The 1,057,187-nt window shown below is 46.2% G+C and overlaps 34 protein-coding genes, 7 non-coding genes and 4 pseudogenes across 67 annotated transcripts; 25 read left to right on the forward strand and 20 right to left on the reverse strand.

The window, feature by feature from the left end:
* Positions 1 to 3,628: 3,628 nt before the first annotated feature.
* Positions 3,629 to 4,823, forward strand: LOC144482914 (uncharacterized). Its single transcript, XM_078201773.1, has one exon. The coding sequence runs from the start codon at positions 3,726 to 3,728 to the stop codon at positions 4,482 to 4,484; it is 759 nt and encodes a 252-aa protein (XP_078057899.1). The 5' UTR covers positions 3,629 to 3,725; the 3' UTR covers positions 4,485 to 4,823.
* A 4,002-nt stretch (positions 4,824 to 8,825) lies between these two features.
* Positions 8,826 to 26,345, forward strand: LOC144482863 (uncharacterized). Its single transcript, XM_078201703.1, has 5 exons — positions 8,826 to 8,884; positions 12,806 to 13,756; positions 16,707 to 16,878; positions 19,169 to 19,948; positions 25,281 to 26,345. Exons 2-5 carry the CDS (start codon positions 12,915 to 12,917, stop codon positions 26,343 to 26,345), a joined length of 2,859 nt encoding a protein of 952 aa, XP_078057829.1. The 5' UTR covers positions 8,826 to 8,884; positions 12,806 to 12,914.
* A 95,850-nt stretch (positions 26,346 to 122,195) lies between these two features.
* trnae-uuc (transfer RNA glutamic acid (anticodon UUC)) lies at positions 122,196 to 122,267 on the forward strand. Its single transcript has one exon. It is a non-coding gene; the product is annotated as a tRNA-Glu (tRNA).
* A 13,272-nt stretch (positions 122,268 to 135,539) lies between these two features.
* LOC144482896 (uncharacterized) lies at positions 135,540 to 138,021 on the forward strand. Of its 2 annotated transcripts, none has more exons than XM_078201732.1 (2): positions 135,540 to 135,642; positions 136,375 to 138,021. In XM_078201732.1, the coding sequence occupies exon 2, from the start codon at positions 136,476 to 136,478 to the stop codon at positions 137,736 to 137,738; it is 1,263 nt and encodes a 420-aa protein (XP_078057858.1). In that variant the 5' UTR covers positions 135,540 to 135,642; positions 136,375 to 136,475; the 3' UTR covers positions 137,739 to 138,021. The 2 variants fall into 2 exon arrangements, with proteins under 2 accessions (XP_078057858.1, XP_078057859.1); XM_078201733.1 differs by having other exon boundaries at positions 135,540 to 135,594.
* Positions 138,022 to 146,320: 8,299 nt separating this feature from the next.
* Positions 146,321 to 152,503, forward strand: LOC144482903 (uncharacterized). Of its 2 annotated transcripts, XM_078201758.1 has the most exons (4): positions 146,321 to 146,523; positions 147,135 to 147,246; positions 150,356 to 150,532; positions 151,235 to 152,503. In XM_078201758.1, exon 4 carries the CDS (start codon positions 151,352 to 151,354, stop codon positions 152,195 to 152,197), a length of 846 nt encoding a protein of 281 aa, XP_078057884.1. In that variant the 5' UTR covers positions 146,321 to 146,523; positions 147,135 to 147,246; positions 150,356 to 150,532; positions 151,235 to 151,351; the 3' UTR covers positions 152,198 to 152,503. The 2 variants fall into 2 exon arrangements, with proteins under 2 accessions (XP_078057884.1, XP_078057883.1); XM_078201757.1 differs by lacking the exons at positions 146,321 to 146,523; positions 147,135 to 147,246 and having other exon boundaries at positions 150,224 to 150,532; positions 151,235 to 152,058; positions 152,142 to 152,473.
* A 12,004-nt stretch (positions 152,504 to 164,507) lies between these two features.
* LOC144482864 (uncharacterized) lies at positions 164,508 to 193,988 on the forward strand. The gene is made up of 5 exons (XM_078201704.1): positions 164,508 to 165,224; positions 173,343 to 173,361; positions 181,417 to 181,595; positions 181,927 to 182,400; positions 192,364 to 193,988. Exons 1-5 carry the CDS (start codon positions 164,508 to 164,510, stop codon positions 193,498 to 193,500), a joined length of 2,526 nt encoding a protein of 841 aa, XP_078057830.1. The 3' UTR covers positions 193,501 to 193,988.
* Positions 173,836 to 180,140, reverse strand: LOC144482915 (uncharacterized). 3 transcript variants are annotated; one of them, XM_078201775.1, is made up of 2 exons: positions 180,004 to 180,140; positions 173,836 to 176,624 (listed from the first exon to the last, which is right to left on the reverse strand). In XM_078201775.1, exon 2 carries the CDS (start codon positions 176,271 to 176,273, stop codon positions 175,599 to 175,601), a length of 675 nt encoding a protein of 224 aa, XP_078057901.1. In that variant the 5' UTR covers positions 176,274 to 176,624; positions 180,004 to 180,140; the 3' UTR covers positions 173,836 to 175,598. The 3 variants fall into 3 exon arrangements, with proteins under 3 accessions (XP_078057901.1, XP_078057902.1, XP_078057900.1); XM_078201776.1 differs by lacking the exon at positions 180,004 to 180,140 and adding an exon at positions 179,358 to 179,605; XM_078201774.1 differs by lacking the exon at positions 180,004 to 180,140 and adding an exon at positions 179,269 to 179,605.
* A 23,673-nt stretch (positions 193,989 to 217,661) lies between the features above and the next one.
* Positions 217,662 to 565,705, reverse strand: LOC144482895 (uncharacterized; annotated as a pseudogene).
* LOC144482923 (ER membrane protein complex subunit 4-like) lies at positions 224,055 to 225,309 on the reverse strand. The gene is made up of 3 exons (XM_078201784.1): positions 225,147 to 225,309; positions 224,396 to 224,507; positions 224,055 to 224,189 (listed from the first exon to the last, which is right to left on the reverse strand). Exons 1-3 carry the CDS (start codon positions 225,227 to 225,229, stop codon positions 224,079 to 224,081), a joined length of 306 nt encoding a protein of 101 aa, XP_078057910.1. The 5' UTR covers positions 225,230 to 225,309; the 3' UTR covers positions 224,055 to 224,078.
* trnav-aac (transfer RNA valine (anticodon AAC)) lies at positions 227,746 to 227,818 on the reverse strand. Its single transcript has one exon. It is a non-coding gene; the product is annotated as a tRNA-Val (tRNA).
* On the forward strand, positions 228,995 to 237,631 carry LOC144482924 (uncharacterized). The gene is made up of 2 exons (XM_078201785.1): positions 228,995 to 229,027; positions 236,523 to 237,631. Exons 1-2 carry the CDS (start codon positions 228,995 to 228,997, stop codon positions 237,234 to 237,236), a joined length of 747 nt encoding a protein of 248 aa, XP_078057911.1. The 3' UTR covers positions 237,237 to 237,631.
* On the forward strand, positions 249,113 to 249,185 carry trnat-ugu (transfer RNA threonine (anticodon UGU)). The gene has a single exon. It is a non-coding gene; the product is annotated as a tRNA-Thr (tRNA).
* trnal-uag (transfer RNA leucine (anticodon UAG)) lies at positions 253,075 to 253,156 on the forward strand. Its single transcript has one exon. It is a non-coding gene; the product is annotated as a tRNA-Leu (tRNA).
* LOC144482912 (uncharacterized) lies at positions 395,565 to 412,056 on the forward strand. The gene is made up of 3 exons (XM_078201769.1): positions 395,565 to 395,615; positions 399,430 to 399,535; positions 407,570 to 412,056. The coding sequence occupies exon 3, from the start codon at positions 407,902 to 407,904 to the stop codon at positions 408,739 to 408,741; it is 840 nt and encodes a 279-aa protein (XP_078057895.1). The 5' UTR covers positions 395,565 to 395,615; positions 399,430 to 399,535; positions 407,570 to 407,901; the 3' UTR covers positions 408,742 to 412,056.
* trnan-auu (transfer RNA asparagine (anticodon AUU)) lies at positions 507,725 to 507,798 on the forward strand. Its single transcript has one exon. It is a non-coding gene; the product is annotated as a tRNA-Asn (tRNA).
* On the forward strand, positions 509,154 to 509,225 carry trnae-uuc (transfer RNA glutamic acid (anticodon UUC)). The gene has a single exon. It is a non-coding gene; the product is annotated as a tRNA-Glu (tRNA).
* LOC144482853 (uncharacterized) lies at positions 556,143 to 558,298 on the reverse strand. The gene is made up of 2 exons (XM_078201696.1): positions 558,236 to 558,298; positions 556,143 to 557,037 (listed from the first exon to the last, which is right to left on the reverse strand). The coding sequence occupies exons 1-2, from the start codon at positions 558,296 to 558,298 to the stop codon at positions 556,144 to 556,146; spliced, it is 957 nt and encodes a 318-aa protein (XP_078057822.1). The 3' UTR covers position 556,143.
* On the forward strand, positions 558,918 to 561,090 carry LOC144482908 (uncharacterized). Its single transcript, XM_078201766.1, has 2 exons — positions 558,918 to 558,999; positions 559,436 to 561,090. Exon 2 carries the CDS (start codon positions 560,110 to 560,112, stop codon positions 561,001 to 561,003), a length of 894 nt encoding a protein of 297 aa, XP_078057892.1. The 5' UTR covers positions 558,918 to 558,999; positions 559,436 to 560,109; the 3' UTR covers positions 561,004 to 561,090.
* Positions 565,706 to 582,132: 16,427 nt separating the features above from the next.
* LOC144482922 (uncharacterized) lies at positions 582,133 to 584,548 on the reverse strand. The gene is made up of 2 exons (XM_078201783.1): positions 584,471 to 584,548; positions 582,133 to 582,953 (listed from the first exon to the last, which is right to left on the reverse strand). The coding sequence occupies exon 2, from the start codon at positions 582,612 to 582,614 to the stop codon at positions 582,276 to 582,278; it is 339 nt and encodes a 112-aa protein (XP_078057909.1). The 5' UTR covers positions 582,615 to 582,953; positions 584,471 to 584,548; the 3' UTR covers positions 582,133 to 582,275.
* Positions 584,549 to 590,030: 5,482 nt separating this feature from the next.
* Positions 590,031 to 598,093, forward strand: LOC144482865 (ER membrane protein complex subunit 4-like; annotated as a pseudogene).
* Positions 598,094 to 598,158: 65 nt separating this feature from the next.
* On the reverse strand, positions 598,159 to 712,635 carry LOC144482866 (uncharacterized). The gene is made up of 6 exons (XM_078201706.1): positions 712,557 to 712,635; positions 707,889 to 709,179; positions 694,682 to 695,524; positions 621,616 to 621,981; positions 601,467 to 602,126; positions 598,159 to 598,380 (listed from the first exon to the last, which is right to left on the reverse strand). Exons 1-6 carry the CDS (start codon positions 712,631 to 712,633, stop codon positions 598,159 to 598,161), a joined length of 3,459 nt encoding a protein of 1,152 aa, XP_078057832.1. The 5' UTR covers positions 712,634 to 712,635.
* LOC144482913 (uncharacterized) lies at positions 649,343 to 770,253 on the reverse strand. Of its 3 annotated transcripts, none has more exons than XM_078201770.1 (2): positions 770,204 to 770,244; positions 649,343 to 651,536 (listed from the first exon to the last, which is right to left on the reverse strand). In XM_078201770.1, exon 2 carries the CDS (start codon positions 651,176 to 651,178, stop codon positions 650,417 to 650,419), a length of 762 nt encoding a protein of 253 aa, XP_078057896.1. In that variant the 5' UTR covers positions 651,179 to 651,536; positions 770,204 to 770,244; the 3' UTR covers positions 649,343 to 650,416. The 3 variants fall into 3 exon arrangements, 2 of the variants coding, with proteins under 2 accessions (XP_078057896.1, XP_078057898.1); XM_078201772.1 differs by lacking the exon at positions 770,204 to 770,244 and adding an exon at positions 652,623 to 652,634; XR_013495964.1 differs by lacking the exon at positions 649,343 to 651,536 and adding an exon at positions 769,210 to 769,450 and having other exon boundaries at positions 770,204 to 770,253.
* Positions 655,598 to 662,468, reverse strand: LOC144482897 (uncharacterized). 2 transcript variants are annotated; one of them, XM_078201735.1, is made up of 2 exons: positions 662,404 to 662,468; positions 655,598 to 657,668 (listed from the first exon to the last, which is right to left on the reverse strand). In XM_078201735.1, exon 2 carries the CDS (start codon positions 657,483 to 657,485, stop codon positions 656,280 to 656,282), a length of 1,206 nt encoding a protein of 401 aa, XP_078057861.1. In that variant the 5' UTR covers positions 657,486 to 657,668; positions 662,404 to 662,468; the 3' UTR covers positions 655,598 to 656,279. The 2 variants fall into 2 exon arrangements, with proteins under 2 accessions (XP_078057861.1, XP_078057860.1); XM_078201734.1 differs by having other exon boundaries at positions 662,305 to 662,460.
* On the forward strand, positions 671,272 to 677,364 carry LOC144482918 (uncharacterized). 2 transcript variants are annotated; one of them, XM_078201779.1, is made up of 3 exons: positions 671,272 to 671,392; positions 673,036 to 674,170; positions 675,659 to 677,364. In XM_078201779.1, the coding sequence occupies exon 2, from the start codon at positions 673,475 to 673,477 to the stop codon at positions 673,949 to 673,951; it is 477 nt and encodes a 158-aa protein (XP_078057905.1). In that variant the 5' UTR covers positions 671,272 to 671,392; positions 673,036 to 673,474; the 3' UTR covers positions 673,952 to 674,170; positions 675,659 to 677,364. The 2 variants fall into 2 exon arrangements, 1 of the variants encoding a protein (XP_078057905.1); XR_013495965.1 differs by lacking the exon at positions 671,272 to 671,392 and having other exon boundaries at positions 673,034 to 673,116; positions 675,659 to 675,771.
* On the forward strand, positions 679,388 to 684,271 carry LOC144482906 (uncharacterized). The gene is made up of 2 exons (XM_078201764.1): positions 679,388 to 679,645; positions 682,299 to 684,271. The coding sequence occupies exon 2, from the start codon at positions 682,607 to 682,609 to the stop codon at positions 683,531 to 683,533; it is 927 nt and encodes a 308-aa protein (XP_078057890.1). The 5' UTR covers positions 679,388 to 679,645; positions 682,299 to 682,606; the 3' UTR covers positions 683,534 to 684,271.
* Positions 718,736 to 723,907, reverse strand: LOC144482867 (uncharacterized). The gene is made up of 3 exons (XM_078201707.1): positions 723,673 to 723,907; positions 719,060 to 719,623; positions 718,736 to 718,746 (listed from the first exon to the last, which is right to left on the reverse strand). Exons 1-3 carry the CDS (start codon positions 723,905 to 723,907, stop codon positions 718,736 to 718,738), a joined length of 810 nt encoding a protein of 269 aa, XP_078057833.1.
* On the reverse strand, positions 746,231 to 770,287 carry LOC144482868 (uncharacterized). Its single transcript, XM_078201708.1, is given in 6 exon segments — positions 746,231 to 746,855; positions 746,915 to 747,045; positions 758,393 to 759,301; positions 762,390 to 762,567; positions 768,338 to 768,975; positions 770,264 to 770,287. Coding segments are annotated over 6 exon segments (2,211 nt in total). The 3' UTR covers positions 746,231 to 746,524.
* Positions 770,288 to 770,334: 47 nt separating this feature from the next.
* LOC144482902 (uncharacterized) lies at positions 770,335 to 798,037 on the forward strand. 2 transcript variants are annotated; one of them, XM_078201756.1, is made up of 3 exons: positions 770,335 to 770,382; positions 771,168 to 771,265; positions 796,605 to 798,037. In XM_078201756.1, exon 3 carries the CDS (start codon positions 796,956 to 796,958, stop codon positions 797,964 to 797,966), a length of 1,011 nt encoding a protein of 336 aa, XP_078057882.1. In that variant the 5' UTR covers positions 770,335 to 770,382; positions 771,168 to 771,265; positions 796,605 to 796,955; the 3' UTR covers positions 797,967 to 798,037. The 2 variants fall into 2 exon arrangements, with proteins under 2 accessions (XP_078057882.1, XP_078057881.1); XM_078201755.1 differs by lacking the exons at positions 770,335 to 770,382; positions 771,168 to 771,265 and adding an exon at positions 791,749 to 791,832.
* On the forward strand, positions 770,338 to 774,276 carry LOC144482869 (uncharacterized). Its single transcript, XM_078201709.1, has 3 exons — positions 770,338 to 770,382; positions 771,203 to 771,265; positions 773,776 to 774,276. The coding sequence occupies exons 1-3, from the start codon at positions 770,338 to 770,340 to the stop codon at positions 774,274 to 774,276; spliced, it is 609 nt and encodes a 202-aa protein (XP_078057835.1).
* Positions 781,440 to 786,968, reverse strand: LOC144482871 (uncharacterized). Its single transcript, XM_078201710.1, has 3 exons — positions 786,912 to 786,968; positions 783,728 to 783,816; positions 781,440 to 782,428 (listed from the first exon to the last, which is right to left on the reverse strand). Exon 3 carries the CDS (start codon positions 782,322 to 782,324, stop codon positions 781,455 to 781,457), a length of 870 nt encoding a protein of 289 aa, XP_078057836.1. The 5' UTR covers positions 782,325 to 782,428; positions 783,728 to 783,816; positions 786,912 to 786,968; the 3' UTR covers positions 781,440 to 781,454.
* Positions 798,038 to 816,620: 18,583 nt separating the features above from the next.
* On the reverse strand, positions 816,621 to 818,877 carry LOC144482893 (uncharacterized). The gene has a single exon (XM_078201729.1). The coding sequence runs from the start codon at positions 818,796 to 818,798 to the stop codon at positions 816,693 to 816,695; it is 2,106 nt and encodes a 701-aa protein (XP_078057855.1). The 5' UTR covers positions 818,799 to 818,877; the 3' UTR covers positions 816,621 to 816,692.
* A 2,862-nt stretch (positions 818,878 to 821,739) lies between these two features.
* Positions 821,740 to 823,666, forward strand: LOC144482909 (uncharacterized). Its single transcript, XM_078201767.1, has one exon. The coding sequence runs from the start codon at positions 821,797 to 821,799 to the stop codon at positions 822,688 to 822,690; it is 894 nt and encodes a 297-aa protein (XP_078057893.1). The 5' UTR covers positions 821,740 to 821,796; the 3' UTR covers positions 822,691 to 823,666.
* Positions 823,667 to 827,862: 4,196 nt separating this feature from the next.
* Positions 827,863 to 837,131, reverse strand: LOC144482872 (uncharacterized). The gene is made up of 4 exons (XM_078201711.1): positions 836,772 to 837,131; positions 834,210 to 834,481; positions 828,514 to 828,901; positions 827,863 to 828,441 (listed from the first exon to the last, which is right to left on the reverse strand). Exons 1-4 carry the CDS (start codon positions 837,129 to 837,131, stop codon positions 827,863 to 827,865), a joined length of 1,599 nt encoding a protein of 532 aa, XP_078057837.1.
* Positions 833,190 to 834,107, reverse strand: LOC144482854 (uncharacterized). The gene is made up of 2 exons (XM_078201697.1): positions 834,099 to 834,107; positions 833,190 to 834,012 (listed from the first exon to the last, which is right to left on the reverse strand). The coding sequence occupies exons 1-2, from the start codon at positions 834,105 to 834,107 to the stop codon at positions 833,290 to 833,292; spliced, it is 732 nt and encodes a 243-aa protein (XP_078057823.1). The 3' UTR covers positions 833,190 to 833,289.
* Positions 837,132 to 838,945: 1,814 nt separating the features above from the next.
* LOC144482873 (uncharacterized) lies at positions 838,946 to 839,818 on the forward strand (annotated as a pseudogene).
* Positions 839,819 to 843,650: 3,832 nt separating this feature from the next.
* Positions 843,651 to 932,015, reverse strand: LOC144482904 (uncharacterized). Of its 2 annotated transcripts, XM_078201761.1 has the most exons (3): positions 931,841 to 932,015; positions 848,351 to 849,325; positions 843,651 to 844,584 (listed from the first exon to the last, which is right to left on the reverse strand). In XM_078201761.1, the coding sequence occupies exons 2-3, from the start codon at positions 849,214 to 849,216 to the stop codon at positions 843,654 to 843,656; spliced, it is 1,797 nt and encodes a 598-aa protein (XP_078057887.1). In that variant the 5' UTR covers positions 849,217 to 849,325; positions 931,841 to 932,015; the 3' UTR covers positions 843,651 to 843,653. The 2 variants fall into 2 exon arrangements, with proteins under 2 accessions (XP_078057887.1, XP_078057886.1); XM_078201760.1 differs by lacking the exons at positions 848,351 to 849,325; positions 931,841 to 932,015 and adding an exon at positions 847,670 to 847,818 and having other exon boundaries at positions 843,651 to 844,931.
* Positions 852,572 to 867,592, reverse strand: LOC144482898 (uncharacterized). 13 transcript variants are annotated; one of them, XM_078201737.1, is made up of 3 exons: positions 867,530 to 867,592; positions 859,151 to 859,267; positions 852,572 to 854,239 (listed from the first exon to the last, which is right to left on the reverse strand). In XM_078201737.1, the coding sequence occupies exons 2-3, from the start codon at positions 859,157 to 859,159 to the stop codon at positions 853,175 to 853,177; spliced, it is 1,074 nt and encodes a 357-aa protein (XP_078057863.1). In that variant the 5' UTR covers positions 859,160 to 859,267; positions 867,530 to 867,592; the 3' UTR covers positions 852,572 to 853,174. The 13 variants fall into 13 exon arrangements, with proteins under 13 accessions (XP_078057863.1, XP_078057868.1, XP_078057875.1 ...); XM_078201742.1 differs by having other exon boundaries at positions 852,572 to 854,322; positions 867,530 to 867,586; XM_078201749.1 differs by having other exon boundaries at positions 852,572 to 854,322; positions 859,144 to 859,267; positions 867,530 to 867,586.
* Positions 862,307 to 914,204, forward strand: LOC144482874 (uncharacterized). Its single transcript, XM_078201713.1, has 7 exons — positions 862,307 to 862,396; positions 868,423 to 869,245; positions 875,228 to 875,905; positions 899,565 to 899,908; positions 912,935 to 912,993; positions 913,246 to 913,522; positions 914,190 to 914,204. The coding sequence occupies exons 2-7, from the start codon at positions 868,765 to 868,767 to the stop codon at positions 914,202 to 914,204; spliced, it is 1,854 nt and encodes a 617-aa protein (XP_078057839.1). The 5' UTR covers positions 862,307 to 862,396; positions 868,423 to 868,764.
* LOC144482921 (small ribosomal subunit protein eS12) lies at positions 879,853 to 880,352 on the forward strand. The gene has a single exon (XM_078201781.1). It carries the CDS (start codon positions 879,916 to 879,918, stop codon positions 880,309 to 880,311), a length of 396 nt encoding a protein of 131 aa, XP_078057907.1. The 5' UTR covers positions 879,853 to 879,915; the 3' UTR covers positions 880,312 to 880,352.
* trnar-acg (transfer RNA arginine (anticodon ACG)) lies at positions 907,526 to 907,598 on the forward strand. The gene has a single exon. It is a non-coding gene; the product is annotated as a tRNA-Arg (tRNA).
* On the reverse strand, positions 925,235 to 957,076 carry LOC144482875 (uncharacterized). The gene is made up of 3 exons (XM_078201714.1): positions 955,980 to 957,076; positions 941,847 to 942,573; positions 925,235 to 925,997 (listed from the first exon to the last, which is right to left on the reverse strand). Exons 1-3 carry the CDS (start codon positions 957,070 to 957,072, stop codon positions 925,235 to 925,237), a joined length of 2,583 nt encoding a protein of 860 aa, XP_078057840.1. The 5' UTR covers positions 957,073 to 957,076.
* LOC144482855 (uncharacterized) lies at positions 943,031 to 949,320 on the forward strand. Its single transcript, XM_078201699.1, has 4 exons — positions 943,031 to 943,056; positions 946,027 to 946,491; positions 947,499 to 947,899; positions 949,247 to 949,320. Exons 1-4 carry the CDS (start codon positions 943,031 to 943,033, stop codon positions 949,318 to 949,320), a joined length of 966 nt encoding a protein of 321 aa, XP_078057825.1.
* A 20,748-nt stretch (positions 957,077 to 977,824) lies between the features above and the next one.
* LOC144482876 (uncharacterized) lies at positions 977,825 to 983,554 on the reverse strand. The gene is made up of 2 exons (XM_078201715.1): positions 983,546 to 983,554; positions 977,825 to 978,592 (listed from the first exon to the last, which is right to left on the reverse strand). The coding sequence occupies exons 1-2, from the start codon at positions 983,552 to 983,554 to the stop codon at positions 977,825 to 977,827; spliced, it is 777 nt and encodes a 258-aa protein (XP_078057841.1).
* Positions 983,555 to 986,521: 2,967 nt separating this feature from the next.
* On the reverse strand, positions 986,522 to 992,781 carry LOC144482900 (uncharacterized). 5 transcript variants are annotated; one of them, XM_078201751.1, is made up of 4 exons: positions 992,546 to 992,781; positions 991,823 to 991,934; positions 988,523 to 988,700; positions 986,522 to 987,820 (listed from the first exon to the last, which is right to left on the reverse strand). In XM_078201751.1, the coding sequence occupies exon 4, from the start codon at positions 987,701 to 987,703 to the stop codon at positions 986,657 to 986,659; it is 1,047 nt and encodes a 348-aa protein (XP_078057877.1). In that variant the 5' UTR covers positions 987,704 to 987,820; positions 988,523 to 988,700; positions 991,823 to 991,934; positions 992,546 to 992,781; the 3' UTR covers positions 986,522 to 986,656. The 5 variants fall into 5 exon arrangements, with proteins under 5 accessions (XP_078057877.1, XP_078057878.1, XP_078057879.1 ...); XM_078201752.1 differs by having other exon boundaries at positions 992,058 to 992,555; XM_078201753.1 differs by lacking the exon at positions 988,523 to 988,700 and having other exon boundaries at positions 992,546 to 992,748.
* Positions 992,782 to 1,042,051: 49,270 nt separating this feature from the next.
* On the forward strand, positions 1,042,052 to 1,052,161 carry LOC144482877 (uncharacterized; annotated as a pseudogene).
* Positions 1,052,162 to 1,057,187: the final 5,026 nt, after the last annotated feature.

Consider the following 1,057,187-nt stretch of genomic DNA (forward strand, 5'->3'; position numbering starts at 1 on the left):
TTATCGAACGCTTTGCTGAAGTCCATATAGACCACATCCACCGCCCTTCCTTCGTCAATGTGCTTGGTCACATTTTCAAAGAACTCAACCAGGCTCGTAAGGCACGACCTGCCCCTGACAAAGCCGTGCTGACTACTTTTGATCATACTAAACTTCTCTAGATGATCATAAATCCTGTCTCTCAGGATCCTCTCCATCAACTTACCAACCACTGAGGTTAGACTCACCGGTCGGTAATTTCCCGGGCTGTCCCTGTTCCCTTTCTTGAATATAGGGACCACATCCGCAATCCTCCAATCCTCCGGAACCTCTCCCGTCTCCATCGACGATGCAAAGATCATCGCCAAAGGCTCCGCAATCTCCTCCCTCGCCTCCCACAGTAACCTGGGGTACATCCCATCCGGTCCCGGCGACTTACCAACCTTGATGCCATTCAATAGTTCCAACACATCCTCTTTCTTTATGTCCACATGCTCGATCCTTTCTGTCCTCCGCAATCCAGCAGTACAACCACCCAGATCCCTTTCCACCGTGAATACCGAGGTAAAGTATTCATTAAGCAGCTCCGCCATTTCTAACGGTTCCGCACAAACTTTTCCCCCTTCACCTTTTAAGGGTCCTATGCCTTCACATCTCATCCTTTTACTCTTGACATATTTGTAGAAAGCCTTGGGATTCTCCTTAATCTTACCCGCCAAGGTCTTCTCATGACCCCTTCTCGCTCTCCTAATTTCCTTCTTAAGCTCCTTCCTACATCGCGTATACTCCTCTAAATCCTTAACACCTCCTAGCTCTCTGAACCTTCTGTACGCCTCTCTTTTCTTATTCACCAGGTTCATCACAACCTTCGTGCACCACGGTTCCCGTACCCTACCAACACCCCCCTGTCTCATCGGAACGTTGTCATGCAGAGCTCCAGACAAACATTCCTTGAAAATCCTCCACTTTCCTTCGGTACTTTTCCCCAAGAATGCCTCCTTCCAATTTACCCGTCTAATTTCCTCCCTGATGACACTGTATTTCCCTTTACTCCAGAGAAACACTTTCCTAGCCTGCCTGACCCTATCTCTTTCCAATGCTATCGTGAAGGAGATAGAATTATGATCGCTATCCCCAAGATGTTCACCCACCGAGAGATCCTCCACCTGTCCAGGTTCATTAGCCAGCACCAGATCAAGAACAGCCTCTCCTCTAGTAGGCTTATCCACATACTGTGTCAGGAAACTCTCCTGGACACACCTAACAAACTCCTCTCCATCCAAACCCCTAGCCCTAGGGATATTCCAATCTATGTTTGGGAAATTAAAATCTCCCATCACGACAACTCTGTTATTCCTACATCTCTCCAGGATCTGTTTCCCCATCTGCTCCTCAACATCTCTGTTACTATTGGGCGGCCTATAGAAAACACCCAGCAAAGTTACCGACCCCTTCCTATTCCTAACCTCCACCCACAGAGATTCCGTAGTCAGTCCCTCCACGGCGTCCACCTTCTCTACAGCCGTGACACTATCCCTGATCAACAGTGCCACTCCCCCCCCTCTCTTGCCTCCCTCCCTGTCCTTCCTGAAACATCTAAAACCTGGCACCTGAAGCACCCAGTCCTGTCCCTGAGACATCCAAGTCTCCGTAATGGCCACCACATCACAATTCGAAGCAGCAATCCACGCTCCAAGCTCATCCACTTTATTCACTACACTCCTGGCATTAAAATAGACACATCTCAGACCTTCAGCCTGAGCACTTCCCTTCTCCCTCACTCGTCTAACCTCCCTCTTACCCTGTCTACATTCCTTATCTATTTGCGAGCTAACCTCCTCGCTCTCAGTCCCCTCATTTCGATTCCCTCCCCCCAACCTTTCTAGTTTAAAGTCTCACCAGTAGCCTTAGCCAACCTTCCCGCCAGGATATTGGTCCCCCTGGGATTCAAGTGCCACCCGTCTTTTTTAAACAGGTCACACCTGCCCCTAAAGAGGTCCCAATGATCCAAGTACCCAAATCCTTGTCCCTTGCTCCAGTCCCTCAGCCACGCATTAATTCTCCACCGATTCCTGTTCTCACTCTCCCGCGGCACAGGCAGCAATCCCGAGATTACTACCTTTGCATTCCTCTTTCTCAGCTGTCTACCCAACTCCCTATATTCTCTTTTCATGACCCCTTCCCTCTTCCTACCGATGTCAGCAGTACCTATATGCATCACGACCTTGGGCTCCTCTCCTTCCCCCTTCAGGATTTCTGGGACTCGACCAGAGACTCGACCAGAGACATCCCGGACCCCTGCACTATCCCTATAAAGGTTAATGTTCTCTCAAAGCAAAACATGCGAAGACGTTAGAGACTGGTGCTTGGGCGGGGAGGTAGTGGAGGGAAGGAGGAGCTTGAAAAAGTATATATCAAAATGGATTTCCGCTAGGACAAGAGGTATGGCCTTCCTTGGGTAAGGAGACCAAAATTGCACACACTACTCTAGGTGAGGATTTACCATTGCACTGTAAAATTGTAGTAAGACTTTTTTACTTAATTCCGTATGCACTTAGGAAATATGAGTATGATCAAACAAGTAGCATGGTATTACAAAAGCAAAATTGTGCTTGATAAGGTTCTTTGGGTTTTTTGAGGCTGTGACTCATCGGGTAGATGAAGGGCGACCAGTGGGTGTTGTGTACTTGGATTTCAAAAAGACATGAGACAAAAGGCATGCTGAAGGTCCACCGTCAATAACTCCAGGAGCCTAGTGCACCAAACTGGGATGGCACTGTGCTCTGAGCACGCTCAGTGAGGTTGGTGGAGGTGGACTGAGGAGGAACAGGTGGCTCAGATAGTAGGAGGAGATTTTGGTGCAGGGGAGGAATTGGAGCTGTGGGTCGGCTGGGAAGCTTCAGAAACACGTGATGTATGGAACTTGCAATAAGAATATCAAATTCCTGAGTTTACAGCGCTGGGGCTTTATGGGGACAGGCCCAGGTTAACAGTTACCATCCTAGTTTGATGAGTGGCAGAGCGCATGCACAACTTTCTTGGTGTGGGAGTAGAGAGTGGGTGGGACTTCATGGTCCCAGTGATCGGAGAGATAATTATTCACTCATTGATTTTATTCTCATTCTTCACTCAGCAGCTGGAGAATTGAACCCAGGCAGAATAAAGGAAAGGAGAAAACTGGGAGGAGAAAGGAAATGATGGAGATTGCACTGAAATCCAGTGAATCACATTGGGAGGAGGGACAGTTTGTGGAATGTGATTTACTTTGTGAGTTGTGTCAGCAACTTGGAGAACAAGAGAGGAAAAAATATTCCAAAGAAACTAGAGTTGTCAGTTTTGGATTTATGCCTGTACTTACAGTGAATCATTTGTGTAATGTCCTTTTACAGGGCATTCACACTGGAGAATTTTCAGACAGGAAATCCAAACCAAACATCACATTGAGATCTGACAGAGTCACTCGATTCATCAGGACCTGAATATCTTCGGCCTTTGAATATGGATGGAGAAATGTTTTTCTGTTCTATCTGTGGGAAAAGATTTCAAACATCAGTGTGACTGGAAAAGCACCGACACAGACACACCCGAGTGAGAGTGTTCCAGTGAACTGACTGTGGAAAGAGTTTAACCAGTTACACAGCCTGAAAAAAAATCACACCATTCACAGCGAGGAGAAACGATACATGTGTTCTGTGTGTGGATGAGGCCTCAGCTGATCATCCAACCTGGAGAGACACCAGGGCACCATGGAGAAACCGTGGAAATGTGGGGACTGTGGGAAGGGGTTTAGTTGTCCATCCCACCTAGAAACTCATCGACGCAGTCACACTGGGGAGAGGCCGTTCATCTGCTCCAACTGTGGGAAGGGATTCACTCAGCCATCCAGCCTTGTGTCACACCAACGAATTCACACTGAGGAGAAACCTTTCAAATGCTTTGACTGTGGGAAAAGCTTTAGGAGCTCTGGGTGTTTAATTCAACATCAGGGACTTCACACAGGAGAGAGACCGTTCATCTGCTCCATGTGTGGGAAGAGATTTGCGTCTTCATCGCAACATTCAAAACACCTCCGAGTGCACACGGGGGAAAGACCGTTCACCTGTTCTGAATGTGGGAAGAGATTCAGGTGTTCATCCAACTTCACTGAACATCTCCGTGTGCACACAGGAGAGAGACCATTCACATGCTCTGAGTGTGGGAAGGGATTCACTTGTTCATCCCACCTTGCTGAACACAATCGTGTTCACAGTGGAGAGAAACCATTTGTCTGTTCCACGTGTGGGAAAGGATTCACTACGTCATCCCAGCATCTGACACACCAGCAGGTTCACACTGGGGAGAGACCGTTCAGCTGCTCCACGTGTGGGAAGAAATTTAGTCGTTCATCCACCCTGCAGAGACACCAGCGGGTTCACACTGGGGAGAGACCGTTCTCCTGCTCCGAGTGTGGGAAGGGACTCACTCAGTCATCCCACCTGCTGAGACATCAGCAAATTCACAAGTGACTACAGGGGTTGGATTCTGCTGTTAGTCACCAATAAGAGACACTCTAACTACCGGCCCTTGACATTCAATGGTGTTACCATCACTGATTTCCTCACTGTCAACATCCTTGGGGTTACCATTGACCAGAAACTCGCCACATAAACACAATGACTACAAGAGCAGGTCAGAAGCGAGTAACTCACCTCCTGACTCCCCAAAGTCTGTCCACCATCTACAAGGCACAAGTCAGGAGCGCGATGGAATACTCCCCACTTGCCTGGATGGGTGCAGCTCCAACAACACTCAAGAAGCTCAACACCATCCAGGACAAAGCAGCCCGCTTGATTGGCACCACATCTACCAACATCCACTCTCTCCACCACTGATGCTCAGTAGCAGCAGTGTTTACTATCTACAAGATGCACTGCAGCAATTCACCAAAGATCCTTCGACAGCACCTTCAAAACCCACGACTACTTCCATCTAGAAGGACAAGGGCAGCAGATACATGGGAACACCACCACCTGCAAGTTCCCCTCCCAGTCACTCACCATTCTGACTTGGAAATATAATCGCCATTCCTTCGCAGTCACTGGGTCAAAACCCTGGAATTCCCTCCCGAACGGCATTGTGGGTCAACCCACAATAGGTGGATTGGCTATGCTAAATTACCCCTTAGTGTCAAGGGGATTAGCAGGGTTATGGGAATAGGGCCTGGGTGGGATTGCTGTCGGAACAGACACGATGGGCCGAATGGCCGCCTTCTGTATTGTAGGAATTCTATGATTCTATGAATCCATAGCATGTGGACTGCAGTGATTCAAGAAGGCAGCGCAGCTCCACCTTCTCAAGGCAAATACGAATTGGGCAATAAATGCTGCCCAGCCAGCGACGTCCATGTGCCACGAATGAATTTTAAAAATCAGACCCAGGACTGAACTATGTTCAATCTGACTGAATTCTGAGTTTCTGAACATTGGGTTTGGTGTCCAATGAATCACTTTTGTTTCCATCATTTTATCCCAACTCCTTGATTTCTCCAAGATGAGAGGAGACTAATTCATCTCCTGTTACTGGGATAGAAAGCTGACAAATCCCCTGGATCATACGGTCTGCATTCCAGGATCTGGGAAGAGGTGACTGCACTGATACTCGAAGCACTGCCAGTGATTTTCCAAAATTCTCTAGATTCTGCAGTGGTACCAATGGATTGGAAAGTGGAAAATGTAATCCCAATAATAAGAAAAGCCGGAGAAAGGAAACAGGGAATGACAGGCTATTTAGCCTGACATCAGTCATCAGGAAAATATTGGCATCTATCATGAAGGAAGTGGTAAAAATGCAATTAGAAAAGTAGAACATGATTGGACAAAGTCAACATTGGTTTATGAAAGAACTTGACAAATCTAGTAGAATTTGTTGAGGATGTAACTAAAAGGTTAGATAAAGGGGAACCAGGGAATGTTGTATGATTGAATTTCTAAAAGCCATTTCATAAGATGCCATACACAAGATTGTTGCACAGGATAAGGGCTCATGTCATTGGGGGTGAAATATTAGCATTGGTAAAGGAGTTGTTAAAGGACAAAGAGAAGGGATTGATGTGTCATTTTCAGGTCGGCAGGCTCTTATTATGGGGACAGCACAAGAAGCAGGATAGGAGTTTATTAACAATCCATATTCATGACTTATTTCAAGAGACCAAGTCCAATGTATTCAAGTTTCCCGATGGGGGACTGTCTCAGGGCAAACAACATCAAAGTGGTCAGTACAAATGACACACAAAATATATCCTTACAAACTTCTGCACTGCGGACCACCTCTCTGGAGAAAACACTGTGGCGACCGGCACAGGTGGAGGCAGCACTGAAATTTGGTTCAGTTTCAAGGACCATCATCACCAAACTCTGAACATCTGAGGTGTCCAGAGGAGGATCAGAAGTGGAGTGTGGCAGAGCAAGACCAGAGGTGGAACAGCAGCAGAGGAAGACCAAAGGTAGTTTGGCTGCAGAGTTCACCCCCCGCCCCCACCCCGCGCCCCGAGCACTATAAAACAACATCATAAACTGCCAGTTCTACGGATATCCATGTTGATCCCACATCTGACTCCCCGTCAGTAGAGGATCCACAGAAAACAATAAAATCATTGACAGTTTCGACACACTCGAACCAGGAGGAGTCTACCCCAACATTCTCCCTGTTCTCTGAATGGGGTAACTATACACTGTAGTTAATACAGTCAGTAAAAGACAATCTATTGTTGGGAGCTTGATTATCTGGTGTCTGAAACCACAAGATTCAATATTTAGAGTCAACAAGATGAACAAGGAAACAGATCAGGGCCCAATACTCCAGCTGGATATTCACAAGAGAAAGTCTGTTATCTAACACCTCGAGTGGACAGAACAGAGAAAGATCCCAACTGTAAGAAATCCTCCAACTATTTGTGAATATCTTTCAAATGCTGACAGGTTTCAATTCCCAGCTTCCATTATGCTGAATCAATGGGAGGTGAGAGAGCGGTTATCCTGGAACTATTAAAAAAACTAACTAGATCACAGCTAGAGTACTCAGCATCTCAAAGGGACTGCAGAGTATTTCAAACTGTGTAATCATGCTGTAGTTCACGACCTTGATTTGCGGAGATAGAATTCGGACTGGATATTTTGGAATGTTGTAGAGACATTGATCTAACAATCGTGAAATAACAGCTCATGAGGAGACACATCATGTCAATGCCAGCTTATTTTCAAAGAATTATGCAATTAGTCCCAATATTGTTCCCCTTCATAAAAACACGCATATTTCTCCTTTCAATTCTCTTTTTGAAAAATCTGAGTTAACAAAAAACAATATCGGAAGAGTTGCAGAAGCCTCTGCAGTATTCATGGACATTTTTAAAATTAACAAGTTTCTTGACCCAATAACATGAACAGTCAGGTGGGAATTTTCTCCCAAAAATTTTGGAAGAAAAACTATTCAATTATGCAGTTGATTTCATAGCATTTCAAGGATCATAGAACCCTACAGAGCAGAAGAAGCCCATTCAGCCCATCGAGTCTGCACTGACCACAATCCCACCCAGACCCTATCCCCGTAACCCCATGCATTTACCCTAGCTAGTTCCCCTGGCAATTTTTAGCATAGCCAATCCACCTAACCCGCACATCTTTGGATTGTGGGAGGAAACCCATGCAGATACGGGGAGAATGTACAGACTCCACACAGATCGTGACCCAAGCTGGGAATCGAACCCGGGTCCCTGGCGCTGTGAGACAGCAGTGCTAGCCACCCTGCCGCCCCTCAATGTTGGTCTTGGAAACAGGGCAGTGCTGACCCAGCAGAATGTCAGTTCTGGAATGTAAGTGGTCAGTTACCCTATTGACAGCAGCACAGTCACACCAGAAAGAGACCATTCAGGTACATTATGTGTGCAAATGGATTTATTCAGTTTCCCCTCCTATTAACATACAAGCTTTAAAAGTTCGAAGGAATTGATCAACCATGAGTTCATTCTTCTTGTCAAGTCCGTGTGTGTGTGTGTGTGTGTGGAGAGGGGGTGGATGGTAAATCAATCAGTTCGTTACACCAGCTGACATTCCAAGGAGTTCATCTTCAGGTGTGGACGTTTGTTCCGCTATTAATTAAACTCAGGACAGAACTGTGGTGCCTGTTGACATTAGCTGCTGTATTAGTTATTTTCATTTTATACCTTGGTGCTTTGGCTTCAGTTGTAATTGAATCACAAAACATAATTTTTTTAATGCAATAACATACTTCAATGGTGGCTATCTTACCCAGCATTCACAGTGAATCAGAATATGATCTATCCTTACAACAGACTTTGCGCATGCGTACTGTAGATCCAAAGTGCATGCGCAATGTATGTTGCTCCCGCAGTAGCAGGAGGGCGGTTATATCGGCTCCGGGTTACCAGGGAAACGGCTTATTCTGGAGGGTAATGCAGGCGGCGGGGTGGATGGAGAGGCTTCATAAGCACCCAGTGGAGACAGGAGAACCCGAATAATAACTGCTCAGTGCCGCGTTCCAACCATTCGGGGCCGCGACCACAGATGCCGAGTTGGAGGCCCCGAGTTGACGGAGGCCATCTTTCTCGGGGCGATGGGCAATAGTGCGCATGCGCGCTGCTCCCTGTCAGCAGGAGGAGAGAAAGTTGTGAATTTCTCTCCTGGACTGACAGTGATGGACTTTGGAAACTCCTTTTACAGGGAGTTAGAAGGGGAGGATTTACACACAGAAAACTCAACCCAAGAGAAATGTTTCTCGCTTAATTTCTATTCTTGACTGACAGTGATGATCTATTTTTTACAGGAAATTTGATGACAAAATTTGAAGTGAAACTCAAACCAGACATCAGACCAAAACCTGCCAGAGTCACTCCATTCATCAGAACCTGATTGTAAGTGTGTCTGTAGAAAAAGATTCAAACATCTGTGTGGCTGGAAATACGGAACAATAATGTCATGGAAGGATTTGCAAACAAAGATGCAATGTTTTAAATTGAGTTGTTTAACCGGGAGCCTGTGTGGGTCAGTGTTTTAAAGTTTATTTATTACTGTCACAAGTAGGCTTAGCCTACATTAACACTGCAAGTTGCTGTAAAATTCCCCTAGTTGTCACACTCCGGAACTTGTTCGGGTCAATGCACCTAACCAGCAAGCCTTTCTGACTGTGGGAGGAAACCCATGCAGACATGGGGAGAATGTGCAGACTCCACACACACAGTCACCCAAGCCATGAATTGAACCCAGGTCCCTGGCACTGTGAGGCAGCAGTGCTAACCACTGCAGCCCCATGGTGAGGACATGGTGATGGGTGAGTGTGTGGGACTTGATGCAGAGGACAGGGGTTTATATACACCAAAGTTTTTCATGGGTTAAATGAGGGACGCTGACAGTCAAGTCTAAAGAAAATAAAGGAATGAATGAAAGTTCTCGAAACATCAGCTGAGACAGGGATTTAGCGAAACTCATGTTGGTAATGAATAGATGAGGCTGTCCGGTCAAGTCAGGAGGGAATGCATGAAATTTTCAGAAACAATACTAAGACAGGGCCAGGGTGAGCCATGTTAGTGGGATATGTTATATACAGGAGGGGTGGAAGGTAACTTATTCCACATTGATTTCTCATCTCACATCTGTCTGTGACCAGAAAGATGTTTTTGATTTGATTCGTCCTTTATAAGCAGTGGCATACTACCCAATACTTCAAGGCTTACTCCTGCTCGTAATTCATACATCCGTATGTATGTTCACTAATGTCCTTTAGGGAAGGAAATGGGTAAGATGGCTATAGAGGGATATGGGCCAAATGCGGGCAATTGGGACTAGCTTAGGGGTTTTAAAAAAGGGGTGGCATGGACAAGTTGGGCCGAAGGGCCTGTTTCCATGCTGTTAACCTCTATGACTCTAAGTGAGAATTAACTTTAGTTTACTCACAGACACTCCAAATGTGGTAACTCAATGTTGCACCATTTGATTTGATTTATTATTGTCTCACAAAGTTTATTTATTAGTCACAAGTAGACTTACATTCATACTGCGATGAAGGTGCTGTGAAAATCCCCTCGTCGCCAAGCTCTGGCACCTGTTCAGAGGGAGAATTTTAGCATGGCCAATTAACCTCACCTGCACATCTTTGGAGTGTGGGAGGAAACCAGAGCATCCGGAAGAAACCCACGCAGACACAGGGAGAACATGCAAACTCCACACAGACAGTGAGCCAAGCCGGGAATCGAATCTGGGTCCCCAGTGCTGTGAGGCAGCAGTGCTAACCACTGTGTCACCATGTAATAGTATGAAGTGAAAAGTATTGTTTCTTGCATACCATAGATAGAGGAAGAAAGGAGAGAGTGCAGAATGTTGTGTTACAGTCAGAGCTAGGGTGTAGAGAAAGATCAACTTAATGAAAGTAGGCCCATTCAAAAGTTTGATGGCAGCAGGGAAGAAGCTGTTCTTGAATCGATTGGTACGGGACCTCAGACTTTTGTATCTTTTTCCCGACGGAAGAAGTTGGAAGAGAGAATGTCTGGGATGTGTGGGGTCATTGATTATACTGGCTGCTTTTCCGAGGTCGCGGTAAGTGTAGACAGAGTCAATGGTTGGGAGGCTGGTTTGCGTGATGGACGAGGCTTCGGTTATGACCCATTGTAGTTTCTTGCGTTCTTGGATAGAGCAGGAGCCTCGCCAAGCTGTGATACAACCAGAAAGAATGCTTTCTGTGGTGTATCTATAAAAGTTGGTGAAAATCATAACGGACATGCCAAATTTCCTTAGCTTCCTGAGAAAGCAGAGACATTGGTGGGCTTTCTTAGTTGTAGCATTGGCATGGAGGGACCAGGACAGGTTGTTGGTATCTGGTCGCCGAGAAACTCGAAGCTCTCGACCATTTCTACCTCATCCCTGTTGATGTAGACAGGGGCATGTTCCCCACTACGCTTCCTGAAGTCGATGACAATCTCCTTCATTTTGTTGACATTGAGGGAGAGATTATTGTTGCTGCACCAGTTCACCAGATTCTCTATCTCATTCCTGTTCTCTGTCTCATCACTGTTTGAGAAATGACCCACTGCGGTGGTGTCATCAGCAATCATGAAAATCAAGTTGGGGGGGGAATTTGGCCACACAGTCATAGGTGTATAAGGAGTATAGTAGGGGGCTGAGGACACAGCCTTGTGGGGTACCGGTTTTGAGGATGATCGTGGAGGAGGTGTTGTTGCCTATTCTTACTGATCTGAGTGTTAGGAAGTCTTGGACCCAGTCGTAGAGAGAGGAGCTAAGGCCAGGCCATGGAATTTGGGGATGTGTTTCGTAGGAATAATGGTGTTGAAGGCTGAGCTGTAGTCAATAAATAGGAGTCTGAAATAGGTGCTTTGTTATTCAGGCGGTTCCCGGGTTGAGTGCAGGGCCAGGGAGATGGTGTCTGCTGTGGACCTGTTGCGGTGGTTGTGAACTGTAGTGGATCCAGGCAGTCTGGGAGGCCGGACTGATTTGTGCCATGACTAACCTTTCGAAGCACTTCATAATGATGGATGCATTCATATATAGAAGATGGACAGAGAAAGGAAAGATTTACAGTGCAGAGATCACAGAGAACAATTGTGTTTCACATGATCCAGAATCAAAATGTCGCTCTGGGAGAATGAGGTGTGAGTTTCTTTGTGTCTCCCAGATTGCTCCATTTGTTCAGGGGTCAGAAACACACACAGATTCAGCTATTTCTCCCATTTTAATAATTTTAGAAATAGCTATGAGGATATCAATACATGTTTTCAAAGAAGTATGCAGTGTGAGGTCCCAGCCCCCTCACCGATGGAAACCCATTCTTGGAGATGGAACAGGTGTGTGGTTGGAAGGGCATCGGGGGTGGGGGGTGAGACCCAGAGTAATGTTCTGGGAACTGAGGTTCAAATCCTGCCATGGCAGGTGGTGGAATTTACATTGAATACAAGTTTGAATTTGAAAGGCTAATGATGAGCAAAAAAATCATTATTGATTATCATAAAAACCCATTGGGTTCACTGGTGCTGTTTAGGGAAAAACAAATCTGCCATCTTCACCTGGTCTGGCCTACATGTATCTCCAGATCTGCAATGTGGTTGAATCTTAAATTCCCTCTGATATGGCACAGCAAGCCACTCAGTTGTACCCAACTAGTACAAAGTTACTAAAAAGGTATGGAAATGGGCAGACCAGGCATAGGCCTTGGCACGGGAAACGGCCTTGTCGACCCTGCAAAGTCAGATTTAGAAAATAAATATTTGAAGCTGGTTGTAAACAGCCTGCTTCAGCACCAGAGTGGGATGGTGTCAGTGTCCACGGGGTGGAGTTTGTAGCACGGACTGAAGACAATCGTTTCATGTTTCTCACTCTTTAAATGGAGGAAACTTCTCCGAATCCAGGACAGGATCTCAGTCCAGTCGCGATGCTGTGTGACTTTGAGGTGATGATGTTCACATTCACCTGTGAACCTGGTCTTTCTAAATGGTGGAGGTTGAGGGTTTGGGAGTTTCTATCTGGTTGTAGATGTATCCACTCCTTCACCTCTTCTCCTCCCACATCTCTTAATCCCGCCCATCCGCTGCCTCTTCACATTGAAGCTCTGGTCTTGTATAGGTTCAGACTGGCTCAAAGGTTCCCTTCCCTGAAGGACATTAGTGAACCAGTTGGGTTTTTATGACAATCCATCAGTTTTCTTGGTCTCTTTTTCCCAGTGCCGGCCCCACAAATTACCAGATTCATTCAGCTCCATTTCACAACCTGCCTTGGTGATTTTGTGGGTTTTCTCTCACTCTCTTTTCTTTTTTAAATCAATTTCACAGCATATTCAAAGGTGAGGATTTGCAGTCAGAAAACTGAAACCAAACATCACATCAGGATCAGACAGAGTCGCCCAATTTATCGTAATATGCGTATCATTGGATTTTGAACATGGAAGGAAAAAGCACCGCTCACAGTGGGGAGAAACTGTACACGTGTTCCGTGTGTGGACGAGGATTCAGCCGTTTATCTGGCCTGTCAAAACATAAATGCAGTCACGGTGGGGAGAAATTGTGGAAATGTGAGTGTTGTGGCAAGGGATTCAGTTCCCCATCAGAGCTGGAAATTCATCGACGGTGTCACACTGGGGAGAGACCGTTCACCTGCTCCGAGTGTGGGAAAGGATTCACTCAGTTGTCCCACCTGGTGAGACACCAGCGAATTCACACTGGGGAGAGACCTTTCACCTGCTCTGTGTGCAAGGTGGGATTCACTCAGTCAGCCCACCTGGTGTCACACCAGCGAGTTCACACGGGAGAGAGACCATTCACCTGCTCCGAGTGCAAAATGGGATTCACTCAGTCAACCCACCTGGTGACACACCAGCGAGTTCACACTGGGGAGAGACCATTCACCTGCTCCGAGTGTGGGAAGAAATTCAGCCGGTCGTTTCACCTTCTGATTCACCAGCGAATTCACTCTGGAGAGAGACCATTCACCTGCTCTGAGTGTGAGAAGGCATTCATTACATCAACAGAACTGTTGACACACCAGCGGATTCACACTGAGGATAACCCGTTCACCTGCTCCAAATGTGGGAAGGAATTCGCTAACTCTTCGAACCTGATCTGCCATCAACGGATTCACACTGACGAGAGACCTTTTAAATGCCCAGACTGTGGAAAGTGCTTTAAAAGTTTTGGGAACTTGATGACCCATCAACGGGTTCACACTCGAGTCCGTTCAGATGCTTTCACTGTGGGACTGAGTTCAGACAATCATCTCCTCTCACTGTAAACCAGCGAGTTCACACTGGGGAGAAACCATTCATCTGCTTCAAGTGTGGGAAAGGATTCAATCAGTCATCCAACGTGCTGACACACCAGCCAGATTGGAGTTTGCTGTTAATCACATCCAGAACTGAACTATATTTATTGGGGTCTGATGTTAACAATATCCAGTGCAGATTTAGATATTAGTATTCTGGGTTAAAAATAAAAAAACATCAACTTTGTTTTAATTTTTGAATGACTGCATCTTCATTTGGGAGGCTGGGATTATCCCCGTTTCGAGGGAACTAAGGAATAGACCATAAGCCGTAGGAGCAGCATTCGGCCATTCAGCCTTCATTATAACAATGATCCCATTGTGATTCCTGCTGATTGGGAAATGTGCGATATTGATGCCAGTCTGTCTTTCTTTAATTATCTTCAATCCCAGTCCTCTGGTTACTGACCCGCATCAGTGGAACAGTTTCTCCCGATCTGCTCTATCAAACCACCCGTCCCCACCCCGATCATCTTGAACAGATCCATGAAATCTCCATTTCAGCTTCTTTGTTCTAAAGGGAACACATTTGGGGGAGGCGATGTCTAATGGTATTATCGATAGACTATTAATCCAGAAACCCAGCTAATGTTCTGGGGACCTGGATTCGAATCCACATGTTGAAAAAGATGAACAGTGTCTGTGGTACCTGCTGGATGTGGTGCAGCACATTTCCCAGGACATTGGAGCAGTAATGAATGAGGCCAGGATGACAGATTCGAAACAACATTATATTCTTTATGCTTGAAACCTGTCTTAGAATTCTCTTCATTAACTGGACCATCAATGTGAGGGGAATTAGCATCTTCTGTAATTCCAGAACCCAGAGACACTGATTACCCAAGGATGTTGTTCTGTAATTTACACTATCCCCCAGCAGGGCTCTTCACCCAGGCTGACAAGAGGCAGCTCAGTGTTAGTGATTTGTCACTGCTGCTGTCCCAGATGTTGTTCAATATAGATTCAAGTTTAGAGAAAGGAGTGGAAATGGGTAATCAGAACTGCTCACTGTCCCTGACGGGTAATGGTTACTTGAATTTCTCAAACATCGTAGTTTGTAAAGCCACTGTTATTTCATCTCCAGTATTAGTCAGAATGGGCTATATTCTCCACATGATAGGGCTGGAATTATCTGTGTGGGTGTGTGTCTATGAATGAAGATGTCTGTTTGGTTGTGGGTATGTCTCTATGTTTGCCCATGTCTGTGTAAGAGACAGGGAGAGAGAGTGTGTTTGGATCTCTGTGTTTGGATATCTTTATGTGCTGCTTCTTCTTAGGTGCTTCCTCTCAAAGGTTCCTCTCCGGGTGATTTGAATAGAATCATTCAGAGATTCTGCATCCTGGGTGAATCCACAGGCTGACCATATGCTGTGTAAAACCTGACATCCACACCACCAGACCCCACTTTTCCTGGAACAACATCAAGTGTTTGCTGCTTTCCTGATCCTTCCTTTTCCCTCCCTTTTCAATTATATCACTTCTCATTATTCTGAATTTCAGAGAGGACAGACTCATCCCACTGAATGTCCTCCAAGGACAACCACCTCATCTCAGGAATCAATCCAGTGAAATTTAGTTGCACAAAGACAGTGAGCAAATAGAACAAAGACCAAAAGAGTGAAATAGAGACACAGACAGAGACTGTTAGAGTGAAAGAGACTGAGTGAGATTTACAGTCAGAGTCATACAGTGCAGAAAACACCCTTCGACCCATCGAGTCTGCACCAACAATAGCTACCACTAAACCCCATGCTAATCCCATTTTCCAGCACCTGTCCCAGATCCTTATCTGAATGCTATAATATTTCAAGTGCTCATCCAAATACTTTTTAAAGGTTGTTAAGTTTCCAGCCTCCACTACCTTCCCAGGCAGTTTATTACAGATTCCCACCACCCTCTGATTTTTTTTTTCTCAACTTCCCTCTGAATCTCTTGTCAGGCACCCTAAAACTATGTCCCCTCATGATTGACCCCCTCAACCAAGGGTTCTACTCACCCGATCCATATCCTTCATAATCTTATTCACCACAGTCATGTCCCCCTCAGCTTTCTCTGCTCTGCTCTAAACACTCCAAACCTATCCAGTCTCCTTATAGCTCAAATGTTCCATCCCAGGCAACATCCTGGTGAATCTCCTCTGTACCCCCTCCAGTGCAATCACATCCTTCCTGGAGTGAGGTGACTCGAACTGCACACGGTACTCCAGCTGTGGCCTAACCAACATTCTGTACAGCTCCAACATTATCTCTTTGTTCTTATACTGTATGCCACGACTGATAAAAGCAAGTGTCTCATATGCCTTCTTATCTATTCTATTCAGCTGCTCTGTTACCTTAAGTGAATAAGTACCCCAAGATCCCCATCTGCTCCTCTGATTTTACCTCGTGTCCTTCCATTCATTAATTATTTCTTTGTCTTGTTACTTCTTCCAAAGTGCATCACTTCGCACTTATCAAGATTAAATACCATATTTTTTTTATTCATTTGTGGGACATGGGCGTCGCTAGTTGGCCATCCCGAGTTGCCCTTAAGAAGGTGGTGGTGAGCTACCTTCTTGAATCACTGCAGCTCGTGTGCTGTGGGTTTACCTACAATGTGGTTAGGGAGGGAATTCCAGGATTTTGTCCCAGCGACTGTGACGGAATGGTGATATATTTTGAAGTCGACCACTGTTCTGCCCATGTGACCAACCCAACTATATTGTGCTGCAACCTACGACAGAGTGGGGAAGACTCTAAAAGGACCCTGGGTCTCTGGAATGCTCATCCAGTAACAATTCCACCATGCACATTGGTAGATGTATCAATTGGTTGAATAATTTTATATATTAACCCTGTAGTTCTGATCGTAATTGGATGACAAAGCACAATTTTGTGTTGAACATTATCTCCTTCCTATGGCGGTCCTCTTACCCAGCATTCGCAGCGAGAGAGAATGTGCCGTATTGTCACAAGAGCAGCCGCTTGCGCAGGCGCAGTACCTGATTCTGAGTGGAGCATGCGCTGTGCGGATTCGGACTGGCCCATGCGCAGTGTGGGTGCTGGAGCTGCAGGGAGGCGGGGAAGTGGGTGCAGAGGCTTCAGAAACAGTTAGTGGAGGAGGCCTCAAAACCCAGAATAAGGAACCCCCGGGCCCAAGTTTGCACCGACCCGGGGGGTAATTGCAGCAGCTCTAAAATCGGGGAGGTGGTGGTAATATCAGTGACACAGCCTCATGTTCTGGGGATGGGTTCAAGTCCCATCATGGAGCTGGGGGGGTTTAAATAGAATTCACAAAACGCTGGAAAATCTGGAATATAATTTCACTTGAGTAACCATTACAGCTGTGAACAATTTTAAAAACCCATCCTGTTTATTCATGGGAATCTGCTGTCTCTCCATAGACTTGTCAACATGCGATTCAGTCTCTAACTGCCCTCCTCAGGGGCAGGAAATAAATGCTGGTCTTGGCAATAAAACCACATCACATGAAATAGTGAAGGAGAAACACTGATAGACTTGGGTTAATGGATGTCATCTTTCTCGGGAGCAGGACACAGGCACGGTTATCACTGTCCCTGTGAGAAAATGTGAATTTCTATCCTGGACTGACATTGATAGATTTTGGAGTCTCCTTTTCCAGAGGGTGAGAAGGGGAGGATTTACACACAGTAAACTCAAACCAAGTTTGCTTCAATTTTTAACTTTGGACTTTTTCTTACAGGATATTAGAAGCGCAGGAGTGGAAGGGAGAAAACTCAAACCAAACATCGCATCAGGATCCGACGCTATCGCCTAAATTAGTGTAATCTGAATATCATTGGGTTTTGAACATGGAGGGGGAAAGCACGGTTAACAGTGGAGAGAAACTGTACACGTGTTCTGTGTGTGGACGAACATTCAGCCGATCATCTGGCCTGTTGAAACATAAATGCAGTCACAACAGGGAGAAACAATGGAAATGTGGAGACTGTGGGAAGAGATTCAGATTTCCATCTGAACTGAAAACTCATCGACACAATCACACTGGAGAGAGACGACACAAAACTGGCAGGACTTGCAGATAGTGAGGAACATTGTCAGAGGCTACAGAAGGATATAGATAGGCTGGAAATTTGGGCAAGGAAATGGCAGATGGAGTTCAATCCTGATAAATGAGAAGTGATGCATTTTGGTGGGAATAATGTAGGGAGGAGCTACACGATAAATGGAAGAACCATAAAGGGTGTAGAGTCGCAGAGGGACCTGGGTGTGCAAGTCCACAGATCTTTGAAGGTGACGTCACAGGTGGAGAAGGTGGTGAAGAAGGCATATGGCATGCTTGCCTTTATAGGAGGGGGCATAGAGTATAAGAGTTGGGGTCTGATGTTGCAGATGTATAGAACGTTGGTTCGGCCGCATTTGGAATACTGCGTCCAGTTCTGGTCGCCACACTACCAGAAGGACGTGGAGGCTTTGGAGAGAGTACAGAGGAGGTTTACCAGGATGTTGCCTGGTATGGAGGGGCTTGGTTATGAGGAGAGATTGGGGAAACTGGGGTTGTTCTCCTTGGAAAGACGGAGGATGAGGGGAGACTTAATAGAGGTGTATAAAATTATGAAAGGCATAGATAGGGTGAACGGTGGGAAGCTTTTCCCCGGGTCGGTGGTGACGTTCACGAGGGGTCATAGGTTCAAGGTGAAGGGGGGGAGGTTTAACACAGATATCAGAAGGACATATTTCACACAGAGGGTCGTGGGGGCCTGGAATGTGTTGCCGGGCAAGGTGGTGAAGGCGGACACACTGGGAACGTTTAAGACTTATCTAGACAGCTATATGAACGGAGTGGGAATGGAGGGATACAAAAGAGTGGTCTAGTTTGGACCAGGGAGCGGCGCGGGCTAATTGTTCCTTGTTTCTCGTTTCAAGGCTTCATTCTATGATCATCTTGCTGGTGCCAGTACAGAGCGAGACTGCGGATAGTTGGGAACCTGTCTCGGGGGCAGGGAATTCATATGGTGTTTGTGGAAGTGGAAATGACTAGGGTTGGGAAGCATTTTCCGATCAGGGCCATTGTGATCTCCTGGACTCGTTTCGATCGCCTCAGGGGGTCGGAGAGGAATTTCCCAGATTCTTTTTCCCCATATTGGCCCTGGGGTTTTCACTCTGGGTTTTCGCCTCTCCCTGGAGATCACATGGTCTGGAATGGGGGGGTGGGGGTGAGTTAATAGGTTGTGATGAACAAAGCATCGTAGCTGTGAGGGACAGCTCGGTGGATAGGATATTGGTATGTAGATAGGCTGGAAAATTGGGCGGGGATCCTGGATTCAGGATTCAATCCTGGACCGGGGAGCGGCGCGGGCTTGGAGGGCCGAAGGGCCTGTTCCTGTGCTGTATTGTTCTTTGTTCTTGAGACCATTCACCTGCTCTGAGTGTGGGAAGGGATTCACTACCTCATCCATCTTGCTGACACACCGGCGAGTTCACACTGGGGAGAGACCGTTCACCTGCTCCAAGTGTGGGATGGGATTCATTTGTTCATCGCATCTGCTGAAACACTGGTGGGTTCACACTGGGGAGAGGCCATTCAACTGTCATGAGTGTGGGAAGGGATTCGCTACCTCATCAATCCTGCTGACACACCAGAGAGTTCACACTAGAGAGAGACCATTCAGATGCTCTGATTGTGGGAAGGGATTCCCTACCTCTTCTATCCTGCTGAAACACCAGCGAGTTCACACTGGAGAGAGCCCGTTCACCTGCTCTGAGTGTGGAAAGGGATTCACTGATTCATCCGACCTGCTGAAACACCAGAGAATTCATAATGGGGAGAGGCCATTTATCTGCTCCGAATGTGGAAAGGGATTTACCCAGTCATTCAACCTCCTAAAACACCAGCGAGGTCACACCGGAGAGAAGCCGTTCACCTGCTCTGAGTGTGGGAAGGGCTTCAGTCAGTCATTCATCTTGTTGAAACACCAGCGAGTTCACACTGGGGAGAGGCCATTCACTTGCTCCAGTTGTGGGAAGGGATTTATTGATTCATCCACCCTGCAGAGACACCAGCGAGTTCACACCGGGGAGAGACCATTCACCTGCTCTGATTGTGGTAAGAGATTCAGTCAATCATCCAACCTGGTAAAGCACCAGCGAATTCACACTGGGGACAAGCCATTCACCTGCTCCGTGTGTGGGAAGGGATTCACTCAGTCACCTCACTTGCTGAAACACCAGCGTGTTCACGAGTGACTGCAAGGACTGGATTTTGCTCTTAATCACATCAAGGTCCTGACTATTTTCATTGGTGTCTGTTTCTGCTGATAAATCCTAGCCCAGCTGGAAGGTTTATATTTTGGGTGGAACTCAAATACACAAGCTTTATGTTCAACACAGTGTGATGAATGCTTTTAATACCTCAAACATGTTAGTTCCATTTGAAGGGCTTCCCCCTCTCCCGTCTCCTCCATCCTCACCTCCAACAAGTGTGAGGAGCTCATGGAGCTTCTTTGTCACCAAGATTGAGACAATCTGATCAGCTGTCTCTGCTCCTTCCCTCTCTTCCATTCGCCCACCGGGCCAAACTGTCTTTAAATTTCCTTCTGGCCTGACTCTTGAACTCATAAATACAAACAGGAAGTGCTGTAAAAACACGCGGGTCTGACAGCACCTCTGGCGAGAGAAACAGATTTAATGTTTTGGGAGGCACGGTAGCACAGTGGTTAGCACTGCTGCTTCACAGCGCCAGGGACCCAGATTTGATTGCCGGCTTGGGTCACTGTCTGTGTGGAGTTTGCACATTCTCCCCGTGTCTGCGTGGGTTTCCTCCAGGTGCTCCGGTTTCCTCCCACATTCTGAAAGACGTGCTGGTTAGACGCATTGACCCGAACAGCTTGTCTGGACTTGCAGAATCTCACTGGCTGTCCTGTCTGGAGACAATACACATCTCTTTAACGTGTGCTTAATGCTCCCTCCATTCACATTGTTTGTACCTTTAAGACTTGAATATCTGTAAAGACTGCATTCCAATCATTATTCTGTAAATTGAGTTTGTGTCTCTGTATACCCTATTAGTGAGCATTTCTCCACTCCACCTGACGAAGGGGCAGCGCTCCAAAAGCTAGTGGCATTTGCGACCAAATAAACCTGTTGGACTTTAACCTGGTGTTGTTAAACTTCTTATTGTCTTTACCCCAGTCAACGCCGGCATCTCCACATCATGGATTCAGTTCTCCAGCTCCTGTCTGCAGACTGAATAAAACCAATGGGTCTTATTGGGGGTGTTGGGGCCTCCAGCGGGTGTTTGTGAATCCTCCCCGCCCACCTCCCAGGGTTTCCTTCCTTCCCAGAGATCAGAGTCCTCATTGATTTGAGGCCAAAGTGTAACCTCTTATTTATTGTCCCCCTCCCCCATCCTCTGATGTGAACCATCCTCCAGTGGCTGAGCCAGGATGGGGCCGTTAACCTGGGCCTGTTCCCGGGAGGGAGGGAGGGAGGGAGAAGCCCCGCAGCTGCAAACCAGGGAGCTGACAATGATTCGGAAGGGTTTGCGGATCCACAAAGTGTTTCCAAATCCTCCCAGCCACCGCCTAACGCTGACTCCGCTTCTCCGGGACAAACAACCGCCAAGGACAGCAATGACACTGCGCATGCTCCACATCACAATGCCCGGCACTGATTGACGGCAGCTCCGGACCAATAGGAAGAGGGGGCGGGGCTGGAGGACTGAGCGGGAGCGGCTGGTCCTCCGACCAATCAGAGTGAATGAGGGGCGGGACCTGAAGCATGCGCAGTGCGGGTAATGGCGACGGACAGACGGATGGTTTTAACTTGGAAGCGAGAGCAATACGAGGTAGAGGGCGGCGCGCGGGGAATGATAAATGTGGCGGGTGGGTGGAGAGGCTTTGTAAACATGTTGTTCAAACCCAAAACCAAACCCCAACCCCGGAAATGAACTTCCCGGTCCCCCCCTTTGTACCAAATGGAGCGGCAGCTTGTCGTGTTAGACCCGGGCTGACTGCCGCCATTGAGGCTGCATGTGGGAGGCCGGCAGGGATTGTGATCGGAGAGTGAAGCCCTGACGTCACAATGGAATGGGTGACAGTGTGACGTCACAATGGAATGGGTGAGGGTGTGATGTCACAATGGAATGGGTGAGGGTTCCAGATGAGCTGAGACTGGGCTGGAGTCGGGCGATGGCACTGACATGTGGCCCGGTGGCACAGTGGTTAGTGCAGCTGCCTAACAGCGCCAGGGACCCGGGTTCAATTCCAGCCTCGGGTCGCTGTCTGTGCAGAGTTTCTACATTCTCCCCGTGTCTGTGTGGGTTTCCTCCAGGTGTTCCGGTTTCCTTCCACAGTCCAAAGATGTGCCGGTTAGACGGATTGGCCATGATAAATTGCCACTTGGTATCGGGGAATTAACAGGTAAATATGTGGATAGGGCCTGGATGGGATTGTTGTCGGTGCAGGCTCGATGGGCTGAATGGCCTCCTTCTACACTGTATTTTATTATTCATTATTGTTAATTAATTACTATTAATGCTTCTATGAATGACGGTGGTCTCTGATGATGATGTGGACATGTGGCTGGAAGCTCATCTTGGGATGAACTATTTCACCCTGGTTGTGAACAGCCGGGTTCAGCCTCAAGACAGTTGCCAGGAGGAGAGATAAAGTTGTTGGCGAGGGAGTGGAGTTTGTAGTGGGGACTGAACACAATGGGTTCAGTCTTCCCAGAATTTATATGAAATAAATTTCTGATCTTTCAGTACTGGATGTCAGACAAGTCAGGATGGTGTGTGGGTTGGAGAGGAACTTGGAGCTGATGGTGTTCACAGGGTTTGGAAATTCTGTCAAAGTTCCTGTTGAGTTGTAGATGTATAAAATCTCTCCTCACCTCCGGCCTCTCCTACTTCTCTCTGTTTCCACTCAGAGTGTGGAGATGCCGGCGTTGGACTGGGGTAAGCACAGTAGGAAGTCTCACAACACCACGTTAAAGTCCAGCTGCCAAATAAACCACAGCAGGAGGTTTATTTGGTAGCACAAGCCACAAGCTTTTGGAGCGCAGCCCCTTCATCAGGTGAGTGGGAGTCGTGATCCCAAACAGGGCATATAAAGACACAAACTCAATTTACAAGATAATGGTTGGAATGTGAGTCTTTACAGGTAATCAAGTCTTAAAGGTACAGACAATGTGAGTGGAGAGAGGATTAAGCACAGATTAAAGAGGTGTGTATTGTCTGCATGTGGAGATGCAGGCGTTGGACTGGGGTAAACACAGTAAGGAGTCTAACAACACCAGGTTAAAGTCCAACAGGTTTATTTGGTAGCAAATGCCACTAGCTTTCGGAGCGCTGCTCCTTCATCAGATGAAGGACAGTTAGCGAGATTTTGCAAGCCCAGGCAAGTTGTGGGGGGTTATAGATAGTGTGACATGAACCCAAGATCCCGGTTGAGGCCGTCCTCATGTGTGATTGACAGATCCATGCTCACTGCTTCCTGCCCTGGATGCAGAGTGCTGAAAATACTGCGGGTGCTGGAATCTGAAACAGAAACAGAAAATGCTGGAAATCTCAGCATCTGTGGAGAGAGAATAGAGTTAATACTTCCCGTCTGGATGATCACAGATGCTGCCAGACCTGCTGAGGTTTTCCAGCACTTCCTGTTTTTGATTAACTGAAGGTTCAGCAGGGAACGAAGCAGCGAACTGAACACACTGAACCCAGGAGGAAGGGGTGACGCAGGATAAGGGACAAGCGCAGCTCAGTGAGGCTCTGCAAAGTCCAGCAACTCATCCACATTGAGAGCTGAGAGCGCCAAGGGGGAGGGGAAGGAGAAACTATTTGGGGCACAGCAGGAGGTCACCCCTCCCCCCACTCTGGTTCCACATCCCTCCCACACCTGGGCAAGGTTGGCTCAAGGTGCAGGAAGCTGCAAGCTGAGAGGCTGAGCTGTGAACTGGGCCGGGTTGGGGGTTGAGTGACAGTCCTGGGGCTATTTCAGGACAGGAACAGCCACAGATTCCCCCTTTTTCCTGGGACGTTTCACTGGAGCTGTGTTGGTGAGTGTTTGTGATCTGTGTCTCACTGTCTCGGTAATGGGGGTGGGTTGTAGATTGCTGTGAGTGTTAGACTAAATAACCTCTCCTCATGCTGCCAGTTCCAGTCTGCAGACTCCATTTCTCAGTCCAGTTTGCTGCTCTGTCTCTGTCTCTCTGTACTTTGCTGCAGTGCTCCACATTCTGAGCAACATCCAGCCCATTGTTATCACCCGAAATTTGCGGCAAACTCCCTTCACTGTGGCACAGTGGTTCGCACTGCTGCCTCACAGTGCCAGGGTTCGACTCCAGCCGTGGGTGTGTGACTGTCAGTGTGGAGTTTGCACAGTAAGAAGTCTCACAATATCAGGTTAAAGTCCACTAAGTTATTTGGAATCAATGCAAATTACTGCGGATTCTGGAATCTGAAACCAAAAGAGAAAATGCTGGAAAACCTCAGCAGGTCTGGCAGCATCTGTAAGGAGAGAAAAGAACTGACATTTTGAGTCCAGATGACCGTTTGTCAAAGCTGCTCCTTCATCAGCTCTCCAAAAGCTCGTAGTTCCAAATAACCTGGTGTTGTGAGACTTCTTACTGTGCCCACCCCAGTCCAACATCTCCACCTCAGGTGTGGAGTTTGCACAATCTCCCCCAGTCTGTGTGCATTTCCTCTGGGTGCTCTGGTTTCCTCTCACTGATGTGGAGATGCCGGCGTTGGACTGGGGTAAACACAGTAAGAAGTTTAACAACACCAGGTTAAAGTCCAACAGGTTTATTTGGTAGCCACACAGAAGAAAAAGGTCAGGATGGGGATTCGCAGGGTCAGTGCGTGGGGTTACTGGGATAGGAGGTGAGCCTGGGAAAGATGCTCTCAGAGTCAGTACAGACTCAATGGGTAAAATGGCCTCTTCCTGCACTGTCAGGATTCTATGATTAGTGAATTACGGTGAGCAACTTTTGAATAGAGGGGTTTCTGGGGCGCAGAGCATTGTGGGAAATGTGACTGCCATTAGTCAGTGCCTGACTCCAGATGTTTCATTATAGACTGAGGGCAAGTCAGCAACCTGAGTCCTCAATAATGTTTGTAACTCTCACAGGCTGCCCAGTCTGCTGAATATCTCGATGATCCTCAGTTCCTGGCCTCCTGCGTGTTTTATTTTTATTGTTGCTTCGGTCTGGACTCTATTCATCACCTGTCTCTATGGGTTTTCTCTCAATCCCCTTTTTTGTGTTTTGAATCAGCTTCAAAGGGACTAGAAGGGGACGATTTGCAGTCAGGAAACTGAAAGTAAATATCATATCAGGAACTGCCAGAGTCGTCTAATTTATCATAACTGAATATCAGTGGATTTTGAACATGGAAGGAAAAAGCACTATTCACAGTGGGGAGAATCCGTACACGGGTTCTGTGTGTAGACGAGGCTTCAGCCGATCCTCTGGCCTGTCAAAACGTAAGTGCAGTCACTCCATGGAAAAACTGTGGAAATGTGTGGACTGTGGGAAGGAATTTAATTCCCCATCCCAGCTGGAAACTCATCGGCGCAGTCACACTGGGGAGAGGCCGTTCACCTGCCCTGAGTGTGGGAAGGGATTCACTCAGTCATCCCACCTACTTACTCATCAGCGAGTTCACACTGATGAGAGACCTTTCCAATGCTCAGACTGTGGGAAGTGCTTCAAAAGTTCTTGGGAACTGATGTCCCATCAACGTGTTCACACTGATGAGAGACCATTCAGGTGCTCCCACTGTGGGATTGGGTTCCAGCATTCACATAACCTCACTGTACACCAGCGAGTTCACACTGGGGAGAGACCATTCACCTGCTCCGCGTGTGGAAAGGGATTCACTCGGTCATCCCAACTATTGACACACCAGCGAGTTCACACTGGGGAGAGACCTTTTAAATGCTCTGACTGTGAGAAGTGCTATAAAAGTTCTGATGAACTGATGTCCCATCAACGTGTTCACACTGATGAGAGACCATTCAGGTGCTCTCACTGCGGGGCTGGGTTCAAGCGATCATATGACCTCATTCCACACCAGCGCATCCACACTGGGGAAAGGCCATTCACCTGCTCCGAGTGTGGAAAGGGATTCACTCGGTCATCCCGCCTGCTGCAACACCAGCGAGTTCACACTGGGGAGAGGCCATTCACGTGCTCCTACTGTGGGAAGGGATTCACTCGGTCATCCCACCTATTGACACACCAGCGAGTTCACACCGGGGAGAGACCTTTTAAATGCTCTGACTGTGAGAAGTGCTATAAAAGTTCTGATGAACTGATGTCCCATCAACGTGTTCACACTGATGAGAGACCGTTCAGGTGCTCTCACTGTGGGACTGGGTTCAGGCGATCATATGATCTCATTCTACACCAGCGCACCCACACTGGGGAAAAGCCATTCACCTGCTCTGAATGTGGGAAGGGATTCATTCAGTCCTCCACCCTGCTGAGACACAAGCGAGCTCACACTGGGGAGAGGCCATTCAGCTGCTCTGAGAGTGGGAAGAGATTCACTCGGTCATCCCACCTACTTAGACACCAAAGAATTCACGAGTAACCACAGTGATTGGAATCTGCTGCTAATCCTATCCAGGACTGTAATATGTTCATTGCGTTTGTTTTTGTTGATGTTAATGAACTCCAGCCAGTTATACTGTTTAATATTCTGAATAAAAGTCAAATAAATTATCTTTGTGTTCAGTACTGTGAATCTTTTTAATATCATCAGCACAACTGAATTCCTTTTGAGTTGCTCTCCCATTGTCCCTCATCCAGCTTCACCTCCCCACAAGTGCTCATTGGGAATAAAACTCACAATCTTCTTTGTCACTAAGTTTGAGACAATCCAATCAGCTGTCTCTACTGCTTCCCTCCTTCCCCTAACCCACTGGAACAAACCTCCTCTAACGCTCCCCTTTGTCTGAGCTCTGAACTCTCATCTTGCTGCAGTTTCTCTCCTGCCTCCCCTCATGTCCTCTTAGAGCTCATCTTGCCCATGAGACCCATCTCTTGATCCCTCAATCCTATTCCCACTGTCCTACTGACAGCACAACTTCTCCATATCAGCTGATATTGTCAATATCTTCCTCTCCTTCAAATCCGATATCATCACCCACTTCTCAATAAAATATCTTTGACACATGCCCTTGTAAACTACCATCCCATCTCCCTTTCCTCTCTAAAGTCCTTGAATGTTTTACCTTCCACATATTGTAACTTGTTTTCCCTTTATCATTGTGTATAGTAAAGTTTATTTTGTTTGTGCAGAATCTGTGGAATCTTTTGCCTTTATTCACTTGTTAAGTGTCTTGAATCTCCACCGCTGTCAATTTTATACAAACTCACCCAAATCTAAAAACTATTTTGTGGGAATTGGGGGAATAGAACAGAAGATGGGTTTCTGCTGCTAAGTTACAATCCCAGCTGATGTTACTTCTGGACTTCTGGACAGGAAGGTCCCAGAATAAAATCCTGGCTCAATTGACCATAACTTTTACCTTTTTGTTTTAGAAATGTTTAATGATGGATTCCAGCATTTTCCCAACTACGGATGTTAAGCTAACCGGGCTGTAGTTACCCGCCTTTTGTCTACCTCCTTTTTTAAACAGTGGCATCACATTAGCTGTTTTCCAATCAGCTGGCACATCCCCAGAGTCCAGTGAATTTTGATAAATTACAACCAACGCATCTGCTATTACTTCTGCCATTTCTATCAGGACCCTGGGATGCATTCCATCCGGGCCCGGGGACTTGTCTACCTTTAGTCCCATTAGCCAACCAAGCACTACCTCTTTAGTAATAGTAATCGTTTTAAGGACCTCACCCCCTATAGTCCCACAACCGTCAATTTTCGGTAAGCTATTTGTGTCCTCTACCGTGAAGACCGACACAAAAAACTTGTTTAAGGCCTTGGCCATTTCCTCGTTTCCCATTATTCAATCCTCCTTCTCGTCTTCTAAGGGTCCAACATTTACTTTAGCTACTCTTTTCCTTTTTATACATTTGTAAAAACTTTTGCTATCAGTTTTTATATTTTGTGCTAGTTTAGTTTCATAATCTATCTTTCCTTTCTTTCTCGCTTTCTTAGTCGTTCTTTGTTGTTTTTTAAAGCTTTCCCAACCTTCTAATCCCCCACTAGTTTTGGCCACTCTGTACGCATCGGTTTTTAATTTAATACTCTCCTTTATTTCCTTAGTTATCCACGGCTGGTTATCCCTTTTCTTACATTCCTTCTTTAACATAGAAACATAGAAAACTGCAGCACAAAACAGGCCCTTCGGCCCCACAAGTTGTGCCGAACATATCCCGACCTTTTAGGCCTACCTATAACCCTCCATCCTATTAAGTCCCATGTACTCATCCAGGAGTCTCTTAAAAGACCCTACTGACTTTGCCTCCACCACCACTGACGGCAGCCAATTCCATTCGCCCACCACCCTCCATGTGATAAACTTCCCCCGAACATCTCCCCTGCACCTACACCCCAGCACCTTAAACCTGTGTCCTCTCGTAGCAGCCATTTCCACCCTGGGAAAAAGCCTCTGAGAGTCCACCCGATCTATGCCCCTCAACATCTTATATACCTCTATTAGGTCTCCCCTCATCCTACGTCTCTCCAAGGAGAAAAGACCGAGCTCCCTCAGCCTATCCTCATAAGGCATGCCACTCAATCCAGGCAACATCCCTGTAAATCGCCTCTGCACCCTTTCAATCTTTTCCACATCCTTCCTGTAATGAGGCGACCAGAACTGAGCACAGTACTCCAAGTGGGGTCTGACGAGGGTCTTATATGGCTGCATCATTATCCCCGGACTCCGAAACTCAATCCCTCGATTGATAAAGGTCAGCACACCATACGCCTTCTTAACCACCTCCTCTACTTGTGGGGCCGATTTTAGAGCCCTATGGACCCGGACCCCAAGGTCCTTCTGATCCTCTACAGTACTAAGAGTCTTTCCCTTTATATTGTACTCCTTCATCCCATTTGACCTGCCAAAATGGACCACTACGCATTTATCTGGGTTGAAGTCCATCTGCCACTTCTCTGCCCAGACTTGCATCCTATCTATGTCCCTCTGTAACTTCTGACATCCCTCCAGACTATCCACAACCCCACCAACCTTCGTGTCGTCGGCAAACTTACCAACCCATCCCTCCAATTCCTCATCCAGGTCATTTATGAAAATGACAAACAGCAAGGGTCCGAGAACAGATCCCTGGGGCACACCACTGGTGACCAACCTCCATTTAGAAAAAGACCCATCTATACCTTCATCTTGCCTCCTTTGGGCAAGCCAGTTCTGGATCCACAGGGCAGCAGCCCCTTGGATCCCATGCCCTCTCACTTTTTCGAGAAGCCTTGCATGGGGGACCTTATCAAACGCCTTGCTAAAATCCATATAAACCACATCTACCGCTTTCCCTTCGTCAATGTGTTTAGTCACATTTTCGAAGAACTCCACCAGGCTCGTAAGGCACGATCTGCCTGTGACAAAGCCATGCTGAGTATTCTTGAGCATACTAAACCTCTCTAAATGCTCATAAATCTTGTCCCTCAGGATCTTCTCCATCAGCTTACCAACCACTGAGGTTAGACTCACCGGTTGGTAATTTCCTGGGCTATCCCTATTCCCCTTCTTGAAAATAGGAACCACATCCGCAATCCTCCAATCCTCCGGCACCTCTCCCGTCTCCATCGACGACGCAAAGATCATTGCCAGAGGCTCTGCAATCTCTTCCCTCACCTCCCACAGTAACCTGGGGTACATCTCATGCGGACCCGGCGACTGATCTATCTTGATGCCATTCAAAGATTCCAGCACAACCTCTTTATTAAAGTCCACATACTCAATCTTTTCAGTCCACCGCAAGCCCACAGTACATCCATCCATGTCCTTCTCCTCTGTGAAAACCGAGGCAAAATACTCATTAAGCACCTCTGCCATTTCTACTGGTTCCGTACTGATTTTCCCGCCTTCACCTTTTATAGGCCCTATTCCTTCACGTCTCATCCTTTTACTCTTCACATATTTATAGAACGCCTTAGGGTTTTCCTTAATTCTACTTGCCAAGGCTTTCTCGTGACCCCTACTGGCTCTCCAAACTTCCTTCTTTAGTCCCTTCCTACAAGCCGTATACTCTTCTAAATCCCTATCTTCGCCAAGCTCTCTGAGCCTTTTGTACGCTTCCTTTCTTCTCGACTTGGTCCCGCACAGCTTTCGTGCACCATGGTTCCTTTAACCTACCAACTCCTCCCTGTCTGCTCGGAACATTGTCCTGTAGAACCCTAGACAGACATTCCTTGAAAAACTGCCACCTCTCTTCAGTAGATTTCCCCGAGAATCCCTCCTTCCAATTTACTCCTCTAATTTGCTGCCTTATGTCTTCATATTTCCCCTTTATCACAGGAATATATTTTTGCTGACTACTGAGAAAAATCTCCTTAAATATCCGCCACTGTTGCTCAGCTGTCCGACCAACTAGTCTGCGCTCCCAGTCTACATTAGCCAATTCTGCCCTCATCCTATTGTACTCCCCTCTGTTCAAGCAGAGGACACTGGTTTGGGACCCTATTTTCTCTCCCTCCATTTGTATTAGAAATTCAACCATATTGTGATCACTCATTCCAAGAGGATTCCTCACAAGAAGATCATTAATTTTACCTGTCTCATGACACAGGACCAAATCCAAGATAGCTTGCTCCCTCGTAGGTTCTGTAACATACTGTCCGAGGAGACTATCCCGACAGCATTCTAAGAACTCTTCCTCAAGTCCACCGTGTCCGACTTGAGTCAACCAATCAATATGCAGGTTAAAATCCCCCATGATTATTGCTGTTCCGTTTTTGCACGCATCCATTATTTGCTTTTTTGTAGCCCGACCCACCTCAAAGTTATTATTTGGGGGCCTATAGACCACACCCACCGGTGACTTTCTCCCCTTACTATTCCTTATCTCCACCCACAACGATTCCACATTCTGCTCCTGAGAGCCTATATCGTCTCTCACTACCGCCCTGATGTTATCTTTAATTAACAGAGCTATCCCACCTCCTTTTCCTTCCTGTCTATCCTTCTGAAATGTCTGATACCCCTGGATATTCAGTTCCCAGTCCTGGTCACCCTGCAACCACGTTTCTGTAATGGCCACTAGATCATACCCATTTGTACTGATTTGTGCCATCAACACATTCACTTTGTTTCAAATGCTACGTGCATTCAGATAAAGTGTCTTTATGCTGGCCTTTATATGGACCTGATTTGTTAGTGCATTCTTTTGATTGCACGCTCTGTCCCTACCTGTCGCAAACTGGTTATCCTTCCCCAGACCATCTCCTTGCAGTGCGTTAACCACCTCCCTTCTTGTGTTTGTCACCTTTTTCACTCTGCCTGAGCCCTTGACTCCTTTAACTCGGTGAATGTCCTCATCATTAACCCTCACTCGTACCCTCTCCTTTACCTTTGATTTTGTAATTCCCCATACCCCTGAACCCTCCCTCCCTCACACCCCCCCCTCCCCACCTCACTATTCAGTTTAAAGCCCTATTTACAGCCCTGGTTATACGATTCGCCAGGACTCTGGTCCCAGCATGATTCAGACGAAGACCATCCCATCTGAACAGGTCCCATCTTCCCCAATACTGGTGCCAATGTCCCATGAATTCAAACCCATTCCTCCCACACCAATCTTTGAGCCACACATTTACCTCCTTAATCTTATTGACCCTACGCCAATTTGCTTGTGGCTCAGGTAGTAATCCAGAGATTACCACCTTGTTGGTTCTGCTTTTTAATTTGGCTCCTAGCTTTTCATACTCCCTCTGCAGAACCTTTGTTCCTGTTCTGCCTATGTCGTTGGCACCTACGTGGACCACTACAACTGGATTCTTACTCTCCCAATCCAAGTTCCTCTGCAGCCCAGATGAGATATCCTGGACCCGAGCACCAGGCAGGCAACACAACCTTTGGTATTCTCAATCTTGGTCACAAAGAACAGTGTCAATGCCCCGAACTACACTATCCCCAATTACCACTACATTTCTTTTTTCTTCCTCCACCTGAACGGCTCCCTGTACCACGGTGCCGTGGGCAGTTTGCTCATCCTCCTTGCAGCCCCCGTTCCCGTCCACACTGGGAGCAAGAATCTCAAACTTGTTGCACAGATTCAGGGACTGAGGCTCTTGCAACTCTACCTTCTGGATCCCACTTCCTGCCTTGCTCGCAGCCACACCCTCTTGTCCCTGACCCCCGGCTGAATTAGTTAGTCTAAGGGGTGTGACTGCCTCCTGAAACACAGCGTCCAGGTAACTCTTCCCCTCCCTGATATGTCGCAGTGTCTGAAGCTCAGACTCCAGCTCATCAACCCTGAGCCGGAGTACCTCAAGCAACCAACACTTACTGCAGACATGCTCACTGGGAACCACAGTGGGGTCCACCAGCTCCCACATAATGCAGAAACAACACATTATTTCCCAAGAGGAAGTAAAGTTTTGCCCCCTCTCCTCGGGAATGAGAAATTCCTCCTGAATACACTCAACAAATTTTGCTCCATCCAACCGTCTAATACGATGGCTGTCCCAGTCAACCTCTAATGCCCAAAGCGAAAATCATGCCCCTAGACCAACGAGCCTACGCAACCGGCGCTTTCACCGAAATATAACTGGTTTGCTTGTATCCAAAGCAGCTCAGAAATCCTTGGCAAAAGCCTGAAATTGTTGAACAAACGCAGCACGTTAGTATTTTGCTAACTCGACTGTTTGGAACTGGGTGCTGTCGTGTATAAAATACAGATGTTACCCGCTACACTACACAAAGAATGTCGAGTGCCAAACTGAATGAACGTGAATATTTTCTTATGAGTCCACCTCCTCCAAAGACAACCTTTTTCCAGATATGGGTCACTGAGATTCTGTCACTCAGCCACTGTCCTCAGCAGTAAAGACAGAAGGAGAAGCGGTGACTTTCCAATATTAAATTATACAATTATATAAATCGCGGCATATATTAAATTTATAATGTTAAATTTTACTCTCTGAAAAGAGGAAAATTCTAAACATATCAACTGAGTCGCCTTTGTACCTTCTTGTTTGTAAGCAAAATAAACCAAATTAGTCTGTTGATCCCTGGCACTATTCTGATTTATAACCATAAGCCTTTAAGACGATAAGATATAGGAGTAGCATTAGACCATTCGACCCATCAAGTCTGCTCCGCCATTCAATTGTGGCTGCTAAGTTTCTCATCCCCATTCTCCCGCCTTTTCCCGGAAACTTTGATCCCCTTACAAATCAAAAACATATCTACTCAATGACCTGACCTCCACATCCTTCTGTGGCAATGAATTCCATCGATTCACCACCCACTGGCTGAAGAAATTCCTCCTCATCTCTACTTTAAAGGATCGTCCCTTTACTCTGAGGCTGTGCCCTTGGATCCTCGTCTCTCTGACTTACACGGATATATCTCCCCCAGCACCGCACTTTTCCCAAAGTCTTGGTATGCTCTGGACTTCGGTGTACCCGGGATTTGAACAGAGAATTCCAGGAATGATGCCCGCAGGTTTAGCATCATTCTACGATGTAAGTAGGAAACGTAACAAGGACTTTCTACAGAGCACCAATTCGGATTCCTGGGCAGCATTTGCGCCTTGGTATGTGTTGGAGTAAACCCTGAATCGACTCAACAGCCAAATGCGAACTTGCATTAAACAACATTTGTCAGCAGAGGGCGCCAATCTCGAGCCCGGTTTTGGAGTGGGGAGGGATGCTGGGGGGGGGGGGGGGGGGGGGGAGGGGCGGCGCTACAATCTCACGTGACATTATCACTGGAGCCTGTATGGATGGTAGGCTGCTGAGGTCACAATAGACTCCACTTCCCCTCCCCACAATCACACCCACACAGACAAACTGACTCACACTCACTCACACTGCAATCAACGGAGCAGAGTCTGGGTTCCCGCTCTCTTTCTCACTCTCTGACTCCTCCATTCTCATTCACTGAAATAAATCCACTCGGACATGTTTCTGATCATTCTGGCGGCGCTCTTGCACAGTAAGTACCGGATAACGTTCATCAAACCACGGAAACATATTTATACACAAAGATGCCAATTTAATTAACCATCAAAAATATCCATGTGAGGTGTAGATGGGAGGTTCCACAAACTATAAATTTACATGAACTCTTGATATTTAATTCCTCTACCTTTACAGGTGGACTGTGCGCAGATCCAGTAACTCAGTCACCGGTGACAATAACAGCATCAGAAGGGGATTCGGTGCAGTTGGATTGTAACTATACAGACAAGGATATGAGCTACATGCAATGGTATCAGCAGAAACCGGCACAGCCACCGAGACGGGTTATGACCAATGCATTAGTAGTGGAGGAAAATGAAGTTTCAGGACGATATCTGGCGGCTACTGACAAGTCCACACAGAGCGGCTCCCTCAATATAAGCGCCCTCAGTTCGGAGGACGGAGCGGTCTATTACTGTGCAGTGAGGCACAGCGTTAGATTACAGCTGAAACCCCGTACAAAAACCTCAGCGCGTATTTACAACTCCATGAAGATGTTTTGATCACGTGTTCACGAAGGCGGCGATTCTATTTACCGGACAATTTGACCTTGTTCAAATCATCATAGAAGCACTTTGGTAAATCTCGAGACTAAACTCCATGCCGCGATTTATATAGTAAGCAGATACCAGGAGTATCGAGCTATCAGCTGAAGGATGCGGTCAGAAGTGGAGGTAATATAGCAGAAAATTACCGGCTGTTCATCCAGAATTGTTAACTCAGATGAGCCCACGGACACAGACTCCTCGGCATTCGTCCGATAACTCAATGCAGAATGGATCAAAGTCTGCTGAAGTTCATAACAAATGAGATGTAGAATAACCGCCACATAGACTCACTTAGCAACACGACTATTATTATACATCCGGGACAGAGACTCACCTCGCAGCACGAAGATAGTCTATTCCCGCAGCTGACATTGGTGTATTGTGTGGTGGTGAACTGCCTTCTTGTGGTCCCTGATGTGCAGGTACACACACTGTGCTGTTACTGAGGGAGTTCCAGTGATTTGACCCAGTGACCGTGAAGGAACAACGATATATTTCCATGTAGGGATGTAGAATAACTTGGAAGGGAACCTCGAGGTTGTGGTGTTCCCATGTGCCCGCTGCCCTTCTTCTCCTAGATGGCAGTGCTCGTGTGTTTGGATTGTGCTGCCCAAAAAAAAAACCTTGGTGAGTTGCTGCAGTGTATCCTGCAGATGGTGCACACGGCTGTCACTGTTCGTCTGTGGTGGCAGGAATGAATGTTCATGCAATGGGTAGCAATCAAGCGGGCTGATTTGTCCTGCATTCTGTTGAGCCTCTTGAGTGTGGTTGCAGCTACACTCATCCAAGCAAGTAGAGGGTATTCCATCTCACTCCTGACTTGTACCTTGTAGATGGTGGACAGGCTTTGGGGAGTCAGGAGGTGAGTTACTCGCCGCAGGATTCCTAACCTTTGATCAGCTCTGGTAGCCACTGTATTTATATTCCTGGGTCCAGTTCAGTTTTCTGTCAACTCCCAGGATGTTGATGGGGTGGGGGTTTAATGTCTATTAAGTCCCATCTTATGTGTACCCATATACAGATGGGTACACATAAGATGGTTGCCTGGCACACAAACAGTCACCCGGGAAAGAGACATTAAAGTCAAATCGGTTCTATAGTGTCGTCCCTCTATTCTGGGGTTGTGTGCCGTGTAAACCCTTTCAGTATTCCTGATGGCAGGTGATGGGAACGGAACAGATGCCTGGTCAACAATACTGCAGAGGTCAATGGCAATCCGCTGGAATAATTTGAAATAAACAGTCACAGAATGATAAGGACATTCATGGTCACCAATGCCCTCTTAGGGCATGGTAACTGGAAGAGCAGGAGGTGGATGGCACAAGAGGCCTAGAGAGTGGACTCTATAAATCATTGCATTCCAATGCCTCTGGGCAGACTGGGCAACAATGTTTGCACAACGTTTCTCATCAATAAACAAATCTACTTAAAAATAACGGCGTCCACAGTTCCTTATTTGTTAACCAACAAAACCACAATCCTACACTAGAAGTTGATGCATGTACTTTACATTGTGATTATATTAATCCGTCAAGCCTGCTTCGACAGCACCTTGCGAACCCGGAATCTCTTCCATCTAGAAGGATAAGTGGAACAGCTGCATGAGAACACCCCTTCAAGCCGCACACCATCCTCATTTTGAACCATATCATAGAATCATAGAAACGCTACAGTGCAGAAAGAGGCCAGTTGGCCCATCGAGTCTGCACCGACCACAATCGCACCAAAGCCCAACCCCATTTCCCTGCTAATTTTACCCACTAATCCCTCTAACCTACGTATCTCAGGACACTAAGGGGCAATTTTTAGCATGGCCAATCAACCTAACCCGCACATCTTTGGACTGTGGGAGGAAACCGGAGCACCCGGAGGAAACCCACGCAGACACGAGGAGAATGTGCAAACTCCACACAGACAGTGACCCGAGCTGGGAATCGAACCCAGGTCCCTGGAGCTGTGAAGCAGCAGTGCTAACCACTGTGCTCTACGTAACGCGGCTCCCTTGCGTCAAAATCCTGGAATTGGTTTTCGGTTTAAGATTACGGGCAGAGGACAACAAATCAGAAAAGTATGAAAGGAGAATTGAAGGAAAGTGAGACATTACGAGTGCGAAATACAAAGTCAAAAGCTGTGAGAAAGACAGAAAGGAAGAGATTCAGAAATGACCCTGAATGCATTGTGCTTTCAAATTACTCATATTTCACTCACGTCTATTTATATAGTTGCATTGTTTGAAAACACGTCTCTCAGTCAAAGCCCGCTGGAGACGGCCCATCGACAACCTTGCACTTGCGGACAGCGTCACGTAACCTGAGTCACCGCCAGAGGGCGCAGTCGTCACATATTTCTCCCAACTTGAAATGATGGCGACAAAACCTCTGGCACCATTCGCATATCGCTGCTATTGGCAGTAACCACACAGTCCCATTTTTCTGCTCTCACCTCATGTATCCTGTATTAGTAAATGGGCGACACGGTGGCACAATGGCTGGCATTCCTGCCTCATAGCAAAGGGGGCCCAGGTTCAATTCCAGCCTTGGGTAACTGCCTGTGTGGGGTTTTCACCTTCTCCCCGACTCTACGTGCGTTTCCTCCCACAGTCCAAAAATGTGCAGGTTAGGTGGAATAGCCATGTCCCTTAGTGTTAGGGGGATTAGGAGATTAACACGCGGGGTTACGGGGATAGGGCCTTGGTGTGACTGTTGTCGGTGCAAGCTTAATGGGCTGAATGGCCTCCTTCGGCACTGTAGGGATTCTATGAAGATACTTCTGTCGATTTACTTGTTTGGCACTGGTTGTATCAGAAATGCGGGTGGATCTATGAGCGTTGTGGGGGCGTGAATCTGTGTTTCCACTCCAGGAGAATATTTCCTGAGCTGCAACGTTACTGATTCGGGAGAAGGACCTCTGCTCGTCAATATATCACTTTTTCACTTAGCGTTTCCTTCCCAATTAAAAGTAAAGAATATGCTGTTCTCCTGACTGCTGTAATTTAGGTATTACTATTAATCAAATGATGACTACTCTTTTTAAAGAAAAATATTGATTGGGTGTCGGTCACAAGTCCACGATTTTGTCGATCACTAATTGTCCTCGAAACGGGCTGGGCTATTTGAGAGTTAGTTATGTGACTACAGTTGTTCTGTAGTCACACACAGACCAGGCTAGGCTAGGAAGGCAGATTTCCTTCCACAAAGTGCATTAGTGAACCAGGTGGATTTGCAGTGATCGCGTTCGGAACGATCATTGCGAGTAGCTTTCAATATCAATTAATCACATTTAAATTTAACCAGCTGCTGGGGTAGAATTTTGACTACTTTTCTCGTAAATCGAATTTAAATGTAACCAGTTGATATGATGGGATTGAACTACTTTTCCCAAAGCATCATTCTGGGTCCGTGAATTGCTTTTCCAGTGGCCCCATGTTGACAATGATTAAAAAGAAAAAGCGGAAGTTCTTGAAGTTGACACTTCCCAGTATATTATATGAGATGGGGCCACAACTACCAAGTGCAACTTGTTGTCCCTGATGGACCTTTGAAGAAAAGGCAATGTCATAATTAGCTGCACTATAATTTGATATCCTAATCCTACTGATTTCAGGCATGGTCAAGTTTCAGTACAACATCCACAGTACACTTTTTACATTATCTCAGGAACAATAAACATAGAACATAGAACATTACAGCGCAGAACAGGCCCTTCGGCCCACGATGTTGCACCGACCAGTTAAAAAAAAAACTGTGACCCTCCAACCTAAACCAATTTCTTTTCGTCCATGAACCTATCTACGGATCTCTTAAACGCCCCCAAACTAGGCGCATTTACTACTGATGCTGGCAGGGCATTCCAATCCCTCACCACCCTCTGGGTAAAGAACCTACCCCTGACATCGGTTCTATAACTACCCCCCCTCAATTTAAAGCCATGCCCCCTCGTGCTGGATTTCTCCATCAGAGGAAAAAGGCTATCACTATCCACCCTATCTAAACCTCTAATCATCTTATATGTTTCAATAAGATCCCCTCTTAGCCGCCGCCTTTCCAGCGAAAACAATCCCAAATCCCTCAGCCTCTCCTCATAGGATCTCCCCTCCATACCAGGCAACATCCTGGTAAACCTCCTCTGCACCCTCTCCAAAGCCTCCACATCCTTCCTGTAATGTGGGGACCAGAACTGCACACAGTACTCCAAGTGCGGCCGCACCAGAGTTGTGTACAGTTGCAACATAACGCTACGACTCCTAAATTCAATCCCCCTACCAATAAACGCCAAGACACCATATGCCTTCTTAACAACCTTATCTACTTGATTCCCAACTTTCAGGGATCTATGCACACATACACCTAGATCCCTCTGCTCCTCCACACTATTCAAAGTCCTCCCGTTAGCCCTATACTCAACACATCTGTTATTCCTACCAAAGTGAATTACCTCACACTTCTCCGCATTAAACTCCATCCGCCACCTCTCGGCCCAACTTTGCAACCTGTCTAAGTCTTCCTGCAAACTACGACACCCTTCCTCACTGTCTACCACACCACCGACTTTGGTGTCATCAGCAAATTTGCTAATCCACCCAACTATACCCTCATCCAGATCATTAATAAATATTACAAACAGCAGTGGCCCCAAAACAGATCCCTGAGGTACACCACTTGTAACCGCACTCCATGATGAATATTTACTATCAACCACCACCCTCTGTTTCCTATCCGCTAGCCAATTCCTGATCCAATTTCCTAGATCACCCCCAATCCCATACATCTGCATTTTCTGCAGAAGCCTACCATGGTGAACCTTATCAAACGCCTTACTAAAATCCATATATACCACGTCCACTGCCTTGCCCCCATCCACCTCCTTGGTCACTTTCTCAAAAAACTCAATAAGGTTAGTAAGGCACGACCTACCTGCCACAAAACCATGCTGACTATCACCTATCAATTCATTACTCTCCAAATAACTATAAATCCTATCCCTTATAATTTTTTCCAACATCTTGCCGACAACAGAAGTGAGACTCACCGGTCTATAATTCCCGGGGAAGTCTCTGTTCCCCTTCTTAAACAATGGGACAACATTCGCTAACCTCCAATCTTCTGGTACTATACCAGAGGCCAACGACGACCCGAAGATCAGAGCCAGAGGCTCTGCAATCACTTCTCTTGCCTCCCAGAGAATCCTTGGATAAATCCCATCCGGACCAGGGGATTTATCTATTTTCAGACCCTCCAGAATATCCTGCACATCCTCCTTATCAACTGTAATACTGTCTATTCTACTCCCTTGCAACCCAGTGTCCTCCTCAGCTCACTGATCGACTTCCCTGTTCCTTTAGTAAAACAACGAAGATTGCAAAGTATCTCACAGCCCATCCGCTGATATCTGAACATTCGAACACAAAAATTAGGCTGCCTGCAATCTGCTCTACCATTCAGTCAGATTACAGTTCATCTGATCTTCCGTTTAAATCCACTTTGCTGCCTTGATCTTCTTGAACCGTGGCATAAATTTTAGTTAAAATGTTGGTTTCACTCAGCTTTAAAATTATTCTGTGGCCCTCAGCCTCCACCGTTCTCTGGACTCTCACTGGAGTCTCAGGCACTAATGCTCGGATGCGAAAGCTAAGAGAATGTGCACAGAACATTGATTGGAAATCCACCAAATCAATCAACACTCCTTGCTCCTCCGTTCCAATAACAAAATGAAGTTTCTTTTTTCTTGACATCCCGTTTCCAAAGCGGAACAATTCGCCCAACAGGGACACCGAATGGAGGACAAGTTGGAGAGCTTCCATTCACTAACAGTCATCTGAGCAATTATCAATCTCACGGAGCCACTGGCGAGACACGGAACTGACGCGTGAGCATTCTGAGACACGTCATCAGATTATTAAGGGTGGGGATTAGAATGGGTGTCTTCAAATATCCGATTCCTCCTTTACAGAGCGGACAGAGACAATGAAGATACTCGTCATTTGGATTGTGTGGGGGGCATTTCTAACAGGTATATCTGGACATTACGTTTGTTTTCTCATTTCCAAAACTTGGGTTGAATCTTACTGTTGAGTACTCGTCACTCTATTCTTTATCTATTTGAACATATTTTCCAGATCTGACCCATGGAGATTCTGTCACTCAGTCGCTGTCCTCAGATGTTAAGACAGAAGGAGACGCGGTGACATTAAACTGCAACTATGATACTGCAGAAACCAGCTATATTTTATACTGGTACCGACAGCATCCAGACTCCCAGCCCGAGTACATACTGTGGAAGCTCTCAGGGGGTAATGAAGATAAAGCAGATTTTGCTAAAATCCGTTTCTCGACTGACCTCCAAACCTCGAAGAAATCCATCAGTTTGACTATCTCGGATCTGCAGTTGTCTGACGCGGCCGTGTATTACTGCGCTTTCAGCCTCACAGTGATGGAAAGCAGTTTGACTCCTGTACAAAAACTGTCTCAGCAAGATAAGTCAGAGCTCCTCGCTGCTGTATAGAACTTCTGGCAGATGCAGCCACAATGAGCAGCGGCGCTGTCAGCCGCTCAAACACAAACCGACAGGAAACCACATTCACCTCGGATCAACTGTCACCCAACTGTTTCCAGGAGAGGCCGAGAAAACAAACTGCAGAACCGTTTTAGGCCGACAAGTCCATCACATAATGAATGTGTCAATTGAATCGTCCCTTCTGCTGCTAATCAACTCTGTATTCCTCTAAAATCAGACCTGGGTGATAAAATCCCAAACATCCGTCAAACCTGGCCGTGAAGCGCCACACACACAGCAGACGGACAGTTCTCCATGTCTGTGTGACGTCCTCTGATCCCGAAGTCCCTATTTGTCCTTTTCCTTCTTTTTCCATGCTGCTTACCATATTGAACACCCGTCGCTCGATCTCCCTTTTCAGTTTCTGGGGGCCTTTGAGGGTGAGCTGTTCATAGCGTTTATTTGATCACTATTGCTACATTCCAGACAGCTTGCACACCCTGAACACATTTCATAAAGTTGCGACTTTGATTTCTCAAATAAATCCGAAGTTCAGAGCAGCCAGTTTCCACATCTCCCTGACTGTCTCCACCGAAGACCAGGGTAGCATTAAACTTCTTATCATATCCGCATTGTTCATCTGTTTCTCGCTGCTCCTCGTTTCTGTAAATCAGATGAGTATTCGAATACTGTTCGGGAAAGATTGTGAAATTCAATTGAATGATCAAAGTCAATGAGTTCTGAAATCTGTTCATTTTTCATAAACTGTTTCTGACCCAACAACACACTCTGATCAAATAAAACCAGAGGACTGGTCTCGGGCCAAAGGCTCCAGAAATCTAAAAGGGGAGATGAACAAGAGTTGTTTAGTGTTACAGACAGGCGTGGAAACAGCTTCAAAACACTAATTAAACGAAATAGATCAAATAGATTTCTAAAGGCGAGTTTTATTATGAATGCGCGTTAAAATCAACGAATACAATTCCGCAAGTGTCCCTCACCTCTTCTCATGGGGGGTTATATTTTGTTCTTTTCTGTGACTCTCACTGGGTTTAATTCTTGTCCCGATTGATCAGTGTGACAGCGCCATCTTCTGGCCACCAACTGGAACTCCCATTCTGGGGGGTTTCGGACTGGATCCGCTCTATCTCTGTATCAGTGTGTGCTCCATCGCACGGAAATACACGGCAGTATCCGACAGAAGAGCCCCCGCGAGATATACAGGAACTGTTTCATTTCCTTTCTGCAAATCTGCAGAAAACCTCCGTTTGGGGACCTTTCGTAACCCCCTAAGCTATATTTCTTCAGGAAATATCTCGGAGCTTCCCCGGAATACTGCATGTACCAGAGTAGAGTTGGGGTAGTGTAGGTTATCAAGTAACGGCAGTCCAGTCCACACTGTCCTTCCCGAATTGTCAATTCGAAATGAACCTGGAACACTGAAATTTTGCCACTCATTCATGTCACACAAATACAGACTGGCTCAAAAGTCAGGGTTTAAAAATAACCACTGGATGACATGGTTACCGTTTAATAATGGACTCGCCGGGCAGCAAGATCATTATAATCAGTAAGGAGCATGGAGAACACATGGTTTCCGTGTATACACTTCGATACGAAGTAACAAAATGCTCTAATTCTGCCGGTGATTCCAATCCAGTGTAAAGGGTAGCCCCTGTTATAATCTGGGTTTATTTTTTGAGAAACTGAGGGGCATTTCCCAGAGACAGGATTGGCTACTCTGCCGGAACTGATGGATATTCCCCGCCAATAAATGAGAGCTGTAAAGAATCGCATTTTCTGGTTCCTTCTGTGTCTCATGTGACTTTCATCATAACTCTGTCTCATTGCTTCCGTCTCTCTGTTATACCAACCTCTCATTTTTTGTAAACCTTCTTATCGCTATCAAATGACTGAAAATTAATTCAAATAATTCAAGGGGTGACAACCGATTTTGACAAACTCGACAAACAAAGCTACCCGAAACCACCAGCAGGTGGCGTGACTTACCGTCGTTGCGGAGTTTTCACATTGCTACCTGACAATCAATGTGTCCTTTCTATTTGTCTCATTTAATGAATCCGTCATTACCAGAGACCATGAGAATGGCGGTGTAAATAAGAAACAGCTAAAGTTAACGACATAAACTTAAGATCACGTGTGTTCTCCGCTCTTGGATTGTTTGGAAATGGATAATGTTCACCAGATTTAAGCAGTGATCCTTCCTTGTTGATCAGCCCCACTACTCGCCATCAGCAATTGCTGAAACGATTCATTCCGCTGCTGTCTGCACCCGGGCAAAGTCAGTGAAGGCAAAAGTAGCGGAGCAGACCATGGCTGTATTTTGCGTTTCATTGACAGTCATCCAATGGAGCAGCACCACCTTATCCTCACTGCTCACATCCGCACAGCGAAGTGTGTAAACCACCAAAGAAATTCTGTAAATTCAGAACATTTGCAGATCGTGCGATGGGCCCTTCACCCCATCGTGCGTGCTTGGCTGTCATTAATTGGTACAGTGGTGTCACAGTGGTTAGCACTGCTGCCTCATAATTCCAGGAATCCGGGTTCAGTTCCAGGCTACGTGGAGTTTGCAGATGCTCCCAGTGTCTGTGTGGGGTGCCCCTTTTCCTCCGCCAGTTCAATGATGTGCAGGTTAGATGCGTTCAGCATGCCAACTTGTCAGAAATTTGTGGGTTAGAATAAATCGCCACGAAAAGTCTGTGGGGTTACGGTGATGGAGCAGGGGAGAGGACCAGGAAAATATACCCTGTCGGAGAGTCACTGCAGACTCGAAGAGCTTGATGGCCTCCTTTTGCACTGTATGGATTCGAAGACAATTGTTGATCTTTTCATCAACTGCATTCCCTAAACTCCATATTCCTTATGCAAACGTAATTGGAGCAGCGCTGGGAAGCTTACTTCCAGCAATGTAACTCAAACATACGTGAGAGTTTCTTTATTGAATTTTCAGTCATCTACCTGAATCACTCAAACATTCTGGGTTCATGCCTACCATTAAGGATACCTGTGGCCACGGAGGGGCATCATGGTGATTGAATAAGCAGTGATCCTTAATTGAGTTACAATTAATGAATCAGTCGTTATAGTAAAAGACTGAGTTTTTATTTGCTGTTAAAATGTAAAATCTTAATTGCTGTGTATGTAACGAATGTGCAATGAAGATAAATTTTTAAAGTTTATTTATTTGTGTCACAAGTAGGTTCACATTAACACTGCAATGAAGTGACTGTGAAAATCCTCCAGTCGCCACATCCGGCGCCTGTTCGGGTTACACTGAGGGAGAATTTAGCATGACCAATGCACCAAACCAGCACGTCTTTCAGACTGGGGAAGGAAACAGGAGCGGCTGGAGGAAACCCACGCAGACACGGGGAGAACGTGCAGACACCACATGGACAGTGACCCAAAACGAGAATCGAAACCAGATCCCTGGCGCTGTGAGGCAGCAATGCCAACCACTGTGCCACCGTGCCGCAGCTGGCGTAGTGTACTGGCGAGAGAGATCTTCAAACTCTGATTAGCCTCAACATTTGAAACTGTGTGAATAAGGGGATTGTATAGAATCAGTTAAAGGGACAGCATGAACCAGTTCTCTTGTATTCCTGTCTAAGATAATGAGCGAAAGTGGTGTCAGTAATTGAGGATCCAATTCAATTAATCTGGTGACCAAATTGACCAATTGTCATGTTCCAACAGGCCCAACTCTGACGTGAGGTAACGGTCACTTTGGGGATAAAAGTAGAGGTTCTGAAGGTCTTCCTTGTGAACCAAATTCTGAAAACTCCCGAGGCTGAGTTCCAAGGAAATTCCTGTGAAAGAAGGAGCCAGAGAGGGTTACTCTTCTACGGACCGATCACCCGCATGAAGTTGTGAAAGTCAATGTCTTAAAGTTTATTTATTAGTCACAAGTAGGCTTACATTCACGCTGCAATGAAATTACTGTGAAATTCCCCTAGTTGCCACATTCTGGCGCCTGTTCAGGTACACTGAATGAGAATTTAGCATGGCCAATCCACCTAACCTGCACATCATTGGGCTGTGGGAGGAAACCGGAGGACTTGGAGGAAACCCATGCAGACATGGGGAGAATGTGCAGACTCCGCACAGACAGGGACCCAAGCCGGGACGCTGTAAGGCAGCAGTAACCACTGTGCCACCGTGCTCAGTTGTTCAGTAAACCTTTTTCATTCAATAAACTTCTTTTTAAATTTACTATCCAGAGAATTCTGCCTTTACCACAAAGAGGTCAGGGAACAGATAAAGAGAAACCATTTGTGTCCAGAACATTGTGAACATCCTTTTACTCTGTTGTCTTTGGTGGACGCTAAGTCCGAAGGATACACCGGACCTGGGGGGTGTCCAAGCGTCTGGGGCGGAGGGGGCGACTGGGCCGCCGTCGCACGGGGGCCCGCAATCCGGGAAAGGTGAGCCCGGGGGGAACCCCTCCTCCACCGATCCTGGGGGTGGGATCGGGGAGGGGCTAGGGCTAGTTGGTGGCTCCGTGCCGCCCGCCGTAAAAGTGGGGGGTTGGAGGTTTAGGGGGGATTTGAGGAAAAACTTTACCCAGAGGGTGGTGATAGTCTGGAATGCACTGCCTGAGAGGGTGGTGGAGGCGGGATGCCTCACATCCTTCAAAAAGTATCTGGATGAGTACCTGGCCATAACATGGGCCAAGTGCTGGCAAGTGGGATTAGGTGGGCAGGTCAGGGCCTTTCATGCATCAGTGCAGACTCGATGGGCCAAAGGGCCTCTTCTGCACTGTAGTAATCTGTGATTCTGTTACCATTACCTTACATTGGTAGATTCACAAATGTTACACTAACATTTTGAAACTTAAACCTGCCATTTCACTCAGTCAGGAACAGATCCGTTTTACACCAATCTCTGATTTGACAGCCCGTTTCCATTATTCACTGTTGTTCTTCCTGACTCTAAAACACATTGTAAAGGAGTTTCTGTTCCGTGTCCAGGAGCTCAGAGTCATGGAAGAAAGCGGCTGGACACATTTCTCACGCACCTCAGGATTAACCCACATGGAGATTTTGCTGTCAGTGAAGAGAGATGAGATAAAGATAAAGTGGGGGGTGAGCCCACTTGTGCTTCAGCCGGGCGGGGGGGGGGGGGGGGTGGGGGCGGTGTGGAGGGGTGGAATGAACAAATGAATCACTTCCCACAGTCCCCACATTTCCATGGTTTCCCCCCAGCTTGACTGTGCTTTTATCTTGTGTCCCCTCATAACTGACTCTTCAACTAAGAGGAACAGCTGCTCCCTCTGCACCCTGTCCATGCCCTTCTTTCTTCACCCAGAGAGTGGTGAATGTGGGGAAATCAGTACCTCAGAAAATAATTAAGGCCAAAGTGTTTTGTGATTTGAAGAAGGAATTACAAACAGCTCTTGGGCCTAAAGGGATATGGGGAGAGAACCGGGATCACGTATTGAATTTGATGATCAGCCATGATCATAATAAATGGCAGAGTAGCTCAAAGGAGTGAATGACCGACCCCTGCTTCTAGTTTCTATGTATGTTTCAATGTTACAAGGCCTCTAACTCAAATATAACTGTTAATTGTCAATGGCTGGGGAGTTAACAGTTCCAGACCTTAGCTCATCCAGACTTGATGGGATTCACAGTCCGTACTCTGTAATTAAACCATAAAAAGTTTAACTCTGCACCATCCACGGGCCATGTGATGTATTTCGCTTGTCAAATAAGGATGCAGCTACAGACAAAGAGCCAGTCACATGATACTAATGTCTTACACCGATTACAACTGAGCAGAATATCACATCAGGTTAAATGATGAATATAATTCAATTACTTGATCATTACACATAGCAAGTATAAACTAACTTCAACATGAGTTTTCCTCCAGTCTCTCAGTTGAGTCAAGCAACAGGTGGACACGGAGACAGGTAGGAAAGCAAGTTGTGAGGAATCTGCTAAGGGACAAATATAATTTAGTGAATGGGCAAAAATCTCAGCAGATGGAGTTTGATGTGGGAAAATATGAGAATGTCCACTTTAGCAGGAAGAATGGAAAAAAAACTGAATATAATTTAAATAAGAGTGTAGAATGCTGCAGGACAGAGGGATCTGGGTGAACTTCTAAAAGAATCACAGAAAAGGAACATGCAGGAACAGCAAGTAATTAGGAAGGTTTTCTGTAATGGGGATGGGAAGTAAAAGTAAAGAAGTCTTACTGCAACTGTACATGGAATTGGTGTGACTGCACCGAGACATGTACAGATTTGGTCTCCTGACTTAACCAGGGATATCGGTAAATTGGAGACTGTTCAGGAAAGGTTCACGAAACTCAGTACTGGGATGAAGGAGTTTGTCTTATGGGGAAAATTGAGCAAGTTGGGTCTGTACTCAGTGACAATTAGAAGAATAAGAGGTGATCTTTTTGAAACATGAGATTCAGAGGGATCTTGTTGGGGTGGATGCTGAGAGAATGTTTGCTTTTGTGGGGGAATCTAGAAGCAGGAGACACGGTTTAAAGATAAGGGCTCTCCCATTTCAGACAGAGATCAGGAGAAATTTCTTCACCGAGGGTCATTAGTTTGTGGAATTCACTTCCCCAGAGAGCTATGGGTCATTGAACATATTCAAGGCTGAGTGAGACAGAGTTTTAATTAACAAGGAGTCAAGAATTATGGAGCAGCAGGAAAGTGGAGTGAAGGCCACAGTCAGATCAGCCATGATTCTTACTGAATTGTGGAGCAGGCTTGAGGGCTGAATGGCCTGCACCTGCTCCTAATTATTGTGATCATATGAGACAAAGTCCCATCTTCACACTGAGAATACCCTCCATCATCTTGTGTGGCACTATCACCATGCTAAACGGGATAGATTCAGAATAGACATAGATCAAAACTGCACATCCATGAGGTGCTGTGGGTCATCAGCAGCTCAATATTCAACCACTATCTGTAAACTCATGGCCCGGCACATCCCTCACTCGACCATTACCATCAAGCCAAGGGACCAACTCTGGTTCAACATGGAGTGTAGGACGACATGTCAGGAGCAGCACCAGGCACCCTAAAACAGATTCCAATATGGTGACTATAACACGGGACTTTAAGGGGCGGGTGGGACAGGGACGAAAGGAAGGTCTGTGAGAGGGTGGAAGACAGGAGAGATTGAATGAGAGAAAAGTGAATCCCCCCCCAGAGCCAAACTCCCTCAGAGGCTCCCACACTGCATTCCAACAAACTGAACTGGATTGGACTGAATGGGAAGTCATGGCAATGTAACCCTCACTGACTTCATGGATCAAGTACATTTCTGGATGGAAATTAGCTGCATAGACTCCAGCCTGGTTGTTGGTGTGAAACAGGAGCTGATGTCTATCTGTGTGTGTGTGAGTCCCTGCCTGCAGCTCCCAGAGAGTTTAAAATCCTGCATCTGTCTCTCTGCAGAGCTGCTGGTTAAAGACACATTTACAGCATTGATCAGACAGAAACTTCACTCTCATTCTCTCCCTCCCCTCCCCCAGCCAGTGCTTCTGTTAAAAGAAGTTGAAACGCTTTATTTTGCAGCTCTGATCTCTGGTGAATCATTAACCACTAAGCACAGGGCACACACACACATTCACACACCCGGACAGACAACAGACAGATTGTAAATCAGAAGTGGGATTTGTAAACGCAGCAACAAAGAACTTTGCAAGATATTGTTTCAGTTCAGGCAACTTAAGGAAAAGTGAACTTTGCAAGAATCAGCAAAGGGTGCAAACCTGTAGCCGATGGAGTCCTGGATGAACAAGTTGTACAATCCACATTCAGACCTGGCCTCTCTCTCTCTCTGGCAGTGCAGGGCTGCGAGTTAATTGAAACCCATCTTCTCTCAGCTCCCAGTGCTGGTGATGTGAAGCTGGGAGTGGGGGGGAGGGAGAGCCTTGGGATAAACCATTTGCCTGGTGCTCAGTAACCCACACACACACCACCCCCACACATTCAGAGACAGGTTGGTGTTGGACTGGGCCAGGTAGGAGGAGGTGTGTTCAGGTGAGGTGGAGGAGCTGTGGTTGGATGAGGATTGATTGGGGAGGTGTGGGACTCAGTGAGGTTATAAAAAGGCTGGCGATGCATTGTTCTGTCTCTCTCTCCACGTGGGTTGGTAAGTATCAGGTAAGCTGTGTCTTTGTGAGTGAGTGAGTCAGTGTGTGCTTGCATGGAGTTCCAGCTCTGATATTTTAACCCCCCCTTTCCCAGCACAAAGCCCCTGTTCCTGGATCTCTCTCCCCCACCATGGGAGAGGGGATGGAAGGAGTTGGAGAGATCACCGAGGGAAAACATGTGCGATGGTGAGTATGAACCTCTTCACTTTCTGTCCGCACCTTTCCCGCCTCAGCCCTGCTTTTCTCTCTGTTTGCAGCCTCCTCTCAATCTCCCGCTCCATCTTTCTCTCTCTCAACCTTTCTCTCTCTCAATCTCTCTCTCAATCTCTCTGTCTTTCTCTCTCTAAATCTTTCTCTCTCTAAATCTTTCTCTCTCTAAATCTTTCTCTCTCAATCTCTCTCTGTCTTTCTATGTCTCAATCTTTCTCTCTCTCAATCTTTCTGTCTCTCAATCTTTCTGTCTCTCAATCTTTCTCTCTCTCAATCTTTCTGTCTCTCAATCTTTCTGTCTCTCAATCTTTCTCTCTCTCAATCTTTCTCTCTCTCAATCTTTCTCTCAATCTTTCTGTCTCTCAATCTTTCTGTCTCTCAATCTTTCTGTCTCTCAATCTTTCTGTCTCTCAATCTTTCTCTCTCTCAATCTTTCTCTCAATCTTTCGCTCTGTCTTTCTCAATCTTTCTCTCTCAATAGTTCTCTCTCTCTCAATCTTACTTTCTGTCTCTGTCTTTCTCTCTCTCTGTCTTTCTCTATCTCTCTCTGTCTCTCTCTGTCTTTCTCTCTCTCTGTCTTTCTCTCTCTCTGTCTCTCTCTCTGTCTTTCTCTCTCTCTGTCTTTCTCTCTCTCTGTCTTTCTCTCTCTGTCTCTCTCTCTGTCTTTCTCTCTGTCTCTCTCTGTCTTTCTCTCTGTGTGTCTCTCTCTCTCTCTTTCTATCTCTCTGTCTCTCTTTCTCTCTCTCTGTCTTTCTCTCTCTCTGTCTTTCTCTCGCTCTCTCTGTCTTTCTCTCTCTCTCTGTCTTTCTCTCTCTCTCTGTCTTTCTCTCTCTCTGTCTTTCTCTCTCTCTCTGTCTTTCTCTCTCTCTCTGTCTTTCTCTCTCTCTCTGTCTTTCTCGCTCTCTCTGTCTTTCTCTCTCTCTCTGTCTTTCTCTCTCTCTGTCTTTCTCTCTCTCTCTGTCTTTCTCTCTCTCTCTGTCTTTCTCTCTCTCTCTGTCTCTCTCTCTCTCTGTCTCTCTCTCTCCCTTTGTCTGTCTCTCTCTGTCTGTCTTTCTCTCTGTCTGTCTTTCTCTCTGTCTGTCTTTCTCTCTGTCTGTCTTTCTCTCTCTCTGTCTTTCTCTCTCTCTCTCTGTCTTTCTCTCTCTCTGTCTTTCTCTCTCTCTGTCTTTCTCTCTCTCTGTCTTTCTCTCTGTCTTTCTCTCTCTCTCTCTGTCTTTCTCTCTCTCTGTCTTTCTCTCTCTCTGTCTTTCTCTCTCTCTGTCTTTCTCTCTCTCTCTCTGTCTCTCTCTCTCTCTGTCTCTCTCTGTCTTTCTCTCTCTCTCTGTCTCTCTCTCTCTTTGTCTCTCTCTATGTCTGTCTCTCTCTGTCTGTCTTTCTCTCTGTCTCAATCTTTCCCCCCCCCCGGGCTTTGCCCCCCCCCCCGGGCTTTGCCCCCCCCCGGGCTTTGGCCCCCCCCGGGCTTTGCCCCCCCCGGGCTTTGCCCCCCCCCCCGGGCTTTGCCCCCCCCGACTTGCCCCCCCCGGGCTTTGCCCCCCCCGACTTGCCCCCCCCCCGACTTGCCCCCCCCCCGGGCTTTGCCCCCCCCGACTTCCCCCCCCCGACTTGCCCCCCCCGACTTGCCCCCCCCGACTTGCCCCCCCCCCGACTTGCCCCCCCCGACTTGCCCCCCCCGACTTGCCCCCCCCCGACTTGCGCCCCCCCGACTTGCCCCCCCCGACTTGCACCCCCCCCGACTTGCCCCCCCCCCCCGACTTGCCCCCTCCCCGACTTGCACCCCCCCCGACTTGCACCCCCCCGACTTGCCCCCCAACTCCTTTTCCCGCCCCACCAACAGACCCAAAACCCGCTGCTGAATCTCCTCCCCCCCCTCCCCTTCCTGCCAATGCCCTATAGATTCCTCTCTCAGCTCAATCCCCCCCGAACCCCTCTCCTGAACCCACTCCTGAACCCAAGACAGGCTAAAAAGATGTGTATTGTCTCCAGACAATGCCTGGACAGTTGCCTAGACCTGCAGAGTTTCACTGGCTGTCTTGTCTGGAGACAATACACATCCTTTTAGCCTGTCTGGATGCTCTCTCCACTCCCATTGTTTTGTTTCTTAAAGACTTGATTAGTTGTAAGTATTCGCATTCCAACCATTATTCATGTAAATTGAGTTTGTGTCTTTATATGCTCTGTTTGTGAACAGAATTCCCACTCACCTGAAGAAGGGGCTTAGAGCTCCGAAAGCTTGTGTGGCTTTTACTACCAAATAAACCTGTTGGACTTTAACCTGGTGTTGTTAAACTTCTTACTGTGTTTACCCCAGTCCAACGCCGGCATCTCCACATCATGTGAAAGAAAGATACAGGGGGGCGATCTTACCGGCTCGACTCGCCGCTCGATTAGACCGGTGAGCCAGGAAGATAGCGTGCGAGACTGGCTGGGAGTTTTGCTAGTGCAGTTCGGGTGGGTTTAAACTAATATGGCAGGGGGGTGGGGATCAAAAAATTAGTTCTACAAGTGTAGAGGCTGGGGACGAGCTTGGGGCCAGGACAAGGCTGGCAAAGAAGAAGAACACTCTGGGGGAGGATGACCTCACTGGGCCTGGAGGTCTGGAGTGCATCTACTTCACTGCAAGGAGCGTCGCATGTAAGACAGACGAACTTAGGGCCTTAATGCTTACGAGGAATGTGGATGTGGTTGCGGTGACAGAGACTTGGTTGAAAGAGGGACAGGACTGGCAGCTGAATATTCCGGGGTACAAGTGTTTTAGGCGAGACAGAGGAGGGGCCATAAGAGGTGGGGGAGTAGCAGTATTAGTTGGAGAGCATATTACAGCGGTGCAGAGGGAGGACAACTCAGAGGGGTCGTGTAACGAGTCACTGTGGATGGAGCTCAGAAACAGGAAGGGCACAGTCACTATGTTGGGGGTATACTACAGGCCCGCCAACAGCCTAAGGGAAGTGGAAGAATGGATATGTCAGGAGATAATGGATAGGTGCAGGAAAAATAGGGTTGTTGCAGTGGGAGACTTTAATTTCCCTGGTACAGACTGGAAATCGCCAAGGGCTGGGAGTCTGAATGGGGAGGAATTTGTAAAATGCGTACAGGAGGGTTCTTTGGAACAATATGTAGATAGCCCGACAAGAGAGGGGGCTATACTGGACCGAGTACTGAGGAATGAGCTCGGTCAGGTCTTCAAAGTTTCGGTAGGGGAACATGTGGCAAATAGTGACCACAATTCTGTTAGCTTTAGGATAGTGATGGAAAAGGATGAGTGGTGTCCCAAGGGTAAGGTGTTGGATTGGGGGAACGCTAAATTTAATGGGATTAGGCAGAAATTGGCAGCTGTTGATTGGGAGAGGCTGTTTGAGGGTAAATCCACATCTGGCATGTGGGAGTCTTTTAAGGAACAGTTGTTAGGGCTGCAGGATAGGCATGTGCCCGTAAAAAAGAAGGATAGGAAGGGTAGGATTCGAGAACCGTGGATAACCAGGGAAATTGAGGGATTGGTCAAAAAGAAAAGAGTGGTGTACGTTAGGTCCAGGCAGCTAAAAACGGAGGGAGCTCTGGAGGAATACAAAGAAAGTAGGCAAGAACTCAAACGAGGAATTAGAAGGGCAAAAACGGGTCACGAAATGTCCTTGGCAGACAGGATTAAGGAGAATCCCAAGGCATTTTATTCATACGTTAGGAACAAAAGGGTTGTCAGGGAAAATATCGGACCTCTCAGGGACAAAAGTGGGGAATTATGCTCAGAGCCCAAAGAAGTCGGGGAGATTCTAAATGAATACTTTGCGTCGGTATTCACAAAGAAGAGGGATGTTTTGACTGGGAGTGTCTCGGAGGGGAGTGTTGACCCGTTAGAGAAAATCTCCATTACAAGGGAGGAAGTGTGAGGTTCTTTAGGGAATATAAAGACTGACAAATCCCCAGGGCCTGATGGAATCTATCCCAGGTTGCTCAGGGAGAGGAGAGATGAAATCGCTGGGCCTCTGACGCAAGTCTTTGTACTCGTCACTGGACACAGGTGACGTCCCAGAGGATTGGAGGATAGCTAATGTGGTCCCGTTATTTAAGAAGGGTAGGAAGGATAACCCGGGTAATTATAGGCCGGTGAGCTTGACGTCCGTGGTGGGGAAGTTGTTGGAGAAGATTCTTAGAGATAGGATGTATGCGCATTTAGAAAGGAATAAACTCATTAACGATAGTCAGCATGGTTTTGTGAAAAGGAGGTCATGCCTCACTAACCTGGTGGAGTTTTTTGAAGAAGTGACCAAAATGGTTGACGAGGGAAGGGCCGTGGATGTCGTCTATATGGACTTTAGTAAAGCGTTTGACAAAGTCCCTCATGGTAGGCTGGTGAAAAAGGTTGGATCTCATGGGATAAAGGGGGAGGTGGCTAGATGGGTGGAGAACTGGCTTGGTCACAGAAGACAGAGGGTGGTAGTGGAAGGGTCTTTTTCTGGCTGGAGTCCTGTGACTAGTAGTGTTCCGCAGGGCTCTGTATTGGGACCTCTGCTGTTTGTGATTTATATAAACGATCTGGAAGAAGGTGTAACTGGGGTGATCAGTAAGTTTGCGGACGACACAAAATTGGCAGGACTTGCAGATAGTGAGGAGCATTGTCAGAGGCTACAGAAGGATATAGATAGGCTGGAAATTTGGGCAACGAAATGGCAGATGGAACTCAATCCTGATAAATGCGAAGTGATGCATTTTGGTAGAAATAATGTCGGGAGGAGCTATCCGATAAATTGCAGAACCATAAAGGGTGTAGATACGCAGAGGGACCTGGGTGTGCAAGTCCACAGATCCTTGAAGGTGACGTCACAGGTGGAGAAGGTAGTGAAGAAGGCATATGGCATGCTTGCCTTTATAGGATGGGGCATAGAGTATAAAAGTTGTGGTCTGATGTTGCAGTTGTATAGAACGTTGGTTCGGCCGCATTTGGAATACTGCGTCCAGTTCTGGTCGCCACACTACCAGAAGGACATGGAGGCTTTGGAGAGAGTACAGAGGAGGTGTACCAGGATGTTGCCTGGTATGGAAGGGCTTAGTTATGAGGAGAGATTGGGTAAACTGGGGTTGTTCTCACTGGAAAAACGGAGGATGGGGGGGGTGACCTAATAGACGTGTATAAAATTATGAAAGACATAGATAGGGTGAACGGTGGGAAGCTTTTTCCCAGGTCGGTGGTGACGTTCACGAGGGGTCATAGGTTCAAGGTGAGGCGGGGGGCGGGGGGGGGGGGTGAGGATTAACACGGATATCAGAAGGACGTATTTTACACAGAGGGTGGTGGGGGCCTGGAATGCGCTGCCAGGCAAGGTGGTGGAGGCGGATACACTGGGAATGTTTAAGACTTACCTAGATAGCCACATGAATGGAGTGGAAATGGAGGGATACAAAAGCATGGACTAGTTTGGACCAGGGAGCGCCACGGGCTTGGAGGGCCAAATGGCCTGTTCCTGTGCTGTATTGTTCTTTAAAATCAGATGCACAAAGGAATTTGGGAGTCCCTGTTGAAGATTCTCTGAAAGTTAACGTGCAGGTTCAGTCGGCAGTTAGGAAGGCAAATGGAAGGCTAGCATTCATGTCGAGAGGGCTAGAATATAAGAGCAGGGATGTATTTCTGAGGCTATATAAGGCTCTGGTCAGACCCCATTTGGAGTATTGTGAACAGTTTTGGGCCCCAGTTTAGAAAGATGAGGGGGGATCTTATTGAAACTTATAGGATACTGCGAGGTCTGGATCGAGTGGACGTGCAGAGGATGTTTCCACCAGTAGGAAAAACTAGAACCAGAGGGCAAAAATCAGTTAAGTGCCAGTGGTGTTGAGGGTAAGATCCTGGCATGGATAGAGGGTTGGCTGACTGGCAGGAGTCAGAGTTGGCATGAAGTGTCTTTTTTCAGGACAGCAGCCAGTGACCAGTCGTGTGCCTCAGGGGTCGTTGCTGGGACCACAACTTTTCTCAATATACATTCATGATTTGGAAGAACGAAATGAAGGCACTGTTGCTCAGTTTGCAGATGATACAAAGATATGTAGATGGACAGGGAGTATTGAGGAAGGGAAGTGAAGGGAGGGGAGGGTGCGGTTGGCAGCAGAAGGACTTCGGACAGGTTAGGAGAGTGGGTAAAGAGCTCAGACTAAAAGGACGATCTTTTAAAACAGATAAGGAGGAATTTCTTCAGCCAGAGAATGGTGAATCTGTGGAACGTTTTGCTGCAGAAGGCTGAGGAGGCCAGATCATTTACTGTCTTTAAGACAGAGACAGATAGGTTCTTGGTTAATAAGGGGATCAGGGGTTATGGGAAAAGGCAGGACAATGGGGATGAGAAAAACATCAGCCATTGAATGGCAGAGTAGACTCGATGGGCCGAGTGGCCCAGTTCTGCTTATGTCTTAAGGTCTCTTATGGTCTGGGGAATGAGGGATACATATGGACAGAAGGAGCATTTGGAATATGTTCCGAGTGCAGGGATTTGGGGTGGTGTTTTGAGGGCAGTTTGGGGTGGTGAGGAATGGGGTTGATGCTGTTTGTTTGTGTGAGGGAGGGGGGAGCGAACTCCCCTGTTTCAAATCCACCCTGGGTTTGCACCATACCTGTCCTCAAGGTATCATTAGGTGCGCAGCCTCATCTGGTTCAGAACATCAGGTTCATTTCCGCACCAACGTCGCTCAATCAATATGTCCAAACACTTCCAGAGGTTCAGGCCCACGCCAGGTTCACACTCACCCCAGTTTCACAATCATAGAAACATTGAAATATAAGAACAGCAGGAGCAGGCCATTCGGCCCTTGGAGCCTGCTCCGCCATTCAGTTTGATCATGGCTGATCATCAACTTCAATATCCTGATCATCCCTTGCTCCCACATCCCGTGATCACTTTAGCCCCAAGAGCTATGTTTAATTTCTTCCTGAAATCACGAAAGGTTTTGGCCTCAGCTACTTTCTGTGGTAATGAAGTCCATAGATCATCAGAGTGGAGAAATTTCTCCTCACCTCTGTTCTAAAAGGTTGATGCTTATCCTCAAACCATGAACCCTAGTCCTCAACTCCCTGAGCATCGGGAACATTCTTTCTGAATCTACCCTGTCTAAACCTGTTCCAATATTATATGTTTCATTCTAATGAACTCCAATGAATAAAGCCCTAACCGACTTAGTCTCTCTTCATATCACAGACTTGCCATCCCAGGAATCAGCCTGGTAAACATTCGCTGTACTCCCTCGATAGCGAGGATATCCTTCCTCAGATAAGGACACCAAAACTGCACACAATACTCGAAGTGTGGCCTCAGCAATGCCCTGTACAGCTGCAGTAACACATCTCTCTTCCTGTACTCAAATCTTATCCCAATGAAGGCCAGCATTACAGTTGTCTTCTTCACTGCCTGTTGTACATGCGCGCTGACTTTCAGTTACTGATGCATACGGACACCAAAGTCGCTGAGTATCCACCTCTCTCAATTTACACCCATTCAAGTAATAATCTGTCTTCCTATTATTGCTGCTAAATTGGATAACCTCACATTTACCCACATTTTACTGCAACTGCTTTGCACGTGCCCACACATTGAGCCTGTTCAAATCACACTGAAGCATGTCTGTATGTTTCTCATAGCTCACCCTCATCCACCTTTTATCATCTGAAAATTTGGAGATGATACATTTCGTTCCATTTTCAGAATAATTAATATATAATGTGAGCAGTTGGGGTCCGTGCACAGATTCCTGCAGAACCCCACGAGACACTGACTGCTAATCAGAAAAAGGCCCATTTATTGCCAACTCTTTGCTTTCTATCAGCGAACCAGCTTTCTATCCATCTCAAAACATTGCCTGCAATCCCATGTGCTTTCACTTTACATGGCAGTCTGTTGTGTGAGACCTTGTCCAAAGCCTTCTGAAAGTCTAAATAAACCACATCCACTGGTTCTCCTCAGTGAACTCTACGAGTTGCATCCTCAAAAAATTCCAATAGATTCTTCAAACAATATTTCCCCTCTGTAAATCCATGCTGACTTTGTCTGATTTTCCCACTGCCTTCCAAATGCTGAGTTATGAAATCATTGATAAATCCTCCAGCTCCAACTTCCCCTGTGCTGACGATTGGATCACTGGGATCAGTATATCTTATCACTGATCATGTGTCTGTAAAATGCTGACATGTAGATCAGTCACAGAGTAGCAGCATAGAGCAGCTCACACACACATTTAGACAAAAACAATGGTAATAGTCACTTACCAGGAACACCAATAACTCCATGGATCAGGTGGTATATTTTCTTCACCATGTTTTTGAGGAAGAGAAGGTGTTACAAGCTAATAGGCAGGAGGAAGTAGATGTTCGGAGGGAGGATGTACTAGCAGTTTTGAATAGACTGAAGGTTGATAAGTCCCCTGGGCCTGATGAAATATATCCAAGGACTCTTTGGAGGCAAGGGTTGAGATTGCAGAGCCTTTGGCTATGATCTTTGGGTGCTCACTGTCCATGGCGATGGTGCCAGAGGACTGGAGAGTGGCGAATGTTGTTCCTCTGTTTAAGAAAGGGAATAGAAATGACCCTGGTAATTATAGGCTGGTTAATCTTACTTCGGTGGTTCCCATCCATGGGATGGGATTTACGACCATTTAGAAAGATGCGGATTAATCCGGGCTAGTCAGCACGGATTTGTGAAGGGCAAGTCGTGCCTCACAAATTTGACAGAATTTTTGAGGAGGTAACTCAGTGTGTTGATGAAGGTAGGGCAGTTGATGTCATGTACATGGATTTTAGTACGGCGTTTGATAAGGTCCCCCATGGTCGGCTTATGATGAAAGTAAGAAGGTGTGGGATAGAGGGAAAGTTGGACGATTGGATAGGTAACTGTCTTCGATCAGATAGCCAGAGGGTGGTGGTGGATGGAAAATTTTCGGACTGGAGGCAGGTTGCTATCGGAGTGCCACAGGGATCAGTGCTTGGTCCTCCGCTATTTTGTGATTTTTATTAATGACATAGAGGAAGGGGCTGAAGGGTGGATCAGTAAATGTACTGATGTCACCAAGATTGGTGGAGTAGTGGATGAGGTGGAGGGCTGTTGTAGGCTGCAGAGAGACATTGATAGGATGCAGAGCTGGGCCGAAAAATGGCAGATGGAGTTTAACCCTGATAAATGTGAGGTGATTCATTTTGGTAGGACTAATTTAAATGTGGATTACAGGGTCAAAGGTAGGGTTCTGTGCAGGAACAGAGATCTTGGTGTCCATATCCACAGATCGCTGAAGGTTGCCACTCAAGTGGATAGAGCTGTGAAGAAGGCCTATAGTGTGTTAGCTTTTATTAACAGGGGGTTGGAGTTTAAGAGCCGTGGGGTTATGCTGCAACTATACAGGACCTTGGTGAGACCACATTTGGAATATTGTGTGCAGTTCTGGTCACCTCATTATAAGAAGGATGTGGAAGCGCTGGAAAGAGTGCAGAGGAGATTTACCAGGATGCTGCCTGGTTTGGAGGGTAGGTCTTTTGAGGAAAGGTTGAGGGAGCTCGGGCTGTTCTCTCTGGAGTGGAGGAGGTTGAGGGAAGACTTAATAGAGGTTTATAAAATGATGAAGGGGATAGATAGAGTGAACGTACAAAGACTATTTCCTCGGGTGTTGGGGGGGCTGTGGGGGGGTGTGTGGGGGGGGGATGTGGGGGGGGTGTGTGTGGGGGTGTGTGTGGGGGTGTGTGTGTGGGGGTGTGTGTGGGGGTGTGTGTGTGGGGGAGTGTGGGGGGGGGTGGTGTGGGGGGGGGTGTGGTGGGGGGGTGTCGTCCTGTAATTGAAGTTGAATCTGGATGGTTTGGTGTCCAAGGAGGCTGTGGGATGTTTTTTTGAACCTGCTTTTACTATTTGGGTCGTTGCAGGCCGTTGGATGATGAGTAATATGACACTGTCCGAACGTGTTAATTTCTGTTCAACTTCATCTAATGCACAAATTCCTGACTGATGCAGGGTGGTCCATTTTCCACCATCTGCCGTGACGGGATTCGAACCCGAGTGCCCAGAACATTAGCTGAGTTTCTGTATTAATAGTCCAATGATAAAACCACCAGTCCATCGCATCCACACCCTGAGTGTACCCACCCTGAGTTCTGGTAACCTAGACACACCATATTATATACGTCTGCAGGGTTCCCGGATTGGGCAGCATTAACTGTCTCAATCAGGGAGCTCATATTCCAATAACTCCACCTGATGGGTATCGTTAAAATCATTAAGTATGTCTCTCTCTCTCACCGTCTCTTTCTGTCTTTCTGAGCATCCCTCTCTGTATCTCTCTCTCTCTCTCTCTCTGTGTGTCTCTGTCTCTGCCTGTTTCTCTGTTTCTCTTACTGGCTCTCTGCACCTCCCTCATTCACCTTCTCTCTACACTCTTCCTCTGTGTCTCCTCCCCCCTCTCAGTCTCACTCTCCTTCTCCCTCTCCTTCTCTGTCCCCCTTTTCTTATTTCTCTGTCTTTCTCTCTCTCCACCTCGCTCTGTCTTTTGCTCTTGCTGTGTCCATTGTACTCATTCAGTCTCACTGTTTCAAATTCGCTGACGCTCTCTGTCTCTGTATCTGTTTCCCTCTGCCTCCCTTTCTGTCTCCCTTTCCATCTTAGTCTCCCTCTCTCATTAATTCCTCCCATCAGTCTCCCTCTGTCTCCCTTTCTCATTCCCTGTCCATCTCCCTCCCCATTTCCCCCAATCTCTATCCCTGCTTTTCTCGCTCTGTGAGACTCCCTATCTGTCTCTGTCCTTTCTCTCTGTCTCTCTCTCTCTCTCTTTGTCTCTTTCCCTGTATCTGTTAGAAACTCTTTCAAACTCTGTCACACTCCATGTATTTGTGCCCTTCCCTCTCTCTGTCAATCGCTGTCTCTCTATCACTCTCACTGTTGCTCTCACTGCGCTGTCTCTCTCTCTATCTGTCACTGTTTCTGACTCTGTGAGGCTGTTTGTTATTTACAGTTTGAATGTCCAATAGGAAGAGTCAGGGGTCTTGTGGTTGTAGTTTCCTCTCAGGGTCTAATGAGTTGAAGAATTGCAGTAAGGGGAGCTTTCAGCAGATTTTTCAGCTGCTGTCTGAACTGAGTCTGTGTCACAGCATAAATGGCAGTGTTTGTACAGCAACTTGTGAGTTGGAGCATGAAACCCAATTCCATAACAAAATAATGTAACCATACTGGGCTATAGCTCACATTTAACATCCGACTCCATATAGAATAAACCATGAATGTCGACCATAAGACGATGAAATTGGCTGAGATAACAAACAGTAAAATGATGGATTTCCTTCGACTCTCCATCTCTGGGTCTCTGGGATTCTCTCCACTGCTGTGAGCCCGGAGTCTCCTGCGGGCTCTGCTGCTCATTAAAATGTGTCTGACGGTGAAAGCATTGAGCAGCAGAATCAGGACGAATGGGACACATGGGGTTAGAATGTAGTGGAGGAACTCGATTGTTCCCCAGACCGGAGAGTACATAACATGCCATGTGACCAAACAAAACCAGGGGTCGTTCTCCAGCCGATATCTATTTAATAACACAAAATACCAGAAAATGTTCTTTAAGCAGCTCAGCACCGTCACTGTTCCCAGAACCACAGCCGCCGATTTCTCGCTGCAATATTTACTTTTCAGCTTGGGGCAGCAAATGGCCACAAATCGATCAAAGGTGAAAGTGACGGTGAACCAGACAGAACAGTCAGTGGCTGCATAAAGCAGGACGGCGTGGATGTTACACACGGGGACTGAGCTCAGGAAAGTAAACAGTTCCTGATAAACAATAGGAATTTGTCTCAATATCAGGTCGAGGATAACGACCAGCAGATCCCCCACTGACATGGCCACCAGGTAACGGGTGACACAGTTGGACAGACCACAGTTTCTGCTCGTCAGTGTCACAATTGTGATTATGTTCACTGTCAGGAAGGGAAATAAAGAATAAAATTAGACAGGATTCAGGGAAAGAAGTTACCATTTGGACTGAGGATGGGTTGAAATAAAAAAGAATGGACACACATAAAATCACTGAAATCTGTTTTTAAAAATCCAGCACGTCTTTTGCAGTGTGAGAGGAAAGTGGAGAACCGGAGGAAACCCACGCAGACACGGGGAGAAGGCCCAAACTCCACACAGACAGTGACCCAAGCCTGGAATTGAACCCATGTCCCTGACGCTGTGAGTGAGCAGTGCTAACCACTGTGTCACCGTGCTGCAGTATGGTCGCGACACAGTGGTATACATTTGGGAAGAGATTTCCGCTGAGTACACAACATTGACCCTCACTCAGCTGCAGGTAAATAGCCCCTCTACCTTGTGGGGGATTTGGAGGGTAAGAAGGATGAGTGAGTAAACACTGACAGAAAATCCAGACTGGAGTCCTGGAGCTGGTAATCTGTTGTCACTCAGACAACTCACTGACAACCCCTGCAGCAGAGCTGGTAACAAACAGTGCTGGTTTCACCCTTTCCTCTGGACAATAGTAACAGTTGGAAGAGGGAGATCCCGATGCCTCAACAGTTCCGACTCTATTATACTTCCACAGGACTGGAGAGGAGACCACAGCATTGTGACCACCGTTAGCACAACACAGGAAGAAACAGTAATCTCACACTCGATTGGCACAAAGCACAAGTACCAGGGTTTCCTTTCAACAGTGGGAGAAAGGTTCAGGGTTCAGTGAATAGCTACCGTCCTTAGTGCCCAGTGCGTTTGCTGCTCTCCCCCTATGGCCTGCTGGACCACTGAAGCTTAGTGAGTCCTCTCTCAGTAGAAAATTTGCTAATCTATGCACCAGGTAAGAAGAACTCAAACCAAGGCCGGTACCAAAGAAAGGCCAAGCAGGCTGCCTTAATAACTATTGTCCGGTGACTCTGACATTCAATATTATGAAATGCATCAAAAGGTTAGTCATGGCATGAATCAATTCCTGCCTCCCAGATTGCCTGGATACACTACAGTTCACCTACTTCCGCAACAGGTCCACAGACGCCATCTCCCTGGCCCGACAGTCAACCCTGGAACACAGACTCGTGTTTATCGACTACAGCTCAGCGTTTAACACCATTATTCTTACGAAACTCATGTCCAAAGTCTGTATCCTGGGGTTCGGCTCCTGCCTCTGCAATTGGATCCTGAACTTCCTGACGCGCAGACAGCAATAAATAAGGACAGTCAACAAAACCTCCTCCACAATCATCCTCAACAACAGTGCCCCACAAGGGTGTGTCCTCAGACCCTTACTATACTCCTTATACGCCAATGACTGAGTGGCCTAATTCCCGTCCAACTCTATTTCCCAGTTTCCTGATGACACCACGGAGTGGGTCGGATCTCAAACAACGATGACACCAAGAACAGGGAAGAGACAGAGAATCTGGTGAAGTGGTGGGACCACAATTATCTCTTCCTCAATGTCAACAATGCAAAGGAGATCGTCATCGACTTCAGGAAGCAGAGTGGAGTACATGCCCTGTCTAAACAATGGGATGAAGTTGAAATGGTTGAGAGCATCAAGTTTGTATGGGTCCAGATCACCAGCAACCTGTCCTGGCCCCTCCACGACGATCCCATAATTAAGAAAGCCGATCAACGCCCCTACCTTCTCAGAGGTCTAAGGACAATTGGCATGTCAGCTACGATTCTCTCCAACTTTTAGAGATGCACCATAGAGAACTGTCTTTCTGGTTGTGTCACAGTTTGGTATGGCTCCTGCTCTGTCCAAAACTACACAAAACTTCAAAGCTTTATGAATGGAACTCAGTCCATCACTCAAACCACCAATTGACACTGTCTCCACTTCCCGCTGCCTGGGAAAAGCAGCCAGGCTAATTAAGGACCCCGCTCACCATGGAGATAAACTCTTCCAACTTGTTCCGTCGGAAACTAAGATGAAAAAGTCTGAGGACATGTACCAGCTGACTCATAGAATCATAGAAACATTACAGTGCAGAGGAAGGCCATTCGGCCCATTGAGTCTGCACCGACAACTATCCCACCTATGTCCTATCCCCTAAGTCCCATATGTACCCTGGTAATGTCTCTAACATACATATCCCGGGACCCTAATGGGCAATTTTGCATGGCCCATCAACCTAAGCTGCATATCTTTGGACTGTGGGTGGAAACCAGAGCATCCGGAGGAAACCCACGCAGACCTATGAAGAATGTACAAATTCCACACAGTGCTCCAAGCTGCGAATCGAACTCAGGTCCCTGTGAGACAGCAGTGCTAACCATTGTGCCATCATGCTGCCGACTCAAGAACAGCTTCTTCTCTGCTGCCATCAGACATTTGAATGGACCACCATCGCATCATGATGATCTTTTTCTACACCTTAGCTATGATTGCAACATTACATTCTGCACTCTCTCCTTCTCTATGTATGGTATGCTTTACCTGCATATCACTGAAGGAACAATACTTTTCACTGTATACTAATACATGTTACAGTAATCAATCAAATCAATTCAAATCAAATCAAATCAGTCTTTCACATCTCAAGCTGGAACAATGCACAATGAACAGCAGAGTGTGAGGAAGTGCAGAGGGCCAGAATGAATGTGGGGCGCATATATAAGGATCCCTGAAGGCAGTAAGACAGGTAGATCAGGTGGTTAAAACAACATATAGGATACTTGTCTTTAGCAGCTGCAGCATAGAATATAAGAGGTGGGAGATTTTGATGGAAGTGTATAAAATGCTGGTTTGAGCAGAGCAAGAGAACTGTGTGCAGCGCTGGTCATCACACGACAGGAAGGATGTAATTTTACCTTAGAGCAGAGACGGCTGGAGGGAGAGTGGGTGTAGTGGGTGGTGGTGGGGAACACTTTCAGGTCGGGAGACGTGAGTGATCTGTACAAAACTATGTGGCACCAAGATAGGAAGAAAACTTCTCCTTTAGTAGAGGTGTCAATAACAAGTGGGGCGTGGATTTAAGGCAAAGGGCAGATTTTTGTGAGTATTTGAGGGAAAATGTTCCCATCCACAGGGTGCTGGGGTCTGCAGTTCATGGTCTGAAAGGATGGTAGAAGCGGGAACAACCACAAGAGGCATTTAGATCAGCAATTCAAATGCCAGAGCACACATGGCTGTGGATCGAGTGCTGGAAAATGGAATTCGATTGGATAGGTGTTTGATGACCAGTTCAGACATAATGGGCCGAAGGGCCTCATTTTGTGCGGTTAAAACTCTATGGCTGTTAGACCACCCACAGCAGTGGCCACATCACTTGCAGCTCTTACAGCGCTGGCTGGGATACCGACCACGTACCAAACCGATGTGGTTGCAAATGCGCAATTGCAGCGAGCAGTGAGCTGCCTGGTCTGAGAGAGAAATCTGTCAGCTCTCTGCTGCTGCAGCGAGCTTCAACACAGCAGCTGCTCCCAGATAGTCCGGGGGTCCGCAGCACTTCGTGAGCAACCTCCGACCGGATATAGCCCCACCCCCACTACCTGGACCAATCACCCACCTTCCTTCACACCAATTGCATGCAGAGAGGCTGCGTGACCCCACTCCCTACCCCACTGTGCAGGCAGAGAGGCAGCGAGAGCCCCTCCCTCCCTCACTGTGCACGCAGAGATACAGCGAGACCCCCTCCCTACCACAGTGTGCATGCAGAGAGGCAGCGACACACCCTCCCTAACCCACTGAGCATGCAGAGAGGCAGCGAGACCCCCTTCCTACCCCATTGTGCATGCAGAGAGGCAGCGAGACCCCCTCCCTAATCCACTGTCCAGGCAGAGAGGCAGCGAGACCCCCTTCCTACCCCACTGTGCATGCAGAGAGGCAGCGAGACCCCCCTCCGTTCCCCAGTGTGCATGCAGAGAGGCAGTGAGACCCCCTCCCTACCCAACTGTGCACGCAGACAGGCAGCGAGACCCCGTCCCTACCTAACTGTGCACGCAGACAGGCAGCGAGACCCCCTCCCTACCCGACTGTGCATGCAGAGAGGCAGCGAGACCCCATCCATAACCCACTGTGCGTGCAAAGAGGCAGCGAGACCCCTCTCCCTACCCCACTGTGCATGCAGAGAGGCAGCGAAACCCCCCTCCCTACCGCACCAATCACTTGCAGAGTGTCAGTGGGACCCTCTGCCCTTCACTACGTTGAGAGTGGCGGCAAGACCAAACTACCTCAACAATCTCGAACAAAGTGGCAGCGGGGCCGCACTCCCTACTCCACCAATGACATGCAGCGTGGTATTGGGCCACCCTCCAAACCCGATCGGCCTGTTCCCCAAGTGCCAAGCTGCCTTCAGGCCCCGCCCCTGCAGGCCCCGCCCCTTCTGCTCCAGCCCCTGCAGGTCCCGCCCCTGCAGGCCCACTCCCTGGTACTGCCCGGTGAGCATTGCCCAAGGGGCACCTACCTTTGCCCTCGACCTTGCCCAGCGTCCTCAATGGTCTTTGGTTCTACTGGCGAAGTCATCATGACTGGTCCACGTACGTGGGGTCCAGCTGTTTTCCTCACGACACACAACCTCTCCCAGTGAGGCAAGCGTGCAAAAGCAAAGGCAAGCGTGCCGCACAATTCCATCCCAGGCTCGCTAATTTTATTTAAAATTGTTTTAAAATAAATTTAAATAATCTATTCAGCCTCTCGTCAGAAATGGGCAGGAGGCTGAATCCGCTGCATATCCATTCCTGGTGAGGTTGCAAGAGGTGAGAAATCGGGCGTGGACCTGAGTTCTAGGCTGTTACACAGTTTTACTGCTCACCCTGTCATCAATAGACAGGAAGTAGCTGTAAACCCGCCCACCTCCCTTGTGTGTGTGTTTGTGTGTTTGTGTGTAAATCTGATTGCCTTTATCAGCAAATGTGTGCATTTGTGTATGTGCGTCTAGGTGTGTCTGTGTTTGTGTTTCTGTGAATGTAGGAGGGTTTGTGGTGGTACAGCATTGTTGCCTCACAGCACCAGGGGCCCTGGATCAATTCCAGGCTTGGCTACTGTCTGTACAGAGTTTGCACGGTCTCCCTGTGTCTGCGTGGTTCTCCTCTGTGTGCTCCGATCTCCTCCCAAAATCTGAAAATTACTCTGTTTAGGTGCATTGGCCAAGATAAGTTCTCCCTCAGCGTACCCGAACAGGGGCTGAAATGTTCACAGTAACTTCAGGGGATTTTTAAACTAACTTCACTCTAATGTTAATGTTTCCATACTTGTGACACTGATGAGTAATTTCAAACTTTAGAAAACATGTTCTCTCTCTGTGAGATCTTGCTGTGCACATATGACTAATAAAATGATTCTGTGATCTGCTGACTGGGTGGGTGATTAGCAGTGAACTGGTGTTACGTGCAGAGGGTAAAAATGATTCTGCCTCAATCTCTTATTCACGAACGAATAGTGTTTGAGATCACATGTCTATGGAAAGTCACAACACACAGAAGACATTTCAGCCCATAGGCCCTGAGCCAATTGTCAGTCGCTGAAAGAATTAATAACTGGATACAGAGATTCAACAGAAACAACAAGAGCAGCAAACCGTGTACAGTAAATTATAAGAAAATCAATACAGTTAAACAGCCTTTGTAGAATTAGGAACTGTACACAGGGGACAGGACCTTACAGCCTCACTCTTCCCCAAGCTGCCAAATCCCACCCGTGTTCAACAGACCTTCCCATGCTCCGCCCCTCGTCTGCACCGATTCCCGTGGCGGTCGGGCCGGTACAATTCCAGCCAGGGACTTACCCGGAACACCAACAATCGCTAGGAGGGGATAGTAAAAGTGTTGAATCGCCTTCAGCAGATATCGAATCCGATCAGCTGATGTTATCCACCAACCATCTGCAGTAAACCAAGAAATCCAATGGAATAAACTTCTGTCCTTAACTGGAACATTCCAATCCATTGTTCCCAGATTCTGATCTATTGTTGAAACATTCCGGTTCATTGTTCCCAGATTCGGATCCATTGTTGGAAGATTCCAATCCATTGTTCCCCGGATTCTGATCTCTCCTCTCCCTCCCTCTCTCTCCATAGCCGCTGATCTCTGTTAGTGTCGGAGTTTCGGTCCCGCTGACTCAATGGGACAACACATTGAACGGAATCCCTTATTAATAGAAGAGGGAAATCCCTCCAGACACATTAATCGGATCCATGGAGACTCACATCAATTCCAGTCACTAAACAAACAGCTTCACTTAACCCCCTTCAATCCGACACGTTTTATACCCAAAGTAGAACAGTTACAGCCTCGATGGGGTTTTGAGGGTCAGGGAGGTATGGAAAGTTGGAAATAATGGAGGATCAATATTAATTCGATACAGCAGAGATCACTCTGGTAGCGTTAATTTCGAGACAACGAGAATGCAAAAGAAGGGGTGTACTGCTGAGGGTTTATAAGACACTGGTCTGACCGCATTCAGAATATTGTCAGCAATTTTGGTCCCCGTATCTAAGGAAGGATGTGCTGGCCTTGGAGAGGGTCCAGAGCAGGTTCACAAGAATGATCCGGGGAATGAAAGACTTGACGCAAGAGGAGCGTCTGAGGACTGTGGGTCCATACTCGATGCAGTTTGGAAGTATGCGAAAGGGGATCACATTGAAACTTACAGAATAATGAAAGGCCTGGATCGAGTGCACTTGGGGAAGATGTTTCCATTATTAGGGGAGACTTGGACCCGAGGGCACAGACTCAGAGGAAAGGGATGGCCCTTTAGAAATGTGATGTGGAGATGTCGGCGTTGGACTGGGGTGTGCGCAGTAGGAAGTCTCACAGCACCAGTTGCCCACTCACCTGATGAAGAAGCAGTGTTCCGAAAGCTGGTGATTCCAAATAAACCGGTGAGACTTCTTACTTTAGAACTGAGACGAGGAGGAATTTTTTCAGCTCGAGGGTGGTGAATCTGTGGAATTCATTGCCAGACAGGGCTGTGGAGGCCAGGTCATTGAATGTACTTAAGAAAGAGATAGATAGGTTCTTGACTGGTACAGCGATCAAAGGTTACAGGGAAAAAGCAGGAGAATGGGTTTGAGAAACTTATCAGCCAGAATTGAATGGTGCAGCCGGCTCGATGGGCCTAATGGCCAAATTCTGCTCCGATATCTTATTGTCTTATGGGTATCATGGTTGTGGGTTTTGGATGAAGGTAACGTCAATCAGGGTTGCTATAGTCTGCTTAATCCAGGCTGTAGCAGATCGTATGTATAGCTCATGGACAGAACAATCTTAGTATGGGACTTCACACGGATCGATCTCTCAGCATTACGTATAGTACAGTCTTAGCTCGGGTCACCAGAAAGAACTATCTCTCAGTGTTACGTACAGTGCAATCTGAGGTTTCAGATAGACCTATCTCTGTGTTATGTACAGTACAATCTGAGCAAGAGGTTTCAGATAGAACTATCTCTCAGTGTTACATACAGTACAATCTGAGGCTTCAGATAGAACTATCTCTGTCCTATGTACAGTGCAATCTGAGGCTTAAAATAAAACTATCTCTCAGTGTTATGTCCAGTATAATCTTTGGCTTAGGATAGAACTATTTCTCAGTGTTATGTACAGTTCAATCTGAGGCATCAGATAGAATGATCTCTCAGTGTTATGTACAGTACAATCTGAGGCTACAGATAGAACTATCTCTCAGTGTAACGTCCAGTACAATTTGAGGCTTCAGATAGAACTATCTCTCAGTGTTACGTACAGTACAATCTGAGGCTTCAGTTAGAACTATCTCTCAGTGTTACGTACAGTACAAACTAAGGCTTCAGATAGAACGATCTCTCAGTGTTATGTACAGAAGAACCTGATCAAGAAGCTTCACATCAATCTTTCTCAGCATTTTCTATTGTGAGGTTGTAATGAGGCAAGGGTGACTTGAAGAGAGTGTGGGAGAAGGACACCGGGACACCTGAACAGAGTCAGCAGAACCTTGAGGAGAGTGTGAGAGGAGGACTCTGGGACACCAGGACAAACAAGCAGTACCGCGAGGAGAGTGTGAGAGGGGTTACTGTGTCACCGGGACAGACAGTCAGCACCTTGAGGAGAGTGTGAGAGGGGACACTGGGTCACCGGGACAGACAGTCAACACCTTGAGGAAAGTTTGAGAGGGGACACTGGGTTACCGGGACAGGCAAGCAGCACCTTGAGGTGAGTGTAAGAGGGGTACAGGGAGACACTGGGACAGACAGTCAGTACTTTGAGGAGAGTGTGAGAGGGGGACTCCAGAACAGACAAGCAGCACCTTGAAGAGAGTGTGAGAGGGGGACACTGAGACACCGGGACAGACAGTCAGCACCTTGAGGAGGGTGTGAGATGGGCACACTGGACAATGGGACAGACAAGCAGCACCTGGAGGAGAGTGTGAGAGGGGAGCGCAGGGACAGACAGTCAGCACCGTGAGGAGAGTGTGAGCGGGGGACACTGGACAACAAGACAGACAAGCAGCACCTTGAGGAGAGTGGGAGAGGGGGACACCAGGACAGACAAGCAGCACCTCGAGGAGAGTGCGAGAGGGGGGCACTGGGACAGACAAGGAGCACCTTGAGGAGTGTGTGAGAGGGGGACACTGGGACACTGGGACAGACAAGCAGCACCTTGAAGAGACTGTGAGAGGGGGACACTGGGACAGACAGTCGACACCTAGAGGAGAGTGTGAGATGAGGACATAGAGGATTCAAGCTATTGGTAGAGTTGTGCAGCACTGGGACCGAGACCATTTGTTTATGGCCTGTGGTGCTGAGGATTCTCTTCAATATCGACTCCACAGTCAGGCGTCAGGGACACAACTCTTTGTTCCATCTGTTCACACAATGGTCCAAATATTGACTGCCCACTCTGGGAGAATCCCAACAACTCACCCCACACCTGAGATCACATGGCCCGTTCACTTAAAGAATGCCCCAACATATATAACTCTCCTCCCGTGTAAATAATAACCCCCTCCTCACCATCCCCCCGCCCCCCACCCCCTGCCCCCCCACTCCCCCTTTACAGCAACAGCATTTGAAACCGTTTACGAACAATTGTACATTTTTCCCTATTTACCTCATACAGGCTTGGTGCAGAATCCACAGCATATTTACAATATAACACAACCCATAGTTCATCCCTCACCCTTACGTCCATCTCACATAGACCTGATCAGGGGGAAGACAATCTCTGGGGGTTGATGCCTGTGGACTGGAGCCAGTTTTAAGATCCTCTCTGCTGAGTATGGCCTTGATGAACCCACCAACGTTTGATCGTCTTCCCACCCGTCATCAGTAACCAATGTCGAGTTCCCTGTCCCCTCCATGAGTGGAGGAGCTGTTGATTCCAGGCCTCCCTGGCCTCCCACATAATAGAACAGAGAGTATAGAAGGTGGCAGGAATCTAACCTCAGGCAGAGCAAAAAAGGTGACAAAAATGGGAAGGGGGTGGTCAATGCAGGACTGCGGGTGTTGTACCTAAATGTGCACAGAATATGGATCAAGGTAAATGAGCTTGTTGCGCACATTAAAATTGGCCGGTACGATGTTGTGGGCATCACAGAGACATGGCTGCAAGGGGATCAGGGCTGGGATCTAAATATCCAAGGATAGGTGTCCTATTGGAAGAACAGGCAGATGGGCAAAGGAGGTGGGGTTGCATTGTTATTAAGGAATGGCGTTAAATCAATAGCAAGAAGCGACATAGGATCAGAAGGCACAGAATGTGGGTAGAGTTGAGGAAAAACAATGGTAAAAAATACCCTGATGGGAGTTATGTACAGGCCTCCAAGCAGTAGTCAGGATGAGGGGCAGAAAATAAATCTGGAGATAGAGAAGGCATATAAAAAGGCAATAGTTACAATAATTAATGGGGACTTCAATATCCAGGTGGTCTGGGAAAATCCGTTAGGTCGTGGATCCCAAGAAAAGGAATTTGTGGAATGTCTGAGAGATGGTTCTTTGGACCACCTTGTGACAGAGCCTACTGGGGAACTGGGAATTCTGGATTTGGTGATGTGTAATGAGGCAGATTTGATTAGGGAACTTAAAGTGAAGTAACGCTGAGAGAGCAGTGACCACAATATGATAGAATTTACCCTGCAGTTTGAGAGGGAGAAGCTAGAATCAGATGCAAGGATATTACAATTAAATAGTGGTAACTACAAAGACATGAGGGAGGAGCTGGTTGGAGTTGATTGGAAAGGGAGCCTAGCAGGGGAGACAGTGGAACAGCAATGGCAGGAGTTTTGGGGGCTTATTCCCGAGGCACAACAGAAATTCATCCCAAGGAGGAGGAAACCTGCCAAAGAGAGGATGAAGCGTCCATGGCTTACGAGGAAAGTCAAGGACAGCATAAAAGCAATATAATCAGTGGAGGCAGGGAGTGTCCCAGAGGACTGGAAAGTTGCTAATGTAACACCGCTGTTTAAGAAGGGAGGGAGGCTGCAGACGGGAAATTATAGGCCGGTTTGACTGACTTCGTTCATTGGCAACATTTTAGAGTCCATTATTAAATATGAGATTACGGAGTACTTGGAAGTGCATGATGAAATAGGACTGAGTCAGCACGGCATTGTCAAGGGGAGCTCATGTCTGACAAATCTGTGAGAGTTCTTTAGGAGGTAACAAGGAAGTTAGATAAAGGAGAACCAGTGGACCTGATTTATTTGGATTTCCAAAAGGCCTTTGACAAGGTGCCACGTCGGAGGCTGTTAAAAAAATTAAGAGCCCATGGTGATAAGGGTAAGATCCTGGCATGGATAGAGGGTTGGTCGACTGGCAGAAGGCAGAGAGTGGGGATAAATGGGTATTTTTCAGGATCGCAGCTGGTGACTAGTGGTGTGCCTTAGGGGTCGGTGCTGGGAACACAACTTTTCACAATACACATTAACGATTTGGAAGAACGAAATGAAGCCACTGTTGCCAATTTTGCAGATGATGGAAAGATATGTAGAGGGAGAGATAGTATTGAGGAAGCAGGGGGACTGCACAAGGACTTGGACAGGTTAGGAGAGTGGGCAAAGAAGTGGCAGATGGAATATAACGTGGAAAAGTGTGAGATTATGAACATTGGAAGGAGAAATGGAGGCATAGACTATTTTCTAATTGGGGAAATGCTTAGGCAATCAGAAGCACAAACGGACTAGGGAGTCCTTGTTCAAGATTCTCTGAAGGTTAACGTGTAGGTTCAGTTCGCAGTCAGGAAGACAAATACAATGTTCGCATTCATGTCGAGAGGGCTGGAATACAAGAGCAGGGATGGACTTCTGAGGCTACATAAGGCTAGATTTGGAGCATTGTGAGCGGTTTTGGGCCCAGTATCTGAGGAAGGATGTGCTGGCCTTGGAAAGGGTCCAGAGGAGTTTCACAAGAATGATCCCTGGAATGAAGAGCTTGTCGTATGAGGAACGGTTGAAGACTCTGGGTCTGTACTCGATGGAGTTTCGATGGATGAGGGTGATCTTATTGAAGCTTACAGGATACTGCGAGGCCTGGATAGAGTGGACGTGGAGAGGATGTTTCCACTAATAGGAAAAACTAGAACCAGAGGGCATAACCTCAGGCTAAAGGGACGGTCCTGCAAAACGGAGATAAGGAGGAATTTCTTCAGCCAGAGAGTGGTGAATCTGTAGAATTCGTTGCCACAGAGGGCTTTGGAGGCCAGGTCATTGAGCATCTTTAAGACAGAGATAGATGGGTTCTTGATCAATAAAGGAATCAAGGGTCATGGGGAGAAGGCAGGAGAATGGGGATGAGAATCATATCAGCCATGATTGAATGATGGAGCAGACTCGGTGGGCCGAATGGCCTAAATCTGTTCCTCTGTCTCAAGGTTTTATGACGAGAGATTGTATCGGCTTGGGCAGTTTTCCTTGGAGCAGAGAAGACTGAGGGGCGACCTGATCGAGGTGTACAAGATTATGAGGGACATGGACAGAGTGGATAAGGAGCAGTTGATTCCCTCAGTTGAAGGGTCAGTTAAGAGAGGACATAGGTTCAAGGTGAGGGTCAGGAGGTTTGGGGGGATGTGAGGAAAAGCCCTTTACCCAGAGGGTGGTGATGGTCTGGAATGCGCTGCCTGGGAGGGTGGTCGAGGCGGGATGCCTCACATCCTTCAAAAAGTGCCTGGCTGAGCACTTGGCACATCATAACACTCAGGGCTACGGACCAGGTGCTGGTAAATGGGATTACGTGGGCAGGTCAGGGCATTTCATGCGTCAGTGCAGACTCGATGGGCCGAAGGGCCTCTTCTGCGCCATGTGATTCTATGATTCTCTGAGTGTTGCTGAGGTCATGGAGTAGCGGGGAAGTGATGGGTTCATGCTGGTTGGGTTGGTGGGGATCAGGTGGTGGGAGAGGCAGGTGTGAGTGGAATGTTAGAATGGAATCAATGTAACAACCAACAGAACCACATTGGATCTGATGTAGTGACCAATGGGAACAAGCCATAAGGGTCAGCTGACCTAGGAAACTATGTAACCAATGAGAAAATGACGTGGCGATCAGCTGACCAGCTGACTCAGTATAAGTAAGAAGCTGCTGTGGTTTGTGGGAGCTTGGAATGGCCCAGGGTGAGGTCTCGAGTGTTGGAATAATTAAGTTTCATTATTAAACCTTTCTGTTTGATTTACAAGTTGGAGTAAGTTTTGTTTCATTTTATTGCCAGGGGTTAGAAATAGGAAAGGAGCGGTGACGTTGTTAGGAGTTTACTATCGGCCCCCAAATAGTAATAGAGATGTGGAGGAAGAAATTGCCAAGCAGATTATGGATATGTGTGGGGGTCACAGGGTAGTTGTCATGGGGGACTTTAACTTTCCAAATATTGATTGGAACCTTTATAGGTCGAATAGTTCGGATGGGGTAGTTTTTGTGCAGTGTGTGCAGGAGGGTTTCCTGACACAATATGTGGATAGGCCGACAGGAGGTGAGGCCACATTGGATTTGGTACTGGGAAATGAACCGGGCCAAGTGTTAGATTTGGTTGTGGGAGAGCACTTTGGAGATAGTGACCACAATTCGGTGTCTTTTGTTATTGCAATGGAGAGGGATAGGGCCATACGGCAGGGCAAGGTTTACAATTGGGGGAGAGGTAATTATGATGAAATCAGGCGGGAATTAGGAAGAATAAGTTGGGAACAGAAACTGTCAGGGAAAGGCACGATTGAAAAGTGGAACTTTTTCAAGGAACAAATACTGCATGTCATTCATAGGTATGTCCCTGCCAGGCAGAGAGGAAATGGCTGGTGAGGGATCCATGGTTCACAAAACAGGTGGAATGTCTTATCAAGAGGAAGAAGGAAGCGTATGTTAGGTTGAGGAAACAAGGTTCAGTTGGCTCGATGGAAGGTTACAAGTTAGCAAGAAATGAGCTGAAAAGGGGGCTTAGGAGAGCTAGGAGGGGACATGAGAAGTCATTGGTGGGTCGGATCAAGGAAAACCCCAAGGCTTTTTACTCTTATGTGAGGAGTAAAAGAATGACCAGGGTGTGGCTGGGGCCAGTCAAGGACGGCAGGGGGAATTTGTGCATGGAGTCAGAAGAGATAGGAGAGGTGATGAATGAATACTTTTCTTCGGTGTTCACCAAGGAGAGGGGCCATGTTTTTGAGGCAGAGAGGGTGTCACAGGCTGATAGGCTGGATGAAGTAGATGTTCGGAGGGAAGATGTACTATCAATTTTGAATAAACTGAAAGTTGATAAGTCCCCTGGGCCTGATGAAATATATCGTGGGATTCTTTGGGAGGCAAGGGATGAGATAGCAGAGCCTTTGGCTTTGATCTTTGCGTCCTCACTGTCCACGGGGGTGGTGCCAGAGGACTGGAGAGTGGCAAATGTTGTTCCTCTGTTTGAGAAAGGGAATAGAAATGACCCTGGTAATTATAGGCCGGTTAGTCTTACTTCGGTGATTGGTAAGTTGATGGAAAAGGTCCTTAGGAATGGGATTTAAGACGATTTGGAAATAAGCGGCTTAATCCGGGATAGTCAGCACGGATTTGTGAAGGGCAAGTCTTGCCTCACAAATTTGATAGAATTTTTTGAGGAGGTAACTATGTGTGTAGATGAAGATAGTGCAGTTGATGTCAGATACATGGATTTTAGTAAGGCGTTTGATAAAGACCCCATGGTCGGCTTATGAAGAAAGTAAGGATGTGTGGGATAGAGGGAAAGTTGGCCGATTGGATAGGTAACTGGCTATCTAACAGAAGACAGAGGGTGGTGGTGGATGGAAAATGTTCGTACTGGAAACCGGTTACCAGCGGAGTGACACAGGGATCAGTGCTTGGTCCTCTGCTATTTGTAATTTTTATAAATGACTTGGAGGAGGGGGCTGCAGGGTGGATCAGTAAATTTGCTGATGACACCAAGATTGGTGGAGTAGTGGATGAGGGGGAGGTCTGTTGTAGGCTGCCAAGAGACATAGATAGGATGCAAAGCTGGGCTGAAAAATGGCAAATGGAGTTTAACCCTGATGAATGTGAGGTGATTCATTTTGGTAGGACTAATTTAAATGTGGATTACAGGGTCAAAGGTAGGGTTCTGAGGACTGTGGAGGAACAGAGAGATCTTGGGGTCCATATCCACAGATCTCTAAAGGTTGCCACTCAAGTGGATAGAGCTGTGAAGAAGGCCTATAATGTGTTAGCTTTTATTAACAGGGGGTTGGAGTTTAAGAGCCGTGGGGTTATGCTGCAACTGTACAGGACCTTGGTGAGACCACATTTGGAATATTGTGTGCAGTTCTGGTCAACTCACTATAAGAAGGATGTGGAAGCGCTGGAAAGAGTGCAGAGGAGATTTACCAGGATGCTGCCTGGTTTGGAGGGTAGGTCTTGTGAGGAAAGGTTGAGGGAGCTAGGGTGTTCTCTCTGGAGCGGAGGAGGCTGAGGGGAGACTTAATAGAGGTTTATAAAATGATGAAGGGGATAGATAGAGTGAACGTTCAAAGACTATTTCCTCGGGTGGATGGAGCTATTACAAGGGGGCATAACTATAGGGTTCATGTTGGGAGATATAGGAAGGATGTCAGAGGTAAATTCTTTACGCAGAGAGTGGTTGGGGTGTGGAATGGACTGCCTGCAGTGATAGTGGAGTCAGACACATTAGGAACATTTAAGCGATTATTGGATCGGCACATGGAGCACACCAGGATGATAGGGAGTGGGATAGCTTGATCTTGGTTTCAGATAAAGCTCGGCACAACATCGTGGGCTGAAGGGCCTGTTCTGTGCTGTACTGTTCTATGTTCTAACTGAAGAGTCCCTTCTGTTGGATGAACATGGAATACCGAGGGGGGTGGGGTGTTTATTTGGGGTGGGGGTGGGGTAGGGCATGTGGGGCTGTCCCATAAGGGACACCATCTGCACCTTTAAAATAAAATCCAAAGTTACAAGAGAGTTTCCCCCTCCTAATGTTTTCAGTGTGGCTATGATCTGATGTCAGTGATTGAAATCAGTTTGTCAGATGGTAGCAGGCACAGCACAACTCTCCAGTAGAATAGGCCCTATGGACAATCGTCGGGTAAACCCTTAACTATCTGAGGGGCAACAAGTACAATATTACCCAGCCCCCCTTCCCGTTATCAGACAGATCCCCCCCCCACCCCCCCACCAACCAGCCCATGCTTCAACCCATTATTAATTAAAACTCTGTCTGTCTCCTCAAATTTGCCATGTACCAGTGAAGACGAGAATGGGTTAATGAACTTTGTAACACTTAAGCGTTGAGACCCGAACGCTGTAATAATTAAGAGATTTGTGAGAGGCAATGCAGAGCTCATTGTTTTCGTGTCCGTAAAGCTTGTTTTCATGTATCAAACCAGATAAGAGAGACAGCTGTCCTTGCTGCGGTTTTCAACCATATGATTTTCCCAGCTAATATAAGCTAAGCAGAGTCAGCGAAGGAGAATCCATTTTAACATGGTGGAACTTACATGTATACCTTCTGTGATTGTATAATCATAAATTCACATTTATTAATTATATACTATTCTTCCTCACCGATATAAAGTGTTATATAGACCCCTGTACGTCAGTTAACCTGTGTGTACAAACTTATAATCTGAACAACCCACAGGAGTCCACATAGAGGCGACAAACAGGCAGCCTTGAGATGGCCACGATTACATGGACTACGTGAAGGATGGAATCACTGAGGCAGCAATAATCGTGGGAAGATACAGACGTGACCAGGGGCGAAAATATAGGTATAAATGTTTGCTCATGATCTGTATTCGGTGAGAAGTCTGGAGACCGCGTTAGGGATCGGACTTCTCCCACAATTGTGAAAATAAACCACTGTACTTTGACTCACGACTGGTCTCAGAGTTATTATTTTACCTACAACACCAGCATCCACGGCACTCCGAGGTTATGAATTCCACAGAGTCACCACCCATTGAGAGAAGTAATTTCTCCTCATATCTGTTTTAAATCTGCTACCCTTTTCCCGTAAGATGCCCTACCTTGTCCTACACTGTGATTCCTGTTAGGCTGCTTTATACCACTCCCACTCCGGTGGCACAGTGATTAGCACTGCTGCCTCACAGCGACAGGGACCTGGGTTTGATTGCCGTCTTGCGTCACTGTCTGTACGCAGTCTGCACATTCTCCTCATGTCTGAGTGGGTGTCCTCCGGGTGCTCCAGTTTCCTCCCACAGTGCAAAGACGTGCTGGTTACGGTGCATTGACCGTGCTAAATTCTCCCTCAGTGTAACCCGAACAGGCGCCGGAATGTGGCGACTCGGGGATTTTCACAGTAACGTCATTGCAGTGTTGATGTAAGCCTACTTGTGACACTAATAAATAAACTTTATACTTATTCACTGGTGCTTGAGTATTAAACATCCCGATACAATCAGCACTTCTTTACAGAGCAAAAGCATTCACATTCCAAGAGATACATGGGAGAGTGTACATTGGAGGGCCGAAGGGCCTGTTCACGTGCAGCACTTTTCTTTTTTCTTAAGGCATAAATATCTTTAAGCATGTTGATTTTGAAATAATTTTATCCAAGATTTAACATAAATTTGCCTTCTTTATATCAGGCTATGGATCTGACTCTTATGGTAAGAACAACACCCTTCAGTTCAGTACCTGTTATTCAACTCCTCCAAGACAGTCACGGGGGCGATGGATTATTCACTCAAACATTTCCCTAAGATGCTTTTAGGATGATAAGCTTTGGAAATTTCAGCAGATAGTGAAAAATCATGATGGTTCAAATAATCCGATCACATTGCAGAATACCAAGACAAATATAACCTGGTGCCTGGTTTATTGGTTTAGCTGTGTTACCTCACAGCACCAGGGAACTGGGTTTGATTCCAGGCTTGCGTCACTGTTTTTGTGGAGCCTGCATGTTCTCCCCGTATCTGCGTGGTTCTCCTCTGTGTGCTCCAGTTTCACCCCACAGTCCAAAGATGTGCAGATTAGGTGGATTGGCCATGCTAAATTGCCCCTTGTTGTCCAGAGATGACAAGGTTAGGTGAATTAACCATGCAAAATTGCCCCTTTGTGTCCAATGATGTGCAGGTTAGGGGGATTGGCTGTACAGATTATCCTTTAGTGTCCAAAGATGTACTGGTTAGGGGGATTGGCCATGATAAATTACCCCTTATTGTCCAGAGATGACAAGGTTAGGTGAATTGACCATGCAAAATTGCTCCTTAATGTCCAATGATGGGCAAGTTAGGGGGATTGGCCATCCTAAATTGCTCCTTCGAGTCCAAATGTGCTCGTTAGGTGGATTGGCCATGCGAAATTCTCCCTCAGTGTACCTGAACAGGCACTGGAGTGTGGCGACTAGGGGATTTTCACAGTAACTTAATTGCAGTGTTAATGTAAACTGACCGATGACACTAAAAATGACATTTTAAGAAAGCTAATTTTATTGTTACGGTTCATATGCAGATTTAAAACACACGTGATTATTGCCCTCTCTTTAACAAGGGCACACAGAGTTTATTCTTGTACAAAAGCAAGGTACTGCAGAAACTGGAATCGGAAAGAATTCTAACGAAGGGTCATCCAGAGTTGAAACATTGGCTCTATTCTCTCTCCACAGATGCTGTCAGACCTGCTGATTTAACGGCATTTTCTGTATTTGTTTCTTCTGGTATACTTTACCACTCTTACTGGTGGATTCTTTCCCCAAGAACTCCTCATCTCCAGACATACAACTTCCACTTTCCAGCATCCTCAGCCCAATGAATCTCTAACACGACACGGTGGCACAGTGGTTAGCACTGCTGCCTCACAGCAGCATGGTGGCACAGTGGTTAGCACTGCTACCTCACAGCGACACGGTGGCACAGTGGTTAGCACTGCTGCCTCACAGCGACATGGTGGCACAGTGGTTATCACTGCTGCCTCGCAGCGACACGGTGGCACAGTGGTTAGCACTGCTGCCTCACAGCGACATGGTGGCACAGTGGTTATCACTGCTGCCTCGCAGCGACACGGTGGCACAGTGGTTAGCACTGCTGCCTCACAGCGACATGGTGGCACAGTGGTTAGCACTGCTGCCTCACAGCGACATGGTGGCACAGTGGTTATCACTGCTGCCTCACAGCGACATGGTGGCACAGTGGTTATCACTGCTGCCTCACAGCGACACAGTGGCACAGTGGTTAACACTGCTGCCTCAGAGCAGCACGGTTGCACAGTGGGTAGCACTGCTGCCTCACAGTGACACGGTGGCACAGGGGTTAGGCACTGCTGCCTCGCAGGAGCACGGTGGCACAGTGGTTAGCACTGCTGCCTTTCAACGGCAGAGACCCGTGTTCAATTCCCAGCTTGGGTCATTGTCTGTGTTCAATCTGCATGTTTCCCCGTGTCTGTGTGTGTATCGTCCGGGTGCTCCTGTTTCCACTCACAGTCTGAAAGACGTGCTGGTTAGGTGCATTGGCCATGCCAAATTCTCCCTCAGTGAACCCGAACAGGCGCCGGAGTGTGGCGACCAGGGGATTTTCACAGTAGATTCATAGAGGTTTACAACATGGAAACAGGCCCGTTGGCCCAACTTGTCCACACCTGCAGTTTTTACCAATAAGCGAGTTCAAATTGCCCACATTTGGCCCATATTCAGGACAGGGAGGGAGGCAAGAGAAGGGGTGGAGTGGCACTGCTGATCAGGGATAGTGTCACAGCTGTAGAGAAGGTGTATGCTGTGGAGGCATTATCGACAGAGTCTCTCTGGGTGGAAGTTCGGAGTGGGAAGGGGTCGATCACTTTGCTGGGAGTTTTCGATAGGCCACCCAATAGTAAAAGGGAGGTGGAGGAGCAGATAGGGAAACAGATCCTGGAGAGTTGCAATAATAGCAGAGTTGTTGTGATGGGAGACTTTAATTTCCCAAACATAGAATGGAATATCCCGAGGGTAAGTGGCTTGGATGGGGAGGAGTTCGTTAGGTGTGTTCAGGAGCGTTTCCTGACACAGCATGTGGACAAGCCGACAAGAGGAGAGGCTGTGCTTGAGCGGATACTGACCAATGACCCTGGACAGGTGTCAAATCTTTCAGTGGGAGAGCATCTTGAGGATAGCGATCATAACTTTATCTCCTTTATGTTTCCATTGGAAAAAGAGAGGATCAGGCAAGCAAGGAAAGCGTTTATATGGAGTAAGGGGAAATATGAAGACAAAAGGCAGCAAATAGAACATAGAACATAGAACAGTACAGCACAGAACAGGCCCTTCAGCCCACGATGTTGTGCCGAGCTTTATCTGAAACCACGATCAAGTTATCCCACTCCCTATCATCCTGGTGTGCTCCATGTGCCTATCCAATAATCGCTTAAATGTTCCTAAAGTGTCTGACTCCACTATCACTGCAGGCTGTCCATTCCACACCCCAACGACTCTCTGCGTAAAGAACCTACCTCTGATATCCTTCCTATGTCTCCCACCATGCACCCTATAGTTATCCCCCCTTGCAATAGCTCCATCCACCCGAGGAAATAGTCTTTGAACGTTCACTCTATCTATCCCCTTCATCATTTTATAAACCTCTATTAAGTCTCCCCTCAGCCTCCTCCGCTCCAGAGTGAACAGCCCTAACTCCCTCAACCTTTCCACATAAGACCTGCCCTCCAAACCAGGCAGCATCCTGATAAATCTCCTCTGCACTCTTTCCAGCGCTTCCACATCCTTCTTATAGTGAGTTGACCAGAACTGCACACAGTATTCCAAATGTGGTCTCACCAAGGTCCCGTATAGTTGCAGCATAACCCCACGGCTCTTAAACTCCAACCCCCTGTTAATAAAAGCTAACACACTATAGGCCTTCTTCACACCTCTATCCACTTGAGTGGCAACCTTTAGAGATCTGTGGATATGGACCCCAAGATCTCTCTGTTCCTCCACAGTCTTCAGAACCCTACCTTTGACCCTGTAATCCACATTTAAATTAGTCCTACCAAAATGAATCACCTCACATTTATCAGGGTTAAACTCCATTTGCCATTTTTCAGCCCAGCTTTGCATCCTATCTATGTGTCTTTGCAGCCTACAACAGCCCTCCACCTCATCCACTACTCCACCAATCTTGGTGTCATCAGCAAATTTACTGATCCACCCGTCAGCCCCCTCCTCTAAGTCATTAATAAAAATCACAAAGAGCAGAGGACCAAGCACTGATCCCTGTGGCACTCCGCTAGCAACCTGCCTCCAGTCCGAAAATTTTCCATCCACCACCACCCTCTGTCTTCGATCAGATAGCCAGTTACCTATCCAATCGGCCAACTTTCCCTCTATCCCACACCTCCTTACTTTCATCATAAGCCGACCATGGGGGACCATATCAAACGCCTTACTAAAATCCATGTATATGACATCAACTGCCCGACCTTCATCAACACACTTAGTTACCTCCTCAAAAAATTCAATCAAATTTGTGAGGCACGACTTGCCCTTCACGAATCCGTGCTGACTATCCTGGATTAATCCGCATCTTTCTAAATGGTCGTAAATCCCATCCCTAAGGACCTTTTCCATCAATTTACCAACCACTGAAGTAAGACTAACCGGTCTATAATTACCATGGTCATTTCTATTCCCTTTCTTAAACAGAGGAACAACATCCGCCACTTTCCAGTCCTCTGGCACCATCCCCGTGGACAGTGAGGACCCAAAGATCAAAGCCAAAGGCTCTGCAATCTCATCCCTTGCCTCCCAAAGAATCCTAGGATACCTTTCATCAGGCCCAGGGGACTTATCGACCTTCAGTTTATTCCAAACTGCCAGGACATCCTCCCTCCGAACAACTATTTCCTCCAGCCTATTAGCCTGTAACATCTTCTCTTCCTCAAAAACATGGCCCCTCTCCTTGGTGAACACTGAAGAAAAGTATTCATTCATCACCTCGCCTATCTCTACTGACTCCATACACAAGTTCCCACGACTGTCCTTGACCGGCCCTAACCTCACCCTGGTCATTCTGTTATTCCTCACATAAGAGTAAAAAGCCTTGGGGTTTTCCTTGATCCGACCCGCCAAGGACTTCTCATGTCCCCTCCTAGCTCTCCTAAGCCCCTTTTTCAGCTCATTCCTTGCTATCTTGTAACCCTCAATCGAGCCATCTGAACCTTGTTTCCTCATCCCTACATAAGCTTCCCTCTTCCTTTTCACAAGACATTTCACCTCTTTTGTGAACCATGGTTCCCTCACTCGGCCATTTCCTCCCTGTCTGACAGGGACATGCCTATCAAGGACACCCAGTATTTGTTCCTTGAAAAAGTTCCACTTTTCATTAGTGCCTTTCCCTGACAGTTTCTGTTCCCATCTTATGCCCCCTAATTCTTGCCTAATCGCATCATAATTACCTCTCCCCCAATTGTAAACCTTGCCCTGCCGTATGACCCTATCCCTCTCCATTGCAATAACAAAAGACACCGAATTGTGGTTACTATCTCCACAGTGCTCTCACACAACCAAATCTAACACTTGACCCGGTTCATTTCCCAGTACCAAATCCAATGTGGCCTCACCTCTTGTCGGCCTATCCACACATTGTGTCAGGAAACCCTCCTGCACACACTGCACAAAAACTGCCAAATCCGAACTATTTGACCTATAAAGTTTCCAATCAATATTTGGAAAGTTAAAGTCCCCCATGGCAACTACCCTGTGACCCCCACACATATCCATAATCTGCTCAGCAATTTCTTCCTCCACATCTCCATTACTATTTGGTGACCTATACTAAACTCCTAACAACGTGACCGCCTCTTTCCTATTTCTAATTTCAGCCCATATTACCTCCGTGTGCAGATCCCCCTCGAAGTGCCTTTCCGCAGCCGTTAGACTATCCTTGATTAACAATGCCACTCCTCCACCTCTTTTCCCAGCTTCCCTACTCTTACTGAAACATCTATATCCCGGAACGTCCAACAACCATTCCTGTCCTTGTTCTACCCACGTCTCCGTAATGGCCACAACATCGTAGTCCCAAGTACCAATCCACGCCCCAAGTTCATCTACTTTGTTCCAGATGCTCCTTGCATTGAAGTAGGCACATTTCAACCCACCTTCCTGTCTACCAGTACCCACCCTTGACCTTGATACCTTCCCCAGTACCCCACCACCCTCAACACTGACTTCTGGACTACAACTCCTTTTCCCACTCCCCTGACAAATTAGTTTAAACTCCCCTGAAGAGTCGTAGCAAATTTCCCTCCCAGGATATTGGTGCTCCTCTGGTTCAGGTGCACCCCATCCTGTTTGTACAGGTCCCACCTTCCCCAGAATGTGTTCCAATTATCCATGTATCTGAAACCCTCCCTCCTACACCATCCCTGCAACCACATGTTTAACTGCACTCTCTCCCTGTTCCTCAACTCGCTATCACGTGGCACCGGTAACATACCAGAGATGACCACATGTTCTGTCTTGGCTCTCAGCTTCCAGCCCAGCTCCCGAAATTCCTGTTTTAAATCCCCGTCTCTTCTCTAACCTATGTCGTTGCCACCAATGTGTTCCACGACTTGTGACTGTTTCCACTCCCCCTTAAGAATCCGGAAGACACAGTCCGAGACGTCACGGACCCTGGCATCCGGCAGGCAACATACCATCCTCGAGTCTCTTTTCCTGCCACAGAACCTCCTATCAATCCCTCTAACTAACGAGTCCCCAATAACTATTGCCCTTCCGCTCTCCCCCTTACCCTCCCGAGCCACAGAGACGGACACAGTGCTGGAGATCCTCTCACTGCGGCTCACCACTGGTCCGTCGTCCCCCTCAACCATACCCAAAGCGGAATACTTGTTGCTAAGGGGAACGACCACAGGGGATCCCTGCACTGACTGCTTCCTCCCAGCCCCTCTCACCGTCACCCATCTATTTTCATTCCTCGGAGTAACTGTATCCCTAAAGCTTCTGTCTATGGCCACCTCCGCATCCCTAATGATCCTAAGTTCATCCAACTCCAGCTCCAGTTCCCTAACACGGTTTTGGAGGAGCTGCAGATGAGTGCACTTCCCACAGGTGTAATCATCAGGGACACTGACGTCGTCCCTCACCTCAAACATAGTGCAAGAGGAACATAGCACTGCCTGCACACCCATCCCCTCTAGATACCTTGCCAGTACCAGGTCGCGTGATGCTTGGGGATTAATCATTATTTAGAGTGATCATTGGGATTGTGTCTTTTTACAGTGATCTGTGGGCATTGTGTCATTATTGAGAGTGTTCCTTGGTGATTGCGATGTTATTCAGAGTGACACTTGGGGATGGTGTCACTATTGAGAGTGATCCTGGGGATTATGTGACTATTTCGTGTGAACCTTGGGGATTGTTTCACTATTTAGAGTGATACTTGGGGATTGTGTCACTGATTAGAGTGATCCTTGAGGATTGTGTCATTATTTAGAAAGCTCCTTGGGGTTCTGTCAGTATTTACAATGATCCATGGGAATTGAGTCATTAATAACAATAATCTATGGGGATTGTATCACGCTACAGGGTGATCCTTGTGGATTGTGTCACTATTAAAAGTAATCCTTGAGGATTGTGTCGCTTTTCAGCGTGATCGTTGGGGAATGTGTCACTATTTAGAGTGTTCTTTGGGGTTCGTGTAACTATGTGCAATGATCCTTGGGCATTGTGTCTTTATTTAGAGTGATCCTTGGGGATTGTGTCTCTATTTAGAGTGATCCTTGTGGATTGTGTCACTATTTAGAGTGATCTTTTGGGATTGTGTCACTATTTAGAGTGATTCTTGAGGATTGTATTACTATTTAGAGTGATCCTTGGGGATTGTGTCACTATCTAGAGTGATCCTTGAGGATTGTGTCACTATTTAGATTGATCCTTGGGGATTCTGTCACCAGTTATAGTGATCCTTGGGGACTGTGTCACTATTTAGAGTGATCCTTGGGGATTGTGTCAGTATTCGGAGTGATCCTTTGGGATTGTGACACTATTTACAGTGATCCTTGGGGAGTGTGGCGCTATTTACAATGATCCTTGGGTATTGTGTAACTATTTGGAGTGACTCTTGTGGATTGTGTCACTAATTAGTGCTTACCTTGCAGATTGTGTCACTATAGAACATAGAAAACCTACAGCACAAACAGGTCCTTCGGTCGACAAGTTGCGCCGAACAATTTCCTTCCCTTCTCGGCGCATCTATAACCCTCTATCTTACCAACCTCCATGAACCTATGCAAAAGTCTCTTAAAAGACTCTATCCAATCCGCTTCCACCACCACTACCGGCAGCCGATTCTACGCACCCACCACCCTCTGAGTGAAAAAGTTACCCCTAACATCTCCTCTATACCTACTCCCCAGCAGCCTAAACCTGTGGCCTCTCGTGACAACCATTTCAGCCCTGGGTAAAAGCCTCTGAGAATCCACTCTATCAATACGTCTCAACATCTTATACACATCTAACAGGTCACCTCTCATCCTTCACCTCTCCAAGGAGAATAGACCTAGCTCTCTCAACCTATCCTGATAAGGCATACCACTTCATCCTGGCAACATCCTCGTAATTCTCCTCTGCTCCCGTTCTATGGCTTCCACATCCTTTCTGTAATGAGGCGACCAGAACTGGGCACAGTACTCCAGGTGAGGTCTGACCAGGGTCCTATACCGCTGCAGCATTATCTCCCGATTTCTAAACTCAATTCCTCTATTGATGAATGCCAGTATGTCATACCTTCTTAACCACAGCCTTTACCTGCTACGCCGCTTTGAGCGTCCTATGAACCCGGACCCCAAGATCCCTCTGTTCTTCCACACTGCCAAGCGTCTTACCCTTAATATCCTATTCTTCCATCCTAGTCGACCTGCCAAAATGAACCACCACACACTTATCTGTGTTGAAGTCCATCTGCCACTTCTCCGCCCAGTCATGCATCTTATCAATGTCTCATTGCAACTGCTGACATCCCTCTACACTATCCACAACACGTCCAACCTTTGTGTCATCAGCAAACTTGCCAACCCATCCTTCCACTTCCTCATCCCGGTCATTTATAAAAATCACAAAGAGCAAGGCTCCCACTGGTGACCGACCTCCACTCTGAAAAAGACCCATCTACAACCACTCTTTGCCTTCTGTGGGCAAGCCAGTTCTGAATCCACAAAGCAACGTCCCCTTGTATCCCATGCCCCTTCACTTTCTCCATAAGCCTTGCATGGGGCACCTTATCAAACACCTTACTGAAATCCATATGAACCACATCTACCGCTCTCCCCTCGTCTACGTGTCTAGTCACACCTTCAAAAAACTCAATCAGGCTCGTAAGGCATGATCTGCCTCGGACAAAGCCGTGCTGGCTACTTCTGATCATACTATTCCTTTCCAAATGTTCACAAATCCTGCCTCTCAGGATCTTCTCCATCAACTTACCTACCACTGAGGTTAGACTCACTGGTCTATAATTTCCTGGGCTATTCTTCTCCCTGTCTTGAATAAGGGAACTACATCCGCCATCCTCCAATCCTCTGGAACCTCTCCCGTCTCCATTGACAACGCAAAGATTATCGCCAGAGGATCAGCAATCTCTTCCCTCGCCTCCCACAGTAACCTGGGATACATCCCATCCGGTCCCGGCGATTTATCTAACGTGATGCTTTTCAACAGCTCCAACACATCTTCTTTCCTAATGCCCACATGCTCAATCTCCTCAGTCCACTGCAAGTCTGCACTGCAACTACCAAGATCCTTTTCCACTGTGAATACTGAAACAAAGTATTCATTGAGTACCTCTGCTATTTCAACCGGTTCAATGCAGACTTTCCCACCGTCACATTAGATAGGTCCTACTCCTTCACATCTTATCCTCTTGCTGTTCACATACTTGTAGAATGCCTTGGGGTTTTCCTTTATCCTGTCTGCCAAGGCCTTCTCATGTCCCCTCCTGGCTCTTCTAATTTCCCTCTTTAGTTCCTTCTTACTAGTCGTATACTCTTCTAGATTTCTAACATTACCCAGCTCCCTCAACGTTTTGTCGGCTTTTCTTTTCTTCCTGACTAAATCCGTTACAGCTTCCGTGCACCACGGTTCCTGTAACCTACCATAACTCCCCTGTTGCACCGGAACATTGCTGTGCAGAGCTCCAGACAAATTTTCCTTGAACATTTGCCACATTTCGCCAGAGGATCAGCAATCTCTTCCCTCGCCTCCCACAGTAACCTGGGATACATCCCATCCGGTCCCGGCGATTTATCTAACGTGATGCTTTTCAACAGCTCCAACACGGAGAAAACCTCCTTCCAATTTATGCCTCTAATTTCCCGCCTAATAGCATCATAGTTGTCCTTACTCCAGATAAACACTTTCCTAGCTCCGTTGATCCTATCGCTCTCCAATGGTAGTGTAAAGGAGATAGAGTTTTGATCACTATCTCCAAAATGCTCTCCCACTGATAGATCTGACAACTGCCCAGGTTCATTCCCTAATATCAAATCAAGCACAGCCTCTCCTCTTGTAGGGTTATCCACATATTGCGTCAGGAAGCTCTCCTGAGCACACTGAACAAACTCCTTTCCATCTAAACCCCTTACCCTAGGGATATTCCAATCGATATTTGGGAAATTAAAATCTCCCATCACGACCACTCTGTTATTATCACATCTCTCCAGAATCTGCTTCCCAATCTGCTCGTGCACATCTCTGCTACTATTGGGCGGCCTATAGAAAACACCCAGTAAAGTTACCGACCCCTTCCTGTTCCTAACCTCCACCCACAGAGATTCCGTAGACATTCCTTCCGTGGCATCCATCTTTTCTACAGCTGTGACACTATCCCTGATCAACAGTGCCACTCCCCCACCTCTTTTGCCTCCTTCTCTGTCCCTCCTGAAACATCTGAAACCCGGCACCTGAAGTACCCAGTCCTGACCCTGAGATAACCAAGTCTCTGTAATGGCCACCACATCACAGTTCCAAGCAGCGATCCACGCCCTAAGCTCATCCATTTTGTTCACTATGCTCCTTGCGTTAAAGTAAACACACCTCAACCCTTCGGCCTGAGAGCTCCCCTTCCCCTTCACATGCCGATCCTCCCTCTCACAATGCTGACCAGCCCCTCTTACTTTTACTCTAACCTCCTCTCTCCGAGTCACCACATTTTGATTCCCACCCCCCAACCATTTGAGTTTAAACCGTCCCCAGTAACCTTAACAAACCTTCCCTTTTTAACCAGAGGGTGGTGGGAATCGGGAACCCACTGGCTGAAAGTATGGCAGGGGAAAGAACCCTCACATTTAAGAAGCATTTAGCACTTGAACCGTCATATCATGAAAGGAAGCGAACCAACTGTTGCAAAATGGGATTTGATTCGATAGGTGTTTTATAGCCGAAGGGCCTCTTTCAATGCTGGAAATCTCCAACACTACATTATCTCTTCCAGGAAGTTAGCAAATGTGATAACTCAGCATTCATTCAGAGCAACAACCGGGGCTGTGAGCACTGTATTATGAGCCTTACATCTCTCAAGTCCTGTATCTGAAGCCCAATAGTGTCTGATTCCAGAGAGACGGAGTACACATTGATCTAAGTTGATGAAAGCCAAGCACGTGCTGATGTGTATTTTAGCCAGTGAGCGTGGTGAAGGGGCATAGCAGAACCTTCTTCAGGTCCTCTCGGAACTTGGTCTGGGCGACTGCATAGATGAAGACGTTGTTGCAGGAACTGACTAGCTGGAGCATGTTTGCTGCTTCCTGAAAGACGTACCGTGGGTCTTTGAAATCCAGGCTGGTGCGGTAGCCCTCACCTGTAATCCGCACATAGAGGAAGTGTGCGATATAGGTGACCCAGAGGAGGAGGAAGCTGAGGGCGATGGCGAAGAGTAGGATGATGGACCTCTTGCGGTTTGCCATCTCTGGGTCCCTGTGACTCTCAGTGCCCCGGAGTCTCCTGCGGGCTCTGCTGGCCGCTAAGATGTGTTTTACGGTTAGAGCGTTAAGAAGCAGGATGAGGAGGAACGGGAGAAACGGAGTTAAGATGTAGTCCAGCCAGTCATAGGCCTGCCAGGCGGGCAGCGTGTAATAGCTGGACTTAAAAGCACAGAACCAGGGCACCCCGTCCAGGGTGTACAAGGGCTGGTAAGTGAAGTAGAAAGGGACATTCCTGACACAGCTCAAGGCACAGACTATTCCTATAACCAGCAATGCTGCTTTCTCGGTGCAGTATCTGGTCTTCAGGCTCTGGCAGCAGATGGCCACAAAACGGTCGATGGTGAAAGCCACTGTCAACCAGACGGACATATCCCGCGCAAAATAGACCAGCAGATTGCTGAGTGTGCATGCGGGGGTGGTAGACAGGACGCTGTTCTGAAAGTAGATCCGCCCAATCCGGTTGAGGATTATGGTGGTGATGATGACAAGGAAATCAGTCAGTGCTATCGCGATCAGGTAGTAGGTGATGCAGCGTGACAGTCCGCACCGTCCTCGGGATAAGATTACGATCGTCACCAAGTTGGCTGTGAGATAGAAAGAGACAGAGAGAGGTGTTACAGAGAGGGCTCTAAACACCATCTGCTGCGCCATCCAATCGGTTACTGAAAACATCCTCATCCTTCACTTTGCCAACTCCAGACTCCAGTGATTGCAAAGTCTTTGGCAATGGTCCGACATTCAAAACTGGATTAAAGTTATTTTAAATCAGGAGACATTGCAATCAGTCCAAATTGTTACTCTGCCCTCTGGTCACTGAGTTGATCCCCTCAGATAACTATCAAATTTCAGATTCTCCGTAAATGTGCTGTCGTTGTTCTTATTCGTACCAATCCCATCCATCCATCAGCCCTATCGGCTGCCATTCAGGCAGCGTCTCTGTTTTTATAATCTCGTCCTTCGAATTATAAATCCCTCCATAATCTTGCCTTTCCAGATTTTGATAACATGCTACAACTATCTGAGATCACACCATATCTCCGAGTGTGGACTTCCATGACCCTGATTTGATCTTTTCAGTTTGCCTTTATGTGCCGAGACCCTAATCTCTGGAACTCCTTCTTTCAAAGACTAATCTTTCCCTTTGTGCTTCAGGACGATCCTTAGAAAATAAATTATTTGAACAATTCTAAGTCATTTTGTCGGTCAGTATAAAGTTGATTTGTTAAAGTCTTGTGAAGCATCCCCATTCTACTTATCCGAGCGTCTGAAGAAACAAACGCTACATCGCCTTCTCAAATGAAAGCTAGATATGGACAAGACATATTCGCCTTGCCATATCTACATGCATACAGCTAGTGATTAAAAATATAATTATCCGAAATTTACCACACTGACTAACACAAGACAAAATGCATAATGCATAACCCCCACACCTTTTTCAAACGTTTCAATAATTCAATCTTAAAACCTCAGTAACGATGTGGGCAGCCCAGTGCCGCCTCACTACAAATCAACCATTACTAACTGCTGGAGGTCACAGCTTAGGTTCATGTAAGCACTGAATGAATGTTCTATGTCAATGCATCTAATTGAATTATTAGATTGCGATAGCTCATTTTCTGAGACTGTGCATACCAGTGGATGAAATATAGGTCACTTTATAGACTTTATCGTGCAAAACACTGAAAACACGAGATCGCATTTTACTACATTCGAATAAAACCGAATTTTCAACAATAAAAGGTTAATGATAATGCAACGCCATACATTTCAAGTCATGAGAATTATTTGGGATCTTTCACCTACCAGGAACACCAATGGCAGCGAGAATGGGATAAAAAATGGCGAAGAAGAGACCTTTCGCTGGTCCATGCATCCTGTCCCAGAAAGTGAAATGAAGCTTAAACCTGAGCTCTGCGGTGGTTTCATAGCGTCTCACATTTATTCTGAGTGAGCGTCTCCAGAGGAATAATTAAGTTAGAGCCTGCACCTTAGTTACAGAACGGTGAACAAACAGATTCGCTCACTGTTGGGTACCTCCACATTGCACCATTGGCAAGGGGGATGATTCCATTATATACTGAGCCAAACTCTGCTTGCTCATTCCATGGTTACATCCACCTCCCGCAAACCATGCCTTTGTGTCTACATCAAGAACAGCAGGTGAGGGGAGATATTGATCTGGGCTCTAATCTCAAATTCAAAGACCGTCTCTTCCGATTTCTGCCAGGCGCCCAATTACTTCTTGCTCACAGATATCAGATTAGTTCGGCACGTATTTCCTTCTGAGAGTTTTGGAAACAGAAAATAGAAGCATGAGTAAGCCATTCAGCATTTTGAGTCTACTCCGCCCTTCATTTTGATCATGAGTGATCATCAAAATACTTTCCTACTCCCTAATTCTTTTTATTAGATGTACATCTGAAATATCTGAAGTCACTATGACCGTTTTGCTCTCACACTCACCGAACACAGGATGGATTTCACAGAAATGACAAATGATAACTGAGGTTAATATGCTATAACAAGTGATACAATGAACCCGTTTTCCCATCTACAAACAGCAAGCGAAACAATTTTCACGCACGGAATTCATCGTTTTATTGTTTTGGGTGAAATAATTGCCATCCTGCATTGTATTTATTTGATTTTCCCACAGAAAACTCGGTCATCTGAAGTTTTGTTATAGAGAAGATTTGTAAATCATATTTGGAGGAGTAAGCTTGATGAAAGTTAATTAAGCTAACTCATTTTAACGGTAAGTGGTCACAGCTTGCAGCAACTTTATGAATTGGATCTGTTTTTGATTATAACTTGAACATCAATTCCAGCATGCTTGACTCTGACTGTCACAATTGCTGTTGAAGCTAATATTGCCGTTATTGTTGCTGAAATCATTGTTGTCGGCGCCTCTCTGGCCACAACTCGCACAACAAATTCCAACAACAACAATCTATCTGATATTTTCAGTGATGCTGCTTGAGAGCTAATGACAGGCCCAGGACAGATGGAAGGAATAAGTTGAGAAGGAAATATTTAATTAATGGCATGACACCAGGAAGTTCAGTGGAACAAAGGGACCTTGGCGTGGTTCTGCACAGATCTCTGACGACGAAAGGACATGTTAGTAGGGTGCTGAAAGAGGCAAATGGGACAATTGCCTTTATCAATCGAGGCATAGATTAAAAAAGGAGAGATGTCATGTGGAAGTTGTGTCGAGTTGGTTAGTGCCGAAGCTAGAGTATTGTGTGCAGTTCTGGGTGCCACATTATCGGAAGGATATGATTGCACTGGACGGGATGCAGAGGAGTTTCACCAGGATGCTGCCTGGGATGGAACATTGAAGTTATGAAGAGTTTCCGTCGGCTTGTGTTGTTTTCATTGGAGCATGGAAGACTGAGGGGCGACCTGATCGAGGTGTACAAGGTTATAAGGGCCATGAACAGAGTGGATAGGGAGCAGCTGTTCCTCGTATTTGAAGGGTCAGTCAAGAGGCAACACAGATTCCATAAGACCATAAGACCATAAGACATAGGAGCGGAAGTAAGGCCATTCGGCCCATCGAGTCCACTCCACCATTCAATCATGGTTGATTTCAACTCCATTTACCCGCTCTCTCCCCATAGCCCTTAATTCCTCGAGAAATCAAGAATTTATCAATTTCTGTCTTGAAGACGCTCAACGTCTCGGCCTCCACAGCCCTCTGTGGCAATGAATTCCACAGACCCACCACTCTCTGGCTGAAGAAATTTCTCCTCATCTCTGTTCTAAAGTGACTCCCTTTTATTCTAAGGCTGTGCCCCCGCGTCCTAGTCTCCCCTGTTAATGGAAACAACTTCCCTACGTCCATCCTATCTAAGCCGTTCATTATCTTGTAAGTTTCTATCAGATCTCCCCTCAACCTCCTAAACTCCAATGAATATAATCCCACGATCCTCAGACGTTCATCGTATGTCAGGCCTACCATTCCTGGGATCATCCGTGTGAATCTCCGCTGGACCCGCTCCAGTGCCAGTATGTCCTTCCTGAGGTGTGGGGCCCAAAATTGCTCACAGTACTCCAAATGGGGCCTAACCAGTGCTTTATAAAGCCTCAGAAGTACATCCCTGCTTTTGTATTCCAAGCCTCTTGAGATAAATGACAACATTACATTTGCTTTCTTAATTACGGACTCAACCTGCAAGTTTACCTTTAGAGAATCCTGGACTAGGACTCCCAAGTCCCTTTGCACTTTAGCATTATGAATTTTGTCACCGTTTAGAAAATAGTCCATGCCTCTATTCTTTTTTCCAAAGTGTACGACCTCGCACTTGCCCACGTTGAATTTCATCAGCCACTTCTTGGACCACTCTCCTAAACTGTCTAAATCTTTCTGCAGCCTCCCCACCTCCTCAATACTACCTGCCCCTCCACCTATCTTTGTATCATCGGCAAACTTGGCCAGAATGCTCCCAGTCCCGTCATCTAGATCGTTAATATATAAAGAGAACAGCTGTGGCCCCAACACTGAACCCTGCGGGACACCACTTGTCACCGGTTGCCATTCTGAGAAAGAACCTTTTATCCCAACTCTCTGCCTTCTGTCTGACAGCCAATCGTCAATCCATGTTAGTACCTTGCCTCGAATACCATGGGCCCTTATTTTACTCAGCAGTCTCCCGTGAGGCACCTTGTCAAAGGCCTTTTGGAAGTCAAGATAGATAACATCCATTGGCTCTCCTTGGTCTAACCTATTTGTTATCTCTTCAAAGAACTCTAACAGGTTTGTCAGGCACGACCTCCCCTTACTAAATCCATGCTGACTTGTCTTAATCCGACCCTGCACTTCCAAGAATTTAGAAATCTCATCCTTAACGATGGATTCTAGAATTTTGCCAACAACTGAGGTTAGGCTAATTGGCCTATAATTTTCCATCTTTTTTCTTGTTCCCTTCTTGAACAGTGGGGTTACAACAGCGATTTTCCAATCCTCTGGGACTTTCCCTGACTCCAGTGACTTTTGAAAGATCATAACTAACGCCTCCACTATTTCTTCAGCTATCTCCTTTAGAACTCTAGGATGTAGCCCATCTGGGCCCGGAGATTTATCAATTTTCAGACCTTTTAGTTTCTCTAGCACTTTCTCCTTTGTGATGGCAACCATATTCAAGCTGAGGGGGCGAAGGTTTAGGAGGGATGTGAGAATTTCTTTTTGAACTGGAGGGAGTTGGCAGTCTGGAATGCGTTGCCTGGGAGGGTGGTGGAGGCGAGTTGCCTCACATCCTTTAAAAATTACCTGGATGAACATTTCGCACATCATAACATTCAAACTTATGGGCCAATTGCTGGTAAGGGGAACGTCAAGTGTTTCTAGCGTGTCAGTACAGACTCGATGGACCGAAGGGCCTTTCCTGCACTGTATGGTTCTATGATTCTATGAAATCCGCAATGATTTTCTAAAATAGTAGTCAAGGATATTTTACATAAATGAAGTGTGTGTCCCTAAGATTAATGTCCGATGCGAAATATGACAACCATTGCTGTCCAGCACGCCCTCGGTGCTGCCACTCGGCAACAGCCTGGATTACAGGCTGAAGTCTCAGGAGTGAGCCTTGACCCTGAAACTTTGCAACTCAGAAGCAGGACTAACAGATTCTGAACAGGACAGTCACTTACAGAGCAACGAAGGTTCCTGTGATCTTGAGAGAACGCCTGTTCGTCAGCCCTGAGGTTTTTGTTCAGAGACAGATAAGTTTTGAACCACTGCGATCTTCAACCCACCGAAATAGAAGGCCATGTCCTGGATTCCTGTTCGAATGATCTTTAAGGGAAATCTCTTTTCTGTCTTAGTCTGACCAGCCTCGAATCTTCCTCTGGTAAAAACTGTGATTGTTCTTCGACTGTTATCCCGAAGTAAACTAAAACTCAGAAAGTAGTTTGTGTGCTGTCTGTGCCAATACAGATCAGGATTAAAGAGATTTGTTTTATAAGTACAATCTGTAATCACACTGTCTCCTTCAGTCACGTAGAGTTCTGTCTTGGATTGTGATACCGAATCTGCGCGAATCCTCCCTGAAATAAAAATGAACAGTGGGTTGTGATGGAAGTATGTCATAAGTACATACGGCCATACGTACCGAGTTCAAACCACAATATAATGAGATGACGGGACGACATGGGATCTATTATGACTCTCCCTAAAAAAAACCTCTGGAATAGCAGTTCTATTTACTGTTGTAATCTGTTGCAGTAAAGTGAGAAGCGGGTTGACATAGAGATTACAGCGGAGAAGAGCTCGTGCCTAGTGCAATTCTGCTGCTATCATAATGTTGCGATTGAGGAAACTGGGTTTTCACAGGAGATTGTGTTTTCGGATGTATTTTCCATTTCCTCCTGCGCCACCTGGCCGCATCACACAGAGCATCATTCAGTGAACGGAGGAGGAGAGACAGACTCTGTTAGAGCACTGGGATGGTCTGGGTTTGTGTTGGGTAATTCACCCCTCCCTCCCTGTCTCAGCACTCTTGCTTAAGGAAATTGTGCTGAACACGTTAAAACCGTTTCAAATTAGAAAAAATAGAAAGAGAATTAAACTATGAAAAAGTTCGGAAGATGAAAAAGGAAATGGAGAAAGAATAAGAACGAATGAGAAGAATTTTAAATTGTGTGCAAATATTAATAGTGGATGAAAGAACAAGTAAAAAAAAAACACAAGAAAGATAACGGTTGGTGTTTGCGGTTCCGAGCCGTTGTTTCTTGCATTGTTTCACATCTATTCCCTAAAACGGCGAGTGCTCAGTGCAAGCTCTTGGTTCATACTGAGAAGGTGGTGATGAGCAGCCTTCTTCAACAACAGCAGCCCAGGTACTGAAGGTTCATCGGCAGAGTTAGCTCGGGTGTTACAACATTAGACCCCTGGGATACTAAAGGGCCGGCAATGGATGTACAGACCGGAATGTCTTGGATAAGAAAGTGGATGTTGCCCATACACCCGCTGCCCGTCTGAGTGATTCAGAGCATGGTAATGGAAGGTAAATTCAAAGAGGGCCTGGCGTTTTGCTACAGTTCATCTAATGGGTTTCACACAACACAGCCAGCATTAGAGATCACCACAGAATATTCAGCCTCTGACGTGCTTCTACAACTACGGGGCTCAGTTCAGCATATTGACGACGGAGAATACATTGTGCATAGTGTCTTAGAATCCCTACAGTACAGAAAGAGGCCATTCGGCCCATCGAGTCTGCACCGACCACAATCCCACCCAGGCCCTACCCCCATATCCTACCCACTAATCCCTCTAACCTACGCATCTCAGGACACTAAGGGGCAATTTTAGCGTGGGCAATCAACCTAACCCACACATCTTTGGACTGTGGGAGGAAACCGGAGCACCCAGAGGAAACCCACGCAGACACGAGGAGAATGTGCAAACTCCACACAGACAGTGACCCAAGCTGGGAATCGAACCCAGGTCCCTGGAGCTGTGAAGCAGCAGTGCTAACCACTGTGCTACCGTGCCGCCCGTGTCATTGAACATCAAGGGAAGGTGGCTGTGCTGTTTCGAAATGAGAATAATCAATGTCTTCATCGATACATTTTAGTGAATTGTTGATTAATGGAATGAGTCGATGGGTCAGGCAAACTAATATTTTATCCAGGACAACAGTTCTGCACATTAATACTGAGTTCCAGTATGTGCAGCCGATTTTCTCTGATAAATTCGCACTAGAATTATGTTATTTATTGGTCTGGATCATCTCTTTGACATTATTACTTTGAACCATGATCATATTTTAAAAGACTACTTATTACTGCATTTGACCACTTGAACCCATTAAACGTTATTTCATGTTGCAGTCATCACTGTGTTTGAATATCCGACGATGTTTCTAAGACTAGACTCTTTTTCCATCCAAATAATATCTGCAGCCTCTCTCTGTTTCACTTTTCTTTCCAATAATCCCATAACTGGTGTACAATTTACAGTTTTGGTCTTCCCCATGGAAGGGAGCCGATAGAGGATTCAATGAAGACTGAATAAATGTGTCGTGGATAAGTGTGTAGTGATTGTAATCCAGCTTGTGGTTTTTCTATTTATTAATAGCTGGCACACCATTTGCCAATCTCACGGCAAATGGTGTGCCAGCTATTAATAAATAGAAAAACCACAAGCTGGATTACAATCACTACACACCACGTGTGACACCAGGTAGTGAGTTAAGAGCTGGATTTAGATCGGGTGTTTTCAAATATCAAACTGCACTTTTAAAGAGCGGACAGTGGCAATGTGGTTACTCAGCTTCCGGGTTATGTGGGGAGCATTTCTGGCAGGTAACTGTTCGAAGGAACAATTTCATATTTTCTTTAGCTTTGTTGTTTACATATTTGCACACTTTTAGTCTCATCTGTTGCTGTGTGATTTTCTTTAGACCTGACACATGGAAATTCTGTCGCGCAGCGGCTCTCCACAGAAATGGGGACAGAAGGAGAAGCAGTGACATTCACCTTTACATCTGATTCTACAGAGAGCAGCTATTATTTGTACTGTTACCGACAGCACCCAGCTACACAACCTGAGTTTATACGGTGGAAAGAATCCTGGGGTTCTGAAGATAAAACAAATGTTGCAAAAATGCGTTTCTCTACAGAGCTCGAGGGAATAACGTCAGCAGATTAACTATATCGAGTCTGCAGCTGACTGACGCTACCGTCAATTTCTGCGCTTTTAGTCTCACAATGATAAGAACATAAGAACATAAGAAATAGGAGCAGGAGTAGGCCATCTAGCCCCTCGAGCCTGCCCCGCCATTCAATAAGATCATGGCTGATCTGACGTGGATCAGTACCACTTACCCGCCTGATCCCCATAACCCTTAATTCCCTTATCGCTCAGGAATCCATCCATCCGCGCTTTAAACATATTCAGCGAGGTAGCCTCCACCACCTCAGTGGGCAGAGAATTCCAGAGATTCACCACCCTCTGGGAGAAGAAGTTCCTCCTCAACTCTGTCTTAAACCGACCCCCCTTTATTTTGAGGCTGTGTCCTCTAGTTTTAACTTCCTTACTAAGTGGAAAGAATCTCTCCGCCTCCACCCTATCCAGCCCCCGTATTATCTTATAAGTCTCCATAAGATCCCCCCTCATCCTTCTAAACTCCAACGAGTACAAACCCAATCTCCTCAGCCTCTCCTCATAATCCAAACCCCTCATCTCCGGTATCAACCTGGTGAACCTTCTCTGCACTCCCTCCAATGCCAATATATCCTTCCTCATATAAGGGGACCAATACTGCACACAGTATTCCAGCTGCGGCCTCACCAATGCCCTGTACAGGTGCATCAAGACATCCCTGCTTTTATATTCTATCCCCCTCGCAATATAGGCCAACATCCCATTTGCCTTCTTGATCACCTGTTGTACCTGCAGACTGGGCTTTTGCGTCTCATGCACAAGGACCCCCAGGTCCCTTTGCACGGTAGCATGTTTTAATTTGTTTCCATTGAGATAGTAATCCCATTTGTTATTATTTCCTCCAAAGTGTATAACCTCGCATTTATCAACGTTATACTCCATTTGCCATATCCTCGCCCACTCACTCAGCCTGTCCAAATCTCTCTGCAGATCTTCTCCGTCCTCCACACGATTCACTTTTCCACTTATCTTTGTGTCGTCTGCAAACTTCGTTACCCTACACTCCGTCCCCTCCTCCAGATCATCTATATAGAAAGCATTGTTACCGCCATACAGAAACTCTATATAGGAGCTCCTGTCTGTGCGTGCCTGTGTATACTCGCTGGAGAATGCAACAATGAACAGTGCGGAGTCAGACACTCAAATACACATCAAGAAATCAAATTAACCTCGGACCAAACCGCCACTCAAACGCGACCAGGAGCGACAGCGAAAATAAGTTGCTCTTTTATTAGAGACAGGAGCTCCGGATGAAAATCCGGTCTGTTAATTACCACTAGCAATCTGATATTCTGGAAAAATTAAACATTCAAGCATTGGGAAGACGTGCTGAAGCACAGTACACATGTGGAGAGGGGCACTTTTTCTGTTTGCTTCAGTGATCATTTCTTTTGAAATCTGTCGATTATCTTTGAACTGCCTCTTACCCAGCAGCACACTCTGGCCAAACACATATTCTGTAAACATAGATCGGGAAGGTGACGGGGGAGATGGCTAAAGGACAGGTCATTACTGCAGCCAAGCTTAATTGCAAAATATCCCTCACTCTCTCTTTAAAAAAGACCAGAAAGACTCCAAGATAAGGAGTAAACATTTTACACCTGTGGTGTGGAGAAATTCCTTCACCCAGAGAGTGAAGAATGTGTGGAATTCACGACCACAGAAAGTAGTTGAAACCAAAACGTTGTATTATTTCAAGAAGAAATTATATGTAGCTCTTGGGGCTAAAGGGATCAAGGCATATGGGAGGTGGGAGGGGGAGGCAGCATCAAGATATTGAATTCGATTTTCAGCCATGATCATAATAAACGGCAGATCAGGCTTGAAGGGCCAAATGGCCTACTTCTGTTTCTTTGTTTCTGTGATAATTGTGCTACATACTTGAATTTATGAGGTTCAGTATTATCAATGCACTGAAATCCGGAGTTGATTCTCATTTTCTTTTATTTTTATTTTTCTTTTTAAGGATATTTTTGGAATGTCGCTTTGACGCTCGAGGTGTCATTTCAACTATCGCTGCCGTTTAGCACTCTTAGCACACTTTAGCGCCCTCTGGTGAGAACTAACTGGGTATCTCTATCTAGGATTTTCTATGGATTTTCTTTTTTCCCTATATTTGTGGCAGCGAAATACGCAGCGGTGTCGGACAGAAGCACAAAAGTGACGTTTAAATGAATAATTTCCTTTAATCGTTTACTCAATTACTAAAGCTGTGTACTGTTCTCCAGCTGAGATATCGCCAACAATCAGTGCAATTGCAACAGTATTTAACTTAATTTCTCTTGAACATCGTCAGCTTTGGAAAAAAGGGCAACATCCAAATCACCCTTCCCAATTGATGGCTCCATCTTTAGATTAAATGTCTGTGTTTTGCGTGCAAGAACATACAAATCGCTCTGCACACCAGAAAGAAATAATTTCTCACTAATTACAATGTTTTATATTTCCTTTCTCTTCCCTGCAAATTGAATAGCATATTTTTCTATTCATGTCCCCAGTTGACGCGTCACATAAACTCCACATAACCCTTGGCAGGACTTTCTATCTCTCTCTACAGCTGACTATGTAACGTCACTTTGTATTATCCGAAAACTTCGATAAATTACACCTGCCCTCTCTGCATGTTAATAAAGTCCAGGTGAATAGCAGTGCTTCAGGGAGGCGGCTCACCAACACCTTTCCCGAGGATATCAAAGATGAAGAAATAAGCACTGGTCTTACCAGTGACGCTGGAATTAAGTGAAAAAATTAAATGCTTAACTGAACGTAATTCAATTGGATTCACGGTTATCACTGTTCCAATGGTAAAGCTATCAGAATTATTGAGAAAATGTGGAAAAACTCATTAATTTGTGCTAGTTTCCGCTCATCATAAGGCAACACCGGCAAATTACTGGGGGCGGGGTTTAGAATAGATTCTGTCAAATACCCAACTCTTTTCACAGCGCGGAAAGAGGCAGCACGGCTGCTCAGCATCTGGGTAGTGTGGGGAGCATTCTTGGCTGGTAAATGGGAATAAATACATTTCATCTTTTCTCTGACTTATCAAGCATGGCTCAAATATTTCCATATTTCTGGCCTGGCCAGTTTTTATTTGATTATGTTTCTTTGTTTTTTCAGATGTGACTAATGGAGATTCTGTCACTCAGCGGTTCCCCTCAGATTATAAAACAGAAGGAGAAGCGGTGACATTGACCTGTACCTATGATGCCACAGCCACCAATTATTACTTACACTGGTATCGACAGCGCCCAGAGAAACAACCGGAATTTATAGTGATGAAAAGCTCTTTGGACACTGAGGATACAGCAAGTTTTACTCCAATCCGTTTCTCTGCTGAGCTCCAGATCGAGAATAAAGTCACCAGTTTAACCATCTCGGGCCTGCAGGTGACTGACGCTGGCGGCTATTACTGAGCTTTCAGTCACTCAGTGATAGAAAACATTATCACCGCCGTACAAAAGCTCTAGATAGGAGCTGCTGTCTGCTGCGGATTGTTTACAATCGCGGGCAGATTCAGTCACAATGAACATCGGCGCTGCCAGCTGCTCAAACACAGCGAAGCGAAACCAGAATAACCTCGGATTAAACATTCACCCAACAGTTTCCAGGACCAACAGAGAGCCGACAGTTCAGTTCAACCCGTTCCCTTTCCCGAAACCGCACTCGCTCAGGGTGGGAACTCTGATCCTCACACTGAACGGCTGTGAACACAAATGTCAATTAACCAAAGCACATGATTAATAAATTACTAAAACGTGGCATTTGATTAGAAAAATACAATCACACAGTATCAGCAGGATCAGAGCTTCAGCTGCAAACGGGGTGTGGGGGGGGGGGGTGTGGGGGGGGGGGGCTGGTGGATGGACAGTGGAGCCTCCCTTTCTCCTCATTCTGTGGGACACTGGTGGATGACATTCTGACTAATCAGATTATTCTTGGATGTTGTCAGTAGCCGTCATTCAGAGTCCCATTTGGGGATACGCTCTGTTTAAACAAATAAGTTCAGGACACTCATTAGGATTTTGTGCGTGTGTGCAACGATTGATTAAATGTTTCAGGAATATTTGATTTCTTTATTACTTTTAGCTCCAATAGTCACCTTCGGTTTAGAATCATGCAATGATGATAGGGGCAGCACGGTGGCGCAGTGGTTAGCGCTGCTACTTCACAGCGCCAGGGACCTGGGTTCAATTGCCGGCTTGGGTCATTGTTTGCGTGGAGTCTGCACGATCTCCCCGTGTCTGCGTGGCTTTCCTTCTGGTGCTCCGGTTTCTTCCCACAGTCCAAAGACGTGCTGCGTCGGTTCACTGCCCGTGCTAAATTCTCCCTCAGTGTATCCGAACAGGCGCCAAAGTGTGGCGACAAGGGGATTTTCACATTAAATTCATTGCAGTGTTAATGTAAGCCTATTTGTGACTAATAAAGTAACTTTACTTTTACTTACTGGTCAGGGTAATGTGTTTATTCCTCATTCTCTGTACTGCAACCTACAAATCCTCTTGCTCCTTCACCTTTAAACGCTTATTCAGTTCCTATTTCTAATACCTTACTCGTCAATTTATATGTGCCGTGCCACCTTCATGGTCTCCGGTCACCATGGTTTTATTGAATGAAACAGAAAGGATATTTACTGATTGTCGGGCGTCAATGTCAAAACACCGCAATAATGGTCACGTCGCCTGGTGGCGGTTTCGAGTGACGGCATGTTTTTTTGAATTGGTAAAAATGTATTCACTGCCTTGAACTATTTGTATTCACTTCGAGCCATTTTAAAGCGGTGAGGAAATTTCCTAAATGAATGGATGTCTGGTCATAGAGACAGAGTACGTGACTAAGAGAACGAGAGATCAGAAAAGTGACCAAGAGAAAGATAACTAATCAGAAAAAAATGTCTGTAGCTCTCATTTATTGGTGGGTAATAATCAGCAGTTCTGGCAGAGAAGCCAATCCTGTTCCTGGAAAAACGACAGTTTCTCAATAAGTGAAGCCAGATTCCAAAGTGGGTCGGACTTTATGTCAGGCTGCAACATTCAACATAATTGGAGCATTTTGTTACTTTCTGTCGAATTCTAAAGCAGACAGCATTGTCTCTCTGCGAGGTCAGTATATTTTTAAATGGTCAGCGTGACATCCAGGTGTTACATTTAGTCCCTGAAGCATTCCGTATTTGTGTTACAGGAATGAATGACTATGAATCAGTGTCCAATAGAAACATAGAAAATAGGAGCATGAGAAGGCCTTTCAGCCCTTCGAGCCGACTCCATCCTCCTTATGTTCATGGTTGATCATCGAGCTCAGTAATCTATTCCTTCTTTTCACCATTTAGCCACGAGAACTGCATTTATCTACTTCTTGATAATATGCAATATTCTGCCCAGATTTGCTTTCTATAGTAGTGAATTCTATCGGCTTTTCACTCTGTGAGTATATAAATGTCCCTCTAAAAGGGAAATAAAGAGATGTTCAGTGCTTATGTAGTGTTTTGAATATCTATAACGAATCAGTTGGACGAAATATCTCGTGTAAATGTTTCTTTCGGGGCCTCGTCAGTGGATACCCTAGTCTGAGTGACAACAGAGTGTTGTTCATCATTACAGGCAGACCCGCAGAAGGCAGCAAAGGACAAATGGGGACTTCAGTTTGAGTAACGTCACGCAAACATGGTGGATGCCGATCTGCTGTCTGTGCGATTCTTGCCGGTCATTATTGTGTAATATTTGGTTTATAACATGCCGCATGTTAAAAGAATGCACAATTCACCAGTAGCAGAAAGGACTGTTTTGCTGAAATATTGATTTTATAATGGATCTGTCGGCTTAATTCGATTCTGTTGTTTTTCCGTTCTTGGCCCCTCCTGGGAACATCTGCGTGACAGTTTGATCCGAGGTTAATGCGGTTTCCTATCAGTTTGTGTTTGAGTGCCTGACGGCGACGCTGCTCATTGCGGCTGCATCTGTCCACGATTCAACACAGCAGAGAGGAGATCTCACTTACATTGCTGAGACAGTTTTTGTGCAGGAGGCAGATTGCTTTCTATCACTGTGCGTCCCAGAAAGCGCAGTAATACACGGCAGCGTCAGCAGCTGCAGATCCGAGATAGTCAAACTGGTGTTAATTCGAGTTCTGGAATACAGTCGAGAAACGGATTTTAGCAAAATCTGCTTTAACTCCACCACCTCCTGCGTAGACCCTCAGTATATACTCGGGATGGGAGTCTGGATGTTTTCGGTACCAGAGTAAATAATAGTCACTCCATGCAGTATCTCAAAAACAGTACAAAATCACCGCTTCACCTTCCGTCTCAACATCTGAGGACAGCGGCTGTGACAGAATCTTCATGACTCAGATCTGGAAAAGATGTTCAAACAGATAAATATTGGACTGACGTGTGCTCAAATTTCAGATTCAACATAAGTTTTTCTTTAATGAGAAAACAAACGAGATGTCCACAAATACCTGTCAGAAATGTTTCCCACACAACCCAGATGTTGAGTATCCGCATTGTCTCTGTCCCCTCTGTAAAAGGGGGATCGGATATTTGAAGACACCCGTTCTGGTCCCCACATTCAATACTCTGATGACTTGCCTCCGAATGCTCACACCGTCAGTTCCGTGTCTCGCCAGTGATACCGTGAAATTGGTTATTGCTTAGCTGACTGTCACTGAATGGAAGCTCCAAAATCTGTACTCCAGTCGGTGTCTTTATAGGACACATTTTTCTGCCATAGAAATGGGATGTGACTGAAACTTTCATTTGGTTATTATTCAGTGTGGCTTCTCGTTCTTAGTCGCAGTTTTCATGCAGCGATGATTTCAGAAGGAAGTTAAGGATTAAACATATTGCTGTGGGTCTGGAGCGAGGCTGGATAAGGATGGCAGATTCCCTTCTTTCCACAACATTGTTAATTCAATTGGGAATTTATCCTAATACCACGGTGCCAATGTCACCACTTATTCCAGCTTTAATTTCAGATGTTGATTTGATTGATTAAATTCAATTGCCCCTGCGACAGTGAACGAAGTCCAAATCATGTAGGCGGATTATTAATCATTGTCTCCTGGATTCCAGTACCGTAAAATGTCACTGTGTAATCCAGCAATTAATCCAGTTTTTTCTAGATTACTGCTCTGTAACACATCACTGTGTAATCCAACAAATAATCCAGTTCTCCTGGATTCCTGACCTGGAACATTTCACTGTGTAATCCAACAATTAATCCAGTTCCCCTGGATTTCTGCTCTGTAACATATCACTGTATAATTCAACACTGAATCCAGTTCTCCTGGATTTCTGCCCTGTAACATTTCACTTTGTAATCCAACAATTAATGCAGTTCTCCTCGAATTCTGCTCTGTAACATTTCACTGTGAAATGGAACCCGCTCCTGCTTCAGTGAACACACAAACACAGCGAGGGAGCTCCCTCTTGCGGCGCAGTGAGGTAAATGACCTCTGCCTGGGAGACCATTATTTTCTCAGATTATTGAAGAGTATATTTGCCGGATTAGGCTGCTGCATTTTTCTTGTTGCTATTATTCTTAAGAAATATAATTTCATGCGGATGAACCTATGCACAGAACTGATAACAATTTCTGTGTGAATCTTCGTCTATTCATTTATTTGATTTTACGATCATAGAACAGCCCGTTAAATAATGCCTGTGTTACACAATGTGGCACTCGAAGAATACTTACAGAATGAGGAGTCTTAAATGTTCACGCAAAGAAAGGATGCAAATATAACTCTATTTTCACGTTGATCTGATATACTGCGGGGTTCAATGTACGTGCTCCATTTTTAAAAAAATCTCAGATTTGTGTCTGTGTATATTGTGCGCGATAACTGCTCCCAATTGTTTGGGGAGCTTGTTGAAATGTTCCATATCCTGCACTTTCCTGGAACGCAGCTGAAGGAGGGACAGGTTCAGAGACACACAGAGAGGTGGCTGACACAGAGGGAGAGAGAGAGACCAAACGATCGAAGGAGACAAACAGACACAGAGAAGGTCAGAAGATCCGTGGATGCAGAAAAAGACAGACAGAGGGAGATAGAGAAACAGTCAGGTAAAGTAAGTGGGCTACAGCCAATACTGATTGGTGCCCAATTGCTGACAGCACTGAGAGACCAGCCAATTCTGTCCTTGGTGAGCGCCCATCAATTTCTCAATAAATGAAACTTATCTATGATATGAAATTACTTCTTCATGTCAGATTGGAAGTGTTGACATACTTTAAAAATTCTGCTCTTTTGTACAATTCTATAGTAGCAAGCAAGTTGTCCCGATGTTTCTTTACTAATCGTGTTGTCCAGTGATTCTGTGTTCAAATCGTCACTGTCTGTTCCCAACGTTCACTACCAGATATTTAATCAATCCTATATTTTGTTGCAGGAAACAATGGCAAAGATAAACTGTCCCAGGATCTTTCTGAATTTAGGGTTCAGCAAGGACACACAATAAGACTGGATTGCAATTACTCGACAGCTGGTCGAATTCTGTTATGGTACATCCAGTCTGCCGGGGAAGGCTCAAAGTATCTGTTGACGTTATACAGCACGGAAACGTACTTTTCAAGTTTTCTATAGAGATTTCCTGCTGGTGTGAGCAAGAAAAACAAAATAGTTTCTTTAACTATCGCTGGGATGACCTCTGCCCACTTACTTTACCTGACTGTTTCTCTATCTCCCTCTGTCTGTCTTTTTCTGCATCCACGGATCTTCTGACCTTCTCTGTGTCTGTTTGTCTCCTTCGATCGTTTGGTCTCTCTCTCTCCCTCTGTGTCAGCCACCTCTCTGTGTGTCTCTGAACCTGTCCCTCCTTCAGCTGTGTTCCGGGAAAGTGCAGGATATGGAACATTTCAACAAGCTCTGGCTGGCTGTGGAGATTTGCATTCTAATTAGTATTCTGTAGCTTGATTTCTGTGTCTCTGTGCACTGTTGGAGAACAGATTTTCACTCCATCTGACGAAGGGGCAGCGCTCCGAAAGCTTATGGTATTTGCTACCAAATAAGCCTGTTGGACTTTAACCTGGTGTTGTGAGACTTCTTACTATGCTCTTCTCCGACAGCACAGTGTACTTATGTGCCGTGCAGCCCACACTGCTGCAGAGATCGAGCGGATTCCGGACAATAACTGCAGACTGGAAGTTCCAGTTATTGATCAGCGGAGGGCGCGCTTCCTGAGGGTGGTCACAGAGCCATTAATAAAATATCAACACAAAACACAACACCCAACAAGAGGAGGAACAACAACTGAGGAATTATGTTAGTTGCTTCTAACTAACCTAACTAACACGTGAGTGGCATGTTGGCACAGCTGCCTCACAGTGCCGGGAACGCTGTTTCGATTCCCGGCTTGGGTCACTGTCTGAACATGGAACATAGAACATAGAACATAGAACATTACAGCGCAGTGCAGGCCCTTCGGCCCTCGATGATGTGCCGACCAGTGAAACCAATCTAAAGCCCATCTCCCTACACCATTCCAACATCATCCATATGTTTATCCAATGACCATTTAAATGCCTTAATGTTGGCGAGTCCATTACTGCTGCAGGCAGGGCATTCCAAACCCTTCCCACTCTCTGAGTGAAGAACCTACCTCTGACATCTGTCCTATATCTATCACACCTCAATTTAAAGCTATGTCGCCTCGTGCTAGCTATCACCATCCGAGGAAAAATGTTCTCACTATCCACTCTACCTAATCCTCTGATCACCTTGTATGCCTGTATTAAGTCACCACTTAACATTCTTCTCTCTACCGAAAAAACTTCAAGTCCCTCAGCCTTTCCTCATAAGACCTTCCCACCATACCAGGCAACATCCTAGTAAATCTCCTCTGCACCCTTTCCAATGGATCCACATCATTCCTATAATGCGGTGACCAGAACTGGACGCAATACTCCAATGCGGCCGCACTAGAGTTTTGTACAGCTGCAACATGACCTCCTGGCTCTGAAACTCAATCCCTCTCCCAATAAAAGCTAACACTCCGTACGCCTTCTTAACAACCCTATCAACATGGGTGACAACTTTCAGGGATCTGCGCAGATGGACACCGAGATCTCTCTGTTCATCCATACAACCAAGTATCTTACCATTAGCGCAGTACTCTGTAATCATGTTACTACTTCCAAAGTGAATCACCGCACACTTTTCCGCATTGAACTCCATTTGCCATCTCTCAGCCCAGCACTACAGCTTATCTATGTCCCTCTGTAACCTGCAACAAACTTTCGCACTGTCCACAACTCCACCGACTTTAGTGTCATCCACAAATTTACTAACCCATCCTTCTACGCCCTCATCCAGGTCATTTATAAAAATGACAAACAGCAGTAGCCCCAAAACAGATCATTGCCGTACACCACTAGTAACTCAACTCCATGATGAACATTTCCCATGAACCACCACCCTCTGTCTTCTTACAGCTAGCCAATCCTGGTCGAAACCACTAAATCACCCTCAATCCCATGCCTCCGTATCTTCTGCAATAGCTTACCGTGGGGAACCTTATCAAACGCTTTACTGAAGTCCATGGACACCACATCAACTGCTTTACCCTGATCCACCTCTTTGGTCTCCGTCTCAAAGAACTCAATAAGGTTTGTGAGGCACGACCTACCCCTCACAAAACCGTGTTGACTATCCCTAATCAAATTATTCCTCTCTAGATGATTATAAATCCTATCTCTTATAATCCTTTCCAAAACTTTGCCCACAACAGAAGTAAGACTCACTGGTCTATAATTACCAGGGTTGTCTCTGCTTCCCTTCTTGATCAACGGGACAACATTTGCTATCCTCCAGTCTTCTGGCACTATTACTGTAGAAAATGATGACCTAAAGATCAAAGCCAAAGGCTCTGCAATCTCCTCCCTAGCCTCCCAGAGAATCCTGGGATAAATCCCATCCGGACCAGGGGACTTATCTATTTTCACACTTTCCAGAACTGCTAACACCTCCTCCTTATTAATGTCAATCCCGTCTAGTCCAATAGCCTTTATCTCAGTATTCTGCTCGACAACATTGTCTTTTTCCTGCATGAATACTGTCGAAAAATATTCATTTAGCGCCTCTCCTACCTCTTCAGGCTCCGCGCATAAGGTCCCACTACTGTCCTTGACTGGCCCTAACCTTACCCTAGTCATTCTTTTATTCCTGACATACCTATAGAAAGCTTTAGGGTTTTCCTTGACCCTGCCTGCCAAAGACTTCTCATGTCCCCTCCTGGCTCTTCTTAACTCTCTCTTTAGATCCTTCCTGGCTAACTTGTCACTCTCAAGCGCCCTAACTGAGCCTCCACGTCTCATCTTTGCAGACGTCTCCTTCTTCCTCTTCACAAGAGGGATGTGTGGAGTTTACACATTCTTCCCGTGTCTGCGTCTGTTTCTTCATTTGCTCGGTTTCCTCCTGCATTCTGAAAGACGTGCTGGATAGGTGCATTGACACAAGGAGGCGCAGGAATGTGGCGATGAAGGGAATTTCACAGTAACTTCATTGCAGTGCTAATATAAGCCTTACTTGTGACTGATAAATAATAATAAAAAATGACATCTGTACTCAAAACTAATTTCACAAATCAATGTGTGATGGTCTCACTCCCATTTTATCTTTTCATGATATATCCACGTCTGTATTAATTAGAAGTTCAAGTTCAAGTTTATTTATAAGTTTCACAAGTAGGTTTACATTAACACTGCAATGATGTAACTGTGATAAACCTGAATTAATGTATAATCCTCCTTTCAACTCCACTCTCCGTTTTTGGGCATCAGTTGATATGGTCACAGTATGTTACTGGTTTAGGCATAGTTTGCAGAAAATGAGCACATTTCCCAAGTAGCAGGGAAGGACATTCCAGCATCGAGAAATTTTAAATAATTTTGCAGCATCAGAACATTGGAAAAATTGTTAATTTTTCAATGCGGCAATATCCAACAGCCAGTTATCAGGAAACTGTATCAGAAAATTTAACTGTCTAACTATAAACAAAGTACGAATTTTGATAAAGCAATTAAATGCAACTTTTTTGGGGATTATTTTCATTTATAACGTGACCTATTTTTTAACCTCTGTGTCTGACGCTGGTTATTTTAGACTTTATTCCATTTATTTTTCCATAGTTCACGAATGTTTTGTCCTTTGCTCGTTATGATTACTGCATTTTTCCGCTGTTCCTTTTTCTGTTTGCTTTTTTATTTCTCTGTGTTTATGTTTCCAAAGTTCTTCATTTTTGATCCGCTTTAGTTCTTTCTCTGTTAGATGCACTTGCTTTCTTGCACAATCCTCCAGTCCTTATTATTACCACGCCACTTGCAACGCCGATCCCCGAAACACAGTAGAGCTCAGTTGCCACTCGGTGTCGGTTTCTGTACGAGCTCTCCATATGTTTGTTACACTGTGCCTCACGGCGCAGAGATAGGCGGCAGTGTCTGTTAGCTGGGTGTCTCTCACAGTCAGGACACTGAGTTTGTTGTCTCCCTCGACTGTGGCAGTGATCCTCCTGTGTTGATCGGTTTCTCTTGTGGCCATCACCAGATGTTGAGGTGGTTGATTTGGGAACTGTCTGTACCAATGCACCATGTTCATCACCCTGGCGCTGGTACAATTCATGGTTACGATTCCCTCTTCACTAACTTCCGTCCACTGAGGGAGCTGCAGCAACTCATGTCCAACAGTCACCGCGGTGCAGATCAGAGTGAAAAACAGCAAAAAGAATTTATAAACCCAAAGGACTATCATATCACTTGATTAAATTTTAATTAATCGTCAGGGATCCTGCTTCAGTCTTTGTTGCAACAACCGGCTCATGAGAGATAGAAACTGCACCACTCATACCTGCAAAAATAGAAATAAGAGCTTTAGCTTTGTCATTTTCACTTTACTAGAAACAATGTGATCAGGGTAATTAAATAATTGCAAATAAAGGAAACAATGTTAAAGGGAAGATCGCTGTATCAGTATGGCCCGCGAACTGCGCAACTTGGGGACTTACCAGTTGAGAGACCTGCAGCTGTAAGAATAAGTAAAGAACCAAAGCCACAATGTTCACAGAGCTGGTGTTGGATCTGAACTCAGCGAGTTAAAGCTCAATTGTTTTAGTTCAGACTTCAGAAGATTTTGTGTATTATTCGTCCTCACTGGCGATTGGTTCATTCCTGACAGATCCAGCAGGAGACACCCAATCAGCTCACAGCTCCATTGTCCTATATTTAATCCAATCAGCTCGGAGTGACTTTGTTCTCCAATCCATGACGTCAAAGAGAGGAGCAGGAACCATTTAAATCTTTTTTTCAGAACAATGAACTGGGCAGAAGAACTTCAGAGAATAGGGAACCGGAGCTGGAATGGACCGTTTGATCCTCCATTAGTGCCCGCTACCGCCGTTTAGTAAGATCATTGTTGATTTAGCTCACAACCAGCTTCCTGCACAATCTCATATCCCTTATTTCCCTGAATATCCATGCATCTATCAACTGCCCCGAATAAATTAAACGACCGAATAACTATCGTTCTCCATGGCGCAGAGAGTGCGTTAAAACGAACGTTGGTGCTCTTAAGGAGTTAATCTTTGAGATAGAACAATGATGGATATTGGTCAAAACTTTGATACCAAACCCAGAGTTTTCCATTGAGGGAGTCGTGTGTAAATGGCGCGGCGTAGTGGCATAGTAGTTAGCACTGATACAAAACAGCGCCAGGGGCTAGACAGTGAGGAAGGGTGTCGTAGTTTGCAGGAAGACTTAGACAGGTTGCAAAGTTGGGCCGAGAGGTGGCGGATGGAGTTTAATGCGGAGAAGTGTGAGGTAATTCACTTTGGTAGGAATAACAGATGTGTTGAGTATAGGGCTAACGGGAGGACTTTGAATAGTGTGGAGGAGCAGAGGGATCTAGGTGTATGTGTGCATAGATCCCTGAAAGTTGGGAATCAAGTAGATAAGGTTGTTAAGAAGGCATATGGTGTCTTGGCGTTTATTGGTAGGGGGATTGAATTTAGGAGTCGTAGCGTTATGTTGCAACTGTACACAACTCTGGTGCGGCCGCACTTGGAGTACTGTGTGCAGTTCTGGTCCCCACATTACAGGAAGGATGTGGAGGCTTTGGAGAGGGTGCAGAGGAGGTTTACCAGGATGTTGCCTGGTATGGAGGGGAGATCCTATGAGGAGAGGCTGAGGGATTTGGGATTGTTTTCGCTGGAAAGGCGGCGGCTAAGAGGGGATCTTATTGAAACATATAAGATGATTAGAGGTTTAGATAGGGTGGATAGTGATAGCCTTTTTCCTCTGATGGAGAAATCCAGCACGAGGGGGCATGGCTTTAAATTGAGGGGGGGTAGTTATAGAACCGATGTCAGGGGTAGGTTCTTTACCCAGAGGGTGGTGAGGGATTGGAATGCCCTGCCAGCATCAGTAGTAAATGCGCCTAGTTTGGGGGCGTTTAAGAGATCCGTAGATAGGTTCATGGACGAAAAGAAATTGGTTTAGGTTGGAGGGTCACAGTTTTTTTTTTAACTGGTCGGTGCAACATCGTGGGCCGAAGGGCCTGTTCTGCGCTGTAATGTTCTATGTTCTATGTTCTAGGGGCAAGGGTTTGATTCCCGGCTTGGGTCACTGTCTGTGCGGAGTTTGCACATATTTTCCATGTCTTCATGGGTTTACTCCGGGTGCTCCCGTTTCCTCCCACAGTCCAAAGATGTGCGGGTTAGGTGGATTGGCCATGATAAATTGCCTCTTATTGTCAGGTGGTGGGGTAAATGCATGCAAATATGGGGATAGGGCCTGGATGTGGTTGTGGTTTGTGCAAACTCGATGGGCCGAATGGTCTCTTTCTGCACTGTGAAAACTTATATGAAGAGGAATTTCCCATCAATTAACACACGCTCAGCACCACAGAAAGAGAGCGTTCGCCACAACTGTTCCTTATAATGTTGCTTTGTTTATATTAAGAGTTCACAATCCAGGTCACAGACCTGATTCAATGATAGGAGGTGAGAGTGCCTTTGCTGATTTTTGTAGGGCTGACTGTGCCTCTGTAACAGTGTGGGGTTCAGCGCACAGTGATATCCGGCACAATCAGAGACAGGGACACCGGTGATTTAAAGGAAATGCTTTCTTGCCTTGGTCTAAATCAGCAGAGAACCTGTCAGGGAAACCTGCAGACTTCTCTCGCTGCCACGTGCTGTATTTCTTCAGTAAATATCTCGGAGCTCCCCTGGATATTGAATGTACCAGAAGAGAGTCCCGCCAGTGTATCTTGTCGTGTAATTGCAATTCAATATTACTGTATTTCCTTCCTGGACCGTTAATTCGGGCATTTCCTTCCTGGAAAACTGAATCTTGGCCATTGGTTCCTGTAACAACATATATAACGTGTGAGAAATCTGTGCGTGAATATAACCCATGAAGCACACACTTGAGATTTGAGCTCAGACACACCGGGCAGCATGACCATTATTATCAGTAAAGCACACAGGGAACACATGGTTCCTGATTGGACAGTAAACAGCGACACTGTTTAAACTATGTTGTTGTTTCCAGTCTTATGTCACAGAGTCAACTCAGATCAGAGGCAAAGGCAACTGCAATTGTTGGAAACTGGCGGGCGTTTCTCAGTTTTGTGATTGGCTAACCTCCCTGAGATGACGTTAGCTTTGGACCAATCACTGTTTGCTGACGACGAAGGGCAGTTGGCTTTCTCCAATCAAATTGTAGACCAGGCTGTGTGCGTCTTTCTCACCCTCTTGCTCTCAGTCATTCTGTCTCTTTCTCTGTTTAACTCGCTTTCTTTCGAACTCAATGTCGGTATATTTCTTGAGGTAAATCTTTTCAATCAAGGTGAAAAATGAAACAGATAATTTGAAATCTGTCTGATGCACAGTTATTTAGTGCCCAGTGTATGAGGATAATTAATAGATACCGTTCTCAGTACACCGGGATAAAGTAATCACCCAACTCCGCATTGAGATGCGTTCCACTGGGGAAGCATTGATTTCAGTCAGTCATTATTTTTAACCCAGCAACTTCAACATGTGACAACTCTAAGTCTGCCTTTGGATATTTGATCGCTTTTGAAAGGTGTGGTCTGCCTGACAGTTAACTGATCTGGAACATTTAAAGTATAGATTGATGACGTTGTTCACCTGAAAGATCTGCAGACTTGTGTGAATGGGATCGGGCAACGATTGGAATTGATCTGGTATAATGTAAGTAAATATATGTCAAATTTCCCAACAGTGACAATCATTTACCTCAGTGAGCGAAAACATTCAGATGGGGCTGTATTGTCAGGTACTATGGGCACATTTTCTCTGATTTTTAATCCTATGTGTTCTCCTGACAATGAACCATTGATTTTCGACCTGCGCCAGTTTTTGCATGAGGCCCGCGGGAACCTCATTCACTCTAGGTCTCAGTGCGCAGTAATACACGGCGCTGTCTGTCATCTTCAAATCTTCCATTGACAAGTGAAAAGTGTTTTGTTTCAGATTGAGATTCCCGCTGAACTGTTCAAATCGAGGAGCCGTCTCGATAAATACATAACTAGCAGCTCTGAGCAGATACTGAGGAGTTCGGAGTGTATATTGGCGATACCAGAACAGGTAATGTTGTGCAGCTGAACTCGGTACCGAGTAACTGCAGGGTATTGCTGAATCTTCACCCGCTTCTGCTTCAACTCCTGGTTCTGACTGGGACAATGAGTCTCCGTTACTCATGTCTGAAAAAAGGCAACAGAAACGCAGCGGGTTAGAAGGAGTAACAACAACGGAATAAGCGCCTCGAGGTGGAAATGGGGAATGAATATGGTGATTGAGGATTTCACGCAGAAGTTCAAAATGACAGACCTGCAATCAGGACAACAATCGGAGTCAGAGTTCCATCCCATGCTTCGAGTCTGAACACCAGAAAAAGAGAGAGTGACCGCTGTCTGCATCAGACCTGCAATTGGAGGAGTTAAAACAGTCAAGGGGATGTGAGGAGGTCGAAGGTGACTCCATCTCTCCGTCCATTTTTGCATCTTCAAACAGACGCTTCCTTGAGAAGAGGATCGTGATCTTTTATAAGTGATCAGAGAGCGCCCTCCCGTGGACAGCACAGCCGCATATCGGAAGCAGGTTCACACAAGGCCAACTGCAAAGACACATATAGAGATCAGAGAATCATAGAACCGCTACAGAAGGAAGCCATTCGGCCCAGCGAGTCTGTACCGGCTACAATTCCACCGAGGCCCTATTCCCGTAACCGCACAAATTTACCCTGCTAATCTCCGACGCTCGGGGTCAATTTAGCATGGCCAATCCACCTAATCCGCACATCTTTGGACAGTCGGAGGAAAGCACAGCACCCGAGGAAACACAGCAGACATGGGCAGAACAAATACACACACGGCCACGTGCAAAGACAAACACGAATAAAGACATATAACCATATAGATATATGCCCAGTGACATCAATTCTAACGTCCCTCATTATAAATCCAGAATTATTCTGCAGATTTCTGACACCTATTAGTTTGCGTTGCTTACCATGTAATTCATAAATAACTCCTCCTCTGTGTTCACTGGAAGCCTCGTATACTACACAGAATCAACACCAGCATAAACACATAGGCAAGTAAATGCAGTGATAGATTCCCAAACCAATCGACTCAAACATAGGCGCACGGAGAATCACGAAGGAAGGTAAAGAATCATTAGCACAGCCATTGACACACAAAAGAGGAATGAACCCATTGACAACCTCAAAAACCCACTGGCTCCAGAGTAAAATTCCTGAGCTGGAATTCCCTGGTGTCGTGTCAGTGAGGCAATATTGTTTCAGATATTCTTTGCGATGGAACAGAACATTTTAACAACAGGAACAGCCGGAAATCTATTTCTCATCAATGGTGATTATTGATTGACGACTCGATAGATTTTTCTCTCTGCTGTTGAAACTGGCACCAGTATCACTCATGTTTTTGATCAGGAAGTAATTCCATCTCCATCTAAACCATGTGCTACAAGAAGGCAATAAATCTTCATCCCCTGAGCCGGAATCGAACCGCTGCGATAAAAGCACCAAATCCTAACCACGACAACATCAGGGAGATTGCCTGCAAGGATTTTAATCTAACCTCCCCATGATAATTTGGCGCTTTGTTTCTATTTCAGCATTTTTTTTGTATATCAGGGACAAGTCTGTCTGACAAGTGCCTCTTCAAATATACAAATTTACTGCTGGAATGCGAACAAGAATCATAGAAACCCTACAGTGCAGAAGGAGGTCATTCGGCCCATCGAGTCTGCACCGACCACAATCCCACCCAGGCCCTACCCCCACATATTTACCCGCTAATCCCTCTAACCTACGCATTTTAGGATTCTAAGGGGCAATTTTTAACCTGGCCAATCAACCTAACCCGCACATCTTTGGGAGGAAACCCACGCAGACACGAGAAGAACGTGCAAACTCCACACAGACAGTGACCCGAGCCGAGAATCGAACCCGGCACCCTGGAGCTGTGAAGCAGCAGTGCTAACCACTGCGCTACCGTGCCGCAGAACAGAAAACGCTGGAAAATCTCAACAGGTCTGAAAGCACCTGTGAAGAGAGAATAGAGCGAATGCTCAAAGTCTGGATGACCCTTCGTCAGAGCTGAAGACAAATAAGTTTGGACGAGGTTTATCCTGAAATGGCGAGGGATATGGTTGTGGTATGGGTGACAGTGGTGTCACATATAAAAAACAAACAAACAAAGGGAATGTAATTGGTTGTGATCATGGCTAAGAAGGCTGCCCATTAAGAGATCAGAATGTGTAAATGGCAGGAAAAAGGAAATGTAAGAGACGGCCCGAGTGGGGTGGAGGGAGAGGGGGCAACAAAATGGAAAGTGAGATTTTAAATAAAAAATGCAAAACATGGAAATTAAACAATAAGTATATATATAAAAGAAGATATAAAATAATAAAAATAATTAAATAAGATAAAATGAAATAAAACAAAATAAATGGAAATGGGGTGAAGATGGAGGAGAGGAGGTGCTCACAAGTTGTTGAACTCAATGTTAAGTCTGGTTTGCACTAAGCGCCGAATCGGGAGATAGGGCAATGTTCCTCCAGTTTGCATTGGAATGCCTCCTTATACCATCGTTTATTGCTACTTCCATCACATTACTGATGATCAAGAATAGATTGGTGGTAATTGGAGGTGTTGGATTTGACCTGATTTTTGTTAGCGGGACAATCTTGGACAAATTGTCGCATTGGCGGTTGATGCCAGTGTCGTAGTTTAGGAACAGCTTAGCTAAGGCTATGGCAAATTCTGAAGATCAATTCTTCAGCACCATTACCAGAATATTTTTCAGGGACAGAGCATTTTCTCTTTCCAATGTCTTCAAGTTTTTGTTTCTTGAAATCACATGGAACAGTGAAGTGCATCTGTTCCGTTCAGCGTCTACCCCCACTCTGGCTCTTTCTTTTCTCTCTCTGTAGATTGCCTCAGTCCCTCCCTCTCTCAGTCCGACTATCCATTCCCCTCTTTTGATTTTGTTCCTTCTATTCTCTCCCTGTCTGGGTGGTACCAAATTTAATTGAATTGATTCCTGAAATGAGGCAGTTGTTGACCTGGGGTTTGATTGAAAGTGGGGGAGGAGACTCAATGGGACATGTGATCTAATCCAACTCCATTGTGTGTCTCTCTCTTTGCGTGTGTGTGTGTCTCTCTCTGTGTGTGTGTCTTTCTCGCTCTCTCTCTGTGCTTCTGTCTCTCTCTCGCTCTGTGCGTGTGTGTCTCTCTCTGTGTACGTCTCTCTCTCTCTGTGTGTGCGTATGTGTCTCTCTCGCTGTGCGTGTGTCTCTCTCTCTCTCTGTGCGTGTGTGTGTCTCTCTCTCTCTGTGCGTCTCTCTCTCTGTGCGTGTGTGTGACTCTCTGTGTGCGTGTGTGTGTGTCTCTCTCTGCGCGTGTGTGTATCGCTCTCTCTGTGCGTCTGTGTTACTCTCTCTATGCGTTTGTGTGTCTCTCTGTGCGTGTGTCTCTCTCTCTGTCTGTGTGCGTGTGTGTCTGTGTGTGTGTGTGTGTCGCTCTCTCTCTCTCTCTGTTCGTGGGTGTCTCTCTCTCTCTGTGCGTGTGTGTCACTCTCTCTCTCTCTCTCTGTCTCTCTCTCTCTGTGTGGTTCTCTCTGTGTGTGTATGTGTGTGTCTCTCTCTGTGCGTGTGTCTGTGTGTCTCTCTCTGTGCGTGTGTCTCTCTCTCTCTCTGTGTGCGTGTGTGTCTCTCTGTGCCTGTCTCTCTCTCTCTCTGTGCGTGTGTCTCTGTGTGTGTGTGTGTCTCTGTGCGTGTGTGTGTCTGTCTCTCTCTGTCTCTGTCTCACTTTCTCTGTCTCTCTCTCTCTGTGCGTGTGTGTCTGTGTGTGTGTCGCTCTCTCTCTCTCTCTGTTCGTCGGTCTCTCTCTCTCTCTGTGCGTGTGTGTCGCTCTCTCTCTCTGTCTCTCTGTGGTTCTCTCTGTGTGTGTATGTGTGTGTCTCTCTCTCTGTGCGTGTGTGTGTGTCTCTCTCTGTGCGTGTGTGTGTGTCTCTCTCTGTGCGTGTGTGTGTGTCTCTCTCTGTGCGTGTGTGTGTCTCTCTCTCTGCGTGTGTATCTGTGTGTGTGTGTCTGTGCGTGTGTGTGTCTGTCTCTCTCTGTGTCTCACTCTCACTTTCTCTGTCTCTCCCTCTGTGTGTGTGTGTGTCTCTCTCTCTCTGCGTCTCTCTCTCTGTGCGTATGTGTGTCTCTCTGTGCGTGTGTGTCTCTCTCTGTGTATGTGTGTATGTGTCTCTCTGTGCGTGTGTGTGTGTGTCTCTCTCTGTGCGTGTATCTCTCTCTCTCTCTCTCTCTCTCTCTCTGTCTGGGTGTGTGTGTCTCTCTCTCTCTCTGTTGGTTCATTGCCAATACCAGCTCTCACAGCAATGACTTCTGCTGGTGTCGTTGATGGGAAGTCTCAGACACTAAATTTAGGATAAACATGTTTATGAAGGAGAGGGATCAAATTCTCCCACTGTCCGATTTTCACTTAAACTACTATAAACGTTATGATCAGCTTTGGTCAAACATGTGATTACTAAAATTGAATACAGTGGTATGTATCATCATTCATTTTGATTCGAGGGACCAGCAGCGAGAATGTAAAGTGAGCAACTGGATAAAAGCAAATTACAGCGGATGCTGGAATCTGAAACCAAATGTGTCACACAAAACTTTGACAAAGAGTCATCTGGACCCGAAACGTCAGCCCTTTTCTCTCCGACGGATGCTGCCAGACCCAATGTGATTTTCCAGCATTTTCTCTTTTCTGTAAAGTGAGCAACTGACGGGCTTGTCGGACGAGATTAGTTGCTCAACCAGTAAATCGCAACTGCTTCAAATGCGCACGTTTCTGTACTGTAGTGGTTATTACGCTTGCCTTGCACGCGGAAAGTCCACGTTTTGAAACCAGGCAGAAACATTTCAAAATGGCTTTATTTCAAAATGATTCAAATTTCAGAATTATTCACGTTTATCATGAAACATTCATTGAACTATTGAGTTGTTTGCGGCATTTAAGGCGGGAATAATTCAATGTCGGAATATAGAAAGTCTGTGATTGTGACTCAGGCAGGATGGATTCACTGACACAAGGAATAAGGCCAAGGGCAACATTTGTTCCCGTTATTTGAAAACTTTGCTGCTTTTCTGGGCGAACTCCAGCTCTCCATTCCTCCATTTCACCGCTCAAACTTAGACTTTCTCCATTCCGCTTTGTTAATCTCACAGTTACTGATTTCTGAATGAAAACTGCTTGCAATCAGTCGAAGTCAAAGAGTTTAGTGTTCCATTCATGGAGACGTTTTCTTGCCATTTAGCCCGAGAACGTTATCCAGAAATGAGTGATATTTCTGTCAATGCAAATGGTTAAATCTGACCCATTAACACCCAGATCTTACCTTGTATCTCTATCGGCAGCGTTTTGCATCATGTCACTGTCTTTCACTCTCTGTGTTTGTTCTTGACCTGTTGCACATGTGACATTTCCAAAACGAAGCAAAAGTGCAAATCTCACACCACCGATTCTGGCAGTGCTGCTTTGGACCAGGACGTATTGCTGGTTTGTTTCTTTAAAAAATCATTAAATCTTAATATATCGAAGGCAGCCTGCGACCCTGAAAGTGCCGAATCCTTACCACGAAACCACCAACATTCCATCTGCCTGATTCTCCCAGAGACTGATTACAGAAATGTGCACAGTGCCAATTGTCCACAGTCATAGACTCCTTACAGTCTCTTAAGATTTGAAATTGTTTATATTTTCACATGAGCTTCCAGTGTGATGAAAGCAGAGCTGTGATAAGCTGATGTTGTTCAGTAGATTTACCGCAGTAAGGTTTATATCAGTTCGATTATAACATTGCTCTTTGAATGTGGTGAGCTACAGTGAAATTTAATGTAGTTGAAGATAGCCTTCTGACTTTTTTAAGGAGGAACAGCAAGGGCAATGTAAATATGAATTGGTGTGGGTAATTGACGGGATTGTGCAATGAGACTGATATTTCTCCCTGCTGTTCAAATTGGCGCAAGTATTGAGCGAGGATTTTCAAACGGTTGCCATGTGTTGGGTTTCGTGGTGTAATGGTGAGCATTCTGGACTCTGAATCCATCAATCCGAGTTCAAATCTCGGCGGAGCCTTGCTTTAATTTCCAAATGCAGATGGTTGATTTGCTGAAGGGCGTTTCTTTTAAATTTCTCACAAAGTACTAATCAAGAGGACAATTTGTCAGCACGTTCCACTGCTATTACAATGCACATTGCTGAGCTTCTGGTGCCAGGTGCCTGCAACATCAGTGTTTTTCATCTTTTCGCTGCTCTTTAACTCCTCTGTTGAAAAAAATGAAGCAGCTGGTGTCACACAATAACAATTCCTGTAATGTATGCTTCCCATCATTCTGACCAGATATTTACAGAATTAACCTGGCTCATGTGATAACCACCGCACTATAGAAACACGGAGATGGCCTGAGGGCAAGAAGATCCGGTTTGCTGGAGAGCAACGAGACTGGCTCCAGAAGCCCATCTTTTGCCCACAGCAATTGATATTACATTGCCTCTGCGTGTTCCTCCTGTCATAATGAATAATGATACTTCCCACTGTAGTAAAGTTTCGTAATAAAATGTTCGAGAAACAGTATTCATGACGTTTAAAACAGATCAACTGAACACCTGAAATTTGTGGCATTTGATCACTTTCCCCCACAAATGCTATTGCCTCGGATTCAATGCCTCAGAGCACTCACCAACGGTTCTGGCGGAAGTGATCGCTGTCAGATCTGGTGCTGCAGGGAACAGAATTAATGGAGTGGGATAGGCTCACATGTCCCATGGAGTCTCCTCCACAATTTAAGGAGATTATGACGAATCCCAGGACTCAACACCAATTTCCAACCCTATCATGATGGCCCTTCATTCCCTTAGGTTCCAAAAATATCTCCATCTGGAACTTCAATATCCTCATTAACTGAGGATCCACAGACCTCTGGCGAAGCGCCATCCAGACTCGAAACGTTGGCTTTTTTCTCTCTCCATTGATGCTGAGATGTTCCAGCATTTTCTGTTTTTGTTCCAGATTCCAGCATCCGCAGTATTTTGCTTTTCCCGCCGACAATTTACATTCCGTTTGGTTTTTTTCTATCACAACTTTGTCAACTCTTACCAACGGCTCCCACCCTCACCCCCCGCATCTCCCACACTTAAAGTATAAATCTCGCCATCTTTTCCTGTCTTCAGCTTTGATGACTGACCATACAGATTTGAAATGTTGGCTCTATTCTCTCTCCAGAGATGCCGTCATGCCTGTTGAGATTTTCGAGCATTTAAGTTTTTCTTTTAAGTTCCAGAATCTGCAGTAATTTGCTGTTGACTGAAGCAGTCATTCGTGTTCGACATGAGGTTTTTTTCCCCCCAAACCTTTCTCGAGTATTTGAAAAACGCTGAAATGTATCGGTCAGATTAAAATGTTTGCTTGCAATTTCCCTGGTGGTCTAGTGGTTAGGATTTGGCGCTTTCACCGCCGCGGCCCGGGTTCGATTCCCGGTCAGGGAATGTTTATTTTATTGCTGCCGACCAGCACATGACTGAGGAGGGGCTGAAATTACCTCCAGATCGAAAACAGGATTGATCATTGTGCCAGTTTAAACTACCTGAAGAAACAAAATAAACCCACTTGCACAATCCGGTCAATTGTCCCCGGCAACTTTTCATTACATTCCCCTTGCTGCTTCCTCCTGTCAAAATGAATAATAATGCATTCTACCCCACTAAATTTCACTGGAGCTCACCACATTGACAGATCATTCGTAACCTCTGCCTCTTCTATAGCTTCTTGTGGGAATTCTGCTGAACAACACTAGCTGATCACAGCTCTGCCGTGATTTCAGAGATTTGTATCTCGTTGATCATCATTACTGTCTCCATTGCTTCATTCCAGGTCACTGTCGCTACAGACATCGTCACACAGTCATTCTACCTTCTGCAGTAAATGATGTACTCTTCCTTTGCTTTCAGATACTTTCACCTCCAGAAACTGATTACACGCTCAGTAAAATGTTCTGTTTAGTTGACAGTTTATCATCAATCCCGGGCCTTGGCGGTGAAAGCATTGACTCTGAACGACTTGACCACCTGGCCTCCACCATCGCCAGCTAAATGTTGCCTTATCCATCACTCCTTGTTTCATTTAATCATCCTCCCTTGCTTTATATCACAGAACATCCGTTTTGTTCTTTTCACAGGCTGATTCATGGCGTTACCATCAGAAAATGTTGGAAATACTCGGCAGTTAATGATTCGTGGCAAATGCGTGATTATTTCTGAAAGCTGAGTTACTCTGAAATTGAAAACATTTGGGTTTGTTTCTGTAAAGGTGAAATACTGCTCATGCTGGAACCTGAAACACAAAAAAAAAACTTGAAAATCTCAGCAGGTCTGACAGCATCTGTGAAGAGAGAACAGAGCCAATCAGGAAATCTGATGAAGGGTCATCCAGATTTGAAACGTTTGTTTCCTCACAGAGGCTGTCAATCCTGCTGAGATTTTCCAACATTTTCTATTCCCGTTTAATAAGTTTCTGCTCAGGATTGAACCAGGAAACTTGCATGTGTACGGCGACCGTGATAAGTACCACACTACAGAAACGCTGCGATGCAATGATGTAAGGAAACTGGCTCCACAAAAACGTCAATTACCTACAGCAATTTATATTTGCATTGTGTCTGCTGGTAACTCCTGTTAAAATGTTTAATGATACATCCTACTACGTAGAATTCCGGTGCAGTCACCACCCCGGGTCTTATCTTTGAGAATAGACTCGGTCGAGGGGACATCGAATGTGAATTGCCAAAGTGGCTTGGCGATCAACGCTGAAACTGGAAATTACAATGAACATTTTGCTGTCTCTCTCTCTCTCTCTCTCTCCCCCACTCTCTCATTTACAGCATTAGATTGAGTCAAAAGCGTCGTGACTTTCGATGTTGACAGTGGAGAAATTGTCAGAAGGGAATGAATAAACGAGAAGGAGTTATGAGAGCCGAGAGACAGGTTGAATGTTTGGTGGATGTGCTGGGAAGTGTGTGCGCGATATGAGTAGTGTGGAGGAGGTGAATAGGTTCGCGCTCTCTTGTGGCCGTGGCTGACATGATTGTGCAAGTTGAAGATTTTAAAAGTGCAGTTCCTGCCGTGAGCAGCAGGGGGCGGTAGAAGTGAGGTGGATATTGAGGAGGCAAAGAATGGGGAGAGTGAGGAAAGTGGGAATTGCAGGATGGTGCGTGTGAGCGTGCAGGGCAGGTGGAGAGTTGGTTGGTCAAAAGTGTGTGTACCCTTGGTTTTGCTGTCCTTGCGTAGTTTGCTGTGGTGATGGCATTGGATGTGAGAGTGAATGAAAGGGGCAGCAGAGGGAGTGAGTGTGGAGGCAGGCAGAGAGGCATCCGGTTTCTCTGCATTGATGGGAACGGCAAAACAGTTTGTTTGCTGCGATTGAAGGTGTGGAGAAAAGGAAGCGTCTCGCTGTATTGGTCAGGCTGCACTGCTGTTCCTATTCACAGGTGCTATCCCACTACTGAAGAGCACAGGGGATTTGACCTGCTCCGTTTCCGACCTGGGCCGGTTCACCCCTCCTTAGCACACCTGGTGCTCCCAGAGTCCTCTTGGAACACCATGCGGATACTGATCTTAGTGTGGACACCCGATCGGCACAGAGAACAACAGCCCAGAACTCCCGACCTCAAGCAATCCAGCAGCCTCAGCCTCCCAGCAGCGGGATTACAGGTGCGCGCCACAACACCCGGCAAACGGAATCCTTGATTCAGCCGCCTTCAGTTCAAACAGCAGCAAGAGCTCGAATGCAGACATCACTGCAAATATAATAGGCTGCTTCACTGACTCAACTGACCATAATTTGAGGAAGCTTCAACTTTGTGTGCTCAAGTTAGTCTAATTGACATCTTAAAATTCATTTGTGCGAATTTTTGTTTGTATTCATGGAACCTGTGTGAATATGTTCACTCAGTCCCGCCCTCAGCCCAGGTATCAGTGCCGTTGAAAATAAGGAGCCGTTTTCTCTGTTGGAATGGCACGCAGCAGCTCGGCTGTCTGCCCCTGAAATACACGCGTTTACTGCGCGCATCACAGCAGAGTGGAACAGAGACCTTTCCTTTTCCAGATCTCTGAATGTGACGCAGTGTTTTGCCAAGTGGAAGCTATGATACCAGAAGACCATGAGACATAGAACATAGATAAACTACAGCACAAACAAGCCCTTCGGCCCACAAGTTGCGCCGGTCATGTCCCTACCTACCTCGGCCGATATATAGGCTTACCTGTAACCCTCAATCCTATTAAGTCCCATGTACTCATCCAGGAGTCTCTTAAAAGACCCTATCGAGTTTGCCTCCACCACCATTGACGGCAGCCGATTCCACTCACCCACCACCCTCTGAGTGAAAAACTTACCTCTAACATCTCCCCTGTACCTACTACCCAGCACCTTAAACCTGTGTCCTCTTGTAGCAGCCATTTCAGCCCTGGGAAAAAGCCTCTGAGAATCCACCCGATCCATACCTCTCAACATCTTGTACACCTCTATCACGTCACCTCTCATCCTTCGTCTCTCCAAGGAGAAAAGATCGAGCTCCCTCAACCTATCCTGATAAGGCATGCCACCCAATCCAGGCAACATCCTTGTAAATCTTCTCTGCACTCTTTCAATAATTTTTACATCCTTCCTGTAATGAGGCGACCAGAACGGAGCACAATACTCTACGTGGCGTCTGACGAGGGTCTTATAAAGCTGCATCATTATCTCCCGACTCCTAAACTCAATCCCTCGATTGATGAAGACCAGCACACCATACGCCTTCTTAACCACCTCCTCTACCTGTGAGGCCGATTTAAGAGTCCTAGGCACCTGGACCCCAAGGTCCTTCTGATCCTCTGCACTGCTTACCCTTGATATTATACTCCTTCATCCCATTTGACCTGCCAAAATGTCCCACTACACATTTATCCGGGTTCCAAAATGTACCACTACACATTTATCCGGGTTGTACCACTACACATTTATCCGGGTTGTACCACTACACATTTATCCGGGTTATCTGTGTTGTTTAAGTTTTTATGTAAACTTTTATCGTGCCTGTATAATATTTCACTCCTTTGTTTAGGTTCCTTCACAATTGAATTTCATAATGGACACCTCACTGTGAAGAGGTCAGTCAGAATTATCAGCAAGGATTAATCAGCACTTTCTCATTGGAGATGTTAATCAGTGGAACCCCTCACACACAGATTTGCAGAAAAGATTAATTAATTTAGGACTGAAGTAAAGTTCGTAATTTTATTGTTAAGAACATAAGAACATAAGAAATAGGAGCAGGAGTAGGCCTCGAGCCTGCCCCGCCATTCAATAAGATCATGGCTGATCTGACGTGGATCAGTACCACTTACCCGCCTGATCCCCATAACCCTTAATTCCCTTACCGATCAGGAATCCATCCATCCGCGCTTTAAACATATTCAGCGAGGTAGCCTCCACCACCTCAGTGGGCAGAGAATTCCAGAGATTCACCACCCTCTGGGAGAAGAAGTTCCTCCTCAACTCTGTCTTAAACCGACCCCCCTTTATTTTGAGGCTGTGTCCTCTAGTTTTAACTTCCTTACTAAGTGGAAAGAATCTCTCCGCCTCCACCCTATCCAGCCCCCGCATTATCTTATAAGTCTCCATAAGATCCCCCCTCATCCTTCTAAACTCCAACGAGTACAAACCCAATCTCCTCAGCCTCTCCTCATAATCCAAACCCCTCATCTCCGGTATCAACCTGGTGAACCTTCTCTGCACTCCCTCCAATGCCAATATATCCTTCCTCATATAAGGGGACCAATACTGCACACAGTATTCCAGCTGCGGCCTCACCAATGCCCTGTACAGGTGCATCAAGACATCCCTGCTTTTATATTCTATCCCCCTCGCAATATAGGCCAACATCCCATTTGCCTTCTTGATCACCTGTTGTACCTGCAGACTGGGCTTTTGCGTCTCATGCACAAGGACCCCCAGGTCCCTTTGCACGGTAGCATGTTTTAATTTGTTTCCATTGAGATAGTAATCCCATTTGTTATTATTTCCTCCAAAGTGTATAACCTCGCATTTCTCAACGTTATACTCCATTTGCCATATCCTCGCCCACTCACTCAGCCTGTCCAAATCTCTCTGCAGATCTTCTCCGTCCTCCACACGATTCACTTTTCCACTTATCTTTGTGTCGTCTGCAAACTTCGTTACCCTACACTCCGTCCCCTCCTCCAGATCATCTATATAAATGGTAAACAGTTGCGGCCCGAGTACCGATCCCTGCGGCACGCCACTAGTTACCTTCCTCCAACCGGAAAAACACCCATTTATTCCGACTCTTTGCTTCCTGTCGGATAGCCAGTCCCCAATCCACTTTAACACACTACCCCCAACTCCGTGTGCCCTAATCTTCTTCAGCAGCCTTTTATGGGGCACCTTATCAAACGCCTTTTGGAAATCCAAAAACACCGCATCCACCGGTTCTCCTCCATCAACCGCCCTCGTCACATCTTCATAAAAATCCAACATGTTCGTCAAGCACGACTTTCCCCTCATGAATCCATGCTGCGTCTGATTGATCGAACCATTTCTATCCAGATGCCCTGCTATCTCCTCTTTAATAATGGATTCCAGCATTTTCCCTACTACAGACGTTAAGCTGACCGGCCTATAGTTACCCGCCTTTTGTCTCCTTCCTTTTTTAAACAGCGGCGTAACATTAGCCGTTTTCCAATCAACCGGCACTACCCCAGAATGCAACGAGTTTTGATAAATAATCACTAACGCATCCACTATTACCTCTGACATTTCTTTCAATACCCTGGGATGCATTCCATCCGGACCCGGGGACTTGTCCACCTTCAGTCCCATTAGTCTACCCAGCACTGCCTCTCTGGTAACATTAATCGTATTAAGTGTTTCTCCTGCTGCCAACCCTCTATCGTTAATATTTGGCAAACTATTTGTGTCCTCCACCGTGAAGACCGACACAAAAAACGTATTTAAAGACTCAGCCATATCCTCATTTCCCACTATTAACTCCCCCCTCTCGTCCTCCAAGGGTCCAACATTCACTCTAGCCACTCTATTCCTTTTTATATATTTATAAAAACTTTTACTATCATTTTTTATATTAATTGCTAGCCTAGCTTCATAGTCTATCCTTCCTTTCTTTATCGCTTTCTTAGTCTCTCTTTGTTGTTTCTTAAATTTTTCCCAATCACTTGTTTCTCCACTATTTTTGGCCACTCTGTACGCAGCTGTTTTTATTTTAATACTCTCCTTTATTTCCTTCGTTATCATATTAACTTTATGAACAGGTTCTTGTTGAGGATTCTTGAATTAAGGAGAAAGATCACAGAAGGTGCTTTTAAAAAGGAACATTGCAGCTCTGAAAATCAGTGACATCTCCAGAATATTAAACTCCAACCACGGTGGCACAGTGGTTAGCACTGCTACCTCTTATTACCAGCGACCCGGGTTCGATTCCGCGCTTGGGTCATTGTGTGGAGTTTGCATGTTCTCCCCGTGCTTTGTAGATTTCTTCCAGGTGCCCCTGTTCCCTCCCACAGTCTGAAAGATGTGCTAGTTAGGTGCATTAACCCGAACAGGCACCGGAGTTTCGTGATTAGGGGCATTTCTCAGTAAGTTCATTGCAGTGTTAATGAAGCCTTGCTTGTGACTAATAATTTTTTTAAAAAAAACTTTAAAGTTATAGGGATGATAACATCAGCAGAAACAAACCAGATATTGTCAGACTATCAATCCAGGCTGTGATTAAAAGCAGAATCCAATCCTTGCAGTCTATTATGAATTTGCTGGTGTCTCAGCTTGTGAATGCTTTTCCACACAAGGAGCAGGGTGAAAGGCCTCTCCCCAGAGGAGTGCGTCGGTGAGTCAGAAGGTTGGATGACTGCTTGAAACTCTTTCCACAGGTACTGCAGCTGAATGGATTCTCCTGAGTGTGAGTGCGGTGGTGGGACTGGAGGGTGAATAACCGACCGAATCCCTTCCCACACACCGAGCAGGTGAATGGTCTCTCCCCGGTGTGAAGTTAGTTGCTGATGTCTCACCAGATCAAATGACTGGGAGAATTTCTTCCCACAAATGGAGCAGCTGAATGGTCTCTCCCCGGTGTGAGTGCGTTGGTGAGCAGTCAGGGTGGATGACTGTCCAAAACTCTTTCCACAGGAGGTGCAGCTGAATGGTTTCTCCTCAATGTGAATTTGCTTGTGTGTCCAAAGGCCAGATAAGACCATAAGACATAGGAGCGGAAGTAAGGCCATTCGGCCCATCGAGTCCACTCCACCATTCAATCATGGTTGATTTCAACTCCATTTACCCGCTCTCTCCCCATAGCCCTTAATTCCTCGAGAAATCAAGAATTTATCAATTTCTGTCTTGAAGACGCTCAACGTCTCGGCCTCCACAGCCCTCTGTGGCAATGAATTCCACAGACCCACCACTCTCTGGCTGAAGAAATTTCTCCTCATCTCTGTTCTAAAGTGACTCCCTTTTATTCTAAGGATGTGCCCCCGCGTCCTAGTCTCCCCTGTTAATGGAAACAACTTCCCTACGTCCATCCTATCTAAGCCGTTCATTATCTTGTAAGTTTCTATCAGATCTCCCCTCAACCTCCTAAACTCCAATGAATATAATCCCACGATCCTCAGACGTTCATCGTATGTCAGGCCTACCATTCCTGGGATCATCCGTGTGAATCTCCGCTGGACCCGCTCCAGTGCCAGTATGTCCTTCCTGAGGTGTGGGGCCCAAAATTGCTCACAGTACTCCAAATGGGGCCTAACCAGTGCTTTATAAAGCCTCAGAAGTACATCCCTGCTTTTGTATTCCAAGCCTCTTGAGATAAATGACAACATTACAGATGACCGAGTGAATCTCTCACTGCACACAGAGCAGGTGAATGGCTTCTTCCCAGTGTGAATCCGCTGGTGTGTAGCGAGGCTGGATGTGCTGTTGAACCTCTTCCCACAGTGAGTGCAACTGAAGGGCCTCTCCTCAGTGTGAATTCTCTGGTGTAACATCAGGTAGGTTGTCTTGGTAAATCCCTTCCCACACACACAACAGAGGAATGGTTTCTCCCCAGTGTGAATGTGTCGATGGATTTCCAGCTGGAATGAAGAGTTGAATCCTTTACCACAGGCCCCACATTTCCAAAGTTTCTCCATGGTGCCAGTGTCCTTGTGTCTCTCTAGGTTAGAGGATCAGTTGAAGTCTCGTCCACACATAGAACAGGAGATGCAGCTGAATGGCCTCTCCCCAGTGTGAACTCGCTGATGACTCACTAGACTGGATGACTGAGTGAATCCCTGTCCACAGACTGAACAGGTGAAAGGCTTCTCCCCAGTGTGAAGTCGAGGCTGTGTGAAGACCTGAACCTCTTTCCACAGGACGTGCAGCTGAACGGCTTCTCCTCAGAATGAATTCGCTGGTGTGTCACCAGGTTGGAGGACTTTGTGAATCCCTTCCCACACATGGAGCAGGTGAATGGCCTCTCCCCAGTGTGAACTCACTGATGTTGACTGAGATCGGATGAAGACCTGAAACTTTTTCCACTGTGAGTGCAGCTGAACAACTACTCCTCAGTGTGAATGCGCTGGTGTAGCATGAGGCCGGTTGGCTGAGTAAATCCCTTTCCACACACGGAACAGGTGAATGGCCGCTCGCCAGTGTGAATGCGTCGGTGATTGTCCAACAGGGATGGGTAATTGAATCCTTTCCCACAATCCTCACATTTCCAAGGTTTCTCCATGGTGCCGGTGTCCTTGTGTCTCTCCAGGTTGGATGATTAGTTGAAGCCTTGTCCACACACAGAAAACGTGTATGGTTTCTCCTCGCTGTGAATGCTGCAATGTTTTATTAGGCTGTGCAACTGATTGAAGCTCTTTCTGCAGTCCGTTCACTGGAACACTCTCGGGGGTGTGTGTGTGTGTCGGTGCTTTTCCAGTCACACTGAAGTTTAAAATCTTTCCCTCAGACGGAACAAACGAACAATTCTCATTTAATCCTCAAAGGTGATGATATTCAGGTCCTGGTGAACCAGCTGACTGTCAGATGAAATTTGGCATGAATTTTGGTTTCCCATCTGTAATCCTCTTAATATTCTGTAAAAGGAGTTCACAAATGTCATCACTGACAGTCCATTTTGAACAGACAATTCCAGTTTCTCCTGAACATTTTTTCCTCTCTCGTTCCCCCAAATCTGTGAATCTCGTCCCACACACTCTCCCTCCTCCCCGGGCTGAAATCCAAAGTAAGAGTTTTAACAACACCAGGAAATTTCCACTCCATCTTACGAAGGAGCAGCGCTCCGAAAGCTAATGGCATTTGCCACCAAATAAACCTGTTGGATTTTAACGTGGTGTTGTTAAAACTCTTACTGTGTTTACCCCAGTCCAACGCCGGCATCTCCACATCCTGAAATCCAAACCCATCTCCCCATTTCTTTCCTCCACTCCCAGTTTTCTCCCTCCCTCTCCTCTGTTTGGGTTCAGTTCTCCAGCTCCTGTCTGCAGACTGACAATAAAACCAATGGGTCTTATTGGGGGTGTTGGGGCCTCCAGCGGGTGTTTGTGAATCCTCCCCGCCCACCTCACAATGCCCCGGGGTGATTGACGGCAGGTCCGGACCAATAAAACATGGAGCGGTTGGTCCTCCAACCAATCGGAGGGGGGGGGGGGAGGGGGCGGGGTGGCGGCGGGAGGCCCGAGGCTTTCTCAGTGCGCATGCTCCGGGATGCACAGGATCCCGATGGAGGGAATCTGGGCCTGTTCTGGGGAAAAGCCCGAGCTGATTTCCCCGGTTCACAACCCGCTCCCGAGCTTTGTATTCGGGGCTTGGGGCCTGACATCCACTGGCCGGCTCCATCCCCCCCTCATTCCCCACCTGCCGGCTCCATCCCCCCTTCATTCCCCACCCGCCGGCTCCATCCCCCCCTCATTCCCCACCCGCCGGCTCCGTCCCCCCCTCATTCCCCACCCGCCGGCTCCGTCCCTCCCTCATTCCCCACCCGCCGGCTCCGTCCCCCCCTCATTCCCCACCCGCCGGCTCCGTCCCTCCCTCATTCCCCACCCGCCGGCTCCATCCCCCCCTCATTCCCCACCCGCCGGCTCCATCCCCCCCCTCATTCCCCACCCGCCGGCTCCATCCCCTCCCTCATTCCCCACCCGCCGGCTCCATCCCCCCCTCATTCCCCACCCGCCGGCTCCATCCCCCTTCATTCCCCACCCGCCGGCTCCATCCCTCCCTCATCCCCCACCCGCCGGCTCCATCCCTCCCTCATTCCCCACCCGCTGGCTCCATCCCCCCCATTCCCCACCTGCCGGCTCCATCCCCCCCTCATTCCCCACCCGCCGGCTCCATCCCCCCCTCATTCCCCACCCGCCGGCTCCATCCCCCCCTCATTCCCCACCCGCCGGCTCCATCCCCCCCTCATTCCCCACTCACCGGCTCCATCCCCCCCTCATTCCCCACCCGCCGGCTCCATCCCCCCCTCTTCCCCCACCGCCGGCTCCATCCCCCCCTCTTCCCCCACCGCCGGCTCCATCCCCCCCTCTTCCCCCACCGCCGGCTCCATCCCACCCTCATTCCCCACCCACCGGATCCATCCAAAGAACAAAGAACAATACAGCACAGGAACAGGCCCTTTGGCCCCCCAAGCCCATGCCGCTCCCTGGTCCAAACTAGACCATTCTTTTGTATCCCTCCATTCCCACCCACCGGCTCCGTCCCTCCCTCATTCCCCACCCGCCGGCTCCATCCCCCCCTCATTCCCCACCCGCCGGTTTCTGATGCGATGAGAATTTCCACCGCCTCAATCCTGAGCTCCCAGCAGCACTGCGCATGCTCCACATCACAATGCCCGGGCAGTGATTGACGGTAACTCTGGACCAATAGGATGAGGGGGCGGAGCTGGAGGACCGAGCGGGAGCAGCTGGTCCTCCGAACAGTGGTTACCGCTGCTGCCTCATGGCGCCAGGGACCCGGGTTCAATTCTGGCCTCGGCTGTGGAGTTTGCATGTTCTCCCCGAATTTAACGTGGGTTTCCTCCGGTTTCCTCCCACAGCTCAAACATGTACGGATTTCATGGATTGACCATGATGAATATGTGGGGTTGCGGAGATAGGACAGAGGAAACGGCCTGGGTGAATGCTGGTTCGGCGAGTCGGTGCAGACCAGATGGGCTGAAGGGCCTCTTTCTCCACTGTCGGGATTCTATGGTTCAATCGGAGTGAATGAGGGAAATATCGGAGCCCAGATTGGCGGAGACTCTGCATCATTTTGAAAGCTGCTTTCTTTCAAACTCCACGAGAAAAATGGACCTTTTTGTTTGTGGCTTTAAGCAGATGATGGGAAAGGAAGGGATCTGGGAAGTAGCAGACACTTTATGTTGCTTTGGGAGAGTGGGACCTGTGTAGATGTCATGTTTCACACAACACACAGTCAGCTTGTGGTTTCAGCCTGAAGACAAATCTCCTAATTGTATAATTGAAATCAGTCAATGGAATTTTCAGGAAATTGTCTGCTTGGAGAGGAAGATTTATGTTACAGTAAATGAAAAGCAGAACAGACTGACACCTAAACACAGAGATCCACAAACACTCTCTCCCTCTGTCTCACATAGAAGCATCCTTTCCTCACATACAGATACAGGCACATGCGCGCAGCTATATTCCTCAATACTCACACACGCTCACGTATACACCAACTCCCACACATAAACACACAGGGGATACTTCATGTCCTTTTGGGCAGACAACACCTGCCAACCTGACTAATTTTGGAGTTAAAGTGTTCATGTAAGGGCCAAAAATTGCAAGGGAATCAAGGAAAAAATGATGCTCCAAAGATGATGTTGTTTTGACCATTCAATTCCACCTCTTTATTTGAACCTTAAATCTATACTGAACCACGCTTGGTACAGATACAACAGCAAAACATTAACATTGAGTGATCATTGCCACCTATGCAGTGTATAGACTGAGGTGATCAATCATATATTTGCTGTCAGGCATGGAAATGTTTGTCTGAAAAATGTAATGCCAGTGTGGTGGAAATCTGAGAAGTGATACATATCTCGATATATTTGGATACATGTTTGGATTTTGTTCTCTGGAAATTGGGGAGTATTTGTGCAGAATTGTCCCTCATGAAATTAAATGAGTGTGGTAGAGTCCATGATGAGATGGACATGCAGAAGAGCAGAAGAAATGGACTTGAAGTCAAATGATCATTTCTCACAACTACAAGATTTATTGCAGTGATTAGTCAAGGCTCCTCCAATTGCACTTTCCAATCTTGTGAACTCTGAACCTAAAAGATCATGGGCAGCAGGTGTGTATGAACTCCACCGCCTTCATGTTCCCCTCCAAATTGCACACCATCCTGACTTGGAATTATATTGCTATTATATTGCATTGCATCATTGTCACTGCATTGAAATCGTGGATCACCTCCCAAAGAGAAGTGGGGTGTGTACTGACACCATATGGACTGCAGCTGATCAAGAAGTTGGCTCACCACCATTTTGGAGTGTGGCTTTTGCCAGCCACACCCACATATCATGAAGTAAAAATCCATGTGTGCTAATCTTAACACCTTGTGAAGTAAACCTCAAAATTTCAAAATACCCCACTCATTGAGGGAAATATGCAAAGCTAATGTGTAAAAAGTAGCTGCATCTTGCTTGTTTCTGTACAGGATTTAGATATTACTATTTCCACAGCCTTCAGTAAAATCAATGGCATAAAATCAATTTCCGAAATAATTGAGATTCTAAGGGCAGCACAGTGGTTAGCACTACTGCCTCACAGCGCCAGTGACCCAGGTTTGATTCCTGGCTTGGGGCACTGTCTTTGCAGAATATGCCTGTTCTGCCAGTGTCTGTGTGTGTTTTCCTTCTTGGTGCTCTGGTTTCCTGCCACAGTCCAAAGACGTGCTGGTTGGGTGCATTGGCCATGCTAAATTCTCCCTCAGCGTACCTGAACAGATGCTGGAGTGTGGCGATGAGGGGATTTTCACAGGAATTTCATTGCAGTGTTAATGTAAGCCCAGTTGTGACACTAATAAATAAAATAAATTGTGTTATGAGCCCCATTTGGAGATAGTATGCAATATATAATTTAATTCTGGGATAATTGCAGTCACTAACTTTCCTCTTGTAATTTTGGCAGATCATAGATGCTAAATCCTGTCACACTAATGGCCTAGTTATTGAAGGAAATTCTGAGACAGGCTACAAGGAGACAGAGCATAATGTTGTTGTGGCACTGTGATCCAATATTCCCCTCGCATTGACCATAGCTGCTCCAATGTGTTAGAACATTGCACTTTATCTAACAGTCACCGTTCACATTGTACATCTTCATAATTAATTGCAGTATTCCTGATATTCATGTGCTACTGAGATACCAGTGAATTCACATATGACTGTAGGAGAGGGTTTCTGTTCTTATTTCTACCTTCAGGTGACTTTCGATTTCTGAACAATTCCAATTTCCTTCTCTGAATTGAGATAATGGTCTGTGCAATCAGGTCTCTATATGATATGTATCCTAGTTTTATTATTGGCCCTTCAGCCCCAGCTTGCACGCGATAACAACAAAGAAATCACGACAAACCATTTGTTCTATTCAATGGCAGGGCGTTTACCCAGCGTCCCAAGCGACGAGGAATGCCTCCGATCCAGGCAATCACGACCGCGCAGGCGCAGTAGTGACCGTGTTCTGAGCATGCGCAGAGGGAGTGTTGTGGAGTTGAAGTTGTTGTTTCTTGTCTCCGTGGCGGGTAAGGAAGCGGCGTGTCTGAGGGAGCGATGGGCGCAAAGGGAGGGCGGTAAGGTTTCATGAACACTTCGTGAATTCAAACCTCAAACACGAAGGTCCTGGGCCAGTCCCGGGTTTGTCCAGAGCCATTCGACTTCTGCAGAGACAAGCATGGATAAACGGCCGCCATCTTTCCTGGGGCGATGCGCAGTAATGCGCATGCGCGGTGCTCCCTGTCAGCAGGAGGAGAGAATGTTGTGATTTTCACAGAATCCCAACAGCGCAGAAAGAGGCCATTCGGCCCATCGAGTCTGCACCGACCACAATCCCACCCAGGCCCCATCCCCTTAACCCCATGCAGTTACCCTAGCTAGTCCCCCTGACACGAAGGGGCAATTTAACATGGTCAATCCACCTAACCTGTGGGAGGAAACAGGAGCACCCGGAGGAAACCCATACAGATGTCTAGGAGGAAAATGTACAAACTCCACGCTGACAGTGACCCACGCCGGGAATCGAATCCATGTCCCTGCTGCTGTGAGGCAGCAGTGCCACCGTGCCACTCCCTCATTTAAAGGTCAGTGTTTTGTGCAGACCCAGACTGAGTGGCAGGTTCCTTTCCCTGAAGGACATTAATGTACCGGTTGCGTTTTTACAAAAATCCAGCAGCTTTCATGGTCACTTTTTCCTTCATGCTGTCCCCATAAATTACCAGATTTATTCAGCTCAATTTCACAACCTGCCTTTGTGTTTTTGTGGTTATCTCTCACTCCCTTGTTTCTGTTTTAAATCAATTTCACAGGTTTTAGGAGGACTTGCAGTCAGGAAATTCAAACCATACATCACACCCGGATCTGACAGTCGCACAACTTATCACAACGTGAATATCATCGGATTTTGAACATGGAAGGAAAAAGCACCATTCACAGTGGAGAGAAACCGTACGTGTGTTCTGTGTGTGGACGAGGCTTCAACCAATCATCTGACCTGTTGAGACACAAGCGCAGTCACACCAGGAAGAAACCGTGGAAATGTGAGGATTGTGGGAAGGGATTCAGATCCCCATCTCACCTTGAAAAGCATTGCCGCTGTCACACTGGGGAGAAGCCATTCACCTGCTCTGACTGTGGGAAGGGATTCACTCAGTCAACCAACTTGCTGAGACACCAGCGAGTTCACAGTGGGGAGAGGCCAATGACCTCCTCTGAGTGTGCAAAGAAACGCCAACGAGTTCACACCGGGGAGAAGCCATTCATCTGCTCCGAGTGTGGGAAGAGATTCTCAAGGTCATCTAACCTGCTGATGCACCAGCGAGTTCACACTGAAGAGAAACCTTTTAAATGCTCAGACTGTGGGAAGTGCTATAAAAGTTCTGGGGAACTTTTGTCCCATCAACGTGTTCACACTGATGCGAGACCATTCAGGTGCTCTGACTGTGGGAGTGGGTTCAAGACATCCTCTGCCCTAACTAAACACCAGCGCACTCACACTAATGTGAGACCTTTCAGATGCTCTCAGTGTGGCACTGCATTCAGGCAATTGAGTAACCTGTCTGTACACCAGCGCACTCACACTGGGGAGAGGCCATTCACCTGCTCTCAGTGTGGGAAGGGATTCGCTCATTCATGTACTCTGCAGAGACACCAGCGAGTTCACACTCACGAGAAACCTTACATCTGCTCCAAGTGTGGAAGACGATTCACTCAGTTATCGACCCTGCTGAAACACCAGCAAGTTCACACGACTGAGAGACCATTTAAATGTCCAGACTGTGGGAAGAGCTATAAAAGTTCTGGGGAACTGATGCGCCATCAACGTGTTCACACTGATGAGAGACCGTTCAGGTGTTCTCACTGTGAGACTGGGTTCAAGACATCATCTGCCCTCACTTCACACCAGCGCACTCACACTGAGGAGCGACCGTTTAAATGCCCAGACTGTGGGAAATGCTATAAAAGTTCAGGAGAACTGGTACGTCATCAACGTGTTCACACTGGGGAGAGACCGTTCAGGTGCTCTGACTGTGGGACTAGGTTCAGAGAATTATCTCATCTCACTGTGCACCGGCGCACTCACACTGGGGAGAGGCCATTCACCTGCTCTGTCTGTGGGAAGGGATTTGCTTCTTCATCCAATCTGCTGACACACCAGCGAGTTCATAAATGACGACCGTGATTGGATTTTGCCATTATTTACATCCAGAAATGAAGCATGTTGATTGGGCTCTGTTTCTGCTGATGTTCATAAACTCCATCTCAGCTGAGTTAATATTCCAGATAAATGTTAAATCAATCAGATTTGTGTTGAATCTTTTTAATATCTCGAACATAGATCAATTCCTACTGAAGGTCTCTCCCTCACCCTTGTCTCCTCCATCCTCACCTCCAGCAACAAGCGAGGAGTTCATGGAGCTTCTTTGTCATTAAGCTTGAGACAATCTGATCAGCTGTTTCTGCTGCTTCGCTCCCTTCCACAAGCCCACCGGGACAAACTGTCTTTACCATGGTCAATCCACCCGACCTACTCATCTTTGGACTGTGGGAAACCGGAGCACCCGAAGGAAACCCACGCAAACATGGGAGAATGGACAAATTCGACAAAGACAGTCCCCTGAGGTCGGAATTGAACCCGGGTCGCCGGTGCTGTGAGGCAGCAGTGCTAACCACTGTGCCACCGTGCTGCCTACCTCATCTACTGACACCTCAATGAGTTCATGTGTCTTCAGGAGCTGCATTCTGCAGTTATTGCTGCTGTTAATCACATTCAAGACAAAATGTGTGGGATATTCCTGAGGTGTGTAAGAAAAGCATCCCAACCACTCTCTTCCATGGTTCAGAGCTCCTCAACACGGGCGGCACTGTGGCACAGTGGTTGGAATGCTGCCTCACAGCGCCAGGAACCCGGGTTCAATTTCCAGCTTGGGTCACTGTCTGTGTGGAGTTTGCACATTTTCCCCGTGTCTACGTGGGTTTCCTCCGGGTGCTCCGGTTTCCTCCCACAGTCCAAAGATGTGAGGGTTAGGTGAATTGGCCATGATAAAATTCCCCTTAGTGTCGGGGCACTAGCTAAGATAAATTCATGGCGTTATGGGGATAGGGCCTGGGTGGGATTGTGGTTAGTGCAGATTCGATGGACCGAATGGCTTTCTGCATTGTAGGATTCTAAGACACGGAACAAAGATTCCTTTACAACTGTGTTTCGAGTTGGGAAGAACAGCGGTGAATGCTGGCAGTGTGCTGTTAAATCAAAGATTGGTTTAAATCTGGGATCTGTTCCTGAAACAGCAGGTTTAAATTTCCAGACTGAAAATGACTGGTCAACATTTTGTGAAGATTATTTTTAATTCATTGCTTGTGGTCTATCCCTAACTGCCCTTGGACTGAGTGGCTTGCTTGCTGGACCATTCCAGAGTCAACCACATCGTGTGGACCTGGAGTCACATGAAAGACTTACAGATGCTGCCAGACCTGCTGAGATTTTCCAGCATCCTCTGGCCTTATTCTGGAGTCGTATAAATTACTTCCCTAAAGGGCATCAGTGAATATCGCTGAACCAAATGGGTTTGAACAGCAATGGTTTCATGGTCATCGCTAGACCTTTAATTACAGATTTTTATTGACTTCAGATTTCACCATTTGCTGTGGTGTGATTGGAAGCTGGCTCCCCAGAGCATTACCCTCGGACTCTGGGTTACTAGCCCAGTGACAATACCACCACACCATCAGATTGAGAGCATTTGTGTGACAGTCCTGAGTCTACAACTTTCAGACCGGTGTTAATATGTTTAAAATAAACTGTTTTAAAATAAATCAATTCAAGTCTACATTACATACTCGTTGAAGGAATTCACAGGAGCCTGGGACAATTATACAACAGACATGAGGAGCTGCAGTGTGTTTGCAGGAATGCCCTGTTTTATTGATGTGTGTGTGTTCTGACACCAGGATAACTAAAAATACACAAACCTGGAACATCCCCTGACTCCATTCCCAACAGTTACTCTGGGATTACTCCTTCTGTTCAGTGAGTTCAGGGGAATGCTCACAGAGGGAATGGAGCAGGGAGAGAGGATCCCTGGGGTGATGTTCAGTGAGTTCAGGGGGATGGAGTCAGAGGGAATGGAGCAGGGAGGGAGGATCTCTGGGGTGATGCTCAGTGAGTTCAGGAGGATGGAGTCAGAGGGAATGGGGTAGGGAGGGAGGATCCCTGGGGTGATGCTCAGTGAGTTCAGGGGGATGGAGTCAGAGGGAATGGAGCAGGGAGGGAGGATCCCTGGGGTGATGCTCAGTGAGTTCAGGGGGATGGAGTCAGAGGGAATGGAGCAGGGAGGAAGGATCCCTGGGGTGATGCTCAGTGAGTTCAGGGGGATGGAGTCAGAGGGAATGGAGCAGGGAGGGAGGATCCCTGGGGGGATGGAGTCAGGGGGATGGAGCAGGGAGAGAGGGTCCCTGGGATGATGTTCAGGGGGATGGAGCAGGGGGGAAGGATCCCTGGGGTGATGCTCAGTGAGTTCAGGGGGATGGAGTCAGAGGGAATGGAGCAGGGAGGGAGGATCCCTGGGGTGATGCTCTGAGTTCAGGGGGATGGAGTCAGAGGGAATGGAGCAGGGAGAGAGGATCCCTGGGGTGATGTTCAGTGAGTTCAGGGGGATGGAGTCAGAGGGAATGGAGCAGGGAGGGAGGATCCCTGGGGTGAAGGTTCAGGGGGATGGAGCAGGGGGGAAGGATCCCTGGGGTGATGCTCAGTGAGTTCAGGGGGATGGAGTCAGAGGGAATGGAGCAGGGGGGAAGGATCCCTGGGGTGATGCTCAGTGAGTTCAGGGGGATGGAGTCAGAGGGAATGGAGCAGGGAGAGAGGGTCCATGGGGTGATGCTCAGTGAGTTCAAGGGGATGGAGTCAGAGGGATTGGAGCAGGGGGGAAGGATCCCTGGGGTGATGCTCAGTGAGTTCAGGGGGATGGAGTCAGAGGGAATGGAGCAGGGAGAGAGGATCCATGGGGTGATGCTCAGTGAGTTCAGGGGGATGGAGTCAGAGGGAATGGAGCAGGGGGGAAGGATCCCTGGGGTGATGCTCAGTGAGTTCAGGGGGATGGAGTCAGAGGGAATGGAGCAGGGAGAGAGGGTCCATGGGGTGATGTTCAGTGAGTTCAGGGGGATGGAGTCAGAGGGAATGGAGCAGGGAGAGAGGGTCCATGGGGTGATGTTCAGTGAGTTCAGGGGGATGGAGTCAGAGGGAATGGAGCAGGGAGACAGGAGCCCTGGGGTGATGCTCAGTGAGTTCAGGGGGATGGAGTCAGAGGGAATGGAGCAGGGAGGGAGGATCCCTGGGGTGATGCTCAGTGAGTTCAGGGGGATGGAGTCAGAGGGAATGGAGCAGGGAGGGAGGATCCCTGGGGTGATGCTCTGAGTTCAGGGGGATGGAGTCAGAGGGAATGGAGCAGGGGGACAGGAGCCCTGGGGGGATGCTCAGTGAGTTCAGGGGGATGGAGTCAGAGGGAATGGAGCAGGGAGAGAGGATCCCTGGGGTGATGCTCAGTGAGTTCAGGGGGATGGAGTCAGAGGGAATGGAGCAGGGAGAGAGGATCCCTGGGGTGATGCTCAGTGAGTTCAGGGGGATGGAGTCAGAGGGAATGGAGCAGGGAGAGAGGGTCCCTGGGGTGATGCTCAGTGAGTTCAGGGGGATGGAGTCAGAGGGAATGGAGCAGGGAGAGAGGATCCCTGGGGTGATGCTCAGTGAGTTCAGGGGGATGGAGTCAGAGGGAATGGAGCAGGGAGAGAGGATCCCTGGGGTGATGCTCAGTGAGTTCAGGGGGATGGAGTCAGAGGGAATGGAGCAGGGAGGGAGGATCCCTGGGGTGATGCTCTGAGTTCAGGGGGATGGAGTCAGAGGGAATGGAGCAGGGGGACAGGAGCCCTGGGGGGATGCTCAGTGAGTTCAGGGGGATGGAGTCAGAGGGAATGGAGCCTATTGGGAACAATGAGTAATTGTAAAAGGAGTCAGAGTGTGAATTGGTACAAAGAGTAAAGCTTGAAGCAGAGAGTCAGTGTGTGTTCACCAGAAAGTGGAGCGTGCGCATGTCTAACAGACAGGGGGGAGAGAGGATGAATGAGGATGAAGAAGGCTACATTGCCAGCTTTGACAAAGGGTCATCTGGACTCGAAACGTCAGCTCTTTTCTCCCCTCACAGATGCTGCCAGACCTGCTGAGATTTATTTTCTAGCATTTTCTCTTTTGGTTTCAGATTCCAGCATCTGCAATAATTTGCTTTTATGTATGAAGAGAGCTGAGAGAGGTGTTAAAAGTGTCCATGAAGTGATCAGAATATGTGAATGGCAGAACAGTGGTACAGATGTTTAAGGCAGTTGTCCTGAATGTGGGTGGGTGGGGGGAGGGGGAGTGGTTAGGGGGTGGACAAGGCAGAAACAGTTGCCCTGAATGGGGGGTGGGGGTGGACAAGGCAGAAAGCAAGAATGGAGAACTGGAAACATGGAAGTGAGAAAGAAGGATGATAAAATGGATGAATAAGACAAAAAGAAGAATCAGAATTAAATGAAATAAATGGAAATGGAGTGTAGGTGAAGGGGAGAGTTCACGCTGTGAATGTTGAATTCAATGTTCAGTCCTGTAAATGTTCAGGCTGTAAAGTGTCCAATTGGAAGATGAGGTGCTGTTCCACCAGTTTGCATCGGGGTTCACTAGAACATTGCAAGGACCGACATGTGGACAGGAGAGTAGGGTGGTGTGTTGAACTGACAGGAAGGTCTGGGTTTTGCTTGTGGATGGTGTTCAGCAAAACAGACAACCAGTCTGCATTTGGTCTCTCCAGTGTGGAGTCGACCACATTGGGAGCAGCGAATGCAATAGACCAGATTGAAGGAGATGTCTGTGAAACGCTGCATCACCTGAAATGGTGTTTGGGACCTGGGACAGTGAGCAGGGAGGAGGTAAAAGGGTAGGTGTTGCACCTTCAACGATTGCATGGGAAGATGGGAAGGCTCCATGGACAGGGGGTGAGATGGTGGGTGTAATGGAGGAATGGACCAGGGTGTCCCAGAGAGAACGGTCCTTGTGAGTTCTTGCTGAGGAGGGTGGAGGTGGCGGGGGGGGGGGGGGGGGGGGGGGAGAAGGGGAAGGTGTGATGAGTAGTGGCATCATGCTGGAGTTGGCAGAAATGGCAGAGGATGATCCTTTGAATGCGGAGGCTGGTGGGGTGAAAAGTGAGGACACAGGGAAGCCTATTCTGGTTCTGGGAGGGAGAGGAGGGGGTGACAGCAGTGGCCTGGGGAATGGGTTGGTCATGGTCAAGTGTCCTGTCAACCACAGTAGGTGAAAAACCACAATTGGCAAAAGAAAGACATGGGCAACACTATTTTGGAAAATGGCATTATCAGGACAGATGTGGCGGAGGTGAAGGAACTGAGAGAATGAGATGGAGTCCTTTCAGGATATGGGGTGTGAAGAACTGTAGTCAAGGTAGTTGTAGGTGTCGGTGTGCTTGTAATAGATACCAGTGATATTATCACCAGAAATTGACACAGTAAAGAGTCTCAGAACACCAGGTTAAAGTCCAACAGGTTTATTTGGTATCACGAGCTTTCGGGGCACTGCTCCTTCATCAGGTGAGTCACTCAGACCTTAACCTGGTGTTGTGAGACTTCTTACTGTACCTACGCCAGTCCAACGCCGGCATCTCCACATCATGACTACCAGAAATGGAGTCAGAAATGTCAAGGAGGGGGAAGAGAAGTCTCAGAGATGGACCATGTGAAGGTCCATCTCTGACAATTCACGAGCATGAACTCTCCCCTTCACCTTCACCCATTTCACCAATTTCCATTTATTTTAAAAGCAAAATATTGTTGATGCTGTAATCTGAAACAAAAACAGAAAATGCTGGAAAATCTCAGCAGATCTGACAGCCCTGTGGGGAGAGAATAGAGCCAATGTTTCAAGTCGAGATGACCCTTCGTCAGAGCTCTGTCACATCTGAAGTGACATGGGCTCTTAGTCTCGCCATGAAAACCAGCAGCAACACAGCAAAGCTGAACATTGCAGACAGGTCGATTGTAGGCCTGGCGCTGTTGGCAGTTTTTGTAATGTTGTGATTATCCCATTTGCCTAACACACGAAGGTTCAAAACCGGGCAGAAACATTAATGAAACTTTACCCGTTAGGGTGAGGGAAGTCTGCATGATTTCAGTTATTTGCTGAACATTATCCAAATCTCGATGTTACAGACATTGACCAGTATTTTACAGCATCGCTCTCGCGAGGCTCATAAAATCCCACCCGAGGCCAACGGTAAAATTCCAGCTATTATCTTTGCTCTGATCTCAGTACAAATGCTTTCAGGAAAATCAGGAATGCGATATTTTAAAACGCAACAAGGAAATAAATGTTTGCATTTTGACACCGTGCACATATTAGCAATTTGTTCAGTCCACAACAGAATTTGTAGGTGCAGACTAACATAGTTAATTACCACCTGAAACATGTCTAATAGTATTGTGTGCTCATAAAGACAGACTCAAAGGTGATACTGTAACTGAACTAGAGGAAATGACGCACATTGCGCAGAACAATCTTTTTTTAAAAATCGGTCTTCACAATAGAGAAATAGAAAAAAACACTTGGCAGATGAGGAAATCGAGAATCAGTGCGGATCTGCTGGACTCTTCTATAGATAAATTCATAGAATTCATAGAAACCCTACAGTGCAGAAGGAGGCCATTCGGCCCATCGAGTCTGCACCGACCACAATCCCACCCAGGCCCTACCCCCACATATTTACCCGCTAATCCCTCTAACCTACGCATCCCAGGACTCTAAGGGGCAATTTTTAACCTGGCCAATCAACCTAACCCACACATCTTTGGACTGTGGGAGGAAACCGGAGCACCCGGAGGAAACCCACGCAGACACGAGGAGAATGTGCAAACTCCACACAGACAGTGACCCGAGCCGGGAATTGAACCCGGGACCCTGGAGCTGTGAAGCAGCAGTGCTCACCACTGTGCTACCGTGCCGCCCGTGGGATTTAAGTGCCAGAATGTTTCACACCCAGAATAAAGAAGGATCAAGTATAACTAACTGATCATTTCTAAATCTCTTCCCATTAAAGATATTTGATTTTGTTTAAAGACTGACTCAATCTCAAATAAGCACCATGGGATGTGTGTTACCCAGTGACTCGATCTGTATTGTTGGTCAGTCACATTTGCAATTCAATGTGATATAGTTCAGAGATATGCAATTCAGAATGATGACATCTATGTTAAATAAATGTATTGATATTAAATGTTGAATAACGAAACAAATACCGAGTAATATAGACTGAGAATGATGAATTTGGCAGAGTGGTTAGCACTGCTGCTTCATGGTGTCAGGGACCCAGGTTCGATTCCAGCCTTGGGAAGGAAATCTGTGTGGCATCTGCATATTGTCCCCGTCTCTGTGTACATTTCCTCAAATGTGCAGGTTAGGTGGATTGGCCATGCTGAATTGCCCCTTGGTGTCATGGGATTAGCAGTGCAAATATATAGGGTTATGCGGATAGGATCTGGTTGGGATTGTTGTCGGTGCAGACTCGATGGACTGACTGGCCTCTTTCTGCACTTTAGGGATTCTATAATTGAGCAGAAATAATTGCTCCTTTAGACATTTGCCAGACGGACACTTTTAAATTTTGAAGTTCAATATAAGTTGAGACATCAGGTTGAAAGTAAAAGTTGTCTTCTTGTATTAAGTGGCATGGGCTCTCAGTCTAACTATTGGAACCTGCAGTAACATAGCAGAGTTGAACATTGCCGACAGGCCGATTGGCTGCCCTGTGCTGTCAACAGCTTCTGCAGTGTAGTGGTTATCACGTTTACCTAGCATGTGAAAGGTCCCCGTTCCGAAACCAGGCTAAAACTTGAATGGCAATGTTTCCTGTTCAGTTTGAAGGACGTTTGCAGAATTTCTTGCTGAATTCTATGTGAATCTGGTACCTGATAGGGTTATTTATTCGCTGGCTCTCTTGGCTCTATTCTCTCTCCACAGATGCTGTCACACCTGCTGGGATTTTCCAGCATTTCCTGTTTTTGTTTCAGATTCCAGCATCCACAGTTTTTTGCTTTTACTTATTCGCTCTGACTTGGGCCTCAAAATTCATTCAGGACAAAATACTGGATTCTCATGTGAAGAAAAGGATGGCGTATGGGAGGAAACTGGAGCACCCAGAAGAAACCCACATAGAACGTGCAAACTCTACACAGACAATGATCCAAGGATGGGAATCAAACCCAGGTTCTTGACGCTGTGAGGCAGCAATGCTAACGACTGTGCCACACTGAAGGATCAGCCTGGTGGCAGCTTTACTCATGATATCCAGTTACATTAGAGGCAGAATAGAAAGGAAATAAAATTAAAATACTGCGGATGTTGGAATTGTGAAATTTAAACTGAAAATGCTGGACTGGCAGCATCTGTGGAGAAACCCATTACAATAGATATTTATGATTTTGATTGCTGATTGAGGAGGCAAGGTCCTTTAGGTTTTATTGACGTTTTATACTGTGTTACACGTTTTTTGAGGCGAAAAAAGCGATGTAAATACCTCTGAGGTTAAGTGACGTCCATCTTTGTGCGGGGCAGACGTGCTCCGTTTGACAAGGTGAAGTGTCGGAGCCGATGTGCCCCTAACAAAGATGGCTGCGATGTGGGGGCGGGGCAATGGGCTGAGGAGGTTGGGACCGCACATGCGCATTGCTGCGGTTGTGGTTTGTTGACGGAAGCGCGCGGCTTCTTCTTCGGATCGGAATCAGATTTGAAAGCGGTTAATTGTCGCCGGCGTTGCCATGGCTGCAGGGGCGGGGCTTGTCAACCGCGCGCGCTGGCACAAGTGGACCCTCGAGTTTAACCTGAGCGGCAGCAGCAGCTGCGGAGGCCGCGCGGGGAGCCGGGGGCTCAAGTAAGCGGCAAGCCGGGTCAGCCCGCCTCTCCCGAGGGGACGCCACCGCACACTGACCCGGGGATGTGGAACCAACCCAAAACTTCCCAACCCCGGGTTTTTCACGCGTCTTTTACCCCTCACCGAGCTCCTCAGCACAAAGCAGCCCCTCAAATCCCCCAGAAATCACTCAGACCCCACTTGGCATCTTTTCCCAGGTCATGACCCTGAGATGCCCTTTTGGTTTCAGCCCCTCCACCTGATCAGGTGCCAACTGCGGTGGTGGTTGGAGGAACGATTGCTCGTTTCCAGGGCCGGGTGCTGCACTGGATCTCTCTCAATGTCCCACAATGTTTGTTTTCAAGATACAATTTGGTACATGTGGTGATTTGTCGCTTTGTCCCTCAATGGAGGGCAAGTGGATTGGCACCCTGATTGACACTAATCCACTTCTGCAGCCCTCCATTCCCCTGGCAGTTTGGTACATGCAACGGCAGTGTGTGTCTGAGGTTTGCCCAAGCTTTAGTTCATGCTGGCACTATTGTCACCACGTTGGGGTCCTCAACAGAGAGACTCCCTCTTTAAACAAGGTCTTGAAAGGGTGACCAATTTGTGTTTTCTGTTTCTCACAGGAGCCGTGATCAACAGTGTGGCCAGAGAGACTCCATGTGCCCAGTCGCATATTCGGACAAACAGCTACCGGACATCCGCGTCCAAGAAACAGACCGGATCCGAGTTGAGAAGGTAAGTTAGATTTGAATGTGTCTTTAGTGTGTGGCTGACAACGCCCCTGGTTTGTCCACAGTGGTGAAGTGCCTTGGTGAACCACAGCAGCCTGTTTGATAAAGGGACTTATTGAGTTAATTGTTACTTCCAGACCTGTGTATAAGATCAGCATATGGCCTCCCCAAACCGGCCCCCTTTACTGATACCCTGCTCACTTTCTGTTTTCATCACCTTGGGCCCATTGAAACAGCTGCCCATGAATCTGTTCATCATGTACATGGCTGGCAACACCATCTCCATCCTCCCTATCATGATGGTGTGCATGATGGCCTGGAGACCCATACAGGCCTTGATGTCCATGTCTGCAAGTGAGTATTGTATTGAATCTGCAGCTCAGAAACAGCTCTGAACTGGCATCACTTGAATGCAGCTTAGAACAGTGTGCTAAGAGTTGGGTGATTAAGGGACTTAGGGAAGGAAGGGAACGAGGTACCCTTTTGCTTTCTAATATTCTCAGCCTTTGGGAAGTGATCTTCCTCTTCTACAGGAGAAAGAGCGGCGAGCTATTTGCTGAGTATCTGCAAAGTGACTAAAGTTTATTCGATGTCTAAGGATCAAAATCGTATAGCAACTGCTGGTAAGGTTAATAAAATATATAAAATCAAAAGTAAAATACATCATTGGATAAAATAATTAAATACTTTTTTCGCACACATTAAAGATGGGAGGACAGGTGATGTGTCACAGCTGCAGCGTGTGGGAGCTCCTGGGTGTCAGTTTGATCGAGGGCAAACACATCTGCAGTAAGTGTTTGAAGTTCAAGCAGCTCCGGTTAGAGTTTATGAGCTGGAGGCTGAACTACAGACACTGCGATGCATCAAGGAGGGGGAACATTACCTGGATTCTTTACACCAGGAAGCAGTCACACCTCTTAGGACAGGACCTGCTGATTTGGTCAGTGATCAGGGACAGGAGGATGACTGTGAGTGAGGCAGGTAAGGGGATTCAGGTGGCAGGAGCCTCAGCCTTCACAATTGTCCAACCGGATTGCAGTTTTTTCAGCTTGTTTATGCTGCAGGGTGGATGAGCAAACTGACCTTGGCACCGTGGTACAGGAAGCCATTCAAGTTGGAGGAGAAAAAGGGAATGTAGGGGTAGTATGGGATGGTGTAATCAGAGGGATTCACACTGTTCTCTGCAGCAAAGAGCATGAGTCCAGATGGCTGTGTTGCCTTGTGCCAGGGTTCAGGACATCTGTTCAGGTCTGAAGAGGAACTTACAGTATTGTGTCGGATCTGCAGCTCAAAAACAGCTGCACGGGGGAGGACCCAGTCATTGTGGTCCATGTAGGTACCAATGACACAGGCAGGACAAAGAAGGAGGTTTTACATGGCTAGTATGAGGACCTAGGTACCAAATTAAGAAGCAGGATCTCAAAGTTCATAATCTGGATAATTACCTTAACTACTTACTAATTGTCTTAGGACAAATCAGATCAGAGAGATGAATGAGTGACTCAAAGATTGGTGTGGGAGGTGGGTTCTGGTTCATGGGGCACTGACACCAGTACTGGGGAAAGCATTTTAAAACTAAATAGTAGACAGGGAAACAAATTTGGGGCAAGGAATCAAAGATTTATAGAAATGACTGGATGAAGGGCTGGTTGGCAAATTTGCCGATGACACAAAGGTGCGAAAGTAAGTTGTGACGAGGACATACGGAGGGTTCAAAAAGACAGAAAGGTGAAGTGAGTGGGAAAATATCTGGTAAATGGAGTAGAATGTGGGCAAATGTGAAATTGTCCATTTCGGCAGGAAGAATGAAAAAGAAGCATTTTGTCTAAACGGTGAGAGATTGCAGAGCTCAGAGATTCAGAGGGATCTGGGTGTTCTAGTACATAAATCACAAAAGGCTAATATGCAAGTAAATCAGTAATTAGGAACACTAATAGAATGTTATCATTCATTGTGAAGGGAATTAAATACAGAACTAGGGAGGTTATGCTTCAGTTGTACAGGTCACTAGTGAGACCGTCTGGAGTACTATGTACAGTATTGGTCACCTTGTTTAAGGAAGGGTGTAAGTGTGCTGGAGACAGTTCAGAGAAGTTTACCAGACCAATACCTGAAATAATGCGGTGATGCCGGCGTTGGACTGGGGTGGGCACAGTAAGAAGTCTCACAACACCAGGTTAAAGACCAACAGGTTTATTTGGAATCCTTCCGCACCTGACGAAGGAGCAGCGCTCCGAAAGCTCGTGATTCCAAATAAACCAATTGGACTTTAACCTGGTGTTGTGAGACTTCTCACAATGCCTGAAATTGATGGGTTGTGTTACGAGGCAAGGTTGGACAGGCTAGGAGTGTATCCGCTGGAGTTCAGAAGAGTAAATGGCGACTTGTTCCTGCAAGGCCTTGACAGGATGGAGGTAGAGAGGATGTTTCCTCTTGTGGGATAATCCAGAACTAGGGGTCACCGTTTTAAAAAATAAAGCGTCACCCATTTAAAGTAGAGATGAGGAGAATTTTTCTCCAAGTGTCGTGAGTCTTTGGAACTCTCTCCCTGAAAAGGTGGTGGAAGAAGAGTGTTTGAATATTTTAAGCAAAGGTGGATAGATTCTTGGTAAGAAAGGAGGTGAAAGGTTATTGGAGGTCAGCAGGATGAAGATTTGAGGTTACGATCAGGTCAGAGAGTAAAGACCAGTTCTGCTCAATCGCTCCTCATTGCACAGTCCTGTCATCCCAGGAAGCAGTCTGGTGAACGTTTGTTACTCGTCCTCTGGGGCAATTCTCTGGGTAAGGAGACCCAAACTCTGCAGTGTTCCACATGTGGTTTCACCAAAACTGGATACAATTTCAGAAAGCTTTCCTCACTCGGAAACTGCATCCCTGGGGAATAAAGGCTAACAGACCATCTGCATCTCTCCTTAGGGATGCTGCCAGACCTGCTGAGATTTTCCAGCATTTTCTCTTTTGGTTCCTCATTCAAGCATCTGCAGTAATTTGCTTTTATTTGGTTAGAAGTGGGGGATTTACACACAGAAAATTCAAATCAAGGAATGGTTTGTCTCTTCTGAATTTATGTCCTGGTTTAACAGTGATGATCTTTTTGGAAACTCTATTTACAGGATACAGCAATTGGAAATTGGACATGGAAAACGTTTTGGGGCTGCACAGTGGTTAGCACTGCTGCCACAGAGCGCCAAAGACCAGGGTTCGATTCCAGCCGCGGGCGATTGTCTGTGTGGAGTTTGCACGTTCTCCGTGTCTGCATGGATTTCTTCCCGTGGTCCAAAGATGTGCAGGTTAGGTGGATTAGTCAATAACTGCTCAAAAGATAATCCCAGAAACTACAGGTCAGTCAGTTCAATGCTAGTGATAGGGAAGATTCCTGAAACAATAATTCAGGACATATTTACTAATCACCTGAGTAAATGTGGGTTAAGAACGACAGTGTTCAGAGGAAATGGTGTTTATCGAACCTGGTTAAATATTTTGATGAGGTCACAGATCCCGTTGTTGAGGATAATGCTGTTAATGTGGTGAACATGGACTTCCAAAAAGCATCAGATAAATTGCTGCACAGCAGACATCGGAGCACAGGTATGACTCGTGGAATAAAAGGGACAGCAGCAGCATTGACACAAAATTGTCTGGGGGACAGGAAACACACAAAATACTGGTTAATGGATGTTTGGGAGTTCCTCAGGAGCTGGTGTTAACACCCAGCTCTTCCTAATGTATACAAATGACCCAGACCTTGGTGTTCAGGGACAGTTTAGAAATTTGTGGACAGAATCTGTGTCGACCCAGACTGGGTGGCAGGTTTCCTTCCCGAAGGACATTAGTGAACCAGTTGGGTTTTTATGAGAATCCACCAGTTTTAATGGTCACTTTTCCCGGGAGCCGGCCCCGCAAATGACCAGATTCATTCAGCTCAATTTCACAAACTGCCTTTGTGTTTTTGTGGGTTCTCTCTCACTCCATTTTTTTCTGTTTTGAAACAGTTACACAGCATTTTAGAAGAGGAGGATTTGCAGTCGGGAAACTGAAACGAAACATCACATCACAATCTGGTGGAGTTTTCCAATTTATCGTAACTTGAATATCATTTGATTTTGAACATGGAAGGAACAAGCACCATTTACAATGGGGAGAAACCATACACGTGCTCTCTGTGTGGACGAGGCTTCAGCCAATCATCTGACCTGTTGAAACACAAATGCAGTCAATCCAGGAAGAAACCGTGGAAATGCAGGGATTGTGGGAAGGGATTCAAATCCCCGTCTGGCCTGGAAAGTCATTGGCTCAGTCACACTGGGGAGAAACCGTTCACCTGCTTCGAATGTGGGAAGGGATTCACTCGTCAATCCTACCTTCTGATACATCAGCGACTTCACACTGGGGAAAGGCCGTTCACCTGTTCTGTGTGTGGGAAGGGATTCATTCAGTCATCCACCCTGTTGAATCACCAGCGAGTTCACACTGAGGAGAGACCATTTAAATGCTCAGACTGTGGGAAGTGTTACAAATGTTCTGGGGAACTGATGCGCCATCAACGTGTTCACAGCAATGAGAGGCCATTCACCTGTTCCATGTGTGGGAAAGGATTTACTCAGCAATACAAACTGCAGACACACCAGCGAGTTCACACTGATGAGAGACCTTTTACATGTACAGACTGTGGAAAGCGCTTTAAAAGTTCCCAGGACTTGATGCAGCATCAACCTGTTCACACTGATGAGAGACCGTTCAGATGCTCTCACTGTGGGTCTGCATTCAAGCGATCGTCTCACCTGACTGTGCACCAGCAAATTCACACTGGGGAGAGGCTGTTCACCTGCCCTGAGTGTGGAAAGGGATTTACTCAGTCATCCGTCCTTCTGACACCCAGTGTGTTCAAACTGGGGGGAGACCATTCATCTGCTCTGAGTGTGGGAAGGGATTCCCTTCCTCATCCAAACTTCTGATGCACCAGCACGTTCACACTGGGGAGAGACCGTTCACCTGCTCTGTGTGTGGGAAGGGTTTCACTCAGTCATCGAACCTACTGACACACCAGCGAGTTCACACTGGGGAGAGGCCATTCACATGTGCTGAATGTGGGAAGGGATTTGCTTATTTTTCTGTACTGATGAGACACCAACAAGCTCACAAACAATTACAATGATTGGATTTTGCTGTCAGTGACATCCAGGATTATGTTCGTTGGGGTCTGTTGGATGATGTCAATAAATTCCAGCCAGTTGTTTGGGCTAATATTGTGAATAAAAGTCAAATAAATTAGTTTTATATTACTATTTTTATATTGAACACACTGTGTTGCATCTATTTAATGTCTCTAACTCCATTTGGATCCTTTTGAAGGGCCCTCCCTCTCCCCAGTCTTCTCCATCCTCACCTCCAACAACAAGTGTGAGGAGCGCATGGAGCTTCTTTGTCACTAAGATTGAGGGGAGGTGATGGCCTAGTGGTATTAACACTAGACAGTTAATCCAGAAACTCAGCTAATGTTCTGGGTACCAGGTTTCAATCCCGCCACAGCAGATGGTGAAATCTGAATTCAATAAAAAAAATCTGGAATTAAGAATTTACTGATGACCGTGAAACAATTGTCGTAAAAACCCATCTGGTTTAATGATGTCCTTTTGGGAAGGAAATCTGTCGTCCTTGCCTGGTCTGGCCTACATGGGACTCCAGAGCCACAGCAGTGTGGTTGTCTCTAAAATGGCCGAGCAAGCCACTCATAAGGCAGCTCACCACCACCTTCTCAAGGGCAACTTGCAATAAATGCTGGCCATGCAACAACATCCATGTCTCACAAATGAAATTTAAAAAGCTGCCTCTGTTGCTTCCCTTCCTCCCACGAGCCCACCCTTGACCCCGGTGTCTTTGTTCCCCTCCTGCCCATCTCTCATTACAACTTCCAAAATCCCTGTCGTCTCCCAAATCTCTGCCCATATGTCCTGAAATTCCCTGTGTGAATCCCTCTGATTACATTTGTCTTTCACACAGTATCAAACAGCTCTTACCAAAGTCTCAAATTACTGTGTGAATATGACTCGGGTAAGTTATCTGTCACTGTCCTTTTTAGTCAGTCTGCAGTTATTGACACCATTGACCAAAGCATCTTCCTCCAGTGCCTCTCCATTGTTGTCCAGCTGGGTGGGACTGCACACTTCGGATTAATTTCTTTTCTGATTATAGTCAGAGAATCACCGGCAGTCATTGTGATTATTACAGACAGAGAACAAGTGAATAGAGGGAGCAAAGTAAATGGGGAAAGAGACAGTGAGAGTGAATGGGATGGAAGTTCGTAAACTGAGACAAAGAGAATCAGATTGAGACAGAAAATGGGGTCAACATTGTTCCAAAGAGAAGAGATTAATACTTTTCAAACCTTCCTGATCATTATAACTTATCAATTTCTGTAAAATATTTTGAGTGAATGGAACAAGGCCTGGATATGAGATTCTGAAACTCCCTCCCTAACTGTCCAGATTAAAGGTGTTTGTTAAGGTCTGTCTCTCCAAACAAGGTTTTGGCCATCCATCCTAATATTGTGCTCTGTGACCCAGTAATTCTAGTTGCTGATCTATCAGTAATGGACTTGCTGCCGTCTGGAACAAAACTGTTTTCACCACTAAGTCTCCGCTGTGATGTAATAGTCTCTATGACATCATCGCAGCAGGACTGGATGACATCATCAGAGTCCATTGTTTCTGAATGATCCACATCAATAACAACAGGAAATACTCATCAAGCTGAGCACATTATCTAGGCTGACACTGCAGTCTGACACTGAGGGACTGCTGCACTCTGACATAAACTGTCCTTCACATGGAGCTTGTGGAGGCTCTGGCCACAATCTTCCAATCCTTCTCATAGAGTTGTGGTGCCAAAAGGCTGAGAGATTGGAAATGTTACATCCCTGTTCAAAAAATTACAGAACAATCATCTTAACATCAGCGGTGGAGAAAAATGAAACCAATAATCTGGGGCACAATCAACTGGTACTTGGAAAAGTGTGGATTCTTATTGTCAGCATTTTCTGTTTTAATGCTGAAAACTTCCCTGGATCTCAAGGCTGGGAAAGACATTCTGGAAGGTCATCCCCCCCCATTCCTCTCTCTATCCCTCCTCCCATCCCTCCCTACAACAAGAACCATTCACTCTGCACCGCAGTTTCACCCTCATTCCCCCAGTTTGTATTCCAGCCTTTACCACACCCACTCTGCTCCCAGATACTTCACACCATTAGATATTACAATTCAAACTTTATAATCTCTACAATTTAATATTTGTTCAGACAGCAGACAAATCATCAATTCCACTCCCACCCTGAGCTATGGGGATATCTTTATACATTATCTCATTTCACAATAAAACTCACACACTGAATTTCAGATTTGCTTCTGTTGTTTTAATTTGCCCAGCAGATTATTTGGAGTGAGACTGACATCAACCCTTCATGGTCTCAGTCTGTCTCTGTGTTTGTGAGAGTGTCTGAGATAGTGTGTGTGTCTGAGCGTGTGTATGTATGAGTGTGTATCTGTGCGTGCTGTGTGTGTGTTTGTGTGAGATTATAGAAAGATAGAAACTAGAAGCAGGAGGAAGCCATTCGGCCCTTCGAGCCTGCTCCGCCATTCATTTTGATCATGGCTGATCATCGAATTCAATATTCTGATCCCCCTTCTTCCCACACCTTTAGCCCCAAGAGCTATATCTAATTTATTCTTGGAATCATATGTATGTGTCTGCATTTTTCTGAGTATTTGTGTGTCTATGAGTTTGTCTGTATTTGTTTCCGAGATTGATATCAGTTATGAGAATAGATTCGTCTGCATTAAAATATATTAAAATAAGAATAGTAGGAATAAGAAAAATACAGCAGCACAATCCTCCAACAGGATCCTTCAGTAATCTGAGAATTCAGTGACTTCCCAGGCAGAGGCCATTTACCTCACATCGCCACAAGAGGGAGCTCCCTCGCTGTGTTTGTGTGTTCACTGCAGCAGGAGCGGGTTCCATTACACAGTGAAATGTAACAGAGCAGAAATCCAGGGGAACTGGATTAATTGTTGGATTACACAGTGAAATGTAACAGAGCAGAAATCCAGGGGAACTGGATTAATTGTTGGATTACACAGTGAAATGTAACAGAGCAGAAATCCAGGGGAACTGGATTAATTGTTGGATTACACAGTGATATGTTACAGAGCAGAAATCCAGGAGAACTGGATTAATTGTTGGATTACACAGTGAAATGTAACAGAGCAGAAATCCAGGGGAACTGGATTAATTGTTGGATTACACAGTGAAATGTAACAGAGCAGAAATCCAGGGGAACTGGATTAATTGTTGGATTACACAGTGAAATGTAACAGAGCAGAAATCCAGGGGAACTGGATTAATTGTTGGATTACACAGTGATATGTAACAGAGCAGTAATCCAGGGGAACTGGATTAATTGTTGGATTACACAGTGACGTATTAAAGAGCAGTAATCCAGGAGAACTGGATTAATTGTTAGATTACACAGTGATATTTTACAGAGCAGAAATCCAGGGGAACTGGATTAATTGTTAGATTACACAGTGATATGTTACAGAGCAGTAATCCAGGAGAACTGGATTAATTGTTGGATTTCACAGTGATATGTTACAGAGCAGTAATCCAGGGGAACTGGATTAATTGTTAGATTACACAGTGATATGTAACAGAGCAGAAATCCAGGGGAACTGGATTAATTGTTAGATTACACAGTGATATGTTACAGAGCAGTAATCCAGGAGAACTGGATTAATTGTTGGATTTCACAGTGATATGTTACAGAGCAGTAATCCAGGGAACTGGATTAATTGTTAGATTACACAGTGATATGTTACAGAGCAGTAATCCAGGGAACTGGATTAATTGTTAGATTACACAGTGATATGTTACAGAGCAGTAATCCAGGGAACTGGATTAATTGTTAGATTACACAGTGATATGTTACAGAGCAGTAATCCAGGGAACTGGATTAATTGTTAGATTACACAGTGATATGTTACAGAGCAGAAATCCAGGGGAACTGGATTAATTGTTGGATTACACAGTGATATGTTACAGAGCAGTAATCCAGGGAACTGGATTAATTGTTAGATTACACAGTGATATGTTACAGAGCAGTAATCCAGGGAACTGGATTAATTGTTGGATTACACAGTGATATGTTACAGAGCAGTAATCCAGGGAACTGGATTAATTGTTAGATTACACAGTGATATGTTACAGAGCAGAAATCCAGGGGAACTGGATTAATTGTTGGATTACACAGTGATATATTACAGAGCAGAAATCCAGGAGAACTGGATTAATTGTTGGATTACACAGTGATATGTAACAGAGCAGAAATCCAGGAGAACTGGATTAATTGTTAGATTACACAGTGATATGTTACAGAGCAGAAATCCAGGGGAACTGGATTAATTGTTGGATTACACAGTGATATGTTACAGAGCAGTAATCCAGGAGAACTGGAGTAATTGTTGGATTACACAGTGAAATGTAACAGAGCAGAAATCCAAGAGAACTGGATTAATTGTTGGATTACACAGTGATATGTTACAGAGCAGAAATCCAGGAGAACTGGATTAATTGTTGGATTACACAGTGATATGTTACAGAGCAGTAATCCAGGAGAACTGGATTCATTGTTGGATTACACAGTGATATGTTACAGAGCAGTAATCCAGGAGAACTGGATTCATTGTTGGATTACACAGTGATATGTTACAGAGCAGTAATCCAGGGGAACTGGATTAATTGTTGGATTACACAGTGATATGTAACAGAGCAGAAATCCAGGAGAACTGGATTAATTGTTGGATTACACAGTGATATGTAACAGAGCAGAAATCCAGGGGAACTGGATTAATTGTTGGATTACACAGTGATATGTAACAGAGCAGAAATCCAGGGGAACTGGATTAATTGTTAGATTACACAGTGATATGTCACAGAGCAGCAATCCAGGAGAACTGGATTAATTGTTAGATTACACAGTGACATATTACAGAGCAGCAATCCAGGGGAACTGGATTAATTGTTAGATTACACAGTGATATGTTACAGAGCAGCAATCCAGGAGAACTGGATTAATTGTTAGATTACACAGTGACATATTACAGAGCAGTAATCCAGGGGAACTGGAGTAATTGTTAGATTACACAGTGATATGTTACAGAGCAGAAATCCCGGAGAACTGGATTAATTGTGTGTGTGTGTGTGTGTGTGTGTCCCTGGGCACAGTTCCCAGAGAGTTTAAAATCTTCTTACAGCTAGCCAATTCCTGATCCAAACCGCTAAATCACCCTCAATCCCATGCCTCCGTATCTTCTGCAATAGCTTAACCGTGAGGTTAGAGTGTTAAAATCTGAAATAAAACAGTCAACGCCACAAAGAGTCAACAGGCCCGGCAGTTTGTGTGGAGGCAGAAACAGAGTGAAACACACAGTTAAACATCCATATGAATCAAGAGCAGCAGTAGACCTTTGGGCTGCTCTGCTCCAGATAAGATCCCAGCTGATCTGACTGTGACCAAAACTCCACTTTCCTCTCAAGAATTCAATGAATCAGCCTTAAAAATATTCAATGACTCTCTCTCCACTGCTCTCTGGGGAAGAGAATTCCACAGACCAAAGACCCTCTGAGAGAAAAAAAAATCTCATTCTCTCTCTTTCAGACGTCTTAAATCCGCTCGTTCTCCGGAGCCACACAGGGAAAGCCAGACCCGTGAAGAAGGGAGAGAGGGAGGTGGAGAAGAACAAAATGAAAAATCTGCAAACTGATAACATGATTCACAGCCCAAGACCAAAACGAGTGTTAATGGGACAAGTAAAGACACAAAAGATGATCTGGATGAGGTGTAAATAGTCCGAATGCAAAGTAAAGAAAACAAGAGGGAAATGAGGTGAAAAAAGCAACAACGAAACACAGAACACAATGGGGGCAGAGATTGTGGTGTAAAATTGTTGAGCTCAGTTTTGTTCTGAAGGCTGTAAAGTGTCTCTTTTAGTTGCGGGAAATATTATATTTCCCAGTTCCGATGACAGGTCACATTCAGTCTGTTTCTCTCTCCACAGAGGCTGCCTGACTTGTTGAGTATTTCCAGCGTTTCCTGTTTTATGTCACAGAGAATGTCGAAGAATTGTTACACCCGGAACAGATGTCTCTTCCTCGGGACACTCCAGCTCGGGTCAGGGTGGGGGGATAATGTTCACTGTTTTAGATTTGTGTCTGGTGCGAGTAATACCTTAAATTAAATGGAGAAGTTTTTTAAACTGAAGAGAGTAACTGAAACTGACTTTAAACAACATTAACAAGCCAGGGCTGCTGGAGAAACATTTAGGGATTTGTGAGCAGTCAGTTCCGGCTGGTTTGAAGTGAAATCCTGTCGGTGCTGCGGCAAATCTGAACTCAAACCAGACAAACTGGAACCGCTGGGTTAGAGATTCCGGGTGTTGGGATGTGGAGGCTGGGGGAGGGGGAGATGGCGGCAAAACTCTGAGCCTGACTTCAGACAGGGTGAGCGGGGTAAAGGGGAGGAATGACAGAGTTAATGTGGGAGTCAGGGACAATAGCAGAAGGTGGGAAGCTCTGGAAAGGAGCAATGGGGGTAAAGGCCATCACAGAATGCTTGTTTAAATGAAGATAAAAGCAAAATACTGCGGGTGCTGGAATCTGAAACAGGAAATGCTGGAAATCTCAGCGGATCTGACTGCATCTGTGGAGAGAGAACAGAATTAATGTTTCCAGTCTGGATGGTCATAGGTGCTGCCAGAAATGCTGAGGTTCTCCAGCATTTTCTGTTTGTGTTTAACTGAAGGTTCAGCAGGGAAACAAGCAGCGATTTCACACACACTAAACCCAGGGGGAGGGGGTGACCCAGGATAAGGGACAGGCGCAGCTCAGTGAGGCTCTGCAAAGTCCAGCAATCTGTCCACATTGAGAGCTTAGAGCGCCAAGGGGGAGGGGAAGGACAAACTATTTGGGACACAGCAGGAGGTCACCCCTCCCCCCACTCTGTGGTTCCACAACCCCTCCCACACCTGGGCAAGGTTGGCTCAAGGTGCAGGAAGCTGCAAGCTGAGAGGCTGAGCTGTGAACTGGGCCGGGTTAGGGGTTTGAGTGACAGTCCTGGGGCTATTTCAGGACAGGAACTGCCACAGATTCCCTCTTTTTCCTGGGACGTTTCACTGGAGCTGTGTTGGTGAGTGTTTGTAATCTCTGTCTCACTGTCTCGGTAATGGGGGTGGGTTGTAGATTGCTGTGAGTGTTAGACTAAAATAACCTCGCCTCATGCTGCCAGTTCCAGTCTGCAGACTCCATTTCTCAGTCCAGTCTGCTGCTCTGTCTCTGTCTGTCTGTACTTTGCTGCAGTGCTCCACATTCTGAGCAACATCCAGCCCATTGTTGTCACCCGAAATTTGCGGCAAACTACCTTCACTGTGACACAGCGGTTAGCACTGCTGCCTCACTGAGTCTGGGTTCGATTCCAGCGGTGGGTGACTGTCTGTGTGGAGGTTGCTCAGGAAGAAGTCTCATAACACCAAGTTAAAGTCCAATAAGTTTATTTGGAATCAAAGCAAATTACTGCGGATGCTGAAATTTGAAACCAAAAGAGAAATTGCTGGAAAATCTCAGCCGATATGGCAGGATCTGTAAGGAGAGAAAAGAACTGATGCTTCGAGTCCACATGACTCTTTATCAAAGCTTTGACAAAGAGTCATCTGGACTCGAAATGTCAGCTCTTTTCTGTCCTTACAGATGTTGCCAAACCTGCTGAGATTTTCCAGCATTCTCTCTTTTGGTTATTTGGAATCACGAGCTTTCAGAGCACTGCTCCTTCATCAGCGCTCTGAAAGCTTGTGGTTCCAAATAAACCTGTTGGTCTTTAACCTTGTGTTGTGAGGCTTCTTACTGTGCTCACCCCAGTTCAGCACTGGCATCTCCACCTCATGTGTGGAGTTTGCACAATCTCCCTCTGTCTGTGTGCATTTCCTCTGGGTGCTCCGGTTTTTTCTCATAGCCCAAAGATGTGCAGGGTTGGTAAATTTGTCCCTTGGTGTCCAAGATATGTAGTGTCTAATTTGATTTTTATTGTCGCATGTTCTGGGATACAGTGAAAAGTATTATTTCTTGCGTGCTATTCAGAAAAAAAATAAATTGAAAGAGTACAGAGGGGGAAAGGAAAAGAGTAGGGTGCAGAATATATTGTTGCCGTTGCAGTACAGACTCGATGGATCGAATGGCCTCTTTCTGCACTGTATGGATTCGATGATTCGTGAATTCCGGCGAACAACTTTTGAATGGAGGGGTTTCTGAGGCGCCGAGCATTGTAGGAATTGTGACCACCATTAGTCAGTGACTGACTATAAATATTTAATTGCAGACTGAGGGCAGGTCAGCAACCTGAATCCTCAATTCTGTTTGTGACTCTCACAGGCTGCCTGGCCTGATGAATATCTCCAGTATTTATTTTCTTTGTCCCAGAAACAGTCTCTACAGAGTTTTGTTTCTGTGTTATTGTTTTATAGTTTCGAGCTTAGAAACACAGTTAGGAGCTGGCATGATTCAGGCTGTCTGTTGGATGCAGAACTCAGTTCCTGGCCCCCCGTGTGCGTTTTTTTATTGTTGCTTCAGTCTGAACTCTATTCATAACTTGCCTCTGTGGGTTCTCTCTCAATCCTGCTGCGTTTTATCAGCATCTTTTCTTTTAATTTTAAATGGAACCTTAATATCTGCTTAGTACACAGGCCAATTCATCACAAATTCAGAGGAATGTATTTTTAAAAATTAATTAATCTCAATTGCACAAGATAGTTTTCTATTATGTCTTTGATTGACAATGGCGCCGTTAATTCCCAGGTGCCCCTGCAGGTGTCAAAGTGTCCTGTTCATTCCACAGCAGCCTATTGCGCAGGTGCAGTGCTGTATCTGGAGCATGCGTACTGCCACTTTGCTCGGAGCCCTGCGAGGGCGGCGGACGTTTTTTTCAGCGGGTGAGAGTCAGTGTGGCGGGGGGAGGAATGGAGTCGGGGTGGGGAGGGAGCGGAGGCTTCACAAATACCCGCTCCAGGTCGCAAGGCCCGAATAAGACCATGCGGGTTCCTGGTTTGCAGCTCCCCGGTTTTCGGCCGCCATCTTGTTCCAGCGGGGAAGGAGAGCGCATGCTCTCGGGCTGGTCATAATGGGCGTGGTTTCAGGGGGCTGGTTCAGAACCACGATCTTCAGAGGGACAATATGTTGCAGGGCGCATGCGCAACTATCCAAGACCATCGGAACAAGAACAGAAGAATTCGGAACGGGAGCCAGTCATTCGGCCCATCGAGCCTGCTGCATCATTCAATAAGATCATGTCTACTTTGGAGAGGCTGGATAGACTGGGACTTTTTTTCTCTGGAGCGTAGGAGACTGAGGGGTGACCTTATAGAGGTCTATAAAATACTGAGGGGCACAGATCAGCTCGATAGTAAATATATTTTCCCAAAGGTAGGTTTAAGGTGAGAGGGGAGAGATACAAAAGTGTCCAGAGGTGCAATTTGTTCACACAGAGGGTCATAGAGTCAGAGAGGTTTACAGCATGGAAACAGGCCCTTCGGCCCAACTTGTCCATGCCGCACATTTGTAAAAATCCCAATTGCCCGCATTTGGCCCATATCCCTCTCTACCCATCATACCCATGTAACTATCGAAATGCTTTTAAAAGACAAAATTGAACACGCCTCGACTCCTACCTCTGGCAGCTTGTTCCAGACACTCACCACCCTCTGTGTGAAAACATTGCCCCTCTGGACACTTTGTATCTCTCCCCTCTCAATTTAAACCTATGCCCTCTAATTTTAGACTCCCCTACCTTTGGGAAAAGATATTGACTATCCAGCTGATCTATGCCCCTCATTATTTTATAGACCTCTCCAAGATCACCCCTCAGCTTCCTACGCTCCAGAGAAAAAAGTCCCAGTCTATCCAACCTCTCCTTATAACTCAATCCATCAAGTCTCAGTAGCATCCTAGTAAATCTTTGCTGCACTCGTTTTAGTTTAATAATATCCTTTCTATAATAGGGTGACCAGAATTGCACACAGTATTCCAAGTGTGGTTTTCCCAATGTTTTGTACAACTTCAACAAGACATTCCAACACCTGTATTCAATGTTCTGACCGATGAAACCAAGTATGCCGAATGCTTTCTTCACCACTCTGTCCACCTGTGGCTCCACTTTCAAGGAGCTATGAACATGTACCCCTAGATCTCTTTGTTCTGTAACTCTCCCCAACACCCTACCATTAACTAAATAAGTCCTGCCCTGGTTCAATCTACCAAAATGCATCACCTCGCATTTGTCTAAATTAAACTCCATCTGCCATTCGTCAGCCCACTGGCCCAATTGATCAAGATCCCGTTGCAATTAGATAGGGTGGTGAGTATTTGGAACAAGCTGCCAGAGGTAGTAGTAGAGGCGGGTACAATTTAGTCTTTTAAATAGCATTTAGATAGTTACATGGGTATAGAGGGATATGGACCAAATGTGGGCAATTGGGATGAGCTTAAGGGTTTAAAAAAAAAGGGCAGCATGGACAAGTTAGGCCGAAGGGTCGTTTTCCATGCTGCAAATCTCTATGAATCTATGACGTTGCTACCCCCACCCCGTCCATACCCATGACTTTCTTGTGGATCAGAATCATAGAATAGAATCCCTACAGTGCAGAAGGAGGCCATTCAGCCCATCGAGTCTGCACCGACCACAATCCCACCCAGGCCCTACCCCCACATATTTTACCCGCTAATCCCTCTAACCTACGCATCCCAGGACTCTAAGGGGCAATTTTTTTAACCTGGCCAATCAACCTAACCCGCACATCTTTGGACTGTGGGAGGAAACCGGAGCACCCGGAGGAAACCCACGCAGACACGAGGAGAATGTGCAAATTCCACACAGACAGTGACCCGAGCCGGGAATCGAACCCAGGACCCTGGAGCTGTGAAGCAGCAGTGCTAACCACTGTGCTACCGTGCCGCCCAGAACCTCAGCTTTGAATATATTCAATGACCTGCCTCCAATCCTCACTGGTGAAGACAGAGTTCCAAAGATCAATAGCCCATTGAGAGAAAAGATCTCTCTTCATCTTAATCTTAAATCCTTTATTTTTACTTGATTCCCACACCAAAGGAAACATCCTCAGCATCTACATTGTCAAGCACCTTATATCATATGAATCATAGAATCCCAACAGTGCAGAAGGAGGCCATTCGGCCCATCAAGTTTGTACCAACCACAATCCCACCCAGCCCCATCCCCACAACCCCCTGCATTTACCCTGCTAACCCCCCTGACACTTGGGTCAATTTAGCATGGTTCATCCACCTAATCCATACATCTTTGGACTGTGGGAGGAAACTGGAGCACCCTGAGGAAACTCACAGACAAGGGGAAAATGTGCAAACTCCACACAGACAGTGACCCAACGCTGGAATTGAACTTGGGATCCTGGTGCTGTGAGGCAGCAGTGCGAACCATTATGCCACCCTGAAATTCCCAGATGCTTCAATAAGTTTACTTCTCAGTCTTCTTAACTCCAAAGAGTACAGGCCCCAGCTGCTCAACCTGGAAGATAAAACTCCTCATTTCAGGAATCAACCAACTGGATCTTCTCTGAACTGCCTCCACTGCAATTTTGTCCCACTAAAGTAATTCTGTGCAAGCAATAGGAGAGAATGTTTTGAATTTCTGTTCTGGACAAATGCTGATGGACTTTGGAAACTCCTTTTACAGGGGATTAGAAGGGGAGGATTTACTCACAGCAAACTCCGACCAAAAGAAATGTTTGTCTGTCCTGAATTTCTAACCTTGAATTACACCGATAACTTTCCTCATTTACAGGGACAAGATTTGAAGATTGCAACATTTTCCCCAGACACCAATCTCTCTCAGATCTTTGCAGACGTAGACTCCAGCGGATTTAAAACGTTGAAAACAGTGAAATTGTTTTGGGGTGAGTGTGAGTGAGCATTAATTTAAATTTAGAGCATGCTCTGATTCCATGGATCTCAGGCTATTGTGACTCGTTTACCATGGATGGGGAGGCAATGGTGCAGTGACAGTGTCATTGGATTAGTAATACAGGGATCCAGGGCAATGCACTGTGAACCCTGGGTTTGAATCTGACAGTGGCAAATGTTGAAATTTGAATTCAACTGATTGTCCACCAAAGAGAGAGGCAAGGACACTGCACCATGGAGAAACCATGGAAATGTGGGGCCTGTGGGAAGAGATACAGATACCCATCAGAACTGGAAGTTCATTGGCGCAGTCACACTGGAGAGAGGCCATTCACCTGCTCTCAATGTGGGAAGGGATTCAGTCAGTTATCCGAGCTACGGACACACCAGCGAGTTCACACTGGGGAGAGGCCGTTCACCTGCTCTCAGTGTGGGAAGGGATTCACTCATTCATCCAACCTGCGGGCACACCAGCGAGTTCACACTGGGGAGAGACCATTCACCTGCTCTCAGTGTGGGAAGGGATTCACTCATTCATCCAACCTGCGGGCACACCAGCGAGTTCACACTGGGGAGAGGCCGTTCACCTGCTCTCAGTGTGGGAAGGGATTCAGTGAATCTTCCCGCATGAGGAGACACCAGCGAGTTCACACTGGGGAGAGACCATTCACCTGCTCTCAGTGTGGGAAGGGATTCACTCAATTATCCCACCTGCGGACACACCAGCGAGTTCACACTGGGGAGAAGCCTTTAACATGCTCTCAGTGTGGGAAGGGATTCAGTCAGTTGTCCACCCTGCAGACACACCAGCGAGTTCACACTGGGGAGAGACCATTCACCTGCTCTCAGTGTGGGAAGGGATTCAGTCAGTTGTCCAACCTGCGGAAGCACCAGCGAGTTCACACTGGGGAGAGGCCGTTCCCCTGCTCTCAGTGTGGGAAGGGATTCATAGTTTCATCCCAGCTGCTGAAACACCAACAAGTTCATGAGTGATTCGAGGGGTTGGATTCTGCTGTTATTGTTTCTGCTCTCAATTACATCCAGGACTGCATTTTGTTCATTCTCACAGTTGGTCAATGGGGAGGGTCGGAGGGTTTCTTTCTGCTGGACTGGCCGGTCTCATGACTTTGTCTCCAGTGGGCTGATGCTCTTTGAGTCTTGTTGCAAATACATGGTTTCAAATTTCACAAGGATCACCGAGTGACAGGGTGTTAGGAAGTTCAGAGATAATTAGTAAGGATTTCTGTTTGGAACCCCCCCAGATGCCCATCCAATTTCCTTTGAAATTGTTTATTATCTCTACTTCCACCACCCTCGTCGGCAGCGAGTTCCAGGTCATCACCATTCGCTGCATCAAATTATTCTTCCTCACATCCCCCCCTGTATCTCTGACTCAAAACTTTAAATCTGTGTCCCCCTCGTCCTTGTCCCATCAGCCAATGGGAACAGCTTTTCTTTGTCCACCTTATCTAAACCTATCAGAATCTTGTCAGGAATGTGTAGCTGGAAATCCCTCCCTAACAGCACTGTGGGTGTACTTACACCTCAGGCATTGTAGCAGTTCAGGAAGGCACCCTTGGGGTTGATCGTGGCCGAGGCAGCTACATACAGCCACATATTCTGTTATAATTGAAGGACTGCAGATTGAATGTGAGGCATTATGGGACTGGACTATCTTAACCACATTCCTGTGACTGCTCAATTTCTGCAATCACGGACCATTAAAGCTGCTTAGCAAAACTCCGAAAGAGGACCTTGTGAGAATATTTACACAGAATGAGTGAGGATTAAACTTATTCCATAAGTTTGGGCAGCATGGTCGCACAGTGGTTAGCACTGCTGCCTCACAGCGCCAGGGACCCGGGTTCGATTCCTGGCTTGGGTCACTGTCTGTGTGGAGTTTGCACATTCTCCCCGTGTCCCCGTTTCCTCCGAGTGCCCCGGTTTCCTCCCAAAGCCCAAAGATGTGCGGGTTAGGTGGATTGGCCTCGGGAGTCAGGGGGACTAGCTAGGACAAATGCATGGGCGATAGGGCCTGTGTGTGAATGTGGTCGGTGCAGACTCGATGGGCCAAATGGCCTCCTTCTGCACAATAGGATTCTATGAATCTATGAATAACCAGCTGATATTCAGTGGCTGAGATATCCGAATCTGTAAAAAGGGGGTCTGACCAATCAACAAACGGTGGTAAGTAGATTAAGAAGCATTCTCAGGCATTGCTTAAATTATTTTATCATACATTTGTGATAAGAACTGTGAAGGTCTTGTGACCCGTAGTCGGTGAAGTGACGGTACACTCCAAGTAGCACTGGACTGAAAAGTGGATCTCTAAGAGTGGATTCTAATGGTTATAATCCAACCCAAGCATGGCCAGTGAAAAATCCAGAGCTCGAGTGAGCACCAGACAGATTTCTTACCTGTCTTTTGGAAACTAAGAACAAGAAACTTATCGATAAAATGATTTGAGAATAGAGCCAACATTTTTAGTCTGGATGACACTTCATAGGAGCTCTCATGAAGGGTCATCCAGACTTGAAACGTTGGCTCTATTCTCTCCCTACAGATGCTGTCAGATCTGCTGGGATTTTCCAGCATTTTCTGTTTTTGTTTTACTTTTATAATCAATGATTTGGTCTGATTGGAATCCCCACGATCCTCCCGCAAAACAGAGAGAAAGTGGTGACAAAAGGAGAAAAAGGATAAGGATGATAAAGTCTGGGTTCTCATTCTCCGAGCCCATGTAGAATTAACAAAATGAGTGATCCAGTTTATAAAGAATAGAAATTACCCATCCCTAACAAAAAACTGATCAAATTAAAATAGGTTGAGAACATGACAAAAAAATTAATAGATGACGTTTAAAATCAAGTTTCTTTTGTTGTTAGAGAGGGGATTTTTCACAGTAACTTCATTGCAGTGTCAATGTAAGCTTACTTGAGATTAATTATAAACTTTAAGTTTTTTAAAGTTATTTTGTTTGAGGGGTTCAGAATAGGCTATTGAAACAGGATGGACTGACTTAGACTAACGTAGAATAAGGATCACAATGTGCCTTATTTATATTATACAAAGGTACTGTCTGCATGGAGACACATATAACCACTGGTAGAGAATTTAAACATGTATTTCAGATATAAATATGTACTTTTTGTACTAAAATGTATACCTTGGCCAAACTGCAGACTGCCCTAAAGCATAATGGGATAAAAGCTGAGTGAGACAGGCCACATTCTGTCAGAAGAGTGAAGCCACAGAGCACAGTTTTTATCAGTATGAGTTATAAAAGTAAACGCTTCCCAGACACTAGAATGAATGGAATTATTCATTTTTTAGTGATAAGGGATGGCTCAGCAGACAGTGGAAAGGAACTTTTGAACCCTATAACCTATGTAATAGAAGTTGCTGAGAGTCAGTTAGAAAGCACCCTATGGACCTATGTAAGTGAAAGTTGCAAAGTAACAGTGGGCAGGAACTTTCAGATTCTACAGACCAATGAATTTCCATTCTTCCAGAAGATAGGATGTTATTGGCCAAGGTAAATATTGTACACGAACACGATTGGAGCATCCAGTTAGGATGACAGAGTGGGCGGGTGAAATGAACTTTCAAAATAGTATAACTAAAGGGCCAATGTATTGTAACTTTAGAAAGGAGTTGGACTGCCCAGCTGCCTTTCTCAATAAGTAATGCCTTTAACCAGTATACTGTCTTTTGCAAATCTTTGTATTAACTGGGTTCAGCTCAATACTTAGCCTCCGAGAAAAACCCCCATCATATGTAAAGTGAAGTAATTGTGGGCCAAGTTTTTTCTGCTCACTCCCGACCCCTTTAGGTTCTGTAGAAAAGTTAACCCTTTCAGCAGACAGTTCATTTCTTTGTAAATCACCTGGAAACTCATGTGTCTATTTTAGTTTTTGATTGAGGATTTATGGGAACCAGTTAAATGTGGAAATTTTAAGCGGAGCCTGGAGGAATTTGGAAGAACTGTGAGGATTTTATCGTGTTGTCACCTCAACCCCAGATAAAGAACAAAGATTTTGCAGCTGGCAACATGTTTGGGATTTTAAATCAACAAAGACTTGATGTTTCCTATAAAATCAGGCCTTGGAAGTTGGCTAAAAAAAAGTTTAAGTTGTAATGAAGGGGAATGAAGGATCTTGTATCTTATTTTAATCAAGGAGTTGTGAGCTTAGACCATAAGACATTGGAGCAGAAATAGGCCACTCAGCCCATCGAGTCTTCTCCGCTATTCAATCATGGCTGATATTTTTCTCATCCCCATTCTCCTGCCTTTTCCCCATAACCCCTGATCCCCTTATTAATCAAGAACCTATCGATCTCTGTCTTATAGACACTCAATGAACTGACCTTCACAGCCTTCTGCGGCAAAGAGTTCCAAAGATTCACCACTCTCTGACTGAAGAAATTCCTCCTCATCTCTGTTTTAAAGGATCATCCCTTTAGCCTCAGGTTGTGCCCTCTGGTTCTAGTTTTTCCTACTAAGTTTCAATAAGATCCCAACTCATCCTTCTAAACTCCAATGAGTACAGACCCAGAGTCCTCAACCATTCTTCATACGACAAGCTCTTCATTCCAGAGATCATTCTTGTGAAGCTCCTCCAGACCCTTTCCAAGAGCAGCATATCCTTCCTTAGATGTGGGGCTCAAAACTGCTCACAACACTCCAAGTGGGGTCTGACCAGAGCCTTATACAGTCTAAGAAGTACATTGTTGCTCTTGTATTCTAACCCTCTTGACATGAATGCTAACATTGCATCTGCCTTCCGAACTGCCAACTAAACCTGCACGTTAACTTTAAGAGAATCTTGAACAATGACTCCCAAGTCCCTTTGTGCTTCTGATTGCCGAAGCATTTCCCCATTTAGAAAATAGTCTATGCCTCCATTCCTCCTCCCCAAGTGCTTAATCTCACACTTTTCCACATTGTATTCCATCTGCCACTTCTTTGCCACTTCATGTTGTTTTGTTTCTTAAAGACTTGATTAGTTGTAAGTATTCGCATTCCAACCATTATTCATGTAAATTGAGTTTGTGTCTTTATATGCTCTGTTTGTGAACAGAATTCCCACTCACCTGAAGAAGGGGCTTGCAGCTCCGAAAGCTTGTGTGGCTTTTGCTACCAAATAAACCTGTTGGACTTTAACCTGGTGTTGTTAAACTTCTTACTGTGTTAACCTATCTAACCCACACAGCTTGGGAGACAAAGAGGGAATTCAACATTGCAAATCCACTGAACCTGGGCATCTTTGGTCTGTGGGTGGAAACTGGAGCACCCGGAGGAAGCCCACGCAGACACAGGGAGAACATGCGAACTCCACACAGACATTCACCCAAGGCTGGAATTAAATGGGTCCCTGGCGCTGTGAGGCAGCAGTGCTAACCACTGTGCCACCATGTCACCCTATAGTTGAGGCCAAAACATTGTCTGATTTCAAGAAGATATGAGATATACTCTTGGGGCTAACGGGATCAAGGGATATGGGAGGCAGGCGGGTGGGGGTGGTGGGGGGGGGGGGGGGGGGGCGGCTGGAATCAGGAAATTGAATTTGATGATCAGCCATGATCAAGGTGAATGGTGGAACTGGCTCAAAGGGCCGAATGGCCTACTCCTGCTTCTAGTTTCTATGTATCTCTCCACTGGGCCAGCATTCCATCCAGTGGCACAGTGGTTCGCACTGCTGCCTCAAAAAAGCAAATACAACAATGGCTTTGGCATCTGCTACAATGTGACTGACAGATTGACAACGGAGTCAAGGGCATCAGGAGTAAAAGATACCCTGGGAGGTGGAGAAGAATGTGACGGAGATTACGAGCGGGTCCTTGATAGGTTTTCTAAAGAGATTCAGAAAGGAAATAGTGAGTTGGAAAAAGTCCAGAATAAATTAATTTCCAGTTACATTGGAAACCTGTTGCCTCACAGCTGAGTACAAAATATAAAGAGTTGAGGGAACTGGTGGATAAGCTGCAGAATGGAGCTGATTGCTGGCAGGAGAGCACGTCTGACCTGGACAATCAGTTACATTGGGAACAGGGGGCAGATGATAGGGTGAGTGGAGCTCAGAAAAATCGACTGCTGTTCGGCCAAACTCTGGAACAAGATATTGATTTACAGTCAGAAAATATCAGATCAAGTGAAGAGTTAGAAAATGCCATGGGGACTTTGAGGATGTTAATTCAGCCACAAAGTGACACCTCCCTGAAGCAGACCACTCCCCGTGTTTAGCTAAAATCAAACAACCTGAGACACAAATCAGTCACCAGCGAGCAGATGTAGTTGTTTTCTCCAAAAGAAAATCACTGAAAGCACTCCCCCCTCTCCTCTGCCTCTCCTGTGTGATAAGGGAATGCAGGTGTGTGAGGTTAGCCATGACCTTTGCACCGTCATGATCCACAACGCTTACTCCAAGTTGGTTTGCCCAGTTGAAGGAATACCGTACATTTGAGTCATAATTGTTGAGGCAGGGCGTTGTTTGAAAGCATCATCGATTCGAAGAATTAGTTTGGAAAGGGAATAAAAATTAATTTAATTTGAACAGCCGTGAGTTTCTGTTTGAAATAAATTCAGACTGTGCTAAAATGTGAAAGGAATGTATTTGGGTTTGAAATTAACTTGTTCAAGGTTAGAATTGTGAAGGACAATTTGCTCCCAAAACACAAAGATAAGGCTGCAGTTTGGCAGCAAACCAGTTCCAACTTTCCAAAACATCCGAGTTAAAATTGTTGAGATTCAGTTAACAACACATTTCACAAAGTATTTCTTTCAACTTTGATTAAGTAGCAAATATTGAAAATTGAAATTGGTGTTCAAAAAAGGAGAGATAAAAGAGATGAAATTTGAACAAAATTGAAGAAAATAACATGAGAGAAGTTTTTTAAATTATGTAAGTTGATGGAATTGCCAAGTTTCCTCTGCCCACTCCCCGCCTCTCTCGGTTCCACAGAGAAGTTAACCCTTTCAGCAGACAGCTGATTTTTATAAATCTCCACACAGCCTTTGTTTTTTAATGTAACCTGTGATTGGACACATTAACTCACTGGGATCTTGGCCAGAGCCAGATGGATTGTTTATGGGGTTTTTTTAAACAGGTGATGACGGTTTCACTCACAAACAATCCGAGTGAAGGCAGCAGTTTTGAGAATTAAAGCAGAGAATAAAAGACTTTACTTTTCAGAAAGCCAACAAGCCTGCTTTTGAGATTGGAATTGATAAATATCTGATGTGAGTTGCTATTTCAAGCATTTAAAATGGAAATTACCTGGTGTTTAAGGGAAAGAACAAAGTTGATAATGCCTGGAATCAAACAGAAATGTTTGGTTTCTGTTAAAAGATATTCTGAGAATATTTAATGATTTATTTAACTCTAAAGATTCTCGAGAACTCCTGAAAGTGTAGTTTAAAGGAATCCACACATTTGGGTGTTTATGAAGATTTGAGTGAAAGGGAAGTCGAGATGAGATGAATGAGGTGACAGTTTTCTCTTGGAGATACTTGTTTCTTTGTCTATGAATTATTTGAGAGAACTGAATTTGATAATCTGGCCACCATCTGAGACATTATTCCCAGAAATCCTCAATTTTAAACTAAAATAGACACATGAGTTTCCGGGCAGTCACAGGAATATGGTCAAGATAGTCCAGTCCCACAATGCCTCACATTCAATCTGCAGTTCTTCAATTATAACACAATATGTGGCTGTATGTAGCTGCCTCGGCCATGGTCAACCCCAAGGGTGCCTTCTTGAACTGCTGCAATGCCTGAGGTGTACGTACACCCACAGTGCTGTTAGGGAGGGACTTCCAGTTACTGAGAGAGACAAGAGATGAAATTGCTGGGCCTCTAACAGAAATCTTTGTTTCTTCATTGGACACAGGTGAGGTCCCAGAGGATGGGAGAATAGCAAATGTGGTCCCGTTATTTAAGAAGGGTAGCAAGGATAACCCGGGTAATCATAGGCCAGTGAGCTTGACGTCCGTGGTAGGGAAATTGTTGGAGAAGATTCTTAGAGATAGGATCTGTACACATTTAGAACTGAATAATCTCATTAGCAATAGACAACATGGTTTTGTGCGAGGGAGGTCATGCCTCACAAATTTGGTTGAGTTTTTTGAGGCGGTGACAAAAATGACTGACGAGGGAAGGGCCGTGGATGTCGTCTACATGGATTTTAGTAAAGCATTTGACAAGGTCCCTCATGGCAGGCTGGTGCAAAAGGTTAAATCTCACGGGATCAAAGGTGAGCTCGCTAGATGGGTACAGAACTGGTTTGGCCATAGAAGACAGAGGGTAGCAGCGGAGGGGTCTTTTTCTGATTGGAGGTCTGTGACTAGTGGTGTTCCGCAGGGCTCTGTATTGGGACCTCTGCTGTTTGTGATATATATAAATGATTTGGAAGAAGATGTAGCAAGTCTGATTAGTAAGTTTGCGGACGACACAATGATTGCTGGAGTTGTGGATTGTGATGAACATTGTCAGAGAATACAGCAGGACATAGATAGGCTGGAAAATTGGGCGGAGAAATGGCAGATGGAACTTAATCCAGATAAATGCGAAGTGATGCATTTTGGTAGATCTAATGCAGGGGGGAGCTATACAATAAATGGCAGAACCATCAGGAGTATAGACACGCAGAAGGATCTGGATGTGCAAGTCCACAGAACCTTAAAGGTGGCAACACAGGTGGAAAGGGTGGTGAAGAAGGCATATGGCATGCTTGCTTTTATTGGACGGGGCATAGAGTATAAAAGTTGGGGTCTGATGGTGCAGATGTATAGAACGTTGGTTCGGCCGCATTTGGAATACTGCGTCCAGTTCTGGTCGCCACACTACCAGAAGGACGTGGAGGCTTTGGAGAGAGTGCAGAAAAGGTTTACCAGGATGTTGCCTGGTATGGAGGGTATTAGCTATGAGGAGAGATTGAGTAAACTAGGGTTGTTCTCCCTGGAAAAACAGAGGTGGAGGGGCGGCCTAAAAGAAGTTTATAAAATTATGAAGGGCATAGATAGGGTGAACAGTTGGAAGCTTTTTCCCAGGTCAGAAACGACAAACAGAAGGGGTCACAAGTTCAAGGTAAGGGGGGGCAAGGTTTAATACAGATATGCAGGGGACGTACTTTAATGATAACCATATGAACAGACTGGGAATAGAGGGATACAAACGGATGGTCTCGTTAGGAACACATGATCGGTGCAGGCTTGGAGGGCCGAAGGGCCTGTTCCTGTGCTGTATTGTTCTTTGTTCTTTAAAATAGACACGTGTTTCCGGGCAGTCACAGGAATATGGTCAAGATAGTCCAGTCCCACAATGCCTCACATTCAATCTGCAGTCCTTCAATTATAACAGAATATGTGGCTGTATGTAGCTGCCTTGGCCATGGTCAACCCCAACCCCAAGGGTGCCTTCTTGAACTGCTGCAATGCCTGAGGTGTACGTACACCCACAGTGCTGTTAGGAAGGGAGTTCCAGCTACATATTCCAGACTTTCACTAGACTGTAGGTGGATATCAGATTGATATATTCCATTCAACCACACCCAAGGTGAGTTATTCCAATTCCTTTATTGTCCAGGACAATATATTCACAATATCTTTAAAACAGAAATTAAACATTCCCATTTGATTTCAGACAGTAACATATTCTGTTAGTTTGTTCTTTATTGTCAATGTCAGGCTGGTGTTGTTTTCCTTGGAGCAAAGGAGGTTGAGGGGAGATTTGATAGAGGTGGACAAGGTTCTGACAGGTTTAGATAAGGTGGACAAAGAAAAGCTGTTCCCATTAGCTGATGGGACAAGGACGAGGGGGGACACAGATTTCTTGTTTTGGGTCAGAGATGCAAGGGAGGGGGAGTGGGGGGCGGCGGGGGGGGGGGCGGTGGAGATGTGAGGAAGAATATTCTGATGCAGTGAATGGTGATGACCTGGAACTCGCTGCCTACGAGGGTGGAGGAAGTAGCGACAATAAACAATTAAAAAGGAAATTGGATGGGCATTTGGGATGTTCCAAACAGAATGAAGAACAAAGAAAATTACAGCACAGGAACAAGCCCTTTGGCCCTCCAAGCCTGGAGCAACCATGCTGCCCGTCTGAACTAAAACCCCCTACCTTTCCGGGGACCATATCCCTCTGTTCCTATGCTATTCATATATTTGTCAAGACACATCTTAAAAGTCACTGCCGTATCTGCTTCCACTACCTTCCCCGGCAACGGGTTCCAGGCACCCACCACGCTCTGTGTAAAAAACCTGCCTTGTACATCTCCTTTAAACCTTGCCCCTCGCACCTTAAACCTATGCCTCTAGTAATTGACTCTTCCACCCTGGGAAAAAGCGTCTGATTATCCACTCTGTCCATGACCCTCATAATCTTGTAGACTTCTATCAGGTCGCCCCCCTCAACCTCCGTTGTTCCAGTGAGAACAAACCAAGTTTCTCCAACCTCTCCTCATAGCTAATGCTACCAGGCAACATCCTGGTAAATATTTTCCATACCCTCTCCAAAGCCCCCACTTCCTTCTGGTAGTGTGGTGACCAGAAATGAACACTAGATTCCAAGTGCGGTCTAACTAAGGTTCTATAAAGCTGCAACATGACTTACCAATTTTTAAACTCAATGCCCCGGCCGAAGAAGGCAAGCATGCCGTATGCCTTCTTGATTATCTTCTCCACCTCATTGCCACTTTCAATAACCTGTGCACCTGTACACCCAGATCCCTCTGCCTATGAATACTCTGAAGGGTTCTCCATTGACTGTATATTTCCCATCTGTATTAGACCTTCCAAAATGCATTACCTCACATTTGTCCGGATTAAACTTCATCTGCCATCTCTCTGCCCAAGTCTCCAACTGCCCTATATCCTGCTGTATCCTCTGCCGGTCCCCATCGCTATCCGCAATTCCACCAACCTTTGTGTCGTCCACAAACTTACCAATCAAACCAGTTACATTTTCCTCCAAATCATTTATATATATTACAAACAGCAAAAGTCCCAGCACTGATCCCTGAGGAATGTCACTTGTCACAGCCCTCCATTCAGAAATGTACCTTTGCACTGCCAACCTCTGTTTTCTTCTGACTAAATATCTCTAAATTTCCTAACACCCTGTCACTCTGTGATCCTTGTGACATTTGAAACCAGGTATTCACAAAAAGGTTCAAAGAGCATCAGCCCACTGGAGGCTGAGACCGGCCAGTCCAGCACAAAGAAACCCTCTGATCCTTCCCATTGACCAACTGTGAGAATGAACAAAATGCAGTCCTGGATGCAACTGAGAGCAGAAACAATAACAGCAGAATCCAACCCCTGTCATCACTCGTGAACTCGCTGGTGTCTCAGCAGCCGGGATGAAACGCTGAAACCCTTCCCACACTGAGAGCAGGTGAATGGCCTCTCCCCAGTGTGAACTGGCTGATGTGTCCGCAGGGTGGATGACCGAGTGAAGCCCTTCCCACACTGAGAGCAGGTGAATGGTTTCTCCCCTGTGTGAACTCGCTGGTGTGTCCGCAGGTCGGGTAACCGAGTGAATCCCTTCCCACACTGAGAACAGGTGAACGGCCTCTCCCCAGTGTGAACTCGCTGGTGTGTCTGCAGGCTGGATAACTGAGTGAATCCCTTCCCACACTGAGAGCAGGTGAATGGCCTCTCCCCAGTGTGAACTCGCTGGTGTGTCTGCAGGCTGGATAACTGAGTGAATCCCTTCCCACACTGAGAGCAGGTGAATGGCCTCTCCCCAGTGTGAACTCGCTGGTGTGTCCGCAGGTGGGATGACTGAATGAATCCCTTCCCACATTGAGAGCAGGTGAATGGTCTCTCCCCAGTGTGAACTCGTTGGTGTGTCCGTAAGCTGGAGAACTGATTAAATCCCTTCTCACACTGAGGGCAGATGAACAGCCTCTCCCCAGTGTGGCTGCGCCGATGAGCTTCCAGCAGACATGGGGCTCTGTATCCCTTCCCACAGTCCCCACATTTCCATGGTTTCTCCATGGTGCAGGTTTCCTTGCCTCACTCTTGGGTAGACAATCAGTTGAAACTTCGTCCACACACAGGACAAGATTACAGTCTCTACCCGCTGTGAATGGTGTGATATTTATTCAGACTGTGTAACTGGTTAAAGCTCTTTAGTCAGTGCATTGGAACACTCTCACTCGAGTGTGGCAGTGTGTTGATGCTTTTTCACTCACACTGACATTTCAAATCTTTTCAAATCGACAGACTGGACAATCATTTCTCCTTCTGGATTCAAAGTCCGATGATATTGAGGTCCCAAGGAACACGATTCTGTCACGCCGAGACATGACGTTTGAGATTTCGGCCTGTGATTCCTCTTTCAATATCCTGAAAATGAGTTTCCAAAAGTCATCAGTGTCAGTACAGGATAGAAATTCAGAACAATTTCTATGGAACATTCTTTCCTCTCTCATTCCCCAAAAGCTGTAAATCTCCATCCCACACACTCTCTCCCCATTCTCAGCAGGTCTGGCAGCACCTGGATGGAGAGAAAAGAACTGATGTTTCAGAGCTTTGACAAAGGGTCATTTCGTCAAGAAACATCAGCTCTTTTCTCTCCTTACAGATGCTGCTAGACCTGCTGAGATTTTCCAGCATTTTCTCCCTTGGCTTCAGACGCCAGCATCCGCAGTAATTTGCTTTTATAAGGCTACAGATACCTCCTCCCAAGTAACGAGCGTGTGCCCAAGACATCACCACTTGTTTCCCTTATTTCTTTAGCCCCCATGGTGCTCTCCGCAGTAAACACAGAGGAGAAGTATTCATTAAAAATCTCACCCATCTCCTGTAGCTCCACACACAGATGGCCATACTGATTTTTAAGGGGATCTATTCTCTCTCTAGCCACCGTCTTACTCTTAATATAGCTATAGAACCTCTTGGAATTTTCTTTAATCTTACCTGCCAGATCCATATCATACCCTCTTTTTGTCCTCCTGATTTCCCTCCTCAGTATTTTCTTACACTTTTTATAGTCAGAGTGATTCACTTGTCCCCGATTGCCTAAACCCAATGTATGCTTCCTTCTTTTACCTGACCAGAGCCTCAATGTCCCTTGTCTGCCAGAGATCCTTAAATTTACCATTCTTTCCCTTCATCTTAACAGGAATATACTGCCCCTGGATTCTTGATATCACACTTTTAAAACCTCCCATTTGCCAGTCATTCCTTTCCCTTCAAACAAACTCACCTAATCGACATCTGCTCGATCCTGCCTAATGCCCACAAAAGTGGCCCTGCTCCAGTTTAGGGCCTTGACCTGTGGACCTGTCCTATCTTTTTCCTGAACTATTTTGAAACTATTGGTGCTCCCAATAGTGCTCCCTGACTGACACTTCAGTCACTTGCTCCACCTCATTTCTTAACTGTCTAATAGAAAGTGAGTCCAGGAATTGATAATGAAAAATAAGGAGCTGGGAGATGAATTGAACAAGTATTTTGCCTCGGTGTTCACAATAGAGGTTACAGTTAAAACTCAGAAACAGCTGGAAATCAGAAAACAGAAGTGTGGGATGAACTCTGAAAAAGCACAATTCCCAGGGAAGTGGTCCTCAGCAAACTGTTGGAGCTGTGGGCTGATGAGTCCTCGGGTCCTGCTGGGCTTCATTCTCGGGTCTTAACAGAGTGAGATCGTTGATGTGTTGTTCAATTTTCTAAAATTCCCCATCGGGCATTGGATAAAGGGAAACCGGTGGATGCGCTGTACTCAGATTTCCAGAAGACATTTGATGAGGTGCCACATCAAAGGTTATTGCAGCAAATAAAAGTTCATGCTGTGGGGATAACATATTGGCGTGGATAGAAGATTGGCTAACAGCAAACAGTGGGCAGAAATGGATCATTTTCTGGTTCGAGAGAGCGAGAAACCTGGACCAACCTTTCCAGAGTCTGCACCCTCACTGGATTCACTTCCTTTCTCTTCAGTTGCTGCAAGTCCCCAATTTCCCCCAGAATGAGAAAAGAAATGGAAAGGGGGTTGAAGAGAAAGTGTTTTACTCACAGATGTTTGAGACAGGAGGAAGTTTGAGTCTGTCTGAAGATCAATCTTCATTCACACAAAGCCCACACTCTGATTGGCTGGAAGACCAGAGTCCTTCCGGTCCTCCAACTCTTCCCATTGGTCAACACCTCAGCATGAAGATCAGAGGGTGGGTTCTCCCCCGCACATGCGCAGCTTCCCCTCTCCCTCGCACATGTGTAGTCCTGGGCCGGGGGGAGGGAGAGTTCACTGAGCGGCTTCTCGCTCTTGCTGGAGCCATCAGCCGGTTGCCTGGAAACCTTGGTTCAAGGAGGTGTAGGGGGAGGGGAACAATGGGTGGGGGCGGGGCTCCTGGGTCCGCGCGCCCGGGCCTGAGCACTGGAACCCGGAGACGTCACCGCGAAGCAGAGTGATTCCTATTGGCTGATTCAGGCAGGACACTATTGTGACGTCACAATGCGGAAGTTGTCCAATGAGCTTCAGAGTGAAACTCCCTCCTCTGTTCAACATCTGGGAGGAAATCAATGTTTCCCCCTTTCCATTTCTTTTCTCATTCTGGGGGAAGTTGGGGACTTGCAGCAACTGAAGGAAATGAAGTGAATTCGGTCTGTATATTCCACACATTTTTACTCCAGTAATGTAGACATTTATCTGTCTGGCATCCTGCATGGAAATTTTCAGCTCTCTGCATCCAGGGCAAGAAGCAGTGAGCATGGATCTGTCAATCACACATGAGGACGGCCTCAACCGGGATCTTGGGTTCATGTCACACTATCTGTAACCCCCACGACTTGCCTGGGCTTGCAAAATCTCACTAACTGTCCTGGCTGGATACAATACACATCTCTTTAACCTGTGCTTAACCCTCTCTCCACTCACATTGTCTGTACCTTTAAGACTTGATTACGTTTAAAGACTCGTATTCCAACCATTATCTTGTAAATTGAGTTTGTGTCTTTATATGCCCTGTTTGTGAACAGAACTCCCACTCACCTGATGAAGGGGCAGTGCTCTGAAAGCTTGTGGCTTGTGCTACCAAATAAACCTGTTGGATTTTAACCTGGTGTTGTGAGATTACTTACTGTGCTTACCCCAGTCCAACGCCGGCACATCTTTGGACTGTGGAAGGAAAACCGGAACATCCGGAAGAAACCCACACAGACACGGGGAGAATGTAGAAACTCTGCACAGACAGCGACCTGAGGCTGGAATTGAACCCGGGTCCCTGGCGCTGTTAGGCAGCTGCACTAACCACTGTGCCACCGGGCCACATGTCAGTGCCATCGCCCGACTCCAGCCCAGTCTCAGCTCATCTGGAACCCTCACCCATTCCATTGTGACGTCACACCCTCACCCATTCCATTGTGATGTCACACCCTCACCCATTCCATGGTGACGTCACACCCTCACCCATTCCATTGTGACGTCACACCCTCACCCATTCCATTGTGACGTCACACCCTCACCCATTCCATTGTGACGTCACACCCTCAGCCATTCCATTGTGACGTCGGGGCTTCACTCTCCGATCACAATCCCTGCCGGCCTCCCACATGCAGCCTCAATGGCGGCAGTCAGCCCGGGTCTAACACTACAAGCTGCCGCTCCATTTGGTACAAAGGGGGGGAACCGGGAAGTTCATTTCCGGGGTTTGGGTTTGAACAACATGTTTACAAAGCCTCTCCACCCACCCGCCACATTTATCATTCCCCGCGCGCCGCCCTCTACCTCGTATTGATCTCGCTTCCAAACTAAAACCGTCCGTCCGTCGCCATTACCCGCAGTGATGTGGAGATGCCGGCGTTGGACTGGGGTAAACACAGCAACAAGTCAAACAACACCAGGTGAAAGTCCAACAGTTTATCTGGTTCACCCGCACTGCGCATGCTTCAGGTCCCGCCCCTCATTCATTCCGATTGGTTGGAGGACCAGCCGCTCCCATTCGGTCCTCCAGTCCCGCCCCTCATTCACTCCGATTGGTTGGAGAACCAGCCGCTCCCGTTCGGTCCCCCAGCCCCGACCCCTCTTCCTATTGGTCCGGAGCTGCCGTCAATCAGTCCCCGGGCATTGTGATGTGGAGCATGCGCAGTGTCATTGCTGTCCTTGGCGCTTGTTTGTCCCGGAGAAGCGGAGTCAGCGTTAGGCGGTGGCTGGGAGGATTTGGAAACACTTTGTGGATCCGCAAACCCTTCAGAATCATTGTCAGCTCCCTGGTTTGCAGCTGCGGGGCTTCTCCCTCCCTCCCTCCCGGGAACAGGCCCAGGTTAACGGCCCCATCCTGGCTCAGCCACTGGAGGATGGTTCACATCAGAGGATGGGGGAGGGGGACAATAAATAAGAGGTTACACTTTGGCCTCAAATCAATGAGGACTCTGATCTCTGGGAAGGAAGGAAACCCTGGGAGGTGGGCGGGGAGGATTCACAAACACCCGCTGGAGGCCCCAACACCCCCAGTAAGACCCATTGGTTTTATTGTCAGTCTGCAGACAGGAGCTGGAGAACTGAATCCAGATAGAGGAGAGGGAGGGAGAAAACTGGGAGTGGAGGAAAGAAATGGTGAGATGGGTTTGGATTTCAGCCCAGGGAGGAGGGAGAGTGTGTGGGACGGGGATTTACTGATTTGGGGGAACAAGAAAGGAAAAAATGTTCCAGAGAAACTAGAATTGTCTGTTCAGAGTTTGTATCGTGTTCTGACAGTGATGACTTTTCTAAACTGTTTTTACAGGATATTGGAAGTGAAAGATTGGCAGACAGAAAACTCAAACCGGACATCACATCTGACAAAGTCATTCAGTTCCTTCGGAGCTGAATATCATCGGTCTTTGAATATAGAAAGAGAAATATTTGTCTGTTCTGCCTGTGGGCAAATAAATTAAACATCAGTATGACCGGAAAAGCATCAAGACAAACACACACCCGAGTGAGAGTGTTCCAGTGAACTGAATGTGGAAAGAGCTTTAACCAGTTACACAGCCTGAAAAAACATCACAGTTCACAGCAGGGTGAAACTACGTGTATGTTGTGTGTGTGGATGTGGCTTGAACTGATCATCCAACCTGGAGAAACACAAGGGCACCATGGAGAAACCGTGGAAATGTGTGGAGTGCGGGAAAGGATTCGGTTTCCCATCACAACTGGAAGTTCATCGGCGCAGTCACACTGGGGAGAGACCGTTCACCTGCTCTGTTTGTGGGAAGGGATTCACCCATTCATACAACCTTCTGACTCACCGACGGGTTCACACTGGGGAGAGGCCGTTCACCTGCCCTGTGTGTGGGAAGGGATTCACTCGCTCATCCCACATTGTGACACACCAACTTGTTCACACAGATGAGAGAATGTTTACATGTTCTGACTGTGAGAAGAGTTTTAAATGCAAAAAAGATCTGCTGACGCACCAACGTATTCACACTGGGGAGAGACCATTCACCTGCTCTGTGTGGGAAAGGATTCATTCAGTCATCCCACCTGCAGACACATCAACTTGTTCACTCTGATAACAAACTTTTTAATTGTTCCCACTGTGCGAAGAGCTTTAAAAACAAAAAGGATCTGCTGACGCACCAATATACTCACACTGGGGAGAGGCCATTCACCTGCTGTGTGTGTGGGAAGGGATTCAGCCGTCCACCTGCCCTATTGAACCACCAGAGAATTCACACTGGGGAGAGGCCCTTCACCTGCTCAGACTGTGGGAAGGGATTCATTAATTCATCCAACCTTCTGATACACCAGCAGCTCCATACAGGGGATCGACCGTTCACCTGCTCTGAATGTGGGAAGAGATTCACCCGTTCATACAACCTTCTGACACACCAGCAGGTTCACAGTGAGGAGAGGCCATTCACTTGCTCCGTGTGTGGGAAGGGATTCACTCGTTCATCCAACCTATTGAATCACCAGCGAGTTCACACTGGGGAGAGGCCGTTCACCTGCTCCATGTGTGGGAAGGGATTCAGTCAGTCATCCAACCTGCTGACACATCAGAGAGTTCACAGTGGGGAGAGGCCATTTACCTGCTCTGTCTGTGGGAAGGGATTTTCTCATTTATCTTATCTTCTGAAACACCAGCGAGTTCACACTGGGGAGAGGCCATTCACCTGTAATGTCTGTGGAAAGGGATTTATTCAGTCATCCCACCTGCTAACACACCGGCGAGTTCACAAGGGACTGCCAGGTTTGGATTCTACACTTATTGATGCTGTTAATCATATCCAGGTCTGAATCATCTTCACTCTGACTTTTTTCTTCTGTTGAGGTTTGATATTCTGAATAAATGTGAAATAGACATTTGATTGAACCATTGTTGTAGATTTTTGTCTTTTCCATTTGAGTGTTTAACGTCACCAGGCTGGAGCTCAGAAAGGGCAATCTGAGGGAGGGTCATACAGTAGGAACAGAACTTCATTCTTGACCCAGTCCTTCAGGGTCACGCTGAGAGGGATAAACAGCACTTTGGTCTTTTTCGTCACTTTTCACTGACAGCAAAGTCCCCGTGTGGGTGAATCCTGAGGTGTGTGAGAAATGTGTCCCAGTCGTTCTTTTCCATGGTTCCGAGCTCCCAGACACAGAACAGAAGCTCCTTTACAACTGTGTTTAGAGTCAGGAAGAACAATGGTGAATGCGGGAAACGTGCTGTCAAAGATTGGTGTAAAACTGGGATCTATTCCTGACTGAGAGTGAAACGGCAGGTTTAGGTTTCCAGACTTAGAATGAAGAAAAGTGTAAAACATTTTAATGTGTGTGTGTCAGTCCTGGTTTATTGAACAGAAACTGGCTTCAAATAAATTGGTGGAAGTCTGCATTAAAGTAGCAGCTGGAGAAGTTCAAAGGAGCCTGTTAACTGCTGGGACAATTAGACAACAATTTGATTCCCAGATAGAGAAGGAGCTGCAGTGTGTGTCCAAGAATTCTCAGTTTTGTTGATGTGTGCTTCCCATACACTATCCTTTTAAATAAACCTCACTCCTATCAGCCTTTAACCATTATAAACAGAACAGAGAGAAGCTGAGCAGCAACAGAGCCCTGACTGACCATTTAAGAATGAGTGATGTGTTCAGCTGAAGTTTCCTGTTGGTAGTTTTCTGGGTGATCTCCTTATTTTGATCATTCTCAGTGACCCCTGGGTGTGAACCTGCTCTCCTCTCTTTCAGACATTCACTCACTCAACATCTCCTCTCTCTCAGAAACTCAATCACTTAACCTCTCTCATCTCTCTAACACTCACTGAACATCTCTCTCTCTCTCTCTCTCTCCAGGCATTCACTCACACGTTACCTTCCATCTCTCTTACATTCTAACCTCGCTCCTCTCTCATTCACTTAACCTCTTCCCTCTCAGATACTGTGTTCATCACTTAATGTCTCTCTATCTTTCTTTCAAACACTCACTCATTTAACCTTCCTATTTCAGATCTGCTTAAACTTATTCATTGTTTTCTCTCTCTCGTTACCTCTCTCTGAAAAGGCACAAACAAACTTCATCTCTCTTCGCTGTCTGAGAAAACATCTAATTGATGGAGATTCAATCCTCTCTGTTTCTCTCTCCCACTTCCTCTGACAGGCCCTGACTCACTTTAAATCTCCTCTTTTCTAATAACCCTCTTTGGGAAAACTCATTTGTTCTCTAATTCCTCCTCATTTCTCCCAGTGATGACCCTCAGTCCATCTCCCAATTCAGTGAATGTGTTAAAAATCCAAATAATCTCCTTTCTTTATTGTTTAAAATGGGAATGGAGCTGAATGTAATGCTGAGAGCGGCAGCAATCTGTGTGGTTGTTCTTGATGCTGTCAGAGTGAGTTCACCCTCACAGGCAGGAAGACTGTTCACGGTGATAACATCAAACTGACACCGGCTGTTTCATTCTCAGGTAACACAACTTCCTGTTTCTCTGCTGCCGGTTCCAAACCTCACATCTCATTTCTGAGCAGAAAATAAATCCAGGGACCACAATCTGGTGAGAACATCTGTCAATGCGGCCTTTATCTGTCCACAGAGTCAGGGCAGAGTCACACAGGTCACATTGTGGTGACATTTACAAATGAGCCAGTTATTTCTGTTCAGAGTTTCCATTCGCAGATATAACCAGCTGTGTCTGTGGATCAGTTACTGAGTTCCCTCTGCTCCCCATAGCTGGGAACTGATAGCCTGCTCCCTTACATACAGAGCATTCTCCCTGTATTGCTTGTTTCCTCTGTTTCTCAGCTTTTATCTTTGACCACCTCATCTTTCTGCTTTTTAAAATCTCTCAATTTTTCTTTCTGTCTCTCCCTCTGTATCTTTCTCAGGGTCTGATTGTTCCTATTTGATCAAGATGTTCAAAATCATGAAGAGTTTCTGATTGATTATGGAAGGAATGACAGGGAGAAAAGCAGAAAAACCCGGCAGGTCCAGCGGCATCTGTTCAGAGTTAACATTTTGAGTCCATATAATTCTTCAGGGCAGGAGAAACATGGGTTATCCATCTTAGGTTGGGGAATGTGCTGGGAGATTTAATAGAGGTGTTTAAAATGACAAATAATTTATGATAGTGTCAATGGAGAGAAATTATCTCCCAGGAGCACGAGGGTTTGTCGATGGAGAGAATCGATTTCCTCCGTGCAGGAAGGTCTGTAAGCAGAGGACACAGAGATTTAATTTAATTGACAACAGAACTGGAGGGGGTGATAAGGAGAATTTGTTACACAATAACTTCATATGATCTGGAATGCACTAACTGACAGGTGCTAGAAGCAAGTTTGATAGTAGCTTTCAAAGGGAATTGGATAAATACTTGCAGAGGATAAATTGGCAAAGTTATGGTGAATGGGATTAATTAGACAGTTCACTCATCCTTGTGACATTCTGAATGTTTCTCTCCTCAGGTTTTAATATTTGATCTTTTCGATTATAATGTGTCTCAAACAGAAGATTAAAATATTGGGTTTGATGAGCTGTCAGATCTCTTTCCTGTGTGTCTGTGTAACTTGAGAACTGGAGATAACCATGAGGAAGAACTGATTATTTTCAGTTCCTCTAACAGATACACCTCAGATATCAGAAATCCCTGGAGTTCCCCATGTCCTCATTATTCTCGCCTCGAGTATAACAGCTCTCAGTCAGGCCGAGTCAGTCACATGTCTCTGTCATGATGTTTCCACTTGTATTTTATCACTCACCTCCCAGTGACACTCACCACAACACAGACACCTTAAAATATCATTGTTCCCTTACACTTTGTCCTCCTATTATAATCAAATGTTTGTTGGGCCTCTTGTCTCCATTAATGTCAGATTACCTGCAGTTAAAATGACCTCAGAGACACTGAAACTGCAGTTGTAGAATACAGCAGAATTGGAATAACAGACAGGCTATTGTCTGATAATGACAGTGGCAGAGGAACACACACCGGAATCTAAATACATTATATCAATAGACCATGACTCACTCACACTATCAAATGAAACCGAAACTTTGGTTATGGTGCACGAGATACTGACTGTATTACCATTACATTGGATCCAATGCTGTGTTCGCTAACATACTGCAACGTGACTCTTATTATTTGAACAAACATTGTATTTGTTACACTCAGAGTAAGTCAGTGCTTTGCTGTGTTGTCTCTGTGCCCCATCTCCACTCTGATTGTATTGGAGCCTGTGTGTGTCATTGTTACACTGAGACTCTGTTATTGCTAATGTGGAGATGCCGGCGTTGGACTGGGGTAAACACAGTAAGAAGTTTAACAACACCAGGTTAAAGTCCAACAGGTTTATTTGGTAGAAAAAGCCACAAGCTTTCGGAGCCTTAAGCTCCTTCTTCAGGTGAGTGGGAATTCTGTTCACAAACAGGGCATATAAAGACACAAACTCAATTTACAGAATAGTGGTTGGAATGCGAATACTTACAGCTAATCAAGTCTTAAAGGTACAAACAATGCGGTGGAGAGAGCATCAAGACAGGCTAAAGAGATGTGTATTGTCTCCAGACAGGACAGCCAGTGAGACTCTGCAAGTCCAGGCAAGCTGTGGGGAGTACAGATAGTGTGTCATGAACCCAATATCCCGGTTGAGGCCGTCCTCGTGTGCGGAACTTGGCTATCAGTTTCTGCTCAGCGACTCTGCGCTGTCATGTGTCGTGAAGGCAGCCTTGGAGAACGCTTACCCGAAGATCAGAGGCTGAATGCCCGTGACCGCTCAAGTGCTCCCCAACAGGAAGAGAACAGTCTTGCCTGGTGATTGTCGAGCGATGTTCATTCATCCGTTGTCGCAGTGTCTGCATGGTTTCCCCAATGTACCATGCCTCGGGACATACTTTCCTGCAGCGTATCAGGTAGACAACGTTGGCCGAGTTGCAAGAGTATGTACCGTGTACCTGGTGGATGGTGTTCTCACGTGAGATGATGGCATCTGTGTCGATGATCCGGCACGTGTTGCAGAGGTTGCTGTGGCAGGGTTGTGTGGTGTCGTGGTCACTGTTCTCCTGAAGGCTGGGTAGTTTGCTGCGGACAATGGTCTGTTTGAGGTTGTGCGGTTGTTTGAAGGCAAGAAGTGGGGGTGTGGGGATGGCCTTGGCGAGATGTTCGTCTTCATCAATGACATGTTGAAGGCTCCAGAGGAGATGCCGTAGCTTCTCCGCTCCGATGAAGTACTGGACGACGAAGGGTACTCTGTCCACCGTGTCCCGTGTTTGTCTTCTGAGGAGGTCGGTGCGGTTTTTCGCTGTGGCGCGTCGGAACTGTCGATCGATGAGTTGAGCGCTATATCCTGTTCTTATGAGGGCATCTTTCAGCGTCTGGAGGTGTCTGTTGCGATCCTCCTCATCCGAGCAGATCCTGTGTATACGGAGGGCTTGTCCGTAGGGGATGGCTTCTTTAACGTGTTTAGAGTGGAAGCTCTCCACTCACATTGTTTGTACCTTTAAGACTTGATTAGCTGCAAGGATTCGCATTCCAACCATTATTCATGTAAATTGAGTCTGTGTCTTTATAAGCTCTGTTTGTGAACAGAATTCCCACTCACCTGAAGAAGGAGCTTGAGGCTCCGAAAGCTTGTGTGACGTTTGCTACCAAATAAACCTGTTGGACTTTAACCTGGTGTTGTTAAACTTCTTACTGTTATTATTGGACAAGCAGCAAATCACCGTCACAATGCCCGGCTGATTGACGGCAGCGCGGACCAATGGGAAGAGGGGACAGTGCTGGAGGACCGACATGGAGCGGTCGGTCCTCCAACCAATCGGAGCGAACGAGGGGCGGGGCCAACTTTGACTCGAGCATGCGCAGTATGAGTAATGGCGATGGGAAACGGCTTTTGCTGTGGGCTCGGAAATCTGTTAGAGGTGACTGGAGGTACGGAGAGAGCAATGGATCGTCCAGGTGGGTGGAAACGCTGCATAAGCATGTTGTGTAAGCCGCAAACCGCGGAAGAGAACTTCCCGGACCCAGTTTGTACCGAGCAAGGCTGCAGCTCCTCGTGTTCGTCCAAGGTTAACGTTCGCCATCTTTATTGGGGGCAATAGGCAGCAGTGCGCACGTGCGGCCGCCATGTTTGTAGAGGGCAATGTTGTCAATCAGTGGGAGGGGCTTGTTCCCCAGTGCTCAGAATGGAGACAACCTGTCCATCAAACTGCATCAACCCTGAGTCCCAATGTCTTATTGATGAAGCAGAGCGGTGGTAGAGAAGGAAAAAGAAAGGAAAATAAAAACAATAAATGCTGGAAAATCTCAGCAGATCTGACAGCATCTGTGGAGAGAGAATAGAACCAACGTTTCGAGACTGGATGACCCATAGTCAGAGCTTGTACACGTGTAAACAGAGCATGTAAACTTTGACACCTCCATGTACCCTTGTACACCTCAATCAATCTACTTTGCTCCAAGGAGAACAACCCCAAGTTATCCAGCCTAACATTGTAACTATAATTCCTCATCCCTGGAACCATTTTGATAAATCTCCTCTGCACCCTGTCAAGGAGCCTCACATCCTCCATAATGTGTGGTGTTCACTGGTTTGCACAGACCCAGGTATTCTGTGTGCCTGTCTGTGATCTCATCACATACTTACAATTGCACAGTGACATCACCCCCGCTCCCCAGGGATTTCCTCAACTGGGAGATGTTTCTCTGATGCCAATGCTTCTGATATCTTTCCAGCTGCAGGCTCCAGCAGGAGATTTTAATATTAAAATCAGTTAAATTGTTTCAGAGGTGAGTGTTTGTGACCATTCACGGGCGCGGGTTCTCGTCATAAACCAGCTGCTCGCCTCCATGCTGTGGTACCGGCTGGTCCCTTTGACCCCTCCCCCTGGCTTTGTCGCCAATATCCAGAGAACCCTCCTGCGGTTCTTCTGGGGCAATCGACTGCACTGGGTCCCTGCTGCGGTTCTGTATCTCCCGCTTGAGGAGGGCAGACAAGGTCTGGTGTGCCTCCGCACTCAGATAGCGACCTTCCGCTAAAGGTACCTTTACGTTGAGCCCCCTCCACAATGGTGTGCCATATTTCTTCTGCCACTGGCACGGCCTCAATTATGACGTGCAGCTCCTGCATATCGAACTGGGGCGTGCTTCGACCGCCCTGCAGGAGTTGCCCATCTTTTACCAGGACCTCCTCACCGTCTGGAACACGGTCGCCTCGCGACACAGCTCTCCCCCGTCAGGAGTAGCAGCTCTCGTGTGAGAGCCGCTGCTCAGGAATCCGCTCCTCCAGCCGTATGACTTCAGGTGGCTGGCGGAGAGGAGGGCTGTGGATGCCGGGGTGACCAGAATCGGGGACGTGCTCGATGGCGGAGGAGCGGGCTGGATGGGCCCCCGCGTGCTGGCTGAGCGCATGGGGACGACCGTCCGGCACGCGGCCAAAGCCATCCTAGACCTTAGGACGGTCGTGCTCGGCCCCGAAAGTGCACGCAAACTCGAGGCGGCGCAGGCGTGCGGTGGGATCCCGCCCGAGCGTTCCCCTGTTCGGACAGAATTCCACATTGGCCCAAAACTTCAACCCTCCTCCTCGGGTCAGGTGCCCCACAGCCTGAGCCGCCTCGTGGAAATGTCCTCCGTGCCTTTTCCTACCGCGCGGAGGCGTTTCCTGTGCGGGCTGCTGCTGCACACCTTCCACTACCGCCTCCTTGCCTGTCGCCCGGATACACCTTGGCGGGCCTTGTTTCCGTAGAGGTCCCTCTACGGAGGGATTGCCCCAATTACATCGGGGACCTGGGGTGAAGGGTGATGCATGCAGCAGTTCCGCACAACCGTAGGATTCACTGGTTCACGGGCTATGAAGCTTGCCCCTTCTGTGGCCTTGTGAAGTCTGTGGACCATGTCTATGTTTTGTGTCTTAGGTTGCACTTTCTTTTTGTTGGGGTCGGGATGGCGACCTCCTCGTGAACCTGCTCCTGGGCCTGGCGAAACGCGCCATTTACCGGTCCAGGCTGCGGGCGATCGAGGGGGCCGTCCATCCTGACTGTCTTCCCCTCTACCGCGGCTACGTTCACGGCCGGGTGTCCCTGGAGAGGGAGCATGCGGTGTCCACGGGCGCGGTTGACGCCTTCCGCGCCCGCTGGGCACCGCAGGGGTTGGGGTGCGTTATCAACCCTAATAATCACATTTTAATTTGATGTTTTTAAGTTTCCTTTGTACTTTGATTTCTGTTCGGACTGTTCTCCCTCCTTTTGGGGAGCTGCCCCTTTTACTTTGTCCTGACTTAATCTGAGTTTGTTTATTTGTTTTGACCTAAAAGAGGCCAACATCTGTGAGTAACACACTTTCTTTTCTCCCCCTTTCCATTTCTTTTCTCATTCTGGGGGAAATTGGGGACTTGCAGCAACTGAAGGGAAAGGAAGTGAATCCAGGGAGGGTGCAGACTCTGGGAAGGTTGGCCCAGGTCTCCCTCTCTCTCTCTCTCTCTCTTAAAGACATTGATATAGAAACAGAGATGATAGGAGCAGGAGGAGGCCATTTGGCCCTTCGAGCCTGCTCCGCCATTCATTATGATCATGGCTGATCATCCAACTGAGTAGCCTAATCCTGCTTTTTCCCATAACCTGTGATCCCATTCACCCCAAGTGCTTTATCCAGCCGCCTCTTGAATACATTCAATGTTTTGTGCACCAACTACTTCCTGTGGTAATGAATTCCACAGGGTGACTACTCTTTGGGTGAAGAAATGTCTCCTCACCTCCCTCCTACATGGTCTGCCCTGAATCCTCAGACTGTGACCCTTGGTTCTGGACTCCATCGGGAACATCCTCCCTGCATCTATCCTGTCTCGACTTCTTAGAATTTTATAAGTCTCTATGAGATACCCCCTCATTCATCTGAACTCCAATGAAAACAATCCTAACCTGGTCAATCTCTCCTCATACATCAGTCCCGCGATTCCCTGAATCAGCCTGGTGAACATCCTTTGCTCCCTCAGCTTGACACATTTATTTGTCTGTCGAAAAGGATGGTCTTTTTCCTCATGTTCACATTAAAGGGCAGCTTTCCCCAGGAGATGGCTGACATTTAAGGGGACAGAACGTTAATATAGGACAGAGATATGTCTGGTGTTATTATATGGTACCCAGATTAGATATATTATTTATGTTTCTGTAATAAAATACTTTTATTATTAGTTCTTGCATTGTAATATAATGCTGTAGCGATGTTGTACATTTCCAGTCATAAAGTCATTTCAGCACAGAAGGAATCCATTCGGTAACTCGAGTCCATGCTGACTCTCTGTATAACATTCCAGTCCCATTCCCACTCGATATCCTCACTCTCCTGAAAGTTTATTTCCTTCAAATGCCCAACCACTTTCATTTTTAAATAGAATCCATAGATATGGATGGAGAGTTACAACATTTTGGGAATGAAATAGGAAAGAATGTTCCATAGAAACTAGAATTGTCTGCTCTGAATTTCTATCCCATACTGACTGTGATGACTTTTGCAAACTCATTTCATAGGATATTGAATGAGGAATCAAAGGCAAAAATCTCAACCGTCACATCCAAACAGAGTCATATTCCTTGGGATCTGAATATCTTGTAATATGGAACTGTAGCTCCGTTATATATTTCAAGACATCTCTTCCCTCAGAGGGTTGTTCGTCTTTTGGATTTCTCTTCCACAGGGACCAGTGGAGGCTGAGGATCATTGAATATATTCCAGTTAGACAGATCTTTGACTGACAAGGGTGTCAAGAGTTATGGGGAACAGACAAGAAGATGGAGCAAAAGCTAATATGTGAGGGGATTTCTTCACTCAAGGATGTGCTAAAGCTTTGGAATTCTCAACCCCTGAGGACAGTGAAGCCTCAGTCATCAACTATTTTCAAGAGAGAGATTGATTGGTTTCTAGATATTGAAGATATCAAGGGATATGGGTTTAGTGTGGGGAGAATGATGCTGAGGTAGATGAACGAATTATCTCATTGAATAGTTTAAAAGGCTCGATGGACCAAATGGCCGACTGCAGCTCCTATTTGTTATGGTCTCTGTGTCCAGGACAGGAAGCAGTGAGCATGGATCTGTCAATCAGCCTCAATCAGCACCTTCAGGAGAATTGGGAGGGTGAACATTAGATACAGCAGAGTGAGAATGGAGGGAGAGTGTGTGGGATGGAGATTTACAGCTTTTTGGGACTGAAATAGGAAAGAATGTTCCATAGAAACTAGAATTGTCTGTTCTGAATTTCTATCCTGCACTGACACTGATGACTTTTGTAAACTCATTTTACAGGATATTGAAAGAGGAATCACAGGCCGAAATCTCAAACGTCACGTCTAGATCTGACAGAGTCATATTCCTTGGGAGCTGAATATCATCGGACTTTGAATCTGGAAGGAGAAATGATTGTCCAGTCTGTTGATTTGAAAAGATTTGAAATGTCAGTGTGACTAGAAAAGCAGCAACACACTGCCACACTCGAGTGAGAGTGTTCCAATGCACTGACTAAAGAGCTTTAACCAGTTACACAGCCTGAATAAATATCACACCATTCACAGCGGGGAGAGACTGTACTCGTGTTGTGAGTGTGGACGAGACTTCAACTGATTGTCCACCCAAGAGAGAGGTAAGGACACCTGCACCATGGAGAAACCGTGGAAATGTGGGGACTGTGGGAAGAGATACAGAGCCCCATCAGAGCTGGAAGCTCATCGGCGCAACCACACTGGGGAGAGACCATTCACCTGCTCTCAGTGTGGGGAGGGATTCACTCAGTCATTCAGCCTGCAGTCACACCAGCGAGTTCACACTGGGGAGAGACCGTTCACGTGTTCTCAGTGCGGGGAGGGATTCAGTCATTTATCCAGCCTGCGGACACACCAGCGAGTTCACACTGGGGAGAGGCCGTTCACCTGCCCTCAGTGTGGGAAGGGATTCACTTGTTCATCCAGCCTGCAGTCACACCGGCGAGTTCACACTGGGGAAAGGCCATTCACCTGCCCTCAGTGTGGGAAGGGTTTCACTCAGTCATTCAACCTGCGGGCACACCAGCGAGTTCACACTGGAGAGAGGCCATTCACCTGCTCTCAGTGTGGGAAGGGATTCACTCAGTCATCCCACCTGCGGATACACCACCGAGTTCACACTGGGGAGAGGCCATTCACCTGCTCTCAGTGTGGGAATGGATTCACTCAGTCATCCCACCTGCAGACACACCAGCGGGTTCACACTGGGGAGAGACCATTCACCTGCTCTCAATGTGGGGAGGGATTCAGTCGGTCATCCCACCTGCAGACACACCAGCGAGTTCACAATGGGGAGAGGCCATTCACCTGCTCTCAATGTGGGAAGGGATTTACTCAGTCATCCCAGCTGCAGATACACCAGCGAATTCACACTGGGGAGAGGCCATTCACCTGCTCTCAGTGTGGGAAGGGATTCACTCAGTCATCCAGCCTGCTGACACACCAGCGAGTTCACACTGGGGAGAAGCCATTCACCTGCCCTCAATGTGGGAAGGGATTTACTCGATTATCCAGCCTGCGGATACACCAGCGAGTTCACACTGGGGAGAGACCATTCACCTGCTCTCAGTGTGGGAAGGGATTCTGTGATTCGTCCAGCCTGCTGACACACCAGCGAGTTCACACTGGGGAGAGGCCGTTCACCTGCTCTCAATGTGGGAAGGGATTCACTCGGTCCTCCCACCTCCAGATACACCAGCGAGTTCACACTGGGGAGAGACCGTTCAGCTGCTCTGTGTGTGAGAAGAGATTCAGTCTTTCATCCGCCCTGCTGAGACACCAACAAGTTCACGAGTGATTCCAGGGGTTGGATTCTGCTGTTATTGTTTCTGCTCTCAATTACATCCAGGACTGCATTTTGTTCATTCTCACAGTTGGTCAATGGGGAGGGTCGGAGGGTTTCTTTCTGCTGGACTGGCCGGTCTCATGACTTTGCCTCCAGTGGGCTGATGCTCTTTGAGTCGTGTTACCAAATTTCACACGGATCACAGAGTGACAGGGTGTTAGGAAGTTAAGAGTCACTATTTTTGTTTGAAATCCCCTCAAATGCCCATCCAATTTCCTTTGTAATTGTTTATTGTCTCCACTTCCTCCACCCTCGTAGGCAGCGAGTTCCAGCTCATTACCATTCGCTGCATCAAAATATTCTTCGTCACATCCCACCCCCACGCATCTCTGATCCAAAACCTTAAATCTGTGTCCCCCTCATCCTTGTCCCATCAACTAATGGGAACAGCTTTTCTTTGTCCACCTTATCTAAACCTGTCAGAATCTTGTCCACCTCTATCAAATCTCCCCTCAACCTCCTTTGCTCCAAGGGAAACAACCCCAGCCTGACATCGACAATAAAGAACAAACTAACAGAATATGTTAATGCCTGAAATCAAATGGGAATGTTTAATTTCTGTTTTAAAGATATTGTGAATATATTGTCCTGGACAATAACAGAATTGGAATAACTCACCTTGGGTGTGGTTGAATGGAATACCTCAATCTGATATCCACCTACAGTCTAGTGAAAGTCTGGAATGTGTAGCTGGAAATCCCTCCCTAACAGCAATGTGGGTGTACTAACACCTCAGGCATTGTAGCAGTTCAGGAAGGCAGTGTTGGGGTTGACCACGGCCGAGGCAGCTACATACAGCCACATATTCTGTTATAATTGAAGGACTGCAGATTGAATGTGAGGCATTATGGGACTGGACTATCTTAACCACATTCCTGTGACTGCTCAGTTTCTGCAATCACGGACCATTAAAGCTGCTTAGCAGGGCCCCAACAGAGGACCTGGTGAGAATATTTACTCAGAATGAGCTAAAATTAGCTAAAACAAAGATTTTGCAGCTGGCAACATGTTTGGGATTTTAAATCAACAAAGACTTGATGTTTCCGATAAAATCAGGCCTTGGAAGTTAGCTAAAAAAAGTTTAAGTTATAATGAAGGGGAATGAAGGATCTTGTGTCTTATTTTAATCAAGGAGTTGTGAGCTTAGACCATAAGACATCGGAGCAGAAATGGGCTACCAGACCCATCGAGTCTTCTCCGCTATTCGATCATGGCTGATATTTTTCTCATCCCCATTCTCCTGCCTTTTCCCCATAACCCCTGATCCCCTTATTAATCAAGAACCTATCTATCTCTGTCTTACAGACACTCAATGAACTGACCTTCACAGCCTTCTGTGGCAAAGAGTTCCACAGATTCACCACTCTCTGGCTGAAGAAATTCCTCCTCATCTCTGTTTTAAAGGATCATCCCTTTAGGCTGAGGTTGTGCCCTCTAGTTTTTTCCCACTAAGTTTCAATAAGATCTCCCTTCATCCTTCTAAACTCCAATGAGTACAGACCCAGAGTCCTCAACCATTCTTCATACGACGACAAGCTCTTCATTCCAGAGATCATTCTTGTGAAGCTCCTCCAGACCCTTTCCAAGACCAGCATGTCGTTCCTTAGATGTGGGGCTCAAAACTGCTCACAATACTCCAAATGGGGTCTGACCAGAGCCTTATACAGTCTCAGAAGTACATCGCTGCTCTTGTATTCTAGCCCTCTTGACATGAATGCTAACATTGCATCTGCCTTTCGAACTGCCAACTAAACCTGCACGTTAACTTTAAGAGAATCTTGAACAATGACTCCCAAGTCCCTTTGTGCTTCTGATTTCTGAAACATTTCCCCATTTAGGAAATAGTCGATGTCTCCATTCCTCCTCCCCAGGTACATAATCTCACACTTTTCACATTGTATTCCATCTGCCACTTCTTTGCCCACTCTCCTAGCCCATCAAAGTCCTTCTGCAGCCCCTCTGCTTCCTCAATACTGCCTGCCCCTCTACATATCTTTGTATCATCTGCAAACTTAGCAACAATGCCTTCAGTTCCATCTTCCAAATCATTAATGTATATTGCGAAACGTTTGTGGTGCTCTGTCACTTTAAGAAGCTATAGCTGCGAGAGAGAATGCTGAGGATTCATTGTTTGAAATTTACGAGCTGTGAGAATCTGTGTGTTTCATTTGTTTTATGTGGATGTTTGTAGATGTGTTTTATTATTGTTTTGGGCTACATTTGTTTAGGTTTATCTTTCTGGGGAATTAACCTTCTCTTGAGTCTTTAATTAAAGGCATTTCTGGAAGTTTAGAAACAGAACCACAAGAACGCTGAAGGAATTAATTTTGTTTATTGTTGTAAAGCACATGCTATGTTTCTCTGTTTGTGTGTGGATGATATTTGTTGAATGCTTCAAGCTTTCAGGTTTTCTGTCTGTGATTTAAATCAAACAGATTTAAATAAAGGACGTGTAATTAATAAAGCTTTTTTTCATAAAAGTTGTGAACCTGGAGCCACGTTTACTGGCCAGAGACATGATTCCAGGAAACTTTGCTAAACTTGTGGGAATTTTAATCCAGATTCAAACTCTAGAATCCATCGTTAAGGATGAGATTTCTAAATTCTTGGAAGTGCAGGGTCGGATTAAGACAAGTCAGCATGGATTTAGTAAGGGGAGGTCGTGCCTGACAAACCTGTTAGAGTTCTTTGAAGAGATAACAAATAGGTTAGACCAAGGAGAGCCAATGGATGTTATCTATCTTGACTTCCAAAAGGCCTTTGACAAGGTGCCTCACGGGAGACTGCTGAGTAAAATAAGGGCCCATGGTATTCGAGGCAAGGTACTAACATGGATTGACGATTGGCTGTCAGACAGAAGGCAGAGAGTTGGGATAAAAGGTTCTTTCTCAGAATGGCAACCGGTGACAAGTGGTGTCCCGCAGGGTTCAGTGTTGGGGCCACAGCTGTTCTCTTTATATATTAACGATCTAGATGACGGGACTGGGAGCATTCTGGCCAAGTTTGCCGATGATACAAAGATAGGTGGAGGGGCAGGTAGTATTGAGGAGGTGGGGAGGCTGCAGAAAGATTTAGACAGTTTAGGAGAGTGGTCCAAGAAGTGGCTGATGAAATTCAACGTGGGCAAGTGCGAGGTTGTACACTTTGGAAAAAAGAATAGAGGCATGGACTATTTTCTAAACGGTGACAAAATTCATAATGCTAAAGTGCAAAGGGACTTGGGAGTCCTAGTCCAGGATTCTCTAAAGGTAAACTTGCAGGTTGAGTCCGTAATTAAGAAAGCAAATGTAATGTTGTCATTTATCTCAAGAGGCTTGGAATACAAAAGCAGGGATGTACTTCTGAGGCTTTATAAAGCACTGGTTAGGCCCCATTTGGAGTACTGTGAGCAATTTTGGGCCCCACACCTCAGGAAGGACATACTGGCACTGGAGCGGGTCCAGCGGAGATTCACACGGATGATCCCAGGAATGGTAGGCCTGACATACGATGAACGTCTGAGGATCGTGGGATTATATTCATTGGAGTTTAGGAGGTTGAGGGGAGATCTGATAGAAACTTACAAGATAATGAACGGCTTAGATAGGATGGACGTAGGGAAGTTGTTTCCATTAACAGGGGAGACTAGGACGCGGGGGCACAGCCTTAGAATAAGAGGGAGTCACTTTAGAACAGAGATGAGGAGAAATTTCTTCAGCCAGAGAGTGGTGGGTCTGTGGAATTCATTGCCACAGAGGGCTGTGGAGGCCGAGACGTTGAGCGTCTTCAAGACAGAAATTGATAAATTCTTGATTTCTCGAGGAATTAAGGGCTATGGGGAGAGAGCGGGTAAATGGAGTTGAAATCAACCATGATTGAATGGTGGAGTGGACTCGATGGGCCGAATGGCCTTACTTCCGCTCCTATGTCTTATGGTCTTATGGTCTTAGTATGAGAGAGTTTTAATTGTAATGGTTATTTAAAATTTGGGACATGTGAAATAATTCTGACCATTCCTGTGTTCATTGAATCATAGAATCCCTCCAGTGCAGAAGGGACCATTCGGACCATCGAGTCTGCACCATCTCTCCAACAGAGCACCTTACCCAGGCCCTCTCCCCTGCCCTATCCCTGTAATCTCACACATTTACCATGGCTAACCTATCTAACCCACACAGCTTGGGAGACGAAGAGGGAATTCAACATTGCAAATCCACCGAACCTGGGCATCTTTGGTCTGTGGGTGGAAACTGGAGCACCCGGAGGAAGCCCACGCAGACACAGGGAGAACATGCGAACTCCACACAGACACTCACCCAAGGCTGGAATTAAATGGGTCCCTGGCTAACCACTGTGCCACCATGTCACCCTATATTTTACACCAAAACATTGTCTGATATCAAGAAGATATGAGATATAGCTCTTGGGGCTACAGGGATCAAGGGATCTGGAAGGAAGGGGGGAATCAGGAAATTGAATTCGATGATCAGCCATGACCAAGATGAATGGTGGAGTAGGCTCAAAGGGCCGAATGGCCTACTCCTGCTTCTAGTTTCTGTATTTCTCTCCACTGTGCCAGCATTCCATCCAGTGACACAGTGGTTAGCACTGCTGCCTCAAAAAAGCAAATACAACAATGGCTTTGGCATCTGCTACAATGTGACTGACAGTTTGACAACGGAATCAAGGGCATGAGGAGCAAAAGATACCCTGGGAGGTGGAGAAGAATGTGACGGAGATTACGAGCGGGTCCTTGATAGGTTTTCTAAAGAGATTCAGAAAGGAAATAGTGAATTGGAAATAGTCCAGAATAAATTAATTTCCAGTTACATTGGAAACCTGTTGCCTCACAGCTGAGTACAAAATATAAAGAGTTGAGGGAACTGGTGGATAAGCTGCAGAATGGAGCTGATTGCTGGCAGGAGAGCACGTCTGACCTGGACAATCAGTTACATTGGGAACAGGGGGCAGATGATAGGGTGAGTGGAGCTCAGAAAAATCTCAGAGTTTGGCGAAACTCTGGAACAAGATATTGATTTACAGTCAGAAAATATCAGATCAAGTGAAGAGTTAGAAGATGCCATGGGAACTTTGAGGAAGTGAATTCAGCCACAAAGTGACACCTCCCTGAAGCAGACCACTCCCTGTGTTTAGCTAAAATCAAACAACCTGAGACACAAATCAGTCACCAGTGAGAAGATGTAGTTGTTTTCTCCAAAACCAGGGCCATTGAAAGCGTTCCCACCTCTCCTCTGCCTCTCCTGTGTGATAAGGGAATGCAGGTGTGTGAGGTTAGCCATGACTTCTGCACCATCATGATCCACAACGCTTACTCCAAGTTGGTTTGCCCAGTTGAAGGAATTCTTAAAGCGTGTTTTTTGCAAGTATCATAGATTCGAAGACTTAGTTTGGAAAGGGAATAGCAATTAATATAATTTGAACTGCTGTGTGTTTCTGTTTGAAATAAACTCAGACTGCACTAAAATGTGAAAGGAATGTATTTGGGTTTGAAATTAAGTTGTTCAAGGTTAGAATTGTGAAAGCCAATTTGCTCCCAAAACACAAAGATAAGGCTGCAGTTTGGCAGCAAACCAGTTCCAACTTTCCAAAACATCTGAGTTAAAATTTTTGAGATTCGGTTAACAGCACATTTCACAAAGTATTTCTTTCAACTTTGATTAAGTAGCAAATATTGGAAATTGGCATTTACAAAAAAGACAGACAAAAGAGATGAAATTTGAGCAAAATTGAAGAAAATAACACAAGAGAAGTTTTTAAAATTATATAAATTGACACAATTGCCAAGTTTCCTCTGCCCACTCCCCCCCTCTCTCGGTTCCACAGAGAAGTTAACCCTTTCAGCAGACAGTTGATTTTTATAAATCTCCAAACAGCCTTTGTTTTTTAATGTAACCTGTGATTGGACACATTAACTCACTGGGATCTTGGCCAGAGACAGATGGATTGTTTGTGGGGGTTTTTTAAACAGGTGATGATGTTTTCCAGCTCTGAGTGAAGTTTTGAGAATTAAAGCAGAGAATAAAAGACTTTACCTTTCAGAAAGCCAACAAGCCTGCTTTTGAGATTGGAATTGATAAATATCTGACATGAGTTGCTATTTCAAGCATTTAAAATGGAAATTACCTGGTGTTTAAGGGAAAGAACAAAATTGATAATGCCTGGAATCAAACAGAAATGTTCGGTTTCTGTTAAAATATGTTATGAGAATACTTAATGATTTATTTGACTCCAAAGATTCTCCAGAACTCCTGAAAGTGTAGTTTAAAGCAATCCATACATTTGGGTGTTTATGAAGATTTGAGTGAAAGGGAAGTCCAGATGAGATGAATGAGGTGACAGTTTTCTCTTGGAGATATTTGTTTCTTTGTCTATGAACTATTTGAGAGAACTGAATTTGATAATCTGGCCACCATCTGACACATTGAGATTGTACAGGGGGAAATAAGCAAAGACATTGAGATGAAGAACCCCTTTGACTCTGACTTTTGACTTTCTTCTGAAGATTCTGACAGAATTATTTAATGGTGCTTCTTTTGTAAGAAAGTGGAATCCAGGATGATGAAACTGATTGGTAAAAAACACAGCACAATCCCAAAAGACCTGATAAACCTTCCACAAATGTAAAACAATGATTTGTTGGAGAGGGAAAAGAGATGCCAACAAGCATGACAAAAGTACACTGTCTGGTTAAAAATAAAATGAGAGGCAACGTTTAACAGGGAGGGACATGTGTGAAGATGGCTTATGAGAATGAGACTCCAACAGAGGGTTAAAGAAGGAGTTGGAACACCGATGTGAGATTGCAGAGGTGGTTTGTAAATTGTGAAGGAACTGACATCCGACAGTACACGGTGGAACTGCACTGAAGAATAAAGGGTGGCACAGTGGTTAGCACTGCTGCCTCACAGCGCCAAGGACTCGGGTTCAATTCTGGCCTTGGGTGACTGTCTGTGTGGAGTTTGCACATTTTCCCCATGTCTGTGTGGGTTTCCTCCAGTTTCTTCCCTCAGTCCAAGATTGGCAGGTTAGGTTGATTGGCCATAGTAAATTGTCCCTTCATGTCAGCGGAACGAGCAGGGTAAATAAGTGGTGTTATGGGGATAGGGCCTGATGGGATTGTGGTCTGGGGAAATGCTTAGGAAATCAGAAGCACAAAGGGACTTGTAAGTTCTGGTTCAGGACTCTCTGAAGGTTAACATGTAGGTTCAGTTGACAGTTTGGAAGGCAAATGCAATGTTAGCATTCATGTCGAGAGGGCGAGAATACAAGAGCAGGGATGTACTTCTGAGGCTGTCTAAGGCTCTGGTCAGACTCCATTTGGAGTATTGTGAGCAGTTTTGGGCCCCTTATCGAAGGAAGGATGTGCTGGCCTTGGAAGGGGTCCAGAGGAGGTTCACAAGAATGATCCCTGGAATGAAGAGCTTGTCGTATGAGGAACGGTTGAGGACTCTGGGTCTGTACTCATTGGAGTTTGGAAGGATGAGGGGGGGGGGGGGGGGTGGGGGGGGGGGGATCTAATTGAAACTTACAGAATACTGAGAGACCTGGAGAGAGTGGACGTGGAGAGGATGTTTCCACTAGTGGGAGAGTGTAGAACTCGAGGGCACAACCTCAGAGTGAAGGGATGATCCTTTAAAACAGATGAGGAGGAATTTCTTCAGCCAGAGTGGTGAATCTTTGGAAGGAAACCAGGTCATTGAGTGTCTTTAAGACAGAGATAGGCAGGTTCTTGATTAATAGCTGGATCAAGGGTTACGGGGAGAAGACAGGAGAATGGGGACAAGAATCAGATCAGCCATGATTGAATGGCAGAGCAGATTCGACGGGCCAAATGGCCTAATTCTGCTCCTATATCTTATGATCTTATGATTACATTAGAACGGTCTGGGTATTCTGTATCTGAGACCATCAATATAATTTCTCCCATTGATCACTGGTTTTTAATGAAGTTTTACCTTTATACTGTGACATTGGTTTCCGGAGTATAATTGCCACCTTGTCGGAGAAACCCACTAACAAATGGTGTGGAAGGGGTTCTGGGTTAATTAGCAGAATGACAGGCAGAGTCTGAGGTTTAGCAACAGCTGGGGAGGAAAGAGTTACAGGGATTCCCTGTACTGCCAGGGGTGGTGGTGGAGGCAGATACAATAGGGGCTTTTAGATAAGCACATGAATTTGTAAGGAATAGAGGAATATGGACCAAGGGCAGGCAGAAGGGATTAGTTTAATTTGGCATCATGTTTAACGCAACATCGTGGGCTGAAGGGTCTGTTCCTGTGCTGTACTGTTCTACGTTCTATTTGTGATCTCCATTTAGAAAAAGGAAACAGAGGCACTGGAGAAGGAGCAAGAAAGATTCACAAGAATAATCCCAGAACTGTAATCACTTGTGAACTCACTGGTGTTTCACCAAGTTTGCTGACTGAGTGAATCACAGTCAGAGCAGGTGACCAGCCTCTGCCCAGTGTGAACTCACTGAAGTACCCATGGGTTGGATGACTTAGTGAATCCCTTCCCACACTGAGAGCAGCTCCCCAGTGTGAACTCGCTGGTGTTTCGGCAGTGCTGAAGATATTCTAAATCTCTTTGAGCAGTGAGAGCAGCTGAACGGCCTCTCCTCAGTGTGAATGCACTGGTGGGACATCAGCTCTGAGAGCTTTTGAAGCCACTTCCACAGTCAGAGCATTTGAAAGGCCTCAGATTGGTGTGAGTGACTTTATGTCTGAGCAGGCTGGATGACTGAGTGAATCCCTTCCAACACAAAGAGCAGGTAAATGGTCTCTCCCCAGTGTGAACTTGCTGGTGGGACACCAGTTCTCCAGAGCTTTTGAATCTGCTCCCACAGTCAGAGCATTTAAAGGATCTCTCATTGGTGTGAGTGAGATTATGACTCAGCAGGTGGGATAACTGAGTGAATCCCTTCCCACAGTCAGAACAGGTGAATGGTCACTCCCCAGTGTGAACTCGCTGGTGTCTCTGCAGATTGGATGAGCTTTTAAACCTCTTTCTGCAGTGAGAGCATCTGAACGGTCTCTCCTCAGTGTGACACCTGGTGGGACACTGGTTCTCCAGAGGTTTTGAAGCCAATGCTACAGTCAGAGCATTTAAACGTTCCCTCATTGGTGTGAGTGAGATTGTGTTTCTGCAGGCTGGATAACTGAGTGAATCCCTTCCCGCACACAGAGCAGGTGAATGGCCGCTCCCCAGTGTGACTGCATCGATGAGATTCCAGCTGTGATGGGACCCTGAATCGCCTCCCACAGTCCCCACATTTCCACGGTTTCCCCCTGGTGCGGGTGTTCTTGTGACTCTCCAGGTTCAACAATCACTTAAATCTCACACAGAACACGGGTACAGTCTCTCCCCGCTGTGAACGCTGCGGTGTATTTTCTGGCTGTGTAACTGGTTGAATCTCTTCCCACACAGTACACTGGAACACACTCACTCGTGTGTATCTGTGTCTCAGTGATTTTTCAGTTACATTTATGTTAAAAAAAATTCTGAAGCAGACAGAACAGAAAAAGATTTCTCCTTTTAGATTCAAAGGCCAATGATATTCAGGTCCTGATCAAATGAATAAATCTGTCAGGTCTTGATGTGTTGTTTGATTTGAGATTTCTGCCTGTAAATCCTCACCTTCTGCAAATCTATCCTGCAAAAGGAGTTTATAAGATTCATCAGTGTTAGTACAGGATAGAAATTCAGAACAGACAATTCTAGTTTCTATGGAACATTCTTTCCTCTCTCATTCCCCAAAAGCTGTAAATCTCCATCCCACACACTCTCCCTCCATTCTCACTCTGCTGTATCTAATATTCACCCTACCAATTCTTCAAAAGGTGCTGATTCAGGCTGATTGACAGATCTATGCTCACTGCTTCCTGTCCTGGGTGTGGAGATGTCGGCGTTGGACTGGGGTAGACACAGTAAGAAGTTTCACAACACCAGGTTAAAGTCCAACAGCTTTATTAGTAGCAGGAGCTTTCGGAGCACTGCTCCTTCATCAGCTGTGTGCAGGATTTGGTTCGCAAACAGGGCACATATAGACACAAACTCCATTATAAGATAATGGTTGGAATGCGAGTCTTAACAGGTAATCAAGTCTTTCCAGGTACAATGTGAGTGGAGAGAGGGTTAAGCACAGGTTAAAGAGGTGTGAATTGTCTCAATGTTGTCTCAATTGTCTCACGTTGTTTCTATCTTAAAGACTTGATTAGCTGTAAGTATTCGCATTCCAACCATTATTCATGTAAATTGAGTCTGTGTCTTTATCTGCCCTGTTTGTGAACAGAATTCCCACTCACCTGAAGAAGGGGCTTGGAGCTCCGAAAGCTTGTGTGGCTTTTGCGACCAAATAAACCTGTTGGACTTTAACCTGGTGTTGTTAAACTTCTTACTGAATTGTCTCAAGCCAGGACAGTTAGTGAGATTTTGCAAGCCCAGCAAGTTGTGGTGGTTACAGATAGTGTGACATGAACCCAAGATCCTGGTTGAGACCGTCCTCGTGTGTGCGGAACTTGGCTATCAGTTTCTGCTCAGCGATTCTGCGCTGTCGTGAGTCTTGAAGGCCGCCTTGGAGAACACTTACCCGAAGATCAAGGGCATTCAGCCTCTGATCTTCGGGTAAGTGTTCGCCAAGGCGGTTTATAGTTTAGTTTTGATTGTTTATTAATTAGTGTCACAAGGAGGCTTACATTAACACTGCAATTAAGTCACTTGAAAATCATGAAAAAAGTGCAAAAAATCTATGAAGTTACTGTGAGAGTCGGTATGGACTCGAGTTGTCCAATGGACTCCTTCTGTGCTGTAATGACTCTATAACTGGAAATATATAACGTAGCTACAGTACAATATGACAAGATTGGAATGATAAATGCATTTATTGCAGGACCAGGAATAAACCTGGCTGATATAACAACACTGGACATATGTCTGTCCTATATTAATTTACTGTCCCCTTAAATGTCAGCCATCTCCTGGGGAAACCAGCCCTTCAATTGTGAACATTAGGAAAGAGACCATCCTTTTAGCCAGACAAATAAATGTGTCAAGCTGAGGGAGCAAAGGATGTCAATGTCTTTAAGAGAGAGAGAGACCTGGGCCAACCTTTCTAGAGTCTGCAGCCTCCCTGGATTCACTTCCTTCCTTCAGTTGCTGCAAGTCCCCAATTTCCCCCAGAATGAGAAAAGAAATGGAAAGGGGGAGAAAAGAAAGTGTTTTACTCTCAGATGTTGGAGACAGGAGGAAGTTTCAGTCAGTCTGAAGCGCAATCTTCATTCACGCAAAGCCGGCGCTCTGATGAGCTGGAGAACCAGAGTCCTTTCGGTCCTCCAACTCTTCCTATTAGTGAACACCTCAGAAGGGCAGGGGATGGACTCTCCCCTGGACATGCGCCTCTCCCTTGGACAGCCGCCGTCCTTGGCCAGGGGGAGGGGGAGATCACTGAGCGGCTTCTCGCTCTGGCCGGAGCTGTCAGCCGGTTGCCTGGAAACCTTGGCTCGATGTGGTGTAGGCGGAGGGGGAACAATGGGTGGGGGCGGGGCTCCCGGGTCCACGCGCCCGGGCCTGCTCACTGGAACCCGGAGAGGTCACCGCGGAGCAGAGTGATTCCTATTGGCTAATTCAAGGATGGCTCCACTGTGATGTCACAAAGGGGAAGTTGGCCAATGATGATGTAATTTAAACAATGCCTGAGATCACTTCACTTCTTGGTCAGACCCCCTTTTCAGTCCAGTGCTACTTGGAGTTTACCGTCAATTCAACAACTATTGGGTTACAAGTCCCTCACAGTTCTGATCACAAATTCATGATAAAATAATTCAAATAATGCATGAGAACACTTCTTAACTAACTACCTACCACTGTTTGTTGATTGATCAGACCCCCTTTTTACAGATTCGGGTATCTCAGCCGCTGAACACCAGCCGGTCCTGGAATAAGTTTAATTCTAACTCATTCTGAGTAAATATTCTCAGCAGGTCCTCTGTTGGGGCCCTGCTAAGCAGCTTTAATGGTTCATGATTGCAGAAACTGAGAAGTCACAGGAACGTGGTCAAGATAGTCCAGTCCCATAATGCCTCACATTCAATCTGCAGTCCTTCAGTTATAACAGAATATGTGGCTGTATGTAGCTGCCTCGGCCACGATTAGCGCCAACACTGCCTTCCTGAACTGCTACAATGCCTAAGGTGTAAGTACACCCACAGTGCTGTTAGGGAGGGATTTCCAGCTACACATTCCACATTTCCTCTAGACTGTGGGTGGATACGAGATTGGTACATTTCATTCAACTGCACCCAAGCTGAGTTATTCAAATCCCTTTATTGTACAGGACAATATATTCATTATTTCTTTAAAACAGAAATTAAACATTCCCATTTGATTTCAGGTATTAACATATTCTGTTAGTTTGATCTTTATTGTCAATGTCAGGCTGGGGTTGTTCCTCTTGGAGCAAAGGAGGTTGAGGGGAGATTTGATAGAGGTGGACGAGATTCTGACAGGTTTAGATAAGGTGGACAAAGAAAAGCTGTTCCCATTAGCTGATGGGACAAGGATGAGGGGGTCACAGATTTATGGTTTTGGGTCAGAGAGGAAGGGGGGGATGTGAGGAAGAATATTTTGATGGAGTGAATGGTAATGACCTGGTACTCGCTGCCTACGAGGGAGGAGGAAGTGGAGACAATAAACAATTACAAAGGAAATTGGATGGGCATTGGGAGGTTTCAAACAGAAATGCTGACTAAATATCTCTGAATTTCCTAACATCCTGTCACTCTGTGATCCTTGCGAAATCTGATACCAGATATTCACAACAAGACTCAAAGAGCATCAGCCCACTGGAGGCAAAGTCATGAGACCGGCCAGTCCAGCAGAAAGAAACCCTCCGACCCTCCCCATTGACCAACTGTGAGAATGAACAAAATGCAGTCCTGGATGTAATTGAGAGCAGAAACAATAACAGCAGAATCCAACCTCTGGAATCACTCGTGAGCGTTTTGGTGTCTCAGCAGGTGGGATGAAGCTCTGAACCCCTTCCCACACTGAGAGCAGGTGAATGGCCTCTCCCCAGTGTGAAGTCGCTGGTGCGTCTGCAGGCTGGATAACTGAGTGAATCCCTTCCCACACTGAGAGCAGGTGAATGGTCTCTCCCCAGTGTGAACTCGCTGGTGTTTCTGCAGGTGAGCTAATTGACTGAACCCCTTCTCACACTGAGAGCAGGTGAATGGCCTCTCCCCAGTGTGAAGTCGCTGGTGCGTCTGCAGGCTGCATAACTGAGTGAATCCCTTCCCACACTGAGAGCAGGTGAATGGTCTCTCCCCAGTGTGAACTCGCTGGTGTTTCTGCAGGTTAGCTAATTGACTGAACCCCTTCTCACACTGAGAGCAGGTGAATGGTCTCTCCCCAGTGTGAACTCGCTGGTGTGTCCGCAGGGTGGATAAATCAGTGAATCCCTTCTCACACTGAGAGCAGGTGAATGGTCTCTCCCCAGTGTGGCTGCGCCGATGAACTTCCAGCTGAGATGGGGCTCTGCATCCCTTCCCACAGTCCCCACATTTCCATGGTTTCTCCATGGTGCAGGTGTCTTTTCCTCTCTCTTCAGTTGAAGACTCATCCACACACAGAACAGTCTCCCCCCGCTGTGAATGGTGTGATATTTATTCAGGCTGTGTAACTGGTTCAAGCTCAGTGCACTGGAACACACTCACCCGAGTGTGGCAGCGTGTTGGCTCTTTTGCAGTCACACTGATGTTTGAAATCTTTTCAAGTCATCAGACCGGACAACCATTTCTCCTCGATTCAAAGGCCGATGATATTCAGCTCCCATGGAATATGACTCTGTCAGATCGAGACACAACGTTTGAGATTTCAGCCTGTGATTCCTCTTTCAGTATCCTGTAAAACAAGTTTACAGAGGTCATCAGTGTCAGTACAGGATAGAAATTCAGAACACACAATTCTAGTTTCTATGGAACATTCTTTCCTCTCTCCAGACTCGAAACATTGGCTCTATTCTCTCTCTATCTGGGGGATAAATTGGGAAATGATGCTGCGGTAGATCAGCCAATTCTCAATGAATGGTTGAGGCAGTTCGATGGGCTGAATGGCCAACTGCAGCTCCTGTTTCTTATGATTTGTGTGTCCACGACAGGAAGCAGTGAGCATGGATCTGTCAATCAGCCTCAATCAGCACCTTCAGGAGAATTGGGAGGGTGAATATTAGATACAGCAGAGTGAGAATGGAGGGAGAGTGAGTGGGATGGAGATTTACAGCTTTTGGGGAACGAGAGAGGAAAGAATGTTCATTAGAATCATAGAATTCCTACATCTTATCAACCGTCCCTGAGCTTTCACAATGAATCGCTCTTCTCAGGACACTCTTATCTCTGACTTGTCTGTGCTGCTCGCAGTCTCACAAAGCAGCTGCCTGTGTGTTGACACAAGGGGCCCTGCGAGGCAAGTTTAATGCTCCATGACTGTGTCTTTAATGACTGAATAACGATAGGAATATGGTCAAGTCAGCTAAATCACATGATGCTTTATATTTCGGTTAGTAACTGTCCATTTTGTTAACATAGCACATTTGGATATATAAATACATATAAAGGCAAAATATTGCGGATGCTGGAAAAAACAAAAACAGAAAATGCTGGAAAATGTCAGCAGGTCTGACAGCATCTGTGGAGAGAGAGTAGAGCCAACATTTAAAGTCTGGATGACCCTTGTTCTGACAAAGGGTCATCCAGACTCAAAATGTTAGTCTATTCTCTCTCTATAAATATACATACGACAGCTGCCTCAGGCTTGGCCCACTCTAACTCGCTGCAAAAGGAGATTACAAGAGTCATGTGTCAATTGTGGCTTGAAATTAAGAAATACACATTTTTTGGGGGGTTTGAGATTGCTGTCAAAATCCTCTTCTAACCATCTGTAAAAGGAAATTCCAAAATCACAGAATCTCTGCAGCGCAGAAGGAGGCCTTTTAGCCCATCGAGTCTGCACCAAGTTTCTAACAGAGCACCTTTACTCAGGCCCTATCCCTGTAACCTGATGTACGTACATCACTAATCCTTTCCTTCCCCCTCATCTTGGGACACAAAGGGACACTTTAGCACGGTCGATCAACCCACTCTTTGGAGTGTGGGAGGAAACCAGAGCAACCAGAGGAAACCCACACAGAGGGAGAATGTGCAAACTCCATACAGACAATCACCCGAGGCTGGAATTGAACCGGGTCTCTGGCGCTTTGAGACAGAAGTGCTAACCACTGTGTCACCCCCAACAGTCATTTGTCAGACCTGAATATAAATCCATAACATTCTCCCCTCCTGTTTTCTAGCATAAGATTACTTAAGATGGAATATACTTACATTGGAAGCAATTCAGACAAGGTTCACTCGCTGATTTTGGGCATGAAGGGGTCTGTTTTTTGAGGAAAGGTTAGGCAGGGTGCATCTATGCTCATTGGATTTTAGATAAATGAGATGAGTGTTGGAGTGAAACTAAGACTGCGACCTTTGAAAGTTAATGCGTACGGGACTGGCTGTGCCCAGCACTTATCCTGTGGTTAACAAAGATCATTCTGTTGCTGACTAAATAACGAACTAACCTTTGAGCTACATCCTGTTATTGTATAAAAAATACGGAACAGACAAAAAAAACCAGACCGCGAGGTCCAGATGGTCGGCTGAGCTTAAGATAAAGGGGAACTGAAACAATAAGTTGTGGGTTTTTGTTCACGGTTGTTTTTGAAGGAATGTGATTGGAGGTCAATTGTTGCTCGGGGAGCCCAATTGGCTAAGTACAGGTAACCACCCAAAGCTAATGACGAAGTAACCGCTAATGTCTGTATGATCAAAGTGTATAAAAGACGGCGAGCCGCCGCTCCAAATTGAGAAGGTGAAAGGCAGCATCCATTAACCCGGCCTGTCAGTCAATGACTCAAACATTGTCTCACCTGGTCACCCAAATCCTGAAGCTCCGCCCACCGGCTGCGCATGCGCTCTGCTCCCCGCTAAACAAAGATGGCGGCCACGGCACCGGGTCTGATCCCGGATAAAATCCACGGAGCTGCAAACCCGGGACCGGAAGGCTCTTATTCAGACCTTGCGGCCTACAGCAGATGTTTATGAAGCCTCTGTTCCCTCCCCACCCCCGACACCCGGCTCCATTCCTCCCTCCGCCGCACCGATTCTCACCCCTTGAAACAAGCGTCTCCCGGACTCGCGGGCTCCGAGCAAAGTGACACTGCGCATGCCCCAGATACAGCGCTGCGCCTGCGTACTGGGCTCCTATGGAGTGAATAGGGCACTTTCACACCCGCAGCGAATGCTGGGCAATAACCGCCATTGAAACTTCACAGTTCGTTCAAAATAACATTGTTAGCATTTAGAACATAGAACAGTACAGCACAGAACAGGCCCTTCATTAATCTCAGTTGTTTGGATTTAATCTCAGTTGTTTGGGTTTACTCTCCGTTATTTGGGTTTAATCTCAGTGGTTTGGGTTTAATATCAGTTGTTTGGATTTAATCTCAGTTGTTTGGATTTAATCTCAGTTGTTTGGATTTAATCTCAGTTGTTTGGATTTAATCTCAGTTGTTTGGGTTTAATCTCAGTTGTTTGGGTTTAATCTCAGTTGTTTGGATTTAATATCAGTTGTTTGGATTTAATCTCAGTTGTTTGGATTTAATCTCAGTTGTTTGGATTTAATCTCAGTTGTTTGGGTTTAATCTCAGTTGTTTGGGTTTAATCTCAGTTGTTTGGGTTTAATATCAGTTGTTTGGGTTTAATATCAGTTGTTCTGGGTTTAATCTCAGTTGTTTGGGTTTAATATCAGTTGTTTAGGTTTAATCTCAGTTGTTTTGGGTTTAATCTCAGTTGTTTGGGTTTAATATCAGTTGTTCTGGGTTTAATCTCAGTTGTTCTGGGTTTAATATCAGTTGTTTGGGTTTAATCTCAGTTGTTTGGGTTTAATCTCAGTTGTTTGGGTTTAATCTCAGTTGTTTGGGTTTAATCTCAGTTGTTTGGGTTTAATCTCAGTTGTTAATATCAGGGATTTGTTCCCAGGAGCAGGCTGAGGGTAAGAGAGTGGGTTTTCTGACTTTACTTAATTATTTATTTTTTCAGTTAATTTTGGGTTTAAAATCGGAGGTTTTTTTCAAAACCGGAAGTCGGGCCAGGAGAGGCCTGGGGAAGTTTTTGGAGGGTTTAAAAGCGCACCAAAGTATACAGCGGGCAGCATCGTAGCGGGCAGCACAGTGAGTGGGAAGTTGAGTGAGCTGTCAGGGCTTTGGCTCACAGGGCTTGGACGAGCAGGGGTGAGTTTTTGTTTCCTTACACTCTTATTAACTTTTCACTGTCTTACTTGACATAAAGTGTCCAGTATGAGTGTGAAACCAGTGTGTTGTTCCCAGTGTAGGATGTGGGAGGTCCTGGAGGCATCTAGCCTCCCGGACATCCACATCTGTGAGGGGTGTGTCGAGCTGCGGTTCCTGAGGGACCGTGTTAGGGAGCTGGAACTACATCTCGAGGATCTTAGGCTGATGAGGGAGAATGAGGAGGTGATAGACAAGAGCTATCATCAGGTGGTCACACCAGGGCAACGGGAGGAGGCCAAGTGGGTGATGGCCAGGAAGGGTAAGGCTAGGGTGGTTGAGAGCACCCCAGTGGATTTGCCCCTGCACAACAAGTACTCCTGCTTGAGTACTGCTGGGGGGGACAGCCCGCCTGGGGGAAGCAGCAGTGGCCGTGTCTCCGCAGTGGAGTCCAGCCCTGTAACTCAGAGGGCTAAGGAAAAGAGGAGGAAGGCGGTATTAATCGGGGACTCGATGGTGAAGGGGACAGACAGGCGTTTCTGCGGAGGTAGGCGGGATTCTCGCATGGTGGTCTGCCTCCCTGGGGCCGGGATCCAGGATGTCGCTAGTCGCGTCCCGGAAATCCTGAGGTGGGAGGGAGAGGAGCCTGAGGTAGCGGTACATATTGGTACCGCTGATGTGGGTAGGAAGGGAGAAGGGGTCATGAAAAGGGAGTACAGGGAATTAGAGAGACAGCTGAGAAAGAGGAAAGCAAAGGTAGTAATCTCAGGATTACTGCCTGTGCCACGGGAAGGTGAGGGCAGGAATGGAGTGAGGTGGAAGATGAATGTGTGGCTGAGGGACTGGTGCAGGGGGCAGGGATTCAGGTTCCTGGACCATTGGGACCTCTTTAGGGGCAGGGGTGATCTGTATACAAAAAACGGGTGGAACTTGAATCACACGGGGACCAATATCCTGGCCGGTAGATTGGCTAAGGTTACTGGGGAGAATTTAAACTAGATAGGTTGGGGGGAGGGGAGCTAGAAGAGTTGACTAGGATCAAGGAACTAATTGATGGGGTGGAGGATGCAGGGGTAAGGGGAATTACAAAATTAATGGTAGAGGAGAGGGTGCAAGTGAATGAAGGCGGTAATTTAGATAAGGGAGTAGAGGGAGAGGGTGTTCGCGACTCATCAAAGCGGGTCCAGATAAAAGCTGGAATAAGGACACTTTGCCTGAATGCACGAAGCATTCGGAACAAGGTAAATGAGTTGATGGTGCAAATCAGCACGAGTGGGTACGATCTAGTGGCCATTACAGAAACGTGGCTGAAAGGTGACCAGGACTGGGAGATGAATATCCAGGGGTATCAGGCGTTTAGGAAGAATAGACAGGAAGGAAAAGGTGGTGGGGTCGCGCTATTAATAAGAGATAATATCAGGGTAGTACTGAGGGATGACATAGGCTCTGAGGAACAAAACGTGGAATCATTATGGGTAGAGATGAGGAATAGTAGAGGGAGAAAGACACTAGTAGGTGTGGTATATAGGCCCCCAAATAATAATGTTGAGGTAGGGAGGGCTATAAACAAGCAGATAAGGGATGCGTGTAAAAACGGAACGGCAATAATCATGGGGGACTTCAACATGCACATTGACTGGCAGACTCAAGTCGGTAAGGGTGGAATGGAGGAAGAGTTCTTAGAATGCTGTCGGGATAGTTTCCTTGAACAGCATGTTACGGAACCGACGAGGGAACGAGCTATTTTGGATCTGGTATTGTGTAACGAGGTAGGTAGAATTAAGGATCTTATTGTGAAGGACCCTCTTGGGTCTAGTGACCACAATATGGTCGAATTTCTGATTCAGATGGAAGAGGAGAAAGTTTGGTCCCAAACCAGTGTCCTCTGTTTGAACAGAGGGAAATATGATAGGATGAGGGATGAATTGGCTAAGGTAGACTGGGAGAGCAGGCTGGCAGGTAGAATAGCTGAGGAACAGTGGAGGATTTTTAAGGAGATCCTTTTCAGTTCTCAGCAAAAATATATTCCAGCAAAAAACAAGGATTGTAAGAAAAGGGAGAACCAGCCGTGGATAACGAAGGAAATAAAGGAGAGTATTAAAATAAAAACAGCTGCGTACAGAGTGGCCAAAAATAGTGGAGAAACAAGTGATTGGGAAAAGTTTAAGAAACAACAAAGAGAGACTAAGAAAGCGATAAAGAAAGGAAGGATAGACTATGAAGCTAGGCTAGCAATTAATATAAAAAATGATAGTAAAAGTTTTTATAAATATATAAAAAGGAATAGAGTGGCTAGAGTGAATGTTGGACCCTTGGAGGACGAGAGGGGGGAGTTAATAGTGGGAAATGAGGATATGGCTGAGTCTTTAAATAAGTTTTTTGTGTCGGTCTTCACGGTGGAGGACACAAATAGTTTGCCAAATATTAACGATAGAGGGTTGGCAGCAGGAGAAATACTTAATACAATTAATGTTACCAGAGAGGCAGTGCTGGGTAGACTAATGGGACTGAAGGTGGATAAGTCCCCGGGTCCGGATGGAATGCATCCCAGGGTATTGAAAGAAATGTCAGAGGTAATAGTGGATGCGTTAGTGATTATTTATCAAAACTCGTTGCATTCTGGGGTAGTGCCAGTTGATTGGAAAACGGCTAATGTTACGCCGCTGTTTAAAAAAGGAAGGAGACAAAAGGCGGGTAACAATAGGCCGGTCAGCTTAACGTCTGTAGTAGGGAAAATGCTGGAATCCATTATTAAAAAGGAGATAGCAGGGCATCTGGATAGAAATGGTTCGATCAATCAGACGCAGCATGGATTCATGAGGGGAAAGTCGTGCTTGACGAACATGTTGGATTTTTATGAAGATGTGACTAGGGCGGTTGATGGAGGAGAACCGGTGGATGCGGTGTTTTTGGATTTCCAAAAGGCGTTTGATAAGGTGCCCCATAAAAGGCTACTGAAGAAGATTAGGGCACACGGAGTTGGGGGTAGTGTGTTAAAGTGGATTGGGGACTGGCTATCCGACAGGAAGCAAAGAGTCGGAATAAATGGGTGTTTTTCCGGTTGGAGGAAGGTAACTAGTGGCGTGCCGCAGGGATCGGTACTCGGGCCGCAACTATTTACCATTTATATAGATGATCTGGAGGAGGGGACGGAGTGTAGGGTAACGAAGTTTGCAGACGACACAAAGATAAGTGGAAAAGTGAATCGTGTGGAGGACGGAGAAGATCTGCAGAGAGATTTGGACAGGCTGAGTGAGTGGGCGAGGATATGGCAAATGGAGTATAACGTTGAGAAATGCGAGGTTATACACTTTGGAGGAAATAATAACAAATGGGATTACTATCTCAATGGAAACAAATTAAAACATGCTACCGTGCAAAGGGACCTGGGGGTCCTTGTGCATGAGACGCAAAAGCCCAGTCTGCAGGTACAACAGGTGATCAAGAAGGCAAATGGGATGTTGGCCTATATTGCGAGGGGGATAGAATATAAAAGCAGGGATGTCATGATGCACCTGTACAGGGCATTGGTGAGGCCGCAGCTGGAATACTGTGTGCAGTATTGGTCCCCTTATATGAGGAAGGATATATTGGCATTGGAGGGAGTGCAGAGAAGGTTCACCAGGTTGATACTGGAGATGAGGGGTTTGGATTATGAGGAGAGGCTGAGGAGATTGGGTTTGTACTCGTTGGAGTTTAGAAGGATGAGGGGAGATCTTATGGAGACTTATAAGATAATGCGGGGGCTGGATAGGGTGGAGGCGGAGAGATTCTTTCCACTTAGTAAGGAAGTTAAAACTAGAGGACACAGCCTCAAAATAAAGGGGGGTCGGTTTAAGACAGAGTTGGGGAGGAACTTCTTCTCCCAGAGGGTGGTGAATCTCTGGAATTCTCTGCCCACTGAGGTGGTGGAGGCTACCTCGCTGAATATGTTTAAAGCGCGGATGGATGGATTCCTGATCGGTAAGGGAATTAAGGGTTATGGGGATCAGGCGGGTAAGTGGTACTGATCCACGTCAGATCAGCCATGATCTTATTGAATGGTGGGGCAGGCTCGAGGGGCTAGATGGCCTACTCCTGCTCCTATTTCTTATGTTCTTCGGCCCACGATGTTGTGCCGAGCTTTATCTGAAACCAAGATCAAGCTATCCCACTCCCTATCATCCTGGTGTGCTCCATGTGCCTATCCAATAACCGCTTAAATGTTCCTAAAGTGTCTGACTCCACTATCACTGCAGGCAGTCCATTCCACACCCCAACCACTCTCTGCGTAAAGAACCTACCTCTGATATCCTTCCTATATCTCCCACCATGAACCCTGTAGTTATGCCCCCTTGTAATAGCTCCATCCACCCGAGGAAATAGTCTTTGAACATTCACTCTATCTATCCCCTTCATCATTTTATAAACCTCTATTAAGTCTCCCCTCAGCCTCCTCCGCTCCAGAGAGAACAGGCCTAGCTCCCTCAACCTTTCCTCATAAGACCTACCCTCCAAACCAGGCAGCATCCTGGTAAATCTCCTCTGCACTCTTTCCAGCGCTTCCACATCCTTCTTATGGTGAGGTGACCAGAACTGCACACAATATTCCAAATGTGGTCTCACCAAGATCCTGTACAGTTGCAGCATAAAGGTAAATGACTGAAATATTGAGAATTGGTGATATGCTGTGCTCTATTTTTCAAAGTTCTGCTGCAGGACCATGCAATGGTTTCAAAACTTTTATACCGTTTCCCCCTCACTCCTCCCTTTATGGTGCTGATTCTGGCTGGGTTCAATTGCACAGTCACTGGTTCTTCTCTCTGTCACTGGTACTGAATATTCACTCTTTTAGAGAATGATACAGCATAAATAGAAACCATTTGGCCCATTATGTCTCTGCTGGCTCTCTGGAAGATCTATCCAATTAATTCCACAGCCCGGCTGGTCGAGTCAGAACAATGCATAGCTGCTGGAGTAATCTGAGACCTTAATGGAAAAGGGTTTCCACAGTTAAGCATACCAGGTGGCTGGTAGAATTTAATTGAATGTTTCTGCAGATCCCATATACTGCAGTGACATTATCCTAAAGGGCTAAGGGAGTATTCCAGTGTGTTAACCAGAATACTCCAGGGCACAACCTCAGACTAAAGGGACGATCCTTTAAAACAGAGATTAGGAGGAATTTCTTCAGCCAGAGAGTGGTGAATCTGTTGGAACTCTTCGCCACAGAAGGCTGTGGAGGCCAGGTCATTGAGTGGCTTCCACAGAGATAGATAGGTTCTTGATTAATAAGGGGATCAGGGGTTATGGGGAAAAGGCAGGAGACTGGGGATGAGGAAAATATCAGCCATGATTGAATGGCAGATCAGACTCGATGGGCCGAGTGGCCTAATTCTGCTCCTATGTCTTATGGTCAAGAATGGATGAATGTTGGAATTACAAAAAGGCATTCATATTCTGAATCTTCATAGTTATCACTTGTCTGCGATGTTTCAATATGAAAGAATCCCATGTACTTGTCAGGTGAGAGGTCATGTCCAATAGACCTGTGAAAGACCTGTTAGATTACACTGGGGTTTATGTGATCAGGTCTTGGTTAAATGAACAAGGTCCGTATCAGACTGGAGCTGTGTCTTTGATTCTCCACAACAGTTGTAGGTAGTATCCTTACTAAATATCCACCACAAACAAAATAGTCCGGAGGTCTGAGGTTATTGTGATCACAGCCCTTCAAATTGGATGCATAAATTCTTTCCCACACGGAGCAGGTGAATGGCCTTTTCCTATGTGTGTACATTGAGGAGGCAGTGGCAGAGTGATATTGTCACTAGCAGAGTAATCCAGAGACCCCAGGGCAATGCTCTGACCATGAAACCATAGAATCATAGAAACCCTACAGTACAGAAAGAGGCCATTTGGCCCATCGAGTCTGCACCGACCACAATCCCACCCAGGCCCTACCCCCATATCCCTACATATTTTACCCACGAATCCCTCTAATCTACACATCCCAGGACACTAAGGGGCAATTTTAGCACGGCCAATTGCTGATTGCTCACTAACGTCCTCTGGGGAAGGAAATCTGCTGTCCCTCTCCCCACCCTATACCCATAACCCATACATTTAGCATGGCCATTCCACCGAGCACATCTTTGGAGTGTGGAAGAAACCGGAGCACACGGAGGAAATCCACACAGACACAGAATGTGCAAACTCCACACAGGTTGAAATTGAACTCAGGTGTCTGGATCTGTGAGGCAGTGCGAATCGCCATGCCACCTTGCTGCCCAAATAGGAGACCAAAAGTCTCCTTGGGAGACACCAAGTTCAAAGACTTTGGAGAGGAAAGGGAGGCTGGAGATGGGGCCATAATTTGCAAGCAAAGTGGGATCAAAGGGTTTTTTTTCAGAAAGGGTGATGTTTGTGTATTTAAAAGTGAGAGGAACAAAACCAGAAGAGAGGGAGAGAATCATTAACAATATCAGCCAATATGGAGAAGTTGGATGGTCGGCAATTTAGTGGAAATGGAGTCAGGGCAAAACAGGAAAGAAACTGTTGAAAGATGTGGGTTCGGGGCTCAGACAGGGAGAGGCTTTAGATACATTAGTTTGGCTCAGTGGGAGGGTGGAAGAGAGGGAAGCAGCAGGGGCAGCTGAATGGGTTGGCTCAATCCGAGTGACAAAGAAGCTCCATGACTTCATCACACTTTTTGTTGGGGGTCAGGATGGAGGAGACAGGGCAGAGGGAGAGCCATTTGAAAGGAATGGACTTGAGTCAGAAATAATAAAAAGTTTCAACAAATTGTTTGTTTAACATAAAAGCAGATTTATTTGACTTTCATCCAGGACATTAGTATTTATTTGTGGGCTCAAATTTATTTACATCAGAGGCGAATGACCACAATCAACATGTTTGTGATTTGTGATAAACAGCAGAATCAAACTCCAGCAGTCACTTGTCAACTCGCTGATGGCTCAACAGGTTGTATTTCTGAGTGAATCCCTTTCCACATTTGGAGCAGGTGAACGGCCTCTCCCCAGTGTGAATTCGCTGGTGGACAGTGAGTTGGGATGGTCGCCTGAACCCAGTCCCGCAGTGAGTGCACTTGAACGGTCTCTCATCAGTGTGACCACGTTGATGAGACATCAGATCACTGCAGCTTTCATAGCACTTCCTGCAGTCTGGACATTTAAAAGGTCTCTCCTCACTGTGAACACGTTGATGGGACACTAGATTGCTGGAACTTTTACAACACTTCCCACAATCTGGACATTTGAACGGTCTCTCATCGGTGTGAACTTGCTGATGTGCCATGAGGTGTGATGTCCGAGTGAATCCCTTCCCACAGTCGGTGCAGGTGAACGGCCGCTCCCCAGTGTGAATTCACTGGTGTTCAGTGAGTTGAGATGACCACTTGAACCCAGTCCCGCAGTGAGAGCACCTGAACGGTCTCTCATCAGTGTGAACACGTTGATGGAACATTAGTTCTCTGGAACCTCTATAGCACTTGTCACATTCTGGACATTTAAATGGTCTTTCCTCTGTGTGAACACGTTGATGGAACATCACTTCCTTTAAACTTTTATAGTACTTGTCACATTCTGGACATTTAAATGGTCTTTCCTCTGTGTGAACTCGCTGGTGTGTCTGCAGTGTAGATGACTGAGTGAATCCCTTCCCACACTCGGAGCAGGTGAACGGCCTCTCCCCAGTGTGAACTCGCTGGTGTGTCAGCAGGGTGGATGACTGAGTGAATCCTTTCCCACACTCAGAGCAGGTGAACAGCCTCTCCCCAGTGTTACTGTATTGGTGGATTTCCAGTTCAGACAGGTCTCTGAATCCTTCCCCACATTTCCACGGTTTCTCCTCAGTGTGACTGCACTTGTGTCTTGACAGGCCAGATGATTGTCTAAATCCTTGTCCACACACAGAACACATGTACAGTTTCACCCCACTGTGAACGGTGCTTTTTCCTTCCATGCTCAAAGTTCAGTTATATTCAGGTTACAATAAATTGGGCGACTCAGTCAGATCCTGATGTGATGTTTGGTTTGAGTTTCTTGACTGCAAATCATCCCCTTCTAAAACCCTGTGAAATTGATTTAAAACAGTGAAAAGGGAGTGAGAGAGATCCCACAAAAACACAAAGGCAGGTTGTGAAATTGAGCTGAATGAATCTGGTCATTTGTGGGGCCGGTGCTAGGAAAACATTACCATGGAAACTGCTGGATTGTCATAAAACCTCAACTGGTTCACTAATGCCTTTCAGGAAAGGGAATCTGCCATCCAGTCTGGGACTACACAAGGCTCTGGCCTCAATGGATGGAGAGAGAGGTGGGGGCAAAGGAGGGACTTTATGTATCTACAACTCAACCAGTGGTTTGAACCTTAAAACCGTTAACCTGCCCACCGAGAAGGATCAGGGTAAGAGGTGTATGTGAACACCATCATCTCCAAATTCCCTCCAATTTTACACACCATCCTCCCTTGTCTGACATCCAGGACTGGATAAGCAGTAATTGCCTTTGTTAAATATTGGAAGATGAAGGTTATCATCTTCAGCCCTGCAACAAATTCCACTTCCTGACCACTGACTCCATCTGTCCCCATTGCGACTGTCTGAGGCTGAACCGGAGTATTCACAACCTCAGTAACATGTTTCACTTCAAACTGAGCTTCCAAACATATCCTCATAGAATCTACAGCACGGAGACAGGCCCTTCGGCCCAAACTGGTCCATGCCCACCAGAAATGCCCATGTAAGCAAACTCCATCTGGCCCATATCCCTCGAAACCTTTCCTATCCATGGATCTGTCCAAATGCCTTTTAAATGTTGACAATGTCCCTGCCTCAACCACTTCCTCCGGCAGCTCATTCCACATACGTACCACCCTCTGTGTAAAAAAGCTGCTCCTCAGGTTCCCATTAATTCATTTCCCTCTTAACTTAAACTTATGCCCTCTAATTCTTAATTCCCCAACCCTGGGAAAAAGACTGAGTGCATTCAACCTATCCATGCCTCTCATGATCTTACACACCTCCATAAGATCACCCCTCAGTCTCCTACGCTCCAAAGAAAAAGTCCTAACTCATCCAATCTCTCCCTCTAACTTGAGTCCTGGCAACATCCTTGTAAATCTTTTCTGCACTCTCTCCAGTTTAGTAACATCTTTCCAAATCAAGGTGACCAAAACTGAACACAATATCCCAGGTGCAGCCTCACCAAAGTCCTGTACAACTGCAACATAACTTCCCAACTTCTATACTCAATGCCCTGACTGATAAAGGCCAGCATGCCAAAAGCCTTCTTCACTGCCCTATCTACACGTGACTCCACCTTAAGAGAACCGTGCACCTGAACTCCAAGGTCCCTCTGTTCCACGATATTCTCTGAGGTCCGACCATTCACCGTGAAAGTTCTACCTTGGTTTGACTTTCCATGATTCAACACCTCACACTGATCTGCATTTAACTCGATTTGCCACATCACCACCTACACTACCTATTTCCACCTCAGTGACATCGACCTACTTTGTCCTGGCCTCAGATCATCTGCTGCTGAAACCAGGTGGAGGAAGAAATTGCTAAGCAGATTATGGATATGTGTGGGGGTCACAGGGTAGTTGTCATGGGGGACTTTAACTTTCCAAATATTGATTGGAACCTTTGTAGGTCGAATAGTTTGGATGGGGCAGTTTTTGTGCAGTGTGTGCAGGAGGGTTTCCTGACACAATATGTGGATAGGCCGACAAGAGGTGGGGCCACAGTGGATTTGGTACTAGGAAATGAACCGGGCCAAGTGTTAGATTTGGTTGTGGGAGAGCACTTTGGAGATAGTGACCACAATTCGGTGTCTTTTGTTATTGCAATGGAGAGGGATAGGGCCTTACGGCAGGGCAAGGTTTATAATTGAGGGAGAGGTAATTATGATGCGATTAGGCAAGAATTAGGGGGCATAAGATGGGAACAGAAACTGTCGGGGAAAGGCACTAATGAAAAGTGGAACTTTTTCAAGGAACAAATACTGTGTGTCCTCAATAGGTATGTCCCTGTCAGGCAGGGAGGAAATGGCCGAGTGAGGGAACCATGGTTCACAAAAGAGGTGGAATGTCTTGCAAAAAGGAAGAGGGAAGCTTATGAGGAAACAAGGTTCAGATGGCTCGATTGAGGGTTACAGGTTAGCAAGGAATGAGCTGAAAAAGGGGCTTAGGAGAGCTAGGATGGGGCATGAGAAGTCCTTGGCGGGTCGGATCAAGGAAAACCCCAAGGCTTTTTACTCTTATGTGAGGAATAAAAGAATGACCAGGGTGAGGTTAGGGCCGGTTAAGGATAGTAGTGGGAACTTGTGTATGGAGTCAGTAGAGATAGGAGAGGTGATGAATGAATACTTTTCTTCAGTGTTCACCAAGGAGAGGGGTCATGTTTTTGAGGAAGAGAAGGTGTTACAGGCTAATAGGCTGGAGGAAGTAGATGTTCGGCAGGAGGGTGTACTCGCAGTTTTGAATAAACTGAAGGTCGATAAGTCCCCTGGGCCTGATGAAATATATCCTAGGATTCTTTGGGAGGCAAGGGATGAGATTGCAGAGCCTTTGGCTTTGATCTTTGGGTCCTCACGGTCCAGGGGGATGGTGCCAGAGGACTGGAGAGTGGCGAGTGTTGTTCCTCTGTTTAAGAAAGGGAATAGAAATGACCCTGGTAATTATAGGCCGGTTAGTCTTACTTCGGTGGTTGGTAAGTTGATGGAAAAGGTCCTTAGGGATGGGATTTATGACCATTTAGAAAGATGTGGATTAATCAGCGGATAGTCAGCACGGATTCATGAAGGGCAAGTCGTGCCTCACAAATTTGATAGAATTTTTTGAGGAGGTAACTAAGTGTGTTGATGAAGGTAGGGCAGTTGATGTCATATACATGGATTTTAGTAAGGCGTTTGATAAGGTCCCCCATGGTCAGCTAATGATGAAAGTAAGGAGGTTGGGATAGAGGGAAAGTTGGCCGATTGGATAGGTATCTGGCTATCTGATCGAAGACAGAGGGTGGTGGTGAATGGAAAATTTTAGGACTGGAGGCAGGTTGCTAGCGGAGTGCCACAGGGATCAGTGCTTGGTCCTCTGCTATTTGTGATTTTTATTAATGACCTAAAGGAGGGGGCTGAAGGGTGGATCAGTAAATTTGCTGATGACACCAAGATTGGTGGAGTAGTGGATGAGGTGGAGGGCTGTTGTAGACTGCAAAGAGACATAGATAGGATGCAAAGCTGGGCTGAAAAATGGCAGATGGAGTTTAACCCTGATAAATGTGAGGTGATTCATTTTGGTAGGACTAATTTAAATGTGGATTCCAGGGTCAAAGGTAGGGTTCTGAAGACTGTGGAGGAACAGAGAGATCTTGGGGTCCATATCCACAGATCTCTGAAGGTTGCCACTCAAATGGATAGAGCTGTGAAGAAGGCCTATAGTGTGTTAGCTTTTATTAACAGGGGGTTGGAGTTTAAGAGCCGTGGGGTTATGCTGCAACTGTACAGGACCTTGGTGAGACCACATTTGGAATATTGTGTGCAGTTCTGATCACCTCACTATAAGAAGGATGTGGAAGCGCTGGAAAGAGTGCAGAGGAGATTTACCAGGATGCTGCCTGGTTTGAAGGGTAAGTCTTCTGAGGAAAGGTCGAGGGAGCTTGGGCTGTTCTCTCTGGAGCGGAGGAGGTTGAGGGGAGACTAAATAGAGGTTTATAAAATGATGAAGGGGACAGATAGAGTGAACGTTCAAAGACTATTTCCTCGGGTGGATGGAGGTATGACAAGGGGGCATAACTATAGGGTTCATGGTGGGAGATATAGGAAGGATATCAGAGGTAGGTTCTTTACGCAGAGAGTGGTTGGGGTGTGGAATGGACTGCCTGCAGTGATAGTGGAGTCAGACACTTTAGGAACATTTAAGTGGTTATTGGATAGGCACATGGAGCACACCAGGATGATAGGGAGTGGGATAGCTTGATCTTGGTTTCAGATAAAGCTCAGCACAACATCGTGGGCCGAAGGGCCTGTTCTATGTTCTATGTATGACTTACTCAGTTAATGGTAGGTGTTGGGGAGAGTTATAGCACAAAAAGATCTAAGGGTACATGTTCATAGCTCCTTGAAAGTGGAGTCACAGGTGGACAGAGTGGAGAATAAGGCATTCGGCATGCTTGGTTTCATTGGTCAGAACATTGAATACAGGAGTTCGGACATCTTGTTGAAGTTGTACAAGACATTGGTAAGGCCACACTTGGAATACTATGTACAGTTCTGGTCACCCTATTATAGAAAGGATATTATGAAACTAGAAAGAGTGCAGTAGAGATTTACTCGGATGCTACCGGACTTGATGGTTTGAGTTATAAGGAGAGGCTGGATAGACTGGGACTTTTTTCTCTTGGTCTGAGGAGGCTGAGGGTGATGTTATGGAGGCCTATAAAATAATGAGGGGCATAGATCAGCTAGATAGTCAATATCTTTTCCCAAAGGTAGGGGAGTCTAAAACTGGAGGGCATAGGTTTAAGGTGAGAGGGGAGAGATAGAAAAATGTCCAAAGGGGCAATTGTTTCGCACAGAGGGTGGTGAGTGTCTGGAACAAGGTGCCAGAGGTAGTAGTAGAGGGGGTACAATTTTGTATTTTAAAAAGCATTTAGACATGGGTACAGAGGAATATGGGCGAAATGCGGACAATTGGGACGAGTTCAGGGGTTTTAAAAAAAGGGTGGCATGGACAAGTTGGGCCGAAGGGTATGTTTCCATGCTGTAAACCTCTATGCCTGTTTGCCCTGGATCAAACTGACACCCAGGAACTCCCAAATGCTGCAGCTTGAATGTGCACTGATAAACTATTTCTTTTATCCAATGATAATTTATTTTGGTTTTTAAGTATTTTATTAACCTTAACACCTGTTGCTATACTATTTTGATCCTTAGGAACAGAATAAATCTTCGTTACTTAGCAGATACTCACCAAAAATCTGGCTTCTTCTCCTGTCGAAGAGTAAGATCACTTCCCAAAGGCTGAGAAAGTTATAAAGCAAAAGGGCACCTCTTTCCCTTCCTTCCCTAACTCCCTTAATTACCCAACTCCCAGAATTATATTCTAAGCTGCACTCAAGTGATGCCGGTTCAGAGCTGTTTCTGAGCTGTAGATTCAATACAATACTCACTTGCAGACATGGACATGAAGGCCTGTATGGGTCTCCAGGCCATCATGCACACATCATGATAAGGAGGATGGAGATGGTGTTGCCAGCCATGTACATGATGAACAGATTCATGGGCAGCTGTTTCAATGGGCCCAACGCGGTGTCCCAGCAGGACTGAAAACAGAAAGTGAGCAGGGTATCAGTAAAGGGGGCCGGTTAGGGGAGGCCATATGCTGATCTTATACCCAGGCCTGGAAGTAAGGATGACGATTAACCCTTTATCACACAGGCTGCTGTGGTTCACCAAGGTACTTCACCACCATGGACAAACCAGGGGTGTTGTCAGCCACACACTAAAGACACATTCAAATCTAACTTACTTTCTCAACCAGGATCCGGTCTGTTTCTTGGACGCAGATGTCCGGTAGCTGTTTGTCCGAATATGCGACTGGGTACATGGAGTCTCTCTGGCCACACTGTTGATCACGGCTCCTATGAGAAACAGAAAACACAAGTGGGTCACCCTTTCAAGACCTTCTTTAAAGAGGGAGTCTCTCTGTTGAGGACCCCAACATGGTGGCAATAGTGCCAGCACGAACTAAAGCTTGGGCAAACCTCAGACACACACTGCTGTTGTGTCCACTGAACTGCCACGGGAATGGAGGATGGCAGAAGTGGATTAGTGTGAATTGATAATCAGGGTGCCAATCCGCTTGCCCTCCATTTAGGGACAAAGCGACAAATCACCACATGTACCAAATTGTATCTTGAAAACAAACACTGCGGGACATTGAGAGAGATCCAGTTCAGCACCCGGCCCTGGAAACGAGCAATCGTTCCTCCAACCACCACCGCAGTTGGCACCTGATCAGGTGGAGGGGCTGAAACCAAAAGGGCATCTCAGGGTCATGACCTGGGGAAAAGATGCCAAGTGGGGTCTGAGTGATTTCTGGGGGATTTGAGGGGCTGCTTTGTGCTGAGGAGCTCGGTGAGGGGTAAAAGAGACGTGAAAAACCCGGGGTTGGGAAGTTTTGAGTTGGTGTCACATCCCCAGGTCGCCTTCGCGGGAGAGGCGGGCCGACCCGGCTTGCCTCCTACTCGAGCCCCCGGCTCCCCGCGCGGCCTCCGCACCTGCTGCTGCTGTCGCTCAGGTTGCGCTCGAGGGTCCACTTGTGCCAGCGCGCGCTGTTGGCGAGCCCCGCCCCTGCCGCCATGGCAACGCCTGCCACCGTTAACCGTTCCCCCCTTTCAAATCTGATTCCGATCTGGAGAAGAACCCGCGCGCTTCCGTCAACAAACCACACCCGCTGCAATGCGCATGTGCGATCCCAACCTCCTCAGCGTTCTGCGTACACCGCCCATTGCCCCGCCCCCCACATCGCCGCCATCTTTGTTAAGGGCACATTTGTTCTTCATCTTCCGTCCAAACGGAGGACGTCTGCCCCACACAAAGATGGACATCACTTAATATCAGAGATATTTAAAATATTGCTTTTATCGCTTCAACCGTAACGCCGCATAAAACGTCAATAAAACCGAAAGGACCTTGTCTCCTCATTCAGCAACCAAAATCATAAGAATCCATTGTTAATAGGTTTCTCCACAGATGCCGCCAGGTCTGCTGAGTTTATCCAGTATTTTCAGTTTAAATTTCCCAATTCCAACATCCGCAGTATTTTACTTTTTTTTCCTTTCCCATTCTACCTCCAGTGCAACTGGATATCATGAGTAAAGCTACCACCAGGCTGATCCTTCCGGGCGGAACAGTGGTTAGCACTGCTGCCTTCCAGTGCTCGGGACCTGGGTTCAATTCTTGCCTTGGGTGACTGTCTGCACGGAGTCCACCCACTGTGGTTGACAGGGCTCTTGACTGTCCAACTCATGCCCCAGGCCACTGCTTGCACTCCCTCCCAGAAAGAGGACAGTGCTCCCCTTGTCCACACTTTTTACCAGACCAGAGACCAGCCTCCGTGTCCAAAGTATCATCATCCGTCATTGCTGCCAATTCCAGCACGAAGCCACTCCTCAACACATCTTCACCTCACCCCTCACACCCATCAGCATTCCACAAGGAAGGTTCTCTCTGGGACACCCTGGTCCACGCCTCCATCCCACCCAACATCCCATCCCCGACCCACAGCGTCTTCTCATGCAATGGTAGAAGGTGCAACACCTGCCCCCTTTACCTCCTCCCTGCTCACCATCCCAGGTCCGAAACACCCCTTTCAGGTGAAGCAGCGATTCACATGCATCTCCTTCAGTCTAGTCTATTGCATTCGCTCCTCCCCATGAAGTCTACTCTCCTACACTGGAGAGACCAAACACAAACTGGGTGATCGCTTTGCTGAACACCTTCAGTCCGTCTGCAAGCAGGACCCAGAACTTCCAGTTCTTGCCACTTCAACACAGCACCCTGCTCTCCTGTCCACATGTCCGTCCTTGGCCTTTTTCAATGTTTGAATGAACCCCAACGCAAACTGGAGGAACAGTGCCTCATCTTCCAATTGGACACTTTACAGCCTTCTGGAATAAACATTGAGTTCAATAACTTCAGAGCATGAACTCGCCCCGCCACCTTTATCCCCTTTCCATTCATTTTATTTCATACTGTTTGTTCTTTTCATCTCATTTACCCATTTTTATCATACTTCTTTCTCATTTCCATTTTTCCATTTCTTCATTCCTGCTCTCCTTCTTGCCTCTCCCCCCCGCCCCCCCCCCCCGCCCCCCCCCCCCCCCCCCCCACTCCTCTTTCAGGGCAACTGCCTTAACCACCTTTACCTCTGCTCTGCTATTCTGATCGCTTAATGGACATTTTTAGCATCTCTCTCAGCCATCTTTATCCTCATTTGCATCCCCTTTGTCCAATTACAGCACCCCCCTTCCACCCTTCCACCCATAATTTAAATCTTTTCTGCTTTTCTTTGCTCTTAGCTCTGATGAAGGGTCATCCAGACTTGAATCGTTGGCTGGTTACTCAATATTTGTTTCGTTATTCGATATTAAATATTAATACATGTATTTAATACATACGTCTTCATTCTGAATTGAATATCTCGGGAATATGCAACATTGAATTGCAAACATGACTGACCAATAAAAGAAATCGACTCACTGGGTAATACACACCCCATGATACTTATTTGAGACAGTCAGCATCTAAACAAAATCAGATATCTTTAAAGGGAAGAGATTTAAGAATGATCTGTTAGTTATACTTGATCCCTCTTTATTTTGCGTGTGAAATATTCTGGTGCTTAAATCCCGTTCATCTATAGGAAAGTCCAGCAGATCTACACTGAGTCTCGATTTCTTCATCTGCCTGAGTGCTTTTTCCTATTTCTTTATTATGAAGAACAATTTTAAAAAGAGGCTTCTGGGCAATGTCTGCCATTTCCTCTAGTTCATTTACAGTTTCACTTGTGTCTGTCTTTATGAGCACACAATACTATTTGACATGTTTCAGATGGTGATTAACTATGTTAGTCTGCATTTATAAAACCATTAAGTTCTGTTGTGGTTTGAACAAGTTGCTGATCTGCGCACGGTGTCCAAATACACACATTTATTTCCTCATTGCGTCTCAAACTACAGCATTTCTGATTTTGCTGAGAGCATTTGTGGCCGAGTTTAGAGCAAAGATAATATGGCTGCAACATCGAGATTCGGAATATGTGCAGCAAAAACTGAAACCATGCAAAACTACTCTCACAATGAATGAGTAAATTAATGTCTCTGCCCGGTTTCGAACCGGGGACCTTTCGCGTGTTAGGCGAACGTGATAACCACTACACTACAGAAACAACTGACAGCGTAGCGCCACCAATTGGCCTGACCACAATGTTCACCTCCACTGTGTTGCTGCAGGTTCTCATGGTTACACTGAGAGCCCATGTCAATTAAATCAAGACAAAAAACATTTCTTTCAACTTGATTTCTCAACTTATCTTCAACTTCAACATTTATAAGCGGTCGTCCAGCAAATATCTAAGGAGCAATGATTTCTGCTCAATCATTAATGCATCATTCTCATCTTCCTCCGAATAATTTTAATCAGCTCCACCCAGTGCTTGTTTGCTTTTCAATGTTTAATATTAATATATTTTTATTAATTACATATCACCTCATTCTGAACTGAATATTTCTGAAATATACAACATTGAATTGCAAGCATGACTGACCAACAAAAGAATCGAGTCACTGGGTAATACACATCCCATGGCGCTTATTTGAGACAGTCAGCTTTTAAACAAAATCAGATATCTTTAAAGGGAAGAGATTTAAGAATGATCTGTTAGTTATACTTGACCCCTCTTTACTCTGCGAGTGAAACATTCTGGCGCCTAAATCTCGTTCATCTGCAGGAAGCCCAGCAGATCCGCACTGATTCTCGATTTCCTCATCTGTCTGAGAGGCTTTTCCTAATTCTTTACTCTGAACAACGATGTTAAAAAGATGGTTCTGTGCAATGTGCGCTATTTCCTCTAGTTCAGTTACAGTTTCACGTATGCCTGTCTTTATACTGTTAGGAGTCTAACAACACCAGGTTAAAGCCCAACAGGTTTATTTGGTAGCAAACGCCACGAGCTACCAAATAAACCTGTTGGACTTTAACCTGGTGTTGTTAAATTCCTTACTGTGTTTACCCCAGCCCAACGTCGGCATCTCCACATCATTTATACTTTTAGATATGTTTCAGATGGTGATTAACTTTGTTCGTCTGCATCAATAAAGCCATTAAATTCTGTTGTGGACTGAACGAGTTGCTGATATGAACACGGTGTCAAAAAGGGACCTCTATTTCCTTTCATTGCGTCATAAAAGTACAAGATTTCAGATTTTGCTGAAAGATTTTGAGGCCGAGGTCTTAGCAAAGATAATATGGCTTTAATATCGAGTTTCGGATAATGCTCAGCAACAAATTTAAATCATGTAAACTTCCCTCATCCTTAAAGAACAAATACTAATCACATTCCGGCATGGCTTTGAACTGGGGAGCTTTCGTGTGTGAGGTGAATGCAATCACCACTTGCAAGCACCCAATGGGACTCTCTTGAAATGTTGCAACACTCATTGTGAATGCTGTAGACATATTGATCCAAGAATGATTGAAAATGGTTGACAATGGCAGGCAACAATAAGAGGCCCTTTGACCCACAATGCCTATGCCAATTATTTGATTACGAGCTACCCAACTGATGTATCGGTGTGGGCTTGGTGGGCCGAAGGGCCTGTTCCAGTGCTGCACTGTTCTTTGTTCTCATTTCAATTTCCTCCTCTGATTCCATGAAGCTGATTTTTCTCCCTTTCAAGTCATTGTCCAATCCCCATTTGAAGAAGGAGTTTCTGTGGAATCCGTGTACATACAGTGTGCTTTAAGTAACAACGTTTCCTTGACCCAATGGGACGAAGGATTGGATATAGGTTCCCGATATAGCTTTCAATGTAGACATATATTTATTTATGCAATTGATTTCATATCGAATTTACAAAACGAGTTTAATCGGATGAAGCATCTCCTCATTATTTCTGAATTATATCTAATATAACTAATTAACTCCACAACTTTCCACAGAATGTGGAATAGAACAGAGGAGAATGAATGACCTGCACCCAAAGCAGTCTCCTTGTGTTGTCTCCTGTGTCCCGAACATTTGATCCGATAACATTGAGAATGGGTGGGAAATCTACCTTGCATATACTGATCTCACACGGGGTGGCATGGTGGCACGTAGCTGCCTCACCACGCCAGGGACCCGGGTTCGATTCCTGGCTTGGGTCTGTGTGCAGTTTGCATGTTCTTCCTGTGTCTGCGTGTGTTTCTTCTGTGTGCTCTGGTTTTCTCCCACAGTCCAAAAGACGCACTGGTTCGGTGCATTACCATGTTAAAGTTCTCCCTGAGTGTATCCGGAGTGTGGCGACCAGGGGATTTTTACAGTAACTTAATTGCAGTATGAATGTAATCCCACTTGTGACACTAATAAACAAACTTTAAACATGACACGGACACATCCAGAATATGACTGTAAAAAAATAAAAATAAATAAGCATTGTTGCTTATTCTCCAATAGTCGTCAATTGCTTGTAGTCATCAATTAATGATCACCATTGATAAGAAATAGATTTCTGGCTGTTCCTGTTGTTAAAATGGACAGTTTCATCGCAATGATTATCTAACGGGATATTGCCGCACTGACACGACCCCAGGGAATTCCAGTTCAGGGAGTTTACTCTGGAACTAGTACGTTAAAACATGCTACCGTGCAAAGGGACCTGGGGGTCCTTGTGCATGAGACGCAAAAGCCCAGTCTGCAGGTACAACAGGTGATCAAGAAGGCAAATGGGATGTTGGCCTATATTGCGAGGGGGATAGAATATAAAAGCAGGGATGTCTTGATGCACCTGTACAGGGCATTGGTGAGGCCGCAGCTGGAATACTGTGTGCAGTATTGGTCCCCTTATATGAGGAAGGATATATTGGCATTGGAGGGAGTGCAGAGAAGGTTCACCAGGTTGATACCGGAGATGAGGGGTTTGGATTATGAGGAGAGGCTGAGGAGATTGGGTTTGTACTCGTTGGAGTTTAGAAGGATGAGGGGGGATCTTATGGAGACTTATAAGATAATGCGGGGGCTGGATAGGGTGGAGGCGGAGAGATTCTTTCCACTTAGTAAGGAAGTTAAAACTAGAGGACACAGCCTCAAAATAAAGGGGGGTCGGTTTAAGACAGAGTTGAGGAGGAACTTCTTCTCCCAGAGGGTGGTGAATCTCTGGAATTCTCTGCCCACTGAGGTGGTGGAGGCTACCTCGCTGAATATGTTTAAAGCGCGGATGGATGGATTCCTGATCGGTAAGGGAATTAAGGGTTATGGGGATCAGGCGGGTAAGTGGTACTGATCCACGTCAGATCAGCCATGATCTTATTGAATGGCGGGGCAGGCTCGAGGGGCTAGATGGCCTACTCCTGCTCCTATTTCTTATGTTCTTATGTTCTTATCAGGCCCAGTGCCGCGGCCGCCATCTTTGTTTAGCGGGGAGCAGAGCGCATGCGCGGCCAGTGGGCGGAGCTTCAGGATTTGGGTGACCAGGAGAGACAATGTTTGAGTCATTGACTGACAGGCCGGGTTAATGGATGCTGCCTTTCACCTTCTCAATTTGCAGCGACGGCTCGCCGTCTTTTATACACTTTAATCATACAGACATTAGCGGTTACTTCGTCATTAGCTTTGGGTGGTTACCTGTACTTAGCCAATTGGGCTCCCCTCGCAATAATTGACCTCCAATCACATTCCTTCAAAAACAACCGTTAACAAAAGCCCACAAGTTTCGGTTCCGCTTTATCTTAAGCTAAGCTGACCATCTGGACCTCGCGGTCTGGTTTTTTTTGTCTGTTCCGTATTTTTTATACAATAACAAGCTGTAGCTCAAAGGTTAGTTCGTTATTTAGTCAGCAACAGAATGATCTTTGTTAACCACAGGATAAGTGCTGGGTGCAGCCGGTCCTGTAGTCACGTACGCATTAACTTTCAACGGTCACAGTCTTAATTTCACTCCAACAATCACATCTCATTTATCTAAAATCCAATGAGCACAGATGCACCCTGCCGAACCTTTCCTCATAAAACAGACCTCTTCATGCCCGAAATCAGCTCATGAACCTTGTCTGAATAGCTTCCAATGTAAGTATATTCCATCTTAAGTAATCTTATGCTAGAAAACAGGAGGGGAGAATGTTATGGATTTATATTCAGGGCGGACAAATGACTGTTGGGGGTGACACAGTGGTTAGCACTTCTGTCTCATAGCGCCAGAGACCCGGTTCAATTCCAGCCTCGGGTGATTGTCTGTATGAGTTTGCACATTCTCCCTCTGTCTGTGTGGGTTTCCTCTGGGTGCTCTGGTTTCCTCCCACACTCCAAAGAGTGGGTTGATCGACCATGCTAAATTGTCCCTTTGTGTCCCAAGATGAGGGGGAAGGAAAGGATTAGTGATGTACGTACATCAGGTTTCAGGTATAGGGCCTGAGTAAAGGTGATCTGTTAGAAACTTGGTGCAGACTCGATGGGCTAAAAGGCCTCCTTCTGCACTGCAGAGATTCTGTGATTTTTGGAATCTCCTTTTACAGATGGTTAGAAGAAGAGGATTTTGACAGCAATCTCAAGCCCCCCAAAAATGTGTATTTCTTAATTTCAAGCCACAATTGACACATGACTCTTGTAATCTCCTTTTGCAGGGAGTTGGAACATTTGAAGATTGCAATTTTTCTCTGATTCCAGTGCTTCTGACATCTTTCCAGCCGCAGGTTTTAAATGAGAAAATAGTGAAATTGTTTCAGAGGTGAGTATTATTGAACATTTACCTCTAATTTTGAATTTTCGTCCTGTGCTCTGTTATCTGTACTCTGGTTCCACATCTCTGGGGCTGGTGTGACTCCGTTACTGTGGATCTGAATCCATGTCCATCCATTGCTTTGTTTCAGCTCTGCCCTCCCTGATCACCTCTTTGTCATTGTCAGTTCAGAGAAGGATCTGCAGGCTGATACCTGGGATGAAGGGATTGTTTTGTGAGGAAAGTTTGGGCCTGTATTGACTGGAGTTTAGAGGTGATCATAGTATTGACATCAGATTGTGAGGTAGTGATTAGTATAGATGAAGAGAGGATGTTTCCAATGTTGGGGATTCTAGAATTAGTCGGCAGATTGTCAAAATAAAGGGTCCCCCATTTCTGATGGCGATGAGGAGAAATGTCTTCCCTCAGAGGGCCGTTAGTCTTTGCAATTCTCTTCCCCAGAGAGCAGTGGAGGCTGCATCATTAAATATACTCAAAATACAGAGAATTCTGATTGAAAAGGGAGTCAAGGGTGACAGGAAGAAAAGTGGAGTTAAGATCACAATCAGATCAGCCATGATCTTGATGGGGAGACGATGGCCTTGTGGTATTATTGCTGGACTATTAATTCAGAAACTCAGCTAATGTTCTGGGGACCCGGGTTTGAATCCTGCCATAGAATCATAGAAACCCTACAGTACAGAAGGAGGCCATTCAGCCCATCGAGTCTGCACCGACAACAATCCCACCCCACAGCAGCTGGTGGAATTTGAATTCAATTAAAAATATCTGGAATTAAGAAATTCCTGATGACCATGAAACCCTTTTGATTGTCGGAAAAACCTATCTGGTTCACGAATGTCCTTCAGGGAATGAAATCTGCCATCCTTAACTGGTCTGGCCTTCATGTGACTCCAAAGCCACCACAATGTGGTTGACTCTCAACTGCCCTCCAAGGGCAACGAGGGATGGGTAATAAATGCTGGCCAGCCAGCAACATCCATGTCCCATGAATGAATTAAAAAAATTCAATTGAACAGCTTGGTGGGCTGAATTTCTAACTATTTCTTATGATCTGTCAGGAACATGAAATGGTGAGTGTCGATCAGCATTAATTAGCACCTTCAGGAGAATTGGGTAGTTTATATTATAGAACTCATAGAAACCCTACAGTGCAGAAGGAGGCCATTCGGCCCATCGAGTCTGCACCGACCACAATCCCACCCAGGCCCTACCCCCACATATTTACCCGCTAATCCACGCATCTCAGAACTCTAAGGGGCAATTTTTAACCTGGCCAATCAACCTAACCCGCACATCTTTGGACTGTGGGAGGAAACCGGAGCACCCGGAGGAAACCCACGCAGACACGAGGAGAATGTGCAAACTCCACACAGACAGTGACCCGAGCCGGGAATCGAACCCGGGACCCTGGAGCTGTGAAGCAGCAGTGCTAACCACTGTGCTACCGTGCCGCCCCTAAAGTTTAAAGTTTATTTATTAGTCTCAAGTAAGGCTTATATTAACACTGCAATTTCTCTTAAAGACATTGAGATCCTTTGCTCCCTCAGCTTGACACATTGATTTGTCTGGCTAAAAAGTCCCTTTCCTAATGTTCACAATTAAAGGGCTGGTTTCCTGAGGAGATGGCTGACATTTAAAAGAACAGTAAATTAATATAGGACAGAGATATGCCTAGTGTTGTTATATTGTAGATTTGGTATATTATTTATGGTTCTGTAACAAAGTACATTTATTATTATTTCTCATCTTGTAATGTAACACTGAAACTATGTTATATATTTCCACTCATCGAGTCATTACAGCGCAGAAGGAGTCCATTCAGTAACTCGAATCCATGCCGACTCTCTGTAGAACAATCCAGTCAGTCCCATTCCCTTTCTATATTCCCGTTCCCCTGCAACTTTATTTCCTTCATGTGCCCATCTAATTTCTGATATATATTAAAGGGGACAGTAAACTAATATCGGACAGAGACGTGTCTGATGTTGTTTTTAATTCATCCTTGGGACACGGGCATTGCCGGCTGGGCCAGGATTTATTGCCCATCCCTAATTGCCCTTGAACTGAATAGCTCGCTGGGCCATTTCGGAGGATGGTTGAGAGTCAACCACAATGCTGTGGCTCTGGAGTCACATGTAGGCCAGACTGGGTAAGGACGGCAGATTTCCTTCCCTAAAGCACATTAATGAACCAAATGGGTTTTTCTGGTCAATCAACAATGATTTCATGGTCATCAGTAGATTCTTAGTTCTAGATTTTGTTTTTAAATTCAAATTCCACCATCTGCCGTGGCAGGATTCGAATCCGGGTCCCCAGAACATCAGCTGAGTTTCTGGATTAATAGTCTAGCGATAATACCACGAGGCTAACAGTTGTTATATGGTGCAGATTAGATATATTATTTATAGCTCTGTAATAAAATACACTTATTATATCTGGCTGTGTAATTTTGGACTGCAGCTATATTATATATTTCCAACAATCTCTTCCCTCAGAGAATTGTTAGTATCTAGATTTCTCTTCCAAAAGGGACCAGTGGAGGGATTGAATATATTCAAGGATGAGTTAGACAGTTTTTGAATGACAAGGGAGTCAATAATTATTGGGAACAGGCTGGAAAATGGAGAGAAAGCTCAGATGAGGTAGGATTTCTTCACTCAAGGACGTGGTGATGTTTTGGATTCTCTACCCCAGAGGACTATAGAGCCTCAGTCATCAAGAATTTTCAAGAGAGGGATTGATAGGTTTCTAGATATTGAAGATATCGATGGATGTGGGGGACAGTGTGGGGAAAATAATGCAGAGGTAGATCAACCAATAATCTCAATGAATGGTTGAGCAGACTCGATGGGCCGAATGCTGACTGCAGCTCCTATTTGTTCTGATTTCTGTGCTGGACAGGAAGCAGTGAGCATGGATCTGTCAATCAGCCTCAATCAGCACCTTCAGGAGAATTGGGAGGGTGAATATTAGATACAGCAGAGTGAGAATGGAGGGAGAGTGTGTGGGATGGAGATTCACAGCTTTTGGGGAATGAGAGAGGAAAGAATGTTCATTAGAATCATGGAATTGCTGCATCTTATCAACCGTCCCTGAGCTTTCACAATGAATCCCACTTCTGAGGACACCCTTATCTCTGACTTGTCTGTACTGCTGGCAGTCTCACAAAGCAGCTGCCTGTGTGCTGATACGGGAGGCCCTGCTGGGCAGGTTTAATGCTCCATGACTGTGTCTTTAATGAATGCTCCATAGAAACTAGAAATGTAGATTTGAATTTCGATCGTATTCTGAATTGTGATGTTTTTTCTAAATTGACTTACAGGATATTAGACAAGGAAAAATCAGACAGAAATCTCCAACATCACATCGAGATCTGACAGAGTGACTCGATTTCTTGGGACCTGAAGATTTGAATCTAGCAGGAGAAATGTTTGTTTGGCCTCTTGGCTTCAAAAGATTGTAAACATCGCTGTGACTAGAAATGCACTGAGATACACACACCCGAGTGAGAGTGTTCCAGTGCACTGAGTGTGGAAAGAGCTTTAACCAGTTACACAGCCTGAAAATACATCGCAGCATTCACAGCGGGGAGAGACTGTACCCGTGTTCTGTGTGAGATTTAACTGATTGTTTAACCTGGAGAGTCACAAGGACATCCGCACCATGGAGAAACCGTGGAAATGTGGGGACTGTGTAAAAGGATTCAGATATCCATCTGCACTGGAAACTCATCGACGCATTCACACCGGGGAGAGACGATTCAGCTGCCCTGTGTGTGGGAAGGGTTTCACTGTTTCATCGAACCTGCGCACACACCATCTCACTCACACCAATGAGAGACCGTTTAAATGCTCTGACTGTGGGAGCGGATTCAAAAGCTCTGGAGAACTGGTGTCCCACCAGCGCATTCACACTGAGGAGAGACCGTTCAGCTGCTCTCACTGCTCAAAGAGATTTAAAACGTCATCCAGTCTGTGGGAACATCAGCGAGTTCACACTGGGGAGAGACCATTCACCTGCTCTGTGTGTGGGAAGGGATTCACTCAGTCATTCCACCTGCTCAGACACAATCTCACTCACACCAATGAGAGACTCTTTAAATGCTCTGACTGTGGAAAAGGATTCAAAAGCTCTGGTGAACTGGTATCCCACCAGCGCACTCACACTGAGGAGAGACCGTTCAGCTGCTCTCACTGCTCAAAGCAGTTTAGAACATCATCCAACCTGCGGACACACCAGCGAGTTCACACCGGGGAAAGACCATTCACCTGCTCTGTGTGTGGGAAGGGATTCACTCATTCATCCAGCTTGCTGAAACACAAAGTCACTCACAGCAATGAGAGACCCTTTAAATGCTCTGACTGTGGGAGCGGATTCAAAACCTCTGGAGAACTGGGGTCCCACCAGCGCATTCACACTGAGGAGAGACCATTCACCTGCTCTCACTGCTCAAAGAGGTTTAGAACATCATTCAACCTCTGGAGACACCAGCGAGTTCACACTGGGGAGAGACCGTTCACCTGCTGTGTGTGTGGGAAGGGATTCAATCATTCATCGAACTTGCGCGCACACAATCTCACTCACACCAATGAAAGACCGTTTAAATGCTCTGACTGTGGGAGCGGATTCAAAAGCTCTCAGGAACTGATGATCCACCAGCGCATTCACACTGAGGAGAGACCGTTCAGCTGCTCTCACTGCACAAAGAGGTTTAGAACGTCATCCAACCTGCGGACACACCAGCGAGTTCACACTGGGGAGAGACCATTCCCTTGCTCTGTGTGTGGGAAGGGATTCACTCAGTCATCCAGCCTGAGGAACCACAAAGCCACTCACTCCAAGGAGAGCCCCTTTAAATGCTCTGCCTGAGAGGCCGGCTTCAGAAGCTCTCAGGAACTGATGATCCCCGAGCACATTCACACCGGGGAGAGGCCGTTCAGCTGCTCTCACTGTTCAAGGAGGTTTAGAATATCATCAACACTGCTGAAACACCAGTGAGTTCACACCGGGGAGAAACCATTCACCTGCTCGGTGTGTGCGAAAGGATTTACTCAGTTATCCAGCCTGCCCAGACACAACATCATCACCCCCAGGAGAGACCCTTTAAATGTGGGCGTGGCTTCAAAAGCTCTCGGGAACTAATGTCCCACCAGTGAGTTCACACCAGGCAGAGGCTGGTCACCTGCTCTGACTGGGAAGGGATTCACTCAGTCAGCAAACTTGGTGAAACACCAGTGAGTTCACAAGTGATTACAGTTCTGGGATTATTCTTGTGAATCTTTCTTGCCCCTTCTCCAGTGCCTCTATTTCCTTTTTCTAAATGGTAAATTGCACTGTTGGTAAATTTGAGATATTTTTACTCATATTACTATGAGATCAAGTCCAATCATTCCCCGATCCCATTCACACAAACCCGCAGATCTCTCAGGAGAACAAGGTCATCAATCTGTATTTTAAATGCTCCAGATCAGTTAACTGTGTGACAGACCACACCTTTCAAAAGTGATTAAATATCAAAGGCAGACTCAGAGTTGTCACATGTTGAAGTTGCTGGGTGAATAATATTGACTGACTGAAATGTTTTCCCAGTCGAACCGCATCTCAATTCTGAGTTGGGTGATTACTTTTTCCCGGTGTACTTAAAACGGTATCTATTAATTATCCTCTTGCACTGGGCACTCAGTACTTGTGCATTAGACAGACGTCAAACTATCGGCATCATTTTTCAGCTTAATTCGGGGAAAGATCGACCTAAAGAAATATACTGACATTGAGTTTGAAGGAAAGAGAGTTGAACCGAGAAAGAGACAGAATGACTGATAATGTGACAGAGAACAAGAGGATGAGAAAGACGCACTCAGCCTGGGCTACAATTTGATTGGAGAAAGCCAGCTGCACTTCGTCGTCAACTAACAGTGATAGGTCCAAAGCTAACGTCATCTCAGGCAGACTAGCCAATCGCAGCACTGAGAAACGCCCGCCAGTTTCCCAATAATTGCAGTTGCCTCTGATCTAAGTTGACTCTGTGATATAAGAATAGAAGCAGCAACATAGTTTCAACAGTGTCGCTGTTTACTATCCAATCAGGAACCATGTGTTCCCTGTGTGCTTTACTGATAATAGTGCCCATGCTGCCCGGTGAATCTGAGCTCAGATCCTCAGTGTGTGTTTCATCGGTTATATTCACTCAGATTTCACACACATTCTATATGTTGTTACAGGAACCAATGGCCAAGATTCAGTTTTCCAGGACCTGCCCGAATTCACGGTCCAGGAAGGACAGACGGTAATATTGAACTGCAATTTCACAACAAAATACACTGGCGAGACTCTCTTCTGGTACATTCAATATCCCGGGGAAGCTCCGAGATATTTACTGAAGAAATACGGCAAGGGACAGGGGGATAAGTCTCCAGATTTTCCTGACCGGTTTTCAGCTGAATTGGCCCAAGACAAGAGAACAGTTCCTTTAACTATCACCGGGGTCCATGTCTCTGACTCTGCCGTGTATCACTGTGCGCTGAGCCCCACACTGCTACAGAGGCACAGTCAGCCCGTACAAAAACCGGCAAAGGCACTCTCGCCTCCTCTTACTGAATCAGATCTGTGAACTGCATTGTGGATTTGTAATTTGTAATTTAACCCAAATCATATAAAGACCAGCTTGGCAGAATTCTTCCTTTCTGTGCTACACAATGAGTCATTATACATCAAAGCTCTCTTTATATCGGCGGCGAGGGTTTTTTCATTTTCAGCGAGCAGCTCTTAATGGAAAACTCCAACCATGATAACACAACTATTTAAACTATTACCCATTACATACACGTCCAATTTAAAGATTGACGCTGTTAATGAAACCATATTGAGTTTAATACTCTAATTATTCTCTACCCCACAGAGCAGTGGTTGTGCAGTCGCTGGGTTTATTTAGAACCGATGTTAATAGATTTGTGGATATTAAGAGTAAAATGGGACTTCGGGTAGTGCAGGAAGGTGGTGATAAATAGACAGGTAGACAGAAGGGACATGTCCTCTTTTTAGGTCAAACCAAACCAAGTAAACAAACTCAGATTAAATCAGGACAAAGTAAAAGGGGCAGCTCCCCAAAAAGGAGGGGGAACAGCCCGAACAGAAATCAAAGCACAAAGGAAACTTAAAAAACATCAAATTAAAATGTGATTATTAGGGTCAATAATGCACCCCAACCCCTGCGGTGCCCAGCGGGCGCGGAAAGCGTCAACCTCGCCCGTGGACACCACATGCTCCCTCTCCAGGGACACCTGGCCGCGAACGTAGCCGCGGTAGAGGGGTACAAGGGACATGTTCCAAAGGCAAAGTGGCCACTGCTGGTCTTTCATCTGCCCAGCTCACTGACGTCACAAACTACGTGTTGATTGGATGAAATATGGGACAAAGGAGCAGTGAACCGATTGGTTGTCACCTGTCGCTCTGTCAGGAATAGACCAATCGGGTTGCCGGACCGGATGTCACTGCACATCTTCTGAACTCTTACCTAAAACTATTGAGCTCAAACTCACTGAGTTCAGATCCAGCATCAGCTCTGTGAACATGTTGGGACCTTTTACTCATTCTTCACAGCTACTGGTCTCCTAACTGGGAGCTCCTAAGTTAAACAATTATCTGTTGTTAATGTTACTCACAGAGTATTTTTACTTTTAACCGTGTGCTTCCTGCATCTACAATATATTCTGTTAATTTGATAATCTTGGTTGTAATAAAATGATAACAAAATGTTCTCTATTTCTGAAATAGGACAGATATTCCTGCTGCAGACTCGGTCGCACAGGGGCCGGTTACAGCGACACAGTTCGAAGGCGACTCTGTGATCATCAATTTCAGCTATTCCACCACTGCTACTTTCTACTCATTGCAGCTATACCGTGAGAATCGGGACAAAGCTCCCTCGCTCTTAAGCTACATTCCACTTGTTGGGGAAGCTTTCAGAGCAGAGGGTATAGGAATTCGATTTTCTTCATCTTTAGACACTTGAAAAAATGAGGGGAATTTGACTATCCGTGAGCTGCGGCTGATTGACAGCGCGATGTATTTCTGCGGACTGAGATGTACAGTGACAGGAAGCTGAGGGACCCTCGTACAAAAACACTTCCGCAATGTGACAGGGTGTGTGGGATAGGGGCAGGGTGGGGAGAAACCTTGTCTTTCTAACCTATCAGCAGAATGTGCTGGTTTCAAATAAATGTCAATAAATTCCAAGCCGAGAGTAACAGATTTGGGGAAGTTTTCCGCTATTTCATTTACATCAAACACATTTCGGACATAATCCAAACTGTCTGAGAGAATTTACACAATTTTGTAAAATTTGCAATATAGACATGGGCATGGCCTGAGACCAGTAACAACCAGCAGCGTCTCTAATAGTTTACAAGGCAAGTAAAGTTGAAGGAAGGAGACAACCCGAGTGTAATATAAACAGGCACCGGATCCAGTGACATTAGGACAGACATATGGGCTCAGTGTAGTAATAGCTGAGACACTAGTTTGTGCCCTGTGAGAAGAGGCATGGTCTAGACAGTTGTTAGCCAAGGCATGGCCTTGTGTATTCGAAAAAAGGAGATTATCTAATAAAATAATACATGAAACATAGTTTAATGTTACAATAGCAAAAAAAGAGCATAAAGTATTATAAATAGAGATAAAGTTCAGTACAGCACTTATACCGAACAACGCAATTATTTAATGATAAGACAGCTTTGGTGTAATCTTTTGAATTTCTTGCAAAAGTAATTCCTGAACAATAATGTTCTGAACTGAACTGAACATCACGGGGATGTTCTGAACTCTCCCACATGGTGGCAGCAAACGCTCAGAATCTGCTGACATCGCAGCGCAATGTTTGGTTAATATTTTCATGTTATTTCACACTGAAGGACAATTAACACGTTTCATTTAATTATCAACATTTTCACCTGATGTAACCCGTCTCCATTGCGGATGATATTTTAAACCGAGTGTTACTTTCCTTTTAACACATTTCACTGCATCGACAGAGCGGCAGGAGTTTGTGTTGTTCATGGTGGGCAGCAAATGTCGCAACCACGCAGTAAATGTAATAACCATGTAAAATCCCACCGTTTCTGGTGGGATTTCTGCTGATTGATCTTGGGATGTGTGCGCAGGAAACTATTGATGTGCCAGTGTGTGTGACCGGCTGTTATAAACAGCCCTCAGCAAAAACGGGCTGTGACCCAGAAACCTGTGGCCGTTTTTGTACGAGGACTAAACTCGTTCCCATCTCCGCGAGACTCTGTGCACGGTAATAGACCGCGGTGTCAGACAGCCGCAGATCCACGATTGTCAATCGGTACAACTTGTCTGACTGTTGGACTCTATCAGAAAACCGGTTCTGAGCGAAATCTGCTTTGAATTCAGAACTGCCGCCAGTGTCCCTGCGGACTGCAAACTCGGTCTGCCTGCCTGGGTACTGACGGTACCAGAATCAATAATCGGTATTGTCGGTAAAGGTGCAGCTTAAAGTGACATATTTTTCCTCTGGCGGTGTGAGTGAGGAATCCCGCTGAGTAACAGAATCTCCATCGCTCTGATCTGGAACACATGGTTAAAAAAACGGAAATAATCAACTGAACTGAACTGAAAGTGACAATTAGTGGTCAGTATTACATTGAAAAAAATGGAGTTCAGACCTTTGAAAAAAAACTTGCCACAAAATTGATCTGTGTCGGTATTACATCCGAAAGAGCGTAATTCGCCTGACTTCATCTCACTCAGAGTTTTCATCCATTTCTTTCTCCATCATCTCTATATTTGGCTTCCCTTGTGGTAATGATGTACAGATTATAAACACACGCTGTGTAGGGAGACATGTCCACAATGCCCTTTTGCATCCATTTGGACCATTACATTTATCATATTCAATGATCCAGAAGTGAAAACAACTCTGCAGCACTAACCTATTAACCACCTTTCAATCACATTTGAAGACCTCTGTCAGGCTGTCCCTCCAGCGTCGCTTTGCGAGATCAAATAACCTCAGCCAGCACAACTATTTCTGATAGCTATTTCATGTCACTTGCGGTATCACCTTCGAAAAGATTTTTTCTCATTAACTCCTGTGCCTTTACATCTTTTCCTAACAATCCTCATGTGGTCGGAACACGTTTCAATACAAGTGTTAAATAGACTATTCACTTTTCAAATCCAATTCTCTGAAATTAATCTTAGAAGTTTTAAATTTCTCACCGACGCTGAAAGCTGCCCAGAGCACAGCGAGAACGGGGATCCACATCGCTGCTGCTGTGTCAGAACGGTGCAGAATAGAGATTTGCAAAAGAGCAAATGTCACCTGCTGCACGACAACACAGACTCAGACCACATTTCTGATGTCACTTCCTGCAGGGTGTCACACGGATGGAGCTATCGGAGTTGCCTCTCACCAATTTGATGTTTCTTAACCAGGGGTACGTGTTTATATAGAGGAACGCAAACATAACGCCATATCCCACTGATCATCGGTAAAGGTTTCTGAGTGCAGACAGCTGGATATCCAAGATATATAAGCGGGAAAATCACAAATATGCGCTCCCACACTAACACAACAAAAGCGATAATTCAACGACCACCTAAAGATACAATGACCAGCAAAGGTCTATGAAGTGACGTATAAGAGCTAGTAAAAGGGATTATGAAAGGAGACTTGCAAAGCAGATCGAGATCAATAAGATAAATATTGGTTACATAAAGGAAAAGAGGGGATCAGGAGCAATTTCAGTCCATTGGAGACTGAAAGTGGTGATATTGTTATTGACTGTGGGAAAAGGGGATCCGTAGTTGCCCTTTAGAATATGGCGCTGAGCTGCTGACTTGCACCGCTGCTGTCCGAATTACACAAATAGAAATAGTAAGTAATCTCACAGCACCAGGTTAAAGTCCAACAGGTTTATTTGGTAGCACGAGCTTTCGGAGCGTTGCCCCTTCATCAGGTGAGTGAAGAGTTCCGTTCACAAACAGGGCATGCATAGACACAAACTCAATTACAAGATCGTGATTGGAATGGGAATCTTAACAGGTTATCAAGTCTTCACCGGTGCGGACAATGTGAGTGGAGGGAGGGTTAAGCACAGGTTAAAGAGATGTGTATTGTTTCCAGACAGGACAGTTAGTGAGATTTTGCAAGCCCAGGCAAGTCGTGGGGGTTACAGATAGTGTGACATGAACCCAAGATCCCGGTTGCGGCCGTCCTCATGTGTGCGGAACATGGCTATCAGTCTCTGCTCAGCGATTCTGCGTTGTCGTGTGTCATGAAGGCCGCCTTGGAGAACGCTTACCCGAAGATCAGAGGCTGAATGCCCTTGACTGCTGAAGTGTTCCCCGACAGGTAGGGAACTCTTCTGCTTGGTGATTGTGGAGCGGTGTCGATTCATCCGTTGTTGTAGCGTCTGCATGGTCTCCCCAATGTATCATGCCTCGGGGCATCCTTTCCTGCAGTGTATCAGGTCGACAACGTTGCCGAGTCGCAAGAGTAGGTACCGTGTACCTGGTGGATGGTGTTCTCACGTGAGATGATGGCATCCGTGTCGATGATCCGGCACTTCTTGCAGCGGTTGCTGTGGCAGGGTTGTGTGGTGTCGTGGTCACTGTTCTCCTGAAGGCTGGGTAGTTTGCTGCGGACAATGGTCTGTTTGAGGTTGGGCGGTTGTTTGAAGGCAAATAGTGGAGGTGTGGGGATGGTCTTGGCGAGATGTTCGTCTTCATCGATGGCATGTTGAAGGCTCCGGAGAAGATGTCGTAGCTTCTCTGCTCCGGGGAAGTACTGGACGACGAAGGGTACTCTGTCTGTCATGTCCGGTATTTCTCTTCTGAGGAGGTCTGTGTGGTTCTTCACTGTGGCGTGTCGGAACTGTCGATCGATGAGTTGAGCACCATATCCTCTTCTTACGAGGGCGTCTTTCAGCGTCTGTAGGCGTCTGTTGCGATCCACCTCATCTGAGTAGCAAACTATCTAGCCTTCAGGAGAACAGTGACCACGACACCACACAACCCTACCATAGCAACCTCTGCAAGACATGCCGGATCATCGACACGGATGCCATCAGCTCACGTGAGAACTCCATCCACCAGGTGCATGGTACATACTCTTGTGACTAGGCCAACGTAGTCTATCTGATAGGCAGCAGGAAAGGATGGCCCGAGGCATGGCAGATTGGCGAGACCGTGGTTCGAATTGGAACTTTCCACTGCGGGCAAACGGTGGTTGTTGAAAACACGGAGAGCCCGGATGCCGCTCTGTATTACTGTGCGATACAGCCCACACTGAGAGGAAAGACGCTAGTCACTGTACAAAAACCTCACGCCTGTTTTCAGTTGCTGCCGCAATCCCACAGATAGTACAGCAGGCAATAGCTGCCAGAACCAGAGCAGGAAATGGAGCATATGAGCGGGGTTGCCCGGGGCTTTGCAATTCCCGACAGCGACTTTACTTTTCTCACACATATTGACAGTCATGATGTAACTCATCCGATTGAAGAAACAGTCGCTCAGTGAGTGTGGGCTTTATGGTGAGGAAATCATCCGCATTCTTTAATTTAAGCATGATACTCCACTGTCTCGAATCAGACATTTGGTCTATGGCCAAATACAGAAAGACCTGGACAATATTCAGGTTTGGACTGATAAGTGGAAGCAACGTTCAGGTCACACAAGTTCCAGGCAATGACCATCTCCAAAAAGAGAGGACCTGATGAACTTTCCTTGATATTCAAAGGCATTACCATCGCTGAATCCTCCCCCTGCTCTCCCCTTCCTCTCCCCCACCCCCAACAACATCCTGGGAGTTGACCGAAAACTGAACTGGACCGAGGAATATGAATATCGTGGCTACCGGAGCCGATCAAAGGTTAGGAATCCTGTGGTGAGTAAATCGCCTCGTGACTCCCGAAAGCCTGTCCGCCACCTACAAGGTGCAAGTCAGGGGTGTAAATGGAATGCTCCATACTTGCTGGATCAGTGCAGCTCCAACAACACTCATTATGCTCGACCAGATACAGGACAGGGCAGTCCGCGTGATTGCTAACCATTCCATAAACATCTCTTCCAGTCACCACCGACGAACAGTGGCAGCTGTGTGTAATATCTACGGATATACTGCAGCAACTCAACAAGGATTTTTAGGCAGCACAATCCGAACACATGAACACTGCCATGTAGGAGGACAAGGGCAGCTTTCACATGGGAACACCTCAATCTAGCGGTTCCCTTCCAATTATTCCACATCCTTACTTTGAAATATATCGCTGTTCCTTCACGGTCAATGAGTCAACACCCTGGACTCCCTCACTAACAGCACAGTCGGTGTACCTGCACCTCGGGACCGCAACGCTTCAAGAAGGCAGCTCACTACCACACAATACACCACGGATTGTCCCGGATTTACAATAACAGTCGTGTTGCTGGGTAAGTCTCTGTGGCAGTTATTCTACATCTCATTTGTTAAATACGGCAACAGATTTTGATCCGTTTTGCATTTCGTTTCAGGAACGAGTGCCGAGGAGTCGGTGTCCGTGGGCTCATTTGAGTTAACGATGCTGAAAGAACAGCCTGTAATTTTCTGCCATACTTACTCCACTTCTGAGTCCATCCTCAGCTCATGTTTTTTTGTTTACTACATAAATTGCGGCATGGGAAAATCAGCAATATTCCAGCCCCCACTGTCCAAACCCCCTGCCAGCAGAAAGCACTGGATATTTTGCTCTGTGTGTTTTCTTAGAAATGGTGAAGAGTAAATATTCAATATTTTGATTGATACCCAGTTCCGTTCACATTCAACAATAACTTGATTTCGGAAACATCGGAGCAGTGAGTTTTGATAATGTTTCTGCCCCGTGACAGTGACAGTGATTTTTCCAATCAGCTGACCATCGTCATTTTAGCCATTGTCTTCCTACAGGTCCGTCACCCGAAAGACATGTTCCTCATTAAAAAAATCTCCGTTTAATTCCAGATTTGTCACATGCCAGCGAGCCCATTGTCGTGAAAACAATGTCTCTGAACCATTGGACCACCCGGGCTCCGCCATCACCAGCTCAGTGTTGCCTTTTCCATCATTCCTTGCGTCAGATAATCCATCCTCCCTTGTAGTCTGTGACGAACCATATCTTCTGCCATTTTTAAGAAGTGACCCCGATTTACAATCTGAAAATGCAGAGAAAACTCAGCAGACTAGTTGAGATTTAACAAATATATGAATAATATAACTCTTCCCTTAGTCGGCAATGAAAAGGATTTGGAAATATTTCTGCCCAGTTTCCAGCCATGGGAGGCGGACGTGATAACTGCAGTGGAATGTTTGCTGTCATTGGTTGAACACATCACTGGTGTTAGATCCAGAAGGGGCCATTTTGCAGGATAAGTTTGTGGTGAAAGCGGTCTGGTGTGAAAATTAAAATAACAAAAAGGTCATGAAAAAAGCAATTGTAAAACACGCTGTAATCTGCTGCTCTGGCGGTTAGAGTTTGACACTTTCGCTGCTGTGTTGATTGCAGGGCAGGAAATGAAGATTTATTGCTCTCCTCCAACCACGAAAACAGTTATTTCCCGGGAGAACACAGAAATCCCAGTCTCGCCTTGTATCCTATTATTTCTGAAGTGAATACCCTGAACAAATTCAACAGCAAGTCATGGTGTCCTTTCTGGGAACCAGACAAAGTTGAGGACAATTTAAATGGTGCCAGCGCTTCACTGCAGTTCATTGCGTTTCTAACTGGAGATGATCGTTGTTTGTTACAGAGTTCAGGATCATCTGATTCGGTGAAGATTTCCTGCTGGCCCATCTCCACGGATTCTGGAATATTTCAGTATCAATACAAGAAAAGGACATGATTGCTACGTCTGCCTCGTGGTAGTGTGGCCGAGCGGTCTAAGGCGCTGCATTTGGGTTCTAATCTCTTCGGGGCCGTGGCGTCGAATCCCACTGCTACCAGAATTGATTTCAATTTTTGTCCTTACAGTTGAAGTCCAACAGCTCACATTGAATGCAGGAGTGTGTGCAGTGTGTTTTTGACAGACGCCTTCGTAAGAACAGGACGTGGCTCTCGACTCATCGATCGACAGTTCCGACGCGCCACAGCGAAAAACCACACCTATCTCCTCAGAAGACAAACACGGGACACGGCCGACAGAGTGCCCTTCGTCGTCCTGTACTTCCGTGGAGTGGAGGAGCTACAACATCTTCTTCGGAGCCTTTAACATGTCATTGATGAATACGAACATCTCGCCAAGGCCATCCCCACATCCCCAAAACCAGACAGCAATATTTCCAAATGCCATTCAATACAGAGTGAGGGAAAAGTTTCATAATTTATGTTTTTGCTAAATGTTAACTGATATGCTGAGTATTTCCAGCATTTTCTGATTGCGAAGTCAGGAGTCACTCGGTAAAAACAACAAAAGTGAAGGTCTGTAGCAGAGAGCAAGGTAGGATGGATCAACGGACAAAGGAATGCTGGACAAAGCAATATTGAGCAGGTGATGCTGGAGGCCGGGTGGTCTAGTTTTTCAGAGTGAAGGCTTTCACCGCCAGGGCCCAGGCTTAATGACTGGGGACAAATTGTGAAAATAGAATTTGTGATGAAAATATTGTCTCTTTCTCATTCCTGATCAACTAATCACAATTGCTGTTTAAAAGCAGCATGCCAGGACGAGTAACCTCTTCCTGTGCTGTAATGTTCTATAATTGTTTCATTTTCATCCACACTGCTGCTGCATTTAAAGTTTAGTAGTTTATTTTTTTATTGCCACAAGTAGACTTACATTAACAGTGCATGAAGATACTGTCAAAATCCCCTAGTCGCCTCACTCCGGCGCCTGTTCGTGGACACTGAGGGAGAATTTAGCATGGCCAATGCACCTTTCCAGCAAGTCTTCGGGCTGTGTGGAAGGAGTGGAGCAAGTTAGTGTGGATGCTGGAATTGGAAACAAAAAGGGAAAATGCTGGAAAATCTCAGCATGTCTGGCTACATCTGTAAGAAGAGAAGAGAGCTAACGTTCCGAGTCCAGATCACCCTTTGTCAAAACTGGGCGGAGTGGAGTTGCTCCGATAGAGAATACAAACGGGAACACAGGCTGAATGGTTGTCTGCTGATATAAACAACAGATCGCAAACATTGAGTCTGCAGTCCCGGCCCAGGGGATAGATTGGGACTTTCTAACTGAGGCTCAAATCTTGTCATGTCCGCTTCCCGTCATTCCTCATTGTGACTTATTTTTATTGAAAGTTATTCAAAATAAAGCAATGAATACAGAGATGATCAACTCATTGCAAATCTCTCACATCAGCGTCACTGAGGGTCCAGTGATCAGGATCAGCGCCGTGACGCGGTTTAGATTCCCAGTCACGGAGTGAATAACTTTTTGTTCAATTCTTCATTTAATGAAAACACGCCTCAGAGCGTCTGTGAAGGGAGCAACATCTAAATCTTTCAGCCGGATGAACTTGCATCTCAGTTGGAAAAGTCAGAGATGTAACACTAACGATAAACTCTGAAGAAGATTCACATGACACGCACAACATACATGTCAGATACACACACAGCACACATGTCAAATCATGTCACTTTCAAGTTCCGTCTTTTAACCTCCTGCTCTCCACCTCAGACATTTCCACATTCATCAAAAATCTCCAAACTCAAACCCCACCCTGTGCCTTAATCCATTGATAATGCTACCCGTACCGCAAGTACTTTGCAGCATTTGGCTCCATAGCTCAGTGGTTTGAGCACTGGTCTTGTAAACCAGGGGTCGCGAGTTCAATTCTCACTGGAGCCTGCCGACAAAACTTTGCTAATATGAGCTGTAGGGAAAAGGCAGATCGAGTGGGAGGCCTTATGGGTCGAGGGGCAGATTGGGTGCAACTTTAGAAAACAAAAACGTATTCTCATTCGTGCAAAAATAGAAAGAGCAGAACATACTTGACGAGCTAAAAAATGTAAATATTGATATTAAGAATAGAATAGATGCGTTTGTACTCGAATGCATGAAGGTGAAGCAGATAATTGGAAGGGAAATTACATTTTGGTCTTTCTTGCCGGCAGACTGGAGTTCAAGAATAACAAGGTGTTTCTGCTGTTGCATTGGGTTTTGTTGAGACCAGGTTGAATATTCTGTGCAGATGTGATAGTCACATTTAAAAAGGGATATGCTTGCATTGGAAGCGGTAAAGAGAAGGTTCACCAGATTGCTCCCTGGGGTGAGGGAGTTGTCCTGTGATGAAATTCTCTGGAGTTTAGAAGAATAAGAGGCGATCTCTTTAAACCTACACAGTTCTGATTAGGTTTGACAGGATGGAGACTGAGAGATTTTTTTTCTGCTGGTCGGGAATCTAACCCACTGCGGCACAGATAAGGGGCTGGTCATTTCGTGCGAAGATAAGGAGCAATTACTTCACTCAAAGGGCGAGAATCTTTGGCATTCTCTGTACCTGACAGTTATGTATGCCCCCCTCATCGAGCACATTTAACGCTGGGATAAACAGGGTTCTGATCTCTTGAAGAATTTAGCGATATGGGGAGCTGGTGGAAAAACAAAGTTGCAGCCCAACATCAGCCATGATGGTATTGAATGGTGGAAATCTCGATGGACCGAGTGGTCTGCTCCTCCTCCTATGATTCATGTTAGAATAAAAACAGAAAGGACTGGAAGTTCTCAGGAGGGCTTGCAACAAATGTGGAGCAAAACAGAGAGTTAAGTTTCCGAGTTCAATATGACTCTTTTCAAACCAGTAGCCACGTGTGAATTATATGATTCCAAAATCACGAGGGGTGATCACGAGGGGTCACGGGCTCAAGCTGAGAGGGGCGAAGTATAACTCAGATATCAGAGGGACGTTTTTTACACAGAGGGTGGTGGGGGCCTGGAATGCGCTGCCAAGTAGAGTGGTGGAGGCAGGCACGCTGACATCGTTTAAGACTTACCTGGATAGTCACATGAGCAGCCTGGGAATGGAGGGATACAAACGATTGGTCTAGTTGGACCAAGGAGCGGCACAGGCTTGGAGGGCCGAAGGGCCTGTTTCCTGTGCTGTACTGTTCTTTGTTCTTTGTTCTTATAACAACTAGCACAACATCCAGACTGCGAATTGAATTGGATCCAGGCAGTGAAAGCCTTGAATTTAAACTGCTGCAGGATTTATGTTGGAAAATTGTTCAGGAAAGTGAGCTGCCAACTGAAAGTTTGGAGGTTTGAGAGCACCCCGAGCCGAATAGACTCCCTCTATTTCTGTTTCTACTTATATTCCAACAAAGATATTCTTTGTATCCTTCTGCAATAGGGAAATATTGTCCAAACTTTGCCAGTCTTGCTAATATTCACTAAATTGTCATACAAATCGATCGATGAATATTCATTTCAAATAAAACGAGATACCATTAGGTCATGCTGTTGTATATTTCCAACCTATTAGAAATATGGGATTCACAGTAACTGAGAGAAATTGATGCTGTAGTTGCAGATATAGAACTGGAACGCACCATCACACCGAGTGAATCCACTGTCTGTTTAAATGTTGATCAGTGAAAATTTCAATCATCCTCTGCTGTGTAACACACGGCCACGGAGTCAATGAGCAATAGCCAGTCAAAAGAATCCTGTATCAGTCAATCTTTCTCGCAACTTTCAAACATGTTGTTATTCTCTGTACCATTTGCCATTGAGGTACATGAATAAGTGAACGCAGTTTGTGATGGTAAAAGATGTGTTCACCCCTTCTGGGAACTGAATCACATTGATGCACAGAGGAACACACACAGACACCGAGAGTCACAGAGGGGTGACGAGACACAAACACATGTCACTAACTGGGTTCAGTTTTGTTCCATTTCTGGCTGGGGTTTTGGTGAATTCTAGCTGATGAACAGAAATGAAGGAACGTAGAAGTGAAACAGGAAAAACAGATGGGAATACTTGAAAGATTTTGATTCCATTGAACGAATAATTAATTCTGCAGCCACCTAAAGGAATGAATGCTGAGCAGCGCAGTGGGTGAGGTTCAAATCTTCGTGAGAAAACAGCAATTTCAAATCCACCGCCTGAGCCGCTTGGCCACCACTGCAACCGATGTCAATGTGTTAGTGTCACTCAGATCAAACCATTAAATAGTTACAGCAACAAAAGGGAACATTCGGTCCCAGGAGATCACGGTGCACCTTTCATCCCTCTTTTTTCTTCCTTACAAAATGCCACACGCCGAACAGACAAACAAGCTGCACATTTTGGCAGTGGTGGCATTTAAACCCACAACTTTTGAGATATTGAAGCTTTGATTTAGCAACTAAAACCATTCGGCCCCACTGCCAGTCGAAGCCACGTGCTAACCGTTGCGCAGAGTGATATCTGCAACGGATGAGAATATAATTGGGATTTTGGATGGAATATTTCGCCCCTCAAGCCCCTCACAATATTTTGGAATCATAGCCAAGCACTTGTTTTCCATCTGTTTCATTTCTGACTTTTCTAGCTCTGATGAAAGATCCAGATGCAAGATTAGCTTTGTTTCTCACTCCACAGACGCTGCCAGATCTGGTTTCATTCAATGAGGGTTTCCTTTTCATGGTGTCAGTTCACACAGCAATACAAACGAATTACTCTCTGGCTGGGGATTGAATCCAGTCCAGAGTGATGAAAGTGCCAAATCCAAACCACTGGTCCAGCAGGGAAGCTGACAGTGACTTTCCCAATCAGCGGATCATCGTCATTTTAGCCATTCTCTTCCTTCCCTTCCGTCACACAATAGACAGGTTCCTCATTTTTGAAAAACAATACTCTGCTTCTTACCACATTTGCCACCTGCCATCGAGCCCATGGTCGTGAAAACGATGACGTTGCACCATTGGAATACCCGAGTTCCACCATCACCAGCTCAATGTTGCCTTGTCTATCATTCCTTGTGTCAAATAATACATCCTCCTTTGTTTTCTGTGCCGAACCTCACCTTCTGTCCTTTTTATAGAGTGACCCCTGACTTCACAATTAGAAAATGCAGGAAAAACCCATCAGACTAATTAAAATTTGCAGATATATGAATAAAATAACTTTTCCCTCAGTCTGCAATGAAAATGATTTGGAAAAAACAAATCTGCCAAGTTTCATACCATGGCAGGCGGACGCGGTAACTGTCATAGAATCATTCCTGTAATTGGCTGAACACTTCTCTGGTGTTGAAACAGAAGTTGCCATTTTGCAGGAGAGGTTTGTGGTGAAAGTGGTCTGGCGTGGAAATTAAAATAACAAAAGGATCGTGGCCTGGTCTGGTGGTTAGAATTTGACACTTCCGCTGCTGTTTTGATTGCAGGTCAGGAAATGAAGATTTATTGCTCTCCTCCAATCCGTGAGAACAAATATCAGTTATTTCCCGGCAGAACGCACAAATCTCAGTCTCGCCTTGTGTCCTGTCCTTTCTCAAGTGAAGACCCTGAGCAAATTCAACAGGAAGGCATATTGTCCTTTCTGGGAGACAGACGAGCTTAAGGACAGTTTAAATGGAGCCGGCCCTTCACTGCAGCTCATTGTGTTTCTGACTGGAGATGATTTTTGTTTGCTACACATTTCAGGATCATCTGATTCGGTTACGATTTCGTCATGGCCCATCCCAACTCCATGAGTTTTGATATATTTCAGTATTAATGCAATGGAACGACATGATTAGGGTACTTTCTTGTGTGGTAGCGTGGCCGAGCGGTCTAAGGCGCTGGATTTAGGCTCCAGTCTCTCTCGAGGCGTGGGTTCGAATCCCACCGCTGCCAGAGTTGGTGCAAGTTTTTGTCCTTGGAGCTGAAGTCCAACAGCTCGGGTTGAACGGAGGAATCTGAGCGGTGTCGTTTTTGACAGATGCCCTTGCGAGAACAGGATATTGCGCTTGACTAATCGATCGACAGTTCCGACAAAAAGAAATTGCCCCTTAGAGTCCTGGGATGTGTAGGTTAGAGGGATTAGCGGGTAAATATGTGGGGGTAGGGCCTTGGTGGGATTGTGGTCGGTGCAGACTGGATGGGCCGAATGGCCTCCTTCTGCACTGTAGGGTTTCTATGATTTCTATGACACGCCACAGCAAAAACACGCACCGACCTCCTCAGAAGACAAGTACGGGACACAGCCCTCAGAGTGCCCTTCCTCCTCCAGTACGTCCCCAGAGTGCAGAAGCCAAGACATCTTAGGAGTGGAGAAACTATGACATCTTCTTCGGAGCCTTCAGCGTACAATCGATGAAGACGAATATCACGCGAAGGCCATCTCCACGCCCCCACTACTTGCCTTCAAAAAACAGAGCAACCTTAAACAGACCATTGTTCGCAGAAAACTACCCAGCCTTCAAGAGAACAGCGACCACGACACCACACAACCCTGCCACGGCAACCTCTCCAAGATGTGTTGGATCATCGACCCGGATGCCACCATCACACGTGAGATCAGAATCCACCAGCTGGACGATACATACACATGCAACTCGGCCAACGTTGTCTACCTCATACGCTGCAGGAAAGGATATCCCGAAGCATGGTACATCGCCGAGACCATGCAGACGCTACGACAACAGATGAATGGACACCGCTCGACAATCACCCGGCAAGAGTATTCCCTTCCTGTCGGGGAACACTTAAGCAGTCAAGGGCATTCAACCACCGATCTTCGGGTAAGCGGTCTCCAAGGCGGCCTTCAAGACGCACGACAACGCAGAATCGCTGAGCAGAAACTGACAGCCAAATTCCATACATGAGAACGGCCTCAACCGGGACCTTGCGTTCATGTCACACGACTTGTAACCCCCACCATTTGACCTGGTCTTGCAATACCCTACCAACTGGCCTGGCGTGAGCCAATTCACACCGCTTTAACCTTTCATTGTCCCCCTCTCCACTCGCATTGTCTGTACCTGTAAAGACTTGATTCGCTGTTAAGACACGCATTCCAACCATTATCTTGCAAATGAGTCTGTGTCTTTCTATGCCCTGTTTCTAAACCCAACTCTCCACTCACCTGATGAAGGAGCAGTACTCCGAAAGCTCGTGCGACCACGTAAACTGATTGGACTTTAACCTAGTGTTGCGAGACTTCTTTCTGTGAGGGAGATCAACAATGATTTTACTGAATCACGGAACAGGCCCTAATGAAGGAGCAAATGGTTCATTGCAACACCTCTTCCCTATTCTCTGATGTTCTTCTGTACAGCTCATTGTTCTGAGAATAGATTCAAATTGTTCCTGCTCCTCTCTCTGACGTCATGAATTGAAGAATGAAGACACTCGGCGCTGGTTGGGTGAAATGTAGGATAAAGGAGCTGTGAGCTGATTGGGTGTCTCCTGCTGGATAGGAATGAACCTATCACCATTGGGGCCGGATATTACTCAACATTTTCTGAACTTTGAGCTAAAACAATTGAGCTTTAACTCATTGAGTTCCCTTGGGCATTTACTGGAGGAACGCTTTTTAATTTGGAATTACAAGATGAGTTGATACATCAGGTTGAAAGTAACGAGTGTTTTCTTGTATTAAGTGGCATGGGGGGTTCTGAATCTAACCATGCGAACCAGCACGAACACAGTGCAGTTGAGCATTGTAGTCAGGCCGATTGGGGGCGATGTGCTGTCATTTGTTTCTGTAGTGCAGTGCTTGTAAAGGACCCGGGTCCGAAACCGGGCAGAAGAAAACATTAAGATGTTTCATGTCGGGTGAGAGAAATCTGAATTAATTCAGTTTGTTGCTGAACATTATCCGAGTCTCGATTCATGTTATCTTTGCTTGACGTCGGCCTCAAATGCTTCCTGTAAAATAAATGCTGAATATTTTGACGCACTGACAGGAAAGAAACGTTTCTATTTTGACAACATGCGCATATTAGCATTTCGTTCAGTCTACACCAGAATTTAATGGGTTAATAGGTGCAGACTAACATAGTGAATCACTATCTGAAACATGCCTAATCGTAGTGTGTGCTCAAAAAGACAGATACAAGTGAAACGGTAAGTGAGCACTGTCAGCTGTTCCTGTAGTGTAGTGGTTATCACGTTCGCCTCACACACGATAAATTCCCAGTTCGAAACGGGCAGAAATGCTGTTGGATCGTTCGCATTAAGCGTGAGCGGAGTCTGCACGATGTAGGTTCGTTGCTCAACGTCATGCGAATCCGATATAATCTTATATGGTCATGTTATATGGGCTTTGACGTCGGCCTCAAATGCATTTACGAAAATCGGAACTGATGCATTTTAGGACGCAGGGAATGAAGAACTCTATTGTTTGTTCATATATTCGCAACTCGTGCAGTCCACAAATGTATTCAATGGGTTTTTGGTGCAGACTAACATAGTTAATCACCATCTGAAACATGTCAAATTGTATTGTGTGCTCATAAAGAGAGACACAATTGAAATTGGAACTGAATTGGAGTAAATGGCGCGCATTTCGCAGAAGCACGTTTTTAAAATTGCTCTTCACAATAAAGAAAAAGCTAAAACCACTCAGACCCATGTGGAAATCGAGATTCAGTGCGGACCTCCTGGACTTCCGATAGATGAACGTGATTTAGGCGCCAGAATACTTCACAAACAGAATAGCGGGGATTCAAGTATATTTTAAAGGATGAATGTTGTCAATCTCAAATAAGCACCATGGCATGTGTATTACGCAGTGACTCTATTTCTTTTGTTGGTCAGTCATGTTTGCAAGAAAATGTTGTATATTTCAGAGGTATCCAATTCAGAATGAGGACATCTGTGTTAAATAAACGTACTGAAATTAAATATTGAATAACTACAAATATTTGATATAATTGTTTGAAATTATTTGACGGGAGATGAGAATGATGTATTAATGATTGAGCGGAAATCGTTGCCGCCTGAGACATTTGCCTGACGAAGTTCAAGATAAGTTGAGATATCAGGTTGAAAAATCGGATTTGTTCTTCTATTAAGTGACATGGACCCTCAATGTGACCAGGAGAACCTGCAGCAACACAATGTAGTTCAACATTGTAGTCAGGCCAATTGGCGGTGCGGCGCATTCTCTTGTTTCTGTGGTGCAGTGGTTATCACATTCGCCGAACACGTGAAATATCACCGCTTTAGAACCGGGCAGAACATACATCAGCTTTCCCATGTAGGGTGAGGGAAGTCTGTATGATTTCAGATCGTTGCTGGACATCATCCAAATCTCGATGTTACATCTTTGCTGTGAGCTCGGCCTCAAATATTTTCTGTAAAATAAGAAATGCTGATTCTTTTGACGCACTGACAGGAAATTTTCAATTTTGACAACCTGCACATATTAGCATCTCTTTCAGCCTATAACAGAATTTAATGGGTTTATAGGTGCAGACGAACATAGTTAATTATCATCTGAAACATGTCTAATAGCAGTGTGCGCTCAAAAAGACAGACACAAGACATAGTGCAAGCGAACTAGAGGAAATGACGCACGTTTCCTGCAGCCTTTTTTTGAAATCGTTCTTCATAACAAAAAAATAGGAAAAATCACTCAGCCAGATGAGGAAATCGAGACTCAGTGCGGATCTATTGGACTTTCCTATAGATAGCCGGAATTTATGCGCCTGAATGTTTCACACCCATAATTAAAAGGCTCAAGTGCAACTAACAGATATATTTTCAATCTCTTCCATTTAAATGTAGTTGATTTTGTTTAACATCAGCGTTTGTTCAAGTTCAAAATTGCGAACTGCATTGCCCGGTGACTCGCTTCCTTCTGTTGGTCAGTTATGTTTGCAATTCATGATATTCAATTTCAGAGATATTCAAATCATAAAGAAGATCTATGTGTTAAATAATGTACTGACATTAAATATTGGATAATGAAACACATACTGAGTACAATTGTAAAATGAGCTTTGACGAATGTCATCTGGACACGGAACGTCAGCTCTTTTTTCTCCTTACAGATACTGCCAGACCTTACGAGATTTTCCAGCATTTTCTCTTTTGGTTTCAGATTCCAGCATCCGCGGTAAATTGTTTTTATTACCGAGTACAATTGGTTGAGATTATTCGAAGCAAGATGAGTATGATGCATTAATGCATGAGCAGAAATCATTGCTCCCTTAGATATTTTCCAGACGAACGCTTCTAAGGTTTGAAGATAAATTGAGCAATCAGATTGAAAGTAACGGCTATCTTCCTGAAACATGGGGGGCGGGGGGCGGGGGGGGGGGGGGGCGGAAGGGGGGGGGGCGGAGGAGAGGGGGCTCTCTGTCTAACCATTTGAACGTGCAGCACCACAGCGCAGTTGAACATTGCAGACTGGCCGATTTGCTATCGGCTCGGTCAGCTGTTTCTGTAGTGTGGTGGTTATCAGGTTCACCTGACACGTGATAAGTCCCTGGTTCAAAACCAAGCAAAAACGTTCATTAAGCTTTCTCATTAAGATTGAGGGAAATCTGTATCATTCCCGTTCGTTGGTCAACATTATCCGAATCTCGAGATTACAGCCACCTTACCTTTGCTCTGACCTCGGCCTCAAATGTTTTCTGTAAAATAAGGGATACTGATATTTCTTTGACGCACTGACAGGAAAGGAACGTTTCGATTTTGGCACCGTGCACATATTCGCATCGCGTAGTGCAGTGGGTGTCATGTTCGACTCACACGCGAAAGTTCCCGCTTCAAGACCAGGCAGAAATATTTCCAAATATTGTTATTTCAAAATGATTCAGATTTCAGAATTATTCTCGTTTCTCACGAAACATTAATTGAGCTGTTGAGTTTTTGCGGGATTTATGATGGAGAACCTTCAGTAAAGATATTAAATGGAAGGTCTGTGATAGAAAGCTAACAGGATGGATTAACTGACACAAAGAATGATGGACAAGGGCAACATTGGCTGGTTCTCATTATTTTTGAACTTTTACTGCTTTCCTGGGTGAACTCCAGCTCCCCATTCCTCTGGCAATGTCACCGCTCAAACTGAATCTTTCTCCATCCCGCTTTGTTAATCTCACTGTTCCTGCTTTCTGAATGAAAACTGCTTGCAATTAGTCGAAGACAAATAGTTTACTGGTGAATTCAGTGAGAAGTTTTCTTGTCATTTCGCCCGAGATTTTTATCCAGAAATGAATGATATTTCTGGCAGTGCAAACGGTCCAATCTGACAATTACCATCCAGATTTGCCTTGTATCACCATTTCCATCATCAGCACTTTGCGTCCGATCAATGTCCTTCACTATCTGTGTTTGTTCTTGACCTGTTGTCCACGTGACATTTCCAATTCGGAAGCAAAACTGCAAATCTCACTCCACTGATTCTGACAGAGCTGCTTTGGACCAGGAAGCATTGCTGGTTTGTTTGTAAAAAATATTAAATCTTAATATATCGATGGCAGTCTGTAACCCTGAAAGCGCCGAACCCCTAACCACGAGGCCACCAGGATCTCTTTTGCCCGATTCTCCCAGATACTGATTACAGGAATGTACACAGCGCCCAATTATCCGCAGCCACACTATCCTTCCTTTCTGTCCAGATATGAAATTGTTCACATTTTCACACTGGTGTGACGAAAGCAGAGCTGCGATAAGCTGCTGTTCAGCATTTTTACCACAATATGGTTTCCATCAGTTCGATGCTAACATTGCTCTTTGAATGTGATGAGCGACAGTGAAATGTAATGCAGTTGAAGGTAGAGTACACATTTTGACAGGAGGAAAACGTGAATATGAATTGCAGTGGGTAATTGACGGGCTTGTGGAATGGGGCTGTTATTTCTGCCTGCTGTTCAAATTGGTACAGGTACTGAACGGCCATTTTCAAACTGCAGTCGCCCGCTGTGTTCCGTGGTGTAATGGTGAGCACTGTGGACTGTGAATCCAGCTCTCCGAGTTCACATTTCGTTGGAACCTCTCTTTCCGTTTGCCAATGCCGATGATTGATTTGCTGAAGGACATTTCGTTTAGTTTTTTTACGAAGTTCGAATTGAGAGGACAATTTGTCAGCCAGTTCAACAGCTATTACAATGTACATTGCTGAGCCCCTGGCGCCAGATATCTGCAACACCAGCATTTTTTCATCTTTTCGCTACTCTTTAACTCCTAAGTTGAAAGAAAGGAGAAGTTGGTTTCATCCAATAACAATTATTGGCAGTTATTGAGCATATGTGTGTGTGTGTGTGTGTGTGTGTGTGTTTCTGATTTGAGAGAAAGGCCTAGTGTCTGAGGTCAGTGTGCTGTCGGTTGCATGGTGTAACTGTTAGCACTCTGGACTCTCGCATTCAAACTCTTTCTAAGCTTGTGACATAACTGAGTGACTGACACATGTGGATGGACCTCATGCCCACTGTGGCTCCCCTGCCTCTCAACGCTTTGTATTCTTGAGCAGTCGTCCTCTGGTGCTGAAGCAATGACGCCAAGAGAGTCATTCGGTGCATTGGACGCAAGTGCGGTGGAATTTGTTGAAGTTTCCTCAGTGTTTAGATTTGCACTGACTGAGAATTTTGAATAAAATGCCAACAGGAAACCCATCAGCGGCTTAAGCAAAGCAACGCAAGTCTCTGACGCTATTTGAACTCGAATCGCTGGATTCAGAGTCCAGAGTACTCAGCTTCACATCACAGATCCCAGAACACACTGACCACCAAAATGGTCCCTCGAAGAATTTGACCTCTTTCGTTCAATGTGGCAGCAACAGCAAGTGCGACAACAACGTGTCGTTATTCGCCACCATTGATAGGAGTGAAGCTCAGAAGACATAGTCCCCCAATCTACAGCAAATCATTTCCTTTGCAAGCCGTATCGGAAGACATCAGCAGAAATAATCATGTTTTATAGGACATTTACAGCTTACTGCTGCGTCCTCTGTTCCGTGGTGTAATGGTGCGCAAACTGGCCTTTAAATCTGCCAATGGAAATTCAGATCTCGGCTGAACCTTACTTTTCTTTGCAATGCTGATGATTATTTGCTGAAGGACATTTCTTTTAGATGTTTCACAAATTTCGAATCGATAGGAGCATTTGTCAGCCAGTTCAACTGCTATTACAATGCACATTGCTGAGCCTCTGACGCCAGATGCTTGCAACATCTGTGATCTTCTATTTCATGATGTGGGGTTACCGGCGTTGGACTGGGGTATTTTTATTTACAAACAGGACATAAATAGAAAGAGACGCAATTGCAAGGTAATGGTTGGAATGTGAATCTTTCGGGGTAATCAAGTCCTTACAGGTGCAGACAATTTTCTTTTTCATCTTTTCGCTGCACTTTAACGCTCTGGCGAAAGAACGGTGCAGTTGCTGTCAAAGAACAACAACCCTTCGACTGGATCGTGACTATTATTGAGCAAGCGTGTAGATGTGTGAGATCTAGGTGAAATGCCTCCTGCCTTCGGCGGACGTCCTGTTGGTTCTGTGTTGTAACGGTGAGCATTCTGGACTTTGTATACAAAAATGAGAGTTCGAATCTCGCTGGAATGAGTATTCTCATCGGACCAACACTTGTTTAACTTGGGAAGATGACTCAGTGAATGGTATCAGTAGGGGAACCATTTTGTGCCACGGTGGCACAGTGGTTAGCACTGCTGCCTCATAGTGCCAGGGACCGGGGTTCAGTTCAGTGAGGCTTCGGGTGACTGTGTGGAATTTGCACTATCTCCCCGTGTCTGCGTGTGTGAAGGAAGTTGATCACCCGGCACACAATGCAATGATTTGCGCGTTAGTTTGATTGGTCATGTTTTAATGCCCCCAGTGTCAGGGGGACAAAAAGCCAAAAATGTGGGATTACGGGGATAGGGCTTGTGTGTGACTGTTGTCGGTGCGGGCTGATGGGCCGAATGGCTTCTTTCTGCAGTGTAGGAATTCTAAGATTCTGCCTCTGAGCACTTTTTATTCTTGAGCAATCGTCCGCTGGGGCTGAAGCGTGCTGAGAGTGATCCGTTGCAATGTGACTGCGGTGGAATTTGCTGAAATTTCCTCGGAGTAGAAAATTCCACTTCCCTAGAATTTTAAATAAAATGCCCTTCAGCAAACCAATCATCGGCTTTCGCAAAGAAAAGCAATGTTTCATCGAGATCTGAACTCGGACAACTGCATTCAGAGACCAGAGTGCTCAACATCACGCCACAGAACCAGGAACACAGCCGCGAGCTGCAAATGGTCACTCAAGGACTGCGACCTCTTTCATTCAATGTGGCAGCAACAGCAAGTGGGTCAAATGCGTTGAGCGACTATTTGCAGCTGGCTGCTGTATTCTGGGTTCTCTGGTCTAATGGTGAGCACTTGAATCCAACGAGCCGAGTTCAAATTTAGGCCGATCCTTGCTCTCCTTTGCCATTGCTGAGAGTTGATTTTTTGAAGGACCTTTTGTTTAAATTTCTCACAAAGCTGGAATTGGGAGGGCAATTTGTCAGACAGTTCAGCTTCTTTTACAATGCACATTGCTGAGCTTCTGGCGACAGGCGCTTGCATCAGCAATGTTCTTTTCATTTTTGCCGCTCTTTAACTCCTCTTTTGAAAGAAAGGAGCGGTTGGTGTAACACAACAACAACTGTTCGACTGGAAACTGGCAATTACAACAACACTTATCACTTTTGACTTTCGCCGTCCCACTTTCTGTTTAAATTGGAACAGATGAGTGACTGAATGTCACCTGTAGGTTGACCCCCTTCAATATATATATTGACTTAGTAACATCTTTTGAAATGAATAATCCGCATTTTGTTTCATTTTATGTTAATCAGGGTGACACGTGCTTGTATCTTACTATTCAAAACCTCAACCCCTTAACGATTTAAACAGGTAAGGTTCAGTCGAAGAAAACTGATTCAAATTGAACCAAACATTGTTACTGGAGTTGTTGCAAATCGCAACTCAAAAAAGACCATGTTGGCAACACTCAGCAGGTCAAACAGCGTCTATTGGGAGAGAAACAGAGTGAGTGTGTAGGGTCGCTGACCTTTTATCCAAACTGGGAGAATTTCGAGATTTAATGGTTTACTAAAAAATACAAAATAAAGGGAAATAGAGAGCGAAAGGATGAAAAGTCAAACTCCCTTGTGATAGGATGTAAGGCTGGAGTGATTAAAGGACAATGGGGATTGTTGTTTCCATTGACACAATCTCCCAGGTCTGGGTTCCAAATTCGAGCAAAATGAGAAGAAACCTACTCACTGAATTAAGCACTAAACACTTCGAATTCCAGGGAAGCAAAGATAACTTTAACTCAGAAAGCAGTAACGGTGAGATCAACAAAGCGGGATGGAGAAAGACTCAGTTTGAGCGGTGGTAGTGCCGGAGGAATGGAGAGCTGGCGTTTACCCAGGAATGGGGCAAACTTTAAAATAATCACGCCCGACGTGGGGTTCGACCGTGAGATTAAGAGTCTCATGCTCTACCGACTGAGCTAGCCGGGCACATGTGGGCCCCAGCACTCCATATCCAAAAATGTGTGGAGGCAAATAAAGCGTTTCCATCTGGTGTCTCAGCTTGTTCTGATTACAAAGTTTATAATTATTCAATCTACGGAATCCCCGAGGTTACAATGCATTCCTCTCAATCATCAATAACTTCATTCACATCTTCCACTTCTTAGCTTCACCTCTTTTCAAACATTGCACAGTCTTATATTTTTCACCTTAATATTTTTTGATCTGAATATTCCAACCACTTGGGGAAAGAGCGTTTCAGTGTGTCCGAAGTCAAACTGTCTCGCCATTTTCAGGCTTTCCAATCCGATCACCTCTCATTATTCTAATCTACAGAGCAAACAGATTCATTCCACTGAATCTCTCCTCCCAGGACAACCGCATCATCACAGAAATCAATCCAGTGAACCTTGATTGAACACAGACAACGAAAGAATAAAGGGAATATAGAGCAAAAGGGGGAACAGTGATTGATGAACTGACAGAGAGACAGAGAGTGAAAGAGCCTGAGACAGGTATACAGCAACAAAAAAGACACGGAGAGGGACAGAGAGTGCGGCAGAATCGAATAAACACAAAGCAGCTGTCTGAAACCAGAAGAATGCGGTCCTCCGAGTTGGTGAATGAGGATTAAGTGAATTTCCGAAAGCATAGTCACCTTTTGAAAATGTCTTGATTCTTTGTGAGTGTGTTGTGCTGACAGAATCCCTGCATTGTCTGCTCAGGTTCTCAAATCAAGGATGAGATGTGAAGGCATAGGACCCTTAAAAGGTGAAGGGGGAAAAGTTTGTGCGGAACCGTTAGAAATGGCGGAGCTGCTTAATGAATACTTTACCTCGGTATTCACGGTGGAAAGGGATCTGGGTGGTTGTACTGCTGGTTTGCGGTGGACAGAAAGGATCGAGCATGTGGACATAAAGAAAGAGGATGTGTTGGAACTATTGAATGGCATCAAGGTTGGTAAGTCGCCGGGACCGGATGGGATGTACCCCAGGTTACTGTGGGAGGCGAGGGAGGAGATTGCGGAGCCTTTGGCGATGATCTTTGCATCGTCGATGGAGACGGGAGAGGTTCCGTAGGATTGGAGGATTGCAGATGTGGTCCCTATATTCAAGAAAGGGAACAGGGACAGCCCGGGAAATTACCGACCGGTGAGTCTAACCTCAGTGGTTGGTAAGTTGATGGAGAGGATCCTGAGAGACAGGATTTATGATCATCTAGAGAAGTTTAGTATGATCAAAAGTAGTCAGCACGGCTTTGTCAAGGGCAGGTCGTGCCTTACGAGCCTGGTTGAGTTCTTTGAAAATGTGACCAAACACATTGACGAAGGAAGAGCGGTGGATGTGGTCTATATGGACTTCAGCAAGGCGTTCGATAAGGTCCCCCATGCAAGACTTCTTGAGAAAGTGAGAGGGCATGGGATCCAAGGGGCTGTTGCCTTGTGGATCCAGAACTGGCTTGCCTGCAGAAGGCAGAGAGTGGCTGTGGAGGGGTCTTTCTCTGCATGGAGGTCAGTGACCAGTGGAGTGCCCCAGGGATCTGTTCTGGGACCCTTGCTGTTTGTCATTTTCATAAATGACCTGGATGAGGAAGTGGAGGGATGGGTTGGTAAGTTTGCTGACGACACCAAGGTAGGTGGTGTTGTGGATAGTTTGGAGGGATGTCAGAAGTTGCAGCGAGACATAGATAGAATGCAAGACTGGGCGGAGAAGTGGCAGATGGACTTCAACCCGGATAAGTGTGTGGTGATCCATTTTGGCAGATCCAATGGGATGAAGCAGCAGTATAATATGAAGGGTACCATTCTTAGCAGTGTAGAGGATCAGAAGGACCTTGGGGTCCGGGTCCATAGGACTCTTAAATCGGCCTCGCAGGTGGAGGATGCGGTCAAGAAGGCGTACGGCGTACTGGCCTTCATTAACCGAGGGATTGAGTTTAGGAGTCGGGAGATAATGCTGCAGCTTTATAGGACCCTGGTTAGACCCCACTTGGAGTACTGCGCGCAGTTCTGGTCACCTCATTACAGGAAAGATGTTGAAGCCATTGAAAGGGTGCAGAGGAGATTTACAAGGATGTTGCCTGGATTGGGGGGCATGCCTTATGAGGATAGGTTGAGGGAGCTTGGTTTCTTCTCCCTGGAGAGACGAAGGATGAGAGGTGACCTGATAGAGGTTTACAAGATGTTGAGAGGTCTGGATAGGGTAGACTCTCAGAGGCTATTTCCAAGGGCTGAAATGGTTGCTACGAGAGGACACAGGTTTAAGGTGCTGGGGGGTAGGTACAGAGGAGATGTCAGGGGTAAGTTTTTCACTCAGAGGGTGGTGGGTGAGTGGAATCGGCTGACGTCGGTGGTGGTGGAGGCAAACTCGTTGGGGTCTTTTAAGAGACTTCTGGATGAGTACATGGGATTTAATGGGATTGAGGGCTATAGATAGGCCTAGAGGTGGGGATGTGATCGGCGCAACTTGTGGGCCGAAGGGCCTGTTTGTGCTGTGGCTTTCTATGTTCTATACCCCATGTAAACAAATCCTGCCATGTGCACGGGAAATAAACTAACAAAACCCTCCTCTTGTCCAATGCGAAACGACAGCTTAATGAGGGCTTACCCAGAATTTGAACTGGGACCTCACGCAGGCTTGCGGATTTTAGCACCCAAAGCGAGAATCATACCCCGAGGCGAAATAGCAATCGTGATGAATGCAAGTCAACTGAATATATTTTCACTGCCATCCAAAGCGGATCATACACCTGCACTGAACGGTGATAATGCTGGAAAAATCTCAGGAAGTAATACAGAGTGTGCACAGGAAACAAAGCTCATCTTTCACCTCCAAGACTTTTCATTAACATTGGGAATGGTTAGAAATGTAGGAAGTTTAAAACAAGTGAAATCCAGCAGGGAGGAAACATATCCGAGCTGTTAGAATTCTGCCGAAAGGACCAAAACTTAAATTGACTCTGACAGCGGTGGGATTCAGACTCAAACTCACACCGCCTCAGAAACTGAAGCCTTAATCCAGCGCCTTAGACCGTTCGGCAACAGGAGCAGAAAAATAATCATGCTAATCCTGCGATTTACTGATATTGTTACTGAAATACATTGGAAGCAACTGTGTTGGGAAAGGCCGTCAGGAGCCTGCACCTTCACTGAGTCAACTCATCCTGAACTGTTCAACAAACAGAAATCATCTCCAGTCAGAAACACAATGAGCTGCAATAAAGGCCCGGCACCATTTAAATTGTCCTTAGCCTCGTCTGTTTCCCAAACTCCTGATAGAAATGACAAGAAAACTTCCTGTTGGAAGTCTTCACTTCCGGACACGAGGCGAGATTGTGTTTGATATGTTCCACCAGGCAATAACTGACATCTGTTTTCACGGTTTGGATGCGAGGAATAAATCTTCATTTACTGACCTGCAATCACAACATCAGTGAAAATGTCAATCTCTAACCCCCAGAGCAGCAGTTTACAGTGTGTTTTAGAATTTGCTTTATCCACGCTACTTTTGTTATTTTTGTTTTCATACTTTCACCACAAACAAGTTTTTCCTGCAAAATGGCACATTCTGCTTCAACACAGTGATGTGTTCAACCAATGAAAACACACAGCAATCAATCCACTGCAGTTAACACTTTCGCTTCCGACGGTTCGGAACTGGACAGAAACATTTCCAAATGTTTTTCAATGCAGAGTGAGGGAAACATTTCATATTTCGCTGACAGTGTAATCGGTAAAAATCTGGCCAATCATAATCCAGATTTTCCCTTGCATCACCATCTCTATTGCTCGTGCTTTGCAGACCATCACTGCCCTTCTCTTTCTGTGTTTGTTCTTGAACTGTTGAACATGTGACATTTCCAGCTCTGATGATGTAAACTTACAATCCTTACTCGGCTGATTCTAGTAGATCTGCTTTCGATCAAAGAGTAAATCACCTTATTTTTAATCGTTTGCTGAGAATATTTTCTTCTTGAGCGAGAGTTGAAACCAAATATCACTGGGAGAGTGCTAAACACAAACCAGTGGACTACCAGGGTAACTGGTGAACTGAGGTTTTCGAATTATATCCCTTTGCTTATTATTTTCATCCCTGATCGTTTTCACTCGAGACAAGTTTCTCCTTCAAAGTGTCCTGTTTGTATGGAACATAGGTACTTCCTTCAGCCAGTGAGGACACCAATTAAGTTCGCTGGGACAAGAAATTGACAGTGAGTGAAATCGTCCCACCAGATGCTGAAGTGATCGAGGTATATAAAATTTTAAAAGAATTGATAGAATAAATGTAGACCAAATGTTTCATCTTTTCGGGCAATCGAGAAGAAGAGGTCACATGTATATTAAAGCAAGATACTGTGGGTGCTGGACTCTGAAAACCCCCCAGGAAAAGCTGGAAAATCTCAGCTCCTCTGACAGCCTCTGTGGGGAAAGGATAGAGCCAATATTTCGAGTCGAGATGACATTTTGTCAGAGCTAGTGTTTCATATATAGGTTGAGAGGCGGTGGACTTAAAACTGAGATGCTGAGTAACCACGTATTGCTGACAGTCGTGGATTTGTGGAATTTGCTGCCCCATAGCATGGTGGATTCTGAATCTTTAAACGTTTTCAAGAAAGAGAACAGGTGGGAACGTAGATTTGTGACCAGGGAGAGATCAGTCATGAACTGATTGAATGCAGGCTCGAAGAGCTGTATTTGCCTACTTCTGATCTTAGTTCCTATGTTCTTAAGTGTAATTGTCAATTTTCAAAACCCCCAACCACATCAATGTGACAGGTGTGCAATCCACGTACAGCACATCCACAGGTTCCCCTTTAGCCCTTGAGTCCTGTAAAGAACTTTGGACTGGCCTCATTCTATGGTGGAATCACTTTGTGATATTTTTTTTTTGTGTCTCCCATTTAATCTCTCCTGACTTCCACCTCATCAGCTGTTGTTATGTTTCTTCCCTCCTGGATGTCACTTGTTTAAAACGTCGTACATTTCTAACCATTTCCAGTTTAAATTACACGTCACGGAGGTGAAAAATTGAACTTTATTTCCCTGTGCACAGAAGAGTCCTGACTTCCCGCCTTTTTTTCAGCACTTTCACTTTCACTGCAGATGTCTGATCAGATTTTGATGGCAATGGGAATGTAATGCCTAAACTGCTTTCCTCTCGGTGGCTCGTAGGTCTGGGGGTACGATTCTGGCTTTGGGTATTAAGATCCACAAAGTCACAAGAGGTCCAGAACAAGTCCTCATTTAGCTGTTGTTTGCGATAGGGTTTGTGAACAAACCGTTGGGTTTGTTAACTTACTTCCCGTGCACACGGCAGGATTGGTTTACATGGGGTTTGGTTTGAGAATCCGAGCACACGCTGCAAGGATTCTATCAACATAACATGCTCACAAATAAATCAAGACATCTTTAAAAGATGTGGATATTCACTTTATCTCTATTCGCCAATTCAGAGAAACCCATGCCTGTGGGTTCAGAAAGCTGATGTGCGTATAGCCATGATGTGGAGATGTGACGTTGAACAGGTGTGGGCACATTAAGAGGTCTCAGAACACCAAGTTAAAGTCCAATAGGTTTTTTTGTTATCACAAGTCTTCAGAGCCATCATCAGGTAAGTGATATGTATTGGGGTATCACGGTGGCAGAGTGGTTATCACTGCTGCTTCAGGGACCTGCATTCGATTCCCCGCTCGAGTAACTGTCTGTTTGGAGTTGGCAAATTCTCCCCATGTCTGCGTGTGTTATTTCTGGGTGATCCAGTTTCCTTCCACAGTCACAAGAGTTGCTGGTTAGGTGCACTGGCCATGCTAAATTGTCCCTTAGAGTCTGGTAAATGCATGGGGTTATTGGGATAGTACTTTGGTCGATGCAGACTCGATGGACCGAATGGCGTCCTTCTGCACTGCAGTAATTCTACAGGACTATCCATGGATTGTTGATGTCTGCTCTGTCTCTTTTTGTCACTCTATTACCGTTTCTAGTTTCTTTCAGTCTCTGTCTCTATTCTCTTTCTATTCTCTCGCTGTATATGTGTAACCAAGATCCTCTGGATTGACTTCTATGATGAGGCTGTTCTCCTGGGAGGAGAGATCCAGTTGGATGAATATGTTCTCCCTGTAGTTTAGAATGAGAGGTGATCACAATGAAAAGTCTGAAACTGGGAGACAGTTTGACAGTATACATGCTGTGTGGCTTCACGCGCTGACTGGAGTATTTCAAACAAGAATATTAAGATGACATAGAGTCATAGAGGTTTACAGCATGGAAACAGGCCCCTCGGCCCAACTTGTCCATGCCGCCCGATAGAAGTAAGAAGAGTTTTCAATGTTTGGAAGGACATGAATCTAAGACGTGAAAGATGAAAATGATGTTAATATTATTGAGAGGAATGCATTGTAACCTTCAGCATTCAGGAGGTCGATTCATTGTAAACTTTGTAATCAGAACAAACTGGATAGAAATAGAAACACATATTTGTTTTGGAATCTGGAACGGCCGCCCCTTAATGTGCTCGGCTAGCTCAGTCGTTAAAGCATGAGACGCTTAATCTCAGGGTCATGTGTTCGAGCCACAGGTTGGACGCAGCTGTTTTTAAACCTTGCCCTTTTCCTGGGTGAACGACAGTTTTCCATTGCTCTGGAGGTGTCACCAGTCAAACTGAGTCTTTCTCCATCCCATTGTTAATCTTAAAGTTAATGATTTATGACTGAGAACTGCCTCATCTTCACTGGAAGGCGAGGAGTTTCGTGCATAATTCAGCGAGAAATTTTCTTTTCATTTAGAGTGAGATTTGGATCCAGATCTGGGAGATTGCGTCAGTGTAAACATTAATCTTCCCCATTGTCATTCCATCACTCCAGCCTTACATCCTATCACGAGGACGTTTGTTCTTTCCTCCTCGCCCTTGCTATTTTCGTTGACTTTGTATTTGTTTGTAAATCATTAAATCTCTAAATTCTTCCAGTTTGGAGAAAAGATGAGCGACCTGAAACAATCATTCCGTTTCCCTCTCCATAGACGCTGTTTGACCTGTTTTGTGTTTCGAACATTTTCTGCTTTGAGGTGGGAGTTGCAGCAACTGCAGTATGTTGTTTTTGGGTAACAGTACATCAGTTTTCTCTGACTGAACCTTACCTGTTTAAGTAGTTAAAGTGCTGAAGTTTTAAATAATAAGACACCAGGATACGTCACCCTGTTTGACATGAAATGAAACAAGATGAGAGGAAATCATTTCATAAAATATTGCTAATGCAATATAAATTTCATTGCGAAGGTCAGTATTTGTTGGCCATCCCTCTTTTCCCTTCAACTGAATATTTTGCTGCGCCATTTCAAAGCATATTTAACAGTCATAGATTCGTAGAATCATACAGGTTTAAAACAAGGAAACAGGCCCTTCGGCCCAACATATCCATGCCGCCCTATTTTTAATGATTAAGCTAGTCCCAATTGCCCGCGTTTGGGACATAGCCCTCAATAGCCATCTTATCCATGTAACCGTCTAAACGACTTTTCAAAGGCAAAATTGTACCTTTCTCTACGACTACCTCTGGCAGCTTGTTCCAGGCACTCACCATCCTCTGTGTGAAAAAAATGCTCATCTGGACCCCTTTGTATCTCTCCCCTCTCACCTAAAATATATGCTCTCTAGTTTTAGACTCCGCTACCTTTGGAAAGATACACTGACTATCTAGCTGATCTATGCCTTTCATTATCTAATGGACCTCTGGAAGATCACCCCTAAGCCTCCTACGCTCCAGAGAAAAGAGTCCCAGTCTATCCAGCCCCTCCTTGTAACTCAAACGATGAAGTCCCTGTGGCATCCTCGTAAATCTTTTCTGCACTGTTTCTAGTTCAATAATATCCTTTGTATGATAGGGTGACCGGAATTGTACACAGTATTCCAAGTGTGGCCTTACTTGTCTTGTGCAACTTCAAGGAGACATCCCAACTCCTGTATTCAATGTTCCGACCCATGAAACCAAGCTTACCGAATACCCACTTCGCCAATCTGTCCACCTGTGACTCCACTTTCAATGAGATGTTCCCTAGATCTCTTTGTTCTATAACTCTCCCCAACGCCCTACCATTAACTGAGTAAGTCATGCCGTGGTTCGATCTACCAAAAGTTATCACCTCACATTTATCTGAAGTAAACTCCATCTGCCATTCGTCAGGCCACTGGCACAATTGATCAAGACCCCGTTGCAGTCCTTGATAACCTTCTTTACAGTCCACTATGCCACCTATCTAGATGTCATCTGCAAACTTACAAACTATGCCTCCTAAATTTTCATCCAAATCATCAAAAAAATGACAAAAAACAGTGGACCCAACACCGATCCCTGAGACAAACCGCTGGTCACAGGCCTTCTGGTTTGAAAAACAACCCTCGACAACCACCCTTTGTGTTCTGTCATCAAGCCAATTTTGTACCTATTTGGCACCTCACCCTGGATACCGTGAGAATGAACCTTACGCAACAACGTATCATGCGATACTTTGTCGAAGGCCTTGCTAAATTCCAGGTAGTCAACATCAACTGCACTTCCTCATGTACCTTCTTGGTTACGCCTTCAAAAAACTGCATTAAATTTGTGAGAAATGATGTTCCACTCACAATGCCTTGCTGATTCTCCCTAATCAGTCCTTGCCTCTCTAAATGCCTATCGATCCTGTCTCTCAGAATGCCTTCTAAAAACTTACCCACTACAGATATGAGGCTCATCTGCCTGTAGTTTCCAGGCTTTTCTGTGCAGCCCATTTTAAGCAAATACGCAACATTTGCCACCTTCCAGTCTTCAGGCGCCTCAATATGGCTGGCCATGATTCAAATATCTCTGCAAGGGGAAAGTCAATTTCCTCTTTCGCCACCCCCCCCCGCCGCCCCCCCTCCCCCACAACGTCCTGTTATACACTTCATCAGGTCCCTGGGATGTATCTAGCTTGATGCACTTTAAGACATCCAGCACCTCCTTCTCTGTTACACGCCTCAAGACATCACTATTTTTTTCCCTAAGTTCCCTAACATTTTTTGCCTTTTACAACACTAAATACCGATAAGAAATATTCATTTATCATTTCACCCTTCTCTTGTGGATCCGCACATAAATTACCTTGTTGATTCTTAATAGGTCCTACTCTCTCCCCTAGTTTCTCTTTTACCCTTCATACATTTGTAGAAACTCTTTGCATTCTGCTTTGCCCTATGTGCCAAAGCATTCTCGTGTCCTCTTTTTGCTCTCCTGAATCCTCTTATCTCTACTCCTACGCCCTCTATATTCTTCAAGGATCCATTTGATCCCAGCTGCCGGTGTATGACATATATCTCATTCTTCTTCTTGACCACGGCATCAATATCCCCAGTTATCCAGCGTTCCCTCCTTCTACCAGCCTTGAACTTCACGCTAAGATGAATGTGCTTGTCCTGATACCTGGTTAACAGACTGTTGAAAGCCTCCCACTTACCAGACGCCTCTTTGCCTGCCAACAAATTCCCCAATTAACTTTTGAAAGTTCCTGTCTGATAACATTAATATTGGCCTTGCCCCAATTTAGAATTTTAACTTTTGGGCCAGGCCTATCGTTCTCCGTAGCTATCTTAAAACTAATGGAATTATGGTCACTCGTCCCAAAGTGATCCCTCACTCTCCTTCTGTCACCTACTCTTCCTTATTTCCCAAGAGGAGATCATGTTTGTCCCCCTCTCTCGTCGGAACATTCACATACTGAATGAGAAGTTCCTCCTGAATAAACTCGAAATGGATACAGGGATAGAAGGCAACATCGCCACATTTGCAGATGACGCAAAAATAGGCGGGACAGTAAGTTGCAAGGAGGAAATAAGAAACTTACTAATGAAAATAGGTACGTTAGGAGAGTGGGCGAAAATGTGGCAGATGGAGTTTAAGGTGAATAAGTGTGAGATCATGCATTTTGGGCGTAAAAATGGGAAGACGACTTACTATCTAAATGGGGAGAGATTTTGGGGTACTCCGGTGCAGAGGAATCTGGGTGTCTTCGTTCATGAGTCACAGGAATCTGCCATGCAGACAGCAGATAAATAAAGCGAAAGGAATGTTGACAGTTATAGCTAAAGGAATAGAATATAAAGACAAGGAAGTATTGCTGCAACTATACAAGGTATTTGTGAGGCCGCACCTGAAGTATTGTACGCAGTTTTGTTCTGCTTATTTGAGGAAAGATGTCGTGGCATTGGAGGCATTTCAGAGGAGGTTCGCAAGATTGATTCCAGAGATGAAGTGTTTGTCGTATGAAGAGGGATTGAACAGTTTAGGTCTATACTCTCTGGAATTGAGAAGAATGAGAGGAGATCAAATTGAGGTGTACAAGATGATAAAAGGCATGGATAGAGTAGATGTGGAGCGAATGCTTCGGCTGGTGGGGCATTCTAAGACGAGATGTCATGGACTTAGGATGAGGGGGAGCAAATTTAAACAGAGTTGAAGAGAAGAGTTAAAAATTTAAACATGGTTGCTTGGATTCAGAGCGCTCACCATTGGACCAGAGAACCTCGAACATTGCAGGTGACTGCAAATGGTCGCTCAAAGCATTTGACCCACCTGCTGTTGCTGCCACATTGAATGAAAGGGATCACGTGCTTTGAGTGACCATTTGCATCTGGCTTCTTTTGTAATGGCCAGCACCCTGGACTCTGAATCCAGCGGTTCAAGTTTAGATCTCGGTGGAATCTTGTTTCGCTTTGCTAAAGCCGCTGATTGTTTTTGCTGAAGGGCATTTTAATCAAAATCCTCAGAAAGTGGTTCACTGAGAAAATTTCACCAAACTCCACCAAAATCACACTGCAGACGGTACAGCGAATGACTCTCCTGGCGTCATTGCATCAGCCCCAGAGGACGATTGCTCAGAATACCAAGAGTTCTGTGGCAGAAACATAAAAAGCCTTGCAATACAGAAGGTTCGGCTCATGGAGCCTGCACCAACAACAGTCCCACGCAGGCCCCATCCCCGTAACTCCACATATTTGCCCTGTTTGTTCCGTGCCACTACTGGCAATGCAACATGGTCAATCACCCTAACCCGCACATCTTTGCATTGTGCGCTGGATGCTCGGTTTCTTTCCACACACGCAGACACGGAGGGAATGTGTGAACTCCACATAGACAGTGACCAGAAATGAATTCTGGACCAATGCACTGTGAGCCAGCAGTGCTAATTAATGTGCCACCGTGCCAGAAAAGCCACAGGGGGCAGGGAGTTCCCCATACCGGTGTCATCCACTGAGTTATCTTTCACAATTTAAACCAAGTATTAGGACGATGAGAATAGTGGTTCCTGCGGATTGAAGGAACGCATTGGTTAGGTTTTTGGAGTCGCCTTTTCTTTGTTTTCTGACACTTTGCTTTCGGCCCACGTCCAACCCTTGATAGCCTCTGTGATGCATTGCCATTATATTTTGGCTTGTTGTCTTCTTGTCTCCGAGGCCTTTTCCTTTTTTTATATAAATATGATTACTCTTGTTAGTTTTTTCGTTTGCGGGTTATGTTGTGGTTTGAAGGATCGCTTGTTGTCTTCCCATGTCTTGACACTTTCGCCTCCTGTGTGTGTCTGCAAGGGTAGGCGGGGTGAACGGGCTCCCGCACCTGTTGGGAGGGAGTGACCTATTATTTGTGAGCATTTTATGTTGTGGTGTGCAGGATGTTGTTGTGTGGATTCGGGTAGTGTGTGTCGGGTTGGTTTGGAGGCATTGTTTGGCGGAGCGAGGGAGTCTCGGGACATCCTCGTTTATTTGGATGGTTTATGGGTTTGGCATGAGGCAAGAACTTTTGGCAGTTATTTATTTCTTAATTAGTGTCCCTATAGGCTTACATTAACGATGCAATTAAGTTACTGTGAAAGGGTACACTGAGGGAGAATTTATCACGGACAATCCAAATAAAATACATATCTTTGGAGTGTGGGAGGAAACCGCAGCACCTGGAAGAAACCCACGCAGACACGGGGAGAACGTGCGAACACCGCACAGTGGTCCAAAAGTCAAGAATTTAGCCCGTCCTTAAGCGCTGCGAGGCAGCAGTGCCTACCGCTGTGTCACTGTCCCGGCCCATAAATTAATGATTTCGCATGTATTTTATTATTTTAAAGTGATCCAGTGGGTTAGTTGTTGCCCTTCTTAGGAGAGTACCTTTTGTCAATGATAGTGTGTTACTCGGTGTCCAGGGTTCTTTCCATTATTCAAGGTGATTCAGGGAATATAGACATCCGCATGTTTAAGGGAGTGCCCTTTTCTTAGTTGGACGAGTCATCCTGTGTTCACGTTTCTCCTATTGTTTCCGGTGATCGAATACTTAATGAGTTGCATTTTCCCTAAACCTGCCCGTGGATTGTACAGAGTCGCCATGTGGCCAGTGTGTCCTCCATTTTATATCTTGCTTGAAAAAATACAGATTTATATTTTGGTTTAGTGTTTACATTTCTCCAAGTGGATTATTTCGACCCCTCTAATAGGTCCCTATGTGTTTTGGATTACCCCCATTGATTAAGGTGAACCTATATCAATCCTCGACAGTGTCCAGGACACCGTCCAAGAGTCCTTAATTTTGTGTGGATGTAGAAGATTCACTCACCCTCGGGCTGCAGGGATCGAGACCAGATTAAGCTGAAGTTCATTGAGCTCCCGTTCGTCCCACTTCCAAGGCTGGCTGTGAATAGCGTCTGGCCATTCTTACCTTTCCTCTCCAGTCCCAACGACTTATTTAGCTTTCATCCCGACCGGTTTCGCTGCTTCCTTACGCTTCATCAAGAGAAGGGAGAGTTGTTCCCACTGTCCTGTCCTTTGTGTGCTTTTCGTTGCCATTTTCGGATGTTGTTTCGTCCAACTGTTTTCGGGTGAGTGAGTGTTCTGTGTTCAGCCCGTGTTCCTTGCTACCTCTGCGGGTAAAGGAAGTTTCCCCTCTCTACATGTCCCGCATATGGGCTTAAATTTCGCCCCTTCTTGTCCTCGAGTGACAGGAAGTTGTTGCAACTCATTGGTTCTTTGTGGGTTTGGAATTCGCCCCCTTCCAATCATTGACTGAGAGGGAAACGGCGTGCTGTGTTCTCAGTTTTGTGTTCCCTCAATCTATGGTTCTGGGGGTACGGCGGGGTAAGAATTTTTTTAGCTTGGGTGGGCGGGTGTTTGGTTTTTTGGATCTGCTTTCGAATCTCTGTTGTCCAGTTTATGTCCTGTGTGGTAACCCCTTTTAATCTTTTGATCCCTGGGTCAGTCTTTGCGTTCCATTCCTGCTGTTTGTGGGGGAGGGAGACTCCTTTTTTCCCCTGTGATATTTTGTGCCGGTGGTGGGCTCTTTGTCTCTTTTTGGAGGTTTTGACAGTGTCTGGCAGTGGATAAGTCTTCAGGTGTCGCTGCCTTTCGTCCTTGTATATGTTCTGGTCAGGAGCGAGGGGGGTAAGGGAGAGAAGCTTCTTCGCGTTTTTTCTTCCTGATTCGTGAGGGGGGAAGTGGAAGGGTCGAGGTAGACAAGGAAGAGGGTTAGTGGGACGTCTTCGGTAGTGGTGTTGGGCTTGGATAGAGGGGTGTTATTTATAGGGCGGGGGTCTTTTTGCTGTTTTTGGGTACGTGTAGTGTTATGGGGGGGGGGCGGTGCGTGGCGGGTGCTTCGGATCATCTGGGTCGTGTTGGGTTCTGGGGGATGCAATGAATCTTTTTGTCTGTAGGTTAGGGAGAGATTAGTATCTGTCTACGAGGCTGTTTGCTTCTTAAGTGGTGGGATATTTTCTTTGTTTTGTTCTGGATTCTTTCCTTTCCCCTTTTTTAAGGCCCCATATTCTTGTTTTTTTACTGGCTCTATTTTACCGAGGGTTAGGGTTAATGTTAGGGTTAGGGTTAGTTTGGTAGATAGGGTTGGGGTTAGGTTTAATGATAAGGTTAGGGTTAGGTTTAAAATTTGCACACTCCACGCAGACAGTGACCCAAGACCGAAATTGGACTCGAGTCCCTGGCGCTATGCGGCAATAATGCTAACCACTGCGCCACCTTGCCGTTGTTGCAATAATCTGTTTGTTCTCTTAAATTTACTTAATGCGAAAGATCAAGAAATCTAATTATATCCCTAGAGCCTGACATCTGGTATAAATATGACAATTTTTCAATGTCGTGCAGACCGCGATCAGCGCTTCTGAAAGAAATGCACGGAATACCAAGAGGTCTAGTGTTTGCCATTTATTATCCAGTCATAGCAGCTATCGGAGTTTCAGGTAAAATATAACAGTTATTTAGTAGCTGCCATAAAATATTGTTTGGTTGCATCAATTCTCCCAATTTATCACCACCTTATCTCTGCAGCACCAAGGTCCTCCTTTGATTGAAAGGGATATATATTTCCCCGTCCAAGTTCTGTTGTCTTTAACATATTCCTCGAAAGTGTCCCGTTCCTACCTCAGCAGACAATTCCTTATTTGGCATTATAATTCATTCAATTCCCTGACATAATTTTTCGATGTTCATTCCATAAATTCGACAAACTTAACGGTATAATTTCACGTCTTTACCACCGTAGTTTCTTCACGTTAAATACAGGATTTCACCGTGTTAACCTTATACAACCGTGCTGTGAGATGTACCATTTCATCAGTTGGTAACATAGCCTGGCCCATTCACCAGTAACATCTGACAGTGGAAGTTTTATTCTGTTATTCATTCTGATTGATTTACCGTTCTGTTATAATCGTTAAAACAATTAAATTTTGTTATTTATAAAGCTGTGTGTTATTATGATAGTTGTGTTGGCGTTGACAATATTCCTCTGGGCGAATTCTCAAAGTGAGCAGCAGAGGGGCACTGTGGTTGGCACTGCTGCCTCACAGCACAAGGAACAGGGGCTCAATTCCAAATTTGGGTTGTTGTCTGAGGGGAGTTTGCACATTCTTCGTCTGTGTGCGTGGGTTTCCTCCAGGTGCTCGAGTTACATCCCAGAATCCAAAACTGTGCAAGTTATGTAGATTTGCTGTGTAAAGAAGCACCTTAATGCCCAGGGGTGTGTAGGTTAGTTGGATTAGCAATGGTAAATGCGCGGGATTACAGGGCAGAGTGGAGAAAAGGGCTTGGGTGGGATGTTCTGACCGAAGTACGTAAAGCCTCCATTGGTGGATGGCCTCTTACTGAACTGTCGGGATTCTAATCCATGGTTTTATGTGATCACAGCACAAATTGAGTCCTTGTGTGTTATTTGAACAGTTGATTATACTGATTTATTAAACTGCTGTCACAGTAATAACATGAATCTATTGTGCTGCTGAAGTTGAAATTAGAGAAACAATCCCACAGATGTATGAGTTGAAAACACTGAACCATCGAAGAACACCAAAACTAATGTACTGAATGCATCCAAGAGATTTATTAGGCACGGACATGTAGAGACCTTATATAATGCGAACAGTTATCATTTGATGAATGTTTGTTATTTATCCCCAACTCACAACAACCTGTGCCTGCTTTCAGTGCCAAACACTCATTGGCTCATTCCAGGAATCCTATTTCACATTTACTGCTGCTGACTGCTGGATTCCATTCTGTCCCAGAACCCAGCATAGTTTCAAATTGTTCTGTTCTCTGTAATAAATCAACCAACATAACTGGTCAAATCTCTCGTATTTAGAGTATTGTTTTACATATCACCGGATATTTCAGATGATTATCAGGGATCCAATTTAGTCTTGGCACTGCTTCCTAAGTCTCCTGCAAGTTCAGACAACTATTAATAATTGTCCTTTTATTGACCTTTGTTGAGGATTTATTCGAGAAAATTCACTGCAAACGTTTCCAAAAGTAAATAACTTTGCTGTCATTCATGAAGCCATATTTAATACCCATTGAAATATAATCCGTGATCTTATTAACTTATTATTATTTATTATTTGTTATTTATTATGTCTTATTATCATTTATCATTGGCTATTTTCCAATTTACCTTTTCTGTAATTTTTTAAATTACATATCTATATGTCATTGTATTGTGCATTTAATTATTCAGTGCTGATTTTGATGTGCTTTGCATTTGGCATTGTTCCTCTGTCAGTTCTCAATAAAAATACAGTCACTTTCGTTAACATTCCTCCTTATTAAATAAAAATATTATTTTCAAGCAGAAACAATTCTCCCTGAGATCAGGTATAAATTTTGCATATATATATATATATATATATATATATATATATATATATATATATATATCACACAGAATGCAATACCATGCATTGTTTTGTTGCGATGAACTTTTCACTTTTCATTCTTTCTCATGCACAAATTCTCACAATCTCTTTCCCTCTATTACAGCTAACACCGCAGTCATTATGATCCTCGCGAGAAGAAGTTGTGGTCTCTCCAGATGTATCACGTATTACCTGGTGTCTATGGCGGTGGCGGATCTCCTGCTCATAATATCTGCTGTAATATTAAACCGGATTGCTGGAATGTTTTTTCCATCCAGCTTCTTGTCTGTAACACCAGTTTGCAGCTTCCGTACAGCCCTAAATTCTGCCGCCATGGACAGCTCTGTCTGGTTAACCGTCGCTTTCACATTTGATAGATTTGTGGCTATTTGTTGCCAGAAGCTCAAAGTTAAATATTGTAAGGAAAATGTGGCGACGTGGGTCATTGGAATCGTGTCTACACTGACCTGTGTAAAAAATATCTTTCTGTATTTTATTTATGAGCCCATGTACATAATTGACAATGTACCCTGGCTCTGCAACATAAAGTTAATATTTTACACATCCCCTTTCTGGGCTGCTTATGACTGGATGCGTTGCATTGTAACTCCTATCCTTCCATTCATTTTGATTTTGCTGCTGAATGCTCTTACAGTAAGACACATTCTAGCGGCCAATCGAGCCCGCAGGAGACTCCGGACCCAGGGCAATGGAAAGAATCAGAGTGACCCAGAGGTGGACAAGCGGAAAAAGTCAATTGTTTTACTCTTCACCATTTCGGGAAATTTCATCCTGTTATACCTGTTATTTTGTATAACGATCATCTATGTCCGAATTGTGAAAGTAACTTATTTCTCAGGTTCTGGTTTCAGTGATACATTTAATCTTGAGGAAACTGGATTTATGCTTCTGTTTTTGTGTTCCTGCATTAACCCATTGATTTATGCTGGGACTCAGAGTAAAATCAGAGCCGAGTTAAAGAATTTGGTGAAATATCCAGTAAAACAATTTGTTATTTTTAAAAATAATTTTGTGCATAGGATGAACTAATATGAATGTAATTTATTCTCAGTCAGTGAAATGTTCCTTTCCGTCCGTTCATTCCTCCGTCCGTCATTCTCTCTCTCCCCATCCATCCATCCGTCCATCCGTCCATCTGTTTGTCTGTCCATCCGCCCATCCGCCCATCCATCCATCCATCCATCCATCCATCCATCCATCCATCCATCCATCCATCCATCCATCCATCCATCCATCCATCCGTCCATCCGTCCATCCGTCCATCCGTCCATCCGTCCATCCGTCCATCCGTCCATCCGTCCTTCCGTCCGTCCGTCCGTCCATCTGTCCATCCGTCCTTCCGTCCGTCCGTCCGTCCATCCATCCATCCGTCCATCCGTCCATCCATCCATCCATCCATCCATCCATCCATCCATCCATCCATCCATCCATCCATCCATCCATCCATCCATCCATCCATCCGTCCGTCCATCCATCCATCCATCCGTCCATCCATCCATCCGTCCATCCGTCCATACGTCAATCCGTCCATCCGTCCATCCATCCCTCTAACCATCTATCTATTCATCTCTCTCTCTCTTCTCTCTCTCTCTCTACTTCTGTATCCATCTATTTGTCTCGCACATTTCACCACATTCGAGTGAGAGTGTACAACCTTTTAAGAGGAGAGATAGCCTTTAAAAGCAATGCAGTGTTTTGGGAGTGGTGTGGCATGCTTCTGTATGTGGAACATTTCTGGTGAATTAAGACTTCCTGTTCTGTGCCTGCGAGGGAAGTATCATTTTGGACAGAGTGTACTGCAGTGAAGGATGTTTTACACACCTTCATCCAATTTAGGAGTAGGTTCTTGTAGATTTGTGCTGATGATCCACTGGAGGGTTCAGACCGGGAGAGGGTTATTCAAGTGCCCTATGTGCCGGAAGGAATTCACTAAGTTCTCCATCTTTCTCAGCAACCATGGTGTTCACACAAACGAGAGGATAGCTACCCTTTCGTTTGTCCCCATTTTAATCGGAAAAAATACCTCTTTTCACATTGGTGTTTAGTACTTGATGGGCACCATGTTCCCAAGTATGCACTGCACACAATAAAGAGGATAAATCCAACGCTGCCAATTATGGGCCCATTTGTCTACCCTCAAACACCATTGCAGTGATGGAAGTTCTCTTCAACAGTGCTATCAAAGTGTAATTGCTTAGCAATAACCAGCTCAGTGTTTGCCAGTTTGGATTCATCCAGGTTCACTCAGCTTGTTATCCCCTTGGTTCAAAGATGGACAATAAAGCTGAAATTCAGAGTTGAGGTGAAAGTGTCTTCATAACCAGGCAGCATTTGTGGAATCAAGAAGCGCTCTCAAAATTGGAGTCAATGGGAATCAGGGGAAAACTCGTTTGGGCACTTAGCACAAAGTACGATGATTGTTGTGTTTGAAGGTCAATCTTCCCAATTCGAGGAGATCACAGTATGAGTTGATTGTCACGAGAGAAGGAGAGTATTCGGCCCATCGTGTTTGCACCGGCTCCCCAAACCAGTTCACAACTTATTGCCATTCTCCTGCCTTTTCTCCGCACCACTGACACTGTTTCAAATAATCATGCAATGGCATCTTGAATGCTTCGATTGAAACTGCCTCCATCACACTTTCAGGCCCTGCATTCCAGACCAAAAACATTAATGTGTGTGAAAAATAACTCACCTCTGATTTCCTTATTTTGCAAATCATTTTAGTCTGTGCCCTCTCGTTCTTGATAGTTTTACGCATGGGACGATATCTCCTTGTGTACTCTTCCCAGGCCCCTCATGATTTTGTTCATCTCCGTCAACTACTAAAGTACTAATTTAAACAAAAAATTCTTAAAGTCCTCAGGACTTTCGTTTTTTACCTATCAGTATCATTTCATGTCCCCTTTACTCTCTTCATTTAAGTTTGGTCTTGCACATTCTATACGCCTTCAGGCCTTGTATTGTTTTGTGCCCCCGATGTCTACCACACGCCTCCCTTTTACTCGTAATTCAGTGTGGTGTATTCCTCCATATGCAGGATTCACTCGATTAAAATTTCCTATCGCTTTACTCTTTTGGAACATGTTAATCCTGCAACCTTCCTGTTTCGATTATGAACACTGTTCTGCCACAGATTTACATAAAAATGTCTGCTCCGAGTATATTTTAATTAAAATCAGAATAGACTCGGAGCCTGATCTGATCTGATTAAAATCACTTTGATTTCCGGCCAATACCTGTCCTTTCCCACAACAATCTTGAATCTATCTGAGTTATCATCGCTGTCTGCCCCCCACGAATATTGCAATCGCATGCCTGGGGTCCTTACCTGAAACTAATTACAGGAACTTCTATGCTCAGGTTTAATGCTTCCACGGGAAGTATTTTGAGGAGAGTTCTGCTCCCTCTAAACCATGAACACCATAACTCCCTCCGTTAACGTTTTGAAAGCTGAAATTCCCCCACTATTCCTGCCCTATTTATTTTACTCTTCTCAGACATTTGTCTACAAATCTGCGCTTGTACTTTCCTCAGACTGACAGAATTATAGACTCCCTACAGTGCAGAAGGAAGTCATCAGTCCATCAAGTCTGCACTGACTCTCGGAAGGGGCTTGCCACCCAAACCCTCCCCTGCAACTGATCCCCATAACATGACACATTTATCCTGCGTAATCCAGCTAAACTATGCATCTTTGCACACGAAGGGACAACGTAGCATGATCAATCTGCACAACATTGGACTGTGCGAGGAAACTGCAACATCGGGAGCAAGCCAATGCAAACACAGGAGGAAGTGAAATCTCCACCCAGACTGTCACCCAATTTAACCTGGTTCCCTGGCGCTGTCAGGCAGCAATGCTGATCACTGGGCCATCGTACCATCCTCGAAAATGGCTTCGTCAGCCTTTTAATATGTCATATATCCTTACTGCTGGAAACGATTCCCTGACACCCCTCCACTTTAACCATCTTCCCTGTCCCACCTGAGCATGATATTTCCTCAAATGTTGATCTTCCTATCCTACCCCTCTCTGAATCATGTCGCAGTGACATCAATGACAGTACACCCCCATGTTTAATTTCTGTTTCAACTCATCTGCTTTGTTCTTGTACGTCAGAGTCCATGTATTGAACTAAATACAATCCAGTCTTGCCAAATTCCCTTCTGCCTTAACGGGCCTAGAAATTCTATATCTTCCTCACTGACCCGTTTCGTCTTCTAATTTAGGCATTGCAAGACCTCCTGCAAAACCTTCTCTCGCGATTCCACTTTCCTACTAGGTTACTTTACACTCTCCTCAACAGCATGAGCCGGTGCATGAGCAAACCTCCCTGCAAAGACGTTGGTCCCATTTCATTTCAGCTCCTTCAGCCTTGCTCAGGATGCACCGTCCCCAGAGGTGGTCCCAATGTCACAGAGATCTAAAATCCTCCCTTCTGCACCAAGTCTGTAGCCATGGGTTGGACTGACCTGTTTATTTCTAAACTCACTAGCATGTGGCACCGTAATTAATCCAGAAATTGCTACCGTGTTTCTGCTTGCACGACCTCACCACGTTTTCCACTGTTATCACTGCTACCAGCATGTAACATGATACCTGTCTGTTTGCCCTCCAGTTTCAGAATGCTCTGCAGCCGTCTACCTCTGGCACCTGGGAGGAAACATACCATCCTGAAGTCTTTCTTGTGGTCCCAATTAAGCTTGTCTGCTACCCTTACAATTAAATTCCCTCTAGCTATAGCACTGCCCTACTACATCCCCTCCTCTGTTGTGGAGAAGACGCACCCTTGGTGCCTTGACGTTGGCTGCCACTGATTACCCCAACAAGCCATTTTCCCAAACGTATCCAAAATGTTGTGTCTGTTAGAAAGGGGGCTAGCTTTAGGGGACTTCTGCGTTCCTTGCTTTCCTTTAGTCTGCCTGGTGGGCACACATGTCTTTCCTGTGTGTTCAATCTTAAACTGCGCTGTGACCACTTCACTGAACGTGTTATCCATGACTTGCTTAGCGTCACGGATACTCCACAGTGAATGCACCCTCAGCTCCAGCTTCGAAATCTGGTTCGACAATAGATGCATTTAGACGCCCTTCCTGCCAAAACAATTGTGGACAGTTTGTACTGTAGTCAAGACAAAAAATTCTGAAAGGGATTGGTGCAGAATCCTGCATTGGATTCCCTGTTAAAAGTGGAAGCTTTGATCGAAACTGTAATTTGGAAAACCTTGTCTGGATATCGAAAAGCAAAGAGCTAAGGGAAGACATTAGGATGAGAAAAGATTTTAAAGCGGGTTTTTTGGGAGAGAAGCTTGAAAGCTCTCATGTGACAATCATTTGTGGGTATTCAGAGGAGAAAAACCCAAGCTTTAAATTGCTGCCAGAGCGGGGACTGTGCATTTTACAACAGTCGATCTCTGTAATTCAAAGAGACTCTGTGGTAGTGAGAACATTGTAGCTTCCGATGAACATTGTAATCCGTCTTACTCATGAAATCTCTGTGCATTTATAAACTAAGAGGGGAATAAATTAACATTGTCCATCAATCCAACTTTTCACGTTTAATATAGTTTCCTTGTTAAAACTAATTCCTGGTACTGTGATACTGCTCCTCCACGTTTTATGGACAAAAAGAGTAAAACTTACGATATTTGAGCAATGGTTCCTTTCTGGGATCTGGCCATCCAGTTATGCCATCAGCTCGGATTATAACAAACTGAGCAAAACACGCATTTTACCTTTCTTTCAGTTGCAAAAGATCGCACGTTTCAGCAACTTGTTGCTACCAACACTGCTCAAAAATCTTCACCTCCTTCCCTTCTCTGCGAGGAGAATCTTTTACTGGATTCTCATGCCTTTTCATCGACCGTTTTAAATTTCCCAACTCACCCCGACAGCTTTCTTTTGAAAAACTGCCTCAGTTTCATTACTTTAGGACCCTGCCTCAGTGGCCATCGATCATAGCTGATTGAACTGAGGGGGAAGTGGAAAAAATGTAGCAAACTTGATGAAGTACAGCCCGCAATCTGCTTAGACCACAAGTTGCTTTAATATCCCGCCCAGGACACCGAACAGACCCAGAGTAGGATGGTAAAGGGAAAACAATGTTATTTTAATCCCCCAAGGCGTGCATTCTCTGTGAGAAAAGGTGTGTTTGAGACAGCAGTCCCAAATCGGCTGTAACCCAATGTAATAATGCCTTACTGAAAGAATGATAACCCATCAACCCCTGCCCCCTCTCTCCACGCCTTCCCGTTGTGAGGAAATGACATTGCACCACCTTAGCATTAGCCACGGGCATCTAAACAAACATGCTACGATCGTTATCGTCAGCTTCATCTCGGCTACATTAGGATATATGTCAATGAGCATTTTATTTTAAGGATAAATCAAGTTTTGGTAGCATTGTGTAACTGCTACCAAATGCTAGCCACGGTGGCAGAGTGGTTAGTACTGTTGGCTCACATCACCAGGCAACGGGTTCGATTCCCAGCTGGGTCACTGTCTGTGTGGAGTTTCCACATTCTCCTGCGTGGGATTCCTTTGGGTGCACCGGTTTCCTTCCACAGTCCAAAGATATGCTGATTACGTTGATGGCCATGCTAAATTGACACTGAGTGCCAGGGGGATTCGCAGGGTAAATAGGAGGGGTTATAGTGTTAGGGCTTGAGTGGGATTGTGGTTGGTGCACGCTTGATGGGCCGAATGGCTTTCTCCTTCGTTGTGTGATTCTATGTTCAATCAGCTAAATATTTTCACAGTGTCAGAGAATCATAGAAACTACACTAGCCCAATTCGTTCTCCGAGATTGGGCGTGCTTATGGCGTTTGCTCGTCGCAATAGGCGAGGAGAATCGTGCTGGGGGGATGTTAATTATTCTTATCAACACAAAGCTCTTTTGTCAGACCGCAGTAGGGAGAGGGAGAATTCGGCAGAGTGCAAATCATCATCCGGTTCAGGAATTAGGGACCAATAAGAGGATGTAAAGCATACTTTGTGCTGTGGAAAACCATTCAGCAATAGTAAGCTGAACACTCTCATGCGACGATAGGGGTGAGCGTGATTGGTCTCAACTTGAAGTAAATGCACATTAGCTGAGATTGCTCTCCACACAGCCAATAACGTAATACACTGTGCAGACAAAAAAAAAGATGAGGGGGCTTCATAAGCATTAAAAGAAAGTGATAGATAAATTGAAACCGCTCAATGAGCAAGGAGCACCTTGTGTTTGAAAGGACGGGACAGAAGCTGGATTTGGACAGCGGATCAATGATGGCACAATGATATTGGAGGATTGGTAGCTCTCCTCTGTTTACTGAACAAGCACAATCTGATGACGACTGTATTTCCAACAACACACAAGGTTGACATCAACAGGGAAAATAATCCATCCATATACAACAGCATTCAGTGCCCCCACCTTGGACTGACAGTGGCAGTACCGTGCAGAATCTACAATTTCCATTGTACCAACCTAAAAGGTCCCCATGGACAGCACCATTCAATTTTGTGCCTTCTATATTTTCGATGGACAAGAATAGCAGATGCATGGGAACTTCATCGCCTGCAGGTTACTGTCCACATCACACAGCATCCTATATCAGAAAAATATTGCCCTTAATCTATTATTGCTGGGTGAACATCCTGTAATTTATTTCCTCGCCAGTGTGTGTGTGAACGTATAACACATGGTCTGCCAACATTCAAGAAAGCGGCTCACTGCCACTTTCAAAAATGTCAATTAGGGATAAACAATAAATTCTGCCCTGCTCAGCGAAACCTACATCACGTAAAATAATATAAATTTCGGCACACCTCTTGTTCAAAAATGATTATCTTGCACTTAGTGGAGCCTTCGATGTCTCTTTCAACACAGCAAGTTGTGTATGGGGAGAATCATCAATTTCGAAATGTAAAAGTGCACGGAACTGTTTCCCCATCAGAAATCCATGTTGGACCCCGTTCTCAAATTATTAGGTTTGCGTATGGTATTGACTTTCTGCTTTGCAGCAGACCACATATCTGTTCTCCTGAATGGCCCCTGTAACCCTCCGTTCTGAAAGTGTTTGTCCATGTATTATGTGACACTTGATAGAAGGCTTTTTGCAAATGTTGATAAAATGCATCCATATTACCATTTACTTGAATGCATGTAAACGCCACAAAATATCAATGAATTCGCTCAAAAAAACGCTTTCCATTTCGAAACTGGCGTTGCATATTAAACACAACATATCTGTGTTTTCTATCTTGCCACATTTTCCCATTGATGAATGATTTCGCTGGTTTCTCCCCGAGAATGATAAACTGATCCATAGACACTGGTTATCATGCATGTGTTGTATTTTTGCATAGAGACATAACGTGTGCAAACAATATATTCTCCACACGACACTTGCTCCAGCCGAATTATTAAATATATGCAGCACTGCCTCTTCTATCGCTTTGCTCGATGAGTATTAAATAAACAGATGAAACGCGCCTGGGTCAGATGTCTGATCACTTCAAGTTTCATTTCTAAACGCATTGCATTTGTGCTTTAAGTTATTTTACTTGATATTTTCCTTCGACCTTTTTATATCATGTCAACCTGGTTTGTTCCAAGAACAAATACGCACATGTTTCGTATTGCTGCAGTTCTGCTGTTGCTTCTTGTGTTTTTATCTGACCAAGGTTTACAGACCAATCTCCATCGATAACTTCGGTATTTCAAAATACTTCTTGTTCATTTGATTTCTCTTTTACTTCGGAATCCTCATTATCCAGACTTGCATACTTGTTCCCGCTTCTCATTATCACTTCGACTGTGCATATATGTGTTAAGTTGCGTTCAGTAGTAGCACTTTGTGCATTAAGTCATATATGAATGTGTAGTAGACGATCGTTTACAGTCAGTCATGTAACTGTCCAGTGCCGCGAATGACCTTGTGCTTCTAACAGCAACTATAGCATGCAAGAACTAAAGCAGGACATGCAGTTAGATAGCATAGAGATCTGCAGTTAATTTGAATAGTCGATTGCCAGGGCAACAATGACAATGAAATAAATAAATCACTTAACATCCGGAGACAATGGAAACGAATTAAATGCATTCAATACCAAAAGTCATGCCTTCTGGTGCAGAAATGGAGAGCTGCATATCTAAGCATGCTGACACCACTCTTAGACGAGTAAAGGTGATTTAATGAACATCAAAAATACATGCCTATGGAAGGAGGGATATTTTTGCTTGCCACGTGTTTCAAAAATATCTATTTTTATAGAGAATAAAATAAATGCTCTATTAATGATCAGCAACTAGTTTTTTTTCTGGGGGAAGATTAAGAAATTACAATTGTAAGTAAAACAAGAAAACCTATCGAAAGTGATAGATCGCAAAATTGAAAGCATAAAAACGAACAAGACAAAAAAAACTTGGAAATCAGACAGACCAGGGATAGAATCTATTAAATGTAGTGAACCGCACATCATGACATATGAAGTCAATAAATCTGAAAGAAGTCGTAGGAAGCACAGAGAGGATATTTTCCAGGAAAATGAGGCATCAATTGTTTCTGATTGACAATATATCATAACAATAAATATGGACATCTGACGTTGGGATGCAATCGAAGGTCAACATTGAGACGATAAAATTACATAATCATGCCACATTATGAGTTACTTCAGCAATGGAACTGAATTGACGTTTTCAGTCTGTATATTGCAGAAGATTGCAGCTGCTAATGGAAGACAGAAGAAAATACAGCGCATAGTTAAGGGGATAGATTTGACTGGAATGTGAAGGATCATAATCGCATATGTTCTCCTCGCAGAAGGGAAGGTGCAACGATGGTATAGTGCCCATTTTATAAAATCTAATTGGACTAGCTGAGGTAAAAATCTGCACGTTTTCCCTAATAAGGGAGCTGGAGGACCTCAAAGTGGGAAATTTAGAAGTAATCTGGTGAAATCAATATTTAATTGAGCTCTCTATCCATTCGGAACTCGACCTGACGACAGAGAGGAACTCTTTAAAATTGATGCTGATCATTCAAATTCAGTATTATCTTTAAACCACAGACTTTTGGGAAACAGTGTGTTTGCAAGTGGACACATGAAATGTGATATGTACAGCTTAGCTTGGGTTGGGGGTGGGGGGGGCGCGGGTGGTGGCATTTGACTTTGGCCCAATGGCTCCAACATTCTCCACCACTGGAGCGTCCCTTGTCTAATTTATCAGCCTGTTTCTGAATGCTTGGTCATCGGACAGGAGTCTAATGATACTCTGAAGATGCGATAAGACAAAGTGCTGGAGTGTACAGTCGATGGGGAATATAGTATTATCCTGGTATAATTTTTATTTTTGGTGAAGTTCTGTTAATTCTTCTGTGCCTTCACACAGAGAACTCTTCCGAAATTCAACATGATTATGCACACGTTTTCTCAGAGTGAGTGTTTCAGGTCTGGAATGCACCTAATGTTCAAACTGTTACTAAGAAGGGTCTAAGTGGAATTAATAAATATTTAAATGTGTCATCCACTGTCAGATCAGAGGTCAGGCTCTAAGCCCCTCACCTGAATGAAAAATGTTCAGGCAAAACGAGACTGAGAGGAAAGCACCAGACTAAAGTCATCACGAACAACTGAACTTGAAAATAACTGAGAATGGACAACGATGTGGAATGGGAACGGCATTGTTAAACATCCATAAATTCACATAGTTGGTCATGATTACAGAGTGAATGAACATGTATATGGGAAGTGCGGGGAGAGAATAGAGCCAACGTTTCGAGTCCAGATGACCCTTCATCAGAGCTGAGAACAAAGAGTATCAGCAGGCAGTAAAGAGAACAAATGGTATGATGGTTTCCATTGCGAGAGGATTTCACTATAGGGATTGGGGTGCTTTCCTGAAATTTTACATGGCGATGGTGAGGCAACAGCTGGAATATTATGTGCAATTTCGATGCCTTTATCAGACGAAGGATATCCTTGTTTTAGAAGAGGAGTTTCACCAGGCTGATTTCTAGGATGGTAGGTTTGCCACAAGACGAGAGATTAAATCAGTTCGGATTGACTTCATTGAAATTGAGACGAGAGGAAGGGGATCTCATGGAGATTTACAAATTTCAAACAGAATTAGACAGTGTAGCTTCAGATAGAATGTTCTCCGTGGTGAGAGAGTCCAGAACTAGGGGTCATAGTGTGAGGTTAAGGACTGAGGTGAGGAGAAATGTCTTCACCAGGAGAATGGTGAATGTGTTGAATTCACGAAAACAGTAAGCACTTGAGGCCAACACATCGTGTGAGTTCAGGAAGAAATTATGTACAGCTCTTGGGGTTAAAGGGACCTGGGGATAGGGCAAAAAGGTGGGATCACGATGTCGATTCTGATGATCAGCCATAATCAAAATGAATGGTGGAGCAGGCTCGCCGGGCAAATTGGTCTACTCCTGCTTCTACTTTCTATGTTACATTTCTATGTTGTAGAAACAACTTGATTATGCAGTCATCTGATATTGTGTAATGTGGCAGGACTGGTTCGTAGCATCATAGTAAATGCTTCTCCAACGGTCGCCATGTGATTGAACTACTCAGAAAATAAATCAACCTAAATGAAGCCGATAACATTGTTATCAGGGAAAAAACTGGATAACTTGTGTTGGCTAATTAGATTAAAGCATAGTGCCAGAAATAACAGATGGAAACAATCAAGAAACAATCAAAAAAATCAACACGAATGAATGCCATTGAAAAACAAAAGCTCAGCGAGAAATATTCACCCGAATCTTGTTATTTAACTAAAGGAATACATTATGTCAAAAGAAGAGGCTTCAAATGTTGTAAAAAAAATGTAGAAAGTCTGAGGATTGGTAGCGTTTAATAAATCAGCAATGTAACAATGTAAAATTGGTCTTTCTTGTAAGGAATGCGCAGCAGATGGATTAAAGATATCTTTCGACAGTTGCGCAGAATTTGGCGTGACCATAACTGCATCTTTCTATTATGTCCCCAATTTAAGGAGGGAAATACTTAACTTTGTGGCAGAACAGTTAAGGGTCACTATGCCTCTGCCTTTTATGAGAGTATTGTCTATGATGAGTAGCTGACTACATTTTGTTGATATTTTCCGGAGTTTAGATGAATAAGGTTTGATCACATTGAAACATCCAGTGTTCTGAAGGACATTGACAGGAAGTAAACTGACAGGCGTTTACAATGGCTGGAGAATCTAAAGTATGGGGGCACAGATTACGATTAACAGGACGATCATTTACCTCTGCAGTGACAATAAATGTTTTCATTAAGGAGCAGTAAAGCATTGCAATGTTCTAATGGAGACTACAATGCCAGCAACGTCACTTCAATAAATAAATTCATGATATTCTTTTGGCATGATTTAATGGTTCAATAATCAGTACACAGTCAATTATTTGTGGAAAATGCTGTCACCATAACTGTCTAACGCATTTTCATATTGTGAGAACAGTGTGACAGTTAACTCACATGACAAGGGTAAGCTTCCAATAATTCACACAGGGCAGCATTAACAACACAGTAAGTTAAAATTACCCCGTTTTCACAGGGCGACTATTTGTCAACAGAATGTTTTCAAATCACAATGGATGTATTTTCACACCGAAATCATAGTTTGGTTATTCCCCTGGAGCTTGGATGTGAGTAACATATTGACATTTCATGTAAACTGGAATGATAATGTGACGATTACATGACAGTAACATTGACACTAACATAATATAACTGCATGAACCTTGATGACAATATACTATTCTAGCAAAGGTAATTGTTCCAATAGAGTAAATAAATAAGTAGGCTGGCTGTATACACTGCCTGTCATCCTTATGGTAATTCACTCACAATACCGCTAAGACACTGGAAAAAAAGTCACACTGTGATAACACGGTTACAGTTCAAACATGCTTGCAGTGTATCTAACACAATATAACTACAATTACACCATGCAAACAGTCTGATAACTCACACAAAATAGCAGTTCAATGACAGAAAAGATCCAGACATCCACCTTGAAAAAACGGCAGAGGAAGGTATGAAAATATAATGAAAGGGATACATCGTATAGAAGAGCAGTGACCCAGGCTAATCAATACATTCCCCCAGAATAACGCCAGGCTTAAATACTTAACCTGGAACCCCGATAGCGGCAAGGAACGGATAGTAAATGGCAAACAGCAATCCTTGTGGTATTCCGTGCATTTCTAACAGAACCTCGCAAAGCTTTGTTTATTCCAGTCACTCGTTGTCAGATTTATATGTGATGTCAGCCTCCAGGGGCATCATTAATTGGTTTGGATTTTAAAAACTTTATTGGACTAAATTTAATCAGGGGTTTAGTGCAGCTGCCGTCAGACTTGTATTTGATGCTCAGATGGAAGGGAAGATCGATTCCATGGAAGTAGCGGACTTGTTTCTATTTGAAAGTTTCAAAGTCCATTGTAGAATCGCGTTGACATCTCTAAAAATGGAATGAAAATTAAAGTAGATGATTGAGTCATGGAAATGAGAATGAAGCCTGCCGGATCCTCGTGTCTGAAACCTTAGTATTTGAGGCAATGCGGTGCCGTAGGGGTTATATTGATGAACTACTAATTCTGAGGATATCCTCCTCGATAGATGTGTTCTACTACCACTGGAAAGTGGTGAAATTTTAATTCAGTTAATGGAATTTTGAAGTGAAAGCTATATTCAGTTCTGGCTGGCCATAAAACTATCATCTATTGTTGCAACATCCTCCCTGGTGCACTGGACATTTCACTTTAGTGAAGGAAATAAGCCATCCAGAGCTAGTCTGGCCTACTTGTCACTGCAGACCGACAACATTAAATCTCCTATAGAATGCCTCAGTAAACTTAAAAATCGAGGGAAATTATGAATGGATAGCAAACTTGACAGCCAAATCGGCATCCAAAACAACATTGCAACGGAAATATACCTCAGTGCAAAATATAACTGATCAGTTATCTACTTCTGAAAGGAACAGACGGCCAAGATCTTGTTCCTAATGATAACTCATCCTGTGTGATCAAGCCTCACATGCAACTTTGTTCACTACCTGCCTGAGACCCTAAACAAACTTCACCACAACTGTCCATCTCTTTGATCGGGACAGGTCCAGTTCATTATTCTTACCGTCGATTTTAAAACACCAGATCATCATCATTTATTTGAATGTGAATATTCCCAGGTCATGACAGATCTATTCAATGTGCACAGCCCTAATTCATTGTGAAAACGTCCATATCTTACATTTCAAGCAGGTCGGCAATGCTGCATTCATGTGAAAGATCCTGTTCGCGATGTTTAAAATCATGGGATTAGCATTGCTACATTCGGTGTTTACAGATTCTAATCTGTTCAGTTACATTCAAAGAATGGTCCATTCAAACAGAGTCTCATACAATCTGGAGCTGGTCCATTTTAGTCCGCTTAAAAACAGTCTGTGCATGCCCATGTATGTGCGGAAAATGTCTTATTCAGCATGGCTGCGTCTGGTACTTACTGATTCAGTGCAATGTACTTATATCCGGGCAGACAGGCACCACTGAGCGTGTTGAAATTTATTTTGGACTGGCGCAGGTGGCCTTGCAATGAAACATTCCTTTCAGGATGTACATTCATTGGAGAAAAGTAAATGCCAGTTACATTCAATACGCGTGTCAAGGGTGTGCAACATTTCGGTATGTGTGGTGAAGCCTTTTTGCAGTCTGCATAAACCCAGTTTTTTAGTGTGTACTTTATTCTACGTCTTGTGCTTCACCTTTCGTTTCAGTTACATTTACATTTGAATGCTCATTTTTATATTATTATATAATATTAATACTATCTTATAATATAATATTAATGTGAGAAAATATTATTCCATACGACACTATACAAAGTACATTATGAAAAGTGACTGCAAACAGATCTCAAACTTTTACAATTAGTTTCAGAATTTAGAAATGTACAGCTTTTTTTATTTATTGTGGGACATGGATGTTACTGGCTGGCCAGCATTTATTGCCCATCCCAACTTGCCCGAGGGCAGTTGAGAGTCAACCACATGGCTGCGGCTCTGTAGTCACATGTAGGCCTGACAGGGTAAAGACAGCAGATTTCCTTCCTGAAAGGACATCAGTGAATCAGATCGTAGATTGTTTGGTCCAATTGTTTTTTTAAATGAATCCTTTCTTCCGCCAAAACATTTCCATTCGATGGATACAATGAAGGCATTTGAGAAGGCCTCTAATAGTTTTGATGATATTAGCTTGGAACACTGTTTGTCCATCCGTGTATGCTGAGTCCGAATTCACCCCGGACATACTGTCTTCCACCGTCTTCCGTCTGGAAACAGATACAAAAGTCAGAGGTCATGCAACAACCAACCCAAGCACAGTTTCTTCCCTGCTGCCATCAGACGTTTTTATGGATCTACCTTATATTAAGCTGACGTTTCTCTAAATCCTAGCTGTGACCATATCATTACATTCAGCAACCTCTCCTTTCCTTCTCTGTGTACGGTATTCACTGACTGTATAGCGCCCAAGAAATAAAGTAACTGGAAAATATATGGAAACAACAATAAACTACTCAAATGAAATCAAAATAGTATATTCAGTTCTGCGCCATGACATTCTGCTTGGACTGATCCTGTTCCTCCTGGTTTTATGAAGCTTGGAAACACCCATTTTAGCATTGTTACTCGTGTTGTTAAAATGGTTAGGGCACCGCAGTTTTATTGACTATGTACATGCCGAGTACAGCACGGCATTGAGTTTGCGGAGGGACAACCGACACAATTATATATAGCGTGGATTGGCCTGGCCGTAACTGCTTTGTCCTGGAAAACTCGAAGCATGCACGACTGAATTTATTGTGGAGCAGACCTGATCAGGATCTTCTGTATTGTTTTGGGTCTGCAATCACTTGAGAGCAATGTGATCCCTGGACGAGAGGAGTGTGGATTAAAATTCGAGGCAGAACGCAGAGACCCCAATTAAGACTGTCTTTTCCGTGCAGGCATCGAGAGCGCTGCGCTGTTGGATTTCTTTTTCTTCTGGAAGGCACCGTAAAAAGAGTCACAAAATGAAAACTCATTGTGTCGCCCTCGTGAAGAATGGCTTCACATCTATTTTACTGTATTGTCTAATATTCACTCTTCCATCAACGCCAAATGCATATTCACTCCTCAAGGCAATTTGTTGGGTTTGGTAAACGGAAATTGGCGGCATATTAGCAATGCATCAAAAATGCGTGTCTGGTTGTAAAACATTTGGTCCGCCCTAATGTCAAGAAATTTGCCGTGTCATACCTTAGTTTTTGCCCTGAATTCTGTCCCGTTCATCAAAATCCCGTGGCTGCATAAATAAACAGTGATCAGCTGATCCTCTCATTATTGGAGCAAAATGTTTTGGTTGATAATTGTATGTGACAGTGCAACATGTGCTTACAGAGATTGCTAACCTGCACAAAAATAAACACTTAACATCATCATATTCTGGCGATAGGACAGCCTGTTTCAAGGTCGAAATATTAAATATTAAATTTCAAGGTTGAATATTTATAAATTTCATTTAAAATGTATTCAGGAACGAATGAACCAGCAATAACCATTTATGTCTGGATTTTTTTTTTTGCCTACCTCTCTTGGTATGTCACGGTATTGCAGCCAATGTGTCTCACGCAATTAACATTATGTTGGTCAGTGTGAATCAGGAACAGAACTGTACTATTTTGCCTCATACATACAAGCGATTCTCTGCAATATGGCTCCACTTGGGTATCAGCGGATGGCCCTGTTTCGCTCCCTGCAGAAATTGTAACGTCCGAAGGCAGGTTTTTTTATCAGAACAGTATACAAATTGATCCTTCGGAAAATTTGATGAGGATTCTGCGGAGGAATCAGAAGATGAGATGGGGACCCAGATCAGTAAGCATCAGAATTAGGGATCCAATAGGCATTGGGTGTAACTTCCGGTCCGAATTGCCGGGGTACGTTTCGCAAACGCCGGACATGCGCATGGGACATCACAGAAGTGCGCTGAAAGAGCGATCGCCAATTTTAAACCAGAACAGAAAACGCAGGAAAATCTCAGCAGGTCTGGCAGCATCTGTGAGGAGGGAAAAGAGAGCTCATGTTTCGATTCCAGATGACCCTTTCACAAAGCTTTGAAAAACGGTCATCTAGACTCGAAACGTCAGCTCTTTTCTCTCCTTACAGATGTTGCCAGACCTGCTGAGATTTTCCAGCATTTTCTTTTTTGGTTTCAGATTCCAGCATCCGCAGTTATTTGCTTCTAGCCAATTTTAAACCTCCTGTCGAGGTTCTAAAATCTGCCGGTCCTGAAGCGCTAAGTTGCAATTGTGCCAAAACCTCCGGCATTTGTGCTGTCGTTCGGTGAGTTTTTGCCCTTAGTTATTGCACTTTTAATGTTTGGTCCAGCTGCAGCGCATAGAGGCAGTAGCCATTCTTGTTTTAAAAAATTGTTTAACAAAGAAGTAAAGCACAGAACGTGAAATAAATGATTTTAAAAATATTTTTCAACTTTGTCATGATAACCAATTGCACTGACATATTTGTTTACATATAACAAAGCTAATGTCAGTGTCTGGAATATATTTCAGCATTTGGATTTTGCAATATATTTTAAGCAGTTTTTAACCCTATTTTAAGACTTGATATTCTGTTGAGTTTAGAAGAATGGAAAACGATCTCAGTGAAGCCTACATAATGCTGAATGGGTTAATAGGATGGACGCAGTGAGACTGTTTCTTCTGGTCTGGGAAATGACCCACGTTTCACGGTCACAGGATAAGGGCTGAGTTGAGGATAAATTACGAAACTCAAAATGATTGTGAATTTTTGGTATTCTGTAGTCTCGAGGATTCTAGATTCTCCACCATTGGACACATTTCAGTCTAGGATGGACAGAATCCTGGCCCGTCCGAGAATTAGGATCGTGGACTGAAAAAGGAACCTGTAACCCAAGATCTGCCACTAGTTAAAGTTTCCAGGTCAATCGTTACGTTCAATAGTATATTTGAAACATAGATGTCATCAAATATCAAATGTTGAGAAAAATATTCATTAAATTTGATTGTTTGCAACACCGGATGACAGCAGAGCAGGGAAAATTTATCAGATCTTTATTGTTGTTATGGAAGTACATCGAACTGTGACAATGAATACTGATGAAGGGAGAATACAAATTCACAGCTGAAAGCACTAGCCATTTGCGCCACCGAGATTGAGACGACTGACCAATCACATCACATCATAAATCAGAGTGTCAGGAAATTTTCTGATATTCCGATCGCATTTTCATTTCTACAAAACCTGATCCAGAGCTACAGCGCTTGTATTTCAAAACAAGTCGCTTGACTGTTTTGCCCCCACACTGTTGTGGTTTACTCGTTGCCCCCTACTGCTAAGGTGGGAAAAGGGCAGTTGAATACAGCAAATACGGAAGAAACTTTTTCCACAAAGAAACGACCACCTGAATATTTCTAATAGGTTGGATGTTCGATCTAATTCACTTCCGTTTATATTTCAGTTGATTTAAAATGCCTGCTTAGGAATCCATTTGTGTGGGAAAAAGCAGCAGGACTGCCAAAGTTGGGACGATATTTTCTTGTTGCTGAAGGATGCAAAACAGAACTATGTCGGGATATAAGTAGAATCAGGGACAGGTTCGTTAGCCCTCGCGAGTCGCAAACCTCCAGCATTTCGGTACCTTACTACATCGCTAAACACGTTTACTACAGAAGAGCTCATGTGGGTGGGATTAATTCCTTCAGCTGCCTGGGTACAATTCTCCATCTCAATGTTGTGCTCATTGGCGTTACTCATAACGAGTTACTGGTTTGAAAAATAATCGTATTGGATTCGGAACTTTAAATCTGTTTTTCGCTTCACATTTGCTGCTGGGCAGGCCTACTGAGAAAAAAAGACAAAGACAAGAACAGCACGGAAATAGGTCCTTCGGCCTCCAATCCCATGCTGATCATGACGTCCTAACTGAACAAAAATAACTTCCATCCTTACTCGGTCCTTCTCCCTCTATTCCCTCCCTATTCATGTACCAATCCTGATGCCTCCAAATGTTGCTAATGTGCCTGCTTCCATCAACTCCTCTGGCAGTGCGTTCAGGGCACCCTCCACTCCCAACAGAAACAAAAACTCTGCACAACCCCGTTCGAGCATTTTCTGTTTTCATTATAACATGAATTACTGGCTTTGTCAGACACATTAACACAAGAAATAGGAGCAGGAATAGGTCATGCAGCCCATCGAGCCAGCTCTGTTGCAGTCACTTTGCATCTTTTGCATGGTTGAAATTACGATGTGTAACTTGCAATCATTAATTGAAGTTAAAAAACAATCTCCACCGAGAATTCAACTCGCGACCCCTGTTTTACGAGGCCAATGTTCTGCCCACTGAATTATGGAGCCAATCGCTGGCTACAAGGCTGCAACAAGTGTATAATAATCAGTAGACAGATTTCATTTTCAGCTGCATGATATTTGAGAGAGATGGATATGTCCGAGCTGGAGTGCAGGGAGTTAAAAGATGTGACTTTAAATGGACACAATTTGATAGGTGCCAGTTCCTTGGAATGATCAGTGACTGCTGTGTGGCTGCCCTGTGATTCTTCTTCTGAGATTATTCTTGTTACATTTCAGAATCTTCCAGCTCTGATACGAATTCATCCAGCTGGAAGATTAACCTTGTTTCTCCCTCGTAGACGCTGTAGGTGTTGTTTCATTTAATGAATAATTAAATAAAAAGATATTCACTCCGTGCTGGGAATCAAAACCGAGGCCACGGCGCCGAATCCAACCACTGTAATCGTCGAGGGAAGCTGATATTAGGGATTTGCAACTAGTCGATAAGCTACGCTTTTACCATTACTTAATTTCAGGTGATTGCCTAATACACATGCTCTAAATTAATATTAGGAGTCCAATGATGAAGGAGAAAATAAAGTGAAAAATGACAGCCCGTGAATTTAAGCTTAATCGTGACTGAAGAATTTTCCCAGTTCCACGCTGTGGACTTCATCTGCCTTCTATATTTGTCGAGTTGTGGACAAATTAACGCCTCAGTGAGTGTCGCGAATCTTCTAAAGATGTTAAATGGATCGGGGATGAAGTGCCGCTGTGGATTCCTCATGTAGATTTGTTGTTTTAAATGCCGGCGAATCAAAACTTTATTGCAACAATGCAGTCGTTAATTTTCTAAAGGCGCTTCTCTATATTAATGTGGCCGTGTACAGCCATAAGGTAAATAAAATGTTTGGATCTTAGATGCAACAATGGGTAATCAAAATTGGCCATTAGAGTTGTCCCAAGGGAACAATTCGCAAAGCTCCTTCCAACCTTATCGACAGTGTAAACCTTTGTTCACACGGGGAAGCCTAGCATTGGGCAAGTACACCAGCATCTCTCCTCTGCCCAAAGACGATTTGAAAATTAATGCTAGCGCACCTACTTTGTCCTCGCTGGCCTCACTCAACAGCCTGACATACATTCCATCAGTCCTGGAGATAATTTTTTCTCATTTTAATGCCGTCAGAACACTTAGAACTACCTACCCGCTTTGTTAAGGCCTTCGGTTGAATCGCAGTCCAATCTGATTTAGAAACCAACATCGTCTGTCACAGAAGTGGACACCAGCACAAAGTTTTCATGCAGAACCCTGCTCCACAGTCACCCAGTTCTACATACAAAAGCTACTATGATGGTCCTTAGTGAGCCCGACTCTTTCCGAATTATATTTATAATCTTAATCTGCATGCAGAGGAAATTGCCATTTTCCTTTATTTGATCTATCAGGTTCTTTTCGGAGTCCTTTCCTGGTCTCCGGTTTTCCCTTTTGAAGGTCCCTCTTGCCCATTCTATATAACTCTAGGGATTCTGCTGTTCTGAGCCCTCGTTGGCTGCCATTAGCTACCCTTTCCCTCTTTATTCAATGTTCAGTGGATTTGTTGGTCCCACGCTTTTTCTTTATTGGAGAATTTTGACCCTGTCATCTCCTTATTTCCTTCTTCAATGCGTCCGACTGTTCTGTGACAATTTAATGTAAAAATGTCTGCTCACAGTCAAATCTGGCCAAATCATATCTGATCTTATTAAAATCAGTCTTCATAGAAATATGACCTCTGGGCCATCCTTGTCATTTCCCATAACAATCTTGTATCTAAATATGCTACGATTGTTACCTGCAAAATGCTCCCCCACTGCTACTGCAACACTTGTTCGGCTCTATTAACTAAAATTCTAAAGTTCTCCCCATTCTCTGGTTTATTTCGTTTTCTTTCGAAGCTCCTATTTTTTTTTCTATATTACAATTCTAACTCCCTGTGTTCGCTATGTTTTGTTCACTTTTCATTTCATTATTTTGCATCTTAATGAACATAATTCGTGAATGAATGTAATTGTTGGAAGTGGCATGTTTCTATGCAAATACGTGGCAAAGTATCGTTTTAACTTTTACCTTTCTTTCCCACCCAGATGTCAATTTCCCCCCTCATATCTTAATTGCTTCTGTTCTTTATATTTAAAAATCAACATTTCAGACTGAACAAAATCGTTTTCAAAATTATTGAACAATCTACATATGATGGACGCTGTTCCCTTGCTAACTAGACACTATTAATGCTTGATACTTGGTTTAACATAATTTGTTCCTTGGTTGGTTCCACAACCTACTGCAGTAGAAATGCATCTGGTACCGACTGCAGAAATTCCTCACACACAGCATTGGTGCTCATCAGATTTATACAATTTATATATAGATTGAATTCGTCCATGAGTATTGTATCACAATTGCGAAGTGCGCCTCTAAATTTCTGACATTTTCAGTGCATGTCTTTACGCTGGCTTTGTGTTGGTCTATGTACAATTGCTTCTGGTATCTGCTGCCCACTGATATATCTTAGATCCACCATAACCGACATGATATTTTGCTTCTCTGATCTAACATGCCTTCCCACTAACGTACTGATCTTTTTTTTTACTATAAGCGCTAAAACTCGTCATTTTCCTTATTGCCTGCAATTCCTAAATTTCGAAAATTATTTAATATATTATACTTTTTTCCCCGAGAAACCGATATTATTCAAGCTATCTTGAACTGGCAGTGAGTTGTCTTAGCTCAGAGATTCGAACGATATTCGATGATGGCCTCAAATCTTATCAACTTGCAGTGAAAGGCAAGTATTTAATGGCCATGAAAAAAATGAAACTGTCAACCAAGTTTTTGTCTAAGTGAAATAAGCATCCATTTGGAAAGTGTGCATTTGGAGCACAAAGGAAGACTGCAATTGAGAGAAATACTTATTGAATATTCAATAAAATGTCATTCCGCTTTATTGTATTTGGACGCAGAAACAAGAATAATGCAACATTTCCTGCAGTTACGCTCTCTCTTTAAGCCATTTCGTTATTATACTGAAGGCATATTTAATTGTGTCCTTCAATTCTCCCCTGAATTTAGCCTGAATTCCTGCATACATTCACGTATTGGTGCTGGAACTCAAGAGTTGCAGCATGTACTCACTTTCCTGAAGGAGAAATTTTGGGCAGTTAGCATTAGAACTTATGGAATAGTTATTGCCTGCGATTTGGACAAATAGGAAATTTACAACATAAATCAACCACAGGAGGAGCCATATTTCTGAGATGGCAAAAAGTAATATGATAGACATTCTGCGCCTCTCCATCTCTGGGTCACTCTGATTCTGCCCATTATTTTGGGTTCGGAGTCTCCTTCGGGCTCTACTGGCCGATGGAATGTGTCTGACAGTCACTGCATTGAGCAGAAAAATAAAGATAAAAGGGAGACATGGGGTGAGAATACGGTCCAGCAAGTCAAACACTCTCCAAGAAAAAGCAATATAACTGACTTCCATGATGCCGCAGTACCATGGTGCGTTTTTTAGGAAAATACATACGTTCAAATATGAAGTAAAAGGGGATGTTTTTTCGACAGCATAAGGCGCACACCATTCCGATAACCACAGTGCTGTTTTTTCAGTGAAGTATTTCGCCTTCAGCTGCTGATAACAAATGGCAACGAAGCGATCGAATGTAAAAGCGTCTGTTCACCAGACAGACCAATCTCTGGACAATAACCACACTAAAGCCCGGTGTCGTGGACAGGAAACTGGCTGAGAAGTGAATAGCACGAATTCGATTTAATAGCGCAGCAGTGACAATCACAAGGAGATCCATGACCGCCATGGATATCAGGCCCGAAGTGATGCATCTGGACAGACCACAACGTCCGCGAGACAGGATCACAATTGTCACCAAGTTATCAGAATGAAAGTGAAAGCGAGAACGAAATTGAATTACTGATTTGTCTGATAGGTGCATGAATTTGATGGCAGTATAATATAGATTCGTATTAATCAATGATACAACGGATCGATTTGCCAAAGCATTACAGCCTGCCCTTTAAAAGCAGTGTAACATTGTAATTTAATGAATAAAATTAAATGCAATTTTGATTTTAGACTCATACAATCATTACATATAATCGGAGTTGAAGAAACCAAATTGCATTATTGTAATAAAATCAACAAAATTGGGGACGTTAACACTGAATTAGCAAATAAAACACACTACACAAGTATTGCTTCCAGAAGGCAAATCATGAGAATAAGAGCTCGAAATCAATTGAATAATAGTAAAATCCAGCGAATGTAAGGCAGTGAGTAATGTCAGATAATAAACATCACAATGAAAAATGTTGAAGTAACAAAATCACCTTCAGTAATAATTTTGATGCAGTTCGCTTATCCTGCAGGAACTTCAGCAGTTTTTGGGTAGTGATTTCATTCATGAGCAATGTCATGGCAAGCGAGGTCGTGCTACCTTAGTGAGGGGGATCATAGATTCATCTGAATGTTATTCTAATATTCCTTAATTTATATTCCAATATTCCTTTCGTTATAAAACAATACTCGTTAAAAGGAATATTGTTCATGGCAAACAGATTGAGATGCTTGTTGTCCTTCAAACAGTGACACGGGTTCTGTAAGTCATGAAGCAGAACGTCTTTCATTCGAAAGACGGAGGAGGAGGGGAGACCTCATAGATGTCTACAAAATTATGGGAGTCATAGACAGGGTGGTTAATCAGAGGCCTTTTCTCGAGGGTGGAAGTGTCTGTTACAAGGGGACATGGGTTCAAGGTTTTAGGGGGACATTTTACGGGAGATTTGCGGGGATATTTTTCACGCAGAGAGTGGTGGGTACCTGGGACGCTCTGCCAGAGGAGGTGGTGGAAGCAGGCACATTATCAACATTTAAGAGACATCTGGATGGGTTCAAGAATAGGGAAGGAACGAGGGATACCGACCGAGTAAGAGTTGATTTTTTTCTTCAGTTTATTTACGGCGTCATGATCGGCACATGCTCGGAGGGCCGAGGGGCCTGTTCCCTTGCCGCACTTCTCTTTTTCTTTTGTTTCTTTATTCCAGACGCACAACTAATGCTACTGCAGTTCTCTAGTTGCCCAGTTGCACTAGAAGCACTGGACGTTTCCGTCAACTGCAACTACTTGTGCCGGCACAATGAAGGAAACTGCCACTGGAATTTCGTTAAAAGATGGGAGATCCATGAAGGGAGAAGCATTCTGCTTTCCTGTAAAATCTGTTCATAATATTCGCACTGAATAAAGCAGCATGGCGCACCCATTTATATTCAATATTCACCGTGAGAGGAACAATTAGATTAGATCACATACACATTATTATCAGTCATCAGAACGAATAAATTAACACAGCCATTTTCACACTTACGTTAATGACTGGAATATAATGCAGTCGGTCAGAAATGACTAGATTCGATTTCAATATATGAATACATATATATATATATCTGTACGTATGTACATATGTGTATTATATATATTATAAACATAGTGGAAAACACGCATTGCAGTTGCAGCAAAATGTGCCTATGTTCTGTAAAATGTTCTTACGTTACAAAGGAAATGAAAGTTTGAATGACTGATTCACAGCTGATGCGCGCCTTTCAACTTTCAACTGTCATTTGTTAAAGCGTCATTAACATGCCATGCCAGAAAATATATAATTCATTAAATAAAGGGTATGAGTTAGTTCAGTACACCACGATTAGGAAAGCTTAGAATAGGAATAACCGTTTTCTTTTTGTTTCAGGCTGGAGGAAGATGAACAATGGTCTTCCACTTGGGTTGGAATTAGGTCAACTGCGCTCCTTAATATTTCATGTGAATTATATTGCTGCTTCCCTTGTGACTTAGCGCTTCAATAGATTGTTTTCCATCTTAGATGGATGCAACATCACTTCCAAATTTTAAATGGATCAATATTCAGGTTAACGGTCTCGCTGGCTTGGCCACGATTCAGTGCCCATCCAGGAATTTTATCGCAATTGTGGTACTAAGCTGGCGTCTTGAACAGCTGCGGTCCATGTGATGCCGACATACCCATGGTATTTTTAGTGACAGACTTCCATGATATTGACGTAACGATAGTGAAGGCAGGTCAATATGTTTCCGAGGAAGGATTGAGATTGACTGGGAGGCGCACGTGCATTTAGTGAAATTCCCAGTTATCTGCTGCCCTTAGCCTTTTGGATTTTAATTGCTGTTGTTTTGCAAGTTGCTGTATCAGGACCTTTAGTGAAATTCTGCATCTTGCACATGGTATCTACGATATGCATATTCTGTTGTGCGTCGTTTGTGGAAGGCGTAAATGAATGCCATGCAAATGTGTTCTATTGCCTTGGGTATTATCAGACTTATTGACTCTTATTAGAGCTGCTCTCATCCAGGCAAGTTGACACAATTCCATTAACATCTGGATGTGTGCGTGTAATTTGTGGTCAGGCTTTCAATCATCAGGACGTGAGTTATTCGCCACAAAGTTGCGATCCTCCTCTGTCGTGCTCTTGTCACCTCAGTATTTATATCACTAGTTGAGTTGAACCAAAGAACCATACAATCCCGACAATAAAGATAGGGACCATTTGGTGCATTGCGTCTGCACTGACTCTCTGAAAGAGCATCATGCCCTCGTCACCCCCTTCCATCTCCCTAGCCCGCGCACTAACTTTGGCTAATATAGTTAACCTACATATCTTTTGATACCACGGACAAAGGCCAATCTGCTCCGATATGGGAGAAAACTGGAGCATCCAGAGGAAATGCACACAGACATTGAGAGAACGTGAAAACTGCGTACAAAGCCAGAATCGAACACGGATCCAATGCAAAGCACTTTGCCATAAGAACCACCTGATATGAGATGAGAACAAATAAATTGAGTTTCTTGTCAACCTGCAGGATGAGGATCGTGGGATGGTCAGTGATGGTAATGCCGCTGACTGTCAAGGAGTGGTGCTTGGATTCTCTTCTGTTGGAGACTTTCATTGTCTGGAAATTTTGTGGTGCAAATGTTGCTTGCCACTTGTAAGTCCAATTCTGGATATTGTCAACGTATTGCTGCATTTGGATGTGGACTGTTTCACCTCAGTCATATGGTTTATCCTATTTTGATATATTTACACTCAAATGTATTTACACCAACTGGAACACTTGACTTATTTCTTGCCTTCTGTCTTAGCATTGCAGTCCAATATATTAGAGCTTAAATCTTGGTTTTAGATATGAAATTTCAACCGGCTGCAAGTCAAACCCGTGCACGGTTACATAAAATGCAGTATAATACACATTGTTACTGTACATGTTCAAATCAAAATAATCTTATTTGATATATGAGCATTGTATTACATTTTGCTGGATTGAACAATAAACATACAGTGGACATTTCGGCGTCATTCCCGATGGCAGCACGAACAAAGAAAATACCTTGCATCAATAACAATTACGATCATTTCTTGGACCATGAGATGTAGAAGCATAATTAGACCATTCGGCACATAGAATCTGCTCAGCCATTCAATAATGACTGATATGATTCTCATCCCCCTTCTCCTGCCTTCTCCCCATAACTCTTGATCCCCTTATTGATCAAGAACCAATCTATCTCTGATTTAAATACTGTCCAGATACCTCTGTGGCAATGAATTCCACACACTCACCACCTCCTGGCTGAAGAAGCTCCTCCTCTTCAGTTTAAAAGGAACGTCCCTTCACTCTGAGTTTGTGCTCTCGTGTTCCAGTCTCTCCCACTCGTGGAAACATCATCTCCACGTCACTCTACCTGGGCCTCTCAGTATCCTGTAATCTTCAATTAGATTCACCTCAAATTTCTAAACTCAATACAGTATAGAACCAGACTCCTCAACCACTCCTCATATGACAAACTCTTCATTCCTGGTATCATTCTTTGAGCCTTCTCTAGACCTACTCCAAGGCCAGCACATCCTTCCTTATATCTGGGGCACAAGACTGCTTACAATATGCCATTTCGGTTGACCAGAACCTTATACAGCCTCAGCAGTACATCTCTGCTCTTCTAATCAAGCCCTCTAGAAATGAATGCCAACATTGAATTTGTCTTCATAATTGCCAACTGAACCAGCATTTTAACCTTAGGAGAGTCCTGAACCAGGACTCCCAAGTCCCTTTGTGCTTCAGATTTTCTAAGCCTTTCCTTATTGAGAAAATAGTCTACACTTCTTTCTTCCTAACAAACTGCATAATCTCACATTGTATTCAATCTGCCACGTCCTTGCTCACCCTCCTGGCCTATCCAAGTCATTCTGCAGCCTCCCCTTTTCCTCAACAATACCTTTTCACACTACATATATTTGTATCATTCGCAAATTTAGCAACGATGTCCTGAGTTCCATCTTCCAGATGATTAATATATATAGTGAAAAGTTGACGTCCCAACACCGACTCCTGTTGAACACCATTTGTCTCTAGTTGCCATCCGGAACAGGGCCCCCTTATCCCCACACTCTGCCATCTGTCTGATAACCAAGCTTCTACCCATGCCAGTACCTTGCCTCGAACTGCAATGGCTCTTATGTTGTTCAGCATACTCCCATGTGGTACCTTGTCTGGAAATCCTAATAAATCACTTCCACTGGCTCTCCTTTGCCTAACTTCTTCGTCGCCTCCTCAAAACATTCAAACAGATTTGCCAGACATCACCTGCCTTCGACGAAGCCATGCTGACTCCGCCTGGTTTTACCATGCAATTCCAGGTACTGCGCAATTTCATCCTTAATAATGGACTCCTAGCTCTTTCCTCCGACCGAGGTCAGGGTAAGTGGCCTATGATTTCTCATCTTCTGCCTCCCTCCTTTCTTAAGCAGGGGTGTTACATTTGCCTTCCTCCAATCCTCTGGGACCTCCCCTGACTCCAATGTTTCCTGAAACATCATCAGTAATGCCTCCACAATCTGCTCAGCTATCTCTTTCAGATCCTGGGGTATATTCCATCCGGTCCAGGTGATTTATCCACCTTCAGACCTTTCAGCGTCCCAGCACCTTCTCCTTAGTGATGGCCACTCCATTTACCTATGCCCCCTGAATCTCTCGAGGTTCTGGCATGTTACAGGTGTCTTCAACTTCTTATATATTCTTCTTCCGCTGACACCCATTTGCCTTACCCAGCCGCTCTAGGTATGGCACTTACACATGGTTTGCTACCTCAAATCTCAATCGTTGTAAATCACTTTCTCCGCCTTGCATTTGGCTTAAGTATCTTCACGTTGGTTTGCTTCATTGCAGAGAGCATTCAATTAATTACTGAAAGATGGCTGAAATGAAGCCTTCAAAAGGCTACTTCTCCTTGCCAAATTATAGCAGCCCATCCTGAACTTAAACTTGTTGAAATGGACCCTGTCTTTACAGATCGTGTCAAGACATGCATTCTTGGATGCAAAAGTGTTGACATATATCTCTTATCTATTCGTTTCATAATCTTATATGTTTTTATAAGATCTCCCGTCATTTTTCCGAATTCCAATGAATATAGCCCCAGCCTACTCAGTCTCTCCTCATAAGCCAACCCTCTCAACTCCGGAATCAACCTAGTGAATCTCCTCTGCATCCCCTGCAGTGCCAGTATATCCTTTTCTCAAATAAGGAGACCAAAACTGTACACAGTACTTCAGGTGTGGCCTCACCAGCAACTTATTCAGCCGCAACATAATCTTGCTGTTTTTAAACTCCATCCCTCTAGCAATGAAGGACAAAATTCCATTTGCCTTCTTAATAACCTGCTGTACCTGCAAACCAACTGCTCGAGATTCCTGCACAAGGACACCCAGGCCCCTCTGCACAGCAGCATGTTGCAATTTTTTACCATTTAAATAATAGTCAATTTTCCTGTTATTCCTACCAAACTGGATGACCTCACATTTACTAACATTGTACTTCTACTGCCAGACCCTCGCCCACTCACTTAGATCCCTTTGCAGACTTTCAAGGTCCTCTGCACACTTTGTACATCCACCCATCTTAGTGTTATCTGCGAATTTTGACACACTACACTTGGTCCCCAACTCCAAATCATCAATGTAAATCATAAACAATTGTGGTCCCAACACTGATCCCTGAGGCACACCACTAGTTACTGATCGCCAACCAGAAAAACATCCCCTTATCTCCACTCTTTGCTTTCTGTTCGTTAACCAATCCTCTGTCCATGCTAATACATTACCCGTAACACTGTGTACCTTTATCTTCTGTAGCAGTCGTTGGTGCAGCACCTTGTCAAATGCCTTCTGGAAATCCAGATACACCACATCCACAGGTTCCCCATTGTCCACTGTGCATGTAATGTTCTCAAAGAATTCCACCAAATTAGTCAAACATGACCTGCCCTTTATGAACCCATGCTGCGTCTTACCAAGGGGACAATTTATATCCAGATGTCTCGCTATTTCTTCCTTCATGATAGATTCAAGCATTTCCCCGACTACAGACGTTAAGCTAACCGGCCTATAGTTACCTGCCGTTTGTCTACCTCCTTTTTGAAACAGCAGCGTCACATTTGTTGTTTCCCAATCTACGGGAAGCACCCCAGGGTCCAGCGAATTTTGGTAAATTACCACGAGTGCATTTGCTATTTCTTCCGTCATCTCTTTAGTCACCTGGGATGCATTTCATCAGGACCAGGAGACTTGTCTACCTTGAGCCACATTAATTCGCCCAACACAACCTCTTTCGCGAGAATGATAGCTTCTAGGTTCTCACCTGCCATAGCCTTCCTGTCGTCAATTTTTGGCATGTTATTTGTGTCTTCCACTATGAAGACCGACACAAAGTACCTCAGCCATTTTCTCATTTCCAGTTATTACATCCCCCTTCTCGTCCTCTGAAGGACAAACTTTTACTTTAGCCACTGTTTTTCGTTTTGTATATTTGTACAAACTTTTGCGATCTGTTTTTATATTCTGAGCTAGTTTACTCTCATAATCCATCTTACCTTTCTTTATAGCTTTTTTCGTGGCTTTCTGCTGACCGTTAAAGATTTCCCAATTCTCTAGGTTCGCACTAATCTTTGCCACTTTATATGTATTTTCTTTCAATTTGATAACCTCCCTTATTTCCTTAGATATCCATGGCTGATTATCTCCTTTTCTACAGTCCTTTCTTATCACTGTGCTGTGCACTGTGAAAGATCGCTTTGAAAATCCTCCACTGTTCCTCAATTGTCCCACCATAAAGTTTTTGTTCCCAGTCTACCTTAGCCAACTCCTCCCTCATCCCTTCATAATCTCCTTTGTTTAAGCACAAGACACTGGTGTTGGATTTTACTTTCTCACGCTCCATCTGCAATTTAAATTCAACCATTATGTGATCGCTTCTTCCAAGAGAATCCCTAACTGCAAGATTATTCATAATTCCCGTCTCATTACACAGGACCAGATGTAGGATAGCTTGCTCCCTCGTAGGCTCCATTACATACTGTTCAAGGAAGCTATCGTGGATACATTCTATGAACTCCTCCTCAGAACTGCCTTGGCCGACCTGGTTTGACCAATTGTTATGTCGATTAAAATCCCTCATGATATTTACTGTACCATTTTTGCATCCATAATTTATTTCTTTGTTTATTTCTCGCCCCACCATGATGTCATTATTTGGTGGCTTATAGACTCCGCCTATCAGTGAATTTTTCGCCTTACTATTTCTAAATTCCACCCAAATGGATTCAACCATTTTTTCCCTAGGACCTATATCAGCTCTCACGACCGCCCTGATGTCATCCTTAAATATCAGAGCTACACCATCTCCCTTACCTGCCTGTCGGTCCCACCGAACAGTTTGATACCCCTAGATATTCCACTCCCAGTCGTGACCACCCTGCAACCATGTCTCTGTAATGGCCACCAAATCATACTCGTCCGCAATGATTTGTGCCGTCAACTCACTTACCTTGTTTCGAATGCTACGAGCATTCATTTAAAGTGCCCTTATGCGAGTTTTTGTACCTTCTTTTTGAATTCTACCACTTCCATTAATAACATCTCCTGAGTTCTTCCTTTTAACTTTTTTCCCTGATTTTTGATGTAGTTCGAACCTTCTCCACACATTTTGTCCTTGTTCCCTCCTTCTCGGACTCCTTACATAGGTTCCCATCCCCTGGCACATTCGTTTAAACCGTCCCCAACTGCTCTCGCAAACACTCTCCCGAGGACATCGGTCCTTGTGCTACCCAGGTGTAACCCGTCCAATTTGTCCAGGTCTCACCTCCCACAGAACCGGTCCCAATGCCCCAGGAATCTGAAACCCTTCCCCTGACACCATCTCTTCAGCCACGTATTTATCCGATATATCCTCTCATTTCAACTCTAACTAGCACATGGCACCGGTAGTAATCCTGAGATCACTACCTTTGAGCTCCGATTTCTTAACTTTCTTCCGAGCTCCCTGTATTCTGCTTTTAGGACCTCTTCCTTTTTGTTTTACCTATGTCGCTTGTACTACGACCACTGGCTATTCGCCCTCCCCCTTCAGAATGTCCTGCAGCCGCTCCGAGACATCCTTGACCCTCACACCAGGGAAGCAACATACCATCCTGGAGTCTCGTTTTAGGCCACATTCTCCTGCCTTTCTTTTAGTATTTCTTCACAATTCTTTCTGACAAACACTGAACTTTCAGTTCCGTTAAATCTGTTTTTCAGTGGTTTCAGGGGTTGTACAACCTCATTAAACAGATTTGTACACAATAAAATCCACCAAAGAACTAAGCGTTCAGTCAGGAGTCCATCCAAACTGCAAGGCGCCAATGCACATACAAAATCTCAAATAAAACTGAAACAACACTGCCTTTCTCAATACAGATGAATTCAACTTAAAAACTGCATTTCTCAGAAAATATATGAAAGTGAATGTATCTATTGTGTGTCTCTTGGCCCGATTTTACCGGCAATTCACTCCACAATGGAGTGAGAGCAGAGAATTTGGTGCCCAGACAATCCTCCATTCATTGCAGTGGGATGGGACAATCCCCCTGAATGGTCGTAAGATTCCGGCCCCGTGTATTTGTGCATTTGTTCCTGTGTTTATTTATGGATATGCTTGGGGGAGTTTGTATGCTTTTATTTGTGTGGATGTGCTTCTTTGTGTGCATGCGTTTCTGTACGTCTGTGTATGAATGTCTGTGTATGTGCTCCTGTATATAAGTGTGTATGTGTGTGTGTGTCTATGTGTATTTGTTTCTGTATATGAGTGTGTATGAGTGTGAGTGGGCATGTTTCTCTTTCTCAGTGTGTCTGTGTATGTGCGTCTGTGTGTGTGCCTGTGTGTATCTGTTTCTGGAAATGAATGTGTATGTGTGTGAGTGGGCATGTTTCTGTTTGTCAGTGTGTTTGTGTGTATCCCATCTGTGAACAGAGGCTCACCTACAATTCAGACAAAAAGCCAAACATTTCCAACACCCATTTGCCTTCAAGGCGATAACCCATCAGGCCTGCAAACTTTCCATTCACCATCTTAAGGAGTAGAAAGATGTGACCCTTTCTGTTCTGCATTTTTAATCATCTAAGTGCATGTTGATTTCATGGAAATCAGTTTTCCTTATGTGTGTGCTTGTGGGTTTCAGGAGTAAGTGTTTGTTTCATTTTTCAGGTTTTGTAATAAATAAATGTTTACCCTGGGAAAGCTTCTTTTTGACAGTGTTTAAACCCTCCGCCCTGGTCGGTTTAAACACTCCTTCTCACAAATACATCTTGTTGCAGAGAGTAAATCATTTGGTAAACGCATAAATAATTCACATTTCTCCCCAATTCCCCACCACTCTTGAGTTCTGCATCTTCCCTGCGTCCCACCACGATTACCAGGATCCCGTGTGACTCCGCGCTCTCTCCATCACCTCTGGTTCCATGTGTCCTTACTGCTTCCTGTCTTTCCGTACATCACGATTTTATTATAAGTATGATTCCTTGCACTCTAACTCAGACCTTCCCTTTGTGCTATCAGGTCTGATGTGTCGAATACATTATCGTAGCACGTCTCAATAACTCCTCATTCAAACTGGCCATTTTGCCAACAGCCTGTTGTATAACGCCATTGTTTATTACCATTCCATAGAGTGAACTTAATCACGATGGTGATCCTCATCTGCAAAAGCTGTGGTCTCTCCAGGTGTGTCACTCGTTACCTGCTGGCCATGTCATTGGCGGATCTACTGATAATTATCCTAGATCTGATATTGAGACACATCCTGATTGTTTTTTCGGAAAAGTTTCATTCCCTAATGTTCATCCCCGTCTGTAATATTAACGCCATCCTGATTTATGCAGTCACTGACTGTTCTGTCTGGTTCACCGTCACTTTCACCTTTGATCGATTTCTAGCCATTTGTTGCCAGAAGCAGAAAAATATATATTGCAGTGAGAAAACAGCGGCTGCTGTTCTGGGAACAGTGAGTGTACTGAGCTGTTTAAAGAATGTTTTCTGGTATTTTATCGCAACAGGCCACCAAATGATTCTTGGTTTTGTAATTACTCATTTGATGTCATCTTTTCTCCAGTCTGGGGAACAATTATGTTTCTCCATTACATTCCAACCCCATATGTCCCATCTGTTCTGATTCTGCTGTTCAATGTTCTCACCGCCAGAAACAATTTAGTGATGAGCAGAGCCCGCAGGAAACTCCGGGCTCACAGCAATGGGCAGCGCCACAGAGACCCAGAGATGGAAAGTTGAAGGAAATCCATCATTATACTGTTTGTCATTTCAACCAATTTCATCCTGTTATGGTCAACATTAATGGTTGATTCTTTATATTTCCAGATGTTCTGGTTGGGGTATCCATCTCTATATGACAAGTTATTTATTAAGCAATTGGGCGTCATGATGCTGCTCCAGGGTTGCTGCACAAACACTTTGATTGATGTGGTGACCCAGACTAAGTTCAGTGAGCAGTTTGAATAACATGCTGAAATATTCATTTGCGCCAATTCTCTATTTCATTGAATGATTAGTCGAACTGAATCAGTGAGAGTTTCCAGAATTTTCTTATTTTATTTTATATTTCCTGAAGTTGGGATGGGACCCAGACCATAGTATTTCCATCCTCCCCTTTGACAAAGGCAACTGTTCACTAACCAGCTATCTTATTCCGAGTTGACAGAAAACCAACAACAATGGTATTTCACCTCTCTTGGTTGCCTTTCCAGCTGCCATCCATCGCACTGCTTCACACTGATTAGACAGGAGTTATCCAATCATCAGCCTCTTGGAAAGTGGGGATACAATTCCCCCAGTGCACCAGTGGGGATGGGTATAAGAAGTGTGGTCATGGAGAGAGTATGAGGTAAACAAAAAGAGGTAAGATCACACAGGACACACACACTGGCACCTGGAGTTAGGGGTTCAGGTTTGCATTGTCAATTCGGAATCAAAATGGGGCGATGGTTTAAAGGGGAACTGGAGGGTCATCAGGCTCTAGAATTAGTCTCAGTGACAGAGAGAGAGGGAGAAATAGTCAGCAAAGATATGAACCAACAGGATCAGAGACCCAGAGAGAGAGGGTGGAGAGACCGAGGCAAAATGACAGAAGGGGTGGGGGGGGGGGCGGGGGTGGAAAAAAAGGCATAGAGAGAAGGTGGCACAGAGAAAGATGCAGTGAATCAGAGAAGCAGGCAAAAGAGACAGGCGAGTGAGAAAGAGAGAGCAGGGACAGGGAATAAGTGAAAGGGAGGTGGAGAGAGAGAGAGAGAGAATGGGACAGAGAGAGAGAGGCAGTGAGATAGATAGATAGATAGATAGATAGATAGATAGATAGATAGATAGATAGATAGATAGATAGATAGATAGATAGATAGATAGATAGATAGATAGATAGATAGATAGATAGATAGATAGATAGATAGATAGATAACTACCATCGAAATAAAGGAACAGGATCAGACACCCAGAGATGGGCAGAGATAGAATCACGAGGGTGGAGAATAATGCGGGAGTTATACACAATAAGTGCATATACACAATGAGTTGTAAATTTAAATATGGAAAGAGACACCAAAAATGGCTGAGAATGTGCAGGCAACTACTGACAGAAATGGCTGCACCGTCTCTCCCTACGTTGAAGTGGAAACTTTCCTGCTTCTTGACTGTGACAGAAAGACTCAACAAAATTCGTTTCCACTAAATAACTCGCCTTTATTTACGAAAGACTGCATGCAGTATTTGGCTGAAACTTGAATTCAGAGAGCAGTTGCTACAACTTGCTAATTCCTCCTCAAGTCCGTGCTTGCACAAAGAATCAGTTCAGTATTTATACGTAAGCATTATCAGTTTGCGTGACTGAAGCTTATTCAGGAATTTGATTAGTAACAGAATCGTAAGGAATGTTTTAAAGCACGACACAACCTGCTGAGCTCCTAGAACTCTTTGTCTCATCATTCATACCCTAATCTTGTCCTTTGATAGAACAGAAAAATGTCGGTGACTCCTTCATCCCTGACCGTATCTTGTCTTACTCATACAGCCACAAATTATGCGGAGTGAGCCTTATCTGGTGAAACAGAGGTCAGGCATGTCTTAAAGTTATGCGGAGTCAGCCTTGCTTATATTGTACCAAATAGCTGAACAATTTTCCCATCATGCTATTCCTTAGTTCATACAACTTCACAAGTAAGGAACAATGGAATACCTCCCTTGCGTTTCCAGACCAAAAAAAAAGTAAAACTATCCGAAGACTGATTACCATCTCTGGTAATGGCAAGGGGACATCGCAATATTTGATCTGAAAGGCCCTGGTTATTAACTACCTTGACAAGAATGTGTATCCTGTGTCTTCGTTTCAAAGACACAAACACAAATGTTAGAAGCTAGCCCAGAGAGCTGTCCACGGCTGCCGTCTCTCAGCCTGTGTGTGAGTCTGCATTTATTAGTGGAAAAGCACTTGGAAGTTTGTCACGTTGAAAATGATACAGTAACCGAAGCAGTGTCCCCACAAAAAGAGCCAGCATTTGGTGGAACATTGAGAACTCTCTCTCTGACTGCGAAAGTTAATGAGCCAGCTGAAGGATTGCAACTGGAGAATGGACTAGAATATCTCCATTGAACGCCGGGACCTCTAAACTGAAGAATAGACTACTGGAAACAATGTGCATTGGCCACAATGCTCAGCATCTACTCCTCGCCACTCAAAGACAGTTCCATACAAAACTTTTATTTGTATTTACTTAGTCTTTGATTAAATTGTTATTTCTAATCTGGATGAATGTGGATGCATATGTTTTACCATTTATTTTTATCATTTTAGGAGTGAATAAACTTTCTCTGTCTGAACAAAGCCTGGATAAATTCGTTCCTGTTTTGAATATATCTGTTGGGTCTGGATAAGGTAAACACAGGAAACTGATCCTTGTTATATAAAAACTTCATGCTACAAGCAGGGCGTGGATAGAAATACAGACATGGAGCCAGTCATCCATCCATACTCAGGTTTATGTTATTTGGGGGTGGGGGGGGCGGGGGGGAGCATCCCAAGTAGATGGTGACAAATCGAGGGGCCTCACCCAGATCCCAGTGGGGAACCTCGTAACAAAACAGAGAGGGGGAGTGACAGAGATTGAGGAAGAGGGACGGAGCGTCAGCAAGAGAGAGTGGGTGAGGCAGACAGCTCGAGAAACAGAGAAAAATAGGGAGACAGGAGAATGAAACAGTGAGGGGGAGAAGGCAGATAGAGAGACAGAAAGTGAGACGGTAAGTGAGACAGAGAGTGGGAGAGAGATAAACAGTCAGAAAAAATGAGCCTAAGAGAAACAGCCAGAAAGAGCGAGGGGGAGAGGGGGGAAAGGGAGTAGAGAGAGAGAAGAGACACATAGACAGCTGGAAACAGAAAGAGTGACACACACACACACAAACACACACACAATGATAGAGTGGCAGAGACAGAGATGAAGAAGATGAAAAAGATAGAGGCAAGAGACAGGTGAAGAGAGAGAAAGAGTTGCAGAGGGAAATAGAGTTAGAGATGGAGGTGTCGAGAAACATAGAGAGGTGCGGAGAGGGGAAAACAGAGAAAGAGACGTGCAGAAAGAGAACAATGGAAGAGAGGGGCGAGAAAAGCAGAGAGGGAGCCAGTGAGACAACAAACCATGAAATCTTACCAAAAACTGAATGTTTCATGCCGATAGCGCTGGCGTGTTTTTATTCCACGGTGCATTGGGAATAATTTTTATTCTGACAAGTTGCACACTGCTTCACTGGTTTCCCTTGTTTCACCGGCCCCGCAACGTATTGAATCTGCAAGAATTGGGGAGTTCCATTTAAACGGCTCCCCAACACTTGTTACACAACGACTGCAGGGGATATCAGGCAAGAAGGCAGCACCGCACTTTGCAGAGGGGGCCCTCACCGGGATGCTGGATGGAGTGGAGCAGAGGTGGAACACACTCTATTCCCACTCCAGGTGATGAACTTCCAGCAGGGTCACCATTCCCACCTGGCATGCAATGGCAACAGTGATGAGTGCAAATTAACTCCAGAAGAGGACGGGGAAGCAGTGTCGGAGGAAGATGAATGATTTTCTTCACTCAGCTTGGGTAAGTTCCAAAGGGCTCGGTGTTGAGACCCTTGTTGCTTGTGTTACATATAAATGATTTCGACGTGGGAGGCACAATTATTGACCGAGTAGTGTATAGTGTTGAGGATAGCTATAATCTACAAAATAATATCGATGTGTTGGTGAAGTGGGCGGTAAAGTGGCAGATGTTCTTTTTAATATAGAGAAGGTCATGCATTTAGGGAGGTCAAGTAGTTATAGGGAATGGATAGAAGACTGTGTGCCAAAGAAACACATTTGTGTGTTTCCCAACCGGAAACCCTGGATGAACAGGGATATCAACTGCTTGCTACAGTCCGGGGCTGAGGTGTTGAAGTCGGGTGACACTGACCTGTACAAGAAAGCCATGTACGATCTACAGAGAACTGTCAAACATGCCAAGAGACAGTTCTGGAGCAAGCTAGAATCCCGTGCTAGCCACATAGATTCACATCGATGTCTGCAAGACAGAATAGACTCGAAGGTGAGGCATGTAAAATCGTCGGTAACAAAGCAACCCTGCTCCATGAGCTCAATGCATTCGATGCCCGTTTTGAGCAAGATGTCAGCGAGAGCACGCGTTTCACCACAGAAGCCTTGGCCGAATCGTTATCGAAATCTCCATCGCAGACGTGAGATCAGCATTCTCGACAGTCAACCCATGGAAAGCGACTGGCCTCGACGGGGTACCTGGACGAGCACTCAGATCCTGCATGGACCAGCTGGTGGGGGTATACGCAGAAATCTTCAACCCCTCCTTCCTCCAATCTGAGGTCCCTATCTGCTTCAGAAAGACGACCACCATCCCGGTGCCAGAGAAAACCCGGACAGCGTGCCTTAATCATGATCAGAACGTTGGAAAGCCAAAGAGCAAAAGAGTAACTCTTCCCACTCTGCACTGAATTGCCACATTGTTCCAAATTTCCCAATATCCTCCCTCATTCTGGCTGTGTCTCACTCAGGATGTTCTTACTCCCAACGGCTGTTGCTCCCAATGACATTCCATCCCGAAGGTACATTCCTGCATTTTACTGATTGCTGAGATTACTCTGTGTGGGTGTTTTGTGCAGATTTGGAAGCTGAACTGGACATTGTCAAAGTTGCTGGGATTGCGGAGTTCAGTGTGCTGAGTGCAGCCTCTGGATTTCTAATCCACTTCCAAATCCACTGCACAAATCGTGCTTACTCTGCCGCCCCAACCCTTTAAATATTCGGCTGCTGCCCGGGGACTGACAATCACAGCATCGCGTTTTCCCCGCACTGGCGCTCCACTCGTTGTGATTTAAATCCAGGGCTCATCGCCACACTCCATCTAGCTCGTGCTGGCGGAGCAGCCAATCAGAACATTGCTTCTCGGTGCCTGTGCCATTGGTGTTTGAAGGCCTAGGTCCACCCGCTTCCCTCGCGCTGACAGACGGACCCTCCAATCAGAGCGGGAGCTATTGTCCCGCACTCCCTTCCCCGGCGGCTTGCGCTTTAGCCGTTGGGTTTTAAAGGCTGAGCTCGCGAAGCCGCTCCATCAGTCTCCTCCACTCAGTCTGCAGAGTGGCCTCAGGGGCTCCACCAGCCCGCTTCCAGATCACGCATAACCCTGAATGAAAAAGGGTGAGGCAAGCAAACCCAGAGAGATTGGAAGTTGTAGAGTTTAATGAAGCCAATTCCAGTTTCATTCTCTTTAAGAAAACAAACAAGAAAAAATACCTCACAGAAACCCAGAGCGTGGGGGATGGGTGTTGATGGAGCGGATTCTCCTTTCATTCCCTCAGTAAAAAATCAGCAGCAAAAACACACAAAATGCTGAGATAAAGACTAGGGATATCCACGCGGTGCTCGGCTGCAGGGTTGCTGAAGACGTCGCGTCGCATGGCGTCTTTTACTGATTCCATTCGGAGTCGAGACGCAGCGTCCAGTTTGCCGTCGATCCCGCGGGACCGTTCAGCAACATCGATGATGCAGTGAAAATCGCTGTTAGCAAAATAAAGATAATTTGGAGGGATTTATATTTGCATTTGTAAACATTTGCAATTAACTTTAGATATGTTTAATTTACTGTTTCTGTGCCTGGAAGGGATCTGTAGTTAGATTCATGCTGGACGAAGTTGTTTGCATGTGTGGGTGTTGGTTCCGTTCTAACTGAGTTTCTATGGTAATTGGAGAGAGCCAGTGGCAGATGGAGAGGGGGGGGGGGCGGCGGGGAGAGAGCAGGGATAGAGCTGCGACAGAGATAGTGGGGAAAGAAAGACACAGGGAAAAGAAGGAAAGTCAAAAAGAGGGGGAGCCCATAGTAAGAGAGAGGTGGAGCGACAGTCACGATGTTGGAGAATAACGCTGGAGTTATAAGCAATAACATTTCAACTTTAGAAGTGAACGTCGTTTTATATTTTAAAAATGGATACAGATACCAAAAATAGCCGAGAATGTACAGCTAACCATTGACAAAAATGGCTGCAGGTTCTCCCTCGAAGGAAGAATGGAACATCTCCCTGTGCTTACAGACAATGTAATTGTAAAACTGTCGAAAGACTTATTACCATCCCCGGTATTGACAATTTGAGCATAACAACTATTTTATCTGAGAAAGCCTTCGTGTTAATTACCCTGACAAGAATGTGTATCCTGGGTCTTCACTTCGAATACAAAAGACAAGTGCGAAAAGCTAGTGCAGAAAGCAGCCTAGCCTTGCTCTCTGACAGTCTGTCAGTCTGTATGTGTTTTTTGCGTATTTGTTTTTGCCCTGTGAATAAACCAGCTGGAGCTTTGCCACTTTGCCACTTTGACACTTTGAAAACAATACAGTAACTGGAGCAGGAAGGATATCAGAGGTAGGTTATTTACGCAGAGAGTGGTTGGGGTGTGGAATGGACTGCCTGCAGTGATAGTGGAGTCAGACACTTTAGGAACATTTAAACGGTTATTGGATAGGCACATGGAGCACACCAGGATGATAGGGAGTGGGATAGCTTGATCTTGGTTTCAGATAAAGCTCGGCACAACATCGTGGGCCGAAGGGCCTGTTCTGTGCTGTACTGATCTATGTTCTATTTAAACTCCATCTGCCAGCTCTCCGCCCAATATATATCCTGCTGTATCCTCTGATGGTCCTCATCTCTATCCGCACATCCACCAACCTTTGTGTTGTCCTCCTTATCTTATCTTCACATCTTACTCTCACACCTGTATTTGTCTCGTCAGTAAATTTACTTCATCCAATTCATTTCCATAATTGGCACAAAAGATGCGGCCCCAGCCCTGATCACGGTGGCACAGTGATTAGCACTGCTGCTTCACAGCGCCAGGGATCCAGGTTCAACTCCCTCGGTCAGCTCAGGAATTGAATGACTGTCTGTGCGGAGTCTGCACGTTCACCGTGTGTCTGCGTGGGTTTCCTCCGGATGCTCCGGTTTGCTCCAACTGTCCGCAAGGCGTCCTGGTTAGGTGCATTGGCCATGCTAAATTTTCCCTCAGCGTCGCCGAACAGGCACGGAGTGTGGCGATGCGGGGATTTTCACAGTGACTTCATTAAATTTTTAAATTTAAGCCGACTTTTGACACTAGGCTCAGATTAGTGTCCTAGGCCCAACCATCTTCAGCTGCTTCGCCAATGACCTTCCCTCTGTCATAAGGTCAGAAGTGGGGATGTTCGCCGATGATCGCACAATGTTTAGCACCCTCGTGACTTCTCAGGTACTGAAGCAGTCCATGTTCTGATGCAGCAAGACTTGGACAATATCCAGGCTTGGGCTGACAAGTGGCAAGAAACATTCATGCCACACAAGCCGGAATGTCGTTCAGACTGTGGGAGGAAACCGGAGCACCCGGAAGACACCCACACAGATACAGGGAGAACGTACGGACTCCGCACACACAGTGATCCAAGCCGGGAATCGAACCAAGGTCCATGACGCTGAGGCAGCTGTGCTACCCACTGTGCCACCATGCCAGTTACCTTGCTTCTTAACTTTCTGGTTTGGCTCTTTAGTTGATAGCTTTGAAAATCTCCTAATAGCCTGTGCAGGTACACTGAGGGAGAATTGAGCATGGCCAATGCACGTCTTTCAGATTGTGGGAGGGAAGCGGAGCACCCGGAGGAAACCCACGCAGACATGGGGGGAGAACGTGCAGACTCTGCACAGACAGTAACGCATGTCGTTCAATGACACATCCACTGCTGATTCCTAAGCTATCGAGAGCCTGAGGTTTACCATTGACTGGAAACTAGGAAGTGATATGAACAGAAACTGAATGAGCAGATCAGAGGCTAGGAATCCTGCTACAAATAATAACCTTACTCCCCAGATCTTGCCTATCAACTAAAATATACAATTCAGGAGTCCGATGAAACAATAATTGCCTGGATGAGTGCAGCTCAAACAGCACGCAACAAGCTTGGTACCTCGAGCACATAGGAACATAGAAACATAGGAGCATCAGAATTACGAGCAAAAGTCTGCAAATTCAGCTCTTCGAGCCTGCTGATCGCTCCCTGGTCTCAAATCCACCTCCCAACCTGTTCCCCATATTCCCTTATCCCTTTATTATTAGAAACATATCTATCACTTTCTTGAAGCCATTCAACGATTCAGACTCCACCGTGCTATTGGGCAGCGAGTTCCACAAATTCACCACCCTCTGCGAGAAGTAGTTCCTCCTCTTCTCAGTTTTAAATCTACCACTTCTCAACCTACATCCTGTGACGACTTGCTCCAGATTGCCCCACAAGTGGAAACATTTGGTCTACATTTACCTTATCAATACCTTTTAAAATTTTATATACCTCCATCAGATCCCCTCTCATCCTTCTGAACTCCAGCGAGTACAAGGCCAACGTGTTCAATCTCTCCTCGTACGTCAACCCTTTCAACTCCAGAATCTACTTGCACACCCACAAATAAATCTATTTATTTTCCTGCAACAAACTGGTTATTTCAGTAAACCAAGCTGGCACTGCTTGAATCAGTTGTGATTATCTAAATACAGAGCTGATATTCTGAATACGTAACATCAGGTTGTTTCTAATCACAGATGTTCAGCTATTGTTTCCTACAACTCCTTCAACATTTCAAGAACTGTGTTTCTGAGTGATCGATGAGCTTGGATCTTTCTAAAGTGTGGGACGTCTGGAAGATGACAAGCAATGTTTCCACTCAACCGTCACTCATTTCATCTGTGGCCCGAGAGTTCAGGTTTCAAAAAAAGAGCCGGAACGTTGGCACAGTGGTTAGCACTGCTGCCTATCAGCACCATAGACCGAGATTCAATTCCGGCCTCGGGTCACTGTCTGTGCAGAGTCTGCACGTTCTCCCTGTGTCTGCGTGGGTTTCCTCCGGGTGCTCTGGTTTCCTCCCACAGTGCGAAAGACGTGCTGGTTTGGTGCACTGGCCTTGCTAAATTCTCCCTCACTGTAACCCGAACAGGCGCCGGAGTGTGGCGACTAGGGGATTTTCACAGCAACTTCATTGCAGTGTTAATGTAAGCCTGGTTGTGACGAATAAATAAGCTTTACTTTAAACGATACTGATAGTGATTGTTTCCTTTCCCATTGCCATTTTGCCCTTTCAGATTCCAAAACCAATGCCTTTTGAGTACTTACTGTGCAGTGGGTCCCTCAGTGCTGACGCAGGAGGAGGCCATTCGGTCTGGGCCACCATGCCACTCTGGAGGAAAATAAATACGAACGAAGTTGACCTAGGATTTTTAAGGAATATTTCTCCTCGGTGTTTACTGAAATAAGGAAAACAAGTGGTGATGTCTTGGGCCACATGCATATTACTAGGGAGGAGGTATTGGCTGCCTTAAAGCACATTAAGGTGGAGAGGTTCCCTGGGTCTGGTCAAGTGCATCCTCAGTTCATGCGGGAACCTAGGGAAGATATCGCTGAGGCCCTTGCTGGGATATTTGCTCCGTCTCTTTCCACTGGCGAAGTTTCGGAAGGCCGTTGTTTCAGAAGTCTAGCAAAGACAAAGCCAACGAATTAAAGGCCGCTGAGCCCTGACATAGCGGTGGGTAAGTTACTGGAGGGGATTCTGAGGGACAGGATCTACCAAGATTTAGATAGTCAAGGTCTGATTTTTGAGGGTTATTTGTTAGTGTTACAAGTAAGCTTGCATTAACACTGCAATGAAGTTACTGTGAAAATCATCTTGTTGCCACACCCCGGCGCCTGAGGGAGAATTTAACATGGCCAGTGCACCGAAGCAGCACATCTTTCGACTGTGGGAGCAAACCGGAGGAAACAGGGAGACACAGGGAGAACATGCAACCTTCACACAAAAAGTGACCTAAGCTGGGAATTGAACCCAGGTCCCTGGTAGTGTGAGGCAGCAGTGCTAACCACTGTGCCACCATGCCGCCCTCGGGATTAGGGATAGTCAACATGACTTTGTGAGTGGGAAGTCATGTCTGATGAATCTTGTAGAATTTTTCCAAGAGGTAACCAAGGGGATGGATGAGGGTCAGGCAGTAGATGTTGTCTCTATGCACTTGAGCAAGATCTTTTTCAAGGTTCCGCATGATAGGCTCGTCTGGAAGGTGAGGTCACATGGGATCCAGGGAGAGCTAGCAAATTGGATTCAAAACTGACTGGATGGAAGCAGAAGGTGATGGTCGAAGGTTGTTTCTCAGCTTGGAGGCCTGTGGCTTGTGGTGTGCCTCAGGGGTCAGTGTTGGGACTCTTGCTATTAGTTATTTATATAAATGATTTGGATGTGAATGTACAAGGCATGGTTAGTAAGTTTACAGATGATACTAAATTAGGAGGTATCATTGATTGTGAAGACGGTTATCAAAATTACAGGGGGATCTTGATCAGATAGGGAAGTGGGCCAAGGATTGGCAAATGGATTTCAATGCAGATTAGAATCAGGTGTTACATTTTGGAATGTCAAACCAGGGTAGGTGGGGCCATGGGGAGTGTTGAGGAACAAGGGACCAAGGAGTACAGTATGGAGTTCGTTGAAAGCGGCGTCACAGGTATACAGAGTGGTGAAGAAGGCGTTTAGCACACTGGCCTTCATCAATCAGGACATTGAGTATAGGAGTTGTGACATTATGTTATAGTTGTATAAGTCATGTGTACAGTTTCGGTCACCCTGTTGTTGGAAAAGCATTGGTAAACTGAGAAGAGTGCAAAGAAGATTTACAGGGATGTTGCCAGGACTAGTGGGTCTGAGTTACAGGGAGAGGTTGGCCAAGCTAGAGCTTTATTCCTTGGAATGTAGGAGAATGAGGGGTGACTGTATTCAGGTGTATAAAATCACGAGAGGCTTAGACAGGATGAACACACATAGTATTTTTCCCAGGGGAGGGGAATTGAAGAATAAAGGGTGTTGGGTTAAGGTGAGATGGGGAAGATTTCAAAGGGCCCAAAGGGCAACTTCTTCATGCAGAGGGTGGTGCGGAGATGGAATGAGCTGCCAGAGAAAGTGGTTGAGGCATGTTCAATAGCAACATTTAAAAAGCATTTGGATAAGTACATGGATGGGAAAGGATTAAAGGGATATGGGCCAAACACAGGCAATTGGGACTAGCTGGGAGGGCATCGTGGTCAGCATTGTTCTGTTGGGCTGAAGGGCCTGTTTACGTGCTGTATTGCTTTATGACTGTAACAAATTTCTATTTGTAGGCATGTTAGTTAGATGCAGTATTTTGTCCAAGTACATTTTGAAGTGGCATGTTGTTAAGAATTGACAAATGGAAGATTAAGAAAATGCAATTGGGATCAGATGAATTTTAAAAAGTAATAGGATCAAAGGGAAACATGAGGTTTTTTTTATTTTGGAATGGGCGTCGCTGTCTGGCCAGCATTTATTGCCCATCTCTAGTTGTCATGAGAGGGCAGTTGAGAATCAACCACGTTGCTGTGGCTCTGGAGTCACATGTAGGCCAGGCAGGGTAAGGACGGCAGATTTCCTTCCCGAAAGGACATTTTTGAACCAGATGGGCTTTTCCAACAATTGGCAATGTTTTCATGGTCTTCAGTAGATTCTTAATTCCAGAAACTGTTTATTGAATACAGATTCCTCCTGCTGACATGATGGGAGACGAACCGGGTCCCCAGAACAATTGCTGAGTTGCTGGATTAATACAATCATAGAGTCATCAAATCCTGCATTGTAGAAGGAGGCCATTCGGCCCATCGAGCCTGCACCGACCACAATCCCACACATGCATTATCCCCGTAACTCCATGCATTTACCCCAGCCAGTCCCCCTGGCATTGAGGAAAAATTTAGCATGACCAATCCACCTGTCCCACAAGTCTTTGGAGTGTGGGAGGAAACCAGAACCCCCGGAGGAAACCCACGCAGATGCGGGGAGAACATGCAGACTCTGCACAGACAGTGACCCAAGCTGGAAATTGAACCCGGCTCCTTGGTGCTATGAGGCAGCAATGCTAAGTACTGTGTCACTGTGCCGCCCATTAATAGTCTTACGATTGTACCACTGGGCAATCAGAAACTACTGATATGTGCCTGAAGGGGTATTTTTGAAATGTGAATTGGTCTAGTAGCAGAAAAAAACAAGTGTTTACCTCAGTGGCCAGGCGCAAACAATGGCCTATTGAAGAGGCGACTTCAAGTGGAGGGATAAGGGACCAATTTGCATTTCTGTGCTCAGAAACTGGTCCACTGGGTGCGTAATATCAAAGGGAAAAAATCTATACACACAGCAAGATAACTGGAGAAGAGTGGGGGGAAGCAACTACAACCATAGCCACGCACCGTTGTAGAAAGATCGTTTGAGGACAGCATAATGGCACAGCAGTTAGTATTGCTGCCCCACAGCTCCAGCCACCCAGGTTTTGATTCCTGGCGTGAGTCACTGTCTGTGTGGAGTCAGCATGTTCTCCCGGTATCTGAGTCGGTTTCCTCCGGGTGCTCCGGTTTCCTCCCACAGTCGGAAGGACGTGCTGGTTAGCTGCATTGGCCATGCTGAATTAACCCTCGCGAGAATCATAGAATCCCTGCAGTGCAGAAGGAGGACATTCGGCTCACGGAGCCTGCATCGAGAACAATCCCACCCAGGCCCTATTCCTATAACCCCACATATTTACCTTGTCAATCCCGTGACTCTGGAGGCAATTTAGCACGGCCAATCCCCCCGAACCCGAACATCTTTGGACTGTGGGAGGAAACAGGAGAACCCGGTGGAAGCCCACGCAGACACGGGGAGAACGTGCAGACTCCACAGAGACAGTGACCCAAGGCTGGAATTGAACCCGTGTCCCCGGCGCTGTGAAGCTGTCGTGCTAACCACTGTGCCAGCGTGTAAATTAACTGGCGCTGGAGTGTGGTGACTAGGGGATTTTCACAGTAACTTCATTGCAGTGTGGATATAAGCCTACTTGTGACACTAATAAATAAACTTTAAACTTTAAATCTTTATTTTCCCGTCCCGCCCATGTGCTGATATTTCCCTGTGGATGGTGAAGAACTGAGAGATTGAAGTCAGCTCACAGATATATCCAAATGGATAGAGAGATGGGAAAAATCTATTTGCAGCAAACACATATCTCTGGTGGATGCAGAGGTACTGATAGACTGCAGTCGGAATACAGGACCTGAGGAAGGAAAGATACTGAGCCGGTACAGTCAGTGCACAAATATCTTGCTGCAAATGGAGGAATCAATTGAGAGATTTCAAAAAGTTAGCAACAATCCCTTTGTAAATGGATTTGATTTGATTTATTATTGTCACATGTGTTGGGATACAGGGAAAAGTATTGTTTCTTGTGCACTATACAGAGAAAGCATACTGTTCATAGAGATGGAAAGGAGACAGTGCAGAATGTAGTGTTACAGTCAAAGCTAGAGTACAGAGGAAGATCAACTTAATATATAGCAGGCCCATTCAAAATTCTGACAGCAGAAGGGAAGAAGCTGTTCTTGAGTCGGTTGGTGCGTGACGTCAGACTTTTGTATCTTTTTCCCGACGGAATAAGGTTGAAGAGAGAATCTCCGGGATGCGTGGGGTCCTTGATTATGAAGCTGGAAGAGAGTATGCCTGGAGTGCCTGGTGTCCTTGATTATGCTGGCTGCTTTTACTGAGATAGGATCAATGGATGGGATGCTGGTTTGCCTGATGGACTGGCTTTTGTGCACGAAGGTTTGTAGTTTCTTGCAGTCTTGGGCAGAGTAGGAGTCATACCAAGCTGTGATACAACCAGAAAGAATTATTCCTATGGTGCAACTGTAAAAGTTGGTGAGAGTTGTAGCGGACATGCCAAATTTCCTTCGACTCCTGGGGAAGGAGTCCTGTGGAGGAGTATGATGGATTCCAGTCAATGGACATGTACATCCCTGAGAGACATTGGCTTAAAAATACTGCAACCTGAGTACTGATATCTCTCTGCAGCAATGATCAATATATCTTCCCTTATTATGTGTCTTTGATGTGAAATGTAATTGAAACATGAAGTGTTCAAGGTTTGCAAATTGATTTTCTGGTGAATTTAATTCTCTATTTTGATATTGCATCATTAAATCCTCAGTGCAAACACTGTACTGCGCACTAAGGGACTAAATTGGTTGGGATTATATTCACTGAGTTGAACATAGGGATTGAGATGCTTGGCTGCAATTGTATAAGGCACTGATGAGGCCACACCTGGAGTATTGTGTCCAGTTTTGGTGTCCTTATCTGAGGAAGGATGTTCTTGCTATAGAGTGAGTACAGTGAAAGTTTACCACGCTGAATCCTGGGATGGCAGGTCTGTCAGATGAGGAGAGACTAAATCGCTTAGGATTATATTAACTGGAGTTCAGAATAGTGAGAGGGGACCTCATAGAAAATTATAAAATTCAAACAGGTTTGGACAGGGTAGATTCAGAAAGAATGTTCCCGATGGTGGGAGAGTCCTGAACTGGGGGTCATAGTTTGAGGATAAGAGGTAAACCTTTTAGAACTGAGGTGAGGAGTAATTTCTTCACCCAGAGAGTGGTGACATTCACTACCACAGGAAGTAGCTGAGGTCAAAACATTGTCTGATTTTAACCAAGAAATTACATATCGCTTTTGGGGCTGAAGGGATCAAGGGATATGGGGAGAAGGCGTATCGGGATATGGAATTTGATGATCAGCCACAATCAAAATGAATTGCAGAGCAGGGTCGAAGGGCTGAATGGCCTACTTCTGCTTCTAGATGCCATGTTTCTAATATGTTTTATGGAACCAATGATCTGGGTGTACAGGTACACAGGTCACTGAAAGAGGCAATATAGATGGAGAAGGTAGTCAAGAAGGCAAACGGCATGCTTGCCTTCATCGGCCTGGCATTGAATTTCAAAATTGGCAAGTCATGTTGCAGCTTTATAGAACCTTAGCGAGGCTGCACTTGGAATATAGTGTTCAATCCTGGTCGCCACACTACCAGAAGGATTTGGAGGCTTTGGAGAGGGTACAGAAAAGATTTACCAGGATGTTGCCTGCTATGGAGGGCATTGGCTACGAGGAGAGGTTGGGGAATCTTGGTTTGCTCTCACTAGAACGACCGTGGTTGAGGGGAGACCTGATAGATGTCTCCAAGATTATGAGGGGCATGGACAGAGTGGATAGTCAGAAGCTTTTTCCCAGGTGGAAGAGTCAATTACTAGGAGGCACAGGTTAAAGGTGCGAGTGGCAAGGTTTAAAGAAGATGTATGAGGCAAGTTTTTTGCACAGATGGTTGTGGGTGCCTGGAACTCATTGAATCATAGAATCATAGAAACCCGACAGTGCAGAAGGAGGCCATTCGGCCCATCGAGTCTGCACCGACCACAATCCCACCCAGGCCCGACCTCCACATATTTACCCACTAATCCCTCTAACCTACGCATCTTAAGATTCTAAGGGGCAATTTTTAACCTGGCCAATCAACCTAACCCGCACATCTTTGGACTGTGGGAGGAAACCGGAGCACCCGGAGGAAACCCACGCAGACACGAGGAGAATGTGCAAACTCCACACAGACAGTGACCCGAGCCGGGAATCGAACCCGGGACCCTGGAGCTGTGAAGCAGCAGTGCTAACCACTGCGCTACCGTGCCGCCCACATTGCCAGGGGAGGTAGTGGAAGCAGATGCGATAGTAACTTTTAAGGGACATCTTGACAAATATGTGAATAGGATGAGAACAAAGGGATATGGTCCCCGGAAGGGTAGGGGTTTTTTGTTCAGACGGGCAGCATGGTCGGTGCAGGCTTGGAGGGCCGAAGGGCCTGTTCCTGTGCTGTAATTTTCTGTGTTCTTCATTCAAAGTTATTGTTGACGAGACAATGCCCCTTGATGAAATTCATTATCTTTCATTACATTACTGCCTAGTGCCGCTCTGTTCAGAATGTACATTCTTGCTGGGTTCAAGTGAAAATGTTTAATTGCTCTAAATATTTGATTTGATTTGATTTATTATTGTCACATGTATTAATACACAGTGGAAAGTATTGCATCTTGCACGCTATGCAGACAAAGCATACTGTTCATAGAGAAGGAAAGGAGAGAGTGCAGAATGTAATCTTACAGTCATAGCGAGGGTGTCGAGGAAGATCAACTTAATGCAAGGTAGGTCCATTCAAAAGTCTGAGTGCAGTGCCAGGGAGATGACATCTGCTATGGACCTGTTGGGGCGTTAGGCAAACTGTAGTGGATCCAGATAGTCCATGAGGCTGGAATTGATTCGTGCCATGACTAGCCTTTCGAAGCCCTTGATAATGATGGATGTCAAAACCACTGGAACATAGTCATTGAGGCGCGCTGCTTGGTTTCTCTCAGGTACCGGGAAGATTGTCCTGAGCTTCTGCTCCTGAGCTGCTGCATTGACTCGTTAATTTATGCCGGGACCCAAAGTAAATTCAGGAGGAATTGAAGAATGGGGTGACATATCCAGTGACACTATTGCTAAAATTGTTGAAGAATCAACCTCGTGAAATTCATCATGAATTTGTATCTTGTGAATCCAGGATTCTATCTGCCTGTTTTCTCAAATGCCTGGCTGCCTTTTCAACTGCATAGTGTCTCACTGTGGGTTCATCCTGCATTGTGTGGTGCGGTAAAAGGACTGATGTGATTGCTTAATAAGCAAAGGCTGGGGAAGGTACCTGCCCTGTTTGTGGTAATTTAGAGTCCATGGACCATGTCTAAGTTCACTGTATCCAGCTGCACTCCGTTTTTAGTTATCTCACAAACTTTTTATTAAAGTTTTATTTGTGCTTCAGCCCATGCTCCTGATTTATGGGCACCCGGTGTGGAAGGGGATGGGGAAGGTGGAGGACCTCCCCGTGAACCTGCTCCTGGGCCTGGCCAAACGAGCACGTCCAGGCAGCAGGCGACCGAGGGGGCCGCCCAGCCCGACTGTCTGCCCCTCCACCGCGGCTGCATTCATTGCTGGGTGTCCCTGGAGAGGGAGCATGCAGTGTCCGAGGGCACCAACGAGGCATTCCGTGCTCGTTGGGCACCGCAGAGACTGGCGTGGATTATTGATCCCTTTAACCACATTTTTATTTAATGTTTTAAGTTTCCCTTCTGCTTTGTCTTTTGTTTCGCGGGGTTCCCGTCTTTTTCCGGGGGTGCCTTTCTTGCTTTGTCCCTCAGCTTATTTATTTGATTTGCCAAAATGATTGGCTGGGGATGGCCACTTACTTGATCATTTTGGCGCTCGCTGTCACACTGAATAAGTTATGCAGATAGAGCAACAGCCGGATCGTAAACTGATGCCTCTCCGACTCGGTGAAGGTCTCAGTACCACACCCAGGGAGATTAACTGAGAGATCTTAGAATTATACTGCAAATGACAGAACCCATAGGAACATTAACATAGAAAGGGAACTGAGCGCACAGGTCCACAAATCCCTAAACGAGGCAACACAGGTGGGGTATGGATGTTGGGAAGGTGGGTTAGGGATGGGGCTGATGGGTAGGGGGGTCTTTCGGCAATGGTGCTGATGAATGGGAAGGGCGTTGGGAGTGTCCATTTAAGGGTGGGGGTGGGTTCAGGTCCACGCAGTGTTGTAAGGGGCAGTTTGAGAGGAGGGGTTTGTATGTCAGGGTTGGTTTATGTTGGGCTCTAGGGGGTTGGGAGAACTCTCTCTATCTGTGGCAGTTGGGGAGGGGTTGGATTCCCACTGTGAGGCTGTTTGCTCAGTGAGTAGTGGGATATTTCCTTTGTTTTGCTTTGATTCTTTCCTTCCCTTCTTCTGTCAACATTCATGTCTTTGTCTTGTTGGCTTTGGAACGTTGAGAGTGGGATGGATCTGTCCCCAGTCAAGGGTTTATTAGGGGAGGAGATGTGTCCCGCTTTCCTCTTGCTCCACCATCTTTTCCATTTGGAACTCATCCAGTTCCCTCTATCCTTTATGGTCCATTGCCCTCAGTGTCCTGGCCGCCATGCTCTCCTACTGGGCTCATGTCTTTCCCTCTGTTTCTTTATTGTCGAGTCTTACTTGGGGTGAATGGTGAAGATTGTGTTCCGGTGTCCAGGGGTGTGGGAGAGGGGGAAGGGAGGGTGTGGTTTGGGTTTTTTTTATTATTTTGTTGATGGATTTTTATTTTTTTCCTTCGGGGACGGATGTTTGAGCTGAAACTGTTTGAGGAGCTTGAGCTGGGATGGTTGGGTTGGGGAATGGGATGTGTGCGCTAGTTGTTGTCCATCAGACTCTATGTTTCTCAGTATTTTTGTGCCTTTTTGTTGGCTTTGCACTGTCGAGTCCAGGGGTGGCACAGACATTGGATGATTACTATTTGACAAGTGCTCACTAACACCTCGGTCACAAATTATATCAGGTTCACTGCTCAGTATTAGATGCGGTAATGCTTGATCCCTTGTTGCATCCAAGACATGCTGCCATAGGAGGCGATCCCGCACCCACTGCAGAAAATCATTACCTTCCCGGCAGGTACTTGTCTGTCTTTCCCAGTCTATGTTAGGATTAAAATCATCCATTCGTACTCACTCTGCTTTGATTACACAGTTGTCTAATTTCAGCATTTACACCATCTAACACATCTGGCCTACTGCCGCATGGTCTACATGTGACACCTATTGTGGTTTTGGTTCCATTAAGATTCAGGAAGACATTCGGCCCACCTTGTTCATGCTGGCCCAAGGAGACCCAAGTACACTTTCTAATCCCACATGCCTGAACCCAGCCCAGAGAAACATAGAAACGAGAAGCAAGAAGAGGCCATTTGGCCCTTCCAGTCTGCTCCCCCATTCATTCTGATCATGGCTGATCATCCAACTCAATATCCTGATCCTGCCTTCCCATCATAATCTTTGATACTCTCCGCTCCGAGTTCCATATCTAACTGCTTCTTGAAAACATTCAACATTTTGGCCCCAACCACTTTACGTGGTAGAGAATTCCACAGGCTGCCCACTCTCTGGGTGAAAAAATTTCTCCTCATCTCTCTTCCAAACTGTCTACCCCCTATCCTCAGCCTAGTTCTGGACTCCCCCACCATTCTTTCTGAATGTACCTTGCCTGACCCTGTTAGAATTTTATAGGTTTCTATGAGATTCCCCCCTCATTCTTCTGAACTCCAGCAAATACAATCTTAACAGTCTCAATCACACCTCATACATCAGTCCAGCCAGACCAGGAACCAGTCTGGTAAACCTTCTCTGCACTCCCTCGAGAGCAAGGACATCCTTCCTCAGATAAAAAGAACAAAACTGCACACAATACTCCAGGTGTGGCCTCACCAATGCCCTGTATAATTGCAGGAAGACATCCGTGTTCCTGTACTCGAAACCTTTCGCTATGAAGGTCAACGTAACATTTGCCTTATTTACTGCCTGCTGCACCTGCAAACTTACCTTTAGTGACTGGTGTACGAGGACACCCAGATCTCATTGCACATTCCCCTCTCCTCGTTTAAAGCCATTCAGATAATAATCTGTCGATCCAAACAAACACTTTTAAAGTAGTTTAGGGTCTCTGCCTCGACCAGCAAATAAGGGAGTGAATTTGGACAACAACGACAACCTTTGCATAAATACGTCATGTCCCCTATGTCCCTTGGTTCTGGACTTCCCCAGCGAGGGAAAGGTTTTTATCCTGTCCATTCTATATCTTACGCTCATAATTTCGTACATCTCTATCAAGTCACTGCCCAGCCTTCTTTGTTCCAAGTCAAATAATCCCAACCTGTCCAATCTCTCCTCATAACTACACTTTTCTGCACCCCTCACAGAGTCATAGAATCCCGACAGTGCAGAAGGAGGCCATTCAGCCCATCGTGCCTGCACCGACCACAATCCCACCCAGACCCTTTGCCGGTAACTCCACATATTTACCCTGCTAACCCCCTTACAGAAGAGTCAATTTAGCATGGCCAATTCACCAAACGAGCACATCTTTGGAGTGTTGGAGGAAACTGGAACACCCGGAGGAAACACACGCAGACATGGGCAGAACGTGCAAACTCCAGACAGATAGCGACCCGAGGCTGGAATTGAACCTGGGTCCCTGGCGCTGTGAGGCAGCAGTGGTAACTATTGTGCCGCCGTGCCGCCCTCAATCTCCCTCAGACATCTGTAATCATCCCCCATCCGGCCAAGTCAAACTAATAGAACATAGAACATAGAACATAGAACATTACAGCGCAGAACAGGCCCTTCGGCCCACGATGTTGCACCGACCAGTTAAAAAAAAAAACTGTGACCCTCCAACCTAAACCAATTTCTTTTCGTCCATGAACCTATCTACGGATCTCTTAAACGCCCCCAAACTAGGCGCATTTACTACTGATGCTGGCAGGGCATTCCAATCCCTCACCACCCTCTGGGTAAAGAACCTACCCCTGACATCGGTTCTATAACTACCCCCCCTCAATTTAAAGCCATGCCCCCTCGTGCTGGATTTCTCCATCAGAGGAAAAAGGCTATCACTATCCACCCTATCTAAACCTCTAATCATCTTATATGTTTCAATAAGATCCCCTCTTAGCCGCCGCCTTTCCAGCGAAAACAATCCCAAATCCCTCAGCCTCTCCTCATAGGATCTCCCCTCCATACCAGGCAACATCCTGGTAAACCTCCTCTGCACCCTCTCCAAAGCCTCCACATCCTTCCTGTAATGTGGGGACCAGAACTGCACACAGTACTCCAAGTGCGGCCGCACCAGAGTTGTGTACAGTTGCAACATAACGCTACGACTCCTAAATTCAATCCCCCTACCAATAAACGCCAAGACACCATATGCCTTCTTAACAACCTTATCTACTTGATTCCCAACTTTCAGGGATCTATGCACACATACACCTAGATCCCTCTGCTCCTCCACACTATTCAAAGTCCTCCCGTTAGCCCTATACTCAACACATCTGTTATTCCTACCAAAGTGAATTACCTCACACTTCTCCGCATTAAACTCCATCCGCCACCTCTCGGCCCAACTTTGCAACCTGTCTAAGTCTTCCTGCAAACTACGACACCCTTCCTCACTGTCTACCACACCACCGACTTTGGTGTCATCAGCAAATTTGCTAATCCACCCAACTATACCCTCATCCAGATCATTAATAAATATTACAAACAGCAGTGGCCCCAAAACAGATCCCTGAGGTACACCACTTGTAACCGCACTCCATGATGAATATTTACTATCAACCACCACCCTCTGTTTCCTATCCGCTAGCCAATTCCTGATCCAATTTCCTCGATCACCCCCAATCCCATACATCTGCATTTTCTGCAGAAGCCTACCATGGTGAACCTTATCAAACGCCTTACTAAAATCCATATATACCACGTCCACTGCCTTGCCCCCATCCACCTCCTTGGTCACTTTCTCAAAAAACTCAATAAGGTTAGTAAGGCACGACCTACCTGCCACAAAACCATGCTGACTATCACCTATCAATTCATTACTCTCCAAATAACTATAAATCCTATCCCTTATAATTTTTTCCAACATCTTGCCGACAACAGAAGTGAGACTCACCGGTCTATAATTCCCGGGGAAGTCTCTGTTCCCCTTCTTAAACAATGGGACAGCATTCGCTAACCTCCAATCTTCTGGTACTATACCAGAGGCCAACGACGACCTGAAGATCAGAGCCAGAGGCTCTGCAATCACTTCTCTTGCCTCCCAGAGAATCCTTGGATAAATCCCATCCGGACCAGGGGATTTATCTATTTTCAGACCCTCCAGAATATCCTGCACATCCTCCTTATCAACTGTAATACTGTCTATTCTACTCCCTTGCAACCCAGTGTCCTCCTCAGCTATATTCATGTCCCCTTGCGTGAACACCGAAGAGAAATATTGGTTCAATGCTTCACCAATCTCCTCCGGTTCCACACATAACTTCCCTCTGCCATCTATAACTGGCCCTAAACTTGCCCTAACCAACCTTCTGTTCTTGACATACCTATAGAACGCCTTAGGATTCTCCCCTATATGTCAGAGGACTTCAAAGGGGTCTGCTCACACCTGCAGCTTCGGGTCTGCCTGGGCTAGCAAGGGCAGCGCAGCCTTGGCACCCCATCCCTGAGAGAGTGGCAAGATTAACCCCTTACTATCAGCCCATTAACCCCTTGCTATCTACCCAATTCCCACAACCCATGAGGGGCCTTTCCCATGCAGTCTGGCAGCAGCTAAGAGGCAAATGGCCTCCAGACCAACCTCCTCAACTCCACCTGCAGGAGCAACACGTGAAACACAGGTGTCAGTATAAGTGGACAGTGCCATGGACTCTGCCAAGGCTCATGGCCTGAAAGGGTGCTGAGCAACGAGGGGTCTGAAGGGGAGAGGGCTGACAGGAGTGTCTGAGGTGGGAGTGGAAATGAGTGGGCTGTCTAAGTGGTGAGGGGGTTGAGTGGGGTTCTGAGGGTGAGGGCGGGTGTGTGAGGAGTCTGAGGAGGAGATGGCTGAGTGGGGATCTGAGAGGGACAGGGACGGGTTGAGTTTTGAGGATGGGGGCGGGTGAGTGGGCAGTCTGAGGAGGAGGGGGCTGGGTGGGGTTCTGAGGGTGGGCAGGGCTGATTGAGGTGTCTGAGGGTGAAAGAGGGTGAGTGAGTGTCTGAGGGGGAAGGGGACTTCGAGAGGATTATGGGATGGGACCTGGCTGGGACTTTTGTCGGTGCAGGCTCGTTGGGGCGAATAACTTCCTCCTGCACGGTTGGAATTCTATTATTCTATGATATAAGCACGGATTGCTCTTGATTAACACGGGATGCAATTGTCCTATCCCGCCCATTACGAATCCCATGGCAGGCAAGACACAGATCATGCCAAGATCCGTTGACCTCAGGCGGGATTTTCTGGCATTGGAACGAACACGGCCGGAAAATTATAGAGTCATCGAGGTTTACAGCATGGAAACAGGCCCTTCGGCCTACTTGTCTATGCTGCCCTTTTTAGAGACCGCTAAGCTTCTCCCAATTGCCGGCATTTGGCCCATTTTCCACTACCTTACCCATGTAACTGTCTTAATGCTTTTTCAAAGACAAAATTGTACCCACCTGTACTACCTCTGGCAGCTTGTTCCAGACACCCACCACCCTCTGTGTGAAACAATTGCCCCTGTGGACCCTTTTGTATCTCTCCCCTCTCACCTTAAACCTATGCCCTCTAGTTTTAGACTCCCCTACCTGTGGGAAAAGATATTGACTATCTACCTTGTCTATGCCCCTCATTATTTTTTTGACCTCTATAAGGTCACCCCTCAGCCTCACTATGAACACATGGATGGGACATTTTGAAAGGGACATTTCCCTTTGGGAAAACATGTTGACTAACTCACTGATCTATACCCCTCATTATTTTGTAGACCTCTATAAGATCACCCCTAGGCCTCCTTCCTATAACAGGGTGGCCAGAACTGTGCACAATATTCCAACTGTAGCCTTACCAATGTCTTGTACAACTTCAACAATATGTCCCGATTCCTTTATTCACTGTTCTGACCGATGAAACCAAGTATGCCGAATGCCTTCTTCACCACTCTGTACAGCTGTGACGCCACTTTCAAGGAGCTAAGTACCTGTACCCCCCAGATTTCGTTGTTCTCTAACTGTCCCCAATACCTAAGCATTAACTGAGGAAGTGCTGCCCTGATTCGATCTATCAAATACATCACCTCACATTTATCTAAATTAAACTTCATCTGCCATTCATCAGCCCACTGGCCCAATTGATAAAAATCCTGTTACAATCCGAGATAACCTTTTTCACTGTCCACTTTGGTACCAATCTTGGTGTCATCTGCAAACTTACTAACCATGCCTCCTAAATTCTCATCCAAATCATTAATATCAATGACAAATCACAGTGGACCCACCCATGGTGTTAGAAGTCATAAGTTATTTTGTCCAAGATTATGGGTTCCGACTTCCCCCAATTATTTCACTGATACGATGCTGACAGCTCAACAATTTCAGGTTTACAATGTTGTCCCTTTACGGACAGGTTGGGGGAACGTTTGCACAATCTTTTCCTTTTTTTTGTCATAATGCCATCTCCCAGCAGGATTGAAAGATGCTGATCAGCCCTTCCGATATTCCCCAAATTCCTTCCATCAGGAACGCTCACACAGACCCAGACGTTTCTGTGATGCACTTACAGGAATTATTTTGGATGGAAAATATTAACCTGTTTGTTCAGTGACTGTAATTAATGTCGGAATTAATTCCCCCGGCACTCATCGTGTCTTTGGAGCATTTCCATCCGTGCTTCATAAACGACACTGTGTCAGTGGGAGCATCGCAGTGATAAGCGGCTCCAGAGTGAGGGAGTCGAGGGATCAACATTGGGAGAAAGATATTGCAAGCTTTCTGCAACGGACCTGAATCCAGGAAAGGTACATCTGGATGTTCCTACAATGGATCAGCATCTGAGGGGCACAGATCTGAATGTTACAACAATTGAGAGGAGTTTATACTGGATACTTTTACTATCTTTCTCAAGATTGGATATCTTCAGCTGTGCGTGCCAAATATGTAGTGCTCCTGGTTCAACACTTTTACTATCCAATCCTGGCTGTTGTTGGTGTCCCTGGTAAGTCTCTCCACTGATTATTAATGACGTAGCCCATGTTTAACTCTGCCACACTTGCCATCTGCTCTACCCTGTTTGAAACTGTTGCTTCTGGTGTGCGTCCTTGTCGAGTTATCACATCTACAAATCTGCTGATCATTATGTCAATGCTGTCTGTGTTGTGCAGTTGAGTTTGTAAATGTGTAAAAGATACTTAGAAATATATGAAAGAATGGTAAAAATGTTTAGAGTGAATAAAGTGTGTGGTCCCTTTAAAAAGCTGTTTTTGTTCGACGCTAAGATGTTTAAATTGCAGAGTACACAGAGACTCTAAGTTGCAACATTTGTTTCAAAGGCCAAACGCATCGGAGTTGTTTTGGTCACCGGCTCTGCAGGTTTTGCATTATGGTCAGCACAGTAAGAAGTCTCACAACACCAGGTTAAAATCCAACAGGTTTATTTGGTCGCACGAGCATTCGGAATGTTGTTCCTTCTTGAGGCGAGTGAGGAGCTGTGTTCACAAACAGGGCATATAAAGACACAAACTCAATTTACAAAATAATGATTGGAATGCGAGTCTTTACAGGTAATCAAGTCTTAAAGGTACAGACAATGTGAGTGGAGGGAGGGTTAAGCACAGTTTAAAGAGGTGTATATTCTCTCCAGCCAGGACAGTTAGTGATATTTCGCAAGCCCAGACAAGTCGTGGGGGTTACAGATAGTGTGATATAAACCCAAGATCCCGGTTGAGGCCGTCCGCATGTGTGCGGAACTTGGCTATCAGTTTCTGCCCAGCGACTCTGCATTGTCACGTGTCGTGAAGGCCGCCTTGGAGAACGGTTACCTGAAGATCAGAGGCTGAATGCCCGTGACTGCTGAAGTGTTCCCCAACAGGAAGAGAACACTCCTGGTGATCGACAATCCTGGGATTGCAAAATCTCACTAACTGTCCTGCCTGGAGACAATAAACACTTCTTCAACCTGTGCTTAACCCTCTCTCCACTCACATTGTCTGTACCTTTAAGACTTGATTACCTCTGAACATTCGCAATCCAACCATTATCTTGTAAACTGCGTTTGTGTGTTTATATGTCCTGTTTGTGAACAGAACTCCCATTCACCTGATGAAGGGGAAGCGCTCCGAAAGCTGGTGCTGCCAAATAAACCTGTTAGACTTTAACCTGGTGTTGTGAGACTTCTTACTGTGCTTACCCCAGTCCAACGCTGGCATCTCTACATCATTGTTTTGCATTGTGCCAGCCTATGAATTTAAATAAAACACTCAGCTAAAGGGAAACTATCAGATTTGAAGTTACTGTTGTTGCCAACCTCAAGCCAATCTGAGTACAGGGTTGTTGAAAGGTTATTAGGGGTATACAAAATGAACACAACTGCTTTCAGGGCAGATCTACCAGTGCTTGAGCCAGGAGTACATCAGAAGCAGGGCCCGATCACCCGAAGCAGTTAGATTTAAAACAGACATGGGGAGAAATTACTTCTCTCAATGGGTGGTGAATCTCTGCAATTCATTGCCTCGGAGTGTGGTGGATGCTGCGAATTGGTAAATTTGAGGAGACAGAGTTTTAATTAGTAATGGATTGGAGCATGGGCTGAGGGGGGGGGGGCGGTTCGTGGGGGGGGGGGTTGCTTGGTAATGGGTAGGGGGCTGGGTAATATCGTACTTCTTGCACCCCTGATAGTTAAGGGATTACCCAGCAATTGTCCAGAAGACGTATTCCAGTGAAGAATTGTGCTGTGCCTGCTACCATCTGACAAACTGATTTCAATCACTGACATCAGATCGTAGTTACACTGAAAACATTAGGAGGGGGAAAATCTCTTGTAACTTTGGATTTTATTTTAAAGGTGCAGACGGTGCCCCGTATGGGACAGCCCCATACGCCCAACCCCACCCCCACCCCAAATAAACACCCCACCCTCCTCGGTATTCCATGTTCATCCAGCAGAAGGGACTCTTCAGTTCTGGGCAATAAAATGAAACACAACTGACTCCAACTTGTAAAGCAAACAAAAAGCTTGAATAATGAAACTTCATTACTCCAATACTCGAGGCCTCATCCTGGGCCATTCCAAGCTCCCACAAACCCCAGCAGCTTCTTACTTATACTGAGTCAGCTCGTCAGCTGACCACCAGGTCATTTTCTTATTGGTTACATAGTTTACTGGGTCAGCTGACACTTACGGCTTGTTCCCATTGGTCACTACAACAGATCTAATGTTGTTCTGTTGGTTGTTACATTGGTTCCATTCTAACATTCCACTCACACCCGCCTCTCCCACGACCTGATCCCCACCAACCCAACCAGCCCGAACCCATCACTTCCCGGCCACTCCATGACCTCAGCAACACTCAGAGAATCATAGAATCACACGGTGCAGAAGAGGCCCTTCAGCCATCGAGTCCACACCGACACATTAGAAACACCAGACCTGCCCACGCAATCCCACTTGCCAGCACTTGGCCCATAGCCCTGAATGTTAAAGCGTGCCAAATGCTCATCCAGATACTTTTTAAAGGATGTGAGGCAACCCGCCGCTACAATCCTCCCAGGCAGCACATTCCAGACCATCACCACCCTCTGGGTAAATTCTTCACATCATAGAATCACAGAATACTACAGTGCAGAAGAGGCCCTTTAGCCCATTGAGTCTGCACTGACGCATGAAATGCCCTGACCTGCGCACCTAATCCCATTTACCAGCACCTGGTCCATAGCCCTGAATGCTATGATGGGCCAAGTGCTTATCCAGTTACTTTTTAAAGGATGTGAGGTAACTCGCCTCGACCACCCTCCCAGGCAGCGCATTCCAGACCATCACCACCCTCTGGGTGAAAGGGATTTTCCTCACATCCCCCCCAAACCTCCTGCCCCTCACCTTGAACCCAAATCCCCTCGTGACTGGCCCTTCAACTAAGGGGAACAGCTGCTCCTTATCCTCTCTGTCCATGTCCCTCATAATCTTGTACACCTCGATCAGGTCGCTCCTCAGTCTTCCCTGTTCCAACGTAAACTGCCCAAGCCTATCCAACCTCTCTTCATAAAACCATAAGATATAGGAATACAATTGGGCCATTCGGCCCACCGAGTCTGCTCCGCCATTCAATCACAGCTGATATGATTCTCATCCCATTCTCCTGCCTTCTCCTCGGAACGCTTGATCCCCTTATTGATCAAGAACCTATCTCTGTCTTAAAGATACTCAATGGCCTGGCCTCCAAAGCCCTCTATGGCAACTAGTTCCACATATTCACCACCCTCTGGCTGAAGAAATTCCTCCTCATCTCAGATTTAAAGGACTGTCCATTTACTCTGAGGTTGTGTCCTCTGACTCATAGCTTAAATGCTGCGTCCCAGGCAGCATCCTGGTGAATCTTTGACTTGGCCGCCACATCCTTGAACCGCACACCCCACCCGCCATGTCATCCGACTCCCCAGTGTGTCCGAAACACCACCCGTCCATCCCATCCCTCAAATGTACCTTCGAAACTTACCTTTTCCCATTCAATGGGACATTCAAAACTCACCTGCTTCCCAGCAGTAAGTTCTATAAGCAAATATTCCTGTCTATCTTCACGCCTAGAACTGGGGAAAAGCTTTGCTTTTTGAGTTTTGAGTTTTCAGAGCTTCAAGCTTCTCGGTGTCCAGATCATCAACAACCTGTCCTGGTCCCCCATCCAATAATATAGTTAAGGAAATTTGGCATGTCAGCTACGACTCTTCCGAACTCTTACAGATAAGACCATGAGACCATTAGACATAGGAGCTGAATTAGGCCACTCGGCCCATCGAATCTGCTCCGCCATTCAATCATGGCTGGTGGGTTTTTATTCTCATCCGCATTCTCCTGCCTTTTCCCCGCAACCCTTGATCCCCTTATTAATCAAGAACCTATCTATCTCTGTCTTAAAGACACTCAATAACCCGGCCTCCATAGCCTTCTGCGGCAAAGAGTTCCACAGATTTACCACTCTCTGGCTGAAGAAGTTCCTCCTCAACTCTGTTTTAAAGGATCGTCCCTTCAGCCTGAGGTGGTGCCCTCTGGTTCTAGTTTTTCCTACGAGTGGAAACATCCTCTCCACATCCACTCTATCCAGGCCTCGCTGTATCCTGTAAGTTTCAATAACTTCCCCCCTCATCCTTCGAAACTCCAACGAGTACACACCCAGAGTCCTCAACTGTGCCTCATACGACAAAATCTTTATTCCAGGGATCATTCCTGTGAATCTCCTCTGGACCCTTTAAAGGCCAGCACATCCTTCCTTAGATACTGGGCCCAGAACTGCTCACAATATTCCAAATGCGGCCTTAGACAGCCTCAGAAGTCCATCCCTGCTCTTGTATTCCAGCCCTCTCGACATGAATGCTAACATTGCATTTGTCTTCCTAACTGCCAACTGAAATTGCACATTACCCTTAAGAGAATCTTGAACACGGGCTCCCTACTCCCTTTGTGTTTCTGATTTCCTAAGCATTACCCTATTTAGAAAATAGTCTATGCCTCCATTTCTCCTTCCAATGTTCATAATCCCACACTTTTCCACATTGTATTCCATTTGTCACTTCTTTGCCCACTCTTCTAACCAGTCCAAGTCCTGCTGCAGCCCCCCTGCTTCCTCAATGCTATCTCTCCCTCTACATATTATTGTAACATCTGCAAACATAGCAAAAGTGCCTTCAGTTCCTTCTTCCAAATCGTAAATGCATACAGTGAAAAGATCTGGTCCTAGGACTGCCCCCTGACGCACACCACTAGTCACCGGCTGCCATCCTGAAAAAGACCCGTTTATCCCCATTCTCTGCCTTCTGCCAGTCAGCCAATCCTCTATACATGCAAGGGTCTTACCCTTAACACCACGGGCACTTACCTAATTTAACAGTCTCCTATGTGGCACCTTGTCAAAGGCCTTTTGGAAATCTAAATAAATCAAATCCACTGGTTCTCCTTTATCTACCTTCCTTGTTACCTCCTCAAAGAACTCTAACAGATTTGTCAGACATGAGCTCCGCTTGACAAAGCCGTGCTGACTCAGTCCTACTTTATCATGCACTTCCAAGTACTCTGCGATCTCATCTTTAATAATGGGCTCTAAAATCTTTCCAATGACCGAAGTCAGGCTAACCAGCCATAATGTCCCGTCTGATGCCTCCCTCCCTTCTTAAAAGCGATGTTACATGAGCTAATTTCCAGTCATCTGGTACCCTCCCTGCCTCCAATGATTCTTTTGCTTTTATGCTATCCTTGACTTCCTTCGTCAGCCATGGATGCTTCGTCCTCCCCTTAGCATGTTTCCTCCTCCTTGGGATGAATTTCTGTTGTGCCTCCCGAATAACACCCCCCCCCCCAAAAAAAAACTCCATTGTTGTTCCACTGTCTTCCCTGCGAGGCTCCTTTTCCAATTAACTCTGGCCAGCTCCTCCCTCATGTCTTTTTAGTTACCTTTATTTAATTTAATATCGTTGCATCTGATTCCAGTTTCTCCCTCTCAAACTGCAGGGTTGTGGTCACGGCTCCCTCAGGGTTCCTTCACCTTAAATTCCCTAATCAAGTCTGCCTCATTACTGGTATAGACTGGAAATCGCTGAGGGCAGGGACTCTGGATGGGGAGGAATTTGTAAAATGTGTACAGGAGGGTTCGGTGGAACAATATGTAGACAGCCCGACTAGAGAGGGGGCTATACTGGACCTGGTACTGGGGAATGAGCCCGGTCAGGTCTTCAAAGTTTTGGTAGGGGAACATGTGGCAAATAGTGACCACAATTCTGTTAGCCTTAGGATAGTGATGGAAAAGGATGAGTGGTGTCCCAAGGGTAAGGTGTTGGATTGGGGGAAGGCTAACTTTATTGGGATCAGGCAGAAATTGGCAGCTCTTGATTGGGAGAAGCTGTTTGAGGGTAAATCCACATCTGGTATGTGGCAGTCTTTTAAGGAACGGTTGTTAGGGCTACAGGACAAGCATGTGCCTGTAAAAAAGAAGGGTAGGAAGGGTAGGATTAGAGAACCGTGGATAACCAGGGAAATTGAGGGACTGGTCAAAAAGAAAAGAGAGGCGTATGTTAGGTCCAAGCAGCTAAAAACGGAGGGAGCTCTGGAGGAGTACAAAGAAAGTAGGAAGGTACTCAAACGGGGAATTAGAAGAGCAAAAAGGGGTCACGAAATGTTCTTGGCAGACAGGATTAAGGAGAATCCCAAGGCATTTTATTCATACGTTAGGAACAAAAGGGTTGTTAGGGAAAAAATCGGACCTCTCAGGGACAAAAGTGTGGAACTATGCTTGGAGCCCAAAGAAGTAGGGGAGATCCTAAATGAATACTTTGCGTCGGTATTCACAAAGGAGAGAGATGTGTTGACTGGGAGTGTCTCTGAGGGGAGTGTTGAACCGTTGGAGAAAATCTCCATTACAAAGGAGGAAGTGTTAGGTTTGTTAGAGAATATAAAGACTGACAAATCCCCAGGGCCAGATGGAATCTATCCAAGGCTGCTCAGGGAGACGAGAGGTGAAATCGTTGGGCCTCTGACGCAAATCATTGTCTCGTCACTGGACGCAGGTGAGGTCCCAGAGGATTGGAGGATAGCCAATGTGGTCCCGTTATTTAAGAAGGGTAGGAAGGATAACCCGGGTAATTATAGGCCGGTGAGCTTGACGTCCGTGGTGGGGAAGTTGTTGGAGAAGATTCTTAGAGATAGGATGTATGCGCATTTAGAAAGGAATAAACTCATTAACGATAGTCAGCATGGTTTTGTGAGAGGGAGGTCATGCCTCACTAACCTGGTGGTGTTTTTTGAAGAAGTGACCAAAATGGTTGACGAAGGAAGGGCCGTGGATGTTGTCTATATGGACTTTAGTAAAGCGTTTGACAAAGTCCCTCATGGTAGGCTAGTGAAAAAGGTTGGATCTCATGGGATAAAGGGGGAGGTGGCTAGATGGGTGGAGAACTGGCTTGGTCATAGAAGACGGAGGGTGGTAGTGGAAGGGTATTTTTCCGGCTGAAGGCCTGTGACTCGTGGTGTACCGCAGGGCTCTGTATTGGGACCTCTGCTGTTTGTGATTTATATAAATGATCTGGAAGAAGGAGTAACTGGGGTGATCAGTAAGTTTGCGGACGACACAAAACTGGCAGGACTTGCAGATAGTGAGGAACATTGTCAGAGGCTACAGAAGGATATAGATAGGCTGGGAATTTGGTCAAGGAAATGGCAGATGGAGTTCAATCCTGATAAATGCGAAGTGATGCATTTTGGTAGAAATAATGTAGGGAGGAGCTACACGATAAATGGAAGAACCATGAAGGGTGTAGAGACGCAGAGGGACCTGGGTGTGCAAGTCCACAGATCTTTGAAGGTGACGTCACAGGTGGAGAAGGTGGTGAAGAAGGCATATGGCATGCTTGCCTTTATAGGACGGGGCATAGAGTATAAAAGTTGGGGTCTGATGTTGCAGATGTGTAGAACGTTGGTTCGGCCGCATTTGGAATACTGCATCCAGTTCTGGTCGCCACACTACCAGAAGGACGTGGAGGCTTTGGAGAGAGTACAGAAGAGGTTTACCAAGATGTTGCCTGGTATGGAGGGGCTTGGTTGTGAGGAGAGATTGGGGAAACTGGGGTTGTTCTCCTTGGAAAGACGGAGGATGAGGGGAGACTTAATAGAGGTGTATAAAATTATGAAAGGCATAGATAGGGTGAACGGTGGGAAGCTTTTCCCCGGGTCGGTGGTGACGTTCACGAGGGGTCATAGGTTCAAGGTGAAGGGGGGGAGGTTTAACACAGATATCAGAAGGACATATCTTACACAGAGGGTCGTGGGGGCCTGGAATGTGTTGCCGGGCAAGGTGGTGGAGGCGGACACACTGGGAACGTTTAAGACTTATCTAGACAGCTATATGAACGGAGTGGGAATGGAGGGATACAAAAGAGTGGTCTAGTTTGGACCAGGGAGCGGCGCGGGCTAATTGTTCTTTGTTTCTCGTTTCAAGGCTTCATTCTAAGATCATCTTGCTGGTGCCAGTCCAGAGCGAGACTGCGGATAGTTGGGAACCTGTCTCGGGGGCAGGGAATTCAGATGGTGTTCGTAAAACATAAGTGGAAATGAATAGGGTTGGGAAGCATTTTCTGATCAGGGCCAGTGTGATCTCCTGGACTCGTTTCGATCGCCTCAGGGGGTCGGAGAGGAATTTCCCAGATGTTTTTCCCCCATATTGGCCCTGGGGTTTTCACTCTGGGTTTTCGCCTCTCCCTGGAGATCACATGGTCTGGAATGGGGCGGGGTGGGGGTGAGTTAATAGGTTGTAATGAACAAAGCATCGTAGCTGTGAGGGACAGCTCGGTGGATAGGATATTAGGATGTAGATTGGCTGGAAAATTGGGCGGGGATCCTGGATTCAGGATTCAATCCTGGACCGGGGGGCGGCGCGGGCTTGGAGGGCCGAAGGGCCTGCTCCTGTGCTGTATTGTTCTTTGTATTACACTTCACCAGCTCCGGAATTCCCGGTTCCCCAGTAGGCTCTGTCACAAGCTGCTCAAAAAAGCATCTCTTCGACATTCCACAAATTCCTTTTCTTGGGATCCACGACCTACCTAATTTTCCCAGTCACCTGCAGATTGAAGTCCCCCATGATTATTGTACTATTGCCTTTTTATGTGCCTTTTCTACCTCCAGATTTATTTTCTGCCCCTCATCCTGATTACTGCTTGGAGGCCTGTACATAACTCCCATCAGGGTCTTTTTACCACTGTTTTTCCCCAACTCTACCCACACAGATTCTATGCCTTCTGATCCTATATCGCTTCTTGCTATTGATTTAACGCCATTCATTGCTAACAATGCAACCCACCCCCTTTGCCCATCTGCCTGTCCTTTCGATAGGACACATATCCTTGGATATTTAGATGCCAGCCCTGATCCCCTTGCAGCCACGTCTCTGTGATGCCCACAACATCGTTCCGGCCAATTTCAATGTGCACAACAAGCTCATTTTCGTTGTTCCGTATACTGCACGCATTTAGGTACAACACACTCAGTCCTGCATTGACCACCTTCCTACTCATTCTTGTCACTTTTTGTGCTCTGCCTGAGTTTAGATTCCTGCCACCTTCTACTCTCTGTTCAATTATGTGGGAGGCCAGGGAGGCCTGGTATCAACAGCTCCTCCACTCATGGAGGAGGTAGGGAACTCGATATTAGTTACTGACGACGGGCGGGACGACGATCAAACGTTGGTGGGTTCATCGAGGCCTCACTCACCAGAAAGGATCTTAAAGCTGGCTCCAGTCCCCAGGGCATCAACCCCCAAGGGATTGTCGCTCCCCCGATCAGGTCTATGTAAGATGGACATAAGGATCAGGAATGAACTATGGGCTGTATTATATTGTAAATATGCTGTGGATTCTGCACCAAGCCTGTATGAAGTGAATAGAGAAAAATGTACAATTGTTCATAAATGTTTTCAAATGCTGTTGCTGTACCGGGGGTGTGGGGTTGGGTGGGAGGTGTTATTTACAGGGGAGAGAGTTACATATGTTGGGGCATTCCTTTAAGAGAACGGACCATGTGCTCTCAGGTGTGGGGTGAGCTGTTGGGATCCTGCCAGATTGGGCAGTCAATATTTGGAGTGTTGTGTGAACAGACGGAATAAAGAGTTTTGTCCCTGACACCTGACTGTGGAGTCGATATTGAAGAGAATCCTCAGCACCACAGGACATAAACAAAGGGTCTCGATCCCAGTGCTGCAAAACTCTACCAGTAGCTTCAATCCTCTGTGCCCCCTCTCACAGGCTCCTCAAGGTGCTGACTGTCTGTCCCGGTGTCCGAGTGTCCTCTCCCACACTCTCCTCAAGGTGCTGCTTGTCTGTCCCGGTGTCCAGTGTCCCCCTCTCACACTCTCCTCAAGGTGCTGACTGTCTGCCCCTGTGTCCTCCTCTCGCACTCTCCTCAAGGTGCTGACTGTCTCTCCCGGTGTCCCCCTCTCACACTCTCTTCAAATTGCTGACTGTCTGTCCCGATGTCCCAGTATCCTCCTCTCACACTCTCCTCAAGGTGCTGACTGTCTGTCCCGATGTCCCAATGTCCCTCTCACACTCTCCTCAAGGTGCTGACTGCCTGTCCCGGTGTCCCAGTGTCCCCCTCTCACACTCTCCTCGAGGTGCTACTTGTCTGCCCAGTGTCCCAGTGACTCCCCCTCTCACACTCTCCTCAAGGTGCTGACTGTCTGTCCTGGTTTCCCAGTATCCCCCTCTCGCATTCTCCTCAAGGTACTGACTGTCTGTCCCGGTGTCCCACTGTCCCCCTCTCACACTCTCCTCAAGGTGCTGCTGACTCTGTTGAGGGGTCCCAGTGTCCCACTGTCCTACTCTCATGCACTCCTCAAGGTGCTCCTAGCTCTGTTTAGGTGTCCTGGTGTCGTCCTCCCACACACTCCTCGACTCACCCTTGCTTCCTTACAACCTCACAATAGAAAATGCTTAGAAAGTTTCATGTGAAGCCTCTTGATCAGGTTCTTCTGTACATAACACTGAGATATAGTTCGATCTGATAACTCTTGTTCAGATTGTACTGGACATCGCACTGAGAGATAGATTGATGTGATGACTCCAGCGACGATTGTACTGTACGTAACGGTGAGATATTGATCTTTGTGAAGTCCCTTACTAAAGTTGTTCTGTACAGAAGCTGAACATAAGATCGACGACAGCCTGGATTTAGCAGAATATATCAACCCTGATTAACGTTAACCTCATCAAAAAGAACCATAATAACCATAAGACAATAAGATATAGGAGCAGAATTCGGCCATTAGACCCATCGAGCCTACTCCACCATTCAGCTCTGGCTGATAAGTTTCTTAAACCTATTCTCCTGCTCTTTCCCCTTGATCCCTTTACCAGTCAAGAACCAATCTGTCTCCTTCTGAAATACACTCAATGATCTGGCCTCCACAGCCTTGTGTGGCAATGAATTCCACAGATTCACCACCCTCTGGCTGAAGAAATTCCTCCTCATCTCTGTTCTAAAGTAAGAAGTCTCACAACAGCGGGTTAAAGTCCAGCAGGTTTACTTGGAATCATGAGCTTTCGAAAAGTTGCTCCTTCATCAGATGAGTGGACAACTGGTGTTGTGAGACTTCTCACTGTGCCCACGCCAGTCCAACAATGGCATCTCCACATCACAGTTCTAAAGGGCGGTCCCTTTTTCTGAGGCTGTGCCCTTGGGTCCGAGTTTCTCCGACTATTGGATGCATCTTCCCCATATCCACTCTATCCAGGCCTTTCATTATTCCGTAAGTTTCAATGATATCCCCCGCCTCATCTTTCCCAACTCCATGGAATACAGACCCAAAGTCCTCAGACGCTCCTCATGCATCACGTATTTTATTACCGGATCATTCTTGTGAAACTCCTCTGGACCCTCTCCAAGGCCAGCTCATACTTCCTTGGATAAGGGGCCCAAAATTGCTGACAATATTCTGAATGTGGTCTGACCAGAGTCTTACAAAACCTCAGCAGTACACCCCTGCTTTTGTATTCTCGCCCTCTGGAAATGAACGCTAGCAGAGGGACCTCTGTTATGTCGAATGAATATTGAAAGATTTACAGTCTGACCCTCCATTACTATCAACTTTCCTTACCTCCCGGACCCTCAACACCCCATTTAGGCTGTAACTGTTCTACTTTGGGTATAGAAAGTGCTGGATTGGAGGGGGTTAAGTGAAGCTGTTTGTTTAGTGACTGTAATTGATGTGAGTCTCCATGGATCCGATTAGTGTGCCTGGACGGATTCCCTCTTCTATTAATAAGGGATTCCGTTCAATGTGTTGTCCCATTGAGTGAGCGGGAGCGACAACTCCGACACTAACAGAGATCAGCGGCTGTGGAGAGAGAGGGAGGGAGAGGAGAGATCAGAATCTGAGTACAATGGATTGGAATCTTCCTGTTAAGGACAGGAGTTTATTCGATTCGATTTATTGGTTTACTACAGATGGTTGGTGGATAACATCAGCTGTTCGGTTTGAATATCTACTGAAAGTGATTCAACACTTTTACTATCCCCTCCTGGCGATTGTTGGTGTTCCGGGTAAGTCCCTGGCTGGAATTGTACCGGCCCGACCGCCACGGGGATCGGAGCAGGCGAGGGGCGGAGCATAGGAAGGTTTGTTGAACACGAGTGCGATTTTGCAGCTTGGGGAATAGTGAATCAGTAAAGTCCCGTCCCCTGTGTCCAGTTCCTAATTCTAGAAAGGCTTTTTAATCTTATTGATTTTCTTGTCATTTACTGTACTCGATTTGGTGCTCTTGTTGTTTCTGTTGAATCTCTGTATCCAGTTATTAATTCTTTCAGCCACTGATATTGTCTCAGGGCCTATGGGCTAAGATGTCTTCTGTGTGCTGTGACTTTCCATAGACATTTGACCTCAAACGCTATTCCTTCGTGAGTAAAAGATTGAGACAGAACCCTTTTTACCCTCTAAATATAACACCAGTTCACTGTTAATCACACACCCCGTCACCAGAATGCAGAATCCATTTTATTGGTCATATGTGCACAGCAAGATCTCACAGAGAGAGAACAGTTTTGTAAAGTTTGAAGTTTATTCATTCGTGTCACAAGTATGGGAACATTAACATTGCAATGAAGTTACTGTAAAAATCCCCTGGGGAGTGGGAATCAAAATGTGGTGACTGGGAGAGAGGAGGTTAGAGTAAAAATAAGGGGGACTGGTCGGCAGTGTGAGAGGGAGGATAGGCAGGTGAAGGGGAAGGGGAGCTCTCAGACCGAAGGGTTGAGGTGTGTTTATTTTAACACAAGGAGTATAGCGAACAAAATGGATGAGTTTGAAGCGTGGAGCGCTGCTTGGAAGTGTGATGTGGTGGCCATTACAGAGACTTGATTATCTCAGGGTCAGGACTGGGTACTTCAAGTGGCGGGTTTCAGATGTTTCAGGAGGGACAGGGAAGGAGGCAAAAGAGGTGGGGAAGTGGCACTGTTGATCAGGGATAGTGTCAGTGCTGTAGAAAAGATGGATGCCACGGAAGGATTGTCTGCGGAATCTCTGTGGGTGGAAGTTAGGAACAGGAAGGGGTTGGTAATTTTACTGGGTGGTTTCTATAGGCCGCCCAATAGTATCAGAGATGTGGAGGAGCGGATTGGGAAGCAGAGTTTGGAGAGATGTGATCATAACAGAGTGGCCTTGATGAGAGATTTTAATTTCCCAAATATCGATTGGACTATCCCTAGGGTAAGGGGTTTAGATGGAGAGGAGTTTGTTCGGTGTGTTCAGGAGAGCTTCCTGACACAGCATGTGGATAAGCCTACAAGAGGAGAGGCCGTGCTTGATTTGATATTAGGGAATGAACCTGGGCAGGTGTCAGGTCTATCAGTGGGAGAGCATGTTGGGGATAGTGATCATAACTCTATCTCCGGTACACTTGCATTGGAGAGAGGTAGGATCAACGAGCGAGGAAAGTGTTTATCGAGAGTAAGGGCAACTATGATGCTATTAGGCAGGAAATTAGAGGCATAAATTGGAAGGAGGTTTTTTTTCTGTGAAATGTACGGAAGAAATGTGGCAAATTTTCAAGGAAAATTTGTCTGGAGCTCTGCACGGCAATGTTCCGGTGCGACAGGGGAGTTATGGTAGGTTACAGGAACCATAGTGCACGAACGTTGTAACGGATTTAGTCAGGAAGAAAAGAAAAGCCGACAAAAGGTTCAGGGAGCTAGGTAATATTAGAAATCTGGAAGAGTATACGACTAGTAGGAAGGAACTAAAGAGGGAAATTAGAAGAACTAGGAGGGGACATGAGAAGGCGTTGGCAGACAGGATAAAGGAAAACCCCAAGGCATTCTACAAGTATGTGAAGAGCAAGAGGATAAGATGTGAAGGAGTGGGACCTATCAGATGTGACGGTGGGAAAGTCTGTATTGAACCGGTTGAAATAGCAGAGGTACTCAATGAATACTTTGCTTCAGTATTCACAGTGGAAAAGGATCTTGGTAGTTGCAGTTCAGACTTGCAGTGGACTGAGAAGATTGAGCATGTGGGCATTAGGAAAGAGGATGTGTTGGAGCTGTTGAAAAGCATCAAGTTAGATAAATCACCGGGACCGGATGGGATGTACCCCAGGTTACTGTGGGAGGCGAGGGAAGAGATTGCTAATCCTCTGGCGATGATCTTTGCATCGTCAATGGAGACGGGAGAGGTTCCGGAGGATTGGAGAATGGCGGATGTGGTTCCGTTATTCAAGAAAGGGAGAAGAGATAGACCAGGAAATTATAGACCGGTGAGTCTAACCTCAGTGGTAGGTAAGTTGATGGAGAAGATCCTGAGAGGCAGGATTTATGAACATTTGGAAAGGAATAGTATGATCAGAAGTAGCCAGCACGGCTTTGTCCGAGGCAGATCATGCCTTCCGAATCGGATTGAATTTTTTGAAGATGTGACTAGACACTTAGTCGGGGGAAGAGCGGTAGATGTGGTTTATATGGATTTCAGTAAGGCGTTCGATAAGGTGTCCCATGCAAGGCTTTTAGAGAAAGTGAAGGGGCATGGGATACAAGGGGACGTTGCTTTGTGGATTCAGAACTGGCTTGCCCAGAGAAGGCAAAGAGTGGCTGCAGATGGGCCTTTTTCAGAGTGGAGGTCTGTCACCAGTGGGGTGCCCCAGGGATCTGTTCTGGGACCCTTGCTCTTTGTGATTTTTATAAATGACCTGGATGAGGAAGTGGAAGGATAGGTTGGCAAGTTTGCTGATGACACAAAGGTTGGTGATGTTGTGGATAGTGTAGAGGGATGTCAGCAATTGCAACGAGACACAGATAAGATGCAAGACTGGGCAGAGAAGTGGCAGATGGACTTCAACCCAGATACGTGTGTGGTGGTTCATTTTGGCAGGTCGAATTGGATAGAAGAATATAATATGAAGTGTAAGATGCTTGGCAGTGTGGAAGAACAGAGGGATCTTGGGGTCCAGGTGCATAGGATGCTCAAAGAAGCGTCGCAGGTAGAGGCTGTGGTTAAGAAAGCGTATGGAATACTGGCCTTCATCAAGAGGGGAATTGAGTTTAAAAATCGGGAGATAATCCTGCAGCTGTGTAGGACCCAGGTCAGACCCCACCTGCAATACTGAGCCCAGTTCTGGTCGCCTCATTACTGAAAGGATGTAGAAGCCATCGAACGGGTGCAGAGGAGATTTACGAGGATGTTGCCGGGAATAAGTGGTATGCCTTATGAAGATAGGTTGAGAGAGCTTGGTCTATTCTCCTTGGAGAGGCGAATGATGAGAGGTGACCTGATAGAGGTGTATAAGATGTTGAGAGGTATTGATAGAGTGGATTCTCAGAGGCTTTTACCCAAGAAGTCACAGGTTTAGGGTGCTGGGGAGTAGGTACAGAGGAGATGTTAAGGGTACGTTTTTCACTCAGAGGGTGGTGGGTGTGTCGAATGGGCTGCCGGTGGTGGTGGTGGAAGCGGATTTGATTGAGTCTTTTAAGAGACTTTTGGATAGGTTCATGGAGGTTAGTAAGATAGAGGGTTATAGATGAGCCTGGAAGGTAAGGAAATTGTTCAGCGCAACTTGTGGGCCGAAGGACCTGTTTGTGCTGTCGCTTTTCTATGTTCTATGTTCTGGACAATACTCCAGTGCTTGTTCGGATAAACTGAGGGACAATTTAGCTGGGCCAATGCACCGAAACAGCACAACTTTCAGATAGTGGGAGGAAACCGGAGCACCTGGAGGAAACCCACGCAGACACAGGGACTTTGCACAGACTGTAGCCAAGCCTGGAATTGATCCAGGGCCCCGAGTGCTATGACGCAAAAACGCGATCCTGGAGTCACAGGAACACAAACATACAGACACACCCGAACGCACATATATTAATACACACATTTACTGATAAAAGCAATGAGATTTAGACACTTACTCCCACTCACACACAAATTCAAGAACCAAAATTGGTGTAACACTCCAGAATAACCCACACTGAGGAACACTCGACAGGTGCTCTGTTGCTCACACACAAATCACGCACACACACACATGCATACTGCTACAGGCAATATGGACACACGCAACACACACACGGCAGGGGGGCAGGATAACAACTACTCCCTGCCCATTGATGGCGGGGTGATCAAGTAAAACCGCATGACAGCTTAGAACTCAGGTCCACGCCCCATTTCTCGCCTCTTGCAACCTTCACCGGCAACGGATATGTGGCGGATTGAGTCTCCTGCCTATCTCTGGCAAGACGCTGAATAAATTATTTAAATTGATTTTGACACAAATTTAAATAACATTAGCGAGCCTGGGATGGAATTGTGCGCCACACTTGCCTTTCAGCTTCACCGGGAGAGGTTGGGTCTGGTGAGGAAAACAGCTGGCCACATGTATGAGGACGAGTCGTGATGGCCTCGTCGATAGAACCGAAGGCCATTGAGGGCACTGGGCAAGGTCGAGGGCAAAGATAGGTGCCCCTTGGGCAATGCCCACCGGGCAGTACCAGGGAGTGGGGCATGAGGTGGCGGGGTCTACAGGAGCGGAGCCTGAAGGTAGCCGGGCCTACTCTGAACGTAGATGCTGGGTGGGAGAGGGTCCCGTTACCACTCTGCACGCTGTCTGTGAGGTGGGGTGGTCCCCGCTGCCACTCTGCACGTGATTGGTGTTGGAAGGGTGGGGGGCATCACTGCCTCTCTGCATGCATAGTGGGGTAGGGAGGGGGCATCACTGCCTCTCTGCATGGACCGTGGGGGAGGCAGGGGGTCTCACTGCCTCTCTGCATGCACAGTGAGGTAGGGAGGGGGGTCTCGCTGCCTCTGTGCTTGCAAAGTGGTGTAGGGAGGGGGGTCTCGCTGCCTCTCTGCATGGACAGTGGGGTAGGGAGGGGGTCTTTATGCCGCTCTGCATGCACAGTGGGGTAGGGAGGGGATCACGCTGCCTCTCTGCATGCACATTGGGGTAGGGAGGGGGGTCTCGCTGCCTCTCTGCATACACAGTGGGGCAGGGAGGGGGGTCTTGCTGCCTGTCTGCATGCACAGTGGGTTAGGGTGAGGTACCCTGCTGACAATCGTCTTGCAATTGGTTTGGGGGAAGGAGGGGGGGGTGTGATTGGTCCAATTGGTGGGGAGGGGGCTGGGTCTATATTGAGTCGGGGGCTGCACAGAAAGAGCTGCGGATCCCCGGACTATCTGGGGGCAGCGGCTGTGTTGAAACGAGCTGCAGCAGCAGAGAGCTGACAGGTGTCTCTCTCAGACCAGGCAGCTCACTGCTGGCTGCAATTGCGCATTTGCAGCCCCATAGGTTTGGGAGGTGGTCGGTATCCCAGCCAGCGCTGTGAGAGCTGCAAGTGATGGGGCCACTGCTGAGGGTGGTCCAGCAGCCATCGAGTTTTAACCGCACAAAATGAGGCCCTTCGGCCCATTATGTGTGAACTGGTCATCAAACACCGATCCAATCGAATCCCATTTTCCAGCACTCGATCCACAGCCTTGTCATAGAGTTTACAGCATGGAAACAGGCCCTTCGGCCCTTCTTGTCCATGGCGCCCTTTCTTTTTAAACCCCTAATCTAATCCCAATTGCCCACATTTGGCCCATATCCCTCTCTGCCCATCGTCCCCATGCAACTATCTAAACGCTTAAAAAAAAATTGTACCCGCCTCTACTACTGTCCCTGGCAGCTTGTTCCAGACACTCACCACCCTCTGTGTAACAAAATTGCCCCTCTGGACCCTTTTGTAACTCTCCCCTCTCACCTTAAAACTTTGGCCTCGAATTTTAGACTCCCCTACCTTTGGGAAAATATATTGACTATCTAACTTGTCTATACCCCTCATTATTTTATCAAGCTCTCTAAGGTAACCCCTCAGCCTCCTACGCTCCAGAGAAAAAAGTCCCAGTCTATTCAGCCTCAGCATCCTCGTAAATCTTTTCTGCACTCTTTCTAGTTTAATAATTTTGTGCTCTGGCGTTTGAGTTGCTGATCTAAATGCCTCTTGTGGTTATTCCCGCTTCTACCATCCTTTCAGGCCGTGAGCTGCAGATGCCAGCACCCTGTGGATGGAAACATTTTTCCTTCAATCCAAACAAAAATCTGCCCTTTGCCTTAAATCCACGCCCCTCTGGTTATTGACAGCTCGACTAAAGGGAAAAAGTTTCTTCCTATCACTGTGCCATATAACTTTGTACGCATCACTCAGTCCCCCCCCCCCCCCCCCCGCCAACCTGAAAGCGTTCCCCACCACCACCCACTACACCCGCTCCAACTCCAGCCGTCTCTGCTCTAAGGTAAAAAACCCAGCCTAACCAGCCTCTCCTCATAGCTCGAACTCTCCCGCCCAGGCAGCATCCTGGTGAATCTCCTCTCCACCGTCTCCAGTGCAATTACATCCTTCCTGTCGTGTGATGACCAGAGCTGCACACAGTACTCTTGCTCTGGTCTAACCAGCATTTTATACACTTCCATCATAATCTCCCAGCTCTTATATTCTATGCTGCGGCTGCTAAAGGCAAGTATCCGACATGTCGTCTTAACCACGTCATCTGCCTGTCTTGCTGCTTTTCGGGATCCGCATATTTGCAGCCCAAATTCATTCCGGTCCTCTGCAATTACTCACACTCGACCGGACATGGTACATTTCCTTGCCTGGATAGTCGTCCCAAATGCATCGCCTCACATTTTTCAGGTGTAAATTACATTTGCCCATTTGACCAGCCTTTCAGTTTCCTCAGCACCGTGGCACAGTGGCTAACACTGCTGCCCTCTTTTTAGGTCAAACCAAACCAAGTAAACAAACTCAGATTAAATCAGGACAAAGTAAAAGGGGCAGCTCCCCAAAAAGGAGGGGGAACAGCCCGAACAGAAATCAAAGTACAAAGGAAACTTAAAAACATCAAATTAAAATGTGATTATTGGGGTCAATGATGCACCCCAACCCCTGCGGTGCCCAGCGGGCGCGGAAAGCGTCAACCTCGCCCGTGGACACCGCATGCTCCCTCTCCAGGGACACCTGGCCGCGAACGTAGCCGCGGTAGAGGGGAAGACAGTCAGGATGGACGGCCCCCTCGATCGCCCGCAGCCTGGACCGGTAAATGGCGCGTTTCGCCAGGCCCAGGAGCAGGTTCACGAGGAGGTCGCCATCCCGACCCTCCCCTCTCCGCACCGGGTGTCCGTAGATCAGGAGCGTGGGACTGAAGTGCAGACAAAACATCAACAAAAGGTTCTTCAGGAAAACATAAAGGGAGTGCAGCCTAAGACACACAACAAAGACGTGGTCCACGGACTCCACAAGGCCGCAGAAAGGGCAGTCTTCGGAGCCCGTGAACCAGTGAACCCTACGGTTGTGCGGAACTGCTGCATGCATCACCCTCCACCCCAGGTCCCCGACGTAATTGGGGGAGATCCCTCCGTAGAGGGACCTCCAGTGGGGACCTCCGCCGCCCGGCGGCAACAAGGCCCGCCAAGGTGTATCCGGGCGACAGGCGAGGAGGCAGTGATGGAAGGTGTGCAGCAGCAGCCCGCACAGGAAACGCCTCCGCGCGGTAGAGAAAGGCACGGAGGGCATTTCCGCGAGGCGGCTCAGGCTGTGGGGCACCTCACCCAGGGGAGGGGGCTGAGGCTTTGGGCCAATGTGGAATTCCGCCAGAACAGGGGAACGCTCGGAGCTAACACTGCTGCCCCACAGCGCCAGGGGCGTGTGTTCGATTCCTGGCTTGTACCACATTTTTGTGGAGTTTGCACATTCTCCCCATGTCTGCATGGGTTTCCTCTGGGTGCTCCAGTTTCCTCCCACAGTCGGAAGACTTGTGGGTTAGATGGATTGGCCAGGATATACTGGACTTAGTGTCAGGGAGAATCGCTTGGGTAAATGCTTGGGGTTATGGGGATATCGCTGTGTGGGATTGTGCTCAGTGCAGACTAAGTGGGCCGATTGGCCTCCTTCTGCACTGTAGGATTCTATGATTCCTGTAATCTAGGGCTTTCCTCCTCAATATTTACCACACCAGCAATTTTTGTATCATCTACGAACTAACTGATCACACCTCACACATTCATGCCTAAACCATCAATGTACACTACAAACAGCAAGGGACCCAGCATCGCTCCCTGTGGAACCCCAATGAACATAAGAACATAAGAAATAGGAGGAGGAGTAGGCTAATGAACACAGGTTTGCATTCACAAAAGCAGCCTTCGACCAACACCCTCTGCCCCCTGCCACTCAGCCAATTTTGAATATAATTTACCTAATTTACCTTGGTTCCAATCGGAATCACTTCCTTGTTCAGTCTCCCATATTTGTGAAAAGCTGTTCTGAAGAACACGTCGACTACATCGACTGCACTTCTCTCATGTACTCATCCAGTCACCTCCTCAATATGTTCCAGCGAATTGTTCGACATGATCTTCCCCTGACAAAGCCATGCTGACTATTGTTCATAAATCCTTACCTCTCGAATTGGAGATTAATTCTGTCCCACAAATTGTTTTCCAATCTTTTCCCTACCACGGATATGGTGATGATGGTGTCCAGGGCACCTTGCAGGATGGCAGGATGGCACAGTGGTTAGCACTGCTCTCTCACAGCATCTGGGATCCCATTTCAATTCCTGGGATTCCATCAGCACTAATGAAGCTTTTTTTAAACTTTGTTCCATTCTCACATCTCGCCTGTTGGGATTTGTCCTATTACAAGAACGTGTGGTTTCCTCTGGAATGGATCCACTGTGAGCAAGTCCAGTTTCTCGCAGCTCCCCACCGTCCACATTCAGCCTTGTAAATTCAGTCTCGATCACAGCCGTCCCGTGTACATCATGAACCTACGTAAGTTCATTGGGAAGGCCAGGGCACATCATGCTGATGCTTCAGGTTGAGATGCGAAATACTTATTTGATTTGATTTGAATTGATTTGGTTTATTGTTTTCACATATAATAAATATGTGATCCAAGCCAGGAATCGAACTCAGGTCCCTGTGAGACAGCAGTGCTAACCATTGTGCCATCATGCTGCCGGCTGAAGAACAGCTTCTTCTCTGCTGCCATCTGACGTTTTAATGGACCCACATCGCATTACGATTATCTTTTTCTACACCCAAGCTATGATTGCAACATTACATTCTTCCCTGTCTCCTTCTCTATGTTCAGGGTTACAGTTTTACAGAGTTCGGTGTTGGGCCAGGGAGATGGTGTCCGTGGACTAGTTGGGGAGGTAGGTGAACTGTAGTGTATCCAGGCAAGCTGTGAGGCCGGAATTGATTCATGCCATGACGAACGTTTTGATGCATTTCAATAACATTGGATATACAGTGAAAAGTGTTGGTTCTTGAGTGCCATATAGACAAAGCATACTGTAGACCATCAATGTGCACTACACTACTTCCAGCACTTGCAAAACCACGTGTAGAGACGGAGGTGACCAGAGCTCGCTTTTGCAGATGATCGGTACATTCATAGAAGGAGAGAGTGCAGAATGTAATGTTGCAGTCATCGCTAGGATGAAGTAAAAGATCATCTTAATGCAATGTGGGTCCATTCAAACGTCAGATGGCAGCAGAGGAGCTGTTCTTGAGCCGGAAGCATGGTGGCACAATGGTTAGCGCTGCTGTCTCACAGGAACCTGAGTTCGATTCCTGGCTTGGATCACTGTCTGTGTGGAATTTGCAAATTCCAACCATATGTGCATGGGCTTGCTCCGGATGCTCCGGTTTTCACCCACAATCCAAAATGTGCAGGTTAGGTTGATTGGCCATGTGAACTGCCCATTAGCGTCCTGGGATATGTATGTTTCGGGGCTTAGCAGGCCACTTATGTGGGATTTTGGGGATAGGGCCTGGGTGGAATTGTTTTCGGTGTGGACTCGATGGGTCAAATGGCCACCTTCTGCACTGCAGTCTTTCTATGATTTTATGGGTCGGTTGGTACATGTCCTCACACATTTTTTATCTTTTTATCTGATGGAACAAGTGGGAAGAGTTTATGTCCGTGGTGCGCTATTCCTTAATTAGGCTGGTTGCTTTTGTGAGGCAACGGGAAGTTAAGACAGAGTCAATGAGTGGGAGGTTGGCTTGAGTGATGGACTGGTCTGCATTCACCAAGCTTTGAAGTTTCTTGCAGTCTTGGACAGAGCAAGAGCCATACCAAGTTAGAATGTTATTTATGGCGCATCTGTAAAAGTTGGTGAGTCACAGCTGACATGCCAAATGTCCGTAAACCTCTGAGAAAATGGAGGCGTATGTAGGCATTTTTAATTATAGAGTTGCCATGGAGGAACCAGGAAAGATTGTTCGTCATCTGGACCCTAAAACGTGAAGCTCTCGACCATTTCAACTTCATCCCATTGATGTAGATAGGGGTATGCACTCCACTATGCTTCCAAAAGTCGATTTGCTTTGTTGACTTTGAGGAAGAGATTAGTGTTGTCGCCCCTGTTCGCCAGATTCTCTGTCTCTTCCTCCGACCTCCTGCAGGTGTCATCAGCAAACTTGGAAATCGAGTTGGAGGGGAATTTGGCCACACAGTCACCAGTGTATAAGGAGTATAGTAAGGGGCTGAGGACGCAGCCTTACGGGGCAACATTGTTGAGGATGATTGTGAAGGAGATGTTGTTGATTGTCCTTAATTTTTCTGTCTATGGATTAGGAAGTTCAGGATCCAATTGCAGAGGCAGGAGCCAAGCCCAGGGCCACGGACTTTGGATATGAGATTCGTAGGACTAATGGTGTTGCAGGCTGAGCTGTAGTCGATAAACACGAGTCTGTGTTCCAGGGTTCACTGTCGGGCCAGGGATATGGCATTGTGGACCTGTTGTGTATGTCGGTGAACTGTAGTGGATCCAGGCAATCTGGGAAGCCGGAACTGATTCATGCCATGACTAACCTTTTGATGCATTTCATAACATTGGATATCAGAGTCACCGGACGATAGGCATTAAGACTGCCTGTTTGGCTTTTCCTCTGGTACTGGCCTTTGTTTGAGTTTTACCTGGGGCATAGATAAGCAACCTTCCTGCCGAGAGAGGACTCATGTAGCTGCACTGGTCCAATAGACCAAAGTGGGACAGCACCAATCGCACTGAGTATTATGGACGATAGCTATTCCCTGAACCCTGAAGCTTTCTCCCACTCTTGAAAGTAAACACTGGAAGCTGCGTTCCGTGCCAATCGTCTGTGAGATGACTATTTCTTCCTGTGTTGTGCTACCAGTGGCCACAATGCTGTGATCTCCTCTCCAGGGTACAGTTCTGTGTAAATATAATAGAGATTCTGTGCTGTCAAGGCATCAGGATCTCCCTCTGCCAACTGTTAGTATTGTCCGGAGGCAAGGGTCAAACCAGCCCTCTTTGGTACCAGCTCTTTTGCAGGGGTTGTCAGTAAGCTGTCTGAGAGACGACAGATTACCATCTATAGGACTACAGTCAGGATTTTCTGTCAGGGTTTACTCCCTCATCCTTCTTACCCTCCAAATCCCCCAGAAGGTAGAGGGGCTAGTTACTTGTAGCTGAGTGAGGGTCAATGTTGTGGACTCCCCGGAAAGCTCTCTCCCAAATATATACCACTGTGTTGCTACCATGGAGCAGGACCGTAACACTGTGGTTAGCACTGCTGACTCACAGCATCAGGGACCTGGGTTCAATTCCAGGCTTGGGTCACTGTCTGTGTGGAGTTTGGACCTTTTCCCCGTGTCTGCATGGGTTTCCTCCGGATGTTCCACTTTCCTCTCACACTGCAAAAGACGTGCTGGATTTTGAAGAAAAGATTTAAGTGATTTTATGTGTGTACAATCTTTTTTATTTCAACCCATCCTCAGTCTAAATGGTAACTTCTTTCCCTGAATCGTGTCTAATTTTACTCTTCATTTCCCTTCCTGACAGTGAACATAATCACAATTGTGACACTGACGAGCAGAAACTGTGGTCTGTCCAAGTGTGTCACTCGTTACCTGGTGGCCATGTCAGCGGGGGATCTGCTGGTCGTTCTCCTCGACCTGATATTGAGACACATTCCCATTGTTTATCCGGAACAGTTTGATTTCCTGTACTCGGTCCCCGTGTGTAACATCCACGCCGTCCTGCTTTATGCAGCCACTGACTGTTCTGTCTGGTTCACCGTCGCTTTCACCTTTGATCGATTTGTGGCCATTTGCTGCCCCAAGCTGAAAAGTAAATATTGCAGTGAGAAATCGGCGGCTGTGGTTCTGGGAACAGTGACCGCGCTGAGCTGTTTAATGAACATTTTCTGGTATTTTATGTTACTAAATGAATACCAGCTGATGAACATCCCCTGGTTTTGTTTGGTCACAATGGATGTTATGTTCTCTCCGGTCTGGGTAACAATCGAGTTCCTCCACCACATTCTAACGCCGACTGTCCCATTCGTCCTGATTCTGCTGCTCAACGTTTTCACGGTCAGACACATTTTAGTGAGCAGCAGAGCTCGCAGGAGACTCCGGGCTCACAGCAGTGGAGAGAATCCCATAGACCCAGAGATGGAGAGTCGCAGGAAATCCATCATTTTACTGTTTGTTATCTCAGCGAATTTCATCGTCTTGTGGTCGACATTAATGTTTTATTCTATATGGACTCGGCTGTATGGTTTGGGCTATCAATCGGTATGGTTAGATTTTTTCGTTCAGGAATTGGGTTTCATGCTGCAACTCACAAGTTGCTGCACAAACACTGCCATATATGCTGTGACACAGACTCACTTCAGGCAGCAGCTGACAAATCTGCTGAAATATCCCCTTACTTCAATTCTTCAACTCATTAAAGCCTGAGAGGAAACTACAACCTCAAGACCCCTGACTCATCCAAAAGGACATTCAAACTATAAATAACAATGAGCCTCACAGAGTCAGAAAGAGTGACAGGTGGAGAGAGGGCAGTGAGAGCAACAGTGAGAGTGATAGAGAGACGGAGATTGACAGAGAGATGGAAGGGCATAAATACATGGAGCGTGACAGATTTTGAAAGAGTTTCTAACAGATACAGTGAAAGAAACAGAGAGAGAGAGAGAGAGACAGAGAGAGAGACAGAGATAAAGGACAGAGACAGATGGGGACTCTCACAGAGCGACAAAAACAGGGATAGAGATTGGGGGAAATGCGGACGGAGATGGACAGGGAATGAGAAAAGGAAACAGAGGGAGACAGATGGGAGGATGTAATGAGAGAGGGAGACTAAGACGGAAAGGGAGACAGACAGGGAGGCAGAGAGAAACAGATGCAGAGACAGAGGGCGGCAGCGAATTTGAAACAGTCAGATTGAATGAGTACAATGGACACAGCAAGAGCAAAAGACTGAGTGAGGTAGAGAGAGAGAAAGACAGAGAAATAAGAAAAGGGGGACAGAGAAGGAGAGGGAGAAGGAGAGTGAGACTGAGAGGAGGGAGGAGACACAGAGGAAGAGTGTAGAGAGAAGGTGAGTGAAGGAGATGCAGAGAGACAGTAAGAGACACAGAGAAACAGGCAGAGAGAGAGACACAGAGAGAGAGAGAGAGAGAGAGAGATACAGAGAGAGAGGGATGCACAGAAAGACAGAAAGAGACAGAGAAACATACTTAATGACTTTAACGATAACCAGCAGGTGGACATAGTGGAATATGGGCTCCCTGATTGAGGTAGTTAATGCTGTCCAAATCCGGGAGCCCTGCAGATGTATATAATATGGCGTGCCTAGGTTACCAGACCTCAGGGTGTGTACACTCAGGTAACATCGGCCCATATCTAGCTGTGGGCTTTATTACTGCCTGCCATTATCGATTGGAACATCCTCCAATGTGGATGTAATGGACTGGTGTTTTTATCATTTGACTATTAATACAGAAACTCAGCTAAAGTTCTGTGCACCCGGGTTCGAATCCCGTCACAGCAGATCGTGGAATTTGAATAAATATATCTGGAACTCAGAATCTGTTCAGAGTTCCATTGTCGATTTTCGGAAAAACCCGTCTGGTTCACCAATTTCCCAGGGAAGGAAATCTGTCATCATTACGTGGTCAGGACTAAATGTGACTCCAGAGCCACAGCAATGTGGTTGACACTGAATTGCCCTTTGAACATGGGCAACTAGGGATGGGCAATAAATGCTGGCCGGCCAGCGACACCCAAGTCCCAAGAGTGAATAAAAATACATTGTCCTGGGAAATTTTAAACAAACGGTAAACTGTTTCTCGCAACTGGATAAATACCCAATCCCTCTGATCGAGCACCTAAACTGAAAGCTGGCAGGAGGATTCTTGTTTCCGATTATGAAATTATTCACGTGCACTTACACAAACAGTTAGATAGGATTCCCAGCGATGTTCAACAATTCATACTCAGAGGAAGTTTAACATTTATAAAGTGTCAAATGTAGGCTTACATTAAAACTGCAATGAAGTTACTGTGAAAATCGCTTAGTCCTCGCACTCTGGTGCCTGTTCGGGTAAAACTGAGGGACAGTTTAACATGGCCAATGCACCCTGGCCAGCATGTCTTTGAGACTGTGGGAGGAAACCGGAGAAACCAGAGGAAACCCACGCAGATACGGAGAGAATGTGCAGACTCCGCACAGTGACCCAAGCCAGGAACTGAACCCAGGTCTCTGGCGTTATGAAGCAGCAGTGCTAACCTCTGTGACACCTCGTCTCCGGTGATAGTTTGGGCAAAGAATTTCCAGAAACACCTGCATGGCAGTGCAGCGCATAACATCGGCCCATATCTAGCTGTGGGCTTTATTACTGCCTGCCTGCCATTATCGATTGGAACATCCTCCAGGAGGCCGAGTCACTAACGCAGATGCATTGAGTTGGCTACGATTAACAGACACTTGTCGTTCTCACAATGGAAGAGATGGTAATCATGAACTTTTTCAAAACTCTCCCAGTGGCTGCCAATAATATTCGGCTGTGGAGGCAAAATTACCCTGTCCCGAATGAATTGAAGCAGCTCGTGCTGACGGGGGACTCGAAAAGGCCGTTACAGCCTGAAATGCACCGATATTGGAGTGGCAGACAGCAGCTGACTGTGGATGATGGCACAAGCCTATGGGGTTCAAGAATGTCATCCTGGGCAAGTTTCACCATCACATGGTGAACTTTACCATTGCCACCAAGGAATGGCAAACTGAAGATCCTCCAAGTTGCCCTGTTGGTGGCCAGGTATTGATACGGATATTTGCTCGTGGGTCAGTGTTGGCAATATCAACAAGGGCAGAACTATCACCAGTCACTACTCTTCACACTTGGGAATGGCCAGGACGGCCATAGACGTGGCTGCAAGCGGACAGTGCCGGACCGTTCATGGGGTCAATGTTCCTGACAATGATAGATGCTGATAGAAAATGGATGGCCGTACACAGAGTGCATTAACCAAACACAAGGACAAGAGTGAAGAAATTTCACACCTCTTTCTTGACACCTGGGATCCCAGAAATGTTAGTTTCTGAAAATGGACCACCCTTCATCAGTCAGGAATTTGTGCGTTCGATGAAGTTTAACATAATTTGACACGTTAGGACAGTGTCATATTACCCACCATCCAACCGCCTGGCAGAAACAACGGCCCAAACAGTAAAAGCAGGTTCACAAAACCAGCCCACAACCTCCTTGGACACCAGACCATCGAGATTCATCTTCAATTACAGGACAACACCCCTCAACCCCCCCTCAACACCCATTCAACGACCGGAATAGCCCCAGCAGAGATGCTCATGGGAAGATCACTGCGCCCAATGTTAAGTCTGATCTTCCGAGGACGGGAGTTGACATCCAGTGCCAACCGGGAGAGGCACTTAAAGGCATTTGATAGGTTATTAGTAAAGAATAATCGGCAATGGACCCGCGTGGTTATGAGGCACGTTCGAGTCTGGAACAGGGCCAGTTTCACATCAAGTCCGCTTGGGAGATACCATCCTTTGGGAATGCTTCAATCACCTAGACGCCATGAAGTCCCAAGCCATGCAGGAAAAATCAATTCCCATCACACCGGGAACTTTGGAAAGAATTCCAGGCACTCCGGCTCCTGTTCTCCATCCCCACCAGTGGGAACCTCGGAGTCTGAAATGGACACAGTGGGCTTTACCCTCTCGACCACATTGTCACCCAATAAAGGGAACACGGGCCACAAGGCACATGGTGGAAGAGGCAAGCTCTGATCTGATGAACCCCACTCTCTTCCGAGGCTGAGCAGGAGGAACCGGACCCAGCATTGAAACTCCAAATAAGCCTTCCAAGGCGGTCAGCCCTCGGCGGTTATTCAGACCTAGAGGGGGAGGGTGCAATGACTTCAATCAGATTCATGAGTTAGACATGGGCAAATATAAACTACCGAACTGAGGCCTGTGAAATCTGCCCACTCAGGGAGCTCCACAGAGTGCAAGCTGCAGGGAGTGAAGCACTGAGAAGTGGGGTAAGTGGGGGAGTTTAGGGAAGTGGGTGGAGAGGTATTGCTGTGTCTTGTGTCCCTTACTACCCGGTCCCTTACGACCAGGTCCAGTGCGGGTAGGTGTCGACCTGACATTACAGTTCAGAAAGTGACGTGAGACCAATGGAAGCAGCTGATTTGTGAGTAAGGTGTTGGAAGGAGCACGGAGGGAATTTTCTGAGTAGCTCCTACTGATGTCATAGCTTCAGGAAGGCCTCCCGATGTTTGTTTTTATGTTCTGGGGACCCTGAGTTCGAATCCCGTTACGAAAGCTGCTGGAATTTGAATTCAATAAAACATATCTGGAATCAAAAATCTACTGTTGACCATAATACCATTCTCCATTGTCTGAAGAACTCATCTGGTTCACTAATGTCGTTTAGGGAAGGAAACCTGCCGTCCTTACCTGGTCTGGCCTCCAAGTGGCTCCAGAGCCACAGCAAAGTGTTTAACTCTCAACTGCTCTCCAAGGTCAACGAGGGACAGGCAGTAAATGCTGGTCAGCCAGGGACCCCCATGTCCTTCGAATGATTAAACAAACAGGTTTGTGACACTTGCTCCCTGTGCGGACTTGGGTGAGGGTGCAAGGAGACTGAGCAACTGACCAATAGCACGGGGGTTCAGGGAGCCATTCAAGAGGGAGGAGAAAAGGGAAATGTGGTTGTAAATGGGGATAGTTCGTCAGGGGAATAGACACTTTTATCTGTGGCCAGGATTGAGAGTCTCGAATTGAGAGTCAGGCTGTGTTGCCTGACTGGTGCTCCGGTTCGGGACATCTCATCTGGGCTGTTGAGAAACATGGAGCTGGAGGGGATAGATTCAGTTGCTGTGGTCCACGTTTTTTACTGAAGATTAAATCTGAAATTGGAGTCACAATTATAGGACCTGAATGGATTCAGTGTATTTCCAGAGTTAAAGAGGGTAAGTATATCCGAGAAGAGAGTGGAACAGCCTGGAGAGGCACTCTAACATTTGGAATTGAATCATTGAAAGGTCACAGACAGGTGAAAGATAACGCTGAAGCAACATGGGATCTTGAGAGTTGTGTTTTAGATGACAATACCTTTGGTGGGTAACATAGCCTCTAATGTTACAAATTAACTAATATGATCAGCATTGTCCGTTCTTTGAATGGCAGCAATTCAATCTCAGAAATAAATATATTCCACAACCTCAATCAATGTCGGCACGTGTTTGTTAATTTGAAGAAACTCGAAGATGAGTGATTTTGCAATGTCAGTATCCCAGAGGGGATACCACAGGGTACATATGAATGTCTTTGGGAATGTATCATCACGGATTTAACACAGAGATTACCTGCAGAGCGAAGGGACACATTACATCACGCTGAAAATGTATGAGGAATTTTTAATGGTGAAGGAATTATCCCACCTGATCCATGGAGTTATTGGCGTTCCTGGTAAGTGACAATTACCCTTGTAGTTGTCTAAATCTCTGTGTGAGCTGCTCTATGCTGTTACTCTGTGAGTGATCTACATCTCAGCATTTCACAGACACACGATCAGTGATAAGATATACTGATCCCAGTGAACCCATCATCAGCACAGGGGAAGTTGGAGCTGGAGGATTTATCAATGATTTCGTAACTCAGCACTTGGAAGGCAGTGGGAAAATCAGACAAAGTCAGCATGGATTGACAGAGGGGAAATATTGTTTGAAGAATCTATTGGAATTTTTTGAGGATGCAACCAGTAGAGTTCTCTGAGGAGAACCAGTGGATGTGGTTTATTGAGACTTTCAGAAGGCTTTCGACAAGGTCTCACATAACAGACTGCCATGTAAAGTGAAAGCACATGGGATTGCTGGCAATATTTTGAGATGGATAGAAAGCTGTTTCGCAGATAGAAAGCAAAGGTTTGGCAATAAATGGGTCTTTTTCTGATTAGCAGTCAGTGTCTAGTAGGGTACTGCAGGAATCTGTGCACGGACTCCAACTGTTCACATTATATATTAATTATTCTGAAAATGGAACGAAATGTGTCATCTCCAAATTTGCAGATGATACAAGGTGGGTGAGGGTGAACTATGAGAAGCATGCAGACATGCTTCAGTGTGATTTGAACAGACTCAATGTGTGAGCATGTGCAAAGCAGTTGCAGTAAAATGTGGGTAAATGCGAGGTTCTCCACTTTGGCAGCAATAACAGGAAGACAGATTATTATTTGATTGGGTGTAAACTGAGACAGGTGGATACTCAGCGAGACCTTGGTGTCCGCATGCAGCAGTAAGTGAAAGTAAGCGTGCATGTTCAACAGGCAATAAAGAAGACAACTGTAATGCTGGCCTTCATAGGGAGAAGATTTGAGTAGAAGAATAGAGATGTGTCACTGCAGTTCTACAAGGCATTGCTGAGGCCACACCTCGAGTATTGTGTGCAGTTTTGGTGTCCTTACCTCAGGAAGAATATCCTTGCTATAGAGGGAGTGTAGAGAATGTTTACCAGGCTGATTCCTGGGATGGCAATTTTGTGATACTAAGTCGGTTAGGGCTTTATTCATTGGAGTTTATTAGGGTGAAATATATAATATTGGAACAGGTTGAGACAGGGTAGATTCAGAAAGAATGTTCCCGATGCTCAGGAAGTTGAGGACTTGGGTTCATAGTTTGAGGATAAGGGTCAATCTTTTAGAACAGAGGTGAGGAGAAATTTCTCCACCCAGACAATCTTTGGACCTCACTGTCACAGAAAGTAGCTGAGGCCAAAACCTTTAGTGATTTGGGTTTCCTCCGGGTGCTCCGGTTTCCTGCCACAGTCCAAAGATGTGCGGGTTAGGTTGATTGGCCATGCGAAAATTGCCCCTTAGTGTCCTGAGATGCGTAGGTTAGAGGGATTAGTGGGCAAAATATGTAGGGATATGGGGGTAGGGCCTGGGTGGGATTGTGGTCGGTGCAGACTCGATGGGCCGAATGGCCTCTTTCTGTTCTGTAGGGCTTCTATGATTTCTATGATTTCTATGATTTCAGGAAGAAATTATATATAGCCCTTTGGGCGAAAGTGATCACGGGTTATGGGAGGAAGGGATGATTAGGATATTGAAGTTGATGATCATCCATGATCAAACTGAATGGCGGAGCTTGCTCGAAGGGCCGAATGGCCTGTTCCTGCTGTTCCTATATTTCAATGTTTCTATGATTGTGAACCTGGTGTGAGACTGAACCGCGTTTCAGTCTGAACCTGGTGTGGGTCTGAACCTGGTGCGGGTCTGAACCTGGTGCGGGCCTGAACCTGATGTGAGTCTGAACCTGGCGTGGGCCCGAACCTGGTGTGGGTCTGAACCTGATGTGAGTCAGAACCTGCTGCGGATCTGAACCTGGTGTAAGTCTGAACCTGGTGTGGGTCTGAACCCGGCGCGTGTCTGAACGTGTTGATTGTTTGGACATGTTGATTGAGCGATTTTGGTGCGGATATGAAACTGGAGATGTTCTGAACCAGATGAGGTTTCACACCTGATGATACTTTGAAGACAGGTGTATGTAAACCCAGGGAGGACTTGAAACCGGGGAGATCACTCCCCCCCACCTCCCTCGCACAAGCAGTCTAACCCCCATTCCTCACCACCCAAACATGTCACAAAAACTCCAAAAACCACCCCAAATCCCTGCACTCGGAACATATTCCTAATACTCCTTACGTCCACCTGTATCCTTCATTCCCCGTACCATAAGATGTAAGCAGAATTAGGCCACTCAGCCCATCGAGTCTGATCTGCCATTCAAGTATGGCTGATATTTTTCTCATTCCCATTCTCCTGCCTTTTCCCCATAAACCCTGATCCCCTTAGTAATCAAGAACGTATCTATCTCTGTCTGAAAGACAATCAATGACCTGGCCTCCACAGCCTTCTGCGGGCAAGGGGTTCCACGGATTCACGACTTTCTGGCTGAAGAAATTCCTCCTCATCTGTTTTAAAGGATCGTCCGTTTAGTCTGAGGTTGTGCCCTCTGGTTCTAGTTTTTCCTACTAGTGATCATCCTCTCCACGTCCACTCTATCCAGGCCTCGCAATATCCTGTAAGTTTCAATAAGATCCCCACGTCATCTTTCTAAACTCCAACGAATACAGACCCAGAGTCCTCAACCGTTCCTCATACGAAAAGCTCTTCATTCCAGGGATTATAGAACATAGAACATTACAGCGCAATACAGACCCTTCAGCCCTCGATGTTGCGCCGACCTGTGAAACCAATCTAAAGCCCATCTAGCCTACACTATTCCAATATCATCCATATGTTTATCCAATGACCATTTAAATGCCCTTAATTTTGGCGAGTCCACTAATGTTGCAGCAGGACATTCCACGTCCTTACTACTCTCTGAGTAAAGAACATACCTCTGACATCTGTCCTATATCTATCACTATCATTCTTGTGTACCTCCTCTGGGCCCTTTCCAAGGCTAGCACGTCCTTCCTTAGATACGGGGCTCAAAACTGCTCACAATACTGCAAATGAGGTCTGACCAGAGCCTTATGCAGCCTCAGAGGTACATCCCTGCTGTTGTATTATAGCCTTCTCGACATGAATACGAGCATTCAATTTGCCTTCCTACCTGCCGACTGAATCTTCAGGTTAACTTTTGAGAATCTTGAACAGGGACTCCCAAATTCCCTTGTACTTCTGGTTTCCTAAGCATTTTCCCATTTCGTAACTAGTTTATGCAACTATTCCTCCTTCCAAAGTGCATAAACTCACACTTTTCCGCATTATAATACATCTGCCCCCTCTTTGCCCACTCTCCCAACAAGTCCAAGCCCTTCTGCAGCCAATCTGCTTCCTCAATACTACCTGTCCCTCTACATATCTTTGTATCATCTGCAAACTTAGTAACAGTGCCTTCAGTTCCTTCTTCCAAAACGTTAATGTATATTGTGAAATGTTGTGATCCCAGAACTGACCCCTGAGGAACACCACTAGGCACTAGATGCCATCCTGAAAAAGACCCCTTCGTCCCCACTCTCTTCCTACTGCTAGTCAGCCAATCCTCTATCCATGTCATGATCTTACCCTCATCATTATTGGCACTTAACAGTCTCCTATGTGGCAGCTTGTCAAAGGACTTTTGGAAATCTAAATAAATCAGGTCCACCGGTTCTTCTTTATCTAACTTCCTTGTCACGTCCTCAAAGAACTCCAGCATAATTGTCAGACATAACCTTCCCTTGACAAAGCCATGCTGACTCAGTCCTACTGTATCATGCACTTCCAAGTACTGTGATCTCTTCTTCAATAATGGACTCTAAAGTCTTGCCAATTATCGAAGTCAGGCGAACATAAGAACGAGGAGCAGGAGTAGGACATCTGGCCCCTTGAGCCTGCACCGCCATTCAATAAGATCATGGCTGATCTATTCGTGGACTCAGTTCCACTTACCCACCCGCTCCCAAAACCCTTAATTCCGTTACTGTTCAAAAATGTATCTATCCTTGCCTTAAAAACATTCAATGAGGTCGCCTCAACTGCTTCACTGGGCAGGGAATTCTACACTACACAGCCCTTTGTGTGAAGAAGTTCCTCCTCAATTCAGTCCTAAATCTGCTCCCACTTTTTTTGAGGCCATGCCCCCTAGTTCTAGTTTCACCCACCAGTGGAAACAACTTCCCTGTTTCTATCGTATCTATTCCTTCATAATCTAATATGTTTCCGTAAGATCTCCCCTCATTCTTCTGAATTCTGAGTATAGCCCAAGTCTACTTAGTCTCTCCTCATAAGCCAAACCACTCAACTCCAGAATCAAACCAGTGAATCTCCTCTGCACCCCCTCCAGTACCGGCATATCCTTTCTCAAGTGAGGAGACCAAAACTGTACACAGTCCTAGAGGTGTGGCCTCGCCAGCACCTTATAGAGCTGCATCATAACCTCGCTGTTTTTTAACCTAAGTCCCTCTCGCAATGAAGGACAAAATTCCATTTGCCTTCTTAATGACTTGCTCCACCTGCAAACCAACTCCCTGCACAAGCACACGCAGGTCCCTCTGCACAACATCCTGCAATTTTTTACCATTTATGTTGTCCGTTTTGCTGTTATTCCCACCAAAATGAATGACCTCACATTTAGTAACATTATACTCCATCTGCCAAACCCCCGCCCACTTACTTAGACGATCTATATCCCTTTGCAGACTTTCAGCGTCCTCTGCACACTTTGCTGTGCCAGTCATCTTCGTCTCATCTGCGAATTTTGACACACTACACTTGGTCCCCAACTCCAAATCATCGATGTAAATTGGAAACAATCGCGGTCCCAATACCCTGAGGTACACCACGAGTCACTGATCGCCAACCTGAAAAACACTCACCTACCCCTACTCTTTGCTTTCTGTTAGTTATTCAATCCTCTATCCATACTAATACATTACCCGTAACACCGTGCAACTTTGTCTTATGTAGCAGCTTTTGGTGCGGCACCTTGTCAAATGCCTTCTGGAAATCCAGATACACCACATCCACAGGTGCCCCATTGTCCAGTGCACATGAAATGTTCTCAAAGAATTCCACCAAATTAGTCAAACATGACCTGCCCTTCATGAAACCATGCTGCGCCTTGCCAATGGGTCAATGTATATCCAGATGTCTCGCTATTTCTTCCTTGATGATAGATTCAAGCATTTCCCTACGACAGAAGTTGAACTAACCGGTCAATAGTTTCCTGCTTTTTGTCTGCCTCCTTTTTTAAACAGTGGCGTCACATTTACTGTTTTCTAATCTGCGAGAAACACCTCAAATTCCACAGATTCACCACCCTCTAGATGAAGAAATTCCTCCTCGTCTCAGTTCTAAAGTAAGACTTGTAATTTAAAAAATAATACTTTTAATTCAGTTTAAAGTACTTTTTCGTGGGTGTTTTTTCAAAAAAATACTTTGAACTCTAACCCGGAAGTAGTGCGCTGGGTGTTGTGGGAAGGGTCTAAGATTTTCTTCAGCACGCGCGAGGTATATAAGTAGGCCGCACTATTAAGCGGGCAGCGTCGTAGCGGGCAGCGGAGTGAGCAGGGAGCAGAGTGAGAGCTGACGAGCTTTGGCTCATCAGGCTGAGTGAGCAGGGAGCACAGTGAGAGCTGAAGGGCTTTGGCTCATCAGGCTTCAGCATAAACGGGCAGAGGTGGGGTAGGTTTAGAAGGTTTTCCTGTGTCATTGGAAGAAAGGGGGAATGATGAGTGTGAGGCCAGTTTGTTGTTCTCAGTGTCGGATGTGGGAGGTCCGGAGTCAGCTAGCCTTCCAGACATCCATATCTACGCCGGGTGCGTCGAGCTGCCGCTCCTAAGGGACCACATTAGGGAACTGGAGCTGCAGCTCAATGACCTTCGTCTGGTTAGGGAGAATGAGGAGGTGATAGATAGGAGTTACAGGCAGGTGGTCACACTCGGGCCTTGGGCGACAGACAAGTGGGTCACAGTTAGGAAGGGGAAGGGGAAAGGTCAGGTACTAGACAGTACCCCAGTGGCTGTGCCCCTTAAAAATAAGTTCTCCTGTTTGAGTGCTGTTGGGGGGAACAGCCTGCTTGGGGGAAGCAATAGTGGCCGTGCAGCTCAGGGAAAGGGAGGATGAGCAAACTGACCACCGCACCAAGGTACAGGGATCCGTCCAAGTGGGGGGAGAAACAAGAAATGTAGTAGACATTGGGGATAGTACTCTTTTGGATGCTGTTGGCGGGGAAGACTTTGCAGGGGTAAGCCATAGTGTACAGGTCACTGGCTCAGAGTCTGTCGTTGTGGCTCAGAAGGGAAGGGGGGAGAGGAGTAGAGCATTAGTCATTGGGGACTCTATAGTTAAAAGGACGGAAAGGAGATACTGCGAGAAGAAGAGAGACTCGCGGTTGGTGTGTTGCCTCCCAGGAGTCAAAGTCCACGATGTCTCGGATCGTGTTTTCGAAATCCTTAAGGGGGAGGGGAACCAGCCCCAAGTTGTGGTTCACATAGGCACTCAAGACATAGTTAGGAAAAGGGGTGGGCATGTAAGGCAGAATTTCAGGGAGTTAGGGTGGAAGCTTAGGGCTAGAACAAACAAAGTTGTTATCTCTGGTTTGTTACCCGTGCCACGGGATAGTGAGGAGAGGAATAGGGAAAGAGAGCAGTTGAACACGTGATTACAGGGATGGTGCAGGAGGGAGGGTTACAGATACCTGGACAATTGGGGCTCTTTCTGGGGTAGGTGGGACCTCTACAAACAGGATGGTCTGCACCTGAACCAGAGGGGTACCAATATCTTGGGGGGGGGGGGGCGCGGGCGGGATTTGCTAATGCTCTTCGGAAGGGTTTAAACTAATTCAGCAGGGTGGTGGGTACCTGGATTGTAGCTCCGGTGTGCAGGAGGTTGAGAGTAGTGAGGTCATGGATGAGGTTTCAGGGTCGCTGGAGTGTACTGGCAGGCAGGAAGGTGGTTTGAAGTGTGTATACTTCAACGCCAGGAGCATCCGGATTAAGGTGGGTGAACTTGCAGCATGGGTTGGTACCTGGGATTTCGATGTTGTGGCCATCTCAGAGACATGAATAGAGCAGGGACAGGAATTGTTTTTGCAGGTCCCGGGGTTCAGATGTTTCCGTAAGTGCAGGGAAGGTGGTAAAAGAGGGGGAGGTGTGGCATCATTAGTCAAGGACAGTATTACAGTGGCAGAAAGGACGTTTGATGAGGACTCATCCACTGAGGGAGTTTGGGCTGAGGTTAGAAACAGGAAAGGAGAGGTCACCCTGTTGGGAGTTTTTGTTTATAGACATCCAAAAAGTTCCAGAGATGTAGAGGAAAAGATTGCAAAGATGATTCTAGATAGGAGCGAAAGTAACAGGGTAGTTGTACTGGGGGACTTTAACTTTACAAATATTGACTGGAAAGGCTATAGTTCGAGTACTTTAGAGGGGTCGGTTTTTGTCCAATGTGTGCAGGAAGGCTTCCTGACACAGTTTGTAGATAGAACAACAAGAGGCGAGGCCACATTGGATTTGGTACTGGGTAATGAACCAGGCCAGGTGTTAGATTTGGAGGTAGGTGAGCACTTTGGTGACAGTGACCAGAATTCGATTACGTTTACCTTAGCTATGGAAAAGGATAGGTATATACCAAAGGGCAAGAGTTATAGCTGGGGGAAAGGAAATTATGATGCGATTAGGCGAGATTTAGCTGGCATAGGTTGGGGAAGGAAACTGCAGGGGATGGGCACAATTGTAATGTGGAACTTGTTCAAGGAACAGCTACGATGCGTCCTTGATAAATATATACCTGTCAGGCAGGGAGGAAGCAGACGTGTGAGGGAACCGTGGTTTACTAAGGAGGTTGAATCTCTTGTGAAGAGGAAGAAGGAGACTTATGTTAAGATGAGACGTGAAGACTCAGTTAGGGCACTTGAGAGTTACAAGTTAGCCAGGAAGGACCTAAACAAAGAGTTAAGAAGAGCCAGGAGGGGACATGAGAAGTCTTTCGAAGGTAGGATCAAGGAAAAACCTAACGCTTTCTATAGGTATGTCAGGAGTAAAAGAATGACGAGGGTAAGATTAGGGCCAGTCAAGGACAGGAGTGGGAAGTTGTGCGTGGAGTCTGAAGAGATAGGAGAGGCACTAAATGAATAGTTTTCGTCGGTATTCACACTGGAGAGGGACAGTGTTGTCCAAGGGAGTACTGAGATGCAGGCTATTGGACTGGATGGGATTCAGGTTCATAAGGAGGAGGTGTTAGCAATTCTGGAAAGGATAAAAATAGATAAGTCCCCTGGGCCTGATGGGATTTATCCTCGGATTCTCTGGGAGGCTAGAGAGGAGATTGCAGAGCCTTTGGCTTTGATCTTTGGGTCGTCATTGTCTACAGGAACAGTGCCAGAAGACTGGAGGAGAGCAAATGTTGTCCCCTTGTTCAAGAAGGGGAGTAGGGACAACCCTGGTAATTATAGACCAGTGAGCCTTACTTCTATTGTGGGCAAAGTATTGGAAAGGATTATAAGAGATCGGATTAATAATCACCTGGAAAGGAATAATTTGATTAGGGATAGTCAGCACGGTTTTGTGAAGGGTAAGTCGTGCCTCACAATCCTTATTGAGTTCTTTGAGAAGGTGACCAAAGAGGTGGATTAGGGGAAAACGGATGATGTGGTGTATATGGATTTCAGCAAAGCGTTTGATAAGGTTCCCCATGGTAAGCCTTTGCAGAAAATACGGACACATGGGATTGAGGGTGATTGAGTGGTTTGGATCAGGAATTGGCCAGCTGTAAGAAAATAGAGGGTGGTGGTTGCTGGGAAATATTCATCCTGGAGTTCAATGACTAGTGGTATACCGCAAGGATCTGTTTTGGGGCCACTGCTGTTTGTCCTTTTTATTCATGACCTGGATGAGAGCATAGAAGGATGGATTAGTAAATTTGCTGATGACACTAAAGTCGGTGGAGTTGTAGATAGTGCGGAGGGAAGTGGCAGGTTACAGAGGGACATAGATAAGCTGCAGAGCTGGGCTGAGAGGTGGCAAATGGAGTTTAATGCGGAAAAGTTGAAGTGATTCACTTTGGAAGGAGTAACAGGAATACAGAGTACTGGACTAATGGTACGATACTTGGTAATGTGGATGAACAGAGGGATCTGGGTGTCCATGTGCATAGATCCCTGAAAGTTGGCACCCAGGTTGATAGGGTTGTTAAGAAGGCGTACAGTGTGTTAGCTTTTATTGGTAGAGGGATTGAGTTTCGGAGTCAGGAGGTCATGCTGCAACTCTACAAAACTCTGGTGCGGCCGCACTTGGAGGATTGCATACAGTTCTGGTCGCCACATTATAGGAAAGATGTGGAAGTGTTGCAAAGGGTGCAGAGGAGATTTACCAGGATGTTGCCTGGTATGTGGGACAATCGTATGAGGAAAGGCTGAATGGCTTGAGGTTGTTTTCGTTCGAGAGAAGAAGGTTAAGAGGTGACTTAATAGAGGCATACAAGATGATCAGAGGATTAGAGAGGGTGGATAGTGAGAGCCTTTTTCCTCGGATGGTGATGGCTAACACGAGGGGACATAGCTTTAAATTGAGGGGTAAGAGATGTAGGACAGATGTTAGAGGTAGGTTCTTTACTCAGAGAGTAGTAAGGGCGTGGAATGCCCTGCCTGCAGCAGTAGTGGACTCGTCAACATTAAGAGCATTTAAATGGTCATTGGATAAACATATGGATAATACAAAACAAAGAACAAAGAACAATACAGCACAGGAACAGGCCCTTCGGCCCTCCAAGCCCGCGCCGCTCCCTGGTCCAAACTAGACCATTCTTTTGTATCCCTCCATTCCCACTCCGTTCATATGGCTGTCTAGATAAGTCGTAAATGTTCCCAGTGTGTCTGCCTCCACCACCTTGCCTGGCAGCGCATTCCAGGCCCCCACCACCCTCTGTGTAAAATATGTCCGTCTGATATCTGTGTTAAACCTCCCCCCTTCACCTTGAACCTATGACCCCTCGTGAACGTCACCACCGACCTGGGGAAAAGCTTCCCACCGTTCACCCTATCTATGCCTTTCATAATTTTATACACCTAATGCACATAATATTGGAATAGTATAGATTAGAGGGGCTTTAGATTGGTTTCACTGGTCGGCGCAACATCGAGGGCTGAAGGGGCTGTACTGCGCTGTAATGTTCGATGTTCTATGTTCTAAGTCTCACAACAGCAGTTTAAAGACCCACAGGTTTATTTCGAATCACGAGCTTTCGGAACGCTGCGCCTTCATCGGGTGACTGGGCAACTGGTGTTGTGAGACTTCCTACTGCGTACATCCCAGTCCAACGCCGACATCTCCACATCACATTTCTTAAGGGCCGTCCCTTTCCTCTGAGTCTGTGCCCTCGGGTCCAAGTCTCCCCTACTAATGGAAACATCTTCCCCAAGTGCACTCTATCCAGGCCTTTCATTATTCAGTAAGTTTCAATGTTATCTCCTTCCTCATACTTCCAAACTGCATCGAGTATGGACCCCCAGTCCTCAGGCGCTCCTCATGCGTCAAGTCTTTAATTCCTCGGATCATTCTTGTGACCCTGCTCTGGACCCTCTCCAAGGCCAACACATCCTTCCTCAGATACGGGGACCAAAATTGCTGACAATATTCTGAATGCGGTCAGACCAGTGTCTTATAAACCCTCAGCATTACACCCCTTCTTTTGTATTCTCATCATCTCGAAATTAACACCAGCAGAGTGATCTCTGCTATATCGAATTAATATTGACCCTACATTATTTCCAACTTTCCAGACCTCCATGACCCTCAACACCCCATCTCGGCTGTAAATTTTCTACTTTGGGTGTAAAAGGTGTTGGATTGAAGGGCGTTAAGTGAAGCTGTTTGTTTTGTGACTGTTGTTGATGTGATCCGATCAGTGTGTCTGGAGGGATTTCCCTCTTCTATTAATAAGGGATTCCGTTCAATGTGTTGTCCCATTGAGTCAGCGGGAGCGACAACTCCAACACTAACAGAGATCAGCGTCTGTGGAGAGAGAGGGAGGGAGAGAAGAGATCAGAATCTGGGAGCAATGGATTGGAATCTTCCAACAATGGATCAGAATCTGGGAACAATGGATTGGAATCTTCCAACATTGGATCAGAACAGAGTCAGAGAGGTTAACAGCATGGAAACAGGTCATTCGGCCCAATTTGCCCATGCCATCCTCCTTTTAAAACTCGTAAACTAACCCCAATTGCCCCGCATTTGGGCCATATCCTTCTATATCCATGTAACTATCTAAATGCTTTTTAAAAGACAAAATTGGACCCGCCTCTACTGCTACCTCTGGCAGCTTGTTCCAGACACTAACCACCCTCTGTGTGAAAAAATTGCCCCTCTGGACACTTTTGTATCGCTCCCGTCTCACCTTAAACCTATGCCCTCCAGAATCTGAGAACAATGAAGCGGAATGTTCCAACAATGGATCAGAATCTGGGAACAATGGATTGGAACCTTCCGTAAATGGATCAGAATCTTGGAACAATGAATCGGAATGTTTCAACAATGGACCAGAGTCTGGGAACAATGAACCGGAATGTTCCAACCAAGGACAGGAGTTTATTCCATTGGATTTCTCGGTTTACAGCAGATGGTCTTTGGATAACATCAGTTGATCGGATTCAATATCTACTGAAGGCGATTTAATGCTTTTACTATCTCCTCCTGGCGATTGTTGGTGTTCCGGGTAAGTCCCTGGCTGGAATTGTACCGGCCGACCGCCACGGGAATAGGAGCAGGCGAGGGGCGGAGCATGGAAAGGTCGGTTGGACACGGGTGGGATGTTGCAGCTTGGGGAAGAGTGAGGCTGTAAAGTCCCGTCCCCTGTGTCCAGTTCCTAATTCTAGAAAGGCTGTTTCACTGTATTGATTTCCTTGCCATTGACTGTACTGGGTTTGCTGCTCTTGATGTTTCTGTTGAATCTCTGTATCCGGTTATTAATTATTTCAGCCACTGACAACTGTCTCAGGGTCGATGGGCTAAGATTTCTTCTGTGTGCTGTGATTTTCCATAGACATAGAACATAGAACAGTACAGCACGGCACAGGCCCTTCGGCCCACGACGTTGTGCCGAGCTTTAGCTGAAACCAATATCAAGCTATCCCACTCCCTATCATTCTGGTGTGCTCCATGTGCCTATCCAATAACCGCTTAAATGTTCCTAAAGCGTCTGACTCCACTATCACAGCAGGCAGTCCATTTCACACCCCAACCACTCTCTGAGTAAAGAACCTACCTCGGACATCCTTCCTACATCTCCGACCAGGAACCCTGTAGTTATCCCCCTTGTAATAGCTCCATCCATCCGAGGAAGTAGCCTTTGAACGTTCACTCTATCTATCCCCTTCATCATTTTATAAACTTCTCTTGAGTCTCCCCTCAACCTCCTCCGCTCCAAAGAGAACAGCCCCACCTCCCTCAACCTTTCCTCCTAAGACCTGCCCTCCTAACCAGCCACAGACTGGTAAACCTCCTTTGCACGCTTTCCAGCGCTTCCACATCCTTCTTATAGTGAGGTAACCAGAACTGCACACAATATGCCAAATGTGGTCTCAACAAGGTCCTGTACAGTTGCAGCATAACCCCACGGCTCTTAAAATCCAACCCCCTATTAATAAAAGATAACACCCTATCGGCCTTCTTCACAGCTCTATCCACTTGAGTGGTAACCTTCAGAGATCTGTGGATATGGACCCCAAGATCTCTCTGTTCCTCCACAGTCTTCAGAACTCTTCCTTTGACCCTGTAATCCACATTTAAATATGTCCTACCAAAATGAATCACCTCACATTTATCAGGGATAAACTCCGTCTGCCATTTTTCAGCCCAGCTTTGCATCCTGTCTATGTCTCTTTGCAGTCTACAACAGCCCTCCACCAATCTTGGTGTCATCAGCAAACTTACTGATCCACCCTTCAGCCCCCTCCTCTAAATCGTTAATAAAAATCACAAATCACATGTGACCTCAAACGCTATTCCACCGTGCATAAAAGATTGACACAGAATCCTTTTTATCCTCCACACGTAACACCAGTTCACCCACCCATTCACGAGGCCGCAGATTCAATTTTATTGGTCATATATACACAGCAGGATCTTACAGAGTACATATTTCATTAAATTTGAAATTTATTCATCAGTGTCACAAGTATGCGAACATTAAGATTGCAATGAAGTTACAATAAAAATCCCCGAGTCGCCACACTCCAGCGCCTGTTCAGGTACACTGAGGGAGAATTTAGCAGGGCCAGTGCACCAAACCAGCACAACTTTCAGAGTGTGGGAGGAAACGGGAGCACCTGGAGGAAACCCAGCAGACACAGGGAGAACTTGCAGAATCTGCACAGACAGTGGCCAAGCCTGCAATTGAACCAGGACCTCTGGTGCTGGGAGGCAACAATGCTATCCCCTGTGCCACGACAAGCTCTCCGAGAGCAACAGGAACACAAACACACAGACACACCCAAACACACATACATTAATACACACATTTACTGATAGAAGCAATCATATTGAGACACTTACTCACACACACACACACAGATTCAAGAACCAAAATTGGTGGAACACTCCAGAATAACGCACACTTAGGAACACTCGTCAGGTGCTCTCTTGCTCACACACAAACACGCACACACACACATGCATACTGGTACAGGCAATATGGACACACGCAACACACACACGGTAGGGGGGCTGGATAACAACTACTCCCTGCCCATTGATGGCGGGGTGATCAAGTAAAACTGCGTGACAGGCTAGAACCCAGGTCCATGCCCCATTTCTCGCCTCTTGCAATCTTCACCGGCAACGGATATGCGGTGGATAGAGTCTCCTGCCCATTTCTGGAAAGTGGCCGAATAAATTATTTAAATTTATTTTGAAACAAATTGAAATAACATTCGCGAGCCTGGGATGGAATTGTGTGCCACACTTGCCTTTGCAGCCTCACCGGGAGAGGTTGGGTCTGGTGAGGAAAACAGCTGGCCACATGTATGAGGACGAGTCGTGATGGCCTCGCCGGGAGAACTGAAGGCCATTGAGGGCACTGGGCAAGGTCGAGGGCAAAGTTAGGTGCCCCTTGGGCAATGCTCACCGGGCAGTACCAGGGAGTGGGGCATGAGCTGGCGGCGTCTACAGGAGCGGACACTGAAGGTAGCGAGGCCTACTCTGAACGTAGTTGCTGGGTGGGAGAGGGTCCCGTTACCAATCTGCACGCTGTGTGTGGGGTGGTCCCCGCTGCCACTCTGCACGTGATTGGTGTTGTTAAGGAGGGGGGTCTCGCTGCCTCTCTGCATGCACAGTGGGGTAGGGAGGGTGTCTCGCTGCCTCTCTGCATGCACAGTGAGGTAGGGAGGGGGTCTCGCCGCCTCTCTGCATGCACAGTGGGGTAGGGAGGGGTGTCTCGCTGCCTCTCTGCCCAGCTGACATTCTGCATGCAATTGGTGTGGGGGAAGGGAGGGTGATTGGTCCAGGTGGTGGGGAGGGGGATGGGTCCATATCTGGTCGGAGGCTGCTTACAAAAAGCTGGGGGTCCCCGGACTATCTAGGGGCAGCTGCTGTGCTCAAGTGAGCTGCAGCAGCAGAGAGTTGACAAATGTCTCTCAGACCAGGCAGCTCACTGCTGGCTGCAATTGCACATTTGCAACCACATAGGTTTGGTCCGTGGTCGATATCCCAGCCAGCCCTGTGAGAGCTGCAAGCGATAGGGCCACTGCTGAGGGTAGTCGAACAGCCATCGAGTTTTAACCGCACAAAATGAGGTCCTTCGGCGCATTATGTCTGAACTGGTCATCAAACACCTATCAAGTCGAATCCCATCTTCCAGCACTCGATCCAAAGCCTTGTCATAGAGTTTACAGCATGGAAACAGGCCCTTCGGCCCATCTTGTCCATGGCGCCTTTTTAAAAAGATCCCTGATCTAATCCCAATTACCTTCATTTGGCCCATATCCCTCTATACCCATCGTACCCATGTAACTATCTAAACGCTTTTTAAATAATAAAATTGTACCAATCTCGATTGCTACCTCTGGCAGCTTGTTCAAGACACTAACCACCCCCTGTGTGAAACAAATGCCCCTCTGGACAGTTTTGTACCTATCCCCTCTCAACGTAAAGCTATGGCCTCTAGTTTTAGACTCCCCTACCTTTGGGAAAAGATATTGACTATCTAGAACATAGAAGATAGAACAGTACAGCACAGAACAGGCCCTTCGGCCCACGATGTTGTGCCGAGCTTTATCTGAAACCAAGATCAAGCTATCCCACTCCCTATCATCCTGTTGTGCTCCATGTGCCTCTCCAATAACCGCTTAAATGTATCTAAAGTGTCTGACTCCACTATCACTGCAGGCAGTCCATTCCACACCCCAACCACTCTCTGCGTAAAGAACCTACCTCTGATATCCTTCCTATATCTCCCACCACGTACCCTATAATTATGCCCCCTTATAATAGCTCCATCCACCCGAGGAAATAGTCTTTGAACGTTCACTCTATCTATCCCCTTCATCATTTTATAAACCTCTATTAAGTCTCCCCTCAGCCTCCTCTGCTCCAGAGAGAACAGCCCTAGCTCCCTCAACCTTTCCTCATAAGACCTACCCTCCAAACCAGGCAGCATCCTGATAAATCGCCTCTGCACTCTTTCCAGCGCTTCCACATCCTTCTTATAGTGAGGTGACCAGAACTGCACACAATATTCCAAATGTGGTCTCACCAAGGTCCTGTACAGTTGCAGCATAACCCCACGGCTCTTAAACTCCAACCCCCTGTTGATAAAAGCTAACACACTATAGGCCTTCTTCCCAGCTCTATCCACTTGATTGGCAACCTTTAGAGACCTTTGGATATGGACCCCAAGATCTCTCTGTTCCTCCACAGTTTTCAGAACTCTACCTTTGACCCTGTAATCCACATTTAAATTAGACATACCAAAATTAATCAGCTCACATTTATCAGGGTTAAACTCCATTTGCCATTTTTCGGCCCAGCTTTGCATCCTATCTATGTCTCTTTGCAGCCTACAACAGCCCTCCACCTCATCCACTACTCCACCAATCTTGGTGTCATCAGCAAATTTACTGATCCACCCTTCAGCCCCCTCCTCTAAGTCATTAATAAAAATCACAAAGAGCAGAGGACCAAGCACTGATCCCTGTGGCACTCCGCTAGCAACCTGCCTCCAATCCGAAAATTTTCCATCCACCACCACCCTCTGTCTTCGATCAGACAGCCAGTTACCTATCCAATCGGCCAACTTTCCCTCTATCCCACACCTCCTCACTTTCATCATAAGCCGACCATGGGGGACCTTATCAAACGCCTTACTAAAATCCATGTATATGACATCAACTGCCCTACCTTCATCAACACACTTTGTTACCTCCTCAAAAAATTCTATCAAATTTGTGAGGCGCGACTTGCCCTTCACGAATCCATGCTGACTATCCCGGATTAATCCGCATCTTTCTAAATGGTCGTAAATCCCATCCCGAAGGACCTTTTCCATCAATTTACCAACAACCGAAGTAAGACTAACCGGTCTATAATTACCAGGGTCATTTCTATTCCCTTTCTTAAACAGAGGAACAACATTCGCCATTCTCCAGTCCTCTGGCACTATCCCCGTGGACAGCGAGGACCCAAAAATCAAAGCCAAAGGCTCTGCAATCTCAACCCTTGCCTCCCAAGGAATCTTAGGATATATTTCATCTGGCCCAGGGGACTTGTCGACCTTCAGTTTATTCAAAACTGCTAGTACATCCTCCCTCCGAACATCTACTTCCTCCAGCCTATTAGCCTGTAACACCTTCTCTTCCTCAAAAACATGGTGGAGAAAATATACCACCTGATCCATGGAGTTATTGGTGTTCCTGGTAAGTGACAATTACCCTTGTAGTTCTCTAAATCTGTGTGTGAGCTGCTCTATGCTGTTAAACCATGACTGATCTACATGTCAGCATTTTACAGACACATGATCAGTGATAAGATATACTGATCCCAGTGGACCTATCATCAGCACAGTGGAAGTTTGAGCTGGAGGATTTATCAATGATTTCGTAATTCAGCACTTGGAAGGCAGTGGGAAAATCAGACAAAGTCAGCATGGAGTTACAGAGGGGAAATCTTGTTTGAAGAATCTATTGGGTTTTTTTGAGGATGCAACTCGTCGAGTTCATTGGGGAGAACCAGTGGATGTGGTTTATTGAGACTTTCAGAAGGCTTTCGACAAGGTCTCACGGAACAGACTACCATGTAAAGTGAAAGCACATGGGATTGCAGGCAATGTTTTGAGATGGATAGAAAGCTGGTTCGCAGATAGAAAGCAATTATTTGTCAATAAATGGGCCTTTTTCTGATTAGCAGTCAGTGTCTAGTGGGGTACTGCAGGAATCTGTGTACGGACTCCAACTGTTCACATTACATATTAATTATTCTGAAAATGGTGCGAAATGTATCATCTCCAAATTTGCAGATGACAAAAGGTGGGTGAGGGTGAGCTATGAGAAGTATGCAGACATGCTTCACTGTAATTTGAACAGGCTCAATGTATGGGCATGTGCAAAGCAGTTGCAGTAAAATGTGGGTAAATGTGAGGTTATCCACTTTGGCAGCAATAATAGGAAGACAGATTGTTATTTGAATGGGTTTAAATTGAGAGAGGTGGATACTCAGCGAGACATTGGTGTCCGTATGCATCAGTAACTGAAAGTAAGCGCGCATGTACAACAGGCAGTAAAGAAGACCAATGGTATACTGGCCTTCATAGGGAGAAGATTTGAGTACAGGAATAGAGACGTGTTACTGCAGTTGTACAGAACATTGCTGAGGCCACACTTCGAGTATTGTGTGCAGCTTTGGTGTCCTTATCTGAGGAAGGATATCCTCGCTATCGAGGGAGTACAGCGAATGTTTACCAGGCTAATTCCTGGGATGGAAAGTCTGTGATATTAAGAGAGACTAAGTCGGTTCGGGCTTTATTCATTGGAGTTCATTGGAGTGAAACATATATTAATGGAACAGGTTTAGACAGGGTAGATTCAGAAAGAATGTTCCCGATGCTCAGAAAGTTGAGGACGAGGGTTCATGGTTTGAGGATAAGCATCAACCTTTTAGAACAGAGGTGAGGAGAAATTTCTCCATTCTGATGATCTATGGACTTCACGACCACAGAAAGTAGCTGAGGCCAAAACCTTTCATGATTTCAGGAAGAAATTATATATAGCTCTTGGGGCTAAAGTGATCACGGGATATGGGAGCAAGGGATGGTCAGGATATTGAAGTTGATAATGATCCATGATCAAACTGAATGTCGGAGCTGGCTCCAAGGGCCGAATGGCCTGCTCCTGCTGTTCTTATATTTCAATGTTTCAATGATTGTGAAACTGGGGTGAGTCTGAACCTGGCGTGGGCCTGAACCTCTGGAATTGTTTGGACATATTGATTGAGCGACGTTGGTGCGGATATGAACCTGATGTTCTGAACCAGATGAGGCTGCGCACCTAATGATAACTTGAAGACAGGTATGGTGCAAACCCAGGGTGGATTTGAAACAGGGGAGATTGCACCCCCCTCCCTCACACAAATAGCCTCAACCCCACTCCTCACCACCCCAACCTGCCCGCAAAACACCACCCCAAATCCCTGCACTCGGAACATATTCCAAATGCTCCTTGTGTACATCTGTATCCCTCATTCCCCATACCGTAAGAGACCTTATGACATAAGCAGAACGAGGCCACTCGGCCCATCGAGTCTGCTTTACCATTCAATCCTGGCTGATGTTTTTCTCATCCACATTGTCCTGTCTTTTCCCCATAACCCCTGATCCCCTTCTTAACCAAGAACCTATCTATCTCTGTCTTAAAGACATTGAATGACTTGGCCTCCTCAGCCTTCTACAGCTGAGAGTTCCACAGATTCACCACTCTCTGGCTGAAGAAATTCCTCCTCATCTCTGTTTTAAAGGGTCGTCCTTTAGCCTGAGCTCTTTGCCCACTCGCCTAACCTGTCCAGGTCCTTCTGCAGCCAACCCCCCCCCCCCCCCCCACTTCCCTTCCTCATTACTCCCTGTCCATCTACATGTCTTTGTATCATCTGCAAACTGAGCAACAGTGCCCTCATTACATTCTTCCAAATCATTAATGTACATTGAGAAAGGTTGTGATCCCAGCAACGGCCCCTGAGGCACACGACTGGTCACTGGCTGCCGTCCTGAAAAAAAACACCTTCGTGCCCATTCTCTGCCTTCTGCCAGTCAGCCAACCCTCTATCCATTCCAGGATCTTACCCTCAACTCCATTGGCACTTAACTGAGTTGTGACCTCTGGTTCTAGTTTTTTCCTACTAGTGGAAACATCCTCTGCACGTCCACGCTATCCAGGCCTCGCAGTATCCTGTAAGTTTCAATAAAATCTACCCCCCTCATCTTTCTAAACTGGGGCCCAAAACTGTTCACAATACTCCAAATGTGGTCTTATATAGCCTCAGAAGTACATCCCTGCTCTTATATTCTAGCCCTCTCGACATGAATGCTGGCATTCCATTTGCCTTCCTAACTGCCGACTGAACCTGCACGTTGACTTCCAGAGAATCTTGAACAAGGAATCCCAAATTCCTTTGTGCATCTGATTTTCTAACTATTTCCCCATTTAAAGTATTTTAAAGGCTTCCCAACCCTCTGGCTTCCCACTAATCCTTGCCACTTTGTAGGTTTTTTCTTTTGCTTCTATGCTGTCCTTGACTTCCCCGTCAGCCATGGATGCCTCGACCTCCCCTTAGCATGTTTCCTCCTCTTTGGGATGAATTTATGTTGTGCCTCCCAAATAACTCTCAAGAACTCCTGTCATTTCCGTTACACTGTCTCCCCTGCGAGGCTCCCTTTCCAATCAACTCTGGCCAGATCCTCCCTCATGTCTTTGGAGTTACCTTTATTTAATTGTAATACCGTTACATCTGATTCCAGATTCTTCCTCTCAAACTGCAGGGTAAATTCTATCATATTGTGGTCACTGTTCCCTCAGGGTTCCTTCACCTTAAGTTCCCTAATCAAGTCTGCCTCATTACACATCACCAAATCCAGAATTCCCTGTTTCCTAGTCGGCTCTGGCACAAGCTGCTCCAAAAAACCATCTTTGACATTCCACAAATTCCTTTTCTTGGGATTCACTACCTACCTGGTTTTCCCAGTCCACCTGCATATCGAAGTCCCCCATGATTATTGTAACATTGCCTTTTGTATAGGCTTTTTCTATCTCCTGATGTATTTTCTGCCCCTCATTCTCTCACTATCCCCTTCACTACCCTCAGACTGTACTTTACCCTTTACCTCCGCTAATCGTTCCCGATGTTTACTTTTGAAGGCCAGTTTCCGAAGTTCAAAGTCTGTCTATTTTCCCTTCCCCCTTTCCCTTGCCTCCTTTTTTTTCTTTTGCCTGTAATTCGAATAGATTTCATTATTTTGCTTGCTGTTCCTCCCTTTCGTTTCCTTTTGCCTGCAATTCACAGAGTTTTAATTATTTTTCATTCAGTCAGTTTCATTTGTAACTGAATTCTCGCCATTTCCAACGATTCTGACTGTGCTTCTGACAATTCCAAATGCTGTGCTGTCGCCACAATTATCTCTCGTTTCCGTACTCTGTCAGCCAATGTCAACTACAATGTGTTTCCAATTCCAAAAGCTTTGCTTTCGTCACTTTCTGTGAGGTAACTTGCGTGACTTCCTCCACCCGCAGAAACTTCTGAGCCTCGGAAAGAGCCATCAATCCAAACCACACTCCCCATTTAAACTGGAATACAACACCTGAAAAGAAAACACAAATCTGCGCACCACTCAATGTCTTTGAGTTCACTAATCCCAAATCAATCAAGAAATCCCGGAGCCCCCAGTTGTAATCAGTCAGGTTGGATACTTCCAGGTGTTCCATGAAGCTCGAGTGACCTGTAACGCTTTACCTTGAATCTGGCCAGAAGGAGCACGAGAGGTTTCACTTCAGGTGTGAGTGAACTGACCCACGAGGAACTCTTATTCAAAACAAAGTTTAATTAAGAATATTGTTGACGTGGATAGTAAGACAATTAGCAAGAACTTTTAACAATTGCAAACAAGAAACACAACAACCACGGTAATGTACACCTCTGAAGGAAATATCTCTAGTGTGTTCCAACCAAAGCCAACATCCAATCCACAAAACCCTCCAAATCAGCACAATACAGCAGAGGTAAATGCCGAATTATTACACGTGTCCAGCCTCCTGGGCTGAATGCTCAAACTCCCTTGAGAAGAAACTCAGAAGAGGTTGTAGTCGAATCTGTTTCACAAAACACAGCCTTCTAAAAAGAGAAGGACAGGGAGAGGGAGAGAGAGAGACTGTTTCTTAGTTTCCTGCTAAACTGCTTCCCACAACTAAACTAAAAGACCAAAAGGAAAAAAATGATCACGTGACTGCCACAGCTTATTTCCACCTCCATGTAAGCTGCACGATTTAAATAATAATTCTTCAAGGAACACTCACAAAGAACAAAGAACAATACAGCACAGGAACAGGCCCTTCAGCCCTCCAAGCCCGTGCCGCTCCCTGGTCCAAACTAGACCATTCTTTTGTATCCCTCCATTCCCACTCCCTTCATATGGCTACCTAGATAAGTCGTAAACGTTCCCATTGTGTCCGCCTCCACCACCTTGCCTGGCAGCGCATTCCAGGCCCCCACCACCCTCTGTGTAAAATATATCCTTCTGATATCTGTGTTAAACCTCTTCCCCTTTACCTTGAACCTATGACCCCTCGTGAACGTCACCACCGACCTGGGGAAAAGCTTCCCATGACAACATTAACACTCACGCTCTCAACTCACCACTCCCCATTACCCCAACACTCTCCCTCTCACATCAACACTACCCTGCCACTTCAACACACACCCTCATCTCAACACACTCCCGCTCACCTCAAGAACCTCAGCCCTTAAATCTTTGCAACAGATTTGAGGTTCTTGCCACCAGTGTCGATGGGAAAAATGACTGTGAGAAGGACGAGCAAACTGTCAGCAGTACTAGGGTGCAGGGTGCTGCTGCAACGGAGAAATCAAAGAGAAATGTAGTAGTAATTGGGGATAGTGTAGTTAAGGACATAGACACTGTTCTTTTTGACCAGGATAAGGAATACCTGAGGTTGTGTTACCTGCCTGGTGCTTGGGTCCAGGATGTATCATCTGGGCTGTAGAGGAATCTGGAGTGTGAGGGTGAAAATCCAGTTGTCGTGGTCTATGTAGGTGCCAATGACATAGACAAAACAGGAATTAAGGATCTGCAGAGGCAGTACGAAGAGCTGGGGAACAAATTAAAAAGCAGAACCAACAAGGTGGTAATCTCTGGATTACTACCTGAGGCACGCGCAAATTGGTGCAGGGTTAATAGGATTAAGGAGACGAATGCTTGGCTCAAGGATTGGTGTGGGAGGAATGGGTTCGAATTCATGGGGCATTGGCACCAGTATTTGGGCAGATGGGACCTGCAGAGATGGGATGGTCTCCGTTTGAACCGTGCTGGGACCAGAGTCCGAGCGAATCGTATCACTAGGGCTGAATATAGGGCTTTAAACTAATTTATGGGGAGGAGGGTGCAGAGGTAAGAGGAATTACGAAATCAATGGTAGAGGAGAGGAAGCGAGTGCAAGTGAATGAGGGCATTCAAGTAGTTAAAGGAGTTGAGGGCGAGAGAGACGTTGATAGTGTTTCATCAAATCGGGTCCAGATAAAAGCTGGAATAAAGACACTTTGCCTGAATGCACGAAACATTCGGAACAAAGTTAATGAGTTGATGGTGCAAATCAGCACAAATGGGTATGATCTAGTGACCATTACAGAAACGTGGCTGCAGGGAGACCAGGACTGGGAGATGAATATCCAGGGGTATCAGGCATTTAGGAAGAATAGACAGGAAGGAAAAGGTGGTGGGGTAGCTCTGTTAATAAAAGATAATGATGTGGAGATGCCGGCGTTGGACTGGGGTAAGCACAGTAAGAAGTCTCACAACACCAGGTTAAAGTCCAACAGGTTTATTTGGTAGCAAATACCATCTTGGAGATCCTCTCCACTTGGAGCCGGCAGTTTGCGGTGTCGATGGTAGTCATGATGTGGAGATGCCAGCGTTGGACTGGGGTAAGCACAGTAAGAAGTCTCCCAACACCAGGTGAAAGTCCAACAGGTTTATTTGGGAGCAAATGCCATGTATTTGCTACCAAATAAACCTGTTGGACTTTAACCTGGTGTTGTGAGACTTCTTACAATAAAAGATAACATCAGGGTAGTAGTGAGGGATGACATAGGCTCCAAGGAACAAAACGTGGAATCGTTATGGGTGGAGATAAGGACTAGTAGGGGGAGAAAGACACTAGTAGGCGTGGCCTATAAGCCCCCAAATAATATTGTTGAGGTGGGGAGGGCTATAAACAAGCAAATAATGGATGCGTGCAAAAACGGAGCGGCAATAATCATGGGGGGCTTCAACCTGCATATTGATTGGCTGACTCAAGTTGGAAGGGGTGGGATGGAGGAAGAGTTCTTAGAATGCTGTTGGGACAGTTACCTTGAACAGTATGTTACAGAACCGACGAAGGAACGAGTCATCTTAGATCTGGCAATATGTAACGAGGTAGGGAGAATTAAGGATGTTTTGTGAAGGATCCTCTGGGGTCAAGTGATCACAATATGGTCGAATTTCTGATACAAATGGAAGAGGAGAAAGTAGGGTCCCATACCACTGTCCTCTGTTTGAACAGAGGGAAGTACGATAGGATGAGGGCTGAATTGGCTAAGGTGGGCTGGGTTAGCAGACTGGTAGATAGGACAACTGAGGAACAGTGGAGGATTTTTAAGGAGATCCTTTTCAGTACTCAGCAACAATATATTCTGGTGATAAAGAAGGACTGTAAGAAAAGGGACAGCCAGCCGTGGATAACGAAGGAAATTAAGGAGAGTATTAAATTAAAGACCGATGCGTACAGAGTGGCCAAAAATAGTGGAGAATTGGAAGATTGGAAAAACTTTAAGAAACAACAAAGAACGACTAAGAAAGCGACAAGGAAAGGAAAGATAGGTTATGAAGCTCGGCTAGCTCTAAATTTAAAAAAATGATAGTAAAAGCTTTTACAAATATATAAAAAGGAATAGAGTGGCAAGAGTGAATGTTAGACCCTTGGAGGACGAGGGGGGGATTTAATAGTGGGAAATGAGGAATTGGCTGACACTTTAAATACGTTTTTTGTGTCGGTCTTCACGGTGGAAGACACAAATAGTTTACCAAATATTAATGATAGAGGGTTGGTAGGAGGAGAGGTACTCAATACAATTAATGTTCGCAGGGAGGCAGTGCTTGGTAAACTAACGGGACTGATGGTGGACAAGTCCCCGGGCCCGGATGGAATGCATCCCAGGGTATTGAAAGAAATGTCATAGGTAATAGCGGATGCGTTAGTGGTTATGTATCAAAATTCGTTGGATACTGGGGTAGTGCCGGCGGATTGGAAAACGGCTAATGTTACGCCGCTGTTTAAAAAAGGAAATAGACAAAAGGCGGGTAACTACAGGCCGGTTAGCTTAACGTCTGTAGTTGGGAAAATGCTGGAATCCATCATTAAAGAAGAAATAGCAGGCCATCTGGATAAGAATGGTTCGATTAAGCAGACGCAGCATGGATTCATGAGGGGAAAGTCGTGTTTGACGAACTTGTTGGATTTTTATGAAGATGTGACGAGTGCGGTTGACGGAGGGGAATCGGTGGATGCGGTGTTTTTGGATTGCCAAAAGCGTTTGATCAGGTGCCTCACAAAAGGTTGCTGAAGAAGACTGGGTCACACACAGTTGGGGGTAGGGTGTTAACGTGGATTGGGGATTGGCTATCCGACAGGAGGCGGAGAGTCGGAATAAATGGGTGCTTTTCTGGTTGGCAGATGGTAACTAGTTGAGTGCCGCAGGGATCGGTACTGGGGCCTCAACTATTTACCATTTATATAGACGATCTGGAGGAGGGGACTGAGTGTAGGGTAACAACGTTTGTAGACAACACAAAGATAAGTGGAAAAGTGAATCGTGTGGAGGGCGTAGAAGGTCTGCAGAGAGATTTGGACAGGCTGAGTGAGTGGGCGAGGATCTGGCAGATGGAGTATAATGTTAACAAATGCGAGGTTATTCACTTTGGAAGAAATAATAGCAAATTGGATTATTATCTAAATGGAAAGAAATTACAACATGCTGCTGTGCAGAGGGACCTGGGGTCCTTGTGCATGAGATGCAAAAACCCAGTCTGCAGGTGCAACAGGTGATCAAGAAGGCAAATGGGATGTTGGCCTATATCACAAGGGGGATAAAATATAAAAGCAGAGATGTCTTGCTGCATCTGTACAGGGCATTGGTGAGGCCGCAGCTGGAATACTGTGCACAGTATTGGTCCCCTTATTTGCGGAAGGATATATTGGCCTTGGAGGGAGTGCAGAGCAGGTTCACCAGGTTGATACCAGAGATGAGAGGTGTTGATTATGAGGAAAGACTGAGCAGATTGGGTTTGTATTCATTGGAATTTAGAAGGCTGAGGGGGGATCTTATGGAGACCTATAAGATAATGAAGGGGCTGGATAGGGTAGAGATGGAGAGATTCTTTCCACTTAGAAAGGAAACTAGAACTAGAGGGCACAGCCTCAAAACAAAAGGGGGTCAGTTTAGGACAGAGTTGAGGAGGAACTTCTTCTTTCAGAGGGTGGTGAATCTCTGGAATTCTCTGCCCACTGAAGTGGTGGAGGCTACCTCGTTGAATATGTTTAAATCACGGATAGATGGATTCCTGATCGGTAAGGGAATTAGGGGTTATGGGGATCAGGCGGGTAAGTGGAACTGATCCACTTCAAATCAGCCATGATCTTATTGAATGGTGGGGCAGGCTCGAGGGGCTAGATGGCCTACTCCTGCTCCTATTTCTTATGTTCTTATATTCTGATGTAAACTCAAACCAAGGGAAATGTTTGTCTCGTCTCAATTTCTACTTTGGACTGACAATGTTGACTTGATTTTACAGGATATGAGAAGATCAGTACCAAAAACCAAACGAAACATCAGATTGATACCTGACGGATTCACTCAATTCATCAGAACCCGAATGTAAGTGTGTCATGAATGGAATTGAAATTCAGAATGCAAATTTTAAATTGATTTGCTCTTTAACCAGAGCTTGTGTAGGTCAATGAGGACAGGAATTTAGATAGATTCAAATTTATCATGGGTCGAATGTGGAAGTCTGGCCAGTCAACTACTGGACGACGAAGGGTACTCTGTCCACCGTGTCCCGTGTTTGTCTTCTGAGGAGGTCGGTGCGGTTTTTCGCTCTGGCACATTGGAACTGTTGATCGATGAGTCAAGCATCATATCCTGTTCTTATGAGGGCATCTTTCAGCATCTGGAGGTGTCTGTTGCGATCCTCCTCATCCGAGCAGATCCTGTGTATACGGAGGGCTTGTCCATAGGGGATGGCTTCTTGAACGTGTTTAGGGTGGAAGCTGGAGAAGTGGAGCATCGTGAGGTTGTCCGTGGGCTTGCGGTACAGTGAGGTGCTGAGGTGACCATCCTTAATGGAGATGCGTGTGTCCAAGAATGCTATCGATTCTGGAGAGTAGTCCATGGTGAGTCTGATGGTGGGATGGAACTTGTTGATGTCATCATATAGTTGTTTCAGTGATTGTTCGCCATTAGTCCAAAGGAAGAAAATGTCATCGATGTATCTCGTGTATAGCATCGGTTGTAGGTCCTGTGTGGTGAAGAAGTTTTGTTCGAACCTGTGCATGAAGATGTTGGCATATTGAGGTGCGAATATGGTCCCCATGGCTGTTCCGTATGTCTGGATGAAGAACTGGTTGTTGAAGGTGAAGTCATTGTCCAGGATGAAGCGGATGAGTTATAAAATTGCATCTGGAAACTGGCAGTTGTCGGTGTTGAATACTGAGGCAGTTGCAGCAATGCCATCATCGTGGGGGATGCTGGTGGAGAGTGCCAAGACATCCATTGTGACGAGGAGTGCTCCTGGTTCAACTGCTCCATGTGTGCTGAGTTTCTGTAGGAAGTCCGTAGTGTCGTGACAAAAGCTGGGGGTTCTTTGTACAATGGGTTTCAGGATGCCCTCGACATAGCCGGAGAGGTTCTCGCACAGGATCCCATTGCCCGATACGATGGGACGGCCAGGTGTGTTTGCCTTGTGTATCTTCGGGAGGCAGTAGAGATCTCCAACGCGGGGAGTACGTGGGATGAGAGCACGGAGGGTTCTGTTGTCTCCTCATTAAATCTCTGAATTCTTCCGGTTTGGGAAAATTTGAAACACAAAGTTTGCAGTGGGCTTTGAAGCGGGAAAATTCTCCTGTAAAGTTGCGGGGGAAATGAGTGTGAATCCCCCAGCCCCGGACAGAGGGCAACTGACCATCCATCTCCAGCTCTAATTCCCAAACAGAAAATGCTGCCAATAATCAGCAATGATGAGGAAATGCCGGCGTTGGACTGGGGTAAATACAGTAAGAAGTTGGACTTTAACCTGGTGTTGTCAGACTTCGTACAATAATCAGCAAGTCAGCCTGAGTCTGTGGCCACTCCCACCATCTGAAACTGTCACAATGTTTGGCTGATTGACGGAAGGCTCCGGACCAATAGACAGATAGGGGGCGGGACTGGAGGACCGAGCGGGAGCGGCTGGTCCTCCAACCAATGGGAGTGAATGAAGGGCGGGGCTTGAACTGGAGCATGCGCTGTGTGAGTAATGGCGAGAGAGATTGAGGTCGGATGTACATTGGACTGGTCGGTAAGTGGACGGAATGGCGGCTCGGAGAGAGCGATGAATCGGGTGGGTGGACGTAGCCAGGTGATGTAAAACGTAAACTCAGAAAATGGAATCCCCTGTTCTCGTCTGCAGCCAGCGGAGCCCAGTTATTTTTCCCGTTTCTGCCCCGAGTTCACGGCCATGTTTCCAGTGGGCGCTGTGCGCCTGCGCCTACTCACCTGAGGAGCGCTGTGAGGACAGCGCATGCCCAGTCCCCATGTCTGTCTGGGTTTGACCAAAGGGCAGAGGTGAGGAGTGTTTCAGAGGGGATGTGAGGAAAGAATGTTTACCAGACTTGGCTGGAAATATGGAACTCGCTGCCTGAGTGGGTGGTGGAGGCAGGGAGCCTCTCATTTCAGAAGCATCTAGACAATTATTTAAATCGCCAAGGTGCAGTAGGCGATAATCCAAGTGCAAATAAATGGGATTAGTCTAGATTGGAAGTGAGGGGGGCTGGTGGGGGAGTGAGGGGGGCTGGTGGGGATTGGTGGAAGGGTGGGGGCCTTTGGGGTGGATGGGGTGTGGGTTGAGGGGGCGTGGGGGGAGGGGGTGCGGGAGTCGTTGGGGGAGGGGGTGTGGGGGTCATTGGGGGAGGGGTGTGGGGGTCATTGGGGGAAGGGGGGCGGGTGGGGGGGAGGGAGGGGGCGGGTGGGTGGGTGGGTGGGAGGGGGGGCTGGGGGGGTGGGTGGGAGGGGGGGCTGGGGGGGTGGGCGGGAGGGGGTGGGGGGTGTGGGGGTCGTTGGAGGGGGGTGGGGGTTGTTGTGGGGACGGGTGGGTGGGAGGGAGTGGGGGTGGGGGTTGTTGTGGGGACGGGTGGGTGGGAGGGTGTGGGGGTAGGGGTTGTTGGGGCGGATGGGGGGGTGGGTGGGTGGGGAGGAGGGGACGGTTGGGGGGGAGGTGTCGTTGGGGGGAGGTGGCGTGGTGGTCGTTGGGGGGAGATGGCGTGGGGGTCGTTGGGGGGGTGGGGACTGTTGGGGGGGGGAGTGGACGTGGGGGCGGTTGGGGGGGAGTGGACGTGGGGATGGTTGGGGGGGAGGGGACGGTTGGGGGGAGTGGACGTGGGGGCGGTTGGGGGTGAACGGGTGTGGGGACGGTTGGGGGGGAGGGGACGGTTGGGGGGGGTGAACGTGGGGGCGGTTGGGGGGGAACAGGTGTGGGGACGGTTGGGGAGGAGGGGACGGTTGGGGGGCGTGGACGTGGGGGGGGAACGGGTGTGGGGATGGTTGGGGGGAGGGGGGCGGTGGGGGCGAGTGGACGTGGGGGCGGTTGGGGGGAGGGGGGCCTTTGTGGGGGGGTGGGGGCGGTTGGGGGGGAGGGCGCGTGGGGGCAGTTGGGGAGAGGGGGGGAGTGGCGGTTGGGGGGGATGGGGCGGTTGGGGGGATGGGGCGTGTGGGCGGTTGGTGGGGGTAGGGGTGTTTGGGGGGGACGGTGCATGGGGGTCGTTGGGGGAGGGGGTGTGGGGGTCGATGGCGGGGTTGGTAGTTGTGGGGGAGGGGGCGTGGGGGTGATTTGGGGGGAGGGGGCGTGGGTCTGATTGGGGGGCAGGGGGTGATTGGGGGGGCGTGTGGGGGTGATTTAAGGGGGACGGGCCTTGGGGGTGGAGGGGGCTTGGGGGTGATTGGGGGGAGGGGGCGTGGGGCTGATTGGGGGAAGAGGGTGTGGGGGTGATTGGGGGGAAGGGGGCATGGGGGTGATTGGGGGGGAGGGGGCGTGGGGCGGTTGGGGGGAGGGGGTGTGGGGGTGGTTATGGGGGAGGGGGCCTGGGGGCGGTTCGGGGGGGTGTGGGGAGGGGGAGTGGGGGCGGTTGGGGGGGAGGGGGTGTGGGGGTTGTTGGGTGGATGTGGGGGTCGTTAGGGCATGGGTGTTGTAGGGGGTGTGGGGGTCTTTGGGGGAGGAGGTGTGGGGGTCGATGAGGGGGTTGAGAAAAGGGGGCATGGGGTTTGTTGTGGGAGGGGGGCATGGGGGCGGTTGGGGGGAGGGGGCGTGGGGGCGGTTGGGGGGAGTCGGCGTGGGGGGGAGGGGGCTTGGGGGCGGGTGGTTGGGGGGGAGGAGGCGTGGGGGTCTGGGGGTGGTTGAAGGGGAGTGGACGTGGGGGCAGTTGGGGGGAGGGGGCATGGGGAGGAGGGGGCAGGTGGGAGCGTGGGGGCGGTTGGGGAGAGGGGGTGGGGGCGGTTGGGGGGAGGGGGCGGGTCAGGGGGAAGGGGACGGTTGGGGGAGAGGGGGCGTGGGGGGTGGTTAGGGGGAGGGGGTGTGGGGGCAAGGGGGCGGTTGGGGCAGTGAGGGTGGTTGTGGGGAGGGGGCGGGTGGTGGCATGGGGGCGGTTGTGGAAGAGTGGACGTGGGGGCGGTTGGGGGGGAGGGGGCCGGTGGGGGCGGTTGGGGGGGAGGGGGCGGTTGTGGAAGAGTAGACGTGGGGGCGGTTGGGGGGGGAGGGGGCGGGTGGGAGCATTGAGGGGAGGGGGGAAGAGGGTGTGGGGGGCGGTTGGGGGAGAGGGGGGCGTGGGGGCGGTTGGGGGCAGTGAGGGTGGTTGTGGGGAGGGGGCGGTTGGGGGGAGGGGGCATGGGGCGGTTGGGGGAGGGGGCATGGGGGTTAGGGGGTGTTTGGGGGTAGGGGACCTGGGGGCAGTTGGGGGGGAGGGTGCATGGGGGCGGTTGTTTGGAGGGGACGGTTGGGGGGAAGGGGACATGGGGGAGGTTCGAGGGGGGGGGCAGTTGGTGTGGAGGGGCGGGAGGGTTGTTGGGGGGAGGGGGTGAGGCTTGGTTGAGGGGGAGGGTTCGGTGTGGGGGGAGTGGGTGTGGGGGGGTGTAGGTTGGGTGGGGGAGGGGGTGTGGGGTTGGTTTGGGGGATGGGCATGGAGGTGGGGAGTAGCGGGAAACTGGGGTGATGTCAGGAGGGGAGTGGGGTGAGGTTGAGAAAGAGAAGCGAGGTTGGGGGTGGGTGTTGGGTTGTGAGAGGGATGGGTGTCAGGGGGAGGGAAGGGTTGAGGGGGCTGGGGACAGCGGTGGGGGTGAGGGGAGGGGTTTGGGAGAGGTGTTGGGGAAGCGGAGAGGGAGCTTTAGGGGTGGGGAGGGAACTGGTATAGGGTTTTGGGGAGGGAGATCGGGTGGGAGTTAGTGATAGTGCTGGGGGAGGGCGGGTGAGGGGAGAGAGCCATTCCCTGAGTGAAGCACTGGGATATAGTGCTGGGAATGTGGAAGCCATTACCAGCAGAGTTTGAGATCTATGTCTGAGCTTAAAATATAGAGGTGACTCACACTGTTAGCAGATTGTTAACCAGCTGTGATAGGAAAGAAACTCACTCTACAGGCATGATAGGTGCTTGATGGCTGGCGCTGACACAGTAATGGTCACTTACTGTGCTGTGAGACCACATGAGTCCATTGTCAGGTGGAACAGTGGTTCGCATTGCTGCCTCACATCGCCAGGAACCCGAGTTCGATTCCCGGCTTGGGTAACTGCCTGTCCAGAGTCTGCACGTCCTCCCTGTATTTGCATTGGTTTCCCGGATGCTCTGGATTTCTCCCACAATTCAAAGATGTGTAGGTTAGGTGGATTGGCCATGCTAAATTGCCCCTTAATGCCAGGGGGATTAGTAGGGTAAATACATGGGGTGACGGGTATAGGGCCTGAGGGGGATTGTTGTCAGTGAAGGCTTGGTGGGTGAATGGCCTTTCCTGGGACTGCCGGGATTCTATGATTCTAACTGTACGGAACTGCTGTTGTAATGGCACAGGCCATCGGCAAGACCACATCTGGAGTACCGCACACAATTTTAGTCCCCTTACTTTTCTTGCAGGATAATTGGTGAAGATTCTTAGACAGGAAACTCGATCCAAGCATCACATCGAAGTTGGACAGAATCACTCGATTTGTCAGGACTTGGATATTATCAGCCTCTGAGTGTAAGTATTGAATTCCAGGTCATTACCACTCACTGTGTAAAAATTCTTCCCCACATATTTGATTTGATTTATTGTCACATCTTTAGTATACAGTGAAGGTATTACTTCTTGCGCACCATACAAACAAAGCATAACATTCATAGAGAAGGAAGGGAGAGTGTGCAGAATCTAGTGCTACAGTCCTAGCTAGGGTGTTGAGAAAGATCAACGTAATGCGAGGTAGGTCCATTCAAAAGCCTGATGGCAGCAGGGAAGAAGCTGTTCTTGAGTTGGTTGGTACGTGACCTCAGACTTGTGTACCTTTTTTTTCCGGTCGAAGAGAGTATGTCCTGGGTGCGTGGGCTGCTTAATTATGCTGGCTGCTTTTCCCGAGGCAGCGGGAAGTGTGGCCGGTATCAACGGGTGGGAGACTGGTTTGTATGATAAACTGGGCTTCGTTCACAACCCTTTGTCATTTTTTGCAGTCTTGGGCAGAGCAGGAGCCAGACCAAGCTGTGATACAGCCAGAAACAATGCTTTCTATGGTGCATCTGTAAAAGCTGGTGAGAGTCATAGCTGACATGCCAAATTTCCTTGGCCTCCTGAGAAAGTTAGTGAGGTTTCTTAACTTTGGCGTCGGCATGGGGGGACCAGGACAGGTGGTTGATGATCTGAACATGTAAAAAGTTGAAGCTCTTGACCATTTCTACTTTGTCCCCTTTGATGTAGACAGGGGCATGTCCTCCACTACGCTTCCTGAAGGCAATGATTATCATCTTCATTTTGTTGATAATCAGGGAGAGATTATTGTCGTTGCACCAGTTCACCAGATTCTCCATCTCTTTCCTGTTCGCCGTCTCATCATTGTTTGAAATCCGACCCACTATGGTGGTGTCATCAGCAAACTTGAAAATCAAGTTGGAGGGGAATTTGGCCAACTAGTCATAGGTGTATAAGGAGTATAGTAAGGGGCCTTGAATCTACTTTGCTTCAAGTAGAACCCCAGTTTCTCTGCCCACAGTGGTAGCCGTATGTGCCATCTCCACAATACACCAGGCTCCTTCGGCAACACATCCCAAGCGGTGACGTGTACTTCTAAGGACAAGGGCAGCAAATGCAAAGGAACCTGCAAGATTTCACTCCAAGTCACACAGTATCTTGACTTGGAACTATATTGGTGTATGATCTGGAGGGGAACTTGAGGATGAGGATGTTCAGATACACCTATGACTATCTTGGTGGTGGAGAATGAGGTTTTAGAGGATTCTGTCAGAATTCTGGTTAAGATGTGGCTATCTCATATCTCTCCTTCACCCTCTTCTTCACCAACTTCTATCTCTCCCTCTCTTTTTCTCTCACCCTCTCCTACTTTGTGGACCAGGGTCTTGTGCAATCCCAGATCACATTTCAGGTTCCCTTCCCTGAAGGACATTCGTGAATCAGTTGGGTTTTTATGACGATCCAACAGCTTTCATGGTCACTTTTTCTGAGTGCCAGCCTACAAATTACCAGATTCAATCTGCTCAATTTCACAACCTGTGTTTGTGGGTTCTCTTTCACCCCCTTTTTTTCTGTTTTAAATTAATTTCACGGGGTTTTTAAAAAATTAATTCGTGGGACATGGGCGTCGCTGGCTGGCCAGCATTTATTGTCCATCCCTAGTTGCCCTTGAGAAGGTGGTGGTGAGCTGCCTTCTTGAATCGCTGCAGTCCATGTTCTGTGGGTTGACCCACAATGCCGTTAGGGAGGGAATTCCAGGATTTTGACCCAGCGACGGCGAAGGAATGGCGATATATTTCCAAGTCAGGATAGTGAGTGGCTTGGAGGGGATCTTGCAGGTGGTGGTGTTCCTATTTATCTGCTGCCCTTGTCCTTCTAGATGGAGGTGGTTGTGGGTTTGGAAGATGCTGTGTAAGGATCTTTGGTGAACTGCTGCAGTGCATCTTATAGATAGTACACTCTACTGCCAATGAATGTCGGTGGTGGAGGGATTGAATGTTTATAGATGTGGTACCAATCCAGCAGGCTACCTTGTCCTGGATGGTGTCAAGCTTCTTGTGTGTTGTTGGAGCTGCACCACCCCGGCAAGTGGGGAGTATTCCATCACACTCCTGACTTGTGCCTTGTAGATGGTGGATAGACTTTGGGGAGTCAGTAGGTGAGTTGCTCACTGCAGTATTTCTGACCTTCTTTTGTAGCACTGTGTTTATGTGGTGAATCCAGTTGAGTTTCTGGTTAATGGTAACCCCAAGGATGTTGACAGTGGCAGATTCAGTGATGGTTACACCATTGAATGTCACGGGGCGGTGGTTAGGATGTCTCTTATTGGTGATGGTCATTGCCTGGTATTTGTGTGGCGCAAATGTTACTTGCCACTTGTCAGCCCAAGCCTGGATATTGTCCACATCTTGTTGCATTTGACCATGGACTGCTTCAGTCTGATGAGTCGCGAATAGTGCTGAAGATTGTGCAATCATCGACGAACATCCCCACTTCTGATCTTATGAAGGAGGGAAGTTCATTGATGAAGCAGCTGAAGATTGTTGGGCCGAGGACACTGCCCTGAGGGACTCCTGCAGAGACGTCCTGGAGATGAGATGACTGACCCTCAACAACCATCTTCCTATATACCAGGTTTGACTCCACCCAGCCAAGTGTTAGCCCCTTGATACCCATTGATTCCAGTTTTGCTTGGACTCCTTGATGCCACACTTGGTCGAATGTGGCCTTGATGTCAAGGGCTGTGACTCTCACCTCACCTCTGGAACTCAGCTCTCTTGTCCATGTCTGGCCCAAGGCTATAAAGAGGTCAGGAGCTGAGTGACCCTGGCGAAACCCAAACTTGGCCACTAAGGTTGCGACAATCCAATCCACTGTCTCTGCTGCTTCCCTCCCATCCACTAGCCCCCTGGACAAACTGTTGGAGCTGCACCACCCAGGCAAGTGGGGAGTATTGCATCTCACTCCTGACTTGTGCCTTGTAGATGGCGGATAGGCTTTGGGGAGTCGGGAGGTGAGTTGCTTGCTGCAGTTTTGCCTTGTTTGAGCCTTGAACTCGCATCTTTCTTTACTTTCTTTTCCATGTCATAGAGGTTTACAGCATGGAAACAGGTCCTTCGGCCCAACTTATCCATGCTGCCTCCCTTTTTTTTGAAACCCCTAAGCTAGTCCCAATTGCCCGCATTTGGCCCATATCCCTCTGTACCCATCATACTCATGTAACTATCTAAATGCTTTTTAAAAGACAAAATTGTACCCGCCTCTACTACTACCTCTGGCAGTACCTTGTTCCAGACACCACCCCTGTGTGAAAAACGTACCCCTTTGGACCCTTTTGTATCTCCCCTCTCACCTTAAACCTATACCCTCTAGTTTTAGACTCCCCTACCTTTGGGAAAATATATTGACTATCCAGCTGATCTATGCCCCTCATTATTTTATAGATCTCTATAAGATCACTCCTAAGCCTCCTAGGGTCCAGACAAAAGACTCCCAGTCTGTCCAGCTCTCCTTATAACTCAAACCATCAAGTCCCGGTAGCATCCTAGTAAATCTTTTCTGCACTCTTTCGAGTTTAATAATATCCTTTCTATAATAGGGTGACCAGAACTGTACACAGTATTCCAAGTGTGGCCTTACCAATGTCTTGTACAACTTCAACAAGACATCCCAACTCCTGTATTCAATGTTCTGACCAATGAAACCAAGCATGCTGAATGCCTTCTTCACTACTCTGTCCACCTGTGCCGCCACGTTCAAGGAGCTATGAACCTCTCTCCAACGCCCTACCATTAACTGAGTAAGTCCTGCCCTGGTTTGATCGACCAAAGTGCATCACCTCGCATTTATCTAAATTAAACTCCATCTGCCATTCGTCAGTCCACTGGCCCAATTGATCAAGATCCTGTTGCAATCCGAGATAATCTCCACTATGCTACCAATCTTGGTGTCATCTGCAAATTTACTAACCATGCCTCTTAAATTCTCAACCAAATCATTAATATAAATGACAAATAACAGTGGACCCAGCACCGATCCCTGAGGCACACCGCTGGTCACAGGCCTCCAGTTTGAAAAGCAACCTTCTACAACCACCCTCTGTGTTCTGTCATTAAGCCAATTTTTGATCCATTCGGCTACCTCACTCTGGATCCCGTGAGATTTAATCTTATGCAACAACCTACCATATAGTACCTTGTCAAAGGCCTTGCTAAAGTCCATGTAGACAATGTCAACTGCATTGCCCTCATCTACCTTCTTGGTTACCCCTTCAAAAAATTTAATCAAATTTGTGAGACATGATTTTCCACTCAGAGTCATGCTGACTGTCCCTAATCAGTACTTGCATCTCTAAATGCTTGTAGATCCTGTCTCTCAAACTACCTTCTCATAACTTACCCACTACAGATGTGAGGCTCACTGGCCTGTAGTTCCCAGGCTTTTCCATGCAGCCCTACTTGAACAAAGGCACATTTGCCACCTTTCAATCTTCAGGCACCTCACCTGTGACTATCGATGATTCAAATATCTCTGCTCGGGGGCTCGCAATTTCCTCCCTAGTTTCCCAGTGTCCTGGGATACACTTCATCAGGTCCCGGGGATTTATCTACCTTGGTGTGCTTTAAGACTTCCAGCAACTCCTTCTCTGTTATAAGTACACTCCTCAAGATATCACTAATTATTTCCCCAAGTTCCCTAACATCCATGTTTTTCTCAACCGTGAATACTGATGAGAAATATTCATTTAGGATCTCACCATCTCTTGTGCATCCACACACAGATAACATTGCTGATCCTTAAGAGGTCCTACTCTCTCCCTAGTTACTCTTTTGCCCTTTTTGTATTTGTAGAAGCTCTTTGAATTCTCCTTTGCCTTATCGGCCAAAACAATCTTGTGTCCCCTTTTTGCCCTCCTGATTTCTCTCTTAACTCTACTTCTACACCCTCTATACTCTTCAAGAGATCCACTTGATCCCAGCTGCCTATGCATGTCATGTGCCTCCTTCTCCTTCTTGACCAGGGCCTCAATATCCTGAGTCATCCAGGATTCCCTACTTATACCAGCCTTGCCCTTCACTTTCAGAGGAATGTGCTTACCCTGAACACACTTTTGAAAGCCTCCCCCCTACCAAACGTCCCTTTGCCTTCCCACAGGCTCCCCCAATTAACTGTTGAAAGTTCCTGCCTGATACCGTCAAAATTGGCCTTGCCCCAAGTTAGAATCTTTACTTTTGGGCCAGACCTATTATTCTTCATAGCTGTCTTAAAACTAATGGAATTATAATCACTGGTCCCAAAGTGATCCCTCACTAACACTTCTGTCACCTGCCCTTCCTTTTTCCCAAGAGGAGGTCAAGTCCCTCATGCTCTTCAAGTGCTCATCTTGCCATTGGGACCCACCTCCTGCTTCTCGACCTAATCCCCAACAATCTGCTGACCACCCAACTTTCTCATGTTTGCTGATATTGTTAAAAGTTCTGTTCCTTTAGGTCTTGTCTCCCTCTGTTATGCGAACACACTCTGCTTTAAATCTGCCATCGTTTTCCCCTGATCAAAATAAATCTAATACTTCACTCTTCCATCTTTGGAAATTATGGATCATCTCCAACCACACTTTCCTGTTAAAAATGCTGAGATCTTTTGTTATCTCTCAAATCCATGTCCATCTTTCCAGAACTGCACGATTCTGAACACACCCCTCGCCACTCCCCCACCACCACGCCCCAGCCCACCACCCCCCCCCCCCCAGCCATGCCCCAATCAGGTTTCTGCTCCTGTGATGAACCAGCTCTGATCAAAGTTTCTAATGGCATCCTGTGTGACTGTGACAAAGGGAAACTTTCTCTTCTCGACGTGTCTGTGGTGGCTCTCCCTCTCACAGGTTCTGGCTTTCCTGTGTTGTTCATAATGCTGACAACATGAACCTTTTCCCTGATTTGTCCTAACCCTTCTACCAGAAACTACAAAGAGTCGTAAATGAAGACCAGTCCATCACCCAAACCAATCTCCCATCCATTGACTCTGTCTACACTTCCTGCTGCCTTGGCAAAGTAACCAGCATAACTAAGGACCCCACGCACCTTGGACATTCTCTCTTCCACCTCCTTCCATCGGGAAAAAGATATAAAAGTCTGAGGCCACGTACGGACCGACTCAAAAACAGCTTCTTCTCTTCTGTCATCAGACTTTTGAATGGACCTACCTCACGTTATGTTGATCTTTCTCTCCACCCTAGCTATGACTGTAACACTACGTTCTGCACTCTGTTTCTTTCTCGATAAACGGCATGCTTTGTCTGTATAATGTGCAAGAAATAATGCTTTTCACTGTATGCTAATACATGTGGCAATAAATCAAATCATTGCAGTAACAAATGTTGAAATGCTTGCTCCACACCCACAGCCTTTCATCTGGTGTAAGACACAAACTCAAAGGGCCACTTTTCCCCTGAACTTTCACACCAATCAGCATCCACAATATGGAGATGCTGGTGTTGGACTGGGGTGGGCACAGCAAGGAGTCTCACAACACCAGGTTAAAGTCCAACAGGTTAATTTGGAATCACGAGTTTTCAGAGCGCTGCTCCTTCATCCATAATGAGGCTGACTTTCAGCCAATAAGGGAGGACCGGCCTCAGCTCCGCCCCTCTTTCGCTCTGGTTGGAGGACCAGCTGCTTCAGCTCAGTCCTCCAGCCCCACCCCTCCTCTTCTCATTTGTCTGGAGCTGCTGTCAATCAGTGTGGGCGCTCATTAAATCCCCACACACTAAGTTTTGGACACAAAGTTAACGTCTGAGGAAACGCAAAGTTAACGCAATGAGGAAATAAATGTTTCTTGCGGATAGCAAAGAGCATTGTCGGGCAATACAGCAGGATATCGATAGGCTGGAAAATTGGGCGGAGAGGTGGCAGATGGAGTTTAATCCGGAGAAATGCGAAGTGATGCATTTTGGAAGAAATAACGTAGGGAGGAGTTATACAATAAATGGCAGAGTCATCAGGAGTATAGAAACACAGAGGGACCTAGGTGTGCAAGTCCACAAATCCTTGAAGGTGGCAACACAGGTGGAGAAGGTGGTGAAGAAGGCATATGGTATGCTTGCCTTTATAGGACGGGGTATAGAGTATAAAAGCTGGAGTCTGATGATGCAGCTGTATAGAACGCTGGTTAGGCCACATTTGGAGTACTGCGTCTAGTTCTGGCGCCGCACTACCAGAAGGACGTGGAGGGGTTAGAGAGAGTGCAGAGAAGGTTTACCAGGATGTTGCTTGGTATGCAGGGTCTTAGCTATGAGGAGAGATTGGGTAAACTGGGGTTGTTCTCCCTGGAAAGACGGAGAATGAGGGGAGATCTAATTGAGGTGTACAAGATTATGAAGGGGATAGATAGGGTGAACGGTGGGAAGCTTTTTCCCGGATCAGAAGTAACGTTCACGAGGGGTCACGGGCTCAAGGTGAGAGGGGCGAAGCATAACTCAGATATTAGAGGGATGTTTTTTACACAGAGGGTGGTGGGGGCCTGGAATGCGCTGCCAAGTAGGGTGGTGGAGGCAGGCACGCTGACATCGTTTAAGACTGAACTGGATAGTCACATGAGCAGCCTGGGAATGGTGGGATACAAACGATTGGTCTAGTTGGACCAAGGAGCGGCACAGGCTTGGAGGGCCGAAGGGCCTGTTTCCTGTGCTGTACTGTTCTTTGTTCTTTGTCTGCTATTATATATGGTCCACTCACCTGATGAAGGGGCAATGCTCTGAAAGCTCGTGATTCCAAATAAACCTGTTGGACCTTAACTGGTGTTGTGAGACTTCTTATTCTGTATGGTCGGTGAATGGGTTGGTTATCCCTAGTTGTGCAAGTTTGTTAAAAAGCTACAGGAAGAATTTTCCAAAGCTTTGTTTGGATTTGAGCACAGTGAGGAGGGAGCTTTGGTGGGATGGGGATTTGCAGCTTTGGGGGACAAGAGAGGAAAATTTGTTCCATAGAAACTAGAATTGTCTGTTCTGAATTTTTCTTCTGTACTGACAGTGATGCCTTTTGTAAACTCTTTTCACAGCAGATTGGAAGGGAAGAATTTGCAGACTGAAAACTCAACCAAACATCACTTTGAGATCTGACGAGTTACTCGATTCATCAGGACCTGAATATCATCTTTAAATTCAGAAGGAGAAATCTTTGTCTCTTCTGTCTGTGGGAGAAGATTCCAAACATCAGTGTGACTGGAAAAGCACCGAGCGACACACACTCAAGTGAACTGACTGTGGAAAGAGCTTTAACCAGTTACACAGCCTGAAAAAAACATAATTCACCATTCACATTGTGGAGTGACTGCGCACGTTGAGTGTGGACTGATCACCAAACCTGGAGAGACACAAGGACACCGGCACTATGGGGAAACTGTGCAAATGCAAGGACTGTGGGAAAGGATTCAATTACCCATCACTGCTGGAAATCCATCGACGCAGTCACACTGGGGAGAGACCATTCACCTGCCCTGAATGTGGGAAGGGATTCACTCAGTTATCAAACCTGCAGACGCACCAGCAAAATCATACTGAGAGGCCGTTCACTTGCCCTGAATGTGGGAAGGGATTCACTCAGTTATACAATCTGCAGATACACCAGGGAAAACACACGGGTGAAAGGCCTTTCACCTGCTCTGAATGTGCGAAAGGATTCACTCGATCCTCTGACCTGTTGAAGCACCAACGAATTCACACTGAGGAAAGGCCGTTCAGTTGTACTTTCTGTGGGAAGAAATTTAGGTCGTCTTCCAACCTCAGTGTCCACCAGCGAGTTCACACTGGGGAGAAACCTTTCAGCTGTACTTCCTGTCGAAAGAGATTCAGATCTTCATTCCACCTCAAAGTACATCAGCGAGTTCACACTGAAGAGAAGCCTTTCACCTGCTCTGAGTGTGGGGAAGGATTCACTCAGTCAGCAAACCTGCTGAGACACCAGCGAATTCACACTGGGGAGAGGCCATTCACCTGCCCTGAATGTGGGAAAGGATTCATTGGAGCATTTGACCTACAGAAGCACCAGCGAGTTCACACTGAGGAGAGGCCGTTCAGCTGTACTTCCTGTGGAAAGGGATTCAGGTCTTCATTCCACCTCAAAGTACACCAGCGAGTTCACACCGGGGAGAGGCCATTCACCTGCTCTGAGTGTGGGAGGGGATTCATTCAGTCAGCCTACCTGTTGAGACACCAGCGAGTTCACAAGTGACTACAGTGGTTGTATTCTGCTGTTGTGCTCTTGATCACATCCAGGACTAAACCATGTTCATTCTGACAGTTGGGGTTTGTTTTTGTTGATGTTAATAATCTCTATAACTGGGCTGGAGTTTAATATTCTGGATCTATAGCTGATTGTGTTCTCGGGGCTGCACTTTCCTTTTAAGAAACACTCTCTGTGATCATTCCCCATAATTCAGGAACTCTCATCAGAAATTAGTTTGTAACAACATTCTGAACTTTTACTCCAATCCTAAATTGGTCTCAGAACCATACAGTGCAGAACAGGCCCTTTGACCCATTGAATCTGCACCAACACGCAAGACAGACCTGACCTCCCACCTCATCCCATTTACCAGCACATGGCTCACAACCTTGAATGTTATGACGTGCCAAATGGTTTTGCAGGTACTATTTAAAGGCTGTGAGGAAACCCCCCTCTAGCACACTCCTCAGCAGCGAATTCCAGACTCACCACCCTCTGGGTAAAAAAGTCTTTCCTCACAGCCCCCCTACACCTCCTGCTCCTCGCCTTGTACTCATGTCCCATCGTGACTAACCCTTCAACTAAGGGGAACAGCTGCTCCTTCTCCACTCTGTCCATGTCTCTCATAATCTTGTACACCTTAGGTCACCCCTCAGACATAGAACATTACAGCGCAGTACAGGCCCTTCGGCCCTCGATGTTGCGCCGACCAGTGAAACCAATCTAAAGCCCATCTAACCTACACTGTTCCAATATCATCCATATGTTTATCCAATAACCATTTGAATGCTCTTAATATTGATGTCTTCTATGCTCCAATGAAAACAACTCAAGCCTATCCATTTTTGGTACGAACTCTACAATTCAGTGCGTGAGAGGTTCCGTTGATTAACATCTCCAATTAGAAAGTGCAGATTAATCCGGACAATTCTCACTGATTACACACAGTGACACCTCCATTACCCACCAGAAAGAAGGAGAATGGGAATTGGGTGGCGAATTGAGAGTTCCCAAATGTTACCCTTCCCGCCTGGTACAGAAATCCCCTTGGCACGGGAATGGAGACAAGATCAATTGAAGTAATGGACTGTCAGAAATCACTGACAACCTTACAAAAACCTTCAGAAATTTATGGACTGTTATAGAAATATCTGATATTCTCTTAAGAAAATTTACATAGCAGCTTGCTAGCTGACAACATAGGATTGGCCTGTTATCTTTGTCAAAGACATGTTTCTAGCACAGGCCCATAATCAAGGCATTTCTGACCCTGATACAATTGGATCTCATGACCCACACACAACCCAACTGTCTGCATAAAGGTTAAAACAGGCTCTCGAGAGCAGAGGTTTTGAAGTGGCTTCAGCCCAACACCCACACTCTGGCTCACATCAGTTAGCCGTTCAGAGAAGTCTGCCACCACCAGCTACAGAGACTAGCACTCTGCATCATCCGTCCATTTGTCTTCTGGGACCGGTAAACCATTCTCACCTATCATGGGAGTGTTCTTCCTGTTAATTTAACTTCCATGTCAAGGGAATAGTTATGATGATGGATTTAGATGTGGACAGATGGGAGGAGACTCTCATGGAGCAGAAACACCAGCAGGAACTGGATGGGCTGAATGGCCTGTTTCTGTGTTGTGTTAGAAACTAGAAGCAGGAATAGGACATTTGGCCCTTTGAGCCTGCTCCGCCATTCATCTTGATCATCGAATTCAATATCCTGATTCCCCCCCTTCCTCCCATATTCCTCGATCGCTTTAGCCCCAAGAGCTATATCTAATTTCATCTTGAAATCAGACAACATTTTGGCCTCAACTACTTTCTGTGGTAGTGAATTCCGCACATTCACCACCCTCTGGGTGAAGAAATTGCTCCTCACCTCAGTTCTAAAAGGTTTACCCCCTTATCTTCAAACTATGACCCCTAGTTCTGGATGCCCTCACCATTGGGAACATTCTTTCTGAATCTACCCTGTCTCATCCTGTTAGAATTTTATAAGTGTCTATGAGATCCCCTCTCACTATACTTAAACTCCTGAAGGGTCTGGTTTGAACTGTTAGACTATACCACCTTTTCCAAAACTTCCTGACCAGAGAGAATAACTTCTGTTTACCCTCTGTTCCCCTTAATGTGCTTGAATCTGCTGTTACTGTCACTGCTAGTCACACCTAAACTGAACCACGTTCATTCTGTTTCTCTGTCCTGAAATGGTCAAACTGTGGAGTCAAGTTGAACTTCAAGATCTTGTTTCTCATGAATAGAATTGGGCTGGGATATTTCGGGATGTTGTAGAGACATTGATCGAATAATGGAATTGTAAAATGACCACAGCTCATTAGAAAGCCATTCGATCCATCGCTCCTGTGCCAGCTTTTATCAAAGATCAACACGGTTAGTAACAATATTCTTCTGTTTCTAAATAATCCCGAGTTTTCTCCCTTTCACGCCATTGTCCAATTCCATTTTGAAAAATGAGTTAAGAAAAAAAATATTGAAATAGGAACAGGAGTTTCTGCAGTTTCCACGCACAGTGCTTGAAAATTAAGTTTCCCTGACCCAATGATATGCAGAGTTGGATTTGACATTTCATATCTTTTCAAGTTAAATATACATATGTTATTTATTTCAAAGGAATATTTAAAAGATGATTATCCTGATCTATAAAGTCCTCATTTTTTCCAGTTAATATATAATCTAACTCCCCTCACTGTACAACCTGGTACAGAGACGGGTCTCTACCACAGTCGCCACTTTATGTTCAATTATGGGCGACAGATTATTTGCAATAAATTGTAAATTAATTCAGATGAGGGGGTTGTCTAATGGAAAGGGGCTGAGTAAATGAGCCTGAAAGTCTCTGGAGTTCAGAAGAATGAGAGGCGATCTCATTGAAACCTAAACAATTCTCAGCGCGGTTGATAGGGGGGGACAGTGAGATTGTTTCTATTGGTCAGGGAATCCAAACCACAGGGGCACAGTCCCTAGATAAGGGGCTGATCATTTAGGACTGTGATAAGGCAAAATTCCTTCACTCAAAGGTTGTGAATCTTTGGAATTCTCTATACCAGACAGTTATGGATGTTCCATCATTGAACACATTTCAGGCGGGGATAGACAGGTTTCTCAGCTCTTGGGGAATTCAGGATATGAGGAGTTGGTGGGAAAATGGAGTTGAAGCTCAAGGGTCGCCATAATGGTATTGAATAGGGTAGCAGGCTCGATGGGGCAACAGTTTCACTCCTTTTTCTATTTATTGTGTTCATGTGTATGATGAAGTCAATAATTCATGTTACAATAAAAACAGTGTTGGAAGTTCTCAGCAGTTCTGGCAACAAATGTGATGCATGAAACATAGTTAACTTTTCAACTCTAATATGATTCTTGTGGATTACAATATTTTGCACAACATCGAGTCGGGAAACTGAACCCAGGTGGAGAAAACACTGAACCCAAGCAACTGGCATATTTAATCTGTAACTTGTTCAATAAATTTACCTGCCAACTGAAAGGCTGGAGGTTCGAGATCACCTCGGGCCAAGTAGAGACCCTCTATTCCTGCTTCTACTTATATTCCTGACATAGTTCTGTTTTGTATCCTTTTGCTATAATGAAATACTGTTCAAACTTTGCCAGCCCGGTTGTTATTCAGTAAGTTGCCACACAGAGATTTTGGATTGAACATGTTTTGCTGTGAATGCAGTGCATTCTTATTGATAAGTCATGGAATAAGTCAATGTCCCGTTTATGCTGAGAAAATCCCTTGTTTACTCTATCTGTTGAAACTCCAGTAAGTTCACATCTAACTGTAGGTGTTTGTTCTGTGTTAATAACAGCTGGAACAGAATTATGGTGGAGTTCCTCTGCACCTTCCTTTCTGTATCAATTCATTTAGCATATTTGTAAATAGGCTCCATGGCTCAGATTATAATAGGATCATGTATAATAATATTGGATGGAACATGTTTTCCTGTGAATGTTTGGGGTGGCACAGTGGTTAGCACTGCTGCCTCACTGCGCCAGAGGCTCGGGTTCAATTCCGGCCTCGAGTCAGTGTCTGTGTGGCGTTTGCACATCCTCCCCGTTTCTGCGTGGGTGCTCCGGTTTCCTCCTACACTCCAAAGATGCGTGTGTTAGGTTCGACTGGCCATGCTAAATTGACCCCAGTGTCAGGGGGACTAGCAGGGTAAATATGAGGGAATAGGATCTGGGTGGGATTATGGTCTGTGCAGATTCGATGGGCTGAATGGCCCCCTTCTGCACTGTAGGGTTTCGATGAATCTATGAGGCGCTTCCCCAGAATCTGCGAGAAAGAGAAGCTGCACGAAAAACTCTCATATGCGCAAAAGTGAGTTACCAATGGAGCATGCATGGTGTGTGCACTCCAGATACCACATGACAGTTATCCTGGCTTCAACATTGGAGAGAAACTGGATGGTAAAAGAGGCAACGGAGTGGATAGAGAAGCTTCATGAACACCCAGTGGAGGGTCTGAAACTCTGATAAGCATCTACGATATAAAATCTAAACTCTGCTTTTCTCTCCACGGACACTGTAAAATCTGCCAAGCAACTCCAACATTTCTGTTTTAATTTCACATAATGTGGAGATGCCGGCGTTGGACTGGGGTAAACACAGTAAGAAGTTTAACAACACCAGGTTAAAGTCCAACAGGTTTATTTGGTAGCAAAAGCCACACAAGCTTTCGAAGCTCTAAGCCCCTTCTTCAGGTGAGTGGGAATTCTGTTCACAAACAGAACTTATAAAGACACAGACTCAATTTACATGAATAATGGTTGGAATGCGAATACTTACAACTAATCCAGTCTTTAAGAAACAAAACAATGGGAGTGGAGAGAGCATCAAGACAGGCTAAAAAGATGTGTATTGTCTCCAGACAAGACAGCCAGTGAAACTCTGCAGGTCCACGCAACTGTGGGAGTTACAAATAGTGTGACATGAACCCAATATCCCGGTTGAGGCCGTCCTTGTGTGTGCAGAACTTGGCTATCAGTTTCTGCTCAGCGACTCTGCGCTGTCGTGTGTCGCGAAGGCCGCCTTGGAGAACGCTTACCCGAATATCAGAGGCCGAATGCCCGTGACCGCTGAAGTGCTCCCCAACAGGAAGAGAACAGTCTTGCCTGGTGATTGTCGAGCGGTGTTCATTCATCCGTTGTTGCAGCGTCTGCATAGTTTTCATCCGTTGTCGCAGCGTCCATCCACCAGGTACACGGTACATACTCTTGCAACTCGGCCAACGTTGTCTACCTGATACGCTGCAAGAAAGGATGTCCCGAGGCATGGTACATTGGGGAACCTATGCAGACGCTGCAACAACGGATGAATGAACACCGCTCGACAATCACCAGGCAAGACTGTTCTCTTCCTGTTGGGGAGCACTTCAGCGGTCACGGGCATTCGGCCTCTGATATTCGGGTAAGCGTTCTCCAAGGCGGCCTTCGCGACACACGACAGCGCAGAGTCGCTGAGCAGAAACTGATAGCCAAGTTCTGCACACACAAGGACGGCCTCAACCGGGATATTGGGTTCATGTCACACTATTTGTAACTCCCACAGTTGCGTGGACCTGCAGAGTTTCACTGGCTGTCTTGTCTGGAGACAATACACATCTTTTTAGCCTGTCTTGATGCTCTCTCCACTCCCATTGTTTTGTTTCTTAAAGACTGGATTAGTTGTAAGTATTCGCATTCCAACCATTATTCATGTAAATTGAGTCTGTGTCTTTATAAGTTCTGTTTGTGAACAGAATTCCCACTCACCTGAAGAAGGGGCTTAGAGCTTCGAAAGCTTGTGTGGCTTTTGCTACCAAATAACCCTGTTGGACGTTAACCTGCTGTTGTTAAACTTCTTACTTAATTTCACATATACAGCATCAACAGTATTTTGCTTTTATTTACCTGGAGAGAGTTGAGAATGTGGAACTGATTACCAGGAGGGTCTGAGATTCCATGAGCAAGTCTCAGCTGAAAACACAATTCATTGCTGAAAGCGCAAAAGGATTCACTGGGTTACCCAAATCACTGACACAACAGGCGAATCACACGAGAGAAAGACAATTCAGATACTCCACTTGTGCAAAGCCAGTTCCTCAGTTTCCCAGGATCTAAAACACAATTTACGAAAGGTTCAAGGGATTTGATTCACAATTAACTCATTCCAAATGGAAGATGTGGTTTAAATTTTTGGTATAGGGGGCATAATTTGTTCACTTACTCCTGCAACTGCAGTAAATTCACATCTAACTGTAAGTACAGAAACAGAAAATGCTGAATGACCTCAAAACGTTGGCTCTATTCGCTCTCCACAGATGCTGTGAGATGTGCAGAGAAGTTCCAGCATTTTCTGCTTTTGTTTCCGATTTCAGCATCTGCAATATTTTACCTTCATCTAACTGAAGGTGTTTGTTCAGCTCTTAATTACATCCAGGATGTAACTGGTGGAGGGATTTTATGCATTCGTCCCATAGCTCAGATTATAAAAAGATCATATATCTGAATGGATTTGATTTATCATTGTCACATGTATTAAAATAGTGAAAAGTATTGGTTGTTGCGCGCTATACAGACAAAGCATACTGTTCATAGAGAAGGAAACGAGAGAGTGCAGAATGTAGTGTTACAGTCATAGCGAGGGTGTAGAGAAAGATCAACTTAATGCAAGTTAAGTCCATTCAAAAGGCTGACAGTAGCAGGGAAGAAGCTGTTCTCGAGTTGGTTGGTACGTGACCTCAGACTTTGGTATCTTTTTCCCGAAGAAAGAAGGTGCAAGAGAGAATGTCGGGAGTGTGTGGGTCCTTAATAATGCTGGCTGCTTTGCCGAGGCAATGGGAAGTTAGACAGAGTCAATGGATGGGAGGCTGGTTTGCGTGATGGATTGGGCTATGTTCATGACCTTTTGTAGTTTCTTGCGGTCTTGGTCAAAGCAGGAGCCATACCAAGCTGTGATGCAACCAGAAAGAATGCTTTCTATAGTGCATCTAAAAAGTTAGTGAGAGTCGTATCTGACATGCCAAATTTCTTTAATCTAATGAGAAAGTAGAGGCGTTGGTGGGCTTTCTTATCTATAGTTTCGGCATAGGGGGACCAGGACGGTTGTTGGTGATCTGGATAACTAAAAACTTGAAGCTCTCGATCCTTTCTACTTCGCCCCTGTTGATGTAGACAGGGGCATGTTCTCCTTTATGCTTCCTGAAGTCGATGACAATCTCCTTTGTTTTGTTCACATTGAGGGAGAGATTTTTGTTGCCGCACCAGTTCACCAGATTCTCTACCTCATTCCTGTACTCTGTCTCCTCATTGTTTGAAATCCGAACCACGATAGTGGTGTCATCAGCAAACTTGAAAATCGAATTGGAATGGAATTTGGCTGCACAGTCATAGGTGTTTAAGGAGTATAGTAGGGGGCTGAGAATACAATCTTGTGGGGCACTGGTGTTGAGGATGACCATGGAGGAGATGTTGCTGCCTATCCTTACTGATTGTGGTCTGTGAGTTAGGAAGTGAGCCACGGAATTTGGAGATGAATTTCGTGGGAATAATAGTATTGAAGGTTAATCTGTAGTCAATAAATAGGAGTCTGACATAGGTGTCCTGGTTGTCGAGGTGTTCCAGGGTTGAGTGCAGGGCCAGAGAAATGGTGTCTGCTGTGGACCTGTTGTGGCGGTAGGTAAACTGTAGTGGATCCAGGCAGTCCGGGAGGCTGGAATTGATTCGTGCCGTGACTAACCTTTCGAAGGACTTCATAATGATGGATGTCAGAGCCACTGGCTGATAGTCATAAAGGCACGCTGCTTGGTTGTTCTTAGGTACCAGGATAATGGTTGCCTTCTTGAAGTAGATAGGGACCTCAGATTGTTGTAAAGAGAGGTTGAAGATGTCTGTGAATACCTCCGCCAGCTGATCCGTGCAGGATCTGAGTGCATGTCCGGGTACCCATCTGGACCAGTCGCTTTCTGTGGGTTGACCTTCTGGAAAGCTGCTCTGACATCTGCAACTGTGACCCCAGATACAGGTTCATCCAGGGCTTCCAGGGTGGAGGGCATGCTCTCGCTGACCTCTTGCTCAAAACAGGCATAGAATGCATTGAGCTCATCAGGGAAGGATGCGTTGGAGCTGGCGATTTCACATACCTTCATCTTGTATCCTGTTATGTCTTGCAGACCTTGCCATAGACGGCAGAAGTCTGTGTGGCGAGCCTGGGACTCTAGCTTGGTCCGGAGAAGTGTGAGGTAATTCACTTTGGTAGGAATAACAGATGTGTTGAGTATAGGGCTAACGGGAGGACTTTGAATAGTGTGGAGGAGCAGAGGGATCTAGGTGTATGTGTGCATAGATCCCTGAAAGTTGGGAATCAAGTAGATAAGGTTGTTAAGAAGGCATATGGTGTCTTGGCGTTTATTGGTAGGGGGATTGAATTTAGGAGTCGTAGCGTTATGTTGCAACTGTACACAACTCTGGTGCGGCCGCACTTGGAGTACTGTGTGCAGTTCTGGTCCCCACATTACAGGAAGGATGTGGAGGCTTTGGAGAGGGTGCAGAGGAGGTTTACCAGGATGTTGCCTGGTATGGAGGGGAGATCCTATGAGGAGAGGCTGAGGGATTTGGGATTGTTTTCGCTGGAAAGGCGGCGGCTAAGAGGGGATCTTATTGAAACATATAAGATGATTAGAGGTTTAGATAGGGTGGATAGTGATAGCCTTTTTCCTCTGATGGAGAAATCCAGCACGAGGGGGCATGGCTTTAAATTGAGGGGGGGTAGTTATAGAACCGATGTCAGGGGTAGGTTCTTTACCCAGAGGGTGGTGAGGGATTGGAATGCCCTGCCAGCATCAGTAGTAAATGCGCCTAGTTTGGGGGCGTTTAAGAGATCCGTAGATAGGTTCATGGACGAAAAGAAATTGGTTTAGGTTGGAGGGTCACAGTTTTTTTTTTTAACTGGTCGGTGCAACATCGTGGGCCGAAGGGCCTGTTCTGCGCTGTAATGTTCTATGTTCTATGTTCTATCTTTTTGCATGTTTGATGGATCTCCTTAGATATTACACACATCATTGCGGCGATATAGTGGCACAGTGGTGAGTCCCTGTGGCTTCTCCCCATTGGCTAAACTCAAGAAACTGTTTGTCGACTGAATCAGGCTTGAATGTTGAATGATTCTTCTGAGTTCATTCCCACCCACACACTGGGTACATTACCACTTCATCCTTGGGAGTGGCCTGATAGGCCGTTGGGGGACCTTTCATGAATCACATGTGTTTGGTTGTTGTAGATGTGCATTCAAAATGGTTGGAAGCACAGATCATGAGTAATATTCCAGCTCCTGTGACAACAGAGAAGCTCTGTCAAATTTTCACAAGCCCTGGGTTACCAGATTGGTTTGTTTCCGATAACGACACTCTGTTTACAAGTGAGGTGTTTCAGGAATTCCTGTAAAGGAATGGTCTACGCCATGTGCGTACTGCACCGTTTCATCTGGCTACAAATGGTCTCACAGAAAGAGCTGTTCGAACTCTGAAGGAGGGATTGAAGAGAATGGCAGGCGATACTTTAAGAACAAGCTCTCAAGATTTTTGTTCCAGTTTCGCATCACACCACAATCCACAACCGGACTCTCTCCTGTGGAATTTTTAGGTGGAAGGTTGAAATCTCATCTGGATCTGCTTCATCCAGATCTCAGAGCAAAAGTGAGCAGGAGACAAGAGAAGCAGAAGGAGGGACACGACTACCGCGCCAAAGAGAGGCAGTTCAAACTGGGTGATCAGGTTTACATCAGAAACTTTGGGAGTAACCAAGGGTGGTTACCGGGAATAATTTTAAACCAAAGTGGTCCAGTATCTTGGGTGGTGAGACTGTAAAATGGAAGAGTTGTTCGCAGACACCAAGACCATATTCGCTTGCGGTGTGACCCCGAGTCAGGAACAGTTTCAGAGTCAGCAACCATTACTGAGAACATGGCAGAGGGTCATGCTGCTGTGGATGTTCACCAGGAAATGGTTCCAGCTTTGCCAGTTGACTCTGCTGTGGGAGTGGAAGAGGAATGTTCATGTACAGATTCTCAAACTACCTCTTCACCTCCCATTCCAGAAACACCATTACAAGATTTACCAGTGGTATTGTACAGGTCGCAATGCAACCACAAAGCTCCTGACAGACTTCCGTATTGTTAAAGACATTACTTTGTTGTATTTCTGTCCTGATGGGGGATTGAAATTTAACGGGAGGAGAAGTGTTACAGAGTGTTCTTCTCAACTTTTCTCCCTTTTGAGCACGTGCGGGGTTTCAGTCTGCAAGTCCAGGCTGGTTCCAATGCTCCTGTTTTTTTTTAACTTTCTTATTTATTTATATAAAGAACACTATTACTCGGCTATTAATCTAAACACATTCCAAGCATCCCAGTTTAATAAGATAAACAAGAACAGGAGTCAATCTTAATTAATGCACCAATTTCTTTCTTTATTTAACACTTCAGTTACCAACTCAAACTTCAACAGTTGCAATTCATTAATTATTTTACTGAACTACAGCTTCTTCCCAGCTGCCACCAGACTTTTGAATGGACCTACCTTCTATTAAGTTGATCTTTCTCTACACCCGAGCTATGACTGTAACACTATATTCTGCATCCTCTCCTCTCTATGAATGGTATGCTCTGTCTGTATAGCGCGCAAGGAACAATACTTTTCACTGTATGCTAATACATGTGACAATAATAAATCAAATACGATAGCTCTTAACTAAACATCAACTTTACTGAACTTTAACTCTTAACTAATCATTAACTTTAATTATTTAAATGAATATCCCTGATGCAGAATCTATCTTCTCTCTGAAGATTCCTTCAGTGCGTACCTCTTACAATGTTAACCTCTATTGTCCCTGACAAACAAAGGACTGCAATGTTCTTTATCTACAAATGCTTCACTTGCTTCTTAAGATTCCCTGTCATCCAGCCAACTGTGTAAACAGAAACCAATCACATGGTTCAAATAGCCAATGAAATTACTCGTAAACAATGCCATTATGCTTACTTCAGATGACATGTCTCTCACATAACGACAATAAAATTCGATGCCAACCATACTTCTCAAAAGTAAGCAACTTCTCTCATTTAGTCAACACAGGAAGCTCCGGCCACAGTTTCCAGATCAGAATTCTGACTCCGAGTTACTGTATGACCTGCATTTGGTTTTAATTATAAATTGACCAAAAATCCCAGCGTGTTTACCTCTCAGCCAGAGAAGCCATTTGGAAGCCACTGTTGTCATTCCTATTGTTGGAATCATTGTAGAAGCCATTCTTTCTCCATCTACACTGGGAAAATCATCAGTTTACCCATTCCCAGTTGCAAACACAGGACACATCTGCTGTCCTTGTTCCTCTTATCTGTCCTTGCCGAGCAATCTTCACAGCCGCAGCTGTTTCATGCCGAGTACATCTTATCACACACTGCTTACTCAACAGCTGCTTCAGCAACTACAGCTGTTTTCACACTCACTGTGCTTGCGTAAGATTGGCTACTTTTCCCATCATGCCTTCTGGATGTTCAGCAGTTAGCCATCAGGCTACGTTCTGCATCTATTTTAAATCCAGCTGTATTGGTAAGAAAAGCACTATTTAATATCCAGGAAAAGATTAATGTCCTTCATCAGCTTTTGTGCATCAATTTTCAATGGAAATGTGCTCTCCCAGGCTCAAAGAACACCAGCCCACTAGAAGCAAAGTTGTGAGAGCGGCCAGTCCAGCAGAAATGAACCCTCCGACCCTCCCACTTCACGAATTGTCAGAATGAACATGGTTCAGTCCTGGATGTGATTAACAGCAGAACTCAACCCCTGTCATCACTTGTGAACTCGCTGGTGTGTCTGAAGATTGATTAACTGAGTGAATCCCTTTCCACACACACAGCAGGTGAATGGCCTCTCCCCAGTGTGAACTCGCTGGTGTCTCCACAGGCTGGATGAAGAATTAAACCTCTCCACACAATAACAGCAGCTGAACGGTCTCTCCTCAGTGTGAATGCGCTGGTGGACCATCAGTACCTGAGAGCTTTTGAAGCCACTCCCAGTCACAGCATTTAAACGGTCTCTTATTGGTGTGAGTGATGTTGTGCCTGAGCAGGCTGGACAACGGAGCAAATCCCTTCCCACGCACCGTGCAGGTGAACGGCTTTTCCCTGGTGTGAACTCGCTGGTGTGTCTTCAGGCTGGATGACTGAGTGAATCCCTTCTCACACAGAGCAGGTGAATGGCCTTTCCCCAGTGTGACTGCGTCGATGAGTTTTCAGCACAGATGGGGATATGAATCCCTTCCCACATTCGCCACATTTCCATGGTTTCTCCATGGCGTTACTGTCTTGCGACATTCCAGGATTTCCGTCAGTTGAAACTTTGTCCACACACAGACCACAGGTACGGTCTCTCCCCACTGTGAACGCAGAGATATTTTTTCAGGCTGAGTAACTGGTTAAAACTCTTTCCACATTCGGGGCACTGGAACACTCACTCACGCGCCCGTGTGTGTGTTGGTGCTTTTAAAGTCACGCTGATGTTTAAAGTCTTCTGAAGCAGATAAATAGACAAACATTTCACCAATGTTTCAAGGCCAATGATATTCAGATCCCAAGGAATGGAGTGACTCACTCAGATCCAGAAGTGATGTTTGCGATATCTGCCTCTGATTCCTTCTCTTCTGATATCCTGTAAAAAATTTGAGAAAAGTCATTGTCAGCACAGGATAGAAATCCAGAACAGACAATTCTAGTTTCGATGGAACATTCTTTCCTCCCTCATTCCCCAAAAGCTGTGAATCTCCATCCCACACATTCTCCCTCCATTCTCACTCTGCTGTATCTAATTGGCACAGACAGGCGATTCTGTGGGTGCGAACGGGACTCCAGGATGGTAGTCTGCCTACCTGGTGCTGGGGTCATGGATGTCTCCGAGCGGATAGGAGGCATATTAAAAGGGGAAGATAAAGAAACGGATGTCATTGTACAACATTGGTGCAAATGACGTAGATAGGAAGAGCAGGGGGATCCGACGAGAGCAATTCAGGGAGTTGGGAAATAGGCTAAAAAGTACGGCCTCCAGGGTGGCCATCTCTGGGCTGCTCCCAATGCCTCGTGCCAGTGAGGCTAAGAATAGGGAGTTAGTACAATTGAACGCTTGGCTAAAGGACTGGTCCAGGAGGGAGGGCCTCATTTTCCTAGATCAATAGGAAGTTTTCAGGAGAGGATGGCACCTGTACAAGTAGGACGGGTCACAACTAAGTTGGAAGGGCACGAATATCCTGGCTGGGAGTTTTGCTAGTGCAGTTCGGGGGCGTTTAAACTAGAATGGCAGGGGGGTGGGGATCAAAATATTAGGTCTACAAGTGTAGAGGCTGGGAACGAGCTTGGGGCTGGGACAAGGCTGGCAAAGAAGAAGAGCACTCTGGGGGAGGATGATCTCACTGGGCCTGGAGGTCTGGAGTGCTTATACTTCAATGCAGGGCGCGTAGCAGGTAAGACAGACGAACTTAAGGCCTTAATGCTCACGAGGAATTTGGATGTGGTTGCGGTGACAGAGACTTGGTTGAAAGAGGGACAGGACTGGCAGCTGAATATTTCGGGGTACAAGTGTTTTAGGCGAGACAGAGGAGGGGCCAAAAGAGGTGGGGGAGTAGCAGTATTAGTTGGAGAGCATATTACAGCGGTGCAGAGGGAGAACAATTCAGAGGGGTCGTGTAACGAATCACTCTGGGTGGAGCTTAGAAACAGGAAGGGCGCAGTCACTATGTTGGGGGTGTACTACAGGCCCCCCAACAGCCCAAGGGAAGTGGAAGTACGGATATGTCAGGAGATACTGGATAGGTGCAGGAAAAATAGGGTTGTTGTAGTGGGAGACTCCAATTTCCCTGGTGTAGACTGGAAATCGCTGAGAGCAGGGACTCTGAATGGGGAGGAATTTGTAAAATGCGTACAGGAGGGTTCTTTGGAACAATATGTAGATAGCCCGACTAGAGAGGGGGCTATACTGGACCTCGTACTGGGGAATGAGCCCGGTCAGGTCTTCAAAGTTTCGGTAGAGGAACATGTGGCAAATAGTGACCACAATTCTGTTAGCTTTAGGATAGTGATGGAAAAGGATGAGTGGTGTCCCAAGGCTAAGGTGTTGGATTGGGGGAAGGCTAACTTTAGTGGGATTAGGCAGAAATTGGCAGCTCTTGATTGGGAGAGGCTGTTTGAGGGTAAATCCACATCTGGCATGTGGGAGTCTTTTAAGGAACAGTTGTTAGGGCTACAGGACAGGCATGTGCCTGTAAAAAAGAAGGATAGAAAGGGTAGGATTCGAGAACCGTGGATAACCAGGGAAATTGAGGGACTGGTCAAAAAGAAAAGAGAGGCGTATGTTAGGTCCAGGCAGCTAAAAACGGAGGGAGCTCTGGAGGAGTACAAAGAAAGTAGGAAAGAACTCAAACGGGGAATTAGAAGAGCAAAAAGGGGTCACGAAATGTTCTTGGCAGACAGGATTAAGGAGAATCCCAAGGCATTTTATTCATACGTTAGGAACAAAAGGGTTGTCAGGGAAAAAATCGGACCTCTCAGGGACAAAAGTGGGGAATTATGCTTGGAGCCCAAAGAAGTAGGGGAGATCCTAAATGAATACTTTGCGTCGGTATTCACAAAGGAGAGGGATGTGTTGACTGGGAGTGTCTCGGAGGGGAGTGTTGAACCGTTGGAGAAAATCTCCATTACAAAGGAGGAAGTGTTAGGTTTGTTAGAGAATATAAAGACAGACAAATCCCAAGGGCCTGATGGAATCTATCCAAGGCTGCTCAGGGAGACGAGAGATGAAATCGCTGGGCCTCTGACACAAATCTTTGTCTCGTCACTCGACGCAGGTGAGGTCCCAGAAGATTGGAGGATAGCTAATGTGGTCCCGTTATTTAAGAAGGGTAGGAAGGATAGCCCAGGTAATTATAGGCCGGTGAGCTTGACGTCCGTGGTGGGGAGGTTGTTGGAGAAGATTCTTAGAGATAGGATGTATGCGCATTTAGAAAGGAATAAACTCATTAACGATAGTCAGCATGGTTTTGTGAGAGGGAGGTCATGCCTCACTAACATGGTGGAGTTTTTTGAAGAAATGACCAGAATGGTTGACGAGGGAAGGGCCGTGGATGTCGTCTATATGGACTTTAGTAAAGCGTTTGACAAAGTCCCTCATGGTAGGCTGGTGAAAAAGGTTAGATCTCATGGGATAAAGGGGGAGGTGGCTAGATGGGTGGAGAACTGGCTTGGTCACAGAAGACAGAGGGTGGTAGTGGAAGGGTCTTTTTCCGGCTGGAGGCCCGTGACTAGTGGTGTTCCGCAGGGCTCTGTATTGGGACCTCTGCTGTTTGTAATTTATATAAATGATCTGGAAGAAGGTGTAACTGGGGTGATCAGTAAGTTTGCGGACGACACAAAATTGGCAGGACTTGCAGATAGTGAGGAGCATTGTCAGAAGCTACAGAAGGATATAGATAGGCTGGAAATTTGGGCAAAGAATTGGCAGATGGAGTTCAATCCTGATAAATGCGAAGTGATGCATTTTGGTAGAAATAATGTTGGGAGGAGCTATACGATAAATGGCAGAACCCATAAAGGGTGTCGATACGCAGAGGGACCTGGGTGTGCAAATCCACAGATCCTTGAAGGTGACGTCACAGGTGGAGAAGGTGGTGAAGAAGGCATATGGCATGCTTGCCTTTATAGGACGGGGCATAGAGTATAAAAGTTGGGGTCTGATGTTGCAGATGTATAGAACGTTGGTTCGGCCACATTTGGAACACTGCGTCCAGTTCTGGTCGCCACACTACCAGAAGGACGTGGAGGCTTTGGAGAGAGTACAGAGGAGGTTTACCAGGATGTTGCCTGGTATGGAGGGGCTTAGTTATGAGGAGAGATTGGGTAAACTGGGGTTGTTCTCCCTGGAAAGACGGAGGATGAGGGGAGACTTAATAGAGGTATATAAAATTATGAAAGGCATAGATAGGGTGAACGGTGGGAAGCTTTTCCCCAGGTCGGTGGTGACGTTCACGAGGGGTCATAGGTTCAAGGTGAAGGGGGGGAGGTTTAACACAGATATCAGAAGGACATATTTTACACAGAGGGTGGTGGGGGCCTGGAATGCGCTGCCAGGCAAGGTGGTGGAGGCCGACACACTGGGAACGTTTAAGACTTATCTCGACAGCCATATGAACGGAGTGGGAATGGAGGGATACAAAAGAATGGTCTCGTTTGGACCAGGGAGCGGCACGGGCTTGGAGGGCCGAAGGGCCTGTTCCTGTGCTGTATTGTTCTTTGTTATTTGTTCTTTAAGTGCATTCACCCTATCCATGCTTCTCATGACCTTACACACCTCTATAAGATCACGCCACGCTACAGAGTAAAAGGTCCTAGCCTGTCCAATCTCTCCCTGCAACTCAGTCTCTTGATTCCTGCCAACATCCTTGTGAATCTCTTCTGCACCCTTTCCAGTTTAATATCATATTTGCTACAGCAAGGCGACGAAAACTGAGCACCATACGCCAGGTGCGGCCTCAGTAACGTCCGTAAAACTGCAACATGACATTCCAACGTCTATACTCAGTGCCCTGACTGATGAAGGCCAGCATGGCAAATGCCTTCTTCACTGTCCCATGTACCTGTGACTCCACTTTTTGAGAACCGTGCACTTGAACTCCAAGCTCCCTCTATTTCACGATACTCCCTAAGTTACTACAATTCATCGTGAAAATCCAACCTTGATTTGACTTTGCAAAATGCTACACCTCACACTTATCATAGAAAGAAAGAAGAAATCACTTATCTGTATGAACTATTTGCCATTTCTCGGCCCACTTCCCCAGCTGATCAAGAACCTGTTGCAATGTTTGATAATCTTCCACGCTGTCTACAATACCACCGATTTTAGTGTCATCTGCAAACTTACTGCTCATGCCTTGTACAATCTCATCCAAATCGTTGATTTAGATAACAAACAGCAATGGGCCCAGCACTGACCCCTGAAGCACACCACCAGTCACAGGCCTCCAGTTCGACAAGCTTCCGACCACCATTCGCTTGCTCGTTTCCTCTCTCTCTCTCTTAGTCTCTCCATCCCCATCTTTCTGATGAGATCTCCACCTCAGCCTCTCTCTTTCTACTCCCTGTATCAATATTTGCGTCCACGGACCTGCATTTAATTCTCACTGCCTTTAGCTCCCTTTTGATCTCTGTCATTCTCTCTCCTTCCATTTACTTCTACTTTTCTTCCTCCCTCCATATTGTGTTCAGAAGCTCATTCATTAGAAAATTGTCTTTCACGCGGGCTAATGCTTTCTTTCCAATTACAATTACACAGACGGAAACAGTCGTTATGTGATTCTGCTGCTGCCAGTGTAAAAGGTTCAGAGTTCACAAACTGATCTCTTATAACACGGGATATATTACAATCCAGTGATAGTTTCTGTACGGGGCCTGTATCAGTTTGAATCACTGTGAATGTTCAGCGCACTATAATGCATCCCACTGTCACTCAGCTGTACATCTGTCAGTGTTAAACTGAAGAAACGATCCAACATTCGGAGTGCTGAAGAGATACGTTCTCCCACACGCTCCGCTTTCTCTGCTTCTCCCTCCGAATTCCTTTTGATTAAAAATGCCGGCTTCTCCCCCGGATTTTGTCGTTACCAGACCAGATCATAGCGGCGGCCGCCTGTGGAGTATGAACAGGGCAACACCATGCGTTCTCCGTCCAAACATGATACTGACGGTGCAGTTTGCTTAACAGTATTAGAATAACACAATCCTTCAAATAATCAATAAACAGAGAATGAACGTATGCTTTGATATTGGGACCATCAGTAAACATTCATTCACCTCCCTCATCATAAGATCTTTGAATGATTCAGCAAAGACCGCATATCGGGCATGTGTTGACAGATGACAGATTTATCATTTCATCGAATCCGCTGCTCTTTCTGCATAGCCCAGAATATGTTTTCCTTCAAATATTCATCCAGTTTCCTCTAAACAGTTACCAAGAAATCTGCTTGGACCAGCATTTCAAGCATGATTAACCCTTTGTAAGAACAACATGCTTCCTTTAATTCATTTTCTAATTACCTGAGAACAGCCCGAGCTGGTGACCGAACTTTCTATCGCTTGAACAAATGTAAATTACTCGATCAAAACACTTTCTGAATATCGGTATGATCACAGAAGTCATTCTAACAAAATCTCCCCTCCCCCTGCCCAGGGCCTTGCCATCATTCGGGACGTGGTACCCGCAAATCAACACAAAACTTCAACACAAATCTGATTATCAATATTTAAATATTTGAGTTAGTTTCCTTGAACATGTCCATTATTTCTATTAAGAGAAGGACGAATGGGAAATATGTCTTCAAACTTTGCAAATTGCTCTGACATTTTCATAGTTTTGAATACATACAGCCTAATGTTTCTTTCTCTTCAATGCCCCCTTTTGAACTACAATAATCTGTTCTAAACCGCTCTGATGAACGTGAATGTTCAATCAAAACGTGCATCCGTCCACCCTCTATTATTCCCTTGAACGCCAACCTGTCTACTTCCTTTTTTAACGTCCAATCCTACATCAATATTATTTTGCAGATCTGCATTCCAATGCGAGCTAAACGACTCACGAGCTTCAGAAAAAGAATCAGAAAGCTCTGAAATCCTGTGACAGTTTTCTTCCGGGGGAGTTGGATTCCCAAGGGTTTTCAATTTTTCTAAAAGGCGATCTATAATCGAAGTAGGGAATTCACTGACGATTCGGCTGATTGAAGGGTAATATGTCTGTGCAGAGCTTGTCGATGTGATCCTATCCGCCGCTATTTTACTCTCGGTAATACGGAGTGCAGACTGAGTATGTTGCTCTGAATCAAACAGAAATAAAATGATCTGAATGGCCCGCCCGTGCAGCTGCCCTTCCACTCGAGATAATGGAGGTGGTTCTGAAGTTGCGCACTGAGATTCCAACTTAAAGGATGACCCTTCCAGGACAGAATAGCCCGTTTGATTGTGACCCATTGCAAAAACATGCATTTCTTCCACCACCGACGAACAGTGGCAGCAGTGTGGACGATATACAAAATGCACTGCAGGAACTCACAATGGCTCCTCAGCCAACACTTTCCAAACCCAACAATATTACCATCTCGAAGGGCACGGGGAGCAAACTTGTCGAAACACCACGACCTGGAGGTTTCCCTTCCAAGCCATACATTATTTCAAACATATCGCCATTCCTTCACTGTCGCTGGGTCAAAATCGTAGAACTTCCACTCTAACAGCACCGTGAGAATACCTATGCCACAGGGACTGCAACAATTCAAGAAAGCAACTCACCACCACATTCTCAACGGTGATTTAAGGATGGTTAATGACTGCTGGCCGAATCAGCGAAGCGTACGTCCCTTGAATTAATAACAAAATAATCAACCTGAGGCCAAATAAAGCAGGGGATCCAGACACTGTGTGTCGCTTAATGGCATTCTGTGGTCGGGGACTGCGAGGCAGCAGTAGCTGTCGTGATCTTCGATGAAACGTTCACATCTCAGTGTCGCCATTAAATTCTTGAGCATTGTTTTAAAAGATGGGCGTGGCCTAATTTACCGATGTTCGGGTCTGAAGTATTCAGTGCTGCTTTAAGATCCAGTGTCCAAGAGCAGTCCCGATCAGCAGCCTCCAGTTCCCCGTCATGTAAACCATCAGCTCCAGGCAGCAGAGAGATGGGAATCCTTGTTTTCACACTGTGTCTGTTTACACCGTGAGTACCGATAAAACTAACCCATACTGTGTGGATTGAATATAAGGCTGGGTTTTGGCTGCGGGAGAGTTTCGACTGGAGCTTCACAGCTGAGTTTGCCCATTTAAATTCTTGAGTTTTATTTTTACGGTGGGCGTGGCCTATTATACAAATGAAAAGACCTAAAATATTTTAGGATAGCACCGAGATCCAGTCTCTCAGAGCAGTCCAGCTCTGCATTCTCCACCAACCACCCCTCCCCCCCCCCCCCCCCACCCCCCCACCCTCTCACTCCACCTGTCATATAATAAATAATCTCCAGACAGGAGCGATGGGAATCCTCCTTGTTTTCAGCCTGTGAGCCTGTTTACCACGTGAGTACCGATCACACTAACACACATTTTGTGGATTGAATATAAAGCTACCCCAGTCCATCTCAATTACAGACACTGTCTGGTGTTTTACCCCGTTGAGTGATTCGGCTTTGATCGTCCATTAAACTTTGTGTTTAACTTCCAGGATCTTTCAGTCAGTCAGTGACACAGAGCCCGGCAGCGGTGACCAGGAAGGAGTGTCAGTCCCTCACCATCACCTTTGTTTTACATGGAGTTTATGATTCAGAAAATGGCCATTGTTTCAGACAAACCCAAACCGGGACAGCTCACCAGCGGAGGGCGATTTGTTGTGTCGGTGAATAAAGCAAGAAGGACATTTTCGCTGGGAATTCATAATGTGAGAGTAGAAGACACCGCCACCTATTACTGTAAAGCGCAGCGCTGGAGGGCACAGATGGGGCACCACAGTTCAAGAGAGAACGATAAATACCTCAGGACAATCAAAGCATCTATTCCTAGCAATTCCCTGGTTCGGCAACTGGACTTGTCGGACAGATGTTATTACCACTACAATCTGGTTTAACATCGTTCTAATGTCCTCCTTTCTGTTATCATTCTTTAATGTTTTTTCTCCATTTATAAGAATCTTCTATCTCTGCTCCTGTTCCTGGGAGCTCGGAGAGTCATATCGAACAGGTTGATCCAATGTTTTTTTTTAAACAATCAAGATCCATTATTGATCTAAATCCCTGGATTAATTGAGAAAAGCCGACGGTCCAGTAATGGGTACTCGACAGTTTGAGGTGTCAGTCATTCTTGTGCTGTGCTGACTGAGAGCAGTGTCACGGTGGAGAGAATGGAGATTTGCAGATGGGTCCGGGACGGTGGTGACTGTCACAGCCGGTGAGTGAGTCCAAATCCTCCCGTGTTACAGAATGTTTAGGTTAGTGTTCAACGTCAGATAAGATTCATTTTATCACTTCAATTCTCTGCTACAAAAACAGGGTGGTTTCGAGGGGAAGAATTTCAATTACAGATTTAGACTTGGGTGCACATTCAGAAACCAAAGTCGGTTCTGGATGTAAGACCGCGGTGAAGCAGTTTGAGACCCCGAAGGACAGGTAGCCTACGGGCAAGGAGTTTCAACTGACCCCATCTGCATCATCTGCGTCTTCCCTTCTGCTGTCAGACTTTTGAATGGACTTAACTTTGCATTAAGTTGATCTTTCTCCACATCCTAGCTATGACTGTAACACTACATTCTGCACTCTCTCGTTTCTTTCTCTATGAACGGTATGTTTTTTTCTTGAAAGCGCGCAAGAAACAGTACTTTTCACTGTATGTTAATACATCCGACAATAATAAATCAAATCAAATCAAAAAATCAAAATCATTGGTTTAAGGGAGATATCGGGTAATCCTCACAACATTCCACAGTCCCACTCTCCTAACTTGTTTCAATGAGTGCACATTGTGGACACTCCGAAACCTGCTTCTTGCTCTTCGCTGGAAGAGCGCAGAGTCGCCGAGCACAGGATGTTTCTCTGATCGAGGAAATATGAACGACATACCGGGAGAGGTAACCTTACATTGTATTGGCCGGTCCAGTACCTGCCGCGGCATGAAAACTGGAACATGACACAAATATCTTCAAAGATCCTTTTACAGTTGTAATATTTCATTTTACCGTTGTAATATTTCATTCTTGGGCAAAAAATAACGAAAAGTAGTCATATTCTAACAGATTTTTATTGCCTCCCTGTAAATAATCATTCCTGTTTGAAAGAATTGTTAAGGTTTTGAATTACACTCTCTTCCACGTATTGAACGCTAATAATTGAGAAATGGGTTTGCATTTTTTTTCGAATTCAAAACATTGCGCTCATTGAAAAATGAACAGTTCCTAAAAGACCAGATTGTGTCGAGGCTGTGGGCGCTCAGCCGTTCCACAGATGTTTTTTTGATTACTAATTGCATCAATGGATTTGAGAATAGGACGCAGAGTGATCGTTCAGGTAGATGGCGAGAACTAAACTTCCTATTTGTACATTGGTCCCCAAGGTAGATTTGTCTGAAGTGTTCCTATTTCTTATATCTTTTATTATCAGCTTTAATTTCTTATACTCCCGAGAAAATAAGTGATCAGCAATGTGTATTGATATAGAAAGCTTGGAAAATGTTTGCCGTTTGTCTCTCGAGCCCGGGTCGGACATGAAGAAACAACAGAGAAATATGATATAATTTCAAGGAGGTACATGTGCAGAAACTGATTCTTCGGTGGGAGAGTTTTTTTTATTCAGTCGCGTGACATGGACCTCGCTGGCTGGCCAGCATTTATTGTGCATCCCACGTCACCCTTGTAATTTGAGACGACAGTTGAGCGTCATCCACATTGCTGTGGATCTGGAATCACAAATAGGCCAGACCAGGTAAGGAAGACAGATTTCTTGCCTCAAGGACATTGGTGAACCAGATGGGTTTTTCCAACAATCTATAATGGTTTCATGGTCAGCAGTACATTCCTAATTCCAGATTCGTTTTATATTTGAACTCGAATTCCACCATCTGCCGAGGCAGTATTCGGACCTAGTCCCTAGAGCAAGGAGACATTTACAGATGAAATTGCTATCATAGAGTCATCGAGGTTTACAGCATGGAAACAGGGCATTCAGCCCAACTTGTCCAAGCTGCCCTTATTTTTTTAAACCCCTAAGCTAATCCCAATTGCCCGCATTTGGCCCATATCCCTCTATACCCATCGTACCCATGTAACTATCTAAATGCTTTTTAAAAGATAAAATTGTACCCGCCTCTACTACTACCTCTGGCAGCTTGTTCCAGATACTCACCACCTTCTGTGTGAAAAAATTGTCCCTCTGGACACTTTTGCATCTCTCCCCTCTCACCTTAAACCTATGCCCTCTAGTTTTAGACTCCGCTACCTTTGGGAAAAGATATTGACTATCTACCTTGTCTATGCCCTTCATTATTTTATAGACCTCTATAAGGTCACCCCTCAGCCTCCTACGCTCCAGAGAAAAAAGTCCCAGTCTATTCAGCCTCTCCTTATAACTCAATCCATCAAGTCCCGGTAGCATCCTAATAGATCTTTTCTGTACTCTTTCTAGTTTAATAATATCCTTTCTATAATAGGGTGACCAGAATTGCACACAGTATTCCAAATGTGGCCTTACCAATGTCTTGTACAATTTTCACAAGACGTCCCAACTCCTGTATGCAATGTTCTGACCGATGAATGGTTTGAACCATTCGGATATATTTGCACGGAGACACATCAGAATGTGAAGGTAGCTGATTTGAGAAACGGCGCAATAAATTTATCGCATAGCTTGAAAAGTATGGGCAGGAGAGACGATTAAATAGACACACGGCTCAGGATGTTATTGGTTATTTCGTGTTCGAGATGGGAAGTGCCGTACAATAACAACTTTCGACCAGCTAGGCTGAGTGGCCTATTCATGGTAAGTTGCAAATGTTTAATGAAAATCTCAGAAACTGTTCCGCTTGGAAAGCATAGGAAGCAATCAACCAATGGGCTGAAGGATTTAGTACTCAGACACTCTGACGAAGCACTTCCCAGTGAGTAACAGTAAAACCACTGCGGAAACTGAGCAGGCTGAACCCAACCGACAATTGAGAGTCCTGAGGATACGTTCTAATGACAGTTTGAAACCGCCAAGAATAGAAAACAACTCGGAAACAGAAATAAAGCTAAATCAACTTGATTTTTTTCTGATAAAAGTAAAACGATAGAATTGATGGAGGAAAACAGACAAGTAGTCCAAAGGCAGGCAGGAGTTATCTTGTCGGATTGAACTGCGGAAAATGTTGAATTTTGACCCACAGGTATCCATTGCAATTTGGCTTAACGGTTGCGGACGAATATCTGTAGCATGTGCTGAACTTTAAGATGTGCAGGGATATAAAACTGATGATTGTCCTTCAGGCAATCAAATCTGGACAGTAATTAATTGAGGAGGAAAATGAACATTTATGATTTTTAAAAAAGAATTCTGGTCCATACTTCACCAATATATTTAGAAGCAAATATTGAATAAAAGATGGAATCACATAGCTCAGAAGGGCATATTTCTGCCAATAATGACAATTATTTGAAGGTGCTGTCAATGTTACATATTCACCCTATTGTATTTGACTTGGCACTGGAACCTTGTCCTGTTCCAGAGGATTATTCCTCTCAATATCCGTTTGAAAGTTAATATTGTACCTGCTCCCAGTACCATCACTTCCACAGTGCTTTTCAATTCGTTGTGAAAAAAATGTTTGGAGATTTGTTCGGCTTGTTTATTTGCAATAGTCGCTAAATTTCGAATCAACTTTGATTAAGCAAATTACCGCAAAATACAAGCGCATTCACACGATTCACTGCAACGTTATAACAATGTTTGGGTCAATGCACCTAACCAGCACATCTCTCAGTCTGTGGGAGGAAACTGGAGCACTCGCAGGAAACCAAGGCAGACAGAGGGAGAGTGTGCAAACTCCAGACACACTGTGACCCAAGCCGGAAATTGAACCCAGGTCCCAGGTGCTGTGAGGCAGCAGTGCTAACCACTGTGTCACCGTTAAGTGAAGAGTGGCTAAGCAAATAATTATTTTATTCTATCCTGCAGATTCCAGTTAATCTTTGTCACAGAGTTCTCTTCTCCACAACTCTGCTGCAGGTGACACGGTTACTTTAAGCTGTGAATATTCAGGGAACTGTCAGTCCAATGTACACTGGTACAGTCAGTCCTCAGGACAGGCTCCGAAATACCTGCTTCAGACACACACTTCAGGAGAGGAGAATGAAAATGCTGCCGAGGGCAGAATTTCGGCTTCCACCGATTCTTCCTTCGAAATCAGCCGCTTAAGGATCTCGAAACTAGAAATTAACGACTCAGCTGAGTATTACTGTGCGCTGAGTCGGCCCAGAGCACAGTGATACAGAACACGGAGAGAACTGTACATGAACCTGAACATGGCGAGTATTACAGACACAGTGACACGGAACAGGGAGAGAGCTGTACGAAAACTAAACATGTTGAGGATTACAGACACAGTGATACATAACAAGGGGAGATCTGTACAAAAACCTGAACATGATGAGGTTTACAGACAAACATGGAAACAGAACACGGAGAGAGCTGTACAGAAACCTGAACATAATGAAGGTTTAATGAACATAATGAACATAATACAGACACAGTGATAAGGACTTTGGAGAGAGTTGTCCAAAAACATAAACGCCGTGTAGCTTACAAATACAGTGGCGCAGAACACGGAGAGAGCTGTACAAAAGCCTGAACATGGTGAGGATTACAGACACAGTGATACAGAATTCGCAGAGAGTTGTACAAAAAACTGAACATGGTGAGAATTACAGACACAATGATACAGAACATGGAGAGAGCTGTTTAAAAACCTGAATATGGTGAGGATTACAGACACAGTAATACAGAACCCGGAAAGAGCTGCACAAAAACCCGGGTATGGTGAGGATTGTTGCTTTTAATCGTCAGCATATTAAAAATCTGATACTTTTGTTTGTTTAACACTTTTTTCCACTGGTAAACACCCCAAGTGGAAGATTTTTTGGCGTTCGCGGCATTTTTATGTATTTGTAACTTGCTATAACTTTACTCAATTTTAATGAAATATGAATCTGTGAGTCATGACGTGATACTTTATATAAGCAACAATTTCTTACGACCTGGAATGCACCGTCAGAATGAGTGGTGTGTAATGGTCAACCGAAACGTTCAAACGGTTAATGGATAAGTGCTGGGAAAGGAAGCAAACTGGTGCAGCGCTGCAGAGAAGTGCATGGGGAGTGGGGATAATTCGAATGCATTTCTAAAGGGACAAAACCTAATCAACATTTCATGTCTGCACTGTACGATTCCACAATGCATGTTACAGATCCTGCAAGCCAGATTCTACAAGCCTTATTCTTTATTTATTTAATTGTTTATCTCGTAAGTTCAATTTTCTCCCTGCCTCTCAAAGTTGAAATATCTCCAATTAGCTTTGTTTGATTTCTACTTTGGCTTTTTGCTGTTTTCGTTTCATGCAATCATGGGAGCTTGTCCAAAAGTCAAATGTCGGTTGGGTTCAATCTGTTCAGTTTCTGCAGTGGCTTTACATTATCTCACTGGGAACTGCCTCTTCCAGCTCTCTGACTATTTCAATTCGTTCTGCCCATTAGTTGATTCTCTCCCGGGTTCTCTCGGGGGGCGGGAGGGGGGGGCGGGGGCTCTTGTATAATTTTTTACATTGTACAGAATCTGCAGAGAGGAATTGGCCATTCGGCCCAACTAATCCATGTCCGTGTATACTGCAGACGAGAGGAAAATGAATCGATTGGTCCATCATGCCTGTGCTGTCTTTGAAATAGCTATTCGATTTTGTCCCTGTTTCCTCTTCTTTGCCTATAGTTCTTTAAATCCAATCCCAACCCGCACCCCCAGTCAGTTCATGCAATCGCCTTTTGAAGCTTCCCAATGTATCTACAGCAACATCTTCCATATTACAAAAATACAGAGGAAAAATGGTTCTATTTATCTCCCTTCAGGATAGTTTACCAATTATTGTAAACCTTCGTGCTCTTCATTGGCCCAGTGGAAACTGTTTCACCTTACTCTCTCAAAGCTCCAAGTTAACTTGAATTAAATTCCCGTTCACCATTATGGACAGAAGCAGAACAATTAAGAACTTCTCTAACCTCCCTTTTTAATTGAAATCTCTCATCCCCTGACACCATTCCAGTAAATCTCCTTTGTAATCTCTCCAGGACCCTCACATCCCTTCAAATACGTACTGACCAGAAATAAACACAATTCCTCAGATGAGGAGTTTTATGCTGTGCCTCAATTTATAACAGACATCCTCTGTGCAGTATTAGCAATCTTATCATCTGCTCATTCCGATGATAAAAGGATGTGTGCATGCATCCGTTCTGTTGCTGCACACATTTAAAATAATCCCATTAATTTACATTGCATCTTCTAATTCCGCCTACCAAATGTGCCCTTCACACATCCCTGCATTAAGTTCAAATTTGCGCGTGTCTCTCCATACCAAAGGATATAGGGGTAAAGGCGGGATTAGTGGATTGAATTTGATGATCAGCCATGAGCATAATGAATGGTGCAGCAGGCCCGAAGTGTGGAATGGCCTCTCCTGCTCCTCTCTTCTATATTTCCATATTTCAAAAACCTGTGCATATCCTTCTGAAACTTACTACTATCCTCCTCAGTGTTTCACATTCTGAATTCCACATCTAAAGGTGTTGAAATGATCTCAATTTTGTAGAAGCCAATGTTATTTATGTGCATCAGAGAGAGTAATGGTCCTAATATTGACCCCCAGTGAACATTACTGTGTACTCTCCAAAGACAGAATAACTATCGTGAACGACTTTTCTCTGCTTTCTATTTATTTTCCAATATAATATTCATAGTGTTGCCATCCCTTTATTACTCGTGCTGCTGCTTTTATACAACTCCATTAAACGATACTTCATCAAACGCCATTCATATGCATAACATCAAGCCTTTCGGTAATCACAGACCTTCTTGCTACTTCGACAAGAAACTACTCGGAGTTTATCAGATATGTATTCCCACCATCAATTCATTCTTCTGCTCATTTGTAACAATATTTTACATCAAGAAGCAAATGTTTTTTGCCCGCCGTTATGCTCTGTCGTGAGTTGTTCAAGGCTAACATTGTCCTGACACATTTTCATTTCCTGGTTTTATCCCTTTCTGCTTTTAACGCAACTTGGAGCGTTCCAACCATCCAATGTTCTGACACCACCCCAATATCCATTGAGGATCGAAAAATTATTTGAATGTCCTCCATTATTACCATTATTCGTGCCGTCAGCAACCCTGCTGCATGTCATCCAGACAGCATACATATTCTACTTTATCGTGACTTAAAATGTTTTGGTCTGAAAGGAGTTAACATAGCTTGTTTGTTTAGTGAATGTAACTTATATCCGTCTCAGTGGTTCCTAAATGTGGCACCATGGGGTTCCCAAATCCAATTAATAAGGGATGTCTTGCAACACAACAGTATAATCGGGCACGTCCAACACTGAGCGAGATCAGCAGCTCCAGACGGAGGGACAGGAGATATCAGAATCTGAGAACAATAGATTGAAATGGAATCGAATCTGAGAACAATGGGTCGCAACGTTATAACAATGGAACAGAGTCGAAGAACAATGGATTGCAATGTTACAACAGGGGATCAGAATGTGACAGCAATGCGTTGCAATGTTACAACAATGGATCGGAGTTTATCCATGGCACTTGCCTTACTCACTCAGCAATGGATACCATTACCATTAGCATGGCGGATCCGGTATACACTACACGTTATTCAAGCTGTTTACTATCCAATTTTGGCTGTTGTTGGTGTCCCTGGTAAGTCTCCGGAGCGGATTTTTAACTACTTTTGTTATTTCACTTAACGGTGACACAGTGGTTAGCACTGCTGCCTCACAGCACCTGGGACCTGGGATCAATTTCCGGCTTGGGTCACAGTGTGTCTGGAGTTTGCACACTCTCCCTCTGTCTGCCTTGGTTTCCTGCGAGTGCTCCAGTTTCCTCCCACAGACTGAGAGATGTGCTGGTTAGGTGCATTGACCCAAACATTGTTATAACGTTGCAGTTCAGTTCACGGCTTCATTCATCTTCTCTGGATCCAGACATTTTCCAAGCAGCGCATAAGACACACCTATCCCCACCCAAAGGTTGCTCTCACATTTCTGTTAGAAACATGGAATCATAAATGCATAGAATCCCTATAAGGCAGGAGGAGGCCGTTCGGAAACAAAACAATGAAGTAATTGGCAAGGAAACAAGCCCCAGAAACTAAAGAATAGCTAGCAGTAGAAATTAGGCAGTGAAACGAAAAGTTTACATGAAGATGAAAGTGTAAAGTAAACCAGGGATTGGAATTTGAGCAGGGTACTGATAAAGATTGCTACTCCACGGTGCACAGAGATCTGAGAGTAGATTGACAATACTGGTACTGAAAACTGGACACCAAAATCGCTAATGTGCGCATCAGGAAAATGTTCTTAATGAACAAGCTCTCACAGCACGACAATGCTTCAGCCATCAGAGGTACGCTCACTAACTATTTACAGTTGAAAGTTTGGAATTCTCCTTTGCTGGTCACTTAGTGTTGCATTCAGGCACGTAAAAAGACGACATCAATGTCCTTTTAATGTGAACACAAGGCAAGGGTGACTAATAGAGTGTAGGTTTCCCAAGTGAAGAATTAACCCAATTCGTGTGGTACGAGTTCGACATACAAGTCCAGCCCATCATCTGCCGATCCTTCCTTGCACCTGATTTAAAACTTGTCTCTTCAATTTATAATGTCTTTCGTGCCTTCAGAATTCATAGAAATTATCGCACATTTTGCTCCTCCAGTTACCCACTAGCTAACGCTTTACTTCTGGATTGCTCCATCACCCCTCCATGCCACGTCACGTTTGCCTCCCCTCCCTCCACACAGTTAGCCTTTGTTATTCAGCAACAAAGGAATTAGGAGCAAATTCTACCCTTCCAGCCTGCTCTGCCATTTAATCAAATAATGGTTTATCTCTCCCCGGTCTCAAACCCACTTTCCCACCTGTTCCCCATATCGCTTGATCCCTTTATTATTAGCGATATATCTATCTTCTTCTTGAAATTATTCAACGATTGAGATTGCACGCGCCATGGGGCAGATAGTTGCACAAATTCAACACCCTCTGTGAGACGTAATTCCTCCATGTCTCATTTCTAAATCCACCGCCTCTCAAACTATATCTGTGACCTCTTGTTCGAGATTGCCCCATTAGAGGAAGCATTTGGTCTAGTTTTACTGCATCAACCCGTTTTAAAAGTTTATGTACCTCGATCAGATCCCTTTCTCATCCTTCTAAACTCCAATGAGTATAAGCTCAAACTGCTTAATGCTTCCTCATAAGTCATCTCTGCTTCCTCCCACTATGCTGTGGAGATGCCGGTGTTGGACACCGGTGGGCACAGTAAGAAGTCTCACAACACCAGGTTAAATCCAACAGGTTGATTTGCAATCACGAGTTTTAGGAGCACTACTCCTTGAAGGAGCAGCACTCCAACATCTGGTGGTTCGAAATCAACCTCTTGGAATTTAACCTGGTGTTGCAAGACCTCTTCTTGCGTTCTCCCACTATATAACATACCTTTCCCTTTCTCCTTTCTAGTCAATTTATTTCAATACATCACGGGATGCAGTAACACATCTCATTAACTCCTCAATCAAAATGGTAACTTTCCCCACAACGTGATGGATAATTTTAGTGCTAATTTTCCTTCCTTACAGGGAACTTAATCACGATTGTCATTCTCACGTACAAACAATGTGGTCTCTCCAAATGTGTTGCTCGTTATCTGGTGGCGATGTCAGTGGCTGATCTACTCGTCATTATGCTGGACCTGATATTGAGACAAATTCTGATACTTTACGCAGAATCGTTTTATTTCTTGCACTCCATCCCCATGTGTAATTTCCACGCTGCCCTACTTTATGCTGCCACTGACTGTTCAGTCTGGTTCACCGTCGCTTTCACCTTTGATCGATTTGTGGCTATTTGTTGCCAGAAGCTGAAAAGTAAATATTGCAGTGAGAAAACGGTGGCCGTGGTTCTCGGAACAGTGACTGTGCTGAGCTGTTTAAAGAATATTTTCTGGTGCTTTTTGTTTTTAGGTGGGTATTCGCTGTTAAACGACCCCTGGTTTTGTGACTACACATTAGACGTTGTGTTCTCTCCGCTCTGGGGAGCATTTGAATTCATCCATAGCATTCGAACCCCATGTGTCCCGTTTGTCCTGATTCTGTTGCTTAATGTTTTCACCATCAGACATATCTTGGTGATGAGCAATGCCCGCAGGAGACTTCGGGCTCACAGCTGTGGGGAGAATTACAAAGATCCAGAGATGGAGAGTCGAAGGAAATCAATCATTTTAGTACTGGTTATCTCGGCCAATTTCATCTTTTTATGGTCAACGTTAATGATATATTCGATATCGAGGCGGATGTATGGTTTAGGGTATCAGTCTCTCAACTTAGATCTTTACATTCTGGAATTAGGTTTCATGTTGCAGCTCCTTAGTTGCTGCACAAACACTGGGATTTATGCCATCACCCAGCGTAAGTTCAGAGAACAGTTGAAGAATGCGCTGAAATATCCTTTCATTCCAATTCTCCAATTCATTCAAAAATGAGAAGAACTGAAACACTGTGAGTTTTCAAAATGACCTCATTAACAAAATAAAAACCTGGTCTGAATTGGGGCATTGGCATGCAGTGAAAATTGAAATCGTTGAAATTCCTCCTCTTTCGTTGGCCAGTTTAACTGTCCCTTCACGCAAGTTCCAAAGAAAGCAATCCTCGAAAGCTCTATTCTACAATTCGCTGGTGAAAATGTCCATCACTTCACCATTGCAGACTTATTGGTCAGTAATCATATCCCCTTCATCCTACGGGCCATGGAGAGTTCATGAGAGACATGTGACATGCATCAACTCCTATGGAATGTGAGATAAGGATGGCAGAGGGGGGATGGCCGTGTGGCTTTGGGTAAATGCACGCTGTCTCTGAACTCACACTGGACACCCCACATTCAATAATTCACATTGGCAATAGATTCACACTGGTTCTGAACTCGCGCCTAATAATCAAAGACGGCCCAAATCAAAATTGAATATACCAATCAATGAAGGGTGATGAATGTTTTGGAATTTGTGTCTGTGCACGTGTGTCTAGGTGCGTGTGTTGTGTGCATCATTGTGTGCCTGAGTGCACGTACATCTCTGTTTGTGTATGCATCTATGATTGTCTGTGTGTATGTGTGTGAGTGCAAGTGGTTCTGTCCGTGTGTGTGTGTTTGTTTTGTCTGTGTGCATGTGTGTGTTTATGTGTGTGTGCATGTGTGTCTGCCTCTTTCTCTGAGTGTCATGTGGCTCTATGAATGTGTTTGTGCGTGTGTGTGCATGTATGTGTTTGTGTGGGCGCATGTCTATTATGAGTGTTTCCGACTGTCTGTCTATGTGTCTGTAAGTGTGCATTCGTGTGTGTGTGTGCTTATATGTGTTTTTATGTGTATTCGTCGCCATTCAACTGCATCAACAAGAAACATTGGTTAATCAGCAAGAAAATCTCCCTGTCCCCTGTTTAAGCAAACAATATCAGGATTGGCAGAGCATATATCTAATACAAAACAACTCTTCCCGGATACCGCTCAAACACTCTTTTTCGGAACACATGGTTTTACACAAAATAAAGTTCGTACTGCACCATGACACTAAAGAATTCGAGGGAAGTTGCAAAAGCAAAGAGCTACAGATTCAATCTCATTCTGCACTGCACCAGCAGCGATATCCAGAATAGCTAACGCACAATTGAATGCAGAATTATTCTGGACCAATCATGTGTCGAACTGTAAATGAAATGAGTTTTCAAATTGTAAGTAAATAGAAATAACATTGTATTGTCTGAAATTAAACAGCTGATTTGGAGTTATATAATCGTTTGGAATCATATCATATTTTGCCCAGGCTATTTTACCACCCTATTCCCGCAATCCTGTGCATTTAAGATGGCTAATCAACCTGACCTGCACACCTCTGGACTGTGGGGGGAAACGGGAACACCCAGAGGAAACCCATGCAGACACGGGGACAGCAAACATTGGAGAGACCAAACGTAGACAGGGTGACATGTTTTCAGAATCCCTTCCACCCATCTGCAATCAGGACTTGGACCTTCCTGTCGCTTGCCATTGCTCTCCTGTCCATAGATCCATCCTTGGCCCTTTGCCATGTTCCAGTGTCGCCCAACGTAAACTGGAGGAAGAAAACCTCATCTTCCAACTAGTTACTTGACAGCTTTCTGAATTGAGTATTCATCATCGAAACCCTACAGTGCAGAAGGAGGCCATTCAGCCCATCGAGTCTACACCGACTCTCTGACAGAGTACCTTACCTAGGCGCTTTCCACCACACATTTACAATGGCTAATCCATCTAAGTTACGCATTTGAGGACATTGGGGAAATTTAGCATGGCCAATCCACCTAAACTGCACAGGAGTGTGGGAGAAAACCGGAGCATCGGGAGGAAGCCCACGCAGACAGGGCGAGAATGTGCAAACTCCAAAGGACAGTCAGGCACAGCCAGAATTGAACCCGACTCCGTGGCGTTGTGAGGCAGCAGTGCTAACCACTGAACCACCGTGTCACCTAACTTTAAAACTCAGAACAACTTCAGAACATGAACGCCCTTTTCCGCATTCACCACATTTCCATTCAGTTTATTCCATCCATTTTTTATATTTTGCATTTTTATCTTTACATTTTTATATTTGCACTTCAAAAATCTCGCCTTCCATCTTTCCCCATTGCTCACTCAACTAGGGCCCATTGCCGTATTCCTACACTCTTGCACCTTTGTTCTACCATTTGCACACTCCGATCAGTAATGGACGCTCGTTTCATCATTATCGTCTTTATTGTCACTATTTACATTCCCTTTGTCTCTCATTCCTATCAATTCCAGCGCCCCACCCCACCCCCTCCCCACCACACACATACCTCATTATCACAATATAAATCTTGTCTAATTTTCCTTGTCTTCAACTCTGAAGTTGAAGACTTCGTTGGCACAATAATTCGTCTCAACAGATGTCAGGTCTGCTTAGATTTTCCTGTTTTTATCTCACGCATGCAATTGATGTGTAAGGAGCTGAAATCAATAATAATGTTCCTACCGAACGTTATATAACATTCCTTTTCTATTGGAGCTGCGGTACTTCCACGTTCATTTAATGCTTGGAGGAAGGGGTGTCCAAACAGGTGTGTCAAACTTCGTGAAGTTTTCAATATTGAACGAAATCTGCATTAGCGATCTCGGATAAAATTGGGGCTGAAGCTACGGACAGCGAGAATGGAATTATTCAAAGAAGCTATGGCCTGAAATTTTTAAACTAAAGACTGGAGGAGGGAATACCGGACATTCTGGGTGACATGTGGAGACAGGGTGTGAGAAAGAACAAGTAGACAGGGGAAGACTTCAAAAAGAAAATAAAGGGTTAATGAAAACAACATAGATCAATTCGTAATGTTCATTGTTATTAGTTGGCACAGGAATATTACTGCCCAAGCGGTCGTTTTCTGTTGTCGTCGAGGGTTGTCTTTTGTGACTATTTCACGATGGTCCCTGACTGTGACTTTCACTATAGAGCCTGCATTTTTGCTTCTAAGAGTCGTTGTGATAGGACCCTCCGCTGAACACTAACTGGAACGTTCATTGTGGTGTTTTAAGAAAGAATGCGGTATATCTGTCGCACAGTGGGCTGCATCGCACAGAAATATACGCACTGTCAAGATCATTCTATGGCCGTTCATTAATTCCATAATCGTGGCTGTTTTATTTAAAGTAGCCAAAAAGCGATCAGTGATATCGGGGTCTCTGAATAGTTTTCCTCTCATAATATGAAGCAAGTACTTTGGAAGCTGCCCGGGGATTTGGGTGCACCAGTACGCATAGCAGCTGAGATAGCTTGTATTCAAAAGCTGCGGATTTCAATCTGTTCTATTATATGGCTCAGTTTGGACCGGACACGTTGAGCTCCTATGTATAGTATCCCCCTGTTAACTAGGGAGGGTGATCCGTGTTTGTACATGTTACTTCAGGTACAAATACCTCTGTCGAAGTAAAGAACTGCGAGCATTACACCCCCGCGATTCCCGCCACACTCCCACCCCCACTCTTACCCTAACACCACCCTCCGCGCCCCCTCCCCAATCGAATATGTCTACTATTTGTGAATTGAAGAGTTGAGAAGAGATCAATTAATGGGGTGGCTGGATTATGAGGCTGTAGTGACCATAACATGCCAGCCGTAAAATTCCATGGAGTTGCAGTTTCAAAGTCAGTTTGGGACTCGAAAGGTCTATTGCAATGTCCGAGATTGCATTGAATAAAAACCCCGTGGCGGCATTCGAAATGGAACCTGGTTGCGTTCATTAATAACTCAGGCAAGTTTGGATTAAATTCCAAGTTTCCCATGTCAGTGTTATAGGTCAGAGTGAGTTGTGCCAGAAATGTGGTGGAGTGTGAAATGTAAATTTAAATAAGCAGATACACTTTAAATATACACGGAGCAAAATGTAAACAGGGTTGGGCTCGATTTGTACAGGGACTGCGAAATAAATGATAGATGAAAAATGGAAAACTCAGAGATAAAGAGATATGTGTTCAATTATAATGAGACAAAAATGAATACCAGGTGTGTGAAAAAATAGTCAACTGTTTAGATCAATAAAAGAGAATGTAATTAAATGATTCGCTGAAACAGACACTCGTTTTAGCTAGAATAACACTGCAAGAGTTAAGTTTATAATCTTCGCAATTTGGAAGTTACTGACAGAGAGATAAACTCCTTTGTCTTACTCATCATTTTCCCTCTGGAAAACAAGGAATTTAATTTATAGAAAATAGAACATAGAACAGTACAACACAGAACAGGCCCTTCGGCCCACGATGTTGTGCCGGGCTTTATCTGAAACCAAGATCAAGTCATCCCACTCCCTATCATCCTGGTGTGCTCCATGTGCCCATCCAATAACCGCTTGAATGTTCCTAAAGTGTCTGACTCCACTATCACTGCAGGCAGTCGATTCCACACCCGAACCACTCTCTGAGTAAAGAACCTATCTCGGACATCCTTCCTATATCTCCCACCATGAACCCTATAGTTATGCCTCTTGTAATAGCTCCATCCACCCGAGGAAATAGTCTTTGAACGTTCACTCTATCTATCCCCTTCATCATTTTATAAACCTCTATTGAGTCTCCCCTCAACCTCCTCCGCTCCAGAGAGAACAGCCCTAGCTCCCTCAACCTTTCCTCATAAGACCTACCCTCCAAACCAGGCAGCATCCTGGTAAATCTCCTCTGCACTCTTCCCAGCGTTTCCACATCCTTCTTATGGTGAGGTGACCAGAACTGCACACAATATTCCAAATGTGGTCTCACCATGGTCCTGTACAGTTGCAGCATAACCCCACGGCTCTTAAACTCCAACCCCCTGTTAATAAAAGCTAACACACTATAGGCCTTCTTCACAGCTCTATCCACTTGAGTGGCAACATTCCGAGATCTGTGGATATGGACCCCAAGATCTCTCTGTTCCTCCACAGTCTTCAGAACCCTACCTTTGACCCTGTAATCCACATTTAAATTAGTCCTACCAAAATGAATCACCTCACATTTATCAGGGTTAAACTCCATCTGCCATTTTTCAGCCCAGCTTTGCATCATAGCTATGTCTCTTTGCAGTCTACAACAGCCCTCCACCTCATCAATTACTCCACCAATCTTGGTGTCATCAGCAAATTTATGATCGACCCTTCAGCCCCCTCCACTAAGTCATTCATAAAAATCACAAATAGCAGAGGACCAAGCACTGATCCCTGTGGCACTCCGCTAGCAACCTGCCTCCAGTCCGAAAATTTTCCATTCACCACCACCCTCTGTCTTCGATCAGACAGCCAATTACCTATCCAATCGGCCAACTTTCCCTCTATCCCACACCTCCTTACTTTCATCATAAGCCGACCATGGGGGACCTTATCAAACGCCTTTCTAAAATCCATGTATATGACATCAACTGCCCTACCTTCATAAACACACTGATTTACCTCCTCAAAAATTCTATCAAATTTGTGAGGCACGACTTGCTCTTCACGAATCCGTGCTGACTATCCCGGATTAATCTGCATCTTTCTCAATGGTCGTAAATCCCATCCCTAAGGACCTTTTCCATCAACTTACCAACACCAAAGTAAGAGTAACTGGCCTATAATCACCAGGGTCATTTCTATTCCCTTTCTTAAACAGAGGAACAACATTTGCCATGCTCCAGTCCTCTGGCACTATCCCCGGAAACAGTGAGGACCCAAAGCTCAAAGCCAAAGTCTCTGCAATCTCATCCCTTGTCTCCCAAAGAATCCTAGGATATATTTCATCAGGCCCAGGAGACTTATCGACCTTCAGTTTATTCAAAACTGCTAGTACATCCTCCCTCCGAACATCTACTTCCTCCAGCCTATTAGCCTGTAACCCCTTCTCTTCCTCAAAAACATGGCCCCTCTCCTTGGTGAACACTGAAGAAAAGTATTCATTCATCACCTCTCCTATCTCTACTGACTCCATACACAAGTTCCCACTACTGTCCTTGACCGGCCCTAACCTCACCCTGGTCATTCTTTTATTCCTCACATAAGAGTAAAAGGCCTTGGGGTTTTTCTTGATCCGACCCACCAAGGACTTCTCATGCCCCCTCCTAGCTCTCCTAAGCCCTTCTTTCAGCTTATTCCTTGCAAACTTGTAACCCTCAATCGAGCCATCTGAACCTTGTTTCCCCATCCCGACATGAGCTTCCCTCTTCCTTTTTACAAGACATTCCACCTCTTTTGTGAACCGTGGTTCTCTCACTCGGCCATTACCTCCCTGCCTGACACGGACATACCTATCAAGGACACATAGTATTTGTTCCTTGAAAAAGTTCCACTTTTTATTTATCCTAAAAAGATCTCCTCAAACGTGTTTCACTATCTTTTGATTAAAGTGATCACATGTCACAATCTGGTGGCAACTCACAGCTACTGCAGGCGCTGGTCTTTGTGAGTCTCAAATAAGTTGAGTAGTAATTCGGGGGCGATTCTCCCAGCCCGCTGCGCTGCTCTAGCTGCACACCGGGCGAGGAGACATCAGTGGAGGCCGTTTACTGAGTTTCCCGCTGGGCGCGACGGCCTGTGCGCATCTCGGAATCCATCTGAAAATCTGTTGGTGACGTACGATTATTGGAAACATTTGTCAGACTTTGAAGTTTAGAGCAGGAGTTCAGTTGGTGTGTTTGCCCTTTAATCAGCGGAGACAGTGCAGGAACTCTGTTTCTGTTTCCCATGGAGATATTGGGCAGAATTGTTCGGTCACACAAGCTGAAAGCCGGAAATTCCCGCTTTGCCGTCAATGGGGGTTTCACATTGTCCGCAACCTGCACGATAAAATTCCAGTGGCGGGTGGGATGGGCAGATTGTGGACAGAATTATTTCAAACTGAAAATTATGCATTTGGTGCAGTTATCCCGACACAAATCCAATTCTGAATGGGAGTGGCTGACATTTGCTGATTTTTAATCCTACACAATGTGTGTTTCCAAAGTCTTTGTATGTTTCCCAGAGAATTCCTTCAAGGGACGTGATGACCGAGTTGCTGAACTGTTAATCCAGAAACTCAGCGAATATTCTGCGGACCCGGTTTCGAATCCTGCCACGGCAGATGGAGGAATTTAAATTCAAGAAAAAATATATCTGGAATTAAGAATCTGATGACCATGAAGCCACAGTCGATTGTCGAAACAAAGACTATCTGGTTCTTTCATGTCATTCAGGGAAGCAAATCTGCCGTCCTGACCTGGTCCAGACTACATGTGACTCCAGAGCGAAAGCAATGCCCTTGACACTCAACTGCGCTCAGGCGTCGAGGCGTGGGCAATAAATGCTGGCCAGCCAGCGACGCCCATGTCCCACGAATGAATTGAAAGTACACGTCCTGGTTATTTGAGATTTGAAAACACAAACATTTTGTGCGAAAGATTTCATTTCTTTGCATCTTCACAGCCTTTATTAATATTGTGCCTGTGCTCGAATAGAAAATCAGTGTTACATAGAACATAGAACAGTACTGCACAGTACAGGCCCTTCGGCCATCGATGTTGTGCCGAGGTTTGTCCGAAACCAAGATCAAGCTGTCCCACTCCCTATCATTGTGGTGTGCTCCATGTGCCTATCCAATAACCGCTTGAAAGTTCCTAAAGTGTCCGACTCAACTATCACAGCAGACAGTCCATTCCACACCCCAACCACTCTCTGAGTAAAGAACCTACCTTGGACATCCCTCCTATATCTCTCACCATGAACCTTATAGTTACGCCCCCTAGTAACAGCTACATCCACGCGAGGAAATAGTCTCTAAACGTCCACTCTATCTATCCCCTTCATCATCTTATAAACCTCTATTAAGTCGCCTCTCATCCTCCTCCGCTCGAAAGCGGAAAGCCCTAGCTCCCTCAACCTTTCCTCATAAGACCTCATAAGACCTACTTTCCTCATAAGACCTCATAAGACCTACTTCCAATTTGTGCCAACTACCAATTTTCCAGATAAAATTGAACATGTTACGGTGGAAGGGTGAAAGCTGAGTTGGAAGTCTAATCTTGTCCCTCCACTCTTGACCCTCGTCATGCAAGTGGGGATATTTTTCATCCAAACAGCAGCAAATCAAGAGGAAATACTTGTTCTTTATCAACACTTTTCATTTCAATTACAGAATTACTTGAATCGATTGAACAAATGTAAATTAATGATTGAATTGATGAACAGTCACTGACTCCCGGGATATCCAAAATTCAGTCTTCAGTCTATTCCGAGATTCTTTCCTCCCTACAAGACACACGGCTTCTTTCAGGAAAAACAATCCCAGAATCTACTTGGGTAACCCTGATGGAAAGTGACTGAGGCATCGAGAGGCTGCTTCCTCTCTATCTCTCAGCTATTAGGCTGATCACCTCGATTAACCGTTGCATCAATCTGGCATGTGTAAATATACACTATATATTAATTGTCAAAACGGTGTAAATAACTCAGAATTAACTGGAGACACAATAATCTACACACACCACTTGCCAGGCTAGGATCTGTTGTTATTTATATCGCGTATGAAGCAGAAGATTTGAGGAGACTCCAGTCCCAGGATCCAACCATTTTGATCTTCCAGCGGTGCAGGCAGAGAGGGGAGCGATTTTGGAGAGGAGAGCTGGAAGGTAAGCTGAGTTTTTGATTTTAACTTGCTTTTTCGGAGCTTTTGTTTTCACAGCAGCAGAAAACCGGAAGTCGACCGTGGGGAGACCTGGGTAATTTTGTTTTACCCAATAAGTTTGAACGGTGAGGAAACCCGACACATTTCACGTCCAATGCCTCCCACCCTCCCTCCTCTTCTAACCTAAAAGAAAGACTCGGTGTGAGAACAGGTAAGCTTTTCTTTTTTTCTAACTCTTCTTATCTTGTTGGGAGTTTGGGTGGAGGGGATGGCAGTTAGGGCAGTTCATTGCTCCTCTTGCAGGAAATGGAAGGTAACGGACACCATTCGTGACCCTGCTGACTTCACCTGTGGGAGGTGCACCCAGCTCCTCACAGACCACCTTCGGTAATTGGAGCTTGAACTGGATGAATTTCGGATCATTTGGGAGGCAGAGGGGGTGATAGATAGTAGTTCTCGGGAAGTGGTAACATCTAAAAATGAAGCGAGCTGGGTGACAGTCAGGAGAGGGGAGGGGAGGAAGCAGTCAATGCAGGGATCCCCTGTGGTTGTTCCCCTCCAAAATAAGTATACCGTGTTGGATACTGTGGGGGTGGGGGGGGGGGGGGTGGCGGGTGGCGGGTGCGGGGTGGGGATGACCTTCCAGGGGTAAGCCATGGTGACCAGGTCTCAGGCATGGAGTTCGGGCTCTGTGGCTCAGAAGGAAAAGAGGGAGAATAGGAGATCAATAGTCGGGGGGACTCAATAGTTAGAGGCACAGACAGGCGGTTCTGTGGGCGCAAACGAGACTCCAGGACGGTAGACTGCCTCCCTGGTGCTAGGGTCCTGGATGTCTCTGAGCGGGTAGAAAGCATCCTAAAAGGGGAGGGTAAATCAGACAGACGTCATTGTCCACATTAGTAGAAATGACGCAGGCAGAAAGGGCAGGGAGGTCCTGCAAGAGCAATTTAGGGAGTTAGGTAGAAGGCTAAAAAACAGGACCTCGAGGGTAGCAATCTCTGGATTACTCCCCGTACCACGTGCTAGTGAGGCAAGGAAAAAGGAGACTGTGCAGCTGAACACGTGGCTAAAGAATTGGTGCAGGAGGGAGGGTTTCAGATTCATGGATCACTGGGAAGTCTTCCAGGGAGGATGGGACCTGTACAAGAAGGACGGGTTACACCTGAACTGGAGGGGCACCAATATCCTGGCTGGGAGGTTTGCTAGTGTGGTTCGGGTGGGTTTAAACTAATGTGGCAGGGGGGTGGGAATCAGAACAATAGGTCAGCAAGCATAGAGACTCGGGACGAACATGGGGCCAAGACAAGGCTACCTGAGAGGAAGAGCAATCTGGGGGAGGATGAACTCAGTGGGCCTGGAGGTCTGGAGTGCATCTGCTTCAATGCAAAGAGCATAACAGGCAAGACAGATGAACTTAGTGCCGTAATGCATGCGCGGAACTTGAATATGGTTGCAGTGACAGAGACTTGGTTAATAGAAGGACAGGACTGGCAGCTGAATATTCCGGGGTATAAGCGTTTTAGGCGAGACAGAGGAGGGGCTAGAATTGGTGGGGGAGTAGCAATACTGGTTACAGAGCATATTACAGCGGGACAGAGGGTGGGCAATTTGGAAGGATCATGTAACGAGACACTGTGGGTAGAGCTCAGAAACAGGAGGGGTGCAGTCACTATACTAGGGGTATACTACAGGTCTCGCAACAGCCCACGGGAAGTTGAAGAACGGATATGCAAGGAGATTCTGGACAGGTGTAGAAAAAATAGCGTTGTTGCAGTGGGAGACTTTAATTTCCCCCATATAGACTGGAAATCCCTTCGGGCTGGGGGGACGGACGGGGAGGAATTTGTAAAATGTGTCCAGGAAGGTTCTTTGCAACAAAATGTTGATAGTCCAACTAGAGAGGGGGCTATACTGGACCTGATACTGGGGAATGAGCCCGGTCAGGTCATCAAAGTCTCAGTGGGGGAACATGTGGTGAACAGCGACCACAATTCTGTAAACTTTCTGATAGTCATGGAAAAGGATGAGTGTTGTCCTTTGGGTAAGATGCTGAATTGGGGGAAGGCTAACTACAGCCGGATTGGGCAGGATTTGGTGGCTGTTGATTGGGAGAGGCTGTTTGAGGGTAAATCCACATCTGGCATGCGGGATTCTTTTAAGGAGCAGTTGATAGGAGTGCAGGACAGACATGTGCCTGTACAATAGAAGGACAGGAAAGGTAGGATTCGAGAGCTGTGGATAACCAGAGAAATTGTGGGTCTAATCAAAAAGAACAAAGAGGCATACATAAGGTCCAGGCAGCTAAAAACTGATGAAGCACTGGAGGAATGCAGAGAAAGTAGAAAAGAACTCAAACAGGGAGTTAGAAGGGCAAAATGGGGTCACGAAATGTCCTTGGCAGGCAGGATTAAGGAGAATCCCAAGGCATTTTATACATACGTTAGGAACAAGAGGGTTGTCAGAGAAAGAGTGGGACCTCTCAAGAACAAAGGGGGGGGGGGAATTATGCTTAGAACCCTAGGAAGTAGGTGAGATCCTAAATGAATACTTTGCATCAGTATTCACAAAGGAGAGGGACACGTTGATTGGTAGTGTCTCAGAGGGATGTGTAGACCCGTTAGAACAAATTACAATTACAAGGGAGGAAGTGTTGGGTGTTTCAGGAAGCATTAAGGTAGACAAACTCCCAGGGCCAGATGGCATTTGTCCTAGATTACTGAGAGAGACAAGAGATGAAATTGCTGGGCCTCTCAGAGAAATCTTTGCTTCTTCATTGGAGACAAGTGAGGCCCCAGAGGATTGGAGGTTAGCAAATGTGGTCCCGTTATTTAACAAGGGTAGCAAGGATAACCCGGGTAATTATAGGCCAGTGAGCATGACGTCCGTGGTAGGGAAATTGTTGAAGAAAATTTTAGAGATAGGATCTATACGTGTTTAGAACTGAATAGTCTCATTAGCGATAGACAACATGGTTTTGTACGAGGGAGGTCATGCCTCACAAATTTGCTTGAGGTTTTTCAGGAGGTGACAAAAATGATTGACGAGGGAAGGGCCGTGCATGTCGTCTACATGGATTTTAGTGAAGCATTTGACAAGGTCCCTCGTGGCAGGCTGGTGCAAAAGGTTAAATCTCGCGGGATCAAAGGTGAACTTGCTAGATGGGTACAGAACTGGCTTGGCCACAGAAGACAGAGGTTGCAGTGGAGGGATATTTTTCTGATTGGAGGTCTGTGACTAGTGGTGTTCACAGTAAGAAGTTTTACAACACCAGGTTAAAGTCCAACAGGTTTATTTGGTAGAAAAAGCCACAAGCTTTCGGAGCGCTGCTCCTTCGTCAGGTGAGTGAGAATTCTGTTCACAAACAGGGCATATAAAGACACAAACTCAATTTACAGAATAATTGTTGGAATGCGAATACTTACAGCTAATCAAGTCTTAAAGGTACAAACAATGTGAGTGGAGAGAGCACCAAGACAGGTCAAAGGACAGCCAGTGAAATTCTGCAAGTCCAGGCAAGCTGTGGGGATTACAGATAGCGGGACATGAACCCAATATCCCGATTGAGGCCGTCCTCATGTGTGCGGAACTTGGCTATCAGTTTCTGCTCAGCGACTCTGCGCCGTCGTGTGTCCTGAAAGCCGCCTTGGAGAACACTTACCCGAATATCAGAGGCCGAATGCCCGTGACCGCTGAAGTGCTCCCCAACAGGAAGAGAACAGTCTTGCCGGGTGATTGTCGAGCGGTGTTCATTCATCCGTTGTCACAGCGTCTGCATGCTATCAGGTAGACAACAACATTGGCTACCTTATACGCTGCAGGAACGGATGTCCCGAGGCATGGTACATTGGGGAAACCATGCAGATGCTGCACCTGACGAAGGAGCAGCGCTCCGAAAGCTTGTGCCTTTTGCTACCAAATAAACCTGTTGGACTTTAACCTGGTGTTGTTAAATTTCTTACTGTGTTTACCCCAGTCCAACGCCGGCATCTCCACATCATGACTAGTGGTGTTCCGCAGGGCTCTGTACTGGGACCTCTGCTGTTTGTGATATATACAAATGATTTGGAAGAAGATGTAGCTGGTCTGATTAGTAAATATGCGGACGACACAAAGATTGCTGGAGTTGCGGACAGTGATGAACATTGTCAGAGAATACAGCAGAATATAGATAGGCTGGAAAATTGGGCAGAGAAATGGCAGATGGAATTTAATCCTGATAAATGCGAAGTGATGCATTTTGGTAGATCTAATGCAGGGGGGAGCTATACAATAAATGGCAGAACCATCAGGAGTATAGACACACAGAGGGATCTGAGTGTGCAAGTCCACAGATCATTAAAGGTGGCAGCACAGGGGGAAAATGTGGTGAAGAAGGCATATGGAATGCTTGCCTTTATTGGACGGGGCATAGAGTATAAAAGTTGGCATATGATGTTGCAGTTATATAGAACGTTGGTTCGGCCACATTTGGAATGTTGCGTCCAGTTCTGGTCGCCACACTACCAGGAGGACGTGGAGGCTTTGGAGAGAGTGCAGAAAAGGTTTACCAGGATGTTGCCTGGTATGGAGTGTATATGTAGTGTATTAGCTATGAGGAGAGATTGCGTAAACTAGGGTTCTTCTCCCTGGAAAGACGGAGGTTGAGGGGCGACCTAATAGAAGTTTATAAAATTATGAAGGGCATAGATAGGGTGAACAGTTGAAAGCTTCTTCCCAGGTCAGAAATGACAAATACAAGGGGGGCAAGGTTCAATACAGATATGCAGGGGACGTATTTTACACAGAGGGTGGTTCGGGCCTGGAATACACTACCAAGCAAGGTGTTTGAGGCAGACTCGCTAGGATCATTTAAGACTTATCTAGATAGCCACATGAACAGACTGAGAATAGAGGGATACAAACGTATGGTTTAGTTAGGAACACATGATCGGTGCAGGCTTGGAGGGCCGAATGGCCTGTTCCTGTGCTGTATTGTTCTTTGTTCTTTGTCCAACGATGTTTGCAATCGACTTAACCTCAATTAGACAATACTGATTACAACTGCCACTTCTGTCACGTATGGGTGTAAGTTTACCTTACATACTCCTGAGGGTGAGGTCATTTTGCAATGCTGAATGCTTATTTACGCTGTCTGCTCTGTAAATGGAGAGCTGAGTGGTTGAAGACACCCGTCCTAATCACTGATCGTTTATATTGTGGGATTTGCTTCGTAACCCAGAATGCTTTGCAACTCTGAAGAATCAACATCCATTGCATCTGCAGAGGAATGATCACATCTGCTGTGGTGACGATGCGATTCTTCAGCAGTAAATAGAGCCCATATAGTGAGTGAGCTACATTTCCTTCAGAAGGGGAGGTATAGCAATTCAGGTAGTGGCATCGCAGATTGCATGGGTTACTGCTGACTATTCTGACATTGTGCAATATTAACTACCACATAAATGTGGATAATCTCCTGGGATTTATATACCAAAGGAACACTTGGATCTTTTTGGAACATCGAAAATCCTCAATAAATCAGAGCAAGAGCTGATTGCTCATTCAGGAAAAGATTTGTTCTTCTTTTCAAAGCGGCCATTGAAGAAGTGTCAGGGATAGCTATAGATTGAGCTCCATGGAGAAAGCCTAAATGACATGAGCAGAACAGACTGATAGATAGAAGTAAAAGGCAGACAGAGAAACATCTATATATCTGTGGGAGAGAGGTGGAATGAGGGGCATAGAAATGACACAAAGACAGGTCGTGAAATCGACTCATATGTAGTGTGAATGAAATACATCTAACAACAGGGAGACAAACAGATTCAGAAATGGAAGGAAAATGACAAGGTAGTGGGGGAATCGGGGGAGATGCAATGGGAGAAGCAAGTAGACGGCGGGAGATTCAATGAGTCAGATGGAACCAGGATTCAAGGAAGGTATAAAATCAACAATAGAAGCTGTAAGGTGCAATCTGATATGGGATGGGTTTTCCTGAAATATGCCTTAATTTGAACTGTGATCTTGAGTCGAAAGGGCACTGTTTCAAGTAACTTTAAAGTTGGGTGACAGATCAGGACACAGCTGGTTATGGCCTTCACTTACAAGGTAACAGTGTCACAAACCAATTAGTGGTCTCCTAACAACCAGAGAAAATTGGGATGCTTGCGGATTTCCGAGTTCGTGACTTAAGATGAAATAAATGACTGTCCTTAATGCCCAGTGCCATGCGATTTATTGATTGATTTGCTGCAGTGGTCACGAATACATGATGAATTAAGAAGGCGTATGGAATACTGGCCTTCATCAATAGAGGAATTGAGTTTAGAAATCAGGAGGTAATGCTGCAGCTGTATAGGACCCTGGTCAGACCCCACCTGGAGTACTGTGCCCAGTTCTGGTCGCCTCATTCCAGAAAGGATGTGGAAGCCATAGAACGGGTGCAGAAGAGATTTACGAGGATGTTGCCAGGATTAAGTGGTATGTCTTATGAGGATAGGTTGAGAGAGCTAGGTCTATTCTCCTTGGGGAGGCGAAGGATGAGAGGTGACCTGATAGAGGTGTATAAGATGTTGAGAGGTATTGATAGAGTGGATTCTCAGAGGCTTTTACCCAGGGCTGAAATGGTTGTCACGAGAGGCCACAGGTTTAAGGCATTGGGGAGTAGGTATAGAGGAGATGTTAGGGGTAAGTTTTTCACTCAGAGGGTGGTGGGTGTGTGGAATCGGCTGCCGCTAGTGGTGGTGGAAGCGGATTCGATTGAGTCTTTTAAGCGACTTTTGGATAGGGTCATGGAAGTTAGTAAGATAGAGGGTTATAGATGAGCCTAGAAGGTAAGGAAATATTTCGCACCAACTTGTGGGCCGAAGGGCCTGTTTGTGCTGTCGCTTTTCTATGTTCTATGAATGCACTCCCTCTGTTGGCGATGTGTGGTAAATGGTTTTCTTCCTGGAGATGCACTGCATTCGTTGTATTCTCGAAATATGTTTATGCCAAATGCTTCCTGATTTGTATTATGGTTACTGTGATGTAATTCGCAGTTTGTAGGATTTGTGTTCATTTGAATGTGAGTTGTTTTCTGCATAAAGGAGCATTGAAATTTGCTGGTGAATGCAATGACGTTGAGTTCAATGCCTGCAATGTTTTGGGAACCATCCCTAATTAACAAACAAGGCTTTTATTCCCAACCCCGTCTTGAACAGTGGAAATATTTCCATTCTGAGGACATTGACTGAGGACGGCGGTTAGCAGTGCTGCCTCACAGAGCCAGGGAAACGGATTCAATTCCAACTTTGGGTGACTGCCTGTACGGTGTTTGCACATTCTCCCCGTGTCTGTATGGGCTTCCTCCGGGTGCTCCCGTTTCCTCACACAGTCCAAAATGTGTCGCTTAGGTTGATTGGCCATGCTAAATTGCGTGTCAGCAGCGATTAGTAGAGTAAATATACAGGGTTATGGGGATAGTGCCTGGGTGCGATAGTTGTCAGTGCACGTTAGATGGTCCGAATGGCCTCCTCTGCACTGCAGGAGTTCTTTGATTCTATGACTCTATCGCAGCTCGAGGTATTTCCATTCATTCGCTTCCGGACATTCTACTGGTCGAACAATACAACGAGAATGGCATGATTATTGCCTTAGAGCAGAATGAGTAAACTAGTCCTTTGCTGGATCTATTTGCCAAATTGGATTCTGCACTTTGTTTTCTCCGCTGTTGGAAACAGGCGGTCACCAGTTTGATCTGAGGTTAACTTTGTTTCCTCTGTGTATCTGTGTGCATGTGCGTGTGTGAGTGAGAGAGAGAGACAGAGAGCGGCTGACAGCTCGCTTAAAATCTGGCTTTGAGCCTTCGGAATCCCGAACCGACATGAGTTCATACCTACAGTTTAAACACAGTTTTTGTGCACGAGGGTGGTTCTTCTTTCTATCTCTGTGCGTCTTAACGCGAAGTAATAAACGGCAGCATCAGTCAAGCTCAGGTCCAGTATATTTAAGCTGATAAATTTGTTGGAGGCCTGGAGATCCACATAGAATCGACTTTTGAAAACATCTGCTTTATCTTCATAACCATCAGGATGATTCTTCACTTCGGGATGTTGGCGGTACGAGTGCATCCTACAGTCGCTCGCTGTAGTATGATCGATACAAGTTAGAGTCACGATCTCACCTCTCTCAACATCAGATGAGAGCGGTTGAGTGACATAATCTCCATGACTCATCTGAAAAGATAACATATTGAAGCAGGAAGTGTTCAGATGGGCGGCTGAAAGAAGTGTGGTCTGGAACTATGCTTGTGAAAAGTGAGAAACGGTGAAATTTCTTTTGCACATGTTCACCGGTCGGGAATGTTTCCCACATCAACCACACACCGAGCAGCTGCATTGTCGCTGTCCGTACTGTAAAGGGGGAGCTGAATGGTTGAAGACACCCGTCCTAATCCCCGCCCTTGATAATCAGCTCTCTGTCTCCGGAGGTTCTCACCTCCCTCCCTTCTGTGCCGAGAGATGCTGGGTGACCCCAGATGATAAGGTAACAGACAGTAAATAGAAGCACAATGGGCTGGATTGAAATCACTGTCCTTAAAGAGAGAGTTTCCAGATTTATTATAATAAATGAAACGCCTCCGAGATCGACGTTAGTGAGATAATTCCACATCAAAAATATCAAGAGCTTTAATGCTGTGTTCAAATTTTAGAACCGACACTTAGGGAGCCATGGTCATCATTGATACTAATGGTCCTGTTCCACAGGGAAGCTAAGTTTTGAAATTTTCGAATTATCTTTGAGGAACAAATAGCGAAGATTCAGCGTGCCTGACTCGACCAGAACTCACTGTTTTGGAGGTACGGAGCGTAACACTGGAACGCAGTTACTTGACAACCTTGGCTCATTCGATTTTCCGACTTACAATATTCCTTGGAAGTTCTAAGATGTTCACTGAGCAGGCAGACTCTGCAGCTTTGAACTGTGGAAATTGAGACTTTTCATTTCAATCTCGCCGGGGTGGGACAATTTGGACAATGAGCAATGATACAGAATGAGGGCCACACTGCTGTAGTGACAAGAGCACCCGGATAAAACCCATCATGGGATTTGCAGAGAGTGTCCACCAGACATATCGCAGAGATATCACAGAGATATCATACCGCTCAGTAACATTTATATTGCTGCGGGGGCGATGGCCTCGTGGTATTATCGCGAGACTATCAATCCAGAAACTCAGCTCATGTCTTGGGGACCTGAGTTCCAATTCCTCCACCTCAGATGGTGTAATCTGAGTACAATTTTAAAAATCTGGAATTAAGAATCGACTGAAGAAACCATTGTTAATTGTCGGAAAGACTCATTTGGTTCACTAATGTTTTTTAGGGAAGAAAATTTACCGTCCTTACCCGGTCTGGCCTACGTGTGACTCCAGAGCCACAATTATGTGGCTGACTCTCAACTGCCCTCTGTCAACTCTGGATGGGCAATAAATGCTAGCCAGCCAGCGACGCCCATATCTCACGCATGAATATATTTTAAAAAATATCCAGCCTCCATAGTGAGAGGAAGTGAGCGCAAAGTACAGCAATGAGTCAGAAATGGAGGCGAGCACTTGTGGATTTAGATTGTTTGATTTTGACCTCTATTCAGAAACTTCATAAATACACTTGTGACATTGCAAATGACTCTTTGTCCTTTGATGTCCTTACTTCGAATGCCTGCCATGTAATGCAATGTAATCTCATCTCCCCACACCGTTTTGTTTAGTCTGTCACTGCGGACAGTTGACAGTGTATATTTGATCAGAGATTGTTCTTGTATCAGGCACTGTGCATACAGAATCAACATATCTCACAAGTTAGAGATTGTGGTCATCAAAACGGAATCTAGAATGGATTACCCTCAAAGTCCAATGTTTTTCAGGATGTCTACCAAATACTGGAATATTTTAAATTTACAATCGTTTTGTTTTATTCGTGGTAATAAAGAGGTCAGACTTTCATTCCCACACTTTAGCCGAACATCATCACTGCCGCTCCCCTGTAATTATATTGTAACTCAATTTGCAATGTTTAAATTAATGAAATCCGTCGGTTACCAACAGTTCTCACACAACAGCAGATCATTGAGTTTGGCGATGAGAGCGGCCCTCTTCAAACACGGTACTGTGTTGCGTCTCGGCCTGATTGGAATCGATAGTTTTGCTTTCTCTCTCACTCCTGGAAACTGTTGACTGGCAGTTTGATCCGAGGTTAATTTGGTTTCCTGTAGTCGTTTGTTTGAGGGGCTGACATCACAAAGCACATTGTGACTGAATCTAACAGAGATTCCCCACATCCTCCAGCGGACCAGAGCTACCAACTGCAGCAGTTGTCGAAGTTTTTGTACAGGGTTGAGCCTGCTTTCTATCACTGTGAGTCCCAGAAAGCGCAATAATACACGGCAGCGTCTGTCAACTGAAGACCCGAGATGATTAAATTGATGGATTTCTTCGAGGTCTGGAGATCTGCAGAGAAACGATTTTCTGCAAAATCTGCTTTAAATTCATCGCCATCGCTGTCCTTCCTCAGTGTATACGATAGCTGTGTATCTGAGTTTTGCCTATACCAGAATAATCTATAACTGTTCCTCGTAGTTTCATAGCTACAGGGTAATGACACCGCTTCTCCTTCTGTCTTTGTAACCGAGGAGAATATCTGATTGACAGAATTGGCATGACATAGATCTGGAAAGAAAACATATTCAAACAGGAAAATATATGAACTGTGGTTATTTGATATTTAATTTACCCATGTTTGGGAAATGATAAAGATATGAAATGCATTACACTCAAAATTACCTGCGAGAAATGCACCCCACAAAACCCAGATGCAGATCATTGTCGCTGTCTGCTCTGTAAAATGAGAGTGGGGTATGCTTAAACTCCGGTTCCAAACCCCACCCTCAACAATCTACTGTCGTGTCTCAGGGTGCTCTTACCTCACTTCCTCTATCTCCATGGTGCAGTGCGACCGGTATGTGGTAGATTTCTCTCAGTGAATGGAAACATACCGAGCTCTGTCACAGTTACTATTTTCAAAGTAAAGATAGGACCGGATTGATCAATTAGTGCTGTGGATTAAACATTTCCTTGCTGTTTGGGACTCGGAAGGGCAGACATGTAATATTTTTTCCGCCCTCCATTTTTTTCTCCAGAAATGAATTAGTTTATTATCTGGGCATTAATTTTATTTAATAACGCAAGCTGTTTCATAGCAGGTGGAAAGGTCGGACATTGTTGACCATTCGTAACTATTATTGAAATGGTGGCGTAATTATAATTGAAATGGTGACAGTTCACCTTCATGAACTATCACATTCCATGTGAGTTGCAGCTGTAGATCTTTTGGGAAAAATATCCAGGAATTCCGCTAAATATGTCGGCGACATATTTCCAAGTCAGGATGCGGTGTGACTTGCAGGGGAACTTGCAGCTGATACTTTTCTCATGCATCTGCTGCTCTTGTCCTTTTCGGAAGTGAGGTTTGTGGCTTTGGAAGGTGCTGCCGACGGAGCCACGGCGATTTGCTGCAATATATCCAATAGATAGTGTATCAAGTGTGTATCCAACACACACTGCTGCCACTTTGTATCGCTTGTGGAGGGAATGAATGTTTAAGGTTGTGGGTTCTTTTCCATGGAAATGGCAGCTTGCCCTGGATGGTCCAAACACATAGAGAGGTTGGTAGATAAGGTGTATGGCGTGCTTGCCTTTATTGGTCGGGACATTGTGTACAAGACTCAGGACGAAATGTTGCAGCTTGATTACATTTTTGTTAGGCGACACTTAGAATATTCCATTCCATTCTGGTCGCCACATTACAGAAAGTATGTCGAGGCTTTGGAGAGTGTGCTGCCTGGAATAGAGCATACAGCTATCAGGAAAGGCTGGACAGACTGGGGTTCTTTTCTTTGGAGCGGTGGAGGCTGTGAGGAGACCTGATATAAGTCTCGATAATTATGGGAGGCATAGATAGGGTTGAGCGTCAGAATGTTGAAATGTTTAACACTAGGGGGCACACTCATAAGGTGAAAGGGGAAGAATTCAAAGCAGGTGTGAGGGGCATTTTTTAAAAACATAGATTGGTAGGAATCTGGAACGCGCTGCCAAGCGTGGTGGTGGTGGAGGCAGATACGATAGGGATGTTTAAGGCTCTTTTAGATAAGCACGTGAATATGCAAGAAATAGAGGGATATGGGTCAAGGGCAGGCAGAAAAGATTAGTTTAATTTGGCATCATGTTTGGCACAACATCGTGGGCCGAAGGGCCTGTTCTGTGCTGTACTGTTCTCTGTTCTCTTTTCTATGTTCTATGTTCTAAATCTCTTTAGTGTTGTTGGAATTGCACTGAACCGGACAAGTTGAAAATATTAAATCGCAAACCTGGTTTGTAACTCTTAGATAGTGGAGAGACTTTGGGGAGTCAGAAGGTGAGATAGTCACCGCAAGATTCTTCGTATTTTATTTGCTGTTGTAACAAATTATTTCGTTGTGAGGTCCAGTACTTTCTCTTCATTGCTAACCCAGACGCTTTATGGCGGGTGACTCGTTGTCAATGGGAGATTGTCATATTCGCTTTTGTTGGAAATTGTCATTTAATGGGGCGTTTGTACACGAACGTTGCCCAAACCTAAATGTCTTCAAAGACTAATTCTAACTGAGCTTGGAAAGCTTCAATATCTGTACAGTCTGAGGTGAGATTTACGGCAGTAAAGGGTACAATTAATTTCCAACAGATGGTTACAGATGAAGGCGAACTGAGTTTGTGATGTAAAAAAAAATCAAGTAAAGGTGTTTATTATAATGTGACATAAAGCAAAAAGTTTGATAATTCACCAATTAGCTTTGCCACCGATGCGGTACCGTGCAGTCTGATAGGTGGATCGAGACAGTTCTGTGGAGGCACATGGACAATGGGAAGGTTGATTGAACAGAGATTAAACAATGTCGGGATTTTCACAGGGGACGTGAGAAGAGAGATAAACATTGACTGAAGGCGTGTGACACAGATACAGAAATCAGATTGTAGGGCGGCACAAATTAAATTGCAAAGTGTGAACTGAATGGGAGAGATGAAGCAAACAAAATGAATCATTTGGGTAAAATCAAGTGGAACAGCAGCTTAAAAGCAAACGGTAACAGACCATGGTTAAAAATAAATGGATTTGTTCTATTAAAAAAAATGTAAAATATTGAAAATACCGGAAATCTGAACAAAATCCATGTGCAGTCAAGTGCGGGTTCGTCCTTGGAGTAGTTCAGGGACTCTGTCTTCAATCATCACCATACAGCAGCTCTTAGAATCAGATTTCGGTGGTAAGGATGGCTCACACAGGACCGGCAAGCCACAAAGGGGCATAGAGCCATAGTCATAGAAGATTACAGCATGGAAACAGGCCCTTCGGCCCGACTTGTCCATGCCGCTCATTTATTTTAAGCCCCTACGCTCATCCCAATGCTCGCTTTTGGCCCATATCCCTCTGAACCCAATTTACCCATGTAACTATCTAAATGTTTTTTCAAAAACAAAATTGTACCCGCCTCTACTACTACCTCTGGCAGCTTGTTCCAGACACTCACCACCTTCTATGTTAAGAAATTGCCCCTCTGGACACGTTTGTATATCTCCCCTCTCACTTTGAAACTATGCCCACTAGTTTCAGGCTCCCCTACCTTTGGGAAAAGATATTGACTGTCTAGCTAATCTGTGCCTCTCATTATTTTGTAGATCTCTGTAAGATCACCCCTCAGCCTTCTATGCTCCAGGAAAAAAAATCCCAGTCTATCCAGCCTCTCCTTATAACTCAAACCGTCAGTCCCGGAAGCATCCTAGTAAATGTTTTCGGCACTCTTTCAAGTTTAATGATATCCTTTCTATAATAGGGTGAAAAGAACTGCACACAGTATTCCATTGCGACCGTTCCAATGTCTTGTACAACTTCAACAAGACATTCCAACTCCTGTATTCAATGTTCTGACAGATGAAACCAAGCATGACGAATGCCTTCTTCACCACTCTGTCCACCTGTGACTCCACTTTCAAGGAGCTGTGAACCTGTACCCCTAGATCTTTTTGTTCTGTAACTCTGCCCAACGCCCTACCATTAACTTAGTAAGTCCTGCTCTGATTCAGTCGACCAAAATGCATCGCCTCGCATTTGTCGAAATTAAACTCCATCTGCCATTCGTCGGCCGACTGGCCCAATTGATCAAGATCCCGTTGCAATTGGAGATACCGTTCTTCACCGTCCACTATGCCACCAATCGTGGTGTCACCTGCAAACTTACAAACCATGTTTCCGATATTCTCATCCAAATCTTTAATATAAATGACAAATAACAGTAGGTCCAGCACTGATCCCTGAGGCACACCGGTGGTCACAGGCCTCCAGTTTGAAAAACGACCCTCCACAACCACCCTCTGACTTCTGTCAATTTTGTATCCATTTACATACCTCACCCTGGATCCCGTGAGATTTAACCTCATGCAACAACCTATCATCCGGTACCTTGTCAAAGGCCTTGCTAAAGTCCATGCAGACAACATCAACTGCACTGTAGATAACATCAACTGCACTGCCAAGTCAGGAGAATTCAGAGCAAGTAGTAATCGTCCGGCCATTCATTGTCTCTGAATTTCACAGGTGTTTCATTAACGCGGTGTGGCATTAATGCCATTCAGCTGCTCTGTGTGGGAAATGATTCACTCACTCTTCTCGTCTGCGGGGACACCAGCGAGTTCACACTCACAAGGGACCTTACATCTGCTCCAAAGGTGGAAGGGATCGAGTCAAGCACCCATCCTGCTGAGACACCAGCGAATTCACACAACTGACAGACCATTTAAATGCCCAGACTGCGGGAAACGCGATCAAAGCTCCTGCAATCTGTTGTCACATCAACATATGTGCACTGATGGGAAACCGTTCAGGTTCTCTCACTGTGGAATGGTGAACTATGATGAGGAAAATTACCGTTCTCCTGCCCGAGTGCAATGTGATCCAGTGATCTCCATTCAACAGTAAACATGCCAAGCGTGAGTTGTTCCCTCGCTTGCGATGCATGGCAAATGGTCTTCTGCCTGAGAATCCACAGAATTCTCAAATGGCTAACGGATGCTGATGAAATGTTCTTACTTTTTCTGGTTATTTTTATTATTGCAACTGACGAAATCCACAGTTTGCGGGCCACCGGGAAATTGAGTCCAAATTCTCATCTACACAGATGGCCTTCAGTATGTTTGGTTGAGTGCGATGATTGGTTTTAAATCTGTTTTATTAGCGACAGTGCCAATTTAAAAGAGGATGCTTACATTCCCCCTCCCGCTCTCCAACAGTGGGTGTATTTCCATGGTCAGGACATTGCCCTCTAACACAGCCTATTTCCATTCACTGATATCCAGCTCATGATTGATCAGTCTGACAAGACAGGAAATTATTGAAGGTAGGGGTGAGGGGTGTCATTGTGGCACTGCGCGGTGTCTTTGTTCCATTGGCTTCTGCAGTTTGATTACTTAGCCCCTGCTGCTTACCGTTAGATTACAGTTTGATCCCAGGTTAATTTAGGTTCATTTCGTTGAGTATTCTGGTACATGGAATCGCCGCTGAACACTGTGGTTGCAACCATCTCCGATTCTATATCACCTGCAGTACATAGCGACTCCCGCCGACATTTCTTGTACGGTGATCAGAATGAATGCTTAAACTGTGAGACTGATAGCACAGTAATGCAAGGCAGAGTCAGTCACCTCCAGCCCAGAGCTTGTTAATCTGGTAAATTTATTCTCAGTCTGGAGCTCAGCAGAGAAACGGATTTTGGCAAAATATGCTTTGACCGCAGAATCCCAGGAGTTTTTCAAGAACACAAACTCGGGCTGTGTATCTGGGTATTGTCGGTACCAGCATGATATATAGTTCTTCACTGTAGTATTATACGTACTGGTCAATATCACTGCATCTCATTCTTTCTTTATATCTAATGAGGGCGGCTGGGTGACAGAATCTCCTTCACAAGGACATGAAAAGATCATCACGTCCAGGTAAGGGCAGCAGAGCGACGGAACTGATTGGTTGTTGCAGGTAAGATTTGCATCAGCGCTGTCATTGCGACCAGAAGGTGGACGTCCGGAAGGCACCCTCCATCTTTGTGTGAAGCAAGTTTCCAGGTGAGGGCAGCAGAGCGGCGGAGCTGATTGGCTGTTGCAGGTGAGATTTGCATCGACGCAGTCACTGCGACCAGAAGGTGGACGTCCGGAAGGGACCCTCCATCTTCGTGTGAAGATAAGTGTCCAGGTGAGGGCAGCAGAGTGGCGGAGCTGATTGGCTGTTGCAGGTAAGATTTGTATTGTCGCAGTTACTGCAACCAGAAGGTTGTCTGTGGAGGAGCTGTTGTAAAGGGACAGCTAAATGCCAAACGCTACTTCAGTGTTTCCGTGCCTACCTTTTCCTCGAACCACCAAAAAAGACTTTGGGAGGGCTACAAGCAAGGGAAAGGTGGGTTGAGATTATTTTATCCTTTCACCTGTTTAAAGGCAGTATGACAGTTGGGGCAGTGGTATGCTCCTCCTGCCAGATGTGGGAAATTAGGTGGTGAATGTAGGCCAATCCATCAGGCAAACCAGTCTCCCATCCAATAACTTTCTTTACATTTGCCGATGCCTCGGCAACGCAGCCAGCATAATTAAGGAGACCATGCACCTCGGACATTCTCTCTTCCACCTTCTTTCTTTGGGAGCAAGATACAAAAGTCTGAGGTCACGTACCAACAGACTCAAGAACAGATTCTTCCCTGCTGCTGTCACACTTTTGAAAGGACTTACCTTGCATTGAGTTGATCTTTCTCTGCACCCCAGCAATGACTGTGACACTACATTCTGCACTCTCTCGTTTCCTTCTCTATGAATGGTATGTTTTGTCTGTATAGCGCACGAGAAACAATACTTTTCTCTATATGTTAATACATCTGACAATAATAAATCAAATAAAATCAAATCAAAAATTAGGGAGCAATCTACTCTCCCTGATAACTATATGTGCAGGAAGAATGTCTAGTTGCAGATCCTCAAAGATCACATTGTTCGGTTGGAGCAGCAGGTGGATGCACTGCGAAGCATACGGGGGGCAGAGAGTGTGATGGGCACAGGTTACAAGAAGGTTTTCACATCACAGCTTCAGTCATGCAGATGGGTGACCGCCAGGAGAGGCAGACAGGTGGTGCAGGAGTCTCCAGTGGCTATTCCCCTTTCAAACAGGTATATCGTTTTGAAGGGGGTAGCCTTTAAGGGGAAGATACCAGCAGCAGCCTGCCCTGATGCACCAAACCTGGTTTTTCTGTAGCGCAGGGTCGGGCAAAGAGCAAGCGACCTGCAGTAATAGGGGACTTGCTAGGTGGAGGCACAGACAGGCGTTTCTGTGGCCGCGATCGAGACTTCAGGATGGTGTGTTGCCTCCCGGGTGCCAGGGTCAAGGATGTCTCTGAGCAGTTGCAAGACATTCTTAAGGAGAAGGGTGACCAGCCAAAGGTCGTTGTACATATTGGTATCCACGACATAGATAGGAAAAGGGATGAGGTCCTGAAGTGTGAATATAGAGAGTTAGGCAGAAGGCTAAAGTGCAGGACCTCGAAGTTTGTAATTTCTGGACTACTATTGGTGCCACATGTTGGTGAGAATAGGAAGATTAGGCAGCCGAATGCGTGGCTTAAGAGCTGGTGCAGGGGCAGGGATCTCTTCTGGGGAAAGGGTGACCTGTTCAAGAGGGATGGGTTACACCTAAACTGGAAGGGGACTAATACCCTAGTGGGGGGAGATTTGCATGAGCCGCTCGGGAGGGTTTAAACTCGCGCCAGAGCGGTGGGACCCAAAGCAGTAGGGAGACAGAAGAGAACGTTGAGGACAGAACAGCTGTTAAAGAGAGCACATTAAGTTGGAAAGGCATTGTCAGTCATCCTAGCACCAGACACATCAGGCAAAAGCAGAGCAGAGAGCGAGGGAAGTCCAGATTAAACTGCATTTATTTCAATGCAAGAGTTCTGACGGGCAAGGCAGAAGAACTGAAGGCACGGATGGGTCCGGGGACTGGGATATTATAGCAATTACTGAAACATGGCTAAGGGAGGGACAGGACTGGCAGCTCAATATTCAAGGGTACAGATGCTAGAGGAAAGATAGAACAGGAGGTGAGAGAGGAGGGGGTGTGGCACTTTTGATTAGGGAGAACATCACAGCAGTACTGAGAGGGGATATATCCGAGGGTTCGGCCACTGAGTGTATATGGGTAGAATTGTCATAGGGTTATACTTTAGGCCCCCAAATAGACAGCGCAAAATTGAGGAGCATATACGTAAGGAGATTACAGATAGCTCCAAGAAAAATAGGACGGCAATATTAATGGATTTTATCTTTCTCAACGTTGACCGGGACAGCCTTAGCATTAGCGGGTTGAATGGAGAGAAATTTGTTGAGTGTAGTCACGAGGAATTTCTCATTCAGTATGTGGATGACCCGACTAGAGAGGGGGCAAAACTTGATGCCCTCTTGGAAAATAAAGAAGGGCAGGTGACAGAAGTGTTAGTGAGGGATCATTTGGGGACCAGTGATCATCATTCTATTAGTTTTAAGATGGCGATGGAGAATGATAGGTCTGGCCCAAAAGTTACAATTCTAAATTGCGGTAAGGCCAATTTTGATGGTAACAGGCAGCTACATTCAAACGTTAAGTGGGGGAATATGTGGGAAAGCAAAGAGACAGCTGGTAAGTGGGAGGCTTTCAAAAGTGTGTTAACCTGGGTTCAGACTAAGCACATTCCTCTGAAGAGTGACGGGCAAGACTGGTAGAAGTAGGGAACCGTGGATGACTCGGGATATTGAGGGCCTGGTCAAGAAGAAGAAAGAGGCACATGACATGCATAGGCAGCTGGGATCAAGTGAATCTCTTGAATAGTCTATTGGATGTAGGAGTAGAGTTAAGAGAGAAATCAGGAGGGCAAAAAGGGGACAAGGGATTGATTTGGCAGACAAGGCAAAGGACAATCCAAAGAACTTCTGCAAACTCATAAAGGCCACAAGAGTAACTAGTGAGAGAGTACGGCCTCTTAAAGATCAACAAGGTCATCTATGTGCGGATTCACAAGAGATGGTTGAGATCCTAAATGAATATTTCTCATCAGTATTTACTGTTGAGAAAAGCATGGATGTTAGAGGACTAGAGGACATAAATGGTGATGACTTGAGGCGCGCACATATTACAGAGAAGGAGGTGCTGGAAGTCATAAAGTCCATCAAGGTAGGTAAATCCCCGGGACCTAATGAAGTGTATCCCAGGACATTGTGGAAGGCAGGGGAGGAAATTGCAGGTCCCCTAGCAGAGATATTTGAATCATCGATAGTCACAGGTGAGGTGCCTGAAGATTGGAGGGTAGCAAATGTTGTACCTTGGTTCAAAATGGGCTGCAGGGAACAGCCTGGGAACTACTGGCCGTTGAGCCTCACACCTGTGGTGGATGAGTTGTTGGAAGTTATTTTGAGAGACAGGATCTACAGGCATTTAGAGACGCAACAACTGATTCGGGACAGTCAGCATGGCTTTGTGAGTGGAAAGTCATGTCTCACAAATTTGATTGTGTTTTTAGAAATGGTAACCAAGAAGGTAGATGAGGACCGTGCAGCTGGTGTTGTCTACATGGACTTTAGCAAGGCCTTTGGCAAGGTACCGCATGGTAGATTGTTGCATAAGGTTAAAATTTCACGGTATCCAGGGTGGGGTACCTGAATGGATACAAAATTGGCTTGATGACAGAAGCCAGACGGTGGTTGTAGAGGGTTGTTTTTCAAACTGGAGGCCTGTGACCTGAGGTGTGGCTCAGGGATCGGTGCTGTGTCCTCTGATATTGATATTAATGATTTGAATGAAAATATAGGAGGCAAGGTTAGTAAGTTTCCAGATGTCACCAAGGTCGGTGGCATATTGGACAGTGGGGAAGGTTATCTCGGATTGCAAGGGGATCTTGATCAATTGGGCCAGTGGGCTGACGAATGGCAGATGGAGTTTAATTTGGATAAATGCCAGGCGATGCATTTTTGCAGATTGAACAAGGGCAGGACTTACTCAGTTAATCGTAGGGCGTTGGAGGGAGTTACAGAACAAAGAGAACGAGGAGTACAGGTTCATAGCTGCTTGAAAGTGCAGTCACATGTGGACAGAGTGATGAGGAAGGCATTCGGCATACTTGGTTTCATTGGTCAGAACATTGAATACAGGAGTTGTGACGTCTTGTTGAAGTTGTACAAGACATTGGTCAGGCCACACTTGGAATACTGTACAAGTTCTGGTCACCCTATTATAGAAAGGATATTATTAAAATAGAAAGAGTGCTGAAGAGATTAACTAGGATGTTACCAGGACTTGATGGTTTGAGTTATATGGAGAGACTGGATAGACTGGGACCTTTTTCTCTGGACCTTAGAAAAGTGATGCGTGATCTTATGGAGGTCTATAAAGTAATGAGGGACATTGATCAGCTTGATAGTCAATATCATTTCCCAAATATGGGGGAGTCTAAAACTAGAGGGCATAGGTTTAAGGTGAAAGGAGAGACATGCAAAAGGGTCCAGAGGGGCAATTGTTTCACACAGAACATAGAACATCGAACATAGAACTTTACAGCGCAGTACAGGCCGTTCGGCCCTCGATGTTGCACCGACTAGTGAAACCTATCTAAAGCCCATCTAACCTACAATATTCCAATATCATCCATATGTTTATCCAATAACCATTTGAATGCTCTTAATGTTAACGAGTCCACTACTGCTGCAGGCAGGGCATTCCACGCCCTTACTACTCTCTGAGTAAAGAACCTACCTCGAACATCTGTCCTATATCTCTCACCCCTCAATTTAAAGCTATGTCCCCTCGTGTTAGCCATCACCATCCAAGGAAAAAGGCTCTCACTATCCACCCTATCTAATCCTCTGATCATCATGTAAGCCTCTATTAAGTCACCTGTTAACCTCCTTCTCTCTAACGAAAACAACCTCAAGCCCCTCAGCCTTTCCTCATACGATTTTCCCACCATACCAGGCAACATCCTGGTAAATCTCCTCTGCACCCTTTCCAACACTTCCACATCCTTCCTATAATGCGGCGACCAGAACTGTACGCAATACTCCAAGTGCGGCCGCACCAGAGTTTTGTACAGTTGCAACATGACCTCCTGCCTGCGAAACTCAATCCCTCTCCCAATAAAAGCTAACACACCAAACGCCTTCTTAACAACCCTATCAACCTGGGTGCCAACTTTCAGGGATCTATGCACATGGACACCCAGATCCCTCTGTTCATCCTTACTACCAAGTATCTTACCATTAGCCCAGTACTCTGTATTCTTGTTACTCCTTCCAAACTGAATCACTTCGCAGGTTTCCGCATTAAACTCCATTTGCCACCTCTCAGCCCAGCTCTGCAGCTTATCTATGTCCCTCTGTAACCTGCCACTTCCCTCCGCACTGTCTACAACTCCACTTAGTGTCATCCGCAAATTTACTAACTCGTCCTTCTATGCCCTCATCCAGGTCATTAATAATAATGACAACAGCAGTGGCCCTAAAACAGATCCTTGCCGTACACCACTCGTAACGTAACTCCAGGATGAATATTTCCCATCAACCACCACCCTCTGTTTTCTTACAGCTAGCCAATTCCTGATCTAAACCACTAAATCACCCTCAATCCCATGTGTCCGTATTTTCTGCAACAGCTTACCATGGGGAATCTTATCAAACTCTTTGCTGAAATCCATATACACCACATCAACCGCTTTCCCCTCATCCACCTCTTTGGTCACCTTCTCAAAGAACTCAATAAGGTTTGTGAGGCACGACTTACCCTTCACAAAACCGTGCTGACTATCCCTAATCAAATTATTCCTTTCCAGGTGATTATGAATCCTATCTCTTATAATCGTTTCCAATACTTTGCCCACAACAGAAGTAAGGCTCACCGGTCTATAATTACCAGGGTTGTCTCTACTCCCCTTCTTGAACAAGGGGACAACATTTGCTATCCTCCAGTCTTCTGGCACTGTTCCAGTAGACAATGACGACCCAAAGATCAAAGCCAAAGGCTCTGCAATCTCCTCTCTAGCCTCCCAGAGAATCCTAGGATAAATCCCATCCGGCCCAGGGGACTTATCTATTTTTACCCTTTCCAGAATTGCTAACACCTCCTCCCTATGAACCTCAATCCCATCCAGTCCAACAGCCTGCATCTCAGTACTCCCCTCGACACTGTCCCTCTCCAGTGTGAATACCGACGAAAAATATTCATTTGGTGTCTCTTCTATCTCTTCAGACTCCACGCACAACTTCCCACTCCTGTCCTTGACTGGCCCTAAGCTTACTCTAAGATTGTGCAAACTCCGCACAAATAGTCACCTAAGACAGGAATCGAACCCGGGTCCCTGGCGCCTAGGGGTAGCAGTGGTAACCATTGTGCTACCATGCCGCCCCAATGACAATATGGCTGTAACATCGAGATTCGGATAATCGCGCACACTACCTCTCGCTATGAAGGCCAACATGCCAAGTTGGTAAGAAACACAGCACAGTGGCACAGTGTTTAGCACTGTGGCCGCACAGTGCCAGGGGCCCGGGGTTCGATTCCCCGCTTGAGTGACTGTGTGTGTGCAGTTTGTACATTATCCCTGTGTCTGCGTTGGTTTCTTCTGGGTTCTCTGGTTTCCTCCCACAGTCCGAAGTTATGAAGTTAGGTGGATTGGCCATGCTACATTGCCCCTTAGTGTCAAGGGGAATAGCTCGGGTAAATGCGTGGTTTTACGGGGATAGGGCCTGGATGGTATTGTGGTCGGTACAAACTCGATGGGCCGAATGGGCTCCTTCTGCACTGTAGGATTATATTATTCCATGAAACGAAATTAAATCATTAGCAAGAGGGGATATTGGGTCGGACGGCATAGAATCTGTGTGGTGGAGTTGAGGAATTGCAATTGGGAAAATGATCCGGATGGGAGTTATGAACAGGACCCCCAGCTGTCGTCAGTATGTCGGACAGAAAATAAGTCAGGAGATAAAAAAGGCATGGAAGAAAGGCAATATTACAGTGAGCATGGGGGATTTCAATATGCAGGTGGACTGGGAAAGTGAAGTTGGTAGCGGATCCGAAGATAAAAAAAATTGTGGAATGTTGATGCGATGTTTTTTTTTGGAGCAGGTTGTGCCAGAACAGGCACTTCTGTGTCTGGTAATGTGTAATGAGGCAATCTTGATCAGGGAACTTAAGTTGAAGGAACTCCTAAGGGGCATTGACAGCAATATGATTGAATTCACCTTTCAGTTTAAGGGGGAAACTTTGAAATCGGATAAAACGGTGCTACAATTGAGTAAAGGCAACTACAAGGCCGTAAGGGAGGAGCTGGCCAGATTTGCTTGGACAGGATGCCTAGCAGGAAAGACTGTGGAACAATCGTGGCAGAGATTTGGGGGGACAATTCAGAAGGCACATCATAAATGTATTGCAAGAAAGAGGAAGCATGTTAAGGGGACGACGAGGCCAGCATGGCTGACAAGGGAAGACAGCAATAGCATAAAAGCAAAGGAAAGAGAATACCGTGAGGCGAGAAATAGTGGGAAGCCAGAGGATTGGGAATCCTTTAAAGGCAAGCAGAGGACTACTAGAAAAAAAACCAAAAAGGGTGAAAAGATGAAATATGATGATAAGCTCGCTAGTAATATCAAAGAAAATTGCATGAGTTTTTTCTTAGATATATAAAAGGTAAGAGAGAGTCAGGGATAGACTTTGGACAGCTGGAGAAGTAGTAATCGGGGACAAAAAATGACAAAGGAACAGAATGGATACTTTGTTTCAGTCTTCACGTTGGAAGACACCAGTAACATGCCGAAACTTCAAGAAGGTCAGGGGGCAGAAGTAAATGTAATGGCCATCACTAAAGAGAAGGGAAAGCAAGGGAAGCTGAAAGGTCTGAAGGTGTATGAATCACCAGGATTGAATTGACTACACCCCAGGATCTGAAGTGGATAGCTGAGGAGATTGTGGAGGCATTGGTGATGATCATTCAGGGATAACTGGAGCCAGGGAAAGTCCAAGAGGACTGGGATAATTCTAATGTAACACCCCTTTTTGAGAAGGAAGAGAGGCAGAAGATGGGAAATTATAGGCCGGTTAGCCTAATCTCGGTGGTGGGTAAGATCTTGGAGTCCATTATTAAGGAGGAAATTGCGGACTACTTGGAAATGCATGGTAAAATAGGGCTGATTCAGCTTGGCTTCGTGAAGTGGAGGTCATGTCTGACAAATGTTTTTGAGTATTTTGAGGCGGGAATGAAGAAATTAGACAAAGGAGAGCCATTGGACGTGATTTATTTGGAGTTCCAGAAAGCCTTTGACAAGGTACCTTACATGAGGCTGCTAAATGAGCAAAAGCCAAATTTTATTGGAGGTAATGTACTGACATGGATAGAAGAGTGGCTGACAGTCATAAGGCAGAGAGTGGGGATAATGGGGTCCTAGGGTGACTGGTGGTGTTCCACAGAGGTCAGTGCTGTGACTCCAACTTTTCACGATATATATTAATGATCTGGAAGATGGAACTGAGGGCATGGTTGCTAAATTTGTGGATCACACAAAGATATGTAGAGGGACAGGGAGTGTTCAGGACATGGGGAGGCTGCAGAATGACTTGGATAGGATAGGAGAATGGGCAAAGAAGTAGAAGATGGAATACAACGTTGGAAAGTGTGAGATTAATCACATTAGCAGGAAGAAGAGAAGCATAGAAAATCTTCTCGATTGGGAAAGGCTTCCGAAATCTGTGCACAAGTGGACTTAGGAGTCCGAGCTCAGGACTCTCTGATTGTTAACATGCAGGTTCAGTTGGCAGTTGAGAAGGCAAATTCAACATTTGCATTCATTTCTACAGGGCTAGAATATAAGATGAGGGATGTGCTATTGAGGGTATATAGGGCTCTGGTCAGACTCTATTTGAAATCGTGTGAGCAGTTGTTGGCCCTATACCTTAGGAAGGATGCGCTGGCCTTGGAGGGGCACCAGGAGGTTCACAAGAATGATCGCAGGAATGAAGGGTTTTTCATATGAGGAGCGGTTGAAGAGTCTGCGCCTATACTCGATGGAGTTTAGAAGGATCTGGGGGGATCTCGTTGAAACTTACAGAATACTGAGAGGCCTGGTTAGAGTGAACGTGGAGAGAATGTTTCCAGTTGTGAGAGCGACGAGAACTCGAGGGCACAAAGTCAGAGTGAAGAGACGCTCCTTTAAAACTGAGAGAAGAAGGAATTTCCTCAGCTTGAGAGTGGTGAATCTGTGGAACTCATTGTCATAGAGGGCTGTGGCGGTCAGGTCACTGAGCGTCTTTAGGACAGAGATAGATAGGTTCTTGATGGATAAGGGGATCAAGAGTTCTGGGGAGAAGGCAGGAGAGTGTGGATGAGAATCATAGTTGCCACGATTGAATGCAGGAGCAGTCTCCTTGGGCCGAATGGTCTAATTCTGCTCCTAAATCTAATGGTCTAATGGTCTGACATGCAGTCTGTCTTCTCACTGCTTGCTGTACCTGCATGCCTATTTTCAGCGACTGATGCACGAGGAAACCAAGTTCTCGCTGATTATCCGTCTCTCTCAATTGAGGTCATTTCAATTAATAATCTGCCTTCCTATTAATGCTACCATCGACTGAAGACCCACAGACAATGGAACACATTGAATTATTTCCTCCTTGTAATTTGTGATATTAAACGTCAAATAACAACATGCCTGCACCTCAAGTCTGCAGAGGATCAATTGCCTCACAGTAGAATGAAAACATTGGAAGATACTGGGATCCCAACAGAGTTTTATTTTTGCTGAAATTCCTGTAACAGGAAGTCTTCGAAGGAATCGCTGAAAAATTGTTGAAGGAACTGCTCTGCAACTCTGAGGTGTTGCTCAGTGAGTTTAGTGAGATGGCATCAGAGACAATGGAGCAGGGAGAGAGGATCCCTGGAGTGATCCTCATGAGTTCTGGGCGTTAGCATCAAAGGAAGTGGAGCGAAAGAGGGAGAAATGCATCATGGATACAGAAGGCAGTGATTACAACCATAATGGTGGAAGCAGACAGCCATTGTACTTTCTTGACAGTGGACCCTTTCACTATCTAATTGAACTGTGGGAGAACAATGTATCTGCCTGTATATTTTAAACAAAATGCGAAGCTGAAATCTCTGTATCAGTAAGGCCCAGCCTGGGAACAATTCCCACGGTTTGCACTGAACTGTGTCAGATACACCCCAGGTTTCAAGAATTTCATCAATATTTTACTCTGGTAAATCTCATCAGCCCTTTTATTTGGAAGTTTGCATTCGATGATATGTTAGTGTGAAATACACCTCAGTCACTTGGGCCACTTTATGTTTTGCACCCCTGTTCTGTTTGTGTTATATTCTAGTCTGCGGTACGCATTTCTTGTGAGCATTTCATCGGGGAATATAGAGATTCACTCAGTCAAGCCACGATGCTGCGACACCGGCCGTGCTTGGTGGGACATTGTAAAGGAAACTATTTTCTCCCACAATGTCCTGCATCGGTCTATGATGAAGCAGAGTTCGTGCTGTTCATAATTACCTGGCATGTGACAGTGACAGACCAGTTAGAAGCGAAATCATCGAGGTTCTCGCTGTTCAATCATTGGACTTTATCATAAAAAGGCGAGGTAAAGATGTATTTACAGCATAGGTCGCTGCGTGGCGCAGCAATTCTTTCATTGAATTAGGGCGAGATTTTACACCCTCGCTCGAAGATTATTTTGTTCATATTTCATTCAAGATTTAATAAAAATTTCAAAGAACATTTTACAGAAAAGTCTATTTTAAAGCTCACAAAAGGGAAAATGAAGATTGAACTTTGCACTGAGAATAGAACACTTGCGCTCTGAGCTGTCCAATATATGTACAATTGTACCAAGAACCAGAAAAAGAACACAGGACTTCAAGATAAAGGAAAATGAACAATTGTGAATATGTTTCATGAAAATGTACTTATTTATACATTAAATTCAGGGGAAACTCCAAGATACAATCATCTTACAACTATAATTATGCCGTAAATTTTAAGTTGAAAAACAGAAATACCGACAACACTTGTCTCAGTTACAAGTGCGGAACATAAACTGACGGAATGTTACTCCTCGAATCACCAAGACCAGGTATTGTATTTGTGCCATATAGACATCTTAATAATCAGCAGAGGGAAAACTACAGAATCCAAAATTCAGCCCATCATTTGAGCTGGAAAAGAGAGATAAAATAATGAAGCAGATGATTTAAAAAGTTTTTAATCAAGGAAACATTTAGGGGTTTTTCAAATCCCTTCTGATTGCGATGCTGTAGAAAATGCTTAGGAAGATTAGGACGATGAACGCGGAAGCGGTTGTCCATCTGTTGCCATTATGATCCTCATTGTCTTCAACCCAGATGCGGTCTGTGGAGTCTAGGGGACGTAGACAAGGAAATATAATTAATTTACTTAATTGATCCAGGAAATTTTATTGTTATTTCTATATTACATTTTCACTTTCTTACGCTGTTAATTTATTCTCAAATTTAATTTTTAAACTATATCTACTGTTAAGTTCGGGAGACTCAGTAACCGATCTCCGTAACTATCTTCACAACTGTTCATTATTTGCATTCCTTAGACAGAATCTGTCAGATAGTCCTTAAGAATTTTTCTTCAGGATCAGTCCATTTTCGAACAGTTTGGCACTATCCCTTATTGAAGTATGTTATAGTTGATATCGCGGAACGTTCACTGATCAATGATGATTATTTTAGCAGATTGCTACTGATCTGCAAACTATGAATTTTGTTGTTTAGGAATTCAGATGTGAGTTCCCATCCTCTATGTTTAGTTATGTTCGAAATGTTTAGTATATCATTAACTAGTTTCTCAGTGAGGGCACCCCTTCTGTGTATTTGTCCGTTCATTGTATAATACGGACAGTTTTCAGAGGATGTGCCAATTAATATAGTCAAGTTTGAATTTTATTTCAATCAGTTGCTTGCCGTTTGTATTTAAAATTTTATATTTGTGCTGTGCGTATGAGCATCTCGTGTTCTGCATTAATCTTTGATTCCGAGTTAATATGTATGAGTGTTAATGTCCGTATTCATTTCCCTATGAATGTTCATTTGGGTATTTGTGCGTCTTCAACAGTGTGTATATTTTATTCTTCTGCAATTCTGTGTGTATGACTGCATTATTGTGTGAAATCTATGCTTATTTCTTAATGCCACCCGTAATACATGCGCATGTGTTCGTGCCTGTTGCTCGGTAATGATCCCCCTTTTTGTATTCCACATTTCTATCAGACTATTAATGTTTACTTCCATTTCTCTGAGTCTGTGCGCGTGTCTCTTAATGCGTTACTGTATGTATTTACATCTTGATAGTTCTTTATAACTATGTTCTAGATCTCATAGAGGTCTATAAAATAATAAGGGACATAGATCAGCTAGATAATCAATATATTTTCCCAAAGGTAGGGGAGTCTAAAACTGGAAGGCATAGGTTTAAGGTGAGAGGGGAGAGATACAAAAGTGTTCAGAGGAGAAATTTGTTCACACAGAGTGTGGTGAGTGTCTGGAACAAGCTGCCAAAAGTAACAGAAGCGGGTACAATTTTGTCTTTTAAAAAGCATTTAGATAGTTACATGGGTATGATGGGTATAGAGGGATATGGGCCAAATGCGGGCAATTGGGATGAGCTTCGGGGTTTAAAAAAAAGGGCGGCATGGATAAGTTGGGCCGAAGGGCCTGTTTCCATGCTGTAATCCTCTATGACTCGATGACCCTATGTGTTGATATGTGTTTGTGTCTCCATGTGCACTAATGCGTGTAGTGGTGTTCTGCTCTGTATGAGCATGTTAATGCTTACGTCTGCATATTTTCATGTGAATGTTTTGCTCTCTGTTCATCTATGTGCCTGTGTATAATCTGCTAATGTGCTTATATGTGATTATAATGTGCTATGTGTGTTAATGTGTGTGGTATTGTTTGTCTTTATATCTGTATTCCTCTCAGCATTAACGTGTGCTAATATATATGTATTTGTTTCAGTGTATGTGTGTTCGCAGATTTATGTGGCTCTGCACGTGTGTATGTGTCTGTCCTTATTTGTGTATATGTATGTATGTTTTATGTGTGTGGGTCTGTGTAAATATTCGTGTATGTGCATGTATGCGTGCACTTGCATGTTTGTATGTGTATGTGTGTGCGGGTTTGTGTGTGATTATTTAATTTGATTGCTTGTGTGTATGTATTTGTTTTTGTGCCTGTTTGAGCATTTGTGTATTTGTGTGTGCCCATGTGTGTATTTGTGCATCTGCATAATTTCGTATGTGTTTATTTGTGGGTATGTCAATCTGTGTTTTTAAATCTGCGTGTATGGGTGTGTTGGTGTGACTGCCATTGCTCCTCTGTATGTGTGTTCAGTGGTGCCTGTGTTGTGCGTGTTTTTGTGGGCGAATGCGTTTGTGCATATTTATGTATGCATTTTGTGTATGTGTGCGTGCGTTGTGCAAACATGTGCTTCTGTGTCTATATTTGTTTGTCTGTATTTGTATGTGTTATCCATAAATGTGCATATGGATATACGTGATTGTGTGGTGTATGCATGTGTGTCTATGCGTACACATTTGCGTGTCTGTGCATTTGTGAGCATAAATGTGAGTATGTGTATTTGTGTTTGTATTTGTGCATTTGTGTTGATGTGTGTGGATGTGTATGTCTATATGTGTACTTGTAATTGTGTCAGTTTTCTGCAGTATTGTCACTATGTGTATTTTTTAACTGGTATTCCAAGTTTCACCGGCAATCATTAACCTGACAATACGAATTATGCAGCATATTTTCAATGTTTGGTGTATAATTTTCTTGCATGTGAGTGACAAGGTGACATCAGCTGACCGAATGAAATAATTCATTTTTGCATCTCAGAAAACTCCAGGACAGAACAGTGAAAACCAGGGAGGATTCAATCATTGGTTTAAATTTGGAATATGATGTATCAAAGGCAGCAAATGATTAATAGGAACAAGAGAGTTAAAACACATTAAAAGTATGTTGCATAAATGCATATTCAGTAAAAAGATTAGCATGATGAGATTTCAAAATCTGCGGCAAGTAAACCAGAAGTCAATATCTTCAGTTGGCAACTGAATCCTTACATTAGGCAGCTCTTCCTTTCTAAAACTCCCTGCTTGGGGAGAGGAAGGATAGTGAAGTCATCGCTTCCCGTTCTCAGTGATGGAGCAATTTTTACTTTTGGCTCCATCTGTTGAGGTGCAGTTGGCTGAATAATAACGTTCTCATCTTTTCATTGAGAAAGTGGGAGTATAGTTGGATAAATAATGCCCCAACGCCCTCTCTGTATTTGTTTTATGGTGGTACATGGGGCTAACTAATGTCGCTCCCATCTCTTTTTTGTGAGAGTGGGGGGACAGTGAGTAAACTAATGCCCCTCCCCTCTCTTTGTTGGGTGAGTAGGAGTCCAGTGTGTTAATCATTTCACTCCCTGCCATTCTCTCTGATGGGGGCTTGTTCTTCCATGTTTCTTTGTGACCCTCGCTTCAGTTCCCAGTGGGTGTGGTGCAACAGCTTCAAGCTGACGTCAAGGTTAAAGAGATGGACAAAGAAAGAAACAGGAACACAGAGATCTAAATGTGCTGTGTTTGTTCATCAGAAATGGGAAATCGTCAGATTTCTGCTCAGCGGGAGGAAGGTTGGTGAAGTTATATCTCAGTATCCTGTGATGAATGATCTCCAGTCTATCTGTAAGTCAGGATGTATCTGAGGTGGGAGCTTTGGTTCCACAAGACGGATCCGACACTCTCTGAATATCAGATGTAAGTCAAAGAGATCAAACGGAAGTAAGAATGGAAAACAATCAGGTCAGTGATTGGGTATTTTCATTCGTCATTTATTATTTTATTGAAGTTTTGAATGCAACTGTTTGATTCTCATTGACATGAGTTGACGGTGTCCATCAGTGCAAGGAAAATGTTCACAAAACTGGGTATATCGCTGGATTTATCAACCGTTCTGTTGATGATCTTCAAGGGGATGGCTTCATGTCCCACCACACAGGAGTAAGAAGCGCCGCTAGCCCACTCCTCCGTTGCAATGGATAACAGACTGTAAATGAAGAAGGAGCTATTGCCGATCTTCGCCATCACCTCGGTGTTCCTCTAGTTCCCAGGATTCAGTGGCTTGTCGTTGACGGTCTACTTGACGAAGATCTCTCGGGGAGAGAAACGTCTCACTGAGTAGCTGAGGGAGACGAATCTCTGAGCGGAGACTTCTTCTGCAGAGGGCAGGAGGACAGAGACGGACGGTTCCCACAGATGTGGATCTGCCGAAAATGTAGAATAAATGTCAATAAACTGGAGAATTCCGGACACAATGAAACGGCGAGCCAGATGTTAGAGAAATAGTACCGGTGGCACTCCGCTGGTTAAAGTTTACCAGCCTGAAATGTTACCCTGATCCAGACTCTCTGTCTTCTGTTAGTTAGCCAATTGTATATCCATGCTGATATACTACCACCAGCACTAAGGGTTTTTTTTCTTATTAAATTGCCTTCAGTGCAGTTCCTTATTGAAGGCTTTGGGAAATCCAAGTACATTACATTTATTTGTTTCCCTTGAACCTCTGGGAGAAGATGAGAAGAGTCTGGTACGGAGGTTAAAAATAGAGCAGTAGGGTCAAATGACCTGTTTCTGTGCTGTAAATTACTGAAACTTCCTAATCCAACCCATTAATTTCCCAGAGAAAAGTGTATCCATCTCCGCTCCGAGCTGGGAAACTGGACAGATCAAAAAGATGAAAATGGAGACCTATCAGCATCTACCGTGTCAAGACTCCCGAGAGTCCTACATGTCTCAGTAAGGTCCAATAAGCACAGGACAAACGTATCTCTCCTCTCATCATAAGAAAATCCTTCCTTACCCGTGATGAACTTAGTGGACTTTCTTTTGACTGTTTCCAATGCCAGTATATCTTTCCTTCGATCAGAGGAACAACCCTCTTACTGTTTTTTTGCCTCTTGTGGCAGAGTCCAGGTGCTGAGTGTATAATCTCAGAGAAAGGGTCGCCCATTGTTGAGAGAGATGAGGACGAATTTCCTCTCTCAGATGGTAGCGAATCTAAGGAAGTATTTATCGCAGAGGGCTGCAGAGGCTGGGTCGTTAAGTATTTTCAAGGCTGATATGGACATGTTTGTAATCAGTCAGGGAATCAAGGGTTATGGGGATAAGGCGGGAAAGTAGAATGGAGTATTACAATGTCAGATCAACCAGGATTTTCCTGCATGCCAGAATGGGCTTGTCTAGGACCAAGTGGCTTACTTCTGCTCTTACGTTGTCTGGTGCATGGTCTTACTCCACCTAAACCCAAAATTGAACAAAAATCTTCCAGAGAGAGTAAACTTGCAGGAAGTTTGGGGAAAAAATGTTGAAAGTCATTTTTTACAAGGAAGTTTTTATGTAAAAAAAACCCCTTCAGTTCATTTTCTTTCATCTACTTCTCAATTTCCTCAATACAAATTCTACAGTCCCAGAGTGATTAGTTAGTGGAATTACCAATTCTGGTAGACCTGAAATGCACCGAATATTAAATATTCACCTTGACACTTACACTGGAAGTAGGCACAATGACTCTCCACTCACCTTCTTTCTTGTGGATGGAATTTCTGAAAGGAGTCGGCAGATCCTGATGGCTCACCACGCAATCAAACACAGCCCCACTCAGCCAGGCTTGTGTCGAGATGTTTAAATTGCTGAGCACGCTGTCAGGATCCTCTCCAGGCTTTTCGGCAATCTCTGCTTTCAAAGTCTTCTTTTCTGGGATCCAGGACACGCTGACTCCATAAGGAGAATCAGAAATGACGCAGGTTGATGTTACAGTCGCCTCCAGTAACACCTGTTCCATTCGCGGTGGCAGTATTGTCACTGTGGACTGAGTACAGTGGGAACAATCTGTGAATAGATACTGAAATTCAACCCCAGTTCCCTCTTCAGAATCATAACAGAATTATTCAGCCTTCATTCTCTAAATGGGAATAAATCAACTTCCAGATATCAAACTCTAATTGTCGCCTTTTATCTTCTATAGACAATGGAATATCAGCTTGGCCTGTGAAAACTATTCTCATCGTTAAACTCGTTCATTCTAATGAATAAACATTGCACCATTCCCAATACAAATATACAATTCCTGATCTCAGGAAAACACACTGAATAGACGGGATACACTTTTCAACTCTTTATCCTGAATCTGTTACCTGAAAAATGATGTCAGGCACACTCTCTCTTTCTCTCTAAATATTCTGAGATGCCTCAGGCCAAAGCTGACGTCAAGTCCACCTTACACACTATATGATATCAAAGTAGAGGGAAACATTATTTCCTGTTCAGATAAAATCCTAAATGTTGAACAATCCGAATGCAGTTCTTAAATCAGAATGAAATACATGGCAGTAAATTAGAAGTTGTCCTGTGCTTTGGATTAACTTCAATGAATTCCTGATGTTCATTAACATCGGACTGCACAATGATTTATTGGTTGATGGTCGGTGCCTCTTACCCAAAGAGCTGGTGATGTTCCGAATTTGGGTGAGTTCTTGATGAGTGACCTGGCAGGTGTAAACCGCTTTGCTGAACCATTCCCGAGCGGAGACTGTCAGCCGCATGCTCGCCGAGGAGTTCCCGTTCACTTTGCAGGTGGGAGAGGTGACAATTCCTGAATCCATGGGTTGTCCATTCTTCAGCCATTTCACCGCCACTGACTTTGGATAGAAACCGACGATTGAACAGTCGATGGTTGCAACTTTGCTGCTTGTGATTTCTTCACTGGAGCTCACGGTGAGCATAACGGTTGGAGGGATGTCATCTTTCGGACCTTCAAGAAACACATGTTAGTCATTTCTTGTAGAATGTTTTGATAACAAATAAAATTACTTATATTTTGACAATTTATTTGCCGTCAGGCGACACCAGAGTAGTTTTTTTCATGGAGTAGGACTAGAGATTTCTATATATGTGTTATAACCAAGGCTCGATACAGTTTAATAACAGTGTTTCTGTTCTTCCCAGGATCCTCAATACTTACATTGCATTTCAATGCTATGGTCTGATCCGCTGTGTCGAACCTCACAGTTAATTTTGCTGCATGCTCCCCCTGACTCAGTGATGGTTAACTTGCTGCTCAGGGAGGAGGTTCCCATCATGGTTTCTGACTGATGGGTAAGTCTTAAATCCAGTGGTGATCGGCTGCCCTTCTTTCTTCCAGGTCAGGCTGGTGATTTCTGGAGAGTAGCCCATCGCCAAACAGCCATAGGTGATGGAGCCGTCGTTAATAATTCGACTACAATTATGATCCTATCTTCACAGCTTCGTTTTCAAATTTCAATTTGATATTCTACTACTTCTATCGTTTAGGTTTCTGCACTGATTGTCCCCTATAGAAACTCACATATCTTTCTCCGTTTCTATCCCGGCATAATAAGAATACATTCTGCTGTTATCTGAATGACATATATTCATTGGATTAAAAGAGAACGTGATGTGGAGATGCCGGCGTTGGACTGGGGTAAACACAGTAAGAAGTTTAACAACACCAGGTTAAAGTCCAACAGGTTTATTTGGTAGCAAAAGCCACACAAGCTTTCGGAGCTCTAAGCCCCTTCTTCAGGTGAGTGGGAATTCTGTTCACAAACAGAGCATATAAAGACACAAACTCAATTTACATGAATAATGGTTGGAATGCGAATACTTACAGCTGATCAAGTCTTTAAGAAACAAAACAATGTGAGTGGAGAGAGCATCAAGACAGGCTAAAAAGATGTGTATTGTCTCCAGACAAGACAGCCAGTGAAACTCTGCAGGTCTAGGCAACTGTGCGGGTTACAAATAGTGTGACATGAACCCAATATCCCGGTTGAGGCCGTCCTGGTGTGTGCGGAACGTGGCTATCAGTTTCTTCTCAGCGATGCCTCTCTGCCTTTGGCTGAGCGAACATAATCTCCGAGTGGACACCTGTACAAATATATCAAAAAACACGAGGATTAACCCTGGTGAAATGATTGCTGACTCTGCAACATTCCATAGATAAAATAACAATGAGACAGTAACAGTGAGAGGCTTGGACAATAAATCTGCTCACCGGATAAGAAAGTCAGCAACAAACTGAGAGATATCGTCGACCTCATCCTTCTGGTCATTAGGGGGAAATGGTTGTGTCAGGAACTCAGTGAACAAACCAGCTCCCGGACTGTTGTATTCCGGTCCCAGTGAGCGGCATTTAAATACCCGGCTGAAGGGCGCGACTTTCCAGCCTTTTGATTCCCTGGTGGAGGCGGCGATTGGATCCACGTCCCATCTTCCATGCGCCCAACACAATGGACTCTGACATTTACAATGCATTGTTATTAAAATTGACCTTTTATTGGTATAGGGAAATTGGTTTGACTGAATAGATTCACTGTAATGTCCCATTTCTAATGGTGATATTGCAGTTAATCGTCTCTGCTTTAAAAACGCTGATTCTATTGTAAATGTAATTATTTAATTTCCGCACCCTTTAGCAAGCAGATAAAACTAAACTGAATTACGTTTTCAGAGAATAAAGAGACCATCCGTCTATTTTGCAACAATGCAGGGTCAATTCAATTCACGCTAATCTGCCCCACACAGCATTTAGCAGCAATCCAGCCGGTTGCCAAACGCCCAAAGTTATTCACAGGAAACATCTGGTGGTGTTTATACTTGCAAATCAAAGATTTGTTTCCTCAGTACTGACCGCTTGTCTGTAAAGTCTAAGGGAGATGTGTGGGGGAAGTTTTTCAGGCAGAGAATGTTGGGTGCAAACGTCAAATTCTTAACAGTATCAATGAGGAATATTCATAAACAAATCTACCTAGCAACAAGACTGGAGGCAATTTAGAATCATAGAATCCCTACAGTACAGAAAGAGGCCATTCGGCCCATCGAGTCTGCACCGACCACAATCCCACCCAGGCCCTACCCCCATATCCCTACATACTTTACCCACTGATCCCTCTAACCTACGCATCTCAGGACACTAAGGGGCAATTTTAGCGTGGCCAATCAACCTAACCCGCACATCTTTGGACTATGGGAGGAAACCGGAGCACCCGGAGGAAACCCACGCAGACACGAGGAGAATGTGCAAACTCCACACAGACAGTGACCCAAGCCGGGAATCGAACCCAGGTCCCTGGAGCTGTGACGCAGCAGTGCTAACCACTATGCTAACCACTGTGTTACTTTTATCAAGTTGTAAACTTTTTTAAACTGTTCCCATTTCTCAGGACAGGAAAGTTAACCAGGTTCTCTGGCACATTGTTAGCAACAATGATGATCTCACCAACACATCAGGACATTGCGATGGTTGGTTGAAAAGAAATACAGGTAGACTGTGAGAGATGACTCAAAGAGAGGACTGATGTTAAAGAAAAAGAACAAAGAATAAAGAAAATTGCAGTACAGGAGCAGGCCTTTTGGCCCTCCAAGCCTGTGCCGATTATAATGTCCCAAAAAAACAAAAGAAGAAACTTTCTGCCCTTACTTGGTCTGTACCCCTCTATTTCCTCCATATTCATGTACCCACGCAGTTACCTCTTAAATGATGCGAATGTGCCTGCTTCCACCATCTGCTCTGGTAGCGGGTTCCAGGCACCCAGCACTTTCTGCCTGAAAAACTTTCCGTGCATTCCTCCCATAAATTTTCACCCTTACACCTTGAGCCTGTGCCCCCTTGTAATTGACACTACCACCCTTTGAAACAGCCTCTGACTATCCATCATGTCTATGTCTCTCAAAGTTTTGTACACCACTATCAGGTCTCCCCTCAGCCTCCGTCTTTCCAGTGAAAACAAAGAACAAAGAACAATGAAAATTGCAGCACAGGAACAGGCCCTTCGGCCCTCCAAGCCTGCACCGACCATACTGCCAGACTGAACTTAAACACCCCCTTCCGGGGATCGTATCTTTCTATTCCCATCCTATTCATGCATTTGTCAAGGCGCCCCTGTCGTATCTGCTTCCACGACCTCCCCTATCAGCGAGTTCCAGGCACCCAACACCCTCTGTGTAAAACAGTTGCCCGGTCCATCGCCTTTAAACCTTGCCCCTCGCACGTCAAACCTATGACCTCCAGTGACTGACTCTTCCACCCTGCGAAAAAGCTTCTGACTATCCACTCTGTCCACGCCCCTCGTAATCTGGTAGACATCTATGAGATCGCCCTTCAACCTCCGTCGTTCCAGTGAGAACAAACCAAGTTTCTCCAACCTGTCAGCATCGCTAATGCCCTCCATACCATGCAACATCTTGTTAAATCTATTCTGTACACTGTCCAAAGCCTCCACATCCTTCTGGTAGTGTGGTGACCAGCATTGAACACTATATTCCAAATCCAGCCTAACTCAGGTTCTATAAAGTTGCAACATGCCTGGTCTCGATGGTGTTGGCTATGAGCACAGGTTATTATACACTTGGATTTTTTTATACATGACTTGCCAATTTTTAAACTCAATGGCCCGACCGATGAAGGTAAGCATGCTGTATGCCTTCTTGACGCATTATCTCATATTTGTCCGGAGTAAACTCTATCTTGCATCTCTCCGCCTAAGTCTCCAACAGATTTATGTCCTCCTGTATCCTCTCAACGTCCTAATCACGATCTGCAAATCCACCAACCTTTGTGTTATCAGCAAACTTACTGATCAAACCAGTTGCATTTTCCTCGGAAACAATCCCAGTTTATTCAACCTCCGCTCATAGGCAACACCCTCGAGACCAGGCAACATCGTGATGAAACTTCGTTGCACTCTCTTCAAAGCTTCCACGTCCTTCTAGTAGTGTGGTGACCAGAACTCCAGGCAGTACTCCAAGTACGGCCTACACAAGGTTTTCTATAGCTGTTGTAATGCGTAAACATGCATATTTGGGTTTTTTTTCTCCCTTTGTTTTCAGGGGCTGTGGGATCACTGTCAAGACCAATATTCCTTTCCTGCCCCTAACTGTTCATGAATTGAGCGCTTTGCTACGGCATGCCATAAGACATTGAAGGGTCAGCCATATTGTGGTCCGTCTGGAGGCACGTCTTGGTGAGAGCAGGTAGGGATGGCGGATTTTCTACATTGGGGAATGAGAGAGGATTCCCTGGTCACCATCGGTATATCTTCCAGATTGTTTCATTTCAATCTCACCAGCTGCCACTGTCGGATTTAAACCCCTATCCCCACATCATTGATCTGAGCCTCTGGATTACGTCCAATGGCATTAATATTACGCCACCATCAACCCAAAAAAATAAACGGATGATTGCGTTGATGCAGGAATGAAAGATAGTTGGGTGCCTGAAAACCTGAATTGAGAAATCAGTGAATTAATTGATGGATGCGTCGGTAGATGTCCCTGAAAGATGGTGTTCTACATTCCCATATTTGTACTTGACTACCTCATAAGTTGAAGCAGCTCCTTTATTCTATTTGTGTCTGTTTAATACCTTCCACTCATCCAGTTTTTTCTGGGTGAAATCCATCCCTAGGTTATCGGGAGCTAGCATTCATTAAGAGATGGAGGAGATTTTTCGGCGGGACTGATGGTTCTTTACTGATAGTGAAAATATTCATTTCCAAGATAAAAATAAGGGAAAATTATTAGGTTAAGGAGGCCATATATTTGGAACTTGTGGTCCTTTCATGTGCAACAAATCATTGAGCATATCCTCAGTGGCAATAGAAACATTCCCAAATAGTTTAACAATTAGTCGGGATTTTAAGAATCAACAACCTAGTCTAATGTACAGGGTTTTTTTTCCACTCATCCTGTCACTTTCAAAATGATCACACGCTCCAGTTATATATCAGGAGATTCTGTCTGATGATGAGGGTATTACTTGCCAATAAAGCGCAGAGGCTGCCGAGTAGCTGGTCATTGTCCTCGGTCTGAATTAATTCCATTTCTCACTGAGTTCTGGGACAGAATTAATTCCTTGGTGACAGAAATGCCAAAGTGATCTCAATGCATTTCAATGTCAAAAAATTGCATTAAATAAACCACTGCATTTCGTATATAATAAAATTCTGAAAATAATTGGTGAAATAATTATTTATCTTTGTGAATTGATGGTAATTGGTGAAATAATTATTCATGTTTGTGAACTGATGATAATTAGTGAAAACAATGATTTATTTTTGTAAATTATGGTAGTTATAGCATATAGTATGCTATCGTAATCTAAAGTACAGTAATCTATTGAATTTATCGGCATTGGTCAATTAAACTTTCTCTCTTTCTGAATTGATGATTATTAATACCGTTTTGCGCCACACAAGTGACACGCAACGACATCTCCAACATGAAAATTTCTTATAATTGCCCCTTGACATTCAATGGCATTACCAACGCTGAATCGCCCATTTTAAACACGTTCGCGAATACCACTGAGCAGTCCCTGGATGCTGGATTACCAGATTATTGTTCGGCTAGATTATCAAAACACCTGATAAGCATCCTGTGGCGAATAACTCACTTCTTGACTCCCCAAAACCTGTCCAACATCCACAAGTTACAAGTCAGGAGTGTAATGGGATTCTCTCCAATTGGCTGGATGAGTCCTGCGGGAACGATAGGATAAATGTCCATACAATCAGAAAGCGCTCATCTCGTTCTGTTTGTGATGCCTTCACCTACCTAGCCCTTAAACTCTATTATTCCCTCACTACATCTCTTTATCTCACTTTCCTCGTTTAACTCAATCCATAAAACTGTCCCTTTATTGACCATCCTTTTAGTCATCCAATGTCTGGTTGCGCAAAAACATGATACTGCAGATGCATGGGATCTGAAAAAAAAAACATGCCAGAAACACTCAGCAGTCTTTGAGTATTATTGGAGCGGTGTTACTGTACCAAGTCTTTCTCTGTCACCACGGCAATTGATCCTCTCAGGTTTTGTAACATCAGATCTTATACTGTTTTTACTGAATTAGGCTATAATTCCGTGGAACCTACAACTGAACTTTTTTTACGTTTTTACTTATTTATTAGAGTCTCAAGTAGGCTTACATTAACACTGCAATTGAGTTATTGTGAAAATCCCCCAGTCGCCACCCTCTGGCACTTGTTCGGGTACACTGCGGGAGAGGTTAGCATGGAAAATGCACAGAACCAGCACATCTTTTGGACTGTGGGAGGAAGCCGGAGCACCCGGAGGCAAATCAATATAGACAGAGACAGAGGGAGAACCTAAGCCAGGAAACGAAACCAGGTCGCTGGCGCTGTGAGGCAGCCGTGCTAACCACTGTACCACTATGCCGCCCCACACTTGCTATAGTGCGGCCATGTGTGCGTTTATATTTCACTGCACATTGAGTTTAGTTTGATTACACTCAATTATTGAGTTTCAATACTTCAATTATTACTGCATTTAACCATGCAATCGTTTTATTGCATATGAATTGTTTCAGTTATGACTGGACTAGACATGTTTCATTTTATCTTTCTTCCAACACTGTACGTATGTTCATAACGCGATCTGAAGTTTAGTTTATTAATGCACAGTGCCTTGCTTCTATTTGTGCCCCAATTAATCCTTTCTCGGTTATTGCTACGTTAGACACTGATTACTTTAGGTGGAGTCGCATCCAGTCATGCACTAGGCCATGCCTCTTTATATACTACATTTGACTCCTTCTGAGAGATTATTGTCACAGACATTGTATCTATTCACATTACATTCTATGCAGTTTCATTTATTAATACACGGGGAAATGCCGCGAGATAAACTACGAGTTTTCATTTCTCGAGTGTTGTTTATCTGCATAAAGTGTCCATTATGTTCCATTAGGCTCCTTCTCGGTTATTATGGTGTTCGGCTCTATTTAATTCACTATTAAACGGACGTGTGACTCGATTTGTATTACATTGGGTTCTAATAATAAAACGGAGACTGTCTCAGTTATTACTTCTCTACAAAATGCATTTGATAGTTAGTGTGAGAGAGAGAGAGAGAGAGAGAAAGAGAGAGAGAGAGAGAGAAAGGGAGAGAAAGAGAACTAGTTGACTTGATGGATATTAACTTTTAAAAAAATATTATATATGCGTATGGGTGAAAGCTGTCAATCGCCTTTGGTTGGAAAAATACGTTTCGTCTTCTTAATGACTATTAGCTGTTGTGCACGATATCTAATCACTCTCGTATTGTGTGTAATATTTGTTTGGAAGCTTGGGGTGAATCTTGTAACATGATCTGATTCAAAAGAGACTTAGGAACTGAATAAACGTCTCAATGTTGCAATGCAAATAGACACTAAAGGTTAATTTAGCATGACCAATCCACCGAAGATGCACATCTTTGGGCTGTGGGAGGAAACGAAGCACCGAGAAAGAAACCCAAGAGGCAGAACGTGCAACCTCACACAGACAGACGCCCAAGGCCAACATTGAACCTGGGTTAGTCGTAAGAGAGCAGTGTTAGCCATTTTGTAACCATACCACCCCTGTGAGTGCACTTGTATGTGTTAGTGTGGATGTGGTTGCATCTGAAACATATATTTTTTCATTGTTTACAAAAGTGAGCTGCAATTAACTGTAATTGTCTTTAAGCATGTTATGATAATTTATTGAGTATTCACTTATGGATCCTATGCCTCAGTCAATACCTAAAGGTAATGAATTGCCCTGGACGCTCCTAAAAGAGATGTTTATTTTATTTTTATTATTCACAAGTAAGGCTTGCATTAGCACTGCAATGAAGTTACTGTGAAATTGCCGTATTCACCAAACTCCGGCGCCTGCTCGGACCAATGTGCCTAACCAGCACGTCTTTCAGATTCTGGGAGGAAACCGGAGTACCCGGAGGAAACCCATGCAGACACGCGGAGAATGTGCGAACTCCACACAGACAGTGACCCAAGACAGGAATCAAATCCGGGTCCCTGGCACTTTGAGGCAGCAGTGCGAACCACTGTGCCTTCCGCTGATAAGGCAATGCATCTTTCAAATGACTGACTGTGCTTGTATTCTCCTCTCTCTGTCTCAGACTGTACCTAAATCAGATAACCTCTCTTCTCCCTCTCTCTCAGTCCATCAACTGACAAAAACAGGTACCTGCCGGATCTGGCAGCTAGTAGTAAACAATGCTTAAGTTTTTGCTTCAGGTACCTTCTCACTGAAAAGATGAATCACAAAATTCTCATCAGAGGAAATTCAGTGAGAGAAACAGACTATTTCATTCACATTACCTGTCCCCTCACTTACCCCCACACAACACCTAACACATCTACATTTTTCTGTTCTAGAATAACTCTGTGAGCAAAATTATTGCTTGAATTTTCCTTTTTTTTCTCCAAGTCCCCTTCAGTTAATGTGTTAAAACCCAAATATTGTCATTGGTTTTATTCTTTAAAATTGGAATGGATGTAAATGTAATGCTGAGAGCGGCAGTAATCTCTCTGTTTTTTCTTGGTGCTCTCAGAGTGAGTTCACCTTCACAGGCAGGAAGACTGTTCATGGAGATAACATCAAACTGACTCCGGCTGTTTTGAACAACTTGGTGTTTCTCTGCTGCCGGTTCCAAACCGCACATCTCACTTCTGAGCAGAAAAAAAATCCAGGGGCCACAATCTGATGAGAAGATCTGTCAAGACAGCCGATATCTGTCCACAGCGTTAGGGCAGAGTCACAGTAGTCACCTTGCTGTGACAATTACAAATGAGGCTGTTATGATCTATTTAGCGCTTCCATTGCAGGAGATAAGTGAATGGTCAGTGGATCAGTCACTGAGCTCCCTCTGTTCTCTGAAGCCGGGAAATGATAGCATAAGTTACCTTCCATTATTTTAACATCCTTTCTCTATCCATCTCCGTCCTTTACTGAGACTTAATAGAAGAGAATATTTATATAGCTGTCGTCTTGTGCCAATCCTGTCTTTTAACAGAACTTGAGTGTGTTGATAATTGCCAGGAACAATTCCGATATTCATTCCACTTTACAAATCATCGCTTTCAACAGAATAACACACGATATAAGTTGTTTAGAAAAAGCACAATTACCCTTCATATTTGATGCACAGTTTTTCCTCCGATGAGGTTTTGAAATTTCAAATTTTAGTCATCGCATGTGCTAAGCTGAAGATTTAAACCTTGTTTTCTGCAAGATGCCGGATCGGACATTTGTCTGTCTGTGTAAGTGGGGAACTATTGGTAAGAATGAGAAGGAACAGGTGATTTTCTGTTCCTCTGACAGATGCAGCATTGTCGCCTCAGATATCAAAAATCTCTGGGGTACGCCTTGGGAATATTAACCCTCAGTCAGATTGGAGTTAGTCACTCCTGCGTTTGGCGTGACATTTCTCTCCGTATTTACCACACAAATCGCTATGTCACTCACAATGACACAGAAACCTGCGTTAAGGCCATAAGAATCACTGTTTCCTTATATCAGCGTCAAGTCTGTCCACAGGCCCGACAGTCTCTGTTATTGATAGACTTGAGCCGGTTATTCAAATTCTAGCACTCTAACTTTCTACGATTACTTCTGCAAACAGTTTCACAATCAATTCAGAATAAGGACCTATCTCTGGTTTGGTACATTTGACTCCTCCTAGTTATTATTAGACAAAGTACTTTTCTTTACTGATCACACAAATAACTTTTCTGTTTATTCTAAAGTTATAGCAGGTCCAGTCTCTCTTATTCCATGCAGCCCAAATATTGGTTTATATTACTCCCACGAAGAGTTTATGTTACCATTGCACTGGCATATCTGTCTTTATTCATAATTTATAGCATGTGGACGTCGCTGGTTAGGTCAGAATTGGTTGCCTGCTCTTATTGACCCATATAAAGTGGTGATGAGCTGCCGCCTTGAATCTCTGCAGCCCATATACACCAGCCCCTACTACTTTGTACATTACACAAGGTCTGGTCTCTCTTTATGCTACATGTAATCCTCATTCATTTTTAAAATCAATTTTTCTAGATTGTACAATCTGCAGGGAGTTCAATCAGTCTAAAATATTTCGGGCGATTACTGTGTGATTTGGAAAGGTAACGTTCAAATTTGTAGAAACAGAAATATTGCACATTCTCTGGCGAGAAGCAAAGGTTTCCATCCTTTGCATCAATAGCAATAAGAAGTCTGAGAATTCCGAGAGTCTTTATCTCTTGTCAAGTACAGCCCAGGAACGTTTTTGCCATCATTTGCGCGTTCGAATTTTGTGTGAGGCCTTTCTGTGAGAGGTTGAGTTAATCATTTGTCAGTAATCCGCTCCTCATTCACGACGTGATTTAATCAATTTTCCAACTGAGCTCGAAAGACATGAGAGTCGATGCTGGGAACGAAATAGACTATCTGAAATCACTCCAAAAGCAACAACGCACAACAGAACGGTTATCAATAAATAATTACATTTTTAAATAATCTTCAATTCAAATGCATGGAGTGATTGGAGTTTTTGTACACTCACAGAAGGCAGAAATGGATTGAAGGCTATCACTGGGACAACTGAATGGAAATTGCTACAACAAAGGTCATTTTCTCCATTGAGGGTTATTGAAAAATAAGTAAGCGCTCAAATATCTGACGCGGGAAATGATGAAATATTTCATGGACATAGAACCATATAACTCTACAGTGCAGAAAGGGACCATCTGACCCAATGCTTCTGCATTCCACCTAGGCCCTCGTCTTTGTCATATCCCTTAAACCACGCGCATTTAATATAGCGAATCCATATAACCTACACATCTTTCGACAGTAAGGGGCAATTTAGCATGGCTAATACACCTAACATGATCATAGAAATCATAGAAATCATAGAAACCCTACAGTACAGAAAGAGGCCATTCGGCCCATCGAGTCTGCACCGACAACAATCCCACCCCCATATCCCTACATATTTTACCCGCTAGTCCACGCATCCCAGGACACTAAGGGACAATTTTAGCATGGCCAATCAACCTAACCCGCACATCTTTGGACTGTGGGAGGAAACCAGAGCACCCGGAGGAAACCCACGCAGTTTTAATAATACAATTTAATAATTTAATAATACAATTTAATAATACAAAGAAAAGGCCTAGTACACCAATTATTGACACATCACCTGCACTGATATGAAGGAAGACTGGGTCCAGTTCAGTAGATACTGAAAGAGGGTCAAGCGTATTAAGAGTGTGTGTTTTTTTTGTAATATAAACAGAGAGGTTCTGTACGAACTGTAACAAAGACAAGATCGATTCTAATGTACACAGAGACAATGGCCTCCATAATATAAACTGGTGGGCAGTTCCGAAATAGGATCATAAAAGGCACAGGATTTTGCAGCACGGAAAGAGGCCTTTCAGCCAATCGGCCATTGTATCCGTTGCAGCCATCAGTCCACAGGACTCGAAATATTAACTCTTTTTCTCTCTCCACAGATGCTGTCAGTACGACTGGTACAGCCCAGCATTTTCAGTCTTTATTTCAGACTTCCAGTTTCCGCAGTGGATTTTTAAGATTTTTTAAAAGACATTTCAGACCGTGGTCAGAACAAATATGATCTGACTGTAACATCGGAATTCGGATGATATTCAACACCTTAAGAAAGCTTTGACTCGATCAAATGCTTCAATAGCTCCCGTTGTTTAATTGGTTTGAGATAATTTAATCCTGGAACGGAATCTTACGGCGGATAAATATTTGTCGTCGAAACAGGACAGTGAAACAAAGCTTTAGGAAGAATGCAGCAAGAAGATTAACTGGAATTGTTGGATGGTGCAGTTGAAGGGATTCAAGGCCTCATGGATAAAAGTTCTATAAGATAGCGAGAGGGACGAGGCGGGGTGGGAGTGGGGGGGGGAGGGGGGGGTGGTTGGGGCGGTGGGGGGCGGGGGGAGAGGGCGAGCAGGTTTCGGGTGGGGTGCACTGTTTGAAATGTTGATCAAGGCGATTTAAAGGGACAGTTGATTCTTTCACTAGTTCAATGGATTGTTCAGTAACTGTTATTAACATTCCAACATGAGTTCAGTGTTGGTTCACTGGTTGCTAACATCTTAGGGGAATCTCAATGGAGTCTCTGTAACCAATGTCTTTATGGTAACAGTGATTGCGGGTGTTCCCTTCCAATGAACGACATAAACGGATTACTGGTTAAAAAACAGATATTTATCATTATATTCCAGCAATTATAACTGAATTGTGAAAATTACAATTAAATTAAAGCTGATTAAAACGATAATAACATTAAGACGGCACTTCACTCTCCATTTCCAGACAATTTATATTGTAATTTTGCACAGATATCTGTTCAGGTTGCTTCCATTGTGAGTCCCAGACCAGTCATCATACCAGTACGGAGCTTCACCGTAATAGGAAACGGTGTCTTCAACTCTCACATTTCGAAATTCCAGCCACGATATCTGTTTTGCTTTACTCTGCAACGAGTTAGATTGATGGGCAGGGGATTGGTTCAGGGGTGCCAATTAAGCATAAATATTAACCCAAGGCTCTGGGATAAATTCCTGACATTCTTCTTTGGCAAAATGACCCTGAGGTCACTGGAATTTCACTCAGATTGCAGGCGCATTGCATGGGTTATGTATCAGACCAACAAACAAGAAACCGCCAACAATGCAGCACTGCTTCAGTTCTGGTGACAGAGAACTCTTAGCCGGCATTATAGTCCTTAGGTTTTCGAAGTGGGTCCCAAACATTGACTTTTTTATTCAGCTGACGGACATAAAGTGGCATGTACTGAGACATTAGGATGGAAGGCAGACAATGGTGGCAGGTAATGTGTAATGAGGCTTTAACTGAGAAAAGCAAACGTTTCTATAGTCTTTCACCGTTTCAGAAAACCTTTGAGGGTGGCGAACGGAGACATCAACAGGTTCTTGATCTCTTCCCTGAATCTGGTCTGAATCACTGCGTAAATGAAGATGTTAGTACAGGAGCTAAGTAGTTGCAGCATGTTGGTCGTCTCCTGAAGGATGTACTGCGGGTCATTGAAATCCAGGCCGGTGAAGTATGGCTCACCCGAAATCTGTACGTAGAGGAAATGACCGACATATATGACCCACAGGAGGAGGAAGCTGAGGGAGATGGCGAAAAGCAGGACAATAGACCGCTTGCGGGTTTCCATCTCCATGTCTCCCCGACTCTCGGAACCCCGGAGTCTCCTGCGGGCCCTGCTGGCTGCTAAGATGTGCCTCACAGTCAGAGCGTTGAGCAGCAGGATCAGGAAGAATAGAAACAATGGTGTTAATATGCGGTCTAGCCAGAGATAGGCCTGCCAGATGGTTAACGTGTAGAAGGTGGACTTGATATCACAGAACCAAGGCACCCCGTCTAGGATATACAAGGGCTGATAGGTGAAGAAGAAAGGGATGTTTTTGACACAGCTCAGTGCACAGACTATTCCGATAACCAGCAATGCTGTTTTCTCGGTGCAGTATATGGTCTTCAGGCTCTGGCAGCAGATGGCCACAAAACGGTCGATGGTGAAGGCTACAGTCAGCCAGACGGACCCATCACGGGTGGTATATACCAGGACGCTGCTGACCGTGCACCCGGGGGTGGTGGAGAGGACACTATATCGAAAGTAAATACCACCAATCCGGTTGAGGATGACAGCAGAAATCATAACCAGGAAATCAGTCACCGCGATTGCCACCAGGTAGTAGGTGATGCACTGGGACAGTCCACGCCGTCCTCTGGATAGGATCACGATAGCCATCAAATTGGCTGTAAGGGAGGGTTAAAAATGTTGAAAATCTGATTCCAAACATTAGGCCTTTCTTTTCGGATCCTGGTCAGGGCATTATCGTTTGAATTGAAGCCCACAAACCTCATATTTAACAGAAGATCTACACCAGAAGGTTTCACGTTTTAAGAACAAATAACAAAGAACAAAGAAAATTACAGGACAAGAGCAGACACTGCGGCCCTAAAAGCCTGCACCGGCCATGCTGCCCGACTGAACTGAAAAAAATACCCGACCAATCTGGGAACATTATCCCTCTATTCCCATCCTATTCATGTACTTGTCAAGACGCCACTTAAAAGTCACGGTTGCACCTGTTTCCACTACCTCACCTGGCAGCGAGTTCCAGGCACCCACCACTCTCTGTGTAGAGAATTTGCCTCGTAAATGTCCTTTAATATTTGCCCTTCACACCGTAAACCTATGCCTCCTAGTAATTGACTCTTGTGCCCTGGGAAGAACCTTCTGATTATCTACTCTGTCCATGACCCTCATAATCCTTTAGACGACTATCAGGTCGCCCCTCAGCCTCCGTCGTTGCAGTGAGAACAAACCAAGTTTCTCCAACCTCTCCTCATAGCTAATGCCCTTCCTTCCAGGCAACATTTTCGAAAGTCTTTTCTGTACCCTCTCCAATGACTCCACATCCTTCTGGTAGTGTGGCGAACAGAATTGAAGATTATTTCCCAAGTGCGGCCTAACTAAGATTCAATAAGACTGCAATATGACTTGCCAATTTTTCAACTGAATGCCCTGGCTGATGAAAGCAAGCATGCCATATGCCATCTTGACTACCTTCTCCACCTGCGTTGCCACTTTCAGTGACCTGCGTAGCTGTATACCCAGATTACTCTGCCTATCAATACTCTTAAGGGATCAGCCATTTACTGTATATTTCCCAACTTTATCAGACCTTCCAAAATGCATTACCTCACATTTCTCCGGATTGAACTTTCTGCATTACCTCACATTTCTCCGGAGTTTAACCCTGATAAATGTGAGGTGATTCATTTTGGTAGGACTAATTTAAATGTGGATTACAGGGTCAAAGGTAGGGTTCCGAAGAGTGTGGAGGAACAGAGAGATCTTGGAGTTCATATCCCCAGATCTCTAAAGGTTGCCACTCAAGTGGATAGAGCTGTGAAGAAGGCCTATAGTGTGTTAGCTTTTATTAACAGGGGGTTGGAGTTTAAGAGCCATGGGGTTATGCTGCAACTGTACAGGACCTTGGTGAGACCACATTTGGAATATTTTGGGCAGTTCTGGTCACCTCACTATAAGAAGGATGTGGAAGCGCTGGAAAGAGTGCAGAGGAGATTTACCAGAATGCTGCCTGGTTTGGAGGGTAGGTCTTATGAGGAAAGGTTGAGGGAGCTCGGGCTGTTCTCTCTGGAGCGGAGGGGGCTGAGGGGAGACTTAATAGAGGTTTATAAAATGATGAAGGGGATAGATAGAGTGAACGTTCAAAGTCTATTTCCTCGGGTGGATGGAGCTATTACAAGGGGGCATAACTATAGGGTTCGTGGTGGGAGATACAGGAAGGATATCAGAGGTAGGTTCTTTACGCGGAGAGTGGTTGGGGTGTGGAATGGACTGCCTGCAGTGATAGTGGAGTCAGACACTTTAGGAACATTTAAGCGGTTATTGGATAGGCACATGGAGCACACCAGGATGATAGGGAGTGGGATAGCTTGATCTTGGGCCGAAGGGCCTGTTCTGTGCTGTACTGTTCTATGTTCTATGAACTCCATCTACCATCTCTCTGCCCAGGTCTCCAACAAATCTATATCCTGATGCATCCTCTGACAGTCATCATCCCTATCCACAATTCCACCAATCTTTGTGTCGCCTGCAAACTTACGAATCAAACCAGTTAAATTTTCCTCCAAATCATTTCGATATTTCTAACAAGAACAAGTGTTATTGAACATGAGAAGTTACATGAATGATTAATATTCACTCCATTCTATTCTGTCGAGACATCACAATGCAACCAATATAATCATCGCGAACAAAAACAAAGTTCTTTTTGGAATTAAAAAATTACCTGGAATGCCAACTGCAGCGAGAACGGGATAGTAAACGGCATAGAAAGGGCCATTCGCTGGTCCATGCATCGTTTTTCACAAAGGGAGAAAACTCTCCAACCCGCTCACCTTAGCTATGCCACACGCTCCAAGGGCATCTCATTTATCCTGTGTGATTGTCTCCAGAGGATCAATTACATTATAACAATGCACATTACTCACACTTCGGTTAACAAACAAATTAACTCCTGGTTTCTTGCCGGTGGGTGGCAAGGTGGGTGATTCTATTATTTTTATGAGCAAAAGTGCTGGCTGCAAATTCCATTGTCCCCCTCCCTCAAAACCATGCGTTGGTAAAATAGTTAATAGTCACACAAGTTTAAAATTCACAAAGGAAGAAAAACAAAAGTCTTCTTATAACAGCTTCATAGAGAGGCACCAAGGCCATGAGACTGGCAAAGCACATGAATTAGACATCTACTACTGGAAAATGGGAGTGATTCACAGATACAAAAGCGAGTTGTACTCTTAAGTTTTCTTGATGATTGGATGTTATAATGAAGTAAGCATAAAGTGATTGTGATTGGTTTATGCTAATTGCTTGTCATCGATTTTGAAAACTTTAGTTGCCTTTGTATCATGAAATATCTCTGGCTAACTTTCTAACCAGGGATATGAACTGTAGTTTCCCAGGGTCGTTGCTAAAGCTTATATTAAAATCTTTTAAAGAAAACTCTGTTACTTTTCTGGCTTACTCAAAGGGTAAAGTTGTGATCAATTAAAAGACTGATATCAAAGCCCGCAACAATTGGCATCAACATTAATTAGACGCACTAATGGTAAATGCTAAATTCAAGCCTGAACTCGAACACAAAACCAGCTCCTCCTGTCTCTGTCATGTTAGAAACTCTTTTGTCCTTTTGCGTTTCAGTTATTTCCTTTATTTAATTGATTTAGTACAAAAAACATTGAACAAGGAAAAGTACAGCACAAAAACAGGCCCTTCGGTCCGCCAGGTCCATGTCCATCATAATGCCCTAACTAAAAAAACCTCCTATGCTTACTCGATCTAGATCCCTCCCTTTTCATGCACCCATCCAGATGCCTCTTAAAAGTTGTTTATGTCTCTTCTTCCACAACCTTCTCTGGCAGCGCGTTGCAGGCACCCTCCACTCTCTGTGTGAAATACTTCTCCTATACATTTCCCTTAAAATTTTCCCCTCTCACCTTGAACCACTGCCCCCCTTGTAAATGACACTTGCGCCCTGGGAAAAAGCCTTTGACTATCCATCCTGTCTATGCCTCTCGTAATTTTGCAGACCTCTGTCTGGTCTTCTCAGTTCCCTCAGCCTCCGTCCTTCTGGTGAAAATAATCCTAGATTATTCAAACTCTCCTCACAGCCAACACCCTCGAGACCAGGCAACGTCCTGGTGAACTTTCTTTGCACTCTCGCCAAAGATTCCACGTCATTCTGGTACTGTGGCAACGGAAACTGCACACAATACTCTAAATGCGTCAGAACAAACGTTTTATATAGTTGCAACATGACTTTCCAACTATTTTACTCAATGCCCCGGCCGATGAATGTAAGGATGCCATATTCCTTCTTAATCACCTTGGTCACCTGTGTTGCCTCTTTTTGGTGGATGTGTACCCACATGCCCAGATCTCTCTGTATGTTCATGTGCCGAAGGGTTCTGCCATTTACAGTGTAACTCACACCTAAATCTGATCCTCCAAAATGCATTACCTCGCATTTGTCCCGATTTACCTCCATCTGGCATTTCTGTGCCCAAGTTTCCAGTCTAACTGGATCCTGCTGTATCCTCTGACAATCCCCAGCACTACCAGTAACTCCACCAACCTTCGTTTCATCTGCAAACTTACTAATCAGACCACCCACATTTTCCTTCAGATCATTTATATACACTGCAAACAACAGAAGACATCCCAGTGACAAGCCTCAATAGCACGTGGCACTGGCAGCAATCCTGAGATTACTATCCTCGTGGTCCTGCTTTGTAGATTCCTACCTAACTCCCAGAAACGTCTTTGCAGGACTCCTCCCTCTTCATGTTTATGTCGTTAGCGCCAATGTGGGCAATGATATCTGTCTGTTTACCCTCCCGTTTCATATGCCCTGTACCTGCTCAGAGACAGCCATGGATCCTTGTACACTGCATCCGGGAGTGTCGTTCGCTGCCTCAGAAACGTCATTCTCTGTCCCTGACTATCGAGAATCCTTCTACTATCACTCGCTAAGACCTAGCCCGACCTTGCTCTCCAGCAGAACCCGTTGTGTTGCCACAGGCTTGGTTGTTGCTGGTATTTCCTCCTGAGAGTCTATCTGCCCCCAACCTCCAACAAAATCTATAAAGGTATATATGTATGGGAGGGGAATAGCTACAGGAGACTCTTGCATTTCCTGCCTGCCTCTCCTGGAGGTCATCCATCGACCTATCTGGATCAGTGTTGTGACTACTTCTTTGAAGCCAGTGTCCATCATGCTTTATACTCCCTGGATGCTCCGTAGTGTGTCCAGCTGCTGCTCCAACCGAACCATGCTGTGTGTGAGGAGCTGTAGCTAGTCAAACTTACCGCAGACATAGCCGTCAGGGCCACTAGAATGCTCCCTGAACCCCCACATCTGGCAGGAAGAGCAATGAATGAAGTATTTCACATGTATACTGTGTTCAATTTTGAAATCGATGATGAACGTTTAAGCTAACATGAACGTTAACAAGATGTTTTATTTATTTTTGTCCTGAACGACACACCACATTTTGTCTGACCCCATCTGCTGCTCGACGCATCCCAGACTGCATAAATTGGTCAGTAACGCCTCATTTTACTGAATAACTGTTGCCATTTCTTTTTAACTGGACCGCATTGTTCCTTTCAAAACACCCTTGGCGCCCTCCTCCTTCATATACTTTATGTTAGCTTTGGGTAGCTCTAATAATGAATGAGCAGCTTTTATGTTGGGAGCCTTCAGCACGAGCACCAGCAAAATGTCAACCAAATCCCTTGGGTCTATTAGGGATGAACGACACATAATAGCATCGGCCGCGATTGTGAAATCCTTTGAAAGTGTGAAGAAAAACAAAACCCCTGAGTGGGAGTCGCCGTTACCTGCAAATGAGACAATGGGAATTCGAAAGTACGAATGGAATAAAACCAAAAGATCGATATCCGGGGTCAGTATAACCAGACAGTGACACTCGCTCTGCTCGTGAATTCTGGAACCAAAATCTGAGAATGAGTCACCCAGCTCGGGGTGATTCCATTTGCGAATCACCAGCTCACCATCCACTGGGTTCACAGCGTCCCCAGCGATACAAGAAGTGAGGTGAAGACATTTTGAGGCAACAACAGATTATTGGGAGTGGGATGTAGAACAGATACCGTCAAATACCCAACTCACTTTTACACAGAGGAAAGCGACAATGCGGCTGCTCAGCATCTGGGTTGTGTGCGGATCATTCCGAGCAGGTGCTTGGAGATTAAATACATTTAATCTTTTCTCGCATTTATCAAGCACGGTTCAAATCTTAGCACCCTATAGCCTGAACTGTTCAGATGTGATTATATTTCTTCTCTCTCCAGATCTAACTAAGATTCTGTGACTCAGCGACGCTCCTCAGATGTTAAGGCACAAGGAGAAGAGGTGACAATGACCTGCACCTTTGATGCCACAGCCAGCAACTATTATTGCTGGCACTGGCGGCAGGGTAGCACAGTGCTTCACAGGACCAGGGACGCGGGTTTGATTCCTGGCTTGGGTCACTGTCTGTGTGGAGTTTGCACGTTCTCCCCGTGTCTGCGTGGGTTTCATCTGCGTGCTGTGGTTTCCTCCCACATTCTGAAAGACGTCCTGGTTAGGTGCATTGACCCGAACAGCCGCCGGAGTGTGGCGACCGAGGGGATTCCACAGTAACTTCATTTCAGTGTTAATGCAAACATTACTTCTGACAAATAAATAAATCTAAACTTTATTTAGATTGGTATCGACAGCTCCCAGATCTACAAACGGAATTTATCGTGAGTAAAAGCTCCTGGGATACTGAGGATAAAGCAGATTTTGCAGCAACTCCAGAGTGGAAAAAAGTGACCAGTTTAAATACATTGGGTCTGTAGTGGACTGACTCTGCTGCGTATTACTGCGCTTTCAGTCTCACAGTAATAGAAAACATTCCCACAGCCGTAGGAAAACTCTAGATAGGTGCTTCTGTCTGCTGCGGGTTTTTTAGAATCGCGGGCAGGTAGTCACAATGAACAGCGGCGCTGTCAGCTGTTCAAATACAGCGAGAGGAAACCAGAATAACATCGGATCAAACATTCACCCAACAGATACCAGAACCATCGGGGATCCGACAGTTCAGTTCAAGCGATTCCCTTTCCCGAGACAGCATCTGCTCAGGATGGGTGCTTTGATCGTCACACTGAACGGCTGTGAACAAAAGAACAGTCAATTAACTAACACGCATTATTAATAAATTGATAAAACATGGCATATATCATATCATAGAATCATAGAAACCCTACAGTACAGAAAGAGGCCATTCGGCCCATCGAGACTGCACCGACCACAATCCCACCCTGATATCCCCACATATTTTAACTGCTAATCCCTCCAATCCCTCTAATATGATTCGAAAAACATATAATCACACAATATCAGCAGGATCAGAGCTTCAGCTGCAAACAGGCTTTTGTTCGTAATGATGAAGATGGATCAATCCGGGTTTTATTTGCAGACGAGAATTTGCTGCAGAGGCCAGGACTGTCAATGGTGGGGAAGGGGAATAGAGAGGGGAGTTTCACTTTCTCCTCATTCTGTGCGAGACTGGTGATTGACATTGTGACTAATCAGACTATTATGGGATGTTGCCAGTTGCCGTCATTCAGAGTCCCATTCAGTGATACGCTATGTTAAAATAAAGAACTTCTCGACATTCACTATGTTTCTGTGGGTGTTTGATTTGATTTGATTTGATTTATTATTGTCACATGTATTGGCATACAGTGAAAAAGTAGTATTTGTTATGCGCTATATAGACAAGGAATACTGTTCATAGAGAAAGAAATGAGAGTGCAGAATGCAGTGTTACAACCATAGCTAGGGTGTAGAGAAAGATCAACTTAGTGCGAGATTAGACCATTGAAAAGTCTGATAGTAGCAGGGAAGAAGCTGTTCTTGAATCGGTTGGTACGTGGCCTCAGACATTTGAATCTTTTTCCCGACGGAAGAAGGGGGAAGAGATCATTTCTGGGGTGCATGGGGTCCTTAATTATGCCGACTGCTTTGCCGAGGTAGCGGGAAGTGTCAACAGTGTCAATGGGTGGGAGGCTGGTTAGCGTGATGGAGTGGGCTTTGTAGTTTCTTGCGGTCTTAGACAGAGCAGGAACGATAGCAAACTATGGCACAACCAGGAATAATGTTTTTTATGGTGCATCTGTAAAAATGGGTGAGAGTCGTAGCGGACATGCCAAATTTCCTTCGATTTCTGAGAATTTTGAGGCGTTTGAGGGCTTTTTTAACCAGATGTCGACATGGGGAGTGGAGGGGAGGGGGCGGGGGGAGGGGTGGGGGGGGGGGCGGGAATGGGTGGAGGATGCGCGAGGACAGGTTTTTGGTGATCTGGACATCAAAAAACATGAAGCTCTCGACCATTTCTCCTTCATCGCCAATTGAAGTAGACAACGGTATGTTCTCCACGATGCTTCCTGAAGTCGATGACAATCTCTTTTGTTTTGTTGACATTGAGGGAGAGATTATTGTCGTCGCAAACGTTCACCAGATTCTCTATCTCTTGCCTGTGCTCCGCCTCGCCATTGTTTGTGTTCCGACCCACTACGGTGATGCTTCAAAACTTCAAAATCGAGTTGGAGGGGAATTTAGCCACACAGGTGCACAAGGAGTAGAGTAAGGTGCTGAGGACAGAGCACTCAGGTTTGTGAGGCACCGATGTTGAGGACGACCGTGGAGGAGGTGTTGTTGCCAATCTTTACTGATTGTGGTCTGCGGGTTAGGAAGTTCAGGTTTCAGTCGCAAAGGGAGGGGTCAGGCCCCAGGCCACGGAGTTTGGAGATGAAGTTCGTAGGAATAACGATGTTGAATGCTGAGCTGTAGTCAATCAATAGGAGCCTGAAATAAGTGTCTTTGTCATATAGCTTTCCAGAGTTGAGTGTAGGGCCAGTGAGATGGCGCCGGCTGTGGACCTGTCGCGGCGGTAGCGAAATGCGGCGGAGCCAGGCAGTCCTGGACACTGCAATTGATTCGTGCCACGTGTGGAAAGACGGAGGATGAGGGGAGACCTAATAGAGGTGTATAAAATTATGAAAGACATAGATAGGGTGAACTGTGGGAAACTTTTTCCCAGGTCGGTGGTGACGTTCACGAGGGGTGATAGGTTCATGGTGAGGGGGGAGGGGGGGGGTGGGGGGGGGGAGGTTTAACACGGATATCAGAAGGACATATTTTACACAGAGTGTGGTGGGCACCTGGAATGCGCTGCCAGGCAAGGTGGTGGAGGCGGGCACACTGGGAACGTTTAAGACTTATCTAGATAGCCACATGAACAGAGTGGGAATGGAGGGATACAAAAGAATGGTCTAGTTTGGACCAGGGAGCGGCGCGGGCTTGGAGGGCCGAAGGGCCGTTCCTGTGCTGTATTGTTCTTTGTTCTTTGTTCTTTGTTCTTTTAGTAGCCTTTCAAAGCACTTCGGAATGATGGATGTCAGAGCCACCGGACGGTATTCATTGAGGCACGCTGCTTGGCTTTTCTTTGGCACTGGGATGACGGTCGATAGGGACCCCAAATTATTGTAAAGAGAGATTGAATATGTCTGCGAATCCCCTCAGCACCTGATCCGTGCTGAATCTGAGTGCTCGTCCGTGTACCCCATCCGGGCCTGTTGCTTTCCGTGGGTTGACCTTTCAGAAAGTTGCTCTGACATTTGCAATGGTGACCTCTGGTACAGATTCATTCAAAGCTTCCAGGGTGGAGGGACCGCATTGTTTCCGTAGTGCAGTGATTGCCACTTTCACCTAACAAAATATTCTCGGTTTGACAGCGGGCAGAAACATTTATACATACTTTCAACCTCAGAGTGAGGAAAATAACAATAATTCACGTTTGTTGTTGAATATTAACTGAATACTGTATCTGACACTGTGTTACATTTACCCTTCCCCTTGACAGTTCGGTGCACAGTCACACCCGACAGAACATTTTTCACTGACTCTCGTTTCCATCTCTGACGGTTCAGAAAGCTTCCCGCAAACCTGCACATTTCGGCTGATTGCCATTGATTTGTGTCAGATTATTAAAGGCTCCGACAGCGCGTGTTCCGTTAATAACAGTCACTTGAAGCCACATTTCAGACGGGGAAACAAACCCAACAATGATTCTCTCTTCTCCGGCTCCACAGTGAGTGAGACAGGGAAAAGCAGCAGGATTTCTTGCCGCAGTCTCCAATCACCCGCTGACAGTAGAAAGTCGCGACTGCAAACGCATCTCTACGTTGTTTTAAACTCAGAGTGAAAATCAATAATGTATTGTTGAAAATTAACTGAAAACAGTATTTTACACTTCCCCATCTCTCTGCGCACACTCAAACCCAATATGTTTCACTTACTCCTGTTTCCATCTCTGACGGTTTAGAAAGCTTCTCTCAAACCTGCACGTTCTGGCTTTATCGTTCGTTCGTAGAACATAAGCGTCGCTGACCCGCATTTATTGGCCATCCCTAGTTGAGGGGCAACAACTCTGCTGTGGCTCTGGAGTCACGTGTAGGCCAGATCAGCGAAGAACCTTCCCTAAAGGACATGAGTGAATCATGGGTCAATGGACAGTGGCTTCATGGTCATTAGTGGATTCTTAATTCCAATCTTCTTTATTGTATTCAAATTTCAAAAGCTGCCATGGTGGTCCCCAGACTGTTACCTGATCGAGCGAGAATGCTAGCACCCCATCGCCTCACCTAACACATCTGTTCCAAGTGAGCCTCAAACTCACAACCTCGGCATAGCCTGCTGGCAACACTATTGCATAAGTACCACGTGCTAACCGATTGCGCCATTGGAGTACTACTCCATATTACTTTGCATCAGATTATTAATAGCTCCTGCGGAGCTACCTCCGTTAACAGTCACGCAAAGCAACATTTCAGTCGGGGAAGTAACTCCATCAATGATTCTCTCTTCCGCGTGAGTGAGACAGGGACACGCAGCAGGATTTTAGCCCACATTCTCCAATCACCCACTGCGCTGCCGGCAAAAGGCGGCGGCTGCAGCTTCAATCAGCGGGTTCTTGCACATTCCTGACACAAAATTCAACCCGGTTCAAACAACCTCCCAGTACACCGAACACAAGCTCAGCAAAACTTACATAGATTATATCCCGCTCATTGAACCTTCGAGTAGCATTTACACAATACCTGAGTGAGTCACAATCAATATTCACACCAAGTTTCCAAAGCTTTTCAGTGATCAATTCCTTCATCTGAATGAAAAGCTGAGTGCTGTGAATCTGAAAATGAACATTTGTTTTACCCAGAGACCTGTTTCCCACGGTTCGCCCTCAGGTTTGCAGTTCAATTTCTGTTGGGTATTGAAGCGAATCTCAGTTCAAAATGAGGGGAAAAGAAGGAAAATATTAAATCTTTGGACAGATCCTGAGGGAAATGGATCGCAATATTTGGAAGGGGGTGCAGCTGGGAATGGTGTTATTGATGACTGAATGGAAAATATTGGATCCTCGGTCTTCTGGTGGTCAGTTCCGTTCCCTCCCATTGAATTCCTCCCTGTGCTAAGGCACATGGATTCATTTTACCTGCACATTCATAGGAGAAAGGGAATAACCAACACACTACAGCAATGCTCCGGGATCAACGTAACCAAAGAAACCAGTATAAAATTGTACACGGTGCGGTCATGCTGCAGTTCTGGAACAAATTGTGCAGAAATAGAATTCTGGCCATTGACACTCCAGTTTAGAATATCTGTCGCATTTGTTATCTCAGTCTCTGTGGCGCAATTGGTTAGCGCGTTCAGCTATTAACTGAAAGCTTGGTGGTTCAAGACCACCCAGGGACGGCGGTTTCACTATTTTCTCGCCATCAGCATTCATAGGTAAACAGTTGTGGGTTGGCAGTGGGTCCGTGGGCGTCAATAAAAAATAGCTCTCAATTGTTACCTGCTGTACTGTTATCTGGTATTACCAACATTATTTAATGCCGATTGACTTCAAACATATTACATATAACATCATCTACATCTTTCCATTATACCATTAAACTTAAAAGATTACAATCGAAACATAAACTCGTGGATGAGCATTTGCTCCAATTCCATATCCCTGCTTCCATTCATTCCTGGATAGATCATAAACCTGTCAAACCCCAGGCTGAAATCTGTTCAATGATGGAGCATCTACAATCCTCTGGCGTAGAGAATTCCGAAGATTCACTGCCCTTTGAGTGAATCAATTTCTTCTCACCTCAGTCCAAAATCATCAGCGCCTTATCCTGAGATTGTTTTATATTCCCGGATCAGGGAAAATAATGTCTCAGCCTCAACGCTATCAAACCCATAGAATCATAGAATCCCTGCAGTTTTTCAATGCTATCTATCCTTTCTCGTTAAACCTGTGAGATTTTCCAGCATTTTCTGTTTTTGATTCAGATTCCAGCATCCTCATTATTTTGCTTTTATTCTGTCTAAAATGTGGAGATCCAAACTGCACACACTATTCCAAATGTAGTCTCAACAAAACCCTGAATAACTGCAGCAAGCCTTCAAACACTTCAGAACTTAACTCCATGCTCAAGGCTGGAAGGAGAGCGTGACAGTGGATAATTGGCACTCTGTACATTCCTGTAATCAATAACTGGATCAGGAAGATGAGATCTCTTTGTCTCTTTGTACTGTTATCTCTAAACTCCATCTCTTCTCAATGCTGTGTGTCATACATTCGCTTTCCCTGCTTTCCTGGTTCCCTGCTTTCGGGTTCACCAACTCTCTGTGTCTGTATCAAGCAGCGAATTGACACTGGGAGATGGACAACCAGAGGGAGCTGGATGACAGTCAGCGACAGAAACAGGAAGAGAAGCGATAGGATAATGTTTCGTAAATGAGTTGTGCCAGTTGCCATCCGTGATGAATGCCTGCCGTGTGTTACTTTGTAAGTTTCACAAAAGCCACAGTGATGGGTTTGGTGGGTTTTGGAAATTGAAAGTGTCACATGAGCAGCTTGCGGGACTATTTCACCTCACTGTCGATTTCATGTTCCAGCGAACAGGAATCGCTGTTTTCATTGGCTGATGCAGTCACTTGCGTTCGATCTAAACATGACAATTTAAAATAGAAACTTGTTTTTGGTGAATAAAACGTCTGAAATAAAAATTAAAGGCTCATGCATAAATCATTTTTTTAAAGAGCTTGCCTCAACTTCCCTGATGGTTTAGTGGCTAGGATTCGGCGCTTTCGCCGCCGCTGCCCGGGTTCGATTCCCGGTCAGGGAATTTTTCTTTATTGCTGTGTAAAAACACCGAGTTACTTCATGATTACCACTCGTTATGTCGGAATCAGTATCAGGGAGATTTCCTCTTTGGCGTCGGAATTGGAAATGTCACGTGAAAAGATTTAAAAAAGAGAGCGATCGGCTGGAAAGCGCTGACGATAGAAATGGTGATGCGGGGTAAAATCTAGCTGTTAATGGGGTAAGTTTTATTGTTTCTACTGACACAAATATCTCGCAGGTCTAGGTCCAAATCTCAGGCTCAATGACAAGAAAACCTTTCATTGAATTACACAGTAAACTCTCCGACCTCCAGGGATACAAACGATTGGTCCAGTTGGACCAAGGAGCGGCACAGGCTTGGAGGGCCGAAGGGCCTGTTTCCTGTGCTGTACTGTTCTTTGTTCTTTGTTCTTTGAAGTGGAGGCAGTTTTCACTCAGAAAGCAGTAACTGTGAGATTCACAGCGCGGAATGGAGAAAGACTCAGTTTGAGCGGTGACGCTGCCGGAGGAATAGAGAGCTGGTGTTCACCCAGAAAAGCAGCAGAGTTTAAAAACAATGGCACCCAACTTGGGGCTGGAACCCACCGTCCATTGACGGTGATAAGTTAATGTTGTTCAGCAGAATTACCACAAGATGGTTTATCACAGCTTGATACCAACACTGCTCTTTGAATGCAGTGAGCTGCAGCAACATTGAATGCAGTAGAATGGGTGGCACGGTGGCACAGTGGTTAGCACTGATGCCTCACAGCGCCAGGGATACAAGGTTAAATTTCTCGCGTCACTGTCTGTGCGGAGTTTTCATGCTCTCCCCGTGTCTGCGCGGGTTTCCTCCGGGTGCTCCGGTTTCCTTTCCAAAGATGTGTGTGGATTGGGTTGATTGGCCATGCTAAATTGACCCTAATGTCAGCGGGTTTAGCAGGGTAAATATGTGGGTTTACGGGAATGGGGCGTGGGGGGAATGTGGTCGGTGCGGACTCGATAGGCCGAACGGCCTCCTTCTGTACTGTAGGGATTCTATGAGAATATATCATTATTCATTTTAACTGGATGAACCAAGAGGCAATGCAAATTTTAATTGCTGTGGGTAATTGACGGGATTATGGGAAGGTACGGGTTTTTCTCTCCGTTGTTGAAACTGGCACCAATATCACTCAGGTTTTGGATCAGGAAGTAATTCCAACTCCACTTAAACCATGTGCTGCAAGAAAACAATAAACTTCCACTCCCTGCCCGGGAATCGAACCTCTAGCGATGAAAGTATCGAATCCTAACTAGTAGGCCACCAGGGAAACTGCCGGTAAGGATTTTAAACTAACATGTCCATGCTAACTTGGCGCTTTGTTTCTATTTCACATTAATTTTTCGTAAACCAGGGACAAGTCAGTCTGACAAATGCCTCTTGATAGAAACAAATTTACTGCGGATGCTGGAATCTGAAACAAAAACAGAAAATGCTGGAAAATCTCAATAGGTCTGAAAGCACCTGTGAATAGGAAATAGAGCGAACGTTCAAAGTCTGGATGACCCTTCGTCAGAGCTGAAGACAAAGAAATTTGTACGAGATTGATACTGTAATGGTGAGGGATATGGGTGTGGGATGGGTGACAAAGGTGTCACATATAAATAAAAAAGAGAATTTAAATGGTAGTGATCATGGCTGAGAACGGTGCTGCTGGCTGCCCATTAAGAGATCAGAATGTGTAAATGGCAGGACGAAGAAAATGTAAGAGACGGCCCGAGTAGGGTGGAGGGAGAAGGGGCAACAAGATGGAAAGTGAGATTTTAAATACACAATGCAAAACATGGAAATTAAAACATAAATATATATATATAAAATAAGACATAAAATAACAAAAATAAATAAGATAAAATGAAATAAAACAAAATAAATGGAAATGGGGTGAAGATCGAGGAGAGGAGATGCTCTGAAGTTGTTGAACTCAATGTTAAGTCATGAACGCAGTAAATGCCGAATCGGGGTTTCGGGCGATGTTCCTCCAGTTTGCATTGGAATGCCTCCCGATACCATTGGTTATTGCCCTTCCGTCACGTTACTGTTGATCAAGAGTAGAATGGTGGTAATTGGCGGCGTTGGGTTTGACCTGATTTTTGTAAACCGGACAATCTTGGAAAAATTGTATCATTCGCGGTGAGATGCCAGTGCTGTGCCTGCGGAACAGCTTAGGTAAGGTTGTGGCAAGTTCTGAAGCGCAATTCTTCAGCACCATTGTCAGAATGTTTTTCAGGGCTGTAGCATTTGCTCTTACCAATGCATTCAATATTTTCTTCTTGAAATCATATGGAATAGTAAAGTGTATCTCTTCCATTCAGGATCTACTCCACTCTGGCTCTATCTTTTTTTCTCTCTGTAGATCTGCCTCAGTCCTTCCCTGTCTCAGTCTAACTATCCATTCCTTTCTTTTGTTTTTGTTCCTTTTATCCTCTCTCTGTCTGGGTGAAACCAAGTTTCATTGAATTGTTGAGCTGGGGATCCGCCCTGGTTTTAAATGGCGGAGGAGACTCAATGGGACATGTGATTTAATTCAACTCCATTGATTCTGTTCACTGCCAATACCAGCTTTGATAGCAATTACTTCTGTCGGTGTCCTTGCAGGGAAGTCTAACACACAAATTTAATATAGTCATATTTATGGAGGAGTGAGATCAAATACCCCCACTGTCAGATTTTCACTTAAATTGCTATAAACGTTATGAACACCTTCAGTCAAACATGTGATTCCTAAAAGTGAATGCAGTAGGATGTATCATCATTCATTTTGATTAGAGGAACCAGCAGACGCAATGTAAAGTGAGCAACTGACAGGCTTGTCGGACGAGGTTAGTTGTTCCCCCAGTGAACCAGAACTGCTTCAAGCGCACGTGATGTTTCTGTAGTGTAGTAATATCATATTTACCTCACGCGCGAGAGTTCCCCGGTTTGAGACCGGGCAGAAAAGTTTCCAAATGTGTTTTTTATTCAAAATCATTCACATTTCAAAATGATTCCCGTTTCTCACGAAACATTAATTGAGCTGTTGAGTCATTGCAGCATTAAAGACGGGAAACACTCAGTAAAGAGATTTAAGGGCAGGTCGTGCCTTACGAGCCTGGTTGAGTTCTTTGAAAATGTGACCAAACACATTGACGAAGGAAGAGCGGTGGATGTGGTCTATATGGACTTCAGCAAGGCGTTCGATAAGGTCCCCCATGCAAGACTTCTTGAGAAAGTGAGAGGGCATGGGATCCAAGGGGCTGTTGCCTTGTGGATCCAGAACTGGCTTGCCTGCAGAAGGCAGAGAGTGGCTGTGGAGGGGTCTTTCTCTGCATGGAGGTCAGTGACCAGTGGAGTGCCCCAGGGATCTGTTCTGGGACCCTTGCTGTTTGTCATTTTCATAAATGACCTGGATGAGGAAGTGGAGGGATGGGTTGGTAAGTTTGCTGACGACACCAAGGTAGGTGGTGTTGTGGATAGTTTGGAGGGATGTCAGAAGTTGCAGCGAGACATAGATAGAATGCAAGACTGGGCGGAGAAGTGGCAGATGGACTTCAACCCGGATAAGTGTGTGGTGATCCATTTTGGCAGATCCAATGGGATGAAGCAGCAGTATAATATGAAGGGTACCATTCTTAGCAGTGTAGAGGATCAGAAGGACCTTGGGGTCCGGGTCCATAGGACTCTTAAATCGGCCTCGCAGGTGGAGGATGCGGTCAAGAAGGCGTATGGCGTACTGGCCTTCATTAATCGAGGGATTGAGTTTAGGAGTCGGGAGATAATGCTGCAGCTTTATAGGACCCTGGTTAGACCCCACTTGGAGTACTGCGCGCAGTTCTGGTCACCTCATTACAGGAAAGATGTTGAAGCCATTGAAAGGGTGCAGAGGAGATTTACAAGGATGTTGCCTGGATTGGGGGGCATGCCTTATGAGGATAGGTTGAGGGAGCTTGGTCTCTTCTCCCTGGAGAGACGAAGGATGAGAGGTGACCTGATAGAGGTTTACAAGATGTTGAGAGGTCTGGATAGGGTAGACTCTCAGAGGCTATTTCCAAGGGCTGAAATGGTTGCTACGAGAGGACACAGGTTTAAGGTGCTGGGGGGTAGATACAGAGGAGATGTCAGGGGTAAGTTTTTCACTCAGAGGGTGGTGGGTGAGTGGAATCGGCTGACGTCGGTGGTGGTGGAGGCAAACTCGTTGGGGTCTTTTAAGAGACTTCTGGATGAGTACATGGGATTTAATGGGATTGAGGGCTATAGATAGGCCTAGAGGTGGGGATGTGATCGGCGCAACGTGTGGGCCGAAGGGCCTGTTTGTGCTGTGGCTTTCTATGTTCTATGTTAAATGGAAGATCTGTGATAGACAGCATAACAGGATGGATTGACTGACACATGGAATGATGGACCAGTGTACCATTGGTTGCTTCTCATTATTTTTAGACTTTGCTGCTTTCCTGGGTGAAATCCAGCTCTCCATTCCTCCGGCAGCGTCACCAATCAAACTGACTCTTACTCCATCCCGCTTTGTTAATCTCACAATTACTGCTTTCTGAATGAAAACTGTTTGCAATCAGTCGAAATCAAATAGTTTAGTGGTAAATTCAGTGAGAGGAGTCTTGTCGTGTACCCCGAGATTTTTATCCCGAAATGAGTGATATTTCTGTCAATGCAAACGGTTAAATCTGACCCATTACCACTCAGATTATACCTTGTATCACCATCTCTATCGGCAGCGCTCTGCAACCTGTCACTGTCCTTTACTATTTGTGTTTGTTCTTAACCTGTTGCACAAGTGACATTTCCAACTCGGAAGCAAAACTACAAATCTCAACTCCACTGATTCTGGCAGAGCTGTTTTGGACCAGGAAGTATTACATGTTTGTTGATCAAAAACATGAAATCTTAATATATTTAAGACAGTCTGCGACCCTGAAAGCGCCGAATCCGAACCACTGGACCACCAGGATCTCGTTTGCTTGATTCTCCCAGATACTGAGTACGGCAATGTGTACAGCGCCAATTATCAACAGTCACGCACTCCTTCCGGTCTGTTAAGATTTGAAATTGTTCGTATTTTCACATTGGCTTCCAGTGTGACGAAAGCAGAGCTGTGATAATCTGATGTTGTTCAGCATTTTACCACAATCAGGATTATAACAGGACGATGCTAACATTGCACTTTGAATGTGGTGAGCGACAGTGAAATTTAATGCAGTTGAAGGTAGCTCACTCATTTTGACGGGAGGAACCAGCAAGGGCAATGCAAATATGAATTGCTGTGAGTAATTCATGGGATTGTAGATTGAGACGAATTTTGTACCTTGCTGATCAAAAACGAAATCACCAGATACGATAGTGAGTTTTAAGTGGCGACTTGACAACTACGTGAATAGGATGGAAATGGTGGGATATGGTCACCGGAAGGGTCGGGGGTTTTCGGTCAGTCGGGCAGCATTGTCGGTGCAGGCTTGGAGGGCCGAAGGGCCTGTTTCTGTACTGTAATTTTCTTTGTTCTTTGTTCTTAAATTGGGACAATATTTGAGCAACCATTCGTAACTTGGCAGCGGGTGCTGGGTTCCGTGGTGTAATGGTGAGCACTGAAGGCTTCGAATCCAGCGGTCTGAGTTCAAATTTCGGCGGAACCTTTTTTTTTGCCAATGCAGACGATGGATTTGCTGAAGGACATATCGTTTAATTTTCTCACAAAGTACGAATCAGGAGGACAATTTGTCAGCCAGTTCAACTGCTATTACAATGCACATTGCTGATCCTCTGGCGCCAGATGCCTGCCACGTCAGTGTTTTTCATCTTTTTCGCTATTCTTTAACTCTGCTGAAAATAAGGAGCAGTTGGTGTCACAAAAACAACAACAATTTGTCTGGAGTCTGGCAATTATTGAGCAAGTGTGTGTGTGTGTGTTTTGTGCGTGTGTGTGTGTGTGTGTGTGTATTTATGTGGGTGTGTTTGTGTGCGTGTGTCTGATTTGGGAGAAAGCCCTAGTGTCTCAGGTCAGATTGTTGTCGGCTCCATGACATAACAGTTAGCTCTCTGGACTCTCGCCTCCAAACTCTTCTTTAACTTGGAACAGGTGAATGACACCTGTAAGGAGACCCCTTGCCAAGTATGACTTCTCTGTCTCTCAGCGCTTTGTATTCTTGAGCAACCGTCCTCTGGACTGATGCAGTGACGCAGCGTCTGGACATATCGTTTAGTTTTCTCACAAAGTACGAATCAGGAGGACAATTTGTCAACCAGTTCAACTGCTATTACAATGCACATTGCTGATCCTCTGGCGCCAGATGCCTGCCACGTCAGTGTTTTTCATCCTTTTCGCTATTATTTAACTCTGCTGAAAGTAATCATAGAAATCATAGAAGCCCTACAGTGCAGAAGGAGGCCATTTGGCCCGTCGAGTCTGCACCGACCACAATCCCACCCAGGCCCTACCCCCACATATTTACCCGCTAATCCCTCTAACCTACACATCCCAGGACTTTAAGGGGCAATTTTTTTTAAATCTGGCCAATCAACCTAACCCGCACATCTTTGGACTGTGGGAGGAAACCGGAGCACCCGGAGGAAACCCACGCAGACACGAGGAGAATGTGCAAACTCCACACAGACAGTGACCCGAGCCGGGAATCGAACCCGGGACCCTGGAGCTGTGAAGCAGCAGTGCTAACCACTGTGCTACCGTGCCGTAAGGAGTAGTTGGTGTCACAAAAACAGCAACAATTTGTCTGGAGTCTGGCAATTATTGGGCAAGTGTATATATGTGTGTGTGTGTATATATATATATTTATGTGGGTGTGTTTGTGTGCGTGTGTCTGATTTGGGAGAAAGCCCTAGTGTCTCAGGTCAGATTGTTGTCGGCTCCATGATATAACGGTTAGCTCTCTGGACTCTTGCCTCCAAACTCTTCTTTAACTTGGAACAGGTAACTGAGTGAATGACACCTGTAAGGAGACCCCTTGCCAAATATGGCTTCTCTGTCTGTCAGCGCTTTGTATTCTTGAGCAATCGTCCTCTGGACTAATGCAGTGACGCCAGTGACGCAGCGTCTGCAAGGTGATTGCGGTGGAATTTGCTGACATTTCCTCAGTGTTTAGATTTCCACTTCCTGCGAATTTTTAATAAAATGCCCATTCGCAAACCAGTCATTGGTTTAAGCAAAGAAAAGCAAGGCTCTGCCGAGATTTGAACTCGGATCGCTGAATTCAGAGTCAAGAGTGCTCACCGTTACACGACAGATTCCACAACACGCCCACCATCGACAAATGGTCACTCGAAGAATTTGACCTCTAACATTCACTTTGGCAGCAACAGCAAGTACGACAACAACGTGGCGTTATGCGCCATCGTTGATAGGAGAAAATCTCAGAAAACACAGTTCCCCAAATCGAGAGCAAATCATTTCATGGCAAGCCGCATCGGGTGAAATCAGCAGAAATAGTTATGTTTGACAGTTCATTTGCAGCAGGCTGCGTTGTTCCGGGTTCCGTGGTGTAATGGTGAGCAACTTTGGACTATAAATACAGGAACTGGAGTGCAAATCTCAGTGGAAGATGTTCTTTTCCAATGCTGATGATTGATTTGCTGAAGGGTAGTTCAAAGAACAAAGAACAAAGAACAATACAGCACAGGAACAGGCCCTTCGGCCCTCCAAGCCCGCGCCGCTCCCCGGTCCAGGATTGAATCCTGAATCCAGGATCCCCGCCCAATTTTCCAGCCTATCTACATACCAATATCCTATCCGTTTAATTTTTTCACAGAGTACGAATCGAGAGACAATTCACCTGCTATTACAATGCCCATTGCTGAGCCTCTGGCGCCAGATGCCTGCAACGTACGTGTTTTTCATCTTTTCGCTACTCTTTAACTCATGTGTTGAAAGAAAGGAGCAGTTGGTGGCACAGCAACCATTCGACTGAAGACTGGTAATTATGAATCAAGTGTGTGAGTATATGTGTGCTGTGTGTAGGTACGATTTGGGAGAAAGGCCGAATGTCTTTGGTCAGAGTGCTGTCGGTTCCATGGTGTAACGTTTCGCACTCTGGACCCTCGCCGTCCGAACTCTTAAAAAATTGGAACAGATGAGTGAATGAATGGCACCTTTATGTGGCCCCCCTGCCCACTGTGGCTTCTTTGCCTCTCAGCGCTTTCTATTCTTGAGCAATCGTGCTCTGGGGTGAAACAATGACGCCAGGAGAGTCATTCGCTGCATCGCCTGCAATGTGATGGCGTGGAATTTGCTGAAATTTCCTCAGTGCTTGGAATTCCACTTTCTGGGAATTTTAATTAAAAGTCCCTTCAGCAAACCAGTCACCAGCTTTCGCGAAGAAAAGCAAGGTTCCACCGAGATTTGGACTCGGATCGCTGATTCAGAGTCCAGAGTGCTCACCATTACACCATAGAACCAGAAACGCACCCGCCACCTTTAAATGAGGACACTCAAAAAGTTTGACCTTTTTCATTCCATTATCCGCTTTCTTCACCTGTCCTGCTACATTTAGGGACCGCAGTACATGCACACCAATGTCCCTCGGCGATTCCCAGGGTCCTGCCTTCATCATGCATTCGCTTGCATTGTTCGTTCTGCCCAACCGCATCACCTCACATCCGGATCGAATTCCATTTGCCATTGATCAGCCCAGCTGACCACCCTGTCAATATCCATCTGTGAAAGAAGGCTATCCTTGTCCCTATTCACCACCTCTCCAATGTTTATATCATCCGCAAAATTACTGCTCAAGCCTCCAACATTCAAATCGAAATCAATCATGCAAACCAGGGATGCAAGAACACCAACGCTGATCACTTCGGGACCTCAGTGGACATAGGCTTCCAGTTTGAAAAACTGCCCTCGAAATTCACCGTCTGCTCCGTGCCACTCAGACAATTCTGCATCCAATTTGACAAATTTCCTTTGATCCCATCAATAGTGGCGTATGACGACACACTGTTTTAGCACTGCTGTTGCTGCCACATTGAATGAAAAAGGTCAAATGCTTTGAGTGATCATTTGCCGCTTGTTCATGTGTTCTGGGGTCTGTGGTGTAATAGTGAATTCACTGATAACGAATCCAGCGATCCGAGTTCAAATCTCGGCAGAACCTCATTTTTTCTTTGCTGACTGACATTCATTTAAATTGCTTACAAAGTACGGACGGAGAGGACAATTTGTCAGCCAGTTCAACTGTTATTACAATGCACATTGCTGAGTCTCTGGCGCCAGATGCCTGCACATCAGTGTGTTTTTTTCATCCTTTCGCTGCTCTTTCATTCCTCTGATGAAAGAAAGAAGCAGTTGGTGTCAGAAAAGAACAATCATTCGACTGGAGTCTGGCAATCTTTGAGCAAATGTGAGTGTGTGTGCGTGTGCGTGTGCGTTTGCGCGTGCGTGCGTGTGTGTGCGTGTGTTTGTGTACGTGTGTGCACGTTTTCGGAGAAAGGCCTCGTGCCTTAGCTATGGCTCGGTCCGCTTCACTTTCATGGAGTAACGGTTAGTACTCTGCACCTCGAATCTGAGAGGAACCACTATTCCTCTCCCACCTCTTGTATAAATTGGGAACGAGTGAATGACACCGATAGGTGGTTTCTCCGCCTCTCAGCGATTTGTGTTCTTTAGCAATCGCACTCTGGGGCTGATGCGGTGACGCCAGGCGAGTCAATCGCTGCAATGTCAGTGCGGTGGAACATGCTGAAATTTTCTCAATGTTTAAAGGAACACTTTCTGTGAAATTTAAACAAAATTTCCTGCAGCAAATCAGTCATTTGCTTTGGCAAAGAAAATCAAAGTCCTGCCGAGATTTGAACTCCGATCGCTGGATGCAGAGTCCACCCTGCTCATCATTAGAATGCCGAACGTGGCCGTCCGCTGCAAATGGTCACTCATTGCATTTGACATATTTCATTCAATGCGGCAGCAACATGAAGTGCGACAACAATGTGTCATTATGCGGCCATCATTGATATGTGAAAAACTCACATGACAATGTCCCTAAATCTACATCAAATTAGTGCATCTCAAGCCGTATTGGGAGATGTCAGCAGAAATAGTCATGTTTCACAGGGGCAAGTACCCAGTCATAGAGTCACAGGGCTACAGCACAGAAACGGCCCTTTGCCCCAACGCGTCTGCATCGCTCAAGCAACCACTTCCTTATTATACTCCCATTTTGTTCAGCTCTGGGCCCATAGCCTTGCATGCCTTGACATCACAGGTACACATCTAAATACTTCCTCAAAGTTAAGTGGGTCTCTGCCTCCACCACCCATTCAGCAGTGAGTTCCAGTTTCCCACCACCTCCGGGGTGTAACGAGTTTTGCTCACACCCCCACTAAGCCTCCTTACCTGAAATCTTTAATCCGAGCTATTGATCCTTCTGCCAACGGGAAACGCTTTAATTTGATGTTTTCAAGTTTCCTTTGTACTTTGATTTTTGTTCGGGCTGTTCCTCCCCCCCCCCCCCTCCCCCCACACACTTTTGGGGAGCTGCCCCTTTTACTTTGTCCTGACTTAAATTGAGTTTGTTTATTCGGTTTGACCTTAAAAGAGGCCAACGGGAAACGTTCATTCCTGTCTTCTCTCGCTATGACCCTTATGGTTATGAGGGGCATGGACACAGTGGATAAGGTGCAACTGTTCTCCTTATTTGAAGGCACGATCGACAAGGTACATAGGTTCAAGATGAGGGGCAGGAGGTTTAAGGGATTGTGAGGAAAACCTTTTTCACCCAGACGGTGTTGACGGTCTGGAATGTGCTGCCTCTGAGGGTGGTAGATGCGGGTTGCCTCATATCCTTTAAAAACAATCTGGATGAGCACTTGGCACGTCATGACTTTCAGGGCTATGGGCCAAGTGCTGGTAAATGGGATTGGGTGGGATTGCGGGTGTTACTAATGTGTTGGTGCGGACTCGATGGGCCGAAATTCCTCTTTTTCGCTGTATGATTCTATGATTTCATGAAATCCCGTGTACTGCATCACATCCGGCCGAGGTGTGAATCCATTCTCCACCATGATGCATTTAATTGTCGCTCTCCAGTGTGACACGGCTATTGTATCAATAAGTGTGATGACCGAGTGAATCACTTTTCATTGTAGGCTAATGATGATCTTATTATCATTCTGATTTTACCCATCGGGATTCAGCTTAGAGGGAGATCTCAATTTTCTTTGCAAATAATTTCCCCATTCTGAGAACACACCAGTTAACCAAAGACATCATGCTGCAAATGCTTGATGCCTGTAATAAGAACATCTGGAAATTCTGGAACATTCATTCAATCTGACTGCATCTGTGAAGAGCGAAGCATTGATTACATTTAGAATCATAAAATCCCTACAGCACAGTAGGAGGCCATTCGACCCATCGAGCCTGCACTGATAACAATCCCACCCTATTCCCGTAACCCCACATTTTTACCCTGCTGATCGCCCGAAATAAGAACCAATTTATCATGGCCAATCAACCTAACTTGCACATCCTTGGACTGTGGGAGAAAACCAGAACAACTGGAGGAAACCCACGCAGACACGGGGAGAATGTGTAAATTCAGTGGAAGGTAAGAAAGTTTAAATGGCAAAGGGGAAGATGGACAAGGAAAGACGAGGCAGTGGGATAAAATATGAAGCAATTAATAATTGTGAAGACGATTAACCCATGAGAAAACAGATTCGTCACCACAAGTTTCCAATTTAAAAATGCAAAGAGAAAACATTTAAAAACTGTTGCAGAGTTTAGGATCGGTCATTGTTCAAAACAATCTTGATTCCCGGAGGTGAAAATACTTGGACGCTGTAACTTACTTCTAATGTCGGCGCCACCAGAGGGCAGTGAGAGATTGTTTGGGTTCAATGTTGGAAAGAGCTCCAGACTCACAAAAGTGTTCAGTAACTTTATTAAATAAAAAATAATAAATGAGTAACTATGGAAACAAATTATTATTAGCACAAATAGGATGTTTATATTTTACGCAATATATTCCTACGCCTTGCTAATGTTGCTATTGCTGTTTGTAGGTTGTAAATATTCGACATTACATTTCCGAATTCTTCCCTTTCGGAAAGCACGGGGAAATTATAAAATGAGACGTTATAAATAAAATCAGGATATTCCTCTTGTCAGTGTGAGGATGATGAGCATAGAAAAGAAAATAACCAGAACGGTACAGGACATCAACGAAATCGTTGATGCTTCAATTGAGACCCCAATGTAGAGTTTCCGAGGATAACGGAGCCAGACCTGAGCAGCGTGAGGAGCTGCTTGTATTTAAAACGATCACTTGAACTGCAACTTGGGTGGAATTCGCATGAATAATTACCTCAATTTGAAATCAATGCCTTCATTGTTGAACAGTTAAGCTTTAAACACTTTTATCAACTAAAATAACTGCAGTAAAACGGTCCTGGTTTATAAACAATTGACTTGTTCACACGTGACCCGGAAGAGAAGCAGCAGTGGACCAACTAATCACATCCTTACATTGGAAGAACAGAGTCTGATTCCAGCCAATCAGATTGCAGGAAACCCCAGTGTCTGAAGGTTTCTCTGGTACATCTTACATTAGGGGAATATTGAAGTTGTTGATTCGCTTCGTGCCTTTCTGCTGTGAGATGTGCTCCATTTTCCGATTGACATTTTTATTGTATTACACGGTGCAAATGAGTCTGTTCCATTTTATTATGGTTCTACTAATTTGTAAGTGCAAGAAATTTACTCTATAACGTGTCGAGACTGCTATTTAAGTGCATTTTGCTCCAGTGCCGAATTGACTAAATGTTTTTTTTATAGATCGGTGTCGTTCGGACCAAGTTTCACAAACTCCCATAGCCAGAACAGCCCAGAGCGGGGATTCGGTGCGGCTAAACTGCAGCTATGATATGTCCAGCATTTACAGAATGTATCGGTACAGACAAAAGCCCGGTCAAGGTCTGCAGTGGATGATACGCAGATTCTCGGATGGCAAAGAGAGAAAGGACCGATTCGAATTGCAACTTTCCACTGCGGACAAATCGAGCCAGTTGATGATTGAAAACATGGAGAGCACGGATACCGCTTTGTATTACTGTGCGATAGAGCCCACACTGAGAGGAAAGACGGCAGTCACTGTACAAAAACCTCACCCCTGTTTACAGTTGCCGTAGCGATCTAATAAACAGCACACTGCAGGCAAGACATGTCAGAACGAGAACAGGAAATGGAGTATGTGAGCGCGGTTGTCAGGGCTTTGCAATTCCTGACAGCGGCTTTGCTCAGACATATTGACAGTCAGGGCATAACTTATCCGATTGAAGAAGCAGCCACTCAGTGAGAGTGGGTTTTGTGATGAGAAAATCATCCGCATTCTTTAATTTAAGGATGATACTGCATTGTCTTACAGTCTGAGGAATCGGGGTAGACCATTTAGGACGGAGGTGAGGAGACATTTCTTCACCCAAAGAGTGGCGAGCCTGTGAAATTCATTACCACAGTAAGTAGTTGATGGCAAAACATTGAATGCATTCAAGAGGCGGCTAGAAATAGCACTTTGGGCAAATGAGATCAAAAGTTGTGGGGGTAAAGCAGGATTAGGCTGAGTTGGACGATCAGCCATGATCGTAATGAAAGGCGGAGCAGGCTGAAAGGTCCGAATGGCCTCCTCCTGCTCCTTTTTCTATGTTTCTATGTCTCGAATCAGACATTTGGTCTATGCCCAAATACCGCAAGACCTAAACAATATTCAGGTTTGATCTGATAAACAAGCAACATTCACGTCGCACAAGTTCCAGACCATGATCATCTCTTAAAAGAGAGGATCTAACCAACGTTCCTTGATGTTCAATGGCATTGCCATCGCTGAATCCTCCCCCCTGCTCCCGCCTCCCCACCTCCCCCACCTCCACCCCCCCCCCCCCGCCCCCACACACACCCCCTTCCCCACCCCCACCCTCATCTACATCCTGGGAGTTGACCGAAAATTGAACTGGACCCAGGAATATTAATACAGTGGCTACCAGAGCAGATCTAATGAATCCTGCGGCGAGTAACACGCCTCGTGACTCCCCAAAGCCTGTCCAGCATCTATAAGGTACAAGTCAGGAGTGTGATGGAATACTCTCTGCTTGCTTGGATGAATGTAGCTCCAACGAAACTCAATAAGGTCGACAAGATACATGACAAAGCAGCCCGCTTGATTGCTACCCATTCCATAAACATCCATTCCTGCCACCACAGACGAACAGTGGCAGCCGTGTGCACCATCTACAGGATACACTGCAGCAACTCACCAAGGTTTTTTTTAGATCGCAAAATCCAAACACACGAAGGACAAGGGCAGCAGACAAATGGGAACACGACAACCTCGAGGTTCCCTTCCAAGTTATTCCACATCCTTACTTGGAAATATATCGCTATTCCTTCACGCTCACTGGGTCAACACTCTGGAACTCCCTCACTAACAGCACGTGGGTGTACCTGCATCTCGGGCAGCGCTTCAAGAAGGCAGCTCACCACCACACAATACACCAATGTCAGCTGTGAGAATCGACTATCTTCGTGCTGATGGGTAGGCATCTGTGTCCCGGATTTATAATAATAGTCGTGTTGTTTGGTGAGTCTATGTGGCAGTTATTCTACATCTCATTTGTTAAGCACTTAAGATTTTTATCCAATTAGTATTTAGCATACTCCAAGTGTACCGGAGATTCGGTGTCTGGGGGGGGGGGGGGGGGGGGGTCGTGGTATTTGAGCTAGCAATTCTGAAAGAACAGCCTGTAATTTCCTGCCATATTTTCACCTGAGTTCACCCTGCTGATGATATTCCTGGTTCGTGCTTACTATGTAAATCGCGGCATGGGGATTTCCCAAACTGCTTCTTTGCCGATCTCAATCAGGACAAAATGCCCGATAAATAGATCTGACTGCCTTCGTGAACCCGGGGACAAACCATTCTCGCAGAAGCAAACTTAATGGACCTGTAGAAAATGGCTGAGGTCTTTGTACGGGGTTTTAACTGTAATCTAACGTTGTGCCTAATTGCACAGTAATTGACAGCCCCGTCCCCCACACTGAAGGTGGCTGATATTAAGGTAACCGTTCTGATTAGACTTGTTAGCTATCGCCAGATATCGTCCTGAAACTTTATCTTCCTTCATTGTTAATATTTTGGAAATAATCCATGTCGGTGGCTGTGCCGGTTTCTGCTGATACCATTGCATGCTGTGCATATCCTTTTCTCTCTAATTACAATGTAACTGCGCCAAAGCCCCTTTCCGATGCGGTTATTGTCACCGGTGACTGAGTTACTGGATCTACGCACAGCCCGTCTGGAAAGGCAGAAGAATGAAATATCAAGTGTTAACGTAAATGTGTTTGTATCTGCGATAGTTTGTGGAACCTCCATTCTGCGCATCGCATGGATATTTTAGATTGTTAATCAAGTTGCCATCAATATATTTATCCGGTTTGATGAACATCATCCAGTGCTTACTGTGCGAGAGCGCCGCCAGTATGACCAAAAGCATCGCAGCCCATCTCTCTCGGTGAATGCGAACGGAATGAGTCAGTGATTGAGGAGAGAGGGAACCCGGGCTCTGTCCGGCTGATTCCAGTGAGTGAGTGCGTGTATGTGTGTGCGTCTGGGTGGAGTGGGGAGGGGTGGTTGGTCAGTCTATTGTGACATCACAAGCCATCCATACATGCTAACATTTGTGACGCTGGGACTTGAATTTGGCGCCGTCTGTCAGCAAATGCTTTTTATTGCAGCTCGGATTTTCCTGTTGAGTTGATTGGGGGGGGGGGCGGGGGAGGGGCGGGGGGGCGGGGGAGGGGCGGGGGGGCGGGGGCGTGGGGGCGGGTGGGGGGCCAGCTAGGGTAAATGCATAGGGTGATGGGGATAGGGTCTTGGGTGGGATTGTGGTCGGTGCAGACGCGATGGGTCGAATGGTCTCTTTCAGCACTGTCGGGATTCTATGTTTCTCTGCTGAGTGCTTTCAACAATTTTGGCTTTTAAAGAGATTTATAAGCTGCTTTGGATGCAAACAAATGAGTGAGACTTTGGTGAAAGGACTGCAAGTGTAGAGTCATTGGTCGAGCGGAACGATTCTTGCTCTTGGTCTTTGAAATCAAAGTATGCGAGAAGTCTAGACTTCACATGCCGGCCGAGCTGTTTGATGTTTATTGACTAATCCGCAGGTTTTGTGCATTTCATTCAGGTGCAGACAGCGGGATTGGTTAATATGTGGTCTGGTTTGAAATCCTGAGCACAAACTGCAGGGAATCCATCAGCACAACACGCTCACGAGAAAAAACATTTTCAAAAGGATTGACTTGGCAGCGGACATTCAGTTTGTCACCCTTCATCTGTTCAAGGGATCCCATGATTGCCCGTTCTTTTTCTTTTATTCATTAACGAGATGTGGGTGTCACTGGCTGGGCCTGCATTTATTACCCATCACTAATTACTTTTGAGAAGGTGGTGGCGAGCTGCCTTCTTGAGCAGTGCAGTGTATTGGTGCAGGTACATCCATAATGCTGTTCGTGAAGGGGTACGGGTTGTTTTTCCTGGTCATTATATTTCCAAGTCAAGGTCATTGATTGCCTTGAGGGGAACCTACAGGTGGTTGCGGTTTTGGATTTGAAAACAGCTGTCTCGAGTGTATTTGGTGAGTTCCTGCATCATCCAGATAAGTGGGGAGTATCCACTGACACCCGACTTATGCCTTGTAGATGGTGGACAGGTTTTGGGGAGTCAGGTGAGTTACTCGCTGCAGGATTCCCAGCCTCTGACCTGCTCACGAAGACACTGCACGAACTGATAATATGTTTGCTGAGTCAAAATAAGAGCAGTTCTTTTCCTGCTCAGTGTGCAGAGAATTTACAACACTTCTATTTCTTTGTTCTGGATACATGTTGAGGCATATGTAAGAGCTAATGGCACATGTGTGTAAAATATTATGTTCAAGTAATATTCGATCGTTGATTCACTGAGGGGAACGGTGAGTAGTTGGATAGCCTTATTGTATTTAGACAGCAGTTTGAATTCCAACACGGCAGGTTAACTCAGCAATTCAATTCAAGGGCAATTAGGGATGATTGTAAATGAATAAAGACACTCTGAATGATGAAACTTTTCCTCACAAGTGAACGCAGAATTTTAAAAAAATTCTGCCTGATTTCGAAACGTTGGACCAATATGTAACATCTTCCACAAGGTTGGGTGTGGGCCAGTGGCGTAATGGGTAACGGCTCTCCCTGCATATCAGAAGGCTCTAAGTTCAACTCCTGGCTGGTTCGGCGTGAAACTTTAAAATAGGTTTACCAATTCCATATTACTTTGGATAAAAAATGTCTGCATTAACTTTCGATCTCTTCAGACAGATGCTGGCGAACTTTCGTCCGCTTCTCTGGAGAAATTGATGTTAGCTAATGGCTTTTCAACAGAAACTGACTATTTTAAGTTAAATTCTACTCAAAGATTTTCATCAAGTAAGTTTAAGACATTAAGTAAATGTTAATCTCAATTACGTTTTGTTCATAATCCAGAATGTCTGAGAGAATTTACACAATTTTGTATAATGTGCGTCATCAAATTCAGCATTTCTGATTTTGGAGAAAGCATGTGAGGCCGGAGTCAGAGCAAAGATAATATGGCTGCAACATCGAGATTCAGATAATGTTTACCAACAAACTGAAATCAAACATATTCCTCTCACCCTACATGGGAAACCTAAATGAATGTTCCTTCCTGGTCAGGAACCAGGAACCGCCTGCGTATAAGGTGAATGTGATAACCAAGTGACCGCATAGCGCCGCCAATCGGCCTGACTACAATGTTCAACTCCACAGTGTTGCTGCAGGTTCTAATGGTGAGATTGAGGGCCCATGTCACTCAATACAAGAACACATCCGTTACTTTGAACCTGATATCTCAACTTATCTTGTACTTCAAAGTTAAAAAGCGATCGTCCGGCAAATGTCTAAGGGAGCAATGATTTCTGCTCAATCATTAATGCATCATTCTCATCTTCCGTCCAATAATTTCAACCGTTTATATCCAGTATTGGTTCGTTATTCAACATTTAATATCAGTACATTTATTTAACCAGATGTCCGCATTCTGAATTGAGTATCTCTGAAATATAAAATATTGAATTGCAAACATGACTGACCATCAAAATAAATCTATTCACTGGGTAATACACATCCTATGGTACTTATTGGAGAATGACCATACTTTTTTAAAAAATCACATATCTTCCAAGGGAAGAGATTTAAGAATGATCTGTTATTTATACTTGACCCTTCTTTATTCTGTGTGTAAAACATTGTGGCATTTAAATCTCGTTCATCTGTAGGAAGTCCAGCAGGTCCGCACTGATTCGCGATTTCCTCATCTGCCTGAGTGTTTGTTTCCTATTTCTTTATCATGAAGAACAATTTTTAAAATGATGCTTCGAAGAAATGTGCGCCATTACCTCTAATTCAATTGCAGCTTCACTTCCGTTTGCCTTCATGAGGAGGCAATACTTTCAGACATGTTTCAGATGGTGATTAGATATGTTAGTCTGCATCCATAAACCCATTAAATTATGTTGTGGGCTGAACGAGGAGCGAATATGTATGCAAACCATACAAACATTTATTTGCTGTCATAGCGTCCTAAAATACAGCATTTCTGATTTTCCTCAAAGCATTTGAGTTGATGTAAGATCTGATTTTCCTAAATGCATTTGAGTTGGTGTAACCTCGAGGTTCGCTGAATGTTGAATCATGCAGAAACCAAAAGAGAAAATGCTGGAAAGTCTCAGCAGGTCTGGCAGCATCTGTAAGGAGACAAAAGAGCTGACGTTTCGAGTCCAGTTGACTCCTTGTCAAATCTTTATTAAATCATGCAGACTTCGCCCAATCTTAACGAGAAGGATCCAAAAGTGCTTGCGCCCTGTTTCAAACCGGGGTCTTTCCGCGTGTGAGGCGAATGTAATAACCACTACACTACAGAAACTGACAGCACCCTGCTGCTCATCGGCCTGTCGGCAATGTTCAACCGCGCTGTGTTGCTGCAGGGTCCAATGGTTCGAATGTGAGCCCACGTTACTTAATTCAAGAAGAAAACCGTCTCTTTCAACCTGACTTCTCAACTTAGCTTGATCTTCAAAATGTAAAAGTGTTCGTCTGGCAAATTTCTAAGAGTGCAATGATTTCTGCTGACTCATTAATGCATCATTCTCATCTTCCTTCGAATAATCTCAACCAATTGTACTCATTACTTAGAACATAGAACACAGAACATAGAAAAGCTACAGCACAAACAGGCCCTTCGGCCACAAGTTGCGCCGAACATGTCCTTACCTACTAGGCTTCTTATAACCTTATATCTTACTAACTTCCATGGGCTTATCCAAAAGTCTCTTAAAAGACCCTATCGAATCCGCCTCCACCACCACTACCGGCAGCCGATTCCACGCACCCACCACCCTCTGAGTGAAAAACGTACCCCTAACATCTCCTCTGTACCTACTCCCCAGCACCCTAAAGCTGTGACCTCTTGTGGCAACCATTACAGACCTGGGTGAAAGCCTCTGAGAATCCACTCTATCAATACCCCTCACCATCTCATACACCTCTATCAGATCACCCCTCATCCTTCGCCTCTCCAAGGAGAAAAGACCTCGCTCTCTCAAGCTATCCTCATAAGGCACCTAATCCAGGCAACATCCTTGTAAATCTCCACTGCACCCTTTCTATGGCTTCCACATCCTTTCTGTAATGAGGCGACCAGAACTGGGCACAGTACTCCAGGTGGGGTCTTACCAGGGTCCTATACAGCTGCAGCATTATCTCCCGATTTCTAAACTCAATTCCTCTATTGATGAAGGCCAGTATTCCATGCGCCTTCTGAACCACAGCCCCTATCTGAGACGCTGCTTTGAGCGTCCTATGAACCCGGGCCCCAAGATCCTTCTGATCTTCCACACTGCCAAGCGTCTTACCCTCAATATTACATTCGTTCATCCTATTCGACCTGCCAAAATGAACCACCACACACTTATCTGTGTTGAAGTCCATCTGCCACTTCTCCGCCGTGTCTTGCATCTTATCTATGTCTCGTTGCAACTGCTGACATCCCTCTACACTATCCACAACACCACCAACCTTTGTGTCATCAGCAAACTTGCCAACCCATCCTTCCACTTCCTCATCTCGGTCATTTATAAAAATCACAAAGAGCAAGAGTCCCAGAACAGATCCCTGGGGCACTCCACTGGTGACTGACCTCCATGCTGAAAAAGACCCATCTACAACCACTCTTTGCCTTCTGTGGGGAAGCCAGTTCTGAATCCACAAAGCATGTCCCCTTGTATCCCATGCCCCTTCACTTTCTCAATGAGCCTTGCATGGGGCACCTTATCAAACGCCTTGCTGAAATCCATATAATCTACGTCTACCGCTCTTCCATCGTCTATGTGTCTAGTTACATCTTCAAAAAATTCAATTAGGCTCGTAAGGCATGATCTGCCTTGGATAAAGCCGTGCTGGCTATTTCTGATCATACTATTCCTCTCCAGATGTTCATAAATCCTGCCTCTCAGGATCTTCTCCATCAACTTACCAACCACTGAGGTTAGACTCACCGGTCTATAATTTCCCGCGCTATCGCTTCTCACTTTCTTCAATAACGGAACCACATCCGCAATCCTCCAATCCTCCAGAACCTCTCCCGTCTCCATTGATGACGCAAAGATCATCGCCAGAGGCTCAGCAATCTCTTCCCTCGCCTCCCATAGTAACCTGGGGTACACCCCATCCGGTCCCGGCGATTTATCTACCTTGATGCTTTTCAAACGCTCCAACACATCCTCTTTCCTAATGTCCACATGCTCAATATTCTCAGTCCACAGGAAGTCTGCACTGCAACTACCAAGATCCTTTTCCACTGTGAATACTGAAGCAAAATATTCATTGAGTACATCTGCCATTTCTATCGGTTCTAAACAGACTTTCCCACCGTCACATTTGATAGGTCCTACTCCTTCACATCTTATCCTCTTGCTCTTAACATACTTGTAGAATGCCTTGGGGTTTTCCTTTATCCTGCCCAGCAAGGCCTTCTCATGACCCCTTCTTGCTCTTCGAATTTCCCTCCTAAGTTCCTTCCTACTAGTCGTATACTCTTCTAGATTTATAACATTACCTAGCTCCCTGAACCTTTTGTAGGCTTTTCTTTTCTTCTTGGCTAAATTCGTTACAGCTTTCGTGCACCATGGTTCCTGTGACCTACCATAACTCCCCTGTCTCATTCGTACGTTGCTGTGCAGAGCTCCAGACACATTTTCCTTGCCACATTTCTTCTGTACATTTCCCTGAGAAAACCTCCTTCCAATTTATGCCTCTAATTTCCTGCCTAATAGCCTCATAATTACCCTAACTCCAAATAAACACTTTCCTAGCTTGACTGATCCTATCTCTCTGCAATGCTAATGTAAAGGAGATTGAGTTATGATCACTATCCCCAAAGTGCTCTCCCACTGAGAGATCTGACACCTGCCCAGGTTCATTCCCTAATACCAAATCAGGTACAGCCTCTCCTCTTGTAGGCTTATCCACATACTCTGTCAGGAAGCCCCCCTGAACACACCTAACAAACTGCTCCCCATATAAACCCCTTACCCTAGGGATATTCCAATCGATATTTGGGAAATTAAAATCTCCCATCACGACCACTCTGTTATTATCACATGTCTCCAGGATCTGCTTCCCAATCTGCTCCTCTTGCTCAGATTGTACTGCACATAACACTGAGAGATTGATCTGTGTGAAGTCCCTTACTCAGGTTGTTCTGTACATAAGCTGTACATAAGATCGGCTACAGCCTGGATTTAGCAGACTATATCAACCCTGATTAACTTTAACCTCATCTAAAAGCCACATCCATGATACCCGTAAGACAATAAAATATAGGAACAGAATTAGGCCATTAGGCCCATTGAGCCTGTTCCACTATTCAATTCTGGCTGATAAGTTTCTCAAACGCATTCTCCCGCTTTTTCCCTGTAACCCTAGAGCCCTTTACCAGTTGAGAACCTAGATATCTCTTTCTTAAATACACTCAGTGACCTGGCCTCCACAGCCTTGTGTGACAATTAATTCCACATATTCGCCAGTCTCTGGCTGAAGAAATTCCTCCTCGTCAAAGTCCGAATGTAAGAAGTCTCACAACAGCAGGTTAAAGTCCCACGAGCTTTCGAAAGGCTGCTCCTTCATCAGGTGTGTGGACAACTGGTGCTGTGAGACTGCTTACTGTGCCCACCCCAGTCCAACGCCGGCAGGTCCACATCCCAGTTCTAAAGGGTCATCCGTTTCCTCTGAGGTTGTGCCTCTCCTACTAATGAAATATCAGCCCCAAGTATACTCTATCCAGGCCTTTCATTATTCTGTAAGTTCCAATGGTATCCCCCTCCTCATCCTTCCAAACTCCATCGAGTATAGACCCAAAGTCCTCAGATGCTCCTCATGCGTTAAGTCTTTCATTCCCGGATCATTCTTGTGAACCTCTTCTGGACCCTCTCCAAATCCAGCACATCCTTCCTTAGATACGGGCCTAAAATTGCTGACAATATTCTGAATGTGGTCTGAACAGAGTCTTATTAAACCTCAGCAGTATACCCCTGCTTTTATATTCTAGTCATCTCAAAATGAACGCGAGCAGAGGGAGCTCTGTTACATAGAATGAATACTGAAAGATTTACGGTCCGACCCTCCATTATTTCCAACTTTCCATAACTCCCTGACCCGCGACATCCCATTTAGGCTGTAAATTTTCTACTTTGGGTATAAAAAGTGTTGGATTGAAGGGGGTTAAGTGAAGCTGTTTGTTTAGTGACTGTAATTGATGTGAGTCTCCATGGATCCGATTAGTGTGTCTGGAGGGATTTCCCTCTTCTATTAATAAGGGATTCCGTTCAATGTGTTGTCCCATTGAGGCAGCGGGAGCGACAACTCCGGCACTAACAGAGATCAGCGACTGTGGAGAGAGAGGGAGGGAGAGGAGAGATCAGAATCTGGGAACAATGGATTGGAATGTTTCAACAATGGATCAGAATCAGGGAACAATGGATTGGAATGTTCCAACCAAGGATAGGAGTTTATTCTATTGGATTTCTTGGTTTACTGCAGATTATTTGTGGATAACATCAGCTCATCGGATTGAATATCTACTGAAGGCGATTCAATGCATTTACTATCCCCTCCTGGCCATTGTCGGAGTTCCGGGTAAGTCCCTGGCTGGAATTGTAACGGCTCGGCCGCCACGGGAATCGGAGCAGGTGAGGGTCGGAGCATGGGGAGGATTGTTGAACACGGGTGGGATTTTGCAGCTTTGGGAAGAGTGAGGCTGTAAAGTCCCGTCCCCTGTGTCCAGCTCCTAATTCTAGAAAGGCTGTTTAACTGTATTGATTTCCTTGACATTTACTGTACTCGGCTTGCTGCTCTTCTTGTTTCTGTTGAATCTCTGTCTCCGGTTATTAATTCTTTCAGCCACTGACAATTGTCTGAGGGCCTATGGGCTTGGATGTCTTCTGTGTGCTGTGACTTTCCATAGACATGTGACCTCAAACGCTATTCCATCGTGAGTAAAAGATTGAGACAGAATCATTTTTACCCTCTGCATATAACACCAGTTCACCCACCAAATCACCACGCCACAGCATCAATTTTATTGGTCATATATGCACAGCAGGATCCCACAGAGAGAGAACATATTTCATAAAAGTTGAAATTTATGCATCAGTGTCACAAGTATGCGAACATTAACATTGCAATGAATTTACCTATAAAAATCCCGGAGTCGCCACACTCCAGCGCCTGCTCAGGTACACTGAGGGAGAATTTAGCATGGCCAATGCACCTAACCAGCACAACGTTCAGAGAGTGGGGGGAAATCGGAGCACCTGGAGGAAGCTCACGCAGACACAGGGAGAACGTGCAGACTGCACAGACAGCAGCCAAGACTGGAATTGATCCAGGGCCCCTAGTGCTATGAGGCAACAACGCTATCCCTTGTACCATCACAAACTCTCCCAGAGCCACAGGAACACGAACACACAGACATACTCAAACGCACATATATTAATACAGACAGTTACTGATAGAAGCAATCAGATTAGACACTTACTCGCACACACACAAATTCAAGAAGCAAAATTGCTGTAACACTCCAGAATAACGCACACTTAGGAATACGCGTCAGGTACTCTGTTGCTCACACACAAACACACATGCATACTGGTACAGACAATATAGACACACGCAACACACACACAGTAGGGGGCAGGATAACCACTACTGCCTGCCCATTGATGGCGTAACAGCCGAGAACTCAGTTCCAGGCCCCATTTCTCGCCTCTTGCAACCTTCACCCGCAACGGAAATGCGGCGGATTGAGTCTCCTGCCCATTTCTGGCAAGAGGCTGAATAAATAATTGAAATTTATTTTAAAACAAATTTAATTAAAATTAGCGAGCCTGGGATGTAATCGTCCGGGCACGCTTACCTTTGCAGCCTCACCCGGAGAAGTTGTGTCCGGTGAGGAAAAGAGCTGGCCACATGTATGAGGACGAGTTGTGATGGCCTCGCTGGTTGAAGCGAAGGCCATTGAGGACACCGGGCAAGGTCGAGGGCAAAGGAAGGTTCCCCTTGGGCAATGCCCACCGGGCAGTACCAGAGGGTGGGGCCTGAGGTGGCAGGGTCTACAGAGCGGAGCCTGAAGATAGTGGGGCCTGCGGGCCATGGCGTGCAGGAGCGGGACCTGCAGGGGTGGGAGTTGAAGGGGCAGGTCCTGCAGGCAGATGGGCCCTTGGGGAGCGGGCTGATCCATTCAGGAGAGTGGCCCAATGCCACGCTGCATGTGATTGGTGGAGTCGGGAGCGCACCCCCACTGCTGCTCTGCACGTGATTGGAGAGTGTAGCGGGTCCTCCAGCCACTCTGCACACGATCGGTGAGGCAGGGATGGGGTCTCGCTGCCTCGCCGCATGCACAGTGGGTTAGGGAGGGTGTCCCTCAGTCTCTCTGCATGCACAGTGAGGTAGGGAGGGTGGGCGTGCTTCCTCTCTACATGCACAGCTGTGTAGGGAGGGTGTCCCTCTGCCTCTCTACATGCACAGTGGTGTAGGGAGGGGGTCTCGCTGCCTCTCTGCATGCACAGTGGGGTGGGGAGGGGGTCTCGCTGCCTCTCTGCATACACAGTGGGGCAGGGAGGGTTCCTCGCTGCCTCTCTGCATGCACAGTGGGTTAGGGAGGGGGTCTCTCTGCCTCTCTGCATGCACAGTGGGGTGGGGAGGGGGTCTCGCTGCCTCTCTGCATCCACAGTGGGGCAGGGAGGGGGTCTCGCTGCCTCTCCGCATGCACAGTGGGTTATGGAGGCGGTCTCGCTGCCTCTCTGCATGCACAGTGGGGTAGGGAGGGGGTCTCGCTGCCTCTCTTCATGCACAGTGGGGTAGGGAGAGGGCCTCGCTGCCTCTCTGTATGCACAGTGGCGTAGGGAGGGGGCCTCGCTGCCTCTCTTCATGCACAGTGGGGTAGGGAGAGGGCCTCGCTGCCTCTCTGTATGCACAGTGGCGTAGGGAGGGGGCATCGCTGCCTCTCTGCATGCAAAGTGGTGTAGGGGGAGGGTCTGCTGCCTCTCTGCATACACAGTGGGGTAGGGAGGGGGTTTCGCTGCCTCTCTGCATGCACAGTGGGGTAGGACGGGGGTTCACGCTGCCTCTGTGAATGCACAGTGGGTTAGGGAGGGGAGCCTCGCTGCTTCTCTGCTGCACAGTGGGGTAGGAAGGGGGTGTTGCTGCGTCTGCATGCACAGTAGGTTAGGGAGCGGGATCTCGCTGCCTCTCTGCATGCACAGTGGGGTAGGGAGGGGGTCTCGCTGCCTGTCTGCATGTAATTGGTGTGGGGGAAGAGTAGATGATTGGTCCGGGATATGGCGAAGCGGGGGCCCTATATCCGGTCGGGGGCTGCTCGCGAAGAGCTGCGGCCCCAGACTATCTGGATCGTCATGGAGGGACCAGGACAGGTTGTTGGTGATCTGGACCCATACAAACTTGATGCTCTCGACCATTTCAACTTCATCCCAATGTTTAGACAGGGGCATGTACTTCACTCTGCTTCCTGAAGTCGATGACTATCTCCTTTGCTTTGTTGGCATTCGGGAAGAGATTATTGTGGTCGCACCAGTTCACCAGATTCTCTAGCTCTTCCCTGTCCTCGAACTCATTGTTGTTTGAGATCAGACCCACTGGTGTCATCAGCAAACTTGGAAATCGAGTTGGAGGGGAATTTGGCCACACAGTCATCGGCGTATAAGGAGTCTAGTAAGGGGCTGAGGGCACAGCCTTGTGGGGCACCGCTGTTGAGGATGATTGTGGAGGAGGTGTTGTTGACTGTCCTTATTTATTGCTGTCTGCGTGTCAGGAAGTTCCGGATCAAATTGCAGGGGCAGGAGCCGAACCCCAGGACACGGAATTTGGACATGAGTTTCGCAGGAATAATGATGAAAAAGGCTGAGCTGAAGTCAATAAACACGAGTCTGTGTTCCAGGGTTCACTGTAGGGCCAGGGAGATGGCGTCTGTGGACCTGTTGTGGCAGTAGGTGAACTATAGTGGATCCAGGCAATCTGGGAGGCTGGATTTGATTTATTCCATGACTAATCTCTGATGCATTTCATAATATTGAATGTTAGAGTCACCGGACGATAGTCATTAAGGCAGGCTGCTTGGCTTTTCTTTGGTATCGGCCTTGGTTTAAGTTTTTCTTACTTCCTGCATAGATTAGCAACGTTCCTGCTGCGAGATGACTCACTAAGCTTCAGTGGTCCAGTAGGCCATAGTGGGAGAGCAGAAAACACACTGGGCACTCTCGACGGTAGCTATTCACTGAACCCTGAAGTTTTCTCCCATTGTTCAAAGCAAACCCTGCTACTTGTGTTCTGTGTGAGATGACTGTTTCTTCCTGTGTTGTGCTACCGGTGGCCACAATGCTGTGGCCTCCTCTCCAGGGTACAGTCCTGTGTAAGTATAATAGAGTCGGAGCTGTTGAGGCATCAGGATCTCCCTCTGCCAACTTTTAGTATTGTCCAGAGGCAAGGGTGAAGCCAGTACTGTTTGGTACCAGCTCTGCTGCAGAGGTTGTCAGTAAGCTGTCTGAGAGACGACAGATAACCACCGACAGGACTCCACTCCTGATTTTCTGTCAGGTTTTACTCCCTCAGCCTTCTTACTCTCCAAATCTCCCACAAGGTAGAGGGGTTATTTAGCTGTAGCTGAGTGAGGGACAATATTGAGGACTCTCCGGAAAACTCTCTCCCAAATATGTACCATTGTGTCGCTACCATGGAGCAGCACGGTGACACAGTGGTTAGCACTGCTGACTCACAGCATCAGGGACCTGGGTTCAATTCCAGTCTCGGGTCACTGTCTGTGTGGAGTTTGGACCTTCTCCCAGCGTCCGCGTGGGTTTCCTCCGGATGCTCCACTTTCCTCTCACACTGCAAAAGACGTGCTGCATTAAAAAAAATAGATTTAATTCTTCTGTGAGTGTGTACATTTTTATTTTAACCCGTCCTCAGTCTAAATGGCTATTTCTTTCCCTGAATCATATCTAATTTTATTCTTAATCTCCTTCCTGACAGTGAACATAATCACAATTGTGACCCTGACGAGCAGAAACTGTGGTCTGTCCAAATGTGTCACCCGTTACCTGGCGGCCATGTCAGTGGGGGATCTGCTGGTCATTATCCTCGACCTGATATTGAGACACATTCCCGTTCTTTATTGGGAACAGTTTAATTTCCTGCTGTGGCTCCCCGTGTGTAACATCCACGCCGTCCTGCTTTATGCAGCCACTGACTGTTCTGTCTGGTTCACCGTCACTTTCACCTTTGATCGATTTGTGGCCATTTGCTGCCCCAAGCTGAAAAGTAAATATTGCAGTGAGAAATCGGCGGCTGTGGTTCTGGGAACAGTGACGGTGCTGAGCTGCTTAAAGAACATTTTCTGGTATTTTATGTTATTAGATATATATCTGCTGGGGAACCAACCCTGGTTTTGTTTGGTCACATTGGATGTTGCGCTCTCTCCGGTCTGGGGAACAATCGAGTTCCTCCACCACATTCTAACCCCGACTGTCCCATTCGTCCTGATTCTGCTGCTCAATGCTTTCACCGTCAGACACATTTTAGTGAGCAGCAGAGCCCGCAGGAGACTCCGGGCTCACAGCAGTGGGGAGAATCCCAGAGACCCAGAGATGGAGAGTCGCAGGAATTCCATCATTTTACTGTTTGTTATCTCAGCCAATTTCATCCTCTTATGGTCGACATTAATGGTATATTCAATATGGCGTCGGATGTATGAGTTGGGCTATCAGTCGGTATATTTACATTATTTTGTTATGGAATTGGGTTTCATGCTGCAACTCACAAGTTGCTGTACAAACACTGCCATTTATGCTGTGACACAGACTCACTTCAGACAGCAGCTGAAAAATCTGCTAAAATATCCCCTTACTGCAATTCTTCAACTCATTAAACCCTGACAGGAAACTACAACCACAAGACCCCTGACTCTTCCTGTTGGACATTCAAACTAGAAATAATGAACAGCCTCACAGAGACAGAAAGAGTGACAGATAAAGAGAGAGAGGGCAGTGAGAGCAACAGTGAGAGTGACAGAAAGACGGAGATTGACAAAGAGAGAGAAGGGCATAAATACATGGAGCGTGACAGAGTTTGAAAGAGTTTCTAACAGATACAGGGAAAGAAACAGAAAGAGCGAGAGAGAGAGACAGAGACAGGGAGAAAGGACAGAGACAGATAGGGACTCTCACAGAGCGAGAAAAACAGGGATAGAAATTGGGGGAAATGGGGAGGGAGATGGGAATGAGAAAGGGAGACAGAGGGAGACAGATGGGAGGATGTAATGAGAGAGGGAGACAAAGACGGAAAGGGAGACAGAAAGGGAGGCAGAGAGAAACAGATACAGAGACAGGGAGCGTCAGCGAATTTGAAACAGTGAGACTGAATGAATACAATGGACACAGCACTAGCAAAAGACAGAGCGAGGTAGAGAGAGAGAAAGACAGAGAAATAAGAAAAGGGGGACAGAGAAGGAGAGGGAGAAGGAGAGTGAGACTGAGAGGGGGGCGGAGACACAGAGGAAGAGTATAGAGAGAAGGTGAATGAGGGAGATGCAGAGAGACAGGAAGAGACACAGAGAAACAGGCAGAGAGAGAGACAGAGAGAGAGAGATACAGAGAGAGGGATGCACAGAAAGACAGAAAGAGAGAGAGAGAGAGACATACTTAATGATTTTAACAATAACCATCAGGTGGACGTACTGGAATATGAGCTCTCTGATTGAGGCAGTTAATGCTGTCCAATCCGGGAGCCCTGCAATCGTATATACTATGGCGTGTCTTGGTTACCGGAACTCTGGGTGTGTACACTCAGGGGGTGGTTGCGATGGACTGGTAGTTTTATCACGAGACTATTAATACAGAAACGCAGCTAATGTTCGGGGTACCCGGGTCCCAATCCCATCACAGCAGATGGTGGAATTTGAATACATATATCTGGAATTCAGAATCCTTTGGTGACCATAAAAGCATTGTCGATTTTCAGAAAAACACATCTGGTTCACCAATGTCCCAGGGAAGGAAATCTGTCGTCCTTACGTGGTCAGGACTAAATGTGACTCCAAGTGGTTGACACTTAATTGCCCTCTGAACATGGGCAATTAGGGATGGGCAATAAATGCTGGCCGGCCAGTGACACCCAAGTCCGAAGAGTGAATAAAAATACTTTGTACTGGGAAATTTTAAAGAAACGTTAAACTGTTTCTCACAGCTGGATAAATACCCAATCCCTCTGATCGAGGACTTAACCTCAAATTTGGCTGGAGGATTCTTTTTTTCCAATTAGGAGCTTATTCACGTTCACTTACATTAACAGCTAGATGAGGATTAAGAACAAAGAACAAAGAACAATACAGCACAGGAACAGGCCCTTCGGCCCTCCAAACCCGCGCCGCTCCCTGGTCCAAACTAGACCATTCTTTTGTATCCCTCCATTCCCACTCCGTTCATATGGCTATCTAGATAAGTCTTAAACGTTCCCAGTGTGTCCGCCTCCACCACCTTGCCTGGCAGCGCATTCCAGGCCCCCACCACCCTCTGTGTAAAATATGTCCGTCTGATATCTGTGTTAAACCTCCCCTCCTTCACCTTGAACCTATGACCCCTCGTGAACGTCACCACCGACCTGGGAAAAAGCTTCCCACCGTTCACCCTGTCTATGCCTTTCATAATTTTATACACCTCTATTAAGTCTCCCCTTATCCTCTGTCTTTCCAGGGAGAACAACCCCAGTTTACCCAATCTCTCCTCATAACTAAGCCCCTCCATACCAGGTAACATCCTGGTAAACCTCCTCTGTACTCTCTCCAAAGCCTCCACGTCCTTCTGGTAGTGTGGCGACCAGAACTGGACGCAGTATTCCAGATGCGGCCGAACCAACGTTCTATACATCTGCAACATCAGACCCCAACTTTTATACTCTATGCCCCGTCCTATAAAGGCAAGCATGCCATATGCCTTCTTCACCGCCTTCTCCACCTGTGATGTCACTTTCAAGGATCTGTGGACTTGCACACCCAGGTCCCTCTGCGTATCTACACCCTTTATGGTTCTGCCATTTATCATATAGCTCCTCCCTACATTATTTCTACCAAAATGCATCACTTCGCATTTATCAGGATTGAACTCCATCTGCCATTTCTTTCCCCAAATTTCCAGCCTATCTCTATCCTTCTGTAGCTTCTGACACTGCTCCTCACTATCTGCAAGTCCTGCCAATTTTGTGTCGTCCGCAAACTTACTGATCACCCCAGTTACACCTTCTTCCAGATCATTTATATAAATCACAAACAGCAGAGGTCCCAATACAGAGCCCTTCGGAACACCACTAGTCACAGGCCTCCAGCCGGAAAAAGACCCTTCCACTACCATCCTCTGTCTTCTGTGACCAAGCCAGTTCTCCACCCATCTAGCCACCTCCCCCTTTATCCCATGAGATCCAACCTTTTTCACCAGCCTACCATGAGGGACTTTGTCAAACGCTTTACTAAAGTCCATATAGACGACATCCACGGCCCTTCCCTCGTCAACCATTCTGGTCACTTCTTCAAAAAACTCCACCAGGTTAGTGAGGCATGACCTCCCTCTCACAAAACCATGCTGACTATCGTTAATGAGTTTATTCCTTTCTAAATGCGCATACATCCTATCTCTAAGAATCTTCTCCAACAACTTCCCCACCACGGACGTCAAGCTCACCGGCCTATAATTACCCGGGTTATCCTTCCTACCCTTCTTAAATAACGGGACCACATTAGCTATCCTCCAATCCTCTGGGACCTCACCTGCGTCCAGTGACGAGACAAAGATTTGCGTCAGAGACCCAGCGATTTCATCTCTCGTCTCCCTGAGCAGCCTTGTATAGATTCCATCAGGCCCTGGGGATTTGTCAGTCTTTAAATTCTCTAACAAACCTAACACTTCCTCCTTTGTAATGGAGAATTTTTCCAACGGTTCAACACTCCCCTCCGAGACACTCCCAGTCAACACATCCCTCTCCTTTGTGAATACCGATGCAAAGTATTCATTTAAGATCTCCCCTACTTCTTTGGGCTCCAAGCATAATTCCCCACTTTAGTCCCTGAGAGGTCCGATTTTTTCCCTGACAACCCTTTTGTTCCTAACGTATGAATAAAATGCCTTGGGATTCTCCTTAATCCTCTCTGCCAAGATCATTTCGTGACCCCTTTTTGCTCTTCTAATTCCCCGTTTGAGTTCTTTCCTACTTTCTTTGTACTCCTCCAGAGCTCCCTCCGTTTTTAGCTGCCTGGACCTACCATACGCCTCTCTTTTCTTTTTGACCAATCCCTCAATTTCCCTGGGTATTCACGGTTCTCGAATCCTACCCTTCCTATCCTTTTTTACAGGCACATGCCTGTCCTGCAGCCCTAACAACTGTTCCTTAAAAGACTCCCACATGCCAGATGTGGATTTACCCTCAAACAGCCTCTCCCAATCAACAGCTGCCAATTTCTGCCTAATCCCACTAAAGTTAGCCTTCCCCCAATCCAACACCTTACCCTTGGGACACCACTCATCCTTTTCCATCACTATCCTAAAGCTAACAGAATTGTGGTCACTATTTGCCACATGTTCCCCTACCGAAACTTTGAAGACCTGACCGGGCTCATTCCCCAGTACGAGGTCCAGTATAGCCCCCTCTCTAGTCGGGCTATCTACATATTGTTCCAAAGAACCCTCCTGTACGCATTTTACAAATTCCTCCCCATTCAGAGTCCCTGCTCTCAGCGATTTCCAGTCTATACCAGGGAAATTGAAGTCTCCCACTACAACAACCCTATTTTTCCTGCACCTATCCAGTATCTCCTGACATATCCGTTCTTCCACTTCCCTTGGGCTGTTGGGGGGCCTGTAGTACACCCCCAACATAGTGACTACGCCCTTCCTGTTTCTAAGCTCCACCCAGAGTGACTCGTTACACGACCCCTCTGAATTGTCCTCCCTCTGCACCACTGTAATATGCTCTCCAACTAATACTGCTACTCCCCCACCTCTTTTGGCCCCTCCTCTGTCTCGCCTAAAACACTTGTACCCCGGAATATTCAGCTGCCAGTCCTGTCCCTCTTTCAACCAATTCTCTGTCACCGCAACCACATCCAAATTCCTCGTGAGCATTAAGGCCCTAAGTTCATCTGTCTTACCTGCTACGCTCCTTGCATTGAAGTATAAGCACTCCAGACCTCCAGGCCCAGTGAGGTCATCCTCCCCCAGAGTGCTCTTCTTCTTTGCCAGCCTTGTCCCAGCCCCAAGCTCGTCCCCAGCCTCTACACTTGTAGACCTAATAATGAATCTCAGAGATATTCAACAATTCATACTCAGCCGAAGTTTGACATTTATAAACTATCAAATGTAGGCTTACATTAACACTGTAATGAAGTTACTGTGAAAATCGGCTAATCGTCACCCTCTGGTGCCTGTTCGGGTACACTGAGGGAGAATTTAGCATGACCAATGCATCTAACAAGCACGTCTTTCAGACTGTGGGAGGAAACCAGAGCAACCAGAGGAAATTCATGCAGATACGGTGAGAATGTGCAGACTCCGTACAGACAGTGACTCAAGCCAGGAATTGAACCCAGGTCTCTGGCGTTATGAGGCAGCAGTGCTAACCACTGTGACACCTCATCTGTGTTGATAGTTTGAAGAAATTCCAGAAGTACCTGCATGGCGGGGCAGCCCCATAACATCGACCCACATCCAGCTGTGGGCTTTATTACTGTCCACCTACCATTATCGGTTGGAACAGCCTCCAGCAGGCCGAGTCGCTAAGGCAGATGCCTTGAGTTGGCTACGATTAACAGACACTTGTCGTACCCCCAATGGAAGAGACGGTAATCATGAACTTTTTTGAAACTTTCCCAGTGACAGCCAATAATATTCTGCTGTGGAGGCAAAATTACCCATTCCTGAATGAATTGAAGCCGCTAGTGCTGATGGGGGAAACCAAAAGGCCGTTGCAGGCTGAATTGCACCCATATTGCAGTGGCAGAGTGCAGCTGACTGTGGAAGATGGCACACTCCTATGGGTTTCAAGTGTGTCATCCTGAGCCAGGTTCACCATCCCATCCTGGCTGAACTTCACCATGGCCACCCAAGAGTGGCAAACTGAAGGTCCTCCAAGTTGACATGTCTGGTGGCCAGGTACGGATACAGATATTTGCCCGTGGGTCAGTGTTGCCAATATCAACAAGGGCAGAACTATCACCAGTCACTGCTCTCACAATTGGGAATGGCCAGGACGGCCGTAGATGTGGCTGCACATGGACAGTGCTGGACCGGTCATGGGGTCTATGTTCCTGATAATGGTAGATGCTGATTCAAAATGGATGGTGAAGACAGGATTGGGTTAATGAATTCTAATACTCAAAGTTTCAAAGTGAAGTCTGTGATATTTAGAGATTGTGTGAGAAACACTGTAGAACTCATGTTTACGCTAGTGTGTTTTCATGCCCATGTATCCAAGAACAGATAAGAGTAGCAGCTGTGGTATACAAGAGTATGTTGTTCCCGGTTAATCTGTTCCGGAATGTGGCTCACCCAGCATTTTGTATTCTTTAATATGTAACCGCTGTGTAACAGTAGAAGCCTACATGTAGGCCTTTTGTGATTGTATAATGATACATTCATATATATTCATCATAACCTGTATCGATATACATTATACAAGTACCTACGAACATATATAAATTGTTATAAGCCAGTTAACTTGTTTGTGGGAGACTGTAACCTTGTACGCTCGTAAGATGCCCCACCTGTGTTCAGAGAACAACAGTCACGGCCTTGAGACAACCGTGGAGATACCGCCAAGGCAGCAAGATTCATATGGGGCGGCACGGTAGCACAGTGTGGGCGGCACGGTAGCACAGTGGTTAGCACTGCTGCTTCACAGCTCCAGGGATCTGGGTTCGATTCCCGGCTTGGGTCACTGTCTGTGTGGAGTTTGCACATTCTTCCTGTGTCTGCGTGGGTTTCCTCCGGGTGCTCCGGTTTCCTCCCACAGTCCAAAGATGTGTGGGTTAGGTTAATTGGCCATGCTAAATTGCCCCTTAATGTCCCGGGATGCATAGGTTAGAGGGATTAGTGAGTAAATATGTGGGGATATGGGGATAGGGCCTGGGTGGGATTGTGGTCGGTGCAGACTCGATGGGCCGAATGGCCTGTTTCTGCACTGTAGGGTTTCTGTGATTTCTATGATGGAAGACAAGCCACAGCCTGGGAACCTGTGATGCCTCAGAAACTGAATGGGACGGGGTGGGGGTATAAATATATGTTTTTAACCTGTATTTGCTGAGAGGTCAGAGGCCATTTTAGGCATCGGGTGGTCTCCCACAATTTTGCAAATAGACCACTGTATTTTGACCGACCAATAGACTCAGAGGCATTTTTACCTACAACAAATGGTGCCGAAACCCGGGAAATCTGATTGCGGGTCCAGTCGAATGGCCACGACCGGGACACCGGAATAGAGTACAGAAGTAGGTCAAAATATAGTGGGTAATCATCTGTGATGAGAGAGTGTCTGAATTGATGAAAGACGTCTGAACTGAGCACAGATGGACAAGGATACAATTGACTCTGGTACCCTGCCTTAAACTGACTGTTAAGACGAGAAATCTCCCACGCTGATGTTAGGAATTTGAAATGGGTGTCAGGGTTGCCTGAGGTGTGATGTTCAGACGTGAGTGATAGATAGAGACTGTCTGAGTGATCGCCGGAGTTGAAGGACAAGCCTTCATGTGAAAGCCGGCTTAATAAAAATATTGTGTAAGTGGTGGTATGGAGGGATCTGATCACCCCTGACAGGTATCACCGAACTCGGATAAGTGAAACCTTGGAGGGGGGGAGCGAGAAAGGAGAATAGAAGGCTCCAGGATCGTGAGTATAACCTTATCAATGATATGGCGGGACAAGGACAGTGGGGCCCGGGGTCCCTGATACATGAATATATGGCTAAGAGGGACAAACTCATTAAACAGATCAACAAAGGGGGGTGGAATTTAGACACCCACCAGACCAACAACGAAAATGGTTGGGGAAAGAAAAGAATGACAGAACTAAGGATATTGGAGTTCTCTCAGTTCACCAATTGGCTGGGTTAATTGAACAGGTCTCAGTCTCGGGTAAGAAATGGGCTGACAACAAAGTAAAAAATAAAATGTTGGAAACACGCAACAGCGAATTAGAAAAGCGAAATCAACTTTTAGAGGACCCTGTCAGGGGATTCTTGCCTCCCTATGGGCCGACCGTACAACCCACGGCACCAGTGGGAGACCCCGATGAGGAAGAGATCCATGATCCCGCTCCCATAACTCGGGCCGGAACGTTACAGCATCCCACTGCCTGACATAAACCCTTTACCCCAGGTGAAAGACAACTGATTTTGGCATCCCTGGGAAGGCTCCAGCCCCGGAGTAACAATAGCAAATTTTGGGCAGAACTGGACACCATTTAGGTTGGACACCAGTTACATTTTTGGGATATACACCAGTTGGTACGGGCTGCTTGCCCGCGGGATAAGTGGAGACTAATGCGTGACGGAGGGGACCAGGCTAATGTCGCCGACCAAGCTCGGTTGGATTACCGAAGTGGGAGGTGGACATACGCGACAGTGACAACTGCAGAGATCGAGGCAATGATTGAGCCATTTTCTCGGTTTAAGGCGGAATTCCAATGAGTCTTGGGTAATGCGCCAACCAATTGGTCCAGAATTACCAATATTAAACAACAAAGAGGTGAAGGAGCCTCCGAATTTGGGGAGCAACTCTTAAGAATATACCAAGAATGTTCGGGAATACCCGAAACTGCCCGAACAGATAGAGCCATTTTACAAGCATTTAAAGACGGGCTGTCGCCAGCTCACCAATGAATCCTTAAAATGGGAGTGCTCAATACCCAGAACTATGATGAATTAGTATAATGGGCATCTGGAATTAGAGACGGACCAGATGAGAAACCATACCCACGAATAAAACAGGAAACAATTAGTGCAAACAGTGGAGAAGCTAAACCCAAGGGTGCGTGCTATAATTGTTGGAAACCGGGTCACTTTGGCAGAGGCTGTAGAGCGCCAAAAGGGGGCAGTAGAAAAGCCCCTACCTGTCTGTTTTGCAATAATGTTGGCCACACTGAGGCCACCTGTTGGAGTAAGCACGGCAGACCGAGTCAACTGCTTCGCCCTCTCCTCACTGAGGAGGGAGGGTACTGATGGGAGGCAGACCCCGAAAGCCTGGGCAGAAAAGAGGGTAGGATCTATGTGTCTGCAGTAGTAGGGGGCAGGCAATGTGAAATGCTGGTGGACATGGGAGCCTCCATATCTATCACTGATCTACCCTTGCCCACCACGAATAAAAGGATCTATATAAGGGGTGTTAACGGACAGAAGGCCCCTGCCTACTGAAGTGAAACCACCCTATTGGATTTGGCGCCATCTGCGCCTCCATCCCCGGTGTGTGGGCGGAAACGAAACAAGATACTGTATTAGTCAAAGTTGACCCTATAATAGTGGTAGGGCCAGAACATAAACAATACCCGATTAAGCCCGAAGCCAAAAAGGCAGTCGAGGAAATTGCGACGGGATTGGTAAAGCGAGGGATCCTATGGGAAACCACTCGTACCACCAACTTGGACGGTGCCTAAACCAGACGGGAGCTATAGATTAACCATTGATTATACAGATTAAATAAAGTGACCCCCAAGCTATACCCCATGGTGGCTAGCCCCTCCACCATTTTAACCGGGTTGTCACCATCCCATGGAATCTTCACGGTATTGGATATCGCCAATGGGTTTTGGTCCATTCCCCTGGACCCTAATTTGCAAGATAAATTTTCATTTATCGTGGGCGATAAACAGTACACATGGACTAGGCTCCCGCAAAGGCTTCTACAACCTGGTTATATTTCACCGGGTTTTAGAACAAGTAGAAGTCCCAAAAGGGAGCACAATTCTGCAGTGTGGAGATGATATCTTAATACCCTCCGATACAAGAACATCAGACGGAACATCAGTCCTGAAACACTTAGAAGAACAGGGACTAAAAGCGAGCCCCAGGAAGGCCCAAATAGGGAAAGTGCAGGTGTTATATTTGGGACACCTGATATCCCAGGGGACCAAAGGAATGCCATTGGACAGTGATGCGCGATTGATTCACACGGGAGGCTAGGACGTACCCGGGAATAAAGGCTTTTATTCACAACAATATTGGAGCACCCTACTTAACAATATTATCCCAGACTAAGGGCTACTAGGAAGTAGCAGTGACCTTTATACTCCTATAAGAAGGCGGAGCCGAACGGAGTGTACCACATAAACAATAATAACAGGTGGAACACCCAAACCCTAACCCCAACAGTAACAAGAGTAACATATGTACAAGTACCCATAGTGGTAACCATCTATGGTTCACCACAGACAGGAAAACAGCCATTCAGCAAATGCCAAGACCAGTAACCATCCGACGGGTAAGGAAGGTTTTGGGACTGTTTAACTACAGTCGCAACTTTATACCGGAATTCGCCAGGCTAGCCGAACCAATGCAAAGGCTAGTAAAAGGGGGGAAACCCGCTCCAGAAGTTATAGAGTGGGGATAAGAACAGGAAGAGGCATATAGTAAACTAAAAGCAGAACTAATGACAGCTCCGGGACTTGGACTGCCCAACGCTAATAAAGATTTTCACATTTATTGTAATAACGAGGGGGGGTTTTATTCGGCAGTAGTCACACAGGTCCATGGGGACAAGCAGCGGCCAGTGGGTCATTATTCCACAGTGGAGGGCTCCGTAGTAGCCGGGTTACGCAGATGCATAGCCACATTGGATTGCGCAGCATGGGCAGTGAACGTCAGCGAGCCCATCGTCATGACGGGGAATATTGTTTTACACACCAAACATCCTTTGGTGGAAAAGTTGAACACAGGAAAATTGCGGTCTGTCTCAAATATGAGAAGGGCGAAGTGGGAGGCAGTGCTTCTCCCACCCACTATGTCCATCACCATTGTACGAGACATGAGAACGAACCCCGCAGAAGGAATGTTTGGTGAAGGGAACCCACACACGTGTGGGGACGAGGCGGAAGAGGTAGAGGAAGGTAGAATAAAAGATGTGCCCCTGGAGGCACCAGACAACGTCCTATTTGCTGGTGGATCACGGAAATATGTAGATGGGTCACCACGAACAGGATGGGCGGTAGTGAATGCGGACCTACAAATCGTTCAAGCAGGAAGGATAGAGGGAGGCATGTCAACGCAAGTAGCAGAAATGGTAGCCTTGACTCAGGCTTTTACCGAGGCTGCGGGGAAAAGGGTCAACATTCACGCCGATAGTAGATATGCATTTGGAATTATACACGACTATATGACAGTTTGGGGGAGAAGGGGATTTATCACAATGGGAGGCACTCCAATTAAACATGGCCAGATAATAATAACCTTATTGGGAGTCAGCGAGCTCCCATCGGAAGCCGCGGTATTGAAGGTAAAATCACACCACAAGGAACCGGACTAGCAAAGTCCTGCGTGGTAAATCTTTACGGGAAACCAGGCAGCCGACTAAGCGGTACGATCTGCCTTGGAAACAGGGGAAGTGCAGGCCTTGCCGGCCGCCTCGACTAAAACCGAACCCCCGATAGACATCTCACAGTTACATGCTGATACCCCTGAAGAAGAACGTGTGAGGTGGAAAGCTCAAGGAGCTACACCTGATGGAGGTGGGGGAGGGGGGTTGGTATGGAGATTAAATGATAAAGTCCGAGCCCCAGAATGTATCCAGCATACTCTGATGCGGTTACATCATGGGCTGTCACATGTGGGAAGTGATGCCATGATGACCAGTATGGGGAAGGAATGGTGGTGGAAAGGAATGGGACGGGACATTGCCCGATATTGTCACTGGTGCATAACCTGTGCACAGTACAACCCCGGAAGACCCGTACAAATCAAGAGGTGGCACCAACCTCGCCCTAAGGGAACCTGGGAACACCTGCAAATTGACTTTACAGGACCTCTTCCGCAGTCACATGGGAGAACGTACTGCTTGGTAATAATTGACTAATTTACCAGGTGGGTATAAACCATTCCCGACGAAAAATTGTTCTGCCACTGCAGTGGCCAGAATACTAGCTGAGGAAGTTATCCCAAGATGGGGGTGCTTTTGCAAATAGACTCTGATGAAGGCATGCACTTTACGGGGAAGGTTGTAAAGATCATATGTAAACTGAACAAAGAACAAAGAACAATACAGCACAGGAACAGGCCCTTCGGCCCTCCAGTCCTGCGCCGCTCATGTGCCCACTAGACCATTCTGATGGCCAAACTGATGGGGATAAGTCAGAAATTTCACACACCCTACCACCCACAAAGCTCGGGGATGGTGGAACGTATGAATAGGACACTTAAGACCTCCTTGGCAAAGTCCATGCAGGAATCAGGACAGAGATGGACAGAAGTATTACCCGCCATATTAATGAAACTCAGAGCCACCACAAATCGGACCACTGGGCTGACACCATATGAGCTAATGACCGGAAGGGCAATGCAACTGCCAGAGTCCATCATTACCGGAGGGGCAGATGTAGGCCCATTCTGGGACAGGATTAGACGATATGCATTAGAATTAAGCTCCCAATTAAAAGATATACGGAAAACAGTACAGGACAAACAAATAGTGGTAGAAGAGTACAATGAATGAAACAGACCCGGGAGAAAACCCCCGGCGAGCAGCAAGGTTATGGTAAAAACATTACCAGAAAACCTCGATTCGCCCCCAAATGGAAAGGCCCCTATAAGATTATCATCAGTGCAGACACCTGTGCCTGCATAGATATGCAAGGCAGGGGTGTCTGGAAACACTGGACCCAGTTGAAAGAATACACTGGTATTCTTTATCGGAAAACATGTAATGTGCAACAAAACAGTTAAGAGAGTGAAGAATACACGCAGAAGAGGGATCAATGTATGTGATAATGAGGGAAACCCTAAGACTTGGGAAAGATTGACGTGGGAATGTGAGAGGTATGAGAAAGAGAGAAGAGATAGATCAGAACAGGAAAGACTGCAAATGAAAGATGAGACCAAGACAAAAGGATTAGTACGGCAAGCCGAACAAAGGAAAGATATAGAGGTATCTGGCTTGCCAATGTTGTTCCAAAATACCGATACGGGTGAACAGGAGTGGTGGAATCGACCCAGTGTAGATAATCACCAGAAATCTAAGGTAGCCGTCATTGCCCCGATAAATATGACAGACACCAGCACCGGTGCCGCTGCAAAGACAGAAGGAAGTCAAATCAGGCTCACTTGGTTAGTTTGAAGCGTGATGTAAAGGGTTAAACACCAGCACGCTGTAAGTTTCTCTCCCTCTCTTGACAAAGGAAAAGAGAGAGAGAGAGAGAGAGGTGAAAGTGTGCGATCGAGAGCCTCATGTGTGGAATAGGGTATAGCAGATCAAAGTTGAAATTTTACGATAGTGCATCGGACAGAGATTTGGGGAATGCGGGAAAAATAGCATTACATTACATCTGAAGAGCCGTAAGGAGAGTTAATCATTTAAGCACACAGTAGATTCGATCTTGTATCTGCCTGTGTTGATTACAAAGGCAGAGCTGTAGAAATAATTAACTATGCACCTTTTGAGCTTAGACCGCAGAGTCTGTAAGACAGTGTAAATGTCTTAATTTAGTAGCGATATCTAAAAGTGATAAAAATAAGTGGATTATTTGGATTAGGTTTTTGTTAAATTTGAAAATGTATTCTTGATAGAACTGAAACTGGAAAGATAAATGGAAAGAATCATTCTGCATATCTGAAGTGCTGATTAATCACTTGTTTATGTTCAGCTGAGTGCATTTACCCCTCCGCCTCTCTGCTGAAACAAGCAGAGAACTAATCCATCCTGTCCTATACAGGATGGGTCTTCGTGTTATAAGACGTGCAGTAATTTTAAGATATAGAGTCAAAATTTAACAGAGAAGTCAGTTACATAAGGTAGAATGGGCATGTGTGTGTAATGCCATAATGCATTCTAATTAAAATGTGTTACATGGATCCACCATGATACTGTATTAAATGCCAGGCGGCCTATAATACCAAATTGACAAATCAATATAATTAGAGAGGAGGGAAATAATGCAGTGGAATAACTGAGATAAGAAAAGGCTGGGGAAGTGTTCGTTACAAACTGTTAGAACATAGAACATAGAACAGTACAGCACAGAACAGGCCCTTCGGCCCACGATGTTGTGCCGAGCTTTATCTGAAACCAAGATCAAGCTACCCCACGCCCTATCATCCTGGTGTGCTCCATGTGCCTATCCAATAACCGCTTAAATGTTCCTAAAGTGTCTGACTCCACTATCACTGCAGGCAGTCCATTCCACACCCCAACCACTCTCTGCGTAAAGAACCTACCTCTGATATCCGTCCTGTATCTCCCAGCACGAACCCTATAGTTATGCCCCCTTGTAATAGCTCCATCCACCTGAGGAAATAGTCTTTGAACGTTCACTCTATCTATCTCCTTCATCATTTTATACACCTCTATTAAGTCTCCCCTCAGCCTCCTCCGCTCCAGAGAGAACAGCCCTAGCTCCCTCAACCTTTCCTCATATGACCTACCCTCCAAACCAGGCAGCATCCTGGTAAATCTCCTCTGCACTCTTTCCAGCGCTTCCACATCCTTCTTATAGTGAGGTGACCAGAACTGCACACAATATTCCAAATGTGGTCTCACCAAGGTCCTGTACAGTTGCAGCATAACCCCATGGCTCTTAAACTCCAACCCCTGTTAGAGATTAAAGTGATACGATTTCTTGAATTTACTTCCATTTTGAGTTTAATTAGTGTGGAAGGCAGCAGAATAAAACCGACAATTAATCAACGTTCTGCATTCTCAAGCATTTTACTTTCATCCCAGTTTAAGATGTTAAGTCTGAATAAATGTTGGAAGCTTCCATGTATATCTGTGTTTAACAAAGTGGTTGCGTGAATGTTTTGTTGTTGTTCGCTTCACTGTTTTCATGTTAAGAAAGGAGTTAGACCTTGGAAGGACCATGTGCTCTTTCCTTGCCTTGAAGTTGAAAGTATACGAATATAGTCGAGAAGTTAAAAATAAGTAAATTTGTGAAAAAAAATAGAAAAGCAGGAACAAAAGAATGAGGTGAAAATACTGTCTATGAGTCAGTTTAAAGTCTATCAAATTAGTGAATGGTAGTTTTGATTACTCCAAGTTACAGCAGAGATTAATCAGTTAAAATCTCAGTTGTTAATACAGCTACAGATGTTGGCCTTGAGTATTTTTAATCTGCGTTAGTTGCTAACCATCGAACACCATGAATTGTTGGAACTTGTGTTGCCAGTTCGTTTTAAATAAAATGATAATAATGTGACTTACAAGGCTTGTATGATGTTCAAATTATATATTACCGTGGGATTGCATATTGTTCAAGGTTTTAGCACCTAGCCAGCTAGGAATCAAACCAAAACATTTCTAATCAAGTAACTATTGTTGTTGTTACATGTATTGTGCTTGGTATTGTTATAAAATGCAGGGATTCTGATCTGGAGCAGTTTAAAAATGGACACGGCTTAAATTAAGAGGGTTTGGATATATCAAATCCTGAAGAGCCTTAACCAATTTTATATATTGATATATATTGTGTATTGATAAAACATAATTCTGTAGAAGAAAAGGCTATTTTTTATTCCAAACATCTAGCCATTCTTCGCCATAATTTGTAATAACTTGCACAATTAACCTTAATATGACAGGAAGTGAAATTGGATTGCTTGAGAGAGAGAGAGAGAGAGAGAAAGAGTTGGAGACTGGCTTTGCAACCAGACTCAAAAATCTTGCAGCATTCGACTGAACACAACAGATAGCTCATTCAGTTTTCTGTGTTTTTAAAGAGCTGTGTCTGGCAGCATACACATCTGTGACCAGGAAACACTTGTTTACCTTATGAGACAATCTGTCGATAGAAGGATCATTTCTGCTTACACATCGCACTTTCAAATGTGGGCAAACAAATGATCAAATTAGATATGATGTAAGAATGCATCATATAAAGATCGGAGCTGTATGGCATGTGATTGTAATGAGGAAAGCGATGTCTGTTGATAGGATTATATCCAAATGAATGGATGTACAAAGTGTTATTTGATTTATACTGAGCTTTCTATGCAAGGCGGGGGGGGTATGTCGTTAAATGTATAATGCACTGGCTTTTGTGGCCAAAGGTATTGCCCACCATACTAATGAGATTCAGGGTTACCACAAACTGAACAACCGGATTAACCCCTTAAGAGCTAATAACAAGACAGGTGATGCAATTACCAGACTGCATCATAACAGGTGGGACCGATGTAGGTCCACTGGGATTCATCCATTTTGGTAGATCTAATGCAGGGGGGAGAGCTATACAATAAATGGCAGAACCATCAGGAGTATAGACACGCAGAAGGATCTGGATGTGCAAGTCCACAGAACCTTAAAGGTGGCAACACAGGTGGAAAGGGTGGTGAAGTAGGCATATGGCATGCTTGCTTTTATTGGAAGGGGCATAGAGTATAAAAGTTGGCATATGATGTTGCAGTTATATAGAATGTTGGTTCGGCCACATTTGGAATACTGCGTCCAGTTCTGGTCGCCACACTACCAGAAGGACGTGGAGGCTTTGGAGAGAGTGCAGAAAAGGTTTACCAGGATGTTGCCTGGTATGAAGGGTATTCGCTATGAGGAGAGATTGAGTAAACTAGGGTTTTTCTCCCTGGAAAAACAGAGGTTGAGGGGCGACCTAGTAGAAGTTTATAAAATTATGAAGGGCATAGATAGGGTGAACAGTTGGAAGCTTTTTCCCAGGTCAGAAAGAACAAACACAAGGGGTCACAAGTTCAAGATAAGGGGGGCAAGGTTCAATACAGATATGCGGGGGACGTATTTTACACAGAGGGTGGTGGGGGCCTGGAATGCACTGCCAAGCAAGGTGGTTGAGGCAGACACGCTAGGATCATTTAAGACTTATCTAGATAACCACATGAACAGACTGGGAATAGAGGGATACAAACGGATGGTCTCGTTAGGAACACATGATCAGCGCAGGCTTGGAGGGCCGAAGGGCCTGTTCCTGTGCTGTATTGTTCTTTGTGCTTTAAAATAGACACATGAGTTTCCGGGCAGTCACAGGAATGTGGTCAAGATAGTCCAGTCCCACAATGCCTCACATTCAATCTGCAGTCCTTCAATTATAACAGAATATGTGGCTGTATGGAGCTGCCTTGGCCATGGTCAACCCCAACCCCAAGGGTGCCTTCATGAACTGCTGCAATGCCTGAGGTGCACGTACATCCACAGTGCTGTTAGGAAGGGACTTCCAGCTACACATTCCAGACTTTCACTGGACTGCAGGTGGATATCAGATTGACATATTCCATTCAACCACACCCACGGTGAGTTATTCCAATTCCTTTATTGTCCAGGACAATACATTCACAATATCTTTAAAACAGAAATTAAACAATCCCATTTGATTTCAGACAGTAACTTATTCTGTTAGTTTGTTCTTTATTGTCGATGTCAGGCTGGGGTTGTTCCCCTTGGAGCAAAGGAGGTTGAGGGGAGATTTGATAGAGGTGGACAAGATTCTGACAGGTTTAGATAAGGTGGACAAAGAAAAGCTGTTCCCATTAGCTGATGGGACAAGGACGAGGGGGGGGCACAGATTTCTTGTTTTGGGTTAGGGATGCAAGGGAGGGGGAGTGGGGGGCTGGGGGGGGGGGGGGGGCAGTGGGGTGGGGGGGGAATTGAGGGGGGAGATGTGAGGAAGAATATTCTGATGCAGCAAATGATAATGACCTGAAACTCGCTGCCTACGAGGGTGGAGGAAGTAGAGACAATAAACAATTAAAAAGGAAATTGGATGGGCATTTGGAATGTTCCAAACAGAACGAAGAACAAAGAAAATTACAGCACAGAAACAAGCCCTTCGGCCCTCCAAGCCTGCAGCAACCATGCTGCCCGTCTGAACTAAAACCCCTACCCTTCCGGGGACCATATCCCTCTATTCCTATGCTATTCATATATTTGTCAAGACACATCTTAAAAGTCACTATCATATCTGCTTCCAATACCTTCCCCGGCAACAAGTTCCAGGCACCCACCACCCTCTGTGTAAAAAACCTGCCTTGTACATCTCCTTTAAACCTTGCCCCTCGCACCTGAAACCTATGCCCCTCGTAATTGACTCTTCCACCCTGGGAAAAAGCTTCTGACTATCCACTCTGTCCATGCCCCTCATAATCTTGGAGACTTCTATCAGGTCTCCCCTCAACCTCCGTCGTTCCAGTGAGAACAAACCAAGTTTCTCCAAACTCTCCTCATAGCTAATGCCCTCCACACCAGGCAACATCCTGATAAATATTTTCCGTACCCTCTCCAAAGCCTCCACATTCTTCTGGTAGTGTGGTGACCAGAATTGAACACGAGGTTCCAAGTGCGGTCTAACTAAGGCTCTATAAAGCTGCAACATGACTTGCCAATTTTTAAACTCAATGCCCCAGCCAATGAAGGCCCGCATGCCATATGCTTTCTTGACTACCTTCTCCACCTGCATTACCACTTTCAATGACCTGTGTACCTGTACACCTCGATCCCTCTGCCTATGAATACTCTTAAGGGTTCTGCCATTTACTGTATATTTCCTATCTGTATTAGACCTTCCAAAATGCATTACCTCACATTTGTCCGGATTAAACTTCATCTGCCATCTCTCCGCCCAAGTCTCCAACTGATCTATATCCTGCTGTATCCTCTGCCGTTCCCCATCGCTATCCACAATTCCACCAACCTTTGTGTCGTCCACAAACTTACCAATCAAACCAGTTACATTTTCCTCCAAATCATTTATATATATATTACAAACAGCAAAAGTCCCAGCACTGATCGCTGAGGAATGTCACTTGTCACAGCCCTCCATTCAGAAATGTACCTTTGCACTGCCAACCTCTATTTTCTTCTGACTAAACATCTCTAAACTTCCTAACACTCTGTCACTCTGTGATCCTTGTGACATTTGAAACCAGGTATTTGCAAAAAGACTCAAAGAGCATCAACCCACTGGAGGCTGAGACCAGCCAGTCCAGCACAAAGAAACCCTCTGACCCTTCCCATTGACCAACTGTGAGAATGAACAAAATGCAATCCTGGATGTAATTGAGAGCAGGAACAATAACAGCAGAATCCAAACTCTGGAATCACTCGTGAACTTGCTGGTGCCTCAGCAGCCGGGATGAAACGCTGAAACCCTTCCCACACTGAGAGCAGGTGAATGGCCTCTCTCCAGTGTGAACTCGCTGGTGTCTCTGCAGGCTGGATAACTGAATGAATCCCTTCGCACATTGAGAGCAGGTGAATGGTCTCTCTCCAGTGTGAACTCGCTGATGTCTCTGCAGGTGGGATGACCGAGTGAATCCCTTCCCACACTGAGAGCAGGTGAATGGGGGCTTCTCCCCAGTGTGAACTCGCTGGTGTGCCCGCAGGTCGGATGACCGAGTGAATCCCTTCCCACACTGAGAGCAGGTGAACGGCCTCTCCCCAGTGTGAACTCGCTGGTGTGCCTGCAGGTTGGATAACTGATTGAATCCCTTCCCACACTGAGAGCAGGTGAACGGCCTCTCCCCAGTGTGAATTCGCTGGTGTGTCAGCAGGCTGGATGACCGAGTGAATCCCTCCCCACACTGAGAGCAAGTGAATGGCCTCTCCCCTGTATGAACTCGCAGGTGTGTCCGCAGCTCGGATAACTGAATGAATCCCTTCCCACACTGAGAGCAGGTGAATGGCCTCTCCCCAGTGTGAACTCGCTGGTGTCTCTGCAGGCTGGATATGCGAGTGAATCCCTTCCCACACTGAGAGCAGGTGAAGGGCCTCTCCCCAGTGTGAGCTCGCTGGTGTCTCTGCAGGCTGGATAACTGAGTGAACCTCTTACCACACTGAGAGCAGGTAAATGGCCTCTCTCCAGTGTGAACTCGCTGGTGTCTCTGCAGGTTGGATAACTGACTGAATCCCTTCCCACACTGAGAGCAGATGAACGGCCTCTCCCCAGTGTGGCTGCGCCGATGAGCTTCCAGCTCTGATGGGGTTCCGTATCCCTTCCCGCAGTCCGCACATTTCCATGGTTTCGCCATGGTGCAGGTGTCCTTACCTCACTCTTGAGTGGACAATTAGTTGAAACTTCGTCCACACACAGAACAAGATTACAGTCTCCACCCGCTGTGAATGGTGTGATATTTATTCAGACTGTGTAACTGGTTAAAGCTCTTTAGTCAGTGCATTGGAACACTCTCACTCAAGTGTGGCAGTGTGTTGATGCTTTTTCACTCACACTGACATTTCAAATCTTTTCAAATCGACAGACTGGACAATCATTTCTCCTTCTGGATTCAAAGTCCGATGATATTGAGGTCCCAAGGAATATGACTCTGTCAGATCGAGATGTGACGTTTGAGATTTCAGCCTGTGATTCCTCTTTCAATATCCTGTAAAATGAGTTTACAAAAGTCATCAGTGTCAGTACAGGATAGAAATTCAGAACAGACAATTTCTATGGAACATTCTTTCCTCTCTCATTCAGAGGGTGGGTTCTCCCCCGCACATGCACAGCTTCCCCTCTCCCTCGCACATTTTGCAGTCCCCGGCCGGGGGGGTAGGGGGAGATCACCGAGCAGCTTCTCGCTCTGACCGGAGCCGTCAGCCGGTTGCCTGGAAACCTTGGCTCGATGTGGTGTAGGGGGAGGGGAACAATGGGTGGGGGCGGGGCTCCCGGGTCCGCGCGCCCGGGCCTGCGCACTGGAACCCGGAGATGTCACCGCGGAGCAGAGTGATTTCTATTGGCTGATTCAGGCAGGGCTCTATCGTGGCATCACAATGCGGAAGTTGTCCAATGAGCTTCAGAGTGAAACTTCGCTCTCCGATCACATTCCATTGTGACGTCACACCCTCACCCATTCCATTGTGACGTCACACCCTCACCCATTCCATTGTGACGTCACACCCTCACCCATTCCATTGTGACGTCACACCCTCACCCATTCCATTGTGATGTCACACCCTCACCCATTCGATTGTGACGTCAGGGCTTCACTCTCCGATCACAATCCCTGCCGGCCTCCCACATGCAGCCTCAATGGCGGCAGTCAGCCCGGGTCTAACACTACAAGCTGCCGCTCCATTTGGTACAAAGGGGGGGGGACCGGGAAGTTCATTTCCGGGGTCTGGGTTTGAACAACATGTTTACAAAGCCTCTCCACCCACCCGCCACATTTATCATTCCCCGCACGCCCCCTCTACCTCGTATTGATCTCGCTTCCGAGTCAAAACCGTCCTTCCGACGCCATTACCCGGACTGCGCATGCTTCAGGTCCCGCCTTCATTCACTCCGATTGGTTGGAGGACCAGCCACTCCCGCTCGGTCCTCCAGTCCCGCCCCTCAATCACTCCGATTGGTTGGAGGACCAGCCGCTCCCGCTCGGTCGGCCAGTCCCGCCCCCTGTTCCTATTGGTCCGGAGCTGCCGTCAATCAGTCCCCGGGCATTGTGATGTGGAGCATGCGCAGTGTCATTGCTGTCCTTGGCGCTTGTTTGTCCCGGAGAAGCGGAGTCAGCGTTAGGCGGTGGCTGGGAGGATTTGGAAACACTTTGTGGATCCGCAAACCCTTCAGAATCATTGTCAGCTCCCTGGTTTGCAGCTGCGGGGCTTCTCCCTCCCTCCCGGGAACAGGCCCAGGTTAACGGCCCCATCCTGGCTCAGCCACTGGAGGATGGTTCACATCAGAGGATGGGGGAGGGGGACAATAAATAAGAGGTTACACTTTGGCCTCAAATCAATGAGGACTCTGATCTCTGGGAAGGAAGGAAACCCTGGGAGGTGGGCGGGGAGGATTCACAAACACCCGCTGGAGGCCCCAACACCCCCAATAAGACCCATTGGTTTTATTGTCAGACAGGAGCTGGAGAACTGAACCCAGTAAGAAGTCTCACAACACCAGGTTAAAGTCCAACAGGTTTATTTGGTAGCAAAAGCCACTCGCTTTCGGATCACTGCTCCTTCATCAGGTGAGTAGGACTTGTGTTCATAAACGGGGCATATATATTGACACAAACTCAATTTACAAGATAATGGTTGGAATGCGAGTCTTTACAGGTAATCAAGTCTTAAAGGTACAGACAATGCGAGTGGAGAGAGGGTTAAGCACAGGTTAAAGAGATGTGTATTGTCTCCAGCCAGGACAGTTGGTGAGATTTCCACATCAAGAACTGAACCCAGACAGAGGAGAGGGAGGGAGAAAACTGGGAGTGGAGGGAAGAAATGGTGGAGATGGTGAGATGGGTTTGGATTTCAGCCCAGGGGAGGAGGGAGAGTGTGTGGGACGGGGATTTATAGATTTGGGGGAACAAGAGAGGAAAATATGTTCCAGAGAAACTATGAATTGTCTGTTCAGAATTTCTATCCTGCACTGACAGTGATGGTATTTGTAAACTGTTTTTGCAGGGTATTATGAAGCAGGATTTACAGATGTGAAACTCAAAACAAACTTCAAATCAAGCTCTGTTTCAGTGATTTAATTAATTGGAAACTGAATATCGTCAGACTTTGTCTACAGAAGAAGAAAAGTTTGTTCTGTTTGTGGGTGAAGATTCCAAACATCAGTGTGACTGAAAAAGCGCCAAGACACACACCTGAGAGTTTCTGTTGTGCTGAATGTGGAAAGAGCTTTAAACAGGCTGGAAAAACCCACATCATTCTCAGTGATTAGTGACCCGACACACATTCTGTGTAAACAAGGCATCAACTCATCATCCAATCTGGAGTCACACGAGGACACCCGCTCCACAGAGAAACCATTGAAATGTGTGGACTGTGGGAGGGGATTCAATTACCCGTCCGAATTGGATATTCATCATCGCATTCACACTGGAGAGAGGCCGTTCACCTGCTCTGAGTGTGGGAAAGGATTTGCTTACTCATCCAGCCTCTATACACACCGGCGTGTTCACACTGGTGAGAGGCCGTTCACCTGCCTCGAATGTGGGAAGGGATGTCATGCTTTATCAAGCCTCCTGATTCACCGGCAGGTTCACTCCGACCAGAGACTGTTTCAGTGTTCTGATTGTGAGAAAAGCTTTAAAAGCACAAAGGACCTCCTGAGACACCAGCGCACTCACATGGCGGTGAGACCGTTCACCTGCTCAGTGTGTGGGAAGGGATTCACTCAGTCATCCCACCTTCTGACACACCAACTTGTTCACACTGATCGGAGACCATTTCAATGTTCTGACTGTGCGAAGAGATTTAAAAGTAGAAATGATTTACAAGTCCATCAGCGCACTCACACTGGGGAGAAGCCATTCACCTGCTCCGTGTGTGAGAGGAGATTCGGACGTTTATCCCAGCTGCAAACACACCAGCGAGTTCACTCTGATAAGAGACCATTTCAGTGTTCTGACTGTGAGAAGAGCTTTAAAAGTAAACAGGATTTGGTGACACACCAGCGAGTTCACACTGGGGAGAAACCGTTCGCCTGCTCGGTGTGTGGGATGGGATTCACCCATTCATCCCACCGTCTGAGACACCAGCGAGTTCACACTGGGGAGAAACCATTCATTTGCTGTGTGTGTGGGAAGGGATTCACTGATTCACCTCACCTCCTGATACACGAGCGGATTCACACTGGGGAGAAACCCTTCACTTGCTCCACATGTGGGAAACGATTCACTCAGCCACCCCAGCTCATTGCACATCAACTGGTCCACACTGATCAGAGACCTTTTAAATGTTCTGACTGTGAGAAAAGTTTTAAAAGCACTAAGGACCTGCTGAGACACCAGCAAATTCACACTGGAGAGAGATCATTCACCTGCTCCATGTGTGAGAAAAGGTTCACTCAGTCATCCCACCTGCTGAGACACCAGCAGGTTCACACAGGAGAGAGATCATTCACCTGCTCCGTATGTGGGAAGAGATTTGCTCGGTCAGCCAATCTGCTGAGACACCAGCAAGTTCACAAGTCACTGCAGGGATTGGATTCTGCTGTTGCTGCTCACCCCATGCAGGACTGAATCATGTTCATTTATTTATTTATCTATTATTTAAGTAATAAATAATCCCATGCAGGATTGAATCATGTTCATTCTGTTATTAAGGAGCTGGGGTGGGACACAGATAATCTCCGTGCAATCAGGCAGAGTGAACATGGTTTTGTGCAAGGGAAATCATGTTAATTGATTTATTGGATTTCTTTGACGAAGTAACAAGCAATGTGGATAAAGTGGAACCTGTGGATGTGGTGTATTTAGATTTCCAGAAGGCATTTGACAAGGTGCCACATCAAAGTTTACCACACTAAATAAGAATTCGTAGCATAAGGCATATTAGCGTCCCATCCACGTCGATTCTTTATATTAGCATGGATAGAGGATTGATGAGCTAATAGGAAACAGAGAGGAGGGAGAAACAAGTCATTTTTGGGATGGCAAAGTGTAGCCTGTGGAGTGCCACAGGGACCAGTGCTGGGCCCTCAACTATTGACAAACTATTTTCATGATGTGGATGACTGACAGGATCAAAATTTGTTGATAACACAAAGGGTAGGTCGGAAAGTGAGATGTGAATGACCACAACAGGCCTGTAAAGCAATATAGATAGGGTCAGTGAGTGGGTAAAACATTCGCAGCTGGAACAAGATTTTTGGATAATGTGAACTTGTCCACTTTGGCAGGAAGGATGGAAAAGCAGCTGATTATTTAAACAGAGAGAGAGATTGCAGAACTTTGAGGTACAGAGGGATCTGGGTGTCCTGGTACTGTAATCAGGAAAAGTTAGTGCGTGGACACAGCAAATGATTAGAAAGGTAAATGAATTGTTGTTTATTGCGGGGATGTTTTGCTGCATTTGTTCAGGGCATTGGTGAGACCACATCTAGAGTACGGTGTACAGTTTTGGTCTCCTTAAGAGAGGACTTGTGTGAGAAGTAGTTCGGAGAAGGTTTACTTGACTGATTCCTGGGATGAGGGAATTATCATACGAGGAAAAGTTGGACATGTTCGGCCTGTATCTATTGGGGTTTAGAAGAATGAGAGAGGATCTGATTGAAACATATAAAATTCAGAGGGGACTTGACAGAGTGGATGTTGATTGTAGAGAGAGGAGAACTAGAGGCACAGTTTAAAAATAAGAGGTCTCCCATTTAAGACTGGGATGAGGAGAAACCTTTTCTCTCAGAGGGTTGTTACAGTGTGGAATTCTCTTCCACAGAGAGTGGTGGAGGCTGGCTCACTGAATATTCTGAAGTCTGAATTTAATAGATTCTTGATTGACAAGAGAGTCAAAGGGTATGAGGGGTAAGAAGGAAAGTGGAGTTCAGACCACAATCAGATGAGCCAGGATCCTATTGAATAGTGGAGCAGGCTCGAGGGGCCGAGTGGCTTTCTCCTGCTCCTAATTCACATGTTCCCATTGTGAGAGTTGGAGTTTGTTTCTGCTGATGTTAATTTCCCATAAAACTGAGCTGCAGCTTAATCTACAGAATAGAATCAAATAAATCTTGATGATCTGATTAGCCAGGGTCTAACTGAATGACAGAGCAGACTCAGAGGGCTGAATGACCTCCTCCAGTTCCTGTGTAGTTTCTCCCCGGGCCTTTCCCACTCTCTAACTCTGCTCCAGTGCTGGTTTCTGATGAAGTCTCTTCTCCCCAGTTCTCCCATCACTTTCCATTCATCAGCTGGTGTCTGAGTACAAGTTTACCAGGAACAGGAGGAGGTCATTTATCCCTCAAGCCTGTTCTCTCATTCAGTGAGGTCATGGCTGATCTGTGACCTAACTCCATTTACCCAGATATTGTTTTAATCCTGACTTCCCCAGTCTGTTACAACGTGATTTTAAAATAATTTTCATTTACATCAGACCTTTAATATAGGAGAGTGTCCCAAGGTGAATCTCAGAAACATCAACTGACAAATCAGACAACTGACACTGAGTCAAAGAAGGGGATGTTAGGAAAGCTGACTAAAGACTTGGTGCAGTGTAAAGGGTTAATGTTAAATGTGTAAATATTCTGCACGGTGATGTATGATCAGATGATAAGAGTCTGCTGAGAGATGGTTCTCTGTGAAGCCTCGTGCTGAGCTTTGTTCTGTACATCGTTAGAAAAATGTGCAATAAAAGGTTACGTTTACCAACAGCCTCCAGCGGTCTCTGTAGATCCTGCCCAATTTCTCTATCCACTTGATCTAAACCTGTCATAATGGCGTTCACCTCAATCAGATCTCCCCTTAGCCTGTTTCATTCCAAGGAGAACAACTCCAGCTTCTCGAAGCTGACTCTGGAGTTAAAATCCCTCGGTGCTGGAACCATTCTGGTAAATCTCCTCTGCACCTTCTCAAGGACCATTCAATCCTTCCTAAAGTGTGCTGGCTGGTTATGAACACAATACTCCCATTGTGCTTTAAACAGTGCTTCATAAAGCTTCAGCATGACAACCTCAAAAAGACAAACTCAATTTACAAAATAATGTAATTTACAAAATACAAAAATTATTTTGTAAATTGAGTTTGTGTCTTTTTATGCCCTGTTTGTGAACAGAACTCCCACTCACCTGATTAAGGGACAGCGCTCTGAAAGCTTGTGGCTTGTGCTACCAAATAAACCTGTTGGACTTTAACCTGGTGTTGTGAGACTTCTTACTGTGTTTACCCCAGTCCAATGCCGGCACTTCCACATCATGATTCAGTGATCTCCCAGGCAGAGGCCATTGACCTCACTTCGCCACAATCACCGTGATTGTGTGGAATTAAGGAATCTTGTGTTACTGTCAGTATTTTCATAATAAATATTTTTGTTAAAAGCTCATTGTCCGTCCAATGACTCTGTTCCATCCACATTTCTAAAATAAAAAGGTAAAAGTTACGGTCAATTGAGCCAGGTTTTTATTCTGGGACCTCCCTGCCCAGAAGTAACATCAGCTGGGATTGTAACTTAGCAGCAGAAACCCATCTTCTGTTCTATTCCCCCAATTCCCACAAAATAGTTTTTAGATTTGGGTGAGTTGGTATAAAATAGACAAAGGTGGAGATTCAAGATACATAACAAGTGAATAAAGGCACAAGATTCCACACATTCTGAACAAACAAAATAAACTTTTCTATACACAGTGAGAAAGGGAAAACAAGTTACAATATGTGGAAGGTAAAACATTCAAGGACTTTAGAGAGGAAAGGGAGATGGGATGGTAGTTTACAAGGGCATGTGTCAAAGATATTTTATTGAGAATTGGGTGATGATATTGAATTTGAAGGAGAGGAAGATATTGGCAATATCAGCTGATATGGAGAAGTTGTGCTGTCAGTAGCTCAGTGGGAATAGGATTGAGGGATCAAGAGATGGGTCTCATGGGCAAGATGAGCTCTAAGAGGACATGAGGGGAGGCAGGAGAGAAACTGCAGAAAGATGAGAGTTCAGAGCTCAGATAAAGGGGAGCGTTAGCGGAGGTTTGTTCCAGTGGGTTAGGGGAAGGAGAGAAGCAGTAGAGACAGCTGATTGGATTGTCTCAAACTTAGTGACAAAGAAGATTGTGAGTTTTATTCCCAATGAGCACTTGTGGGAAAGTGAAGCTGGATGAGGGACAAAGGGAGAGCAACTCAAAAGGAATTCAGTTGTGCTGATGATATTAAAAAGATTCACAGTACTGAACACAAAGATAATTGATTTGACCTTTATTCAGAATATTAAACTGTATAACTGGCTGGAGTTCATTATCATCAACAAAAACAAACACAATGAACATATTACAGTCCTGGATAGGATTAACAGCAGATTCCAATCACTGTGGTTACCGGTGAATTCTTTGGTGTCTAAGTAGGTGGGATGACTGAGTGAATCTCTTCCCACTCTCAGAGCAGCTGAATGGTCTCTCCCCAGTGTGAGCTCGCTTGTGTCTCAGCAGACTGGAGGACTGAATGAATCCCTTCCCACATTTCGAGCAGGTGAATGGCCTTTCCCCAGTGTGGGTGCGCTGGTGTACAATGAGGTGATTTGATCGCCTGAACCCAGTAGCACAGTAAATGCACCTGAATGGTCTCTCATCAGTGTGAACACGTTGATGGGACATCAGTTCCCCCGAACTTTTATAGCACTTCCCACAGTCAGAGCACTTAAAAGGTCTCTCCCCAGTGTGAATACGCTGGTGTATCAATAGTTTGGATGACCGAGTGAATCCCTTTCCACACTCGGAGCAGGTGAATGGTCTCTCCCCAGTGTGAATTTGCTGGTGCACAGTAAGGTTATGTGAATGCTTGAATCCAATCCCACAGTGAGAGCACCTGAACGGTCTCTCATCAGTGTGAACACGTTGATGGGACATCAGGTCCCCAGAATGCTTGAAGCACTTCCCACAGTCTGAGCATTTAAAAGGTCTCTCATCAGTGTGAACTCGCTGATGAGTAAGTAGGTGGGATGACTGAGTGAAACCCTTCCCACACTCAGAGCAGGTGAACGGCCTCTCCCCAGTGTGACTGCGCTGATGAAGTTCCAGCTGGGATGGGTAATTAAATTCCTTCCCACAGTCCACACATTTCTGCAGTTTTTCCATGGAGTGGCTGCACTTACGTTTTGACAGGCCAGAGGATCGGCTGAAGCCTCGTCCACACACAGAACCCGTGTACGGTTTCTCCCCACTGGGAATAGTGCTTTTTCCTTCCATGTTCAAAATCCACTGATATTCAGTTATGATAAATTAGATGACTCTGGCAGTTCCTGATATGATATTTACTTTCAGTTTCCTGACTGCAAATCGTCCCCTTCTAGTCCCTGTGAAACTGATTTAAAACAGATAAAAGGGGATTGAGAGAAAACCCACAGAGACAGGTGATGAATAGAGTCCAGACCGAAGCAACAATAAAAAAAAACACGCAGGAGGCCAGGAACTGAGTTCTGCATCCAACACGCAGCCTGATTCAAACCGGCTCCTAACTGTGTTTCTAAATTCGAACCTATAAAACAATAACTCTGTAGAGACTGTATCTTCGACAAAAAAACAAATCCTCGAGATATTCAACAGACCAGGCAACCTGTAAGAGTCACAAACAGAATTGAGGGCTCAGTTTGCTGACTCGCCCTCAGTCTATAATGAAACATCTAGAGTCAGGCACTGACTAATGGCGGTCACATTTCCCACAATGCTCTGCGCCTCAGAAATCCCTCCATTCAAAAGTTGTTCACCGTAATTCACTAATCATAGAATCCTTCCAGTGCAGAAAGAGGCCATTATACCCATCGAGTCTGTACTGACTCTGAGAGCATCTTTCCCAGGCTCACCTCCTATCCCAGTAACCCCACGCACTTACTCTGCTAATCCCCATCCTGACCTTTTTCTTCACCCTGCCTGCAACCGCAACAATATATTCTGTACCCTCACTGTGCAAACTCCACACAGCCAGTCACACACCCACGGCTGGAGTCGAACCCAGACTCAGTGAGGCAGCAGTGCGAACCACTGTGCCACAGTGAAGGGAGCTTGCCGCAAATTTCGGGTGATAACAATGGGCTGGATGTTGCTCAGAATGTGGAGCACTGCAGCAAAGTACAGAGAGACAGAGACGGAGCAGCAAACTGGACTGAGAAATGGAGTCTGCAGACTGGAACTGGCAGCATGAGGAGAGGTTATTTAGTCTAACACTCACAACAATCTACAACCCACCCCCATTACCGAGACAGTGAGACAGAGATTACAAACACTCACCAACACAGCTCCAGTGAAACGTCCCAGGAAAAAGGGGGAATCTGTGGCTGTTCCTGTCCTGATATAGCCCCAGGACTGTCACTCAAACCCCCAACCCGGCCAACCCTATCCAGGTGTGGGAGGGTCTGTGGAACCACAGAATGGGGGGAGGGGTGACCTCCTGCTGTGCCCCAAATAGTTTGTCCTTCCCCTCCCCCTTGGCGCTCTAAGCTCTCAATGTGGACAGATTGCTGGACTTTGCAGAGCCTCACTGAGCTGCGCCTGTCCCTTATCCTGGGTCACCCCCTCTCCCTGGGTTTAGTGTGTGTGAAATCGCTGCTTGTTTCCCTGCTGAACCTTCAGTTAAACGCAAACAGAAAATGCTGGAGAACCTCAGCATTTCTGGCAGCACCTATGATCATCCAGACTGGAAACATTAATTCTGTTCTCTCACCACAGATGCAGTCAGATCCGCTGAGATTTTCCAGCATTTCCTGTTTCAGATTCCAGCATCCGCAGTATTTTGCTTTTATCTTCATTTAAACAAACATTCTTTGATGGCCTTTACCTCCATTGCTCCTTTCCAGAGCTTCCCACCTTCTGCTATTGTCCCTGACTCCCACATTAACTCTGTCATTCCTCCCCTTTACCCCGCTCACCCTGTCTGAAGTCAGACTCAGAGTTTTACCGCCATCTCCCCCTCCCCCAGCTCCCACATCCCAACACCCGGAATCTCTAACCCAGCGGTTCCAGTTTGTCTGGTTTGAGTTCAGATTTGCCGCAGCGCCGACAGGATTTCACTTCAAACCAGCCGGAAGTGACTGCTCACAAATCCCAAAATGTTTCTCCAGCAGCCCTGGTTTGTTAATGTTGTTTAAAGTCAGTTTCAGTTACTCTCCTCAGTTTAAAAAACTTCTCCATTTAATTTAAGATATTACTCGCACCAGACACAAATATAAAACAGTGAACATTATCCCCCCACCCTGACCCGAGCTGGAGTGTCCCGAGGAAGAGACATCTGTTCCGGGTGTGACAATTCTTCGACATTCTCTGTGACATAAAGCAGGAAACGCTGGAAATACTCAACAAATCAGGCAGCCTCTGTGGAGAGAGAAACAGACTGAATGTGACCTGTCATCGGAACTGGGAAATATAATATTATTTCCTGCAACTAAAAGAGACACTTTACAGCCTTCAGAACAACACTGAGTCCAACAATTTTACACCACAATCTCTGCCCCCATTGTGTTCTGTGTTTCGTTGTTGCTTTTTTCACCTCATTTCCCTCTTGTTTTCTTTACTTTGCATTCAGACTATTGCTAACCGGCATTTACACCTCATCCAGATCATCTTTTGTGTCTTTACTTGTCCCATTAACACTCGTTTTGGTCTTGGGCTGTGAATCATGTTATCAGTTTGCAGATTTTTCATTTTGTTCTTCTCCTCCTCCCTCTCTCCTTTCTTCACGGGTCTGGCTTTCCCTGTGTGGCTCTGGGGAGCGAGCTGGATTTAAGACGTCTGAAAGAGAGAGAATGAGATGTTTTTTCTCTCTCAGAGGGTCTTTGGTCTGTGGAATTCTCTTTCCCAGAGAGCAGTGGAGACAGAGTCATTGAATATTTTTAAGGTTGATTCATTGGATTCTTGAGAGGAAAGTGGAGTTTTGGCCACAGTCAGATCAGCCGGGATCTTATCTGGAGCAGAGCAGCCCAAAGGTCTACTGCTGCTCTTGATTCATATGGATGTTTAACTGTGTTTTACTCTGTTTCTGCCTCCACACAAACTGCCGGGCCTGTTGACTCTTTGTGGCGTTGACTGTTTTATTTCAGATTTTAACACTCTAACCTCACGGTAAGCTATTGCAGAAGATACGGAGGCATGGGATTGAGGGTGATTTAGCGGTTTGGATCAGGAATTGGCTAGCTGTAAGAAGATTTTAAACTCTCTGGGAACTGTGCCCAGGGACACACACACACACACACAATTAATCCAGTTCTCCGGGATTACTGCTCTGTAACATATCACTGTGTAATCCAACAATTAATCCAGTTCTCCTGGATTTCTGCTCTGTTACATATCACTGTGTAATCCAACAATTAATCCAGTTCTCCTGGATTTCTGCTCTGTTACATATCACTGTGTAATCCAACAATTAATCCAGTTCTCCTGGATTTCTGCTCTGTTATATTTCACTGTGTAATGGAATCCGTTCCTGCTGCAGTGAACACACAAACACAGCCAGGGAGCTCCCTCTTGTGGCGATGTGAGGTAAATGGCCTCTGCCTGGGAAATCACTGAATTCTCAGATTCCTGAAGGATCTTGTTGGAGGATTGTGCTGCTGTATTTTTCTTATTCCTATTATTTTTATTTGAATATATTTCAATGCAGACGAATCTATTCTCATAACTGACATCAATCTCGGAAACAGATACAGACAAACTCATAGACACACAAATACTTAGAAAAATGCAGACACATACATATGATTTGAAGAATAAATTAGATATAGCTCTTGGGGCTAAAGGTATGGGAGGAAGGGGGATCAGAATATTGAATTCGATGATCAGCCATGATCAAAATGAATGGCGGAGCAGGCTCGAAGGGCCGAATGGCCTACTCCTGCTTCTAGTTTCTATCTTTCTATAATCTCACACAAACTCACGCACACACATCGACACACATGCACAGATACACACTCATACATACACACGCTCAGACACACACTATCTCAGACACTCTCACAAACACAGAGACAGACTGAGACCATGAAGGGTTGATGTCAGTCTCACTTCAAATAATCTGCTGGGCAAATTAAAATAACAGAAGCAAATCTGAAATTCAGTGTGTGAGTTTTATTGTGAAATGAGATAATGTATAAATATATCCCCATAGCTCAGAATGGGAGTGGAATTGATGATTTGTCTGCTGTCTGAACAAATATTAAATTTGAGAGATTATAAAGTTTGAATTGTAATATCTAATGGTGTAAAGTATCTGGGAGCAGAGTGGATGTGGTAAAGGCTGGAATACAGGCTGTGGGAATGAGGGTGAAACTGCTGTGCTCAGTGAATGGTTCTTATTGTAGGGAGGGATGGGAGGAGGCATAGAGAGAGGGTTGGGGGGGTGACCTTCCGGAATGTCTTTTCCAGCCTCGAGATCCAGGGAAGTTTCCAGTATTAAAACAGAAAATGCAGAAAATAAGAATCCACACTTTTCCATATAATCCACACAATCAACACTAGTTGATTGTGTCCCCAGATTATTGGTTTCATTTTTCTCCAGCACTGATGTTAAGATGATTGTTCTGTGATTTTTTGAACAGGGATGTTACGTTTTTCCCAAGGTGGAAATGGCTGCTATGAGAGGACACAGGTTTAAGGTGCAAGGGACATGTTAGGGGGAAGTTTTTCACACAGAGGGTGGTGGGCGTGTGGAATCGGCTGCCGTCAGTGGTGGTGGAGGCGAACTCCATAGGGTCTTTTAAGAGACTCCTGGATGAGTACATGGGACTTAATAGGATGGAGGGTTATAGGTAGGCCTAAAAGGTAGGGATATGTTCGGCGCAACTTGTGGGGCTGAAGGGCCTGTTTTGTGCTGTAGATTTCTATGTTTCTATGTTTACAATCTCTCAGCCTTTTGGCACCACAACTCTATGAGAAGGATTGGAAGATTGTGGCCAGAGCCTCCACAAGCTCCATGTGAAGGACACTGTGTGTCAGAGTGCAGCAGTCCCTCAGTGTCAGACTGCAGTGTCAGCCTAGATAATGTGCTCAGCTTGATGAGTATTTCCTGTTGTTATTGATGTGGATTATTCAGAAACAATGGACTCTGATGATGTCATCCAGTCCTGCTGCGATGATGTCATAGAGACTATTACATCACAGTGGAACCTTAGTGGTGAAAACAGTTTTGTTCCAGACGGCAGCAAGTCCATTACTGATAGATCAGCAAATAGAATTACTGGGTCACAGAGCACAATATTAGGATGGATGGTCAAAACCTTGTTTGGAGAGATAGACCTTAACAAACACCTTTAATCTGGACAGTTAGGGAGGGAGTTTCTGAATCTCATATCCAGGCCTTGTTACATTCACTCAAAATATTTTACAGAAATTGATAAGTTATAATGATCAGGAAGGTTTGAAAAGCATTAATCTCTTCTCTTTGGAACAATGTTGACTCCTTTTTCTGTCTCAATCTGTTTCTCTTTGTCTCAGTTTACGAACTTCCATCCCATTCACTCTCACCGTCTCTTTTCCCCATTTACTTTGCTCCCTCTATTCACTTGCTCTCTGTCTGTAATAATCACAGTGGCTCCCGGTGATTCTCTGGCTATAATCAGATAAGAAATTAGCCGAAGTGTGCAGTCCCACCCAGCTGGACAACAATGGAGAGGCACTGGAGGAAGATGGTTTGGTCAATGGTGTCAATAACTGCAGACTGGCTGAGAAGGACAGTGACAGATAACTTACCTCAGTCATATTCACACAGTAATTTGAGACTTTGGTAAGAGCTGTTTAATACTGTGTGAAAGACAAATGTAATCAGAGGGATTCACACAGGGAATTTCAGGACATATGGGCAGAGATTTGGGAGATGACAGGGATTTTGGAAGTCATAATGAGAGATGGGCAGGAGGGGAACAAAGACACTGGGGTCAAGGATGGGCTCGTGGGAGGAAGGGAAGCAACAGAGGCAGCTTTTTAAATTTCATCTGTGGGACATGGATGTTGTTGCATGGCCAGCATTTATTGCAAGTTGCCCTTGAGAAGGTGGTGGTGAGCTGCCTTCATGAACAACTGAGTGGCTTGCTCGGCCATTTTAGAGTCAACGACACTGCTGTGGCTCTGGAGTCCCATGTAGGCCAGAGCAGGCAAGGACGGCAGATTTCCTTCCCTAAAGGACATCATTAAACCAGATGGGTTTTTACGACAATTGTTTCACGATCATCAGTAAATTCTTAATTCCAGATATTTTTTATTGAATTCAAATTTCACCATCTGCTGTGGCGGGATTGAAACCTGGTACCCAGAACATTAGCTGAGTTTCTGGGTTAACTGTCTAGTGCTAATACCACTCGGCCATCACCTCCCCTCAATCTTAGTGACAAAGAAGCTCCATGCGCTCCTCACACTTGTTGTTGGAGGTGAGGATGGAGAAGACTGGGGAGAGGGAGAGCCCTTCAAAAGGATCCAAAGTGAACATAGAACATAGAAAAGCTACAACACAAACAGGCCCTTCGGCCCACAAGTTGTGCCAAACAATTTCCTTACCTTCTAGGCTCATCTATAACCCTCCATCTTACTAACCTCCATGAACCTATCCAAAAGTTTCTGAAAAGACTCAATCGAATCTGCTTCCACCACCACTACCGGCAGCCGATTCCGCGCACCCGCCACCCTCTGAGTGAAAAACGTACCCCTAACATCTCCTCTATACCTACTCCCCAGCAACCTAAACCTGTGGCCTCTCGTGACAACTATTTCAGCCCTGGGTAAAAGCCTCTGAGAATCCACTCTATCAATACCTCTCAACATCTTATACACCTCTATCAGGTCACCTCTCATCCTTCACCTCTCCAAGGAGAATAGACCTAGCTCTCTCAACCTATCCTCAAAAGGCTTACCACTTAATCCCGGCAACATCTTCGTAAATCTCCTCTGCACCCATTCTATGGCTTCCACATCTTTCCTGTAATGAGGCGACCAGAACTGGGCACAGTTCGCCAGGATCCTATACAGCTGCAGCATTATCTCCCGATTTCTAAACTCAGTTCCTCTATTGATGAAGGCCAGTATTCCGTACGCCTTCTCAACCACAGCCTCTACCTGCAACGCCGCTTTGAGCATCCTATGAACCCGGACCCCAAGATCCCTCTGTTCTTCCACACTGCCAAGCGTCTTACCCTTAATATTATATTCTTCCATCCTATTCGACCTGCCAAAATGAACCACCACTCACTTATCTGGGTTGAAGTCCATCTGCCATTTCTCCGCCCAGTCTTGCATTTTATCTATGTCTCGTTGATGACATAGATAAAACTGCTGACATCCCTCTACACTATCCACAACACCTCCAACTTTTGTGTCATCAGCAAACTTGCCAACCCATCCTTCCACTTCCTCATCCAGGTCATTTATAAAAATCACAAAGAGCAAGGGTCCCAGAACAGATCCCTGGGGCACCCCACTGGTGACCGACCTCCATGCTGAAAAAGACCCATCTACAACCACCCTTTGCCTTCTGTGAGCAAGCCAGTTCTGAATCCACAAAGCAACATCCCCTTGTATCCTTTGCCCCTTCACTTTCTCCATAAGCCTTGCATGGGGCACCTTATCAAACGCCTTACTGAAATCCATATAAACCACATCTACCGCTCTTCCCCCATCTAAATGTCTAGTCACATCTTCAAAAAACTCAATCAGACTCGTAAGGGATGATCTGCCTCGGACAAAGCCGTGCTGGCTACTTCTGATCATACTATTCCTTTCCAAATGTTCATAAATCCTGCCTCTCAGGATCTTCTCCATCAACTTACCTACCACTGAGCTTAGACTCACCGGTCTATAATTTCCTGGGCAATCTCTTCTCCCTTTCTTGAATAACGGAACCACATCCGCCATCCTCCAATCCTCCGGAACCTCTCCCGTCTCCATTGATGATGCAAAGATCATCGCCAGAGGATCAGCAATCTCTTCCCTCACCTCCCACAGTAACCTGGGGTACATCCCATCCGGTCCCGGCGATTTATCTAACTTAAGTAAGTTAGAGACATTAAATAGATGCAACACAGTGTGTTCAATATAAAAATAGTAATATAAAACTGATTTATTTGACCTTTATCCACAATATTAGCCCAAACAACTGGCTGGAATTTATTGACATCATCCAACAGACCCCAACGAACATCATCCTGGATGTCACTGACAGCAAAATCCAATCATTGTCGTTGCTTGTGAGCTTGTTGGTGTCTCATCAGTACAGAAAAATAAGCAAATCCCTTCTCACATTCAGCACATGTGAATGGCCTCTCCCCAGTGTGAACTCGCTGGTGTGTCAGCAGGTTCGATGACTGAGTGAAACCCTTCCCACACACAGAGCAGGTGAACGGTCTCTCCCCAGTGTGAACTCGCTGGTGCATCAGAAGTTTGGATGAGGAAGGGAAACCCTTCCCACACTCAGAGCAGATGAATGGTCTCCCCCCAGTTTGAACACACTGGTGTGTCAGAAGGATGGATGACTGAGTAAATCCCTTGCTACACTCAGGGCAGGTGAACAGCCTCTCCCCAGTGTGAATTTGCTGGTGTACAGTGAGATGAGATGATCGCTTGAATGCAGACCCACAGTGGAAGCATCTGAACGGTCTCTCATCAGTGTGAACAGGTTGATGCTGCATCAAGTCCTGGGAACTTTTAAAGTGTTTTCCACAGTCTGGACATGTAAAAGGTCTCTCATCAGTGTGAACTCGCTGGTGTGTCAGCAGTTTGTATTGCTGAGTAATCCTTTCCCACACATGGAACAGGTGAATGGCCTCTCATTGCTGTGAACACGTTGATGGCCCATCAGTTCCCCAGAACATTTGTAACACTTCCCACAGTCTGAGCATTTAAATGGTCTCTCCTCAGTGTGAACTCGCTGGTGATTTAACAGGGTGGATGACTGAATGAATCCCTTCCCACACACAGAACAGGTGAACGGCCTTTCCCCAGTGTGAAGTCGCTGATGTGTCAGAAGGTAGGATTGACGAGTGAATCCCTTCCCACATTTGAAGCAGGTGAACGGTTTCTCCCCAGTGTGACTGAGCCAATGACTTTCCAGGCCAGACGGGGATTTGAATCCCTTCCCACAATCCCTGCATTTCCACGGTTTCTTCCTGGATTGACTGCATTTGTGTTTCAACAGGTCAGATGATTGGCTGAAGCCTTGTCCACACACAGAACACGTGTATGGATTTTCCCCACTGTGAACGGTGCTTGTTCCTTCCATGTTCAAAATCAAATGATATTCAGGTTACGATAAATTGGAAAACTCCACCAGGTTGTGATGTGATGTTTCGTTTCAATTTCCCGACTGCAAATCCTGCTCTTCTAAAACCCTGTATAACTGTTTCAAAACAGAAAAAAAGGGAGTGAGAGAGAACTCATAAAAACACAGGCAGTTTGTGAAATTGAACTGAATTAATCTGGTCATTTGTACGTCCGTCACTGGGAAAAAGTGACAATGAAAACTGCTGGATTGTTGTAAAAATGCAACTTATTCACTGATATCCTTCGGAGAAGGGAACCTGCCACACGGTCTGGGTCTACAGAAGACTGTCTCCACTAATTTCAAAACTGTTCCTGAACACCAAGGTCTGGGTCATTTGTGTACATTAGGAAGAGCAGGGTGTTAACACCAGCTCCTGAGAACTCCCAAACATCCATTAACCAATATTTCATGAGTTTCCTGTCCCGTGGACAATTTTATGTCAATGTTGTTACTGTCCCTTTCATTCCACGAGTCATAACTTTGTTCCTAAGTCTGTTGTGCAGCAATTTATCTAATGCCTTTTGGAAGTCCATGTTCACCATATTAATAGCATTATCCTCAACACTGGTGTCTTAACCTCATCAAAAAACAGGTTAAGCAGGTTAGTTCCCTTCACAAATCCATGCTGGCTTTCCTTATTAACCCACATTTACTCAGGTGACTATTAAATTTGTCCTCAATTATTGTTTCAGGAATTTTCCCTTTCGCCAAGATTAAACTGACTATAGTTTCTGGGATTATCTTCACACCAGTTATTGGCCACCCACCTAATCTGCACATCTTTAGACTGTGGGAGGAAATATGGGGGAGGACATGCAAACTCCACACAATCACCCGAGGCTGGAATCGAACCTGGGTCTCTGGCGTTGTGTTGCAGTAATGCTTAACCACTGTGCCACCCCAGAAATCTGAAATCTTTCCCAACAGACAGAGCAGACAAACCTTTGACCTTTCACATTCAAAAGCTGATGATATTCAGATTCTAAAGAACGGGATGGCTGCCAGATGTGATGTGATCTTCGGTTTGAATTTTCCAATTGTCGTATTCTGTAAATCAAGATTACAAAACAAAAATCACTGTTAATCCAGGACAGAAATTTAGAAGAGATAAATATTTCTCTTGGGTTGAGTTTTCTGTGTGTAAATCCTCCCCTTCTAACTCCCTGTAAAAGGAGTTTCCAAAGTCCAGCCCTGTCAGTCCAGGAGAGAAATTCACAACATTCTCTCCTCCTGCTGACTGGGAGCAGCGAGCATGCGCACTCCTGCACATCGCCCCAGAAAAGATGGTGGCCGTTAACCCGGGTTTGTTACCGAGCGAAGCGGCGCGGAGCAGCTGTTGCCGCAGAGATACAAATGCGGGACCGTTAGCACCTTATGCTGCTTTCAGATCCATTACGGTGCTTATGAAGCTTCTCCACCCACCCACCAGCTCTATCTCTCCGGCCACGCCGGAAACTCACCGTCTGTGAATCGGCCAAAGCTCATCCACACTGCGCATGTACTCCATATTCTGTGATTGACGGCAGCTCCGGACCAATAGGAAGAGGGGGTAGGGCTGGAGGACCGAGCGGAAGCGGCTGGTCCTCCAACCAATCGGAGTGAATGAGGGGCGGGGCTGGAGGACTGAGCGGGAGCGGTTGGTCCTCCAACCAATCGGAGTGAATGAAAGGCGGGGCTGAGCCCGGATCTCCCTCATTGGTTGAAACTCTGCATCATTGTGAAGGCTGCTTTGTGACAAACTCCAGGAGAAAACTGGACCTTTCTGTTTGTGGCTTTACTCACCTGAAGAAGGGGCTTGGTGCTCCGAAAGCTTGTGTGGCTTTTGCTACCAAATAAACCTGTTGGACTTTAACCTGGTGTTGTTAAACTTCTTACGGTGCGGAGCAAACAGATCAACATTTGTCACTGAGATGGGTTCATTCAACACAGACAGCAGGGATTAATTCAAGAATTAAGCGCAGCAATTATTTATCTTTGAACTCATCCCTTGGAGAACAGAATTTCAATTTGAATGCACAATTTGATTTATTATTGTCACATGTATTAGCACAGTAAGAAGTGCTGCATTTGTACAGGGCATTGGTGAGGCCGCAGCTGGAATACTGTGTGCAGTATTGGTCCCCTTATTTGGGGAAGGATATATTGGCCTTGGAGGGAGTGCAGGGAAGGTTCACCAGGTTGATACCAGAGATGAGGGGTGTTGATTATGAGGAGAGACTGAGCAGATTGGGTTTGTATTCGTTGGAATTTAGAAGGCCGAGGGGGGAATCTTATAGAGACCTATAAGATAATGAAGGGGCTGGATAGGGTAGAGGTGGAGAGATTCTTTCCACTTAGAAAGGAAACCAGAACTAGAGGGCATAGCCTCAAAATAAAGGGGTGTCAGTTTAGGACAGAGTTGAGGAGGAACTTCTTCTCTCAGAGGGTGGTGAATCTCTGGAATTCTCTGCCCACTGAAGTGGTGGAGGCTATCTCGTTGAATATGTTTAAATCACGGATAGATGGATTCCTGATCGGTAAGGGAATTAGAGGTTATAGGGATCAGGCGGGTAAGTGGAACTGATCCACTTCAGATCAGCCACGGTCTTATTGAATGGCGGGGCAGGCACGAGGGGCTAGATGGCCTACTCCTGCTCCTATTTCTTATGTTCTTAAGTCTCACAACACCAGGTTAAAGTCCAACAGGTTTATTTGGTAGCAAAAGCCACAAGCTTTCGGAGCGCTGCTCCTTCATCAGGTAAGTGGGAGTTCTGTTCACAAACAGGGCATATAAAGACAGAAACTCAATTGACAAAATAATGGTTGGAATGCGAGTCTTTACAGGTAATCAAGTCTTAAAGGTACAGACAATGTGAGTGGAGAGGGGGTCAAGCACAGGTTAAAGAGATGTGTATTGTCTCCATCTTGTAAATTTTGGAAATTGAATTTGTGTCTTTATATGCCCTGTTTGTGAACAGAACTCCCACTTACCTGATGAAGGAGCAGCGCTCCAAAAGCTAGTGGCTTGTGCGACCAAATAAACCTGTTGGACTTTAACCTGGGGTTGTGAGACTTCTTACAGCGTGGAGCAAACAGCTCAACATTTGTCACTGAGATGTGGGAACATCAAACAATTCACAAACAATTCAAGAGCTAAATTAAAGGAATAACCGTGCAGACAGGTTAAAACAAGGGAGAGAGTCCCTGGTTTCAATTAATGAACTGACAGGAGGTTTAGGACAAGTTAGAGAGAAGTTTAATACTGTCATCAAAGAACAAAGAACAATACAGCACAGGAACAGGCCCTTCGGCCCTCCAAGCCTGCGCCGCTCATGTGCCCACTAGACCATTCTTTTGTATCCCTCTATTCCCAGTCTGTTCATGTGGTTATCTAGATAAGTCTTAAACAATCCCAGTGTGTCTGCCTCAATCACCTTGCTTGGCAGTGCATTCCAGGCCCCCACCACCCTCTGTGTAAAATACGTCCCCCTGACATCTGTGTTGAACCTTGCCGAACCTGTGCCCCCTTGTGTTCGTCACCTCTGACCTGGGAAAAAGCTTCCCACTGTTCACTCTATGCCCTTCATAATTTTATACACAATTTTATATTATTCAGGAACGACTGATTTCAAAGACAATCTCTTTGGGTGGGGGGGGGGGGGGGAGGGAGGGAGAAGGGGGTGGAGGGAGAAGGGGGTGTATGAATTCAAAGTGGCTAAAAGATGCAAGGTTTCTACGTTGGACAATCACATTAAAATCTAACAGATGCGGGTGTGAAATGGTGTTAGCTGGGAAGAGCATGATCAGTTTATTGCACCAGGAAGCCTTAAAATCAGATTGATTTGTGTTTCACAACTGATTTTGGACGGCACGGTGGCACAGTAGTTAGCACTGCTGCCTCACAGCACCAGGGACATGGGTTCAATTCTTGGCTTGGGTCACTATCGATGTAGAGTCTGCACATTCTCCCTGTGCGGGTTTTCTCTGGATGCTCTGGTTTTCTTGTGCTGGTTTGGTGCATTGACTATGCTAAATTCTCCTTCAGTGTCCCCGAATAGGTGCCGGAGTGTGGCGACTGGGGAATTTTCACTGTAACTTCATTGCAGTGTTAATGTAAGCCTACTTGTGACACTAATAAAAAAGAACTTTAAAACTAATATTCCTGCTGGAGAGTCACATGAGAAAGTCTGTTATCTAACACCTCAAGTGCACAAAACAGAGAAAGATCCCAAATGTAAGAAACTGTGCAATCATTTGTAAATATATTTTACATGTTGACATTGTAACAGTCAGCTTCCACCACATTGAAGTCAGTGGAAGGGGAGAAATGGTTAAAGGTTCCATATAGAAATGTAACTTGATGTGTCCAAGATTATGAGGGGCATGGACAGGGTGCAGAGGGAGCAGCTGTTCCCCTTAGTTGAACAGTCAGTTACGAATGGACACAAGATAAAAGTGGGGGGTTGGAGGTTTAAGGGGGATTTGAGGAAAAACTTTACCCAGTGGGTGGTGACAGTCTGGAATGCACTGCCTGAGAGGGTGGTGGAGGCGGGATGCCTCACATCCTTCAAAAAGTACCTGCATGAGTGCCTGGCCATAACATGGGCCAAGTGCTGGCAAGTGGGATTAGGTGGGCAGGTCAAGGCCTTTCATGCATCAGTGCAGACTCGATGGGCCAAAGCGCCTCTTCTGCACTGTAGTAATCTGTGATTCTGTTACCATTATCTTACATTGGTAGATTCACAAATGTTACACTAACATTTTGAAACTTAAACCTGCCATTTTACTCAGTCAGGAACAGATCCCAGTTTTACACCAATCTCTGATTTGACAGCCCGTTTCCATTCTTCACTGTAGTTCTTCCTGACTCTAAAACACATTGTAAAGGAGTTTCTGTTCCGTGTCCAGGAGCTCAGAGTCACGGAAGAGAGCGGCTGGGACACATCTCTCACGCACCTCAGGATTAACCCACAGGGGACTTTGCTGTCAGTGAAGAGAGATGAGATAAAGATAAAGTGGGGAGTGGGCCCACTTGTGCTTCAGCGGGGGAGGGATAAACAAATGAATTCCATCCCACAGTCCCCACATTTCCATGGTTTCCCCCCAGCTTGACTGTGCTTTTATCTTGTGTCCCCTGGTAACTGACTATTCAACTAAGGGAACAGCTCTCCCTCTGCATCCTGTCCATGCCCCTCTTTCTTCAGGTGGCGATGCCGGCGTTGGACTCAGGTAAACACAGTAAGAAGTTTAACAACACCAGGTTAAAGTCCAACAGGTTTATTTGGTAGCAAACGCCACTCATTTCTTCAGCCAGAGAGTGGTGAATCTGTGGAACTCTTTGCCACAGAAGGCTGTGGAGGCCAGGTTATTGAGTATCTTTAAGACAGAGATAAATAGATCCTTGATTAACAAGGGGATCAGGGGTTATGGGGAAAAAGCAGGAGAATGGGGATTAGAAAAGTATCAGCCATGATTGAATGGCGGAGCAGACTCGATGGGCCGAGTGGCCTAATTCTGCTCCGATGTCTTATGGTTTGAAAGACAGACCAAAGTGTTGTTTGTCCCTCTCAGTGTGACCCTGAAGGACTGTGTCCAGGTTGAAGTTCTCTTCCTGCCATATGATCCTCCCCCAGATTATCCTTTCTGAACTCCAGCCTTGTGTTGTTAAACACTCAGGTGGGAAAGACAAAAATATACAATAGGTTTAAACAAAGCTCAGTTACTTGACAGTCTCCATTCCAGTTCTTGGGATTGTTAATATCAGCAGGAACAAATTCCAACTGTCAGAATTAACATGGTTCAGTCCCGGCTGTGATTAACAGCAGCAATTACAGCAGAATCCCTGACTCAGTGACAAAGAAGCTCCATGAGTCCTCATACTTGCTGTTGAGGTGACGATGGAGGAGACAGTGGAGGAGGGGAGCCCTTCAAAAGGAACTAACCTGTGTTAGAGAAATTATAAACATTCATCAAACCGTATTTCACACATCGCCGGTTTATTTGACTTTTAACCCACAATATAAGCTCTACAACTGGGCTGGGGCTGATTAACATCAGCAGAAACAGGTGCCAATGAGAACGGTTCAGTCCTGTGTGTGATTAACAGCAAATCCAGTCACTCATGAACTTGCTGGTGTTTCAGCAGCTGAGATAACGGAGTAAATTCCTTCCCACACACAGAGCAGGTTAACAGTCTCTCCCCAGTGTGAACCTCGCTGGGTGTTTCAGCAGGATAGATGACTGAGTGAATCCCTTCCCACACTCAGAACAGATAAACAGCCTCTCCCCATTACGAATTTGCTGGTGCTTCAGCAGATTGGATGAATCAGTGAATCCTTTTCCACACTCAGAGCAGGTAAAAGCTCTCTCCCCAGTGTGAACTTGCTGGTGATTCAGCAGGATAGATGAACTAGTGAATTCCTTCCCACACTCAGGGCATGTGAATGGCCTCTCCCCTGTGTGAACACACTGGTGTGTCAACAAGATGGATGAGGCAGTAAATCCCTTCACACACTTATGGCAGGAAGAAGGCCTCTCCCCAGTGTGGGTCCACTTCTGTTTCAGCAGGGGCGGGGGAATGAACAAATGAATCCCTTCCCACAATCCCCACATTTCCATGGTTTCCCCCAGCTTGACTGTGCTGGTGTCTTGACAGGCCAGGTGACTGGCTGGATCCTTGTCCACTCACAGAACACATGTACGGTTTCTCCCCACTGTTAACCGTGCTTTCCCCTTCCATGTTCAAATTACATTAATATTCAGATTACAATTATTTAGACAATAGCGTCAGATGCTGCTGCGATGTTTTGTTTGAGTTTTTTGCCTTCCACCACTGAGCTTCTGAAGTCCTGTGAAAAAAATGTCCAAAGTTAAAGATTGATCAAAGACAAATATTTTTCTTAGTTTAGGTTTACGATGTGTAAATCCTGCCCCTCTAAGTCCATTTGAAAGGAGTTTCCAAAATCCATCACAGCGAGTCCAGGATAGAAATTCACAACATTCCCTCACAGGGACAGTGATGATCGTTAACTGAAAAAGGTAAGAATTAGGAGCAGGAGTCGGCGATTCAGCCCCTCAAGCCTGCTCCGCCATTCAATCTGATCATGGCTGATCTCACCTCTGTCTCAATTCCACTTGGGAAGGTCCACCTGATGTTCCAGATAGATTGGAAGAAACAGATTTTATAATAACTAATTGGAAATGAGGGAAGGAAGCACAATATCTGTTACGAGGGAGATCAGTGTAAGCTGTACAAATAGAAAAGGTCAGATAACTGGATGGAGAATAAACGCTGTGTTTGATTTTATTCAACAGGGACAAAATGTGGATGGTCACCGTGTTCCTGGACTGTGTCCAGCCTGAAGTTCTGTTCCTGCCGTACAATCCTCCCCCAGATTGTCCTTTTTGTGCCCCAGACAGGTGATGTTAAACACTCAGGTGGGAAAGATAAAAATCTAAAACAATAGGTTCAAAACAAAGCTGGTTTATTGGACATATAACCAGAATATAAAACTTCAGTTAAATTATTTTCAGCAGAAGGAAACGCTAACTGTCAGGATGAACATGGTTCAGTTCTGGATGTGATTAACAGCAGAATCTAATCCCTGCAGTCATTTGTGAAGCCGCTGGTGTCTCACCAGGTGGGGTGACTGAGTGAATCCCTTCCCACACATGGAGCAGTTAAACAACTTCTCCCCAGTGTGAACTCGCTGGTGTCTCACCAGGTGGGATGAATGGATGAATGCTTTCTCACACGTGGAGCAGGTGAATGGTCTTTCCTCATTGTGAGTGGTTTGGTGTCTCAGAAGGTCGGATGACCGAGTGAATCCCTTCCCGCACATGGAGCAGAGGAACGGTCTCTCCCCAGTGTGAGTGTGTCGATGATATTCCAGCCGAGATTGGTATTTGAATCCCTTCCCACAGTCCCCACATTTCCATGGTTTCTCCATGGTGCCAGTGTCATTGTCTCTCTCCAGGTTGGATGATCAGTTGAAGCCTCAACCACACATAAACCACGTGTACAGTTTCTCCTCGCTGCGAATGGTGTGATGTTTTTTTCAGGCTGTGTAACTGGTTTAAGCTCTTTCCACAGTCAGTTCACTGGAACACTCTCACTCGGGTGTGTGTGTGTCTCGGTGCTTTTCCAGTCACACTGATGTTTGAACAGAAAAGCATTTTTCCTTCCACATTGAACAGTCGATGATATTCAGGTTCTGATGAATTGTGTCACTCTGAAGATCTTAAAAATTATTTTTTTTCCTATCTGTAAATCCTCCTCTTCGAACATCCTGTGGAAACAGTTTACATAGAATTACACAGAATATACATAACAGAAACTGGCCATTTGGCCCAGTCAGTCTCTGCTGGTGTTGATACTCCTCAAGCGTCTCCTTCCATTCCACCTCCCTCAGCTCAGTCTTTCACTTTCGTGTTCTATTCTTTTCCCTCTTATCCACTCATTTTGTTTCATTTTGAAAGGTTTTTTGCCACAACTATTTCCTGTAGTAGTGAGTTCCACATTGTAGCTGCTCTGATCAACACATTTCTCCTTATTTCCCCTATTGGATTTGTCAGTGACTATCTTACATTTCTGGCCCCTCATTTTGGATGATTCTACTTATTTATTTATTAGTGTCACAAGTAGGCTTACATTAACACTGCAATTAAGTTACTGTGAAAATCCCTGCGTCGCCACACTTCAACGACGGTTCGGATACACTGAGGGAGAAGTTAGCATGGCCAATGCACCTAACCAGCACGTCTTTTGGACTGTGGGAGGAAACCCACGGAGAATGTGCAGACTCCGAACAGGCAGTGCCCCAAGCTGGGAATTGAACCCAGGTCTCCGATGCTGTCAGGCAGCAGTGCTAACCACTGTGCCACCCATTCTCCCACACAAGGAAACATTCTATCCACATCTACAGTGTTCCCACATGGCAGACTGGGCAGGAACATCAAATCTCAAAAGATCCACGAGCAAGTTACATTTTGGATACAAAATTGCCTCAATAGCAGGAAATGCTAAAATGGATATTTTTTGTGATGGAAGATGGTGACACAGTGGTAATATCACAGGACTAGTAATCCAAAGGCCCAGGCTAATATTCTGGGGACCCAGAAACCATCCGAAACCTCCATGGGCTGCTGTGGTTAGGGAAGACAGATTGTCATCACCTTCTCAAAAGTATTCAGCAATGATAATAAATGTCAGTGACACCTGCATACTGTAATAAATGAAAATGAAAAGAGCTGCAGCCTGTTTCCAGTAATTCAGTTTTATTAGTGTGCTAACATGACTAAAATATATTATCTAAGTCATACACGAGGTCATACAATTACTCGCTGATAGGATTCACTTGGTCAGTTCCTATGTGATTGCAGGGGTTGGTTTCTGCAGTTCTTGCCACTGCTTTGTGAACTCTTGATTCTCCACCAATTCGCACTTTCCTTCTTTCTATGGAGGATCTGTGCACTTGGATTTACATATTATTTGGTTCCTAACTTCATTTATTTGCCTCGCCGCCCTAATCCCCACATCATAGCAGAAAAATTAATTTGGACAGTAGATGGTGGGTACTTTACCCAGAGTTCTCCGCGGCAGTGGATGTCCCCTATCCAGGGCAGTGCGCAAACGCAATAGCGCTCTGTATTCGGAGCATGCGCAGCAATGGCCACGGAGTGTTCGTTGTTCGTCGTATCTCCAAACGGGTAAGAATATGGTGACCCAGAGGGAGCGATAGTGCCAACCGTGGAACGGGGAATGTTTCGAAACACGTGGTGAAAGCCTCAAACCCCAAATACTGACCTGAAGGTCCCGTGTCTGCAGCTCCGTGTCTGTTTCCCGGGACAAAGCCGTCGTTAACGGCCGCCATCTTGTTCCAACGGGGAATGGCGCGCATGCGTGCCCCCTTGGTGACGCAATAGAGGGCGGGGCTTCAGTGACTGTTTCCAATGAGGTCCGAGTTCCCGCAGAGTCACAGGAACCAATAGAAAGTTTCAACATTTATTTATTAGTGTCGCAAGTAGGCTTACATTAACACTGCAATGAAGTTACTGTGAAAATCCCCCAGTCGCCACACTCTGGCGCTTGTTCGGGTACATTGAGGGAGAATTTAGCACGGCCAATACACCTAACCAGCACGTCTTTCGGATTGTGGGAGGAAACAGAAGCACCCGGAGGAAACCCACGCAGACACGGGGAGAACGTGCAAACTCCACACAGACAGTGACCCAAGCTGGGAAAGCACTCGGGGTCCCTGGCGCTGTGAGGCAACAGTGCTAACCACTGTGCTGCCCAGAGGAGTTTGTGGATCATTAACGTTTAAAGTTTATTTATTAGTGCCGCAAGTAGGGTAAATTAACACTGCAATGAAGTTACTGTGAAAATCCCCTAGTCGCCACACATCGGTACCTGTTCAGGTACACTGAGGGAAATCTGGGTGGCCCTTTTGGCAAGTGGTGTGCCACAGGAATCACTGCTGGGAACTGAACTGTTTACAATATATAGAAATGACTTTAATGAAGGAATTGCAGCAATGATTGCCAAATTTGATGATCACACAAGATAAGCCATAGAAGCATTGAATCCGTACAGTGGAGAAGGAGGCCATTTGGCCCATAAGGTCTGCCCTGACTCTCCAAAAGAGCACCTTACCCAGGCCCACCACCAGCCCTATCCCTATAATGCCACACATTTCATCATGGTTAGACTACCTAACCTACACATCTTTGGACACTAAGCATGGCCAATCTACTATAAGCAGGAAAATAAGTCGTAAAGATGACATAAGGAGACTACAAAAATATACACATAGGATAAGTGAGTGGGCAAAAAACTGGTAAATGGAGTAGAATTGGGCAACTGTGAAATGTCCACTTTGGCAGGAAGAATAAAAGATAAACTTATCTAAATGGTGAGAGATTGCAGAGCTCTGAGGTGCAGAGAGACCTTTGTGTCACAGTGCATGAATCACAGAAGGCTCTTATACAAGCAGGGCAAGTAATTAGGAAAGCTAATAGCATGTTACCATTTATTGTGAGGGAGTTGATTGCAAAAGTAACCAGGTTATGCTTCAGTTGTGCAGGGCATTGGTGAGACCACATTTAGAATATTGTGTACAGTGTTGGTTACTTATTAAAGGAAGGATGTCAATATGTTGGAAGCAGTTCAGAGAAGGTTTAACAGACTAATAGCAGCAATGGGTGTATTGTCTTGTAAGGAAAGGTTGAACAGACTTGGCTTGTATCCACTGGAGTTTAGAATACCAAGGGGAGACTTGACTAAACCATTATAAGATCCTGAGGTGTCTTGACAAGGTGGTTGTGAAGAGGCTGTTTCCTTCTGCGAGAGAACTTAGAACTAGGGGTCACTGTTTAAAAATAAGGAGTCGTCCGTTTAAACCAGAGGTCAGGAGAAATTCTTTCACTCAGAGGGTTGTGAGTCTTTGAAACTCTCTTTCTGAAAAAGTAGTGGAAGCAGAATCTTTGAATATTTTTAAGGCAGAGGTGGATAGATTCTTGGTAAGCAAGGGGGTGATAGATTATCAGAGGTAAGCATCTTGCAGATTTGAGGTTACCATCAAATCAGCCACAGTATTAATAAATGGTGGAGGGGCTGAATGGCCTACTTCAGCTCCTTGTTCATGTGTTTGTAAAAAACATTCTGGTTTAGTTAAGAACATTCCCTTTCCTTTTGTGAGGACTTTGTTGCTGATTTTAGCTTATTTTAGTTTAATTGGATCACATATTTGGAAGAACAGAGGGTGGGAATGTTGCACAGAAACTAGATATTTCTGTTCTGAATTTCTATCCTGGACTGAGTGATACTGACACCATCAATTCTTTTTACAGGGAGTTAGTAGGAGATGATCTGAAGACAGAAAAACATTTCTTTGCGATCAGTCAGATTCACTGAATTAATCAAGAGCTAAATATCATCAACCTTTCACTGTGGAAGGAGAAATGTTTCTCTGTTCTGCCTGTGGGGAAAGATTTCAAGCATTGGTGTGACTGGAAAAGCACCGAGATACACACACACACGAATGAGAGTGTTCCAGTGAACTGACTGTGGAAAGAGCTTTAACCAGTTACACAGCCTGAAAGAAAATCATACCATTCCCAGCGGGGAGAAACCATACACGTATTCCATGTTTGGACGAGGCTTCAACTGATCATCCAATCTGGAGAGACACAAGGATACCGGCACCATGGATAAACCATGGAAATGTGGGGACTGTGGGAAGGGATTCAGTTACCCATCCCAGCTGGAAACCCATCGACGTGCTCACACTGGAGAGAGACCATTCATCTGCTCCACATGTGGGAAGGGATTCACAAAGTCATCCAGCCTAGGGTCACACCAGAGAGTTCACAGTGACAAGAGACCATATAAGTGCTTTTACTGTGGGGATTGCTTTAAAACCTCTCCAGATCTAGTGAAACACCAGCTTGTTCACACTGACAAGAGACCATTCAGCTGTCCTCACTGTGAAAAGAGATTCAGACAATCATCTCACCTTATTCAACACCAGCGAGTTCACACTGGGGAAAGAATGTTCAGGTGCTCTGTGTGTGGGAAGCAGTTCACTCAATCATCCAATCTCCAGACACACCAACACACTCATAGTGGGGAGAGGCCGTTCACCTGCTCAGAGTGTGGGGAGGGATTCAATCGGTCATCCAACCTGCTGAGACACCAGCGAGTCCATGTGTAACTGCAGGGGTTGAATGCTGTTGTTAATCCTTTTTTTATTTCTCCTGTAACTGGACAGGAGTTAGATGTTCTTCACAGGGCAGGTGGTGTGCCAGAACTGCAGCATGAGAGTTTGTGCAAACCTGGACAATCATATCTGTGGCGAGTGTCTGCAGCTGGCGGAATCTGTGCTCAGGGTTATTGAGCTGGAGTCTGAGCTGCTGAAATTGTGGGGCATCAGAGAGGGAGAAAGTCACCTGCACACTTTCCTCCCCAAGGTTCAGGAGCTATTTACAGTTAATCAATGGTTAGGATATATCAGAATATGTAAAATAAATCAGTTTTAGTGTCCGTGTCTCACAGGAGCCAGTTACAATGACACAGTTTGAGGGAGATTCAGTGACCATTAATTAGAGTTTTTCGAGCACAGCTCATTCATATTCCTTACGGCTGTACCATCAAGTCCAGGATAAAGCTCCTAACTTCTTCATCCGCATCCCTAATTACGGAAGTGTTTTTAGAGCAGAGGGTATGGGGACTTAATTTTCTGCATCATTCGACAGTTTGAAAAGTGAGGAACCATCCATGAGCTGCTGTCTGACAGCACGGTAAATTACTGCGGGCTGAGAGACACAGAGACAGGAATCAGAGGGAACCATGTACAAAAATGGAACAAGCTGAATGGAGAAATGTGCTGTGCAGGGAGATATGCGGAGTTCCAGTATTTTACTGAAAATAGTGTCCAGACAATGTGTTCTCAAGACAGCTCCCATTGACTCCAGTTAGAGAAGTGTAAGGGATAATCATTAAGACAACATATATTGGAAGGAATAATTATTAGGACAAGTAGGAGATAATAATTAACATGGAAGAGATAATCACTACTTAAGAAGCTCTCATATATCATCACATATCTTATTAAGCATACACTTGTACCCTTTTAAGTGCACAATACCTTACCAGGTCAGTACACATGGATACTCACATAAATGAACATAAAGGCTAAAAGAAGTCAAGCAAACACACAGAAGCTGAAAGTAATTTCTTAAATAAACGTGAGAAAGTCAGACAACGGGAAAAAAGACTTGGCATAGCAGGATGCCCTACAATGGTTGAACAAACAACAACCTTGGCTGATTAGACAATAAACTTCAGATAAGAAGGCAAGATGTAACCACAATGATATCATAGCACATTCATTAGTGACCAATCAGAAAGAAGGCAGATAACGTAGGTCTAGTAAACCATGGTGGCTAACGAAAAGTGGCCTTGGGGTCTGCAACAAAAAAACCTTGACTGTAAGATAAGAATGATGAAATATGAAGCTAAATGTGGATAAAAAGGACTGTCAGAGCACTGGTTTTTTGGATTCATCTGGAAATCCCGGCTTTATTGAAATGTATTAGCTAATAAAGCCTTGCTGCCTGGAAGATCAAGACTCAGACTCTCTATTCTGATTGATGAACTCTTCTTGCCGTCCACGGGGAACCACGGCAGAAGTCAGATTCCATTCAATGCCCATGTATTTTCCTGCTCTATTTGATATGTCAGTAACAGGATGACAAGACAAAATCTTCTCCTTGTATGTCCTCAGTAGAAGGTTCAGCCTGATTCGTCAGAGTGAGCAAAATAAACTGAACTCTTCATTTATATTCAACACCTGTATTCTTTCCATATGACGACTTATTTCAAATTAATTGAAGATCAAACTGTCTCTCGTCAATGAGATCACTGTTATTATATCATTGGCATCACTAGGTTACATCAGTGAGATTGTGATTCTAATCAACCTTGGCACAGTGGTTAGCGCTACTGCCTCACAGCGCCAGGGACCTGGGTTTGATACCCAGCTTGGGTCACTGTCTGTGCGCAGTCTGCACGTTCTCCCCGTGTCTGCATGGGTTTCCTCCGAGTGCTCTGGTTTCCTCCCACAGTCCGATAGATGTGCTGGTTCGGTGCATTGACCATGCTAAATTCTCTCTCAGTGCACCCGAACAGGTGCCGGACTGTGAGTACTGGGGGATTTTCACAGTAACTTCATTGCTGTGTTAATGAAAGCTGACTTGTGACTAATATAAACTTTACTTTTACTAATATATGCAAATTGTCCACCCTTCAGTTCTCATACTTGGAGGAAGCCACAATGTTATATTGTTCTGTCCGTTGTAACTTGGCTGGAAGGATCAGCCCTTCGAGGCAGAATGTAAAATACTGCAGAAATGTGAAATGAGAACAGAAAATGATGGATAACATCAGCAGGTCTGGCAGTATCTGTGGAGAAACCCATTAACATTGGATTGGTTTTGGTTGCAGAATGAGAAGGATAATCTGGTCCTTTAGGTTTTATTGATGTTTTATACGGTGTAAGACATTTTCGTGAGGGAATTAAGGAAGCAATATTATAAATCTCTGATATTGAGTGGTGTCCATCTTTGTGCGAGTCAGAGACGCTCCATTTGGCCGGAGAGTGGATCGAGTCGGAGCCGATGTGCCCCTAATAAACATGGCGGAGTTGTGGGGGCGGGGCAATGGGCGGCGTAAACAGAGCTGAGGAGGTTGGGACCGCACATGCGCATTGCAGCGGGAGTGGTTTGTTGACGGAAGCGCGCGGGTTCTTCCTCGGATCGGAATCAGATTTGAAAAGGGGGGACGGTTAACGGTCGCCGACGTTGTCATGGCTGCAGGGGCGGGGCTTGTCAACCGCGCGCGCTGGCACAAGTGAACCCTCGCTCTCAGCCTGAGCGGCAGCAGCAGCTGCGTTGGCCACCCGGGGACTCGAGCAGGCGGCAAGCCGGGTCAGCCCGTCTCTCCCGAGGGGAGGCCACCGCACACCGACCCGGGGATGTCACACCGACCCGGGGATGTGGCACCAACCCAAAACTTCCCAACCCCGGGTTTTTCACGCCTCTTTTACCCCTCACCGAGCCCCTCAGCACAAAGCAGCCCCTCAAATCCCCCAGAAACCACTCAGACCCCACTTGGCATCTTTTCCCCAGGTCATGACCCTGAGATGCCCTTTTGGTTTCAGCCCCTCCACCTGATCAGGTGCCAACTGCGGTGGTGGTTGGGGGAACGATTGCTCGTTTCCAGGACCCGGTGCTGAACTGGATCTCTCTCAATGTCCCGCAGTGTTTGTTTTCAAGACACAATTTGGTACATCTGGTGATTTGTCGCTGTTGATCCTTAATGGAGAGTAAATGGATTGGCACCCTGATTATCAATTCACACTAAATCCACTTCTGCCATCCTCCATTCCCGTGGCAGTTCAGTGGACGTAATGGCAGTGTGTGTTCGATGTTTGCCCAAGCTTTAGTTCGTGCTGGCAGCATTGCCACCATGTTGGGGTCCTCAACAGAGAGACTCCCTCTTTAAACAAGGTCTTGAAAGGGTGACCAATTTGTGTTTTCTGTTTCTCACAGGAGCCGTGATCAACAGTATAGCCAGAGAGACTCCATGTGCCCAGTCGCATATTCGGACAAACAGCTACCAGACATCCGCGTCCAAGAAACAGACCGGATCCTGGTCGAGAAAGTAAGTTGGATTTGAATGTGTCTTTAGTGTGTGGCTGACAACGTCTGGTTAGTCCATGGTGGTGAAGTACCTTGGTGAACCACAGCAGCCTGTGTGATAAAGGGACTAATTGTGTTAATCACCATCCTAACTTCCAGGCCTGGGTATAAGATCAGTATATGGCCTCCCCTAACCGGCCCCCTTTACTGATACCCTGCTCGCTTTCTGTTTCAGCGCTGCTGAGACATCGTCTTGGGCCCATTGAAACAGCTGCCCATGAATCTGTTCATCATGTACATGGCTGGCAACACCATCTCCATTCTCCCGACCATGATGGTGTGCATGATGGCCTGGAGACCCATACAGGCCTTGATGTCCATGTCTGCAAGTGAGTATTGTACTGAATCTGCAGCTCAGAAACAGCTCTGAACCGGCATCACTTGAGTGCAGCTTAGAATAGAGTTCTGGGAGTTGGGTAATTAAGGGAGTTCGGGAAGGGAGGGAAAGAGGTGCCCTTTTGCTTTCTAACTTTCTCAGCCTTTAGGAAGTGATCTTACTCTTCTACAGAGGAAGAAGCTAGATTTTTGGTGAGTATCTGCTAAGTGACTAAGGTTAATTCTGTGCTTAAGGGTTAAAACAGTACAGCAATTGGTGGTAAGGTTAATAAAATACTTAAAAACTAAAATACTTAAAACAAAAACAAAATATGTAATTGGATAAAATAATTAAATAGTTTATTCGCACACATTTAATATGTGTCACAGCTGCAGCGTGTGGGAGCTCCTGGCTGTCAGTTTGATCCAGGGCAAACATGTCTGCAGTAAGTGAAGTTCGAGCAGCTGTGGTTCAGAGTTTATGAGCTGGAGGCTGAACTACAGACACTGCAATGCATCAGGGAGGGGGAAAGTTACCTGGATTCTTTGTATCAGGGAGCAGTCACACCTCTTGGCACAGGGTCAGCAACAGGAGAGTGACTGAGTGAGACAGATAAGGGAACTCACAGACAGGATCCTTAGCCTTTACCATTGTCCAGCCAGTTTGAGGTATTTTCAGCTTGTTTGGATGAATGGGAGCTGCAGGATGGATGAACCAATTACCCATGGCACTGTGGTACAGGAAGCCATTCTAGTGAGGGGAGCAAAAAGGAATGCAGTGATAATGGGGACAGTATAGTCAGAGGGATTGGCACATTCTCTGCAGCAAAGAATGTGAATCAAGGCAGCTGTGGTGCCTGTCTGGGGCCAGTGTTCAGGACATCTGATCAGGGCTGGAGAGGAACTTGCATTGGAGAGGGGGAGTTTCCAGTTGTCATCGTCAATGTAGGTACAAACAACAGAGACAAAGAAGGAGGTTTTCAGTGTCAGTATGAGGACTTAGGCACCAAATTAAGAAGCAGAACCTCAATGGTTATAATCTCTGAATTATTACCTGAGCCACATGCTAATAGGTATAGGACAGATCAGATCGGAGGGATCAATGCGTGACTGAAAGGCTGCTTCAAAGTTTATTTATTAGTGTCACAAGTAGGCTTACATTAACACTGCAATGAAGTTACTGTGAGAATCCCCTAGTCGCCACATTCCAGTGCGCCTCGGGTACACTGAGGGAGAATTTAGCATGGCCAATGCACCTAACCAGCAGGTCTTTCAGACTGTGGGAGAAAACCCACACAGATACGGGGTGAAAGTGCAAACTCTGCACAGATAGTGACCCAAGGGGCGGCACGGTGGCACAGTGGTTAGCACTGCTGCCTCACAGCGCCAGGGACCCAGGTTCAATTCCGGCCTCGAGTGTGTGTGGAGTTTGCATGTTCTCTCTCTATCTGCGTGGGTTTCCTCCGGGTCCTCCGGTTTCCTCCCACAGTCCAAAGATGTGCGGGTTAAATTGATTGGCTATGGTAAGTTGTCCCATAGTGTCAGGGGAACTAACAGAGTAAATACATGGTGGTACAGGGATAGGGCCTGGGTGGGGTTATGGTCGGTGCAGAAGCGATGGGCTGAATGGCCTCCTTTTGAACTGTAGGGATTCTAAGCCAGTATAGAACCGAGTCCCTGGTGTTGTGAGGCAGCAGTACTAATCACTGTGCCGCCCTAACTGGTGTGGGAGGTGGGTTCTGGTTCATGGGACACTGACATCAGTACTGGGTAAAGTGAGATCTGTACCGGGTAAAGTGAGATCTGTACCATTGGGACAGTCTACATCTGAACTGTGCTGGGGCCGGTGTTCTTGCGAACCCCATAACTAGGAAACTAGAGATGGTTTTAAACTAAATAGTGGAAAAGGAATCAAATTTGGGGCAAGGAATGAAATTTATATAAATGTCTGGATGAAGGGATGTTTGGCAAATTTGTCGATGACACACAGATAGATGGGAAAGTAAGTTGTGAAGAGGACATACAGAGAGTACAGAAAGATAGAAAGGTAAAGTGAGTGGGCAAATATGTCAAATGGAGTAGAATGTGGGCAAATGTGAAATTGTCCATTTCAGCAGGAAGAATGAAAAAGAAGCATTTTGTCTAAATGGTGAGAGATTGCAGAGCTCAGAGATTCAGAGGGATAGAGTCATAGAGCTTTACAGCATGGAAACAGGCCCTTAGGCCCAACTTGTCCATGCCACCCTTCCTTTTTTAAAACCCCTACGCTAATCCCAATTGCCCGCATTTGGCCCATATCCCTCTAAACCCATCGTACCCATGTAACTATCTAAATGCTTTTTAAAAGACAAAATTGTACCTGCCTCGACTACTACCTCTGGCAGCTTGTTTCAGATACTCACCACCCTCTGTGTGAAAAAATTGCCCCTCTGGACACTTTTGTATCTCTCTCCTCTCACCTTAAACCTATGCCCTCTAGTTTTAGACTCCCCTACCTTTGGGAAAAGGTATTGACTATCTAGTTGATCTGTGCCCCTCATTATTTTATAGGCCTTTATAAGATCACTCCTCAGCCTCCTACGCTCCAGAGAAAAACGTCCCAGTCTATCCAGCCTCTCCTTATAACTCAATCCATCAAGTCCCCGTAGCATCCAAGTAAATCTTTTCTGCACTCTTTCTAGTTTAATAATCTCCTTTCTATAATAGGGTGACCAGAACTGCACACAGTATTCCAAGTGTGGCCTTACCAATGTCTTGGACAACTTCAACAAAACATTCCAACTCCTGTATTCAATGTTCTGACCGATGAAACCAAGCATGCCGAATGCCTTCTTCACCACTCTGTCCACCTGTGACTCCACTTTCAAGGAGCTATGACCATGTACCCCTAGATCTCTTTGTTCTGTAACTCTTCCCAACGCCCTATCATTAACTGAGTAAGTCCTGCCTTGGTTCAATCTACCAAAATGCATCACCTCGCATTTGTCTAAATTAAACTCCATCTGCCATTCGTCAGCCCACTGGCCCAATTGATCAAGATCTGGGTGTCCGAGTGCATAAATCACAAAAGGCTAATATGCAGGTACAGCAAGTAATTAGGAAAACTAATAGAATGTTATCATTCATTGTGATGGGAATTAAATACAGAACTAGGGAGGTTATGCTTCAGTTGTACAGGTCACTAGTGAGACCACATCTGGAGTACTGTGTGCAGTATTGGTCACCTTGTTTAAGGAAGTGTGCAAGTATGCTGGAGACAGTTCAGAGACGGTTTACCAGACTAATACCTACAATGGATAGGCTGTGTTATGAGGAAAGGTTCTCACCTGTTCCTGAACTTCCTGCTTTTCCATTCTTGCTCTCAGTCTTTAGGGTCCTGGGGAATTCGAATCAGCACTGGCTGCAGCGTCTCATCTACTTCATCGGCAACCTGCTGGGGTTGGCCCTGGCCATCTACAAGTGCCAGGCAATGGGGCTGCTGCCCACACACGCCTCTGACTGGCTGGCATTCATCCAGCCGCCCCAGGTGAGATCCGCACTCTGTATGTGAGGGGGAGCCAGGAAAATAGGAAGAGGAAACCATTCAGGGCTGTGGAGCCTGAGAGGTTGAGTAGATTGGGCCCAATTCTTTTTATTCATTCGTGGGACATGGGCATCACTGGCTGGTCAGCATTTATTGTCCATCCCTCGTTGCTCTTGAAGGGCAATTGAGAGTCAACCACAGGAAATCTGCCGCCCTTACCTGGTCTGGCCTACATGTGACTCCAGAGCCACAGCAACGGAGTTGACTCTCAACAGCCCTTGGGCAACTAGGGATGGGCAATAAATGCTGGCCAGTCAGAGACGCCCATATCCCACAATTGAACAAAAACAAATGAGGGATGGGGGAGGAGTGCAGGGAAAGTGGGGATGTCTTTGGGAATTGAGAGATAGGAGGAAGAGTGTGGGGAAAGTGGGGATATCTTTGGGAATTGAGAGATAGGAGGAAGAGTGTGGGGAAAGTGGGGATATCTTTGGGAATTGAGAGATAGGAGGAAGACTGTGGGTAAAGTGGAGATATCTTTGGGAATTGAAGAATGGGGAGGAGTGCGGGGAAAGTGGGGATATCTATGGGGAAGAGTGTGCGGAAAGTGGAGATATCTATGGGGAAGAGTGTGGGGAAAGTGGGGATATCTTTGGGAATTGAGGGATGGGGAGGAGTGCGGGGAAAGTGGAGATATCTTTGGGAATTATGGGATGAGGGAAGACTGCAGGGAAAGTGGAGATATCTTTGGGAATTGAAGAATGGGGAGGAGTGCGGGGAAAGTGGGGATATCTTTGGGAATTATGGGATGAGGGAAGACTGCAGGGAAAGTGGGGATATCTTTGGGAATTGAGGAGTGTGGGGAAAGTGGGGATATCTTTGGGAATTGAGGCATGGGGAGGAGTGCGGGGAAAGTGGAGATATCTTTGGGAATTGAGGAGTGCGGGGGAGGTGGAGATATCTTTGGGAATTGAGGGATGGGGAGGAGTGCGGGGAAAGTGGAGATGAGGTTGATGATGAATAGTGGAGCAGGCTCGACAGAAGCTATTCCCACTCTGATTCTTACCACCTTCTCCTTTCACACAGAGAGTGGAGTACACAGGCGGGGCCTGGTCCTGTGATGGTCCCACTCTCCTGTCGCTCACTGAGACACGGCCCGAGGACGATCGACACCGGACACAACCTGCTGCCGTCTGGCTAACCTGGGACCAGGCTTTCTGTAGGTAACATATCCTCCCTTCACTGCCCCCCCCACACACACAGAGATAGACATTGGCCCGTGTACCTGTGACCGATGTGGAATGGCCGGAGATATTGACAGCAGGGACTGTGTATTTTTTCACTGGGTATTCAGTTGTTTATCATGTTGACCCCCTTTGCTGAGCCTCGGATAAGGGACCTGTTGGGAGTTGACGATGGGACTGGAGGTTCCTGGATCAGTCATTCCCAGCTTATCCTGGTGCCTCTCATTCTCTCTCTCACCCAGGTCAGAAGGTCACAGGTTTGTGTAACCTGTTCCTGAGATTCAAGCTGCTGTAACAGGTTCTCCCAGGGGTCCCTCAAACCGTCTCTGAAATTAAGTTTCCTGGCTGTGTGTTGCATCGTGCCTTGTGGGATCTTGCTGTGCAGTCACCATCTCTTCCTACAGAATGGCAGGAGGGAACATCGAAAGGAGGGAATGATATAGCTCCTGTGCTTGTTCTGGGCTGTTCCAGAGCGCTCTGAATCAACACGGCAGCTTCCTGTTTCCGAAACACAGTCACTGCTGTTCACCTGGGAAACCCGGCAGGCACTGCACACAGCAGATCCCACAAACTGTCGGATAACCACCAAATGTTAGGCTGTTTGAAGGATAAAGATCGGCCCTCGGAAACCAGCGGGAGCTCTCCTTCACTCCATCCAGTAATGGCGGTGGGATTTTACTATCCACCTGACACAGCAGTGAGTGAGATGGGGGGGAGCTTGGTTTCACTTCCTCAGCACTGACAGCTGGAGGCAGGTGATTGACAGTGTAGTGTGTGCAGCTGTCTGTGTGCCCACCTGGGCAGCATGGTGGCACGGTGGGTAGCACTGCTGCCTCACAGCGCCAGGGCCCTGGGTTCGATTCCAGCCTTGGATAAATCATAGAATCCCTACAATGCAGGAAGAGACCAATCGGCCCACCGAGCCTGCACCAACAACAATCCCACCCAGGCCCTATCCCCATAACCCCACGTATTTACACTGATAATATCCCCGACACTAAGGGGCAATTTAGCACGGCCAATCCACCTAAATCGCACGTCTTTGGAGTGAGGGTGGAAACCGGAGCAACTGGAGGAAACTCTCACAGACACGGGGAGAATGCACAAACTTCACACAACCTGAGGCTTGATTTGAACCCAGGTCCCTGGTGCTGTGAGGCAGCAGTGCTCCCCATTGTGCCGCCCCTGTGTCTGTGTGGAGTTGGCACGTTCTCCCCGTGTCTGCGTGGGTTTCTTCCGGAGGCTCTGGTTTCCTCCCAAACTTCAATATGTGCTGGTTAGGTGGATTGACCATGCTAAATTGCTGCTTTATGTCACAAAATATGTCGATCAGGGTGATTAGTGGGGTAAATATATGGGGTAACGGGAATAGGGCCTGGGTAAGATGCTCTGTCAGAGAGTCAGTGCAGACTCAAAGGGCTGAATGGTCTCTTCAGCACTGTAGGAATCCTACGATTTTGTCTGTGAGCAGGCACGCTTGTGTCTATGAGTGAGTGTGTGTCTGTGTGGGTGTACACGCATTTCAGTTCATGTGTGTGTGTGTGTACCTGTGTGCGAGCACATACACGTTTGGTGTGTGCGTGCGTGTGTTCGCTTTATTTAATGATTGTGTTTGAGTCGTTCCTCTTTGTGTGTGTTTGTGGGCGGGAGGGGGGTGAGGGGAGGTGGTCACTAATCCTCCCCCTCCCCATTCTGAGACCACACCCGAAGCAGGAGTGAACGGAAGAGGCCGGAGGTGAATCGATAACCTCGAGGTGAGTGAGGAAACAGTCAGTGTGAGTTTGATGCTGCTGTGAAGAATGTGTCATGTCTTTTCACTGATTCTGTAACTGTGGAAATAAAGAGTTTCAGCAAAATGGGATAAAAGCAAATTACTGCAGATACTGGAATCTGAAACCAAAAGAGAAAAGGGTTTGACAAAGGGTCATCCAGACTCGAAACATCAGCTCTTTTCTCTCCTGACAGATGCTGCCAGACCTGCTGAGATTTTCCAGCGTTTTCTCTATTGGTTTCAGCAAAACGGGGCCTCCATGAAATGACAGGAGACAAAACCGAGACTCAGATTTCACTGACTCCACCAGCTTAAAGCTCTCTTGTTCCACTTTAAACTCTGCAACACTCTCACCTTTTCTCTCCCACAATATTCAGGCTTCAGTAACCCGAGCTGGTGGTTAAATAACCGTTCCCTATTTGCTGACTCATTTCACCATCACTCCTGTTCTTCCAGCGCAATCCCAATCCCCACTTCCACTGCTGAAGAACACTAACAGACATCCCTCCCTCCGTGTTCAACTCTTCAATGTTCACCTTTTCAGTTGGGTCGGGTTTCAATTGAGAATCATAGCACATCCCATTTCCACCTCCTCGTGGTGTCTGGACCAGATCAGGTGAATTTTCCATTAAAAGGTCTGTTTAATCCTTCTTCCCAAACTCCAGCATCTACAAGGCACAACTCTTGTGTCCAATTGAATAAGCTCCAATTTTCTGACTTAGTGCAGCTCCAACAACTCAGGAAGCTCAACACCATCCAAGACAAAGCAGCTTGATTGGCAATCCTTCTACAAACATCTACTCCCTCCAACACTGACTCACATGGCAGCTGTGTGTACCACCTACAAGATGCACTGCAAGCACTCACCAAGGCTTCTTTGACAGCATGTTGCAAACCCGCAACCTCTAGCCCCTTGGAGAAGGGCAGCAAATGCCTGGGAACATCATCACCTGCACGTTCCCCTCCAAGTCATTCACCATCTATACTCAGAGATTGATTACAATGTGAAATTCACTGCCACAGGAACTAGCTGGACAACTCATAGTTTAAAAAGGAAATGTGATGAGTACGTGAGGGAAAGGAGATTAGAAAGATGAGCTGAAAGGCTGAAATGAGGGAGATGGAATGGGAGGTGTCTTGTATGAAATATAAACACCAGCACAGACTAGTTAAACCGAACAATGTCTTTCTGGTCTGGATATTCATAGAATTCCTATAGTGTCGAAGGAGGCCATTCGGCCCATTGAGTCTGCACCCACCACAATCCCACCCAGGCCCTATCCCCATCACCTCATGCATTTACCCTAGCTAGCCCCCCTGACACTCAGGGCAATTTAGCATGGCCAATCCACCTAACCCACACATCTTTGGACTGTGGAAGGAAACCGGAGCAAACCCATGCAGACACGGGGAGAATGTGCAAACTCCACACAGACAGTGACCCAAGCCGGGATTCGAACCCGGGACCCTGGCATTGTGAGTCAGCAGTGCTAACCACTGTGTCACCGTGTCGCCCAAGAATGAGAGAATTCTCTGTGATTCAATGTAATCTCTGATCGGTTCTTGATCAGTAAGTTCCACCATTTGCACTGCACCGGTCAGAGTATAACCTGATGCTGAGTAATCATACTGAGATTATGTCATGTGTAAAATTACAAATTGCAACATTGTCATTGAAATTGGTGCACAGAAATTTTCATCAATCAGATCCACTCTCAAAAATGTTCTCCCAAACAACGCACTCTCTCAGATCTTTTCAGCAAGGATCCACTTCCAGGATTTCAATCTCTCCTTTCACTATTCTTCTGCCTCAGATTATCACATGCATTCAAGCTTCCACACGATCTCTCAGGTACCCAGCCATATCAACAGAACACCACTGTTTCACAGGTGGTACCAAAGTCCCAACCTTAGGATTACTTCAGAGTCTGGCTTTTTGCCAGCCAACTTCACCATGTGTGTTGCCTTTAACTGGAAGCCTCTCTCTCCCCCTTTCTTTAATTTCAGGGAACAGTATCTTGTTCAGATTCCCTTTGACTTCAGTTTTCCTCAGACTTTTTTCATTCCCTGGTTTCTGGAACTATCTGTTCTCCAACTTATGGGACTTTCTTTCTTGCCCTTACTCCATTGTTCTGCCTAATGGTTCTGGCAGTTTCCTCTTCAGCTAACTCAAAAATTATTTCTGACCCAAAATGGCCACTGGTTGCCAAGTCTTTCCTTACCTAGTCTTTCCTTATGTGTGTTTTCACATTGTAAACTCTCTGAATACAATACAGGCACAGTTTGAAATGAAACCAAAACCCCATACATGCAAACACCTTTATTTAACATTAATCTATGAAAGTTTTAACCCTTCTGTACACAGAAACACCGAATTAAACTCACTTAAATGTATATCTTATTTCTAATATCCAACAATAAAAATATAGGTTACTAAATTGACTGCTTGACAGAGAGAAACTAAAGAAAGATGAGTTTAGGGTTGGGCAAATTGTTAGACACAGTTTGACCCAATGGAAGCGAGGGAAACAGCAGAGGCAGCTGATCAGACTGTCTCAATCTTAGTGACAAAGGAGCTCCATGAGCTCCTCAGACTTGCTGTTGTCGGTGAAGATGGAGGAGAGAGGGAGAACCCTTCAAAAGGAACTAAAACAGAAAATGCTGGAACGGTATGTTTTGTCTGCAAAGCGCACAATAAACAATACTTTTCACTGTATCCCAATCCATGCGACAATAATAAATCAAACAAAAAATCAGATCAAAATAAGATACTGCAGATACTGGAAATCGAACCTCAAAACTGAGTGGATCTCTTCCCAAACTCAGAGCAGGTGAATAGCCTCTCCCCAGTGTGAACTTGCTGGTGTACAGGGAGTTGGAATGATTCACTGAACCCCGTCTCACAGTAAAAGCAGCTGAATGGTCTCTCATCAGTGTGAACACGTTGATGAGACATCAGTTCTCTACAGCTTTTATAGCAGTTCTCACAGTCTGGGCATTCAAAAGGTCTCTCCCCAGTGTGAAGCGGGGGTGGTTGGAGGGTAGATTATGGAGTGAATCCCTTCCAAAAGTGTCCTGGACCAGAACCCATAAATTATGTTAGGAAGCCAGATTAGATCCAAACAAATCTTTCTATTTTGGCATAAATGTGAGGATAGGATGCTTCACTCCAGGAGTAATTCCACTGACAAATTAGGAATCTTTCATGGTAAAACAAACTTTATTTAATAACAGCTTAAATATAATTCCATAAAATGAAGCAGCTTAACTATTAACAGTTGAACAATATTTAAAAGTGAAAGGAAACAACTTTAATTTCTAATTTAGCACAATTTCAGTTCCAAATATGCAACATTCCTCAAAAGATGTAGATGCCACTTCAATTACAGTTAGAAACCATAAATATACTTGCTATAATGAGTATAGACTGTCCTGAAGCTTTCAGAGAGAAGACAAGTCTTAGAGCAGCTTGTAGAAACCCTCCATCTTCAAACAGTCCCCGGTGCTTCCAGCTCTGACAGGTAACTGAAACTCTCCTCACAGTCTGCACATTTTCATGGTTTCTCCCTAATTTTAAATCCAATTACAATAGTTAGTTGTGAATTCGCTGGTGCGTCAGAAGATTCGACGAGGTAACGTATCCCTTCCCACACTGCAAGCAGGTGAACGGCCTCTCCCCAGTGTGAACCCGCTGATGTATTGCTAGTTTAGATGACTGATTGAATCCCTTCTCACACACAGAGCAGGTGAATGGCCTCTCCTCTGTGTGGATTCGCTGGTGTATTGCGAGGTTGGATGAGTGATTGAATCCTTTCCCACACACAGAGCAGATGAATGGTTTCTCCCCAGTGTGAACTCGCTGGTGTGTCAGCAGAGTTGATGACCGACTGAATCCTTTCCCACACACAGAGCAGGTGAATGGCCTCTCCCCAGTGTGAATTCGCTGGTGTGTGAACAAGGTGGCTGACTGAGCAAATCCCTTTCCACACTGGGAACAGGTGAATGGCCTCTCCCCAGTGTGAACTCGCTGGTATTTCAACAAAGTAGATGAGTCAGCAAATCCCTTCCCACGCTGGGAGCAAGTGAATGGCCTCTCCTGAGTGTGAGTTCGCTGGTGTATCAGCAGAGTGGATGAGTGAGAAAATCCCTTCCCACATTCAGAGCAGGTGAACGGTTTCTCCCCAGTGTGAACACGCTGGTGTATTGCTAGGTTGGATGACTGATTGAATCCCTTCCCACATTGGGAGCAGGTAAACGGCCTCTCCTCAGCATGAGTCCTCTGATGTATATTTAAGCTGGATAACTGAGTGAATCTCTTCCCACACTGAGAGCAGATGAATGGCCTCTCCCCAGTGTGACTGCGTCGATGAGTTTCCAGCAGGGATGGGTAATTAAATTCCTTCCCACAATCCTCACACTTCCATGCCATTTCCCTGTTGTGACTGCAATTATGTTCCCAAAGGCCAGATGATTGGTTGAAGTCTTGTCCACAAACAGAACACGTGTACAGTTTCTCTCCACTGTGAACGGTGCTTTTTTCTTCCAATTTCAAAATACAATGATATTCAGGTTACAATAAATTGGCCGACTCATCAGATTCTGATATCATATTTTGTTTCAGTTTCTCAACTGCAAATCTTCTTCTTGTAAACCCCTGTGAAATTGATTTAAAACAGAAAAAAGTGAGTGAGAAAGAACCCACAAAAACACAACGGTGGGTTGTGAAATTGAGCTGAATGAATCTGCTCATTTGTGGAGCTGCCGTGAGGAAAGGGTAACCAAGAAAGCTGCTGGATTGTCATACAAACCCAACTGGTTCACTGATATCCTTCAGGGAATGAAACCTGCCACACAGCCTGGGTCTACATAAGACTCTTTTGGCACTTTGGGAGGAGATAGAGAGAAGTAGGAGTGGCTGAGGTGAAGGCAAGGGATTTTATACATCTACAACTTGACAAGAACTTTGACAGAATCTCACAAACCCTCAACTTCACCAACAAGAAGGACCGAGATAGCAGATGGGTATAAACACCATCACCTCCGAGTTCCCCCAACTCACACACCATCCTGACTTATCTGACTTCCAGTACTAAACAAACAGAAATTTCTTTCATATAAATACTGGGAAGACTGAACCCACTGTCTTCAGTCCCCTCTCCAAACTCCACTCGCTTGCCAACAACTCTATCCCTCTTCCTGGCAACATGTCAAAGAACATGTTGTTTGTCATCTATATCAATGATCTGGATGATAATGTGGTAAATTGGATCAGCAAGTTTGCTGATGATACAAAGATTGGAGGTGTCGTGGACAGTGAGGAAGGTTTTCAAAGCTTGCAGAGGGATTTGGACCAACTAGAAAAATGGGCTGAAAAATGGCAAATGGAATTTAACGCAGACAAGTGTGAGATATTGCACTTTGGAAGGACAAACCAAAGTAGAACGTACAGGGTAAATGGTAGGACTCTGAAGAGTGCAGTTGAATAGAGGGATCTGGGAATACAGGTACAGAATTCCCTAAAAGTGACATCACAGGTGGATAGGGTCGTAAAGAATGCCTTTGGTACATTGGCCTTTATAAATCGGAGTATCGAGTATAAAAGTTGGAGTGTTATGGTAAGGTTATATAAGGCATTGGTGAGGCCAAATTTGGAGTATTGTGTACAGTTTTGGTCACCGAGTTACAGGAAGGATATAAATAAGGTTGAAAGAGTGCAGAGAAGGTTCACAAGGATGTTGCCGGGACTTGAGAAGCTGAGTTACAGAGAGAGATTGAATAGGTTGGGACTTTATTCCCTGGAGCGTAGAAGATTGAGGGGAGATTTGATAGAGGTGTATAAGATTTTGATGGGTATAGATAGAGTGAACGCAAGCAGGCTTTTTCCACTGAGGCTAGGGGAGAAAAAAACCAGAGGGCATGGGTTAAGGATGAAAGGAGAAAAGTTTAAAGGGAATATTAGGGGGGGCTTCTTCATGCAGAGAGTGGTGGGAGTGTGGAATGAGCTGCCGGATAAAGTGGTAAATGCGGGGTCACTTTTAACATTTAAGAAAAACTTGGACGGGTTCATGGATGAGAAGGGTGTGGAGGGATATGGTCCAAGTGCAGGTCAGTGGGACGAGGCAAAAAATGGTTCGGCACAGACAAGAAGAGCCAAAAGGCATGTTTCTGAGCTGTAATTTTCTATGGTTCTAACAAAGAACAGTACAGCACAGGAACAGGCCCTTCGGCCCTCCAAGCCCGTGCCGCTCCCTGGTCCAAACTAGACCATTCTTTTGTATCCCTCCATTCCCACTCCGTTCATATGGCGATCTAGATAAGTCTTAAACGTTCCCAGTGTGTCTGCCTCCACCACCTTGCCTGGCAGCGTATTCCAGGCCCCCACCACCCTCTGTGTAAAATATGTCCTTCTGATATCTGTGTTGAACCACCCCCCCTTCACCTTGAACCTATGACCTCTCGTGAACGTCACCACCGACCTGGGGAAAAGCTTCTCACCGTTCACCCTATCTATGCCTTTCATAATTTTATACACCTCTATTAAGTCTCCCCTCATCCTCCGTCTTTCCAGTGAGAACAACCCCAGTTTACCCAATCTCTCCACATAACTAAGCCCCTCCATACCAGGCAACATCCTGGTAAACCTCCTCTGTACTCTCTCCAAAGCCTCCACATCCTTCTGATAGTGTGGCGACCAGAACTAGATGCAGTATTCCAAATGTGGCCGAAGCAACGTTCTATACATCTGCAACATCAGACCCCAACTTTTATACTCTATGCCCCGTCCTATAAAGGCAAGCATGCCATATGCCTTCTTCACCACCTTCTCCACCTGTGACGTCACCTTCAAGGATCTGTGGACTTGCACACCCAGGTCCCTCTGCGTATCTACACCCTTTATGGTTCTGCCATTTATCGTATAGCTTCTCCCTACATTATTTCTACCAAAATGCATCACTTCGCATTTATCAGGATTGAACTCCATCTGCCATTTCTTTGCCCAAATTTCCAGCCTATCTATATCCTTCTGTAGCTTCTGACAATGCTCCTCTAAGGAGCGGCATGGTAGCACAGTGGTTAGCACTGCTGCTTCACAGCTCCAGGGTCCTGGGTTCGATTCGCGGCTCGGGTCACTGTCTGTGTGGAGTTTGCACATTCTCCTCATGTCTGCGTGGGTTTCCTCCGGGTGCTCCGGTTTCCTCCCACAGTCCAACGGTGTGCGGGTTAGGTTGATTGGCCAGGTTAAAAATTGCCCCTTAGAGTCCTGAGATGCGTAGGTTAGCGGGTAAATATGTGGGGGTAGGGCCTGGGTGGGATTGTGGTCGGTGCAGACTTGATGGGCCGAATGGCCTCCTTCTGCACTGTAGGGTTTCTATGATTCCTCACTATCTGCAAGTCCTGCCAATTTTGTGTCGTCCGCAAACTTACTGATCACCCCAGTTACACCTTCTTCCAGATCGTTTATATAAATCACAAACATGTCTGACCTGAAACAGGCTGTTCACAACCCTGGTGAAATATTTCACCCCAAGATGAGCTTCCAGCCACACATCCACATCATTATCACTATTTCCACCTCAGTAACATCACCCGACTCCACCCCAGTCTCAGCTCATCTGGAATTCTCATCCATTCCATTGTGATGTGAAACTCAGGGGAATGGGAGTCCAGAGAGGGAATGGGACTGACTGAATTGCTCCACAGAGGGTTGGCATGGATTTGAGTTGCCAAATGGATTCCTTCTATGTTGGAATGTCTCCATCAGTGGAAATAGGTAATGTTGACACAGTGCCTTTTATATGTCAAGACAAGAAATAGGGAATCATAAATAACATAGCACGTACCATATAACTACATTAAACATATCTCTGTCCCAAGCGAATTTACTGTTCATTTAAACAGTCTTCTCCTGGGAAAACTCCCCCTTTAATTGTGAACATTAGGTAAGAGGTTATCTTGTCAGACAAATAAATGTGACAACCTGAGGGAGCCAAAAGATGTCAATATCTTTGAGAGAGAGAAAGAAAAAGATACCTGGGTCTCGTCCTGCTCCTAATTCCGATGTTCGTCTGTAATAGTTCCAGTCTGCAGCCTCCCTGAATTCACTTCCTCTCCCTTCAGTTGCTGCGAGTCCCCAATTTCCCCCAGAATGAGAAAAGAAATGGAAAGGGGGAAACATTGATTTCCTCCCTGATGTTGTCCAGAGGAGGAAGTTTCACTCTGAAGCTCATTGGACAACTTCCGCATTGTGATGTTAATGAGGCCTACCTATATCAGCCAATAGGAATCAGTCTGCACCGCAGTGACATCCTCGGGTTCCAGTGCGCAGGCCCGGGCGAGCGGACACGGGAGCCCCGCCCCCACCCATTGTTCCCCTCCCTCTGCACCTCCTCGAGCCAAGGTTTCCGGGCAACCGGCTGGCGGCTCCGGCCAGAGCGAGAAGCCGCTCGGTGATCGCCCCCTCCCCCCTCTCTCTACGGCGGCTGCTGCTCCAAAAAGAGATCGAGAGCGACCGCTGGCGGCAGCCGCACTGCGCCTGCTCCGGACAGCTGGGCTCAGCAGCGCTCTCTGCGCCTGCTCCGGACAGCTCGGCTGAGCAGCGCTCTCTGCGCCTGCTCCGGACAGCTCGGCTCAGCAGCGCTCTCTGCGCCTGCTCCGGACAGCTCGGCTCAGCAGCGCTCTCTGCGCCTGCGTGCTGGGCTGCCAGCTGAGGGAGTGGGGGAGGGGACTTTGCAAAATCTCTTCCCATCATTTTCTTCCAAGTCCCGCAGTTTGATTTGAAACAGAACAGCTTCTGTTTGTAGCTTCACCACAGACTCCAACTTCACACACAGACTCAAACTTCACCACAGACTCAAACTTCACCACAGACTCAAACTTCACACACAGACTCAAACTTCATCCTCTGGACAACAGCTGTGAGTAAAACACTTTCTTTCTCCCCCTGGGAATTACAGAGAGTTGTGGGACTCTGTAACTGGAATTAGAGCCAAATATACTGAGGGGGAAATGTTTGTGATTTTGTGAAACCTGTTTTTATTGTCTGAGCTTTTTAAAGTGTAATTTATCTTGTGCATTCAAATAGTGTTTCTCTCTTTGCATGATTTAGTGATGCTGGTTTTAGATTGATTTGTAAAGTATTTTTTAAAATGTGAAACCTTGTCCTTCAGTATTCCATTGGAACTTTCTGGAAATTTGTTTACTTTTTAGATTAGTCACAACAGAGATATAGCTTGTGTTCATATATTTGGTATATTTATGTTTCGGTAATAAGATTCATTGTTTTATTCTTGTAATTATAGCATGTAGTTATGTTATATAGTTCCAGTCAAAGAGACATTACAATTCAGAAAGATTGCTTTTAAAATCTGGAGTAAATATAGTTTTCTCAAATCTCCTTCCCATCACCTCTCTAATTAAGAAATGCAGCATTGTATACCACATGTTTTTAGTCCAGTTATATTCAGAATTATCTGTTCTGAATTTCTATCCAGTACTGACGGTAATGACTTTTGTCAACTCCTTTTACAGGATAATGGAGGGAAGGATTTACAGATTGAAATCTCAAAGGAAACATCAAGTGAAGAATTAACAGAATTGTTCGATTATTGTTACCAGAATATTATCGGCATTTGAGTCCAGGAGAAATATTTCTCTCTTTTATCTGCTTGAAAAGATTTTAAACATTGGTGTAACACATACACACACACCAACCGCAACTAATCAGCAAACCTGGAGAGATACAAGGACACTGGCACCATGGAGAAACTGTGGAAATGTGGACATTGTGGGAAGGGATTCAGATTCCCCTCAGAGCTGGAAATTCATCGGCGCAGTCACACTGGGGAGAGACCATTCACCTGCACTAAGTGTGCAAAGGGATTTACTAATTCATCCGACTTAATGACACACCAGCGGGTTCACACAGGGGAGAGGCCGTTCATCTGTTCACAGTGTGGAAAGGGATTCTCTCGCTCCTCCAACCTCCGGATACACCAGCGAATTCACAGTGGGGAGAGGCCATTTACCTGCTCCAAGTGTGTGATGAGTTTCAGTCGGTTATCTCAGTTGCAGACACACCAGCGAGTTCACACTGGGGAGAGGCCATTCACCTGCTCTGAATGTGGAAAGGGATTCTCTCTCTCCTACAACCTACAGATACACCAGCGAGTTCACACCAGGGAGAGACCGTTCACCTGCTCTGAGTGTGGGAAAGCATTCACTACTTCATCTGACCTGCTGAGACATGAACGAGTTCACACAGGGGAGAGGCCATTCAGCTGTCCAGAGTGTGAGAAGAGATTTAATCGATTATCTCACTTGCAGACACACCAGCGAGTTCACAGTAGGGAGAGGCTGTTCAGCTGAGTGAGAAAGCAATCATTGATTCATCCAACCTTATGACACACCAGTGTCTTCATGCTGGGGAGAGGCCATTCACTGGGTCTGTGCAGGATGGCATTCACTCAGTTATCCAATCTGTTCAGATACCAGCGAGTTCACAAGTGATTACAGGGACTGGATTCTGCTGTTATTGCTGCTGTTATTCACATCCAGAACTGAACCATGTTCACTCTGACAGTTTTATTATTCATTCGTGGGACATGGGTGTCGCTGGTCAGCATTTATTGCCCATCCCTAGTTTCTCTCGAGAGGGCAGTTGAGTGTCAGTCACATTGCTGTGGCTCTGGAATCACATGTCGGCCAGACCAGGTAAGGACGACAAATTTCCTTCCCTAAAGAACGCTGACCATCGACAACGGTTTCATGGTCATCAGTAGATTCTTAATTCCAGATATTTTTTAGTCAAATTCCACCATCTGCCGTGGTGGGATTCGAACCCATGTCCCCAGAACATTAGCTGCGTTTCTGGATTAATAGTCCAGCGATAATACCACTAGGCCATCGCCTCCCCAAAGTGGGACGGTCGGAGGGTTTCTTTCTGCTGGACTGACCAATCTCATGACTTTGCTTCCAGTGGGCTGATGCTCTTTGAGCTGCTCGGCCATTCAATATGATCATGGCTGTTATTAATATGTACAGAAAATTGTAATATTCTAAATAGGATATTTAGATGGTGATACATTTTCATTTCTTCCTGAGGAAGAGGTTTGTGTCTGTCTAATCATTCCTGTTTTACAAATTAACTTTGAGCTTGAGAATTAGTTTTAAAAAAATGAAAAATCTGGGTTGGGAATCTGGTAAAAACACCCTAAGGGACTTTGCAATCACAAGGTGTGGCCCATGTTGATTTAAGGAGTCAAAGCTGGAAGGATAAGAACTGTAAAAGGACAGCTGGACTCTTCCTCTTTGAGTCACAGTGAGACATTTCTAATTAAATACACAGAGGGAATTCCCTCAGTTTTGACATGTTCATTCAAGAAGATTGCCAGTAATTTGATTCAGAAAAAAACAACCACGGGATATTTGATTATTGTAGAGACTGAAAATCACATTTTCAAATCAGCTGGAAGTAGCATAATTAACGCAAGATTTTGGACATTTAAACTCTTATTGAGCAGAGTACAGCAGCTAATGCTGTGAAAAGGGGGCTGGGCTCAGCCTCTTTTAGCAGGAGACCTGGAGACATTGCCGGAATTTTACCGGCACGCCCGCCTGCCCGAGGTTCGTAAGATCGTGCCCGAGGGCAACGGAGAATGCCGTTCTGTGAGCCTTGGCGAGCGTGCCAGTAAAATGAGGGCCATTGGGTCTGACACTTATTGTCCTGCCTTTGTTACAGAGGGGAACTCATCAGGCAGACCTCAGGGTCACATGTTTGGTTTTGAAATTACAAGTTAATTAATTTAAACATCTATTGGACATCCCAATTGGTCTCTGTTACCATGGGGATAAGTGATTCAGGGTGGAGCTTGGTTGGAATTTTGGGTGTTTCTCACAGAAAGCAGGCAGTCTGCAGTTAGTTTGGAAACCGTCAGCTGTGGGACCAGGAGCTGTGAACCAGCTATGGGACATGGAGCCGAGAAGGTCATTAGGAATCAGAGGTGTTCCCAATGTTTAAATCCCTCAGGAAGAACACAGTGAAGCCCATGCTTGAACTTAGAAGGCCACAGTTTTGAGGTCTTAATGGAAAGTTGGAGAGTTGTTTCATCAAAAGCTAATGGTCGGACCCCCATAAAATCTTGGAGCTTGGAGAATAGCTGGAAAAGTGAGGAGAATTGAAGTGAATCTTGGAGAGCTTTGACATTCCTTTGGGATGGTTCCTGGAACAGAAGTGAATGAACCTTCAAGAAGAAATTAGATCTAGCTCTTGGGTCTAAAAGGGTCAAGGGATAGGGAGGCAGGGAGGGATCAGGATATTGAAGTTGATGATCAGCCATGGTCACAATAAATGGTGGAGCAGGTTCAAAGGGCCAAATGACCTATTCCTGCCTCTCGTTTCGATGTTTCTATATTGTTAAATATAAGGGAACTCTTTTGTTGGGGTGGGGTGGGGGGGGGTGTAAAAAGTACAAACAAAAGCTGAAAAATACTGCAAACACTCAGGACTGACAGCATCTGTGGTGAGTGAAAATAGAGTTCATGTTTTGAGTCCACGTGACTCTTCAGAACTAAAGAGGGGTCGAAAAGTAGAACTGAGTTTACAGCATAAATCTTCATAAAATATAATTGATCATGCTGATTTTTAATATTTCTTTTGTTTTATATATAAAGTTTGTTTTTGTTTAAAAACCTGCAATCTTCTGATGTAATCTTTTCAGTTAATCGCTGGGTGTTTAAATTTCTCTTGAAACGATAATGTTTCCAACCCGAATTGTAACAACTCACACAACAATATTTCAAAACAAATCGTAGAAGAAAAATATGATGTTCTTTATTTTGTACAAAGTATTACATTATAAGACACCGCTCTTCTAGGATCCACAATTTCTTAGCTCGAGCAATTATTTTAGTGAAACAATTCGATAATAAATGAATAAAAATTGTGCTAATTGTCATCCCTTCGAAAGCAGGTTTATCACCTGGCACAGAGGGTAATTTGGGATTTCTCCCAAACCAATTGACAAGGATTATACCCTCCAACCACCTGAAGTGAATTATTTACATGAACCGTCCAGGCCAGTGCAGGTATCAACTTGCAGTTTGGCTGATCAGCTGAGATTTTCTGCAGCATTTCATCGATCACCGAGTGATTCCATTCACAGAGACCGTCACTGAAAGGACTTTCAGCTGCCGTGTTCCTGACCAGAATGTTCATGTTTTTACACACGTCTCAAAACTCATCATTAACAAATTCCCCTCCATTATCAGTCAGAAACTTAGCTGGTGCCCCAGATCCAGTCCCTGTCCACTTCTCAATGACTTGTTCTAGAATCATCCTTTTGTCCTTAACATGTATTATTGGAGAAAGACTAAGTTGGGTTACCATATCGATAAAGTGTAGAATTAAAATAATTCTGTCTTTGTCTCATACCTTTAGATGCACAGCAACTTCCTCATGAGCCAAGGGAAGGATGTAATGGCATTGTCCGATACTTTGTACTAATCTGTTCTGAGTCTCGTATCCTCTTCACCAACCAGCCCTGCATCTTTTAGCAGGGTTTTTAATCTTTGTTCGATAGGACGAGCAAATTGTTTGTGCAGCTTTAAGACAATTTGTAATTTTTTTCTGTTTCTCTTCAACTGATGCCATGAATCCTTCTCGAACCCAAGGATTAGAAACATCAGGTTTTGTTAAGAGGACACAATAATGTCCTGATTTGAGTAAACAATCATACCTTGTTCCATGTCCAGTTGCATTTGTGCCTTTTTCATGGAAGGTTCACTCAACATTAAACTGAGCAGGTTCATTGTCAGACACACCAGTCCTGGAGTGCTGACTCCAGCTACTTTACATGGAATCAACACTCTCTTTAGTGGCTTCAATCTATTGATATCACCAACTGGAAACCTTTCATACTCCTTAACCTTGTGTGGCTCTTCACCATGAGGTGAATATGGATAACATCTTCAATCTGATCCACACACTGTCGAGGTGCAGCCACTGTGGAATGGGATTATGAGGCAAGGTTAGACAGGTGGGGGTTTTGTCCCCTGGAGTTTAGAACAGTAAGAGGCAACTTGACTGAAACATATAAGATCCTGAGGCATTTTGACAGGGTGGATGTGGAGGGCATGTTTCCTGTAGTGGGAGAATCGAGAATGAGGGCTCACTGTTTAAAATAAGTTCATTTAAAGCAGAGATGAGGAAAGTTTTTTTTCCACAGGGTTGAGAGTTCCTGGAACTCTTCCTCAAAAGTTGCTGTAATAATCCCTTAGAATATTTTGAAGGCAGAGCGAGATAGATTCTTGATTATCAAGGGGGTGAAAGATTAACGGGGTAAGTGGGAATGTGGGGTTGAGGTTACAATCCGATCAGCCATTATCTTACTGAACGACAGAGCAGACTCGAGGGGCTGAGTGGCCAGTGCTTGCTCTTAACTCATATGCTTGTATGCATCAAACACAGAACAGGTGACTGAGTCTGTGACTAACACACTCATCACTGGACCAAATTCCTTATGATATTCCAATTCCTTCAGAGTGATAACCATCATCATTGTGTTCAGCCTCAGAATTCTCTGTGTTGTGTCTCACTGCGAAAGTTTATCACACGATGATGTTTTCATTCAGACCTGAAACACCTATTAATAGTTCCCCAGTCATTGCTGGGGTTCAATCACCTATTAGCGCTGTTCCAATCCTGTCTTTTGTTGCGATATCCAGACGCACTAAAGATGCTTTCACCCTCACACAAAACCTGTCAAAATCCAATCATGCTTCATAGGCATCCAATACATCATCTATCTTGTAAATCTCAATGAATCTTTATAAAAGATTCAAACCTTCATCAGTATCCAACTGATGGACATCCAGCTCACAAAATACTTTGCTTCTGATCTTTTTGTCAAGAAGTGACAGTGCCAAGGCCAGACCTTGTTTCCTCCTTGGTCGGGCTGTAACCCGTGTCCACATCTCCACTTCATTCTTACATTGATCGTGTGGTTCAGACTTCAAGAACATCAGTGGGGAATCAGACCCTGACAATTCCCACTGGCTTTCAACCATTTCTCACAAAAGCTACTGGGATTGTAAGCTCCTGCCTGAAATATACTTTCCTTTAGTTTTTAAAATTCACCATGAGACAAACATTCCCTGTTAACATGTTATAATCCTGACAGCGTTATGGTGAAGGAAGAAACTGAAGCTAACCTTTATTTGGAATAGATTTATTTGCAGAGTAAAGCATGACAATTACATACCTCCTAACTCCACTCTGTGACAGTGTCTCTTTATTTGCACTCGTCCAATCAATGCCCTCCATTTGTATATATTTAATCTCAAATAATTTAGTTAACACCCAGAGTTGGAGCAGATAATGGGTCTAATCTGAGTGATTGCCATAATGTCTCAACAGGGGTTGAATCATTCTTTTGCTCCCACACTTAGTGCAAGTAAATGGCCTCCCACCAAGATGAACTCTCTGGTGTCTCCACAGATGATGCCTCAGTGAATCCTTTCCCAAACTCAGAGCAGGTGAATGGTCTCTCTCCAGTGTGAACTTGCTGTTTCTGCAGAGCAGATGACTGAGTGAATCCTTTCCCACAGCCAGCACTACTGAACAGCCTCTACCCCAGTGTGACTGCATTGATGAGTTTTCAGTGCAGATGGGTAATTGAATCCCTTCCCACAATCCTCCCATTTCCACTGTTTCTCCATGGTGCCAGAGTCCTTGTGTCTCTCCAGGTTGAAGCTTCGTCCACACACAGAACATGTTAACGGTTTCTCCCCACGTTGCATGTTGTGATGTTTTTTTCAGGCTGTGTAACTCGTCTACAAAGAGTCAAATAGGTTTGAGAAACCCAATGGATTCCTTCTGAGCTGTAATGACTCTGACTGGAAAGATACAGCGGAGCTACATGTAAAATAGTTTAAGTTTATTGATTAGTGTCACAAGTAGGCTTACATTAACACAGCAATGAAGTTACTGAAAATCCCCAAGTTGCCACACTCCGGCACCTATTCGGATACACAGGAGGGAGAATTTAGCATGGCCGATGCACCGGACCAGCATGTCTTTCCGACTGGGAGGAAACTGGAGCACCCGGAGGAAACCCATGCAGACACGGGGAGAATGTGCAAACTCCACACAGACAGTGACCCAAGCCAGGAATCAAACCCGAGTCCCTGGCACTGTGAGGCAGCAGTGCTCACCATAATATGATAATAAACTAATAAAAATAGAAATGTGCTGAATTAGAAAACCATAAAAAATGGTCCACCAATCACTTCAGTCTCCACAGTTGCATGGCTTCTCCCTAATGTGATTGAGAACGGAGTTGTTTCCTTCCATGTACAAAATTCTCTGCTGTTCAGATAATCTGATGCTTTGTACAAGTTTCCTGACCCCAAATCCTCCTCTTCTCAGACCAACTATATTCACACCTAAACAGAGCTGAAGTTATTTTTCAATTCAGCAGAAACAGACCCAAAGGAACATGGTTTAGTCTGAATATGCTCAACAGGAAAATACAATCACAATAGTTCCTTGTGAATTCACTGGTGTCTCAGAAGAGTGGATGAGGTAACATATCCCTTCCCACACCGGGAGCAAGTGAATGGCCTCTCCCCTTTGTGAATTCGCTGGTGTATTGCGAGGCTGGATGAGTCAATGAATCTCTTGTCACACACACAGTGGGTAAAAGGCCTCTCTCCAGTGTGAACTTGCTGGTGTACTGCTAGTTTGGATGACTATTAAATCCCTTCCTACACTGGGAGCAGGTGAATGGCCTCCTCTTTGTGAGTTCGCTAGTGTATTGCTAGGTTGGATGAATCAGCGAATCTCTTCTCACACTGGGTGCAGGTGAATGGCTTCTCCGCGGTGTGAACTCGCTGGTGTGTCAGTAGACTGGATGACCAACTGAATCCCTTCCTACACAAGAGCAATTGAATGGCCTCGTCCCAGTGTGAATTTGCTGGTGTCTCAGCAGAGTAGGTGAGTGAGCAAATCCCTTCCCACACTGGGGACAGATGAATGGCCTCTCCCCAGTGTGACTGTGTCGATGAGTTTCCAGCAGGGATGGGTAATTGAATTCCTTCCTTGGTTGAATTTAAAATACAGATGGGGCGTGAGAAGGTAAAATCCAATACCAGTGTCTTGTACTTAAACTAAGGAGACTACAAAGGGATGAAGGAGGAGTTGGCTGAGGCAGACTTTTGGGCGACACGGTAGCACAGTGGTTAGCACTGCTGCTTCACAGCTCCAGGGTCCCGGGTTCGATTCCCGGCTCGGGTCACTGTCTGTGTGGAGTTTGCACATTCTCCTCGTGTCTGCGTGGGTTTCCTCCGGGTGCTCCGGTTTCCTCCCACAGTCCAAAGATGTGCGGGTTAGGTTGATTGGCCAGCTTAAAAATTGTCCCTTAGAGTCCTGGGATGCGTAGGTTAGAGGGATTAGCGGGTAAAAATATGTGGGGGTAGGGCCTGGGTGGGATTGTGGTCAGTGCAGACTCGATGGGCCGAATGGCCTCCTTCTGCACTGTAGGGTTTCTATGTTTCTAAAAACTTTATGGTGGGACAATTGAGGAACAGAGGAGGATTTTCAAAGCAATCTTTCACAGTGCTCAGCAAAAGTATATACCAGTGATAAAGAAGAAAAAGAGATAATCAGCCACTGATATCTGAGGAAATAAAGGAGGTATCAAATTGAAAGAAAATGCAGACAAAGTGGCAAAGATAAGTGGGAACCGAGAGGATCGGGAAATCTTTAAAGGTCAGCAGAAAGCCACGAAAAAAGCTATAAAGAAAGGTAAGATGGATTATGAGAGTAAACTAGCTCAGAATATAAAAACAGAAAGCAAAAGTTTCGACAAATATATAAAACGAAAAAGAGTGGCGAAAGTAAACATTGGTCCTTTAGAGGACGAGAAGGGGGATGTAATAACTGGAAATGAGAAAATGGCTGGGGCATCGAACAGGTATTTTGTGTCAGTCTTCACAGTGGAAGACACAAATAACATGCCAAAAATTGATGACAGGAAGGCTATGGCAGGTGAGAACCGAGAAACTATCATTATCACGAAAGAGGTAGTGTTGGGCAAGTTAATGGGGCTAAAGGTAGACAAGTCTCCTGGTCCTGATGGAATGCATCCCAGGGTACTAAAAGTGATGGCGGAAGAAATAGCAAATGCACTAGTGGTAATTTACCGAAATTCGCTGGACTCTGGGGTGGTTCCCGCAGATTGGAATACAGCAAATGTGACACCACTGTTTAAAAAAGCAGGTAGACAAAAGGCAGGTATCTATAGGCTGGTTAGCTTAACTTCTGTAGTAGGGAAAATGCTTGAATCTATCATCAAGGAAGAAATAGCGAGACATCTGGATATAAATTGTCCCATTGGTAAGACGCAGCATGGGTTCATGAAGGGAAGGTCATGTTTGACTAATTTGGTGGAATTCTTTGAGAACATTACATGTGCAGTGGACAATGGGGAACTTGTGGATGTGGTGTATCTGGATTTCCAGAAGGCATTTGACAAGGTGCCGCACCAAAGACTGCTGCATAAGATAAAGGTGCACTGTGTTACGGGTAATGTATTAGCATGGATAGAGGATTGGTTAACTAACAGAAAGCAAAGAGTGGGGGTAAATGGGTGTTTTTCTGGTTGGCGATCAGTGACCAGTGATGTGCCTCAGGGATCAGTGTTGGGACCGCAATTGTTTACGATTTACATCGATGATTTGGAGTTGGGGACCAAGTGTCGGGTGTCAAAATTCGCAGGTGACACTAAGAGCAAAGTGTGCAGAGGACGCTGAAAGTCTGCAAAGGGATATAGATAATCTAAGTAAGTGGGCGAGGGTCTGGCAGATGGAGTACAATATTGGTAAATGTGAGGTCATCCATTTTGGTAGGAATAACAGCAAAATGGACTATTATTTAAATGGTAAAAATTTGCAGCATGCTGCTGTGCAGAGGGACAGGGGTGTCCTTGTGCAGGAATCTCAAGGAGTTGGTTTGCAGGTGCAGCAGGTAATTAAGAAGGCAAATGGAATTTTGTTCTTCATTGCGAGAGGGATGGAGTTTAAAAACAGCGAGGTTATGTTGCAGCTGTCTAAGGTGCTGGTGAGGCCACACCTGGAGTACTGTGTACTGTTTTGGTCACCTTACTTGAGAAAGGATATACTGGCTCTGGAGGGGGTGCAGAGGAGATTCACTTCGTTGAGTTGAGTTGAGAGGGTTGGCTTATGAGGAGAAACTGAGTAGACCGGGGCTATACTCATTGGAATTCAGAAGAATGAGGGGTGATCTTATAGAAACATATAAGATTATGAAGGGAATAGATAAGATAGAAGCAGGGAAGTTGTTTCCACTGGCGGGTGAAACTAGAACTAGGGGGCATAGCCTCAAAATAAGGGGAAGCAGATTTAGGACTGAGTTGAGGAGGAACTTCTTCACACAAAGGGTTGTGAATCTGTGGAATTCCCTGCCCAGTGAAGCAGTTGAGGCTACCTCATTGAATGTTTTTAAGGCAAGGATAGATATATTTTTGAACAGTAAAGGAATTAAGGGCTATGGTGAGCGGGTGGGTAAGTGGAGCTGAGTCCACAAAAAGATCAGCCATGAGCGCTCGAGGGGCCAGATAGAATCATAGAAACCCTACAGTGCAGAAAGAGGCCATCTGGCCCATCGAGTCTGCACCAACCACAATCCCACCCAGGCCCTACCCCCATATCCCTACACATTTACCCGCTAATCCCTCTGACCTACGCATCTCAGGACACTAAGGGGCAATTTTAACATGGCCAATCAACCTAACCTGCACATTTTTGGACTGTGTGACATAAGAACATAAGAAATAGGAGCAGGAGTAGGCCATCTAGCCCCTCGAGCCTGCCCCGCCATTCAATAAGATCATGGATGATCTGAAGTGGATCAGTTCCACTTACCCGCCTGATCCCCATAACCCCTAATTCCCTTACTGATCAGGAATCCATCTATCCGTGATTTAAACATATTCAACGAGGTAGCCTCCACCACTTCAGTGGGCAGAGAATTCCAGAGATTCACCACCCTCTGAGAGAAGAAGTTCCTCCTCAACTCTGTCCTAAACTGACCCCCCGTTATTTTGAGGCTGTGCCCTCTAGTTCTAGCTTCCTTTCTAAGTGGAAAGAATCTCTCCACCTCTACCCTATCCAGCCCCTTCATTATCTTATAGGTCTCTATAAGATCCCCCCTCAGCCTTCTAAATTCCAACGAGTACAAACCCAATCTGCTCAGTCTCTCCTCATAATCAACACCCCTCATTTCTGCTATCAACCTGGTGAACCTTCTCTGCACTCCCTCCAAGGCCAATATATCCTTCCGCAAATAAGGGGACCAATACTGCACACAGTATTCCAGCTCCGGCCTCACCAATGCCTTGTACAGATGCAGCAAGACATCTCTGCTTTTATATTCTATCCCCCTAGAGATATAGGCCAACATCCCATTTGCCTTCTTGATCACCTGTTGCACCTGCAGACTGGGTTTTTGCGTCTCATGCACAAGGACCCCCAGGTCCCTCTGCACAGCAGCATGTTGTAATTTCTTTCCATTTAGATAATAATCCAATTTGCTATTATTTCTTCCAAAGTGAATAACCTCGCATTTGTCAACATCCCGAAACTGGAGTATCTGGAGGAAACCCACGCAGACATGAGGAGAATGTGCAAACTCCACACAGATAGCGACCCAAGCCGGGAATTGAACCCAGGTCCCTGGAGCTGTGAAGCAGCAGTGCTAACCACTGTGCTACCGTGCTGCCCCTACTCCTGCTCCTAGTTCTTATGTTCTTCCCACAATCCCCACATTTCCATGGCATCTCCCTCTGACTGCAAATTATGTTCCAAAAGGCCAGATGATTGGTTGAAGACTAAGACCTAAGACTTACCTGGATAGTAACATGAGCAGCCTGGGAATGGAGGGATACAAATGATTGGTCTAGTTGGACCAAGGAGCGGCACAGGCTTGGAGGGCCGAAGGGCCTGTTTCCTGTGCTGTACTTTTCTTTGTTCTTTGAAGCTTTCACCACACCTGGCTAAACCTCTGACTAACCTGACTAAAACTGAGGATAAAGTATTGGTGTCTGTAAGGGCTAAAACAATACCTTTGGCTTCCTTGTAGATCTGTGGCACCAAGTTCAAGACTCCTTCATGAATCATCCTCTTGGCCTCCAGCCTGTCAACTGTCCATGAGAATCTTATATGTTTCAGAATGTTCACTGCTCATTCTTCCAAACCCAATGAGTATAGGTGCAACCCTTCCCCAAAAGACGAGTTGGATTCTGCAGCATCACTTCCCCAAAACTGGAGAATCCCCCCCCCCACGAGGTCAAAGGACCCCCCGGCCTGCTACGATTCCTGTGGTGGGTGAAGACAACACCTTCATCTTAGGAATGGGCCTGGTGAACTTTCTCTGAACTCATTCCAATGAAAACATGTCATTCCATAAGTAGGGAGACCAGAACCGTACACAGTATTCCAGCTGCTATCTCAGCAATGTCCTATGTAGGTGCAGCAAGTTCCCTTTCTCAAACTCCACCCCCTTGCAGTAAAGTCCAACACTCCATTTGCCGCCTTCTTTACTTGCTGTACCTTCATCCTATGTTTTCACGATTCATGTACAAGGACACCCAGATTCCTCTCTACGGCAGTATTCTTCAGTTTCTGTATATTTAAACAATTTTTTGCTTCTCTATTCTTCCTGCCAAAGTGGAAAAGCTCCCACTTTCCCGCACTATACTCCATCTGCCATTTTTCTGTCCATTCAGGTAACTTATCTGTGTCCCTTACAGATTTTTTGTAATAACCTCACAACTTGCTTTTCTACCTATCTTTGTATCATCAATTCTGGCTTCATCCAAGTCATTGATCAAGGTGGCTGTTTTTCTCTCTCTCAGTTGTGGGTGATATTTGTCTCTATTCTCCTGGAAACTGAATGAATCTTGTTCCAAACTGGGTTCAATATCAGACATTTCAGGGAGTCAGGAATCATTCGCCCCTGAACCTACACTGGTAAAACCCCAGGCAGTTCCTCAGTAAGGGTTTTTCTGGTTCCTCACCATATATTAGTCAGGAGACTGAAACCCAGCTTTTTTACAGTCCATTCCTGGAGGTCCCACTCCCTGAGCCGACAACATTCAGCAGTGTCAGTGCTGAAGTTTCACAGTGGGAGTGATTCCCAGAGTAACTGTCAATCAGCTCACCATTGATGTCCAGGTTTGTGTATTTTTAGTTATCCTGATGTCTAACACACACACATCAATAAAACAGGGAATTCCTGCAAACAAACTGCAGCTTCTTCTCTGTCTGGACAGACAATGTTTGTTGAATAATTGTCCCAGCGGTTAACAGGCTCCTGTGAACTCATCCAACTCGTATTTTAATACTGACTTTAACAAATATATATTAAATAGGTTTATTTTAAATAAGTTAAAACCAGCCTTAAAATGGTAGATATAGTATAATAACCATAGTACTTTTCAGACTGGAAACTTTAACCTGCTGTTTCACTTTGATTTAGGAGCAGATCCCAGTTTTACACCAATCTCTGATTCATGTATCCAGCATTCACCGTCATTCTAAAAACAGAAGTTGCTGCAAAATCTCAGTAAGTCTGACAGAATCTGTAAAGACAGGAACAATTAATGTTTCCAGTTGAATGTGACTCTTCTTCAGTGTCAAAACATTAGATCTGTTTCTCTCTCCAGAGATGCTGTCAGACCTGCTGAGTTTTTACAGCACTTCTTGTTTTTATTTACGAGTTCAGGACTCAGACAAGACAATCCACAATACAAATCTTACAACTGGGCTCGGGTTTATTAACATCAGCAGAAACAGACACCAATGAAAATGGTTGGGACCTCGATGTGATTAACAGCAAAATCCAGTCCTTGCAGTCACTCGTGAACCTGATGGTGTTTCAGCAGGTGAGGTGACTGAGTGAATCCCTTCCCACACACGGAGCAGGTGAATGGCCTGTCCCCAGTGTGAATTTGCTGGTGCTTTACCAGGTTGGATGATTGACTGAATCCCTTGCCATAATCAGAGCAGGTGAATGGTCTCTCCCTGGTGTGAACTCGCTGGTGTCTCAGCAAGGTGGATGAATCAATGAATCCCTTCCCACAACTGGAGCAAGTGAATGGCCTCTCTCCAGTGTGAACTCGCTGGTGTTTTAGCAGGTTGAATGACTGAGTAAATCCCATCCCACACTCGGAGCAGATAAATGGCCTCTCCCCGTTATGAATTCTCTGCTGTTTCAGCAGGTTGGATGAATCAGTGAATCCCTTCCCACAATCAGAGCATCCTCCCCATTGACCAACTGTGAGAATGAACAAAATGCAGTCCTGGATGGAATTGAGAGCAGAAACAATAACAGCAGAATCCAACCCCTGGAATCACTTGTGAACTTGTTGGTGTCTCAGTAGGTCGGATGAAACTCTGAATCCCTTCCCACACTGAGAGCAGGTGAACGGCCTCTCCCCAGTGTGAACTCGGTGGTGCGTCCGCAGGTTGCATGACCGAGTGAATCCCTTCCCACACTGAGAGCAGGTGAACGGTTTCTCCCCAGTGTGAACTTGCTGATGTGCCCGCAGGTTGGATACCCGAGTGAATCCCTTCCCACACTGAGAACAGGTGAATGGTCTCTCCCCAGTGTGAACTCGCTGGTGCCTCCGCAGGTGGGATGAACAAGTGAATCCCTCCCCACACTGAGAGCAGGTGAATGGTCTCTCCCCAGTGTGAACTCGCTGGTGCATCCGCAGGCTGGATGAACAAATGAATCCCTTCCCACACTGAGAGCAGGTGAATGGCCTCTCCCCAGTGTGAACTCGCTGGTGTGACTGCAGGTAGGATGATCGAGTGAATCCCTTCCCACACTGAGAGCAGGTGAACGGCCTCTCCCCAGTGTGAACTCGCTGATGTCTCTGCAGGTCAGATGACTGAGTGAATCCCTCCCCACACTGAGAGCAGGTGAACGGTCTCTCCCCAGTGTGAACTCGCTGGTGTCTCTGCAGTTCGGATGACCGAGTGAATCCCTCCCCACACTGAGAGCAGGTGAACGGCCTCTCCCCAGTGTGGCTGCGCCGATGAGCTTCCAGCTGAGATGGGACTCTGTACCTCTTCCCACAGTCCACACATTTCCATGGTTTCTCCATGGTGCAGGTGTCCTTGCCTCTCCCTTGGGTGACCAATCAGTTGAAGCCTCGTCCACACACAGAACACGGGTACAGTCTCTCCCCGCTGTGAGTGGTGTGATATTTATTCAGGCTGTGTAACTGCTTAAAGCTCTTTAGTCAGTGCACTGGAACACTCTCACTCTAGTGTGGCAGTGTGTCGATGCTTTTCCAGTCACACTGATGCTTGAAATCTTTTCAAATCAACAGACCGGGCAATCATTTCTCCTTCTGGATTCAAAGGCCGATGATATTCAGCTCCCAAGGAATATGACTCTGTCAGATCTAGACGTGAAGTTTGAGATTTCAGTCTGTGATTCCTCTTTCAGTATCCTGGAAAATGAGTTTACAAAAGTCATCAGTGTCAGTGCAGGATAGAAATTCAGAACAGACAATTCGAGTTTCTATGGAACATTCTTTCCTATTTCAGTCCCAAAAAGCTGTGAATCTCCATCCCACACACTCTCCCTCCATTCTCACTCTGCTGTATCTAATATTCACCCTCCCAATTCTCCTGAAGGTGCTGATTGAGGCTGATTGACAGATCCATGCTCACTGCTTCCTGTCCTGGACACAGAGACCATAACAAATTGGAGCTGCAGTCGGCCATTTGGTCCATCAAGCCTTTTAAACTATTCAATGAGATAATTCGTTCATCTACCTCAGCATCATTCTCCCCACACTAAACCCATATCCCTTGATAGCTTCAATATCTAGAAACCAATCAATCTCTCTCTTGAAAATAGTTGATGACTGAGGCTTCACTGTCCTCAGGGGTTGAGAATTCCAAAGCTTTAGCACATCCTTGAGTGAAGAAATCCCCTCACATATTAGCTTTTGCTCCATCTTCTTGTCTGTTCCCCATAACTCTTGACACCTTTGTCAGTCAAAGATCTGTCTAACTGGAATATATTCAATGATCCTCAGCCTCCACTGGTCCCTGTGGAAGAGAAATCCAAAAGACTAACAACCCTCTGAGGGAAGAGATGTCTGGAAATATATAACGTAGCTACAGTTCCATATTACAAGATATTCAGATCCCAAGGAATATGACTCTGTCTAGACGTGACGGTTGAGATTTTTGCCTTTGATTCCTCATTCAATATCCTATGAAATGAGTTTGCAAAAGTCATCACAGTCAGTATAGGATAGAAATTCAGAGCAGACATTTCTAGTTTCTATGGAACATTCTTTCCTATTTCATTCCCAAAAAGTTGTAACTCTCCATCCATATCTATGGTTTCTATTTAAAAATGAAAGTGGTTGGGCATTTGAAGGAAATAAACTTTCAGGAGAATGGGGATATAGAGGGGGATTGGGACTGGAATGTTATACAGAGAGTCAGCATGGACTCGAGTTACCGAATGGATTCCTTCTGTGCTGTAATGACTTTATGACTGGAAATGTATAACATCGCTACAGCATTATATTACAATGCAAGAACTAATAATAAAAGTATTTTATTACAGAAACATAAATAATATATCTAATCTGGGTACCATATAATAACACCAGACATATCTCTGTCCTATATTAACGTTCTGTCCCCTTAAATGTCAGCCATCTCCTGAGGAAAGCTGTCCTTTAATGTGAACATGAGGAAAAAGACCATCCTTTTAGACAGACAAATAAATGTGTCAAGCTGAGGGAGCAAAGGATGTTCACCAGGCTGATTCAGGGAATCGCGGGACTGATGTCGGAGGAGAGATTGACCAGGTTAGGATTGTTTTCGTTGGAGTTCAGATGAATGAGGGGGGAATCTCATAGAGACTTATAAAATTCTAACAGGTCGAGACAGGATAGATGCAGGGAGGATGTTCCCGATGGAGTCCAGAACCGGGGGTCACAGTCTGAGGATTCAGGGCAGACCATTTAGGACGGAGGTGAGGAGACATTTCTTCACCCAAAGAGTGGTGAGTCTGTGGAATTTATTACCACAGGAGGTAGTTGGTGCCAAAACATTGAAGGTATTCAAGAGGCGGCTGGATAAAGCACTTGGAGCGAATGGGATCACAGGTTATGGGGAAAAAGCAGGATGAGACTACTGAGTTGGATGATCAGCCATGATCGTAATGAATGGCGGAGCAGGCTCGAAGGGCCAAATGGCCTCCTCCTGCTCCTATCTTCTATGTTTCTATATCAATGTCTTTAAGAGAGAGAGAGAGAGACCTGGGCCAATCTTCACAGAGTCTGCACCCTCCCTGGATTGACTTCTTTTCCCTTCAGTTGCTGCAAGTCCCCAATTTCCCCCAGAATGAGAAAAGAAAGTGTTTTACTCACAGATGTTGGCCTCTTTTAGGTCAAAACAAATAAACAAACTCAAGTTAAATCAGGACAAAGTAAAAGGGGCAGCTCCCCAAAAGGAGGGGGAACAGCCCGAACAAAATCAAAGTACAAAGGAAACTTAAAAACATCAAATTAAAATGTGATTATTAGGGTCAATAACGCACCCCAACCCCTGCGGTGCCCAACGGGCACGGAAGGCGTCGACCGCGCCCGTGGACACCGCATGCTCCCTCTCCAGGGACACCCGGCCGCGAACGTAGCCGAGGTAGAGGGGCAGACAGTCAGGATGGATGGCCCCCTCGATCGCCCGCTGCCTGGACCGGTAAATGGCGCGTTTCGCCAGGCCCAGGAGCAGGTTCACGAGGAGGTCGCCATCCCGACTCCAACAAAAAGAGAGTGCAACCTAAGACACCAAACATAGACATGGTCCACGGACTTCACAAGGCCACAGAAGGGGCAAGCTTCATAGCCCGTGAACCAGTGAATCCTACGGTTGTGCGGAACTGCTGCATGCATCACCCTTCACCCCAGGTCCCCGATGTAATTGGGGCAATCTCTCCATAGAGGGACCTCTACGGAAACAAGGCCCGCCAAGGTGTATCCGGGCGACAGGCGATAGTGGAAGGTGTGCAGCAGCAGCCCGCACAGGAAACGCCTCCGCGCGGTAGAAAAAGGCACGGAGGACATTTCCGCGAGGCGGCTCAGGCTGTGGGGCACCTGACCCGAGGAGGAGGGTTGAAGTTTTGGGCCAATGTGGAATTCCGTCCGAACAGGGGAACGCTCGGGCGGGATCCCACCGCACGCCTGCGCCGCCTCAAGTTTGCATGCACTTTTGGGGCCGAGCACGACCGTCCTAAGGTCTAGGATGGCTTTGGCCGCGTGCCGGACGGACGTCCCCGCGCGCTCAGCCAGCACGTGGGGGCTCATCCAGCCCGCCCCTCCGCCATCGAGCACGTCCCCGATTCTGGTCACCCCGGCGTCCACAGCCCCCCTCTCCGCCAGCCACCTGAAGTTATACGGCTGGAGGAGCGGATTCCTGAGCAGCGGCTCTCGCACGAGAGCTGCTACTCCTGACGGGGGGGGAGCTGCGTCGTGAGGCGACCGTGTTCCAGACAGTGAGGAGGTCCTTGTAAAAGACGGGCAACTCCTGCAGGGTGGTCGAAGCACACCCCAGTTCGATATGCAGGAGCTGCACGTCATAATTGAGGCCGTGCCACTGGCGGAAGAAATACGTCGCCATGGCACACCACTGTGGAGGGGGCTCAACGTAAAGGTACCTCTGCAGGGCCTGGAGGCGGAAGGTCGCTATCTGAGTGCGGAGGCACACCAGACCTTGTCCGCCCCCCTCAAGCGGGAGATGCAGAACCGCAGCAGGGACCCAGTGCAGTCGATTGCCCCAGAAGAACCGCAGGAGGGTTCTCTGGATATCGGCGACAAAGCCAGGGGGAGGGGTCAAAGGGACCAGCCGGTACCACAGCATGGAGGCGACCAGCTGGTTTATGACGAGAACCCGTGCCTGTGAATGGTCACAAACACTCACCTCTGAAAGAATTTAACTGATTTTAATATTAAAACCTCCTGCTGGAGCCTGCAGCTGGAAAGATATCAGAAGCATTGGCATCAGAGAAAAATCTCCCAGTTGGGGAAATCCCCAGGGAGCGGGGGTGATGTCACTGTGCAATTGTCAGTGTGTGATGAGATCACAGACAAGAACACAGAATACCTGGGTCTGTGCAAACCAGTGAACACCACACATTATGGAGGATGCGAGGCTCCTTGACAGGGTGCAGAGGAGATTTATCAAAATGGTTCCAGGGATGAGGAATTATAGTTACAATGTTAGGCTGGATAACTTGGGGTTGTTCTCCTTGGAGCAAAGTAGATTGATAGAGGTGTACAAGGGTACGTGGAGGGTGTTGAAGTTTACATGCTCTGTTTACGCGTGTACAAGCTCTGACTATGGGTTGTCCAGTCTCGAAACGTTGGTTCTATTCTCACTCCCCAGTGAGTGCAGACCTTTGGGGGTGTGCGGGGACGGGGGGAGGGGGGGGGGCGCGGGGGTGGTGCCGGAGGTGGAGAGAATGTTTATCCTCCGACCCTGACCTTGACTCGGGAGCCGTAAAGGTTGGTGAGAGTCGTAGCGGACATGCCGAATTTCCTTAGTCTTCTGAGAAAGTAGAGGCGTTGGTGGGGCTTACTTATCTATGGTGTAATTTTTCATTCGCGAGAAGAAGGTTAAGAGGTGACTTAATAGAGGCGTACAAGATGATCAGAGGATTAGATAGGGTGGACAGTGAGAGCCTTTTTCCTCGGATGGTGATAGCTCGCACGAGGGGACATAGCTTTAAATTGAGGGGTGATAGATATAGGACTGATGTCAGAGGTAGGTTCTTCACTCAGAGAGTAGTAAGGGTGTGGAATTCCCTGCCTGCAGCAGTAGTGGACTCGCCAACATTAAGGGCATTTAAATGGTCATTGGATAAACATATGGATGGTATTGGAATAGTGTAGATTAGATGGGCTTTAGATTGGTTTCACAGGTCGGCGCAACATCGAGGGCTGAAGGGCCTGTACTGCGCTGTAACATTCTATGTTCTATGCTATCAAATCTGCTGAGATTTTCCAGCATTTTCTGTTTTACTTTCCCTTTCTTTTTCCTTCTCTGCCACCGCTCTGCCTCATCAATAAGACATTGGGACTCAGAGGGTTGATGCAGTTTGATGGACAAGTTGTCTCCATTCTGAACACTGGGGAACAAGCGCCTCCCACTGATTGACAACATTGCCCTTTACAAACATGGCGGCCGCACGTGCGCACTGCTGCATATTGCCCCCAATAAAGATGGCGAACGTTAACGAACATGAGGAGCTGCAGTCCTGCTCGGTACAAACTGGGTCCGGGAAGCTCTCTTCCGCGGTTTGCGGCTTACACAACATGCTTACGCAGCGTTTCCACCCACCTGGGCGATCCATTGCTCTCTCCGTACCTCCAATCACCTCGAACAGATTTCCGAGCCCAAAACAAAAGCCGCCTCCATTGCCATTACTCACACTGCGCATGCTCAAATCAAAGCTGGCCCCGCCCCTCATTCACTTCTATTGGTTGGAGGACCGACCACACCTGATCGGGCCTCCAGTACTGCCCCCTCTTCCCATTGGTCCGCGCTGCCGTCAATCAGCTGGGCATTGTGACGGTAACTTGCTGTTTGTCCAATAATCACAGCGACAGAGTCTCAGTGTAACAATGACACACACAGACTCCAATACAATCAGAGTGGGGATGGAGCACAGAGACAACACAGCAAAGCACTGACTTACTCTGAGTGTAACAATGACACACACAGGCTCCAATACAATCAGAGTGGGGATGGAGCACAGAGACAACACAGCAAAGCACTGACTTACTCTGAGTGTAACAGTGGCACACACAGGCTCCAATACAATCAGAGTGGGGATGGAGCACAGAGACAACACAGCAAAGCACTGACTTACTCTGAGTGTAACAATGACACACACAGGCTCCAATACAATCAGAGTGGGGATGGAGCACAGAGACAACACAGCAAAGCACTGACTTACTCTGAGTGTAACAGTGGCACACACAGGCTCCAATACAATCAGAGTGGGGATGGAGCACAGAGACAACACAGCAAAGCACTGACTTACTCTGAGTGTAACAGTGGCACACACAGGCTCCAATACAATCAGAGTGGGGATGGAGCACAGAGACAACACAGCAAACACTGACTTACTCTGAGTGTAACAGTGGCACACACAGGCTCCAATACAATCAGAGTGGGGATGGAGCACAGAGACAACACAGCAAACACTGACTTACTCTGAGTGTAACAGTGACACACACAGGCTCCAATACAATCAGAGTGGGGATGGAACACAGAGACAACACAGCAAAGCACTGACTTACTCTGAGTGTAACAGTGGCACACACAGACTCCAATACAATCAGAGTGGGGATGGAGCACAGAGACAACACAGCAAAGCACTGACTTACTCTGAGTGTAACAGTGGCACACACAGACTCCAATACAATCAGAGTGGGGATGGAGCACAGAGACAACACAGCAAAGCACTGACTTACTCTGAGTGTAACAAATACAATGTTTGTTCAAATAATAAGAGTCACGTTGCAGTATGTTAGTGAACACAGCATTAGATCCAATGTAATGGTAATACAGTCAGTATCTAGTGCACCATAACCAGAGTTTAAGTTTCATTTGATAGTGTGAGTGAGTCATGGTCCATTGATATAATGTATTTAGATTCCGGTGTGTGTTACTCTGCCACTGTCAGTATCAGACAATAACCTGTCTGTTATTCCAATTCTGCTGTATTTTACAACTGCAGCTCCTGGGGCTGATTGGAGTCTGGTATAATAATCACTGAGGTCGGTTTCAGTGTCTCTGAGGTCATTTTAACTGCAGATAATCTGACATTAAGGGAGACAAGAGGCCCAACAAACATTTGATTATAATAGGAGGACAAAGTGTAAGGGAACAATGATATTTTAAGGTGTCTGTGTTATGGTGAGTGTCACTGGGAGGTGAGTGATAAAATAGAAGTGGAAACATCATGACAGAGGCACATGCGACTGACTCGGCTGGACTGAGAGCTGTGAGACTCAAGGGGAGAATAATGAGGACATGGGGAACTCCAGGGATTTCTGATATCTGAGGTGTATCTGTTCGAGGAACTGAAAATAATCAGTTCCTTCTCATGGTTATCTGCAGTTCTCAAGTTACACACAGGAAACAGATCTGAAGGCTCATCAAACCCAATGGTTTCATCTTCTGTTTGAGACACATTGTGACTGAAAAGATCAAACATTAAAACCTCAGGAGAGAAACATTCAGAATGTCACAAAGATGAGTGAACTGTCCAATTAATCCCATTCACCATAACTCTGCCAATTTACCTTCTGCAAGTATTTATCCAATTCCCTTTGAAAGTTGCTATTAAACCTGCTTCTAGCACCCCTGTCAGTTTGTGCATTCCAGATCATATCCAGTTGTTGTGTAAAAAATTTTCCTTATCACCCCCTCCAGTTCTGTTGTCAATTATATTAAATCTCTGTATCCTCTGCTTACAGACCCTCCTGCACCTGGGAAATAGATTCTCACCATCGACAGACTTCCTGCTCCTGGGAGATAGTGTCAATGGAGAGAAACTATCATAAATCATTTGTCATTTGAAACATCTCTATTAAATCGCCCCATCACATTCCCTAATCTAAGATGGATAACCCATGTTTTTCCTGCCCTGAAGAATTATATGGACTCAAAATGTTAACTGTTTCTCTCTGAACAGATGCCGCCGGATCTGCTGGGTTTTTCTGCTTCTCTCCCTGTTTTTCCTTCTATAATCAATTAGAAACTCTTCATGATTTTGAACATGTGGATTAAATAGGAACACACAGAGCCTGAGAAAGTTACAGAGGAAGAGAGAGACGTAAAGACTGAGAGAAAAATTGAGGAAGATTTCAAAAAGCAGAAAGATGAGGAAGGTCAAAGATAAAAGCTGAGAAATAGAGGAAACAAGCAATACAGAGAGAATGATATAAAATATAAGGGAGCAGGCTATCAGTTCCCAGCTACAGGGAACAGAGGGAACTCAGTAACTGATCCACAGACACAGCTGGTTATATCTGCGAATGGAAACTCTGAACAGAAATAACAAGGCTCATTTGTAAATGTCACCACAATGTGATCTGTGTGACTCTGCCCTGACTCTGTGGACAGATATAGGCCGCATTGACAGATGTTCTCACCAGATTGTGGTCCCTGGATTTATTTTCTGCTCAGAAGTGAGATGTGCGTTTTTGAACCGGCAGCAGAGAAACAGGAAGTTGTGTTACCTGAGAATGAAACAGCCGGTGTCAGTTTGATGTTATCACCGTGAACAGTCTTCCTTCCTGTGAGGCTGAACTCACTCTGACAGCATCAAGAACAACCACACAGATTGCTGCCAGTCTCAGCATTACATTCACCTCCATTCCCATTTTAAACAATAAAGAAAGGAGATTATTTGGACTTTTAACACATTCACTGAATTGGGAGATGGACTGAGGGTCATCACTGGGAGAAGTGAGGAGGAATTAGAGAACAAATGAGTTTTCCCAAAGAGGGTTATTAGAAAAGAGGAGATTTAAAGTGAGCCAGGGCCTGTCAGAGGAAGTGGGAGAGAGAAACAGAGAGGATTGAATCTCCATCAATTAAATGTTTTCTCAGACAGCGAAGAGAGATGAAGTTTGTTTGTGCTTTTTCAGAGAGAGGTAATGAGAAAGAGAAAAGAATGAATAAGTTTGAGCAGATCTGAAATAGGAAGGTTAAATGAGTGAGTGTTTGAAAGAAAGATAGAGAGACATTAAGTGATGAACACAGTATCTGAGAGGAGAGAGGTTAAGTAAATGTGAGAGAGGAACGAGGTTAGAATGTAAGAGAGATGGAAGGTGAGGTGTGAGTGAATGCCTGGAGAGAGAGAGAGAGAGAGAGAGACGTTCAGTGAGTGTGAGAGAGATGTTGAGCGATTGAGTTTCTGAGAGAGAGGAGATGTTAAGTGAATGATTGTCTAAAAGAGAGGAGAGGAGGTTCACACCCAGGGGTCACTGAGAATGATCAAAATAAGGAGATCACCCAGAAAACTACCAACAGGAAACTTCAGCTGAACACATCACTCATTCTTAAATGATCAGTCTGATGCTGCTCAGCTTCTCTCTGTTCTGTTTATAATGGTTAAAGGCTGATAGGAGTGAGGTTTATTTAAAAGGATAGTGTATGGGAAGCACACATCAACAAAACTGAGAATTCTTGGACACACACTGCAGCTCCTTCTCTATCTGGGAATCAAATTGTTGTCTCATTGTCCCAGCAGTTAACAGGCTCCTTTGAACGTCTCCAGCTCCTCCTTTAATGCAGACTTCAACCAATTTATTTGAAGCCAGTTTCTGTTCAATAAACCAGGACTGACACACACACATTAAAATGTTTTACACTTTTTTTCATTTTTAGTCTGGAAACCTAAACCTGCCGTTTCACTCTCAGTCAGGAATAGATCCCAGTTTTACACCAATCTTTGACAGCACGTTTCCAGCATTCACCGTTGTTCTTCCTGACTCTAAACACAGTTGTAAAGGAGCTTCTGTTCCGTGTCTAGGAGGTCTGAACCATGGAAAAGAACGACTGGGACACATTTCTTACACACCTCAGGATTCACCCACACGGGGACTTTGCTGTCAGTGAAAAGTGACGAAAAAGACCAAAGTGCTGTTTGTCCCTCTCAGCGAGACCCTGAAGGACTGGGTCAAGAATGAAGTTCTGTTCCTACTGTATGATCCTCCCTCAGATTGCCCTTTCTGAGCTCCAGCCTCGTGACGTTAAACACTCAAATGGAAAAGACAAAAATCTACAACAATGATTCAATCAAATGTCTATTTCACATTTATTCAGAATATCAAACCTCAACAGAGGAAAAAAGTCAGAGAGAACATGATTCAGACCTGGATATGATTAACAGCATCGATAAGTGTAGAATCCGAACCTGGCAGTCGTTTGTGAACTTGCTGGTGTGTTAGCAGGTTAGAAATCATAGAAACCCTACAGTGCAGAAGGAGGCCATTCAGCCCATCGAGTCTGCACCGACCACAATCCCAACCAGGCCCTACCCCCACATATTTACCCACTAATCCCACTAACCTACGCATCTCAGGGGCAATTTTTTTAACCTGGCCAATCAACCTAACCCGCACATCTTTGGACTGTGAGAGGAAACCGGAGCACCCGGAGGAAACCCACGCAGACACAGGGAGAACGTGCAAACTCCACACAGACAGTGACCCGAGCCGGGAATCGAACCCGGGACCCTGGAGCTGTGAAGCAGCAGTGCTAACCACTGTGCTACCGTGCTACCGTTAGATGACTGAATAAATCCCTTTCCACAGACGTTACATGTGAACGGCCTCTCCCCAGTGTGAACTCACTGGTGGTTCAATAGGTTGGGTGAAAGAGTGAATCCCTTCCCACATACGGAGCAAGTGAATGGCCCTTCCTCACTGTGAACCTGCTGGTGTGTCAGAAGGTTGTATGAACGGGTGAATCCCTTCCCACATTCAGAGCAGGTGAACGGTCGATCCCCTGTATGGAGCTGCTGGTGTATCAGAAGGTTGGATGAATTAATGAATCCCTTCCCAGGGATTCTGAGCAGGTGAAGGGCCTCTCCCCAGTGTGAATTCTCTGGTGGTTCAGTTGGGCAGATGGGCGGCTGAATCCCTTCCCCCACACACAGCAGGTGAATGGCCTCTCCCCAGTGTGAGTATATTGGTGCATTAACAGATCCTTTTTGTTTTTAAAGCCCTTCTCACAGTCAGAACAATTAAAAAGTTTGTTATCAGAGTGAACAAGTTGATGTGTCTGCAGGTGGGATGACTGAATGAATCCTTTCCCACACACAGAGCAGGTGAACGGTCTCTCCCCAGTGTGAATGCATTGGTGTGTCAGCAGATCTTTTTTGCATTTAAAACTCTTCTCAGTCAGAACATGGAAACAGTCTCTCATCAGTGTGAACAAGTTGGTGTGTCACAATGTGGGATGAGCGAGTGAATCCCTTCCCACACACAGGGCAGGTGAACAGCCTCTCCCCAGTGTGAACCCGTTGGTGAGTCAGAAGGTTGTATGAATGGGTGAATCCCTTCCCACAAACGGAGGAGGTGAACGGTCTCTCCCCAGTGTGACTACAGCAATGAACTTCCAGTTGTGATGGGAAACCGAATCCTTTCCCGCACTCCACACATTTCCACGGTTTCTCCATGGTGCTGGTGCCCTTGTGTTTCTCCAGGTTGGATGATCAGTTGAAACCTCGTCCACACACACAACATACACGTAGTTTCACCCTGCTGTGAATTGTGTGATGTTCTTTCAGACTGTTAAAGATCTTTCCTCAGTCAGTTCACTGGAACACTCTCAATCGGGTGTGTGTTTGTTTCACTGCTTTTCCGGTCACACTGATGTTTAAAATCTTTGCCGACAGACAGAAGAGTCAAACATTTCTCCTCCCATATTCAAAGACCAATGATATTCAGCTCCGAATGAACAAAATGACTTTGCGAGTCATGATGTTCGGTTTGAGTTTTCTGTCTGCCAATCCTCCACTTCCAATATCCTGTAAAAAAAATTTGGAAAAGTCATCAGCGTCAGTCCGGGATAGAAATTCTGAACAGACAATTCTAGTTTCTCTGGGACATTTTTTCCTCTCTTGTTCCCCAAAATCTGTAAATCCCTGTCCCACACACTCTCCCTCCTCCCTGGGCTGAAATCCAAACCCATCTCAATGGGTGAGGGTGTGACGTCACAATGGAATGGGTGAGGGTTCCAGATGAGCTGAGACAGGGCTGGAGTCGGGCGATGGCACTGACATGTGGCCCGGTGGCACAGTGGTTAGTGCAGCTGCCTAACAGCGCCAGGGACCCGGGTTCAATTCCAGCCTCGGGTCGCTGTGAGGAATTTGCACATTCTCCCTGTGTCTGTGTGGGTTTTCTCCAGGTGCTCCGGTTTCCTCCCACAGTCCAAAGATCTGCAGGTTAGACGGATTGGCCATGATAAATTAAATTAACCCTTGGCATCAGCAGGATTGTATTCTGTAACTTGATTTTAGAACATAGAGAACATAGAAAAACAATGGAATACATAGACATAGAACAGTACAGCACAGAACAGGCCCTTCGGCCCACGATGTTGTGCCGAGCTTTATCTGAAACCAAGATCAAGCTATCCCACTCCCTATCATCCTGGTGTGCTCCATGTGTCTATCCAATAACCGCTTAAATGTTCCTAAAGTGTCTGACTCCACTATCACTGCAGGCAGTCCATTCCACACCACAACCACTCTCTGCGTAAAGAACCTACCTCTGATATCCTTCCTATATCTCCCACCACGAACCCTATAGTTATGCCCCCTTGTAATAGCTCCATCCACCCGAGGAAATAGTCTTTGAACGTTCACTCTATCTATCCCCTTCATCATTTTATAAACCTCTATTAAGTCCCCCCTCAGCCTCCTCCGCTCCAGAGAGAACAGCCCCACCTCCCTCAACCTTTCCTCATAAGACCTACCCTCCAAACCAGGCAGCATCCTGGTAAATCTCCTCTGCACTCTTTCCAGCGCTTCCACATCCTTCTTATAGTGAGCTGACCAGAACTGCACACAATATTCCAAATGTGGTCTCACCAAGGTTCTGTACAGTTGCAGCATAACCCTACGGCTCTTAAACTCCAACCCCCTGTTAATAAAAGCTAACACACTATCGGCCTTCTTCACAGCTCTATCCACTTGAGTGGCAACCTTTAGAGATCTGTGGATATGGACCCCAAGATCTCTCTGTTCCTCCACAGTCTTCAGAACCCTACCTTTGACCCTGTAATCCACATTTAAATTAGTCCTACCAAAATGAATCACCTCACAATTATCATGGAATGGGTGAGGGTGTGACGTCACAATGGAATGGGTGAGGGTGTGACGTCACAATGGAATGGGTGAGGGTGTGACGTCACAATGGAATGGGTGAGGGTGTGACGTCACAATGGAATGGGTGAGGGTGTGACGTCACAATGGAATGGGTGTGGGTGTGACGTCAGAATGGAATGGGTGAGGGTTCCAGATGAGCTGAGACTGGGCTGGAGTCGGGCGATGGCACTGACATGTGGCCCGGTGGCACAGTGGTTAGTGCAGCTGCTTAACAGCACCAGGGACCCGGGTTCAATTCCAGCCTCGGGTCGCTGTCTGTGCAGAGTTTCTACATTCTCCCCGTGTCTGTGTGGGTTTCCTCCGGGTGTTCCGGTTTCCTTCCACAGTCCAAAGATGTGCCGGTTAGACGGATTGGCCATGATAAATTGCCACTTGGTATCAGGGGGATTAACAGGTAAATATGTGGATAAGGCCTGGATGGGATTGTTGTCGGTGCAGGCTCGATGGGCTGAATGGCCTCCTTCTACACTACTTTATTATTCATTATTATAAATTAATTACTTCTTTGAATGAAGGTGGTCTTGATGGTGATGTGGACGTGGCTGGAAGCTCATCTTGGGATGAACTATTTCACGCTGGTTGTGAACAGCCTGGTTCAGCCTCAGACAGTTGCCAGGAGGAGAGATAAAGTTGTTGGCGAGGGAGTGGAGTTTGTAGTGGGGACTGAACACAATGGGTTCAGTCTTCCCAGTATTTATATGAAATAAATTTCTGTGCTTTCAGTACTGGATGTCAGACAAGTCAGGATGGTGTGTGGGTTGGAGAGGAACTTGGAGCTGATGGTGTTCACAGGGTTTGGAAATTCTGTCAAAGTTCCTGTTGAGTTGTTGATGTATAAAATCTCTCTCTTCACATCCGGCCTCCTACTTCCCTCTGTTTCCACTCAGAGTGTGGAGATGCCGGCGTTGAACTGGGTTAAGCACGGAAAGAAGTCTCACAACACCAGGTTAAAGTCCAACAGGTTTATTTGGTAGCACAAGCCTTTCGGAGTGCTGCTCCTTCATCAGGTGAGTGGGAGTTCTGTTCACAAACAGGGCACAAAGACACAAACTCAATTTACAGAATAATGGTTGGAATGCGAGTCTTTACAGGTAATCAAATCTTCAAAGTACAGACAATGTGAGTGGAGAGAGGATTAAGCACAGGTTAAATAGATGTGTATTGTCTCCAGCCAGGACAGTTAGTGAGATTTTGCAAGCCCAGGCAAGTCGCGGGGGTTACAGATAGTGTGACATGAACCCAAGATCCCGGTTGAGGCCGTCCTCATGTGTGATTGACAGATCCATGCTCACTGCTTCCTGCCCTGGACGCAGAGAGCTGAAAATTTCCATGCAGGCTGCCAGACAGATAAATGTCTACATTAGTGGAGTAAAAATGTGTGGAATATACAGACCGAACTCACTTCATTCCCTTCAGTTGCTGCAAGTCCCCAATTTCCCCCAGAATGAGAAAAGAAATGGAAAGGGGGAAACATTGATTTCCTCCCAGATGTTGTCCAGAGGAGGAAGTTTCACTCTGAAGCTCATTGGACAACTTCCGCATTGTGACGTCACGATAGAGCCCTGCCTGAATCAGCCAATAGGAATCTCTCTGCTCCGCGGTGACGTCTCCGGGTTCCAGTGAGCAGGCCCGGGCGCGCGGACCCGGGAGCCCCGCCCCCACCCATTGTTCCCCTCCCCCTACACCACATCGAGCCAAGGTTTCCAGGCAACCGGCTGACGGCTCCGGCCAGAGCGAGAAGCCGCTCGGTGATCGCACCCCCCGCCCCCCCCCCCCCTCCCCCCCCCCCGGCCCGGGACTGCAAATGTGCGAGGGAGAGGGGAAGCTGCGCATGTGTGGGGGAGAGGGGAAGCTGCGCATGTGTGGGGGAGAACCCACCCTCTGATCTTCATGCTGAGGTGTTGACCAATGGGAAGAGTTGGAGGACCGGGAGGACTCTGGTCTTCCAGCCAATCAGAGCGCGGGCTTTGTGTGAATGAAGATTGAGCTTCAGACAGACTGAAACTTCCTCCTGTCGCTCATATCTGTGAGTAAAACACTTTCTTTTCTCCCCCTTTCCATTTCTTTTCTCATTCTGGGGGAAATTGGGGACTTGCAGCAACTGAAGGGAAAGGAAGTGAATCCAGGGAGGGTGCAGACTCTGGAAAGGTTGGCCCAGGTTTCTCTCTCTCTTCAACCAGAAAATGATCCATTTCTGCCCACTGTTTGCTGTTAGCCAATCTTCTATCCACGCCAATATGTCATCCCCGCAGCATGAATTTTTATTTGCTGCAATAACCTTTGATGCGGCACCTCATCAAATGTCTTCTGGAAATCTAAGTACAGCGCATCCACCGGTTTCCCTTTATCCAGTTCCCGATGAGGAATTATAGAAAATTGAACAACACACCAACTATCTCACTCTGTTAAGACCCGAGAATGAAGCCCAGCAGAACCCGAGGACTCATCAGCCCACAGCTCCAACAGTTTGCTGAGGACCACTTCCCTGGGAATTGTGCTTTTTCAGAGTTCATCCCACACTTCTGTTTTCTGATTTCCAGCTGTTTCTGAGTTTTAACTGTATCCTCTATTGTGAACACCGAGGCAAAATACTTGTTCAATTCATCTCCCAGCTCCTTATTTTTCATTATCAATTCCTGGACTCACTTTCTATTAGACAGTTAAGAAATGAGGTGGAGCAAGTGACTGAAGTGTCAGTCAGGGAGCACTATTGGGAGCACCAATAGTTTCAAAATAGTTCTGGAAAAAGATAGGACAGGTCCACAGGTCAAGGCCCTAAACTGGAGCAGGGCCACTTTTGTGGGCATTAGGCAGGATCGAGGAGATGTCGATTAGGTGAGTTTGTTTGAAGGGAAAGGAATGACTGGCAAATGGGAGGTTTTAAAAGTGTGATATCAAGAGTCCAGGGGCAGTATATTCCTGTTAAGATGAAGGGAAAGAATGGTAAATTTAGGGATCCCTGGCTGACAAGGGACATTAAGGCTCTGGTCAGGTAAAAGAAGGAAGTAGACATTGGGTTTAGACAATCGGGGACAAGTGAATCACTCGATGACTCTTAAAAGTGTAAGAGAACACTTAAGAGGGTATGATATGGATCTGGCAGGTAAAGTTAAAGAAAATTTAACTTTAACACAGTCCAAAGATGTGCGGGTTAGGTTGATTGGCCATGCTAAAATTGCCCCTTAGTGTCCTGAGATGAGTAGGTTAGAGGGATTAGCGGGTAAATATGTCGGGATATGGGGGTAGGGCCTGGGTGGGATTGTGGTCGGTGCAGATTCAATGGGCCAAATGGCCTCTTTCTGCACTGTAGGGATTCTATGAAAATCCCAAGAGGTTCTATCGCGATATTAAGAGTAAAATGGTGGCGAGAGAGAGAGAATAGGTCCCCTTAAAAATCAGCATGGCTATCTGAGCATGGAGTCACAGGAAATGGGTGCGATTTTTAATGAATATTTCTCCTTGGTGTTTCCTGAGGAGAACATGATGGATGCTGAAGAAATAAGAGAAAGAAGCTGTGATGTCTTGGACCACATGCATATTACTAGGGAGGAGGTATCTGCAGCCTTAAAGTGCATTAAGGTGGATAAATCCCCTGGGTCTGATCAAGTATATCTTCAGATCTTGTGGGAGGCTCAGGAAGGAATTACAGAGCCCCTTGCAGAGATATTTGTTTCATCTCTTTCTCCTGGTGAAGTTCTGGAAGAATAGAACACGCTAATGTTGTTCTGTTGTTTAAGAAGCGTAGCAAAGAGAAGCCTGGGAATTATAGGCCGGTAGTCTGACATCAGTGGTGGGTAAGTTACTGGAGGGGATTGTGAAGGACAGAATCTACCAACATTTGGATTCTGACGGTGTGATTAGGGATAGTCAGCACCGCTTTGTGCACGGGGAGTCATGTCGGACAAATCTTTTATTGTTTTCCGAAGAGGTAATCCAGAGGATGGATGAGCAGGGCCACTTTTGTGGGCATTAGGCAGGATCGAGCAGATGTTGATTAGGTGAGTTTGTTTGAAGGGAAAGGAATGACTGGCAAATGGAAAGTTTTAAAAGTGTGATATCAAGAATCCAGGGGCAGTATATTCCTGTTAAGATGCAGGGAAAGAATGGTAAATTTAGGGATCTCTGGCAGACAAGGGACATTGAGGCTCTGGTCGGGTAAAAGAAGGAAGCATACATTGGGTTTAAAGATTAAAGAAAATTCCAAGAGGTTCTATAGCTATATTAAGAGTAAAAGGGTGGCGAGAGAGAGAATAGATCCCCTTAAAAATCAGTATGGCCATCTGTGTGTGGAGCCACAGGAGATGGGTGAGATTTTTAATGAATACTTCTCCTCTGTGTTTACTGCGGAGAGCACCATGGGTGCTAACGAAATAAGGGAAACAAGTGGTGATGTCTTGGGCACACACATGCTACTTGGGAGGAGGTATCTGCAGCCTTATAAAAGCAAATTACTGCGGATGCTAGAATCTGAAACCAAGAGAGAAAATGCTGGAAAATCTCAGCAGGTGTGGCAGCATCTGTAAGGAGAGAAAAGAGCTGATGTTTCTTGTCCAGATGACCCTTTGTCAAAGCTCTGAAACATCAGTTCTTTTCTCTCCATACAGATGTTGCCAGACCTGCTGAGAATGGGGAGAGAGTGTGTGGGATGGAGATTTACAGCTTCTGGGGAATGAGAGAGGAAAGAATGTTCCATAGAAATTGTCTGTTCTGAATTTCTATCCTGTACTGACACTGATGACTTTTGGAAACTCATTTTACAGGATATTGAAAGAGGAATCACAGGCTGAAATCTCAAACGTCACGTCTAGATCTGACAGAGTCATATTCCTTGGGAGCTGAATATCATCGGCTTTTGAATCTAGAAGAAGAAATGATTGTCCGGTCTGTTGATTTGAAAAGATTTCAAACATCAGTGTGACTGGAAAAGCGCCAACACACGGCCACACTCGAGTGAGAGTGTTCCAGTGCACTGACTAAAGAGCTTTAACCAGTTACACAGCCTGAATAAATATCACACCATTCACAGTGGGGAGAGACTGTACCCGTGTTGTGTGTGTGGACGAAGTTTCAACTAATTGTCCACTCAAGAGAGCGGCAAGGACACCTGCGCCATGGAGAAACCATGGAAATGTGCGGACTGTGGGAAGAGATACGGATACCCATCTGAGCTCGAAGCGCATTGGCGCAGCCATACGGGGGAGAGACCATTCACCTGCTCTCAGTGTGGGGAGGGATTCAGTGATTCATCCGGCCAGCAAAGACACCAGCGAGTTCACACTGGGGAGAGACCGTTCACCTGCTCTCAGTGTGGGCAGGGATTCACTCAGTCATCCAACCTGCGGACTCACCAGCGAGTTCACACTGGGGACAGACCATTCACTTGTTCTCAGTGTGGGAAGGGATTCAGTAATTCATCAGGCCTGCAAAGACACCAGCGAGTTCACACTGGGGAGAGACCATTTACCTGCTCTCAGTGTGGGAATGGATTCACTCAGTTATCCAGTCTGCGGACACACGAGCGAGTTCACACTGGGGAGAAACCATTTATGTGCTCTCAGTGTGGGAAGGGATTCACTGACCTCTCAAACCTCTGCACACACCAGCGAGTTCACACTGGGGAGAGGCCATTCACCTGCTCTGTGTGTGGGAAGAGATTCAGAGTTTCATCCCACCTGCTGAGACACCAACAAGTTCACGAGTGATTCCAGGGGTTGGATTCTGCTGTTATTGTTTCTGCTCTCAATTACATCCAGGACTGCATTTTGTTCATTCTCACAGTTGGTCAATGGGGAGGGTCGGAGGGTTTCTTGGTCAATGGGGAGGGTCGGAGGCCGGTCTCATGACTTTGCCTCCAGTGGGCTGGATCACAGAGCGACCGGGTGTGAGGAAGTTCAGAGATATTTAGTCAGCATTTCTGTTTGAAACCCCCCAAACGCCCATCCAATTTCCTTTGTAATTGTTTATTGTCTCCACTTCCTCCACCCTCGTAGGCAGCGAGTTCCAGGTCATTACCATTCGCTGCATCAAAATATTCTTCCTCACATCACCCCCCCCCCCTCAACTGCATCTCTGATCCAAAACCTTAAATCTGTCTCCCCCTCGTCCTTGTCCCATCAGCTAATGGGAACAGCTTTTCTTTGTCCACCTTATCTAAACCTGTCAGAATCTTGTCACCTCTATCAAATCTCCCCTCAACCTCCTTTGCTCCAAGGGGAACAACCCCAGCCTGACATTGACAATAAAGAACAAACTAACAGAATATGTTAATACCTGAAATCAAATGGGAATGTTTAATTTCTGTTTTAAAGATATTGTGAATATATTGTCCTGGACAATAAAGAAATTGGAATAACTCATCTTGGGTGTGGTTGAATGGAATATATCAATCTGGTATCCACCTACATTCTCCCTCTCTAACAGCATTGTGGGTGTACTGACACCTGAGGCATTGTAGCAGTTCAAGAAGGCAGAGTTGGGTTGACCATGGCCGAGGCAGCTACATACAGCCACGTATTCTGTTATAATCGAAGGACTGCAGATTGAATGTGAGGCATTATGGGACTGGACTATCTTGACCACATTCCTGTAACTTCTCAGTTTCTGCAATCATGAACCATTAAAGCTGCTTAGCAGGGTCCCAACAGAGGACCTGGTGAGAATATTGACTCAGAATGAGTTCAAATTAAACTTATTCCAGGACCGGCTGGTGTTCAGCGGCTGAGATTCCTGAATCTGTAAAAAAGGGGTCCGACCGATCAACAAACAGTGGTCGGTAGTTGGTTAAGAAGTTAAAAAGCGTTCTGAGGCATTGCTTAACCTATCGTCAATTTGTCATAAGAACTGTGAGGGACTTGTGACCCGATATTTGGTGAAGTGATGGTATTCTCCAAGTAGCACTGGTCTGAAAAGCAGATCTCTGAGAGTGGATTCTAACAGTTATAATCCTATCCACGCATGGCCAGTGAAAAACCAGAGCTCGAGTGGGGACTGGACAGGTCTCTTACCTGCCATTTGGAAACTAAGAACAAGAAGCTTATCGATAAAATGATTAGAGAATAGAAACAACGTTTCGATTCTGGATGACACTTTGTAAGAACCTCATCCAGACTCAAAACATTGACTCTATTCTCTCTCCAAAGATGCTGTCAGACCTGTTGAGATCTTCCAGCATTTTCTGTTTTCATTTCAGATTCCAGCATCCGCACTATTTTACTTTTATGATAATTTGATTCGGTCTGATTGGAATCCCCACGACCCTCCCGCAAAACAGAGGGAGTCGTGGCAAAGGGAGAAAAAATAAGGATGATAAAGTCTGGGTTCTGATTCTCCGAGCCCATGTAGAGTTAACAAAATGAGTGAACCAGTTTATAAAGAACAGAAGTTACCCATCCCTAACAAAAACTGATCAAATGAAAATAATTAGGTTGAGGAAAATAATAAAAAATTAATAGATGAAGTTTAAAATCAAGTTTGTTTGGTTGATCGAGAAGTTTTTTAAACTTGTATATTGTGACGTAATTGTGTGCCAAGTTTTTCCCGCTCACTCCCCACCCCTTTAGGTTCTGTAGAAAAGTTAATCCTTTCAGCAGACATTTGATTTGTTTTTAAATCACCCAGAAACGCATCTGTCTATTTTAGTTTATAATTGAGGATTTATAGGATCCAGTTAAATGTGGAAATTTACGCATAGCCTGGAGGACTTTGGAATAACTGAGAATTTTATCGTGTTGTCACCTCAACCTCAGGTAAAGAACAAAGATTTTTCCGCTGGTAACTTGTTTGCGATTTTGCCTATAAATCAGATCTTGGAAGTTGGCTTGAAAAGGTTCAGTTAGAATGGAGGATCTTGTATCTTATTCAAGGAGTTGTGAGCTTGTAGTGCTCTGTCACTTTAAGAAGCTATAGCTGAGAGAGAGAGAACGCTGACGATTCATTGTTTGAAATTTATGAGCTGGGAGAACCTGTGTGTTTCATTTGTTTTATGTGGATGTTTGTAGATGCGTTTTATCATTGTTTTGGGCTACATTTGTTAAGGTTTATCTTTCTGGGGAATTAACCTTATCTTGAGTCTTTAATTAAAGGCATTTTTGGAAGTTTAAAAGCAGAACCACAAGAACGCTTAAGGAATTAAGTTTGGTTATTGTTGTTGTAAAGCACATGCTAAGTTTCTCTGCTTGTGCATGGATGATATTTGTGGGTTGAATGTTTCAAGCTTTCAGGTTTTCTGTCTGTGATTTAAATCAAACAGATTTTAAATAAGTAAGTGTAATTAATAAAGCTTTTTGTCATAAGTTATGAACCTGGAACCATATTTACTGGCCAGAGATATGATTCCAGGATATTTTACTAAACATGCAGGAATTTCAATCCAGATACAATTCACATGTGAGAATGAGAGTTTTAATTTGTAATAGTTATTTAAAATTTGACACATGTGAAATGATTCTGATCAATCCTGTGTTGGATTGATCTTGAGTTAAACTTCCTGTCGGATCCAAAGATTTATCCCTGATGCAATTAACACAATGAAAAGGAAAATTCTGGAATTGGATACTGAAGGAAAGAGTTTAAAAGGAGAGATTATGAAATTGAAATGATTCCCAGACCATGTGGTCATTTGATTAAAACAAAGAAAGGGCGCTGACATCCATGGTGGCACAGTGACAGTGACAGCACGGTGGCACAGTTTTTAGCACTGCTGCCTCACAGCGCCAGTGACCCGGGTTCGATTCCCGGCTTGGGTCTCTGTCTGTGTGGAGTTTGCATATTCTCCCCGTGTCTGCTTGGGTTTCCTTCGGGTGCTCTGCTTTCCTCTCTGTCTGAAAGACGTGCTGGTTAGGGTGCATTGACCTGAACAGGCATCGGAGTGTGGCGACTGGGGGAATTTCACAGTAACTTCATTGCAAGCCTTACTTGTGACAAATAAATAAACTTTTTAAAAAAACTAATTTTGAGAACTTTTAATCCACCCCTTTTCAAACGAAGGGAATCTCAGTACAAACAAAGCCCAAGGATGGTAGATAAGGAGTTTTGAAAAGCACCGTGATGGGGGCAACTATCTGTTCATGAGATAGAACATAGAACATAGAACAGTACAGCACAGAACAGGCCCTTCGGCCCACGATGTTGTGCCGAACCTTTTCCAAAACCAAGATCAAGCTATCCCACTCCCTATCATTCTCGTGTGCTCCATGTGCCTATCCAATAACCGCTTGAAAGTTCCTAAAGTGTCTGACTCCACTATCACAGCAGGCAGTCCATTCCACACCCCAACCACTCTCTGAGTAAAGAACCTACCTCTGACATCCCTCTGATATCTTCCACCACGAACCTTATAGTTATGTCCCCGAGTAACAGCTACATCCACCCAAGGAAATAGTCTCTGAACGTCCACTCTATCTATCCCCCTCATCATCTTATAAACCCCTATTAAGTCACCTCTCAACCTCCTCCGCTCTAAAGAGAAAAGCCCTAGCTCCCTCAACCTTTCCTCATAAGACCTACCCTCCAAACCAGGCAGCATCCTGGTAAATCTCCTTTGCACTCTTTCCAGTGCTTCCACATCCTTCTTATAGTGAGGTGACCAGAACGGCACACAATATTCCAAATGTGGTCTCACCAAGGTCCTATACAGTTACAGCATAACCCCACGGCTCTTAAACTCAAACCCCCTGTTAATAAACGCTAACACACTATAGGACTTCTTCACGGCTCTATCCACTTGAGTGGCAACCTTCAGAGATCTGTGGATATGAACCTCAAGATCTCTCTGTTCCTCGACATTCCTCAGAACCCGACCTTTGACCCTGTAATCCGCATTCAAATTTGTCCTACCAAAATGAATCACCTCGCACGTATCAGGGTTAAACTCCATCTGCCATTTTTCGGCCCACCTCTGCATCCTATCAATGTCTCTTTGCAGCCCACAACAGCCCTCCTACTCATCCACTACTCCACCAATCTTGGTGTCATCCGCAAATTTACTGATCCACCCTTCAGCCCCCTCCTCCAAGTCATTTATAAAAATCACAAATAGTAGAAGACCCAGCACTGATCCTTGTGGTACACCGCTGGTAACTGGTCTCCAGTCTGAAAATTTTCCATCCACCACCACCCTCTGTCTTCTATGAGATAGCCAGTTACTTATCCAATCGGCCAAATTTCCCTCTATCCCACATCTCCTTACTTTCTTCATGAGCCGACCATGGGGGACCTTATCAAATGCCTTACTAAAATCCATGTATATGACATCAACTGCCCTACCTTCATCGACACACTTAGTTCCTCCTCAAAAAATTCAATCAAATTTGTGAGGCAAGACTTGCCCTTCACAAATCCGGGTTGACTATCTCGGATTGAGCTGCACCTTTCTAAATGGTCGTAAATCCTATCCCTCAGGACCTTTTCCATTAATTTACCAACCACCGAAGTAAGACTAACCGGCCTATAATTACCAAGATCATTCCTATTTCCTTTCTTGAACAGAGGAACAACATTCGCCACTCTCTAGTCCTCTGGCACTATCCCCGTGGACAGCGAGGACCCAAAGATCAAAGCCAAAGGCTCTGCAATCTCATCCCTTGCCTCCCAAAGAATCCTAGGATATATCTCATCTAGCCCAGGGGACTTATCAACCTTCAGGTTTTTTCAAAATTGCTAATACATATTCCCTCAGAACATCTGCCTCCTCCAGCCTATCAGCCTGTATCACACTCTCATCCTCAAAAAGGCCCCTCTCCTTGGTGAACACTGAAGAAAAGTATTCATTCATCGCCTCTCCTATCTGTTCTGACTCCATGCACAAGTTCCTACCACTGTCCTTGACCGGCCCTAACCTCACCCTTTTATTCCTCACATAAGAGTAAAAAGCCTTGGAGTTTTCCTTGATCCAACCCGCCAAGGACTTCTCATGCACCCTCCTAGCTCTCCTAAGCCCTTTTTTCAGCTCATTCCTTGCTAACTTGTAACCCTCAATGGACCGAACTGAACCTTGTTTTCTCATCCGAACATATGCTTCCTTCTTCCTCTTGACAAGGCATTCAACCTCTTTTGCGAACCATGGTTCCCTCACTCAGCCATTTCTTCCCTGCCTGACAGGGACATACCTATCAAGGACACGCAGTATTTGTTCCTTGAACAAGTTCCACTTTTCATTTGTGCCTTTCCCTGACAGTTTCTGTTCCCATCTTATGCTCCCTAATCGCATCATAATTACCCCTCCCCCAATTATAAACCTTGCCCTGCCATATGGCCCTATCCCTCTCCATTGCAATAACGAAAGACACCAAATTGTGGTCGCTATCTCCAAAGTGCTCTCCCACACCAAGTCTAAACACTTGGCCCGGTTCATTTCCCATTCCCAAATCCAATGTGGCCCCACCTCTTGTCGGCCTATCCACATATTGTGTCAGGAAACCCTCTTGCACACACTGTACAAAAACTGCCCCATCTGAACTATTCAACCTAAAAAGGTTCCAATCAATATTTGGAAAGTTAAAGTCACCCATGACAACTACCCTGTGACCTCCACACCTAGCCATAATCTGTTTTGCATGATCACAAAGCCCCGAATGCCCAGATACTAATTTCATTGGACACATATATCATATATGTAATCTATCACCATTCTGATTGGATTGCGTCCAGCCGGGATGGGTGGAGTAACTGTATAAGAATTGATGATATTCTTTGTTGGGTGGAGTTGCACATGGTCAGCCCCTGTGGCTTCTTCCCCCTGGCGTAACTCAATAAACTGCTTGTTGATTGAATCAGGCTTGAGTATTGAATGATTCTTCTGAGTTCATTCCCCCCAACACACTGGGTACATTACCACTGGAGACCAGGTATTGCCAAAACCTTCAGACAATACAAAGACTCATGAAAGCCAGTGTCCCAGTTTAAAGACTTATCTTTTATTTGACCAACGATTGAAGGGAGAAATTATTGGACGGTGTTAATCCCTCTCGAGAAGAGAAGCATCCTGATCTCTCCAATAACAGACATACAATGCTTAGGATGGATCAATAATACATTCTTCATATCAATTCTCCTGCCTTTCATCAGGTGTAAACCAATCATTTTCAACACGTCATATACTTCAGCCAATTGCATTTTACCCTCTGACATAATGGGATTTCATTGGTCCGTAGAATCCGGACACTTCCTCCCCCTATTGCTGACTCTGCTTCCCCTTGTTGCTGAGCAACCCCAGAAGCTTAGCTACAATAGTTAAAGTTAATGTTCCCATTGGCTCTTACTCCGTCACTGGCCAAACCAGACAAATGCATAGTCTCATGTCTGAGAAGACACTGTCTTAACTGGCCAGTGTGAATCAATCATATTCTCGAAGCTACCTTTAGAAACTTTGTTAAAAACGTCCTTAATAAAGGTTGGCGCATTCTGCGGCTTCATTGTTCTGAAGAATGTAGCCTGTCTGTCAGTGTCCCTGTACCATCATGCCTTGCAGCAGCCTGCCTTTGGCTAAAGGTTACAATTGCTTTTAAAAATACAGCTCACATACATTTTAAAATCAGAAAATTCATGTCTAAATCAGAGTCTCTTGTTTAAATCTCTTACTGTGTTCACATGTGTAGACTGGTCCTCGTTAGCTTCTCAGTCTGATTTAGTCATTTAACTCAATGCTGGTAGTTCTGTTAGTGTCTGAAATGCCTCATGGTTTAAAATTTCTCCAAACTATTAGGAATTTTCTCCAACAGTTTGCCATTGCGGAGCTCGGAGGACAGCACTTGTTTCAGGAGTCTTGTGTGGGGCTTGTGTACAATATGGCCCACCCATCGCAGCTGGTCAAGTGTGACCAGTGCCTCGATACTGGGGATATTGGCCTGGGAGAGGACACTCACGGTGGTAAGCCTATCCTGCCATTGGATTTGCGGCATTTTGTGGAGGCAACGTTGGTGACATCTCTCCAGGGATTTGAGGTGAGTGCTGTACATTGTCCATGTTTCTGATGGATACAGGAGGGCAGGGACCACGGCTGCTCTGCAGACCATGAGCTTGGTGCTGGATTTGAGGTCTCGGGCTTTGAACTCTGGTCCTCAGGCGTCCGAAGCCTGCACTGGCGCATTGGAGTCGATGCTGGATTTCATCGTCAATGCCTGCCCGTGCTGACAGGAGGCTCCTGAGGTGTGGGAAATGATCCACGTTACCCAGGGGCTCACTGTGGATCTTGATGGTCGGGAGGGGGAGCAGGAGTGGGCTGGTAGAGAACCTTTGTTTCCCGGATGTTTAGTCTGAGGCCAATTCTCTCATATGTCTCAGTGAATATGTCGACGAGTTTGTAGATAAGTTTAAGCTTTTAGTTCAGTGTCACAAGTGGGCTGACATTAACACTGCAATGAAGTTACTGTAAAAAAGCCCTAGCTCAACCTCTGAGTGTGCGCACAGACACACTCAGGTTGTGAATGAAGCCCAGTCCATCGTTCAAACCAGCCTCCCATCCATTGACAATGTCTACACTTCCCACTACTTCGGAAAAGCAGCCAGCATAATTAAGGACCCCGGACATACTCTCTTCCGCTTTCTTCCATTGGGAAAAAGAAACAAAAGTCTGAGGACACGAACCAACCGACTCAAGAACAGCTTCTTCCCTGCTGCCATCAAACTTTTGAATGGACCTACCTCGCATTAAGTTGATGTTTCTCTGCACCCCAGCTATGACTGTAACATTCTGCACTCTCTCAAAGAACAAAGAACAGTACAGCACAGGAAACAGGCCCTTCGGCCCTCCAAACCTGTGTCGCTCCATGGTCCAACTAGACCAATCGTTTGTATCCCTCCATTCCCAGGCTGCTCATGTGACTATCCAGGTAAGTCTTAAACTATGTCAGCGTGCCTGCCTCCACCACCCTACTTGGCAGCGCATTCCAGGCCCCCACCACCCTCTGTGTAAAAAACGTCCCTCTGATATCTGAGTTATACCTCGCCCCTCTCAGCTTGAGCCCGTGACCCCTCGTGATCGTCACCTCCGACCTGGGAAAAAGCTTCCCACTGTTCACCCTATCTATACCCTTCATAATCTTGTACACCTCTATTAGATCTCCCCTCATTCTCCGTCTTTCCAAGGAGAACAACCCCAGTCTACCCAATCTCTCCTCATAGCTAAGACCCTCCATACCAGGCAACATCCTGGTAAACCTTCTCTGCACTCTCTCCAATGCCTCCACGTCCTTCTGGTAGTGCGGCGACCAGAACTGGACGCAGTACTCCAAATGTGGCCTAACCAGCGTTCTATACAGCTGCATCATCAGACTCCAGCTTTTATACTCTATACCCCGTCCTATAAAGGCAAGCATACCATATGCCTTCTTCACCACCTTCTCCACCTGTGTTGCCACCTTCAAGGATTTGTGGACTTGCACACCTAGGTCCCTCTGTGTTTCTATACTCCTGATGACTCTGCCATTTATTGTATAACTCCTCCCTACATTATGTACGTTATGGTTTTTCTGTATCGCGTGCAAAAAATAATACTGTTCACTGTGTACTAATACGTGTCAATAATAAATCAAATCAAATACGCATTTTCTTCATTCATTTATGGGACATTTATTGCCATCCTAGTTGCCCTTGGAGGGCATTCGAGAGACAACCACATTGCTGTGGCTCTGGAGTCACATGTAGGCCAGGTCAGGTAAGGGCAGCAGATTTCCTTCCCAAAAGGGCACTGGTGAACCAGATGGGTTTTTCCGACAATCGACAATGGTTTCATGATAATCAGTAGGTTCTTAACTTTTTAAAAATTGAATTCAAATTCCACCATCTGCCGTGGCGGGATTCGAACCCGGACCCCCAGAACATTCGCTGAATTTCTGGATTAATAGTCCAGCAATAATACCCACTGGGCCATCACCTCCCCCCCACCCCCCTTAGAGTCTGCGTACTGCAGCCCGATGACTGAGGCTGGGCTGGTCTTGGTTCTGGCCTGGAGGGGTCGGAGATTGAAAGTTTCCCATTGGTCCAGTCAGTTAGCTCGACTGCAGTGGGGAGCTTCATGGTGCTGGGGTGGAGTGTTGCTGCGGGGAAGGTGGGGATGAACGTTGGTGCGATGACACAGCCCTGCTTGACCCCAGTTTGTACTCATTCTGATCGCCTCACCATAGGAAGGATGTGATTGCACTGGAGGGGGTGCAGAGGAGGTTCACCAGGATGTTCCCTGGGATGGAGCAGCTGAGCTATAAGGAGAGACTCGATAGGCTTGGATTGTCTTCTTTCGAGCAGAAAAGGCTGAGGGGGGACATGATTGAGGTGTATAAGATTGTGAGGGGTATGGACAGGGTGGATAGGAAGCAGCTGTTCCCCTTAATTGATGGGTCAATAACGAGGGGGCATCATTTTAAGGTGAGGGGCAGGAGGTTTTGGGGGATTTGAGGAAAAATGCTTTCACCCAGAGGGTGGTGGGAGTCTGGAATTCACTGTCTGGGAGGGTAGTGGAGGCGGGAAACCTCACAACCTTTAAAAAGCACATGGATGAGCACTTGAATGTTTTGACAGTTCAAACACCATCAGCCAAGTGCTGGAAAATGGACTAGTGTAAATTTCCTATAGTTTTGTCAGTGCAGACTCGATGGGCTGAAAGGCCTCTTCTGTACTGTATGACTCTATGACTTGTGAACTCGCTGGTGTTTCTGCAGTCGGGATGACTGAGTGAATCCCTTCCCACACACGGTGCAGGGGAATGGCCTCTCCCCAGTGTGAACTCGCTGGTGTGTCCGCAGGGCAGATGACGATCTGAATCTCTTTGTGCAGTGAGAGCAGCTGAAAGGTCTCTCCTCAGTGTGAATGCGCTGGTGGGACATCATTAGCTGAGAGCTTTTGAAATCCCTCCCACAGTCAGAGCATTTAAAGGGTCTCTCTTGGGTGTGAGTGACATTGTGCCTCAACAAGTAGGGCAACTGACTGAATCCTTTCCCACACACAGAGCATGTGAACGGCCTCTCCCCAGTGTGAACTAACTGGTGTCTCCGCAGGCCTGATGCCACACTGAATCCTTTCCCACACACAGAGCAAGTGAACGGCCTCTCCCCAGTGTGAACTCGCTGATGGCTCTGCAAATCAATTAACTGAGTGAATCCCTTCCCACACACAGAGCAGATGAAAGGTCTCTCCCCAGTGTGAAATCGATGGTGTCTCTGCAAACTGGATAACCGAGTGAATCCTTTCCCACACTCAGAGCAAGTAAATGGCCTCTCCCCAGTGTGAACTCGCTGGTGTCTCTGTAAATCAATTATCTGAGTGTATCCCTTCCCACACACAGAGCAGGTGAACGGCCTCTCCCCAGTGTGACCGCGTCGATGAATTTCCAGCTGAGATGGAAAACTGAATCCTTTCCCACAGTCCCCACATTTCCACGGTTTCTCCATGGTGCGGGTGTCCTTGTGACTCTCCAGGTTAAACAATCAGTTAAATCTCACACAGAACACGGGTACAGTCTCTCCCGCTGTGAATGCTGCGATGTATTTTCAGGCTGTGTAACTGGTTAAAGCTCTTTCCACACTCAGTGCACTGGAGCACTCTTACTCGGGTGTGTGTGTGTGTCTCGGTGCTTTTCCAGCCACACTGAAATTTAAAATCTCCTGAAGCAGACAGAACAGAGAAACATTTCCATTCTGGATTCAAAGGTCGATAATATTCAGGTCCCGACGAATTGAGGCCTCTGTCAGATGTTGATGTGATGTTTGGTTTGAGATTTCTGTCTGTAAATCCTCACCTTCTGATATCCTGTAAAAGGAATTTACAAAAGTCATCACAGTCAGTACAGGATAGAAATTCAGAACAGACAGTTCTAGTTTCTATGGAACATTCTTTCCTCTCTCATTCCCCAAAAGCTGCAAATCTCCATCCCACACACTCTCCCTCAATTCTCACTCTGCTGTATCTAATATTCACCCTCTCAATTCTCCTGAAGGTGCTGATTGAGGCTGATTGACAGATCCATGCTCACTGCTTCCTGCCCTGGACACAGGGAGCTGAAAATCTCCATGCAGGCTGCCAGACAGATGTCTATAATACTGGATAAAAGTGTAATATACAGGACATTATTTGAATTGTGATAGAGCAGGTATTTGAGGAAGATTTATACTTGGGTAGGGAGAGCACATGATCTGGAACTCGTGCCCATAAGGATGGTGGAACAGAAGATGAATGGGAAAGACATCCCATGATATAGTGGGATCTGGAAAGCAGAATTTATTTCCCTTTCCAAAAGAGAAAATGCTGGAAAATCTCAGCAGGTCTGGCAGCATCTGTGAGGAGAGAAAAGAGCTGACGTTGAGGCCAGATGACCGTTTGTCAAAGCTATTTCCCTTTCTTTCCTCCTCTGCCACCGCTCTGCCTCGTCAATAAGACATTGGGACTCAGAGGGTTGATGCAGTTTGATGGACAAGTTGTCTCCATTCTGAGCAATGGGGAACAAGCTCCTCCCAGTCATTGACAATATTACCCCCTAAAACCTAAAATTTAGAATCCTAAAATGTGTAGGTTAGAGGGATTAGTGGGTAAATGTGTGGGGGTAGGGCCTGGGTGGGATTGTGGTCGGTGCAGACTCGATGGGCCGAATGGCCTCCTTCTGCACTGTAGGGTTTCTATGTTCGATGTTCTTCTAAAACGATGCCGGCCTGCGCATGCGCCTTGTTGCAAATTGCCCCCAATAAAGATGGCGGCCATGAACACGGCCCGAACATGAGGAGCTGCAGGACCGCTCGGTACAAACTGGGTCCGTGAAGCTCTTAACCGAGGTTCACGGCTGACACAACCTGCTTACGCAGCGTTTCCGTCCACCCGCGAGATCCCTCGCCCCCTCCGTACCGTCAATCACCGCTAATCTATCTCCGAGCCGAAAAAACAGCCCGTCTCCGTCGCCATTACCCACAATGCGCATGCTCCAGTCAGAGCGGGCTCCGCCCCTCATTCACTGTGATTGGTTGGAGGTCTGAGCGGGAAAGGCTGGTCCTCCAGCCCCTTCTCTTCCCATTGGTCCGCGCTACCGTCAATCAGCCGGGCATTGTGACGGTGGCTTGCTGTTTGTCCAATAATAACCGCACCGACCTCCTCAGAAGACAAACACGGGACACAGTGGACAGAGTACCCTTCGTCGTCCAGTACTTCCCCGGAGCGGAGAAGCTACGGCATCTCCTCCGGAGCCTTCAACATGTCATTGATGAAGACGAACATCTCGCCAAGACCAGCCCCACACCCCCACTTCTTGCCTTCAAACAACCGCACAACCTCAAACAGACCATTGTCCGCAGCAAACTACCCAGCCTCCAGGAGAACAGTGACCACGACACCACACAATCCTGCCACAGCAACCTCTGCAAGACGTGCCGGATCATCGACACAGATGCCATCATCTCACGTGAGAACACCATCCACCAGGTACACGGTACATACTCTTGCAACTCGGCCAAAGTTGTCTACCTGATACGCTGCAAGAAAGGATGTCCCGAGGCATGGTACATTGGGGAAACTATGCAGACGCTGCGACAACGGATGAATGAACACCGCTCGACAATCACCAGGCAAGACTGTTCTCTTCCTGTTGGGGAGCACTTCAGCGGTCACGGGCATTCGGCCTCTGATATTCGGGTAAGCGTTCTCCAAGGCGGCCTTCGCGACACACGACAGCGCAGAGTCGCTGAGCAGAAACTGATAGCCAAGTTCCGCACACACGCGGATGGCCTCAACCGGGATATTGGGTTCATGTCACACTATTTGTAACGCCCACAGTTGCGTGGACCTGCAGAGTTTCACTGGCTGTCTTGTCTGGAGACAATACACATCTTTTTAGCCTGTCTTGATGCTCTCTCCACTCCCATTGTTTTGTTTCTTAAAGACTTGATTAGTTGTAAGTATTCGCATTCCAACCATTATTCATGTAAATTGAGTCTGTATCTTTATAAACTCTGTTTGTGAACAGAATTCCCACTCACCTGAAGAAGGGGCTTAGAGCTTCGAAAGCTTGTGTGGCTTTTGCTACCAAATAAACCTGTTGGACTTTAACCTGGTGTTGTTAAACTTCTTACTGTGTTTACCCCAGTCCAACGCCGGCATCTCCACATCATGGCACAGAGACAACACAGCAAAGCACTGACTTACTCTGAGTGTAACAATGACACACACAGGCTCCAATACAATCAGAGTGGGGATGGAGCACAGAGACAACACAGCAAAGCACTGACTTACTCTGAGTGTAACAATGACACACACAGGCTCCAATACAATCAGAGTGGGGATGGAGCACAGGGACAACACAGCAAAGCACTGACTTCAAAACAGAAAATGCTGCAAAACCTCAGCAAGTCTGACAGCAACTGTGGAGAGAGATTCCATGATGTGGAGATGCCGGCGTTCGACTGGGGTAAGCCCAGTAAGAAGTCTCACAACACCAGGTTAAAGTCCAACAGGTTTATTTGGTAGCACAAGCCACAAGCTTTCGGAGCGCTGCCCCTTCGTCAGATGAGTGGGAGTTCTGTTCACAAACAGGGCATATAAAGACACAAACTCAATTTACAGAATAATGTTTGGAATGCAAGTCTTTACAGGTAATCAAGTCTTAAAGGTACAGACAACGTGAGTGGAGGGAGCATTAAGCACAGGTTAAAGAGATGTGTATTGTCTCCAGCCAGGACAGTAAGTGAGATTTTGCAAGTCCAGGCAAATTGTGGGGGTTACAGATAGTGTGACATGAACCCAAGATCCCAGTTGAGGCCGTCCTCATGTGTGCGGAACTTGGCTATCAGTCTCTGCTCAGCGACTCTGCGTTGTTGTGTCGTGAAGGCCGCCTTGGAGAATGCTTACCCGAAGATCAGAGGCCGAATGCCTGTTTTACACAGCACATGGTCATTCTGAATGGAGAATCTCTGAGTTGTACAATTCACATCATTCAGGAGCCAGATTGTCTGCTCAGAAAGAGGAAGGTTTCTGTGACACCAATGAAAAGCAACACACACACACTCACAGACACCCTCACACACAGAGTCTCACACCCTGCAAATTATCTCCTGTCACTTTTAGTCGTTTTGAAATAAATCCTGAATGAACTATAAAATCATTCAGAAGTACTTGTTGAGATTCCCCTGAAAGACATCTATACTGTTCATTTCACTCCCTGTAGTTGTGATTTCCATATTCTCGCCACTCTTTGTGTAGAGAAATTTATCCTGGATTTCCTATTGGATTTCTTAGTGACTGTTTTATATTGATTGTCTCCAGTTTCCCAGTAACTTCATTGCAGTGTTAATCTAAGCCTACTTGTGACTAATAAATAAACTTTACTTTTTGCTCTTCCCCACAAGAGGAAACACTATTTCTGTATCTAAGCATTTTATAAATTTGAGGACCTCTGCTCAGGTTACCCCTCAGCCTTCATTTCTCAAGAAAGAAGAACTAGCCTGTCAATCCTTTCCTGATAAAAAAACCACACACGTTTTGAAAATCATTTATGGGATGTGGGCATTGCTGGCTTGGCCAGTATTTATGGCTAATCCCTGATTGCCCTTGAGAAGGTGGTGGTGAGCTGCCTTCTACATTAAAATCTCATCATATAAATCCTCTCCTTTCCAGTGCCTGGATATTTTTTTTAATAATACGGTGACCAGAATGGTGTGCAGTAGTCAGTAAGATTCTTGATCAGAGAGTCACAGATTTTCCAAAAGTGGTTTGAGTTTATCCATGGTTTTAAATTAGATTCTTAGGAAGCAACAATTTAAAAATGATGCATAATAAACAGGGGGAAAAAAAGAAGACCTATGGCAGGTGAGTAACTGAGGCCCCAGCACTGATCCTGCGTTACCCAAATAGTCACTGCCTGCCAGTTGGAAAAAGACCCGTTTAATCCTACTCTTTGTTTCCTGTCTGCCAATCAGTTTTCTACCCATCTCAGTACAACAGCCCCAATCCCATGTGCTTTACTTTTTGTGAAGAAGTTGCCGAGTTGGCGGACGAGGGGAATCGGGTTCACGTTATCTATCTCAGGGCATAATCATCAACAACTTGTGTTTACACAGAGTGTTGTGGGGCTGGAGGAGGTTACTGAGATACTGAGGAACTTTTTTAAGTTCATTTTTACGGAATGTAGGCGTCACTTGCTGGGCCAGCATTTCTTTCCCATCCCTAACTGCCCTCCATTTCAGAGGGTATTTGAGAGTCAACCACATTGCTGGTCTGGAGTCACATGTAGGCCAGACCAGGTAAGGACGGCAGGTTTCCTTTTCTAAAGGGCGTTACTGAATCAAATGGGATTTTACGACAATTGATTAAAGGTTGAGGTTTGTCATTAGACTTTTAATTGAAGATTTTAATTGAATACAACTTTCACCATCGACTGTGGTGGGATTCGAACCTGGGTCCCCAGAGCCTTACCCTGAGTCCAGTGATAATTCCACTGTGCCGCTGCCTCCCCTATTCATCCAATTGTTATTGTTTATCTCAGGGCGCAGAAACAACAGAATCCAACGTTGCCGGTCACACATGAAGTCGTCTATGTTTCAGCAGGCTGTAATACTGATTAAATCCCTTCCCACACATGGAGCAGTTGAACGGTTTTGCCCCAGTGTGAACTCGCTGGTGCCTCTGCAGGCGGGATGGATCAGTGAATCCCTTCCCACACAGGGAGCAGGTGAACGGTTCTATCGCAGTGTGAGCTCGCTGGTGTTTCAGCATATAGGATGAATCAGTGAATCCCTTCCCACACACAGAGCAGGTGAACGGCTTCTCCCCGGTGTGAATGCGTTGGTGTCTCAGCAGGCCAGACGACTGAGCGAATCCCTTTCCACACACAGAGCACAGGAACGGCCTCTCCCCGGTGTGAATGCGTTTGTGTTTCAGCAGATCATCACTTCTTTTAAAGGTCTTATTGCATTCTGAGCATTGAAAAGGTCTCTTATCAGAGTGAATGTGTTGGTGTTGATTGCAGGAGGAAAACTGAGCAAATCCTTTGCCACAAATGGAGCAGGAGAACGGCTTCTCCCCTGTGTGAATGCGGCGGTGTCTCCGGAGGCTGGATGACTCCGTGAAAGCCTTCCCACACACGGAGCAAATGAATCCCCTCTCCCCGGTGTGAATAGGCCGGTGACTCAGCAGATGCTGCAAACAAGTAAATGCTTTCCCACACATAGGGCAAACGTATGGCCTCTCCCCAGTGTGAGTGCCCTGGTGTCTCAGCAGACTAATCCTTCTTTTGAAGGTCTTCTCACATTTAAAGCATTTAAAATGTCTCTTCTGAAAATGAATCTGTTGGTGAACGGTGCAGTGGGAGGACTGAGTGAATCTCTTCCCACACTGGGAGCAGCTGAATGGCCTGTCCTTGGTGTGAACTTGTTGGTGCTCAGTGAGATGCACTGAGTCGCTGAATGACTCTCCACAGTGAGAGCAGCTGAACGGTCTCTCGTGTGTGTGAAGGAGCTGGTGCTCTGCAAGGCGGGAGGACTGGCTGAACCTCTTCCCGCAGTGGGAGCAGCTGAACGGTCTCTCGTCAGTGTGAAGGAGCTGGTGTTGGGCCTGTTCCTCAGAGGTTTCAATGCTTTGCCCAGAGTCAGAGCTTTGAAGAGGCTTCTGAATAATGTGATCGAGTTGGTGAGCCAGCAGGTTGGACGAACACATGAATTTCTTCCCACACACGGAGCAGGTGAATGAACTCTCACTATTGCGAGTTCGCTGTCGTGTCAGCATGTTTTCCAGCTGTATCAATCCCTCCCCACAGGAGGAGCAAGGAAACAGATTCTCACCAGTTTCCAACTGAGATGGTCAATTAAATCCCTTCAGATGCACAAACCTTCAAATCCCAATGAATTGATTGACTCTGTCTGACGTGAGATTTGATTGTCCAGACTGCAAATCCTCCTCTTCTATTTCCTGCAAAATAAGTTTACAAAGAATTACGTCGCTGGCACGGTGGCACAGTGGTTAGTCCTCCTGCCTCACAGCACCAGGGACCTGGGTTTGATTCCGGCCGTGGTTACCTGTCTGTGTAGAGTTTACACAGTAAGGAGTTTAACAACACCAGGTTAAAGTCCAACAGGTTTATTTGGTAGCAAACGCCACTTGCTTTCGGAGCGCTGCTGTGTGGAGTTTGCATATTCTCCACTTGTTTGCGTGGGTTTCCTCCAGGTGCTCCGGTTTTCTCCCACAGTCCAAAGATATTCAGGTTAGGTGGACTGGCCATGCTAAATTATCCATTTTCCCCCCAGGGTGTGTAGGTTAGGGAGATTAGTGGGGTAAATAAGTTGGGTTATGTTGTTGGGGCCTTGGTGGGATGCTCTGTCGGAGAGTTGACTTGATGGGCCAAATAGCCTCCTTCCGAGCTGTGGAATTCTATGAATATATCTATCCTGGACTGACAGTGATGACTTTTGTAAATTCCCTTTGCAGGATATTGGAAAGGAGGATTTACAGCAAGAAAACACAAACCAAACATCACGTTGAGATCTGACAGTCACTCGGATCATTAGGAGCTGATTGTTATTGTCTTTGAACAGGGAAGGAGAATTGTTTGTTCTGTCTGTGACAATACACAAACAGGCCATTCGGTTTATCGAGTCTGTACTGGAGTTTATACTCCACATGAGTCTCCTCTCATTCTGATCACCACATCTCAGCTTTTCACTTGATTTTTCCAATCCCTTTTCTCTCATAAGCTCATATATTTTCCTTTTGAAAGCATCTAAAGTATTTGTGTCAACCACTTCCAGTCGCAGTGAGTTCCAAATTCTAACAACTGTCTGAAGAAAGAAACATCTCCTATTTTCCTGTCTGATTTATTTGTTGTCTGTTCATGGTTCCCAGTCATGGAAAAACCAACAAGTGGAAACATTCCATTCACATCTACCTACTTATCCCATTCAGAAAGCCCGTATCAGAAGAGACAACATTTTCTCTTGGTTTGAGCTTGTGGTGTGTAAATCCTCCCTTTCTAACCCCCTGGAACAAAAAATATCCAAAATCCATCACGATAGAAAATCCAGGTACAAGTAATTCAGAAAGCTATTATTTGTTATGAGGGGAATGGAGTAAAAGCAGTGAAGTTATGTTTCAGTTGCACACGGTGAGTCTGTATCTGGAGCAATGTTTACATTATCGATTTCCTTATTTAAGGAAAAATATAAATGCATTAGAAGTTCATAGAAGGTTTAGTCGACTAACACCTGGAATAGGTGGATAGTCTGATGAGGAGCAGTGAGACAGTCTCTGCTCGAGTTTAAAAGAGTAAGAGGCAACTTAATTTAAACCTTTCAGATCCTGAAAGGTCTTGGATGTGGAGAGGAGTCATCGAGGTTTATAGCATGGAAACAGGCCCTTCAGCCCAACTTGTCCATGCTGCCCCTTTTTTTAACCCCGAAACTAGTCCCAATTGCCCGCATTTGGCCCATATCCCTCTATACCCATCATACCAGTGTAACTATCTAAATGCTTTTCAAAAGACAAAATTGTACCCGCCTCTACTACTACCTCTGGCAGTTTGCTCAAGACACTCCCCACCCTCTGTATGAAAATATTGCCCCTCTGGACCCTTTGTATCTCTCCCTTCTCACCTGAAATCTATGCCCTCTAGTTTTAGACTCCCCTACCTTTGCAAAAAGATATTGACTATCTAGCTGATCTATGGCCCTCATTATTTTATAGACCGCTATAGGATCACCCCTATGCCTCCTGCGCTCCAGAAAAAAAATTCCCAGTCTATCCAGTCTCTCCTTATAACCATCAAATCCCAGTAGCATCCTCGTAAATCTTTTCTGCACTCTTTCTCGTTTAATAACAACCTTTCTATAATAGGGTGACCAGAACTGCACACAGTATTCCAAGTGTGGTCTGACACAAGTCTTGTACAACTTCAACAAGACGTCCCAACTCCTGTATTTAATGTTCTGACCAATGAAACCAAGCATGCCGAATGCCTTCTTCGCCACTCTACCTATGAACCTGTACCCCTAGATCTCTTTGTTCTGTAACTCTCCCCAATGCCCTACCATTAACTGAGTAAGTCCTGTCCTGGTTCAATCTACCAAAATGCATCACCTCGCATTTATCAAAATTAAACTCCATCTGCCATTCACCAGCCCACTGGCCCAATTGATCAAGATCCCGATGCAATCCGAGGTAACCTTCTTCACTGTCCACTATGCCACCAATCCTGGTGTCATCTGCAAACTTACTAACCATACTGCAAACTTACTAACCATGCCTACTAAATTCTCATCCACATCATGAATATAAACGACAAATAACAGTGGACCCAACACCGATCACTGAGGCACACGGCTGGTCACAGGCCTCCAGTTTGAAAAACAACGATCTACAACCACCCGTCTTCTGTCATCAAGCCAGTTTTGTACCTATTTGGCTACCTCATCCTGGATCCCGTGAGATTACCCTTATGCAACAACTTACCATTTGATACCTTGTCAAAGGCCTTGCTAAAGTCCATGTAAAGAACATTAACTGCACTGCCCTCTTCTAACTTCTTGGTTACCCATTCAAAAAACTCAATCAAATTTGTGAGACATGATTTTCCACTCCAAAGCCATGCTGACTGTTTCTAATCAGTCCTTGCCTCTCTACATGCCTGTAGATCCTGTCTCTCAAAATACCTTCCAACAACTTGTTGGAAGTGTTGTTTACTCTTATGGGAGAATCTCGGGGTCACTGTTTAAACAAGTGTTGCGCATAGAGACAGAGATTAGATATTTTTCACACAGTGGGTCGTGAATCTTTGGATCTCCATTCCTCAAAAGTAGATATATATCTCTTGGGGCAAAAGGGATATTATGGGGGGATGGGTGGGACAAGGGTATTGAATTTGAGGATCAGCCATGACCATAATGAATGGCAGGGAATGTTCAAAGGGCTGAATGGCCTCCTTCCGCTTCTATTTTCTATGCATGTTTCTATGTAAACATGAGGAGCTTGGGGCTGAAGTGTAACCAAAAGGCCATAAGACATAGGAGCAGAATTAGGCCACTCGGCCCATCGAGGCTGCTTCACCATTCAGTCATGGGCTGATATTTTTCTCATCCCCATTCTCCTACCTTTTCCCCATAACCCCTGATCCACTTATTAATCAAGAACCTATCTATCTCTGTCTTAAAGACACTCAATGACCTGGCCTCCACAGCCTTCTGTGGCAAAGAGTTCCACAGATTCACCACTCTCTGGTGGGCCAGTGGGCTGACGAATGGCAGATGGAATTTAATTTCGACAAATGCGAAGTGATGCATTTTGGTAGATTGAACCAGGACAGGACTTACTCAGTTAATGGTAGGGCGTTGGGGAGAGTTACAGAACTAAGAGATCTAGGGGTACATGTTCATAGCTCCTTCAAAGTGGAGTCACAGGTGGACAGAGTGGTGAAGAAGGCATTCGGCATGCTTGGTTTCATCGGTCAGAACATTGAATACAGGAGTTGGGACATCTTGTTGAAGTTGTACAAGACATTGGTAAGGCCACACTTGGAATACTGTGTGCAATTCTGGTCACCCTATTATAGAAAGGATAGTATTAAACTAGAAAGAGTGCAGAAAAGATTTAGTAGAATGCTACCGGGACTTGATGGATTGAGTATAAGGAGAGGCTGAATGGACTGGAACTTTTTTCTCTGGAGCGTAGGAGGCTGAGGGGTGATCTTATAGAAGTCTATAAAATAATGAGGGGCATAGTCAATATCTTTTCCCAAAGGTAGATAGTCAATATCTTTTCCCAAAGGTAGGGGAGTCTAAAACTAGAGGGCACAGGTTTAAGGTGGGAGATACAAAAGTGTCCAGAGGGGCAATTTGTTCACACAGAGGGTGGTGAGTGTCTGGAACAAGCTGTGGGTACAATTGTATCTTTTAAAAAGCATTTAGATAGTTACATGGGTACGATGGGAATAGAGGGATATGGGCCAAATGTAGGCAATTGGGATTCGCTTCAGGGGTTTTAAAAAAAAGGGCGGCATGGACAAGTTGGGCCGAAGGGCCTGTTTCCATGCTGTAAACCTCAATGACTCTGGCTGAAGAAATTCTTCCTCATCTCTGTTTGAAAGGAACATCCCTTTAGTCTGAGGTTGTGCCCTCTGGTTCTAGTTTTTCCTACTAGTGGAAACATCCTCTCCATGTCCACTCTGTCCAGGCCACGCCGTACCCCGTAAGTTTCAATAAATTCCTCCTCAACCTTCTAAACTCCAACAAGTACAAAAGCCGTGTAACCGCTTCAGGTAAATATTCCGGATGCCACCTCTCATACTGAATATGTACATGACCCATTAACTTCTCTCGGCTGCAAACGTGAGGTGCAGCCTGGGAGTGGGTGAAGCTGTTTGAAAATCTGATGCTCAAATTTAGTCATGTTTCCGAGCACTAGGACCCGGTGGGAGCAGAAACACAAAGACCCGCCCCCTCACGGTTGCGTCACCAAAACACCAGCGCATGCGCTCTGCTCCCTGCTCAATCAAGATGGCGGCTGTTAACCTGAGCTTTGTCTCGGGAAAAAGACCTGAAGCTGCAAACACGGGACCTACGGGCTCATATTCGATGTTTGAGGCCTTCAACAGGTATTTAGAAACCCTCTACGTCCATCCGCCGGTTCCATTGCTCCCTCTATGTTTCTGCATCCTTACCGGCTGCTGATGAGACACAGGAACTTCTCTCCAGTCGCTGTCACCCGCACTGCGCGTGCTGCAAACGCCTTTGCTTACCGCGCATGCGCACGTCTCCCATGCGTGGAACAGGGAACTCTTCCGATTGGTCCGGAGCTGCGCATGTTTCAGGTCTGCCCCTCATTCACTCCGATTGGTTGGAGGACCAGCCGCTCCCGCTCGGTCCTCCAGTCCCGCCCTCTCTTCCGATTGGTTCGGAGCTGCCGTCAATCAGTCCCCTGGGCATTGTGATGTGGAGCATGCGCAGTGTCATTGCTGTCCTTGGCGCTTGTTTGTCCCGGAGAAGCGGAGTCAGCGTTAGGCGGTGGCTGGGAGGATTTGGAAACACTTTGTGGATCCGCAAACCCTTCAGAATCATTGTCAGCTCCCTGGTTTGCAGCTGCGGGGCTTCTCCCTCCCTCCCTCCCGGGAACAGGCCCAGGTTAACGGCCCCATCCTGGCTCAGCCACTGGAGGATGGTTCACATCAGAGGATGGGGGAGGGGGACAATAAATAAGAGGTTACACTTTGGCCTCAAATCAATGAGGACTCTGATCTCTGGGAAGGAAGGAAACCCTGGGAGGTGGGCGGGGAGGATTCACAAACACCCGCTGGAGGCCCCAACATCCCCAATAAGACCCATTGGTTTTATTGTCAGTCTGCAGACAGCAGCTGGAGAACTGAATCCACAGTAAGAGTTTTAACAACACCAGGTTAAAGTCCAACAGGTTTATTTGGCAGCAAATGCCATGAGCTTTCGGAGCACTGCTCCTTTGTCCGATTGAGTGGATATCTGCTCTCAAACAGGGCATACAGAGACAGAAAATCAAGTTACAGAATACTGATTAGAATGCGAATCTTTACAGCTAATCAGGTCTTAAAGATACAGACAGTGTGAGTGGAGGGAGCATTAGGCACAGGTTAATGAAATGAGTATTGTCTCCAGACAGGACAGCCAGTGAGATTCTGCAAGTCCAGGAGGCAAGCTGTGGGGGTTACCGATAGTGTGACATGAACCCAAGATCCCGGTTTAGGCCGCCCTCATGTGTGCGGAACTTGGCTCTCAGTTCTGCTCAGCGACTCTGCGCTGTCGTGTGTCGTGAAGGCTGCCTTGGAGAATGCTTACCCGAAGATCAGAGGCTGAATGCCCATGACCGCTGAAGTGTTCCCCAACAGGAAATGAATGGTCTTGCCTGGTGATTGTCGAGCGGTGTTCATTCAGCCGTTGTCGTAGCGTCTGCATGGTTTTCCCAATGTACTATGCCTCGGGGCATCCTTTCCTGCAGCGTATCAGGTAGACAATGTTGGCCGAGTTGCAAGAGTAGGTACCGTGTACCAGGTAGATGGTGTTCTCACGTGAGATGATGGCATCCGTGTCGATGATCCAGCACGTCTTGCAGAGGTTGCTGTGGCAGGGTTGTGTGGTGTCGTGGTCACTGTTCTCCTGAAGGCTGGTTAGTTTGCTGCGGACAATGGTCTGTTGGAGGTTGTGCGGTTGTTTGAAGGCGAGAAGTGGGGGTGTGGGGATGGTCTTGACGAGATGTTCGTCTTCATCAATGACATGTCATTGATCAGAACTGAATCCAGACAGAGGAGAGGGAGGGAGGGAGAAAACTGGGAATGGAGGAAAAGAATGTTGGAGATGATGAGATGGGTTTGGATTTCAGCCCAGGGAGGAGGGTGAGTGTGTGGGATGGGGATTTACAGATTTGGGGGAACAAGCGGAAAAAATGTTCCAGAGAAACTAGAATTGTCTGTTCAGAATTTCGATCCTGGACTGACAGTAGTTTTGTTATCTTCTTTTGCAGGATATTTGAAGGGGAAGATTTACAGACTGGAAACTCAAATCAAATTTCATACGAATATTTTACAATCATTCGATTTATCAGCACCTAAACTCAATTAGCCTTTGAATGTGGAAGGAAAAATGTTTGTTCTGCCTGTGGGAAAAGATTTCAAACATCAGTGTGACTGGAGAAGCATCGAGACACATGCACACACTGGAGTGAGACTGTTCCAGTGAACTGACTGGAAAGAGCTTTACCCAGTTACGCAGCCTGAAAAACATCACACCATTCACTGTCAGGTGAAACCGTACACGCATTCTGTGTGGACGAGGATTTAACAGATCATCCAACCTGGAGAGACACAAAGACACCAGCACCATGGAGAAACAGTGGAAATGTGAAGACTGTGGAAAAGTATGTAAAACCCCATCTCAGCTGGAAATTCATCGACGCAGTCACACTGGGGAGAGACCATTCAGCTGCTGTATGTGTGGTAAAAAATTCGCACAGTCATTTAGCCTGGTGTCACACCAGCGAGTTCACACTGAGGACAGACCTTTTAAATGCTCTGACTGTGGGAGCAGTTTTAAGAGTTCTGAGGGTTTAATTCAACATCAACGGGTTCACACTGGCGAGAGACCATTCAATTGCTCTCAATGTGGGAAGAACTTCAGGCAAGTATCTCACCTCACTGAACACCTACGTGTTCACACTGGGGAGAAACCGTTCACCTGCTCCATGTGTGGGAAGGGATTCACTTGTGCTTCCCACCTCACTGAACACAAGCGTGTTCACACTGGGGAGAGACCATTCAGCTGCTCTCAGTGTGGGAAACATTTCAGGCAGTATTCCACCCTCACTGAACACAAGCGTGTTCACACTGGGGAGAGACCATTTCTTTGCTCCTTTTGTGGGAAAGGATTTGTTAAATCATCCCATCTTCTCAGACACCAGCGCATCCACACTGGAGAGAGACCATTCACCTGCGCTGAGTGTGGGAAGAGATTCACTACAACATCTCACCTCAGTGAACACCAGAGTCTTCACACTGGGGAGAAACCTTTCACCTGCTGCTTATGTGGCAAGGGATTCACATGTTTATCCTACCTCAGAAGAGACAAAATTGTTCACTCCGATGAGAGACCCTGTAAGTGTTCTGACTGTGGGAAGAGGTTTAAAAGCAGAAATGAACTGATGAAACACCAGCCTCTTCACACAGGGGAGAGACCGTTTGCTTGCTCTGTGTGTGGGAAGGGATTCACTCAGTCATCACAGCTCAGCAACCATCAGCTTGTTCACACTGATAAGAGACCGTTTAAATGCTCTGACTGTGGAAAGAGCGTTAAAAGTGCAGGGAATCTGCAGAGACACCAAACCACCCACACTGAGAGAGGCTGTTCAGCTGCTCTTCATCTGGGAACTGATTCACTACTTCATCCCAAATCACTGAACACCTGCGGGTTCACACTGGTGGGAGGCCATTCCTCTGATTTGAGTGTGGGAAGGGATTCACTGTCATCCAGCCTGCTAAAGCACCAGTGCACCCCCACTGAGGGAGCATGTTCACCTGCTCCGTGTGAGACAAGGGATTCAATCAGTTAAGCAGCTTTATTTCACATCAACTTGTTCAGACCGAAAAATACATGGTTTTGATGTTCTGATTGTGACGAGATTTAAAAGTGCAATGGATCTGCTGCAACACAAGCACAACACTGAGCAGAGGCTGTTTACCTGCTCCATGTGTGGGAAGGGATTCACTCAGTCATTGTATCTCAGTGAACATCAACTTGTTCACAATGAGAAGAGACTGTTTAAATGCTTGGACTGTGAGAAGAGGTTTAAAAGCTCCCTCCCTAACAGCACCGTGTACCTGTACCATTGGGATTGCAGTGATTGAAGAAGGCAGCTCACCACCACCTTCACAGAGTAATGAGGAAGGAGCAATAAATGCGGGCCTGAGCATTTGAAAAATGGATAGAAGTCATCGGTGATTTTTCACTCAGTTATTAAGAAGCAACAGTTTAGATATGATACATAAAAGACAGACAACCTGTAATAGGTAAGATCCCGGATGAAGGAAATACTGATCTCCGCTGATCGCTGGAGGTGATATTCTCCTCGGAATGGGATGTGGACAGAGATGCCCACATCCTGTAAATTAATATGAAAAAAGTAATCTGCTGAGACACCAACCCACAGATACTGGAGAGGCCTTTTACCTGCAGTGTGAGAGAAGCAATTTATTCTCATTCACCCTGCAGACACACCAGTGAGATAATAAGTGATTCCAGGGGTTGGATTCTGCTTTAATCACATCCGGGACTCAACTGTGTTCATTCTGATATTTGGAGGGTTTTTTTCAGTTGACGTTAATAATCCCTGGAACTGGGCTGGAGTTTAATAATCTGTATATAATTAAATCAGCTTTGTGACAAACTCAGTGTTGGAGTCCTTGATTTCACTGAGAGGAGACTGATTGATGTCCTGTTACTGACTGTTCCATTGTTGGGTCTTTTTTCCTTTTTTAATGGAAGATTTATATTTATAATAGCACCTTTCACAACTTCAGGATGTCCCAAAGTGCTTTTACAGCCAATGAAGTTCTTTGAAGTGTAATCAATGCCTTAGTGTAGGAAATGCAGTCCCCAAATTATGCACAGCAAGATCCCACACACAAATGTGATTGTGAGCAGAGAATCTGTTCAGTGATGATTGTTGAGGGATAAATATTAAGCAATAAACTTCTCCGCTCTTTGGAATAACATCCTGGGAAATTTTACACCCAACTAAGAGGGCAGATGGGGCCATGGTTGAAGGTCTCATCTGATTTTCAGGGATGGGTAATAGGATCCTTTACCACAGTCCTCATATTTCCACGATTTCTCCAATGTGGCTGTGTCAGTGGTTTTCCAGATGGGATGGATAATTGAATCCTTTACCAAAATCCTCACATTTCCATGGTGTCTTCATACAGCCAGAGCTCTTGTGTCTCTCCAGGTTGGACAGTCAGCGCCGTTCACATACAGAATAGGTTTACTATCGAGTCCCCCGCTGTCACTGGAACAATGTTTTTTTTCAGGTTGTGAAACTAATCAAAACTCACTTCACTGCAACACCCAGGTGTATATCTCGGTGCTTTTTCTAATCACACTGATGTTTGGAAGGTTTTTCCACAGATTGAATCTGGAAAATGAAGTTTTTCTCCATCCTAAGGCTGATGATATTCAGATCCTGATGAATAATATGAGGGTATCAGATCTTGATGTGATGTTTGATTTGAATTTCCTGTATGCAAATGTTCTTTTAATAAATTCCGTAAAAGGAATTTTAAAATGTAACCAGTGTCAGTCCAGCATTAAGATGCAGAACAGACAATTCTAGCTTCTCTGGAACATGTTTCTGTCTGTTGTTCCTCCAAATCTGTAAATACCCATCCCACACACACTCCCTCCTCCCTGGGCTGAAATTAAAATAAAGTTATGGATAATTATTTCTGTATGCTTTTAACAAATTTGGTATAGAATGATGTCCAAAGAGATGGATCAGCATAAGCTCATTTAATAATAGAGCTTGATGGCCGAATGGCCTACTCTGGCTCCTATTTCCTATTTCCCATGATCTTGTGTTCTCAAGTGTTATATATCAACTTATTAATTGTCACGAGTGTTGCCTGTATCTCCATTATTTTTTACCATTTACCTATGTGAACTGCTGGTGTGTATCAAATGGAATGTGTACTGTACTTTCATTGCACTATTGGAGTTTTACAATGTTTATGCCATTGTGGGATATCTTCTGAGAAAGGTGATGAATTAAAAGTAACAAGTACAAGGAAAGATTTACAACATACAAGCTGTCAACGGCAGGAACAAATCAATCCTTGCATTGTGTTGGCTGCTGGCTGCGGAATATAATTGGGACATACACACTGGGCAGTGCTGTACAGTGTAATAGGGGCACACACACTGGGCAGTGCTGTACAGTGTAATAGGGGCACACATACTGGGCAGTGCTGTACAGTGTAATAGGGGCACACACACTGGGCAGTGCTGTACAGTGTAATAGGGGCACACACACTGGGCAGTGCTGTACAGTGTAATAGGGGCACACATACTGGGCAGTGCTGTACAGTGTAATAGGGGCACACATACTGGGCAGTGCTGTACAGTGTAATAGGGGCACACACACTGGGCAGTGCTAAAGGGACTTTAACTTTGCAAATATTGACTGGAAAAGCTATAGTTCGAGTACTTTAGATGGGTCAGTTTTTGTCCAATGTGTGCAGGAGGGTTTCCTGACACAGTATGTGGATAGGCCAACAAGAGGCAAGGCCGCATTGGATTTGGTACTGGGTAATGAACCAGACCAGGTGTTAGATTTGGAGGTAGGGGAGCACTTTGGTGATAGTGACCACAATTTGGTTATGTTTACTTTAGAGATGGAAAGGAATAGGTATATACTGAAGGGCAAATATTATAGTTGGGGGAAAGGAAATTATGATGCGATTAGGTGAGATTTAGGATGCATAGGTTGGGGAAGGAAACTGCAGGGGATGGGCACAATTGAAATGTGGAGCTTGTTCAAGGAACAGCTACTGGGTTTCCCTGATAAGTATGTACCTGTCAGGCAGGGAGGAAGTGGTCGAGTGAGGGAATCGTGGTTTACTAAAGAAGTTGAATCTCTTGTGAAGAGGAAGAAGGAGACTTATATAAAGATGAGACGTGAAGGCTCAGTTAGGGCGCTTGAGAGTTACAAGTTAGCCAGGAAGGACCTAAAGAGAGAGTTAAGAAGAGCCAGGAGGGAACATGAGAGGTCTTTGGCAGGTAGGATCAAGGAAAACCCTAAAGCTTTCTATAGGTATGTCAGGAATAAAAGAATGACTAGGGTAAGATTAGGGCCAGTCAAGGACGGTAGTGGGAAGTTGTGCGTGGAGCATGAAGAGATAGGAGAGGCGCTAAATGAATATTTTTCGTCAGTATTCACGCAGGAAAAAGACAATGTTGTCGAGGAGAATACTGAGATACAGGCTATTGGACTAGATGGGATTGAGGTTAATAAGGAGGAGGTGTTAGCAATTCTGGACAGTGTGAAAATAGATAAGTCCCCTGGGCCGGATGGGATTCATCCCAGGATTCTCTGGGAGGCTAGGGAGGAGATTGCAGAGCCTTTGCCTTTGACCTTTATGTCGTCATTGACTACAGGAATAGTGCCAGAAGACTGGAGGATAGCAAATGTTGTCCCTTTGTTCAAGAAGGGGAGTAGAGACAACCCTGGCAATTATAGACCAGTGAGCCTTACTTCTGTTGTGGGCAAAGTTTTGGAAAGGATTATAAGAGATAGGATTTATAATCATCTGGAATGGAATAATTTGATTAGGGATAGTCAACACGGTTTTATGAAGGGTAGGTCGTGCCTCACAAACCTTATTGAGTTTTTTGAGAAGGTGACCAAAGAGGTGGATGAGGGTAAAGCAGTTGATGTGGTGTATATGGATTTCAGTAATGCGTTTGATAAGGTTCCCCACGGTAAGCTATTGCAGAAGATACGGAGGCATGAGATTGAGGGTGATTTAGCGGTTTGGATCAGGAATTGGCTAGCTGTAAGAAGGTGGTGGTTGATGGGAAATGTTCATCCTGGAGTTCAGTTACTAGTGGTGTACCACAAGGATCTGTTTTGGGGCCACTGCTGTTTGTCATTTTTATAAATGACCTGGATGAGGGCGCAGAAGGATGGGTTAGTAAATTTGTGGATGACACTAAAGTTGGTGGAGCTGTGGAGTGCAGAAGGTTGTTGCAGGTTACAGAGGGACATAGATAAGCTGCAGTGCTGGGCTGAGAGGAGGCAAATGGAGTTCAATGCGCAAAAGTGTGAGGTGATTCGCTTTTGAAGGAGTAACAGGATTACAGAGTACTGGGCTAATGGTAAGATACTTGGTAGTGTGGATGAACAGAGAGATCTCGGTGTCCATGTGCATAGATCCCTGAAAGTTGGCACCCAGGTTGATAGGGTTGTTAAGAAGGCGTACGGAGTGTTAGCTTTTATTGGTAGAGGGATTGAGTTTCGGAGCCAGGAGGTCATGTTGCAGCTGTACAAAACTCTGGTCCAGCCGCACTTGGAGTATTGCGGACAGTTCTGGTCACCGCATTATAGGAAGGATGTGGAAGCATTGGAAAGGGTGCAGAGGAGATTTACTAGGATGTTGCCTGGTATGGTGGGAAGGTCTTATGAGGAAAGGCTGAGGGACTTGAGGTTGTTTTCGTTAGAGAGAAGGTTAAGAGGTGACTTAATAGAGGCTTACAAGATGATCAGAGGATTAGATAGGGTGGATAGTGAGAGACTTTTTCCTCAGATGGTGATAGCTAGCACGAGGGGACATAGCTTTAAATTGAGGGGTGATAGATATAGGACAGATATCAGAGGTAGGTTCTTCACTCAGAGAGTAGTAAGGGCGTGGAATGCCCTGCCTGCAGCAGTAGTGGACTCGCCAACATTAAGGACATTTAAATGGTCATTGGATAAACATATGGATGATATTGGAATAGTGTAGGTTAGAGGGGCTTTAGATTGGTTTCACTGGTCGGCACAACATCGAGGATGAAGGGCCTGTACTGCGCTGTTATGTTCTATGTGCAGGTAAGGTGGATTGGCCATGCTAAATTGCCCTTTGGTGTTTGGAGAGGGGGGGGGGGGGAGGGGTGGTGGCTAGCAAGGTGAATGCATGGGGTTGTGGGGATGGGGCCTGGTGCAGACTTGATGGGCCAAATGGCCTCCTTCTGCACTGTCGGGATTTTATGATTCTAGAGGAACAGACCTTGTATCCAGAACTGACTGCGTGGAGATTTTCTTAGAGCAGCCAAACAAGAGGAAAGGTTTCCTGCTGCTGTGCTGAGAATCCAGATTGCACTAAACACGCCCACGCCCCCCGACATTGACCTCTCCTGGATACCTCACACTGCCTGGCGAGTGATTGACAGCAGCTTGGGGCCAATAGGGTGAGAGGGCGGGGTTGGAGGACCGATCGGGAGCGGCTGGTCCTCCAAGCAATTAGAGTGAATGAGGGGGCGGGGCTTGGCTGTGAGTGAAGCATGCGCAGTCCAGTTAATGGCGACGGAGACAAGATTTTTTTCTTTGGATCTGCCATCCGTAACGGAGAGAATGGCGAGACGAAGGGAACCACGGATCAGGTGAGTGACTGGATACGTTCCGTAAACACGTTACACAAACCGCAAATGCGGAAAAATATCCCATCGTTTCCCGTGAACCGTTGCCCCCTCCCTGCAGCAGGGGCCGCAGCTTTCTCACAGAGCTGGGTTCAGCGGCCGCTATCTTTCTCCAGGCATTAGCAGCAGCGCGCATGCGCGGCCTCATCTTTGTTCGGGGCAGTAACAGCAGAATGTGTCCATCGCCGCCACCTTTGTTGGGGGCAACAATTTTGATTATCTCCAAGTGAGAATCTCCATCAACCTGCTTCACTCTGTCACTTCCAGTTTCTTACTGATGAGGCAGAACAATGATATATATCCAGGGCAGTCACCATTATTTGGATTTATATTGTGCATGAATAGAATTAAACTTTTAAAGACATTTCAGAGAAAGGTTATGAAATAACAATTGACATTGAGCCACATGACGAGATATTAGGTTTTAAGGAGAATTTTAACTGAGAAAAATAAGGTGGCGAATCAGAGAGGTTTAAGGAGGAAATTCCAGAGCTTCTGAAATAGGCAAAATCAGTAATGATGGAACGATTAAAATCAGGAATGCTCAAGTGGTCAAAATTAGATGAGTGCTGAGATCTCAGAGGGTGTGGGCCTGGAGGAGATTACAGAGATTGGGATGATTGCAACCATGGAGGAAAACAAGGATAAGACATTTACAATCTTGGTGCATCTTAAAATGAAGCATTGTATTTCAGTGAGCATTTGTTTGTAGATCAGCATTTGTCAATATATGTGCCATGGGTGGCACAGTGGTTCGCACTGCTGCCTCACAGCGTCAGGCACCTGGGTTCGATTCCCGGCTTGGGTCACTGTCTGCGTGGAGCTTGCATGTTCTCCCCGTGCCTGCGTGGGTTTCCTCCGAGTGCTCCGGTTTCCTCCCACAGTCTGAAAGACATGCTGGTTAGCTGCATTGATCCGAACAGGTGCCGGAGTGTGGCGACTAGGGGAATTTCACAGTAACTCCATTGTAGTGTTGATGAAAGCCTACTTGTGACGAATAAATAAACTTTAGCTTTAACTTTAGTATTTAAATGGGGGACATTTCTGCTTATCGAACCTAGGATTTCAGACAAGTTCGGATGCTATGTAGCTTGGAGGGGAACTTGCAGGTGATGGTGTCCACATACTCTTGCTGCCCTGGTCCATCCAGGTGGTGGAGGTTGAGGGCTTAGGAGATTGTGGTTCAGTTCTAGGTCGAGAAAATGCCTTCCATTTGCCCCTGTCTCTTGCTACTTTCCCTCTGTTTTTCTCTCTGTCTCTCTTGTAACATAGATTTCTCTGGCCCAGGGTGCTACATCATTCAATATGATGATGACATGTGGTTGAAAGGCAGAGCAGCTTCGACAGGCTGAATGGCCTCCTCCTGCTCCTATTTCTTGTGTTCTTGCAGAGGTCAGAACCTTGTGTAGACTCAGACCAGAGGCAGGCTTTTTTCCCTGAAGGACATTAGTGACCATTTCACTTCTGACAAAGGATCAAACAGGTTTCATAGTCACTTTTTCCTTGTGCCAGCCCCATAAATGACCAGATTAATTCAGCTCAATTTCACAACCTGCCTTTTGTGAGTTCTTTCTCACCCCCTTTTTTCTGTTTAAAATCAATTTCAGATCATCTGAAGTGGAGGATTTCCAATCAGAAAACTCAAACCAAACATCCCATCAGGATCAGATGGAGTCACCCAATTTATTGTCAGCTGAATATTTGTGAATTTTGAACATGGAAGGAAAAAGCACCGTTCACAGTGGGGAGAAATGCTGGGAATGTGGGGAGGGATTCAGTTCCCCACCTGAAGTGGAAACACATTGGCCCAGACACACCGGGGAGAGGTCATTCACTTGCTCCAAGTGTGGGAAGGGATTCTCTCGCTCATCCAGCCTGCTGCAACACCAGTGAGTTCACACTGGAGAGAGACCTTTCAATTGTTCCAACTGTGGGAAGGGATTCGCTCAGTCAGGCAACCTGCTGAGACACCAGCGAGTTCACACTGGGAAGAGACCATTCACTTGCTCAGAGTGTGGGAAAGGATTCGCTCGATCCTCTGACTTGATGGTGCACCAGCGAGTTCACACTGACGAGAGACCATTTAAATGTCCAGACTGTGCGAAGTGCTATAAAAGTTCCCGGGACCTGATACTCCATCAACGTGCTCACAGTGACGAGAGGCCATTCAGATGCTCTCATTGTGGGACTGGGTTCAAACAATCATCTCAACTCACTGAGCACCAGTGTAGTCACACCGGGGAGAGGACATTCACCTGCTCTGTGTGTGGGAATGGGTTCAGTCGGTCATCTAACCTGCGGATACACCAGAGAATTCACACTGGGGAGAGACCTTTCACCTGTTCTGAGTGTGGGAAGGGATTCACTCAGTTATCCACTCTGCTGAATCACCAGAGTGTTCACAATGAGAAGAGACCATTTCAATGTCCAGACTGCAGGAAGTGCGACAAAAGTTCCCGGCAACTGCTCCACCATCAACGAGTTCACACTGAGGAGAGACCTTTTAAATGCCCAGACTTGTGAGAAGTGTTTTAAAAGTTCCAGGGAACTGATGCGCCATCGACGTGTCCACACCGACGAGAAACCATTCAGGTGCTCTCACTGTGACGCTGGGTTCAAGACATCATCTGATCTCACTGTACATCAGCGAGTTCACACTGGGGAGAAACCATTCACCTGCTCCCAGTGTGGGAAGGGATTCACTCAGTCATCCCCCCTGCTGACACACCAGCGAGTTCATAGGTAACTAAGGTGATTAGATTTTACTGTTAATAAGATCAGGACTGATCCATGTTCATTGGGGTCTGTTTCTGTTCATGTTGGTAAACTTCAAACCAAAAGAGAAAATGCTGGAAAATCTCAGCAGGTCTGGCAGCATCTTTAAAGAGAGAAAAGAGCTGACGTTTCAAGTCCAGATGACCCTTTGTCAAAGCTTAGTTGGTAAACTTCAACCCAGTTACATGGGCTAATACTCTGGATAAAAGTTAAATAAGTCAACATTGTGTTCGCACATTATGTTGAATCTTTTAACACCTCAAACATTAGTTAGTTCCTTCTGAAGGTCTCTTTCTCGCCCATCTCCTCCATTCTCACCTCCAACAAGTGTGAGGAGTTCATGAAGCTTCTTTGTTACTAAGATTGAGATAATTCGATCAGCTGCCGCTGCTGTATCCCTCCCTTCCACTCGCCTACTGGGACAAAACATGTCTAAAGTTCCCTCTTGACCAAGCCCAGAACAGACATCTTTCTCCAGTTTCTCTCCTATCTCCCCTCGTGCCCGCTCCATGTTTATCTTGTCCATGAGACCCACCCCGTGCTCCATCGACCCTATTCTCACTAAATTGCTGATCATCCAACTTCCCCACATTTGGTGATATTGTTAATGGTTCTCTCTTTTCCCTGGTACTGTCCCCCTCACTTTTGAATCCTCTGAAATCACCCACCCTGAAAAAAACACTCAATCCCAGTCTTTGCCAACTATTGCCCCATCTCCAATCTCCCTTTCCTCTCCAAACCCCCTGAACTCGGTGAGCCCCAAGGATCTATCCTTGGCCCCTCCGAGTTCTCATCCACATGCTGCCACTGAATGACATCATCCAAAAGCACCGTGTTAGTTTTCCCATCTACACTGACAACACCCAGCTCTACCCATCCCTCTCCATTTCTCCACTGTTACTAAATTATCAAACTGCTTATCCCACATTCAGTACTGGATCAACAGAAATTTCCTCCAATTAAAAATTGGGAAGACCAAAGTCATTGTCTTCAGTCACCACTACAAATTCTGTTCCCTAACTGCCAAGTCCATCCCTCTCCCTGGGAGCTGTCTGAAGCTGAATCACACTCTTCACAATCTCCATGTCAGATTTGACCCCAAGATGAGTTTCTGACCACATATCCACACCATCACTAATACCAGATATTTCAATCCCCGTAACGTCACCTGACCCCACCCCACCCCACCCCAGCTCATCTGCTGTAGCTCCTTACCCAGCAGCCCAGTGTGGAGGCACTGCGCCAGTCCCATTGGCCTGAGCCAACTGAGCATGTGTGGTGCTGGCAGGTGATCTGCATATTTAAAGGGACACTGTCCCTCTATGCAGTTGTCATTTGAACAGGACAGAAGTATTGTGAGAGAGACTCATTTCAACAAAGAAGAGAGCTGGATTTAGGGGAATAAAAATGTAAAGTTATAAAACTGTCCAAAAATTTGTCCTTTTTTCTTTACAGTAATTACTGATATAAATGGTTAAATGGACAGGAAGCTCAGACTAGACATCACATCAATCTAACCGAGTCACTCGATTCAGGACTGAATATCATTGGCATCATGGAAGGGGAGAGCAGCAGTCACAGCGAAGACAAACTGTACACGTGTTCCACATGTGGATCTGGATTCAACCAATCGACTGTTATGGGAAGGCACAAGTGTAACCGAAACAGGGAGAGTCCGTGTGGACAATGTGGGAATACTGGGAATGGATTCCATTATCCCTCTGATCAGGAAACTAATCGATTTGGTCACACTGGGGAGAGTCCATGTGGGCAATGTGGGGATACCAGGAAGGGATTCTGTTATCCCTCTGATCAGGAAATTCATCAATGCAGTCACACTGGGGAGAGTCCATTCACCTGCCCCCTGTGCGAAAAGGGATTCACTCGATTTTCAAACATGTTGCGACACCAGCAGGTTCACACCGGGGAGAAACCTTTCACCTGCATCCCACCTGCTGACACACCAGCGAGTTCACACCGGGGAGAGACCGTTGACCTGCTGTGTGTGTGAAAAGAGATTTACTGAGTCATCGGCCCTGCTGAGACACAAGCGAGTTCACACCGGGGAGAGACCATTCCCCTGCTGTGTGTGTGGGAAGGGATTTGCTGAATCATCAATCCTGCTGCGACACCAGCAAGTTCATACCGGGGAGAGGCCATTCACCTGCTCAGTGTGTGGGAAGGGATTCACTCAATCATCCAACCTTGTGAGACACCAGTAGGTTCACAAGCAACTGCACTGTTCTGATTCAGCAGTTATTACTGCTGTTAATCAGATTCGGGGGTGAACCTTGTTCATTATAAAACAGGGGAGTCTTGATGCTGTTGCTGATAACCACAGCAACTGGGCTGCAGTTGGAAGAATTTTCATTTATATAGTGCCTTTCACAACCTCAGGGTACCTCGATGCGCAGACAGAAATGTGATGCTGATCAGAGGTGATCTGTTTTTAGTGAGGTTGGATGAGAGCGAAATATATAATAAATTTATAATAGAATTTTACACTAAGTTTGAAAACAATGTTACTCAATCTGAAACAGGAGTCTTAAATCCTAACAGAAGTAACCGTGAAGTTATGAGGGGGCAACTGGATTGTGGTGTATTAGGAAAATACCGAAAAGCAGTGGATCCGTTGTCAACAAATGTATTCCCACAAACAAAGCTGATAAATGACTGAGTCAATCTCTTCCCACACACACAACCACCATCATCTAGAAGGACAAGGACAGCAGACACATGGGAACACCACCTGCTGGAAATTCCCCTCCGAGCCACACACCTTCCTAACTTGGAAATACATCACCGTTCCTTCATTGTCACTGGATCAAAATCCTGTAATTCCCTCCCTAACAGCACTATGGGTGTACCTACAACACATGGACTGAAGGAAGGCAGCTCACCACCACCTTCTCAGTAAATTTATGCAAAAGTCTGAAAACATGTACCAAACGACTCAAGAACAACTTCTTCCTTACTGTCATGTTTGAATGGTCCTATCATATATTAAGCTGATCTTTCTCTTCACCCTACCTGTACCTGCACCCTATCCTTTCCTTCTCCCCATGTACTCCATGAAAGGTATGCTTTGTCTGTATAGCGTGCAAGCAACAATACTTTTCAGTGGATCCCAATACATTTGACAATAAATCAAATCAAAATTTAATGCACATGTTGTGAAGTAGAAATCATGCAGGGCAATTGCAACACTTGTGAGGGACAGTGCAAGGCTCCCTCTACACTTTCCCATCAAACACTCCTGAGGTATGTACAACCCATCTAAGGTACAGAGGAAAGTTCTCTCTCAATCATCCTGTGAAAAACTCCCAGGGGAAGCACTGCCCAAGCTAGGTACAAAGGAAAACTCCCATTACATGCCACATCAAACAGTGCCAGAGAGGAGGAACACTTTGGATAAGAAAAACTCCATCTGCACTGCCCCACCAAACACTCCCAGCCCATAATGAGCTGGGTTCCAGGAGGTTAGTTACCAGGCGATTAAATTATGTCATAAAGCAACACCATTTAATCCAGCTGGTCCTCTCTTTGACCTTTTAAAAATGGAGAATTGGGACATCCTTTCCCCAAACAGCGCCAGAGAGTAGGCACAGTTTTCATAAACTCCCTCTACACCGCCCCATCAAACACTCCCAGCCCAGAATGAGCTGAGCTCAAGGAGGTTAGTTACCAGGCAATGAAATTATGTCTTTGGTGGAGGCAGGCACGCTGACATCGTTTAAGACTTACCTGGATTGTCACATGAGCAGCCTGGGAATGGAGGGATACAAACGATTGGTCTAAAGTCCAACAGGTTTATTTGGTAGCAAAAGACACTAGCTTTCGGAGCGCTGCTCCTTTGTCAGGTGAATGGGATTTCAGTTCACAAACAGGGCATATAAAGACAAACTCAATTTACAAAATAATGGTTGGAATGCGAGTCTTTATAGGTAATCCAGTCTTAAAGGTACAGACACTGTGAGTGGAGAGAGGGTTAAGCACAGGTTAAAGAGATGTGTATTGTCTTCAGCCAGGACAGTTAGTGAGATTTTGCAAGCCCAGGCAAGTCGTGGGGGTTACAGATGGTGTGACATGAACCCAAGATCCTGGTTGAGGCCGTCCTCATGTGTGCGGAACTTGGCCATCAGTCTCTGCATTCTCCAAGGCGGCCTTCACGACAACGCAGAGTCGCTGAGCAGAGACTGATAGCCAATTTCCGCGCACGAGGACGGCCTCAACCGGGATCTTGGGTTCATGTCACACTATCTGTAACCCCAACGACTTGCAAAATCTCACTAACTGTCCTGGCTGGAGACAATACACATCTCTTTAACCTGTGCTTAACCCTCTCTCCACTCACATTGTCTGTACCTTTAAGACTTGATTACCTGTAAAGACTCGCATTCTAACCATTATTTTGTAAATTGAGTTTGTATCTTTATATGCCCTGTTTGTGAACAGAACTCCCACTCACCTGAAGAAGGGGCTTGGGGCTCCGAAAGCTCGTGGCTTTTGCTATCAAATAAACCTGTTGGACTTTAACCTGGTGTTGTGACACTTCTTACTGTGTTTACCCCAATTCAACGCTGGCATCTCCACATTTTGGAAATATATCACCATTCCTTCACAGTCGCTGGGTCAAAATCCTGGAATTCCCTCCCTATCAGCAGGGTGGATGTACTTGCACAACATGGACGGCAGTGGGTTCAGGTCCCATACATCACAAAGGTAGACACTCCTGCGCCCCCTACAAACATGGCGATCCCTGCTGCACATTGCCCCTTACAAAGATGCCGGCCGCACATGCGCACTGATAGACATTGCCACCAACAGATTGGCGGCCGTCAGCCCAGCCCAACACGACAAGTTGCGCCTCCAATTTGGTACCAACAGGGTGCCCGGGAAGTTATTTTCCAGGGTTTGGATTTGAACAACATGTTTACGAAGGCTCTCCACCCACCCGCCACATTCATCGCTCTCCGCGCGCCGCTCTCTACCTTGAACTGATCTTGGATCCGAGTTAAAACCGTCCGTCCGCCGCCATTACCCGCACTGCGCATGCTTCAGACCCCTTCCCTATTCACGCTGGTTGGAGGACAAGCTGCTCCCGCTCGGTCCTCCAGCCCCGCCCCCTTTTCCTCTTGGCCCGGAACCGCCGTCAATCAGTCCCCGGGCATTGTGACGTTGGGCATGCGCAGTGCGGCTCATCCCCAGGGACAGGCGCTTGTTTGTCTGATCTTCAGGCGGGAAGGAGGCGGATAAGCGGAGGCAGCGTTAGGGGCAGTGGGTGGGAGGGGAGGCTCCACACACCCAGTGGAGGCTTCAACACCCCCAATAAGGAACTAGCGGCACCGCCTCAACACCCAACACAACGGCAGCTGCAGCGCTTCCTCCCGGGGCCAGGCCCCAGTGGACAAATGTGGCTTCAGGAAGGAAATGCAGCAATGGGTTTGATTTGATTTATTGTCACATGTATTGGGATACAGTGAAAAGTATTGTTTCTTGCGCGGTGTACAGACAAAGCATACTGTTCATAGAGTACATAGGGGAGTAGGAAAGGAGAGAGTGCAGAATGTAGTGTTACAGTTACAGAAAGGGTGAAGAGAAAGATCAGCTTAATATGAGGTAGGTCCATTCAAAAGGAGGAGGCTTTGGAGAGGGTACAGAAAAGATTTACCAGGATGTTGCCTGGTATGGAGGGCATTAGTTATGAGAAGAGGTTGGAGAAACTTGGTTTGTTCTCACTGGAACAACGGAGGTTGAGGGGTGAACTGATAGAATTCTACAAGATTATGAGGGGCATGGACAGAGTGGATAGTCAGAAGCTTTTTCCCAGGATGGAAGAGTCAATTACTAGGAGGCACAGGTTTAAGGTGTGAGGGGTGAGGTTTAATGGAGATGTTTGAGGCAAGTTTTTTACACATAGTCATAGAGGTTTACAGCATGGAAACAGGTCCTTTGGCCAACTTGTCCATGCCACCCTTTTTTTAAAAAACTTCTAAGCTAATCCCAATTGCCCGCATTTGGCCCATATCCCTCTATGCCCATTGTACCCATGTAACTGTCTAAATGCTTTTTAAAAGACAAAATTGTACCCGCCTCTACTCCTACGTCTGGCAGCTTGTTCCAGACACTCACCACCCTCTGTGTGAAAAAATTGCCCCTCTGGACACTTTTGTATCTCTCCCCTCTCACCTTGAACCTATGCCCTCTAGTTTTAGATTCCCCTACCTTTGGGAAAAGATATTGACCATCTCGCTGATCTGTGCCTCTCATTATTTTATAGACCTCTACAAGATCAACCCTCAGCCTCCGACGCTCCAGAGAAAAAAGTCCCAGTCTATCCAGTCTCTCCTCATAACTCAATCCATCAAGTCCTGGTCGCATCCTAGTAAATCTTTTCTGCACTCTTTCTAGTTTAATAATATCCTTTCTATAATAGGGTGACCAGAATTACACACAGTATTCCAAGTGTGGCCTTACCAATGTCTTGTCCCACTTCAACAAGACATTCCAACTCCTGTATTCAGTGTTCTGACTGATGAAACCAGGCATGCCGAATGCCTTCTTCACCATTCTGTCCACCTGTGACTCCATTTTCAAGGAGCTATGAACATGTACCCCAAGATCTCTTTGTTCTGTAACTCTCCCCAACGCCCTACCATTAACTGAGTAAGTCCTGCCCTGGTTCAATCTACCAAAATGCATCACCTTGCATTTGTCTAAATTAAACTCCACCCGCAAGTGGTTCTGATGTTACAGAAAAATAACTTGGCAATAATAGTCAATTACAGCAAATCAGAAACCAGGAATGTTTCTAATCCTTCATTGACGGACATATTCGCTAATTAAATCCTAGCTTTTCACCCTTTCGCATTCGATGAAAAATTGACTCCTGCTAATCTTTTATTTGCATAGCATATCCCCATATCTCGCCTTTGGTATTTGTTATGGAGAAATCTGGCCTTGCTCACCCTCTGGTGAAGGCCGAAAAGCAGAATGTTCTGGGGCCTACGCAGGTGAAGATTAGCCTGTTCATGCTGAAATAGCAGACACTGACTCCTTTGAAGGTCTGCAAGCCGATAAACATTTTCACTCGCTGTTAAAGAGAAGGCAGGAAACTTTAATCTGAGCATTTCCACATAGTCAGCCCTGCTTCGTGCATGTGTTAGAGTGGGCCAAGGCTGAGGCAGCTGTCGTATATATATTTATAGAGAGAGAATAGATGAACATTTCGAGTCTGGATGACCCTTTGTCAGAACTCTGATGAAGGGCCATCCAGACTTTAAATGTTGGCTCCATTCTCTCTCCACAGATGCTGTCAGACCTGCTGACATTTTCCAGCATTTTCTGTTTTTGTTTCAGATTCCAGCATCCGCAATATTTTGCTTTTATATGTATTTATATATCCAAATGTGCTATGTTAACAAAATGGACAGTTACTAACCGAAACATAAAGCATCATGTGATTTAGCTGACTTGACCATATTCCTATAGTTATTCAGTCATTAAAGACACAGTCATGGAGCATTAAACTTGCCAAGCAGGGTCCCTTGTATCAGCACACAGGCCGCTGCTTTGTGAGACTGCGAGCAGAACAGACAAGTCAGAGATAAGAGTGTCTTGAGAAGAGAGATTCATTGTGAAGGATCAGGGACAGTTGATAAGATGTAGGAATTCTATGATTCTAATGAACATTCTTTCCTCTCTCATTTCCCAAAAGCTGTAAATCTCCATCCCACACACTCTCCCTCCATTCTCACTCTGCTGTATCTAATATTCACCCTCCCAGTTCTCCTGAAGGTGCTGATTGAGGCTGATTAACAGATCCATGCTCACTGCTTCCTGTCCTGGACACAGAAATCATAAGAAACAGGAGCTGCAGTTGGCCATTCAGCCCATCGAACTGCCTCAACCATTCATTGAGAATTGGCTGATCTACCACAGCATCATTTCCCACGCTATCCCCCAGATAGAGAGAGAATAGAGCCAATGTTTCGAGTCTGGAGAGAGGAAAGAATGTTCCATAGAAACTAGAATTGTGTGTTCTGAATTTCTATCCTGCACTGACACTGATGATCTCTGTAAACTTGTTTGACAGGATATTGAAAGAGGAATCACAGGCCGAAATCTCAAACGTTGTGTCTAGACCTGACAGAGTCATATTCCTTAGGACCTGAATATCATCGGCCTTTGAATCGAGGAGAAATGGTTGTCCGGTCTGATGACTTGAAAAGATTTCAAACATCAGTGTGACTGGAAAAGTGCCAACACACTGCCAGACTGGAGTGAGTGTGTTCCAGTGCACTGAGCTTGAACCAGTTACACAGCCTGAATAAATATCACACCATTCACAGCAGGGGTGTGGACGAGTCTTCAACTGAAGAGAGAGGCAAGGACACCTGCACCATGGAGAAACCATGGAAATGTGGGGACTGTGGGAAGAGATACAGATACCCATCTGATCTGGAAGCTCATCGGCGCAGCCACACTGGGGAGAGGCCATTTACTTGCTCTCACTGTGCGAAGGGATTCAGTCAGTTATCCAGCCTGCGGACACACCAGCGAGTTCACACTGGGGAGAGGCCATTCACCTGCTCTCAGTGTGAGAAGGGATTCACTGATTTATCCACCCTGCGGACACACCAGCGAGTTCACACTGGGGAGAGGCCGTTCACCTGCTCTCAGTGTGGGAAGGGGTTCAGTCGATTATCCAGCCTGCAGAGACACCAACGAGCTCACACTGGGGAGACACCATTCACCTGTTCTCAGTGTGGGAAGGAATTCACTCGGTCATCCAGCCTGCAGACACACCAGCGAGTTCACACTGGGGAGAGACCGTTCACCTGCTCTCAGTGTGGGGAGGGATTCACTCGGTCATCCAGCCTGCGGACACACCAGCGAGTTCATGCTGGGGAGAGGCCATTCACCTGCTCTCAGTGTGAGAAGGGATTCACTGATTTATCCACCCTGCAGAGACACCAGCGAGTTCACACTGGGGAGAGACCGTTCACCTGCTCTCAGTGTGGGAAGGGATTCACTGATTTATCCACCCTGCGGAGACACCAGCGAGTTCACACTGGGGAGTGGCCGTTCACCTGCTCTATGTGTGGGAAGGGGTTCAGTCAATTAGCTAAGCTGGAGACCCACCAGCGTGTTCACACTGGGGAGAGACCATTCACCTGCTCTCAGTGTGAGAAGGGATTCACTAGTTTATTCACCCTGCGGAGTCACCAGCGAGTTCACACTGGGGAGAGGCCGTTCACCTGCTCTCAGTGTGGGAAGGGATTCAGACTTTCATCCCAGCTGCTGAGACACCAACAAGTTCACAAGTGATTCCAGGGGTTGGATTCTGCTGTTATTGTTTCTGCTCTCAATTACAGGATTTCTGTAATTGATTTCTGTAATTTCTGTAATCTATTGTCTCTGCTCTCAATTACATCCAGGATTGCATTTTGTTCATTCTCACAGTTGGTCAATGGGGAGGGTCGGAGGGTTTCTTTCTGCTGGACTGGCCGGTCTCATGACTTTGCCTCCAGTGGGCTGATGCTCTTTGAGTCTTGTTGCAAATACCTGGTTTCAGATTTCACAAGGATCACAGAGTGACAGGGTGTTAGGAAGTTCAGAGATATTTCGTCAGCATTTCTGTTTGAAACCTTCCAATGCCCATCCAATTTCCTTTGTAATTGTTTATTGTCTCCACTTCCTCCACCCTCGTAGGCAGCGAGTACCAGGTCATTACCATTCGCTGCATCAAAATATTCTTCCTCACATCCCCCCTTCCTCTCTGACCCAAAACCATAAATCTGTGACCCCCTCATCCTTGTCCTGTCAGCTAATGGGAACAGCTTTTCTTTGTCCACCTTATCTAAACCTGTCAGAATCTTGTCCACCTCTATCAAATCTCCCCTCAACCTCCTTTGCTCCAAGGGGAAGAGCCCCAGCCTGACATTGACAATAAAGAACAAACTCACAGAATATGTTAATACCTGAAATCAAATGGGAATGTTGAATTTCTGTTTTAAAGAAATCATGAATATATTGTCCTGTACAATAAAGGGATTTGAATAACTCAGCTTGGGTGCAGTTGAATGAAATGTATCAATCTGGTATCCACCCACAGTCCCGAGGAAGTGTGGAATGTGTAGCTGGAAATCCCTCCCTAACAGCACTGTGGTGTACCTACACCTCAGGCATGATAGCAGTTCAGGAAGGCAGTGTTGGTGCTGATCGTGGGCGAGGCAGCGACAAACAGCCACATGTCCTGTTATAATTGTAAGTTTCAATCTGAAGCTCATTGGACAACTTCCGCATTGAGCAGGCCCGGGCGCCCGGACACGGGAGCCCCGCCCCCACCCTATATTCCCCCTCCCCCTGCACCTCTTCCAGCCACGGTTTCCAGGCAACCAGCTGGCGGTTCCGGCCAGAGCGAGAAGCCGCGCGGTGACTGCGCATGTCCAAGGGAGAGGGGAAGATGCGCGTGTTCGGGGGAACCAACCTTTTGACCTGCAGGCTGAGGTGTTGGCCAATGGAAAGTTGGAGGACCGGAAGTTCACTGGTCCTCCAGCCAATCAGAGCGCCCCCATTGTCTGAATGCGGAAGTGGACAATGAGCTTGTTCAGCTGCTCATTCCTGCCCAGCAAAGTTGCTGCTGCTGCTCTCTCTCAATGAAGATTGAGCTTCAGACAGACTCAAACTTCCTCCTGTCTCTCCAACATCTGTGAGTAAAATACTTTCTTTTCTCCCCCTTTCCATTCTTTTCTCATTCTGGGGGAAATTGGGGACTTGCAGCAACTGAAGGAAAAGGAAGTGAATCCAGGGAGGCTGCATACTCTGGAAAGGTTGGCCCAGGTCTCTCTCTCTCTCTCTTAAAGACATTTGCTCCCTCAGCTTGACACATTGATTTGTCTGGCTAAAAGGTCCCTTTCCTAGTGTTCACAATTAAAGGGCTGGTTTCCCCAGGAGAAGGCTGACATTTAAAAGAACAATAAATTAATATAGGACAGAGATATGCCTAGTGTTGTTATATTGTAGATTTGATATATTATTTATGGTTCTGTAACAAAGTACGTTTATTATTATTTCTCGTTTTGTAATGTAGCACTGAAGCAATGTTATATATTTTCATTCATCGAGTCATTACAGCGCAGAAGGAGTCCATTCAGTAACTCGAGTCCATGCTGACTCTCTGTAGAACAATCCAGTCAGTTCCATTCCCTTTCTATATTCCCGTTCCCCTGCAACTTTATTTCCTTCATGTGCCCATCTAATTTCTGAAATATATTAAAGGGGACAGTAAACTAATATCGGACAGAGACGTGTCTGATGTTTTTTTATTCATCCTTGGGACACGGGCATTGCCGGCTGGGCCAGCATTTATTGCCCATCCCTAATTCCCCTTGAACTGAGTGGCTCGCTCGGCCATTTCAGAAGCTGGTTGAGAGTCAACCACATTGCTGTGGCTCTGGAGTCACATGTAGGCCAGACTAGGTAAGGACGGCAGATTTCCTTCCCTAAAGCACATTAATGAACCAGATGGGTTTTTTGGTCAATCGACAATGGTTTCATGGTCATCAGTAGATTCTTAATTCTAGATTTTGTTTTTAAATTCAAATTCCACCATTTGTTGTGGCGGGATTCGAACCTGGGTCCCCATTAGCTAAGTTTCTGGATTAATAGTCTAGTGATAATACCACGAGGCTTTCAGCTCCCCTGTTGTTATATGGGACAGATTAGATATATTATTTATAGCTCTGTAATAAAATACACTTATTATATCTGGCTGTGTAATTTTGGACTGCAGCTATATTATATATTTCCAACAATCTCTTCCCTCAGAGAATTGTTAGTATCTAGATTTCTCTTCCATAGGGACCAGTGGAGGGATTGAATATATTCAAGGATGAGTTGGACAGTTTGTGAATGACAAGGGAGTCAATAATTATTGGGAACGGGCTGGAAAATGGAGAGAAAGCTCAGATGAGGAAGGATTTCATCACTGAAGGATGTGGTGATGTTTTGGATTCTCTACCCCAGAGGACGATAGAGCCTCAGTCATCAAGAATTTTCAAGAGAGGGATTGATAGGTTTCTAGATATTGAAGATATCGATGGATATGGGGGACAGTGTGGGGAAAATAATGCAGAGGTAGATCAACCAATAATCTCAATGAATGGTTGAGCAGACTCGATGGGCCGAATGCTGACTGCAGCTCCTATTTGTTCTGATTTCTGTGCTGGACAGGAAGCAGTGAGCATGGATCTGTCAATCAGCCTCAATCAGCACCTTCAGGAGAATTGGGAGGGTGAATATTAGATGCAGCAGAGTGAGAATGGAGGGAGAGTGTGTGGGATGGAGATTCACAGCTTTTGGGGAATGAGAGGGGAAAGAATGTTCATTAGAATCATAGAATTGCTGCATCTTATCAACCGTCCCTGAGCTTTCACAATGAATCCCACTTCTGAGGACACCCTTATCTCTGACTTGTCTGTACTGCTGGCAGTCTCACAAAGCAGCTGCCTGTGTGCTGATACGGGAGGCCCTGCTGGGCAGGTTTAATGCTCCATGACTGTGTCTTTAATGAATGCTCCATAGAAACTAGAAATGTAGATTTGAATTTCGATCGTATTCTGAATTGCGATGTTTTTTCTAAATTGACTTACAGGATATTAGACAAGGAGAAATCAGACAGAAATCTCCAACATCACATCGAGATCTGACAGAGTGACTCGATTTCTTGGGACCTGAAATCATCGGCCTTTGAATCGAGCAGGAGAAATGTTTGTTTGGCCTCTTGGCTTCAAAAGATTGTAAACATCGCTGTGACTAGAAATGCACTGAGATACACACACCCGAGTGAGAGTGTTCCAGTGCACTGAGTGTGGAAAGAGCTTTAACCAGTTACACAGCCTGAAAATACATCGCAGCATTCACAGTGGGGAGAGACTGTACCCGTGTTCTGTGTGAGATTTAACTGATTGTTTAACCTGGAGAGTCACAAGGACACCCGCACCATGGAGAAACCGTGGAAATGTGGGAAGGGATTCAGGTTCCCATCTGAGCTGGAAATTCATCAACACAGTCACACTGGGGAGAGACCATTCACCTGCTCTGTGTGTGGGAAGGGATTCACTGACTTACCTAATCTGCAGAGACACCAACGAGTTCACACTCGGGAGAGGCCATTCACCTGCTCTGTGTGTGGGAAGGGATTCACTCAGTTATCCAGCCTGCAGAAACACAATCTCTCTCACACCAATGAGAGACCCTTTAAATGCTCTGACTGTGGGAGTGGTTTCAAAAGCTCTCGGGAACTGATGATCCACCAGCGCATTCACACCGAGGAGAGACCGTTCAGCTGCTCTCACTGCACAAAGACATTTAGAACATCATCCCACCTGCGGGAGCACCAACGAGTTCACACCGGGGAGAGACTGTTCACCTGCTCGGTGTGTGGGAAGGGATTCACTCATTCATCAAACCTGTGCAGACACAATCTCACTCACAGCAATGAGAGACCCTTTAAATGCTCTGACTGTGGGAGCGGATTCAAAAGCTCTCATGGACTGATGTCCCACCAGCGCATTCACACTGAGGACAGACCGTTCAGCTGCTCTCACTGCACAAAGAGATTTAGAACTTCATCCGAACTGCGGAGACACCAGCGAGTTCACACCGCGGAGAGGCCGTTCCCCTGCTCTGTGTGTGGGAAGGGATTCAGTCAGTCATCCAGCCTGCAGAAACACAAAGCCACTCACTCCAATGAGAGACCATTTAAATGCTCTGACTGTGGGAATGGATTCAAAAGCTCTCAGGATCTGATGTCCCACCAGCGCATTCACACTGAGGAGAGACCGTTCAGCTGCTCTCACTGCACAAAGAGGTTTAGAACATCATACAGCCTGCTGAAACACCATCGAGTTCACACCGGGGAGAGACCATTCACCTGCTCGGTGTGTGGGAAGGGATTCACTACTTCATCCCACCTGCGCAGACACAAAGTCACTCACACTAATGAGAGACCGTTTAAATGCTCTGACTGTGGGAGCGAATTCAAAAGCTCTCAGGATCTGGTGTCCCACCAGCGCATTCACACTGAGGAGAGACCGTTCAGCTGCTCTCACTGCTCAAAGAGGTTTAAAAGGTCATCCAGCCTGAGGGAACATCAGCGAGTTCACACTGGGGAGAGACCATTCACCTGCTCTGTGTGTGGGAAGGGATTCACTACTTCATCCATCCTGCTGAGACACAAAGCCACTCACTCCAAGGAGAGACCCTTTAAATGCTGTGCCTGAGAGGCCGGCTTCAGAAGCTCTCAGGAACTGATGATCCCCGAGCACATTCACACCGGGGAGAGGCCGTTCAGCTGCTCTCACTGTTCAAGGAGGTTTAGAATATCATCAACACTGCTGAAACACCAGTGAGTTCACACCGGGGAGAAACCATTCACCTGCTCGGTGTGTGCGAAAGGATTTACTCAGTTATCCAGCCTGCCCAGACACAACATCATCACACCCAGGAGAGACTCTTTAAATGTGGGCGTGGCTTCAAAAGCTCTCGGGGACTCGTGTCCCACCAGTGAGTTCACACCAGGCAGAGGCTGGTCACCTGCTCTGACTGGGAAGGGATTCACTCAGTCAGCAAACTTGGTGAAACACCAGTGAGTTCACAAGTGATTACAGTTCTGGGATTATTCTTGTGAATCTTTCTTGCCCCTTCTCCAGTGCCTCTATTTCCTTTTTCTAAATGGAGATCACAAATAGAACGTAGAACAGTACAGCACAGGAACAGACCCTTCAGCTCACCATGTTGTGTCAAACATGATGCCAAATTAAACTATTCCTTTCTGCCTGCCCTTGGTCCATATTCCTCTATTCCTTGCATATTCATGTGCTTATTTAAAACCCCCTTAAACGCCCCTATCATATCTGCCTCCACCACCATCCCTGGCAGCGTGTTCCAGACACCTACCACTCTCTGTGTAAAACAACCTACCTCTCACATCTCCTTTGAACTTTCCCCGTCTCACCTTAAGTGCATGCCCCCTGGTATTAGACATATCAACTCTGGGGGAAAAGATTCTATGTCTCTCATTTTATAGACTGCTATCAGGTCTCCCCTCACCCTCCACCGCTATCGAGAAAACAACCCTCGTTTGTCAGTCGCTCACACCCTCCAGTCCAGGCAGCATCCTGGGAAACCTCTTCTGCACCCTCATCAAAACCTCTGCATCCTTTCTGTAATGTGGCGACCAGAATTGAACGCAATATTCTAAGCACGGCCCAAACAAACTTTTATAAAGCTGCAACATGGCATGCTGACTCTTGTACTCAATAAAGGCAAGCATGCCATATGCCTTCTTTAGTGACTAAATATTTGTGTGGCTAATTTCAGGGAGCTCTGGACTTGAACCCCACGATCCCTCTGTAACTGTACACTTATCCTTAATATTTGATCTCCCAAAGTGCAGCACCTCACACTTGCCCGGATTAAAATCCATCTGTCATTTCTCTGCTCATATCTGCAGCTGATCTACATCCCACTGTATCCTTTGACAACCTTCTACACTATCTACAACTCCATCGAGCTTTGTGTCGTCTGCCAGCTTGCTAACCCACCCATCCACGTTTTCATTCAAGTCATTGATATATATCACAAATAGCGCAGGTCCCAGTATGGATCCCTGCAGAACACCACTAGTCATGGACCTCTAGCCAGAAAAACACCCTCCACCGCTATTCTCTGACTTCTATGGGCAAGTCAATTCTGAATCCAAGTGGCCAAGTCACCGTGAATCCCATGCATCTTAATCTTCTGGATGAGCCGACCATGAGGGACCTTGTCGAAAGCCTCACTAAAATCCATGTTCACAACATCCACTGCTCTACCCTCATCGATCACCTTCGTCACCTCCCCGATAAAATCAATCAAGTCAGTAAGATGTTGACGGTGCTCCCACTGCAGTCCTGTGATGAAAATATAGACTGGTTGGTGAAATGTAGATAACAGGTAGAATTGATATCTAATGAGGACTTTATACTTTAGAATTGAATACAGGGCTCATTGTTACTAACGGGGAAAGAAGGGCTAAAACCCTTACCCAGAACCCTTTTCACACACACGTGGACATCTCTGAATCTGACACACACCAAATGGAACGTTACACAAGGGGCTGGAATTCACTGGAATTTCTTAACAACCTTTCAATAGAAATGTCCTGGTACAGACTGTGACAAAGGACACAACAGACAGCAAGAACCAGGAGGAACCTTTAACACAGAGAATGTTAATAACCTTGTTCAGGACACCGGTGCCAGGCACAGGAGGATCCCAGGAAAAACGGAACATTTAATTTCTGTGTTTCACAATTCTAAATGACTGATTCTTTAACATAGGAATGTTTAAAAACAGCATTGTGATATTCCAAGGTCAACTGTGTCTGGGAAAGGGGCACACTGATGTGTTTTTATTTTAAACAGGAGGATCCATTGAAAAGCAGCTCTGGGCGATATGAGCACCTCCTGACCTACTTTCAATTCATTTCAAATCACCCATCACTTTCCGTGGAATATTCTTTATTCTTTCCTGGGATGTGGACACTGCTGGCAAAGCCCCAGCACACGTTGCTCATCTCCTAATTGCCCTTGAACGGAGTGACTTGCTCGGCCATTTCAGAGGGACAGTTAAGATTCACCCACATCGCTGTGTGGGTCTGGATTCACATGTCGGCCAGACCGGGTAAGGATGGCAGATTTCCCTCCCTAATAGGGAGCATGAAGAGGGTGAACTGGAAGGGTTTTTACAACAGTCGATAGTATCATGGTTACCGTTTCTGAGACTAACTTTATATAATTCCAGATTGATTCACTGAATTGAAATCCCACCAGCTGCCTGTCCCCAGATCCTTTGCTGGGTCTCTGCATTACTCGGCCAGAGACATTCCCACTATCCCACCACCTCCCACTGAATGGAATATTCCACACAACCCCTTAGTTAAACAGGAAGTAGAAAAGAGAAAGGCTTTGACCTTTGGATGACCTCATCACCAACTACAGAAACCTTACAGCTGACCATTCTGTAAAAGTTTATAAACTTTATTTTTATAAAACACAGAGTAAGAAACAGGTGAAAAGTAACGATGGACGTTGTGACTGACATCAGAAACATTGATTGACCGGATAAACACTCACTACATCACAGAGCGATCCTCAACCATTAAAGAATTGACCCACAATAAGGAATGAGAGAGCCTTATAAAAAGGGGCAGGAGTTTACACAGAGAGGTGACATCCACAGCTGCTCAGGATGATGGAATTCAGTTCAGGAAGGGGATAAAGTGAGAAGCTTTTGTGATTCAAGACAGAAGTATTGAACAATCTGGAATCAGTGCTTCTCGAGCTTGCTGAAGAGCCGAACACATCAATTAATCTCATCATAAAAACCCCCAGTGTAAATAACATGGATTTGACTGGCAAATGTTGAAGTGTTGATTCAGAGACACAAGTTTTGACTTCCCATTTGAGCCTGGGACACCTTTCTGTCTCTCTATTGCTCATGTCAATGACAGCCAGGCGACGGAGCTGAGGGCTGAATTTAGCTGAGATTAACAGGGCCTGCGCCCCAGTTGGGAAACTGCCCTGGGCATTGCACTTATAGAGAGACAGGAAGCTGCTGGAGGACTGACTGGGAAATGGGCCTCCAACCAATCAGGGCACCGGAGGAGGTGACCGGGGCTGATGGTGATGTGACCCCCGGGGTTCAGTGTCCCTGTATCCAAAGCGGGGAGTCGCGGGAACAGGGTACAGAGGAGCTGAAGAGAAACCATTTGTGTCCAGAACATTGTGAACATCCTTTACTCTGGTTGTCTTTGATCCTCAAGTCATTTTCTGTTTGTTTTAACCATGTTCTGTTTCATTAATAAACTTTTATCAGTAAAAATATTTGATTTTTCTGGACATTTCCTGATGAGATTGATGCACTTTAGGGAAAGTGGGTGGGAGGGGTTGGCAGGCTCTTTAACAGAAAGTGAGTCCCTCTAAGGTAATTGGCAAAGGAACCAGAGGGGGAGATGGGATTTTATTTTTGACTCAGCGATGTCAGAAAATGGAGTTCAGGGAGTCAATTAACCCTTTCTCCCCTTTTCCCAAACTCTGAAATGATTCCCAGTGATAACCCTTATTGGTGACAGTGGTTAGATTTTATTCAGTATCAATAAGAGCCGACACAGGCTAATGTCTGAGCAGTCGTATCAAAGTGCAGCAGCATTACCATTACACTCTGGGAAGAAGCAGCATCTCCACGGAAATGCTCCCTGCTCTGCCCCAGATGCCATGGCACCAGTCAATGCAATATGTAAAACCTCGACAAATCTCTGTGCTCGGGGAATCCCTTCTTATACTTTTTTACATCACAAAGTCTATGGAGACTGATTTAACCCAATCATTGCTCAGCTAACACGTGAACGGATCAATTACAAAACCTGTCATTGAACCATCTGTACCTGCCCAAGCCATGTCAAACTCTCAAACAATTGTCTTCCCACGCTCCGTCCCTGGTACAGGGAGTCAGCATTCCCATGCCAAGCAGTGAAAACATGGTGTTCGTGACACCCAGGTGTCATCCAGGATTCAAGGCACTCCTGTTTTCTCTGTCCTCTGGGAGCTGTTTATCTCCCTGTTCCCACACAGCAAGTCGTCTGTTCTCAGCTCTGCTGGATTTCTGCTGAAGTTTGACCCCTTTTACACCTTTCGGATCAATAAAACATTTGGTTAATGAAGATCCAAACCACAATTTCCCATCCTGTCACCTGTCAACCATCCTTACCCAGAGCGTAATCACAACAGGAATAAAAACAGGAGAAGTGTCACAATCAAATTCAAAATCAATGCACAGCCAGTCATAGAATTTAATTTAATATTCACTAATTAGCAAGAAAACCCAAAGTAGGGGGTCCCCCAGGATTCTTACAGTCCACACCTTGAGGGGGGAGAACTCTCTCTCTGACCCCTCACTCAATTTCAATCCGTTATTGTCCAGTTCTGGCCCCGCCTGGGGTAACATCTACTTGATCTTTCCTACTCCTGAAGGAGCACCGTGAGTTCTAGGTTACTTGTACATAAGGACAGATGCTTCAAGCAACAGATCAAGCATGGATGTAAAAGATTCTCCAGCTCTCTCTTTACCCCTATCTAAGTTGTGGACAGTTCTTACTGTGTTATTTCCCCCAAGCCCTTAATTGTCCCAATCTATAATATTATCCATTTTATTTTAATTTTCCTCACTGTGTGAGCATGTGCAGTGTGTTTAATTGGATCCTGATTGTTTTGAACTCAGTTTCTCTGGAGTGTGTGTCAGTGCCTTGATGATGTCACAATGTTGTCTCAATCCCCTGGCCACATGAACCATTTCATCTCCTGCTGTGTCTCAAGTAGCTGTGTGTGTTTGGGACCCGCTCTTCACTCCATCTCACCATGGATTTAGGCTTGCTATTTTTCACATGTAACACATCACATCTGCACACTCACTCCGGTATCCCAAAATCATGTCACACATTCTTAACTTTCAGATGTGCTGATGAAAAGATCAAAGTGAGTGTCTGTCTTTCTTATCTCCCCCTGTTATGGTGCTGATATTTCATGTAGTGGCCGGGCTTTCAAACAAAGTTCATGGACAAAGTTGTAAATATCTCCCAGAGAAAGTGATCAACTTATTCATCCCATCCCATTCCAGACTTTCACTAGACTGTAGGTGGATACCAGATTGATATATTCCATTCAACCACTCGCAAGGTGAGTTATTCCAATTTCTTTATTGTCCAGGACAATATATTCACAATATCTTTAAAACAGAAATTAAACATTCCCATTTGATTTCAGGTATTAACACATTCTGTTAGTTTGTTCTTTATTGTCGATGTCAGGCTGGGGTTGTTCTCCTTGGAGCAAAGGAGGTTGAGGGGAGATTTGATAGAGGTGGACAAGCTTCTGACAGGTTTAGATAAGGTGGACAAAGAAAAGCTGTTCCCATTAGTTGATGAGACAAGGACGAGGGGGACACAGATTTAAGGTTCTGGATCAGAGGCGTGGAGGGGAGGGGGGGCGGATGTGAGGAAGAATATTTTGAAGCAGTGAATGGTAATGACCTGGAACTCGCTGCCTATGAGGGAGGAGGAAGTGGAGACAACAAACAATTACAAAGGAAATTGGACGGGCATTGGGGGGTTTCAAACAGAAATGCTGACTAAATATCTCTGACCTTCCTCACATCCTGTCACTCTGTGATCCTTGTGAAATTTGAAACCAGGTATTCGCAACAAGACTGAAAGAGCATCAGCCCACTGGAGGCTGAGACCGGCCAGTCCAGCAGAAAGAAACCCTCTGACCCTCCCCATTGACCAACTGTGAGAATGAACAAAATGCAGTCCTGGATGCAACTGAGAGCAGAAACAAGAACAGCAGAATCCAACCCCTGGAATCACTCGTGAACTTGCTGGTGTCTCAGCAGGTGGGATGAAACTCTGAATCCCTTCCCACACTGAGAGCAGGTGAATGGTTTCTCCCCAGTGTGAACTCGCTGGTGTGCCCGCAGGTCGGATGATTGAGTGAATCCCTTCCCACACTGGGAGCAGGTGAACGGCCTCTCCCCAGTGTGAATTCGCTGGTGTGTCTGCAGGCTGGATAACTGAGTGAATCCCTTCCCACACTGGGAGCAGGTGAATGGCCTCTCCCCAGTGTGAACTCGCTGGTGTGTCTGCAGGGTGGATAACTGAGTGAATCCCTTCCCACACTGAGAGCAGGTGAACGGTCTCTCCCCAGTGTGAACTCGCTGGTGTGTCTGCAGGTTAGATGAACAAGTGAATCCCTTCCCACACTGAGAGCAGGTGAACGGCCTCTCTCCAATGTGAACTCGCTGGTGTCTCTGCAGGCTGGATAACTGAATGAATCCCTTCCCACACTGAGAGCAGGTGAATGGCCTCTCCTCAGTGTGAACTCGCTGGTGTGTCTGCAGGTGGGATGACTGAGTGAATCCCTTCCCACATTGAGAGCAGGTGAATGGCCTCTCCTCAGTGTGAACTCGCTGGTGTGTCTGCAGGTGGGATGACTGAGTGAATCCCTTCCCACATTGAGAGCAGGTGAATGGCCTCTCCCCTGTGTGAACTCGCTGGTGTGTCTGCAGGCTGGATAACTGAATGAATCCCTTCTCACACTGAGAGCAGATGAACGGCCTCTCCCCAGTGTGGCTGCGCCAATGAGCTTCCAGCTGTGATGGGGCTCTGTATCCCTTCCCACAGTCCACACATTTCCATGGTTTCTCCATGGTGCAGGTGTCCTTACCTCTCTCTTGGGTGGACAATTAGTTGAAACTTCGTCCACACACAGAACAAGATTACAGTCTCTACCCGCTGTGAATGGTGTGATATTTATTCAGACTGTGTAATTGGTTTAAGCTCTTTAGTCAGTGCAATGGAACACTCTCACTCGAGTGTGGCAGTGTGTCGATGCTTTTTCACTCACACTGACATTTCAAATCTTTTCAAATTGACAGACTGGACAATCATTTCTCCTTCTGGATTCAAAGTCTGATGATATTGAGGTCCCAAGGAATATGATTCTGTCGCGTCTAGACGTGACGTTTGAGATTTCAGCCTGTGATTCCTCTTTCAATATCCTGTAAAATGAGTTTACAAAAGTCATCAGTGTCAGTACAGGATAGAAATTCAGAACAGACAATTTCTATGGAACATTCTTTCCTCTCTCATTCCCCAAAAGCTGGAAATCTCCATCCCACACACTCTCTCCCCATTCTCAGCAGGTCTGGCAGCATCTGTATGGAGAGAAAAGAACTGATGTTTCAGAGCTTTGACAAAGGGTCGTCTAGACAAGAAACATCAGCTCTTTTCTCTCCTTACAGATGCTGCCAGACCTGCTGACATTTTCCAGCATTTTCTCTCTTGGTTTCAGATTCCAGCATCCGCAGTAATTTGCTTTTATAAGGCTGCAGATACCTCCTCCCAAGTAACATGCGTGTGCCCAAGACATCACCACTTGTTTCCCTTATTTCTTTAGCACCCATGGTGCTCTCCGCAGTAAACACAGAGGAGAAGTATTCATTAAAAATCTCACCCATCTCCTGTGGCTCCACACACAGATGGCCATACTGATTTTTAAGGGGATCTATTCTCTCTCTCTAGCCACCCTTTTACTCTTAATATAGCTATAGAACCTCTTGGAATTTTCTTTAATCTTACCTGCCAGATCCATATCATACCCTCTTTTTGTCCTCCTGATTTCCCTCCTCAGTATTTTCTTACACTTTTTATAGTCAGAGTGATTCACTTGTCCCCGATTTCCTAAACCCAATGTATGCTTCCTTCTTTTACCTGACCAGAGCCTCAATGTCCCTTGTCTGCCAGAGATCCTTAAATTTACCATTATTTCCCTTCACCTTAACAGGAATATACTGCCCCTGGACTCTTGATATCACACTTTTAAAACCTCCCATTTGCCAGTCATTCCTTTCCCTTCAAACAAACTCACCGAATCGACATCTGCTCGATCCTGCCTAATGGCCACAAAAGTGGCCCTGCTCCAGTTTAGGGCCTTGACCTGTGGACCTGTCCTATTTTTTTCCAGAACTATTTTGAAACTATTGGTGCTCCCAATAGTGCTCCCTGACTGACACTTCAGTCACTTGCTCCACCTCATTTCTTAACTGTCTAATAGAAAGTGAGTCCAGGAATTGATGATGAAAAATAAGGAGCTGGGAGATGAATTGAACAAGTATTTTGCCTCGATGTTCACAATAGAGGATACAGTTAAAACTCAGAAACAGCTGGAAATCAGAAAACAGAAGTGTGGGATGAACCCTGAAAAAGCACAATTCCCAGGGAAGTGGTCCTCAGCAAACTGTTGGAGCTGTGGGCTGATGGGTCCTCGGGTCCTGCTGGGCTTCATTCTCGGGTCCTGCTGGGCTTCATTCTCGGGTCCTGCTGGGCTTCATTCTCGGGTCTGAACAGAGGGAGATAGTTGATGTTGTTCAATTTTCTAAACCGTCTGTCGCCATTCCCCGCACTGCGCATGCTTCAGGTCCCGCCCCTCATTCACTCCCATTGGTTGGAGGACCAGCCGCTCCTGCTCGGTCCTCCAGCCCCGCCCCCTCTTTCTATTGGTCCGGAGCTGCCGTCAATCAGTCCCCGGGCATTGTGATGTGGAGCATGCGCAGTGTCATTGCTGTCCTTGGCGCTTGTTTGTCCCGGAGAAGCGGAGTCAGCGTTAGGCGGTGGCTGGGAGGATTTGGAAACACTTTGTGGATCCGCAAACCCTTCAGAATCATTGTCAGCTCCCTGGTTTGCAGCTGCGGGGCTTCTCCCTCCCTCCCTCCCGGGAACAGGCCCAGGTTAACGGCCCCATCCTGGCTCAGCCACTGGAGGATGGTTCACATCAGAGGATGGGGGAGGGGGACAATAAATAAGAGGTTACACTTTGACCTCAAATCAATGAGGACTCCGATCTCTGGGAAGAACATAGAACAGTATAGCACAGAACAGGCCCTTCGGCCCACGATGTTGTGCCGAGCTTTATCTGAAACCAAGATCAAGCTATCCCACTCCCTATCATCCTGGTGTGCTCCATGTGCCTATCCAATAACCGCTTAAATGTTTCTAAAGTGTCTGACTCCACTATCACTGCAGGCAGTCCATTCCACACCCCAACCACTCTCTGCGTAAAGAACCTACCTCTGATATCCGTCCTGTATCTCCCACCACGAACCCTATAGTTATGCCCCCTTGTAATAGCTCCATCCACCCGAGGAAATAGTCTTTGAACGTTCACTCTATCTATCCCCTTCATCATTTTATACACCTCTATTAAGTCTCCCCTCAGCCTCCTCCGCTCCAGAGAGAACAGCCCTAGCTCCCTCAACCTTTCCTCATATGACCTACCCTCCAAACCAGGCAGCATCCTGGTAAATCTCCTCTGCACTCTTTCCAGCGCTTCCACATCCTTCTTATAGTGAGGTGACCAGAACTGCACACAATATTCCAAATGTGGTCTCACCAAGGTCCTGTACAGTTGCAGCATAACCCCACGGCTCTTAAACTCCAACCCCCTGTTAATAAAAGCTAACACACTATAGGCCTTCTTCACAGCTCTATCCACTTGACTGGTAACCTTTAGAGATCTGTGGATATGGACCCCAAGATCTCTCTGTTCCTCCACAGTCTTCAGAACCCTACCTTTGACCCTGTAATCCACATTTAAATTTGTCCTACCAAAATGAATCACCTCACATTTATCAGGGTTAAACTCCATTTGCCCTGGGAGGTGGGCGGGGAGGATTCACAATCACCCGCTGGAGGCCCCAACACCCCCAGTAAAAAGCTGCAGCTCCCTGCAGTGACCGGGAAAGAAAATAATTGATTTTATTTTCACTCTGTACAAAAGAGAACTGAACCCAGCCAGAATAGAGGGTGGGAGAAAAGATTTGTGAAGATATTTCACACTGGGTTTGCCAGGCTGACCAACTCTCTCTGAGAAAATGAAAGGACATCCTTCATGAGTCTGTCGGAGCAGGTGAGCAGTATTGTGTGCGGTGCTGCTGGAACTGCGAGGGTGGGCACGGGCTGGTTGGCAGCCAGAACAGCTGGAAGAGGGTGCTGCACACATCCATCTTATGGGTGAAACAGCGCCCATACGCCATGCAGCCTGGCACACTGGAGTCATGGGACAATCCATTGAAATATGAGCTGGTTGGTCAGTGTGGGAGTTGGTTGCAGGACAGGGAGGAGGGAAAGTGTTCAGGATGAGGATTTACTGCTGCACAGGAACAAGTGAGGAAACGATGTTCCACAGAACATAGTTTCAAATTCCAGCATCCGCAGTAATTTGCTTTGATTCCAAATAAACTTATTGGACTTTAACCTGGTGTTCTGAGACTTCTTACTGTGCAAACTCCACAGAGACAGTCACCCACCGCTGGAATCGAACCCAGACTCAATGAGGCAGCAGTGCGAACCACTGTGTCACAGTGAAGGGAGTTTGCCGCAAATTTCGGGTGATAACAATGGGCTGGATGTTGCTCAGAATGTGGAGCACTGCAGCAAAGTACAGAGAGACAGAGACAGAGCAGCAAACTGGACTGAGAAATGGAGTCTGCAGACTGGAACTGGCAGCATGAGGAGAGGTTATTTAGTCTAACACTCACAGCAATCTACAACCCACCCCCATTACCGAGACAGTGAGACAGAGATTACAAACACTCACCAACACAGCTCCACTGAAACGTCCCAGGAAAAAGAGGGAATCTGTGGCGGTTCCTGTCCTGAAATAGCCCCAGGACTGTCACTCAAACCCCCAACCCGGCCCAGTTCACAGCTCAGCCTCTCAGCTTGCAGCTTCCTGCACCTTGAGCCAACCCTGTCCAGGTGTGGGAGGGATGTGGAACCACAGAGTGGGGGGAGGGGTGACCTCCTGCTGTGCCCCAAATAGTTTCTCCTTCCCCTCCCCCATGACGCTCTAAGGTCTGAATGTGGATGTGTTGATGGACATTGCAGAGCCTCACGGAGCTGCGCCTGTCCCTTATCCTGGGTCACCCCCTCCCCCTGGGTCCAGTGTGTTCAGTTCGCTGCTTCTTTCCCTGCTGAACCTTCAGTTAATCAAAAACAGAAAGTGCTGGAAAACCTCAGCAGGTCTGATCGCATCTGTGATCATCCAGACTGGAAACATTAACTCCATTCTCTCTCCACAGATGCTGTCAGACCTGCTGAGATTTTCCAGCATTTTCTGTTTCAGATTCCAACACCCGCAGTATTTTGCTTTTATCTTCATTTAAAGAAGCATTCTGTGAAGGCCTTTACCCCCATTGCTCCTTTCCAGAGCTTCCCACCTTCTGCTATTGTCCCTGACTCCCACAGTAACTGTCATTCCTTCCCTTTATCCCGCTCACATCCCGCTCGAAACTCAGGCTCAGAGTTTTACCGCCATCTCCCCCTCCCCCAGCTCCCACATCCCAACACCCGGAATCTCTAACCCAGCGGTTCCAGTTTGTCTGGTTTGAGTTCAGATTTGCCGCAGCACCGACAGGATTTCACTTCAAACCAGCCGGAACTGACTGCTCACAAATCCCAAAACGTTTCTCCAGCAGCCCGGGCTTGTTCACGTTGTTTAAAGTCAGCGCCCAAATGCAGTTACTCTCCTCAGTTTAAAAAACTTCTCCGTTTAATCCAAAGTATTATTCGCACCAGACATAAACACAAAATTGTGAACGTTACCCACCGCCCCCCTCTCCTCTCCCCCGCCCCCCCCAACCAGACCCGAGCTGGGGTGTCCTGAGTAAGAGACATCTGTTTCGGGTGTGACAATTCTTACACATTCTCTGGTTGACATCAAACGGAAAACGCTGGAAATTGCCCCCATTACCGAGATAGTGAGACAGAGATTACAAACACTCACCAACACAGCTCCAGTGAAATGTCCCAGGGAAAAGGGGGAATCTGTGGCTGTTCCTGTCCTGATATCGCCCCAGGACTGTCACTCAAAACCTCAACGCCGCCCAGTTCACAGCAAATTGCTGCTTTTGTCAAAAGGGTCACTTGGACTCGAAACCTCAGCTCTTTTTGTCTCCTTACAGATGCTGCCAGACCTGCTGAGATTTTCCAGCGTTTTCTCTTTTGGCTGGAAATACTCAACAAGTCAGGCAGCCTCTGTGGAGAGAGAAACAGACTGAATGTGACCTGTCATCGGAACTGGGAAATATAATATTAGAGGGTGGTGGTTGATAGTAAATATTCATCATGGAGTGCGGTTACAAGTGGTGTACCTCAGGGATCTGTTTTGGGGCCACTGCTGTTTGTAATATTTATTAATGATCTGGATGAGGGTATAGTTGGGTGGATTAGCAAATTTGCTGATGACACCAAAGTCGGTGGTGTGGTAGACAGTGAGGAAGGGTGTCGTAGTTTGCAGGAAGACTTAGACAGGTTGCAAAGTTGGGCCGAGAGGTGGCGGATGGAGTTTAATGCGGAGAAGTGTGAGGTAATTCACTTTGGTAGGAATAACAGATGTGTTGAGTATAGGGCTAACGGGAGGACTTTGAATAGTGTGGAGGAGCAGAGGGATCTAGGTGTATGTGTGCATAGATCCCTGAAAGTTGGGAATCAAGTAGATAAGGTTGTTAAGAAGGCATATGGTGTCTTGGCGTTTATTGGTAGGGGGATTGAATTTAGGAGTCGTAGCGTTATGTTGCAACTGTACACAACTCTGGTGCGGCCGCACTTGGAGTACTGTGTGCAGTTCTGGTCCCCACATTACAGGAAGGATGTGGAGGCTTTGGAGAGGGTGCAGAGGAGGTTTACCAGGATGTTGCCTGGTATGGAGGGGAGATCCTATGAGGAGAGGCTGAGGGATTTGGGATTGTTTTCGCTGGAAAGGCGGCGGCTAAGAGGGGATCTTATTGAAACATATAAGATGATTAGAGGTTTAGATAGGGTGGATAGTGATAGCCTTTTTCCTCTGATGGAGAAATCCAGCACGAGGGGGCATGGCTTTAAATTGAGGGGGGGTAGTTATAGAACCGATGTCAGGGGTAGGTTCTTTACCCAGAGGGTGGTGAGGGATTGGAATGCCCTGCCAGCATCAGTAGTAAATGCGCCTAGTTTGGGGGCGTTTAAGAGATCCGTAGATAGGTTCATGGACGAAAAGAAATTGGTTTAGGTTGGAGGGTCACAGTTTTTTTTTTTTAACTGGTCGGTGCAACATCGTGGGCCGAAGGGCCTGTTCTGCGCTGTAATGTTCTATGTTCTATGTTCTATGTTCTATTTCTCGCAACTGAAAGAAACACTTTACAGCCTTTAGAACAAAACTGAGCTCAACAATTTTACACCACAATCTCTGCCCCCATTGTGTTCTGTGTTTCGTTGCTGCTTTTTTCACCTCATTTCCCTTTTGTTCACTTTACATTCAGACTATCGCTCACCGGCTATTCACACCTCATCCAGAACATCTTTTGTGTCTTTACTTGTCCCATTACCACTCGCTTTGGTCTTGGGCCGTGAAACATTTTGTCAGTTTGCAGATCTTTCATTTTGTTCTTCTCCACCTCCCTCTCTCAATTCTTCAGAGGTCAGTCTTTGACAAAGGGTCATCTGGACTCGAAACGTCAGCACTTTTCTCTCCTGACAAATGCCCGTGACCACTGAAGTGCGTCATGGGCATTCAGCCTCTGATCTTTGGGTAAACATTCTCCAAGGCGGCCTTCAGGACACACGACAGCGCAGAGTCGCTGAGCAGAAACTGATAGCCAAGTTCCGCACACATGAGGACGGCCTAAACCGGGATGTTGGCTTGATGTCACACTATCAGTAATCCCCACAGCTTGCCTCCTGGACTTGCTGGTTGTCCTGTCTGGAGACAATACGAATCTCTTTAACCTGTGCTTAATGCTCCCTCCACTCACATTGTCTGTATCTTTAAGAACTGGTTGGCTGTAGAGATTTGCATTCTAATCAGTATTCTGTAACTTGATTTTGTGTCTCTGTGCACTGTTTGAGAGCAGATTTCCACTCCATCTGACGAAGGAGCAACGCTCCAAAAGCTAATGGTATTTGCTATCAAATAAACCTGTTGGACTTTAACCTGGTGTTGTTAAAACTGTTACTCTAAATATATCCCCATCGCTCTGGGTGGGAGTGGAATTGATGATTTCTTGACTGTCTGTCTGCACTGCTGCCTCACACTGCCAGGGACCCGGGTTCAATTCCCAGCTTGGGTCACTGTCTGTGTGGAGTCTGTACGTTCTCCCCGTGTCTGTGTGGGTTCCCTCCGGGTGCTCCAGTTTCCTCCCACAGTCTGAAAGATGCGCTATTTAGGTGCATTGACCCAAATAGGTGCTGGAGTGTGGCGACTCGGGGAATTTCACAGTAACTTCATTGCAGTGTTAATGTCAGCCTTACTTGTGACTAATAAATAAATTTAACTTTTAACTTTAATTTTGTGAACTCATAGAATCATAGAATCTTACAGTGCAGAAGAAGGCCATTCAGCCCATCGAGTCTGCACCAACCACAATCCCACCCAGGCCCTATCCCCGTAACTCCACATATTTAACCTGCTAATCCTCCTGACACTAGGGTCAATTTAGCATGGCCAGTCAACCTAAGCAGCACATCTTTGGACTGTGGGAGGAAACCGGAGCACCCGGAGGAAACCCACGCAGACACAGGGAGAATATGCAGACTCTGCACAGACAGTGACCCAAGCCAGGAATTGAACTCAGGTACGTGGCGCTGTGAGGCAGTAGTGCTAACCGCTGTGCCACCATGCCGCCCTAATCTCCTTGAACAAATAGTAAATTGTAGAGATTATAAAGTTTGAATTGTAATATCTAATGGTGTAAAGTATCTGGGAGCAGAGTGGATGTGATAAAGGCTGGAATACAGACTGTGGGAATGAGGGTGAAACTGCTGTGCTCAGTGAATGGTTCTTATTGGAGGGAGGGATGTAGCGGGATCTTCCTTGTTACTCCACTTACAGGCCGATGTTTGAGGGTCTGCCGATAGCTGTGAGTGTCTCTCTCTTACAGGCCTTGAAATTTCAAAGGCCGGGGAATGCTGCACTGGGGCAACTCCACAGGAGAGAGCGCTGAACCAGGCTCACCGTTTATACCTGATCGGTAACCTGATACTTATATCACACAGCCATCCCAAAACCACCACCAAGGCCTGAGTGATTCTCTCCCTTGTCGGTGGGACAATGGCCACCCTGCACCCACTCCACTCGAGTAGGTCTCCAAGAGAGAGAACAGAGAGACTCCGTTCTTTATCTCCTGACCAGCAGTCTCCCTTGAGTGAGTGGGTTTGAATCGCTCAGATCACCCTCGGTTCCAGACTCCGGATTTATGGTAAGGGATATTGAAGCTGTGACCTCGTCAGAGTGCACTGATGAGAGAACAAGAGGCAAGACAAACTCCAAATGAGTTTCAAAACTTACAGTGATTTATTTAACAATAAAATCAACCTCTTCAATACCCCACCACACATGAATAAAACTTATACTTTATACTACACTATGGGAGAAATGCTAATGGGTACAATGTATTACTGAACTTTAAAATTACAATACACCACCCCTCCCCTTGCCTCAACCTCTATCCTATCCTCGGGAGCTTCGCATGGTTGGCTGGGATACTCACAATTCTAAAAGGGGTTCCTTTGTGGTCGGCTCAAATGTCTTAGTGCAGGGTCGAAACTGAAGAGAGCTCGGTCCTGCTGGTCTGCTTCTCAGCTTGCGATTCTGGAAGAGAGCTTGGTCCTGCTTGTCTGTGTCACTGCTTGCGATTCTGGAAGAGAGCTTGGTTCTGCTTGTCTGTGTCACTGCTTGTGATTCTGGAAGAGAGCTTGGTTCTGCTTGTTTGACTCTCAGCTCAATTTAACAAAAACACCTTCCCTGCCCCAATAGGTGATTTTCAAGGACAATGGGGCTTTCGATCACCGGCAGTTTCAGTTTAATTCAGTCAAGTCCACACACAAAAGGCTGGAACTGCCTTGACCCCCCGTGGGTCGTTATTTCAATGTCTTCTGTGGATGGGCCGATTTCTGTGGTCATGGACTCCCTGCTGGTCTGTTTACTGTCCTTTGTCCTTCTGATGATTTGATCACTGGTGTGTCTGCCTTTTTGGCCACTTGCATATTCAGGGGGCTCACACCTTTTTTTCTCTTCGCACAGTCCACCGACAGGTTATGTTTGTCCTGCCGAACCTTCTGGGAGGTTTTTATCAGCCAGCAGCCAGAGTTGGCCACTTTTAAACTGCTGCGACAACGGATCATAGAAATCATAGAAACCCTACAGTGCAGAAGGAGGCCATTCGGCCCATCGAGTCTGCACCGACCACAATCCCACCCAGGCCCTACCCCCACATATTTACCCACTAATCCCTCTAACCTACGCATCTCAGGACTCTAAGGGGCAATTTTTAACCTGGCCAATCAACCTAACCCGCACGTCTTTGGACTTTGGATGAATGAACACCGCTCGACCATCATCAGGAAAGACTGTTCTCTTCCTGTGGGGGAGCACTTCAGCAGTCACGGGCATTCAGCCTTGGATCTTCAGGTAAGCATTCTCCAAGGCGGCCTACACGACAGCGCAGAGTCGCTGAGCAGAAACTGATAACCAAGTTCCGCACACATGAGGACGGCCTAAACCGGGATGTTGGATTTATGTCACATTATCAGTAACCCCCACAGCTTGCCCCCTGGACTTGCAGAATCTTACTAGCTGTTCTGTCTGGAGACAATACACATCTCTTTAACCTGTGTTTAATGCTCCCTCCACCCACATTGTCTGTACCTTTAAGACCTGGCTGGTTGTAGGGATTCGCATTCTAATTAGTATTCTGTAACTTGATTTGTGTCTCTGTGCACTGTTTGAGAGCACATTTCCACTCCATCTGACGAAGGAGCAGCGCTCCGAAAGCTTATGGTATTTGCTACCAAATAAACTTGTTGGACTTTAACCTGGTGTTGTGAGACTCACTGGAGCCCCAGGCCATTCTTGCCATCCTGCCAGGTCTCGGGTACTGAGGCCAGTAGTAAAGTTTATTAATGCGTCACAAGAAGGTTTACATTCGCACTGTAAGTAAGTTACTGTGAAAATCCCCGAGTCGCCACACTCCGGCACCTGTTCGGGTACACTGAGGGAGAATTCAGCATGGCCAATGCACCTAACCATTATGGTATTTGCTACCAAATAAACCTGTTGGACTTTAACCTGGTGTTGTGAGACCTCTTACCGTGTTCACCCCAGTCCAACGCTGGCATCGCCACATCATCCCCTCCTGTCCACCAGAGGTCGCTGTAGGCCTCCCAGCTGCTGCTCCTCCCAGTGTCACCTCTTGCCCACTCCAGCCCCTCCAGTACACCTCACTGGAGCCCCAGGCCATTCTTGCCATCCTGCCAGGTCTCGGGTACTGAGGCCAGTAGTAAAGTTTATTAATGCGTCACAAGAAGGTTTACATTCGCACTGTAAGTAAGTTACTGTGAAAATCCCCGAGTCGCCACACTCCGGCACCTGTTCAGGTACACTGAGGGAGAATTCAGCTTGGTCAATGCACCTAACCAGCACATCTTTTGGACTGTGGGAGGAAACCGGAGCACCTGGAGGAAATCCACAGACACGTGGAAAATGTGCAAACTCCACACAGTGACCCAAGCCGGGAATCAATTCCAAATCCCTGGCGCTAACCACTGTGCCACTGTACCACCCAGTGCTCTGAGGTTAAGTTTCTTCTTCAAACCTAAGAAGATTCAGTGTCACATCAGGGCGGGGAAAAAGGAGTCCATTGGCTTCAGATGGATAATGGTAAAAGTTAATATCCCAATTTATTCACTTTATTCCTTCAAGCTGAGGTTTACAAAGTGAGAATTCCGCTGTTTATAGCAGTGACTAAATAAGCAATGACACTGATCCTATATTTAAATTAGTCTGGAATACACCTCAATTTCACACAGGTTAACATTTTTCAAGCATTTGGAACCCCAAATGTCTGCTGATGTGTCATCCAGAGCTGTTTTCCTGGCAGTTTGTGTCAGTAGCAGGCTGCCGTTACCATCCACTCTTGGGCAGGGTGAGGAGACAGCTCCGACACCGACCTCAGCTGGAATGGGGATTGAACCATACATTAGTCCGCAGGCCAGCAATGCTGCAGGAATTGCAAAGGGGCTGCACAGAGGTCCAGAATTGGAAGAGGGGGTTGTGAAGATGGAGGAAGCGTCTGCAAGACATGGGGACATTTTGGATTATCTCAAAATTACAGAATGTGGGAGACCAGTCAGGAATGTGTTGAAATTGTCAAGTCTGGCGGTATGTGGATGTGGGATTCAGCAGCAGATGAAGGGCTGCACGGTGGAACAGTGGTTGGCACTGCTGCCTGACAGCAGTGGGTTTCTGTGCATGTTCTCCCTGTGTCTGAGTTTCCTCTGGGTGCTTCCGTTTCCTCCTACATTCCAAAGATGTGCAGGTTAGGTGGATTGGCCATGTCAAATTATCCGTTAGCGTCCAAAGATGTGTAGGTTAGGGGGGGTTAGCAGGGTAAATGCACAAGGGTACAGGGCCCATCGAGTCTGCACCGACTCTCCAACAGAGCATCTTACCCAGGCCCTATCCCCGTAACCACACATATTTACCCTGCTATTCCACTGTGTTACTTATTCATTACAAAAGGACCAGAGTCTGAGGTTATAAATGGGTGAGTTTACTCCAATAGTAATTCCTTAACATCTGACAAGTTTACAGCTATGAATATCCCGCCTATCAAATAGCTCCAGCCTACAGATGAGAGGACCAACATTCAGAGCTTACACATCCTCATCCTGAAGTTACAAAACAGACTTTAGTCATCGGCCTGCTGATACATCGGCACATTCACACAGGGGTGGATTGGACTGTGATCTGTTTATTATTCATCTTTAGTTCAATACAGTTTCTGAGTGATTTAAATTTAAAACAAGGTCTGCAGGCGTGAAGATTTATTGACATATGAATGAGAGATGCTGTGGGGTATTCTACAAGTCCAACAGGGTTGATTTACATCAGAAAAACTCCAACTATCAGTATAAACATAATTCAGTCTGGGATGTAATTAACAGCAGCAATAACAGCAGAATCACCCCCTGTGATCACTGGTGAACTCGCTGGTGTCTCACCAGGTTGTGTGACTGGGTGAATCCCTTTCCACACATTGAACAAGTGAACGGCTTCTCCTCACTATGAACTTGTTGGTGTCTCAGCAGAATGGATGACCGGGTGAATCCTTTCCCACACTCAGTGCAGGTGAACGGTCTCTCCTCAGAGTGATTTCGCTGGTGTGCGAGCAGAAGTTTTCTGCTTTTAAAGCTCTTCTCACAGTCAGAACATTTGAACGGTCTCTCATTTGTGTGAACAAGTTGGTGTGAAGTGAGAGAGGATAAACAAGTGAATCCCTTCCCACACACAGGGCAGGTGAACGGCCTCTCCCCAGTGTGAGTTCGCTGGTGTACAGTGAGGTCGCCTGATCGCCTGAAGCCAGTCCCGCAGTGAGAACACATGAATGGTCTCTCGTCAGAGTGAACACGTTGATGGTGACGCAGTTCCTCAGAACTTTTATAGCCCTTCCCGCAGTCTGGACATTTAAACAGTCTCTCTTCACTGTGAACTCGTTGGTGTTTCTGCAGGTTGAATGATCGGTTAAACCCCTTCCCACATTCAGAGCAGGTGAATGGCCTCTCTCCAGTGTGAATGCGCTCATGTGCCACAAGGTGGAATGATGTCCTGAACCCCTTCTGGCAGTGGGAGCAGCTGAACGGTGTGGAACCGGTGTGAATGTACTGGTGCTCCCGGAGTGTGCGTGGAGTTTTAAAACTCTTTCCACACTCAGTGCATTTAAACTCTCTCCTGTCGGTGTGAACTGGCTGGTGTCTCTGCAGGGCAGAGAAATCTGTGAATCCCTTCCCACACTCAGAGCAGGTGAATGGCCTCTCCCCTGTGTGAATGTGCTGATGTATCAGCAGGGCCGATGACTGAGTAAATCCTTTTCCACATTCGGAGCAGGTGAACTGCCTCTCCCTGCTGTGAATGCGCTGGTGAATCAACAGGCCAGCTGTCTGAGTGAATCCCTTCCCACACACAGGGCAGGTAAAAGGTCTCTCTCCAGTGTGAGTGCGTTGGTGATTTTGCAGGTCAACTGGATAATTGAATCCTTTCCCACAGTCTCCACATTTATACGGTCTCTCCCTGGTGTGACTGCGCTTGTGTCTCGACAGGCCAGATGATCGATTGAAGCCTTGTCCACATACAGAACACGTGTACAGTGTCTCCTCTCTGTGAACGGTGCTTTTTTCTTCCATGTTCAAAGGCTGATGATGTTTAGATCCTGATGAATCAAAGCTCCCTGTCTGATCTTGATGTGATCCTTGATTTACAATTTTCTGTAATTCCTCACCTTCTAATCCGCTGAAAAATGAATTGAAAACAGAAAGAGGGAACCATGAGAGACAAGCCATAAATATACAAAGACAAAATGTGAAATTGAGTTGAACTAATCTGGTAAATTGTGGGATTCGGACTAGGACATAGTGGATATGAAAGCTGCTGGATTGTGACAAAGCCTCAAACTGTTTACCAATGCACTGAGGGAAAGGAACGCTCCACCTCTTCAGAGCCTACAACAAGAATCCAGCCTTTATGCGTGAAGAGGGAGAGGTCGGGAGGAGGGTGACGGAGAGAGACTTTATACATCAGCAACTCAACCAGGATTTTGGCAGAATCTCCTCAACCCACAATCTTCCCCACCTGGAAGTACCAGAGCAACTGGGACATGGGAAAACCACACAACTTCCTGACTTGGACAAATATCACTGTCCCTTCAACGTGACTGGGTTAAAATTCTAATGCTCTTGCATTGTGGGAGCACCTTTACTATATGGACTGCAGAGGTTCAAGAAGAAGAAGGCCAACTATCACCATCACAAAGGATAATTGGTGATTGGTAACGTATCGCTGTCTGTGATAGTAATTCAGGACAAATACCTGGGCCTTTTTTGTTCTTTTGCAAATCTGTATGAAACCTGCAAGTTCATAAGATATAGGAGCAGAATTAGACCATTCGGCCCCTCGAGTCCGCTCCGCCATTCAATCATGGCTGATATGCTTCTCATCCCCATTTTCCTGCCTTCTCCCCATAACCTTTCAACCCATAACCAATTAAAAATCTGTCCAACTCCTCCTTAAATTACTCACTGCCCAGCATCCACCGCACTTTGGGGTAGCAAATTCCACAGATGAACAAAGAACAAAGAACAATACAGCACAGGAACAGGCCCTTCAGCTCTCCAAGCCCGCGCCGCTCCCCGGTCCAGGATTGAATCCTGAATCCAGGATCCCCGCCCAATTTTCCAGCCTATCTACATCCTAATATCCTATCCACCGAGCTGTCCCTCACAGCTACGATGCTTTGTTCATCACAACCTATTAACTCACCCCCACCCCCCCATTCCAGACCATGTGATCTCCAGGGAGAGGCGAAAACCCAGAGTGAAAACCCCAGGGCCAATATGGGGAAAAAAAATCTGGGAAATTCCTCTCCGACCCCCTGTGGCGATCGAAACGAGTCCAGGAGATCACACTGGCCCTGATCAGAAAATGCTTCCCAACCCTATTCATTTCCACTTCTGCTTTACGAACACCATCTGAATTCCCTGCCCCCGAGACAGGTTCCCAACTATCCGCAGTCTCGCTCTGTACTGGCACCAGCAAGATGATCATAGAATGAAGCCTTGAAACGAGAAACAAAGAACAATTAGCCCGCGCTGCTCCCTGGTCCAAACTAGACCACTCTTTTGTATCCCTCCATTCCCACTCCGTTCATATAGCTGTCTAGATAAGTCTTAAACGTTCCCAGTGTGTCCGCCTCCACCACCTTGCCCGGCAACACATTCCAGGCCCCCACGACCCTCAGTGTAAAATATGTCCTTCTGATATCTGTGTTAAACCTCCCCCCTTCACCTTGAACCTATGACCCCTCGTGAACGTCACCAGCGACCCGGGGAAAAGCTTCCCACCGTTCACCCTATCTATGCCTTTCATAATTTTATACACCTCTATTAAGTCTCCCCTCATCCTCCGTCTTTCCAAGGAGAACAACCCCAGTTTCCCCAATCTCTCCTCATAACCAAGCCCCTCCATACCAGGCAACATCCTGGTAAACCTCCTCTGTACTCTCTCCAAAGCCTCCACGTCCTTCTGGTAGTGGCGACCAGAACTGGACGCAGTATTCCAAATGCGGCCGAACCAACGTTCTATACTTCTGCAACATCAGACCCCAACTTTTATACTCTATGCCCCGTCCTATAAAGGCAAGCATGCCATATGCCTTCTTCACCACCTTCTCCACCTGTGACGTCACCTTCAATGATCTGTGGACTTGCACACCCAGGTCCCTCTGCGTCTCTACACCCTTTATGGTTCTTCCATTTATCGTGTAGCTCCTCCCTACATTATTCCCACCAAAATGCATCACTTCGCATTTATCAGGATTGAACTCCATCTGCCATTTCTTTGCCCAAATTTCCAGCCGACCTATATCCTTCTGTAGCCTCTGACAATGTTCCTCACTACCTGCTAGTCCTGCCAGTTTTGTGTCGTCCGCAAACTTACTGATCACCCCAGTTACTCCTTCTTCCAGATCATTTATATAAATCACAAACAGCAGAGGTCCCAATACAGAGCCCTGCGGAACACCACTAGTCACAGGCCTCCAGCCGGAAAAAGACCCTTCCACTACTACCCTCTGTCTTCTATGACCAAGCCAGTTCTCCACCCATCTAGCCACCTCCCCCTTTATCCCATGAGATCCAACCTTTTTCACTAGCCTACCATGAGGGACTTTGTCAAACGCTTTACTAAAGTCCATATAGACAACATCCACGGCCCTTCCTTCGTCAACCATTCAGGTCACTTCTTCAAAAAAGAAAGGAAAACAAGGAAACAAAACCAATGACCGCTACAATCTAGGAGGACAAGGACAGTGGACAGATGGGAAAACCACCACCTGGAAGTCCCCCTCCAAGCCACTCAGCATCTTGACTTGGAAATATGTCACTGTTCCTTCAATGTCATTGGATCAAAATCCTGGAATTCCCTCCCTAACAACACTGTGGATGTACCTACACCACATAGACTGCAGCGATTCAAGAAGGCAGCTCACCACCAGCTTTTCAAGGGCAATTAAGAATGGGCAATAAATGCTAGTCCAGCCAATGACTAGAATCAATTGAACAATTTAAAAAATGACTTGGAATATCCATCAGAAAACAATCCTGACAGTTACTCAAATAAATACTTCACTCAGTCACACCAGCTTCTGAGTTTATATTTGACTGAAGTGGTTGGATTTTGCTGCTGTTTGTGGAAAACTTTGGGGCATTTGCCCAGTCCATTACGCAAACTAGCCTCCCATCCAGTGACTCCATCTACACTTCCCGCTTCCTCGGAAAAGCAGCCAACATAATCGAGAATGTCACACACCCCGGACATACTCTCTTCAACCTTTTTCCGACAAGAAAAAAGTACAAAAGTCTGAGATCATGTACCAACTGATTCAAGAAACCCTTCTTCCCTGTTGCCATCAGACTTTTGAATAGACCTACTTCTCATTAAGTTGATCTTTCTCTACAGCCTAACTGTGACTGTAACACTACATTCTGCACCCTTTTCTTTCCTTCTCTCCTATCTGCTCTATGAATGGAATGCTTTGTCTGTACAGTGTGCAAGAAATAATAATTTTCACTGTAAACCATAACATGTGACAATAATAAATCAAAATTATCCACCAGTTCCCACTTCTGTTCTTTCTGATGAATGAAGGATCTGTGCACAGCTTTTTCGACCCTCCTCCCAATCTCCACATCACAGGAAAAAGATCACCAGTCAATAATAACTACTTTCAATGACGGAGGGTTTACCCAGCATTCGCCGCGGTGGTAAATGTCCCCTATTTACACCTGAGGAAGGCGCAATATCACCAGTATTGGCGCATGCGCACTGTCAGTCATGGCGCTGGAGTGAGTCTTTTTGTCTCTTTGCCACGAGGAAGGAAACGGAAACTCTGAGGGAGCGATGGAGCCGGCTCTGGAGAAGAAGAGTTTCTAAACACCTGGTGGACGCCTCAAACCACGATTGAGACTCTGCGCTTCCGTGTTTGCAGCTCCGGATCTTTTTCCGCCCGAGGCCCAAGTCCAGGTTAACGGCCGCCATCTTGGATCAACGAGAGGCGCATGCGCCAGGGGTCTTCGTGACGCAACACTGAGGGCGGGGCTTAGGTTTTACAGTTCCCACCGGGTCCTAGTTTCCAGTACATCAGAATTCAAATTATTTATTCGTGTCAGAAGTAGGTTTACATTGACACGACAATGAAGTTACTGTGAAAATCCCCGAGTCGCCACACTCCGGCGCCTGTTCGGGTCCACTGAGAGAGAATTTAGCATGGCCAGTGCACCTAACCAGCACATATTTCGGACTGTGGGAGGAAACCTGAGCACCTGAAGGAAACCCACAGACACAGGGATAATCTGCAAACTCTACACAGACAGTGACCCAATCCGGGAACTGAAGCCAGGTCTAACCACTGTGCCACCGTGCCTCCCACCAAACTGGGCAACAGGTGTCTAAACAGTTTCACCCGCTCCCAGCCTGCAGCTGATGTTTGCAGGAGTCCATGAACCATGTACATATTCAGTGTGAGAGGTTGCAGTTCCTGAAGGAGCTGCTTCTCCACTTCTAGTTCCACTTCTATTCTTCCCCACGCTCCTAATCATTGGCTTCCCATGTGGAGAAGGCTTGGGAGGTCAGAGGATCTTTCCCTGGACCTGCTCTTGGGGCTGGTTAAAACAGTGATTTGTAGATCAGCATGGGGTAACTAGGTTGTCGGCCTCTCTCCCACGGTCTTGTCCATGCTCTTGTGGTCCTGGAGAAGAACCGTGCAGTGTCGACTGGAACACTCGAAAACTCCACAACTCAGGGTACAGAGTGTCTCATAGACACTGGAAACAAAGTTCTGGTTTACTTGAGATGGAAGTTTGATTGGACCACAAGATTGGGGAAACAAAAGATAAAAGAATATTCCATGGAAACTAGAATTGTCTGTTCTGACTTTCTATCCTGTACTGACAATGATACTGACTCTGTCAATATCTTTTACAAGGTCCACGAGGGCGATGAATTGCTGATGGGAAACTGAAACCAAACATCACATCAAGAGCTGACAGAGTCCCTCAATTCATCAGAACCTGAATATCATCGACCTTTAAATGTGGAAGGAGAAATGTTTTTCTGTTTTGGCGGTGAGGAAAGATTTCAAACATCAGTGTGACTGGAAAAGCACCAAGACTTACACACACACCCGAGTGAGAGTGTTCCAGTAAACTGACTGAGGAAAGAGCTTTAACCAGTTACACAGCCTGATTTTTAAAAAAAACTCACTATTCACAGCAGAGAGCCAAAGGATGAGAAGATCTTGGAGCAGAATTAGGCCATTGGGCCCATTCAGTCTGCTCACTATTCACTGATCTGATATAATCCTGAATTCCACTTTCCTGCCTTACCCCCATGACCCTTGATTCCTTTACTGAGAAATAATACACACGTTCTTTGTGTGGACAAGGCTTGAACAGATTGTTTAACCTCGACGGACACAAGGACACCCAAGGAAACCACGGAAATGTGGGGACTGTGGGAAGGGATTCAGTTACCCTTCGCTGCTGGAAATACATCGCCGCAGTCACACTGGGGAGAAACCATTCACTTGCTCTGTGTGCAGGAAGGGATTCATTCAGTCATCCCACCTGCTGACCCACCAGCAAGTTCACATTGAAGATGGAAGACAATGTGGAGAAGTGTGAGGTTATGCACTTTGGAAGGAGGAATGGAGGCGTAGACTATTTTCTAAATGGGAAAATGCTTAGGAAATCAGAAACACAAAAGGACTTGGGAGTCCGTGTTCAAGATTCTCTTAAGGTTAACCTGCAGGTTCAGTTGGCAGTTAGGAAGGAAAATGCAATGTTAGCATTCATGTCGAGAGGGCTAGAATACAAGAGCAGGGATGTACTTCTGAAGCTGTCTAAGGCTCTGGTCAGGCTCCATTTGGACTATTATGAGCAGTTTTGGGCCTCGTATCTAAGGAAGGATGTGCTGGCCTTGGAAAGGGTCCAGAGGAGGTTCACAAGAATGATCCCTGAAATGAAGAGCTTGTCGTATGAGGAACGGTTGAGGACTCTGGGTCTGTACTGGTTGGAGTTTAGAAGGATGAGGGGGGATCTTATTGAAACTTACAGGATACTGCGAGGCCTGGATAGTGTGGATGTGGAGAGGATGTTTCCACTAGTAGGAAAAACTAGAACCAGAGGGAACACAACCTCAGGCTAAAGGGATGATCCTTTAAAACAGAGATGAGGAATTTCTTCAGCCAGAGAGTGGTGAATCTGTGGAAGTCTTTGCCGCAGGAGGCTGTTGAGGCCAGGTCATTGAGTGTCTTTAAGACAGAGGTCGATAGGTTCTTGATTAATAAGGGGATCAGGGGTTATTGGGAAAAGGTAGGAGAATGGGGATGAGAAAAATATCAGCCATGATTGAATGGTGGAGCAGACGCAATGGGCCGAGTGGCCTAATTCTGCTCCTATGTCTTATGGTCTTATTGGGAAGAGTGTGGGTTTGGGAGTTATTTAAGACAAAGATTGATATCGGATACAAAGGGAATTTAGCATTATGGGGAGGGTGAAGATCAGGCATGATCTTATTGAGTAGCAGAGCAGGCCTGAAGGGCTGAATGGCCTCTTCCTGCTTCTATTTCTTATGTTTAATCAGCAACTTCCTCATTAGTGTAGAGGTTAGTATCCCCGCCTGTCAGGGGACGCGGTGGTATAGTGGTATCGTCACTGGACTAGCAATCCAGAGACCCAGGGTGATCCTCTGGGAACCCAGGTTCAAATTCCAGCGCGGCAGATGGTGAAATTTGAATTCAATAAAAATATGGAATTAAATGTCTGATGATGACCATGAAACCATTGTCAATTGTTGTAAAAACCCATCTGGTTCACCATCTGATCCTTTAGGGAAGGAAATCTGCCATCCTTACCCGGTCTGGCCTACAATGTGACTCCAGATCCTCAGCAATGTGGTCGACTCTTAAATGCCCTCAGAGATGGGCAACAAATGCTGGCCCAGCCAGTGACCCTCACATCCCATGGACGAATAAAAAAAGATTAACCCTCAGTCTGGTTCCCCTCAAACTGCTGAGTGAGTGAAGTTAATCTTCTTTCACAAATTACCAAGACATCAGACTATACGTCAGGACATGAACATTATTTGTTGGTTACAAATTGCAGTTAAATTTGGCACACAGACCCTTTCTAGACATGTCTAAATGTAATCAGAGTTATCCTGCAGTTCAAAACTAATGGGGAGAACTAGTTCACAAAACAAGTAACCAAGATCCTACAGGATAGTCAGTGATTCACTGTAAGTCAGCCCTAATGGATGCTGAGTATTCATTACAGCAGGGACCAGAGTCTGAGGATATAAACTGTTAAATTTACTTTCAGAATAATTCCTTCAATATCTGACAAGTTAATAACTTTGAACAACCTGTCAAACAGCTCAAAACAACATGTGATTACCAACATTCAGAGCTAACACAGTCTCATCCTAGAGCTGCAAGATTGGACTGTGATCTGTTTATTGTTCATCTTTATTTCAACACGGTTTCTAAATGATATAAATTTAAAATGAGGTTTGCAGACATGACGATCTATTGTTTGAGAGATGCGGTGGGGTACATGCTCAGTCTAACATGGGTAACTGACATTAGAGATCAGCTTCAACTGTCAGAATGAACATGTTTCAGTCCTGGATGGGATTAACAGCAGCAATACCTGCAAAATATAACTTCTGTAATCACTGTGAACTCGCTGCTGTGTCACCAGATGGGGTAAGTGAGAGAATCCACTTCCACACTGGGAACAGGTGAATGGTCTCTCCCCAGTGTGAATTTATTGGTGGGTCAGCAGGTTGGAGGATCGAGTGAATCTCTTCCCCCACTCGGAGCAGCTGAATGGTCTCTCCCGAGTGTGAACTCGCTGGTGTCCAGTGAGATGAGATGATCGCTTGAATCCAGTCTTACTGTGAGAGCACCTGAATGGTCTCTCCTCAGTGTGAACACGTTGATGTTACTGCAGTTCCCCAGAACTTTTAAAGCACTTCCCACACTCTGGACGTTTAAAAGGTCTCTCATCAGTGTGAACACGCTGGTGTTTTTTAAAATTCATTTATTAGTCACAAGTAAGGCTTACATTAACACTGCAATGAAGTTACTGTGTAATTCCCCGAGTCGCAACAGTCCAGCGCTTGTTCGGGTCAATGCACCTAAACAGCGCATCTTTCAGAATGTGGGAGGAAACTGGAGCACCCAGAGGAAACTCACGCAGACACGGGGAGAACATGCAAACTCCACACAGACAATGACCCAAGCCGGGAATCGAACCTGGGTCCCTGGCGTTGTGAGGCAGCAGTGTTAACCTACTGTGCCACTGTGCCATCCCCGTGTCTGAAGGTGGGGTTATGTCCTGAAACTCTTCCCACACTGTGAGCAGCTGAACGGTGATCTGCTGCTTCCGGCTTCTTCCCACAATCTCCAACAAAGAAAGCAGCTCCCTCCGCCAGCCACCCACACAACCCGCCCAGATAGATAAAAGCAAAATACTGCGGATGCTGGAATTTCAAACAAAAACAGAAAATGCTGGAAAATCTCAGCAGGTCTGACAGCATCTGTGGCAAGCCAACGTTTTGAGTCTAGATGACCCTTCCTCAGAGCCGATTGACTGCAGGTTCAGAGATGTGGATTCAGGGTTAGGGAAACTGGGAACTTGATCCAGTGGTCTAGCGGAAGGGAGGGAAACAGCAGAGGAATCTGATCAGATTGTCTCAATCTTAGTAACGAAGAAGCTCCATGAGCTCCTCACACTTGTTGGAGGTGAGGATGGAGGAGACAGGGGCGAGGGAGAGCCCTTCAAAAGAAACTAACTTGTTTCAGAGATATTGAAGAGTTGGCATTGTATTTAATACATAGTTGATTTATTTGACATTTATTTTCAATTTCCTAATCCAAGTCTGAGAAGTCTCTCATTGGTCAGAATACGTCGCTTGTAGATCATTTCAAAGGTTTCTCCAGTGGGAACTCAGTGTCCTTTCTGCTGAAATGACACTAAGTGAATCCCATCTGTCATTCGGGGCAGCTGAATGGTCTCTCCCCAGTGAGAAGCTGCTGTTTTGTCGGGGTGGCACGATAGCACAGTGGTTAGCACTGCTGCCTCAAAACGCCAGGGACCTGGGTTCAATTCCTGGTTTGGGTCACTGTCTGTGTGGCGTTTGCACGTTCTCCCCGTGTCTGCGTGGGTTTCCTCCGGGTGCTCTGGTTTCCTCCCACATTCTGAAAGACGTGCTGGTTAGGTGCATTGACCCGAGCAGGCACCGGAGTGTGGCAACTAGGGGATTTTCACAATAACTTCATTGCAGTGTTAATGTAAGCTAACTTGTGACGAATAAACTTTACTTTTTTCTACTTTAGGAGGGTGGCTGTTGAGTGAATCCGTTCCCAAACATGGACAAAGTGAATGGTCTCTCCCCAGTGTGAGCTCGTTGGTGTCTCAACAGGTTGGATGACTGAGTGAATCTCTTCCCACACTTGGAGCAGGTGAACGGCCTTTCCCCAGTGTGACTGCGCTGGTGTGTAATGAGGTCAGATGATCGCCTGAACCCAGTCCCGCAGTGAGAGCATCTGAACGGTCTCTCGTCAGTGTGAGTACGGCGATGGGACCCCAGGTCCCAGGAACTTTTAAAGCACTGCCCACAGTCCGAGCATTTAAAAGGTCTCTCATCAGTGTGAACTTGCTGGTGCCTCTGTAGGTGGGATGACCGAGTGAATCCCTTCCCGCACATGGAGCAGGTAAAAGTCATAGAGTCATAGAAACCCTACAGTGCAGAAGGAGGCCATTCGGCCCTTCGAGTCTGCACCGACCACAATACCACCCAGGCCCGACCCCCACATATTTTACCCGCTAATCCCTCTAACCTACACATCCCAGGACTCTAAGGGGCAATTTTTTTTAACCTGGCCAATCAACCTAACCCGCACATCTTTGGACGGTGGGAGGAAACCGGAGCACCCGGAGGAAACCCACGCAGACACGAGGAGAATGTGCAAACTCCACACAGACAGTGACCCGAATCGAATCGAACCCGGGACCCTGGAGCTGTGAAGCAGCAGTGCTAACCACTGTGCTACCGTGCCTCTCCCCAGTGTGAATTCGCTGGTGTGTCAATAGGTCAGATGACAGAGTGAATCCCTTCCGACAATCAGAGCAGATGAACGGCCTCTCCCCAGTGTGAATTCGCTGGTGTGTTAGCAGGTCGGATGACCGAGTGAATCCCTTCCCACACACAGAGCAGGTGAAGATCCACTCCCCAGTGTGAAATCGCCGATGTGTCAACAGATTGGTAGAATTAATGAATGCTTTTCCACACTGAGAGCAGGTGAACGGTCTCTCCCCAGTGTGAACTCGCTGGTGTGTCCGCAGCGTTGATGACTGAGTGAATCCTTTCCCACACACACGGCAGGTGAATGGCCTCTCCCGAGTGTGAATGCGTCGATGAGTCTCCAGCTTAGATTGGTAATTGAATCCCTTCTCACAGTCCCCACATTTCCATGATTTTTCCTTGTTGTGACTGCATTTATGTTCTAACAGGTCAGATGATTGGTTGAAGCCTCGTCCACACACAGAACATATGCACAGATTCTCCCCACTGTGAATGGTGCTTTTTCCTTCCAACTTCAAAATCCAATGATATTCTGGTTAAAATGAGCGACTGTCAGATCTTGATGTAATGCTCACAGTGAGCTTCGTGACTGCAAATCCTCCTGTTCTAATCCCCTGTGAAATTGATTTAAAATAGAAAAAAAAGGGAATGAGAGAGAATCCACAAAAACACAAACACAGGTCATGAAATTGAGGCCAGCACTAGGAAACAGTGACCATTAAAACTGGTGCGTTGTCATAACCCAACTGATTCACTCATGTCCTTCACGGAAGGAAACCCGCCACTTGGTCTAAAGTTTTAAAGTTTATTCATTTGTGTCACAAGTAGGCTTACATTAACACTGCAATGAAGTTACTGTGAAAATCCCCTAGTTGCCACACCCGGCGCCTGTTCAGGTACACTGAAGGAAAATTTAGCATGGCCAATGCACCTAACCAGCATGTCTTTCGGACTGTGGGAGGAAACCAGAGAACCCAGAGGAAACCCACGCAGACATGGGGAGAATGTGCAGACTCCATGCAGAAAGTGACCAAAGCCAGGATTCAAACCCAGGTCCCTAGCGCTGTGAGGCAGCAGTGCTAACCACTGTGCCACCCAATCTAGAATGTAACCTCAATGGGAGGAGGAGAGTTGGGGTGGGGGAGAGGGCCTGGGTAAGACACTCTGTCACAAAGTCGGTGCAGACTTGATGGGCTGAATAGCCTCCTTCTGCACTGTAGGGATTCTATGAATGGACTCGAGGCTGGGTGAAGCATATTTTTAACCCACACGGGAGCCAAGGGTTACCAGTGGTGTGGGTATGCAGGGCAGGGTCAGGAAAGTTGTGTGCACACAAGCCATGATCTTGTTGAATTGAAAGTATTATTGATGGACCGAATGGCCTCTTCCTGATCCTAATTCTGATGTTCCTCTGATGGAGGGATACATGGCCATGAGCAGATGGTGACCCTGAGCCCGGACCCGTCGCCACGTCCTGAGCCCGGGCCCGTCGCCGTGCCCTGAACCCGGGCCTGTCACCGCACCCTGAACCCAGGCCCTGAACCCAGGCCCATCACCGCGCCCTGAACCCAAGCCTGTCGCCGCGCCCTGAACCCAAGCCTGTCGCCGCGCCCTGAACCCGGGCCTGTCACTGCGCCCTGAACCCAGGCCCCGAACCCGGGCCCATCACCGCGCCCTGAACCTGAGCCTGTTGCCGCGCCCTGAACCCAGGCCTGTCACCGCGCCCTGAACCCGGGCCCATCACCGCGCCCTGAACCCAAGCCTGTCGCCGCGCCCTGAACCCAAGCCTGTCGCCGCGCCCTGAACCCGGGCCTGTCACTGCGCCCTGAACCCAGGCCCCGAACCCGGGCCCATCACCGCGCCCTGAACCTGAGCCTGTTGCCGCGCCCTGAACCCAGGCCTGTCACCGCGCCCTGAACCCGAGCCTGTCACCGTGCCCCGAACCCGGGCCTGTCGCCGCGCCCTGAACCCGGGCCTGTCGCCGCGCCCTGAACCCGGGCCCATCACCGCGCCCTGAACCCGGGCCTGTCACCGCGCCCTGAACCCGGGCCTGTCACCGCGCCCTGAACCCGAGCCTGTCACCGTGCCCTGAACCCGGGCCTGTCGCCGCGCCCTGAACCCGGGCCCATCACCGCACCCTGAACCCGGGCCTGTCACCGCGCCCTGAACCCGGGCCTGTCACCGCGCCCTGAACCCGGGCCCATCACCGCGCCCTGAACCCGGGCCCATCACCGCGCCCTGAACCCGGGCCTGTCACCGCGCCCTGAACCCGGGCCTGTCACCGCGCCCTGAACCCGGGCCTGTCACCGCGCCCTGAACCCGGGCCCATCACCGCGCCCTGAACCCGGGCCCATCACCGCGCCCTGAACCCGGGCCTGTCACCGCGCCCTGAACCCGGGCCCGTCACCGCGCCCTGAACCCGGGCTGTCACCGCGCCCTGAACCTGAGCCTGTCGCCGCGCCCTGAACCTGAGCCTGTCGCCGCGCCCTGAACCCGGGCTGTCACCGCGCCCTGAACCTGAGCCTGTCGCCGCGCCCTGAACCCGGGCCCCGAACCTGGGCCCATCACCGTGCCCTGAACCCGAGCCTGTCGCCGCGCCCTGAACCCGAGCCTGTCGCCGCGCCCTGAACCCGAGCCTGTCGCCACGTCCTGAACCCGAGCCTGTCGCCCTGCCCTGAACCCGAGCCTGTCGCCGCGCCCTGAACCCGAGCCTGTCGCCCTGCCCTGAACCCGAGCCTGTCGCCGCACCCTGAACCCGAGCCTGTCGCCGCGCCCTGAACCCGAGCCTGTCGCCGCGCCCTGAACCCGGGCCTGTCGCCGCGTCCTGAACCCGGGCCTGTCGCCGTGCCCTGAACCCGGGCTCGTCGCCGCGCCCTGAACCCGAGCCTGTCGCCGCGCCCTGAACCCGAGCCTGTCGCCGTGCCCTGAACCCGGGCCTGTCGCCGCGTCCTGAACCCGGGCCCGTCACCGCGCCCTGAACCTGAGCCTGTTGCCGCGCCCTGAACCCAGGCCTGTCACCGCGCCCTGAACCCGGGCCCGTCACTGCGCCCTGAACCCGAGCCTGTCGCCGCGCCCTGAACCCGGGCCCATCACCGCACCCTGAACCCGGGCCTGTCGCCGCGCCCTGAACCCGGGCCCATCACCGCACCCTGAACCCGGGCCTGTCACCGCGCCCTGAACCCGGGCCTGTCACCGCGCCCTGAACCCGGGCCTGTCGCCGTGCCCTGAACCCGGGCTCGTCGCCGCGCCCTGAACCCGAGCCTGTCGCCGTGCCCTGAACCCGGGCCTGTCGCCGCGTCCTGAACCCGGGCCTGTCACCGCGCCCTGAACCCGGGCCCATCACCGCGCCCTGAACCCGGGCCTGTCACCGCGCCCTGAACCCGGGCCTGTCACCGCGCCCTGAACCCGGGCCCGTCACCGCGCCCTGAACCCGGGCCTGTCACCGCGCCCTGAACCTGAGCCTGTCGCCGCGCCCTGAACCCGGGCCTGTCACCGCGCCCTGAACCCGGGCCTGTCACCGCGCCCTGAACCCGGGCCCGTCACCGCGCCCTGAACCCGGGCCTGTCACCGCGCCCTGAACCTGAGCCTGTCGCCGCGCCCTGAACCCGGGCCCGTCACCGCGCCCTGAACCCGGGCCTGTCGCCGCGCCCTGAACCCGGGCCTGTTACCGCGCCCTGAACCCGGGCCCCGAACCTGGGCCCATCACCGTGCCCTGAACCTGAGCCTGTCGCCGCGCCCTGAACCCGAGCCTGTCGCCGCGCCCTGAACCCGAGCCTGTCGCCCTGCCCTGAACCCGAGCCTGTCGCCGCGCCCTGAACCCGAGCCTGTCGCCGCGCCCTGAACCCGGGCCTGTCGCCGCGTCCTGAACCCGGGCCTGTCGCCGCGCCCTGAACCCGGGCCTGTCGCCGCGTCCTGAACCCGGGCCCGTCACCGCGCCCTGAACCTGAGCCTGTCGCCGCGCCCTGAACCCGAGCCTGTCGCCGTGCCCTGAACCCGGGCCTGTCGCCGCGTCCTGAACCCGGGCCTGTCACCGCGCCCTGAACCCGGGCCCATCACCGCGCCCTGAACCCGGGCCTGTCACCGCGCCCTGAACCCGGGCCTGTCACCGCGCCCTGAACCCGGGCCTGTCACCGCGCCCTGAACCCGGGCCTGTCACCGCGCCCTGAACCTGAGCCTGTCGCCGCGCCCTGAACCCGGGCCTGTCACCGCGCCCTGAACCCGGGCCTGTCACCGCGCCCTGAACCCGGGCCCGTCACCGCGCCCTGAACCCGGGCCTGTCACCGCGCCCTGAACCTGAGCCTGTCGCCGCGCCCTGAACCCGGGCCCGTCACCGCGCCCTGAACCCGGGCCTGTTACCGCGCCCTGAACCCGGGCCCCGAACCTGGGCCCATCACCGTGCCCTGAACCTGAGCCTGTCGCCGCGCCCTGAACCCGAGCCTGTCGCCACGTCCTGAACCCGAGCCTGTCGCCCTGCCCTGAACCCGAGCCTGTCGCCGCGCCCTGAACCCGAGCCTGTCGCCCTGCCCTGAACCCGAGCCTGTCGCCGTGCCCTGAACCCGAGCCTGTCGCCGCGCCCTGAACCCGGGCCTGTCGCCGCGTCCTGAACCCGGGCCTGTCGCCGCGCCCTGAACCCGGGCCTGTCGCCGCGTCCTGAACCCGGGCCCGTCACCGCGCCCTGAACCTGAGCCTGTTGCCGCGCCCTGAACCCAGGCCTGTCACCGCGCCCTGAACCCGGGCCCATCACCGCGCCCTGAACCTGAGCCTGTTGCCGCGCCCTGAACCCGAGCCTGTCGCCGCGCCCTGAACCCGGGCCCATCACCGCACCCTGAACCCGGGCCTGTCGCCGCGCCCTGAACCCGGGCCCATCACCGCACCCTGAACCCGGGCCTGTCACCGCGCCCTGAACCCGGGCCTGTCACCGCGCCCTGAACCCGGGCCTGTCGCCGTGCCCTGAACCCGGGCTCGTCGCCGCGCCCTGAACCCGAGCCTGTCGCCGCGCCCTGAACCCGAGCCTGTCGCCGTGCCCTGAACCCGGGCCTGTCGCCGCGTCCTGAACCCGGGCCTGTCACCGCGCCCTGAACCCGGGCCCATCACCGCGCCCTGAACCCGGGCCTGTCACCGCGCCCTGAACCCGGGCCTGTCACCGCGCCCTGAACCCGGGCCCGTCACCGCGCCCTGAACCCGGGCCTGTCACCGCGCCCTGAACCTGAGCCTGTCGCCGCGCCCTGAACCCGGGCCTGTCACCGCGCCCTGAACCCGGGCCTGTCACCGCGCCCTGAACCCGGGCCCGTCACCGCGCCCTGAACCCGGGCCTGTCACCGCGCCCTGAACCTGAGCCTGTCGCCGCGCCCTGAACCCGGGCCCGTCACCGCGCCCTGAACCCGGGCCTGTTACCGCGCCCTGAACCCGGGCCCCGAACCTGGGCCCATCACCGTGCCCTGAACCTGAGCCTGTCGCCGCGCCCTGAACCCGAGCCTGTCGCCACGTCCTGAACCCGAGCCTGTCGCCCTGCCCTGAACCCGAGCCTGTCGCCGCGCCCTGAACCCGAGCCTGTCGCCGCGCCCTGAACCCGAGCCTGTCGCCCTGCCCTGAACCCGAGCCTGTCGCCGCGCCCTGAACCCGAGCCTGTCGCCGCGCCCTGAACCCGGGCCTGTCGCCGCGTCCTGAACCCGGGCCTGTCGCCGCGCCCTGAACCCGGGCTCGTCGCCGCGCCCTGAACCCGAGCCTGTCGCCGTGCCCTGAACCCGGGCCTGTCGCCGCGTCCTGAACCCCGGCCTGTCACCGCGCCCTGAACCCGAGCCTGTCGCCATGCCCTGAACCCGAGCCTGTCGCCGCGTCCTGAACCCGAGCCTGTCGCTGTGCCCTGAACCCGAGCCTGTCGCCGTGCCCTGAACCCGAGCCTGTCGCCGCGCCCTGAACCCGGGCCTGTCGCCGCGTCCTGAACCCGGGCCTGTCGCCGTGCCCTGAACCCGGGCTCGTCGCCGCGCCCTGAACCCGAGCCTGTCGCCGCGCCCTGAACCCGAGCCTGTCGCCGTGCCCTGAACCCGGGCCTGTCGCCGCGTCCTGAACCCCGGCCTGTCACCGCGCCCTGAACCCGAGCCTGTCGCCATGCCCTGAACCCGAGCCTGTCGCCGCGTCCTGAACCCGAGCCTGTCGCTGTGCCCTGAACCCGAGCCTGTCGCCGTGCCCTGAACCCGAGCCTGTCGCTGTGCCCTGAACCCGAGCCTGTCGCTGTGCCCTGAACCCGAGCCTGTCGCCGTGCCCTGAACCCGAGCCTGTCGCCGTGCCCTGAACCCGGGCCTGACACCGTGCCCTGAACCCGGGCCTGTCACCGCGCCCTGAACCTGGGCCCCGAACCCGGGTCCTGAACCCGGGCCCGTCACCGTGCCCTGAACCCGAGCCTGTCACCGCGCCCTGAACCTGGGCCCGTCACCGCGCCCTGAACCTGGGCCCCGAACCCGGGTCCTGAACCCAGGTCCTGAACCCGGGCCCATCACCGTGCCCTGAACCCGAGCCTGTCGCCGGGTCCTGAACCCGAGCCTGTCGCCGCGTCCTGAACCCGAGCCTGTCGCCGCGTCCTGAACCCGAGCCTGTCGCCGTGCCCTGAACCCGGGCCTGTCACCGCGCCCTGAACCTGGGCCCCGAACCCGGGTCCTGAACCCGGGCCCGTCACCGGGCCCTGAACCCGAGCCTGTCGCCGCGCCCTGAACCCGAGCCTGTCGCCGCGTCCTGAACCCGAGCCTGTCGCCGCGTCCTGAACCCGGGCCTGTCGCCGCGTCCTGAACCTGGGCCCCGAACCCGGGTCCTGAACCCGGGCCCGTCACCGTGCCCTGAACCCGGGCCCGTCACCGTGCCCTGAACCCGGGCCTGTCGCCGCACCCTGAACCTGGGCCCCGAACCCGGGTCCTGAACCCGGGCCCATCACCGTGCCCTGAACCCGAGCCTGTCGCCGCGCCCTGAACCCGAGCCTGTCGCTGTGCCCTGAACCCGGGCCTGTCACCGCGTCCTGAACCCGAGCCTGTCGCCGCGTCCTGAACCCGAGCCTGTCGCCGCGTCCTGAACCCGAGCCTGTCGCCGTGCCCTGAACCCGGGCCTGTCACCGCGCCCTGAACCTGGGCCCCGAACCCGGGTCCTGAACCCGGGCCCGTCACCGTGCCCTGAACCCGAGCCTGTCACCGCGTCCTGAACCCGGGCCCGTCACCGCGCCCTGAACCCGGGCCTGTCGCCGCGTCCTGAACCTGGGCCCCGAACCCGGGTCCTGAACCCGGGCCCATCACCGTGCCCTGAACCCGAGCCTGTCGCCACGTCCTGAACCCGAGCCTGTCGTCGCGCCCTGAACCCGAGCCTGTCGCTGTGCCCTGAACCCGGGCCTGTCACCGCGTCCTGAACCCGAGCCTGTCGCCGCGTCCTGAACCCGAGCCTGTCGCCGCGTCCTGAACCCGAGCCTGTCGCCGTGCCCTGAACCCGGGCCTGTCACCGCGCCCTGAACCTGGGCCCCGAACCCGGGTCCTGAACCCGGGCCCGTCACCGTGCCCTGAACCCGAGCCTGTCACCGCGTCCTGAACCCGGGCCCGTCACCGCGCCCTGAACCTGGGCCCCGAACCCGGGCCCGTCACCGTGCCCTGAACCCGAGCCTGTCGCCGCGTCCCGAACCCGGGCCTGTCACCGCGCCCTGAACCCGGGCCCCGAACCCGGGCCCGTCACCGTGCCCTGAACCTGGGCCCCGAACCCGGGTCCTGAACCCGGGCCCGTCACCGTGCCCTGAACCCGAGCCTGTCGCTGCGTCCTGAACCCGGGCCCGTCACCGTGCCCTGAACCTGAGCCTGTCACCGCGCCTTGTGCTCAGACTGAGGAGACAATCAATGATTTTCTCTCCTGGTCACTGGGACCCTGAAACCCCGCCCACTATCTATTGCATCACGGGGATAGCCACGCATGCGCCCTGCTGAACAAAGATGGCGGCGGCGGCACTGGGCCTGATCCCGGGAAAATCACCTCTGCTAAACACCCGAGACCCGCAGGCTCTTATTCCAGCCTTGCGGCCTACAGTGGGTGTTTGTGAAGCCTCCGCTCCCTCCCCACCCCGAATCCCAGCTCCATTCCTCCCTCCGCCCCACCGACTCTCACCACCTGAAAAAACGCGTCTCATACACTCGGAGCAAAGTGATACCGCGCATGCATCCGAAAAGAGCACCACGCCTGCGCACTGGACTCCTGTGGAATGAATAGGGCACTTTCACATCCGCAACGAATGTTGGGTAATAGCAGCGCCATTGAATAATGAACTTGAGGATCAAAATAACGTCACCCAATTAAGAAAAATTACTTTTTAAAAACTCACACATTTCGGCAATTAAGGACCCCACGCACCCCAGACATTCTCTCTTCCACCTTCTTCCGTCGGGAAAAGATACAAAAGTCTGAGGTCACGTACCATCCGACTCAAGAACAGCTTCTTCCCTGCTGCTGTCAGACTTTTGCATGGACCTACCTCGCATTAAGTTGATCTTTCTCTACACCCGAGCTATGACTGTAATACTAGAGTCTGCACTCTCTCCTTTCCTTCTCTATGAACGGTATGCTTTGTCTGTATAGCCGCACAAGAAGCAATACTTTTCACTGTATCCCAATACATGTGACAATCAAATCAAATCACCCACTGCTTCCTCACGGCAGAAAGGAAACCACTCGCTCACTAATTCAAACTCTAAGTGATTATAGGTATTGCCAGTAAGAGTCCAGGATAAATTGTTATTTGTAAAGTGAAAATACATGAGCAGCAGGAGTTAGTGAGGAGGGTGATGGTAATAACCAAGAAAAAGTGTTTCAGAGGGGATTCCTTGGTATCCACCCAAAACAGTCATTGTCACAGTTAAACCTTATTTAAACACTTGTCAGGCCATGGACCCTGGTGTGACTGTGGTCAAAGAGACTGTATACCATTGGAAAGACTTTCCCTCATCGTTCACAGCAAATAAGGACTTACCCGTCCTGCCCGATGAGAGTTTCTATCACAAAGCTATCTCTAATTTGACTTGGGCCACACCTTAGAAAATAATTAATTTTGTTTATGCATCAAATTGAACAGATTTCTCTTTCCAGTCTTCAATATGTTAGATGATTATTGTTGTAGATAAAGATACCTCTGTCTATTCGTAGGTCAAAATACATTGGTTTATTTTCACAATTGTGGGAGACCGTCCGATGCCTAACACGGCCGCAGACCTCTCAGCAAATACAGGTTAAGAACATACATTTATACCCTTCCTTGCACGTCCGCAGTTTCCCAGGCCTCACAGGTTCCCAGGCTGTTGCTTGTGAACCTTGCTGCCTTGGGGTTTTCTTCACGGTTATCCCAAGGCCGTGAGTGTTGTTGTTCTCTGTGAGCACAGGTGGGGTATCTTACTAACGTACAAGGTTCCAGTCTTCGTACAAACAAGTTAATTGGCATACAACAATTTATATACATTCGTAGGTACTTGTATAATGTATATCGGTACAGGCTATGAATATATATGAAGATATCATTATACGTCACAGAAGGCCGACATGTAGGTTTCCACTGTTACACAGCAATACGTAATTAAAGAATACAAAATGGTGGGTTAGCCACATTCTTGAACAGAAAAACTTACAACAGCTGTGCTCTTATCTGTTCTTGGATACATGTGCATGAAAACACCCGAACGTAAACATGAGTTTGACAGTATTTCTCACAATCCCTAAATATCACAGAATTCACTTTGACACTGTAGGTATTAGAGTTCATTAACCCATTCCCGACTTCACTCCCCCCTTTTGGTCGGGTGCCAGGTGGTCCACACATGGCCCCATGACCAATTCAGAACCACATGTTATCGGCGAATCGGCTTAGCTCCAGCTCCTTTGTCGGGGGGCCTGCCCCCTCTGCCTGTACACTGGTGCCCGCTGTTACTGTTTTGCAACAGGCGTTCAATAATGCCATACAAACACAGCAAGTAATTACAAATATAATTAATACAATCAATCCATGCACCAGGTACGCACCCCACGACCCGAACCATTGCCCCAGCCATCCCAGAAGGTTATAATTGTGATATTGGTTCCTCTCAGCCTGTATTGTTTTCGCCACGTGTTTAATATGATCTGCTAAGTGAGTTATATTCTGCGAAGCATCGGAAATATACGTACACCATTCCAAGCCAACTATATTCCACCTTGGGAGGCGAGCACATAATCGAGTGCCAATCGGTTCTGTAACGCCACAGTCTGAATAGCTACGACCACTGCTGATGTTTCAGAGACGGCCGTGCTCACCTCCTCCAACCCGTCCTTAGTCGCATTAGCAATTCTCTCTAGGGTCGAGGCCATCCGTATAAGTTCTTGTGCTGCCTTTGCTGTCCCACAAAGTGGGTAGGCTATCATGATGAACTGTTCTGTCTCACAAATGGCTCGCTTCGCCCCAAGGGTGTTGGGGCCTCCAGAGGGTGTTTGTGAATCCTCCCCGCCCACCTCCCAGGGTTTCCTTCCTTCCCAGAGATCAGAATCCTCATTGATTTGAGGCCAAAGTGTAACCTCTTATTTATTGTCCCCCTCCCCCATCCTCTGATGTGAACCATCCTCCAGTGGCTGAGCCAGGATGGGGCCGTTAACCTGGGCCTGTTCCCAGGAGGGAGGGAGGGAGAAGCCCCACAGCTGCAAACCAGGGAGCTGACAATGATTCTGAAGGGTTTGCGGATCCACAAAGTGTTTCCAAATCCTCCCAGCCACCGCCTAACGCTGACTCCGCTTCTCCGGGACAAACAAGCGCCAAGGCCAGCAATGACACTGCGCATGCTCCACATCACAATGCCCGGGGACTGATTGACGGCAGCTCGGACCAATAGGAAAAGGGGGCGGGGGTGGAGAACCAAGCGGGAGTGGCTGGTCCTCCAACCAATCAGAGTGAATGAGGGGCGGGACCTGAAGCATGCGCAGTGCGGGTAATGGCGCGGACGGTCGGTTTTAATTTGGAAGCGAGATCAATACGAGGTAGAGGGCGGCGTTCGGGGAATGATAAATGTGGCGGGTGGGTGGAGAGGCTTTGTAAACATGTTGTTCAAACCCAAACCCCGGAAATGAACTTCCCGGTCCCCCCTTTGTACCAAATGGAGTGGCGGCTTGTAGTGTTAGACCCGGGCTGACTGCCGCCATAGAGGCTGCATGTGGGAGGCCGGCAGGGATTGTGATCGGAGAGTGAAGCCCTGACGTCACAATGGAATGGGTGGGGGTGTGACGTCACAATGGAATGGGTGAGGGTGTGACGTCACAATGGAATGGGCGATGGTGTGACGTCACAATGGAATGGGCGATAGTGTGACGTCACAATGGAATGGGCGATAGTGTGACGTCACAATGGAATGGGCGATAGTGTGACGTCACAATGGAATGGGCGATAGTGTGACGTCACAATGGAATGGGCGATAGTGTGACGTCACAATGGAATGGGCGATGGTGTGACGTCACAATGGAATGGGCGAGGGTGGGACGTCACAATGGAATGGGCGAGGGTGGGACGTCACAATGGAATGGGCGAGGGTGGGACATCACAATGGAATGGGCGAGGGTGGGACGTCACAATGGAATGGGCGAGGGTGGGACGTCACAATGGAATGGGCGAGGGTGGGACGTCACAATGGAATGGGCGAGGGTGGGACGTCACAATGGAATGGGCGAGGGTGGGACGTCACAATGGAATGGGCGAGGGTGGGACGTCACAATGGAATGGGCGAGGGTGGGACGTCACAATGGAATGGGCGAGGGTGGGACGTCACAATGGAATGGGCGAGGGTGGGACGTCACAATGGAATGGGCGAGGGTGGGACATCACAATGGAATGGGCGAGGGTGGGACGTCACAATGGAATGGGTGAGGGTGGGACGTCACAATGGAATGGGAGAGGGTGTGACGTCACAATGGAAATGGGAGAGGGTGTGACGTCACAATGGAATGGGCGATAGTGTGACGTCACAATGGAATGGGTGAGAGTTCCAGATGAGCTGAGACTGGGCTGGAGTCGGGTGATGACACTGACATGTGGCCCGGTGGCACAGTGGTTAGTGCAGCTGCCTAACAGCGCCAGGGACCCGGGTTCAATTCCAGCCTCGGGTCGCTGTCTGTGCAGAGTTTCTACATTCTCCCCGTGTCTGTGTGGGTTTCCTCCGGGTGTTCCGGTTTCCTTCCACAGTCTAAAGATGTGCCGGTTAGACGGATTGGCCATGATAAATTGCCACTTGGTATCAGAGGGATTAACAGGGTAAATACGTGGATAGGGCCTGGATGGGATTGTTGTCGGTGCAGGTTCGATGGGCTGAATGGCCTCCTTCTACACTGTATTTTATTATTCATTATTATTAATTAATTACTGTTAATGCTTGTGTGAATGAAGGTGGTCTTGATGATGATGTGGACATGTGGCTGGAAGCTCATGTTGGGATGAACTATTTCACCCTGGTTGTGAACAGCCTGGTTCAGCCCCAGACAGTTGCCAGGTGGAGAGATAAAGTTGTTGGCGAGGGAGTGGAGTTTGTAGTGGGGACTGAACACAATGGGTTCAGTCTTCCCAGTATTTATATGAAATAAATTTCTGTTCTTTCAGTACTGGATGTCAGACAAGTCAGGATGGTGTGCGAGTTGGAGAGGAACTTGGAGCTGATGATGTTCACAGGGTTTGGAAATTCTGTCAAAGTTCCTGTTGAGTTGTAGATGTATAAAATCTCTCTCCTCACCTCCGGCCTCTCCTACTTCTCTCTGTTTCCACTCAGGGTGGAGATGCCAGCATTGGACTGGGGTAAGCACAGTAAGAAGTCTCACAACACCAGGTTAAAATCCAACAGGTTAATTTGGTAGAATAAGCCACAGGCTTTCGGAGCGCTGCCCCTTCATCAGGTGAGTGAGAGTTCTGTTCACAAACAGGGCATATAAAGACACAAACTCAATTTACAAGATAATGGTTGCAATGTGAGTCTTTACAGGTAATTAAGTCTTAAACGTACTGACAATGTGAGTGGAGAGAGGGTTAAGCACAGGTTAAAGAGATGTGTATTGTCTCCAGCCAGGACAGTTAGTGAGATTTTGCAAGCCCAGGCAAGTCGTGGGGGTTACAGATAGTGTGACATGAACTCAAGATCCCGGTTGAGGCCGTCCTCATGTGTGATTGACAGATCCATGCTCACTGCTTCCTGCCCTGGACGCAGAGAGCTGAAAATTTCCATGCAGGCTGCCAGACAGATAAATGTCTACATTACTGGAGTAAAAATGTGTGGAATATACAGACCAAATTCACTTCATTCCCTACAGTTGCTGCAAGTCCCCAATTTCCCCCAGAATGAGAAAAGAAATGGAAAGGGGGAAACATTGATTTCCTCCCAGATGTTGTCCAGAGGAGGAAGTTTCACTCTGAACCTCATTGGACAACGTCCGCATTGTGACGGCACAATGGAGCCCTGCCTGAATCAGCCAATAGGAATCACTCTGCTCCGCGGTGATGTCTCCGGGTTCCAGTCCGCAGGCCCGGGCGCGCGGACCCAGGAGCCCCGCCCCCACCCATTGTTCCCCTCCCCCTGCACCTCCTCGAGCCAAGATTTCCAGGCAACCGGCTGACGGCTCCGGACAGAGCGAGAAGCCGCTCGGTGATCTCCCCCTCCCGCCGGCCCTGGACTGTAAATGTGCGGGGGAAGGGAAGCTGCGCATGTGCGGGGGAGAGAGGAAGCTGTGCATGTGCAGGGGAGAGCCCACCCTCTGATCTTCATGCTGAGGTGTTGACCAATGGGAAGAGTTGGAGGACCGGAAGGACTCTGGTCCTCCAGCCAATCAGAGCGTGGGCTTTGTGTGAATGAAGATTGATCTTCAGACAGACTCAAACCTCCTCCTGTCTCAAACATCGGAGTTTGTTTCTGTAGTGAAGTGGCTTCACGTTCGCCTGAAACGCAGAAGTCCCCGGGTCAGAACCGGGCAGAAACTTGGACTTGTTTCTCTGATACATCTGTGAGTAACACACTTTCTTTTTCCACCACAGTTTGTTCACAGGTTTTTGGCTTCCTGCAGGGAGGAAGGGAAGGGGGAAGGAAGGTGGGAGGTGAACTGTTGCCTGCCTGCCTGCCGCCTGGCCTGCCTGCCTCTGGAGGGTGTGCTCTCCCCGGAGGGAGGGAGGAAGAGAGGACGAGGAGTGACTGGAGAGGAGAGGGGGGCAAAGTCATTTCAGACCGTCTAATTTTTCCATCTGCAGTGGGGGGTGGGGTGAAGATAACACAGACTTGAAATGTTTGCGCCCAACAGCGCCCCAAGGCCCAAGTCCCCCACCCACTGCTGCTGACCCCAACACCGGCACCCCCTCCCCTCCTGACTGGGGCACCGGCCCCCCTCCGTGCCTTGTCACTAGTCTTCCTCCTGCTCCTCTGACCTCCTCTCTCACTCCAGGGAGAGAGCACCTAGACCCCCATCCACCTACCCCACCCTCCCTTACTTTTCCCTCCTCTTATACACCCTGCCGTACATCTGGGCAGTCTCAGGATGAGTGTAGCACTCCCTTGAAAGGATGGCAACATCGCCAGCGTCGCCGGTGGCAGGGCCTTCTCGGCCCACCTATGCGGGCGTGGCGGCTGCCAGAGCCCCCGCCGCTCCCAAGGCCCTGCCGCCATTCTCCCTAATCACGCGGCAGCTCGGGGTGAAGTGCTACGCCCACCCCGACATGTCTATCGAGGCCTGCGTTAAGGCAATGGCTGGGGTTGTCGGCCCCTCAGCCATTGTCGCGGCCTCAAAGATGTACGGCCGGGCCGTATTCTTTTTGAAGGCCGAGCGGGCGGTCCACCTCACCCTGGAGAGGGGGCTCACTGTGGGCGGGACGTTCCTGGCGGTGGACCCATTGGAGGCCACTGCCCATAATATCATAATATCAAACATCCCGCCCTTCCTACCGAGTGAGCTCCTCCTCCCCCACCTCCATCTACTGGGGGAGGTCAGGTCCGGGGTGCAGCCGATCCCGCTCGGCCTTAGGGACCCCTCCCTGCACCACATATACTCCTTCCGGCGCCAGGTTTTTGTCCGCCTGGCCCGGGAGGAGGAACTGGAGGGAGGTTTCAGTATCCCCCATGAGGGGACCACGTATCGGGTCTTTTGGTCCGCGGACGGTGTGCGGTGCCATGCCTGTAAGGAGGCGGGGCACGTGCGGAAAAACTGCCCCGTCTCCAAGGCCGCCGACCGCCAACCCAAGGCAGCCGCAGCTGGCACCGCAGCCCCCTCTCCCCCCAAACCAGTACCATCTGCCCCCCCGCGAGGGGAGGCCACGCCGGCAGCAGCTGTCACCTCAGCTGCCGGCGGGGGGGGGGAGCGGAGCCTCCGCGTGGCCAAAAGGCCCAGAAGGGCGCAATAAAAAAAGAAGGGGGGTACCGGAATCCCGGCCCCCAAGAAAGACACCCCAACCACCCCGGCAGCCGGCTCGGGGACTGCCTCAGTCTCCACCTGCGCCCCCCCCCCCCCACCACCATCTGCCGGGCCCGTGGGCTCTCCGGGGCCAAGTGCTGGGTCCGGCGCTGCGGATGCCCAGGATCATGGGCCCGAGCATGGGGGGGGTTAGCGACCCCGAGCCGGCAAAACTGGCGACACCGCCACCTCGGGGGGACGTGATGGGGGGTCAGGGGGGGTGCGGCAAGGCGAAGAGGGGCCTCACTTGCCCGAGAGCAGGTTAACAAAAAGAGGCGGGGCCCCTCGGGCACCGTGGAGTTCGAGGTCTGCATGCCCCTCCCCCCTTGTGAGTCATCTCCTGCCGTGCCCCCACCTGTCTTTGTGCCTTGTCCCCAGAAAAAAGGGGGCAAGGCACCCTATAAATCGAAACGTGTGCTGCCTCAGTCCCCCGGCGAGGAGTCCCCGGGGCTGGGTGGCAGCGGGGCCCCCACGGCTCTGTTCCACCCGGTCGATTACAACCCGGACTTCTTCTTTAGTATGTCGGGGGACTGGGGCAACACCCCAATGTTCGTGTCCCTATCATCAGGTGGTCCACGGGAGGAGGCCAAGTGGGTGACGGCCAGGAAGTAAAGCTCGGGTGATTGAGAGCACCCCGGTGGATGTGCCCCTACACAACAAGTACTCCTGCCTGAGTACTGTTGGGAGGGACAGCCCACCTGGGGGAAGCAGCAGTGGCCGGGCCTCCGGAGTGGAGTCCGGCCCTGTAACTCAGAGGGCTAAAGAGGGGAAGGCGGTATTAATCGGGGACTCGGCAGTCAGGGGGACGGACAGGCGATTTTGCGGAGGCAGGTGGGAGTCTCGCATGGTGGTCTGCCTCCCTGGGGCTGGGATTCAGGATGTCGCTGGGCGAGTCCCAGAAATCCTGAGGGGGGAGGGAGAGGAGCCGGAGGTAGCGGTACATATTGGTACCGCTGATGTGGGAAGGAAGGGGGAAGGGGTCATGAAAAAAGAGTATAGGGAATTAGGGAGACAGCTGAGGAGGAGGAAAGCAAAGGTAGTAATCTCAGGATTGCTGCCTGTGCCATGGGAAGGCGAGGACAGGAATGGAATGAGGTGGAGGATGAATATGTGGCTGAGGGACTGGTGCAGGGGACAGGGATTCAGGTTCCTGGACCATTGGGACCTCTTCAGGGGCAGGTGTGGGCTGCACACAAAAAATGGGTGGCACTTGAATCCCAGGGGGACCAATATCCTGGCAGGAAGGTTGGCTAAGGCTACTGGGGAGAGTTTAAACTCAATAGGTTGGGGGGAGGGGATCAGAGTGAGGAAGTTAGCTCACAAACAGAGAAGGGTTATAGGCAGTGCAAGAGGATGGATGGACAGGGAATAGAGAAGGGGAGAGCTCAGACCAAAGGATTGAGATGTGTTTACTTCAATGCCAGGAGTATAGTGAATAAAGGGGATGAGCTCAGAGCGTGGATCGATGCCTGGAAGTATGATGTGGTGGCCATTACGGAGACTTGGATGTCTCAGGGACAGGACTGGATACTCCAGGTGCCGGGATTCAGATGTTTCAGGAAGGACAGGGAGGGAGGCAAGAGAGGGGGTGGAGTGGCACTGCTGATCAGGGATAGTGTCACAGCTTTAGATAAGGTGTATGCTGTGGAGGGATTGTCCACCGAGTCTCTGTGGGTGGAGGTACAGAGTGCAAAGGGGCCGGTCACTTTGCTGGGAGTTTTCTATAGGCCGCCTAATAGTAACAGGGAGGTGGAGGAGCAGATAGGGTAACAGATCCTGGAGAGATGCAGTAATAGCAGAGTTGTTGTGATGGGAGACTTTAATTTCCCAAACATAGATTGGAATATCCCGAGGGTAAGGGGATTGGATGGGGAAGAGTTCATTAGGTGTTCAGGAGGGTTTCCTGACACAGCATGTGGACAAGCCTACTAGAGGAGAGGCTGTACTTGATCTGATACTGACCAATGAACCTGGACAGGTGTCAGATCTCTGTGGGAGAGCATCTTGGGGATAGCGATCATAACTCTATCTCCTTTAGGCTTGCATTAGAAAAAGAGGGGATCAGGCAAGCTAGGAAAGTGTTTATATGGAGTAAGGGGAAATATGAAGACATTAGACAGCAAATTAGAGGAGTAAATTGGAAGGAGGTATTCTCAGGGAAATGTACTGAAGAGAGGTGGCAGTTTTTCAAGGAATGTCTGTCTAGAGTTCTACAGAACAACGTTCCGAGCAGACAGGGAGGTGTTGGTCGGTTAAAGGAACCATGGTGCACGAAAGCTGTGCGGGACCTAGTCGAGAAGAAAAGGAAAGCGTACAAAAGACTCAGAGCTTGGCGAAGATAGGGATTTAGAAGAGTATACGACTTGTAGGAAGGGACTAAAGAAGGAAATTAGGAGAGCCAGAAGGGGTCACGAGAAGGCCCTGGCAGGTAGGATTAAGGAGAACCCTAAGGCGTTCTATAAATATGTGAAGAGTAAAAGGATGAGACGTGATGGAATAGGGCCTATTAAAGGTGAAGGCGGGAAAATCTGTACAGAACCAGTAGAAATGGCAGAGGTGCTCAATGAGTATTTTGCCTCGGTTTTCAGAGAAGGACCTGGGTGGATGTACTGCGGGCTTGTGGTGGACTGAAAAGATTGAGTATGTGGGCTTTAAGAAAGAGGTTGTGCTGGAATCTTTGAATGGCATCAAGACAGATAAGTCGCTGGGTCCGGATGGGATGTACCCCAGGTTCCTCGGCCTGGGGAGGTTTGTTGCTGGCTTTAAAAAGGGATTGCCTTGGAGGTTTCAGCCTCTGTTCCACAGAGAGAGCTGAGGGTAAGAGAGAGTGTTTTTTAGTGGAGATTTATTTATTTTTCAGTTAATTTTGTGCGTAAAATCTGAGGTTTTTTTTTTCAAAACCGGAAGTAGGCCTGGGGAGGTTTGTTGCTGGCTTTAAAAGGCAGGCAGCACTTACGAGCGGGCAGTGGAGCAAGTGAAGTAGAGTGGCAGCTGTCAGGGCTTTGGCTCACAGGGCTTGTGGGAAGCAGAGTGAGAGCTGTCAGGGCTTTGGCTCAGAGGGCTTAGGTGGTAAGGGTGAGGCAGGGCAAGTTATTTTTATCCAAACCTATATAGGAAAAGGGTAACTATGAATGATAGGCCAGTTCTGTGCTTCCAGTGTGGGATGTGGGAGTTCCTGGAAACACCTAGCCTCCCGGGAGGACCACATTTGCGCCAGGTGCGTGGAACTGCAGCTCCTGAGGGACCGTGTCACAGAACTGGAGCTGCAGATTGCTGACCTTGGTCAAGTCAGGGAGAATGAGAATAATTGACACGAGTTATAGGAAACTAGTTACACCGGGGCATCGGGAGGAAGACACGTGGGTCACAGTTAGGAGGAGTAAAGGTCAGAAGGGTAATGTATCAGAGAGTACTCCAGTGGCTGTCTCTCATAATAGGAAGGGCTCGGCGACAGGTGTGAGAGGGGAGGGGAGGGGAGTGAGCAATTAGTGGAGGGGTCACCTGTGGTTGTCCCACTCCAAAACAAGTATATTGTTTTGGATAGTGTGGAGGAGGATGACTCTCCAGGGGTAAGCCACAGTGACCAGGTCACTGGCACAGAGTCAGGCTCTGTGGCCCGGAAAGGAAAGAGAGGGGTTAGGAGACAAATAGTGGTGGGGGATGCGTCGGTTAGAGGCACGGACAGGCGATTCTGTGGGTGCAAACAGGACTCCAGGATGGTAGTCTGCCTACCTGGTGCTGGGGTACTGGATGTCTCCAAGCGGATAGGAGGCATCTTAAAAAGCGGAAGATAAAGAAACGGATGTCATTGTACACATTGGTGCAAATGACGTAGATAGGAAGAGCAGGGGGATCCTACGAGAGCAATTCAGGGAGTTGGGAAATAGACTAAAAAGTAGGGCCTCCAGGGTGGCCATCTCTGGGCTGCTCCCAATGCCTCGTGCCAGTGAGGCTAAGAATAGGGAGTTAGTACAATTGAATGCTTGGCTAAAGGACTGGTCCAGGAGGGAGGGCTTCATTTTCCTAGTTCAATGGGAAGTTTTCAGGAGAGGATGGCACCTGTACAAGGAGGACGGGTCACAACTAAGTTGGAAGGGCACGAATATCCTGGCTGGGAGTTTTGCTAGTGCAGTTCGGGGGGGTTTAAACTAGTATGGCAGGGGGGTGGGGATCAAAATATTAGGTCTACAAGTGTAGAGGCTGGAGACGAGATTGGGGCTGGGACAAGGCTGGCAAAGAAGAAGTGCACTCTGGGGGAGGATGACCTCACTGGGCCTGGAGGTCTGGAGTGCTTATACTTCAACGCAAGGAGCGTAGCAGGTAAGACAGACGAACTGAGGGCCTTAATGCTCACGAGGAATTTGGATGTGGTTGCAGTGACAGAGACTTGGTTGAAAGAGGGACAGGACTGGCAGCTGAACATTCCGGGGTACAAGTGTTTTAGGTGAGACAGAGGAGGGGCCAAAAGAGGTGGGGGAGTAGCAGTATTAGTTGGAGAGCATATTACAGCGGTGCAGAGGGAGGACAATTCAGAGGGGTTGTGTAACAAGTCACTCTGGGTGGAACTTAGAAACAGGAAGGGTGCAGTCACTGTGTTGGGAGTATACTACAGGCCCCCCAACAGCCCAAGGGAAGTGGAAGAACGGATATGTCAGGAGATACTGGATAGGTGCAGGAAAAATAGGGTGGTTGTAGTGGGAGACTTCAATTTCCCTGGTATAAACTGGAAATCGCTGAGAGCAGGGACTCTGAATGGGGAGGAATTTGTGAAATGCGTACAGGAGAGTTCTTTGGAACAATATGGCAGGGGGGTGGGGATCGACCTCTTTGTTTGACTGGGGGAGAGAGTCTTAGCAGGAGTGCTGAGAGTAAGCAAAGAAGTGATTTAATTATTCATTTATGGGTATTCCTAGTATATTTTGCGTGCTTTTTTCAGGGTTTTGAATTGAGGAAGTGAGGTCAGCTGAAGGGGATTCTGGGAGGTTGAGTCTTAGTATAAAAGGCAGTTACCTGGGGGGTTCGCCGGGAGCATAAAAAGCCGGCTGCACTATACAGCGGGCAGCGTCGGGAGCGGGCAGTGGAGTGAGTGGGTAGCAGAGTGTGAACTATAAGGGTTTTGGCTCACAGGGCTTAGGCTGAAAGGGCGAGGCAAGGCTAGTTATTTTTTACCCAACCCTATAAAGGATAAGGGCAGGTATGAGTGATTGGCCAGTTCAGTGCTTCCGATGTGGGATGTGGGAGTTCCTGCAAACACCTAGCTTCCCAGAGGTTCACATATGTGCCAGGTGCGTGGAACTGCAGCTCTTGAGGGACCGTGTCATGGAACTGGAGCTGCAGATCGCTGACCTTAGTCTAGTCAGGGAAAATGGGAGAAAAATTGACAGGAGTTATAGGCAACTAGTTACACCGGGGCATCAGGAGAATGACACGTGGGTCACAGTTAGGAGGAGTAAAGGGCAGAAGGGTAAAGTACAAGGGAGGACTCCAGTGGTGGTCTCTCAAAATAGGAAGGGCTTGGTGACAGGTGTGAGAGGGGAGGGGAGTGAACAGTTAGAGGAGGGGTCACCTGTGGTTGTCCCACTCCAAAACAGGTATATTGTTTTAGATAGTGTGGAGGAGTGTGCCTCTCCAGGGGTAAGCCACAGTGACCAGGTCACTGGCACACAGTCAGGCTCTGTGGCCCAGAAAGGGAAGAGAGGGGTTAGGAGAGCGATAGTGGTGGGGGATGCATCAGTTAGAGGCAGACAGGTGATTCTGTGGGGGCGAATGGGACTCCAGGATGGTAGTCTGCCTACCTGGTGCTGGGGTCACGGATGTCTCCGAGCGGATAGCAGGCATATTAAAAGGGGAAGATAAAGAAACGGATGTCATTATACACATTGGTGGAAATGACGTAGATAGGAAGAGTAGGGGGGTCCTAAGAGAGCAATTCAGGGAGTTGGGAAATAGGTTAAAAAGTAGGGTCACTAGGGTGGCAATCTCTGGGCTGCTCCCAATGCCTCGTGCCAGTGAGGCTAAGAATAGGGAGTTGGTACAAATGAATGCCTGGCTAAAGGACTGGTCCAGGAGGGAGGGCTTCATTTTCCTAGATCAATGGGAGGTTTTCAGGAGAGGATGGCACCTGTACAAGAGGGAGGGGTCACAACTAAGTTGGAAGGGCACAAATATCCTGGCTGGGAGCTTTGCTAGTGCAGTTCGGGGGGGTTTAAACTAGTATGGCAGGGGGGTGGGGATCAAACTATTAGGTCTATAAGTGTGGAGGCTGGGGACGAGCTTGGGGCTGGGACAAGGCTGGCAAAGAAGAAGAGCACTCTGGGGGAGGACGACCTCACTGAGCCTGGAGGTCTGGAGTGCTTATACTTCAATGCAAGGAGCGTAGCAGGTAAGACAGACGAACTTGGGGCCTTAATGCGCACGAGGAATTTGGATGTGGTTGCGGTGACAGAGACTTGGTTGAAAGAGGGACAGGACTGGCAGCTGAATATTCCAGGGTACAAGTGTTTTAGGTGAGACAGAGGAGGGGCCAAAAGAGGTGGGGGAGTAGCGGTATTAGTTGGAGAGCATATTACAGCGGTGCAGAGGGAGGACAATTCAGAGGGGTCGTGTAACGAGTCACTCTGGGTGGAGCTTAGAAACAGGAAAGGCGCAGTCACTATGTTGGGGGTGTACTACAGGCCCCCCAACAGCCCAAGGGAAGTGGAAGAATGGATATGTCAGGAGATACTGGATAGGTGCAGGAAAAATAGGGTTGTTGTAGTGGGAGACTTCAATTTCCCTGGTATGGACTGGAAATTGCTGAGGGCAGGTACTCTGGATGGGGAGGAATTTGTAAAATGTGTACTGGAGGGTTCGTTGGAACAATATGTAGACAGCCCGACGAGAGAGGGGGCTATACTGGACCTGGTACTGGGGAATGAGCCCGGTCAGGTCTTCAAAGTTTTGGTAGGGGAACATGTGGCAAATAGTGACCACAATTCTGTTAGCTTTAGGATAGTGATGGAAAAGGATGAGTGGTGTCCCAAGGGTAAGGTGTTGGATTGGGGGAAGGCTAACTTTAGTGGGATTATGCAGAAATTGGCAGCTGTTGATTGGGAGAGGCTGTTTGAGGATAAATCCACATCTGGCATGTGGGAGTCTTTTAAGGAACAGTTGTTAGGGCCACAGGACAGGCATGTGCCTGTAAAAAAGGATTGGATTCGAGAACTGTGGATAACCAGGGAAATTGAGGGACTGGTCAAAAAGAAAAGAGGCGCATGTTAGGTCCAGGCAGCTAAAAACGGAGGGAGCTCTGGAGGAGTACAAAGAAAGTAGGAAAGAACTCAAACAGGGAATTAGAAGGGCAAAAAGGGGTCACGAAATGTCCTTGGCAGACAGGATTAAGGAGAATCCAAAGGCATTTTATTCATACGTTAGGAACAAAAGGGTAGTCAGGGGAAAAAAAAAAATCAGACCTCAGGGACAAAAGTGGGGAATTATGCTTGGAGCCCAAAGTAGTAGGGGAGATCCTAAATGAATACTTTGCGTCGGTATTCACAATGGAGAGGGATGTGTTGACTGGGAGTGTCTCAGAGGGGAGTGTTGAACCGTTGGAGAAAATCTCCATTACAAGGGAGGAAGTGTTAGGTTTGTTAGAGAATATAAAGACTGACAAATCCCCAGGGCCTGATGGAATCTATCCAAGGCTGCTCAGGGAGACGAGAGATGAAATCGCTGGGCCTCTGACGCAAATCTTTGTCTCGTCACTGGGCACAGGCGAGGTCCCAGAGGATTGGAGGATAGCTAATGTGGTCCCGTTAGTTAACCCGGGTAATTATAGGCCGGTGAGCTTGACGTCCGTGGTGGGGAAGTTGTTGGAGAAGATTCTTAGAGATAGGATGTATGTGCATTTAGAAAGGAATAAACTCATTAACGATAGTCAGCATGGTTTTGAGAGGAGGTCATGCCTCACTAACCTGGTGGAGTTTTTTGAAGAAGTGACCAGAATGGTTGACGAGGGAAGGGCCGTGGATGCCATCTATATGGACTTTAATAAAGCATTTGACAAAGTCCCTCATGGTAGGTTGGTGAAAAAGGTTGGATCTCATGGGATAAAGGGGGAGGTGGCTAGATGGGTGGAGAACTGGCTTGGTCACAGAAGACAGAGGGTGGTAGTGGAAGGGTCTTTTTCCGGCTGGAGGCCTGTGACTAGTGGTGTTCCGCAGGGCTCTGTATTGGGACCTCTGCTGTTTGTGATTTATATAAACGATCTGGAAGAAGGTGTAACTAGGGTGATCAGTAAGTTTGTGGACGACACAAAATTGGCAGGACTTGCAGATAGTGAGGAGCATTGTCAGAGGCTACAGAAGGATATAGATAGGCTGGAAATTTGGGCAAAGAAATGGCAGATGGAGTTCAATCCTGATGAATGCGAAGTGATGCATTTTGGTAGAAATAATGTAAGGAGGAGCTATACGATAAATGGCAGAACCATAAAGGGTGTAGATATGCAGAGGGACCTGGGTGTGCAAGTCCACAGATCCTTGAAGGTGACGTCACTGGTGGAGAAGGTGGTGAAGGAGGCATATGGCAAGTTGGGGTCTGATGTTGCAGATGTATAGAACGTTGGTTCGGCTGCATTTGGAATAATGTGTCCAGTTCTGGTCGCCACACTACCAGAAGGACATGGAGGCTTTGGAGAGAGCACAGAGGAGGTTTACCAGGATGTTGCTTGGTATGGAGGGGCTTAGTTCTGAGGAGAGATTGGGTAAACTGGGGTTGTTCTCCCTGGAAAGATGGAGGATGAGGGGAGACTTAATAGAGGTGTATAACATTATGAAAAAGGCATAGATAGGGTAAACGCTGGGAAGCTTTTCCCCAGGTCGGTGGTGACGTTCACGAGGGGTCATAGGTTCAAGGTGAAGGGGGGGGGGGCGGTTTAACACAGATATCAGAAGGACATATTTTACAGAGGGTGGTGGGGGCCTGGAATGCACTGCTAGGCAAGGTGGTGGAGGCAGACACACTGGTAACGTTTAAGACTTATCTAGATAGCCACATGAACGGAGTGGGAATGGAGGGATACAAAAGAATGGTCTAGTTTGGACCAGGGAGCGGCACGGGCTTGGGGGGCCGAAGGGCCTGTTCTTGTGCTGTATTGTTCTTTGTTCTGTGGGAGACGAGGGAAGAGATTGCAGAGCCTCTGGCGATGATCTTTGCGTCGTCGATGGAGACGGGAGAGGTGCCGGAGGATTGCAGATGTGGTTCCTATTTTCAAGGGGAATAGGGATAGCCCAGCTAATTACCGACCGGTGAGTCTAACCTGGCTGTTCACTGGAAAACTCATTCGGTTGTGTGTGTGTCTGTGCTTTTCCGCGGGGCCGGCCATCCGGCGCGCGGCCAAAGCCGTCCCAGACCTTAGGACGGACGTGCTCGGCCCCGAAACTGCACGCAAACTCGAGGCGGCGCAGGCGTGCGGTGGGATCCCGCCCGAGCGTTGGCCGGCCTTGTTGCCGCCGGGTGGCGGAGGTCCCCGCTGGAGGTCCCTCTACGGAGGGATCTCCCCCAATTACGTCGGGGACCTGGGGTGGAGGGTGATGCATGCAGCAGTTCCGCACAACCGTAGGATTCACTGGTTCACAGGCTCCGAAGACTGCCCTTTCTGTGGCCTTGTGGAGTCCGTGGACCATGTCTATGTTGTGTGTCTTAGGCTGCACTCCCTTTATGTTTTCCTGAAGAACCTTTTATTGATGTTCTGTTTGCACTTCAGTCCCACGCTCCTGATCTACGGACACCCGGTGCGGAGAGGGGAGGGTCAGGATGGCGACCTCCTCGTGAACCTGCTCCTGGGCCTGGCGAAACGCGCCATTTACCGGTCCAGGCAGCGGGCGATCGAGGGGGCCGTCCATCCTGACTGTCTGCCCCTCTACCGCGGCTACGTTCGCGGCCAGGTGTCCCTGGAGAGGAAGCATGCGGTGTCCACGGGCAAGGTTGACACCTTCCACGTCCATTGGGCACCGCAGGGGTTGGGGTGCGTTATTGACCCTAATAATCACATTTTAATTTGATGTTTAAGTTTCCTTTGTACTTTGATTTCTGTTCGGGCTGTTCCCCTTCCTTCTGGGGAGCTGCCCCTTTTACTTTGTCCTGATTTAACCCGAGTTTGTTTATTTGGTTTGACCTAAAAAGAGGCCAACATCTGTGAGTAACACACTTTAGAGCTTGCTTGCTGGAGACGCCCGTTTTCTATCGTTTCTGCCAATTTGTTGGCTTCCTGCAAGAAGGAGGGAGGAAGGTGAGCTATCGCCTGCCTGCCGTCTGCTGGAGGGTGCTCTCTCCCTGGAGGGAGAGAGGGAAAGAGGACACGAAGACACTTTCTTTGTTTACTTTTTTCCACCTACGGGAGGGAAGAGTGCACAGCCTACTCATAAACATCAGGGGACTGAGTGGGGCTGATGCCCTCATCAGAAGGTCGGTGCCTGAAAGGGAGGTTTGCGGGGGGGAGAAAATTTAGACTGTTTTCCATCTGCAGTGGGTGGGTGGGGGGGGGTGAAGACACCCTGGACTTAGTTTGCGCCCAAGAGAGCTGGAAGAGTAAAGTCCCCCCACCCACTGCTGCTGCCCCCAACACCGACACCCACCCCCCCCTCCCCCCTCCTTCCTCCTGACTGGGGCACCGGCCCTCCTCAGTGCCCTGTCCCTCCTCAGTGCCCTGTCCCTTGGGTGCGATCTACACCTGCGTCCTTGCAGATTGCCACTTTACTGAAACCCGGGAATGGCGGTGATCCGCTTTGCTCCCAAAACAGGTGCAATGGCGATTTAAATTGAATTAATGAACTGCCCGCCCAACTTTCAGCATTTCCCCCTTTACCACCGCGTTTGCCAATCCGGAACCGCGCCGTAATGGACCTGCTCAATAAAAGTCTGAATCGGGGCTCCAGCTTCTGAAGAGTGCGTTCAGTGTTTCCAACGGCTCTCTGACTCAGATCAGTGGTGTGGGGGGGGGGGGGGGGGAGGAGGGTCAGATCATTCTCTGGTTGGGGGGGGGGGGGTGGTGGAGGGTCAGATCATTCTCTGGTTGGGGGGGGGGGGGTGGAGGAGGAGGACGATCGGTCTGGGTAACGGGGTGGTGGGGGGGGGGGAGGGTGTTTGATTCTTTACTCAGGAGAGTGGTTGGGGTGTGGAATGGACTACCTGCTGTGCTAGTGGAGTTGGACACTTTAGGAACTTTCAAGCGGTTATTGGATAGGCTCATGGAGCACACCAGGATGACAGAGAGTGAGATAGCTTGATTTTGGTTTTGGACAAAGCTCAGCACAACATCGAGGGCCGAAGGGCCTGTACTGTACTATGTTCTATATAATCCAAGGTTGTCCTCCTCGCTATTTACCACACCACCAATGACAATTTGTTCAATTATATCACACACCCGTCCCTGCTTTCTGTACCTACATTGTCCTTCCACACAGTGAACACAGATGCAAAATACTAATTTAGTACCTCAAATACATCTTCGATTTTTTCTTTAGTTCTAACCTTCTGTGGCAACGCACTGCCTCAATCAGACATTGGGACTCAGAGTTGATGCAGTTTGATGGACAAGTTGTCTCCATTCTGAACAATGGGGAACAAGCTCCTCCCATTCACTGACAATTTGCCCCTTACAAAGATGGTGATCGCCCATCCACACATCACCATCTTTATTGGGGGCAGTCATTAAGATCTCAGGGATCTTTGACCTGCTTGATGCAAATGAGGGAACTGGTGAATTTTCTTTCTGCACTGTGAAGAAGCTGTGATGTGAGTTCCTGACTGATGGGGAATGATCACAGACAGCAGTTCTTAAAGGGAAATGGCAACCCTGAAAACACAATCAGCTCTAGATCCAGAATATTAAACTCCAGCCCAGTTACAGGGGTTGTTAACATCAGCAGAAACAAACCTCAGATGTCAGAATGAATGTGGCTCACTCCTGGATGTGATTAACAGCAGCAGCTACAGCAGAATCCACTCCCTGCACTCACTCGTGAAGTCGCTGGTGTGTCACCAGGTGGGAGGAGGTAGTGAATCCCTTCCCACACTCTGAGCAGGTGAATGGTCTCTCCCCAGTGTGAGGTCGCTGATGTGCTTTGAGGCTGGATCAATGTCTGAAGCTCTTTCCACAGTTAATGCAGCTGAACGGCCTCTCCTCAGTGTGAACTCTCTGGTGTGTCACTCGGTTGGATGAATTAATGAATCGCTTCCCACACACTGAGCAGGTGAATGGCCGCTCCCCGGTATGAGCTCTCCGGTGTAGTTGTAGGTTACACATCTGGACGAATCCCTTCCCACACACAGAGCAGGTGTACGGTCTGTGTGTGAACTCGCTGGTGTAATGTTAGGCAGGATGATGGAGTAAATTCCTTCCAACACAGGGCAGTTGAAGGGTCTCTCCCCAGTGTGGGTGCGTCGATGAGTTTCCAGTTTGGATGGGCAAGTGAATGCTTTCCCACAGTCTCCACATATCCACAGTTTCTCTATGGTGTCAGTATCATCATGTCTCTCCATGTTGAGTGATTAGTTGAAGCCTCATCCACACACAGAACACATGCACAGATTCACATTGCTGTGAATGGTGTGATCTTTTTACAGGCTGCTGACTGGAAAACTAATTTGGTTGTGTGCGCGTCTCGGTGCTTTTCCAGTCACGCCGAGTCCAGTCATCTTTTCCCACACTCCACATTCAAAGGCTGATGGTGTTCAGGTGCTGGTGAATTGAGCGACTGTTAAATCTTGGTGTGAAACTTGATTCCATTTTGCTGACTGTAAATCTTCTCCTTCAAATATCCTGCAAAAGGAGTTTACAAAACTACTGTCAGTCCAGGATTGAAATTCTGATCAGACAAGTCTAATTTCAAAAAGGAACAACTTTTCTGTTCCTGTTGCCCAAAACAGTAAATCTATGTCCCACTCACTCTCCCTCCTCCGAGTTGAGGGCAGCACGGTGGCAGTGGTTGGCACTGCTGCCTCACAGCACCACAGACCCAAGTTTGATTCCCAGCTTGGGTCACTGTCTGTTTGCACAGTCTCCCCGTGTCTGCATGGGTTTTCTCCAAGTGCTCTGGTTTCCTCCCACAGTCCAAACAGGTGCAGGTTAGGTGGATTGGCTATGCTAAATTACCCTTAGTGTCAGGGGGACTAGCTAGGGTAATGGGGATAGGGTGTGGACGGGATTGTGGTCAGTGCAGACTCGATGGGCTGAATGGCCCCCTTCTGCACTGTCAGATTCTATGAGATCTAAATGAAATGTTGCATATTTTTCATGCATCCCAACTACTAATTTTTCCAAATCACTCCAAGGCCTGTTCTTCCCCATCTCTGGAATCACCTCCAGCATTGCTCCGATTCTGGCTTCCTGCACATTCCCTATTTTAATCACTCCGCCATTAGTGACTAGACCTTCAGTGCACAGGGATGACTTCTCAAAGAATTCCTACAGTGCAGAAGGAAAGCATTTGGCCCATCAAGTCTGCACCAACTCTGAATATTTTACCCCTGATCTACACTTGTAACCCACATTTTTAACCCCACTAATCCACCTTACCTGTACATCTTTGTACACGAAGGGGCAATATAGCATGGCCAATCCCCCCAAGCATCACATCTTTGGACAGTGGGAGGCAACTGGAGCATCCAGAGGAAACCCACAGTCACAGGGATAACGTGCAAACTCCACACAGACAGTGACCCAGGGCTGGAATCGAACCTGGGTCCCTGGAGCTGTGAGGCAGCAGTGTTAACCACCCTGATATTAATGGTGTTTTATCAATAGAAGTTGTTGTTGGCTGTAACCCTAAATTCCAGTTTTACACACAGTTTGTTATTAAATCAATCTGATTTTTTTTGTCCCCTGTGGGTTATTCATTTGGTTTCACCCCCAAGAAATACAGTGGCTGTGCATGTGTTGTTCCAAATTACCCTCAATAAAGATAGCGGATGCGCATGCGCTTTGCAGTACGTGGATTCCTATAAAGATGGCGGATATTAACTCGGTCCTGAAGCCTTCGGAAGGCCCAAGGAATTTGCTTTGCTAATTGAGGCCAACACCGGGTGTTTATAAAGCCTCGCCACCCACCCAACTCCATTTATGTTTCCAGTTTTATTTCGGGCTCTGCATCCGCACTCAGTCTTTGTAAACACATTCCTCTTAGAGTGAAGGGCAAGGCTGGCAGAAGTCAGGAACCCTGGATGACTCGGGTTATTGAGGCCCTGGTCAAGAAGAAGAAAGAGGCACATGACATGCATAGGGAGCTGGGATCAAGTGAATCCCTTGGCGTATAGGGGATGTAGGAGTAGAGTTAAGCGATAAATCAGGAGGGCAAAAGGGGGACACAAGATTGTTTTGGCAGATAAGGCAAAGGAGAATCCAAAGAGCTTCTACAAATACATAAAGGGCAAAAGAGTAACAAGGGAGAGAGTAGGGCCTCTTCAGGATCAACAAGGTCACCTATGTGAGGATCCACAAGAGACGGGTGAGATCCTATATGAATATTTCTCATCAGTATTTACTGTTGAGAAAAGCATGGAACTTGGGGAAATAGTGATGTCTTGAGGAGTGTACATATTACAGAGAAGGAGGTGCTCGAAGTCTTAAAGTGCATCAAGGTAGATAAATCCCCAGGACCTGAAGAAGAGTATCCCAGAACATTGTGCGAGGCTAGGGAGGAAATTGCAGTTCCCCTAGCTGAGATATTTGAATCATCGATAGTCACGGGTGAGGTGCCTGAAGATTGGAGTGTGGCAAATGTTGTGCCTTTGTTTAAAAAGGGCTGCAGGGAAAAGCCTGGGAACTACAGGCCAGTGAGCCTCACATCTGTGGTGGGTAAATTGTTGGAAGGTATTTTGATCCACAGGCATTTAGAGACGCAAGGACTGATTAGGGACAGTTCTGCATAGCTTTGAGTGGAAAATCATGTCTCACAAACTTGACTGAGTTTTTTTGAAGGGGTAACCAAGAAGGTAGATGAGGGGAGTGCAGTTGATGTTATCGACAAAGACTTTAAAGCAAGGCCTTTGACAAGGTACCACACGGTAGGTTGTTACACAAGGTTAAATCTCACGGGATCCAGGGTGAGGTGTCTAAATGGATACAAAATTGGCTTCTTGACAGAATAAGAAGTCTCACAACACCAGGTTAAAGTCCAACAGGTTTATTTGGTAGCCAATACCATAAGCTTTCGGAGCACTGCTCCTTCGTGGAGCAGTGCTCCGAAAGCTTATGGTATTTGCTACCAAATAAACCTGTTGGACTTTAACCTGGTGTTGTGAGACTTCTTATTGTGTTCACCCCAGTCCAACGCCAGCATCTCCACATCATGACTTCTTGACAGAAGCCAGAGGATGGGTTGTAGTGAATTGTTTTTCAAACGGGAGGACTGTGACCAGCGGTGTGCCTCAGGGATCAGTGCTGGGTCCACTGTTATTTGTCATTTATATTCATGATTTGGATGAGAATATGGGCGGCGTGGTTAGTAAGTTTGCAGATGACACTAAGATTAGTGGCATAATGGACAGTGAAGAGAGTTATCTTGATCAATTGGACCAGTGGGCTGACGAATGGCAGATGGAGTTTAATTTGGAGAAATGCGAGGTGATGCATCTTGGTAGATCGAACCAGGGCAGGACTTACTCAGTTCAGGAGAGTTATAGAACAAAGATCATGGGGTACAGGTTCATAGCTCCTCGAAAGTGGAGTCACAGATGGACAGAGTGGTGAAGAAGGCATTTGGCATGCTTGGTTTCATCGGTCAGAACATTGAATGCAGAAGTTGGCACAATTTGTTGAAGTTGTACAAGACATTGGTAAGACCACATTTGGAATACTGTGTACAGTTGTGGTCACCCTATTATAGGAAGGATAATATTAAACTAGAAAGTGTGCAGAGAAGTTTTACGAGGATGCTACCAGGACTTGGTGTGAATGACAAGGAGGCGCTGGATTGAGGGAGGGGAGAGGAGGGTAGGGAAGGCAGGCCCCAGCTCCCCCACTCTCAGGGCACTGAGCTGCGCCTGCCTCCCCACAGGCAGCACTAACTCCAGGCCCAAGTGGGCAGGAGGCGGTGAAGCGGATCCTTACCTGGGAGGCACTGACACATTTCCCCCAGGGCTGTGCAGGGCAGGATATCTCAGTGCAGGGGGCCCCACTCTCTGAGCCACAGCCCAAGGCACTGACCAGTCCTTCCACACCAACCTAACCTGCTGGCACCAGAGGACCTGCAATTTTCTCCCGAGCCTCCCACTCCATCAAGTCCTGGGGATTTATCTACCTTGATGTACTTTAAGACTTCCAGCACCTCCTTCTCTGCAGCACTATTTTAACCTCAATGAATATAAAATAACATTGTTAGCTATTGAGATAAATTAATTTTAAAAAAAACACAAATTGCAAATTGATGATCTGCTATGTTAAATTCTCCTGTGGGACTAGAGATTTAGAAACTTTTACTTTATCTCCTCTCTCTCCCCTTGACTCTGGCTGGATTCAATCACAGTCACTGGTTCCTCTCATTCTGTCTTTCCCTGATTCTGAATATTCATTGTTTTACAGAATGATACAGCACAGATTGAAACCATTCAGCTCAGCATGCCTGGAAGATCTATCCAATAAATTCAATAGCCCTGTTGGCAAAGTCAGAATAATAAGGCCACACTTGGAATACTGTGTGCAGTTCTGGTCACGCTATTATAGAAAGGATATTAAACTAGAAAGAGTGCAGAAGAGATTTACTAGGATGCTACCAGGACTTGATGGTTTGAGTTATAAGGATAGACTGGGACTTTTTTCTCTGGAGCATAGGAGGCTGAGGGGTGATCTTATAGAGGTCTATAAAATAATGAGGGACACAGATCAGCGAGATAGTCAATATCTTTTCCCAAAGGTAGGGGAGTCTAAAACTAGAGGGCATAGGTTTAAGGTGAGAGGGGAGAGATACAGAAGTGTCCAGAGGGACATTTTTTTCACAGAGGGTGGTGAGTGTCTGGAACAAGCTGCCAGAGGCAGTAGTAGAGGTGGGTACAAATTTATCTTTTAAAAAGCATTGAGACAGTGACATGGGTACAATGGGTACAGAGGGATATGGGCCAAACACGGGCAATTGGGACTAGCTTAGGGGTTTTAAAAAGTGCAGCATGGACAAGTTGGGCCGAAGGGCCTGTTTCCAGGCTGTAAACCTCTGACTCTATAAAAATCCCCATTTAAAACCCGCTCGCTCGAGCCGCCTTACCGTCTGCCGCAGGCACTGCGCATGCTCCAGCTCCCAAACCAGGATGGGGCCGTTAACCTGGGCCTGTTCCCGGGAGGGAGGGAGGGAGAAGCCCCGCAGCTGCAAACCAGGGAGCTGACAATGATTCTGAAGGGTTTGCGGATCCTCCCCAATCTCCAACCGCCGGCTCCGCCGCTGCGATATTGACTCCGCCCCCACCAGGTTTTATCTGAGTGTTGGGCCTCCAGCCCCGCCCCTCATTCACTCTGATTGGTTGGAGGACCAGCCACTCCCGCTCGGTCCTCCAGCCCCGCCCCTCATTCACTCCGATTGGTTGGAGGACCAGCCGCTCCCGCTCGGTCCTCCAGCCCCGCCCCCTCTTCCTATTGGTCCGGAGTTGCCGTCAATCAGTCCCCGGGCATTGTGATGTGGAGCATGCGCAGTGTCATTGCTGTCCTTGGCGCTTGTTTGTCCCGGAGAAGCGGAGTCAGCGTTAGGCGGTGGCTGGGAGGATTTGGAAACACTTTGTGGATCCGCAAACCCTTCAGAATCATTGTCAGCTCCCTGGTTTGCAGCTGCGGGGCTTCTCCCTCCCTCCCTCCCGGGAACAGGCCCAGGTTAACGGCCCCATCCTGGCTCAGCCACTGGAGGATGGTTCACATCAGAGGATGGGGGAGGGGGACAATAAATAAGAGGTTACACTTTGGCCTCAAATCAATGAGGACTCTGATCTCTGGGAAGGAAGGAAACCCTGGGAGGTGGGCGGGGAGGATTCACAAACACCCGCTGGAGGCCCCAACACCCCCACTAAGACCCATTGGTTTTATTGTCAGTCTGCAGACAGGAGCTGGAGAACTGAACCCAGACAGAGGAGAGGGAGGGAGAAAACTGGGAGTGAAGGAAAGAAATGGTGAGATGGGTTTGGATTTCAGCCCAGGGAGGAGGGAGAGTGTGTGGGACGGGGATTTACAGATTTGGGGGAACAAGAGAGAAAAAATGTTCCAGAGAAACTAGAATTATCTGTTTTGATTTGTTTTCCTATACTGACAGTGGTTTTGTAAACTTCTTTCGCAGAATATTTGAAGTGGAAGTTTTACAGACAGGAAACTCAAATCAAAATTCTTACTAATATTTCACAGTTGCTCAATTTATTAGCATATGAACACCTTCAACCTTTGAATGTGGGAGGAGAAATGTTTCTCTGTTCTGTCTGTGGGAAAAGATTTCAAACATCAGTGTGACTGGAAAAGCACCGAGACACATGCACACACTGGAGTGAGCGCGTTCCAGTGAACTGACTGTGGAAAGAGCTTTAACCAGTTACACAGCTTGAAAAAATATCGCACCACTCAAAGTGAGGTGAAACTGTACATGTTCTGTGTACAGATGAATCTTGAACTGATTGTCCAACCCGGAGAGACACAAGGATACTGGCACCATGGAGAAAAGATGGAAATGTGCGGACTGTGGGAAGGGATTCCGTTGCCCGTCTGACCTAGAAACTCATCAACGGGTTCACACTGGGGAGAGACCATTCACCTGTTCCACGTGTGGGCAGGGATTTAGCAAGTCATCCACACTGCAGTCACACCTGCGTGTTCACACTGGAGAGAGGCCATTCATCTGCTCTGTGTGTGGGAAAGGATTCACTCAGTCAACCAACTTGCTGACACACCATCGAGTTCACACCAAGGAGAGACCATTTACTTGCTCTGAGTGTGGGAAGGGATTCACTCAGTCATCCAACCTGCTAATACACCAGCGAGTTCACACTGGAGAGAAGTCATTCACCTGCTTTGAGTGTGGGAAGAGATTCACACAGTCATCCAACCTGCTGATACACCAGCGAATTCACACTGGAGAGAGACCGTTCCCCTGCTCTGCATGCGGGAAGGGATTCAGCAGATTATCTATCCTGCAGGAGCACCAGCGCGTTCACACCAGGGAGAGGCCATTCACCTGCTCTGTTTGTGGGCAGAGATTTACTTGGTCCTCCCTGCTGCTGAGACACAGGCGAGTTCACAAGTGACTGCATGAGTTGGATTCTGTTGTTATTGCTGCTGCTAATCGCATCCAGGACTGAAACATGTTTATTCATACAGGATGTTGATGGGAAGTGTGTGTCTGCCCCATTGTTTGGAGTGAATTGAAATTATGAGTTGAACCATCGAATCCCTATGGTGCAGAAGGAGGCCTTTCAGCCCATCAAATCTGCACTGACTCTTTGGTAAAGGAATCTGTTATTGTTCGTGTTGTTTCCAAGTTACCCATTAGTCATGTAGATTTTATACTGGGAAATGACATAGTTCACAGTATAGTGTTTAGAAACAGAGAAAATAGAAACAGGAATAAGTCATTCGGCCCTTCGAGCCTGCTCCACCATTCATTTTGATCATAGCTGATCATCAATTTCAATATCCTGATCCCGCCTTGCTCCCTTTAGCCCCAAGAGCTATATCTAATTTCTTCTTGAAATCACGCAATGTTTTGGCCTCAACTACTTTCTATGGTAATGAATTCCACAGATTCACCACCCTCTGGATGAAGATGTTTCTCTTCACCTCAGTCCCGTTCTGGACTCCCCCACCATCCGGAACATGCTTCCTGAATCTACCCTGTCTAATCCTGTTAGAATTTTATATGTTTCTATGAGATCCCCTTTCACTTTTCTAAACCCCAATGAATATCATCCTAACCGACTTAATCTCTCCTCATATGACAGACCTGCCATCCCAGGAATCAGCCTGATAAACCACAACCAGAAACAGTGTACCATTGTTCAGAAGTTATCCATGAGTAAAAACTCCTCAACGATTTGTATTCCAGTTAAAGAATTGATTCAAATAAAAATGCTGATGTATCCACCCCAGTAATAGACAAAGGACTTAAGGCCTCATCGTGACTTTGAAGGGTTATTAACACTAAACATTGAATTAAATGTGCTTGTTAGTGCTGAGATAATATAGGATCAGAATTGAACACTATATTCCAAGTGCGGCCTAACTAAGGTTCTATAAAGCTGCAACATGACTTGCCAATTTTTAAACTCAATACCCCGGCCGATGAAGGCAAGCATGCCGTATGCCTTCTTGACTACCTTCTCCACCTGCATTGCCACTTTCAATGACCTGTGTACCTGTATACCCAGATCCCTTTGCCTTTCAATACTCTTAAGGGTTCTGCCATTTACTGTATATTTCCTATCTGTATTAGACCTTCCAAAATGCATTACCTCACATTTGTCCGGAATAATAAAGGATAACATTCCATTTGTCAGAACTTTTATTTATTTGAAATAAGATTTATGTTTACAATAACCTCCCTAATAGTAAATCACACCAGGTTCCAGTGTCTTAACCATATGGCAAGAAAGAACACTTTAAATGGTGAATTCAGAAACTTTATTAATCATTAAAAATGTAACAAGTCAGAAAGATAAAAAACAGAGTGTCGATTAACAGTTAATAGAGAAAGTTTAACATTAACAATTGAACAGACTTCCCTCCATCCCTCTCAGACCAGGACATGAAATGACCGCTCCAAAAACATGGATAACTTGTAAAACCAACAGCTCTCCACATCTCTCTGTAAACATCTCTCCCTCCCTTAGGGCGGCACGGTAGCACAGTGGTTAGCACTGCTGCTTCACAGCTCCAGGGTCCCGGGTTTGATTCTCGGCTCAGGTCACTGTCTGTGTGGAGTTTGCACATTCTCCTCGTGTCTGTGTGGGTTTCCTCCGGGTGCTCCGGTTTCCTCCCACAGTCCAAAGATGTGCGGGTTAGGTTGATTGGCCAGGTTAAAAAAAAATTGTCCCTGAGATGCGTAGTTAGAGGGATTAGCGGGTAAATATGTGGGGGTAGGGCCTGGGTGGGATTGTGGTTGGTGCAGACTCGATGGGCCAAATGGCCTCCTTCTGCACTGTAGGGTTTCTATGATTCTATGATTCCACCTCTCTTGACCAAATTGCCTTCTCAAGACCACTTTTTTATACTTTAAAAATGTTAAAAAGCCCATCTTAGCCAATTCCCATAAATCTTCAATTATAAACTAAAATAGACACATGAGTTTTCAGGCGATTTAAAAACAAATGAACTGTCTGCTGAAAGGGTTAACTTTTCTACAGAACCTAAAGGGGTGGGGAGTGAGCAGCAAAAACTTGGCACACAATTACATCACTTTACACAAGTTTAAAACAAAACAAATGATTTTAAACTTCATCTATTAATTTTTTTTGTTTTTTTTTTGTTATATCCCGGCTCGGGTCACTGTCTGTGTGGAGTTTGCACATTCTCCCTGTGTCTGCGTGGGTTTCCTCCGGGTGCTCCGGTTTCCTCCCACAGTCCAAAGATGTGCGGGCGAGGTTGATTGGCCATTCTAAACTGCATAGGTTAGAGGGGTTAGTGGGTAAATATGTAGGGATATGGGGGTAGGGCCTGGGTGGGATTGTGGTTGGTGCAGACTCGATGGGCCGAATGGCCTCTTTCTGCACTGTAGGATTCTATGATATTCCTCAATCTATTTAATTTGATCAGTTTTTGTGAGGGATGGTAACTTCTGTTCTTTATAAACTGATTCACTCATTTTGTTTATTCTACATGGGCTCAGAGAATCAGAACCCAGACTTTATCATCCTTATCCTTTTTCTCCCTTTGCCACCACTCCCTCTGTTTTGCGGGAGGGTCGTGGGGATTCCAATCAGACTTAATCATTTTATCATAAAAGTGAAATACTGCGGATACTGGAATCTGAAACAAAACAGAAAATGCTGGAAAATCTCAGCAGGTCTGACAGTATCTGTGGAGAGAGAATAGAGCCAATGTTTCGAGTCTGGATGACCCTTTATAAGAGCTTTTATGAAGTGTCATCCAGACTCGAAAGATTGGCTCTATTCTCTAATAATTTTAATCGATAAGTTTCTTGTTCTTAGTTTCCAAATGGCAGGTAAGAGACCTGTCCGGTCCCCACTTGAGCTCTGATTTTTCACTGGCCATGCTTGGGTAAGATTATAACCATTAGAATCTACTCTCAGAGATCTGCTTTTCAGTCCAGTGCTACTTGGAGTATACCATCACTTCACCGACTATCAGGTCACAAGTCCCTCACAGTTCTTATCACAAATTTATGATAAAATAATTTAAACATGCCTGAGAACGCTTCTTGACTTCTTAGTCAGCTACCTACCACCGTTTGTTGATTAGTCAGACCCCATTTTTACAGATTCCAGGTTTCTCAGCCGCTGAACACCAGCCGGTCCTGCAATAATCTCATAGAATCTCCACAGTGCAGGAGGAGGCCATTCGGCCCATCAAGTCTGCACCAACCACAATCCTACCGACCTTATCCCCATAACCCCATGCATTTACCCCAGCCTGTCCCCCTGACACTAAGGGGCAATTTATCATGGCAAATCCACCTAACCCACACATCTTTGTACTGTGGGAGGAAACTGGAGCACCCGGAGGAAACCTACACAGACACGGGGAGAATGTGCAAACTCCACACAGACAGTGACCCAAGCCGGGAATCAAACCCAGGTCCCTGGCGCTGTGAGGCAGCAGTGCTAACCACTGGACCACAATCCTGCCCCAGTTTAATTCTAACTCATTCTGAGTAAATATTCTCACCAGGTCCTCTGTTGGGCCCCTGCTAAGCAGCTTTAATGGTCCATGATTGGAGAAACTGAGCAGTCACAGGAATGTGGTCAAGATAGTCATGTCCCATAATGCCTCACATTCAATCTGCTGTCCTTCAGTTATAACATAATATGTGGCTGTATGTAGCTGCCTCGGCCATGGTCAACCCCAACACTGCCTTCCTGAACTGCAACAATGCCTGAGGTGTAAGTACACCCGCAGTGCTGTTAGGGAGGGATTTCCAGCTACACATTCCAGACTTTCACTAGACTGTAGGTGGATACCAGATTGATATATTCCATTCAACCACTCCCAAGGTGAGTTATTCCAATTCCTTTATTGTCCAGGACAATATATTCACAATATCTTTAAAACAGAAATTAAACATTCCCATTTGATTTCAGGTATTAACATATTCTGTTAGTTTGTTCTTTATTGTCGATGTCAGGCTGGGGTTGTTTCTCTTGGAGCAAAGGAGGTTGAGGGGAGATTTGATAGAGGTGGACAAGACTCTGACAGGTTTAGATAAGGTGGACAAAGAAAAGCTGTTCCCATTAGCTGATGGGACAAGGATGAGGGGGGCACAGAATTAAGGTTTTGGATCAGAGATGCAGCGGGGGGGTGGGGGGAGAATATTTTGATGCAGCGAATGGGAATGACCTGGAACCCGCTGCCTACGAGGGTGGAGGAAGTGGAGACAATAAACAATTACAAAGGAAATTGGATGGGGCATCTGGGGGAGTTTCAAACAGAAATGCTGACTAAATATCTCTGAACTTCCTCACACCCTGTCACTCTGTGATCCTTGTGAAATTTGAAACTAGGTATTCGCAACAAGACTCAAAGAGCATCAGCCCACTGGAGGCAAAGTCGTGAGACCGGCCAGTCCAGCAGAAAGAAACCCTCTGACCCTCCCCATTGACCAACTGTGAGAATGAACAAAATGCAGTCCTGGATGTAATTGAGAGCAGAAACAATAACAGCAGAATCCAACCCCTGGAATCACTCGTGAACTTGTTGGTGTCTCAGCAGGTGGGATGAAAGACTGAATCTCTTCTCACATTGAGAGCAGGTGAACGGCTTCTCCCCAGTGTGAACTCGCTGGTGTCTCTGCAGGTGGGAGGACCGAGTGAATCCCTTCCCACATTGAGAGCAGGTGAACGGCCTCTCCCCAGTGTGAACTCGCTGGTGTCTCAGCAGCCTGGATGACTCACAGAATCCCTTCCCACACTGAGAGCAGGTGAATGGCCTCTCCCCAGTGTGAACTCGCTGGTGTCTCCGCAGGGCGGATAAATCAATGAATCCCTTCTCACACTGAGAGCAGGTGAACGGTCTCTCCCCAGTGTGAACTCGCTGGTGTGTCTGCAGGCTGGATAACCGAGTGAATCCCACCCCACACTGAGAGCAGGTGAACGGCCTCTCCCCAGTGTGAACTCGCTGGTGTGTCTGCAGGTTGGATAACTGAGTGAATCCCTTCCCACACCGAGAGCAGGTGAATGGCCTCTCCCCAGTGTGAACTCGCTGGTGTCTCTGAAGGCTGGATGACTGAGTGAATCCCTTCCCACACTGAGAGCAGGTGAAGGGCCCCTCCCCAGTGTGAACTCGCTGGTGTCTCTGCAGGGTGGATAACTGAGTGAATCCCTTCCCACACTGAGAGCAGGTGAACGGTCTCTCCCCAGTGTGAACTCGCTGGTGTCTCCGCAGGCTGGATAACCGAGTGAATCCCGTCCCACACTGAGAGCAGGTGAATGGTTTCTCCCCAGTGTGAACTCGCTGGTGTGTCTGCAGGCTGGATAACTGAGTGAATCCCGCCCCACACTGAGAGCAGGTGAATGGTCTCTCCCCTGTGTGGCTGCGCCGATGAGCTTCCAGTTCAGAGGGGTATTTGTATCTCTTCCCACAGTCTGCACATTTCCATGGTTTCTCCATGGTGCAGGTGTTCTTGCCTCTCTTCAGTTGAAGACTCGTCCACACCCCCGCTGTGAATGGTGTGATATTTATTCAGGCTGTGTAACTGGTTCAAGCTCAGTGCACTGGAACACTCTCACTCCAGTGTGGCAGTGTGTTGGCGCTTTTCCAGTCACACTAATATTTGAAATCTTTTCAAGTCATCAGACCGGACAATCATTTCTCCTCGATTCAAAGGCCGATGATATTCAGGTCCTAAGGAATATGACTCTGTCAGATCGAGATGTGACGTTTGAGATTTCGGCCTGTGATTCCTCTTTCAGTATCCTGTAAAACAAGTTTACAGAAGTCATCAGTGTCAGTGCAGGATAGAAATTCAGAACAGACAATTCTAGTTTCTGTGGAACATTCTTTCCTCTCTCCAGACTCGAAACATTGGCTCTATTCTCTCTCTATCTGGGGGATAAATTGGGAAATGATGCTGCGGTAGATCAGCCAATTCTCAATGAATGGTTGAGGCAGTTCGATGGGCTGAATGGCCAACTGCAGCTCCTGTTTCTTATGATTTGTGTGTGGTGGACAGGAAGCAGTGAGCATGGATCTGTCAATCAGCCTCAATCAGCACCTTCAGGAGAATTGGGAGGGTGAATATTAGATACAGCAGAGTGAGAATGGAGGGAGAGTGAGTGGGATGGAGATTCACAGCTCTTGGGGAATGGGAGAGGAACGAATGTTCTTTAGAATCATAGAATTGCTGCATCTTATCAACCGTCCCTGAGCCTTCACAATGAATCTCTCTTCTCAGGACATTCTTATCTCTGACTTGTCTGTACTGCTCGCAGTCTCACAAAGCAGCTGCCTGTGTGTTGATACAAGGGGCCCTGTGAGGCAAGTTTAATGCTCCATGACTGTGTCTTTAATGACTGAATAACTATAGGAATATGGTCAAGTCAGCTAAACCACATGATGCTTTATATTTCGGTTAGTAACTGTTGATTTTGTTAACGTAGCACGTCAGAGGATGACCTGGGTCCCGCCCCCTCCTCCCACCCACTCCCCCCACTGATCAGAGGATGACCTGGGTCCCGCCCCCTCCACCCACCCACTCCCCCCACTGATCAGAGGATGACCTGGGTCCCACCCCCTCCCCCCACCGATCAGAGGATGACCTGGGTCCCGCCCCCTCCTCCCACCCACTGATCAGAGGATGACCTGGGTCCCGCCCCCTCCTCCCACCCACTCCTCCCACCGATAAGAGGATCACCTGGGTCCCGCCCCCTCCTCCCACCACTCCCCCCCCCCGATCAGAGGATGACCTGGGTCCCGCCCCCTCCTCCCACCAGCCCCCCTGATCACAGGATGACCTGGGTTCTTTTTCTGTAACATCAGAACCACTTGCGGGACAGCTGCACAGGGTTTCTCCTTGTGCACAAGTCATTAAAGGCCCCACATTGGATTATGCCTGGTGTCCAGTGCTGTTTGTACTCAAGTCGACTCAGAGTGCCTAAAGTTGCTGGTACCCAGGATCTCTGACAACTCTCCCTAACCGGACCTTGATTATCCAAAGGTTGGCCAGAATCTTCTCCAGTAACTTACCCGCCACTGTTGTCAGGTTCACCGGCCTGTAATTACCAGGCTTCTCTTTGCAGCCCTTCTTAAACAGCGGAACAACATGAGCCACACTCTCGTCTTCCAGAACTTCCAGAACTAGTCATCGCGGAAGAGACTGATTAATATTGGCTGATTCAGGCAGGGCTCCATTGTGATGTCACAATGTGGAAGTTGTCCATTGAGCTTCAGAGTGAAACTCCCTCCTCTGGACAACATCTGGGAGGAAATCAATGTTTCCCCCTTTCCATTTCTTTTCTCATTCTGGGGGAAATTGGGGACTTGCAGCAACTGAAGGGAAAGGAAGTGAATTTGGTCTGTACATTCCACACATTTTTACTCCAGTAATGTAGACATTTATCTGTCTGGCAGCCTGCATGGAAATTTTCAGCTCCCTCTGTGCCCAGGACAGGAAGCAGTGAGCGTGGATCTGTCAATCAGCCTCAATCAGCACCTTCAGGAGAATTGGGAGGGTGAATATTAGATACAGCAGAGTGAGAATGGAGGGAGAGTGTGTGGGATGGAGATTTACAGCTTTGGGGAGTGAGAGAGGAACGAATGTTCCATAGAAACTAGAATTGTCTGTTCTGAATTTCTATCCTGTACTGACACTGATGACTTTTGTAAATTCCTTTTGCAGGATATCAGAAGGTGAAGATTTAAAAACGATTATCAAACCAAACTTCACATCAAAATCTAACATAGTCACTCAGTTCATTGGGACCTGAATATCATCGACCTTTGAATCTAGAATGGAAATGTTTCTCTGCTCTGTCTGCTTCAGGAGATTTTAAACATCAGTGTGACTGGAAAAGCACCGAGACACACACACACTGAAACATGCACACACCTGAGTGACTGTGGAAAGAACTTTAACCAGTTAAACAGCCTGAAAATACATTGCAGCAGAGAGACCGCACCCATGTTATGTTGTAACTGAACTGATTGTCAAGCCTGGAGAGTCACAAGGACACCCGCACCATGGAGAAATTGTGTAAATGTGGGGACTGTGGGAAAGGATTCAGGTTCCCATCTGCACTGGAAACTCATCAGCGCAGTCACACTGGAGAGAGACATTCACCTGCTGTGTGTGTGGGAAGGGATTCACTCAGTTATCCCATTTACAAACACACCAGGGAGTTCACACCAGGGAGAGGCCATTCACCTGCTCTATGTGTGGGAAGGGATTCACTCAGTTGCTCAACCTGTTGAGCCACAAGGTCACTCACACCCAAGACAGACCCTTTAAATGCTCTGACTGTGGGAGTGGCTTCATAAGCTCTCGGGAATTGATGGTCCACCAGCGCATTCACACTGACGAGAGACCGTTTAGCTGCTCTCAGGGGTTTACAGGGTTGATTACAGGGGTTGGATTCTTTCTCTCTCAATCTTTCTCTTTCCCACCCTGCTCTCCCCCCCCCTGCTCTTTCCCCACCCCCACCCCCTGCAGAGTGGATGAATCTCTGAATCCCTTCCCACACTGTGAGCAGGTGACTAGCCTCTCCTCAGTGTGAATTCGCTGGTGTCTCAGCAGATTCGATGAATGATTGAATCCCTTCCCACAAGTGGAGCATATGAACGGTCTCTCCCCGGTGTGACTGCGTCGATGAGATTCCACCTCAGATGGGGCTCTGAATCCCTCCCCACAGTCTCCACATTTCCATGGTTTCTCCATGGTGTCGGAGTCCTTGTGTCTCTCCACAATCAGTGCGCTGGAACACTCTGATACGGGTGTGTGAATCTCAGTGCTTTTCCAGTCACACTGATGTTAAAAAGGCTGATGATTTTCATGTCCTTATGAATCAAGTGACTCTTTTGAGATTTCCATTTTCCAAACCTCTCCTTCCAATATCCACTGAAAGCAGTTTACAAAAATCATCACTGTCAGCACATGATAGAAATTCAAAACAGACAATTGTAGTTTCTATGGAACATTCTTTAAATCTTCACCCACGCCCCTCACACATACACTCTCTCTCTCTCATTCCATTTAGCATTCTGCAGCATGGTAGCACAGTGGTTAGCACTGCTGCCTCACAGTGCCAGGGACCTGGGTTCGATTTCCGGCTTGGGTCACTGTGTGTGTGGAGTTTGCACGTTCTCCCCGTGTCTGCATGAGTTTCCTCCCACATTCTGAAAGACGTGCTGGTTCGGTGCATTGACCCGAACAGGTGCCGGAGTGTGACAACTAGGGGAATTTCACACTAACTTCATTGCAGTGTTAATATAAGCCTTACTTGTGACTATTAAATAAACTTTAAACTTTAATATACACTACTCAATTCTCCTGAAGGTGCTAATTAATGCTGATCGACACTCACCATTTCATGTTCCTGACAGATCGTAAGAAATAGTTAGAAATTCAGCCCACCAAGCTGTTCAATTGAATTCTTTTTATTCATTTATGGGACATGGATGTTGCTGGCTGGCCAGCATTTATTACCCATCCCTAGTTGCCATTGGAGGGCAGTTGAGAGTCAACCACATTGTTGTGGCTTTGGAGTCACATGTTGGCCAGACCAGTTAAGGATGGCAGATTCCATTCCCTAAAGGACATCAGTGAACCAGATGGATTTTTCCAACAATCGACAAGGGTTTCATGGTCATCAGGAATTTCTTAATTCCAGATATTTTTTGTTGAATTCAAATTCCACCAGCTGCTATGGGGTGGGATTGTTGTTGGTGCAGACTCGATGGGCTGAATGGCCTCCTTCTGCACTGTAGGGTTTCTATGATTCTATGACAGGATTCAAACCCGGGACCCCAGAACATCAGCTGAGTTTCTGAATTAATAGTCCAGCAATAATACCACAAGGCCATCGTCTCCCCATCAAGATCATGGCTGATCTGATTGTGATCTGAACTCCACTTTTCTTCCTGTCACCCGTAACTCCCTTTTCGATCAAAAATCTCTGTGTTTTGAGTATATTTAATGATGCAGCCTCCACTGCTCTCTGGGGAAGAGAATTGCAAAGACTAACGGCCCTCTGAGGGAAGACATTTCTCCTCCTCACCATCAGAAATGGGGGACTCTTTATTTTGACAATCTGCCGACAAATTCTGGAATCCCCAACATTGGAAACATCCTCTCTTCATCTACACTAATCACTACCTCACAATCTGATGTCAATACTATGATCACCTCTAAACTCCAGTCAATACAGGCCCAAACTTTCCTCACAAAACAACGCCTTCATCCCAGCTATCAGCCTGCAGATCCTTCTCTGAACTGACAATGACAGAGAGGTGATCAGGGAGGGCAGGGGTGAAACAAAGCAATGGATGGACATGGATTCAGATCCACAGTAATGGAGTCACACCAGCCACAGAGATGTGGAACCAGAGCACAGATAACAGAACACAGCACAAAAACTCAAAATTATAGGTAAATGTTCAATAATACTCACCTCTGAAACAATTTCACTGTTTTCTAATTTAAAACCTGCGGCTGGAAAGATGTCAGAAGCACTGGAATCAGAGAAAAATTGCAATCTTCAAATATTCTAACTCCCTGCAAAAGGAGATTACAAGAGTCATGTGTTAATTGTAGCTTGAAATTAAGAGATACACATTTTTTGGGGGTTTGAGATTGCTTGAAAATTCTCTTCGAACCAAGGAGATTCCAAATGCGGCACGGTAGCACAGTGGTTAGCACTGCTGCTTCACAGCTCCAGGGCCCCGGGTTCGATTCCCGGCTCGGGTCACTGTCTGTGTGGAGTTTGCACATTCTCCTCGTGTCTGCGTGGGTTTCCTCCGGGTGCTCTGGTTTCCTCCCACAGTCCAAAGATGTGCGGGTTAGGTTGATTGGCCAGGTTAAAAAAAGAAAAATTGCCCCTTGGAGTCCTGAGATGCGTAGGTTAGAGGGATTAGCAGGTAAATATGTCGGGGTAGGGCCTGGGTGGGATTGTGGTCGGTGCAGACTCGATGGGCCGAATGGCCTCTTTCTGCACTGTAGGGTTTCTATGAAAATCACAGAATCTCTGCAGTGCAGAAGGAGGCCTTTTAGCCCATCGAGTCTGCACCAAGTTTCTAACAGAGCACCTTTACTCAGACCCTATCCCTGTAACCTGATGTACGTACATCACTAATCCTTCCCTTTCCTCCCCCCTCATCTTGGGACACAGAGGGACAATTTAGCACTGTCGATCAACCTAACCTGCACATCTTTGGAGTGTGGGAGGAAACCAGAGCACCCGGAGGAAACCCACACAGACAGAGGGAGAATGTGCAAACTCCATACAGACAATCGCCCGAGGCTGGAATTGAACCGGGTCTCTGGCGCTATGAGACAGAACTGCTAACCACTGTGTCACCCCCAACAGTCATTTGTCAGTCCTGAATATAAATCCATAACATTCTCCCCTCCTGTTTTCTAGCATAAGATTACTTAAGATGGAATATACTTACATTGGAAACAATTCAGACAAGGTTCACTCGCTGATTTTGGGCATGAAGGGGTCTGTTTTATGAGGAAAGGTTCGGCAGGGTGCATCTATGCTCATTGGATTTTAGATAAATGAGATGTGATCTTACTGAAACATATGAGATTCTGAAGGTGCTTGACAGAGTGAATGCTGAAAGGGTTTACCCCTCAACACGGAATCTGGAACTGCGAGAACAATTTAAAAATAATGATCTAAGACAGAGATGAGGAGAAATTGCTTCTCTCAGAAGTTCAGTAAGCTGTGAAATTCTCTCCCTCATTGAACAATAGAGGCCGGCTCATTGAGTATATTCAAAGCTGTGTTATTTACAATTTTACCTACCAGGAGGTGATGAGTTAGAGAGGTTGAGGCTGGAGGAAAATTGAGTTAAGCCATGTGTTTACTGAATGGCGGAGCAGCCTCGATGGGTCTAGATGCCTCCTCCTGCTCCTAATTTTGATCATGTTTTTGTTCTGTTATTCGAATGGCCGCACATTCCCCCTGCAGCACCTTCCCCCGGGAAAGGCAGCATCCATGAACCCGGCCTGTCAGTCAATGACTCAAACATTGTCTCTCCTGGTCACCCAAATCCTGAAGCTCCGCCCACTGGCCGCGCATGCGCTCTGCTCCCCGCTAAACAAAGATGGCGGCCACGGCACTGGGCCTGACCCCGGATAAAATCCCCGGAGCGGCAAACCCGGGACCGGAAGGCTCTTATTCAGGCCTTGCGGCCTACAGCAGATGTTTGTGAAGCCTCTGTTCCCTCCCCACCCCGACTCCATTCCTCCGGCCGCCCTACCGATTCTCACCCCTTGAAACCAGCATCTCCCGCACTCGCAGGCCTCCGAGCAAAGTGACACTGCGCATGCCCCAGCTACAGCGCTGCGCCTGCGCACTGGGCTCCTGTGAAGTGAGTAGGGCACTTTCACACCCGCAGCGAATGCTGGGTAATAACCGCCATTGAAACCTCATACAATTAATTCATAATAACATTGTTCGCACTTGAGGTAAATTAATGAAATATTGAGAATTGGTGATCTCCTGTGCTCCATTTCTCAAAGTTCTGCTGCAGGACCATGCAATGGTTTCAAAGCTTTCACACCGTTTCCCTCTCACTCCTCCCTTTATGGTGCTGATTCTGACTGGGTTCAATCGCACAGTCACTGGTTCTTCTCTCTGTCCCTGATACTGAATATTCACTGTTTTAGAGAATGATACAGCATAAATAGAAATCATTTGGCCCATTATGTCTCTGCTGGCTCTCTGGAAGATCTATCCAATTAATTCCACAGCCCAGCTGGTAGAGTCAGAACAATGCGGGAGGGTTGTGGGGATTCCAATCAGACCAAATCATTTTATCATAAAAGTGAAATACTGTGGATGCTGGAATCTGAAAAAAACCCAGAAAATGCTGGAAAATCTCAGCGGGTCTGATAGCATCTGTGGAGAGAGAATAGAGCCAATATTTCGAGTCTAGATGTCCCTTCATAAGAGCTCTTACGAAGTGTCATTCAGACTCAAAACGTTGGCTCTATTCTCTAATTATTTTATCAATATGTTTCTTGTTCTTAGTTTCCAAATGGCAGGTAAGAGACCTCTCCGGTCCCCACTTGAGCTCTGATTTTTCACTGACCATGCTTGGGTAGGATTATAACCATTATAATCTACTCTCAGAGGTCTGCTTTTCAGTCCAGTGCTACTTGGAGTATACCGTCACCTCGCCGACTATCAGGTTACAAGTCCCTCACAGTTCTTATCACAAATTTATGATGAAATAATTTAAACAATGCCTGAGAACGCTTCTTAACCGACTACCTACCATGGTTTGTTGATTGGTCAGACCCTCTTTTTACAAATTCGGGTATATCAGCTGCTGAACACCAGCCGGTGTTCTGGAATAAGTTTAATTCTAACTCATTCTGAGTAAATATTCCCACCACGTCCTCTATCGGGGCCCTGCTAAGCAGCTTTAATGGTCCGTGATTGCAGAAACTGAGCAGCCACAGGAATGTGGTCAAGATAGTCCAGTCCCACAATGCCTCACATTCAATCTGCAGTCCTTCAATTATAACAGAATATGTGGCTGTTTGTAGCTGCCTCGGCCATGGTCAACCCCAACACTGCCTTCCTGAACTGCTACAATGCCTGAGGTGTAAGTACACCCACAGTCCTGTTAGGGAGGGTTTTCCAGCTACACATTCCATACTTTCACCAGAATGAAGGTGGATACCAGATTGTCTATTCCATTCAACCACACCCAAGGTGAGTTGTTCAAATTCCTTGATTGTCCAGGACAATATATTCACAATATCTTTAAATCAGAAATTAAACATTCCCATTTGATTTCAGGCATTAACATATTCTATTAGTTTGTTCCTTATTGTCAATGTCAGGCTGGGGTTCTCCTTGGAGCAAAGGAGGTTGAGGGAGATTTGATAGAGGTGGACAAGATTCTGACAGGTTTGGATAAGGTGGACAAAGAAAAGCTGTTCCCATTAGCTGATGAGACAAGGACGAGGGGGACACAGATTTAAGGTTTTGGGTCAGAGATGCAGGGGGGGGGATGTGAGGGAGAATATTTTGATGCAGCGAATGGTAATGTTCTGGAACTCGCTGCCTACGAGGGTGGAGGAAGTGGAGACAACAAACTATTGCAAAGGAAATTCGATTGGCATTCAGGCAGTGTTTCAAATAGAAATGCTGACTCAACATGTCTTAACTTCCGATCGCTCGGTCACTCTGTGATCCGTGTGAAATTTGAAACCAGGTATTCGCAACAAGACTCAGCCCACTGGAGGCAAAGTCGTGAGACCGGCCAGTCCAGTAGAAAGAACCCCTCCGACCCTCCCCATTGACCAACTGGGAAAATGAACAAAATGCAGTCCTGGATGTAACTGAGAGCAGAAACAATGACAGCAGAATCCAACCCCTGGAATCACTTGTGAATTGGTTGGTGTCTCAGCAGGTGGGATGAAGTTCTGAAACTCTTCCCACACTGAGAGCAGATGAATGGCCTCCCCCAGTGTGAACTCGCTGGTGTCTCCGCAGGCTGGATGACTGAGTGAATCCCTTCCCACACTGAGAGCAGGTGAATGGTTTCTCCCCAGTGTGAACTCGCTGGTGTGTCTGCAGGTTGGATAAGTCAGTGAATCCCTTCCCACACTGAGAGCAGGTGAATGGCCTCTCCCCAGTGTGAACTCGCTGGTGTGTCTGCAGGTGGGATAATTGAGTGAATCCCTTTAAACACTGAGAGCAAGTGAACAGCTTCTCTCCAGTGTGAACTCGCTGGTGTCTCCGCAGGGCGGATGACTGAGTGAATCCCTCCCCACACTGAGAGCAGGTGAATGGTCTCTCCCCAGTGTGAATTCGCTGGTGTCCCCGCAGGCTGGATAAGTCAGTGAATCCCTTCCCACACACAGAGCAGGTGAATGGTCTCTCCCCAGTGTGAACCCGCTGGTGCGTTTGCAGGTGGGATGTCTGAATGAATCTCTTCCCACACTGAGAGCAGGTGAATGGCCTCTCCCCAGTGTGAACTCGCTGATGAGTCTGCAGGCTGGATAACCGAGTGAATCCCTCCCCACACTGAGAGCAGGTGAACGGCCTCTCCCCAGTGTGAACACGCTGGTGTGTCCGCAGATTCGATAACTGACTGAATCCCTTGCCACACACACAGCAAGTGAATGGTCTCTCCCCAGTGTGACTGCGTCGATGAGCTTCCAGCTGAGATGGGGAAATGAATCCCTTCCCACAGTCCCCACATTTCCACGGTTTCTCCATGGTGCGGGTGTCCTTGTGACTCTCCAGGTTAAACAATCAGTTAAATCTCACACACAACACGGGTACAGTCTCTGCCCACTGTGAAAGCTGTGATGTATTTTCAGGCTGTGTAACTGGTTAAAGCTCTTTCCACACTCAGTGCACTGGAACACTCTCACTCAGCTGCGTGTGTGTCTCGGTGCTTTTCAAGTCACACAAATGATTAAAGTTTTTGAAGCAGACAGAACAGAGAAACATTTCTCCTTTGAGAATCAAAGGTCGAAATATTCAGGTCCCGATGAATTGAGTGAGGATGTCAGATGTTGATGTGACGTTTGGTTTGAAATTTGTCTGTAAATCCTCCCCTTCCAATATCCTGTAAAAAGAATTTACAAAAGTGATCACTGTCAGCACAGGATAGAAATTCAGAAATTCAGGACAATTCTAGTTTCTCTGGAACATTCTTTCCTCTCCCATTCCCCAAAAGCTGTGAATCTCCATCCCACACACTCTCCCTCCATTCTCACTCTGCTGTATCTAATATTCACCCTCCCAATTCTCCTGAAGTTGCTGGTTGAGGCTGATTGACAGATCCATAGAACATAGAACATTACAGCGCAGTCCAGGCCCTTCGGCCCTCGAACAAAGAACAATACAGCACAGGAACAGGCCTTTCGGCCCTTTATTCCCTGTGATGAATTCTCCCATTTCTAACATTGTGTCAATCATTTTGTCTTTATAAATCTATAGAAATTGTTACAGTCAGTTTTTATATCCCTGCCAGCTTACTTTCATACTCCATGTTTCCCTGGGAGTGGGTGAAGCTGTTGAAAACCTGTTGCTCAGTTTGCGATACTTTCCGGTCACTCGGACCCGGTTGGGAGCAGAAAACGCTGAAGCCCCGCCCACTCGCTGTTGCGTCACCAAGACACCAGCGCATGCGCTCTGCTCCCTGCTGAATCAAGATGGCGGCTGTTAACCTGAGTCTCGTCTCGAGAAAAAGACCTGAAGCTGCAAACACGGGACTTGCGGATTACTATTAGAGGTTTGAGACCTTCACCAGATATTTAGAAACCCTCTCCGTCCATCTGCCGGTTCCAATCCTCCCTCCATGTCTACGCATCCTTACCGGTTGCTGATGAGACAGAGGAACGTCTCTCCCCATTGCCATCATCCACGCTGCACATGCGCCAAACACGGCCTGACTGCGCATGTGCACCTCTCTCCCGTGCTGTGGATAGGGAACATTCCCCACCGCGAGGAATGTTGGGTAAAGCGCACGCCATAGAAATTCCTCATTTAGGAACGGTGAGCTTTTTCTGCTGCGATGTGAAAATTAGGGATACGGGTGCAGTCAATAACATTAGGAATCAAATTATACTGTAACCTATGCGGCACAATAGCACAGTGGTTAGCACTGCTGCTTCACAGCTCCAATGGACCTGGGTTCAAATCCCGGATCGGGTCACTGTCTGTGTGGAGTTTGCACATTCTCCTCGTGTCTGTGTGGGTTTCTTCCCACAGTCCAAAGATGTGCAGGTTAGGATGATTGGCCATTCTAAAAATTGCCCGTTAGTGTCCTGAGATGCGTAGGTTAGAGGGATTAGCGGGTAAAATATGTAGGAATATGGGGGTAGGGCCTGGGTAGGATTGTGGTTGGTGCAGACTCGATGGGCTGAATGGCCTCTTTCTGCACTGTAGGGTTTCTATGATTTCTAAGTACTCAAGGCATTCATTATCCAACAGAAAGTAGGGGAATGGAAATTCTCAACCGAAGTATCTGAAATTGATACATAATGAGGGGGAAGTCGAACTGTATCTTTAATGAACATGAACACGCAAAAATGGAACTTGACAACTTTTAAACAGCGCATCTTCTTGACACAGAAATGTCATAATGGGAAATGTGTGTGATGGATAGAGTGGTTTCTGGGGCACATGGGATTGTAGGATCCATGGCCCCATTAAACAGCAGCTATTGGTCTGTGTTTTATTCGAGGAGCATCAGTGACTGCAACATTAATTCTGTTTCTGTCTCCATTGATGCTGTCTAACCTGATGAGTATTTACAACGTTTTCTCTTTTCATTTCAGATTTCCAGCAGCTGCAGTGTTTCGATTTTGTTTAGTTGAAGGCGTTGCTCATGGAACCGACTCTAGAAACAAACGGACCATTTAAAGCTGTGTTTCAAGTAAGGAAAAAGTAGTTCTGTCGGGGATTTTCATTAAATTTACATTTAGAAAAATTTCAAATTTTTCAGTGTGTGGGAACGGATTCAGTCGTTCATCCACTCTGCTGAGGCACCAGCAAGTTCACAACTGGAACATGTACATTACTAGAATTACCAGCAATTGGCTAAACCTCCTTTGACAGCACCTTCCAAAACTACAAACCTCTCCTCCAACATGGATAAGGGCAGTTTGTGCACAGAAACCCCACTACCTGCATTTACTCTTCAGAATCACGCACTATTCTGACTTGGTAGTTTACTGCTTTGCCTTCGCTATCACTCGGCCAAAATTCTAAAACTTATTTCCGAGCAACGCAGTACAGTGGCACAGGGTGGCACAGTGGTCAGCACTGCTGTCTCACAGCACCAGGGACCCGGGTTCGATTCCAGCTTTGGGTGACTGTCTGTGTGGAATTTGCACGTTCTCTCTGTGACTGCATGAGTTTCCTTCAGGTGCTCCGGTTTCCTCCCACACCCCAAAGGTGTACAGGTTAGGTGGATTAGCTATGCTAAATTGCCCCTTAAATGCAGGAGGATACAGGTTACCTCAGGATTACAAGTTGTTTTGAGACTTGAGATTGAAAACGACATTTGGAGGTGAATTTTCCTGCATCCTTTGAGTTGGTGAAGGTTGTGGTTTGGCAGGTTCTGTCAGTTCTTGTCCAGTTGTAGACGTATAAAGTCCTTACCGTTCATTCCCTCCCTGTTTCATCTCTATCTTTCTCCTCCCATTGAGGCTGAATTCTTGTGTCGATCTGGATGGGTGACAGGTTTCCTGCATTGAAGGACATTAACAAACCATTTGGGTTTTTAATCACAATCCAGCAGCTTCCGGAGTCACTTCTTCCTTGTGCCGGCTCCACAAATGACCAGATTCATTCAGCTCAATTTCACAACCTGCCTTTGTGTTCATCACTGTTTTTTCCTCTTTAAATTGCAGCCTCGAGAAATCCGTGAGCCATGTACATATTCAGTGTGAGAGGTTGCAGCCCCTGAAGGAGCTGCTTCTCCACTTTTAGTTATACTTCTGTTCTGCCCCACGCTCCTGTTCGTTGGCTGCCCAGTGTGGAGGAGACTGGGGAGGGCAGAGGATCTTTTCCTGGACCTGTTCTTGGGGCTGGTTAAAACAGTAATTTGTAGTTCAGCAGAGGGTAACTTGGCTGTGGGCCCCTCTTCTGTGGTTTCACAGTAACTTCATTACAGTGTTACTGTCAGCCTTCCCTGTGACTAATAAAAATAAACTTTAACTTTCTTGTCCGTGCTCGTGTGGTCCTGGAGAGGGAGCAGACAGTGTCGACTGGAACACTCAATATCTTCCACAACTCAGGGGACAGAGTGTCTCACAAACACTGGAAACAAAGTTCTGGTTTAGTTCAGATGGAAGTTCGATTGGTTCACAAGATTTGGGGAAACAAGATTTGAAATAATATTCCGTGGAAACGAGAATTGTTTGTTGTGATTTTCTGTCCTGTGCTGGCAGCGATACTGACTCTGTCAATGTCTTTTACAAGGTCCACGAGGACGATGAATTGCAGATGGGAAACTGAAACCAAACATTACATCAAGATCTGACAGAGTCACTCAATTCATCAGAAACTGAATATCATCGACCTTTAAATGTGGAAGGAGAAATGTTTGTCTATTCTGGCGGTGGGGAACAATTTCAAACATGAGTGTGACTGGAAAAGCACCGAGACACAGACCTGAGTGAGAGTGAACTGACTGGAAAGAGCTTTGACCAGTTACACAGCCTGAAAAAAACATCACACCATTCACAGCAGAGAACAATAAGACCATGAGAACTAGGATCAGAATTAGGCCATTGGACTCATCGAGTCTGCTCCTCCATTCAATGAGATCACGGCTGATATGATATGACAATCCAATTTTCTGCCTTGTCCCATAACCCTTAATAGCCTTACTTCGAAGCAATACACATGTTGTGTGTGGACAAGGCTTGACCAGACAAGAACACCTGCACCATGGAGAAACCATGGAAATGTGGGGACTGTGGGAAGGGATTCAGTTACCCATCGCTGCTGGAAATGCATCGGTGCAGTCACACTGGGGAGAGACCATTCACCTGCTCCATGTGCGGGAAAGGATTCATTCAGTCATCCCACCTGCTGGCCCACCAGCAAGTTCACATTGAAGAGAGGCTTTTTAACCATGCTGACGGTGATCCCAACTCTAAAAGCCCTGAGGACCTGGTCACGCACCAATCTATTCACACCGAGAAACAGTTCTGCTGCTCTTACTGTGGGAAGTTATTTAAGCGATCACAGAATCTCATTGAACACAAACGCACTCACACTGGGGAAAGGCCGTTCACCTGCTCTGTGTGTGGGAAGGGATTTACACGATCATCCCACCTCGCTACACACCGACTGGTTCACACTGATAACAGACCTTTCAAATGTTCCGAATGTGAGAAGAGTTATAAAACCACAAGTGATCTGCTGATACACTAGCGAGTTCACAACAAGGAGAGGCCATTCAGATGTACAGTGTGTGGGAAGGGATTCACTCTGTTATCCAGCCTCCAGAAACATCAGCGAGTTCACACTGGGGAGAGGTCATTCACTTGTTCCTTGTGTGGAAAAGGATTCATTTATTTAACCAGCCTCAGATCACACCAACTTGTTCACTCAGATAAGAAACCTTTCAAATGTTCTGAATGTGAGAAGAGCTTTAAGGCCTCAAGTGTTCTGCTGAGACACCAGCAAGTTCAGACCAGGGAGAGACTGTTCACCTGCTCTGACTGTGGAAAGGGATTCACTCGCTCATCCAACCTGCGAACACACCAGCACATTCACACCGGGGAGAAACCGTTCACTTGCTCTGAGTGCGGGAAGGGATTTTCTCACTCATCCCACCTGCTGAGACACCAACACACTCACAATGGAGAGAGACCATTCACCTTCTCTGAGTGTGAGATGGGATTCACTCAGTCAACCCATCTTCTAAATTGACAAGTGTCTGCAGGGGTTGGATTCTGTTGCTATTGCGGCTGTTAATCACATCCAGGACTGAACCGTGTTCATTCTGACAGTTGGAGTTTGTTTTTGCTGATGTTAGTGATCGCTATAACTGGGCTGGAGTTTAATACTCTGGATAAATGTCAACTGAACTAATATTGTTGAAGACACAAAGCCGGCATCTTCATTTCTCCAGGATAAGAACAGATTAATCAATGTCTTGTTGCATTTCTGTGGCCTTTTCTCCTTTCTAACTCTATATTATTTCAGTTCTCAGACCTTCAGTTACTCTCCTGGGCAAGTCCCAGCTCCCCATACTTTCCAGAGCATCTTTCCTGGCATCGGAATCCAGGGAAGGTATCAGTAACACATCCGCGGTCACAAAAGATAAATCACAGTTGTTTGCACTGATCCACTGTTGCCCCAATCATTGAGGATGGTGATATTTGTGGAGCTTTCTCTCTCTGTGATTTGTTTAATTGTCCCCCACCATTCACGACTGGATGTGGGGGGACTGCAGCTTTGATCTGATCCGTTGTTTGTGGGATCGCTTGGCCCTGCCTGGAACATGCTGCTTCTGCTGTTTAGCATGTTTATAGTCTCATGTTACAGAGTAACCAGGTTGGAATCTCAGTTTTAGGGTGCCCAGTGCTGCTCCTGACTTGTTCTCCTACACTCCATGTTGAACGAGGGGAGGTGATGACTGGTGGTATTATTGCTGAACTATTAATCCAGAAACTCAGCTAATGATTTGGGGACCGGGTTTCGAATCCTGCCACATCAGTTGGTGGAATTTGAATTCAATAAAAAATCTGGAATTAAGAATTTACTGATGACCATAAAACCATTGTTGATTATCGTAAAAAACCCATCTGGTTCACTAATGCCCTTTAGGGAAGGAAATCTGCTATCCTTACCCGGTCTGGCCTACATGTGACTCCCTCTGAAATGGCCTCGCAAGTCACTCAGTTCAAGGGCAACAAGGACTGGGCCATAAATGCTGGCCATCCAGCAATGCCCATTTCCCACGAATGAATAAAAAAGAATTTCAAGTTGAGGACTCCCAGGATGACTCACTTGCACTGTCCACCTCTGTGCTGCTCCCTCTACTCAGGTCTGAACTGCTGGTAGGACAGCACATTTTGGCAGGAAGAATAAAAGGGAAGCAGATTATCTAAATGGTGAGAGATTGTAGAGCTCTGAGATGCAGAGGGATCTGAGTGTTCTGGAGATTGAATAACCTGGGATTGTTCTCCCTGGAAAGATGGAGGCTGAGGCTCGACCTGATAGACGTTTATAAAATTATGAGGGGTGTGGATAGGGTGAACAGTTGGGAGCTTTTTTCCAGGGCAGAAATGACAATTACAAGGCGGCACAAGTTCAAGATAAGGGGGAAAGGTTCAGTGGAGATGTGCGGGGGAAGTCTTTTTACACAGAGGGTGGTGGGGGCCTGGAATGCACTGCCAAGTGAGGTGGTTGAGGCAGATACGTTAGCGACATTTAAGACTTATCTGGATAGACACATGAACAGGCGGGAATAGTGGGATATAAGTGGTTGGTCTCGCTAGGACAATGTGATCAGCGTTGGCCGAAGGGCCTGTTCCTGTGCTGTTCTTTGTTTTTTGCATGAATCACAAAAAGCGAGTAAGCAGGTAAAGCAAGTAATTAGGAAAGCTATCATTTGTGAGGGGAATTGATTACATAAATATGGAGGTTATGCTTCAGTTATCCAGAACACCAGTGAGACCACATCTGGAGTACGGTGTACAGTATTGGTCATCTTGTTTAAGCAAGGATGTAAATACATTAGTCTGGTCAATCGACTGCTTCCAATGTCAGAAATGTGTGGATTATGGGTAAAGCTTGGACAGGCTAGGTTTGTGTCTGCTGGAGTTTAGAAGAGTAAGATAAATTTGATCGAAACATAGAAGATCCTGAAGGTTCTTGACAGGTTGATGTGGAAAGGATGTTTCCTCTTCTGTGAGAATCTAGAGCTCGGGGTCCCTGTTTAAAAATAAGGGTTCACACATTTAAAACGGAGATGAAGTGAAATATTTTCTTTCAGAGGGTCGTGAACCTCTGGAACGCCTCTGAAAAGGCAGTGGAAGCAGAATCTTTGAAAATTTTTAAGGCAGATGTCGATAGATTCTTGGCAAGCAAGTGGGTGATAGATTACTGGGGGTAGGCAGGATGCAGATTTAAGGTTACTATCAGATCAGCCCTGATCTGATTAAATGGTGGAGCAGACTCGAGGGACCAAATAGCCAAATCCTGCTCCTTGTTCCTGTGAGACATTGGCAGTAAGATATGATTCAAAGTATGACTGTGTCAGCCTGTTGCTTGACTGGACTGTTTGACTGTAGGAACGGTCATGTTAATAGTTTGTAGCTTAGTTATGTGTAATGATCAAGTAATTGAAGCTTATTAATCAATTAACCTGATACGATATTCTGCTTAATTATAATACATTCGTATCATGTAACTGGCTTTGTCTGTCGCTGCATCCTTATTTGACAAGTGAAATACATCACATGACCCGAGGCCGGTGTAAACCTACACTTTTATACTTTAATTACAGAGTCCTGTGGATCCCATCAAATCTGGATGAGCTGAGGTCTGGAACTGTTAACTCCTCAGCCATTGACAACAACAGTTATACTTGAATTAGAGGCCATATTGTGTGAAGAAACCAGCTGTGAAGTTTCAAACCTTCAGCACCGTCGTAAATTAGTTTAAACTTTTAACTTGTAATATCTTAAAAGAAGCAATCACTTTCCTTCACACTATATAACTATCATTGGTTTGAAAAATTAAAGGTTTCAGTTTAATTTTCATAGTGCAGTAGTTATTCTGACTCATTAGTTTTGAACATTTATCAATTGAATGTATCATACTGTATTTGTGTTTCCTGCTATCTCACCTTTTACACACTGATTTGATGCCCACTTTCTTTGGATTTTAGATCTGAAGTAACTTTGTAATTTCTGTATTAGTTTAAGGCTGTGTGTCACTTTGTGTCCTTTTAATTAACTGTGTTCCAAGCTCTGGCAACCACTACAAAAACCAGCAAGCACTTTCTTTAACCAAAATATACTGATAGTCACCTGCCCCAATGAGAACTCTACAGGATTTCTACACATCAATGAGACATTTGAGACAATGAACCCAAATGTTAACCATTAGGATCTGACACCATAAACTTGCTTTTCTCAATTAAGTGACAAAGAAGATGTCTTTAGGCCTCCATTATCTCAGTACAAAGCCATAAAATTTAATGAAATCACAGAAAAGGCATGTGGGGCAAACTCTGAAAGTAACTGACACATTAGAAAACCAGTCGGGAGATTGCAGGAAATGGTCAGTAGATGACCATCACCATTAAGAAACCAATCAGAAACTGATTACACACCACCTAAATCAATCAGGGACTGATCATGGTGAACCAGAGTTCAGGAACACCATTGATCGTGCACAGGGGCTGTGTCTAGAAAGGGTTAATAACCATCAGCTTGCAGCTGCCCAGTTCACAGCTCAGAGAAGCTGAGCAGGAAGAAGATAGACGACGTCAACAGAACAAGAAACAGCGCCTCAGTCGGCTGGAAGTTGTGAGCCAGCGTTACAAAGTGAACTGACTGCTTCCACTGCCTTTGTTAAGTTTTGCATTTTGTACTTATGTGATTAACTTAGTAAATTCTGTAAAGCTTGTAACAAGATTTGCACCCAGTATGGTCCTGTAGCTAGTTGTAAATGAAAGTCCCTTTTAGATCAGCTCTCCCAACTAAACCCAACAATTGTAATTGACTTTAAGTCTTACATTTAAGTTGAGGTGAACCCACATCTTTCAGAAAATCTCTGCCAACTTTGGCACAAGCCCCCAGCTGTTAGCCAGGAATTCTTTGCAGGATTAACTTGGGAACAGTGTGCTTTTATCATTTCTGGAACCTAGGTCAATGCGGGGTGGTCAGTCTGGTTTTATCATTGACTCTTCTGTAGCAATTTGACACAACTGAATAGCTTGCTCAGGATAGAGAGCTCTGAATCTAGGATATTGCCTCTGTTCTGCAGACAAGTAACTATACTCTGTCTATTATTGCAGTGCTGTAATAAAGTCAGTTAAAGACAATCTGTTGTTGGGAGTTTGATTATCTGATGTATGAAACCACAAGATTCAATATTTAGAGTCAACAAGATGAACAAGGAAACACATCAGGGCCCAAAACTACAGCTGGATATTCACAGGAGAAAGTCTGTTACCCAACATCTTGAGTGGACAGAACAGAGAAAGGTCCCAACTGTAAGAAACCCTCCAAACATTTGTAAATATATTTCAAATGTTGACAGGTCCCAATCCCCAGTTTCCATTAAATTGAAATCAATGAAAGATCTGAGACAGACAGATGGGTTGAAAGCAGTGCAGGGCCCACATGTACTGAGAAACCAAATCCAGGGACCACTTACACCGAGACACCAAATCCAGGCAGCATTTGCGCTTTGATGTTGATTTATCAGGTAGAAGTTGTTTGCAATAAATCCCCAATTTTAAATTAAATCTACAAGATTTAACTATCTGGCCAGAATGAACATTCTAATTGGTAAATTCAAAAGATTTATTAACCATTAAAAGGTAGAAAGGTAACAAGTTAGAAAGATAAAAAGCAAAGTTTGAATCAACAGTGATTGACAGGAGGAGGAGAAAGCTCATCTTTAACAATAAAACAGACGTCTCACAACTTTCACGGTTGATCAGGCCAAAGAAGTGAAATGATAATCAGACAAGGTGGATAACATGTTAACAGAATGGTGACTCAAACCTTTATTTTTACCCCTTCAACTCACATTTCCTTAACTCAGATTAGCCACAGTATTGAATGATAATTGATTAACTTAATTGTCTGATTGGCCCCTGACACCTCCGAGCATCTCCTGATGTCTGAGTACAAAGGTCTCCTGAATAAATGAGACAACTTGGGTAAGGTCCCATTTATTCCCCAACTTAATGTAACTTGTCAAAGCCATAAATGTTTTGTGAGCTCTACCTTATCTTTCTAGATTGGCTGGAAAACATAATTTGACAGTTCTCATGATTTATGACCAGTGTACGTAAAATCATATTATTTATTATAATAAAACATTACAAACTTGTGTTACAGGTTATTTTTAACACACTCAATGAGTGCCTTATTCGAGTCTTTACGTCGCTTGTTGACGTTTTTGTCAACCTCTAGTGGAACCACAGTCGAGGTCCCACCGATCTAAATTGAGGAACGTGAGCTGAGGTCAGCTGATGGTCACAAAGTATGCCGTCCATAAGTCATCCCAGATCTAACTGGGCCTAATGAGCCAAGTTGTCGGTACCCATTGAACCATGCTCCACCATAACTGGGGGTGGAATTTGGAATATTGCAAACATGCCAGATTAAGTATATTGAATTAAGGGACAATTTCGTGTCACCAATCGGCCAACATACCCGTTTTTGGAATGTGGGAGGAAACCGGAGAACCCGGAGAAAACCCACGCAACCACAGGGAGAATGTGCAAACTCCCACAGGCATTGACCCAAACCGTGGATACGATTCAGGCCTCTGTATCTGCACAGCACAGCAAACAGTGGTTGTCACTGAGCTGACGTGTTGCCCATTGGTCACCTGCAGATGTAAAAGGTGCCTTTAATAAACATAAGCATAAACATACAGACAACGAGCCAAACATACAATGATGGAGTGTTCCATACAAGTCCATATGGCCTCCTGGCAGGCTGCGAGCCCCATGGTCTGACAAGCTCCAAGCTTGTATTGCGGTAGTAATCATCTCTCACCTGTTATTGAAGATCCCCAACAGCTCCAACGTGAGTGACAGGGTGAGTCTTGAAATTTGTTGGGCGAATGACTGGTATCTCTTTATTCCCAGGTACGTCATGAGGCTGTTGTTCTTCTCCAGCCATTTTCCCCTGGCGCCAACAACAAATCCAAAGAAACGGGGATCCAGGCATCCAGTCAACTTTTCAACTTCAGGTCCAAGATGTTGGTACTTCATGCACTTTTCATTCCACGTCTTTTCCAGACTGCCGCAATTGTCCTCAAAACGAACTGTCACATCCACCACTGCAACCCTTTGATCCTTCTCCCTCTTGAAGATGACGTCTGGCTTCCAGAGGGTACCGTTTTTGCCAATGAGTCTTGGTTCGAGGTAAGATGTCCAGCCGTATTTTCCAACATAATTGCGCAGCTGTTCCAAGATCGTATTATGGCGTTTGATCCTGCGGTTCTTTACAAATGGGCAGAAGCCAGAAATATGACCGAGAGTTTCACATCTTCGACAGGTTTTTGTGGCAAAGGGTTGCCCTCTTGACAGGGTCACCCTCGCGGGATACAGATTACATCTTAACAGGTTATTAATGTAACAATGAGATTTAAGTTGGTCCACAGCCTTCATCCAACTGTTTGATATCTTATCATGATTGTAATAGTGTATACCAATGACTTGACAGGTTAGCCGTCTCCATTTGTCGAATTCCCAATCTCTCCAACCCGCATACTTGTTTTGTGGTTTGCTGGAATCTGCCTCTTCCACACCAATCATTGGTATCGCAGCCCTGATCATATCCATCTCCTCATTGCTGCTCTCTTCTGGAGTTGGCATGAAGTCCTCGATTTCCCTCAGTGCCTTGAGAGATCTCAGATCTTCGATGTTTTCGCCAACGTTCTGCTCACAGAACCGGAAGGAAGCCCGAATGACTCGGTCTGACCAGTCTGACAAGTACATCTATTGATTAAGTGCTGATTCTTCAATTGTCTCAGAATGAAGGTTCTTCACTTCACCGATATGAGGATGTTAACCCGAGGGTCCCGTCTGCTCTCTCAGGCAGAGGTGAAAGATCACACGGCTTCTATTTGGAAGGAGAGGAGGGAGCTCACCCTGCTGAGACCAATATTACCCCATACCCAATCTCACTGAAAACAGGTCACTGCCCCGAACCACATTGCTGTTTGTGGAGGCTGACTGTACACAGAGATGTCCTGAGGTTGTGAAAGGTGCTACATGAATGCAAATTCTGTCAACTCCAGCCCAGTTACTGTACTTTGCAGCAACATCATCAACACTTTCCCAATGTCAGAACGAACAATGTTCAGTCCTGAATCTGATTAACAACAGCAGAATCAGAGCAGAGCCGTCATCTGTGAACTCGCTGGTGTTTCACCAGATTGGATGATTCGGTAAATCTCTTCCCGCACTCGGAGCAGGTGAACGGCCTCTCCCCAGTGTGAATGCGCTGGTGTGTCAGCAGGTGGGATGATCGTGCGAATCCCTTTCCACACTCGGAGCAGGTGAACGGCCTCACCTCAGTGTGAATTTGTTGGTGTGTCAGCAGGTTGGAGGACTGACTGAATCCCTTCCCACACTTGGAGCAGATGAATGGCTTCTCCCCAGTGTGAATTCGCTGGTGTACAGTGAGATGAGATGATCGCCTGAACCCAGTCCCACAGTGAGAGCACTTGAACGGTCTCTCCTCAGTGTGAACAAGCTGATGGGACATCAGTTCACCAGAACTTTTAAAGCACTTCCCACACTCTGGACATTGAAAAGGTCTCTTGTCAGTGTGAACTCGTTGGTGTGTCTGAAGGTGGGTTGCTGTCCTGAAACTCTTCCCGCACAGTGAGCAGCTGAACATTGTGTACTCGGTGTGAATGAGCTGGTGCTCCCTCAGTCCGTGTGGGCTTTTAAAGCTCTTCTCACACTTGGAGCATTGAAACTCTCTCTTGTCAGTGTGAACTTGCTGGTGTTTCAGCAGGTGGGATGAGCGAGTGAATCCGTTTCCACACACCGAGCAGGTGAACGGCCTCTCCCCGGTGTGGAGTCGCTCATGCAGCTGAAGGCAGATGAACTGAGCGAATCTCTTCCCACATACGGAACAAATGAACGGCCTCTCCCCGGTGTGTCTGCGTCGATGAATTTCCAGCTCAGATGGGGATCTGAATCCCTTCCCACAGTCCACACATTCCCATGGTTTCTCCCTGGTGTGAACGGTGCTTTTTGCTTCCATGTTCAAAGGCTGATGATTTTCAAGTCCTGATGAATCGAGTGACTCTGTCAGATTTTGATGTGATGTTTGGTTTGACTTTCCTGATTGTGAACCTTTCAAATATTCTGTAAAATGAATTTAAGACAGAATCAAGGAAATGTAAAAGAGAACCCAGAAAAACACAAAGGCAGGTTGTGAAATTGAGCTAAATTAATCTTGTAATTTGTGGGGCCAGCGCTAGGAAAAAGTGACCCTGAAAACTGCTGGCATCTCATAAAAACCCAACTGGTTCACTAATGTCCTTGAGGGAAGGGAACCTGCCACCCAGTCGGGGCTTACACAAGACTCTGGCTTCCATGGGAGGAGAGAGAGAGGTGAAGGAGGGTAAAAAAGATGAACTTCATAGATCTGCAACTGAATTTGAATTTTGAAAGAATCTCCCAAACCCATAACTCCATCCACTGGAAAGACAAGAGCAGCTGATGCCTGGAAAAACCATCACCTCCAAGACACACACCAGCGAGTTCAGACTGGGGAGAGACCAGACTCCTGCTCCACATGTGAGAAAGATAGAATCGATCATCCAATCAGCTGACACACCGGCGAGTTCAGCAGTGATTACTGGGCTTGGATTCTGCTGTTGTTGCTGCTGTTAATGACATCCAAGACTGAACTCTGTTCATTCTGATAGTTTGGGTTTGTTTCTGTTGATGTTTATAATCTCTATAACTGGACTGGATGTTTAATATTCTGGAACTTGGCTTGTTTTACCTTGTGACCCTTACTCTTCTAATAAAGTATCTTTCTTTGGTCTGTAGCAAATAGTGATTTACTTGTAATTTTTTTCAACTTGAGTCAGAGCAGAGGAATAACCTCTCCCTAGTGTGAATTTGCTGGCGCACTGTGAGGTGAGATAATCGCCTGAACTCAATCCCAAAGTGAGAGCACCTGAACAGTCTCTCGTCAGTGTGGACACATTGATAGGATATCACTTCCCTGGAACTTTTACAGCTCTTCTCGTAATCTGGGTAATTAACAAAATCACTCAAGTGTGAACACGTTTGTGTGTCATATGGTGGGATGACTGAATGAATCCCTTTCCATCTCTGGAGCATTTGAACAATCTCCCCCCAGTGTGAATATGTCAGTGAGCCAACAGGTTGGATGATGGAGTGAAATCAGTCCAATACACAGAGCCGGTGAACAGCCTCTCCCCGGTGCACGATGAGCTTCCAGCTCAGACGGGTAACTGAATCCCTCATCACTGTCCTCACTCTTCCATGGTTCCTCCCCAGGATGTTTATATTTGTAGCTCCTGAGGCCAGATGATCAACTGAAGCCGCGTCCACACAGAGAACAGTTTCATCTACTGTGAACAATGCTTTTTCCTTCAATGTTTAAAATCCGAATGATAATCAAGTTACCGTTAACTGGGCAGCTCCGTCAGATCCTGATGTGATGTTTGTTCGAAGATTCCTGACTGCAAATCCTCCTCTTCTAAAACTCTGTGACACTGAATTTAAAAGAAAAAAAAAGTGAGAGAGAACCCACAAAAACACAAAGGCAGGTTGTGAAATTGAGCTGAATGAATCTGGTAATTTCTGGGGCCGGCACTGGGAAAAAGTGACCATGAAAATTCTGGAGTGTCATAAAAACCCAAGTGATTCACTGATGTCCTGCAGGGAAGGGATTGAATGTCACCCATTCTATAGGATCATGGCTGATCTGACATTCCTCATGTCCACTTTCTTGCCCTTTTCCCGTAACCCTTGATTTCCTTAATCAAAAATATACACAAGGGCTTTGCCCCCACAGCTCTCTGTGGCAAGGAGTTGCAAAGACTCTTAACCCTCTGGGAGAAGAAATTGCTCCAGATCTCAGTCTTAAATTGGCACCTTTTATTCTGAGACTGTGCCCTCTGGTCCCAGACTCTCCCATGAGAGGAAACATCCGCTCAGCATTTACCCTCTCAAGTCCCTTAAGAATCCGATATGCTTCAATGAGATCACCTCTCATTCTTCTAAATTCTAATGAGGAGAGGCCCAACCTGTTTAACCTTTCCTCATAAAACAATCCCTCCATAACGGGGATAATCCAAGTGAATCTACTGTGAACTGCCTCCAATGAAATAATATTTTTCCTTAAATAAGGAGACCAAAACTGCTCACAGTCCTCCAGATATGGTCTCGCCAGTACCTTGTACAGCTGCAGCAAGACTTCCCTACTCATATACTCCAACCATGGTGGCACTGCAGTTAGCACTGCTGCTTCACAGCGCCAGAGACTCGGGTTCAATTCCTGGCTTGGGTCACTGTCTGTGTGGAGTTTGCACATTCTCCCCGGTTCTGCGTGGGTTTCCTCCGGGTGCTCCGGTTTCCTCCCACAGTCCAAAGATGTGCAGGTTAGGTGAACTGGCCATGCTAAATTCTCCCTCAGTGTACCTGAACAGGCGCCGGAGTGTGGCGACTAGTGGATTTTCACAGTAACATCATTGCATTGTTAATGTAAGCCTACTTGTGACAAATAAATAAACTTTACTTTACTTGAAATAAGGGCCAACATTCTATTAGGCTTCCTGATTACCAACTGCACCTGTGTGCTGGGTTTCTGTGTTTTGTGCAGAAGTCCCCCAAGTCCTGTTGTGTTGCAGCTTTACAGTCTTTTCCCCATTTAAATAATACTCCCCTGCTCTCCCTTCCAAAATGAACTGTTTCACATTTTCCCACATTATCATAGAGTCCCTAACAGTGCAGAAGGAGGACATTCAACCCATGAGTCGCACCAATTCTCTCACATAGTATCTTACCCAGAGCCTCTCTCCCACCCTATCCCCATACCCTCACACATTTACCATGGCTAATCCATCTAACCTACATGTCTTGGGACACTAAGGGGAAATGGCCAACCCACTTAATCTGCACATCTCTGGACTGTGGGAGAAACAGTAAGAAGTCTCACAACGCCAGGTTAAAGTCCAACAGGTTTATTTGGTAGCAAATACCATAAGCTTTTGGAGCACAGCTCCTTCGTCAGATGGAGTGGATATCTGTTATCAAACAGTGCAAACAGACACAGAAATCAAATTACAGAATACTGATTAGAATGCAAATCTCTACAGCCAGCCAGGTCTTAAATGTACAGACAATGTGGGTGGAGGGAGCATTCAACACAGGTTAAAGAGATGTGTATTGTCTCCAGACAGAACAGCTAGTGAAATTCTGCAAGTCCAGGAGGCAAGCTGTGGGGGTTACTGATAATGTGACATAAATCCAACATCCCGGTTTAGGCCGTCCTCATGTGTGCGGAACTTGGCTATCAGTTTCTGCTCAGCGACTCTGCGCTGTCGTGTGTCGTGAAGGCCGCCTTGGAGAACGCTTACCTGAAGATCCAAGGCTGAATGCCCGTGACTGCTGAAGTGCTCCCACACAGGAAGAGAACAGTCTTGCCTTGTGATTGTCGAGCGGTGTTCATTCATCCGTTGTGGGAGAAAACCAGAGCACCTGGAGGAAACCCACACAGACATGGAGGAAAGCTGCTGGATTATCATAAAAACCCAAGGGGTATGCTGATGTCTGTCAAGAAAGGAAATCTGGCACCTGGTCTAGAGTGGAGACAGAGAGAAGTAGAAGGGGCCGGGGTGAAGGAGAGGGATTTTATACATCTAGAACTCAATGAGAACTTTGACAGAATCTCCCAAATCCTCAACCTCCACCACCTAGAAGGACCGAGGTAGTAGGTAGATGTGAACACCATCACCTCCAAGATCCCTCCCCCCCCCAACTCACACACAATCCTGACTTGTCTGACATCCAGTACTAAAAGAACTGAAACTTCTTTCATATAAACACTGGGAAGACTGAACCCATTGTCTTCAGTCCCCACTACAAACTCCACTCCCTCGCCAGCAACTCTATCTTCCTGGTAACTGTCTGAGGCTGAACCAAACTGTTCACAACCATGGTGAAATATTTCACCCCAAGATGAGCTTCCAACCACATTGCCACATCATCATCAAAACCGCCTATTCCCATCTCAGTGACATCGCCCGACTCCACCCCAGTCTCACTTCATCTGGAACTCTCAACCATTCCAATGTGACGTGGAACTCAAGGGAATGGAACTGACCAAATTGCTCCACAGAGAGTTCAGTAAGTCTCACAACACTAGGTTAAAGTCCAACAGGTTTATGTGGAATCACGAGCTTTTGGAGCACTGCTCCTTCCTCAGGTCACTCACCTGATGGACTTTAACCTGGTGTTGTGAGACTTCTTACTATGCCCAACCCAGTCCAATGCCGGCATCTCCACATCATGGCTACCATGGAGAGTTAGCATGGATTTAAGTTGCCAAATGCATTTCCTTCTATGTTGTAATCTCTGCATCACTGGAAATTGATAAAGCAGCCACACTGCTGTATATTTCAAGACAAAAAATATGGGATCATAAATAACATATCTCTCTCCCATACAAATTTACTGTTGATTTAAATGTTAGCCCTCTTCTGGGAAAACTGAATTGTGAACATTGGGTAAGAGGCTACCCTATTAGCCAGATAAACTGAGGGAACTAAAAGATGTCAATGTCTTTGAGAGAGAAACAAAAATATACCTGGGCCTAGTCCTGTTCCTGAATCCGGTCTTCATCTGTAACCTTTCCAGAGTCTGCTGCCTCCCTGGATTCACTTCCTTTCCCTTCAGTTGCTGCAAGTCCCCAATTTCCCCCAGAATGAGAAAAGAAATGGAAAGGGGGAAACATTGATTTCCTCCCAGATGTTGCCCAGAGGAGGGAGTTTGGACAACTTCCGCATTGTGACGTCCATAATAGAGCTCTGCCTAAATCAGCCAATAGGAATCATTCTGCTCCGCGATGACGTCTCCGGTGTGCAGGCCCGGGCGCGCGGACCCGGGAGCCCCGCCCCCACCCATTGTTCCCCCTCCCCCTCCACCTCTTCCAGCCACGGTTTCCAGGCAACCGGCTGACGGCTCCGGCCAGAGCGAGAAGCCGCGTATTGATCGCCCCCTCCCTCGGCCCGGGACTGCGCATGTCCAAGGGAGAGGGGAAGATGTGCATGTGCGGGGGGGAGCCAACCTTTTGACCTGCTGCTGAGGTGTTGGCCAATGGAAAGTTGGAGGACCGGACGTTCTCTGGTCCTCCAGCCAATCAGAGCGCCCCCATTGTCTGAATGCGGAAGTGGACAATGAGCTTGTTCAGCTGCTCATTCCTGCCCAGCAAAGCTGCTGCTGCTCTCTCTCTGAATGAAGATTGCGCTTCAGACAGACTCAAACTTCTTCTGTCTCTCCAACATCTGTGAGTAAAACACTTTCTTTTCTCCCCCTTTCCATTTCTTTTCTCATTCTGGGGGAAATTGGGGACTTGCAGCAACTAAAGGGAAACGGAGTGAATCCAGGGAGGCTGCAGACTCTGGAAAGGTTGGCCCGGGTCTCTCTTTCTCTTAAAGACATTGACATCCTTTGCTCCCTCAGCTTGACACGCTGATTTGTCTGGCTAAAAGGTCCCTTTCCTAATGTTCACAATTAAAGGGCTGGTTTCCCCAGGTGATGGCTGACATTTAAAAGAACAATAAATTAATACAGGATAGAGATATGCCTTGTGTTGTTATATTGTAGATTTGGTGTAATATTTATGGTTCTGTAACAAAGTACATTTATTATTATTTCTCATTTTGTAATGTAGCACTGAAGCTATGTTATATATTTTCACTCATCGAGTCATTACAGCGCAGAAGGAGTCCATTCAGTAACTCGAATCCATGCCGACTCTCTGTCGAACAATCCAGTCAGTCCCATTCCCTTTCTATATTACCTTTCCCCTGCAACTTTATTTCCTTTATGTGCCCATCTAATTTCTGAAATATATTAAAGGGGACAGTAAACTAATACAGGACAGAGATGTGCCTCTGCTCCCCATAGCCAGGAACTGATAGCCTGCTCCCTTATATTGTATATCATTCTCTCTGTATTGCTTGTTTCCTCTGATTCTCAGCTTTTATCTTTGACCACCTCATCTTTCTGCTTTTTAAAATCTCTCTCAGTTTTTCTCTCAGTCTTTCTGTCTCTCCTTTCCTCTGTATCTTTCTCAGGCTTTGTGTGTTCCTATTTGATCAAGATGTTCAAAATCAGGGAGAGTTTCTGATTGATTACAGAGGGAAAAACAGGGAGAAAAGCAGAAAAACCCGGCAGGTCTGGCGGCATCTGTTCAGAGAGTTAACATTTTGAGTCCATATAATTCTTCAGGGCAGGAAAAACATGGGTTATCCATCTTAGATCAGGGAATGTGCTGGGGGAGATTTAATAGAGGTGTTTAAAATGACAAATGATTTATGATAGTGTCAATGGAGAGAAATGATCTCCCAGCAGCAGGAGGGTTTGTCGATGGAGAGAATCGATTTCCCCGGTGCAGGAGGGTCTGTAAGCAGAGGATACAGAGATTTAATTTAATTGACAACAGAATTGGAAGGGGTGTTAAGGAGAATGTTTTACACAATAACTTGATATGATCTGGAATGCACAAACTGACAGGTGCTCGAAGCAAGTTTAATAGTAGCTTTCAAAGGGAATTGGATAAATACTTGCAGAGGATAAATTGGCAAAGTTATGGTGAATGGGATTAATTAGACAATTCACTCATCTTTGTGACATTCTGAATGTATCTCTCCTCAGGTTTTAATATTTGATCTTTTCGATTATAATGTGTCTCAAACAGAAGATTAAAATATTGGGTTTGATGAGCTGTCAGATCTCTTTCCTGTGTGTCTGTGTAACTTGAGAACTGGAGATAACAATGAGAAGGAACTGATTATTTTCAGTTCCTCTAACAGATACACCTCAGATATCAGAAATCCCTGGAGCTCCCCATGTCCTCATTATTCTCGCCTCGAGTATAACAGCTCTCAGTCAGGCCGAGTCAGTCACATGTGTCTCTGTCATGATGTTTCCACTTGTATTTTATCACTCACCTCCCAGTGACACTCACCATAACACAGACACCTTAAAATATCATTGTTCCCTTGCACTTTGTCCTCCTATTATAATCAAATGTTTGTTGGGCCTCTTGTCTCCCTTAATGTCAGATTACCTGCAGTTAAAATGACCTCAGAGACACTGAAACTGCCGTTGTAAAATACAGCAGAATTGGAATGACAGACAGGTTATTGTCCGATAATGACAGTGGCAGAGTAACACACACCGGAATCTAAATACATTATATCAATAGACCACGACTCACTCACACTATCAAATGAAACTTAAACTTTGGTTATGGTGCACGAGATACTGACTGTATTACCATTACATTGGATCTAATGCTGTGTTCACTAACATACTGCAATGTGACTCTAAATATTTTAACAAACATTGTATTTGTTACACTCAGAGTAAGTCAGTGCTTTGCTGTGTTGTCTCTGTGCCCCATCTCCACTCTGAATGAATTGGAGCCTGTGTGTGTCATTGTTACACTGAGACTCTGTCACTGTTATTACTAATGTGGAGATGCCGGCGTTGGACTAGGGTAAACACAGTAAGAGGTTTAACAACACCAGGTTAAAGTCCAACAGGTTTATTTGGTAGCAAAAGCCACAAGCTTTCGGAGTCTTAAGCTCCTTCTTCAGGTGAGTGGGAATTCTGTTCACAAACAGGGCATATAAAGACACAAACTCAATTAACAGAATAATGGTTGGAATGCAAATACTTACAGCTAATCAAGTCTTAAAGGTACAAACAATGTGAGTGGAGACAGCATCAAGACAGGCTAAAGAGATGTGTATTCATAGAATCATAGAAACCCTACAGCACAGAAAGAGGCCATTCAGCCCATCGAGTCTGCACTGACCACAATCCCACCCAGGCCCTACCCCCATATCCCTACATATTTACCCACTAATCCCTCTAACCTACGCATCTCAGGACACTAAGGGCAATTTTAGCACGGCCAATCAACCTCACCCGCACATCTTTGGACTGTGGGAGGAAACCGGAGCACCCGGAGGAAACTCACGCAGACACGAGGAGAACGTGCAAACTCCACACAGACAGTGACCCAAGCCGGGAATCGAACCCAGGTCCCTGGAGCTGTAAAGCAGCAGTGCTAACCACTGTGCTACCATGCCGCCCCACTGTCCAGACAGGACAGCCAGTGAGACTCTGCAAGTCCAGGCAAGTTGTGGGGATTACAGATAGTGTGACATGAACCCAATATCCCGGTTGAGGCCGTCCTCATGTGTGCAGAACTTGGCTATCAGTTTCTGCTCAGCAACTCTGCGCCGTCGTGTGTCGTGAAGGCCGCCTTGGAGAATGCTTACCCGAATATCAGAGGCCGAATGCCCGTGACCGCTCAAGTGCTCCCCAACAGGAAGAGAACAGTCTTGCCTGGTGATTGTCGAGTGGTATTCATTCATCCGTTGTCACAGCGTCTGCATGGTTTCCCCAATGTACCATGCCTCGGGACATCCTTTCCTGCAGCGTATCAGGTAGACAACTTTGGCCGAGTTGCAAGAGTATGTACCGTGTACCTGGTGGATGGTGTTCTCACGTGAGATGATGGCATCTGTGTCGATGATCCGGCACGTGTTGCAGAGGTTGCTGTGGCAGGGTTGTGTGGTGTCGTGGTCACTGTTCTCCTGAAGGCTGGGTAGTTTGCTGCGGACAATGGTCTGTTTGAGGTTGTGCGGTTGTTTGAAGGCAAGAAGTGGGGGTGTGGGGATGGCCTTGGCGAGATGTTCGTCTTCATCAATGACATGTTGAAGGCTCCGGAGGAGATGCCGTAGCTTCTCCGCTCCGATGAAGTACTGGACGACGAAGGGTACTCTGTCCACCGTGTCCCGTGTTTGTCTTCTGAGGAGGTCGGTGCGGTTTTTCACTGTGGCGCGTCGGAACTGTCGATCGATGAGTTGAGCGCTATATCCTGTTCTTATGAGGGCATCTTTCAGCATCTGGAGGTGTCTGTTGCGATCCTCCTCATCCGAGCAGATCCTGTGTATACGGAGGGCTTGTCCGTCGGGGATGGCTTCTTTAACGTGTTTAGAGTGGAAGCTCTCCACTCACATTGTTTGTACCTTTAAGACTTGATTAGCTGCAAGGATTCGCATTCCAACCATTATTCTGTAAATTGAGTCTGTGTCTTTATATGCCCTGTTTGTAAACAGAATTCCCACTCACCTGAAGAAGGAGCTTGAGGCTCCGAAAGCTTGTGTGACGTTTGCTACCAAATAAACCTGTTGGACTTTAACCTGGTGTTGTTAAACTTCTTACTGTTATTATTGGACAAGCAGCAAATCACCGTCACAATGCCCGGCTGATTGACGGCAGCGCGGACCAATGGGAAGAGGGGACAGTGCTGGAGGACCGACATGGGGCGGTCGGTCCTCCAACCAATCGGAGCGAACGAGGGGCGGGGCCAACTTTGACTCGAGCATGCGCAGTATGAGTAATGGCGATGGGAAACGGCTTTTGCTGTGGGCTCGGAAATCTGTTCGAGGTGATTGGAGGAACGGAGAGAGCAATGGATCGTCCAGGTGGGTGGAAACGCTGCATAACCATGTTGTGTAAGCCGCAAACCGCGGAAGAGAACTTCCCGGACCCAGTTTGTACCGAGCAAGGCTGCAGCTCCTCGTGTTCGTCCAGGGTTAACGTTCGCCATCTTTATTGGGGGCAATAGGCAGCAGTGCGCACGTGCGGCCGCCATGTTTGTAGAGGGCAATGTTGTCAATCAGTGGGAGGGGCTTTTGTGTGGCTTTTGCTACCAAATAAACCTGTTGGACTTTAACCTGGTGTTGTTAAACTTCTTAAGGGGCTTGTTCCCCAGTGCTCAGAATGGAGACAACTTGTCCATCAAACTGCATCAACCCTGAGTCCCAATGTCTTATTGATGAGGCAGAGCGGTGGTAGAGAAGGAAAAAGAAAGGAAAATAAAAACAATAAATGCTGGAAAATCTCAGCAGATCTGACAGCATCTGTGGAGAGAGAATAGAACCAACGTTTCGAGACTGGATGACCCATAGTCGGAGCTTGTACACGTGTAAACAGAGCATGTAAACTTTGACACCTCCATGTACCCTTGTACACCTCAATCAATCTACTTTGCTCCAAGGAGAACAACCCCAAGTTATCCAGCCTAACATTGTAACTATAATTCCTCATCCCTGAAACCATTTTGATAAATCTGCTCTGCACCCTGTCAAGGAGCCTCACATCCTCCATAATGTGTGGTGTTCACTGGTTTGCACAGACCCAGGTATTCTGTGTTCCTGTCTGTGATCTCATCACATACTTACAATTGCACAGTGACATCACCCCCGCTCCCCGGGGATTTCCTCAACTGGGAGATTTTTCTCTGATGCCAATGCTTCTGATATCTTTCCAGCTGCAGGCTCCAGCAGGAGATTTTAATATTAAAATCAGTTAAATTGTTTCAGAGGTGAGTGTTTGTGACCATTCACGGGCGCGGGTTCTCGTCATAAACCAGCTGGTCTCCTCCATGCTGTGGTACCGGCTGGTCCCTTTGACCCCTCCCCCTGGCTTTGTCACCGATATCCAGAGAACCCTCCTGCGGTTCTTCTGGGGCAATCGACTGCACTGGGTCCCTGCTGCGGTTCTGTATCTCCCGCTTGAGGAGGGCGGGCAAGGTCTGGTGTGCCTCCGCACTCAGATAGCGACCTTCCGCTAAAGGTACCTTTCCGTTGAGCCCCCTCCACAGTGGTGTGCCATATTTCTTCTGCCACTGGCACGGCCTCAATTATGACGTGCAGCTCCTGCATATCGAACTGGGGCGTGCTTCGACCACCCTGCAGGAGTTGCCCGTCTTTTACCAGGACCTCCTCACCGTCTGGAACAAGGTCGCCTCGCGACACAGCTCTCCCCCGTCAGGAGTAGCAGCTCTCGTGCGAGAGCCGCTGCTCCGGAATCCGCTCCTCCAGCCGTATGACTTCAGGTGGCTGGCGGAGAGGAGGGCTGTGGACGCCGGGGTGACCAGAATCGGGGACGTGCTCGATGGCGGAGGAGCGGGCTGGATGGGCCCCCGCGTGCTGGCTGAGCGCGTGGGGACGACCGTCCGGCACGCGGCCAAAGCCATCCTAGACCTTAGGACGGTCGTGCTCGGCCCCGAAAGTGCACGCAAACTCGAGGCGGCGCAGGCGTGCGGTGGGATCCCGCCCGAGCGTTCCCCTGTTCGGACAGAATTCCACATTGGCCCAAAACTTCAACCCTCCTCCCCTGGGTGAGGTGCCCCACAGCCTGAGCCGTCTCGCGGAAATGTCCTCCGTGCCTTTTCCTACCGCGCGGAGGCGTTTCCTGTGCGGGCTGCTGCTGCACACCTTCCACTACCGCCTCCTTGCCTGTCGCCCGGATACACCTTGGCGGGCCTTGTTTCCGTAGAGGTCCCTCTACGGAGGGATTGCCCCAATTACATCGGGGACGTGGGGTGAAGGGTGATGCATGCAGCAGTTCCGCACAACCGTAGGATTCACTGGTTCACGGGCTATGAAGCTTGCCCCTTCTGTGGCCTTGTGAAGTCCGTGGACCATGTCTATGTTTTGTGTCTTAGGTTGCACTTTCTTTTTGTTGGGGTCGGGATGGCGACCTCCTCGTGAACCTGCTCCTGGGCCTGGCGAAACGCGCCATTTACCGGTCCAGGCTGCGGGCGATCGAGGGGGCCGTCCATCCTGACTGTCTTCCCCTCTACCGCGGCTACGTTCGCGGCCAGGTGTCCCTGGAGAGGGAGCATGCGGTGTCCACGGGCGCGGTTGACGCCTTCCTCGCCCGCTGGGCACCGCAGGGGTTGGGGTGCGTTATCGACCCTAATAATCACATTTTAATTTGATGTTTTTAAGTTTCCTTTGTACTTTGATTTCTGTTCGGACTGTTCTCCCTCCTTTTGGGGAGCTGCCCCTTTTACTTTGTCCTGACTTAATCTGAGTTTGTTTATTTGTTTTGACCTAAAAGAGGCCAACATCTGTGAGTAACACACTTTCTTTTCTCCCCCTTTCCATTTCTTTTCTCATTCTGGGGGAAATTGGGGACTTGCAGCAACTGAAGGGAAAGGAAGTGAATCCAGGGAGGCTGCAGACTCTGGAAAGGTTGGCCCAGGTCTCCCTCTCTCTCTCTCTTAAAGACATTGATATAGAAACAGAGATGATAGGAGCAGGAGGAGGCCATTTGGCCCTTCGAGCCTGCTCCGCCATTCATTATGATCATGGCTGATCATCCAACTGAGTAGCCTAATCCTGCTTTTTCCCCATAACCTGTGATCCCATTCACCCCAAGTGCTTTATCCAGCCGCCTCTTGAATACATTCAATGTTTTGGCATTGACTACTTCCTGTGGTAATAAATTCCACAGGGTGACTACTCTTTGGGTGAAGAAATGTCTACTCACCTCCGTCCTAAATGGTCTGCCCTGAATCCTCAGACTGTGACCCTTGGTTCTGGACTCCATCGGGAACATCCTCCCTGCATCTATCCTGTCTCGACCTGTTAGAATTTTATAAGTCTCTTTGAGATTCCCCCCTCATTCATCTGAACTCCAACGAAAACAATTCTAACCTGGTCAATCTCTCCTCATACATCAGTCCCGCGATTCCCTGAATCAGCCTGGTGAACATCCTTTGCTCCCTCAGCTTGACACATTTATTTGTCTGTCGAAAAGGATGGTCTTTTTCCTCATGTTCACATTAAAGGGCAGCTTTCCCCAGGAGATGGCTGACATTTAAGGGGACAGTATGTTAATATAGGACAGAGATCTGTCTAGTGTTATTATATGGTACCCAGATTAGATATATTATTTATGTTTCTGTAATAAAATACTTTTATTATTAGTTCTTGCATTGTAATATAATGCTATAGCGATGTTATACATTTCCAGTCATAAAGTCATTACAGCACAGAAGGAATCCATTCGGTAACTCGAGTCCATTCTGACTCTCTGTATAACATTCCAGTCCCAATCCCCCTCTATATCCCCATTCTCCTGAAAGTTTATTTCCTTCAAATGCCCATCCACTTTCGTTTTTAAATAGAATCCATAGATATGGATGGAGATTTACAACTTTTTGGGAATGAAATAGGAAAGAATGTTCCATAGAAACTAGAATTGGCTGCTCTGAATTTCTATCCTATACTGACAGGGGCGGCACGGTAGCACAGTGGTTAGCACTGCTGCTTCACAGCTCCAGGGTCCTGGGTTCGATTCCCGGCTCAGGTCACTGTCTGTGTGGAGTTTGCACATTCTCCTCGTGTCTGCGTGGGTTTCCTCCGGGTGCTCCGGTTTCCTCCCACAGTCCAAAGATGTGCGGGTTAGGTTGATTGGCCAGGTTAAAAATTGTCCCTTAGAGTCCTGGGATGCGTAGGTTAGAGGGATTAGCGGGTAAATTAGCGGGTAAAAAAAAAAAGGGATTAGCGGGTAAGGCCTGGGTGGGATTGTGGTCGGTGCAGACTCGATGGGCCGAATGGCCTCCTTCTGCACTGTAGGGTTTCTATGATTCTATGACTGTGATGACTTTTGCAAACTCATTTCATAGGATATTGAATGAGGAATCAAAGGCAAAAATCTCAACCGTCACGTCTAGACAGAGCCATATTCCTTGGGATCTGAATATCTTGTAATATGGAACTGTAGCTACGTTATATATTTCCAGACATCTCTTCCCTCAGAGGGTTGTTAGTCTTTTGGATTTCTCTTCCACAGGGACCAGTGGAGGCTGAGGATCATTGAATATATTCCAGTTAGACAGATCTTTGACTGACAAGGGTGTCAAGGGTTATGGGGAACAGACAAGAAGATGGAGCAAAAGCTAAGACGTGGGGGGATTTCTTCACTCAAGGATGTGGGAAAGCTTTGGAATTCTCAATCCCTGAGGACAGTGAAGCCTCAGTCATCAACTACTTGCAAGAGAGAGATTGATTGGTTTCTAGATATTGAATATATCAAGGGATATGGGTTTAGTGTGGGGAGAATGATGCTGAGGTAGATGAACGAATTATCTCATTGAATAGTTTAAAAGAATCGATGGGCCAAATGGCCGACTGCAGCTCCTATTTGTTATGGTCTCTGTGTCCAGGACAGGAAGCAGTGAGCATGGATCTGTCAATCAGCCTCAATCAGCACCTTCAGGAGAATTGGGAGGGTGAATATTAGATACAGCAGAGTGAGAATGGAGGGAGAGTGTGTGGGATGGAAATTTACAGCTTTTTGGGACTGAAATAGGAAAGAATGTTCCATAGAAACTAGAATTGTCTGTTCTGAATTTCTATCCTGTACTGACACTGATGACTTTTGTCAACCTGTTTTACAGGATATTGAAAGAGGAATCACAGGCCGAAATCTCAAACGTCACGTCTAGATCTGACAGAGTCATATTCCTTGGGAGCTGAATATCATCGGACTTTGAATCTGGAAGGAGAAATGATTGTCCAGTCTGTTGATTTGAAAAGATTTGAAATGTCAGTGTGACTGGAAAAGCAGCAACACACTGCCACACTCGAGTGAGAGTGTTCCAGTGCACTAACTAAAGAGCTTTAACCAGTTACACAGCCTGAATAAATATCACACCATTCACAGCAGGGAGAGACTGTACCCGTGTTGTGAGTGTGGACGAGACTTCAACTGATTGTCCACCCAAGAGAGAGGTAAGGACACCTGCACCATGGAGAAACCGTGGAAATGTGGGGACTGTGGGAAGAGATACAGAGCCCCATCAGAGCTGGAAGCTCATCGGCGCAACCACACTGGGGAGAGACCATTCACCTGCTCTCAGTGTGGGGAGGGATTCACTCAGTCATTCAGCCTGCAGTCACACCAGCGAGTTCACACTGGGGAGAGACCGTTCACGTGTTCTCAGTGCGGGGAGGGATTCAGTCATTTATCCAGCCTGCGGACACACCAGCGAGTTCACACTGGGGAGAGGCCGTTCACCTGCCCTCAGTGTGGGAAGGGATTCACTTGTTCATCCAGCCTGCAGTCACACCGGCGAGTTCACACTGGGGAAAGGCCATTCACCTGCCCTCAGTGTGGGAAGGGTTTCACTCAGTCATTCAACCTGCGGGCACACCAGCGAGTTCACACTGGAGAGAGGCCATTCACCTGCTCTCAGTGTGGGAAGGGATTCACTCAGTCATCCCACCTGCGGATACACCACCGAGTTCACACTGGGGAGAGGCCATTCACCTGCTCTCAGTGTGGGAATGGATTCACTCAGTCATCCCACCTGCAGACACACCAGCGGGTTCACACTGGGGAGAGGCCATTCACCTGCTCTCAATGTGGGGAGGGATTCAGTCGGTCATCCCACCTGCAGACACACCAGCGAGTTCACACTGGGGAGAGGCCATTCACCTGCTCTCAATGTGGGGAGGGATTTACTCAGTCATCCCAGCTGCAGATACACCAGCGAGTTCACACTGGGGAGAGGCCATTCACCTGCTCTCAGTGTGGGAAGGGATTCACTCAGTCATCCAGCCTGCTGACACACCAGCGAGTTCACACTGGGGAGAAGCCGTTCACCTGCTCTCAATGTGCGAAGGGATTCACTCGGTCCTCCCACCTCCAGATACACCAGCGAGTTCACACTGGGGAGAGACCGTTCAGCTGCTCTGTGTGTGAGAAGAGATTCAGTCTTTCATCCGCCCTGCTGAGACACCAACAAGTTCACGAGTGATTCCAGGGGTTGTTTCTGTTATTGTTTCTGCTCTCAATTACATCCAGGACTGCATTTTGTTCATTCTCACAGTTGGTCAATGGGGAGGGTCAGAGGGTTTCTTTCTGCTGGACTGGCCGGTCTCATGACTTTGCCTCCAGTGGGCTGATGCTCTTTGAGTCGTGTTACCAAATTTCACAAGGATCACAGAGTGACAGGGTGTGAGGAAGTTAAGAGTCACTATTTTTGTTTGAAATCCCCTCAAATGCCCATCCAATTTCCTTTGTAATTGTTTATTGTCTCCACTTCCTCCACCCTCGTAGGCAGCAAGTTCCAGCTCATTACCATTCGCTGCATCAAAATATTCTTCGTCACATCCCACCCCCACGCATCTCTGATCCAAAACCTTAAATCTGTGTCCCCCTCATCCTTGTCCCATCAGCTAATGGGAACAGCTTTTCTTTGTCCACCTTATCTAAACCTGTCAGAATCTTGTCCACCTCTATCAAATCTCCCCTCAACCTCCTTTGCTCCAAGGGAAACAACCCCAGCCTGACATCGACAATAAAGAACAAACTAACAGAATATGTTAATACCTGAAATCAAATGGGAATGTTTAATTTCTGTTTTAATGATATTGTGAATATATTGTCCTGGACAATAACAGAATTGGAATAACTCACCTTGGGTGTGGTTGAATGGAATACCTCAATCTGATATCCACCTACAGTCTAGTGAAAGTGTGGAATGTGTAGCTGGAAATCCCTCCCTAACAGCACTGTGGGTGTACTTACACCTCAGGCATTGTAGCAGTTCAGGAAGGCAGTGTTGGGGTTGACCATGGCCGAGGCAGCTACATACAGCCACATATTCTGTTATAATTGAAGGACTGCAGATTGAATGTGAGGCATTATGGGACTGGACTATCTTAACCACATTCCTGTGACTGCTCAGTTTCTGCAATCATGAACCATTAAAGCTGCTTAGCAGGGCCCCAACAGAGGACCTGGTGAGAATATTTACTCAGAATGAGCTAAAATTAGCTAAAACAAAGATTTTGCAGCTGGCAACATGTTTGGGATTTTAAATCAACAAAGACTTGATGTTTCCGATAAAATCAGGCCTTGGAAGTTGGCTAAAAAAAGTTTAAGTTATAATGAAGGGGAATGAAGGATCTTGTGTCTTATTTTAATCAAGGAGTTGTGAGCTTAGACCATAAGACACAGGAGCAGAATTAGGCCACTCGGCCCATCGAGTCTTCTCCGCTATTCAATCATGGCTGATATTTTTCTCATCCAAATTCTCCTGCCTTTTCCACATAACCCCTGATCCCCTTATTAATCAAGAACCTATCTATCTCTGTCTTACAGACACTCAATGAACTGACCTTCACAGCCTTCTGTGGCAAAGAGTTCCACAGATTCACCACTCTCTGGCTGAAGAAATTCCTCCTCATCTCTGTTTTAAAGGATCATCCCTTTAGCCTGAGGTTGTGCCCTCTAGTTTTTTCCCACTAAGTTTCAATAAGATCTCCCTTCATCCTTCTAAACTCCAATGAGTGCAGACCCAGAGTCCTCAACCATTCTTCATACGACAAGCTCTTCATTCCAGAGATCATTCTTGTGAAGCTCCTCCAGACCCTTTCCAAGACCAGCATATCGTTCCTTAGATGTGGGGCTCAAAACTGCTCACAATACTCCAAATGGGGTCTGACCAGAGCCTTATACTGTCTCAGAAGTACATCGCTGCTCTTGTATTCTAGCCCTCTTGACATGAATGCTAACATTGCATCTGCCTTTCGAACTGCCAACTAAACCTGCACGTTAACTTCAAGAGAATCTTGAACAATGACTCCCAAGTCCCTTTGTGCTTCTGATTTCTGAAACATTTCCCCATTTAGGAAATAGTCGATGTCTCCATTCCTCCTCCCCAAGTACATAATCTCACACTTTTCCACATTGTATTCCATCTGCCACTTCTTTGCCCACTCTCCTAGCCCATCAAAGTCCTTCTGCAGCCCCTCTGCTTCCTCAATACTACCTGCCCCTCTACATATCTTTGTATCATCTGCAAACTTAGCAACAATGCCTTCAGTTCCATCTTCCAAATCATTAATGTATATTGCGAAACGTTTGTGGTGCTCTGTCGCTTTAAGAAGCTATAGCTGCGAGAGAGAATGCTGAGGATTCATTGTTTGAAATTTACGAGCTGTGAGAACCTGTGTGTTTCATTTGTTTTATGTGGATGTTTGTAGATGTGTTTTATTATTGTTTTGGGCTACATTTGTTAAGGTTTATCTTTCTGGGGAATTAACCTTATCTTGAGTCTTTAATTAAAGGCATTTCTGGAAGTTTAGAAACAGAACCACAAGAACGCTTAAGGAATTAATTTTGTTTATTGTTGTAAAGCACATGCTATGTTTCTCTGTTTGTGTGTGGATGATATTTGTTGAATGCTTCAAGCTTTCAGGTTTTCTGTCTGTGATTTAAATCAAACATTTAAATAAAGGACGTGTAATTAATAAAGCTTTTTTTCATAAAAGTTGTGAACCTGGAGCCACATTTACTGGCCAGAGACATGATTCCAGGAAACTTTGCTAAACTTGTGGGAATTTTAATCCAGATTCAAACTCACACATATGAGTATGAGAGAGTTTTAATTGTAATGGTTATTTAAAATTTGGGACATGTGAAATAATTCTGACCATTCCTGTGTTCATTGAATCATAGAATCCCTCCAGTGCAGAAGGGACCATTCGGACCATCGAGTCTGCACCATCTCTCTAACAGAGCACCTTACCCAGGCCCTCTCCCCTGCCCTATCCCTGTAATCTCACACATTTACCATGGCTAACCTATCTAACCCACACAGCTTGGGAGACGAAGAGGGAATTCAACATTGCAAATCCACTGAATCTGGGCATCTTTGGTCTGTGGGTGGAAACTGGAGCACCCGGAGGAAGCCCACGCAGACACAGGGAGAACATGCAAATTCCAAACAGACACTCACCCAAGGCTGGAATTAAATGCCTGACGCTGTGAGGTAGCAGTGCTAACCACTGTGCCACCATGTCACCCGATAGTTGAGGCCAAAACATTGCCTGATTTCAAGAAGATATGAGATATACTCTTGGGGCTAAAGGGATCAAGGGATATGGAAGGAAGGGGCGAATCAGGAAATTGAATTCAATGATCAGCCATGATCAAGATGAATGGTGGAGCAGGCTCAAGGGGCCGAATGGCCTACTCCTGCTTCTAGTTTCTATGTTTCTCTCCACTGGGCCAGCATTCCATCCAGTGGCACAGTGGTGAGCACTGCTGCCTCAAAAAAGCAAATACAACAATGGCTTTGGCATCTGCTACAATGTGACTGACAGATTGACAACGGAGTCAAGGGCATCAGGAGCAAAAGATACCCTGGGAGGTGGAGAAGAATGCGACGGAGATTACGTGCGGGTCCTTGATTGGTTTTCTAAAGAGATTCAGAAAGGAAGCAGCAAGTTGGAAAAAGTCCAGAATAAATTAATTTCCAGTTACATTGGAAACCTGTTGCCTCACAGCTGAGTCCAAAATATAAAGAGTTGAGGGAACTGGTGGATAAGCTGCAGAATGGAGCTGATTGCTGGCAGGAGAGCACGTCTCACCTGGACAATCAGTTACATTGGGAACAGGGGGCAGATGATAGGGTGAGTGGAGCTCAGAAAAATCTACTGCTGTTCGGCCAAACTCTGGAACAAGATATTGATTTATAGTCAGAAAATATCAGATCAAGTGAAGAGTTAGAAAATGCCGTGGGGACTTTGAGGAAGTTAATTCAGCCACAAAGTGACACCTCCCCTGAAGCAGACCACTCCCTGTGTTTAGCTAACATCAAACAACCTGAGACACAAATCAGTCACCAGTGAGTAAATGTAGTTGTTTTCTCCAAAAAAAGAATCACTGAAAGCACTCCCCCTTCTCCTCTGCCTCTCCTGTGTGATAAGGGAATGCAGGTGTGTGTGATTAGCCATGACTTCTGCACCATCATGATCCACAACGCTTACTCCAAGTTGGTTTGCCCAGTTGAAGGAATGCTGTACATTTGAGTCATAATTGTTGAAGCAGGGTGTTGTTTGAAAGCATCACAGATTCGAAGAATTAGTTTGGAAAGGGAATAAAAATTAATTTAATTTGAACTGCCGTGTGTTTCTGTTTGAAATAAATTCAGACTGTACTAAAATGTGAAAGGAATGTATTTGGGTTTGAAATTAAGTTGTTCAAGGTTAGAATTGTGAAGGCCAATTTGCTCCCAAAACACAAAGATCAGGCTGCAGTTTGGCAGCAAACCAGTTCCAACTTTCCTAAACATCTGAGTTTAAATTGTTGAGATTCGGTTAACAACATATTTCACAAAGTATTTCTTTCAACTTTGATTAAGTGGAAAATATTGAAAGTTGAAATTGGTGTTCAAAAAAGGATCGATAAAAGAGATGAAATTGGAACAAAATTGAAGAAAATAACACGAGAGAAGTTTTTTAAATTATGTAAGTTGATGCAATTGCCAAGTTTCCTCTGCCCACTCCCCGCCTCTCTCGGTTCCACAGAGAAGTTAACACTTTCAGCAGACAGTTGATTGTTATAAATCTCCACACAGCCTTTGTTTTTTAATGTAACCTATACTTGGACATATTAACTCACTGAGATCTTGGCCAGAGCCAGATGGATTGTTTGTGTTTTTTAAACAGGTGATGATGGTTTCCAGCTCTGAGTGAAGTCAACAGTTTTGAGAATTAAAGCAGAGAATAAAAGACTTTACTTTTCAGAAAACCACCAAGCCTGCTTAGGATACTGGAATTGATAAACATCTGATGTGAGTTGCTATTTCAAGCATTGAAAATGGAAATCACCTGTTGTTTAAGGGAAAGAACAAAGTTGATAATGCCTGGAATCAAACACAAATTTGGGGCAGCACTGTGGCACAATGGTTCTCATGGCTGTCTCACAGTAAGAAGTCTCACAACACCAGGTTAAAGTCCAACAGGTTTATTTGGTAGCAAATAGGCCAGGGACCCGGTTCGATTCCTGACTTGGGTCACTGTCTGGCGGAGTCTGCACGTTCTCCCTGTGTCTGCGTGGATTTCCTCCGGGTGCTCCAGTTTCCTCCCACAGTCAAAAAGACGTGCTAGTTAGGTGCATTGGCTAGGCTAAATTCTCCCGCAGTGTGCCAGAGCAGGCGCCGGAGTGTGGCGACTAAGGGATTTTCGCAGTAACTTCATTGCAGTGTGAATGTAAGCCTACTTGTGACTAATGAATAAACTTTGACTTCAAATATTCTTAAAGTTTTTAAAGTTTATTTATTAGTGTCACAACTAGACTTGCATTAACACTGCAATGAAGTTACTGTGAAATGTTCGGTTTCTTTTTAAAGATATTATGAGTATATTTCATGTTTTAAAAGATTCTCCAGAACTCCGGAAAGTGCAGTTTAAAGGAATGCATACATTCGGGTATGGAACATTCTGGTAAAGGGGAAGTATAGATGAGGTAAATGAGGTGACAGCTTTTTCTTGGAGATATTTAAAGTTTATTTATTAGTGTCACAAGTAAGGCTTATTGCAATGACGTCACTGTGAAATTCCCCTAGTCACCACATTCCGGCGCCTGTTTGGGACAATGCACCTAACCAGCATGTCTTTCAGTCTGGGAGGAAACCGGAGTACCCGGAGGAAACCGACGCAGACACGGGGAGAATGTGCAAACTCCGCACAGACAGTGACCCAAGTCGGGAATCAAACCCAGATCCCTGGTGCTGTGAGGCAGCAGTGCGAGCCACCGTGCCACCCCTTGTTTGTTTCTTTGTCCATGAACTATTTGAGAGAACTGAATTTTATAATCTGGCCGCCATCTGAGACGTTGGGATTGTACAGGGGGAAATAAGCAAATACGTTGAGATGGAAAACCCCTTTGACCCCGGCTTTTGACTTTCTTTTGAAGTTTCCAGCAGAATTATTGGATGGTGCATCCTTTGAAAGAGAGTGGAATTCAGGATGATGATTGGTAAAATACCCAGCACCATCGCTATAGACCTGATAAACCTTTCACAAATACACAACAAGGATTTGTGGGAGAGGACAGAGAGATAACAACAAGCAAGACAAAGTACATGTCTGGTTAATAACAACAACATGAGAGACAACATTTAACATGGAGGGAAATGTGTGAAGATGGCTTATGAATGTGAGACTCCAACAGAGAATTAAAGAAGGAATTGGAACACTGATGTGAGATTGCAGAATTGGTTTGTAAGTTGTGAATGAACTAATATGCGAGAGTGCACAGTGCAGCTGTATTGAAGAATGAAGTGTGGCACGGTGGCACAATGGTTAGCAGTGCTTCGTCATAGCGCCCAAGGACCCGGGTTCAATTCTGGCCTCGGGTCACTGTCTGTGTGGAGTTTGCACAATCTCTCCGTATCTGCGTGGGTTTCCTCCAGGTGCTCCGGTTTCCTCCCACACTCCAAAGATATGCAGGTTAGGTTGATTGGCCATAGTAAATTGCTTCTGAGCGTCAGGCGAACTAGCAGGGTAAATAAATGGGGTTTTGGGGATAGAGCCTGGATGGGATTGTGGTCGGTGCAGACACGATGGGCCAAATGGCCTCCTTCTGCACTGTAATGATTCTATGATTCAAATGGGACTTTCTCAGCTGCTTGACTAACAGCGTGACATGAAATGGTTAATATGACCTGAAGAGTAAGAAATCATTTTGAAATGATCAAGGCACTGACACAGACTCCAGAGAAACTGACTGGAAGAACAAATTAAAGTAAATGGAATTTTGGACTGGGACAAATGAAGGCGCGGGAGAAATAATACTGAATAAGAATTATTACAAGATGGAGCAGGTTAAGGGACAGCTTGAGAATTGTTTTGAATCTATGCAATTTATACAGCAATTATATGTTATCACTGCTTTTATATCCAATTATACCATTTCAATTATGTCTGAAAATTAGTTGTGAGAAGGAGATTGTAAAGGGAATGGAAGTTGGCTACCTTGGGCTAAGCCAATGAGGAAAAGGGGGAAAATGCCAGAGTGAATGAATAGATTTAGTAAAAGGGGTGATAGATGTAACACCCCTGCATTAGAGTAAAATCACATGTTAATCAAATGCTCCACATCAAGGTTCTAATATCAGCAAGGTTGTTTACTTGTTTGAGGAACAAACAGTTTCTGGATTACAGACAAGTCTTTGGGTGAAGTTTTAATAATAAACCTACATAGGCAAAATAGGAATTTTTGAACAATGTTCTGTGCTCTGACTAACAGTATAACATTTATAGCTGTATTGGAGCTGGGAGCTGTGTTAGAATGCTCAGTGGGATTTGTGAGTGATCTTGGGCTTTGCAGGTTGGACTCTAGTTGTGGAGGTACTGAGTGCCCCTGGGGCAGGATTTTGGGAAATCGCCTTTGGTTCAGGACCCCGAGGAAGATTCACATTTCTACTTGGGGTGGTCACTCAATGGAGTTAGTGAAAGTCATTATTGTTATTCATAATTTTACCTTTCTAAAAATAAACTTTGAAATGGGAATGGGAAAATGAGCTGTAGTCCAGAAGCCAGTGTTGAGTGTTGTGAGGTACTGAGGAGGGTATCAAGGTTGCAGGAGTGTACCGGCAGACAGGAAGGTGGGTTGAAGTGTGTCTACTTCAATGCAAGGAGCATCTGGAATAAGGCAGGTGAACTTGGAGTGTGGATTGGTACTTGGGACTACAATGTTGTGGCCATTACGGAGACATGGTTAGAACAGGGACAGGAATGGTTGTTGGAAGTTCTGGGGTATAGATGTTTCAGTAAGAGTAGGGAAGGTGGTAAAAGAGGTGGAGGAGTAGCATTATTAATCAAGGATAGTTTAACGGCTGCAGAAAGACAGTTCGAGGGGGATCTGCCTACTGAGGTAATATGGGCTGAAGTTAGAAATAGGAAAGGAGCGGTCACGTTGTTAGGAGTTTTCTATAGGCCCCCAAATAGTAATAGAGATGTGGAGGAAGAAATTGCAAAGCAGATTATGGATAGGTGACTTTAACTTTCCAAATATTGATTGGAACCTTTATAGGTCAAATAGTTCGGATGGGGCAGTTTTTGTACAGTGTGTGCAGGAGGGTTTCCTGACACAATATGTGGATAGGCCGACAAGAGGTGGGGCCACATTGGACTTGGCCCGTTTCATTACCCAGTACCAAGTGTTCGGTTTGTTTGTGGGAGAGCACTTTGGAGATAGTGACCACAATTCGGTGTCTTTCGTTATTGCAATGGAGAGGGATAGGGCCGTACGGCAGGGCAAGGTTTACAATTGGGGGAGGTGGAATTATGATGGGATTATTTTGATGCAGCGAATGGTAATGACCTGGAACTCGCTGCCTACGAGAGTGGAGGAAGTGGAGACAATAAACAATTACAAAGGAAATTGGATGAGCGTTTGGGGCATTTCAAAAATAAATGCTGACTAAATATCTCTGAACTTCCTCACACCCGGTCACTCTGTCATTCTTGTGAAATTTGAAATCAGGTATTTGCAACAAGACTCAAAGAGCATCAGCCCACTGGAGGCAAAGTTGTGAGACCGGCCAGTCCAGCAGAAAGAAACCCTCCGACCCTCCCCAATGACCAACTGTGAGACTGAACAAAATGCAGTCCTGGATGTAATTGAGAGCAGAAACAATAACAGCAGACTCTCATCCCCATATTCACTTCTGAACTCGCTGGTGTCTCAGCAGATTCGATAACTGAGTGAATCTTTTCCCACATGCAGAGCAGTTGAATGGCCGCTCTCCTGTGTGAACTCGCTGGTGTTTCTGTAGGTTGGATGACTTACTGAATCCCTTCCCACATTGAAAGCAGCTGTATGGTCTCTCCCCTGTGTGATCTCGCTGGTGTGTCTGCAGGCTTCATATCCGAGTAAATCCCTTCCCACACTGACAGCAGGTGAATGCACTCTCACCAGTGTGAACTTGCTGGTGTCTCTGCAGAGTGGATGAATCAGTGAATCCCTTCCCACACACCCAGCAGGCGAACGGCCTCTCCCCAGTGTGGCTGTGCCGATGAGCTTCCAGTGGAGAGGGCACTTTGTATCTCTTCCCAGTGTGTTGTGCCTGATTCAATTGACAAACAGTTTATTGAGTTACGCCAGCGGGGAGAAGCCACAGGGGCTGACCATGTGCAACTCCACCCAACAAAGAATATCATCAATTCTTATCCAGTTACTCAGCCCATCCCGGCTGGACACAATCCAATCAGAATGGTGATAGATTACATACATTTTCGGTTCAATAAAATTAGTATCTGGGCATTATGGGGCTTTGTGATCATCTCATGGACAGGTGCCCCATCATGCTTTCCAGACCCCCCTTGGGGGGGGGTCTTTCTTGGGCTTTCTTTGTACATCGACTCCCTTAGTTAGAAATGGGGCGGATTAAAAGTTCTCAAATGGACGTCAGCACCCTTCCTTTGTTTTAATCGAATGACCACATGGTCTGGGAATCATTTCTATTTAATACTCTCTCTTTTTAAACTCTTTTCTTCAGTATCCAATTCCAGAATTTTCCTTTCCTTTGTGTGACTTGTGTCAGGAATAAATCTTTGGACCTGACAGGAAGTTTAACCCAAGATCAATCCAACACAGGATTGGTCAGAATCATTTCACATGTGTCAAATTTTAAAGAACCATTACAAATTAAAACTCTCATTCTCACATGGGTGAATTGTATCCGGATTAAAATTTCCAGATGTTTAGTAAAATATCCTGGAATCCTGTCTCTGGCCAGTAAATATGGCTCCAGGTTCATAACTTCTGAACAAAAAAAGTTTTATTGATCACACTTCCTTTTTTAAAAATCTGTTTGATTTAAATCACAGACAGAAAACCTCAAAGCTTGAAGCATTCAACCTACAAATATCATCCATACACAAACAGAGAAACTTAGCATATGCTTTACAACAACAATGACCAAAATTAATTACTTAAGCGTTCTTGTGATCCTGTTTTTAAACTTCCAAAAATGCCTTTAATTAAAGACTCAAGACAAGGTTAATTCCCCAGAAAGATAAACCTGAACAAATGTAGCCCAAAACAATGATAAAACACATCTACAAACATCCACAAAAAACAAATGAAACACACAGGTGGAAAAAGTGGTGAAGGCATATGGCATGCTTGCTTTTATTGGACGGGGCATAGAGTATAAAAGTTGGCACATGATGTTGCAGTTATATCGAACGTTGGTTAGGCCGCATTTGGAATACTGCGTCCAGTTCTGGTCACCACACTACCAGAAGGACGTGGAGGCTTTGGAGAGAGTGCAGAAAAGGTTTACCAGGATGTTGCCTGGTATGGAGGGTATTAGCTAGGAGGAGAGATTGAGTAAACTAGGGTTGTTCTCTCTGGAAAGAGGTTGAGGGGGCAACCTAATAGAAGTTTATAACATTACGAAGGGCATAGATAGGGTGAACAGTTGGAAGCTTTTTCCCAGGTCAGAAATGACAAACACAAGGGGTCACAAGTTCAAGGTAAGGGGGGCAAGGTTCAATACAGATATGCGGGGGACGTATTTTACACAGAGGGTGGTGGGGGCCTGGAATGCACTGCCAAGCAAGGTGGTTGAGGCAGACACGCTAGGATCATTTAAGACTTATCTAGATAACCACATGAACAGACTGGGAATAGAGGGATACAAACGGATGGTATGTTAGGAATACATGATCGGTGCAGACTTGGAGGGCCGAAGGGCCTGTTCCTGTGCTGTATTGTTCTTTGTACATATTCCAGACTTTCACTCGACTGTCGGTGGATATCAGATTGGTATATTCCATTATAGGGTCTGTTCTGTGCTGTACTGTTCTATGTTCTATAACATCTTTGTTGATTTAAAACCCCAAACACGTTACACCCAAACACCGGCAAAATCTTTGTTCTTTATCTGGGGATAAAATTCTCAGTTATTCCAAATTCCTCCAGGCTATGCTTAATATTTCCACATTTAACTTATTCCCAGAAATCCTCAATTATAAACTAAAATAGACACATGAGTTTCCGGGCAGTCTCAGGAATATGGTCAAGATAGTCCAGTCCCACAATGCCTCACATTCAATCTGCAGTCCTTCAATTATAACAGAATATGTGGCTGTATGTAGCTGCCTTGGCCATGGTCAACCCCAACCCCAAGGGTGCCCTTCTTGAACTGCTGCAATGCCTGAGGTGTACGTACACCCACAGTGCTGTTAGGAAGGGACTTCCATCGAAACACAGAAAAACTACAGCACAATACCAGCCCTTCAGCCCACAAAGTTGTGCCGAACATGTCCCTACCTTAGCGATTACTAGGCTTACCTATAACCCTCTATCTTACTAAGTTCCATGTACTTATCTAAAAGTCTCTTAAAAGACCCAATCGAATCCGCCTCCACCACCGTTGCTGGCAGCCCATTCCACGCACCCACCAACCTCTGAGTGAAAAACTTACCCCTGACATCTCCTCTGTACCTACCCCCCAGCACCTTAAACCTGTGTGGTCTTGTGGCAACCATTTCAGCCCTGGGAAAAAGCCTCTGACTATCCACTCGATCAATACCTCGCAACATCTCATACACCTCTATCAGGTCACCCCTCATCCTTCATGTCTCCAAGGAGAAAAGACTGAGCTCACTCAACCTATCCTCATAAGGCATGTCACCTAATCCAGGCAACATCCTTGTAAATCTCCTCTGCACCCTTTCTATGATTTCCACATCCTTCTGTAATGAGGCGACCAGAACTGAGCACAGTACCCCAAGTGTGGTCTGACCAGGGTCTTATATAGCTGCAACATTATCTCACGACTCCTAAGCTCAATTCCTCGATTGATGAAGGCCAGTACACCATCCGCCTTCTTAACCACAGCCTCAACCTGCACAGCTGCTTTGAGCGTCTTACGAACTCTGACCCCAAGATCTTTCTGATCTTCCACTCTGCCAAGAGTCCTACCATTAATATTATATTCCGCCATCCTATTTGACCTGCCAAATGAACCACCTCACACTTATCTGGGTTGAACTCCATCTGCCACTTCTCCACCCAGTCTTGCATCCTATCAATGTCTCGCTGCACCTTCTGACATCTCTCCACACTATCCACAACACCTCCAACCTTTGTGTCATCAGCAAACTTGCCAACCCATCCTTTCACTTCCTCATGGAATTGCGGATAGCGAAGAGCATTGTCGGGCAATACAGCAGGATATCGATAGGCTGGAAAATTGGGCGGAGAGGTGGCAGATGGAATTTAATCCGGATAAATGCGAAGTGATGCATTTTGGAAGAAATAATGTAGGGAGGAGTTAGAACATAGAACATAGAACATTACAGCGCAGAACAGGCCCTTCGGCCCACGATGTTGCACCGACCAGTTAAAAAAAAAACTGTGACCCTCCAACCTAAACCAATTTCTTTTCGTCCATGAACCTATCTACGGATCTCTTAAACGCCCCCAAACTAGGCGCATTTACTACTGATGCTGGCAGGGCATTCCAATCCCTCACCACCCTCTGGGTAAAGAACCTACCCCTGACATCGGTTCTATAACTACCCCCCCTCAATTTAAAGCCATGCCCCCTCGTGCTGGATTTCTCCATCAGAGGAAAAAGGCTATCACTATCCACCCTATCTAAACCTCTAATCATCTTATATGTTTCAATAAGATCCCCTCTTAGCCGCCGCCTTTCCAGCGAAAACAATCCCAAATCCCTCAGCCTCTCCTCATAGGATCTCCCCTCCATACCAGGCAACATCCTGGTAAACCTCCTCTGCACCCTCTCCAAAGCCTCCACATCCTTCCTGTAATGTGGGTACCAGAACTGCACACAGTACTCCAAGTGCGGCCGCACCAGAGTTGTGTACAGTTGCAACATAACGCTACGACTCCTAAATTCAATCCCCCTACCAATAAACGCCAAGACACCATATGCCTTCTTAACAACCTTATCTACTTGATTCCCAACTTTCAGGGATCTATGCACACATACACCTAGATCCCTCTGCTCCTCCACACTATTCAAAGTCCTCCCGTTAGCCCTATACTCAACACATCTGTTATTCCTACCAAAGTGAATTACCTCACACTTCTCCGCATTAAACTCCATCCGCCACCTCTCGGCCCAACTTTGCAACCTGTCTAAGTCTTCCTGCAAACTACGACACCCTTCCTCACTGTCTACCACACCACCGACTTTGGTGTCATCAGCAAATTTGCTAATCCACCCAACTATACCCTCATCCAGATCATTAATAAATATTACAAACAGCAGTGGCCCCAAAACAGATCCCTGAGGTACACCACTTGTAACCGCACTCCATGATGAATATTTACTATCAACCACCACCCTCTGTTTCCTATCCGCTAGCCAATTCCTGATCCAATTTCCTAGATCACCCCCAATCCCATACATCTGCATTTTCTGCAGAAGCCTACCATGGTGAACCTTATCAAACGCCTTACTAAAATCCATATATACCACGTCCACTGCCTTGCCCCCATCCACCTCCTTGGTCACTTTCTCAAAAAACTCAATAAGGTTAGTAAGGCACGACCTACCTGCCACAAAACCATGCTGACTATCACCTATCAATTCATTACTCTCCAAATAACTATAAATCCTATCCCTTATAATTTTTTCCAACATCTTGCCGACAACAGAAGTGAGACTCACCGGTCTATAATTCCCGGGGAAGTCTCTGTTCCCCTTCTTAAACAATGGGACAACATTCGCTAACCTCCAATCTTCTGGTACTATACCAGAGGCCAACGACGACCTGAAGATCAGAGCCAGAGGCTCTGCAATCACTTCTCTTGCCTCCCAGAGAATCCTTGGATAAATCCCATCCGGACCAGGGGATTTATCTATTTTCAGACCCTCCAGAATATCCTGCACATCCTCCTTATCAACTGTAATACTGTCTATTCTACTCCCTTGCAACCCAGTGTCCTCCTCAGCTATATTCATGTCCCCTTGCGTGAACACCGAAGAGAAATATTGGTTCAATGCTTCACCAATCTCCTCCGGTTCCACACATAACTTCCCTCTGCCATCTATAACTGGCCCTAAACTTGCCCTAACCAACCTTCTGTTCTTGACATACCTATAGAACGCCTTAGGATTCTCTTTAACCTATACAATAAATGGCAGAGTCATCAGGAGTATAGAAACACAGAGGGACCTAGGTGTGCAAGTCCACAAATCCTTGAAGGTGGCAACACAGGTGGAGAAGGTGGTGAAGAAGGCATATGGTATGCTTGCCTTTATAGGATGGGGTATAGAGTATAAAAGCTGGAGTCTGATGATGCAGCTGTATAGAACGCTGGTTAGGCCACATTTGGAGTACTGCGTCCAGTTCTGGACGCCGCACTACCAGAAGGACGTGGAGGCATTGGAGAGAGTGCAGAGAAGGTTTACCAGGATGTTGCCTGGTATGGAGGGTCTTAGCTATGAGGAGAGATTGGGTAGACTGGGGTTGTTCTCCTTGGAAAGACAGAGAATGAGGGGAGATCTAATAGAGGTGTACAAGATTATGAAGGGTATAGATAGGGTGAACAGTGGGAAGCTTTTTCCCAGGTCGGAGGTGACGATCACGAGGGGTCATGGGCTCAAGCTGAGAGGGGCGAAGTATAACTCAGACATCAGAGGGACGTTTTTTACACAGAGGGTGGTGGGGGCCTGGAATGCGCTGCCAAGTAGGGTGGTGGAGGCAGGCACGCTGACATCGTTTAAGACTTACCTGGATAGTCACATGAGCAGCCTGGGAATGGAGGGATACAAACGATTGGTCTAGTTGGACCAAGGAGCAGCACAGGCTTGGAGGGCCGAAGGGCCTGTTTCCTGTGCTGTACTGTTCTTTGTTCATCCAGGTCATTTATAAAAATCACAAAGAGTAAGGGTCCCAGAACAGATCCCTGGGGCACTCCACTGGTGACCGACCTCCATGCAGAATATGACCCGTCTATAACCACTCTTTGCCTTCTGTGGGCAAGCCAGTTCTGGATCCACAAAGCAATGTCCCCTTGGATCCCATGCCCCCTCACTTTCTCAATAAGCCTTGCATGGGGCACCTTATCAAGTTTCCAGTTACTGAGAGAGACAAGAGATGAAATTGCTGGGCCTCTCACAAAAATCTTTGTTTCTTCATTGGACACAGGTGAGGTCCCAGAGGATTGGAGGATAGCAAATGTGGTCCCGTTATTTAAGAAGGGTAGCAAGGATAACCCGGGTAATTATAGGCCAGTGAACTTGATGTCCGTGGTAGGGAAATTGTTGGAGAAGATTCTTAGAGATAGGATCTATACACATTTAGAACTGAATAATCTCATTAGCGATAGACAACATGGTTTTGTACAAGGGAGGTCATGCCTCATAAATTTGGTTGAGTTTTTTGAGGAGGTGACAAAAATGACTGACGAGGGAAGGGCCGTGGATGTCGTCGACATGGATTTTAGTAAAGCGTTTGACAACGTCCCTCATGGAAGGCTGGTGCAAAAGGTTAAATCTCACGGGATCAAAGGTGAACCAGCTAGATGGGTACAGAACTGGCTTAGCCATAGAAGACAGAGGGTAGCAGTGGAGGGGTCTTTTTCTGATTGGAGGTCTGTGACTAGTGGTGTTCTACAGGGCTCTGTATTGGGACCTCTGCTGTTTGTGATATATATAAATGATTTGGAGGAAGATGTAGCTGGTGTGATCAGTAAGTTTGCGGACGACACAAAGATTGCTGGAGTTGTGGATTGTGATGAACATTGTCAGAGAATACAGCAGGATATAGATAGGCTGGAAAATTGGGTGGAGAAATGGCAGATGGAATTTAATCCAAATAAATGTGAAGTGATGCATTTTGGTAGATCTAATGCAGGGGGGAGCTATACAATAAATGGCAGAACCATCAGGAGTATAGACACACAGAGGGATCTGGGTGTGCAAGTCCACGATCCTTAAAGGTGGCAGCACAGGTGGAAAAGGTGGTGAAGAAGGCATATGGCATGCTTGCCTTTATTGGGGCATAGAGTATAAAAGTTGGCACATGGTGTTGCAGTTATATGGAACGTTGGTTCGGCCGCATTTGGAATACTGTGTCCAGTTCTGGTCACCACACTACCAGAAGGACGCGGAGACTTTGGAGAGAGTACAGAAAAGGTTTACCAGGATGTTGCCTGGTATGGAGGGTATTAGCTATGAGGAGAGATTGAGTAAACTCGGGTTGTTCTCCCTGGAAAGACGGAGGTTGAGGGGCGACCTAATAGAAGTTTACAAAATTACGAAGGGCATAGATAGGGTGAACAGTTGGAAGCTTTTTTCCAGGTCAGCAATGACAAACACAAGGGGTCACAAGTTCAAGGTAAGGGGGGCAAGGTTCAATACAGATATGCGGGGGACGTATTTTACACAGAGGGTGGTGGGGGCCTGGAGTGCACTACCAAGCAAGGTGGTTGAGGCAGACACGCGAGAAACATTTAAGACTCATCTTGATAACCACATGAACGACTAGGAATAGAGGGATACAAATGGATGGTCTAGTTAGGAACACATGATCAGCGCAGGCTTGGAGGGCCGAAGGGCCTGTTCCTGTGCTGTATTGTTCTTTGTGCTTTAAAATAGACACATGAGTTTCCGGGCAGTCACAGGAATGTGGTCAAGATAGTCCAGTCCCACAATGCCTCACATTCAATCTGCAGTCCTTCAATTATAACAGAATATGTGGCTGTATGGAGCTGCCTTGGCCGTGGTCAACCCCAACCCCAAGGGTGCCTTCCTGAACTGCTGCAATGCCTGAGGTGTACGTACACCCACATTGCTGTTAGGAAGGGACTTCCAGCTACATATTCCAGACTTTCACTGGACTGTAGGTGAATATCAGATTGATATATTCCATTCAACCACACCCAAGGTGTGTTATTCCAATTCCTTTATTGTCCAGGACAATACATTCACAATATCTTTCAAACAGAAATTAAACATTCCCATTTGATTTCAGACAGTAACATATTCTGTTAGTTTGTTCTTTATTGTCAATGTCAGGCTGGGGTTGTTTTCCTTGGAGCAAAGGAGGTTGAGGGGAGATTTGATAGATGGGGGACAAGATTCTGACAGGTTTAGATAAGGTGGACAAAGAAAAGCTGTTCCCATTAGCTGATGGAACAAGGACGAGGGGGGACACAGATTTCTTGTTTTGGGTTAGAGATGCAAGGGAGGGGGGAGTGGGGGGCTGGGGGGGGGGGGGGGGGGGGGCAGTGGGGTGGGGGGGGAATTGAGGGGGGAGATGTGAGGAAGAATATTCTGATGCAGTGAATGGTAATGACCTGAAACTCGCTGTCTATGAGGGTGGAGGAAGTGGAGACAATAAACAATTAAAAAGGAAATTGGATGGGCATTTGGGATGTTCCAAACTGAACGAAGAACAAAGAAAATTACAGCACAGAAACAAGCCCTTCGGCCCTCCAAGCCTGCAGCAACCATGCTGCCCGTCTGAACTAAAACCCCCTACCTTTCCGGGACCATATCCCTCTATTCCTATGCTATTCATATATTTGTCAAGACACATCTTAAAAGTCACTATCGTATCTGCTTCCACTACCTCCCCCGGCAACAAGTTCCAGGCACCCACCACCCTCTGTGTAAAAAACCTGCCTTGTACATCTCCTTTAAACCTTGCCCCTCGCACCTTAAACCTATGCCCCCCAGTAACTGACTCTTCCACTCTGGGAAAAAGCTTCTGACTATCCACTCTGTCCATGCCCCTCATAATCTTGGAGACTTCTATCAGGTCTCCCCTCAACCTCCGTCGTTCCAGTGAGAACAGACCAGGTTTCTCCAAACTCTCCTCATAGCTAATGCCCTCCACACCAGGCAACATCCTGATAAATATTTTCCGTACCCTCTCCAAAGCCTCCACATTCTTCGGGTAGTGTGGTGACCAGAATTGAACACTAGATTCCAAGTGCGGTCAAACTAAGGTTCTATAAAGCTGCAACATGACTTGCCAATTTTTAAACTCAATGCCCCGGCCGATGAAGGCAAGCATGCCATATGCTTTCTTGACTACCTTCTCCACCTGCATTACCACTTTCAATGACCTGTGTACCTGTACACCGAGATCCCTCTGCCTATGAATGCTCTTAAGGGTTCTGCCATTTACTGTATATTTCCATTCTGTATTAGACCTTCCAAAATGCATTACCTCACATTTGTCCGGATTAAACTTCATCTGCCATCTCTCCGCCCAATTCTCCAACTGCTCTATATCCTGCTGTATCCTTTGCCGTTCCCCATCGCTATCCGCAATTCCACCAACCTTTGTGTCGTCCACAAACTTACCAATCAAACCAGTTACATTTTCCTCCAGATCATTTATATATATTACAAACAGCAAAAGTCCCAGCACTGATCCCTGCGGAATGTCACTTGTCACAGCCCTCCATTCAGAAAGGTACCTTTGCACTGCCAACCTCTGTTTTCTTCTGACTAAATATCTCTAAACTTCCTAACACCCTGTCACTCTGTGATCCTTGTGACATTTGAAACCAGGTATTTGCAAAAAGACTCAAAGAGCATTAACCCACTGGAGGCTGAGACCAGCCAGTCCAGCACAAAGAAACCCTCTGACCCTTCCCATTGACCAACTGTGAGAATGAACAAAATGCAATCCTGGATGTAATTGAGAGCAGGAACAATAACAGCAGAATCCAACCTCTGGAATCACTCGTGAACTTGCTGGTGCCTCAGCAGCCGGGATGAAACGCTGAAACCCTTCCCACACACAGAGCAGGTGAACGGCCTCTCCCCAGTGTGAACTCGCTCGTGCGTCTGCAGGTTGGATAACTGAGTGAATTCTTGCCCGCACTGAGAGCAGGTGAACGGCCTCTCCCCAGTGTGAACTCGCTGGTGTGTTTGCAGGTTGGAAAGCTGAGTGAATCCCTTCCCACACTGAGAGCAGGTGAACGGCCTCTCCCCTGTGTGAACTCGCTGGTGTGCCCGCAGGCTGGATGACTGAGTGAATCCCTGCCCACACTGAGAGCAGGTGAATGGTTTCTCCCCTGTGTGAACCCGCTGGTGTGTCCGCAGGTCGGATGACCGAGTGAATCCCTTCCCACACTGAGAGCAGGTGAATGGTCTCTCCCCAGTGTGAACTCGCTGGTGTGTCTGCAGGCTGGATAACCGAGTGAATCCCTTCCCACACTGAGGGCAGGTGAACGGTCTCTCTCCAGTGTGAACTCGCTGGTGTGTCCGCAGATGGGTTGACCGAGTGAAACCCTTCCCACACTGAGAGCAGGTGAACGGCCTTTCCCCAGTGTGAACTCGCTGGTGTGTCTGCAGGCTGGATAACTGAGTGAATCCCTTCCCACACTGAGAGCAGGTGAACGGCCTCTCTCCAGTGTGAACTCGCTGGTGTCTCTGCAGGCTGGATAACTGAATGAATCCCTTCGCACACTGAGAGCAGGTGAATGGTCTCTCTCCAGTGTGAACTCGCTGATGTGTCTGCAAGTGGGATGACAGAGTGAATCCCTTCTCACATTGAGAGCAGGTGAACGGTCTCTCCCCAGTGTGAACTCGCTGATGTCTCTGCAGGTGGGATGACCGAGTGAATCCCTTCCCACACTGAAAGCAGGTGAATGGGGGCTTCTCCCCAGTGTGAACTCGCTGGTGTGCCCGCAGGTCGGATGACCGAGTGAATCCCTTCCCACACTGAGAGCAGGTGAACGGCCTCTCCCCAGTGTGAACTCGCTGGTGTGCCTGCAGGTTGGATAACTGATTGAATCCCTTCCCACACTGAGAGCAGGTGAACGGCCTCTCCCCAGTGTGAATTCGCTGGTGTGTCAGCAGGCTGGATGACCGAGTGAATCCCTCCCCACACTGAGAGCAAGTGAATGGCCTCTCCCCTGTATGAACTCGCTGGTGTGTCCACAGCTCGGATAACTGAATGAATCCCTTCCCACACTGAGAGCAGGTGAATGGCCTCTCCCCAGTGTGAACTCGCTGGTGTCTCTGCAGGCTGGATAACTGAGTGAACCTCTTACCACACTGAGAGCAGGTAAATGGCCTCTCTCCAGTGTGAACTCGCTGGTGTCTCTGCAGGCGGGATGACTGAGTGAATCCATCCCCACACTGAGAGCAGGTGAACGGCCTCTCCCCAGTGTGAACTCGCTGGTGTATCTGCAGGCTGGATAAATGAGTGAATTCCTTCTCACACTGAGAGCAAGTGAACGGCCTCTCTCCAGTGTGAACTCGCTGGTGTGTCTGCAGGTGGGATGACTGAGTGAATCCCTCCCCACATTGAGAACAGGTGAACGGCCTCTCTTCAGTGTGAACTCGCTGGTGTGACTGCAGGCGGGATGACCGAGTGAATCCCTCCCCACACTGAGAGCAGGTGAACGGCCTCTCCCCAGTGTGAACTCGCTGGTGTGTCTGCAGGCTGGATAAATAAGTGAATTCCTTCTCACACTGAGAGCAAGTGAACGGCCTCTCTCCAGTGTGAACTCGCTGGTGTCTCTGCAGGCTGGATATCCGAGTGAATCCCTTCCCACACTGAGAGCAGGTGAAGGGCCTCTCCCCAGTGTGAACTCGCTGGTGTCTCTGCAGGTGGGATGACTGAGTGAATCCCACCCCACATTGAGAGCAGGTGAACGGCCTCTCCCCAGTGTGAACTCGCTGGTGTCTCTGCAGGTTGGATAACTGACTGAATCCCTTCCCACATTGAGAGCAGATGAACGGCCTCTCCCCAGTGTGGCTGCGCCGATGAGCTTCCAGCTCTGATGGGGTTCCGTATCCCTTCCCACAGTCCGCACATTTCCATGGTTTCGCCATGGTGCAGGTGTCCTTACCTCACTCTTGAGTGGACAATTAGTTGAAACTTCGTCCACACACAGAACAAGATTACAGTCTCCACCTGCTGTGAATGGTGTGATATTTATTCAGACTGTGTAACTGGTTAAAGCTCTTTAGTCAGTGCATTGGAACACACTCACTCAAGTGTGGCAGTGTGTTGACGCTTTTTCACTCACACTGACATTTCAAATCTTTTCAAATCGACAGACTGGACAATCATTTCTCCTTCTGGATTCAAAGTCCGATGATATTGAGGTCCCAAGGAATATGACTCTGTCAGATCTAGACGTGACGTTTGAGATTTCAGCCTGTGATTCCTCTTTCAATATCCTGGAAAATGAGTTTCCAAAAGTCATCAGTGTCAGTACAGGATAGAAATTCAGAACAGACAATTTCTGTGGAACATTCTTTCCTCTCTCATTCAGAGGGTGGGTTCTCCCCCGCATATGCACAGCTTCCCCTCTCCCTCGCACATTTTGCAGTCCCGGGCGGGGGGAGGGGGAGATCACCGAGCGGCTTCTCGCTCTGGCCAGAGCCGTCAGCCGGTTGCTTGGAAACCTTGGCTCGATGTGGTGTAGGGGGAGGGGAACAATGGGTGGGGGCGGGGCTCCCGGGTCCGCGCGCCCGGGCCTGCACCATGGAACCCGGAGACATCACCGCGGAGCGCAGTGATTCCTATTGGCTGATTCAGGCAGGGTTCTATCGTAGCGTCACAATGCGGAAGTTGTCCAATGAGCTTCAGAGTGAAATTTCGCTCTCCGATCACATTCCATTGTGACGTCACACACTCACCCATTCCATTGTGATGTCACACCCTCACCCATTCCATTGTGACCTCACACTCTCACCCATTCCATTGTGACGTCAGGGCTTCCCTCTCCGATCACAATCCCTGCCGGCCTCCCACATGCAGCCTCAATGGCGGCAGTCAGCCCGGGTCTAACACTACAAGCTGCCGCTCCATTTGGTACAAAGGGGGGACCGGGAAGTTCATTTCCGGGGTCTGGGTTTGAACAACATGTTTACAAAGTCTCTCCACCCACTCGCCACATTTATCATTCCCCGCGCGCCGCCCTCTACCTCGTATTGATCTCGCCTCCAAATTAAAACCGCCCGTCTACCCGTCGCCATTACCCGCACTGCGCATGCTTCAGGTCCCGCCTCTCATTCACTCCGATTGGTTGGAGGATCAGCCGCTCCCGCTCGGTCCTCCAGTCCCGCCCCTCGTTCACTCCGATTGGTTGGAGGACCAGCCGCTCCGGCTCGGTCGGCCAGTCCCGCCCCCTCTTCCTATTGGTCCGGAGCTGCCGTCAATCAGTCCCCGGGCATTGTGATGTGGAGCATGCGCAGTGTCATTGCTGTCCTTGGCGCTTGTTTGTCCCGGAGAAGCGGAGTCAGCGTTAGGCGGTGGCTGGGAGGATTTGGAAACACTTTGTGGATCCGCAAACCCTTCAGAATCATTGTCAGCTCCCTGGTTTGCAGCTGCGGGGCTTCTCCCTCCCTCCCTCCCGGGAACAGGCCCAGGTTAACGGCCCCATCCTGGCTCAGCCACTGGAGGATGGTTCACATCAGAGGATGGGGGAGGGGGACAATAAATAAGAGGTTACACTTTGGCCTCAAATCAATGAGGACTCTGATCTCTGGGAAGGAAGGAAACCCTGGGAGTTGGGCGGGGAGGATTCACAAACACCCGCTGGAGGCCCCAACACCCCCAATAAGACCCATTGGTTTTATTGTCAGTCTGCAGACAGTAGCTGGAGAACTGAACCCAGTAAGAAGTCTCACAACACCAGGTTAAAGACCAACAGGTTTATTTGGTAGCAAAAGCCACTCGCTTTCGGATCACTGCTCCTTCATCAGGTGAGTCGGACTTGTGTTCATAAACGGGGCATATATATTGACACAAACTCAATTTACAAGATAATGGTTGGAATGTGAGTCTTTACAGGCAATCAAGTCTTAAAGGTACAGACAATGTGAGTGGAGAGAGGGTTAAGCACAGGTTAAAGAGATGTGTACTGTCTCCAGCCAGGACAGTTAGTGAGATTTCCACATCAAGAACTGAACCCAGACAGAGGAGAGGGAGGGGGAAAACTGGGAGTGGAGGGAAGAAATGGTGGAGATGTTGAGATGGGTTTGGATTTCAGTCCAGGGGAGGAGGTAGAGTGTGTGGGACGGGGATTTATAGATTTGGGGGAACAAGAGAGGAAAATATGTTCCAGAGAAACTATGAATTGTCTGTTCAGAATTTCTATCCTGCACTGACAGTGATGGTATTTGTAAACTGTTTTTGCAGGGTATTATGAAGCAGGATTTACAGATGTGAAACTCAAACCAAACTTCACATCAAGATCTGTTTCAGTGATTTGATTCATCAGAAACTGAATATCATCAGCCTTTGTCTACAGAAGGAGAAATGTTCATTCTGTCTGCGGGCAAAGATTTCAAACATCAGTGTGACTGAAAAAGCACCTAGACACACAAACACACCTGAGAGTTTCCAATGTGCTGAATGTGGAAAGTGGTTTAACAAGTCTGAAAAATAATCACATCATTCTCAGTGAGTAGTGACCCGACACACATTCTGTGTAAACGAGGCTTCAACTCATCATCCAACCTGGAGTCACATGAGGACACCCGCACCACAGAGAAACCACTGAAATGTGTGGACTGTGGGAGGGGATTCAATTATCCGTCCGAATTGGATATTCATCGTCGCATTCACACTGGAGAGAGGCCGTTCACCTGCTCTGAGTGTGGGAAAGGATTTGCTTACTCATCCAGCCTCTATACACACCGGCGTGTTCACACTGGTGAGAGGCCGTTCACCTGCCTCGAATGTGGGAGGGGATGTCATGCTTTATCAAGCCTCCTGATTCACTGGCAGGTTCACTCCGATCAGAGACTGTTTCAGTGTTCTGATTGTGAGAAAAGCTTTAAAAGCACAAAGGACCTCCTGAGACACCAGCGCACTCACATGGCGGTGAGACCATTCACCTGCTCAGTGTGTGGGAAGGGATTCACTCAGTCATCCCACCTTCTGACACACCAACTTGTTCACACTGATCGGAGACCATTTAAATGTTCTGACTGTGAGAAGAGATTTAAAAGTAAAAGTGATTTACAAGTCCATCAGCGCACTCACACTGGGGAGAAGCCATTCACCTGCTCCGTGTGTGAGAGGAGATTCGGACGTTTATCCCAGCTGCAAACACACCAGCGAGTTCACTCTGATAAGAGACCGTTTCAGTGTTCTGACTGTGAGAAGAGCTTTAAAAGTAAACAGGATTTGGTGACACACCAGCGAGTTCACACTGGGGAGAAACCGTTCACCTGCTCGGTGTGTGGGATGGGATTCACCCATTCATCCCACTGTCTGAGACACCAGCGAGTTCACACCGGGGAGAAACCATTCATTTGCTGTGTGTGTGGGAAGGGATTCACTGATTCAGCCCAGCTTCTGATACACGAGCGAATTCACACTGGGGAGAAACCCTTCGCTTGCTCCACATGTGGGAAACGATTCACTCAGCCACCCCAGCTCATTGCACATCAACTGGTCCACACTGATCAGAGACCTTTTAAATGTTCTGACTGTGAGAAGAGCTTTAAAAGCACTAAGGACCTGCTGAGACACCAGCAAATTCACACTGGGGAGAGATCATTCACCTGCTCCGTGTGTGGGAAAAGGTTCACTCAGTCATCCCACCTGCTGAGACACCAGCAGGTTCACACGGGAGAGAGATCGTTCACCTGCTCCGTATGTGGGAAGAGATTTGCTCGGTCAGCCAATCTGCTGAGACACCAGCAAGTTCACAAGTCACTGCAGGGGTTGGATTCTGCTGTTGCTGCTAATCCCATGCAGGACTGAATCATGTTCATTCTGTTATTAAGGAGACTGGGATGGGACACAGATAATCTCCGTGCAATCAGGCAGAGTCAACATGGTTTTGTGCAAGGGACATCCTGTTAATTGATGTGTTGGATTCTTTGAGGAAGTAACAAGCAATGTGGATAAAGTGGAACCTGTGGATGTGGTGTATTTAGTTTTCCAGAAGGCATTTGACAAGGTGCCACATCAATGTTTACCACACTTAATAAGAATTCGTAGCATAAGGCATATTAGCATTTTATCCATGTTGATTCTTTATATTAGCATGGATAGAGGATTGATGAGCTAATCGGAAACAGAGAGGAGGGAGAAACAAGTCATTTTTGGGATGGCAAAGTGTAGCCTGTGGAGTGCCACAGGGACCAGTGCTGGGCCCTCAACTATTGACAAACTATTTTCATGATGTGGATGACAGGATCAAAATTTGTTGATAACACAAAGGTAGGTAGGAAAGTGAGATGTGAATGACCATAACAAGCCTGCAAAGCGATATAGATAGGGTCAGTGAGTGGGCAAAAAGTTGGCAACTGGAACAAGATTTTTGGATAATGTGAACTTGTCCATTTGGCAGGAAGGATGGAAAAGCAGCTGATTATTTAAACAGAGAGAGATTGCAGAACTTTGAGGTACAGAGGGATCTGGGTGTCCTGGTACCGTAATCAGGAAAAGTTAGTGTGTGGATCCAGCAAATGATTAGAAAGGTAAATGAATTGTTGTTTATTGCAGAGATGTTTTGCTGCATTTGTTCAGGGTATTGGTGAGACCACATCTAGAGCACGGTGTACAGTTTTGGTCTCCTTACTTAAGAGAGGACTTGTGTGAGAAGTAGTTCAGAGAAGGTTTAGTTGACTGATTCACGGGATGAGGGTGTTATCATACAAGGAAATGTTGGACATGTTCGGCCTGTATCGAAAGGGGTTTAGAAGAATGAGAGAGGATCTGATTGAAACATAAAATTCAGAGGGGACTTGACAGAGTGGATGTTGATTGTAGAGAGAGGAGAACTAGAGGCACAGTTTAAAAATACGGGGTCTCCCATTTAAGACTGGGATGAGGAGAAACCTTTTCTCTCAGAGGGTTGTTACAGTGTGGAATTCTCTTCCACAGAGAGTGGTGGAGGCTGGCTCACTGAATATTCTGAAGTCTGAATTTAATAGATTCTTGATTGACGAGAGTCAAAGGGTGTGAGGGGTAAGAAGGAAAGTGGAGTTGAAGCTACAATCACATCAGCCGGGACCCTATTGAATGGTGGAGCAGGCTCGACGGGCCGAGTGGCCTTCTCCTGCTCCTAATTCACATGTTCCCATTGTGATAGTTGGAGTTTGTTTCTGCTGATGTTAATTTCCCAAAAAACTGAGCTGCAGCTTAATCTACAGAATAGAATCAAATAAATCTTGCCAATCTGATTGTTCAGCCAGGGTCTAACTGGGCGGCACGGTAGCACAGTGGTTAGCACTGCTGCTTCACAGCTCCAGGGTCCCGGGTTCGATTCCCGGCTCGGTTCACTGTCTGTGTGGAGTTTGCACATTCTCCTCGTGTCTGCGTGGGTTTCCTCCGGGTGCCCCGGTTTCCTCCCACAGTCCAAAGATGTGCAGGTTAGGTTGATTGGCCAGGTTAAAAATTGCCCCTTAGAGTCCTGAGATGCGTGGGTTAGAGGGATTAGCAGGTAAATATGTGTGGGTAGGGCCTGGGTGGGATTGTGGTCGGTGCAGACTCGATGGGCCGAATGGCCTCCTTCTGCACTGTAGGGTTTCTATGATTTCTATGAATGACAGAGCGGACTGGAAGAGCTGAACAACCAACTCCAGTTCCTGTGTAGTTTCTCCCAGGCTTCTCCCACTCTCTAACTCTGCTCCAGTGCTGGTTTCTGATGAAGTCTCTTCTCCCCAGGTCTCCCATCACTTTCCATTCATCAGCTGGTGTCTGAGTCCAAGTTTACCAGGAACAGGAGGAGGTCATTTATCCCTCAAGCCTGTTCTCTCATTCACTGAGGTCATGGCTGATCTGTGACCTAACTCCATTTACCCAGATTTTGTTTTAATCCTGACTTCCTCAGTCTGTTACAATGAGATTTAAAAAATAACTTTTGTTTACATCAGACCTTCAATGTAGGAGAGTGTCCCAAGGTGAATCTCAGAAACATCAATTGATAAATCAGACAACTGGCACTGAGGGGATGTTAGGAGGCTGACTGAAGACTTGGTGCAGTGTAAAGGGTTAATGTTAAATTTGTAAATATTCTACCCAGTGATGTAAGATCAGATGATAAGAGTTTGCTGAGAGATGGTTCTATGCTGAGCCTTGTGCTGTACATATTTAGAAGAAGGTGCAATAAAAAGTTATATTAACCAATAGCCTTGCCTCCAGCAGTCTTTGTCAATCCTGGCCAATCCCTGTGGCATAGGGACACCCACACTTGTTTGGGAGGAAGCTCCAGGATTTTGACCGAGTGACAGCGAAGGAACAGCGATATATTTTGAAGTCAAGATGGTGAGTGTTACGATCCCAGTTGATGTTATAATTGGACAGGATGATTCCAGGATGGAACACTGGCTCAAAAGACTGCAACTTTTACTTTTTGTAGAAAACATAAAGGAACAGAATCACAGGACTGCCAATTAGCTTTTAACAAAATATTTATTAAACACGAAGAGTTTGACGATAACAAAATACTCCTTGACTCACACTTGCCTTCACAAATGTATCCAGATTTCAAGAATAACATAGATTTAAAATTCCTTATGCTATAATGTTCTCAGTAAACACATGGTTCCTTTAAACCCACAGGTTGGCTGTGATCAGACAAGCCCCACTCTGAAACCAAGTGGCAGATGCAACTCAATCGATCCTCTGTGGATTTCTCCTCAAATTTCCCCCCAGATGATTGTCACGAGTGTTTCCAAACTTGGCTCTCAAAAAGACACGTGTTAATATCTCCTTCCAAAGCAACTTTCTCACTTCCAGGTCTTCCAATTGTTCTTTCAAACAAGGCTTTCTCTCCACTCTTTTAGCAAGAAGCTGCCTCTAGGTTTTTAACTCTCAGAATTCCTTTGCCTTGAATTGCAACATGCTTCCAAAATTCTGCATAAACTCAGATCATCAGTCCGTAACAGAATACAATTGCTTCAAAATCTGGATTTAAGGACATCAAACCTTCCCACTATTTCAGATATGCGGCTTCTCTTTCGCCAACCTCATCAGTTCTTTTCTTCCCAGGTCTGAGTTTAACTTCCATGAATAGTATCCTGTTCCAAAGACAATGCTGTTCCTTTTTTACTTAAATATTCCTGAAACTTCTTTTCCATTCCCGGGTTTCTCAAACGAACTGTCCTTTAATTCCTCTGGAGCTTGCTTTCGCACACATTACTCCATTGTATGGCTTTCCTGCTTCTAGTAGAGCTGAGAGCTGCTCACTCTCTCGTTTCCTCACCCCAACTGCTATAGAACAACGAACAAAGAAAATTACAGCACAGGAACAGGCCCTTCAGCCCTCCAAGCCTGCACCGGTCATGCTGCCCGACTGAACTAAAACCCCCTCCCCTTCCGGGGACCATATCCCTCTATTCCCATCCTATTCATGTATTTGTCAAGACGCCCCTTAAAAGTCACGACCAAAGACTATAAATTCAACTAATACTACACTCAAAAAACCTTCTCACCCTCAAGGTGCCCCTGGTTGCTATGCAACAATGCATTATTTCTCCAACTTCACGTTTATTTTTCACGCCATAAACTCTCTCAGCACAACAGGAATACAATTTCAATTGAAACCTATCCCCCACACATGCAAACACCTTTGTTCAACATGAATCCAACCAAAGTTCTCCTCTTCCTACACAGAAACACTAAATCAAACTTACTTAAATCTATACTTTATTTCTAATATTTAACAATAGAAACATAGATCACTTAAAACTATCTCTGTTTTCCTGACATGAGTGACTTAGAGAGGAAACTCCAGGTGGTGATATTCTCATGTATCTGCTGCTCTTGGCCTTCTAGATGGTAATGTTCCTGAGTCTGTAAGATGCTGCCTAAGGAGTCTTGGTGAGTCCCTGCAGTGCATTTTGTAGATGGTACACACTGTTGCTCCTGTCCGTCGGTGGTAGAGGGAGTGAATGTTTGTGGTTAGTGTGTTGATCAAGTGGGGCTGCTTTGTCCTGGATGGTTTTGAGCTTGAGTGTTGTTGGGAGCTGCACTCATTCAGGCAAGTGGAGAGTATTCCATCTCATTCCTGACTTGTGTCTTGTAGATGGTGGACGGGCTTTGGCTGGGGGAGTCAGAAAGTGAGTTACTCTCCTCAGGGCTGCCAGTCTCTGACCTGCTCTGGTAGCCACAGTGTCTATGAGTTTCTGGTCAATGTAACCCCCGCAGGATGTTGATAATGGAAGGGGGATTCAGTGATGGTAATACCCTTGAATGTCAAGGGGTGATGGTTAGATCTTCTCCTGTTGGAGATGGTCATTGCCTCGGACTTATGTGGCATGAATGTTACTTGCCACTTGTCAGCCCAAGCCTGGATATTGTTGTATTTGGACATGGACTGTTTCAGTATCTGAGGAGTCACAAATGGTGCTGAACATTGTGTATTCATTGGCGGATATCCCCACTTCTGATCTTATGAAGGAGGGAAGGTCATTGATGAAGCAGCTGAAGATGGTTGGGCCTCGGACACGACCCTGAGAGATCCCTGCATTGATGTCCTGGAGCTGAGATGACTGACCCTCCACAACCACAACCATCTTCCTAATTGCCAGTATACGTCCAACCAGCAGAGAGTTTGCCCCTTGATATCCATTGATTCCAGTTTTGCCAGGGGTCCATGATCTGGGTGGCACAGTGGTTAGACCAGTTGGCTCACAGCCCCAGGGACCGGGTTCGATTCCGACCTTGGGTGGCTGTGTCGAGTTGGCACATTCATCAGCTTTTTTTTTGTGGATCATTTCAGTGGAAATGTGCTCTCCCAGACTCAAAGAGCATCAGCCCACTGGAAACAAAGTTGTGAGACTGACCAGTCCAGCAGAAAGAAACTCTCCGACCCTCCCACTTCACCAATTGTCAAAATGAACATGGTTCAGTCCTGGATGTGATTAACAGCAGCAATAACAGCAGAATCCAACCCCTGTCATCACTTGTGAACTTACTGGTGTCTCAGCAGGTGGGATGACTGAGTGAATCCCTTTGTGAATCCTTGTGAACTCGTTGGTGTGTCTGCAGGTGGGATGACTGAATGAATCCCTTTCCACACTCAGAGCAGATAAACGGCCTCTCTCCAGTGTGAACTTGCTGGTGACTCTGCAGATAAGATGAAAGAGCGAATCCTTTCCCACACTCAGAGCAGGTGAATGGTCTCTCCCTGGTGTGAACACGTCGGTGTGCCTGCAGGTTAGCTGAACGAGTAAATCCCTTCCCACACTCAGAGCAGGTGAACGGCCTCTCCCCGGTGTGAACTTGCTGGTGATTCTGCAGGTCGGATAACTGAATGAATCCCCTGCCACACTCGGAACAGGTAAATGGCCTCTCCCTGGTGTGAACCTCCTGGTGTGACACTAGGTGGGATGATTGAATAAAACGCCTCCCACACTCGGAGCAGACGAATGGCCTCTCCCTGCTGTGAACTCCCTGATGTGACATTAGGTGTGACGATTGGATAAAACGTTTCCCACATTCGGGGCAGCTGAATGGCCTCTCCCTTGTGTGTGTTCCTTTGTGTGTCACTAGATGTGATAACTGAATAAAGCGCTTCCCACACTCGGAGCAGGGGAACAGCCTCTCCCTCCTGTGGACTTCCTGGTGAGTCACTAGGTGTGATAATTGAATAAAACACTTCCCGCACTCAGAGCAGTTGAAAGGCCTCTCCTTAGTGTGGGCTCGCTGGTGTATCTGCAGGTGAGATGACTGAGTGAAACCCTTTCCACAGTCGGAGCAGGTGAATGGTCGCTCTCCGGTGTGGATTTGTTGGTGATTCAAAAGTTCAGATGAATGATTGAATTGCTTCCCACACTCAGAGCAGTTGAATGGTTTTTCCCCAGTGTGAACTTGCTGGTGTGTCAGCAGGTGGGATAACTGAGTGAATCCCTTCCCACACTCAGAGCAGGTGTACAGCCTCTCCCTACTGTGAACTGCTTGGTGATTCCACAGGTCGGCTGCCTGGAGAAAACCCTTCCCACACTCAGAGCAGATGAAGGGCCTCTCCCCAGTGTGGCTGCATTGATGAATCTTCAGGGCAGATGGGGAGCAGTCTCCTTCCCCACACTTGGAGCAGGGGAACAGTCTCTCCCCAGTGCGAATATGTTGATGAGTTTGCAGTGCAGACGGGATATGGAATTCCTTACCACAATCCTCATCTTTCCCCGGTTTCTCCATGGTGTGGATGTCCTTGTGTCTTTCCAGGTTTAACAATCAGTTAAATCCTCATCCACACATAGAGCATGTGCACTGTCTGTCCCCGCTGTAAATGATGTGATATTTTTGCAGTCTGTGTCAGTGGTCTTTTGACAGTCAGTGTACTGGACACTCTCACTCAGGCCTGTGTTTCTTGGTGCCTTTCCAGTCACACTGATGTGACAGAAAAAACAGATAAATATTTCTTCTTCTAGATTCAAGGTCTGATGATATTCAGGTTCTGATAATTTGAGTGACTCTAACATGCCTTAACATGTTTTGAGATTGCTGGCAGCAAATCTTCCCCTTATAACTTCCTGTAAAATGAGTTTACAAAAGTCATCACTGTCAGTATCAAACAGAAATTCAGAATAGACAATTCTAGTTTCTGTGGAACATTTCTTCCTTTCTCGTTCCTCTCGATCTGTACATCTCCATCCCACACCCTATCCCTGTCTCCTCACTCTGCTGTATGTATAATACACCCTTCCAATTCTCCTGAAGGTGTTGATTCATGCTGATCAACAAATCCATACTCACTGCTTCTTCTCCAGCACTGAGATATCTTCATGCAGGCTGCCAGTCTAAATACCTAAATATACTTAGTGAAGTAAAATGTATGTAACATAGGGGACCAGTTTAATAAATAGAAGTACAGCAAGGCTATGAGATAGAACATTATTTCAACAGTGAACATTCTTGAATATCAATTGTTTGGCTATGAGGGCGGTGCATTTTGATACATTCAATATTTCAAAATGAAATTAGATGGGCAGTCAAAATAGACTGGCAGGGGAACAGGGATACAGACGGGATGAGGAGCATATCAGCCATGATTGAATGGCGGAGCGGACTCAATGGGCCAAATAGCCTAATTATGCTCCTCTATCTTATGAACTTATGGGGGAATGGGACTGACTAGTTGGCTCTACAGAGAGTTAGCATGGACTTGAGTTGCTGAATGGACTCCTTGTGTGATATAATAACCCGATTACTGAAAATAAACTACTTAGTTACAGTATTAACAAAACTAAAAATAATAAAAAATGAACTTTATTACTGGACCATGCATAATATATCTAATTTGTACCATATTACAAGACTGCACACATCTCCGTCCTATATTAATTTACTGCCCCTTAAATTTCAGCTATTTCCTCGGGAAATCATCCCTTTAAATTGTGAACATTAGGAAAGAGACCATCCTCTTAACCAGACAAATAAATGTGACAAGTTGAGGAAGCAAAGGATGGCAATGTCTTTAAGAGGGAGAGAGATACCTGGGCCAACCTTTCCAGAGTCTGCAGCTCCCTGAATTCACTTCCTTTCCCTTCAGTTGCTGCAAGTCCCCAATTTAACCCCAGAATGAGAAGAAAAAGGAGAGAAGAAAACAAAGTGTTTTACTGACAGATGTTGACGACAGGAAGAGGTTTCCGTCTGTCTGAAATCCAATCTGCATTGTCACAAAGCCCGCACTCTGATTGGCTGGAGGACCAGTGTCCTTCCGGTCCTCCAATTCCTCCCATTGGTCAATGCCCCTCATGAAGACAGTGGTGCAGCGGAAGTGAGTGGGAGACACTTTGACCCTGGATCGCTCGAAGTTGTTGGCCAATGGGAAACGCTATCCTCCGCACATGCGCAGAACTTCTCTGGGTTCATCATGCGCAGTCCCACCCGGCGAATAGAGCGATTTCCTCAGCGCGGGGGATTGTGGGAGCCCCGGCCGCCATTACTCGGCCGGAGCCGAGTCTCCAAACACCTGGGACTGCGATGGATGGGATGGGGAGGAGGCGAAGTGACCCCATCCGGATATAATGTACATCTGGGTAGTCACTGGAATTGATAGCGAAGCCGCCTTCGCAAAATTCAGGTGTAAAAATTTAGACACCTGGGTGACATATTGGGGAGTGGAATAGCTCAATGTGAAACTGAACCCCAGAGTCAGCAGCGTCCTTGGGGGAGAACTGGGGAAAAATAAGGAGGGTGGTCAAAAGAATTAGGCTTACAATTGATAGGGAGGAGGCAGATGTTTAAAGTTTGAAATTTGATTAGATTTGATTTATTATTGTCACATGTATTAGTAGACAGTGCGAAGTATTGTTTCTTGTACGTTTTACTGACAAAGAGAAGAAAAGAGGAGGGTGCAGAATGGAGTATGACAGTCATAGCTAGGATATAGAGAAAGATCAAATTAATGTGAGATAGTTCCACTCAAAAGTTTGATGGCCGCAGGGCAGAAGCTCTTCTTGATTTGGTTGTACATGTCCTCAGACCTTTATATCTTTTTCCCGATGGAAGAAGGTGGAAGAAAGAATGTCCAGGTCTTTGATTATGCTGGCTTCTTTTCTAAGACAGTGGGAAATGTAGACAGAGTCAATGGATACGAGGCTGGTTTACATGATGGATTAGGTCATTCATGACCCTTTGTAGTTTCTTGTGGTCTTGGACAGAGCAGGAGCAATATCAAGTTCTGATACAACCAGAAAGAATGCTTTCCAGAAAGGGAGGAGAATGTTACGTGACAACCAGAATATCAGTTTCAAATTTCTATCCTGTGCTTACATTCATTGCTTTGATAGATGTTTTTATTTACAAGGGATTAGAATGGAAGGATTTTCAGTCAGAAACATCTTGATTCATTTGGACACGACTATCATCAGTGATCAAATGTCAGAGGAACACTGATGCCCTGTTCAAAAAGATTTCAATCATCAGTGCGAATGGAAAAGTTGTGTGATGCACATTCCCAAGAGAGAGAGAGAGATTTCCAGGAAAAGAGACATAAGAATATATGAACAAATGAACTATGAGCAGGCCACTCAGGCCGTTTCAGTGCTCAGCACCGACAACTGCCAGTTTCCAGATGCAATTTTACAACTCATCCGCTTAATCCTGGACCACAATGTCTTCACCTTCAACAACCAGTTCTTCATCCAGACACACGGAACAGCCATGGGGACCAAATTTGCACCTCAATATGCCAACATCTTCATGCACAGGTTCAAACAAGACATCTTCACCGCACAGGACCTTCAACCGATGCTAGATACACTAGATACATTGATGACATTTTCTTCCTTTGGACTCATGGTGAACAATCACTGAGACAACTATATGATGACATCAACAAGTTCCACCCCACCATCAGACTCACCATGGACTACTCTCCGGAATCGGTTGCATTCTTGGACACACACATCTCCATTAAGGACGGTCACTTCAGCACCTCACTATACCGCAAGCCCATGGATAACCTCACGATGCTCCACTTCTCCAGCTTCCACCCTAAACACGTTAAAGAAGTCACCCCCTATGGACAAGCCCTCCGTATACACAGGATCTGCTCGGATGAGGAGGATCGCAACAGACACCTCCAGGCGCTGAAAGATGCCCTCATAAAGAACAGGATATGGCGCTCAACTCATCGATCGACAGTTCCGACGTGCCACAGCGATAAACCGCACCGACCTCCTCAGAAGACAAACACGGGACATGGTGGACAGAATACCCTTTGTCGTCCAGTACTTCCCCGGAGCGGAGAAGCTACGGCATCTCCTCAGGAGCCTTCAACATGTCATTGATGAAGACGAAGGTTTGTGACAAATCCCCACATTAACATGGTCAATTCCCCCATATTTCTGTGCTTGTGTCTCCAATTGGGCCCCCAGACTGCCATCATTTCCATCCACTAATGGAAATGTTCATATATTTGGCATGGTGTGACAGCCCTATGGCTGTAAAATGGTAGATCCTCTGGCTCAGTATGAGCTGTGACTTGGTGGACGGGCTATGAATGTGATATAAATACAGCCTTACAGATGATGCATTTCGTCCAAGTCAACTTGACAGTCAAATGATGAGGGCTGAATGGACTCCCCGAACTCTCTCGTTGCATATTGTTCTTATTGAATGGGATCATACCTATCCAAGCAGTGTAAAAAAAAGGAAACAACAGGAAACAAGTAGCCAGAGTAAATCTTGGTCCAGAGGAAGCTCACTTCAAAAGCAACTAACTTGTGTTAATATTAAAAACATTTGCAACATATTGTTTGACACAAAACTGATTCAGTTTAATTTTATCCAGAACATTAACACCTATTACCGAGCTGCAGTTTATGAACACCAGCAGAATAGGACCCTAATGAATGTTGTTCAGTCCTGGGTGTGATTAACAGCAAAGTCTAACTCCTGCCTTCACTTATGAATTCGCTGATGCGTCAGCAGGTTGGATTTCCGAGTGAATCCCTCCCCACACTTGGAGCAGGTGAATGGTTTCTCACCAGTATGAACTCGCTGGTGTTCAATTAGTATCGACGATCGACTGAACCCAGTCCCACATTGAGAGCACATGAATGGCCTCTCGTCAGTGTGAACACGTTGGTGGGACCTCAGATCTCCAGATCGTTTGTAGCACTTCCCACAGTCTGGGCATTTGAAAGGTCTCTCCTCAGTGTGAACCCGCTGGTGAGCCATGAGTTGGGAGGACTGAGTGAATCCCTTCCCACAATTGGAGCAGGTGAACGGTCTCTCCCCAGTGTGAGTTCGCTGGTGTTCAGTGAGATGGGATGATTGCCTGAATCCAATTGCACAGTGAGAGCATCTGAATGGTCTCTTGTCAGTGTGAACATGCTGATGGGATTTCAGTTCTCCAGAACTTTTATAGTAATTCCCACAGTCTGGGCACTTGAAAGGTCTCTCTCCAGAGTGAACCCGCTGGTGCACCATGAGTTGGGATGACCGACTAAATCCCTTCCCACACTCCGTGCAGGTGAATGGCCTTTTCCCAGTGTGAATTCGCTGGTGTACAGTGAGTTGAGATGATTGCCTGAACCCAGTCCCGCAGTGCGAGCACCTGAACGGTCTCTCCTCAGTGTGAACACGTTGGTGGTACGTCAGTTCCCAGGAACTTTTATAGCCCTTTCCACATTCTGAACAGTGAAAAAGGTCTTTCCTCGGTGTGAACTTGCTGATGGCGTGTCAGTTCCCGGGAACTTTTAAAGCACTTCCCACATGCTGGACATTTAAAAGGTCTCTTGTCAGTGTGAACTCGCTGGTGTGATAGCAGGTTGCTTGTGTGAATGAATCCCTTCCCACACTGGGAGCAGGTGAATGACCTCTCCCCGGTGTGAACTCTCTGGTGTACCAGCAGATTGGAGGACTGAGTGAATCCCTTCCCACATTTGGAGCAGGTGAATGGTCTCTCTCCAGTGTGAACTTGCCGGTGTCTGAGCAGGTTGAACGACTGAGTGAATCCTTTCCCACACACAGAGCAGGTGAACGGCCTCTCCCCAGCATGAACTCGCTGGTGAATTTCCAGTTCAGATGGGGAATAGAATCCTTCCTCGCAGTCCCCACATTTCAACGGCTTCTCTTCAGTGTGACGGCACTTGTGGTTCGTGGGGTCAGATGATTCATACACAGAACACGTGTACAGATTCTCCCCACTGCAATCGATGCTTTTTTCTTCCATGTTCAAAATCCAATCATGATCCAATGGTTACAATAATTTGGGCGACTCCATCAGATCCTGATGTGATGTTCGCTTTGTGTTTCCTGACTGAAAATTCTCCTCTTCTAAAACCCTGTGAAACTGATTTAAATGGAAAAAAGGCAGTGAGAGAGAACCCACAGAAACACAAAGGCAGGTTGTGAAATTGAGCTGAATGGATCTGGTCATTCGTGAGGCCGGCAGTAGGAAAAAGTGACCATGGAAACTGCCGGATTGTCATTGGGCGGCACGGTGGCACAGTGATCAGCACTGCTACCTCACAGCGCCAGGGACCTGGGTTTGATTCCCGGCTTGGGTCACTGTCTGTGTGGAGTTTGCATGCTCTCTCCGTGTCTGCGTGGGTTTCCTCCGGGTGCTCTGGTTTCCTCCCACAGTCCGAAAGACATGCTGCTTAGTTGCATTGACCCGAACAGGTGCTGGAATGTGGCGACTAGGGGAAGTTCACAGCAACTTCATTGCAGTGTTAATGTAAGCCGACTTGTGACTAATGAATAAACTTTTAACTTTAAAAAAACGCAACTGATTCACTAATGTCCTTCAGGGAAGGAAACCTGCTCCCTGGTCAGGGGTGACACAAGACTCTGGACAATCTGGGAGAAGAGATCGAGGGGGAAGAGGCAGTGAGACACAGGTAGGAGAGGGTGAGACAGAATTGGGCAGCACAGGAAAAAAGGAATTTCAAATATTTCAAACTCCCACAACCTCCACCACCTCGATGGAGCAATGAAGCAGGCGTATGGGAACACCATCATCTCCAAGTTCCTTTTCAACTCACACACCATCCTGACGTGTCTGACATCCAGTACTGGATGAACAGAAACTTCTTCCAATTGAATATTAAGAACAAAGCCGTTGTCTTCAGTCCTCACAACAGACTCCACTCTCTCTCCCTGGCAACTGTCTGAGGCTGAACCAGACTTCTCACAACCTCAGTGTCCTGGCTCACCCCAAACTGAGCTTCCAGCCACATATCCTCATCATCACCCAGAATGTCTATTTCCACCTCAGTAACATCGCCCGAGTCTCAAATCATCTTGTTCAGAAACTCTCATCCATTCCTTTGTTACCTCTGGACTTAACTCTCCCAGAGCACTCTTTGCTGGCCTCCCGCATTCAGCCTCCCTGCAATCCTCAGGTCATCCAAAACTCTGCTGTCTGTGTAATTACTCAAGACTTGTTCACCCATCACCCCTGTGCTCACCGACCTATAAAGGTTCCTGTTTAAGAACCACTAACATTTTAAAACTCCCGTTCTTGTTTCCAAATTTCTCCATGACTGCGACCACTCCTCTCTCTGTAATATCCTTCAGTCACACAATTCTCCATCATCGATGCTCTCCCCTAATTCCAGCCTCTCTTCAGTGTGAACATATTGATGGGATGTCAGTTCCTGGGAACTTTTATAGCACTTCCCACAGTCTGGGCATTTAAAAGGTCTCTCGTCAGTGTGAACTCGCTGTTTTGTCATGGGTAATGATGACTGAGTGAATTGTTTCCCACATACAGAGCAGGTGAATGGCCTCTCCCCCAGGTGAAGCTGCTGGTGTTTCAGCAGGTTGTTTGACTTATTGAATCACAACCCACACTCAGAGCCAGTTCACAGCCTCTCCCTTGTGTGACTGCGTCGCTGAGTTTCCAGTTTAGACGGTAACTGAAGGCCTTCTCACAGTCCTCATGTTTCCACAGTTTTCCCCGGTGTGATAGTGTCTCGACAGGTTAGATGATTGGTTGAAGCCTCATCCACACATAGAACATGTGTACGGTTTTTCCCCACTGTGAACAGTGCTTTTTCCTTCAATGTTCAAAATCCCATAATTTGGACAACTCCATCTGATGTGAATGTTTGGTTTGAGTTTCCTGACTACATATCCTCCTCTTTCAATACCTCATGAAATTAATTTAAAACAGAGAAAAGGGAGTGAGAGAGTGCCCACAAAAACACAAAGGCAGGTTATGAAATTGAGCTGAATGAATCTGGTAATCTGTGGGGCCGACACGAGGAAAAAGTGACCATGGAAGCTCCTGGATTGTCATAAAAACCCAACTGGTTCACTAATGTCCTTTAGGGAAGGGGACTTACCACCCAGTCTGGGCCGACACAAGACTCTGGCCTCTATGCGAGGGGAGAGAGGTGAAAGAGGCAGGAACAAAGGAGGTGATTTTCTACTTTGAATTCTAGAACTCTGACAAAATTCTCCAAACCTTCAACTTCCACACCAAGGAGGACCAGGTGTATGTGAACACCATAATCTCCAAATTCCCCTCCAACTCGCACACTGTCCTGCCCTGTCGGATATCCAGTACTGAATGAACAGCAATGTGCTCCATTTAAATACTGGGAAGAAGAAAACCATTGTTTCTCTTCAGTCCCCGCTACAAACTCCACTCCCAAACTACTGACTCCATTCTTCTCCCTGACAACTGTCTGAGACTGAACCGGACTGTTCCCAGCCTCAATAACAGCTTTCACTCTAAACTGAGCTCCTGACCTCATATCTGCATCATCACCAAGACTGCCAATTTCCATCTCAGTAACATTATCTGACTCTGTCCTTGATTCTGCTCATCTGCAGCTGGAACTCTCATCAATTTCTTCGATAACTCCAGACTTAACTATCCGAATGCATTCCCAGCCTCCTACATTCAATCGCCCTGAAGTCTTAAAGTCATCCAAATCTCTGCTGGCCATGTGCTTACTCACACCAAGTCTTGTTCACTCATCACCCCCGAGCTCACTGCCTGCAAAGGCACTTAGTGTATAACACTTCTTTGAAATGCCCTGGGAAAGTCTATGACATGGAAGACATATAAATACAGATTGTTATTATTGACATGTATCATCGTTCCTTCATCATCACTGGGTGAATAACCTGTAACTCTTACCTAACGAATTGTGGGAGCATCTTCACCACATGGACTGCAACGGTTCAAGAAGGTCAAACACCATCTTGCCCACAGGTACCTGGGGATGGGGAATGTTTGTGCTGGTCTTGTTAGTGAAAGGACACAGTCTATTTATTTATTAGCATCACAAGTAGGCTTACTTTCACACTGCATTAAAGTTACTGTGAAAACCCCATAGTCGCCACACAAGTTTATAAAATTATGAGGTGCATAGATAAGGTAACAGTTGGAAGCTTTTTCCCTGGGCAAAAATGACAATCATAAAGAGAGCACAATTCAAGGTAAGAGGGGAAATGTTCAGTTGAGACATGAGGGGGAAGTTTTTTACACAGTGGGTGGTGGGGGCCTGGAATGCACTGCCAAGCGAGGTGGTCAAGGCAGATACATTAGCAACATTTAAAACTTAGCTGGATTGGCACATCAACAGACAGGGTATAGAGGGATATAAGCGGTTGGTTTAGATAGGACAACGTGATGGGCGCAGGCTTGTGGGCCGAAGGGCCTGTTCCTGTGCTGTACTGTTCTTTGTTCTTTATCCCCTATCCACACCATCGGGAACAGTGCGCAGGCGCAGTACCGAACATGGTATGGAGCATGCGCGATGTTAGTGATGGCGAAGGGAGGATCCTTTTGTCTCATCCGCAGCCGGTAAAGATGTGGAAACGCGCAGGGCCGATGGAGTCGGCGGGTGAACGGGGAGGTTTCTAAATACCTGCTGAAAGCCTCAAACCGCGAATACGGACCTGCAGGTTCCGCGTTTGCAGCTCCGGTTTGTTCTCCCGGGGCGAAGAGCCCGGTTAACAGCCGCCATCTTAGTTCAGCGGAGGGCAGAGCGCATGCGCTGGCGTCTTGGTGACGCACTTGTGACACAGCAGAGAGTGGACGGGATTCAGGATTTCTGTTTTTAACTGGGTCCTAGTGCCCGAGTCACATAAAAGGTTCAGAGACACTGGTCAGAACTTTCTGGTTCAGTTCGGAAGGTTCCCTTTGGTTTTGTTGATGCTTTGGTTGTTGATTTTTGTCTTTCAGTTCGTTTGGACCATATGATTGGAGGGAATAAGAAAGGAAAGGATGTTCCATCCGAACTAGAATTGTCTGTTTTGAATTTCTATCCTGTATTTACACTGATAACTTCTGTAAACTCCTTTTGCAGGGAATTAGGATGGGAGGATTGACAGGTGGGAAATTTAAATCAAACATCACATTGAGATCTGACAGTCATTCGATTCATCAGGACCTGAATATCAATGTGGAAGGAGAAATGTTTATTTGTTCTGTCTGTGGGAAAAGATTTCAGACATCAGTGTGATTGGAAAAGCACCGAGACACACACGCACCCGAGTGAAGGTGTTCCAGTGAACTGACTGTGGAAAGAGCTTGAACCAGTTACACAGCCTGAAAAAACATCACACCATTCACAGCAGGGAGGAACCGTACATGTGCAGTGTGTGTAGTCAACTGATCATCAACCTGGAGAGACACAAGGATACCGGCACCATGGAGAAACCATGGAAATGTGAGGATTGTGGGAAGGGATTCAAATGGCCATCCCAGCTGGAAATCCATCAGCGCACTCACACTGGGGAGAGGCCATTCACCTGCTCCATGTGTGGGAAGGGATTCAGAGAGTCATCCAACCTGCTGCAACACCAGCGAGTTCACACTGACCTGAGACCTTTTAAATGTCCAGACTGCGGGAAGGGCTATAAAAGTTCTGGGGACCTGATGTCCCATCAACGTGTTCACACTGACCAGAGGCCATTTAGGTGCTCTCACTGCGGGACTGGGTTCAGGAAATCATCTGAATTCACTGTACACCAGCGCACTCACACTGGGGAGAGGCCATTCACCTGCTCCATGTGTGGGAAGGGGTTCATTAATTCATCCAACCTGTCGAGACACCAGCGCACTCACTCTGATGCAAGAACTTTTAAATGTCCTGACTGTGAGGAGAGCTTTAAAAACAGTGATAATCTGCTGAGACATCGACGCACTCACACTGGAGAGAGGCCATTCGCCTGCTCTGAGTGTGGGAAGGGATTCACTCGATCAGCCGCACTGCTGACACACCGGCGAGTTCACAGCGGAGAGAGGCCGTTCACCTGCTCCGAGTGTGGGAAAAGATTTACTTGTTCATCTCATCTATTGAAACACCAGCGCACTCACACTGTGGAGAGACCATTCACCTGCTCTGAGTGTGGGAAGGGATTCACTCAATCTTCTAACCTGCTGACACACCAGCAAATTCACAAGTGAGTGCAGAGGTTGGAGTTCTCTGTTATTGCTGCTGTTGATCACATTGAGGACTAAATGTGTGGATTAAACCTGAGGTGTGTAAGGAATGTGTCCCAGCTGCTCTCTTCCATGGTTCAGAGCTCCTCGGCACGGAACAGAGGCTCCTTTACAACTGTGTTTAGAGTCAGGAAGAACAACAGTGAATGCTGGAAACATGCTGTCAAATCAGAGATTGTTGTAAAACTGGGATCTGTTCCTGAGTGAGAGTGAAACAGCAGGTTTAAGTTTCCTGTCTGGAACTGATTGTGGTAATTATGGTAATCATAGAATCCCTACAATGCAGAAGGAGGCCATTTGGCCCATCGAGTCTGTACCGACTCTCTGTCAGAGCATCTTCCCCAGACACACCCCTCCCACGCTAGCCCCATTACCCCACGCATTTACCCCACTAATCCCCCTAACCATAACATCTTGGGACATCTATGGGGCAATTTAGCATTGGTCAATCTGTCTAACCTGTACATCTTTGCACTGTGGGAGGCAACCAGGGAGCATTTCCGTGGAGATGCTGCTTCTACCCAGAGTGTAATGGTAATGCTGCTGCACTTTGATACGACTGCTCAGACATCAGACTGTGTCAGCTCTTATTGATACTGAATAAAATCTAACCACTGTCACCAATAAGGGCTATTACTGGGAATCATTTCAGAGTTTGGGAAAAGAGAATAAAGGGCTAATGGACACCCCGAATCCCAATTCTATAGATTAAAAGGATGTTCACAATGCTCTGGGTCCAAATGGTTTCTCTTCAGCTCCTCTGCACCTGTTACTGTGACTCCACACTTTGGGCACATGGACTGAACCCCAGGGGTTCCGTCACCACCTGCCCCAATCGCCCAGTCTCCTGCCCCGATTGGCTGGAGGCCCATTTCCCAGTCAGTCTTCCAGCACCTTCCTGTCTCTCTATCAGTGCGACGTCCAGGGCAGTTTCCCAACTGGGGCACAGGCCCCATTATTCTCAGCTAAATTCAGCTCTTAGCTCCGTTGCCTGGCTGGCATTGACACAAGCAATAGAGACAGAAAGGTGCCCCAGGCTCAAGTGGGAACCTGAAACTTGTAGCTTTCAACAAACTCTTCAACATTTGTGCATTCAATACCTGTTTTTGTATGAGGTTGTTATTTTTCCATTGAGGCACTGGAGGCAAAGAATAACTTTCCCTTTCTAACTTTGTATTGTCTGTTGTATCAGCCACGGCGCAGTGGATCACAGTCTTCCACAAGAAACTACCAAGGGTCATGAACAAAGCCCAGTCCATCTCACAAACCAGCCTCCCATCCATTGACTCTGTCTACACTTCCCGCTGCCTTGGAAAAGCAACCAGCATAATTAAGGACCCCACACAACCTGGACATTCGCTCTTCCATCTTCTTCTGTTGGGAAAAAGATACAAAAGTCTGAGGACACGTACCAACCGACTCAAGAACAGCTTCTTCCCTGCTGCCATCAGACTTTTGAATGGACTTACCTTGCATTAAGTTGATCTTTCTCCACATCCTAGCTATGATTGTAACACTACTTTCTGCACTCGTTTCCTTCTCTATGAACGGTATGCTTTGTCTGTATAGCGTGCAAGAAACAATACTTTTCACTGTATGTTAATACATGTGACGATAATAAATCAAATCTTCACTCTGAATCTGAAGATTGTTCTTTCCAATCCCAGTCCATTGACCTGAGGCCAACATTCAAAGTGCCAGCACTGAGGGAGTGCTGCATTATTAGAGCTGCTGCCTTTAGGATGAGATGCCAACCCAAGTACCCCATCTGCCCCTTTTATCCCCAAAGTGACCATTACCTGACATCAGAGTTGGGCTGATTGTGACATGACACTTGGTCAATTTGGTTACCAGATTAATTTAACCGGATCCCCAATTACTGACACCACCTTCTCTCATTATCTTAGACAGGAATACAATTGCACAGTTTCACACTAACCCTTTATCTGATTCTATACAATCAGCTGTTCAGACAATTTGAAATTTTGAGACGAATCAGAGCTTGAAGGTCTCTCTTGAAAATACATTTATCATCATTGCACATTCTTCACATACACAGCAATTCAGATTATAATTTTTACAGCAAATAAAACTCAGCTTTTACGATAAGCCGACATGTGACACTAATAGATAAATTTAAAAACAGTGACTGATTCTTGATTGATTTATTAATTGTAACTCAATTAAATCTCACGACTTCTCCAATCATCTATTGCTGATCGCCAGCTAATTAATACAGTAATCTTTAATTAATATACTTGGCTACTACAAGATAGACTAGTTCAGAAAATGTGTGCCACGGAAATGTATACAGCAACATCATGCTGAGCAGAGCATATAAAAACTGCATTCATCGTGGACCCAAATGTATGGATTTCATTTTTGATGAGACTTTGTAGAAATGGAATTGTTATTTTTAAAAGACAGTTTGTAGAAAGACAACAGCTTTCTTCCTTACTAATCCTGACCAGACTGAACCTTATTCTTCAGCTGGACTTTGGAAGAATATGATATCCTGTAGCTTATCAAAATTAGAGAATAATTTCTTCCTTTAAACAATTTCTGCTGGCTCTGCGGTTTCTGGAAACATTTCAGGTGATTCAGTGTTAATATTTTAAAATAAAGATCTAGCCTTTATGATGTAATTGTCTATTACACTGAGTCACGAACGATATCTTAATCAAGGTTCATTACTGAATCTGTTTCATGACTGGGTTTTAATATAAAATCAATTTGTAGCAAATAAAGACAACTGACAGAAGGTGAACAGACTGTTAGAAGCCACATGTTTTGAGTTTAAAATGGCTTCCTTGACCTTGTTACTTATAGCAATGAACATGGTATGAAAATGATTGAATTTTAAAACTAAATTTGATTACCCAGGCCTGCAGTTTCCTCCATTAGCACAGTCACTACAATTCACAGAACTTCATTCACTGTATAATGCTTCAGGACAAAGGCAGAGTTCGATAGATTCCAGAGAAACAAGGTGGTGAAAGGTTATCAGGGGGAGGTGGGAATGTGGAGTTGAGGTTTCAATTAGATCAGCCATGATCGTGTTGAATGGCAGAACAGGCTCCTGATTCACATGTTCATCTGACACCCGGTGGTTGTGAGAGGTGCTACAGAAATGCAATTTTTTCTTGTTCTCCACAATATTGTATATATTACACTCAGTCCCTGCATCAAAATCATTGTTAAAGGTTGAGTCTAAATTTGACACATTTTGAATGATGGGCTGCTTTTCTCTAGAAAAGAGAAGACTGAAGGGTGACCTGATGGAAGTCTTTAAGGTTATGAAGGGGTTCAATAATCCAATAGGGATTTCAGTGAGAAACCTCTTTACCAGCGAGTGGTGAGAATGTGGAACTCACTACCACAGCGAGTGGTTGAGGTGAACAGCATGAATACATTGAAGGGGAAGCTGGATGAGGGAGGGAGAAAGAAATAGAAGGATATGCTGATGGGGGGAGATGAAGAGGGGTGGGTGGAGGCTCATGTGGAGCATAAATACTGACACAGACCAATTGAGCCGACTGGCCTGGCCCTGTGCTGTAGACTCAATGGAACAGAGACTAATGTATTTATTTTAGATCTACCTGTAGTGGTAGGAAAAACACTATTTACTGTCCAGGATAAAATAAATATCCTTCATCAGTTTTTGTGGATCATTTCAGTGGAAATGTGCCCTCGCTCAAAGAGCATCAGCCCACTGGAGGTAAAGTTGTGAGACCAGCCAGTCCAGCAGAAAGAAACCCTCCGACCCTCTCACTTCACCAACTGTCAGAATGAACATGCTTCAGTCCTGGATGTGATTAATAGCAGCAATAACAGCAGAATCCAACCCCTGTCATCACTTGTGAACTCGCCGGTGTCTCAGCAGCTTTGATGACTGAGTGAATCCTTTCCCACAGTCAGAGCAGGTAAACAGTCTCTCCCCAGTGTGAACTCGCTGGTGTGCCCGCAGGTTGGATGAATTACTGAATCCTTTCTCACACTGAGAGCAGGTGAATGGTCTCTCTCCGGTGTGAACCCGCTGATGTGTCTGCAGGTGGGATGACTGAGTGAATGTTTTCCCACAATTTGGGCAGGTGAATGGTCTCTCCCCAGTGTGCAATCGTCGATGTTTCTGCAGATTTGATGCATAAGGGAAACGCTTCCCACACTCAGGGCAGATGAACGGCCTCTCCCCAGTGTGAACTCGCTGATGTATCAGCAGATAGGATGAATCAGTGAATCCCTTCCCACACTCGGAGCAGCTGAACGGTCTCTCCCTGGTGTGAACTCGCTGGTGCCTCTGCAGGTTGGATGAATTACTGAATCCTTTCCCACACTCAGAGCAGATGAATGGCCTCTCCCCAGTGTGAACTCGCTCGTGTGTCTGCAGGTGGGATAACTGAGTGAATCCCTTCCCACACTCTGAACACGTGAACCATTTCTCCCCGGTGTGACCTCGCTGGTGCATCAGCAAGTTGGATGATTCACTGAATCCCTTCCCACAATCGGAACAAGTGAATGGCTTCTCCCCGCTGTGAACTCGCTTGTGTGTCTGCAGGTGGGATGAACTTGTGAATCCTTTCCCACACTCAGGGCAGGTGAATGGCCACTCCCCTGTGTGAACTCGTTTGTGTGTCTGCAGGGAGGATGAATGAGCCAATACCTTCCCACACTCCAAGCAAATGAACGGCCTCTCCCCAGTGTGATTACATCGATGAGTTTCCAGTTGGTGTGAGAAATTGAATCCTTTACCACAGTCTCCACATTTCCACGGCTTCTCCATGGTGCTGGTGTCCATGTGTCTCTCCCAGTTTGACAGTCAGCTGAAGCCTCATCCACAACAAAACACCCGAACGGTCTCACCCCAATGTGACTGGTGCTGTCTTTTCAAGCTGTGTTGGAGTTTTTTTCCACAGTCAGTTCACTGGAACGCTCTCACTCCGATCTATGTGCGTCCATGCTTTTCCAATCACATTTATGGTTGAAATCTCTTGAAGCAGAAGAACAGACAAATATTTCTCTTTGTAGATGCCAAAGGCGGATGTTGTCCAGGTCCCGATGAATGGAGTTAATCTGTCAGATCACCATGAGTATTTGTTTTGAGATTTCTGTCTGGAAATCCTCTTCTGATATCCTGTAACACGAATTTCCAAAATTCATCACTGTCAGTGCAACTTAGAAATTCAGAAAAGACAATTCCAATTTTTATAGAAAATTCTTTACTTTTTCCCACTATACACCCTCCCAATTCTCCTAAAGGTGCCAATTCATGTTGGTTAACCAATCTATGCTCATCACTTCCTGTTCAAATGTGTGTAATATGCAGCACTCATTACTTGGTTGGAGATATGGTGGGTGCAGCGAGTGATCATGATCTGGAACTGGGTGCCCACGGATCTGGTGGCATTGAAAGCAATTAAAGATTTCAAACTGAAATTGGAGGCACACTTGAAGGAAATAATCTTGCAGGAGAATGAGTAGATGGAGGGGCAATGGGTCTGACTGGATTGCTCTATAAGGAGTTGATATGGACTCCTTCTCTATTGGAATAACGATGCCTGGAAATATATTAACATAGTTACAATGTTCTCATAGAAACCCTACAGTGCAGAAAGAGGCCATTCGGCCCATCGAGTCTGCACCGACCACAATCCCACCCAGGCCCTACCCCCATATCCCTACATATTTTACCCACTAATCCCTCTAACCTACACATCTCAGGACACTAAGGGGCAATTTTAGCATGGCCAATCAACCTAACCCGCACACCTTTGGACTGTGGGAGGAAACCGGAGCACCCGGAGGAAACCCATGCAGACACGAGGAGAATGTGCAAACTCCACACAGACAGTGACTCGAGGCCAGAATTGAACCCAGGTCCCTGGAGCTGTGAAGCAGCAGTGCTAACCACTGTGCTACCGTGCTGCCCCATTCTATTACAAGACTAAAATTATAGAATCCCTACAGTGCAGAAGGAGGCTATGAATCTCATCCAGTCTGCACTGACCACAATCCCACCCAGACCCTATTCCCATAACCCCACTTAATGACCCTGCTATTCCCACAGACACTCGGGTCAATTTTACCACGGCCAATCAACCTAACCCGCACATCATTGGACGAACCTGTGTTGAAGATATTAAAAAGGCCATGTGTTTAACATAAAGTCAATTTATTTGACTATTATCCACAATATTAACATCTATAAATGGACTGTTGTTTATTAACAGCAATGGAAACAGACCCATTCGAACATAATAATTAGGAACAGAAGGAGGCCACTTGGCCCCTCGAGCCTGTTCCACCATTCAATAAGATCGTGGCTGATCTGATTGTAACCTCAACCCCACATTCCTGCCCACTACCCTCACCAATAATCTTCCATCTCCTTGTTAATCAGGAGACCATCTTGCTCTGTCTTCAAAATATTCCAAGATTCTGCTTCCTCTGCCTTTTGAGGAAGAGAGTTCCAAAGATCCATGATCCTCTGAGAGAAAACACTTCTCCCTATCTCTGTCTGAAACACATTTTTAAACAGTGTCTCCTTGTTCAAAATTCTCCTGCAAGAGAAAAAACATCCTTTCCACAACAACCCAGTCAATAGCCCTCAGAAACGTAAAAGGTTTCAATCAAGGCCCCTCTTATTCTTCTAAACTCCAGTGAACAAGCCCAGATTCTCCAATCTTTCCTCATAAGACAACCTGCCAATTTCTGGTATTAGTCTGGTAGACATTCTCTGAACTGCTTCCAATGCATTTACATTTTCCTTAAATAAGGAGTTCAATACTTTAACAACACTCCAGATGTGGTCTCACCAGTGTCCTGTATGACTGAAACATAAACTCACTCCTTTTGTAACCAATTTCCTCACAATAAACAATGACATTCTATTAACTTTCCTGATTACTTGCTGTACCTGCATTCCAGCCTTTTGTGATTCATGCACTAGGACACCTCTGAATCTCAGAGCTCTGCAACCTCTCACTATTTAATGTTTTTTGAAATATTTGGCAGGAATTCCTGCCAAAATTGATAATTCCACATTTGCCCATGTTATGCTCCATTTGCCAAATATTTGCCCACTAGCTGAACTTATCTACATCCCTTTGTAGCCTCCTTACATCCTCTTCACAACTTACTTTTCTACCTTTGTGTCCTCAGCAAATTTAGCGACCATGCTTGCATCCAAGTCGTTTATATAAATTGTTAAAAGTAGAGGTTCCAGTTCTGATCGCTTTGGCACACCACTCGTCACATCCTGCCAACCAGATAAAGATCCATGTGTTGCCAACTCTGTTTCCCGTTAGCTCGCCAATCTTCTTTCCATGCCATATTACCCCCACACTGTGAGATTCTATTTTCCACATTAAGCTTTGATGTGGCAGATTATGAAATGCATTTTGCAAATCAAAGTACAGTACATTCACCTTTGCTGCCCCATTATCCAATATATAAAGTCACCATCTCCCAGATGTCCCCTTGAGAGGGAGAGCTGACTGGTGGTCACTTAACCTGAGGATCATAAATTCATTAGATATAGGAGCAGAATTAGACCATTTGGCCAATTGAGTCTGTTCCGCCATTCGATCATGGCTGATAAGCTCCTCATCCCCATTTTCCTGCCTTCTCCCCATAACCCTTCAACCCCATTACCAATTAAAAATCTGTCTAACTCCTCCTTAAATTTACTCACTGTCCCAGCATCCACCACCCTTTGGGACAGCGAATTCCACAGATTCACAACCCTTTGGGAGAAGCAGTTTCTCCTCAACTCTGTTTTAACTTTGCTGCCCCTTATCCTAAGGCTATGACCTCTCATCCTAGAATGCCCCAGAAGAGGAAGCATCCGTTCCACGTCTGCTTTATCCATACCTTTCATCATCTTGGATCACCACACCTCACGTGAGGGGCAAGATTGAGGAGACGGCACCTTCATGAATAACCTTGGTTGGCACGAGAATTGAAACTGTGCTGTTGGTGTCGCTGTGCATCACAAACCAGCCACCCGGCCAACTGAGCGAACCGACCCCCTTTATCCAAAGTATATGTGACTCCTTCAAAGAACTCCAATAAATAGGTCGAATATGATTTTCCTTTCTCAAACCATGCTGACTCTCTCTGGTTGTCTGAATTTTTCTCATTCTCATGATATCTTTAATAAAGATATTTTCCCTACATCAGGTTTTATATTAAGTGGTCTTTAGTTTCCTTTTTGCCTCCCTCCTTTTTTTGAATAAAGGAGTTACATTTGCTACTTTGCAATCTACTGGAATCTTCCTCAAATCTCGCGACTGTTAGATAATTAAAACGGTGCTATTTCCTTCCCTGTTCAAAATTCTCTGCTGTTCAGGTTACAATACATTGTGCAATTCCATCCAATCCTGATCTGATGTTTTGTGCAAGTTTCCTGACCCCAAATCCTCCCCTTCGAAGACCAATTATATCAACACCTATAACAGAGCTGGAGTCACTTTTCAATTCAGCAGAAACAGACCCAAAGGTACATGATTCAGTCTGAACACGAAAACAGCAAAATCCAATCACAACAGTTACTTGTGAACTCGCTGGTGTCTCAGCAGATTGGATGACTGACTGAATCCCTTTCCACACTTGGAACAAGTGAACGGCTTCTCCCCGGTGTGAATTCGCTGGTGTGTCAGCAGAGTGGATGAGTGAGCAAATCCATTCCCACACTGGGAGCAGGTGAACGGTCTCTCCCCAGTGTGAGTGCGCTGGTGTACAGTGAGTTGAGATGATTGCTTGAACCCAGTCCCACAGTGAGAGCACCTGAATGGTTTCTCATCAGTGTGAACACGTTGATGGTAGTGCAGATTTACAGAATTTTTAAAGCATTTCCCACAGTCTGGACATTTAAAAGGTCTCTCATCAGTGTGAATCCGCTGGTGTGTGGAGAGGGTGGCTGACTGAGCAAATCTCTTCCCACACTGGGAGCAAGTGAATGGCCTCTCCCCAGTGTGAATTCGCTGGTGTAATGCGAGGTTGGAAGACTGAGCGAATCCCTTCCCACACTGGGAGCAGGTGAACGGCCTTTCCCCAGTGTGGATTCGCCGATGTTTCAGCAGATGGGATGAGGCAGTGAATCCTTTCCCACACTGGGAGCAGTTGAATGGTCTCTCGTCAGTGTGAGTTCTCTGGTGTATGTGTAAGCTGTTTGACTGAGTGAATCCCCTCCCACACTGGGAGCAGGTGAATGGTCTCTCCCCACTGTGACTGCGCCGATGAATCTCCAGCTGGGAAGGGTAATCGAATCCCTTCCCACAGTCCCCACATTTCCACAGCTTCTCCCTGTTGCGACTGCAATTATGTTCCGAAAGGCTGGATGATTGGTTAAAGTCTTGTCCACACACAGAACACGTGTACAGTTTCTCTTCACTGTGAACGGTGCTATTTCCTTCCATGTTCAAAACACAATGATATTCAGGTTACAATAAATTGGCTAACTCCATCAGGTTTTGATATAATATTTGGTTTCAGTTTCCCAACTGCAAATCCTCTTCTTCTAAAACCCTGTGAAATTGATTTAAAACAGAAAAAAGGAAGTGAGAGAGAACCCACAAAAACACAAAGGCAGTTTGTGAAATTGAGCTGAATGAATCTGGTCATTTGTGGGGCTGGCACTCGGAAAAAGTGATCATGAAAACTGCTGGATTGTCATAAAAACCCAGCGGGTTCACTGATATCCTTCAGGGCAGGAAATCTGCCACACGGTCTGGACACAAGACTCTGGACACTGAGAGAAGACAGAAAGAAGTAGGAGAAGTCGGGGTGAAGGAGAGGGATTTTGTACATTGACAACTCAATGAGAACTTTGACAGAAAGTTTCCCAAACCCTCAACCTCCACCCACCTAGAAGGACCAGGGTAGCAAATAGATGGGAACACCATCACCTTCAAGTTCCTCTCCAACTCACACACCATCCTGACTTATCTGACATCCAGTACTAAAAGAACAGAAATTTCTTTCATATAAACACTGGGAAGACAACCCATTGTCTTCAGTGTCAAAGTGAGGGAGCTAAAGGATGTCAATGTCTTTGAGCGAGAAAGAAAAAGATACCTGGGCCGAGTCTTGCTCCTAATTCCGATGTTGTCTGTTTCCTTTCCAGAGTCTGCACCCTCCCTGGATTCACTTCCTTTCCCTTCAGTTGTTGCAAGTCCCCAATTTCCCCCAGAATGAGAAAAGAAACATTGATTTCCTCCCAGATGTTGTCCAGAAGAGGAAGTTTCAATCTGAACATCGTTGGCCAACTTCCGCATTGAGACGTCACAATGGAACCGAGCCTGAATTAGCCAATAGGAATAAGTCTGTACCGATGTGACGTCCTGGAGTTCCAGTGTGCAGGCCCGGGCGTGCAGACATGGGAGCCCCGCCCCCTCCCATTGATTCCCCCGCCCCCTGCCATCTCCTCGAGCCAAGGTTTCCAGGCAACCGGCTGGCGGCTCCGGGCCAGAGCGAGAAGCCGCGCGGTGATCTCCGCCTCCCCCCTCTCTCTCCGGCGGCTGCTCCAAAAAGAGATCGAGAGCGACCGCTGGCGCCAGCCGCACTGCGCCTGCTCCGGACAGCTCGGCTCAGCAGCGCTCTCTGCGCCTGCTCCGGACAACTCGGCTCAGCAGCGCTCTCTGCGCCTGCTCCGGACAGCTCGGCTCAGCAGCGCTCTCTGCGCCTGCTCCGGACAGCTCGGCTCAGCAGCGCTCTCTGCGCCTGCTCCGGACAGCTCGGCTCAGCAGCGCTCTCTGCGCCTGCTCCGGACAGCTCGGCTCAGCAGCGCTCTCTGCGCCTGCTCCGGACAGCTCGGCTCAGCAGCGCTCTCTGCGCCTGCTCCGGACAGCTCGGCTCAGCAGCGCTCTCTGCGCCTGCTCCGGACAGCTCGGCTCAGCAGCGCTCTCTGCGCCTGCACGCTGGGCTGCCAGCTGAGAGGGAGTGGGGGAGGGGACTTTGCAAAATCTTCCCACCATTTTCTTCCAAGTCCCGCAGTTTGATTTGAAACAGAACAGCTTCTGTTTGTAGCTTCACCACAGACTCAAACTTCACACACAGACTCAAACTTCACACACAGACTCCAACTTCACCACAGACTCAAACTTCATCCTCTGGACAACATCTGTGAGGAAAACACTTTCTTTCTGCCCCTGGGAAATACAGAGACAGAGAAATTCTCTGGAACTGGAATTAGAGTCAAATATACTGAGAGAGAAATGTTTGTGATTTTGTGGAACCTGTTTTTATTGTCTGAGCTTTTTAAAGTGTAATTTATCCTGTCTATTCAAATACTGTTTCTTAATGCATGATTCAGTGATGTTAATTTTAGATTAATTTTTAAAGTAAAATTTTTTTTAAATGAAACATTGTCTTTGTTTATTCGATTGGGATTTGTGGGAATTTGTTTATTATAAGGTGACCATGAGGATCGTAACAACATTGATATGTCTGGTGTTGTTATATGGTGTGGAGATGCCGGCGTTGGACTGGGGTAAACACAGTAAGAAGTTTAACAACACCAGGTTAAAGTCCAACAGGTTTATTTGGTAGCAAAAGCCACACAAGCTTTCGGAGCTCTCAGCCCCTTCTTCAGGTGAGTGGGAATTCTGTTCACAAACAGAGCATATAAAGACACAGACTCAATTTACATGAATAATGGTTGGAATGCGAATACTTACAACTAATCAAGTCTTTAAGAAACAAAACAATGTGAGTGGAGAGAGCATCAAGACAGGCTAAAAAGATGTGTATTGTCTCCAGACAAGACAGCCAGTGAAACTCTGCAGGTCCACGCAACTGTCTTTATATGCTCTGTTTGTGAACAGAATTCCCACTCACCTGAAGAAGGGGCTTAGAGCTCCGAAAGCTTGTGTGGCTTTTGCTACCAAATAAACCTGTTGGACTTTAACCTGGTGTTGTTAAACTTCTTATGTTGTTATATGGTGCACATGATGTAGAGATGCCGGTGTTGGACTGGGGTGGGCACAGTAAGAAGTCTCACAACACCTGGTTAAAGTCCAATGGGTTTATTTGGAATCACGAGCTTTCAGAGCGCTGCTCCTTCTCACCTGATGAAGGAGCAGCGCTCTGAAAGCTTGTGATTCCAAATAAACCTGTTGGACTTTAACCTGGTGTTGTGAGACTTCTTACTATGTGGTGCATAATGGGTATATTATTTATGGATTTGTATTACAGTTGATGTTGTTTAATTCCAGAATAGTATTGTAACTACTCTGTATATTTTCCAGTCAAAGAGTCATCAGAGCACAAGATAAATCAATTCAGCAGCTTGAGTCCGTGCCAAGTCTCTGTCGGGGAATCCACTCAGTGCCATTTTTCCTCGATATCCCTGTTCCCCAGTACGTTTCATTCCTTCAAGTGCCCGACCAATTTTATTTTGAAATCACTGGTCGTCTCCACTTCCACCACTCTCATCGTCAGCGAGTTCCAGAACATGATTGCTTGCTCCCTAAGTCAAGTTCTTCCGCACCCACCTGTATCTCTAATCATGTAATAGAGTTCTGAATATTGCATACATTTTTAGTTCACTAAATATGCAAATTTTTTATATGCTTAGACACGAGCCTGTGTGAAGATTTCGGGAATATGTGTCCTGTACATGAAACAGTCAGCACGGATCTGTCGATTAGGATGAATCAGCACCCTCAGGACAATATCTATTTCAGGTCCAGCAAAGTGAGAATGGAGGGAGAGTGTTTGGGATGGAGATTTACAAATTTTCAAGAATGAGACGAAAGAATGTTCCACAGAAACGAGAATTGTCTGTTCTGAGTTTTTATCCTGTACTGACAGCAATGATTTTTGTGAATTTCTTTCACAGTCTATTAGAAGGGGAGAATTTACAGACACAAATCTCTGACGTTAGAATCTGACAGAGTCACACAATTATTCAGGATCTGAATACCATCGGCATTTGAAACTAGAATGGGAAATGTTTGTCTGTTCCTTCAAACTGTTTAAACATCAGTGTGACTGGAAAATCACTGAGACACATCCACTCGAGTGAGAGTATTCCAGTGAACTGACTGTGGAAAGAGCTTTAACCAGTTACACAGTCTGGAAAAGATCGAAGGATTCACAGTGAGGAGAGTGGCCATGTATGTGTTACCTGTTATTATGTTTGAGATATTAAAAAGAGTCAACACAATGTGTGAGTTTGACGCAAAGCTGATTTATTTGACTTTTAGTGAGAATATTAGCCCCTAAAGTGGCTGGGGTTTATTACCAGTGTAAACGGACCCTAATGAAGATGGTTCAATCCTGAATGTGAAGAACAGCAACATCCAATCACTGTCGTTACTTGTGAACTCACTGGAGTCTCAGCAGGTGGATGAAGTCGTACATTCCTTCCCACACTCAGAGCAGGTGAATGGTCTCTCCCCAGTGTGAATTCGTTGGTGTACAGAGAGTTGAGAAGATCGCACAAGATCGCACCAGTCCCACAGTGAGAACACCTGAATCAGTGTGAACACGTTGATGTCGCGTCAGTTCCCCAGAACGTTTATAGCACTTCTCACAGTCTGGGCATTTAAAAGGTCTCTCGTCAGTGTGAACTCGCTGGTGTGCAGTTAGTTGAGTTGATTGTCTGAACCCAGTCCCACAGTGAGAGCATCTGAAAGGTCTCTCGTCAGTGTGAACACGTTGATGGGACATCAGTTTCTCAGAGGTTTTGTAGCATTTCTCACAGTTTGGACATTTAAAAGGTTTCTTGTCTGTGTGAACTCGCTGGTGTGTCAGCAGGATCGATGAGGTAGTGAATCCCTTCCCACATTCAGAGCAGATAAATGGCCTCTCCCCAGTGTGAACTCGCTGGTGTTTCAGCAGGTCAGATGACTGAATGAATCCCTTCCCACAGTCGGAGCAGGTGAACGGCCTCTCCCCAGAGTGAACTCGCTGGTGAACAGTGAGGTCAGACGATCGTCTGAACCCAGTCCCACAGTGAGAGCACCTGAATGGCCTCTCCTCAGTGTGAACACGTTGATGGCGCATCAGTTCCCCAGAACTTTTATAGCACTTCCCACAGTCTGGACATTTGAAAGGTCTCTCGTCAGTGTGAACTCGCTGGTGACTCAGCAGGTGGGCTGAAATAGTGAATCCCTTCCCACACTCGGAGCAGGTGAATGGTCTCTCGCTGGAGTGAACTCGCTGGTGTGTGAACAGAGAGGATGACTGAGTGAATCCCTTCCCACATGTGGGGCAGGTGAATGGCCTCTCCCCAGTGTGACTGCGCCAATGCATTTCCAGCTTCGACGGGGAAATGAATCCCTTCCCACAGTCCCCACATTTCCACAGTTTCTCCTCAGTGTGACTGCGATTGTGTCTCCACAGGTCAGATGATTGTCTGAAGCCGGGTCCACACACACAACACGTGTACGGATTCTTCCCACTGTGAAATGTGCTTTTTCCTTCCATGTTCCAAATCTGATGATATCAAAGTTACGATAAATTGAGCCACTCCGTCAGCTTCCCAACGGCAAACTCTCCACTTCTGATACCCTGTAAAACTGATTTAAAACAGGAGACACGGAGTGAGAGAGAGAGAGCCCACACAAACACACAGGCAGCTTGTCAAACTCTCCCATTCTAACACCCTGTAAAACTGATTTAAAACAGGAGACACGGAGTGAGAGAGAGAGAGCCCACAGAAACACACAGGCAGCTTGTCAAACTCTCCCCTTCTAACACCCTGTAAAACTGATTGAAAACAGGAGACACAGAGTGAGAGAGAGAGAGCCCACACACAAACACAGGCAGCTTGTCAAACTCTCCCATTCTAACACCCTGTAAAACTGATTTAAAACAGGAGACACGGAGTGAGAGAGAGAGAGCCCACAGAAACACACAGGCAGCTTGTCAAACTCTCCCCTTCTAACACCCTGTAAAACTGATTTAAAACAGGAGACACGGAGTGAGAGAGAGAGAGCCCACAGAAACACACAGGCAGCTTGTCAAACTCTCCCCTTCTAACACCCTGTAAAACTGATTTAAAACAGGAGACACGGAGTGAGAGAGAGCCCACAGAAACACACAGGCAGCTTGTCAAACTCTCCCCTTCTAACACCCTGTAAAACTGATTTAAAACAGGAGACACGGAGTGAGAGAGAGAGAGCCCACACAAACACACAGGCAGCTTGTCAAACTCTCCCCTTCTAACACCCTGTAAAACTGATTTAAAACAGGAGACTCGGAGTGAGAGAGAGAGAGCCCACAGAAACACACAGGCAGCTTGTCAAACTCTCCCCTTCTAACACCCTGTAAAACTGATTTAAAACAGGAGACTCGGAGTGAGAGAGAGAGAGCCCACACAAACACACAGGCAGCTTGTCAAACTGATCTGAATGAATCTGGGAATTTGTGGGGCCGGCGCTGAGAAACATTGACCATGAAAACTGCCGGATTGTCACAAAAACCCAACTGGCCTCAATGGGAGGAGAGAGAAGGAGGTGAAGGAGAGGGATTTTGTATTTCTACAAGACATATTAAGAGAGTAATTAGCAAAGCAAATTTGACCCCGAGCTTCATAAAGTGTGATATTGGTCTATAAACAGGGAAGTTATTCTGAATATTTATAAAGCTCTGGTCACCGCTCTTCAGGAAGGATATAAAGATCCTTGAGAAGGTGCAGAGGAGATTTACCAGAATGGTTCCAGTAAAGGAGGTTGAGGGGAGATTTGATTCAGGTACACAAGATTCTGACAGGTTTCGATCAGGTGGATAAAGAAAATCTGTTTCCATTTGCTGATCGTACAAGGGCCAGGGGGACAGATTTAAGGTTTTGGGTAAAACCTTGATTGAACATAAGAACATAAGAAATAGGAGCAGGAGTAGGCCATCTCGCCCCTCGAGCCTGCCCCGCCATTCAATAAGATCATGGCTGATCTGACGTGGATCAGTTCCACTTACCCACCTGATCCCCATAACCCTTAATTCCCTTACCGATCAGGAATCCATCCATCCGCGCTTTAAACATATTCAGCGAGGTAGCCTCCACCACCTCAGTGGGCAGAGAATTCCAGAGATTCACCACCCTCTGGGAGAAGAAGTTCCTCCTCAACTCTGTCTTAAACCGACCCCCCTTTATTTTGAGGCTGTGTCCTCTAGTTTTAACTTCCTTACTAAGTGGAAAGAATCTCTCCGCCTCCACCCTATCCAGCCCCCGCATTATCTTATAAGTCTCCATAAGATCCCCCCTCATCCTTCTAAACTCCAACGAGTACAAACCCAATCTCCTCAGCCTCTCCTCATAATCCAAACCCCTCATCTCCGGTATCAACCTGGTGAACCTTCTCTGCACTCCCTCCAATGCCAATATATCCTTCCTCATATAAGGGGACCAATACTGCACACAGTATTCCAGCTGCGGCCTCACCAATGCCCTGTACAGGCGCATCAAGACATCCCTGCTTTTATATTCTATCCCCCTCGCAATATAGGCCAACATCCCATTTGCCTTCTTGATCACCTGTTGTACCTGCAGACTGGGCTTTTGCGTCTCATGCACAAGGACCCCCAGGTCCCTTTGCACGGTAGCATGTTTTAATTTGTATCCATTGAGATAGTAATCCCATTTGTTATTATTTCCTCCAAAGTGTATAACCTCGCATTTATCAACGTTATACTCCATTTGCCATATCCTCGCCCACTCACTCAGCCTGTCCAAATCTCTCTGCAGATCTTCTCCGTCCTCCACACGATTCACTTTTCCACTTATCTTTGTGTCATCTGCAAACTTCGTTACCCTACACTCCGTCCCCTCCTCCAGATCATCTATATAAATGGTAAATAGTTGCGGCCCGAGTACCGATCCCTGCGGCACGCCACTAGTTACCTTCCTCCAACCGGAAAAACACCCATTTATTCCGACTCTTTGCTTCCTGTCGGATAGCCAGTCCCCAATCCACTTTAACACACTACCCCCAACTCCGTGTGCCCTAATCGTCTTCAGCAGCCTTTTATGGGGCACCCTATCAAACGCCTTTTGGAAATCCAAAAACACCGCATCCACCGGTTCTCCTCCATCAACCGCCCTAGTCACATCTTCATAAAAATCCAACATGTTCGTCAAGCACGACTTTCCCCTCATGAATCCATGCTGCGTCTGATTGATCGAACCATTTCTATCCAGATGCCCTGCTATCTCCTCTTTAATAATGGATTCCAGCATTTTCCCTACTACAGACGTTAAGCTGACCGGCCTATAGTTACCCGCCTTTTGTCTCCTTCCTTTTTTAAACAGCGGCGTAACATTAGCCGTTTTCCAATCAACCGGCACTACCCCAGAATGCAACGAGTTTTGATAAATAATCACTAACGCATCCACTATTACCTCTGACATTTCTTTCAATACCCTGGGATGCATTCCATCCGGACCCGGGGACTTGTCCACCTTCAGTCCCATTAGTCTACCCAGCACTGCCTCTCTGGTAACATTAATTGTATTAAGTATTTCTCCTGCTGCCAACCCTCTATCGTTAATATTTGGCAAACTATTTGTGTCCTCCACCGTGAAGACCGACACAAAAAATTTATTTAAAGACTCAGCCATATCCTCATTTCCCACTATTAACTCCCCCCTCTCGTCCTCCAAGGGTCCAACATTCACCATACAAGATCCTGAGGGGACTTGACAGGGTGGATGTGGAAAGGACATTTCCTCTTGTGGGAGAATTTTAAACTCGGCACCACAAACTAAGGGGTCACCCGTCTAAATTAGAGATGAGGATTTTTTTTTCTCAAAGGATTGTGAGACTTTGGAATATTCTTCCTGCAAAGGTGGTTGAGGCAGAGTCCTGAATATCTTACAGCAGAGGTGGATAGGTTCTTGATAAGCAAGGAGGTGGAAGGTTATCGGGAGTAGGCAGGAACGTGAAGTTGAGATTAAAATGAGATCAGCCACAATCTTACTGAATGGGAGAGCGGGGCCGAGTGGCCGACTGCTGCTCCTAATTTGTATGTAAACAGTTGTTTCTGTCGTGTTATCACGTTCGCTTCACATGCGAAATGTGCCCGGTTCGAAATCGGGCCGAAACACTGTTGGATCTTTCTCATTAAACATGAGCAAAGTCTACATGATTGCTCAACATTTTGCGAATCTCAATGTTACATCAACTCAAATGCTTCTTTACAGTAAATGGCAGAACCCTTAAGGGTATTGATAGGCAGAGGGATCTGGGTGTACAGGCACACAGGTTACTGAAAGTGGCAACGCAGGTGGAGAAGGTAGTCAAGAAGGCAAATAGCGTGCTTGTCTTCATCGGCTGGGGCATTGAGATTAAAAATTGGCAAGTAATATTGCAGCTATATCGAACCTTGGTTAGGCCACACTTGGAATATAGTGTTCAATTCTGGTCGCCACACTACCAGAAGGATGTGGAGGCTTTGGAGAAGGTACAGAAAAGATTTATCAGGATGTTGCCTGGTATGGAGGGCATTAGCTATGAGGAGGGGTTGAAGAAACTTGGTTTATTCTCACTGGAACGACGGAGGTTGAGGGATGACCTGATACAAGTCTACAAGATTATGAGGGGCATGGATAGAGTGGATAATCAGAAGCTTTTTCCCAGGGTGGAAGAGTCAATTATTAGGGGTCACAGGTTTAGGTGCGAGGGGCAAGTTTTAAAGGAAATGTACGAGGCAAGTTTTTTTACACAGAGGGTGGTGGGTGCTTGGAACTCACTGCCGGGTGAGGTAGTGGAAGCAGATCTGATAGTGACTTTTAAGGGCTGTCTTGACAAATACATGAATAGGATGGGAATAGCGGGATATGGTCCCTGGAAGGGTAGGGGGTTTTAGTTCAGTCAGGCAGCAAGGTGATGCAGGCTTGGAGGGCCAAAGGGCCTGTTCCTGCACTATAATTTTCTTTGTTCTTTGTTTTGTTCTATAGTACAGGAGATGTGAGGAAGAGTGTTTTTAGACAGTGAGTGCGAATGACCCAAAACTTGCTGCCCATGATTGGGGTGGAAATGGACATGATGAATAATTTCAAAAGGAAATTGGATAGACATTGGAGGAAAATAAATCTGCAAAGATATGAGGATAGAGCAGGGGAATGGGACTGGATTGCTCTAGGCAGATGACATGGACTCAATGGGCCAAATGGCCTCCTCTGTGCTATAATGACTTCCTGTAATCTCACCTTGTGATTTAACCTGGGGAGTTCAAATATCACTCAGGCAAATCTGTGCTACACTCCCTCCAAAGCCATTCTGTCCTTCCTAAGGTATGTTGCTCAGAACCAAGCACAGTTCTCCAGGATTTGTGAATCTCAGGGCTTTTCCAGTCACACTGAGACCTGAAATCTTCTCTCTCAGACAGAATCGACAAACCTGTTACCTTCCACATTCAGAAGCTGCTGATATCCAGGTCCTGATTTTTTCGAGTGACTCCGTCAGATCACGATGTGATGTTTGATTTGTGTTTCGCGTCTGTCAATTCTCCACTTCCAGCACCCTGTAAATTTACAGAAACCATCACTGTCTGTCCAGGATAGAAATTCACAACATTCTGTACTCCATAATCGCCAACTGTGATTAAATGTATTCCTGGAGGTTTTATCACATCTTTTATGTTGCCCCCATCCTCCAACCTCATTCCACACTGCCTTCCTAGGCCAATTGGAAAGCAAAAAGACTCATCACGTTACAGGACGATTGATGGTCAACCAAACAACTTTTATCTTTTGTCAATATTTTAATACCCAGTGAAGAGAAATATTCAAACGAAATTACAAAAAAGTATATTTTTTAATGTCCAGACAATTTTCCAGAGATGCAGGTTTGAATCCCACAGTTCAAAGATGTGTAGATTAGGTGGATTAGCTATGCTAAATGTACAGGGTTACAGGGATAGGGCTGGGTGATGGGCCAAATGGCTTCCTTCTGCACTGTGGGGATTCTATGATCCTATGGTACGGTGAATTTTGAATATAATTAAAATCTGGAACTAAAAGCCTACTGATAACCATGAAACCATTGTTCGTTGTTGTAAAAACCCATCTAGTTCACTAATGTCTTTGAGGGAAGGAAATCTGCTCTCCTTACCTGGTCTGGCTTATATGTGACTCCAGATCCACAGCAATGTGGTTGACTCTTAAAACGTCCTCTGAAACTTAGTTCAAGGACAAATATGAATGGGTGATGAATGCTGGCCCAGCCAGGGACACCCACAGTGTGAATGAATTAGGAAAAATATCTGCCATCCTTACCCGGTCTGGTCTAACTATATATCAAGAGCAATGTGGTTGACTCTTAAAATGCCCTGAGATGGCCAAGCAAACCACTCAGTTCAAGGACAATTAGGGATAGACAATAAATGCTGGCCTAGTCAGCAATTCCCACATTCCCTGGACAAATAAAAAATTCCTGGAGACTCCAGTCCAATCCGGGAGAGTTGGTAACTGGTCCAGGCTCATAGCGCATGCGCCCTGCTGCACATTGTTCCTGTAAAGATGGCGGCCGCTAACCCGGGCCTGGAGCCGCTCAGCTCCGACTCTATTCGGTACCGATTGAAGCGATACCGGGAACATGTTATCTGAATTAAGGCATCCACTAGGTATTTATGAAGCCTCCCAGCCCACTCCGCTCCTTCTATCCCTCCCCGGTCACCCAGCGGCTCCATTACTGAACCTCACTCCATTGTTTCTTTCCGACTCCTCGCAGCTCCAGATACAGCCCGGCCTGCGCATGCTCCGGTCAGAGTCAGACACTGCGCACGCTCCAGTCAGAGCCAGGTACTGCGCGTGCGCAATAATTGCAGTAATGTGGATAGGACACAGTCTCACCCGCAGAGAATGTTGGGTAATCACCTCACCATTCAAACCCATATTGTTCAATAGAAAATACGATTTGCGATCTGATTATGATTGGTACCATTGGGCCAAGGTTCAAATGTGTTACTTCAATTCATTTGGCAACTAAGCAGCATAGGCCTTCCAGCACATTTCTGTCCTGGGTGTGATTGACAACATAACAATCACCTGCATTTAGATGTGAACTCGCTGGGGTGAACAAGTGATTTGTGCCTTCATAGACAGAGCAGTTAAACTATCCCTCGCCAATTAGAGGGGTAGTTAAAATGCTTTGAGCTTTTAAAGTTATAGAGTGTTAACCACTGAGGAAATCCCTTTGCGAACGTTAAGTGTTTGAGTGGTCTTCCTCTGGTGTAATTGTGCTGTTCTATCGGTAAATGGGATGACTGAGTCAATTTTCACATTCAGCTGGGAAATAATTTGTTGATGGTGGGATTTAATCCAAAGGTTTACAGCTCAGACGGAAATCTCAAAAATTGGGCAAAAAATGCTGGCCTTGCCAGCAATGCCCACACCCCACGAATTATTATTATTTTTAAATAGTTCCTTTTGAAGTGCTCTCCATCTCCCTGTCTCCTTCCTCAAAGCATCAAACTTAAGGGAAAAGCATATAGCTACACAGAGGTGAGTGGCAGGTCAGATGATTGGCTGGAATATAAAGAACAGTAGAGAATGACTAAAAGGTTAATTGGAAGAAAAACATTAGAGTATGAGAGGAAGTTAGCTGTTAATGTAAAAATGAATAGCAAGAGTTTCTATAGGTATTCGAAAAGGAAAAGAGGAATAAGGTGAGTGTTGGCTCTCAAGAAAATGAGAATGGGGAGTAATAGTAGATAATAAATGGCCAATGAAATAAACAAATCTTTGCTTCTGTCTTCACTATAGAAAATACAAAACCAGCCAGTCCTAGCCGTAAATCAGGAGGTGGAAGGGAGAGAGGAACTAGGAGAAATTACAATGACGTGGGAAGCTGTACTGAGCTGCAGCTGACAAGTCTCTGGGTCACGATGGAATTCATCCTAGCATCTTAAGAAGGTGGTTAATGAGATAGTGACAGTAGATTTGTTGGTGTTAATTTTCCAAAGTTCCCTAGATTCTGGAGAGGTTCCATCAGACTGGAAAGTAGCAAATATAAGCCCTCTAATTCAAGAACGGATGGTGGCATAAGACAGGAAATTTAGGCCAGTTCGATAGACATCTGTTGTGGGGAAGATGTTATAATCAATCATTAAAGAGGTTATAGCTGGCCACTTTGAAAAACTCAAGGTAATCAGGAAGAGTTAGCATGGTTTAATGAAAGGGAAATTGTGTTTAACCAATTGGAGTTCTTTGAAGAAGTAACGTGTGGATAGAAGGGAACCTGTGGATCTGCTGAATTGAATTCCAGAAAACATGTGATAAGGTTCCACATCAAAGGTTATCATGGAAAACAAAAGCTAGTAGTGCAGGGGGTAACATATTACCCCCTGCACTACTTCCAATAGAAGATTGGCTGTCAGAAAGTAGAGAGAATGCATATTTATTGTTTAAAATGGGAATGGAGGTGAATGTAATGCTGAGACCGGTAGCAATCTGTGTGGTTGTTCTTGATGCTGTCAGAGTGAGTTCACCCTCACAGACAGGAAGACTGTTCACGGTGATAACATCAAACTGACGCCGGCTGTTTCATTCTCAGGTAACACAAATGGCAGAACCATCAGGAGTATAAACACACAGAGGGATCTTGGTGTGCAAGTCCACAGATCCTTAAAGGTGGCAGCACAGGTGGAAAAGTTGGTGAAGAACGCATATGGCATGCTTGCCTTTATTGGACGGGGCATGGAGTATCAAAGTTGGGATATGATGTTGCAGTTATATAGAACGTTGGTTAGGCCACATTTGGAATACTACATCCAGTTTTGGTCGCCACACGACCAGAAGGACGTGGAGGCTTTGGAGAGAGGGCAGGAAAGGTTTAGCAGGATGTTGCCTGGTATGGAGGGTATTAGCTATGAGGAGAGATTGAGTAAACTAGGGTTGTTCTCCCTGGAAAGACGGAGTTTGAGGGGTGACCTAATAGAAGTTTATAAAATTATGAAGGGCATCGATAGGGTGAACAGTTGGAAGCTATTTCCCAGGTCAGAAATGACAAACACAAGGGGTCACAAGTTCAAGGTAAGGGGGGCAAGGTTCAATACAGATATGCGGGGGACGTATTTTACACAGAGGGTGGTGGGGGCCTGGAATGCACTACCAAGCAAGGTGGTTGAGGCAGACACGCTAGGACCATTTAAGACTTATCTAGATAGCCACATGAACAGACTGGGAATAGAGGGATACAAACGGATGGTCTAGTTAGGAATACATGATCGGTGCAGGCTTGGAGGGCCGAAGGGCCTGTTCCTGTGCTGTATTGTTCTTTGCTCTTTGTTCTTTTCTTGTGTCTATTTTTCCCCACTATCTCTGCCGCTTCTTCCTTTATGCCCCTGCTGTCTCTCCCCCTCTTTCCGTGTACTACTATCTTTCTACCCCCTCTCTCTCTCTCTGCCCCTCTCACTCTACCCCAATCTCTATCTTTCCCACACACTCTGCTCCATGATGTCTCTGTCCCACGCTTTCACTGCCCCACCTTCTCTCTGTACCTCTCTCTCTGCCCCACGCTGTCAGTGCACCTCTCTCTCTTCCCACTCTCCCTCTGCCCCCTCTCTTTCTCTCTCTCCTCATTCCCAGCGCCCTCTTTCTCTCACTGCACCTTCTCTCTATCTGCCTCCTTCTCTGCCCCCTTTCTCTCTCTCTGCAACCCTCCCTGCCCTCCCTTCCCCCTCTCTCGCACTGCCCCTCTCGCTCCACCTCACTCTCCCCTTCTTTCTCTCTCTCTAGGTGTCTGATCCTATTGCTTTATTTCTATGCTCGATATCTCTCCCTCCCTCCCTCCCTCCCTCCCTCCCTCCCTCTCGCTGAGACTGATTCTGGAGCCGCATGACCCTCTTGTCCCCCTTCAAGCTGCTTTCCCATTTTGACTCCAAATTGACAATGCAACACTTAACTCTGAACCCCAGATGTTTATGGAGGTGCCCTCTGTGACCTCACTTCCCTTCAGTTACCTCGTACCCTCTATGTGACCTCACTTGTTCAGGCCACCCCCACCGCTGAACTGTGGGAATTGTAGAACCACTTTCCAAGACGGTGATGTTTGGATGATTGCTGTCCAATCAGAATGAAGCAGTGGGATAATGGGCAGCTGGAAGGGTGAACCAGAGAGGTGATATATCATTGTCATTGTTTTGCTGTCAAGTCAGAACAAGGTAGGTGGATATTGGACAGTTGACCTAGCCAATGCAAGGGTCCAATTAATGTAGTTTATATGGATTTTAGCAAAGCCTTTGACAAGGACCCACATGGGGGAAATGATTGACAAGTTTAAAGGACATGGAATTCAGGGAAACTTTGCAATGCAGATCCAAAACTGGCTTTGTAATCGTAAACAAAGTATCATCAAAGAAGGCTGCTTGAGTGGCTGGAAGCTGGTGTCCAGTGGCGTGCCACAAAGATCAGTGCAGGGACACATATTGTTTGTTATCTACACAAATGATAAGATGATAATGTAGAGGAATGATAAGCAAGGTTGGTGGGGTGGTTAAGAGTAAAGAAAAAGGCTGTAGTTGTCAGGAAGATATAGATGGGTTGGTCAGATGGCAGAGCAGTGGCAGATGGTATTTAATCCTGATAAGTGCGAGCTGATGCACTTTGGGAGAAGTAACAAGACAAGGGAGTATTTAATGAATGGCAGGACACGAGGAGGCTCAGAGGAACAGAGGGTTCTTGGGGTAATTATTCATAGATCCGTCAAGGCCGCAGAGCAGTTGAATATGATATTTAGGAACCTCTTGCCCTAGAGGGAATCCATTTTCACGTTATGGGAACCGTGGTGCATGAAAGCTGCGCTTAATCTAGTCAAAAAGAAAAGGAAAGCGTACAAAAGGTTCAGAGAGCTAGGCGATAATAGGGATCTAGATGAGTATACGGCTTGTAGGAAGGGACTTAAGAAAGAAATTAGGAGAGCCAGAAGGGGTCACGAGAAGGCCTTGGCAGGTAAGATTAAGGAGAACCCTAAGGCGTTCTATAAATATGTGAAGAGTAAAAGGATGAGATGTGAAGGAATAGGACCTATAAAATGTGAAGGTGAGAAAGTCTGTACAGAACCGGAAGAAATAGGAGAGGTGCTTAATGAATATTTTAACTCGGTATTCACGGTGGAAAAAGAACTGGGTGGTTGTACTACAGGATTGTGGCGGACTGAAAAGATTGAGTATGTGGACGTTAAGAAAAAGGATGTGTTGGAAATTTTGAATAGCATCAAGATAGATAAGTCGCCGGGACCAGATGGGATGTACCCCAGGTTACTGTGGGAGGCGAGGGAAGAGATTGCAGAGCCTCTGGCGATGATCTTTGTGTTGTCAATGGAGACGGGAGAGGTTCCGGAGGATTGCGGATGTTGTTCCTATATTCAAGAAAGGGAATAGGGATAGCCCAGGAAATTACCGACCGGTGAGTCTAACCTCAGTGGTTGGTAAGTTGATGGAGAAGATCCTGAGGGACAGGATTTATGAACATTTAGAGAAGTTTAGTATGCTCAAAAGTAGTCAGCACGGCTTTGTCAAAGGCAAATCGTGCCTTACGAGCCTGGTGGAGTTCTTTGACAATGTGACTAAACACATTGACGAAGGAAAAGCGGAAGATGTGGTTTACATGGACTTCAGCAAGGCGTTCGATAAGGTGCCCCATGCAAGACTTCTCGAGAAAGTGAGAGGGCATGGGATCCAAGGGGCTGTTGCCTTGTGGATCCAGAACTGGCTAGCCTGCAGAAGGCAGAGAGTGGTTGTAGATGGGTCTTTTTCTGAATGGAGGTCGGTCACCAGTGCAGTGCCCCAGGGATCCGTTCTGGGACCCTTGCTGTTTGTCATTTTCATAAATGACCTGGATGAGGAAGTGGAGGGATGGGTTGATAGGTTTGCCGACCACACGAAGGTTGGTGGTGTTGTGGATAGTTTGGAGGGATGTCAGAAGCTGCAGTGTGACATAGATAGGATGCAAGACTGGGCGGAGAAGTGGCAGATGGACTTCAACCCGGACAAATGTGTAGTGGTCTATTTTGACGGGTCAAATGGGATGAAGGAGTATAATATCAAGGGTAAGACTCTTAGCAGTGTAGGGGATCAGAAGGACCTTGGGGTCCGGGTCCATAGGACTCTTAAATCGGCCTCGCAGGTAGGGGAGGTGGTTAAGAAGGCGTATGGTGTGCTGGCCTTCATCAATCGAGGGATTGAGTTTAGGAGTCGGGAGATAATGATGCAGCTTTATAAGACCCTCGTCAGACCCCACTTGGAGTACTGTGCTCAGTTCTGGTCGCCTCATGACAGGAGGGATGTGGAAATTATTGAAAGGGTGCAGAGATGTTTACAAGGATGTTGCCTGGATTGGTTGGCATGCCTTATGAGGATAGGGTGAGGGAGCTCGGTCTTTTCTCCTTGGAGAGACGAAGGATGAGAGGTGACCTGATAGAGGTGTACAAGATATTGAGAGGTATAGATCGGGTGGATTCTCGGAGGCTTTTTCCCAGGGCTGAAATGGCTGCTACGAGAGGACACAGGTTTAAGGTGCTTAGTTTAAGCACCAAATCTCACCATTTCTTTCCTCCACTCCCAGTAGGTACAGAGGAGATGTCAGGGGTAAGTTTTTCACTCAGAGGGTGGTGGGTGAGTGGAATCGGCTGCCGTCAGTGGTGGTGGAGGCAAACTCCTCCCTCTCTTTTAAGAGACTTCTGGATGAGTACATGGGACTTAATAGGATTGAGGGTTATAGGTAAGCCTATATATAAGCCTAGGTAGGTAGGGACATGATCGGTGCAACTTGTGGGCCCAAGGGCCTGTTTGTGCTGCATTTTTTCTATGTTCTATGTACATGGGGCGGCACGGTAGCACAGTGGTTAGCACTGCTGCTTCACAGATCCAGGGACCTGGGTTCGATTCCCAGCTTGGGTCACCATCTGCGTGTAGTTTGCACATTCCCCCCGTGTCTGCGTGGGTTTCCTCCGGGTGCTCCGTCCAAAGATGTGTGGGCCAGGTGGATTGGCCATTCTAAATTGCCCCTTAGTGTCCCGGGATGCATTGGTTAGAGGGGTTAGTGGGTAAATATGTCGCGATATGATTCTATGGCCCATAAACTTCTCTCGGCAGCAAACGTCAGGTGCAGCCTGGGAGTGGGTGAATCATAGAATCCTACATTGCAGAAAGAGGCCATTCAGCCCATCGAGTTTGTACCGACCACAATCCCACCCAGGCCCGATCCACATATCCCTACATATTTACCCACTAACCCCTCTAACCTATGCATCCCAGGACACTAAGGGGCAATTTAGAATGGCCAATCAACCTAACTCGCACATCTCTGGACTGTGGGAGGAAACCGGAGCACCCGGAGAAAACCCACGCAGACACGAAGAGAATGTGCAAACTCCACACAGACAGCGACCCGAGCCGGGATTCAAACCCAGGTCCCTGGAGCAGTGAAGCAGCAGTGCTAACCACTGTGCTACCGTGCCGCCCCGTGAAGCTGTTTGAAAATCTGATGCTCATTGTTGGTATGCATTTTAACCCGGTGGGAGCACTAGGACCTGGTGGGAGCAGAAACACAAAGACCCGCCCACTCACGGTTGCGTCACCAATACACCAGCGCATGCGCTCTCCTCCCTGCTCAATCAAGATGACGGCCGTTAACCTGAGCTTCATCTTGGGAAAAAGACCTGAAGCTGCAAACACGGGACCTACGGGCTCATATTCGATGTTTGAGGCCTTCAACAGGTATTTAGAAACCCTCTACGTCCATCCGCCGGTTCCATTGCTCCCTCCATGTTTCTGAATCCTTACCGGCTGCTGATGAGACAGAGGAACTTCTCTCCAGTTGCTTTCACCCACACGTCGAACGACGTTGCTTAGTGCGCATGCGCGCCTCGCCCATGGTGGATCGGGAACTCGTAGTCCCGCCCCCATTCACTCCGATTGGTTGGAGGACCAGCGGGAGGCTGGTTCTGAAGGGTTTGCGGGAGGCTGGTCCTCCAGCCCTACCCCTTCTTCCTATTGGTCTGGAGCTGCCGTCAATCAGTCCCCGGGCATTGTGATGTGGAGCATGCGCAGTGTCATTGCTGGCCTTGGCGCTTGTTTGTCCCGGAGAAGCGGAGTCAGCGTTAGGCGGTGGCTGGGAGGATTTGGAAACACTTTGTGGATCCGCAAACCCTTCAGAATCATTGTCAGCTCCCTGGTTTGCAGCTGCGGGGCTTCTCCCTCCCGGGAACAGGCCCAGGTTAACGGCCCCATCCTGGCTCAGCCACTGGAGGATGGTTCACACCAGAGGATGGGGGAGGGGGACAATAAATAAGAGGTTACACTTTGGCCTCAAATCAATGAGGACTCTGATCTCTGGGAAGGAAGGAAACCCTGGGAGGTGGGCGGGGAGGATTCACAAACACCCGCTGGAGACCCAACACCCCCAATAAGACCCATTGGTTTTATTGTCAGTCTGCAGACAGGAGCTGGAGAACTGAACCCAGACAGAGGAGAGGGAGGGAGAAAACTGGGAGTGGAGGAAAGAAATGGTGAGATGGGTTTGGATTTCAGCCCAGGGAGGAGGGAGAGTGTGTGGGAAGGGGATTTACAGATTTGGGGGAACAAGAGAGAAAAAAATGTTTTTGAGAAATTAGAATTGTCTGTTCAGAATATCTATCTGGATCGACCGTGACAATTTTTGTTAACTCCTTTTACAGGTGAGGTGAGGAAACATCACATAAAAATCAGATTGAGTATCGATTTATTTGGACCTTAATATCCTGAGACTTTGAACGTGGAAGGAGAAATGTTTGTCTGTTCTGCCTGGAGGTGAAGATTTCAAACATCAGTGTGACTGGAAAAGCACTGTGACACACACACCCAAGTGAGAGTGTTCCAGTGAACTGACTGTGGAAAGAGTTTAAACCAGTTACACAGCCTGAAAAAACATCACACCACCTGAAGAAACATCACACCATTCTCATCTGGGAGAAACTGTACATGTGTTCTGAGGCTTCAACTGATCATCCAAAGTGGATAGACACAAGAACACTGGCACTATGGAGAAACCGTGGAAATGTGAGGACTGTGGGAAGGGATTCAATTATCCTTCCCATCTCGAAACTCATCGTCGCAGTCACACAGGAGAGAGACCGTTCATCTGCTGTGTGTGTGGAAAAGGTTTTGTTCAGTCACAACACCTGCAGTCACACCAACGCTCTCATTCCAATAAGAGACATTTAAAATGTTCCAACTGTGAGAAGAGCTTTAAGAGCAAAAAGCACTTGAAACAACACCAACACACTCACACTGGAGAGAGGCCATTCATCTGCTCTGTGTGTGGGAAGGGATTCACTCAGTCAGCCACCCTGATGAGACACCAGCAGACTCACACGGGAAAAAGGCCGTTCACCTGCTCAGTGTGTGGGAAAGGATTCATTCAGTCATCCACCCTGCTGAGGCATCAGCGAGTTCACACTGGGGAGAGGCCGTTCCCTTGCTCCAAGTGTGGGAAGGAATTCACTCGGTTAGACACTCTCAGTTTGCATCAACATGTTCACACTGAAAAATTACTTTTTGAACATTATGAATGAGAGAAGAGTGAGTTGCAGACACACCAATGCATTCGTGTTGAAGAGTGGATGCTCACCTGCTCTGTCTGTGGGAAGGGACTTATTCAGTCACAACACCTATTGAGACATCAGTAAGTTTTTGTGCAAGGGTGGGATTCTGTCAATCACTTCCATTGTGTGTTTCTGCTCATGTTAAACTCCAACCCTGTTATAGGAGTTATTGATATTCTAGATAAATGTCACGTTAAGCACAGGTTAAAGAGATGTGTATTGTCTCCAGACAGGACAGTTCGTGAGATTTTGCAAGCCCAGGCAAGTCGTGGGGGTTACAGATAATGTGACATGAACCCAAGATCCCGGTTGAGGCCGTCCTCATGTGTGCGGAACTTGGCTATCAGTGCAGAGCAGAGACTGATATCCAAGTTCCGCACACATGAGGACAGCCTCAACCGGGATCTTGGGTTCATGTCACATTATCTGTAACCCCCCACGACTTGCCTGGGCCTTGAAGACTTGATTACCTATAAAGATTCACATTCCAACCATTATTCTGTAAATTGAGTTTGTGTCTTTATATGCCCTTAGAGCTTAGAAACCCTACAGTGCAGAAGGAGGCCATTCGGCCTATCGAGTCTGCACCGACCACAATCCCACCCAGGCCCTACCCCCACATATTTGACCCGCTAGTCCCTCTAACCTACGCATCTCAGGACTCTAAGGGGCAATTTTTAACCTGGCCAATCAACCTAACCCGCACATCTTTGGACTGTGGGAGGAAACCGGAGCACCCGGAGGAAACCCACGCAGACACGAGGAGAATGTGCAAACTCCACACAGACAGTGACCCGAGCCGGGAATCGAACCCAGGACCCTGGAGCTGTGAAGCAGCAGTGCTAACCACTGAAATTTGTGCTAACCACTGAGCCCTGTTTGTGAACAGAACTCCCACTTGCCTGACGAAGGAGCAGCGCTCCGAAAGCGAGTGGATTTTGCTACCAAATAAACCTGTTGGACTTTCACCTGGTGTTGTGAGACTTCTTGCTTTCTTTTCTCTCTGAACAGACACTGTCAGACCTGCTGAGATTTTCAGCATTTTGTGTTTTTGTTTCAGATTCCAGCATCCGCAGTATTTTGCTTTTATCAATTTATATTTAATGACTTCATTACTGATTTTAAATATCCGGAAATATTCACTTTTCTTTGGTTGAAGTCGCTGCTGGGGTGAAGCCGGAAGCGGCAGACTGAGATTCCGGAACAATGAGAGTGGGCGGGGCTGGAGGACCGTGCGGGAGCGGCTGGTCCTCCAACCAATCGGAGTGAATGAGGGGCGGGGTCGTAGTCTGACTGACGGTGCCCGCTGCGCAGGCGTGGAGTGGATGTTGCAGCCGAATGGAGGCAGTGTTGTGGTGTTTGTGAGGAGACATGAGCTCCGGACAGGAGAGGAACAGAGCCGGTGAGTGGACTGGGAAGTTTCATAAACACCTTCTGGAGGATTCACAATCCGAATAAGAAGGTATCAGTTCTACGTTGTCAGTAAGAGACGCTGCGAGTTTTTTAATGATGTGGAGATGCCGGCGTTGGACTGGGGTAAACACAGTAAGAAGTTTAACAACACCAGGTTAAAGTCCAACAGGTTTATTTGGTAGCAAAAGCCACACAAGCTTTCGAGGCTCTGAGCCCCTTCTTCAGGTGAGTGGGAATTCTGTTCACAAACAGAACTTATAAGACACAGACTCAATTTACATGAATAATGGTTGGAATGCGAATACTTACAACTAATCCAGTCTTTAAGAAACAAAACAATGGGAGTGGAGAGAGCATCAAGACAGGCTAAAAAGATGTGTATTGTCTCCAGACAAGACAGCCAGTGAAACTCTGCAGGTCCACGCAACTGTGGGAGTTACAAATAGTGTGACATAAATTCTGATTCTAGGATCGCATGATAAAGACTCAGGAGGAAAAAAGCAGAAATATTTATGTGAAATAGTGTGACATAAACCCAATATCCCGGTTGAGGCCGTCCTTGTGTGTGCGGAACCTGGCTATCAGTTTCTGCTCCGCGACTCTGCGCTGTCGTGTGTCGCGAAGGCCGCCTTGGAGAACGCTTACCCGAATATCAGAGGCCGAATGCCCGTGACCGCTGAAGTGCTCCCCAACAGGAAGAGAACAGTCTTGCCTGGTGATTGTCGAGCGGTGTTCATTCATCCGTTGTCGCAGCGTCTGCATAGTTTCCCCAATGTACCATGCCTCGGGACATCCTTTCTTGCAGCGTATCAGGTAGACAACGTTGGCCGAGTTGCAAGAGTATGTACCGTGTACCTGGTGGATGGTGTTCTCACGTGAGATGATGGCATCTGTGTCGATGATCCGGCACGTCTTGCAGAGGTTGCTGTGGCAGGGTTGTGTGGTGTCTTGGTCACTGTTCTCCTGAAGGCTGGGTAGTTTGCTGCGGACAATGGTCTGTTTGAGGTTGTGCGGTTGTTTGAAGGCAAGAAGTGGGGGTGTGGGGATGGCCTTGGCGAGATGTTCGTCTTCATCAATGACATGTTGAAGGCTCCGGAGGAGATGCCGTAGCTTCTCCGCTCCGGGGAAGTACTGGACAACGAAGGGTACTCTGTCCACTGTGTCCCGTGTTTGTCTTCTGAGGAGGTCGGTGCGGTTTTTCGCTGTGGCGCATTGGAACTGTTGATCAATGAGTCTAGCGCCATATCCTGTTCTTATGAGGGCATCTTTCAGCGTCTGGAGGTGTCTGTTGCGATCCTCCTCATCCGAGCAGATCCTGTGTATACGGAGGGCTTGTCCGTAGGGGATGGCTTCTTTAACGTGTTTAGGGTGGAAGCTGGAGAAGTGGAGCATCGTGAGGTTATCCGTGGGCTTGCGGTACAGTGAGGTGCTGAGGTGACCGTCCTTAATGGAGATGCGCGTGTCCAAGAATGCAACCGATTCCGGAGAGTAGTCTATGGTGAGCCTGATGGTGGGATGGAACTTGTTGATGTCATCATAGAGTTGTTTCAGTGATTGTTCACCATGAGTCCAAAGGAAGAAAATGTCATCGATGTATCTAGTGTATAGCACCGGTTGAAGGTCCCGTGCGGTGAAGAAGTCTTGTTCGAACCTGTGCATGAAGATGTTGGCATATTGAGGTGCAAATTTGGTCCCCATGGCTGTTCCGTGTGTCTGGATGAAGAACTGGTTGTTGAAGGTGAAGATATTGTGGTCCAGGATGAAGCGGATGAGATGTAAAATTGCATCTGGAAACTGGCAGTTGTTGGCGCTGAGCACTGAGGCCGTTGCAGCAATGCCATCGTCATGGGGGATGCTGGTGTAGAGTGCTGAGACATCCATTGTGACGAGGAGCGCTCCTGGTTCAACTGCCCCATGTGTGCCGAGTTTCTGTAGGAAGTCCGTCGTGTCGCGACAAAAGCTGGGGGTTCTTTGTACAATGGGTTTCAGGATGCCCTCGACATAGCCGGAGAGGTTCTCGCACAGGGTCCCATTGCCCGATACGATGGGACGGCCGGGTGTGTTTGCCTTGTGTATCTTCGGGAGGCAGTAGAGATCTCCAACGCGGGGAGTACGTGGGATGAGAGCACGGAGGGTGTTCTGAAGGTCCGGATCAAAGGTCTTGATCAGAGTGTTGAGTTGACGGGTGTGTTCTTTGGTCGGATCTGCAGGTAACTGTCTGTAGTGTTCCTCGTTGTTGAGTTGTCAGTACACTTCTTTGCAGTAATCCGTTCTGTTCAGTATGACGATGGCCCCTCCTTTGTCTGCTGGTTTGATGACAATGTTGCGGTTGGTCTTGAGAGCGTGGATGGCGTTACGTTGTGCTTGGGTGATGTTCGGGGCTGTCTTGTGAGTGCGGCTGATGAATTTGGTGTTGACGCACCTCCTGACGGCTTGGGCATACATGTCAAGTCGAGGGCAGCCAGACCTGCAGAGTTTCACTGGCTGTCTTGTCTGGAGACAATACACATCTTTTTAGCCTGTCTTGATGCTCTCTCCACTCCCATTGTTTTGTTTCTTAAAGACTGGATTAGTTGTAAGTATTCGCATTCCAACCATTATTCATGTAAATTGAGTCTGTGTCTTATAAGTTCTGTTTGTGAACAGAATTCCCACTCACCTGAAGAAGGGGCTCAGAGCCTCGAAAGCTTGTGTAGTTTTTTAATGACAGACCCAGAACACGGCCGCCATCTTGGTGGCAGCAATGCGCATGCGCAGTGACCCTGTCTCTGGAAGGTGAGAATCATGGGTGGACTTCAGGACTGAAGAGAGGTAGAAATGTCACGGCTGTTATATTGTTGGAGAGGGTGGAGCAAAATAGAAGGTCAGTGAAAGTAGATCAGGAGAGATTTAACAAATATGTCATGTACATAAGACAATGGAAGTGCTAATGGTAGTGTTAAAGACTAAGGCAGTCTTAATAGTGGTGTAAAGGTCAGTTTGCAGACTGTGTTCATCACCGAATAAAGGTCAATGTTCTCTGAAAACAAAACATGCGAAGACGTTAGAGACTGGTGCTTGGGCGGGGGGAAGGGAGGAGGTTGAAAAATTATATGTCAAAATGGATTCCCTCTAGGGCAAGAGGTATGGCCTTCCTTGGGTAAGGAGACCAAAATTGCACACTACTCTAGGTGAGGATTTACCATTGCACTGTAAAATTGTAGTCAGACTTTTTTACTTAATTCCGTATGCACTTAGGAAATATGAGTATGATCAAACAAGTAGCATGGTATTACAAAAGCAAAATTGTGCTTGATAAATTCCTTGAGGTTTTTTGAGGCTGTGACTCATCGGGTGGATGAAGGGCGACCAGTAGGTGTTGTGTACTTGGATTTCCAAAAGACATGAGACAAAAGGCAGCTGAAGGTCCCCTGTCAATAACTCCAGGCGCCAAGTGCACCAAAGTGGGATGGCACTGTGCTCTGAGCATGCTCAGTGAGGTTGGTGGAGGTGAACTGAGGAGGAACAAGTGGCTCAGATAGTAGGAGCAGATTTTGGTGCAGGGGAGGAATTGGAGCTGTGGGTTGGCTGGGAAGTTTCAGAAACACGTGATATATGGAACTCGCAATAAGAATATCAAATTCCTGAGTTTACAGCGCTGGGGCTTTATGGGGACAGGCCCAGGTTAACAGTTGCCATCCTGGTTTGATGAGTGGCAGAGCGCATGCACAACTTTCTTGGTGTGGGAGTAGAGAGTGGGTGGGACTTCATGGTCCCAGTGATCGGAGAGATAATTATTCACTCATTGATTTTATTCTCATTCTTCACTCAGCAGCTGGAGAATTGAACCCAGGCAGAATAAAGGAAAGGAGAAAACTGGGAGGAGAAAGGAAATGATGGAGATTGCACTGAAATCCAGTGAATCACATTGGGAGGAGGGACAGTTTGTGGAATGTGATTTACTTTGTGAGTTGTGTCAGCAACTTGGAGAACAAGAGAGGAAAAAATATTCCAAAGAAAGTAGAGTTGTCAGTTTTGCATTTATGCCTGCACTTTCAGTGAATCATTTGTGTAATCTCCTTTTACAGGGCATTCACACTGGAGAATTTTCAGACAGGAAATCCAAACCAAACATCACATTGAGATCTGACAGAGTCACTCGATTCATCAGGACCTGAATATCTTCGGCCTTTGAATATGGATGGAGAAATGTTTTTCTGTTCTATCTGTGGGAAAAGATTTCAAACATCAGTGTGACTGGAAAAGCACCGACACAGACACACCCGAGTGAGAGTGTTCCAGTGAACTGACTGTGAAAAGAGCTTTAACCAGTTACACAGTCTGAAAAAAAATCACACCATTCACAGCGAGGAGAAACGATACATGTGTTCTGTGTGTGGATGAGGCCTCAGCTGATCATCCAACCTGGAGAGACACCAGGGCACCATGGAGAAACCGTGGAAATGTGGGGACTGTGGGAAGGGGTTTAGTTGTCCATCCCACCTAGAAACTCATCGACGCAGTCACACTGGGGAGAGGCCGTTCATCTGCTCCAACTGTGGGAAGGGATTCACTCAGCCATCCAGCCTTGTGTCACACCAACGAATTCACACTGAGGAGAAACCTTTCAAATGCTTTGACTGTGGGAAAAGCTTTAGGAGCTCTGGGTGTTTAATTCAACATCAGGGACTTCACACAGGAGAGAGACCGTTCATCTGCTCCATGTGTGGGAAGAGATTTGCGTCTTCATCGCAACATTCAAAACACCTCCGAGTGCACACGGGGGAAAGACCGTTCACCTGTTCTGAGTGTGGGAAGAGATTCAGGTGTTCATCCAACTTCACTGAACATCTCCGTGTGCACACAGGAGAGAGACCATTCACATGCTCTGAGTGTGGGAAGGGATTCACTTGTTCATCCCACCTTGCTGAACACAATCGTGTTCACAGTGGAGAGAAACCATTTGTCTGTTCCACGTGTGGGAAAGGATTCACTACGTCATCCCAGCATCTGACACACCAGCAGGTTCACACTGGGGAGAGACCGTTCAGCTGCTCCACGTGTGGGAAGAAATTTAGTCGTTCATCCACCCTGCAGAGACACCAGCGGGTTCACACTGGGGAGAGACCGTTCTCCTGCTCCGAGTGTGGGAAGGGACTCACTCAGTCATCCCACCTGCTGAGACATCAGCAAATTCACAAGTGATTACAGGGGTTGGATTCTGCTGTTAATCACCAATAAGAGACACTCTAACTACCGGCCCTTGACATTCAATGGTGTTACCATCACTGATTTCCTCACTGTCAACATCCTTGGGGTTACCATTGACCAGAAACTCGCCACATAAACACAATGACTATAAGAGCAGGTCAGAAGCGAGTAACTCACCTCCTGACTCCCCAAAGTCTGTCCACCATCTACAAGTCAGGAGCGCGATGGAATACTCCCCACTTGCCTGGATGGGTGCAGCTCCAACAACACTCAAGAAACTCAACACCATCCAGGACAAAGCAGCCCGCTTGATTGGCACCACATCTACCAACATCCACTCTCTCCACCACTGATGCTCAGTAGCTGTAGTGTGTACTATCTACAAGATGCACTGCAGCAATTCACCAAAGATCCTTCGACAGCACCTTCAAAACCCACGACTACTTCCATCTAGAAGGACAAGGGCAGCAGATACATGGGAACACCACCACCTGCAAGTTCCCCTCCCAGTCACTCACCATTCTGACTTGGAAATATAATCGCCATTCCTTCGCAGTCACTGGGTCAAAACCCTGGAATTCCCTCCCGAACGGCATTGTGGGTCAACCCACAATAGGTGGATTGGCTATGCTAAATTACCCCTTAGTGTCAAGGGGATTAGCAGGGTTATGGGAATAGGGCCTGGGTGGGATTGCTGTCGGAACAGACACGATGGGCCGAATGGCCGCCTTCTGTATTGTAGGAATTCTATGATTCTATGAATCCATAGCATGTGGACTGCAGTGATTCAAGAAGGCAGCGCAGCTCCACCTTCTCAAGGCAAATACGAATTGGGCAATAAATGCTGCCCAGCCAGCGACGTCCATGTGCCACGAATGAATTTTAAAAATCAGACCCAGGACTGAACTATGTTCAATCTGACTGAATTCTGAGTTTCTGAACATTGGGTTTGGTGTCCAATGAATCACTTTTGTTTCCATCATTTTATCCCAACTCCTTGATTTCTCCAAGATGAGAGGAGACTAATTCATCTCCTGTTACTGGGATAGAAAGCTGACAAATCCCCTGGATCATACGGTATGCATTCCAGGATCTGGGAAGAGGTGACTGCACTGATACTCGAAGCACTGCCAGTGATTTTCCAAAATTCTCTAGATTCTGCAGTGGTACCAATGGATTGGAAAGTGGAAAATGTAATCCCAATAATAAGAAAAGCCGGAGAAAGGAAACAGGGAATGACAGGCTATTTAGCCTGACATCAGTCATCAGGAAAATATTGGCATCTATCATGAAGGAAGTGGTAAAAATGCAATTAGAAAAGTAGAACATGATTGGACAAAGTCAACATTGGTTTATGAAAGAACTTGACAAATCTAGTAGAATTTGTTGAGGATGTAACTAAAAGGTTAGATAAAGGGGAACCAGGGAATGTTGTATGATTGAATTTCTAAAAGCCATTTCATAAGATGCCATACACAAGATTGTTGCACAGGATAAGGGCTCATGTCATTGGGGGTGAAATATTAGCATTGGTAAAGGAGTTGTTAAAGGACAAAGAGAAGGGATTGATGTGTCATTTTCAGGTCGGCAGGCTCTTATTATGGGGACAGCACAAGAAGAAGGATAGGAGTTTATTAACAATCCATATTCATGACTTATTTCAAGAGACCAAGTCCAATGTATTCAAGTTTCCCGATGGGGGACTGTCTCAGGGCAAACAACATCAAAGTGGTCAGTACAAATGACACACAAAATATATCCTTACAAACTTCTGCACTGCGGACCACCTCTCTGGAGAAAACACTGTGGCGACCGGCACAGGTGGAGGCAGCACTGAAATTTGGTTCAGTTTCAAGGACCATCATCACCAAACTCTGAACATCTGAGGTGTCCAGAGGAGGATCAGAAGTGGAGTGTGGCAGAGCAAGACCAGAGGTGGAACAGCAGCAGAGGAAGACCAAAGGTAGTTTGGCTGCAGAGTTCACCCCCTGCCCCCACCCCGCGCCCCGAGCACTATAAAACAACATCATAAACTGCCAGTTCTACGGATATCCATGTTGATCCCACATCTGACTCCCCGTCAGTAGAGGATCCACAGAAAACAATAAAATCATTGACAGTTTCGACACACTCGAACCAGGAGGAGTCTACCCCAACATTCTCCCTGTTCTCTGAATGGGGTAACTATACACTGTAGTTAATACAGTCAGTAAAAGACAATCTATTGTTGGGAGCTTGATTATCTGGTGTCTGAAACCACAAGATTCAATATTTAGAGTCAACAAGATGAACAAGGAAACAGATCAGGGCCCAATACTCCAGCTGGATATTCACAGGAGAAAGTCTGTTATCTAACACCTCGAGTGGACAGAACAGAGAAAGATCCCAACTGTAAGAAATCCTCCAACTATTTGTGAATATCTTTCAAATGCTGACAGGTTTCAATTCACAGCTTCCATTATGCTGAATCAATGGAAGCTGAGAGAGCGGTTATCCTGGAACTATTAAAAAAACTAACTAGAGTACTCAGCATCTCAAAGGGACTGCAGAGTATTTCAAACTGTGTCGTCATGCTGTAGTTCGTGACCTTGATTTGCAGAGATAGAATTCGGACTGGATATTTTGGAATGTTGTAGAGACATTGATCTAACAATAGAATCGTGAAATAACAGCTCATGAGGAGACACATCATGTTAATGCCAGCTTATTTTCAAAGAATTATGCAATTATTCCCAATATTGTTCCCCTTCATAAAAACACGCATATTCCTCCTTTCAAATGATTGTTCAATTCTCTTTTTGAAAAATCTGAGTTAACAAAAAACAACATCGGAAGAGTTGCAGGAGCCTCTGCAGTATTCATGGACATTTTTAAAATTAACAAGTTTCCTTGACCCAATAACATGAAGAGTCAGGTGGGAATTTTCTCCCAAAAATTTTGGAAGAAAAACTATTCAATTATGTAGTTGATTTCGTACCATTTCAAGGATCATAGAACCCTACAGAGCAGAAGAAGCCCATTCAGCCCATCGAGTCTGCACTGACCGCAATCCCTCCCAGACCCTATCCCCATAACCCCATGCATTTGCCCGAGCTAGTCCCCCTGGCAATTTTTAGCATAGCCAATCCACCTAACCCGCACATCTTTGGATTGTGGGAGGAAACCCATGCAGATACGGGGAGAATGTACAGACTCCACACAGACCGTGACCCAAGCCAGGAATCGAACCCGGGTCCCAGGCGCTGTGAGACAGCAGTGCTAGCCACCCTGCCGCCCCTCAATGTTGGCCTTGGAAACAGGGCAGTGCTGACCCAGCAGAATGTCAGTTCTGGAATGTAAGTGGTCAGTTACCCTATTGACAGCAACAGAGCCACACCAGAAAGAGACCATTCAGGTACATTATGTGTGCAAATGGATTTATTCAGTTTCCCCTCCTATTAACGTACAAGCTTTAAAAGTTCAAAGGAATTGATCAACCATGAGTTCATTCTTATTGTCAAGTCCGTGTGTGTATGTGTGTGGATGGTAAATCATCAGTTCGTTACACCTGCTAACACTCCAAGGAGTTCATCTTCAGGTGTCGATGTTTGTTCTGCTATTAATTAAACTCAGGACAGAACTGTGGTGCCTGTTGACATTAGCTGCTGTATTAGTTATTTTCATTTTATACCTTGGTGCTTTGGCTTCAGTCGTAATTGAATCACAAAACATGGTTATTTTTTATGCAATAACATACTTCAATGGTGGTTACATTACCCAGCATTCACAGTGAATCAGAATATGATCTATCCTGACAACAGACTTTGAGCCGGCGTACTGGCGGGTTCCGAGCATGCGTACTGCAGATCCGAAGTGCATGCGCAGTGGATGTTGCTGCTGCAGCAACAAGGTGGTTATATCGGCTCCATGTTTCCCCCGCCATCTTGTCCGCGGAGCGGCTTCCGGTTCGCGCAAACCGCCCTTTCTGGGACAAGAAGCAGCACGATGGCCGAGGAATGCATAACTGCCAGCGGTGTCATGGATGTTAACACTGCACTTCAGGAAGTGCTTAAAACTGCATACATCCACGATGGCTTGTGTTGTGGTCTCCGGGAAGCTGTCAAGGTGCTGGACAAACGACAGGCTCATTTGTGTGTCCTGGCAGGCAATTGTGATGAGGCACAGTATGTTAAGTTGGTAGAAGCCCTCTGTGCTGAGCATCAGATCAACCTGATTAAGGTTGATGACAACAAGAAACTTGGTGAATGGGTAGGCCTGTGCAAAATAGACCGAGAAGGGAAACCTCGCAAGGTTGTAGGCTGCAGCTGTGTTGTTGTCAAGGATTATGGCAAAGACTCACAAGCCAAAGATGTCATTGACAACTATTTCCGAGGAAAGTGATACATTTCATAAATAAAAACAAAAACTAAAAAAAAAAGAAACGGCTTATTCTGGAGGGTAATGCAGGCGGTGGGGTGGATGGGGGGGGCTTCGTAAGCACCCAGTGGAGACAGGAGAACCCGAATAATAACTGCTCAGTGCCGCGTTCCTACCATTCGGGGCCGCGACCGCAGATGCCGAGTTGGAGGCTCCGAGTTGACGGAGACCATCTTTCTCGGGGAGATGGGCAATAGTGCGCATGCGCACTGCTCCCTGTCAGCAGGAGGAGAGAATGTTGTGAATTTCTATCCGGGACTGACAGGGATGGACTTTGGAAACTCCTTTTACAGGGAGTTAGAAGGGGAGGATTTACACACAGAAAACTCAAACCAAGAGAAATGTTTCTCGCTTAATTTCTATTCTTGACTGACAGTGATGATCTTTTTTTTACAGGAAATTTGATGACAAAATTTAAAGGGAAACTCAAACCAGACATCAGATCAAAACCTGACAGAGTCACTCCATTCATCAGAACCTGATTGTCAGTGTGTCTGTAGAAAAAGATTCAAGCATCTGTGTGACTGGAAATAGGGAACGATAATGTCATGGAAGGATTTGCAAAAAAAGGATGCAATTTTAAAAATTGAGTTGTTTAACCGGGAGCCTGTGTGGGTCAGTGTTTTAAAGTTTATTTATTAGTGTCACAAGTAGGCTTAGCTTACATTAACGCTACAATGAAATTGCTGTAAAATTCCCCTAGTTGCCACACTCCGGCGCTTGTTCGGGTCAATGCACCTAACCAGCAAGCCTTTCTGACTGGAAGGAAACCCATGCAGACATGGGGAGAATGTGCAGACTCCACACACACAGTCACCCAAGCCATGAATTGAACCCTGGTCCCAAGCACTATGAGGCAACAGTGCAGCCCCATGGTGAAGACATGGTGATGGGTAAGTGTGTGGGACTTGATGCAGAGGACAGGGGTTTACATACACCGAAGTTTTTCATGGGTTAAATGAGGGACGCTGACATAGAACATAGAACATTACAGCGCAGTATAGGCCCTTCGGCCCTCGATGTTGCGCCGACCAGTGAAACCAATCTAAATCCCATCTAACCTGCACTATTCCAATATCATCCATTTGTTTATCCAATGACCATTTAAATGACCTTAATGTTGGCGAGTCCACTACTGCTGCAGGCAGGGCATTCCACGCCCTTGCTACTCTCTGAGTGAAGAACCTATCTCTGACATCTGTCCTATATCTATCACCCCTCAATTTAAAGCTATGTCCCCTCACGCTAGCTGTCACCATCGGAGGAAAAAGGCTCTCACTATCCACCCTATCTAATCCTCTGATCATCTTGTATGCCTCTATTAAGTCACCTCTTAACCTTCTTCTCTCTAATGAAAACAACCTCAAGTCCCTTAGCCTTTCCTCATAAGACCTTCCCACCATACCAGGCAACATCCAAGCAAATCTCCCCTGCACCCTTTCCAATGCTTCCACATCCTTCTTATAATGCGGTGATCAGAACTGTACACAATACTCCAAGTGCGGCCGCACCAGAGTTTTGTACAGCTGCAACATGACATCATGGCCCCGAAACTCAATCCCTCTACCAATAAAAGCTAACACACCGTACGCCTTCTTAACAACCCTATCAACCTGGGTGCCAACTTTCAGGGATCTATGCACATGGACACAGAGATCTCTGTTCATCCACACTACCAAGTATCTTACCATTAACCCAGTACTCTGTAATCCTGTTACTCCTTTCAAAGTGAATCACCTCACACTTTTCCGCATTGAACTCCATTTGCCACCTCTCAGTTCAGCACTGCAGCTTATCTATGTCCCTCTGTAACCTGCAACAACCTTCCGCACTGTCCACAACTCCACCGACTTTAGTGTCATCCGCAAATTTACTAACCCATTCTTCTACGCCCTCATCCAGGTCATTTATGAAAATAACAAACAGCAGTGGCCCCAAAACAGATCCTTGCGGTACACCATTAGTAACTGACCTCCAGGATGAACATTTCCCATCAACCACCACCCTCTGTCTTCTTACAGCTAGCCATTGCCTGATCCAAACCACTAAATCACCCTCAATCCCATGCCTCTGTATATTCTGCAATAGCTTACCGTGGGGAACCTTATTAGACGCTTTACTGAAATCCATGTACACCACATCAACTGCTTTACCCTCATCCACCTCTTTGGTCACCTTCTCAAAGAACTCAATAAGGTTTGTGAGGCACGACCTACCCTTCACAAAACCGTGTTGACTATCCCTAATCAAATTATTCCTTTCTAGATGATTATAAATCCTATCTCTTATAATCCTTTCCAAAACTTTGCCCACAACAGAAGTAAAGCTCACTGGTCTATAATTACCAGGGTTGTCCCTACTCCCCTTCTTGAACAAGGGGACAACATTTGCGATCCTCCAGTCTTCTGGCACTATTCTTGTAGACAATGACGACACAAAGATCAAAGCCAAAGGCTCTGCAATCTCCTCCCTAGCCTCCCAGAGCATCCTGGGATAAATCCCATCTGGTCCAGGGGACTTATCTATTTTCACACTTTCCAGAATTGCAAACACCTCCTCCTTATGAACCTCAATCCTGTCTAGTCCAATAGCCTGTATCTCAGTATTCTCCTCGACAACATTGTCTTTTTCCTGCGTGAATACTGACGAAAAATATTCATTTAGCGCCTCTCCTATCTCTTCAGACTCCACGCACAACTTCCCACTACTGTCCTTGACTGGCCCTAATCTTACCCGAGTCATTCTTTTATTCGTGACATACTTATAGAAGGCTTTAGGGTTTTCCTTGATCCGACCTGCCAAAGACTTCTCCTGGCTCTTCTTAACTCCCTCTTTAGGTGCTTCATGGCTAACTTGTAACTCTCAAGCGCCCTAACTGAACCTTCACGTCTCATCTTTACATAAGTCTCCTCCTTCCTCTTCACAAGAGATTCAACTTTTTTAGTAAATCACAGTTCCCTCACTCGACCACTTCCTCCCTGCCTGACAGGTACATACTTATCAAGGACACCCAGTAGCTGTTCCTTGAACAAGCTCCACATTTCAATTGTGCCCATCCCCTGCAGTTTCCTTCCCCAACCGATGCATCCTAAATCTCGCCTAATCGCATCATAATTTCCATTCCCCCAGCTATAACTCTTGCCCTTCGGGATATACCTATTCCTTTCCATCGCTAAAGTAAACGTAACCGAATTGTGGTCACTGTTACCAAAGTGCTCCCCTACCACCAAATCTAACACCTGGTCTGGTTCATTGCCCAGTACCAAATCCAATGTGGCCTCACCTCTTGTTGGCCTATCTACATACCGTGTCAGGAAACCCTCCTGCACACATTGGACAAAAACTGACCCATCTAAAGTACTCGAACTATAGCTTTTCCAGTCAATATTTGCAAAGTTAAAGTCCCCCATAACAACTACCCTGTTACTTTCGCTCCTATCCAGAATCATCTTTGCAATCCTTTCCTCTACATCTCTGGAACGTTTCAGAGGCCTATAGAAAACCCCCAACAGGGTGACCTCTCCTTTCCTGTTTCTAACCTCAGCCCAAACTACCTCAGTAGACGAGTCCTCATCAAACGTCCTTTCTGTCACCGTAATACTGTCCTTGACTAACAATGCCGCACCTCCACCTCTTTTACCACCTTCCCTGCTCTTACTGAAACATCTAAACCCCGGAAACTGCAACAACCATTCCTGTCCCTGCTCTACCCATGTCTCCGAGATGACCACAACATCGAAGTCCCAGGTACCAACCCATGCTGCAAGTTCACCCACCTTATTCCAGATGCTCCTGGCATTGAAGTAGACACACTTCAAACCACCTTCCTGCCTGTCGGTACACTCCTGCGACGCTGAAACCTTATCCATGACCTCACTACTCTCAACCTCCTGTACACTGGAGCAACAATCCAGGTTCCCATCCCCCTGCTGAATTAGTTTAAACCCTCCCAAAGAACATTTGCAAATTTCCCTCCCAGGATATTGGTACCCCTCTGGCTCAGGTGTAGACCATCCCGTTTGTAGAGGTCCCACCTACCCAAGAATGAGCCCCAATTGTCCAGGTATCTGAAACCCTCCCTCCTGCACCATCCCTGTAGCTACGTGTTCACTGCTCTCTCTCCCTATTCCTCTCCTCGCTTGCACGTGGCACGGGTAACAAACCAGAGATAACAACTTTGTTTGTTCTAGCTCGAAGCTTCCACCCGAACTCCCTGAATTTCTGCCTTACATCCCCATCCCTTTTCCTGCCTATGTCTTGAGTGCCTATGTGAACCACAACTTGGGGCTGGTCCCCCTCCCCCTTAAGGATCCCGAAAACACGATCCGAGACATCATGGACCCTGGCACCTGGGAGGCAACACACCAACCGCAATATATATACACCAAAGTTTTTCATGGGTTAAATGAGGGACGCTGACAGTCAAGTCTAAAGAAAATAAAGGAATGAATGAAAGTTCCAGAAACCTCAGCTGAGACTGGGATTTAGTGAAACTCAAGTTGGTAATGAATAGATGAGGCTGTCCAGTCAAGTCAGGAGGGAATGCATGAAATTTTCAGAAACCACACTAAGGGCCAGGGTGAGCCATGTTAGTGGGATATGTTATCTACAGGAGGGGCGGAAGGTAATTTATTCCACATTGTTTTCTCATCTCACATCTGTCTGTGACCAGAACGATGTTTTTGATTTGCTTCGTCCTTTATAAGCAGTGGCATACTACTCAATACTTCAAGGCTTACTCCTGCTCGTAATTCATATATCCGTATGTATCATAGAATCATAGAAGCCCTACAGTACAGAAAGAGGCCATTCGGCCCATCGAGTCGGCACCGATCACAATCCCACCCAGGCACTACCCCCATATCCCTACATATTTACCCGCTAATCCCTCTAACCTACGCATCTCAGGACACTAAGGGGCAATTTTAGCATGGCCAATCAACCTAGCCCGCACATCTTTGGACTGTGGGAGGAAACCGGAGCACCCGGAGGAAACCCATGCAGACACGAGGAGAATGTGCAAACTCCACACTGACAGTGACCCAAGCCGGGAATCGAACCCAGGTCCCTGGAGCTGTGAAGCAGCAGTGCTAACCACTGTGCTACCGTGCCGCCCAATGTGTGTTCACTAATATCCTTTAGGGAAGGAAATGGATAAGATGGCTATAGAGGGATATGGGCCAAACGCGGGCAATTGGTACTAGCTTAGGGGGTTTAAAAAAAGAGGCGGCATGGACAAGTTGGGCCGAAGGGCCTGTTTCCATGCTGTGAACCTCTATGACTCTAAGTGAGAATTAACTTTAGTTTACTCACAGACACTCCAAATGTGGTAACTCAATGTTCTGCCATTTGATTTGAGTTATTCTTGTCTCACAAAGTTTATTTATTCGTCACAAGTAGGCTGACATTCAGACTGCGATGAAGGTCCTGTGAAAATCCCCTCGTCGCCACACTCTGGCACCTGTTCAGAGGGAGAATTCTAGCATGGCCAATTAACCTCACCTGCACATCTTTGGAGTGTGGGAGAAAACCGGATAACCCAGAAGAAACCCACGCAGACACAGGGAGAACATGCAAACTCCACACAGACAGTGACCCAAGCCGGGAATCGAATCCAGGTCCTTCGTGCTATGAGGCAGCAGTGCTAACCACTGTGCCAACATGCATTAGTATGAAGTGAAAAGTATTGTTTCTTGCATACCATAGATAGAGGAAGAAAGGAGAGAGTGCAGAATGTTGTGTTACAGTCAGAGCTAGGGTGTAGAGAAAGATCAACTTAATGAAAGGAGGTCCATTCAAAAGTTTGATGGCAGCAGGGAAGAAGCTGTTTTTGAGTCGATTGGTACGGGACCTCAGAGTTTTATATCTTTTTCCTGACAGAAGAAGTTGGAAGAGAGAATGTCCGGGGTGTGTGGGGTCATTGATTATACTGGCTGCTTTTCTGAGGTCGCGGTAAGTGTAGACAGAGTCAATGGGTGGGAGGCTGGTTTGCGTGATGGACTAGGCTTCGGTCATGACCCATTGTAGTTTCTTGCAGTCTTAGACAGAGCAGGAGCCACGCCAAGCTGTGATACAACCAGAAAGAATGCTTTCTATGGTGTATCTATAAAAGTTGGTGAAAGTCGTAGCGGACATGCCAAATTTTCTTAGCCTCCTGAGAAAGTAGAGGCGTTGGTGGGCTTTCTTAGTTGTAGCATTGGCATGGAGGGACCAGGACAGGTTGTTGGTATCTGGTCGCCTAGAAACTCGAAGCACTCGACCATTTCCACTTCATCCCTGTTGATGTGGATAGGGGCATGCCCCCCACTACGCTTCCTGAAGGCGATGACTTTCTCCTTCATTTTGTTGACATTGAGGGAGAGATTATTGTCACCGCACCAGTTCACCAGATTCTCTATCTCATTCCTGTTCTCTGTCTCATCATTGTTTGAGATCCGACCCACTACAGTGTTGTCATCAGCAATCATGAAAATCAAGTTGGAGAGGAATTTGGCCACACAGTCATAGGTATAATGAGTTTAGTAACGGGTTGAGGACACAGCCTTGTTGGGCACCGGTGTTGAGGATGATTGTGGAGGAGGTGTTGTTGCCTATTCTTACTGATTGCAGTCTGTGTGTTAGGAACTCTTGGACCCAGTCGTAGAGAGAGGAGCTAAGCCCCAGGCCACGGAATTTGGAGATGCATTTCATAGGAATAATGGTGTTGAAGGCTGAGCTGTCGTCAATAAATAGGAGTCTGAAATAGGTGCTTTGTTATCCAGAGCCAGGGAGATGGTGTCTGCTGTGGACCTGTTGCGGCGGTAGTGAACTGTAGTGGATCCAGGCAGTCTGGGAGGCCGGACTGATTCGTGCCATGACTAACCTTTCGAAGCACTTCATAATGATGGATGCATTAATAGATAGAAGATGGACAGAGAAAGGAAAGATTTACAGTGCAGAGATCACGGAGAACTATTGTGTTTCACATGATCCAGAATCAAAATGTCGCTCTGGGAGAATGAGGTGTGAGTTTCTTTGTGTCTCCCAGATTGCTCCATTTGTTCAGGGGTCAGAGACACTCATAGATTCAGCTATTTCTCCCATTTTAATAATTTTAGAAATAGCTATGAGGACATCAATACATGTTTTCAAAGAAGTTTGCAGTGTGAGGTCCCAGCCCCCTCACCGATGGAAACTCATTCTTGGAGATCGCACAGGTGTGTGGTTGGAAAGGCATTGAGGGGGTGAGACCCAGGGTAATGTTCTGGGAACCGAGGTTCAAATCCTGCCACGGCAGGTGGTGGAATTTACATTTAATAAAAGTTTGAATTTGAAAAGGTAATGATGAGCAAAAAACCATTATTGATTATCATAAAAGCCCATTAGGTTCACTAATGCTTTAAACCGACAACACAAAGGTTGGTGGGATTGTGGATAGTCTGGAGGGATGTCAGAAGTTACAGAGGGACATAGATAGGATGCAAGACTGGGCGGAGAAGTGGCAGATGGACTTCAACCCAGATAAATGCGTCGTGGTCCAGTTTGGCAGGTCAAATGGGATGAAGGAGTGCAATATAAAGGAAAAGACTCTTAGTACTGTAGAGGATCAGAAGGACCTTGGGGTCCGGGTCCATAGGACTCTAAAATCGGCCCCGCAGGTGGAGGAGGTGGTTAAGAAGGCGTATGGTGTGCTGGCCTTTATCAATCGAGGGATTGAGTTTAGGAGTCCGGGGATAATGATGCAGCTATATAAGACACTCGTCAGACCCCACTTGGAGTACTGTGCTCAGTTCTGGTCGCCTCATTACAGGAAGGATGTGGAAAAGATTGAAATGGTGCAGAGGAGATTTACAAGGATGTTGCCTGGATTGAGTGGCATGCCTTATGAGGATAGGCTGAGGGAGCTCAGTCTTTTCTCCTTGGAGAGACGTAGGATGAGAGGAGACCTGATAGAGGTATATGAGATGTTGAGAGGCATAGATCGGGTGGACTCTCAGAGGCTTTTTCCCAGGGTGGAAATGGCTGCTACGAGAGGACACAGGTTTAAGGTGCTGGGGGGTAGATACAGGGGAAATGTTCGGGGGAAGTTTTTCACACAGGGTGGTGGGCGAGTGGAATCGACTGCCGTCAGTGGTGGTGGAGGCAAACTCAATAGCGTCTTTTAAGAGACTCCTGGATGAGTACATGGGACTTAATAGGATGGAGGGTTATAGGTAGGCCTAAAAGGTAGGGATATGTTTGGCACAACTTGTGGGGCTGAAGGGCCTGTTTTGTGCTGTAGTTTTTCTATGTTTCTTAAACATCGGTGTGACTGGAAAAGCACTGAGACACACACACACACACACACACACACACACCCAAGTGGTCGGCTTCCAGTGCACTGTGTGGAAAGAGCTTTAACCAGTGACACAGCCTGAAAATACATCACAGCATTCACAGCGGGGAGAGACTGTACCCGTGTTCTGTGTGAGATTTAACTGATTGTTTAACCTGGAGAATCACAAGGACACCCGCACCATGGAGAAACCGTGGAAATGTGGAGACTGTGGGAAAGGATTTAGATACCAATCTCAGCTGGAAATTCATCGACGGAGTCACACCGGAGAAAGGCCATTCACCTGCTCTCGGTGTGGGAAGGGATTCAGTGAATCTTCCACTCTGGTGAGGCACCAGCGAGTTCACACTGGGGAGAGACCATTCACCTGCTGTGTGTGTGGGAAGGGATTCACTCAGTTACCCAATTTGCTGACCCAGAATGTCATTCACATCAATGAGAGACCCTTTAAATGCTCTGACTGTGGAAGTGGCTTCAAAAGCTCTGGAGAACTAATGTCCCATCAGCGCTTTCCCTCTGAGGAGAGACTGTTCAGTTGCTCTCACTGCTCAAAGAGATTTAGAATATCATCAACGCTGTTGAAACACCAGCGAGTTCACACAAAGGAGAGGCCATTCACATGTTCCACGTGTGGGAAAGGATTCACTCAGTTATCCAGCCTACGGAGACACCAGCGAGCTCACAAGTCATAGAATCATAGAATCTCGACAGTGCAGAAGGAGGCCATTCAGCCCATTGAGCCTGCTGCAACAATGACTGCACCCAGGCCCGATCCCCATAACTCCACATGTTTACCCTGCTAATCCCCCTGACACTAAGGGACATTTAGTATGGCCAATCAACCTAACCTGTACATCTTTGGACTGTGGGAGGAAACTGGAGCACCCGGAGGAAACCCACAAGTCATTCCAGGGTTTGGATTCTGCTGTTATTGATGCTGTTAATCACATCCAAGACTGAACCATGTTCATTCTGACAGTGGTGAAGTGGGAGGGTCAGAGGGTTTCTGAGTGCTGGGACTAGCTGGTCTCATGACTTTGCTGCCAGTGGGCTGATGCTCTTTGGGACTTGTTCCGAGTATTTACTTTCATGTTTTATATGGATCACAGAATGAAATAGTGTTTGGAATGTAAAAGATATTTAATTCAAAACTGTTTGGAACTCCCAAAATCATGTCAGGTTGTCATGGAGATGGACTGTGGAGGTGTGAAAGTTCTTAATTTCTCTGGCTGTTTCTCAGAGAAGGAAACTGCAAAGTTATGAGTCTAAATTAGTGCAATCGAGTGGGAAACTACATAAAAAGATATGAGCTAGAAAATTAAGGGCTAATGTTTAAGAATTGCAGTACTGTAGTAGTATTGTCACTGGATTTGTAATCCAGTGACCCACATTAATGCACAGAGGTCACGGATTCAAATCTCACCACAGTAGATCAATCAATAAGAATAAAGAAGTATAAGAAGGGATTCCCTGAGCACCTATTGCATTGACTGGTGCCTTGGCATCTGGGGCAGAGCAGGGAGCGTTTCCGTGGAGATGCTGCTTCTACCCAGAGTGTAATGGTAATGCTGCTGCACTTTGATACTACTAGGAAAAGCCTGGGAACTACAGGCCGGTGAGCCTCACATCTGTGGTGGGTAGGTTGTTGGAAGGTATTTTGAGAGACAGGATCTACTGGCATTTAAAGACGCAAGGACTGATTAGGGACAGTCAGCATGGCTTTGTGAGTGGAAAATCATGTCTCACAAATTTGATTGAGTTTTTTGAAGGGGTAACCAAGAAGGTAGATGAGGGCAGTGCAGTTGCTGTTGTCTATATGGACTTTAGCAAGGCCTTTGACAAGGTACCACATGGTAAGTTGTTGTATAAGGTTAAATCTCGCGGGATACAGGGTGAAGTAGCGAAATGGATACAAAATTGGCTCCTTGACAGAAGCCAGAGGGTGGTTGTAGAGGGTTGTTTTTCAAACTGGAGACCTGTGACCGGCGGTGTGCCTCAGGGATCGGTGCTGGGTCCACTGTTATTTGTCATTTATATTAATGATTTGGATGAGAATATAAGAGGCATGGTTAGAAAGTTTGCAGATGACACCAAGATTGGTGGCATAGTGGACAGTGAAGAAGGTTATCTTGGCTTGCAACGGGATCTTGATCGATTGGGCCAGTGGGCTGACAAATGGCAGATGCAGTTTAATTTGGATAAATGCGAGGTGATGCATTTTGGTAGATTGAACCAGGGCAGGACTTACTCAGTTAATGGTAGGGCGTTGGGGAGAGTTACAGAACAAAGAGATCTAGGGGTACAGGTTCATAGCTCCTTGAAAGTGGAGTCACAGGTGGACAGAGTGGTGAAGAAGGCATTCAGCATGCTTGGTTTCATTGGTCACAACACTGAATACAGGAGTTGGAATGTCTTGTTGAAGTTGTAGAAGACACTGGTAAGGCCACACTTGGAATACTGTGTGCAATTCTGGTCACCCTATTATAGAAAGGATATTATTAAACTAGAAAGAGTGACATAAAGATTTACTAGGATGCTACCCGGACTTGATGGTTTGAGTTATAAGGAGAGGCTGGATAGACTGGGACTTTTTTCTCTGGAGCATAAAAGGCTGAAAGGTGATCTTATAGAGGTCTATAAAATAATGAGGGGCATAGATCAACTTGATAGTCAATATATTTTCCCAAAGGTAGGGAAGTCTAAACTAGAGGGCATAAGTTTAAGGTGAGAGGGGAGAGATAGAAAAGTGTCCAGAGGGGCAATCGTTTCACACAGAGGGTGGTGAGTGTCTGGAACAAGCTGCCAGAGATAGTAGTAGAGGCGGTACAATTTTGTTCTTTAAAAAGCATTTAGACAGTTACATGGGTAAGATGGGTATAGAGGGATATGGGCCAAATGCAGGCAATTGGGATGAGCTTACGAGTTTTAAAAAAAGGGCGCTTGGACAAGTTAGGCCAAAGGGCCTGTTTCCATGCTGTAAACCTCTCTGACTCTATGACTACTGCTCAGACATTAGCCTGTGTCAGCTCTTATTGATACTAAATAAAATCTAACCACTGTCACCAATAAGGGTTATCACTGGGAATCATTTTAGAGTTTGGGAAAAGGGGAGAAAGGGTTAATTGACTCTCTGAATCCCATTTTCTAACATCGCTGTGTCAAAAATAAAATCCCATCTCCCCCTCTGGCTCCTTTGCCAATTACTTCAGAGGGACTCACTTTCTGTTAAAGAGCCTGCCAACCCCTCTCACCCACTTTCCCTAAAGTGCATCAATCTCATCAGGAAAAGTCCAGAACAATCAAATATTTTTACTGATAAAAGTTTATTAATGAAACAGAACATGGTTAAAACAAACAGAAAATGACTTGAGGATCAAAGATAACCAGAGTAAAAGGATGTTCACAATGTTCTGGACCCAAATAGTTTATTTTCAGTTCCTTTGTACCCTGTTCCCGTGACTCCCTGCTTTGGACACAAGGACACTGAACCCCGGGGGTTACACCACCATCATTTGACAGGGTTGTGAAGAAGGCGTACAGTGTGGTAGCTTTTATCGGTAGAGGGATTGAGTTTCGGAGCCATGATGTCATGTTGCAGCTGTACAAAACTCTGGTGCAGCTGCACTTGGAGTATTGCGTATAGTTCTGGTTGCCACATTATAGGAAGGATGTGGAAGCATTGGAAAGGGTGCAGAGGAGATTTACCAGGATGTTGCCTGGTATGGTGGGAAGTTCTTATGAGGAAAGGCTGAGTGACTTGAGGCTGTTTTCATTAGAGAGAAGGTTAAGAGATGACTTAATAGAGGCATACAAGATGATCAGAGGATTAGATAGGGTGGACAGTGTAAGCCTTTTTCCTCGGATGGTGATGGTTAGCACGAGGGGACGTAGCTTTAAACTGAGGGGTGAGAGATATAGATCAGATGTCAGAGGTAGGTTCTTTACTCAGAGAGTAGTAAGGGCATGGAACGCCCTGCCTGCAACAGTAGTGGACTCGTCAACATTAAGGACTTTTAAAGGGTCATCGGATAAACATATGGATGATATTGGAATAGTGTAGGTTAGATGGGCTTTAGATTGGTTCCACTGGTCGGCGCAACATCGAGGGCCGAAGGGCCTGTACTGCGCTGTAATGTTCTATGTTCTATCAGCACCGGTCATCCCATCGGGTCAGCCCCGATTGGTTGGAGGCCCAATTCCTAGTCAGTCCTCCAGCACCTTCCTGTCTCTATTAGTCCAACGCCCATTCCATTTTCTGCACCACAGGATTATAACCTCTTGTGTCACACCGTTCTCAATTCTCTGTCAAAATCTAAACACAACATATACAAAATTATTGTTTTAAAAGCACAGCAAATCATTGTGATTTGGAATTCACTGTCTGAAAACCTGCTGGAAGCAAATTCAACCAAATCTTTCAAAAGGAAACTGGACAGATTCTTGAAAGGAAAAGAAAATTGCAGGGCAATGGGATTAAGTGAATAGCTCTTCACAGAGCTAGCATCAGCATGATGGGCCGAATGGCCTCCTTCTGTGCTCTATCTGCCTTGTGTGCATTTAAAGGGAGAGTAATTATCTTCGATTGTGGTGATGTATTAAAGAAAGCAGTGTCTCCTCTGTGTGTTTAGTTTAACACTTAAATCTCCTCAACATTTTCTGAAGTGGCAGATGGAATTCAATACAGAGAAGTGTGAGGGGATGGGACAGAGATACTCCAGTTCTGCGTCCAGTTCTGGGTCACCACACTTTAGGAAGGATGTGAGGCTCCTTGAGAGGGTGTCAAGAAGATTTTCCAGAACGGTTCCAGGCATGAGGGATTTTAACAACAAGGTTTGGTTGGAGAAGCTGGGCTTGTTCTCCTTGGGGCAAAGGAGTGAGAGGGCATGGGATCCAAGGGGCTGCTGCCCGGTGGATCCAGAACTGGCTTGCCCAAAGGAGACAGAGAGTGGGTATAGATGGGTCTTTTTCGAAATGGAGGTCGGTCACCAGTGGTGTGCCCCAGGGATCTGTTCTGGGACCCTTGCTGTTTGTCATTTTCATAAATGACCTGGATGAGGAAGCGGAGGGATGAGGAAGCGGAGGGATGGGTTGGCAAGTTTGCCGACGACACGAAGGTTGGTGGGGTTGTGGATAGTCTGGAGGGATGTCAGAAGTTACAGAGGGACATAGATAGGATGCAAGACTGGGCAGACAAGTGGCAGATAGACTTCAACCCAGATAAATGGTAGGTCAAATGGGATGAAGGAGTACAATATAAAGGGAAAGACTCTTAGTACTGTCGAGGATCAGAAGGACCTTGGGGTCCGCGTCCATAGGACTCTAAAATCGGCCCCGCAAGTGGAGGAGGTGGTTAAGAAGGCGTATGGTGTGCTGGCCTTTATCAATCGAGGGATTGAGTTTAGGAGTCCGGGGATAATGATGCAGCGATACAAGACCCTCGTCAGACCCCACTTGGAGTACTGTGCTCAGTTCTGGTCGCCTCATTACAGGAAGGATGCGGAAAAGATTGAAAGGGTGCAGAGGATATTTACAAGGATGTTGCCTGGATTGAGTGGCATGCCTTATGAGGATAGGCTGAGGGAGCTCGGTCTTTTCTCCTTGGAGAGACGTAGGATGAGAGGAGACCTAATAGAGGTGTATAAGATGTTGAGAGGCATAGATCGGGTGGACTCTCGGAGGCTTTTTCCCAGGGTGGAAATGGCTGCTACGAGAGGACACAGGTTTAAGGTGCTGGGGGGTAGGTACAGGGGAAATGTTAGGGGGAAGTTTTTCACACAGAGGGTGGTGGGTGAGTGGAATCGGCTGCCGTCAGTGGTGGTGGAGGCAAACTCAATAGGGTCTTTTAAGAGACTCCTGGATGAGTACATGGGACTTAATAGGATGGAGGGTTATAGGTAGGCCTAAAAGGTAGGGATATATTCGGCACAACTTGTGGGCCAAAGGGCCTGTTTGTGCTGTAGTTTTTCTATGTTTCTATGAGGTTGAGGGGAGATTTGACAGAAGTGGACAAGATTCTGACTGGTTTAGATAAGATGGAAAAAGAAAAGCTGTTCCCATTAGCTGACGGGACAAGGACAAGGGGTCACAGATTTAAGGTTTTGGTTGAGAGAGGCAGGAGAGGATGTGAGGAAGAATATTTTTCCACAGCTAGTGGGAATAACCTTGAAAAGGGTAGAGGAAGCAGAGACAATAAACAATTTGAACAGGAACTTTAATGGGCACTTGGATGAATTTGATGAATTAAAGGGATGGAATTGGGCAATGGGATTCGTTGGATTCCTCTGCAGAGAGGTGACACTGAATCGATGGGCTGAATGGCCTCCTTCTCTGTACGAATCACTCCATGATCAAAACTGAACAATTCCAGTTTGTCCAATCTCTCTGAAGTCCCTCATCCCTGGTGCCATTCTCCTCAATCTGAGTGTATTTGACTGAACTCCTGCTGTTGTGTCCTGTATTGTTCCAGCTCTGACAGGCACACTCCATTCAATGGTTGGTGTTATTAACCCTTCAGGGTCACTTTGAGTTCTTAGTCCTTCCTGTTGAGAATGTTGAATTTGTGTCTCTGCAGATAGTTTTGCTGCCTCTGTCCTGTCCATCGCTGGGTGGGTACTTCAGTATTTCTACTTAAATCAGTTCTTTGTTTAACTGGATTACAAATAGGTGAGGAGGTTTTACTCACAGGGATAATCTCTGAACTGTGGCCCACTTTCCCAGGTTGTGGAAACACGATACTGCCCGCTCTGTCATTACCCAATATGAAATCTACATTACTAATGGGTAATTGGGGTTATTTTGACCTGTCAGAATTTTGTTAAGACCCCATGACTGTGAGATCCTCAGCTCCAGCCTGAGCCTCACTGCTAGGCATTTCCCCAGCCTGCTCCCGCAGCTTCACCTCAGCTCCTTCCAAGCTCACTGCTTCCTGCCACAAGGATAACTGCCTCTCACTCTGAGGTTCACTGGAGATTTCTCCCTCTGGCTTTGAGCCAGGTAAATCAACCCGCATTCTTCCCCCCTCACCAACTGCGAAAGAGAGACCGACTACACAAGACCAAATCTGTAACTGCCTTCAGTGAGAAACAGCCAGATACATTCAACAAATGAAATCTCTGATGGCCACAGCCCATCACTATGGCAACTTAGCCTGCAGATTCCACATTAAAATGTAAACTAAATGTCTTTTACCCTCTAAACAACCCTTTGATTCTGTGATCCATGTGAAATATATAGGTTTTCACAACCAACACTCAAAGAGCATCAACTGGAGGCAAGTTGTGAGACCGCACAGTCCAGCAGAAAGAAACACTCCAATCCTCCCACTCCACTGTCAGAATGAACATGGCTCAGTCCTGGATGTGATTAACTGCAGCAATAACAGCAAAATCCAATCCCTGTCATCACTTGTGAGCTCGTTGGTGTTTCAGCAGCTGGGATGACTGAGTGAATCCCTTCCCACACATACAGCAGGTGAACGGTCTCTCCCCGGTGTGAACTCGTTGGTGCACCCGCAGGTTGGATGATGTTCTAAATCTTTTTGTGCAGTGAGAGCAGCTGAATGGTCTCTCCTCAGTGTGAATGCGCTGGTGGACCCTAAGTACCTGAGAGCTTTTGAATCCGCTCCCACAGTCAGACCATTTAAACGGTCTCTCCGGGGTGTGAGCAAGATTGTGACTCAGCAGGTTGGGTAACTGAGCGAATCCCTTCCCACACACAGAGCAGGTGAACGGTCTCTCCCCAGTGTGACTGCGTCGATGAATTTCCAGGTGAGATGGGAATATGAATCCCTTCCCACAGTCCCCACATTTCCACGGTTTCTCCATGGTGCTGGTGTCCTTGTGACTCTCCAGGTTAGACCATCAATTAAGTCTGACACAGAACGCAGCAATGATGTTCTCCCTGCTGAGATGCTTTTTTCAGTTGTGTCACTGGTTAAAGCTCTTTCTTCAGTCTGTGCACTGGAACACTCTCAGTCAGGTGTGTGTGTATCGGTGCTTTTCCAGTCACACTGATGTTCAAAACCTTCTGAAGCAGACAGGACAGAGAAACATTTCTCCTTCTAGATTCAAAGGCCAATAGCATTCAGGTCCCAATGAATAGAGTGACATTTAGTTTGAGATTTCTGTCTGTAAATCCTCACCTTCTCATATCCTGCAAAAAGAATTTACAAAATTCATCAGTGTCAGTACAGGATAGAAATTCAGAACAGACAATTCCAGTTTCTATGGAACATTCTTTCCTCTCTCATTACCCAAAGGCTGTAAATCTCCATCCCACACACTCTCCCTCCATTCTCACTCTGCTGTATCTAATATTCACCCTCCCAATTCTCCTGAAGGTGCTGATTGAGGCTGATTGACAGATCCATGCTCACTGCTTCCTGTCCTGGACACAGAGAGCTGGAAATCTCCATGCAGGCTGCCAGACAGATATCTAAATTACTGGACTAAAAATGTGTGGAATATACCGACTGGATTCACTTCCTTTCCCTTCAGTTGCTGCAAGTCCCCAATTTCCCCCAGAATGAGAAAAGAAATGGAAAGGGGGAAACATTGATTTCCTCCCAGATGTTGTCCAGAGGAGGAAGTTTCACTCTGAAGCTCATTGGACAACTTCCGCATTGTGATGTCACAATGGAGCTTTGCCTGAATCAGCCAATAGGAATCACTCTGCTCCGCGGTGACGTCTCCGGGTTCCAATGCGCAGGCCCGGGCGGGCGGACCCGGGAGCCCCGCCCCCACCCATTGTTCCCCTCCCCCTACACCACATCGAGCCAAGGTTTCCAGGCAACTGGCTGACGGCTCCGGCCAGAGCGACAAGCCGTTCGGTGATCTCCCCCTCCCACTGGCCCAGGACTGCGCATGTCCAAAGGAGAGGAGCAACTGCCCATGTGCGGGGTGCGCCTAACCTCCTGACCTTCTTGCTGAGGTGTTGACCAATGGGAAGAGTTGGAGGACCGGAAGGACCCTGGTCCTCCAGCCAATCAGAACGTGGGCTTTGTGTGAATGAAGATTGAGCTTCAGACAGACTGAAACTTCCTCCTGTCTCTGTAAGTAAAACACTTTATTTTCTCATTCTTTCCATTTCTTTTCTCATTCTGGGTAAATTGGGAACTTCAAATTTTTAAAGTTTATTTATTAGTTACAAGTAAGGCTTACATTAACACTGCAATGAAGTTATTGTGAAATTCCCCTAGTCGCCACACTCTGGCGCCTGTTCGGGTCAATGACCTAACCAGCACATCTTTGGACTGTGGGAGAAATCTGGAACACCCGGAGGAAACCCATGCAAACACAGGGAGAACGTGCAGACTCCACACAGACAGTGGCCCAAGCCGCGAATCGAACTCGGGTCCCTTGCGCTGTGAGACAGCAGTGCTAACCACTGTACCACCGTGCCCACTTACAGCAACTGAAGGGAAAGGGAGTGAATTCAGGGAGGTTGCAGACTCTGGAAAGGTTGGCCCAGGTCTCTCTCTCTCTGAAAGACATTGACATCCTTTGCTCCCTCAGCTTGACACATTTATTTGTCTGGCTAAAAGGATGGTCTCTTTCCTAATGTTCACAATTAAAGGGCATCTTTCCCCAGTAGATGGCTGACATTTAAGTGGAAAGTAAATTAATATAGGACGAGATATATCTAGTGTTGTTATATGGTACAGATTAGATATATTATTTGTGGTCCTGTAACAAATACATTTATTATTTCTAGTCTTGTAATATAATGCTGTTGCTGTTATGTATTTCCAGTCATAGAGCCATTACAGCACAGAAGGAATCCATTTGGTAACTCGAGTCCATGCCGACTCTCTGTAGAACAATCCAGTCCCATTCCCCTCTATATTCCGTTCCCCTGCAAATTTATTTCCTTCAAGTACCCATCCAGATTCATTTTTAAATAGAATCCATAGACTTGTAATATGGAACTGTAGCTACGTTATATATTTTCGACTTCCCTCAGAAGGTTGTTAGTCTTTTGGATTTTTCTTTCACAGGGACCAGAAGAGGCTGAGAATCATTGAATATATTCCAGGATGAGTTAGCCAGATTTGTGATTGACAAGGGTGTCAAGGGTTATGGGCGACAGGTAGAAAGATGGAGAGAAAGTTAAAATGAGGAGGGATTTCTTCACTCAAGGATGTTGGGAAGCTTTGGAATTCTCAACTCCTGAGGACAGTGGAGCCTCAGTCATCAACTATTTTCAAGAGAGAGATTGATTGGTTTCTAGATATTGAAGATATCAAGGGATATGGGTTTAGTGTGGGGAGAATGATGCTGAGGTAGATGAACGAATTATCTCATTGAATAGTTTAAAAGGGAATGAGAGAGGAAAGAATGTTTCATAGAAAGTTTTAATAACTGTTCTGAATTTCTATCCTGCACTGACACTGCTGAATTTTGTAAACTCATTTCACAGGATATTGAAAGAGGAATCACAAGCAAAAGTCTCAAACGTCACGTCTAGATCTGACAGTCATATTCCTTGGGACCTGAATATCATCGGCCTTTGAATCTAGAAGGAGAAATGATTGTCCAGTCTGTCAATTTGAAAATATTTCAAACATCAGTGTGACTGGAAAAGCACCGACACACTGCCACACTCGAGTGAGAGTGTTCCAGTGCACTGACTAAAGAGCTTTAACCGGTTAGACAGCCTGAATAAATATAACACCATTCCCAGCCCATAGAGACTGTACTCGTGTTCTGCTTCAACTGATTGTCCACCCAAGCGAGAGGCAAGGACACCTGCAGCATGGAGAAACCATGGAAATGTGTGGACTGTGGGAAGAGGTACAGAGTCCCATCAGAGCTGGAAGCTCATCGGTGCAGCCACACTGGGGAGAGACCATTCACCTGCTCTCAGTGTGCGGAGGGATTCACTCAGTTATACTGCCTGCAGACACACGAACGAGTTCACACTTGGGAGAGACCGTTCACCTGCTCTCAGTGTGGGAAGGGATTCAGTCAGTCATCTCACCTGCAGTTACACCAGCGAGTTCACACTGGGGAGAGACCACACACCTGCTCTCAGTGTGGGAAGGGATTTCCTCAGTTATCTGACCTGCGTAGACACGGGCGAGTTCACACTGGGGAGAGACCACACACCTGCTCTCAGTGTGGGAAGGGATTTATTCAGTTATCTGACCTACGGAGACACCAGCGAGTTCACACTGGGGAGAGGCCGTTCACCTGCTCTCAGTGTGGGAAGGGATTCAGAGTTTCATCCCACCTGCGGACACACCAGCGAGTTCACAAGTGATTCCAGGGGTTGGATTCTGCTGTTATTGTTTCTGCTCTCAATTATATCCAGGACTGCATTTTGTTCATTCTCACAGTTGGTCAATGGGGAGGGTCGGAGGGTTTCTTTCTGCTGGACTGGCCGGTCTCATGACTTTGCCTCCAGTGGGCTGATGCTCTTTGAGTCTTGTTGCGAATACCTGGTTTTAAATTTCACAAGGATCACAGAGTGACAGGGTGTGAGGAAGTTCAGAGATATTTAGTCAGCATTTCTGTTTGAAACCCCCCAATGTCCATCCAATTTCCTTTGTAATTGTTTATTGTCTCCACTTCCTCCACCCTCGTAGGCAGCGAGTTCCAGGTCATTCCCATTCGCTGCATCAAAATATTCTTCATCACATTCCTCCCACCCCCTCCACGCCTCTGATCCAGAACCTTAAATCTGCGGCCCCCTCTTCCTTGTCCCATCAGCTAATGGGAACAGCTTTTCTTTGTCCACCTTATCTAAACCTGTCAGAATCTTGTCCACCTCTATCAAATCTTCCCTCAACCTCCTTTGCTCCAAGGGAAACAACCCCAGCCTGACATTGACAATAAAGAACAAACTAACAGAATATGTTAATATGTGAAATCAAATGGGAATGTTTAATTTCTGTTTTAAAGATATTGTGAATATATTGTCCTGGACAATAAAGGAATTGGAATAACTCACCTTGGGTGTGGTTGAATGGAATATATCAATCTGGTATCCACCTACAGTCTAGTGAAAGTCTGGAATGTGTTGATGGGATGAATAAGTTGATCACTTTCTCTGGGAGATATTTACAACTTTGTCCATAAACTTTGTTTTAGAAAAATCCACATTTGAAAGCCCGGCCACTACATGAAATATCAGCACCATAACAGGGGGAGATAAGAAAGACAGACACTCACTTTGATCTTTTCATCAGCAAATCTGAGAGTTAAGAATGTGTGACATGATTTTGGGATACTGGAGTGAGTGTACAGATGTGATTTGTTACATGTGAAAAATAGCAAGCCTAAATTCATGGTGAGATGGAGTGAAGAGCGGGTCCCAAACACACACAGCTACTTGAGACACAGCAGGAGATGAAATGGTTAATGTGGCCAGGGGATTGAGACAACATTGTGACATCATCAAGGCACTGACACACACTCCAGAGAGAAACTGAGTTCAAAACAATCAGGATCCAATTAAACACACTGCACATGCTCACACAGTGAGGGAAATTACAGTAAAATGGATAATCTATTCATTGAGAAGGAAAGAAGCTGGTGCAGAATGTAGTGTTACAGTCAGAGCGAGGGTGCAGAGAAAGATCAACTGAATGTGAGGTAGGTCCATTCAAAGGTCTGATGGCAGCAGTGAAGAAGCTGCTCTTGAGTCCATTAATATGTGTCCTGACCCTTTGTAGTTTATTGTGGTCTTGGGCAGAGCAGAATCATAGAAATCATAGAATCATAGAAACCCTACAGCACAGAAAGAGGCCATTCGGCCCATCGAGTCGGCACCGACCACAATCCCACCCAGGCCCTACCCCCATACCCCTACATATTTTACCCACTAATCCCTCTAACCTACGCATCTCAGGACACTAAGGACAATTTTAGCATAGCCAATCAACCTCACCCGCACATCTTTTGGACTGTGGGAGGAAACCGGAGCACCTGGAGGAAACCCACGCAGACACGAGGAGAATGTGCAAACTCCACACAGACAGTGACCCAAGCCGGGAATCAAACCCAGGTCGCTGGAGCTGTGAAGCCATACCAAGCTGTGAAGCCATACCAAGCTGTGATACAACCAGAGAGAATGCTTTCTATGGTGCATCTGTAAAAGTTGGTGAGAGTCATAGCTGATGTGTCAAATATCCTTAGTCTTCTGAGAAAGTAGAGGCATTGGTGGGCTTTCTTAACTATAGTGTCAGCATGGGGGGACCAGGACAGGTTGTTGGTGATCTTGACACCTAAAAACATGAAGTTCTCGACCATTTCCGTATCGTCCCTGTTGACGTAGATAGGGGCATGTTCTCCACTACGCTTCTTGAAATCGATGACAATCTCCTTCATTTTGTTGACATTGAGGGAGAGATTATTGTTGTCGCACCAATTCAGCAGGTTCTTTATCTCTTTCCTGCACTCCATCTTGTCATTGTCTGAGATCCGACCCACTACAGTGGTGCCATCAGCAAATTTGAAAATTGAGTTGGAGGAGAATTTGGCCACACTGTCATAGGTGTATAAGGAATATAGGAGGGGCTGAGGACACGGCCTTGTGGGGCACCGGTGTTGAGGATGATCATGGTAGGAGGTGTTGCCTATCCTTACTGACTGTGGTCTGTGGTTAGGAAGACTCGGATTCACGGTGACTTGGCCACTTGGATTCAGAATTGACTTGCCCATAGAAGTCAGAGAATAGTGATGCAAGGATGTTTTCTGGCTGGGGGTCCGTGGCCAGTCGTGTTCCACAGGGATCTGTTCTGGGACTTCTGCTATTTGTGGTATATATATCAATGACTTGGCTGAAAATGTGGGTGTGTGGGTTACTAAGTTTGCAGACGACACAAAGCTAGATGAAGTTGTAGATAGTGTAGAAGGTTGTCAAAGGATACAGCGGGATATAGATCAGCTGCAGATATGGGCAGAGAAATGGCAGATGGAGTTTAATCCGGACACGGTAGCACAGTGGTTAGCACTGCTGCTTCACAGCTCCAGGGTCCTGGGTTCGATTCCCGGCTCGGGTCACTGTCTGTGTGGAGTTTGCACATTCTCCTCGTGTCTGCGTGGGTTTCCTCCGGGTGCTCCGGTTTCCTCCCACAGGCCAAAGATGTGCGGGTTAGGTTGATTGGCCAGGTTAAAAATTGCCTCTTAGAGTCCTGGGATGCGTAGGTTAGAGGGATTAGCGGGTAAATATGTGGGGGTAGGGCCTGGGTGGGATTGTGGTCGGTGCAGACTCGATGGGCCGAATGGCCTCCTTCTGCACTGTAGGGTTTCTATGATTTCTATTTCTATGAAGTGTGAGGTGTTGCACTTTGGGAGATCAAATGTTCAGGGTAAGTATCCAGTTAATGGCAGACCCCTGAACAGCATTGATGTACAGTGGGATCTTGCGGTTCAAGTCCATAGCTCCCAAAGGCATGCTTGCCTTTATTGAGTACAAGAGTCAGGATGTCATATTGCAGCTTTATAAAAGTTAGGTTAGGCCACACTTAGAATATTACATTCAGTTCTGTTCGCTGCATTACAGGAAGGATGTGGAGAATTTGGAGAGGATGCAGAAGAGGTTTACCAGGACGCTGCCTGAATTAGAGGGTGTGAGCTATAAGGACAGGCTGGACAAACTAGGGTTATTTACTCTGACGCGGTGGAGGCTGAGGGGAAACCTGATAGAAGTCTATAAAATGATAAGAGACATAGATTGGGTTGACAGTCAGAATCTTTTTCACAGAGTTGAAATGTCTATTACTAGGGGGCATGCACTTCAGGAGAGACGGGGAAAGTTCAAAGGAGATGTGAGGGGTAAGTTTTTTACACACAGAGTGGTAGGTGTCTGGAACACGCTGTCGGGCGGTGGTGGAGGCAGATGTGGTAGGGGTGTTTAATGGGCTTTTAGATAAGCACATGAATTTGTAAGGAATAGAGGAATATGGACCAAGGGCAGGCTGAAGGGATTAGTTTAATTTGGCATCATGTTCGACACAACATCGTGGGCTGAAGGGTCTGTTCCTGTGCTGTACTGTTCTATTTGTGATCTCCATTTAGAAAAAGGAGTGAGGCAGCAGTGCTAACCACTGGCACTGTGGCACGGTGGTCAGCACTGCTGCCTCACAGCGCCAGGGACCCAGGTTCAATTCCGCCCTCGGTTCTCTGTCTGCGCGGAGTCTGCACGTTCTCTCTGTGTCTGCGTGGGTTTCCTCCGGGTGCTCCGGTTTTCTCCCGCAGTCCAAAGATGTGTGAGTTAGGTTGATTGGCCATGCTAAATTAACACTAATGTTTGTGGGGATTAACAGGGTAAATATGTGGGGTTGTGGGAATAGGGCCTGGGTGGGATTGTGGTCGATGTAGACTCGATGGGCCGAATGGCCTTCTATGATTCTATGAAACAGAGGCACTGGAGAAAGGGCAAGAAAGATTCACAAGAATAATCCCAGAACTGTAATCACTTGTGAAAGCGCTGGTGTTTCACCAAGTTTGCTGACTGAGTGAATCCCTTCCCACAGTCAGAGCAGGTGAACAGCCTCTGCCCAGTGTGAACTCGCTGTGTACCTGCAGGTTGGATGACTGAGTGAATCCCTTCCCACGTACAAAGCAGCTGAATGGCCTCTCTCCAGTGTGAATGCGCTGGTGGATCATCATTTCCCGAGAGCTTTTAAAGCCGCTCCCACAGTTGGAGAATTTAAAGGCTCTCTCCAGGGTGTGAGTGATGATCTGTCTGTGCAGTCTGGATAACCGAGTAAATCCTTTCACACTCACCGAGCAGGTAAATGGTCTCTCCCCGGTGTGAACTCACTGGTGTTCCTGCAGGTTGGATGACCATTTAAATCTCTTTGTGCAGTGAGAGTGTGCTGGTGGGACACCAATTAGCCAGAGCTTTTGAAGCCACGCCCACACACACAGCAGCTGAACTGTCTCTCCCCTGTGTAAATGCACTGGTTGATCATCAGTTCCTGAGAGGTTTTGAGTCCGGCCTCTCAGTCAGAGCATTTAAAGGGTCTCTCCTTGGTGTGAGTAACATTGTGTCTCAGCAAGCTGGATGACTGAGTGAATCCCTTCCCACACACAGAGCAGGGGAATGGTTTCTCCCCAGTGTGAACTCGCTGGTGTATCCGCAGTGTGGATAACCTTTTAAATCTCTTTGTGCAGTGAGAGCAGCTGAACGGTCTCTCCCCAGTGTGAACTCGCTGGTGAATCAACAGTTCATGAGAGCTTTCAAAACCAGTCCCACAGTCAGTGCATTGAAAGGCTCTCTCCTGGGTGTGAGTGCTTTTGTGCTTCAGCAGGCTGGACAACTGAGTGAATCCTTTCCCACACACAGAGCAGGGGAATGGTTTCTCCCTAGTGTGAACTCGCTGGTGTTTCCGCAGATTGGATGAACTTTTAAATCTCTGTGCAGTGAGAGCAGCTGAAGGGTCTCTCCTCAGTGTGAGTGCGCTGGTGAATCATCAGATCCGCAGCACTTTTGAAGCCACGCCCACAGTCAGAGCATTTAAAAGGTCTCTCATTGCTGGGAGTGACTTTGTGTGTTGTCAGACCAGATGACTGAGTGAATCCCTTCCCACACACAGAGCAAGTGAATGGCCTCTTCCCAGTGTGAACTCGCTGGTGTACCTGCAGATTGGATGAGATTTTGAACCTCTTTGTGCAGTGAGAGCAGCTGAACGGTCTCTCCTCACTGTGAATGCGCTGGTGGATATTCAGATCCGCAGCACTTTTGAAGCCGCTCCCACAGTCAGAGCATTTAAAGGGTCTCTCATTGCTGTGAGTGACTTTGTGATTCTGTAGGTGGGATGGCTGAGTGAATCCCTTTCCACACACAGAGCAGGTGAATGGTCTCTCCCCAGTATGAACTCGCTGGTGTGTCTGCAGGTGGGATGACCGATTGAATCCCTTCCCACACACAGAGCAGGTGAACAGTCCCTCTGCAGTGTGAAAGCGTTTGTGGGACATCAGTTCACCAGAGCTTTTGAAGCCTCTCCCACAGTCAGAGCATTTAAAGGGTCTCTCCTGGGTGTGAGTGACTTTGTGTTTCAGCAGGCTGGATAACTGAGTGAATCCCTTCCCACACACAGAGCAGGTGAACGGTCTCTCCCCAGTGTGAACTCGCTGGTGTTGCCGCAGGTTGGATGATGTTCTGAATGTCTTTGTGCAGTGAGAGCAGCTGAACGGTCTCTCCTCAGTGTGAATGCGCTCGTGCTCTCTCAGATCCGCAGCACGTTTGAAATCGCTTCCACAGTCAGAGCATTTAAAGGGTCTCTCATTGCTGTGAGTGACTTTGTGTCTGAGCAGGTGGGATAACTGAATGTATCCCTTCCCACACACAGAGCAGGTGAATGGCCTCTCCCCGGTGTGACTGCGTCGATGAATTTCCAGTTTACAGGGGGCTCTGTATCTCTTCCCACAGTCCCCACATTTCCACCGTTTCTCCATGGTTCGGGTGTCCTTGTGACTCTCCAGGTTAAACAGTCAGTTAAATCTCACACAGAACACGGGTACAGTCTCTCCCCGCTGTGAATGCTGCGATGTATTTTCAGGCTGTGTAACTGGTTAAAGCTCTTTCCACACTCAGTTCACTGGAACACTCTCACTCGGGTGTATCTGTGCCTTGGTGCTTTTCCAGTCACATTGATATTAAAGACCTGTTTTCGCAGACGGAACAGAGAAACATTTCTCCTTCCAGATTCAAAGGCCGATAATATTCAGGTCCGATGAATTGAGTGAGGGTGTCAGATGCTGGTGTGATGTTTGTTTCAAGATTTTGGTCTGTTAATCCTCACCTTCTCATATCCTGTAAACGAGTTTGAAAAATTCATCAATGTCAGTGCAGGATAGAAATTCAGAACAGACAATTCTAGTTTCTATGGAGCATTCTTTCCTCTCTCATTCCCCAAAAGCTGTAAATCTCCATCCCACACACTCTCCCTCCATTCTCACTCTGCTGTATCTAATATTCACCCTCCCAATTCTCCTGAAGGTGCTGATTGAGGCTGATTGACAGATCCATGCTCACTGCTTCCTGTCCTGGGTAGTTTAACAAAACCAGGTTAAAGTCCAACAGGTTTATTTGGTAGCAAAAGCCACAAGCTTTCGGAGCCTTAAGGGAATTCCCACTCACCTGAAGAAGGAGCTTAAGGCTCCGAAAGCTTGTGGCTTTTGCTACCAAATAAACCTGTTGGACTTCAACCTGGTTTTGTTAAACCTCTTACTGTGTTTACCCCAGTCCAACTCCGGCATCTCCACATCCTGTCCTGGGCACAGAGAGCTGGAAATCTCCATGCAGGCTGCCAGACAGATATATGTCTGTCTGACTGGACTAACAATGTGTGGAATGTACAGACTGGATTCACTTCCTTTCCCTTCAGCTGCTGCAAGTCCCCAATTTCCCCAGAATGAGAAAAGAAATGGAAATGGGGAGAAAAGAAAGTGTTTTACTCACAGATGTTGGCCTCTTTTAAGGACTGTTTAACTGTGTCCATTGCAGTACTGAACCCTTTAAAATCACAGAAAGAGTTTAACAAAAGCAGTCCAACAGTTACTAACCCACAGGAGGAATGCTGAGGACAGGAGGAAGATTGAATCTGTCCACTCCCCCAAGGCCCGGGGCTGTGCATGTCCAAGGGAGAGGGGAAGCTGCGCATGTGCGGTGGAGAGCTCCGCCCCCGCCCACATTCTGTGGTGTTGACCAATGGGAACTCTGGAGGACCGGAAGTTCTCTGATCCTCCAGCCAATCAGAGCTTCCCCATTGTCTGAATGCGGAAGTTGCACAATGAGCTTGTTCAGCTGCTCATTCCTGCCCAGCAAAGCTGCTGCTGCTTCTCTCTCTGAATGAAGATTGAGCTTCAGACAGACTCAACCTTCCTCCTGTCTCTCCAACAGCTGTGAGAGTGTGGGCCAGTGGCGCAATGGATAACGCGTCTGACTACGGATCAGAAGATTCCAGGTTCGACTCCTGGCTGGCTCGATGTCAATTTGAAAAATAGTTTGTGAGCTCCTTTTGACCTAAAAGAGGCCAACATCTGTGAGCAAAACACTTTCTTTGCTCCCCTTTTGCGTTTCTTTGGCATTCTGGGGGAAATTGAGGACTTGTTGAATTTTTAACTTCCAGGTCACCACTCGCTGTCTAAATAGAATTCCTCCTCACATTCTTCATGTATCTGTAACCAGGTAATACAGTGCATTACACACAGCATCAGTCAGCTCATTTATGTCCAAATGTAAAACTTTAATGTGGCTGTCAGCTTGAAGATTAATCATGGATCATTTGCACTTCCACAACCCTCTGAGGCAGCGGGTTCCAGGTAATGACCTTTCTGCACCAAAATAAAATTCTTCCCCACATCCTTCCCTTTCTCCCAATCCAGTTATCCAGTCCCACATATGGCACAGATTTTAGTTTCTGGTGTGTAGGCCGGCCGTTACACGTAGATTTTCAGATCTCTGTGTCCAATATAGAAAGTGGTCAGCATGGATCTGTTAATCAGTCTGAATCAGCACCTTCAATAGACTTGGGAGGTCTACCTCTGCGGAGGTAGGCGGGAGTCTCGCATGGTGGTCTGCCTCCCTGGGGCCGGGATCCAGGATGTCGCTAGTCGCGTCCCGGAAATCCTGAGGTGGGAGGGAGAGGAGCCTGAGGTAGCGGTACATATTGGTACCGCTGATGTGGGTAGGAAGGGAGAAGGGGTCATGAAAAGGGAGTACAGGGAATTAGGGAGACAGCTGAGAAAGAGGAAAGCAAAGGTAGTAATCTCAGGATTACTGCCTGTGCCACGGGAAGGTGAGGGCAGGAATGGAGTGAGGTGGAAGATGAATGTGTGGCTGAGGGACTGGTGCAGGGGGCAGGGATTCAGGTTCCTGGACCATTGGGACCTCTTTAGGGGCAGGGGTGATCTGTATACAAAAAACGGGTGGAACTTGAATCACAGGGGGACCAATATCCTGGCCGGTAGGTTGGCTAAGGCTACTGGGGAGAATTTAAACTAGATAGGTTGGGGGGAGGGGAGCTAGAAGAGTTGACTAGGATCAAGGAACTAATTGATGGGGGGGAGGATGCAGGGGTAAGGGGAATTACAAAATTAATGGTAGAGGAGAGGGTGCAAGTGAATGAAGGCGGTAATTTAGATAAGGGAGTAGAGGGAGAGGGTGTTTGCGACTCATCAAAGCGGCTCCAGATAAAAGCTGGAATAAGGACACTTTGCCTGAATGCACGAAGCATTCGGAACAAGGTAAATGAGTTGATGGTGCAAATCAGCACAAGTGGGTACGATCTAGTGGCCATTACAGAAACGTGGCTGAAAGGTGACCAGGACTGGGAGATGAATATCCAGGGGTATCAGGCGTTTAGGAAGAATAGACAGGAAGGAAAAGGTGGTGGGGTCGCGCTATTAAGAGATAATATCAGGGTAGTACTGAGGGATGACATAGGCTCTGAGGAACAAAACGTGGAATCATTATGGGTAGAGATGAGGAATAGTAGAGGGAGAAAGACACTAGTAGGTGTGGTATATAGGCCCCCAAATAATAATGTTGAGGTAGGGAGGGCTATAAACAAGCAGATAAGGGATGCGTGTAAAAACGGAACGGCAATAATCATGGGGGACTTCAACATGCACATTGACTGGCAGACTCAAGTCGGTAAGGGTGGAATGGAGGAAGAGTTCTTAGAATGCTGTCGGGATAGTTTCCTTGAACAGCATGTTACGGAACCGACGAGGGAACGAGCTATTTTGGATCTGGTATTGTGTAACGAGGTAGGTAGAATTAAGGATCTTATTGTGAAGGACCCTCTTGGGTCTAGTGACCACAATATGGTCGAATTTCTGATTCAGATGGAAGAGGAGAAAGTTTGGTCCCAAACCAGTGTCCTCTGTTTGAACAGAGGGAAATATGATAGGATGAGGGATGAATTGGCCACGGTAGCCTGGGAGAGCAGGCTGGCAGGTAGGATAGCTGAGGAACAGTGGAGGATTTTTAAGGAGATCCTTTTCAGTTCTCAGCAAAAATATATTCCAGCAAAAAAACAAGGATTGTAAGAAAAGGGAGAACCAGCCGTGGATAACGAAGGAAATAAAGGAGAGTATTAAAATAAAAACAGCTGCGTACAGAGTGGCCAAAAATAGTGGAGAAACAAGTGATTGGGAAAAATTTAAGAAACAACAAAGAGAGACTAAGAAAGCGATAAAGAAAGGAAGGATAGACTATGAAGCTAGGCTAGCAATTAATATAAAAAATGATAGTAAAAGTTTTTATAAATATATAAAAAGGAATAGAGTGGCTAGAGTGAATGTTGGACCCTTGGAGGACGAGAGGGGGGAGTTAATAGTGGGAAATGAGGATATGGCTGAGTCTTTAAATAAGTTTTTTGTGTCGGTCTTCACGGTGGAGGACACAAATAGTTTGCCAAATATTAACGATAGAGGGTTGGCAGCAGGAGAAATACTTAATACAATTAATGTTACCAGAGAGGCAATGCTGGGTAGACTAATGGGACTGAAGGTGGACAAGTCCCCGGGTCCGGATGGAATGCATCCCAGGGTATTGAAAGAAATGTCAGAGGTAATAGTGGATGCGTTAGTGATTATTTATCAAAACTCATTGCATTCTGGGGTAGTGCCGGTTGATTGGAAAACGGCTAATGTTACGCCGCTGTTTAAAAAAGGAAGGAGACAAAAGGCGGGTAACTATAGGCCGGTCAGCTTAACGTCTGTAGTAGGGAAAATGCTGGAATCCATTATTAAAGAGGAGATAGCAGGGCATCTGGATAGAAATGGTTCGATCAATCAGACGCAGCATGGATTCATGAGGGGAAAGTCGTGCTTGACGAACATGTTGGATTTTTATGAAGATGTGACTAGGGCGGTTGATGGAGGAGAACCGGTGGATGCGGTGTTTTTGGATTTCCAAAAGGCGTTTGATAAGGTGCACCATAAAAGGCTGCTGAAGAAGATTAGGGCACACGGAGTTGGGGGTAGTGTGTTAAAGTGGATTGGGGACTGGCTATCCGACAGGAAGCAAAGAGTCGGAATAAATGGGTGTTTTTCCGGTTGGAGGAAGGTAACTAGTGGCGTGCCGCAGGGATCGGTACTCGGGCCGCAACTGTTTACCATTTATATAGATGATCTGGAGGAGGGGACGGAGTGTAGGGTAACGAAGTTTGCAGACGACACAAAGATAAGTGGAAAAGTGAATCGTGTGGAGGACGGAGAAGATCTGCAGAGAGATTTGGACAGGCTGAGTGAGTGGGCGAGGATATGGCAAATGGAGTATAACGTTGATAAATGCGAGGTTATACACTTTGGAGGAAATAATAACAAATGGGATTACTATCTCAATGGAAACAAATTAAAACATGCTACCGTGCAAAGGGACCTGGGGGTCCTTGTGCATGAGACGCAAAAGCCCAGTCTGCAGGTACAACAGGTGATCAAGAAGGCAAATGGGATGTTGGCCTATATCGCGAGGGGGATAGAATATAAAAGCAGGGATGTCTTGATGCACCTGTACAGGGCATTGGTGAGGCCGCAGCTGGAATACTGTGTGCAGTATTGGTCCCCTTATATGAGGAAGGATATATTGGCATTGGAGGGAGTGCAGAGAAGGTTCACCAGGTTGATACCGGAGATGAGGGGTTTGGATTATGAGGAGAGGCTGAGGAGATTGGGTTTGTACTCGTTGGAGTTTAGAAGGATGAGGGGGGATCTTATGGAGACTTATAAGATAATGCGGGGGGGGGGGGGGGGGGGCGGGGGGGGGGGGGGGGGGGCGGCTGGATAGGGTGGAGGCGGAGAGATTCTTTCCACTTAGTAAGGAAGTTAAAACTAGAGGACACAGCCTCAAAATAAAGGGGGGTCGGTTTAAGACAGAGTTGAGGAGGAACTTCTTCTCCCAGAGGGTGGTGAATCTCTGGAATTCTCTGCCCACTGAGGTGGTGGAGGCTACCTCGCTGAATATGTTTAAAGCGCGGATGGATGGATTCCTGATCGGTAAGGGAATTAAGGGTTATGGGGATCAGGCGGGTAAGTGGTACTGATCCACGTCAGATCAGCCATGATCTTATTGAATGGCGGGGCAGGCTCGAGGGGCTAGATGGCCTACTCCTGCTCCTATTTCTTATGTTCTTATGTTCTTATGTATACTCAGGAGAGCACAGTGAGAATTGAGGGAGAGTGTGTGGGATGGAGATTGACAGCTTTTGGAGAATGAGAGAGGAAAGAATGTTCCATAGAAACTAGAATTGTCTGTTCTGAATTTCTATCCTGTACTGACAATGATGTCTATTGTAAATTCCTTTCATAGATATCAGGAGGTGAGAACTTACAGACAGAAATTTCAAACTAAACATCACATCAAGATTTGACAGAGCCATTCGATTTATTGGGACCTGAATATCATCGACCTTTGAATCTAGAAAAGCAATGTTTGTCTGATCTGTTTGCTTCAGGAGATTTTAAACATCAGTGTGACTGGAACACACCTGAGTGAGAGTGTTCCAGTCCAGTGATAGTGGAAAGAGTTTTAACCAGTTACACAGGCTGAAACAACATTGCACCGTTTACAGTGAAGAGAGATCGTACACGTGTTCTGTGTGGACAAGGATTCAACTGATCATCAAACCTGGAGAGTCACAAGGACACCCGCATCATGGAGAAACTGTGGAACTGTGACGATTGTGGACAAGGATTCATGTTGCCCTGTGATTTGGAAATTCATCAACGCAGTCACACTCGGGAGAGACCCTTCACTTGCTCAGTGTGTGGGAAGGGATACATTAAGTTCTCCCACCTGCTGAGTCACAATCTCACTCACACCAATGAGAGACCCTTTAAATGCTCTGACTGTGGGAGCGGATTCAAAAGCTCTGGAGAACTGGTGTCCCACCAGCGCATTCACAGTGAGGAGAGACTGTTCAGCTGCTCTCACTGCACAATGAAATTTAAATGGTCATCCACACTGCGGAGACATCAGCGAGTTCACACCGGGGAGAGACCGTTCAGCTGCTCCATGTGTGGGAAGGGATTCTCTCGGTCCTCCGAACTGCGGGCACACCAACGAATTCACACTGGGGAGAGACCGTTCACCTGCAGTGTGTGTGGGAAGGGATTCTTTCGGTCATCCACCCTGCTGACGCACAAAGCCACTCACACCAATGAGAGACCCTTTAAATGCTCTGACTGTGAGAGTTGCTTCAAAAGTTCTCGGGATCTGATGTCCCACCAGCGCATTCACACAGAGGACAGACCGTTCAGCTGCTCTCTCAGCACAATGAGATTTAGATCATCATCAAACCTGCGGAACCACCAGCGAGTTCACTCCGGGGAGAGACCATTCACTTGCTCTGACTGTGGGAAGGGATTCACGCAGTTATCCGCCCTGCTGACACACCAGCGAGTTCACACCGGAGAGAGGCCATTCACCTGCTCTGTGTGTGGGAAGGGATTCACTAATTTACCCAACCTGCTGAGTCATAAAGTCACTCACACCAGTGAGAGGCCCTTTAAATGCTCGGACTGTGGGAGTGAATTCAAAATTTCTGGGGAACTGGTGTCCCACCAGCGCATTCACACTGAGGACAGACCGTTCAGCTGCTCTCTCTGCACAAAGAGATTTAAGAGGTCATCCACACTGCAGAGACACCAGCGAGTTCACACCAGGGAGAGACCGTTCATCTGCTCTGTGTGTGGGAAGGGATTCAGTCAGTCATTCACCCTGCTGACACACCAGCGTCTTCACACCGAGGAGAGACCATTTACCTGCACCGAGTGTGGGAAGGGATTCACTCAGTCATCCACCCTGCTGACTCACCAGCAAGTTCACAGCGGGGAGAGACCGTTCACCTGCTCCGAGTGTGGGAACAGATTCACTCGGTTATCCAGCCTGCAGAGACACAAAGTCACTCATTCCCAGGAAAGACCCTTTAAATGCTCTGACTGTGGGAGTGGCTTCAAAATTTCTGAGCATCTGATAGATCACCAGCGCATTCACACTGGGGAGAGACCGTTCAGCTGCTCTCACTGCACAAAGAGGTTTGGAAGGGCATGCACACTGAGGAGACACCAGCGAGTTCACACTGGGAGAGACCATTCACCTGCTCTGTGTGTGCGGAAGGATTCACTCGATACCCCAGCTGCTGAGACACAATGTCCCTCACACCCAGGAGAGACCCTTTAAATGCTCTGACTGTGGGAGTGGTTTCAAAAGTTCTCAGGAACTGATGATCCACCAGTCCATTCACAGCTGCTGTGTGTGCGAAGAAATTCACCAGTTCATCCCTCCTGCTGAGAAACCAGCGAGTTCACAAGTGATGACAGGGGTTGGATTCTGCTGTTATTGCTGCTGTTAATCACATCCAGGACTGAACCATGTTCATTCTGACAGTTGGTGAAGTGGGAGAGTCGGAGGGTTTCTTTCTGCTGGACTGGCTGGTCTCACAATTTTGCTTCCAGTGGGCTGATGCTCTTTGAGCGAGGGCACATTTCCACTGAAATGACCCACACAAACCGACGAAGAACACTTATTTTATCCTGGACAGTAAATAATGTTTTTCTTACCACTGCAGGTAGATCTAAAATAAATACATTTGTCTCTGTTCCAGTGAGTCTACAGCACAGGGCCAGGCCAGTCGGCTCAATTGGTCTGTGTCAGTATTTATGCTCCACATGAGCCTCCACCCACCCCTCTTCATCTCCCCCCATCAGCATATCCTTCTATTCCTCTCTCCCTCATGTATGTATCGAGCTTCCCCTTCAATGTATTCATGCTGTTCACCTCAACCACTCGCTGTGATAGTGAGTTCCACATTCTCACCACTCGCTGTGGTAGTGAGTTCCACATTCTCACCACTCGCTGGGAAAAGAGGTTTCTCACTGAAATCCCTGTTGGATTATTGAACCCCTTCATAACCTTAAATTCTTCCATCAGGTCACCCTTCAGTCTCCTCTTTTCTAGAGAAAAGCAGTGCCAGCCTTTCCTGAAGGTTAAATGCTCTCAGTTCTGGGATTATTCTTGTGAATCTTTGTTGCCGCTTCTCCAGTGCCTCTATTTCCTTTTTCTAAATGGAGATCACAAATGTTGACAGTGCTCCCAGTGTAGCCGAACCCTGATTCTAAACAAGTTGAACAGAACCTGTTCAATTCTATTCCTCGAGAATGGAACCCTGTATATGGGCCCCACACTTTAGGAAAGATGTGAAGTCCTTAGAGAGGGTACAGAGGAGATTTACAAGAATGGCTCTGGGGATGAGGGACTTCAGTGAGTTCGAGAGACTTGAACAGCTGAAATTTCTCTCTTTAGATCAGACAGGCATTAGGATTGGGAATGGGGCCATTCAGCCCATTGAGTCCATGCTGGCTCTCTTTAGATCAAACTGTTGCCCTGTTCTCTCTCCGTGTCCCGTAGATTTATTTCCCTGAAGTTCCCATCCAATTTCCTTTTGGAAACATTCCATTATCTCTGCTTCAGCCGCTCGTAGGGAGTGAGTTCCAGATATTTACCACTTCAAATGCAAACGAGGAGCAGAGAGCACAAAAGGAGGCCGTGTGACCCATTGTGCCCCTGCTGCCTCTTCAAACATTCTCAGCAACAAGGTCAGGGAGGCCATAGAACCATAGAAAATTACAGCTCAGAAACAGGCCTTTTGGCCCTTCTTGTCTGTGCCGAACCATTTTATGCCTAGTCCCACTGACCTGCACTTGGACCATATCCCGCCACACCCCTCTCATCGATGAACCCGTCCAAGTTTTTCTTAAATGTTAAAAGTGACCCCGCATTTACCACTTTATCCGGCAGCTCATTCCACACTCCCACCACTCTCTGCGTGAAGAAGCCCCCCCTAATATTCCCTTTAAACTTTTCTCCTTTCACCCTTAACCCATGCCCTCTGGTTTTTTTCTCCCCTAGCCTCAGCGGAAAAAGCCTGCTTGCATTCACTCTATCTATACCCATCAAAATCTTATACACCTCTATCAAATCTCCCCTCAATCTTCTACGCTCCAGGGAATAAAGTCCCATCCTATTCAATCTCTCTCTGTAACTCAGCTTCTCAAGTCCCGGCAACATCCTTGTGAACCTTCTCTGCACTCTTTCAATCTTATTTACATCCTTCCTGTAACTAGGTGACCAAAACTGTACACAATACTCCAAATTCGGCCTCACCAATGCCTTATATAACCTTACCATAACACTCCAACTTTTATACTCGATACTCCAATTTATAAAGGCCAATGTACCAAAGGCACTCTTTACGACCCTATCCACCTGTGACGTCACTTTTAGGGAACTCTGTACCTGTATTCCCAGATCCCTCTGTTCAACTGCACTCTTTACCCTGTACGTTCTTCTTTGGTTTGTCCTTCCAAAGTGCAATATCTCTCACTTGTCTGCGTTAAATTCCATTTGCCATTTTTCAGCCCATTTGTCTAGTTGGTCCAAATCCCTCTGCAAGCTTTGAAAACCTTCCTCACTGTCCACTACACCTCCAATCTTTGTATCATCAGCAAACTTGCTGATCCAATTTACCACATTATCATCCAGATCATTGATATAGATGACAAACAACAATGGACCCAACACCGATCCCTGCGGCACACCACTAGTCACAGGCCTCCACTCAGAGAAGCAATCCTCCACAACCACTCTCTGGCTTCTTCCTGCAAACATTCTTCCATTGAGCCAGTGTCTTATCCAATTAACTACCTCCCCATGTATACCCAGTGACTGAACCTTCCTAACTAACCTCCCATGAGGGACCTTGTCAAAGGCCTTGCTGAAATCCAGGTAGACAACATCCACCGCCTTCCCTTCATCCACTTTCCTGGTAACCTCCTCGAAAAACTCTAATAGATTGGTCAAACATGACCTACCACGCACAAAGCCATGTTGACTCTCCCTAATAAGTCCCTGTCTATCCAAATATTTGTAGATCCTATCCCTTATCACACCTTCCAATAACTTGCCCACCACCGACGTCAAACTTACTGGCCTATAATTTCCCGGATTTCTTTTGGAACCTTTTTTAAACAACGGAACAACATGAGCCACCCTCCAATCATCCGGCACCTCCCCCGTGAATACTGACATTTTAAATATGTCTGCCAGGGCCCCTGCAAGTTCAACACTAGCTTCCCTCAAGGTCCGTGGGAATACCCTGTCCGATCCTGGGGATTTATCCACTCTGATTTGCCTCAAGACAGCGAGCACCTCCTCCCCTTTAATCTGTAAAGGTTCCATGGCCTCCCTACCAGTTTGCCCTATTTCCGTAGACTCCATGCCCGTTTTCTCAGTAAATACAGATGCAAAAAAACCATTTAGTATCTCCCCCATCTCTTTTGGTTCCATACACAGTCTACCACTCTGGTCTTCAAGAGGACCAATTTTATCCCTCACTATCCTTTTGCTCCTAACATACCTATAGAAGCTCTTTGGATTTTCCTTCACTCTGTCTGCCAAAGCAACCTCATGTCTTCTTTTAGCCCTCCTGATTTCCCTCTTAAGTAGCTTCTTGCACTTTTTATACTCCTCGAGCATCTGATGTGTTCCTTGCTGCCTGTACATTTCATACAACTCTCTCTTCCTCTTAATCAGTGTTACAATCTCCCTCGAGAACCAAGGTTCCTTATTCCTATTTACTTTGCCTTTAATCCTGACAGGAACATACAAACTCTGCACTCTCAAAATTTCTCCTTTGAAGGCCTCCCACTTTCCATTTACATCCTTACCAGAGAACAGCCTGTGCCAATCCACACTTCCCAGATCCCTTCTCATTTCATCAAATTTGGCCTTTTTCCAGTTCAGAACTTCAACCCGAGAACTTCAACCATGTTAAATTCTAACATGTGACTGGAGCTTTATTTTAAAAATTAATGTTGGATTCACCTACATGCTTGTGGAAGCTGCATAGCTGGCAGGAATTGTCTGAACTAAGAATTTCTTCTATGAATTTGATCAGTTGGAGGACATTATATTCTGTCAAATCTGGCTCAAGAATAAGGTTGATTGCTCAGTTCAAGTAAGAAGGAAAGCTATTGGCTTGCAGCAAGTGTCTTTTCGAACCAGGATATCTTGTATTAACCTTATTCAGTTGTGGGACATGGGCGTCGCTGGCTGGCCAACATTTATTCCCCATCCTTAGATGCCCTTGTTCAGAGGGCAGTTGAGAGTCAACCACATTGTATGAACCAAATGTGTTCATTAAATATTACTGTATTTAGAACAAAGAACAAAGAAAGTTACAGCAAAGGGACAGGCCCTTTAGCCCTCCAAGCCTGCTGCCGGACTAAATTAAAACCCCCTACCCTTCCGGGGACCATTTACCTCTATTCCCATCCTATTCATGTATTTGTCAAGATGTCCCTTAAAAGTCACTACCGTATCCGCTTCCACTACCCCCCAGGCAACGAGTTCCAGGAACCCACTGCTCTCTGTGTAAAAAATCTGCCTCGTACATCTCCTTTAAACCTTGCCCCTCACACCTTAAACCTGTGCCCCCTAGTAATTGATGCTTCCACCCTGGGAAACAGCTTCTGACTATCCACTCTGTCCATGCCCCTCATAATCTTGTAGACTTCTATCAGGTCGCCCCCTCAACCTCCCTCATTCCAGTGAGAACAAACCAAGTTTCTCCAACCTCTCCGCATAGCTAATGCCCTCCATACCAGGCAACATCCGGGTAAATATTTTCTGTGCCCTCTCCAAAGCCTCCACATCCTTCTGATAGTGTGGCGACCGGAATTGAACACTATATTCCAAGTGTGGCCTAACTAAGCTTCTCTAAAGCTGCAACATGACTTGCCAATTTTTAAACTCAATGCCCCAGCCGATGAAGGCAAGCATGCCGTATGCCTTCTTGACTACCTTCTCCGCCTGCATTGCCACTTTCAGTGACCTGTGTACCTGTACACCCAGATCACTTTGCCGATCAATACTCCTAAGGGTTTTGCCATTTACTGTATATTTCCTATCTGTATTAGACCTTCCAAAATGCATTACCTCACATTTGTCCAGATTAAACTCCATCTGCCATCACTCCGCCCAAGACTCCAACCAATCTATATCCTGCTGTATCCTCTGATGGTCCTCATCACTATCCGCAAATCCACCAACCTTTGTGTCATCCGCAAACTTCCTAATCAAACCAGTTACATTTTCCTCCAAATCATTTATATATATATATAACAAACAGCAAAGGTCCCAGCACTGATCCCTGAGGAACACCACTTGTCACAGCCCTCCATTCAGAAACGCACCCTTCCACTGCTACCCTCTGTCTTCTTTGACCGAGCCAGTTCTGTATCCACCTTGCCAACTCACCTCTGATCCCATGCGACTTCACCTTCTGCAGCAGTCTGCCATGAGGGACCTTGTCTAAGTCCATGTGGACAACATCCACTGCTCTACCCGTATCAATCATCTTCGTCACTTCCTCGAAAAACTCGACCAAGTCCGTGAGACACGACCTCCCCTTCACAAAACCATGTTGCCTCTCACTAATACGTCCACTTATTTCCAAGTGGGAATAAATCCTGTCTTGAAGAATTCTCTCCAATAATTTCCCTATCACTGATGTAAGGCTCACCGGCCTGTAATTACCTGGATTATTCTTGCTACCCTTCTTAAACAAAGGAACAACATTGGCTATTCTCCAATCCTCTGGGACCTCCCCTGTATGATGTGGAGATGCCGGCGTTGGACTGGGGTAAACACAGTGAGAAGTTTAACAACACCAGGTTCCTCTGGCTCCACACATAGATTCCCTCCACTATCCTTGAGTGGGCCGACCCTCTCCCTGGCTACCCTCTTGTTCTTTATATATGTATAAAAAGCCTTGGGATTTTCCTTAATCCTGCTGGCCAATGCTTTTTCGTGACCCCTTTTCGCCCTCCTTACTCCTTGCTTAAGTTTCTTTCTACTTTCCTTGTATTCCACACTTGCTTCGTGTGTTCCTCCCCTGTAGCCAGTGAGGATACAAAGATCTCTCTCAAGACCCCAGCAATTTCCTCCCTTGCCTCTCTCAGTATTCTGGGGTATATCCCATCAGGCCCTGGGGACTTGTCTACCTTAATGTTTCTCAAGAACCCCAATACCTCCTCCTTTTTGATCTCAACATGACTCAAACTATCTACACATCCTTTCCCAGACTCATCCACCACCAAATCCTCTTTGGTGAATACTGACACAAAGTACTCATTTAATATCTCCCCATTTCCTCTGGCTCCACGCATAGATTCCCTCCCTTGTCCTTGAGTGGGCCGACCCTCTCCCTGGCTACCCTCTTGCTCTTTATATATGTATAAAAAGCCTTGGGATTTTCCTTAATCCTGCTGGCCAATGCTTTTTCGTGACCCCTTTTAGCCCTCCATTCTCCTTGCTTAAGTTTCTTTCTACTTTCCTTGTATTCCACACTTGCTTCGTGTGTTCCCAGCCTCCTAGCTTTGACAAATGTTTCGTTTTTCTCTTTGACGAGGCTCACAATATCTCTCATTATCCAAGGTTCCCAAAACTTGCCATACGTATCCTTCATCCTTACAGGAATGTGCCGGTCCTGAATCCCTATCAACTTACACTTGAAAGCCTCCCACACGCCAGATGTTGATTTGCCCTCAAACATCTGCCCCATCTGGTAGCTATTTATTAGCTACCAGTCATTAACAGATGAGAAATTAATGAGCCTTAATTGAGTTATAGTTAATCAATGAATCAGTCGTCATAGTAAAAGATTGAGTTTTATTTGCTGTAAGAGTTTAATTGCTGTGTATGTAAAGAATGTGCAATGAGGATAAATGTACTGGCGAGAGAGAACTTCAAGCTCTGATTAGCCTCAACATTTGAAACTGTGTGAATAAGGGATTGTATAGAATCAGATAAAGGGATAGTATGAACCAGTTCTCTTGTATTCCTGTCTAAGATAATAAGAGGTGGTGGTGTCAGTAATTGAGGATCCAATTAAATTAATCTAGTGGTCAAATTGACCAATTGTCATGATACAACAGGCCCAAATCTGACGTGAGGTAATCGTCACTTTGTGGATAAAAGTAGAGGTTCTGAAGGTCTTCCTTGGGAGCCAAATACTGAAAACTCCCGAAGCTGAGTTCCAAGGAAATTACTGTCAGAGAAGGAGCCAGACTTCCAAGGCTGAATTCCACAAGAATTCCTGTGAAAGAAGGAGCCAGAGTGGGTTATGCTTCTACGGACCGATCACCTGCATGAAGTTGTAAAAGTCAATATCTTAAAGTTGTTGAGTAAAACTTTTTCATTCAGTAAACTTCTTTTTAAATTTCCTATCCAGAGAATTCTGCCTTTACCACAAAAAGGGCAGGGAACAGGCTACAGATGAATTAAAGAGAAACCATTTGTGTCCAGAACATTGTGAATATCCTTTTACTCTGGTTGTCTTTGATCCTCAAGTCATTTTCTGATTGTTTTAACCATGTTCTGTTTCATTAATAAACTTTGATCAGTAAAATATTTGATTGTTCTGGACTTTTCCTGATGAGATTGATGCACTTTGGAGAAAGTGGGTGAGAGGGGTTGGCAGGCTCTTTAACAGAAAGTGAGTCCCTCTAAGGTAATTGGCAAAGGAGCCAGAGGGGGAGATGAGATTTTATTTTATTGTTTGACACAGCGAGTTGTTCTGATCTGCCTGAAAGCAGATTCAATAGAATCTTTCCAAAGGTTAAAGACTTGAAAGGGAAGAATTTGCAGGGCTGTGGGGACAGATCAGAGTGGTAGGATGAATCAGAGAGTCCTTTCAAAGAGATAGCAGGGGCACGATGAGTTGAATGGACTCCTCCTGCAGCCTGTCAATCTCAGCCTCCTGCTTTTGTGCAGGTTAAAAGGGACAGATTTCAGTGCAGCCTTTTCCCTGTATCTGTATTTAAAGAGACAGGTTTCTCTTTAGCTCTGAGAGACAGATATAACAATTGGTTGGAGGCCCATTTCCCAGTCAGTCCTCCAGCATCTTCCTGTCTCTCTACTAGTGCGACGCCCAGGGCAGTTTCCCAACTGGGGCGCAGGCCTCATTATTCACAGCTAAATTCAGCCCTCAGCTCCGTCGCCTGGCTGTCATTGACACGAGCAATAGAGAGACAGAAAGGTGCCCCAGGCTCAAATGGGAAATCAAAACTCGGGGCTTTAAATGAACTGTTAGGATCTCTGTAACGATCAACAATTTAAAAAAAAGAATTCTAAGCCCAGTGAGTAAATTAAAGAATCACACGACAAAACTTCAAGTTTCTGGCGTTTATTCCAACAAACTGGAAGCAACAATGACTAAACACTTTTTTATAGGGAACATTGCTCTTAAACTTAAAATTAAACTTTGCCCTTTTACTCTTAACACCATCAAATATCCCACTCAACCGTTATATTTTATTCTGCCTTGGAATGTTCACACTCTTTCTCCAAAAACCAGTCCAAAGTGATTCTTTACTCCCCAAGGGTTTATTTCCATTGTTTTCCTTTTCCAGTCTGGCAACCTTTAATCCCAGAACTGTCCTTCACAGTGATGGTTCTCCTGGACATTTTCCCACTAACACAAGCAAGGCGAATCTTCCAGCCTTGTTTCACAATCCTCAGGAAATTGTGACCAACATTCAACACCGGAGCAGATGTAGGTCATTTGGCCCTTTGAGTCGGCTCCACCGTTTATTTAGGTCATGGCTGATCTTTTTGTGTTGAGTTCCACATTCTCGTTCTAGACCCAATACTTTTGATTCTCTTACCCAACAAGAATTGGGATAAAGGCAAAATTCTGCTGTTGTTGGAATCTGAAACAAAAACAGAAAATGCTGGACAATCTCAGCAAGTCTGACAGCATCTGCAGAGAGAGAATAGAGACAACATTTTGAGTCAGGATGACCCTTTGTCAGAGCTGAAGACAAGGAAAATCGGACATAATTTATCCTGTGAGGGTCAAGAATTGGGAAGCAATCTATTAAACCTCCTCTGAACCACTTTCAATGCATTTGTATCATTTCTTAAATAGGAGACAAAGCTGCACCCAGTATTCAAGATGCAGTCTCCATAATGCCCTGTATAACTGAAGCATAGTAAGAAGTTAAACAACACCAGGTTAAAGTCCAACAGGTTTATCTGGTAGCAAATAAACCTGTTGGACTTTAACCTGGTGTTGTTAAACTTCTTATTGTGTTTACCCCAGTCCAACGCAGGCATCTCCACATCATAACTGAAGCAGAACATCTTTACTCCTGTGTTCAATTTCTCTCATAATAAAGGATAGCATTCCATTTGTAAGAACTTTGATTTATTTGAACTAAGATTTATGGGGGTTGCTTGTTTACAATAACCTCCCTAATCGTAAATCACACCAGGTTCCAGTGACTTAACCATATGTCAAGAAAGAACGCTTTAAATCGTGAATTCAGAAAGTTTATTAATCATTAAAAATGTAACAAGTCAGAAAGATAAAACAGAGTGTTGATTAACAGTGAATAGAGAAAGAATAGAAAAATGTTGAAAGCCCATCTTAGCCAATTCCCATAAATCTTCAATTATAAACTAAAATAGACATGAGTTTTCAGATGATTTGAAAAGAAATGAATTGTCTGCTGAAAGGGTTAACTTTTCTACAGAACCTAAAGGGATGGGGAGTGAGCAGAAAAAAATTGGCACACAATAATACCACTTTACACAAGTAAAAAAATCAAGACAAACTAGATTGTAAACTTCAGCTCTTCATTTTTTTGTTATATTCCATAACCTAATTATTTTAATTTGATCAGTTTTTTTAGGGATGGATAACTTCTGTTCTTTATAAACTGCTTCACTCATTTTGCTGATTCTACATGGGCTCGGAGAATCAGAACCCAGACTTTATCATCCTTATCCTTTTTCCCCTTTTGCCACCACTCCCTCTGTTTTGCAGGAAGGTCGTAGGGATTCCAATCAGAACTAATCATTTTATCATAAAAGTTAAATACTGCGGATGCTGGAATCTGAAACAACAACAGAAAATGCTGGAAAATCTCAGCAGGTCTGACAGTATCTGTGGAGACAGAATAGAGTCAATGTTTAAAGTATGGATGACCCTTCATAAGAGCGGTTATGAAGTGTCTTCCAGACTCGAAACGTTGGCTGTATTCTCTAATAATTTTATCGATACGTTTCTTGTTCTTAGTTTCCAATTAGCAGGTAAGAGACCTGTCCAGTCCTCACTCGAGCTCTGATTTTTTCACTGGCCATGCTTGGGTCAGATTATAACCATTAGAATCTACTCAGAGGTCTGCTTTTCAGTCCAGTGCTATTTGGAGTATACCGTTACTTCACCGACTAACGGGTCACAAGTCCCTCAAAGTTCTTATCACAAATTTGGGATAAAATAATTTAAACAATGCCTGAGAATGCTTTTTAACTTCTTAACCAACTATCTGCCACTGTTTGTTGATTGGTCAGACCTTCTCTTCACAGATTCGGGTATCTCAGCCACTGAACACCAGCCGGTCCTGGAATAAGTTTAATTCTAACTCATTCTGAGTAAATATTCTCACCAGCTCCTCTGTTGGGCACTAAGCAGCTTTAATGGTCCGTGATTGCAGAAACTGAGCAGTCACAGGAATGTGGTCAAGATAGTCCAGTCCCATAATGCCTCACATTCAATCTGCAGTCCTTCAATTATAACAGAATATGTGGCTGTCTGTAGCTGCCTCGGCCATGGTCAACCCCAACACTGCCTTCCTGAACTGCTACAATGCCTGAGGTGTAAGTACGTCCACAGTGCTGTTAGGGAGGGATTTCCAGCTACATATTCCAGACTTTCACTGGACTGTAGATGGATACCAGATTGATATATTCCATTCAACCACTCCCAAGGTGAGTTATTCCAATTCCTTTATTGTCCAGGACAATATATTCACAATATCATTAAAACAGGAATTAAACATTCCCATTTGGTTTCAGGTTCTAACATATTCTGTTAGTTTGTTCTTTATTGTCAATGTCAGGCTGGGGTTGTTTCCCTTGGAGCAAAGGAGGTTGAGGGGAGATTTGATAGAGGTGGACAAGATTCTGACAGGTTTAGATAAGGTGGACAAAGAAAAGCTCTTCCCATTAGCTGAAGGGACAAGGACAAGGGGGACACAGATTTAAAGTTTCAGGTGAGAGATGTAGGGAGGGATGTGAGGAAGAAAATGTTGATGCAGCGAATGGTAATGACCTGGAACTCGCTGCCTTTGAGGGTGGAGGAAGTGGAGACAATAAACAATTACAAAGGAAATTGGATGGGCATCTGGGGGAGTTTCAAACAGAAATGCTGACTAAATATCTCTGAACTTCCTAACATCCTGTCACTCTGTGATCCTTGTGAAATTTGAAACCAGGTATTCACAACAAGACTCAAAGAGCATCAGCCCACTGGAGGAAAAGTTGTGAGACTGGCCAGTCCAGCAGAAAGAAACCCTCTGACCCTCCCCATTGACCAACTGTGAGAATGAACAAAATGCAGTCCTGGATGTAACTGAGAGCAGAAACAATGACAGCAGAATCCAACCCCTGTGAACTTGTTGGTGCCTCAGCAGCCGTGATGAAATTCTGAACACTTTTTATACACTGAGCAGGTGGACAGTTTCTCCCCAGTGTAACTTCACTGATGTCTCAACAGGTGGGATAACTGAGTGAATTCCGTCCCACACTGAGAGCAGGTGAATGGGCTCTCCCCATGTGAATTCGCTGGTGTCTCTGCAGGTTGGATAACTGACTGAAACCCTTCCCACACTGAGAGCAGGTGAATGGCCTCTCCTCAGTGTGAACTCGCTGGTGTCTCTGCAGGTGGGATGACTGAGTGAATCTCTTCCCACACTGAGAGCAGGTGAACGGCCTCTCTCCAGTGTGAATTTGCTGGTGTTTCTGCTGGGTGGATAACTGACTGAAACCCTTCCCACACTGAGAGCAGGTAAATGGTCTCTCCCCAGTGTGAACTCGCTGGTGTCTCCGCAGGACGGATGACCGAGTGAATCCCTTCCCACACTGAGAGCAGGTGAATGGCCTCTCCCCAGTGTGAACTCGCTGGTGTGTCCGCAGGTCGGATGAACGAGTAAATCCCTTCCCACACTGAGAGCAGGTGAATGGCCTCTCCCCGGTGTGAATGTGCTGATGTGTCCGCAGGTCGGATGACCGAGTGAATCTCTTCCCACAACGAGAGCAGATGAATGGCCTCTCCCCAGTGTGAACTCGCTGGTGTATCTGCAGGTTGGAAAACTGACTGAACCCCTTCCCACACCGAGAGCAGATAAACAGCCTCTCCCCAGTGTGAATTCGCTGGTGTCTCTGCAAAGTGGATAACACAGTGAATCCCTTTCCACACTGAGAGCAGGTGAACGGTCTCTCTCCGGTGTGAACTCGCTTGTGTGACTGCAGGCTGGGCAACAGAGCGAATCCCTCCCCACACTGAGAGCAGATGAATGGCCGCTTCCCAGTGTGGCTGCGCCGATGAGCATCCAGCAGAGAGGGGGCTCTGTATCTCTTTCCACAGTCTGCACATTTCCATGGTTTCTCCATGGTGCAGGTGTCCTTGCCTCTCTCTTGGGTGGCCAATCAGTTGAAGCCTTGTCCACACACAGAACACGGGTACAGTCTCTACCCGCTGTGAATGGTGTGATATTTATTCAGGCTGTGTAACTAGTTAAAGCTCTTTAGTCAGTGCACTGGAACACACTCACTCGGGTGTGGCAGTGTGTTGCTGCTTTTCCACTCACTGATGTCCGAAGTCTTTTCAAATCGAAGTGGAAGGTTTAATCTGAAGCTCAGTGGCCAACTTCCGCATTGAGACGTCACAATGGAGCGCTGCCTGAATCAGCCAATAGGAATTACTCGGCTCCGCAGTGACGTTGCGGGGTTCCATGGCGCAGGCCCGGCTCGCGGACCCGGGAGCCCCGCCCCCACCCATTGTTCCCTCCCCCCTGCACCAGATCCAGCCAAGGTTTCCAGGCAACCGGCTGGCGGCTCCGGCCAGAGCGAGAAGCCGCTCGGTGAGCTCCCCCTCCCCCCTCTCTCTCCGGCGGCTGCTGCTCCAAAAAGAGATCGAGAGCGGACCGCTGGCGGCAGCCGCACTGCGCCTGCTCCGGACAGCTCGGCTCAGCAGCGCTCTCTGCGCCTGCTCCGGACAGCTGGGCTCAGCAGCGCTCTCTGCGCCTGCTCCGGACAGCTCGGCTCAGCAGCGCTCTCTGCGCCTGCTCCGGACAGCTCGGCTCAGCAGCACTCTCTGCGCCTGCGTGCTGGGCTGCCAGCTGAGGGAGTGGGGGAGGGGACTTTGCAAAATCTCTTCCCATCATTTTCTTCCAAGTCCCGCAGTTTGATTTGAAACAGAACAGCTTCTGTTTGTAGCTTCACCACAGACTCAAACTTCACACACAGGCTCAAACTTCACCACAGACTCAAACTTCACCACACAGACTCAAACTTCACCACAGACTCAAACTTCACACACAGACTCAAACTTCACCACAGACTCAAACTTCACACACAGACTCAAACTTCACCACAGACTCAAACTTCACACACAGACTCAAACTTCACCACAGACTCAAACTTCACACACAGTCTCAAACTTCACCACAGACTCAAACTTCACACACAGACTCAAACTTCACACACAGACTCAAACTTCACCACAGACTCAAACTTCACCACAGACTCAAACTTCACACACAGACTCAAACTTCACACACAGACTCAAACTTCACCACAGACTCAAACTTCACCACAGACTCAAACTTCACCACAGACTCAAACTTCACCACAGACTCAAACTTCATCCTCTGGACAACATCGTATTTCTCATTTTATGTTTTTAAGTTTCCTTTGTACTTTGATTTCTGTTCGGGCTGTTCCCCCTCCTTTTTGGGGAGCTGCCCCTTTTACTTTGTCCTGATTTAATCTGAGTTTGTTTACTTGGTTTGACCTAAAAAGAGGACAACATCTGTGAGGAAAACACTTTCTTTCCCCCCCTGGGAAATACAGAGACAGAGAAATTCTCTGGAACTGGAATTAGAGCCAAATATACTGAGGGGGGGAATGTTTGTGATTTTGTGGAACCTGTTTTTATTGTCTGAGCTTTTTAAAGTGTAATTTATCTTGTCTATTCAAATACTGTTTCTTAATGAATGATTCAGTGATGTTAATTTTAGATTAATTTTGAAAGTAAAAATGTTTAAAAATGAAACATTGTCTTTTAGTTTATTCCATTGGGATTTGTGGGAATTTGTTTATTATAAGGTGACCATGAGGATCGTAACAACATTGATATGTCTGGTGTTGTTATATGGTGCATATGATGTGGAGATGCCAGTGTTGGACTGGGGTGGGCACAGTAAGAAGTCTCACAACACCTGGTTAAGTCCGACAGGTTTATTTGGAATCACGAGCTTTCAGAGCGCTGCTCCTTCTCACCTGATGAAGGGGCAGCGCTCTGAAAGCTTGTGATTCCAAATAAACCTGTTGGACTTTAACCTGGTGTTGTGAGACTTCTTACTATATGGTGCATATTAGGTATGTTATTTATGGATTTGTATTAGTTGATTTTGTTTAATTCCAGAATAGTATTGTAACCACACTGTATATTTTCCAGTCAAAGAGTCAGCAGAGCACAAGATAAATCAATTCAGCAGCTTGAGTCCGTGCCAAGTCTCTGTCGGGGAATCCACTCAGTGCCATTTGTCCTCGATATTCCTGTTCCCCAGTACGTTTAATTCCTTCAAGTGCCCGACCAATTTTATTTTGAAATCACTGGTCGTCTCCACTTCCACCACTCTCATCGTCAGTGAGTTCCAGAACATGATTGCTTGCTCCCTAAGTCAAGTTCTTCCGCACCCATCTGTATCTCTAATCATGTAATAGAGTTCTGAATATTGCATACATTTTTAGTCCACTAAATATGCTAATTTTTTATATGCTTAGACACGGGCCTGTGTGAAGATTTCAGGAATATGTGTCCTGTACATGAAACAGTCAGCACGGATCTGTCGATTAGGACGAATCAGCACTCTCAGGACAATGTCTATTTCAGGTCCAGCAAAGTGAGAATGGAGGGAGAGTGTTTGGGATGGAGATTTACAAATTTTCAAGAATGAGAGGAAAGAATGTTCCACAGAAACTAGAATTGTCTGTTCTGAGTTTTTATCCTGTACTGACAGCAATGATTTTTGTGAATTTCTTTCACAGGCTATTAGAAGGGGAGAATTTACAGACACAAATCTCAACAAACATGACGTTAGGATCTGACAGAGTCACACAATTATTCAGGATCTGAATACCATCGGCATTTGAAACTGGAATGGGAAATGTTTGTCTGTTCCTTCAAACTGTTTAAACATCAGTGTGACTGGAAAATCACTGAGACACATTCACTCGAGTGAGAGTATTCCAGTGAACTGACTGTGGAAAGAGCTTTAACCAGTTACACAGCCTGGAAAAGATTGAAGGATTCACAGTGAGGAGAGACCATGTATGTGTTATCTATGGGATCAAACCTTCATCTGAACCTGCAAATGTACAAAGACACGCAGACCATGGAAATGTAGGGACTGTGGGAAGGGATTCAATTGTCCCTCGAAACTGGAAACCCTTCGATGCAGCCACACTGTGGAGACACTGTTCACCTGCTCTGAGTTTGGAAGGGGATTTCGTGATTCATCCACCCTGAGGAATCACCAGCGACTTCACATCAGGGAGAGGCCATTCACCTGCTCTGAGTGTGGGAAGAAATTCAGCGATCCGTCTGCCCTGCTGACACACCAGCGGGTTCACAATGGGGAGAGACCATTCACCTGTTGTGTGTGTGGAAAGGGATTCACTCAGTCATCTACCCTGCAGAACCACCAGCGATTTCACACGGGTGAGGGACTGTCCCCCTGCTCAGAGCGTGGGAAGGGATTCACTCACTCATCCCTCCCGCTGACAAACCAACGCATTCACACTGGGCTGAGGCCATTCATCTGCTCCGAGTGTGGGAAGGGATTCACTCAATTATCTAGTCTGCTGAGACACAAACGATTACACACTGGGAAAAGGCCATTCATCTGATGTGTGTGTGGGAAGTGACTCAGTCAATCATCCAGTCTGCTGGAATACTGAGGCACCTCCCCCAATAAGAAACCTGTTCAATGCTCTGACTGTGGGAGCTGCTTTAAAACCTGAGCCTACCTGAGGGTCGACCAGCGCATTCACACTGAGGAGACCCCGTTCAGGCGCTCTCACTGTGTAAAGAGGTTTAGAACATCATCTGACCTACTGAAACATCAGGGAATTCACACTGGGGAGAGACCCTGATCATTCCCACTCACTTTCAGCGATTTCTCATAAAACCTACCAGATTGGAAGCTTCTGCCTGAAATTTTATTTTCCCTTCATTTCCAAACTGAGACCATTCACCTGCTCAGTGTGTGGGAAAGGATTCACTTGTTCAACCAAGCTGCTGAGACACCATGGCAGTCACACCGATTAGTGATCTTTTGGATTCTCTGCCTGTGGGTGTTAACTATATCAATAGAGGTTAAGTTTATTCAAATGGAGGGCATTGATTAGACAGTTATAATGAGCAGGTACAAAGTGGGACTCACTAATATAACTTGGAGTCAGAGTTGAACCTGTAATGTTTGATTCTGTGAATAAATCTAGACCAAATAAAGATTGACTCCACCCCAAGGCTGTCAGGATTATAACATGGTAACAGAAAATGCTTGTCTCATGGTGAAGGTTGGAAACTAAAAGAAAGTCTATTTCAGACAGAAGCTTCCAATCCCAGCAGCTTGGAAAGGCAGTGGGAATTGTCAGGGTCTGATTACCTGCTGATGCTCTCGGAGTCTGAACCATACAACCAGTGGAAGAATGAAGTGGCGATGTGGACACGGGTTACATCCCGATCAAGGAGGAAACAAGATCTGGCCTTGGCATTGTCACTTCCTAACACAAGGAAAATCAGCAACAAAGCATTTTCTGATCAGCCAAACTGCAAGTTGATACCTGCACTGGCACGGATGATTCATGTAAAGAATTCACTTCAGGTGGTTGGAAGGTAGAATCCCTGTCAATTGGTCTATGGGAGAAATCCCAGATTCCCCTCTGTGCCGGGCGATCGCCCTCCTGCTTTAAAGGGATACAATTAGTTCAATTTTCAGTCATCAATTACCTGATTGTTCCATGAAAAGAATTGCTCGAAGCAACAAATTATTGGAGATACCAGAAGAGGGTTTCTTCATGTGTAACGTTTGGACTGAAGGAGAAAAAACATCTTTTTCTTCGATTTGTTTTGAAACACTGTTTGTGTGAATTTTTGCGATCCCGGTCAGGACTGTTAACGTTTGCAGAGAAATTCGAACACCCAGTGATTAACTGAAAGAATTACATCACAAGATTCCACATTTTTAAACAAAAACAAACTTTACTGTATGTTTAAATAAAATTTAAAAAGACAACACTACAAATTGAATACTACACTCAATAAAGATTTATGATATAAACCTAGTTCTATTTTTTTACCTCACCCCAAGAGTTTCTTTATACTTAATGATATCTTCAAGGTTCATTCACTTTTGTTCCCAGGACCATCCCAGAGGTATGTCAAAGCTCTCTACAATTCACTTTAATTCTCCCCAGTACTCCAGATATTCTCCAAGCTCCAAGAGTTAATGGGAATCCATCCATTATCTTTTCACTAAACAAGCCTCCAATTTTCCTTTAAGCTCTCAAACTGTGGACTCCTCAGTCCAAACATGGGCTTCACTGCATTCTTGCTGAGGGATTTAAATGTTGGAAACACCCCTGGTTTCTAATGGTCCTCTAGGCTTCTAGTCCCACAGCTGGTTCACAGCTCCTGGTCCCACAACTGGTGGCTTCCAAGCTAACTGCAGACTGTCCGCTGGAACCAGGTCATTGATTGGAAAGGACTCAAAAGGTTACGGGGAAAAGGCAGGACAATGGGATTGAGATTTATCAGCCATGATCGAATGGCACAGCAGATTCGATGGGCCGAATAACCTAATTCTGCTCCTCTATCTTATGGTCTAATTCTAACCAAGGGTCCACCCTGAATCACATATCCCCATGGTAACAGAGACGATTGAATATCTAACAGATATTCAGCTTCAAAATTAGACCTTTTTTCCTGAGCTCTGCATGAAGAATTCACCTAACAAAAACAGTACAATAATTGTCAGACCCAATGTCTCCAGCTAAAAGATCCAGCTGACCTTTTACAGTTCTTACCTCTCGAGTTTTGACTTCTTAAACCAACATGGGCCATGCTTTGTGACTGCGAATTCCCTGAGGGTGTTTTCATCAGATTCTCAATCCAGGTTTTCCATTTTTTAAAAGCAATTCTTGCAACTAATTCTTATTTCTAAAACATAGGAATTATGAAATTAGATTTTTGGAACAAAAACAGGAAAAAATGGAAATGTATCACCTTCATAATATCCCATTTAGAATATTACAATATACAATACGCTGTACATCTTAACAACAGTCATGATCTTATTGAATGGTGGAACAGGCTCGAAGGGCCAAATGGCCTCCTCCTGTTCCTAAATCCACTGTTTTCCTCTGTTGATCTATCTTATAACCTGCAATAGACATAATAATCCCTCCATTGTCCACTTCACATTCACAAGTCCAGCTTGGTAACAGCACACTGCTGGGTTCCATGTCCAGGAATTCAGTCCACTGAAGATGGAAATTACTGCTTGCAGTCTTTTCTGACGGTTTTCTTCTTACAATAATTATAGTCCAAAGTTCCTCCTGCAAAAGGAGAGTCTTCATTGCTGTTCATTTGTGAATTTTCAAGTTCTATTTTGAAAACAGTCTGTTCAGAGTTCACATTTTGAAATTTATTTTCTTCCATGTTTGTAGTTCCTCCATTGTTTAAATCCAGAGAGAATATTCCAGTCAATTCCACCTTGAAACCGACTTCTTCTTGCTCAGTTATAGCTGATTCCTTTATTGTCCAGGACAATATATTCACAATATCTTTAAAACAGAAATTAAACATTCCCATTTGATTTCAGACAGTAACATATTATGTTAGTTTGTTCTTTATTGTCGATGTCAGGCTGGGGTTGTTCCCCTTGGAGCAAAGGAGGTTGAGGGGAGATTTGATAGAGGTGGACAAGATTCTGACAGGTTTAGATAAGGTGGACAAAGAAAAGCTGTTCCCATTAGCTGAAGGGACAAGGACGAGGGGGGACACAGATTTCTTGTTTTGGGTCAGAGATGCAAGGCGGGGGAGATGTGAGGAAGAATATTCTAATGCAGCGAATGGTAATGACCTGAAACCCGCTGCCTACGAGGGTGGAGGAAGTGGAGACAATAAACAATTAAAAAGGAAATTGGATGGGCATTTGGGATGTTCCAGACAGAACGAAGAACAAAGAAAATTTTGTTTTCTTTTAAACAAAAAAAAACAAAGAAAATCCATCAAGACATCATTTGACTGAGTGTGGCAGAAAGGGACCTACACAGGGTTGGAATCGGTGGGATTCGGGGGGGGGGGGGGGGGGGGGGGCAGGGGGAACTCTCTGCCGGTTGGGGATATACCAGGTACAGACGAGGATGGCTGTGGTTGTTGTTGGTCAGTCATCACTGCAAAGGTCACTGCAGGGTTCATCTAAAACTCTGCTGGCCATGTTTAAACTCACATTAAGTGTTATTCCACTATCACCCTTGTGCACGATGATCCACCCAGTAAAGCAACAACTTAATATTAAAATTCTCATCCTTGGTTTCAAATCACTCCATGACCTTGCCTGTCCCAATATCTATAATCTCCTATAAGCCCCACAACCCTCAATATATTACACTGCTCTAATTCTGGTCTTTAGTTTGTCCCTGACCTTGCTTCACCATTGCAAGCTCTACCTTCAGTTGCTTAGGCTCCAACCTCTGGAGTACCATCCCGACACGTCTCCAGCTCTCCATCTCGCTTTACTCCTTTAACACACCCCTTAAAATCTACCACTTTGACCAAACTTTTGGTCATCTAACCTAATATCTTCTTTGTGGCTCAATATCATGCTTTACTTTACAATGCTCCTTGGATGTTTTATTACTTTAAGGCGCTATATAAATATATTTTGTTGTTCCTCATGTCTCCTGGGCCTAATCATTTTCAGCGGCTTCATTAATTACCGTCTCCCCACCGTAGGGTGGGAAACGGGGATGTTCACTGATGATTGCAGTGTATATGACCATTCACAACTCTGAATACTGAAGCTGCCCGCATGCAGCGCAGGACCAGGACAACATTCAGGTTGGAGCTAATACTGTCAATTCATACTGACACCACATAATTATCAGGAAATATCTATTTCCAGCAAGAAAATCTAACCATCTTCCCTTGATATTCAATGGCATTACCATTAGTGAATGCCCCACCAGCAATAACTTTGGGGTTACCATTGACCAGTCATTTAAATACTGTGGTTACAAGAGCAGATCAGAGGTTGGGAGTTTTGTGGCAGGTTACTCACTTAATGACTCCCCAAAGGCTTGCCATGATTCACAAGGTATAAATCAGGAGTAAGGTGGAATATTCCCTACCTGGATGAGTGTATCTGCAACAATTTTGTAGATCCTATCCAGGACAAAGTAGCTCGCCTGATCAGCATCTCAAATACCACCTTAAACATTCACTCTCCACCATTAGCCCACAATGGTGGCAGTGTATCCCACATATTAGATACACTGCAAGAAATCACCAAGGCTGTTTTCGCAGCATGTTCCAAACCCTAACTCCTACCACTTGAAAAACAAGTGCAGCCAGCGTATGGGAATGCCACCATCTGCAAATTGTACTCCACATCACACACCATTCTGACTTGAAACTCAATCACCATTCCTTCTCTGTCACTGCATCAAATTCCTGGAACTCCCTAACAGCGTTGTGGGTATACCTACACCAGATGGATTGCAGCGATTCAAGAAAGTGGCTCACTTTCTTCACAAGGGCAATTAGTGATGCGCAATGAATGTTGGCCTTGCAGCCACATTCACATCCCCTGAAAGAATAAAAAAAATCCTCATCCCTGGTATCATTCTCAGTCATGAGGACTGCAGTTATCAATGAACAGCTCCGCTTTCGACTTTATGATGGGGGGGAAGGTCATTGGTGGAGCAACTGAGGGTGGATGGGCCTCGGACACTACCCTAGGGCTGAGGTGATTGGCCTCCAACAACCGCGATCATCCTCCTCTGGGCGGGATGTGGCTCTCGCCGGTGGAGAGTTTCCCCCCGATTCCCATTGACTTCAATGTTAATCGGGTTGCTTGATGCCACGCACAGTCAAATGCTGCCTTGATGTCAATGGCAATCACTCCAACATCACCCAGTTCAACTCTTTTGTCCATGTTTGGACAAAGGCTGTAAATGAGGCAGGAGGTGAGTGGTCCTCGGTGGAACCCAAATTGAGCATCAGTGAGCAGGTTATTGCTGTATAAATGCTGCTTGATCGCACCGTTGGCAACAACATCTTCCATCATTTTGCTGATGATCGAGACGAGAGACATTGGAGGGCAGTTGGCCAGTTTGGATTTTTCCTTATCCATCGCCTTCAGCTGTTTATTGATATCCCTTGAAGTGAATCGAATTGGCTGAAGATGGGCATCTGTGATACGAGGGACCTCAGGATGGATAATCCATATGGAGAGATTAGAGAAGCTGAAATTGCACTCAATAGAGCAGGGAAGGTGATGGAAAGATTTAATCGTGATATTCAAACTTTTGCGAGGTTTTGATAAAATGCATGTCTGTTTCCATTGGTTTCGAACCAAAAGACATCGGGTGGAATTTCATGAAAAGAATTCGAAGTGCTGAATGAGTGAGAAAAGTTTCAAACTCGTTTCTTGGGCAAATTTAAAAAGTCAATCTTGTGGCACTTAGTCCAAAACAGTCACAAGAGAATCCTCACTGCAGGAGGAAGGGGAGGAACCTAAACTTGCTGGGGAAGCCAGCTGCTGATCCGGAGGGGTGTCATTGTGCATGCGCTCCATCCTCCCAGTTTCCATCTTCAGTGGACATCCCCCCCTCCCCACAGAAATCGCCCCGCCAATCTCCTCATCTGTAGCGTTTCCCCCAAATCACCAACCCCTCCCCCAATCAGCATCCCTGCAGAGTTCCCCCTCTCGCCCCCTCCCCGATCGCCACCCCTGCAGAGTTTCTCCGACAACCAGCTCCCTCCCCCATCAGGACTCCTGCAGAGCTCCCCCCACTAACCCCCTCCTCAATCACCACCCCTGCAGAGTTTCCCCGATCACCAGCTCTCTCCCCCATCAGGACTCCTGCAGAGCTCCCCCCAACCCCCTCCTCAATCACCACCCCTGCAGACTTTCCCAATCACCACTCCCTCCCCCGAGTCAGCTTCACCGTCCCACGGAGTGACCGAGGGGTCCATTGGCGCCTCGAGGGAGGAGGGGGGCCTGGGGACGGTGCTGGGGCCTTCCACCCGGGGGATTCCGGCCGATGGGATGCAGGGCTTTCCGACTCCCCCTTTCCTGACACCGGTGCATCTCAAGAGCAGCAGGGTGAACAGCAAGGCAAGGATACATCCATATCACCAGGAAGACGGCTGGACCCCTCTAGGTCCCAGCTCTCCAGCAGACGCCTGCCAGGGGCATCACAGGCAAATGGGTGCGGAGTGCAGCTGGCTGCCTCCAGTTCTGATGTGCATCCTGGGGGGACGTGTTGATGTGGCGCTGGACCACAGGAGATGGAGATGTTGTGGGGTCGCCAGGAGGGCACGGGTGAAAGTCTATATGAGAAAGGTTTAGGGAATTGGGCTCTGTTGACGATTACATCCACCTGTTTTATAGCCCTGTTAACTATCGGCCCTTCGTGTTATTGCATTGTTAGTTTCACCAATAAATGTCCAAAGATGTGTAGGTTAGGTTGATTGGCCATACTAAATTGATCCTAGTGTCAGGGGGATTAGCAGGGTAAATGTGTGAGGTTACGGGAGTAGGGCCTGGGTGGGATTGTGGTCGGAACAGGCTCGATGGGCTGAATGGCCTCCTTCTGTACTGGAGGGATTCTATTCTATTCTCTATAAAATTACAGCACAGAAACAAGCCCTTTGGCCCTCCAAGCCTGTAGCAACCATGCTGCCCGTCTGAACTAAAACCCCCTACCTTTCCGGGGACCATATCCCTCTATTCCTATGCTATTCATATATTTGTCAAGACACATCTTAAAGTCACTATCATATCTGCTTCCAATACCTTCCCCGACAACGAGTTCCAGGCACCCACCACCCTCTGTGTAAAAAACCTGCCTTGTACATCTCCTTTAAATCTTGCCCCTCGCACCTTAAACCTATGCCCCCTAGTAATTGACTCTTCCACCCTGGGAAAAAGCTTCTGATTATCCACTCTGTCCATGCCCCTCATAATCTTGTAGACTTCTATCAGGTCGCCCTCTTCAACCTCCGTCGTTCCAGTGAGAACAAACCAAGTTTCTCCAACCTCTCCTCATAGCTAATGCCCTCCATACCAGGCAACATCCTGATAAATATTTTCCACACCCTCTCCAAAGCCTCCACATCCTTCTGGTAGTGTGGTGACCAGAATTGAACACTAGATTCCAAGTGCGGTCTAACTAAGGTTCTATAAAGCTGCAACATGACTTACCAATTTTTAAACTCAATGCCCCGGCCGATGAAGGCAAGCATGCCGTATGCCTTCTTGATTATCTTCTCCACCTGCATTGCCACTTTCAATGACCTGTGTACCTGTACACCCAGATCCCTCTGCCTATCCTGTGGGATGTATGTGGTGAGGAAATCCAGTAGTGTTTCGGGAGATTTTAGTTGTAAGAAGTGCATTAGATTGCAGCTTCTGGAGGAGCGTGTAAAGGAGCTGGAGGGGGAGGTAGAGGAACTCCGCATAATTCGGGAGGCGGAGGTGGAAGTTGATAGGAGTTATAGAGAAATAGTAACTCCTAGAAATGAGGCTTGGGTCAATGCCAGGAGGAGGGGTAAGAAGCAATCGGGAAGACAATCCCCTGGGGCGGTTCCCCTCCATAATAGGTTTTCGGTGCTGGAGGCTACAGTTGAGGAGGAATCAACTGAGCATAGAGAGCAGATCTCTGGGGGTGAGCCGAGTGAGAAAGCTCAGGTGGTTAGGGGCTGTAAAAGACTGGGCCTTGTGATTGGGGACTCCACAATTAAGGGGACAGATAGGAGGGTCGGAACTAAAGGTAGGGACTCAGGGTTGGTGTGTTGCCTACCAGGGGCTGGGGTCCGGGATGTGTCTGACAGGGTATTCAGGACTCTTAGGGGGGAGGGAGATAAACCACAAGTTATTGTACATGTGGGGACACACGACATAGGGAGGATAGGGGAAGGGGATATTAGGCAGGGATTTATGGAGTTGGGGTGGAAACTAAAGGCCAAGACTGACAGAGTGGTTATCTCTGGACTCTTGCCTGTACCACGGGATAGTTTAGAGAGGAATAGGGAGAGGGAAGGTTTGAATTCATGGCTGAGGGGATGGTGCAGGAGGGAGGGGTTCAGGTACTTAAGCAATTGGGGCTCGTACTGGGGAAGGTGTGACCTCTATGAGAAGGATGGTCTACACCTTAATCAGAAGGGGACCAATATCCTGGGGGGTAAATTTGCTAAGGCCATGCAGGGAGGTTTAAACTGATTCGGGGGGGGGGAGGGATCCTGAGTAGTGGGGCTGAAAGTGAGGGATGCATGGATGGGGACTGCAATGCACGGCATTGCAGAGGTGGGGTGGAGCAGGGTTTGAAATGTGTATACTTCAATGCCAGGAGTATTCGCAATAAAGTGGGTGAACTTGCAGCGTGGATCAGTACCTGGGACTTCGATGTTGTGGCTATTTCAGAGACATGGATAGAGCAGGGGCAGGAATGGATGCTGCAGGTCCCGGGGTTCAAATGTTTTAGTCGAAGTAGGGAAGGAGGTAGAAGAGGGGGAGGGGTAGCATTATTGGTCAGAGATTGTATCACAGTGTCAGAGAGGAGGTTTGATGAGGACTTATCTGTTGAGGTAGTATGGGCGGAGATTAGAAATAGGAGAGGAGAGGTCACCCTGTTGGGAGTCTTTTATAGACCTCCTAAAAGTTCTAGAGAGGTTGAGGATAGGATTGCGGAGTAAATCCTGCTTAGGAGTGAAAGTAATAGGGCAATTGTTATGGGGGATTTTAACTTGACTAATATTGACTGGAATTGTTATAGCTCTAGCTCGTTAGAGGGGTCAGTTTTTGTTCAAAGCGTGCAGGAAGGTTTTTTGACTCAGTATGTAGACAGGCCAACTAGAGGTGAGGCTATATTGGATCTGGTGCTGGGAAATGAGCCAGACCAGGTGCTAGACTTGGAAGTTGGTGTGCATTTTGGTGATAGTGACCACAATTCGGTTACGTTCACCTTAGTGATGGAAAGGGATAGGCATGAACCTCGGGCCAGTGGTTTTAGCTGGGGGAAGGGTAATTATGAGGCTATTAGGAGAGAATTAGGAAACATAGGTTGGACTAGGAGATTACAGGGACTGGGAACGTCCGACATGTGGAGTTTTTTCAAGGAGCAGCTACTGCGAGTCTGTGATAGGTATGTCCCTGTCAGGCAAGGAGGAATTGGTAGGGCTAGGGAACCGTGGTGCACCAAAAAAGTTTCTTTGTTGGTTAAAAAGAAAAAGGAGGCTTATGTTCGGATGAGACGTGAGCACTCGGGTAGTGCACTAGAAAGCTTTAGATTGGCTAAGAGGGAGTTGAAGAGCGAGCTTAGAAGGGCTAAAAGGGGACATGAGAAGACTTTGGCGGATAGGGTTAAAGAGAATCCTAAGGCGTTCTATAGGTATGTCAAGAACAGAAGGTTGGTTAGGGCAAGTTTAGGGCCAGTTATAGATGGCAGAGGGAAGTTATGTGTGGAACCGGAGGAGATTGGTGAAGCATTGAACCAATATTTCTCTTCGGTGTTCACGCAAGGGGACATGAATATAGCTGAGGAGGACACTGGGTTGCAAGGGAGTAGAATAGACAGTATTACAGTTGATAAGGAGGATGTGCAGGATATTCTGGAGGGTCTGAAAATAGATAAATCCCCTGGTCCGGATGGGATTTATCCAAGGATTCTCTGGGAGGCAAGAGAAGTGATTGCAGCGCCTCTGGCTCTGATCTTCAGGTCGTCGTTGGCCTCTGGTATAGTACCAGAAGATTGGAGGTTAGCGAATGTTGTCCCATTGTTTAAGAAGGGGAACAGAGACTTCCCCGGGAATTATAGACCGGTGAGTCTCACTTCTGTTGTCGGCAAGATGTTGGAAAAAATTATAAGGGATAGGATTTATAGTTATTTGGAGAGTAATGAATTGATAGGTGATAGTCAGCATGGTTTTGTGGCAGGTAGGTCGTGCCTTACTAACCTTATTGAGTTTTTTGAGAAAGTGACCAAGGAGGTGGATGGGGGCAAGGCAGTGGACGTGGTATATATGGATTTTAGTAAGGCGTTTGATAAGGTTCACCATGGTAGGCTTCTGCAGAAAATGCAGATGTATGGGATTGGGGGTGATCTAGGAAATTGGATCAGGAATTGGCTAGCGGATAGGAAACAGAGGGTGGTGGTTGATAGTAAATATTCATCATGGAGTGCGGTTACAAGTGGTGTACCTCAGGGATCTGTTTTGGGGCCACTGCTGTTTGTAATATTTATTAATGATCTGGATGAGGGTATAGTTGGGTGGATTAGCAAATTTGCTGATGACACCAAAGTCGGTGGTGTGGTAGACAGTGAGGAAGGGTGTCGTAGTCTGCAGGAAGACTTAGACAGGTTGCAAAGTTGGGCCGAGAGGTGGCGGATGGAGTTTAATGCGGAGAAGTGTGAGGTAATTCACTTTGGTAGGAATAACAGATGTGTTGAGTATAGGGCTAACGGGAGGACTTTGAATAGTGTGGAGGAGCAGAGGGATCTAGGTGTATGTGTGCATAGATCCCTGAAAGTTGGGAATCAAGTAGATAAGGTTGTTAAGAAGGCATATGGTGTCTTGGCGTTTATTGGTAGGGGGATTGAATTTAGGAGTCGTAGCGTTATGTTGCAACTGTACACAACTCTGGTGCGGCCGCACTTGGAGTACTGTGTGCAGTTCTGGTCCCCACATTCCAGGAAGGATGTGGAGGCTTTGGAGAGGGTGCAGAGGAGGTTTACCAGGATGTTGCCTGGTATGGAGGGGAGATCCTATGAGGAGAGGCTGAGGGATTTGGGATTGTTTTCGCTGGAAAGGCGGCGGCTAAGAGGGGATCTTATTGAAACATATAAGATGATTAGAGGTTTAGATAGGGTGGATAGTGATAGCCTTTTTCCTCTGATGGAGAAATCCAGCACGAGGGGGCATGGCTTTAAATTGAGGGGGGGTAGTTATAGAACCGATGTCAGGGGTAGGTTCTTTACCCAGAGGGTGGTGAGGGATTGGAATGCCCTGCCAGCATCAGTAGTAAATGCGCCTAGTTTGGGGGCGTTTAAGAGATCCGTAGATAGGTTCATGGACGAAAAGAAATTGGTTTAGGTTGGAGGGTCACAGTTTTTTTTTTAACTGGTCGGTGCAACATCGTGGGCCGAAGGGCCTGTTCTGCGCTGTAATGTTCTATGTTCTATGTTCTATGTTCTTAAGGGTTCTGCCATTTACTGTGTGTTTCCCATCTGTATTAGACCTTCCAAAATGCATTACCTCACATTTGTCCAGACTAAACTTCATCTGCCATCTCTCTGCCCAAGTCTCCAACTGATCTATATCCTGCTGTATCCTCTGCCAGTCCCCATCGCTATCCACAATTCCACCAACCTTTGTGTCGTCCACAAACTTACCAATCAAACCAGTTACATTTTCCTCCAAATCATTTATATACATTACAAACAGCAAAAGTCCCAGCACTGATCCCTGAGGAATGTCACTTGTCACAGCCCTCCATTCAGAAATGTACCTTTGCACTGCCAACCTCTGTTTTCTTCTGACTAAATATCTCTCAACTTCCTAACACCCTGTCACTCTGTGATCCTTGTGACATTTGAAACCAGGTATTCGCAAAAGGATTCTAAGAGCATCAGCCCACTGGAGGCTGAGACCAGCCAGTCCAGCACAAAGAAACCCTCTGCCCCTTCCCATTGACCAACTGTGAGAATGAACAAAATGCAGTCCTGGATGTAACTGAGAGCAGAAACAATAACAGCAGAATCCAACCCCTGGAATCACTCGTGAACTTGTTGGTGTCTCAGCAGCTCGGATGAAACTCTGAATCCCCTCCCACACTGAGAGCAGGTGAATGGCCTCTCCCCTGTGTGAACTCGCTGGTGTGTCTGCAGGTCAGATGAGTTCGTAAATCCCTTCCCACACTGAGAGCAGATGAATGGTCTTTCCCCAGTGTGAACTCGCTGGTGTATCTGCAGGTGGGATGACCGAATGAATCCCTTCCCACACTGGGAGCAGGTGAACGGCCTCTCCCCAGTGTGACGTAGCTGGTGTCTCTGCAGGTCGGCTGACTGAGTGAATTCTTGCCCACAGTGAGAGCAGATGAACGGTCTTTCCCCAGTGTGAACCCGTTCGTGCGTCCGCAGGTTGGATGAGTTCGTGAATCCCTTCCCACACTGAGAGCAGGTGAACGGCCTCTCCCCAGTGTGAACTCGCTGGTGTCTCTGCAAGCTGAATGACCGAGTGAATCCCTCTCCACACTGAGAGCAGGTGAACGGCCTCTCCCCAGTGTGAACTCGCTGGTGTCTCTGCAGGTGGGATGATCGAGTGAATCCCTTCCCACACTGAGGGCAGGTGAATGGCCTCTCTCCAGTGTGAACTCGCTGGTGTGTCAGCAGGCTGGATAACTGAATGAATCCCTGCCCACATTGAGAGCAGGTGAATGGCCTCTCCCCAGTGTGAACTCGCTGGTGTGACTGCAGGTCGGATGACCGAGTGAATCCCTCCCCACACTGAGAGCAGGTGAATGGTCTCTCCCCTGTGTGACGTAGCTGGTGTGATTGCAGGTTGGGTACCCGAGTGAATCCCTTCCCACACTGAGAGCAGATGAACGGCCTCTCCCCAGTGTGGCTGCGCCGATGATCTTCCAGCAGGGATGGGTATCTGTATCCCTTCCCACAGTCCACACATTTCCATGGTTTATCCATGGTGCAGGTGTCCTTACCTCTCTCTTGAGTGAACAATTCGTTGAAACTTCGTCCACACACAGAACAAGATTACAGTCTCTACCCGCTGTGAATGGTGTGATATTTATTCAGACTGTGTAACTGGTTAAAGCTCTTTAGTCAGTGCACTGGAACACTCTCACTCGAGTGTGGCAGTGTGTTGATGCTTTTTCACTCACACTGACATTTCAAATCTTTTCAAATCGACAGACTGGACAATCATTTCTCCTTCTGGATTCAAAGTCCAATGATATTGAGGTCCCAAGGAATATGATTCTGTCACGTCCAGACGTGACGTTGGAGATTTCAGCCTGTGATTCCTCTTTCAATATCCTGTAAAATGAGTTTCCAAAAGTCATCAGTGTCAGTACAGGATAGAAATTCAGAACAGACAATTTCTATGGAACATTCTTTCCTCTCTCATTCCCCAAAAGCTGTAAATCTCCATCCCACACACTCTCTCCCCATTCTCAGCAGGTCTGGCAGCATCTGTATGGAGAGAAAAGAACTGATGTTTCAGAGCTTTGACAAAGGGTCATCTGGACAAGAAACATCAGCTCTTTTCCCTCCTTACAGATGCTGCCAGACCTGCTGAGATTTTCCAGCATTTTCTCTCTTGGTTTCAGATTCCAGCATCCGCAGTAATTTGCTTTTATAAGGCTGCAGATACCTCCTCCCAAGTAACACAGCCACCCTTTTACTCTTAATATAGCTATAGAACCTCTTGGAATTTTCTTTAATCTTACCTGCCAGATCCATATCAAACCCTCTTTCTGTCCTCCTGATTTCCCTCTTCAGTATTTTCTTACACTTTTTATAGTCAGAGTGATTCACTTGTCCCCGATTGCCTAAACCCAATGTCTGCTTCCTTCTTTTACCTGACCAGAGCCTCAATGTCCCTTGTCTGCCAGAGATCCCTAAATTTACCATTCTTTCCCTTCATCTTAACAGGAATATACTGCCCCTGGATTCTTGATATCACACTTTTAAAACCTCCCATTTGCCAGTCATTCCTTTCCCTTCAAACAACCTCACCTAATCGACATCTGCTAGATCCTGCCTAATGCCCACAAAAGTGGCCCTGCTCCAGTTTAGGGCCATGACCTGTGGACCTGTCCTATCTTTTTCCAGAACTATTTTGAAATTATTGGTGCTCCCAATAGTGCTCCCTGACTCACACTTCAGTCACTTGCTCTACCTCATTTCTTAACTGTCTAATAGAAAGTGAGTCCAGGAATTGATAATGAAAAATAAGGAGCTGGGAGATGAATTGAACAAGTATTTTGCCTCAGAATAGTAATTTATTAATAATAATGAATAATAAAATACAGTGTAGAAGGAGGCCATTCAGCCCATCGAGCCTGCACCGACAACAATACCATCCAGGCCCTATCCACATATTTACCTGTTAAGCCCCCTGATACCAAGTGGCAATTTATCATGGCCAATCCGTCTAACCAGCACATCTTTGGACTGTGGAAGGAAACCGGAACACCCGGAGGAAAACCACACAGACACGGGGGGAATGTAGAAACTCTGCACAGACAGTGACCCGAGGCTGGAATTGAACCTGGGTCCCTGGCGCTGTTAGGCAGCTGCACTAACCACTGTGCCACCGGGCCACATGTCAGTGCCATCGCCCGACTCCAGCCCAGTCTCAGCTCATCTGGAACCCTCACGCATTCCATTGTGACGTCACACTCTCACCCATTCCATTGTGAAGTCACACCCTCACCCATTCCATTGTGACGTCACACCCTCACCCATTCCATTGTGACGTCAGGGCTTCACTCTCCGATCACAATCCCTGCCGCCCTCCCACATGCAGCCTCAATGGCGGCAGTCAGCCCGGGTCTAACACTACAAGCTGCCGCTCCATTGGGTACAAAGGGGGGGACCGGGAAGTTCATTTCCGGGGTTTGGGTTTGAACAACATGTTTACGAAGCCTCTCCACCCACCCGCCACATTTATCATTCCCCGCACGCCGCCCTCTACCTCGTATTGATCTCGCTTCCGAGTTAAAACCGTCCATCCGTCGCCATTACCGGCACTGCGCATGCTTCAGGTCCCGCCCCTCATTCACTCCGATTGGTTGGAGGACCAGCCGCTCCCGCTCGGTCCTCCAGCCCCTCCCCCTCTTCCTATTGGTCCGGAGCTGCCATCAATCAGTGCCCGGGCATTGTGATGTGGAGCATGCGCAGTGTCATTGCTGTCCTTGGCGCTTGTTTGTCCCGGAGAAGCGGAGTCAGCGTTAGGCGGTGGCTGGGAGGATTTGGAAACACTTTGTGGATCCGCAAACCCTTCAGAATCATTGTCAGCTCCCTGGTTTGCAGCTGCGGGGCTTCTCCCTCCCTCCCTCCCGGGAACAGGCCCAGGTTAACGGCCCCATCCTGGCTCAGCCACTGGAGGATGGTTCACATCAGAGGATGGGGGAGGGGGACAATAAATAAGAGGTTACACTTTGGCCTCAAATCAATGAGGACTCTGATCTCTGGGAAGGAAGGAAACCCTGGGAGGTGGGCGGGGAGGATTCACAAACACCCGCTGGAGGCCCCAACACCCCCAATAAGACCCATTGGTTTTATTGTCAGTCTGCAGACAGGAGCTGGAGAACTGAACCCAGACAGAGGAGAGGGAGGGAGAAAACTGGGAGTGGAGGAAATAAATGGTGAGATGGGTTTGGATTTCAGCCCAGGGAGGAGGGAGAGTGTGTGGGACGGGGATTTACAGATTTCGGGGAACAAGAGAGGAAAAAATGTTCCAGAGAAACAAGAATTGTCTGTTCAGAGTTTCTATCCATACTTAATATCATTTTCCTGAATTTCTTTTGCAGGGTGTTAGAAGGGAGAATTTGCAGACAAAAAACTCAGACCAAACATCACATCAAGTTTTAACAGAATCACTTGATTCATCAGGATCTGAATATCATCAACCTTACACTGTGGATGAGAAATGTTTGTTCTGTCTGTGGGAAAAGTTTTCAAACGTTAGTGTGGCTGGAAAAGCACTGAGACACACACCCAACTGAGTGTTCCAGTGAACTGACTGTGGAAAGAGCTTTACACAGCCTGAAAGAACATCACACCATTCGCACCTGGGAGAAACTGTACACGTGTTGTGTGTGTGGACAAGGTTTCAACTGATCATCCAACCTGGAGAGACACAAGGACACCGACAACATGGAGAAACCATGGAAATGTGAGGAATGTGGTAAAGGATTCAAGTATCCATCCCTGTTGGAAAATCATTGACGCATTCATACTAGGGAGAAGCCATTCACCTGCTTTGTGTGTGGGAGAGGATTCACTCAGTTGTCCTGTTTCCAGTCACATCAACAAACTCACACTGAGGAGAGGCCGTTCAGCTGCGCTTCCTGTGGAAAGAGGTTCAAGTCTTCATCCAACCTCACTGCACACCAGCGAGTTCACACCGGCGAGAGACCATTCAGCTGTTCTGAGTGTGGGAAGGGATTCACTCGATCCTCCCATCTGCTGGAACACCAGCAAACCCACAGTGAGGAGAGGCCGTTCAGCTGCACCAATTGTGGAAAGAGGTTCAGGTCTTCACCCAATCTCATTGCCCACCAGAGAGTTCATTCGGGGAAGAAACTGTTCACGTGCTCTGTGTGTGGGAAGGAATACACTCACCCATCCAACCTGCTGATACACCAGCGAACTCACACAGGGGAGAGGCCATTCACCTGCTCCATGTGTGGGAAGGGATTCATAAAGTCCTTTAACCTAGTGATACACCAACGCACTCACACTGGGGAGAGGCCATTCACCTGCTCTGTGTGTGGGAAAGGATTCACTCAGCCATCTAACCTGCTGACACACCAGCGAATTCATAAGTAACTGTACTAGTTGGATTCTGTTATTTTTGCTGCTGTTAATCACATTTAATACTGATAATCTGATAATATTTGGCTTGCTCCTGCTGATCTTAACAAACTCTATAACTGGCTAGCTCTTAAATATCTGGGCTGTGTTGCAGATTTTCAGAGCTGTAAAGTCCCTGTTTGAAAGCACCATCTGTGATGTTTTCCCTTGATCCAAGAACACCGTCTCCTGGAAGTTCACCTCCAATTCTTCACCACCCTGACTTTGAAATATTTTTGACCATCCTTCACTGTTACTGGCACAAAATCCTGAAATTTCATTCCAAATAGCACTGTTGGTGCACTTACACCCCAGGACTTATTGCGGTTCAAGAAACTAGCTCACCACCATCATTCTTTAGAACCTGAATATCATTGGCCTTTGAATGTGAAAGGAGAAATGTCCACCTGTTCTGTCTGTGGGAAAAGGTTTAAAACATCAGTGTGACTGGAAAAGCACCGAGACACACACACACCTGAGTGAGGGTGTTCCAGTGAACCAACTGTGGAAAGAGCTTCAACCAGTTACACGGCCTGAAAAAACAACACACCATTCACAGCGGGGAGAAACCGTGCACAGGTTCTGTGTGTGGACAAGTCTTCAACTGATTGTCCAACCTGGAGAGACACAAGGACACCGGCACCATGGAGAAACTGTGGAAATGTGGGGATTGTGGGAAACGATACAGTTACCCTTCTGATCTGGAAATGCATCGACGCGCTCACACTGGGGAGAGGCCGTTCATCTGCTCCACCTGTGGGAAGGGATTCACTCAGTCATCCAGCCTGCTGACACACCAGTACGTTCACACTGATCAGACACCTTTCAAATGTTCTGACTGTGAGAAAACATTTAAAAGCAAAAGGTATCTGCTGAGGCACCAACACATTCACAGTGAGGAGAAGCCATTCACCTGCTCCTTGTGTGGGAAGCGATTCACTGCTACATCCAACCTGCAGAAACACCAGCGAGTTCACACTGACAAGAGACCCTTTAAATGTCCAGACTGCGGGAAGTGCTTTAAAACCTCCGGTGAAGTGACATGTCATCAACGTGTTCACACTGACGAGAGACCTTTCAGATGCTCTCACTGTGGGACTGGCTTCAGGCGATCATCTGAACTCACTGTACACCAGCGACTTCACACTGGAGAGAGACCGTACACCTGCTCTGTGTGTGGGAAGAACTTCATTCAATCATACCACCTGCTGAAACACCAGCAAATTCACTCCGATATAAAACCTTTTCAATGTTTTGACTGTGAGCAGAGCTTTAAAAGCAGCAATGGTCTCATGATGCACCAGCGAATTCACACGGGGGAGAGGCCGTTCACCTGCTGTGTGTGTGGGAAGGGCTTAACTCAGTCATACAACCTACTGAAACATCAGCAAATTCACTCTGATATTAAACATTTTATATGTTTTGATTAGGAGCAGAACTTTAAAAGTTCTGCAATGGTCAAATGATACACCAGCAAGTTCATACAGGGGAGAAACTGTTCACCTGTTCCGAGTGCGGGAGTAGATCCACTGACTTACAGCAAATGCTGAGACACCAATAACTTCATGAGTGTCTGTAGGGGTTGAATTCAGCTGCTTTTGCTGCTGTTAATCATATTGAGGACTGAATGTATGGGTTAATCCTAAGGTGTGTAAGAAATGTGTTCCAACCACTCTCTTCCACAGTTCAGAGCTCCGAGACATGGAACAGAAGCTCCTTTACAACTGGATTTAGTGTCAGGAAGAACAACGGTGAATGCTGGAAACTAGGATTTTAGTCCAGGAGTCAGAGATTACCCAAAAAGAGGGTCGGTGTCATTGGTGATTTTGAAACATTTTATTCAGAAGCAACAGTTATGAAAGCTTCAAGTTTTTAGGTGTCCAGATCATCAACAACCTGTCCTGGTCCCTCCAAACTGACGCTACAGTTAAGAAAGCCCACCCACGCCTCTACTTTCTCAGGAGGCTCAGGAAATTCGGCATGTCTGCTATGACTCTCACCAACGTTTACAGATGCACCATAGAAAGCATCCTCTGAGAATGTATTACAGCTTGATATGGCTCCTGCTCTGACCAAGACCGCAATAAACTACAAAGGGTTGTGTCTGAAACCCAGTCCATCACGCAAACCAGCCTCCCATCCATCGACTCTGTCTACACTTCCCTCTGCCTCGGCAAAGCAGCCAGCATAATCAAGTACCCCACACACCCCAGACATACTCTTTTCCTCCTTCAGTCAGGGAAAAAATACAAAAATCTGAGGTCACCTACCAACCGACTCAAGAGCAGCTTCTTCCCTGCTGCTGTCAGACTTTTGAATGGACCTAACTTATATTAAGTTGACGTTTCTCTGCACCCGAGCTATGGTTGTAAGACTACATTTGGTACCTTCTCTTTTCCTTCTCTATTAACGTCACGCTTTGTCTGTATAGCGCAAGAAAAAGTACTTTTCACTGTTTACTAATACATGTGACAGTAATAAATCAATTTTTTTAAAAAATGGTACATCAGTTAAATAGGCAGACAAGACAAATGAGCCATAACAAGTGAGAACCGTTTACTGATCCCGGATCAGCGGGATGCTGAGCTCTGTGTTTGGAGGTGACAGTCTCCCCGGAATGGTTTCCTGGACCCGGATCAGACACTCGGACGGATGAAGCTGATCTCTGCAGCTGGAGGTGACGGTCTCTTCGGATCTCACTCCTCTGGATCCAGTCAAAGTGTTTGGTGTCAGTCTGAATCCAGCACGGATCACTTTGAAAAACTCTTTCCTGTCCAAAGTGATTTTCCCTCTCGAGCCTGTTTAACCTTCACTCAGACATTTGGTTAAATTCCAGGTCATAAGATCCAACCTTATCCGGTTTAGAAATGTCTTGTGTCAGGGTTTATGACAGAGACATGTCCTGGATAGAGAGAACAAGTCTGTCCTGTGTTTGTCACCCAGCAAGCTGTACCCAGTGTGTTGTGCCTGATTCAATCGACAAACAGTTTATTGAGTTACGCCAGCGGGGAGAAGCCACAGGGGCTGACCATGTGCAACTCCACCCAACAAAGAATATCATCAATTCTTATACAGTTACTCAGCTCATCCCGGCTGGACACAATCCAATCAGAATGGTGATAGATTACATACATTATAGGTTCAATAAAATTAGTATCTGGGCATTATGGGGCTTTGTGATCATCTCATGGACAGGTGCCCCCATCATGATGCTTTCCAGACCCCCCTTGGGGGGTCTTTCTTGGGCTTTCTTTGTACATAGACTCCCTTAGTTAGAAATGGGGTGGATTAAAAGTTCTCAACTGGACGTCAGCACCGTTCCTTTGTTTTAATCTAATGACCACATGGTCTGTGTTGTGGGAAAAATGCCACTTGTGAGTCAGGCTTGAAGGTTTCAACAATACAGTTTTATTTAACGAAGCTTCGTGGAGAAAAGGCACTGGCACTCCGTAGTGCTTCTTGACAGCTACCTTCTCTCAATGAGACAATAGGAGCGGTCCATCTTTATACCCTTTACACAATAGATGGACCGGACATCTAGCCATTATCACATCATTGTAATCAAGTAGGTGATTGATCATTAAACACATCGTTATCGACAAATACAGACATAAGCATGTTAACATCGCATTGTTCTATGAATGGATACATTTCCTACGTCAGTGATGATCAATGACTTTAGTTTCGGTCCATTCATACAGTAGTTTACAGTAATTGGTTTCCCTGCAGTTATGTATTCCTGATCCCACCTGTCGTTATTTTATTATCTATCCCTATTGTCCTTATCTTTAAGCCCTGGCTGGCTTCCTGTAGGATTTGATTCCTGCATGTTTAACTTTGGATAGCTGTCTGTCCTTTATGTTTTAATCTCAGGTGGCTGTTTGTACTGAAAGTCAGTGTCCGTTTAATGTTTCTTTCCCAGGTGACTGTTTGTGTGCCAGGCAACCATCTTACGTGTACCCATCTGTATATTTTTCCTCCTTCAGTCTGGGAACATTTCTATTTAATACTCTCTCTTTTCAAACTCTTTTCTTCAGTATCCAATTCCAGAATTTTCCTTTTCTTTGTGTTACTTGCATCAGGAATAAATCTTTGGACCTGACAGGAAGTTTAACCCAAGATCAATCCAACACAGGATTGGTCAGAATCATTTCACGTGTGTCAAATTTTAAATAACCATTACAAATTAAAACTCTCATTCTCACATGGGTGAATTGTTTCCGGATTAAAATTCCCACGTTTCGTAAAATATCCTGGAATCCTGTCTCTGGACAGTAAATATGGCTCCAGGTTCATAACTTCTGAACAAAAAAAGTTTTATGAATCACACTTCCTTTTTAAAAAATATGTTTGATTTAAATCACAGACAGAAAACCTGAAAGCTTGAAGCATTCAACCCACAAATATCATCCATACACAAACAGAGAAACTTAGCATGTGCTTTACAACAACAATAATCAAAATTACTTAAGCGTTCTTGTGATCCTGTTTTTAAACTTCCAAAAATGCCTTTAATTAAAGACTCAAGGTAAGGTTAATTCCCCAGAAAGATAAACCTTAACAAATGTAGCCCAAAACAATAATAAAACACATCTACAAACATCCACAGAAAACAAACAAAACACATAGATTCTCACAGCTCGTAAATTTCAAACAATGAATCCTCAGCATTCTCTCTCGCAGCTATAGCTTCTTAAAGCGACAGAGCACTACAAGCTCACAACTCCTTGATTAAAATAAGATACAAGATCCTTCATTATAACTTAACCTTTTTTAAGCCAACTTACAAAGACTGATGTTCGAGGCAACATCTTTTGTTGATTTAAAATCCCAAACACGTTACTCCCAAACACCGGCAAAATCTTTGTTCTTTATCTGGGGATAAAATACTCAGTTATTCCAAATTCCTCCAGGCTGTGCTTAATATTTCCCCATTTAACTTATTCCCAGAAATCCTCAATTATAAACTAAAATAGACACATGAGTTTCCGGGCAGTCACAGGAATATGGTCAAGATAGTCCAGTCCCACAATGCCTCACATTCAATCTGCAGTCCTTCAATTATAACAGAATATGTGGCTGTATGTAGCTGCCTTGGCCATGGTCAACCCCAACCCCAAGGGTGCCTTCTTGAACTGCTGCAATGCCTGAGGTGTACGTACACCCACAGTGCTGTTAGGAAGGGACTTCCAGTTACTGAGAGAGACAAGAGATGAAATTGCTGGGCCTCTAACAGAAATCTTAGTTTCTTCATTGGACACAGGTGAGGTCCCAGAGGATTGGAGGATAGCAAATGTGGTCCCGTTATTTAAGAAAGGTAGCAAGGGTAATTATAGGCCAGTGAGCTTGATGTTCGTGGTAGGGAAATTGTTGGAGAAGATTCTTAGAGATAGGATCTATACACATTTAGAACTGAATAATCTCATTAGCGATAGACAACATGGTTTTGTACAAGGGAGGTCATGCCTCGCAAATTTGGTTGAGTTTTTTGAGGAGGTGCCAAAAATGATTGATGAGGGAAGGGCCGTGGATGTCGTCTACATGGATTTTAGTAAAGCGTTTGACAAGGTCCCTCATGGCAGGCTGGTGCAAAAGGTTAAATCTCACGGGATCAAAGGTGAACTCGCGAGATGGGTACAGAACTGGCTTGGCCATAGAAGAGAGGGTAGCAGTGGAGGGGTCTTTTTCTGATTGGAGGTCTGTGACTAGTTGTGTTCATGATGTGGAGATGCCGGCGTTGGACTGGGGTGAACACAGTAAGAGTTTTACAACACCAGGTTAAAGTCCAACAGGTTTATTTGGTAGCAAATACCATAAGCTTTCGGAGCGCTGCTCCTTTGTCAGATGGAGTGGAAATCTGCTCTCAAACAGTGCACAGAGACATAAAATCAAATTACAGAATACTGATTAGAATGCGAATCTCTACAACCAGCCAGGTCTTAAAGATACAGACAGATACTAGTGGTGTTCCGCAGGGCTCTGTACTGGGACCTCTGCTGTTTGTGATATATATAAATGATTTGGAAGACGATGTAGCTGGTCTGATTAGTAAGTTTGCGGACGACACAAAGATTGCTGGGGTTGCGGGTAGTGATGAACATTGTCAGAGAATACAGCAGGATATAGATAGGCTGGAAAATTGGGCCGAGAAATGGCAGATGGAATTTAATCCAGATAAATTCAAAGTGATGCATTTTGTAGATCTAATGCAGGGGGGAGCTATACAATAAATGGCAGAACCATCAGGAGTATAGACACGCAGAGGGATCTGGGTGTGCAAGTCCACAGATCCTTAAAGGTGGCAGCCCAGGTGGAAAAGGTGGTGAAGAAGGCATATGGCATGCTTGCCTTTAGTGGACGGGGCATAGAGTATAAAAGTTGGCATATGATGTTGCAGTTATATAGAACGTTGGTTAGGCCACATTTGGAATACTGCGTCCAGTTCTGGTCGCCACACTACCAGAAGGACGTGGAGGCTTTGGAGAGAGTGCAGAAAAGGTTTACCAGGATGTTGCCTGGTATGAAGGGTATTCGCTATGAGGAGAGATTGAGTAAACTAGGGTTGTTCTCCCTGGAAAGACGGAGGTTGAGGGGGCGACCTAATAGAAGTTTATAACATTATGAAGGGCATAGATAGGGTGAACAGTTGGAAGCTTTTTCCCAGGTCAGAAATGACAAACACAAGGGGTCACAAGTTCAAGGGAAGGGGGGCAAGGTTCAATACAGATATGTGGGGGACGTATTTTACACAGAGGGTGGTGGGGGCCTGGAATGCACTACCAAGCAAGGTGGTTGAGGCAGTCACGCTAGGATCATTTAAGACTTATCTAGATAGCCACATGAACAGACTGGGAATAGAGGGATACAAACGGATGGTCAAGTTAGGAACACATGATCAGTGCAGGCTTGGAGGGCAAGGGCCTGTTCCTGTGCTGTATTGTTCTTTGTACATATTCCAGACTTTCACTAGACTGTAGGTGGATATCAGATTGATATATTCCATTCAACCACACCCAAGGTGAGTTATTCCAATTCCTTTATTGTCCAGGACAATATATTCACAATATCTTTAAAACAGAAATTAAACATTCCCATTTGATTTCAGACAGTAACATATTCTGTTAGTTTGTTCTTTATTGTCGATGTCAGGCGGGGGTTGTTCTCCTTGGAGCAAAGGAGGTTGAGGGGAGATTTGATAGAGGTGGACAAGATTCTGACAGGTTTAGATAAGGTGGACAAAGAAAAGCTGTTCCCATTCGCTGATGGGACAAGGATGAGGGGGACACAGATTTCTTGTTTTGGGTCAGAGATGCAGCGGGGGGCAGTGGGGGGGGGGGGGGGGGGGGGGGAGGGAGGGAGTGGGGGGGGAGGGAGTGGGGGGAGGGACTGGGGGGGGAGGGACTGGGGGGGAGGGAGTGGGGGGGGGAGGGAGTGGGGGGGGAGCGGGGGGCGGTGGGGAGATGTGAGGAAGAATATTCTGATGCAGCGAATGGTAATGACCTGAAACTCGCTGTCTATGAGGGTGGAGGAAGTGGAGACAATAAACAATTAAAAAGGAAATTGGATGGGCATTTGGGGTGTTCCAAACAGAACAAAGAAAATTACAGCACAGAAACAAGCCCTTTGGCCCTCCAAGCCTGCAGCAACCATGCTGCCCGTCTGAACTAAAACCCCCTACCTTTACGGGGACCATATCCCTCTATTCCTATGCTATTCATATATTTGTCAAGACACATCTTCAAAGTCACTATCGTATCTGCTTCCACTACCTTCCCCGGCAACGAGTTCCAGGCACCCACCACCCTCTGTGTAAAAAACCTGCCTTGTGCATCTCCTTTAAACCTTGCCCCTCGCACCTTAAACCTATGCCCCTCTTAACTGACTCTTCCACCCTGGGAAAAAGCGTCTGACTATCCACTCTGTCCATGACCCTCATAATCTTGGAGACTTCTATCAGGTCGCCCCCCCTCAACCTCCTTCGTTCCACTGAGAACCAACCAAGTTTCTCCAACCTCTCCTCATAGCTAATGCCCTCCATACCAGGCAACATCCTGATAAATATTTTCCGTACCCTCTCCAAAGCCTCCACATCCTTCTGGTACTGTGGTGACCAGAATTGAACACGAGATTCCAAGTGGGGTTTAACTAAGGTTCTATAAAGCTGCAACATGACTTGCCAATTTTTAAACTCAATGTCCCGGCCGATGAAGGCAAGCATGCCGTATGCCTTCTTGACTACCTTCTCCACCTGCGTTGCCACTTTCAATGACCTGTGTACCTGTACACCCAGATCCCTCTGCCTATGTATACTCTTAAGGGTTCTGCCATTTACTGTATATTTCCCATCATTATCTCACATTTGTCCGGATTCAACTTCATCTGCCATCTCTCCGCCCAAGTCTCCAACTGCTCTATATCCTGCTGTATCCTCTGCCAGTCCCCATCGCTATCCGCAATTCCACCAACCTTTGTATCGTCCACAAACTTACCAATCAAACCAGTTACATTTTCCTCCAAATCATTTATCCTTGGAAAGACGGAGAATGAGGGGAGATCTAATAGAGGTGTACAAGATTATGAAGGGTATAGATAGGGTGAACAGTGGGAAGCTTTTTCCCAGGTCGGAGGTGACGATCACGAGGGGTCACGGGCTCAAGCTGAGAGGGGCGAAGTATAACTCAGATATCAGAGGGACGATTTTTACACAGAGGGTCGTGGGGGCCTGGAATGCGCTGCCAAGTAGGGTGGTGGAGGCAGGCACGCTGACATCGTTTAAGACTTACCTGGATAGTCACATGAGCAGCCTGGGAATGGAGGGATACAAACGATTGGTCTAGTTGGACCAAGGAGCGGCACAGGCTTGGAGGGCCGAAGGGCCTGTTTCCTGTGCTGTACTGTTCTTTGTTCTTTATATATTACAAACAGCAAAAGTCCCAGCACTGATCCCTGAGGAATGTCACTTGTCACAGCCCTCCATTCAGAAAGGTACCTTTGCACTGCCAACCTCTGTTTTCTTCTGACTAAATATCTCTCAACTTCCTAACACCCTGTCACTCTGTGATCCTTGTGACATTTGAAACCAGGTATTCGCAAAAAGACTCAAAGAGCATCAGCCCACTGGAGGCTGAGACCAGCCAGTCCAGCACAAAGAAACCCTCTGACCCTCCCCATTGACCAACTGTGAGAATGAACAAAATGCAGTCCTGGATGTAATTGAGAGCAGAAACAATAACAGCAGAATCCAACCCCTGGAATCACTCGTGAACTTGTTGGTGTCTCAGCAGGTGGGATGAAACTCTGAATCCCTTCCCACACACAGAGCAGGTGAATGGTCTCTCGCCAGTGTGAACTCGCTGGTGTATCCGCAGGTCAGATGACTGAGTGAATCCCTTCCCACACTGAGAGCAGGTGAATGGTTTCTCCCCAGTGTGAACTCGCAGGTGTGTCCGCAGGTGGGTTGACCGAGTGAATCCCTTCCCACACTGAGAGCAGGTGAACGACCTCTCCCCTGTGTGAACTCGCTGGTGTGTCAGCAGGTCAGATGAGTTTGTGAATCCCTTCCCACACTGAGAGCAGGTGAATGGTTTCTCCCCAGTGTGAACTCGCTGGTGTCTCTGCAGGTGGGTTGACCGAGTGAATCCCTTCCCACACTGAGAGCAGGTGAACGGCCTCTCTCCTGTGTGAACTCGCTGGTGTGTCCGTAGGTCAGATGACTGAGTGAATCCCTTCCCACACTGAGAGCAGGTGAATGGTTTCTCCCCAGTGTGAACTCGCTGGTGTATCCGCAGGTGGGATGACTGAGTGAATCCCTTCCCACACTGAGAGCAGGTGAACGGCCTCTCCCCTGTGTGACGTAGCTGGTGTCTCTGCAGGTCGGCTAACTGAGTGAATTCTTGCCCACACTGAGAGCAGGTGAACGGTCTCTCCCCAGTGTGAACTCGTTCGTGTGTCCGCAGGTTGGATGACTGAGTGAATCCCTTCCCACACTGAAAACAGTTGAATGGCCTCTCCCCAGTGTGAACTCGCTGGTGCCTCTGCAGGTGGAATGACCGAGTGAATCTCTTCCCACACTGAGAGCAGTTGAATGGCCTCTCCCCAGTGTGAACTCGCTGGTGTCTCTGCAGGTGGAATGACCGAGTGAATCCCTTCCCACACTGAGAGCAGGTAAATGGCCTCTCTCCAGTGTGAACTTGCTGGTGTGTTTGCAGGCTGGATAACTGAATGAATCCCTTCCCACACTGAGAGCAGGTGAATGGCCTCTCCTCAGTGTGAACTCGCTGGTGTGACTGCAGGTGGGATAACTGATTAAATCCCTCCCTACACTGAGAGCAGATGAACGGCCTCTCCCCAGTGTGGCTGCGCCGATGAGTTTCCAGCTCTGATGGGGATCTGTATCCCTTCCCACAGTCCGCACATTTCCATGGTTTCTCCATGGTGCAGGTGTCCTTCCCTCTCTCTTGAGTGGACAATTAGTTGAAACTTCGTCCACACACAGAACAAGATTACAGTCTCTACCCGCTGTGAATGGTGTGATATTTATTCAGACTGTGTAACTGGTTAAAGCTCTTTAGTCAGTGCATCGGAACACACTCACTCGAGTGTGGCAGAGTGTTGATGCTTTTTCACTCACACTGACATTTCAAATCTTTTCAAATCCACAGACTGGACAATCATTTCTCCTTCTGGATTCAAAGTCCGATGATATTGAGGTCCCAAGGAATATGATTCTGTCACGTCGAGACGTGACATTTGAGATTTCAGCCTGTGATTCCTCTTTCAATATCCTGTAAAATGAGTTTCCAAAAGTCATCAGTGTCAGTACAGGATAGAAATTCAGAACAGACAATTTCTATGGAACATTCTTTCCTCTCTCATTCCCCAAAAGCTGTAAATCTCCATCCCACACACTCTCTCCCCATTCTCAGCAGGTCTGGCAGCATCTGTGTGGAGAGAAAAGAACTGATGTTTCAGAGCTTTGATAAAGGGTCATCTAGACAAGAAACATCAGCTCTTTTCTCTCCTTACAGATGCTGCCAGACCTGCTGAGATTTTCCAGCATTTTCTCTCTTGGTTTCAGATTCCAGCATCCGCAGTAATTTGCTTTTGTAAGGCTGCAGATACCTCCTCCCAAGTAACATGCGTGTGCCCAAGACATCACCACTTGTTTTCCTTATTTCTTTAGCACCCATGGTGCTCTCCGCAGTAAACACAGAGGAGAAGTATTCATTAAAAATCTCACCCATCTCCTGTGGCTCCACACACAGATGGCCAGACTGATTTTTAAGGGGATCTATTCTCTCTCTTGCCGCCCTTTTACTCTTAATATAGCTTTAGAACCTCTTGGAATTTTCTTTAATCTTACCTGCCAGATCCATATCAGACCCTCTTTTTGTCCTCCTGATTTCACGCTTCAGTATTTTCTTACACTTTTTATAGTCAGAGTGATTCACTTGTCCCCAAAGAACAAAGAATAATACAGCACAGGAACAGACCCTTCGGCCCTCCAAGCCCGTGCCGCTCCCTGGTCCAAACTGGACCATCCTTTTGTATCCCTCCATTCCCACTCCGTTCATGTGGCTATCTAGATAAGTCTTAAACGTTCCCAGTCTGTCCGCCTCCACCACCTTGCCTGGCAGCGCATTCCAGGCCCCCACCACCCTCTGTGTAAAATACGTCCTTCTGATATGCGTGTTAAACCTCCCCCCCCTCACCTTGAACCTATGACCCCTCGTGAATGTCACCACTGACATGGGAAAACTCTCACCCCTTCCATTGTGATGTCACACCCTCAACCATTCCATTGTGACGTCACACTCTCACCCATTCCATTGTGACCTCACACTCTCACCCATTCCATTGTGACATCACACTCTCACCCATTCCATTGTGACGTCAGGGCTTCCCTCTCCGATCACAATCCCTGCCGGCCTCCCACATGCAGCCTCAATGGCGGCAGTCAGCCCGGGTCTAACACTACAAGCTGCCGCTCCATTTGGTACAAAGGGGGGGACCGGGAAGTTCATTTCCGGGGTTTGGGTTTGAACAACATGTTTACAAAGTCTCTCCACCCACCCGCTGGATTCATCGCTCCCCGCGCACCGCCCTCTACCTCGTATTGATCTCGCTTCCAAGATAAAACCGGCCGTCTGTCCGTCGCCATTACCCGCACTGCGCATGCTTCAGGTCGCGCTCCTCATCCACTCCGATTGGCTGGAGGACCAGCCGCTCCCGCTCGGTCCTCCAGTCCCGCCCCTCATTCACTGTGATTGGTTGGAGGACCTGCCGCTCCCGCTCGGTCCTCCAGCCCCGCCCCCTCTTCCTACTGGTCCGGAGCTGCCGTCAATCATTCCCCGGGCATTGTGATGTGGAGCATGCGCAGTGTCATTGCTGTCCTTGGCGCTTGTTTGTCCCGGAGAAGCGGAGTCAGCGTTAGGCGGTGGCTGGGAGGATTTGGAAACACTTTGTGGATCCGCAAACCCTTCAGAATCATTGTCAGCTCCCTGGTTTGCAGCTGCGGGGCTTCTCCCTCCCTCCCTCCCGGGAACAGGCCCAGGTTAACGGCCCCATCCTGGCTCAGCCACTGGAGGATGGTTCACATCAGAGGATGGGGGAGGGGGACAATAAATAAGAGGTTACACTTTGGCCTCAAATCAATGAGGACTCTGATCTCTGGGAAGGAAGGAAACCCTGGGAGGTGGGCGGGGAGGATTCACAAACACCCGCTGGAGGCCCCAACACCCCCAATAAGACCCATTGGTTTTATTGTCAGTCTGCAGACAGGAGCTGGAGAACTAAACCCAGTAAGAAGTTTAACAACACCAGGTTAAAGTCCAACAGGTTTATTTGGTCGCAAAAGCCACCAGCTTTCGAAGCGCTGCTCCTTTGTCAGGTAAGTGGGAGTTTTGTTCACAAACTCAATTTACAAGATAATGGTCGGAATGCGAGTCTTTCCAGGTAATCAATTCTTAAAGGTACAGACAATGTGAGTGGAGGGAGAGTTGAGCACAGGTTAAAGAGATGTGTATTGTCTCCAGCCAGGACAGTTAGTGAGATTTCCACATCAATAACTGAACCCAGACAGAGGAGAGGGAGGGAGAAAATGGAGTGGAGGAAAGAAATGGTGGAGATGTTGAGATGGGTTTGGATTTCAGCCCAGGGGAGGTGGGAGAGTGTGTGGGACGGGGAACAAGAGAGGAAAATATGTTGCAGAGAAATTTCAGAATTTCTATCCTGCACTGACAGTGATGGTATTGGTAAACTGTTTTTGCAAGGTATTATGAAGCAAGATTTACAGATATGAAACTCAAACCAAACTTCACATCAAGATCTGTTTCAGTGATTTGATTAATCAGAAACTGAATATCATCAGCCTTTGTCTCCAGAAGGAGAAATGTTTATTCTGTCTGCGGGCAAAGATTTCAAACATCAGTGTGACTGAAAAAGCACCTACACACAAACACACCTGAGAGTTTCCAATGTGCTGAATGTGGAAAGTGGTTGAACAAGTCTGAAAAATAATCACATCATTCTAACTGAGTAGTGACCCGACACACATTCTGTGTAAACGAGGCTTCAACTCATCATCCAACCTGGAGTCACACGAGGACACCGGCAGCACAGAGAAACCATTGAAATGTGGGGACTGTGGGAGGGGATTCAATTACCCGTCCGAATTGGATATTCATCGTCGCATTCACACTGGAGAGAGGCCGTTCACCTGCTCTGAGTGTGGGAAAGGATTTGCTTACTCATCCAGCCTCTATACACCGGCGTGTTCACACTGGAGAGAGGCCATTCACCTGCCTCGAATGTGGGAGGGGATGTCATGCTTTATCAAGCCTCCTGATTCACCGGCAAGTTCACTCCGATCAGAGACTGGTTCAGTGTTCTGATTGTGAGAAAAGCTTTAAAAGCACAAAGGACCTCCTGAGACACCAGCGCACTCACATGGCGGTGAGACCGTTCACCTGCTCAGTGTGTGGGAAGGGATTCACTCAGTCATCCCACCTTCTGACACACCAACTTGTTCACACTGATCAGAGACCATTTCAATGTTCTGACTGTGAGAAGAGATTTAAAAGTAAAAATGATTTACAAGTCCATCAGCGCACTCACACTGGGGAGAAGCCATTCACCTGCTCCGTGTGTGAGAGGAGATTCGGACGTTTATCCCAGCTGCAAACACACCAGCGAGTTCACTCTGATAAGAGACCATTTCAGTGTTCTGACTGTGAGAAGAGCTTTAAAAGTAAACAGGATTTGGTGACACACCAGCGAGTTCACACTGGGGAGAAACCGTTCACCTGCTCGGTGTGTGGGATGGGATTCACCCATTCATCCCACTGTCTGAGACACCAGCGAGTTCACACCGGGGAGAAGACATTTATTTGCTCTGTGTGTGGGAAGGGATTCACTGATTCACCTCACCTTCTGATACACGAGCGAATTCACACTGGGGAGAAACCCTTCGCTTGCTCCACATGTGGGAAACGATTCACTCAGCCACCCCAGCTCATTGCACATCAACTGGTCCACACTGATCAGAGACCTTTTAAATGTTCTGAGTGTGAGAAAAGCTTTAAAAGCTCTAAGGACCTGCTGAGACACCAGCAAATTCACACTGGGGAGAGATCATTCAGCTGCTCCATGTGTGGGAAAAGGTTCACTCAGTCATCCCACCTGCTGAGACACCAGCAGGTTCACACAGGAGAGAGATCGTTCACCTGCTCCATATGTGGGAAGAGATTTGCTCGGTCAGCCAATCTGCTGAGACACCAGCAAGTTCACAAGTCACTGCAGGGGTTGGATTCTGCTGTTGCTGCTAATCCCATGCAGGACTGAATCATGTTCATTTATTTATTTATCTATCTATTATTGAAGTAATTAATAAATAATCCCATGCAGGACTGAATCATGTTCATTCTGTTATTAAGGAGACTGGGGTGGGACGCAGATAATCTCCTTCCAATCAGGCAGAGTCAACATGGTTTTGTGCAAGGGAAATCATGTTAATTGATTTATTGGATTTCTTTGAGGAAGTAACAAGCAATGTGGATAAAGTGGAACCTGTGGATGTGGTGTATTTAGATTTCCAGAAGGCATTTGACAAGGTGCCACATCAAAGTTTACAATAAATACAAATTCGTAGCATAAGGCATATTAGCGTCCCATCCACGTTGATTCTTTATATTAGCATGGATAGAGGATTGATGAGCTAATAGGAAACATCGAGGAGGGAGAAAGGAGTAATTTTTGGGATGGCAAAGTGTCGCCAGTGGAGTGCCACAGGGACCAGTGCTGGGCCCTCAACTATTGACAAACTATTTTCATGATGTGGATGACAGGATCAAAATTTGTTGATAACACAAAGGTAGGTAGGAAAGTGAGATGTGAATGACCATAACAAGCCTGTAAAGTGATATAGATAGGGTCAGTGAGTGCGTAAAAATAAATCTTGATGATAAACTAATTGATCAGCCAGAGTCTAACTGAATGACAGAGCAGATTGGAAGGTCTGAACAACCTACTCCAGTTCCTGTGTAGTTTCTCCCCAGGCTTCTCCCACTCTCTAACTCTGCTCCAGTGCTGGTTTCTGTTAAAGTCTCTTTCCAGGTCTCCCATCACTTTCCATTCATCAGCTGGTGTCCGAGTCCAAGTTTACCAGGAAGGAGGACAAACTATTTTCATGACGTGGATGACAGGATCAAAATTTGTTGATAACACAAAGGTGGTAGGAAAGTGAGATGTGAATGACCATAACAAGCCTGTAAAGCGATATGGAAAGGTTAAGTGAGTGGGTAAAAAGTTGGCAGCTGGAACAAGATTTTTGGATAATGTAAACTTGTCCATTTGGACAGGAAGGATGGAAAAGCAGTTGGTTATTTAAAGAGAGCGATTGCAGAACTTTGAGGTACAGAGGGATCTGGGTGTCCTGGTACTGTAATTAGGAAAAGTTAATGTGTGGACACAGCAAATGATTAGAAAGGTAAATGAATTGTTGTTTATTGCAGGGATGTTTTGCTGCATTTGTTCAGGGTATTGGTGAGACCACATCTCGAGCACGGTGTACAGTTTTGGTCTCCTTAAGAGAGGACTTGTGTGAGAAGTAGTTCAGAGAAGGTTTACTTGACTGATTCCCGGGATGAGGGAATTATCATACGAGGAAAAGTTGGACATGTTCGGCCTGTATCTATTGGGGTTTAGAAGAATGAGAGAGGATCTGATTGAAACATAAAATTCAGAGGGGACTTGACAGAGTGGATGTTGATTGTAGAGAGAGAAGAACTAGAGGCACAGTTTAAAAATAAGAGGTCTCCCATTTAAGACTGAGATGAGGAGAAACCTTTTCTCTCAGAGGGTTGTTACAGTGTGGAATTCTGTTCCACAGAGAGTGGTGGAGGCTGGCTCACTGAATATTCTGAAGTCTGAATTTAATAGATTCTTGATTGACAAGAGAGTCAAAGGGTGTGAGGGGTAAGAAGGAAAGTGGAATTGAAGCTACAATCACATCAGCCAGGATCCTATTGAATAGTGGAGCAGGCTCGAGGGGCCGAGTGGCCTTCTCCTGCTCCTAATTCACATGTTCCCATTGTGAGAGTTGGAGTTTCTGCTGATGATAATTTTCCATAAAACTGAGCTGCAGCTTAATCTACAGAATAGAAGCAAATAAATGTTGATGATCTGATCAGCCAGAGTCTAACTGAATGACAGAGCAGACTGGAAGGGCTGAATGACCTACTCCAGTTCCTGTGTAGTTTCTCCCCAGGCTTCTCCCACTCTCTAACTCTGCTCCAGTGCTGGTTTCTGATGAAGTCTTTTCTCCCCAAGTCTCCCATCACTTTCCATTCATCAGCTGGTGTCTGAGTTCAAGTTTACCAGGAATAGGAAGAGGTCATTTATTCCCCTCGAGCCTGTTCTGTCATTCAGTGAGGTCAGGGCTGATCTGTGACCTAACTCCATTTACCCAGATATTGTTTTAATCTTGACTTCCCCTGTCTGTTACAACATGATTTAAAAATAACTTTCATTTCCATGAGGAAGAGTGTCCCAAAGTGAATCTCAGAAACATTAACTGACACTGAGTCAAAGAAGGGGATGTTAGGAGGCTGAGCAAAGACTTGGTGCAGTGTAAAGGGTTAATATTAAATTTGTAAATATTGTACACAGTGATGATTGATCAGATGACAAGAGCGTGCTGTGAGATGGTTCTCTGTGAAGCCTTGTGCTGATCTTGTATTGTACATAGTTCGAAGAATGTGCAATTAAAGGTTACGTTTATCAACAGCCTTGCCTCCAGCAGTCTCTGTAGATTCTGACCAATTTCCTTCTTCACTTGATCTAAACCCACAAGGCTGTGTTCTCAGCCCCCTTCTATACTCCTTATACACCTATGACTGTGTGGCAAATTCCCCTCCAATTTGATTTTCAAGTTTGCTGCCAAAACCACCATAGTGGGTCGGGTCTCAAACAATGACGGGACAGAGTACAGGAATGAGATAGAGAATCTGGTGAACTGGTGCCGTGACAATAATCTCTCCCTCAATGTCTACAAAACAAAGGAGATTGTCATCAACTTCAGGAAGCATAGAGGAGAACATGCCCCTGTCTCCATCAATGGAGATGAAGTAGAAAGGGTCGAGAGCTTCAATTTTCTAAGTGTCCAGATCACCAACAACCTGTCCTGGTCCCCCCATGCCAACACTATACAACAAAGAAAATTATAGCACAGGAACAGGCCCTTTGGCCCTCCAAGCCTGCATCGACCATGCTGCCCGACTTAACTAAAACCCTCTACCCTTCCGGGGATCATATCACTTTATTCCCATCCTATTCATGTACTTGTCAAGACGCCCCTTAGAAGTCAGTACCGTATCCGCTTCCATTATCTCCCCCGGCAACGAGTTCCAGGCACCCACTACTCTCTGTGCAAAACATCTGCCTCATACATCTCCTTTAAGCCTTGCCCCTCGCACATTAAACCTATGCCCCCTAGTAATTTACTTAGTTAAGGAAGCCCACCAACGCCTCTACTTTCTTAGAAGACTAAGGAAATTTGGCATGTCAGCTACGACTTTCACCAACTTTTACAGATGCACCACAGAAACCTTTTTTTCTGGTTGTATCACAGCTTGATATGGCTCCTGCTCTGACCAATACCACAAGGAACTACAAAAGGTCATGAAATCCATCACGCAAACTGGTCCCATCCATTGACTCTGACTACACTTCCCACTGCCTCGGCAAAGTAGCCAGCATAATTAAGGACCCCATGCACACCAGGCATTCTCTCTTTCACCTTCTTCCGTCGGGAAAAAGATACAAAAGTCTGAGATCACGTACCAACCGAGTCAAGAACAACTTCTTTCCTGCTGCTGTCTGACTCTTGAATGGACTTCCCTTGCATTAAGTTGATCTTTCTCCACACACTAGCTATGACTGTAACACTACATTCTGCACTCTGTCGTTTCCTTCCCTATGAACTGCATGCTTTGTCTGTATAGCGTGCAAGAAACAATACTTTTCAGTGTATGTTAATACATGTGACAATAATAAATCAAATCAAATCAAACCTGTCATAATGGTGTTCACCTCTATCAGATCTCCCTGTGGTGAACCATAGATGGTTACCACTATGGGTACTTGTACATATGTTACTCTTGTTACTGTTGGGGTTAGGGTTTGGGTGTTCCACCTGTTATTATTGTTTATGTGGTACACTCTGTTTGGCTCCGCCTTCTTACAGGAGTATAAAGGTTACTGCTAGTAGCCCTTAGTCTGGGATAATATTGTTAAGTAGTGTGCTCCAATCTTGTTGTGAATAAAAGCCTTTATTCCCGGGTACGTCCTAGCCTCCCATGTGAATCAATCGCGCATCAATTTTATTCACAACAAAATACTGAAAATTTTGTTCGAAAAAAAAAATGGAGCAGATGCTCAAGCCCGATCTGCGTGCCGCTGGGGCGTCGAATACTTTCGACCATTGGTTGAAGTGCTTCGAGGATTATGTTGAGGCCTCGACAGCAGTCCAGTCCGATGCCGACAGATTGCTGGTCCTCCACGCCAGGGTGAGCAACACTGTGTATGCAACAATTCGCGATTCCCAAAATTACAAAGATGCTGTCGAATTACTCAAGAAGCTGTATAATAAACAGCCAAACGAAATTCATGCTCGTCACCTATTAGCCACTCGACGGCGGCAGCCCGGCGAAACTACGGGACAGTACCTGCGCGAACTTCAACAGCTAGCCAGAGCCTGCAACTGCAAGGAGGTGTCGGCTACTCAATACACCAACGACCTTATTCGGGACGCGTTCGTGGCGGGAATCGGCTCATCCTATATTCGCCTGCGGCTGCTAGAGCAGGGTAACTTGGACCTGGCTAAGACGGTAGAATTGGCCGATGCAATGGAAACAGCCTCCAGAAGTCTCGAAACCTACCCCACCGACCACGTGGGAACAGCGTGGCAAGCACAGCCACCGCCTCAACTGTACTCGGCGGCTCCTCGGAACTGTGCGATAATGCTCTCAACTTCAGACCTGACGGCTGCGGCAGCTCCTGGAGGCCCACGGTGCTATTTCTGCGGATTGGCGAAGCATCCTCGCTAGAGATGTCCGGCCAGGACGGTGTTTTGCTCCGGCTGTGGAAAGAAAGGTCACTATGCAAATGTGTGCCGAGCAAAGACCCCTTCCAAGCCCAGCAGTGCTGCGTGCGACTCCACAGGATCCATCTCCTTGTCTCTGGCCTCGTCGATGTCTTCAGCCACGTGCGATCCACGGGCGCCGCCATTTCCTATGATGACGACGCAAGCCACGTGCGACCTGCGGGTGCCGCCGTTTTCAACATCATCGACCACGTGCGATTCATGGGTGCAGCCACTTTGGTCGACACCGGCCGCAGAAGACCAGCAGGGATCCTCGTCGTCGGCTATCTCAGCTGCCTGCAGTTACGCTCGGGATCCAACAGTGGCGTCAATCATCCTGGACCAGGCCAAGCCTCACAGACTCGACAAGTCCATGATGGACATAGAGGTAAACGGGCGCCTGGCGCATTGCCTGTTTGACAGCGGGAGCGCGGAGAGCTTCATCCATCCAGATACAGTAAAACAGTGCGCTCTCCGTGTGCAAACTGTCAGGCAGACAATCTCCATGGCGTCGAGGTCCCGATCTGTCCTCATTCTTGGGAGCTGTGTGGTAACCTTAACGGTGCGGGGCACAGTCTACGAGAACTTCAGGCTCCTCGTGTTACCGCACCTTTGCGCTCTGGTACTCCTGGGGCTGGACTTTATGGTCCACCTGAAGAGTGTGACCCTGCAGTACGATGGGCCACTCCCTCCACTTTCAGTGGGAGAACAGCAGCCTCCAAATTGTCCAGCGCGCTCCACATGCGGCCTGTCAACACTCAAAATTACCCCGCCTTCCCTATTCGAAAATCTCGTGCCAGGCTGCAAGCCCATCGCGACTAAGAGCAGGCATTACAGCGCTGAGGAGCAGATCTTTATTAGATCTGAGGTTCAGCGGCTCCTCAGGGAAGGGGTCATTCAACCTAGCACTAGCCCATGGAGAGCACAAGTCATGGTTAAGACTGGAGACAAGCCCCGGATGGTCATAGACTATAGTCAGACCATTAATAGGTACACGCAGCTGGACGCGTACCCTCTCCCGCGCATATCTGACATGGTCAACCAGATTGCGCAGTACCGGGTGTTCTCCACCATCGACTTGCAGTCAGCCTACCACCATTCGCCCAGAGGACCGCAAATACACGGCCTTTGAGGCGGATGGCCGTCTCTACCACTTTTTAAGAGTCCCTTTCGGCGTCACTAATGGGATCTCGGTGTTCCAGCGTGAGATGGACCGAATAGTGGACCAAAACGGGCTACGGGCTACCTTCCCATACCTGGACAACATCACTATCTGCTGCCATGACCAGCAGGACCACGACGCAAACCTCCAGAAGTTTTTACGCACTGCGTCTCTCCTGAACCTGACCTATAACAAGGAGAAGTGCGTATTTAGCAAGCACCGCCTAGCAATCCTCGGATACGTGGTGGAAAACGGGATCATCGGCCCCGATCCAGACCGTATGCGTCCCCTCCTTGAACTTCCCCTACCCACTAGCATCAAAGCACTGAGAAGATGTTTAGGCTTCTTCTCGTACTATGCACAGTGGGTCCCCAATTACGCGGACAAAGCTCGTCCGCTCATAAAATCTACCTCTTTTCCCCTGACAGCAGAGGCTCGCCTCGCCTTTGCCGGGATAAAAGCCGACATCGCGAAAGCCACGAGGAACGCTGTTGATGAGTCCATCCCTTTTCAAGTGGAGAGTGATGCATCTGATTTCGCCCTGGCCGCCACACTTAACCAGGCGGGCAGGCCAGTCGCCTTTTTCTCTCGCACCCTCCAAGGCCCTGAAATTCGGCACTCTGTGGAGAAAGAGGCTCAGGCCATTGTGGAGGCCGTACGGCATTGGTGCCATTATTTAGCTGGCAAACGGTTTACCCTGCTCACGGACCAGCAGTCCGTGGCCTTCATGTTCAACAACACGTTAAAGGGAAAAATTAAGAATGATAAAATCTTGAGGTGGAGAATCGAACTCTCCACCTACAACTATGATATCATGTACTGTCCGGGGAAGCGCAATGAGCCCTCAGATGCCCTGTCGCATGGAACATGTGCCAGTGTGCAGGAGGACCGGTTACAGGCCCTCCACAATGATCTCTGCCATCCGGGGATCACTTGGTTTTTCCATTTTGTAAAGGCTCGGAATCTGCCCTACTCCATAGAGGATGTCAGGTCGATAACTCAAAGCTGCCAGGTTTGTGCAGAGTGCAAGCCACACTTCTACCGGCCTGACAGGGCACACCTCATTAAGGCCACTCGCCCTTTTGAACGACTGAGTGTCGACTTCAAGGGGCCCCTTCCTTCGACAGATCGGAATGTGTATTTCCTCAACGTGGTTGACGAATACTCCCGATTCCCCTTTGCCATCCCCTGTTCTGACATGTCCTCTGCCACGGTCATCAACGCCCTGCGGAGTCTTTTTACCCTATTCGGCTACCCCAGTTATATCCACAGTGATAGGGGTTCGTTGTTTATGAGCGACGACTTGAGGCAATACCTGCTCTCTAAGAGAATTGCCTCAAGTAGGACTACGAGTTACAACCCCAGGGGTAACGGACAGGTCGAGAGAGAAAACGCTACAGTCTGGAAAACTGTTTTACTGGCGCTAAGGTCTAGGGGTCGAGGGGTCTTCCAGTCACCCGTTGGCAAGAGGTACTTTCTGATGCGCTCCATTCAATCTGGCAACCAACGCTACCCCACATGAGCGGATGTTTACCTTCCCTAGGAAGTCTTCCTCTGGGACCTCACTGCCGTCTTGGTTGACGTACTCAGGACCTGTCCTCCTGCGGCGGCATGTTAGGGCCCACAAGTCCGACCCTTTGGTTGAACAGGTCCATCTCCTCTACGCCAACCCTCAATATGCCTATGTGGCATATCCTGATGGGCGAGAGGACACGGTCTCTATCAGAGATCTAGCGCCTGCAGGGGACCTGGAAACCCCCGTCACTCCTGCACCCCTGGTTAGGATTCCTTTGCCCATTCTCTCCCCTCCTGATACGGTGCGGGCAGCATCGGGACCTCAACTTAATCCTCTTACTCCCGTGTACAGCTTGCCTGAGTCCAGGAGATTGTCGCCACCTCGAGGTCGACAGGCGTGTGAGGAACTGGAGGAGTCAGTGGACACCACCTCGGAGAGAGGGTCGTCACCACAGTCGCCAGAACCGGCACTGGAGCCAGTGCTGCGGAGGTCGCAGAGACGGTGCGGACCCCCGATACGGCTGAACTTGTGAACATGTGGACAGTTCGTGTTGTCTCCTTACCCCACCGGCCTTTGTTTTTAAAGGAGGAGTGAATGTGGTGAACCATAGATGGTTACCACTATGGGTACTTGTACATATGTTACTCTTGTCACTGTTGGGGTTAGGGTTTGGGTGTTCCACCTGTTATTATTGTTTATGTGGTACACTCCGTTCGGCTCCGCCTTCTTGCAGGAGTATAAAGGTCATTGCTACTTCCTAGTAGCCCTTAGTCTGGGATAATATTGTTAAGTAGTGTGCTCCAATCTTGTGAATAAAAGCCTTTATTCCTGGGTACTTCCTAGCCTCCCGTGTGAATCAATCGCGCATCACTCCCCTCCACCTTCTTCGTTCCAAGTAGAACAACTCCAGCTTCTCGAACCTGACCTTGGAGTTCTGGTAAGTCTCCTCTGCACCTTCTCAAGGACCATCCCATCCTTCCTGAAGTGTGCTGACTGGATATGAACACAATACTCACATTGTGGTTTAAACACTGCTTTATAAAGCTTCAGCATAACAACCTGCTTTTAACACAATGGCCCTATTGAAAACCAATGTATTATCTAAATGTGCAATCATAGAATCCTACAGCGCAGAAAGAGGCCATTTGGCCCAGCGCGTCTTCACTGACACAATCCCGCCTAGGCCCTATCCCCATAACCCCATGCATTTACAATAGTTAGTCCCCCTGATACTAAGGGGTAATTTAGCATGGCCAATCCATGCAGCCCGCACACCGTGGATTGTGGGAGGAAACCAGAGCAGCCAGAGGAAACCCACGCAGACACGGGGAGAATGTGCAAACTCCACACAGACAGTAACCCAAGCCAGGATTCAAACTCGGGTCCCTGGCGCTGTGAGGCAGCAGTGGTAACCACTGTGCCACCATGCTGCCCTAATCAGTTTGCTTTATTTCTTTGATATTCAGTGTATACGGGTTGTGGTGTAACCCTGTGTATGGAGTCTGTCTCATGGTGATAACATGGAACATCGAGGGAGATAGAAGAACCCAGACCGAGGATATCTGAAGAACTGCACTGAACTGCATTGTGGGTTCAATGTGCAATGCATGCTGGTCAATGTAGTCAAGTCGCCGCCTTGCCGGAATTAACAATGTCTGCAAACTGAGTTAACGTGTGCAGGAGAACTGGCCTCAAACTGTGAGAATGATGTGTTTGTTTGAGGAAAGAAAGATGTCTGTAGCAGCTTGGGGGTTGATTACAGTGTCAGGTAACAGAGTGGAGTCAGGCTGGCTCTATTCCTTCAAGCATAACCGTGTAAGAGGCCCAGGACATAAGAACAAGGGATGTCAATGAAATTCAATCGGCTAAAAACAGATTTTACCTGATGTTTTATTCATTTACAGCCCACAACCAGTCCTGAGTAAGAAAATGTGGGCATCACTGGCCAGACCAGCATTTATTGCCCATCCCTAATTGGCCTTGAGAAAGTGGTGGTGAGCTGCCCTCCTGAATCACTGCAGTCCCTGTGGTGTACACCTACACTGTCCCTGTGGTGTACACCTACACTGTTCCTGTGGTTTACACCTACACTGTCCCTGTGGTTTACACCTACACTGTCCCTGTGGTTTACACCTACACTGTCCCTGTGGTGTACACCTACACTGTCCCTGTGGTGTACACCTACACTGTCCCTGTGGTTTACACCTACACTGTCCCTGTGGTGTACACCTACACTGTCCCTGTGGTGTACACCTACACTGTCCCTGTGGTTTACACCTACACTGTCCCTGTGGTGTACACCTACACTGTCCCTGTGGTTTACACCTACACTGTCCCTGTGGTTTACACCTACACTGTCCCTGTGGTGTACACCTACACTGTCCCTGTGGTTTACACCTACACTGTCCCTGTGGTTTACACCTACACTGTCCCTGTGGTGTACACCTACACTGTCCCTGTGGTGTACACCTACACTGTTGTTAGGGAGGGAGTTTTAGGATGTTGACCCTGTGACAGCGAAGAAACAGCGATATATTTCCAAGTCAATATGGTGAGTGTTACGATCCCAGTTGATATAACTGGACGGGAAGATCCCAGAATGGAACCCTGGTTCAAAACACTGTAACTTTTACATTTAAAAAAAAGAGCTGAGTCACAGAATTGCCAATTAGCTTTTAACAACAAAATATTTATTAAACACGAAGAGTTTGACTATAATAAAATACTCCTTCACTGACACTTACCTTCACAAATGTACAGATTTCAAGGATAACACAGGTAGAAAATGTCTTATGCTGTAATATTCTCAGTAAACACACAGTCCCTTTAAACCCACAGGTTGACTGTGATCAGACAACCCCCACTCTGAAAGTAAGTGGCAGATGCAACTCAATCGATCCTCTGTGGATTTCGCCTCAAATTTCCCCTAAAATTATTGTCACATGTGTGTTTCCAAACTCCGCTCTCAAAAAGATACACTTTACAATCTTCTTCCAAACCAATGGATGATGTCACCCAGTGGCAGCATGCAGATGGGAAATAGGAGGGGCCATGGATAGATCCTTGGGAGGCACAAATTCCAAGGACTTTGGAGAGGAAAGGAAGGTTGGAGTTGGGACGGTAGTTTGTGATGATAGTGGGGTCAAGGGTTTTTTTCTTAAGATGGATGATGAGGGTGAATTAGAGGTGAGGGGGACAGTCCCAGAAGAGACAGATCCATTAACAATATCAGATAACATGGAGAAGTTGGGTTATCAGTGCTTTTGTGGGAAAAGGGTAAAGGGAGTTGAAAGCAGGTCTCATGGACAAGATGAACAAGCAGAGGGTTTGATGAGAAATAGGAAAGAGACTGGAGAAAGGTGTGAGTTCAGAGCTTGGACATGGAGGAGCCTTACAGACAGTCTGGCCCAGTGGGTGAGTGGAAGGGAAGGAAGCAGCTGATCAGATTGTCTCAATCTTAGTGACAAGGAAACTCTATCAGCTCCTCACACTTTGTTGTTGGAGGTGAGGATGGAGGAGACAAGAGAAAGGGAGAGTCCTTCAAAAGGAACTAACTTGTGTTAGAGATATTAGAAAGGCTCGACACAGCAAGTTTAAATCAAAGACAACATATTTGATTCTTGTCCAGAATATAAGCCTCTATAACTGACCTGAAGTTTATTAACATCAGCAGAAACAAACCCGAATGAACATAACTCAGTTCTCAATCTGATTGACAACACAATCCAATCTCTGGAGTTAATTGTGAACTCGCTGGTGTCTCAGCAGGTTGGATGTCTGAGTAAATCCCATCCCACACTCAGAATACGTGAATGGTCTCTTCCCAGTGTGAACTCGCTGGTGTGTCAGCAGGTTGGATGACTGAGTGAATCACTTCCCAAAATCATTGCAGATGAACAGTCTCTCCCCAGTGTGAACTCGCTGGTGTCTGAGCAGTGCTGATGATTGAGTGAATCTCTCCCCACACTGAGAGCAGGTGAACAGTCTCTCTCCAGTGTGAACTCGCTGGTGTCTCAGCAGAGTGTATGACTGAGTGAATCCTTCCCCACACTCAGAGCATGTGAACGGTCTATCCCCCGTGTGAGTGCGCTGGTGAACGGTGAGATGAGATGATCGCCTGAACCCAGTTCCGTAGTGAGAGCACCTGAACGGTCTCTCGTCAGTGTGAACTTGTTGATGGTACATCAGTTTCTGAGAGGTTTTATAACACTTCCCACAGTCCAGACATTTAAACGGTCTCTCGTCAGTGTGATTTCTTTGGTGTGTCGCCAGGTTGGATAAATTAATGAATCCTTTCCCACACGCAGAGCAGGTGAATGGTTTCTGCCTAGTGTGAACTCGCTGGTGTGTCAGCAGGGTGGATTGGTGAGTGAATCCCTGTCCACAGTCAGTGCAGGTGAATGGTCTCTCCCCAGTGTGAATTTGCTGGTGTGTTAACAGCGTGGGTGACTGAGTGAATCCCATCCCACACACAGAGCAGGTGAATGGCCTCTGCCCAGTGAGTGTGCGCTGGTGTGTCAGCAGGGTGGATGACTTCATGAATCCCTTCCCACAGTCCGAGCAGGTGAACGGCCTCTCCCTGGTGTGACCACGCCGATGAGTTTCCAGCTGGGATGGGTAATTGAATCCCTTCCCACAGTCCTCACATTTCCACATCTTGTCCCCATCATGACTGCATTTATGTTTTGACAGGTCAGATGATCGATTGAATCCTTGTCCACACACAGAACACGAGTATGGTTTCTCTCCGCTGTGAACGGTGCTTTTTTCTTCCATGTTTAAAATCTGACAATATTCAGGTTACGATAAATTGGCCGATTGTATCATTCCCTGATGTGATGTTTGGTTTCAGTTTCCCAACTGCAAATCGTCCCCTTCTAAAACCCTGTGAAATTGGTTTAAAACAGAAAAAAGGGAGTGAGAGAGACCCACAAAAGCACAAAGGCAGGCTGTGAAATTGAGCTGAATGAATCTGGTCATTTGTGGGGCCGGCACTGGGAAAAAGTGACCATGAAAACTGCTGGATTCAATTGATTCACTCATGTCCTTCAGGGAAAGAAACCTGCCAACTTGTCTGCACCCAGGTCCTATCCCCGGAGCGCCACATATCCTGTTACTTCCCCGAACCTACACATCTTGGGGCACTAAGGGGCAATTTATCATGGCCAATCCATCTAGCCTGCACGTCATTGGACTGTGAGAGGAAACAGGAGCACCCAGATAAAAACCCACGTAGACACGGGGAGACACAGTCACCCGAGGCTGGAGTTGAACCTGGGTCACTGGAGCTGTGAGGCAGCAGTGCTAACCACTGTGCTCCCCTTTTTCAAAGAACTGTAACCATTTTGTGAAATGTCTTATTTTGTTAAAGACACAGTATGAATACAAATTATCTTCGCTGCCCTGATTTTGTTGTTCTGCTCATCAGTAAGAAATTGGAAGTGAAAGAGTGAAGCAGTTTGATGGACAAGTTGTTCAAATTCTGTCACTGGGAAGAATTTCAAAACATTGCCCCTAACAAACATGGCGGCTACGCATGCGCCCTTCTGTTCCACCTCTTTCTCCAATTCCTCTCCGATCTCCCATCCGCCAAGGAACAGCAGCCAGGCCGGAGCGGGCAAGAGGTGACACCCAGGGGGAGCAGCAGCCGAGAGGGTTACAGCGAACCCTGGTGGACTGGAGGGGAAACAGCAGCAGCACAGTCTCTGCGCAAAGGCTTCCGCAGTTCAGCTGCTCAAAGACTCTGAGAACCTCTTCAAATGTAAACTTCAGCTTCTCACATTCACCTATCCATCCCTTCCTCCATCCATCTCGCCCTCCCTCCCTCTCCCTCCATCCACCCCTCCTTCCATCCATCTCACCATCCCTCCCTCTCTCCATCCATCCTTCCCGACACCAAGAACCATTCACTCTGCACAGCAGTTTCACCCTCATTCCCCCAGTCTGTATTCCAGCCTTCATCACATCCACGCTGCTCCCAGATATTTTAGACCAATAGATATTACAATTCAAACTTCACAATCTCTACAATTTAATATTTGTTCAGTAACCTTATAGACAGCAGAGAAATCATCAATTCCAAACCAACCCGAGCTGGAGGATATATTTATACATTTTCTCATTTCACAATAAACCCACACACTGAGTTTCAAATTTGCTTCTGTCATTATTTTAGTGATGATGTGGAGATGCCGGCGTTGGACTGGGGGAAACGCAGTAAGAAGTCTCACAACACCAGGTTAAAGTCCAACAGGTTTATTTGGTAGCAAAAGCCATTTGCTTTCGGAGCACTGCTCCTTCATCAGGTAAGTGGGAGTTCTGTTCACAAACAGGGCATATAAAGACACAAACTCAATTTACAAAATAATGGTTGGAATGCGAGTCTTTACAGGTAATCAAGTCTTAAAGGTACAGACAATGTGAGTGGAGAGAGGGTTAAGCACAGGTTAAAGAGATGTGTATTGTCTCCAGCCGGGACAGTTAGCGAGATTTTACAAGCCCAGGCAAGTCGTGGGGGTCACAGATAGTGTGACATGAACCCAAGATCCCAGTTGAGGCTGTCGTCATGTGTGCGGAACTTGGCTATCAGTCTCTGCTCAGTGACTCTGCGTTGTCGTGTGTCGTGAAGACCACCTTGGAGAACGCTTACCCGAAGATCAGAGGCCGAATGCCCGTGACCGCTGAAGTGTTCCCCAACAGGAAGAGAACACTCTTGCCTGGTGATTGTCAAGCGGTGTTCATTCATCCATTGTCGCAGCGTCTGCATGGTTTCCCCAATGTAACATGCCTCGGGACATCCTTTCCTGCAGCGTATCAGGTAGACAACGTTGGCCGAATTGCAAGTGTATGTACCGTGCACCTGGTGAATGGTGTTCTCACGTGAGATGATGGCATCTGTGTCGATGATTCGGCATGTTGTGCAGAGGTTGCTGTGGCAGGGTTGTGTGGTGTCGTGGTCACTGTTCTCCTGAAGGCTGGGTAGTTTGCTGCAGACAATGCTCTGTTTGAGATTGTGCAGTTGTTTGAAGGCAAGAAGTGAGGGTGTGCGGATAGCCTTGGTGAGATGTTCGTCTTCATCAATGACATGTTGAAGGCTCCGGAGACGATGTCGTAGCTTCTCTGCTCCGGGGAAGTACTGGATGACGAAGGGTACTCTTTCCGCCGTGTCCCGTGTTTGTCTTCTGAGGAAGTCGGTGCGGTTTTTCGCTGTGGCGCGTCGGAACTGTCGATCGTTGAGTCGAGCGCCATATCCTGTTCTTATGAACAGGATTATGTAAATTATTTTGTAAATTGAGTTTGTGTCTTTATATGCCCTGTTTGTGAACAGAACTCCCACTTACCTGATGAAGGAGCAGCGCTCCGAAAGCTAGTAGCTTGTGCTACAAAATAAACCTGTTGGACTTTAACCTGGTGTTGTGAGACTTCTCACATTATTTTAATGCCCAGCAGATGATTTGGACTGAAATTGGTCTCAGTCTGTCTCTGTGTTGTGAGTGTGTGTGTATTTGTGAAGTCAGAGTGTTTTTTTGTCTGCATATCTGTGTGTGCGAGTTTGCCTGTGTCTGTCTGAGTGTATGTCTGTGAATGTGTTTGTCTTCGAACTCGCCTGTTGCTATTTCTGAGGTTAGTTTCAATTCTCTAAATAGATTCGTCTGCGTTAATATAAAAAAAATAGTAACAAGAAAAATACAGCAGCACAATCCTCCAACGTTTCTATGTTGAAAATGACCCTTCAGTAGCCTGAGGGTTCAGTGATCTCCCAGGCAGAGGCCATTTACCTCACTTCGCCACTAGAGGGGGCTCCCTCACTGTGATTGTGTGGAATGAAGGAGTCTTGTGTTATTGTCAGTATTTTCATGTTTAAAAGATGTTTTTGTTAAAAGCTCATTGTCCGTCCAGTGACTCTGTTCATCCAGATTTCTAAAACAAAAAGGCAAAAGTTACGGTCATTTGAGCCAGGGTTTTATTCTGGGACCTCCCTGTCCTGAAGTAACATCAGCTGGGATTGTAACTTAGCAGCAGAAACCCATCTTCTGTTCTATTCCCCCAATTCCCACAAAACAGTTTTTAGATTTGGGTGAGTTTGTATAAAATTGACAAAGGAGGAGATTCAAGATACTTAACAAGTGAATAAAGGCAAAAGATTCCACAGATTCTGCACAAACAAAATAAACTTTACTATACACAGTGAGAAAGGGGAAACAAGTTACAATATGTGGAAGGTAAAACATTCAAGGACTTTAGAGAGGAAAGGGAGATGGGATGGTAGTTTACAAGGGCATGTGTCAAAGATATTTTATTGAGAAGTGGGTGATGATATCGGATTTGAAGGAGAGGAAGATATTGACAATATCAGCTGATATGGAGAAGTTGTGCTGTCAGTAGCTCAGTGGGAATAGGATTGAGGGATCAGGAGATGGGTCTCATGGACAAGATGAGCTCTAAGAGGACATGAGGGGAGGCAGGAGAGAAACTGCAGAAAGATGAGAGTTCAGAGCTCAGACAAAGGGCAGCGTTAGAGGAGGTTTGTTCCAGTGAGTTAGGGGAAGGAGGGAAGCAGTGGAGACAGCTGATTGGATTGTCTCAAACTTAGTGACAAAGAAGATTGTGAGTTTTATTCCCAATGAGCACTTGTGGGGCGGTGAAGATGGAAGAGGGACAAAGGGAGAGCAACTCAAAAGGGATTCAGTTGTGCTGATGATATTAAAAAGATTCACAGTACTGAACACAAAGATAATTTATTTGACTTTTATTCAGAATATTAAACCGTATAACTGGCTGGAGTTCATTAACATCAACAAAAACAAACGCAATGAACATATTAGAGTCCTGGATAGGATTAACAGCAGATTCCAATCACTGTGGTTACTAGTGAATTCTTTGGTGTCTAAGCAGGTAGGATGACTGAGTGAATCTCTTCCCACTTTCAGAGCAGGTGAATGGCCTTTCCCCAGTGTGAGCTCGCTTGTGTCTCAGCAGGCTGGAGGACTGAATGAATCCCTTCCCACATTCAGAGCAGGTGAATGGCCTTTCCCCAGTGTGGGTGCGCTGGTGTAGAATGAGGTCATATGATCGCCTGAACCCAGTCCCGCAGTGAGAGCACCTGAACGGTCTCTCATCAGTGTGAACACGTTGATGGGACGTCAGTTCACCAGAACTTTTATAGCACTTCTCACAGTCAGAGCATTTAAAAGGTCTCTCCCCAGTGTGAACTCGCTGGTGTGTCAATAGTTGGGATGACCAAGTGAATCCCTTTCCACACTCGGAGCAGGTGAATGGTCTCTCCCCAGTGTGAATTCGCTGGTGTACAGTAAGGCTATGTGAATGCTTGAACCCAATACCACCGTGAGAGCACCTGAATGGTCTCTCATCAGTGTGAACACGTTGATGGGACGTCAGTTCCCAAGAACTTTTGAAGCATTTCCCACAGTCTGAGCATTTAAAAGGTCTCTCATCAGTGTGAACTCGCTGATGAGCAAGTAGATTGGATGACTGAGTGAAACCCTTCCCACACTCAGAGCAGGTGAACGGTCTCTCCCCAGTGTGACTGCGCCGATGAGTTTCCAGCTGGGATGGGTAATTAAATTCCTTCCCACAGTCCACACATTTCCACAGTTTTTCCAAGGAGTGGCTGCACTTACGTTTTGACAGGCCAGAGGATCGGCTGAAGCCTCGTCCACACACAGAACCCATGTACGGTTTCTCTCCACTGTGAATAGTGCTTTTTCCTTCCATGTTCAAAATTGGACGACTCTGGCAGTTCCTGATATGATATTTACTTTCAGTTTCCTGACTGCAAATCGTCCCCTTCTAGTCCCTGTGAAACTGATTTAAAACAGAAAAAAGGGGATTGAGAGAGAACTCATAGAGACAGGTGATGAACAGAGTCCAGACCGAAGCAACAGTTAAAAAAAACACGCAGGAGGCCAGGAACTGAGTTCTGCATCCAACACGCAGCCTGATTCAAACCGTCTCCTAACTGTGTTTCTAAATTCGAACCTATAAAAGAATAACACAGAAAACTCTGTAGAGACTGTATCTTCGACAAAAAAACAAATCCTCGAGATATTCAGCAGACTAGGCAGCCTGTGAGAGTTACAAACAGAACTGAGGGCTCAGGTAGCTGACCTGCCCTCAGTCTATAATGAAACATCTAGAGTCAAGCACTGACTAATGGCGGTCACATTTCCCACAATGCTCTGCGCCCCAGAAACCCCTCTATTCAAAAGTTGCTCACCGTAATTCACTAATCATAGAATCCTTACAGTGCAGAAAGAGGCCATTTTACCCATCGAGTCTGTACTGACTCTGAGAGCATCTTTCCCAGGCTCACCCCCTATCCCAGTAACCCCACGCACTTACTCTGCTAATCCCCATCCTGACCTTTTTCTTCACCCTGCCTGCAACCGCAACAATATATTCTGTACCCGACTCTTTTCCTTTCCCCCTCTGTACTTTATCAAATTATGACTTTTTTTTCTGTATAACACGCAAGAAATAATTTTCACTGTATCCCAGAACATGCAACAATAATAAATCAAATTAGACCCTACACATCTTGGGACATTAAGGGACAAATTTAACATGGTCAATTCACCTAACCTGAACACGTTTGGGCAGTGAGAGGAAACCAGAGCACCCAGAGGAAATGCACACAGACTGGGGGAGATTGTGCAAACTCCACACCTGAGGTGGCGATGTTGGACTGGGGTGGGCACAGTAAGAAGTCTCACAACACCAGATTATTTGGAACCACGAGCTTTTGGAGAACTGATGAAGGAGCAGCTTTGACAAACGGTCATCTGGACTCAAAATGTCAATTATTTTCTCTCTTTACAGATGCTGCCAGACCTGCTGAGATTTTCCAGCATTTCCTCTTTTGGTTTCAGATTCCAGAATCCGCAGTAATTTGCATTGATTCCAAATGAATTTATTGGACGTTAACCTGATATTGTGAGACTACTTACTGTGCAAACTCCACACAGACAGTCTCACACCCACGGCTGGAATCGAACCCTGGCGCTGTGAGGCAGCAGTGCGAACCACTGTGCCACAGTGAAGGGAGTTTGCCGCAAATTTCGGGTGATAACAATGGGCTGGATGTTGCTCAGAATGTGGAGCACTGCAGCAAAGTACAGAGAGACAGAGACAGAGCAGCAAACTGGACTGAGAAATGGAGTCTGCAGACTGGAACTGGCAGCATGAGGAGAGGTTATTTAGTCTAACACTCACAGCAATCTACAACCCACCCCCATTACCGAGACAGTGAGACAGAGATTACAAACACTCACCAACACAGCTCCACTGAAACGTCCCAGGAAAAAGAGGGAATCTGTGGCAGTTCCTGTCCTGATATAGCCCCAGGACTGTCACTCAAACCCCCAACCCGGCCCAGTTCACAGCTCAGCCTCTCAGCTTGCAGCTTCCTGCACCTTGAGCCAACCCTGCCCAGGTGAGGGAGGGATGTGGAACCACAGAGTGGGGGGAGGGGTGACCTCCTGCTGTGACCCAAATAGTTTCTCCTTCCCCTCCCCCTTGGCGCTCTAAGCTCTCAATGTGGACAGATTGCTGGACTTTGCAAAGCCTCACTGAGCTGCGCCTGTCCCTTATCCTGGGTCACCCCCTCTCCCTGGGTTTAGTGTGTGTGAAATCGCTGCTTGTTTCCCTGCTGAACTAAAAGAGACACTTTACAGCCTTCAGAACAAAACTGAGTCCAACAATTTTACACCACAATCTCTGCCCCCATTGTGTTCTGTGTTTCGTTGTTGCTTTTTTCACCTCATTTCCCTCTTGTTTTCTTTACTTTGCATTCGGACTATTGCTAACCGGCTATTCACACCTCATCCAGAACATCTTTTGTGCCTTTACTTGTCCCATTAACACTCGTTTTGGTCTTGGGCTGTGAATCATGTTATCAGTTTGCAGATTTTTCATTTTGTTCTTCTCCACCTCCCTCTCTCCCTTCTTCACGGGTCTGGCTTTCCCTGTGTGGCTCCGGAGAACGAGCTGGATTTAAGACGTCTGAAAGAGAGAGAATGAGATGTTTTTTTTCTCTCAGAGGGTCTTTGGTCTGTGGAATTCTCTTCCCCAGAGAGCAGTGGAGACAGAGTCATTGAATATTTTTAAGGTTGATTCATTGGATTCTTGAGAGGAAAGTGGAGTTTTGGCCACAGTCAGATCAGCTGGGATCTTATCTGGAGCAGAGCAGCCCAAAGGTCTACTGCTGCTCCTGATTAATATGGATATTTAACTGTGTGTTTTACTCTGTTTCTGCCTCCACACAAACTGCCGGGCCTGTTGACTCTTTGTGGCGTTGACTGTTTTATTTCAGATTTTAACACTCTAACCTCACGGTAAACTATTGCAGAAGATACGGAGGCATGGGATTGAGGGTGATTTAGCGGTTTGGATCAGGAATTGGCTAGCTGTAAGAAGATTTTAAACTCTCTGGGAACTGTGCCCAGGGACACACACACACACAATTAATCCAATTCTCCTGGATTTCTGCTCTGTAACATATCACTGTGAAATCCAACAATTAATCCAGTTCTCCTGGATTACTGCTCTGTAACATATCACTGTGTAATCCAACAATTAATCCAGTTCTCCTGGATTACTGCTCTGTTACATTTCACTGTGTAATGGAACCCGCTCCTGCTGCAGTGAACATACAAACACAGCGAGGGAGCCCCCTCTTGTGGCGATGTGAGGTAAATGGCCTCTGCCTGGGAAATCACTGAATTCTCAGATTACTGAAGGATCTTGGAGGATTGTGCTGCTGTATTTTTCTTATTCCTATTATTTTTATTTGAATATATTTTAATGCAGACGAATCTATTCTCATAACTGATATCAATCTCGGAAACAAATACAGACAAACTCATAGACACACAAATACTCAGAAAAATGCAGACATACATATGATTCCAAGAATAAATTAGATATAGCTCTGGGGCTAAAGGTATGGGAAGAAGGGGGATCAGAATATTGAATTCGATGATCAGCCATGATCAAAATGAATGGCAGAGCAGGCTCGAAGAGCCGAATGGCCTACTCCTGCTTCTAGTTTCTATCTTTCTATAATCTCACACAAACACACACACACGCACAGATACACACTCATACATACACACGCTCAGACACACACGCTATCTCAGACACTCTCACAAACACAGAGACAGACTGAGACCATGAAGGGTTGATGTCAATCTCACTCCAAATAATCTGCTGGGCAAATTAAAATAACAGAAGCAAATCTGAAATTCAGTGAGTTTTGTTGTGAAATGAGATAATGTATAAATACATCCCCATAGCTCAGGGCGGGAGTGGAATTGATTATTTGTCTGCTGTCTGAACAAATATTACATTGGAGAGATTATAAAGTTTGAATTGTAATATCTAATGGTGTGAAGTATCTGGGAGCAGAGTGGATGTGGTAAAGGCTGGAATACAAACTGGGGGAATGAGGGTGAAACTGTGGTGCAGAGTGAATGGTTGTTGTTGTCGGGAGGGATGGGAGGAGGGATAGAGAGAGGGTTGGGGGAATGACCTTCCAGAATGTATTTTCCAGCCTTGAGATCCGGGAAGTTTTCAGCATTAAAACAGAAAATGCAGAAATAAAAAATCCACACTTTTCCAAGTACCAGTTGATTGTGCCCCAGATTATTGGTTTCATTTTTCTCCACCGCTGATGTTAAGATGATTGTTCTGTAATTTTTTGAACAGGGATGTAACATTTCCAATCTCTCAGCCTTTTGGCACCACAACTCTATGAGAAGGATTGGAAGATTGTGGCCAGAGCCTCCACAAGCTCCATGTGAAGGACAGTGTGTGTCAGAGTGCAGCAGTCCCTCAATGTCAGACTGCAGTGTCAGCCTCGATAATGTGCTCAGCTTGATGAGTATTTCCTGTTGTTATTGATGTGGATCATTCAGAAACAATGGACTCTGATGATGTCATCCAGTCCTGCTGCAATGATGTCATAGAGACTATTACATCACAGCAGAGCCTTAGTAGTGAAAACAGTTTTGTTCCAGACGGCAGCAAGTCCATTACTGATAGATCAGCAAATAGAAATACTGGGTCACAGAGCACAATATTAGGATGGATGGTCAAAACCTTGTTTGGAGAGACAGACCTTAACAAACACCTTTAATCTGGACAGTTAGGGAGGGAGTTTCAGAATCTCATATCCAGGCCTTGTTACATTCACTCAAAATATTTTACAGAAATTGATAAGTTATAATGATCAGGAAGGTTTGAAAAGCATTAATCTCTTCTCTTTGGAACAATGTTGACCCATTTTCTGTCTCAATCTGTTTCTCTTTGTCTCAGTTTACGAACTTCCATCCCATTCACTCTCACTGTCTCTTTCCCCATTTACTTTGCTCCCTCTATTCACTTGCTCTCTGTCTGTAATAATCACAGTGGCTGCCGGTGATTCTCTGGCTATAATCAGATAAGAAATTAATCCGAAGTGTGCAGTCCCACCCAGCTGGACAACAATGGAGAGGCACTGGAGGAAGATGGTTTGGTCAATGGTGTCAATAACTGCAGACTGGCTGAGAAGCACAGTGACAGATAACTTACCTCAGTCATATTCACACAGTAATTTGAGACTTTGGTAAGAGCTGGTTTAATACTGTGCGAAAGACAAATGTAATCGGAGGGATTCACACAGGGAACTTCAGGACATATGGGCAGAGATTTGGGAGACGACAGGGATTTTGGAAGTTGTAATGAGAGATGGGCCGGAGGGGAACAAAGACACTGGGGTCAAGGATGAACTCGTGGGAGGAAGGGAAGCAACAGAGGCAGCTTTTTAAATTTCATCTATGGGACATGGATGTTGTTGCATGGCCAGCATTTATTGCAAGTTGCCCTTGAGAAGGTGGTGGTGAGCTGCCTTCTTGAACAACTGAGTGGCTTGCTCGGCCATTTTAGAGTCAACCACACTGCTGTGGCTCTGGAGTCCCATGTAGGCCAGACCAGGCAAGGACGGCAGATTTCCTTCCCTAAAGGACATCATTAAACCAGATGGGTTTTTACGACAATTGTTTCACGGTCATCAGTAAATTCTTAATTCCAGATATGTTTTATTGAATTCAAATTTCACCATCTGCCCTGGCGGGATTCAAACCTGGTACCCAGAACATTAGCTGAGTTTCTGGGTTAACTGTCTAGTGTTAATACCACTAGGCCATCACCTCCCCTCAATCTTAGTGACTGAAGTCGGGAATGGGTTAATGAACTTTGTCACACTTAAGCATTAAGACCCAAACTCTGTGATTTTGTTGAGAACACTGCAGAGTTCATGTTTTCGTCAGAGTTCGGTGTTTTTCATGTCTGTACCAGATAAGAGGAACAGCTATTCTTGTTATTAAGAAATGCGATTAACCCAGCTCGAAATAAGCTAAACAGTCTCCATTTTTATGTACCTTTGTTTAACACGATGGAGTTGACATGTATGCCGTCTGTCTTTGAATCACCATAGATTCATATATATATTCATCATACGTTATTCATCTTATCCTGATATAAAGTATTATACAAACTTGTATGTAGATTAGTTAACTTGTTTGTGCAAAACCTGTGATGTTGTTTCAAGGATATAAATGACGAACAATCGTGGCCTTGGAGATCGAACAAACTACGCAGAGGAAGATACTGCTAATACAACAAGAATCTCACCATGAACAATGACAGACATCTTAGAGAATTGCAATGTAATGAGGGCGGGGCCCGGGACATATATAAATTCTGTTCTTACTTGTGTTCGATGAGAAGGCTGGGGGTCCACTGTTAGGAACCTCACTTCTCCCACAATTGTGAAAATAAACACTGCATTTTGAACCACTAATAGTGTCAGAGGTTTTTTACCTACAACAGTGACAAAGAAGCTCCATGCGCTCCTCACACTTGTTGTTGGAGGTAAGGATGGAGAAGACAAAGGAGAGGGAGAGCCCTTCAAAAGGATCCAAAGTGAACATAGAACATAGAAAAGCTACAGCACAAACAGGCCCTTCGGCCCACAAGTTGTGCCGAACAATTTCCTTACCTTCTAGGCTCATCTATAACCCTCTTTCTTACTAACCTCCATGAACCTATCCAAAAGTTTCTTAAAAGACTCAATTGAATCCGCTTCCACCACCACTACCGGCAGCCGATTCCACGCACCCGCCACCCTCTGAGTGAAACACTTACCCCGAACATCTCCTCTGTACCTACTCCCCAGCACCCTAAACCTGTGGCCTCTCGTGACAACCATTTCAGCCCTGGGTAAAAGCATCTGAGAATCCATTCTATCAATACCCCTCAACATCTTATACACCTCTATCAGGTCACCTCTCATCCTTCGCCTCTCCAAGGAGAAAAGACCTAGCTCTCTCAACCTATCCTCAAAAGGCATACCACTTAATCCTGGCAACATCCTCGTAAATCTCCTCTGCACCCGTTCTATGGCTTCCACATCCTTTCTGTAATGAGGCGACCAGAACTGGGCACAGTACTCCAGTTGGGGTCTGACCAGGATCCTATACAGCTGCAGCATTATCTCCCGATTTCTAAACTCAATTCCTCTATTGATGAAGGCCAGTATTCCATACGCCTTCTTAACCACAGTCTCTACCTGTGACGCTGCTTTGAGCGTCCTATGAACCCGGACCCCAAGATCCCTCTGTTCTTCCACACTGCCAAGCATCTTACCCTTAATATTATATTCTTCCATCCTATTCGACCGACCAAAATGAACCACCACTCACTTATCTGGGTTGAAGTCCATCTGCCATTTCTCTGCCCAGTCTTGCATCTTATCTATGTCTCTTTGCAACTGCTGACATCCCTCTACACTATCCATAACACCTCCAACCTTTGTGTCATCAGCAAACTTGCCAACCCATTCTTCCACTTCCTCATCCAGGTCATTTATAAAAATCACAAAGAGCAAGGGTCCCAGAACAGATCCCTGGGGCACCCCACTGGTGACCGACCTCCACCCTTTGCCTTCTGTGAGCAAGCCAGTTCTGAATACACAAAGCAACATCACCTTGCATCCCTTGCCCCTTCACTTTCTCCATAAGCCTTGCATGGGGCACCTTATCAAACACCTTACTGAAATCCATATAAACCACATTTACCGCTCTTCCGCCGTCTAAGTGTCTAGTCACATCTTCAAAAAACTAAATCAGACTCGTAAGGAATGATCTGCCTCGGACAAAGCCGTGCTGGCTACTTCTGATCATACTATTCCTTTCCAAATGTTCATAAATCCTGCCTCTCAGGATCTTCTCCATCAACTTACCTACCACTGAGGTTAGACTCACCGGTCTATAATTTCCTGGGCAATTTCTTCTCCCTTTCTTGAATAACGGAACCACATCCACCATCCTCCAATCCTCCGGAACCTCTCCCGTCTCCATTGATGACGCAAAGATCATCGCCAGAGGATCAGCAATCTCTTCCTCACCTCCCACAGTAACCTGGGGTACATCCCATCCGGTCCCGGCGATTTATCTCACTTAAGTGAGTTAGAGACATTAAATAGATGCAACACAGTGTGTTCAATATAAAAATAGTAATATGAAACTGATTTATTTGGCCTTTATTCACAATATTAGCCCAAACAACTGGCTGGAATTTATTGACATCATCCAATAGACCCCAACGAACATAATCCTGGATGTCATTGACAGCAAAATCCAATCATTGTCGTTGTCTGTGAGCTTGTTGGTGTCTCATCAGTACAGAAAAATAAGCAAATCCCTTCCCACATTCAGCACATGTGAATGGCCTCTCCCCAGTGTGAACTCGCTGGTGTGTCAGCAGGTTCGATGACTGAGTGAAACCCTTCCCACACACAGAGCAGGTGAACGGTCTCTCCCCAGTGTGAACCCGCTGGTGCATCAGAAGTTTGGATGAGGAAGGGAAACCCTTCCCACACTCAGAGCAGATGAATGGTCTCCCCCCAGTTTGAACACACTGGTGTGTCAGAAGGACGGATGACTGAGTAAACCCTTTGCTACACTCAGGGCAGGTGAACAGCCTCTCCCCAGTGTGAATTTGCTGGTGGACAGTCAGATGAGATGATCGTTTGAATGCAGACCCACAATGAGAGCATCTGAACGGTCTCTCATCAGTGTGAACAGGTTGATGCTGCATCAAGTCCTGGGAACTTTTAAAGCGTTTTCCACAGTCTGGACATGTAAAAGGTCTCTCATCAGCGTGAACTCGCTGGTGTGTCTGCAGTTTGTATTGCTGAGTAAATCCTTTCCCACACACGGAACAGGTGAATGGCCTCTCATTGCTGTGAACACGTTGATGGCGCATCTGTTCCCCAGAACATTTGTAACACTTCCCACAGTCTGAGCATTTAAATGGTCTCTCCTCAGTGTGAACTCGCTGGTGATTCAACAGGGTGGATGACTGAATAAATCCCTTCCCACACACAGAACAGGTGAACGGCCTTTCCCCAGTGTGAAGTCGCTGATGTGTCAGAAGGTAGGATTGACGAGTGAATCCCTTCCCACACTCGAAGCAGGTGAACTTTTTCTCCCCAGTGTGACTGAGCCAATGACTTTCCAGGCCAGACGGGGATTTGAATCCCTTCCCACAATCCCTGCATTTCCACGGTTTCTTCCTGGATTGACTGCATTTGTGTTTCAACAGGTCAGATGATTGGCTGAAGCCTCGTCCACACAGAGAGCACGTGTACGGTTTCTCCCCATTGTAAATGGTGCTTGTTCCTTCCATGTTCAAAATCAAATGATATTCAAGTTACGATAAATTGGAAAACTCCACCAGATTGTGATGTGATGTTTCGTTTCAGTTTCCCGACTGCAAATCCTCCTCTTCTAAAATGCTGTGTAACTGTTTCAAAACAGAAAAAAATGGAGTGAGAGAGAACCCACAAAAACACAAAGGCAGTTTGTGAAATTGAGCTGAATGAATCTGGTCATTTGCGGGGCCGGCTCCAGGGAAAAGTGACCATTAAAACTGGTGGATTCTCATAAAAACCCAACTGGTTCACTAATGTCCTTCGGGAAGGAAACCTGCCACCCAGTCTGGGTCGACACAGATTCTGTCCACAAATTTCTAAACTGTCCCTGAACACCAAGGTCTGGGTCATTTGTATACATTAGGAAGAGCTGGGTGTTAACACCAGCTCCTGAGGAACTCCCAAACATCCATTAACCAGTATTTTGTGTGTTTCCTGTCCCCCAGACAATTTTGTGTCAATGCTGCTGCTGTCCCTTTTATTCCACGAGTCATACCTGTGCTCCGATGTCTGCTGTGCAGCAATTTATCTGATGCTTTTTGGAAGTCCATGTTCACCACATTAACAGCATTATCCTCAACAACGGGATCTGTGACCTCATCAAAATATTTAACCAGGTTCGATAAACACCATTTCCTCTGAACACTGTCCTTCTTAACCCACATTTACTCAGGTGACTAGTAAATATGTCCTGAATTATTGTTTCAGGAATCTTCCCTATCACTAGCATTGAACTGACTGACCTGTAGTTTCTGGGATTATCTTTTGAGCAGTTATTGACTAATCCACCTAACCTGCACATCTTTGGACCACGGGAAGAAATCCATGCAGACACGGAGAACGTGCAAACTCCACACAGACAATCGCCCGCGGCTGGAATCGAACCCTGGTCTTTGGCGCTCTGTGGCAGCAGTGCTAACCACTGTGCAGCCCCAAAACGTTTTCCATGTTCCAATTTCCAATTGCTGTATCCTGTAAATAGAGTTTCCAAAAAGATCATCACTGTTAAACCAGGACATAAATTCAGAAGAGACAAACCATTCCTTGATTTGAATTTTCTGTGTGTAAATCCCCCACTTCTAACCAAATAAAAGCAAATTACTGCGTCTGTTTGAATGAGGAACCAAAAGAGAAAATGCTGGAAAATCTCAGCAGGTCTGGCAGCATCCCTAAGGAGAGATGCAGATGGTCTGTTAGCCTTTATTCCCCAGGGATGCAGTTTCCGAGTGAGGAAAGCTTTCTGAAATTGTATCCAGTTTTGGTGAAACCACATGTGGAACACTGCAGAGTTTGGGTCTCCTTACCCAGAGAATTGCCCCAGAGGACGAGTAACAAACGTTCACCAGACTGCTTCCTGGGATGACAGGACTGTGCAATGAGGAGAGATTGAGCAGAACTGGTCTTTACTCTCTGACCTGATCGTAACCTCAAATCTTCATCCTGCTGACCTCCAATAACCTTTCACCTCCTTTCTTACCAAGAATCTATCCACCTTTGCTTAAAATATTCAAACACTCTTCTTCCACCACCTTTTCAGGGAGAGAGTTCCAAAGACTCACGACACTTGGAGAAAAATTCTCCTCATCTCTACTTTAAATGGGTGATGCTTTATTTGTTAAAACGGTGACCCCTAGTTCTGGATTATCCCACAAGAGGAAACATCCTCTCTACCTCCATCCTGTCAAGGCCTTGCAGGAACAAGTCGCCATTTACTCTTCTGAACTCCAGCGGATACACTCCTAGCCTGTCCAACCTTGCCTCGTAACACAACCCATCAATTTCAGGCATTGTAAGAAGTCTCACAACACCAGGTTAAAGTCCAATTGGTTTATTTGGAATCACGAGCTTTCGGAGCGCTGCTCCTTCGTCAGGTGCGGAAGGATTCCAAATTCCAAATAAACCTGTTGGTCTTTAACCTGGTGTTGTGAGACTTCTTACTGTGCCCACCCCAGTCCAACGCCGGCATCACCGCATTATTTCAGGTATTGGTCTGGTAAACTTCTCTGAACTGTCTCCAGCACACTTACACCCTTCCTTAAACAAGGTGACCAATACTGTACATAGTACTCCAGACGTGGTCTCACTAGTGACCTGTACAACTGAAGCATAACCTCCCTAGTTCTGTATTTAATTCCCTTCACAATGAATGATAACATTCTATTAGTGTTCCTAATTACTGATTTACTTGCATATTAGCCTTTTGTGATTTATGTACTAGAACACCCAGATCCCTCTGAATCTCTGAGCTCTGCAATCTCTCACCGTTTAGACAAAATGCTTCTTTTTCATTCTTCCTGCCGAAATGGACAATTTCACATTTGCCCACATTCTACTCCATTTACCAGATATTTTCCCACTCACTTAACCTTTCTGTCTTTTTGAACCCTCCGTATGTCCTCGTCACAACTTACTTTCCCACCTATCTTTGTGTCATCGGCAAATTTGCCAACCAGCCCTTCATCCAGTCATTTCTATAAATCTTTGATTCCTTGCCCCAAATTTGTTTCCCTGTCTACTATTTAGTTTTAAAATGCTTTCCCCAGTACTGGTGTCAGTGCCCCATGAACCAGAACCCACCTCCCACACCAATCTTTGAGTCACTCATTCATCTCTCTGATCTGATTTGTCCTAAGACAATTAGTAAGTAGTTAAGGTAATTATCCAGATTATGAACTTTGAGATCCTGCTTCTTAATTTGGTACCTAGGTCCTCATACTAGCCATGTAAAACCTCCTTCTTTGTCCTGCCTGTGTCATTGGTACCTACATGGACCACAATGACTGGGTCCTCCCCCGTGCAGCTGTTTTTGAGCTGCAGATCCGACACAATACTGTAAGTTCCTCTTCAGACCTGAGCAGATGTCCTGAACCCTGGCACAAGCCAACACAGCCATCTGGACTCATGCTCTTTGCTGCAGAGAACAGTGTGAATCCCTCTGATTACACCATCCCATACTACCCCTACATTCCCTTTTTCTCCTCCAACTTGAATGGCTTCCTGTACCACGGTGCCAAGGTCAGTTTGCTCATCCACCCTGCAGCATAAACAAGCTGAAAAAACTGCAATCCGGTTGGACAATTGTGAAGGCTGAGGCTCCTGCCACCTGAATCCCCTTACCTGCCTCACTCACAGTCATCCTCCTGTCCCTGATCACTGACCAAATCAGTAGGTCCTGTCCTAAGAGGTGTGACTGCTTCCTGGTGTAAAGAATCCAGGTAATGTTCCCCCTCCCTGATGCATCGCAGTGTCTGTAGTTCAGCCTCCAGCTCATAAACTCTAACCGGAGCTGCTTGAACTTCAAACACTTACTGCAGATGTGTTTGCCCTCGATCAAACTGACACCCAGGAGCTCCCACACGCTGCAGCTGTGACACATCACCTGTCCTCCCATCTTTAATGTGTGCGAAAAAAGTATTTAATTATTTTATCCAATGATGTATTTTACTTTTGATTTTATATATTTTATTAACCTTACCAGCAGTTGCTATACGATTTTGATCCTTAGACATCGAATAAACTTTAGTCACTTTGCAGATACTCAGCAAATAGCTCGCCGCTCTTTCTCCTGTAGAAGAGGAAGATCACTTCCCAAAGGCTGAGAATATTAGAAAGCAAAAGGGTACCTCGTTCCCTTCCTTCCCTAAGTCCCTTAATCACCCAACTCTTAGCACACTGTTCTAAGCTGCATTCAAGTGATGCCAGTTCAGAGCTGTTTCTGAGCTGCAGATTCAATACAATACTCACTTGCAGACATGGACATCAAGGCCTGTATGGGTCTCCAGGCCATCATGCACACCATCATGATAGGGAGGATGGAGATGGTGTTGCCAGCCATGTACATGATGAACAGATTCATGGGCAGCTGTTTCAATGGGCCCAAGGTGATGAAAACAGAAAGTGAGCAGGGTATCAGTAAAGGGGGCCGGTTTGGGGAGGCCATATGCTGATCTTATACACAGGTCTGGAAGTAACAATTAACTCAATAAGTCCCTTTATCAAACAGGCTGCTGTGGTTCACCAAGGCACTTCACCACTGTGGACAAACCAGGGGCGTTGTCAGCCACACACTAAAGACACATTCAAATCTAACTTACCTTCTCAACTCGGATCCGGTCTGTTTCTTGGACGCGGATGTCCGGTAGCTGTTTGTCCGAATATGCGACTGGGTACATGGAGTCTCTCTGGCCACACTGTTGATCACGGCTCCTGTGAGAAACAGAAAACACAAATTGGTCACCCTTTCAAGACCTTGTTTAAAGAGGGAGTCTCTCTGTTGAGGACCCCAACGTGGTGACAATAGTGCCAGCATGAACTAAAGCTTGGGCAAACCTCAGACACACACTGCCGTTGCGTGTACCAAACTGCCAGGGGAATGGAGGGCTGCAGAAGTGGATTAGTGTCAATCAGGGTGCCAATCCACTTGCCCTCCATTGAGGAACAAAGCGACAAATCACCACATGTACCAAATTGTATCTTGAAAACAAACACTGCGGGACATTGAGAGAGATCCAGTTCAGCACCCGGCCCTGGAAACCAGCAATCGTTCCTCCAACCACCACCGCAGTTGGCACCTGATCAGGTGGAGGGGCTGAAACCAAAAGGGCATCTCAGGGTCATGACCTGGGAAAAGATGCCAAGTGGGGTCTGAGTGGTTTCTGGGGGATTTGAGGGGCTGCTTTGTGCTGAGGGGCTCGGTGAGGGGTAAAAGACGCGTGAAAAACCCGGGGTTGGGAAGTTTTGGGTTGGTTCCACATCCCCGGGTCAGTGTGCGGTGGCGTCCCCTCGGGAGAGGCGGGCTGACCCGGCTTGCCGCTTACTCGAGCCCCCGGCTCCCCGCGCGGCCTCCACAGCTGCTGCTGCCGCTCAGGTTAAACTCGAGGGTCCACTTGTGCCAGCGCGCGCGGTTGGCAAGCCCCGCCCCTGCTGCCATGGCAACGCCGGCGACAGTTAACCGCTTTCAAATCTGATTCCGATCCGAAGAAGAAGCCGCGCGCTTCCGTCAACAAACCACAACCGCAGCAATGCGCATGTGCGGTCCCAACCTCCTCAGCCCATTGCCCCGCCCCCACATCGCAGCCATCTTTGTTAGGGGCACATCGGCTCCGACACTTCACCTTGTCAAACGGAGCACGTCTGCCCCGCACAAAGATGGACGTCACTTAACCTCAGAGGTATTTACATCGCTTTTTTCGCCTCAAAAAACGTGTAACACAGTATAAAACGTCAATAAAACCTAAAGGACCTTGCCTCCTCAATCAGCAATCAAAATCATAAATATCTATTGTAATGGGTTTCTCCACAGATGCTGCCAGTCCAGCATTTTCAGTTTAAATTTCACAATTCCAACATCCGCAGTATTTTAATTTTATTTCCTTTCTATTCTGCCTCTAATGTAACTGGATATCATGAGTAAAGCTGCCACCAGGCTGATCCTTCAGTGTGGCACAGTCGTTAGCATTGCTGCCTCACAGCGTCAAGAACCTGGGTTTGATTCCCATCCTTGGATCATTGTCTGTGCAGAGTTTGCACGTTCTATGTGGGTTTCTTCTGGGTGCTCCAGTTTCCTCCCATACGCCATCCTTTTCTTCACATGAGAATCCAGTATTTTGTCCTGAATGAATTTTGAGGCCCAAGTCAGAGCGAATAAGTAAAAGCAAAAAACTGTGGATGCTGGAATCTGAAACAAAAACAGGAAATGCTGGAAAATCCCAGCAGGTGTGACAGCATCTGTGGAGAGAGAATAGAGCCAAGAGAGCCAGCGAATAAATAACCCTATCAGGTACCAGATTCACATAGAATTCAGCAAGAAATTCTGCAAACGTCCTTCAAACTGAACAGGAAACATTGCCATTCAAGTTTTAGCCTGGTTTCGGAACGGGGACCTTTCACATGCTAGGTAAATGTGATAACCACTACACTGCAGAAGCTGTTGACAGCACAGGGCAGCCAATCGGCCTGTCGGCAATGTTCAACTCTGCTATGTTACTGCAGGTTCCAATAGTTAGACTGAGAGCCCATGCCACTTAATACAAGAAGACAACTTTTACTTTCAACCTGATGTCTCAACTTATATTGAACTTCAAAATTTAAAAGTGTCCGTCTGGCAAATGTCTAAAGGAGCAATTATTTCTGCTCAATTATAGAATCCCTAAAGTGCAGAAAGAGGCCAGTCAGTCCATCGAGTCTGCACCGACAACAATCCCAACCAGATCCTATCCGCATAACCCTATATATTTGCACTGCTAATCCCATGACACCAAGGGGCAATTCAGCATGGCCAATCCACCTAACCTGCACATTTGAGGAAACGTACACAGAGACGGGGACAATATGCAGATGCCACACAGATTTCCTTCCCAAGGCTGGAATCGAACCTGGGTCCCTGACACCATGAAGCAGCAGTGCTAACCACTGTGCCAAATTCATCATTCTCAGTCTATATTACTCGGTATTTGTTTCATTATTCAACATTTAATATCAATACATTTATTTAACATAGATGTCATCATTCTGAATTGCATATCTCTGAACTATATCACATTGAATTGCAAATGTGACTGACCAACAATACAGATCGAGTCACTGGGTAACACACATCCCATGGTGCTTATTTGAGATTGAGTCAGTCTTTAAACAAAATCAAATATCTTTAATGGGAAGAGATTTAGAAATGATCAGTTAGTTATACTTGATCCTTCTTTATTCTGGGTGTGAAACATTCTGGCACTTAAATCCCATGGGCGGCACGGTAGCACAGTGGTGAGCACTGCTGCTTCACAGCTCCAGGGTCCCAGGTTCGATTCCCGGCTCGGGTCACTGTCTGTGTGGAGTTTGCACATTCTCCTCGTGTCTGCGTGGGTTTCCTCCGGGTGCTCTGGTTTCCTCCCACAGTCCAAAGATGTGTGGGTTAGGTTGATTGGCCAGGTTAAAAATTGCCCCTTAGAGTCCTGGGATGCGTAGGTTAGAGGGATTAGCGGGTAAATATGTGGGGGTAGGGCCTGGGTGGGATTGTGGTCGGTGCAGACTCGATGGGCCGAATGGCCTCCTTCTGCACTGTAGGGATTCTATGAATTTATCTACAGGAGAGTCCAGCAGATCCGCACTGATTCTCGATTTCCTCATCTGCCAAGTGTTTTTTTCTATTTCTCTATTGTGAAGACCGATTTTTAAAAAAAGATTGTTCTGCGCAATGTGCGTCATTTCCTCTAGTTCAGTTACAGTATCACCTTTGAGTCTGTCTTTATGAGCACACAATACTATTAGACATGTTTCAGGTGGTAATTAACTATGTTAGTCTGCACCTACAAATTCTGTTGTGGACTGAACAAATTGCTAATATGTGCACGGTGTCAAAATGCAAACATTTATTTCCTTGTTGCGTTTTAAAATATCGCATTCCTGATTTTCCTGAAAGCATTTGTACCGAGATCAGAGCAAAGATAATAGCTGGAATTTTACCGTTGGCCTCGGGTGGGATTTTATGAGCCTTGCGAGAGCGATGCTGTAAAATACTGGTCAATGTCTGTAACATCGAGATTTGGATAATGTTCAGCAAATAACTGAAATCATGCAGACTTCCCTCACCCTAACGGGTAAAGTTTCATTAATGTTTCTGCCCGGTTTTGAACCTTCGTGTGTTAGGCAAATGGGATAATCACAACATTACAAAAACTGCCAACAGCGCCAGGCCTACAATCGACCTGTCTGCAATGTTCAGCTTTGCTGTGTTGCTGCTGGTTTTCATGGCGAGACTAAGAGCCCATGTCACTTCAGATGTGACAGAGCTCTGACGAAGGGTCATCTCGACTTGAAACATTGGCTCTATTCTCTCCCCACAGATGCTGTCAGATCTGCTGAGATTTTCCAGCATTTTCTGTTTTTGTTTCAGATTACAGCATCAACAATATTTTGCTTTTAAAATAAATGGAAATTGGTGAAATGGGTGAAGGTGAAGGGGAGAGTTCATGCTCGTGAATTGTCAGAGATGGACCTTCACATGGTCCATCTCTGAGACTTCTCTTCCCCCTCCTTGACATTTCTGACTCCATTTCTGGTAGTCATGATGTGGAGATGCCGGCGTTGGACTGGCGTAGGTACAGTAAGAAGTCTCACAACACCAGGTTAAGGTCTGAGTGACTCACCTGATGAAGGAGCAGTGCCCCAAAAGCTCGTGATACCAAATAAACCTGTTGGACTTTAACCTGGTGTTCTGAGACTCTTTACTGTGTCAATTTCTGGTGATAATATCACTGGTATCTATTACAAGCACACCGACACCTACAACTACCTTGACTACAGTTCTTCACACCCCATATCCTTAAAGGACTCCATCTCATTCTCTCAGTTCCTTCACCTCCGCCACATCTGTCCTGATAATGCCATTTTCCAAAATAGTGTTGCCCATGTCTTTCTTTTGCCAATTGTGGTTTTTCACCTACTGTGGTTGACAGGACACTTGACCATGACCGACCCATTCCCCAGGCCACTGCTGTTACCCCCTCCTCTCCCTCCCAGAACCAGAATAGGCTTCCCCATGTCCTCACTTTTCACCCCACCAGCCTCCGCATTCAAAGGATCATCCTCTGCCATTTCTGCCAACTCCAGCATGATGCCACTACTCATCACACCTTCCCCTCACCCCTTCTCCCCCCCCCCCCCCCCCCCGCCACCTCCACCCTCCTCAGCAAGAACTCACAAGGACCGTTCTCTCTGGGACACCCTGGTCCATTCCTCCATCACACCCACCATCTCACCCCCTGTCCATGGAGCCTTCCCATCTTCCCATGCAATCGTTGAAGGTGCAACACCTACCCTTTTACCTCCTCCCTGCTCACTGTCCCAGGTCCCAAACACCATTTCAGGTGAAGCAGCGTTTCACAGACATCTCCTTCAATCTGGTCTATTGCATTCGCTGCTCCCAATGTGGTCGACTCCACACTGGAGAGACCAAATGCAGACTGGGTGTCTGTTTTGCTGAACACCATCCACAAGCAAAACCCAGACCTTCCTGTCAGTTCAACACACCACCCTACTCTCCTGTCCACATGTCGGTCCTTGCAATGTTCTAGTGAACCCCGATGCAAACTGGTGGAACAGCACCTCATCTTCCAATTGGACACTTTACAGCCTGAACATTTACAGGACTGAACATTGAATTCAACATTCACAGCGTGAACTCTCTCCTTCACCTACACTCCATTTATTTCATTTAATTCTGATTCTTCTTTTTGTCTTATTCATCCATTTTATCATCCTTCTTTCTCACTTCCATGTTTCCAGTTCTCCATTCTTGCTTTCTGCCTTGTCCACCCCTACCCGCCATTCAGCGCAACTGTTTCTGCCTTGTCCACCCCCTAACCACTCCCCCTCCCCCCACCCACCCACATTCAGGGCAACTGCCTTAAACATCTGTACTACTGTTCTGCCATTCACATATTCTGATCGCTTCATGGACACTTTTAACACCTCTCCCAGCTCTCTTCATACATAAAAAGCAAATTGTTGCAGATGCTGGAATCTGAAACCAAAAGAGAAAATGCTGGAAAATCTCAGCAGGTCTGGCAGCATCTGTGAGGAGAGAAAAGAGCTGATGTTTCGAGTCCAGATGACCCTTTGTCAAAGCTGGCAGGGTCTTCATCCTCATTCATCCTCTCTCCCCCCTGTCTGTTAGACATGCACACGCTCCACTTTCTGGTGAACACACACTGACTCTCTGCTTCAAGCTTTACTCTTTGTACCAATTCACACTCTGACTCCTTTTACAATTACTCATTGTTCCCAATAGGCTCCATTCCCTCTGACTCCATCCCCCTGAACTCAGAGCATCACCCCAGGGATCCTTCCTCCCTGCTCCATCCCCCTGAACATCATCCCAGGGACCCTCTCTCCCTGCTCCATTCCCTCTGACTCCATCCCCCTGAACTCACTGAGCATCACCCCAGGGATCCTCTCTCCCTGCTCCATTCCCTCTGACTCCATCCCCCTGAACTCACTGAGCATCACCCCAGGGATCCTTCCCCCCTGCTCCATCCCCCTGAACATCACCCCAGGGATCCTTCCCCCCTGCTCCATTCCCTCTGACTCCATCCCCCTGAACTCACTGAGCATCACCCCAGGGACCCTTCCCCCCTGCTCCATTCCCTCTGACTCCATCCCCCTGAACTCACTGAGCATCACCCCAGGGATCCTTCCCCCCTGCTCCATTCCCTCTGACTCCATCCCCCTGAACTCACTGAGCATCACCCCAGGGACCCTTCCCCCCTGCTCCATTCCCTCTGACTCCATCCCCCTGAACTCACTGAACATCCCCCCAGGGATCCTTCCCCCCTGCCCCATTCCCTCTGACTCCATCCCCCTGAACTCACTGAGCATCACCCCAGGGATCCTCTCTCCCGGCTCCATTCCCTCTGCCAGCATTCCCCTGAACTCACTGAACAGAAGGAGCAATCCCAGAGTAACTGTTGGGAATGGAGACAGGGAATGTTCCAGGTTTGTGTATTTTTAGTTATCCTGGTGTCAGAACACACACACACATCAATAAAAGAGGGCATTCCTGCAAACACACTGCAGCTCCTCATGTCTGTTGTATAATTGTCCCAGGCTCCTGTGAATTCCTTCAACTAGTATGTAATGTAGACTTGAATTGATTTATTTTAAAACGGTTTATTTTAAACATATTAACACAGGCCTGAAAGTTGTAGACTCAGGACTGTCACACAAATGCTCTCAATCTGATGGTGTGGTGGTATTGTCACTGGGCTAGTCACCCAGAGTCCGAGGGTAATGCTCTGGGGAGCCAGCTTCCAATCACACCACAGCAAATGGTGAAATCTGAATTCAATGAAAATCTGGAATTAAAGGTCTAGCGATGACCATGAACCCATTGCTGTTCAAACCCATTTGGTTCACCGATGTTCACTGATGCCCTTTAGGGAAGGAATTTATACGACTCCAGAATAAGACCAGAGGATGCTGGAAAAACTCAGCAGGTCTGGCAGCATCTGTAAGTCTTTCATGTGGCTCCAGGTCCACACAATGTGGTTGACTCTGGAATGGTCCAGCAAGCAAGCCACTCAGTTCAAGGGCAGTTAGGGATAAGCCACAAGCAATGAATTAAAAATAATCTTCACAAAATGTTGACCAGTCATTTTCAGTCTGGAAATTTAAACCTGCTGTTTCAGGAACAGATCCCAGATTTAAACCAATCGTTGATTTAACAGCACACTGCCAGCATTCACCGCTGTTCTTCCCAACTCTAAAACACAGTTGTAAAGGAGTCTTTGTTCCATGTCTTAGAATCCTACAATGCAGAAGGAGGCCATTCGGTCCATCGAATCTGCACTGACCACAATCCCACCCAGGCCCTATCCCCATAACGCCATGAATTTATCTTGGCTAGTGCCCCGACACTAAGGGGCAATTTATCACGGCCAATTCACCTAACCCTCACATCTTTGGACTGTGGGAGGAAACCGGAGCACCCGGAGGAAACCCACGTAGACACGGGGAAAATGTGCAAACTCCACACAGACAGTGACCCAAGCTGGAAATTGAACCCGGGTCCCTGGCGCTGTGAGGCAGCAGTGCTAACCACTAAAGCTCTGAACCATGGAAGAGAGTGGTTGGGATACATTTCTTACACACCTCAGGAATATCCCACACATTTTGTCTTGAATGTGATTAACAGCAGCAATAACTGCAGAATGCAGCTCCTGAAGACACATGAACTCATTGAGGTGTTAGTAGATGAGGTAGGCAGCACGGTGGCACAGTGGTTAGCACTGCTGCCTCACAGCACCAGCGACCAGGGTTCAATTCCGACCTCAGGGGACTGTCTTTGTCGAATTTGTCCATTCTCCCATGTCTGCGTGGGTTTCCTTCGGGTGCTCCGGTTTCCCACAGTCCAAAGATGAGTAGGTCGGGTGGATTGACCACGGTAAAGACAGTTTGGCCCGGTGGGCTTGTGGAAGGGAGGGAAGTAGCAGAAACAGCTGATCAGATTGTCTCAAGCTTAATGACAAAGGAGCTCCATGAACTCCTCGCTTGTTGCTGGAGGTGAGGATGGAGGAGACAAGGGTGAGGGAGAGACCTTCAGTAGGAATTGATCTATGTTCGAGATATTAAAAAGATTCAACACAAATCTGATTGATTTAACATTTATCTGGAATATTAACTCAGCTGAGATGGAGTTTATGAACATCAGCAGAAACAGAGCCCAATCGACATGCTTCATTTCTGGATGTAAATAATGGCAAAATCCAATCACTGTTGTCATTTATGAACTCGCTGGTGTGTCAGCAGATTGGATGAAGAAGCAAATCCCTTCCCATAGACAGAGCAGGTGAATGGCCTCTCCCCAGTGTGAGTGCGCCGGTGCACAGTGAGATGAGATAATTCTCTGAACCTAGTCCCACAGTCAGAGCACCTGAACGGTCTCTCCCCAGTGTGAACACGTTGATGACGTATCAGTTCCCCTGAACTTTTATAGCATTTCCCACAGTCTGGGCATTTAAACGGTCTCTCCTCAGTGTGAGTGCGCTGGTGTGAAGTGAGGGCAGATGATGTCTTGAACCCAGTCTTACAGTGAGAACACCTGAACGGTCTCTCATCAGTGTGAACACGTTGATGGCGCATCAGTTCCCCAGAACTTTTATAGCTCTTCCCACAGTCTGGACATTTAAATGGTCTCTCAGTAGTGTGAACTTGCTGGTGTTTCAGCAGGGTCGATAACTGAGTGAATCCTCTTCCACATTTGGAGCAGATGTAAGGTTTCTCGTGAGTGTGAACTCGCTGGTGTCTCTGCAGGGTACATGAATGAGCGAATCCCTTCCCACACTGAGAGCAAGTGAATGGCCTCTCCGCAGTGTGAGTGCGCTGGTGTACAGACAGGTTACTCAATTGTCTGAATGCAGTGCCACACTGAGAGCATCTGAAAGGTTTCTCATCAGTGTGAGTGCGTTGGTGTTTAGTTAGGGCAGAGGATGTCTTGAACCCACTCCCGCAGTGAGAGCACCTGAATGGTCTCGCATCAGTGTGAACACGTTGATGGGACAAAAGTTCCCCAGAACTTTTATAGCACTTCCCACAGTCTGAGCATTTAAAAGGTTTCTCTTCAGTGTGAACTCGCTGGTGCATCAGCAGGTTAGACGACCTTGAGAATCTCTTCCCACACTCGGAGCAGATGAATGGCTTCTCCCCGGTGTGAACTTGTTGGCGTTTCATTGCACACTCAGAGGAGGCCAATGGCCTCTCCCCACTGTGAACTCGCTGGTGTCTTTGCAGGTTGGTTAACTGAGTGAATCCCTTCCCACAGTCAGAGCAGGTGAATGGCTTCTCCCCAGTGTGACAGCGGCAATGCTTTTCAAGGTGAGATGGGGATCTGAATCCCTTCCCACAATCCTCACATTTCCACGGTTTCTTCCTGGTGTGACTGCGCTTGTGTCTCAACAGGTCAGATGATTGGTTGAAGCCTCGTCCACACACAGAACACACGTACTGTTTCTCTCCACTGTGAATGGTGCTTTTTTCTTCCATGTTCAAAATCCAATGATATTCACGTTGTGATAAGTTGTGCGACTGCCAGATCCGGATGTGATGTATGGTTTGAATTTCCTGACTGCAAGTCCTCCTAAAACCTGTGAAATTGATTTAAAACAGAAACAAGGGAGTGAGAGATAACCCACAAAAACACAAAGGCAGGTTGTGAAATTGAGCTGAATAAATCTGGTAATTTATGGGGACAGCACGAAGGAAAAAGTGACCATGAAAGCTGCTGGATTTTTGTAAAAATCCAACCAGTACATTAATGCCCTTCAGGGAAAGGAACCTGCCACTCAGTCTGGGTCTGCACAAAACACTAACCTCTAAATGAGGGGGCGGCACGGTGGCAGGCACTGCTGCCTCACAGCAGCAGGGACATGGATTCGATTCCCGGCTTGGGTCACTGTCAGTGTCGAGTTTGTACATTCTCCTCCTGTCTGTATGGGTTTCCTCCGGGTGCTCCTGTTTCCTCCCACAGGTTAGGTGGATTGACCATGTTAAATTGCCCCTTCGTGTCAGGGGGACTAGCTGGGGTAAATGCATGGGGTTAAGGGGATGGGGCCTGGGTGGGATTGTGGTCGGTGCAGACTCGATGGGCCGAATGGCCTCTTTCTGCGCTGTAGGGATTCTATGAAAATCACAACATTCTCTCCTCCTGCTGACAGGGAGCACCGCGCATGCGCAGTGCTGCGCATCGCCCCACGAAAGATGGCGGCCGTTTATCCATGCTTGTCTCTGCAGAAGCAGAATGGCTCTGGACAAACCCGGGACTGGCCCAGGACCTTCGTGTTTGGGGTTTGAATTCACGAAGTGTTCATGAAACCTTACCGCCCTCCCTTTGCGCCCATCGCTCCCTTTCTTACCCGCCACGGAGACAAGAAACAACAACTTCGACTCCCCAGCACTCCCTCTGCGCATGCTCAGAACACGGTCACTACTGCGCCTGCGCGGTCGCGATTGCCTGGAGAGGAGGCATTCCTCGTCGCTTGGGACGCTGGGTAAACGCCCCGCCATTGAATAGAACAAATGGTTTGTCGTGATTTATTTGTTGTTATCGCGTGCAAGCTGGGGCTGAAGGGCCAATAATAAAACTAGGATACATATCATATAGAGACCTGATTGCACAGACCATTATCTCAATTCAGAGAAGGAAATTGGAATTGTTCAGAAATCGAAAGGTACCTGAAGGTAGAAATAAGAGCAGAAACCCTCTCCTATAGTCACATGTGAACTCACTGGTATCTCAGTAGCACATGAATATCAGGGATACTGCAATTAATTATGAAGATGTATAATGTGAACGGTGCCTGTTAGATAAAGTGCAATGTTCTAACACATTGGAGCAGCTATGATCAACGTGAGGAGAATATTGGGTGACAGTGTCACAACAACATTATGCTCTGTTTCCTTGTAACCTGTCTCAGAATTTCCTTCAATAACTAGGGCATTAATGTGACAGGAATTAGCATCTATGATCTGCCATAATTACAAGAGGAAAATTAGTGACTGCAATTATCCCAGGATTAAATTATATATTGCATACTATCTCCAAATGGGGCTCATAACACAATTTATTTTATTTATTAGTGTCACAAGGAGACTTACATTAACACTGCAATGAAGTTCCTGTGAAAATCCCCTTGTCGCCACACTCCGGCATCTGTTCCGGTACGCTGAGGGAGAATTTAGCACGGCCAATGCACCCAACCAGCATGTCTTTGGACTGTGGCAGGAAACCAGAGCACCAGGAAGGAAAACACACATAGACACAGCAGAACATGCATACTCTGCAGAGACAGTGCCCCAAGACAGGAATCAAACCTGGGTCGCTGGCGCTGTGAGGCAGAAGTGCTAGCCACTGTGCTGCCCTTAGAATCTCAATTATTTCAGAAATTGATTTTATAGCATTGATCTACTGAAGGCTGTGGAAATAGTGAAATCTAAATAATGTACAGAAACAAGCAAGATGCAGCTACTTTCTACACATTAGCTTTGCATATTTCCCTTAATCAGTGGGGTAGTTTGAAATTTTGAGGTTTACTTCACAAACTGTTAAGATTAGCAAACATGGATATTTACTTAATGATATGTGGGTGTGGCTGGCAAAAGCCACACTCCAAAATGGTGGTGAGTCACCTTCTTCACCAGCTGCAGTCCATATAGTGTCAGTACACCCTCCACTTCTCTTTGGGAGGTGATCCACGATTTCATAGAAATCATAGAAACCCTACAGTACAGAAAGAGGTCATTCGGCCCATCGAGTATGCACCAACCACAATCCCACCCAGGCCTTACCCCCATATCCCTACATATTTACCCACTAATCCCTCTAACCTACGCAGCTCAGGACACTAAGGGCAATTTTGAGCATGGCCAATCAACCTAACCCGCACATCTTTGGACTGTGGGATGAAACCGGAGCACCCAGAGGAAACCCACGCAGACAAGAGGAGAATGTGCAAACTCCACACAGACAGTGACCCAAGCCAGGAATCGAACCTAGGTCCCTGGAGCTGTGAAGCAGCAGTGCTAACCACTGTGCTACCGTGCCACCCGTGTCAATGTAGTGACAATGAAGCAATGCAATATAATAGCAATATAATTCCAAGTCAGGATGGTGTGCAATTTGGAGGGGAACTTGAAGGCGGTGGAGTTCACACACACCTACTGTCCGTGGTCTTTTAGGTTCAGAGTTCACAAGATTGGAAGGTGCAATTGAAGGAGCCTTGACTAATCACTGCAATAAACCTTGTAGTGGTGAGAAATGATCATTTGACTTCAAGTCCATTTCTTCTGCTCTTTGCATGTCCATCTCATCATGGACTCTACCACACTCATTTAATTTCATGAGGGACAATTCTGCACAAATACTCCCCAATTTCCAAAGATCAAAATCCAAACATGTATCCAAATATATCAAGATATGTATCACTTCTCAGATTTCCACCACACTGGCATTACATTTTTCAGGCAAACATTTCCATGCCTGACAGCAAATATATGATTGATCACCTCAGTCTATACACTACATAGGTGGCAATGATCACTCAATGTTAATGTTTTGCTGTTGTCTCTGTACTAAACGTGGTTCAGTATAGATGTAAGGTTCAAAACAAGAGGTGGAATTGAATGATCAAAACAACACATCATCTTTGGAGCATCGTTTTTTCCTTGAATCCCTTGCAATTTTTGGCCCTTACAGGCACTAACACTTTAGTTCCAAAATTAGTCAGGTTAGTAGTTGTTGTCTGCCCAAAAGGACATGAAGTATCCCTTGTGTATTTATGTGCGGGTGATGGTGTATACGTGAGCGTGTGTGAGTATTGAGGAATATAGCTGTGCACATGTGCCTGTATCTGTATGTGACTCTGGACAGAGTGTTTGTGGATCTCTGTGTTTAGGTGTCAGTCTGTTCTGCTTTTCATTTACTGTAACATAAATCTTCCTCTCCAAGCAGACAACGTGTTTCCTGAAAATTCCATTGACTGATTTCAATGATACAATTAGGAGATTTGTCTTCAGGGTGAAACCACAAGCTGACTGTGTGTTGTGAGAAACCTGACATCTACACAGGCCCCACTCTGCCAAAACAACATGAAGTGTCTGCTACTCCCCAGATCCCTTCCTTTCCCATCATCTGCTTCAAGCCACAAACAAAAAGGTCCAGTTTGCTCCCGGAGTTTGACATAAAGCAGCTTTCAAAATGATGCAGAGTCTCCGCCAATGAGGGAGATCTGGGCTCAGACCTGTCCCTCATTCAAAGAACAAAGAACAATACAGCACAGGAACAGGCCCTTCGGCCCTCCAAGCCTGCACCGAACATGTGTTCCTAACTAGACCATCCGTTTGTATCCCTCTATTCCCAATCTGTTCATGTGGCTATCTAGATAAGTCTTAAAAGATCCGAGCGTGTCTGCCTCAACCACCTTGCTTGGTAGTGCATTCCAGGCCCCCATTCATTCCAACTGAACCACCGAATTCCGACAGTGGAGAAAGAGGCCCTTCAGCCCTTCTGGTTTACACCGACTCGCCAAAACAGCATTCACCCAGGCCGTTTCCTCTGCCCTATCTCCGCAACCCCACATATTCATCATGGCCAATCCACCAAACCCGCACATGTTTGTGCTGTGGGAGGAAACCGGAGGAAACCCACGTAAACACGGGGAGAACATGCAAACTCCACACCCGAGGTCGGAATTGAACCCGGGTCCCTGGCGCCGTGAGGCAGCAGTTCTAACCACTGTTCGGAGGACCAGCCGCTCCCGCTCGGACCTCCAGCCCCGCCCCCTCTTCCTATTGGTCCAGGGCTGCCGTCAATCACTGCCTGGGCATTGTGATGTGGAGCATGCGCAGTGCCGCTGGGAGCTCAGGATTGAAGCGGTGGAAATTTTCATCGCTTCAGAAACCGGTGGACACTGCTCGCAGCGGGTGTGATTTGAAATATTTACTCTGCTGCTTCAGGGCAGCCACTGACTCAAAGAAGGCTCAAACTGTTTCTGTGGTGGAGTGGTTATCACGTTCGCTTAACACGCGGAAGGTACCCGGTTCGAAACCCGACAGAGACATTCATTAAGCTTCCTCATGTAGAGGGAGGCAGTGGCACAGTGGTATTGTCACTACACGAGTAATCCAGAGACTGAGTCATGCTCTGGGAACCTGGGTTCAAATCCCACCACTGCAGATGGTGAATTTTGAATTCAATAAGAAAGAAATCAGAAACCGACGGGTGGGGAATGAGGGAGGGATGGAGCCGGCGGGTGGGGAATGAGGGAGCAGGTCCGGATCAATAAAACAATAATACAAAGCTCGGGAGCGGGTTGTGAACCGGGGAAATCAGCTCGGGCTTTTCCCCGGAACAGGCCCAGATTCCCTCTAACGGGATCCTGTGCGGCCCGGAGCATGCGCAATGAGAAAGCCTCGGGCCTCCCGCCGCCACCCCGGCCCCACTCCCCCTCCGATTGGTTGGAGGACCAACCGCTCCCGCTCTGCAGTTGCACAGCCTAATAAAACATTGCAGCATTCACAACGAGGAGAAACCATACACGTGTTGTGTGTGTGGACGAGGCTTCAACTAATCATCCAACCTGGAGAGACACAAGGACACCAGCACCATGGAGAAACCTTGGAAATGTGAGGACTGTGGTAAAGGATTCAGTTATAGATCCCGGCTGGAATACCATAGACGCAGTCACACTGGGGCCAGCGCCTTGGAGAAACCATGGAAATGTGAGGACTGTAGGAGAGGATTCAATTACCCATCCCTGTTGGACAATCACCGACGCACTCACACTGGGGAGCGACCATTCACCTGTTCCGTGTGTGGAAAGGGATTTACTCAGCCTCAAGGCACACTCGCAAATTCACACTGAGGAGAAGCCATTCAGCTGCTCGGACTGTGGGAAGAGTTTCAGGTCTTCATCTGCTCTCTTTGTACACCAGCGAGTTCGCACTGGGGAGAGACCATTCACCTGCTCTGTGTGTGGGAAGGGATTCACTCGGTCCTGCAGCCTAGTGACACATGAGCGAATCTACATGTGACTGAGAGGTTGGATTCTGCTGTTTCTGCTAATGTTCATTACATCCAGGATTGATAGTTGGACAATTTTAAGTTTGTTTCTGTTGATATTAACAACCCTATAACTGGCTGAAGTTTAATATTCTGTAGATGTCACTGACCTTCGAAGCTACAGTGTCCCTTTTTAAAGGCACCATCTGTGATCTTTCAGCTGAATTCAAGAACTCTCAACGGAAATTTGGTTGCAATAAGACTGAACTTTTAACTTCAATCCTAAATTGATCTTTGATGCAAAATCTACAATTCATTGTCTCCCAAGAATATGGGTTCTCATCAAGTGGAGGTGACTTTGCCAGCTTGGGTACATTCACAGGATGGAGGATGGTCACTCCAGCGGCTCAGCAACAAGAGCCAACATCGAAAACAACAACCCACAACCAGACCTGAGAACCACTTCATATGTGGCACTTGAAGCAGAACCGCCTCTCACAGATTGGTCTCTGCAGCCAACAGTAACAGTGAACCAGAGAGTGGGTGGGCCTTGAGGGTCCCAGTGACCAGGGGTGAAAACAATCTTCTTGATTTTGCACAGAGGGGCAAGAGAACTGAAGCCAAACAGACTGGAGGGAGGGAGGAAACAAGGAGTGGAGGACAGAAATGGTGGAGATGGTGAGATGGGTTTGGATTTCAGCCCAGGGAGGAGGGAGAGTGTGTGGGATGGGGGTTTACAGATTTGGGGGAACAAGAGAGGAAAGAATGTTCCAGAGAAATTAGAATTGTCTGATATGAATTTCTATCCTGGACTGACCGTGATTAATTTTGTAAACTCTTTTTACAGATCTTACAAGGGAAAGATTTGTAGATGCAAAACTCAAAACGAACATTTTGGTTTGAGTCACTCAACTATTCATCAACCTTTCAATGTGGAAGGAGAAATGTTTATCTGTGGAAAAGATCTTAAACATCAGTGCAACTGGAGAAACACCAAGGCACACACACACACCCGAGTGAGAGTGTTCCAGTGAACTGATTGTGGAAAGAGCTTTAACCAGTTACACATCCTGAAAAAAACATCATACAATTCACAGTGGGGAGAAAACACGTGTTCTGTATGTGGACGAGGCTTCAACTGATCTCTGGGCAGGAAGAGACCCAGACCATGGAGAAACCTTGGAAATGTGGGGACTGTGGGAAGGGATTCAAGTCTTCTTTCCGACTGGAAATCCATCGACGCAGTCACACCGGGGAGAAGCCATTCGTCTGTTCTGTGTGTGGGAAGGGATTTACCAAGACAACCTACCTGATGTTACACCAGAGAATTCACACTGAGGAGAGGCCCTTCAGCTGCACTCACTGTGGGAAGAGGTTCAACAGCACATCCAGCCTCGCTACACACTAGCGAATTCACACTGGGGTGAAGCCGTTCACCTGCTCTGTGTGCGGTGAGAGATTCACTCGGTCATCTGGCCTTTGGACACATCAGCAAATTCACACTGAGGAGAAACCGTTCAGCTGCACTTCCTGTGGAAAGAGCTTTGGACAGTCATCCACCCTGACTGCTCACCAACGCACTCACACCGGGGAGAGACCGTTCAGCTGCTCCATGTGTGGGAAGAAATTCTCTCAGTCATTCGATCTGGTGAGACACCAGCGACTTCACACCGGGCAGAGACCGTTCACCTGCTCGGTGTGTGGGAAGGGATTCACTCGGTTATTCACCCTCCAGTCCCACCACCGCACTCACACTCAGGAGAATCCATTCAGCTGCAGTACCTGTGGAAAGAGTTTCAAGCAGTCATCCAACCTTCTGACTCACCGACGCACTCACTCTGGGGTGAGACCTTTCACCTGCTCCTTGTGTGGAAAGGCATTCACAAGGTCCTCCAGCCTGCTGAGACACCAGCAAATTCATAATAGACTGCAAGGATTGGATTCTGCTTTTAATCACAGCCTGGATTGATAGTCTGACAATATCTGGTTTGTTTCTGCTGATGTTATCATCCCTATAACTTTAAAGTTTAAAAAAAAATTATTAGTCACAAGTAAGGCTTACATTAACACTGCAATGAAGTTACTGAGAAATGCCCCTAATCACCAAACTCCGGTACCTAACCCTAACCTTCAGACTGTGGGAGGAAACAGGAGCACCTAGAGGAAATCCACAAAGCACAGGGAGAACATGCAAACTCCGCACAATGACCCAAGCCAGGAATCGAACCCGGGTTGCTGGTGCTGTGAGGCAGCAGTGCTAACCACTGTACCACCGTGCCGCCCCTGCCTGGACTTTAATATTCTGGAGATGTCACTGATTTTCGGAGCTGCAATGTTCCTTTTCAAAAGCACCTTCTGTGATCTTTCTCCTTAATTCAAGAATCCTCAACAAGAACCTGTTCATAAAGTTAACAATAAAATTACGAACTTTACTTCAGTCCTAAATTAATTAATCTTTTCTGCAAATCTGTGTGTGAGGGGTTCCACTGATTAACATCTCCAATTAGAAAGTGCTGATTAATCCTTGCTGATAATTCTGACTGACCTCTTCACAGTGATGTGTCCATTATGAAATTCAATTGTGAAGGAACCTAAACAAAGGAGTGAAATATTATACAGGCACGATAGAAGTTTACATAAAAACTTAAACAACACAGATAACCCGGATAAATGTGTAGTGGTACATTTTGGAACCCGGATAAATGTGTAGTGGTCCATTTTGGAACCCGGATAAATGTGTAGTGGTCCATTTTGGCAGGTCAAATGGGATGAAGTTGTATAATATCAAGGGTAAGACTCTTAGCAGTGTAGAGGATCAGAAGGACCTTGGGGTCCGGGTCCATAGGACTCTTGAATCGGCCTTGCAGGTAGAGGAGGTGGTTAAGAAGGTGTATGGTGTTCTGGCCTTCATCACTCGAGGGATTGAGTTTAGGAGTCGGGAGATAATGATGCAGCAATATAAGACCCTCGTCAGACCCCACTTAGAGTACTGTGCTCAGTTCTGGTCACCTCATTACAGGAAGGATGTAGAAATTATTGAAAGAGTGCAGAGAAGATTTACAAGGATGTTGCCTGGATTGGGTGGCATGCCTTATGATGATAGGTTGAGGGAGCTCGGTCTTTTCTCCTTGGAGAGACGAAGGATGAGAGGTGACCTGATAGAGGTGTAGAAGATGTTGAGAGCTATAGATCGGGTGGATTCTCAGAGGCTTTTTCCCAGGGCTGAAATGGCTGCTACGAGAGGACACAGGTTGAAGGTGCTGGGGAGGAGGTTCAGAGGAAATGTCAGGGGTAAGTTTTTCACTCGGAGGGTGGCGGGTGAGTGGAATCAGCTGCCGTCAGTGGTGGTGGAGGCAAACTCGATAGGGTCTTTTAAGAGACTTCTGGATGAGTACATGGGAGTTAATAGGATTGAGGATTATAGGTAAGTCTATATATAGGCCTCGGTAGGTAGGGATATGACCGGCGCAACTTGTGGGCCGAAGGGCATTTTTGTGCTGTAGTTTTTCTATGTTCTATGTCTCATGGTCTTCTGGTATCATAGCTTCCACTTGGCAAAAAACTGTCACATTCAGAGACCTGGAAAAGGAAAGGTCTCTATTCCACTCTGCTGTGATGCGCGCAGGAAACGCGCGTATTTCAGGGGCAGACAGCCGAGCTGCTGCGTGCCATTCCAACAGAGAAAACAGCTCCTTATTTTCAACGGCACTGATACCTGGGCTGAGGACTGGACTGAGTGAACATATTCACACAGGTTCCATGATACAAAGAATCATTCGCACAAATGAATTTAAGTTGTCAATTCGACTAACTTGAGCATTCAAAGTTGAAGCTTCCTCAAATTATTACCAGTTGAGTCAGTGAAGCAGCCTATTATATTTGCAGTGATGTCTGCATTCGAGCTCTTGCTGCTGTTTGAACTGAAGGCGGCTGAATCAAGCATTGCGTGTGCCGGGTGTTGTGGCGCGCACCTGTAATCCCGCTGCTGGGAGGCTGAGGCTGCTGGGTTGCTTGAGGTCGGGAGTTCTGGGCTGTTGTTCTCTGTGCCGATCGGGTGTCCGCACTAAGATCAGTATCCGCATGGTGTTCCAAGAGGACTCTGGAAGCACCAGGTGTGCTAAGGAGGGGTGAACCGGCCCAGGTCGGGAACGGAGCAGGTCAAATCCCCTGTGCTCTTCAGTAGTGGGATCGCACCTGTGAATAGAAACAGCAGTACAGCCTGTCCAATACAACGAGACGCATCCTTTTCTCCACACCTTCAATCGCAGCAAACAAAGTATTTTGCCGTTTCCATCAATACAGACAAACCCGATGCCTCTCTGCCTGCCTCCACACTCACTCCCTCTGCTGCCCCTTTCATTCACTCTCACATCCAATGCTATCACCACATCAACCTACGCAAGTAAACCAAAACATGTACACACACTTTTGACCAACCAATTCTCCACCAGCCCTGCACGCTCACAAGCACCATTCTGCAATTCCCACTTGCCTCACTCACTGCCCATTCTTTGCCTCCTCAATATCCACCTCACATTTACCGCTCCCTGCTGCTCACGGCAGGAACTGCACTTCTAAAATCTTGAACTTGCACAATCATGTCAGCCACGGCCACAAGAGAGCGCGAACCTCTTCACCCCTTCCTCACATCTCATATCGCGCACACACTTCCCAGCACATCCAACAAGCATTCAAGCTGCCTCTCGGCTCTCATATCTCCTTCCCCTTTATTCATTCCCTCCTGACAATTTCTCCACTGTCAACGTTGAAAGCCTAGACGCTTATGACTTAATCTAATGCTGTAAGTGAGAGAGTGGGAGAGAAAGAAAGGGAGAGAGAAAGAGAGACAGCAAAATGTTCATTGTAATTTCAATTTCAGCGTTGATCGCTAACCCACTTTGGCAATTCACCGACCTTCATTGTTCAATGTCCCCTCTACCGAGTCTACCCGAAGGAGGAGGAAACATGCCAAGGGGAGGACGAGGCATCCACGGCTGACGAGGGAAGTCAAGGACAAGATAAAAGCAAAAGATAAAGAATACAAAGTGGCGAGGATTAGTGGGAAGCTGGAGGATTGGGATTTTTTAAAATGCGAGCAGAGGACAACTATAAAAGCAATGAGGGAGGGAAAGATGAAATATGATTGCAATGTAGCCACTAATATAAACGAAGACAGGAAAAGTTTATTTCAATATATAAAAGACAAGAGAGAGGCAAAAATAGACATTGGATCACGATAAAATGAGGCGGGAGAAGTAACAATAGGAAACAAAGAAATGGCAGATGGACAGAATCGTAACTTTGCATCAGTCCTCACGGTGGAAGACACCAGGGGAATGCCAGAGCTCCAGGAGAATCAAGGGGAACAGGTGGCTGTAGTGGCCATCACTAAGGAGAAGGTTCTGGGGAAACTGAAAGGTCTAAAGGTGGATAAATCACCTGGACTGGATGGACTACACGCCAGGATTCTAAAAATGATAACTGAGGAAATTGTGGAGGCATTGGCAGTGATCTTTCAGGAATGACAGAGGACTGGAAAGTAGCTAATGTAACACCGCTGTTTAAGAAGGGAGGGCGGCAGGAAATGTGAAATTAGAGGCCAGTGAGCCTGACTTCGGTCATTGGCAAGATTATAGAGTCAATTATGAAAGATGAGATTGCAGAATACTTGGAAGTGCATGATGAAATAGGACTGAGTCAGCATGGCTTGGTCAAGGGGTGGTCATGTCGGACAAATCTCTTACAATTCTTTGAGGAGATAACAAGGAAGTAAGATAAAGGAGAACCAGTGGACGTGATTTATTTTGATCCCAAGAAGGCCTTTGGCAATGTGTCGCATAGGAGACTGTTCAATCTGTTAAGAGCACATGGTGCTAAGCTTAAGATCCTGGCATGGATAGAGGATTGGCTGATTGGCAGTAGGCAGAGTGTGGGGATAAAGGGGTCCTTTTCGGGATGGCAGCCTGTGACTAGCGGTGTGCTTCAGGGGTCGGTGCTGGGACTGCAACTTTTCACAATATACATTAATGTTTTGGAAGAAGGAACTGAAGGCACTGTTGCTAAGTTTGCAGATGATACAAAGATATGTAGAGGGACAGGTAGTATTGAGGAAGCAGGGGGCTGCAGAAGGACCTGAACTGGTTAGGAGAGTGACCAAAGAAGTGGCAGATGGAGTACAATGTGGAAAAGTGTGAGGTTATGCACTTTGGAAGGAGAAATGGCGGCACAGACTATTTTCTAACTGGGGAAATCCTTCGGAAATCAGAAACGCAAAGGGGCTTGGGAGTGCTTGTTCTCAAGGTTAACATGCAGATTCAGTCGGCAGTTCGGAAGGCAAATGCAATGCTAGCATTCATGTCGAGAGGGCTAGAATACAATAGCAGGGATGTATTTCCGAGGCTGAATAAGGCCCTGGTTAAACCCCATTTGGACTATTGTGAGCTGTTTTGGGCCCCGTATCTAAGGAAGGATGTGCTGGGCCTTGGAAAGGGTCCACATGAGGTTCACAGGAATGATCCCCAGAATGAAGGGCTTGTCGTATGAGGAACGGTTGAGGACTCTGGCTCTGTACTCGTTGGAGTTTCGAAGGAAAAGGTTGAAACCTGCAGGATACTGCGAGGCCTGGGTAGAGTGGACGTAAAGAGGACGTTTTGATTTTGATTTGATCTGATCGATTATTCTCACATCTATTAACGCACAGTGAAAAGTATTGTTTTTTGCGCGCGATACAGACAAAACATACCGTTCATGGAGAAGGAAAACAAGAGAGTGCAGAATGTAGTGTTACAGTCATAGCTCAGGTGCAGAGAAAGTTCAACTTAATGCAAGGTAAGTCCATTCAAAAGTCTGACAGCAGCAGGGAAGAAGCTGTTCTTGAGTCGGTTGGTACATGACGTTCGACGTTTTACACTTTTTCCTGAAGATAGAAGGTGGAAGAGAGAATGTCCGGGGTGCGTGGGGTCCTTAGTTATGCTGGCTGCTTTGCCGAGGCAGTGGGAAGTGCAGACAGAGTCAATGATGGGAGGCTGGTTTGCGTGATGGATTGGGCTACATTCACGATTTTTTGTAGTTTCGTGCGGTCTTGGGCAGAGCAGGAGCCATGCCAAGCTGTGATACAACTAGAAAGAATGCTTGCTATGGTGCACCTGTAAAAGTTGGTGAGAGGCATAGCTGACATTCCAAATTTCCTGAGTCTTCTGAGAAAGTAGAGGCATTGGTGCTCTTTCTGAACAATAGTGTCGGCATGGGGGGGACCAGGACAGGTTGTTGGTGATCTGGACACCTAAAAACTTGAAGCTCACGACCTTTTCTATTTCATTCCTGTTGATGTAGGCAGCAAAAAGTCTCACAAAGCCAGGTTAAATTCCAACAGGTTTATTTGGTAGCAAATACCAGAAGCAAATACCAAATAAACCTGTTGGACTTTAACCTGGTGTTGTGAGGCTTCTTACTGTGTTCACCCCAGTCCAACGCCGGCATCTCCACATCATGATGTAGGCAGGGGCATGTTCTCCTTTACACTTCCTGAAGTTGATGACAATCTCCTTCGTTTTGTTGACATGGAGGGAGAGATTATTGTTGCCGCACCATTTCACCAGATTCTCTATCTCATTCCTGTTCTCTGTCTCATCATTGTTTGAGATCCAACCCACTACAGTGGTGTCACCAGCAAACTTGAAAATCAAATTGGAGGGGAATTTGGCCATACAGTCATTGGTATCATAAGGAGTATAGTAAGGGGCTGACAACACAGCCTTGTGGGGCACCGGTGTTGAGGATGATCGTGGAGGAGGTGTGGTTGCCTATCTTTACAGATTATGGTCTGTGAGTTAGAAAGTGCAGGATCCAATCACAGAGCGAGGTGCTGAGGCCCAGGCCACGGAGTTTGGGGATGTGTTTCGTGGGAATAATAATGTTGAAGACTGAGCTGTAGTCAATAAATAGGAGTCTGACAGAGGTGTCCTTGTTATCTACGTGTTCCAGCGCTGAGTGCAGCGTTGATGTTTCCACTAGTAGGAAAGACTAGGACCAGAGGGCACAACCTCAGGCTAAAGGGACAATTATTTGAAACAGATATGAGGAGGAATTTCTTCAGCCAGAGAGTGGTGAATCTGTGGAACTCTGGGCCGCAGAAAGTGTGGAGGCCAGATCATTGAGTGTCATTAAGGCAGGGATAGATAGGTTCTTGATTAATGAGGGGATCAGGGGTTTGGGGAAAAGGCAGGAGAATGAGGATGAGAAAAATATCAGCCATGATTAAATGGCGGAGCAGACTCGATGGGCCGAGTGGCAAAATTCTGCTCCTATGTCTCATGGTCTTCTGGTATCATAGCGACCACTTGGCAAAACACTGCGTCACATTCAGAGATCTGGAAAAGGAAAGGTCTCTGTTCCACTCTGCTGTGATGCGCGCAGTAAACGCGCGTATTTCAGGGGCAGACAGCCGAGCTGCTGCGTGCCATTCCAACAGAGAAAACGGCTCCTTATTTTCAACGGCACTGATCCCTGGGCTGAGGACGGGACTGAGTGAACATATTCACACAGGTTCCATGAATACAAACAAAAATTCGCACAAATAAATTTTAAGAGGTCAATTAGACTAACTTGAGCACACAAAGTTGAAGCTTCCTCAAATTATGGTCAGTTGAGTCAGTGAAGCAGTGAAGTCAGTCTGCATTCGAGCTCTTGCTGCTGTTTGAACTGAAGGCGGCTGAATCAAAGGTTGCGTTTGCCGGGTGTTGTGGCGCGCACCTGTAATCCCGCTGCTGGGAGGCTGAGGCTGCTGGATTGCTTGAGGTCGGGAGTTCTGGGCTGTTGTTCTCTGTGCTGATCGGGTGTCCGCACTAAGATCAGTATCCGCATGGTGTTCCAAGAGGACTCTGGGAGCACCAGGTGTGCTAAGGAGGGGTGAACCGGCCCAGGTCGGAAACGGAGCAGGTCAAATCCCCTGTGCTCTTCAGTAGTGGGATAGCACCTGTGAATTGAAGCAGCAGTGCCGCCTGACCAATACAGCGAGACGCTTCCTTTTCTCCACACCTTCAATCGCAGCCGTTATATTTTGCCGTTCCCATCAATGCAGACAAATCCGATGCCTCTCTCCTGCCTCCACACTCACTCCCTCGGCTGCCCCTTTCATTCACTCTCACATCCAATGCTATCACCACATCAATCCACGCAAGTAAACCAAAACATGGACACACACCTTTGACCAACCAACTCTCCACCTGCCCTGCACGCTCACCCGCACCATTCTCCAATCCCCACTTTCCTCACTCTCCCCATTCTTTGCCTCCTCAATATCCACCTCACTTTTACTGCTCCCTGCTGCTCACGGCAGAAACTGCACTTTTAAAATCTTCAACTTGCACAATCATGTCAGCCACGGCCACAAGAGAGCGCGAACCTCTTCACCTCTTCCCCACATCTCATATCGCGCACATACTTCCCAGCACATCCAACAAGCATTCAAGCTGCCTCTCGGCTCTCATATCTCCTTCTACTTTATTCATTCCCTCCTGACAATTTCTCCACTGTCAATGTCGAAAGCCTAGACGCTTGTGACTTAATCCAATGCTGCAAATGAGAGAGTGGGAGAGAAAGAAAGGGAGAGAGAGAGAAAGACAGCAAAATGTTCATTGTAATTTCAGTTTGAGCGTTGATTGCTAACCCACTTTGGCAATTCACCGACCTTCATTGTTCAATGTCCCCTCTACCGAGTCTATCCCAAAGAGGAGGAAACATGCCAAGGGGAGGACGAGGCATCCACGGCTGACGAGCGAAGTCAAGGACAAGATAAAAGCAAAAGAAAAAGAATACAAAGTGGCGAGGATTAGTGGGAAGCTGGAGGATTGGGATTTTTAAAAAATGCGAGCAGAGGACAACTCTGAAAGCAATAGGGCGGGGCGGGTGGAGGGGGGGGGGGGGGAGATGAAATAAGAGTGCAAGGTCGCCAGTAATATAAAAGAAGACAGGAAGAGTTTTTTTCTATATATAAAAGATAAGAGAGAGGCAAAAATAGACATTGGATCACGATAAAATGAGGCTGGAGAAGTAACAATAGGAAATAAAGAAATGGCAGATGGACAGAATCGTAACTTTGCATCAGTCCTCGCGGTGGAAGACACCGGGGGGATGTCAGAGCTCCAGGAGAATCAAGGGGAACAGGTGACTGCAGTGGCCATCACTAAGGAGAAGGTTCTGGGGAAACTGAAAGGTCTAAAGGTGGATAAATCACCTGGACTGGATGGACTACACGCCAGGATTCTAAAAATGATAACTGAGGAAATTGTGGAGGCATTGGCAGTGATCTTTCAGGAATCACAGAGGACTGGAAAGTAGCGAATGTAACACCGCTGTTTAAGAAGGGAGGGCGGCAGGAATTGTGAAATTAGAGGCCAGTGAGCCTGACTTCGGTCATTGGCAAGATTATAGAGTCAATTATGAAAGATGAGATTGCAGAATACTTGGAAGTGCGTGATAAAATAGGACTGAGTCAGCATGGCTTGGTCAAGGGGTGGTCATGTCTGACAAATCTCTTACAATTCTTTGAGGAGATAACAAGGAAGTAAGATAAAGGAGAACCAGTGGACGTGATTTATTTTGATCCCAAGAAGGCCTTTGGCAATGTGCCGCATAGGAGACTGTTCATTCTGTTAAGAGCACATGGTGCTAAGCTTAAGATCCTGGCATGGATAGAGGATTGGCTGATTGGCAGGAGGCAGAGTGTGGGGATAAAGGGGTCCTTTTCAGGATGGCAGCCAGTGACTAGAGGTGTGCTTCAGGCGTCGGTGCTGGGACCACAACTTTTCACAATATACATTAATGTTTTGGAAGAAGGAACTGAAGGCACTGTTGCTAAGTTTGCAGATGATACAAAGATATGTAGAGGGACAGGTAATATTGAGGAAGCAGCAGGCTGCAGAAGTACCTGAACAGGTTAGGAGAGTGGGCAAAGAAGTGGCAGATGGAATACAATGTGGAAAAGTGTGAGGTTATGCACTTTGGAAGGAGGAATGGAGGCACAGACTATTTTCGAAATGGGGAAATGCTTAGGAAATCAGAAACACAAAGGGGCTTGGGAGTGCTTGTTCTCAAGGTTAACATGCAGATTCAGTCGGCAGTTAGGAAGGCAAATGCAATGCTAGCATTCATGTCGAGAGGGTTAGAATAATAGAATACAATAAATGATTTAGACCACGACACCACACAACCCTGCCACAGCAACCTCTGCAAGACGTGCCGGATCATCGACACGGATGCCATCATCTCACGTGAGAACACCATCTACCAGGTACACGGTACCTACTCTTGCAACTCGGCCAACGTTGTCTACCTGATACGCTGCAGGAAAGGATGTCCCGAGGCATGGTACATTGGGGAAACCATGCAGACCCTACGACAACTGATGAATGAACACCGCTCGACAATCACCTGGCAAGACTGTTCTCTTCCTGTGGGGGCTCACTTCAGCAGTCACGGGCATTCAGCCTTGGATCTTCAGGTAAGCGTTCTCCAAGGCGGCATTCACGACACACGGCAGCGCAGAGTCGCTGAGCAGAAACTGATAGCCAAGTTCCGCACACATGAGGACGGCCTAAACCAGAATGTTGGATTTATGTCACATTATCAGTAACCCCCACAGCTTGCCTCCTGGGCTTGTAGAATCTCACTAGCTGTTCTGTCTGGAGACAATACACATCTCTTTGACCTGTGTTGAATGCTCCCTCCACCCACTTGTCTGTACCTTTAAGACCTGGCTGGCTGTAGAGATTCGCATTCTAATTAGTATTCTGTAACTTGATTTCTGTGTCTGTGCACTGTTTGAGAGCAGATATCCACTCCATCTGACAAAGGAGCAGTGCTCCGAAAGCTTATGGTATTTGCTACCAAATAAACCTGTTGGACTTTAACCTGGTGTTGTGAGACTTCTTACTATGAATAAGTAACACAGTGGAACAGCGGGGTAAATATGTGGGGTTACGGGGATAGGGCCTAGGTAAGATGCTCTGTTGGAGAGTCAGTGCAGACTCGATGGGCCCTGTACCCTTGTGCATTTACCCTGCTAACCCCCCTAACCTACACATCTTTGGACGCTAACGGATAATTTAACATGGCCAATCCACCTAACCTGCACATCTTTGGAATGTAGGAGGAAACGGAAGCACCCAGAGGGAACTCAGACACAGGGAGAACGTACACAGAAACCCGGTGCTGTCAGGCAGCAGTGCTAACCACTGTTCCACCGTGCAGCCCTTCATCTGCTGCTGAATCCCACATCCACACATTACCGCCAGACTTGACAATTTCAACACATTCCTGACTGGTCTCCCACATTCTATAATTTTGAGGTAATCCAAAATGTCCCCATGTCTTGCAGACGCTTCCTCCATCTCCACAACCCCCTCTTCTAATTCTGGACCTCTGTGCAGCCCCTTTGCAATTCCTGCAGCGTTGCTGGCCTGCGGACTAATGTATGGTTCAATCCCCATTCCAGCTGAGGTCGGTGTCGGAGCTGTCTCCTCACCCTGCCCAAGAGTGGATGGTAACGGCAGCCTACTACTGCCACAAACTGCCAGGAAAACAGCTCTGGATGACACATCAGCAGACATTTGGGGTTCCAAATGCTTGAAAACTGTTAACCTGTGTGAAATTGAGGTGTATTCCAGACTAATTTAAATATAGGATCAGTGTTATTGCTTATTTAGTCACTGCTATAAACAGCGGAATTTTCACTTTGTAAACCTCAGCTTGAAGGAATAAAGTGAATAAATTGGGATATTAACTTTTACCATTATCCATCTGAAGCCAATGGACTCCCTTTTCCCCGCCCTGATGTGACACTGAATCTTCTTGGGTTTGAAGAAGAAACTTAACCTTAGAGCACTGGGCGGTACAGTGACACAGTGGTTCGCTCTGCTGCCTCACAGCGCCAGGGATTTGGATTTGATTCCCAGCTTGAGTCACTGTGTGGAGTTTGCACATTTTCCCCGTGGCTGTGTGGATTTCCTCCGGGTGCTCCGGTTTCCTCCCACAGTCCAAAAGATGTGCTGGTTAGGGTGCATTGGCCAAGCTGAATTCTCCCTCAGTGTTACCCGAACAGGTGCCCGAGTGTGGCGACGAGGGGATTTTCACAGTGACTTCATTACAGTGTGAATGTAAACCTACTTGTGACTCATAAATAAACTTTACTGTTGGCCTCAGTACCCGAGACCTGGCAGGATGGCAAGAATGGCCCGGGGCTCCAGTGAGGTGTACTGGAGGGGCCGGAGTGGGCAAGTGGTGACACTGGGAGGAGCAGCAGCTGGTAGGCCTACAGCGACCCCTGGTGGACAGGAGGGGAAACAGCAGCAGTGCTGTCTGCACAAAAGCTTCTCCAGTTCAGCTGATCAGAGAGACTGGGAACCTCTTCAAATGTAAACTTCAGCTTCTCACATTCACCCCCATTCATCCCTCTCTCTCTCCATCCACCTCACTCTCCCTCCCTTCTCCATCCCTCCCTCTCACCATCCATCCCTTTCTCCCTCCTCCCATCCCTGCAAGTTTCAGGGCAATCCTCCATATTTTAAAAGGACTCAGGAGAAACCTGACAGTTTAAAAGTGATGTGGAGATGCCGGCGTTGGACTGGGGTGAACACAGTAAGAAGTCTCACAACACCAGGTTCAAGTCCAACAGGTTTATTTGGTAGCAAATACCATAAGCTTTCGGAGCGCTGCTCCTTCGTCAGATGGAGTGGAAATGTGCTCTCAAACAGTGCACAGAGACACAAAATCAAGTTACAGAATACTGATTAGAATGTGAATCCCGACAACCAGCCAGGTCTTAAAGGTACAGACAACGTGGGTGGAGGGAGCATTAAACACAGGTTAAAGAGATGTGTATTGTCTCCAGACAGAACAGCTAGTGAGATTCTGCAAGTCCAGGGGGCAAGCTGTGGGGGTTACTGATAATGTGACATAAATCCAACATCCCGGTTTAGGCCGTCCTCATGTGTGCGGAACTTGGCTATCAGTTTCTGCTCAGCGACTCTGCGCTGTCATGAAGGCCGAGAACGCTTACCTGAAGATCCAAGACTGAATGCCCGTGATGTCTGAAGTGCTCCCCCACAGGGAGAGAACAGTCTTGCCAGGTGATTGTCGAGTGGTGTTCATTCATCCGTTGTCGTAGCAGTTTAAAAGTGGCCAACTCTGGCTGTTGGCTGATTAAAAACCTCCCAGAAGGTTCGGCAAGACAAACATAACCTGTCGGTGGACTGTGCTAAGAGAAAAAAAGGTGTGAGCCCCCTGAATATGCAAGTGGCCAAAAAGGCAGACACACCAGTGATCGAATCATCAGACGGACAAAGGACAGTAAACAGACCAGCAGGGAGTCCATGGCCACAGAAATCGGCCCATCCACAGAAGACATTGAAATAACGACCCACGGGGGGTCAAGGCAGTTCCAGCCTTTTGTGTGTGGACTTGACTAAATTAAACTGAAACTGCCGGTGATCGAAAGCCCCATTGTCCTTGAAAATCACCTACGGGGGCAGGGAAGGTGTTTTTGTTAAATTGAGCTGAGAGTCAAACAAGCAGAACCGAGCTCTCTTCCAGAATCACAAGCAGGGACACAGACAAGCCGGACCAAGCTCTCTTCCAGAATCACAAGCAGGGACACAGACAAGCAGAACCAAGCTCTCTTCCAGAATCGCAAGCAGTGACACAGACAAGCAGAACCAAGCTCTCTTCCAGAATCGCAAGCAGTGACACAGACAAGCAGAACCAAGCTCTCTTCCAGAATCGCAAGCTGAGAAGCAGACAAGCAGGACTGAGCTCTCTTCAGTTTCGACCCTGCACTAAGACATTTGAGCCGACCACAAAGGAACCCCTTTTAGAATTGTGAGTATCCCAGCCAACCTTGTGAAGCTCCCGAGGATAGGATAGAGGTTGAGGCAAGGGGAGGGGTGGTGTATTGTAATTTTAAAGTTCAGGAATACATTGTACCCATTAGCATTTCTCCCATAGTGTAGTATGAAGTATAAGTTTTATTCATGTGTGGTGGGGTATTGAAGAGGTTGATTTTATTGTTAAATAAATCACTAAGTTTTGAAACTCATTTGGAGTTTGTCTTGCCTCTTGTTCTCTCATCAGTGCACTCTGACGAGGTCACGTTTTCAATATCCCTTACCATAAATCCGGAGTCTCGAACCGAGGGTGATCTGAGCGATTCGAACCCACTCACTCAAGGGAGACTGCTGGTCAGGAGATAAAAGGGACAGAGTCTCTCTGTTCTCTCTCTTGGAGACCTACTCGAGTGGAGTGGGTGCAGGGTGGCCGTTGTCCCACCGACAAGGGAGAGAATCACTCAGGCCTTGGTGGCGGTTTTGGGATGGCTGTGTGATATAAGTATCAGGTTACCGGTCAGGTGTAAACGGTGAGCCTGGTTCAGCGCTCTCTCCTGTGGACTTGCCCCAGTGCAGCATTCCCCGGCCTTTGAAATTTCAAGGCCTGTAAGAGAGAGACACTCACAGCTATCGGCAGACCCTCAAACATCAGCCTGTGAGTGGAGTAAAAAGGAAGATCCCGCTACATCCCTCCCTCCAATAAGAACCATTCACTGAGCACAGCAGTTTCACCCTCATTCCCACAGTCTGTATTCCAGCCTTTATCACATCCACTCTGCTCCCAGATATTTTACACCATTAGATATTACAATTCAAACTTTATAATCTCTACAATTTACTATTTGTTCAAGGAGATGAGGGCGGCATGGTGGCACAGTGGTTAGCACGACTGCCTCACAGCACCAGGGACCTGAGTTCAATTCCTGGCTTGGGTCATTGTCTGTGCAGAGTCTGCATATTCTCCCTGTGTCTGCGTGGGTTTCCTCCGCGTGCTCCGGTTTCCTCCCACAGTCCAAAGATGTGCTGCTTTGGCTGACTGGCCATGCAAAATTGACCCTAGTGTCAGGAGGATTAACAGGTTAAATATGTGGAGTTACGGGGATAGGGCCTGGGTGGGATTGTGGTTGGTGCAGACTCGATGGGCTGAATGGCCTCCTTCTGCACTGTAAGATTCTACGATTCTATGAGTTCACAAAATTAAAGTTAAAAGTTAAATTTATTTATTAGTCACAAGTAAGGCTTACATTAACACTGCAATGAAGTTACTGTGAAATTCCCCTCGTCGCCACACTCCAGCACCTGTTTGGGTCAATGCACCTAAATAGCACATCTTTCAGACGGTGGGAGGAAACCGGAGGACCCAGAGGGAACCCACACAGACACGGGGAGAACGTGCAGACTCCGCACAGACAGTGACCCAAGCTGGGAATTGAACCTGGGTCCCTGGCGCTGTGAGGCAGCAGTGCAGACAGACAGTCAAGAAATCATCAATTCCACTCCCACCCGGAGTGATGGGGATATATTTAGAGTAACAGTTTTAACAACACCAGGTTAAATTCCAACAGGTTTATTTGATAGCAAATCCCATTAGCCTTTGGAGCGCTGCTCCTTCGTCAGATGGAGTGGAAATCTGCTCTCAAACAGGGCACAGAGACACAAAATCAAGTTACAGAATACTGATTAGAATGCAAATCTCTACAGCCAACCAGTTATTAAAGATACAGACAATGTGAGTGGAGGGAGCATTAAGCACAGGTTAAAGAGATGTGTATTGTCTCCAGACAGGACAGCCAGCAAGTCCAGGAGGCAAGCTGTGGGGGTTACTGATAGTGTGACATAAAGCCAACATCCCGGCTTAGGCCGTCCTCATGTGTGCGAAACTTGGCTATCAGTTTCTGCTCAGCGACTCTGCGCTGTCGTGTGTCGTGAAGGCCACCTTGGAGAATGCTTACCCAAAGATCAGAGGCTGAATGCCCATGACGCACTTCAGCGGTCACGGGCATTTGTCAGGAGAGAAAGGTGCTGACGTTTCGAGTCCAGATGACCCTTTGTCAAAGACTGACCTCTGAAGAATTGAGAGAGGGAGGTGGAGAAGAACAAAATGAAAGATCTGCAAACTGACAAAATGTTTCACGGCCCAAGACCAAAACAAGTGGTAATTGAACAAGTAAAGACACAAAAGATGTTCTGGATGAGGTGTGAATAGCCGGTGAGCGATAGTCTGAATGTAAAGTAAACAAGAGGGAAATGAGGTGAAAAAAGCAGCAACGAAACACAGATCACAATGGGGGCAGAGATTGTGGTGTAAAATTGTTGAGCTCAGTTTTGTTCTGAAGGCTGTAAAGTGTCTCTTTCAGTTGCGAGAAATAATAATATATTTCCCAGTTCCGATGACAGGTCACATTCAGTCTGTTCCTCTCTCCACAGAGGCTGCCTGACTTGTTGAGTATTTCCAGCCAAAAGAGAAAACGCTGGAAAATCTCAGCAGGTCTGGCAGCATCTGTAAGGAGACAAAAAGAGCTGAGGTTTCGAGTCCAAGTGACCCTTTTGACAAAAGCAGCAATTTGCTGTGAACTGGGCCGGGTTGAGGTTTTGAGTGACAATCCTGGGGCGATATCAGGACAGGAACAGCCACAGATTCCCCCTTTTCCCTGGGACATTTCACTGGAGCTGTGTTGGTGAGTGTTTGTAATCTCTGTCTCACTGTCTCGGTAATGGGGGCAATTTCCAGCGTTTTCCGTTTGATGTCAACCAGAGAATGTGTAAGAATTGTCACACCCGAAACAGATGTCTCTTACTCAGGACACCCCAGCTCGGGTCTCGTTGGGGGGGCGGGGGGTAACGTTCACAATTTTATATTTGTGTCTGGTGCGAATAATACTTTGGATTAAACGGAGAAGTTTTTTAAACTGAGGAGAGTAACTGCATTTGGGCGCTGACTTTAAACAACGTTAACAAGCCCGGGCTGCTGGAGAAACATTTTGGGATTTGTGAGCAGTCAGTTCCGGCTGGTTTGAAGTGAAATCCTGTCGGTGCTGCGGCAAATCTGAACTCAAACCAGACAAACTGGAACCGCTGGGTTAGAGATTCCGGGTGTTGGGATGTGGGAGCTGGGGGAGGGGGAGATGGCGGTAAAACTCTGAGCCTGAGTTTCGAGCGGGATGTGAGCGGGATAAAGGGAAGGAATGACAGTTAATGTGGGAGTCAGGGACAATAGCAGAAGGTGGGAAGCTCTGGAAAGGAGCACGGAGGGTAAAGGCCATCAAAGAATGCTTGTTTAAATGAAGATAAAAGCAAAATACTGCGGATGCTGGAATCTGAAACAGGAACAGAAAATGCTGGAAAATCTCAGCAGGTCTGACAGCATCTGTGGAGAGAGAATGGAGTTAATGCTTCCAGTCTGGATGATCACAGATGTGATCAGACCTGCTGAGGTTTTCCAGCACTTTCTGTTTTTGATTAACTGAAGGTTCAGCAGGGAAAGAAGCAGCGAACTGAACACACTGAACCCAGGGGGAGGGGGTGACCCAGGATAAGCTCAGTGAGGCTCTGCAATGTCCATCAACACATCCACATTCAGACCTTAGAGAGCCAAGGGGGAGGGGAAGGAGAAACTATTTGGGGCACAGCAGGAGGTCACCCCTCCCCCCACTCTGTGGTTCCACATCCCTCCCACACCTGGACAGGGTTGGCTCAAGGTGCAGGAAGCTGCAAGCTGAGAGGCTGAGCTGTGAACTGGGCGGGGTTGGGGGTTTGAGTGACAGTCCTGGGGCTATTTCAGGACAGGAACTGCCACAGATTCCCTCTTTTTCCTGGGATGTTTCAGTGGAGCTGTGTTGGTGAGTGTTTGTAATCTCTGTCTCACTGTCTCGGTAATGGGAGTGGGTTGTAGATTGCTGTGAGTGTTAGACTAAATAACCTCTCCCTATGCTGCCAGTTCCAGTCTGCAGACTCCATTTCTCAGTCCAGTTTGCTGCTCTGTCTCTGTCTGCCTGTACTTTGCTGCAGTGCTCCACATTCTGAGCAACATCCAGCCCATTGTTATCACCCGAAATTTGCGGCAAACTCCCTTCACTGTGGCACAGCGGTTCGCACTGCTGCCTCACTGAGTCTCGGTTCGATTCCAGCGGTGGGTGACTGTCTGTGTGGAGTTTGCAGAGTAAGAAGTCTCAGAACACCAGGTTAAAGTGCGATAAGTTTATTTGGAATCAAAGCAAATCACTGCGGATACTGGAATTTGAAACTATGTTCTGTGGAACATCGTTTCCTCACTTGTTCCTGTAAAGCAGTAAATCCTCATCCTGAACACTTTCCCTCCTCCCTGTCCTGCAACCAACTCCCACACGGACCAACCATCTCATATTTCAACGATTGTCCCGTGTTTGGACAATGTGCCAGGCTGCATGGCGTATGGTGCTGTTTCATCCATAAGATGGATCTGTGCAGCACCCTCTTCCAACTGTTCTGGCTGCCAACCAGCCCGTGCCCACCCACACAGTTCCAGCAGCACCGCACACAATACTGCTCACCTGCTCCGACAGACTCATGAAGGATGTCCTTTCATTTTCTCAGAGAGTTGGTCAGCCTGGCAAACCCAGTGTGAAATATCTTCACAAATCTTTTCTCCCACTCTCTATTCTGGCTGGTTTCAGTTCTTTTGTACAGAGTGAAAATAAAATCAATCAATTATTTTCTCTCCTGGTCACTGCAGGGAGCTGCAGCTTTTTACTGGGGGTGTTGGGGCCTCCAGCGGGTGTTTGTGAATCCTCCCCGCCCACCTCCCAGGGTTTCCTTCCTTCCCAGCGATCAGAGTCCTCATTGATTTGAGGCCAAAGTGTAACCTCTTATTTATTGTCCCCCTCCCCCATCCTCTGATGTGAACCATCCTCCAGTGGCTGAGCCAGGATGGGGCCGTTAACCTGGGCCTGTTCCCGGGAGGGAGGGAGGGAGAAGCCCCGCAGCTGCAAACCAGGGAGCTGACAATGATTCTGAAGGGTTTGCGGATCCACAAAGTGTTTCCAAATCCTCCCAGCCACCGCCTAACGCTGACTCCGCTTCTCCGGGACAAACAAGCGCCAAGGACAGCAATGACACTGCGCATGCTCCACATCACAATGCCCAGGCACTGATTGACGGCAGCTCCGGGCCAATAGGAGGAGGGGGCGGGGCTGGAGGACCGAGCGGGATCGGCTGGTCCTCCAACCAATCGGAGTGAATGAGGGGCGGGACCTGAAGCATGCGCAGTGCGGGTAATGGCGACAGACGGACGGTTTTAACTCGGAAGCGAGATCAATACGAGGTAGAGGGCGGCGCGCGGGGAATGATAAATGTGGCGGGTGGGTGGAGAGACTTTGTAAACATGTTGTTCAAACCCAAACCCCGGAAATGAACTTCCCGGTCCCCCCCCTTTGTACCAAATGAAGCGGCAGCTTGTAGTGTTTGACCCGGGCTGACTGCCGCCATTGAGGCTGCATGTGGGAGGCCGGCAGGGATTGTGATCGGAGAGGGAAGCCCTGACGTCACAATGGAATGGGTGAGAGTGTGACGTCACAATGGAATGGTTGAGAGTGTGACGTCACAATGGAATGGGAGATGGTTCCAGATGAGCTGAGACTGGGCTGGAGTCGGGCGATGGCACTGACATGTGGCCCGGTGGCACAGTGGTTAGTGCAGCTGCCTAACAGCGCCAGGGACCCGGGTTCAATTCCAGCCTCGGGTCGCTGTCTGTGCAGAGTTTCTACATTCTCCCCGTGTCTGTGTGGGTTTCCTCCGGGTGTTTCGGTTTCCTTCCACAGTCCAAAGATGTGCCGGTTAGACGGATTGGCCATGATAAATTGCCACTTGGTATTAGGGGGATTAACAGGTAAATATGCGGATAGGGCCTGGATGGGATTGTTGTCGGTGCAGGCTCGATGGGCTGAATGGCCTCCTTCTACTCTGTATTTTATGATTCATTATTATTAATTAATTACTGTTCTGATTTCCAGCTGTTTCTGAGTTTTAACTGTATCCTCTATTGTGAACACCGAGGCAAAATACTTGTTCAATTCATCTCCCAGCTCCTTATTTTTCATCATCAATTCCTGGACTCACTTTCTATTAGACAGTTAAGAAATGAGGTGGAGCAAGTGACTCAAGTGTCAGTCAGGGAGCACTATTGGGAGCACCAATAGTTTCAAAATAGTTCTGGAAAAAGATAGGACAGGTCCACAGGTCAAGGCCCTGAACTGGAGCAGGGCCACTTTTGTGGGCATTAGGCAGGATCTAGCAGATGTCGATTAGGTGAGTTTGTTTGAAGGGAAAGGAATGACTGGCAAATGGGAGGTTTTAAAAGTGTGATATCAAGAGTCTAGGGGCAGTATATTCCTGTTAAAATGAAGGGAAAGAATGGTAAATTTATGGTTCTCTGGCAGACAAGGGACATTGAGGCTCTGGTCAGGTAAAAGAAGGAAGCATACATTGGGTTTAGGCAATTGGGGACAAGTGAATCACTCTGACTATAAAAAGTGTAAGAAAATACTGAAGAGAGAAATCAGGAGGACAAAAAGAGAGTATGGTATGGATCTGGCAGGTAAGATTAAAGAAAATTCCAAGAGGTTCTGTAGCTATATTAAGAGTAAAAGGGTGGCTAGAGAGAGAATAGGTCCCCTTAAAAATCAGTATGGCCATCTGTGTGTGAAGCCACAGGAGATGGGTGAGATTTGTAATGAATACTTCTCTGTATTTACTGCGGAGAGCACCATGGGTGCGAAAGAAATAAGGGAAACAAGTGGTGATGTCTTGGGCACACGCACGTTACTTGGGAGGTGGTATCTGCAGCCTTATAAAAGCAAATTACTGAGGATGCTGGAATCTGAAACCAAGAGAGAAAATGCTGGAAAATCTCAGCAGGTCCAGCAGCATCTGTAAGGAGAGAAAAGAGCTGATGTTTCTTGTCTAGATGACCCTTTGTCAAAGCTCTGAAACATCAGTTCTTTTCTCTCCATACAGATGCTGCCAGACCTGCTGAGAATGGGGAGACAGTGTGTGGGATGGAGATTTCCAGCTTTTGGGGAATGAGAGAGGAAAGAATGTTCCATAGAAATTGTCTGTTCTGAATTTCTATCCTGTACTGACACTGATGACTTTTGTAAACTCATTTTACAGGATATTGAAAGAGGAATCACAGGCTGAAATCTCAAACTTCACGTCTAGATCTGACAGAGTCATATTCCTTGGGACCTCAATATCATCGGACTTTGAATCCAGAAGGAGAAATGATTGTCCAGTCTGTCGATTTGAAAAGATTTGAAATGTCAGTGTGAGTGAAAAAGCATCAACACACTGCCACACTTGAGTGACTGTGTTCCAATGCACTGACTAAAGAGCTTTAACCAGTTACACAGTCTGAATAAATATCACACCATTCACAGCGGGGAGAGACTGTAATCTTGTTCTGTGTGTGGACGAAGTTTCAACTAATTGTCTACCCAAGAGAGAGGTAAGGACACCTGCACCATGGAGAAACCATGGGAATGTGTGGACTGTGGGAAGGGATACAGATACCCATCCCTGCTGGAAGATCATCGGCGCAGCCACACTGGGGAGAGGCCGTTCATCTGCTCTCAGTGTGGGAAGGGATTCACTCGGGTATCCAACCTGCAATCACACCAGCTACGTCACACAGGGGAGAGGCCATTCACCTGCTCACACTGTGGGGAGGGATTCACTCGGTCATCCAACCTGCAGTCACACCAGCGAGTTCACACTGGGGAGAGGCCATTCACCTGCTCTCAATGTGGGCAGGGATTCATTCAGTCATCCAGCCTGCTGACACACCAGCGAGTTCACACTGGAGAGAGGCCATTTACCTGCTCTCAGTGTGGGAAGGGATTCACTCGCTCATCCCACCTGCAGAGACACCAGCGAGTTCACACTGGGGAGAGGCCATTCACCTGCTCTCAGTGTGGGAAGGGATTCACTCGGTCATTCAGCCTGCAGAGACACCAGCGAGTTCACAATGGGGAGAGGCCATTCACCTGTTCTCAGTGTGGGAAGGGATTCATGAACTCATCCAACCTGCGGACGCACGAACGAGTTCACACTGGGGAAAGACCGTTCATCTGCTCTCACTGTGGGCAAGAATTCACTCAGTCAGCCGACCTGCAGAGACACCAGCGCCGTCACACAGGGGAGAGGCCGTTCACCTGCTCTCAGTGTGGGAAGGGATTCATTCGGTCATCCCACCTGCAGATACACCAGCGAGTTCATACTGGGGAGAGACCATTCATCTGCTCTCAGTGTGGGAAGGGATTTACGAACTCATCTGACCTGCAGACACACCAGCGAGTTCACACAGGGAGAGGCCATTCACCTGCTCTCAGTGTGGAAAGCGTTTCAGAGTTTCATCGGAGCTGCTGAGACACCAGCAAGTTCACGAGTGATGACAGTGGTTGGATTATGCTGTTATTGTTTCTGCTCTCAGTTGCCTCCAGGACTGCATTTTGTTCATTCTCACAGTTGGTCAATGGGAAGGGTCAGAGGGTTTCTTTGTGCTGGACTGGCTGGTCTCAGCCTCCAGTGGGCTGATGCTCTTTGAGTCTTTTTGCGAATACCTGATTTCAAATGTCACAAGGATCACAGAGTGACAGGGTGTTAGGAAGTTTAGAGATATTTAGTCAGAAGAAAACAGAGGTTGGCAGTGCAAAGGTACATTTCTGAATGGAGGGCTGTGACAAGTGACATTCCTCAGGGATCAGTGCTGGGACTTTTGCTGTTTGTAATATATATAAATGATTTGGAGGAAAATGTAACTGGTTTGATTGGTAAGTTTGTGGACGACACAAAGGTTGGTGGATTTGCGGAAAGCGATCGGGACCGGCAGAGGATACAGCAGGATATAGATCAGTTGGAGACTTGGGCGGAGAGATGGCAGATGAAGTTTAATCCGGAAAAATGTGAGGTAATGCATTTTGGAAGGTCTAATACAGATGGGAAATATACAGTAAATGGCAGAACCCTTAAGAGTATTCATAGGCAGAGGCATCTGGGTGTACAGGTACACAGGCCACTGAAAGTGGCAATGCAGGTGGAGAAGATAATCAAGAAGGCATACGGCATGCTTGCCTTCATTGGCCGGGGCATTGAGTTTAAAAATTGGCAAGTCTTGTTGCAGCTTTATAGAACCTTAGTTAGACCGCACTTGGAATCTCGTGTTCAATTCTGGTCACCACACTACCAGAAGGACGTGGAGGCTTTGGAGAGGGTACGGAAAATATTTATCAGGATGTTGCCTGGTGTGGAGGGCATTAGCTATCAGGAGAGGTTGGAGAAACTTGGTTTGTTCTCACTGGAACGACGGAGGTTGAGGAGGGCGACCTGATAGAAGTCTACAAAATTATGAGGGGCATGGACAGAGTGGATAATCAGAAGCTTTTTCCCAGGGTGGAAGAGTCAATTACTCGGGGCATGGGTTTAAGGTGCGAGGGGAACTCCACCAGGCTCGTAAGGCACGACCTGCCCTTGACAAAGCCATGCTGAGTATTCTTGAGCATACTAAACCTCTCTAAATGCTCATATATCCTTTCCCTCAGGATCTTCTCCATCAGTTTACCAACCACTGAGGTTAGACTCACTGGTCGGTAATTACCTGGGCTATCCCTATTCCCCTTCTTGAAAATAGGACTAAAACCTCTCAAAAGTTTGAATATCTCTATTAAATCTTTCCTTAACCTTTCCTGCTCTATAGAGTGCAATTCCAGCTTCTCTAATCTCCATATGGATTATCCACCCTGAGGTCCCTAGTATCACAGATGCCCATCTTCAGCCAATTCGATTCACTTCAAGGGATATCAATAAACAGCTGAAGGCAATGGATAAGGAAAAATCCAAACTGGCCAACTACCATCCAATGTCTCTCGTCTCGATCATCAGCAAAATGATGGAAGATGTTGTTGCCAACGGTGCGATCAAGCAGCATTTATACAGCAACAACTTGCTCACTGATGCTCATTTTGGGTTCCACCTCGGACTACTCACCTCCTGCCTCATTTACAGCCTTTGTCCAAACATGGACAAAAGAGTTGAACTGGGTGATGTTGGAGTGATTGCCATTGACATCAAGGCAGCGTTTGACTGTGCGTGGCATCGAGCAACCCGATTAACATTGAAGTCAATGGGAATCAGGGGGAAACTCTCCACCGGCGAGAGCCACATCCCGCACAGAGGAGGATGATCGCAGTTGTTGGAGGCCAATCATCTCAGCCCTAGGGTAGTGTCCGAGGCCCATCCATCCTCAGTTGCTCCACCAATGACCCTCCCCCCATCATAAAGTCAAAAGCGGAGCTGTTCATTGATAATTGCAGTCCTCATGGCTGAGAATGATACCAGGGATGAGGATTTTTAAAAATTCTTTCAGGGGATGTGAATGTGGCTGGCAAGGCCAACATTCATTGTGCATCACTAATTGCCCTTGTGAAGAAAGTGAGCCACTTTCTTGAATCGCGGCAATCCATCTGGTGTAGGTATACCCACAACGCTGTTAGGGAGTTCCAGGAATTTGATGCAGTGACAGAGAAGGAATGGTGATTGAGTTTCAAGTCAGAATGGTATGTGATGAGTACAATTTGCAGATGGTGGCATTCCCATACACTGGCTGCACTTGTTTTTCAAGTGGTAGAAGTTAGGGTTTGGAACATGCTGTGAAAACAGCCTTGGTGATTTCTTGCAGTGCATCTCATATGTGGGATACACTGCCACCACTGTGGGCTAATGGTGGAGAGTGAATGTTTAAGGTGGTATTTGAGATGCTGATCAGGCGAGCTACTTTGTCCTGGATATGATCTACAAATTTGTTGCAGATACACTCATCCAGGTAGGGAATATTCCACCTTCCTCCTGATTTATACCTTGTGAATCATGGCAAGCCTATGGGGAGTCATTAAGTGAGTAACCTGCCACAAAACTCCCAACCTCTGATCTGCTCCTGTAACCACAGTATTTAAATGACTGGTCAATGGTAACCCCAAAGTTATTGCTGGTGGGACATTCACTGATGGTAATGCCATTGAATATCAAGGGAAGATGGTTAGATTTTCTTGCTGGAAATAGATATTTCCTGATAATTATGTGGTGTCAATATGAATTGACAATCAGTTCCAACCTGAATGTTGTCCTGGTCCTGCGCTGCATGCGGGCAGCTTCAGTATTCAGAGTTGTGAATGGTAATATACACTGCAATCATCAGTGAACATCCCCGTTTCCCACCCTACGGTGGGGAGACGGTAATGAATGAAGCCGCTGAAAATGATTAGGCCCAGGAGACATGAGGAACAACAAAATATATTTATATAGCGCCTTAAAATAATAAAACATCCAGGGAGCATTGTAAAATAAAGTATGATATTGAGCCACAAAGAAGATATTAGGTTAGATGACCAAAGGTTTGGTCAAAGTGGTAGATTTTAAGGGGTGTCTTCAAGGAGTAAAGCGAGGTGGAGAGTTGGAGATGTGTAGGGATGGTATTCCAGAGGTTGGAGCCTAAGCAACTGAAGGTAGAGCTTGCAATGGTGAAGCAAGGTCAGGGACAAACTAAAGACCAGAATTAGAGCCGTGTAATATATTGAGGGTTGTGGGGCTTATAGGAGATTATAGATATTGGGACAGGCAAGGTCATGGAGTGATTTGAAACCAAGGATGAGAATTTTAATATTAAGTTGTTGCTTTACTGGGTGGATCATCGTGCACGAGGGTGATAGTGGAATAACACTTAATGTGAGTTTAAACATGGCCAGCAGAGTTTTAGATGAACCCTGCAGTGACCCTTGCAGTGATGACTGACCTCCAACAACCACAGCCATCCTTGTCTGTACCTGGTATATCCCCAACCGGTGGAGAGTTCCCCCCCCGCCAAATCCCACCGACTCCAACCCTGTGTCGGTCCCTTTCTGCCACACTCAGCCAAATGATGTCTTGATGGATTTTCTTTGTTCTTTTTTTTTGTTTTCTTTGAGAAAACAAAATTTTCTTTGTTCTTCGTTCTGTTTGGAACATCCCAAATGCCCATCCAATTTCCTTTGTAATTGTTTATTGTCTCCACTTCCTCCACCCTCGTAGGCAGCGAGTTTCAGGTCATTACCATTCGCTGCATCAGAATATTCTTCCTCACATCTCCGCCCCCCCCACCTTGCATCTCTGACCCAAAACAAGAAATCTGTGTCCCCCTCGTCCTTGTCCCTTCAGCTAGTGGGAACAGCTTTTCTTTGTCCACCTTATCTAAACCTGTCAGAATCTTGTCCACCTCTATCAAATCTCCCCACAACCTCCTTTGCTCCAAGGAGAACAACCCCAGCCTGACATTGACAATAAAGAACAAACCAACAGAATATGTTACTGTCTGGAATCAAATGGGAATGTTTAATTTCTGTTTTAAAGATATTGTGAATATATTGTCCTGGACAATAAAGGAATCAGCTATAACTGAGCAAGAAGAAGACAGTTTCAATGTGGAATTGAGTGGAATATTCTCTCTGGATTTAAACAATGGAGGAACTACAAACATGGAAGAAAATAAATTTCAAAATGTGAACTCTGTACAGACTGTTTTCAAAATAGAACTTGAAAATTCACAAATGAACAACAATGAAGACTCTCCTTTTGCAGGAGGAACTTTGGACTATAATTATTGTAAGAAGAAAACCGTCAGAAAACACTGCAAGCAGTAATTTCCATCTTCAGTGGACTGAATTCCTGGACATGGAACCCAGCAGTGTGCTGTTACCAAGCTGGACTTGTGAATGTGAAGTGGACAATGGAGGGATTATTATGTCTATTGCAGGTTATAAGATAGATCAACATAGGAAAACAGTGGATTTAGGAACAGGAGTAGGCCATTTGGCCCTTCGAGCCTGCTCCACCATTCAATAAGATCATGGCTGTTGTTAAGATATACAGCATGTTGTATATTGTAATATTCTAAATGGGATATTATGAAGGTGATACATTTCCATTTCTTCCTGTTTTTGTTACAAAAATCTAATTTTATAATTCCTATGTTTTAGAAATATGAATTAGTTGCAAGAGTTGCTTTTAAAAAATGGAAAACCTGGATTGAGAATCTGATGAAAACACCCTCAGGGAATTCGCAGTCACAAAGCATGGCCCATGTTGGTTTAAGAAGTCAAAACTCGAGAGGTAAGAACTGTAAAAGTCAGCTGGATCTTTTAGCTGGAGACATTGGGTCTGACAATTATTGTACTATTTTTGTTAGGTGAGTTCTTCATGCAGACCTCAGGGAAAAAGGGTTTAGTTTTGAAGCTAAATATCTGTCAGATATTCCACCTGGTCTCTGTTACCATGGGGATATGTGATTCAGGGTGGAGCCTTGGTTAGAATTAGACCATAAGATATAGGAGCAGAATTAGGCTATTTGGCCCATCGAATCTGCTGTGCCATTCGATCATGGCTGATAAATCTCAATCCCAGTCTCCTGCCTTTTCCCCGTAACCTTTGAGTCCTTTCCAATCAATGACCTGGTTCCACAGATAGACAGCGGACAGACTGCAGTTAGCTTGGAAGCCACCAGTTGTGGGACCAGGAGCTGTGAACCAGCTGTGGGACTAGAAGCCTCGAGGACCATTAGAAACCAGGGGTGTTTCCAACATTTAAATCCCTCAGCAAGAATGCAGTGAAGCTCAGGTTTGGACTGAGGAGTCCACAGTTTGAGAGCTTAAAGGAAAATTGGAGGCTTGTTTAGTGAAAAGATAATGGATGGACTCCCATAAACTCTTGGAGCTTGGAGAATATCTGGAGTACTGGGGAGAATTAAAGTGAATTGTGGAGAGCTTTGACATACCTTTGGGAGGTCCTAGGAACAGAAGTGAATGAACCTTCAAGATATTGTTAAGTATAAAGAAACTCTTGGGGTGAGGTAAAAAAATAGAACTAGGTTTATATCAAAAATCTTTATTGAGTGTAGTATTCAATTTGTAGTGTTGTCTTTTTAAATTTTATTTAAACATACAGTAAAGTTTGTTTTTGTTTAACAATGTGGAAGCTTGTGATGTAATTCTTTCAGTTAATCACTGGGTGTTCGAATTTCTCTGCAAACGTTAACAGTCCTGACCGGGATCGCAAAAATTCACACAAACAGTGTTTCAAAACAAATCGAAGAAAAAGATGGTTTTTCTTCTTCAGTCCAAACGTTACACATGAAGAAACCCTCTTCTGGTATCTCCAATAATTTGTTGCTTCGAGCAATTCTTTTCATGGAACAATCAGATAATTGATGACTGAAAATGGAACTAATTGTATCCCTTTAAAGCAGGAGGGCGATCGCCCGGCACAGAGGGGAATCTGGGATTTCTCCCATAGACCAATTGACAGGGATTCTACCCTCCAACCACCTGAAGTGAATTCTTTCCATGAATCATCCGTGCCAGTGCAGGTGTCAACTTGCAGTTTGGCTGATCAGAAAATGCTTTGTTGCTGATTTTCCTTGTGTTAGGAAGTGACAATGCCAAGGCCAGATCTTGTTTCCTCCTTGATCGGGATGTAACCCGTGTCCACATCGCCACTTCATTCTTCCACTGGTTGTATGGTTCAGACTCCGAGAGCATCAGCAGGTAATCAGACCCTGACAATTCCCACTGCCTTTCAGTCATTTCTCACAAAAGCTGCTGGGATTGGAAGCTTCTGTCTGAAATATACTTTCTTTTAGTTTCCAACCTTCACCATTAGACAAGCATTTTCTGTTACCATGTTATAATCCTGACAGCCTTGGGGCGGAGTCAATCTTTATTTGGTATAGATTTGTTCACAGAATCAAACATTACAGGTTCAACTCTGACTCCAAGCTATATTAGTGAGTCCCACTTTTTACCTGCTCATTATAACTGTCTAATCAGCGCCCTCCATCTGAATAAACTTAACCTCTATTGATATAATTAACAGCCACAGTCAGAGCATCCAAAAGATCACTAATGGGTGTGACTGCCATGGTGTCTCAGCAGCTTGGGTGAACAAGTGAATCCTTTCCCACACACTGAGCAGGTGAATGGTCTCAGTTTGGAAACTAAGGGAAAATAAAATTTCAGGCAGAAGCTTCCAATCTGGTAGGTTTTATGAGAAATCACTGAAAGTGAGTGGGAATTATCAGGGTCTCTCCCCAGTGTGAATTCCCTGATGTTTCAGGAGGTCAGATGATGTTCTAAACCTCTTTGCACAGTGAGAGCTCCTGAACGGGGTCTCCTCAGTGTGAATGCGCTGGTCGACCCTCAGGTAGGCTAAGGTTTTAAAGCAGCTCCCACAGTCAGAGCATTGAACAGGTTCCTTATTGGGGGAGGTGCCTCAGTATTCCAGCAGACTGGATGATTGACTGAGTCACTTCCCACACACACATCAGATGAATGGCCTTTCCCCAGTGTGTAATCATTTGTGTCTCAGCAGACTAGATAATTGAGTGAATCCCTTCCCACACTCGGAGCAGATGAATGGCCTCGGCCCAGTGTGAATGCGTTGGTTTGTCAGCGGGAGGGATGAGTGAGTGAATCCCTTCCCACGCTCTGAGCAGGGGGACAGTCCCTTACCCGTGTGAAATCGCTGGTGGTTCTGCAGGGTAGATGACTGAGTGAATCCCTTTCCACACACACAACAGGTGAATGGTCTCTCCCCATTGTGAACCCGCTGGTGTGTCAGCAGGGCAGACGAATCGCTGAATTTCTTCCCACACTCAGAGCAGGTGAATGGCCTCTCCCTGATGTGAAGTCGCTGGTGATTCCTCAGGGTGGATGAATCACGAAATCCCCTTCCAAACTCAGAGCAGGTGAACGGTGTCTCCACAGTGTGGCTGCATCGAAGGGTTTCCAGCTTCGAGGGACAATTGAATCCCGTCCCACAGTCCCTACATTTCCATGGTCTGAGTGTCTTTGTACATCTCCAGGATCAGATGAAGGTTTGACCCCACAGATAACACATACATGGTCTCTCTCCTCACTGTGAATCCTTCAATCTTTTCCAGGCTGTGTAACTGGTTAAAGCTCTTTCCACAGTCAGTTCACTGGAATACTCTCACTCGAGTGAATGTGTCTCAGTGATTTTCCAGTCACACTGATGTTTAAACAGTTTGAAGGAACAGACAAACATTTCCCATTCTAGTTTCAAATGCCGATGGTATTCAGATCCTGAATAATTGGGTGACTCTGTCAGATCCTAACGTCATGTTTGTTGAGATTTGTGTCTGTAAATTCTCCCCTTCTAATAGCCTGTGAAAGAAATTCACAAGAATCATTGCTGCCAGTACAGGATAAAAACTCAGAACAGACAATTCTAGTTTCTGTGGAACATTCTTTCCTCTCATTCTTAACTTTGTAAATCTCCATCCCAAACACTCTCCCTCCATTCTCACTTTGCTGGACCTGAAATAGACATTGTCCTGAGGGTGCTGATTCATCCTAATCGACAGATCCGTGCTGACTGTTTCATGTACAGGACACATATTCCCGAAATCTTCACACAGGCTTGTGTCTAAGCATATAAAAAATTTGCATATTTAGTGGACTAAAAATGTAAGCAATATTCAGAACTCTATTACATGATTAGAGATACATGATTAGAGATTAGAGATTAAAGTCCAAAGATGTGCGGGTTAGGTTGATTGGCCATGTTAAAATTGCCCCTTAGTGTCCTGGGATGCATAGATGAGAGGGATTAGTGGGTAAAATATGTAGGGATATGGGGGTAGAGCCTGGGTGGGATTGTGGTCGGTGCAGACTCGATGGGCCGAATGGCCTCTTTCTGTACTGTAGGGTTTCTATGATTCTATGACAGATGGATGCGGAAGAACTTGACTTAGGGAGCAAGCAATCATGTTCTGGAACTCACTGACGATGAGAGTGGTGGAAGTGGAGACGACCAGTGATTTCAAAATAAAATTTGTCGGGCACTTGAAGGAATTAAACGTACTGGGGAACAGGGATATGGAGGAAAAATGGCACTGAGTGGATTCCCCGACAGAGACTGGGCACGGACTCAAGCTGCTGAATTGATTTATCTTGTGCTCTGCTGACTCTTTGACTGGAAAATATACAGAGTAGTTACAATACTATTCTGGAATTAAACAACATCAACTGTAATACAAATCCATAAATGATATACCTAATATGCACCATATAGTAAGAAGTCTCACAACACCAGGTTAAAGTCCAACAGGTTTATTTGGAATCACAAGCTTTCAGAGCACTGCCCCTTCATCAGGTGAGAAGGAGCAGCGCGCTGAAAGCTCATGATTCCAAATAAACCCGTTGGACTTTAACCAGGTGTTGTGAGACTTCTTACTGTGCCCACCCCAGTCCAACACCGGCATCTCCACATCATATGCACCATATAACAACACCAGACATATCAATGTTGTTACGATCCTCATGGTCACCTTATAATAAACAAATTCCCACAAATCCCAATGGAATAAACTGAAAGACAATGTTTCATTTAAAAAAAAATTTACTTTAAAAATTAATCTAAAATTAACATCACTGAATCATGCATTAAGAAACAGTGTTTGAATAGACAGGATAAATTACACTTTAAAAAGCTCGGACAATAAAAACAGGTTCCACAAAATCACAAACATTTCCCCCTCAGTATATTTGGCTCTAATTCCAGTTCCAGAGAATTTCTCTGTCTCTGTATTTCCCAGGGGGAGAAAGAAAGTGTTTTCCTCACAGATGTTGTCCAGAGGAGGAAGTTGGAGTCTGTGTGTGAAGTTTGAGTCTGTGTGTGAAGTTTGAGTCTGTGTGTGAAGTTTGAGTCTGTGGTGAAGTTGGAGTCTGGTGAAGTTTGAGTCTGTGGTGAAGTTTGAGTCTGTGGTGAAGTTTGAGTCTGTGTGTGAAGTTTGAGTCTGTGGTGAAGTTGGAGTCTGTGGTGAAGTTGGAGTCTGTGGTGAAGTTTGAGTCTGTGGTGAAGTTTGAGTCTGTGGTGAAGTTTGAGTCTGTGGTGAAGTTTGAGTCTGTGTGTGAAGTTTGAGTCTGTGGTGAAGTTTGAGTCTGTGTGTGAAGTTTGAGTCTGTGGTGAAGTTTGAGTCTGTGGTGAAGTTTGAGTCTGTGGTGAAGTTTGAGTCTGTGTGTGAAGTTTGAGTCTGTGGTGAAGTTTGAGTCTGTGGTGAAGTTTGAGTCTGTGGTGAAGTTTGAGTCTGTGGTGAAGTTTGAGTCTGTGTGTGAAGTTTGAGTCTGTGTGTGAAGTTTGAGTCTGTGTGTGAAGTTTGAGTCTGTGTGTGAAGTTTGAGTCTGTGGTGAAGTTTGAGTCTGTGGTGAAGTTTGAGTCTGTGTGAAGTTTGAGTCTGTGTGAAGTTTGAGTCTGTGTGTGAAGTTTGAGTCTGTGTGTGAAGTTTGAGTCTGTGTGTGAAGTTTGAGTCTGTGTGTGAAGTTTGAGTCTGTGTGTGAAGTTTGAGTCTGTGGTGAAGTTTGAGTCTGTGGTGAAGTTTGAGTCTGTGTGTGAAGTTTGAGTCTGTGTGTGAAGTTTGAGTCTGTGTGTGAAGTTTGAGTCTGTGTGTGAAGTTTGAGTCTGTGTGTGAAGTTTGAGTCTGTGTGTGAAGTTTGAGTCTGTGTGTGAAGTTTGAGTCTGTGGTGAAGTTTGAGTCTGTGGTGAAGTTGGAGTCTGTGGTGAAGTTGGAGTCTGTGGTGAAGTTGGAGTCTGTGGTGAAGTTTGAGTCTGTGTGAAGTTTGAGTCTGTGTGAAGTTTGAGTCTGTGTGAAGTTTGAGTCTGTGTGTGAAGTTTGAGTCTGTGTGTGAAGTTTGAGTCTGTGTGTGAAGTTTGAGTCTGTGTGTGAAGTTGGAGTCTGTGTGTGAAGTTGGAGTCTGTGTGTGAAGTTGGAGTCTGTGTGTGAAGTTGGAGTCTGTGTGTGAAGTTGGAGTCTGTGTGTGAAGTTGGAGTCTGTGGTGAAGTTTGAGTCTGTGTGTGAAGTTTGAGTCTGTGGTGAAGCTACAAACAGAAGCTGTTCTGTTTCAAATCAAACTGCGGGACTTGGAAGAAAATGATGGGAAGAGATTTTGCAAAGTCCCCTCCCCCACTCCCTCAGCTGGCAGCCCAGCACGCAGGCGCAGAGAGCGCTGCTGAGCCGAGCTGTCCGGAGCAGGCGCAGAGAGCGCTGCTGAGCCGAGCTGTCCGGAGCAGGCGCAGAGAGCGCTGCTGAGCCGAGCTGTCCGGAGCAGGCGCAGAGAGCGCTGCTGAGCCGAGCTGTCCGGAGCAGGCGCAGAGAGTGCTGCTGAGCCGAGCTGTCCGGAGCAGCCGCAGAGAGCGCTGCTGAGCCGAGCTGTCCGGAGCAGCCGCAGAGAGCGCTGCTGAGCCGAGCTGTCCGGAGCAGGCGCAGAGAGTGCTGCTGAGCCGAGCTGTCCGGAGCAGGCGCAGTGCGGCTGCCGCCAGCGGTCGCTCTCGATCTCTTTTTGGAGCAGCCGCCGTAGAGAGAGGGGGGAGGGGGAGATCACCGCGCGGCTTCTCGCTCTGGCCGGAGCCGCCAGCCGGTTGCCTGGAAACCTTGGCTCGAGGAGGTGCAGGGGGAGGGGAACAATGGGTGGGGGCGGGGCTCCCGTGGACGCGCGCCCGGGCCTGCGCACTGGAACCACAGGACGTCACATGGGAACAGACTTATTCCTATTGGCTAATTCAGGCTCGGTTATATTGTGCCATCACAATGCGGAAGTTGGCCAATGATTGAAACTTCCGCCTCTGGACAACATCTGGGAGGAAATCAATGTTTCGCCCTTTCCATTTCTTTTCTCATTCTGGAGGAAATTGGGGACTTGTAGCAACTGAATGGTAAGGAAGTGAATCCAGTCGGTATATTCCACACATTGTTCGGCCGGTCAGATAGACATGTACCTGTTTGGCAGCCTGCATGGAGATTTTCAGCTCTCTGTGTTAAGGACAGGAAGGAGTGAGCATGGATCTGTCAATCAGCCTCAATCAGCACCTTCAGGAGAATTGGAAGGGTAAATATTAGATACAGCAGAGTGAGAATGGAGGGAGAGTGTGTGGGATGGAGATTCACAGCTTTTGGGGATTGAGAGAGAAAGAATGTTCCATAGAAACTGGAATTGTCTGTTCTGAATTTCGATCCTGTACTGACACTGATGACTTGTGTCAACTTGTTTTGCAGGATATTGAAAGAGGAATCACAGGCTAAAATCTCAAACGTCACATCTAGATCTGGCAGAGTCATATTCCTTGGGACCTGAATATCATCGGCCATTGAATCTGGAAGATTTGAAAAGATTTCAAACATTAGTGTGACTGGAAAAGCATCAACACACTTCCACATTCAAGTGAGAGTGTTCCAGTGCACTGACTGAAGAGCTTTAACCAGTTACACAGCCTGAATAAATATCACACCATTCACAGCGGGGAGAGACTGTTCTGTGTGTGGACAAGGCTTCAACTGATTGGCCACCCAAGGGAGAGGCAAGGACACCTGCACCATGGAGAAACCATGGAAATGTGCAGACTGTGGAAAGAGATACAGATACCCCTCTCTGCTGGATGCTCATCGGCGCAACCACACTGGGGAGAGGCCATTCATCTGCTTTGAGTGTGGGGAGGGATTCATTCGGTTCCCCCACCTGCAGACACACAAGCGAGTTCACACTGGAGAGAGACCGTTCACCTGCTCTCAGTGTGGAAAGGGATTCACTGTGTCATCCACTTTGCAGAGACACCAGCGAATTCACACTGGGGAGAGGCCATTCACCTGCTCTCAATGTGGGAAGGGGTTCAACCAGTTATCCAACCTGTGGACACACCAGCGAATTCACACTGGGGAGAGGCCATTCACCTGCTCTCAGTGTGGAAAGGGATTCACTCGGTTATCCGACCTGCAGACACATCAGCGCGTTCATACTGGGGAGAGGCCGTACACCTGCTCTCAGTGTGGAAAGGGATTCACCATGTCATCCACTTTGCAGAGACACCAGCGAATTCACACTGGGGAGAGGCCGTTCACCTGCTCTCAGTGTGGAAAGGGATTCACTCAGTTATCCCACCTGCAGACACATCAGCGCATTCACGCTGGGGAGAGGCCGTTTACCTGCTCTCAGTGTGGGAAGGGTTTCGCTCAGTCATCCGTCCTGCAGACACATCAGCGCATTCACACTGGGGAGAGGCCGTTTACCTGCTCTCAGTGTGGGAAGGGTTTCGCTCGTTCATCAAACCTGCAGAGACACCAGCGAGTTCACATGGGGAGAGGCCATCCACCTGCTCTCAGTGTGGGAAGGAATTCACTCAGTTGTCCCACCTGCTGAGACATCAGTGAGGTTACACTGGGGAGAAACCGTCCACCTGCTCAGTGTATAAAAAGGGTTCAGAATTTCATCACAGCTGCTGAGGCACCAACAAGTTCACAGGGGTTGGATTCTGCTGTTATTGTTTCTGCTCTCAATTACACCAGGACTGCATTCTGTTCATTCTCACAGTTGGTCAATGGGGAGGGTCGGAGGGTTTCTTTCTGCTGGACTGGCCGGTCTCACAACTTTGCCTCCAGTGGGCTGATGCTCTTTGAGTCTTGTTGCGAATACCTGGTTTCAAATTTCACATGGATCACAGAGTGACCGGGTGTGAGGAAGTTCAGAGATATTTAGTCAGCATTTCTGTTTGAAACTCCCCCAGAAGCCCATCCAATTTCCTTTGTAATTGTTTACTGTCTCCACTTCCTCCACCCTCGTAGGCAGCAAGTTCCAGGTCAGTACCATGCACTGCATCAAAATATTCTTTAATTTCTGTTTGAAAGATATTGTGAATCTATTGTCCTGGACAATAAAGAAATTGGAATAACTCACCTTGGGTGTGGGTGAATGGAATATATCAATCTGGTATCCACCTACAGTCTAGAGGAAGTATGGAATGTGTAGCTGGAAATCCCTCCCTCACAGCACTGTGGGTGTACTTATACCTCAGGCATTGTAGCAGTTCAGGAAGGCAGTGTTGGCGCTGATCGTGGCCGAGGCAGCTACATACAGCCACATATTCTGTTATAATTGAAGGACTGCAGATTGAATGTGAGGCATTGTGGGACTGGACTATCTTGACCACATTCCTGTGACTGCTCAGTTTCTGCAATCACGGACCATTAAAGCTGCTTAGCAGGGCCCCGACAGAGGACCTGGTGAGAATATTTACTCAGAATGGGTTAGAATTAAACTTATTCCAGGACCGGCTGGTGTTCAGCGGCTGAGATACCCGAATCTGTGAAAAGGGGGTCTGACCAATCAACAAACAGTGGTAGGTAGTTGGTTAAGAAGTTAAAAAGCGTTCTCAGGCATTGTTTAAATTATTTTATCCCAAATTTGTGATAAGAACTGTGAGGGACATGTGACCCGATAGTCAGTGAAGTGACGGTATACTCCAAGTAGCACTGGACTGAAAAGCAGACCTCAGAGTAGATTCTAATGGTTATAAACTGACCCAAGCATGGCCAGTGAAAAATCAGAGCTCGAGTGAGGACTGGACAGGTCTCTTACCTGCTGTTTGGAAACTAAGAACAAGAAACTTATCGATAAAATTATTAGAGAATACAGCCAACGTTTCAAGTCTGGAAGACATTTCATAACAGCTCTTATGAAGGGTCATCCATACTTGAAACATTGGCTCCACTCTGTCTCCACAGATGCTGCCAGACCTGCTGAGCTTTTCCAGCATTTTCTGTTGTTGTTTCAGATTCCAGCATCCGCAGTATTTAACTTTTCTGATAAAATGATTAGTTCTGATTGGAATCCCCATGACCCTCCCGCAAAACAGAGGGAGTGGTGGCAAAGGGAGAAAAAGGATAAGGATGATAAAGTCTGGGTTCTGATTCTCCGAGCCCATGTAGAATAAACAAAATGAGTGAATCAGTTTATAAAGAACAGAAGTTGTCCATCCCTAACAAAAACTGATCAAATGAAAATAATTAGGTTCTGGAATATAACAAAAAAATTAAGAGCTGAAGTTTACAATCGAGTTTGTTTTGATTTTTATACTTGTGTAAAGTGGGATTATTGTGTGCCAAGTGTTTGCTGCTCACTCCCCATCCCTTTCGGTTCTGTAGAAAAGTTAACCCTTTCAGCAGACAGTTCATTTCTTTTCAAATCATCTGAAAACTCATGTCTATTTTAGTTTATAATTGAAGATTTATGGGAATTGGCTAAGATGGGCTTTCGGCATTTTTAAAGTATAAAAAAGTGGTCTTGAGAAGGCAATTTGGTAGAGAGAGGTGGAGGGAGAGATGTTTACAGAGAGGTGTTGAGAGCTGTTGGTTTTACAAGTTATCCATGTTTTTGGAGCGGTCACTTCATGTCCTGGTCTGAGAGGGATGGAGAGAAGTCTGTTCAATTGTTAAAGTTAAACTTTCTCTATTAACTGTTAATCGACACTCCGTTTTTATCTTTCTGACTTGTTACATTTTTAATGATAAATAAACTTTCTGAATTCACCATTTAATGTGTTCTTTCTTACCACATGGTTAAGTCACTGGAACCTGGTGTGATTTACGATTGGGGAGGTTATTGTAAACAAGAGAACCCCATAAATCTTAGTTCAAACAAATCAAAGTTCTTACAAATGGAATGTTATCCTTTATTATGAGAGAAAGTGAACATAGGAGTAAAGATGTTCTGCTTCAGTTATGCAGGGCGTTGCTGAGACTGCATCTTGAACACTCGGTGCAGCTTTGTCTCCTATTTAAGAAATGATACAAATGCATTGAAAGTGGTTCAGAGGAGGTTTAATAGATTGCTTCCCAATTTTGTCCGATTTTCCTTGTCTTCACCTCTGACAAAGAGTAATCCTGACTCAAAATGTTGCCTCCATTCTCTCTCTACAGATGCTGTCAGACTTGCTGAGATTGTCCAGCATTTTCTGTTTTTGTTTCAGATTCCAACAACAGCAGAATTTTGCCTTTATACTAATTCTTGTTGGATAAGGGCATCAAAAGTATCGGGTATAGCACGAGAACGCAACACAAACAGATCAGCCATGATGTAAATAAACGGTGGAGCCGACTCAAAGGGCCAAATGGCCGACTTTTCTGCTCCGATGTCGAATGTTGGTCACAAATTCCTGAGAATTGTGAACCAAGGCTGGAAGATTCGCCTTGCTTGTGTTAGTGGGAAAATGTCCAGGAGAACCATCACTGTGAAGGACAGTTCTGGGATTAAAGGTTGCCAAACTGGAAAAGGAAAACAATGGAAATAAACTGTTGAGGAGTAAAGAATCACTTTGGGCTGGTTTTTGGAGAAAGAGTGTCAACATTCCAAGGCAGGGTAAAATATATCCATTGAGTGGATATTTAATGGTGTTAAGAGTAAAAGGGCAAAGTTTAATTTTACAGTTTAAGGGCGATGTTCCCTATAAAAAAGTGTTTAATCATTGTTGCTTCCAGTTTGTTGGAGTAAACGCCATAAACTTGAAGTTTTGTCGTGTCATTCTTTAATTTACTCACTGGGTTTAGAATTTTTTTTTAAATTGTTGATCATCAGAGATCCTAACAGTTCATTTAAAGGCACACATTTCGACTTCCCCTTTGAGCCTGGGCACCTTTCTGTCTCTATTGCTCGTGTCAATGACAGCCAGGCGACGGAGCTGAGGGCTAATATTAGCTGAGAATAACGGGGCCTGCGCCCCAGTTGGGAAACTGCCATGGGCATCGCACTAATAGAGAGACTAATAAATAAACTTTAAGACATTGACTTTTACAACTCCATGCGGGTGATCAGTCCGTAGAAACGTAACCCTCTCTGGCTCCTTCTTTGACAGGAATTCTTGTGGAATTCAGCCTCGGGAGTCTGGTTCCTTCTCTGACAGTAATTTCCTTGGAACTCAGCCTCGGGAGTTTTCAGTATTTGGCTCGTAAGGAAGACGTTCAGAACCTCCTACTTTTATCCACAAAGTGACGATTACTTCACGGCAGAGTTGGGCCTGTTGAATCATGACAATTGGTCAATTTGACCACTAGATTAATTTAACTGGATCCTCAATTACTAACACCACCACCTCTTATTATCTTAGACAGGAATACAATAGAACTGGTTCATACTATCCCTTTAGCTGATTCTATACAATCCCTTATTCTCACAGTTTCAAATGTTGAGGCTAATCAGAGCTTGAAGGTCTCTCTCGCCAGTACATTTATCCTCATTGCACATTCTTTACATACACAGCAATTAAACTCTTACAGCAAATAAAACTCAATCTTTTACTATGACTACTGATTCATTGATTAACTATAACTCAATTAAGGCTCATTAATTTCTCATCTGTTCATGACTGGTAGCTAATAAATAGCTACCAGATGGGGCAGATGTTTGAGGGCAAATCAACATCTGGCGTGTGGGAGGCTTTCAAGTGTAAGTTGATAGGGATTCAGGACCAGCACATTCCTGTAAGGGTGAAGGATAAGTATGGCAAGTTTTGGGAACCTTGGATAATGAGAGATATTGTGAGCCTCGTCAAAGAGAAAAACGAAACATTTGTCAAAGCTAGGAGGCTGGGAACACATGAAGCAAGTGTGGAATACAAGGAAAGTAGAAAGAAACTTAAGCAAGGAGTAAGGAGGGCTAAAAGGGGTCACGAAAAAGCATTGGCCAGCAGGATTAAGGAAAATCCCAAGGCTTTTTATACATATATAAAGAGCAAGAGGGTAGCCAGGGAGAGGGTTGGCCCACTCAAGGACAAGGGAGGGAATCTATGCACGGAGCCAGAGGAAATGGGCGAGGTATTAAATGAGTACTTTGCGTCAGTATTCACCAAAGAAAAGGACTTGGTGGATGATGAGTCTGGGAAAGGATGTGTAGATAGTTTGAGTCATGTTGAGATCAAAAAGGAGGAGGTATTGGGGTTCGTGAGAAACATTAAGGTAGACAAGTCCCGAGGGCCTGATGGGATTTACCCCAGAATACTGAGAGAGGCAAGGGAGGAAATTGCTGGGGCCTTGAGAGAAATATTTGTATCCTCACTGGCTACGGGGAGGTCCCAGAGAATTGGAGAATAGCCAATGTTGTTCCTTTGTTTAAGAAGGGTAGCAAGAATAATCCAGGTAATTACAGGCCGGTGAGCCATACATCAGCAATAGGGAAATTATTGGAGAGGATTCTTCGAGACAGGATTTATTCCCACTTGGAAATAAGTGGACGTATTAGTGAGAGTCAACATGGTTTTGTGAAGGGGAGGTCGTGTCTCACGAACTTGATCGGGTTTTTCGAGGAAGTGACGAAGATGATTGATGAGGGTAGGGCAGTGGATGTTGTCTACATGGACTTCAGTAAGGCCTTTGACAAGGTCCCTCATGGCAGACTGATGCACAAGGTGAAGTTGCATGGGATCAGAGGTGAGCTGGCAAGGTGGATACAAAACTGGCTTGGTCAAAGAAGACAGAGGGTATCAGTGGAAGAATGCATTTCTGAATGGAGGGCTGTGACAAGTGGCATTCCTCAGGGATCAGTGCTGGGATCTTTGCTGTTTGTAATATGCACAAATGATTTGGAGGAAAATGTAACTGGTTTGATTAGTAAGTTTGCGGGCGACACATAGGTTGGAGGATTTGCGGATAGCGATGAGGACCATCAGAGGATACAGTAGGATATAGATCGGTTGGAGACTTGGGCGGAGAGATGGCAGATGGAGTTTAATCCAGACAAATGTGAGGTAATGCATTTTGGAAGGTGTCATACAGATAGGAAATATACAGTAAATGGCAGAACCCTTATGAGTATTGATAGACAAAGGGATCTGGGTGTACAGGTACACAGGTCACTGAAGGTGGCAATGCAGGTGGAGAAGGTAGTCAAGAAGGCATACGGCATGATTGCCTTTATCGGCCAGTGCACTGAGTTTAAAAATTGGCAAGTCATGTTGCAGCTTTATAGAACCTTAGTTAGGCCGCACTTGAAATATAGTGTTCAATTCTGGTCGCCACGCTACCAGAAAGAGGTGGAGGCTTTGGAGAGGGTACAGAAAAGATTTACCAGGATGTTGCCTGGTATGGAGGGCATTAGCTATGAGGAGAGGTTGGAGAAACTTGGTTTGTTCTCACTGGAGCGACGGAGATCGAGGGGCGACCTGATAGAAGTCTACAAGATTATGAGAGGCATGGACAGAGTGGATAGTCAGAAGCTTTTTCCCAGGGTGGAAGAGTCAATTACTGGGGGACATAGGTTTAAGGTGCGAGGCGCAATGTTTAAAGGAGATGTACAAGGCAGATTTTTTACACAGAGAGTAGTGGGTGCCTGGAACTCGTTGCTGGGGGAGGTAGTGGAAGCGGATACGGTAGTGACTTTTAAGGGGCATCGTGACAAATACATGAATAGGATGGGAATAGACGGATATGGTCCCCGGAAGGTTATGGGGTATTCGTTAAGTCAGGCAGCATGGTCGGTGCAGGCTTGGAGGGCCGAAGGGCCTGTTCCTGTGCTGTAATTTTCTTTGTTCTAAATACAGTAATATTTAATGAACACATTTGGTTCATAGAATGTGGTTGACTCTCAACTGCCCTCTGAACAAGGGCATCTAGGGATGGGCAATAAATGTTGGCCAGCCAGCGACGCCCATGTCCCACAACTGAATAAGGTTAATACAAGATATACTGGTTCGAAAAGACACTTGCTGCAAGCCAATAACTTTCCTTCTTACTTGAACTGAGCAATCAACCTTATTCTTGAGCCAGATTTGACAGAATATAATGTCCCCCAACTGATCAAATTCATAGAAGAAATTCTTAGTTCAGACAATTCCTGCCAGCTATGCATCTTCCACAAGCATGTAGGTGAATCCAACATTAATTTTTAAAATACAACTCCAGTCACATGTTCGAATTTAACATGGCTTCCTTGACCTTGTTGCTGAGAATGTTTGAAGAGGCAGCAGGGGCACAATGGGTCACACGGCCTCCTTTTGCGCTCTCTGCTCCTCGGTTGCATTTGAAGTGGTAAATATCTGGGACTCACTTCCTACGAGCGGCTGAAGCAGAGATAATGGAATGTTTCCAAAAGGAAATTGGATGGGAACTTCAGGGAAATAAATCTACGGGACACGGAGAGAGGACAACAGTTTGATCTAAAGAGAGCTGGCATGGACTCAATGGGCTGAATGGCCCCATTCGCAATCCTAATGCCTGTCTGATCTAAAGAGAGAAATTTCAGCTGTTCCAGTCTCTCCAACTCACTGAAGTCCCTCATCCCTGGAGTCATTCTCGTAAATCTCCTCTGCACCCTCTCTAAGGACTTCACATCTTTCCTAAAGTATGGGGCCCATGTATAGGGTTCCATTCCAGAGGGATAGAACTGAACAGCAGGGAGGTTCTGTTCAACTTGTTTAGAATCAGGGTTAGACCACACTGGGAGCACTGTCAACATCTGTGATCTCCATTTAGAAAAAGGAAAAAGAGGCACTGGAGAAGGAGCAACAAAGATTCACAAGAATAATCCCAGAACTGAGAGCATTTAACCCTCAGGAAAGACTGGGGCTGCTTTTCTCTAGAAACGAGAAGACTGAAGGGTGACCTGATGGAAGTCTTTAAGATTATGAAGGGGTTCAATAATCCAACAGGGATTTCAGGAGAAACCTTTTTACCCAGTGAGTGGTGAGAATGTGGAACTCAAAGGGGAAGAGAAAGGAATAGAAGGATATGCTGATGGGGGGAGATGGAGGGGGGTGGGTGGAGGCTCATGTGGAGCATAAATACTGACACAGACCAATTGAGCCGACTGGCCTGGCCCTGTGCTGTAGACTCAATGGAACAGAGACAAATGTACTTACTGTAGATCTACCTGTAGTGGTAGGAAAAACATTATTTACTGTCCAGGATAAAATAAATGTTCTTTGTCAGTTTGTGAGGATCATTTCAGTGGAAATGTGCTCTCCCAGGCTCAAAGAGCATCAGCCCACTGGAAGCAAAATTGTGAGACCAGCCAGTCCACAGAAAGAAATCCTCCGACCCTCCCACTTCACCTACTGTCAGAATGAACATGGTTAAGTCCTGGATGTGATCAACAGCAGCAATAACAGCAGAATCCAACCCCTGTCATCACTTGTGAACTCGCTGGTGTCTCAGCAGGAGGGATGAACTGGTGAATTTCTTCCCACACACAGCAGCTGTGATTGGACTGGTGGATCATCAGTTCCTGAGAGCTTTTGAAACCATTCCCACAGTCAGAGCAGTTAAAGGGTCTCTCCTGGGTGTGAGGGACATTGTGCCTCAGCAGCTGGGGTATCGAGTGAATCCTTCCGCACACACAGAGCAGGTGAATGGTCTCTCCCAGTGTGAATGCGCTGGTGGTCTATCAGATGCTCAGAAATTTTGAAGCCACTCCCACAGTCAGAGCATTTAAAGGGCCTCTCCTGGGAATGAATGACTTTGTGCAGGCTGGATAACCAAGTGAATCCGTTCCCACACTCGGAGCAAGTGAACGGTCTCTCCCCACTGTGAACTTGCTGGTGTGTCAGCAGGGTCGATGACTGAGTGAATCCCTTCCCACACTCGGTGCAGGTAAATGGTCTCTCCTCGGTGTGAGACGCTGGTGTGTCAGCAGGGTGAATGACTGACTGAATCCCTTCCCACACACAGAGCAGGTGAATGGCCTCTCCCTGGTGTGAACTCGCTGGTGTCTCTGCAGTGTGGATGACCTCTTAAACCTCTTTGTGCAGAGAGAGCAGCTGAACAGTCTGTCCTCAGTGTGAATGCGCTGGTGGGACACCAGTTCTCCAGAAATTTTGAATTCACTCCCACAGTCCGAGCATTTAAAGGGCCTCTCACTGGTGTGAGTGACTTTATGACTCAGCAGGTTGGGTAAATTAGTGAATCCCTTCCCACACACAGAGCAGGTGAATGGCCTCTCTCCGGTGTGAACTCGCTGGTGTGTCAGCAGGGCAGATAACTGCGTGAATCCCTTCCCACAGTCAGAGCAAGTGAACGGTCTCTCCCCGGAGTGAACTCGCTGGTGGTTCCGCAGATTCAGATACCCCTCGGAGCTGGAAATTCATCGGCGCAGTCACACTGGGGAGAGACCATTCACCTGCACTAAGTGTGCAAAGGGATTTACGAATTCTTCCGACTTAATGACACACCAGCGGGTTCACACGGGGGAGAGGCCGTTCATCTGTTTGCAGTGTGGAAAGGGATTCTCTCGCTCCTCCAACCTCCGGATACACCAGCGAATTCACAGTGGGGAGAGGCCATTTACCTGCTCCAAGTGTGTGATGAGTTTCAGTCGGTTATCTCAGTTGCAGACACACCAGCGAGTTCACACTGGGGAGAGGCCATTCATCTGCTCTGAATGTGGAAAGGGATTCTCTCTCTCCTACAACCTACAGATACACCAGCGAGTTCACACTGGGAGAGACCGTTCACCTGCTCTGAGTGTGGGTAAGCATTCGTTACTTCATCTGACCTGCTGAGACACGAGCGAGTTCACACAGGGGAGAGGCCATTCAGCTGTCCAGAGTGTGAGATGAGATTTAATCGATCATCTCACTTGCAGACATGCCAGCGAGTTCACAACAGGGAGAGGCTGTTCAGCTGAATGAGAAAGAATTCATTGATTCATCCAACCTTCTGACACACCAGTGTCTTCATGCTGGGGAGAGGCCATTCACTGGGTCTGTGCAGGATGGTATTCACTCAGTTATCCAATCTGTTCAGATACCAGCGAGTTCACAAGTGATTACAGGGACTGGATTCTGCTGTTATTGCTGCTGTTATTCACATCCAGAACTGAACCATGTTCACTCTGACAGTTTTATTTTTATTCAGTGTGGGACATGGCTGTCGCTGGCTGGTCAGCATTTATTGCCCATCCCTAGTTGCTCTCGAGAGGGCAGTTGAGTGTCAACCACATTGCTGTGGCTCTGGAGTCACATGTAGGCCAAACCAGGTAAGGACAACAAATTTCCTTCCGTAAAGAACATTAGTGAACCAGATGCGTTTTTCCGACAATCGACAACGATTTCATGGTCATCAGTAGATTCTCAATTCCAGATGTTTTTTATTGAGGTCAAATTCCACCATCTGCCATGGTGGGATTCGAACCCATGTCCCCAGAACATTAGCTGAGTTTCTGGATTAATAGTCTAGCGATAGCACCACTAGTCCATCGCCTCCCCAAAGTGGGATGGTCGGAGGGTTTCTTTCTGCTGGACTGACCGGTCTCGTGACTTAGCTTCCAGTGGGCTGATGCTCTTTGAGCAGCTCCGCCATTCAATATGATCATGGCTGTTATTAATATGTACAGCAAATTGTAATATTCTAAATAGGATATTCAGATGGTGATACATTTTCATTTCTTCCTGAGGAAGAGGTTTGTGTCTATCTAATCTTTCCTGTTTTACAAATTAACTTTGAGCTTGAGAATTAGTTTTTAAAAAATGAAAAATCTGGGTTGAGAATCTGGTAAAAACACCCTAAGAGAATTCGCAATCACAAGATGTGGCCCATGTTGATTTAAGGAGTCACAGCTGGAAGGATAAGAACAGTAAAAGGGCAGCTGGACTCTTCCTCTTTGAGTCACAGTGAGACATTTCTAATTAAATACACAGAGGGAATTCCCTCAGTTTTGACATGTTCATTCAAAAAGATTGCAAGTAATTTGATTTAGAAAAAAACAGCCACGGGGTATTTGATTATTGTAGATGCTGAAAATCACATTTTCTACTGTGAAAATCAGCTGGAAGTAGCACAATTAACGCAAGATTTGGGACATTTAAGCTCTTATTGAGCAGAGTACAGCAGCTAATGCTGTAAAAAGGGGGCTGGGCTCAGCCTCTTTTAGCAGGAGACCTGGAGACATTGGCCGGAATTTTACCGGCCTGCCCGAGGCTCGTAGGATGGTGCCCGAGGGCAATGGAGAATTCCATTCTGTGAGCCTTGTCCACCTGAATTTGGGGCGGGCGTGCCGGTAAAATCAGGGCCATTGGGTCTGACACTTATCGTCCTGCCTTTGTTACAGAGGTGAACTCATCAGGCAGACCTCAGGGTCACATGTTTGGTTTTGAAATTGCAAGTTAATTATTTTAAACATCTATTGGACATCCCAATTGGTCTCTGTTACCATGGGGATAAGTGATTCAGGGTCAAGCCTTGATTGGAATTCTGGGTGTTTCTCACAGAAAGCAGGCAGTCTGCAGTTAGCTTGGAAACCGTCAACTGTGGGACCAGGAGCTGTGAACCAGCTATGGGAGCAGGAGCCGAGAGGGTCATAAGGAATCAGGGGTGTTCCCAATGTTTAAATCCCTCAGGGAGAAGGCAGTGAAGCCCATGCTTGAACTGGGGAGGCCACAGTTTTGAGGTCTTAAAGGAAAGTTACTTATTTGAAAGCTAATGGAAGGATCCCCATAAAACCTTGGAGAATAGCTGAAAAAGTGAGGAGAATTGAAGTGAATCTTGGAGAGCTTTGACATTCCTTTGGGATGGTTCCAGGAACAGAAGTGAATGAACCTTGAAGAAGAAATTAGATAAAACTCTTGGGTCTAAAAGGGTCAAGGGATATGGGAGACAGGGGGGGGATCAGGATACTGAATTCGATGATCAGCCATGGTCACGATAAATGGTGGAGCAGGTTCAAAGGGCCAAATGACCTATTCCTGCCTCTAGTTTCTATGTTTGTAAATTGTTAAATATAAGGGAACTTGTGCGTGTGCGTGTGCGCGCGCAGGGAGGAGGGTAAAAACTACAAACAAAAGCTGAAAAATACTGCAAAAACTCAGGTCTGACAGCATCTGTGGTGAGTGAAAATAGGATTCATGTTTTGAGTCCACGTGACGCTTCGGAGCTAAAGAGGGGTCGAAAATTAGAACTGAGTTTACAGCATAAATCTTCACAAAATATAATTGGTCATGCTGATTATTAATATTTCTATTTTATATGAAGGAAAGTTTATTTTTGATTAAAAACCTGGAATCTTCTGATGTAATTTTTCCAGTTAATCGCTGGGTGTTTACATTTCTCTTGAAACGTTAATGTTTCCAACCCAAATTGTAACAACTCACACAACAATATTTCAAAACAAATCGTAGAAGAAATGTATGATGGTCTTTATTTTGTACAAAGTATTACATTATAAGACACCGCTCTTCTCGGATCCACAATTTCTTAGCTCGAACAATTATTTTAGTGAAACAATTCGATAATAAATGAATAAAAATTGTACTAATTGTCGTCCCTTCGAAAGCAGGTTTATCACCCGGCACAGAGGGTAATTTGGGATTTCTCCCAAACCAATTAACAGGGATTATACTCTCCAACCACCTGAAGTGAATTCTTTACATGAACCGTCCAGGCCAGTGCAGGTATCAACTTGCAGTTTGGCTGATCAGCTGAGATTTTCTGCAGCATTTCATCGATCACCGTGTGATTCCTTTCACAGAGACCATCACTGAAAGGACTTTCAGCTGCCGTGTTCCTGACCAGAATGTTCATGTTTTAACACACGTCTCCAAACTCATCATTAACAAATTCCCCTCCATTATCAGTCAGAAACCTAGCTGGTGCCCCAGGTCCAGTCCCTGTCCACTTCTCAATGACTTGTTCTAGAATCATCCTTTTGTCCTTACCATGTATTATTGGAGAAAGACTAAGTTGGGTTACCATATCGATAAAATGTAGAATTAAAATAATTCTGTCTTTGTCTCATACCTTTAGATGCACAGCAACTTCTTCATGAGCCAAGGGAAGGATGTAATCGCTTTGTCCGATACTTTGTACTAATCTGTTCTGAGTCTCGTATACTCTTCACCAACCAGCCCTGCATCTTGTAGCAGGATTTTTAATCTTTGTTCGATAGGACGAGCAAATTGTTTGTGCAGCTTTAAGACAATTTGTAATTTGTTTCTGATTCTCTTCGCCTGATGTCACGAATCCTTCTCAAACCCTATGATTAGAAACATCAGGTTTTGTTAAGAGGATACGATAATGTCCTGATTGAGTAAACTGCAGATCTACTGACTTTCCAAATAAAACAATCATTCCTTGTTCCATGTCCAGTTGCATTTGTGCCTTTTTCATGAAAGGTTCACTCAACATTAAACTGAGCAGGTTCACTGTCAGACACACCAGACTACACCAGTCCTGGAGTGCTGACTCCAGCTACTTTACATGGAATCAACACTCTCTTTAGTGGCTTCAATCTATTAATATCACCAACTGGAAACCTTTCATACTCCTTAACCTTGTGTCACTCTTCACCATGAGGTGAATCTTGGTAACATCTTCAATCTGATCCACACACTGTTGAGGTGCAGCCACTGTGGAATGAGGCAAGGTTAGACAGGTGAGGGTTTTGTCCCCTGGAGTTTAGAACAGTAAGAGGCAACTTAACTGAAACATATAAGATCCTGAGGCATTTTGACAGGGTGGATGTGGAGGGCATGTTTCCTCTAGTAGGAGAATCTAGAACAAGGGGTAACTGTTTAAAATAAGTTCATTTAAAGCAGAGATGAGGAAACTTTTTTTTCCCCAGAGGGTTGACAGTTCCTGGAACTCTTCCTCAAAAGTTGCTGTAAGAATCACCATTGAATATTTTGAAGGCAGAGCGAGATAGATTCTTGATTAACAAGGGAGTGAAAGGTTAACGGGGTAAGTGGGAATGTGGGGTTGAGGTTACAATCAGATCAGCCATTATCTTACTGAACGACAGAGCAGACTCGAGGGGCTGAGTGGCCAATGCTTGCTCCTAACTCATATGCTTGAATGTATCAAACATAGAACAGGTGACTGAGTCTGTGACTAACACACTCATCACTGGACCAAATTCCTTCTGATATTCCAATTCCTTCAGAGTGATAACCATCATCATTGTGTTCAGCCTCAGAATTCTCTGTGTTGTGTCTCACTGCGAAAGTTTATCACACGATGATGTTTTCATTCAGACCTGAAACACCTATTAATAGTTCCCCAGTCATTGCTGGGGTTCAATCACCTATTAGTGCTGTTCCAATCCTGTCTTTTGTTGCGATATCCAGACACACTAAAGATGCTTTCACCCTCACACGAAACCTGTCAAAGTCCAATTATGCTTCACAGGCAACCAATAGATCATCTATCTTGTAAATCTCAATGAATCTTTATAAAAGATTCAAACCTTCATCAGTATCCAACTGATGGACATCCAGCTCACAAAATACTTTGCTTCTGATCTTTTTGTCAAGAAGTGACAGTGCCAAGGCCAGACCTTGTTTTCTCCTTGGTCGGGATGTAACCTGGGGTAGCACGGTAGCACAGTGGTTAGCACTGCTGCTTCACAGCTCCAGGGACCTGGGTTCGATTCCCGGCTCGGGTCACTGTCTGTGTGGAGTTTGCACATTCTCCTCGTGTCTGCGTGCGTTTCCTCCGGGTTCTCTGGTTTCCTCCCACAGTCCAAAGATGTGCGGGTTAGGTTGATTGGCCATGCTAAAATTGCCCCTTAGTGTCCCGAGATGTGTAGGTTAGAGGGATTAGTGGATAAATATGTAGGGACAAGGGGGTAGGGCCTGGGTGGGATTGTGGTCGGTGCAGACTCGATGGGCCAAATGGCCTCTTTCTGCACTGTAGGGTTTCTATGATTGATTCTATGATTG

Source organism: Mustelus asterias, unplaced genomic scaffold (assembly GCF_964213995.1).
Source record: "Mustelus asterias unplaced genomic scaffold, sMusAst1.hap1.1 HAP1_SCAFFOLD_43, whole genome shotgun sequence".
Taxonomy (NCBI): Eukaryota; Metazoa; Chordata; class Chondrichthyes; order Carcharhiniformes; family Triakidae; genus Mustelus; species Mustelus asterias.

Coding starts and splice junctions, on each gene's coding strand:
- LOC144482914 (XM_078201773.1), top strand. CDS start 3,726: ATGGAGAAACCGTGGAAATGTGGGGACTGTGGGAAGGGGTTTAGTTGT.
- LOC144482863 (XM_078201703.1), top strand. CDS start 12,915: ATGGAAGGAAAAAGCACCGCTCACAGTGGGGAGAAACTGTACACGTGT. Junction 16,879..19,168: donor GTGCAGAGGCTTCAGAAACA/GTTAGTGGAGGA, acceptor TTGAGACCATTC/ACCTGCTCTGAGTGTGGGAA. Junction 19,949..25,280: donor GCTCCGTGTGTGGGAAGGGA/TTCACTCAGTCA, acceptor TGTGTGGACTGT/GGGAAGGAATTTAATTCCCC.
- LOC144482896 (XM_078201732.1), top strand. CDS start 136,476: ATGGAAGGAAAAAGCACCATTCACAGTGGAGAGAAACCGTACGTGTGT.
- LOC144482903 (XM_078201757.1), top strand. CDS start 151,352: ATGGAAGGAACAAGCACCATTTACAATGGGGAGAAACCATACACGTGC. Junction 152,059..152,141: donor CAAATTCACACTGGGGAGAG/GCTGTTCACCTG, acceptor AACTGGGGGGAG/ACCATTCATCTGCTCTGAGT.
- LOC144482864 (XM_078201704.1), top strand. CDS start 164,508: ATGGAGAAACCATGGAAATGTGGGGCCTGTGGGAAGAGATACAGATAC. Junction 181,596..181,926: donor ACATTGTGACACACCAACTT/GTTCACACAGAT, acceptor TTGAACCACCAG/AGAATTCACACTGGGGAGAG. Junction 182,401..192,363: donor ATGTCTGTGGAAAGGGATTT/ATTCAGTCATCC, acceptor GGGAAGAGATAC/AGAGCCCCATCAGAGCTGGA.
- LOC144482915 (XM_078201775.1), bottom strand. CDS start 176,273: ATGGAGAAACCATGGAAATGTGGGGACTGTGGGAAGGGATACAGAGCC.
- LOC144482923 (XM_078201784.1), bottom strand. CDS start 225,229: ATGGCGGCAGGGGCGGGGCTCGCCAACAGCGCGCGCTGGCACAAGTGG. Junction 224,508..225,146: donor CTGAGCGACAGCAGCAGCAG/GTGCGGAGGCCG, acceptor TGTTTCTCATAG/GAGCCGTGATCAACAGTGTG. Junction 224,190..224,395: donor ACCGGATCCTGGTTGAGAAA/GTAAGTTAGATT, acceptor TTCTGTTTTCAG/TCCTGCTGGGACACCGCGTT.
- LOC144482924 (XM_078201785.1), top strand. CDS start 228,995: ATGGCTTTGAACTGGGGAGCTTTCGTGTGTGAG. Junction 229,028..236,522: donor GGGGAGCTTTCGTGTGTGAG/GTGAATGCAATC, acceptor GTATCCCACCAG/CGCACTCACACTGAGGAGAG.
- LOC144482912 (XM_078201769.1), top strand. CDS start 407,902: ATGGGGAAACTGTGCAAATGCAAGGACTGTGGGAAAGGATTCAATTAC.
- LOC144482853 (XM_078201696.1), bottom strand. CDS start 558,298: ATGCGCAGTCCGGGTAATGGCGTCGGAAGGACGGTTTTGACTCGGAAG. Junction 557,038..558,235: donor GGAAGCGAGATCAATACGAG/GTAGAGGGGGCG, acceptor GACTGCGGGAAG/GGATACGGAACCCCATCAGA.
- LOC144482908 (XM_078201766.1), top strand. CDS start 560,110: ATGGCGGTGAGACCGTTCACCTGCTCAGTGTGTGGGAAGGGATTCACT.
- LOC144482922 (XM_078201783.1), bottom strand. CDS start 582,614: ATGGAGAAACCATGGAAATGTGGGGACTGTGGGAAGGGATTCAAATAC.
- LOC144482913 (XM_078201770.1), bottom strand. CDS start 651,178: ATGGAGAAACCGTGGAAATGTGGGGACTGTGGGAAAGGATTCAGTTTT.
- LOC144482897 (XM_078201735.1), bottom strand. CDS start 657,485: ATGCTGACACGACAGCGAACTCGCAATAGTGAGAGTTCATTCACCTGC.
- LOC144482918 (XM_078201779.1), top strand. CDS start 673,475: ATGGTGCACCAGCGAGTTCACACTGACGAGAGACCATTTAAATGTCCA.
- LOC144482906 (XM_078201764.1), top strand. CDS start 682,607: ATGGAGAAACCATGGAAATGTGGGGACTGTGGGAAGAGATACAGATAC.
- LOC144482866 (XM_078201706.1), bottom strand. CDS start 712,633: ATGTGGAGATTGGGAGGAGGGTCGAAAAAGCTGTGCACAGATCCTTCA. Junction 709,180..712,556: donor AAGAACAGAAGTGGGAACTG/GTGGATAATTTT, acceptor TTCATTTTTCAG/CGGATTAGAAGGTGAGGAAT. Junction 621,982..694,681: donor ACCTGCTGAGACACCAGCAA/GTTCACGAGTGA, acceptor ACCCAAGGGAGA/GGCAAGGACACCTGCACCAT.
- LOC144482867 (XM_078201707.1), bottom strand. CDS start 723,907: ATGGGCCCGGGTTCAGGGCGCGGCGACAGGCTCGGGTTCAGGGCGCGG. Junction 719,624..723,672: donor GGACGCGGCGACAGGCCCGG/GTTCAGGGCGCG, acceptor CATTTTAACCAG/AATATCATTGGATTTTGAAG.
- LOC144482869 (XM_078201709.1), top strand. CDS start 770,338: ATGTTGGGTAAAGCGCACGCCATAGAAATTCCTCATTTAGGAACG. Junction 770,383..771,202: donor AAATTCCTCATTTAGGAACG/GTGAGCTTTTTC, acceptor GATTTTGTTTAG/TTGAAGGCGTTGCTCATGGA. Junction 771,266..773,775: donor CATTTAAAGCTGTGTTTCAA/GTAAGGAAAAAG, acceptor CTGATACACTAG/CGAGTTCACAACAAGGAGAG.
- LOC144482871 (XM_078201710.1), bottom strand. CDS start 782,324: ATGGAAGCAAAAAGCACCGTTCACACCAGGGAGAAACCATGGGAATGT.
- LOC144482902 (XM_078201756.1), top strand. CDS start 796,956: ATGGAGAAACCGTGGAAATGTGGGGACTGTGGGAAGAGATACAGAGCC.
- LOC144482893 (XM_078201729.1), bottom strand. CDS start 818,798: ATGGCGAAACCATGGAAATGTGCGGACTGTGGGAAGGGATACGGAACC.
- LOC144482909 (XM_078201767.1), top strand. CDS start 821,797: ATGGCGGTGAGACCATTCACCTGCTCAGTGTGTGGGAAGGGATTCACT.
- LOC144482872 (XM_078201711.1), bottom strand. CDS start 837,131: ATGGAAATTGGCAGTCTTGGTGATGATGCAGATATGAGGTCAGGAGCT. Junction 828,902..834,209: donor AGAGTTCACACCGGGGAGAG/GTCATTCACCTG, acceptor CACTGGGGAGAG/GCCCTTCATCTGCTCTGAGT. Junction 828,442..828,513: donor TTATTCAATTATCACACCTA/GTGACTCACCAG, acceptor CGCTTTATTCAG/TTATCACATCTAGTGACACA.
- LOC144482904 (XM_078201761.1), bottom strand. CDS start 849,216: ATGGAAGGAAATAGCACCGTTCACAGTGAAGAGAAACTGTACACGTGT. Junction 844,585..848,350: donor AGACACCAGCGAGTTCACAA/GTAACTGTTGTG, acceptor CATGGACACCAG/CACCATGGAGAAGCCGTGGA.
- LOC144482874 (XM_078201713.1), top strand. CDS start 868,765: ATGGAGAAACCGTGGAAATGTGAGGACTGTGGGAAGGGATTCAATTAT. Junction 875,906..899,564: donor GTCATCCCACCTGCTGAGAC/ATCAGCAAATTC, acceptor GCCTGCAGACAC/ACGAACGAGTTCACACTTGG. Junction 912,994..913,245: donor TGTGGGAAGGGATTCACGCA/GTTATCCGCCCT, acceptor GAGATTTAAGAG/GTCATCCACACTGCAGAGAC.
- LOC144482921 (XM_078201781.1), top strand. CDS start 879,916: ATGGCCGAGGAATGCATAACTGCCAGCGGTGTCATGGATGTTAACACT.
- LOC144482855 (XM_078201699.1), top strand. CDS start 943,031: ATGATTCTGTCACGTCCAGACGTGAC. Junction 943,057..946,026: donor CTGTCACGTCCAGACGTGAC/GTTGGAGATTTC, acceptor CATTCATACTAG/GGAGAAGCCATTCACCTGCT. Junction 946,492..947,498: donor TGTGGGAAGGGATTCATAAA/GTCCTTTAACCT, acceptor AACATTTAAAAG/CAAAAGGTATCTGCTGAGGC.
- LOC144482875 (XM_078201714.1), bottom strand. CDS start 957,072: ATGGAGAAACCATGGAAATGTGCGGACTGTGGGAAGGGATACAGATCC. Junction 942,574..955,979: donor ACACCAGCGAGTTCACACTG/GCGAGAGACCAT, acceptor TACGTCACACAG/GGGAGAGACCATTCACCTGC. Junction 925,998..941,846: donor GGATTCAGAGTTTCATCCGA/GCTGCTGAGACA, acceptor TCTGTTGCCCAG/CCTGCAGTCACACAAGCGAG.
- LOC144482900 (XM_078201751.1), bottom strand. CDS start 987,703: ATGGAAGGAACAAGCACCATTTACAATGGGGAGAAACCGTACACGTGC.